Source organism: Mauremys reevesii, linkage group 1, assembly GCF_016161935.1.
Source record: "Mauremys reevesii isolate NIE-2019 linkage group 1, ASM1616193v1, whole genome shotgun sequence".
NCBI classification, from domain to species: Eukaryota; Metazoa; Chordata; order Testudines; family Geoemydidae; genus Mauremys; species Mauremys reevesii.
Genome location: NC_052623.1, coordinates 22,933,571 through 24,087,003, shown reverse-complemented (window position 1 = coordinate 24,087,003; position 1,153,433 = coordinate 22,933,571). Strand labels below are relative to the sequence as shown.

General features: G+C 42.0%; 1 protein-coding gene, 1 long non-coding RNA gene and 1 other non-coding gene across 8 annotated transcripts; all 3 read left to right on the top strand.

The window, feature by feature from the left end:
* The first annotated feature begins 125,959 nt into the window (after positions 1–125,959).
* On the top strand, positions 125,960–126,889 carry LOC120402513 (taste receptor type 2 member 8-like). The gene has a single exon (XM_039533105.1). It carries the CDS (start codon positions 125,960–125,962, stop codon positions 126,887–126,889), a length of 930 nt encoding a protein of 309 aa, XP_039389039.1.
* Positions 126,890–538,660: 411,771 nt separating this feature from the next.
* Positions 538,661–1,144,145, top strand: LOC120383867. 6 transcript variants are annotated; one of them, XR_005588607.1, is made up of 5 exons: positions 538,661–538,759; positions 780,892–780,978; positions 881,579–881,653; positions 1,142,032–1,142,121; positions 1,142,720–1,144,145. It is a non-coding gene; the product is annotated as an uncharacterized LOC120383867 (long non-coding RNA). The 6 variants fall into 6 exon arrangements; XR_005588572.1 differs by lacking the exon at positions 538,661–538,759 and adding an exon at positions 675,064–675,166; XR_005588566.1 differs by lacking the exons at positions 538,661–538,759; positions 780,892–780,978 and adding exons at positions 868,289–868,378; positions 870,347–870,468.
* LOC120396172 lies at positions 616,093–616,231 on the top strand. Its single transcript, XR_005593033.1, has one exon. It is a non-coding gene; the product is annotated as a U4 spliceosomal RNA (small nuclear RNA).
* Positions 1,144,146–1,153,433: the final 9,288 nt, after the last annotated feature.

Sequence of the window (1,153,433 nt, the reverse complement as noted above, 5' to 3'; positions counted from 1 at the left end):
GAAGAGCTATTTGGACTGTGTAAAGCATCATGGCAAATTTACATGTGTAGTAGGAAAAAGAGAGCCTGAGACATGAAGCCTTCTATAAGGGGCCTGATGTAAGACCTACACAAAAGACACACCCTGCTGATATAAAGCAAAATTAGCAAGAATCAGGCTGTGAGCAAAAGCAACCCTGTTACAAAATATGCCTGCTTACAGGTTTCCTATCCAATACATGAACTTGGGAGAACATGGCTGATTTTGCAAAAAACAGAAACACTCCTAAGAAGTGCTCAGCACTGGATACTTGAATAAACACATTTCAGAAGGAGCTTGCCAGAACACCCAGATACCAAATTATGGTATGAACACACTCCACAAAGATGACACAAGGACACACTGACCCCTCCTAAAGATAAGGTCAGGATGGCAGGATGATGGATGGAGATGTTTTGATTGAACCAACAGGTACAAGGTAAAGGGTGGTAATTAACTACATCAGAAGGGTAATACATAACTTGTTTATATCAATGTATAAAAGAGGGGTCACAGAGGGGGCGTCTTTGTCTGGCCAAGGGGAAAGCAGAAAGTTCATGGAGCTGGTCTATTGGCACAGGCATACATGTATTGGTGTACTTGTAACCATCAAGCTGGGGCACCAGTACCGTGCTTTATCAGCAATAAACCTGGCCAAGCGCCTTTGCCACTGAACCGAATTTGAGGTTTTCTTGGGCAGTTTGATTGTCTGCTGGCTATCTCCACCAGAGGCAGTGCAGCACTCAGAGAGAACATGCACTTGGTCAAGAACTGGCAACATTGGGTGATCCTCCCCATAAAAAGACAAAAAGGGGAATGTAGAGAAAGAGACATGAAGCCTGGTGTAAGGCCCAAAGCCCCTTATACCAACAGACAACAACATGAATTTTCCATATGATGTTGAAATGGCCAGAAAAGACTAATTAAAATGCATAGGCGGATGGGCAGAATGATCTGTGTTATACTCATCCATGCACCATAACCAGATTTTTTCCCCTGTGTGGTCATTAATTACATAACCAAATAAACATGCAAATCTGCTCTTCATTATTCTGACATCTAAACCCTTCTACAGCCTCCCTCCCTTAAAAATTCATTAATTGCCACCAAGACCAAACATACATTTGTATAATTATTAGCCCCGTTATAAAGTCTCATTGAAAGTAATTGGACTGCATTTTTATGGTACTATATAACCAGTTATTAAGGAATGTGCCAATGAAATTGCATGATTACAGAAACGCAGTCCCATCATTCCAGTTGAGTGGATTGATAAGTTAATGGACTCATGTGCCAAGGGAGCCATTAGCTATTTCACATTACATTACTATATCTTCACATTATAATAGGCCCTGTTATATGGAGAGTCGGTAGGTTGAAGGGTAGGATCAGAGAAATAGGCCATAATTGTTATGGAAGGAAAATAAAGATAGAGGTGAGAGACTCGTAATGTGGACCATGTTTACCTTTGGGTCCAAGAATGAGCTCTATTAGGTTGTAGATGGCACAGAGTTGTGATGCCACTGAACGATCCCCATTTTCAATATCTGCGGTATAAAGGAGAGAAGTCCTCAAGCTATTAAAAATGATTGTGAATGTGTGAGATACTATGAGTTTCTTTTACAGCCATGTGATTCCAAACTATTTTAGGCTGCACTCCGGTGAACATTTGGGTTTATTTAACTTTACTCATGGGCTCCTTGCATGTAGTCATGTGAGTAAACATAAGCATGCGCATAAGTGTTTTCAGGATTGGGGCTTTAGTGTGAAAGTTAAAGTAATACTAATGGGCCAAAGGATAACATGGAGTTTGTCCTTCCAGATTGGACCAGTGGTCTGTCTATTTTAGGGTTTTATACCGATGCCCATCACTGTAGTATCTGAGCAACTCCCACATAACTAGATAGCAATAGCAAAATCCCTAGTAGACTTAATGGAGTCTCTATCACTCATCTCTTTTTGAGGTGAAAGCTTTGTGTGGGATGAGGTTTTGATTTTGATTTCTTTGGATTTTATTTATTTCTTCCCCGGTATTGTACCATGCGTCTTTTGGAAGCACGGTTTTCTCATTGCGCATATGGCAATTCTGCTTTGCAGTATATAGTCCTGGGAAGGAGGGAATGCTTTCCCAACCTCAGTGGTGATCATCTCATGACCTGAAGCATGCAATTTTTATTACCCTTATTATTAGCATGTGTAACTACAAGTGTTATTTATACGGTCATAAAATTATTGTGCTACAGCCTGTGTAAATCACAATGGTTGTATCATGAAAGTATTTGCACAATGTGAACATATAATAAATGTTGTATTTTTCCTGGAAAATTATTGCTGTCATAAATTTCAATTTTTTAAATTTACAGCAGAGCTTCTTCATTTTGATATTTTTATTGCATCCACTAAAAGTTGGTTGCAGCTGCTAACACTGGAGGGACATAAATTCAATGTTTCCGCAATGTGATGACTACACCCAGAATTGTTTCAATATTGTGAAAGCCATAATTAATCTTGATGCCTTGGGTGTTGATTGTGCAAATACTTATGGATGTGCTTAACTCTGAATAGTCCCATTGATTCAAATACTGGCCAGAAATTGACTCCAATGGGACACCTCAGCACATATCTAAGTATTTGCAGAACCAGGACCTAATGACTCTAAAAGACATTTTTCACTACAGAGTTGCCAGATTTTCAAAAGAGCTAAGCTCTCATTTAGCCACTTAAGTGTGAAATGGTCAGATCCTCAAAAGTGGTCAGGACCCAGCATTTCCTATTGTTCTTAGTGGCATCAGTTCATCAGTCCATCTCTACTCAGCAAAGCACTAAGAGTGAGGAAAGCATTGTTCTCCGGGACAGTACTTACACATGTGCCTAAATCCCACCAAGCTAATCACACTTGAACACATGCTTCTTTCCTGTCCTGGATGAGGATGGATTTAAGCACATGCTTTTACTTTCCTGAATTGGGATATACACATGTGCTTCAGATCTTTCTTAAGTTGGGACCAATATGAGCTGCCTAGGGCTAAGCACTCATGAAAATCTGTCCGTTAAAAGTTGAGCTACAAAATACATTCTATGGCCTGTGAATGCAAACCAACTCAGCCTTAAAAATTATACTCATCTGTTAATAACAGGTGGTAATAGCCCCAAATGCAACCCCCACTCCCCCCGTATTCCTCAACTCACCTCCGAACAAAGGCTGGTGAGAACAGAATGGGCTTTTAAGTGTGTTCCAATGGTCAACAAAACAACATGGCTCTCTTGAACAGGACTTTCACTATAAGCATCTCTTTCCATATGCTCATAACTTTCTGAAACATTCATCTTTGGTGCTGTCACTGCTCAGACTTAGGGCTTGTCTACATTACCCACTGGATCAATGGGCAGTGATCGATCCAGTGGGCGTCGATTTATTGCGTCTAGTCTAGACACAATAAATCAACCGCCGAGTGACTCACCAGGGCGAGAGGCGCAGGCAGAGTCGATGGGAGAGTGTCAGCCATTGACTTACCGCAGTGAAGACGCCGTGGTAGGTAGATCTAAATACATTGACTTCAGCTACGTTATTCACATAGCTGAAGTTGTGTAACTTAGATCAATCCCCCCCCCTCAGTTTAGACCAGGCCTAAAACTCAACATATAAGTGAATTTGTTTGAAAAGTTTGAGGAAAATCCCTCCAGTTGCTTTTAAGACTCTTTTTTGGATCACCAGTGACTCCAAAAGGGCCTGGTGGGGCTTCTAATTTTGTGGCTCAGATTGCCTCCTGCCATGGGAAGATAGAGAGGAGGAAGCCACCAACACAGGAAAATTCTACAGGGAAACATCTCTTCTGATGAGAGAACCTTGCAAGAAACAGAACTGAAAGACCACACCCATACCATTTGAAGATCTGCTGGGAACGGACCCACCTTCAGTGCAGAGCTAGGAGCTTTCTTGCTGGAATTGATGCTACTCCAGTAGCTGTCTCTGGTGGAAAACCAATATGCATTAACAAATAAAACAATAGTTAATAATGCAGCCAAAAGACCAACACGAGTGGAAAGTTTACAATTCATTTGCTTTCACAGATTCACTGCGATATTTTGTGCTAAATAATTCATATTAAAATATCAAGGGGAGGGAAGGGGAAAAAGGAAAAAAAACAAATAACCCATTAACGTCTCATGAAGAAACAAATACAACAATCACGACGCTAATTATCCATATGATCACTGCAATTCTCAACGGGCTGATTTGGTTTGAGTGGAGCAGAAATAGATGAGTTCCCAAATTGCATTTGATTTGCTTCACTTCTTGTAAATGTCACCAATCAATCAGAATAATAAAATGCATGTATCTCTATGTATAATTTAAAAAAAAATAGAAAACTATTAAAAGGATGTTAAGGTTGCAAAGCCAAGCATTCAAAAGCTGGGAAATGCCAAAGTGAAGTTTGGCTCTGCAACTTTAAATCAGCCCCGTTATGCATATGCATGATGACACAATCTTCAATTATTTGATACTATTTTTTCTACAGGACCCCCGCCTCATTCAGTGCACAGGCTGGACTTGCTCTAGGAGTGTGCTATGGTTGTGCAGTGCAGGAGACTGTTGTGTGTAGAAACCCTGCATCATTTATTGCAGAAGTTGGGAAGTGTATGTGGAATGATTCAGGGATTGCAGGCTGATGGGAAGTTAAATGTCGCTGTGGAGAACTGGACTCTGTTCCTGCCTCTGCCACAGCTTCTACACGATGCTGGAAAAGTCACTTGAACCAAAATGTTCAGCTGGCCCCTATTTTCTGGGTCATTTTCTGGGTGCCCAGCTTGAGATCCTGGGTCTAGATTTGCAGATGTGCTGAGCACTCACCGTGACTCACTGAAGTTGACTGGAGCTGTGCTTTGAACATGTAGGATGCGATTAAAAAGGCTAAGTATGCAAATGTGGACAAATAAAGTCCTCGGGGTTTCAAGCTGGGCAATTTTGGCTTTAAGCCCTGTACTCAGTTTCCCCACCTGCACAACAGGAAATAATGCCAATTTGCCAGGGCGTTGTGAAGATACATTAATGTTTGTGAAGCACTGAGTAGGATGAGACCATAGAAAGACCGAGGGGGGAATTAAGAATTTTGTTTTCAGTGAAGGATTTAGATGATCGGCAATCTCTAGGAGACTGAGTCTGAAAGAGGAGGATAAAGGAAATGGTGAATAGTTACTTATTCACTGAATGAACGTGGAAACAATGATGTGAAGTTTGCTTCTATCCCCGCTTCCCCTACTTGTGTCTTGTGAGATGCTCTGGTAAATGAACTGGGAGGCGTGGAGACAAGGTGCCACATACTCTCTGCCCCCAAGCCGGAGAGTGGAGCTGTGCTCCCCACTAGACCCAGACCCAAGGTCTGGGCAAGCTACTGAGATAGGGGGTGATTCTCTAAGGGGGGGGGCGGGAGTCCATAGTGTGAGAGACTCTGAACAGACTGTATATCATCTATATAACTAGTCCATTATCTGATAAATAGCAAGGAGAACATATGCAATGGCCCTTCATGTTTGTGAGGGAATTGTTGTGTCCGGTGTATGACCAAAGCAACTCAACTTTCCAATTCAGGCTGAGTAATATCCTTGTCTCAGCTGGAAAAGATGGCAGTGAATGATCCAGAGACTTGCCATTCAAGTTTGCCGTATTATTAACCCCTCTGCATCAGCATTGCTTTGGAACTGCATATTGGGCGCTGCCAACATTGCAGCTTTCATTCACACAACACTGCTTATTAATAAGATGCAACTACATTAAAAAAAAATCCAGGAAAGGTCACCATCTGCCCAGGGGAAAAAAAAATCCTATATCTCTATTTGGCTAGAAGAGATATAGATGCACCCATGCTCGAGTGATCACATAGATAATGAGGAGTGTCACACAGATCTTGATACTGAATTGCCAACAAGCCAGCTTTACCCATGTTTAAATTACTGCTTAACTGAACTTCACACAGAAAAGTATCATCAATGGAATTAGCTCTGAGAATTCCACTGACATGGTGCAAGTTAAATTATCCTTTCAACCTCCACTGCCTTTGACTTTGTGTCATCATTTGTATCTGTACGAAGCAGGTTCAGAATATTTCCATTTTGATCTGTTTGCATTTTACATGTACATTCACAAACAGGAATGACTGTACAACAGGGCTTAAAGAAGTGGTGAATCTCCCCCATGGAAGACAGAAGAGATTATTGTTCTGAATTCCAAAACGCAAACATTGGCTAATATTGTATTCTATTAAATACCTTTATTAAACATGCTTTGAGTTCTAAAAAATGTGACAAACACCTGAAAGCCAGGAATTGCTATTTTAAGTAGCTCATTGTAAATGTACTGAATTCTTTAAGGACTACTTATGTTGTTCTTGAAATGGATAACTGAAGACTTCGATCAATGTGATACTTTCTCTGGTCGAGTCACTTGCCATGGGGAAAAATACTGTGAGGAATACACAAGTCAGGATAGGAGTACTTGTGGCACCTTAGAGACTAACAAATTTATCTGAGCATAAGCTTTCCTGGGCTACAGACCACTTCATCAGATGCATGCAGTGGAAAATACAGTAGGAATATATATATATACACACACACACACACACAGTTCTTACAACTACAGTACCCACCTGCTGAAGTGAAAAAACAGATTGACAGAGCCAGAAGAGTACCCAGAAGCCACCTACTACAGGACAGACCCAACAAAGAAAGTAACAGAACGCCACTAGCCATCACCTTCGGCCCCCAACTAAAACCTCTCCAGTGCATCATCAAGGATCTACAACCTATCCTGAAAGATGATCCATCACTCTCTCAGATTTTGGGAGACAGGCCAGTCCTTGCTTACAGACAGCCCCCCAACCTGAAGCAAATACTCACCAGCAACCACAGACCACCCAACAAAAACACTAACCCAGGAACCTATCCTTGCAACGAAGCCCGATGCCAACTCTGTCCACATATCTATTCAGGGGACACCATCATAGGACCTAATCACATCAGCCACACTATCAGAGGCTCATTCACCTGCACATCTACCAATGTGATATATGCCATCATGTGCCAGCAATGTCCCTCTGCCATGTACATTGGCCAAACTGGACAGTCTCTATGTAAAAGAATAAATGGACACAAATCAGACGTCAGGAATTATAACATTCAAAAACTAGTTAGAGAACACTTCAATCTCCCTGATCACTCGATTACAGACCTAAAAGTCGCAATATTACAACAAAAAAACTTCAAAAACAGACTCCAACGAGAGAGTGCTGAATTGGAATTAATTTGCAAAATAGACACCATTAAGTTAGGCTTGAATAAAGACTAGGAGTGGATGGGTCATTACACAAAGTAAAACTATTTCCCCATGTGTATTCCCCCCCCCCACACACACACACTGTTCCTCACACCTTCTTATCAACTGCTGCAAATGGGCCATTTTGATTACCACTACAAAAAGTTTTTTTCTCTCCTGCTGGTAATAGCTCACATTAACTGATCACTATCATTAGGGTGTGTATGGTAACACCCATTGTTTCATGTTCTGTGTGTGTGTGTGTGTGTGTGTGTGTGTGTGTGTGTGTATATATATATCTTCCTACTGTATATTCTACTGCATGCATTCAATGAAGTGGGCTGTAGCCTACGAAAGCTTATGCTCAAATAAATTTGTTAATGCCACAAGTACTCCTGTTCTTTTTGCGGATACAGCCTAACATGGCTACTACTCTGAAACAAGTCAGGATGTTTTTGCTGAAGTTGGTCGCAAGACTCCCAGGGCTTGATTTTCAAAATTGTTTGCATGCAGCTTCCTGTCTGCAAAAGCAGTTGCTTGCCTACATTGTGTACACAGTGATATGCAAACTTGTGCAGAGAAAAAACAGCTATGCACCTAACTGGACTAATCTCTATACACAGATATCCAATTTGTATATGCAGTTGAGCAATCACAGCCACTGTGAGTGCAAATGAGACACTTCTGAAAATCAGGCCTCTGTTGACTTTACTGGGAGCATGAGCAGGCCTTTACTGAAATGTCTGCAGTGAACTTTGTAGGATGAATATTAACATTATGAGGAATGTACTGTAGATCACAACTTTGGTTTTTTTTTTACCCTTTAAATGAGTTAAATCAAGAAATAACTCTTTTCTCATATATCATGGGAAATGGTTGGTAGCACTGCCTGTAAGCAGAGAGCTGCAAAGTGGTGAACAAAAAAAGAAAGTAACATGTTCCATGTTTGGTGAATGTGAATATCTTTGCACATCTTTTGAAACTTGGTTCCATTGCCTTGGGATAGAGCTGGATGTTGGGAGACCCAAGGTCATGTCCCTGCCCCAATAATACACAGTAGAACAATGTCAGGAGGAGAGAGTGAGAGAGCCTGATAGAATATATCATAACTCAGTGGTTCAGACACATGGCTGCAAGGTAGGAGACCTAAGATGAAATCCTTGCTCTTCCTTGGGCAGGGGTGAATTGAATCAGAGTTTCTCCCACCTGCCAGGTGAATGCCTTAACCACTGGGCTAATGCTTCTAAGGGAAGCTCCACCATCTTCTCCTCCCTTTGCCATTTTATGAATCTAGCCCTTCATTTCTTTTGTCTATGTACAAAATGCCCTAGGCTACAAAACTTAGATGTCTCCACACTAAGCCCCCAAATGATTATGAATACATTCATAAAAATCAATCATCTGGCAGAGGATTTCTTTGTCTTTCTCACTACAATGACATAAACTCCTACCGATTTTTCATGGTGCAGTCGACTGGGATTCAGTTTTCATTCTCTCCCAGTTACATTCTGGTCTCTTCCCCTTCATCTGCCATGGGCCATCAGTGAACAATGGAGCAGGAGAAGGGAGGGCCTGGAAGTACTTAGGGACCAGCACCTCCACTAATTCCACACTGCACATGAAGGGATACATTTCTTACTGATCTCTGTAGGAATTGGCCTGCACCCTGAAGCACTCAATCCCCTTATCTTCACAAGTATACAATATCTGCATATTTCATTCATGGCCATACAATTATTTAGTCCATTTTAAATCCTCATCCAATATTTGACTCTTTGATCTGCCTCAGTGGTGGATTTCATATGGTGACTGAACACATGCTAGGTCAAGAAATATTTCATATTATTTATTTCAAATGTTCCTATGAGTTTAATTGACATACTCCTTTGTTCTCCTTCTCTGGGACAATATAAAATGGAAGCGCTGATCAGTTTTCATTCTACTCTTTGTGATCGCTAAATACCTTGTACAAATCCTCGCTAGCGCTTCTTCCTTTCATGTTTGACAAGCCCAGAAAAACTTTAATTATCTGCACTGGCCTTCTTTCTGAAATGGAAAAGACCCTGAGATCTTTCTTAAAATGAGATGACCAGAAATGGACAGTACACCAAATGATGACATATTATTGTTTGTACCAATATTGTACTCTATGCATTATTTTGTAATCTATCAGAGTTTCCCTTTGCTTTTTTTAACCGCTACTTTACTTAAAAATAAAATGCAAAATATGCTGCTGTCATGGAAACACTAAATTTAGTCGAAGTAAGCTACCGCTTTTATGAGGGTTTTTTAAATATGTTCCTTTTATTGCTGTATAGCTGTTTTCTCCCTTCGTGGAATATGCTTTTACTCTACTAATAATTCATGGATGTATAATATTGCTGTCCTAATACAAGTATCAGAGGGGTAGCCGTGTTAGTCTGGTTCTGTAGAAGCAGCAAAGAATCCTGTGGCACCTTATAGACTAACAGATGTTTTGCAGCATGAGCTTTCGTGGGTGAATACCCACTTCTTCGGATGCAAGCAGTGGAAATTTCCAGGGGCAGGTGTGTATATATAAGCAAGCAAGAAGCAGGCTAGAGATAACGAGGTTAGATCAATCAGGGAGGATGGGGCCCTGTTCCAGCAGCTGAGGTGTGAAACCAAGGGAGGAGAAACTGGTTCTGTAATTGGCAAGCCATTCACAGTCTTTGTTTAGTCCTAAACTGATGGTGTTAAATTTGCAAATGAATTGGAGCTCAGCAGTTTCTCTCTGGAGTCTGGTCCTAAAGTTTTTTGCTGGAGGATGGCCACCTTAAAATCTGCTATTGTGTGGCCAGGGAGGTTGAAGTGTTCTCCTACAGGTTTTTGTATATTGCCATTCCTAATGTCTGATTTGTGTCCATTTATCCTTTTCCTTAGAGACTGTCCAGTTTGGCCGATGTACATAGCAGAGGGGCATTGCTGGCATATGATGGCATATATTACATTGGTGGACGTGCAGGTGAATGAACCGGTGATGGTGTGGCTGATCTGGTTAGGTCCTGTGATGGTGTTGCTGGTGTAGATATGTGGGCAGAGTTGGCATCGAGGTTTGTTGCATGGGTTGGTTCCTGAGCTAGAGTTACTATGGTGCGGTGTGCAGTTGCTGGTGAGAATATGCTTCAGGTTGGCAGGTTGTCTGTGGGCGAGGACTGGCCTGCCACCCAAGGCCTGTGAAACCAGCAAAAAAACTTTAGGACCAGACTCCAGAGAGAAACTGCTGAGCTCCAATTCATTTGCAAATTTAACACCATCAGTTTAGGACTAAACAAAGACTGTGAATGGCTTGCCAATTACAGAACCAGTTTCTCCTCCCTTGGTTTTCACACCTCAGCTGCTGGAACAGGGCCCCATCCTCCCTGATTGATCTAACCTCGTTATCTCTAGCCTGCTTCTTGCTTGCTTATATATACACACCTGCCCCTGGAAATTTCCACTGCTTGCATCCGAAGAAGTGGGTATTCACCCACGAAAGCTCATGCTGCAAAACATCTGTTAGTCTATAAGGTGCCACAGGATTCTTTGCTGTCCTAATACAGGATTTTGCGCACATGGTAAAACAATGGTTCAAAATTTCAGGCTCAGCTCTCATTGACATTGATGGCATTTTGGGGTGAGCACAACCTAAAGCCTTCATGTCAGTGGGGAGAGTCCCATTCAGAGGGAGTTGGACTGGATCCTAAGTAAGAACTAAAACATTTAGACTTAAAAGCATAATGAAGAATTCATCTAGCATTTTAACTGCAGTGTCAACCATTCAGACTTTGACCTTTCATCTCAAATTTGTTCTTCATATCCTAAGGCTTGAATAATTGCTTCAGGAAACTCTTGCTGCATCAACTCCCAATAATCTTCTGTCTCAGACGATAACCTAAGAAAGAGCCACAGACAAAGTCGTTTTAGCCATAATCCAGAACGGATCAGGAAGAGTTGAGGACCAAATTCTACCTGCGTTCAGATCCCTATTCTGCCTCAAACTTCCTGTGTGATTTCAGGCAAGTCATTTAATCTCTCTGTGCCTCAGGTACTTCATATCTATAAAATGGGTGTAACAGTACTCCCCAGCCTCACAGAGGTGTTATGAGTATAAACATGCTGAAGAGTGTAAGGAGCTTTGATTCTATGGATAGTGGGGGCCAGATAGATAGTGATGGGTGCATTAGAAATGCATTGATAAATACGAGTCAAACTGACTTCATGAGGATATGAGTTGATGTAAATGTGACGGTTAGATTCCTCTTGATCTTTTAGTGACTTTCCTTCCTGTAAACTCTGAGAAAGGCCTTTTACATGGAGAGAAGGGTAGAGGATTGTAGTGGGGTGGTCACCCGCTCCTGCCCTGAGGGGCTTAGAACAGCCCAGCAGAGGGCTGTGGCTGGGGCAGGCAGCTTCCAGGCTGATTGAGGAAGTAGGCACAGCTGGGAGCTACGCCCCAAACAGACCACAGCCGGCCCCTATAAAAAGGTTTTGAGCCAAGAGCACAGATAGTCTCTCTCTGCCTTCAGAGAGAGAGAGGGGCCTGGCTGCTGGGAAGCTCAGGGTGCCTAGAGTGAGGCAGGGCTTGGGAAAGGACAGAGAGGCTGAGGAGCTCCAGGCTGGCAACTCCCCAGGCTGTAGGGCCTTGTCCAAGGCCCCATACAGGCACTGAGTTGCAGAGAGAGGCAGCAGGTCCAGACCCAACCTTGCCTATGATGAGTGGCTGATACTGCAGTCTGCCCTAGGGCACGGAGGCGAGTTGGTGACTGGCAGTATCCTGCGACTGAGGCAAGGTGGGGATAGAGGGTGGGGGTTCCCTGGGGAGGGGAGACCCTGAGATTGGGGGTTACTGCCAGAGGGGCAGCACCCCAGAGAAAGAGGCACGGTGGTCCTGGGAGGGGCACGAGGGCCAGCGGTAAGGTGGATCACCAGCCTGCAGAGGGTGCTCTGATTGCTGGAGAGCTAATTCCTGAGATGATGAGCAAGAGGCGCTGCAGGTGTGAGTCCCACAGCACTACAAGGATGTTGTGAATTCCAGGATGTAAATGAATCAGGAAGTATGTGATTAAGCAATCTGTTACCTGTGCATCTGGAGACATGTGAAAGAGAAGAGAGGCTGTAATTCCACATAGCAACAAGACTCCAAAATTAGTGTTTTGTCAGGCTCTTCTCATTAGCTGTATATTTATTTTGTTCAGATTCCAAAAATTGTAACCATACATTATAAAATCAGCTTGATCCCCATGCATTTTCTCTAAGCCCCTAAGGATTTTATGGATAATAAAACTGGGAATGAAAACACTGATTTCATTTGTAGGGAAATGAATGACAATTGGACTTTTTGAGGAGCTGGAGGAAAAGACAGTTTATGAAATCTAGATATTTTATTAAGCTATATGGACTAGGGAGCTAAAGTCAGGCATCTAAGTTTGAAAAATATGGTCCAAACTACATATACAATGTTAAGTGTCAGGAATGGAAACTGAGATTCCTTGGTCCCAGTCCAACTGCTAACACTAGATCAGCATGCTATGTCATGACTATCTGCGGCTTTATGAGATTATCTCAAACCTACATTCAGTGTGTCAAACTTGAGATGTTCACTTTATTTCTCCTTCCTCAAGGTTTTCTGTTGAGAAAGCAATTAAACAATATGCCTCTACATTAAGATTGGTTTTCTCACAGATTAAATCTTGCCCTGAGTGAAAACTTTATTGAGAGTCAATAGCTTTGCCTGCCCAGTTACTCCTAAATTCAATAAGTCCTGCTTTGTCAATATCTTCCTTTCCTACCTCTCACTCTGGATAATTAGATGTGCGCCCTTAGGAATTCCCTAGCTGACATTTCTCTTCGCTTGTATGTTTGTGTTTGGTGCTCAGACTGTCTCAGTTGCAGTTTTATGCATTTTAGAGCTGGTTTTGAAAGCAGATCCTAAGGGATAAGGTAATATTGAGCAGCAGACATAAAAAAAGGTATAGTAGTAGCCAGCTCTGTATCCTTACTCTTTTTATTTGGATACTCAGAGGAGCTCTCTCACTCAGTACATTCCTGCTTGGAAATCTTCATTTAGGGGTTACCTGAAGATGGATGAGTAACTACTTTTGATGGAAATTTATAGCATAAAAATCAGGATGATACATCTTGAGTATGAAGCTGTTATTCCCAGTGAACATCATAAACTGGGTTTGAGAAGCCTGTGTCTTCTCATGATTCATAATAAATAACCATTTCCTGAGTTGAAACTAGCTATCCTGCTGAACACAATGTAGTATGTGGCCTGCAATGAATAAATTCAGTTTAGCACACATGCTATTGGTTCAGCCAAGGGAAGAACTATCTTTTATCTCATGGTGTGGTTGTTGCTTACCTCCTGGGTCACAAGGATCTCCGTTATCTTGCCTGTAATCATTGCAGGATAACCAATTAGGGAGAAGACTTGCAGTGTCTGGCAATCAGCTAGCAGACAAAGGGTGTTGTAGTTTGGGCAAATAGATTCTTTGCGGGTTGGGCATTTGTATGGACAACTTACATCCATCTCCCATTTAAAGGGGAGGGCGCTGCATAGAATTAGCAATAGACCACAATCACAGCAAAAGAGGATTTTAGAAATGTCTGTTTGGCCATGGAAATCAATTTCTGGACAGGCCTAAAGGTCAGTGAAGGTTGTGCTAGGAGAACACTTTCATATTGTGCAGTGCTGTGTATCTGAAAGGGAAGTTAAGTGTTCTGTTAGCATTGGACTCCAGAGTTTCCATTTCTGATCTAAGATCATTTACCTGGAAATGGTGCCTCATGTTTTCAATATCTGTCTTTCTAACTGAATCTACTACATTTCTATAGCATCCATCACACTAGAAGCTAAATACTGTTATAGTTTTTGGGTAGGGATTATTTTACAGAAGCTTTGGTATATAGTGTGTTGATTTTATATTAAGCGTTTGCTGATAATGTGTAAATGGTTTTTTCATGGAGGAATTAAGCATGGCTCATTCAGGAGATATGTATTATTGCATGAAGCTGCATATTTCAAGATAGCACCTAAAGAATAGGACTTGACAGTAATATAAACAATGAAAGTCTAAATTTGTCCCATTCATGTGTTTGTGGCTCAAGAAGAGTGGAACTGCGCGCGCGCGCACACACACACACACACACACACTATGCCACCAAACTGGGGACAAGGGGAGAAACACCTCTTGGCATTGATTTTTTTTTTCCTTTAGTCAGTCAGCGTGAGGCTCTTTTAGTCTGAACCTATCAAATATGGCAGCTAATCTTCTATCAAAACCATGTGTTTATATTACGAAAAATATAGTGAACCAGAGAGTATAATTAATAAATAGTTTATGCCACTCTAGAGTGTGTGGGTTGGTGTGTGTTTATATATGTATATAAAATCATCCTTGGTTAAAAAAAATAACTAAATTGATATTGTGGGAGGAGGAGGGAAAATGGTTTGCAAACTTCTCCTAGATTTTCTAACAAAAAAGAATAGTTTGTAAAGTTGGCAAAAGATTATATGCCATTAGATTTACCCAATTTCAGTAGTTTATATAGTTCTTTTAAATCTTGCTGGACATTTAATGTGAGATCCTAATAGTATAAATCATAAATCAAACTCTAAATGACATATATAATTCAAAACCAGCCAATGTCATCTTGACAAACAAGCTTTCCTGACAATACAGGTATATAATTTTGTAGCTATGGCTGCAATATAGAAGCTAAGTTGAGAATGGTTACATGCAGTGGTTCTGTACAATATATCTTGTCTTTGGGTAGAAAATGTTACCTTTTGTGCCAGTAGCAATGTTCATTCATCTCCAGTTTTCATCCAGCGTGACCACAAGAGGCTCCATAAAAATATAGTAATGACAAGGTTACCGATGAGTTATAGTTTCTCACTTCCAGTGGGAAGTAATAGATAGTGCTGAGATGTAATATGCATAAGTATGTTGGGCATCAAGGATGACCATCTGGTGAACAAATTCTAGTCTCTGTAAACTTGCAATATATATCATCCTCGCTAAGAACCTTTGAATGAAGGGTTTTCGAGAATAAAGTGAGAGATGGTGAAAGAAAGAAAAAAATAATTACATGCTCCAATTTTGTGTCAGGTTCTGATATCTTTAATCCTGCAGTATCTTTGCAACAGTTCCCTCCCCCGAGCCCATACTGAGAATTTCCTCCTCATGGTTTGGGATATCCCAGGAGAACTGCAAGCCTGTAGGTGCCTTAGCAATGTGACTCTGGTGGAACCAGGCTTCCTGGGAGCTGGGATGAGTTGAAGGCGCTTGAGTTAATGGATGACTATGAGACTCCAGCAGAATCCCTGAAGGTCTCTGTGAATTGCTGAGATCTACAGGTTCCAGGGACGGTGAACATGCTGCTTGTTCCACAGCAGGGGGAGAGAAAACTGTGCCCCAACCTTCCCCAACAAATGGAATCACTTGTGAAGATCTCAGCAAGTTTCCACTACTTCCCACCCCAGAACTTATGATGTGGGTTTCCTGCCTTGACAGATAACTAGGCCTATGTATTTCTTCTCTTTTCTTCTGCCTTTATTGTTTTGTGAGTGTGTATGACATCACCACAGCTCACTGCATGAAGAACATAGAGTTGTTTCTGCATTTTATCATCAATCTCTTTTTTTTTTTTTTGGCGTGTATCCACTTGGGATGGCAGGTGAGGGGAGAAGACAGCTGAATAATTTAGTAAGGCAACAGTGCTTGGGTTAGATTTTAATCATTATTATTGAAGGAGAGATCAATAAATCACTGTGCTTTTACCTAGGATTTTGTTCTTTCCCTTAGGGAACCTGTCCTTCACTCAAAAACTATTGTGTGACATGTTTTATGAGTTAAAATGGAGACATAATAAGAAATGACTTTTATTGCAATCTTCCTATGAAATAATGCTGAAACAGATCAATAGAACAATGAATAAAAAGTAAAGATCTATAAGGATGATTGATGCCAGCTTGCGCCTGTATTTTCTTGTCAATAGCTAGAGCTGGGAGAACCTGTTAAGTACAAAAGAGAATGTTACCTTCTTTCACCCCTAGAAAAGTCCTTTGCCTGTTTCTAAAGCAAAACCACGCATGGGTCCATGTTTTGGACTCTGTTGTTTGTCAGGAGGATGTTCTTTATGGTTAAGTCACTTGATTGGGATTTGGGTGATCTGGGTTCAGTTCCCCACTTTGCTACAGACTTTCTGTGGGACTATAAGTAATTTAGGCATAGATTATAAGAAGAAGAACAATCCGATTGAAGTCAGTTGGATTATTTGTGTTACTGTTCTCTGTCAGGAGAATAGTGCCTCAGTTCTTCATCTGTAAACTGTGGGGTTAATAACACTTACTTTCTTCTAGCTCTTATATCGGTGTGATCTATTTAAATTGTAAGCTCTTTGGGGTTGAGACTCATGATTTGCTTCCATTCATGCATAGGCCAATGAGGCCCCAAACTCAATTTGAACTGTTAGATGCTACCATAATACAAACCAGTCATCGTGGCACCCATCATTATGGTATCTGAGTGCCTCTTAGGTTAATGATATTGGTGTAGTGAAGTTCCTGGTAGAGTTCAGTCTGCAGCTTGTTGACCTTCTCTAAGGTTATTCAGTATTTAGATTTTGTTTTTCACTTCTGATTCCCAAATTCAAGGAGAATGTCTGTCCCTATGGTAAAGCCCAAAATCTCATTTAAAAAAAAAATAACCTGGCTTAATGCGATGCAGAATCAAGAGGTTTGAAAAAGCTTTGAATACACAATTCAAACTTTGAATCCTAGAACTACACTTGAGTAGTGGCTTTTTTTTTTCTAATTTTGTGTCTCTGCGGGTAGACTCCTATCACTCTGGGGTGATCAGGTTTTCATCGTATTATTAAATGGCATGTTAAGATCCATTAAGAGGCAGCCAAACCTTAGAACTGCCTTAAGTCGGATATGCTTGTTGATTCATTACTGTCATAGTTCTTCCATAATTATCCATATGTGCAGAAATGTTTAGAATGTGCCTGTCATTCCCATGCTAATTATAAGCTGTTGCAAAGCTCATTTTTCATGACTGGGATCATGCCATGTTTATTGGGTTTGATGAGTTGTTTGTTCTGGATTGATGCACTGCAGTTTTGCTGAAAGTTTCACATTTGAATTACAAATGGATTTGGGGGATGTAATTTTTTTAACTTAGCATGCATTCCTGGTAGCATTACAAGCATAATTTTGACTGAAATAAACTGATCTCAGTAGGTACAAGCATGACCCTTTAACTGTAAATATTGATTATTTATTCCATCTGAAAAAAAGGAATGGGATTTTTGCAGACTTTTACACATTGTCCATGTGGTTAAATCACAAGAAACATCTCTAATTTCCCCCCTTTTTCCTGGAAATCTCCAGTGCCATCATAACCCAATTCTTTCGACAGAAGAGGACTAACTTTTTCTTCTCTAACTTTTTAGGTTTCTATTAGAGAGTTTCATACATGCAAATGGGTGTCCAAATCTCTTAACATTAATGGAATTGGACATCCAAATCTCATAATTTGCTTAGAAAAATCTCAGCTGCAATATTTAATGGTGCTTTTCAAATAACTATAGGGCATGCATATGATGCATTCCATAGCCAGTGCACATCTTTGGCCATTAGGTGAATTTACAAGTTGATAGTGCTAAAATGAGAACCAAAATGCCTATCCTAAGTATTCTATCTTTTTGACATTCATATTTAGCAGAGAGGGAGGGTGGCTTTGTGGTTAAGGCATTTGACTGTGACTTCAGAGATCAGATTCAAATTTTGGCTCTGCCACAAACTTCCTGGACTTGTTTTTGCTTGGAAAATGTATGTTCTTTTTTTTCCTTCTTTTTCTGGGAAGATACACAACCTAGGTAACCCTGGCCAAGTCATTTAATCTCTCTGTGCCTCAATTTACCATTTGGAAAATGGGGATAAATAATGTTTCCTTTTTCTCACCTTGTTGTATTTATTTAACCAATCATTGTGGGCTAAGGACTGTCTCTTACTACAGCTGATTCTTTCAAAGGGGCATTAGATGTCCAAATACTGTTGAAAATCCACAGGAATTGTGCACCTTCTGGTTCAGATACAGTAATGCCCCAAACAATGGCCCAATTTTAGAATTGAACTCAAACCAAACGTTTTCTGATGTTTTGAAATATAATGTCTTTTTACTTCTAGTTGTTGGACAGGACAAGGCATGAAAATGCCCAGACTCTGTGAGAGACATTGTTCTTGTTGGGTTTCCAGCTGTGACCAAAAGCAGGAGTATAAGCAATTTTATAAGAGCCTGTTTTTATAAGATTCCCAGAGTGATTTTTTTTTTTGCTTGCAAATTCAAAGTACTGGATAGTTCAATTGAACATCTTTTGATCTTTTAAATGTTAATTCAAAACCTGAACCTCATGTGTGACCTTTACAGTTAACTCATATTCTGTGTACAGCGAGGACATATTGCCTAATTTAACATGGGAAGCAATGCAGAATCATGTATTTTAGCAGTTCAAGAAGACCTGTTAGTTTACCCCCTCATTCCCTAGAGTGTATAGTCAAGTGTTCAGTGTTTTATTTATCCTCTATACAGCTGAGTGTCACAATAGGGTGAAAAGATCATGAAGAACATAGTACTCTGGCATAGAAGAGAAAGTGACTACTAATGGTGATTATCTTTTTGCCTCTGATGCTGTTACTTCACTAAAATCCATACGGAGAATGTGAACAGCATGAGAAACATAAACTCGGAGCACAATGCAATGCAGTAGCTGAAGAGCTGATAAAGATCAGCACTTTTCCAAGGACTTTAAGTTGCTAGAGCCGTCAGTTAGTAGTGAATGCTTTAATTTTATTTCTTCTCCCCACTCCCCACACAATTATCTATCTAGCAATGGAACAAGAATATTTCAGATTTTTTTTTTTAGCCCATTAAAAATACATTCCAGTCTGTTTTCTTGTTTGCTTTCTTAATCTGGTTTTGGGACTGGAGAGGGAGGAAGAACCAAGTATGAAGCTGGGTCTGGCTGGAGAAGGAATTGGGATTAGGAACCACTGGGTCGAGGGGAAGGAGGTGGAGAAAGGAGAGACAAATCTGATGAGGAGACAGGGTGCAGAGGAAGAACTGGGACTGACTGACAAAGACTGGGACAGTGAGGTGGGAGGGACACTGAAAATGGAGGTGAAGCTTGAGAAGAGGGACTGGGAGTAGGAGCCAATGGGGGCAGGAGATGGATCAGCCAAAGATCTGGGAGGGAGGAAGTGGGACTGACTGGGTGAGGAGACTGAACTAGAAGATCTAGGGAATAGTGGAAGTGACACTTGGAATGGTTGGGCTGGGAGAATGGGATTGGGAGTGGTTGTGAGAGTGGTGGGGGAGATTTGAACTTGGATGGGGATTCTGGAGTGGGAGAGTAGGACAGATTGCCTGTGTAATTCAACACCCTTGTGCATATACATTGAGACCGTCTTTAGTTACACAATCACATTCTGGTTTTGTTTTCCCTCAGGACCCCAAAGAGCTTACAATGATGTGCAAGGTAAATAAAGGTCAGCAGGGGAAACAGAGGTGAAGTCATTTGGCTGGCATCACACAGCAGATTAATGACCAAGATTAATAGACCACAGGTCTCCTGACTCCCAGGCCAGTGCCCAATTCACTAGTCTGCACTGGCCTCCTGGGAGGTAGCAGCAGTGAGATACATGCTCCTTAGGGCATCATCATTTTTCCCGCTTGTGCATCCAGTTAATATTTTTATCACTGGCCCCTTTTTAACGTGCTGTTCCATAACCCAGTAGTAAATGTTTCTCAGAGAAGCAGGGAAATTATGTAATTTAGCCAGTGGGGGGGGAGTGGTGGTGGTGTAGAAATAATACAGAGGGAACTTCAATAGAAAGGTTATAAATGTGAAGCAAGATTGTCTCTGCCCTGTGTGCTCACGTGAAGGGATGCAGAGGTGAAAAGCGCCCCCTTCACATCCTTGCACAGGCTACCCACGATGCCGGCCCTGCATTACATGGAGGTAATAACGGCTGCTGCTATTCCACTGGGAGGGGAGGAGGCGGGAATGAGTGAAGCACTGCCACCTCAAGCTATGATCTGACTGATCTGAGCCAGTCAGGAGGGGGAAATGCTAATGGTATGGGGCAGTAGCACAGGACTTCCTCGCTGAGCAGGGGGTGGTATAAGGGCAGGATGTGTAATTCTGTCAGAAATCTTTTCCTGGAGTGACACCGCTGTGGCTAGGAACAATGTGTAGGTCTAGTTCAGGAGTCAGCAACCTTTCAGAAGTGGTGTGCTGAGTCTTCATTTATTTACTCTAACTTAAGGTTTCGCATGCCAGTCATACATTTTAATGTTTTTAGAAGGCCTCTTTCTATAAGTCTAATAAAGTCTATTGTTGTATGCAAAGTAAATGAGGTTTTAAAAATGTTTAAGAAGCTTCATTTAAAATTAAATTAAAATTTAGAGCCCCCTGGACCAGTGGGCAGAACCTGGGCAGTGAGAGTGCCATTGAAAATCAGCTCACGTGCTGCCTTCGGCACATGTGCCATAGGTTGCCTACCCCTGGTGTAGTTCATGCAGAGTATATTGTTGTTGTTTGTATTACTGTAATGCCGATGAGCCCGAGTCATCAAGCAGCACCTCATTGTGTGAAGTGTTGTACAAACACAGCACACAAAGCTGCTCCCTGCCCCGAGGAGCTTACAATCTAACTATAAAGCAAGAGACAACAGAGGTGTGCATATACGGTTATGGATAGATGTGTTTTATATTATCTTTCTACTCTAAGGCCAGATCCTGCGAGGTGCTGTGTGAATCCCATAGAGGTGAGGCATGTTCAGGGCACAGTGCACCTCACTGGGTTGGGCCTATTACATTTCATTTTATTGCTTGCCCTCATATATCAAACCTCTCCAGCTCCCCCTCTTTTCCCCAGTGCTAGTCTCATCCTATCTTTTCTCCGTTGTCTCCGAGTAACACTTGCTCCTGATTTACAGGGGGAAAGAATCTTTAAAATGATGTTAAGATGTAATAGTGAATCAAGTGTTTTTCATCTGTGATGTAATTTGTTGCAATTGTGCTGGTGCAAAATGAAGGCGGCGGTGCACACAGGTGCTTCCTAATCATAGCCCATCCTCTACAGCCTGATGCAAAGAGTGCTCTTACATTTTGCAGGTTATTCATAGCCCAGGTGGCTTCATCCCTGATTGGCAGTGTCAGGAGCTGATACTTGGTGCTAATGACACTTTATTGCTGCAGTTGAAGTTCTCCAGAATAAAGTTGCGACTGTGGTATCAATTTTCTCATATGTACAGTATATTTGGGTCTCGCCAGGTTCTGTCCGCCCTTAGAGCAGAGGTGGGCAAACTACAGCCCGTGGGCCACATCTGGCCCACGGGACCCTCCTGCCCAGCCACTGAGTTCCTGGCAAGGGAGGCTCGCCCCTGGCCTCTCCCCTGCTGTCTCCCCTCCCCTACAGCCTAAGCTCGCTCTGCCGCCAGCACAATGCTCTTGGCAGCGGGGCTGTGAGCTCCTGGGGCAGCGCAGCTGCAGAGCCTGGCCTGACCCGGTCTCTGTGCTGCAGGGTGGCGACGGTGTGGCTGGCTACAGGTGGGCGGCGCAGCTGTAGCGCCGCCAGCTACCGACGCTTCATGGAACAGAGTGGGTTGAATGGGGGCCGGAGTTCCAGGGGCAGTCAGGGGACAGGGGGAAAGGGGTGGTTGGATGGCCAGAGGTCGGGGGGGCAGTCAGGAAGGATGGGGGGTTGAATGGGGCAGCAGGGGGCAGTCAGGGGCAAGGGCTTCAGAGGCAGTCAGGGAACAGGGAGAAGGGGTGGCTGGATGGGGCAGGGGTCCCAGGGGGGCCATGAGGGGTTGGATGGGGCGGCAGGGGGCAGTCAGGGGCAGGGGTTCCAGGGGCAGTCAGAGATAGGGAGGGAGTGTGGGGGGGTGAATGGAGCAGAGGTCCGGTGGGGACGCACCGTCAGGGAACTGGGGGGTTGGATGGGGCAGGAGTTGGGGGGGGCAGATAGTGGGTAGGCCCCCCTCCCCTAACCGGCCCTCCATACAATTTCCAAAACGCGATGCGGCCCTCAGGCCAAAAAGTTTGCCCTCCGCTGCCTTAGAGTCAGGAGTGGTGGCCCAAGAATGTCACCCTTCCTGTTCTGTCCACAAGAAGCAAGCTGGGGTCGTGGTGGAATAGGGACAGTTAATGTAGCCCTCTACATGTGTAAATCTGGCCTGGTCAAAGGGAGCTGTGCAGTTTCTGCTGTGGTAAATTGTCCCAATGTACTTAGCTGTCGTTCATGGCAGAGTGCCGGCCATAGCTGTGACGATATGCTCTTACTATAGATTATTTATCTTGTTGAGCACTGTAGCACGTAGGGGCCAACGGAGAATGGGACCCTGTAGTAGCAGGCACTGTACAGGTATAGAATAGGAGACCACTCCTGCCCTGAGGATTTTATAATCTACATTAAAAAGCTCATCAAGGGTCAAATTCATCTTGTTACACCCGTGTAAATCTGGCAGACTCCACTAGCTTCAAAGGAGGTACGTGAACTGGAGTTGCTGAAGGCAGACATTGGCACATACGGCTAGACTTTCACAGCCTCACTTGATCCTGTCCAAATTGTGAGTCCGGCTGCAGTCAGGAGAGTATTTGCCCTGTTCTCCCTGCTGCGAACAAGTGGGGAAGGAAGGAAGGAGAGGTGGGAGAGCGGCAAGGAGACAGATAAACTCCACATAGTTCCTGTTCCACAAAAAAAGGATAAAATAATTTACTCCTCCCCAGAAAAAGGGTGGGAGCAGGGATGGGATACTGTGATGCACTGAATCACAGTTAATTCTCTGGGCTGTAGCAGGTCTGTCGAGTCATCTTGTCTGGAAAAATCATACAATAGGTCAAGATTTCAAAATTGTTTAGAGGTTCGCAATTAAAAAAAGGTTGAAAACCACTGGTGTAGGATCTCTATTCAACAAACTGAGCGGCATTGTGCTCTCATTTATTCCTACAGCAACATCACTGAGATCAGAATACAGTCCTGTGGAACTCCAGTGACTTCTGTGGGCTTCCGTCTCAGGTGTATGTGACCCATTGTGTCCATTGATCTTTAATTAGCTGCATATTAGAATTGTAGAAATTCTTAAAACAATTTTTTTCATTAAAAAATGGCCTTTTCTTGGGAGAGGATTTTCCCACAATTTTTTCAACAATTTTTCCTTTTATTTGATCCCTCCATCAAAGAGACTGTGAGGTCATTAGGCCTCTGGAGGCAGATATGGGTCATGTTAGGGAGGGAAGTTTCCAAGGTTTGGGTGAAATAGGGGTGCTTAAGGCAAGAAGATATTTCTTGGAGATTTTTGGACTTGAAGTATCCAAGATGCACCCACACTCAGCGCTGGTTCTCCACTTCACCTCAATGTAAAACAAGAGTAAATCCAGTGAAGTAGAGGGGAATCAGAGGTACAGAATCACTAATCATCATATGGGGTCTGTGCTAATTGATTATTCTAGTTTCCAGCACCCTGCTGATGGCCACAAGACCAAAACACAACTATGACCACCCCTGCACCCTGGAAAATCCAGATCTGGGTGGAAATCCTGGCCTCAGAGACATCAATTAGAGTCTGAGGCAAGATTTCATCTCTAGATTCCAACTACACCTCTACCCTGATATAACGCGACCTGATATAACACAAATTCGGATATAAAGCGGTAAAGCAGTGCTCCGGCAGGGAGTGGGAGGGGCTGCGTGCTCCAGCGGATCAAAGCAAGGTCGATATAATGCGGTTTCACCTATAATGCAGTAAGATTTTTTGGCTCCCGAGGACAGCGTTATATTGGGGTAGAGGTATATTAAACTTGTTCTTATCTTTACTGTCTGTGAAATACAATAAGCTTAACTTAAATAATTTGTTAAAGCAGCTCCAAATAATATGTCATGATTTTAATGCAGAAAGATTAATTTTTCAAAGCCCCCTGTACTTTGTAATGAAGCCCAGCAGTAATCTCTAAATCTTACTATATGTATGTTGTATCAAAACATTAATTACAAATGTGAAATTTGCTGATAAAGCATACCTTTAAAAAAGTTGTTTCCTGAGACAATATACATCACATTTAGATGACTGATAAATCTAAAGGTGCAATGCATGTGAATTGGCTAATAACAGTAGCAGCACAATAGGAAAAAATGACAATAAGAAATATGAACACATGGCAAAAATCTGTAAGATAATCATTACATGTTTAGACACTCTGTCCTAAAGAACTAACTTTATCTGGCAATCCTTATAACCTTAAGTCTCAATCTTGCAAAAGACTTAAGCATGTGCTTAACTTCCCTCCGTGTAAGGTAGTGCCATTGGCTGAAGTGACTTCTGTCCGAAAGCTATGCTTTGGCTCAACCAGAAGTTATGGGCTCAATGCATGAATTGCTGGATGAAATTCTATGGGCTCTCTTGTATTGGAAGTTCAGATTAGATTATGTCCTTTCTAGCCTTAAAATCTATATATGGAAGTACTCCATGCACAAGTGTTAAGTCTTAGTGGCACCAGAGCCTCAGTCCTTCCAGAAAAATCATCAATTCTTACCTTATTTTGCCTACATTGTCTAATACTACAGGCACCATTCAACAATGTCATACTCTCAAAATTGACTCTACATATAACATTGCAAGATTCCATGTTTATTGTCACTCAGGGCAATGTTTTCAAAGGTACAGTAGAACCTCAAAAATATGGACACCTTGGGAATGGAGGTTGTTCGTAACTCTGAACAAAATGTTATGGTTTTTCTTTGAAAAGTTTACAACTGAACATTGACTTAATACAGCTTTGAAATATTAATAAGCAGAAGAAAAAAGCTGCTTTCCCTTTATATTTTAGTAGTTTACGTGTAACACAGTACTTTACTGTATTTTTTTTTCTTTTTTGTCTCTGCTGCTGCCTGATTGCGTACTTCTGGTTCCAAATGATCTGTGTGATTGATTGGTCAGTTTGTAACTCTTGTGTTCACAACTCTGAAGTTCTACTGTACTTAGGTTTAAGAAGACTTCTAACTCATATTGTAATCTGTGCAGGAAGGAAACACCTGGGTATGGAGGGCGTACCTCAATGCAGAAAAAAATACATAATCAATGAGACAGATGCACTTTTCACTCTTCCCCTAACCAGTCCTGGTAATATGTTCAGATCTATAGCCGTGCAGTCATTGTCTGCCAGATCAATTATGCGGTACAGTGAACCATAGGAGTAGAAAAAAGAGAGGTAACACTACAACCCACAGATGCAGTTTATGCTGTTGTATGTGGCATCAGCTTTGCTCCAATTTTACTGTATTTCTTTAGAGTAGTTTCTGCCCTGCTCCATGCACCACCCCTTAACCACCTCCATTTTTCCCACGTGGCTTGAAGAACTGCAGTGGATCTATTGCACAAAATAGAAAGACCTCTGCAGAAAGTGGGGGGATCACCTGCAGCTGCCTTTGGCTGATGCATAACTCCACATTTGTGCCTCTGCATCATTCTGGGATGTATTAGCAAGAGTGTTGTAAGCAAGACATGAGAAGTAATTCTTCCTCGCTACTCTGCACTGATTGGGCCTCAACTAGAGTATTGTGTCCAGTTCTGTGCGCCACATTTCAGAAAAGATGTGGACAAATTGGAGAGTCCAGAGAAGAACGAAAAAATGATTAAAGTCTAGAAAACATGACCTATGAGGGAAGATTGAAAAAATTGGGTTTGTTTAGTCTGGAAAAGGGAAGACAGAGGGGACATGATAACACTTTTCAAGTATGTAAAAGGTTGTTACAAGGAGGAGGAAGGAAAATTGTTTTTCTTAACCTCTGAGGATAGGATAAGAAAGTCTTGGAAAAGAGAAGACTAAGGGGGGATATGATAGAGGTATATAAAATCATGAGTGATGTCGAGAAAGTGGATAAGGAAAAGTTATTTACTTGTTCCCATAATACAAGAACTAGGGGTCACCAAATGAAATTAATAGGCAGCAGGTTTAAAACAAATAAAAGGAAGTTCTTCTTCACGCAGCACACAGTCAACTTGTGGAACTCCTTACCTGAGGAGGTTGTGAAGGCTAGGACTATAACAATGTTTAAAAGGGGACTGGATAAATTCATGGTGGCTAAGTCCATAAATGGCTATTAGCTAGGATGGGTAAGAATGGTGTCCCTAGCCTCTGTTTGTCAGAGGATGGAGATGGATTGCAGGAGAGAGATCACTTGATCATTGCCTGTTAGGTTCACTCCCTCTGGGGCACCTGGCATTGGCCACTGTCGGTAGACAGATACTGGGCTAGATGGACCTTTGGTCTGACCCGGTACGGCCATTCTTATGCTCTTATGTTCTAATGGGCTTAAATTGCAGCAAGGGAGGTTTAGGTTGGACATTAGGAAAAACTTCCTAACTTTTAGGGTGGTTAAGCACTGGGATAAATTGCCTAGGGAGGTTGTGGAATCTCCATAATTGGAGATTTTTAAAAGTAGGTTAGACAAACACCTGTCAGGAATGGTCTAGATAATTAGTCCTGCCACGAGTGCAGGGAACTGGACTAGATGACCTCTCAAGGTCCCTTCCAGTTCTATGATTCTATGACTTTTGAATGAACATTGATCCATTTGACTCTAAAAATTGGGGCAATTTTCAAGCGAAACAAACCAACAACAACACAAGACCCAACAGGAAAACAACAACAATAAAACCTTCCCAAACTCTATAAATTGTACAAGTTACCACAGAATTTGAACACACCTCATTTTCAGTCTTTCAAATGTCACTGACTCTTTCACGCAACCTGGCAAGTCACTTTGGGAATCCCCATAACTAGCATGTGTAGCCTCACTCTGCCCCAGATGCTGCTATTATTTATAGTTCTTGTTTGATTAATATAATTTGTGGGTGTTCTAGATGACTTGGACATATGTTGTCCTTCAACTGATTTTATTCTGCTGCCAGTGTGATGAATGCATTTAGGACAAATTGATAATTCCACACCTTTTCTTTTGTAAACTTCTTGCATAAAGTTGATAGATGTATTTTTTATAATGTGCAGGCACAGGGTCCGCTGGGGGACATGGTCTACCTAAGAAACTTTAAAACATGTGAATGGGTAAATACTGCACATTCAATTCTAATAATGCTGTAGATACAACATGCATTGTTGACTCCACAGTAGAAATGATACAGCCAATGATATATCAAAATAAAGGGGACTCTTGTTCATTTTGAGAATTATTATTTGTATTGCATTGGTGCCTAGAGGGATCCCAACCATAACTGTAGACCTTTGATTCTAAGGGCTGTACAAACACATATTGAGAGACAGTCACTGCCCTAAAGAGCTTACAGTCTGAACAGAGTCAAAGGGTGGAAGAGGGACATAGCAGGTCAATGGTAGAGCTAGGACTAGAAGCCAAATCTCCCAATACCCAGTCCAATGTGTTGTCCACTAAAACAATGCTTGCCTAAGTTTTCATAGTTCCCTCTGAAGCCTTCAGAGTTGGCCTCCATCCTATAAAGGGATCCATCCGGACGGTTCTTACAGCTGTAGAGTCAGATTCAGTTGATTTCAGTGGGATGCTGGCTGAACGTAAGGGTTTGCCCACCTAAATCTCATTAGGTGATGGAGGTCTAGGGCACCTGCCTTTTCCTTTGGCAGGATACAACGAACAGCCACAAGAAGAAAGATCAGAACTCTCAAACATTCCCAGAAGTAGCTTTTCCCTATAGCACACGTGGGATAAACAACATCCATAAAGGTGTGATGAAGATTTATTGCTGCTTACCTGGGGTGGTCTGGAGAACTCACTAATGATAGGGCCACTTGTATGTGTAACCGTAGCCACTGTAATCCTGAACCACATCAGTTGGCTGGGATCCAGAAATAAGGTTCAGCTTCTTCTTACTATCCCTGCATATCACAGTGAGTAATGCACACCTCTCCACTGATAAGAGATCTATGCTAATTGACTTCAATAGAAGTATGATGATTTATACCCGCTGAGGATCCAGATCATATCACTTAACATGCCCAAAGGCTCTAGGATATGGGTACCCAGACAACAAAGATATTATTTTCCTGTAACCTGCTTCTCCACTCAAGTGTCTGCCAGCCCAACACTTTGAGGAACCCTGGTTTAAAGAACAAAAAATATTCATATTTGGATCTTCAATATAACAACACAAGCCCTATTTCTGCACAGAGCTATTTTTGCACAAAGTGCAACAAAGATGTAGTGGCAGCAGTTTTCAGAAAGACAAAAGGTGGGGAATTCAGCTCCTAGTCTTTTTTTGTTTGTTTGTTTGTTTTTCTTTAAAGAGTACAAGGTGTTTTAACTGATACCATTTCAAAAGTACAGAAGATGATAAAAACGGTGAATGTCTAAAACGTGTTTCAAACTCATTAAATACCACTGGGTCACCCTAACACATGCCAAATAGATAAGGCCTAACCTCTTTGTGATGGATTCTAACCCCAGAGGATGTCTACACTCCAAAATAAATAAATAAATAAATAAATAAAGTAAAAAAGACCCACGGCAGCAAGTCTCCGAACCCAGGTCAACCATTCAGGCTTACAGAGCTCATGCTACAAGGCTAAAAATAGCAGTGTTGATGTTTGGGCTTAGGCTAGAGCCTGGGCTCTGAGACCCAAACCTCTATGCTGCTCTTTTTAGCCCCGTAGCATGAGATCCGAAGCCCAAGTCAGTTGACCCAGGCTCTGAGACTAGCTGCCACGGATCTATTTTTGCAGTGTAGATGCACCCTCTAACACACACCACCTGGCTTCCATAACTCCATGCATAGCCCCTCCATTAGCACGCCTCATCAAACACAGGCAGCAAACCACGCACTCTGTCATCTATGATTTTACGAGCTAGCTATCGAGAGTCAATTGTAGCTTCTCTATTAGCAGCATGCCATGAGCCCCCCCCAGCTGCTGTAAACCTGCATAGCTCCATTGGTTTGAAAGGTGCCTGTGTCGGTTTACACTAGCTGAGGATCTAACCCCAAATTTCCACTTCTTCAGACAGCACAACCTAAAAAGATGACTCTACAACTAGTAGGTGACAGCATTGTGTCACCTGGGAAATTGGAGCTATTAAAATTAACAAGGTAAAACACCTAACACTTGTGAGTTATTTTAAGGTTTTTATTTAGATTATATACAGCTCTGCTGGACTATTATTACTTAGTCACCATTTTCCTCTTTGTCAAGTAACTTTTTTGCTTCTTTTATTTGTTTGTGTGTTTGTTTCCATCTTTTTTTTTTTTTTGACCTTGTTAATGTATCTCAAGATACTTTTCTTCCAAGAAGGAAACAATTCATGGCATTTTCTAATAAAAGGAAACCATATTGCACTGGAACATATGTCAGTAAAACTTAAAGCTTTATTGACAAGGACTCTATATCGCTATATAAAATATTGCTAAATGTCTCATGAGATAATCTAAAAACCTATATTAGATTAAAGCATTGTTAAGGACTGAAACCTCTATTTCTGGCCAGGTACAGGCTACAGTATTTGCTTTCCGGAGGTGTGTGGTGGTGGTTTTTTTTTTATTATTTTGTTTTTGAGACAGGATAAAAGGCTATTTAACAAAATGCATTTACCAGGATTCACAATAGGGGAAGAAGATGCAAAAAAGCCAGTAGTTAAAATGCTAAGCTCTCAGAACAATAACAAGCATTCTAAAAAACTGACACATTCTACTCCCTTGTGCAATTTTTTTCTCCCTTCCCCCTTTACGCTATCTGCAGTAATAATCCCTCAAAATACCTATTTAGTGCCCGCTATGGTATGTGATTTTCTGTGACGAGCGAGATGTTTTGGGCTTGGCTGAGGCAATATCTAGGGACTTGATAATTCCGAAGCTGTCTGACTTTGTTATGTACCAAGCAACTTTAAGCTGTAGCATGGCTAATTAAATTGAATTAAAAAGCATTTCACATTTGAAATATGCATGTGGCGGCATAACAATGCTACGGTATTACAATTTTTCTACCTGTGGGCCCGATTTATACATTGTTTTGTTGTTGTTTTTTAAACCAGGAGTTTGGCTGGATCCACTGCATTGCAGTGGGGCCCCCAGAAGGAATTCTGACTGATCAACCAGAATCCCTCCTGCAGTAGAATCTCCACTTGCCTTTCACCTGGAGCTCCCCTTTTCCCTGGACCCAGCCAGGTCCACTAGTGGCTGAAATGGAGGGCACTGCTCTACCCATCCTTATCCTCTTTTGGGGGGCTAGCGAGCAGTGAACCCTAGTGGCATTGTTCCTGCCTCCTCAGCAAAATGTCTATTATCCTTCCCTGAGTCATAAAAAACCCCTGTCTCCTGCTGCACTTTGCAACCTGTGGGCTGTGTTGTAGGAAAGGATCATTTTAGAATCCCTATAAAGGGAAGGATGGGGACTTATTTCAAGACGAGCTCTGTTCTGCAATGGATGGGCCTGTTAAGAAATATCCCCTATGCAAAGCAGAATACCAGTGTGTGGGTGTCGAGAGGAATTTTTGCATTAATGAAACAAAAGGCATTGTGGTGCATCTCATTTACCTGTGCAAGTATCACACACAGCCAATACCAGGAATACGAATAAAGGCTGGGGGTGGGGAAGGGAGGAGGTTGCATTGGGCCAGTTTTAGGCACGATCTTGTTGTTTTGATCTTTCCATGTAGAAGTAGTGTAGAAATGTTCACATGCAGTATCAGTTCTCCTGGGAGTAGCATTGATTTATCCGTTTCCCCTCTAAGTGAAAAGAAGGCCTAAGATAAAACAAAACACCTCTCCCACCCCCCAACTCCTTGCCCCAGCTCTGAGCCCCCCCAAACCCAGAGCCCCTCCAGAATCCCAAACCCCTCATCCCCAGCCCCACCCCAGAGCCCTGACCCCCTCCCACACCCCACCCCGTTGTTTCAGCCCTGAGCACTCCCCCAAACCTGGTGCCCATCCTTAACCCCAAACTCCTCATCCCCAGCCCCACCCCAGAGCCCTGACCCCCTCCCACACCCCAACCCCTTGTTTCAGCCCTGAGCACTCCCCCAAACCTGGAGCCCCTCCTGAACCCCAAACTCCTCATCCCCAGCCCCACCCCAGAGCCCTGACCCCCTCCCACACCCCAACCCCTTGCGCCAGCCCTGAGCACCCCTCCTGAACCCCAAACCCCTCATCCCTAGCCCCATCCCAGAGCCTGCACCCCCATCCCTGACCCCCGCCTGCACCCCAACCCCCTGCCCCAGCCTAGGGCCTCCTCCCACACCCCAAACTCCTCATCCCCAGCTCCGTTGGGTCGTGGCATCAACAATTTTCTTCAACTGGGTCCCCAGACAAAAAGTTTGAAAACCACTGCTCTAGATGGGGTCACTGGTATGTAGGGAAGGGAGGAGCCCTGGCTCCTGGCTACTTGATCACAGGTAGTATTGGTGAGTAGCCCTGTGTGGTCAGTCTCAGAAGGCCTCATAGGAGACCCTTACTTCCCTGCATGGCAAAGTAAGGGTGTGGCAATCTAGTCCTAGTAACCAGATTCTGATGCTCTGCAGTAATGTTTCTATAGCAAGCACTTGAAATCAATGGGACTAGTCAAGGAGAAAGGTATTATTACCCTGTCTTCCAGTGTTGGTGAACTTTCAAATGGTGGCAGACTTCTGCAGTCTCATGGGTCAGCTTCCCAGTGGAGGAGAAATCAGGGATGCAGAGCCTGAGTATACACTCAGTATAACTTGGTTCATATACATGCACATACATCTTGGAACAGAGGCAGTCACAAACAGCAAGCAGACAGTCTTCTTACCCAGAAATCTCAGCCTACACACCATTGCCTGATTCCCAGGAAGTAATGCTGTCCCAGAAATTGCCTCCAAATACAGAGAATAAAACTGAGACTAAATTCACTGCTGTCTGCCACAGCTTCTCCCCAAGGATAATTGCATTTCAAAACTAACAACAGCAAACATATCTTCCAAAGGCTGAGCACTTGTTTGCATTCTGGAGGGTCCACACTGAGATTGCTCAACCAGGGTAAACCACAAAGAATGGGGCAGACGACCCCTCAAAAGTAGTTGTTTGTTCTAATAATTAGATTTACTAAGCCAGTAACAGAACAGTTTCTGTAATACCTTACTGGTTACCAAGAAGCCGCAAAATACAGATTCTCTTAAACAATCCAGCCCTGGGCTCTCATGCAGACTGCTAAATCAGATATGGTGAGGATCATTTAAAATCTTGTTCACCATATATAAAATTCTTCCAGTCCCTAGGGATCAGACACATTACCTACCAGGTCAATGAATATTTCAGATTGTATCTAAATACACACTTAAAGCCAATTCTTGTTAACTAATCTAAGTTTTACTTAAAAAAAAAAAAAGGAGAGCTATTGTGGTTAAAAACCATTATACATAGTAGAGATGGTGAGCTGCTGAGTTGGAGAAAGATCTTTCAGAATCAATTCCATAGGTTATAATCCAATAGGCAGTCCATGTACAGATTCTGTGTAAATTTTTCCATGAGAAATATATGGGTAATCCAGATTGGAGCTGGAGACTTCAGTCTTGTGACTCAAAACCTCTCCCGATAAGGTTCAAGCAGACTTGAGATAACAGGATCAGGCCCTAGAGTTCTTTTATTTACAGATCTCTGGCAGGCTGCTATAGCCTCTTGACACCAATAACACAGCGGGCATTCCTTGGGTGAAGAATAGGTAATATACATAGTGGCTTTGAAGTCAATTCCTATTTCCTATGTATACACAGGTAATTATTGCATTGATTAGCATAAGGCAGTTAAACATTCCAAGGTTCACAGGTAGTTTACTACCAACTTGAAAGAGAACTAAAGGCAATGATGTTATTACACCACATGTTTCATCTAATTGCTAATATTCCCTTTTGATCTCTGAATCAATAGAATATAGTAACAGACAGGAACAGAAGTTTAGCATCTACAAGCTAATCTGGTTACATTGTTTACTTATATCTTGTTAGATGTTAACACAGACAAATACAATCAGTATGTTCTTCTAATTCTCTAACGATAAAAATTTACATTTCAAAGCTCTAGTCCAAGGGTGGCCAAACTTACTGACCTTTCGAGCCACATATGAGAATCTTCAGATGTACATGAGCCGGGACGTGCCTGCTGGGCTCAGGACTTCAACCCCCCAAGGTGCGTCTGCCAGGGCTTGGGACTTCAGCCTCGCTCCCACTGAAGGCCTGAGACCCCCTCCAACTCTGGTAGCTGTGGGGGGCTTTGCGAGCTGCACCTTAACTGTAAAAGACCCGCATGCGGCTGTGAGCCACGGTTTGGCCACCTCTGTTCTAATCAATCTAACATGGATTTGTTAGCTATTTATAAGGAATGGCCCTAATCACTATCTATGCCGTTTTCTAATATGTCTGTAAAGGTTGAATGTGGGTCTTTAGCCTGCTAGTTGCTTACCCCTTTGTGGCTCAGTTTCACAGTAACACTGCCCTCTGCTGGCTCCTGCCATGACAGTGTTATTCGATGAGAGTAAGCGTGTCAGAATCTGGCCCAAAGACTCAGAAACATGTTTCATAACACCTTTTACATTCAGCTGGTATTGGAAATAGCTGCAGAAAATATGGCATGTTTGTACAATTAAGGGAAGCTCTGCAGCTTAGATGCGAAGGCTGTGGCATTGCGAAGCTAATATGGGGACGTGTCAATGTGTGTGTGAATGGCAGAGGTGGCACACATAGGTATGGAAATTAGCAATGCATAAGTTACTGCTGCCAGAGGGTACTACTGTTCCGCTCATAAATAAACACATCTCAGAAATAATGGTTTTCTTTTCCTTCTCCCACCCAGGAATTGTTTTCAGGCTGCATCCTACAGGGCAGTGAGTTTTGGGAGGCCTCACAGGGGCAGAAAGCAGGTACATATTTGGTGAGTTGTTGAATTCTGTGGGGACAGGTATTCCATATACCCCTCTTGCAGCTGAGTCAAAATTATCTTCATGATGCAATGGTCATATTATATTGTCTCCCAAATAAAATGGGGATGGATGAATTTACTGTTATGAGAGAGGTTGGGTAAAGCCTTGTTGAAGCTGGTGGACATGACAGCTGCTCTTCATTCAGGATAAGAAGCAGTTATGGAGTAAAATAATAGCTAAAACAATAGAAGTCACTGCCCTTAACACAGGCCATATGTAAACCCAGTGAAAAATGGAGCTATGTGGGCAGAGGGGTTTTGCTGGATATTGTTTAATGGGAGGTGTGTATGCCTGAGAGCAGAAACAGAAACAGCCAGAGATCAGGCAGAAAGAGGTGGCCAAGCAGATAAGGACTGGAAACATGGCTCAGAGAAAGCCAAGGGAGACTGCTTTTGGGGCTGAGTGCTGGCTGGAAAGACGCTTGGAACTGTGAGCAAAGAAACTACCTCCTGTTTGATTCCTACTGTGTTCTAGAAAATAGGACTTGTGTGTACATTCTTTGTAAATAAACAGGATTTCACTGAAGAAATACCTGCCTCCATCACCAATTTCTTCTCCTATTGGAAAAAACCCGTAAGACCCCAAATATTGGCTAACTGCTCAGGCCAAAAGGGATAACATTATTTTGACCTGATTTCAAGCTCAGTTAGACACCAGCCATTCAAGCATCTCATTAACAGTAGCAGAAGGACAGGGATAGGTTAAGCCTTGTGGACCAGACTTCAGGGGTGCCAGGCCTCAGGAAAACCCACCGGAGTGTAACCAAGACAGTAGAAATATCCCTAGATCAGCCAGAGGAGCGACCACAGAGGGCAGAGTGTGAGGTAGTGTCACCACTTTGGATGTCATTGATTGTAGCAGATTGTGTTTTTTTTTCTCTCAGCTGATTGGTTGGTTTGTCCCACCCTCCATTCTCCTTCTCAATCCTTTGGCTATCGGCCTCACTTCCCTGCGCTCCATGTTCCTCTTCTTCTGTATTTCCCTCTCTCCCATTCTTTCAAAATTGCTCCAAGCATCTCTTGGATCTTTGTCAGGTATTTAGAGGATGATCGTAAATTACAGTGATAGCCGCTAAATGTGATAATCTAAAATTACAGTGACTTTAAGGTGTTGAGTTTAGCAGGTGTAGAACCTGGCTACCTATGGGACACACTCTATGATGAGTTTCAGAGTGGTAGCCGTGTTAGTCTGTATCAGCAAAAACAACGAGGAGTCCTTGTGGCACCTTAGAGACTAACAAATTTATTTGGGCATAATCTTTCATGGGCTAAAACCCACTTCATCAGATGCATGGACTGGAAAATACAGTAGACAGGTATAAATACACAGTACATGAAAAGATGGGAGTTGCCTTACCAAGTGAGGGGTCAGTGCTAAGGAGACAATTCAATAAATTCTGTGATGAGTGGAGGCACTTAGTATAACAGCTTCCTCTTTTTTTGTAAAGGGGCCTCAACAATGGAACAGTAGAGCACAAATGTGTGTAGCTATGGAACGCTGTGAAAAACTCATTTGTTTTGGGAATGAAGGTGGTAGGACTGGCTGAATTTTTCTGTCAACAGATTTTTGACAGAAAATTGGTATTTCAGCTAAACAAAATCTTTTTCAAAAAGTGTCACCTTTCCACAGAAAATTTAGACTTCTCATTGAAAAACCAAATACCCCAAGACTTGTACATCTTCCATGGTGCACCACAGAGACTCAGCACGATGGGAGACCATGGTGCATTATGGGCAATGTAGGCTGGTCACTAATGGGAGCATAATGGATAATGAGGACATTCAAAACACAACTTTCCTAATGCACTGTGGTGATATTTCCAAATCAAAATTTTCAGTTTTCAACCCAAAACTTTCATTTTCAGGATTTCACTGAAAAGTCAAGTTACAACTTTTTTTGTTTGTTTTTTGTTAACATTTTCTTTAGGGGGAACAATACAATTCCTGACCAGCTCTGGACAGTAGGTTAAGAGAAAGGAATTGCCAAAGGAGGTTGGGTTTTTTTAATGTATTATGCTAGCTTTCGTATCTTTTTAATCTAAGTTGATTTAGTGATTAATAAAGCAAGTCAGCTCTATTGGGAACTTTCCTGAGGTTTGTTTATTGTATATACATCATCTTACTATGGCCTAGACTCTTATTACTGGGAACGGAGCTTCCAACAAATATTGAAAGAATAAATAAAAGTAAAATATATGTTAAAGATGTTGAAGTCTTTGTTCTTAGCAAGAATGTCACAAAGCTAGGAGAAGGAGCATCCTATTTCTGATACCTACTCACTAGCTCATCAAATATCTCCCTTGTAAACATTATTAGTACAGTTGGCTGATAAAGTGGAAAAATATTTCATCAACTTTTTCAAAAAAATGAAATCTTTTGTAAACATTTTCATTTTCCCTTTTCATCTCTTTTCTTTTTTCAGTTTTTCCACTTAATATTAGGGGTTAAAGGAATTTTTTTACAATAATCAAAATTAATATTTTTGTGAAATTTTCAGTTTAAACAAAAGGCCAGTTTTCGGTAAGAAAGTTTCTTTCAAAACATGTTGATCAATGCCAGCTACCAGTGTTCAAGATTTTGGTACAGATCCATTGCATGTAAAGTGCTTTTTAGTTTTTATTTTGAAAATTGACCACATTTGCATGAAAAGAATGTACTCAAGCTCAGTTTCTCTGTATCTATTTTGGGAACTTTATCTGCCCCCCATCACGACGCTATCTCAGCACTTCACAATGTTTGCAGTTTTTAATCATCACAACACCCCTATGAGGCAGGGCACTGCTTTTAATCCCCATTCTAGAGATGGTGGAACTGAGACATGGAAAGGCTAAGTGACTTCCCCAAGGTCACACAGGAACTCTGTGGCAAAGTAAGGAATTGACCTTTTCTCTCCCAAGTATCAAGCTAGCTTCCAAGCCAGTGGATCGTCCTTTCTTTAATAACGAAGCCAGATCTATGCTTTTCAAGGCAATCATCCAAGTCCAGAAACTAGCTTATTTACTCTTTGTGTTTTGACTTATACAGACATTCACTAATTATTAGCTGACAGTGGGTTATAAATCATAAAGCTGCAATCTGCACTGATTTTAAGGGGAAGTACATTGCTCCATCGCCCCAAGGGCAGGCCAGAGAATGAATTTTGATGCAGAAAGTCATAATTACTGCTTGCTTCCCCTTGCTCTGAGGTAGGGATAAGTCACTCCAACCCTTACTGTGAAGCAGTTTATTCTACCAGTGCACCCGGCCAGTGTTTACAGGGGAGGGCTGAGCCAGGACTTCTCCCAAGAGGCATCCCTTTAAGCTGCTTCTCAGCCCAGATGCTCACTTGCAGTGAATACTGAGGGAACAACTGTACTTCAGCCATGGTCACAATCTGAACAGGGGGTAAGGAAAAGCCTGTCTCCAGCTAACTGCCCTGTGCAGCTGAGCAAAGACTGAGAAGTTTCATCCGTTTAGGCTGAGGAAGGATAGTCCTGCAGCTAAGGGGCCAGCCTAAGTACTGGGGAGCCCCAGGTTTAATTGCCTGTTCTGTCACAGACTTCTGGTATGACTTTGAGCAAGGCACTTAGGGCCAGATTTTGAAAGGTGTTTTAGGTGTCTGAAGATGCAGACTGGAGACAAATGGGGTTTTCCAAAGCACCCACAAGGCTCCTATCTAAATATTTAGGTGCCCAAACCCTTTAAACGTATGGCCCTTAGTTTCTGTGTGCAGGGCCGGCTTTAAGCCAATTCACCCGATTCCCCAGAATTGGGCCCTGTGCCAAAGAGGGCCCCACGCCCACGCCTAAGGGGGCCCCGCTCCGGGGGTCTTTGACGGCATTTCGGTGGTGGGGGGGTCTGCTCTGGGGGTCTTCGATGGCATTTCGGCAGCGGGGAGTCCGCTCCAGGGGTCTTCAATGGCATTTCGGTGGCAGGGGGTTCTTCAGTGCTGCAGAAAATGCGGAGCCCACTGCCGAATATTCCAGTCGGGCCCCGCGGGTCATAAAGCCGGCCCTGTCTGTGTGCCTCAGTGGAGGCAACAGCACATGAGGATAAACTATAAGGCACTCAGACTCTGTGGTGATGGGCACCATATGCTGCCTGAGAGAGAGACATCTTCAGTCCAGTTGGGTTTCCTTTACTTCCTTATTGAGATTTTGATCAGCACACAGTTCACTTAGCGGCAAATCAATCACAGTCTAGGTGTTATTTTAATATACATGAGTAATGGCCTCAAATTAGGGACTGTACTTCCTCTGTTGTCAGGGCCGGATTATGACATTCTGAGGCCCTAAACTATGTCAAGTGTAAGAGACCCCATACCATAAAAAAATGAATGTATTCACAGAAAGGACGTTGAGTATATAAACACACAAGCTTTATATTTGCATATATACAAAAGCAAAGTTGTAAAACTAGAACAATAATCTTCATTTTCAGCAGCCCTCTCTGTAACGATGGCATCGTGACAGCAATAAATTTTAGACAAATTCTTTGAACTAATTGCGCATGTAAGTAAAATAGAAGTAAACAATACAATATACAATAACAAAAATACAATAAATACAATTTACTAGAAGAGTTTTCAGGAATTTTTTCTTCTCTATTAGGGCATCTACATTGTGGAATTCCTTGTCTGAATACACTAGGGTGACCAGGTGAGAGGGAGAAAATATTGGGACACATGGGAGGTGGGGCGGGGGAGGGTCCGCCAGCGGAGCAAAAGAAAAAAAAGGAGAGAGCTGAATGCTGCCGGCGGAGCAGCGAGAGGGGGAAAAAAAAAAGCCGAGTGCTGCCAGCGGAGCAGCAAAAAATAAATAAAAAAGGCGAGTACTTCCGGTGGAACGAAATATCGGGACAAATTGCATCCCAACCAAAGATCGTTTGGGTCGCGGGACAAAGACCTAAATATCAGGACAGTCCCGATTTTATTGGGACGTCTGGTCATCCTAGAATACACAATGAGCCTCCTAGAGGATATAAGATGGCAATAGAGGATATATGATGCAGATAACCCACAAGCTTAAACCTCAACTATTAGTTCTATTGATATGAATTACACCCAGGTAATAAGCAAACCATGAGAAAATTGTTTGTGGGTTGTATTTTTCCAATTAATTGTTTTGTTTTGTTTTCATAGCAGATTATGCCACATTACCTAATCTTGGTACTAAAATTAGTAGCAGAAAGTTTTTATTAAACCAGTAAAAAATATATTAAAAAAATATTTTATTCATGTCTGTCTGTCTATCCATCTATGCAGAAAACCTGTTATTTTACCAGGAAATTTCTGTGAAAGTTAATGCTATTTAGTATTTTGTGTATGTTCTCACAGAAAAACAAGAGAGGATATATAATTTCTTTTACACCACGAATAAGGAAAATTATCCTTCTTTTCATATGGATAAATGAAAACACCTTTGATTAATTTTGTTAGGGAAATACAAAGTTTATCCAGAATATATATAAAATATATTTACAAATGTTCATTCCAATTTAATTTTCACTACGAAACAATTATTGTTGGGATTTTTCTTTTGCCATACTATACAAATATAATGTATTCTGCATCCGATACATGATTTATAAGACTATATAAGAATTTTTACAGCTTGAAAAAGAGAAGACTAAGGGGAGACATGATAGAGGTATATAAAATCATGAGTGATGTTGAGAAAGTGGATAAGGAAAAGTTATTTACTTATTCCCATAATACAAGAACTAGGGGTCACCAAATGAAATTAATAGGCAGCAGGTTTAAAACAAATAAAAGGAAGTTCTTCTTCACGCAGCGCACAGTCAACTTGTGGAACTCCTTATCTGAGGAGGTTGTGAAGGCTAGGACTATAACAATGTTTAAAAGGGGACTGGATAAATTCATGGTGGCTAAGTCCATAAATGGCTATTAGCCAGGATGGGTAAGAATGGTGTCCCTAGCCTCTGTTCGTCAGAGGATGGAGATGGATGGCAGGAGAGAGATCACTTGATCATTGCCTGTTAGGTTCACTCCCTCAGGGGCACCTGGCATTGGCCACTGTCGGTAGACAGATACTGGGCTAGATGGACCTTTGGTCTGACCTGGTAAGGCCTTTCTGATGTTCTTATACTACCTATAATAAAATATTGTCTTGCATGTTCCAAACCCGCCAAGCAGAAAATCCCAATCTTTTTTCTAGGCAGACATCTGTGTTTGCGTTCACTTCTCTATCCTCTGTCTCACCCAGAACCACTAATTAATCTTGAGTAAACACCTCGGACACATAGAGTGACAAGCTATATGTGCAAAGGAGAAAGAAAGAATTTACCAGAAAAAAGACCGGTAATCGCTAGATAGGCATTGAGAAAGTGAGAAAAGCTAGCCTATATTCAAGCAAATATAGTGAATATTATGGGCTTTAATAGCCTATAAATCATATATGCACATAGTTTGAAATAACTTGCTCACCAAGTACTCAGAATATTTTGATATATATGTATATCTTCCTCTTCTCTTAAAACCTTCTATTTATTTAGCCTTTCACCAGCACTCTCTGATATTTACTTTGAAGGTTCACGAAACTGACTGAGGGAAGCCAACACAAATTTATCCTCCTCAAGATCCACTCGACCCAAGTCCATAAGACGATCACGAGCAAACTCAGTCATGTGAAGCATGGATAGCGCATGAAGCAGAAAGCAGGGTGCGCACTAAAATACACAGTTGTACATATGTACAGATCAAAAGAAGAAAGAACACACTGACATACAAGTATGAGCTTGGCAGGATTGCCTCATGACACTGCCGTCTCCGATCTCACATTTTTCCCAATTTTATCAGCAGTGAGATTATTCATTTATTTAAATAAGCTATGAAGGCACAGTCAGAATTTTACGAGTAGCAGCTCGCCTTCAAAACTCTGCCTTAGGAGACTGATAGCAGACTCACCCTAGAAATACTAATTTTACAAGTGCAGTAATGGGTTATTTTTGTCAGCCCTGGCCTCCCGCCTGTCAATAATGAACAATTACTGGCGGGTTAGGGTAAAGTAAGGGTATTTGTGTAGCCAGATGTGTATATTTTTGTCCCATTTGAACGAAAATGTCTATATAGAGGTAACCTTTTCTTTCCCATATTGCCTTTATTTATCAACTGATTTTTATAAAATTTGAAATGGAGTCAGTTTTTTTCTTTTTTAGAGGCCCCTCATATTGCGAGCTCCTAAGCTGTAGCTTAGTTATCTTATACCAGGGATCGGCGACCTTTGGCACGCGGCCCGTCAGGGAAATCCGCTGGTCGGCCGAGACAGTTTGTTTACCCACAGCATCCACAGGTTTGGCCAATCGCAGCTCCCACTGGCTGCAGTTTGCCGTTCCAGGCCAATGGGGGGCTGCGGGAAGCAATGGCCAGCACATCCCTCGGCCCATGCCCCTTCCCACTGCCCTCATTGACCTGCAATGGCGAACCGCGGCAAGTGGGAGCTGCGTTTGGCTGAACCTGCAGACGCTGTGGGTAAACAAACTGTCCCAGCCCGCCAGCAGATTTTCCTGATGGGCCGCGTGCCAAAGGTTGCCAATCCCTGGTTTATACCCTAATCCAGCACTGTCTGTTGTGCATAGGTTGATCTATTTTAGCTGTGGTTAGCCTAGACTTCTTAGCCTTACCTAATGTACTCTTTTAACAATTTATTAATCTATGAGAAACAGAATTTCAGAATATAATTCTTGACAAGTTATCAAATGGTAATATTTTAATGATAGTGCTGATTTGGGTGCAGTGTGGCCTAATGGACAGAGTACTGAGTGGGACTTAGAAGACATGGGTTCCATTTCTGGCTCTGCCCACTGGCCTGCTGGGTGTCCTTGGGCAAGTCATGAAATCACCCGGTGCCTCAGTTTTCCCATCTGTAAAATGAGGATAATGGTACTGACCACCTTTGTAAAGAGCTTTGAGATCTACCAGTGAGAAGTGTCATAAGATCTAGGTATTAATTATTAATTTAGGACCCAATTCAGTATCTAGGCACTTGCCTACCTTTAAACATATGAGTAGTTCCAGTCATGTCATTCTAAGCACCTAGATGACTCATTGACCTCTCTCCTTCTCTTTCTGACTACTCATGGACTTGAAGATATACATGTGCTTAAGTACTTTGCTGAACATAAGTCTTGTTTTTATAGGAGATGTTGATATTTAATAACACAATAGGGTGTAGTTTCATATTGATTCTGCAAAGATTCCTAAGAAACCTGTTGTAATTAGAGTCAGGAACACAAATCCCTGTGCATCTGTAACCTACTTTGGTCTTTATTCTTCTGTTGCATCAGATTGTGTTTAGCTGGTCATTTGCCTGTCCATCAGATCTCTTGTTTAATGCCCCAAAGCTAGTGAGTGCTAGAGAAAGTCTCAGAAATTCTTGGTTCTATCCTCCATGTTGCCTTTTTTGCATGCCATGTAGATGCTTTAGCAAAACAATTAAATTCTCATAATAACTGGATAACATATGTAAGAGAGTAATATTTGTATTCATTAATGTTTGCTTTCCACTGATTTGTTTTAAATCTTATTTTTAAACATTAGATTACCTTAATTTTTCATGCTGACTTCTACAAAGTGTAGTGCTCTCTAATTACAACTTCTTGCTGTAATAATTAGAAGGTATGTGGTGGGATATGAATTCTCCTTAGGCTAACAGGAGATGGAGGTCATGCCATCTCTCATTACAAAGCTAATTTCCTCCAGATTTGCAACAACATCTCAGATTAAATATAGAACCTCAGCGTCATGATAGTTTGGGCATGCGTAAAATACTTGTTCCTTAAGAAGGTAGCTCCACTAATATGTTACTATATACAGGGCTGCTGGAACAATTTTTATGGTGGTGATGCTGAAAGCAGAAACTATGTATTTGGTTGTTGTTACTTCAAGACAGGGGATGCTGCCACACCCCCTGCACTAGTTCTAGCACCCCTGAAGTCTATTTCCTGTGATTTGGGGTCCCCTTTTCCCTAGAAATCTCTATTTTAATACCTTGGCTTACTTGAAAACTATTCCTTATTAATAACATGCTCCTTATAAGAACATGCCAATTACTCTTCAGATCCCAGGAAGTATCAAACAGAAATAAGCAAAGCTTTTCTATCATCATTATATTTCTGTCCTGAACAGATGTGGATTAGTGATGCATTATTGCCAAGACTAGAAAGAGAAGTGGAAAAAAAACCCAGTGAGAGTCTGAAACTTACCATGTCCTTTAATTCTTCTTCCAACAGTGTTTGCAATGACTAAGGAACGATAAAGGCTAACTATTAAAAAACAGACTCCAGACCTGGTAGTCAGTTATTCAGGGACTGTCTCAAAATTTCTGACCCACTTCTAAGAAGACCAAAAGGAAGTCACTGGGGTTATAGGATCTATAACAATAGAACCTTGCTCTTAAATAGCATTTTTCATCTGTAGATCTCAAAGTGATTTAAAAAGAAGTTAAGTATTGTTATCTTAATTTTAAAGATTGGGAAACTGAATCGTAGAGGTGACATGTCTTGCCCATGTTCACCAGAGTTGGGATTACAACCCACTTCTGCTGAGTCCCAGCCTAGTGCTCTATCCAGGAGGCCAAGCTGCCTTCACACCATGCTTCTTTTTCCAAGCAGATGGACAGCTGCTAAAACACTGACCGTATCATAGATTAAATTAAAAAATAGAGAAAACAATTATGTAAATCTGTATTAGTCTGATTAGAGGAATGTGAGAGCCATCAATCAGATTGTATTGTCAATTCTTAGTATTGAATGACCATAAAACACTAGTGAAAAATTAATATTCCATTTGAGAGGACCAAATATAATAACAATCATTCAGCTAAGTAAGTAAAAGAATTAAGAAATAAATTATGTCTGTGCCTCACTGTATTATTTTTCTGTGCCTACATGATTATTCAACCTAATAAGTAACAGAAAATCAGTAAATAAAATCTTTGTTGTAGATGAGGAAATTCCCAGAAGGAGAGCTATGTTAGAAAGAGATTGTTTTCTATTGACATCTGGGGTATCCTTCTACCATCATTAGCCCTTCTAGTCGATTTCATGTTTGCATAATGAAAGTTCATGCCAGCTTTGAGTCTGACATTAGATTTTAATGAGTGGTTCTTACACCTATAGTCAAATTAGGGTGGTCACAAGGGCTTTTTGGCATAACAAAATAGCACTAATGTGCTTTGTGGTTTTGGTTTGTTGAGTATTGCGAATAACTATGAATAGTATGAATAGTACAGTCCTTAAAACCTCATTGCAATATATCTCTGAACACTGGGGAGTTAACTGAACTGTAAAAAAATCTCTGGGTATGATCAGGATACATAAATATGAGCAGGGAATCTGGGGAAATTTTGTATGGATTTGCCTCTGAAATCTGTAGGAATTCTAGCTGAAGCTTGTGGACCCAAGTTTCCACACTGATACACAGATATAACTGCATTGGCCTCAATGGGAGTTGCATCCATATATCTGAGGATGGAGTTACACTCTGTCTTGGAATATATATAGGCTACTGAGAGTCACACTTCTAATCCTCTGTGCAGGGGGTTGAAATTTATGGATCTGATTCTCTACTCATTTACACCAGCTTTACACTGGAGTAATTCCACTCATTTCAGTGTCAATCCTTGATTAATGTTATACGGTTATGTTGTACATAAGAGGATTCTATACTCTTTTCATATCTCAATTTATTAAACTAAATTGACTTGTAAATAGAGCCAGGATTTCTAGAAAACTCAGAAAATCTGCAACTATTTCATTTAAAATTACAGATAATTCATTTTTTATTCTTTGCTATAAAAATGGCTTTTCAGGGGCATTTGGGAGTAATGCATTAAGAATGCAGACTGACAGCACTGGAAATTATCCATAGTGCAGCAATAGGAGGCGGCAGAGCAAGGTTTCTACAAAGCTGCTAGCAGTGTGCTTGTCACCGAACTCTGTCAAACACCACAGCTTCACATCCATCTAGTGCTTGCCCTGTGACACATGCAAACATTTGATGGAAGCACAAACTCTCTGACAAGCCTTGAAAACAGTTGTGCCAACTCACCGTGAGACCACAGATGTTCAGACTATCCAACATGTCTTCTACACTTCAGACAAGGAGACACCTTAGATATTGAGGTTGCCATTCAATAGTCACTTGCTCCTCCTGACTAATGAGGACCCAAACAGATCTGTTTGTAACTGACACGCTTTGGTAATACACCCCGAAGAGAGACCTAGTGAGAGAGGGACCATGAAATACAAAGGCAGTGAGAGGATTATCCATTCATTCTTTATTTTGCACAACTGAAAAGATTAAAACACAAAGGAAAATAAAATGTAGATGATGCAGAAACTGCATTACTACAAAACTAATTGTAGATTGGTGGTTCTAATAGCCGGTATTTGCTACTAAGGAAAGCCAGTAATATGCTTAACAGAACTTCAAATTACTAGATTTTATAATTCACATGATGGCTTTTGTGTCAGAGCTACATGTCTGTTCCTTGTCATGTATGTCAGAGAAGGGGTAAAGTAGTTGCTCAGATACTATGATGACAATGGAATAAAGCTACATAGTCTGGCTTTAGTCAATGTCTCTCTGGGCCTTATACCCCACCTTGCTACAAAACTCCATCTGCATCAAATATCGACTCTTTAAGCCTGTGCTAGATCTTTATTTAAAATTACCTCACTTTGAAAACAACCTTATGTATGGTGTGTGAAGAAGGAACGTTGTCCCCTAGTTGAATTAAAGGCCTTTTGATTCTCTGCTGGCTGGCAGATTTAGCTTTCATAATAGGCCTCAGGCATGAGGCTGCTATTTCTTAAGGCCTGATAATGTGCTGAGCATGGTACAATAAATAGATGAAAACAAGGTCTCTGACCTAAAGAGATAACAATCTACATTGGAGATCCAATGCAGGCCAGATGACAATTGAAGGGTCCAATGACCGGGTGGTACAGCAATGTTTTTCACCGAAAAAAAATGCAGATTTGGGTTGACTGAAACATTTTGCAAATTTGTGTCAAATTGTTTCAGTTGAAAAACAAATAAACAATTTCTAAATTATCAAAATGTTTCCTTCTGACATTTCGGAAACAATGCGGTTTGATTTTTCTATTTGAAACTCCTTTTGCTTTTGAATTTTACTTCAATTTTCTGTTTTAAAAAATCCTCAGAAACAAAGCAAATCATTTCATTATGGTCAAATAAAACTTTTTTGGGGGCTGGGGAGGGTTGCTGAAAAATTCAAAATATTTTCATTTTGAGCTAATCTGAAATAACTTATTTTGAAATGTTTTTGGTTTCTCCCATGAACTAAAAAAATCAGTTATTCACACAGCTCTCATGGTTATATGGTGGGACTTACTAAATCTTTGTTGTGTGTGTTTAGCAGATAGAATAGTGTGATCTTGCTAGAGTCTTTGTTTTCTGAGATGAATTGTACGAGTTTTCCAAGGGCACACTTCTCTTTAGTATAATACAAACTTGCATGAATAAATAATATACTGAAAACTGAATGTCTGTTTAGATAAGTGTTTCTTGTTAGATGACAATAGTAAATCATCAAAGCCTATTTTTTTTTCTCCAACACAAAAAAAGAAACTTTATTGGAATAAAGTAGAAATATCCTAAAGTTTCTCTCTCTGCTTCCCGACAGAAAGTTTTGCCTATTACTTTTTTGCAGCCCTTCTCCTTTTCTATGGCTTCCTATTATGGTTTTAAACAAACAGTACCCAGATCCTGATCACCTGTGCCCCTAATATGACACATACATCCTGATCTTCTCTGGATTTCAATGGAACATCCGTTTAAGGTGTAGGACAGTGACCACATCCAGGAGAGAGAGAGGGGTCAGTGTTATCCCTGTAAAATGCTAGACAGAACTGAGTAGAGTCTTTACTTTCATTGATACACTCTCAAACTCCCAATTGCTCATGATCTGCCTGCCTGTAATAGATACTTGACATAACTGACAGAATGAACATCTGGCAGAAGCACAGGGGTATCTCTACTACCCAGCATACCATATAGTAATTCACTATGTTCATCCCAAATGATGGGCAGGTAGTGAATTTAAAGACTTATCGGGTTTCTTTTTGTTTCATGCCAGTGTGCTTTCTATAAACATAATTTTTTCTGCAGATTTGGGTTAATTTCTCAGATGTAATTGTTCACAAGTGGCTACAATGTGTGTGATGCACAGTAGCTGCTGTCAGAATGGTACCTGTATGATTAGTGTGTATATTGTGCAATATAAAACTTTTGGGGTAGACTAGCTATTTTTATTGCCTTTGTGTCTTTGTTTAGCATCAGCAATTTTTCAAGGTGTCTTAAGTTGGGACAATCAAATATCGAGGCACCAAAATTGGCCACTAATGAAAAATGTTGATGACAGTGCATTTCATCCAAGCATCTCAGTGTTTTAAAAGGGTGAATATGGGCTACATCCAACTTATATAGATGGAGAAACAGATATAGAGAGTAGTTAAGTGACCTTCCCAAACTCACAAAGCAGGATGAGAGAGCACCAACACCTTCTCAGCTTCTGGGATGTACTCCTATACTCCAGTGATGAGGGGTATAAAAATACATGAATGAGTGGACAGCAAATGGGAGAGTCAAGATGAGAAACAAAAGTTCTTTTGATCCTCTTGCCTCCTATTAAATAAGGTACATATTCCAATCAGATTATCTAATTGTGTAATTTCATGCAAACTTAAAATCTGTTTGGGTTTTTCAGCAATGGAGCTATATTGACTTAACCCAACTGAGGATCTGTCTCAGTTGTGTTGAATGTTGCTAGCAAAGCATTCCAGAGATGGCTGAATTTTGGTGGAAGGTAAAGTGATCACTATGTAGAACCATGACAATTAACACATTGTGGTGTGTGATACTACAATATTTCACTCTCCTTTAAATAGAAAATAGCTAGTATGTCATGGTGTGGTTACTGTTAACAGAACATAAGAACATAAGAAAGGCCGTACCGGGTCAGACCAAAGGTCCATCTAGCCCAGTATCTGTCTACCGACAGTGGCCAATGCCAGGTGCCCCTGAGGGAGTGAACCTAACAGGCAATGATCAAGTGATCTCTCTCCTGCCATCCATCTCCATCCTCTGACGAACAGACGCTAGGGACACCATTCTTACCCATCCTGGCTAATAGCCATTTATGGACTTAGCCACCATGAATTTATCCAGTCCCCTTTTAAACATTGTTATAGTCCTAGCCTTCACAACCTCCTCAGGTAAGGAGTTCCACAAGTTGACTGTGCGCTGCATGAAGAAGAACTTCCTTTTATTTGTTTTAAACCTGCTGCCTATTAATTTCATCTGGTGACCCCTAGTTCTTGTATTATGGGAATAAGTAAATAACTTTTCCTTATCCACTTTCTCAACATCACTCATGATTTTATATACCTCTATCATGTCCCCCCTTAGTCTTCTCTTTTCCAAACTGAAGAGTCCTAGCCTCTTTAATCTTTCCTCAGATGGGACCCTCTCTAAACCCCTAATCATTTTAGTTGCTCTTTTCTGAACCTTTTCTAGTGCTAGAATATCTTTTTTGAGGTGAGGAGACCACATCTGTACACAGTATTCGAGATGTGGGCGTACCATGGATTTATATAAGGGCAATAATATATTCTCAGTTTTATTCTCTATCCCCTTTTTAATGATTCCTAACATCCTGTTTGCTTTTTTGACCGCCTCTGCACACTGCGTGGACATCTTCAGAGAACTATCCACGATAACTCCAAGATCTTTTTCCTGACTCGTTGTAGCTAAATTAGCCCCCATCATGTTGTATGTATAGTTGGGGTTATTTTTTCCAATGTGCATTACTTTACATTTATCCACATTAAATTTCATTTGCCATTTTGTTGCCCAATCACTTAGTTTTGTGAGATCTTTTTGAAGTTCTTCACAATCTGCTTTGGTCTTAACTATCTTGAGTAGTTTAGTATCAAATTGACTTTGAATTTTCTTCTTTATGTATGAGCTTTAAACTGTTAGTCCCTTCCATTCCATAACTCCCATTTAAATTAATGGGGGGATGACTGCAAATCCTAGTATGCTTGTTTCTAAAATGAATAAAATATAAAGGGCAGGGGCGGCTCCAGGCACCAGCGCAGCAAGTGTATGCCTGGGGCGGCAAGCCAGGGGGACAGCCTTCCGGTCATTGTGAGGGCGGCAGTCAGGGAGCCTTCTGCGGTGTTTCTGCAGTAGGTCCGCTGATTCCGTTGCTTCGGCAGCAATTCGGCGGTGGGTATGCCAAAGGCGCGGGACTGGCAGATCAACTGCAGAAGCCGCAGGACCGGCGGACCTCCTGCAGAAACGCCGCTGAAATCTCCCTGACTCCCATGCTTCGGGTGGCAAAAAACATAGAGCCGCCCCTGATAAAGGGTAAACTTTTCAAAAATCCGTATGACATAGAAATTGACAAAACTTTTGAAAATAAGACTTAAGCTCTGAAATCATGGCCAGTCTTGAAAATTTTAACCAAAGTCTTTAGGAATAACATGAAAAGAGTGACTCTTTAATAATCTCTGTCCCTCAAAAACAAGGGTGTTTAAAGAAGTGGTATAGTCAAGCACAGCAGAGTCTCTTGTAGAACCTGACTCTGCTTCCATTGACTGTCATGTCAGAATCTCCATTAATTAGAATCATAGAATCATAGAATTCAAGATCAAAAGGGACCATTATGATCATCTAGTCTGACCTCCTGCTAGATGCAGGCCACATAAGCCGATCCACCCACTCCTGAACTAATTCTCTCCCTTGACTCTGCTGTTGAATGCTCCAAATCATGATTTAAAGACTTCAAGTAGCAGATAATCCACCAGCAAGCGACCCCTGCCCCATGCTTCGGAGGAAGGCAAAAAATTCCACATGACCAGACATTCACTTGTAACGCCATTGGCCATTATCTTTGAAAATTTCTGGTGATCGGGGGAGGTCCCAGATGATTGGAAAAAGGCAAATATAGTGCCCATATTTTAAAAAGGGAAGAAAGAGAACCCGGGAGACTACAGCCTCACTTTAGTCCCTGGCAAAATCACTTAGAGGAGAGGAAGAACAGGAACAGTCAAAATGGATTCACCAAGGCCAAGTCATGCCTGACCAGACTGATTGCCTTCTATGATGAGATAACTGGCTCTGTGGATATGGGGAAAGTGATGGATGTGATATATCTTGACTTTAGCAAAGCTTTTGATACGGTCTCCCACAGTATTCTTGCCAGCAAGTTAAAGACATATGGATTGGATGAATGGACTATAAGGTGGATACAAAGCTGGATAGATTGTCAGGCTCAAGAGGTAGTGATCAACGGCTCGATGTCTAGTTGGCAGCCGGTATCAAGTGGAGTGCCCCAGGGGTTGGTCCTGGAGCTGGTTTTGTTCAATATCTTTATTAATGATCTGGATGATGGGATGAATTGCACCATCAGCAAGTTTGCAGATGACACTAAGCTGCAGGGAGAGGTAGATATGCTGGAGGGTAGGGATAGGGTCCAGAGTGACCTAGACAAATTGGAGGATTGGGCCAAAAGAAATCTGATTAAGTTCAACAAGGGCAAATGCAGAGTCCTGCACTTAGGAAAGAAGAATCCCATGCACTGCTACAGGCTGGGGACCGACTAAGCTGGCTAAGCAGCAGTTCTGTAGAAAAGAACCTGGGGATTACAGTGGACAAGAAGCTGGATATGGGTCAGCAGTGTGCCCTTGTTGCCAAGCAGGCTAATGGCATATTGGGCTGTATTAATAGGAGCATTGCCAGCAGATGGAGAGAAGTGATTATTCCCCTCTATTCAGCATTGGTGAGGCCACACCTGGTGTATTGTGTCCATTTTTGGTCCCCCCACTGCAGAAGGGATGTGGACAAATTGAAGAGAGTCCAGCGGAGGGTGATGAAAATGAATAGGGGCTTGGGGCATATGATTTATGAGGAGAGGCTGAGGGAACTGGGATTATTTAATCTGCAGAAGAGAAGAGCAAGGGGGATTTGATAGCAGCCTTCAACTACCTGAAGAGGGGTAACAAAGAGGATGGATCTAGGCTGTTCTCAGTGGTGGCAGATGGCAGAACAAGAAGCAATGGTCTCAAGTTGCAGTGGGGGAGGTCTAGGTTGGATATTAGGAAACTATTTCACTAGGAAGGTGGTGAAGCACCGGAATGGGTTACCTAAGGAGGTAGTGGTATCTCCATCCTTAGAGGTTTTTAAGGCCCGGCTTGACAAAGCTATGTCTGGGATTATTTAGTTGATGTTGGTCCTTCTTTGAGCAGGGGATTGGATAAGATTGACTTCCTGAGGTCTCTTCCAACCCTAATATTGTGTGATTCTAAGGCAACATTCCACAAGCTCTTATGTTTTCCATCGAAATTTCCTTGGCTCTTGTATAAAGAGCCAAGTGAAACTCCTTGTTTTAGTAAAGAACACAAACTGACATCAGCACAGTACATATTGGTGAGCCCACTGGAAAAAATATAATGAATACCTCAAAGGAGTAGCCAATTAAAATAAAATCTCAATTTAATTAAGCTCCCTAAATAGTTACAAACATTTGTGAAAGGTACTGCAGAAAAAAGCATACTAACCTAATTTTGTATCATGGGATTTAGAAATTGAAGATGAATTACCATTCCAAATAATTAAGTAGTAAAGTAATAAAGTATTAAAATTTCATTGGTCTCTAGAATGTACTTTACTTGAGAGTATAACTTATAGATTTAAGACTAAGTGTTAAGACATATTTTAATATCAAGCTATGTTGAAATAACATTAACTTTTATTTAGGTATTCTTGCGTTCCTACTAATACACATTACACTTCTGAGAACAATATTTAAATGAATAAAATTCATTTACCACAGAAACTCAGGTGCTACAGGAAATGGTGATGACACTGAGCCAGTCATACTGCAGAGTAATAAGCTTTGAAAAACATCAGTTCACATGTGCTCAGGAGAGACTTGCGCGAGAGTTTGGCTGCTAAATTCTCCAAAGAGTCCATCCGCCCTCTGCATGAACCAGCCCCATAGAGACACTGAGCATGCTCCAACCCAAGGTTGAGTTAGCTTTTCCCAATTTCCCTGCAATTGCTGCTCTGGGCTTCTGTGGTGATGGGCATAGAAACCAAAGCCAGGGAGACTGTCTGTCCTGTACTCTCAGTGTTCACCCTGATAGTTCCCAGACAGCATGGAGGAAAAAAAGAGGAAGAAGCCTGACTGGAATGTACAGGTTTTTAAAGGTCAAGGACTGCCCTTAATTCGACTCAGATGGCCATAATTAACCTGAGCTAACCTCTTTCACGTCACAGGAAAAAGGGGTTTAACCATTCTAAGACAGATATACCTGCCTCAACCACCCTTCCAGATTCAAGGAGCAGTGGGTGCCATCCAGGGTTCACTATTCAGTGTCCCCTTCAGGTTCCCTGGTTTTGGTGCTTTGACCCCCACGCCTGTTCCCGTTATTGCCTTTGTTGTCCCCTGAACTTGGTTCGGTTCTGGGTTCAGTAGCTCCTCCCTAGGCTGGGGGAAGGGTTTTTAGCAGTGGGTGAGCTAGTGCCCACCCACGTCCCAGTGCTCAAAAGGACCACCCTTCCAGATTCGAGGAGCGGTGGGCACTGTCTGGGGTTCTCTGTTCGGTGTACCCTTCAGGTTCTCTTTGTTTGACCTTCACACCTGCCCCTGTTACGTTTTTGGTTGTCTCCCATAATTACTTGAGTTTCTGGACCTTGTAGATCCTCCCCTAAGGCTGGGGGAGGGTCCTTTAGCTATGGGCGGGCTTATGCCTGCCCACTTTCCTGGAATCCAATAGAAATCACCCTTCCAGAGATGTCAGGACTGACATTGTCACAGTACATTTGCTACAGTACTGCTTTAGTAATTACGAACACATGAAAATTTCTCAACTGCCTCCTGGCCTACCTTCTTCAAGGATCATAAGAAGGTATGTGAAAGAGGAGGGAGTAGCTGTGTTCTGGATGAAGAACAGGAGTACTTGTGGCACCTTAGAGACTAACAAATTTATTTGAGCATAAGCTTTCATGGGCTACAGCCCACTTCTTCGGATCCATAGAATGGAACATATATTGAGGAGAGATATATATACACACCTTTTCATGCTCTCTGTATGTTCCATTCTATGCATCCGAAGAAGTGGGCTGTAGCCCACGAAAGCTTATGCTCAAATAAATTTGTTAGTCTCTAAGGTGCCACAAGTACTCCTGTTCTTTTTGTGGATACAGACTAACACAGCTGCTACTCTGAAACCTGTTCTGGATGAGTTACAGAAGAATGTTATATGCCTAAGGGCAGCCTCAAAGAATATGTGAAGATATTTGGTAAGCAGTATGGAAGACTATAGGCTGCACTGACGTGTTTGGATTGGAGAATTAACATTTGGATGATATAGTCTTTGAATCCTTAAACTCCTCTGTACTGCAGGAAGGGGTGTCCGTTTTACAGGAAGGCATTGTTAATCAGTGGAACTCACCCTGCATGACAGGCAGAATTTGAAAGCTCCAGGGCTGTTAGGATGCAACCATTTCACTAACACATCTACAGTTTTTACAAAGACAGAGAAAGAGAGAGAGTGAGAGAGAGTGAACAGTTATGCAACACCAATATAACTCTTGGACATGGAAATTCCAACACCTCCTGAAATTGTGATGCATCTTTACTGTGGCCTTCTCTACATTCAAGAACAGCCCCAACTCAGCCAGAAGTGGCCAGCAAAAGGTGTAGCTCAGGGGTAGACAAACTATGGCATGTGTGCCAAAGGTATCATGTGAGCTGATTTTTCAGTGAAACTCACACTGCCTGGGTTCTGGCCACTGGTCCGGGGAGATCTGCATTTTAATTTAATTTTAAATGAAACTTCTTAAACATTTTAAAAAATCTTATTTACTTTACATACAACAATAGTTTAGTTATATATTATAGACTTATAGAAAGAGACCTTCTAAAAACGTTAAAATGTATTACTGGCACGCGAAACCTTAAATTAGGGTGAATAAATGAAGACTCGGCACACCACTTCTGAAAGGTTGCTGACCCCTGGTGTAGCTGCACTGGTCTGAACCCTAAGTGTAGATGTAACCCATGTGTCTAATAGGGAGATATCTCTTTAAGAGACCCGTTTCGGGGGGAGGTAGGAGTGAGCTGTGCCTGGGTCATTGTTGCTAGGCAGATTAAGCACTCCACATCCAGAATCTTCTGGAATTGGGTGTGGTAGTTTTGGGTCTGCTCCAATAGGTTCCCTGTTGCTGGGGTCAGACTCCAGGAGGGCAAGTGTCAGGGCAGCTGTTTTGCAGAAGGCCAGGTGCCCTGTGGGAGTTGGGAGAAGCTGAGCCCAGGAGCAGGAAGCAGGCTGTTGTCCCTAACTCTGAAGCATTTTGCAGCAGGTTAGTGATATTGTTACCCTCCAACAGGGAAGTCTGGGCAATGGTAATTATAGCAAGGGGACATTGGGAGGGAAAAATAACTGCTATTTTAATTGTGGGCTTTGAATGCTGTTTTGATTTTAGCAAAACTGTTCTAGTTAAATTGTCTCAAGTAGTCTGAGTCACCAGCTTTTCTTTAAATGCAGTAATGGGGAAAGAGTCATTTATATTTTGCTATTCTCAGTTTCGTATTTTCTTGTAACAAGGGTTTTCTTTAAATCTATACACTTAACTGAGTGATTGGTTCATCAGTTAGCTGATGGGCTAGCAGTGATTTCAGCAGAGGAGCAAGCAAGTGGAGGGAAGATGTTGTTTTAGACTCAGCAGACTGTATAGATTTGGTGATGAAAGACTCTAACTGAGACTTAGGTGAACAAAACCTAAGCTTTTGGGAACTTTCAGTTTCTTCTCACTGTATTTCTGTGGGAACTGAACTCTGGGTCTCCGGCTACTCTTCTGTGGGAGTTGGGTTTTTTCTTAGGCACTGGAGAAGGGTAATGAAGTGAACTCTAGCCCACCCAAAGGTTACATAGAGTTGGGTTTTGTACTGACTGAACTATTTTGAGTTTATTCTGACTACAAGTGGTGGTAAACCCTGATTAGCTCAGTTGATACAAGACTCAGTTTACACTTGTTTAGCCTTAGAGCTTGACTACTCTAAGACTTTGAATGGTGTTTTCAGATAACACAATTTTCAATTCTAGTGCAGACATGCCAGTCGTTTGTCTCTAGCTATGTTTAACTCTCTATCCTAGAGTCAAACACAAATAGCTACAAATGCTTGTATCCCTTTGGTATGCGAATGTTCCAAGTCTTGTCCATTGTGTATGTGGTAGTGAAATGATCCAACCTAAGGTGAAACAAAGCAAAGATATGTGTCCTCTCTAAGGCCTGGTCTACACTAGGACTTTAATTCGAATTTAGCAGCGTTAATTCAAATTAACCGCGCACCCGTCCACACCAAGAAGCCATTTAATTCAACCTAGAGGGCTCTTTAGTTCGAATTCGGTACTCCACCCCGACGAGGGGAGTAGCGCTAAATTCGACATGGCTATGTCGAATTAGGCTAGGTGTGGATGCAAATCGAACTTAGTAGCTCCGGGAGCTATCCCACAGTGCACCACTGTGTTGACACTCTGGACAGCAGTCTGAGCTCAGATGTTCTGATCAACCATACAGGAAAAGCCCCGGGAAAATTTGAATTCCTTTTCCTGTCTGGCCAGTTTGAATCTCAATTCCTGGTTGGACATCGGGGCGAGCTCAGCAGCACTGGCAGTGATGCAGAGCTCTCCAGCAGAGGAGTCCATGCAATCTCAGAGTAGAAAGAGGGCCCCAGCATGGACTGACCGGGAAGTCTTGGATCTGATCGCTGTGTGGGGCAATGAGTCTGTGCTTTCGGAGATGCGCTCCAAAAAACGGAATGCAAAGACCTACGAGAAGGTCTCCAAAGCCATGGCACTCAGAGGATACAGCCGGGATGCAATGCAGTGCTGCGTGAAAATCAAGGACCTGAGACAAAGCTACCAAAAAATCAAAGCAGCAAACGGATGCTCCGGAGCCCAGCCCCAGACATGCCGCTTCTACGAGGCACTGCATGCCATTCTTGGTGAGTCTGCCACCACTGCCCCACCAGTTACCGTGGACTCTGAGGATGGGATAGTGTCGACGGGCAGTTTCTCGGCGATGTTCGCCGATGGGGAAGATGAGGAAGGATTTGTGGAGGACGAGGCAGGCAACAGCGCTTACAATACTGCTTTCCCCGACAGCCAGGATCTCTTCATCAGCCTCACAGAGATCCCCTACCAACCCTCCCCGGCCGTTAACCTGGACTCTGAATCAGGGGAAGGATCAGTCGGCAAGTGCTATAAACATGTAAACATTTATTTTTTAAAAAACAGGAATAAAAACTATATGAAAAGAAGGTCAATACATATAGGGATCAAACAGAAATCCTCTTGGGACAGTTCCACGAAGCTCTCGTAGAGGTACTCGAAAAGCCTCCGCAGGAGGTTCCTGGGGAGAGGTGCCTTATTGGGTGCTCCGTGGAAGCACACTCTTCCGCGCCAGGCCATCCTGAGGTACAGTGGGAGCATTGCCTCGACCAGCATGGCAGCATAGGGCCCTGGTCTGTGCAGGGATTCACGCAGCATGCGCTCTCTGTCTCTCCTAGTGACCCGCCTCAGGGTGATCTCGCTTGGCGACTGCTGCATCTAATTAGGGGAATTACTGTAATGTTACTATTGTGAATGCTTGACTTTTCCTTTGCATAACAATGACCGTCGTTTAACAGCCACGTGGTGGAGGCTGCAGAGGAAAAGCATACAGGGATCTTTCCCGGGGACAGCTGCGAGGGGCTGGAACAGGGTCAGACTTTATGCTTTCTAGATTGCCTGCAGCAGGAGGGCACTGCTATCCATTAACTGTTAAGCAGCCTAAAGTTTACGGCTTACCAGGCCTGGCTGCTACACGGATTCTGCTGTCCTGCCCCGCTTGTCCGATCTGCAGTGCAAAACCCCAGGCAATGAAAGCGAATGCCGAAAATTCGAACTTGTCCTGAGAGCACATGAGATAGGTGCCCTGTATGGTCTTGTTCACAGAAACTGAGTAGACTGTGTTCAGTGTTCACAAACATGTATCTTTGCAAGGAAATCACTTCCTTTTTCCCATCACACAGCTGCGGCTCTTTCCCGAACTGCCCCGGCATCCCCCTCACAGAGGCTGGCGCAGATTAGGCGGCGAAAGAAAAAGACTCGGGACGAGATGTTCGCTGAACTGATGGCCTGCTCCAGAGCCGAGGCGGCCCAGCAGAGCCAGTGGAGGGAGACCCTCTCTCAGCAGCGCTCACACAGCGAACGGGAGGACAGGTGGCGGCAGGAAGACCAGCAGGCGACTCAAACGCTGCTTGGACTAATGAGGGAGCAAACGGACACGCTCCGGCGCCTTGTGGATGTTCTGCAGGACCGCAGGCAGGAGCAGAGAGCCCCCCTGAACTGTATCTGCAACCGCCCTCCCCCGCCACAAAGTCCTGTCCCCCCCTCACCCAAAATCACAAGAATGAGGGGCGCTAGGGGCCGTGAAAACTGTCACTCCACCCCAGCAGAGCGCTCATGTACCAAACAGCTCTCATTCCCTAAAGTATGAGAATTGCTTCCCTTCCTGGCTCACCCGATCCAAAATCCCAGTTTCATCCCCCAACTGTGTAGTTGAGTATTAAAAATAGTTTGCTGTTCATTACTGTTTCCGTCATGTTTCTTTGTAGAACACTTTCTGTGAAGGGGAGATAGGGGATTGTTAATTGCATAGGACAGCCACCATTACCAGGGTACAGACATGGGGGCAGGATCAACAGCAGGTCACACACAGAGTGCAGTCACTAGGCACCTGGGTCACTCTGGGAGGTGTCTGCTGCCCCAGGTCAGTCTGGGAGGTGTATGCTGCCCCAGGGTCCGAGCGCCTGGCATCCACAAATGGCAAGGCAGGCTGCCCTTACCATGCCCTTCCACCCTAGCCATGAACCTCTCTGATGCCCTGAGCCCCAGCCAGAGCCATCATCCCCCTACACCTACTCACCCTTCCCACACACCCCTCACCCCTTCCTGCAAACCCACCCCTTCCTGCACACCCTCCTGTAACCGTCCTCCCCCCAGAGACCGCTGTAGGAGCAGGAGCCTGTCAGTCCTCGAGTGTAGAAGCGGTCTGTACATCACTGCACACCGTACCCACCACAGTCTGCGTCCCTGTTTGAACCCTTTAACGCAAATTCGTTAGTAAAGAAAACTTTGTGAATTAAAAATGTTCCAATAACTTTATTTTTAAACATCTGTTGGAAGGGGGGAAACCTGGTGAACAGAGTATGTAACCCCTGAAAAAAGTCAATAGTAACTGAAACAGGGGCAGGTTCAGCTTCTCTGTAAAGAGACTGGACAGTCATAGGTTACCCTGCTCTCTGAGGAACCTAGCTTTCAAAGCCTCCCGGATGCACAGCGCTTCCCGCTGGGCTCTTCTAATGGCACGGGTGTCTGGCTGAGCGTAATCAGCAGCCAGGCGATTTGCCTCAACCTCCCATCCCGCCATAAAGGTCTCCCCCTTGCTCTCACAGAGATTGTGGAGCACACAGCAAGCTGCAATAACAATGGGGATATTGGTTTCGCTGAGATCCGAGCGAGTCAGTAAGCTCCTCCATCTCCCCTTGAGATGTCCGAAAGCACACTCCACCACCATTCTGCACTTGCTCAGCCGGTAGTTGAAGAGCTCCTTGTCACTGTCCAGGGCGCCTGTATAGGGCTTCATGAGCCAGGGCATTAGCGGGTAGGCTGGGTCCCCGAGGATCACTGTAGGCATCTCCACATCCCCAACAGTTATTTTGTGGTCCGGGAAGAAACTACCTTCCTGCAGGCGTCTAAACAGACAAGAGTTCCTGAAAACACGTGCGTCATGAACCTTGCCCGGCCACCCGACATAGATGTTGGTAAAAGTCCCCTATGGTCCACCAGTGCTTGCAGCACCATTGAAAATTCGCCCTTTCGGTTAATATACTGGCTGGCCTGGTGGGCCGGTCCCAGGATAGGGATGTGAGTGCCATCTATAGCCCCACCGCAGTTTGGGAATCCCATCGCGGTGAAGCCATCTATGACGACCTGGATGTTTCCCAGGGTCACTACCTCTGAGAGCAGTAGGTCAACGATTGCGTGGGCTACTTGCATCACAGCAACCCCCACGGTAGATTTGCCCACGCCAAAGTGGTTCGCTACTGACCGGTAGCTGTCTGGCGTGGCAAGTTTCCAGAGGGCTATAGCCACTCGCTTCTGCACACTCAGGGCAGCTCGCATCCGGGTGTCCTGGCGCTTCAGGGCAGGGGCCAGCAAGTCACACAGTTCAAGGAAAGTGCCCTTACGCATCCTGAAGTTTCGCAGCCACTGTGATTCATCCCAGACCTGCAGCACTATGCAGTCCCACCAGTCCGTGCTTGTTTCCCGGGCCCAGAATCGCCGTCCCATAGCATGAACGTGACCCATTGCCACCATGATCTCTGCGGCGCGGGATCCCGTGCTTTGTGAGAGGTCTGTGCCACTCTGACACTTCATGTCCTCACCGTGCTGCCGGAGCCTCCTCACCCGATTTCTCAGCAGCTGACTGTGGAAGAGGTGGACGATAAGGTGCGAGGAGTTGACAACGGCCATAAGTGCAGCGATGATCGCAACGGGCTCCATGTTCGCAGTGATGTGGCGTCCGCGCTGTCACTGACCAGAAAAGTGCGGTAACAGATTTCCCGCCGGCGCTTTCAGGGAGAGAGGGCGGGAATGACGGTTGAATGACGACAGTTACCCAAAACCACCCTCGACACATTTTTCCCCCAGCAGGCATTGGGGGCTCTACCCAGCATTCCAATGGGAAGCGGGGACTGCGGGAACTGTGGGATAGCTGCCCAGAATGCACCGCTTCCAATGTCGACGCTTGCCCCGTTAGTGTGGACTCACAAAGTCGAATTAGTGTCCTTAGTGTGGATACACAAATTCGAATTCATAAGGTCGAATCCACAAATTCGACCTAAGTTAAATCGAACTACTCTTGTAGTGTAGACATACCCTAAGAGTTTACTATTGTATTTTAAAGCATAATTAGAATATCTATGTGGACAACCTCTTGGAATCTGCTCCAATGTAGAAACCCCAAGTGATGACAATTGATGACTGAACAGGATGATTCCTGACTATGGACCAGGCCTGAGATCTATTTATAGGTTCAATGTCAGAGCTATAAATGTCTCTTTTCTGTTCTTCATCAGTGTGTCCAGTGGCATAGGTGTACACACTACATCATAAAACAAGCAAGGGAAACGTTAGTATTAATGGGATACTGTTCTTCATATATTCTCTGCTGTAAAGAATGGAAGCATTTATGTGAAAAGGGCCAAATAATTTGTAAAGAGTAAGGTCTTTATTCTCTTAGGATTCTTGAGTGAAAGACTTTTCATACTTCTTTCTCTGCCTCCGATAAGAATTCTAACCTCCCTATGTTCCACTGCTGTAATCTGTTTCATTAATTCACAGCAGTCTGTATTAATTCAGGACTAGAACCCCCGGCACAGAGAGCAGATGGCTAGCCATGTTTTATTCCCCTCTTTTTACATTCAATTTTCTCTTGTTCCATCAAGATATTGTATGTTAAATCTATCTAGACCATGCTCAAGCCAGAGGCATCTCCAGACATGCTAGTTTACTATGTTGTCCTTTTTTTTTCTCCATCTTAGGAAAGGATAGCTGGTTTTGTAATAACAAATACAGCAGTAAAATGTTCCCTGACAAGGAAAGGATTGAATCTGGTGACCCCCATCACATATACAAAGCCTCCCCCACCACTGAAAACACCACTATACCCTGCGGCAGGTGTGCTGGAACAATTTGTAAAGTGGGGGTGCTGAGAGCCATTGAACCAAACTTTACACCCTGTATATGATGGAAAACACTGTAAGCCGGGGGGTGTGGCAGCACCCCTAGTTCCAGCACCTATGCCTGGTGGATAAATTCTGAGGAACCTACCTGAAAGGAATGCAGCAATATAATGACCATCAGATTGCCTCCCTTTAAATATTCTGTGGACAATGGCTGTGCTATTTGTTTTGGGAGCAAAGAGGGATCTATTTATGTCACCATAGGAACAGAGTGTATCTCGGGGTTTAATAGTATGCTTATGTTTGTTTTTTGGTTGTTTTTTTTTTAATTACAGGCAATAACCTTTCTTATTAGACTTATTTAGCTAAAATGGTTAGATGTAAACTATAATTTCATAGATTTTTAAGGGCAGAAAGGACCATTGTGATCATCTAGTCTGACCTGTGTAACACAGGCAATAGAACTTCCCCAAAACAATTCCTAGAGCAGATCCATTAGAAACATATCCAATCTCAATTTAAAAATTGCCAGTGATGGAGAATCCACCATCATCTAGTCTCACCTGTTGCATAACACAGGCTTTACAATTTCACCTAGCAATTTCTGTGATAGGGAGCATTATTGTTCCACTCTATGTAAGTGAAATCTGTTGATCCTGATAATTGTGGTAGAACTAGAATATAAAGTGGATACTTTGCTTCATGAGCTACAGTTGATCTGCATCTTTATGGTGATTTTCTCCATGGCACCCTTTACATGGCATGACCCACAGGAAAGGCAAGTAAACAACTTGCAGGAACACAGTGGGTCTAGTCTTGCACTCCTTACTTAGGCAAGATCCCCATTTACTTTAATTTCAACCATATAAAAGGGATATAGACAGTCTCTTATAGTGCTGTAAAACCCTGAACAATAATAGTGCTGGAGAATCAGGAAGTGAAATTCACCTCTCTAGTTAGTGTCCAAGCTGAGTGAAATGCAAAGTAAGTAAACAGCATTAAATCTATTTCCCCATGTTAACTATCCTCACACCTTCTATGGGTCATCTCAATTATCACTTCAAAAGTTTTTTTTTCTTCCTGCTGATGATAGCTCATCTCAATTAATTGGCCTCTTACAGTTGGCATGGCTACTTCCACCTTTTCATGTTCTCTGTATGTATAAATATCTTCTTGCTGTATGTTCCAGTCTATGCATCCGATGAAGTGGGCTATAGCCCACGGAAGTTTATGCTGAAATAAATTTGTTAGTCTCTGAGGTGCCACAAGTACACCTGTTCTTTTTGTGGATACAGACTAACACGGCTGCTACTCTGAAACCTATATTATATTTCTAAAACAGTTTCTCCTCTTTGGAATCACAAGTCTGATTAATAAGACAGCCAGATATAATGATCCAGATCCCCACCTGTGGTAAGTCAGTGCAGCTCTCTTAAAATGAATGAAACTGCATCAAATTTACACCAGCTGAGGGTCTAGCCCATGTCTCTTAGTCTCCTTCCAGATGCACTAAAGTCAGGTGCAGCATTTTCAATATATTTTGCTGCTTTGACGTGTTAGTGCCTTAAACGTTTGGACAGATGTGCTGCATGAAATTTGACATTCAACTGTTATTTTCCAGGATTCAGCACGACATGTTTCTCCAAACCTGTTAGTTAATTTTAATGCCACTTCATTGTAAGATCTAGTGAAAGCTAAATAAAGTCTTTAACAGTCCATAACCTTTAAGATTATATAGAGAATCTGAATGTTCTTTGTTAGCTATAATCCCATCTCATTTTAAAGCAGATAGATAAATGAAACACTTAATTTAACAAAATGATGATGAACTGATCTTTAAAAGGGATAAAAAAATACATTCCCAACCATCAGAATTAACATTGTTGTAATGATTTATATTTCTGCCATTAATGCCTACATGAGGCAACACAGATTTAAAATAAAATATTTTATGACCATTCACTAAATCATCAGATATACATGTCATTAAAATAACGTATGGAAGGAAATATGTGACTCTATCAGAAATTGAGGTCAATTAGGGACTCATTATGAAGGAGCAGTGAAATTGATTTGTAACTGTATCTCTTCAGGCTGCTGCCATTCTAGAGAGTTAATAATAAAATCTGAATTCTGACAAGGAGAGTCATTAAAGCACTTGATAGGCGAGAGTTATTCATTACTTTAAAACTTATTATCTGGAATTTATTCCCTTCTGCTAGCAAGATTTGTCATGTCCAAGAGATTAATGATTTTGAATACAAAGGAGTTGGCTGACATCAGTTGTAATACTCCACATTTCAGCAGATTTACATGCAATATTGTTCCTTTGTACAGTTTGTAAAACCACCACCGCTGAGCCACATACCATTATCTTTTTTTTTTCCCCTCCACAAGCTTGACATCCTGGGATCTATTTTACACAATGAAAATGTTCAGCTGTTGCTTTTGCTTTACTAACACAACTTGAAATCTGCCTTACAGTAGTTGGTATCTTATTCCATCCCCATCACATTTTATTTAAAAAGTCTTCAATGTGTTTCATTAACAAACAGTTTAGGGGACTTTGGAGGACTTTTCTAAACTGTATTTTTTTTCCTTGGGCTAGGAGTAGTAAGAACTTAGCAAGGCTGACAAGCTATAGACTTTCTTGCTGTATTTATCCAATGAGAAATTGAGGAGGAAATCTCAGTCTCTCTGCAAATCAGGAGTCAAACACTTCAGAATAATTGGAAACGGGACTGAAGTTGCTCACATCTCTGATGTCAAAGGTTTTTATTCTTTATACTACTAAAATACATCACAGCGAATGTATCACAGCAATAATACTTTGTACTTATATAGTAATAACCCACACTCAGAGAGTGGGGCTCTGTGTCCCATTAGAGTGTCTGGTCCATAGAAGAGGCTTGTGAGCTTGCTAATGCTCCCAAGTAATGCACTTAATTCTTAGCCTCCTACAGAAGAGGCACATGGTTCTACCACTCAGGGCTCCGGGTTCCAACTCCACTGTAAAGCCAAGCAGGTTGATTACAATAGCAAGCTCCACCTATAGATCTCGCAGACTTGTACTAACATTCAGGGCCGAATCAGGGTTGCTCCAGTGTGAGCATGCATGCAGAGGAGCAGGTTGTAATGGGAAAGAGCATCAGGGTCTTCTTCCAGTTCAGGAGTCCTGCAAGAAAGAAAAGAGAATGCAACTTCCTCAGGTTCCCAAGCACCTACATGAATGTAGTAGTAGTCAGATTTACTAGTACTATGCGCAGCACTGAACCCCAAATGAAGGCATATCTGAGTGGGTTGGGATGATGATGTTGATGTTGGGGTATCCTCTCGCACTGAGGTTACCTCTCCGGGGGAGGGAACTCGAGTCATTAGGAAAAGGCAGGTGTTAGTGATGGGAGATTCAATTATTAGAAACATAGGTATCTGGGTTTGTGATGACTGGGAGAACCGTGTGGTGACTTGCCTGCCTGATGCAAAGGTTGCAGATCTCTCGAGGCATCTAGATAGACTTATTGTGTAGTGCTGGGGAGGAGCTGGTGTCGTGGTACATGTAGGTACCAGTGACATAGAGAAGGGTAGGAGAGACATCCTGGAGGCCAAATTTAGGCTGCTAGGAAAGAGACTGAAATCCAGGACCTCTATGGTGGCATTCTCAGAAATGCTTCCAGTTCCACATACAGGCCAGGTAGGTAGGCAGAGTTTCAGAGTCTCAATGTGTGAATGAGATGATGGTGTAGAGAGGAGGGGTTTAGATTTATTAGGAACTGGGGAAACTTCTGGGATAAGAGGAGCCTATAGTACGGGGAGACTTTGGCAAACTAGTAAAGTGCCTAAAACCACTATGGCTTATTGTTAAAAGCAAGCTATTAAACAGTCTCAGCTTGACCAAGGCAGGAAGGGGGCGGGGAGTTTTGGGTGCCACAGAAAGGGCAGCTTGACCCCGTGTCCTTCCTGACAAGAATTGTGTTGAAGTTGCTGAGACATGCATTTTAAAAGAGCAGGATATGCCCCGGGAATGACTCAAGGCTGCAAACTCTGGAAAAACCCACACCTGGTTAATCAATAATCAGAAGGAACCTCTTGCTTGATCATTGAAAGTTGGACTCATTTGGGGACTCTTTTGGACTCTTTTTGGACTCTCCCTCTGGATACGTCTTGCGGTCCCCACCGGCAGATGGGAGATTTGGCCACCGGAAGCCTGCCGCTGTGTCACTTGAAAGCCACACTCAGCTTTGGTAATTATCAAGGGTTGGGGGTGTTTCACTAATCTTATTGCAGACGTGTGTAAGTGCTTGAGACTAAGTAAAGTTTAGCTTTAAGTGAAAGAACTCTTGTGTTGTCCTGTTTGTACCAGCCATCTATCAGTCGGACAGCCGTATCTCCCCTGATTTATTTCCTGACACCTCCTCGCACAGAGTAAAAGTTACCAAGAGCTTTGGGTTGAAAGAACCTCGGGTAACACCTCATGTTAAAGGAAGATATTAATATAATAGGCATTATTAATACTGGTGGAGTGAAGTCAGTCAATGGGACACAATCATTCCGGGGTACAAAATATATCGGAAGGACAGAAGAGGTTGTGCATGGGGGGGAATGGCACTATATGTGAAAGAAAATGTAGAATCAAATGAAGTAAAAATCTTAAATGAATCCACATGTTCCATATAATTTATATGGATAGTAATTCCATGCTCTAATAAGAATATAACATAGGGATCTATTATCAACCACCTGACCAGGACAGTGATAGTGATGATGAAATGCTAAGGGAAATTAGAGAGGCTATCAAAATAAAGAACTCAATAATAGTGGGGGATTTCAATTATCCCCATACTGACTGGGTACATGTCACCTCAGGATGAAATGCAAAGACAAAATTTATCGATACTTTAAATGACTGCTTCTTGGACCAGCTGGTACAGGAACCCCCAAGGGAAGAGGCAATTCTCGATTTAGTCCGGAACTGGTCCAAGAGGTAACTATAACAGGATTGCTTGGAAATAGTGACCATAATATAATAACATTTAACATTCCTGTGGTGGGAAGAACACCTCAACAGCACAACACTGTGGTATTTAATTTCAGAAAGGAGAACTAAGCAAAAATGAGGAGGTTAGTTAAACAGAAATTAAAAGGTACAGTAACTAGAGTGAAATCCCTGCAAGCTGCGTGGACACTTCTCAAAGACACAAAAATAGAGGCCTAATTTAAATGTATACCCCAAATTAAAAAACACAGTAAAAGAACTAAAAAAGAGCCACCATGGCTTAACAAACATGTAAAAGAAGCAGTGAGAGATGATAAGACATCTTTTAAAAAGTGGAAGTCAAATCCTAGTGAGGTAAATAGAAAGGAGCATAAACACTGCCAAATTAAGTGTAAAAATGTAATAAGAAAAGCCAAAAAGAGTTTGAAGAACAGCTAGCCAAAAACTCAGAAGGTAATAACAAAATGTTTTTTAAGTACATCAGAAGCAGGAAGCCTGCTAAACAACCAGTAGGGCCACTGGACAAATGAGATACAAAAGAAGCACTTAAAGCCGATAAAGTCATTGCGGAGAAACTAAATGAATTATTTGCTTCAGTTTTCATGGCTGAGGATATTAGGGAGATTCCCAAACGTGAGCCATCCTTTGTAGGTGACAAATCTGAGGAATTGTCACAGACTGAAGTGTCACCAGAGGAGGTTTTTGGAATTAATTGATAAACTTAACAGTAACAAGTCACCGGGACCAGATGGGATTCAGCCAAGAGTTCTGAAAGAACTCAAATGTGAAATTGCGGAACTATTAACTATGGTTTGTAACATGTCCTTTAAATCAGCTTCTGTACACAATGACTGGAAGATAGCTAAAGTAACGCCAATATTTAAAAAGGGCTCTAGAGGTGATCCCAGCAATTACAGACTGGAAAGTCTAACGTCAGTACCGGGCAAATTAGTTGAAACAATCATAAGTGCCAACTTTTCTTGGTGCCGGTTTTAGCTCGTTTCCCCACTGTCCCCTGCTTGACTCCGCCCCTGCCCTGCCCCTGCCACCATTCCAACCCCTTTCCCAAAGTCCCCGCCCCAAGTCTTCCCCCTCCCGGCCCCTGTTGGACCCCTTCCCCATGTCCTCACCCTGGCCCCGCCTCTTCCCTGAGCGTGCCGCGTTCCCCCTCCTTCCCCCTCTGTCCCAGCTGTTTTGCGGTGGGAAGTGCTGGGAGCTAGGGGGAGAAGCAGGACGCAGCGCGCTCGGGGAGGAGGCAGGGCGGAGGTGGAAGTGAGCTGGGGCGGCAGGGTGGGAAGCTTCCGGTGGGTGCAGAGCACCCACCATTATTTCCCCATGGGTGCTCCAGCCATGGAGCACCCATGGAGTCGGCGCCTATGGAAACAATAGTAAAGAATTAAATTGTCAGACACTTAGAAGAACATAAATTGTTGGGTAAAAGTCAACGTGAATTCTGTAAAGGGAAATCATGTCTTACTAATCTATTAGAGTTCTTTGAAGGGGTCAGCAAACATGTGGACATAGTATACTTAGATTTCCAGAGAGCCTTTGACAAGGTCCCTCACTAAAGGCTCTTACATAAATTAAGTTGTCATGGGATAAGAGGGAAGATCCTTTCATGGATTGAGAACTGGTTAAAAGACAGGGAACAAAGGGTACGAATAAATGGTAAATTTTCAGAATGGAGAGGGATAACTAGTGGTGTTCCCCAAGGATCAATCTTAGGACCAATCCTATTCAGCTTATTCATAAATGATCTGGAAAAAGGGGTAAACAGTGACGTGGCAAAGTTTGCAGATGATACTAAACTGCTCAAAATACCAAAGCAGACTGTGAAGAACTTCAAATGATCTCAGAAAACTAACTGATTGAACAACAAAATGGCAAATTTCAGAGTAGCAGCCATGTTAGTCTGTATCCGCAAAAAGAACAGGAGTACTTGTGGCACCTTAGAGACTAACAAATTTATTTGAGCATAAGCTTTCGTGGGCTACAGCCCACTTCATCGGATGCACAGACTGGAACATACAGCAAGAAGATATTTATACATACAGAGAACATGAAAAGGTGGTAGTAGCCATACCAACTGTAAGAGGCCAATCAGTTGAGATGAGCTGCTATCAGCAGGAGAAAAAAAACTCATCTCAATTATCACTTCAAAGGTTTTTTTTCTCCTGCTGATGATAGCTCATCTCAGTTGATTGGCCTCTTACAGTTGGTATGGCTACTACCACCTTTTCATGTTCTCTGTATGTATAAATATCTTCTTGCTGTATGTTCCAGTCTGTGCATCCGATGAAGTGGGCTGTAGCCCACGAAAGCTTATGCTCAAATAAATTTGTTAGTCTCTAAAATGGCAAATAAAATGTTATGTGGATAAATGTAAAGTAATGCACTTTGGAAAAAATAACCCCAACTATACATACAATATGACGGGGGGCTAATTTAGCTACAGCTAATCAGGGAAGAGATCTTGGAGTCATCGTGGATAGTTCTCTGAAGACGTCCAAGCAGTGTGCAGTGGCAGTCAGAAAAGCAAACAGGATGTTAGGAATCATTAAAAAAGGGCTAGAGAATAAGATGGAGAATATGTTATTGCCCTTATATAAATCCATGGTACGCCCACATCTTGAATACTGTGTACAGATGTGGTCCCCTCATTTCTAAAAAGATATACTGGCATTAGAAAAGGTTCAGAGAAGGGCAACTAAAATGATTAGGGGTTTGGAATGGGTCCCATATGAGAAGAGATTAAAGAGGCTAGGACTTTTCAGCTTGGAAAAGAGGAGATTAAGGGGGGATATGATAGAGGTATATAAAATCATGAGTGGTGTGCAGAAAGTGAATAAGGAAAAGTTATTTACTTGTTCCCATAATATCAGAACTAAGGGCCACCAAAAGAAATTAAAACAAATAAAAGGAAGTTCCTCTTCACTCAACGCACAGTCAACCTGTGGAACTCCTTGCCTGAGGAGGTTGTGAAGGCTAGGACTATAACAGGGTTTAAAAGAGAACTGGATAAATTCACTGAGGTTAAGTCCATTAATGGCTATTAGCCAGGAAGGGTAAGGAATGGTGTCCCTAGCCTCTGTTTGTCAGAGGGTGGAGATGGATGGCAGGAGAGAGATCATTTGATCATTGCCTGTTAGGTTCACACCCTCTGGGGCACCTGGCATTGGTTACTGTCGGTAGACCGGATACTGGGCTGGATAAACCTTTGGTCTGATTCAGTATGGCCGTTCTTATGCGCTTATGTAGACAAGCTGCCTCCATCTGCTTGCAAAGGGGCCAGAAAACCCAGCCAGCTGGGCGAGGGAATTCCCTCAACGTAGGGTAATCCTTGCATGGTAGAGAACTTCTTATGATGGGTAAGGAGATAGGGTAGTGAAACAAGGGGCTTTTAGGACATAAGTCTTTCTGTTTTAGACCCACTTGAGTCCAGACTTACCTGAAACATCAGTGCTAGAAAAAATTATCCTATTTTAGTGTTGTAGGTGATTGGGGAGGTCACACTTAAAATGAAATGTTCTGTGGCTATATTGACACAGGATAGTTGTCCGGCATGTGTGTGTGTATATAGATATATAAATGTAGTCTCACATATATACATATATATGTAGTCTCACACATGCAACAATGATGCTAAATTCTTCTCTTGGCTTATCTAATTGCCTTAATGCCATGGTTCTGGCCAGAGCTTTTTGCATGGCTCTGTCTGTGAAATGTGCAATCACATATGCTTATCCGCCTTGTATAACGGTGTGTTGTATGTACCCTATGCAACTTTTTGTGCCAGACTTTAGCATGGGGGTTTGGATAAAGTGTCCCTCCTCAGTTCTCTACTGCAAAGTATGCTTTCCCATTTTGTTCATAGCACTATGTCATACCCCTTTCATGAGCATGTGTTTAATTTATTGGCCTCCAATTAACTGTCATAAACAAATGGTAGCTATGGGTTATCTATATGCCTGCGTAACTGAGGGTATGTCTACACTACGAAATTAGGTCGATTTTATAGAAATTAACAAAGAATCCTGTGGCACCTTATAGACTAACAGACGTTTTGCAGCATGAGCTTTCGTGGGTGAATACCCACTTCTTCGGATGCAAGAATGTCTTGCATCCGAAGAAGTGGGTATTCACCCACGAAAGCTCATGCTGCAAAACGTCTGTTAGTCTATAAGGTGCCACAGGATTCTTTGTTGCTTTTACAGATCCAGACTAACACGGCTACCCCTCTGATACTTTATAGAAATTGATATTTTAAAAATCGATTTTATACAGTCGATTGTGTGTGTCCCCACTAAGCGCATTAAGTCGGCGGAGTGCGTCCACAGTACCGAGGCTATCGTCGACTTTAGGAGTGTTGCACTGTGGGTAGCTATCCCATAGTTCCTGCAGTCTCCGCCGCCCATTGGAATTCTGGGTTGAGCTCCCAGTGCCTGATGGGGCAAAAACATTGTCCCGGGTGGTTCTGGGTACATGTCATCAGGCCCCCCTCCCTTGTTCCGTGAAAGCAGTGGCAAACAATCGTTTCTCACCTTTTTTCCCTGGTTACCCATGCAGATGACATACCATGGCAAGCATGGAGCCCACTCAGCTCACTGTCACCGAACATCTCCTGGGTGCTGCTGGCAGACGCGGTACTGCAGTGCTACACAGCAGCATTTCCTTGCCTTGCCTTGCCAGTGGCAGACGGTGCAATATGACTGTTAACCGTCGTCGTCTCATGGGTGCTCCTGGCCGAGCTTGGTGAGGTCGGTCGGGGGCGCCTGGGCAGACGTGGGTGCTCCTGGCCGACCTTGGTCGCCTAGACAAAAATAGGAATGACTCCAGGTCATTCTCTTCTTTAAGTTTTGTCTAATGGAGATTCAGTCCTGCCTGGAATATCATGCCAGCTGGAGGATTCTGCCTCAGGCAGCTCTCCCAGCCAGCAGCACAGCGCAGTTGCACCTACCCCAGCCTACCCCTTGCTCCCATGGCTCATGAAGCCTGGACAGTAGTAAGGAGCAGTTCAACTATAGGTTGAACAAGTGCAGAATGGTGGTAGAATGTGCCTTTGGACGTTTAAAAGCTCGCTGGCACTGTTTGCTGACTTGGCTGTTTGCGATTAGATTAGAAGAGCACACCAAGGTGCGCTGTGCATCACAGAGGCTTTGAAAACCAGTTTCATGACTGGCCAGGCTTCGGTGTGACAGTTGTGTGTGTTTCTCCTTGATGCAAACCTGCCCCCTTCGTTGATTTTAATTCCCTGTAAGTCAACCCTGTAAGCCATGTCGTGAGTCGCCCCTACCTCCGTGAGAGCAATGGCAGACAATCGTTCCACGCTTTTTTTCTGAAGACGACATACCACGGCAAGCATGGAGCCCACTCAGATCACCGCAGCAGTTATGAGCACTGTAAAAACCACACACATTATCCTGCAGTATATGCAGCACCAGAAACTTCAAAAGCAGGTGAGGAGGTGATGGCAGTGCGGTGACAAGAGTGATGAGGACATGGACACAGAGTTCTCTCAAAGCATGGGCCTTGGCAATTTGGACATTGTGGTGCTAATGGGGCAGGTTCAAGCCGTGGAACGCCGATTCTGGGCCCAGGAAACAAGCATTGACTGGTGAGACTGCGTAGTGTTGGCGGTCTGGGATGATTCAGTGGAGACGTGTTTCAGATTCATGGATTCTTTATTAATTCGTCACACAGATGGAGGGTAACTGCCAAGGTAGCCTGGGAGCGGTAGGGGAGGAGGGAAGAACAAGGTCACACTGCACTTCAAAACTTACTGAATGTCAGCTTTCTGTTGCTTGGGCAGTCCTCTGGGGTGGAGTGTTTGGGAGGCCGAGGCCCCCCCCTACCGTGTTCTTGGGCATCTGGATGAGGAGGCTATGGAACTTGGGAAGGAGGGCTGTTAGTTACACAGGGGCTGCAGCAGTGGTCTGTGCTCCTGCTGCCTTTCCTGCACCTCAACAATATGCCGGAGAATATCAGTTTGATCCTCCAGTAGCCTAAGCATTGCTTCCTGCCTCCTCTCATCACGCTGACACTACCGATCATCTTGGTCCCACCATCTCTCCTCTTGCTCCCACCACCTGTCCTCATGTTCATTTTGTGCTTTTCTGCACTCTGACAGTGTCTTCCTCCAGGCATTCTGCTGGGCTCTTTCAGTGTGGGAGGACTGCATGAGCTCAGAGAACATTTTGTTGCAAGTGCGTTTTTTTTCTCCTTCTAATCTTTGCTAGCCTCTGGGATGGAGATGATATGGGGAGCATTGAAACATTTGCAGCTGCAGGAGGAAAAAAAGGGAGAGGAGTATTTAAAAAGACACATTTTAGAGAACAATGGGTAGACTCTTTCACAGTGAACCAAGCTGTTAACATCACATAGCACGTGTGCTTTCTTTAAAAGGTCGCATTTTGCCTCTTATATTGAGGGCCTGCCGGTTTGGTGTGAGAGATTACACACGCAGGGCCGGCGGGCAACAGAATTTGGCTTGCAGGCAGACATAGTAAGCCACAGTCTTTTGGCTTCTTTAACTTTCATAACATGTGGGGATGGTTTCAAACAGCAGTGCCCTCATTTCCCGTACCAAGCACCCATTGGGTTGGCCATTTAAAAGGAGGGGCTGCGGTTTTCCGGTTAACATGCAGCACAAACCCAACTAAACACCCAGTCACACACCCAATTCTCTGGGATGATTGCTTCACCTCTCCCCCCACTGTGTGGCTAACAGTAGGGATGATTTCTGTTAAGCCACAGGCAAACAGCCCAGCAGAAACAGCCACCTCTGAATGTCCTCTTAATAAAATTCCCCTATTTCAACCAGGTGACCCTGGGAGGACATCCAAGAGAGCTTCACTGAGATGTCCCTGGAGGATTTCTTTTCCATCCCCATACAGGTTAACAGACTTTTCCAATAGCTGTACTGGCCGCCAATTCATCCCAAGTCTTCAGGGCAAATCAGTCATTAAACACGCTTGCTTTTAAACCATGTATTATATTTACAAATGTACTCTCACCAGAGGTCCCATCTCTGCCTTCAAGGTCTGGAGCCCATTTTGGGTGCATTGGGAGGGTACTAGATCCAGAGTGAAAACCAATTCTTGAATGTCGGGGAAAACGGTTTCTCCTCTTGCTTGCTGTGCGCCATCTTCAACCTCCTCCTCCTCATCTTCCTCGTCCCCAAAATCCACATCCCTGTTGCGTGAGAATCCATTGACAGAGTCCACACACAGAGGTGGGGTAGTTGTAGGGACACCCCCTAGAATGGCATGCAGCTCATCATAGAAGCGGCATGTCTGGGGCTCTGATATGGTGTGGCCATTTGCCTCTCTGGTTCTTTGGTAGGCTTGCCTTAGCTCCTTAACTTTCACAGGGCACTGTCTTTCATGCCCTTGGAGATTTTTTCAAATATTCCGGCATTTCGTCTTTTGGAACGGAGTTCTGATAGCACGGATTCATCTCCCTATACAGCTATCAGATCCAGTACCTCCCGTTCAGTCCATGCTGGAGCTCTTTTGCAATTCTGGGACTGCATGGTCACCTGTGCTGATGAGCTCTGCATGGTCACCTGTGCTGATCAGCTTGCCATGCTGGCCAAACAGGAAATGAAATTCAAAAGTTCATGGGGCTTTTCCTGTCTACCTGGCCAGTGCATCTGAATTGAGAGTGCTGTCCAGAGCGGTCACAATGGAGCACTGAGATAGCTCCCGGAGACCAATATCGTCGAATTGCGTCCACACTACCCGAAATTCAACCCAGCAGGGTCGATTTCAGCACTAATCCCCTTGTCAGGGAGGAGTACAGAAACTTATTTTAAGAGCCCTTTAAGTTGACAAAAATGGCTTTGTCATGTGGACGGGTGCAGGGTTAAATCGATCTAATGCTGCTAAATTCGACCTAAACTCGTAGTGTAGACCAGGGCTGAGTGTGTATATGCCCCATCCTAATTGGAAAGGACAAAGTTGGGTCCATGTAACAGGGTCCATATCATAGATCTGGCCAGGAGTCTAGGCAGCTCTATACTGTCTCTGTTGATATGTTATTAAGCAATGTTCAGCACACAGTGTTTTGTATATATTATACCTAGGACACTTTAAAAAACTGTTCTAGCCTTCTGATTTCAGTGATTTGAGAGAAAGTAATTGATATACCTGTATGGTCCAAGTTTTAAAAGGTGGAGTTCGAGCCCCGTACTAATTTTCATGTCAGAGCTCTGTCTTTTATAAAGCGCTTTGAGATCTACAGTTAAAAAGCTGACTATTATTAAAGTCTCACTTCTAACTATTATAATCTGAACATTATTTCTACCCAAATGCAGAACTTTTCACTTTGGGTTTGTCATGGCAAGTTGGGGTGTGAATCTACCCTGTGCTCACCTGCCATGCACTAACTATCCATGTGGACTCTGCTGCTCACATCAGTTTCTCAGAGCATTTGGATGTAGTAGTCTTTGAAACGGGACTCAGTCAAACCATAATAACAAACTGTTAATGTGCATCAGCAGGGTCCATACGGACAAACAGAGCATGGCAGGATAGTGCAGGATAGAGTCACACTCCAGCTTGATGCAAACTAAGTGCTTATATAGCAAACCCTTAGATGCAATTAATTTCATATTCCTCTACACCTTGCCACCAGATCTATTCAGGTCATCTTGCAAAAGAACTAGATCCCTCTTAGTCTTAACCACACTCTTTACTGTGGTAACAATTCCAATTTAATCTTCATATTAATGCAAGGTCACATCATCTTTAGTAAAAATACTTAGGAGGGTCAGACCAATATAGAGATCTGCTAGACTTGACCCGTCACCGCATTCCATTAGGAATAAACATCTGCCAAGGACAAACCTAGCTCTTACTTTACAAAGATTTTAATGGGTTTTAGAATTAGATGTTTTTTCAGGCCAGAATTGAATTGCATTGTTGAAATTTTCAGGGGAAGGCTGCAGAAAGCTGGTCTGTCATCCTTTACTCCTTATTTTATTAGCACTACACAGGTCATTAATTTCATCCTGAAAAGTGTAAATAATAGGCTACTGTTGGATATTGCTTTGCTTCATATTTTATTAATAAACATTGCATTGTAGTGAGGGGATTTTTCCAGTTCAGGTTCAGCATTTTACAAATCGCTGTTAAATCCAAATCCTTGCCTTGTGGCATTGTATCTGTTCTGTAATTTGCTTCTAATTAATTGGATCTATTTATGGCAATCTACCCTATTGTTTTATCTGAGCAATTTACAAGCATCTGGGCAGTTACTCGGTTGTGAGGGAAAGAAATAACATAATTAATTTTATTTAGCCTCAGTATCATCTGTAAGTATCAAAAGGATAAAGCATCCTTCAGTAGCCCATTCACCCTTCAGAAAAGGGCTATCATATCTATATTCTGATATGGTGCTGATTCTAATCAGTGGATTCTATTATAGGCCTTTAAGCAAAAAAGAAAGTGCTGATGAAGGCCATAAAAATAAATGAGGCTTATTGCTTCTTGACATCTTTAGCACTTTCTGAGGTTTCCTGAGTGAGTAACAGTAGCAGACAATAGCTAGGAGATTGTGTCTAAGATAATGAGAAAAATAAATGCATCCTCAGAAGCAGCCAGCAGGAACTACTGCTAACATTCATTACTCAGGGTCTTGGCTGCCCCCAGTATGGTGTTATTAATTTGTAGAATGAGCTAAGAAGTGTGAAAGAGAGATGCTGTTTGCTCCTAGCCTTCCTGACAATCTTTTTTAATATTAACACAGAGGTCAAATGTGTTATCATTTTGAAGCTGTCTTTCTTTTTCTCTTCTTCCCCACCCACCTCCTGTGGGAAGCGAAGTGAAACATACTAGGTTAGAAGAACTGGATGCAGGTATAATCCTTAAAGTAAAATAATAATTAATTAATACATTAGAATAGAGTGGAAAACATTTTAATAAATTGAGTGAATAGTGTGGAGGGAATTCTTCTCATTCAAAAGCCAGTGTCAGTTTGAATGTATTTTGCAACCCTTTCATGTTTTGCTTTCTGTGAACATTACAGCATTAGAGCTTTACTAGTGGATATACTTACAAAAAGTGAGTTTTAAGTTTGAATGCTCAACTTGTGAAGTTCAGACTGTGTATTTGATTTGCAATTCACAACCAAGCAGTCATAATTTACACTATATTGGTTAATTACATGAGTCACACAGTATTGCTTCTGTTCCCTAATTGGATGACTTATGTGACCAACCAACTCAGCATGATTTGCAATATTATATTTGTTTGAAAAATACACAGTGGGCCAGATTCTCAGCTGATGTAAATTGGCATGGCTCCATAGATATCAGTGCCAGGTAACACCTATTGAGGATGTTACCTACCTAATTCTTGCCACATTGTCTAGTTAGGTATATCAACCAACCAGGGAACAGCTGCAAGACCCATATGACTTATGTAACAATTCTGCACAAAAAATACACATATACTTCCCTTTATCCAGGGTGAACAGTCCCACTGACTTCAGTGGGAACAATTACACACGTAACATTGCTCACTGTATGTGACAGGGTGTAGAGACCCCACACAAATGAGGAAGGTGCCAAAGAGGCCCTGGTGGTAGGGATAGCCCCATCTCTCTAGCCCTGTCAATATTGTATGATAGCAAGTGAGGAAGTTGCAGTCAGCAGAGGAGGAGCAGGATTGCCCCAAGTGGCAGACTGCAGGAGTGACTCCTGAAGACACAGAGAGAACTCCAAGTTAGGGGATCTTCACCCTGACCCTGAGAAGAGTATAGCAGACTCCCAAGGTAAAACAAGAGGCTGAGCCTGGCTCAGAAGTCCAGCTAAAGTGATTTCCCCACATACGTTAGTGTTGGATTGTTGACAGCACTGTAGATTCACCGTCCACCTCATCCCTGGGGCCACAGACAGGGAATATCCCCAAACACATCAGGGTTTGTGACTCTAACTTTGGTCCCTCATCTGAAGAGAGGGAGGGATCTGAGGGAGGAACCACCAAAGACAATGTTCCAGTGTGCATAAATATTTGCAGGATTGAAGCCTATAATGATAATCTTGTAATCTGATTATGGAAGTATCACAATAAAAGGCAAATATATCAGATAATTTATTTTTTGTCCATTATCCACTCGGCTCAAATTTTTATATTAAAAGACTGAAACATGGCACATGGAAATATTTGCTTTTCTTTTCCATTTATACCTCTTAATCTTGATTCACTAGAGAGTGTTAACAGCACATACAATGAAATGGCAAAGTCAAACATACAAATTAATTAACTTGAGAGTTTTAAGGAAATATGCTTCTACTCACATCCTCTAACCTTTGTAATTCTTTTCAATTTACAGTATTCTGTTTTCTGGAAATGAACTTAGTGCAATAAGATGGCACTTTGACTTATTTGTGCAAATAGTGTCAGGGCTGTACTTTATTTGGCAATCTAAATGTAGAACAGTGGGAAGCAACCAGATTTAAGAATAGCCAAATCTGTATGGGGAAAAATCCAATCCCCTTTTGAGTTCCAAAAGGATCATTTTAACTTATTTCCATTTTAAATAGTTTACGTCTCTGCCTTTTCTGTTTTGGAAAAATAATTTTCTAAAATGTTATGAAGGCAACAATTTGTCTTGTATTTCACACACACAGATTTAGCCATGCCCTCAGCATCTTCCTTTTTTCAGATTCTCACTGTCCTCTTCTCCTAGAATGCCCTATCCTAAACATAGTCCTCTTTATAGAAACACGGTGCCACCTTCTGGCAGACACTGGTACAAAAAATTACATTTATGCACCACTTAAACTAAAATTAGAAGTAGTTGAAAAACAGCTCTCGCCACACATCCGACCTCCAAAAAAGTGAGAAAATATGGAAAAAATTAGTTGTTTTTTCATTAAAATAACTAAAATTTCCAGCCATCAGTAGTACTTTGTTTGTTTGTTTGTTTATTTATTGGTAGTAGTGCCTTAATATCCAAACAAGGATTAGGGTGCCATTGCTATATAACACACACAGTTTTTGTCAGAGACCTCACAATCTAGGCTATTAAAAGTCAGTAAAGGAATAAATATCTCTATAGTAACATAATCTCAGCCACATTGCACATTCCGTATATGGCATTTTCGATTAATAGATTTATAGAGTTTAAGGCTTGAAGGGATCGTCTTGTTTGATCTCCTTTATATCACAGTCCATTAAACGTTACCCAGTTAGCCTTTCAACTAAGCCTAATAATTTGTGTATTCCTCTTCTTTTTAACCATGTACCGTAATAATGTATTTGTCTTTGTTACGAAATATGTATCAGAAAGCAGAGTTGACTGAAATACTTTTTTAATTTTTTTTTGAAAAAAATGGCTTTTCTAAAGAAACTAACATTTTTTTAAAGACAAAAATCATTTCCTTCGTTTTTTTGATTAAACAAATTTTAAACTTTTTTTTGGATCAATTTGTGGAAAAAAACAATAAAATCCATTAAAAGTCTTAAAAGCAAAAATTTCATTTCATCTTATTTTTGTATGAAGAACAAGTACCCACTTTTGACCAGCCATATTGTAAAATATGCACTATGTGCTTCATGCCTGAGATGAACTTTTGTCATCGGAGGCGATCATATTCCTAATCTGCCCATTAGTTGGGTATTTAAATATGTCACCTCCCAACAATATTAATTGTTTTATTTCCTAAATTCAGCAGCCCCCACATTATAAAAATTAGTCTTGTATATGTTACTTTCTTGGAGGACCCCTTGTGTGTCACTGTCTTTCTTCACAGTGATAAGCTGTCCTGCTTTTTAGGAGATACCAAGTCCCACTCAACTGTGATATCTTAGTCTCTCTCAAACAGTTTGCCGGAAGATTTAATTAAAGCAAAGAGACGCATGCCCTCCAACGCCCATATTATTATATATTCTAGCTCAGTTGGGAGCCAAACATATCTCTGTTGTTCCAGTCGTCTTTTCTAACATACATTCCAATTTTTTTTTTTAAAGCTGGTTCTTTTTATAAGTTGCCAGTGCATGGAAATTTCAAGAGTCCAAATCCTGTCCCCAGAGAACAATTTGAGCAGTCAGACGGCAATAGAGAATTCTTCTTGAATTCCTATCTGTGGAATGAGTGGAAAGAGAGTCACTCCATGGCCGCTACTCTAGCCTCAGGGGGGAATGACTAGTGGATCCATGGAGCAGCAGACCCCCACCACCTCATCTGTACTGCTTCAGGCTCCCTGTCAAATCCCCAGTGCTGTGGTTTGTGGGGATCCCCTCTTGATCCGGGCTCCATGACACATAGGAGACCTGCACCCCCACTGTAGGCTCCCCAAATCCTTTCTCTCTCACAAGTTGTAGTGCAGACAGCTGTCTGCATATCTATAGCTATGAACCTATATATGCATTTAATATTTTGTGGGGAAAAAATACAGACCAGATATAAATATGCATGCATATGCTGGTGATTGGTCTGTCCCATTGAAAATGCTTTATAGATAAACACATGTAAGATTGGGAGGTAGCAGCGAGTCACACTGGGTTGGCTGAACATTCCTTGCTGTTCTAAAATACAAATAAATAAATACATAGCACCCCTACAATACTCGAATTGTGTGTATGGAGCTAGTTTAAGAATAGATAAGGTTCCAATAGATGGAACCCAAGAGTGTGTGACATAGTTGCGAGGTGGTGTAAGGTTTATAAAATGTGGCACTGTGCACTGCAGATGTCTTCCTCTGGCAGCGCTTTACATCCGTTCTTAACACCATGTGGTTTGAATGACCCAACCACACACCCTGTGATGACGTTTCCCAGGGCTACGTGATGTCTCAGGCACAGTCCTGAGGGAAGGGTGAGGTTAAGCGGCACCACCCCAGAAGTAGCACCAAAAGCCCTTGTGACTCAGGAGCACAATTCCTCCCTCCCATCACCCCTTTTTATTGGGGTTAATCTATATCTAACATGGCCACACAGAGGGGCCAGGAGTGAATTAGGTGTGGCCAGATTTGAGCCCCCAATCAATGTACACTGATACATTGTATACATTGGATGCATAGCCAATATGGAGGCAATTAACTCCTCTTGCTTTCTTCCTCTTCAACAGAATTTGGCAAGGCAGCTTATAGTTTCATGGCTGAAGCAGCACCCCTTTGTGGACCTTCTAGCTGCCCGATGGGGTTGTGGGGTCTCCCTGTCTCAGGTGCCCATTGTGGCAGCCTGCCAGCCAATTGTCCCTTCAGTCTGATTCCTCCTCTATGCGGGGGTTAAACCCAACCAATACTGGGTCATCCCTCACTCTTCTAGTGGGGCCAGACCTGCCCTTCTCTTCAGGCTTGGTTCCCAAACAGGCTCTTACTGGTGGATCATGTCATCCGTGGGGTCTAACTGCTCGTCCCCAATGGCTGCTCTGGCTAGCAGGTTGGATTCCCTGCAATTTTGCAAGCAAAGCTCTCTTCAGGCACAGCACTGTCCTGGCCAGTCAGCCATGGCCCATGAACTGAGTCAGGCTCTCTTCTTTTTATTTCCCACTCCATGATTGGCTTTGGCTGCAGGTATAGCAGAGTGGGTCTTGCTGGGCCCATAAGTTCCCCTTAAGTCTACTGGTGTGAAGCCTCTCTGTACCCATCACACAGGCACAGCTATATTAAAGGGGAAATGTGTCTTTCATTTTTCAGAATATAACAAATCAGTGCGTGTTTTCAAATGTTGTTAATAGTCCCAGTAATGGCTAATTTTCTAGATTTATAGAAAACCAGGTCAGTATACCATTACCTAATTGTTCAATTGCTCACATCTATATCGATTTGTCCTACTTGTAATCCCAATGAAATGGCTGCCTGGATATTTTCTAACTATGCCTTTTGTTCATGGAATTCATTGCCTGACACTATTTAACATTTAGAAGAAGGTTGAAGAAAAAATGTGTTGTTTTCTCTTATGAATTACTTGCCGTTCTATCACATTTAATTGTACAGCAATTTGCAACTCCTCTGTGGAGGAAGCTATCTAAATGTATGTGGCTGTCTGTGATTGTCATTAAGTAGAGAAAATGTGTCTGTTTGCGGGATAGGCAGACATTTAGGATGACTTATATAATGCCATAAGTCAAAATATGATACACTGGACAATAGGTGAACTGCATTAAAAAAGGATCATTAAAAAGTCCCTGCCCTAATGACTAAATATTAAGGCAAAAACAGTTAAAATGCAAAGCAGAACAGTCTGAGGCTCCAATACTATGAGATGAAAAATGCTCACAATCACCACTGACATTGTGTACAGTCATTGGAGTAGAAGCCCTCACAGCATTGGGGCCATAGCATGTGGTTATTGTACGCATGATATTGTTCCTATTAAGAGTATTGCCAGTGGGCAATCAATCAATAAATACATTAATTAAACCGGAATTGATTAAAATACATCTCATAACTTTTTTACCATTTTGAAAGTTTCACATGCTCTTCTGATGAGACTTCAATGTTACTGAAGCCAAGCGCGGAACTATACTCTTTCATTACCAGATCTGGATCTTAGCACTATATCCTTAGCTGTTATGCATAGTAACTCCTATGAATATTAATAAATTATTTACTTTTATTATTCCATTTCCTGGAAAAATTGAACTCTTATAAATCAATAGGTAAATAAATGTGTTATATGCTAACACCATGCCTCAGTATTGCTGGTGGTTCTTAAAAAAGAAAAGAAAACTAATACGCTAGTTCAAACAATCAGTAAGTGAATAATTAAAAGAATCCCCCTGTGTTTTCTTAAAACTCAGTCAATGAAAAATGTCTACAATCTCTTCTCATACTCTCTTCTGTATCCATAGAACATAGGACTTGAAAGGACTCCCTGTCTTCTGCCATCGCAGGCAAACCTGTCGGATCCCATTCATAAATGTATCAAACTCCTTCTTAAAATTGATTAGGTTGGTTGCCCCACTCCTCCTATTAGAAGGCCGTCCCAGAACCTCACTTCTCTGATGGTTAGGAACTATCTTCTAATTTCCAGCCTAAATTTATTCATGGCCAGTTTATACCCATTTGTTCCTATGCCACCATTGTCCTTGAGCTTAAACATCTCTTCGCCTGCTTGATGCTGTCCCTTGGTTAGTCACACAGCCAGGTTGACCGAGAGAGAATGTGGTGCTTCACCTTGAGCCTCAAAGTGGAACTCTTTAAGAGAAATACTGTGAGTCAAGCAAAATGTAGTTTCCCATGTGAGGTGAACATAGGCTGCTTTCCTCTCAATGTGACAATCCGTAGACATCCACCATGACATCAACATGTATTCTATAGTGGAGCTGGTCAGGAATTTTTTGACACAAGTTTTTTTTGTCAGAAAACACTGATTTGTCTGGTTCAGCAAATTTCCATTTAGAAACAACCTTGTCACTGGATGGGAAAACCATTTCCTGCTCAGCTGTACCACATTTTGAATTAACAATATACCATCATTCAGAGAGAAATATTATGGGAGCCTTTTTTAAAAAAAAGCATAAATTCCCTCCGTGATGCTTTATAAACCTTTATAATATTTTTTTTATAAAACAGTGTTCAACAAATTTCCATAGTTCTCCTAATTATTTCTGTGGCCCTCCCATTACTGTGATATCAGTGCACTTCACAGTCTTTAAAGTAATGAACCTCATAACACTGCTGGGGGGTAGCAAACTTCTTTTACGACTCCCACTTATAGATGGGGAATTAAGGCACAGATTGAGGGCAGGGCAGATGTTTAAAGATGCAAGACAGTCCTTAGTGGGATTTTCAAAAGTGCCTACGTTCTTTTGAAAACCCCACTAGGTTTCTATCTGCATCTCTAGGTAGTCAATAAAACCTTTAAAAAAAACTAGCTCTTAGTGATTTGCCCAAGGTCATACAGAAAGTGTGTGGCAGAGGAGGGAATTGAATCCACATCTTCAAACCCCGAGTCAGTGCCCTAACCACAGGACAACCTTTTCTCTCTAGAGAATTAGAACAGGTCAACATTTTCCAATTCATAAACGTAAAATTATGCCCCTAAATGGCCTAATTTTCAAGGTGATGAGCACCTACAATTCCTCTTGGGTATTAAACATAAAAGCTGGGATTTTCAGAGGAGGCCTAAATGAGTTAGGCTCTTACTCCCTTGGAAAATTTCCCAATTTTTACCCATTGATAGTAAAAAGAATTTTTAAAAAGGCATACAACCTCACCCAAATATTAAGTAGAAAGAATGGATGGGTTAAATCTTGGCCCCGTGGAAGTTAATGGGAATTTTTCACCCAGTGCTGCTGTTACATCACAGCTACCTGTTAATGCTGCCTTTAGCACCATTCAGAGCATATGGGAAACTATCTGGAAGGGGGTCAGATTTTTTTCATTATTTATAGTTGATATATTGTGCCACCTACATATTAAGCATGAAGTTGTTCAGTCAGTTCCCCAAGGATGGTGGATCTGATCTGGGAGATGATGCTGTGAAAAAATATGAACTGTTGAGAAGTTCTCATATTTTGAGGCTGGGAGAAGGACAGTTGGACTGTTTCCTAGGACTGGGCAGCATATGTTCAGATGCACAAAGTCATTAATTTAAGGCACAAATTAGAGATTTATTCAGAATATTTGTATATGACTCCTGGTAAACTCAAATTCTCTTTTCCAAGACTGCTGGAAAATCTGATCAGACAAAAGCTATTTTTCTCCACCCCTGGTGGGCTCATCATTTTATTTCTACTTTCTAGCAGTTTGTGAAAAAAAGAAAAAACTTGTTAATTATTTTCTCTTCAATCTGTCTCTCTTCTTACCAAGTTTATTCCAGCTCCCCTTGAACTCAGCTGAGAGACAGCCATTGACTTCAGTGGTCGCTAGATCAGAGCCTTAAAGAATTATTACAAAGACTTGTGTTCACATCTTCTTTTGGCCACAAAGAATCTGATTACCAGATTGTGGAACCAAGCCAACCTGCCTACACAGACAGAGTGGACTAATAAGACTTGATTTAGTCATGCAATGGATAAAGTGACTGCACCTTCAGAATCAACCAAAGTTAACCTCTGTGGTACTCCAGCTTTGTGTACAGCAGAAATAAGATACTGTTTAAGGATGGTCCATTGTTTAGGATGCTAGTATGGAATTTGGAATACCTGGGTTCAATTCCTAGCTCTGCTATGACTTACTATGTGAGCTATAAAGAGTCCTGTGGCACCTTATAGACTAACAGACGTACTGGAGCATAAGCTTTCGTATACTTCATTAATGGGGCCCCTAAAGGTATTTAAGACAACTGTGCTACTCCAGTTTGATGCTATCTGGCCCAAAGACTATTATTGTTACACGTTTCCTCTGGTAGGGAGAATATCATTTATATATTTTCAGTGTGGGTCGAAGGGATGTAGCTGTGGGCAAAGATTTTCAAGAGTGCCTAGTGATTTTTGTGTACCCAGTTGGAGACACCTCTAATGGGCCTTTACATTTTTCAGAAGGGCTGAGCACCCACCCACTGACAGTCAGGCCCCTTTGACATATCTCAAACTGAGCACCCAGAATCACTAGGCACTTCTGAAAATGTTGGCCAGGAATTTTTAAAATATGTTGTGATTTTTAGAGAGAGAGCAATGGGACCGTGTGTGAAATGAAGATTGTGTGCCACAGAATGTTATATAGGACTTTACCTTGTTATAAGGAGTTTTCTTTCCTTCTCTTCCCTTTCATTTATTGATTTACTGAGGTTCATAGATAGACTCTATTGGCTTTGCTGGTTGTGTAGAAAGGAAGACAGGAAATGGAGAATTGAACCATCGTTCCCAGTGTAAGTACACTTCTACCCCCCTATAACGCGGTCGGGGGGAGCCAAAAATCCCTACCATGTTATAGCTGAAACACCATTATATCAGGGTAGGGGCGGCGGGGCTCCGGTGGTGATTTAAAGAGCTCCGGGCTCCAGCCACTGTGAGGAGCCCCAGGCCCTTTAAATCGCTGGTGAGCCCCGCTGCTGCAGCCCTGGGGTAGCAGTGGAAGGGCTCTGGTGGTGATTTAAAGGGCCTGGCGCTCCCCGCAGCAGCCAGAGCCCTGGACCCTTTAAAGTGTTGCCTGAGCCCTGCTGCCGCGGCCCCGGGTAGGGGCACCAGGGCTCCAGCTGTGATTTAAAGGGCCCTGGGCTTCCCACAGCAGCTGGAGCTACGTGCCCTTTAAATCACTGACGAGCCCCACTGCTGCAGCCCCAGGGTAGCGGTGGTGGGGCTCCAGCAGGATTTAACAGCTGGAGCCCTGGACCCTTTAAAGTACCACCAGAGTCCCACAGCGGGGCTTGCCGGCGATTTAAAGGGCCTGGGGCTCCGGCTGCTGCAGGGAGCCCAGGGCCCTTTAAAGCGCCACCAGAACCCCACTGCTACCGCGCTATACGCGAACCCGTGTTATATTGGGTCGCGTTATAGTGGGGTAGAGATGTATTAAAATGGGCATCATTCCTAGTGGTTTGTTTCTTTTGCAGCTTGGTGAACAAGCTCATGATCAAAGTTCATTTAATCTCTTAATCAGTGAGAATCAGTTTGCTGGGCATTTTGAATGATTGTTCAAAGCCATAGGTATACGACGATTTCTGTATGGATTCTGTGCTATTCACTTTCTCACATGCTTCTTTCTTTTTTGTAGTTAAAAAGAAATCTGTGACTGTACTGCTGGTGAAAGATGCCATATTGAAAGCCATGGAGATGGAATTGCTCATTATCCACATGTATAGAGTCCTGCATGGATAAAAAATATGTATCCACATCCAATCTGTGATCTGCAGACTATTTTTGCGGATATCTGCGGATTTGCAGGGCTCGAAACAGCTCCATGGCTCATTGCGCAGCAGTGACCCAGTGGCTCTGGATCGGAGAGGGGGACAACTTGCCCATCCACTTTTCACAGGGATGGACCCCTCCCCCTTCCCCACTTCTTCCCCCCCAAGGCCCCACCCCACTTCCCTCCAGCCAGGCCAATGTGGAGCCCAGCCAGGGAGCCCGGACAGCCGTGGGGAGCCACTGCGGTCCCCCAAATGCCTGCGGTGCAGGGGGACTGAGAGCAGCCCCCAGCCGTGTCTCCACACTCCAGGCTCCTCGCCCAGCTGAGGGCAGGTGGAGGGTCCACCACTCCACACCGGCTCCCCACAGCTACCCTTACGGTTCTCCCCGACCTGGCTCTGGTGGGTGGGGTTGTCCTCGGAGCCTCAGCCCGGCCATGGTAACAGCAAGGTGGGCAGCTGTGAGGAACTGTGGCGCAGACCCTCCACCTGCCCTGGGCAGGGGGGCAGGGACATGGGCTGGGGGCTGTTTGGGCCTAAGTGGAGGGTCTGCCGCTGCTCCCCACAGCTGCCCGCGTGGCTCTTGTCATGGCTGGGCTGCGGCTCGGAGGCCCCCCCTTCTGGCTGGAGTCAGAGCTGGGTTGAGGAGAGCCACACTGGCAGCTGTAGGGAGCCTGGGTCCTTCTCCTTCCACCTGCTCTGGTGAGTCTGTGCTATAGCTCCAGAGCCCTGCACAGATACTAAATTTGTAGGCTCCTCCAAACTGCTATCCACAGAAATGGTCTGCAGATACCCGCGGATATAAAGTGGATACCTGCGGATTTGCAGAGCTCTACACATGTAACCCACACACCTGGGTGTGGTGTTCTGTCCCCTCTAATGGCACTGAGACCACTTAGAGCTTAATGTGTCTGCTACTGCCTTAGCTAAGGGCTACCTGTCTTTTAGCTCATGCAGTTGTGGCTCATGCATTTTTGCTCCCGAGGTCCCAGGTTTGATCCCGCCCGCCGACAACCGGGGTCTGTCAGTGTTACACACAGAACATGTGAAGCATAGGAGGTGACAGTATGAGCTTCCATGTCTAACCATGCTTGCAGAGTCTGCCTAGGAGGTTGTAAGTTAGAATGTTGGATCCTCAGTTTGTGCAAAATCTGACTTAAAGTGAACTGGGAGTAGGCTGGGGAAGGTGCACAACATGGAGTGTTCTGTTTGTTGTAAAATCTAATTTTGAGTGAATTGTTTTTTTATGTGTGTTTTTTGTTTGTTTGCTTGTTTTCCTAAGAGAAATGGAAAACAAACAGAATACCAGGACAATAAAAGGTAACAGAAGGTAGAACAATATTACTGCTACTACTACTGAAATTCCCTGTTTTCTGTATAGGTAGACCATGTATTGGATCATATAGCGCTATTACCAGAACATTATAGATTGAATCCTGCAAAGTCCTGTGCGCAGCTGGGTGTGCAAAAGTGGTGTGCTCCAGGGCAAATGGAGGCTCGCTCTGTGGGCGAGTAAGTTCAGATGCTCGGTGTGGTTCTCTGTGCTCTGAGTAGGGTTATGTCTGTGTGTGCCTACTCCCTCAATGGAAAATGCCCAGAGTAAGGCCAGAGTATGACGAGGCTGGTGAATAGACGTGCAAGACATCATGGGTTTAAGCGCAATTCCCATTCTGTTAATTGGCGCTTCGCTTCCTGTGATTCCAGTGTGAGGAATGAGCCCGGACAGCAGCACTCTCATCAGTGCAGTTCTTCTGCACTGTCACGCTTTTACTTTGCACGAAACTCCGTACCTGAACTGTGCAGGATCAAACCACAATAGCTTAGTAATTTAGGTATATAAGCTGAGGCTTCCCCACTCACAGGCTCCCTGATAAAACAGTTAGCCCCTATTCATGAAAGAATATTTTTGATCTTCTCTTGGACTACAAAACCCCTTCCATGGTTTAAGAAGCCTAATGACTCCCAATGGGGAAGCGATGTGCAAAAATTGCTGTTGAAACAAACAATGCAGGTAGTTTATTTTATGAACAGCTTTGCCCTACATAGAGCAAGTTCCTTCTGTTCCAGAAAGAACAAAACATTATATTCAGTGTATTAAAGTGCTGGCTGATTTACTGCATTCTTTGATCAGATGATCAAAACCCACTTTAACATTACTCACAGGGCAACACTTACTCCTAGCAGATATATCATTCATAACATGCTTGACATATATACCGAGCATCCCAGTGCTTGCTAGCTGCATCAAAGATCATAGCTTTGGTTCAAGTGCCTGCTTTCTGAAGTAAACAGCAATAAAACTAAAATGAGATTCCCTGATATTGATTGTGCCAGCTCGGCCTGTGTGTGGAGGTGTTGTTTTTCCCACTGTGCTAAGTAAAAGAAACTAATTTGAGGCCTAGGAGACGTACATGCAGGGCCCATTGGAATTGCAAACTGGTTGCTGAATTAGCGCACGAGACAAGGAGGCTTAAGTATCAAATCTTTTATTGCCCCGGTGTGGGAAGGGAGCAATTAAAATGTGGGAAAAAAGTAGCCAAATGTTGAGGGGGAAAAATTGGTATAAAGCAGGGACTACATAAAACATAGCAGATTAGAATGTTGTGGAACTACAGGCTTTAAATTACACAAGAGACTTGTTTTTAAAGCAAAGCAAGTGTAATTTTTTTTCAGCACTACAAAGTCAGGAGTTGAAATGGATTGTTGCCACGTATAGGTACCAGAGGGATGTTTTAACACACAGAATAGGGCTTGTATTTTTCGTCCGACTGTTTGTATTTTGTAATTTCTCTTCATACACCGGAAAAATCAGTTTCACCTTCCAAATATGGTTTATGGAATCTCAGGGTTGCTTGTTGATCACACGTTGCTGGTGGTGTGTATGGGATAGATCTGAGGTGTTACACAATGAGGCAGCTTCTTGCTTGAGGCAATTTCAAGCACCTCCTAAAGAGACAAACATCCTGTTTCACCTTTTTGACCTAAGTGGCTAGTCAAAGTTCGGGGCCCTGAGCATGTTCCATCTAGGACCTGAAATTGGTGAGAGTCAGGTATTTTCTTTTATGCAGTGTAGTTTATTTACAATGCTCTGCTTCTCTGAATACAGGAGGAACCAAGGACCAAAGAAACAGTTTCTTAGCTTACAAAAGCCTCTTTCGCCAACAGCTTCTGATTAACCTGTCCTGACAGTTATGTTAATTGAAGGGTTTGTTCACTCCCAATCTCAAAGAGGTTTGGGATGGATGCAGTCACCCAGTGTCTCTCCGCAAAGCAATCCTCCTGTAGAGTGAAAATCTGTCAGTTTCATGTTGCGTACAGGTTCTGGACCTGATTTTCCACTGCCTTGCACCCTGTGTGATTACACCTCTGCAAGTGGATGTTATATGCTACCAAGTCAGAATTCTTTCACAGGTTTAGTTAAATCTACTGGTTCATCAGTGATCTGGAAAGGGGAAGATCCGTAAGGGGGCAAAATTTGCAGGTTGCAGAAAATTATTTTGGAGACTCACAACTAGAGATGATTGTAAGAGCAGCCCCATGGCAAATGACATGCATTGTTGACAAATGCAAGGCAATGTAGATTGGATGGATTGATTTGAACCACCGATGCACATTGCTCGGTTCTAAATGGATGTAAAGACTCAAGAAAATGTCCTGGGACAGATAAATAGATTGTGAGCTTACTCAGGCTGTAACCTCTTCAGGGCAGGGACTGTCTTTGTTATGTGTTTGTACAGCACTGAGCACTACGAGGCCCGGTCAGTGGAAACTTTTGCTCAGCGCCATGGCCAAAAAAGCAAACTATGTGTTAGAATTTATAAAGAGTGGTGTAGTAAATAATACTGAAACGATTAGCTGGTCACATAAATGAATGGTGTGCTCTCAGCTTGAATGTTCAGCCTGGGTCAGCCTGTCTCAAAAAACAAAACAAAACAAAACACCTTAGCAGAACTAGTGAATGGTTCAGAGGTGGGCAGTAAAAATGATCAGAGGAAAAAATATACTTCTGTGAGACACAAGATAAAAGAGATTGGGACTGTGTACCTTAGAGATGAATACGATTGAAGTATATGATAATGAACAATGTGGTGAAGGTAAATTGTACAGTGAGCATAATGAAATCTATAACCGTACAGTATTAAATATTTGTATATCAAAGCAGTAATCATGCACTAACACCCCATTGTGCTAGGGGCTGTACAAACAAAAAGGTGATCCCTGCCATAAGAAGCTTCCAAACTAAGGTCTTGTCTCCACTGATGGTGGTGTGTAGGGTACTTGTAGATATGTCGCAATGAAAAGCAGGCTGCAGCCACACTGCAGTTTGAAGCTATACATGGCAGTGAAAGGCTTGGATGGGGAGGCAGTGGGAAGCTGCTGGAGCCTTTCCCCACTGCCTTCCCCCTCCGAAGCCTTTCCCTGCTGCCAAAACCTTTCCTAGCACTGGGGAAATGCTTATAGCTGGCTGGGGAGCATGCAGCGTATGTACTCTAGATGCTGCCATAAGTGTCAACATAGTACCTGATGATGATGATTATTATTATCATCATCATCAACCTAATAGCTTTCTTTAACAAGATAATAAGTCATGTGGATAGGGGAGAAGCAGTAGATGTGGTATATATTGACTTTAGTAAGGTTTTTTTATACCATCTTGCATGACCTTCTCATAAACAAACTAGGGAAATACAACCTAGATGGAGCTACTATAAGGTGGATGCATAACTGTTTGGAAAACCATTCCCAGAGAGTAATTATCAGTGGTTCACAGTCAAGCTGGAAGGGCATAACAAGTGGGGTCCCGCAGGGATCTGTTCTAGGTCAGGTTCTGTTCAATATCTTCATCAGTGATTTAGATAACGGCATAGAGGGTACACTTATAAAGTTTGCGGACTAATCCAAGCTGGGAGGAGTTGCAAGTGCTTTTGAGGATAGGATTAGAATTCAAAATGATCTGGACAAACTGGAGAAATGGTCTGAAGTAAATAAGATGAAAGTCAATAAAGACAAATGCAAAGTACTCCACTTAGAAAGGAACACTCAGCTGCACACATACAAAATGGGAAATGACTGCCTAGGAAGGAGTACTGTGGAAAGGGATCTGGGGGTCATAGTGGTTCACAAACAAAATATGAGTCAACAGTTTAACACTATTGCAGAAAAAGCAAACATCATTCTGGGATGTATTCCAAGGAGTGTTGTGAGCAAGACACAAGAAATAATTCTTCTGCTGTACTCTGTGCCAAGTAGGCCTCACCTGGGTTATTGTGTCCAATTCTGGATGCCACATTTCAGGAAAGATGTGGACAAATTGGAGAAAGTCCAGCAAAGAACAACAAAAATGATTAAAGGTCTAGAAAACATGACCTATGAGGGAAGCTGAAAAAATTGGGTTTGTTTAGTCTGGAGAAGAGAAGACTGAGAGGGGACACGATAACAGTTTTCAAGTACATAAAATGTTGTTACAAGGAGGAGGGAGAAAAATTGTTCTTCTTAACCTCTGGGGATAGGAAAAGAAGCAATGGACTTAAATTGCAGCAAGGGCAGTTTAGGAAAATCTTGCTAACTGTCAGGGCAATTAAGCACTGGAATAAATTGCCCAGGGTAGTTGTGGAATCTCCATCATTGGAGATTTTTAAGAGCACGTTAGAGAAACAGCTGTCAGGGATGATCTACTTAGTCCTGCCATGAGTGCAGGGGACTGGACTAGATGACCTCTCAAGGTCCCTTCCACTCCTATGATTCTATAGACTAAGTACAAACAAGATAGAAAAAGTAGATGCCAACAGATTGGGGAGTACAAAGAAACAGCAACGCAATATTAGCTTCAGCAGCAGTCTCTGCAAACCAACAGTTTAACCATTGTCGAGAAATGTTTTACTTTCATCTGAAGCATCTGTTCCTGGCCTCCATCAAAGTTGAGATACTGGGCTAGATAGCCCACTAGTTTGATCAGAGATAGCAATTCCTATGCTCCTATAACCGTGTAACATCCACCGATTTAATACGGAATGTGTGGAAAAACAGGATTTTTATAAAAAATACATGGGAAAAGACCCTAAAGGCATCAAGGAGGAATCGGTGGAAGGGGCCTGCCAGCACAGAAATGAGGATACAGGAATTGGTAGGAATGTTAAGGAGCATGTAGTTCAGGGGTCCCCAATGCGGTGCCCGTGGGTGCCATGGCGCCCGCAGGGGCATCTAAATGCGCCCATGTCCTAGCCAGCGGTGGAGCATCCACTGAAATGCCGCCGAATTTCTGCGGCGTTTCGGCGGCGATGCCTCTCGATGACGTCACTTGGCGGCGGCAAGTGACATCATCGAGAGGCGCCGCCGCCAAAACGCCGCTGAAATTTGGTGGCATTTCAGCGGATGCTCCACCACTGCCCCGGTCCTTCGTCTGGTGCCCGCCAGACGAAAAGGTTGGGGACCACTGATGTAGTTGTTAATAAGGGTCCATTTTAGTTTGTCATCTTGTTTGTTGCCTGTTTGTTTTGCTTGGACCATTTGGACCAGTTTTGTTTGCACAATGTAAACACAATATTTAATGTGTCACTCTCAAATTTAAACAATGAAAAGACAAACATAAAGTTGTCAATTATAGCTCATTTTGCCTTGGCTGCCACATCGCCAGCTCTCGGGCTGGATTCCATGGGTGCATACTTGAAAGGTGAACTGCTAAAGGACGCCCCCCGCACACACACACACACCTCAGCATGATGTGGGGCCTGCTGTGGTGGGGAGTATAGACATTACACTGCAACAGCAACCAAAGGGTTAAGAGACAGAAGAGCAACTTTGCCACCTGCCGCTAATTGTTTGACCATCAAGGGTTGAGCTAAAAGGCTGCAATGCAGACAGAGAGGGGCAAACTGGGAGGAGGTGGTGCAAGGTGTCACAGCCTCCAAGGACAAAGCACTGGAATGAGTTGCTCTTTGAAAGGGACCTGGGGGCAGATGGAGGTAAAGAGTGACCCAGCAGTGAGTCAGAGGGAGCAGAACTTAGCTGATTGGTACAGAGTACCTAGCTGGAACCCAGAGGAGAGGGAGGGCCTGTGTTGCGCTGTCCCCCTTCAAGGAAGGGGATATAAAGCTCTCTCGACACAAGGTGGCAAGGACTATTGAGCCCAGGATGGGGCTGAAGACCTGGCATAAGGTCACTGGATTTGTTTGTTGGTTTGGACTCTTTCCTCCTCCAGAAAGGGTGGGGCTATACGTGACTTGGCTGGAGAGCTGAGTGCTGAGGAGGGGCAAGCCACTGCAGGCTTGGAGCGGCTCTAGACAGGAGTTGCCAGAGTCAGAAGCGGTTACGTTATCCCTGGCCACATGCGCGGTAATTGGCTGGTGAGTGGCTTTTCAAGTTCCAAGCAAGGGCCTATGCTGCTCGCACTCCCTACAGCTGGTGAGGTGCAGGAGCCGTCTCCTTCTTGTACCCTCAGCTGTGCACATCCCTCCACTCAGGCATTGTCACTGGCTGAGCTGGACCTGTAAGGGCAAAGGGCTCAGCCCACTTGTGTCTTGTTAGCTGCTTCCCCCGGCGATGGGTTTTGAGGCATATAAGAGGGAGCCTGCTGGTGTGACCGAATCCAAAATTAATAGGCTGATTTCTTTTTCCCTCAGCACCACTGTTCCTTGTGGTACATTATTAAAATGGGTTTTATTAAAACTAGACTTGCATAGCCAAGGGGAAGCTTAATGGAAATGTCTAAACTACACTATTTCAACCCTGTGCGTGTATAGCGCACACAACATTGCACAGAGCAGACGGCATGAAAATGAAGTCCAAGCTGCAGATGGAGAATAAACACTTTAATTAATGCTAACTTTTTATAGTACTTGGAGGACCCACATGCTCGAGGATGTAATTTTATTCCCATTTGGTCACGCAGAAGCTAATTCTGATGAAACTGCTAATTTTGCCAGAGAGAATTCGTAGTTGTCTATCTTCACCCTCGTACGTTTTTTCCCCCATAATGACTGTTGTTTGACAGCTGTTGTTTTCATGTAAATTTCACAATACAGTTTATGCAACTTAGTGAAGTGATATAACTAGGCAGCAACTTGTTATTTTTTAATGGAACTAAATATAGCTAATACAATCTTTCTAAAATGCAGTTTTAGCCATCATATTCCTCTCTCACGTTTGTGGACCAAATTCTGCTTTATCTTATACCTGTTCAGTCCTGTTGAGATCACTGAGATTAGATCAGTGGTTCTTAAACTTTTGTACTGGTGACCCCTTTCAAATAGCAAGCCTCTGAGTACACCCCCCTTATAAATTAAAAACAAGTTTTTATATATTTAACACCATTATAAATGCTGAAGGCAAAGCGGGGTTTGTGGTGGATGCTGACAGATCGCGACCTCCCATATAATAACCTCGTGACCCCCTGAGAGGTCCCGACCCCCAGTTTGAGAACCCCTGGATTAGATGGATGTAAGGCACATTTGCCCTATTTATGTTGTTGAAAATTAATCAGTTCAGCCACTGAATAGTCTGTGAGCTTGTTTTTTCCACCTCCTTGCATCTTCTGTAGTCAGTGTATAAGTGAGTGCTAGTGTTTTATACCCACTTTGCACAGGTGTAAACGGCAACACAGAGTGAAAGCCGCTGGAGAATCTGGCTCTGCGCAATGTTCAGAAATTACATGGCAGGAATGTGCCTCTTAGACTTTCTCTACAAGAAGTTCTTGTCAGCATTGGAATGGAAATAGTCAACATATTTGATATGTGTTTAAGCACTGCACACAGTTAACACAGACTAGTGGTGGAATGTATATCTCGCATAAGGCTCAGATTTTGTCACTGATATTTTTAGTAAAAATCACAGACAGGTCACGGGCAATAAACAAAAATCTGACCTGTCCGTGATTTTTACTAAAAATATCCCTGACAAAATGGGGAGGAAGTGAAGGGGGAAGTTCAGCACCCACAGCAGCTGGGGTGCGGGGCCCCTCGCCACCCGCTGTGGCTGGGCAGCTGCTGGGAGTCCCTCCACCAGAGCTGGGCACCTGTGGGGTCCCCCCACCACTGTCACTATTGGGCAGCTGCGTGGGGCCCTGCTGCCTATGGGAAGTGGGAGCTCCAGGGTCCCGTTGCTGCCTGCGGCGGCTGGAGCTATAGGGGGCATTCCCTGCCACCCTCGGTGCAGGTTGCCCCCCACCACCCACAGGGGCTGGGAACTCTGGGGTTCCCCTGCTGCCCTGGGGCTAGGAGCTGCTAGGGGACCAAGGCAGAAAATGTCATGGAGGTCTCTGGATGTCACAGATTCTATAACTTCCATGAACTCCGTGACATAATCACAACCTTACTCATGCATAACAACATAAGAATGAACATACTGGGTTAGACCAATGGTCCATCTAACCCAATATTCTTCCTTCCAACAGTGGACAATTCCAGGTGCGTCAGAGGGAATGAACAGAACAGGCAATCATCAAGTGACCCATCCCCTGTCGTCCATTCCCAGTTCTGCCAAACGGAGGCTAGGGACACTTCAGAGCATGGTGTTGCCTCCCTGCCCTTCCTGGCTAATAACCATTGATGGACCTATCCTCCAGGAACTTATTTAGTTCTTTTTAAAATTCTGTTATACTTTGGCCTTCACAACATCCCCTGCCAAGGAGTGCACTGTATAAAGAAGTACTTCCTTTTGTTTATTTTTAACCTGCTGCTTTTTAATTTCATTGGGTGACCCCTACTTCTTGTGTTATGTAAAGGAATAAATAACATTTCCTTATTCATTTTCTCTGCACCAGTCAAGATTTTGTTGACCTCTATCATAGCTCCACTTAGTCATCTCTTATCCAAGCTGAAAAGTCCCAGTCTTTTTAATCTCTCCTCATATAGAAGCTGCCCCATACACCTACGAATTTTAATTGACCTTCTCTGTACATTTCCCAATTCAAATATATATATATTTTTAGATGGAATGAGCAGATCTGCATGCAGTATTTAAGATATGGGTGTAACATGGATTTATATAGAGGCATTATGGTATTTTCTGTCTTATTATCCCTTTCCTAATGATTCCTCACAATCTGTTAGGTGTTTTGACTGCTGCTGTACATTGAGTGGATGTTTTCAAAGAACTATCCACAGTGACTCCAACCTCTCTTTCCTGAGTGGTAACAACTAATTTAGACTCCATCATTTTGTATGTATAGTTAGGATTATGTTTTCCAATGTGCATTACTTTGCATTTATCAACATTGAATTTCATCTGCCATTTTGTTGCCCAGTCACCCAGTTTTGAGAGATCCATTTGTAACTCTTCACAGTCTGCTTTCGACTTTTGCCACCTTACTGTTTACCCCTTTTTCCAGATCATTTATGAATATGTTGATTAGGACTGGTCCCAGTACAGACCCCTGGGGGACACCACTATTTACCTCTCTACATTCTGAAAATTGATAATTTATTCCAACCTTTTGTTTCCTCTCTTTTAAGCAGTATTGATCCATGAGAGGACTTTCAAGGATATCTGGGGCAAAGTTGTTCTGAGTGAGTGGCTAAATACTGTAACAAGTGAATGACAGAGATACCTGGTACTACTGTAATGCCTTTCCATCAAGTTAGATGGAACGTGAAGCAACACTTTACAGTTATTAGCCAGACCTAAATACTGGCAAGATGTTGCTAATATGAAATATAAAATGACTTACTCATAATGAATAAAGGAATATTGGATTTTGTGTAAGGTATTAGCTTTCACAGTTCAGTCTGCATCAAGTAACAATGGATAGGCATCACTGGCACAAAGCCCCGTGAGAGAGACTCCCTGTGGACTGGCGAAGCCTGTGCAATGAATTACATATCAGATTAACAGGGAAAATAGAGATGTTTTGGCTGCTGTCTTTTATATTTAAATAGTAGTCCCAACTACTCATACCTATTAAATGATAAAGTGATCCCATGGTCCTTTTCATGAGAGTAAGGGTCCTAACTTTGGTGTTCTGGCCAAATGCCAGCTCTGATGCTCCCTGCCTAAATTAATCCTGCAGTTTCAATTAGAGAAGTTATTCTTCATTTCCCCTCCCCAAACCTGTATTACTGCTGCTTTTCTCCATTGCTCTGATCAGTGGAAAACAAGCAATTTAAATACCAGCAGTCAGTTTAGCTCTTTGGGGTCCTTCAAGATGAGACAATTGACAATAGTGTTGTGCTTTACTGTAGTCAGAGAGCAGCCATGTACTGTACTTTCCTTAATGGATTCTTTTATTTTAGTTTAAAGAAAACAACAACTGAACAGATATGAAGCCTTTATTTCGAGAGCTCAGACTGGATGTGTGACAGAACAAGGAGTAATGGTCTCAAGTTGCAGAGGGGGAGGTTTAGGTTGGACATTAGGAAAAACTTTTTCACTAGTAGGGTGGTGAAGAACTGGAATGGGTTACCTAGGGAGGTGGTGGAATCTCCTTCCTTAGAGGTTTTTAAGGTCAGGCTTGACAAAGCCCTGGCTGGGATGATTTAGTTGGGTTTGGTCCTGCTTTGAGCAGGGGGTTGGACTAGATGACCTCCTGAGGTCCCTTCCAACCCTGAGATTCTATGATTCTATGATTGACTCTGTCAGAGCAGCCATCCGGAAATAACTCATGGAGTGTTATACAGAGGGTCGAGGGGGTACTCTTGAAAAGTAAAGGTGTAGTACAGAGGAGAAAACTTTGTGGTTTCATAACTATATACACCATACGTATAATGCCATTTAATATTAGCAGTCTAAATGACTCCCTTGTATAACACGTTGTGGGAATTCAGTAAGACTTTACATACAAAATGATGTTGAGTTGTGAAAACAGTAAAATGTTTGTGTCACGGACAGACTAAAAATATCACCTTTGCAAAAATAACATCTTCTCTATACCCCTTGAGGTGCTTGCTAGTGTATTTTAATCTACTTATTCAACTCTGATTGCAATTCCAATTCACTTAGTTCAGAACAACAGGATGATTTGTATTAAGAGCAGGATTCTGGAAGTAATTTGCAGTGGATAGCAGCAGCAGCAACAATTTTATTTAACTTACTAATGGCAAAGTTACATATTCTTACGTGCCAGCAGATGGTGCCCTTTTTATATTAACTAGCTGCATATACATCTATGCACAGATATCTCTCTTATCTAACTATTTTGTAACTGTAGTTTGTATGTTAATTGAGACACTGTCTTGGATCCATAATTCAGAAACAGTCAGCCATCCCTTTCTCTTCCAGCTGTCTAGCAGCCTGCGTCTGTTGGTAATGTCCTATCTCTCCATGTTCCCCCTCCACCCCTCGCTGAGCTGAACTGGCATTTTCAGCATGGTGAATCAGCATAGCTGGCATTGAATTTGCAATTCTTAGTATTTCTGGGTGTTCAACTGCACTTCGATGAGGTAATTACTTCTGGAAATACCAGTTCAGCACAGCCAGGGACAAACAGAAAAGAGATGCAGACTTTCCCAGCAGGGACAGCTGGAGCTGCTGATTAAGGATGGATGAATCTGTTTGGGAAAACAAATCAACCTAAGCCACAGTTTTGAAAAACTTCCAGATGAGTTCCTATCTTAGTGAAAATGTTTGCAACAATTCCAAAAAGAGATTTGGCGTGGTTTGTTTGTTGTTTTGTTTTTCTTTTTCATTTTTGGTTCTTGAAGGTTTTTTGCCATTGTTACTATCTAGTTTTCTCAAAGGCCCATGATCTAATCATGGGAAATGCTAAATTACTTTCTGGTCATACCCCTGCAACTAACTGTTTATGACACGCCCCCCAAATCGCCAACAGTGGGAACCACTGGCGGTGATTTCCTCCTAGAACTGTAAAATAAACAGATTACTAAAACACATGCAGTATTACATATACTACTACCACCACTGCCACCATGTCATAGGTCTCACCCCCACTTAGAGCTGTTGGGTTCCAAAATGGGGACCTGCATTGGTTTCCCTAAACTAAAATCCTAGTTTAGATCTGGTAAAAGCTGCCACCACCCAATAATGTACGTGTATTGGGACACAGTCCTTCCCCAAAATCCTGGGGATCCCAAGAGCCCCAAATCCATGGAGTTCTTACACCTAGGAGAAATAAACCATTCCCCCCTGCTTCCTTCCCCCTCCCTTTTCCTAGGAGAGATACCGGAATCCAACTACAGAGGGATGCCTCCCTCCTCCCCTTTCCCTGAGAATCCACCCAAGGAAAGATCAACCAAGTCCTTTACAGAAAAGATTTATTAAAGAATAAAAAGAAAGTAACTGTCTCTGTAACCAAGATGGAACAATACACAGGGTCTAAACTTATCAATCTCTGGAGAGAATTCCCCCTCCTTTCTTTCTCAGTAAAAGCAATAACAGTACAGAATTAAAGAAATTCTATAGCAAAACACAGAATTGCAAATACAGAAATAAAAGTATAAGTATACTAGTTCCTTGCTAATACTCACTAGCTTGAATAGAAGAATTTATTGCAGAAACCTGGGAGGACTTGATTAAGATGTCTGGACTCCCTCAACTCCCAAGAGAGACTCTCTAAACACACACAGAACAGAAAAAAAAAACTTCCCTCCACAGGGATTTGAAATTATATTGTCCCTGATTGGTCGTCTGGTCAGGTGTCCGCAGGTACTGCTTGTTAACCCTTTACAGGTAGAAAAAAACCTTAACCCTTAACTGTTTATGACAAAGCTGTACTTGGATAGTCTCCTAGGAAGCCTCATGTGGCTGCATCTTCAGAAGCAGCAATGGAGTTTGCTCAGAGGATGAAATGCACATGTGTGGTGCAATGAATGATGATATGGAACCATTATGAACTTGGTGATAGGTTGCATTGTGTGGCACTGTATATTTGTACCAGTGCTGTCATCTGCATGGCTTAGTTTAGTAGTGGAACACCACCATACTATGTTTGAAACAAAATAGTAGTCAGGTGACTGGGAGGATGTCATGTTAGTGTTGAAGAGGGCAAAAGTAATGAGGAAAAGCTGTAATAAATGATACTTTGTCATACAGACTTTACTTAATAAATGCACTCATCCAAAATGGATTTGAGACCCACATTTGCATGGTAGTTGTTCCCAGTGAAAGAAGTGGTTCTGTCCATCCATATCAGATTGTTGTGTGAGATTATCGGTACATGTAAACAACTACTCCAGAGTCATATGAAGTCTTAATTGGACTACACATCTGGGATTTTCCCCTAGAACAAGCCCACATCAAGAGGATCAGATGCTAAGGATTATAAAACTTAAACATCATAAAATTCCCATTAAAAGATCACTTGGTGGGTCATGTGAAAAGCAATGTTCTAGCCATAGAACCTATTCTTTAAAAAGTCAGGGAATAGGCTGTCTTGTCTTCTGAACTCTCTCAAGTATTTCTACAGCACCCATCCCACTGGTTTCTAAGCATTGTGATATTTATATATGTTACTATATAACTGTGATGCAAGTGGGAATGCCCACCCACTTGTCTCATTATTTGTTGGATGCTTTTATAATGCGGAAAGATAAAATGAGGTGGCAGAGCAGAAGGGGAAAGGAAAATAATGATTCCATAGCCAAGGATGAACAAACGCCTTTTACTAATTGATTGAAACAGTCTGGAACGAATATCGTCCCATGCTGCTATACTAGTGGTGATATTAGCCAGTGACATTTTACTGCCATTTTGCTACATTAACATTGGGTTTGTGTTGATCCATGATCAGTTATCATTGGTGAGACCAGTGCTAGTCAATGGGAGTTTTGCCATTAGCTAGAATTGGGTCTGAGGTGGAGTCAATTCCTAGACTGAATATATTTCTGTCACAGATTCATAGGACCTGCGCTGGGCCCTGGCTTTAAGGAATTGCTTGGGAGGATCCCCTTAATGTGCCAGACCCGCAAGGGAGGTCAGACTTTTCCACAAGGATAGATCATGGGACCTCAGCGCCTCCTAATCTGAGCCTGGGGCTCCACTTCTCCTGCTTCTCACTGTCAGCTCTGCCCAGTGGGAGGCAGATTCCTGTTCCTCTTCAGGGATTAATGCACTTTGGCAAGTATGTGCTGCAACTCTGTGCAGTCTTTTCACAACAGAGCATAGGGGAGTCCTTGGTTTCATATAGCGAAGCAAAGGTTAAGGCAGAGTTCAGGCTGGCCAGCACCAGAGCTTCCTCAAGCCATCCTGCTGTAGGAACCATCTTCACTTCCTTTGTCTGTCTCTGTGTCTCTTGTCTCGGTCCCAACTAAAAGACTATTGTTTCTGTGAGCCCTGTCCTTGTCACTTCTGCCCATTGTTATCCTGCCACAAAGCCATGCCGCATGCACATGTTCAGCCTCTTGGGAGCCTCCCATGGATAAGTGTCAATTGTTCAGTTGTTGGGGTTTCCATTGTCTCTGTAGGGTCTTCCATTGAGATGGGTTGGTTCCAGCCAGTTCTTAGTGACCCATTCTGATCAAATGAGACAGCTATGTGACAAAGCACGTCCTGTCTCCTGATTTTTGCCCCAGAAGCAGCATTTTAACCCTTCTGCATCCACTGGGTGGCAATAGCAAAGTGATAGGTACAGAGTCATACTGATAGTTCACAAAAATATTACAGAAAATTCCCACTTCAGTCACATCATCTTGTTAGGGAGATTATGTAGTTCAGACAAAGACAACTGCATCTACTAGTTACTTTTGGAGATATCACTGGGAGTTGGTGTCAAAGGAAAATAAATTAAGCAAAACATATGCAAAGACAATTAGCAACATAGTAGGATTATGCTGAATTACAGTCTTGAGTGAAACAAGATGTTCAAATACCCAGCATGCTGTAGAATCTGAATTATTCTTTGTGCAGGGAATAGTGATAAGATAATGGCACAGACATTCCCTTTGACTACAGGAAAGCTTTGCTCGTGTTTGTCTAAGAGTATATTTTATGATAATTAAGAGCAATGAAAGCAATTGAATAGGTAAAACGAGAAGATCAGAAGAAAACTTTTTCCAAGTGAAAGTCCTCTTCCCCATGCTGCTGAGGTTGCAAACAGCTGCAGGAGTCACAAGTTGCTATTTCACTGCCTCCACAAACATGAGCAAATGCATGCACACCTTTGAATACGCAAACAAAAAATCAGTGTAGGGGAGTATAGTAACATTGTGTGTCCTCCTTCAACCTCTCAGTGATTAGGAAAGAGTTTGAGACATGCATAGAACTCAAATAAGCAGTTTGTGGGTCACTGTCCCCCTCTAGTGGCTGGTCCATATAAGAGGTCTGAGTTTGCAATAGGTTCCTCCTAAGGAATGTACTCTTCTGTCTCGAGCCATAGAAGCTCAGGTTTTTAGTGCTGAAAGTTCCAAAGTATAAATCCTGCTATTAGCCCAACAACACTGGTTATACTGACTTTCCCCTCCATTCCCACACACAAAAACCAGCTGTCCATTCTTACTCTCCCAGCAAGAGACACCCAGGCAGTCCTCACAAAGAAAAGCCCCCTTGTCCACCCCTGCAAAGCTCCCTGTGAGTTGGTTAGATTCACCAACCCTCCCACCGCCCACACCCCTGCCCGGACTGGAGCGATGCACATTGCCAGAGAAGTGGCTCCATAGGAAGAGAGAAGAGAATGTTCAGGGGATGCAGTAAATTAACACATTCTCCAGTAAATCTGGCTATGCCCCATATTTCCCAGTTAGTTTCCCCTTTCTCTCTACCCTACTTTCCAGGCTTTACTTGCCACCCTGGCAGGGGGAAATTGCAGCTGCTTTTAGCTACAGCTAAACCCCTTGCAGAGTTTCTGCCTGGGTGAATTTAGCCCATTGTATATAAATAGCTGTGGCAGAGAGCGTAGCAGTAAGTTAGGCTTTTTTCACACAGTGGAGTAAAAATGTGTCTGACTCAACTAATGCCCCAGAGGGACAAGATTAAGGGACTTTGGTGTAACATAGGAAAGGGCATGATCTGGAGAAACCTTGGGAATACTGCAGAGAAGGGAGTCAGCACCGTAGGAACTGAATGGAGTGGAATGAAGCATGAGAGAAATTAAGTATCTATTGCTAGGGGGCAACACAGTATCAGATAAGTGGATGAATGCTCCCCTGGAAGCCACTGAAATACGGGGACAAGAGCATAACACCAAATGGAGGGAAGGCCGGTGAATCTCAGCAGAATGACAAAGTGGGTTTTGCTGCCCTTACTCATCAGACTGAAAATATTCAGCAAAGGAAGGGGGTAGAGATGAGGAGGGGGGGACTCCTGCTGTGATTGGATCAGTAATACCAACTGCTATACGGTGTCAGATGTGAGCCCTACCTGGCTGAAGACATGACAGAATCATATTAATTACCATGGCGGAGAAGGAATACAAAAGGGATTGGCCGACCGACTGAGTTTCAAGCAGTCAGACAGACGTAGGACTTAAACCTATAGCAACAAATCCAGTTTGTCTCTCAGGAAACTAATTTAGCTCTTAGGAGGAGCCAATTCATAAATTCTCAGCAGACCATCTGCACTGCTTCTCAACAGGGCTCAGCCAGCAAGGGTCTGGAGATACTCTTTTCCTTCCATCAAATTCACCCCCACCCCTCTCTCTCGCTGTGAGACAAAGATTGGGAATGGGAGCGGAGAAACATTGCCCTGGCTTCAACAGATTACATTGTTGTAACCCTGACTAACTTCAGTAAAGTCAGTGGAATTACACTGGTATAAAACCTGTATAAATCAGATCAAAAGTTGGGCCCATTGTTCAATGAACAGTTTGACCTGATTTGATTATAGAATACCCAGCAATTGACACAAAGGATACATGCTACCTACCAAGAGAGACTAGGGATAACTCAGTGGTTTGAGCATTGGCCTACTAAATCCAAGGTTGTGAGTTCAATCCTTGAGGGGGCTATTTGGGGATTGGTCCTGCTTTGAGCAGGGGGTTGGACTAGATGATCTCCTGAGGTCCCTTCCAACCCTATGAATCTATGTATTGGTGTTGGGGGAGGAGAGGGTAATATGAACTACTATAGTAAACCTATTTTTCCTGGTTTTAGTGTTCATTAGTTGATCCTTTGGATTTCTGTAAAACTTCCTTTATCTTTACAGGTTTCAGAGGGGTAGCCATGTTAGTCTGCATCAGCAAAAACAACGAGGAGTCCTTGTGGCACCTTAGAGACTAACAAATTTATGTGGGCATAAGCTTTCGTGGGCTATAACCCACTTCATCAGATGAATGCTTATGCCCACATAAATTTGTTAGTCTCTAAGGTTCCACAAGGACTCCTCGTTGTTTTATCTTTACAGTATCCATGCTGTTAATAAATCATTTGTGTCAGCCTCTGGAAGTGCAACCCAAGACCCTACAAAATTCTGCTGTGTCAGCTTCAGCCATAATAGCAAAATCAGCAGAGTTTTGTACAGAACTTGGAGCAAAGTGTTTAGCTGCCCCTGGAAAGGTGCAACTTTTTCAAGAGGGAATTTCCATGGCCTTTGTAAATCTTAACCTCTTGGTCCCATGGAGTGAACCTTTCAGATAGACTCCATCTACGGTACACAGATTTTGAAGCTCAGCTGTTTTGTTTTTAAAGTTTGCTTTTCCTGGTCTTGTTGACATTTCTGTCTTTTATCCTTTTTTTGGGGTCAGTTAAGAAATTGACAGAACATTTTTGAAATTTAAAAAAGAATGGGGAAAACTTTCAAGAAAGGTTTTGCAGATTTTTCCCCACCCCCTAAAACTTTTTAACCAACAATTGATCTAGTTGAAATTTTGTCAATTTCAAAATGTTGAGTTCTGCAGGGAAAGGTAGGAAATCAGCATGAAATAATGGTTGAAATAACTGCTATTGCTGCTCCTCATTTTAGACCTGACCATACTCCATGTGTACAGACCTAGAACTTACAACCAAACTCAGAGGGTGTGAAAACATGTGACCTAATACCAAGAAGAACTCACAGTCGCACTGAAATTAGAAATAGTTTGACATGACGAAGATATCCATGAATGATTACCTGTGTGGATGACCACAGTCAATAGTAACATGCCTTTTATATTCTGAAATAATGGGCCTTATTCTGATTTACACTGGTGTAAGTGAGAGTAATTCTACTGAAGTGTACTGTCAGCAGTGACATAGGTGAGTGGAGAATCAGGCCTACATGCTCTCACTTCTTTTGCTGGATATGAGTAGTTATAACCAGAAATTCAATATCTGAATCCTTTTCACAGTGTAGATGAGTTTTTAGTGTGAGGCCATTCTTGGTCAGATCCAAACCAGGATGGGGGCCTATTTTCTTGTTTTATACCTTTGAATTGTAAACAGTTAGGGATAGGGCTCTTCTTATTGTGCTGGGTGTGTTGGTGAAGAGTACAGTGCTTAGGACAATGGGGACCAATCCTTGATTGCCTGTAGATGCTAGACCAATACAAATAATTATAGTGTCTCTTTCGTTGTGTTTTGGATGCAACCAAAATCATGTGAGAACAGCCATTCTTATGAAACTCCGTTCCACAATGGTGAAAAAAAAATCACTGTACGTCTTATCTTGCGAGACTTCCACTTTCAGAAACGAATACATCTTGGGATTGACTGACCTCATACTTCCATCATTTTTGTACAAAATCTTGTAAGACTCATACAAGAGTTTGGTGCCTATTGAATGAATCCACTTTGAAGCAAATCCTGTGAGCCGCTTCCACTGGGTTTAATGAAAGCCCTCCCCAGTGGTGCAAATAGAAATCATTTCTTGCCGGTACTGCACTCATGGGAGGGACACCAGTGGAGAGGAGGCAGCTGACTCTCCATGTGACTCCTCCCCACCCTGCCCCCAGCCCAGGGCCCCCACACTCTCCCCATCCCCTCTGACACCTCCCTTTGCATATACAAACATAAACATGCTTAACTTCTCACTTCCCCCCCAAATATGTGTATTCAGTCTGTTTATACAGAATATGGGAGTTGGGTGAGGAGCCATTTCAGCACATGTATGGCTTATTAAAAGACCAATTTTAAGTAGAACTGTATCCTAAACTGCTTTATGGTATTGTACCCAAACACTGCATTTCAATGGGGGATTCAACTTCCTTTATAGGAACAGACTCCTGAAACTCTTACCAGCACACAAAAGTGGTCCGTAGTCACTCAAGTAGTCCCATTGTCTTCAGTGGGATTGATCAAGTGATTAAAGGGTTTACAGGATTAGGTTCCAAGTTTGTAAATTGTTCCGGATGAAACTGACAATGCCTGAGCTGTTGGATCAGAAGGAGCTTCATTCGAATAAAGGTGGGCAAGTGTGATAAGTCTTAGCCCCCTTGCTAAGATGAGGAAGATATTTTCAGCAAAGTTCTTGGCAGATTCCTGAGGCAGCTGGTTTAAGGCTGTCAGTGTCTGGCATTATAATCATCACATAGTTCTCTCACCCACAAAGCTGGAAAATGAGGCGTTTGTTTTCTTTGTTTTGCTGCTCCAGCTCCAGGTAACGAAATGCACGGTAGACTAGTTTGGCTGCAAAGAAGAATTCTAGGTATGCTGGGGACAACATCTGATGCCCATTGGGCTGCAGAACTGGGCTGACACAAGAAACCAAACATCCTCTGGTCAGTGCAAGCAGAGGCGTTCCTCTAATGGTTTGGACTTGATGTGCTGCAGTATGGATGTCATGGATAATTTAGACCAATGGGGAAAAACAGAATAAAAAACACTGATAAACACCTTCCGTCCCCCCACCCCTCCTCTCTTGAGGACTCCTGACCAATGTAAGGGCACAATACATATGCTAACAAACTTAAACAAATCCTTTGTTTAAATTAGTTAGCATATGTATTATGTTGTTAAAGCCATATAAATTACTAGCTGTGTTCTGCTCTTTTAAGGAGCAGAGTGCAGCCCCCCTTTTCCCCTGAGGGGGGGCTAGACCCCAGTCTTTCTGGTACCCCGTTCCCCTTAAAAATCTCTTGCCAGTACTGCATACTGGAGGGTACTGCTCTACTTGCACCCCTGACCCTGACCCACACTCAGGATCAGGTCCATCGTGCACAGCATGTGCTTTTCAAGCTCTCTGTACCAGCTGACTGACCTCATTGAGCATGTCTGTGTCACTGTATGGTGTGTATTCTGTAGGCTTTGGACAGCTTTTTATTTCATGCACCATTCCCCACTTGCTGTTGTAATCCTACAAAGTAATATTTCATTAACAGAGTTAAAAAGCTGAACGAAAATTGAGAAATAATTGTACTCAGGCATGTTTGTAACAGATTTCATTGCACTCTAACATCACAGGCTGTGCTCCCATCTAAGTGACATCTATTGACTAAAAAATAAACAAGAGTTAGCAAGATGGTTTATTTGTTCATTTTCTTTGTGGCTTGGGAACTTGGACCCAGCTAAAAACAGCCCAATTAACCCATCTTAGGGACCAGATTCAGAAGCAGCTGTGTAAAATTGTATATGTCTGAGCTAGGCCAATTTCTCTTCCCACTGAAGTCTGTGGAAAAACTCCTGTTGATTTTCACTGCAGACAGGATTTGCCCTGATATGTATCGCTTACAACACTCTAGGTGTACGTAAGCAATGAAATTCAGGATTAATCTAAATTTGCATCACACGTGATATAAAGTGTTTACAGAGGGATTTGAATTGCAGTCAGCTGTCAAAATGGCACACTGGTTGTGTAAACAGTAGTGAGACCAGCACAATATCAGTGTGGAGCCGTTTGCTAATAATAGCTCTCTATGGCTAGTGTCTGCAAACAGCAATGTGTTTTAAAAATGGACCTAGCAAAAATACAGTACTTCTTAAAATTATTTAGGTTGCAAAGAGAAGAACTAGGAAGTTGGAAATGCCAGAATTAGGTTGCCTGTGCAACCTAAATTCAGTCTTCCTGTGTATATGCATTGTGATACAGTCTTTAATTATATGATCACATACTATTTCTTCCACAGAAGCCCTGTCTTATTCAGTGCTATGGGAGCATGTGGCTTTCCTCCTGCTAATTTCAAAAGGCCTGCTGCAAAGAATGGACATGTAAGCACATCTCAAAAAAGGTTGCAAGAACCTTTTATTGTGGAAAATATTAAGCAACCTAAGCATAGGGTCCGCTGCCAGCGTCTGTTGTAATTGAATGGTGCATGGATTCTGTATTCTATTTGAATAACACTTTTTATTTCTTTATAGAATGTGGTGCAAAGAGGCTTCACACTAACTGTTATAGATGAAAAGAATAAAAATTGTCAAAAATACAGAACTTGTAAAATATTTCTCCTCACTTTTCTCTCTCTTAAGAACTGCACCGCCCCAAACCTTCTCTGTCCTACTTGCCACAGTCAACCCCCTTCACACCCTGAACCCCTTGCTGCCTTCCAGAGGAAAATGTTCAGCCTCAGTTTGGAAGGAAAAACAGAAAAATGTGGACTGTCAAGTCTAAAGTGGCTCTCAGCTGCTTCTCCTCCCCATGGAAGGTGGGTTGGGTGGTGCCTTCCACAGGTGGCCCACATGGTTGCTGGTGGCACAAATCCACGTCCACCTTTAAGGAATTTGAGTCCATCCCCATCTGTGACTACTCATTTGGTCTCAGGCAATGGGTTAGGTCTTGGGTCTTGGGGGAGGGGTATGAGGTGACCAGGCATCATGTGATGATAGTTTGGGATGAGTCTTCCTACAAGAGAGAGTCTTCTCAGTCAGAGAGAGGATGGCCAGGGTGAGGAAAGATCTAGGAGGGTCTCCACAGAAGCCCAGAATGGGCCTGGCAGAGCTCTCCTGCTCAGGGGTATCAGGGGAGCTGGGTCCTGGTGCCCTGACACAAGAGTAGCTGAGACAGACCTGCACAGGGGCTCTTGCAGGAGATCCAGGTGGGACCCATAGTCAGGGAGGGCTTGGAAAGGGTCTCCCCACACCAGTCAGATGAAAAGGGCTGGCTGGACCTATTTGCAGAGAAGAAGTTGTAAGAGAAGGAGGCTTGAGGATCTGCCAGGCAGCAGGATCTTGAAAACCAAGCCACTGATACTCTGGAAAACATCCGAGAGCATTATCTAGAAAATGCAGAGCTGCATGAAGGCATGTGGAGAGGCAAGCAGAATACAGAGCTCTAGACAGAGGCGCAAAATGGAGCACTAGATGACATAAAAGGGCAGATGATAGAAAACATCAAGAGGCTGAAGATGCTAGCCAAAGAGGGGACCTTATGACCTTGTATAAGACAATCAAACAGCTAATAAGAAACTTTAGAAGCAATGGAGGCCCTATGAAAGATATAACTAGAAAGATTATTTGTACACAAGAGTAACAAAGGAAAGGATAGTCAGAACGTTTTCAGGCTGTTTTAGTGGGTGAAGCCCAAGTAAACTACTAGAAATACATGATGAAGACTTACCACTAGACCTTAGTGTTGATTTAGGGGATATTACAATGGTACTGTAGTTAGAAAAGCCATCAGGGAAAATGGGAAGCAAATGCAGAGGATATTACTACTGCAGAGATGCTTAGTAAGAGTGATGAATCTGCCCTCCAGACTTTCCTGGGGTTTCAGATTGAATGTGGAGTGAAGAAAGATACCCAGCCCAGAGAAGGAAATGCCTTATAGTAAAACTGTGAAAGAAGGGTGACTTTACCAACTGTGATAATGGGAGAGGAATCATATTACTCTCAATGTCTGGTAAAATCATGTGCAACATCATCCTGGAATGTCTCAAGGAAATGTATCAAGGAACAAATAGATTTCCAACTTAAAGAGGAACAAGCAGGTTTTAGAGCACTGAGATCAGGTGCAGACAATATGTTTGTTCTCAGGTGAAATATAGAAAGTGCACTGTGGCAAGCACCTCTTGTGGTAAATTTTGTTGATTTCCAGAGGGCTTATGACATTGCATACAGAGACAGTCTTTGGAAAATAATGGCATACTACAGAATACCAGCAAAAAATAATTAGAAGCATTACTGCTCTATGGGATAATGTCGAATGTGCAGTTAGAGATAGTGACATAAGCCAATAGCTTGCAGTGACAACTTCAGTAAGGCAAGGGTGTATTATGCCCCCTCTATTGTTCACACTGGTCATTGACCATGTCATCAAGATAGTAACCATAGAACGCAGGAATATTCTGGACATATGATAAAGCACAATTGGATGACATTCTTTTTGTTGATGATATTGTACTGCTTAGTTCAATACAACAATTAATGGAATAAAAGACCCAGTTATTGGCAGAAATGGCAAAACACTTTGATTTGTTCATCAACAAAGGGAAGACACAATATATGGCTATCAATGTCCCCAAAGCGACAATCAGAGTAGACAGAGAAGTGCTAAAAGAAGTAAGTCCTTTTACCATGATCTGGAGAATGAGATGTGCGGTGATGGTGGCACCATGCTAGATGTCAAATAACGAATATCAAAAGCAGCAAACAACTTTCATAAAGATTTGGAAAAGTAGCATGATTGACACTGACACAAAAATGTGAATTTTTCATACTGGCATCACGTCTGTCCTCCTTTAAGAAACAAAATCATGGAAATCTACAACAGCAATTGATTAATTCCAACATGAATGCATGTGGAAGATCTTCAGAGTTCATTGGAGAGTGTTTCTTGCAACATCATAAGCCAACATGGTAAGAAGGTGACAATGAACATATTTAGGATACGCTTTAAGAATGGCACCAACATGACTTCCACGTTAAGTGACTATAAGGATACAACATGGAAAGAGAGAGAGGGTAATCTGGAGAAATATTACACAGAACAATATAGAGAGAAGCCAAATCCATCAACTTGACAGGAACCTGAACAGACTTGCACAAGACCACATTTTAATAAAAATGGCAGAAACTGGTGGATGCCACGTGCATTTGAAGGTGCAGGAAGGTAAAAAAGAAGGACTTGGGTTTCAGGGAAAGAATTAAGGCAGACAAGAGGCTGAAGACACCATGGAGTGGGAGAGAGGCTTATTTTGATTGTAAGTTGATGTTTGAACTGTCATGTTTTAGTAAAGGAGATTTCCCCCAAGAAGGGAAGGCATTTGACCAACATGAGAACCTGGGTACAGTTATAGGAAAACCCAGGAAGGGGAAAGTGCAGCAGTAGCAGGGTTGGATGCTGGGCTAAGAACAATCCTATTACACCTTTTTTTTTAAATCAGACAGACCCAACTTTTAGTTTGGACTTCTTGCACTAGCTGTGAATGTGCTACTACTGGTCATGCCCCAATCATAGAATCATAGGACTTGAAGGGACAATGAGAGGTCATCTAGTCTAGTCCCCTACACTCATGGCAGGACTAAGTATTATCTAGACCAGGGGTAGGCAACCTATGGCACGGGTGCCAAAGGCGGCACACGAGCTGATTTTAAGTGGCACTCACACTACCCGGGTCGAGGGAGCTCTGCATTTTAATTTAATTTTAAATTAAGTTTCTTAAACATTTTTAAAACCTTACTTACTTTACATACAACAATAGTTTAGTAATATATTATAGACTTATAGAAAGAGACCTTCTAAAAATGATAAAATGTATTACTGGCACGCGAAACCTTAAATTGGAGTGAATAAATGACGACTCGGCACAGCACTTCTGAAAGGTTGCTGACCCATGATCTAGACCATCCCTGACAGGTGTTTGTCTAACCTGCTCTTAAAAATCCTCAATGACTGAGATTTCACAACCAACCTAGGCAATTTATTCCAGTGCTTAACCACTCTGACAGTTAGGACGTTTTTCCTAATGTCCAACCTAAACCTCCCTTGCTGCAATTTAAGCTCATTGCTTCTTGTCCTATCCTCAGAGGTTAAGAAGAACAATTATTTTCCCTTCTCCTTGTAACAACCTCTTATGTACTTGATAACTGTTTTCATGTCCCCTTTCAGTCTTCCTTTTGTCATCAACCTCACCAGTCCTTTGCAGTTTCCTGGTGCTAATCCTGGTTCTGCTGCAATGCGCACTCCCCAGCTGCAATGCTACTATACGTACTGTGTTGCTCCATGAACCTCCAACTATGAAATTAGCCCAAGGTCCACATTTTGGCTGACACACTAGTAGCTGAATTGAGGACTTCTGCAGCTTAAAGCATGAGCTCCTATAGCTGGAGATAAAAAGCAAAGATTCACAACCTCTATGGGTCAGATGCCGAGGAGGACCTGTTACAGAGTCACTAGTGCCTTGTGTATAAACTCAAATTAGCTTCCTCTTCAACCATCTATAGCTTTGGAGAATGGGCAAAACTCTACATTTGCAGTTTGAGAGCATCATAATTAAAAATAAATTATTATTTATTATACCATTTCCTCAAAAATAAAAATGGTAGAATGTATGCAGGGCCAGATGGCATATATGCAAACCATTCTGGGACAAAATGAAGGGCAATTTAGGTGTATTAGATAATTACACAATTAAACTTCACCATCATGGCTAGCCACCCCTACTTTTCAGAAAAGTGCCCTAAAATCTTTGATGCCCAGGAACAGATTTACATCTCTTCAGAAAGAAAGCCATAATATTCTCAGAGTCTATCTGACCCAAGTGTTACTCGGCAGTGCTATTAGCAATTCACTTTTGTAAGCATTAAAAACACTCAAAATTCATATTAAAATAAGGAATGATCTGTGGCTTTGATTAAACAATATCTTAATACTCTCCTCTGTATATTCCATTATGTTAAGCTATTTTATTCCAAGGCAGCAGGTTCTACACACTTTTCAGATGCAAAAAACACCTACCACAACTCCAGTCAAAGTAGATAGGAGTAGCGTGTTCAGCACTTGTTAAAATCCAGGCTCATTACCCATGCGTATTTTATAGGTGTGTGGGGCTGTTATGTCAATGGCAACCCCCCTGCAAATGCAAGGCAATTTATAGATGTTGGTGGTCATAATTACCTCACATTGACAAAGCCATACCAAGTTACCTCAGCTGTAACCCACAACGCCCAACTTCTGAGATTCAGGAACTCTTGTAAGCAGAGACTATATAAGTCTTGGTAGTATGTAGTTTTTTGTGTTTGTGTTTTTGTTTGTTTGTTTTTTTAACTCATATGGCTATGTAACACAGGAAGCAGCTGTACCTAATCAATGAATTACAAAGCCTGAGATAATAGACTTTACTGGTATAGAATTGTACCACACCTTACAATAAACATTTCTCTGATAAATACACACACACACAGACAGATAAACAAAACTCATAAACTGTCTGTTTGGTGATACTCCATAAAGTTTCTAGGACAGTCAATTGTGCTGAATCATGCCACATTGTGAATGGTGATGTGACGGAGACCTATGATATGATCGTCACACTCATGTATACTTGTGGCTTGATCCTGCATTTGAACGTATGTCCCTAAAATAAGCAATACATGTCAAGGCAGAAGGTCCAGAAAATTGAAGACTTTATGCAAATGACTTAATGCCCTAATTTGTACAGGCATTATGGCAAATGTCCTGGTTTTCAGAACTTAAGCCTGACAAAGGTGCAGTGTAGAATGAGATTTAGGAATGCCAGTATTGCTATACCCCTGGCTGGCTCTTGCATCTCCTTTGGTTGGTCCCCAGGTAGCTCTGGTGGTTCCTTCAGGCTGTGCTTCTGGCTGCTCCGTGTCCTGAGCTGGGTGGATGCTGTAGTTGGGGTGCTAGCCCCTGCTACTATTTGCCTGGGTCTTGGAGGGGGATCTGGCTACTTTCTGCCATCAGCTGGGGTTGCTGTGGTCTAGACACTGATTTTTAACATGCAGTCACAGTAGTCTCTGTCCCAGGGAAATATAAGAGGGATATGAAAGAAACACACCCTAAGAGTGAAGTGGAAGCATACATACAAGGTGGAGAGAAGAACTGAAAAGAATGCTAAGCCAGATAGATACAAACTGCACCTCTTGTTGTTCAGTGTTTCATACAGCTGTATTATTCACCAGTCTTTTGTAATGAACAAGTATCATGCTATCCTGGGTATTGCTTTCCATTAGGGTGACCAGATGTCCTGATTTTATAGGGACAGTCCTGATATTTGGGGCTTTGTCTTAGGTAGGTGCCTATTTCCCCCACCCACACACACTCCCTGTCCTGATTTTTCACACTTGCTATCTGGTCACCCTACTTTCCATGTTTGCAGCAACATACATGGCAGGCATGCCTGAAGCTGTTGTCTCTCTGTGTGCCTCCTGCAGTCATATGGTGTCTGTGTTCATGCCTGACAGAACATCAGCCTCCTCTGCAGAGAATCCCTCTGCACTGAAACTGACGATTTTAAGTGCCCTCTTTGGCTGAGGCCCTGAAAGCGGCTGTTCAAGTTGAAGTGCACGTCTTCTATTGTGGTTTCTCCCATCATCAGATGCAATGGGTGATTAACAGGGATCACAACATAAATGTATCTGACGGAGCCTCTTTGTTTCATACACAAATGGGTCACTGGAGTCCTCTCAAATCATAGCAATAGGGAACATCTGATGTCAATAGGATGTCTGTGCTTCTGAAATCCAGTCTGGTTTTTATTTAGTGCTTATGAGTGGATTTAGATCACTAATGTAGGCATGAAAATGTTTGCAATAATTTCTCAGTGCCTCAGTGTAGCCATCTGCAATATGAATATGGCTAAATGTAGTTAACATGGATGCTGAGTCTTAGCAGTGGTAAAGCACATTGTCATGTGTAAGGAGCTGTACCTGCACAGAGTAGTGCAGTTAATTCTCTAATATTTAGTGCTGTTGTTGGTGCCATGGTTGTGTGCTGGGAATTATGGGGGTATTAGCGAAACACAGAACATTTAAATCTTGGAATTTATCTGTAGTTGTGGCTTTGCAAAGAAAATCTGTGCTAGTTTCAGACAAGTAGGTAAATCTGACTGTCTCATGTAAACCACTGGATGGGCTGCAGCATTCATTCTTTCTTGAAATATCTCTGCTTGACATAGACACACCAGAGAGAATACTGCTAAAATCGGCATTGCAGTTGCAGCTGAACAATTGTTTAGGTCTTGCATATGGCTGTATGTGTGTTCTCCATTTAATGTGTATATGATCATCTCATTTGGCTCAATTTCCTGTTTGATTTAGCAAGAGCATCCTGTACGCAAACTGACTTATCTGTGAATTGGTTCTCCCATCAGGTTTTCTGGCTTTGTCAATTTTTTTCTTCATCCCCTTACCTAAGAGAGAAAAGCATTTAAGTTTCATTTCTCCCTGTGATTCAGCACTACCTGTCTCCTAGCATAAAATGTCACTGGGTCTCCTGGGCAGAGCAGGTTACTAAGGTCCATTGTGCTGACTGATGCAATTAGAGATCTTTTTCTTCCAGGTGCTGTGTATGATCACTAACATTTTTGCAAGTTCTCAGCTGAATGGCAGGGAGATTTCAGTGACTGTAGGAACTTCGAAAGTTTATATAATTCGGTAACATTTAAAGGTACTTGTTTATTTCTCAAATGCTTTAATGATAGAAAAGAAAAACGTGAGCGGTGGGCATAGAGAGCTGAGGGACAGCACGCATGCACTGGGCAGCCTTTTCTTCCACAGAGATGCTGCTTATTAGTACGTATTAATTATTAATCACTGACGGTATGATCAGTATTGTGCTCTACACAATGACAAAAAACCTGTCCTGTGGTGTTTACAGGTTAGTGACAAAGACCAGTCAAAGATGCAACAATGGCCAGAGAAAGTGATAATTTTGAATTCTGAAACAGAGATGAAAGCAAAGGGCCCAGTCTTTGACCTCTGCTAAAGTCCCTTTGCATCCTTAGTTGATCAGGTACAACTGTCAGTTTTGTGCAGCCCTGTGTCTGGCCCAAGCTCGGGGTAGGCATAAAGGTGGCTTAGGATATGTCTACATTGCAGCTGGCAGCGTGCCTCCCAGCCTGCTCGAACGAACAAGAATAGCCATATAGATGCTACAGCATGGGCAGCAGCTCGGACTAGCCACCTACCCACTAGGTCTGAGCTCAGGTGGCTAGCCTGAGCCGCTGCCCATGCCCAGGGCCAGCTCCAGGCACCAGCATTCCAAACTGGTGCTTGGTGCAGCAATCTGCAAGGGGCGGCAGTCCCTTTGTTTTGCCCCCAAGCAGCACGCCGAATTGCCGCTGCGGGCGGCGGGGGCAGTCCTTGTGCCCTTAGGGCGGCACGCGCGTTTCCGCGGCGGCGGCAATTCGGCAGCAGCTTCTATGTTTAACTGTCCGCGGCGGCTTCAGCTAAACATAGAAGCTGCCACCAAATTGCCGCCGCCGCAGAAACGCTCTAAGGGCACACAGACGACCCCTGCCGCCCACAGCGGCAATTCGATGCACTGCTTGGGGCGGCGAAAACGGTAGAGCCGGCCCTGCCCATGCCACAACGTTCAGACTACTATTTTTAGCTGTGCTGGCTGGAGCAGAGCTAGTGCGTCTCTGTATAAGGCACAGTCTCAGCTGCTGTGTGGACATACCCTCAGAGGCTAGTGCAGCTGAGGATTGCACCTACTCTTGGGGGGCAGTGGGAAGGAGATGAGTGGTAGTGTTACAGTGATAGGGGTTAGTGGTTTTGTAGGCCTCACGGAGAAAGTGTGTTTGCAGGACGCTTAAATGGAGAGGTTGGGAGCCTGAGTCATTTCAGGCATAGGAGAAGATGAACAAAGGCACAGAGTTAAGTGGAAGAAGGAAACAAAAGGAATAGTGAGGCTGACATTGGAGGGACAAGGGAAATTTATCTTCACTCATATGTTCTCTCCACTGAGCTAATTCTCCTTAATAAACCTACCATTATAATCTCCCTGTTCGCTTTAGCATACAAATGGCACTAGTTGGCCACTTACTTTCCCCATCTCCCATGTACTCCCATTGCTGTAGCTCATATGCAAGGATGGGCTTGTGGTTTTGCCTCCTTAAAATTCTCTTCTTTTCCTCTATTTCCTCTCTTATTTTACATCGTTTTTTCACCTTTGTGCATATGAGTCACTCTGCCCGTCATTCTGAAGGGCTCTTTCTCCATTAAGTGCCACTGTGCGATCCTCCATATGGAAGACACTGTTTTGAAAAAACAAGTTGTATTGTACTGAAATTAACAAGATCTCCAGCACAGTAATGACAGTGGGCATGACAACTTGCAAATAAACATTAGAAGGGATTATCGCCTTTCCACATGCTCTTTCAACGACGTTTGCAAAACTTTCTATGTGCAATATAATGTGTTAAATGGCAGCATGCTTTATTACTCCTTACCATATGGAGGCTAGTTTATGAAGGCAAGTAAGACACTGGTTTTTCAAAAAACACACCAGACACCTTTTCATACAATTACTTTACAATGTGTTATGGATGCAATCAGCCATGTTTAAAGTAATAGACAAGGGATGTTTGTATTTCTCTGAGGACAAACATCTAAACTCAAACACTGATGCCTCTATACTCCTGCATGAAGGCTTTCCTCAGCCGTGTTATTTCCTGAATCTCCTTGTGTCCTTACACTGCAAGTTTTGTCTCATGTATTGTGTTATTCAGTTAGACTGTCAGCATTTTGAGACAAGGGTATTTCTTATTTGTTTGTATTATGGTAGTGCTGAGAGGCCTCAATCAGTAGCAGGGCCCAAACACTTAGGAAGATAAAGCCCATGTCTCAATAAGCTTACAATCTAAATATGAACAGATATAATGAGTCTATATGGTCTTTTGGCTAAAATATTGCCTTGGAACTCAAATTTGTGATCAATTGTTGGCTCTGCCACAGACTTACTGTGTGTTCTTGGGCAAGTCACTTATTCTCAGTGCTTCATTTCCCCATCTGCGAAATGAGAATATCACAACTTCATGACACTGAACCACAATTTCAATGGAAATACCCATACCTTGACTAATCAACAAGTCTGGTATGGATCCTTTCCTAAAAGAATAAATTATTTGTTGCACTCACTTGAGTCCTGGAACAAAAAGTGATAAGGGAGGAAGAGGGAAACAGCCATGGTATCCCTTGGGTACATAGGCTAGATATGTGTACATCTTCAGTCATTCATCAGTTGTGTTTTGTGTGAGTAGATAATTATCAATACTCCTGCCAGTGTTGTCTTTCTGTGTTTTAATCAACAGTATGCACCCTCTACTGGCCTGGGTTGTGTCACAGGTGCCTGCCCTGTCGTGGCCTCTGCTGGCTGAACAAGACCCTGCAGGGAATAAGTCAGTTGCCTCCAGAGTCTTGAATCAATATTTTCCTTTTCCTGGGGTCTAATTTATTAAGTTCATAAAGCTTTCCCAAAAGAGCTCCTCTTTAAGTTCAGCAGTTGCCTTCTTGAGGCTGGGGATTTTAGTCCTGGCCTTCCTGACGCATAGATTCTCCCCTCAGGTTTGGGAATCTTCCCAGTCCTCCCCCCCTCAGGATTGGGGTTTTCTGTCAAGTTTCTTCCTCTTCAGCACAGGTGATCCACAGCTCCTGTTGCTGGGACTGTGCTTATTATCTTGGGTGAGCTGTGGCTTTCTCTACTTCTCTGTGAGCTAGTCCCTGTCCCCAGTTAATCCTCAGGCTCAGAGGGTTCAGCAAGCAGCCTTCTCCAGCTGGCTGTCCCGCTGTTCTGAGGGAAGCGGCCCTGGCTCTGGTTGAATGGGAGAGAGGGGAGCCTTGCCCCACCCTTTCTACAAGGCTCTGGGCCCTTGAAGGAATAAAATCACAGATTTTCCCTAAATACAGATTATTCCCTGGGAGCACTTTCTCGCTCTACATATCTGCTTTTTATAATTTTCCTAGACTTCGGGGTACCAAACCTCCACAGCACGAGACAGGGGTGGGATGACCCCTAGGCTCTACCATCCCCAAAGGACAGACCACCCCGTCATAGACTCCATTGTAAATCCCTTAGTTTTAGTTGTGGTATAATAACACATGAAGCCGTCTGGGATCCATACCCATTCCTAGCTCCTGCAGCAGTGGCAAACAGGTAACATTTGGCATCTTTGTACTTTCTGTTTTCTTGTTACAGTGCAACAAACAAAACTCTCTCGGACATTTGAGTATCTGGAGTCTCTCTTAGGTTCCATTTCCTTTCACTTTTGCTTTGTTGTTTTACCCCATCTGTGCTCCCTCCCCTAGTTTATTTTCTCTGTACCAAATATGTCCCTTCATATCTCAATAAAACACAACTCTTCTTGGTCTTCTTTGTTTCTCCCTCCCAGGGCCGGCTCCAGGCACTAGCTGAGCAAGCTGGTGCTTGGGGCAGCAGATTCTAAGGGGCAATATTCTGTCCAATCTTAGGGTAGCACAGCTGCGTTTTTTTTTTTTTTTTTTTGCTTTGTCTCCAGGTCCGGCTGCCCTGCACCCTGGTTCTTTTTTTTTTTTTGCTTGGGGTGGCAAAAAAGTCAGAGCTGGCCCTGCTCCCTCCCCCCCCGCCCCCGCAGCCTCAGATGTGGTGAAGAAACATCTTTCTCACTTCACCATACCTCACCTGCGTGGATTATTCTGAGACATTTTCCCTCTCCCATAGTATAAGAGGTCTGTGTATCAATAGCCTCACAGAGCTCCCATTTTGTTTTCTATATATATGAAGATGAAATACGGGGCAAAAACTGGGAAGAACAGCTAAATGCACCTGACCTCCTCACCCAGCCCCGTGAAAGACAGCGTCTAAATAATGCATATGTCAGTAGAATGTAGACTTAGTATGGAAATCCTTCCAAGATTTGCATCCTCAGGATAACACCAGAAAAAAAAATCCAGTGTCATTTTCAGATTTTCTTCTGCACCGGGGCAAAAGGCAGAAGACAGGTGACTGTAGTAGCCAGGTGTCAGCTGTTTAGTGCTGTAGTCATATCTGATCCCCTGGAATTTCCCAAGCAATGGCAAGTGTGAGTGGGAAGATGCGGATTCCAGTGAACATATCACTAATCATTGTAATGACTGAGACCATTCTAAGGATGATGGGGAAATGATTTATTGCACTTGCTAATTGCAGTGGCAGGATTAAAAATGGAAAACTCTCCTCCTGTGACACAATCCTGACCTGTCAGAGCACCTGTCCCTTACATTTGAATTAATCATGGCATTTACCTTTGTAACTCAACTGGGAATCTCCTGGAGTGCATCAATATGGAAGACAATGTCTAGGATATCTTATTTATCTTTGTTCTCTACATTATGGAGTTCTTCTCGCCACCCCTTATCATCTATTTGGGGTCTTCCATCCTGTTAATTACCTCTCCATGGACACAGACCAAGTAGATGCAAGCAAACAAACAAATCCCAGGGCAGGTTCTTGTGGAAAAGCCTCTAGAGCTCTGATCCCTGTCCTTTATCCTGTATGTTGCCAGTTATGTAGCTCAGTTTCTGCTGGTATTGCCTGCCTGTCCAGCTGTCACAGCAATTGAACACTTGCAATCACTGCTGCACATACCCTGCTGTACACTCTGTTATCTTGATTCTAATTAATCAAACTCAGACAGGCATTGGAGAGGATTCTGCATCATACAAAATGCTAATTGAGAGGAGGGACTTCTTAAACCTACTGCAAGACCTCAGAAGGACTCTTTTGCTCCTGCAGGAGAAATCTGGCATCCACATTTCTTCCCTTGTCTGTTCTATTTCCTAAACAAATATTTCCAACTATTAGATATTCCAGTAGCAGGTCCTCTGTAAATGTTAAAAACAGCAGTAGAATCTGAAACTTTCTGTTGTTTTTCTTCAGAAAGACATGATGAGAGGAAGCATATAGGGCTCATTTATAGATCTGACCGGAGGACAATTCACTTTTGCAGCAACTTTCAAGATTTCAAATATGCCGCTGTTTTCCTTCCATGTTGGAACAAAAATAAAAACACTGTTTTTTGCAAAAATAGAAGTGTGTGTGGTACTGGCCTGGGATGCAGGAGATCGAGATTCAAATTCCTGCTGTACCTGATATACAGCAAAGATTTTCATCCCAGGTCGCTCCAAAACCTGGGTCTCCCATATTCCAAGCCAGTAACCTAACCTAACCACACATGTATAGTTATAGTGTGTGGCTGGCAGTGTGTGTGCCCTGAACCTAAAATAACCTTCCTGACAAAAGTTTAATGGAAACCAATACATTTCCACAAAACATTTGCATTCTGATGAAATAACATATTTCAGTGAAATTTCATTTAAGTGAATATGTTCTAAACAGCTCTACTCATTTACGTGAGTTAGCTGCTCTGAAATGTGTAGGTTAAATCTAATTTGTGTTTCTCTTTTTTTATATTTTTAATGGCATAAATCTTAAGTTGATTACCCAGTTGGGGAATGTGATTTAGGTAGCAGTAGATAGACTGACTTGAAGGATTTCTTTAGAAAGTCCCTCTTTGCATTGAATTGATTGACCTTGTTGTGAACATATCGCTGTGCTGTCAGGAACTTGTTACTGATTGTGTGCGATGAGCAGCCATGAGCTATTTTTAGTACCATACAGCTTCTGATGCTGTATATTCACATGCAGTTTCACACATGACATAGTCAGCAGAACTGGTTATGTACTGGTGCTCAAATACATAATTCAGCAAAAGTTTCCTATTTTAATCAATTAAGTGACTTGATGATTCAATTTTAAGGTATTTGACCAGTGCTAATATTTGCATGCTACATATTGTGTGTGCAGGAAACTATGTGGCTGCTGGATTGGGATTTGGGTGCCTTTTTCCCAGTCTCAGGTCTGTTATTGACTAGGCGTATGGCCTTGGGGAAATCACTTTGCCCCCCATATGCCTTTGATCCTTTGACACCAGGCCACAGCTCCTCTTCTAACTTTAGGTATCTTTTGGAATAAACAGTGATGAGAGATTGTGGGAAGCAAACCTGCATGCTTTATTGAACATGGTATCGAATACCATTACTTTGTAGCAGGATTGAACAACAAAATAAAGTTTAGAATAATATGAAACCCAGCTAGGACAAGATATAACTGGCCTTTTACATGCACACTGTACACTCTCCAGGGTGAAGGGTTAGCTGAAAGTAATAGCGAGGACAGAGATTTTTCACTCTGCTAATTGTCATTGAATACTATAACAAAATTGGAAATTGAGCTGAGTGTGCATGCATTTTGATGACAAATCCATGTCCGAGGCTTAAGAGATAAGTAGTTGATAAGAACATAAGAACATAAGAAAGGCCGTACCGGGTAAGACCAAAGGTCCATCTAGCCCAGTATCTGTCTACCGACAGTGGCCAATGCCAGGTGCCCCTGAGGGAGTGAACCTAACAGGCAATGATCAAGTGATCTCTCTCCTGCCATCCATCTCCATCCTCTGACGAACAGAGGCTAGGGACTAAAGTTATTCTCCCATACAGTAATTTATTTTATACTTTTAACGGCTTATTATTTATTTGTAGGTTGATTGCCTAGGTTGTGAATGTGATGTAAGTAGATATAGACAGGCAGACTTTTTAATGGCTTTCTTTAAAATTTCCCTCTTATTTGAATTGATTGAATAAATTATGATCACGTCAAAGTACATGCCAGTACAGTGATAACATATTGCTTGCGGTAAGCAGCTCTGAACTAGTTCTACGCAGCCTTCTATACTGGATATTCAAATACAAGTTTTCATACTCTGCCACTACTAGTTTGTTTAATATTGTTCATACAAAGATACAATTTTAAAAAGTTGCCAAGTTTCATTGAGTGACTTAGTATTCAATTAAAAGTTTAATGTCTGTGACAAGATGAAATATACATATACTGTGTGTAAGAAATAATGTGCATGTGACTGGAAGCCAACTAATCTAGATCTAGTCTGCATTCTAGTTTGTTGTCTTGCTTTGTTTTACAAAATTGAGTATCATTTGCCATATTTTGTTGAGAAGGAAGTTGTGGTCCATGTTAACATTCGTTTCCATCTTGGAAAATATGGCTAATGCTACTTAACTTCCTTTATAAAATGCTCTGCTACCACTGGGTGAAAAGCCCTGTATGAAATGCTAAATACATTGATTTGCTTTTAGTTTTTTCTTACACTCATGTTGAAGGAGCTTTAGATTTTTTTTAAATATTTGGGGACTCACATATGATGCTATTATATAAACATTCAAATTGTCTCCTAACTGATTTTTTGAAAGTGTATTCAACTTTTGCGCTGCAGAGTGTAATAACAGATTATAAAAAATGAGCCTCTAGCATTTTTGGTTGCTAAGATATAACCTCCAAAATATAAATTGATTGTAACTAGGTACATCTGCACTGCAGCTGGAGGTGTCATTTCTGGCTTGGGTAGACATACACACACTAGGTTTGATTGAGCTAGTGGGCTAAAATATAGAAGTGTAACCCTGGTGGCACAGGCTCGCTGGCTAAGTATGTGCCTAGGGTCTTGGGAAGGATTATACTCCGGTGGCTAGCCCAGGCTGCTGTCTGCACTGGCACAGGTTCACAGCTGTATTTATCTCACTAGTTTGATCAAAGCTAGCATGAATATGGCTACCTGAGCTAGAAATTACACCTCCAACTCCAGTGTTAACTTATCCTAGTGTTGTCTGCAGAAACATTACTTCTGAGGAAGGTGTTAATTGCTTGTTTACATCACAATAGAATTTTAACTATAAAGTCTATTTGTGTTAATCTAGATTAACTATTTCATTGCTGGCCATATTAGCAGGAACATTAAGTTAGGATGTAATGGCAATATTTACACATGGGGCTGCAGAGTAGCTAGTGGCTGGCTGGGTTTCCAGGCTTCAGAACTGAGGAATTTTAAACTTTCTCTTCCTCCCATTTAAAGTAAGTGCCACCTTGCCAAAAATGATGGACAGAAGAGTTGTATCACCACCACCCAATGACTTAGTGCCAAAGAACTTCCCATCTCTTTCTATGTGCCAAATACCTCAACTATCCCCTACCCACCCATGAAAATCTCATGAAATCCCCTTATTTATTTCTATAATGCATGGAAGGAATTTAACATCAACATTAGTGAACACAAGGGGATACCATATTGGATTGAACTAGATGGGACTGGGGGTGGGGAAATAAGGGGAGATTACTCCATAAATCCATGAATCTTGCCACATCAATTATGTATAATGCACTGCATAGGCTAACAGGTCCTGGCCTATTGCACAATGCACACATATACCTCACTATGGACCACTGTCCTCATTGCAGCACCCAGCCAAAGCAGATGTGTAGACAGGGCTGGCTCTAGGCACCAGCAAAACAAGCAGGTGCTTGGAGTGGCACATTTCCAGGGGGTGTCATTTTGGCCGTCCTTTTTTAAATTTTAAACTCACTTCCTCCCCTCTCACAACCCTGCAGAAGTGGTGCCACGGAGCAGCTGGAGATCCAGCATGGGAGCTGAGAACCCACGGGACCCTGAGAGCTGTAGTTCCTTGCCTAGCTCCCTGCCTATAGAGCCAGCCCTGGAGCAGGGAAAGAACTACATTTTCCAGCAATCCCTTGGCTTCTATCAACAGGAAAGGGAGAGATAGGGAGTGAGGTAGTTGAGCCATGCTGCGAGTTGAAAGGGGTGGCATTGTGAATGGGGAACAAGTGTGACCAAGGAGGAGAAGGCTTTGCCCCAAATGTCCCCTTCAGAAGACTTACCCAGACTGCATTAGGGATACTGGTGTGATCTCACCTTGCAGCCCACAAAGAAGGAATTGGGTGGACTAAATGGACAGTGCCCCTCTCTATCTGAAGCCTAGCAAGGGAAGTACATGGATCCCACAAGAATTTAAAATGAAAAGTAAGGGAGGGGAGGCTCTGCTAGGGGACTTTGGCAGCTTTAGATACAGTACGAGGCACGTAGGAGGATTTCCATGTCTGAGCCATGGAAGCAGAAATTGACTTTTCCTTTCCAGATTTAGCTAATATTCAGAAAGGGAATCTAGCACCTGCCTTCCAGATTTGAACACCCTCAAAATTCAGGAGTGCTCAAGCTCAATTTGGGTAGCTGTTACTTCATTTCTCCCAAATCAAATATACTGATCCACTGTAACTTGCTGTAGAAAAAGTAGGGTAAGAAATGAAGAAGCAAGAAATGCTTCCAGTGGTTTTTAGGACTGGAATTGCTATTTTCAACAGCTATTGCCCTTTTTAAAAAAAAAGTTTTATTTGTTTAAAAGGAAGACAGTGAAATTGCATTGGCAAGTTCCCCATAGAAACAAAGAGTGGAACAAAAGAATAATAAAGGCATCTCAACTTTTCCTCATTTATGGAGGACAGTCTTATAATATGCAGCCAGATATCCTCCAATCACACAAGCTGAAAATTGTTCCACTTTACTGCAGTTCTGTAACCATATGGGAACCAATCCTGTCTCCGTTCTGTGCACATCCAAAATTCCTGCTGAATGACCCGCCCTGGGAGCGAGTTACCAGTGACCCAGGGCTAGGGCAGCAGGGGAGTGCGGGTGAAATGGAGAGAAAATAGATATATTAGAAAGGTATATACGTTAAAATGTGATTAGATTAAATACTTTTTCTCTCTTCAGCTTTTCCTTTGTTCCCCTTACTGTATTATAGTTAATATTTTTCGGTCTTTTTTTTGCCAAATTAAACTTTCTGTTTTCTTATTTCAATGGTGTGAACAAAACTTGCTGAGAACTTTTCAGAGACACAGATCACCAGCTACCCTACTTGAGAGCAGTGAGAGCTGTGGGCACTCAGCCACTTAAAAATCAGGCCAGGAACTTTTCTGTTTCATATTCTACTTCTGTTTAGTTATTCCTCCCTTTAGCTTTCCCCTCCCCCACACAACTATATGCAACTCTTCATCTTATCCCCAAAGTTAGTTCTTTTCTACCCCCAGCTGTTCCCCATGGATCTCTTAATTTTTATTTTTTTCTCCCAAGTTGGTATGAGAGAGCATCCTTCTCTCTGTCTCTTCCCCCTACCTCTGCCACTGCACATCCTCCATATTCATAGACTTTCTCCAACATTTCCCCTCTCCCACAGTATAAGGTACATTCAAAACCATAGCCACAGAGGTCTCACCTCTCACTCTAAGCAGGAATATAAATGGTAGGGTAAACCATGGTGAGTAGCAGCTGACCATCTGTCCACCAACCTGTGGAAGAAAATATGTAAATACCAGATATGTGAGTAGGCTGTGGATTCCAGAATTAAACCATTCTGAGATTTGCATCCCAAATATCAGCACTGGCAAAATGCTTCCCACGGTCACTTTCAGATCATAGTTAAAAGGCAGGCAGGCCGTGCATGCAGCTAACTGAATACCAACTGATCCCTGGGGAGATTTCTTCTTGAATGCCGCAAGAGGCAGGCAGTGATGACTGAGAGTAGAAAAATGTTGCCTCAGGTTAGCATTCCACTAATTATTATAATAATTTTGATCATTGGAGGGTTTGTTGGAAATGGATTTATTGCAGTCATTAATTGCCTTGACTGGATCAAAAGTAGGAAAATCACTTCCTCTGATATGATCCTGATACCTCTGAGCACATCAAGATTTGTGTTGCAGGGGACGTTAACAGTGTATATCCACAGTCTCTACTTTCCAGATACACCCAAACTGGCTCCTCTGTATACAGCATCTGTTATCCTATGGATGTTTGTAAACCATGCCAGTCTCTGGTTTGCAACCTGCCTCAACGTCTTGTACTGCGTAAAGATCATCAGTTTCACCCAACCACTCTTACTGCGAATGAAGCAGAGAATCTCTGGGATGGTTCCATGGCTGCTCCTGGGGTCGGTGCTGATTTCTTCTGTCACCTCTATCCCATTGTTGTGGAATCCGAGTGCAATTCAGCCCTGCAACTTAACAGGGGATCATCTAGAGAACAACTCTGTGGCAGACATTCATTTGGATAGCCCATATCTCTTTTTTTTCCTGTACATTGCAGGGAGTTTCTTTCCTCTTACAATATCTTTAGTGTCTTCAATCCTATTAATTACTTCTCTATGGAGTCACACCAAGAAGATGCAACAAAATATAGCCAGCTTCAGGGATCCCAAGACAGGTGCTCATATAAATGCCATTAAAGCATTGATCTCTTTCCTTATCCTCTATGTTTCCAGTTTTGCTGCTCAAATTATATCATTACTGCTTAACAAGGTAGATAACTACATCTGGACTTTTGAAATCTGTGCAATAATGATTGCTGCATATCCTTCAATACACCCCATTATCTTGATTTTAATTAATTCCAAACTAAAAGAGGCATCAGTGAGGATTATCCAGTGTGCAAAGTGCCATCTGAGAAAAGAGACTTCTTAAACCATATCATGAGATCCCAGAGGGATGCTGTCTCTCCTGAAATAGAACTGGAATCAAGCCTGACCCCCCTTTTCTCAACATTTATTCTCTTTTCCACCCTATCCCTCAATTAAAAATGACTTCCCCCTCTTAGGTATTAGTATGACTGGCACGCTTTGCAACCTCAGAATATTGGCAGAGATTCAAATTTTATTTCCATCACTTTTCTCCATATGCACATCACCAGAGGAATCCATTTGAATTGGTCATCCATGTGGGGCCAAATCATCTCTATAATCACAAAGAAGAGTATCTGGCCTTGTGGTTTCTAAAGACCAGAGGGAATAAATGGAAAAGAAGCCAAACATGAACATTCTGGGCATCTTAAGTGACAAACTATGGACAGGATGCAGTGTGGGCCCAGTCTTCCAGTTTTGTGGTGTTTGAATCGGACAGTAAACGTATATGCACCGCTGGAGGTGGGGGGAGAAAAGCACAGTCAAAACTTACACAGGGATTAGTGAATCTGGCATCAAACATCATCTCATTGCTCCAAGACCTGAGACCAAAGAAAGATTAGATCTGGAGGAAACATGCCTGTATTCGTACATAACCGGCTCAGTATGTACACATGATGTGTTTCCCAGCTTGATGATTCAGCTAAAAATAATACAAAGACAAAAACTAGGCATGTGAAAATAGGCAGCTGGATTGTGTTTGTAGATCAGGGGTAGGCAACCTATGGCACGCATGCCCAAGGCGGCACGCAAGCTGATTTTCAGTGGCACTCACACTGCCCGGGACCTGGCCACCAGTCTGGTGGGCTCTGCATTTTAATTTAATTGTAAATAAAGCTTCTTAAACATTTTAAAAACCTTATTTACTTTACATACAACAATAGTTTAGTTATATATTATAGACTTATAGAAAGAGACCTTCTAAAAACGTTAAAATGTATGACTGGCATGTGAACCCTTAAATGAGATTGAATAAATGAAGACTCGGCACATCACTTCTGAAAGGTTGCCGACCCCTGTTGTAGATTATAACCTGAACAGAGTTTGTATGCATTAAGGCTCTGATATGCATTTAGCAATTTGGGGATTTAAATAGCTGATTCAAATTCACCCTCTTGTGCAAAGATATGCTTTATAATAGCTTGCTTTTTAGATGTTTATTGCCAAGATGATGAATATGGTATAGATACAGGCACAAAGACTGACTTTCACGGTTGCGCTAGAAAATTCCTTTCAGCATTGAATTGTCAGTGTTCTAATCTAGTCCCTGCACATGTGATTTGATAACTGATTGCTTGTTTCAGAGTAGCAGCTGTGTTAGTCTGTATCCGCAAAAAGAACAGGAGTACTTGTGGCACCTTGCGAGCAGTCATGAGCTATCTCTAGTACTGCAGCCTTCTATATTGTACATTCATATGCGGTTTCACATACTGTACAGCCACTCGAGCTGGTGGAAGACTTTTGATCAAATACATAATTCAACAGATGTTCCCATGGTTCATCAAATAATGTGCCGAATTGTTCAGTTTTTAAGGTATTGGCCCAGCTCCAGTTTTCTCACACTATATGTTCTGTGTACAGGAGTATGGTTGGGTACAGGATTGTAAGTCTGCAGGATCCCAGTACTGGAATTGACTAGCAGCATGGTTTAGGGTAAATCACTTGCTCTTGTTGTGTCTGTTTCCATCTGTAAAAATGGGGTTAATTGTATTTACCCCTATTTGTAAAATGCTTCTAGATCACCAGCCAAAAATAGCTATGTAAATGGAAAGTATATCAGTTTGCTTTGATTATGTTTTCTTGTCTTTGTTTTTCATTGGTTTTGTTGAAGGAGCTTTTACAGATAAATAAACATTTATTCAATATAATGAATGTGCAAATGACCACATAGTTGCTTTTTGGTGAGTAAGAGTGGGAAATTCATTGCATAATTTTCTGCAGAATCTAGGGTCATATTTTTTTTAAATGATGACATTTGCAGTATTTAGAGTTGCAAAGTCAACTTGCAAAATGTGAGCTGAATGTGAAATGACATGGTGATATCTGCCCCAAAGTACAAAAACAATAGCTGTGAGATGAGTCAAGTCCTCTCCCTCTCATCTTCTTAGTCTTATTTCTGAAATCTACTAATAATAAGTATTTTACTGCTGAACAACTTAGTAGAAAAAATGTGTATGTGATTTTCAGTCAATGCTGGATATAATAGCAGGTATTGGTGCAGGGTGTACTGGGGAAACTAGTTGCTGTCAATATCTCTTACGTTGGTAAATGTGAAAAGAAAAACCTTCACTTCCGTTTTAAAGTTCTCTACACTTTCAGTGGGGGGAAAGTTTGGGGGTGCAGTGCTCTGTAAGTCAGAGTTCCCACCACTAAATCTACAAGGATTTGCTGACAGCCAGAGCCGCACCGCCCCAGGCTGACGGCTCTCAGTGCCCCACAATGCACCACATTGACAGCTGGTGCAAGCACTCCTGAGGAAGATGTGCATTGCCGACAGAAGGAGTTAGTGTGGACATACAACACCGATTTAATTACTGCAGTGACCTTAATTTTGTAGTGAAGACATACCTATATAATCATAGAAATTTAGGGCTGGAAGGGACCGTGCAGACATCAAGGCCCCTGTGCTGAGGCAGGACCAAGTAAACCTAGACCATCCCCAGCTGTTTGTCCAACCTGTTCTTGAAAATCTCCAATGATGGGGATTCCACAGTCTCCTTTAGAATAAGCCTGTTTCAGAGTTTAATTACTCTGACAGTTAGAAAGTTTTTCCTAATATCTAACCTAAATCTCCCTTTCTGCAGATTACTTCTTGTGCTACCTTCAGTAGACATGGAGAACAATTATCACAGTCCTCTTTATAACATCCCTTAACACAGTGTTTCTCAAACTGGGGTCGCCGCTTGTGTAGGGAAAGCCCCTGGGGGCCGGGCTGGTTTGTTTACCTGCCCCATCCAGAGTTCTGGCTGATCGCGGCTTCCACTGGCTGTGGTTCACCGCTACAGGCCAATGGGGGCTGCTGGAAGTGGCAGCCAGTAAGTCCCTCGGCCTGCACCACTTCCAGCAGCTTCCATTGGCCTGGAGCAGCGAACCACAGCCAGTGGGAGCCACGACCGGCCGGACCTGTGGACGGGGCAGGTAAACAAACCGGCCTGGCCCACCAGGGGCTTTCCCTACCCAAGCAGCGACCCCAGTTTGAGAAACACTGCCTTAACATATTTGAAGACTCTTACCAGGTCCCCCCTCAGTGTTCTTTTCTCAGGACTATACAGGGCCAGTTTTGGTAACATTTCCTCATAGGTCAGGTTTTTAAAATCTTTTATCATTTTCGTTGCTCTCCTCTTGACTCTCTCTTTGTCCACATATTTCCTAAAACATAACATCCAAAATTAGACATAATACTCCAGCTGAGGCCTGTGACAAGTAGAGGGTCCCAATTACCTCTCACGTCTTACATATGATACTATTCTTAATACACCCCAGAATATTAGCATTTTTCTCAACTGGCACATTACGGACTCATATTCAATTTGTGATTTACAATAACCCCAGTGTTACCACCTAGCCAGTTAACCCCCACTTTGTAGTTGTACATTTGATTTTGCCTTCCTAAGAAAGGTACTTTGTATTTGTCTTTATTGAACTCCATCTTGTTAAATTCAGACCAATTCTCTGATTTGTCAAGATTGTTTGTTTTGAATTCTCATCCTGTCTTCCAGAGTGATGGTAACCCCTCCCATCTTGATGGGATCCACACATTTTATGCGTATTCTCCACTTCATTATCCAAATTGTTAATGAAAATATTGAATAGTACCAGACCCTTGACGGACCCCTCTTGATACATTCTCCCAGTTTCGTAGCGAACCACTGAAAACTACTTGTTGTGTGCAGTCTTTCAACCAGTTGTGCAGCCACCTTATAGTAATATCATGTAGACCACATTTCCCTAATTTGCTTATGAGACTGTCATGTGAAACTGTCAGGAACAAATCATACCAAAACAATATCGTTTCCTTCTCTGGGGGGAAGCTGTTGACGTGATAGATCTTGATTTTAACAAGGCTTTTGAGACGAATTCATGCTGGCTGTTCCTTATAACCCTATTATTCTCTAGGAACTTAAAAACTGATTGTTTAATAATTTATTCCAATATATTTTCAGGTATGAAAGTTAGTCTATGTATAATTCCCTGAGTTCTTTGTTCCCCTTTTTAAAGTCAGGTACAATGTTTCCCTTTTTCCCGTCCTCAGAGATAATTGCTAAGATTCCCAGGTTGCTTCAATTAGTGCCTTAAGTATAATAGGGTGAATGCCATTAGACCCTGCCTACTTGACTAAATCTAACTTACCTAAATACTCTTCAAGCTGTTCTTTTCTTATTTTGGCTTGCGTTCCTTCCCCCTTGTTGTTTGACTCATAGGACTGAAGGGACCTTGAGAGGTCATCTAGTCCAGTCTCCTGCATTCATGTCAGAACTAAGTATTATCTAGATCATTAGTATTAATTGTGTTGAGTATCTGGTCACCATTAAACTTGTAACTGAGGACTGAAGCAAAATTGGCATCAAACATCTCTACTTTCTTGATGTCATCAGCTATTAGCTCTCCATCTTTCTCTTGCTCCTAATGCATTTAAAGAAACTTTTCTTACTGCCTTTTATATCCCTTGCAAGGTGTAACTAATTTTGTGCCTTACTCTTTCTAATTGTGTCCCTGTATGCTCGTGCTGTTCTTTTTTATTTCTCTTTAACAAGTCCATGTTTCCACTCTTTGATTTTCAGGTCATTAAAGATCTCCTGATGGAGCCGTATTGGCCTCTGACTATTCTTCCTAGCATTCCTTCACATCAAGAGAGTTTACAGTTGTGCTTTTAATACTGTCTCCTTGAGAAATCCCCAGCACTCCTGAACTCTTTTCCCTTAGATTTTCCTTCCATAGGACCTTACCTAGCTATTCTCTGAGCTCATTAAAGCTTGCTTTTTTGAAATCTATTGTCCTTATTCTGCTGTTCTCACTACTTCCTTTCCTTAGAATTATGGTCACTTTCACCCAAATTGCCTTGCACCTTCAGAATCAAGTCTAAAATGGCTGTCCCCCTGGTTACTTCCTCTACTTTCTGATACAAAAAGTTTCCCCCAGTACATTCCAAAAACTGAATGGAAATTTTGTGTTTTGCCGTATTACTTTTCCAACATGTCTGGTAGTTAAAGTTCTCTATTATTACCAGGTCTTGTGTTTTGGATATTTCTTTTGTTTGTTCTACAAATTCCTCATCTACCTCCTTTTTATTTTTATCCATACACTTTCAGCTGGTCGGCCTCTTATCTACCTTTGGACCTCAGAGCAAGTGTATATAGTCTTAATATATAATGCAAACCTCATCCCTTTTGGTTTTGCCTGTCCTTTCTGAAAAGCTGTGCCCTTCTATACCAATATTTCAGTCATGAGACTTATTTCACTAAATCTCTGTGTCACCACTTAAGTCATAGTTTGGTTTATGCACTAATATTTCAAGTTCTTTCTGTTTATTTTCACATATTCTTTGCATTTGTGGATAGATATCTAAGATGTTTAGCAGATTCCTGCTTTCATTCATCGTTCTCTTCCTATTGAGATCTTTCCTTTGTCCTTCCTGGAAATATTCTATTTATTTCCTACACATGCTGCCTCAACTTTCCTTACTCGGTTGGTTTAAAATAATTTCTTTGGGTGGCTGTAATCCAATAAACTATTTTGTTCATTTCTATATCTGGTTTATCCTGGTCAGCAGACACAGGAAAACTGCTCAGTGGTTTGGCAAACTTGTTTCAAACAGACCTTGTTGAGACCTCTCTTATTTGCAGCACCAACTGGGAGCGAGACCTAGCACAAATGGAAAATTTCTATAGGGACTTTGCAAGTATGGCAAATGTGGTGAATCTGAGTGAGAAGATGTTGATTATAGATGAGCTGCAATTGGAATTTCCATCCCACAGGAAATTTCCCATTTTAAAAAAATGTTCCAGTTAGGATTGAAAGGTCAGAAATGCAATCTTTCCCAGGGAATAGGAATTGTCAAGAAATAATGCTTCTACCTCCCAAATCTCCTTGACTCAGCAGAAGCCTTCCAAGTGGGCTGCCCAGGAGCCTGGGGCTCTGGTTTTGTGGTAGCCTGCCTGGATTCCATTGAAATCAACACATTCCTGCAGAACATTTCTGTTTCAACACGTCACCATTTTCCAGAGGAGATAAGTTCTGTTGGAAAATTTCTGACTAGCTCTAATGCATTTCAGGGGATGTCTCTGAAATGGATCAAGTTTTCCTGCAACATCAATTGTCCAGTGTAGAATACCAATTGGTTAGTGTAGAAAATATTCATCTGCCTTTTGTCTCAAAGCAGGAAGAAATTTGAAAATGATATACCTGAAAATGTTTTGTGTTGTTCCTGCGGATGCAAATCTTGGAAGCATTTCATTATTGAGTCAACATGCTACTCAATGGTATCTGAATATTTTTTCACACTACTGCTTACAGCTGCCCAGCTGTATTTATCTGTTCTCTCTAGAGAAAGTGATTGGGTGACCATCTATTTTCCAGGAAGGGGACAAAGGGTACTCCCATACAGTGGGAGAAGAAAAATGATTGGGGAGTGAATAAAGGTAGGTATTAGAGTAGTAAGATCTATAGGGAAGCTTTCCCTCCTTTACTCTTCACATTTTGGGAAAATAAAGAATTAACAAGCCTAAATAGGACAGAGAAAATGACTATATATATGTTGAGCTCAGCTATAACAGTGGCAACACAGAGGATAAGGAAAAAGATCAGAGCTTTTATGGCCTATATATGAGCACCTGCAGTAAGAGTCGTGAAGCTGGCTGCACTTTTGTTACAGCCACCAGGTGTACCAAAGAGAGGTAATTAACATTATGGATGTCTCCAAAAATATCACAAGAGAAAAGGAAGAGGCCATATCATACACAGAAGACAGATGTGGAAATCTGAGATGCCCCAGTTAATATCTGCTGCCCTGCTTTCTCTGTTGAGTTCAATGGGTACGTTTTATAAGTAACTGAGACAAAAGGGAGAGAGGTGACAGAGGGAATGGCACTAAAACCAGGAGCACAAGGAAACCATCCTAGCAATTCTCAGCTTCCATTGCAGGAAAACTAGCTAAGTGAAACTGACCATCTTCAAACACCTGGAGACGATGAGTCAAGTGGTGAACCAGACACCGTCAGGGTTTGCAAACATCTATATGACAGCGGTTGTTTTATACACGAGACTATCTAAACGTCTCTGGAGAGAATAAAGATTAGATGATCTTATAGCACGTCAGTGGCAGACTCAAGAGGTCTGATTTCCAGCTCCAAGTTGAATCCACTAAACCACTGCTGCCCTTTGAAGTCACAAGGATTACAAGGCAATGTCCCTAAACCTCTCAGATTTGCTTTGCTTCTGGATGACTTTCTGGTCAGTTCTCTGTGTAGTAATCATGATTCGTTTGCAGAGCTCTCCAATCAGGAAATACCAAGAAGCAGTGGCGTAAGTGAGAGCTTATTGCAGAATCCTTTTCTGATTTGTACTGTGCATTTGGGTGTGTGGGCAAAGTTCCAGAGCATGGACAGAGATGGAAAATGCATCTCTTAGCCTCTGAAGAGGATAAAAGTTGGCACGGTTAAGGGACCCAAGATGTCTGGGTTCAGTGTCCATCTCTGTCGCAGTCTTCTGCTGTTTCCTTGGGCAAGTCACTTGGAGCCAGACTGTCAAAGGTATTTAGGCACCTGAACATGCAGATAGGTGCCTAGTGAGATTTTCACTGGCAGGTAGGTACCTAACTCCCATTGATGCTATTGAAAATCCCATTAGGAGCCTATCTGCATCTTTCGGAACTTAAATACCTTTAAAAATATGTTCCTTTAATCTCTCTGAGCCTCAACTCTGTGTGGAAAATGGGGAAAATAATACTTCCCTCCTCTCAGGAGTGTTGAGGACAAATTGATAAACACTTGTCAGGGCCTCAGATAGTACAGAGATAGAGGGAATGTGTAGCATACATGGTAGCCTAGGTTTTGTCTTGGTGGGGGGAAATCATCAAGAGCAGAATGGGGAAGACAATACCTCATTGGTTACACTTTGTTCACATGTTCAAGGTTTTTTTCATGACCACTGGAGCTAAAAACATCACCTTTAAATATGACAGTCTCAAACATCAGTTTCACATCAAAAATATTCAGTAATGAACATAATGACAGATGATGAATATTGGTAAAATTGCCAATTTAACTAACAAAAATGTAAAGACCGCCTATTCTTTTCATGCTCTCAACATCAACAAATGAGCAAGTGTTCTAATTGCAACAGTCAGTGTGAGGGGTATGGAGAAAGGGGAGACAGGCAGATAAAACAAAATATAAACTAATAATAAATGAATAAACTGTAAATTCTTAAATTCGGCACTCAGGCCATGATCCTGCTAATACTGAAATCTGCGCTTAACTTTAAGCATAGGAGTAGTACCAGTGACGTCGAGTTTGAGAAGGATACATTATTCATAGGTAAGGAAGAGGTTAAATTCCTGCTTTTTTAAGTGCAAAAGTCAGTTCAGCCAAAACTATACATTCAGGAGCAATGCCTCCATGATATGTTAGGTTTTAGTTGGAATTATGGAATAAAAACACATTGACCTTCCTCAACTTCCGCTCAACCTGTCCACTATCATTACCCTTTTCTTGTAAGCATGACAGAAGAAATGGGTCTTCAGGAAGGATTTAAAAGAGGTATAGTTAGGTGCTTTACAGATCAGCTCAGGGAGGGCTTTTTATAAGGGTCAGTTCAGGAAGGACATATAGTTACAGTAAAACCAAAACCCACGGGCACTTAAATCAGCCTGTCATTATGTCCACATAGGGCACAACATTTTTTTGCTGGAGTAAAAAAATATACATTCGTCCAAGAAAGGAGCCTCGTGTTATTTTTTTACAACAAGGTCAATTTGCTTGTTCCTCTGAGCAATATGCCCTCCTGTTTATGGAGATGATGGTCTATTTATGACAACAGAGCAGAGCTTCTCAGGCTGACTAATATGGAGATCCGGAATTTTGTTATAGGTGCTATCCAGCAGCATACTGTGGTGTTTCTTTTCCTGTTATTATTCAGTTTGCTAATTCAATATGAAAGCTATTTAAGCAATAATGCTCTGGAATTGTGTTAGCAAACAGAGCCACTGATATGACATTAAGAACACAATAAACAATACATTAAAGTATATTATAGGTCTGGCTTGAACTGATAAAAGCCAGGACATTCAGCCTTGAGGATAGTCCCATATAACAAGCACTCCTGAATAGTGACAATGGGTCATGGGAAGGACGGAGTTTGAGCCTGCCTTCTGCTACAGGACATTGTTGGTTGGAAAGAAATGTACTTTGCTTGCTCACTAACTACTTTTCTATATTAAATAGATTTTATCCTTCTTTTTTTTTCTCTTCCAAATCATTTATATCAAAAAGGACTTTATGGCATGAAAGCTGGAGATGAACCAGTAGGGTGTTAGGGGATGCTCTGTGCTTCAATGTAGATTGAAACCTAGGAGGAGCTCTGGTTGTACCAGCCAAGGAAGAGGTGGAATAGTGTGAGGAGCCCTGGTCCCCAAGCCAGGAAAAGGAGGTGGATCTCCCTTATACTTCTCAGCACAGAAGGGTGATCTGTGTTCCCCATAACCCCACTTACGGTATTCCCTTGGGATGCTGCTCTGGCTTCTTCCAGTTGGCAATACTTTCTGCCCTACTTAAATTTCACTGCTGTGTGCTGCTAGATGGCTGCCACCTACCACCCCGGAGCTGGCTGCCTCTTGGTAGTGGAGGAAAAGATTCGTGTATATATAATATTTACAAAGCATTTTGTAATCCTTTCTGATTACAAGTGCCAAATAAATATAATATTATCATAGTATGTAGAGATATAGGTGCTAATCAAATCACAGATTACTTGGCATGTGTTATACAAAAGGTCAGACTAAATGTTCTAGGAATCTGTTATTTCTGGTCATACAGTTTAAAAAATAATCCTGATTTCTGAATATTTTTTGTAAATAAAAGCACCAGGTTTGATTCAGTGTGGTTGTATTGTGAGCTACTTGTGAGTAGTTGATAACTACTGGCTGCCTATGAATGTATTACTGAATATTGGAAGTTTCACAGTTTTTTGGCTGAAAACTCCTACTGAAAGTATGTTGTTGACAATTTATTATTATTCTGTTTTAAAAGTTTCAGTCATCCAATCAGATAATAGGAACAACACTCTGTGACTCAGGTAACCAACCACACACCACAAATGGTAAATAATTGAACCACAAATAACAACTGAACAATTCAATAATTGCATGACTGGCAGACTAAAAATATATCATGCCATCTGGTCCGTGAATACTTAACAATAGTGAATACATTCATGAAAACAAGGATCAGCTAGTGAATGATTTGGGAACCAAATCCCTGATCCTGCAGTTGCACCCATGCAGAGCCCCACTGAAGCCAAAGGTCTGTGCATGTTAATCTGATTGGAAGTTTGGGGCCCAAAGGAGAGGAAGGATGGCTTTGTATCTGAGGTACAGGACTGGCAATTGGGAGATCTAGCTCTGTCTGAGACTTACTGTGGAGCTCAAGCAAGTCACATACCCAGTCCCAGCCCAGGGCCGCAGACTTTGCCTAGTCCTCTAAAAATCTCTGTGTAGGATTCAGAGCCTAAGTTCCAGTCTGAGCTGCAATTTCAAAGCACTGTCCACACAGCTGTTTTTAGAGCGCTAATGTGAGCCTTGTCCACCCAGACTGGGGGGTGTGTTTCTGCCGGCTCTACAGTGCTGTGTAGAGTCCCCTTTAACAGACATATTTTTAAAGGAATTTAGTCACCCAATGATGCCTATAGCTGCCTAGTCACTTAGGCACATTTGAAAATCCCACTAGGTTTCTAACTGCATTTTTAGGTGCTGAAATATCTTTTAAAATATGGGCCGTAGTCTGTCTCTCTCTCTCTCTGTCCCAATTCCCCCATCTGTAAAATGGGGACAATAATACTTCCTATTGTCTATTTAGATTGGCCCTTACCCTGTGTCTGTACAGCACCTAGCACACCAATGCTACAGTTTCAGTTGAGGTCTCCAGATAACATGAGAACACAAACAATAATGAAAGGGGACTGACTAGTTTTGTACTAGTTTTGACAATATTTTTACAGTAAGTGCATGTTTTAATTTATATAAGTGTGTATCTATAATATAGATACACACAATGGGTGAGTATATGAAATATAATAAAAAATGGAAGAATATCCCAATAAATGGTTCTCTAAATTATTTGAAAACAATCTGCTTTCATGAAATCCCATTTGGTAATGGAAATAAGCAGTTTTTCTTTTTTAGCCAATCCATATCAAGTAAAAACATTTCAGTAACTTAATATTGTCTCAGTGCAATCAACAGGAATTTATTTGAAGCAATGTATTTTTGTTTGTTGGTTTAAATCAATACATTTCAAATAGTTGCATCTTAGGTGTAACCAATATATTAGTCTTTAAACCAGCAGAGCATATGTCTTTATTTAAATCTAATGTGATGTTCTTAACCAGCACATGTTTACTTAAAATGAATATAGATTTGCTGAAACCAATACAGCGTAGCACAGGTATCATCTCTGAAGTAATGCAGAAAATATATTTTAATGTTAACCAGTATGGTAGCTACATGGCACTTAAAATCCTCTCTTTAGAAAAGTCAATATCAGTTAAGATGCATTCAGGAAACACAGCTGTGTTTTTGTTCTGTGGAAGCCCTTAGCTCTCCTATGGAGACTGACTGCCTGATTCCTGATTCTGCCCTGCCTGCTCCATACCACTCTGGATATAGGAGGTGTATATACTGGGTGAAAGAAGCCCTATGGAATGCACCTAATTTAAGGGAATTATTTGGTTGACAGAAAGACTATTACCTCTCCTCCTGCCCCAGTATCCTTTGGGGCATGGAGATATGCATTACAAGAATACACTTTCTTCTGTATATTTTCTGCTGCTGCAACCACCATTATTATTTCTGATGTATTTGACTGTGTCAGCATCTAGAGGCTCCAGTCAAGGATCAGGACCCCATTGTACTATGCAAGATATTGACTATACGGATAGCAGCACCTGTAGCTACATATGTGTCTCTACATTGTGAACCCAGCAAATTCTGGAAACTCCCATACTACAAATCAGTACATGGCTCATGCTATGATACAGTACTGACTTTCTTCCCCTTGTCTCTTACCGTATTTTGATTTCCCTCACAGTAATTTATGAGGGTTTTCAAAAGCCCCTTGTTAGCATAGCCAGTCTTAAGGCTCCAAAAAGGAGACTCTTAGCTTTCATTTCATTTTTTTGAAAGTGAACTCCTAGCCCTTTTCCTGACCAAGAAGGCTTGTGGTTTCTAAACCCAAGTACCCTTCCTGGAGGACTCATGCCCAGCATCTCCTTCTGCCACCCCAATTTATATAGAGGGATCTCCAGCTGATTTTAGCTGTATGCAATGTGGAGATAAGCAGTTTCTCAAGTAGTTGGCTCCCTGCACTTTAGGTCTTCAAAGGTAACAACCAACACCATCAATTGCACCCAAAACTTATCAGCAACTAGTGCTGGTCTTGGCAATGCTGATGCAATGTGCTCCTGACTGAAATGTTGTTGAGTAAATAGCAGCCTCATTCTGTGCTAATTTCCGTACCCAACTGATCTTAAAATATAGCTCCATGTAGAACATGTTACAGCAAAGTAATTTCAAGGTGATAAAGCCATTGATAACTATGGCAAGGTGTGCTTGGGAAAGGAAATGTCACATACTTTGTACCAGGCAGAGGTGGAATACAATGCTCATAGCCAGGTCTGCAACTTCGGCATCTGCTTATGGCCCGGAACCAAAGCCCCATGAAGTCACTGGGCTTGGGATAAGGGTTTTGTTTTATTTATGGTCCTCAGTTTGTTGGTCTTATATAATCTTCAGCAGTTCTCCTGCTGCTTCACCACTGAATCCCACCACTACTATCTCATTCTTATTTGGATTGAGTCGCAAGCAGCTAGCCCTCATCAAGCCTCCCCAGCTTATCTAGACACTGTGTTTTTCATTTCACTGCACTAGCAAGGTCATATGTGACAAAGATGTATATGCATCTATCTGAAGTATGGATGAATTCATAAAGAAAATGCAATGCTGTATCAATTATTTTGAAATTAACCAACCCTTTTCTAAAAGAAACCCAAAAATACTTTATTACTGATTCGAAAGTGACAGGTTCTGACAGCTTGTCATCCACTGCATAAAACTCAGCTGGAGCCTGCTTTACTCCCATATGCTGACATCCACTCATTCATTATTTCTGAAACGTTAACCTCAACTTCCAGCTGATGGATTTGAGGGGGCAATAATCAAGCAAAGCTCATTTAAGGCAATGGTACAAACCACTCCTGGCTTTCTCAACCATTGTTGTTTTTTTAAATCCAAGGCATTGGTGAGATTTTCAGATGGTTCAGAATGTTATGGATTTCTCATTATGAGGTAGCAGATCAAAACTAATGAATACAGCTGTGAATGAAATATATCTGATCAAATGAGTTCCATATAATGGAGGTTATAACACAGTCTTTATATCACCTTCCAAGAGACATGTTTTATCTTTACAGTGAAAATGTCTATAATGAAAACAGGACAATTATATTCCTTATGAACTAAGATGTATATATGGATATGGTGTAAAAAAAAATCCTCGTGATAAGATTGTCATATAAACCAGCAAAACAGAGCTAAGATTGTGCCTTTACTCATGGTACTGAGCGCTGATGCAGCAGTCTCTGTATCCTAATGTAATCCGATGTTGATAATAACTCATAATGCATACACTTACCAGTTGCATTAAGGTTGCCTGGGCAACCTTAATTCTGCATTTCCTAACTATTGAGTACTTGAGTTTCAACATTAATGTTGTTTTAACATAGGAAATTGCATCCATAAACCCCTTATGTTTTCTAAAAATTTAAAACAGAAAAAAACAAAATGTCACCCCCTTGAACCATAGCGCATGTCCGTCCGTCCCCCGCCCCGTGGGTCATCAGCAGGGTTGGGGCCTTTACATCCACAACATAGTGCTTTTACTTGAACTAATGGAGTAATTTGACTTCTGTAACTCAGCCACAGGTTAGGGGTCTATTACAGGAATGTGTGGGTGAGGTTCTGTGGCCTGCCATGTGCAGAAGGTTTGACTAGATGATCATGATGGTCCCTTCTGACCAGAGTCTATGAGTAATGGGAAGCAGTAGAAAGCTATTATCTTCTATATGGCACTGCCACAAAACAGGGAATGGAGACCCCAAATTTGCCATTGGATTTCACAGCTATTTGCTAGATACCTAGAAATATTGACTCTCTGCACTCCTGGGTTTTAGTCCAGTGGAGTGTGCAGTAGGGGTTAGATCCTTCTGCCCTCCCCCCTCCCAGCCTCTCTCTGTCCCCTTTTGTTCATATACCCTCCCTCCTACTTCACCTTCCCCTACTGCTCTGACTTCTAGCTCCTGTTTCCTCATACAACTCCTATCCTCTCCGCTCCATGGCCTCTAGGATGGAGCATACTCAATCGTTCTGTGTGGATGGATGGCTCATGTAAGTCCATTTGGCACATAGGAACTATGAGGGGCTGGAGCATGCCCAGTGCAGGTGGAATCTCATGAAAACTTAGTGACCAAACTCTAACAACTCTCTGCAGAGCATATGTGAACTGAAACTTTCAGAGGTTCATAATTTGACCAATGTTAGGGAATTTTTTCATGGGCATGCCAAAAGGCACACCGCTCGCATCAGGCAGACCCCCTGGCAGATTTCAAGTCTCTGCTACAAAACATGGAGTTGTGGGAGCTTTTCACCAAAACAGGTGTAAGAATATTTTTAACATGGTGAAAACAATACATTTTCTCTTTATTCTCATTCTCTGAAACAGCAGAACTGTTTTAGCTGAAACTTAAAAAAAATTCGTCTGAGGCAGACACCTGGCAGGAAAAATTTCAGATGGTTAAATGATTAAAATTTGACAGAGTTATAAGTAACTGGAGACTGCATCTTATATTGAGAAGCCTTGTGTAACCTTTGTTACAGGTGTCGATGCCTGAGCCATCTATAATATTAATCCGCAGTAGTTCAATAATTGGCACAAAATATACACCTCTCTCTCATGTATATGGAGCAGCACCAGGAGAGAGCATGCCTGCTGGAAGCACAGTCTCTCAGGTGCTTCATACTACTTTCTACTCAAAGTTGTAACCGAATCTCACAATCTAGTCCTTAAGTGGAACTCACTCTGACATCTATGAATCCAGCTACATGTAAAGTTTTGTCAAACTGTGGCATTTCCTACTATGCTCCAGAATCCCTATTTATTGGGGGAAGCAGATCTCCTTCCTTAAGCCACTACTTCAGGTCATGGTGGCATGACACCATGCTAGCTACTAGGTAGGAAACAGCTGATATTTTATATCTGGCAAGTCCAGGAAATTGGTTACATCCTTAGCTTTAAGCTGAAGCCAATATTACTTCAAAGCAGTTTTGTTTGCAAAACATAATAGATATTTTTCACCCCCACAAAAGCAGGAACATGCAAACACCAAAATACTTATTGCCTACTTTCCTGAAGAGGATCTTAAATAAAATTTCTCACTTCCTACAGGTCAATGTCGCAAAGGCTAAAGTTGTGGATACAGATATTATCTACTAACTCTGGAAGGAAAATATCCTTTCCTCAGATCCCTGCAGATGAATGAACCTATGTAGTAACTTTACAGAGAGCACCTCACCGACTTGTCCCTTATGGGGACACACTATTAATCTCTTTCTGCTTCTATTCTTTTCCTGAAAGCACCTATAATTTCCTTTTGATGCTCTCCATCTGCAAAGGGGGGAATATATAGTATTTCTAGACATACAAAGCACGTCTACAAATGCCATTTATTTTAATATTTTTATGTTTTCTACATTTTCAAATATATTGACTTCAATTATAACACAGAATACAAAGTGTACAGTGTTCACTTTATATTTATTTTTTATTACAAATATTTGCACTGTAAAAAACAGAAGAAATAGTATTTTTCAATTCACCTAATACAAGTTCTGGAGTGAATCTCTTTATCTTGAAAGTTGAATTACAGATGTAGAATTATGTACAAAAAAACTGCATTCAAAAATAAAACAATGTAAACCTCCAAGTCCACTCAGTCCTATTTCTTGTTCAGCCAATCACTCAGACAAACAAGTTCGTTTACATTTGCAGGAGATAATGTTGCCTGCTTCTTGTTCACAATGTCACTTGAAAGTGAGCACCGGTGTTCTCATGGCACTCTTGTAGTTGACATCGCAAGATATTTACTTGTCAGATGCGCTAAAGATTCATATGTCCCTTTGTGCTTCAACCACCATTCCAGAGGACATGCATCCATGCCTATGACAGGTTCTGCTCGATAACAATGCAAAGCAGTGCGGACCGACGCATGTTCATTTTCATCATCTGAGTCAGATGCCACCAGCAGAAGGTTGATTTTCTTTTTTGGTTGTTCGAGTTCTGTAGTTTCCACATAGGAGTGTTGCTCTTTTAAGACTTCTAAAAGCATGCTACACACCTCATCCCTCTCAGATTTTGGAAGGCACTTCATATTCTTCAACCTTGTGTCGAGTGCTGTATCTATCTGTAGAAATCTCACATTATTACCTTCTTTGCATTTTGTCAAATCTGCAGCAAAAGTGCTCTTAAAATGAACATATACTGAGTCATCATCCGAGACTACTATAACATGAAATATGTGGTAGCATGTGGGTAAAGTAGAGCCAGAGACATACAATTGTCCCCCAAGGAATTCAGTCACAAATTTAATTAACACATTATTTTTTTATCAAGTGTTATCAGCATGGAAACATGTCCTCTGGAATGGTGGCTGAAGCATGAAGAGGCACACGAATGTTTAGCATACCCGGCACATAAATACCTTGCAATACTGGCTACAAAAGTGCATGTGAATGCCTGTTCTCACTTTCAGTTGACATTGTAAATAAGAAGTGGGCAGCATTAGCTCCTGTAAATGTAAACAAACTTGTCTGTCTTAGTGATTGACTGAACAAGAAGTAGGACTGAGTGGACTTGTAGGCTCGAAAGTTTTACTTTTTTTTGTTTTTGAGTGCAGTTATGTAACAAAAAATCTACATTTGTAAGTTGCACTTTCACAATAAAGAGATTGCACTCCAGAACTTGTATGAGGTGAACTGAAAAATACTATTTCTTTTCTTTATCATTTTACAGTGCATATATTTGTAATAAAGTAATATAAAGTGAACAGTGTACACTTTGTATTCTGTGTTGTAATATAAATACATATATTTGAAAATGTAGAAAAACTTCCAAAAATAGTTGTTAAATTTCAATTGGTATTCTATTATTTAATAGTGCGATTAAAACTGTGATTATTCGCGATTAATTTTGCTAATTGTGATTATTTTTTTTAATTAATCGACAACCCTAGTAATAAGGTAAACAGTTATCTAACCATGACACAGGAGCAATCTTCACCATCCCTTAGTCACCAGCGAAAACAAGATCCAAAGTGCAGCTAGCTGAATAAATAATCACAAAGAATCCTCATGATGGCCATTAGAGTACAAGGTAATGCTGAGGAGCCAAGGTCCATGTGTGAAAAGGACCCAGAATAAATAACCCTGGAAGTCCCTAATGCCTTCCTGGGCAAAAATTTATCATGTCTAGTAGATGAGGGTTTTTCTAATGGATTCTGACTCTGTAGCATAAGCAATATACTATAAATCCCTCAGATAAAGAAACTGAATTATACCTAGTGAACAGAAATGAGATGATTAACAACACATGCAGTACCCTTTTGTCTGGAGGGGCAGATTGTGAAAACCACCAATTAACCGATAAACTCACCTATAAGAAATTAATTCCCCGGATTAGAATAGGAGCCACGTTCATTTAATCTGTCCTCCCATTGTGCAAGTGCAGTCTAGGAGCTCCGACTTGAACTACTGGGTTTCAGACCTAGTGGGCTGGGACATGATTCCTACATGGCCTTTATGCTTACACAACCTCAAAATCCCACATGCCATTGTGCTTGTAAACTCTAGCCTTATTTCTGCTGGGATTTCAATATGCTCATCTCCAGCTCTTGGAACAAACAATGTCCTACTTCTATAAGGAAAATGTCATTTTAGCAAACTTCTCTTGGAGTTTTATTGCTTCTCAGAATCAGTGGCATGTAAATTGTCAATCAGTATCAACATTTATCGGTTATTAACAATGTACTTGAAGGAGAGCCTTTAAATCTGATATTGAGACCTTATGGCTTAAGCATAGCATATAAAAATTTTACTACTTCAAGATACTTGGCTGAAAGACAAAGTTCCTTACAGATGTTTGTTAATTGTGTGTAGGTAATTCTTATCCCAGTTATACAGTTGGGGAAAGATAGATTCAGAGAGATTGTGACTGATCTAGTCAGTAAGTCAGAACTAAAACTCAGCAGTTTGTCTACATAGTGGGTTGGTCTAATGCACACCAGCGCATCACATACTAACTGTCCAGATGGACCTTGTGGGTGCATGCTAAAAGTTCCCTACTGCATTTTGATGTAGTAGAGTTTGAAATAAACATCTGAAAGGAACTTTGCTGATAAGGAACCCAAGATGGAGCATCCTAACACACCATCTAGCAAGCCCTAAATAACTTGCTTACTTCTCGGCCTGTTGCTGGAGAGAGACACCTAGTCAGTCTCTGAGTTATGAGGAGAGCTGGTAGAGAATTTTACGACAAAAGATTTTTTGACAGAAAATGCTGATCCATGAAAATGGTTTCTGAGCTCCAAAATGAGAGAGAAAGAGAGAGGCCCCTCCCCCTTCCAGAAGAGCCCAGTGGTTAGGGCACTCATCTTGGATGTAGGAGAAAAGATACAGATTCAAGTTCCTGCTCTAAATCAGGCAGAGTATGTATTTGAATTTGAGTCTCCCACATTGTAGGTCAATGACTGGGCTATTGGCTGTTCTGGGGTGATACATTACCTCTCACGTTTTTTTCAGGAAACCTTTCCAAAGGTCTTGGTTTTGTTCAGTGCTCAATGAAAGCAAATGCCATAACTGCCTCTCCTCCTGCCCCGCCAAAAAAACAACAACCAGAGTTCTTGCTTTCTGGCCAGACCTATTACAAGTGTGTTTGGGACCCTAGAAAGCCAGACATCCAACCATTTAAGGCCAGTCTTGTTTGACTTTAAAACTATTCAGAAAGGGTGAAATTCCCCCCTCCTCAGGGGAGAAATATGATTTGGATCCCAATCAAGCATTCCACTGGCCTGCTGCAGAATGGTGAATTTCATCGTAAGGACCATAGAGTTTTAAGAGGACTTAGTCATGAAGGTGAATCTACTTTCAAAAAAAAGTGGAAACTAGTTTACAGTTTCACTTGGGTGGTTTTTACAGTTTTTCCAACCTGCCTTCACTTCTTTGGCTTTGATTTAATGTGGAAGAAATGCAAACAGAAATAAATGAATACTAGAGATGAGAGGTGTGCAACTGGAATGGAGATGTTCACATTTGGATTTGAATCAGGACTCGCCCACTGCTAGCAAAGCACCTCTGTTTTCAATCTCTGATTAAAAAAAATTACATATGTCAGAGTTGTGGAATCCCGTGCAGACAAAGTTGAAGCAGAGAATAATCTCATATAGCCGTGAGTCCTGAGGGCTACCTTTTCATAAAAGCACATAATTTATTCTCTCAGAGGAAGACTATTAATCATGATGATTTATTTTGATAAAACTTGGTGTTTGCATACATGTAATTCTCAAGTGGATCATTAAGAATGCACAATTATTCAAGAGGTAACCATTACAGAATTGAAAGACATTTGATTACCACATTGCTGATACATTTAAACATTGTAATTTAAATACAATAACTAATCACTGTTATTTGAGAGACCAGTTTAAAAAATAGCATGTTTATGAAAAGCGAGTAAGTTTTTTATAATAAGATGCTATTTCTCTAATCCAGATCACTTGCCAAGGAACATCCCTCTAGCAAAAGGAAGTAATACTGATGTTCTACTATATATCTCTCCATTGTAATAACAATATTTATGGTGCACCATTTGACAGGATTTCAGACTAAAGCCAATGTAATCTATAGTCTCAATAATTAAGACAGCATTTCTAAAAATTTTCAAAGCTGAGGCCTCCTCACATAAGAACGGCCATACTGGGTCAGACCAAAGGTCCATCTAGCCCAGTATCCTGTCTTTCAACAGTGGCCAGTGCCAGGTGCCCCAGAGGGAATGAACAGAAGAGGTAATCATCAAGTGATCCATTGCATCATCCATTTCCAGCTTCTGGCAAACAGCTGCTGGGGGCCACCGAGCAGTGTCTGGTGTGGGTGGTTGTGGGGCTGCTCCAGTAGTGGATGGTGTGGCTGTCCCCCGGGACACTTGAGCAGCTTGCCCAGGTTCCACGGAATCTGTGACTTCCATGACCTCTGTGACAGACAATATAAGTCCTAGAGACTAATCCTGAAAATCTGCAGAAGAACTGAGAGGGCAGGTACACACACTAAGTTAATTTTTTGCTCACCCTCTCAGGAAAACATGTGCTGTGTTTTCGGAAACACTGCATTCACAGGTGTATTACAGCATAAAGTTTATCTCCTTCTGTAATTTGTCTATACCTGCCATCTTTCCTCTTATTTTCCCACATTTGTGCCCATATCTGGGGTCAATGTCCAACTCCTCTAGAGGACCTGGGAAGTCTTCTCCCTTGCAGATGGGGAAAAAATGGGAGTGAAAGGAGAAAATAGAGATCCTACACACTGGGAGCACTGATCTCTCATATGGAAGAATTGGAGGTGATTTGTTCATTATCATAAGACTACAGGTAAACCTACTTTTCCCTCTCACCACTTTGCTCTCGGATATACAAAGCTATGTAATGTTATGGTTCTCAAACTTTAATACATAACATACCATATCTAAAACTCCAAAGGACTTTGGTGCATTACCTCCATAGTCAGTGTAGTAATAACAGACTTATTCTGATACTATAAAAATAATTTTAAACCTATCTGCCTACCACCTGCTTGCAGCCCACATAAGCCCCATGGTTACAGTGTGTGCTCATCTCAGAATTTGAGAATTGCTGGGGTAACAACTTTCCTCTCCTCCACTAGGTGGGTTGCAAATGAATGTGATTTGAGACAAGCTTGGGGAAATGAAGGAACATTATTCTTGAGCCTGCTGCTGGCTGTTGCTAGTCCTAAGGGAGATACACCTTTGAATATAAGAGCTCTTTGGGTTTTAAAACAAGGTGGTCTTGCTTCATTTGTTCGGGTACCATTGATGTTACATCCGAAGAAGTGGGTATTCACCCACGAAAGCTCATGCTGCAAAACATCTGTTGGTCTATAAGGTGCCACAGGATTCTTTGCTGCTTCTACAGAACCAGACTAACACGTCTACCCCTCTGATAATTGATGTTACAATAGATTTTAGAAAGTCCAGTTAAAAAAAATGTTTAGCAAAACGTGACAGTCAGAGCCCTTGTGGATTGATTCTCCCCTGCCTTGCACATTGTGCGGCCATTTACATCTGAGCAATGTGGCTATGCAATGCTACCAAACCAGATTCCTCCACTTTTGCACACTTCTGTTGTTTCACATCCACTTTGGAGCCATGCCCAAGGTGTTGGGCAGAGTTAGGTTTCTGGAGTCTGAAGTCCTCTACTTAACCACAGAACAGGTACAGCATGGATAGAAACAGTGCATCTTTTCCTAACTTACCCAGAAATGTCTCACTCCAGATCTCACAGGGCCAACTCTGGGCATGGGAGTGTAGTTCTATGTCCAGCCCTCATTAAAAATCCTTGGCCTTTTTGCTGTGCCTGATGACAATAGCATCCATTGGTGTGATGTGTATAGACACATTCATGCTGTCGGTGGGACAGAGGTAGCTAAGTCAATGAACTCATTTTACATAAATCACTGAACAGCCACTTGAGAGTAATAACTTTACTAGTGAACCCTACTACTGAAGTGGGGGGCTGCTAAAGGCTCTGTCCCATTACCAAGTCCCCCCTTGCGACCTTTGAGATATTCCCTGAAAATTGGTCATTACAATCCAAATGAGAAAAATCCTTGACACAAATCTACTTCTCTAAAGTTTTTACAGACACGTCCCCAGCAGCATAAAGAGAACAGGTTCCGCTTTCCAACCCTGTCAACCTTCATTCTCACAAGAACCCCAAATTAATAATTATTTAACTGCTGAATAATTATGGCAGATGATTAATTGATTATAAGGAGGTAGCTCCCAGGGTGCTATTAATCAGTATGTCATCATGCAGAAAGAGGGGATAAGCAATCTATAGCTGTTACAAACGGTGTAAGGGATGCATTATTCAGGCAGCATGAAAAGGTCACTGTGCTGCTGAAAGCAAGATGAGTAGATTTAGTTAGATTGATGAGAGAGTATTATTTTGTATATTTATTATCAGGGAAAAACACACCATTACATTTGTACAAACACTGTAAATAACTGTTTAAACAAAATGCCAAGGAAAGAATGAGTTCCTCAGCTGACTACAGTGTTTTAATCTCAGACACCACTGGGTATTTTACAGGGCCATGGCCACTTTTTGGTTTTGGAATTTTCTCATCAAAGGAACATGCTAAGTTAACTCTGCCTGCCCTCCAAGCTGTCTGTCATCCATTTTACTTCACTGCCACAACACATTGTACCACACGTTACCACAACTTACTTACACAGTTGGAGGAAGATAGTTTGGTAAAATGCTGTGCTGAAAAGGGTGGGTTTAGCGGGGCAGAACTGATGTTGTGACACATGGTCTGTGGCTTAGGGAAAGGTGTGTGTCTATGGGAGTAGGAGTGGAGAGTATGTACAGTTAGGTAACTTCATAATTTATTTCATGTATGTCAGGCACGTTTTGCGTGCAACCCTAACTGCTTCACAATGAGTTTATGTAATATATGTAGTATTGTCTACACATATATGCAGTACATTGTTGCTATATGTAGTGTAGCGGTGCCTGGGGCCGCCAATCAGAGGCAATGCTTCCATTGTGCTAGGCTCTGTATAGATATGAGTAAGAAGCGCTCACAAAGTTGGTTATGACAGGATGAAACAGGAGGCTGAGACAAAAACAAATAAAGGGGGGAAAGGGGGGAATATGATAACAGTGAGAAAGTTGTCATATAGTGGACAGAGCTCTCAGCTCAAAGCGTAGCCCAGGGAGCAGCAACCTTTGGCACGCGGCCCATCAGGGAAGCTCTCTGGTGGGCCGGGCTGGTTTATCTACCTGCCGCGTCCCCAGGTTCGGCCGATCGCAGCTCCCATTGGCCGCGGTTCGCTGCTCCAGGCCAATGGGGGCTGCGGGAAGCGGCAGTCAGCACATCCCTCGCCCTGCGCCGCTTCCCACAGCCCCCATTGGCCTGGAGCAGCGAACCGCAGCCAGTGGGAGCTGCGATTGGCCGAACCTGGGGATGCGGCAGGTAAACAAACTGGCCCGGCTCACCAGGGGGCTTACCCTGGTGGCCGTGTGCCAAAAGTTGCCAATCCCTGGCCTAGCCATTGTCAGGTGGTATGCCCCACACAATACTGTAAGGAGAATTTTTCAAAATGCTCAGCATTGGCCTAACTCTATTGATGGCTCCAATCCATCTTCAGTCCAATGCTCCTCTGATAACCATCCAGTTTATCTATTTATTTACTAGTACTGAATGAAAATCCAGCCAGGGAGCCAGGCACGTCAGGGAGAATCGAGGATCATCGGGCACCTAAAATACAACTCCAGTTATGCAATGTGGTACAATAGGAAAACACAGTTTCAATGTTGAACTGACTCAAAATGAAACATTTTTGGTCAGTTACCAAACAAGAATATTCCAGTTTTTGCAATGGAAAGTTGAAAATGTTCAGGACAATCAATTTTTTTTCACAAAAAAATTCGATTTTACAGAAACTGAATTTTCCATTAAAAAAATGGACAGAGAATTCCTGACTCGCTCTACTATTTACTTTTTGTAGCACCCAGTATGTGAATTGGGCACTCTTACAAACATTCAAATAGATATTTATAAACATTACATTGTAATGATTTTAATAATCTCTTCTCCCACAGTGACATGTTCATATTTATCAACTACTTTACAGCCAAATAGCCCTTATATACAGATTATTGCCCTCTATTCCTTATCCCAAATTCTTCAACTCCTCTTTTCCAAATGCCAGAAATCAGACACACACTGTGGAGTTTGTAATCTTCCTGATACTCAAACCGGTTTATGGACTTTACAAATTTTGCCCAAGTCAGGAGTAGATCAACAGATCTGTGAGTCATTGACATAAAGTTGTTAACTGAAACTGCGTAAGAGGATCAGGTCATTGGAAGAGAGAATTTAAAGGTAGATAGAGAAGGGGAGATAACTCTGAGGGTCCCTGTCAGACTGTAGAAAAGGGGATGAAGAAGTTCTTTTAAACATTGAAAGAGCAACCAGCGAGGTTGACAGATTCATAACAGCCAAGGAAGGACAAAAAAATTCAAGAAGATTGGTAGGTTGGTGTAATTGACAATGTCAAAAGCAGCAGAAAGGTGGAGGAGGTTAAGGATTGAGGAGAGGTCCTGAGATTTGACCAGGCAGAGGTTGTTAGACATCTTAGTGAGAGCAGTTTTTGAGGACTAGAGAGGGAGGAAGTTAGAATGGAGGGAATCCAAGATGGAGCTGGAGGAGAGGTGCTCTGGCAATGGTTGTAGATGTTATGGTTGAGGAGTTTAGAGGTGAAGGGAAAGAAGCCAGTAGGTGGAGAGAGGCAAAGTTTAAACTGATAAAAGGAATTTATGGAAGCTAGTCAAAGTGTCATGGTCTGGCCTTAACTGATGTAATGCGTGAAGAATGAAATAGTTGGAAAAGTCTTTCCATAAAATGAGGCTGTGCTTTTAGCATATTATTACTGCACACCTGTAGCTCTTGAGCCATATCTGTTTAGTTCGCTGATCAATTATTTTACAATTACCAGCATTACAAAGCAAACAGAAGTGTAAATCACAGGCTGTATTCTCTTCTGCTTCATTCATTATCAGCTAATTCCAATTCTAGACTTTGTTGTGAAGAAATGTGTGAAACAGAAATCACACAGTCAGAATAAGTTCACAGTGGTGGCAATTATACAAATCTAGATTTTACTAGTCAACATAAATTTTATGTTCACTAATGGGAAATAAATATGGAACCACAATTTATCATTTTACTCATGATTTTTCTCATGATATAATATATCTTTAAGCTCCTTAGGAAAGTGTGTACATTTTCCATTTCAGTACTGTTATTAAAAGCTATAGACAGGTTATCAGAGAGCCATATGAACACAGTACCTGTTTTATCTTATTATAGCTAAATTTGTAGGACCAGATTCACTACTGTGTTATTCCAGTATGATGCTATTGTAACTCCACTGGTTTCAATGGAGTGACATATGCATAAAGATGAAGTAACAGAGTTACGAATCAGGCTCAGATCTGTCTATAATAAGATTTCTAGTACACTTCTGTTTAGTTGAAATACCTGATCTGTAACTTTCCTTTGTTTGTTCGTTTATTTATTAAACATAAGGGTAGTAAACAATTTCCAGGCAAAAGTAATTGACCTAAATAAAATATTTACTGTTTGAAGACACATAATAACTAGTGAAATTATATTAGAAATATGTAATACAATCATTTATGTTATGCACACTTATAGGTGAACATCAAAAATTTGATGGTTATGAGAAGTGATGCTGCTTTCAACCAGGTGTGTGAAAAGCAGTCCAGATCAATTAAATATAATTTAAGATTAGATATGAGCAATCCATTTTGAGCAACATTTGGGTTGCCTCAGTTCATATGCTGTTCAACAAGTGCATTCCCAATACAAAATATCATAGAATGATAGGGACCTCAGGAGGCCATCTAGTCCACCCCCTGGCTTAAAGCAGGACCAATCCCCAGACAGATTTTTACCCCAATTCCCTAAATGGCCCCCTCAAGAATTGAACTCTCAACCCTGGGTTTAACAGGCCAATGTGCAAACCACTGGGCTATCCCCCCCATACCACAGCTGTAGTCATGAACAAGCTGATGAAGAACACTGCATTGAGTTGCGTGTTCTCAAAGGTAAGCCTTAAACTAATTTGAAAACCACCTGATAGTTATGTGAAACAGTGGGAAATATTCTAGGGGGAACTCTATTTTCAAAGAGGAGTAAGACTGGGATCTCCCCTGTTGCTGGGGGCACACTGACATGAAAGAACAAATGCTGCTGCTTATTTTCCATCCAATTCCATAATCATTTATAAACTCAACCCTGGGATGTCACAAGTACAGGGGGATGTGGCTTCAGGTAGGGTATAAACAGCAGGAGTAGAACTTTTAAAAAGCCATGAGGCTGTTTTCATATGGCTCAGATCACCCCTTTCTGAGCCAGAGTGTTACTGCTCCAAAATTGGTTTTCATTAAGCACCTGAGGGAGGTATTTAAATTTAATCACATTCCACTTCAGCCCTTATCATGGCGGCAGTTAAGCAGGTGTGGATTGAGGGAAGGCCTGGTTTGCTGATTTGTGAGATGCTTTCTCCCAGCATATGCTAGCCAGATTGCCATCCATGCTTCCTGCTAAACCATGCCTTATTATGGCAAGGGGAGCACGTTATGACCTGCGGAAAGTGACTACTGAAATGCAAGTTCTGGAGCCCAGCTCTCCACAGGAATCAAAAGGAGAAACTGCTGTCTGATGATTTGTACTGTCAATCCCAAAAGTTCTGATTGACAGTACGAATCATCAGACAGCAGTTTCTCCTCAATTAGACTATGGAATTTATTACCACAAGATGCCATTGGGTCCAAGATCTTAGCAGGATTCAGAAAAGATTTTGACATTTGTATGGATGATGAGAATAGCAAGAACTACAACAGGAAAAAATCAGAGGTTTGGAAGGGATATAAACTCTTACGCTTCAGGACATAAGGCAATCTCAAATTAATGGGGGTTAGGAAAAAGCTTTCCTTGTGGCCAGATTATTTCATATTTGCCTACTCTGGGGGTTTCTTACAACTGCTTCAGATAAAGGTACTATTGGCCACTGCCAAAGACAAGAACCTGCACTAGATAGCATAGCAATTCCTGTGTTCGCATATGCTGGTAGCAGGCTCATTCTTCCTCATAAGTATGAAGGGACAGCACAGAGGAAAAGGGAGGGGAGTTTCACATCTCTCTCTGAGAGCCACAGCAATTCCTCCTTCATCAGTATATTGTGCTCTCTTTCCCGTGTTCCATTGATTTGCCTGTCTTGGGACAAAGCAAGTGGTCCAGATCATTGTTCACTGGAGCCTCCTGTGTTCAATGAAACGTAAAAGGAGCACTCTTGTGATCAGAGCTCCACTCCCTCCGTCTGATTTAGGCAAAGGGGGTGGAGCACAGGTCAGGAATATTCCCCACCAACCCTTAAGAGGAAAAGAGAGAGAGAAAGATGTCAACACAAGCTCAGGCCGCCAGCAGGGCCACTAGGTACTGTTATGCTTATCTAAATCGTAGCCAGTCTGTAGCACTCATGAGAATCCCTTACACTGTGCGTGTGTGTGTGTGTGGGGAGGGAACCCTAGAGTTTTTATGAAATCAATTTACAGTTAAATCTTCCTCAGCTGTAAAAAGTTGCATCACGCCTATATAAAGCAGGCAAACAAATGCAGCTTCATGAATTATTAGCCACAGCAGGCCAGATTTTCAAGTGCTCAACACCCACAATTGGGATTAATTTTGCAAAGGACCTCTGCTCCCATTTACACACCTAAATAAGGTCCAGATTTTCAAAAGGGTTCAGCACCTTACATTTAAAAATATGTGTATATATATATATGGCCACATATTTTACTGCCTAGGTGGGAGCTGAGTTCTTTTAAAAATTTGGACCAAGATGTCAGGTTAAAAAGTTTTTCAGTTAATCTTTAATTAAGGGCATTTGAAGAGTGCAAAATAAAGAAAATGGGACAGCCTCAAGATGTTCCACTAATATAGAGCATCTTTGCAGCCTTAGGTAAAGTTAATAGTAAGGCTGAGGTAATTTCTTGGTGAGGAGGAGCAGTTTAATATTGGTTTACACTCAGACAATATGCCAGTCTCCTGACAGGAATGAAAATAGTTTGTCAGTAAACTAATTAGAAAACTTCAAATATTTAATATTTCTCTCAGGTTAGTTGCATAAATGAAATAAAGATATTTGTAACCAGGCTGTTAAAAGCTTTTAGTGGGAAAAATAACATAAATTTGCCTGAGCAGTTATCATGACTTTAATACAAACAGCTGACAAAACATCCACAATGATAACTTAGTGCTGAGCCAGACTGTTGCCAGAGACTGCCCTATGATTCCTCACAAATACAGCCACCATACTTTGTTCCCCAAAACAATGTTACCATACATTTGGTATAATATTTTTTCTCACAGATAACAAGTTGCTGTGAACATTGTCAAAGTATCTATGAGATGCTTGAATTTTTCTTCCATAAGTTTGATATAGCCTCTTGAATTCCCACTTTCTATCTGAAATTTCTGCTTAGCGTTGCTGTGTAAAACAGCTGCTGTGCTACAACTCAAAAGCAGCTGCATTTCAGTGGTCGGCAGATTATATGGAGGAAGCATGGTCTTGTGGCTGAAGTATCGGATTGGGACTCAGGAGATCTAGTTCTGTGCTCTGCCACTGAGTTCCTGTGCCACTTTGGTCAAGTGATGTCACTTCTCTTTGCCTCCGCTTCCCCCATCTGTAAACCAGGGATAATAATGCTTTCCAACCTCACAGGGAAGTTGGAAGGATAAATCCTTTAATGTTTGACAGGCACTTAGATGCTAGGGTGATGAGTAGCTATATAAAATACTGAGATATATATATATCATGAGTCACCCATGCAGCTAAAACAATCTTTTCATTGCAAGATTTAATACACAACAATCACATTAGTATTACAAAAAGTATGCTTTAGTGCCATCTACCTATCTCCCAAGGTAATTCAGTACCCTATACGCCTCCAATGAAATCTGTCCTTTTCTTAGCAAAAATAATAGAATTGCTTGAAGTCTGCTATATGCAGTGGTATTGTAGCCATGTGGTTCCCAGGATCTTAGAGAGACAAGGTGGGTGAGGTAATATCTTTTATTGGACCAACTTCTGTTGGTGAGAGAGACCAGCTTTCAAGCTTATATAGAGAAGAACTATGTGAGCTCGAAAGCTTGTCTCTCTCACCAACAGAAAGTTGGTCCAATAAATGATATTACCTCACCCACTTTGTCTCTTTAAATTCTGCTTACATTTTTTTGCAGCTGTCAGTCATAAATACAATGGTCACCATTAAAATATTTACAGCTGCCATTGGCAAGAAATTAATGTTACAGCATGGCATTCCGTATACTAACATCTCTGCACTTCAGTATAGGACATAGCACGCAGTAATGTTAATTACTTGCCACTGGCAAATGTAAATATTTAATAGGTGTGAATGGAAAGGAATGAAATAGCAATTTCTAGTATTAAAGCATTGTGATACAGCAGTAGCACACTGCATAAATATGAGTAAGCAACCACAGACTTTGTATGCATTTGGAGTCTGGTCTCTGATGCATAAAAATGCTCTGTGGATTCCCTTGCTACTGTAATTTGTTATGACTTTATTTTGATTGAGAAGCACATCCATAAGGGGGCAAAAGCCCTGTGTTACCTATGCATTAAGACAACCATGCATGGGGATTGACTTTCCTTATCTAAGCAAGCTGCTACACACAAGTGTAGGTTCTATACGCTGTGAACTCTAAAAATGTGGCAGGCAAGTAGGTTCCTGCAGAATTGCCACAGATGAACCAGCATCTCCTGTAAGTGGAGTGTGTCTGTCTACATAGCAAAGTGGTTATCCACACTCAGAACAGTGATGTTATATACCTGATTTCAGAAATGCTGCATTCTGTTTCCTTACTGGTGGCATCGGGCATCTTTTGCAAGTCACAGTGTGCAGCGTAGGTTCACTGTGAAAAGCATGACCTTAATGTAAAAACACACTGTGCTTATTAGCTTCCATGATATGACTTTGTGGTAATTATATGTCACAAAAATTAGAAACATGCTATAATGGTATTATAAATATGCTGTAATTCAATATATCTATATTCTAAAGTGTGTCCAAATATTATATTCCATTTACCACTGTCCCTTTGGAGAATGCAGTGTTAACGCATCCATGGACTACTGCAAAAGTCCATTGTAGTCAGGAGTATTTCCATTGATTCAAATGGGCTATGGATTAGTCCCTTACTGTAGAACCTGATCAATAGTCCCCTGAGTAATTACTTTAGCCTTTGTCACTGAAGACTCAATTTATGGGTTGGTGGGGTGAGAGGCCCTCTCTGCAAATTGGCATTAAATAATCTCTCAAGGCATTCAGCACGTAACGCCAAATTCATGAAAAGAAGCAATATGGGTCTGTAGATTCACAAATACATGCTCCTCTTCTGCTCACATTGGCAAAATATGCAGCTTTCTAGGACGGCATTTATTTCAAGCTAGTTATTTTTAAATTAGTCATTAGCAGCTATCTAATTATTACCCAGTTATAAACAGGATGCAGCAAAAACCTGACTATCATGAAGTAGAAATGTATTTGATATATGCAGGCCTTCAATACACATAATGTGTGCTTGCAGTAGCCCATGTTGCTGAGGAGCTGTGCTGCTTTGTTCTGTACTAGTTGGAATTTCTCAGGGGCTTTGTGTCCAGGAATATCTCACTGCCGTAGTCCTGATGGGAGGTGACAAAGGCATGTACAACTGAAGCCAGATCATTATCTACCAGGATGGGATGGGATGGGATGGAGATTCCTACCCAAGTGGAGTGTAGAAAGTGTTATTCAGATATGCAGCTATGTGAGCGCTTAGTATCAGAGAGGAATCCAAGAGTGCTGCTAAAGTATGGACTGAACTGCCCACTTCATAGAATCATAGAAGATTAGTGTTGGAAGAGACCTCAGGAGGTCATCTAGTCCAATCCCCTGCTCAAAGCAGGACCAACCCCATCTAAATCATCCCAGCCAGGGCTTTGTCAAGCCGGGCCTTAAAAACCTCTCAGGATGAAGATTCCACCACCTCCCTAGGTAACCCAGTCCAGTGCTTCACCATCGTCCAAACACTTCCTGGATTGTCTGTGCACTGCTGTATTGCTCTCCCCGCAGATGTAAGGGTGATTGAAGTCCCCTATGAAAACCAAGGCCTGTGATCTGGAAACTTCTGTTAGTTGTCCAAAGAAAGCCTTGTCTACCTCATCCTTCTTGTCTGTTGATCTATAGCAGATGCCCACCACGACATCACCCTTGTTGCTCTCATCTCTAAACTTAACCCAGAGACTTTCAACAGGCTTTTCTCCAGTTTCATACTGGAGCTCTGAGCAATCATACCACTCTCTTCCATACAGTGCAGCTCCTCCACCTTTTCTTCCCTGCCTGTCCTTCTTGAACAGTTTATACCCATGCATGACCCTGCTCCAGTCATGTGTGTTACCCCACCAAGTCTCTGTTATTCCAATCACATCATAGTTCCTTGACTGTGCTAGGACTTCCAATTCTTCCTGCTTGTTTCCCAGGCTTGTTTCCTACATCCCAGTTGTGGATGTGTACTGTCTATTATTGGAGATATGGAGAGGAAAGATGATCCAGTGGTTAGGATATTGGTCTGAGACTTAGGAGACACAGATTCAATGATCTGTGCCACTAAAAACTCCTGTGTGACCATGGGTAAGTCACTTCATTTCTCTGTGCCTCAGTTCCCCAACTGTAAAATGGGAATAATAGCACTTCCCTATTTCACAAGGATCTTATGAAAATAAATTCCTTAAAGATTGTGAGGTGCTCAGATACTATAATAGTGGAGGCCATATAAGTACATAACAGATAAAATTCCTGGCTCTGCTTAGTCTCTTCGTGCCTCTGTTCCCCATCTTTAAAATTGGGATAATAGCATTGCTTCACAGTGATATTGTGAGGATAAATACTGTGAGTTTTGCAGATACTGTGATGATGATACTTGCAGAGACTTACACACACTTCAAAGTGCTTTCCTCTGTCTTCCAGCATAACCCTTGTCTTTGTTGGGTTCATCTTCAACCAGCTGTTGTTCATCCATGAGATGATCTTGTCCAAGCCATCATGCTAGTAGTAATGGCCATATATAGTGAAGGATAAGTAGAAATGTGTGATGGCGAGGGCTTAGAGGTCCGAACTGAGATTAGGGTCCCATCATTCTAGAAATTGTACAAATATGTAGGTGAAAACAGCCTCTGTTCTGAAGAGTTTATATTGTAAGTAGGCAACACAGAAGGAAGGAGAAAGGAAGTTATATTATCCTCATTTTACAGATGGGGCACTGAGTCACATAAAAACTAAGTCACTTAGTGACTTATCCAGGGTCTCCCCAGAAGTCAGTGTCAGAGTCAAGAGCTGAATGCAGGCTTCCCACAGTCAACCACTGAACCTTCCTCTCTAATAGTTACACTAATGTTGGTTTTTAAGAGATGGGCCCAAGCAGATCCACATTTTTCCCAAACTTGGTAGTGATCAGATCTTGATTCTGGTCCGTCCTGTCTCTCCTGGATATTTTACACATGGGTATTTTTACATGGGTTGGGAACCTGGTGACTACTTAAGGGATTCAAACTTTGGTCTGATGTGGGTCCCTCGTTTTTTAAGGCAGCAGAGAAGTACTCCTATATGCAGAGTGTGGGTGAAACGTGGAGTGTCCTTAACATCTGAGTGCTATGTTAGTTCCAGCTGCTAGTTGAGGGCTCTAGTTGACCTTTACAGTTGAGTGCTGTGTAAGAGCTCCAGTTAAACAACATTTCTAGCAGAGTGCTACTCAGTGGCTCCATTCGAGTGCTGGCTGAGAGCTCCTGTTGAGGATGCCAACTGAAATTGAGAACAGTCTTTGGGACACTCCAATCAGTTGAGCATTCACTAAATTGCATGGAAAAATGTCAACAAGCCACCAATTAATATTGAAATGAAACCTTGCTGAATGTTAGATGAGACATTCTAGTTGAGACATCATTCCATTTTGTTTCCATTTGTGATCCTGTTCTCACAGTCCGTAGAGTAGTGATTTCATGATTCTCACAATACTTCCAGAAGGGTTCACCCCCACTTTTGCCTGACCAGCAGAGCTAGCTGGCTGATCAGAACGGAGTATGCTCCTCCCCTTAAAAGGGGATAGCAGTTTTTGTGCTCCCTGTACACCAGGGAATCCCAGACAGCAATTTGCTTCTTTGGTGAAGAATGTCTTTGATCTGTCCACTGGGGTGGTGTGTCTGGGCTCAATGGCTTGATCTTACACACAGAAAGCCATGAGTATTCTGGAAGTGTAAAGTACTAATCAACATGAGGCAGGATGGCAGCACTGGGTTGTGTATTGTTACCTGGGGTTCTTTCAACGCAAAGCTATCAGCAACTTCAGCACAATTCGTATCAGGAAGGACACAGGGTCAAGCTGCCCTTTCGGTGGCACCCAAAACCCCCTCCCCTCCTGTCTTGGTTAAGCTGAGGCTGCTGCATGGCCACTTTACGGCCTGCTGACTTGGCTGCTTTTAGCAATAAGCAATAGTGGTTTCAGGCATTTTACTGGTTTGCCAAAGTCTCCCCATGCAGTATGGCTCCATGTCATGGATGAAACTTTCCCATTGTCATACAGGGAGGTTATAATCAATTTTCAATGTTTATGGAACTTGAGGGCCTGATTCCCCTCTAATTTCATTGTCTTCTGTGAAGTTGTTCCTGATTTAGTGAGAGGAGATTCAGTCCCTTGGACCTACTTAAACCTCAGAAGAGAGCAGGGCCTGTAAAATTTGAGAGCTGTTCAGGGGCTTAGCAGGAAGATAGAGGGAGATAACTGACTTCGGATACAGGGGAACCAGGGGATCAGCTGAATTCTGAGCCTGACATTTGCATGCTCAGGCTGCAGATACTGTTACTGAGCAAGAATCCTTCTGCTGTCAGGATAACTATAGGATTACAGATGTTCAGCATGCACGTAATGTCAAATTCTCCAGCCACTAAAATATTATGCCTGAGGCATTACCAGCCTTATTCATTTTAAACTTGACAATTCAGATTGTTGCATAGCAGTTAACAGAATTTCACAACATCATACTGGATTTCCCTGTTCCTACAGTAGGTTGCTGTGATAAGAACTTACACTGAAGATTGTGCTGATTTACTGAAGGTTACTGTGAGATGAAACAGGGCAGCATGCTTCAAAGAACAGTTGTTAAGCAGAACGAGAGAGCTAAAGGGACATATTTTCTGGACACCCAACCAAAAAAAAAAGACTAATGTTTCGATAGAAAATGTTCTATTTAAATAATGGAAATATGACAGAAAAAGTTTAAGAAAGCCAGATAAATTTCTGTAGTTAAAGATGAGTGTTCAGTGAAAAGAAACGACTATAAGTGAACTGTAGATCAGGGGTAGGCAACCTATGGCACACGTGCCGAAGGTGGCACACAAGCTGATTTTCAGCGGGACTCACACTGCCCAGGTCCTGGCCACTGGTCAGGGGAGCTCTGCATTTTAATTTATTTTTTTAAAAGAAGCTTCTTAAACATTTTTAAAACCTTATTTACTTTACATACAACAATAGTTTAGTTATATATTATAGACTTAAAGAAAGAGACCTTTTAAAAATATTACTGGCACGCGAAACCTTAAATTAGAGTGAATAAATGAAGACTCGGCACAGCACTTCTGAAAGGTTGCTGAACCCTGCTGTAGATTGTCAAGTCACCACTAACTTTGAAGTTCCTGGCTTTTATAGATTGGGGCCATTAATCTTTTAAAATACATGGTTCAAATTTGTCACTGATGTTCTAATCTTAGTGCATAAAATCACATCAGGCTAAATCCTCCGTACTAAGGGAATAGGAAAGAAATTGTTTTGTATCTACAGACAAGAGAGATCACACTGGTGCAGAATGAGTCTGTTGATTCAGTATATGGCAGAGCTGGTCAAATTACATTAGTATTAGTGGATATGTTATTGTTTATTCATTTGGATTGTGGCAATGCCTAAAGACCAACCCCAACCAAGCAGGAGTGGCTCTAGCCATTTCGCCGCCCCAAGCACGGCGGCACGCCGTGGGGGGCGCTCTGCCAGTCGCTGGTCCTGCGGCTCTGGTGGACCTCCCGCAAACTCGCCTGCGGAGGGTCCGCTGGTCCCACGGCTCCGGTGGACCGCCCTCAGGCACGCCTGCGGATGCTCCACCGAAGCCGCGGGACAAGTGGACCCTCCGCAGGCACGCCTGCGGGAGGTCCACCGGAGCCGCCTGCCGCCCTCCCGGCGACCGGCAGAGCGCCCCCTGCGGCATGCCGCCCCAAGCACGCACTTGGCGTGCTGGGGCCTAGAGCCGCCTCTGCAACCAAGACTATATCCCCATTGTGCTTGTCATCTGCCAATATCGTGTGGCCCATTTGCAGAGCGGTAACAGAATTTGGGCCTTGTAGGTCAGTTTCCTATGTAAAGCAGAAATTGATGATGCACAGTCTTTCTGAGTGCAATTTGTTTATTTACAGTGGTGTTTCCCAAACTTGGGACACCGCTTGTTCAGGGAAAGCCTCTGGCGGGCCGGGCTGGTTTGTTTATCTGCTGCGTCCACAGGTTCGGCCGATTGTGGCTCCCACTGGCTGCGGTTCACCACTGCAGGCCAATGGGGGCTGCGGGAAGCAGCGGCCAGCACATCCCTCGGCCTGCGCCGCATCCCACAACCCCCATTGGCCTGCAGCGGCAAACCGCGGCCAGTGGGAGCCACGATCGACCAAACCTGGGGACGTGGCAGGTGAACAAACCGGCCCAGCCCACCAGGGGCTTTCCCTGAACAAGCAGCATCCCAAGTTTGGGAAACACTGATTTACAGAATATACACAAGTCCTGTTCCATTGCACACGGGGTGGTAACAAGCGTCATACGGACAACTCTGTCTCTCAGAAAGCTCAGGTTCAACTCCTCTGTCCCCAGAAGCTGCTGCCTGGTGTCACTGTCTCTCTTCAGGGGCCATGCACAAGTCTTACTGCTTCACAAACAGTCTCCTTTCCCTGCCACAGTCCTTGAGTTCCTCACCTGGGAAACCCTGAGTCTTGGCTACTCACTGAGACCATATGACCTGAAAAGATGATCCTGGGTGGGTCTATCCTTTTTGTGCCACTGCTCTGAGATACCAAGGAACCTCAGAGCTTCAAATGGCAGACAGTAGAGAGTTTTCTAATCCTAAAATTTAACCCTTAACCTCTGGGTGTAGTTACCGCCTGTCATCTTTATCACCTCAGCTGGTCCAATCAAACTCCATCACCCCCACTCAGCTGGGGAGGAGGATTATATCATTATACAAGTGTTCAGGACACAGTGTGCTCAGCAAACCTACAGTGGTCCCAGTGATAGAAGAGAATAGAGCTCAAAGGCTAAAGGGATAGACTTGTGTAAATATGGGGCATCAAACCATTTGTTGTTACAACATTCAGATCTTGCATTTAAAAGATCTCTTAGAACCTCTGTTCTTCTCTTTAGGCATCTTTCTGTGAGGAAAAAGAGAGGAGAGGGGTTTTTGCTATGCAAGTTTTTACATGTGGTCCTACTTTGTAAAGAACAATGATGTTCAGCTAATAGGCTGCAAGTGTTCTGTGTCAATGTCTAGATTGTGTCTCAAACCTCTCAATCATTTTTACTTGTATGTATGAATAGTCACATTGGTATAAAAAGGAATCAAACGTTGGTACTCGTGAAAGGTAAGGTAAATGGAAAAAGTAATAGAGATGAGCAAACCTGTTTCCTTTAGGTTTTGCTCATCTCTATCTTTATAGGTTCAGAATGAATAGTTTCTATACGTGGACCTATGGAAACCTGCTGTGTAATATTTGTAAATACCAGTTTTGTTAATTAAAAATACACTTTATATGCATGGAATGAACATTTCCACAGTGTGTGTGTGTGTGTGGCAGTTTGTCTTATATATAAAAATGTATATCTGGGTGGGAAATGTTTTATATGCAAATAGTGTTTTCCGTCAGTTGCTACCATTAATCAAATTGAGCCTGTATGTAATAAAATGACGTCTCATGAAAATTCATGATTGCTGCTACAACAGTTGTCAACAATTGCTGGGTGCTGCTGGTCCTGAGCATGAGTTGTGCAAATATATATACACAAAAATATGGGATTCCCAGTTGTTTTTATAATGACACCATGCTCACAAGCCCACTACTTTCTGCTTTATTTCAGGTTCCTAAAGTCAATTTTGGCCCCAGGTTGCTTCCTGGGTAGGAGGGCCTTTTAGGTTTTCCAGTGAAGAAGCGAGCATCATTGTAACAGCATTAAAGAAAGCAAAAACTGTTTGCTCCGAGCTACAAATTATAGCAACATTAAGCAACAATTACTATAATGAAAATTATTGAAGCAGCAAGGTAGCAGACAAGCTGTGTACATCTGGTCTGTTCATCTGCTTCTATGGAGAGTGCTTCAGAGAGCGAGAGAGCTGATCATGACATTTTAGTAGTGTTTTAAGCAGAGAACAGAGAATGTTGTTCCCTCTCATAAACTTCCATTTTGCCCTCTTGAAGAAAAAAGCTTATGAAGTGCAAACATATATCTGCATCCTATAACTACAGAATAACATCTCCCAGTAGCAGATTACATAGCAACATCCTGTTGTACTATTAGCTGAGCTCAGTAGGGTTGGGATGGGAAAATCTAGGTACTGCAAGAATGGGTCTTTAATCATTTAGTAGCTGAGTCTGTGTTAGGAAGCCCCATGCTGCTAGAGGTGTCATCTTGCAAATGAGATGTAAATTTGAGGTCCTGACTCTTCCTGATCATTAAACACTGTGGAAAGAATAGTGGTGATTAACTCTAATATCCTGCCAAATTTGAATTTGAATAATGATTGTATTCTGCATAGAGTAGTGAAATTCCCCTTCAAGCTTCAGTTGAATTGTATTCATCTCTGCTAAAGTTTTGTAGATTTGCTGTGCAGTGTTGGTTGCTGCATTTCACTGAGAAATGACTGATCATTAGTGTCTGTGAAGTGATATGAATGTCTAGTTTGTATAATCAGTTAGCAGTGAGTAAAATAAAATCCATAGGTGCCCTATCTAAATGAAAGTTAGACAGATAGATAATCTTTATTGCATTTGTCCAACTAATTGATCAGATTTTGATGATATTTCTTGATCCACAGTATAAAAAAATCAGTCACTTTTTAATCTATACATATTCCCTTTTTATTTTTTTATTTTTTTTACTGGTGCATTTGACTTTTTTTTTTACCCATGTCCTAGGTTCTTCTGTAATAGACTTTCAGCCTGTCTGGAAGCAGGATGGACTGGAAAGCCCACAAGAGACAGCCCTTATGAAATGTGAGCCAAACATCTGAATACTTATCAGAACCAAGCCTCCACATTTTGTAAAGTCCCCTCCGGGCTATGGGCACTGATTCAAGAAAACACTCAAGCATGTGCTTAGTTTTAAGCATTTACTTAAGTCCATCCTTGTTCAGCAAAGCCCCTAAATCATGTGCTTATGGTTAATCATATGGTTAAGTGTTTTGCTGTACTGGGGCCTTTATGAACAGCATAGGCCAATCTGGCTCCGGATTCACCTTTTTTAGACACTGGCATAGTAAGGAAGGGGAAAAATGCATTTTGTTAAATCCAGACTACTTAAAGTTGCAAATCCTAATGTCCAGGTGCTCTCCTGTCCCCCATTCGATATACCACAGGGAAGGTTTTTTAAGTCATCAGGTTGAATCCCAAAAGAGAGTAAGAAGGCAAAATCTCCTTTACAAACAACACTGGCTTTGAACTTCCCTTTGCCCACTTTCATAGGAAGGATGAAACTTTCTGATCATAGGAACTACCCAGCTGGATCAGACATAAGGCCCATCTAGTCCAGTATCCTGTCTTCGACACTGCGAGAGACTTCAGACAAAGGTGTAAGAACCCCACAGTAGGGAGATGTGGGAAAATCTGCCCTCATCCCAACTCATCTCATCTGATCCTTGTCTCTAAGAGCCAATGATTGGTTTAAACCCTGAAACCACAGGTTTAATGTCCTTTCCAAAATTATAACTTTGGATTTCTGGAAATTTTTTAGATCTATATAAATATCCAGTCCCTGACAGTTGCCAACGAACTATAATCCATTTAAAAACACACTGGGGCAGATTCTGCCACTCATGCATAGGCTGGATATTTCCTTATCCCTACCGCGGTGCCTTGGAATGAATGGGACTGCTTCTGGAGTAGGGTTATTAAGGGAGCAGAATCTGGTCTTTGGTGAGAAAGTAAGGACTTCCATCAAACATGTTGTCCTGAATGATCTGATTGTTGAGCTCTGTCAAGGTTGGTAGGCCTGGAAAATGGCTTGTCTTAACAGTTGTTCCATAATACTGCAGACTGGTAACTGGGGTGTAGAGCTTTGACGTGTGTGCCATCTCCATCCATAATCCATAGCGAGGATTCATACAACAGTACTGGTTCTATGACCAGTTCTGGTGACAGTTCTGATTTTTCAGTGGGAGAATAATAATAATAATAAAAATTGTAATTGTAATTATAATAAAAATTGTATTTTTATACCACAATAAGTTATTGCTATTTTCCTAATGGACGGTGAGATTCACTTGGGAGAATAAAGCCAGCAGCACTGCTGTGAATTTTTACTTTAGATCAATGACCAACTCTACGCTCTTATCTAGCCACTTGTTGACTTTTCTGTGTGTGTGTGTGTGTGCGCACACATACTTCTTATGTAAAGAGACTTGGATTTTAAATATTTTAAAAAATACTGTACATTGTTTCATATAGCGTTGTTGTGGCCACATTGGTCCCAGGATATAAGAGAGATAAGGTGGGTGAGGTGATATCTTTTATTGGACCACCGTCTATTGATGAGAAAGACAAACTTTCAAGCTTATACAGAGCTCTTCTTCAGCTCTTCACAAACCTGAAGAAGAGCTCTGTGTAAGCTCAAAAGCTTGTCTCTCTCACCACTAGAAGTTGGTTCAAAAAAAGTTATTACCCCACACCCACCTTGTCTCTCTAAAAAAGATATGAATGCTTTTAAAAAATAATTGAATAACCAAGGAACCTTGGAATTAATAGACTGTAAAACAGTCACACATTCTGAAAGAGTTTGCTTATTCTCATACACGTACATTTGTTGATGTTCAGTGTAGAGCAGACCACTGCTCTGGAGAATGTGGCCTCTGACGTTGCACTTATGTTTCTTCTAAGACTCATTCAGGGGAGAAGTTGGGTGTCTTTTGCTGTACATATACACACAAATTCCTGGAGTCTAACCTAATCTTGCAGGGTGAATTCCATTGAACACTACTGAGGCCCTCCATTCCTGCAGCACAGGTGATGTTTTCAATCTGTTTATTTTCTTACATGTAGCTGTCACTGGCATGAATAGTGAGTATAGGAATAGAGTCTGATCCAACTCTCATTAAAGTCAATGGGAGTCTTTCCATTGACTTCAGTGGGAGTGGAATAAAATCCCAGGGTCCTGACTGCAACCCAGTCCCTTTTAGACCACACTCCCATCCCAGAGCGGGGAATACTTCCTTTGTCTGTCTTCTCTGTTTATATTAAAAGCTATTTGTGGCAGGGATGACTGTGTCTCATTATGTGTACATACGGCGTTTAGCACAATGGTTCCTTGATGTTGATTGGGACGTTTACACACCGCTATAAGAATTGGACCAGACCCATGAAAGATACATAGACTCCTCTGAATTGTATTATTTTCTTTTTAAAGTGAGCAGTTTATAAAGCTCTTACATACAGTTGCTGGACACCCCAAATGTATGCTGGATGTGAGCACACTTAAAATAGCATTAAATTAATTTGCAACTGGATATACCATGCCTCCCTGGGAAGAGTAACTTGCAGACTAACAACTCTTCAATATGACTGAATCCTTTTGTTGAATATCACGAAATAGACCTTGAATTTCTCCGGTTGGAGTACAAAAGAAAAAAATTGTTTATCTGTTCTGAAGAAAAAGTTATTTACTGCAAAGCTGACGAGCTGTAAGCCAGAACTCTCTTGAATTATGCCATTAACACCTGGCCTGTCGCATAAGGCTTTTTTGTAACTCCTGAAAATTGGTGATGGCTCAGTGTGACCGTGTTTATTCAAACCCATAATTTTTTATTCCATGGTCATGCCATTTGTTTTTCAACTAGTAACCATCTTTCATCTCACCACTGGAGACACAGGTGCTGTATTGAAGTGATGTTGCACGGTGTATGCTGTCATAGGGTCAATTGTGTTGATTGCTAGCAGACTGGATTAAACAGAAAGCACACAGTACTTCAGTTAGCCTTAATTAGAGTATGCAATACATGTGTTCCATTCCAGATGAGACAACTTAATGAAAAAAGCAGCAGGAAGTCATTATAAAGCAAGTAAATAAGGCATTGTTAGAGCGGCAAAGAAACTAGCAGAAATGCTTTGAGAACATATTCATATGAGGGTTTGGGGGAGATGCAAATTTAAAAGGATATTTGTTCTTTAATTTAACTTCAGGGGTCCCATCTGTGAGATGGAGCTTTCTTTTTCCTGCCTTCCTTGTAAACACATACAGAAAAATGCACGTCAATAATTGAAAACATGGGTGTTCCAAATTAGAATGGCAGCATCTGACACTCTTTTTGCACGGGGGTAAATAATTACAGTAGGTTTAAGGCAGTGGAGAATCAAGCCTTTAGTGTGATGGCAGTCACAAAAAATGCATTTTATATCCTCTTTAGACTCACTTTGGAGAAGGCATCACTGACCAGACAAGGTGCAAGACAATGGAGAATAAGGAAAAAAACAGATCTTGAATGTGTTTGGGGATGGAGTCAGAGTCATTCAACTGAAACACTGGGGCCAAATCCCTAGCTGGTGTAAATCAGTCTATCTCCATTGTCTTTAATATTACCTCAGCTAAGAGGAAGCTACAATAACATTACGCTAATGTAGGTGAGAAGGAGAATGGGAGGAATGAAGTAGCAGAAGGAGAAACTGCAGTTGGCAGATGGAAGGTGTTCATATACAGCTACTTTAGCTGGCATTCTCAAAGGGGAGATACAGCTGTGAGTTAAAAGCTCTGTTGCTACTTTTTCCCCTCAGCATGTAGGTTCAGAAATGTAAATACTGCTGTAAACTAGAAATTCTGTGTTTATATCCACCCGCTCAATGAATGACCAGCCATATCCTCACCCCTTGGAAATTGTGACAGATTCCAGAACGTTCCTTAGCCAGACATGCAACCTCTATACAGTGATAACTGAGGAATGAAGCTGTGCATTGTGTTGTGGGCACTGGGGAAAAGAACTGTTCCTAAGCCCATTCGTTCATGCTCTCCTTGAGAATTCAGGCCCAGAGACCTGGAGAATGTGGAAATCCACAACTCCACTGGGCTCACGTCGGTAGCGTGCCATGGAACATGGGAGGGGGAAGACACAGTAAGTGGTAAGGTGGAGGACTAGTGCAGAGCCAGAAGACAGAGGGATGGAATAGGAATGACTCATAGGCAGAGGAGTTACTGGATGAACTTGGATGGGACCCAGGAGAAAGGTGTGAAGGGGATAGTTGGGCAGCAAGTCGGTGGTGGGGAAGGGATGCGGGCAGCAGCAGCAGCAGGAGAGAGGAAGTAGAATGTCCTGGAGGAGAGAGGGATGCTAATTGGGGGAGGGGGGACTATTGAAGAAAAGGAGGCATCAGGATCTGATGAAGGAAACCAGATTGTGTTATTCTGTTCTACAAAACGTACTGAGGGGAAGAGGGGAGGACGGGGGGACTTGTGGTTCAGTGGACAGACCTGGGAGCTGCCTGACAAGAGCTGTAGATCTGTGCCAGCTGAAAGGGGGAGTGTCACGAGAGCAGGGGCATAGGAGCCAAGAGCTGGAGCTCCTTCTCAGCTGCTTTTGTAAGCAGTAGACCTGTGGTTTCATAGTGGCCCAAGTGTGTCATTAAATTAGAACCAAGGGGTCATATTTTTTAAAGAACTGTATCTGTCTTCATTAGAATCACAACTTAGAGCACCAATCTGTAAAAATATTTTGGATCTGATTCTACACTGCCTTGCTCCTTGTGGATTCATTCCCACAAATCAGAATGCTTGAAGTTTATGTCCGCTTTGCCCCATTGTAAATGACCACATATGGTACAAGGCAGTGGAGAATCAGGCCCCTTGCCTGCATCCTAATTGTCTCCTGCCTCAGCTATGGCAATCTCCTCCTCTTGGGTCTTATTTTATTAACCTTGCTCCACCCTTGTAATACATCCAATCTGCAGTAGCCAAAGCCATAACACTCTCCTATTATTTAACAGAATCTCATGTTTCCTTCCACTCTACCAGTGACACCAGCCTTGAAACCCCTTTCATCTCTGTCACTCTCTCATCTTGGTAGGACTGGCACGTTCTCAGCACTTCTAGAAATCAGGCCTCTTATCTAGTTGCCTAAGTGTGGATTCAGCCATCCAGGGTTGATAATTGTGGTTATTATTGGTACTGCGAGTGTCCTCTATGACTCATGTCTCTGGTAAAAGGCTGTCTTGCATGGAAGCTTTACTCTAAGAGCTTTATTCCATACGACTAAATGAAACATCTTTGAAAACTAACACAAGCATTGATTCCTCTCATCCCCATCAGTAATGTGGCAATGCACAACGGTATTTGTCTCCACACCAGCTGTTTGGGGACTTACAAGAGTGGCCAAGCCAGACTGCTTGCATATGTTTCAGAGTTGCTTCCTTCCTATTTAACCTTCCAGATAGAAAATTAGTAAACACAGCTTCATCCTTTAAGTTGCCAACCACTTTGCATTCTGGATTAACTGTTGTATGGAGTCTTTGAGGACTGTGACCATTTGTTTCCTTGGCATCTTAATTACTTATGCAATTATGCATAGTGCTCAAATTAGCAATGCATTTTCAAAACCGGTTCACCAAGGTGATCTCATGTCAGTGAAGGGTTTGAATAGAAGATTGTAGAATGTTTTTAACCTGTGGTGTCAGTACTGGATGTGGGCTGCAGCTGTGATTGGAAGTATTGTTGGAGCTAAAAGATGATATCTGAGTTCCAGTGCAGGGATGTTTAGAAAGTTGTAGTCTTTAGCGTTACTAGGTAATCAGAAAGTTGTTATTAATCATTTACATTGCAGAAGCACCTAGACACCACAACCAGGTCATGGTTCCATTGTGCTAGGAGCTGAACAGATAATACTAAATGATGGTCTCCTCCCCCTGAGAGCTTAAATTGTGCATGCTTAGCCACAGGTCAGTGGAGTGTGTACATTAACACTAAATATAAATGGACATGTATCACTGAAGGTATTACTTATGAGTATAAGATGGTATCAAGCAATAATGCTCAGATACTACAGAGATGAGTGCTAATACAAAATCCTAAAAAAATAGGTGTGAATGAGTATGAGAATTGCAGGAGCAAAGTTGAATTATCCTAGGCTGGTAACCAAACTGCAAAGACTAAGATACTATAATATAGAGTCACTCTGAGGTATGTACAATACTGCAATAAGCCTCAACAGGATAGGCTCTAGAAAGCTACTGGTGCATTTGGCCAGTTATCTTCACTCACCAATGAAATATTCCAGTGGATTCCAAATGCACACTTTCCTTTCAGAAATGTAGCTGAAGAATGTCCATTACAAATTGTGAATACAGGATTTGCCTTAGAATTACACCAAATGCAATTGCTATGGGGAAAATTCACACTCGGACAACTACCCCAAAGCCTGTACAACACTTAAGTCCCATTAACTCCTATTTTGAAGACCTACCCTACACGGTGTTTTAGGCCTTGCATATGTGGGTGAATTTCATCCTTAAACAGCCAATTATGAACTCAGTACTGTTCCCTCTGAAGTCAGTGGCAAAGCTGTGACTTAATAACATTTCTTTTTATCTTAGTAACTGGAACAATTAAGTATCTGGCTGCCTAGGGAAAATAAATACAATTAAAATAGTGGAGGTCTATATTATTTTTCATTGTTGTCTGTATAAATTAATAATGTAAAATAATGTATCTAGCAAGGGAAAAAGCCTCATCTAAATGGTTGACTCTTATGAACGCATTGGGGAAAAGAGGCCTTTATTTTCTTAATTTGAAATGTTACTACTGGGCATCGCATCACACATAGACCATTATCTGTGTGGTATTCTTTCTCTGTTTAGTGAGTTAAGATGGATAAATTAGAACATGAATACCTGAGACACTCCTAAAACAATGACAGACTGGATAATATGACACTGGAACTGCATCCCTTGCTGGAATATTTCATATAATCTGGGGAAAATGTGAAAGAATTAATATAGTAAATGCTCTTTTGTCATATAATAAGATTGAATATTTCTTTATTCAAGCAAAATGCCTGGTCCTCATCTGTTATGACATATTTAAATGTAACATAACCAGTGGATTTTAGATGGTTGTATAGTAATGGTATATCTCTTAAACTGCACGGAATTGCAAGATATAATTAATAAGCTACCCAGCATATTCCCATAGCACCCACAAGTTATTAGAAGTAAAAGGAAATGCAGTGAAATGGCATCTGAAAGGACTAATGTCCAAGGTTGATTAGGGCAATAAAAGGTTATGGACCAGATCATTAGGTGATGTAAATCAACCTAGCTGTATGGCTTCTATGGAGCTAAACTAATTTATACCATGTGAGGATCTGCCTTATAGTCTAAGAAGCAGACTGGGATTTCCAAAGAAACCTAATGAAGTTAGGTGCCGGAATTCCCAGCTGAAATACATATGAAATTAGTAGAAAGATGTACACTGCCAAGTTATTGATAAGAACTTCAGTACAATATAGCTTTATTGTCTAAATGTACCATATCATAGGGAACTGTCCATTATAGAGTATGTAAGGCACTTATTCAGCTCCATCACAGAAACCAAAATATCTCTGATTATCGTTGTAAGCAATGTGAGGCCCAAGGTACATAGATTCATCTCTGGCAGGTTTTGATTTAATATACTGAGATTTTGTTCCGTAAGTTAAAGATGCAATCCAAGCACTACTTGGTTTGGTTTGCTGTTTGATCCTTTGGTTATCTTATTGGGACTATTTCTTTGCATGCCTTTGAAATATTATCAGTAGTAGGCATCCTTCAGTCTTGAGAGACCATGGATATGTGCCCTTGAGAGGTAAAGAATTGACTCAGTTGGTTTTATGGCAACCGTGAACGTGGCTGAAGAGACCCACTTGAGAGAGACAGTCTCTGCTGCAGCTGTCACATTTAAAGGTGATGTTTCAACCTTTTGGGCTCTACCTTCTGCGAGCTTTTTTCTCCTCTGCTAGGCTGGACTGCTTTCTCTCGTAACTCCAGAGACCTTTGTTAAGCTCTTGTTTCCAAAGGCTGCAGTCTTGAGTGTGATCTTCCCAGTTGTCCACATCCAGGTCCATTTCTTTGCGGTCTTACTTGCACACATCCTTGAAAAGAAATTTTGGACACCCTTTGGGTCTTTTTCCAGATGCCAATTCTCCATGCAGGATTTCCTTTGGGATGCGCCCATCATTCATTCAGCACACATGCCCAAGCTAGCGGAGGCATCTCTGTTTGAGGAGTGTTTGCATGCTGGCTATGCTGGCCCGTTTGAGCACCTCAGTGTTGGTGACTCTGTCCCTCCAAGAGATGCCAAAAAGTCGATGAAGGCAACACATATCAACAAAGCTATTGAGCCTCTTTTCCTGATGAGAGTATAAGGTCCAGGTCTCACTCCCATACAAAAGTGTGCTGATAACACATGCATGATACACAGAGATCTCTGTGTGTTCTGTCAGGTTGTTGTTCTGCCATACCCTCTTGCTTAGTCTAGGCATTGTTGTGGTGGCTTTTCCAGTGCAGATGCTGAGTTCTGTTTCAAGTGAAAGGTTGACTGTGATAGTGGACTCTGGGTATGTGAATTCGTTCACCACTTCAGGTTCAGAGTTGGTGATCTTGATGGAGGGGAGGGTGCTTCTTCAACTCTTGGGTGCATTATTTTCATCTTTTTTAGGCTTATGGTAAGCCTGAAGTCTTGGCAGGCTTTGGCAAAACTCTTCATAAGGCTTTGAAGATGACCTTCTGTGTGGGTTGTCACTTCCCGAGTCTTGGCTTTAGATCTGAGTCTTGCAAGATTGAACAGCTTTCCATCTGATCATGTGTACAAGTAGATTCCCTCAGTTGAGGAACCAAAAGCTTGTTTCAGTAGCAAGGAGAAGAAGATTTCAAACACAGTTGGGGCAAGTACACAGCCTTGCTTAACTCTGCTATGAATGAAGTATTATTAGATTATATTAATGTTAATATAATACATGCCTTCCATAGAGGCAGAGTGCAAACATTGAGTATAATTTGTATCAGCAATGAATAAACAGAATTTTTATTATTATTGTTTGTGTTACTGTAGCACCTAGTGGTCATTGATGAGGTTAGACCCATTGTGCCTGGCATTGTATAAACACATAGTAAGAGCCAGTCCCTGCTCCAAAGAACTTACAGTCTAAATAGACAAGACAGATAGTGTATGTCTACACCGCAATTAAAAAGCAGTGGCTGGTCCATGCCAGCTGATTTGGGCTCACAGGGCTCAGGCTAATGGGCTGTTTAATTACAATGTAGATGTTTGGGCTTGGGCTGGAGTCAGGCTCTAGAACTCTAGGAGGTAGGAGGGTCCCAGAGCTTGGACTGCAGCCCAAGACCAAATAGCTACACCCTGATTAAACAGCCTCACAGCCCAACCCCCAGGAATCCAAGTCAGCTGGTATGGGCCAGGTGTGGGTGTCTAATTGCAGTGTAGACATACTCACAATGACTGGGAGAAAGGAAATATTATTTTCCTGATTTTATCGATGAGGAACTGAGACAGAGAGAGACTAAGGATCAGCTCTTCAAATGTTTTAGGCTCCTAAGTGCCAGCGATTTCAATGGAGTTAGGCATCTAAATATTTTTGAGGATCTGGGCCTAAATGATTTGCCCACTGTGACATTATTCAGGGTACAATCTGGACTGTTGAACAGCCTTGTCCCCTTAACTCTCATACCTGTGGTGCCTTGTACACTGCTTTGCTGTCAGAACATCACATCCACCCCTGGCCTGCTCTCTCAGCCTTCAGTATGCAAATTCACTCCCAGCTAAACACATGAGCACTCTGACCTGTCACTCATGAATTATTTACAGGAAAACACCAGCAAATTCTTAGTCCCAGACTTTGCCCAGAAATGTGTGTCTTGTACTGTCCAGCAAACTACTGAATAATTAAGCTCATCAGAGGAAAATGATATATGCACCAACCTTGTTATCCCAAATGGAGTTTCCCACACATTTCAATCCAAACACATTGGTTAAGATAAAACAATGAGTTTATTAACTACAGAAAGATATATTTTAAGTGATTACAAGTGATGATGTATAAAAGTCGGGATTGGTTACCAAAGAAAATAAGAGTAATATGCAAGCTAATATTTAACTTAGCAAGCTAAGTGAACTTAAAAACAAAGGTTTTGTCTCAACATACACTGTTGTAAATTTTATAGGCTGGGTCTCCTTTCAGCCTGGGACAGTCCCCCCTTAGTTCAGGTCTTTGAGAGCAGTTGATATCCTGAGCAGAGAGATGGGAGGAGGAGATGTGAAATGGAGGACACTGTCTCTCTCTCTAATACCACACTCCACTCTTTGAGGATTACTCCACACTGGGGTTCAGGTGACTAGTAGTCCCTTGTGGACGTAAGGGCTGGGCCATCTCTGTGATGAAATGTAAATTTCTTGTTTACACATTCCTGTTGCTGAAGACTGTTGGCATCCTTTCGTCTGCGAGGAAGGGTGGGAATTGTAGCCTATGATGTAGATTGTCTTACCACAAGGTACATTTATATATGTTGAAGTAAATCAGTATCTTTTATGCAACTCAGTAACCAAGGGTCATGCTGGATTCTCCATCACTGATAATTTTTCAAACCCAGAGTGTATGATTTTCTAAAGGATCTGCTCTAGGAGTTATTTTGGGGAAGTTCTATGTCCTGTGTTACGCAGGAGGTCAGACTAGATGATCACAATAGTTCCTTCTGGTCTTGGAATCTATGAATCTATGAAAAAATTATTAAATTTAGACTGCTGATTGACACTTTGGAAAATTATGCAGAATCTTAGTGTGACTGGCAATATCTGATACTCACAGAGCTCCTTTTAATGGCTCTGAGCATTGTTTTTCATAGCATATTACTGCTCTGACCAAGGTCATTTAAACTTTAATTTCTTGAGCAGCATAAATCAAGAGTATACATTTGAAAAAAGAAAAACAAGCTAAATCTATACTTAGAAGTAACACTTAGCAGTTACTATTGGCTTCTGCATTCATTAATTAAGCGAGATTTTCTGTTGAGTTATAACACTAGTCAGTTTGCCTAGATGGTTCATTAAAGGCCCGATTTTATTACATATTACATGCTTTCTGCTTTTCACACAAACTTACTATATTGCTCAGAGAAGGTGATCTTTTAAAGCACATTAGACTAATGTTCCTGAAACTCCATCTAATGTAAGTTTTATTGAATTGCTGTAACTGAAAAAGGTCACATCATGATTTGTTCAGATAATGGATTTAGTGAAAGGAAAACAAAATGAATGGGTTATTGTAGTAAGACTGACCTTGATATACATTTATGTTTCTGAGATTTATGGATATTACTACAAATGAAGAAACTAAAAATTTTTGTGAGCAGTATTGCTGCCATTTTTTAACAGATGCTATAATACAAGACAAGCACAAAGGTGCTTGTTTCAATACTGTGAGGTGTATTAGATATAGTAATAACTAGTCTGGTGCAGCAGCTGAAAATTTTCCTCCTATGGTCTACAGAAAGCTGCCAAAACTTGTTACCGTGTGCAAAAATGAGTATCTAGGAAGCTATTATATGGAAAAAAAACTAATCTATAAACTGAAGAAATCCACTAATTTATCTCAACAAAACAAAAAAAAATGAAGGGCCTAATGGTGATCCATTACTTAGGGCATTAGCTAGGGGCTTGGGAGACCTATGTTCACTTTTCTGCTCTGGCACCGACTTCCTTGGTGACCTTGCTCATGTTGCTTAGTCTGCGTTTTAGTTCCTTGTCTGCAAAATGGGAAAAATAGCACTACCCACCTCACAGAGGTGTTGTGAGGATAAATCCATTAAAGATTGTGAGATTCTGAAACCCTGTGGTACTGGGGGCCATAGAACTGGCTCAAATAGGCAGAATTCCTGGCTCAGCCAAACATCCTGTTGGACCTTGGGAAAGTCACTTTGTTCCTCTGTTCTCCAGTTGCCCATTCCTGCAAAATACAGATAATGATTCCCTCCCCCACCTTTTGTTCTTATCTATTTAGTCACGCTCTGTACATGTGTATGTATAGCAAAATGGGGCCCTGATCTCTCTTGAGGACTCTGAGATGCACTGTGAATACTGCTTATAATCAATAGGTAAATATATTAATATTATCAGAATATAGCCCCTCAACTTTACATAAAAACAGATTACGTTAAAGGAAATTTTTTTCTTCTAGCACTGCATAGAATAATATTATATACTGCTAACAATGAGATAAGAAAGTCTCAACAATCTGTTCCTAGTCATTCTGCTTGTAATACCTTAGGAATCTCATAAGAATTCTACACGATGTTTCTTTTGTATAGGAATCTTTGCTATCAGCAGTGTTCAGACGCTCAAGTGTAGAAGCCTCAGAAAGGAAGGATTCTGAATAGCAATGAGAAAAATGTAAACAGAAATGACTTCACAAATTCCATTAAATGGCAAAAATTGACTCAATCATCAATCTTTCTTTAGTTTCCATTTTGCTATGTTTATGAGGTGGGGAGGGGGAATTAAAGTTATTTAAAACTTTATTTTGAAGGAAAATGCACTGTATTAGTAATTCATGATTTACACTGACAATATAAACTACTGGAGAAAGGCATAACAAGAACCAATGACTGGCAGATGAAGGCAAACAAATTCAAATGAGAAATAAGGTCACATTTTCAACAGTGAGGGTGATTAACCATTGGAACAAACTATCAAGGAAAGGGGTGGATTATCCATCTCTTGAGGGTCTTCAAATCAAGACCTTTCTGGAAGATAAGCTTTACTCAAATGCAAGTTCTTGAATTCAGTACAGGGGTTATGGGGTGAAATTTAATAGCATGTGCTTAATTTTTGCCTGGCACCTCTGGGCTTGCTGCATCAGTTATGAAAGTAAAAAAATTGCTTGAGCCCCAGCAGTTTAATTGTTTCAGCCCCAACACCTCTTTCATTACAAATTAAGCACTGGATATAGAGGAATCATACTAGATGCTCTGATAGTCATTTCTAGCCTTAAACTATATGAATCTAGAAGTATAGTAATTTGCTGTTTTGCTCTTGAAAATACAGAGCAAAAATTGGGTAGAATTTTATGCATGAGCATTGATGAGGCAGGGAACATGTCTTATTTGCCAATGAAGTGCTATCAGTCAATGGTGTTGAATATACTATTTGTGTTTTAAGCTTATGTGCTCCTTCACATCTATAAATAAATAAATAATATAATATAGACAACGGGCAATTTAAGCATCCACCTTGCAGGTGATATAAATGAGGGTCCTATTAAGAGAACAGTTAAGCTCATTCAACAATGGTGAAGTCTCTGTGGATTTTCAAGTTAGGCTGTTGTTCCATTGAAAAGCTGTCTGAGGACTCTGTAGATGGTATAATTTAGAGCTGTGAAATGAAATATGAGCAAAATCTAGCCTGGAGCTCTCTGAAGGCCGTCTCTTTAAAATAGCTGACTTACAAATGCACAACTTTAGTGTAAATATAGTATCACTTGTGTTTTACGTGTCTAGGGCACTTACTAACTTAGGGCCGGATCCTTCAATGAGCCTCATGTGGAGCTTGTTTTAGGGTCGAGCCTTCAAGTCACCAAGTTGTTACTTGGTTGAGCAGTTTTGTTTATTCTCCAAGTCCCTGAGGCCTGATCATCCTCCCAGATGTACATGTCCAGTGCCCACCGAGGTCACTGGAAGTTAGGTGCATATACCTCCTTTGATTAGTGGCTGTGCAAATAGGATACACATCCTCCTCCCCCATGCACAAGTGTTAGTTGAGGCACTTTGAAAAAGCTAAGTTTTGCTGAGGTGCCCGCATCTTAAAAAGAAGGCAGTGCGGCCTAGTGGACAGGTCACTGGAGAGCTGGGTTCTGCCCTGGGCTCTGCCACAGACACACTGTGTGACTTTCCGCAAGTCATTTCACGTCTCTGTGACTCCTTTCCCCTGCCCACCTCTTGTCTGTCTTGTCTATTTAGACTGTAAAACCTTCAGGACAGGGATCATCTGTTCTTGTGTGCTTGTAGAATGGCTTGCACAATGTCCCCTTGATCTCAGATGAGGTCTCTTGCTGCTATGGTAATAGAAGTAATAATAATAATAACCATTCTCTGTGCTAAAAGGAAAAAGATGAGTATTTATTTCATGCTTCATGCATGTTGGGATGGATAATAATATTCATTATGGAGACCACAATACTTTTATTTCCTGCTGGTTTCATAGATACATAGATTTAAGGCCAGAAGGGATCATTATGATTGTCTGGTCTGACCACCTGCATAACACAGGCCATAGACTTTCAATACTGGCAATAATTTCCCTTCACAGAGCTGATAGTGACATTCTGTCCAGGTTGTATTTCAAACAAAACCAGGCTTCCAAGGCTTCTTGTCTGTGCTAAATCTGACTGTACATAACTACACTATGGAAATCTTTGCATTGGCTGCTAGGTAGCTGACAGTACAATATGGATTTTCCTTGACATATACAGCTGCTACATGGTTGGCCTACATTTTTTTTTTAAATCTGTTGACTCTGTAGTTTTGCTCACAAGCTCTGAAGTTGTGTGATCAAGACTAACGGCCTGATTCTCCTCCCTTTTACGCCTGGGTGACTATTGGGTTTAGTGATGCTATTTGAGACTTACCGGTAAATCAGTTGCAACTGAAAGAGGATCAGGCCTTGCTATCTGAACATCTCTGTTTTGTGGAGTCTTTGATCAAATTTCCCCTTTAAGCTCAGATAGTCCCAGGGTCTTGGTGCCACCTTTGTCTTTTTGTTGAACATCTTGACAAGTGCTGCCAGAAACTACACTTGAACTTAAGTACTATGTTATTAATTAGTGACTACTCTTATTTCTAGTTTACTTTATGAGATCATAATTTTCTTTGAACAACTTTGGCTGGCTGGCAGGTTACAGCGAACTCTGGACCATTCAAATGGATTCCATTTCCCCCATTTCACTTTAGTTCTTTTTTCCCCCTGCACGGCCTATGAAATATGGAAAAGGCTACATGACAGGGCTACCATGATAATCCACTGTAGGGATTTGAGGGAATGAGTGGGGGCAGAGGAGAAAATGGGTAAGCCCCAAGCTTTCAAAGTACAAATGACCAAGAAACGGAATTAAAAGCATGTTGTTTAAAAGGAGACCTCACCAGAAACATCACCCAAAAAGTCAAACTACATTCAGAACAAAGCAACAAGCAGGAAGGTCTGTTTCCATAATAGAGAATCTCTATAAACAGAACCCAAAAAAGTTAACATAAGCCGAAGCAGCAATACACAAAAAACTTCCCAGCCTGGAAGATCAAACGAATTCTCAAAGCCCAGGATGAGAGTTGGATAAAGGTCTGCCTTTCTTTGGACAGTCTCTTCAGAATCCTTTATTGCATCCTTTCCCTGCATACTTGTCCATGGGAAGGGAAAAGGAAGCTACAGTTAACAGTTCTGGGGAGACAGTCCACAATGTACTGTACTGCTACACCCTGACAAAGATACAATCACTGTATTAAGGGTTAAATAGACAACTCAAAAAATCAGCTAGAACAACAAATCAACCCCAGGGGAAAGCACTATCTTAGAGCAACCCTTCATATGTGTTAGTTAATGAGGAGCTGATGACTGCATTTTGTTAGCTATGGGTCAGCATTGGTGGGTTTTGCAGAAGAAGTGAGTCTGGAATTCAAAATGTGAGGATGAGCCCCTGATGCAATTGGATAGGGAGTTTATTCCTGGAACAGGAGGCTACATGGAGGAAGACCTGAAAATGAGTGTGAGAATGACACAAAGGCATGGACAAAGTTAGTGAGGATAATATCTTTTACTGAACCAATAAAGCTTGTATCTCTCACCAGCAGAAGTTGGTTGAATAAAAGATATTACCTCACCCACCTTTTCTCTCTAAAATATCTTGGAACTGACACAACTACAACAACACCGCATACAACAAAGGAGTGGAGTGAGGAGAGAGGTAGTGTAATAAATCTTTGGCCATATGCGTGCAGACACTGGTTTGTGGGGCTAGAACTCAAGTACAATCTACATCACAATCACATGTGGCTACTACCTAAGTTGAGGAGACATCTGTATAAACTATGAGTAAGTAGCGGGTTGTTATCTAAATTGGGGCCCTCCACAAGTGGGAGACCTTATTGATACCTAAGTATTAAGAAATGAGTAGAGATATAAGTGGAGACACAGCTCTGCAAGGCAAGGATAAGAAGGTTAAACCTGACATGGAAGGACAAAGAAAGCCAGTGGAAGGTTCCAAGAGAGGTCAGAACAGCATATGAGTTTGATGGGCATATATAAGTTATAAAGGGTTAATGCATGGTTAATAGATGTTTTAATAAATAGTTAATTATTATAGAGTCCAATAGGTTGCTGATGTACTGATGCATTTGATAATCATCATGTCTATAACATGTTTATATCACTGGAACCTTAATATAAAGCAGGGGTTGGCAACCTCTGGCACGCGGCTCACCAGGGTAAGCATGCTGGCAGGCCGGGCCAGTTTGTTTACCTGCCACATCGGCAGGTTCGGCCGACCGTGGCTCCCACTGGCCGCAGTTCGCCGTCCCAGGCCAATGGGGGCGGCGGGAAGCTGCAGCCAGTATATCCCTCGGCCCATGGCGCTTCCCGCCGCCCCCATTGGCCTGGGACGGTGAACCGCGGCCAGTGGGATCCGCGGTCCGCCGAAACTGCTGACGCAGCCGGTAAACAAACTGGCCCGGCCCACCAGGCTGCTTACCCTGGCGAGCCGTGTGCCAGAAATTGCCAACCCCTGATATAAAGTAAGATGATTTTGGTTGTTGCAGAAAGATAGGATTTTGGAAGACCAAAGAGGAGGAGTTTGCCTTACCCACGTCAACCTTGTCATAACTAAAGCATAGACAATGGTTAAGACGTAGGGAGAAAAAATAAAAGTCAGATATTTGAGATGTTGTGGAGAAAGAACCAACAAGACGTATTACCTGCTTGGATAGGGAGGGAGAGGAGTCAAAAAGTTGCAAGGCCTTCCCACGTTGCTAAACCTTATATTTCCAGACTCAGTTAGTGATGGCATGCTCATAAATGAGCTGTTGATTCTACTAGCCTGTGAGGCAGCTTAGCTGCACGGGATGAAGACTGTTATAGAAGAGTTGCCTACTTTAATCAGCACGCTTTTTGACCTGTTACTTTGGAATCTGATAGAAGATTTAGTAAAATTCATGGCAAGACACTTTGTCCCCTCTGAAATCCTCTGTTTGTTTTTGTCTCATGGTTTATCATTGTTCATAATGAGTTGTTAATGGACTGTCAATTATGTAAATTAGGAGTAACAGACTGAAATCCTCCCTTTGCCTCATATGCCTCAATATATTTGTATATTTGTTTTATAGATGTGTGTGTATTCTATAGCCCCCAAACCCTACAATACAGTTTTATTGGGCTCACTGACTGTATCATTATTAATAATTATATACTCCATTCATTGGAGATAACTATGCAGTCTGAGTTCTAAGAGCAAAATAACTCTTGCTTGACAAAGTGGAGCAGGACAAGGACAGCAGAGCCTTCCCAAAAGTGGAGGGGCCAGAGTCCCTCAGCCCTCCAGAGGCCCCGCCCCCTCCTTTCCCCCTGATGTTCTCCCCCTCCTTTTTCCCGGAGGAACAGCCCCCGGCCAAGCCGGAGCAGGGTTGGGGAGCCTGCCCCCTTCCGCCTGGGAGGGGGGAGGGATGAAAGCAGCTCCCTGACCCCCAGGCTTCCCACCCAGGGCAGGTGGAGGGACCCAGGCTGCCCACGTGGCTCTTACCCTGACCTGGCTCCAGTGTGGGGGGCGTGGCCTTGGAGCTGCAGCCTGGCCATGGTAAGAGCCAGGTGGGCAGCTGTGGGGAGCCATGGTGCAGACCCTCCATCTGCCAAAGGTGGGGGACCGATGGGGCGGGGACAGGGGCTGCTTGCGCCCCCCACACCGCAGGCAGGTGGAGACCCCACGGCTGCCTGCATGGCTCTTACCATGACCAGGCTGTGGCTCTGAGACCCTGCCCCTCAGCCGGAGCTGGCTCGGGCAGTTGTGGGTAGCCAACATGGACCCTCTTCCTCCATCTGCCCTGGGCGGGGAGCCTGGAGGGGCGGGGACAAAGGGGGAAGAGGAGGGAAAGGTGGCAGGGTCCGCCATCGAAAAAAGTGGGAGGGCCATGCCCCCCCAGCCTCCCCTGTTCTGGTGCCACTGGAGCAGGACTTATTCTCTCTCTCCCATGTTGTTGTAGCTGTGTAGCTTCTTCAGATCCTGAAGAAGAGCTCTGTTTTAAGCTCAAAAGCTTTCAGAAACAGAAGTTTGTCCCATAAAAGTCATTACCTCACCCACCTTGACTCTCTTCTCCCATATGATTCTGCAGCTGCTCTAGTTATACAGTCATTCTGAAAAATGGCTCATAAACAATGTATCATGCATTAGATTTATTTTCATAAGGGGGCACTTAATGGTCTATACTATAGATATGGTGGGGGAGAGGCACAGAAAGAGAGTGTTATCTGTGTAATTTGGTATACAAGTGCATTCTTCCAGTCATCAGCAGTAATGGGCAAACCTCCTTGGATGAAACAATAATATAACAAATCCATGGCCGCCTACATTAAATGGTTATCATGACAGCTGCATGGAGCTTCACAGTAACAGCAAAGATTGACTGTGTAGTGCTATGTTTTGTACAGTACCTAGTACAATGGGATTCTCTGGCAATATAAATAATAATTAAATGCAAAAAAACCCTATGTAAAATAATGTTATTTACAAGTTAGGAAATGGCAAATTTTCAGTTGTTTGCATATCTTTGATTCTCCACCTCTTGCATATCCATCCTGTGTTCTGAATGAGGCAGAGGTTCTGTGGAAAAAATAATATATGATTGGTTAACTGAAGACTGTATCATAATGTAAACATGCAAAGTGGCAGAATTCAGGTTCTATGGACAACCACAAATACGTCACTTCCTAACTTTCAAGCGCTTGAATTCACAAGTAACATTTTTAACACAGGTTTCTAGATTTTTTTTAAAAGAAAAAAGGTAAAAACAAATTCTATTATGTCAAACTGCATAGCCCTATATCATTAATCATCAGTAGGGTTTGCTTCCTAACCTTCAGCACAGGCCTCTACTGTTTGAGCCAGAAGCATAACTACAGTACGTAGTGTCAAGATAAAGTTGTTATCTCTGAGGCTGGAGAATCCATGGGGAAAAATTGTGGGTGCTCTGCACCCACCGGCAGCTCCCCGCCACCCCGCCCCAGCTCACCTCCACCTCCGGTCCGCCTCTGCCTCCTCCCCTGAGCGCACTGCTGAGTCCTGCTTCTCCCCCCCTTCCCTGCCAGTGCTTGTGTCTCCCGTCGATGCAGTGCAGTGAAGACACAGGTAAGTTGAGCTAAGCTACATCAACTCTAGCTACGTTATTCACATAGCTGGAGCAGCGAAACTTAGGTCGGCTAACCCCAGTAGTGAAGATAAGCCCTTAGATTTCGCCAACCAAGTATCCAGTGTAAACTTTTCAGGCACTATAACAGCCTAATCACAGAGTCACAGACAGTCCCTGTAGGTACTCCAATCTATCTTGTCACCTAGGAAAGCTTGTCTTTATGATAGATGGTCCCTTACACCAAACATCACAACAATATTCAGGTTATTCCCAGTCGCAGAGGACCAGTCACTTATCCCAGGTCACTTGCACTTTAGATCTCACACTAAAGATAATGCTCACAGCCAATCCTATAATAAACTATCTAAACATTTATTAACTAGGAAAAGGAAGTAAGAGAGTTATTTACAAGGTTAAAGGAAGTAAGCATACATGCACAAATAAGTTAGTCTTAAGTTTCAAAAGGTAATAGAAGCTTCTATAATAAGCAAGCTCTACATATCTCTTAGGTCTCTAGATCAGGGGTTCTCAACCTTTTTCTTTCTGAGGCCCCTCTCAACATGCTAAAAAAACTCCAGGGCCCAGCAGGGGTGGGGGGACTCGGGGCTCCGGGCAGGGGCGGGAACTGTTGGGCATAGGTGTAGTTTGACTTCTATTTTTTGGGGGGCCTGGGTTGTCAGGGCTCTGGCCATCTCTGCACATCAGAGTCCAGGGAGGCAGTGCCACCTCCACCTCCTGACTCACCCCCACAGGCCACCCACTTGTCTGGGGCTGTGCGCTGGTGTCTGCTCCCCGAGGGCTCTGCTGGCCCCCGGCTCCCCTGGGCAGCTCTGACTGGCTGCGTGAGCAGTCAGACGGGGCTGGGAGCTGAGGAGCAGCCACAACCCCAGGCAGCAGCAGCAGATGGGGGAATGCCCCGGCTGCCCATTCCATGGCACCACTAGCCCGAGGAGCAGCTGCACCGCACTGTCTGGCTCCGGCTCCCGCCTAGGACCTGACCAGAGGGCTGGGCCTGAGGGCGGCTGGGAGAGAGGAGGATGTGGGGTGTGGAGCTGCCCCCAGGACTGCCTTACTCTGGGTAAAGAACTGCAGTTGGGGGGGGGGAAAACACCCTTGTGCCACCTCAGCTCTGCCCATTGGCTCAGGGATTCTGCCTGCATCGGGGTTTCAGCCCCTCCGCTCCCAGGTTCCGGAGAGGGGGAGCTCGGGGTTTCAGCCCTATGCTGCTCCCGCTGCAGCGAGGGGGAGAGCTTGGTGTTTCAGCCCTGTACTGCTCCCGCCTTCAGCCCTGCAGGGGGCACCAGGTATCGGGGCACCCGGTTCCAGTGGCAGGGGCTCGCGGACCCCCAGTTGAGAACCGCTGCTCTAGCTTATACCTTGCCTTCGAGAGTTCAAACACCACAGAGATTAGAGATACAGTTTCTACTTGTCAGGGATTTTTATTCCCTTTCCCCCTTCGCTAAGCTGCCAGTTCAGCTGCTGGGGAGGAATTCACTTGCTCATCTCGTTTTCTTGGTGGGGCGGGGGTGGGAGAGAGCAATCAACAAAGTCTTTTGGCCTCTGATGTTCCACAATAGTTTGTCTGGTGTTGCTGGGCCTTCTTGACTGGGCAGGAGATAATACCTACACACTAGCTAATGCCTTCCTCCTGTTTGGAGATTTACATTTACAGAGGATTACAGTGCAAACCCTTTAATCTTACCTGATAACATGGAATACAGATATTACAATGGAGATTAATGCATGAAGCAATTTACAGGCATTCAGTAAAGTCTAAACACAGAGCACATTTTTATATCTTCTCATATCTATTTTAACAATACTATTACAGGTGAGCCAGACTAATGCCAGCTGTGTATTTGTCAGTATCCAAGTGAGACACGTGGACCTTGGCATAAACTGACACCTGGTTTACCATCCTCACAAGGGCATCTCTCAGGATCAGGATGATGAAGGCCCAAGAGTATTATACTAGATCCCAGGGTCCTGGGCGTGGGGGGGCAGCTATGATAATAAAGGTCACTGCAGTGCTTGTTCACAAAAGGCTGCTTCTTCCTGATATTCCTCCCAAAATATATTTTTTAAGTTCTTTGAAAGGGGAGTGATGGGTGGAGTAAGCCGTCACCTCATTATTTTGCTTACCAGTTAGGTCTAATTCTCAATACACCAGTTTTGGTTCACTGATTTCGGGTCCTACACTTTTTTTAGTTTTCCAGGCATGACCTTAAACCTATCCCGGAATTATATCCGTAGACCTTTTGTGTTTGTACTAATTCAGTCATTCTGTCTATCTTGTGCACTTTTCCCCATCAACATTTATTAGTGTAGATTATTGTGACATTTTATGAAATTACACTCCCTTCTTATAGTTGAGTTCACAGTTAGGGTACATTTTTAGGTCCAATTATTACAGCAGAACTCCTGTCCCATGTGGTGACCCAGAATGGGGAGGGCTGTTGTGGCTGTGTTCTGGGTCTGACGGTCTTATGGGTGGAACCCATCCCAGCTCTCTTTCTCTCCTGCCCCTCCGCTGGGAGTTGTGCGAGCTCCAGCTCCATGTGTTGCTTTTAGAAAGGGTACAGGTTGTTGGAGCCATGTCCTAGGTTAATTTTTACAGCTGGTCTAACAGCTTCCAGACATTGAACTGAATCTCTGACAGAGAGAACACAAGCTGATTAAGAAGTTACATGAAGTCCCAGAGTGAAAGGGTTTTAATAATTCTATTTTGACCCACCCTGACCAGACAGGAGCATATGTCTCTATCATGGTTGATCAAAGCCAAGTCCAAAGATCCAAAGGAAAGACAATATTTTTTCTTTGTTAGCTCTTAGATATCCATAATGGGAGACCCTTTCATAAATGTTCACCTTCCAGGCATTTTGTTTCCCCCTTATCCAGTCTCTATTGCCTTAGGGCTTGATTACACTACTGCTTAAGTCGATGTACAGTACATCACTTAGGGTGTGAAAAAGCCACCCCCTGAGCGACGTAAGTTACATCAACTTAAAGCGGTGTCTACACTGTGCTATGTTGCCAGAAGATGCTCTCCTGATAACATAGTTTCCACCTCTCATTGAGGTGGAGTAATTATGCCAGCAGGAGAGCTGTCTCCCGTTGGCATAGCACATCTTCACCAGATGTGTTACAGTGGCACAGCTGCATCAGTACATCTTTGCTGATATAGCGCAGTAGTGTAGACTAGGCCTTAGTGCAGGGGTTGGCAACCTTTCAGAAGCGGTGTGCCGAGTCTTCATTTATTCACTCTAATTTAAGGTTTTACGTGCCAGTAATACATTTTAACGTTTTTAGAAGGTCTCTTTCTTTAAGTCTATATTATATAAGTAAACTATTGTATGTAAAGTAAACAAGGTTTTCAAAATGTTTAAGAAGCGTCATTTAAAATTAAATTAAAATGCTGATCTTACGCCGCTGGCCTGCTCAGCTCACTGCAAGCCTGGGGCTCTGTTCATCTAGGCCGGCAGTGGGCTGAGCAGGGCCTGCGGACAGGACTCTGGGACCCCAGACCTGGGGGGGGTCAGGGGTCAGGGCAGAGGGCTGGGGGAGGGGGTGTAGGTTAGAAAGCTGGGTGTGGGGGGTCAAAGGTCAGGGCTGGGGGTGGGGGTGCAGGGCAGAAGGCTGGGGGTGTGAGGGGTTCAAGGGTCAGGACAGAGGGCTCGGGGTTTGGGGGGGTTCAAGGGTCAGAGCAGAGGGCCTGGGGGCATAGGGGGTGCAGGGCAGAAGGCTAAGTGTGTGCAGGGAGGGGGTCAGGGCCGAGGGATGGGGCTGTGGGGGTGCAGGGCAGGAGGCTGGGTGTGTGCAGGGAGGGGGTCAGGGCCGAGGGATGGGGCTGTGGGGGTGCAGGGCAGGAGGCTGGGTGTAGGGGGATTCAGGGCAGAGGGATGGGACTGTGGGGGTGCAGGGCAGAAGGCTGGGTGTGTGTGTGGGGTCAGGGCAGAGGGCTGGGGTGCTCGGCTCGTGGGGGTGCTCCCAGCCCCCTGCCCTGAGTGGCTCAGGGCAGGGGGCTGGAAGAGATATGCCCTGTTCTACCCCCTTCCCCAAGGCCCCGTCCCTACCTCTCTCTGCGTCCTCTACGGCGCTGCCTGCACACTACCGCTCTTCCCCCTCCCACTCGCAAGGGCCAGCAACTGATCGGCGCAGGGAAGGAGAGCGGGTGGGGCAGGAAAGCACCACGCTGGGGGAAGAAGCGGGGGAGGGGGGAAGCTTGGCTGTCACAGAACCAAGCTTCTGCCTCCTGCCCCTGCAGGGGAGAGTGGTGGGCAGGGGGGCTGAGTTAGGCTGGGGGCCGGGACCGCGGCAGGCAGCTGCATGCTGCTCAAAATCGGCTTACGTGCCGTGTTTGGCATGCGTGCTGTAGGTTGCCGACCCCTGCCCTAGTGTATTATACTTGTTTTGTGTTACTACTGTGTTCTGTGCATTGTAAAGTTTAACTTTATCCATCTTTGTTAATCAAGATAAATTTACATAATTCGCTTATATTCTAGTAAAATAATTTGTAGGGCTCTATTAGTTCTCTCTTGGTGGCACATTAGTACTTTCCCTTATTTCAAAGGAAGAGAAAAGACACGGTTGCATTTGCAAAAATTGAACATCATGTTCATACTGATGGTATTCTAGGACATTTTGTGCACACAGACAGGGAACATGATGTTAAGGTAACAATTAACTGTGAGACCCAGAGACAGGTTATCCTTCCATGCTGGAATGGAGAACAAAGGAGTTGTAAGGAGATGCAAAATGATTAGACTGTTCTTCAGCTTGTTCAACAAGGGCTATGTTTTGTCTTTAAGCACAGCCCTGAGCAGGGGACTGTGCAGAAGTTGCACCTGCCTAGGGATTAACCCTGGGAGGCAGTGTGAATCTAAAACAGCCCTCTGATTATCTGTAGAGTAAGACTGTGTTCTGTAGCCAATCAGGATACAAAATTTGGGTATGTCTTACTTTGCCAAATAATGGGGAATCTTATTCCCTTCTTGGCCAAGTATCAGGATACAGCCTAGCTCTTACTATATACATCTGAAAGCCTAGACGTTACAAAGGTGAAAATAACTTTTGGATTGTCCATTCCCCTCCTGGCAATGCAGGATGGTTCCTTACAGTCCATTTTTGCCTACCTAGCTGTAAAAGTTCCCAGTGATTGAGCTACTACCACTGCCATTTGGAGACTATTCCTCAGCGTATGACAGCTATCTGTTGGGAAGACTTTATTCTAAATATTTCTAATTGTTTCTATCCTTACTTTTATTATATTTTTCCTAGTTATACCTCTGTGTTCTACACTAAATGGTCCTTCTTCCTTGGTGTGAACAGTATTCAGATATAGCTAGACTGCTCATGAACACAGTAGCAGTGCTAGTTATATTTATTACATGCTAGATTTGGCCATGCTTACATTGAGTAATACCTCACTTTGTAGCTAGTCATTGCGAGTAAGAGTGACCAAATCTGCCCCTGTGTGATTTGCAGAGATGGGCCCAGACCAAAAACCAGGATCAACAAGCACACGTAAACTCACAATGGGATTAGAATCCAGATCCAAATTCCACAGTTTGTGGAAGAAAAATAAATGCACATAAATATAAAAAAAACCTCTCAGAACCAACTACCCATTAAATTTAGTGTGTTTGAAATCCTGATCAGCACATTGCATCTCAGGCCATCCCTAGCAAATAGTAAGAAAAGTTTAGGATTTATTTCGATGGTAAATAGGCAGAAACATGTACTACTTTCATGGATTTGTGATGTTTGTCACCATATTTTTAAGATATGATTGGTTTGTTTGAAGGGAGAAATTTATGAAAGCTTAAACACATACAATTTAAGTAGCTATTTATTCAGCCTTCTTATCCCACTGAGCTTCATAGAAGTAATGCAATCTAATTCATTAAAGTTCTGAACCACAGAGGCATAAAATGATGTCTGCCTAAAATCCCATAATACTTACCAGTGTTTGTGAATGACTAATGCAGTTAGGGAGATTGCCTGTCATTATCTTCTCATGAAGGAGAGTGAGTGGGATTTCTTCAGATAAGGTATTAAGCCTTTCTACACAGAGTACAGAACTGACATGGTGAGTGGTATTAAAGGAAAACACAGTGGAGATTACATTCCGTGGAATGCCATATTTTCCTGTCTTCAGTTTATTTAAAGTACCATAATGGTCTTAGTGACAACTGCTTAACCTTCAGCTATAGAACATTTCACCTTCCCTTTTTAAGGCCCTTACATTTTGAAATAATTAGTTTAAAGAAGCTCATTCCACCATCATATTTACAACGAATAGGCAATCCAGTGTAGTCTGGCAACATATAGGAACCTCAGAAGCTGTGGTCCATGCTGACCTTATTAATTGTATTCGAGCAGTTTAATTAAAATCATTCCAATGCAGACTTCAGCCACAGGAGCTTTGGCTGTGATCTCTTCTATCCAAGCCACCCAAGGGCAGGTTCATCAGACTTGAACAGGAGGCCTCCAGAGAAATCAGAAGGCCAGCCTGATTCTCCCATGGAAGCACACTAATTACCCCCATTGCCCTCCTCAGAGGGTTATTTGTATCAGGCCTAATTCAACTTCCACTGAAATCAATGGCAAGGCATCCATTGGCTTCAATGGGTGTTGGATCAGGCCCACACCACAGGGAGATTAGGGCCAATAGTTTCACAGGCTGATGCATTGGTTGCCTTCTTCCCTATGAGGCAGTAACAAATGACTCACCATGATATTTAGCCTGCAGAAGAGAAGAGTGAGGGGGGATCTGATAGCAGCCTTCAATTACCTGAAGGGGGGTTCCAAAGAGGATGGAACTAGGCTATTCTTAGTGGTGGCAGATGACAGAACAAGAAGCCATGGTATCAAGTTGCAGTGGGGGAGGTCTAGAATGGATATTAGGAAAAACTATTTCACTAGGAGAGTGGTGAAGCACTGGAAAGGGTTACCTAGGGAGGTGTTGGAATCTCCATCCTTAGAGGTTTTAAAGGCCCGGCTTGTAAAAGCTCTGGCTGGGCTGATTTAGTTGGGGTTGGTCCTGCTTTGAGCAGGGGGTTGGACTAGATGACCTTCTGAGGTCTCTTCCAACCCTAACCTTCTATGATGATTCTATATTAGAGCTACTGTGTGACTGAAGGTACCATAGTTCAGGTGAGACCTAAACCTTAGGACCTACTTGTTGTGACCATTAAACATACCATTGCACTTTTCAAATATGTTCTTCCTGCTTACAGCAAATTTCCCCTGCGGTTTCTTTTAGACGGTGTTTTTCACCTCCAATCCTAGGGCCCATATATTGAAGTCAGTGAGAATTTCTCTCTAAGGGTACGTCCATACTACCTGCCTGGGTCGGCGGTAGCGATCGACTTCTCGGAGTTCGATATATCGCGTCTCATCTAGATGCGATATATCGAACTCCGAACGCGCTCCCGTCGACTCCGGAACTCCACCACCACGAACGGCGGTGGCGGAGTCGACGGGGGAACCGCGGACTTTGATCCCGCGCCGTGAGGATGGGTAAGTCACTCGAACTAAGGTACTTCGAGTTCAGCTACACTATTCGCGTAGCTGAACTTGCATACCTTAGTTCGAACCCCCCCTAGTGTAGACCAGGCCTAAAACATTTTACAGTGCTGCTTTGTTGCATCCCAGAGGGGGTAGCATTTCAGTAGTTAGTATAGTGATTCCTGAGTGGACAGTTATAGTGAAGGTTGCTGGAGCACTTCCATTCAAATACCCTGTTTCCAACTTCACATACAAACATGGAAACAATTGGGGACTGGAAGTGGTAACTATTCAGTTGTTGGCTGCGTGTTTGTGTTCTCTGTCTGTGCTGTCCCACCTCTGCGCAGATAGCTGATACGGTAGACCTAGATCAAACTGCCCAAAAAGACCACAGACTTGGTTCCATAGTGAAGGTGCTCAGCCAGGTTTATTGCCGATGAAGCCCGGTAATAGCTCCCGGCAGACTCTACAAGGACACTAAGACGTGTATGCCCGTGACAATGGACTCAGCTCAGTGAATGGTGGGTCTTTCCATTCCTGCCTCAGTCGAACAAAGACATCCCCTCTGAGACCCTTCTTTATACACTGACACAAATTATGTCTTGCCCATCTGACATGGTTAGTTACCACCCTTTACCTTGTACAGGTTGGTTTGATCCAACCATCTCTATCCATCACGCTTCATCTTACCTTATCTTTAAGAGGGGGGTCAGTGTGTCCTTGTATCATCTTTGGGGAGTGTGTTTACACCCTAACCTTGAATCGGGGTGTTCTGATACCACCCTTCTGGAATGTGTGCCTAGGAGCGCTTGTGCTTTTGCAACACCAGCACTGCTCTTGCCAGGTTCTGTGAACTTGCAAGCAGGCATGTTTTGTAGCAGGGCCTGACTTCTACTCACAGCCTGATTTTTACTAACTTTTCTTTATATCAGCAGGGACTGACTACTTCAGTTCAGGCCTTAAACCATATACTGGGCCTCATGTCTCAGGCTGTCTCTTTCTACTACAGTAACTTGGAGTGATATTTTTAAGTCCTTTTTGTTTATGATAATGCTACATACCACGTTCCACATTGTGGCTAATGGAAGGAAAATCCCAATCTGCTCAGTTTATCTCTTTGAATATCAATGCGTTTCAGCTTGGTGGTAGGTGTAGGGTGAAATTCAATTCATACTGAAGTCAGTGGGAGTGTTGTTGAAGTTAGTGAGGGCTGGACGGGACCTAGTTTAACTTTAATAAATCAGGGGACTGAAGTCAGGACTCTTGGGTTATATCTCAGCACTATTATTGTCTCACACTACAATCATGAGGAAATTGCTTAACCTCAGTGCTTTAGTCTACACATCTGTAATATAGATTCCACACTTCACAGTGGTCTAGAAGATTTATCTAGTGTAATTAATGTATGTTTGTAATGTATAATTAATGGCTTTGTGATTGTAATATGAAAGGTGCAATAGAAGTGCAAAAATATTACTATTCCCATTCAAAACATACGGTCGAATCTTCCACTGGTATAAATCAGTGTTTGTTCCATAAAAGTCAATGGAGCTACACTGATTTACACCAGTTGAGGGATCTGGCCCATGTAGTTATGCTTCAGTTATTACAGTATAATATGGAAAGAAACTCAGCAAGCATTTTTTTATTCTTCTTCTCTCCTCAGGCTTCAGTAACTGGCAAAGAAAACTGACGTTAAAATATAAATGACACACTGGTAAGTAATATTTGATTAAATTTGTACATTTTATTTTTGTCACATTATGTTAAATAATTTGTTCTCATTTGGCAGCAGCTGATTCTTTCAATATTGCCTTAAGCATAACATTCAATTTTGTTAAATGCATACTTTTGTGAATTTTCCTATATAATCGACTAATGTGGCATACATCTTAATACCCAGTCCTCTTCCTTTGCATCGTTACTAGGTGACTTACAGGCCAGTTGAATGTAACACTGAACCTTTTAGAAATTAGAATGATTTGTAGCTTCTCACAGTGATGCTGGTTGCCTATCACCCCTGAAATTCAAATTATGCCATTGGCATGGAATTCAACCTCCTTTTTTGAACTCTGTAGGAAATGCTGCATGCCCAGTGAAAATTATCTCACACCATAGGTCTCAACCTGGCAATCCATAAAAAATAGTTCCGTCTTTGTTTAAGTTATTGATAATGTAGTGTCACTGCTCTAATTTGTACCACACATCTTAATTTTCCAAACCATGATTTTGAAAGACTTTGTTGAGAAGTACAGCATCCAGGTCAATGAAAAGGCTCCTGTTGATTTCAGTGGAAATTGCATTGTGCCATTATAAAGTTATACAAGTGAAGGTTCCAGGGTGTTATTAATATGTGATAATATTTATAAATCATATTGCAATTATATTTATAACTTACAAATTTCCATTACCTCCAGTGGGAGGTATCTACTTGAGCACTGGGGGATTTGACCATTTAACCATTATTTTTAATTTTTATAGGCTTTAGTGATATTGACAGTATGTGCCACCAACAAACTCAATCTCTCTCATTACTGTACATGAATAATTATGTCCGCCACAAGCCTAAATAATTAATAATTCAATCAAGAAGCCGTTAAGGTATTTACTAAGATATGTTCTGGGTTTAATAAACAAAGCTGATGTTTATGTTTATTCTTACATGTTAGGATATAAAGAATTGCAATAATTTAAACTGCCATTATGTCAATAATATTAAGGGTTGAAAAAGTTTGTATCCTGTAATGTAAGTATAACAGTCTTAATTCTAAAATATTTAACATGCCATACAAGAAGGAAGCAGAAAAATGAGCTTGCATTCTATGGTATCTATTGATAATTTACAATATATTTGCATACTATGCAATTCAATGACTTTTTAGAGATATATAAACCCAAAGACTTTTTTTATAGGCTATAAATAGCAGAGTGACCAAAACAGATGCAACAATTTAGGCAGATACAGCTTTGTAAAACTGCCTCCGTGGGAAAGTGTTTTTATTTGAACGTTCTACCATTTTGTTTGTCTTCTCAGATAACTTTTTCTTGTAAAATGATTTGGCAAAGCCAGTCAACCAAATCAAAAGAATAAAAATGTATGCACTTAAAAAAAGTGAAATGAAGAGGAAAGGAATACAGATGACATTATTAAAACACAAACATACACAGAAATCCTCCTTTGCTGATATATTGGTTTTAACTTTTTTTTTCTTATTAAGTTCAGCATCTGTGAAAGAAAATATGACAATCTTAAAGTTATATTAAGACTCAATTAAGTTTATTTCAAACCACTCAATGGTAATGAGAATGGATTCTTACCATGCATTTTTAAATGCTTTATTCATTCTTCTTCCCAAAAAGAGAAGCATTAAAATCATAAAGTTTCAAGTATTGTGATATGGTTGTACATTTGTACAGTACTTTTTCAGGTCCTTCAGAGTTAATGTACGCAGGGAAAAGGAGACGGTTGTGTCAGTGGACCCCTAAAGAGGTAGTTATAGAAAATAAGTTGAGTTTCAGTGTCACAGTCCATGACTTGGGCAGGCCCTACAGTTGCTGATTGTACAAAACATCTGGACAAACAAAAGGCTTTAAGAAAAATACCAAGTATCCCAAGAGGTGGCAACACTGGGGAGGATCCTTTAAAAGCACGATACTCATACAAGGGCAGTGGGGCTAAGAGCCTGCGAGCTGTGCTCAGTTCAGGACCAGATGAATTGAGCAGACATGGCTTGAAGCCCTGGGCTCAGTCAGAATATTTTTCCGTATATTTTTCCGTGTATAAGATGACCCCATGTATAAGACGACCCCCACTTTTCTAACCCAAAATTCAGAAATCAATATTTTAAACATAAAACAGAATACATTTTTATTTAATAATTAGGCAACATTTACATACCAGTACTATGATATTATGCATCACACTTAGCTTTGAGCAAACCACTTTATTCAGCCTCTATTGCATCACTGCTTCTTCTTCATCACTATTAGTTTCGAACATATCAGTTTCTTCAGCTTCTATTGCATCACTGCTGTCTACTGAGTCACTGTCTATATATATGAGATCATCCTCAGTTCCGTCCATGGCATTGCTGATTCCACATTTCTTGAAGGACTTCACAATCACCTTTTGTTTGACGCCATACCATGAGTTTAGAACCCAATTGCTAACCTCAGTAATGGTTGGTTTTTTCACTCTTCCTGTCAGTGTCAAGTTACCACCTGCTTTTTGAATCCATCTACTCCATTCTTCTCTCATCAGGGCTTTAAATGGTTTGTTGATTGAAACATCTAGTGGCTGTAGCTGATCTGTAAGTCCACCAGGAATAACTGCTAGCTGTGTTCGCAAATCCGATGCAACCCTTTTTGTCTTTTCTGTTAAATGTGCTCGGAACTGATCAAAGATAAGTAGAGCTGGCTTCTTTAAGAGCTCTCCAGGTCTTCTGGACCAAACCTTTGCAAACCAAATGGCCATAATGTCTTCATTCATCCATCCCTTCTCCTGAACTTGCACAATAATGCCAGGTGGTATGGTCTCTTTAGGATATGTTTGCTCTTAAAAATAAGCATAGGAGGCAGTTTAGTACCATCTGCACAGCATGAAAGCACAGCAGTATAGTGTGTCTTTTCATGGCCATTTGTTTTGATTGCCACTGTTTTGATTCCTTTCACATCAACAGTTCTGTTGGAACGCACATCAAAATTGAGAGGCACCTCATCCATGTTTGCAATCTGACTTGGTTCAAAATCATATTTTTTCCGAAGTTGTATGACATAGGAGTGAAACTGTTGGAGTTTATCCTCATAAACTGGCGGCATTTTCTGTGCTAACTTTGTTCATGCTCTCATGGCCAACCCTTCTCTCCTCATGAAGTTGAAGCACCATTTTGCCTTTCCTGTAAAATCAACAATCTTCATTTCGCTTGCAAACATTCTTGCCTGATATTGAATAAGCTTGGTTGACACACATAAGCCACTCTGGTGCTGCTCCATAATCCAAGTCTTAAGCCTCTGCTCTAAGTTTGGCCATTTTGCTGGTTTTCCTCTTAAGGCCTTCTTCTTTTTTGGCACCTTAAGGAGTTGTTCTTCCTGTTTTCTCCACTGTCTGATCATACACTCAGTGGGAGGAGGTCCAAACTGTCTCTCTGCAGCTCTATTTCCATGCTCTTTTGCATAACTTATTACATTCAGTTTGAATTTTGCAGAGTAAGACATTCACTTATTTATTTTTTTATTTTCCGACATCTTTATGGGCTCAGAACGCTCTGACATTACCGGTCCCTGTCGCATCTGCACACTGCCTACACGCTCTCCACCTCCAATGGGATGTGTTCCAATTGGTTTGTTCAGCATCAGCTGACGTCAGTTACATAAGGCTCATGATTGGAGGAAGCCTGTTTGCAGAGACAAGCTATCGGCAGTTTCGCTCATGATTGGAGGTTAGTGATTGGAAGAAGCCTGTTTGCAGAGACAAGGTATGGGCAGTTTCGCAACTGCGTTCTCGTATAAGACGACCCTCAATTTTTAGTCTAATGATTTTAGGAAAAAGTATTGTCTTATACACGGAAAAATATGGTAAATGAGGGGAAACTGAAGAAGAGAGTGCAGGTGCTGCTGAATTTATACTCTAAATAGGCAGTACAAATGCATGTGTTGCAGGGTGGGAGGGACGGTCTCATGGCTAAGGGGATAGACCAAGGTTCAGCAGGGCTGATTTCTATTCCCAGCTCTGACATAGATCTCCTGTGTGATGTTGAGCACTTAGCTGTCACTTAGGCCTGGACTACACTAGGAAAGTTATATGGTATAACTGTCAATTAAGGGTATGCTATTTTTTAGCAGTAGTTCTACCATTTATAAGCCCTAGTGTGCTTGTATCATTATAAAGGTGCCTTATAACAGTATAGCTTAGGTAATAATTGGAGATATACCAATCTCCTAGAACTGGAAGGGACCTTGAAAGGTCATTGAGTCCAGCCCCCTGCCTTCACTAGCAGGACCAATATTTTTTTTGACCCAGATCCCTAAGTGGCCTCCTCAAGGGTTGAACTCACAACCCTGGGTTTAGCAGGCTAATGCTCAAACCACTGAGCTATCCCTCCCCCCTTAACCACAATAAGCTGTAACCAGAATAAGCTATATTGGTATAAGTACTTATATACAACTGTATCTACATCCACACTGGGAGCTTCACCTCAGTCCCCAGAAAAATCATGGAGCGGGTCTTCATTTTGAAGCACTTGGAGGAAAGGAAGGTGAGCAGGAAGAGTCAACTTGGATTCACCATGGGCAAGCCATGCCTGACCAACATGATTGCCTTCTATGGTGAGATAACTGGCTCAGTGGATATGGGGAAAGCGGTGGACGTGATATACCTTGACTTTAGCAAAGCTTTTGATATGGTCTCCCAAAGTATTCTTGCCAGCAAGTTAAAGAAGTATGGATTGGATGAATGGACTATAAGGTGGATAGAAAGCTGGCTAGATCGTCGGGCTCAATGGGTAATGATCAATGGCTCCATGTCTAGGTGGCAGCCGGTATCAAGTGGAGTGCCCCAGGGGTTGGTCCTGGGGCCGGTTTTGTTCAACATCTTCATTAATGATCTGGATGATGGGATGGATTGCACCCTCAGCAAGTTTGCAGATGACACTAAGCTGGGGGGAGAGGTAGATATGCTGGAGGGTAGGGATAGGGTCCAAAATGACCTAGAAAAATTGGAGGATTGGGCCAAAAGAAATCTGATGAGGTTCAACAAGGACAAGTGCAGAATCCTGCACTTAGGACGGAAGAATCCCATGCAGTGCTACAGGCTGGGGACCAACTGGCTAAGTGGCAGTTCTGCGGAAAAGGCCCTGGGGATTACAGTGGATGAGAAGCTGGACATGAGTCAACAGTGTGCCCTTGTTGCCAAGAAGGCTAATGGCATATTGGGCTGCATTAGTAGGAGCATTGCCAGCAGATTGAGGGAAGTGATTATTCCCCTCTATTTGACTCTGGTGAGTCCACATCTGCAGTATTGTGCCCAGTTTTGTGCCACCCATTACAGATAGGATGTGTACAAATTGGAGAGAGTCTTGCGGAGGACAACGAAAATGATTAGGGGGCTGGGGCACATGACTGATGAGGAGAAGCTGAGGGAACTGGGCTTGTTTATTTTGCAGAAGAGAAGAGTGAGGGGGGATTTGATAGCAGCCTTCCACTACCTGAAGATGGGTTCCAAAGAGGATGGAGCTCGGCTGTTCTCAGTGGTGGCAGATGACAGAACAAGGAGCAACGGTCTCAAGTTGCAGTGGGGCAGGTCTATGTTGGATATTAGGAAAAACTATTTCACTGGGAGGGTGGTGAAGCACTGGAATGTGTTACCCAGGGAGGTGGTAGAATCTCCTTCCTTAGAGTTTTTAAGGCCCAGCTTGACAAAGCCCTGGCTGGGATGATTTACTTGGGGTTTCCTGCTTTGAGCAGGGGATTGGACTAGATGTCCTCCTGAGGTCTCTTCCAACCCTAATCTTCTATGATTATATGAGGGGAGGTTGCCACTTCAATTACACCAGTGCAGTTACAGTGGCAAAACTTTCTATTGTAGACAAGTCCTTGGTCTCTCTGTGCCTCAGTACCCCTTCTGTAAAATGGAGGTAATACTTCTTTGCCCAGACCCTCTGTCTATCTTGTCTCTTTAGAATGTACTGACTTTGGGGCAGAGCCCATGTCCCTTAATATGTGCAATGCCTAGCACAATAGGGCCCTTGTCACACCCAGAGAAAGTTCTATTTTCACTTATTATTATTATTATTATTACTACTACTTTTAATTAATTAATTGTACATGGATGGATGGCAGTATTTTGTTTGAAATGGGTTAGTCTCTCTCAAGCAATACTGACTAATTGAATAATTCACTGTATTTATGCTAAAAGGAGCAGTTACATTCATGGGAAAGCAGCCAGTATTTCCCAGATGTTTATGAGGTATGTATTTAATTTCAGATAGAAAATAATGCTACATGGGAAGAAAGTATTAGACCTATGACACACACAGAACTTTGACTACTTTGGACAAACATGTTGCATTTCTTTATTCTCAGTAGTATAGTTCAAAAATCCTTCCATTATATCTCTCCAAACTGCCCTGTTGTAGGTTGTTTAACTGATCTCCATTGCCCGGAATTCTGTCATAAGACATGACTCTATAGAAGAGAGAAATGTTTAATTCCTGGAAATCATACCAACCATTTCAGATGTTGGCTCTGAAATGATAAAAGTAGGGATAAATACTATTAATAATTACGGTTCTACCAAATTCACAGCCGTGAAAAACATGTCACAGACCGTGAAATCTGGTCTCCCCCATGAAATCTGGTGTTTTGTGTACTTTTACCCTATACTGTAAATGTACTCTATACTATAGGGTAAAAGTATACAAAAGTATGTGTGTGTGTGGGGGGGGGCACAGTATTGCCACTCTTACTTCTGTCCTGCTTTCAGACCTGGGTACCTGGCCAGCAGCCGCTGCTCTCTGACCTCCCAGCTCTGAAGGCAGTGAAGAAGTAAGGGTGGCACTACCATGTCCCCCTCTACAATAGCCTTGTGGCCCTCTGTTGGGTCAGGACCTCCTGTTTGAGAAACACAGAGTCTTAAGGGCTTTACATGTTTATGTTTTGCCATTTTCTAATACATAGTCATGTTTGTTACAACACCGTGAAATTTAAGATTTCAATATCTGAAACCGTGAAATTCAAGTTTTTTTAAAATGCTATGACTGTGAAATTTACAAAAATGAACTGTGAATTTGTTAGGGCCCTATTAATAATTATTTGTATTACAGTAGCACTTAGTGGTTCCAACTGAGATTGGGCCCCATTGTACAGACACATAGTGAGAGAGAGTCATTTCCCCAAAGAATTTACAATGTGAATAGACAAGAAGAACAACAAATGAGAGGAAACAGATGCTCAGAGCAGTAAAGTGACTTGCCCAGTGTTCCCACACAAGGTCAATGCTAGAACCAGGAACAGAAAGATATCTTGAGTCCCACCAGCCAAATGCCCTATTAACTTGACCATGCTGCCTCTCACATTGCCTGCTACATTTTGCAAGTCTGTCATCAGTTGACTGGGTCTCACATGACTTCTTCTAGTAGACTAGAGCTAGTCACAACAGGAAAGATTTGCAAATCAGGGCTCTCGGGTTAAGAACTTCTAAAAACTTTAAAATACTGTTAATTTGATCTATTATGACTTTGGGTGTCCAGCAGGAATAAATACAGGAGACAAATTTTAGCATTTCCTAGTAATTATCTGAATAAGACTTAAAATCATCTGAGTCCTTTGGCTCTACTGCTACCCACCATTATTCACCTACCCTTAATGGGTATAATTTATGAGACGGCACAATGACACAGCATGACAGTTTCTTGCTTGAGGCACCAAGACTTGTGATGCTCATGTTTTACAGTAATTGCAGTGTGGCTCATGCCATATTTGTGAAAATAATTCCTAATCTGGTTTGATACTCCTAAATTATGGAAGAACAATGCTAATATGACGTGATAGACTCTCCAGACAGTTTTTCGTGCAATTTTCTACTTAACTTCTTTCATGCCTATTTTAAAAAGCAAAAGAAGAGACTGCATTCCAATATAACCTTTGGCAGTAGTCACTGGTTTTAGAGTTGTTATTAAAGCATATAAGAGTTACATTAGCTACCCTAGTCTAAAACAGGGCTAAATCTTAATTTTACAATCTGCCCTGAGCAAAGGAGGTATATGAATAAGGTATATGAATAAGGGAAGGACAGTAACTAGGTGAATCTGATCAGGGAGAGGATTCCAGGTGAAGCAGGCCTCTTGGAAAAAGGTACACAGATAGTTAGTGGGAAAAGCAGGATAATGGGTCATTGAACCAGGCATGATGAGTAAGAGTGAAAGGGGTAGGTGAGGGAAATGTGTTGTAGAGAATGGCAGATTATGCAAGACTTTGAAAGCATGGAAAGGAAGTTTAAATTTGACGTTTAAACATTTGTCTTAATAGTCATCAGTCATATCTTAATCTGAGTTCAACCATTCCCATGGCTTTATATATATAATAATTTGTAAAACTGAAATAATTTCCTCCATGAAGTCCTGGTATTGAGTATGATGTCTCCAATTTGGAGTCATGAAGGTCATCTGAAGTCACCAATTCAACTGTATTTAATCAATAACATTTCCATAAATATTAGATAGATGATGACAAAACTTGCATTGATGGTTACGTGTTGAATTTTAAGAGCCCCTTTACAGATCATAGAATCATAGACTATCAGGGTTGGAAGGGACCTCAGGATGTCATCTAGTCAACCGCCCTGCTCAAAGCAGGACCAATCCCCAACTAAGTCATCCCAGCCAGGGCTTTGTCAAGCTTGATCTTAAAAAGCTCTAGGGAGAGAGATAGGGAACCAAGGCACAGAGAGATTGAATGATTTACCTAACATCATTCAGGAAGTGTTTGGCAGAGCGGAAAACTGAACTCTAATCTCCTGAGTCCTATGTCCAGTGCCATCCTTCCTCCCAGTGATATTACGGTGTTAGTGGTTAAACATCAGTGAACAGAAGGTGCCCTTACTCCACGTTCTCCAGCATTTTAATACATGGTGAACTTATTCCTTTCCATTTTCTCCAGAGTGTTACTTGGAGGCTGAAAAGCTGCAGATAAGGGATTGATGATGAAGATAAAAGCATTGTTTCATTGGTCACATTTTGCTCCCTTCACTTAAAACAATAACTTTAAATGGTGTTGCAACATTATAGTGTGGGAGTTCATCAAAAGAAAAAGGCTGCACAGCAGGCAGCAACATCAGTAGAATGCCTGGCAACGGAGGAGGACCTTGACATAGTAGGTATTACTGAACCATGACACAGATCAATGGGATGCTGTAATACCTGACTGTAAACTATAAAGGAAGTACAGATTAGGTTGCAGAGAGGTCAGAGTGTAACACTAAAAGATTCTACAGTCTATGGTGAGAGAAACATTTCTGAGTGGAGAAGACCATAGTGTAGAATATGAATGGAAAATGCCAACTCATAAGAAAACAAATATACTAGCAGAGTGACACTACCAGCCTCCAAATCAGAAAAATATATTGTGTACACTTCTGAAGAAGATCAAGGAGACAACTAAATCTAATAAAAACAGTATTCACAGGCTCTTCATCTGTCCGCCTATAAACTGGTTAAATTTCACAAAGGGACAAGGTTTAGACTGGAGACAAATTTTTGACACCTTAAATGATTGCTTTTTGGAAAGGCCAGTCCTAGATTATACAAAAGAAGCAATCTAAATCTGTAATGGTTTTTGGTTTAAGATAAGACAAGAATTTGGCCTTTTCAGTACAATTAAGAACCATTCACATTCAGTAGAAGCTATTTTCCTTTTTTTTTTTTTTTTTTTTTTTTTGTTAATTTTTGATTTTTTTTTTTTTTTTTTGTTTTTTCTGAAAGTTCTGGAGAAGAAGAAGGAAAAAAAAAAAAAAAAAAAAAGAGAAAAAAAAAGAAACATTTTTTTCAAAAGAAAAAAAAGTCCAAACCAAACATCTCTCATCAATCACCACACACCACACCCCTTTACCACCAGAATTTCAGTCAGTCCAGTCCTCCATCCCATACTACACATCCCAAACACACTCCCACACACTTTGACTAACTAATACTCCTGTGATCAATTGTCCTGAGTGATTCAAGACAGTACATACCATGCAGTAAGCTCTCTTGGCTCACCTTAATGGGCTAAGTGATACTTCATGGCTCTCATCCTCCACTGGCGTGGTCTTGGGGTAGGAAGGTTCAGCAGTGGTGTTTCTGATGCCATCATGGGATCCATGATAGAGGTTCCCCTTCACTCCCTTAAGGGGAATAGTCCATGTGTTAATTTTATCTGGACTATGTATGCACAATTATAATTATTGTTCTATAATACAGGTATGTATAAAGAGCCATCAATGTGGTGATCTGGGCAGTCACATTATATAGGGTAGAATAGTAACAAAGTCACCTTTCTCCCAGATAGGGAGCACATACCAAGTTCTCTATGAGGACCAATGGTAATGACTTACAGTTAGCAGAGGAAGAGTGAAATCCTGATCACAAGTCGTCTAGGTAAATAAAACTCTTTCCATTGACTTCCATGTGATTTCACCTAAGTATCAAAGGGTTCCAAGGACTACATTAAGTGGAAGACGTATCCCAAACTGATGTTCTCCATCTCCTGCCAACAGTCTACAAATAAGTAAATGGCTAGGCTTTGGATCAGACATATTCCTGTTGGATAAAGGGTCCAATAATCAGGAGCCCCCAGCGAGAAGACTACTGGAAGAGAGTATTTATATCACATTCATGCTAGCAGATAGTACCTGTTGATGTTCGAGTTGCAAATGCCAACAGGTAAGGACATAACCACTAAAAGCAGTGGAAGAAGGTAGCAGAAGAAAAGAATAAGTCATAGAGAACTTCACTGGGTTAAGAAGAAAACTCTGAAACAAAAACTTCATGATAGTGTCCTCCTTACAAGTTACAATATTTTGAGATTGTGCAGTTAGATGTAGAACAGGCTGACAATATGTCATGGGACATCTTGTATGTCAACTGCTTGCTCCTCTGGGAAAGGGGGAAGGAAGTGCCTTGTGTGCCATCTGTTTAGTATGATTCTATGCCAGCTGTACATATCAACGATATGACCAGTCCATGAAGGTGCCAGAAGAGATCACTTTTCTCCAATGCTCATTTGATTTTGCATTTTTTAAATATCTTCAGTGCTGTTCCTTAGTAAAAAAGTGTATAGAAATATATCACTGGTGTTTTATGCCCACCTGCTTGGCACACTGTGTTCATACCTCTAAATATGCATCAGCCAGGCAATCTTTTTACACTGAAAGGTGATTCACCTTCCTAAACTAACAACTGCAAATACAAACAACTGCAAATACAATTAATGTCTTTTCCCTCTGGGTCATTTATTATGGATAGCTCATACAGTTACTGTATAGAGTATCCTTGTAGGGTGCCATGATAAAGTGAAGGACTTTACGAATTGGATTTTTGCTTGGCTGATGACCATATCCATTATCCATATGAAATTGCATGGTCGATTTTTGCAGGTTATAACATTTTGAGAAACAATCCTAATACCTATAACACATATACCAATACATATAAAATGATGGGGTCTAAAGTAGCTGTTACCACTCAAGAAAGAGATCTTGGAGTCACCGTGGATAGTTCTCTGAAAACATCCACCCAATGTGCAGTGACAGTCAAAAAAGCGAACAGAATGTTAGGAATCATTAAGAAAGGGATAGATAATAAGACAGAAAATATCATAGTGCCTCTATATAAATCCAGGGTGTGCCCACATCTTGAATACTGCATGCAGATGTTGTCGCCCCATCTCAAAAAAGATATATTGGAATTGGAAAAAGTACAGAAAAGGGCAACACAAATTATTAGGGGTATGGAATGGCTGCCCTATGAGGAGAGATTAATAAGACTGGGACTTTTCAGCTTGGAAAAGAAACAACTAAGGGGGGATATGATAGAGGTCTATAAAATCATGACTGGTGTGGAGAAAGTAAATAAGGAAGTGTTATTTACTCCTTCTCATAATACAAGAACTAGGGGCTACCATATGAAATTAATAGGCAGCAGGTTTAAAACAAACAAAAGGAAGTATTTTTTCACACAGTGCACAGTGAACCTGTGGAACTCCTTGCCAGGGGATGTTGTGAAGGCCAAGACTATAGCAGGGTTCAAAAAAGAACTAGATAAGTTCACGGAGGATAGGTCCATCAATGGCTATTAGCCAGGATGGACAGGGATGGTGTCCGTAGCCTCTGTTTGCCAGAAGCTGGGAATGGGCAACAGGAGATGTATCACATGATGATTACCTGTTCTGTTCATTTCCTCTGGGACACCCACTGTTGGAAGACAGGATACTGGGCTAGATGGACCTTTGGTCTGACCCAGTATGGCCGTTCTTATGTTCTTATGGAGGAGCATACATATATATGCCAAACCTTCCAAACATTTCTAACATGTCAGCAGGTCCACTATTTCAAAATCATCTGTTTAGCCATTGATATCTGTATTTAAGAAATGAAAGTTTCTGTAAGCTCAGATCCAATAATCTGGAACCTCAATGAAGCTTTCCCCATTGTATTACAAGTACAGACTTAACTTCACTTCCAGTCTAATACAAAGTATTTTCATTTTGTGACAAATTTTTCACTGTGGTTGAAAGTGAAATTATATAAACGTTTATATGGTTTGAAAGAAGTATACTGTACACTAAGGCATCTATTCTCTCATAAGTTCATAGTACAGGTCTGTCGCATCTTATGCACATTTAACATGCGCGGTTTCAGCTTTACGCGGTTGGCAAAAACAAAAAACCCCTGAGAAAAATAACAATTTTAATACTGTACTGGTAGTGCGGGCGATTCCGCCTGCCATTCAACTCAATGTAATTTTGACTATACGCGGTTTTCGCTTTACGCGCTAACTGTAGAACGGAACCCCTGCTTAAGATGAGACTCGCCTGTATTTTCCTGATCTTAGAGAGAGTTTGTCATTGAGATTGATGGGAAGTATAGGACCACAGTGATTAAATGAATAGACCCTTACGATCAGAGCAAAAATCACCCATAGTGCTGTCCTAAATTCCCCTTTGTGTCATCTTGCTACTTTCAGCTATGTACCTTCCCTTCAAATTAGAGCTCCCTCTCTTCTCATTCATAACACAACCAACGTCTTTTCATTGAAACTCTAAATGAGATTTCTTCTGCAGAGTCAATCAGCATTCATCCGAAGAGGAGCACATTAAAGTGGTGAAGATAAAATAGTGAGATTAAGGAGGATTTTGGTACTCAGATAATCAGCTGTATTACTGTATGAGCCTGAGCTACATGGTCTGTCACTTTTGAATGTAAGATCTTTGGAGAAGAGACTGTTTCCCTCTTTCTTTGACAGAGGACCAAGCACAATTACAGGCTTGATCCTGCATCATTCATGTCAATGGCAGCTTTTCCATTGATTTGAATGGGACAGGATCAAGCCATGTAACAGCAAACCCAAAACAAAACAGAAAATTTGCTCATTTTAAACTGCCACACCTAGAAGCCCCAAATTATTTTGGCCTGTATACTTAAAGTATTTCCTAAGCAATTTAAGGTGCTTCCCACCCCCGTACTCCTCTCGCTGTGAGGATGAAATTTCCAATTATGTTGACTGAAGTGCTTGAAAAACAAGGATACTACTCGAGCCTTTAGCTTGCTAAGGCTTGTAAATATTACTTTTTTTATTGACTTGATTTACACTTTATAGAAACATCCTTAAAATGGGATTTTTAACTTATTCGGTAATAAAGGCATTAATATTTATACAGTTAATGTTCTTAAGCCACTGTAAAACTGCATAATATATATTATATACCATATATTTAATAACCTCAGTTCCACTTTCACTTTGATTCTGGATTCAAGTAAAAAACCTGTGAGCACTGACTGCATTCTAATAGGTGCTGAGGGCTTTCAACTCTCCTATTGACTTCACTGGTCACTGAAGATGCTCAGTATTGTACAAAATCTGGCCATCAGAGTCACAGTATCACAAACACGGGATTATGGATTTCTCTGTCAGAACAAGACAAAGACACACTGTGTGGGACACCATTACCTTTAAGAGTTAACTGACATGTATGTGAGATATGAAAGTTGTGAAGGGATTTATGATGAATGTGTGAAATATTTGCAAGTTTTCCTCAGCATGAAATAAAAGAGGAGAAAAAAATATCCTACCAATTCTGGAACACTTTGGAAGTCTAAAATAGATTAAAGGTTTTTTTTTTCTCCTCAACGCAGATTTTATTTTTCTCCTAAGAACCTACTTCAAACACATTAAAGGCCACAAGATTCCAAGACACAAGCTGAGCTTGACTAGGTTGGATAGATATGACTTGCAATGCAAAAAGGCCTTGCCCCTTGGCTTTTAGCGTCTACTTTCTTGCAAAGGGAACCACTTCTTTGAAAGACCTCTAATTTTTTAATTCATAGGTACTTGAAATTCCTTGTCTCTTCAGTGTGGAGCTGGGTCTGCAGTTAGTCTACCCCACCCCCCTTTACTCAGGTCTTTAGAGGTTTAAAGCTGTGTAACTTTTGTCATTCCTAGTCTGAACAATTCTGCGAAGATACAGATATGGATAAGAACGTCTTTCATAGCCATTTCTGGATGTAAATATTCGAGTGGGTGTGATTAAAAATTGCTTTTTGCCAGCATCATGTGAATAAAATGTAATCTCTCAAATGCTGACAGAAATAAAAAATACAAGGGCTGCAAGCATAGCTGAAGTGAACAAAGTGTGAAGTTAAAGTGAAAACAATCAGTATTTTTGTCATTTCCCTGTTCCAGCTTAAATATTAAGCAGTTTTATTTTGCATGCAATCAATATTTCTTTCCTCTTTTTTTCCTTCTCCATCATTTTTCTTTTCCCCAATTCTTCTGCATTTACGTAAGCCCCGAAGAATGTAGTAACCTGTGAAACATGTACTACAGGTAGAATAAATGGAAGAAAAGCAATGAGATTATAATTTAATAGCTAACAGAGAGGCAGGTACTAGTCTAGCACTTAGGAAACCTGGAGTCAATTCCGTGCTCCACCATGACTTCCTGTGTGACCTTGGGCAAGTCTCTTAGCTCCTCTGTGCCTCATGTGTAAATGGGATAACAGTACTACTTCACAGGGGTGTTGACAGGATCAATACCTTAAAGACTGTGAGGTGCTCAGATACTATGGTGATGGAGGGACATAAGTATCTTAACTAGATATCATATGTCTCAATAGTCCAATTCATTTGAGCACTTAAGGACATGCTTATATCCTGTTGACTCCCCAGACAGCTATAGTTCCTCTTGATGCATGCATATAACAGTCATTAGTGTTAACAGGAGTTATGCACATGCAATGAGTGAAAGAATACAATGACAGAAAAGACGTTATATAGTTTCTTCAGCTTCAAACCTTTTTTTATATAGGAATATTTTGCTTTTTGTTATTCCTCCTAGGGACCCTCTCAAATTACTTCCCATTTTGTTTGAAAATAAAATTTAAAAACCTTTTGAATTCAAGAGGCTAATTTACAAAAGAATAGTTTTTTTTACATGGCCTTCCACTAGGATATCTTTATTCACTGTTGATTACTGCCACTGTCTTGTCTTTATTTTCAGTGATTAAAATGCTTAAACTTATTATTACAGCTTTGCTGTTGCCAAGGTAATAAGACACCAGCTAGGAAATTAGGGGTGTTCTTCTCTTGATGTGAATGCATACACAAAGACCTCTATTAGTGAACAGGCTTTAAGTACATAGCTTAGTTTTTACAAGGCAAATCCTTGTTCTGTCATGAAAGATCAGAAATTTTGAGAGTTCTTCTCACATAAACCCCGAGCTCATAGCATCTAACCCAATGAAAGTCTAGTTTCCTGACTGGGCCCTCTAAGTGCTAATGTAATATTATAAATAATAATTTATCACATTAGGATTCTAAATCTGAAATGGTCAATAAATCTGAATCCACGTGCTGCTATGTTTACACTGCACTACACACACACAATTTCCATCCTTTTTTCACAAACAAACAAACAAACACTAGTCTACCCTAGAAACTTGCAGCTGGAAGATACCAGCCTTTGCATAAAGACAAATAATTAGACAAGGTGACTTATTTGTGTCTTATGAAGATTTAGTGGCTTCTGCCCTGTATCTTACTGATTCAATGCCACAAGATGTCAGTACAGTTTAAGCAATGACAGAAGACTCCTATATTGTGAGCTGTACTGAAAATGGGGGTTGGAGGGGAGTTAAAAAAATCACACTGAAGTCTGAAGCATTTTCAGAAAGGAAAATGGCTACAAAGTGGATATGATTGGGAGGGGGGAAAACACTTTGTCCTAAATTGTGTCCTGTGTATTTAGAACTATAATGAAAATCAAACTCTGTGTAGCGTCTACTTTATGTCTGTGTCTGCATTCTACTTTACTATTAATTCTACAGCTAATAAAAAGCTGCATCTAAATACATTTTACTTCTCCACAGAGCAGGGTTTGTGTTTCAGCAGTTGGTTGGATTCCAGTGATAGTTTCCCAAAGCTCTGTTTTCCTTTGACTTTGTAAAAAATGAAAGAAGAAAAAAAAAGGAAGAAAAAGACAAACCCAGCTCACTTGTATTAATGACCCTTTACACAATCACCTCACTTGTAACAGGAGCTAATACATTTCCATTACAATGGCAACATATAACGGGTAGTTAATCATCAAGAAAATTCATTAGCTGAATGTCACCAGGAACCTATGTACTGTAGCAAATGAACAGCGCACAACAGTTTGAGTTTTAATTCAGCAATGAGCTCCCCTCATAATGCTGCTTTCCTCCGTATTAAATTGGGCACAGAGTTAATGGTATGACAAATGGGTATTTGAACTCAGTAAGCTTCCTTGATTACAAGGACAGCAGTTACCCCTGCATAAGTGCTGGCAAACATCTCATGGAGAGTATTTCATAGGCCTCTGACTATTGCAAACTTTTATGACGACCGGGTAGGCACTCCACAAATAGAGGTAGAGAAAGCTGAGGGAGAAAGAAGATTCAGAGCCAGCAGAGTGTTTGCTTGATGTAATCTTCTGGGCCAAAATCATTGCTGGTGAAATTGACCTCTCTGTGTCCTGTTTTCCATAATAACGTACAAAACAATGTAGCAATTCACACAGTTGATCCTTGTCCGGGTAAATTAAAACAGTGTTTAAAAACAGCTATTGCTAGTAGTGTTCCAACGTAGATAGGATTTTTTTTTTACCTGAAACATAACTCATATGTTGTAAAACCACTTTGGGAGGAGCACAGCTTGTTGAGTCTTATTCTTAAAATTGAACATAAATCTCTGTCCATAGTCTCAGGGAATCAGCAATGTAGCTTAGAATCTTGAAGGTATAATGCAGGAGAGGAGAGAGGAGGTGGTACTGACAACTCAAGTTACTGGACACTTGCCAAACAAAAGGACCTGGAGGGTAGATTGCCAGAAAAGGAGGGTGATCCATGGAAGAATGTGACCAAAAGGACAAGTCAAAGCAAGAGATCAGTTAGTGGTGGTGAAATCAAGTTGAGTAAGAGGTTTGCTGCCCTGGGGAATGAGGAGGAGAAACAGGCAGAAGATGGCGGGACAAGGAAAAAAAAAGGAAGGGAAGACAGTCCCTGCAGAAGATATGAAGAGATAATAAAGAGAGCCAGGGACTGGAGCCGAAGGAAAAATGAGGATGCCATAAAGTGGGGCTGCAAGAGAGAACATAAGATGGATGCATACCAACATCAGAAAGAGACACATGTATTTGTTGGTGGACTCTGTACTCAGAAGAATTGACAGACCTGTCAACAGGGCAAATCTAGAGAAATGAAGAGTGTGCTGTCCACCATAAATAAACATATGAGATGTAGGCATGAGGCTGAAAAAGGATCCTGATGGGAGCAGGGAAAAATCCAATGATTGTGCTGCATGTCAGGATGAATGATACTATCAGATTCCCACTGGAATGTATCACAGTTGACTAGACTCATCTGGGTAAGTTACTTAAAGAAGTGGAAGCTTGGGAGATGTGTCAGCAGAAAACTTCTGGTCCCTAGAGAAGGAGGGAGAAAGTGTAACAAGATAATGAAGATCAACAGATGGCTCAAGAATTGGTGCTAAGAAGAACGTTTTGGGATGAGTGATCATTGGTATGCATTCACGGAAAGAAGACTCTTCTTGACAGATGGGCTCCACTTGAGAACCTGGGGTATTAATCTTCTGGTATCAAGGTTGGCATGACTGATAAGAAGGGCTTTAAACTAGGAGATGGATGGAGAAATTTGGGAGAGACTCAAGAAATCTTCTTGCCTGGCTTCAGTACACAGGAGAAGGCAAATCAACTAAATTGAGATTTAGGAAGGGATAACAGAACAGCAGAAGGTAAGAATATAGTGTATTGACAGCAAGGAGGAAGAAAGTACACATATTAATTGGAGTAGTGTTGCAGTCAGTGAAAGGATTATACCTAATCTGGCTAGAAACCTGGTAGAGGTACAAGGGAAACAACTGAAACACTTCTACATGACTGCAAGGAGTCTGGACAATAAAATGGAGGAATTGGAACTACTGGTAGAGGAGCTGAAATCCGATATTATAGGGATTACAGAAACATGATGGAATAGCACTCATTACTGGAATACAGGTATTAAAGGGTATGTGCTGTTTAGGAGGAAAAGGAATAAAGGTAAATTTGGTGGAGTAGCATTGCACATCAATGAAGTGGTAAATTGTGAAGAAATAAGAAGTCATAAGGAGGAGAAAACAGAATCAGTTTGGGTCACAATCACTTTGAGGAAGGCCTGTAAAAGAGGTTCTGTTAGGATAGAGTTAGGTATCTGCCATAGACCACCAGAGTCAGATTTGGATATGGTTAGAAATCTCTCTCTTATTTTTAGAGACAGAAATACTATCAGGAATTGTGTCATAATGAGAGACTTTAGATCCATGGATATAGACTGGAGAATAAATGCTACTAATTCTGGTAAGACTCAGTTATTCCTGGATATGATAGATGTCAGTTTTCTTCGTGAAATCATCACAGAACCAATAAGAGATGCTACAATTTTAGAGATGGTTTTGGTAAGTAGTGAGGACATCATAGAAGAATTGGTCCATAGGAAATAATCTTGGATTGAATGATCACAAGTTGATTCAGTTTAAATTAGATGGGAGGATAATATAAACCAGGTCATCACCTATGGTTTTTCAAAAGGGTAGACTTTGGGAAATTTAGGGAATTAGTGAAAGAAGTCATCTGGCCTGAAGAGCTCAAGGACTTAAATGTGGAGGAGGCTTGGAATTTCTTTAAATCAACTATGCATAAACTATCTGAAATTTGGGGGGAAATCTTGCAGGAAAGGGCTCCAGACTCAGCTGAGTGAATAATCATCTCCAAGGGGTTACTAGGAGTAAGCAGAGGGAATGGAAAAAGAGATTGATCAACCAATAAATCTGCATCTTGGAGGCTAGAAAATGTTGGAATAAAGAACGAATTGCTAAAATTCAAGCTGAACTAGCTTTTGCCCAGGCAATTTAAAATAAATAATAAGAGGATTTTAAGTTATATAAATAAAAAGAAAATAAGGAAGGACAAGGTTGGTCCACAATGCAGGGTGGATGGGAACGAGATTAAAATAATTTAGGTTTGGCCCAAACACTAAATGAATATTTTGCATCAGTTTTTAACAGGGGCGGCTCTAGATATTTTGCCGCCCCAAGCACAGCAGGCAGGCTGCCTTCGGTGGTTTGCCTGTGGGAGGTCCCCGGTCCCGCGGATTCGGCAGCACGCCTGTGGGAGGTCTGCCGAAGCCACGGGACCAGCAGACTCTCTGTAGGCATGCCGCCGAAGGCAGCCTGCCTGCCGCTCTCGCGGCGACCGGCAGAGCGCTCCCCGTGGCTTGCCGCCCCAGGCACGCGCTTGGCGTGCTGGTGCCTGGAGCCGCCTCTGGTTTTTAATAAGGATGATAATATGGAACATGAGCATGAAGGCAGGACAGCTGATGGAAATGAGTGTCTAGAAATGGAAAGTACCACAAATGAGGTGGAAGAAAAACTTAGAGAGTTTTATGTGCTCAAATCAGGGGGACTGAGTAATTTCCATTCCAAAATATTGAAAGAACTGAACTGGCACATGAGATTGCTTGTCCAGTAGCAAGTATTTTTAATACATCTATCCATTTGAAAGTTGTGACCCTAAGAGAATCCCAATGCCAGATGGCAAGGGATGCCCTGGTATGTAGTAGAACTTCAGTTGCTCTGACCAGCTCAGCATACCCCTTTTCACTGTTATCATAATCTGTATCTAAAATTGGTCATATCAGGTATCATATGCAAACTGATGACACTCTGTGATTTATATAATTGTGAAATGTATGTGTATGAGGAATTATGGAAACTCACTAATATTATGTTTTAAAGTCTGTGACCAAACAAAGGGAGATAAACAGGTTTTTCCCAGACATGAGGGAAGGCAGCTATCTACCTATCTCCTATGTAAATTAAGTGTGGTGGAATCAAAACAATGGAAACCCTATTTACATATGAATCAGCAGAGGGATGGGAAGTCCTCCCAAGAGGTCATCTTGCCTCTTGAAATAGAGTCAGTGAACTCTGAGAGATATAAGGGGAAACAGAGAGCATATTTCACCTAGAAAGACAAGGAAAACCAGCACTTTATACTTCTGTGGAAGGGTCTGACCAAGAAAACATCAGCCATGGCTGGGGAAAATAAGATTAGTAAGAAATCTACCTTGAACCAAGGCTTTAGCTTGTTGAGTTAAGTCTTAGCCATTAGAAAGTGTATTTTACTTTTATTTGATTGTAACCAGTTTTTCTGTATTCTTTATACTTGAACTCACTTAAAACCTCTTTTCGTTAATTAACTTGTGTTACTTTAATATGAACCAACCCACTGTTGTGTCTGAACTGCAGTGACTGTTTACTCCATTTAAAGTAATGAGATGTGCTTTTGTCTTTTTAAAGGAGCAACAACCCTTATTAATTTGCTGAGTGTTTCAGGAGAGGGCTATTCACTTCAGGGCAGATGGTTTGGGGGAAATTATGGGAAATTTGGGGTGTGTTGGAGTCACTAGTAACCAAGGCTGGTGGAGACTAGAGTGGGGATTTTGTGTTGTAGGCAAGCTGCTGGGGTCAGAGTACTGAACCAGGGCTTCATAGCACACACATACTCAGGGTCCTGTATGTTTGGCTGTTGGTGTCAGGCTATAAGCCATGGCAGCAGAGCATTTCAGATACCCAGAGTTACAGGGGAGGTGGTGTCACACCCTCCGACTGGTCTGAATTGACCCAAAAAGGACAGGGGTGGTACGACATGACTGGAGAAAGGGTAAAAAATCATCCAGGCAATTACAGAATTGTTAGTCTGACCTCAGTAGTATGCAAGGGTTTAGAACAAATTGTGAAGGAAGGAATAAATAAATTCATGGAAATAAATGGTAAAGGGTTTTCCAAAGGTGGATCATAACAGATTAACCTAATTTCATTCCTTCAGAAAATAATTCATTTTTTAGGTAAAGGAAATGCAGTAGATCTAATATACCTGGATTTCAGTGAAGCATTTGGCACTGTACCACATGGGAAAATATTAATTAAATTAGAGAAGATTGGGATTAGTACAAGAATTGTAAAGTGGATAAGGAACTGGCTAAAGGGGAGAAGGCAACAGGTTATGCAGAAAGATGAACTATTGGACTAGAGGGAGGTTATTAGTGAGTTCCTCGAGGTTTGGTCCTGGGACCAAACTTATTCAGTATTTTTTATTAATGACCTTGGCATGTACTAATGAAATTTGCTGATGATACAAAGGTAGGCAGCAGCATCAATTCAGAAGAGGATTGGAATATTATACAGGAAGATCTGGACAACCTTGAAGCCAGGTGTGACAACAATGGGAGGAAATTTAATAGCACAAAGTGCAAGGTCATGCACTTTGGGTATAATGAGAATTTCTGCTCTGAGCTCGGGTCTCATCAGTTGGAAGTGTGTAGTGAGGCGGCCTGGGTCCCAGCTGCGCCTGAGAGGGCCGAGCCAGAACAGACGCCACAGTGGGCGGAGCCACCATCGCCTCTTCCCGCCCCCCGGAAGTCAAGGGGCGGGATAGGAAGTATAAAGGCCCGGCCCCAGCGCTCAGTTGACCGCTGGCCGCCGGAGAGGACGGACGCTAGTGCTCTAGCTCCTGCTGGGCTGAGCCTGCCCTGTGCTCGCTACCCTGAGGAGGACTGGCCGAGCCTGCCCCGGGCTCGCTACCGGGAAGAGGACTGGCCGAGCCTGCCCCGTGCTCGCCGCCCAGAGGAGCTGCCTGAGCTTCCCCTCACCCAGTATCCTGAGGAGCAGCCCGGCTTACCCAGCGCTCAGTACCCTGAGGAGCCAATGATGTGGGACACTACGGAAGATGCCGGGGATACCCAGGTACCAATGCAGGGGGAGAGTGGAAGTAGCCCGGGGGTAGCCGACCCTAGTCCGGCTGCAGCAGACCCTGAGCCAATGTCAGTGTGTTGCGGCCAGGATCCCCACTGACACAGCAGCTGACTGCTGCTGTTAGGGCCCCGGGCTGGGACGCAGTGGAGTGGGTGGGCCTGCGTCCCCCCTGCCACCCCATTCCCGGGTGGCAGTCTCCCCCTCACCCCAACGCTCAAGCGTAGGAGCCTGGACTTACCTTAGTCAACTGCTTGCTGCCCCGCCCTGCTCAAGGGCCTGGGCTTATGTACTGTACTGTTTGTTTGCTCAGCCTCTGCCTGAGGGTCTGAGCCCCTGAACTGCTGTTTGTTTGCTCAGCCCCTGCCTGAGGGTCTGAGCCCCTGAACTGCTGTTTGTTTGCTCCACCCCTGCTGAAGGGTCTGAGCTTTAACTGCTGATTACCCCGCCCTGGCCCAGGGCTGGGACTTATAGACTGTTTGTTCGCTCAACGCCCTGGTGAAGGGTCTGGACCCTGACCTACTTGCTGTCTGTAGTGAGGCGCCTGAGAGGGCCGAGCCCCGACACCGGACGTCCACAAAGTGACAGAAGAGGAGAGAGACATGGGTGTGGTACGTAATAGTCTAGTCTCCTGTGGGCTGTCGTACTAAGGTCTCATTTCAGTTGTTGGGGTTGGTGTGCATAGTGTTGATGGCCTGTAATATACAGAAGGTCAGATTAGAAAATCGGGTGGTCCCTTCTGGCCTTAAAGTCTATAACTCTACAGCTTGACCCTTAATTGTGATTTCTGCGTTTTAATTAATCATGTCAGTATACATGCATTTCGTTTTTGACGTATTCAGGGGTAGTCCATGTTCCTCACTAACTTCTCTTACACACCAACATTTGTTGCATTTGTTGCTGGTTGTAGCAGAGAGTGTTGTGCTACATATCTGAGGTTGTGGCAGCATATCTGAGGTTGGTTAAGAAGTGTCCACCTATGGAAAATCCAGCTCATTACACTTCATCAAAACCTTCCAGGGCTTGTTTCATACTAAATGCTGCATACATATTGGCAAATCTTGGGGGCAGAATACACCCTTGTCTCACACCCTGCCCAGTGGAAAACAGCTCACTATTGCCTGGTGCTGTTCGTCTGTTGTCAATGTTAGAGGCTTACAATGAGTTCAATGAGATGCTTTGGAATCCCCATATCTGCCAGAATCCTCCCAAGATTACTCAAAAACATTCAGTACCATCTGACATGACTGTCTTGGCAGGATTCTGGCAGATACGGGATTCCAAAGCATCTCATTGAACTTATATGAAACATATGGTCTTGGATGACTGTTCTCCTTGCATTTTTCAATGTGACAGAGGGTCACGATTTGATCATGCGCGCCTTGTCCCTCTCTGAACATCTTATTGTGGTGGTAGTTCTGCTTCTATCATTTGTTTCATGCAGTCTATGATTACGGAGAATTTTGCTTGTGTGTGATACCAAGGCAATGCTATGATTGCTACCACACTCTGTTATGTCTCCTTTCTTTGGTAAAGGCAGAAAGATTCCCTTTGTCCAGGCATCCAGCTAATTTGTTGCTATCCATACATTGTTGCAAATTTTCCACTGAGATGAATACTACAGTTACCAGTTACTTACCAGTTCTGCAGGCATGTTATCTATCCCTGTGGCTTTCTCATATTTCATTTTCATAATAGCACCCAGCACCATCTCTTGCAGAATTGATGGCAGTGGCTCTGTACTCTCCTTTCCATGATCCTGTATTGTGCGGGGCTATAATGAGGCTTACAGATTGGCACAATTGTCTTTGCAGACATTCTTCATCGCCTGCAGATCCCCTGAGATCTCTAGTGTTTGAGGAGCAAAGCACAGCTTATTCTATGTGGCAAACCCCCTCCACCTACCAACAAAGATGTTTCCTCCCCAGAGCTCCTCGCAACAGCAGAAATACAGGTAGAAGTAATCAGGTTCAGTGTAATTTGGATACATTGATCCAAGTTCTTCTCAGATAGAATTCTACTGACTTCAGTGGAGTTATGCTAGGCATAAATCTGATGCATTATATTTATATAAGTTCCTTAGGATAAGACTTTCCAAAGCCATTCATTTGGCCTAATTCTGCAACCACTGAAATCAATGGTAAAACTCCCAGTGCTGAGTTTTAGTGGGAATAGAATTAGGACAACGTTCTGAAAATCCTATCCTTATTTTTTGTTAAATATACATAAAATAATGGCATGTATATGGGGAAGAAGTTGCATAGATAACATCCACAGCTCTAAACTCAGAAAGTTTGCTTTATATCCTATGGGTCCTTATGCGTCTACTGTCTATCATATGCCCTAAACCAAGAAGAAACAAACTCTGTTCATCTCAGGTTGAAAAAATTTTCATTAACTCTGTGAAATCAAAATTAAAATTGAGATCATGGTGCTGAAAGCTTTCATTGAAAATGTAAGGCTTTAGTTATCCTATTGTTGCAGGATTCCTGCATTATTTACATGGAAAGAAGTGCAAGACATTGAAGATGCACTATTTCCATTATTCCAGTTGCAATATTTCAAGCTGCTTCTCTCTACATCCAAGCGATCACTTCTGATTCATGTTCCACAGTTCTGCTGTAAAAGATCATTGGAGAAGTTTAAGCTTGGGATTTCCCTAATTTGAACACTCCTTGGATAGCTCTCAACCTCTTTGTGCTTTGTTTTTGTTTCTTTTTTCAGCCTAAGCCAACCATCATTCTAATGTGTGAGACAGAAACATTACATATTTCATGCTCATATGAATTTGACATATTGATCACAAAGCAGTGGTGAGCTGCAGCCGGTTCCCACTGGTTCGCGAGAACCGGTTGTTAAATTTAGAAGCCCGTTTAGAACCGGTTGTCCCTCGAGGGACAACTAGTTCCAAAAGGGCTTTTAAATTTAACAAAAGCTCTAGCAGCTCCCTACCCTTCCCCCGGCCCCAGCTCACCTCACTCCGCCTCTGCCTCCTCTTTTGAAGCTCCTCCGGCTTCTCCTCCCCCTTCTCAGCTTCCCGCGAATCAGCTGTTCACGCGGGAAGCCTGGGAGGGCTGAGAAGGAAGCAGCGGCTTCCACCAGGTGAGCTTGAGCTGGGGCCAGGGGGTGGGGGCAGGAGGAGGGCTCCAGGCACCGCGCCGCCCGGCGAGGTCGCAGTCGGACCCGGGAGCCTGTCAGGAGCTGCGCCGCCCGGCAAGGTCACAGCCGGACCCGGGGGCCGGGCGGCGCGGCTCCTGCCCCAGGTCCAGCTGCGACCTCGCCGGGCAGTGCGGCGCAGTTCCTGCCCGGCCCCCGGGTCCGGCTGCGACCTCGGCCGGGCGGCACGGCTCCTGCCAGGCCCCCCGGTCCGGCCCCGACCTCGGCCGGGCAGCGCGGCTCCTGCCCGGCCCCCGGGACCGGCCCCGTCCTCTGCCGGGCGGCACGGCTCCTGTCCGGCCCCCGGGTCCGGCCCCGACCTCTGCCGGGCGGCGCGGCTCCTGTCCCGGCCCCCGGGTCCGGCCCCGACCTCGGCTGGGTGGTGCAGCTCCTGCCCGGCCCCCGGGTCCGGCCCTGACCTCGGCTGGGTGGCTCCGGTCCCAGACCCAGTCCCAGCCCAGCTGGGCCCCCACCTCCAGACAGCACGGTAAGGGAGCAGGGAGGGGGTGTTGGATAGAGGGCAGGGGAGTTGGGGGGGTGGATTAGTGTCAGAGGGCAGGGATCAGGGGGATTGAATGAGGGCAAGGGTCCCGGGGGGCAGTCAGAAAGGAGCAGGGTTTGGATGGGGCAGTGGGGGGCAGTTAGGGGTAGGGATTCCAGGAACAGTCAGGGGACAGAGAGAAGGGGTGGTTGGATGGGGTAGGAGTCCCGGGGTGCCATCAGGAATGAGAGAAGGGGTTGGATGGGGTGGCAGGGGGCAGTCAGGGGACAGGGAAGGGGGGTGGATAGGGCAGGGGTCCCGGGGGGGGGGGGGTCTGTCAAGGAACATGGGAGGGTTGGATGGGGCAGGAGTCCTCGGGGGGGGGCATGACCCCCTCATGGGGTGAGGAGGAGGGAACCGGTTGTTAATATTTTGGCTGCTCATCACTGGCAAAAGGGTAACTTCTACAATATGGAGATGAAGGGAAATATTGACTTTGGGAATTGGGAGTTAACAATGATTATTTTCAGCTTTGTTTATACTACCTGGTCTAGATCTAGCCCACATTAAGTCACCTTTGTGGCCACTCTGGCTGTGCAAAGATGAGTTAAACCTGGCCTAGGTAGCTGAGGATTTTTCTAATATAAGGGAAGTCCTTGAATAATATGTAGCTGTCTCTACACCAACCCTCTACTTTGGTGGCATCCCATGGGAAGCAACATATCCATTGTGGTCTGGTATGTTGGAGGTTGCTCTAACTTCACCAGGGGCAAACCGGTCCCAGGGATCCCCAGGGATCAGGAGAGCATACAGGTGTCATGCAGCAACCTTTCACCCACTCAGTCCTGCACTGAATTTAGCTTGGACAGACACAAGGATTAGGGTCTATGTATGTGTGAAAGAGAGAGAGGTGAAAAGTCTTGGGCATCAAATTCTTTTTTTTTTTAACAGTATGTTAACATAAAACAAAGACATGGCCTTTTAATTGTCCATCATTTATTTTGTATTCTGAAATATTTAATCATTTCATAGTTTCCCTTTGGATTTACTTTCTTTTAGAGAGGATCTATTGTGTATGAAGTGAAATGTTATCTAGAGATAATTCCCGTATGTGTCCAGCTGCTCTGATTTTGATGAATGATGATTCCAAAGTCAAAATCAACAACTAGGGAAAATGGATCTCTTTGTTGCTATGCAGGTATACATAAAATATTGTGATTGTTGACCACTAAGGTGATTGTTGGCCACTAATACATCTCTTTGCTGCTATACTTGTGTGTGGGCATATTTTGTCTCTGTATTTTAACCACCTCTTCCAATGAAATTCAGAGTGATTTCATGGGCAATTACATCATTCACTTGAGTGTCAAGAAACGAGCATGCTCTCCTAAACAGTAAGAAAACACCAAAGTAATTACCTGGCCACTCTGTAAAGTTCAACCTCCAGTTGAACAAACACCAAAAACATAAAGTCAAGACTTCATTATGTGATAGCTTCTCTGAGGGATGTCATTGGGACAAATAACATCCTTTGATGGCCTTCAGCACAGGACTAGTGTTTGGTAAAGTATGAATCCAAGTATAAGTAGTGAATTGACCCACACAGTTTCAGTTTGCCGCTTTATTAACTTACTTTACCTTTTCAAATTTAGCTTTTTCAAAATTTCAGGATTGGATGCTATTCACTCTGGCCCCCGTCCAGTGAAGTGCTTCAGAATGTGCTTAATTTAAGCACAAGTAGTACTATTGACTATTTAAAATTAACCATTTGCTTAAGTGATTTGCTAAATAGGAGTCAGAGTGCTCAAAACCCTAGAGGTTCAAGCCTATAGAATCCCTATAATAAGTTTCCAGGATTATCTCCTTGTCTGTGCATCACTCTGAAGCCTAGAAGGTCTGTTGAGTCAGTGTGAAGTAAAGCATTGCTGAAAGCTCCTTTTGTCACCAGATTCAACCATCACAAGGATTTACAGTCTGTTACCACCCACATTTTAAGTTCTCAGCCATTTTTTACTTTTTTACACTTTAAAAATTATATCTGCACATGCTTGCACCTACTTTAGAGAAAACGGATTGAAGTCACTCTAATTTGCATTGCAAGGTTCTTGCTGTAGGGGCTCTGTCTTTCACTGGCTTATACAGCACCATAAACACAGACTTTCAATAAAGGCTTGATTCTGCCAGTTTTACTCAATTGAACTTGTTGCAGAGTAAGATAACTACTGAAGAAGAGTTTGTATAATTGGGCCCTAAATAAACCATACAAAGATTAAGCAGCCTAGCAGGTCATTAGTTTTGTCTACGAACCTACAGTGTGTTAGCCATTTTATGGCCAAGTTTGCTGACACATCAGCAAGATTAAGAAGCAGATTTTCCAAAGGTCCATTACATGTTCACGTGTACACATGGATTTACAATCCAAACCTTGCCCGTGAGTGCAGGTATTAAGCTACTTTAAATGCTACCTCGGGTATTTGCACCTGCAAACAGGGAAGCAGCATAATGTGGATACAGTACTGACCCAGGTGTTAGGAAACCTAGCGTCTATTCCTGGCTCTGCCGCTGACCTGCTGTGTGATCTTAGGCATGTAACTTCATCTCGCTGTGTCCGTTCTTCACCTCCCGTTGTTTCTGTCTTGGGTGTTTGGATGGTAAAGCTTTAGGGATAGAGAGCCTGTCACACTATATGTTTGTAAAGCACCTAGCACAATGGTTCCCCAATTTCAGTAGAGGCCTCTAGGTGCTACTCTAGTACAAGCAATATACAATAAAATGCCAGTGCATATATGTGCATCTGAAAATTTGTGTCAACATTGACAGAAGCAGATAGGTGAAAATATTCATACCTTACTTGTTTATGGTTACATGACAAATCAATAGAAGTACCTTAGACCCAGGCTTTTAAGAATTTACCCATTTTCCTTGTCTACACTAGAAATTTAAGTTGGTTTAACTATCTCAGTCAGGGGGTGTGACAAATCCACATCCCTCCGCAGAATTGTTAAGCTGACCTAAGACCCCATGCAGACAGTGATAGGTTGACAGAAGAATTCTTTAATCAAGCTAGCTACTGCCTCTCAGGAAGGTGAATCAGCTATGCCAGGGGAGAATCCCTCCTGATGGCGGAAGTAGTGTCTACATTGAAGCACTACAACACAGCTCTGCTGCTTTGGCATTTTAAGTGTAGACAAGCCCATAGTCACTTTTCTTACCTTGGCTGCAACTTAAATAACTAAATGAATGGAATCTGTGCTACTTTCCATTTCTTAATCATATTGGACTTCCTGAGCATGATTTTGTTGAAGATGAAAATGCAATGAACTCTTCTGCATGTTTTTATTTCTACTGCAACGTGGTTAAAGAAATGTTGGGTACCTTTTAGTTGTTGATCTTGTACGCACAGAAAGAATCTAATGGATTTTAATAAAACACAGGATGATAAAAAAGACAGAATTTATCGTTCCATCTACTGTTCTGTTAATCCCTTGTTAAAGTGTATTAACTTGTAAGTGTGCCTGCTCGGAATTAGCTATTAGAGATATACTAAATGGATCAATATTCCATCAATAATTTAAGCTATAATTTGGTAGTATAATTATAGTTTCTTGCATTAGCGTTCTCTGCTATTTTGATTCAAGACTATTTTAAATGGCATAATGATATCTTTGTTAATTTATTTTGAAAACAATACACACAATTCATTTATACTGAGCATGTTACAATTGTTTTGTGAGCAAAAGAACAGGTTACCTGAATCCTTTACATAATATTCTGATCTTTAAACTATAGAGACCCATTCCTGATTCAGTACCTAATAGGGTAAGAGATCTTCTAATCAACAACATCAAAGACATAGTGGTATTAAATATGGCATTTAGCTCTTGTCCACTTCACAGAAAACGTTGATAGAGCTGGTGGGGAAATGGTTGTTCAAACTGTTTTCCATTGGAAAATGCCATTTTGATGAGATTGAATTTTTTTGGTTTCCAATGAAATGTTCTGTGAAAAAATTGTATGACAAATCTTGACACGTCATATTATGTGCAATTACTACTGACATCTCATGAAATAATGTAAAAAAATAATATAAATAATATAAAAATGAAAACAACATAAAATACATTCCTAAATGAACATTTCATTTTGAAACAAAACTTTGAAATTTTTCCAGAACAAAATTTTCTGAATAAATATTTTCAAAATTTTATTTTCATGGGAAATTTCAAAAATATTTGCTTTTGTTCCAATTTGAAATGAAAACCATTTTCAAAATGTCATAATTTTCTGTGGAATGGAAATTCCAAGTTTTGACGAGCTCAGATCTGTGACCATTGAGACGAATGCTCTTTTCATGTCTAATCTGAATCCTTCCTTGCTGGTGTCCAAATAATTTAGGTATATCATTTGTAGTGTACTCATCAGCGTGCTAGCTATGTGCCAAAAACAAAATTAAGAATCATATAAAATCTGTTTGTAAGAGACAGGATTGTCCTATTACTTGATTCTACCATTATTTAGAATATTTCCCCTCCTTCTCTCTTTATTCATTCTTATGTCATGAATTTGGCCTTCATTATTGAGGGAGGTCTTGTGCAAAAAGGGTGGGCATTATGTTCTGAAGATAATCAGGTTGAGGCTCATTCTGATCTCTTGTGGTAAGGATTTGCACAGACATATTGCTCCTCTAAAAGGTTTCTGACCCAATATCTTTAAAATTTCACCCTGCATTTGTTCCATCTATCATCATGAACAAGCACAGCTTTCTAGGTGGGCCTCAGAAGGAGAGGTGGAGACTCCATGGTAGCCTGAGCCTTGAAAGTACATTGTTTTCAGTCCATAAGTGAATGGGAAGACAGTGTGTAACACCGACAAACCCCGGTTGTCAGGATTGAACCTGGGATCTTTGGAGCTCAGTGCATGAACCTCTACCGCATGAGCTAAAAGCCAACAGCCTGTAGAGCAGACTCATTTTATCTCCCTCTTTAAGTGGTCTTGGTGTTACCCGGGGTTCTTTCAACCCTAAGCTCTTGGTAACTTTTACTCTCTGCGAGGTGGTGTCAGGAAATAAATCAGGGGAAACATGGCCGTCCAACTGATAGATGGCTGGCACAAACAGGACAACACAAGAGTGTTTTCACTTAAAGCGAAACTTTAGTCTCAGTGTGACAGGTTCTCTGTCATGCCCCTCTTCCAGAGCCCACTGGCTGTCCCAATAAAGTGCAGAGAGGCATTCAGTTATGCAGCACCCATGGCTTTATTTACACATACACAGTTCTCCCACCACCAGTGTTGAGCTATATACAAGGCTTACAGGGTTAATTCCTTCTTTTCCTGCAGTCAGCCCACAGCTAGGAGCCTGACCTTTCCCTGCCTGGCTTTTCTTCTGGCTCCCAGCCCTTATAACTGCTGGCTTGTCAGGACTGCAGGTGGAGCCAATCCCCAGGCCAGGCATCAGGTCTGTTTCACCAGCCCCAATCTATTTCCCTTGATTGGAGCTGGCTGAGCAGGGGTAATTAGGTGCTTTTGCACCAGCACCCTGCTACACTCAAGCACTTACACACGTCTGCAACAGGTTAGTAAAACACCCCCAAACCTTGATAATTACTGAAGCTGAGTGTGGCTCTAGAGTGGCACAGTGACAGCCTTCCATTGGCCAAACTTCCGTCTGCTGGTGAGGACCACACGATGTGTCCAGAGGGAGAGTCCCTGAAGAGCTCCCTCCTGAGGAGTCCAACTATCTCAAACGTTCCCCCCTTATTTATACATTAGTAGTACAATATGTCACTTAAAAAAAACTTGTTAAGCAAGCAGTTTCAAAGGTCAAGCAAGAGGCTTCCTTCTGATAATCAATTAACCAGGTGTGGGTTTTTTCCAGCGTTTGCACGCCTTGAGGCCCTGACAGACACATTGCTGAGGGCACATAGACAAGCTTCCTGTTCCTCTGAAATGCATGTATTAGCCGTTTCAACACAGTTTTTACCAGGAAGGATGCGGGGTCAAGCTGCTCTTTTTGTGGCAACCAAACCTCCCTCCCCTCCTGCTTGGTTAAGCTAAGGTTGCTGCATGGCCACTTTATGGCCTGCTGACTTGGCTGCTTTTAGCAATAAGCCATAGTGATCCAGGCACTTTACTGGTTTACCAAAATCTCCTTGTACATCGGTGCCACTAGACGGGACAGAACACCACGCCCAGGAGGTGTGTGGGTTACAGGTGCAGCACTGCTGTGTGTGGTTTACATCAGTTATTTCTTGCTTAGAAAGTGTGTTCTACAAGCCAGAGTTTCAGTCTAACTTTCACAGTCATCATCACCCACTACTGAACTGCAGGGTTATAGCCTGGAGTTTAGTGACAAAGGCATGGATAACGGTACCTAACTCCCTATCTGAGAGAAGTGGGCATAGTTTCCTTGCAAAGAGATGATGATGGGAGAAGGCACCAGTGACCAATTTGAGCTCTATAGCTGAAGTATGTCGAGGAGCAGAGATAAGACCAAGAGGATACCAAGACTCTAAACAGCCCACCTTCCAGTTATTTGATTCTATGAATCCATAGATTTAATCTCCCCTCTATTTCTTGGTGGTTCAAAAGATCTTCCTTAGAGAAATGTCGGTGTTAGAGGTGGGGGAATAAACAAATGCTTTTCCATTCCATCTCTCTAACTCAACTTCAACTGTTTTAACAGACTTCCACTTCTAAGTATGAAAGTCACTTTTTTTTTTCAGAAGTTGAATTTTTAAAGTTTCTCCTGAGGCTCTTTTATTCCCGGAGAACAAACACCCTGGAACTGCTTTTAGCACTCCTTCAAAAAGCCAGAATTTCTTAATAAATGTCTTTGCAGAAACAAAAGTCAAAAGCCCTTGGACATGAATTAGGGTAAACAGAAAAAAGGAGGAGATTTCTCTCTCGCTCTCTCTCTCGTTTTTGACAGTGGAATATCAGATGTAAAGAAGATTATGTGAGTGATATGAAATGTCCCCACACAAAAAGAAGTGTATTGATAATATAAAAGGGTCAGTCCCACATGGGAGATTAGCTCCCATCTTGAAGTAATGTTGATTATACCCATTCTTCTTTTTTTACCTTGTACTGTCCCTTTTTATGAGCTCTCATGGGAATGTGTGTCTACTCTCCTTTGGTATTTAATCAACCTCAAAAGCAGTTTTATAGCTTTGTGTACTTTTTTAATGCCTCACACTTGATCCTTTAAATAATGGTAAGTTTATAACACAGTCTATCAATACTGGACCTCTCAAACTCAGGGATTTTGGTTCACAAGAACTTCTGTCTGTACCCAAGGTTTCACTTTGAGGATCAGCTTTAAAGAACCTCCCCTCCAAATAGTCATGATTGATAGCTGAAATAATTAACCATTGCCTGGTTTCTACCCAAAACTGTAGCTTGTTCACTGAGCGTGGCCCTGGTTTATGGGCTGTGATGGAACATACAGTAGGGTTAGTTCTGCTGGCTTTGTTTCAAATGGCTTTCAGATCAGGAGTTCAGATAAGAATCAGATAAGACTTAAGCCTTAAACTAAGATTTCTCAATACCTTCAAACATCGCTAATCTAGACCATGGTTATCTGAAGTTAATACACCGCCCCACCGCTAGAATGCGGGACTTTGGATCCATGCGCGATCCCGTGTTAACGCGGGGACTGCGTTACCATGGATTCCAATGTAATTATTTAGATTTGGGATCCATGTGCGCGTTCTAGTGGGGGTCCACTGTATATGTCATCTGATTCCTGGTTTCCCCAAGGATGGGAAGCTGAAGAAGAAAAAAGTTACTGTCTGTGTTGGTCTGTGGGCTTTCCGAAAGCTGATCAGCAGAAACCTAGGGAGGTAAGAGCAACTATCTGTACTTTTCTTTTTATCAGGCCTTTTGGGACTTCAAAGTCTGTGACTCCAGGGTTCATTCTGAAAAGAGAAATGGCAGATTTGCTGCCTGCAACAGCGGAGAATGATTCAGACTAGGTTATCTGATTAACTGAATTCCCAATTATTCAAAAGTTTCAGATATCCTTTTGGACCAATTAACTCTGGTTTAAATAAAAAGTATTTTTCAGGTCCCCCAACACCACTAAGCACCTACAATCTTTATCCTTGTAACACCCGAAGAGAGAGAACAGTGCTATCATGCCCATTTTACAGATGGGGAACTAAGGCACAGAGAAACAAAATGACTTTCCCAGGGGCATACAGGAAGCCTGTGGTGGATCAGGGAGTTGAATCTGGGGCTGCTAAGGCCCAGACTAGTGTCCCAACCACTAATCCATCCTTCCTTATGTTTCAAAGTATGAATATTTCAGCCTTTTAAATTTACCCACCATTGCACAATGTATAAATAGAACAGAGAAGTTCTAGCTCCCAGCCCTCTGCTCTGCCCACTAGCAAGCACTTCCTGGCTCCTTTGTTTGTGACAACCTGAACAAGATTAAAATATGTGGGGAGGTTTGTGTTTTATTCACTTGTTTTTTAAGAAAAATAAACAAACACCCAACTTCATGCTGAGCTATTCGCTGCTATTAAATGCAGAGAGGAAATTGGTTACTGATTTTAACCTACACCTGGCTGTTTCCCTGGCGGGTAAATCATTTTAGCAAATTAATCTGGGGAGGAGGAGGGGGCATATTTGACAGCTGCATACATTTTGTCCATGCCTAACTGTGTTTGCATTATGATTTTTCCCACTACCACTTGTTCTCTGCTGCTATGCTAAACCGAAAAAGATTATTTTGGGGAAAAAAATATTCTGAAAAGGACAAACCACTTGGGGTATCCAAGAAAAAAAAGCACTGCCCTTAAATGTTTGTGCAATTTATAGAAAGTTCTTTTGCCACCGTTGGTTATTCGATTTTCTCCCACTTGCTTCAAATGAATGGTGTGTGATAAATTGTAATGTTTCACACTGGGAATGCTCACTTTCTTTTTGTTTTAGCATTTTAAGCTCATGATGTGTGTTCATGCCCAGATTGCTCATGTAATAGTAATAATAATACAGTCAGAGTTTTCTTTGCCTTACTCTAAGGGGCTGAATCTCAATTATACTAAGATCCTTATCACCACTTTATCTCTTCAATATTAGCTCTTTGTTCAGTATTAAGGACACTAGAACTTGGGCCTCTAGTATTTGACACAATATAAATAATAATAATAATGTTGAATATCATTTTACTTCAAAGGGGATTATGCTTCCCTGTATTCATGTGCGGAACTCATGTTAAGGGACCTCTTCATGTAGGATGAGTGGAGTTCATATCACTGCAGATAACTACCCCTCTCCTAAGTGTCTCCAAAGATGAAGAGGTTTTCTGGGCCAGTTGCTGCACCCTCAGTTATAAATGTCTCTCCCCTACCTCCTTGCTTGTCACATAATTTGAATTTTCCTCCACTCTCAATAAATGTGGCCTTATCCTTGATTCTCAGATTTATAAGAGAAGGAAAGTTAACCCTTAACATTTGCCTGTCACCACTTTCATACCATTACCATTTATATGCCACCTCTACTTCTTCTGAAATCTCATTCTATGGGTTCTTGTACTGTACTCATAACCGTGGTACCTGAGTAGATTCTCATCTGTGCCTTCCTTTTATTCTTGCTTTCACTACTGTCTCTCTGACTTGTACAAGTCACAGCTCTGCAGACTCCAGCCTCTGCAGAAAACTGCTGCCTTTCTCTTCCCAAGCTCCTAAAAGTATGACCACATCATCCTTGTGTTCAGCAACTCTACTGAATGTGCGGCCTACATATCCATTTAATGGTCCCGTTCACAATTGCTGTCCATAGGCTTTCTCTAGGTTTCCTTATGGATCTAGTCTCTTTTACCTAACCTTCCTTACCCCTTTGCTCATCCGGCAGTTGTCCTCCTTTATGTCCCACTGCTAAGCCTTCTCCTACTACTTGGAAGAGTCGTCTTCTATCTCTGCCTCATCAATATTTCATCTCATCTGAGTACATACTGTATCTTTTTTCCCTTGCATATGCGTCTTAATTTCTCTCAGACTATTAGTATTTGTTGAATTATTGAAACAGCCAAATCTTTATAGTATTTGGGGATACACTTTACTCTTGAGGGAAATCTGTGCTACTGTGCGTGCATAATTAATGAGCCTGCATATTTTTTTATTTTTTGCACCGAAAAAAAGCTTTTGCTTTTTGCTGAAATGTTCCTGCAGTTCCACCTTTTGCCCACTAGCGGGTGCTGTGGTGATAGAACAAAGCAGCAGCTCCCTGCTAGGGAGGGAGGAGAAAGAACTGCCTTCTTTGCAGCAGGCCAGGTCAGGAGACAGGGGTTATGGGGAGACAGACAGCCTGGGGTGCTGGGTGGTAAGACAGGGACTCATAAGGGCTATTGGGGGAGGACAGACTGGGGCAAGGGCTGAATTGGAATGGAGACACAGGGCCACAGGTACAGGGACACATGGTGATGGGGGAGAGGGTATAGGGACACATAAGGGTGGGAGAGTGGCTGGCTGGTAGCACAGAGACACATGGGGACAGAGGAGAGGGTACAAGGACACATAGGGAAAGGGAGAAGAGATGCAGGGCCACATGGGAATGGGAGGCGTGGGTGTCTTAGTCAGGGTGGAGGGACACACGTGGGTGCACGGACACATGGGGACAGGGGCAGATGTGCCTGACTGAATGGGAGAAGTTAGGTGTCAGCCAGAGTCTGCATAGGGGAAGCTCCCTAACAATCCTTCCCCGACCCCTCCCAAAAACCCTGTTCCATACTTTCCCTACACTTATCCAGCAACCCTCCAAGTTCACACCCAGGCTCCTTCCCAGCAATTTACTTCCCTCTGCCTTATCTCCTCCATTACCTCTGACTCCTCCAAGCTTTTGCACAGCTTCTGAAGGGTGCAGGAAATATGGTTCCGTATTGTAGTTTAAATGAATTAGTACTCAATTAATATTCCTAGTAAGGAATCTATTTGTCAAAAAGCATTTCCTGAATCTTTTTTGTTGTCTCAATTGTTACAGACATACTTGCTGACAGGTATTTTGAAATAAATGACCAAAAATAATTGAAATTGGTGTGATTATATTGTGTTATTTTGACAAATAAAATATGCAGAATTTTAAAATAGTGTGTCCCAAATTTTTAATTTTTTGTTGCAGAATTTTTAATTTTTTGGCACAGAATTCCACCAGGAGTACCACTTTACATGAAAGATTCTATATCAAGTAAAGGGCATTTTGTTTAGGTGTAATATGGTAGATTTGATTGAAGGTTAAGCATTAACTTTATTTATCTCATACATTTCTATATAGCATATTTGAATTCTATTTTAATTTATAGACGTTTTCTATAGTTCTCAACAGCACAGCATCTGAGTGCCTCACAAACAATAATTAATTAAACTGCACAACATGCCTGTGAGGTAAGTATAGCTACATTGCTCAGTAGTGTGAAAATTCACACCCTTGAGTGATGTACAGATACCAACCTTAACCCCCAACATGTGGACTGTGCTATGTTAGTGGGAGAGCTTCTCCTCCCGAGATAGCTACTGCCTCTCATGGAGGAGGAGTTATTAAGCCAATAGGAGAGCTCTCTCTCGTTGGCTTAGAGTGTCTTCACCAGATGCACTACAGTGGCACAGCTGCATCAGTGCCTCTGTGCCAATGTTAATTTGTAGTGTACACCCGCCCTGAGACACTCAGGTCCTGATTTTCAGAGGTGCTTATCATCCATAGCTCCCATGCAATTCCGTTGGCATTCTACATGGTCAGCTTCTGTGGGAAATGAATCCCTTGATGTACAAACCTGGTGTCTGAGGTTCACTGACCACTCCTATTAACACTTTGGCCTAAGATCATGCAGAACATTTGTGGCAGAGCTGGGCAATGTTCCCTCTAATTTTTCCCACCCATGTGCGGAATGAATTTTGTTATGTGCACCAATATGGAGGAGATGTGTGACACATCACCTTCATATTGATGCACATAACAAAATTAATGTGGTGGGGGGTGAGGCCAGTGGGTTCAGAGTGTGGGAAGGAACTCAGGGCTGGGGCAGAATTGGGGTGCAGGGAGTGAGAGCTCTGGCTGGGGGTGTGGGCTTGGGGTGGGGCCAGAGATGTAGGGTTTGAGGTGCAAGAGGGTGCTCCAGGGCTATAGCGGGGAGAGAGGACTCCCCCCGTCTCTCTCTCCCCACAGCAGCACATGGGCTGTGGGGGAGAGGCACCTCTCCCCGCCGCAGCAGCTCTGGGGCTGGAGCTGCAGGGTAGGTGCCCCTCCTCTGGCCTCAGCAGGTCTGGGTCAGGGGAGGACTGCCCTAGCCGTGCATGGGGAAGGCCCCTCTGGCTGTGCCTCCCCAGCAGGTCCGGGTGCCGTGACTGCAGCAGAGTTGGGGGCCGGGCTAGGTGAGAGCCGGGGAGGGGTCCCCGGGCAGGTTCCCTGAACACCTGCGCTGCATTAAATAGGCTGCTGCGCGGCTGCACTGCCACACAGCTTACAGGGAACATTAGGAGCTGGGTGTAGAAACCCAATAGAGAACCCAGTACTCTAACCAGAAGACCATTTTTTCTTCCTCCTTTCTATGTCATGACATGCTAAACACTCCATCATTTAAATCCAGGTGGCCATTTTCACATACCAAAAACAAACAAACAAAAGCCCCAAACCCCCACCTTTCTTCAAAATACACCTGGAATATCCTCAGGGAATACTTAACCTGTCTGATCTTTCACATCCTTCTCAAATTGTTGAACACCAAATGTCAGACTAAGATTCCAAATCAGGGACAAAGAAAATGATCGTGTAGGGATCTTGCATAAGAAGATGTGAGACAAACTCATGTCGCAAGATAAGCGTTGTTTAAAACCTCAGTTTCATGATTCAGTGTTTCTGATATCAGTTGTTTAAAATAATAACAGCAAGAATACAAGTGAAATGAAGGTAAATTTAGATCTAAAAAGAGGCATATCCCTAGCTGTGATAGAAAATTGAGAAGCATAGTCTGGTCATTCGGTTCACCTTTCCTGAGAAGCCTGTGGGTTCCTTTAATACACTAGATCAAGTATAAAACAAAGGAACAGTAAACCTTGGGCTTCTTTTACACTTTAAACTCCATTTTACAAAAGCTTTTCATTGTATTTTCCCTATTGGGAAAGGCAATTGGGAACTGTAGAAGTGCCTATAAATACATTCTGAATGTTGAATGAATGCTTCCTGATCATGGTCTTTGCCATTAGGATTGCAATTCTTAACTGAGAAATATTGTTCACATCATAGACATGATTTCTCAGGGTGACTCCAAGGTGTCACTGCTACTCTGACCTTTGGAAAGAGTGGCATTCATTATTTTGTTGGTCTTCCTGAGTTTAGCTGTGTACACTGGCCTTCAGTTCTGGAATCACATGCCTAAATCAGTTACTAGTAATAGAAAGGTTTAATATAAAATTCTAAGGTGATAAGGTCCCCTCTTGGGCTTTGTGCTGATTTCAATGGACTTGAACTTTATGTGGATTTGAAACTGATTTACCCCAGAAAGAGACAAGGAGCTGCAGAGTTTGCTTTTGTTTGCACTTACATTTACTTGGAATTTCATTGTCCTGGAAAGTGTGAGGTTTTGTAGTTTTGCTAGAGAACTACAAGTTAGTAGCTAGGAAAGTGAAACATTGATTGTATTCCCATGGTGATGACAGGCTCCTAGACATTCTTGTAATAAAAATAATATTAAGAATGACAATATGTGCCAGAGTGACAATATGATCACTGCTACTCATGGGCACAGCTCATGGTTTCATTATTCTTTTTTCACATTTCACCTCCTTCACTTCTTGTGGCTTCTTGTGGCTGAAAGTGATGAGGGTGATAAACTGGTAAACAGTGTTGGGGTTCCCCAAGACCTCTTCCACCTGATTCCTCAAGAACTCAGTTCAACTCCAGTCTTATCACTCAGGTTCCTTTATTTGGCATGCAGAAAAGCTATGCTGAGTTGATCAGACTCAAGCACGGGGGTGGGTATAGCGCATATCACATATCCAAAGTTGCACAGCAAACCCCTTCCTTTATATACATTTACACATTGCATTACATTGCATTTACTATACATCACATCACTTTGCAGGAACCAATCCCTGTACAGCATGCTCTGTCCATTCACTCTCCATGCCATCTTACTCTTTGCATCTTACATTCCAGGCTTATCTTATCCATTGTTATCTTGTCCATTGTAAATGGTTCCCTGAGTGTTCTCCATTATTTAGCTAGTAGACATTCTGTATCCAGGCTCCTGATCCATTTACCTCCCTAGTCCTGTCTCCTAAGAAATGAGGGCTCACCCATGTCCAATCACACATGTCAAGTCCAGCCTATAAACAGGTTTGGCAACGTTGTTACAAGTGTATGGGACAGGACTGAAGAAGGCACGGAGATGTCTGTGAAGGAAGGAGATAAAAGGGATATTTAGTAGGTTGTTATCTGTGAAGTGGAAAATGCAAAAAAGGGACACCAAAAAAGACCAAGTCTGAGATGTAGACTGGCTCCGTGCTTTGTACGACATTGAAGACAGACCCCCAAAACAAAGATGATGAATGATTTGGGGGCAGCATTTTGGATGGACAAATTTAGCATCAAGAAGATTGTAGCAGAAGACAAGGTAGCATGGAACTAGAAAGTGGGCATCGAGACAGAAAGATAATGGTGAATTTTGACAGATTGTGGAGGAAATGGTATCAAGACTTGGCCCGAACCTGGATATGAGAGGGAAGGGTGAGGGAGGAATTGAACACAGCCTGCTGGCCTGGGTAATAGGGAGGCTAGAACCATAGATTGAAGTGGCACATATGTCTGCAGGGCCTCCGAGGATTAGTGTTTGCAGAAAGCTGGGAAAGCATAATGTGCATTAGGACTTGAGTTTTCTAGACTTTCAAATTGTTCCACTATTGTTCAAATAATAGAGTAACTGAAATGGACACCTTTTGTTAGCAGCAGAATAGTTTACAGGCAATTTCATCTTGAATAAGAGGATGTGTCTATCTTGTTCTGAATTCCATTAGAACAGTCTATATTGAGCTTTAGAAACCATATCACAGTAATCCCACTTAAATTGACAATTGCAGTGAGTTTTGCTTTTTGGTGACTTCGTAAAAATGCTACACAATTCACTAATTAATGGGGGGGAAATACAGTTTGCTATATGCAAATTTCTTGTAGCACAGACTGAATATTAGTATTCTCTGCCCATTTCAGCTTACGGATATGTGAAAGACCTTTAGAGAGGGTTTCTTTAAAGCCTCGCACAGTTTACAGTGTAGTTTCTAACACTATTCTGTACAGTGTCAGAATTACTAAAGAATCACAAATGCCTGTATACAGCTTTCCAGTGCACTTAAAAATACACAGGGCCTGAACTGATCCAAAATTGGGGTAAATCCGGAGTAAGTTCATTGAAATCAGTGGAGTTACACCAGTGTAAAACTGTTAGAATTGAGATCCGAAGCAGGCCCACATAATATAGGCACAGTTTGTGTAGGGGTTTAAAGTGTACCCCTTTTCTCTTAGTAGCATTTTCATTGATGAAAGACAGATATTTGCTACAGAACATGGAATCCAGATAACGCTTGGATCCTGTTTTTCCCACTTTGTAGGTGCCAATCGCTCCGACTGGCCCCAGCCTGCTTCCAAAACCTGGAACATCCAATATGGAGTTAGTGTGCTTTGCATTATAACAACAAATTGAATCTTTACAGTTCTTTAATGGTTTCCATTTGCCATTGCTTATTTATGGTAGCATTTAAAAAAATCTCTACAACTCATAGGGAACTACTTGAGACATTTACTCAAAGAATGAATATATTAACAATGTTAAAATTACCATGGCATTGTGATCACACAATGGTCACCATTAGAAACTCAGCATGCCAAACGAGATACTACACAGTCATTTCCTGTTCTCAATCTAGGATTTAAATCAGACACTTTATTATTATGGATGTTTTGTGACCCATAGAGCCCTTATGCCAACTGGAAAAGTACATATGCAACACACTGTTGTCAGAATATTTAGCCAGTGTCTTGTAAGGTGATATAAAAACTAGGGACACACTGGTCATGAATGTTATTGATTGATGTATGTAGGGGTTGTGTACAAAGAGTTATGTATGTGTACTGGAAATACGTTCTTAACATATGTTTTTGAGGCAGTGGTTAAAAAGCTTGCCCTAGACAAGGGAATGTGGATTTACCAGTCTGCCTGGCTTGATTACAGGCAGAAGACAATGAAAGTATATTTACATATAAGGTAAAAAAGGCAATCAAGCTAAATAGCTTGGTGCTCTGGAGTCTGAACCCTCCAAAGGTTTTCCTGGCTTTTAAAGCAAAGACAATGGACTTTGGAAAATGTAGAGAGATCAAAAAGACATTTTGGTTATCCATCATTTAGGGAACAAACGGGACAACACTCTGATTCTGTGAACATTAGATCCTATTGCCAGGAAAGGCTAGAGATGCTGGTAACTTGATGTAAGCATGAAAGCTGTTTAGGCAAACACTGTTGCTTGTTAATTGAGTCCTGAACACTAGAAAAAGTGTTTTATTTTGTTTTGCCTGTAACCATACCTGTCTCTTTTGCTCTTGCTTAGTATCACTTAAGTCTATGTTGTTTATTAAAAAACTTACTCTTGTTTTACTACAAAACCATCTCAGTGTGTATAGTAAAGTGAAATCATCTCAGTTCTGTCAATTAAACTAACAGACTGGGTGCACACTGTCTCCTTAGAGGAAGCAAACTTAATAAGTTCTCTGGGTGTCCAATGAACTCCAGAACTGAACATTACCTGAAAGGCAAGATTTAGATTGGCAGAGTCTTGAGTTTGCAAGAGAGGTAGACAGAATTGTGTGGCTTGGAGCTAACACACAGTCCAAGTTCCAGAAAAGCTCTCTCTTCCTGAGGCAGAGAAGTAACATAGTGGCTTATTGTTCTGGATTCCTTGATGAGAGCATCACCTATTTCTTTTACCGTCCTCCTCAATTTTTATTTCTTGTGAAAGAAACTAGAAAACCTACAAGATTCCTATAGAAAAGAAATATTATGTGGATTTCTTAGGAGCTTCCTAATGCATTACAAATGGAACAAATGGGAATTCATTGCATAGGCTTCCTTATCTCATTGTGTTTGAGCTGTATATTATATTTTTGGGTTCTGTTCCAGAAGAAATATTTTCCTCTGATCTGCTCTCATATAAAGATATGGTGCTATAGTCTGATAAAAGACACACTTAATAATTATTCACAGATTGCTGTTGGTTGTTTATTGGTATATAGAGTAGCACCTAAAGACACCAACAGAGATCAGGGTCCCATTGTGCTAGGTGTGGTATGTACACATAGTAAGAGACAGTCCCCGTGCTGAAAAGCTGACAAAGTGAGGAAGAAGGGGAGTATTATCCCTGTAATCCTTCTGCCAGGTAGAGTTGGCAGTGACCAGGGCTGGGTTCAATATCTAGGGATTCCTTTTTGACAATACAACACAGAACCGGCTCTAGCCCCCATCCTGTAACCTGGGAAAATTACATTTCACCCCCTGGGCACCTCTAAGAGGCAATACTTCCCCTCTCACAAGCACAGAGTCTGAGTGTCGAAAATAAACTTTTAATAAAAGGAGGGAAGTAATGGCATTAATTTGGGAAAACTCCATAAGCAGGATTCATAAACATAAAACTATGAACAAAACACCCATCCCAGAGTATATTGGGCAGGGTCTTTTGCCTCAGGTTCTTCAGTCCAACAACCAAAATTTCCTTTAATGTGCCTTTCCCTTCTCCCTCCACCACACTCCACTCACAGTTGTTGTCCTTGGTTAGTGAAGATCCAGAGTTCAGAGAGTGCATCTTTGTGAGTTCAGCTCCCACCCTGCTGGGGAGAGTAGAAGGGTAGGCACCTTGCTTGCTCCACCATCTGGGTGCTTGATCTAGTGTCACCTGCCAGTTGCTCCACTATACTGGCCCTTCACCACTCTATTCTGCCAGCCACCCTGCAGGCCCCTTGCTGCTCTGCTCAGTTGCTCATCATCAGTGCACACCACCATCTTCTGGGGCCACCTGTTTCTCTACTGTGACCTCTGTGGGTCATTCTCTTGAGGTTCTACCCAACTCTCAGTGATTTCCACCTCTTAGTGGGAGAACCTCACTGCAGAAGCAGGGTGGGCAGAAACGCTGTCCCACAACAAGTGATTTCAGCTCTAGTGATCACTTAAGAAAACAAAGACTCCAAATGGAGCATTAATTAACTCTATCCTTGAACAGTGGGGAGGGTCAGGTTACACAATGCCTAGGCAGAGCCCACATCTCCAGGCAGGGACACCATCACCACCCCCTTTTACTCTTCACAGAGGTCTGGCATTCAAGCCCCTGCTTCACAACTTCAGTTCAGTTGAGGGTGAGTCCTTCAATCCGGACAAGCTAAGTGCGGTTCTGCTACCCTTTACTCATACAGTAGAGATAACAACATTTCATTAGCCCTGCACTCAATACTGAAGTGATCTGTAACCTTACGCCAGCCAAAGTTCATCACAAGTTTGACAACACAGCTCTGTCTGCTGGATACCTAGGCAGAGTGGGTGTGTTCATGTAAATACAGTCTGGTCCTGAAGCCTTTTCCCCTCCACAGCTCATCACTAGCTGTCATGGGAAAGCTCATTCAGGTCCTACTTACCTCCCCATTTCTCAGACGGGGAACTGAGCCACAGAGAGATGAAGTGACTTGACTAAGGTCACACAAGGAGCATGAAGCAGAATGGAAAATTCACCCCAGACCTTTTGAATCCTAGCTCATTACCTCAACCACAAAACCAAGATTCCTTGCGGCGCATCCCAAACTCTGCTAGGTGCTGCTAAAACACACACACAAAACCCCAACACCATCCCTTCCCCAAAAAGCTTGTAGTCTAAATGACTCCAGTAGAGTTACTTCAGATTACACCCATCTGGCTGAGATCAGACTCTCACACAAGGGGTACATTTTTTTTCAAGTTGTAGTTTTAACCAAGATGTTTCCTTTATTATCCACAGTCCCGTCTGTTGATCTCGGAAAATAGGCCCCAGAGAAAGAAATGTGTTAAACGCTTATCAGGCTTTGCAGTGCACTAGTTTGAGGACTGCTGTCTGCACCAGCAGATTGCAGAGATGGCAAGTATACCACAGGGCATTCCTTTACCTGCACAGATGTTGAACAGGTCTGTTGTTTCCTCACAGATATAAAAGAATGACAGTACAGGTGCTAATCAGGCCTGTGGGTTTGAGCAGGATAATGTTTGGCTCATCTGCTGCAATCTGACAGCTGAAATAGCTGAAGGAGTTTCAGCCCCTAACAGAGATGTGCGTTGCCTGGAGAGCATTCCAGTGCCATTTATCTGCCAGTCTGCTCAGGGATCATGTTGTTTTCCAGAATGCACAGAGACCATAAAAAAGACCACATTTGTATTCTAGTCAGGATTTACTCATTACAAAATAGCACTGAGGGTACTCGACACTTTAAAGGATGTGACCGAACGCAGTTTACCTGAAACTGATTGCATGCTCCCAGTGGATGAGAAAAGCAGCAAGTTCCTAAGTGCCATGAGGTGGTGAACTCTTGTAAATAGGACAAATTGATTTTGGACTGGTGCATCCCTACCGTGAAGTACTGACTCTTTCTCTCCTGTGATTTTTTGTGAACGTTACATAGCTTAAATAGTGGGTCGAGTTTTTGTTTAAAAAAATCCCAAGGTTCAGATTCTGATATCCTCACAATGAGTAGGACCTTACTCTGTGAGTAGTGCCATTGACTTTATTGACTTGTGGGGAAGTGGGACACTCTTCAGTATCAGTAAGGGTGTCAGAATCTAGCCTTACGTTTTTGATAGTGTCAGAGAACAGGAAGTGTTTGTGTCCATGCTCAAGACAAGCTGCATAAATGCCAATTTTCGGCTGTTCTGTTCTCACTCAGTCTGTGCATGATAACTTTAATGCACCATCTGCCATCTAGGAAAAGGGTCCATAACCCAAAACATGAGTCAGTCTTTGGTGCTAAAAATATTGGGCCAGATTCTCAGCTTTTTTAAATTGATGAAGCTCCATTAACTTCAGCAGTATTATATCACTATAAAACAGCTGAAGTTCTGACTCAATAAGCACAAACTCTTCCTAGTCTGTATCTTCCACATCCTCACACCTCTTAATGCACGGTCATGGTGTTCAGGCTGCATTGGATAATATAATGGAATCAATCCAATGAGTAATATTGCATTCACTTGATATGCTAAGATGGAGTGTTGGTTACAAAAAAGAAAATCTATGTTTCGCTTGTACCTAGTGTCTGTATGTTGTGTTAGAATTTGGTTGGTAGCCCTATCTGCTTGAAGTGCGTAATTAAATATATGGTCATATTTTATTCAGAAGAAGCTGAAATGCTAGGGTTGATATTAAGGGCTTATATTTACTGAACAACTTAGCACTAAAGCTGATTGCAAAATTGAAACAGTATTTTTACTGAACATTTTCCAATTTTTCCCTTTGTAAGTTTGGAACCAAATTGAACTGAAAATTTGTGTTTCACATTCTGAAATAAAATGGAAATTTTAGTTCCATTTCAACTTAAAATTTCACATCATTTTGGGGTTTTTGATTTCATAAATCTGAAAAAATAATTTTTAGTTGCAATGAAATGAAAACTTTTGTTTCAATTTTGAAATTTCTGTTCAAAATCAAAATGGTGATTTTGAAATTTTCTATAGGAAAACCCTGTATTATCCATCAGTGTTGACAATTTCAGCTTTGGTGAAACCATGTTCTGGGGCAGTAAAACTTTCTTCATGAAAATGTCAACTGGTTGTACTCAGCACTTATATTTATGTGATTGTTCAGTTCTGACAAAGAACATGGCCCTTAATGGTAGGTACTGGGCTACATTTTTAGACACAGAAGAAGAGGGAAAAAAAAAGGCCCAGGTCCTGATGTACTTACAGTTTAAATAAACACATAATACAAAATACACTGTAGAACCACAAGAAGATTATCTTTAAAAAAATCCCCTTCTTAAAAGCAATTGAGTAATGGGTGTATTATACTACTTTTTGATGCTCCGGGTTTGTTTTGGGGCAAAATATTCAAAAGCGTCTAAAATGATTTAGGAGTCTGTAATCAGGCACAGACTCACCTGGCGGCGCCTCCTGCTTGTCGTATCGGGAATTAGCTCGCCAGTTGTCAGAGCGCCCTCTGCAGGCCAGGTGTCCCACCTATCATTGGCCCCCATGTCCCTCCCAGACCCCAGTGCCCTTGTCTTGGGTGCTGCCCCCATGGCAGTACCCCACTCTCTCTGGGTCTCCCCACCCAGGAGAATCTCCACCCCCTATCCTCACATCACCTCAGTCATGGGGCGGACTTCAGTCTACCAGCCAATCATCACAGGCAACAAGGGGTTTGGACTGGCTGCCTTTACCCACCCTCAGGCTGCCCCTCTGCAACCCCAATACCTATGTGGGCCTAGGACCAGGCCCTGCAGCCTGGGGAGTTGCTGGCCTGGGGCTTCCCAAGGCCTTTCCCCAGCCCTGCCTCACTCTAGGTCCCCCGGTGAGTTCCCCAGCAGCCAGGCCTGTCTCTCTCTCCAGTCAGAGTGAGACTCCTGAGCTTCCGGCTGCCCTGGCCTCCTTATAAGGCCTAGTTGCTCAGTTTGGGGCATGGCCCCAGCTGCAGCCACTTCCGCCAATCAGCCGGGGTTTTGCTCCCTTCTGCAGCCCCAGCCCTCTGCAGGGCTTTTCCAACCCCTTCAGGGCTGGAGTGGGTGTTCACCCCGCTACAGAGTCTAAATCGAATTTTCAAAAGAGTTGGGCCAGTAAGACTGTTGACAACATTCAGTGAGAAAAAGTTTGCTTTGAATTTGTCAAGTTAGGCACTAGTTGTGTTTTCTCTTTTTCTTGTAACCATTTCTGACTTTAATGCCTTACTACTTACATTCACTTAAAAACGATCTCTCTGTAGTTAATAAACTTGTTTTATTGTTTTATCTAAACCAGTGTGTTTGAACAGAATTGTTTCGGGTAACAAGATTTGTGCATGTCATGTCTATTAATAAAATGGCAAACTTTATATAAGTGTATATTGTCCAGGAGAGAGCTGGGCAGTACAGGATATACATTTCTGGGGGGAAATCTACTGGGAGTGATTTGGGGTCACCCTGCAGTATTACCAGGCTGGTAAGAGATTAGGTGTGACTGGTGCAGTACACACCCAGACATAACTGGGAGTGCCTTACATGCAGCCTAGGACTGGGGGCTACAGCAGCAAAGCAGTGTAAATGGCGCCCCAGGTTAGAGGACAGGGGTGACACAGCAACTCATTAGCCTGAATTGTACCCTGGGTATGTCACAGTGGTGCAGTGAACTAGGATTTATGCAAAGCGTGTTATTTTAAATTAGGTAATATAAATCATTTAAACCAGAAGGACTACAAAGCACATTACAAAATAAGTGTGTGGGTCTGAGAGGGAGAAGGCGAGAAATGGAGTCACCTCTGGAGTGGAACAGAGCAACTTCTTAGCAGCATACAACAACATTAAATAACTGGTTAAAAAAGGACATGAAAAATAATTCTTTCTCTGTTGAAATGGCCTGAAGGATTTTAGGTAGCTAAAATAATTAACCAGTTGGAATGTGGGCAGGTTATTGGGGTTCATTCTGTTGCTGTTGTAAAAAGTGCCACATTCTCCTTAATGATGACAAGTTGTCAAGACCTCGGTTTTACAGTTCATCAGAAGGCAACACTTCCAAGAGTATAGTGACCCCCATGACTAAGGCTATGGCATTGGTTAAATGCCTAGGAGCAAAGAAACATGCCAGCTGCTGGACTACCAATGACAGGATTTGTAGCATCTGGGTTTACCACGTAGGTGTCCTATTTGAGTAGGACACCTAGGCTGACCCTGCTTGTTTTATGAGACTGAATAAGATCATAGCCCCAGATGTTATGGCTGCAGGCTATCATGAGGATTTGGTTCCATCTCCTATTTTTCCTTCGATACATTTTCTCTCTGAAATATTCCATATCATTTTATTTACAGTAGCGCATGATTTTAGGTGGCCTTTGGTGAGACTGCCATAAAAGGTTAACTATAGAAATATTAAATTATCTACACCTTAAAATATCATACATCTAGGTTTTCTTGAACTTTCATACAGAAAATAATGTTTCCTTACATTAAAATGGGCAGAAATAACATTGGAAAGAAATATGATTTTAAGTATTTCTCTTCTTACCATCCTTCATTTTTCTATAAATTTGCACCTAGTCTACGTTTTTGACTACTGCAGTTTCTTCTCATCCCCAAATTGTTAGCTCTCCTAGTTTCCTGAGATTGTTTTTGGCACTTACATTTCTGTTATTCACAGATGTGATCTTTAAACAAGCTAGTTTGAAAGGCATTGCTAATTTTTTTCCTGAGAAAAAGAATAACATCTTCTCATACAAAAAGATTTATTTATCATTCTTTGCACTTTCTAATTAACCTCTGGGACCTCACAGCACAAAATATTGATTCTTCTTTATAAAAAGATACACATTTTTTCTAGACTTATTGACTTGGAAACCTAATAAGTAGAGCAGGCATTCTCGGTAGATTATACAGGTAATTTTCATGCCTATTAAGTGTCATTCTATTATATGGAAATTGACTTTCCTAGATCTGCTTATTTCAATATGTTACCATGTTTACCATGTACAGCCTCAGCTTGTAAATAGTTGATCAGGGCAATAGATTTCTAAGGATACCAAAGATGGACCCCCCCTCATCCCCCGCCCCCACAGAAGCACCTATGCCTTTCACCCATGCTAACCTTTTTGCGTGGGAGTAGCAAAATGGTACACATAGTAAAGTTGCCTTATATTGCAATAGACTGTTTTTAAAAAATATTGGTTGAGTTAGACAAGTTGCTTTCAATCTACTCTCTCACCAAGGTAGCTTCTAATTATCCTTAGAAGCTGGAATGTCTCTTTTTCATTTGATTTTTCTGAGAAGATATTCTAAATAGTCACTCTTTTCCTCCCCTCCTCCTTCAAATTCTGTTAAGATTTTCCCTATTCAAATACTACATGTAAATATTTCCTTTTGAAGACCAGCAAAGGGATTATAATGCTTCATGAGTCATTAAAGTGTGACACATAAAAGACAGTTCCTTGCTCCCTTCTCAGAGGAGAAATAAATAAGCTTTAGTATGTTTTGTAACAGAGTAAGTGCCTGAAATGGTGGCAAATTCAGCTGCACTTCAGGTCCAGCAGTCACAGGAACAGTTTTTGTTGGTTTCAGATTGTTGACAAAATAGATTTAAAGTAGGTCAGAAATGATTTGTCCAGCACAATTTATTTTCACCATCTTTTTCTATTGCATTTGCTCCTGTTTTTTTTCTCCTGGCAAAGGGTCAATCATTAATAGTTAAATCCTTAAACCTAGACCTTTTTTCAGCGACCATACTGCTCTCCAAAAGCAGCCAAAATGTTAAACCCTCAGTGAATTTCTTCCTCAGATTAAAAGCAAATACTGATTACACACACATCTACATATATATTACGCAAGAATTTTCCATTTAAAATTAATAAAAGATCGTCTGCCTGTTTCGGATGTTTTTAGGAATGGTTGGGGGGGGGGAATTAAAATATTTAACTTTAAAATACCCCTGAAGAAAAGAGTGAATTTTAGAAAAATATTTTTGGAATTCAGAGTGCAAGGAGGAAGTTATGAAGGATTTGAAAAGAAGATAAGAGCTAGTAGGGTGAGTGTGCAGATTATCACACTCCATTTCTTTGCTACTCCGAGGTCTTGTCTACATTGGGACACTCAGGGAAATTAATCTGAATTAATTCAAGATGTACATTTATACAAACTGCATTAAACCTCTGTGTGGACACTCTCGTTCAGAATTAGAATGGCCTTTAATTCAGTTCAGTTTAAACCTAGTTAAGGCCCACTTTAATTCTGAATGAGAGTGTCCACATGGGTTTAATGCAGTTTAACTAATCAAGTTTAAATTCACAATTTTATTTAATTTGGATTAATTTTCCTGAATGTCCCCATGTAAATAAGTCCCAAAAGGTAGACTACTGTATCCTTATATGCCTGATCTAAAACCCATTGAAGCCAGTTTAAGTCTTTTCATTGACTTTAGTGGTCTTTGGATCATCCAGAACCACAGAAGGAAGAGTAGACCGACAAAGAGAAATAAATGGTAAATATTAATGAATTTCTAATACCTCAGCTATTAGTCTTTCTAGCCATTCAACTTCTGTGAACTCAGCCAGAAGCAGCAAAGATGGTTTCTAGCCATAAACTGCACCATTTTCCCCAGACATCCCTGAGCCATATTGTCCTGCTCTTGCTGAATGTCTCCTTGACCCTGCAATCTACCCCACTGTTCTGCTTCCATCATTATCTGTGTCACTAGAGCTGGTTGGCAATTTTTTTGACAAACTGTATTTTCTTCAGAAAATACCTATTTGTTGAAACCGAAGCTTTTGTCAGGAGGTTACAGTCACCCTGTGGATTTCATTGCTGGGGGTGTTGTGAAGGCCAAAACTGTAACAGGGTTCAAAACAGAATTAGATAAGTTCATGGAGGATAGGTCTATCAATGGCTGTTAGCCAAGATGGTTACAGGTGCAACCATCTGGGTGTCCTAGCCTCTGACTCCCAGAAGATGAGAGTAGACAACAGGGGATGGATCACTTGATGATTGTCTGTTATGTTCATTCCCACTGAAGCACCTGACATTGGTCACCGTTGGAATACAGGATACTGGGCTTGATGGACCATTCGTCTGACCCAGTAGGGTGGTTCTTATGTTCTTAAGGTCTCTCAGGTCCTCAGTGGAGTTTTGAGAGAGAGGAAAAGATACCTTACCCCAGAATAGCCAATAACCCAGTGATTAGGACACTTACATGAGCTGTGGAAGACCCAGGTTCAAGTTCTGTTCTGATTCAGGCAGAGCATCCCAGGTGAGTACCCTAACTACTGGGCTATTGACGATCTTGGGAGTGGGTGGGGAGAAGGAGGTCTCTTTCTTTTAAGTTTCTTTTCATGAAAAATTTTGAAAGGTTTCACTCGTGCATAGGTGCTGGAACTAGGGGTACAACTGGAGTGTTGTATGTAAGACACATGAATTAATTGTCCCGCTCTGCTTGGCACTGGTGAGGACTCCAGTGGTTTTCATCATATACAGAGTTTGCAGTTTGGTTCAGTGGCTCTCAGCACCCCCACGATACAAATTTTTTCAGTGCCCTGCACTTGGGTTCTGATTCAGAAAGACAACAAATTGTGAAACCTCAGCATTGTTTGGAGAAACTGAACTTTTGTGTTCCAGACATCTCTATGCGATGTAGCAGAGATGCACAGGCAGGACTTTTCCTTTGTTCAGGCAGTAGTTTACAAAGACAAGTATTATTATTAGTCATTTTTAATGCAATCATCACCTGAAAATCTTGCTTTCTTCTGGTCTGCAGTTATGCTTTCAAGAGACAGGCTTCATTGCCTGGACTCTGCTGGTGAAATCCACACTCTAGGTTCCCAGCAGTGAAAAGCCCACATGGTACTTGATTCTAGTAAGGCTTTAAGTTTTTACACAGCCCCATGTGACATTATCAAAAGGAAACTAGGGAAATGTCGTCTAGATGAAATAACCATAAGGTGGGCATACAACTGGTTGAAAAATGGTCTGCTGTCAAACTGGGATGGCATAGCTAGTGTTATCCCTTAGGGGTCACTCCTGGATTTGATATTACTCATTCTTTTCATTAATGATTTGGATAATAGAGAGTATGCTCAGATCACACCAAGCTAGGAGGGTTGGAAGAACTTTAGAGGGCAGGATTAGAATTCAAAACAGCCTTGACAAACTGAAGAATTGGTCTGAATTCAACAAGATGTAATTGAGTAAAGATAAGTGCAGTATACCTCACTGAGGAAGGAAAAATCAAATGCAGAATTACAAAATGGCTGAATAACTGGCTAGATTGTAGAACTGCTGAAAAAGAGCTGAGGGTTATGATCGATCACAAATTGTATGAGAGTCGACAATGTGATGCAGTTGCAAAAAAGGCATTATCATTCTGGGTTGTATTTACAAGAGTGTTGTACGTAAGGCACATGAATTAATTGTCCCACCGTACTTGGCACTGGTGAGGACTCAGCTGGACTACTGTGTCCAATTTTGGGTGCCACAATTTAGGGAATAATGTGGGCAAATTGGAGAGAGTTCAGAGAAGAATAACAGCCTATGAGGAAAGGTTAAAAAAACTGGGCCTTGAGAAAAGAAGACTGGGGGGGACCTGATAACAGACTTCAAGTATTTTACAGGCTGTTATAAAGAGGATGGTGATCAATTGTTCTCCATGTCCATTGAAGGTAGAACAAGAAATAATGGGTTAAAATGCAGCAAGGGAGATTTAGACATTAGGACAAACTCTGTAACGATAAGGACAGTTAAACACTGGAATAGGCTTCCAAGGGAGGTTATGGAATCCCCGTCATTGGCAGTTTTAAAGAACATGTTGGACAAACACCTGTCAGGGATGGTCTAGTTTAATTGGGTCTAACCCAGTACATGGAGCTGGACTTAGACCTCAAGAGGTCGTCCTTTCAACCTTATGTTTCTGTGATTCTATGGGGCACAAGCCTCCCCAGCCTCATGCTGGGGACCTAGAGCCAAAAAGTGGACACAGCTTGCCAAAGAGGAGATGGAGGAGAACGTCTGTGAAGTTTATAGGTTATAAATCCTTAAAGGAATGTCACGATCATCTGATGTGCTGATTTAATGCAATTTCCAGAAATCCCTGTTGGCAACTTCTTGTGGAGCCCAGATTGGAGTCCAAAGCTACTGCATGAAGTGAGGGGAGGAGAGTGTTCCCACTACTATTATTCATTACTTTTAGTAGGACACACATTAAATGAATTACAAAGTGACTAACTGACAGATCTCAGAACCATAATCCTCAGTGGAGAATCATAATTGAATAGAGGTGTTTCTAGTGGGGATCAATATGGGGCTGACGCGATTCAACATTTTCATTGATGATCTGGAAATAATTATAAAATAACTGCTGATAAAATTTACAAAGGAAGCAAAGATTGGAAGAGTGGTCAATAATGATGAGGAAAGGGAAGTCATTCAGAGTGATCTGGATCACTTGGTAAGCTGGGCTCATTCAAACCAATTATGTTTTAATACAGCCATATGCAAAGCTATGCAAGTAGGACCAAGGAGTACGGGCCATACTTACAGAATGGGGGACTGTGTCCTGGAAAGCAATTACTTTGAAAATGATCTACAGGTAATAGAAAAGCAATTGAACATGAGCTCCCAGTATGACCAGAAAAGGCTGATGTGATCCTTGGATGTATTAACAGGGGAGTTGCAAGTAGGCATAGGAAGGTGATTTTACCTTTGTATACAGCATTGGTGAGACAATTACTACCATACTGCCTATGCTTCTGGTGTCCACATTTTTTAAAGGTTGTTGAAAAGAAAGTGCAGGAATTAGATAAAAAAATAATTAGAAAACTGCAGAAAATGCCTTACAGTGAGAGACTTTAAAAGTTCAATCTATTTAGTTTATCAGAAACAAGATTGAGACATGACTTGATTACAGTTTAGAAATCCCTTCATAAGGAGAAAATACTGACTACTAAAGGGGTCTTCAATCTAGCACACAATGCCTAACAAGAACAATGGCTGGAAGCTGAAGCTAGACAAATTCAAATTAGAAATAAGGCTCATGTTTTAACAGTGAGGGTGATTAACCATTGGCACAAACTACTAAAGGAAGTGGAACTACCAATGTAAGGCACATTTTCTAATCCTTTAATCATTCTTATTGCTACTCTGTGAACCCTCTGCAATTTATGAACATCCTTCTTCAATTGTGGGCACCAGAACTGGCCACACAATTCCAGAAGAGGTCTCACCGGTGCCAATTTCCGAGGCGAAATAACCTCTCTACTTTTACTCAACATTCCCCTGTTTATGCATCCCAGATCACATTAGCTGTTTTGATCACAGCATCACATGGGGAGCTCATGTTCAGCTGAATATCTGCCATGACTCCCAAATCTTTTTCAGAGTCACTGCTTCCCAGAATAGAGACCCCCATCATGTAAGTATGCCCTACATTCTTTGTTCCTAGATGTATACATTTACACTTAGCTGTATTAAAACTCAGTGTTTGCTTGCACCCAGTTTATCAAGCAATGCAGATCACTTGATCTCTTGACGTCTTTCAAACAAGACTGGATACCTTTCTGGAAGATATACTTTAGACAAACACAATTTATGCTTTAGGGTATGTCTACATAGCCCATGACAATTAGTCTTCCAGCCCAGGCCAACAGACCTGGGCTCACACTTTAAAATTCACTGTGTAGACAGTGCTTTGAAGCTGCAGTTCAGGCTCTGAAGCCTAGGGAGAGGGGTGGGCTTCAGAGCCCAAACTCCAGCCTGAGCTGCAACTTTAAAGTGCTGTCTACACAGCTGTTTTTAGAGTGCTGGTGCGAGCCCTGATAGCCCAAGTCTGCCAACCCGGGCTGGGAGACTCCCCACTGTGCACTGTGTAGATCAGTGGCTCTCAACCCGTGGCTCATGGGCCGCTTGCAGCCCAATCAGCACACATCTGCAGCCCATGTGGCATCCTCAGGACCATATAGGTAGTTTATAGATTATGTGGATGTGGCCCACATAACAAGTAGAGAGCTGCATATGAGGCCCACAATGGTAAATAGGTTGAGAACCACTGGTGTAGATTTACTCCTAGTTATTGCGATGGGGTATGTTAACTGCACAGTGGCCAAGAAGGGTTATTGAGTTGCTGTGGGCTCAATCAGCCTTGCCTTGCTCCACCTGCAGAAACTGTCAGGCTGGGTGAGGGCAGCTGAAAGGAGAGAGCCTAGCTCAGGTCAGGAACGACTGGGAAGGAGAGCATATTTGCAGCTCCCGTGTTATGTGAGAAGCCTGCGTGGAGCCAGTAGCTGACTGAAGACTGGTCTTCTGAGGCCTTCCTGGAGAACAGTAGGCCCAACCTAGGCTGTTAGTTTGATTTGTTAACTTGTTAATGGGCAAGCTTCTGCAGTTCGGGGTTGACTGAAAATAAAGGGTGGGGGGAAGCTGAGCCCACCAAACATTATTTTTGTTTTGGAGACTCTGCTACCCTGGAAGCAGTTGAACTCTCTTAGTGACTTGGCCAGAGGGCTAAGCCATGTCCATAACTGATGTATGCTGAAGACCCTGTAAGGAATCATAGAATCATAGAATCTCAGGGTTGGAAGGGACCTCAGGAGGTCATCTAGTCCAACCCCCTGCTCAAAGCAGGACCAAACCCAACTAAATCATCCCAGCCAGGGCTTTGTCAAGCCTGACCTTAAAAACCTCTAAGGAAGGAGATTCCACCACCTCCCTAGGTAACCCATTCCAGTTCTTCACCACCCTCCTAGTGAAAAAGTTTTTCCTAATGTCCAACCTAAACCTCCCCCTCTGCAACTTTAGACCATTACTCCTTGTTCTGTCATCTTCTACCACTGAGAACAGTCTAGATCCATCCTCTTTGGAACCCCCTTTCAGGTAGTTGAAAGCAGCTAACAAATCCTCCCTCATTCTTCTCTTCTGCAGGCTAAACAATCCCAGTTCCCTCAGCCTCTCCTCATAAGTCATGTGCTCCAGCCCCCTAATCATTTTTGTTGCCCTCCGCTGGACTCTCTCCAATTTATTCACATCCTTCTTGTAGTGTGGGGTCCAAAACTGGACACAGTACTCCAAATGAGGCCTCACCAGTGCTGAATAGAGGGGAATGATCACATCCCTCGATCTGCTGGAAATGCCCCTATTTATACAACCCAAAATGCCATTAGCCTTCTTGGCAACAAGGGCACACTATTGACTCATATTCAGCTTTTCGTCCACCGTAACCCCTGGTTCCTTTTCTGCAGATGGAAAACTGAGTCAGAGCTGCTGTGCCACACCACAAGGGGGCATGAAGGGATGGCACCACTGCCAGAGTCACACACAATTTACTGGCCTCAATGCAGGGGTAACTGGGTGAAATTGAATGGCTTGTGATATTCAGGAGGTCAGACTAGATGATCTAATAGTCTGTCCTGGCCTTAAACTCTATGAATTACTTCCAGATTGTTGGCTGTATCTCAAGCTGACTCTGAGGGCAGTCAAGGTAACAGGTAAGTGGGTAGAAAGGACTTGTACTTACCTGACTTATAAAAGAAGAACATTAGAGCTGCTGCAGGATGCTTTTGAGGAACAGTGGGCGTTGTCCGGGGTTCTCTGCTCGGAGTCCCCTTCTGGTTCCCTAGTTTTGGCCCTTTGATCCCCACCCCCCACACCTGTTTCTGTTTTTTTTTAATTCGTTGACCTCGACTTTAAGTTGAGTTCTGGGTTCAGTAGCTCCTCCCCAGGCTGGGGGAGGGGCTTTAAACTGTGGCTGGGCTTACGTCTGCCCACGTCCCAACACCGAATAAGACCACTCTCCCACTGCTCCCTGGCCCTGCTGTAGCACAATAGATAGATTAGACAGATAGATAGATTAGATTAGCTATTCCCACAGCAAAATGACTGACCTAGTAGTCTACAATTGGTTAACAGAGTAAAAACATTCTGTTTGGTTAATAGTTTAGATAGGTTAATAATGAAATCACTCAGTGTTTTAATATCATGTGCTTCAAAGAGCCGCAGGAGACACATTAAAGAGCCACTTGCGGCTCCCAAGCCTCAATCTGAGTATCACTGTATTAGACAGTAAATCTACTGGTGTTCCTCATGTGGACTTCCCCATGTTATTGCTGTTACATATAGTCAGAAACAAGGTTTCAACTTAACCTGTGTACTGCTATAATGTAGCACCCACATTTTAAACACCTTCCCCTTTGATCTTCTATCAGAGATGATTTGTCAGTCTTTATAGTATGACCATAAGGTGGAGTGTTTGTCACATGGACTCTTCAGAGCCTGAGAAGAATGGCAACATCTCAGTTCTTTTCCAAACACTTTAGAGCCCAAAGAGTAGGGAATCTTCAGAGCTAGCAGCATTCCAGCCCTTGGGTTAAGAGACTGGTCCTCAGTTGCTGATGAAACAGAAATCTGTGGCCTGTATCCAAAGTGATACAGGTATAGGGATTCAGCCCTCATCTTATGGTCCTGCATCCTTCAGCTACTGAGTCCACAGTCTTTACCTCTTATAGTTATAACCTTTCTCCCACTCTGCACTTTGATTGGCTCCTGCCAGGTGGATTGCCCACAATGAAAACTTTCTGTATAGTTGAAAAACAGCTACTGAACATGTGCAGTAACTGCAGCACTCTCTCTCCCGATGTTTCCATGTCTTCTAGCTGAGTTGTCCTGCCCTGCTGTCTGTATACGTGCAGAGTCACAGAATATTCAACTAAAATCCATATCTCCCCATCTCCTCCCCCTTCCCCCACTGCTTCTCTCCCTTTGTTTTGTCCAAACAAAGTCTAGTGCTGCAGTATAAAGCATGCCAGTTACACATAGTCTCTCTGAGCCTCTGTTCTCCATCTGTAAAATGGGGATAATAGCACTTCCCTACCTCACAGGGATATTGTGAGGATGAATATCTTAAAGACTGAAAGCTGCTCAGATACTACAGCAATGGGATCTTATAGATTCCTTATATAGATGGTATAAACAAAGCAGGGATCAAACCAAAAGTATAGAGCATAGAGTTATACTTCATAATTTAGTTACTATTGGTGGGAGTGGTTGCATATTTTAATTATTAATGTTGCTGAACACTTCTCATTATGAGACCCTCTTTTCAAATGCTGATAACGTTGTGAAACTTTAACCATTTGGAATGAAATGTTCCATGCTGGGTGTCTGCCTCAGACTGCTAAAATAGTTCAAATATATCTGAGAAAGAGGCTATGGGAAAATACAATGTTTTGTCCATGTTAAATCTTGAAATATTTTCTTTGACCAACTCTAGTGCCCTCATACTTTGAAGTAGGGATTCGAAATTTGGCAGGAGAGTGGCCTTTGTGTCAGGGGAAGTGCCTTTTGCTGTCCCCATGAAAATGTACCCATATTTGGCCAAATCATAAACCTTTCAAAAAGAGCAGTTTGCACATGCCCAGAAGAGACTTCTGACATAGCAGCTAAAATCTCCAAAGATTCTGTCCCCACTGAGCATGCTCCATCCCCTCACAGCTCCTAGCACTGACCAGACTGTGCATGTGCCATCCCCAGAGAGCTAATAAGCATACTCCGTTCCTTCATAGCTCCTACATGGGACAGACAAGTCAGATGAGGAATTTTATATTTAATACATTACACTGTACTTATTCTGAAGTTTTCCTTTTATGTACATGAATCTATTACATAGTGTTATTCCCAGATGCGATGCTACAGTGTATGGGTTATGTTTTTTAATTACACTATCATTGAAGTCACTGACCATTTTATAAAGTGTAAGTGAATATTGTAGGGAACACTTCTATGTTTGCAGAAGGGTGAAGCAGATGACCTAGTAGGTCTTTTCCATCTTTAATATCTGTGTTACCATATTATATGAAAAAGGGGGAAACACCCTAAACTAGTTTAATGGAAATTCGATTTACGAATAATGTATCTTTGGCTTCATTTGTCCCCAGCAGAGCATAATTTTTTTAAACAAATAACCAACTCCTCTTTGTACAGATATGGACAGTCAGTCATAGATGATAAAGATATATTCACAACCCTCTAGTAAAGTTTTTTTCTCGTGATTATCAGGAGAACAGTTGTAAAAAGACTATTTTAAAACAAATAGCAGGAGTTAGGAGTCCTAGCTTACCTGCTGAGAAAATTAGCTCCAAACTGTCCCAGAGAAATTGCAGAAATCATTGAAACATGAGAACAGCTGCATGAAAAATTCTCCTCTCACCATCTGATCATAATAAAGCTATTTGCAAATACATGAAACAATCCAAGGAGAGAGCATCATGTTCCATTTCTCTAGTTGTAGTTGTAGGTATGCTAAAGTGGTAAATAGTCAAAAATCTGTGGAGTTCAACCAAGATGCAGTAGGTAACACAAAACTCTGAATGGAAAAGAAAATTAGAGCTTTAAAATTGCATATATCTTCCCTTGGGCATGAGTGAAGATGGACTTCACATCAGGGCTGTTTTAGGAGTTCTTGCTTCCATTGTTCTTATGTTTAACAACTCTCCATTGGCACTTCGAGATTTGGGCCTGCTTGTACGTGTGCATACTTAATAGTTACATTTCATTGAACGCCACAAAATTAAACCACCCTGGAGGCTTCATTAGGAATCTAATCGGGAACAGGAGTTCAGCTGTGACCCAGAGGACTGGATCAGTAAACCAAGGGGTCATGAGGCCAAATCAATCCTTCCCCAACATTACAAAATAAACAAAACCTAATCTTTTCAAAATGTTGAAAACCAGGTGGCGTTTGCTGAGGTCAGTTCCAGTAGGACACCATCTGTGTTCAGAACTGTAATCATAGTGCATGCTACGTTCTTATTGTTTACTGTAAAAATGGGCACATGTAGTTAGGTTTGGGAACATAGCAGAAGGATGAGCCTGCAGAGGTCCAAGTGCTTTCTGTGGGAGCTCAGTAACTCACAACCCCTATTGAAGTCAATGTATGTAGGATGGAAGTGACCACCGCAAAAGGATGTGATGGGGTCTGTACCTCACACAGGCCCTGAAGGAGTTAATGTGGGCCCGAGAGGCCAATTAAAATACCTGGTAGCACCTGTGAGAGAAAAAAAAGCCAGGCAAAATTGATAATGAAGCCCAGCTGGGGAGGTGCTGGGTGGTGATTACAAAGCCAGGAAGCTTGCAACAGAAAGATGCTGCAGGGAGACAGTCTGCTGTCTCTCTCCTTGGGGGATAGATGATAGGAAGCAGTCCAGGGAGGCAGCAAGGAATCTGAGGGAGTAATTATTTGATCGTGCCCCACTTCTTTGTGACTGTAGTAGTTTGCCCCCTTCCCCCCCCCCCAAAAAATACACAAGTACATACAGCAGTATATGCAGTGGTGGTGCTTCACTTGAATCAGTTTCAACTTCTTTGTTTTTCATTTGTGTCTTTTTTTTTTCCTGTTGCATGAATGAGCCAACAATCCATTGCAATAAGAGCAAAAGCAAAACTGCAACTGTGGTCCCTGCTTACAGATAAATTCGTACACTGTGTCATAACAAACAGATTAATGTATAGATGTCAACGACTTTGTATAATGCTATGGAATCTTAACAGAAATTCGTCAAAATGCACAGTGCCATCTGAGGACCTAGTATGTCTGGAAGAATTAGCTTTGCTAATTATTCATTGCTGTGGGCAAAATGTGCACAGTAATTTTTTTCCCCCAAAAGCTTCTCACACCTCCCCAGAATACATTCCACGCGCCCCCCCAGTTTGAGGACCTCTTCTGTAGGCAATAGTGGGTGCCTTGTGAGTTAAGTTAGGCTCTAGAAAGCTTGTTTTGGTTTTGTTTCATATGTAACCATGTGTTTCCTATATCCTCACTCTCTCTTACTTAAATCTCTGTTCTTTGCTGATAAACTTGCTTTCCCTATATATAAGTGCTGTGTGTTAAATAAAATGTGGATCCTGAGTTGAATTTTGCAAACTGGGGCATACTATTCCTTTGGGAATAGCGAATCTGTGAGTGTTCAGTGTTCACTCCAGAGGGATGCTCAGATGATTCAGCGGTTGTTGTGTGCCTTTTGCTAAACTTGTATAGCCAGAATGAGGCCTGCTGAAGCCTGGAAGGCAGTGCTTGTGTTGCCAGACAAGAGTTCCTCATGATAAGGGCAAGTGGTGGCTAGGTACCTCACTACTCTGGGTGCCCCAGGAAACATCACAGGAAGGTTTTCTTAGGAGCTCTGTAGTGAAGCAGAGAAAATATATTCAAGGATAATATGATATTACTTGTTCTATTTAAGTCCCTTATTCAGTTTTTGAAGAAAGCAACTCTTTCTGAAATCTTTGCTGTTGTCACGGAAGACCATAGAAATCAACATTCCGGATCAGCGTTATGGTCCATTCATGCCAGCATTTTGTCTCCAACAATGGTCATACTAGATACTTCAGAGGAAGGTGCAAGAAACCCTATAGAAGGTACATAGGAAATGATCTGCGACCTATGGAAGTCTCCTCCAAACCCCAATTGTTAGATATTACCTTGAGCTCTGAAGCACGAGGCTTTATATGCCTTCTAAAATTGCTCTTTTTAAAATGATTTATTATTATAACTCTGGATATTCTTGTTATCCGTGTAAACACGAGACTTGTATTTATTATTTATTAATTTAGTTATTTAACGTGTTTATTACAATCATGCCTGAGGGCCAGGCAACAGTGTGGCCTCATTGTGTTAGGTACTGTACAAATGCAGATTAGTAGGTGATCCCTTCTCCATTTAGTTAACAATCTAAACATACCAGACAGGGTGAGGGAAAGGAGTATAACACACCTGGAGAGTCAACAATGTGATGGCAGCAAATATCATGTTGGTTCCATAATATTTAGGGGTGAGTGGATACTTAAGAGGAGATATTCTAAATAAAAAGAAAAGGAGGGAAGATGGGAGAAACACTGTTATTCTAAGACCTCCTCCTGATTTGAGAGGTTGGAGTTTCTGCAAAAGCCAGCAGAAATGGAATTTTGACTTGTCTTTTGCAGTTTCAATTGATAGCTCAGCTGAATATCTGTCCCTATATCTAGGTTCAAACTCTCATTTGACAACCAGACTGCTAAATGATAATTTTACTCCAAACATAAATTTATAATTTGATTTTATTTTACATTATTTTCATGAGTTTTCCTCTTTCACCTTGACCAGCCTGGACATGCCCTAGAAATTGCTATCACAAAATTAAAGCAATAGTATCTGTGTCATAGGTTTCACCCCCACTCTGAACTTTAGGGTACAGATGTGGGGACCTGCATGAGAACCCCTAAGCTTAATTACCAGCTTAGATCTGGTTGCTGCCGCCACACAAATTGTTTAAAACAGCTGTTTATGAGCCCACCAAAAATCTCTCCCTCCCAAGTATTGTAACCCTTCCCTGGGTAACCTTGAGAGACTTCTCCACCAATTTCCTGGTGAACACCGATTCAAACCCCTTGGATCTTCAAACAAGGAAAAATCAATCCGGTTCTTAAAAAGACTTTTAATTAAGGAAAAGGGGTGAAAGAAATACCTGTGAGAGATTAGCATACAAGCTACTCTCACAGACAACAGATTCAAAACACAGAGGATGTTCCCCTGGGCAAAACCTTAGTTACACAAAAGAAAACCCAATTTGATTATCCTTCTAATGCAAAAAGACAAAGTCACAAAAGGAAATAAACATAAGCTAATTCATTTCTTCTCTAATACTCACTACCCTGGGTGATTCCTTGATCTTTTCACTCTGGCACAGAACTTAATGAACAAAACAAAGGAAAAACTTCCCTCCTTCCTCTTGAAACATCTTGTCCATCCATTGGTTCCTCTGGTCAGGTGTCAGCTAGGCTAAGTGAACTTCTTAACCCTTTACTGTCTGTTTATGACAATCTGTTAAGAGGTACCTTCTTCTGTTCTCTTTCTCTGTCTGTCTCTCTCTTTATGACACACCAATCAGCATCATATTTGAGATTTTCATCCATTGTAACCCCTTTGTGTGGCTTCATGTGACTACCAACTCTGACTCTGGCACTGTCCCTTGGTGTGACTCCTAAATCTGGCTTTGACTTTTGGTGTGACTTCTGACTGCGACTCCGACGCCGCTTCTGGCTCTGACCACTAGGTCAGATGGCCCTGACTGTCCCTCTCAGATGCAAGCAACTGTCCATAAACTGTTGCATCGGTTTCTCTGGTGCATTTTTCAAGCACTGCATTTTCCAGTATTGATCTGCACTTGGCCCCATTGTCTGCATTTCCCTTTTAAAATTTTGGGTTTGAATGATCTCAAAGAAAAGTGTAACTGAAACCACTGTGTTTCACTTGCTTTCATGTTCCAACCTTTGGATAAGCCTGAGCTGAGAGCCTGTAACAAATCCCACACCATATCATTTACATTTAATATGACAAAAGTAGTTTCTGAGCATTCTAGGGCCCTGATTCAAAGCTCATGAGATCAATGGGAAAGTATCCATTCATTTCAGTGTGCCAGGGATTATGGTTTAGTGACTCACCTTTGCCATAGATTTAGCCAGAAAGTCCATGTCATAGGGTCACCATCTCAAAGTAGTCCTTCTGGTGAGAGGTGGGCTTCAGGTACTGCACCCTCAATTTCCCCTTCTCAGGGGTCATCGAGAATACTTCCCCAACGCGGACTGGAAAATGCCGTGGGTTAATTTATTAATATGGGCACTTCAAATCACAAAGCATAGTCCAATACTATAACTCAAAAGGTTCTGATTCCTCATTCTTCTGCGACTCTAGGCTCTTCATCAGTCTCAATCATCCTTCTGACCAGAGAACTCTCTGTCTTTCCCCTAAAGTTCTGTACTAGAGATAAAAAGTGCAAATGAAGCAATAACATAAACAATAACCACTTGCCCTGCCCTGACTGACCCTCAATGCTGACTCACCCAAGCTCCACCCCTGTTTTGAGGGCCCAAGTGCCTTCTCTTACAGCCCAAATGGGGGTCAGCTGACCAGTCACTGGTGCACTGCTTCCCTCTTGAAGGGCCACTGCCCCCCCATGACAGACTTTTAGTAAAACTTGTGTAGATGAGCACTATCCCCACAGCTACAATTCCATCATCATGGTCTGGATTTTGTGGCATCCATAATTCTTTTTTTTTTTAAGTATGAGAGAGTCAAAAGAAAAGAATTTTCAATCTCACTGCACTGAGCTATGACAGCATGTCTTTTAATTTATAAAATAAACACTGATTGATAAAATTGATAAATAAACTGGAGAAAATTGGTCTCTGTTTCTATCTTATTTGAACCATAAAATCCAATTTGCCATTTGCTATTTCAAATTAAACTGGGGAAATGAGACTGCATGCAATCACAACTGCTCATGTCCTGTGGCCATCATACATTTTGAAACTCTATTTTCTTATCTAAAATATGACTAGTGTCTAAGAAAGATCCTTTGACAGCTGTCACTGAAAATTAAAAGTCCTTGACAACCATGTCCCTGTTTATTCCAGCAGCTGTGACATGGTTCAAAGAAGATTAAGCCTGGTAATATGACTGAAAGAATAACAACTTTGTTAGGACTGGTTCAGATATCTTAACGGCGGTGCACCACTGACCCTTTGTCACTGAGAAGCCAATGTGTCACTTTGTATGTTCTTGTTGTGTGTTAATTTAGTTGTGAATGGGTCCAAAAGAAGTCTGTCTGAACTGTAATGAATGTTGTTTATTGTATTTATCCAACTTGGTAAGTTTGAAAGCCATGTGCTACTTTGTGATAAATATGCAGCTTTGCACTTCTAAACAATTCTCATTGCTGAGACTCAGGATGAAAGTCTGAGGATATCACCAAGCATATGTACTTTAGCCTTCAGAGCTTTGCAGACACTACTCAATCAGGTGTCACAAGACAGTTGAAAGATTGATATTTTTACGCCCATTTTATATACAGATAAATTGAGGCATCCATAATTTTTTTTGACTTACCAAAGGACAGAGCGAATTAGTGGCAAAATAGAAAGCTGAACTAGAGTTCTGCCATAAGCATTGAATTCACTACTGTGCAGGTCATTATGGGCCAGTTCATTCTGCTTATTCTAATTAGATCTGTGCAAGAATTAGAATTTATATTTCATGTGAAATTTCCTGGTTTTGACATTTTGTTTTCATCCTGAATTGGATGAAAAAACAAAAAATTTCAACATTTCCCACAAAATGAAATTTTCCAAAAAAATAGTTGTCAGTCAGTCAAAGTGTTTCAGTTTGATAAAATGGAAACATTTCATTTCAGTTTTAACATTTATTTTATAATTATAAGTATATTATAATATAGAATAGAAAATACATTTCATGATGAAGAAGTACTTTTGAAATGAAGAATCAAAATCTTTGGTTCTGTTAGGGTCGAGTTAATCATTTTAACCTTATTGAAATGCTTCATTTCGAATTCTTTTTCTAAACAAAATTTCAATAAACTTCAACACGATCCTGCAAGATGTTTTGATTTTGAGGAATTACTACTTTCTGATGGAAAAAAAATCCACTGAAAAATTTTCCGTGAGCTTTAATACTAATCCTTCATGGCTTTTCTTCTTCATATTCATGGCAAATGTCTTGCAGTACGTCCCAAATTCCAGGAAGCCAAAGTATGATCATGTAGTATCATTAGACACTGAGGTTTTTAAGAGTGTTACGTTTCTATATTTCTTTCTATAATGTACAAGAATACCTGTGCCAAAAAGGATACATGATGTATCAAAATAAGGCCTTACTGTATTTCTTTTCTCCACTTCCTCATGTATTTTAATATTAATCACATTTTAACTTTGGGCCACAGAATTTAGATCTCCAGATTGGAAAATTACAGCCTGTATTATGACCATATGGATGTATCTGCTCCATTTCCAGCAAATCTATTCTGGCTAGTAAAGTGGTTTTATAAGTCAGAGAGGTACAGTTACATACTCTTTTAACTTACAAAGATCAAGGTTAGATTTCAGACAGTAGCACAGTATAATTAAAGCCGTATTCACTAGTTGGTGAGACAGTGTTTAAGGGTCTGAAACTGGGGGGTTTCAAAGTGAGGACCAGCATGTCTTCCCCCACCCCAAAATCCTAGGGTAGGTCTCCCCTTCGGCTGCCACCACCCGGTCAATTCCGTGGGCTGGGACACCCCTGATTCCCCCCTTGGGAACACAGATCAATTCACAGAGGAGGAACCTTCCCCCTCCCCCCTCTCTCCAGCCTTCTCCGGAGACAGAGATGCCTGGGTTCAAACGCCTTGAATCTCTACACACAGGGAAGCAGCCCACTTCCCCCTCCCCTTCCCCTTAATTTCCCCAAGGGAAGGAATTAACCAACTCCAAAGAAAAGAAAAGAATTTATTAAGAGAACAAAAAGAAAATACAGAATCTCTATGAATCCAAGCTGGGCACTCATAGGGTATAACCTTGCTAAGTTCTGGAGAGAATCCTCTCTCTTTCTCAGTACAACCAGTACAAGCAGAATTAAGAATAATCAATAACAAACGCACAGAATTGCAAACATAGGATTATTAGATAAGGACACAAAGTATCTTTCTAATACTCACTATCTTGACTAGAAGAAATTAGTTCAGAAAGGTGGAACTTGTAGGGACTTGATTAACTCGTCTGGTCTCTTGAACTCCAAACGGCCAAAGACAAAGACCCCCCCAAACAGAGAGAAAAAGTTCCCTCCTAGGAGTTTCAAAATCTCTTCCCTGATTGGTCCTCAGGTCAGGTGCCCACCAGGTACTATGCTTTAACCCTTTACTAACTATTCATGACAGGTCTACACCAGGGATTCTGAACTGGAGGTCAGGACCTCTCAGGGGGTTGTGAAGTTATTACATGGTGGGTTGCGAGCTGTCAGCCTCCACCCCAGGCCCCGCTTTGCCTCCAGAATTTATAATGGTATTAAATATATTTAAAAGTGTTATTAATTTATAAGGGGGGGTGTCGCACTCACAGGCTTGCTATGTGAAAGGGGTCACCAGTACAAAAGTTTGAGAACCACCGGTCTACACTGTGATAAAAGACCCGGGCACAGGTCAGATGACTCAGGCTTGCAGTGCTAAGGCTGGGAGGCTATAAAATTATAGTGTAGACATTTGGGCTTGGGCCAGAGCCCAGACTCTAAGACCCAGAGAGTCCAACATGAGCCCAAACATTTACACTGCAATTTTATAGCTCTTCAACCCAAGCCCTGTGAGCCCGAGTTAGCTGACCTTGGCTCTGAGATTTGGGGGTTTTATTGCAGTATATAGACGTACACTAAGTGTTCTAGAATACACAAAGTTCTGGATTTGCCTCTAACTTTCTTAGGGAAGAGAAACCGAGAGTAGGTGGGGTTTTCTATTGTTTGGTTTTTGATTTTGTTCTTACTAGAAAAAGGAGGATGACAAGCATGCTCTGCTATGGAGCCAGCTTTAAATTTGGGACAACTTTAGAAATGTTTGTTCAAATAAAATATGGTACAAGTATTTTATTGGTACCCTGTGAGTACCAAGTTCTAGCTCAGAGTCTTTCATCTCCCTCTTACAGATCCTGTAACTGGAAATGGCTAAAAAAATAGACTGACCAAAAATGTATGGAATTTCAATAGTCCTAAAATATGGTATTGTTAGAAATATGGTATAGAGGGATTTATCAGGAAGCTGAGAATATGTAGGTCAACTTGTTGGACAAAAAGAATAATTGTGTGCTTCCTTAGGGGGTTGAGGTTCCTGTGTCACTGACTTGAAGTTAGTATGTCTTAGATTTGAGCTATATTTGCATTAGGAAGTGGTATATTTACATCTATATTAACTATAAATGATATTCTGATGAAGAATAGGGCTAGCAATAGCTGTTAAATTTTACACGGTAAATCTTTCAGTTTGTTATTATAGTTTTTCTGGCAAAGCTCTTCTATCTGGATCTGATATGTATTTGACCCCAGACACTCTAGTGTTGGGTCTCCAATGTCTACCTATCTTGTTTTTTGTCTCAGGGGAGTATCGATGTTGTTTGATTTTTGTCTTTTAATACTATCATGCAGATCAATGTCAAGTCGGGTACACAAATGTGTTTCCACCAGTTGTTCAGCATGCATACGTTTCATAGAACTGTGTGTTAATTTCAGCACAATAGCGTGAAAGACACACCTTTTCTGATCCCCCCCAATAGTCTTCATAGTATATTTTTTTTAATTCCAACAAAATGTTAAGCTTCCCTGGTGGAACCCAGCTAGCTGAGTCAAATAAAACTTGATGACTGTTAACTGGGGTGGGGAGGGGGGAGATCTTCTAGTCTTGACCTGTAAACAAGGGCCCATTATCAGATATTAATTCTTCTCGCAGCCATGGTTCTCAGAAAGAGGTATAATACTTAAATGATACAGAATATATTGCTGGAGTACACACAGTCTAACTCAATGAAAATTACCTGCATATCAGTTTCAAGAAATTACCATCTGAGGAAGAACTATGAAAATGAATATGAAGTAGAGCCAAGAGTATGATATCTGTGTCCAGTGATTCATGGGTATATCCGTGTCACAGGTTGAGCTTGGCTGTAGAAACTGAGAAGATAGTTACAAAATGTCTCTTCAGTATCCTTGTACGTCTGACTGCCATGCATGTTGTCTATAGCATATGTACTCTTTCTGGATCTTGTACCCAAAGTTCCTTTATAGCCTGAAGACAGAACTTTTTCTAGTCAGTAGTGCTTACGCCCCACAGGAGGTATCCTTCATATAATAATAAGCTCTCCTCTCCTGAGTTATTTCATATTTGTCTGGCCATTCCTTTAATGTAAAGTTCTGAACTTCAGTAAACAACTTCCTATATTTTAGTGTGGTCTGGTAGATTTGTTTTACTGTCCCAGACAATTAGTTTGTTTGGACAGTATTTAGGCCAGTGGCCTTTTGTGTTCAAGATAATGTATCTTCAGAACATATTGCGTGTTCCTCTCAGGGCAACCTCAGAAGTCTCTCAGCATTAGCATTTTGTGCTAGTTGCTTTCTTAATGTTTCCTATGACTGTAACTCAGATACAGATCTGTCACATCAATCCTCTTCTAAAAGCCTGTCCAAGCTGACAATGCACTGCCATCTTCTTTATCTCTCCTAAAAACTGTACTGCAGATTCACATCATACATCCCGTGCATCCAGCAGAGGAGAGTTAATAAAGCCATAGGCTGAATTAAGTTTCCTGCAGAGCTGACTCTGCCTTGGAAAACCTCCTTAAAGTCACCATCTGAAGAATACATGGTAGTATGGCTCTAAAAGATAAGGGAGCTGATAGCCACAAGACCTCTCACAGGACGGTGCTGTACCTCCTGTAGATCCCAGAGATGTACCCAACTCTTGAAAGATTTTCAGGTCAGACCCACTAATCCTTCTGCAGTGAGCAAAGCCTGTCCCTATGCTGTCAGAAGAATTTATAGGAAACTCTAGAGTTGAATGACATGGAGTTCCTTGGCCCCACCATGAGTATTTCCTAACAGGGGCACAATCTGACCCTGAGAGATTAAGAGATTTGCACAAAGAAGTCAGTGATAGAGTCTGGATTAGAACCCAGGTCTCCCCATTCCCAATATTTTGCTTTAACCGCAAGACTATTCTTCCTCCATTGCTTTCATCACCTCATACCATGTGTGTGTGTGTGTGAGAGAGAGCGTGTTAGTTAGTTAGTTTTCAAAATACAATAGTACTGATGCAGTGCAAAAGAATATATAGTGGCAGATCTGTAATTAGCTTTCTTTTCCCTGCAACTCTTCCAGTTTAAATTTTTTTTCATCTGGGAGTTTAAGCAGATGGTTATTGCAAACACCATAGCACTACTGAGAATTAGTGCATGGTATGTGTATTGGGTGTATTTTCCTTTATTCTGTTTTTCACCACCTATTTCATTCTTGCATATGTAACAAGATTCTCAAAACAGTCGCCTAGTTCTAATTGGCAGATCCCAAGTACACCAGATATATGAAGAAGAAATATGAACCAGCATAATTAGATTTTCTTTTTCAAAGTTCCCCCCCACCCTTCTCCTGTCTTTTTGTTATTAGAGTCTTCCCAAAGAACTGTTGTGAAATGCACAGTACAATTCCCAGTTCTGAATAACATAGATAGACCCACCATTTTGCATCAATCCTCGTTCCTATTGCTGCTCTTGTCACTTCTCCCTGAAGTTCTCACTTATCACATCAGTTGGCTTTTGGCAGGTTTTAGCTGCTGCCAAGTAGTCAGTGAGAACTACTTTGAAGTGTGGGCTGATGTCTAACTGAGAGAACGTTTGGGTGCATGATTGATGCAAGGCAGTGGATCCCTGTTATGTCAGTGTCAAGGCTTATAAATCTCCTATACTTTGCAATGAAGGACTGGAGCTAAAGAAAAAAAATAGACACAAGTGAGGACTTGGGGAAAGCAGAGGTTTTTGCATCTAGGCAATTGTGTAACCAGGGATTAGAAAGAAGTGCAAGTTAAATGATGTGCATGCTCAGCAGTGGTAGGTAAGAAGCATTTGGTACTTAGTGAGAAATCTTGCATTTGGTGCTTGGGGTCACCACTGGAATAGAGGACACCTAGAAGAGGAAAGAGAGAGACTGTGATGATATGCATCTGTAACTTGCTGCCAGAATCTTTTTATTTAAAAATAAACGAATTAATTAAATTAAGTCTAGTAACATTGCTGAGAAGTCCAGGAAAAAGCAGGAAGTAGGGGAAGTCAGCAAACAAACATCTAAACTCATTAAGGGGTGAAATTCTCTACAGTACAGAAGGAACATACTCCTTTGCAGGTAACACACTTAATACATGTTAATGGCTTAAGCAGGGGTCAGCTTTTGTTTAGAGCTTTTGTGCAGAATATTTTCACAACAATGAATTTCACCCCAAGGAAGGTTGGTCTGGAGTGGGGCTTTCAAAGGGAGTTGGATTTTAATAGGATCTGAGCACCTAACTCCCTTAGGATACCAGCCTGTGTATTTAAGAGACTAGCCTGGGCAACACGAGAAACAGGATCATTTCCTGGCGCTGCTGGACACTTTCCCGTGTGCCTCTGCACATGTTTCTTGTCTGTGCCATAGCTATATTCAGTTGCCAGTTAACATGGTCTCTGAATTCACTTCTTTCTGCTTTCCACACCACACTCCTTAAATATCATTTTCACCTCCAAAGCATAAAAATTCCTAGCTACCTTGATGTCCAGATGCTGTAGCAACACTGAGAGAAATATCAAGTGTTAATAATACAATCATGTACAGCAGTTAATGGCTTAGACAGAGATGCAATAGAGAGCTCTGGTACAGAAATCTATTTTATTTTGTGTTCTGTTGATTGTTAATAATCAGATACCACGTCGCCTTGTGAATCTTGTGATTTAATATTCAAACTGAGAATCAGAAGCAGATAGTTACAATGAAAATTTGATTAACCTCTCTTTTCTCTTGGGTGCAGTGAGGATTGTTTTTAATTTTTTTTTAAATGCTTTTTAGATTTGTTTTATTCTCAGTGAAAGCATTTTCCCCTATCAGGGATGGTTCTGATTACAAAAATATGAAATGTAGATGAAGAGGGAAGTATTTTCACTCTCTTACAAGCAGATTCCAGATAGTCATACTTTGACAGTCTCTATCCTGTTATTATAAAGTGTATGGCATTTCTCTATGCATTATGGATCTGATCTAAAACCCATAGTGTTAACCCAGAATTTGACATTCCTGTGTGCACCCCAGAACTTGACAGTACTGCAGTCAGCCATTTTGTATGTTCAGCCACTGCCTGCTGAAAACCAAACATCACATAGCAAGAAAAATCTTAGGCCTTTGTGAGTCAAGGTGAGACAGGTGCATACTTCTAGTTTGTTAATCAGAATGGGAGGGTGAGACAGAAAGTTATGGAAGAGAGTGAATAGTGACCTTGGTTTCAGGTGCTCCTGACATATTGTTGTTATGACTAGAAATACTAGAAATGTTTTGAGATAATGAATAGTTTGTTGAAAGTAGAACTGGTGACCCAGTAGGAGTCAGTATAGGTCATTTGCTTTTTTTCAGGTTAGCTATAAAAGATTAGGTGAAAGAATATCTTTTGGAGGAAGCTTTCTTCGGGCAAGGAGCACACATCTAAATTCCCCATCAGCTGGATGGAAAGAGGGCCCCCGGAAGCCCAGCTGGTGATCACTCAAAACCATCTCAGACTGTGGGTAACTATATCTGGGATGTCCTAAACCTTGTGTGTGTGTGTGTGCGCACGCGTGCTTAAAATCTAATAAATGGTAGTTTTAGACAAGAACACGCTTGTTTGTATCAATCATGTATCAGACAGATAAACTGTGCCCCCTATTGATGTATTCCTGACACCACTTGGAGAGAAACAGTTAAGTTACTACTGTTTTGGGTTCTGAGAAACCCCAGGTAACAACTGAAGTCAAATCCAGAAGCCCATTGAAGTGAAAGTACTTTCAATGGGCTTTGGCACAAGCACTATATAGTAAATCTGGGAATGACTTCCAAGAAAAAATTCTTATATGTGTTCAATTCTGTACAGACAAGAAGAGATTTGACTTCTGGAATGGACTGTTTCCCTCTTGGGAGAGAGATGTGTGGGACTCAGGTCAAGGATATGCTGTACTACTTTATTGTATTTACAACATGCACATAGTTCCTGTTACTGCCTTGAGCAAAGATGTATAGAACTGAAAAGATTGTAGCAAAGCAGATTACAGGTTGTTTGAGAGAGAGAGAGAGAGCCTGGAGCACTAGGCATGGTGCAAGACCTGAGGCCTGAACCTCAGTCAGCAAAGCCAGGCCATGCTATGAGCAAAAGTCAGTCTCTTCATAAAGCATGTTTGCTTATAAGTTCACTGTCCATCACATGAACTTGGCAAAGGTACGGCTAGTGTTGCTAAAACACAGGCACTCTTAAGTGGTACTAGGCACTGCACATTCATGTAAACACAGTGCTAGAGAAGATACAGGAACACACTGACCCCAAGTAAGAATAATGAATAGGGATGTTTTGTTCGAACCAGCAGATAAAAGGTGTAAGGTTGGTAACTTGTTTAAATCAATGTATAACAGGAGAGTCATAGGAGAGGCACCTTTGTCCAGCCTAGGGGTCAGCAGAGGCTCTTGTTGCTCACTGAGCTGGTACAATTGTCACAGGCGTACACGTGTTAGTGTACCTGTAATCGCTGAGCCAGGGTGCTAGGACTGTGCTTCATCGACAATAAACCTGGCCGAGCACCTTCGCCACTGAACCAAGCCCGCGGTCTTTCTTTATGAGTTATACCTGAATTTGCAGGCTGCACTCTCCACTAGTGCTGATAACACCAGCACTCCAAACACAGAAGCACTGAAGCAGCCGCAACAACCTGGCAGCAGTAACAACATTCTTCAGCAACATTCTTAACAACACACATGGTGTTCCTCTGAAAAAGCAATCTGAAAACCTTCAGCCGTCAGCACTGGCTTCTTTGAACAAACTGCTTCTCTGTGTCCCTGCTAGGAAACAGCTCTCCAGAACTTCTCTGTGTCCCTGAACCCACACTCAAAAAGAATATGCTTGGCTGTAACTTGGGATATATGTCACTTCAAGTCATCCTCCCCTGGAGGTTTCACTGACAAAGTGGTTAAACACACCAGAAAATGCAATCTTGTCTATGTTAGTTGGTAGAGCCATGTACGGTTATGGCTTCCACTAGTGTAGTTGTCCCTGTAGAAGCATTGGGGGGAATCTTGGTTAAAATTGTATTGTGGACACAGAGGTTGAGTGATTTGCTCAAGGTCTTTTGGGAAGTTTGTAGCAGAAGGAGGAGCTGAACTTGACCATGCTCCAGCTCTGTCTCTCAGTTACTGGGTGCAGGTATGTTTCTTTCTTTGTGTATTTGGGTGCAGCTGCAGCACTTTGTTCAGAAAAAAAAAAGAAACACATGGTCTGATTAAAGTAAACTTTTGCTTCACTCTGAACTAGTGTGTTGCATTTCTTGTAGCCTACTATTACTATGTTTTCTCATGAGCACTCACTGATATTTCCAACCCATCTATCCTAACCTGTCACTTTAGTAGTTTGTGCAAATTAGCTTTAGAAGATAACAAAAAATAGCACATGCTTTACTATTATAGGATAGTGTCGGATGGCATTCAGACTCAATACATCGATGGCACCATGCCACAGAAAAACATTATCCCTTGTAAAGCAATAGAACAGTGAGCAGCATGGAAAAAGTGCCTTCTCAGAGGGGTCCATAAATCTGTACGGTATCTACTGAGTTTTAACCTGCTTTTTAATTTATGGGTTCTCGTAATGGGTGAGATTCACCCTTCTGAGCCCTCTGCACAACTTGTAACTGCAATAGGATTGTGCAGGGTATGGGGCACCAGTGCAACAGGCTGGGCAGGGATGGATTTACAAATCAGCATACTCTGGAGGGTATCTCTGTGCTGGTTCTACATATGCCATTATGGAGAGTGGCAATATGGGCAAGTCAGTATTTGTATTATAGTACACCCAGTTGCTCCCAGTCATTGATCCAGGGTCCCATTGTGCTAGGTACTGGACAAACACGTAACAAAGATACCATCCCTACTCTGAACAGTCTTCTCTAGTTGATTTTCTAATACACTGAATACAGTGGTCCCACACAGCGTAGAGGGGTTACATTGCAGCCCTGTTCCTTGGACCTTAATTGGGAGGCAGATTCCATTTTACTACCCCACTCCTTCAACCTTCACCCAGATAAAGCCCCTCTTGTTTGGGGATTATGTGGCTGAAGCTAATTTCTACTGGTTGTGAATATCCTATTCATATTTTGACTATAAAAAATCATTGTAGGCAGCTTTTGGCAGCGTCAGGTATTTTACCACTAAATCTTATTTAAGATTGATCTACATTAAAGATAAGAAAGTCTCTAGTCAAACTCTTTTGTAAGGGTGATTAATTTACCAGCTATATCTTTAGAACACAGTCTTATTTCTAGTCTCTTCCAGTCTGCTGAAGTCACGTGGCTACTCAATATAAGTATGAATCATGTCACAATAGGCACTATAGTAATGTTATTGGGCATGCTCAGCTGATGTCTTTCACGCAACTGTGGACAAACAAACCAGGCAGGATGCTTGATTAAACAGCACAAGTGTGTGCCACAGAGCAAATTATGATAAATTGCTAATATTGATTACTTTTAACCAGAAGGATGATACTGTCTGGTGTTTAAATTTAGGAACGCAGCCAAAGATACCTTGACCTCACCTCTGCACTGAGAACTGATACAAAATTAATTGGAGCTGTCATTCAGGTAGCAGTCACAATTAAGTGACAGTTGATTTATTAATTTAAAGACTAAGCTGGAAACCAGATGCGTTCTCCCCTGGAATATGACTCTAGTGGCTTTGTCAGGTAACACAGAGAGAGCTTGAAAATATTGTTAGTCTCAGTTTAATCACAGTGAGAATACATTTGTCACTTGAATTGCCGTGCTTTCTGATCAAAGATAGGATGGGTTTGTTTCTTTGTTTGTTCTGTACTGTTGAATGCATAGCCAACTACAGTATCTGTAGGTGCATACAATCTTTCAGCAATAATGCATTTGTAACAGTAATTTAGAATAATATATATATATAGTGTCTATTTGTACTGGTAACTGTGTGCTCTCGCCACTGCACATAAACATATTTAGGAGTACAGTATATTTTCAGAGATGATGAGACCCCAATTCCTGTCTTGGTGGTTCCTCCTTGTTCCAGAGGAGTAGCAATCTTCTGCTACTGTTTATGGATAATAGGTTACTGCCTCCGCACTAGCTCAGCTGGGTGTGTGGAGGAGATATGGGAGGCAGAGTCTGATAACCACCCTCCGACCCAACACATGCACCCCAGTGATGTGAGTTAGGACAAGTCACAATCTTGTTTATTGTAATAATTGTCATATCATTTTTGTTTAGTGCTTTGAGGTGCTTGGTTGACAGCACTCTCTTTCCACACACATACATGTGTAAATACAATTTTCAAAATTGTACAATATTGTGCAATAACATAATGCAAAGGTCAGATGATCTTATCTAGTGTAACACAATAACTCATGCACCAAGAAAGACCTAACATAAGAACGGCCATACTGGGTCAGACCAAAGGTCCATCTAGCCCAGTATCCTGTCTTCTGACAGTGGCCAATGCCAGGTGCCCCAGAGGGAATGAACAGAACAGGTAATCATCAATTGATCCATTGTGTCATCCATTTCCAGTTTCTGTCAAACAGAGGCTAGGGACACCATCCCTGCCCATCCTGGCTAATAGCTATGTGATGGACCTATCCTCCATGAACTTATCTAGTTCTTTTTTGAACCCTGTGGCCTTCACAACATCCTCTGGCAAGGAGTTCCACAGGTTGACTTCCTTTTGTTTGTTTTAAACCTGCTGCCTATTAATTTCATTTGTTGATCCCTAGTTCTTGTGTTATGAGAAGGAGTAAAGAATCTTCACAATATTGAAGACAGGCAATCCATTTGCTGTCAGATAAAAACTCAGATATTTCAGTCAAAGCATTTCAAGGATAGTTGCATAATTTTTGTGAGTATAATCTCAAACATCAGCATGATGATATGTGCCTCTATAATGCCTGATTCACTTAGACCACGACCCTGTGTTCTGCATTTTGTCTACTTTCATTTTGCTTTATGCTACTCATGCAGGACACTGTAGGAAGGGAGTACATGTGTCAATGGTCAAACATGTGCTGCAGGAGTATGCAGTTAGAAAACTGGAGGGTGGGCTGTAACAACTTCCTACTGTCAATGCAGCAGCTGACCAGTGAAGATATTTGTGAGGGACCATGGGTCTTGAACATGAGTCCACAAGTCCTGAGTAGCTACATCCTGGCAGCTTGCTGGTACCCTAACATGAGCTGGTGGACCCTTGCTCACCATAGGAGCTGTCCACGAAGCTCCCAGTTGGAGGAAATATCCAGCATCTCCTATTGGTTCAGACTCACTTTGTAAGCCAGAAGAAGGCACAGGAAGTTGTCTGAGCTATTAGGTGAATCCCTGGCTGGCTGCTACGTCAGACCCTGCCACCTGAGGCCTGCCTGGCTCCTACCTCTCTGCCCTGTGCCAGCCGTCTTGCTTTGTTCCAGATATGTGCTTCTATGCTCAGCCCCTGACTACTGTCTGCGGCTCTGACCCTCGCCTTGACTCCCAGCTCTTACTCCAGCACTGACCACCACTGTTCTGATTCCTAGGGCTGACCGCCCACATCCTAGTCTATGACAATTGTCACATGTGAGGCATATGAAAGAAGTGCCTGATGGTGAGAGAGCAAGGAATAAAATTCAAGTCTCATGAGTCCCGGTCAGATATCCCACCCGTGGTCCCGGGTGCTTCAGTTCTAGTTTCCAGTCAAGCATGTTTATCCAAGTGTTTAATATCTTGGACTAACTCAAAAAGTGACTTGTGATTTGTTCAAGTAGAAAAAATTGTCTTCATTTGACATAAATAAAAAAATGTGTTTCTCACAACTATTATAATTGCAATAATAAAACATAATGCAAGAGTATAGTTACATAATATTTATAATCCCTCATCAAGAAGAATATCCATGTCAAACGTTTTCACAGGTCTGCCTTTCTCTACAGAAAACACAGTTATGTGATGATAAAAAGATTGTATTGGAACACATTTGGAATGAGTAAGTGAATTATGCAGGCCATTCCAAACTTGTGCCAATAAAAATCTTTATATCCCACCTTTTTATATTTTGTCTAAGTTTCACATTTTATCGAAAAGCTATTTTAGAAAAAAATTATTGAGTCTTTAAAAAATGTATTGATACCGTAATTCTTATCTTAACTGTTGTGTTCTTATATCTGTTAAAATCTGGGTTACCTTGATACCAGGAGTCCAGCTGTTCTGGTGGTAGGAAAGAAAAATGAGCAGTACTGCATTTCTAAAACCTATACAAATATTTAAAATAGCCTGGGCCTGATTCCCTGCTCATTCCTAACAGTGTAAATTATGAGTAACTCCACTGAAGTCAGTGGAGCTACATCAGTGTAAAAAATGGCATCAGTCAGGGAAGGATCAGTCCCCTTTCAAATAAATCAAAGTGTCACTACTATTTTAAGGTGCAATATTTCATGATCTGCCTGGTCCAGAAATAAATTCTGCATAATACTTGATATCGCTGGAAAACTGGAATTTCCAGCTTTTCAATGGGATAAAGAGCCTGTTTTTAACCCTGATGGTTCTCGGGATTGGACCTTAAAATAACTGGTGGTACAAGGCTGGATATTGTATTAATAGACCTCTGACTGAAACTCTACTTTTACCTGATCCACAGTTGTGGGATGAGGGTGGAAATGGAGGAGAAAGGAGAGAGAGTGAGAAAGAAGAATACCTTTATCTGTTATTTAAAAAATGGCAGCAGCCAGTATGTGAAAATCTGGATTTTATATGACTATAAGATAAGGACTGTTAGGAGTAGTCATGGTTGGGGAGAGGTCAGGGGCTAGGCTATGCAAAATGCTAAGTCAGAGGGAGTTGAGAATACTCAGTAGTGCTTAGCACCTTGGAAGTGAGTTTCTGATAAGGAAGGGACGAGTGCAAAGTTAACTACAATTTTTTTTCACATTATTATGATCACCTAGGGTGTGTGTGTGCATGTGTTTTAATCCATCTGTCCTCTGCCAACTCATCTTCATTGTAGCTACATCTAAGTTTGCAGTTAAGCAGTGTATTTTCAGAACTGTTTTGTATTGTTTTGTTAATAATGGTTTCTTCTTTTTCACCATATGTGGCAACGACGCTCAGAAAAAAAAGCCAGGCCTGAAAATTATGCTGGCCCGAGGTCACGGGTTTACTATATTCACTTGTGGAGCAGTGACCTCTTTCTTAGCAATACTGAACTTCTGCAGCAGTGCACTTTATATTAATGTTGGTGAGCTCAGGAAGTTTCATTACTGAAAATGGCTTGCGGCCTATCATAATTCCAAACACAAACACACAAGATAATACATTAATATCTAGGATAGCACAAGAAAACGATGTCGAGGGTAAGCCTTCACTGGCAGGGGGTGCAGTAAAGCTAGATAAAAAAAGGTACTTAGATGCCTAACTACTGTTAGCTTGTTGGTCAGGTCACTTGACCTTTCTATACGTCTGTTTCCTATCCCATTCTTTCTTGGTCTTGTCTATTTGAATTCTAAGCTTGTAGGGGAAGGGGCTGTTTCTTATTATGAATTTGTACAGTGCCTAGCACAATGCAGTCTGATCATAGTTGGGGGTCCTAGACACTACAGTAATACAAATAATAAAGTTGGCATTGGAACTGTATCTGTGATATAGTGAGTGGGTTTAACAAGCTGGGTAGAGGAAACGAGAGGTAAGGCAATAGTTACAGTGACAGAATACCACTCATTGATGCTATAGGCATGACTTTGTGATTTCATTAAAAGTAACTGGATGTTCCCATAGGGCACCCAGGGTTAGGAGACACCTCACCACCACTTGCCTTTAGTGTGAAGGAGTCTACTCTGTGGTTGCTGTAGAACTGCTCCCTGGAAACAACAACCTCTAGCAGCACAAGCACTACCTTGTAGGCCTCTGCAGACCTCGCACTGTACAGGCATACACAACTCCCCAATACTCAGAGTGTTTCCTGCAATGTCCATCTCCTTATTCACTGAATACTCACAGAATTACCAGAGCTGCTATTCCCAAAGGAACAACATACACCAGCTTGTAAGATTCAATTCAGGACCAGCACTTTGCTTAATACCACAGCACTGACATATATTTATAGTGAAAACAAGATTAAATTTATTATCAAAGAACAGCGTTTCAGGATACAGTGAGTAAAGATATTGGAAACAAATGGTTACATATAAAACAAAATCATTACATGCTTTCTAGAGGCTAAACTTAACTAACAGGTTTACCTCCTACCTAAAGAAGTTTTTCTCACCCAAAGTCAGTTTCAACATTTTCAATCAATATTGGCTGAGACCCTGCTCTCATGAATGCAGACACACTTCTTAGGTGCAGGATGCCAGGCTGTCTTCTTTGCCTTCTAGAAATACCTGTGAAATTCATTGTCTATACTCAGAGACCGGATAATCCCCTCTGACTTGTTTTTTCCTCTGTGCTCCTTTTTGGTTTTCACATCTTTTCATTAATATATGACATTGTATGTGAATGGGCATCCATTGTGCTAACTCACAATGCTCAATTTACATCCCAACAGAGAGATGCATGTTTCTTACCTCCTCTCTGGAGCAGCTGGTCTAAGGCAACACCTTTGGTTATCTGCTTTTAACTTACATGCTTAAGAACATAATTTTCTGGTACAGATACATAACTCCTTAAACAGTACCTGTACATACATTCTACAACAGGGGTGGGCAAACTTTTTGGCCTGAGGGCCACATTGGGGTTGCGCAACTGTATGGAGGGCCGGGTAGGGAAGGCTGTGCCTCCCCAAATAGCCTGGCCTCTGCCCCTTGACTGCCCACCTCAGAACCTCCAACCCATCCAAACCCCTGCTCCTTGTCCCCTGACTGCCCACTCCCGGAACCCCTCACCCCCATCCAACTCCCCTGCTCCCTGTCCCCTGACTGCCCTGACCCCTATCCACACCCTGTCCACTGGCAACCCCCTCGGGACTCTCACCCCCATCCAACCGCCCTCTGCTCCTCATCCCCTGACCACCCCTTCCTGGGACCCCTGCCCCTACCTGTCCCCGGGATCCCACTCCCTTCTCCAACCCCCCCTGCTCCCTGTCCCCTGACTGCCCTCCTGATACCTATCCACATCCCCACCCCCTGACAGGCCCCCGGGGACTCCCACTCCCAACCCTCCCTTTTCCCCATCTCCTGACTGCCCCCCCAGAACCTCGGCCCCATCCAACCACCCCCTCCTCACTGATTGCCCCTCAGAACCCCCTGCTCCCTTACCCAACCCCCCCCCCCGCCCCATTACCAGCAGCAGGAGCTCGCAGCCGCGACACCCGGCCAGAGCCAGCTGCGCTCCCCAGGCTGCCCAGCAGGAGCGGCAGGCCAGAGTGTGGCCCACACGGCAGTGTGGCTGCAGGGGTGGGGGTACAGTGGAGGAGGTCCCGGGGACTAGGCTCTCTGGCCAGGAGCTCAGGGGCCGGGCAAGATGGTCCCAAAGGCCAGATGTGGCCTGCGGGCCGTAGTTTGCCCAGGTCTGTTCTACAATGATACTGGTTACTACTGTGATACAGGTTTCATTTGAGACCTCATGTGACGTTCTGTAGTGAACCAGAATGTACATACCAGAACCAGGAGATAGCTGTACCTCTCTGCACCTCCTTGTCAGCTGTCTTTAAGAGGTTCTTGGGTCACAGTAACTGTTTGTTATTTACATGATAATGATTTGCTATTGACACCCTACTTGTAAGCATCATGTCAGAATGATTTTTATGGAAGGATTTGAAGTAAGGAAGGTGTTTTGGTAGCTTTGTAATAAAGACATCTGATATGAGGCTGTATCTCATTGTAAGCTGAGAATAGAGACCAAATTCTGCTCTCAGTTACCCTAGGGTAAATCTGTATTTGCTCCATCAACTTTAGTGGAGTTACTCCACTTTTGCACATGTGCACGAGAGAGCAGAATTAATCCCTCTGATATTCCATTTCAGCAGGCCTTCGGCTTCTTTTATGAAACCAGCCCATCACTACTAGCAGTTTATCTGACAACTTAATCTTATTTTGTTATCATCAAAGCTCACTAATTCCTTCCACCAACGTTGTCTGTTTTGATACTTGTTCAAAAAAAAATCTTCCTATTGAGCATGAAAATATGTAGCTGATGAAATCTGCTCTGCATTGTCTTGGTTTGCAAGCATTCAGCAAACAATAGCAGTCTCCTGAGTGAGTGGGCATTGTACAGCTTTAACACATGACTTTGAATTATTTTGTCAAAAGACTCTCTGGAAAAAGTCAGCCACAGTATGACTTCCAGACTATTCTGAAATATTTAATCATTTTCACATTCTGTTATACAGAGATACAGATATGGTCATCTATCAGTGGCCTTCAACAAACACTAAGAGGCAATTCATTTCTTGAAACAAATGCAGTGAAGGGTCATTTGGGCCAAAATATTGGAATGGCTCTCATTCATCTGGCATTATGATTGCATGTTTATACAATTTCCTTTTAATCTCTCCAGCACAGAGTGAGTCTTGCAAAAATAAGTGAAATCCACATAAGCAAAACAGTAGAAGGATAGCAACGGAGAGAGACTGGTGTAAATGCAGTGTAACAGAATTGAGAATCAGGTCCATAAAATGGGACTATATGTATGTTTAGCAGGGAAATATTTTCTTGCTTTAGACAAATATGTGACATTCTCTAAGGAAAAATGGTGAAGCTCTCAGAAAATAATTCATTCACCTTTTGCAATTATAATTATTTAACTCGATTGGTTTGCATAAATATATGTCATTAAGACAAAGTCTCTGCCATAAGAATCTCAGAGCTGGGGCTTGCTGCTTCTCCAGGCTTTGGAGTGGTCTTGGAAGCATCACATGCTGCTGCACTGATCATGCAGCCTCAGAATGAGTTCTGCTGAAATGTCTGCCTTCACAATGACAGTGCTGTGTCTACGGGGGACAAGCACATGAGGACAGGTGCTCAGCAGCAATTTACTTGTGGTCGTCTCTCCTCTGGTTTTAGCTTCTGTCACTCACTGAAGTGCTACAGAGATGCTCCAGGCAGGCTACAGCCGGTGCATTGTCGCTATGGCCTTGTTGGATGATGAAGGCTAGTGACTAGTTGGCTCTGTTGGTTAAAATTGTCTCTGACTTCTTTTTGTGGGGATGGGGTTGGTGAATGTCAGCTGTAATTAAGGAATCTATTGCTATGCTGGCACCAGAACAGATAGTGTGAGGCCATTCTTTGCAATACAGGGTTTCAGTTTAGGTGCCTTGTTTACAACATTGACTGCTCCTGGATATAGCTGTGGCCATGAGCACTTTTTCTGTATGACCTTTCCTTTGAGATACAAACCTGTGTATACATAATGCAAGAAGCACATTACAATTGTGGGGCAATACATGTGCACGATGTACATGAAAGGTTCTGGCTGGAGGTTAAGATGTTACTTTTAAACAATGAAGATGTAAATGGCTTAAGAGACAATCACCTTTTCCATGCAAAGCTGCTAGAGTTGTGACCAGTCACTTGAGCTAGTATCCCTTGCACTCACACGCCTGGTTTAAAAGGGACAGGATTGTTGGTAAATCATTTGCCATTAGAACACCTTCTCTCTGGAACTTGCATTACCTATTGGGTCCTCCAGAGCTGGGATCACCTTTTCTTTTGAGTGTATGAAGAGTGGGTGGGTTTGTACAAGTGCTCAGATCTGAGGATTATTAGGATTATTTTAATTCTTGTTGGGCAACAATTATTGTAATATTTTATGGGCAGGTCACTATATATTCTGTGGCTTTTATTCTTTGTCTTGTGCATATGAATTACTGCAAAATGCCAAGAGCAAAGGATTGGTGTGTAGAAGTTCAAGGAAATAAATTAATAAATCTCTCTGCTCTTCCCCAGAAAGCTCTCTGCCAGGATTCCTCATATAATCTGGAAAACTGGCCAGCAGGCTATGAATGAATGAATAAATTAATAAATGAAGAGCAATAAATATAATTAACATGCAACTGTTTCTTAGCCCATGGATCTCAAAGCACTTTACCCTAGATATCCTTCATATTTCTGTTTACTAGGTGCTGACACTTCAACTTGAAAGTCCCCTGAAAACTTTGGACAAATACAATTTCTTTTGTACCAACTGTCTGACAACTCTTACTGCTGGATCCTAGAAAATTTTAATAGTTTGTGTTTAGGACAGGCAGAGTCATGGAGATAAAATGTTAAAACTGAGCCAAAAAATATTTTATTTGAAACTTACATAGTGGAACATTTATGAGTAAGTCTTTAGTCAAGTTTAAACTTGCAATAGTATTGGACTAATGTAAGCTCTGCAGCCCTCACAATAAAACATCTGGTAAGGTTTGGTGGTTTATATGGAGAAAAGGGCTTGAAGACCATTATTCTAACACTATTAAAAGACAGTAAAATGGAAGACCCCTTTATGGATCTCTTAAATGGCTTCATTAACTTTACTAATTGAAAAATAGAGATTTATAACTTATCTACTCGCAATGATAGAAGACAAAGCTAACAATGTGAAAAACGCATAGGCCCATAAGATATACTTTGGCCCAAGACACCCCATAAATTGACTGCACACACAAGGTTTTTATTCTGATATTCTAGCAAGATTCAAAATCTGAGTATTGAGGAAAACTACAATGATGTGGGCCTTGAAAGTTGATAAATTTGTTATTTTAGAAAATGTCCTCTAAGTTTCTAGTTAGTGTGAGGAAATGGCAGATCAAGCTGTATAATTCAGATAAAAGAGAACTGGATAAATTCATGGAGGTTAAGTCCATTAATGGCTATTAGCCAGGATGGGTAAGGAATGGTGTCCCTAGCCTCTGTTTGTCAGAGGGTGGAGATGGATGGCAGGAGAGAGATCACTTGATCATTACCTGTTAGGTTCACTCCCTCTGGAGCACCTGGCATTGGCCACTGTCGGTAGACAGGATACTGGGCTGGATGGACCTTTGGTCTGACCCAGTGCGGCCGTTCTTATGTTCTTAGGTTCTTATAACCTTAGCAGACAGGAATCATTGCTAAAGCTGGTTGCAACACCTCTAGTTAAAGTTGTCCGACACTTTCCATTATAGACCCGTGTTTTCAGTTTCTATTTATTTTGTCAAACTTTAGCCATTTGAAGCTGACATTTTCTGTGCTAGGTGTCTGTTCCAGGCTGTTTTGTTTCATTTTGGTTTTTGTGGGGATTTTTTGTTGTTTTAGTTTAAAGTTTCAGAAAAAATGGTTTAGTCATTTTGTGGTGACAGATGTTGACATCGAGATCCTCTAGTACTTCCAAGATTCAGAAAAGAGTCTTGAAATTTAGCAGGAAGGTTGTATTTGTGTTAGGGATGTGCCATTTGCTGTTCCTAGGGGGGTGGGAAATTGTTCGACGGATAAGCCTGTGAGAAATCTCAACTCACACAGGCTCAAAAGACCTGTTAGAATTTGTCAGATAAATTCTTTGAGATTTCCCTCTTTCTTGGGTATACTCCATCCCAGGGATGCAGGGGCTAAGCAGGACTTTACCTGAAGTTGCTGCTCCCAGCTGCTAAAGGTTGCTGTGGTGCCACACAACGGAAATGACAAGAGCAAGACCATCTTTCCTGTGCTCATAATGGTCCCCTGGCTGGTGCCCTGGTGGCATGGTGGAGGAATCAATCTGACTCAAATGCAGAGGGAACAAGTGCTGAACTAAAGGAGACGGAGGGTGCCGTATATTGGAACAAGGAGACTGGGGTTGGGAGCTGGGAAACTTGGTATAGGTTGGACACAGAGCATGGGACTTGGACAGAATGCCTGGAATGGGAGACTGGGATGAAAAGTCTGGCATGAGCAGGGAAAGAGACTGAAAAGAGACAGGACTGGTAGAGGCTGAGGCGAGAGGCAGAAGGGATCAAGCTTGTGGTAAATAGGGACCCTAGAGTACATTCCCCTCTAGAATCTGACTCTCACTAATCCTCTGTCAGCAAATATCCATGAGAGTCACTGGAAAAGTATATGGCTCATCCCTTTTTAGTGCTTATCCACATAGAAGATGACAACCTACTACTGTTATCAATTCCTCTGTTAGATCAAGTGGCAGAGGTCTATGCTGTGGATCTAAAGGTTCCAACTTTGCTGATGACCCACTGGGTGTCAATATGATTCCACATGATAGGTTGTTTTTTTTCCAGTTTGCTTTTTTAAAAGCATGGGAAATTAGGCAAAAAAAATACTGTGCTAAAAGAATATTATTAAGAGTGCAAAGTGAAGTACTCAGAAGTTAGGTTGCCTGTGCAACTTTAACTTGACACCTTGTGTGTATGTATTATGAAACAGTCTTTATTTACATAATCACATACTGTGTTTTCCACAGGACTCCTGCCTCATTCAGTACACAGGATGGACTGCACTCGGTGGATTGTGTAGCGAAGAAGGTTATCTGTAGGCCCCTAACTCATTTGTTGCAGAAGTTGGATGGTGTGTAAAGAAAGTGGCAGGGAACTGCAGAAAGAGAAAAGAGGGTCTCATAGTTAAGGCAGTTGGAGTCTATCTCTGCATCTTCCAAAGAGTTCTTATGTGATGCTGGCCAAGTCACTTAAACCAAACGTTTCTTAGGTGATCGCTAATCGGGTGTTCCCCATTTTCTGGGTGCTCAACAAGAGAGCCTGGGGTTTCATTTGCAGAAGTGCGGAATGATTACAACTGCAATTGAAGCCAATGGGAGCTGTGCTTTGAATATATAAGGTGCTATAGAATACTAACGTGATACGTTCAAAAGTGTAACACTCCTTTGCAGCTGACATGTAGTCTTTTTTTCTGTTTTAGGGATGCTATTTTATTTTTTGTGCTTTTTATTTGAGGATGACACAAATTGGGGTATTTTATTTCTGGACATGCTTCAGAATTCATTAATTTGACCCTCCTCCCTTTGGTTTTGATTTAATGTTGATCACTGTTGTTGCTTTTAAGCACTCAAAGGCCTTCAGGTAAGGGAACACTTTATAGATAAAGGAGCTGATTCTCCTCTTTTATACTATTGTAAATTTGGAGTAATTCTACGGAAGTCAACAGAATTACATAGCTCTAAAATGGGCCTCAGAAAGCATTATTAATAATATTCTGTAGAATGAGGATGTCAGTCAACAAAGTGTTAATGCTGATATGCAATATTAACTTCACATTAAAATGTTATTCTCCCAGTTGAGGATATTGCACCCAAGTGAATAAACTCCAGCTGCATTAAGACTTGCAATAAACTCTTTATGATGTTCACAACCAGATGTTCACATGGTTTTACTTCGCTTTTCATCAGTTCCCTGAAGATGCCCACAAGATCCCTGATGAGGAAGAAAATCTTAGCATATTTTTCTTCTGAGGAAATGTATGGGCTAAATATGCAAAATGTGTCCACCTGGCATGTGCACAACTTTTTGCTTACAAACGCACATACATTTGTATGAATAATCATCTGTGCATGCAGGAATGAGTGTCCAAAATACACGTATAAGTGCTTGCACATGTAACCTGCATGCTTTAAGAACGATGAACATAGGAATGGCCATACTGGGTCAGACCAATGGTCCATCTAGCTCAGTATCCATCTTTCGATGGTGGCCAATGCCAGATACTTTGGAGGGAATGAACAGGACAGGGTAATTATTGAGTGATCCATCCCTTCTCGTCCTGTCACAGCTTCTGGCAGTCAGAAGTTTAGGGACACTCAAACCATGGGGTTGCATCCCGGACCATCTTAGCTAATAGCCATTGATAGACCCATCTTACATGAACTTATCTAATTCTTTTTTGAACCCAGTTATCCTTTTGGCCCTCATAGCATCCCCTGGCAATGAATTCCATGGGTTCACTTTTTACACTGCAGCATATATATATTTGGCCCAAAGAGTGAAAGAGAAGTTGTGGGGTGGAGATATGGATTTTAGTTGAATACTGTGTCTCTCTGCACATGAGCAGCATTCAAAGCAGGTTAGCTCAGCTGGAATGTGCTCAGTAGCTGTTTCTGAAGCTGTGTTAAAAGTTTTCATTTAGGGAAAGCAATCGTGCAATCCCCCCACATATTCAACATTTGAAAACTGACCCAGTCAAAGAGCATGGTGGAGGGACAGAGTTATAGGTTATAAATAGAGGAGTTAAAGACAGCCCTGTGGACTCAGTGGTTTATCAATGCAAGACTGAGAGATGGGTCTGCTCTGAGAATTAGTTCCCAATCCCTGTACCACCTTGAATACAGACTACACACTTCTGTTTCACCGGCACCTGAGGAGACCACTCAAATATCAACGCCGGGGCTAGAATGCTGCTAGCAGTAAGGATCTGTTATTATAGAAGCTGGGAGTGGATGACCAGGGATGGATCACATGATGATTGCCCTGTTCTGTTCATTCCCTTTGAAGCACTGGCCACTGCTGAGAGACAGGATACGGGGCTAAATGGACCATTGGTCTGACTCAGTATGGCCATTCTTATGTTCTTATGATCCCAAACTTCTGAAACAGCTCTGAAGTGTTTGGAAAAGAAAGAAATGTTGCCGTTCTTCTCACGCTCTAAAGCCTCCGGGTGACACAGGCTACATATTTTGACCATGCTATAGAGAAATAATCTCTGAAAGCAGATCACAGGGGAAAGTGTTTACTAAAGTATAGAACTGTAAATATTATATAGAAAACATGCATTTAAATGTGTAACTGCAACAATATATGGAAGTTTGTATAAGACCAAATATTGTAAAATTTTAAGAGTTATTCATAAGTATTCCAAATACTATTTATAATATTTGTGTATTAAATGTTTCTTTAGTGAAACATTGTATAGTGCCCTCTCTTTGAAACTGCCTGGAGAACGTGAACATTTACAGATAGTATCCCTGAGATTTACCTCTGTGTAGGGCTTTCTGAAAAGACAGAACTCTGACCTGTGCATTGGCAAAAAGCCAAGCCGAGACACAGGACAAAGTAGAGAGTAATAGAGTTAAACCTATTACCTCAACGCCCCTTCCCCATTACACACGTAGTGACGAAGGCTTACCTGAACCATCCTTGAAAAGCTGGCCCAATATTACTGCAAGAGCAATATTCCACAATAGAAAATAGACACCTATGTACAGTACCTTATCACAGCATTATTTTGATTGGAAGCAGATTGTTTAAAGGGGAAGGGAAAGATGTTACACTTGTGTTGCGTCAATTCAAAGCAGTACTTATAAGAGATGTGAAGAAGAAAATAACATGAGAAAGGAAGGGAAGGGGCAAAGTGTGGAGTGAGCGAGTTGAGATAGAGGGGGAAAAAAAGAAATGAAGATATCCCAAACGTGCAAGTTTGATATGTGTTATAGCAATTACAGCACGAAAATTCCATCCAGATCTATGCCATTCTCATTTCAATTTCAAATTGCCCTTTTCAATGATCTGGATGAGTCTTGCATTGAGACAACTCATGTTAGGTTGTCAGCTGCATCACTTCAAATTCCATAATGTAAATTAATCCCATGGACAGAGCCTGTCACAACACATCTGTTTTGTAATATATGGCATGTGGGCTGGAAAAAGTAGCTCTAAAAAAAAACGAAAAAAAACCAAACCCACCACTACATAACAATCACACAACCTTCTTGAAAGATAAAATAAAATGTTACTTTTATATGAAAATATGACATTATTGACAATATGACTGGTATCTGAGGTCATGTTTAGTGGTATGACCTGGTTTGCACCTGGCATCACGACGAACCACTAACAAGTTGTCAGTCAGGTACGAAGAAACAAGGGGTTTTTATTGGACTTCAGGCAGTGCAACATGTACCTCCACAACTGCAGGTGAGTCACCCGTACCAAATCAAAAGAATTCTCCAACAGGCCTACCTTCCCTCAGGGAGGGTCTGCCTGACAACGGTCCCTTGAGCAGTTCCTGGCCCTAGCCAGACCTCTCCCACAGAGTGAGACCCGGAGATCTGCGCTCTTTCCCAATAAGCCTGCATCTGAACTGTGTTCTCCCCTTTTAACTCTTCCCTCCAAGTGTGACACCTATCGAAGGTATAGCCAGGCAGGGCTGAGTAATGAGCTAACATCGGAACAACCTTTTCCTGTCCAATGTGGGGTTTATATAACCCAAGTGGTGTTCAGCAAGGATTTGAATGAAGGCCCATTGAAATCAATTCAAAGATTCCTTTTGACTTCAGTGGATCGTGCCTGATACTGTACTAATCAACTGAAACTGGAAGTGTTGTCAATGAGTGGAATTCTGTGGGGTTTGTTTGAGGATGGGTGTTTTGTTTTGTATTTTTACCAACTTGATTTTAGCCCCATTAAGTCAGTGTACTGTTGTTTTGAACTGTGTGCTAAGCTAGCTGACATGGTAAAGACAGAGAAACCACACTGTGAGGTAATATCTTTTATTGGACCAAATTCTGTTGGTGAGAAAGACAAACTTTTGAGCTTACACAGAGCTCTTTATCAGGTCTGTGAAATGTAGTCAGAGTGTCACAGCTAAATACATAAGTAATTAACCATATTTCAAGGGATCATTCAAGGTGAAGTCATCAACAGTAATGGATTGGAACTCACAGAAATGCTGAGTGACAGGGTGGAAAAGGGGCTTATGGGCAATGCTGAAATGATCTGTTGTATTAATTTAGCTGGAATAAAGAGGTTCAAAGAGTGAAAGGTGTCAACAGACCTTCTCACTGTCCAAAACTAAGCAGTGTTAAATAACTTTCAAGGTTTGGTATATAGAGTCGTGGGTTTGTTAGTTTTATGGCAAACACACTAAGATGCTTATGCCAAGCTTAAAAAAAATTAACTAAAATGCTAGGGTGGGGATTTAAAACCAGTTACAATGCAGGTTAAAGTTAAAATCTAATGATTACGCAAAACAAACAAAATTGATCAAAGTCACTTTATTGGAGTCTATCAGTTTGAGTTCCTTATTTAGTTGGATAGTCCAAATGTTACGCATTTTAGACTTGCCACTCTGTTATTCAGTGGTAGAGTACTGCACTCCAGTATGGGCTCGCTCACCTCACACAAAGATGATCAACGTACAACTTAATTCCACCATGGGCATTTTTTCAATCACACTTAAATCTACTCCTCTACCATGGTTACCAGTTCTTTACAATATTGCTCTGCCCAGTGTTTACAGAGAGGAAAGCGAAGCAAAAGTTGTGACAAAATTGCTTGTTATGCCACATCTACCATTAATTAAAGACTTATTTAATCCACCACATGGTTATCTGCCCTCACGACACCCATTGTGGATAAATCTACAGGGTGAGGGATTTATGGTAGGGGACGCATGGCAAGCTTCATGGTCTGCAGAGAAAGTGGCAGATAATTATCTTGTCTTGGATCTTGCTGAACATTAACTGGGTTTGATTTACTACAAAGGCAATGGAGCCTTCTGAATTGGTTTTATACCGGACATGGAGTTTGTTTTGCAGTGGCATTTCGGTGTAGTTTTAGAGACAGTCCACTATGTCAATCTGGGCAGCCACAAACCATGACACACATTGTGGAGAACTGCAACATGACTCAGCTTCCTGGAGATCTTCATGCCTTGAACATTGGTGATAAGAGTGATGTGGCTTGGCTTGACCGGATTGCATAGACCAAATAAATAAATATAGGACAGCCCTCCATGATGAGGAAAGGGTTAGTTTTGTTTCTGAGTTCTGAGATGGTCATTTTCCCTGCTTTTAACAGACAGACAGATGAGGGGGAAAAGAGACAGGACACTAAAAGTGGAGGATCAGGTTGGTCACAGATGAATGCTTTGGGTCAGCGGGTCAGCTATGTTAGCAGTGCTAGAGTCTATGACTCATCACCTCGTCTGTGTGCTGGGACGTCTTCTATTGGTTTGGTTACATTCCTTTACTGGTTTCTCTTGGGCTGGGCAGAGCTGGATGGGCTACCTTATCTCATTGAGCTGGTGCCATGTGATACAGTTGTGCTCAGGATCAGATCAGAGAAAGAGAGAGGAAATAGACAAAATAGTGAGGCAGAAAGGAATACACAAGGTAATGGGGGCCAAGCAGGACCTCATGTGTCCCCAGCTGGTCTGGTAGTGACGACCAGGTCTCCCTGCTGGTTTGCTGAGGTGCAGACCTCACGATGATGTGGTAACCTTTGGGATCCCTGGATGAAAGTTGAAGTCCTAGTAGTGGAATGGGACAGAGGCCTAATGGTCTTCCCCCTCCTCCAGGAATTCCCCAGTTGGTTTGCCCATCCTGCTCCCAATATTTGCTTTTTAAAGACCCTGAAAAAGGGGTAATCTGTAGAACAGGTTATGCTTTGTTAACCAATCAGGGATACCTTTTGACATAACAAGTTCAGTCCATTCAGTTCCAGTCCCACACTTTCCTTCACATAGATATGGTCTTAACACAGTTCTTGGACAATATCAGTAAACCCTTTGTTTAGAATAACTTAATCTTTCTTTTGTTGATTTGTTACTATTTGTTATAAACAATCATATGTGAGACTTCTGTTATCTTTTCTTATCACCATTCATTACTACAGGTGATTGAACAATCTTATAAATATCTATCCCCTTCCCCACAGTTAAACTCACAACTGGAATAGGCCTGCTAGGCCCCATTTATTACAACAAGCCCCCATCTAGAAACAGGATACATTCTTTAATGTTTGTGAGGTGCTTTGATACTGTTGTGATGTGGGCTATACATATCACATTGTTAAAATTAAAATGAGTAGAATAACATTTGATTTACAGTTGTCACCTTATTTTAATTGTTTACACTAGATTAAAAGACATTTAAACATACCAAATAGATATTAACATTATATATTTTTATTCCAAAACCATTTGCTTCTTGGTACAGCAGTGAGCAGTGTTGTGTCCACTGCCACCTGCTAAAACTGTCCCCTTTGGAGGATCTCAAAAGGAAAATTGGAATGACTTTACTAACAGCTGTGGCTCTGCTCTCCTGGTGATCTCCCAGAAGAGCTGCTGTCACAAATTTTCTAAGTATTTACCTCCTATGTCTTTTGCTGTAAAACAAACACAAAACCAAAGGTATTGTACTTACTTATGCACATAGAATACTTTCTTTCTTTCTTTCTTTCTCACTGTACTCGCCCCAAAAAGAGGCATGTAACTTAAGTTTGGGTGCATTAATTTAATGTCATACCACAAACTAACCAAGTGTCTGGGTAGTAATGGAGAAACCGCAACATGTTTGGAGATCCAGTTCATTTTGGATAGTCACCCATACGTTTCACTTTTTGCAAGATTTCTTATACTTTCCCTTTCTGGCTGGGTCAAAAAATCTCTTACCATCAAAGTATTTTAGAATATCTCAAGATGTTGAGGGACATTGTGATAGACCATCTGATATGTAAGCAGTTGACTAACTAACATCCCGAAGACTGGAGTTCAAATGAAGATTTACAGCTTCATGAGACTTGCCATATAGATCAGACCCAAGATCCAGCTAGTGCAGTATCCTTTGTCTGGCAGTGGTCAGTACAGATGCTTCAGAGGATGATATAAGAACCACAGAGTGAGTAGATGTGGGATAATCTGCCCCCACACAGGGCTCATCCAGATCTTGAGGTTTAAATGCTTCCTGTATTCAGGATTATTTAATATGATCTAAAGGATTTTGCACAACTCTATAGTTATACAAAAGTGCAGAAGATCTTTCCACAGTCCAGGTTCCCTCTTGGAATGCCAAGGGATTATTTCTTCTAGGCAGGATAAAGGCCCTCAGGACAATCCAGGTCAGAATGCAGTACTTCTAGAGCTCCTCTTCTATAGTCCTCATTTAATGCACAATGCAGTCAATGAAAAGACTCCTATAAAGTATAATGGTTTCAGATTGGCCCATAACCCCTTTGGATTTAGTAAATCACTTTAGTTGACATCAGCCACACTTCCTTTGGTTGGCCAGCTGGACAATTCCTGTTCTAAGACTCCAGTGACAAAGTGCTTCAACTCGTGAGTAATCTGTCTCTATTTAGGAGTACACTTAATCATGTTCTTAAGACTTATTAACTTAATAACGTGCTACTTACCGAGATCTAATGAGTAGAGTCTGGAGTCTAGAGCTGAAGAAAAGATGATGAGGAATTTTAACAAAAAACACAAGTTCTCCTAAAGAATGTGCAACTTTTAAACACCCATATTCAGTTACAAGTGTTGTTAGCCAATTAATGCATTCAGTGCAAATGTGAAACAAGATAATAATTCAGTATAGGCACAAAGTCTGGGCCAGATCCTTAGCTGACATAAAATAGCATAGCTCGTTTGAAGGCAGTGAGACTGCACCCATTTACAGCAACTGAGAATCTGTCCCAGAGGAATGGTAAAACTGTTGGAAGCTGGCTGATATTCTGCCTAGCATTAAGCTAAATATAAAATATTGTCTGGTTGCTTTTGGTAACTTTTTAAATAATTAATATCAATGACAAATAGATCTGAGGGACTACATGTCTGAAGACCTTCACATGAACTTCAAGTCACTTTGTCACCCAGTAACGTGGTACTCATGAATAAAGCAAGGTGATAAATTTAGAGATTAGAAGGCTTGAAAATGAACTTTAAAGACAAGATTACCACGTAGTGCAAAGTGACTTTCCTCCATGATGACACAGATATGCATTGAACTAGAACACAGTAATAGTTTTTATTGAATGTGAAAAGCAAGTAACATTTAGCTTCCTTATAGAAGGCATGAAAAGGTCAGCTGGAAGCTGTATTGATGGTACTTAAAAGAGAAGTAGGCTTTCTGTGATGCCAAATTGGAGTTTATTTGACCAAAGAAAATACATTACAAAAAATCAAGTCCTTTTCAGTAGGACAATTGCAGTCTGGCCCTTCTGTGTGTTTGTACAACTGTTTAGTGCTCTGGGCCTGTCTCTAAATCTGCAAGAAAGAAGTATTTAATAATATTTATACTAATTTATCTACCCTATTTCCTAAATTTCAGTGCTTCCATTTTCCTGATCTGATTTTAATGTGAGCTACCTCTCCATAGATTTGCATAAAGTAAGAAACATATTTATTTGCATATTTATCAAGTACTTATTTTTATTAGATTAAAATTGGCTTGGACATCAAAAGCAATCTTAAGTGTAACATTTTTGACAAAGGGATTGGTTTCCTTGGGAACTTCAGTTCTTCTTTGAGTGCTGGTCCCTATGTGTATTACACTGTGGGTACGCATGTGCTCCAAGCACCAGGAGTCGGAGAATTCTTCAAAGTAGTGTCTGTTGGTCCATGCATGTGCCCTCACTCTCCTGATGCCTCCAGGTGAGGACATAAAGGATGGTAAAAACTAGATAGCTCTCCAGTTCCTTCTTACCACCGAATGGCCTGGGTTGGAACCTCCAGTCTCTGGAGCTTCATCTTTCCTTTATTCTTCAGTCTATAAATACATGTGTATATATTTTGTAAATAGTTTTAGAATTTTATCCAATAGTTTTTAGTTGAAAGGGTGTCATCTCTAAATCTTTCATGCTCTGAAGCCATGCAAAGCATGCTTCCTTATAGAAAATCTTCCACTAGAAATGCTACTTAGCCAAGTGGAAGTGTTTCTCTATAGGGTGTAACAAAAACTTATATCCCCAGAAGCTGTGGGTATTCCACTTATTCTGGACTATCTTCTTTCCCTCAAACAGCAGGTCTTTCCATCAACTCTCAATGGGTCCATCTGGCAGCAATCTGTGTGTACTACCTAGCTTCACATGGTTACTCAATTTTTGCTTACCCACTGACTACCAGTTTCTGGAGGGGTCTAATCAGAACTTTTCCACTGCCAAGGAAACCTACTCCTCAGTGGGACATAAACCTTGTTTTTTTTCAGTGCTCACTAAGGCTCCCTTCAAACCACGAGCTACATGTTCCATGACTTTCCTATCATGAAGGTTGCATTCCTGGTACGCATCACCTCAGCCCAGAGGAGAGGTGAGCTCGAAGCATTGATGGATGATCTTCCTTACACCATGTTCCATAGAGAAAAGAGTTCATTGCGCTTACATCCTAACTTCACCCCCAAGTAGTTTCAGAGTTTCATCTGAACCTGTCATTGCCTGTTTTTTTTTCTGAAACTACATGCATCTGAAAAAGAGAGGAGACTTCATTCTAATGATGTGCGATGAGCCATAGATGTTCGCCTGAAAAGGACGAAGCCAATCAGAAAATCTCCCAGTCTGTTATATCTACCAGACTGCTATATCCCCTCAGAGGATCTCTAAATGGATCTCAGTCTGTATCTTACTCTGCTATCAGCTGTCTAATCTGCCCCCCTCAGGGGATGAGGGATCATTCTACAAGAGCACAGTGACAACAATGGCATTGCTTCAAGAAGTACCTCTGCTTGACATTTGCAAAGCAGCTGTGTGGATTTCCATCCACACATTTGTAATACATTATGTTTTAGTACAGGAATTCTCTGTTGACACATCCTTTGGGACAGCAGTCCTTCAAACAGCTCGGCCACCTGCATCCCTGCATCCCCCCTCCTACTTGAGTACTGCTTGTCAGTCACTCACAGTGGAGTACACATAGGGACCAGCACTTGAAGAAGAAGAGAGAGAGAGCTATTTACAGTATAGAAACTGGAGGTTTTTCAAGATGTTTAGTTCCTATCTGTGCTCCACTACACACCCTCCTTCCCCTGTACTTGGGATCATTCTTGGATTTGCAGTAGAGAACTGAAGTGATGGTTGGTCCCTTCCACCCTTTATCTCCTCACTGGAAGCATGCGGAGAGCAAGGGCACGTGCACAGAGCAATGGACACCGCGTTCAAGAATTCTCTGGGTGAGTGGAGCACATGTGTACCCACAGTGGAATACAGATAGGAACCACATATCTTATAGAACCTGTAATTAGTATAAGATAAGTAACATTCTCTTTTTTAAAAATCTGTTGTAACCTTCATATGAATTTCTGTCATTAAGACTACTTGACATTTATATTAACTTTTAACAGCTCTCCTTTAAAAGGCAGTCTTTCTTTCGTGAAGTGGAAAGAACAAGAGCACAGCAAACAGATTGGACTTGGAAAAGGGGCCACCATTAATTAATAATCATTTTCATGTATGTAGTGGTTTTCAACCAAGGAACCTAGTGATTCATGGACCTGTGTCTGACAAAGCCCTTGTGAAGTAGGTAAGTATTGTTATGCCCAGTTGGTGGATGGATAAAGTAAGATATGCAGAAGTTAAAAGACTTGCTTAAGATCATACAGTGCAGCAGATGGAGTACTGGAATGGAGGGAGGAAGAGTATTTTTGATTAAAGCACTGGACTGGGACTCCTGATCTGCATTCAGTTCTTGGCTTCTTGTGTGACTTTGGGCAAGTCCCTTAACATCTCTATGCCTCACTTACCTGTCTGTAGAGTTGGAATGATAATTCTCTGTATTATTAATGCATTATGTAACACGGGATAGTAATTACATTTCCAAACAAGGACCTTCATGTTTTCGCCCATGCTGCCCCACACACTTGGAAAGTGCTTCCTGTAAACATCTGCAAAGCCACCTCATTGTCCATGTTCAGATCCCACCTCAAAACTCTCAGTTGCCAGGATGTCTACAAAAACTTAACAGTTAGGCTGCTGGTGTGTAGAGACCACTGCCTGTCATGCTGAACAGTACTGGCTCATAGTTTAGTTGTACTCTCTTTTCTATCTGTCTATATCCATCTGTTGTCTCGTCTTATATTGTAAAATCTTTATGGAAAGGACCACCTTTTTGTTCTGTGTTTGTACAGATCCCTAGCACAACAGGGTCCTGGTCTATGTCTGGGGTTCCAGGCTCCACAGTAATGCAAATAATTAAATAAATGTGGGAGGATAACTCCATTATGTTTTTGAGGCAATCCAATACCATAGTCCTTAGTTTCCTGAAGCTCCATCTCCTGCTCTAAACACCAGACTATACTCCCTCATCATAGTGATAATTTGTTTCTGGACCTAAACCGCAAACAAACAAAGCCCTTAAGCATGTGTAATCTTAAAGCCATGAGTCATCCTACTGTTGTCAGAGGGACTATTCATGTGCTTAAAGTTATGTACATGATTAAAAGCCTTGATGGATTGTGGCCCCAGTTCAGTAAAAAATACCTTTTTCCGATGGATCAGATATGTCTAGCAAATTAAGAAAACAGGAAAAATCTCTAGCAAATCCAAACAATCATATCTGAGATTTTTTCCAGGATAGAATATTGTAAACAATTGGGTACTTTGCAATAAACAAAATGGTGGAAAAAAAGAAGAGAGAGCACTAAGGGTATTGTACTTCGAAGAAAGTTAAGTCAGGGAAACAAAAATTAATTATTTCCAGTTTAAAGTGTGTTCATTCTTATTAGCTTTTCATGAACTATGTCTATATCAAAATCAGATGGGTCTTTGATTTCTCAGATTTTCATCTGAGATTGCAGGGATGGGCGTTCGGATTGCTGATACAGGCCATGTCAGATATTAGCAGTCTACGGCTAGATTAGAATATTTCTTGACCAAGGTTATACTATGTAAAAATATTCATGTGGGCTGAAACGACCTCACTGTTTTTAATTTTCTTATCTGCATACCTGTCTCGTTTTTATAAGTTATCTATTAGAAAGCTGAAAAAGACAGAAATCTTCCTAGAATTTTGAACATGCAGTGAGTGAATTATCTGATATAATCTAGGCACTGGGCCCAATCTATGTCTCTATACTTTAAGCAACCTTGATGTTCTCTCTGGTCCCAATGTAGAATTTGGAAGTGATTATACTTTTTGGGATACTGGACCTAATGTTCAGTAACAATATTATTGAGAACCATTTAAGGTCCAAACATAAGTGGGTATATTTTTATCTTTAGAAGCTAGCGTAATTGGAATGTGACCAAAAAAATACATCTGTCAAGGTTTTAATGCTAGAAAAGGCGAGTTGCATATAAAAACAAGTTAGACGTGTAATAAAGGGATGGCACCGTATCCATATAAGTTGGAGATGCCTAGTACAGGTACTGACCTCAAGGTTGTTCTTGCATTCCTGTGGACTCACATTTCCTATAGCCCAAGATAAAATGCATTTCCTTGATATTTTTTTTCTTGAATCTATTAGGCTGGATTGTGAGTGGTCCTGGCAAAGAGGTGCACAAGATTCACCCTCCCCAATGTGCTTGTTTGCAGAAGGACGTCCCACCATAGCAATCCCTGTCTTCTGGCTAAGGCACAAACTATTTGTTCGTTCTCACTCCCCCACCACTTGGGGAGCAGATTTGAGATTGAAAGGCTGGGATTGTTTACCTTAGAAAGGAAGTGAATAAGAGGGCAAATGATAAAAGTAATGAACAGTCTATAGCAGGTAGATTGGGAGCTTCTGTTCACCCTGTCTCAGGACAAAAAAGTGAGGGGTTGTTGTGTTGGTGTCAGGATATTAGAGAGACAAGATGGATAAGGTAATGTTGTTTATTTGACCAACTTCTGTTGATGAGAAAGACAAGCTTTCTAAGACACGCAGATCTTCAGTCTGGGAAACTAACTCAGGCTTGGTTTACACCACATACTTACTTTGGTATAACTATGTCACTCGGGTGTGAAAAATCCGCCCTCCTGAGCAATGTAGTTATACCAACCGTACCCTCGCCCCCCCATGTAGACAGCACTGTTGGCGGGAGAGCTTCTCTGCCCAACATAGCTACCACTTCTTGTGGAGGTGGAGTTAGTAAACCAACAGGAGAGCTCTCTCCCATTAGTTTAGAGCATCTTCATTAGAGGCACTACAGCTGCACCACTGTAAATATGCAGTGTAGGCCTGCCCTCAGAGTGTCACTGCTAGAATAATACAAGCTGGAATAGATTGATTAGAAGTAGTTAGCACATTCCAAGGGACCATTCAAGGTGAAGTGGCCTGTTAACACCCCTCCAGTCATAGGGAGGAGAAGGAAGGTGGTGGGAAAATAGTTGCGTGAGGGTGCGGGGGAGAATTGGTATTGGGTTACAGATTGTTGTAATAAACCATAAATCCAGTGTCTTTAGTCAATCCATGATTTTTAGTGGTTAGCAAAGTTAGGAATTTAAGCTCGCAGGCTCAGCTTTTGAAAGTGTTGTGCTGACTTCCTTTGAGGATCAGGACTGATAGGTCAGAGAGAGTGATCACTTTATAAAAAGTGTTCACTCACAGGTAATGTGGTGGTTTTGTCTTTTATCATTTTCCTCATTCAAGAGCATAGTGATTATCTGGTTTCACCAACATAGTTGTCATTGGTGCATTTAGTGCACTGGATGAGGTATACTACGTATTGTGATAAGCGTGTGTAGGACCCATGGATCATGAAAGGTGTGTTGTGTGGGGTGTTGATCATCGTAGCAGTGAAGATATGTCTGCAGGTTTGTGTTTGTTGTTCTGGCAGGGTCTGGTGCTGCTTGAGTTGGTGTGTCCTCATCAGTGGGGAGCTTGCTTCTGACAATGAGCTTGGAGAGATTGGGGAGTTGTTTGAAGGCAAGACGGGTGCAGAAAATATTTCTTTTAAGATGCAGTTCCCACTGAGTATGGGTTGTAGTTGTTTGATTATACAGGTCCCAGTGTGGGGTGGCAGGTCGCAACTAAGGGTGTGTGGTCATAGGAAGTTTTATTTCTGTACTAAAGCAGGTTTTCTTGGGGTAAGGTGGCCCATTTGGTGATTTGCTCTACTCCTCTGGTGGAGTGTCCTTGTCTGGTGAAGTCGGTTTTGAGTGTGTTAAGGTATATATCCTGGACTTTCTCCTTAGAGCATATTCTGTGGTATCTGAGTGCCTGGCTGTAAATAAAGATTTCTTGGTGAGTTTGGGTAGGCTACTGGATCTATGAAGGTAGGTGTGGAGATCTGTGGGTTTCCCATATATAGTTGCCTATAGGGTTTCATTGCTGGAGCTGATTGTAGTGTCCAGGAATTTGATGCTGGTGTGAGAGGATTCTAGACAAAATTTAATGGATGGGTGGTGTTTGCTGAAGTTGTGATAGAAATTTATGAGGGAGTTAAGTCATCTCTCCAAAGGATGAAAATATCATTGATGTATCTCAGGCATATCATTGATTTTGTGGTACATTTGTGAAGAAATTCTTCTTCAAGGTAGCCCATGAAGAGGGTGGCATATTGTGGAGCCATCCTAGTACCCTTGGCTGTCTCTCTAATATCCAGGACTGACACAGCTACAACTACACTTAATCCAGTCATGCAATACAAAGTCCATACATAAGATGCCAATTATATCAAGAGTCCTAGTACATTGCATAACACAATGTGCAACATTGCATAACATATTACAAGTCTATACAATTCTATAGACGTAGAAATATAATATATTTTCAATATATCCCGTATTTTTAAATGTTCTCAAAAGGTGACATTTAATAAGGCTAGCAGCACAAAATCTTTCCCCCTATTCTGAGTAACCGAATGGAAGGATATTTTGGCATGAGTTGTTAATGAAGCTTTCTGCATTAATTTAGGTGATTTACATGTGCTTTATTGGACTTTTCTCATCACATAGTTCTGCCCATTTCCTCCCTGACTCCAAGCCCTTGCTTCTGGCCACACCCATATTAATTTAAATCCATTTAGCATCTGTTTGGTGCAAATGACATGATCTTCCTAAGCCAACATCCCTGCAGTTAAGTGGCTTTATGACCCATTTTCTGTCTTAGTGCAGTTTCTCCTGCTCAGCAATTTTTCCCCTTGGGAGCAGGATTTGGCCACAAGCTATTAAAATAGCTGGCATGGCTTTAAAGTAACAGATTGAAATTGTTATTTTAAGAGCTTGAGAGCTGAAATATATTGGTCTGGTACTTTCTGCACTACTTCTCTTTTTTTATATTACTGATTCATACCCAATATTTTCTTTCTTTAACCTGTTGTGCCTTAAAGGAGACTGATGATAAAACAGAATAAAATCTGTTGCCATTTTTAATACAAGTAGCAGATACAGCAAAGTCAGACTCTAAAAGGGAAAGAAACAGAACATCGTGAGGATTCATAAATGTATCTAATTTTGTATGTGACTATTTCTTTAAAAGGAATGGGGGTCTAAATGCCAGTTGGCATAAATCAGGGTAGCTCTATTGACTTCAGCAGAAATATGCGGGTTAATGCCAGCTGAGGATCTTACCCATCTGGACTAATGTGCTACTTGTGGGGAGCAAGGAACAAAAATCCACGCACCCACCCCCCCAAAATAAAATAAAATAAAATAAAAATCCACCCATCCACAAGTCTCTTTGAGGTGCCTCTACGGAGAAGTCAAAGCTTATTTTTTATCTTGATTGAGAGTTAATTAAGATAAATCCATGTTCTGCAATTGAAAAGGTAATATATCTTAAATATACAAAAAGGGAAATAAAAACTACCCAGGAAACTACAGACCAGTTAGTTTAACGTTGGTGCCAGGGAAGATAATGGAGCAAGTAATTAAGGAAATCATCTGCAAACACTTGGAAGGTAGTAAGGTGATAGGGAATAGCCAGCATTTGTAAAGAACAAATCATGTCAAACTAATCTGATAGCTTTCTTTGATAGGATAACGAGTCTTGTGGATAAGGGAGAAGCGGTGGATGTGATATACCTAGACTTTAGTAAGGCATTTGATACGGTCTCGCATGATATTCTTATCGATAAACTAGGCAAATACAGCTTACATGGGGCTACTATAAGGTGGGTGCATAACTGGCTGGATAACCGTACTCAGAGAGTAGTTATTAATGGTTCCCAATACTGCTGGAAAGGTATAACGAGTGGGGTTCCGCAGGGGTCTGTTTTGGGACCGGCTCTGTTCAGTATCTTCATCAATGACTTAGATATGGGCATAGAAAGTACGCTTATTAAGTTTGCAGATGATACCAAACTGGGAGGAATTGCAACTGCTTTGGAGGATAAGGTCAATATTCAAAATGATCTGGACAAATTGGAGAAATGGTCTGAGGTAAACAGGATGAAGTTTAATAAAGACAAATGCAAAGTGCTCCACTTCGGAAGGAACAATCAGTTTTCACACGTACAGAATGGGAAGAGACTATCTAGGAAGGAGTATGGCAGAAAGAGATCTAGGGGTTATAGTGGACCACAAGCTAAATACGAGTCAGCAGTGTGATGCTGTTGCAAAAAAAGCAAACGTGATTCTGGGATGCATTAACAGGTGTGTTGTGAGCAAGACACGAGAAGTCATTCTTCCGCTCTACTCTGCGCTGGTCAGGCCTCAGCTGGAGTATTGTGTCCAGTTCTGGGCACCGCATTTCAAGAAAGATGTGGAGAAATTGGAGAGGGTCCAGAGAAGAGCAACAAGAATGATTAAAGGTCTAGAGAACATGACCTATGAAGGAAGGCTAGAAGAATTGGGTTTGTTTAGTTTGGAAAAGAGAAGACTGAGAGAGGAACATGATAGCAGTTTTCAGGTATCTAAAAGAGTGTCATAAGGAGGTGGGAGAAAACTTGTTAGCCTCTAAGAATAGAACAAGAAGCAATGGGCTTAAACTGTAGCAAGGGAGGTTTAGGTTGGACATTAGGAAAAAGTTCTGAACTGTCAGGGTGGTTAAACACTGGACTAAATTGTCTAGGGAGGTTGTGGAATCTCCATCTCTGGAGATATTGAAGAGTAGGTTAGATAAATGTCTATCAGGGATGGACTAGACAGTATTTGGTCCTGCCATGAGGGCAGGGGATTGGACTCGAAGACCTCTTGAGGTCCCTTCCAGTCTTAGAGTCTATGAATCTATGAATATCCTAACAAGCTGGGGGGCGGGGGTGGGGAAGTAAATGTAAAAGGCAGAGATACAGCTATAAAAGGCAAAAACAAAACAACATAAATGATGATTCATTTCCAGATGGAAACTTGAATTTCACAGTAATGGCCAGCTGTCATTCAACAAATAGCATCCAAATGCTTTGCAAGGATTTTAGACTGTGATAGTTTTAAAGATATACCTCATCAATTACAAGAAATCAACATGGTAAAGTAATGCTCAAATATTGATACACTATAAGCAATCGGTGAAATTCTGGCCCAGTTGAAGCCAAAGGGAGTTTTGCCATTGACTTCAGTGGGTTCAGGATTTCACCCAATATCTTGTTTAGCCTGCCTGAAATGCTAGGTAGTCTTTTGCTGGGGTTATTTTTGCTATGCAGGAATCAGATTTTGCAAGCTATTTGCAATGATCGACATTGTTATGGCTTTTTCTGTGCAACTAATTATTAGTTTGAGTAATGTTCTAATACAAACATGAGACCTTCAACATGAATCAGGGCCCACATGTTGAGTATATTAATCTGTTGCTTTGTAGAGGCAAAAAAGGCACAGACGCACACCCCACCCCCCGCACACACACACACACTTCTACTCCATACAGTTTACAAGCTCAAACAACTGAGGTGGGGGAAAGAGATGCGGAATGAACTGTGTGTAGTTGCAAGTTGGGCAAACTTGTGTTTGTGAAATCAGCTGGGTCAGAGAACTCTGGTTCCTAGGACCCTCCATTGAGAGCCCCCAATCAATTAAAATAAGGGGCTGTTAACTTGAGCATCCCAGCTGATTTCAGTTGCTGTGGTGAACATATGGACCATCTTGTGGTTAAGGCACTTTATCTAGGCCCAAGAGATGATCTGGATTCCTTTCCGGGCTCTGCCATAGACTTCCCAAGTCACCTTGGACAAGTCATTTAATCTCTCTGTGCCTCAGTTCCTGATCTACAAACTAGACATAACAAATTGTTCTTTCTTCCCTCCATTGTCTGTCTTGCCTACTTGAATTGTAAGTTTTAGGGTCTGGCTCTTACTATGTGTTGGTACTGTGGCAAGGAAAATGGGGCCCTGATCTTGGCTGGGGTCTCCGTGTACTACCAGAATACGAATAATAATAACGAAGGGTCCACAGAACCCTTGTCCCATGTCTGTTTAGCCATTGAGACAATACTGCAGCAAATATAGGTGCCCAGATAGTTTTCATGTTACTGTACACATTGTGGGTGTACTGTAAGAGATTGTGTTAAAACACTGCTTTGCAATCCGTCTGACCACCCACATACGAAGTGTGAATTGCTGACAGTGGTGGTAATGTCACCTACTATTGTAGAGCCCATCTGATGAAGAGCATAGAGTGAAGTGATGATTTTTCCCCCCTATTGGTTGTTACTGTATATGGTATGTGATTTGTATGTTTTTGTTTTTTTTTGGCATGTAATATTGTGCAGAACCTGCAAAAAGTGGAGAACAAGTTTCGGTAGCAAAAAATATTTTAACAGGCACCTGGAAACAGAGAAGCAGAAAATAGCCTGGGAAAATATATTCTGTGAAGGCAGAGAGAACTGAAGAAGAACTGTGGCTTATTTGAAAGTTTTCCAAGAACAAGAGGAAGTAAAGGGGGCTGTAAGTGGAAGAGCTGTGCTGATGTTAAGAAAGGGAAAAAAATAAGCTGTTGTGAAGGAGTGGCTGCCCTTCACTGGTATGTAAGGGGTTAAAGCATCCCTGGGGAGGCAGCCAATAAGGAAAAGGCTTTTAGTGCCAGTTAATTAGGAGAAGGTTTATTGGAAGAGCCAATCAGGGCCAGGCTGGCCCATATAAAAGGGGGCTGTTGAGCAGAGCAGAGGGCAGTTACTCCCTGGAGTTTGAGGGAGGAGGACTGGCTGCTTAGAGGGCTGTAGCACCAGGGACAGAGCCGTGCGGGGCAGGCTCAGCAGAGTATGAGGAAGCTCCAGGCTGACGGCTGCCAGACTGAGGACCTGATACAAGGGCAGAGGAGAGGTGAGACGGCAGAGTTGGAGGAGGGGCAGCACGTGGCTGCCAGTTATAGGATCCCTGAGTCAGGACCCGGAGTAGTGGGCAGGCCCGGGTCCCCCACCACTTTTTCCCTCACTTGCCACTGCGGGGAGTGGCCAGTGTATGGGCTGCAGTTTGCCACTGAGACGAGCGTCTAGAACCTGGACTGCAGTTTGCCACTGAGGCAAATGATTGGACTGAGGACTCTCGGTCCCCTGGAAGGGGGGAAAGAACTGAGTGGGGCACAGCTGGAAGGCTGTGTCCAGAAGAGGATGACACAGTCCGGGGAGCGACATGCGTCCTGGAGGTGGAGACAGAAGTGATGACGGGCGAGACACCACCTGAGGAGGGTGCACTGGCAAACCCAAGATCATTCCCAGGATGGCCAGCAGGTGGCGCCGTGGTAGTGAGTTGAACGCCCTGTAACAGCTGAATATCAGGACAAATGTCCTAACAATGAAAACCATTTTAATCATTAGGCTTCATGCTGGTTTTACATCGATATAACTTAACAGGCTTAAGTGGAGTCCCTCCTGCTGCAGGGATATAACTGAGATCAGGATAAGGACCATAGAATCCAGAGATGAAAAATCCTAGCCTAAATTATCTAGGTTGGCTCTGTGCCAGTGCATACTGTAAACCTTTTCTGCTTACAGTTATTTGGGACACCATGTCTCTAGATCTACCCATTCAGAAGACATGCTGACAGGAAAACAGATCCCAGGCTGAGACTGAATGGATACTCTAGTTCTGAATGATCATCAGATGAGATCATTCAGTTTAGCATCTTCAGCAGCACCGAGTGCCTTATAGGCCTGGATGAGTAAGGACTACTAAAATCATTGAACTTTGTTTCTCATGAACTTGATAAGGATGTTGATTAAAAGACATGTGAGTTTCCCTTCCCTCTGAATGGAGGAAGCATGATCTATTCTTGGTGGTAGGAACAAGAGACTATTCATGTGAGTAGCAAAGAGAGTTCTACCTCCTGTGACGCTCCCAGAAGGTAGGTCTGGCACACAAGTCCCTGAACCAGGCATCATCCATACAAATCTATGGGTATGGCTACACTTGCGAGTTGCAGCGCCGGTGGAGGCTTTCCAGCGCTGCAATTAGTAAGTGTCCACACCTGCAGGGCACATCCAGCACTGCAACTCCCTGTCTGCAGCGCTGGCCGTACACCTGGCTCAGCATGGGGAATAAAGATTGCAGCGCTGGTGCTGCAGCGCTGGTCATCAAGTGTGGCCACACACCAGAGCTGTTATTGGCCTCCAGGGTATTAGCAGATATCCCAGAATGCTTTTATAAATTACTCTCTTTGTTTTGTTATGCAGCCTCTCTTTGTTTTGTTGTGAACTCGTAGCTCCGTTGATCCATTGATCCCGGAGCTGCTTATCTACAAACACAGCTCCTGTTTGCTGTGATCAATCTGTGAACAATCAAATGAGATAATGAGGCAGGCAGGGAGTGAGTGTTTGCTTGACAGAAACGGGGCAGAAGGGAGAGAGGGAGTCCGTTGGCTGCAGGCTGTTTGCAGTTAAGAATTAAGGGTAAGGGATCGGGAACATGTTCTGATTTTTTAAGGCAGGAAGGTAACACACAGTGTTGGATCCAAAAATCCACTCGCTCTCTCTCGCCTGCTCCCTGTCACACTACGCCCCACCCCACCCCCCTCTTTTGAAAAGCATGTTGCTGCCACTTGAATGCTGGGATAGCTGCCCATAATGCATCACTCCCAACAGCGCTGCAAATGCTGCAAATGTGGCCACACACCAGTGCTGGTAGCTGTGAGTATGGCCACACACCAGCACTGGCCCTGCACAGCTGGATGACCAGCGCTGCAACTACCAGCGCTGCAGATTTGTAAGTGTAGCCATACCCTATGTCATCATCTTATCCTATAGCAGTGATCATAATCATATTCTCTTTTCCTGGAAGGTAAGTGACAGTCAGGATTATTTTGTGGGATTTTGCCCACACCCATCCATGCAGGTCTTCTCCAGATAGGAGGAATGATCCTGTACTTTTCTGTTGGTTTATATGGAACATCATGGCCTGATTGGCTGTTTGAATCAATACCACCTTTGGGGATACCATATCTCTGAAGGTCCCTAGTATACTCAGGGCCACAAAAAAAACCCATTTATTTGAACTTGCTGCTCCTGAAAAGGCTCAGCATTTGGGGTTATAAGTCTCACTCCAGGAGTTTCTTGATTCATTTGAATGCCTCCCATAGTTCACCCATAACTGTGGGTGAAAAACTGTGTCTATGGTCACTTGCACCCACAAAAAACTGGTTAAGGATGGGCTGAATATCTGGTCTCTGATAAAAAATTTAACATCAGGAATGCACCAAATTACAAAGCATTTCTCCCAGTCTTTATTCATAGATTCATAGATTCTAAGGACAGAAGGGCAATTGTGATCATCTTGTCTGACCTACATAGCCTCCGAACTCCCCCAAAATAATTCCTACAGCAGATCTTGTAGAAAAAATCCACTCTGGATTTAAAAATGGTCAGTGATGGCGAATCCACCACGACCCTTCGTAAATTGTTCCAATGGTTAACTGTTCTCACCATTAAAAATTTACGGCTTATTTCCAATCTGAATTTGTCTAGCTTCAGCTTCCAGCCATTGGATCATGTTATACCTATCTCTGCTACACTGAAGAGCCCATTATTAAATATTTATCCCCCAATTCCCCCCAGAAGGTACTTATAGACTCAACCTTCTTTTTGTTAAGCTAAATAGATTGAGCTCCTGGAGTCTATCAATCTAAAACATTTTTTCTAATCATTTAATCATTCTCACAGCTCTTCTCTGAAGCTTGTCCAATTTGCCAACCTCCTTCTTCAATTGTGGGCACTGTATTCCAGTAGGGGTCACACTAGTGCCAAATACAGAGGTGAAATAACCTCTTTACTTCAACTCAACATTTATGCATCCAAAGATCGCATTAGCTCTTTTTGCCACAGTGTCATATTGGGAGCTCATATTCAGCTGATTATCTACCATGACCCCCAAATCTTTTTCAGAGTCACTGCTTCCCAGAATAGAGTCCACCATCCTGTAGGTATAGCCAACATTCTTTGTTCCCAGAGGTATACATCTACACATAGCCATTTTAGAACACACACTATTTGCTTATGCCCAGTATACCAAATGATCCAGATTGCTCTGTATCAGTGACCTGTCCTCTTTATGATTTACTGCTTCCCCAGTTTTTGGTCAAAATATCTGACTTCAGTTGTTTCAGTTTAACATCCTCCAGAGATATTAGTGGAATGGAAAGAGTATTATCACTTTATTGTGAGACTGCATCATCTGTTTTTCCCCCCCAAATACAGAACATAAATAATTTATTTAACATTTCTGCCTTTTCTGTTTTATAGATAATTTTACCATTTACATCTAGTATTCGATCAATACCATTATCAGGGTTCTTTGTATTCCTAATATAGTTTAAAAAATCCTTCTTATTGTCCTTAACTCTGCTGGCCATGGATTTCTCCCTGTGTTCCTTGGCTTCCCTTATAAATTAGCTACAATTCCTAAGTGCTGATTCATATTCATTTGTTTTTTTTACAGCTGCCATCACTTCCTGTCTAAACCAGGTTGGTTTTTTAACCAGTATATCCTTCCTCAATTGTGGGATTGTGGTTTCTTGGGCATTCAGTAAAGGTGTTCTTAAATTATTCTCAATTATCATTCACATTTTTCTCATTACGTTTCCTCCCAGTTGATTTGGCTCATACCTGTTTTCAGCTTTTTTAAATTGGCCCTCTTAAAGCACCAAGTGTTTATATTGGTGTTCTGAACTTTATTCTGCTTCCACATTATAAATGTGATCAAGTCATGATCACTTATACCTAAGCTATCATTAACTTTTACTTCTGTGATCAGTTCTTCTTTGTGTTAGGAGGAGGTCTAATGTTGAACTGCCACCATGCTTGCTGCAACACTTTTTGAGTTAGGATATTGTCATCTATAATTACTCCTGAGGGAATTCTGCATCAAAATATTGAAAACTCTGCACAATATTTTAAAATTCTGCTAAATTTTGCATATTTTGTCAAAATAACACAATATAATCACACCAGTTTCAATTATTTTTGGTCATTTATTTCAAAATACCTGTCAGCAAGGTACAGAAAAGATTCAGGAAATGTTTTTTGACAGATAGATTCCTTACTAGGCATATTAATAGAGAACTCTAATAATTCATTTGAACTACAATACAGAACCGTATTTCCCACACCCTTCTGAAGCTGTGCAAAAGCTTGAGGAGTCAGAGGTAATGGAGGAGCTGAGGTAGAGAGAAGTAAATTTCTGGGAAGGAGCCTGGGTGTAAACTTGGAAGGTTGTTGGGTATGGGTGGGAAAAGTATGGAACAGGGTTTTTTTTGTGGGGGACAGGGAGGGATTGTTAGGGAGCTTCCCCTATGCAGACCCTGGCTGACTCTTAGCCTCTCCCGTTCAGTCAGGTACATCTGCCCCCATCCCCATGTGTTCCTGCATCCCCATGTGTCCTTGCACCCTCTGTCCATGTGTCCCTCCACCCCCACTCAGACACCCACTCCCCACATCCCTATGTGGCTCTGTACCCCCTTCCCCATGTGTCTCTGTGCCCCCACCTAATCACTCCCCTGTCCCTATGTAGCTCTCTACCCCCTCCCCCATCCTCCTGTGTCTCTGTGCCCCCACCCAGCCACCCCCGTCCATTTGTAACCCTGTACCCCTTCCCCCATCCCTATGTGTCTCTGCACCTCCCTCCCCCCAGTGGCCATGTGCCTTCACTCCCATTCAGTCCCTGCCCCAGTCTGTCCCCCATCATGAGCCCTTATGAGACCCTGTCTTACCCCCGCCCCAGCACCCCACACTGTCTGTCTCCCCATAACCCCTGTCTCCTGTTCTGGACTGCTGCAAAGAGGGCACTGCAGGCTCTCACTCTCTCTCTCTTTCCTCTCTGGTGGGGCGCTGCTGCTTTGTTCTATTGCTACAGCGCCCTCTGCAGGGCAAAAGGTGTAACTGCAGCAACATTTCAGCAGAGCTTTTTTCTGTGCAATAAAATTAAAATATGCGGGGCTCATTAATTCTGCACACATGCAGTAGCGCGGAATTCCCCCAGGAGTATATAATGCTTAGAAATTCCAAGGATGTTTTCTACTGGCAGCATGAGACCTCCAGCATATATCGCTCAAATTGAAGTCCCTCCTGATCACACAGGTTTGTTTCCCTACACATTATATATAGATGCATAAGGAGCCAGTCATCCTGTTCTCTAGTGTGATTTGATGGTCTGTAGTGATACCCACCAGTACCCCACCATGTGCTTTATCTATTAGGACATTGATCCCTAAGCATTCAAGATCATTTTCTTCCAAGTTATCAGTGACTTGGAAACAGGTACTGCCATTTTTGATGTAGAGTGGCACTCTCCCACTCCTTTTCCCACTAAAACCTTCCTAAATAGATTATAATTATTGATTTTTAACGTTCCAATCATCCCACCAGTTTACATTCCTTCACCTAATAAGCTGTTCTCCATCTCACCATGTATTTTTATAAGGTTCATTTTCTGTCATTTTTCAGTTCCATTTTTTGGCAATTGGGGGTTGATCATTTTGGATCATTTGGATCATGATTTCACTCACACTGGCTAAATTAGTGCTGTTAACCTAGCGTAAGAGAGATCAAAATACATTTCTTATAGTTGACCTATATGGAGCCATCTCTATCCTTAATGTACTATGACTAATTTATATTTTCTAGGGCATAAACATTAATGTTTATTTTTAAGGGAGAGGAAGTTCCTGGTGATTATAGCAGTGACCTGATTCCTGGATTTCCTTGTTCTGCCACAGATTAGCTTTGTATTAGGCAAATCACACAGCATCTCTCTACTTTAGTTTACCCTTTTGTTAGAATAATACTTACCTCACAGGTGTATAAGGCTTAATTATTGTGCATGAAGTGCTTTGAGATCCTTAGGTAGAAGGCTCTTCATAAGTGCAAAATACATTATTATTACTCTATAGTCTTCAAATAAGTTTTCAATGGTGTCAATAATATCATAATAATCTCTATGTATATATGCCTCTCGCTTTCTTATTGTGTTTTCTATATTTCTCGGAAAACACTGTGTTCCACTATCAGAATAAAGTCTCAGATCCCAGCAAAGATCAATTAAGATGTCAATTAATGAAGAGAGGCAAACAGGTAACTCAGTCATTGGGGGTTTTATAGCTGGTCAGTCGGATGAGGCTCAGACCACTAAGTCACGGGATGAATGTCACAAGACGAAATCTCTGCAAATAAGGGACATGAGCAAAGGAGGAAGTCAGTTCTGCTAGCAGATTTATGGGTTGGCAAAGTAAGTATAATTATACTCTTTAGGGTGAACATCATGCCACTAGCTTCCCCCTCTTAATCACAATACTATATATTTTTTTCTCATCTATGAATAATAAAAGAGATCCTCCTAGCACTTATCATTGTTAGAATGAATAAGATTTAAAGTCCACCCCTTGAGGTGTTGGATTGGTTGTAAAATGATTAAGAACTGTCGTAAAAATCTCGCCAGCCTACTGCTAAAGCAGTTCACATGGAGAATCTCTGAGGAAATGCAGAGATGAAAAATTTGAACTCGGTGAAATATCTAGCTTGGTCCTACCTTCATTTGGGGATTATATATAGCCTTATCTAATAAAATAAGTATCCTCTTAATTGTACATAAGGAGCTTTTTGATCCAAATTTATTTCTACCATACATGGGATGTTTCCTTACCCTTTATTATTGTACATTAATCACACTATAAATGCTAGATCATGAAACTGAGGCTATGGAAAACATTAAACCTGTCAAAAGAATTACTCTCACATTGACCACAGCATCCTTGCCCTACTGTGTTTCATTGCCATTAACTTTGGATTTTTTATTCACATTCAGACCCTTGCAGACTGAGAGCTATGGCCCTTGTCTTGTACGGTTAGAAGTGGCATAAAAGTTCTGGCCCATCCAAACCCATTTTTGGGGAGGAGGCTCTAGGCTTGTTCTGATTCTCTCATTACTCACCCGTCAAAGCTCTGAAAAAGGAAATATGTCCATTTTCTTCAGCTCAGCAACCTGGAACTTCCAAAAGTGACTCACTTCTCAGCATGAGTAAACTAAAACTATGAACTTTATTTCCCATTTCTGAACCTCCTGATAGGAGCAGCCTTCTTACATGTAAAACAGCAGCTCTTATGTCCTCTCATGGATTGGTAACTGGTTAAAAGATAGGCAGCAAAGGGTAGGAATAAATGGTCAGTTTACAGAATGGAGAGAGATAAATAGTGTATCCCCCAGGGCTCTGTACTGGGCCCAGTCCTATTCAACATATTCATAAATGATCTGGAAAAAAGGGTAAACAGTGAGGTGGGAAAATTTGCAGATGATACAAAACTAGACTGCAAAGAGATACAAAAAGATCGCTCAAAACTGGGTGACTAGGCAACAAAATGGCAGATGAAATTCCATGTTGATAAATGCAAAGTAATGCACATTGCAAAGCATAATCCCAACTACACATATAAAATGGTGGGGTCTAAATTAGCTGTTACCACTCAAGAAAGAGATCTTGGAGTCATTGTGGATAGTTCCCTGAAAACATCCACTCAATGTGCAGCAGCAGTCAAAAAAGCAAACAGAATGATGGGAATCATTAAGAAAAGGATAAATAATAAGACAGAAAATGTCATATTGCCTCTATATAAATCCATGGTATGCCCACATCTTGAATACTGTGTGCAGATGTGATTGCCCCATCTCAAAAAAAAATATATTGGAATTGGAAAAGGTTCGGAAAAGGGCAACAAAAATGGTTAGGGATATGAAACATATGAGGAGAGATTAATAAGAATGGATTTTTCATCTTGGAAAAGAGACTACTAAGAGGGGATATGATAGAGTCTATAAAATCATGACTGGTGTGGAGAAAGCAAATAAAGAAGTGTTATTTACTCATTCTCATAACACTAGAACTAGGCGTCACCAAGTGAAATTAATAGGCAGCAGGTATAAAACAAAAGGAAATGTTTCTTCACACAACGCACAGTCAACCTGCGGAACTCCTTGCCAGAGGATGTTGTGGAAGCCAAGACAATAACAGGGTTCAAATAGGAACTAGATAATTCATGGGGGATAGGTTCATTAATGGCTATAAGCCAGGATGGACAGGGATGGTGTCCCTAGCCTCTGTTTGCCAGAAGCTGGGAATGGATCACTTGGTGATTACCTGTTCTGTTCTCTCCCTCTGGGGCACCTGGCATTGGCCACTGTTGGAAGTCAGGATACTGGGATAGAAGGACCTTTGATCTGACCCAGTATGGCCATTCTTGTGTTCTTATATGAAAAGTTGGAGTGTACTGTAATGTATTAAATTTGGAAGGGGAGAATTCACTCCAGTTGTTTCACTACCCCTTTTATAGGAAGGATGGGAAGCATAGTAAGTAGGCAGTAGGGACTCTGAGCAGAGAGACCTATATCCTATGAAAGCTTTCTCATTTTAATTTATTTATTGTATTGTGGTAGCACCTAGGAACCCTAGTCATGGCCCAGGATCCCATTTAAATAAATAAAAATTAAAATAATAGGAGATATACCAATCTTCTAGAACTGGAAGGGACCTTGAAAGGTCATTGAGTCCAGCCCCCTGCCTTCACTAGCAGGACCAATTTTTGCCCCAGATCTCTAAGTGGTCCCCTCAAGGATTGAGCTCACAACTGTGGGTTTAGCAGGCCAGTGCTCAAACCACTGAGCTATCCCTCCCCCTGAGGGATTGTGCTAAGTGTTGTACAAACACAAAGATGGTGCCTGTCCAAAGGGACTTATCTAGTTTGTTTTATTTAAAGGTGGAACCTGAACACAGTGAAGGCTGAGAGCTAGTCAATCTGCTATAGTAGGTTGTTCTACACCCAAGAATCTTATCTTGAGCCCATCCAGGCACGTCCAAAAAGCCCAGGCTAAGATTTTCTGGGCTAGTGCCCAGATCCACAAAGGTATATTGGTGCCTAACTTCCACTGAAATTCAATGGAAGTTAGGCACCAAAATACCTTTGTGGATCTGGGCCTAGGTTCTTCATGTTGGACTCCTACATCCATATTTTGGCATCTAAACAAGTGACCTGGATTAAAATCAACATCAACAACAAACCATGAGTCTCTTCTAAAATCAGGGGGAGCTGCTGGGTGATCAGCAGTTTTGAAAATCACACTACTTATTTAGGTGCCTAAATATGGACTGAACCAAATCTCCAAACTGTTTTCTTCAACTGAACAGTTCTCCTCAGCTGAACTCATAAAGACAATCAAATTAAATATAAATGGAGATAGACTACAAGACTTTTTCTTGAAAGCCTGAATTGCTAGCAGCTTAATAAACATAAAGCTAGTGTTTAGCATTAGGAGCACACTTGTTATTTTCCCACCCAGTGAGCGTTGGATGTTAACTACTTCCCAGCAATGAAAAATATCACGTGTATGTTAGGATCCAAAGTGCATGTTGTGCTTCTGAAATGAGAGAGTCGGCACCAAGGATTTATCTAACAACAAAGCTGATGCCTTAGGTTAGTATCACTGATTGACATACAATGGTTTCCCTGCTCTCCGGTTCTGAACCGACAATGTCAGTTTCATTCAGAGGTGCATCAATGCCAGAGACAGAATGATTGGAGAGAACAGTGTATGGGAAGACCAGGCTTTTTTGACTACCTGCTTTGAGCAGGCTTGAATAACATGATGGTTACAATTCCAGGAGCTGCCAAGGATTTGCCTATTCTATTTGTAGTGCTACCAATACTAGTATTTCAGTAATATCTAGAGGACTCGAGCAAGATCAGGGCCCCTTTGTGCTAGGCACTGTACAAACATATAATAAGAGACAGACCCTGCCTCAAAAAGCTTATAATCTAGTGGGGACCACATCCTGGAAGAAATCTTTCCTGAACCCCCTCTTCTCACCAAGCTCAACAACAGAAGCAAGCTCCCCACAGACCAGCACACACCAACTCAAAGTGGCACTAGTTCCTGCCATAACAACAGATGCAAAATCTGCAGACATAACTCCACTGCTGTGATGATCAGTACCTCTCACAGCACACCTTTCAAGATCCATGGATCTTACACATCTGTCTCAACATGTTGTACATGTCATCCAGCACATCAGATTCCCCAACAGCAGTTATGTGGGTGAAACCAGACTCTTGAACGAACTCATGCAGAAAAATGATAAAAGACAAAAACACCCTATCACCTGTGGGCAAATGGTTTTCACAGAACAGTTATTCCATATCTGACCTCTCAGTCCCCATCCTCAAAGAAAACTTGCACAATACCTTCCAAAGAAGGGCCTAGGAACTTAAATTCATAGCTTTGCTAGACACTAAAAACCATGGACTCGATAGAGGAACTCATTTTATGTCTCTTTACAAAAATCTATAACCCACTAACCCTCCTTTGTCCTATGACTGGAGTTTGTTAGTGGCCAACTTCATTTTGAATGGTCCCTCACAATATGTGTTAGCTCCCATGCTTAGAGAGACAAGGTGGGTGAGGTAATCTATTTCATTGGACCAGCTTCTGTTGGTGAAAGAGACAAACTTTCAAGCTTACACAGAGCTCTTCTTCGGGTCTGGGAAATGTACTCAGCATGTGACAGCTAAATACAAGTTGAAACAGGTTGTTTAGCAGAAGTAAATGCATAATTTAAGGGACCATTCAAAGTGAAGTGGCTCATTAACAGCTCTCCAGTCATGGGAGGAAAAAAACCTCCTTCGCATAACAATCTGTTCCACCTAGTATTTATCTGTGATGCTCTGATTACCTTTCCCAGGACCAAAGAAGAATTCTGTGTAGCTCAAAAGCTTGTCTCTTCCACCAACAGTAAAAGATATCTCACCCACCTTGTCTCTAACGCAGAGAAAGGAAGTTTTATTATCCCAGTTTTTTAGATGAAGGACTGAGATATAGAGAGATTATGACTTGCCCAAAGTCAAACAGAAAGTCAGTGTCAAAGCCAGAACCTCCTGGTATCCATGCGACTATCCCAACTAGGCACTGACTCCATGGGTGCTCTGGGACTGGAGCACCCACAGGGAAAAATTAGCGGGTGCTCTGCACCCACCGGCAGCCAAGCTCCCCTCACCGCCCACCCCACCTCCTGCACCCCGTGTGCGCTGCATCCCTGCTCCTCTGCCTATCTCCCAGCTCTTCCCGCCCGGCCGCCACCAAACAGCTGTTTGGCAGCATTAGCATGCTCCGAGAGGGAGGGGGAGAAGCAGGAACGTGACGTGCTCAGGGGAGGAGCAGGGAGGGGGTGGAGTTGGGGCAGGGACCTTGGGGAAGGAGTTGGAATGGGGGCGGGGCAGGGGTGGGAAGAGGCAGGGCAGGGGCAGGGCATCCTGGAAGGGGTGGAGTGGGGGCGCGGGGGCAAAGGGGGATGGAGCACCTATGGGAAAGAGGGGAAGTCAGCACCTGTGATCCCAAGACCGTCATTCTAGGACTTTCACAGTTGTTGCCACTGGTGGTAGCAAGGGTGGGAAAAGACCCATGTAGATACAACTACTTTTTCCTTATGGAAGACTGCCACAGTTGGAATCTGCAGAGATGCTTGAGCTGGGAGGACCCAACTAGTATAAAACAAAGGGTGCTGCTGGTACATTTTCATTGAGGATTCCCTTTGGAAATCACTCCTTGCCTCCTTGATCTTGCAGAACCTCAGTTTGTTAACCTTTTGGGATGCTGCAAAGAACACCCTCCCCCCACCCCCGGCATTCAGGGAGGGAGACTGGATAGAGGGTTGGCATTTGGGTAGTCTTATTTAATAGCAGAGAAATAGTAGTATGATAGCAATGCATCATGCTCACATTGTCAATTTTATTTTGCAAAATTTAAACCTGATAAGTTGCCTTGTGTCTGGGATCAGAGCTCTGCTAGAAATCTAAATAAATAATTACATCATACTCTCCCAGAGTAAGAATTTGCAAGAAGGGTCTAAGGATAGAGATTTTTGGCCACATCCAAAGCCCATTAAAGTCAAATGGGAAAGCTGCTGCTGTTGACTTGAGTGGGTTTTGGATAGCAACCCTTGCCCTGCATGAGATGCTTACTGTAGGACATAAGTGAAGATTTTTGAGGATATGGGTGTAGTGTTCCCTTTCTCTGAGTATGGGTAAGGAAATGAACCATCAGCCTTTGGTCAAACTGAGGTTTGAAGAACTGGGATTTAGAATAACATTTTGGAAGATAAGGTATTTAAAAGTGAACAAAACAACAAGTCTGCTCATCCCCTGTAAAATCTGAATATAGTGAGACACGGCTCATGAATTAGTAGTTTGAACAAGAGAGAGACAAGGAGCGTGAGGTGATATCTTTTATAGGACCAACTTTTGTTGGTGAAGAGGACAAGCTTTTGAGCTTCACAGAGCTCTTCCTTGGGTTTAAAGAAGACAGGTGTGTATATCAATATTCTTTCCAGTGTTCAGATAAAGCAAACAAAACTAAATAATGCAATGAACCTCTTTCAATGGCAACTGCAGCTACATACAGATTGTTAGCTCAAAGGAAATGGAAAAGGCTGGTGGGAAAGAGAGGGGTGAAATGTTAAATATATACTTTAAAATATTGATAGGGATGACAGAGATGTGACAAGGCTAGTAAGCAATGTCAGAATTCTAGCAATACCAAACAAACAAACAAATCTACAACTACCCGTAGGGAATGCATTGAGTCTGATTCTGTTCTTATTCACCTGTTAAGAAATGCTGGATTTTTTAAGTTACCTAAGAGAATACAGAATCATGGCTTGAAGATGAATTCAGATGCACTGATGTCTTGAACAAAGAAAACTGTCAAAGCCCCGAAGAATCAATGTATTTTTGATCAGACTAATGATAACTATGGAACAATGACAAAAAAAATCAGGAATCTACCTGATAAAGGTTTTGTCTAATTCTGCTGCATGTTTAGTTCAGTGTTTTTGGCATATTGTTATTCTGACACTGCTGAGAAATTTACTAGATAAGCCAGAGAGAAGAACCATCTGCTGATTTTTATTGGAGGAGCATATGGTTAGCAAATTAAGATGTGGAACTGTGAAATAATAATATAAAAGCAAAAGGATTGGGGTGTTGGTCAAGATTGAACAACTATGGCCAACTATGGTCAACTTATCAGGTTTAAATTTTGCAAAATAAAATTGACAATGTGAGCATGATGCATTGCTATCATACTACTATTTCTCTGCTATTAAATAAGACTACCCAAATGCCAACCCTCAATCCAGTCTCCCTCCCTGAATGCCGGGGGTGGGGGGAGGGTGTTCTTTGCAGCATCCCAAAAGGTTAACAAACTGAGGTTCTGCAAGATCAAGGAGGCAAGGACCTCTATGGTGGCATTTTCAGAAATGCTCCCAGTTCCACGCACAGGGCCAGGTAGGCAGGCAGAGCTTCAGAGTCTCAATGCGTGGATGAGATGATGGTGTAGAGAGGAGGGGTTCACGTTCATTAGGAACTGGGGAAACTTCTAGGATGGGAGGAGCCTATACAGGAGAGATGGGCTCCACCTAAACCAAAGTGGAACCAGACTGCTGGCACTAAACATTAAAAAGGTTGTAGAGCAGTTTTTAAACTAGGAGATGGGGGAAAGCCGACTGCTGCAGAGGAGCGTCTGGATCGGACACAGACTTCTCTTAGGGGAGAGTCTGATGATAGAGAATTTCTAGGTTATAGTCAGGAGCAGAGGACTGAAAAGTATAATGTAAGGGCCGGATCAGATGATAAACAGTCACATAAAAAAGAATCTGGCACATCAGAAAAAGGCAGGCTAATAAACAGGGACAAGTTTTTAAAGTGCTTGTACACAAATGCCAGAAGTCTAAATAATAAGATGGGTGAACTAGAGTGCCTTGTGATAAAGGAGGATATAGATATAATAGGCATTACAGAAACCTGGTGGACTGAGAGCAACCAATGGGACACAATCATTCTGGGGTACAAAATATATCGGAAGAAACAGAACAGGTCGTGCAGGGGGAGGAGTGGCACTATATGTGAAAGAAAGTGTAGATTCAAATGAAGTAAAAATCGTAAGCGAATCCACATGTTCCATAGAGTCTCTATGGATAGAAATTTCATGCTCTAGTAAAAATATAACATTAGGGATCTATTATCGACCACCTGACCAGGACAGTAATAGTGATGATGAAATGCTAAGGGAAATTAGGCTATCAAAATTAAGAACCCAATAATAGTGGGGGATTTCAATTATCTCCATATTGACTGGGAACATTTCACTTCAGGACGAAATGCAGAGATAAAATTTCTCGATACTTTAATTGACTGCTTCATGGAGCAGCCGGTACGGGAACCCACAAGGGGAGAGGCAACTCTAGATTTAATCCTGAGTGGAGCGCAGGAGCTGGTCCAAGAGGTAACTATAGCAGGACCGCTTGGAAATAGTGACCATAATACAATAGCATTCAACATCCCTGTGGTGGGAAGAACACAACTGCCCAACACTGTGGCATTTAATTTCAAAAGGGGGAACTATACAAAAATGAGGGGGTTAGTTAGACAAAATTTAAAAGGTACAGTGACTAAAGTGAAATCCCTGCAAGTTGCGTGGGCCCTTTTTAAAGACACCATAATAGAGGCCCAACTTCAATGTATACCCCAAATTAAGAAAAACAGTAAAAGAACTACAAAAGAGTCACCGTGTCTTAACAACCATGTAAAAGAAGCAGTGAGAGATAAAAGGACTTCCTTTAAAAAGTGGAAGTCAAATCCTAGTGAGGCAAATAGAAAGGAGCACAAACACTGCCAACTTAAGTGCAAGAGTGTAATAAGAAAAGCCAAAGAGGAGTTTGAAGAATGGCTAGCCAAAAACTCCAAAGGTAATAACAAAATGTTTTTTAAGTACATCAGAAGCAGGAAGCCTGCTAAACAACCAGTGGGGCCCCTTGATGATCAAAATACAAAAGGAGCGCTTAAAGACGATAAAGTCATTGTGGACAAACTAAATGGATTCTTTGCTTCAGTCTTCATGGCTGAGGATGTTAGGGAGATTCCCAAACCTGAGCTGGCTTTTGTAGGTGACAAATCTGAGGAACTGTCACAGATTGAAGTGTCACTAGAGGAGGTTTTGGAATTAATTGATAAACTCAACATTAACAAGTCACCGGGACCAGATGGCATTCACCCAAGAGTTCTGAAAGAACTCAAATGTGAAGTTGCGGAACTATTAACTAAGGTTTGTAACCTGTCCTTTAAATCGGCTTCGGTACCCAATGACTGGAAGTTAGCTAATGTAACGCCAATATTTAAAAAGGGCTCTAGGGGTGATCCCGGCGATTACAGACCGGTAAGACTAACGTCGGTACCGGGCAAATTAGTTGAAACAATAGTAAAGAATAAAATTGTCAGACACATAGAAAAACATAAACTCTTGAGCAATAGTCAACATGGTTTCTGTAAAGGGAAATCGTGTCTTACTAATCTATTAGAATTCTTTGAAGGGTCAACAAACATGTGGACAAGGGGATCCGTGGACATAGTGTACTTAGATTTCCAGAAAGCCTTTGACAAGGTCCCTCACCAAAGGCTCTTACGTAAATTAAGCTGTCATGGGATAAAAGGAAAGGTCCTTTCATGGATTGAGAACTGGTTAAAGGACAGGGAACAAAGGGTAGGAATGAATGGTAAATTCTCAGAATGGAGAGGGGTAACTAGTGGTGTTCCCCAAGGGTCAGTCCTCGGACCAATCCTATTCAATTTATTCATAAATGATCTGGAGAAAGGGGTAAACAGTGAGGTGGCCAAGTTTGCAGATGATACTAAACTTCTCAAGATAGTTAAGACCAAAGCAGATTGTGAAGAACTTCAAAAAGATCTTACAAAACTAAGTGATTGGGCAACAAAATGGCAAATGAAATTTAATGTGGATAAATGTAAAGTAATGCACATTGGAAAAAATAACCCCAACTATACATACAACATGATGAGGGTTAATTTAGCTACAACGAGTCAGGAAAAAGATCTTGGCGTCATCGTGGATAGTTCTCTGAAGATGTCCACGCAGTGTGCAGAGGCGGTCAAAAAAGCAAACAGGATGTTAGGAATCATTAAAAAGGGGATAGAGAATAAGACTGAGAATATATTATTGCCCTTATATAAATCCATGGTACGCCCACATCTCGAATACTGTGTACAGATGTGGTCTCCTCACCTCAAAAAAGATATTCTAGCACTAGAAAAGGTTCAGAAAAGGGCAACTAAAATGATTAGGGGTTTAGAGAGGGTCCCATACGAGGAAAGATTAAAGAGGCTAGGACTCTTCAGCTTGGAAAAGACTAAGGGGGGACATGATAGAGGTATATAAAATCATGAGTGATGTTGAGAAAGTGGATAAGGAAAAGTTATTTACTTATTCCCATAATACAAGAACTAGGGGTCACCAAATGAAATTAATAGGCAGCAGGTTTATAACAAATAAAAGGAAGTTCTTCTTCACGCAGCACACAGTCAACTTGTGGAACTCCTTACCTGAGGAGGTTGTGAAGGCTAGGACTATAACAATGTTTAAAAGGGGACTGGATACATTCATGGTGGCTAAGTCCATAAATGGCTATTAGCCAGGATGGGTAAGAATGGTGTCCCTAGCCTCTGTTCGTCAGAGGATGGAGATGGATGGCAGGAGAGAGATCACTTGATCATTGCCTGTTAGGTTCACTCCCTCTGGGGCACCTGGCATTGGCTACTGTCAGTAGACAGATACTGGGCTAGATGGACCTTTGGTCTGACCCAGTACGGCCTTTCTTATGTTCTTATTGAAAAGGGTTCAGGGTTCTCTCTGTAGAGGAAAAAAATCATCAATTTTTCTGTATAGAATGCATCACAAAGCAGAGAACCTCCACTAAAAGTGTGTTATGAATGTAACAGTCTTAGAAACTTTTCCTCCCTCTTTCTTCTGTGTGTGGAACTTCCCTTTGTGTCAAAGGGTTAGTGAGAGACTTTCTCCATTAGTGGTGCCACTGCAGCTTTCAAACAGACAATGTTTTCAGATTGCTTTTCGCTGTCTGCTAATGGTTCCAAAAAGGTGTAATTAGTTACTTAGGGCTAGATTGTGATGTTTAACCAAGGCTCAATGCTGGGTCAAGAGCCACCTTTCACCCTAGCAGGACACATGGCTCAACCTATGCCTCCCAAGCCCTGACTGACTTCAGCTCAGTTATGCCTGAATTTACCGCAGTGTAAGGGAGTGGAGAATCATGCCAAATGCCTCTGACAGAAAAGTTCCTGAATCATAACTGTTATGTGTTTGGCATTTGCTATATTTAACACCATAACATAATGTTTGTATAATGACCACACCACACCTGAAGATGGGGGAACGTTGTCTGGGTTTACTGAAGGAATGTAGCAGTGCTTTATGGTGGGTGGGGTGGGAGGTGGTCAGCTTTGCAGTGCTCACTCACCCCCAGGGAATGTAAGGCCGGAAGGCTTTAAAGGTGCAAGCCCTGGCCGTTGGAAGCCCTTTCTCCACACGATAGGCAAGGCAACACCAACCCTCCTTCCCTCCCCTAGAAGTGTGAATATCAGGTTAGGTTAGGACCTGCTGTGGCTATTGCATTAGTCGCTCCTTTTTAGAGGCGCTGGAAAGGAAATTTTACCTCACCACAATATTGATTTAGGTGGAGTGAGGATATTTGCTTTCCTCCCAGCAGGTGTCAGGGAGGATCCATTATGGTGAGGAGAAAAGGTGGTTAGACTATATGTCGCAACTTATTTTGCAAGTGTGGGTTGGATGTACAGTGCAGGTACTCCATAGAGAACTCCTCCAGTGACCAGATAAATGGCCTGGTAAAGGATTTTAAAGGATGTGATAATTAAAGGAATGGAATTGGTGGGGGGAGGGTTTCAGGACTCCTATGATTGGTATGACAGGGAGCCAACCCCCATTCTTATAGCCCACCTTAACCCTCCTACAAGATGGGGAGATGGTAATGTCCAAGCCATGGGTTGGCTGGGTGTCCTGGATGGAAAATGAAGGGGGGCTGGTGGAAGTCATGGGTAGTTATTTGAATAAACGTGGAATTGCCTGCACTGTACACATTTATCTGCCGGGTAGTCCCAGGTATCTAATAATAAGGGGGGAGGGATAGCTCAGTGGTTTGAGTATTAGCCTGCTAAACCCAGGGTTGTGAGCTCACTTCTTGAGGGGGCTACTTAGGGATCTGGGGCAAAAATCAGTACTTGGTCCTGCTAGTGAAGGCAGGGGGCTGGACTCAATGACCTTTCAAGGTCCGTTCTAGGAGATAGGTATATCTCCTATTATTATTATTATAAAGTTGTGGCCTGATTGAATCCATATCAAGTGTCTCTTTCGGTATAGCCAGACAATGTCATTTTCTGGATCTTATAAATGGGGTGTATAATTTATCAAAGGCTTTTTGTTAATCTGTGATGTTGCCTGAGACAAAGACATTGATATTTTTCTGTTATATAGAAGAAAAAATTGCTTACTTGTAACTATTGTCCTCTTACGATATGAATTGTGATAGACAACATTTAGCTACTATGCTCTTTATTTGTTTATTATTTCTCTGATTGACATTGTTGCTTGGTAAATAGCTGCACTTAGAAACGATAGTTCCAAGCCAAAGGTCAGATCTAGATTGGCGATTTGCGTTCAGGCCTATCACTTACAAATAGTAAACACTGTAGTAAAAGACAAGAAAATGTGAATAAGCAAACTGTTCCGTTGTTTGGTTACTTTTTATAGACTGAGAAGAAAATGTTTATCTCCCATCTGCCTCAAGTTGACTTTCCACCTAGTGTAGAACATAAGGTTCATGGTCATAAATATACAGAAGAAATCCCGGTTAGCTAAAATATGTTTCCATATTAAATTGTCTTGTGTGCCCATAATGCTGAAGTTGCTTTTAGAAGTAAAACTGCCTTTTATATATAGTATCATTTTTAGAATAATTTTCACAAGAACATGGCTCTTTTCTGAAGAGGATAAAATTTAAATAAATCTTAGTGTGCTTTACTCGGTGAGATGGAATCTTAAGGTTTGTTCTTTTCACTGAATTTTACAAAGGACCAGATGCCTGGTTTGACTGCAATATGAAACATCTAATGTACAGTAATGGAAAGCAGTCAGAAATCAGGTGGCTAATGATACCCCTCACATGCCTACATGGTTAGAGAAAGTGCAAGGGCTTGAAAGGTTAGTACTTAAATCAGATTGAAAATTGTAATGGGAGTGAATCCATAGATCTGCTGTAGATGCTCCATGTTCTATAAAGAAGAGTGACCTGATGTGATTGAGAGCACTCATAGAATAGCATACAACCAGTATGCTGGCCAGTTTAGAGCTGCTCTGTAGTCTTCCAAGGATATTGAAGTCAAAACAAACTATCCCATCAGTTGTCCTGGCTGACTGTCCAGATGTTCTTGTTATGAAAATTTAATAGGAATTAAACTGGTAGGGTTTTATGGAAATTGAAAGCCTTTCTATAGGTTTCTTGAACTGTCCTAGAATTCTAAAGTGAGAATATTATTTTTTGTTGAATTCTGTAGGATGGCTCAATCACCAAGAGAAAAGTTATATTCTATAGGACTTTTCCATAAGAGTTACCTCTCTATACATGCTACCACCATTTCTAACAAAAACTCAGTGTAAGAGTTAGCACTGTTGGTATTCTGCAATATGAACCTTCATGGGACCCAGATATTTGGTTGCATTTTTCATCAACAGTCTTGTGGTCAAAAGTGTCCTCTGGCAGGATAAAGGGAGGGAAGAATTAATATTGGGATACCAGTCAATATGAGTAGCTGTTTGTCTTCCTTGTTAAAGAACCACAATATCCTTTTTCCCCCTCCAGGGTTATGTTTTTATATTATAATTAAAGCAAATTTTCTATGCAATTATAATTTACTAACATTTTCAAAATAGATAAATAAACTTTAAATGTAAAAACAAAATGGTGTTCTAATTGTTGAAGGAGAGGAGTTGCCGGCTAGAATACCATTGCTTCTTTAATGAAGTGCAGACTTCTCTATCCCTTATCTGAACCAGTGGACACTTAAGCTTCTGTCTGCTTTGCAGCAGTCTGCATTTTTGTGGTGTTGGATTTTTAGCCTTCTGTCCCTATCATTTTTTTAAAAATTATAAAGTGTTACTTTAAAGTTGTCTGGCCTTATTCTCTGATAGACTGATTGGTGTTACACCAGCAGATATCTAAGCCCATGGAATGTAACCATTCATCCTAAAGCCAGCTGAGCTATTAATATTTTTTGTCTCCTTTTTGACTCACTTCCTCAAGAAAGCTGCCCACTAAGCTGAGCGAAAGTATCAGGAACAAAAATGACAAATTAAAATTGGTAGAAATATATTTGTAGGTCAACGGAGAACTTCCTTCATTGTAATCTCTTCTAGTATGTGCAGTGAGAAAGGGGTGGTTCTTGCCATACTTTCATAGGATTTAAGGCCAGAAGGGACCATTATGATCCTCTCATCTAGCCTCCTGCATAACACAGGGCATAGAATTTCACTCAGTAATTTCAGCATCAAGCCTATAATTTAAGGTGGAGGTAGACCATGTCTCTTAGAAAGATATCCAGTTTTAATGTAATTACTTCAAGTGATGGAAAATATACCACATGCCATGGCAAATTTTGCCAATGATTAATTGCTGTTAATAATTTGCACCTTATTTCCAGTCTGAATTTATCTAGCTGCATCTTCCACCCACTAGAGCTTGATATGTCTTTATCCACTAGACATTTCTTCCCATGTAGGTACTTATGGACTGTGTTTAATTCACCACTTAACCTTCTATTTATAGTGAGTAGGGGGGTTTTGTATAATGCCATAAATGTGACTAAACAAAGTACAAACTCCAGGTTCAGAAGAGCTTCCAATCCAAGTATCATGAAAGATTAGAAACAGCATCCAGCAAATGACTTCTTAGCTCAGTAGGCAGTGTGTCAATCTCCTAGTCTGATGGTCCTGAGTCTCAGCCTCAGAGAAGGCAATCTGGGTCTTTTTTAGAAGACAAAAGAGTTGCAGGATCCATTGGCTGGAAGTTGAAATCATCAAAATTACAACTGGAAATAAGAAACACGTTTTTAACAGTGAGGGTAATTAACCATTGGAACAGATTCCCCAGGGATGCAGCGGATTCTCCATCACTTGGAATCTCTTAATGAAAAGGGAAAGATCCTCAGCTGGTGTAAATCAGCATAGATCTATTATTGCCAATATCTTCTTTGAGGTATATAAAGTTGTAGAGTTGATGAGAACAGTTTAAAGCCAACCATGACCCAGAAATTAAAGGCTGGGGTTCTAATGTATATAATAGTATGGAGGGAGGAGAGATAAAGATGGCCACATAGTGACTTAATCAGTGTTAACTGCAAAATTAAAGAGCCTGCAGCTCTCATAAGTGTATTCAAGAGCAATGTTCTGATTAAGAAATAAATCATGTGTACCAGTGAATTTTGTTAGAGCAATTTCGAAACATATTTAACTACAAAATCTCCTTGCACAATAATAGCACTTCATCTGGGACCATTAAGGACCTAAAAAAAACCTTTCAGAGCCTCAAGGCCCATAGCAGCATATCCTCACTTTGATGCCATTGCATAAAAAAAATAATAGGCTCCTCTTTCCTAAAGTGGCCCTGGCCACAAAGGGATTTCCTGTGCCAATTACTCAGACAACTGAAACTAGTTACTTTGTCTAGTAAACGAATATCACTGTTTGATTTCCTTCAGGAAATATTGGCTTTTGAAAACTCTGGTGGAGAAAAATAGATTCCTCCCAACATCCCTTAAATTGTTTGAAGACAAGATTTATACTACAAAGAGGTCTATATAGTGGAAGGAGAACAGAGCTGAAACAGAAAATAGTGTAAAATAGCCTTTCTCTGCTTCATGAAAAATGAGAATTATGTTGTGTGTGAGGTAGTGAATTCCGCTAATTTTTTCATGTGATTAATTTGTCTAGTGTGTTTGTAGATACTATGTAAACATGCATCTAAAGAGCATCATTTAGCATGATGTGTGCTTTGCGAATTTACTTTCTAATGCAAATGGAGGCAAATATGACTGATACTAATTTATATACAAAGGGCTATGTTCAGCCCTCAATGATGTGGGCCCAATTGTCATTGACTAAATCAGGAGTTGCACGCACATACCCAAAGGAGGAATGTGAGAAAGCACTGGGCTTTTAGTCCCCATTCAGAGCAGCACTTAAGTATGTGCTAAAGTCCCTCAAAGTGAAGGTATGGAATTTAGCATGTGCTTATGTGCTGTCCTGAACCGGGGTCTTAAATATATGCTGTCAAGGTGGTTGGGGCATACATTTGGGTCTGAATTTCACATCCCCCACAGTTCAGATATGAGATTTTGGTCCTACCCATTACTAAGATGGGAGATGTTAGTAGATTTAGATCAAGGTTCAGATTTGAAATACCTCCAAAATTTGAGAGGGTTTGCTTTGGGCCCCTAATTTGTATTAAGGAGTGAAACTAAAAAAAAAAATAAAAAATAAGTAATGAAGTGTCGATAAAGTTGATTGTGACCTTTTAAGTGTGTTGCTACTTGTTACGATGTTTATGCTGTCTCAGTGTGTCTACTTCTTTGATGGAGTTACCGGCTTCAGAAATGCTGATTTAGCCTGTTTAAAAACTGGCAATAGTGCCCGTAGTAGCTAGAATAAATTTGTGGCCACCTTAAGGACTTCTAGATGTCCTTTTAAAAAATTGGGCAAAGGGGTAAAAAGAGCAACAGTAAAATAGAGCAGGGAAAGAACTAAGAAAGGTTACATGTCAAGTAATCTTTAGACTTTGATAACGTTTGATTGCGTAATAGTGTAGGCCAGAGAGCTAGCTTTTGATTTTATTTATTGTTATATATTATTTTTTTATTTATTTTATTCAGCAGTAATGCAAGTACTACGGGCCTGTATCCTGTAAGATATTTAGCATAAGGCCTGAGGCCCATGAACTTTGGCACAGATAAATGGCCTAATGGTCACCCTTATGTTTTGGGGAACTGGAAATAGTGTGTGTAAGGGGGAATTTTGTCCATAACAACATCAGCCAACCGCAGGAACATGAGCTAACACTGGCTTTTGGATAGAACATTTGCAGATACGTGATCACAAGAGGGCCATGGCAACGAATTGACGTATATGATAATTAGTGGAGATCATTAATATACTAACCTATACAAAAAGGACACATTAACTTTAGTTGGGTGAGGAAATACAAATAAAGAAGAGGGGAGAAAGCCCTGCTGAATATGCATTAGACATAGTGGCGTAAGTGTAACATACTACAAAAGTTGTATCCCAGCCTGTGTGTGGGATGGTAGAGAGATGTAGCTCTTGGGAGGTGCCAGGATGATGGCCACTAGTGATGATGAGGAAGGTGGTGGTAATGAGGAAGATGGGTATTCATTTCAGGGTATTCTGCAAGGGATGGTGTGAGCATACGGATGTGCAGATGTACATTTTGTATTACCTCTATCTACCTTGCTGGGATAGAGTGTTTGTGACTTTGCTAAATGTATTAATAAACTATTGTAAATACAGAAGGATTCCTAAAGTGTGAGTGTTGCAACTGTGCACATCAGGGTTCGAAACTGAACAGTAATTTTAATAATACTGGGACTGATCTAGGGACAAGAACTTGTCAAACCTCAAAGTGATAACTGGGAATTTTTAGGGAATCAATATAATTAATACATAATCTATAGATCGGGCTACAATGGTGTATCCTTTCCGTTGTCTTAAAGTCATTTATTTGACAGGACAATAGAAAGTTGCAGGCTAAGCTGCATTCTGGAGCAAAATATTAAAAAGTGTCCAATAATTTTAGATGCCCTACTTGAAACACATGGGCATGGGCACCCTGGTTTAAAGGCTGCTTTTGAAAATTCAGCTGCTGACACCTTCAGAGAGAAAACAAGATAGTTAAGAAACTGAACTCCAAGCACGTTGGAATCAGGGTAGATGAATAGTGTGAAATACTGGAGCGTCCTAACTCTTAACTGTGGCTTTATCCTACTTCTATAGGTATGTTACCTTTTTGTGGTGAATGTTTCTGATATCTTGTATCTCTGGTTGCCACCCAATATATATATTTACAGTCAATAATATACCTTTCACAATAAAAATCCAACTCGCAAGACCAGTTATGGGTAACTAGCAAACACTGGAGAATGTTTTATAAATTGACACGATTAGCTACAATCAAAAAAGTTCCTGTCACAAAATTGCATTTTTATTCATGTCAGAGTATTTAAGGAACTTCAAAATGTTGTTAACAGAGATGATAGAATCACAGAATATCAGGGTTGGAAGGGACCTCAGGAGGTCATCTAGTCCAACCTCTTGTTCAAAGCAGGACCAATTCCCAACTAAATCATCCCAGCCAGGACTTTGTCAAGCCTGACCTTAAAAACCTCTAAGGAAGGAGATTCCACCACCTCTCTAGGTATCCCGTTCCAGTGCTTCACCATCCTCCTAGTGAAAAAGTTTTTCCTAATATCCAACCTAAACCTCCCCCACTGCAACTTGAGACCATTACTCCTTGTTCTATCATCTTCTACCACTGAGAACAGTCTAGATCCATCCTCTTTGGAACCCCCTTTCAGGTAGTTGAAAGCAGCCATCAAATCCCCCCTCATTCTTCTCTTCTGCAGACTAAACAATCCCAGTGCCCTCAGCCTCTCCTCATAAGTCATGTGCCCCCTAATCATTTTTGTTGCCCTCCGCTGGACTCTTTCCAATTTTTCCACATCCTTCTTGTAGTGTGGGGCCCAAAACTGGACACAGTACTCCAGATGAGGCCTCACCAATGTTGAATAGAGGGGAATGATCACGTCTCTCAATCTGCTGGCAATGCCCCTACTTATACAGCCCAAAATGCCGTTAGCCTTCTTGGCAGCAAGGGCCCAGTGTTGACACATATCCAGATTCTCATCCACTGTAACCCCTAGGTCCTTTTCTGCAGAACTGCTTCCTAGCCATTCGGTCCCTAGTCTGTAACAGTGAATGGGATTCTTCCATCCTAAATGCAGGACTCTGCACTTGTCCTTGTTGAACCTCATCAGGTTTCTTTTGGCCCAGTCCTCTAATTTGTCTAGATAAAATAATGCTTTGTTCTGTTTTGATGATGAAAACAGTTACTTGTTCAATTGAGGACATCTTTGTGACATGAGTTTGAACTTTTCTGTTTCTTGTATAATTTCTAATATATTAATAATTTTGTTATTTCCCAAAAAAATCCTGGATTGTGGAAGTACACTGAGACTCAGAAGCCTGATTCTAATCTCACTCTGGTGTCAATCTGGAGTAGCACTATTGACTTCAATGGGATTACTCCACATTTAGACCATTGTGAGATCCGAATCTGGACCTATATCGCATGCTATTTTTACCCCATTAAAAATTCCTTCACGCTTAGAAAGTCTACATAAAACGCAAACACAGAGAAACAATATTAGACTTTACCACATACTTGAGTTCCTTCAGAGCGTGAATGCACAGAATTCTGCAGTTTCTGGAGAAAAGAAGGTCATAGTATTCTCATAGTATTTATAATAAATAGGGTTGACAGAGTTAAATTCTTTTACAATCATGATGAGATAATACTGATTTAAAGATTTTTTTGACTTTTATCAATTTAAAATTCACACTCGTGGGAAATTGAGAGGGGGCATCAGACAATCATTTAATGACAGACATTGAGATGCAGAAAGTTAGATCTTTATAAACCACTAAAACACAAATTATCAAAACAGCATGTCAAAATATATAAAATAAATATCCTTAAATCAAAAAAATCATACCTGTTTTTACCATTCATTCACTAGTCTACTTGTAAGAAGGCTAATTTAAAAAACGAAATCACGTGATTTTGACTCTAATAAGTTCTCAAGCAGCAATTTTCTTACTTTACCTATTTGTAAATTTTTATCATCATCAGTGGAGAATTTGTTGTTATTGTTGGTTTGCGAGTGTATGGTGAAATCAATGTTTACCAACATTTACTGTTAAAAATCTAATCCTTCCAAGCCTAATAAAAATAGGTTACAGTGGAATCACATGCCATTTGGATAGTAGTCATGGTTCTCCCCACACCAGTCAGAAACTATACAAAATGGTCCCTGCAAATATATAGTGGGCAAAATCAATGAGAGGAATGGATGGGGAAAGCAAGGGAAGATGGAAGGATGGATGAAAAGAAATGGGGAAGTAAGAAGTGGAAGAGAAAGAGAGACAGAACTGGATGGAAACCATGGCAGAAGAGATAAGAAATAGGAGAAGCGAGGGGATTGTGTGACCTCTAGAGAAGATGGCTGCCTGACTTCTGGTCTCTTCAACTCCCACCCTCACCCCCTGAATAATTCTCATCAGTGAAGGGCTCCCTGGTATCTCAATCATAATTTGCTCTTAGAAATTTACTAATTAGATGAGGAGGACCCTGTTTGTTTTGTTGTTATGGATCCTGCTGGGAAAAATAGTACCAAATTTGATCTTTTAGTTCAAGATATATGTGAGTTCTCTAAAAATGTGAGAGAAGTCAAAGCTTGTTTGACCTAATAAGTAACAAATGAGAAAAAGCCATAACACTGAAGAAGGTTAAAATGGAGACTGCTTCCTTAATGCAAAGTATAACCAGTATTGAGGCGAAACAAGAAGATCTGGAAAACTGGTAACACAGGAATAATTTGCTGTTACTGGGGGACTCCTGAAGGGCTAGAAGGACAAAAAACATAATTCATTTTCTCCAGAACACCTCCCACCCGCTATATTGCATCCCGGTTTGTCCCCTCCCTCGCCCCGCCCCCCCCCCCCGCTATATTGCATCCCGGTTTGTCTCCCTGGGGACAGGAAGGACTCATTGAGTGTCACGGGGCAAAAGAAAAGAGAACAATAATAACTCCATACCCATCATCTTTAAATTGATAAGATTTAATGACACAGTTAAGCTGATGTCTGCTGCTAGGCAAAAAGGAACATTTAAATATAAGGATTTATATGCTTTTTGTATCCAGACTTCCCTGGAAATTAAAGCAAGAAGACAGCCACATTTAATGGCATCAAGCGAGCTCTCAGGGGGATCAGATATTAACTATTGTCTCTGTTGTGCTTATAAGAAGCACATGGGATCTTTTCAGGGGAAAAGTCAATACACCGCATTTATTGAAGATACAGCAATTAGCACATGCATTTAATTACACACATACACAGACACACATGCATTTAATTACACACATATGCAGACACACATGCATTTAATTACACACACACACACACACACACACACACACACATATTGTCCTGCTAGTCGATGTTATAGTTACTAGTCCAGAGTCCGGATCAATCTTGTGGCCAGCTAGTTTGATCATGGGTAGGGAGGAACTGGGTTCTGTCAGTCACGACACGATGCTCCGGAGAAGTCTTGGCAGGACGAACCCAAAGTTTTATGGCAAGGCACACTGTTTATATAATGATTTTTTTTTAAATTGTGACTAATGAATTTTGCACTGTCATGCTGTAATCAATTGTTGTTTGTCTAGTGCTTGTTTTTTTAAACTGTTTTTTTTTATCCTGTTTAAGGGAGTTAGCCCATGCTGATTTTGATTACAGCTATTTTGTTCCCATTGATAGGTGCTTGTTTTATTTTTATAGTCGTTAATTTGCCCTTTTTTGACATTTCAATGCGGTGTGTTGTAATTTTCTGGTGCCCTTGTGTTTGTTCCTGGTTTCTTTTTAGAACATTTGGTTTGGTGATGGCCTTTATAGTTATTTTTAACACTCACATTTCTTATTTACACACAAAACTGAATTGATTTACACAGAACATTTGAACAGGAACATCAAATTGCAATGAAAGAGAAAAACAATTATTGCATTCCTTTACTTATTCTAAAATGCTAAACGTATAACAAAGTGGTGACCCTAAAGGTTTGTTACTGCCTTGATATCAGTTCAGACACAGATTTTGATTATACACCAATACATTTAATACATGCTACATTATTATTTCTTATTTTAAATTATATAAAATATAAACATAAAATCCTACTACTACACCCCAGATATCCTTCGATCTTCATAATGAAGCTGACAGGCTCTGTGAAATACCTCAATACACCATCCTATACTTGGCAAGCACTACAGAAATTGAGACCAGATCTCACTAAGGGTAACAGCATGATCCTCTTAGAAAGGAAAATAAATTGTAGAGAATAAGTCCTGAAGAACAGGAACTGTGATTTGGAAAACCAGACAACTTATGTACATATGTTCTATTTCTACTTATTTATATGTTTACAAGTCTTTGTATGTGGTTATAATATATGCATGATGCTAATATGTTCATAACTATTTATTTGTGTGTTATTTGTGAATATCATTATCACTTTATATAGGCACTTGTATATTTATTTTTACCTTTTTACCCACAGCGCCCCCCAGGCGGTCCCCCCTCCAGCACCTGCGGCACTCCCAAGATTTAATCGGGGTATAGTACAAGTCATGGACAGGTCACAGGCCCTGAAATTTTGTTTACTGCCTGTGACCTGCCCATGACTTTTACTAAAAATACCCGTGAGTAAAATGCAGCCTTAGTATAATATATTCATATTTATTTGCACACATATTATCAGTTATGTCATTTCATGTTTACTTGTTATTAGTCTATTGGTATAAATATGTATATACCATGTGCATATTAACATTTATGTACTATATACTATTACTTATGCATTCATATCTATGGCACAGTAGGTTTCATTCATTGATATGTCTTGGCACATGTAGGAATTTTGGTAAATACAAGTATATTTCTGGCAGATTCCCAATTAATTTATATTGTGCATGGGCGAGATATGGGTATATGTCATGTGGGATCTGAACTTGCCAGTACTGGAAGTCTGAGATGTTAAGAGTAAGGTGTGTGGTGTATGGGTTTTTTGCATGAAGAAGCACTCAGAGGCTGTTGATATATTGGTCATCAATTAGCAGCTGAACAGTCACTGACTTTCATGAACTCTATTCAGTTTTGTTCCTAAACGGTATGGAGGCTTAATGAAACCTCCAAGAGAATCAAAACTTGAAGGCACTTAAAATCAAATGGCTGTCACATAACTTTTCTTCAGGAGACCCATTTAAGGAATTAAGATGAAGACAGAGTAAAAAAACTAAGGGTGTGACATGAATGTCACTCCTCTTTGAACTCCAGAAGCAGGGGAGCAATGGTACTAATCCATAGGAGCCTAACTTTTTAGTGTATTTCAGTCGCGATCAGATCCAGAGGTACATAATAATTTAAGGTATTTTCAAGAGTGAGAGAATAATCTTGGGGAGTGAAAATCATCCTCATGATGGGAACACATGCTTTATTGCAGAAATACCTGACATTATTTCCAATAGAGCTGATATCCCAGTGGTACTAGGAAGAGACTGAAATACTGTCATGGATGATATCATAGATAAATCTCAGTGTTTTAGGTGGAAACTTCAGGCATTTGCAAGCCATCCAATATTGGATATTGGACTAGAGGATTTTTGGAGAATGCAGCAACCTAGGAAGTGTGACTACACATTTCTCTAAAGTTCATGTCTCTTATTTCAGATTAGATTTTTTTATGATATCTAAGGTGTTAGCTCCTGCATGTCTGAAGGCGGAAATTGGTAATATCATCGTCTCTGATCATCCACTAATTTCTGTTCACATATATACTGGTCATAGTGCTACAAGATCCTCAAAATGGAAGTTAAACACACATCTACTTAGGGACCCTGAATTTCTTCAGATGATTGAAACATCCATTATCAACTTCTTGAAGGAAAATAAAATTACTGTCTCCTCTACTACAACTTTATGGGAAGCACTCAAGGCTACCTTAAGGGTAGAATACATAAAAATTGCATCTAAAAAGAAGAAAAAAGGAAATAAATTACTTAATTCTTTGGCAGAGGAGATTGCTACATTTGAAAAGAAACCAAAACCAGTCAGAATAATGAGCTGCTACACTCACTCATTACCTCAAAATACAAATACAATGAATGTATGTCTACCCAGATTGAATTCATGCTTAATAAAGTTAAACAGGCATTTTAAATGGGGAGGGGGGTGTCTTTGCTACAGGACAGCAGTCTTTTTGTACTTTATGAAGACTTTTATGAATAGTGAGTTTGATTCCAATCAACTTGACCAGATTATGGAGGGAGTACCCCTAAATACATTGCCAATACCTCTCTCTACCAGAAGTTAAGCAAGCAATTGGCACGGCAAACTGCCTGGATGCAGTGGCTTTCCTGCAGAATTGTATGAGACATTTATCAATCAATTAGAGCATCAGAAGTTTACAATTAAATATTTACAAAAGATGATGTCAAAGGACATGAGGATGGCAGTTATTATCCTAATTCTAAAAAAAGACAACCCGGTCTTCATTGGAGTGATCACCACCTGTGACAGACCCAGGCCAGTGGGGTACAGGAGTCTGGTAGAGGGCAAATATACTGGTCACTGGATGAGTAGTTTTCTGTTCCCTGAGTGACCAGAGCAGGGGCTGCACTAGAATAATCAGGAACCTGCTAGAACCAATTAAGGCAGACAGGCTGATTAGATCACCTGCAGCCAATCAAGGCAGGCTAATCGGGGCACCTGGGTTTAAAAAGGAGCTCACTCCAGTCAGGGAGTGGGGAGCCAGAGGAGAGGAAGTGCATGTGAGGAGCTGGGAGCAAGAGGCACAAGGAGCTGAGAGTGAGAGGGTGTGCTGCTGGAGGACTAAGGAGTACAAGCGTTATCAGACACCAGGAGGAAGTTCCTGTGGTGAGGATTTTATTCACAGCAGGTTAGAGTGGACAATATTCAGAAGATACACCATTTAATCTGCCAGGCACAGACAACTGTTGCTCCAGCTGCTATCCTACCGTTAGATGCTGAAAAGTCCTTCAAACACGTGGGATGGCTATAACAACAAACAATCCTGAGAAAATTAGGATTTAAACCTACATTTTTTACTTGGATTGATATTATTTACAAAACACCCTTTGCCACTGTTCTGACAAATGGTGTTATCACCTGTACTTCTCAGTTATGTTGAATAATGAGTCAGGGATGACCTCTATCAGCTCTACTATTTTACATAGCCATGGAAATGCTAGCAGCATATATCAGACAGATACCCTCCATTGACAATATTACAATTCTGGATAAAGAATACAAGATTAGCCTAGACATGAATGATATTCTGTTCACTCTCAAGAATCCCTCTTCTTCGATTCCACCGGTACTATCTGCAGTAAACTACTTTGATGAGATATCAGGATTTTGGATAAACTGGAACAAGTCTCAATTGGTGGATATTTCTCATAAATCAAATCCATTTAAAATACTACCATTCTCCTTTCATTGACCCAAAGAGATGACCTACTTAGGATCAGGATACGTTCTGATTTGTCAAAGATAGTATCTGCAAATATGGATGTGATATTTACTGAAGTGACAAAAGATGTGGAGAAATGGTGTTTACTAGTAATATCGTTATTGAGAAAGAACCTATTACAATGAATGTAGGACCAAGATTAATGTATACAGTTAGCTTAATTCCACTTAAATTTCCTGCTTCAACTTTCACAAAAATAGAGATGCACAACAATTCTTAAGGAGTATGAAGACACCATGGCTATCCCACAAAATAGAAATTATGGCCAAAAGAAGGAGTGAGATTATTTCTTTTGTATTTATATCACCTGGCTTTTCAAATAAGATTTTTAATAAGATAGTTCTGTCCCACCAACTCTTCCCAAGCCCCAGTGTGGCTTGAGATTTAAGAAAAATTATTAAACCTCTTCGTTGAACTTCCATTTTCAAAGCAGTTGCCTGCACCTTTAAGGGAAACCACAATATTTACCTCCTGTTAGAGTGCATCTGCAGAAAATCAAGTCCATTACCACTTTCAATATCATTGACTCTTCTTCCGAGGCATCTGGAATAATTCTCAATTTAAATTTGCTAATTGCTCAAAACTCAAATCCACCTGGTTAACCAAGGGCATATTAACTGTAAAAGATATTATTGAATGGACAACATTAGCCTCCTTTACAATTCTCAGTGCTAAACCCCACCTACCAATACAGCAAGGTCTTTCTACAATAATCTTTGACTCAGAATTATAAAGATGCTGAGGAATAACACTCCACTTGAAGTGTACCTTAAAAAGTATAGTAGCCAAAAACATTTTGTGGGTAACACATACAAATGGCTGAACTCCTGGATGGAGTCTATTAACTATACCCCAGAAGAAAAATGGGAGAAGGAGCTAAACGTCTCCATTTGCTCCAACAGGAATGATAAGATCTGGGACAATATATGCAGAATTGTTGTCCAGAATTTTCAGAACCCAAAGCAGGGGTAACTTAACTGTTTTTCTCCAGGCAGTTTCAGAAATAAATAAATCAATGGGGACACAGCTCCTCCGCCTGATAAATTATTGGTCCAAATAAGGATACTTTTGCCTAAAACTATGTTTTTAGTAGGTCTCAAGCACACGCGCGTGCACACACAAACACACACACATCAAAGGGCCCTCATTTCATCCGGCTGCTGGGTCCTTGCCCAAAGAAAAGCTTCCTCGGACTTCTCCAAAGTGTATCCTTTTGCCTAATCTTTTAAAACTAACTTAAACAAAGCACATAACTCATAGTGACTCCTAGTGGATCAACATAGTAACCCCTAGTGGGTTACCAATTATCCTAATTTCAGCAAACTACTCATGATCTCTTATCATCTAAATGTTTCTAGTATCTCCAGCCATAACAACAATAAAATTTATATGTCGGGGCACTTAAAACCAAGGTTGACTGTCCAACTCCTTCTGTTGACTGTCCTTCCATTCTCATGGTACATTATCTCGCTGTCCCATCCTCCCTGACTAGTAGAACTGCAAACATGCAGCTGTTGGGCCTTGCTTCTTCAAGCTCTAAGGTTATTTCTAGCAACATAGTATTTGATTTTCAACTAGCAGTGGCTGGACACACAAAATGGCTGACTGCAGTAATGTCAGGTTCTGGGGTTACACACAGTAGTGCCAAATTTGGGGGTTACAGAACATCCAGTTCTCTGTTTTTGCATTTCTTTCAGAACGGATTTCTAACTAGATATATTGGATTCCTGAGCAATTCCATAAAGCTGGACGCGCCCCACATAGTAAATACTGGAGATATGAAGCTCCAGTGCGAACTTGTCTCAAATAGCCCTTTAATGTCAAAATATATCCCCACTTTGGAAGGAAGTGGGTGGTGCTTTATCTAAGGTGAGAGATATAAGGTTTCCCCTGTGTCAAGCCTCTGTGTTTTGGGCATTTTAGAAGACCTACCCTGTTGGAGTAATTCCAGGGAATGTATTGCTGCAGCACTTACACTGTCCAAAAGATTAATTTAATGAAAAGGGAAATCTGCTATCCCCCCTGCACACACACACACGCACACACACAAATTCTTTGACTGGCTAACTGAGTTAACTGACACCACCCTCATGGAAAAACGGATCTTAATCTATAGAGGCACAGGAACCAACCATGAAGATATTTGGTATTTCATGAGAACATTACAAACGGATTCCTGGTAGATTTTCCTTTTGGGGGCGGGGGCAGGGAGGGAGTTGTTATAACTCTCATCAGTATTTAACTATGACTATATCATACTGTGTTATTGTGAAATCTTTACTCCAGCGATGTTTTTTTCATTGTATTTGAATATATCTGTATCGATATATCAAAACTTCTGAAAAATAAAAGAAGAGAAAATAAAAACTCATCTAAACTACACGATGGCTGTGTGAAGAAAGGGGAAAGTAAAACAAGGAGACTGGTTTTCCAACCAGCTCTGCTAAAACTGTGTGTGATCGTTGTACATTGAGAAACCCCCTCTTTCACAGCTTTCCATTGCAGAACAATGCACAAGTACCGGTATTTGCATAGACATCTTTGCACAAGCAAAGATACATAGATATTGCAGAGATCCAGCTGCACATCTCCTCTGCAACAGGTCTTGCAACTTTTCCCTGGATTACAGCTTTCAGGAAAAAGTTGCCACCTCAGCTCTTGTTGCGCTGTTCCTGCTCTGCGGATTGGAGATAGCGGTACTTCATTCTTTTATGGGCAGAAAGCTGCCTACATAACCAGGAGGATTATATTTGACACTAGTTCACAGTCTACAAAAGACAATAAAAACCTGCAGATAGAAACTAACTCCCCAGAACCAGTATGTTTTCTAAGCCTGCAATATCCTCTATCACCTATGTCTATGACTGTGTGTGTCATTGGATGCTACTATTCTCACAAGCTGTATTTCCTCTGCTTAAAGAACAGCATGAGGAAAAGAAATCTCACTGAACTGTAGGGCAAAACTGTTGATCTCCTCTGTCCTCTCTCTTCTCAGCCTTAGATCCTGCAGGATATATTTTATCCTCTATAGTTGTGCTGATGAGCTTAAAACACAGGAAGCAAGTGATTTGAGATAAAATCTAGATTGTTGGTATTCCATAATTATGAAATAAACAAACAAAACTTAAAAAGGAACATAGATACCCCAAATAAATGAAACACCTAACTCTTGCTATGGACAGTCCTACAGTATTTTATCCCAAAGTCAATGCTCATTAGGATGTTGCTAATGTACTCCCGCCAGTTTTAGCCAAAACTATCTTCTTTATTGGTGACTGGTTATACCTAATTTGTAAGGTCCTAGTTGACTCCTGTTAGGGTACATCTACATGGTGTTAAAACCCCCACAGCACGGCCATGGCTGGCCCAGGTCAGCTGACGGGCTTTTGGGGCTCAGGTTGTGGGGCTAAAAATTGGTGTGTAGATATTTGGGCCTGGACTGCAGCCTGAGCTCTAGGATTCTCCACCCTCACAGATCCCAGACCTCAGGTACCATCCTGAGCTCAAAGGTCTATACACTGATTTTTCAGCCTCAGAGGCCAAGCCCCGCAAGCTGAACCAGGCCGGCCATGGATTTTTTATCCCCGTGTAGACATACCCTTAAGGAGACTTTTGCCAGCATGTTTTCCTCTGGCAGCTGACTCTTTAAATCTAGGGGAAACAGTGAACTGTAACCCTAAGGTGGCAATTTTGGACATCAGCTGCTTAATGCTTCCAGTTGTAATTCCATTGAAGTAAATATTCTCCTCTCATTTGGTGGCTGGCTGTGGTGTAGGGAATGTGGGGTTGTGGGGGAGGAATTCAGGAGATGTAGGGGCTATTCCCCTTCTCTTCAGCTTAGATTTAGGGTAAATTCTGTAATTTCTCTCTGACTGTTTCCCTGTCTGAAAAATGATAATACTGACAATTAGCTGCCTTTGCAAAGGTCTGAAAATCATTCTGTAAGTGGTAATGTATGGTATATTTTTTTTCCCCGCCTGACTTTCCTGTTTCTTTTCAGGAATGCTCACATTCAGGATTGCTTTTAAATTAACCTTAGGCATTTATAATCCACATCCAACTGCCTGTTAATGATAGTCAGCAAAGTATAAGGCCTCCAGAAAGGGTCATGTTTTCCATCAAATTAGGAAAGAAAAGAAGGTACAATAGCATTTGCAGGCACACTAGAAGAAAAAGAGCATCCATTTGTCCATATTCACCTCAGTAGGCTCCTAGAAGAATACCTGTCCCTACAGAATAGATTCAGCTCAGCCACATCTTGTAGTAATATGACTCTCTGCTTCCAAATTTAAAAGGTTCAATCCCATTCTCTCATCCCTGAAGGAGTGGCACATTACCTATTTTGCTTTTTGTGTCTTTGAATTAAATCTTTATTACAACAATGTTATTTTTTTCTTTTTTTAAAAAAGTACTATTACAAAGAGCCTCTGTTACTCCAACATTAAAAAAAAACCCTTTTGTATAACACAAAGAATAAAAATGTACAGCATTCAGATATGCCACAAAAGCACCTTTTTCTTCATCAGTAACCCCCCGTTAGGGCCAGTGCTGTTTCATTGTGAAAATCAGTAGGTGCCGTCTAGCTCAGCATTTATAACTTGAGTGTTATCACCTTTCTTGGACGAGCTTGCTATTAACTTCCAACTGAATGAAATTAGCCACACATCAGCTCTGGGGAAAGGAGTTGGGGAGGGATGGGAAAAATAGTAATGATAATTTAGAACTTCATGGTGACTTCACCTAATACAGTCTACGGGAGTAAGACCCTTGCCCATATCCCTTGCCCCATCACACAGTGCAGATGTGAGAGGGCTCCCTGGATGTTCAGCCCAGATTCTAGGATGAAATAAGGGCTATGTACCTGATATTCTCCACCCCCACCATGAGAAGGTGGATGGTGAGGGACAGAAATGGGTAGGTAATGAACAGAGCCATGGCTCCACCCCCAAAGACACTAAAGTCAATACAAGGGGTATCTTGCATGGGGTGTCAAAACTTACTTTCCTTCCCAACATTAAGATGTGGAGCAGGAGAGAAATTGTGTGTCTGAGTTGATGTTCCCTCCCAGGGCCTCTCCCAAGGTTGTGTAGCAAGGTGCTGACCTTTACACAGAGCTGAATCTAAAGGCCCATCTCGCCCTTAGGTAACACCGTCCCTGCCTTCAGTATCCAGTGGGTTGATGTATAATACATTATCAATCACAACATCTTTTCTTTAACTCTGTGTAGTTGTTGCCCAGAAGCTGACTCATGATGTGTGAGTGCAGGCATTGTAAAGCTGTCCAAAAGCACTTCTCTACTGCTGGTTATAATCAAAGGCCTTTTCCCTGCAAACCAAAAGGTAAAACTTCTGAAGCAATTGGCCTTTTCACAGATTGTGGCACGGTAGGCTAGACAATGTTTGAAGCACAATTTCCATGCAATTTCAGATTTCCTTTTTGGCTGTTTCAGAAGTCTGCATTTTCTCTCTTTCATTTTTTTTTAAAGAAGGTCAGTTTATTCTTCAGAGGCGAAGGGACCCAACAGATTATTGTCTAGACTTCACACCCTGGCCTGTTGCCTGTTGCCTCTGAGCTGGCTTTAAATTGTTCCTGACAATAACTCATTGCTTTCTGAATAAAATATTCACCCCCACTGGCTGTCCTGATGCATAGGAAAAAGTGCTTTTGGCTCCCATCTGACAAGCTCTGCAGCAAAGGTTTTCTGAGAGAGGGGAATGGAAATCTTTGGTATGTTTCATAAAAAGCATGAGACAAACCAATTGGTTAGATAGGATTGTGGTTTTCATCAGTTGCAAAACTCATTAATTTGTATCTGGATTTCAGACCTGTTCCCAATGTGGGTCACTGATGTTTTAAAAATGAACGCAAATTTGCCCTAGAAACATGTGCTTTCTTAATTTTGTTAATTAGAATTAATTATCTATTAAGCAGTGTGCCCATCAACTAGGAAGCTTACAGTCCAGAGAGCTGGGATTTTCTTATTAATTCTATATGAAACAATAGCAGCTGAAGTATGGGAGCTTATGGGCTTGATTCAGTCAAGGAAATCATTCGGCTTCAGTAGCACACAAGAGAAGACAATTGTTTTGGTGTCTAATATGTAGCATCTGGTTGTAGTTTTTGGTTGAATCAGAGCCCCATTGTGCTGTGCAATCACACAGGAAGACACAGTCCCTAGCCTGAACAGCTTACAGTCTAAGACAAGACTGAAGTAATGAATGAGATAAACAATGGGAAGGGGTGAAGGAGGAGGATGATAACAAGGTGACACAGTTTAGCTACCTGTACAACTGCTTGGTTCCAGGCTGTTAAAAAGGGTGAGAAAATGTGTACTGTATTTTAAGTGTTTTTTATGGGTTGATGTGAGGCAAACCCGCAGCCGGACCAGGGCTGCTCACTCTGCTACAATGACTCCTTTTCCAGCTCCTCCAGAACCTTCTCCACAGGTCCTGGCTGCACTTCTCCCTGCACCTCCTACTCTATGCATACCCCATCTGTGGCTCCTCGAGGTCACCTCCTCATCAGCCTCCTGGCGCTGGCCCAAGTGGCCATCCATCATACCAGGAGGCAGTGCTCTGGTATGGGAGGTGCTTTGCGACTGAGGACTATTTCTGCTCCTCTCTTAGGTCACATGTCTGGGTAGAATTCCTCTGGGCCACCTCCACTGGCTCCTTAGACACCTTTGAAGAGCAGTGGGTGCTGTCCGGGGTTCTCTGCTCGGTGTCTCCCTCTGGCTTCCTGTTTTTGACCCTGTGACCCTCACTCCCATCCCTGTTTTTTCATTCCTTGTCCCCCAAATTTATTTGAGCCCTGGGTTCATTGGCTCCTCCCCTTAGGCTGGGGGAGGGGCCTTTAGATGTGGGTGGGCTTGCACCCTCCCTCCTCCGGGGACTCAATAGGTACAATAACTCACTCTTCCAGCAGAGCCTGACTCATCTCTCAGGCCTTCTGCAGCACCCTATCCCCAGGCAGGGCCTGAGGCAGCTGACCCGAAGGCACAGGAGCCTTCACCCTCACTGCCAGAGGGGCAAATTAGTCTGTGAAACAGCACCACTTGGTTAGGAACAATTCTGCTGTTGTTTGGTGTTACACATGCCCTAGGCTTCTTCTAACCTGCCTTCAATCCTGTCCCTGACCAAGCCTTGTTCCCGCCTACTTCAGACTTTTCCGTGCCCTATCCTGACCCTGCTCAAGCCCTGCACCCACCTCCTGACCCCCAGACTCGTGGACTGACTCCAACCCGGACTCGACCTTTGGCCTGCTTCCAGACTCTGACTACAATCCTGATTTGGTTTGCCCATGTACTCTGATCCACAACCTGTCCCTGAATCTCAGTTTCAGCCCTGCCTTCAGCCTGGTCCTCACCTTATGTCTGGCTTCGACCACCACTTCAACCATCAGGCCTGACTGCCTAGAACCCAGAGCGTGAGAGTTGACAGTATTTCAATGCTTAGTGCTTTACAAGAAATGTACAAGAAAATTAAGATGGCTCCTATCTAATTTCTCTTTCATATCAATAAAGAATTTGGAATCTTGGGACTCTGTGTTTCAGTGGATTGGGCATCAGATTAAGAGGCAAGAGACCTGCTTTTTAAACCCAGCTCCTCCAATAGTTCACAATGTAACCACTAGTAAGTTACTTTAGCTCTTTGCACTTCCATTGCTCCATCTGTCACATGGGGATAATGATACTTACCCACCATTTATAAAGTGCTGTAAGGACCCTGGATGAAAGAAAACAGCATATACATGTGGTGGATTGTTAGGATTATTGTTGTTGTTGTTATTTATTATTTGTATTATTATAGCACCTAGGAGTCTCCATCAAGGACCAGCACTCCATTATGTTACGCACTGTACAAACAAGAGATGGAACAAAAAGACAGTCCCTGCCCCAAAGATCTTACAATCAAAGTAATTGTTGCCATCTTGATTAATCACTTGGTTTAAGATACATGTAAACTAGCTACCCAAATGGGGCCTGAGGGCAGACCTCTGTGCTTGGTGCATCCCATGGACTTCAGTAGGGCTCTGTGTGGATGCAGATGTGAACCAGAAGAGCTCTAATTGCAGGATCAGGGCGCATAACTTTCTACTTTACTTTAGTAGATACATTTTCATATTCCAATAGGACTCCGTTGAAGTCAATAGGAGTCATTCCATCAACCTCAGTGGACTTTGGGTCAGGACCACAGAGATTTAAAACATTCCTTGATGCTACTTATTCCTGTGGACGGCAGTGCTGCTTTTCGCTAAGTGGGGGTTGAACAAAGGATGAAGTTGACCCTACGTATGCAGTGCAATTCATTTTTGCAAATGTAGCTTTTCTAGAAAAACAAAATGGGTAAGGAAAGTTGAAGTGCATCACTAGCATTCAAAAGACAAGATCTGTAATGTAAAAGATGCCTACAAAGGAAGTATTGACATTTAGCCTCACAGTTTCATTACGTTTGAACTCTTTACATAGATAAAAATAATTACATGGTGTTTTAAGCCTTCACAAAGGTCACTCACTAGTACTGCAGTATATAGCAGCAGAGGTTGATAAGATAATTCTCTGAGCAGAAACACGTTTTAATGGCTGATCGGGGCAAATTATAAGAGCTTCACGATGCACACTTGATAATGAGATTCAATTATTTCCTATGAGAATTTTAAGCCCCCTGAGCAACCCATCTTTTGCTTACTGTAAGCAAAACTAATCTTCCCAAGTATAAAAATGACACTCATCTTTTTATTGTGCTGGCTTAGACAAAGGTCAGATCTAATAAAGATCACTGTGCTTGACAAATAACACTTAATGTTTCTTTTCCTCCAGCTTATACTATATTGCAAAGTCAGGTTACTACAGTAATAGAATAATGGTACTTGATTAACTTTCTGAGTGCAAGATCACAGCAACACCATCCATATCAGAGTCTCCATAAAATATTCTTTTACATCAGGCTGGTATATACTGTATTTTGACTTCCGAATACACAGAAGGCCATCAAAAATGTCTATTGGCCATTCAAGAAACAGGAGAATACAGTAAGAAGAACCAGCACTGATGCCCATCCCTTCCTAATAGATGTGCTTCAGAGAAAGATAAAAACTCCTTAGGGTCTCTGAGCATATGCATTGGGGGAAGAATGGTCCAGTAGTTAGAGCATTACCTTATAACCTGGGAGATCCATGACCTGCTTATTCATAGAGATCCATGTGACCTTGACCAAGTCACTTGATCTCTCTCTTCCTCAGTTGTTCATCTGTAAAATGGGGATAATGACAAGGCCCTGTCTCACGGAGTATTGTGAGGATGAACATTCTGAAGACTATGAAATTTTCTCATGCTACAGTGATGGGGGCGGTATAAGTACCATAGGTAGATTCCAAACCCAAATTTGCTGAACAAGGTCAACTTGTGGACTTCTTTCTCTATAACCTGGTTCTCCTACATTTAGGATTTATTTTTTTATGATCACATAATATCTTTAGTAAAAAAACTAGACATAAAGAACATTGCAACATAAGCTTTATCTTTAATCATTGGAGAAGATTTTAAAAAAAACCTATAATAAATAAATTCCAGGTTCCAGAATGAAATATTTTAATTAGGCATTCACTGGATCTTATTCAGCCCTTTTGTAGTTTTAACTTTGACTATTCCAAGAAATACAATCTTTGCAATACTGATATTTGGATTAGTAATACTGTAGGGTGATGAAATCACTGGGAGCTGCAGAGGCACAGTCTCTCTGTGAAAATCAGGTCGTAGTTTTCTGAAGCTGAGCACCTGGGATTATAGGTCCACGTTTGAAAATCCAGTCAAAGTGAATTGCCCGAGAGGCACCCAGTAAATTGTGTTAGAGCCAGAAAGAGAATCCAGAAGTCATGACTCCCAATCTTCATCTCTAATGGGTAGACTCTGACTCTGAATACTATGTTCATTCCCAGTGTTTCCTTTTCTGCAGTAGCCACATGGCATTCTCTGTTCCTGATACTATCATCCTATGACCCAAAGCTGATTGCCATGAGTCACTTCTGGTTCCTTCTCAACTAGTTTAAATTGGTTGCATTTAATTACTGCTGGTCTTTCATGTATTCCTTTTTCTAAGATCTCCATTGATTTTATTTAGGATTTTCCCTAAAATCATGTTGTCTCATGAGCTTTTGTTTTGTTTTTAAAGTGAGCTTCTTTGCAAATTTCACTTTCCCCCATCCCCCTCTGTTCTGCCAACTCTTAATTTTTTCCTGTCTCTTGTTAGGAAAATGTGTTCAGTAAATAAAGTTCAGCTAATGTACATTTTAAATATACAGTTAATTTGTGGGAAGCCTGGGCTACTTTCATAAAATACCAGGTGGGGGAATGTGTTAGAGATCTCTCAACCTGGGAAAAATAGGTTTTCTTCAGGCTTTTTCTTTTCAGCGTTGGTCTGAATTGCTAAGATGACAGTACAGAAATGCTGCTTCCAGGCCACTTAACAAAAGCGTCTTCAAGTGTAAAGAAATACTTCCCAGAGCCTACAGAGAGCCGAAGTGTGAAAAGCTGCTCCAAGTGCTAAAAGATGCATGCCCCATGGACATCTTTAAAATTAGTTAGTTTAAACACCTGAAGCATGAAACAACATCTGCACGGCCTGTGATCAAACTCAAATACAAAAATTAAAAATAGAAGATGCTGATATTACTTTGGATGAAGCGGAATGCACAATAAACAGAACACAGATTAATCTTTCCTTTCATCTGTTTCATTCTGCTTCCATTACTCTGTTGAATGCTCTTTCCTCACTGCTTTTTTTATAACTCAGAGTGTTACTATTACACTCTGAATGGAAAGAACTAGAGTATGTAACTCCTCTTACCTAACATGTTACCAGCATTAATTACTTCTCGGGGCTCCACCCAGGCTCCTGTCAATGTGGGGTATTTATCCTCTGGAGCAGGACCAGAGAGGGAGACAACTCATTACCTGATTCCCTTTGCAGCCTGTAATGAAACAATCTAGACCATGAAAGCATCTGAGCACCGAGTTAATCAATGGCATGTAGAGCAATTCTTGAGACCGTTTTAATATGGTAAGTTGTTAGATGTAAAATGTTACAGGTAGCAGAAGTAGAGAGCACATTTCCAACAAGCAATACATTATTAATTTAACTCAACAAGGGTCTAGCAAACCTACTGGGAGCCGCAAGATTCCTCAAGTGATCAACTACTTTAAATGTTAGGGCAGCTGAATGCCACTTGAAACACTTCCCATCCAAAGCTGCAATAAATACATGTCTACAGTAACTTCATATCTTTTTAGCCCCATCATGCAATGTGCTGAATGCAGTCAGCTCCCATGGAGTTCGATGGGAATTGAGGGTTCTCAGCACTTAGAGATGTCAGGCTCTTAACACATTATAAGCAATATTAAGGGCTGATGGAAATGCAGTAAGAACATTTCATTGCAAAAGCCTGAGTGAGAGAACAGATACTGGCCACAGCTTCTTTACTAATGGTTAGCTATAATTGCTGTACATTTACTATAGATTATCTTATTTTTCACCACCGAAGCTGATAATGTACAAAATGATGGCCAACAAAAGGTTACATCTTCATCCCAGAAATATGCCAATTATTATGAGCTGTATTGCAGTGCAGCCTTGTGTCCCAAACTGAGATCCGTGACCTATTATACTGGGCACAGTACAAACACATAGAGCTTACAATCTCAGGTCTTGATTCAGAAAAGCATCCTGTTCAAAAAGGTGTGACTGCACATGCTTCACTGCCAGGGGCGGCTCCAGGCCCCAGCATGCCAAGTGCGTGCTTGGGGCAGCATGCCGCGGGCAGGGGGGGGCGCTCTGCCGGTCACCGGGAGGGCAGCAGGCGGCTCCGGTGGACCTCCCACAGGCGTGCCTGCGGAGGGTCTGCTGGTCCCGCGGCTTCTGTGGAGCCGCGGGACCAGTGGACCCTCTGCAGGCACGCCTGCAGGAGGTCCACCAGAGCTGCGGGACTGGCGACTGGCAGAGCGCCCCCCCCGCGGCATGCCGCCATGCTTGGGGCGGCGAAATGTCTAGAGCCACCCCTGTTCACTGCTTCCCTGAATCATGTCAGAGATAGACAAGGCAGATAAAGAAAGTATTATACCTATTTTATGGATGGGAACTGATTCACAGAAAGATTATGGCCCTGATTCAGAAGTGCTCTCCTAAACAGGGATGGACTTAATCACATACTTGGCTAAATCAGGGCCTACGTGACTTATCCATGGTGACCCATGATGTCTATGGCAGAATCAGGAGTTAAAAGCCATATCTCTAGAGTCCCATTCCTGTGCCTCTAAACAAATGCCATCTGTGTTCTCTAGTGTAATAACAGTCACTCATTAGTGATCATGTTAGAAATTTAGTTTCACTAACTGAAGATATTAAACCTGAAGATACTCAAACTGAGCAATATTCAATAATGCAAAAATTCTTCCATTATTACACATATGCAGCGTCCTTAACAGCACTTCCAAGATCAGGACTTAACCACAGTTAAAATAGTTGAGTGTGAACGGCTATTTAACTTCAGACAACTCTGTAATTAACTATGTCTTTTCCGAGGGCTATAGGGGCCCAGAGAGAGTGATTGGCTTGATAAGACAGCAAGAGCACTAAGCATGTTCAGTTCAGCTGAGGGGAAAGTTTAAAACAAGGTTGCAATAAACAAACCAAAAAACCTGATGTGGGAGAAAATGAGCAAGAAAGGAAAAAATGCAAAAAGAGTGGGGAAAAGGGAAGCAATAAAAATGAAAGCCAAAATGCTTTGTCTTTTTAGTTCTGCCCAGTTTTTAAAACATTTTAACCCATATCTCTAACTAGCTGTCACTGACAGAGCATTTACAGGAATCGATATTTTTTATGGTGATTTGAAACTCCTAGCACTCTATTCTAATACAGTAATAAGAAGAGTAATGAAAAATTTCAATAAGAAAAATATCAGTTGCAGCTGAATTTTCCATTTGGGAAAATCAAAATGAAACATTTCATTTCTAGTTGGGTTGATTATCTCTATGTTGGCCTGTGACACTTTGGTGCCACTTGAGAACTCTAGTTCTGGGTCCCCATTCTGCCCTATAGGTTCTGCTCCCTGGCCGGAGTACATGTTACATGATTTACTACAGTCTTTCCCTGTGGCTGAGCCACAGAGATGCCTTTGTCAGTTTCACTGAAACTCCATTTTCTGATGGAAATTGTTTCTTTCAGAATTTTTTTCAACCTGCCCTAATCATTATTACACTAAAATTATTGAAATTTTCCATCTTTGTGAACATTTTTACAAATAATGGTACCTGGCATTTGTTTGAATGTTTGTAAATAAATGATATGTCCTCCTGAATCATAGTCAATCAAACTTTTATTTACAATAATAGGTATATTTTTTTAACTCAGCCAGCTTTAGTTATTATGTTTTATTTTCTGTTTCCTAGGGTCCTTCCTGTGGCAATAACAAGAAAGCTGAGGAGTGTGAATAGGCCTGTTTATGAATTTTAAATCAATTAACTGGTAGCTGCTGGCCTACTTTTAATTTTTTTCCCCTTTCACCTCAACTTCCCTCTTCCTTCCCACCTTGAGCATAGTACCTTGTACTAACACCTAATTAATTACTTCATCATGCAAAAGAAGATGAAAGTGATCTTTTGAATTAGGTTGCTTTTGAATTGGGGGGAGGGATAGCTCAGTGGTTTGAGCCTTGGCCTGCTAAACCCAGGGTTGTAAGTTCAATCTTTGAGGAGGCCACTTAGGGATCTGGAGCAAAAATTGGTCTTGCTAGTGAAGGCAGGGGGCTGGACTCAATGACCTTTTAAGGTCCCTTCCAGTTCTAGGAGATTGGTATATTTCTAATTATTATCTTTTATTATTATTACCTTAGACAAAAGAACTGACAAATATTACGGTTTTGTTTTCATCTTTGCAAATATTTTCAGGGTCTCTTAACAGTTTGTATTATCACACAACTGTCAGAAACAATTGCCCTGCTTCTGTTAATTGTTCTCCTGTGAATTTTCAGTACCTGAGCTCAATTTTGCCTAAACCATCAGATGCCTTTTTGTTTGTTTGTTTGTTTTTAAATCACACTAGGCAAATCATTATGGCACCTGAATTTATCATCTGAAGCTGAACAGACAACAGCTTATTTATAACTGCACTCTGTCATTCTTAAAACCTCTGTGGAACCCTTAACTTGAGAATAGTTATTTTTGAAGATGACACGTGTCTGATGTTTCTTCCCCAACTACTTTAAACTCAAATTAAACCTGAATCTTACTTTCCATAGTGTACACTGCATTTATATAGCACCTTCCATCCAAGGGTCTCAAATCACTTGATAGACAATTTAATTATGTATCAGCATACCTCTGTGAGAATTATAATATTTGTTGTACAGACTGGGAAACTGAGGCAAAAAGATGGAATCACCCAGGGTGAATCTGTTATAGAGCCAGGAATAGAAACCAAAAGTCGTGTGTGTGTGTGTGTTTAGGCCCTGATCCTGCAAACACTTGGGGCCTGTTTCTGTGAAACACTTAAGCACATGCTTGACTTTACTGACTCCAGTAGGATTGAAACACATTTTCATTTCATAGTAGGATTGAAACACAGATTACTTCCTTTCTGGAGCAAGGGAGAAACAAAGGATGAATTTTAATTGCAGTCTGGTTTCTGACTCACTCCTCGGGCAGAATGGCTATTTGCTGCCCCTTACTTGAGCTGAGTTGTAAGGTTACAATGAGTAAATCACCTTAAGTGTCTTCCTTAAATCTTATAACTGATTTCATATGAAATAAATGCTAAAACTGGTTTATAATCCCAAACTCAAACATTTAGACGGCTTTAAAATTACTATTGATCCAGACTATAACAAAAGGAAGATTGGTCAGTCAGTCAATATACTACTGGATATAGTCTACTAATGACTAATGCTGTTAACATTAAAGTTTATTAAAACTGTGCATCTATTCTGAGTTACTCTCATATGCTCAGTAACCACATCTAGGTTCAAGATACATGCTGGCAGATAAACTTTATGTGAGAGTTGACATACATGTCTTTAATTGTACTTTTCATAGGTGAACATCAAGAAGTTTAGAAGGTACATTCAAAAGTTTAGAAGTTTATCTGAATTCTGTATCCCCAAGCATCATCCTACACTTCCAATAGGTCTAGGGTCCTTTCCTCTGAGCTAGCCAGTCCACATGCCTTTGAAAAATAGAAATTGGGTTCAGAAGGTTTAGCAACTTCACTACTGGATCAGTAAACATTATTTTGGCATCTAGGTGGTTGGTGCCCTATGATTGCCCAAGATGGATATAGATCAAATATCCTGACATTCTGTAGCTTCCCTATTGGCTGTAACCCAGAGCATTGCTGAAATGGGTTTTTTTGGCCATTAGTACCAAATTTAGTTGCATTTTTAAGGATTTATCTGATCAGATAACATCTCATTAAAATGAAGAGATGATGCCAATAATCAAAGAAAGAGCCATGTAAATAACATTCTCATATGTATAAATCGCACTATTGGGAGCTGTCGTGTTTGGGATCATTGCTGTATTACCACCTCATTCTTTTCACTGAGAGACTGATCCAGAGTCGACTGAAGTCAATGGTCATTCAGTTGACTTCAAATGGACTTTGAATCAAGCGCTAAGCCTGCACCTCAATCTCTATGTCTGCCATTTTGGCAGATTTAGTTATCTGTAGCAGATGTAACTGATGTTCTTCAATGTATTCTTGAAATACTATATCATGCACGGGCTCAGGGGGTGTAGTAATACAATACTTTCAACTGTAATCAATTCAGAAATCACTAGAGACTGAACATGTAGAGTATTCCCTCCCTGGACCACACTCCACTTTTATTGCTTTAAGAATCCAATTTCCAGGCATATTTCTCAAATGCAGGTGGCCAGGGGTGGCTCCAGGCCCCAGCACGCCAAGCGCGTGCTTGGGGCGGCATGCTGCGGGGGGCGCTCTGCCAGTCGCTGGGAGGGCGGCAGACAGGGCTCCGGTGGACCTCACGCCTGTGGGAGGTCCACCGGAGCCGCAGGACCAGCGACCGGCAGAGTGCCCCCCGCGGCATGACGCCCTGCTTGGGGCGGCGAAATGTCTAGAGCCGCCCCTGCAGGTGGCTCACTAGTTCAAATGAATGGATGCTGTTAGTGCTGATGTTAAGTGTGTGTAGTAGCTAGAGACCTTTGCAAAATATGCTGTATTACATTCCTATAAAATGAAGGAATCCTTCTAAGCCTGCATGACTAATACAGAGTGAAAGAACTCAAGCTACTCTTTCTGGCTCTTTAACAACCTACAGCACAGCGTGTTAGCACACTGAATATAGACGCTATAGACATGAATGAGAACAGTGTCTATGAAGAGAAACCAAATGGACAGTGTTTTCAGAAACTCTAACAGTACCTTTATCTAAAACTGAGTTACTCTGACATTCCTAAGGAAAAATACAGATAGAAATAGAGCTATAGATAAAATGCTCAGATACATTATATTTCACCCACACGCACACAAAAGCCCTATGTTAAAAGAACATTATTTAGGTTGCAAATTCAAGCACTGAAAAAGTAGGAAATGACAGTATAAAAGTTGCCTGTTCAATCTTAATGCAGCCTCCTTCTGCTTATACATTATGATACAGTCTTTAATTACATGGCTGCATACTACTTTTTCTGCAGGACTTCTGCCTCCTTGAGTGCACAAGATGGATGGTATTCAGTTAATGGGCAGCTATTCAATAGTTTGTCTCCCCTCATTGTTCAAGGGGTGGCCCCAGACCTTCTCTCCGCAAGCTATTCAATCCCTGTTCCAAAGACAGAATTATAAATTTCCTCCTGGGCTTTGTTATGGCACTCATCACCCTAGTATCTCAGTGCTTCACAATAAAAATAAAAAAAATAATAAAAAAAACAATCATTCATTTATTTGCACAATACCCCTGTGAAATGGAGGACTATTATTATCCCTGTATTACAGATGGGGAATTGAGGCACAGAGAGATTAAGGTCAAAATTATTGGGCACCCAATTTGAGATGCCTATGACCTGATTTTTCAGAGCACGTTGCATTATATAGCACCTTATATGTTCAAATCATGGCTCCTGTTGAGATCTCTTGCAGTTGTGAGCGTTCAGCACTTCTGCAGACCAGATCCCAGGGTCTTAAACTGGGCACCTGGAAAATGAGGAACACGCAGTTAGTGAATACAGGCTGATTTATATTGCAAAAGCCAGAGGATACTGTTATTTTATTGCTTTTTGTCCTGTTTGATTCAGATTGTAAGTGCTAATTCTTTGTAAATATACAGCTTTCTCCTTTCTAAGGAGAGCCAAGTCTTTTTTTAGGTAGTGGTGGTAAATATGCCCTTCCATCCTGTAGATCTTGCAGTGTAAATAGACAAGCTAGACAAAGGATGTGGGAAGGAAGATAGATATATTAGCAAGTTGTCCAAGGTAATGTTAGGCCTCTGATTTGTTAGTAGCATGTTCTTTTGTAAAATTATTATTATTATAAAAAACTCTGCTTTTCCCTGTCTTCTTTCCATGTCTCCTGTTGCCCCAGTCTGCCCACTCCCTTCACCCCTGTTAAAAAATTTTCCTTCCATCCTTCACAACTAGCATCAGAGGTTAGGAGTTGAGCATGTGACAGAAGTGGATAAACTGCCTTTCAACAAATGCTTTAAAGTGATGGGTCCTCAGCTCTGGATCTCATGCTCACAGCTTCTCTACGTTGATCCACCACAGTTTGAATTTGCTGGCCTTCCAGTCACATAGGCAAAGTCAACTCCCAGGACTTTTTATGAGCCATTGGCCCCAATGTGTTGCGGGATGGGCTTGTGGTTGAGACACTAGACCAGGGGTAGGCAACCTATGGCACGGGTGCCGAAGGCAGCACGCGAGTTGATTTTCAGTGGCACTCACACTGCCCGGGTACTGGCCATTGGTCCGGGGGGCTCTACATTTTAATTTAATTTTAAATGAAGCTTCTTAAACATTTTAAAAACCTTATTTATTTTACATACAACAATAGTTTAGTTATATATTATAGACTTATAGAAAGAGACCTTCTAAAAATATTAAAATGAATTACTGGCACTCGAAACCTTGAATCTGAGTGAATAAATGAAGACTCCGCACACCACTTCGGAAAGATTGCCGACCCCTGCACTAGATTGACACTTAGGAGCTCTGGGATCAATTCCTAGCTATTCTATTTTATGCCAGTTTTTATACCTCGCTTATCACTGTAGTGTCTGATCACCTTCCAGGAGCACATTAAACAATGTGATGACACATCTTTCACATGTCGTTCCTTCTCTCATCCTCTCCCCAGAGGAAGAAGCATGTGGAATAGAGTGATTTGTTTTGGTAGGGTGGTTTGTTTTTGTTTATATACCATTACTACGTATTTACATTAGAAAAGGCAGGCCAAAGAAATGTGCCTTGCAATTGGAGTGGAAAGTGGTGTGGTTGGTGATAGTCCTTAGTTCCTGGGAAAGTTCATTCCACAATCTCAGAGAAGGTCCTGTCTCCCACATAGACGAGCTTTATTCTGATTGTTGAAAGTTCCATTGTGCCAGAGGAGCGAAGTTGTTGACCATGGTCTTTGTCTCAGAGCTTTAAACAGTCTTTATGGTCTAGACCCAGCATACCTAAAAGCACTTTGAAGATAAGGACTAAACCTTGAACTTGATTCAAAATTCTATAGGAAGCCAGTGTAGACAGCAGAGGGTAGGTGTGAAGTGCTCACAGTAGCCTGTATTGCTGAGGAGACTCACTGCAGCATTTTGTACTAGCTGGAATTTCCTAAGTGCTGAAGGATTCATGTCCAGGTGTATCACATGGCTGTAATCCAATTGAGGGGTGACAAAGGCGTGAATAACTGAGGCCAGGTCTGCGTCTGTCAGGAGGGGACGGAGTCTCCTAGCCAACCAGAGATGGCAGAAAGTGTTAAGTGAAGCCATTTTGATGTGGGAGCTCTGCATCAGTGAGGAATCCAAGCATAGTCCTCAATTATAGACTGAATTGACCAGTTGTGGGTGCCTTCAATCAAGAAGACTGCACCCTGGCTGCAAACTCTTCCAAATATTTTCCTCTGTTCACCACCTGTGTTTTGCTCAGGTTCAGCTTCAGCCAGCTGTTTTTCATCCATGAGCTGTCACATCCAAGCACTGGGCCATCTTGGTGGTAGGATGTGGTCATATGTCATGAAGGGCGAGTAGAGCTGTGTGTCATCTGCATATTGTTGGCCCTTGAGTCCACTTTGTCTGACCAGTTTACTTAGTGGCTGCACGTAGATGTTGAAAAGGACCAGAAAGAGAGAACCAATCCTTGAGGAATTCCACAAGTGGGGAGTCTATAGTGGAGGTCCAGTTTTCCTCTACACAGGCTCCTTCTGCGACTTTGAGGAAATCGTTTAATTCCTCTGTGCCTCAGTTCCCCATATGTAAAATTGGGATAATAATACTTCCTTTCGTTCACTCTATCTGCCTAGTCTATTTAGACTGTAAACTCTTTAGGGCAGGAACTGTCCCTCTCTATAAGTATAATCTCAATTAAGGTCCCTAGAAGCTACTGAAATACAAGTAATAAATAATAATAATAATAATAATAATAATAAATAATTAATACATAGGGGAGAATTTTAGATTTTGAACATTGGCCTTATATGTTTATTGTTTAATGTGCATGAGCCTAGAGCTCTGGCTAGGTATATTTCAAAATAATTAAATAAATAACTAAAATGTTTCTATTGAAATCACTACAAAGTAGGGAAAAACTCCTAAAATTTACCTCCATATTAAAATATTTACCTCCCACCTGTCACTCATATAAAGCATATAATTTTGGCAAATTATGCAAAAAGCTAATTACATTTTAATTTGCTAATCCTTGCTTAAACTTGTGTCATATGCAAATTGCCAGCTGAGACCTAAATTATTTTTTCAGCAAAGGATAAGTAAATTCCTGTTAGTATTTTCAAATATTATTAACGGAACCGGTTGATTGACAGAGAAGGAAAAGTGAGTCCTGTATATTTACATTGCATTTATAAACATACATACACATATCTAGAGCAACAGCATGGTTTGGAAAACTTCAAAAGTTTCAGTTTTGGGAAAAATCCTGAAGTTTGGATACTTCTCTGAAATGTTTGCCTGAACTGAGTCTAGAACAACTATGCTGGAAATGTTAAGAATACAGACTTTCTTGTGGGATTTCCAGCATTTCTCTTCTGAAACAACATGTGAACCATCCACAATTTTAACGATGCATTTGTCCCACAGCGAATGCGTGTTCTCTTCCAAGACTGGTCTTGCAAGGGAATTGCTCCTAGGTCATGGGAATGAGAATCATAGGGCTCTGGCCTTTGTGTCATCAACCACAACCTAGAAGGGGTGGCATGTGTTCAGTTACAGACAGTTTATCCAACATTTCTAGGCAGAGGGATAAACAGGCAGAGAGCATGAGTCAGCTGGGTGAATGATCTGAGCTGGATGATCTATAAAGGACGTGTGAGGCCTTGGAGTAAAGAACGCTAGTGTTGTGGTATCTTGGGTGGGAAGAAAGCAAACTGAAACCGCATATGACCCTGATGCTGGATCACGCCAGTTCCTACAACAGTGGGATTTCAGCACTCAGATTCTGTAGCAAACAATTAAAAATAATAAAATAAAATAAAATGAATGTATTGACAGGGTTGGTTAGGCCACCTGTGGCAAGTAGAGCTGGTTGAGAATGTTTTTGACAAAAATATGTTTTGTTGAAAAATGCCATTTTGTCAAAACCAAAACTTTCTGCAATGTATAAGCTTTTGTGGGAAGCCTTCTCAGCTGCAGGATAGAAGACAGTGAGACCCCTCCTCCCCTTCTCCCCTGCAGGATAATCAGTAGCCCAGAGTTTGGGGTAGATGCAGGCTCAAGTTCCTTGTCTGCCTGATTCATTCTAGGAATTTGAATTTGGGTCTCTGTGATGGGTGTACAAATCCCACCCTGGACAACAGGGGGTTAAGGAATTACTTTGGGCTCAGCCAGGTTCACCCTGCAACACCTGCAGTAAATGCTCCATCTGGTGGAGGAATTAAAAGACAGGGGAACAGCTCAGTTGGAGGCAGACCTGCAACCCACAGCTCATGCAGCGCAGAGCAGAGGGAAGGGTGAAATCTCTAAGATAATCACCCCAAAGGGCCTTCTCTTAGGGAAGGAAGGATCCACTGCAGAAACAGTCAGAGAGGGAAGCATTCCCCTCTCCCCTTGCGTATGGACATTGGTAACCCCTTTTTATACTTCTTGGTTTGGACTACCCCAGCAAGGGAAAGCCTTGGACTGAGCTGTTGGGGGGAGGAGAAGTGGGGGAGATAGGAAGTGGCCCAGGGATAGCAGCCTTAAGCAGCTTTAAGTTGCCAGACCCCTGGTAGCCACAAAGGACCCTGGGTCAGAGCCCAGTGGAGGGGTAGGGCCCAGGCTCCCCTACCAACAACCCCTCTGCTGTTCATGGGTTGTAGCCCTGAGCACTAGGTCATGCTTCCTAACTTACCACCGAGAGATGAACTTCACAGTGTCCCACATCCTAGGGGTATGCCCTAACTAACCCCTGGGCTGTTGGGCTATTCTGGGAGCCACTAACGTGCTCAGGTTTTCCATGAAAAACCTTGAAAGTTCTTAATTTTACCCTGAAGTCAAATAAAACCAAATTGCAAAACCTCAAAAGTTTTCTTGAAATGGAATTCTTGTTTTCCAGGCAGACTTGCAGGTGAATATGCCTGGGACTGCTGCATCTAAAAGGATAAACCTCTGTTGCTACTACAAATAATTCAAATCTTTCCCAAGATAATTTAATTCTAGAAATGGTAGAATGTTCAAGTGTTTCTTTTTTTCCCTCTGGAGTCACTGACTCCGGGAGCCTAAATAGGTGACCTCCAAGCATAGGCACTTACTCCCTGAGTGCTCTGGGGCTGGAGCACCCACAGGGAAAAATTGGTGGGTGCTCTGCCCCCACCGGCAGCTCACCGCCCCCCCACCCCAGCTCACCTCCACCTCTGCTTCCTCCCCTGAGCCCGCCACCGTGTCCTGCTTCTCTCCCCTCCCTCCTAGCACTTGTGCTGCGAAACTGCTGTTTTGTGCAGCAAGCCTGGGAGGGAGGGGGGAGGAGGGGGAACACGGCACGCTTAGGGGAGGAGGCAGGGTAGGGGTGGGTATTTGGGGAGGGGTCCAATAGGGGCAGGGAGGGGCGGAGTTAGGGCAGGGACTTTGGGGCAAGGGTGGAGTCAGAGTGGGGATGCGAGCACCCACCGGCGCAGAAAAAAGTTGGCACCTGTGACCTCAAGAGTATTTGTTTGGCTCAGATAAGCTCATCATTTTGCAGATACTTATCTGTACTATCACAATCTCAGTAGACTGCAAAGTTGGCACCTGATCCTGCAAACATTTCAGGGCATATTTTTAAAGGCATTGAGGCACCTCAAGGTGCAAATAGGTGCCTAGTGGATTTTCACAAATGCCACTCTTTTTCCACTCTTGAAAATCCCAACTCCCATTTAACTCAATTGACATTATGCACCTAGGTATTTGTGAAAATCTCCTTATCTGCCCTGTCTGCATCTTCAGCTGCCTAAATACCTTTAAAATCTGGATCTAACTCTCTAGTGTATAATAATCTTCATTTAAGTAAGGAGTACTCTGGATAGTTGGGTTTGGTGGGATCACGCCTTTATTCTACAAATCTGGAGAACTACTCACATATAATAAGTTGTTCACATGTGTAAGAGTTCGGAGGATTGGGTTCTGGTGAGAACAGACGTTCTCCAAAGAATACTTGCACTTGGTCAGTTAATCTGACCTTTCCAGGTTCAGATGTTTGATCTGTTTCTCTGTCCACCATAAGCAAAATATCTTCTATTTAGATAGTATATTTTATTTGGTACTGATTCTCCCACATCTAATTGCTGCGATGAACTTGTAAATCCAGTCTTTGTTTGTAAGCAATAAACTAAAACAAGCCAGTGGAGAGAGGAAGTTGAATCTGAAGATATGAAATTAAACGTGACCCTCCTACTCCGTGCCCAATTTTCCTGTGACAAATTTTGCAATGTGTCATAAAGCAAAAGGGAAAATAGTCTTTCTGAATGATCATTTGCTTTATTTGTGAAATTTTGGCTGATTCCATAGCACAGTGGTGCTTGCATTATAAATGTCCTAGACTAGATAGCTAGATTTCTGCCAGTGCAGTGATTGTATGTAGAATGGTGCAAAATCCTGAGGTTTTGAATAAAACCTTCTGAAACTCAAAACTTCTTGTCAAAATCATGCTCATTCTTTGGCAAGCCTGCATTAATTTATGGGTTCCGGTTGTGGCCAAAGAAAAACTTGGCCAAGTTATACTGTGAGTGTTTGGGTCATTTCAAATTCAAATATTGAAGGACATGAATTTGAAATGATCAGGAGCAAAACTAGAACAGAAACCTCAAATGCCCCCTAAAAAAAAACCCTTTTATGCGTTTTTAATTATGCTAATAATATACATAAGTGAGTGCTTATAGTTAGGGACCTAAATTCTTATTTAGGCATCTAAATAATTGGCCTGAGGCCTGTTCTATGCAGGAGGTAAGACTAGATTATTATTATGGACCCTTCTGGTCTTAAGATCCATTTTCCAAACTGCTGAGCTCCAGCAGCTCCCACTGAGCGCTCTGGTAGCTACTAAATGCTTGGGATTCTGAAAAGGGATCACTGTAACGATTTGAAAAGTTAAACACATGGGAACTATGCTTTATCAGTAATGGTAAAGAATATAAGCATATGTTATCTCTAATCTTATTAGCAACAGCATGTTTTGCAGTAGCAGAGATCTCGGATGTTTTTCTAAGGAGAGCTAGTCACTGTGGTAAACAATGCATGAAGATTGTTCAGTTTTGATGATGTAATTTTCTTATCTATTCTCAGATTCAAAAAATGACCACAGCTTAGATGGTGGGGTTCATTCTGAAAAATAAAATATAAAATAATGGAAGAAAATTAAATTATTTAGAAATTAGGTCTTTTTTTTCATACTAATGCTTAACCACTTTTATTTCTGAGGAAATGGTTTGGGTTTTTTTCTCTTGGATTTTTTTTCCACTTAAAGGCATTGCTCAACATGAACAATAATCATTTCAATTGTTGTATCTGTACATTGAGTAGACTGATCTGATATCACTGTGGTATAATGAACTGGCTGATGTCGGTAAGAAACCCTGTCTAATACTAGATTGAATGTCAGACTGGTAATATCTTCCTCGACTGGCTGACCAACAGGCAGCTTAATATTATTGACACTTAATGAGGCTCCTTTGGCTCAGACCTGTGTTTTAAAGCTGAAGGTTGATGTCAATGGGACAGGACTCAATCAAATGTTTAACTTTAAGCATGTGCTTAATTTCTGTTCTGAATAGGAATGGATTTCAACACAGGGGCAAAGCAAGACCAACCCACCACCTCCCTAGGTAACCCATTCCGGTGCTTCACCACCCTCCTAGTGAAACAGTGTTTCCTAATATCCAACCTAGACCTCCCCCACTGCAACTTGAGACCATTGGTCCTTGTTCTGTCATCTGGCACCACTGAGAACAGCCTAGCTCCATCCTCTTTGGAACCTCCCTTCAGGTAGTTGAAGGCTGCCATCAAATCCCCTCTCACTCTTTTCTTCTGCAGACTAAATAAGACCAGTTCCGTCCATCTTTCCTCGTAAGTCGTGTGCCCCAGCCCCCTAATCATTTGTGTTGCCCTCTGCTGGACTCTGTCCAATTTGTCCACAACTTTTCTGTAGTTGGGGGCCCAAAACTGGACCCAGTACTCCAGATGTGGCCTCACCAGTGCCAACTAGAGGGAAATAATTACTTCCCTTGATCTGCTGGCTGTGCTCCTACTAATACAGCCCAATATGCCATTGGTCTTCTTGGCAACAAGGGCACACTGCTGACTCATATCCAGCTTCTCATCCACTGTAATCCCCAGGCCCTTTTCTGCAGAACTGATGCTTAGCCAATCGTCTGCAGCCTGTAGCTGTACATGGGATTTTTCCATCCTAAGTGCACGACTCTGCACTTGTCCTTGTTGAACCGCATCATATTTCTTTTGACCCAATCCTCCAATTTGTCTAGGTCACTCTGGACCCTATACCTGAACCTCCAGCATATCTACCTCTCCCCGCAGCTTAGTGTCATTTGTGAACTTGCTGAGGGTGTAATCCATCCCATCAGCCAGATCATTAATAAAGACGTTGAACAAAACCAGCCCCAGGACCAACCCCTGTGGCACTCTGCTTGATACTGGCTGCCAATTAGACATCAAGCCGTTGATCACTACCCGTTGAGCCCGACAATGTAGCCAGTTGTTTATCCACCTTATAGTCCATTCATCCAGCCCATACTTTTTTAACTTGCTGGCAAGAATACTGTGGGAGACCGTATCAAAAGCTTTGCTAAAGTCAAGATATATCACATCCACCACTTTCTCCACATCCACAGAGCCAGTTATCTCATCATAGAAGGCAATCAGGTTGGTCAGGCATGACTTGCCCTTGGTGAATCCATGATCACTGTTCCTGATCACCTTCCTCTCTTCCAAGTGCTTCAAAATGGTTTATTTGAGGACCTGCTCCATGTTTTTTCCAGGGACTGAAGTGAGGCTGACCGGTCTGTAGTTCCTTGGATTCTCCTTCTTCCCTTTTTTAATGATGGCTACCGTATTTGCCTTTTACCAGTCATCTGGGACCTCCCCCAATCGCCACAAGTTTTCAAAGATAATGGCCAGTGGCTCTGCAATCACATCAGCCAACTCCCTCAGCACCCTCAGATGCATTAGATCTGGACCCATGGACTTCTGCATGTCCAGCTTTTCTAAATGGTCATTAACCTGTTTGTTCTCCACTGAGGGCTGCTCACTTCCTCCCCATACTGTGCTGCCCAGTGCAGCAGTGTGGGAGCTGACCTTGTCTGTGAAGACCGAGGCAAAAAAAGGATTGAGTACTTCAACATTTTCCCATCATCTGTCCCCCATTCAGTAAGGGTCCCACACTTTCCCTGACCTCCTTCTTCTTGTTGCTAACATACCTATAGAAACCCTTCTTGTTACCCATCACATCCCTTGCTAGCTGCAACTTCAGTTGTGCTTTGGCCTGCCCAATTACACCCTGCATGCTTGAGCAATATTTTTATACTCCTCCCTAGTCATCTGTCCAAGTTTCCACTTCTTGTAAGCTTCTTTTTTGTGTTTAACCTCACCAAAGATTTCACGGTTAAGCCAAGCTGGTCACCTGCTGTATTTGCTATTCTTTCTGCACATTGGGATGGTTCATTCCTGGTCCCTCAATAAGGCTTCTTTAAAATACAGCCAGCTCTCCTGGACTCCTTTCCCCCTCATATTAGTCTCCCAGGGAATCCTGCCCTTCAGTTCCCTAAGGCAGGTAAAGTCTGCTTTTCTGAAGTCCAGCGGCTGTATTATGCTGCTCTCCTTTCTTCCGTTTATCAGGATCCTGAACTCAGCCATCTCATAGTCACTGCTTCCCAGGTTGCCACCCACTTCTACTTCCCCTACCAATTCTTTCCTGTTTGCAAGCAGCAGGTCAAGAGGACCATGGGCCCTAGTTGTTTCCTTCAGCACTTGCACCAGGAAGTTGTCCCCAACACTCTCCAAAAACGTCCTGGATTGTCTATGCACTACTGTATTGCTCTCCCAGCAGATGTCAGGGTGATTGATGTCCCCCATTAGAACCAGGGCCTGTGATCTGGAAATTTCAGTTAGTTGTTTGAAGAAAGCCTTGTCTACCTTATCCTACTGGTTTGGTGGTCTATAGCAGATGCCCACCATAGCATCACCCTTGTTGCTCTCACCTCTAAACAGGCTTTTCTCCAGTTTCATACTGGAGTTCTGAGCAATCATACTGCTGTCTTACATACAGTGTAACTCCTCCACCTTTTCTCCCCCGCCTGTCCTTCCTGAACAGTTTATACCCATCCATGACAGTGCTCCAGTCATGTGAATTACCCCACCAAGTCTGTGTTATTCCAGTTACATCCTAGTTCCTTGATTGTGCCAGGACTTCCAATTCTTCCTGCTTGTTTCCCAGGCTTCTTGCATTCACGTACAAGCACCTAAGATAACTAGCCGATTGCCCTACTTTCTCAGTATGAATCAAGAGGCTTCCCCTGCTGCACCCTCCTCCTGGTATTTCCTCCTGGTATCCCACTTCCCCACTTACCTCTGGGCTTAGGTCACTGTCTTCCAGCGAATGTAGTTTAAAGCCCTCCTCACTAGGTTAGCAAGCCCTGCCTGCGAAGATGCTCTTCCCTCTCCTTGTTAGGTGGATCTCATCTCTTCCTAGCAAACCATCTTTCTGGAACAACATCCCATGGTTGAAGAATCCAAAACCCTCTCTCGAACACCACCTGCACAAACACGCCTTTACCTCCACAATTTGATGGTCTCTACCTGAGCCTTTTCCTTCAACAGGGAGGATGGACAAGAACACGACTTGCGTCTCAAACTCCTTTATCCTTCTTTCCAGAGCCACATAGTCTGCAGTGATCTGCTCAAGGTCATTTTTGGCAGTATCATTGGTGCCCACGTGGAGAAGTAGGAATAGGAAGGGATAGCGGTCCGAAGGCTTGATCAGTCTTGGCAGACACTCTGTCACATCCTGAATTGTAGCTCCAGGCAAGTAGCATACTTCTTGAGTCTCCCGGTCTGGTCGGGAGATGGATGACTCTGTCTCTCTTAGGACGGAGACCCCAACCACCACCACTTGTCTCCTCCTCTTGGGAGTGGTGGTTGTGGTACCCTCATCCCTAGAACAGTACATCCCATGCCTTCTGGTTGATGGGATCTCCTCCTAATCCCTTCCCTCTGATAACTCTTCCAAACCATTCTCCGACAGTACCTGTGCAGAGAGCCTGAAAACGGTTTCTTACCTCTATCTGTATTGGGGGTACATGGGTTCTCCTCTTTCTTCTTCTGGAGGTCACATGCTGCCAATTTTCTTCCATGTTCTGCACTGCCCTCTCTGATTCTTCAGCCTGCTGTGCCTGCAGTACCAAACACTGACTTCTCTCCAGAAAGCCTCCATTTTCTCTGATGCAACGCAGGGTTGATTCTTGGTTCTCTAGTCCTTTAACCTTCCCTTCCAATATTGAGACCAGCTTGCACTTCATATAGACGAAGTTGCTTCTGTCCTCTGGGAGAAAGGCAAACATGACACATCCTGTGCAGGTCACAACAACTGATCACTCACTATCCATAATGTCATCCTTCTAAGAGCCTCCTCAGGTGTTGTACTTATTGTTCACAGAAGCCTGAAAGGCAAAACACTCAGTGGGAACTCCACCAGATGAACTCCCTCTGTTTGCCTGTCCTCTGTTTGCTGCTCACTCATTTTGCAACTAGCTGCTTTTTTATAAGGCTGCTGGCTTGAAGCAGTTGGCCCGTCTCAAAACCTTCCCTCCAGTCAACCACTCAAGGCCCACCTGGAATAAAGCAGTCCCAGTTCATACTTTTTAAACAAACAACCACACGGTCAAACAGTCACTGCAATTAGCTCCAGTCAAACAAATGGTCACAGCAGACAGACACTCAGATATTCACCCCACCAACTCACAACACAACCCCCCTGGATGCAATCCACGAAGGTACTTAGGAGTCTAAGTCCCTCTTTTAGGTGCCACTGTGGTCGAAAACTCCCTTTCAGCTACTGCCTGACCAAGTAGATAGCTAATCTCACTCGGCATCTAGGTTTTTCCTCTGTACATGCACATTACAGCCTGACTCCAAGCATCCATGTGCCTATCTCCTGCCTCAGCATGTGCTTTTCTGCCTCTTGATAGGTATCTGGATGCCTATTTCCTGCCTCAGCCCCAGAGCGATACGCAAACTGGAAGGACAGGCAATCAGCAACCTAAGTCACATGCAGGGGCCTGTTCCAGTATGTGGCCTCTGAGCAAGACTACCATACTAGGCCTCTCAGATGTGTTCACACAAAACAGCCCTGGGGGGAAGATGGATGATCTCTTTGTAACCTTTAGCCTAGTGGTTAGGATACTCACCCAGGTTGTGGGAGACCAATGGTATAAGCCCCCATCCACCTGAGGGTAAGAAGGGATTTGAACAGGAATCAGCCAGCTTAGGTGAGTGCTCTAACCACTAGGATATGGAATAGTTTGATGTGGGGCTCCCTCAATCTCTTCCCCTTTAATTAAATAACTAAATAATTAAATCTTAATTGGGCCACTAAAAACATTACAACGATTCTATTGCCTAGTTGCACTCACCTGAGAGGTGGCAGATTCCTATTCAAATCCATGCCCTCTCTCAGGAGCAGGAGGATTGGAACCAGGGGTCTCCCACATCTCAGGTGAGTACCCCATCCATTAGGCTAAAGATTGTAAAGGAGGTCTTCCTCCTTTGCTCTCCCTCCCTTTGTACTGTCTCCCCCCATATTTTTATTTCAAGTCTCGCTCACAATTTAAGCAGCCAAGCGCCTCTCTTCCACTGATTTGCGGATTGCTAGCAGATATAGATGCCTCCCTGCAGCCAAGACGTAGGCATCTATCTCTGAGAGAATGGCAGGAGTCTAGCAAACACCCATTTCATCGGCATTTCCCACTGGCTGGCTTCGACGGCTCCCATCTAGTGTATGGGCTTTTGTGAATCCCATTCTAAGGTGCCTATCTCTTCATATTCATTGGATTAGAGAGCCTAGATGTCTAACTCGGGCTCTGTGGATCGCAGTGCCATTCCTGTGATTTTCAAGGTATCTAAGAGCTAGGTGCTGTGATGCTCAGTATTGTAAAGCCTAAATCCCTTAGTGGATCCCACATTTAACTTCTATGCCTCAGTTTCCCCATTTGTGAAAATGGAGACATACAATACCTATCTTTAAAACACCTTGAGAGTCTTGGCTTAAAAAGCATATACATATGAACAGAAAACGTCTTTGATTATTATATATTTCTTATATGTAGTAGATTTTTAATTTTTTTTTAAATTACAATACAGTGGGGAATGTTTCCTGTAGATTTTCAGATATTAGTGGTTCCACGAAAATGAAACTTATGCTATGTCTACACTACTGCCAGATCAACGCTCTGGCGATCGATGCATCAAGGATTGGTTTAGCGGTTCTAGTGAAGATCAGCTAAATCGACGGCAAGCGCTCTCTGGTCAACCCTCGTAATCTACCTGGAACGAGAAGATCATGGGCAGCGATCGATCCAGCGGGGGTTGATTTATCACATCTAGTCTAGACATGATAAATTGACTGCCGAGCGTTCTCCCGTCGACTCCTGTACTCTACCGCTGCGAGAGGCGCAGGCGGAGTCGACGGGGCAGCAGCAGCAGTCTACTGACCATGGTGAAGAAACCACAGTAAGTCAACGTAAGTATGTCGACTTCAGCTACATTATTCACGTAGCTGAAGTTGCGTAACTTAGATCGATTTCTCCCCCCCACCAGTGTAGACCAGGCCTAAGTTAAGTCGATGGGTGAATGTCTCTCATCTCAGACACCGCAGTAAGTCGACCTAAGTTATGTTGACTCCAGCTACGTTATTCACATAACTTAAGTTGACTTACCCCGGTAGTATAGACATAGCCTGAGAATCAAGAGAATTATTTCATAACTTGACATCAGGGGCCAGCTTCTCAGCTGGTTCTAAACCAATTGAACATCTTGGATTCCAGCAGAGCTGTGTTCATTTACGCCGGCTGACATTCTGACTCTGATTTCCTCTTTATTCGACACCACTAAGAGCAGAAGTAGTGTAAATGTTAAGCTCGACAGCTGCAACATTCTAGCAAAGGGCGTTGCAGGACCTTGATGCTCCCTTTACACTTCAGCAGCAGGTGCATTTAAAAAAAATTGTGCTGACAGTGATGTGTCTTGGCTTTATTTAAATCCTCCGACTCCAACACAGTGGCTGAATTTATGAGTACAGTCATCTGCTAGTTAACCCTTAGGGCTTAATGCCATCTTATAGGTGAAAAGACCATGAGTCATCTTGGCCAGACATACGTTTGTGCAGCCTGTTTCTTGGTCTTAATCATTAAAGATAATGGCTGTCAAGCAGAGCAGTAGAGTTGACCCTGAACACCTTGTTCATTATTTTTTGGAGATCATTTCCAGACTGATCAGTGAATGAATTTGAGGCAGTGGACAGTACTGTGATCCTCTATAGAAAAAGCCTCTGTTTTTAACCAACAGACCTTACGTTTGGTAGATTGTGAGTAGTCCCGTTTGCTGTTTCTCATTGGGCATTTTATTTCACTGTCCAAATAACTGCAAAAATCAACCCTCTAGCTGCTTGATATGAATTATGAATGTGCTTGGCAGTGTTGAATTTAAAATGCATGTCAACATTTTAGCATCTGAACATCCTATGTAAATGCAAGCTTTTAGCAGAATTGCAATTTAACAAATTACAGTTTGTGACTCTAATTTATGAGAACTATGTAAATACGTAGGATTTTTATAGCTGCTGCTGCTTAAATTACTCACAAATTACTAATTATGCCTTTTTCAGCTGCAGGATATGCAAATTCAATTTCACAGAATAGGAGGCATTCAAGAATAGTCTGATTTCAGAAATGCCATGCAGTGTAGCTTTCTAACACTAGAGAGCACTGTTTTAACCCACTACAAAGACACTAGTTTTTTGTCAGCTTTATTTGATTTGGAATTCAAAATATGAAGTATATACATGAAGGACAAAGCACAATCTCCCTGAGAACGTAATTGATTTTCTAATAAATTGGTTGTGCAGCCAGTTGAATCTATGATCATAGAGTCCAAGGCTAGAAGGGAGCCTGCTGAGCAACTAGTTTGACCTCTTGTAAAAGAAAAGCCATAGAATTTTTCCCCAAATAATTCCTACAGCAGATCTTTTAGAAAAACATCCAATCATGATGTAAAAATGTTCAGTGATCCACAATCCTTAGTAAATCGTTCTAATGGGTTAATTAATCTCACCGTTGAACATTTATGGTTTTTTCCAGTCTGGAACCAGCTAGAGCGAATGGCCCAGGATAGAAGACTATGGAGATCTGTTGTTGGCGGCCCATACCCCGGTTGGGGTGATGGGCATGAATGAATGAATGAATGAATTTGTCTAACTCAGGAGTTCTCAGACTGTGGGCTGGAACCCCAAAGTGGGTCGCAACCCCATTTTAATGGGGTTGCCAAGTCTGGTGTTAGACTTGCTGGGGCCTGGGGCCAAGACCAAAGCCGGAGCTCCACCACCCAGGATGGAAGCCTTAGGGCTTGAGCCCTGGGAAGGCGGGGCTAAGGTTACAGTCCTCCTGCCAAGGGAAGACGCCCTTGGGCTTCAGCTTTGGGCCCCTCCCCCCTCAGTACAGGACAGCGGGGCTGGAGTGGGCTCAGGATTCAGTCTCCCCTTCTTGGCAACAAGGGCACACTGAAATCATAGGATATCAGGGTTGGAAGAGATCTCAGGAGGTCATCTAGTCCAACCCCTTGCTCAAAGCAGGACCAATCCCCAGACAGCTTTTTACCCCAGTTCCCTAAAGGCCCCCTCAAGGATTGAACTCACAACCCTGGGTTTATGCTCAAACCACTGAGCTATCGCTCCCCTCGTTAAAGACCTTACCATGAAATACTAATACCATGAGCTAGCAGTGGGTTTTTTGTTTTGTTTTTTGTCTTTTTAAGACCCACCATGTTTTAGATAGTAATTGCTGGAATTGTAAGCAAGTGGTAAAATGCTACACAGTTCATTGCTTATTTCATACTTCATAAAATATTTAAACCCTTTCCGTGCTGTGTAGCCATGCGTCAGCAGGCTGTTACTTTTATACATTTAATTGCCTCTAGTGCTATGTCCTCCCACAGTTTGGTGGGAAAGAGAATGATCACTGTTCACTCTCAGTATTAGGAGAATTAAATGGTATATGAAACTTCTCTTTCACATCCCCCAGTAACTGTCATCAATACAGAACCCCAAGAGCAAAAAACATTGATTACTGAATCAGTAGGCTAATATCACTTGCAGACTGAGTCAGGTGAGGGGAAAAAGAAAAAGAGAAGACTCCAGAGTACTACGATGTCTGCACATTCATGACTAATTGGAGTACACCTGCTCCACAGGAGGAAGTAAATAGGAAAATGGAACTTATGGTCTGGCTATGCTGAAAGAAGGACAGGAGACATTTGACATAGGTTTAATCAGGCTTCAACTTTATTATTAGATGTCTGGGAATACCTGGCAGATAACCCCATATTTATTCCATAATTACCCAGGGGGCTTTTACCAGCTCCCCCTCTTTTTCTATCTAGGTACCTCCAGCAAATCCATTGCCGGGACCTTACAGTACCTGGAGTGAGGGCCTTCCACCAGTTCCCCCTCTGTTTCCCTCCCGGGCCCAGCAAATCCATTGCTGGGACCTTACCATCCACTCTCCCCCTTGTAGGAGGGTTAAGGTGAGCTATAAGAATGGGGGGGGGGTTGCTCCCTGCCGTACCAATCATAGGAGTCCCCGACTGCCTCTCTCTCCCTCCCCCGCCCCCCGGTTCTTTTTAAGTCCTTTTCCAAGCCATTTATCCAGTCACTGTATACCTTTCTTATGGAGTATCTACACTGGACATCTGCCCTCAACTTAAATAATGAGTTGCAACATACGGCCTACTGCCCATCATGCCATGCATGAACAGAGCCCTTCCTGAAACCCTCTGTGGGGAAGGTGAAAAGAAAACCAATTGCATCTGAAACAATATGGTGGTAAGGGAAAAATTCCTTCCCAGCCCCCCTAAAAAGGGGTGGCTAGCATAATGCTCACAGCAGGTGTTGACCATACATGGTATTTTACCACCCAAAGGGTGGGAGGGTGGGTCCTGCTTCAGCCTTGGTCCGTGTGAAAAGGAAGGGTCCAGGCACCACATTGCCCCTTTTAAAACCCTGCATTCCCAGGGGATGAGTCAGCGACCACTCTGCCCCATTTACAGCAGTTTTCATCTCCCCTCTTCTCCCCAGCCATAAAGCACTGTTTCCTTCACTCGGCCAGGCCAGCCAAACAGCCCCCTGCTTAAAGGTGCAGGGTGGTCAACCTGCAGAGCAGAATCAACACTAGTGCATTTCCCTGGGGAATTTAGCTTGCAACATTCATATGCTGATTTTGTTTAATAACAATGGCCCATGGGGACTGAAAGACCTGTTTCTGGGGAGACTATGATGTTGCAAAGGCTAAGTTCACTCAGAGCCTTTGCCAATGCCAGCTGGTAGAAGTTCCTAGGTACAATAAGACTGCTGAAGAGAGGTTGCCGGGATCACAAATCTCCACAATGTCACTATTCAGTGCTTCTGTGATACGTGTGATTCAGGTGTGATACTTCATTCACAGGAATGGTGCAAACCTTAATCTTTGTAAAGTGCTTTGAAGTCTTCCTGTTAAAGGGCCTGTAGAAATTCAGAATGTTTTTATAGTGTGTGCATGCATGCGTGCAAATATTGATATTGGCTTGTGAAAATTATGTTTGCCCATTCAGCAGGAATGAGTGAGTTCTTTATTTTGACAAGTAAATCATTCTCTTTTTTTTTCTTTATTACACCTCATGGTAAAAACTCTGTACAGGGCCTGGTAATTTTTCATGACTGTTCTGTAAGTGTGATATATGGGCCCTCATCACCGTAGAATCTGAGCACCTCACACTCTTCAATGTATTTATCCTCATAACACACCCATGAGCTAGGGATGAGCTACTATCCCCATTTTACAGATGGGAAACAGGACAAGCCGCAATTTCCACAGCAATTTCCAGATGCTGTTTTACAACGGATTCAGAACAACCACTTTTTAAAATCAGAACTTTCAAATCTCCCTCAAATGTATTTTCCATTGATGGCCTGAGAAACAATGAGTCACTGGTTTGCAATAGTCTCAAAATGGGTTAAAAATACTTTACTTAGCACCAATATGGGTGAACTCTTCTGAATAAATTGAAGAGACCAACAAATACAAAAGATAAATGCTAAAAAGTGGAGCTGGGCTTCATCCAAGCATCCAATGGCAACATTTCTGCTACTTTGGGAAAACTCAGATCTGGGGCTGAACTTCGAGGTTTTCTGTAAAATGAACAAGCAAAGAAAACCCTCCAAGACTGATTATCCAGGGCCTTATGCGTGTTAGTGGAGATGCAAACCACACCTCAAGGTATAAAACAGTGGAGAATCAAGCCCTCTGCATTTATGCTAAGTGATGGAATGTGTTGGCTTCTTGGTGGTTTTGGGTCCTAGGTGTCAGGATACCATGGGTGGATGAGACAGACAAACAGGGGTGCAAGGATTTGGGAGGATGGCATAATAAACAAACAGTTTAAAATAATATAGGGGTTGAAGAGGCCTGGAGCGGTCATCTAGTCCAGCCTCCCTGTGCTGAGGCAGGACCAAGTTAACTTAGACCTTTCCTGACAGATGTTTGTCTAACCCTGTTCTTATAAACCTCTAGTGATTGGGATTCCACAATCTCCTCTGGGAGCCTATTCTAGTGTTTAAATATCCTTCCAGTTAAAAAGTTTTTTTTCTCTAAAACCAAACCTAAATTACCCTTCCTGTGGATTAAGCTGTTTATTTCTTGTCCTACCTTCAGTGGACATGGAAAGCAATTGATCGCAGTTCTCTTTATAACAGCTCTTAACATATTTGAAGACAATTATCAACTCCCCTTTCAGAATTCTTTTCTCAGGACTAAACATTGCTGGGATTCCTTTCAAGACCTTTCCACTTAGCTTATCCAGAAGTCCTCATCCAGTTCTGGAAGAACACTTCATCCACTTCCTTGGGATCCAAAAGACACAGTTTGACTCCAGCTTGTCACTCATATTACGTTATTAGGCCTGAAACAACATTTTGCCTATGTTGGACAGGCCCAGATGCAGGGGGTACAGCATAGTATCACAGTTCCATTTCATGTCACACACTACTCAGTTTATATACATCTTCCCTAGCTAGTAGCATCTATAGTTATTGCATGTAAGGACCATCACCGCAGATCCGTAAGGACCAATCCCTTTGTAGATTCTGTAAGAAACTTATCAGTTCAGAGTGTCCCTGCCTATTTTGTTCACTATAAATATATCCACAGTACAATCCCCACCAGACACCTTTCAAGATTCATGGGTTCTACACATGCCTATCAGAACATGTGGTGTATCTCCTCCAGTGCACTAAATGTTCCAATAGCAACTATGTGGATGAAACCAGACAGTCACTACGCTCTTGGATGAACTCACACAGGAAAATGATAAAAGACAAAAATGCCACATCACATCTAGGTGAAAACTTTTCGTAAAGTGATCACACTATATCTGAGCTATCAGTTCTCATCTTCAAAGGAAACCTTCTTCCCTTGGTGGGACCTTACCTACTTGTTCTGAGTTTGCTTTTTTAAAAATCCATTTTCCTTACTCTGTTGCTCTCACTCCTTCCTTTCCTTAGAATCATGATATCTATCATTTCATGACCACTTTCACTCAAATTGCCTTCAACCTTCAGATTCACAACCAATCCGTCCCTGTTGATCAGAATCAAGAAAAAAAATGGCTGTTCCCATGGTTACTTTCTTGACCTTCTGAAACAAGAAGTTATCCCCAATACATTCCAAGAATGTATTGAACATTTTCTGTTTGCCATACTACTTTTCCAAAAGATACCCTATTACTACCAGATCTTGTGTTTTGGATATTTCTGTTATTTGTACTAGAAATACCTTATCCACCCTATCCTCCTGATTTGGTGGTGTGTAGTGGACCCCTACTATGATATCCATCACCCCTGTTTTTATTCCCCTTTTATCTTTACTCAGAAACATTCGACTGGTCTGCTTCTCACCTCCTTCTGGACTTCAGAATAAGTGTATATATTCTTGATGTATTATGTAACACCTCCTCCCTCTTTTCCCTGCCTCTCCTTCCTGAACAAGCTGTACCATTCTGTACTAATGTTCCAGTCATAAAGTTTATCCCATAAAGTCTCAGTGATGCAAATTAATTCATAATTTTGCTAATGTACTAATACTTACAGTTCTTCCTGTTTATTCTTCAGACTCCTTGGATTTCTGTATAGACAGCTAAGATGTTGAGCAGATTTCCCCAGTTTTAACCTTTTGTTGTTCCTATTACCCTATTGTAATTTTAGAATCCCCCTCCTCTCCCCCCTCAGCTGAGTGTCTGGACCTCTGTTAAGGTCACTTTTTTTTCATATCAACCTGTTTTCTTTTGTTACATGCCCTCTTTTTACCTAGTTTAAAGCCCTCCTCACTAAGTTAGCAAGTCAGTGTCCAAAGATGCTCTTCACTTTCTTGGTCACATGGACCCCATTTCTTTCCGGCTGTCCTCCTTCCCAGAACAGCAGCCCAAGGAAGACACAGCCATCCTGTCAACACCATCTGTGCAGCCATGCCTTCATCACCAGTATGCATATGTCCCTGCCTGGGCCCTTACCCTAAGCTTGGAGAATGGACAAGAACATAATCTATATGAGAGAAGAAGCACCACTTGCCCACCTAATGCCAGAAGTGCCTGATCTATCAGTCATATGGCAGTTGTAGGTTTTAAAGAGGGATGTAAAAAGATTAAGTGGCATATTTATTTATATATTTTCCTGTGCATTGGGGCAGACTGGGAGAACAGAGAGATGCTTGAGAGAGACCTGGACAAGCAGTTGATCAAAGCTATCATTATTGGTAGAAACTAACTCGTGGTGGTATGCAGGTAGGTATGTATATACATGTATGTGTAAATTGTGGGGGGGGAGATATATTTGGGATCTCCAGTTAAATAAGACCAGAGCTAAATCCAGCAACAAAAGATTCACATATTGGCAGATTTTACTCTCAGAAATGCAAATACTGACCAGCTAAGTGCTATTGGATTCATGCAAGCAGTAGTACCTGGCCAAGTCAGGGATAATGTACTCAGCTTATTGCCACACTGAAATCCTCCTTTTGAATCCAAATATGTTACACTTCAGTATTAAAGTAAAGCAGTTTTGCAGCCTGAGATTTGCAATTCAAAGCTGCATCAGGCAACATGATAAATAAGCTATACAATCCATTCTCATTTCCCCCCATTGCCCCTCCTTCACCAATCCATCAACCAACTGCATGCAACAACTTTGGGCCTAGGGGAATCTAGAGCTGTTTTTTTAAATTTCATGATCTGGATTGTTAATAGATAGTGTTGGTTACTTGGCACAAGTTAAACATAAATTAGCCTATGTAGAAGTAGCCCTGCAGAACTCCACCCTAAATGAGAAACTGCTTAGGTGCTGGATAATGAGCTTGATCCTGCTTCCATTCAAGTCAATGGAATAGCTCCCATTGACACTCATAATGTAGAACCAAGCCCTAGGTGTGGTGAGTCACTGGGCTGCTAACTGCGATGGGATATACATTAAATGTAGGTGATGTCAGAATCACACTCTGTCTTGGGAAGGGCAATGGCCAAAATACAACTTGACAATCTGAAATTTTTCAAAAATTTTAAATGTTGACCCTTTCCCTCCTTCCCATGACACAACTTTGAAAATTTGGGCAAAACAATGTCACCATTTTTCAACCAGCTCTACTTACAATCACATGGGAGAGGAGTGGTAACATATTTGCATCAAAATTTGAGCTCTCGTGCATTTGAGGTGAAACTCACTTCTGCACAGAGCACCATCACAAAACATAAGCATCACTCATATCCCATGAGTCCAGCATTGAATGAAATTGTTTTCACTCTGAAAACATGGACCATTATGATACTCATGTCCCTTGTAAAGGCCTTTGAGATCTACCAATGAAAAGTGCTACATAAGGACCAGGTCTTATTCTTAATTATATATTATTATATTTATTTATTTTATTGAGACTTCCCATATGTCTGCAGTTGGAATACTTTCCTCCCTTCCCCAAAAATTTCAAATATTTGTGAAATTTCCGGAGGCAAAAAGAGGTGTTATGAAATTATGGAAGATATTCTGACAGTACTCGGCCTCTCCCCTATTCACCCACAAACCCAGACCACCTAGTTTGCTTGGCCTTCATTTATGACAGCTGCATAGCACTTTCTTGTACAAGTAGATTAAACTAGTTTTTATAAAATGATGTTGATCTCATTTCTATGACATTTCAAATCTAAATTCTATACACAGATTAAAATAATGTGAATCCAAGATGATGTGGGAGGAAGGTGACTTGGCTGACTACTTCTTAATTGGTACACTCAGAAAATTTAAATAATATTTTATTCTTAAAAACAACCATCCTTGACACCCATTAATAACCCGATCCTTCATTCTTACAACAAACATTCATTAAATACAAAGGTTTTACAGTGTTAATATATCAAACCTGAATTCTTCTGTGACTGTCAATTGGAATTTAACTTAAAATATTACTTATGCCTTGGTTTCAGAGAAGTGGAATATAAAACTATTTTTTTACTACGAAGTAAAATTATACAACACTTTCCAATTTCAAACACAAGATGGCACCATTACTAATGATTTTCAGCATTATTCCGTCTTTGAATACATGATGACTTTTAATGATGCAGAATTTTAATACCAATATGGTAGCTTCCCTGCATATGTTATATGCATTCTTAGATATTCTTAGATACTACACATTTGCTATCCTAACAACCCCCATAGTAACTGTTCATCACAGTAGAATACAAACCAGGCTATGCTTGCGAAGTCACATTTCAAAAAGTAGGCAATAACAGCATATAAGGCTGCATGTACAACCTTATTTCATCCTCCTTGTGCATATTCATTAGTCTGTACTATGTGTGAATTGAGGTTTTTTTTTCCAAAGTGTTATAATTTGGCCAAGTGCGGGTAGATTTTCACAGGATTGGCAACAGTTCCATGCCTGTCACCATGGCAACCCTTCTTCCCTTTGCCAAATTTAAAGGCCTGGCTCTGTAATGGTGCTAGAGCTTTTGAATGAAACAGTTATACGATTTGTTTGACATGTGTGTGATAGGGTGGACTAGGCCAAGAGCAGGGCCGGCTCTAAGGGTTTGGCTGCCCCAAGCAGCAAAAAAAAAAAGAAAAAAAAGCCGCGATCACGATTGCGATCTGCGGCAATTCAGCGGGAGGTCCTTCACTCCGAGCGGGAGTGAGGGACCCTCCGCCGAATTACCGCCGAATACGTGAAAGTGCCACCCCTCTCTGGAGTTGCTGCCCCAAGCACCTGCTTGATAAGCTGGTGCCTGGAGCCGGCCCTGGCCAAGAGGCCCCTTGCTGGAGGCCTCAGTGTCCTGCCACACCCATCCCAGGACATTAGCATTAGAGGAGTCCTCCAAGCAACCTAAAGAGGCTATGGGGGAAGCAGCCAATCAGGTCCCAGGAGGGTCATATAAAAGGAGCTGCAGAGCCAGGAATAGTCAGTTTCTTGCTGGAGCTAGAGGAGTACAGGGAGTGCTCCTGGCTGGACAAAGGGAACTGCAGCACCATGGACAGCTCAGTACTAGCATGGACCGGGGCAGCAAGGAAGTGCTCCTGGCTCGCTGCTGGGCCCGAAGCTGGATGAGCCCTGAAGCAGGGGTGAAGCTTTGGTGAAGGCTAGGGCTGTGGGGAAGTGGCCCAGGGAACTGAAAGCATTTTAGTTAAAGGGACACAGTGGCATATGACTGCTATTCTTAGGGTCCCTGGGTTGGGACTCCCTCATATACCACTGGGGAACTGGCTTACAATCAGACAATAAGAAATCCCCAGAAGGGAAATTGAACCACTTAGAGGCCTAGATGGAGAGCTGGGGCCAGCATAGACCAAGAAGGCAGAACCATTGTCTTCAGGGAGGAAGCCCAGAGGGTACAGCCTGATACCAGGGCCAGGACTATTTAAAGACCACAGATGCACCCGATCAGAGGGGCACTTGTGAGAAGTGGATGTCACAATGTTACATTTGGTACTAGAAGTGGGATCCTTTGGACCAACTCCTGATAAAGAAGGAGTGTAACCATGGAAGAGGTGATCTGCCTGTTCATGGCAGACCAACAGCAGCATGGAGCTGCTATGCAGCAGCAGCAAGAGGAGCAGCAGCAGAAGCAGACACAGGCCCTGCTGATGGATTAACAGAGAACCTGCAAAGTTTGTAGCACATCATCTGTGGTAGCATATCCACTCCAACCAGCAGAAGTGGACACAGAGGTAGTTGGGTCACACCACACCCGAGGACACAGTTGGTGATGGAACTAGTGGTCAATTGGCTCCAGGCTTGGCAAAGTTTGGGCTGAGAGATGACCCCAAGGCCTTCCTCCAGGCTTTTGAGTTGGTGGCAAATGCAGCAGCGTGGAAAGAGTCAATATGTGCAGCCCAAATAGCACCATTCCTGATGGGTGAGGCACAGGCAGCTTACCAAGTGGTAAACAACAAGCAGGCGACTTCCTTTCAGTGGTGAAAGCAGCCATTTTGGATCAGCTAGGGCTTACATCAGAGGTGTACATGCAGAACCGGATGGAATCATTCCTGTGAGGGGCATAACCACGGGTGGTGGTGCAGAAGTTACAAGACCTGGCAACATGCTGGCTTTGTCCAGAGACAAGCTTGGTGGAGAAGCTTCAAGGTCAGAGTGGTCCTAGAAGGAGCACCGAGCTGGGTAAAGCATTTCCAATCAGCCTCAGTGAGGGAAGCAGCTGCACAAGCTGAGGCCTACTTTGAGACTGAAGAAGAGGAACGGCCTAGACTGACTGGTAAACTGAGAGGGGTGCACCAAGGGGTGGCTCACGGATGCTCACAAGTGGGGAAAGCCCCAAGGATTCTAGACTCGGGGTGCACCACAATAGCAAGGAGGTCCAAGGAGCCCTGCAGCCTATGGGAAGTACTAGTGGGAAGGAGCGAGGAGACCTGGTAGGATGCTACAGGTGTGCCCAGTCTGGGAATATTAAAAAGAACTGCCCAGTAATTAAATATGGCTACTTAAACTGTTATTATAGTGGGGCCAATCATGGGGGTCTACTCCAAAGATCAGGAGGTAGTGACAGTCAGGCTTGAAAGAACTGTAGTTAAGGGTCTGGTAGACTTAGGGTGTGGGTATACCTTGATACCAGGGAAGATCAGGTAAGGGTAACTAACCTGGACCAATGCCTCCCAGTACATGTCTCCTGTGTACCTGGGGAGATCAGAGTCTATCCCATGACAGAAGTTGAGCTGGTGGTACAGAACTGGAGAACTTGATTCTGAGTTGGCGTGGTCAAGGACCTTCCATGGCCTATAATCTTCGGAAGAGACTGGGTGGGCTACTCTGCCCTCTTGTGGGAAAGACCAGGATTGTAATCCAGAACCAAGAGGGCCTGCCTGGGAAGGAAAGCAGAGAGGATGGGAGCCAGGCTAAGGAGACCTCAGAAAAGAGCCTAGAGGCAAGATTAGAATGCCCAAGATATGAGAGACCCTTGAGGAAATGCCAATGTCTACTGAGGGAAAGTTATTAACCAGCTGATCCAGGTACAGCAGGATTTGGCCTGGGTACAGGTGGAAACTAAGGGGCAAAGGGATCAATGCTTGGCTTTGCAGGAAACATTGACCCAGGCCCAGAGGGAGAGAACTCAGAAAGCTACAGTGGGAACACAGATAGAGCTCCAGGTGCAGCAGAGCACTGTAGGAACTCAGGCTAAAATACCCAGTGTGATAACTAGCACAGGGGCCCAGAAAAAATTGCCCCAGCAGTGAGAGGTGAAAGAGAAAGCCTAGGGGAATGAATAGGACCCTTGGATAGGGAAGTGAGTAGTGCAGGCAGGCTTCGTGAGCTTCCTCCTAAGAGACAATGACCTGGCAAAATGGCTGGAAGCAGCAGAAGAGGAACTGGAGGATCTCAAATTCAGGAATGAATGGCTGACTGAAGATCTCCAGTTCACCAAGGATGAAAAAACAGCACTTGTTCCACACGGTATATGATTACAAGATGTAGCTAGAGGCTTGGCATACAGAGACCCCAAAATCCCAGAGAAGAAAGTGAGTCAAGGGACCATGAACACGCTCTCCAGGTCAGAAAGAGCCAGGAAAATAGACCCTCAGAGACCAGGGCAAAGACTGGATAGAGACTCTATGGACAGAGAGATCTGGGAGAGAGATCCACGATTGAAAGTGGCAAGGGGCTAAGACAAGCTTTCTAACAGAAGAGGCCATAGAGAAAAGGACCCTGATAGATTGGGGCACAGAGACTATAACTAATTGCCCTCCAGGCAGAGAGGTCTGGGAGAGAGAAGGCCCTGCTACAGTGCAGCAAAAGAGGGGTAAAGAAGATAAATTAGCTTCTATAGAACTACCACCCCAATCCTGTTGGGAAGTGGAAGGGTGTGAGAGGGTAGATGAGGCCCAGAGGCCTCCTGCTGGAGGCCTCAGCATCCTGCTGCACCCATCCCGGGAAATGAACAGTAGAAGAGTCCTCCAAGCAGCCTAGAGTGGCTGCAGGGATCAGCCAATCAGAGCCCGGGGGGCCATATAAAAGAAGCTGCAGAGCCAGAGCCAGTTCCTTGCTGAAGCTAAAGGAGTGCAAATGGTGCTTGGACTGGTAAAAGGGAACTGCACCACCATGGATCGCTCAGTATGAGCAGGCAGCGAGGCAGAGTTCCTGGCTGACTGCTGGGCCTGAACTTGGATGAGCCCTGAGGTAAGGGTGAAGCTTTGGTGAAGGCTGGGGCTGCAGGGTAGTGGCCCAGGGAACTGAAAGCAGTGTAGTTAAAAGGGACATGGTGGCACATGGCTGCTATTCTTAGGGTCCCTGGTTTGGACCCAGAGTAGTGGGTGAGCCTGGGTCCCCTCATAGACCACTGGGAAACTGGCCTACAATCGAACAGCAAGAGACCCCCCGAAGGGGAATTGAACTACTTAGTGGCCCAGCTGGAGGGATGGGGCCAGAGTAGCCTAAGATGGTGAAACCCATTGCCTGCAGGGGGGAAGCTCTGGGGGTACGGCTTGATACCTGGGCAGGGATTATTTAAAGATCATTGATACACCTAATCTGAACAGGGCACTCGCGAGTGATTCGTGCCACAACGTTACAATGTGAAAAACTTGTGTTTTTCCCCAGTCTAATTCTGAGAAATGGCTGAACCATTTTTGTTGAAACTTAACAAAATCAGCCTGAGGCAGACACCCAGCATGAAAAATATCAGCCGAAATGGTTATAAAAAAGCAAAGTTTATAAGCCCCTGAAAACAAGGTCTTATAATGGGAAATGTTCGACAATATTAACTACACACGGGACTCCCAGCTTCCCCTGTTATTTACTGAATATGGAAAAAGCTAGGACTGGCAAACAGTATTTTATCTAAGAATAGATTCCAATTAATAAGATGCTCAGCCTTATGCATTTAGGCCCTAATTCAGCAAACCACTTAAACACATGCCTAAGTGAAAGTGCTTTGGTGAAATGCAGTCTTTGGGCTTGATTGTGTCCAGTTTTGTATGGGAGTGAACAGAGGAGAGGATGGAGCCCAAAGGCATTTCCATCACCTCAGGAGTCATGCTCAACACTCAACACTCACTCCTGTAGGGGAGCACAACACTGCTGTCTGCTAGCATCTCCTACTGTGCTGTCTAAAAGGGGCAGGGTGTAAGTGAGGCCTGCGTATTTCCAGCTCTGTATCTGAATATCTGTGCATCTGTCTCTGCAGTGTGCACTGCACAGAAGCCCCCAGAAGAATTCTGGATGAATCAGTCTGACTTCCTCCTGAGTTGTATTCTATATAAACCTATATACTGCGCTCATTAGCATGGTATCTGAGCACTTCCCAGTAGTGCATTCAGCAATATGACTCAACATCTGTTGTGTGGTGTTTTGTTCACTCATCCCTCCTGGGGAGAAGTAGTCTGTGCTGGGCAGTGTCTTGTGCTGGTAGGATTTTAGAAATAGGATTTTTTTAATATTTTTTTTAAAGTTGTTATGCATTTATATTAGAGAAGGCAGGTCAAAGAAATGTGCCTTGCACAGGAGCAGAAGGTGGTGAGATTTGTGATGGTTAGCTCCTGGGGGTGTTTCTTCTGCCATCTCAGACTGTCCCCCAAGAAAGTTCTGTCTCCCACACAGGCAAACTTTAATCTTATTGGGCCAGAAGAGCATAGTTGTTGACCACACTCTTGGTGCTGCATCATGACCCTTCTGCATCCTTTTAAGGCAGACTGTGGCTTTGAAGCCAAAGCTTCGTAGGGCTAGATACTGCAAGGTAATGAGCACCCTCTGCTAGGACATAAGGTGCTGAGTACTCTCCCTCATCAAGCTCTTGGCCAAGAGCAGCATGAACTATGGTCCTCAGGAAGAAATTCTCTTTGGGAATGTGTCTGATTCCCTGCCAGGCTTCTTTTCAAAATAATAAATGTATGGCTTATGGAAGATGCTGGATAACCATGGGTCTTTTTGCCACAGAAAATGCAAAGCATGGGATTGCAGCAGTGCAAGTTCTATATGATGTCCCACAGATAAGCTGGACGGTCAGCTAAGAAGGTAATTGAGATTCCATGCTCACCCTTCTATTAGTATCTTGAGTTCCCCATCACTCTTGTTTGTGGTGATATCATTTGAGATGCAGGAACTAGAACTAGGAAAATAATCTATAATGAATAATCTATCCAATGCATTTTGCCATTTTCTCTTTGCTCATTGTCAAAAAACACATTGCAGTTCCCAAATACACACCCTATTCAGCAAATAACTCTTATGAAGTTCTTGGTCTGTAGATCAGCAACAGTTCATTGCAAGTGCTGATAATTTAAAATTCAAGCTATTCTACTTATGAACATGTCACAAGACATTTTTCTGTTACCTTATTTGATGAGCATAACTCTGGTGGGGCAGATAACACCCCCCCCCACCCCGAGGGTCAAGAAAGGGTTAAAGAACTCTGGTCAGTCAACCCCAAACTGCCACATTTGTGTGGCTTGTCAGGCCTGGGACCTTAAAAGGGTGGAACTCAGCCCACTGGGGGGTGGTCGTCTGAAACAAGCGGAGCTCGAGCTCCCAGACCAGGCCACTGGGTTATGTGCTGAAGAACTGCTTGGGAGTATCACGGGCCTGAGCCCTCAGGAGAAAGAAAACAGACTAGTTTGTTTCTTTTGTTGAACTATGCAAGATCTACTCTTGGCCTTTAGCCAAGCAAAAGGGTGAGAGGTGAAAGTGCAGAATGTGAACGAGTACTTCCCCTCCTTTTTCTGAAGGGTTCCTGGCCTCTCATGGGCCTTTTTGTCTGTACTGTTACAGTCTCTCTGGAAATAGTCAGACTCACTAAGAGGTACCATTTAAGGGCTATATCCCCTACGCCAGGACCGAATCACAGGATTGCTGTTGCTCATGCAGTGATGTATGAGGTAAATGAGGAGCCCATCTTCAGGAGTGGCCCTAGCTATTTGGTTGACCACGGCAGAGACTGTTTTCAGTATTCCCCGGAACAGCCAAAGGAAAAAAACAGCCAGCGGATTATTGGGTAAAAATGGCCCATAAAGTCCATCAGCAGAAGGAAAAACAAAAAGCCAAATGGCATAGCACCCTCTGGAATTGTGTGTAGGGCGCCACCCAGCTTCTCTACCCCTAGAGCTGGCCCTGTCACTGTCACCCCAAGGAAGTGAGTGTGAGACATAACCCGTGACAGTGACTTTTAGAATGAAATTTTTGGCATTTAATATTCATGATTACAAATCTGAAATTTTCTCTCTGGTGTGAAAGTCACCCCATGCACTATGCCTGAACAAAACCACTTAATTCTCACTTGAGCCCTTAAAACATTTCCGGAAAATCTTACAATATTTGCCTAACTCAAATAAAACCCACCATTTCTTTTCATATAGGGCCACCAAGCATTCATCAGATGCCCATGAACCACCAGTCTGTAATAGTCTAGGTTTCTCATCCACAGTAATTTTGAATTGGAGGGTATATGATGCACCCACATTCTGCTTTTCATCTTTGTCATGATAAAATGTGTCATTTAAAACACTTATTGCACCTGGCTCGCTTTCTACTTTCATTTAAATTACATACAAATAGTTCTTTAAAAAGAAACAAAATGAAGAACTCAGTTGAACAAACAGCAAGAATACATGCACTGATGCAGTATTCTGCTCCCAAAGTTTAATAAGAGGCTCCCTTAAAATATTCTCCTTCAGACTCGAAATCTTAGGACAGTCTCTGGGTAGAATATTCCTCTTCTCCCCCAAAATCCATTATTTCATTCCCTAACCCAAATCCACCAATCCTTCTATCACCACACCAATTGACCTACCATGCTTCCCCCTCCTCAGCACTGCAGAGAGATTCAAGGTGGCTCTACTATCCGACAACTGCTCCTCACAGCTGTAGCAGACAAGCTACAGGCATAGGGATCTCATCACCCTAAGATGACAATGATGATTATATAAAGTGGTACCCACTAAGTTCTAGTGCTCTCTAACCTCTCCAGAAGGTTGTCCCTGATCTGAAGAGTTTACCATCTAAAAACAGACAGAGGTTATTAGAAGAGGAACAAGAATAGGCAAGTTATAGACAAGTCAACTCAGTTCACTGGAAACAACTCAGTTAACATGGCTCGATAAGAGGGACTTAAATGCAGATGTGCCAGGAGAATAAGTTCAGTGAGGTCATGCTATGCATAGAGGACTGTGCAGAAGACATCACAGAGGTGATTATGGCAGATTCTAACAAACCAGAGGACAAGGCTGGGAACATTGGCGGCGGAAATGGGATGGAGGCACAATGGAGACTTGGATAAGGGCAGAGCAGAGTGACATAGAACTTTGATAGGGACTGAGTGGATGGAGCCAGAGAGGATTTACACGACCACCTCAATAAGGAAAGAAGATGAGTTTAGCATCTGCATTTTGCATGGATTGAAGGGACATAATGTAGGTGTGGGAGGTCAGAGAGGAGGATGTTGCAGTAACCAGTGGGTGATATAGTGAGGGCTGTGGAGATGGAGAGAAAAGGATGCATCCTAGAGATGTTGAGGAGGAAGTAGCAACAGGATTTGGAAATGGCCTGGATATGTGAAGGAGTGGAGAAGGAGGGAAGCAAAAATAAGCTTGAGATTGAAGGCCCAATTTACAAGGCAGGGAAAGCCCTTTGTTTGTTCTGTTTGTACAGCACCTAGTACAATGGGGTCCTGATCCATCACCAGGGCTTCTAAGCTTTATAATAATACAAATAAATAATAATGAGGAGGCTGATAGTGTTGTCTATAGTGACAGAGATGTGGTGAGTGCAGAAGGCTTGGGAGGGAAGAGATGGAATTGTGCCTTGGCCTGTTGGGATGATGTATCCCATCCTCCCAAGATAATGCTGTGTTGCATGACTATTTAATATCAAGACTTGTGATAACCAGAAGAACTGATGAGCTCCCCTTTCTATCTTAATCTAGTTTAACCACTGATACTTCACGGCACAGGGACAAGGGAAGCAGGTCTGCAGCACCTGGCATTACACTCTTGGACTGATCTGTTAAGGCAGTGCTGAGTGGGAGAGAGCTCAGCTGATGGACTCACTCAGCACAGCAGCACTTTGGCCCTGTCTCCCCCTCCCTTCCTATCTTCCTTACAAATTGGTGGAGTGTCTACACTGCAAAGCCCCTTTTGCACTTGTAGCAGTGCTTGTGGGGAACGCAGGAGTGGAGTGCCCTCTTAAGGAAGCTGACATCACCACAGCAATAGTAGGTATCCTAGCAACATGGCAGCATCCTAAGTAAGCGGCATCCTGCTCAGTTCTAGACTGGAAAAGGGCTGACACTTTTAACCAGCAAAGCTGGCCTCCATGTTTTTACAGGAACCTACAAAAGGATTCTTTTTTTTTTTTTACCACTTCCTCAAGTAGGCCCAGACAGGAATCAGTTATGGCAGTTGGGAACTACATCTCTTCTCATGAAATGCAGTTGCAGTCAGTTGAGGAGCTGATGCTAGAGCCCCCTCAGTAAAAGAGAAGGGGGTGCTGGCAGGGCACTTTCCATGAGGATCCCAGAGCCTGGGAATGCCTTTCACTCTGGTCTAAAAGAGCTTGGATTTGCTTACTTTCAGGGCACTTGTAAGGCTCCTTTGTTTTGCCTGGTTTTTGGCAGTATTTCAGTCTCTAACTTTCCTCACTGTGGTGGTGATGGCATTAAGAGCTGCCGCTCGCTAGAAGAGGGGAGCTGAATGGACCTGGTATTTGATTTTGTAATTCTAGTTGATTGGCAGGGTGCTCCGAGCCTGCATATAGGTGCTTTTTGTTCTAAATCAAAATAAATAAAATAATATTGTAACCTGGGGCTGGGCTAAGAATTTTGGGGAGCTCTGCCGAGTTGTCTCTGAGGTACATCCCAACTGGTTTCTGCTGCAGAAGTGGAGTCCCGCTGCTTGCTCCCCTTCAACCATAGAACTCAGTTTACATCAGTTCACATTTTAAAGGCTATTTTCATAAAGAAAAGGGATGGAAACATTAAAAAAAAAAGCTACACTATGATTCTTCTTCATGGGTTCCAAAGGCTGGATCTGTTAACAAGGGACTCATGCAAGCCCACTCCAGTGAATAGATGTGAGGAATAGTCCTCCAGCCTTTCAAAACAAATCGTTTCAAATGCCCACAATGTTCATTACACTTTTATATCTCAGCTACAGCATCACATGTGGCTTGCAGGCTCCCAGAACTGCTTTATTTCTGTCCAAGTCACCAGAGAATCTAGTGGAATCCTGCAGATTTATTTGGTCATTCTTCTGGAATGACCAAATGACCTTTAGCTCTGTGAGAAGGAGAGCTGCTAAGCCGGATGCTGTGGATTCATATTAATGATTGATTTTATTTCTCCTTTTCATAAAAAGGAATAAAATTGTTATAAACATACACATGATATATATCCCACTCTCATAATGTAATAGCAGGCCCAGGCAAAACATTTTCATTGAAAACAAATGTTGACACAAAATGGATGTTTTACTCTCCCATTTTCTGATCACCTCTATGCACACAAAGGTGAGGATTTTCACAAATGCTTGAGTGACACAGGAGCAGAAGTCTCATTGAAAATCTATAAGACTTGTGCTCCTAAGTCATTTGGGTTCTTCTGAAAATAGGTCTGTAACTAGGGGAATTAGGAGCACAAGTTCAATTGAAATCTGTGGAAGTTAGGTTCCTAATTTCCTTAGTTGCTTTCAAAGCCCATCTTTTTTACTCTATTACAGTAGTACCTGGAGGTCCCTTCAGGGATGAATGCCCCATGCCGCTAGTCCCTCTCCTCCCCCCAGTTTTGCACTGTTCACAACACAGTATCCAAGATTTCTCTTTCATCTCATTCATGGATATTTCCCGCCATACCCACTCCTGGTTACTTCATTCTCTCCCCTCCATAGTCATATGGCAGGATATATATCGACTAGGGGCCCCAGTCCTTCAAAGAGTTGTGAATATGCTTAATTTTTAATGCATGTGAGCAGTCCCACTGACTTCATATCTGTAAGTGTTTACAGGATTGGGGTCTTGAACAGCTCAGTTTTGTGGTAAATATTTGAGTGTCTGTATTTTCTATGTCTTTTTACTGGAAAATGAATCATAAGAGCATCTCCTGCTGTCTGCTTTTGTTCCGTTGAAGTGAGTAGGGAGTTCTAATTAACATTCAATACTGTTCCATGGCCATAATTATTACCTTGAGTATCAACAACCTGAACAATGTAAATGCTGCAAAATATTCTAAAATTACTTGGCCAAATTATTAACTGATTTCTTTGATCTTACATGCATCCTCTTTGTGGCCATTTTCCACATTTGTGGATGATCAAATTCTACTGGCCAGTGTGTTTGCAAAATGTGAATTTCAAATTCACATGAGTGAATATTTCTTTTTCAAGTTTGCATGCATCCATACTCATGCAGTGGGGTTACCAAAACAACACTATGATTTATGTATCCCATGAAAATTTAACAGCATAGCCTGGCTATCAGGAACTCATGGAGTACCATTCAGGATCTGTCCATAAATTTACAGAATTTAGAGTTTCCAAAAACTTTCACAGTATATTTTTTGAACAGTGAACTCATTTTAGAAAAGAGCAGTTTGATCATGGATAGGATTTGATAGCCGCTTTCAACTACCTGAAAGGGGGTTCCAAAGAGGATGGATCTAGACTGTTCTCAGTGGTACCAGATGACAGAACAAGGAGTAATGGTCTCAAGTTGCAGTGGGGGAGGTTTAGGTTGGATATTCAAAAAAACTTTTTTCACTAGGGGGGTGGTGAAGCATTGGAGTGGGTTACTTGGGGAGGTGGTGGAATCTCCTTCCTTAGAGGTTTTTAACATCAGGCTTGACAAAGCCCTGGGTGGGATGATTTAGTTGGGGATTGGTCCTGCTTTGAGCAGGGGGTTGGACTAGATGACCTCCTGAGGTCCTTTCCAACCCTGATATTCCATGATTCCATGATTCATTTCAACATTGTAAACTTATATAAAAAACCTGCTTATTGTAAATTAACATGTTGCTAGTTGTACTTAAGATATTTTTAGTGTAAGAACCATGAAGCAAAACTAATCAATTCTGACATCTAACACATGAATAAGAGTTTCATAGTAAGATGTATCGTAACCATGTGTATTAATTTATTATAAATCACTAGGGGCTTTGTATGCTTAGAATCAGGTACAGCTGGCAAATTAATATGGTTTCATTTGAGAAGAGTTATTGAACATACTTAAAGCAATGCTGAAAAGTGGAAAATTCTGTGAATTTGACAAATACTTTAGCAATATTGAAATTCTGGAGAATTTTATTTTTTAATGTTGTATTTGAATGTTATGGAATGAATGTGGCTGGTTGGTTCACAAATATATTATCCACCACTGAAGAGTATGACTATCATATTTGGAAAAAACTTCCTTTTATGCATAATTTTGCTTAAACCACATTTTCTATATTTCTCGAAGACTGATGTTCTCCCTGCCTCATAACACAAAAACAAGGAGACATTCATTGAAATGAATAGGTGTGAAATTCAAAACAATAAAATAAAATATGTTTTCACAAAGTGTGTGATTGAAAAGTAAAACTCATAACCACAAGAAGTCCTTAAGGACAAGAGTTTAACAATATTCCAAAAGGATTGGATACTTGTATGGATATCAGGAATATCCAGAGTTATAATTACTGACAACAAATATTAAGAAGGATATTAAACTATGTGCGTTGGGGCTCAAAACACTCTCTAAGTATTCCAGATCATGATCAGACCTGGGTTGAGGGGTAGATTATCCCTCATCTCTATATTAGATCTGAAACATCTATTACTGCCTGCTATCAGAGACAGGATACAGGACTAGAAAGACCTTGAGTCTGAACCAAAATGGCAATTTCTAGATTCCTGTGGTTTAACACTGGTGGGAAACACCTTAAAGAACTTGCTTCCTCTAAAACATCCTTAACTACCACAAGCATCTATCCACAGATTAAGTTCATCTGCTTCTTTTGGATCCTTTTGAGCTCTTAAAAGCTACTGAATGTTCAAATGACAATGGGCATTTTTTTGCCACTATGGCTATCTATAACCTGCCCCATCCTATTGGCTATAGACCTGGCCCTGGTGCTTCACACATTCATGATTTCCAAGTGTGATAAGTGCAACACATATCTCGCAGTGAAACAATGCATCCTGAGAAAGTTCCAAATGGCACTAATCAAACACCAGCCCCAAAACAGTCCAACTCAAGCTGCAGTGGCTGCAGGAATGGACTGAGGTACAGAGATGCCTGAGATACCCTAAGCAACTCCTAGAAATCAAGCACACACACATGACTGCCCTGGGATTCCTAGCAACCACATGCATGAAGATGCTGTAAAATATAACATGCCTTCACATTGAACCCATAGGGATCAGTCATGGTCCTGTTGTGTCCACCCTGTGCTCCCTACACTGTCTATAAAGTGGCAGATTGATGGAGCTAAAATTGCCCTGCAGTCTCTGATCTATTCATTAAGTTGTGCTAGAGTCCAAATATGTGTATGCAGATGATATAAAACAATATATCACTTGTCCTATATACATCTCTGTGCTGGAGGCTACATATATTACTCTTTTGGCTAGATAGGTAAGAAGCATAGAGCTGTCTTTTCTTGGTCTAATGGACAGAGTGTTGGACTAGAAGTCAGTAGACGTGTTTATCCATCATGGTTCTGCCATTGACTTGCTGTTATTAATGTTTATTACAGTAGTACCTAAAGACAAAACAAGAATGGGGCTCTGTTGTGCTAGGCACTAGACAAACAGAGTAGTAGTTGGTCCTGTTGTATTAAATCAGATGGAATATATGGGCCAAAAGTGTTACCATTACCCAGTCATTGTTCAATATTAAACAAGGTTTGAGGTTTGGTATTGAGCTCAGCCTGCTTAGTTCCATGGCAAACAAACCATTAAAAATCCTTTTAACCTTTTTATTAAAGATGAAGAGAAAGAAACACAGCTAAAGTATTTGAAATGTAAAGTATTAAGTAAGGCTTCCATTTTAACACTTGTTGTTGCCTGTCCTTTTAGCTGGAGAGAGTTTTTAGAAGGAAAAAACCCTTGCTTGACAGTCTTAAATAGTATCAAAGATGGTAGTAACTGTCCTTTTGAATAAAAGAGAAGTTGGTTGAGCTGGGCTGGAGCTATTTTTGCTGCTGCTGGTAAAGTCTGATCCTGTTTCATCTCAGGTGGTGTTTCGAATTCAGCCGATGCTGGTAGGGATGGTGATGTCATCTGGCTCCCTCTCTCTGGCCCAGTCTGGTCAGGACATCTCTCAGGATGAGGATGACAAGGGCCCAGGGTCCCAGGAAATGGTGGGGGCGGCAGCCATGGTGGTGAAGCTTGCTCCATAAGCCTCTGTCTTTTGTTCTTTATTCTCCCCCCAAATGTCACTTTCTTTAAGGACCCACAAAGGGAGTGATAGATGAAATAGCCCATCCCCTTATTATTTGTCCACCAATTAGGTCTGGTATCTGACACACCAATTTTGGTTCATTAATTCCAGTTTCACATATTCTGTTTTTACCAAGCATGATTTCAACACAGTCTTTGAATTATATCAATGTGGCCTTTTTCTATAGACTAAGTTTTCCTGTCTCCCTTTCATACCTTTTCCCATCAACGTTTATCATTATAGAGGTTATTGTGACATTTTATGAACTTTTACATCTTTTTTTTTACAGTTGAGCTCACAACTAGGTAGTAAATTTGCACTCCCAATTATTACAAAAATCCCCGCCTGAGAAGAGCTTACAATTTCAGTGGATAAGACAGACATGGGATGGGGGAAAGAGTATAACACACAAACAGTAACAATGTGATGGCAGCAAGTGTCATGCTAGTTCCACTTTTTATTTATTGGGGGGGCAGTTAGGAAGGGGTAAGCTAAAGGGAAAGAAAAGGGAAGGAATAGGGTGCATTGATGGGAAGACATTAAGAGGATAGGACGGGAGGAGAGGGTGAAAGGAGCAAGTGTAGAGAAGCTGAGGTGAAATGACTGTGTGGAAATGGTCAATCAGCACAGAGCAGAAACGGTCTAGTCAAAACTGTGACTTTGGGCAAGTGACAAGTCCCTGTGCTTCTGTTTCACTTCCCACCCTCTGCCTGACTTGTATATAAAAACTTGTAAGCTCTTCAAGGAAAGAGATGGTGTCTTACTCTGTTTCATAATGGGGCCCCAATCTTAGCAGGGGCTTCTATGCACTGCTAGGTTATTAATAACAAACAATAATGAGTTTTCTACGTGGGGTAAACAGAAGTCTTGGTAGTGGGTAAATTTAATAAGAATGGTCACTCCTCATCAGCACGATTCCTGTAGCCAAAGGAGTGAAAGAAATTTAGCTCAGATGACACCGTTCAATCTTATCGTGTGCATGGAGGGAGAGGCTCAGTCACTGAATTGGAGTATAGGCTACAGGGCCTGTCTTTTTTGGTTACAGTCCAGCCCCGTGTCAGAAGGACCATTTGGCTTGAGGCATGGGCGGGGGGGGGGGGGGGTCAGGGAATGAAATTATGGGTCCTGGTTCTCTTCAACCACAAGTTATTGGCAATGATGTCAAAATTGCTAGTCTGTGTTAGGGAAGATGTCAGAGCAGATCATTACAATGGTCCTTTCCAAGCTTAAAATCTAATAATCTATTACATTATTTTTTCACTTTAAATTTAACTCACTTCACCTATACAATAGCATGAACTGCTACGAGCAGTTTTGGATAAATTACCCTTCACTGTCCCTTTATTTGACTTACTGGTGCTGGAATGTCTGCATATTTGGTACCTACAATAACAATTAACCAGCAAAGACTTCTCATTCCTGGGAAGGGAGAAGAGAAGAAATAATAGGTTGTGACGATGAAGATCAATGCAACTAGTAATTCATTTTAAAATTTGCTTTAATTAACAACACTAGAAAAGCACCCACTTCTTTTGAATCCAGACAAATGAAAATTTATGCACAAGTGATATTTGGCCCAGAAAATTAACAAATGAGGAAAAAGGGGTGGGAGAGAAATTGCAGGAATAGACTGGATTACATGGAGGCAGCAAATGATAGAGAATCCAGCCACAGAATGACTTGGAACATTTAAAAAAGACTAATAGATGACAAAGGAAGTTCAGTGCAGATAAACGTAGCCTAATGATGACTTTCACAGCTCCTTTTGCATCATAAAAGCAAAACAGTCATGAAGACATCACTATGTGTCCACTAATGAATGATGAAGCTAGAAAGACAGAAGACAAATCTCTGTGCATTTGAGCCACACAGTTCCCATACAGCATGACAGAGTAGGAATCCAAGAAAGTAAGAGATACGTTGTATATATGAAAAATACTACACTGAAACTTTGGTGGTAGCAGATTAGCTTCTGGGAATACTTAATTATGGACTATCAGGACAAACTCAAAAGAGTAGTCACCAAGGAATAATACTTTATACAACATCTTTCATTCTCATGTAATGACTTACCTGGGCCATCATTAGGGGCTGAACCCAGGACCTCCAGAGCTACCCCTTCAGCTTCAACTAAAAGATGGATTATGTTTAAATTAGTGGACAGACTTCCACTGACTTCAATGAGTTTTGGATCAGACTCTCTCTATGTGCCCTAGCTGGCAGCAATAGGAAACTTGCATCATCTGTGGATTAAGCACAGCACAGGGACTCAGAACAGACACTGCAGGAAGTGGGTTGCAGTGATCTCAAAACTTTGCAAAGGTTAGTTATGGGTCACAAGCCTCCTGGGAAGCATGGGGAAGTATTATTATATTGACTTTACAGATGAGCAATTTTAAGTGTCTCAGGGCAGGTCTGCACTATGGGGCTTAGTCGTCTTAAGTTGCACAACTCCAGCTATGTGAATAATGTAGTTGGAGTTGACGTAGCTTAGGTCAACCTTTTGCGGTGTCTACACTGCACTGGGTCAACGGGAGAAACTCTCCCATTGATTTACCTTATGCTTCTTATTCTGGTGGAGTTGATGGGAGAGTGATCTGCGATCAATTTAACAGGTCTTCACTAGACCCGCTAAATCGTCCCCCCCCCCCCAGTGGATCGATCACCTCAGCATCATTCCCTGGTAAGCGTAGATATGCCCTCAGTGTATTGCCCAAGGTCACATATAAAGTGATGGATCCAAGAATAGAACTCAGGACTGACCCCCCTATCTCTGTGCTAACCACAAAGATAGTCACTTATGATCATATGAACTAATGTGTTACAGATAGGAAGTGGAATATTTTTTCCTTTGTTTTTCCTTTGAATTACATTTAGTATCTTATCTATTGCTCTGGGATGAAGGCAACAAAATGGAAAAGCATGTAACAGATCAATAACTAATACACTAGGCCAGCTGTCGATCCTGCTGCTCCATATAGGGGTGATTCCTGAACATAGTTGTGTGTCCCAGCCAATCTTCACATAAGTGGTGCCGTAAGCAAATCCTGGGGTAAAACCAAAATTGATTTCTTAAAGCTGGATAAAAAATGTGAGGCTCAAATTCTACCCTAATGGCACTGATATTCCAACCACCACCGGGTCAGCCATCTTAAATAATAACATCCTCTTACATTGAGGATCCCAGTGCAGTTTTAGGACATCTCTCTGCTTGTACATACTATACATGCATGTGTGCTATATACATCTATTAAGGCTTCACCCACCCGTGTGAAACACAGCCAGTTTTGGTCAATTGTTTAATAGAGCACAGCAGCATTGTGCAATAAATACTTTAGGATAGAAAGTGAAGGATAAAACCATATGCAATTGACGCTACTGGGAGAATTTTAGGTAGGATGAATATAATTAGAAATTGTATAGTGTCCAAGGCAAACAACCCTATTCTTGGGAAAAGTATAGTAGGATTTTTGTCAACCCAGTGACTCTGGAGGAATAGTCCCTTGGAGATTTGGAATATCTTGATGGTTTTTAGACCTAAGACCTTTTTTTGCAAAGAAATTGCAGAATGCAAGACCATAAGTCTCACTTCTGGAATTTGAGAAATAATAAACACTGTGGAACTATTACAGCCCTAATGGAAATGTTTCCAATTAGGAGCTAAAGCTATTAATCCTGCAGTCGGAGTCATCACCATTCTGTTGTGGTTCTATACCTCTATGAAACCTCAACTACAATGATAGCCTGTACTCATTTGCAAAGTTGTGAGCTCTGATCGACCAGATGCTATGGGAAGAAAGCAAGATGATTACACCTCTATTAATATGTCATTGATTTATCTGCTTGATGAAAGTTATCGGAAGAAATAGGAATGCTTCCTTCCTGGAAGGGGGGCCCATATGACAAGCCAATATAAACAGAATTATTTATGTGTTTATGGTGTCATCAGTTTGGGGTATCATAGATGTTATGCTGAATGGTAGCAGTTTTCACTGCAATTGACATTTATTGCTCCCAAGAAGAGATGCTTCTGTGGCAAAGATGCAGATTAATCAGGAAGTCCTCCAGGTCAGTAAAGCTGAGAAGATGCTTCTCTTATGTTGCTATCAGCACTATGAGAGTCAAAGATTCCACACAGAAGGAGAGCATTTTAAATCCGTTATTATTAATTATTATTTAATTATTATTATTATTGTTGCATTATCTTTTTTTCTTACAGGATGTTTGGATGGAAACATCCAAGTTTTTTACGAATCATAAAACTATAACCTGTTGGAATTACACACTGACCAAATTGCTTTTATTTGAATACAATTTGGAAATGGCTCAACTAATCACTGTTTGTTAATTGCATTTTGGAGGGAGGGGGAAGAGAAATTAAAATGAAGTGATTGGTTTTCATTAAAGCAGTGCCAACAGTAGAATGCATAATTCATGCTGTTGTACCTGTTGATTGGACCTTCCTAAAGGAAGGCCAAGAGGCCTCTTTTTTTCTTTTCTTTTCTTTTCTTTTTTTGCCTGGACCAGTAAATAAAGCTGTTGCCTTATTTTAAAAAAAACAGTACTGTTATTTTATTGCATTCAGATTATCTCCTGTTGCATCATAGATTTTAGGCAAGCATTGTCCCCTTTCAGTTCTCTCTCACATACATTCAAGCACACAAACTTCTCCATGGACTAAAGACAAATTTCACCTCGGCCAACCCATGTTAGGGAAGGATTGTGACTGGTACTATCCAAATGAGGGCTGCAGGGAGCAAGTACAAGGAGTCTTTTCCACCCCACCCCCTCTTGGCTCTGCTCAGAGGGGAGTTACAGTGTGGCTGAAGAGAAGAGCTGCCAATTTATGTCAGCCGTGCCAGTAGTGAGAGCATCCCCAAAAGGGACAGGATCGGTTGGGATGAAGGTAGGGTCATTGCCCTGGAGAGTGGGTGGACATTTTCTGACAGAACATTTTCCCATCAGAAAAATCAGATTCATCCAAAGCGAAAAGTTCTGTGGGAGCATGTTTTCTACTCTCTTTTGACAGAATCTAGGCAGGTTTCCTCACAGCTCACCACCCACCTGCCTGCTTCTCTGGCTCCTTGGCAGCTTGCCTGGCAGGCTACCATGAAGCCAGGGCTCCCAGGTCTTCCAATCTTCTGGGAAGCATGGGAGCCCAGGGAACATCTTTTGTTCTGGAAAGACCAAAACATTCCCACTGGAAGAATGTTTCAGTTGTTATGAAACAAAATGTTGTGGCATTTAAATTCTGCAGCAGTTTGAGGGTTTGGGGGTTTTGCCCCATTTGGGATGATTTTTTTTCCAGAATTTCCAAAAATTTCATGGAAGTGAAATTCTGTTTCCTGGCCAGTTCTATAGCACATCTGGCTGGGCTCTCAGGGGCTCTTCCAGCCTGCACCTGTTTAAAGTGTGCTAGAGCTGCTGCAGCAGCAGCATTCTACCTCAACCCTTTGGAAGTCCCAGGAGGAATTCTGGCTGAGGCAACTGAGTTCCCCCTGGGGCTACATCTTTAGCAATGCACCTACACAGAGGGGAAAAGTAGCCTTTTGGTTAAGGCACTGGCCTGGGACTCTGGGTTCAATACCTAGCTCTGTCAAAATCTTCTTGTGTGGCCATGGAGCAGTCACTTAATCTCTCTGTGCCTCCATTCTCCATCTGTAAAATATTTCCTTTGCCTCATTTATTTAGATTGTGAGTTTTCCAGGGTAGACACTGTCTTGTACAGCACCTAGCACAATGAGGACCCTAATTTGGGATTAGAATCTCTAGAGCAGGGGTCGGCAACCTTTCAGAAGTGGTGTGCCGAGTCTTCATGTTTCACTCTAATTTAAGGTTTCGCGTGCCAGTAATACATTTTAACATTTTTTAGAAGGTCTCTTTCTATAAGTCTATAATATATAACTAAACTATTGTTGTATGTAAAGTAAATAAGGTTTTTAAAATGTTTAAGAAGCTTCATTTAAAATTAAATTAAAATGCAGAGCCCCCCCGACTAGTGGCCATTACCCGGGCAGTGTGAGTGCCACTGAAAATCAGCTCGCGTGCTGCCTTCGGCACCCGTGCCATAGGTTGCCTACCCTTGCTCTAGAGTCTACCATAATACAAATAGTAATAATAATAATAATAATAAATACAGATACACAATGCAGGTCTGTGTATAACATACAGATTAGCCTTTAGTATTTGTGTCTGCATAAAGAATTACCGATTCAGTCTGTTACAACACAGCTTTCACCTGCTGAAAAGGTACTCTATAGATTTCTTCTTAGATTCTTCACTTTCCCTTAGGAAGGATCAATTCTCCTTTTCTTTATGTTGCTGCTGCTTCCCTCTAGTTTTCAGTTTGATGCAGCTTGGTTCAGCCAGAATATGGCACTCCACAACCACACCTGCACTTCTGATTAGTTTTCTCAAAGAGGACATAATGAAGAAAGATGGCAGGTTCTATTGATTTGCTTTTAAGAAATGGCTTTTAGTGTTCTCTTTCTCAACCAGAACTAGGGTCTGTGTTCTCTTATAGGCACATGCAGCAATGTTCAAGGCTCTTCTCTGCATCACGATCAATAGTAAAAGCAAGTAATAAATTCAGTTAATGTTACTACAGTTTTCTGTGTGTACTTTTCAACCTGCATATGATGTAGGTATTGAGGGACATACCTGACTCTTCCATGCCATCTGTAGAACAGACTGACCAAAACAGCTGGAGAGGGGAAAAATTACTATCTTACAAAAGAGACAGATCAAAATAACATTTTGGGTTGTTCAGAAGGAAATTGCTATGTACAACACATGTCCACAATTTACCGGAGAATGAAAACTGTGTTTTAAATATGCTGGGCTAGACTATGATTAATAAGCCTGGGGAGCAGTCCAGGGTGCTACACACACACAACAGCACACAACACAACAGCATATAGACTGGGAGACAGAGTGCCTTTGTTAGCCCTGAGCAGCTCATGCAGAAGTAGCAAATACTGTTACAGAAGTATCACCTAGGCAATAGATAAGGTGCCAGTAGATGGCACTCAACCATGTGTAGCATAGTTCCTGGGTTTTGTTGGACCAATACAATTTCTTGTGCTTTGTGTGTGCCTTCCTTTGTTGGCTCTTCGCAGCGTTGCCGACTCTTATGATTTTTTCACTCACAATAGGCCATGTATCTTGGCACCTAGATACTGTGGTGGTAGGGGCACTGGAAATTTGTAAGTAGATAAAATGAGGCCCATGTCTGGGTAAGCAGATTCCCAAAATCTTGAACCACTTGGCTGCTCCGGGGACTTCCAGACATAACCAAAATAATAGATAGTATCAGAGGGGTAACTGTGTTAGTCTGGATCTGTAAAAGCAGCAAAGAGTCCTGTGGCACCTTATAGACTAATAGACATATTGGAGCATGAACTTTCATGGGTGAATACCCACTTCACCCACGAAAGCTCATGCTCCAATACGTCTGTAAGTCTATAAGGTGCCACAGGACTCTACGAAATAATATAGATTTTCTGTAACAGTTAAAGACTGGTTACACATGACTACAAATACCACATTATTAAATTAAATATTGGCTGGACAATTGTAATTTCAATTACAATCTTCCATGCAATCAAGAGGTAAAATAAAGTGTCTCCCCATGTGTCAGCCCCACAATCTGCTTCTTTCATGTCCTTTAGATGCTGTAATCACTCTTTACTGACAAGGAGAGATTTACTTTTCTGCAGTGGATGCCTATGAGGAGACTGGGATAAAAGAGCAGTAGCAAAGGGGCTAGTGATTTGGGGTGTCCAACTTGAGATACTTTAAAGGGGCATAGTTTTCCTTGGGCAAGTGCTCAGCTCTATCTGAAAATCGGGCTTCTTTTAGGTGTCTCAGGTTGGGTATCCAAAATCACAAGCTTCTGCCAGATAGTAGGAAGCATGAGAATTCTGTAACTGACCCATGAAATCCTAATGAACCATTGCTACAGGATGCTACAGGCAGTGAGAGAGGGTTTTGTCTTTCCATCAGAATTAAATGATGGTGGGAAATCATACATTGTAGATCTCCTGGCAGATGTCACCATAACATAAACTAGGTTTTCTTGGCATTATTTTACATGGCACATAAGGAAAGATACTTGCTATCTGTCAAACTAACAGCTGGCAGTTGTTGGAACTTTTCTGTGTGTGCTTATTTTCACTAGGGTGTTGCTGACATATCGGTGTCACTTCAGTGTAGAAAAGGATGCCAAGAACGCTATTAGGACCTAAATATAAATATATTAATTAGGGCTGTCAAGCAATTAAAAAAATTAAACAATAATAGAATACCATTTATTTAAATATTTTGGATGTTTTCTACATTTCCAAATATATTGATTTCAATTACAACACCGAATACGTGTACAGTGCTCACTTTATATTTTTGATTACAAGTATTTGCACTGTAAAATACCACAAAAGAAATAGTATTTTTTCAATTCACCTAATACAAGTACTGTAGTGCAATCTTTTTATCATGAAAGTTGTAGAATTACAAATGTAGAATTATGTACAAAAAAACTGCATTCAAAAATAAAACAATGTAAAATTTTAGAGCCTGCAAGCCCACTCAGTCCTATCTCCTTGTTCAGCCAATCACTCAGAGAAACAAGTTTGTTTTCATTTGCAGGAGATAATGCTGCCTGCTTTTTGTTTACAATGGCACCTGAAAGTGAGAACAGGCGTTCTCATGGCACTGTTGTAGCCAGCATCGCAAGATATTTACATGCCAGATGCGCTAAAGATTCATTTGTCACTTCATGTTTCAACCACCATTCAAGGGGACATGTGTCCATGCCGCTGACGGGTTCTGCTCGATAACAATCCAAAGCAGTGCAGACCGACACTTGTTCATTTTCATTATCTGAGTCAGATGCCACCAGCAGAAGGTTGATTTTCTTTTTTGGTGGTTCTGGTTCTATAGTTTCTGCATCGGACTGTTGCTCTTTTAGGACTTCTGAAAGCATGCTCCACACATTGTCCCTTTCAGATTTTGGAAGGCACTTCAGATTCTTAAACCTTGGGTCGAGTGCTGTAGCTATGTTTAGAAATCTCACATTGGTACCTTCTTTGCCTTTTGTCAAATCTGCAGTGAAAGTGTTCTTAAAATGACAACATGTGCTAGGTCATCATCCGACACTGCTATATCATGAAACAAGTGGGTAAAACAGAGCAGAAGACATACTATTCTCCCCCCAAGGAGTTCAGTTACAAATTTTATTAACACTTTCTTTTTAACAAGTGTCATCAGCATGGAAGCATGTCCTCTGGAATGGTGGCCAAAGCATGAAGGGGTCATACAAATGTTTAGCAAAGCTGGCATGTAAATAACTTGCAATGCCGGCTACAAAAGTGCCAAGCAAATGCCGGTTCTCACTTTCTGGTGATATTGTAACTAAGAAGAGGGCAGCATTATCTCCTGTAAATGTAAACAAACTTGTTTGTCTTAGTGATTGGCTGAACAAGAAGTAGGACTGAGTGGACTTGTAGTTGCTAAAGTTTTACATTGTTTTGGTTATGAGTGCAGTTATGTAACAAAAATAAATCTACATTTTCCAGTTGCACTTTCACGACAAAGTACTTGTATGAAGTGAATTGAAAAATAGTATTTCTTTTGTTTATAATTTTTACAGTGCAGATATTTGTAATTAAAATAATATACACATTGAATTCAATTACAATACAAAATACAATATACATGAAAATGTAGAAAAACATCCAAAATATTTAATACCTTTCAATTGGTATTCTATTGTTTAACAGTGCGGTTAAAACTGCGACTAATCACGATTAATTTTCTTAATCACAATTAATTTTTTGAGATAATTGCGTGAGTTAACTGTGATTAATCGACAGCCCTAATATTAATCCTTTGTCCTTGCTCAGCATCTTTATATTTTAAAATGTGGGAAGCAAGGGGTAGCTGATGTCATCATTTGGAAGCAGGCCTGCAGCAGCATCCCAGGACCAGGTCTCCCCACTCTACCCGCCTGCTGTAATAAGGGGCAGAGAGCTCTGTAATGTTCCCCTGCTGTGTTTCCTCTTAAGGGGTGAGGGAGTGGCTTACAAACCCCAGGGATGCACAGAGCCATCCCACAAAGGCCCTGAACAGCCCTGTCCTGGCTCCTTGGCAGCGTGGATCCAGGAATTCCCCTTGCTGCAGCTGCCCCCAGAGCCTCTCTCGGCGGATAGTCAATACAGTCTTTCCTCTCGCTGTTGTGCTGAGTACCAAGCAGAAGGCCTGGCCTGCGGCTGCCAACCCCACTTCTCACATGCCAAAACCTGCAGCTGCAGAGAGCCCCCTATGAGCTCTTAAGTGTGCCATGAATTAAGAGCAGATTCATGGAGCAATAGACTATAAGGCTAGAAGGGACCAATGTGACTATGTAGTCTGTGTATGTAGCATAACACAGGCCATAGCGCTTGTAGTAAATACATGAAGCAATAGCTGCAATGACTGTCCTGCAAGGAATCAATCCATGGGCTGAAATATGGTCACATAAGCTATTCATCAAATGATTTTGAATAAACAAATCCTTATAAAAACAAAAAAGTCTGTCTGTGGATAAGTCACAAACAGATGGGCTGCAACTGTAAAATTGTTCGTTGCTAATAGTTCACCCAGAGCTTCTGTGTTGGAACATTTATGTCAGGATTTTTTTTAAAGCTATCATTGCAATAGTTGAATGCCTTTCCTTATCTCACAGAATTCTCCCCCACCCAGCCTTTTTTGACTCCATGTCCCTTTTTTCCCCACACAGATTGTTTAAAACTTCCTAGCAAGTTATGGTGATAAAGCTCTCTTTTCCCTACTCCGCTCTAATGCTTATCCATCTCTCCTCGCCATAGTATCTAAGCATCTTCGAAGACTGTGTTAAGTGATGTGGCAAGCATCTGTCACGTGGTTTCTTTCCTCTTCTCAGTTGCAGAGTTCATCACTTTCAATCTTCAACTGGTATAAATCTGTATTGTTCCGTTGACCTATACCAGTTTACACCAGATGAAAATATGGCCCTTAAATTTTAATGATGAAAAGTCCTTTTCTGAAACAAATTTGAAAAAAATCTCCTCCTTGGGCTCTTTATTTTTATTGTAGAACAAAAGCCTTGAAATAGCTGTTTGCAGCTCTCCTTCAAATGCTAAGTGGCTCTTTTGCATTTCTTCCTAGGCACAAAAAACCCCTTTAGAACTAAAATAAATAGATGAAGACGAAAGGATGAGTGGTCTTGAATGATTCAATATGCTGTGAAAAGCTATGAATTATGGAGGAGCAGAATCAAATGATTAGTAAGAGCCAAAATGATGACTCCCACCTTTACTGTCAAAACTAAATGTACCCATTTATAATCTGAGATTACCCTTGATTTTTTTGTTATGATTGTTATTCTCATACAATGGGTCTGTGAACATGCATGCAGTTCTGGTGCATGAGCATTCATCCCCTCCCCACAGATTTTCACACACACTTATGAACTGGTTTTAATGTTGCTATAATTCCACTGACCTCAATACTCCGTCAGCTTCCTTGAGTTACCCCTGATTTGCACTGGTGTGAGTGAGATCAGAATCAGACCCCCCTATCACAGCGCCATTCTTCTAAATGAGGAAGTTCAAATACAAGCTTCTTTCAAGCTTAATCAATGCCATTCAGTCATCTTTGAATGGCATCCTGTGAAGCAACACTGCCTTCGTCAAGCAGCAAAGTGTACGGCAGATCCAAGGGATATGAGACTGGGACTGGAAACTGAACCTAAGGCAATGAACTAGGGGTGCATTTCCCATACTCATGCTATCTCTCATTGAGCTAGCCTGCTAAAAATAGTAGTGTAGGCATGGTAGCACGGGGCAGTGGCGGGCCAGCCTAGCTGCTCCAAGTGTGGCCCCATGGGGTTCAGGCAAATTTGCACTTGGGGTTGATAGCACATGCAGCCATTGCTGCTGCCTGAGTTACTAGACCTACGCTACTATTTTTAGCAGGCTAGCTTGACGCAAGCATGATCCAGGAATCACATTCCTCGCTCGTAGCCCAAATTTCCTTTCTAGCAGCACAAACTGTTCTCAGCAGAGCAGCCGCTGGTGAACATCGTCAGAAACAAGAAAGCACTGGCGCAAACCCTACCCAAAACCAGATGTTTGGAGTTAGTTTGAATAAACTACATCCACCTCTTTCCCCTTTACTTGGTCATACGTCCTACCTTCTGTGAGATACCTGCATTGGAGAAAGGAAAGCAGAGCATTGTAATTCATATGTGTGTGGCTGTAGCCCCTAGGAGCTCCAGCCCCACTGTGCTAGGCACTGTATAACAAAAAGATACTTCCTGCTCCCAAAGAGTTTGCTATCTAAGTAATGGAGATTTCCATGCTCTAGTACTAATTAAAGCAGCCTTGCAGTAACTTTTTGCAACACTATACCTTGAGAGTCAAAACAATCTGGCAGGCTTAGTTTGTGGCAGTGGCTGTACTCAGTTCTGACTAAGCTGGGACTCAAGATGTGGATGGGATAGCTCAGTGGTTTGAGCATTGGCCTGCTGAATCCAGGGTTGTGAGTTCAATCCTTGAGGGGGCCACTTAGGGATCTGGGGCAAAAATCTGTCTGAGGATTGGCCCTGCTTTGAGTAGGGGGTTGGACTAGATGACCTCCTGAGGTCCCTTCCATGGAGTGGTTGGGTGCCTACTAGGGCCTGTGACCTAGGAAAGCCATAAAATTCAAGAGATTTAAAGACTGCAGCTGATCCTAGGCAAGAGGAACAAGACCACAGCTTCCCTGTCACTAATGAAATATCACTCAAGACTTATTGGAGAAGTTTGGGATTGCAGAGCAAGTGTTTGATGTAAAAAAGGCATAAACTCTAGGGTCCTGTGCTAGTTCTGATAAATAATTTCTTTGGGGCTCGCAGCTTTATTAACATAATTTAAACTGGGATTTATTGACGGTAGCACTACTCCGATTGTCTCAAAGGGACTGCTAATGTGCTGTTCCCTTTGAAAAGCTATTTAGTCTGGAAACGCCTAGAGGGCTGTAAGAAGACTTGAATTGGGGACTGGCAATATGTAGCGTTGCTTGCCCATGGCTCCAATTCTGGGAATACTTCAATGTGATGTTATTGCTTTGTTCTGACTTAGGCTTTGTATTTAGCCATTGTAGCACAGAAAAAAATGCACCATGGGAGGTGGAAATGAATTCCAGTCTAGTTTTTCTCTTCCCTGTAGGTAGACAACCGCTCATTTGTATAACTATAAAGGACAATTATACCCGTCTCTAATCTGTATAGTTCATGTTGCTTATTTATTATTTTAATTGGCAGCAAATGTTAAGCACTCATATGTACACTGGCAAAAGAATCTCTCACAGTCAAGTATTTACTGTAGCATGTGGTATTTGGGAATGGCTGCTTATGAGGCATGCCTCTTTTAAAAAAAAAACAACAGGAGGTGGATCCTGGATGGGGAAGAGACGGGGTCATGGAGAAACCTAGAGAGAGGATGCCACTAAGACCCTGGAATAAAAGTTTTTTCTTGTTTGCATTTAAACCTGAGTGGTCTTCAAGTTACTGGAATACTATAGTGGCGACGAGGATGTCAGCCCCAAGTGTGCCTGGCTACCATGCACTTCCCAGTCTCCATGACCTCACCTACTCCATTCCTGATGCTACCAGGGGACCCATCCTTGCCATGTACCTGATGGATTACAGAATTCAATGTGTACTCAATAGCGGCTGGCCTGGAAGTGGCACCTGAAGCTTGGCGGCATGCACTCCTACTCCATGCACTAGGTACCGAAAGCTTTCACATCCTTTCCACTCTGGAGACTGACATATTGTATCAGGAGGCAGTAAGGGCACTAGCAGCACACTCCCACCCAATTTTATGCTTTGAATGTATTAAGTTTCGTCAGCAAGCACAGCTCAGTCCATCACTTTGTAACCAGCCTCCAGGAGCTAATAGTTATGTGCAGATTTGCACCCCTGGCTGATGGGATGATTTGGAATCAGTTTATGGAGCAGATTTCATCCCCACGCTTGTGGAGAGCCTCCTGATGGAACCAGCTTCCCTGACACTCCCCAGGGCAGTGGTGATTGGCTGTTTGAATTTGCAACTCAAGAGGCTCAGACCCTTTCCCAGACCCCTCTGGGTTCTTCTTTGGGGGGCATCATTCACACCATCCACTGCTGCAGCTACCCCAGTATAGCATATTGACAGAGGTTCAGGTAACTGTGTGGGTGACATAGGGCACTGCCCCAATAGTCAACGGATGCAGGAGGAGGGTGCCAACATGAGTTCTTGCTATGGCAACTGTGGCCGAGCCCCTCACCATCAGGAGCTCCGGGAGTGTCCAGCCCAGGGAGAAATGTGCTGCTAATTTGGAAAACTTGACTATTTTGCAAGATGATGTTGTTCTGTACCAGCCGGGAGACGGAAGAAGATTCCATGCCTGAGGGGATTGACTCAGTGACACGGGCCCGGAAAAGGTTTGAAATCTGCTCCTGCCATTTAGTCAAGGTGGAGATGCTGCTGTTGGACACTGGAGCATGAGTCTCATAAACTATACCATATACTGTAGGTATTTCGCCTTGTGGCCAGCACAGTCCACACAATCCAGATTTGGCAATGTGAAAATCCCTTTGTGGGGATGATCAGTCTCTCCATCACATATGTGAAATGGGTGTGTTCCCATGTTATGTGGTCAGTTCTGGGGCCAATCTTCTCGGGCATTCAATTGGATCTGTTCTGGATACTGGGCTTTAAAGTATTAGACTTGCAGAACACAGAAATCCACCTTCTGGAGAATGATTGGAGAGACACACTTCCGGGGTCTCCTCTAATCTCCACTGTTGCTGTAGCTGTGAGCATTGTCCATGGGTGGATCCACTGGCCAACCCAATTATACAACCATTCTGCAGAACTCCCGTGGCATTAATCTTTGGTAAGGGGGTTTATGAGCCAGGAGGAGGATAGTAACGCCTTGATTAGGGTGATCCCGCTATTATTGGGCTAGTCCCCATATTCTGGACTGGGTCTTATATAGGTGCCTATTACCCCCATTCCTGATTTTTCACCCTTGCTATCTGGTCAACCTAGCCCTGAGTGACCTCTCTCTTATCACTCCCAAATCATTGTTAGAGGCACTGCCGCAGGCTGTAGTGTTACAAGAAGTTCTCAGATATGTTTGCCAGGGTTGGCCAAAGACTGTTCCACATAATTTGGAGGCTTATTTTCATGTGACACATGAATTTTCACCATGGGATGATGATGATGGTCTACTTTGGGGCTCTCCGGTGGTAACACCAGAGGCCATTCGGACTGAGATGCTGGCCACTGCCCATGAAGGGCACTTTGGAGTGGTACGTATGAAGCAGAGTTGTCACACAATGAATGATGTCTAGGAGCTGATAGTCAAATTCAAGAGTTGGTCAGAAATTGAGACCCATGAGTGAAAAACTCTGTATGCCAACCACTGTATCTATGATCCCTACTTCGCTGCCTCTTACGCTCTGGCAGTCCATAAAGCTACACATATGTGGAAAAATAATCCCTACCTCACAGCATCAGTGATTTCTGTTAGTAGCCTATGATCTTTTTTCCAAATGGCTGGAGAGAGCAGCTCAAAGCCTAGGAACTACGCGAGTTGTCTGTGATCAGCTGGAGGAGTGGTTCTCTAGATGGGGTTATCCCCACACAATAATTACTGATAATAGACCACAGTTTGTTGCTGCTTGTTTCATCCACTTCCTAGCAGATAAAGGGATCCAGGCTGTCTGTACTCCCAGACACCACCCTCAGGATAACAGGGGTATAGAGAGATTTAATCTCACATTGAAGATATGCCTGCTGTTTCTGCAAACTCTGCTCAGTATTGTAGCATTATTGGGCTGTTCCCCAGAAAGCTTCAGCTCAGTCTCTGGGGTGAGAGTTGTGCTTATAATTAGATTTATTAGTCCCTTTCTTAAAGATCCCAGGAATATAGGTCCATGAGAGGTTCACAACTACATACAGAAGTATCAGGCATACTCCAAAGGTTACACCGATTGACAAACCAGGGGATAGGTGAAGATGCTGGCAGTGGGGCAATGGGTATGTCTACACAGACCACACAAGGGGTTCAAATTTGGATCATGGCTTTCAATTCCAATACAGGACACACGACATCTAGGAGTGGTAACATGAATTGCACAATGGGTCCTATTGTCATATCAGTAATTTATTCCAGGTACAGGAGTCCATAAAAGATTAAATGTGTCTAGAAATCCCCACTGCACCATCAGCAGCTGAAGGGGTACTGCCTGCCCCAACAGAAGTTTAGTCTGTTCTGCTAGAGGATCCATTTGCTTCTAATCCCGCCATCGCTGGCAGCTGGTATCCCAAGAGTGAAATACAGACCTTTAAGCTCCTGTGGGCCTCCAAGTTGGCTGAAGGACTTTATAGTGCAACATCTGAAGGAATTACTGGAATTTTGAAGGTTTAAATTGTATAATTTTTTAAAAAGTGTTTGGAGGGAGACAATGTAATATGTGGTTATGCGGCATGGCTCCTTTAAGAAACCAGGAAACAGAGCTTGAAAGGGGAAGAGGAGGAACACTTGGACATTATGGAGAAACCTAGAGAAGGGGTGCCCATAAAACTCCTTGAATAAAAGTTTTTATTTGCATTTAAAGTCTTCAAATTATTGGAATACCACACAGTTCAGCATTTATATGAGACAAATGATAGTGTGATGCTTTTTATGATGTGGAAAACAATTATTACAGATGGATTAAAAAATGTGATGGTCTGAGACAACTAGTGAGATCCTGCAGGAGGGGTCTCTAGTACAGATGGTGGTTCTTCCCAGAATTTTGCAGAATTGGTGTTCTACAGAAAATGCTTTAGCGTTCAGCTCTGTATTAAACTCACAAGAGTTTAGAATAATGAACACTGGGAAAAGTACATGCAGTTTTGACACCATGGGAAATTTTGACATTTTCTTGAAAAACCAAACACAATTTTCAATTTTCTGTTTGATTCGTGAGAAGTCTAAATTTTCATGGGAAAAACATTAATTTTCTGATTAGCTCTAACAGCAACTCTAATTATCTTTAATAGCAAAATTTGATTAAAAGACTAGAGTGTTTGAAATATGACCAATATACTGAATGAACTAAGTATGGACAGTTTGGTCATACAATTAAAAGGCCGCTTTATGGTAACAACCTACAAGTATTTGAGGAGAGTAAATGTGAATCTATACTAAGAGACCATGGTCTTTCCTGCTTTCTAGGAGCTGGGCCACAAAAGAGGAAGGCTGGTCTACCACAGTATAATGAAAATTACATTTTCACCCATTTTAGGACCCCTTTAAACACTCAGCCATGTGAAGTGGACTTAGTGTAAATGAGACTTGATCCCTAGTCCTTTAGCTCAAGCATTAGAGACCGGTGCTTATAGGTGTGAGGGTCTGTGGCTGAAAACTTGGTAGTGTCTCCAGTGGAATTGGTTAGAAGAACAGTGCATCAACATGAAGCTCAGACTGAAGTAGACTAGATGAACTGTTCAAACCCCACCACTAACAGCTCAACAGCTTGATGCTTTCCCAACTGAAGTCAATGGTAAAACTACCACTGGTATTGATGTCGGTAGTGCAGGACCAGAACCCAAGTTCAGTTTAGAACATAAACATTCAGGAGGGAAAGGAATTGTGTAGAGTGGTCCAAGGGAACAGTTGGTGGAAACTGAGCAAAGAAACTGTCTGTAAATGTGGAATACTGTGGAGAAGTCTCACAAGAGAAGTGGTGAAATCCCCATTGCTTGAGTCATTTCAACCAGAACAGGACAAACCAACAGTAAGTGTTTGCAGGTGAAAAAATATCTTTCCCAGCAAAAAATAATATGAAATCATAGCAAAATATGGAGAATTTCTTTCTGTGGCAAATGGATCAAAGATAATTTTTCCAGAGTTGAATATTTCATCAGAGCATCAGTATATTTGGTGGAAACTGTAAAGTGTCTTTCTTGACCAATTTGATGGATTTGTGAGAACACCAAAATTTCCATTTTTACATGTCATAATTCTGCTTATAGAAAAACCCTATGGACTTTCATTGAGAGTAACAATCTCCACTAGAATGTTTAAATTAATTTATTGACATTTGTAGCAGAGGGCTCATTCTTAGACTAATTTCTATTTGATTTTATTGGGTTTTCTATTTAATTCTTTCTTATTTTCCTTCTGTCTTTCACATTAGCTTATTTAGCATCTGAGCTCTAGATAAGCATCTCTTAAAATGAGATTGGCTGCATTTTGCACAGGAGTAGGATTTGAACCTTTGCAATGCTTCGTCTCCACATAGATTTCACAATGTTTTTGTTATGTGTTTGGTGCATGAAGAGCAACTGTGTACTTTTTTTATCTGAATGACTTATTTTAGACTGGAGGACAAAACACCAAAACAAGATAGGACAATAACAACATCTTCATGAGAGGACTGTGCTGTCTCCTCTATAAAATGCCCCATCCATTCTGCTTCACAAAATGATGTGCCTTTGCAGATAGCAGCCACCTAGAAATGTAGAAGTCCAGCATAAAAAAGATAAGATTTCCTCCATATTTTTTCTTAACATGAAAGCTTGGATTCTGATGTCATCCCATGACTGAGGAGCCTGATCTCTAGTCATGTGCCTATGCCTTAATCTAGCCCTGACTAATATAGTTCATAGTACACACAGTGAAAGAGTATTGTAGCCCATATTGTGGCATATGCTTCCCCAGCTACCCAGGGGGTCATTTTGGGTGAATCAGTATAGGAAGGTGCCACTCTGCACATCCACTCAGCACAGGCTGTGTCTTTACAACAGCCGTGTGGCTCTTTGTCTTAAATTATCAAGCGAACAACAAAATCAAAGCCACCATCATAGAAGCAATAACTGGTCACTACATTGTAAATTAAAGAGAGAGAGAGAGAGAGAAACAGCCCTCTAAGTAAGCAATAATTCGCAAGTGCTGTTAGGTGGGGATTTTGTTTTCATTGTTGATGTTAAAACTGGAGTCATAAACTGGAAGTCACACCAGTACCTAAATCAGTGTCTGAAAGCAATATTGCTCTGCACCATTGTGCTCTTTGACTTTCATTTTAGATCTACTGAAGCTTGGATACAAATAGATCATTTATAGTCACATGTTTATTTTTAAATAATTTCATAATGAAAATTCCGTTCCCTTCCATTGGTGTGTACATGCTTAGCTATTATAAACCAGAATGTGTGGAAGATTAGTCACTGTTACTTGTAATGTAGATTGCATAGTGCACTAAAAGCATTGTTTCTTCTGTGTAAATATTTTATTTGCATTTCAATGCGCTTGTAAATCTATATTAACAATCATTCTCTGTTAAATTATTATTTAATTTTCTCCCTTCCAACTCCCCCTTTATTTGCAGTTTGGGGGCAAGGTAGATTAATTCTAACTGGAATTTGAATAAATATTTAAAATGGCTACTTTAATATTAGCAGGATTAAGTCACACTGAAAAACACCATGCATAGGCGGGCACCATGTGATAACAATCCACATATATCTGAGATACAGTTGGGTTATCATACATTGCAAGGTTTAGAACTTTAGATAAGTGTATGTCCAGGATAACCCTTAAACTTTTATTAGCCACAAGTTCAGTCAATACAGATCCAGTCCTGCTGCCATTCAAGTCAATGACAAAACTCCTACTGGCTTCAGTGGTGCAAGAGTAGGCATATCATCTGAGACATAAAGATTCTAGCAGCTCACTCATGGTATTATCAGATTGCTATATATATACACACACACCCCATTAAAATAGAAATAGATTTATTTGTGGTCTGTTCTGACCTAGTCCCCTAAAGTCTAGGGCCCGGAGATGAACCACGAGACAAGCCAGGGACAGTTTTACTTTGATACAAAGGTGATATTCAGAAAAACTGCCCCCTTTCTTTTTATTACACAGATCCTTCCACTGTGAAAAATAGTTCCTAGTAGAATATAATAAAACAAAGATTGTAAACATTTTATTCTGGATTTTTTTGTTGCTGCAACATTTTGTTTTATGTCTTTTCAGAGTAAACAACTATAGGGCATTCCCCCTCCCCCCGCCCCCGCTTACTTTCTTAAAATAGCATACAATAAATGAAATAATTCTAAAGCTTTGTTTTAGAACAGCCAGGAAATGGATTTAAAGCTGAAAAGGCTGCTTGATTTTCATAGGCATTATTAAATAATTATTCTACATGAAGGGTTCTTTTTAAAGAGATTCCTGGCTGCTACTTTCTATTCTTGCTCTGAGCTCTTATGACTTAGTAGATTTAGTCATTGTTATTACAGTAGTAGCTATTTTTCATTTAATTTTAACCATCTTATTGCTTGGTATTTTTAAGGGTGGTGTTTTTACTACCAAGGTCTGGTTTTAATATAGGTATAGAGGCCACAGCTTTTATCCTGCTTGTGTCTTGTACTGTCAAAAACACATTAGTGTGAGGAATGTATCCCTGTCAACTTCATGAATCTCCCAAGAAGTCTGAAAACCTTTATTAGGCCTAACGCTTCCAGAATGAAACTCACTCCTCTGATAGCAAAGGCTGGGTGTCTGTGAAGCAGGCTTTGTGTGGTTAAAGTGAAGAGGGACTGGGGACCCACAAACCCAGGGAAGGGGCAAGGGGCTGCAAAGCAGACCCTCCACACACGTACCTTTACTTCAGCCTGTTGGTTGGAAGAAGAGCTCTATCCCTCCTGTATCATTTGCGTGGGATGCCATATCCACCAAATACATTCAAACAAATCCCTTGGTTCACCTCTTACCCATACTCAGGCTGCTACAGAGGACAGTACTATGTGAGGTACCTACACTGGAATGGTGAAGAAAGGACCCCAACATAGCTTCACCTCAGAGCTTAATTGATGCAAAGGGCTTTGCACAGGCCATCAGCATCTGGGTATGTTTTCACCCCTCCTTTGACAATAAATGTAGATAGTTAATGTGTGGATTCATCTGCCCTGGTTAGTCTGTAAAGTAGACCCAACTTTTCTGGTGCACACAAACTTTGGTGTCATTCAATGTAATGATGAATAGTAGATGCTTTGGGGAGCCTGCTCCCTTTGGAATGGATGGACTACTTTGATCTCTCATGTTCAAAGAATTGCATTTTTGCTTTTGACCGGCTTGAGACAATTCCCATTGATGTCAAAGGGAATCTTTACAGGGATTTCAGTGGGAGTTGTCTCAGATCCCAAATGTATAAACTTAGGATTTTCTAGAAAATCACAACTGTAGACCAGCTGGGCTCTATTGCTTTCTGGCTGGAGGGTTCTCCATACACTACCTGGACAAAATGGACACACATTATGTATGGTTTTGGGCGTGAGTGTGTGTGTGGAGTGTAAATCGAGAAATTAAATTTACTGAGAACATATGTTTCTGATATTTAATTTGCCTTGCAAACACAGACTATTAAACAGCTGCAAAAGCTTTCCTGGTTACTGTCAATTAAAGTAGAAAAGTTCTGTTTTAGACATGCGAGTCAGAAATTTAAAAAAGTGTTCTGTTACTGGATCTGGATTTGAATTTTGAAAACTGGACCTGGGTTTGACTTCAGTGGGACTATTCACAGGCTTCAAATGAAGCATATGCATAAATTCTTTGCTGGATCAGGGCCAAAGGGCTCAGCACCATGCAGGATTGAGAATTTACTGGCTAAAACTACTACAACAATAATAACAACAAAAGAAATAAAGCACTACAAAGCAGTGAAATTATTTGAATCATACTTTCATTTCTTTACCTATCTCTCATTGCAATGTAAGACACCATCTTGCAATTACTTATGCATGTGCTTAGGTATACACATGAGTAATCCAACTGAGTTAAATGGGACTGTAACATGCATATGTTTTGGCAGAATTGGGCCCTTCAAGCATTGTGTAAAATGGAGTAATGAAAATATAAATCAACCTGGGGGTCAACTATATCCAGCAATCTTCATTATACTTTGGGAAAAGGTGCAGATCAGATCCTGCTACTGACCGTAATGGTTACTTCCATCAGTAGTTCTGATGACTGCAACTAAACTACTCACAGCAGGAAGAACTATGCCCAGCATTGAGTGTTAGCCAGAGTGGATTTTATATGAGCAAGGTACCATATTTATTTTTTAAAATCTTTGTTTTCATATCCAAACTCGACAAAACCTTGGGTAGTCTTATAAAGGTGAATGGTGGAAGAAATGTTGTAGTCCAACAATCACAAATGATGGCAAACTGGGGGGGGGGAAAACTCCCCAAAATATCACTTTCAGGAAATGCTCTGTAGACAGGGATGGGAAAACTAATGTAACAAGGCTTTTACAAGAAAATGTAAACAAAAAATAAATTATGCTATAAATTTGTGCCAAGATTTTCAAAAGCAGCTAATGAGCTTGAGTGCTACAGTTTTTGGGTGTCCAGACTGAGAAAATATAAAGAGACCTGATTTTCAGAGGATGGGTGCTCAGTACTTTCTGAAAATCAAGTGCCTTTAAGGAGTCTCAATTGGAGCACCTGAAAATTGAGGCTTCTAAAATCACTGGTCACTTCTGAAAACCTGGGCGTAAGGTCCGATCTGATGTCCTGCATACCAGAAGTTAACTCTCTCTTTAGGCTTTACACAGATTGTAATGAGGAAGTAATGAAGCAGGGCTGGTACTGAGGGATCAGGCTATAAGAGACAATTCATGACACTCAATAGGCAGATGGAGATGTCTTCTTGCAGAAGGTAGGATTCCTCATTTGGCTAATTGGTTGCTTTGCTTTGTGTTGTGTGATGCCCTTGGCTTTTTAAATTCTTCCTGTAACAAATGAGTTTTGAAAAACTTACAAAAATAAAGCCTTACTGAAGAAACATAACTTGGAATTGTGGGACGCCGGGTGGGAGGAATGTGGAGGGTATTCTGCATTTCCTACCCACTCCTATTAGTAGTGACCATAGAGCGTTTTGTTGTTGCCATAATCCCAGTTCCACCAGAATTAAGAGAGGCTTAACTGAATATTAACTGAGCGTCTCCTCAAGCATCTTTCACTGCCTGTAGTTCTGTGATATACGTCCTTTCAGTTGAAGACCACTGCACTCTTAATTAGCCAGCATAATATTCCTGTGATATAGGCAAGTAGTGGTGTATCATTTTACTACTTAGGCACAGAGAGGATCAAGCCTATGCTTTCAGAAGTGCTCACTAATTCTGAGTACCTCACTTTTTTGAAGTTTTCTAGCTTGAAAAAGCTTGGGCCTTATCGTGTAATGGTGCTGAGTACTCACAGTTCCCATTGAACTTAATGCGATGTGTGGGTGTGTTGCACCTCTGAAAATCAGAAGCAAGATATCTAAGGTTAGAAACTTCAAAATGAAGGAACCCCAAAACACTGGATGCTTTGAACCCAACTCTTGTGTGTCACAGAGCCCCTCCAGGTATGTGGTTTCACCTCAGTGTCTCACTTCAGACAGGCAAACCTGACTACTAAACTCCCTCTTTCCTCTGTTTGTTTTTGTATTGGGGGTAGGGGGTACTATCTAGCCAATTCCATCAGGTTAAATTGCACTATTCATGTCGATGACCCCTAATAGGGCATAAGAAACATTTCTGGATGTAATAATCCATGCTCTAGTTCATTCCACTTTTATTTTACTTTGAATATTCAGCGTCTGTTGGGACTAGAAGGCTACATTTCAAAATCTCACAAGGAAAGAGCCAGAAATATTTCAAAAAATTCCATGGTTCTGTGAGTCACAGCCTGATCACTCAAACAGAAGATCACACATTTATGTAAAATTGGAGGGGGGGGGTGTTATCCTGAAAAGTGACAGAACCTTCATATTTCTTCTATTTTCCACATCCAACTTTCACAGTTTGCAAGGCCATTTTTCCCCTCACTGTCAGCCCAGCAACCCTATCCTGGGATCTAAGAGTGAAAAGGGGGTTCTTTCCATTATTAGCATCTTTACTGTGATGTTACACCCCATATTCTTCATGAAAATATGGTTGTTACGGATATGACATAACTGAAATGTATTTAATGCAAGATGGCTCATAGAAGGTATCATTGGAAAGGTTATGATTTACTGAATGTGTTTATCCAATTGGTATGCATGTATCATGTTTGTATCTGAAGCTGGGAATATTGACCGTGTCTCTGAATTTCAAATGTGCTGTGTTGGATGAGGCCAAACAATGTTAGTGGCTTATTGAAGAAATGCACACTAGCATACAGATCACCCCAGGAACTGTGTTCCATAGCAACTTCTCAGAGATAGCTGTATACAATGGGAACTGTTTGACCCAGGTCACAGAAAAAAAGCTTTCCAGCAAGTGGGGGGAAGATATAAAAGAAGGACAATGACAACATGAGGGGTCCTCACTCTCTCTAACACAACACACCTGAAAACACCTGAGGAACAAAGACTGAACTGTGAGAAGTGATGGTCTCAGGCTAAGATCTTTAGCCTGTGTAAGAAAACCTGGAAAAGCCAAGGCAACTTGTGCCTTAAGAATCTGCCAGCCTGTTTATCACTCAGGGTGAGAATTTGTTAACTTGTATCTTACCTATGTAGTGCGTTAAGCTCAGTCTGCGGCTTTTGTTTATTTATTAAGGTAATCTGCTTTGTTCTGTTTGCTATCCCTTTTACCACTTAAAATTCACCTTTTGTAGTTAATAAACTTATGTCTTGTTTATAATAAAACCAAATATATGCAATTCTAACTGTGGGGGACAAGAAGTCGTGCACATCTCTCTTGACATTGAGGAAGAGGGTGGATTTTTATGAGCTTGCGCTGTGCAGATTTTTCTATACAACGCAAGACAGTATTATTTGGGGTTTATCTCCCAAAAAAGATGTGCATGTGAGTGCTAGGGGAACCCTCTCACATAGAACTGACTTCAGTCTGTGTCTGCAGCGGGCTGTGGCCCTACCTGTGTGTGTGTGCTGCAAGAGGCCAGAGAGACAAGTTCAGCAAAGCAGAGAGAGGGAACCCAGGCTGGTTGAGCAGGGGAGGCTCAGTTAAACCCCAGTACATCAGGTGGCTTCCCAGAAAGGAGGGGGTCCAACCCATCACATTCATCATCACCTCTGCCACCTGTAATAAAGTGTCTGCAGCCCACAATGATCTCTGAACTATATCAGTGCTGCAGCATTGTCCTTAAATTATGCTTTCAGTTAGCTCTGGTCAAACCCACTAAAAGCTGATGGGGTTGCACAGGTCTTTCTGGGGACATAACTGGGAGACAGTGGTGTTGCACAGGTGTACCTGAAGGTACTATTTGGTCTGATTACTAGCAACATTGCATGAGATGGGAAAGAAACCAGCTTTGCTGTCAAAGCCCATGGAGAATTTGTGGCAGGTAGGAAAAAATATTGAGCAAATTTGCACTAGAAATCAGTGAGGTGCAATGAATAAGAAATCCCGTCGTTGCCATTCTTAGACACACTTTTCAGTAGTTTGTTTTAAGGTTTGCCCATCATTAAGTAATATGATTATCAGGTAGATAGGAAAATTCAGCCTGTATGCTGCTGCTTACCAACACACTTTCATATTTATTAGTTTGCCAAATTCCTGGGGCAAAACCCACTTATCAGTAATTAGAGCATCCTGTTGGGATGCTGCCATGGGTAAAGTCAGTGTTTTTGCTGGTAAATGTATCTTTTAGCCTGAAGAGAGAGAGAATTAAAAATGACAGTGAATTTGAATTCGCTGTCCTGAATGAACCTAGGCAAACTTTGTCACTGCAAAGAAATGTTTGTGGGTTAATTAGTTAGGGATCAATTCTGTCTCAAAGGCTCAAATTCAGTTCGGCGTAGGTATTGTGCAACCTGGCTAGCTTCAGTGGCGTTACAGGGAGTGTAAATTAGAGTTGAATTTTGTCCCTAAAAGCAACTCTGAGAATCCAAGGGAGATTCAGCATATGAGTGGCAAGGGCTAGTGGTGATTTAATGCCTCCAAGGGCACTGCAGGGAGTGTGTTATCAGTGGCAGTTACTGCACCTATGGAATGGTTGTCCCCGTGTTTTCTCCAATTAGATGTGCTCCTTCTGCGGGAAATTGTAATAAGCAGGGTGTTCAGGCAGTGAAATAGTTTCCTAAGGGAAGCCTGGCTAGACTAGATCAAGCACAAGAATGTATATTGACGGGAATAATCCTGAGTTGTCAGGAAGTTGGATGCAGTGACTGTCTCTGCCATCTTCAATGTCTACCATCCAGTTATTCTGCAAAAGAGTTTGCGAAATTAAAAGCCTGTTGGTTTGCTCCGTGCTCTCAGCTCTTGGGGTGTTTTTCCCCAATGCTTACGTGAACAGATGAGTAATGTGTGGCCCTATGAGTGTGGGGAAAAGAGCTGTCACTTCACCAGCTATGCCCCGCTCTTGAAGAATGTGACAGTCTCTAACAGGGTGGTCAGTCATCATGTTCCATCATCAGACAGGCTGGAAATGAAGCTAGTGATGACAAAAAGCCAACAAGAGGTTCAGATGAGGGGGAGCTGGGCTTCTGCAGTGGGCCCTGAACTGGGGTGGGGATTGAAGGTGGGAGGGGCAAAGAGAAGCTGCAAGCTGTAGCCCATGGGGGAGCAGAGAAACTGTTTTTTATTTGGATATTTTGCTTAAGTTTTATGTTAAGAAATAAAACTGCCTGGGAAGAGACTTGGACATGGCAGTGAGCTCTTCCTGGGTTGGGAAAACAAGGCAGCAACTCACATGTGATGGAGAATGTAGGCAAGCAATCGCCTCAAGACCAAGACTGGAAACTGAGGCAGTGGCTAGTCGGAAGCAGGACCCGACAGGTGGCGCTGCTGCACAGCCCTCTCAAAGGGGATTACAGGAGATCCATGCAATGACATGGTGGTCACTCTGTGAATGGCAGAGAAGGAAGGCATCTGCAATTCACACAAAGTTTGTATTTTAGTTCCCTTTAAAAAAATTAATCTGCTTGAATATTAGACTTGCCGGCTCAGGGCGGCAATGCCTGGGATAATGAGCAGATAGTAGAAGAGAGGTGACACGCCAAATGCAGTTGACATGCTGGAGTAAATTACATCTTTAAAATTTAGATAAGACCTTTTATTTTAAGGGGAGCAAGGAATTTGCCAAATCATGCTAAAAGCTAAGGCATCCTGCCAAAAATAACATCAACTCGTTTACAGTTCATACTTGATACATTAACAGTGTAGATCAGACATCCCAACAACAATGAAGTGTGCCCTGACCCTATGCAACTGCATATCACACTTTTTTTGTTTGTATTTTTAACTGTTTGCATACTGTAGATGTCTTTAGGACATCCGTCAATCTTTGTGGGAATAAGATTTGTCTTTGTGTGAATGCAGAAGGAGAGGGGAGAATCTGTTCAGTCCACATCTGTTGGCTGCATGCTATTAGCTGGGACAATAGCTGTAGGCAGAGAAAATGATGTACTAGCAGAGGTACATTTTAGTGGGGAAGGTAAGCTATTTCTTAGCTCTCCAAAGCAGATGGATCTATAGCTGGCTGAAATGGCTAGAATTTGGATGGATGTTTTCTTTTTTTTTTAGTTTTGCCAAAAAAAAAAATGGGGTGGAAAAACTTGACAAAGGGTTCTTCATTTTTGTCCCCCATATTTTGACAAGCGTTAGGTAAATCCACCTTGCTGTAGTATGGGACCGTGTGTAAGGACACTTTGCACCAAAAGCCCTAATACTGACTCTGTGAATGTGTCCATTGATTTCACTGAAAACAAGTTCAGCTCCTTTGTGGCTTCGCTAGATGGCACTTAAAGAGTGGTATGAGGGAATACCACTGTTGCTGAGTGAATAATCAATGGAGGTTTTATTTTGGTTCTGTGGCTGTTCTGAAGAATTGAAAAAAAGTCGTTTTGATTAGTTCTAACCAAATCTGATATTTTATGGAATCTTTAGTATATTGAACAAGCCCGCTTCAGGTGTGTTCCAGAGTGAGGACTTGAACCTGGGTTTCCTGTAGTTATATGAGTGCACTAACCATTTGGCTAAAGGTTTTAGTAGAGGGAAAAGGAGGCGGATGATGAAGCACCACCAGAACACTCCTCCTCCTCTGGCCGTTTTGTGACTGGACAAACAATTAGTTTCAAATTTGGAAATGGTTTCCAGTTGACCTAAACTGCATTTCTCATGAAATAAACTATTCATCTAAAAAATTTCCCCCAGCTCTAGCTACAAACAAGGAAGAGCAGATTTCAAGTCTTGTAAAGTATCAGAGGGTTAGTCTCTGAGTCTGTACAGCAAACAAAAATCCTGTGGCACCTTATAGACTAACAGACATTTTGCAGCATGAGCTTTCGTGGGTGAATACCCACTTCTTCGGATGCAAGACTTGTAAATGACTTGGGTTTGCTGATGTCCAGTCTTCTTGCTGTCCACAGTGCAATGCTGCAGAGTTGGAAGGGTGCATTGTCTGTTGGCTCCCACCACCACTGATTAATGAGAAAACCCAGGGCCTGTGCATGCCCCAGCTTCTCCCTGCGCTCTGTGCCTCCACTACTACAAGCCCACGGCACCTGCAACCTGTCTTTCACCTGTACTGTGGGGCCATTGGCTCCCCCTCTAGAGTTGCTGTCAAGTATTTCCTGTAATACTGTGTGCAGACCATGAAGTGGGAGTTAAATTGAAACAACTTTGCATTAGTGTATGTAGCAATTTGCAACAGAAATGGAGTGCTGTTCCCATGTGAGCACATCACCCAGAGTGACTGCTCCCTGCTGGCTCTCCCTCTGGCATGCCATGCCCTCGCTCACTGCATGCTTTCCAGAATGCACGTGCTAACACAGGGACCGTGTTTGCTACTACAAATCAGTGCTGCATAACTGCCTCTCACTCCACTTAGACCTCTCATGTTTGATTAACAGACTTCTGCTCCCATCTGTGTTGTGTTTGCTGTGGAGCACATGGGCTTTGGCCTTTGTATATAGGTGATGAACTGGGAGCCAGATAGCTGAATTCTCTTTCTGAGTTTGTCATGGATTTACTGTGTGATTATGAGGAAAATCTTTTAACCTCACGGAGCCTGTTTTTTTTATTGCCACACACCTTGTGCAGTTGGTGCCACATGTGCAAAGTGCTGCTCAATCAGCATGGTATACTGCTTTATGCCATTTTGCTAAGATGTAAATGATGAGAACAGGTGCTAGACAGAAGAGAATGGAGCTTAGCACAGTCTTGGTTTCCCTGTCTTAAAGTAGGCAAAATAACACACCAGAAAGGGATGAATCTTAATTAAATAACTTATTGTATTTCAGCATAAAGACTTTATTTCCGCTTTAAGACAGTCAAAGTTTCTTTTTTTTTCTCAAGTAAAGAACAGCATTACACTGAATTAGCTTGCAGGAAGAGTGACTAAACAAATCCAATATACTCGGACTCTCCAGGTAATACACGTAATCAGAAAATTAGAAAAAAATAAGCCACATAATGAGCACAAAATTTCATTGCAAGGTGGAGATGGGGGAGGGGGAAATAACCCATCTTGTGTGACTCATTGACTAAATCTCATCCACCTAATTCTATGGTTTATCAAATGACTGGAACAGCCTAGTGCATGACAGAGAACAATTCACTTCCCCTCCTATGAATAAATCAGGAAAAAGTGCTCTGTTAATTCAGTAGATTGAGAAAAGAGGCAGTTTCATGCCAAGTCACTAACTTTAGTAATTATAAAAGAAGCTGGATGGGGAGACAGAACGTGTTTCAATTAGTTTCCATTACCCAATGCTTCAGAGTAGTGAATAACAGCACCAAGTAAATGAAATTGGGAACATTTGCCCAATATTTTCCAGTATTTAAAATTTTTCACACATTCTTACAGAAACTTCAAGAACAGCTCCTTAGAGCCTGGAACTGATTTGTCTGGTTAGGTTTCCCTGTGTGTGTATGTTACAGGTTATTCAGTCTCAGAGCTGACAAGACAGTATTTTGTTCTGCTTGTTGATATATGAATAAAACATAACTTTTCTCTTTCTAATTTGTTTATTCTACAAACTGTACTGCAGTAGAATGTAGATAGAAAAAAGTTTTTTTCCATGAAACTGCTAGTAAATATAATATATTCCCCACACACTTTGATGTCTGCTTAGATAGATACTCTTGCTTATTATGATATTGGATGATTTACACCAGCTAAAGATTTGATCCAGTATCTTTAATACATAAATCCGAGGTGTGTGGCTTTGATGTTTTTGTTTAAAAAAACCAACCTATGGCCTTAGCAACCCTGTTAAAATGAAGAGTGGATTCCAGTTTCTGCTGTAACGACCTAAAACACTTCTCCAACTCTCGTACAAAGAGACCATTCCTTTAGAAAGCTAGCATGTCTGCATTTTTATTGAAATACCGATATTTCAGAGAAGTACATCTACTGCATTTCAAATTGAACGGGGCGAGAACTTGGCAGGAAGCAGGCCAAAACTGGAGAATCATTTTAGTATTTGGAAGGGGCTATTATAGCTCTGGTGCTTACAAATATGGAAATGGCTAGTAACAGAAGCCAACTCCAGGGGTCTTGCAGTACTGACAGGTAATTCTGTTAAGGCTCTGCATGTTGTGGGTTTGATCTACTGATCATAAAAGGTACCAACCTTAACATCTGCTACAGAAACATGCATGATGCAAATGTATTGAGCCTGGCTTCTGACTGGGAGTCTCCAGTGGCTGCTTATTCTTGCTCTCACAGGTTGACAGACAAAACTCAAAACCATGAGGAAAAAAATAGGCTGCATCCTTTCTGTGAAGAGCAAACAGCCCTCCATGGTACAATCGCTCTAGCAATTCCTTGGAGACAGGGTTGAATATCTCCTGATCCTGCCTTTCCTCAGTTATGTCTGAAAATTGGGTGTCCAGGGAGACCAACTCTTACGTAACATAATTGTACAATATAGTCACATCCTGATTGGAGGCTCTGGGTCCTGGTGTGACAAATATTAAATAAACTTTTATAAATGGTCAGAAGAGAATGCTGGAATGTGGGTGCCCCAGGGAAACTGGGCAGAGTAGAGGATCAGGCAGCTTTCCCAAATTTGGAAATCAGTTGAGGGAGGGTTGATTGAGGAATTCGTCTCCCAGCTTTTAGGATGTGTGAAAATTGGGTGGATGGGGTTCCCTCCTTTGGGTCTGGGACATCAGAGTGTAGAGAGTTTTCCCTGTTAGGATCTGCACTGCTTACACATGTATATGACCATTCAACCGAGAATATGGGAGTTCAAAATAGAATAAAACATATGTACAGTGTGGCAGACTTAACATAGCCGGAGAAACATTAACCCTGCTAATATTGTGACTGTCAAGGGTTTAGTTTGGCAACCTTAATGCTGTATTAATTGTAAAGGCGTGGATTAAAATTGAGGGAAAATTGAAGGTGTTGAGGGTTAACTCATTAACATTTGTGAGGAGCAATGAGCACCAAAGAAATGCCAATTAAAATGAATAATTAAATTCCACACAGGAGGAATTTCACAGAGGAACACAGAGACCCGAGTAGTTCATCCATGGCACCGCCTTGATTGTTGTAAAGCACAAGTCAGAGTCGATAACACTTTGGCTATGTAAAAATAGGATCCTGCAAAAACACAGGTAATGTGGGAAGGTTAAGGAAAGCTGTGACTGTGAATGAGGAAGCTTGTACTCATGTAAATGTAAATATGGGAGTTTGTTCATACAAATACAGACAGGTCATATGATTAGGGTTTGCAAGTTGCATTCAAAGCAGGCCAATGGGAGCACTCGTTTGAATTCTCTGCAAACTGGAATTCGGAAGGCTTCTAAAGATCTGTGGAGACACCTAATCATAGGACTGGAAGGGACCTCGGGAGGTCATCTATTCCATTCCTCCTCACTCATGGCAGGAATAAGTATTATCTAGACTATCCCTGATAGGTGTTTGTCTAACCTGCTCTTAAAAATCCCTAATGATTGAGATTCCACAACCTCCCTAGGCAATTTATTCCAGTGCTTAACCACTCTGACTGTTAGGAAGTTTTTCCTAATGTCCAACCTCCCTTGCTACAATTTAAGCCCATTGCTTCTTGCCCTATCCTCAGCGGTTAAGAAGAACAATTTTTCCCCCTCCTCCTTGTAACAACCTTTTATGTACTTGAAAACTGTTATCATGTCTCCTCTCAGTCTTCTCTTCTCCAGACTAAACAAACCCAATTTTTGTTTGATCTTCCCTCATAGGTCATGTTTTCTAGACCTTTAAGCATTTTTGTTGTTGTTCTCTGGACTTTCTCCAGTTTGTCCACATCTTTCCTGAAATGTGGCGCCCAGAACTGGACACTATACTCCAGTTAAGGCCTAATCAACATGGAGTAGAGCGGAAGAATTACTTCTCGTGTCTTGCTTACAACACTCCTGCTAATACATCCCAGAATGATGCTTGCTTTTTTGCACCAGTGTTACACTGTTCACTCATATTTAACTTGTGGTCCACTATGACCCCCAGATGCCTTTCTGCAGTACTCCTTCATAGGCAGTCATTTCCCATTTTGTATGTGTGCAACTGATTCCTAAGTGCAATACTTTGCATTTGCCCTCATTCAATTTCATCCTATTTACTTCAGATCATTCCTGCAGTTTGTCCAGATCACTTTGAATTATAATCTTATCCTCCAGAGCACTTGCAACCCCTCCCAAGTTGGTAATTTGTAATTGAACAACAAGGAGAATTGCCTAATGTCACCAATCAGTTTATGATTTAGGGCCAGTCAGTCTTTCCAGGGAGGTAACACTACTGCCCCAGACACATGGATTGCTAAATAATGTTTACTTCCATTGCATGCTGCAGAAAAAATATTTTTTGCATTTGTCTGTGAATGTTGATGACTCTGGGGTTAATTGAATGAAGGATCGGCGATGGACCTGCTGGAGAATGAATCACTGACAATCAGCTATATAACTAGTTTTGAAAATGTATGCATGTACTTGTGCCTCAATGTAGTACTCAAGAAAGTGTTAGATTCTATGCCATTATAACCTTTTCTACATCATGCCAGCAAATTTTCTAATATATTAGAGGTGTATGTGTTTCTGAATCATACAGATAATGCATGTCATGAATAAATATTCTGACAACAAATTGCTTTCTTCTGAGCCTTAATTTGCAATTTTTGTCTGCAAAAGGCATCAGTGCTTGTATCTTGTATACAAGTTCTTTTGGTAGCATTATCATTATTCAGCACTTAGCAATGCTCAGCCAGTCATATCACTCAAATAACTAGCAGGTGTCTTGTTCTACAGATGGATAAGCAGTACCACATGTTAAACTGCGAATATCTAGAAGATGTGTTTCAGCGTGTATTTGTTGACCATCCAGCCATCTGTCAGATTTTCTTTAGAGAATGGCCCACAGTGGTTTGACAATGAGTGAGAATGGTGTAGTTATTGGTATTAGGTTCTTAATCACCCTCATAGTGTCCCTATACAGCCTCATCTACCAAAATCTAAATTAGATGGGCAGATGTATAGTCTGGGAAATGGTCCAGATTATTCTTTAAATATCAAAGGGTTCAACACTGGCTACACTAAACAGTGTCCTCCTTGATGTTATCATTGCTTCAGGTACTACCGAGGCTTTGAGTAACATAATGATGAGGAACTCTGGGATGGTGGGTTGAAAAGAAAAGAAAAAATCATTTCTCAGCAACCAGAGATGCTGATCCTGATCGTTTAGGTCCTTAAGGTCTTTCTAGACACTCAGACATTTTAGTACTGTAATATAGTGAGTTAGCAGCTATGACAATCATTTGGGAGTTAGGAGGTGCGGGGATCTATCCTGCACTCTGCTATTAGGTTGCTTTGTGCCTTTGGGCAAGTCAAAGCATCTTTCTGGGCCATTGTTTCTCTTCACACCCATAGTTGGTTTGGACTCTAAGCTCTTTAGGTAGAGGAATGTCTCTTGATGTGTGTCTATACAGTGCCTAGCACAATGGAAACCCCCTCCCTTTCAGTGAGGGCCTTAAATGCTGCCACATATAAACAACATTTTTCAGACATTATGCAGGATCATGATGAATTTGCCTGGATGGTCCTAGGTCAGTTTATGGTGATGAGTAAATAGAGTAGAAACACGCTCACAAAGTAGGGTGGCACATTGCCTTTTTTCATTGCCTTCGCAGCTCCAGGAATATCAGAGCATGCAAAAGAAACTTGGAAGTTGTTTCTGTTGTTTTGTTTCTTGGTTTATTTTTGTATTGAGATGTACATCTCCCGGAAGCTCAGGGGTGGCTGGGTGTTGAGAAAGGGGATCAGGTTCCAGGAGAGGGTTTAGTTTGGTGAGTCACTGGAGGGCTCAGGAATGCAAGCTACATGCAGACTGCTAGTTCCCCAAGTCTAGAACCCCAATTTATAATGCTGACCATTAAGCATACTTTATAAAGATATTTTCTACAGCTCTGCCTGCCCGCCCCATAGCTAATTGCTAATGAAACATGGTGATGGTGAGCCTGGGAGGATTGTACTTAGTTCTTAAGTAGGGCTACTTGCTTCAAAATGATGTGTACATGTCAGCACTAATGAAGCTGGTGACTATGACTAACTACCAGATGCATCAGCCTCCATTGTTACCTCCCTCGGTTTGTCTTTTTATTTACCTGTTGCATATTGTTTAGATCCTAGGCCATGAGCTGTCTGGAGCAGGGACTCTTTGTATGTAGAATTCCTTATGTAACCTGTTTCGGGCTCTAGAGGCTACTGCAATACAAATAATACCTCCTTCAGCCTAGCACTGCCTGTGTTTTAATATTATTTTTATTGCAATAGTGCCTAGGCCCCTCAACTGGTGATCAGGTCTCTGTTGTGCTAGGTACCATACAAACACAAAACGAAAAAAGACTGTTTCTGACCTGAAGAGCTCTCGGCTTGAGTAAAGAGGTAACACCCCCTCATAAAACCTATTAACTCTTTTTATAAATGGGGGAATATGAGGCAGAGTGTTTAAATGACATTCTCAAGACCCCAGAGGGAGCCAGTGTTGGAACCAGGATTAGAACCTGTTAGTTCCTAGTCCTGTGTTTAGTCAGCTAAACCATTATGAACAGTTGTTAGCCTGAAAACAAAAGTACCCTAGTGGACTTTGTGGTTTGGGCATTAAAATACCACGTGCTGTCATATCATCCTCTCCATTGTCTCTGCCCCAACCCTTGTGGTTTTGTACTGAAGCTTCAATCCCAGGCTAGCCTAAGTAAATACATCTAGGTGAAGTCTACAAAGAGACAAAATCCTGTAAAAGTCCAACACAAGCCATGCGTGATTCTGTCTGAAGGTATGTGAATAAGAATTCTGGAATAATCTCTCAAAACACTTAAACAATCCACATGAGTGATTGCTGCCATTATAAATAGCCAGATCCTTTCATTTAAAAAAAAACAAAAAACCTTCAAGAAAACAAAAATAACTAATGTAGATTCTCCAGACCTGATTCTTTGCTCAACAGTATAATTTAGGAGTAACTCCACTGAAGTTAATGGAGTTACGCTGGTGAAAACATGGTGAAAATGAGAGGACAGTCAGGCCCATTGTGCAAAACCTGTAATAGAACTTCAGAGAACAGTTTCCGTATCATTAATGTAAATGCCATATTTGTATATTAGTCATCTTCAAACCTCACCCCTCTTCAGGACTTTCATACTGTGGTGACTAAATTTTTATAGGATCATTTGTCAATTTTAAATCTCTGTATGTATGGAGTATTATTGTAACCATTTGGTCACAGGATATTAGGGAGACAAGGTGGATGAGGCAATATATTTTACTGGACCAACTTCTGCTGGTGAGAGAGACAAGTTTTCAAGCTACACAGAGCTTGTCTCATTCGCCAGCAGAAGATGGTCCAGTAAAAGATATCGCCTTGCCCTCACCCAACTTTAAATCTAGTCAGTTTTGAGAAAGGAGTTAAAAATAGTTTCAGGTATTATATTTGATCCAGTCTCTATATAACCCTCTGAAGTATATGTTACACTTCCGCCTCTGTGCACAATTTGAGAGTTGTTTGCAGGCCTAATTAGGGAGCTTTGGTTCTTCAGGTCAAGCTGCACCATCTTGTGTATTTAGCACTGGTGGTCTCTGGTTCAGTCCTCACTGTGTCCACCAAGATGGCAACCACCACCTCTGTTCTGGCAATTTGTATGACTTATAATCACATTTTCCTATTTAACAGTGAATAGAAATCGTTGCGTTAGATAATTTTATACTGGTGTATGCACTGTCTTTACAATTTTCAAGCATGCCTGGACTAGTTTGGAAAACACCCGTTTTGAGGAAAATGAATGCATTTAATAATTAATGATGTAAAAGAGGCTTCAATTAAATTACTAACAAACATTACAGAATGGCACAAAGTTTAAAACTGGGTTAAATGGCAGCCCTGGGGCATTTAGTATATTTTCCTGTGTTCGGAAGCTCAGAAGCCATTAAACATGGTTGTGGAACCAAGAAATCAGGGCATTAAACTGTTTCCCCTTCCCACAAATAAATAAATAAAATAAATTGGTGATACATGATTCCAATGCCCAGAGAATTGTGTTAAGAAACTTGGTAGGTGCAATTCTCATGCAAATTTCGGAGGCCTGTGACATCACTTAAGCACATGAGGAACTTTACGTGTATGAGTACCTCCATTGAGTTCAATGGTAGCATTCATGTGCTTAGTTACTCACATTTTTTAATATTTCCAGGATCATGGCCTAACCTTTTTCCTCCATGCTCACCACAACAGTTGCTGGATTGATTCTTAGTTCTGTTTTGCCTTGCCCTCCTCTAACCTAAATAACACCAACGTCATAGTAGGCTTATAAGAATGGAGGGAGGCTGAATTATGAAGCCAAGACATTCCTGCCCATGCCACACTGCCCCTCTCTCAGTACAAATGGATGAAGCATCCACCCTAAAGTATCCAAGAAACTTGGGACGAAATCATGGTCCCTGTGGAAGAACTCCCATTGACTTCAGTGGAGCCAGGATTTCACACTTAATACTAAATGCTATTCTTCAGTCCATTAGCGCACAATTGTTTTATTATTTGTAAAACTAACCCCAGTGCTTGTAAATGCAAGGACCATAAGCTTTTCCAGATACTAAATTATACTTTTATCTTCCCCAAAAGATAAGGCAGAAGTAATTATCTCAAATTGGAAGAATGATCACTGGTCTACAATTTTTGAGAAGTCATCTGCTTCAGAGATAAAATGTGCTATTTATTATGTATTTTGATGTGCTGAATTCAAATATGACAATTAAAACAACTGATTGGCTACTGTTTCTAAGATATTTAAGTTTTTACATTTTATGTCTATGTATATTGTGTAGATAGTAGAGTTTTAATCATAAATTGTAAGCCTAGGTCTTTTCATGTGTTTATGGTTGCTTTACATGATAATATTTCACCTGTCCTGTTTATGTAACACTTTAAAAATCAGGAAAAGGCTTATATAAATAAAATTTATTATGATACAAAAGGCAAAAAACTATTATGTACATAGTTTAGTCCTATTCAGTGTCTACGTATTCATTAAATGGAGCATCTCTTGTCACTGTCCAGCAATAGTCTGGTTCAGAAAAAAATAGAGATGATAGCAAAAAATGTATCTTTAGTGACATGTAACCTGTAGTGTTGTCTGCCTTGTGTTTCGAGAAAATTTATTGCCACTAACTGGAAGGCTTTCCATCATCTCGAAGAAGTTCACGAATCTGAGGACCAACAAAGACACCTTCCTTTATCTTGTTCTTCATCAGACCCAGCTTGATGGATTCAACAAGTGGTGGATGCTAATCTTTCTTGATGTAAGAGAAAACAGCAGTACTAGTCTGCAGACCAAGCAAGAGAGCAACAACCTTCAAATCGCCACAAAGCTGCCACTGATGTTGGTCATAGTTTATGCACCTCAAAAGTTGTTTCATGTTAAAACATTGCCATTATGATGAATCAATGAACAGTCTCCACTCATCTGGTGCTGCCATCACACAAATCGATGTTTTGCAGGCTACAAGATCACCTTCCATGAAGAAGAATGGGACAAGATCCCTGCCAGGAGATTCCACTGCTGTAGTCTGGAGCCCATTCACCTTGTTGTGAGGTGTGTTCAGAGAGGAGGAGGATGGAGAAAATGTGGGTCCTGTGACATTGATGGTTCAGGACCAGAAGTTTCATCCTCTTCGTCTGACTCAAGTGAGAATGATTCTGGTGCATCAGGGCTGATGGAATGTTTGATAAATACACAGTCCACTTTTTTTTTCTTTGACACACTTTCCCAACTGGAGGCACCATGCAGAAGTAACAATTGCTGGTATGATCTGTGTGGCGAAGATTTGTTTGTTGAGTGTTGCAGCAGTGTGTGTGGGCCCACCTCTTGTCCTGATCTCCAATTTTACAAACATAGCAGAAGTTATCTGCACTGTTCACTTGCAAAAAAAAACTCTTTGCAAAAAAAGACACTGACAAATAATATGATGATCTGATATGATATTTTGTTGTGATATAGGGGGCATTGTTTTCAGCAGATGATTGCAGCATGTTATGATTGCAGCATCCATGACTGCAATTCATCTCAGGAGGTCATCTAGTCCAACCCCGTTAACCCATTCCAGTTCTCCTCTGCAACTTGAGACCATTACTCCTTGTTCTGTCATCTAGTCATAGATTTCAGATCCAGTCAAAGATGTATTTTAGTCATTTCCGGTTTAAATTGGCATATATTGAAAATTAGAGCCAATCAACAATTTTAAGCATCATTTTCATTCTCAGTGACCCAGAATTAGTAAAGTTTGACTTCATTTATTTCAGAAGCATTTTACCTGTAGAGCAGTGTAATGAAGAGCACAGGTCACTGATATAGAGCAATCTGAACCATTTGGTAAGCTGGCGTCAAGCAAACAATGTTTTTTAATATGGCTAAATGTAAATCTATACCTCTTAAAAACAAAGAACATAGGCCATACTGACAAGATAAAGATTTTTATCCTGGGAATCAGTGCCTTTGAAGAAAATGTGGGTGTTATGGTGGGTAATCTTGAGCTCCCGGGATGTGAATGTGACCAAAAGGACAAATACAATCCTTGGATGCATAAACAGAGGAATCTTGAGTAGGAATAGAAAGGTTATTTTACCTCTATATTTGGCCCAGATGATGGCACTTCTGGAATACTGTGACCAGTTCTAATAGCAACAATTCACATAGTTGTTGATAAATTACAGAGGGTTCAGAGAAGAGCCATAAGAATGATTAAAGGATTTTAAAAATACACTTTATAGTGATAGACTCAAAGAGCTCAATTTATTTAGCTTAACAAAAAAAGGTTAATAGGCGACCTGGTTACAATCTATAAGTATTTACATAGGGAACAAATATTTAACAATAGCTCTTCAATCTAGCAGAGAAAGATATAACCTGATCTAGCCACTGGAACTTGAAGCTAGACAAATTCAGACTGGAAAAAGGGCATATTATTTTACTAGTGATGATATTTAACCATTGGAGCAATTTACTAAGGGTCATGGTGGATTTTCCATCACTGGCGATTTTTAAATCCAGATTGGATTTTTTTTTCTAAAAGAGAGGAATTATTTTGGTGCAGTTCTGTGGCCTGTGTTATACAGGAGGTCAGACCATGTCAGGGGTTCTCAAACTTCATTGCACTGCACCTGATACTGTTTTTCAAATTCTGTCTTCTGGAGGCAGATGAGAAAAATAAAAGAAATTTGTTCCACCAGGTTGGCAAAGCTTAAGGATGGAGCTCAAAGGCAGCCTTGTGGACAGATGGATGACTAGATACGTGCTCAAATACTATGGTGATAAGAGCCATATAAATAGAAAGACAGAAGATTCAAGTACATTATACATATTGCTGATGGGCAAACGTAATGTGTTCAGATGATAGGACCCAAAAGTTGAAATGTTTTTTGTTTAAACTTCAGGAGACGACACGGTATCTGGAAATTTAACAAAGATTATCTACCTTCAAGCTATGTTCAAAATACCATCACAAGGATATCTGTTCTGGTATCTCAGTAGCATGTCAAAGAGAGAAGTGTGATTAGAGCTGTACGGAGAATGGAACTTCTGTTTTTCTGAAGGATTTCAACAATTTTAACTTTTGGTTTTGAACTGTCCTGGTATAGTTTAAGGGGTAAAAGCCCCCAGTGTGGACACAGCTATAACACTATAAATGCGTTATACCAGAAAAGCGTTTTCTCTTATGTGAAGGGGAATAAGCTGTATTGGTATTATTGCATCTACACAAGGGGTTCTACTGGTATAACTATTTTGTTTGTTTTAAAAAACAATCACACCCTTAACAGATATAGTTTTACTAGTACAATAACTGTGTGTGGGTTAGGCCTGAGTCACTCAGTTGAATTACCTGTTCCGTAAAGCAGCTGCCAAGTCTTCGGGCAGTGTGAAAATAATAAACAGTTCTGCAGAGAATAATAATAGTTTTAATCTAAAGCCCATTGGAGTCAAGGGAAGGACTCTCGTTGACTTCCCAAGGATTGTGGATCAGGCCTTATATTGTTGCTCTCCATGCATAAACAACTCATCGTTTTTGAATTTCACTTGTTTTGGACAATAAAAAGAGAATAAACCATTTTACTTTGTTTCAAATCACCACCGAGTGGATTTTGTACGTTACCAGGGTCTAGAAGGGAAATTTAATTCCAATTGTTTTTACTGAAATTGTTATAAAAACATTAGCAATTGTTTAATAAATTACTTTCGCGGATGCATTGACCTGACTATATATAATTACATAACAACAAAAACCCTACCACTTATAAAAAGTTCTGCCTTAAAATCTTTGTTCTTTCATTTATACTAGGCTAGAGATCTGTCCTAGAAATTTGTGTTCTTTCTTCTGTACTCTTAATAAAAACGTTCAGTCAGTCTGTTTTCTGTACAAAATTTATGAACCAGTTAGTTAAATATTTAATGCTTCTAAGTATATGGCATAGTATGTGATGAGTAGGAACTTCACTAAAACCATGTCCAACCACTGTAATGGGTTCAAATCCCAGACGTCCCAAGCTGGCTCTGTAGTTATGCAGTAAATCAGAGAAGTCCCAAGATGCTGTGTTCATGCACACAAGCCTGGCCTGCTGCATGCACTGACAAGATTAATTACAGACCTCTGAACCTGATGTGTTTTCTTAATATCCAACATCACTTTCATTTTCCTCATTGAAGCTGAAATATGAGGCTTGCTCTTGCATAATTCAACAACGCTCTTTGAGGGTGGAACTGTTTTTAATATTTCTAAATGCTAGTGAATTACCAAAGTGAGTGAGAAGAAGCACAGCAGTTTGTTTAGAGTCATTTCTAATGATGGTGCAAAGAAAGAAAGAAAATAAGATTATTTCCAAAATGTCAGATCATTGGAGCAGTTGGAACACCAGTGACACTCATTCCCACACATGCAAACCAATGGATCTAGCTTTCATTCTACACATGTTCCCTAAATCCAGTTGTAAGCTTAGAGCCATCTGATCTTTGCTGTCCAAAGAGCTGTAAAAAATTAATGTTTGAGTTGCAAGCTGCTGTTTCAAAATTTGGCCAATTTTGTTTAAAAAACTGTTTCCTCAAGCTTTTTATGGCCCTCTGTTATAATAATAATTAATACTCTGCTTTTCATAGCACCTGAAAGTGCTTTGCACACATTAATATACTACCCTGGGAAAACTAGTAAGTATGAAAAAAATGTGATGTAGTACCTCCAGAAAAGCCATATTGGATTTTACTCAGGACTATGAGCTAGAATGCCCTGAGTTCTTTTCATAGTATTTTAACAAACATTGGACCAGATTCTGCTCTGACACTGAAGTGAATCAGGAGTGACTCCACTGACATATGTGTAGATGCACTTGTATAAACCTCTTTTAGGTGCCTAGAGCACAATCTAATGCACATTGAAGTCAGAAGGAGTCTCATTTGACTTCAGTGGGCTTTGACCCAAACCCTATATGGTTTGGTCAAGGCCTTGAAGTCAGTATTACAAATAGGATTTAACCCCCAGCTCCAAACTCTGTCCTATGCGTTAGCACACAACCATCCTTTCCTTCTTAATCGTACAATTTAAATATATGTGTGTATGTGTGTGTAAATGATATGGTGTGTGCATGAAACACAATATATACTCTGTTATGCAATGGTGCCTGCATCCTACGTCATGGTGTTATGCTCATAAATTGCAGAACTGTGTGCCACTTAAAATAGGCACCATTTTAAAAGAGAGAGAAAACCCAGAGAAATACTACAGTGACGAGAACTGTAAAAGTATCTGGACAGAGGCATTCAAAGCTGTCAAAAGGATTTAGACACATATCTTATGTTACTTTTAATAAAATATCAGAAGCAAAATCCTCTGGACTGCTCTGAAAGTCTCAGGGCTGGTCTACACTACCACTTAAGTTGATGTCGCTTACGTCACTCAGGGGGGTGAAAATGAAAATGACCCCCCCCCCGAGCGACGTAAGTTACATTGACTTAAAGATGCTCTGACATAGCTTCCACTTCTCCTGGAGGTGGAGTAATTATGCTGACAGGAGAGCAGTAATTAATCTCCCATCGGCATAGTGTGTCTTCACCAGATGCACTCCAGCAGCACAGCTGCACCGATGTAGCACGGTAGTGTAGACTTGTCCTCAGAAAGATTGTTCCCTCATCCTCTCACAAAAGTAGAATTTTATCCACCCCTTTAATTATACTGAGTTGGAGTGTAAGGGCATGCCTATGCTGTCCTGCAGTTTGGACTCAGGGCATGTGAAGAGCAATACACGCCAGAGAGCTGAGCTGTAACTCCCTAGTGTGGACACTGCAGGTGTGAATTAGGTCCCCAGTTTGCACTAATCTCGGGACCCTTAGGTTCGCACCCGTAGCATTCACACGAGGGAGGTACAGCACGTTCAAATTGGTGTGAACTGCTATTTGCACCCCATGAGTGCACTACTGAACTATGGGACAGCGTAGACATGGTCTGTCAGGTGACTATTAGTTCTCGGCCAGTGAAATTGTTAAGGTTCAATATCTTGGAATTCTTGATGCTAGAAAGGGTGACTACCTGCATATATACTGTTGGCAAGAGAAGAATCCTAACTTTCCAATAGTTAACTTGGCTCTTATTGCTTCTTAATCAATAAGATGCCAAGACATCAGACCGTAACACTGTAAAACTGTGTATCAAAAACGTATTTCAGGTCACCGGAATTTTTTTTAAATTACAACTGAGTGAATAATTGATTTGCTTGTTTTATTTGCTGGCCAAACTGAAAAAGCAGGGGGAATAGAATTTATTTTGGATCGATCCGAAACCAGAAACTTTCAGTGAGCCACAAAAAACAAAAACAAAAAGTTGAACGAACCATTTTGTTTAGAGTTATTTATTATGATTTTTTTTAACCATGGCAAAAAAAGAAGTAAAATTAGAAACAAAAGCTGTTTTGAATTTGAAAATTAAAATGTTTAATTCCAAAAATGTCAATGAAATGCTTCAATTTTTGGGAGGAGGGTATGGAATCTTATTTTTGACCAAAACAATTTGAATTGAACATGAATTCCCAAAAATGTCAGTGAACACAAATGTGCATGGTTAGGCAAAAAAAATAAAATAATTGTCCAACTTTTTTGCCATGTTCTATTTAAAATGCATTATTTCCTTTCCCTTTTAGCTCTTGAAAGTTGAATTTTATGGTAACTATGGTCTAGTAGTGATATTCAGCTTTGAGTATTTTTTTAGACCAGCTAAAATATGAATTATCTGACAATTTCTTAGACAATTGGATAATACCTAGCTATCAATGTGATAGATGCCTTATAGATATCTAGGTAGGATGGATAGATGCATGGATTGAATATTAACTTCTGAGTGCAAGTCTGGCTGTCTCAGGCTATTATTAACTAAAAATGGGGGAATCCTTTTCAATATGGCTCATAATTTTTCATTACAGGACACTACAGTCTTCCAGACAGGATGAATCTGTTAACGATTCTGATGTGAAGGTGTCATTGATGCATTAAGGACAGTGGTGATACAAGTAGGTTCTTATTTTCTTTTAAAATCTTTCTTACTGAAATATAACTAAGCAATATAGAAATACTTAGAGCGGGACTGCAAATGAATTTTAAGATTCAAGAAACTGGATACAGCAAGTCCATTAAAGGGATGGTCTTTTGAATTACCTGTTATGCAGAATAATTTATTTTCTCACAGGTATGTATTTGATTTCTTTGTATTTTTTTTAAATTTGTTATTACAATTGCTGCTTGGTAATTTTTACCATATATAATTTTAAAAACAAATATTCCTTGAATAACCTCACGGCATCTCATCATAGGTTGGTTCCTCTTTTGTTCTTATTGTTGCTGTAGACTTTAAGTTTGTATTATCTTTTTGGTATTCACTTGAGAATTTTGTACAGAAATGCTGTATGCTGTTACAAAGGATTTTCAGAAACACACCAATGAAGCTGTAATCACGTCTAGTCCTAAAGTTTCTAGCGAGCATGATGATAGGGATTTTATGTATGGGGAGGAGTCTACCTTGAGTTGTTGGGGTTTTCAGCTTCAGGTCTCACCAGTAGACCTGGTCAAAACAAAACAGGAACGTTTCACATTTTTTTCCAGGATCAAATATGTGTATTTGTTTATTTGGATAACATTCGAACTAAAACTTCCCTAACGGAACAATTTTGAATTGTCTATAAGCCACTGCAGTCTTGGTGTAAATAGACACAGTTCTCACTAGTCAATAATGGTTGTCTCCCTTCACTTCAGGGTTGAATAGCTAATTTGACTGTAGCAGTTATTTTCAGTTTTGGGTGTTGCCAGGTAGTTCTCCCCACAACCAAATTGCTGTTTCTGTTGATCCTGTAATTCTCTGCTTACATCCCCCATGGTTTGTTTTTATTTTGTTTTCCCCCAGAGAGTTTATTGTGATTTTACTGAAGGATCAAGGTGGCCTACAGGAGAAAGAACCCATTATTTGTGAAATTTCTGTGTCTGGGGAGGGAACTTTAAAGATATAACATCTTACTTGAATAATGCAAAGGGAAGTTCTTGCCTAAATTGATTCTGTTATTTCTGTAACTGACTGTGAATGTTTCTAACTAAATTGTGCTGTGTGGTAATATGACCTGCCTTCTTGATTTCTTGTTTAAATGGGTAATAAACAAAAAACCCCACACTAATTAATTTGGGCTCTTTCTGTAGAAAAGTCAGCCTTTTAATAGAATGCTTGATGGTTTAGTCAAAGTCTTAGCTTCCATTAACTAACAGAATGGCTGGTAATGCAAACTACACAGCACAGTGAGGATCAGATGAATACTTTCCTTTGCTGGAAAAGTGTGAAGTTCAGCTACCCCTTCACAGAGCTAAAATATTCTGGCTTTGTGAGGGGAAGGTGAAAGGCAGATAAGATTTGCTTCTCCTGACCTGGGCAGATACCATTACTACTATTATTCTAGCCCTTGGACTCGAATAGCAGCCCCAGCTTTCCCATATTTTACCCCCCCACACACCCACTCCACGTTAGTGCAAATGCACTAGTGCTTGCTCTAATGGCCCCTTCCATGTCTCTCTGTGGTGAGTTTGAAAGAATCTCTGTGCACACTGGCTCTGCATATGCTTGTCCGTGCCATAGAAGGGCAATACAGGATTGGATAACATCATTAGTGAGGGATAGAGTGAGTCTGACCCTAGCATAGGTGTAGTGGAAGGTACGAGGAGCCTTCTCCCTTGACTTGCAATTGCCAGAGTCCTGATTTCCACTAGGAGGGACTGCTCCTTCCCTGTGCAAATCATCCCAAACGGGGGGTAGTAGCTGGGGCCGTGATTCCACCCACCCCTTTTCCAAAATGGTTGGGTATGGCGAAGTGAATAGGCTTGTGCATACCAGGTAGTAAGGGGAAGGACTGTGCCCCTGAGACAGCATGGCTCCATACTGTCCCAACATTGGTTAGTGCATAGTCTGACACAGCCTCTGTAATGATCACATAGCATTTAGGAAATAACTCTTTCTTTGCAAGGAAAGCCTATTCTTCAGTAGGGAAAAGTGTGTGTATTTTACATAAGGCTGTGGTAGTTTTAACAGGTTAGCTGATTGAGATGAACCTCCCTGGTAGGGTTTACCTTGATCAAATAAAGAATGTTAAGACAACTGCCTTGTCTACACCAGAATTTTAACGTGGGTTAACACGTATAAACCAACACATGTTAAGAATACTCCTCTCACCTAGTATAGACGTGCCCTAACTCAGTGATAATATAGGAATATCAGTTACTATTAATCACTAATCAACTTTAAAAATACGTGAATGGCAAATAAAAGTTATGGAACAGTAAACACTTCCTTTTACTTTACGGTTCCTCCTTTAAGTCAGAAGGAGTAAGTGAGAACAAGGCTAAAACCCTGTTTAACTCATTACAAATTTACCCCTGCTAGGGAAAATGATCTGAGAGGAATCTTTATAAGCAAAGGTGGAGTGTTTGTGACCACAGCATATAGATTCTATTCTCTTAGGCGTTCGGAAAGGCAGAGCAAAACAGATTGTGCTGTTCTAAGGTACGGGTTGTGTCAGCACAGCATTGATAACACTAGCAGTATTTTTATTTCATGATGCATGTGTGCTCATGTCACTTACCAAACCTACTGAGCTTCAGCCTGTGTCCAGGGTATGCAGCAGTGTTGCTATTTTCTTATGGGGAGGAGCATTCCATACAGAGACCTTGGGAGATGAATGCATGTGTCTGTGGTAACCAAAAATCTATTTTACAGGTGCTGAAATATGTGTCTGTATTACTCTGTGTCCTTCTGAGGCAGAAACCTGCAAGGTTCCTCAATGTAAATTACTCTGCAACAGATAAGCACACGCAGCATAAATAAGTCGCAGTTACAAACTTTGCATCGTAAATCTCAGGTGTATGGAGTAGTGAATGACAGAAGTAGGTAACTGCTGTATGCAGGGGTGAAAGTAGAAATAGGGACTTACTGGTACGTGGCTGGGTTGGCACCGGCTCTGGCCCCCCAAAAGGGGCAGGGCCTCGGGCTCCAGGGGCGGGGATGGGGGGTCAGAGCCAGCCCTGGCCTGCCCTGTACCAGTAAGTGCCCTCCCCCTCCCTCGCCGCAGGGGCGGCTCCAGGCCCCAGCACGCCAAGCACGTGCTTGGGGCGGCAAGCCGCGGGGGAAGCTCTGCCGGTGCCGCAAGGGCAGCAGGCAGGCTGCCTTCAGCGGCTTGCCTGCGGAGGGTCCGCTGGTCCCGTGGCTTCGGCGGACCTCCCGCAGGCAAACTGCCGGAGGCAGTCTGGCTGCTGTGCTTGGGGCGGCAAAATCCATAGAGCCGCCCCTGCCTCGCCGGGGTAGCAGTGGCAGTCGGGGGCTCCAGCAGCAGTTTAAAGGGCCCAGGGCAGTAGAGGCATTGGGAGCCCCGGCTCTTTAAATAGCCCCCAGAGCCCCACTGCCGCTACCCCAGGGCTCCAGCAGCGGGGGTCTGGCGGCAATTTAAAGGGCCTGGGGCTCCATCTGCTGCTGGGAGCCTGAAGCCCTTTAAATTGCCACCTGGGGAAGCCAGGCCACCCTGGTACGGCACACCGGCTCTTGCCGGTACACTGTACTGGGGCCAACCGGCTTACTTTCACCTCTGGCTGTATGTATCAGACCTTCTAACACTTCAGTGTCCTTTTTGGAAGGAATTCATCAATTTTTACATATAAAGAATAGTTCAGTAAAATGCTGTATTGTAGTATTTTAAGTGGCGGATTCAGTAAATGCTCCCAAGTTTAGTACATCTCCTCACAGCAGTAAGTTCTCTGTAATAAGGGTTGGCAGTATTTGCCATACACTTGTGTGGTATGTTAGGTCCCAGTCCTGCAAAGATTTGCTAGTACAGTAATTCCTCACTTAAAGTCATCCCGGTTAATGTTGTTACGCTGCTGATCAATTAGAGAACATGCTCATTTAAAGTTGTGCAATGCTCCCTTATAACGTTGTTTGGTAGCTGCCTGCTTTGTCCACTGCTTACAGAAAGAGCAGCCCGTTGGAGCTAGCTGGTGGGGCTTGGAACCAGGGTAGACTGGCAGCCCCCCATCAGCTCCCCGCTCCCCTATGTTCTCTGTGCGGCAGCCGCCCAGTAGGCTATCAAGTGCCGGCAGTTCAGCTGTCCCTCCCACCACTGCCATGTGCTGCTCCTGCCCTCTGCTTTGGAGCTGCTGCCAGGAGCCTCCTGCTTGCTGTGCAGGAGCAGGGAAGAGGGGGGCTAATGTCAGGGTGTCCCCCTCCCCCCTGCTCCTGCCCGCCGCTAACCCCATCTCCAGAGAGCAGCGGGGGACATCACAGGGCTCAGGATGGAGGGAGCTTGCTGGCAGCAGCTGCTGTCTCAACTTCCTGGCCTACTTAAAAAAGCAGTGTACTTAGAGTGCGGTCAGCATACTTAAAGGAGCAATGTGCATCTCTCTCTCTCACACAAGGGTGTGTGTCTCTGTCTCTCTCTGCCATGCTGTCTCCCCTCCCTCCATTCGTGCTGCCTTGTAGAGTGTGAGGCTACATTAACAATGTGTTAACCCTTGAGGGCTCGGCCGAATTCTAGTTCATCATTTAGCAGGAAGGCATTCCCTGGGAAATATCCCATCCTCTTCCACCCTCTGACTTCACCACCTCAACCAAGCTTCACAACTATCATTGCTGTGTATGTGTATATATATATATATATATATATATATAGTCTTTTGTCTGGTGAAAATTTCCGTGGAACCTAACCCCCCCATTTACATTAATTCTTATGGGGAAATTGGATTCGCTTAACATCGTTTCACTTAGAGTCACATTTTTCAGGAACATAACTACAACGTTAAGTGAGGAGTTACTGTAGATGGAGCCAACATGGAACCCAACTGATTTCAATTGGGCTGTGTGTGGACACAGGGGTCCATCTCTGCGCAGGGGCAGCTCTAGCAATTTTGCCGCCCCAAGCACGGTGGCACGCCGTGGGGGGCGCTCTGCCAGTCGCCAGTCCCGCGGCTCCGGTGGACCTCCCGCAGACGTGCCTGTGGAGGGTCTGCTGGTCCCGCGGCTCCGGTGGCCCGCCCGCAGGCACGCCTACGGATGCTCCACCGAAGCCGTGGGTCCAGCGGACCCTCCACAGGCACGCCTGCGGGAGGTCCACTGGAGCCGCCTGCCGCCCTCCCGGCGACTGGCAGAGCGTCCCCCGCAGCATGCCGCCCCAAGCACGCGCTTGGTGTGCTGGGGCCTGGAGCCGCCCCTGTCTCTGTGTCATGCATAGCAGGACCAGGATCTTACAATGAGCTCTGGAATGGTGAGTGTAGGGCCCTTATGGATCTCTGAGATGATGTTTGAGTCATGGGTCTGTTGTTGAGCAGGTTGTCTCTCCCACCATTGTCTTTGTCTTTGTCTTTGGCTTTTTCAAGCCTATAATGTTATTCACTCTGCCTCCAGTTAACTTTCTTTCAGCTTTTACTAGCTTCTCTACTGCACTCTTACAGAAAAATCCAGAGTTCACCTCTAGATTTCTTTCCATATTTTAGCAGTGCATTAAAAGTAAGGATACAAGTATCTTCCATTCTTTTCTTCATGTCAAAATGATGAGCCCCATGATCCAAAGTGAGTCCTGTAATCATTGGAGTCAATTTCAGATTTCTGCTTCATTTTAAGCCTTGTTCCCTCCATCTGTGAAGAAATCCTGACAGTTTGTTGTCTTCTAGAGTAGGCAGTGGTAGGTATAACATTCTCAGTGGACCCAGGTTGTTATCTGCATTCTGATCAATCTGAAAGCCACTGGTATTGCCTTAATAAGGTAACTGTTGTACATTTTGCACTGACCTGACATTTTCTGCATATGCCCCAATTTGTTGTTGTTTCTACAGGGTTTGTCCTTATTCTTGATTCTGAACCTGGATACTAAAATATGTTTCTAATTGACATGGTTGGAGAAGAGTGCAGCATGTAGCTGTGATTCCCAATGAGCACAGCACACCAGGGACTGAGTTGTGAATAAGTGAGTCTTTGCTGCACCCTGCCATGCCAGCTCAAATGTGCTGACCAGTGAATTGGGTGGTGGAATCAAGAGCTGCTACTCCTTGCCCCTGCTTCCCCACGTGTCATCCGCTTGCATGGCAGGAGAAGTAGTAGCCAAGTAGCAGATCTATGCCACCCTGTGCTAGTACATCCCCTCTTCCTCGCCTGGATGGGCACCTTTCACCCTCTCCTGTGAGGGAGCATGGGAATGGTAATGCTTAGGCTCTGTATTAGTTAGCGGGACACTAGGGTTACCTGTGTAATATGCAGCCAGTTACAAAGATGTATTCCGGACAGTGGAGAGATCCTGCAAGACACAGGAGTGAAATACAACAAAAATCCCAAATCAATGCCTGTTCTGTCAAGGGAGGGGTTTCTGTACTGCTCATTGTTGTGGTATCAAAGTACTTAATAGGTAAATTAAACTTACATGGTGACATCTTTTTTTAAGGCATGTTCTACTTTTTCCCTTTTCCTGCATAGAGGCTTTGGTAGGGCAATATTTTTATTATAAACTCCACCATACCAGTTATTGCTGAGAGGCTTTGCTGATGAGGAGAATCTTGCAGTGCATCCTAAAAGCAGGCAGTCTAGGTTGGTCTGCTCTCCTGTGGAACCTTGTCCCTCAGCTGAATCCCTTTGGCCAAGTATGGTTATCTCTTGTGTTTATGCCCTCAGTCCTGGGTTTGTAAATTGCATTGCCTGTGAAGATCGCAGCTGTCTTTGTGGGTTGTGAATGGGGATGCGGGTGGCCATGTAGCTAGGTACTGACTAAAGGCAGGCATATCATGGATTTTTTTTTAAGTTCTCTGACAAGTCTGAAAAATTGAAGAAAAGTTGTTTTGTTTTTTAGATTGAACCAAAAATGAAATGTTTCTGACATTTTTGGCAAACCAAAAAGTCAAATTTTGACTAATGTCAAAGTGAAGCACTTTTTTGTTTTTACACCATATGAATTTTTGTTTTGTTTTGACTTTGTGCATTTTGACAAAAGTAAAGAAGGATGAGATTCACAGCATGGGGGGAGGAGTGGGGACCTCCCTTATAACCTTTGACCCTGAGTACCCCAGGTTCCTCATTTCCCTCCCTGCTTGATGTGGAGAAGAAATCTGAATGTGGCTCTCCCACAGAACAGAAGCATGCCCTAACCACTGGGCTATGGGATATTCTGGTGTGGAGAGTTCTCATTCATAGTGGCAATTCATAGTCATTCATGAACACAATGACTAGCCATTGGGCTAGGGAAAGAGAGTGAGAATGACTCTATAGCCTGGTGTTTAGGGCACTCAGCTAGGATGTGAGAGACCCACATGCCAGTTTCTGCTCTAAGGCTTATTTGTCTAAATAATTAAACCAGAATACCTTCGACAGGAGAGGTTGGGAGATCCCCACCCCAGAATATCCCACAGCCCAGTGGCTAGGGTGCTTTCTGCAATGGGAGGACCCCTGATTACATCAGTTCTCCTACATCAGGCACAGGGGGCGGGGTGGAATTGAATCTGGATCTCCCATAGGTTATAAGGGATGGTGTCCCCCTACCCACTCTGTTTTGGGACTCTAGCCCCCTCCCCTTTGCTTTTGTCAAAATGCCTGACATTGGGGAAAAACGGGGAGGAGGATCAGATAAAAATGTTTCATATTGATATTACTAAAATGTTTTAGATTTTGTTTTTGTTTTGGTTCTGTCAAAACTATTCCCTTGACACTATGTGAATTTGCAAATAGCTTCAGGTTGAGGAAAACCACATTTTTCAGCAAATAAACTATTAGGTGAAAAAAAATTCACAGCTTATTGCTGACACACTCATGGCTGTGAAGATCAGGACCGAGGCTTTGTACTAACAGTGAGAGTGCCCTGGGTGGGAGGGACTGGAACAAAGGAGAGATGTGCTGCGGGACTCTGCATTCTCAGGGAGAGGGAAACTCTACATTGTATCCACATTTAGACCCAACTACAATGAATTACAATAATCCAGGCAAATAATGCTTAATGTCTGGACTCATGTCTAGTTCCTCAACTGGGAGGACAGGGTAGAGTTTTCTAGCAAGCTAGAAGAATTAATTAGTGCTAATTTGTGTACTGTTGATACAGTCAAACACTCGTTAATACCAATTAAACATGTCAATTAAGCATATGAAAACAAAGTGCTGTGCTGAGGTATGATAAACCTCCCATGGCTTAGTTCTGGGTTAGCCTCATGGGATTATACTTCTATAGTTGTACAGGGCTCTCTACAAGCGATGGTATGTTCTGAGGAGAGATTAATAAGACTGTGACTTTTCAGCTTGGGAAAGAGAAGACTAAGGGGGATATGACTGAAGTCTATAAAATCATGACTGGTGTGGAGGAAGTAAATAAGGAAGTGTTTGTTAATCCTTCTCATAACACAAGAACTAGGGGTCACCAAGTGAAATAAGCAGCAGGTTTAAAACAAACGAAAGGAAGAATTTTTTTCATACAACACAGTCAACTTGTAGAACTCTTTGCCAGAGGATGTTGTAAAGGCCAAGAATATAACAGGGTTCAAAGACGAACTAGATAAGTTCATGGAGGGTAGGACCATCAATGGCTATTAGTCAGCATGGGCAGGGATGCTGCGTCTAGCCTCTGTTTGCCAGAAGCTGGGAATGGGCGACAGGATGGATAACTTGATGATTAACTTCGAAGCACCTGGCATTGGACACTGTCAGAAGACAGGATACTGGGCTAGATGGACCATTGGTCTGACCCGGCATGACTATTCTTATGTTTTAACCTAGGAACGCACAAGAATTTACAAGCCAAAACCACAGACCCATATAGAAAATATTTTAAGTTTTTTTTTTCCCCAACAGCAGCCATCACCACACCTCATCTAGAATGAGGAAAAATTAAACAGTAGCTATGTGGCCCTGCAGGTGGTTTCCTTCACATCACAAGCTGTTTATTAGCGAGTGTTAGAGGGAAGGCTTTGAGTGTAATGACTGGATCAAAGATACTAAGGGTGAATCATTGTGATCATTAGGAACATGATGCAAGCACAAGGAACAGCATCAAAGAAGGCACAAATGCAGTAGAGGGGGAGAGACCTAAGGAGCAATGAGGGGAGGTTTGGGTGGAATAAAGATACCATGTAGTAGTTCCTAGATTGTTTTCTTTTTAAGACCAGAAGGGACTATTAGACCATCTAGTCTAACCGCCTGTATATCAAAGGCCATGGAATTTCACTCAGTTGCCACTGCATTGAGCCCAGTAACTTGTGTTTGGCTAAAGCATATCTCCCAGCCAGGCATCCAGTCTTGATCTGAAGACATCAAGAGATGAAGAATCCATCACTTCCCTCGGAAGCTTGTGGCAGCCATGAATCACCCTCACTGTTAAAAATTTTGACGTTATTTCTAATTTGAATTTGTCTCGCTTCAGCTTCCAGTCATTGATTCTTGTTGTGCCTTTCTCTGCTTCTTAGTACCTGGGATTTTTTCATAGAAAACGTCAATTAAAACAGGGAAAAAATAGATTTTCCATGAAAATTTCTGCAGAAAATTTCAACCTTTCCTCAAGAAGCTGAAAATCAAAAACGTGCAGGTTTCAGTTGGGCTGTCTGCTGTTAATTTGATGAGAAGTTGAAATTTTCCATGGAAACCAGGCTCTGACAGAATGCTGAGCACTCTGGTCATTATTAGTACTGATTAGCCCCTCTCACCCTTCCCAAGAAGGCCTAATTGGTCAGTGTGCCTGATTAGTAGGCCAGACTGGGGTTAGGAAATAACCTACCACTTCCTGGAGAGGGGCCCAGAAAGCTGGGAAACAGTGCAGAGGTGTGGCTGTACCGCTGTGTGTTGGTGGAGGGATTGAGACATTGTAAATACAGCACACAATGGTGTTTACAAGCAAGAAGGTCTCAAGCAGTCTGTGTTCGGGGGTGGGGGAGGCTACGTTAGGCACACCCTGTCACACAGACATTCTCATGAGAAACTTTTAGTCAAAAACCCAGTTTTCTGTTGAAAAACAGGTTTTGATTTACATGTTTTGACCAGCCCTACTTTCAACTTTCACACATGCTTCTGCGCCAGGGCAGTTGCCCTTTTGGTTGTGCCAATAAAGCTCACTATGCCCCGTATTTTCAAAAGTCACATGATTTTGGATGCCTTCATTTCTGGATGTCCAACATCAAACACCTTAAAGCAGCATGTTTTGAAAAGGATGCTCAACCCTTTCTAAAAATAAGGGCACTTTTAGGCCTCTCAAATTGGGACCTTGATGAAAACTGAGGCAAATCACCAGCCCCTGGGCAGACCATGACCGAGCCTTCAAGTGTTTGTGAAGGAAGTTAACGTTCAATTTCCCTAGGCTGTCATTAGCTGAAATCCTTCTCATGTTGCTGCTATACTTTGCCACATGCTATTTTGTGTGACTGACACAGTTTAACACACACATAGATATTGAAAGAAGCATGATGCAAATAAATAAAAGCCTCTGCAGAGGCTGGCATTGATAAAAAGGACAAAGGTGTTAATTAGAGGCCTGGAACTGATTCAGAGCCGTATAGTTGCAGAATCCTACTACTTCCTTCACTGTATAGTAATGACTCTCTTAATTTTGCTCTTTTTTGAGTGTGTGCGTGGGGAATTGATAGGGTAGCACATGGATACAATTAATGTAAACACTGATGAAACAAGCTACATGAATGCATGCAAATGTAGCTGACATATAATTGCATTTTAAAGCTTGACACTTTGACACCACAGTCCTCCCAACCACTCATCTACAAGGTCATTGTGCTGTCACTAGCAATGCTAGTGTCCCCAAGGAACAAAATGTCAGACACTCAGTGAAATGTAGCCTTTTGTGTTTTACACCTTCGCTCCTCTGATGCGAGTCAGGAACAATATTTGTTCCAATGTCATCGTTCTGTTTTACGCTTAGTAACTTCAACCTTACAATGTCAACTTTGGTGTGTGTTTCTTGCATTCGTCAAAGACGAGACAACAGCCATTGAAGCAAAACTGAACCTGCATCTGGCTACAGTATAAATGAACTCCTTTTTCACAAGGAAAAAAAACGATTACACATGATCCCTTGAAGATTTTTTCTTTTGCCCATGGGATTTGCACAGTTTAAGTAAAATTGCATTTAACTTTACAGATTTTTATTCATATTTTTTCCCTGCAGAAGTGCAGGGTCAGCTCCAGGCACCAGGACAGCAAGCAGGTGCTTGGGGCGGCCAACGGAAAGGGGCGGCATGTCCGGCTCTTCGGTGGCGGGTCCCTCAGTCCCTCTCAGAGGGAAGGACCTGCCGCTGAAGAATGAAGTGGTGGTGGTAGAGCTGCCGCTGATCATGGCTTTTTTTTTTCTTTTTTTTTTGGCCGCTTCGGGTGGCAAAAACGCTGGAGCCGGCCTGCAGAGGTGGCATGAGCTAACTTCACACATACAGTCATTTACTAGGTTAGGTATCTAAAGCCATTAATTCCATTAGAAAGAACAGTAAACCTTAGTATTTTGCATTTCCATAGCAGCTTTCACCTGAGGATCTCAAAGCACTTTATAAATACTTAGGTCTTAGGGGCTAATTAGGACCTAAGTAGAAAAGGCCAGGTGGAGAGAGGTATCCCCTTTCTCTGAGAGAGCAGCATCCCTCTTGGTCTTGGGAGCCCAAGCAGGGTTAGGATTTGTGGGGCAGTGAAGGAAGAAGGGGAACTGAACAGGGTGGGGATGGGTCCACCCTTCATCCCATTACCTAACTTTTCCCACATCTTTTTCCTTTAATGGGGTCCATTGGCTAACAAGACTAGAATCCCTGGTGTGGATTGTTTTATAATTCCCTGCTTGTTTGTTTGGGGTTTTTTTTTTGGGGGGGGGGGAGTTCTCAAAAGGACATAAAACACCACAGATTACGTAGGTCATCTAATTTTTAGACATTATCCAATGAGTAAGTATGAGAATCAGTAGGGAGAGGATGAGATGAAGAAGCTATTTAAATCTGAAATTTCACGGAGTAATTGTAAGGGTCCTGATTCAAAAAGGAGTTGTGGGTGGAGGGGTGCAAGGTTATTGTGTGTGGGAGGGGGTGGGGGAGTTGCAGGGAAGCTGGAGAGTGGCGGCTGCTGGCCAGGAGCCCAGCTCTGAAAACAGAGCTGCTGCCAGCAGTAATGCAGAAGTAAGGCTGGCATGGCATGGTATTGCCACCCTTACTTCTGCGCTGCTGCCTGCAGAGCTGGGCCCTCAGTCAGCAGCTGCCACTCTCTGACTACCCAGCTCTGAAGGCAGCGCAGAAGTAAGGATGGAGATACTCTGACCCCCTAAAATAACCTTGTGATCCCCCTGAAGATCCCTTTTGGGTCAGAAACCCCCAATTTGAGAAATGCTGGTCTTCCCATGAAATCTGTATTGTATAGGGTAAAAGCAGACAAGGCCAGATTTCACGGAGAGATCAGATTTCACGGTCCGTGACATATTTTTCACGGCCGCGAATTTGGTAAGGCCATAGTTATGAATTTCTGAACGTCATGCAGCAATTAATTGGGAGAATTGGAGAGAGAACCTAAGAGTCCCCAGTCTGAACCCTCAGCTCTACCCATTACACTCGCCTGCTTTGCAGTAGTCAATACCCTCTGTGTCACTCTCATGAAAAGGCACGAACTACCTCTGGAGAGGGTAGTGGGAGAAAGTGTTCTATAGCACTGTTCAGCATTCAAAGCATCTCTCAAATCGGTTTACAAAGGAATGAGGTTAAATGGTGATCATGATGTGACTGAGCACAACGAAGAGCCATTACACACATAACATTCAAGAAGTGAAGACACACGCATCTCTTTAAAACTGATGAAAGATTAATGTTCTGTTCTGAAGAAATGATTGAAGTATTTCAATACTTGCTCTTTTTAACAATTGGTTTGACTTGTATCTCCAGACCGTAGCCACACTTGTGACAAGATCAGAGAAGCATGTATTTGTGTATTAAAATAAAATGGCCCTGCCTTTACAGCCTACACAGACAAATTACTGAGACACAGAGATGTAGTTAGGAAAACTAATGGTAGTATGCTAAGTGTCTGATGTCAAAGCCTTGGTGAGGTGTACCCATTTTATGATCATTCTTTATTACATTCCCCAAAATATCGCTGATGGAATCATTTAGTTCAAGTAAACTCAATGAACCAGAAATGTATCCCCGATTATTTTCTTCTTCTTCCCTTAAACATTATTGCATGAGGTGCAACTTCAGTGGCCCCTTGTAGAAACTTTTGGAGTTTGGCTTGCATGTCAATGACATGGTAAAATAAAACAATCAAGCTTCTTGGTTGCCAAAGGGCATGCAATAGATCAATCAACTTACATGCAAGTAATACGATATCTTGGTCAAATTACATGGTAATCTTTTGTGTTTAAGGCTTGTTTATGAGAAGCCTTCTGTTTCTGGTGAGGTTTTGAATTTTACTTGGATATAGTGCTCTATAGTTTGAACTCAGTAAAACAGGTGTAAATCTGGAGTGAATCAAGAGAAGTAACTAGATTTACACTGCTGCAATTGAGATCAGACTCTGGGTAGGTCTACACTACCCGCCGGATTGGCAGGCAGTGATCGATCCAGCGGGGGTCGATTTATCGCGTCTAGTCTAGACACAATAAATTGATCCCCGAGTGCTCTCCCATTGACTCCTGTACTCTATCGCCGCGAGAGGCGCAGGCGGAATCAACGGGGGAGCGGCAGCAGTCAACTCACTGCAGTGAAGACACCACGGTGAGTAGTTCTAAGTACGTCGACTTCAGCTACGTTATGCACGTAGCTGAAATTGCGTAACTTAGATCGATTTCTCCCCCCACAGGCCAGTGTAGACCAGGCCTCTGTCTCCTGCTTAGTTTCATTCCCTTTTTTGTAGCTGAATTCATATGATTAGAGCCTATCTGAGCAAGATCTGTTGGTGGTTCCTGTTACAGCAAAAAAAAAAAAAGTTACTTCTGGATTTTGTAGGCTCCTAATTTGTCTGTGATATACAGAACATGTACTGATTAAACTCCTCTAAAATTTCACTATGTGTGTGTGTGTGTGTGTGTGTTGTGGTGGGTGGAAGGAAATGTTGTTTTCCAAACAGTTCTAATCATTAAGGTTTTGTTCCTTCCCAAAGAGCATACAGTTAGCTTGAGCTAAAAATAGATCTGTATTTTGCTAATGTCACTTTTCCATGAAAACTATTGCAGTTCTGTGGGATGTTCAAGACTCATGTTCTCCTCTATCACTGATTTTTTTTTCTCCTCCTATTGCATAAAGACACCAGAGACACCATGTTGCTGAAAGGTTTTAAAAAATGCTTCAAATTTCAGGATTTCTTTTTGTTTCATTGCACATTTGGCTTCAACCTCCCTATGTTTCTTTGCTGTCATAATTTCTGAAGAATATTTTGAAAGGAATAAGCAATCAAATCCCTCCTTTAGTGCCATTTACATAGTTTTTCTCAGTAGTTCAATTGCAGGGGAAAAATAAGACAGGCAGTATTCTGTTTGGAGCTGACATTTCTTATATTTCAGCCAGCCCTGCTACTCTAATGTTAGCAGATTTCTGAATTATACAAACCAGAGAATGAATTATTCAAAGTGTGAAGAAAAAACTCCTCACAGAAGACTTAAAAATGTACCAAATAAGTATGTTAGCATACAGTGTGTATCTGAAACTGTTGGCATTAACGGTGTGAAGCCTCTAGAGGCATTGCACTCATTAGGCTTGCCAACTGTTGTTGGAAATTAGGTAACAGTCTACAAGAACTAGAGGAAATGATGAAAAAAGTCACATGCTCTTGTCTTCTCCTGGCACACATGTCTAAATTTTCCAGCATTAAATTTCTATTCAAATCCTGTGTCTGAATGACTTTTTGCTAGTAAACTGTCACCCAACTTGCTGTGCAGGAATTTCCACGTTATCATGGTAACTGAGGTCTGCCTCAAGATGTTATTCAGGGATGTTCGTTGGCCCTACAACAGTGTGGCTAAGGGATTAAAAGTGGAGCCAATACCTCTGCCTATTGTTAAGATTGCTTGACACTTCCATTATAAGCAACTGACAACAGGGTGTCATAAACAGATAGTTAAGGGTTAAGGTCTCTTTTACCTGTAAAGGGTTAACAAGCTCAGTAAACCTGACGGACACCTGACCAGAGGACCAATCAAGGGACAAGATAATTTCAAATCTCTGTGGAGGGAAGTCTTTGTTTGTGTTCTTTGATTTGGGGACTGTTCTCTCTTGGGATTAAGAGAGGCCAGACGTACATCCAGGCTCTTCAAGCTTCCTGAAATATTTCCTTTTATTCAGTATAGTGAGTATTAGCAAGGCGGATTAGTTTTGTGATTAATTTCTGTATTTGCAAATGTGTGTTTGCTGGAGAAATATCTTCATTTCTGTTTGCTGTTACTTTTGATTATTCTGAGAAAGGCGGGGGGAGTCCCTCTAGGTTTGAAGCAGTGAGAGATAAAAAGACTTCCTTTAAAAAGTGGAAGTCAAATCCTAGTGAGGCAAAGATGGAAAAGATGGGGATCGAAATGAAAATCCAGAGGTGGATAAGGAGCTGGTTAAAGGGGAGACTTCAGAGGGTAGTATTGAAGGGGGAACTGTCAGGTTGGAGGGGGGTTACCAGTGGAGTTCCTCAAGGATTGCTGACCTGGGAACCAAGATGACACCAAGTTGAAAGGATCAGGATATCCTCCAGGGATTGGATAACTAACTAAACTGAGTATTAGTAACAGGATGGATGAAATTCAATAGTGAGTGTAAGGTTATGCATTTAGGGATGACTAACAAGAATTTTAGTTATAAGCTGGGATGACTATGAGTAGGCAATGTGATGTGTGGTCTTGGGATGCATTATTTCTAGTAGGGATAAGGAGGTGCTAGTCCCGTTATATATGAGACCTCATTTGGAGTATTGTGTGCAGTTTTGGTCTCCCATGTTTAAGAAGGATGAATTCAAACTTAACCAAAAGAAGGATAAGAGGAGATATGATTGCACTCTTTAAATATATCAGAGGATAAATACCAGGAAGGAGAGGAATTATTTCAGCTCAGTGCTAATGTGGACACGAGGACAAATGGATAGAAATTGTCAGTCAGGAAATTCAGGCGTTTCTAACCATCAGGGGAGTGCAATACTGGAACAGCCTACCGAGGGAAACAGTGGGGGTGAAGGACCTCCACGACTTTAAGATTAAGCTAGATAAGTTTATGGAGGAGATGGTATGATAGGATAACGGGCTTAGTCAATAGGTCAATTAAGTGCCACACTGGTAAATAGTACAATGGGTCAAATGAATGATATAACCTTTTTCCAGAGGTATGGCTGGAGAGTCTTGCCCGCATGCTCGGGGTTCAGCTGACCGCCATATTTGGGGTCGGGAAGGAATTTTCCTCCAGGAAGATTGGCAGTGGCCCTGGAGGTTTTTCCTTCCGGAGTGGGTGGATCGGCTTATGTGGCCTGCATCTAGCAGGAGGTCAGACTAGATGATCATAATGGTCCCTTCTGATCTTGAATTCTATGATTCTATGATTCTATGAAATAGAAAGGAGCACAAACACTGCCAACTTAAGTGCAAGAGTGTAATAAGAAAAGCCAAAGAGGAGTTTGAAGAGTACATCAGAAGCAGGAAGCCTGCTAAACAACCAGTGGGGCCCCTTGATGATCAAAATACAAAAGGAGCGCTTAAAGACGATAAAGTCATTGCGGAGAAACTAAATGGATTCTTTGCTTCAGTCTTCATGGCTGAGGATGTTAGGGAGATTGCCAAATCTGAGCTGGCTTTTGTATGTGACAAATCTGAGGAACTGTCACAGATTGAAGTGTCACTAGAGGAGGTTTTGGAATTAATTGATAAACTCAACATTAACAAGTCACCGGGACCAGATGGCATTCACCCAAGCGTTCTGAAAGAACTCAAATGTGAAGTTGCGGAACTATTAACTAAGGTTTGTAACCTGTCCTTTAAATCGGCTTCGGTACCCAATGACTGGAAGTTAGCTAATGTAACGCCAATATTTAAAAAGTGCTCTAGGGGTGATCCCGGCAATTACAGACCGGTAAGTCTAATGTCGGTACCGGGCAAATTAGTTGAAACAATAGTTAAGAATAAAATTGTCAGACACATAAAAAAACATAAACTCTTGAGCAATAGTCAACATGGTTTCTGTAAAGGGAAATCGTGTCTTACTAATCTATTAGAGTTCTTTGAAGGGGTCAACAACCATGTGGACAAGGGGGATCCGGTGGACATAGTGTACTTAGATTTCCAGAAAGCCTTTGGCAAGGTCCCTCACCAAAGGCTCTTACGTAAATTAAGCTGTCATGGGATAAAAGGGAAGGTCCTTTCATGGATTGAGAACTGGTTAAAGGACAGGGAACAAAGGGTAGGAATTAATGGTAAATTCTCAGAATGGAGAGGGGTAACTAGTGGTGTTCCCCAAGGGTCAGTCCTAGGACCAATCCTATTCAATTTATTCATAAATGATCTGGAGAAAGGGGTAAACAGTATGGTGACAAAGTTTGCAGATGATACTAAATTACTCAAGATAGTTAAGACCAAAGCAGATTGTGAAGAACTTCAAAAAGATCTCACAAAACTAAGTGATTGGGCAACAAAATGGCAAATGAAATTTAATGTGGATAAATGTAAAGTAATGCACATTGGAAAAAATAACCCCAACTATACATACAACATGATGGGGGCTAATTTAGCTACGAGTCAGGAAAAAGATCTTGGAGTCATCGTGGATTGTTCTCTGAAGATGTCCACGCAGTGTGCAGAGGCGGTCAAAAAAGCAAACAGGATGTTAGGAATCATTAAAAAGGGGATAGAGAATAAGACTGAGAATATATTATTGCCCTTATATAAATCCATGGTACGCCCACATCTCGAATACTGTGTACAGATGTGGTCTCCTCATCTCAAAAAAGATATTCTAGCACTAGAAAAGGTTCAGAAAAGGGCAACTAAAATGATTAGGGGTTTAGAGAGGGTCCCATAGGAGGAAAGATTAAAGAGGGTAGGACTCTTCAGCTTGGAAAAGAGAAGACTAAGGGGGGACATGATAGAGGTATATAAAATCATGAGTGATGTTGAGAAAGTGGATAAGGAAAAGTTATTTACTTATTCCCATAATACAAGAACTAGGGGTCACCAAATGAAATTAATAGGCAGCAGGTTTAAAACAAATAAAAGGAAGTTCTTCTTCACGCAGCGCACAGTCAACTTGTGGAACTCCTTACCTGAGGAGGTTGTGAAGGCTAGGACTATAACAATGTTTAAAAGGGGATTGGATAAATTCATGGTGGCTAAGTCCATAAATGGCTATTAGCCAGGATGGGTAAAGAATGGTGTCTCTAGCCTCTGTTTGTCAGAGGATGGAGATGGATGGCAGGAGAGAGATCACTTGATCATTGCCTGTTAGGTTCACTCCCTCTGGGGCTCCTGGCATTGGCCACTGTCGGTAGACAGATACTGGGCTAGATGGACCTTTGGTCTGACCCGGTACGGCCTTTCTTATGTTCTTATGTTCTTATAAGCTAGACCCTGTAATATTTTTCATCCTGGTGTTACAGAGATAGTGTTACTTTCTTTCTTTCTTTTAATAAAATATTTCCTTTTAAGAACTTGATTGATTTCTTCCCTTGTTTGGAAGAAGAGGAGAAGAGGAGGGGGGAAGGTGAATCCCTCTTTGTTTTGATTCAAGGAGTTTGAATCAAGGTGATCTCTCCCGACAGCTAAGGGAGGGGAAGGTGGGGGAATGGTCTATTTCCCTTTGTGTTAAGATCCAAGGAGTTTGGATCGGTGTTCCCCCGGGGAAGTTTTGGGGGAACAGGGAGTGTGCTAGACACTGAAATTTCTAGCTGGTGGCAGCATTACCAGATCTAAACTAGGATTTAAATTTAGAGGAGCCCATGCAGGTCCCCATCTTGTGGACGCTAAAGTTCCAAGTGGGGAATAAACCTATGACACAGGGTCTTATAATTTTGCCAAACTTTAACCATCTGGGCTGAAATTTTCCTTGTTGGGCGTCTGCCTCAGGTTGCATCTTTTTGGAAAATTTCAGCCAAAATTCTTCTACTGTTTGAGAACAACGTGTTCTATAGCCCATTGTGTGTTCAGAGCACAGCTCCCATTGGCTTCAGTTGTAGCTATGAGTGCTCAGCTCTTCTGATCAGATCCCAGGGTATCACTACTTTCCCTCCAATACCTGTGACAAATGAAGCGGGGCAAGTGAGACAGACAGTCACCTACTTCTCTGCACCACCCTGATTCATTCTCAGAGCACGCTCCATTCCATTCACTGAATAAGGCAGAGGTTCTGAGGAAGAAGTAGTAAGTGATCATGTAGATAAAGACCATCTGATAACACATACGTACACAGGGACTGAATTAAGCTTGCACACAAGTAACCTAAGTTCTGGCATTTTGCTAACTTCTGAATGATTGACTTTGCAAAGAAGAGTTATTTGGTGGTGGTGGTGGTTGCTTTGAGGGGCGGGGTTTGGTAATTACATGATTATTATTATGTATAGGGTCCGAATCATCTTGCCTTCCTTACATTGAATTAGCATTCTGAATAATACCACCATTGATTTCAATTGAGCTACTTGCAGAGTAAAATAGTTACTCAGTGTGGAATAGATTCTGCCATGCTGAGTAAATGATGATGGATTTTCATGTTAAGGTAGCCATACTAGGAGTCAGTAACACTAAAAGTAAACACATATATATGATATTACATGCGGATCAGACAGGACTGTTCATGACGGTTGAAGGCGTTGTAACCTGATATGTTTTCAAGTTTGAATTGAGTGTGTCTTTTACATTATTTGTACTGGCCACCATGAGAATGGTCGCTTTAACTCTACCATAAAATATGGCCTTCAGTATTCTTGAGTCAGCCATATAAACGAGATGCCCAGACCAATGTAGCTGGGCTTTTGTGAACATGCTTTGAATGCCAGACCACCCGACAACAATTATGGATTTTGATATTGGGAATCTTGTCCCAGCGTTTAATCCTACAAACAGACCAAAGACAGCTCACATGGAACTGATCGAGTTACCTCACGTGGCAGTGTGTTGTCCATGGCTCACAATCACATAGAAACTTGTACCCACAATTCTCCAATAGACATTTAGCTTACTGCTTATTTTGACACCGGTACTGTTCAATACATGGCTTGACAGAATTCCAAATGCAGAGCTGGCCTTGCCTATGCAATGGTTAACCTCAACATCCATTATGGCATTCTATGACAGCATACACCCTATGTAGCCAAATGTCTCCATGGACTTGAGCAGTGTTGTTGACCTTAATAATTGGATAGACATGTGAATCCTCTGGCATAGGTTGGTACATTGCTTCAGTTTTCTTTAGGTTAATTATAAAACCCAAATAATTGACTGCAAGGCTGCGTAAACAGCACCTTACGCTGCAAATAATCTTGTTGACTTCATTGGACCTGCAGTGTGGCAGTGTCTGACTGTGTGAGGAAGGGTATCAAAACTAGAGTATCCTAAATTTTACTGAGACTAGCAAAACACACACCCTCTTCCATATGGCACTTGGAAATTCTAAAAGCATAAATGCCATCAAGTGAGAGATTTAAAAAATAAGCATTACTAAAGCTGACTATAGAACAATAAAATTAGGTACATTATTTGGGGGAAAACAGTATTGATTTTGATTCATGTAGCACCCCCTTAATGTACAGCAAAGCTCCAGTGACATGCATCTGTACATCAAAATGCTACATATTATGCATGCTGTCTCTTATGCTATTGGAAATAATTTTCTCCCTCTTTCAAGTCCAAATTCTGGTCTCTAACATAGAGGCAGGATGGGTCTAGTGGGAGAGAGGATGGTCCAGTGCTTAGGGTGCTAGCATAGGACTAAGGAGAACTAGGTTCAATTCCCTGCTCTGTTATAGACATTCTGTGTGACCTTAGACAAGTCACTTTGTCTTTCTGTGCCTCAGTTTGCCATCTGTATAATGGGGATAATAGCAGTACCCTACATCACAGAAGTTAGGTGTGATGCTAATTAAGGCTATATAAGAACCTTAGAACTTCTTGTGTTGTCTATCTTACCAATGCCACATGTACATGAAGGCGGAATTTGAGTCCAAATGGTGTGCTGATAAATGACACAATGACATTCAAATAGTTAAAGGTGTTCTCAGCTAGCCCCATATCTATACAACTGAGTTTATCCCCTTAATAGTCAGAATATTTCCAGGCCTGGTTGCCGAAAGGGGGAAAAAGCTCATTTTGCACTTAATTTAACTAGTCTATTAAAACAATATTGTAGCAAATCCGCATAGTGAACAAAGGGAAAGAAAATTCAGTAACTATTTTTTAAATAGGACTATTAACTAGAAATAGCACCTTAATTTCAAATAGCTGCTTTCAACTCCTAAAGTCACATCAATATGAAATACTCCTGCAGAATATATATACACAGCAGGATTGAAGACTTGCTGCATTTTATTATTTATGTTGTTTATCATGATTGCTGTGCTATATTTTGAGAGATTTAACTTGATCAGTTATACGTGTCTTCTGTAGGTTGGGGGAGGAGGGAGAGTATATTTTTGGCTTTAACTCAAATTAGAGATTACCATGCAGGATCCTGAAGATTTTTGAGCTGTTAAACATTAGAATACACAGGAAGAAATCTCACAAGAGGGTTATCACAGCTGAGGTTCATTTACCCCTCCCCCCTCCCTTTTGATGTTAGACTCGCTATCTTTTTCTCATTATGATCATTACTTTGAAATTTGATTTTTTTTTAAATACTAGTAATTTTCCAGAACAAAAGGGATCATATCATATTGCAAAAGCTTTTACTAGGAAATTAAACCTTTGAACTAATCTGAAAGAAACTGTTCCCTTAAGGCTGTAAGTCTTAAAGGTTATTAAAATTTTAATTTTAAAGATGGCATTCTGTCCAAAAAAATGCATAAACACTGTTTAGAACTCTGAATGTCTACTTAAATAGCATGTTGATGCCTATTTTTTAAAAATTAAAATACATTCCATGGCAAATCATGGTTTCAGCAGAAGCTTGAATCATCTAGCACCATTGTTTTCTGTCATCCAAGGTCATGCACATTCTGGAAGTCAGCTTTATCTCTGACCTGTATGTGGCATGGAATTTAAAAGTCAGCACATTGACAATAGGAAAAATACTTCACTGCAGTGTATGATTCATCTGTAAAGGATGCCATAGAGGTCAGTAGCTTAGTAAAATGAGGATAATGATACTAACCTCCTCTGTAAAAGAGCCTTGAGATCTAGTGATGAAAATGCCACTTAAGAGCTCAATATTATTTATTAAGAGATTTTGAAAAATCCACCCTTAACTTCTAATTTATGCACACTCTATTCAACAGATAAATTCTCAACAGCCAGCATGCAAACAACCTTAACTCTACCCTTGCATTTCTGTTACTATTTTAGGGACCAGTCCAACGTCCATTGAAGCCTTTAACATTAATGAGAAATGTGTGTGTGTGTGTGTGTGTGTGTGTGTATTAGGGCTGACAAGTGATTAAAAAATTAATTGCAATTAATAGCACTGTTAAACAATAATAGAATACCATTTATTTAAATATTTTTGGATGTTTTCTACATTTTTAAATATATTGATTTCAATTACAACACAGAATACAACGTGTACAATGCTCACTTTATTTTTATTACAAGTATTTGCACTGTAAAAAACAAAAAGAAATAGTATATTTCAATTCACCTAATACAAGTACTGTAGTGCAATCGCTTTATAATGAAAGTTGAACTTACAAATGTAGAATTATGTACAAAAATTACTGCTTTCAAAAATAAAACAATGTAAAACTTTTGAACCTACAAGTTCACTGAGTCCTACTTCAGCCAGACAAATAAGTTTGGTTACAATCTGCAGGAGATAATGCTGCCAGCATCTTGTCACTTGAAAGTAAGAACAGGTGTTCTCATGGCACTGTTGTAGCCAGAATTGCAAGATATTTATGTGCGAGATTCACTAAAGATTCATATGTCCCTTCATGCTTCAACCACCATTCCAGAAGACATGCGTTCACGGTAAGGATCGGTTCTGCTCGATAACGATCCAAAACAGTGCAGACTGACATATGTTCATTTTCATCATCTGAGTCAGATACCACCAGCAGAAGGTTGGGGTTTTTTTGTGGTTTGGGTTCTGAAGTTTCTGCATCGGAGTGTTGATCATTTAAGACATCTGAAAGCATGCTCCACACCTCATCCCTCTCAGATATTGGAAGGCAATTCAGATTCTTAAACCTTAGATCAAGCGCTGTATCTATCCTTAGAAATCTCACATTGGTATCTTCTTTGCATTTTGTCAAATCTGCTGTGAAAGTGTTCTTAAAACGAACATGTGCTGGGTCATCATCCGACACTACTATAACATGGGATATATGGCAGAATACAGGTAAAACAGAAGAGGAGACATACAATTCTCCCCCAAGAAGTTCAGTCACAAATTTAATTAACACATTATTTTTTTAATGAGCATTGTCAACATGGAAGCATGTCCTCCTGAATGGTGGCTGAAGCATGAAGGGGCATATGAATGTTTAGCATATCTGGCACATAAATACCTTGCAATGCCGGCTACAAAAGTGCCATGTGAACACCTGTTCTCGCGTTCAGGTGACTTTGTAAATAAGAAGCAGTCAGCAGTATCACCCATAAATGTAAACGAACTTGTTTGTCTTAGCAATTAGCTGAACAAAAAGTAGGAGTGAGTGGACTTGTAGGCTCTAAAGTTTTACATTGTTTTTGAGTGCAGTTATGTAACAAAATAAATCTACATGTGTAAGTTACACTCTCACTGATAAAGAGATTGCACTACAGCACTTGTATGAGGTGAATTGAAAAATACTATATTTTTGTTTCATTTTTACAGTGTAATAAACAAATATAAAGTGAGCACTGTACTCTTCATATTCTGTGTTGTAATAGAAATCAATATATCTGAAAATGTAGAAAAAATGTTTAATAAATTTCAATTGGTAATCTATTGTTTAACAATGCAATTAATCACGATTAATTTTTTAAATCACAGTTAATTTTTCGAGTTAATTGCATGAGTTAACTGTGATTAATTGACAGCCCTAATGTGTGTGATGTGTATGTATATATCTATGTGTGTGTGTATATGTATGTGTGTGTAAATATATTTATACTCTTTATTTCATGGTTCTCTATAAGAAGAACAATTCCTGTTGTATTACCATTTTCATATAGTATGTTTGTCTTAATGAGGGACACATTGAATTATTTTGCTCTGTAAGAAGTGATTGCAATTTTTGGATGTGCTGATATATTGTGGTGATAGGCACTATAAGAAAGTTTAGTTGCACCATGTCTAGACTAGCAGCACTTTACTGATATAGGAATACAAGTATGCTATGCCAGCAAAGCGCTCCTAGTGTGAATGCAGATCTACCAACAAAGCTGTGCTTTGTACTGGTGTAGTTAAACCACCCACACAAGTGAAACAAGGTCTCTCTGTGTTACAGAGCCTGGGTTGGCATAACTATGCCAGCAGAGCTTCCTAGTGGAGATGCAGAATATGCCAATGGAAGTTCCAATACGGGCATAGCTACACTACCGCCCTCAATGACATTAGCAATGCTAACGAAAACTTTTGACATCACAGTTGCATCTACATAGGGGGTTGGTTGGCAAAACTTTGTAATGTAGACCAGCCAAGCTATCCCAGTATAACTTCATCTACACTAGGGACTCCAGCCAGCACAGCTCTGTTGGTCAGGGATCACACCTCTTTACAACCCTGATCGACATAGTTGTATCAGCAGAATTGTATCATGTAGACATAGCCTTTGTCTGAAGTTCTTCAAAGTATTTTTGGTGTGTGACTTGTATGTGTATGTACAAAAGACTGGACTTTTTGACTGTTTTGTCTGAGTAAAATTAAGATATTAAAGCTTGTATATACAGTTCTTAGAGAAAGCTATGTGATGAATAGATCTTCAATTGGACTTTGCAGCTATTTTGAGTGTTCTATTACTAGGGCAGAGTTAAGGGTGTGTGCCTGTCTGTTCCCTGAATGAACTGGGTGTTAAAGTTGGAGTCAGGATAATTTATATAACATTGATGCATGATTTCCATGAGGTGATAATGCCTCAGTTGTTTTAGTAGCTCTTTTCAGTGGGTTTAGTTCTCTTGTGTTGCACTTCACAAAGCTTTGATTGTAATTTAACAAAGTTTTCATTTTGGAATTTTGCAGCTACTGCCCACAGACCACACAGTTTCATTTGGGAAACCTCAGAAATAATATTTTTTCAGCTGAACTATTTTGTGACCATAGCTGTGCAGGAGCATTCACTGGCTTCACAATGATAATTGCGAAGAGCTGTGAAATGTGTATAGCATGCAAATGTTCTGTTACAGTCGATCCAGCTCTTCCAAGTGCCCAATATGCCACTTGAAATGAATTCTCTCATTAACCTTAAGCATGCCAACTTGTCAGAATGTAAAGGCCAACTGCAAAACTCTATGCAAACATTAGACTGACATAATTTTACTTATGTGGCTTTGCCAATTAGTCTGTATAAATAACCCACTCTTGGGAGACTAGAAACTAGAAGAGAGACAGACAAACTCATGGGCATATTATACAGGGCAAAATAAAAACTTGAGTGGATAAAAGAGGCACCTCTTTCAGTAAGTAGAACTAGTGCATGAGAATAAAAAAAATGGCACTTTTTGGCCTCTCTTATCAGAAATTCAAAGTGTTACAGACATTAATGAATTAAGCCTCAAAATCAAGTCCTTGTAGAATCTACTCTTTGCTGCAGAATTGTTCTCCAGAATGAAGAATGTAAACTTTCATTCAAAAAAGTTTCTAGCTTTTAATAGCAGAGAGAAGCTTAAAAAAGTGAGCAAGAATATATACCAAATCTAGTACCGTCCTCCTTGACTCTGCAGATAGCCTGAAACAATCAATTTGAGAGGTGTGAATCTCTTTTTTTCCAGTACAATGTGCCCAAGAACAAGGGGGCAAGTTTAAAACCATTAATTGGAAACACTTTTTCACACAGTGAACAGTTCATCTGTGGAACTCATTGCCACAATATAAGTCAGAAGCCAAGAGGGTTGGGCTTCTATATGGCTAACAAGAACGTCCAGTGTTGTGAGCAGTGAACATTACAAAAACAAAATGAGTTTTGGAAGGGATGTAAATCTTCATGCTTTAGGGTATGTCAGCCACTAATTGCTGGGAGTGAGGAGGAAATGTCTCCCAGGGGAAGTTTTCCCAATATTGCTTCCTTTGGAATTTCTTTCACTTTCCTCTGAAGCATCTGGTACTGGCCTTGTGAAAGGATACTGAGATACCTGGGGTGCTGATTTGATCCAGTTCTTAGCTGTTGGCCTTTCTCCATCTCTTTTTTTTTAGGCCCTGTGACGTTATTGATATAAACTGGGACCATATAGAACATGGTTTGCAACCAAGGTCCTGTAGTGGCACCAAATCTTATGTAAAGGGGGTCATATAAGGTGTCTAAGACCAGGTTATGGGTTGCTGGTTATGATTATGCTGTCTGTATGTCTGTGTATCATTTTGTAGTTGAAGTTATAAGTATTGGCTCTGTACTGTCTATATTTTGTATTGTGCTCTGCTTCTGGGTGACACCGCAGACAAGTTGGTGTTAGCCCTGCCTAGCCTGCTTGATGGCCCATTAAGGACCATCAGCTACACAATTGACCCATGGAGAGAAGGCAGACATGCCTTGTGACTCAGCAAAGTATGCAGGGACTTGTCCATGTGACTACAGACTCCATTTTGCTGTAATTTTCCACAGTAAGGACAAAGAGGTTCTTACACCTGGAAAAGCCTATATAAGGCTGATGCCTCATCTCCATCTTGTCTTCAATCCTGCTTCTTACCTCTGAAGGGACTTTGCTACAAGCTGAAGCTCTACACAAGGGACTGATGACCCATCCCAGCGGGGGATGTACTCCAGAGACTTGATTTAAACCTGCAGTTTATTCCATCACTGCTACAAGCCTGAGCTAAAAACTTTGCCATTACTGTATGTAATTGATTCAATTTAACCAATTCTAACTCTCATCTCTACCTTTTTCCCTTTATGAATAAACCTTTAGATTTTAGATTCTAAAGGATTGGCAACAGCGTGATTTGTGGGTAAGATCTGGTGTGTATATTGACCTGGGTCTGGGGCTTGGTCCTTTGGGATCGAGAGAACCTTTTTCTTTTATTGGGGTGTTGGTTTTCATAACCATTCATCCCCAGGACAAGTGGGACTGGTGGTGATACTGGGAGACTGAAGTGTCTAAGGAAATTGCTTGTGTGACTTGTGGTTAGCCAGTGGGGTGAAACCGAAGTCCTTTTGTCTGGCTGGTTTGGTTTGCCTTAGAGGTGGAAAAACCCCAGCCTTGGGCTGTGACTGCCCTGTTTGAGCAATTGGTCCTGAATTGGCTCTCTCAATTGGGTCCCGCCAGAACCGCATCGTCACAGTCCCTCAAAATTCTTGCAAGGCTGTGTTACTTCTACAGACTAACTGGCAAAGGCGGGTATGTGAAAGGAGACTCCTGCTAGTCCCTGACTGTTAAGAAATTAAGAAACACCGATTCTATGATGCATGGTATTCAGATAAGCCCATTTTACCAGGTTGGATTGTAGAGCTGACCTCTCCGCATCGTTATTCACCATTCCACCAATTTTTCTGTCATCAGCAGATTTTACCGGCAATGACTTTATATTTTTCTTTAGATCCATATGAATTGTTCCGAGATCTCCTCTGCCAATTCCTTTTAATACTCCTGAATGTAAGTCATCTGACCCTGCCAATTTAAAAAATGTTTCCCTTTAGCAGTTGCTATTCAACATCCACCCTAGTTAAAGATGGCATAGAAAGCATTTCCTTATCTCTGTAAGATTACATCCTCCTTCACTTTGTTATAATTATGGATTAAGGGTATTACTCTGCTGCTGGATATTGTGCTGTTAAGAGGCATTTTCTTCTTGGGGCATGTTCTTGTTTCCTATTCATACATGAGTGTGTGATGGAGGAAAATAAGTGAATATCTGACTCTGCCACCCTTATTCACAGGGAGTGGTATTTTAGTGAGCAAGGTAAGGTGAGTAGAAGTGGCAGAATCAGATTCTAAACACTGATCCAACGCTCAGTGAAGTCACTGGAAAAACGCCCATTGACTTCCTGCTGGTCATTGGCTCAACCCTTAATCCCTTAGTGGTGCCTTGTAAATGATAGAAGGGAAGTTTTACAGCTTTGGGAGGGTAGGGAGGAGTGAGAGAGAAAAAATTGTGGCATACCAGAAGCTGAAGAGAGAGAACTAAAGCTCAGAGTGGTATAGCTGTGATCTCACTCTGAGAGATGTGTTTAATTACATGGAATTTTAATATCCTGTGTCCTCTCGCTTGATGAGAGGGAATCAAAGAATGAAATTGTTAGCAGAGGTATCTGCTGTCGAACAGTCTGCCAGGCTTCCTATCTAGAGATCTTAGAAGAGTAAAGGGATGAGGGATGCAACAACACCTGTGTTGAACTTCAGCTGTTAAAGGGAGATAGCTTTTATATCTACTTTTCTAATCTGTAATCTACAGTTAAAGAGAAATGAAATGAGTCCATTAAAGCAGCAGACCAGAGAGAAATATAATCTGCTTTATTAAAGAGTACACTATTTCTTTACCTTGTTAATTAAAGCTAATGACGTACTGTGCTTTATGGTCAGTGTGAGTGCTGACTGCTTCATATTCTAAAGCCTAAAGTGACAATCTGAAGGATAAAATAACTCAGTGAAAGGGCACTATCCAAGCCCCCTCAGCAATACGGCAGCAGTGCGCTGTGCCACAAGAAAGGGATTGTTGGAACGGTGTTAGGGCCAAGCCCAGGTTCAGGTAGGCACTGATGATCCATGTCCAGAGCCCTGAGTCCTGGATTCATGGGGTGACATTGAATCGCAGCTCACTACTTTGGGGTTGTTTGGTTTTATTTTTTGTTCTTAAAGGGAGGTTAGTTTGTTTCTTATAGCCCATGGTTGTGATAAAAACCTTAAAAATGTGACTCAAGTGTGACCAATGTTGGGACATCTGTCCGAGTCTGCAGAGACCCTCAAACAATAGCTCTGAGAGGTGTGAATGCTGCACCATACAGTGTTAACTACACATGGATGTAGTAGGGGACCCTTTGCCACAGGGTTGCCAACTTTTTACTCACACAAAACCGACCCCCCCTTGTCATGTCCCCTGCCACACCCTTCTCTGAGATCCCGCTCCTTTTCTGAGGTGCCATCCCCACTCACTCCATCCCCCGCTCCCTCTGTCGCTCACTCTCCCCACCCTCACTTGCTCATTTTCACTGGGCTGGCTCAGGGGGTTGGGGTGGGGGAGGGGGTGCATACTCCAAGGTGGGGCCAGAAATGAGGCGTTCAGGGTGCAGGAGGGGGCTCGAGGCTGAGGCAGTGGGTTGGGATGCGAGAGAGGGTGAGGGCTCCGGGGTGGGGCTGGGAATGAGGGGGTTGGGTTGCAGGGTGGTGCTCTGGGCTGGGAGGGTGGGAGGGGGATGAGGGCTGGGGGAGGGCTATGGGTTCTGGGGTGGGCCCAGAAATTAGGGGTTCATGATGTGGGAGGGGGCTCCGGGCTGGGTCCAGAGGTTGGGGTGGTAGGGGGTGAGGACTCTAGCTGGCCATGTGGGCTGTGGCGTGGGGCTGGGGATGAAGGATTTGAGGAGCAGTAGGGTGCTCCAGGCTGGGGCTGTGGGGTTCAGAATGCAGGAAGGGGCTCTGGGTTGGGGCAGGGGGTTGGGGTGTGAGGGCAGGTGAGGGCTCTGGCTGGGGGTGTGGGCTCTGGGGTGGGGCTGGGAATGAGGGGGTGGAGTGCAGGGTGGTGCTCTGGGCTGGGATCGAGGGGTTTGGAGGGTGGGAGGGGGATCAGGGCTGGGGGAGGGTCTTCGGGCACAGGAGGAGGTCAGGGTGAAGGCTCTGGGTGGCGCTTACCTCAAGCAGCTCCCAGAAACAGTGGCACGTCGCCCTCTGGCTCCTACGTGAAAACATATCCAGGCAGCTCTGAGCACTGCCCCATCCGCAGGCGCCACACTCACAGCTCCCATTGGCTGTGGTTCCCGGCCAATAGGAGCTGCAGAGCTGGGGCATAGGGTGGGGGCAGCGTGTGGAGCCCCCTGGGTGTCCCTACACGTAGGAGCCAGAGGGGGGACATGCCATTGCTTCCGGGAGCTGCACGGAGTCAGGGCAGTCAGGGAGCCTGGCTTAGGCCCTCTGCTCCGCTGACCAGACTTTTAATGGCCCAGTCAGCAGTGCTGACAGGAGCCGCAAGAGTGTCTTTTTGTCCGGGCGTTCTGGTTGAAAACCGGACACCTGGCAACCCTACTTTGCCACTGTCCCACAAGAAGCCTCTGTATGTCACTAATAGAAGAGTAAAGCGGTACCAACACACACACACACACACACACACACACGCACAAAAAAGCTGGTATGATCCATCTGCTGTCAGTTATCCTGGCCTATCCCACTGGTAGAGGAGATTCCTACTGCCATTCCTGAAGGGAGAAGGATGCCCCATTCTGCTGCCCCTGCCTCTTTGGGGGCCCTCTGTCCTTTACGTAAGGGATAGGGTACAGGGGCCTAAGATTGCCTTAGTCCTGTCTTGGTTAGAAAAGCAGATTATGAGTCGGGAGCCCTGGGTTTTATTCCAGGCTCTGTTACTGGTTCTCTGTGAAACTTCGGCAAAGCCACTTCTCAGAGTGATCCATTTCTTCAGGGAGATTTTAATGTGCTATGATTAGGGATGGTTGAAAACTGTTTCAATGGAAAATTGGGGTATGAATAATTGAACTTTTTCTTTCCAAAAAATGTCCACACTCTACAGAAAATTTTGCACATTTTTTCTTCCAAAACCACCTGAAGTTTTTGACAACAATTTAGTTTTTTTAATTTTTCATTGACTTTTTCCATGGACAAAAAAACCATTTACTGACCCCCTTTATTTATAATGCGCTCTTATCCATCTTGTTCTAATCCCCACAGTATCTAGATGCCAACCTCACAGGGTTGTGTTGCTAATTAATATTTCTCCAAGCTCTTCGGGATCTTTAAAAGAAAAGTGCCCATTATTTGATTGCTATTGGGAACCACAGCAGAAGGTAAAGCAGCATATACTAGACATACTCCCCTTTTGCTATAACACAAGTGGCATGAAACTGTGAGAGGAAAATCTCAGTTGAATATGAGAAAACACTTACTTTCTCACCATGAGATGTGTTAGCCTGTGGAATAATTTCCCAGTGGAAGTGATGAAAGTCTCACTGCTCCAGCACTGTGCTGTAGGGAACAATCTTGCATTGGTAAGAAGATGAATGACATGACCTACTAAGTCATTTCTGTCTCTGGATTCTGTCATTCTGGGGTTTGCAGTGTCCAGTGTAAATGGTTACAAGAGTATTTGTTGTTAAACAACATGCATTGGTTAAACGAAGAGATGATGTATGTGAACGCTGCATTCTTTTGGACTGGCCTGTTCAGTTGCTGCTTACCTTTGCCTGTAACGCAAATCAGCAAGAAGGGGCCTGAGGCATGCCTGGAGCGTCTTCATTTCAAAATGCCTAATTCTTCCCCTCCTGCAATCAGAATTCGGAGGCAGAGAGGGAGAAAAAGCGCACATCTGCACATTTTCCAGAAATAGTAATAGTGCATACACATCAAAGTTTCCAATATTAATTCTCCAGTGAGGACAATCTTGCAGATTTGTTTAATTTTCTCCTGTAGGGACTTCAAAATCATCCTTAGAATTGTTCTGTTTTCTTGCAGGGACAGAACATTTGATTATAAAATAGAATGGAGAAGCCAGGCTGCCTCCTCATTAAGATCTTCTTTGCCCATTTCTGGGTTTGTATCCCTCTCAACCAGAGTGGTGTTCTTGGAAATACGTGCCATTTGATCCTTCTGTACACAAAATGCTTCATGCTGACTCTGGCCTATTTTTTTTCTTCAAAGGAACTACTGCTCCAAATTACTTCAGTGGGAGCTGGATTTGCCCAAACGTGTTACAAATCAAGCCTTTTTTTTTTACTGTAAAGAAGATTTTTCAGAATTAGAAGTGGAACCAAAGCAGAATCCCAGATCCAAACGCCTCAAAAATCAAAAAGAGAAGTACAAGATGGACAGCAGCAGTTCAAGCTTCCCAAATCTGTCCTCCCAGTGCAGCTCTACCTCGGGAGGTGGGGATGACAGGTAGTATAGTTCAGGCTGCCCCTCCAGGACAAGAACAGAGAGAATTCTCCCTGCCTCTGAACATAGGGAGAAAAGTGGAAAATCAGGTATCTGCATGGACTGCTCGTGTTGAGTATTTAAATGTTACAGCAGCCACAATGGTGAGCAGAGGATAAAAAATCCTAGCTAGATAGGTCTTGTTCTGCTGAAACTGCCAACGATCAATGCAAATTTGTTCCAACAGCAATAGTATAATTTGCAGTTTGGGCATCTAAACAGAGATTTTCTACCCATTTCATGTATAAGAGGTCACTAAACTGCCAAACAGATGGTAACAACTTTGAGCTATTGGCACATTCCCAGGCTGTGTTGAATTCAAGCCAGATACTCTAGGTTCTAGTATCAATTAAACATAAGCCTGTGCCTAATATTTCAACAATTTTGGAAGGAAATAGCTGAATAGATGAAAGACATCATAAGAACCTAACTGTATGTTTTGGTTATTATGTGATTGAGACTCATTCTGAGAGCCAATATTTATAGCAGAACTTTTTCCTGTACAGTTACTGGACCTGGAAAGCAAGAATCTTTGAAAACCAGATCTCCTTTCCCCTTTATTGCATATATTTAGATACATTAAACTGATACTACCTTTAACCCACTTTGCTTCACCTGCAACACCACTCCCAACCCCTTATTAGTTGACTTCCCCCACGACTCTCTTCATGCTTCCTTCCACACCGTTCCTTCATGTGCTTTCCCCTGAATTGTTCCCCCCCGCCCCGGGATTTCAGACCCCAAACATTCAAAAATTATGACTGGCGGGAGGGTTGACTTATAAGATTTTAAAGATGACAAAAGTTGCTGCTGCCTTTTATTTGCCCTCTGGATTATGCAACCAAAAATGCTTTTCTTCTTCTTTTTTAATTCTTTTTGTTTACAAGAGATTTTCTCTTTAATTTAATCACCTCACTCCAGGAGCTGGAGATCTAAGAAAAACACCAAATGTGGCGAAACTTGCAATAAAACTGTGAGTTGGCAACACTCTGCTTTTCTCCTTTTGTTTCATCTTTTGATCTTTCCCCTTTCCTTTGTTTTTGTCTCCCCCCTCCCCCTCTTCTGGCTTATGCATTCTTTTCTCTCTTGTGCTTCCCTGATTTGAGTGCATTTGTGCCAGTAGCAAAGTGAAAGTGTTTAAATCCCTCCTGATTCCAGAACCATCTGCCAATGCCTAGAGTGACGGAAAGAGATGGATTTTAATCCCATTCACTATGCTCCAGATGGCTGCAGAGGATCAGGAATTGGGAATAGGAGGTTGCCTTGATACTGGGGAGGTCTTTGAACCTCCCTCCAAGCTGGGTGTTGAGATACCACAATGACAGATGCTTTATCAGTAGAAGGACACAATGTAGAGAGGGGTAGGGACACAATTAATTCTGAATATGCTTTAAAGGAAATCTGAATTATGCTTATCTGGGAAAAATTCAAGCCTTAGGAATCATAGAATCAAAGGACCAGAAGGGACCTCGAGAGGTCATCTAGTCCAGTCCCCTGAACTCATGGCAGGACTAAGTATTACATAGGAATATCATTTATGGCTTATTTATAGTATAATAAATAACTACAAAGAATCGTATCAGACAAAATTATATTGAACAAGACATTTGATCCTTCCTCCTATCTGCAGCTGAAGACTTGCAAGATGCCATGGTTCTTGTTGATTGTTGTATCATCCTCCTTCAGAGCCAGCCTGTGCATGTTTTGGAGCCCTGGGAAAGCTCCAGAACATGGGAAGAAAGTAAATGTTGTGCCAATATTTTAAAAGGGTAAACAGGATGACCCGGATAATTATAGGCCTGTCAGTCTGACATCAATCCCAGACGCGATAATGGAGTGGCTGATATGGGACTCGATTGATAAAAAAGGAGGGTAATGTAATTCTTGTCAATCAACATGGGTTTATGGAAAATAGATCCTGTCAAACTAACCTGACATCTTTTTTTTAATGAGATTACAAGTTTGGTTGATAAAGGTGTTGATGTAATGTACTTAGACTTCTCTAATGTGTTTGACTTGGTATTACATGACATTTTGATAAAAAAAACCTAGAAAAGATACAAAATTGACAAGGCACACGTTCAATGGATTAAAAGCTGGCTAGCTGATAGGTTTCAAAATGCACTTGTAAATGGGGAATCAACATCACCAACTGTGGTCCACTGGGATCTTTTCTTGGTCTATGCTATTTAACATTTTTATTAATGACAGAAGGAAACATCAAATCATACCTGTTAAAGCCTACCGATGACACACAAATTGGGGGAGTGATAAATAATGAAGAGGACAGGTCACTGACCCAGAATGATCCAATCTCTTGGCAAACTGGGCAAAAGCAAACAATATATGTTTTAGTCGGGCTAAATCTAAATGTATACATCTGGGAACAAAGAATATAGGCCATACTTACAGGATGGGGGACTCCAACCTGGGAAGCACTGACTGAAAAAATCTTAGGGGATCATGCTAGATAATCAGCTGAATATGAGTTCCCAATTTGATGCTGTGGCCAAAAGGGCTAATGCGATCCTTGGATATATAAACAGGGGAATCTTGAGTATAGAGAATTGAGAAGTAATTTTGCCTCTGTATTTGGTACTTTTGTGACCGCTGCTGGACTACATTGCCCAGTTTTAGTGTCCACAATCCCGGAAGGATGTTGATACATTGTAGAACAGTGGTGGGCAACGTGCAGCCCGTGGGCCACATGTGGCCCATCAGTCTAAGCTGATTGCAGCCTGCGAGACATTTTGCAGACATTGACCATCCACAGGCATGGCCCCCAACAGCTCCCAGTGGCCGTGATTCCCGCAGCTCCCATTGGCTGGAGGTTGCCCACCACTGTTGTAGAGGGTTCAGAGAAGAACCACAAGAATGATTAAAGGATTAGAAAACATGTCTTATAGACTCAAAGACCTCAATTTATTTAGCTTAACAAAGAGAAGATTAAGAGGTTACTTAATTACAGTCTGTAAGTACCTACATGGGGAACAAATATTTAATAATGGGCTCTTCAGTCTAGCAGAGAAAGGTATAACACCATCCAATGGCTGGAAGTTGAAACTAGAGAAATTCAGACTCGAAATAAAGCGTAAATTTTTAACACTGTGAGTAACTGGAACAATATACCAAAGATCATGGCAGACTCTCTATCACTGACAATTTTAAAATCAAGATTAGATGTTTGGCTAACAGATGTACACTAGGAATTATTTTGGGGACATTCTATGGCCTGTGTTATACAGGAGATCAGACTAGATGATCACAATTGTCCCTTCTGCTCTTGGAATCTATTAATTTTGATCAGGCCTGGAAATCAATTTTTCCCACCTTTTTGCTTCACTACCACATACACTTCGAGTGTAACAATTCCCATGCACCCTTACTACACATCTTACAATGGGGCACAGAGTTGTTAGGTACAGGGCCGGCTCCAGGCACCAGCTAAAGAAGCAGGTGCTTGGGGTGGCCAATACCAAGGGGCGGCTCTCCGGCCACTATTGGGGTGGCACGTCCGAGTCTTCGGCAGCAATTCGGTGGCGGGTACCTCGGTCCCTCTTGTAGCAAAGGACCTGCCGCCGAATTACCACCAAAGAATGGAGCAGTGTGATCGCGCTGCCACGACTTTTTTTTGTTTGTTTTTTTGCGCTGCTTGGGGCGGCAGAAAACCTGGAGCCGGCCCTGGTTAGGACAGATAAGAGGATGATCAGCAAGGCAATTCTTTGGGTTATCCTGCCATCTTAACTGAATAATTTAATATTTTTTAAAAAGTGTGTGTTGGGTGGGGGGGAGTGCCAGGCGGGTGGAGTGGGGCAAGCCCCTGCCCCAGCAGGAGCGCTGGACGTGTGAAGCAGGGTAAGCCCCAGATGTGGCACCCGGATGCCACTTCCTGGCAGGAGTGCAGGAGGGGCTGCAGGTGGGAAGGGCGGGGAAGGACCCCCACTTGTCCAGGCCCAGAGCCCCACAAACTGTACTACCCCTCTGGGGGGGAGGCGGTCCTCCCTGTCATTGCCCACCTACCCCAAAGCCGGGCCCACCCAGTTTTCCTAGCCTAGCTACGCCACTGTTCTTGACCCTTCCCTCAGCTTCTTTCAGAAGTGAATCCTAGAAACTTTCCTTTCAGCCCTTGTGATCATATTATAGAAATTTATATCAGTTACATTTTCATGGCTTTTCTTTGCAGTTATGGTTTCTCAGAGTCAAAGGTGGATGTGGCCACAGGTTTTGCATAGCCCAAAGACAAGTTCAGCTTATATTAACGCTTCCCCATCTTCTTGCACTAACCGAAGATAAAGCATTGAGATAGCAACAAACCAGCATACAGACAGCAACAAAACACAATAAGTAAAAGTTACCAACCCTGGGAGATGTGAGAAGCAGAGCCCACTGTAGATATTTATCTTTATGAACTTTAATAACGGTATATTGTGCTCATAGGAATAGCTTTGCTGGGTCAAGCCCATGATTCACGGAGTCCAGTATTCGGTCTCTGACAGGGGCCAATACCATTTTCACAGAGGAGGGTGCAAGAAACTCCATAGTAGGCAGATGTGAAATAATCTGCCCCTTATTAGGTTTGTTTGTTTTTATAAAACCTCATGTTTTGGGTTTTATCCTTCTGGGCATGTTTTTTTAGCATTATTTATTTGAATTAATGTAACAATAATGGGTTCCCCAGAAATTTCAAGGGCAATACAAAGCCCTCTGATGCCATCCTGCTTCCAGTGAAGTCACTGGCAAAACTCCTATTGACTGTGAAAGTACAGAATGTTGCCCCGAATGACTAAAACGCTCATTTTAGCTGGTAATAAAAAGTATTGGTTCCCATAGATAAATTCAGAGCAAGGCATATTAGCAACTGTCTTTAACAGTAATTTTCCAGTACCAGGGGAGTTTCAGATAATGGAAAGTGTAGTCTCTTTCAATTTGTGTCTAGTTTTGTGACATATTAGTACAACTGATGTTTTTATCACTGGAGTCATGAAGTCACAGATTAAATTTGCTTCATGTCATGAAATTTTATAAACTGATTATTTTTAGAATATTCTCCCTTCCCTGCTCAGCACCTAAGCAGTTCAGCACTTTTCAGGCTGGGCATTCAAAACATGCTATTTCTGTTACTTACTTAAAATTGCCATTGCCATTTGTTTTCACCGTCCTATGGTCTTTCAGTTGATTTTAGCGGGTGTTGGATCAGGCAGGCTGTCAATCTGCAGAGCACACACACACACACACACAAAACCCATGATGTGTTGTATTTAGCTATGCCACTATTTGCGTTCCATATTTAAATATCTAAAGACGGGCAGCCATTTTGTGTTCAGTGCAGACTTTTTCAAAGGACACAAACACGTTTTAGGTGCTCTCGCCTGGAGACTTCTCTTCTTGTTTGCTTAATCTAAAATAAAAAACTTCTTTCCAGCCAGCCAGAAGCTCTTTTCTGTCAGTGTATATGGAAATAAAACAGTTGCGAATCCATGATCTCAGAGATAGGCATTACATGACCCTGGATGGAAATTTAGTCACATGTCATTCAACTGTAGGTGCCATGCTGAGCAGTTTTTGCCCCGGAAGTGACACGAGCAGATCTTTGTTAAACTCAGCGGTTTTACAATGAAGGAGGTGTGTCCACATGTTTGGTTTGAACTCTTGCAGGCTGAAGCCCCATAAACCCAATACATCCTTTGGTCGGGAAAGAGGAAAAGAGGGTGGGGTGAGAAGGAATAAGGAAGGAAAGGGAAAAAAGGAAGAGAAGTGGGGAACAAATGAAAAAGTTTCATTTCAAAACCCAAAAACAGTTCTAGGATTTTGTTCTTTTTCTTCACAAGAGAGAGATACTTCATGAAAACTTTCATTAAAAAAAAACAAAATGATTTTCATTGTCTAATAATGCCATTTTTTTATCAAAGTTTCAAATGAAAAATACTGCCCTACAGGAATTATGTATGTGTCATTTCTGTGACTTCATCATTACTTATTTGTTACACTGTAGTCGTGTTTGAAAAACTCTGGCCATAATGGGAGAAGGAGGTCCAATTATAGCAGGCACTGTTCAGCCAAACATTCAGAGTCCTTGGCCTAAAGGCCTCACCATTTAATTTCAATGTGAAAATAATCTGGCCTGGGTTCGGTCCGACCTGATCCATATGTGCCTCTCCGTTTGTTTTTAAGAGGCATGGGTGTGTTTTGTATATAATATTTCTGTGTTGTGCGGCATCCCGAGTTTGGCATTGGCAGGTTTTACAAATAAAATTATTTCCTCTCTCACGGACCAAGTCTATCTCTTTGGCATCTGTCACTGTTACTGCTGGATCAAATATAGGAGGTTTCCTCAAAATCAATGCTTGATGCTCCAGTCTCTCAGGAAAAGCTGAGCATGTGCGTGTTGGGAGAAAACATGCCAATCAGTTATATGGCAACTAGGAAAAAGCTGGGTGTGTTTTCAATAGTTCAAGGTCTTCTACTTTTGCCTTTGGCTTCTTCATCATTTGTGTGCAGTAAACACCATGTTATGGTTGCTGTTTTGTATATAACACTTGTCTTTCTCAGGAGATGCCAGTTTATTTCCTATCTTAGCAGGCAGCTTTGCTATTTATTTTTTGAATAATAGAACAGTGAAACTCTGATCTCTATGGGGATCTCTTGGCACTATGATAATAGAACAAATATTTTAAAATACAGGCTACATCACTGCACTGTCCCTATGCTATGCACTGCCAGCTGTCTATTGGAGGAATTACGTCCAAAGGATAAGAAGTTAGTTAAACTTCCAGAGTATTTGGGGAAGATTTTTAATGGAGATTTTGATAGTCCAGGGGAGTTCAACACCTAGTTCCCTTTGGTGCTTTTGAACATCTCACATGTAATCCTTTCCTGCTCTGCTGAGGCTTCTGTTAGCAAATGGTTTGATTTCCCACCCCACCTGCACAGTGTAGATTTCCAGCCCTTATCTGATTGAATGCAAAAAGTTACAGTTTCTTCAGGCATTTTAATATTTGCTTTTAAGGTCCCACTTATGCAAACCCTCCATGTATTTAGGGCCAGATTCAAAGCCCACTGAAATCAATGGAAAGGCTCCCATTGGCTTTAGTGGACTTTAAACCAGGCCCTTAATTCCCATGGAAGACAATGAGAGTTCCATGTGCAGAGGTCTTGTAGGTTCAATCCTCCAACTTTTTCTTTAATCTGTTTTTGGAATATACATTCAAAAGGTGCACAGAGATTTAGCTAGATTTAAATTTAGCACCTATTAAAATACTACAAAAACTTACACATTGATTTGGAACTGCATGCCTTTAAGTATATACAGATTTTCCACCATTTTCTCAACTCATTTTCAGCATTTAAAAAGGATATGTAAAACTGTATAATAGTCTGACACGTTGGCCACAGAACAGCTTTATGGCTAGGTGCTAGAATATCCTATCACACTTTTTTCTTCAAGAAATAAAACAGAAAGCCACTTTATTCCCTCTCTGTTAATAACTATGTAATTATTCATGTTCTAAGGCCTGGAACAGAAAATTTGATACCAGTCAACATCCGATCATTAAGTATAGGACTGTGCTTGCTGTTTCAGTTGGATCTGTCTCAGCAGATTATATTTGAGACTATTACTGTATACATTCAAATGGGAATAGATTATTCTATTACTCTTTAAATGCAGGTCTCCTAATATTGAGTTCTGGAGCCATAGGACAAAGTGTATGTGATTGTTGCTCCCCTAATGTACTGTACAGTCCCCTGCGGTGAAAATATAAAGAAACAAGTTGTCTAATGTCATGGCAGAAAAACGTATTTCTTCGTTATTATTAATTTCTAAAGTGCCAGAATGTAGGCAGGGCACTTTATAGACATAGCTCCAGATTCTAGAACCCACTTAGGCTCCTATACCCTGTTCTGAAGTCATAAAGAAGCCTTAAACTATCTCCCTCACAGCTCCTGGTGTAAATGGCATGGGGGAATGGTCATAGCATAAAGGGCTGTAGCTGGGCTGGGCTGCAGAACAGTTTATAGGGAAGCTGCTGTAAATTTGAGCATACAGAATCCACATGGCTTAAAGCCACTCCCTGCCCCCCTCATCCTGGGTTTTACCTTCTGTGCTGTACATCTGGAGAGGTGGAACACAGAATCTGGGCCCTACAATATAAGACACCATGGGATGGAAATTTTAGAGCAGCTTAGAGAAGGAGGAGTGCACTTCTTGTTGACTTTCAATGAGATTTGTGCTCCAAGGTCACTTAAGTGCTTTAGAAAATCCTACCATAGGTTCTCACCCTAAAGGTCTGACAATCTAAGGCTTCAATGATATAGCTGATCCTCAGAGGTGGAACCGTGGCGAGGGCCAATACCGTCAATAGAACTCCACAAAACTAGAAGTGTTCACCTGTAATGAATCAGATTGCATGACTGGGGACTAAATAGGACAATGTATGTTACAGACAATGGAGGGAGCAAAGGATGAAATATAAAAGTTAAGTAATTGGAATTGGTTAAGCTAGGCATGTTACTTTTTTCAGCTATTTTGAATAATGTTAAAGCACTGAAACTTTGATTTGATGTTATATCATTTATGGGCAGGGGAGCTTTCACTAAAATGGGGGGAAGGGATATGTGTACAGGATGCAAGTTTGGTTCATCATTCTCTACAAATGAGATGGAACCAACTGATGTATTTTGCAGTATTTTTGCTACTGTGAAACGCTGGCCAAATGTTAGACATTAGACTGTTGGTACTCTAACACACTGGTCAAAGATGTTTTTGTCCCCTGCTAGTGAATGAACCATGTAAAGTGACAGAGAGTCCTGTGGCACCTCTAAGACTAACAGATGTATTTGTTAGTCTTAAAGGTGCCACAGGACTCTCTGTTGCTTTTTGCAGATCCAGACTAACATGGCTACCTCTCTGATACTTGACACCATGTAAAGTGGTTTGCTACTGTGTCCAAGCTAACAGGCCTGGTAATCTAGTTTCAGCAGTAAAACCCCTTGAGCTGAGTGTTATAGTATTTTTAAACTAGAAATGGGCTAACGCAGGGCCATTTGCCACACAAAGAAATCATTTGGGGGGCCCTAAAAAAGGAACCTTTGGTCCATCTCTCGTTCAAATTTAGCAAGTACTATGAAAAGGACAGCACAAATCAGACTTATTAGACCATTTTATATTAGAGCAGACTGAGGTGAAGTGTCAACTTTAATTTGCTTCCACTTTTCATGTCTTTACTGTATATACCAAGCATTCATTTGCTCACCCAGAAAACTATTATAACTTTGCTTTGTTTAAACAAGTTTAATTTCCTTGATCTTCCTCAATTAACTCAAATTAAGAAGAACCTCTGTTTGCATACAGCAACCCAGTTTTCCAGAAATAAAACATACTTGGTTAAAACTCAGAGGCATACTGAGATATACATCTTTATGCTCAGCAGAGAGCTCGTATCTGAAGAAGACACAGAGAGCAAGAGGGTTTTAATAAAGCTGCTTTATGGATAAGTCAATGGTTTCATGTTGCTGGGTTTGTGCAACTATTTTCTTTATTTGAAATCTAGGTCCCCTAAGTTTCAACTTTTGTTTCAAATTTAAACAAAGCCAAAGTTTCAAAGTAAAGCTGAAACAGAATTTCATATGATTCTCATGCAAAAACATAAACTGGCCAGCTTCTATCTGCTTATTACTAGCGTATCGGAGCACCTTGCATTAGTTAATGATCCTACCCTTGTGTCATCGTGAGATAGGGAAGCAGCATTCTCCTTTTACAGGTATAGAGGCTCCAGTTCAGGGATGCATTTAAGTGCATGATTAAATCCGCCACTGTTCAGAAGAGCACTGAACAGGGATGCACCTCTGAATCGGGGGCCAGAAGGACTGGGGTAATACAGGAAATATGTGGCAGAGTCAGGAGCGGCGACAGAGTTTCTGGCGCCCTAGGCAGAATTCGGGGGGCGGCATTTTGTGCGCTCCCCATGGGGTGCACGGGAGCTTCTGGTTCCGCTCCCATCGTGCCGCCGAAGAAGGACCCTCCACCGAAATGCCGCAGGCAACAGCGGCGGTCATTGAGCTGCTCAGTTGCCTGCCGCTGTTTTCCATGGCACATCGGCAGAAGGTCCTTCTTCGGCGGCGCAACGGGAGCGGAACCCTGGCGCCCTAGGCGACCGCCTAGGGTCGCCTAATGGAAGCGACGGCCCTGGGAAGAGTCAAAAACCTGAACTCAAATCTCTTGCATAAAAGTTCAGTCCCTTAATGACAAGGCCTTCTTTTCTTTACTCAAAACTGGGTCTAGGTTTCTTTTTGTTCAGGCACATCTCAGCTTGGTCGATGACCCTGCTTTTTCTTTCAACATTGTAACTGAGCGTGAAACTCCCAACTGACTTTCTGTGTTGTTTTGGATTTTGTTACTAGCATTTCACACAGCTCTAGACTCAAAAAACATAATAATTTTAGCATCATGAAGAGACAGTCCTGAAAGAATGAGCTGCTTAGTGCAGACTAGAAAGTGCACTTCAGTGCAAAGAGACTCTACCGGTGTGGACCTGTCGCTCTGTATCAGTGCTTAATTTGTAATGAAAGAGATGCTGGGGCTTAAGCAATTTAGATACTGGGACTGAAGCATTTTTTTTTCCTTTCATAACTGATGCGGCAAGTCCAGAGGTGCCGGGACTGTGACCTGCCAAGTCTCAAGGTGCCAGGGTTCAGACCTGGCAATCCCTGCCACAAATTAACCACTGCTGTGTATCCTGCTCAAATTTCTGCACTACACATACACTCCTGGCTCACAAACTATTCTCTCCAAGTTCGTGCCCCCAATCCTTCAAAATCATTCCTGCAGGGAGTTCTGCTGAGTTCAAAACTGGTATTTAGTTGCATAAAGGGGAGAAGGAAACAGAGAGTGAACAGGGATGGTCTAGACAGTAATTGGGCCTGCCATGAGGGCAGGGGACTGGACTTGATGACCTCCCGAGGGCCCTTCCAGTCCTAGAGTCTATGAATCTATGAATGTCGGGCCAACTGGGCTTTTGTCTGTTTATAGCTTTGGACTCAGGCATTCATTTAGGACATAACCAATGACTCCTACCAAATTGAAAAATAAACTGAGATAAGCACTTGAATCAGGATAAGGAATAAAGGCTGCCACCTACTCAGGTGTATATCTTTGTCTTCCACACATGTGAAAGTTCCCCAACATTTCCTTCCACCCATGGCTGCTGCAGGATTTGATCCTAAAGCCAAAGTTCTGCAAATATGTGCTTAATTCTGTGTAGATGAGCAGTCCCATTGACTTAAACAAGCCCACCCATGTATATAAACGTGAACATGCGTGTGTGCATTTGAAGGCAGAAACATGGAATGAGGATTTTTTCCCTTTTCTATCAAGAAACAAATGCTTTCTGAACACTTTGCAAAGATAGGAATCCATCCTAGTACAGAAGGCTGAGAGGAAGCATTTGCATGGTATTTGGAATATGCAGAGATGTTATTATCAAATTAATATGAAGATAAGAGCATTTTGCCTTAGGAGTAATTTGACATTGTGTCAGATTAGCATTAATTTCACTAATAGGTTGTGAAAAGGCCAGATTTAATTACATAGGTGCATCAAGTAATTTTTTGAAACTTCCAGTACAATACAAGACAACACATTAGCATGTAAAATTGCAATTGCAATTAGGTAATGCAGTAAACAGTGCGTTCTGGAGAAACATTAGATCTGCAGTAGATTTTCTGTACTTTCCTTCAGTTACTTTCAATTCTTCTCCCTCAGGAACAGTAAATGGCTTTTGCTTGCTACTGTAGTACAGCCAATTAAATTAATTTGTTGGAAATAACCGCTGGCTATCCTTTATGCATTACTGGATAAGACTTCTTAATGTTCTGTGTTCTTATACTATTCTACACAGTGGCTCCCATTTTTTTTTAAGCAGCTGTATCTGTTTACCTGACATACCGCCATACTGGCTGTAGCCTACTTTGCTTTTACATTTATGGTTATGCCTTGGTTGTCAGGGTTTCAAAGGAGTGAAAAACTAGACAGAATAAGGTCAATATTTTATTTACAAAAGAATATTTAGGATTCAGTTCTGCACACACTTATATGCATGTTTAACTTTTAAGCATGTGAGGGTGATATGAGTAATTGGGACTACTCACCTACTTAAAGTTAAGCACATGGATATGTCTTTGCAAGATGGGATCTTCACTGAGACTGCTCAGAGTGAATACAGTTAAGTGTATGCACAAGTCTGAGCAGGAACTGGGCATCTATATAATAAGATTCCAAGGATTGTCACTCTGTGTCAATCTGAAGTCTAAAATGTCTGTTTGGTTGGTGTGAAGCGATGGAAGCAGCTTCGAGCATGGCTGAGAGCTCCCTGTGTTCAAAATATCACCAGGTTGAATCATCACTGGGTTTTGCGGTCTGATACCATCCATTTTTTTTTAATTCTCAGCCATTTTGACTTTACAAATTACATCCATGTAGAAATACAACTACAGTAAGACATGTATCTATGCCATGCCGAATCCTAGACCATTGCGTTATCCGAGGTAACTCAACCAATCACCACCCTTACTCTACAGCTAACTATATGCAACTATTTCATTGGCCGTCTGATTGCAAAGATGGTGGATTATTTGGCCCAACAGCCATGCACAAAATACTTAGCTCTGAGCACACCCTGCCAGGGACAAACCAGCATACACAGTAACCCCAAACGTATAGTCCCTCACCACAGTGAACATCCCTCATTCACCAACTGTGCATGTCCACACAACATGACCCTCACACAAATCAACACAATCAGCACACTGAATAACCCCAAACATCAGCCTTAAGCAGTGGCTGTCAACCTTTTCCAAACTACTGTACCCCTTTCAGGAGTCTGATTTGTCTTGCATATCCCAAGTTTCACCTCAATTAAAAACTACTTGCTTACAAAATCAGACATAAAGATACAGACGTGTCACAGCACCCTGTTACTGACAAATTGCTGACTTTCTCATTTTTACCATATCATTATAAAATAAATCAATTGGAATATAAATATTGTGCTTACATTTCAGCATATAGTGTATTAGGCCTGGTCTACACTAGGGTGGGGGATTGAACTAAGGTACGCGACTTCAGCTACGTGAATAGCGTAGCTGAAGTCAAACTACCTTAGTTCGAACTTCTTACCTGTCCAGACGCCGCGGGATCGAAGTCCGCGGCTCCCCCGTCGACTCCGCCACCGCCATTCGCGGAGGTGGAGTTCCGGAGTCGACAGGAGCGCGTTCGGAGTTCGAACTATCGCGTCTAGATTAGATGCGATAGTTCGAACTCCGAGAAGTCGAACACTACGCGTCGACCCGGCAGGTAAGTATAGACCTATCCTTAGAGCAGTATAAACAAGTCATTGTATGAAATTTGAATTTGTACTGACTTCGCTAGTGCTTTTTATGTAGCCTGTTGTAAAACTAGGCAAATATCTAGATAAGTTGATGTACCCACTGGAAGACCTCTGCATATCCCCAGAGATATGTGTACCTCTGGTTGAGAACCACTGCTCTAAAGGCTAGAATGTCTGAGTCAATGTGAAACAATGGAAACAGCGACAAGTGTGGATGAGAGCTCTTTTTGCTTAGATATCACCACATTCACTGGGATTTATGATCTATTACTGCCCTGTTTTTAGATTCTCACCATTTTCAGCTTTTTTACACATTTGACTTTACAAAATTATACCTACGCAGCAGCGGCTTTCAGCTACTATTAGTTTGCTTCATGTTCATGAGGCAATAACTGTTTAGTGGGGTAAATAAAATCTGTAGCTGAATTTATATATATAAAAATTGTGTGTGTGAGAGAGGGAGAGAAAATAATGAACCCTGCAGTATACTCCATAGTAGACCAAAACACACAGTAATCTTTATTTCTTTCCAGTAATTTCTCACAACATGTCAGATGCTGTACAATCAGAACAGAATGCAGTGTCCCCCACTGAAGACTTTGCATTCTTAAAAAAATTGCAGAATACTACAATAGTCCTTGTAAGAGGAAAGTACAGTTTATTCTGTGGAAAACATGCTTAAAATTGAATAATTTAACAGTCCAGATTAAGGTTATTACCAATTAACATTGTTCTATAAATATATTGGCAATGTAAAATACAAAAAGTAAATAAATAAAGAAAATGAGAGAGAATATATATATTCACAGATAAAAGCATAAGAAACTGAAGTTAAGGTTGAGAACATGTCAGTGATTTAAGGGTACATTATGAGGATAATGTAAGTACTGCAAAACCCAGCTTTACAAACTCAGCAGATTCAAAACTAAGATTATACTTAAATGAAATTCAAATATATTAAGGTTTTGAAATGCACAAACACAAACAACCCTAACTCTGCCCTGCCGTGATGCCATGGAATAACTATACAACGATGAATGAAAAATAGTAATTGTAGTCCTAGATTACATTAACTATTTTTAAAAGACGTTAGATTTTTCTTTTATGTTCTTCTAAAGGGCAGAGTTAAGGCTGTTTGAATGCCCTAACTATGCATTTTCATAGCTTAAGGAAATTCACAGTTGCTAAGTTTAACCACAAGTTTGAATTTGCTGGGTTTGTAATGTTTACCCTGGGGGTAGATACAACTGCCCAGTCATGTTTTTATTCATACATTATTGATATGTACTCAACTTTAACTCTGCTTTAATGCAAATATTTCTAAAGCAGCACAAAGCACCCAGAGCACAGTTTCCCCCAGTTCTTGAACTCCGTGTTACCCTACTTATACACAGACCAGTTCTCTCTCCCACCTTCCCTAAAATTCCCACTGTAGACAAATGCATCCTTTCCTCCTGTGCCCCAAACTCCTATATTTCCACCCTGAATTTCCCCTGTGCCTGCTGAGTCAATCTGGAGCAGCAGGTAGTTTTTAAAAAGAAATTTGCACGGGCTGATAAATATAAATACAAAGAATTCCCCAAAACTGCCTTTTTTCAAAATGGGTGTCATCTCCTATTCTCAGTAGGAATGAAACCAAAAATGTCCTTAGCAAAGATGCCTTTTTCCCAAATGGCCACAGCTATTCTCTCATGGAGAACAATGGCAGGCAAAGCTGACTTCAGAGAAGGTGATGACCCCTGACAGTTTATGGGGGTCACCACTTTCCCTGTAGATTGCTTGCCTTCATTCTTAGTGGGAATAAGGGATTCATGGGACCCCTAAAATCCTCTTCTCACTGGTTATAATAAAATAAATATTTACGAAGTATAAATGTGTAGGCAGACTATAGCCCAGGGATTGAAAAGTCAACCTTTGTTCTGCAGTTAGGGGCATTTATATCCTTGTCTTGGTCACATTTTTTTAAAACCGTTAGACTACAGTTTTCTACTACCACCCTGAATGTTTTTGAGTTTCTAGGTCATTAAGTAATATAAATGTTACACTGTGGGCAAGGGATTTCTAGTGGCCAAATACTAATGGTAGAATATTCTAGTGTCCAAAGTGAGCAACTGTGAGAGAGCAAAGGGAGTGAGAGAGCTGCTTGCCGGAGACCTGAAGCCCAGAGCAGGCTTGCTAAATGAGCTAACTAGAGAGATCTGGTGTGGGGAGGGAACCGCAAACAGCTGATTTCTTAAAAGAGAGCTGAAGCAGTTGTTTGAAGAAGCTGACTCTGGAAAGTCTACAGGGGAATCAGCTTTAAGCAGGACAGATGCAAGCAGAACCTCAATGCAGGTCATCCCCTAAGAACTCGTAAAAAAATTGTTTGAAGAAGCTGACTCTGGAAAGTCTACAGGGGAATCAGCTTTAAGCAGGACAGATGCAAGCAGAACCTCAATGCAGGTCATCCCCTAAGAACTCGTAATAAAAGAGAATGACTCAGTGAAGGAACCCTTCGGCTTACTCAGGCTCTGAGTAAAGGGCCATGCCCTTTTGGGGGCTCTGAGTATTACTTTTAAGTTATTTTCTAAATAAACCCTTTAAGAGTGGTGATTGGACAAGCAAGTGTGTGGAGTCTTTGTAAAAGGACCTCAGGAGACTAATGGGCCACAAGAGGCTGTATGTGGGCAGCCCACTCTTAGACACTTGGTACCAACAGTGGGATCTGAACCTCCCCTCCTCCAAGAGGGGCCATGGAGGAAATTTTACAATTAATGATTCAGCAGCAACAGAATGAGAAGGAGTGAAACCATCAGTTCCAGGAGGCCTTATTAGCCACCCAGGGCTCATGCTGGAGGCCCAGCTTGCCAAACAGGACAGGCATCAGCAGTTACAGGCTGAAGTGGCCATGCTGTTTGTTTAAGGTCTGATGAGCACCCCTATGGTTTCATTTGGTGACCCCTAGTTTTTGTGTTATGAGAAGTTGTAAACAACACTACTTTCTCTACACCAATCATGATTTTGTCGACCTCAATCATATCTCCCCTTAGCCATCTCTTTTCCAAGCTGAAACTGCTAGCCAAATGGCAGAGCCCCTATGAGATCCTTTGGAAGATAGCCCCAGTCCATTATGACGTTTTCTGCTGACCAAAGCAGATCTACTATGCAAATGTGCTAAAACCCTGGAGGGCACAAGAAAACCTCTTCATCCAACCAGAAGAAGGAGATGAGGATTTAGGACCCCAGCTACTGGAATTGATTGAGGTAGGGATTAAGGGGGTCCCACTTGGTGATGGGCTGTCCCCTGGCCAGAGAAAGCAATTACAGATCCTGGGGCGGGTATACCAGGATGTATTTTACCCATTTCCAGACACACCAGATTCATATAAAAACTGGGACTCAGTCCAGTAAAAAGTCCTATCTGAAGGGGTTAAGTTCCCAATTAATATAAGAGGTCCAGGAGATGTTATAGCTTGGCATGATTGAGGAGTTGAGAAGTCCCTGGTGTAGTCTGGTATGCCTCATCCCTAACCTGGATGGGACCATTCCACTCCACATAGTCTTCTGCCAAATCAGTACGAACTCTGACTTTGACACCTACCCAATGCCCCAGTCTGCTCGATTGGCTCGGCCAGGACTGATAAATCCCTATGTTAGACTTAACAAAGGGCTATTGGTAGCTCCCTCTCCCCTGACTCCCATGTCAAGGAAACCTTCTCAACCTCCATAGGCCTTTTTCAAGTTTGTTAATATGACCTTTGGTTTGCATGGTGTTCCAGCCACTTTTCAAAGACTAATGGACCAGATATTGTGGCAGCATCAACCCTATGCAGCGGCCTACAGGGACAACATGGTAATTACAGTATTGCAGTATAGTTGTAGCTGTGTCAGTCTCTTTTTATCCTATGACTGCAGACATATTAATTGGTCACTCTCCTTTAAGTGGTATCTTAGTACAGTGGTTCTCAACCAGGGGTCCGGGGTCCCCTGGGGGGGCCACGAGCTGGTTTCAGGGGGTCCATCAAGCATAGCTGGCATTAGACTGACTAGGGCCAAGAGCAGAAAGCTGAAGCCCCACCATGCAGGACAGCAGCCCGGGACCCTGAGCACCAGTACCTGGGTCTGAAGCTGAAACCTGAGCAACTTAGCTTTACGGTGCCCCTTGTGGAGGGGACTCCAGGCAGTTGCCCTGCTTCCTACCCCATAATGCCGAGAAAAAAGAATTGTTGTGGTAGAGGTGGGCTGTGGGGTTTTTATAGCATGGTGGGGGTGGGGGCTCGGAAAGAAGAAGGTTGAGACTCTCTGCCTTAGTACATGTGGTAATTACTTATGCTAAACAATCTGTTCCATCTTGCAGTTAGCTGTGACCCTCAGAGTACCTTACCCAGACCTGCGGAAGAGCTCTGTGTGGCTCAAAAGCTTGTCTCTCTCATCAACAGAAGTTGGTCCAATAAAAGATATTACCTCTCCCACCTTGCCTGTCATAGTAATCTACAGTCAGGATGGGCCAACCCACCTCAGGAACTTAGCCAAAGTTCTTCAGGCCCTACGGCACACTAATGTAATGGCAAACGCAAAGAAATGCACAGGAGGGAAGTGGGCGACCCCTTATCTTGGGGATCTGCTGGGGAACAGTAAAGTTTACCCCTTGGTCAGAAAAGTGGAAGCTCTAGACAACATAGCCCTTCTGGAAAAAAAGCAAGTTTGGGCATTTTTTGGACTAGCAGGATATTATAGGTGATTTGTGCCCAGTAGTTCCTCACGGTTTTCATTTAAATTAATTAATTAATTAAATAAAAAGTCCCTTGCCAGGTCACCTTGTCTCCCCAATGTGACCAGGTATTCCAAGGAATTAAAAAGATGCTCTGTAACAAACCAGTACTTTTGTAGACCCAATTTTCCACAAGAATTATTTTGCACCCGGACGCCTCACGCTGGACCCTGGAAGCAGTATGGTTCCATATGTGCCACAGTTAGGAACTGCCTATTCTCTCTATGAGTAGGACACTCCTGGACTGCGAAACCTGTATTCGGACCTCAAGAAGCAGTATCAAGGCATACGCTGGGTGGACAAAGCCCGGAGCTGCTATTTGTTTGGGACTCCCTTTCTTCTTGTCACTCATCACACAGCGCTCCGATGGCGGAAGATGATGAAAGATGCAAATGCCCAGGTTACCGGTTGGTACCTTGCTTTACAGCCCTTTCCGATTTGTATAGAGTATTGTCCCGTCAGGAACTGCAAGCATGCAGACTTTCTGTCCAGGGCAGATGAAGATGGCAAGCTACACAGAGAGTGCCCTGGCTGGTCTACTCAGAGGGAGTGGGTAATGTGAGAGAGCAAAGGGCAGGAGACTTGAAGCCTGGAGCAGACTTGCTAAATCAGCTAAACAGAGACACCTGGCATGGGGAGGGAACCACAAACAGCCAGTGCTTAATTTGTGATGAAAGAGGTGCCAGGTCTCAAGCATATTTTTTACTTTCATAACTGATGCGGCAAGCCCAGATATGCCGGGGCTATGAACTGCTAAGCCTAGAGGTGCCGTGGCTTAGCCCTGGCACAAATTAAGCACTGTAAGCAGCTGATTTCTTATAAGAGAGCTGAAGCAGTTGTTTGATGAAGCTGACTCTGGGACGTCTACAATGGAGTTACCTTGGAGCAGGACAGTTGCAAGCAGATCCCCCAGGCGGATCACCCCTTAAGAACTCATAAAAAAGGAAATGACTCAATGAAGGAACACTTCTATTTACTCAGGCTCTGAGGTAAGAGCCATGCCTTGGAACAGCATTTTGGGACTCATAGTATTACTTTTAAGTTATTGTCTGAATAAACCCCAGGCCCCTATAAGGGTGGTGATTGGACAAGCAAGTGTGTGGATTCTCTGTAAAAGGGCCTGGAACAGGGAGAATAAAGGGCAGATCAGAGGCACCCTGGCCACAAGAGGGCACATGGGGGCAGCCCACTTTTCCACAGCAACCTTATAAACCTCCTTTTCCCCTACTCCCCTAGTGCTCCACACATCACTCCTGCTCCCCAAAAAAAGGAGAGAGAAAAAGATTCAGTTCAGATTCAGCCTGGAATGCCACCGCATTTCACCAGACACACAGATGAATAGATCTGAAATGAAGTACTATTTTTCCTGAGAAAATGAAGAAAATCCAATGACTGGAAATTTGGCATTACTGTCTGTGCATTGCAAAGCAATAGTTAGTTGGGTATGGAATCCACCAAAAGGAAGATTTGAAAATGATGAAATGCATTCAGACAAAAAACTAGAAAGGTGAAAAGAGGCAGGCTCCAGACTTGTGGTACCCTGATAGCAAGTGTAATAGCAAAAATGATTGTTTTGTTTCCTCAGATAGGGAGGAAGGACAGAGGATGCTGTTGTTGATTGTCTTACACAACATATATTTTTCATTCCACTCTGCAGGGATGGTTCAGTTTGCATTGTGGGTGTTCTAACCTGAAAAGTGCAAACAATTCAGCAACAGTTCAAAACAAGAATCTTGGGAAACTAACAAGACTGAGACCTGGCTAGGATCAAGTCTTATCGCTTTAATATCTGATTCATCCTCTTTTGAGGTGATTGTATGCTGCACTTGCTTAGAGACTGACTCAGTGGGTTTATTTCTCCATCTCCAGTGACAGTAATATGGTCCTGTGATTCTAAATGTAGTTGATGTTAACTCATTGGCTCAGCATGAAGACTGTTAGACAAAGGATATCAATAGCTATTAAAACCTCTCATTCCAAGAGTAGCCAGTAGCTGCAGCATTTACAATAGTGCAAGGCAAACCTTGAATTGCACTGTGATAATTTCATAAGTGTTTAAACAATTAAACACTTCAATCACTTGTATTCTCAATTGTTTGTAAAATACATTACGAAGTTACTGTGGAAACAATTAAGAGATAGGGCTTCTGCTTGTCTGAGATCCTGGTATTATACTTTTTATCTCAGCTAATTATGTGGCCTCTATTACCATAATATCTGAGCACCTCACAATCTTTACTGTAGTTATATTGCATTACCCTCGTGAAGTAGGAAAGTTCTATTATTCCCATCATGAGAGAAGCAATGGGGCCAGAGCAGCCATAGAGCCACAGGCCTGTGAGGCACATGGACATCCCAGGATATCCCTTAGGGCTAGAGGGTGGATCCCATGGCCTATTTCATGGCCAGACCTTCCTCTCATCCAGGTAAGATGATAAGGAAGGAGCTCTGTGTTCTGTCCATCCAGCATGAGTTGGCCCCATATTCCACACCCAGGATGCGCCACTGAGTGGCGGAAGTATCATACAGTTGGATTTCCTTAGCTTGCAAATCTGGCTATGTCATCCCTCTTAGCTTCCATTTTAACTGAAATGAGGATATGGTGTCTGACGTTGGCTGGTTTGCTGGCAATGCCGAGATGCTTGCCCTTTTTAAATTGTCATCTACCTGTAACATGAGTAACTTTTATTTGTGGTTCCTAAAAAACACTGTAACCCCCACTTGTAGTTTGGCAGCTTCTGGAACTCTGGGCTGAGTCTCTAGAGTATCCTAGCCTATGGAATATAGCAATAATGGCTACAAGAACTCTCTGACATCATTTCCCAGCATGCATGGAGTCAGGGGTAGGGACAGAATGGATTAGAATATCCTGCTGGGGCTAGTAGGAAGGCCAGTGATGAGCCAGGACTGCTCAGCCTGACTCAGAAACAGAGAAATTAGTTTTAGTGTCAGTTCTGAGCTTTGAGTTTTGGAACTGAGAGAGAAGCAGAACAGATCAGAGAGTCTCTGATTAATTCCCACTCCCTACAAAGTAGGGTGACCAGACAGCAAATGTGAAAAATCAGGACGGGGTGGGGGGTAATAGGACCCTATCTAAGAAAAAGACCCAAAAATTGGGACTGACACTATAAAATCGGGACATCTAGTCACCCTACTACAAAGGGAGTAGGGTCTAATGCATGGGTCGGGCAGTTCAAGGCCTGTGGAAACAAGCATCCAGAGTGGCAGATATGTTATGCTGTCATTTTGGCGTGTGTCATTCCATTGCTGGGGTTTGTATTGATGTACTCCACTGTTTCTTGTGTAGTGGGTTTTACTTCTTGCTGGCAGTGGTAGCATTATTCATTTTCCCAAGGGACACACACCTTGTGTTTTGGCTCAGTGAGGAGTCACCTTGGGTGGAGGCACCAGGCATCACAAAAATTGACCCAGGACCCAACCCAGGCATGGAGAGGGGAGAAGCCACTCCAAGTATCAAGCACCATGGTGGAGGTTTGAGCTGGCCCTCAGGAGAGAGACTACCCCCAATAGGGTGACTGGACAACAAAATGGCAGATGAAATTCAATGCTGAAAAATGCAAAGTAATGCACATTGGAAAACATAATCCCAACTATACATATAAAATGATGGAGTCTAAATTAGCTGTTACCACTCAAGAAAGAGATCTTGGAGTCATGGTGGATAGTTCTCTGAAAACATTCACTTAATGTGCAGCAGCAGTTAAAAAGCAAACAGTATGTTGGGAATCATTAAGAAAGAGATAGATAAGAAGACAGAAAATAACATATTGCCTCTACATAAATCTATGGTATGTCTACATCTTGAATGCTGTGTGCAGATGTGGTCACTCTATCTCAAAAAAATATATGTTGGAATTGGAAAAGGTTCAGAAAAGGGCAACAAAAATGATTAAGGGTATGGAACAGCTTCCGTATGAGGAGAGATTAATAACTGGGACTTTTCAGCTTGGAAAAGAGACAACTAAGGTGGGATATGATTGAGGTCTATAAAATCATGACTAGTGTGGAGAAAGTAAATAAGGAAGTGTTACTCACGCCTCATAACACAAGAAATGAAATTAATAGGCAGCAGGTTTAAAACAAAATGAAGTATTTCTCCCCACAGCGTCCAGTCAACCTGTGGAACTTTTTGCCAGAGGATGTTGTGAAGGCCAAGACTATAATAGGGTTCAAGAAAGAACTACCTAAATTCATGGAGTATAGGTCTATCAATGGCTGTTAGCCAGGATGAGCAGGGATGGTGTCCCCAATCTCTGTTTGCCAGAATCTGGAATGGGCAACAAGGGATGGATCACCTGGTGATTACCTGTTCTGTTCATTCTTTCTGGGGCACCTGGCATTGGCCACTGTCAGAAGACAGGATACTGATCTAGCTGGATCTTTGGTCTAATGCAGTACGACCGTTCTTATGTTCTCATGTACCCCACTTCTGCTGTAATATGCTTACTAGAATATAGTGGACGATAGAAATTCCAGTTCACAAAGGATTTCAAAATTTGTTTTTAATTCAATTTGGAGTGAAATCCCCAAAAAACTTCTAAATTTTTCATAAATGAAAATTCTGGAAAAAAAGTCATTTTGATTCAATTTAAATGTTTCCTTTTGATTTTGACTTTATTTTATGTCATGATAGTATGATGCAAAATTTAAAAAAAAATAGAATTGAAGACTAATTTCAACATGAAAAATCAAAATGTTTCATTCTGAAAATGAACTTTTTTCTGCTTTTTCTCCTAAATTACATTTCCATTAAATTGAGATCAAGTGTTTATATTTTGACAGAGCAGCATTTTCCAATGGAAAACTATTCCATTATCATTTTTCTGACCAGCTCTACTGCTTATAACTATTAAGCATATATCTCTAAACATGAATATGTGTCAACCACTTATTAAATAGTGTATGGCTTCTTTAGTTTTAATTAACCTGGTATTTCTAATACCAACCAGTATTTGTGTGCGGCATATTTGTATTGTAAAATTAATACAGAGCAAATAGTGGTTGCCATTTAAGCTCTCTTTCCTTTTAACTCATAATTCATAACAAAGCTTAAAGAGAAGGATAAGTGGTTACCTGATTACAGTCTATATGTAACTACATGGGGAACAAATATTGAATAATGGGGTCTTCTATCTAGCAGAGAAAGGTATAACATGATCCAGTGGATGAAAGTTGAAGCTAGACAAATTCAGACAGGAAATAAGGTGTGCATTTTTAACAGTGAAAGTGATTAACCATTGAAACAATTTACCCAGGTCATGGATTCTCAATCAGTGACAATTTTTAAATCAAGATTGGATGTTGTTCTCATAGATACACTCCATAAAATATTGAGGGAAGTTCTATAGCCTGTGTTAGGAGGAGGTTCACAGTGGTCCATTTTGGTCTGAAAACCTATGGATCTATAAAAAGTCAGTTTTAGGGGTATCTCAGCATTATGAGTAACAACAATATTTTCTCAAATTGACTTTGTCTTACTAATTAAAGACTTGTTTTACTGTGCTTGTATAACATATAAGGGAAACAGACATAGTGATCTAGTGGACAGGATATTAAGTTGCAAGTTAAGAGACACTGGCCTGCTGTGTAACCTTTGGCAAGTCACTTCACTTATCTGTGCCTCTGTCTCTCACCATATGTTTCTAAAAGGCATAGCTCAGTGAGGCCCTCACCTTTCCTGGAGCTCTAGGAGCGACAAATAATTACCTCTAAATGGATAGTTTGTAAAAGTCACGAGTTAATAAATAATACACAAAATGTGTGTGCTGTCCTCATTGTCCTTAATTGTAGCTGGTATAGAACAAAAGATTTGACCTAAGCACTTAAAATTTTGTAGACTACCTGGTGGAGGTTTTCATGTGAAAAATGAGTGTCCATTTACACACATCACCACCTGCATTGTGCACTCAGGGAAGACAGTCAGTTACAGATTCATCTAGCAGCCTTTGTATGTACATTCAGTATATTTTTGGCAGGTGCCAGTGAGCATCTGCCCTTTGAAAATATGGACTTTCCTGATTAGTGATTTATTCACATGCCTAGTGCTGAGGTACTCAAAAGTGAATGAATGCCATTCACCAGCGCCAGATGAAGGGTTATCATCTTCCTCAGTCATAGTACATGCTCCCTGAAATCACAATGGCTGCATCGCATTTGAATCTCTTGAATAATTTGTCCACAATACCTGTTTACTCTTCCCCCGGCCTATGCCCCCAATGCACTAGATTGTGTTTCTCCTGTCTGAGGCTTTTTAAATCAAAGCTTGCCTCAGTTTCTTACTTTTCTCTAGATCCCTTTGTGGTATTACCCTATCCTCATTGCTAGTTACAACGCTTGTAGTTGAATATCATTTTCCAATTTAATGAATGTGACAATTATCCCCCTTTTCCAGCTAAGTAACAAGGACGTTAAATAAGGTTCTGATCCAAAATGCATTGAAGCCAATTAAAAGACTCGCATTGATTTCAAAGGGCTTCCGTTTAAGCCCAAAGAGCGAACCCACCACCAGTCCCTGCAGTACCCCACTGGGATACCAGTCTTCTACTCATAACATTGCTATTTAAATGTAACCTCTTGATTTTGGTCCATGTGACATACCACTCACATATAAGCTAATCTGAATCATTTTTTTTTAATTTTCAATCATTTTCATAACAAGACACATTTTTATTCATTTTAAATATTTTAAGGGCAGATACTTTGCTTTAATTAAAGGTATAACAGTTCTGTAGAACTCTGAGGAATACCACAGTTACAGGAAAAAATAATACGATAACATGACATGAAAATTTTTATTAAAATGTAATAATCTAATTTTCCCGCAGCTCTGGCCAAGAGAAGGTGCACGCAGGAATGCAGCAGGGAAACTCCCTTCTACCACAGGGGCACCTGTTCCAACCCCCACAAAGTGAACACCCCTCACACACTGGAAGAGTACAATGAACATTGGAAAGGGAAATATTTACTCACAGAGGGATGAATGGAAAAAAAAACAATAGGGGGAAAGATGTGGGAGCGGTAAAACAAGGTTACATTCAACACAAGAGCCCACAGGCCCAGTAGTACGACAGTCTGGAAGGGCAGACCCCGTGCAATGCACCTGCACTCAGAGTTCAGGAGTCCTGGGCAGAGTTCCAGTCCAGTGGTGAGTCTTGGGTGCTCCTGGTTTTCTTCAGGGCCAGCAAACTTTCCCCCAACAAACCACTCCAGTGCCCTCTCCTGCTGCTCTCTGCAAAGCCACAGAGCGCGACAACCTCCCCACTTAACTATCTACAACCTCCCCCATTATTCACAATGCAAAGTCACAAGCCCCATTATTCACGGCCCCATACAGCTCTGGGCAGCAGTGATACTGGGTCCAGTTATGGTTTGTCCTTCTCGGGTGATTCCTCCCCACAGTGCTCCTCCTGACTTCAGTCCCGGGGCAACCCTGGTTGGCCGATCTGTCCTTTCCAGGCTTCAGGCAGATTCTCAGCTGCTTCACTCTGTGAGGGCCTGCTTGCTGTAGCACTTCTGTCTGGAGTTCCAGACACTCATCCTGTTCCTCCCCCTCTCCCCCTACTGCCAAAAAACCCAGCACTTCCTCTTCCTGGAACAATCAGGACTTCCTCACCCTCAGGGCAATTTTTTAAAGGGGCCAAACTCTCTGAATCCCAAAGAGATTACAAAGGGGGTATCCTGAAGATGTCTGAAGGACTCTAATTTTTATGAGCCTCCCTGCTTCCACTCATTTAACAATAATACCTGGTGTTTTCCATCAGTAGATCTCAAAGCACTTTACAAAGGAATTAAGTATCATCACCCCCATTTTACAGATGGGGAAAACTGAGGCACGGAGTGGTGAAGTGACTTTCTGAGGTCATCCAGCAGGTCCACGGCAGAGCTGGGACCAGGTCTCCTTGAGTCTCAGTCCATTGTACCACACTGGCTCACTCTCCCACCATAACCTGTCTGTCTGAAATATATTAGTTGGAGTAGCATTGGTTAATTGGTTTATAAAATGGAACTAAATGTTTTAGCAGGTTCTGAGGAAAGAGAGAGAGAGAGAGAGAGAGAAATTGGTTGGGATAAAACAAGAATACTATTTCTGCCAGCCTAACCACTCCTCGTCAGAAGCCATTTTTACACTGATGTTACCAGCCTTAAGTCCCATGCCTGATCCTTTATCATCTGAGTTGTAATAGTTTAATTTCTACTGAAATCTCTTCAAGACTGGAGTCCTTATTTTCCTGCATGTTTGAAAAGGACCATCACTCCAGTGACATTTGTATATGAATCGTGTAGCCCAAAGCTCAAATTGAATCCACCCACACAAATTGTTATTTGATGCTCAAAAATTAGACACTCCCTCCTCCCCCCATTATTTTTCATTTTTGTATGGTTCTACCAAAAAAAGAAAGCCCTAAATAGCGCAATAGAGCCTGTTTTCTCAAACGTTTTTTGCCCGGTTCTACTGACTCTAAAAGTTCACATAGTTTGGATAATCCTCATGACACTCTGGATATTTGGGTGCTTATGAAAAGTGAAACTCAACATCTGTTTGAATTTCTCATATCAAACACCTTCCTATAGCATCAGCAAAAATCCAGATTCCTGAGTTATCGGAGTTTTATATGGTGAAGGCTCTCAGCCCATCAAAATGACTACAAATTTCACTACTGTCAAATTATTTCTTGCTGAATAAGACCTTAGTATTAGCTTCAGGGATTCTTCCTTCAGTTTAACATTTCCTTCCCTATTTCTAGCTAAGGTATCCTTTATAGAATCATAGAAATGTAGGGCTGGAAGGACCTCAAGAAGTCATCATGTCCGGTCCCCTTCACTGAGGCAAGATCAAGTTGTAACCTTTCTGCCAAGTAGAGTCGGCAGCAACAAATGCTGTGTTCAATATCTAGGGGTTCCTCTTTAACAGTACAACACAAATCTGTCTCAAGCCCCAACCCAGTAATATGGGAAAATTACACACCATCCCCTGGGTCCAATACTTCCCCTCACGCAAGCATAGTGTCTGTGTGAGGAAAGAAACTTTTTAATAAAAAGGAGGAAAGTAACCCAGTATTAATTTGGGAAAACTCCGCAAGCATAAGCATAAGATCAAGATCAAATACCCACCCCAGAGTACATTGGGCAGTATCTTTTGCCTCAGGTTCTTAAGTCCAAAAAACAAAAGTTGCTTTAATGTGCCCCTTCCTTCTCCCTCCACTGTTGTTGTCCTTTGTCAGTGGAGACACAAGAGTTCAGAGCTGCTTTTGTGTGAGTTCACCGGAAGGCACTTTGCACATTCCTCCAGCCACTCACCACTCACTCCAGCCACGCTCCACACTCCAGTGAACATAAAAACATAAAAAGGCCATACTGGGTCAGACTAAAGGTCCATCCAGCCCTTCTGACAGTAACCAATGCCAGGTGCCCCAGAGGGAATAAACAACAGGTAATCATCAAGTGATCCATCCCCTGTCACCCATTCCCAGCTTCTGGCAAACAGAGGCTAGGGACACCATCTCTGCCCATCCTGGCTAATAGCCATTGATGGACCTACCCTCCATGAACTTACATAGTTTTTTTTTTTAACTCTGTTATAATCTTGGCCTTCACATCCTCTGGCAAGGAGTTCCACAGATTGACTGTGTGTTGTGTGAAAAAAAATACTTGCTTTTTTTTTTGTTTTAAACCTGCTGCCTATTAATTGCATTTGGTGACCCCTAGTTCTTGTGTTATGAGAAGGAGTAAATAACACTTCCTTATTTACTTTCTTCACACCAGTCATGATTTTATAGACTTCTATCATGTCCCCTCGTAGTCGTCTCTTTTCAAAGTCCTGGTCTTATTAATCTCTCCTCATATGGCAGCTGTTCCATACCCCTAATCATTTTTGTTGCCCTTTTCTGAACCTTTTTTTTTTCAATTCCAATATATCTTTTTTGGGATGGGGTGACCACATCTGCACGCAGCATTCAAGATGTGGGCGTACCATGCATTTATCTAGAGGCAATATGATATTTTCTTAAAGATTCCCAACATTCTGATCACTTTTTTGACTGCTGCTGCACATTGAGTGGATGTTTTCAGAGAATTATTCACAATGACTCCAAGATCTTTCTTGAGTGGTAACAGCTTATTTAGACCCCCTCATTTTATATGTGTAGTTGGGATTATATTTTCCAGTGTGCATTACTTTGCATTTATCAACATTGAATTTCATCTGCCATCTTGTTTCCCTGTCACCCAGTTTTGAGAGATCCTTCTGTAGCTCTTTGCAGTCTGCTTGGGACTTAACTATCTTGAGTAGCTTTATATCATCTTCAAATTTTGCCACCCCACTGTTTACCCCTTTTCCCATATCATTTATGAATATGTTGAATAGGACTGGCCTCAATACAAACACCTGGGGGACACCACTGTTTACCTCTCTCCCTTCTGAAAACTGACCATTGATTCCTACCCTTTGTTTCCTATCTTTTAACCAGTTGCCAATCCATTAGAGGACCTTCCCTCTTATTCCATGACATTTACTTTGCCTAAGAGCCTTTGGTGAGGGACCATGTCAAAAGCTTTCTGAAAAATCTAAATACACTATATCCACTGGATCCTCGTTGTCCACATGCTTGTTGACCCCATCAAAGACATGGAGAACAATTGCTCTCTGTCCCCTTTACAACAGCCTTTAACATATTTGAAGACCCTTATCAGGTCCCTGCCCTCAGTCTTCTTTTCTCAAGACTAAACATTCCCAGTCTTTTTAACCCTTCCTCACTGGTCAGATTTTCTAAATCTTTTGAGGCCTCACTGGTGTCAAGTAGCTGCATCACATTGTTGACTCATATTCAATTTGGTTCACTATAACACCCAGAGCCTTTTCAACAGTACTATCATCTAGCCAGTTATTCCCCAGTTAGTAGCTATCACTCAAGAAAAAGATAGAGTCAATAGTTTTCTATAAACATCCGCTCAATGTGCAGCAACAATCAAAAAAGTTAACAGAATGTTAGGAATCATTAGGAATGGGATAGATAATATAACAGAAAATATCATGCTGGCACTACATCAATCCATGGTACCCCATTCCTTCTATGCTGCATTCAGTTCTGGTCATCCCATCTCAAAAAAGATGTATTAGAATTGGAAAAGGTCCAGAGAAGGGCAATGAAAATGATTAGGGGCATGGAACAGCATCCGTAGAGGAGAGATTGTAAACACTAGCACTGTTCATCTTACAAAAGAGGCAACTGAGGAATATCATAGCGGTCTAGAAAATCATGAATGATATGGTTAAAATGAATAAGGAAGTGTTATTTACCCCTTCATGTAACACAAAAACTAGGAGACCCTATGAAATTAATAGGCAGCAGGTTTAAACAAACATAAGGAAATATTTCTTTACACAATGCACAAACTATGGAACTCATTGCCATAGGATGTTCTGAAAGCCAAAAGTATAAGTGAGTTAAAAAAAATTACACAAGTTCATGGAGGATAGGTCCATCAATGGCTATTATCCAAGATGGTCAGTGATGTAAACCCATGCTATGGGTGTCCCTAAACCTCCAACTGCCAGAAGCATCTGACACTAGCAACTGTCTGAGATGGGATACTGGGCTAGATGGACCAGTGGTCTGACCCAGTCTTTTGTTCTTAATCAACACTTTCCAATGGAAAAACATTGTCAGAAATTTTACAACCAGATGTAGTCTTAACCATGAAAACTCCACATTCATACAATGGAAGAATGTATTTGTTTTAAATAGTTTCACCTGATTTGGAGCAACTTTGATCATGTATGCAGGGGCGGCTCTAGGTATTTTGCCGCCCCAAGCACGGCAGGCAGGCTGCCTTCGGCAGCTTGCCTGTGGGAGGTCTCTGGTCCCGCGGATTCGGCAGCACACCTGCGGGAGGTCCACCGAAGCCGTGGGACTAGTGGACCCTCCGCAGGCAAGCCGCCGAAGGCAACCTGCCTGCCGCCCTCGCGGCGACCAGCAGAGTGCCCCCCGTGGCTTGCCGCCTCAGGCACGCGCTTGGTTTGCTGGTGCCTGGAGCTGCCCCTGCATGTATGTCAGCAACCGGGGTGTGGATGGTCAAATCCAATGGTTGTAGCAGTGGTATTCATGTCTAGTGGGCTGAGCAAGAGTCAGGACCCAGATGTCAAGACAAAGGGAGAAGCCAGGAGTCAAGCCAAGAGAAAGACCCCAAGGTAAGGAGCAGGGTTGGAGCAGACCAGAGCTGGACAGGATCAATGTTTGCACAAGAACAATCACATCTGTATTGGCCACCTGCTTGTCATGATGGAGGGTGGCCAGATCAAACCTGAGGGTCATGAAATGCCTGGAGTGACATGAGCTGCTGCTGTGGGGTGAGTGTGGGATGGGTTCACTCTGTAACCCCCTACCCCTGGGGTATTCCCTCAGTGTTTTTACGTTCTCTCTGTCTCTCCCTCTATGTAATGGTGAATCTTCCAAAAAGACAAAATGCAGTTGGTGGATCATCTTAGTAAAAAGTTTGGGAACCACTGTCTTAATAAGTTCATATTTAGTTTTTAGATAGAGCTGTGAACTATAATCACAAGGGAAAAAACCTCTCACTTCCCTTTGTCTGTCTGTCTCATCCTGCAATCCAAGCAGAGCTCCACATATGTAAATTCAATTCCAGAAAACGGTTCAGTGATTCTAATCTCTTCAGGCAAGGGACCTATCTTATTTGTCTGCAAAGCACACAGCACATTTTTGGGTGCTATAAAAGCCCAAACAAACAACATGTGGTGAAATGGAACTGGTATCTGTTGCTGCAGTATTGTCACAAAAAATGTATCTGGGCTGGTTTCAACAGATTACCAGAAGACACTGACCTGGGGGGCAGTTGGCAGGTATATTAGTGGAATGCCAAACAGGTGCTGCAAGACTTTTGAAGCAAGAGAGATTGGCTCCAGAATGAAATTTCCTGAACAAGCTGGATAGTGCAAACTGTTCAACTCCTCACCCAGACACAGTGATGTCAGTAGAGTTGCAGGGGGATGGAACTGAGGCCAGAATTTGTCCTTCAGTTTTATCTCAGTTTGAACGAGCCAATACTGGGCAAAGCTGAGGCTCTCCCTGCGTCCGGCTCCCTGCGGCCGAGGCTGTGTGCTCCGCAGTGGCTGTAATAATTTTTTTTGAAGGGTGGTGAAGCACTGGAATGGGTTACCTAGGGAAGTGGTGGAATCTCCTTCCTTAGAGGTTTTTAACATCAGGCTTGACCAAGCCCTGTCTGGGATGATTTAGTTGGGGATTGGTCCTGCTTTGAGCAGGGGGTTGGACTAGATGGCCTCCTGAGGTCCCTTCCAACCCTGATATTCTATGATTCCATGAATACAATGTTAAACATTTTGCTACAGCAGGAAGAGAGACTCTTTAAGGGCTTGTCTACATAAAATATGACAGTGGCACCGCTGCGCTGCTATAGCACTTCATAGAAGCATAGAATATCAGGGTTGGAAGGGACCTCAGGAGGTCATCTAGTCCAACCCCCTGCTCAAAGCAGGACCAATCCCCAACTAAATCATTCCAGCCAGGGCTTTGTCAAGCTGGGCCTTAAAAACCTCTAAGGGTGGAGATTCCACCAACTCCCTAGGTAACCCATTCCGGTGCTTCACCACCCTCCTAGTGAAATAGTGTTTCCTAATATCCAACCTAGACCTCCCCCACTGCAACTTGAGACCATTGCTCCTTGTTCTGTCATCTGTTACCACTGAGAACAGCCAAGCTCCATCCTCCTTGGAACCCCCCTTCAGGTAGTTGAAGTCAAATCCCCCTCTCCTTCTCTTCTGCAGACTAAACAAGCCCAGTTCCCTCAGCCTTTCCTCATAAATCAACTGCCCCAGCCCCCTAATAATTTTGGTGCCCTCCGCTGGACTCTCTCCAATTTCTCCACATCCTTTCTGTAGCGGCGGTCCAAAAACTGGACGCCATACTCCAGATGTGACCTCACCAGTGCCTAATAGAGGGGAATAATCATTTCCCTTTATCTGCTGGCAACGCTACTACTAATGCAGCCCCATATGCCATTAGCCTTCTTGGCAACAAGGGCACACTGTTGACTCATATCCTGCTTCTCGTCCACTGTAATCCCCAGGTCCTTTTCTGCAGAACTGCCGCTTAGCCAGTTGGTCCCCAATCTGTAGCACTGCATGGGATTCTTCCATCCTAAGTGCAGGACTCTGCACTTGTCCTTGTTGAACCTCATCAGATTTCTTTTGGCCCAATCTGCCAATTTGTATAGGTCACTCTGGACCCTATCCCTACACTCCAGCATATCTACCTCTCTCCCCAGCTTAGTGTCATCCACGAACTTGCTGAGGGTGCAATTCATCCCATCATCCAGATCATTAATGAAGATGTTGAACAAAACCGGTTCTAGGACCGACCCCTGGGGCACTCCACTTGATATCGACTGCCAACTAGACATCGAGCCATTGATCACTACCCGTTGAGCCCAATGATCTAGCCAGCTTTCTATCCACCTTATAGTCCATTCATCCAATCCATACTTCTTTAACTTGTTGGCAAGAATACTGTAGGAGACCATATCAAAAGCTTTGCTAAAGTCAAGGTATAATCAATGTAGATGCTATCTACACAGATGGGAGTGATTCTCCTGTCAGCATAGGTAATCTTCTTCCCGAAGATGCAGCAGTGAGGTCAACCCTAGCTTTGTCTAAATGGGGACGTAGATTGGCTTAACTACACCACTTGGGTGTGGATTTTTCACACCTCTGACTGATGTAGGTGAACTGACCTAATTTTCTAGTGTAGACCATTCCTAAGTGACCAGGAGAGGTTTCTTCTAATGCAAATTATTATCTGATTACTTAAAGTTCTTAGATTGCTACAGCAAATAGAGAAGATAGTTTAAAAAGCGGAGGGGAATCAGTGCATGTTTACAAATTATCCCAGTGTGTGATTCCTAGTTACAGTATGGATATCTTAATTATCCAATAAATACACAGTGTGTACTTTAAAAGTACTTTACAAGAGTTATTGAGTGTTTTGTGCCTCACTGTTGCACATTAGTAAATGAATTAATAGTGCATTTTTAAAAAACTGTGTGCAATAAATACACCTTAGGATATATTTTTGTTATGGAATGGTATATTGGGATCTTCGTATTTCATTACACAGTATCTTTTATCTTCCAATACTGTCCCATCTAGAGAGACATTTTTCTCCAATGTGTCAGTAAGTATAAACTCTGCTTACAATTTGTATTCATAATGATTATGTTTGTAATGTTATGTTTGCTTATAATGCAGTGTGCCGGAGCTTTTAAAAAGATGGCTGTGCCTTGAAGGAACTTCAATAATTATGTAAAAGCCCTGAAATAAAACAGTTAAGGGAGCCATTCATGTTATTAATAATTCAACATAAGCATCTCTGGACAAGAGAATGAGAGACAGCAGTTGATTTCTAAGAAGCTATATCTTGTCCTTGGTGGACACAATGGAAAAAATAGTGTATGTGCCCCGCCCCCAAAAAAGCAGTAAGCACAACTGGCATGACTAACAATGGTGCCAAATATGATAAACAGAACAGTTATGTAGATATATATAAGAAAATAAGTTAAAAAACAATGTTTTGAATGATACTTTAACATAGGGATGTTACATAAAAAATACATTGATTTTTGATAATCCTAGGGAAGTTAGCCTTGACATGCAGGACTGAAAACATTTATTCATCAAAGTCATCATTAGTGTTGTCTCCATCTCCATTCTAGAGAAGTCACGCTGATCCTCATGCACGCCGCACTCACACATCTCTGTACCAAGCTACCTGCTGGTCAAATATTTGCAGGGTGGTTAGCCTCTCATGTTTGTATGTGAGCATTTGATTGGCTAAAGGATTGATTCTGGAATGCATGTTAATTTACACATAACTGGTGTGATCAGTTCTTCCTCCAAAAACCAATCCAGGCCCGATAGGGTAGTTTTGGATGAGCTCAGTCATCCTGGAGCCATTCTATTCCTTGCTAATTTGCCCTCTTGTTAGAAAGTATAAACGCACCCCTTGTCAATGGCAATTTTCTCCATTAATCTTCTTCTTGGAAAATATCTACCAAGGTAGCTTTGCAAGTGTTGTAATGTCGGTCTTCTAATGGTAAATTTGGCATACACTCCAGTGCATTTATGATCTCATCAGTGATTGCCTGAGCCATTCTGAGCACCTTCAGTGCAAGGAGAGAGTCTTCAGAGGCTGAATCAAATGCCTTCCAGTAATGTCTTTTCAGCCAACCTTCCAGCCGTGTCACACCCTGAAAGGGTGTGGAAACCTGGTAGTGGTCTGGCTTTTAATGGTCTGAGTGATAGGAACACATCTGTGAGGGACATACCACGATTCTGTTCTTCAGCAGCAAGCATGGACTCTTGAGGAGGTCTTCAGTAGCATCTCACAAGAGAGCACTGGAACATATGTGCTTTGTGCAAAACTCTGGAGTTGAATAGCACTTTCCTGTGACATTGATGGCATGTATGATAACTTTAGTGTCAGTCTCCTCATGAGAACTACAAAGAAACTCCACTGAACAGTGTGAGGCAATAGCTTCATTACGCCCTGTGACGATGAAGTTCTTCAAGCAATTATTTGTATGCTAGAGAGTTTTTTCCTGCAAGGTATGCAGTTAACTCATCCTTTTTATGAGTATGAGACAGTAGCCTTTTCATTGTGACAATGGAGATATTTGTGGAGTCAGTAATTTTGAATTGTACAGATGCAATGCCATGGAGTCTCTTGCTTGGAAAGTGGGTGAGTCAGGAAGTTAGGAAGCTCCTTCAGGAACAATTATTTGCTGGTCCAGACAGCAGTTGAGACTGGGACTGGTCTCCACTAATATGCTCCTGATAGCAGACCATAACAATTGCGTAAGCAGGGTCTGAATGAACTCTCCCCAACAGCTAGTGATGAGCTGGAGGAAAAGACTTCAGGAGCAGACCATGTCTGCATAAACAGGCCTGCTTTGCCTAGGTGCAGAGCAGATGGAATTGCTTCACCAAAACGATCAGTTTGGGCAGATTTGGTTGCAAATCACTCTAGTATTTGAATGAAGGGGTAATGAAGTGTTGCTATCCTTATTGTGTGTGTAAAGGGCAGCAGAACTGTGAGTGGCATGCCCTGATTGAGGGGGACACTTTAAACTGAACCTCATTTGCTTATCAGTGGGTAGAGATGCCAAATCCTAGTGAAGAGGGTAGTGGGTGGGGATAGGTGTTCCTACCTGGTGGTGTGGACTCCAGTCAAAGGGTCCTAGACCCTCTTTGACCTGCTTCTCACCAGTATTTAATGATGGAGTTGATCAGACTCAACTAAGAGTCCTTGTTTCTGGTTGGTATTTGTAGAGCTGGTCTAGGACCTAAGACATAAACCTTGTGTGGAGACAGTTGAACACAGAGACTATACTGGCTGTGAAGTGGTTCCCCATTATCTTCTGAAGTCACTGAAAGCTGGGTTAAGTGGTCAAACCTCAGAACATGATACCATGGGAACACTAGGCAGCAGCAGCCAGTGACAGCAGAGAGAGAACAGTCAGTGGTGACCAGCAGCAGCAGAGAACAGTGGCTGAGAGACAGCTGCAACAGAGGCATTGCTCAACACCATACCCCCCAGGGATGGGAGCTGAACCCCTGTGAACGCACCTCTGAACTCTGGGTCTTTACAAACCAAGGACAGCCTACTGTGAGTGGGATGCAGTAGAGGGAGAAGCGAGCAGTAGATTAAAGGAACACTCATTTGTCGGACTTTCTCATGAACATGCTTGTGTTTTCCCAAATTAATGTTTTTCCCTTTTATCAATAGCTCTTTTGTTATACACAGACTCAGTGCTTGTGAGAGGGGAAGTACTGCTTCTTAGAAACACCCTGGGGTGGTGTCAAGTTTTCCCAGATTATTGGGTTGAGGGCTTGAGCCAATTCTGTTTTGTGTTGTTAAGAGGAATCCCTAGATACTGAACCTGACACCATCTGGCAGTAGGGTTACAATAGCATGAACAATACCTTTGCCATGTGTTGTTTCTTCAAGGAAGTCCAAGTTATCGGCAACACAAAATATAAACATACCCGTGACAAGGTCTGAGGAAATGTACAACCCTTCATTCAGTTCCATGTAGCAAAGAACCTCATTTGCCATTGTGGTTTCCAGGTGGAGTACTTCACTGTAGTCAGTGGAGGAGCCGCTGCTGTGCAAAAGCTGCACAAGGAAATTGCTACGGTTTTGGAATTAATTGTTAAACCAACAGACACTTGTGGTGGTAGATTACACATACACCATGCAGTTGTCATATATGTGTTAGAAACCTGCTTTTCACTGAAACACTTGTATATCAGGCTTTGAGATAAAATAGCAGCTTTCTGCAACACTTGCTTTCTATCATACTTGCTGGTTCTGAAGTCACTGCAACCACCAATGCACCACTTAAAGTAGTAGTACAGGTCATGCAATATTATTTTTTCAGCTTTGGCATCAGCTACGGATCCCTGAAACTCTCACATACTGCACAGTAAAATGCTTTTTCATACAAATTTAGCAGCTGCAAACAGTCTTCATTTTAGTCAAAGAATTGGTGCTTTCTTCCACTTTTGATAGCACCATGTCTTTCGCAGCTTTTAAGGATATGCACTGTGATTTATTTGTGCAGATAGCATTGCTAAAACCTACAGCCATGTCCCACAATTCATCTGCAGTAGGTGTTTTAAGAGTCTTTCTGCTGAGCATTTGTTCCTCTTCAATACCGTTCAAAGCACATATTTCTCTGTACTTAGACTCTGCATTGGCCATCGCCACTTTCCCATCCATTAGAGCTTCTGCGAGGCAACTCATGAACTCCAGCTGAGTTGCACAGTTTGCAGTAGTAAAATCAGTATTTGTTTCTTTTGCTTTTACCTTTTGACACAACACATTACAGCCATTCTTGGTGTAGCACTTGCTGTGTTACACAATGTAGTATATGTGGACGTCTTTTGGGTCAATGCACCTGTCATAGGTCTCACCCCCACTTGGAGCTGTTGGGTTCCAATGTGGGGACCTGCACTGGTTTCCCTCTAAACTAAAATCCTAGTTTAGATTTACTACGCTGCCACCAATCAGTTTTCTAAGTGTCTGATACACTGCCCGTTCCCCCAACTTTCTCTGGGGTACACAGATTCAATTTCCCTGAATCTCTACACACACGGAAGCAGCCCACTTCCCCCCTCCCTCTCTCCTAGCCACTCTGGAGAGATATACACCGAGTCAAATCCTTGACTCAACACAAAGAGGGACTTACCTCCCCCTCCCCTTCCCTAGTCCTGGGAAGAGATACCTGATTCAAACTGCTTGAATCAAACCCAGGAGGAACTTTCTCTTCCCCCCTCCCCTTCCCCTGAATTTCCACAAGAGAAGGAATTAACCAAGTCCAAAGAAAAGAAAAGAATTTATTAAAGAATAAAAAGAAAAGTCACTGTCTCTGTAATCAAGATGAAACAATACAGGGTCTAAACTTATCAATCTCTGGAGAGAATTCTCCCTCCCTTCTTTCTCAGTAAAAGCAATCACAGTACAGACTTAAAGAAATTCTATAGCAAGACACAGAATTGCAAATACAGAAATAAAAGTATAAGAATACTAGTTCCTTGCTAATACTCACTAGCTTGAATAGAAGAATTTATTGCAGAAACCTGGGAGGACTTGATTAAGATGTCTGGACTCTATTAATTTCCAAGAGAGACCCCCTAAGAAAACAAAGAACAGGGAAAAAAACTTCCCTCCACACGGATTTGAAAAAAATCTTGTCCCTCATTGGTCCTCTGTTCAGGTGTCCACAGGCACTGCTTGTTAACCCTTTACAGGTAGACAAAAACCTTAACCCTTAACTAACTGTTTATGACAGCACCCACTTAACTTTACTTTCTGTATACCATTTTCACTAAGAGTGATTGCTTCATACATTTTCTCACCTGACTCATATGTTGAATCTCTGCTTAATAGATGCCTTCACCACTGAAATTATGATTCTGCACTTTAAGAATCAAATGACAGCTCCTTTACCTTTCTTTCATTAACTAGCCCACTGAATTACACATCCCTTCAGACTGTTGGGTGAATCATAGATTTATATTTTTTGTAAGCTGAAAATTCCAATAATTCAGAAGAAAAATAATTTGGGTCCAACAAAATGTTTAAGTTTCTAATAAAATTAAGGGCAAACTTGAAACAAAAAGCCATTTCAAACCAGAACAATGAAATATTTTGTTGCAAAAATGTTGAGACAAATAACATTTAATTTAATTTTAAAATAATTTTAAAATAAAAAAGAAAGAAAGAAAGAAAAGAAAATCACAAAACAAATTCTGCAAAATCAACACAAGATAAAGGAACATTTCAGTGTTGCTAAATCTGTATTTTCGTTGGAGAGTTTTGTGAGAAAAAAAATTCACTCAGCTCTGGTGCCAGGTCTGTAGAGTGGAGTCCTCTATCCATTGAAGAGGTACAATGCTGGTTAGGATAATGGAATCTTCCCCCACTTCGATACTGCCCTGCCCACATTCCTCAGCTCTGCCCACTGCAAATAGTGAAATGATGTGATGTATGTTACTATAAGGCTGCTATCTATATATTGCACCTTATAGAGTAAAGATTGTCTGCAGGGCACTTTTCTGACTTAGTTCAGGGTGCTCCCTGTCTCAAACACCATGCTGTCCCTTACAAAACCTTATGTACAGACCTCATTGTGAGCACTTGTCATATTGACTTCAAGAGGGTTGTGGTGGATTCTCCAGGAAATGTTTGGAATGAGATAAAATTGCATATTTTTTTTTACTGAAAACTGTCCCATGAAAAATTTGTGACCAACTCTAATTCAGATATTCAGATACTACTCGTATATAAATAATAATAAAGAACAAGTGGGCTGTGTTTGAAAAATGAAAATGAAAACAAGCAAAGCTTTTGGGGGTAAAGAAACCTTATATCAAAGAGTCTAAGGCCTTGGCTACACTTGCCGCGCGGGTCGACGCGGTGAGTTCAACTTCTCGGAGTTTGAACTATCGCGTCTAATCTAGACGTGATAGTTCGAACTCCCCGCGTGCTCCGGTCGAGTCCGGAACTCCTCCACTGCAAACGGCGGTGGCGGAGTCGACCTTGGAGCCGCAGACTTCGATCCCGCGGCGTCTGGACGGGAAAGTAGTTCAAAGTAGGGTACTTCGAGTTCAGCTACGCTATTCGCGTAGCTGAACTTGCGTACCCTAGTTCGACCCCCGCCCTTAGTGTAGACCAGGCCTTATTCTGTGAGCAGCCCCATTAAAATCATTAGGACTCCTCAAAGGGTGAGCTACTACTGAACATGACTATGGATAGTATAGTGTGGCATAGTGAGTGCAGTAAAAAACAAGGAAGAAAAGAAAATTAAGATGCACATTTACTTTTTTTTTCAAAATACAGGATAACATGCTGAGAAGATGGTAGATACCAGTAGAACAGATTAAATGATATGCCATACTGTTTTAAGAGATATATTAGAAAATCCAACTGAGAAGAACAATGCAGCAATTCCTTGTAGGCAAGTTACACATAAGCCATTTCATCCATTTCCATAGATATACAGATGTAAAGTGAATTTCAAAGGTAATTGTGTTAATTTAAAATGCTTTGCCCTGGGAGAATTCTGCAGCAGCTTAAATGTATCCATATCAGTGGATTGTTTGTGCCATGTCAGCTGTTTCATTCATGGTGGTTATATTGACCCTGTTATAAAGTTAGTGAATTCTCAGTATTTTACTTGGCCAACTACAGAGGGGCAAATAACAGATTTTTTAGTTCGTTGGCAATGTTGAAAAATCAAAACAAAAAAATTTGGGTTGAACAAAACATTTTATTTAGACAAATCAAAACATTTCATTTTGATTTTGATCATTTTTAAATGTTTTTGAAATTTTTAAATAAAATTAAAGGACATTTTTGAAACAGTCATTTCAGTCTGAAAAATCTCAATGTTTTACTTCCAAAATGTTGAAACATGTTTCAAGTTTTTCAGAATTTTCTCATCCTCTCCCGCCCTCCCCCCCCCCCCAAAAAAACCACAACAATTCAGTGAAACAGACAAATTCACAAAATGTTCTGGTGTTGCCAAATCTGCATTTTTTTGCTGAAAATAATTTTCAGCTGAAAAAGCTCACCCAGCTTTATCACAGATCTCTACCACTGGAAGGAAAGGAAAATCTGTGTGAGCTATGGTGTTATGAGGGCTGATATCCTCCAAGCGTGGCAGTCATGAGAGGGGAGCTGTTTCTGCAGAAATACCATTCCTTAATGCTTTGAACCCATCTCAGTGTCTTGCAGATGGAAGTGTAGAGTCCTGCATTAGTAAAGTGAAGCATTCCTAGCCAAGACAAAGTATTAGACATGTATGGAATAGGATGGACAAGCTGGCTTGGATAAAATCTGAACACAACCCTTCTTCAAACTCTTGCTCAGAATTTGGAATTGAACGTTTTTCAGTTTTGAAAATATCAGATTCTCTTTCCCCATCCCCACTCCTTTCATTTCCACACCTCTAGCTGTGATCTGAATTAAAGAATCTGTCAGAAGGGAAGGGAAGTAATGTTACTGCAGGTTTGTTTGGGGACAATTATGTAGAGACATACCAAGATCTGCTCAAAAGAGGGTCTTCTCCATTGTCCAGGGTCCTTCCTCATCTCTCTCCTCAAGGCCCGCTTCTCAAACCTTTCCTACATTCCTATTCTCACAAATTATGTCTTCTTGCCACCTCTGTATTTTAATTTGTTTCATATTGGTCTGTCTGAGTTCTGTTCAGGTTTTTATATTGCTCCCATCACAATGGTATTTTAGATCCTAGTTTAGGGCCTGATCCAATTCCCATTGAAGTCAATGGCAAATCTATTGATTTCATTAGGTGTTAGGCCAGTCCCTGTGATTTTAAGGTTAAGGTTAGCAAAGTCAACTAAAGGATTTAGTCACGCAACTCCCACACAAAATTTAGTAACCAGGATCTCATATTTCATTGTAATGGATATAGTAAAAGAAACTAAAATTAATGAGAGTTGTAGAACTAAATTTCCTAATTGGCTTTGAAAATCTAAATCAGAGTTTCTTATGGCAAGCACCCTATCTTTTGGTATGTTTTTAATATTTAACATCAAAAAGTAGTTTCAAGCATTATCTGATGACTTGGCTTAAGTTCAGTGTTGATCCATGTCGCCTGCTTGTCCATAAACAAAATAAGTAAAGTAAGCTCATCTGAGAGATGAGCCAGATCAGCTGTTCAGTTGGCAGCAAATACTATAGTAACCATTGGATTCCTCAGATGAGAAATTATCACTAAAGTACTTGCAAAACCTGTATATGCACAAATACTTTCAAAGGAGAAGAGTGAATTATAATGGACTAATAATTAGATTCAAGAACCTATGAGCTACGAACTCAGCACCTTGATGATGATTGCGTCTTCCTAGGGTCACATGAGAATGAAATTTACCTTTAACCCTTAATCGGAAAAGAGTTAAATATCACATAACTTATGCAATGTATAAAGCAGTGCAAAATCTACTATTAAAACAACCTTTGAAGATCAGGAGCATGAGCACAATTCATTCAACTTAAAGCAGGTCTTATATAACTATTTGGCTGCATTTATCTTTTGTAGTGTTAACTCCAGAGAGAGAATGGAAATAAGCAAACAGCAGCAGGGCTTAAACTATCATACGATTTCAGAGGCATGGGATTTTAAACATGAACACTCAGATATTTTGTCCTAGAATATCAAGCATTAAGGAGGTTATCATTAGATTGTGTAATTCAGGCAAGAGTATAAACTCACAAGGGATTTAGCATTTAAGTTTCTATTTCATGGGGTGACAACTTGAAAATGTTGAGTAGGTCTTTTCGGAGATCTTCAAAGGCTGCTTGCTCTGGCTAATCTAATTCTTTGGTCGAACCATTAATTTTGACTAGAAGAATAGTGGGTGTTTTAGCTTGTAACGAACTCTGGAGTCACGAAGCATCTACTTGAGGTGATTAAAACTAGCTCTTTTCTTGATAGGCTCAGCTGAAGGATCTGGATAAATGCTAATGCTGTGATTTTTATATTTCAGTGGCTCAGCTCTCTTATCAGTTTCCATTATACTGGCTTTCTCATGAAAACGAAGAGAGAAAATGACAAATCAGAGTTAGAGGGTTTTTTTTAATGTATTGGCTGCCTTCTAAGAGTCAGCCATCAGTAAGCCATGTCTTCTATTACTAATTTTTGAACTCTCTAGAGAACTGATCAACCAAATAACTTTCACCCTGGATGGACACCTGCAAAATGCCAGGTTCTCTGCTTTGGACTAACGCCGCAAGCTTGCTTTTTCATAATTCCCATTCATGGACTGGCTGGCTGTGTATCCTCGCTTCTTGAAATACCCTTTCCCCGGGATTCTTACTGTTGGGAATGCCATCCAAAAAAGAGATGTTCATGTGGCCCCGATTATTATGTGTTAGCCCCCTATGCCTAGTCTGGCACCCTCAAGTTCATCCACAAGCTTCTGTACTCTATTTACATTTACGACTCTTAAAAACCCATTTCTGTTGTGCTGGTAGGCATTTCACAGGCCTCATGCAAATGTAATATAGAATGTAATAGGAATGAAACCCTATAGAAATGCACTACGTAGTCTGTAGTTGTTGCACCATAGTGTATAGGGATGTGGGAAGGGGATAAAGACTCCAAATGGTGGCTCTCAGAATAAAATCACCAGTTGGAATTTAAACAGAATGGCAGTTTAAAACAAATTATCTACTATATAGGTTTTTCTCACACTGCTTTAATATACAGTAAGTGTAAAATTGTGTCAGCTGTTGAAATGCCAACGATGACTGCAGGGTAATGTATTTAGCACCTACACAAATATGTACATACAGTATAACTCATTAGTGTAGATGCCGTGATTGTGAGTTTCAAAGTTAATTATCCTGAGGAGTGAGAATACATAGAACAACCTCCAATAAATCCTAGCTTCCCTGCCAATGAAAGAAGCAGGCGCATATTTTTATGAAATACTGGAAATTTATTACAGGGTGAAATAAGAATAACTTATTTATTCTTACTTACTTTTAAAGATTGTTCAAAAACTAAAAAGAAGAAATGCAAAGGATTAAGAAAAAATATGTAAGCACTATATCTGTCTCATTTAATGAATTTAATAGACTAAGTATTGGGTTTGTTTTTTAAAAAGGGTCACAGTTTAGGCTATTGTTACAGTTGAATACAGCTGTCATTAATATTACATTGAGATTGCGTTTTTGTGTGTATATCTACAGATCAAATAATATATTCATATCTATATCTAGATATACTGTCAGATATAAATAAATAGACTAAGCGTAAAGATTGTGACAAATGAGATAGACAGAGTATAACATTAAAACAAATAGCTTTGAGCTAGCTATGAAAGATTAGAATTTTAACCAATCATGAACTTTAAAATAAAAGTTTCAATGTTAAGAAATTCAAGTCCATCTATATTAATTCTTCCTATTTGTACTGTCCACATTCACTTCTACTGCAAGCTCTGGATGCCCTTTCCGCTCTTACTGAAAATATACAACACAGCATTGACCAGGCAGAGCCTGCTATCCCAAAACCAATTATCTGACCACAATGTTTGCTGTGCCTTCAGATGATGATTCAGATTGTCCCATATCAATTCATCTGTTTAATGTCCCCGTATGTCCTGTTGTTAGCTATTGAGTTGTGGCCACTGTGCTGCTCTCCTATTTTCATAGATTCTAAGGCCAGAAAGCAGTGTTGTGACCATCCAGTCTGACGCCCTGTATAACACAGGCCATAGAACTTCCCCAAAATAATTCCTGGAACAGATGTTTTAGAAAAAACATCTGATCTTGATTTTAAAAAAGTCAGTGATGAAGAATCCACCATAATCCTTGGTAAATTGTTCCAATGTTAAATTACTCTCACTATTAAAAATTTACACCTTATTCCTAGTCTGAATTTGTCTAGCTTCAACTTCCAGCTGTTGGATTGGGTTATACACCTCTACCTCGATATAACGCTGTCCTCGGGAGCCAAAAAATCTTACCGTGTTATAGGTGAAACCGAGTTATATCGAACTTGCTTTGATCCACCAGAGTGCGCAGCCCCGCCCACCCCCGGAGCACTGCTTTACCACGTTTTATCCGAATTCGTGTTATATTGGGTCGCGTTATATCAAGGTAGAGGTGTACCGTTATCTGCTAAATTAAAGAGCCCATTATTAAGTATTTGTTCTCCATGTATGTAATTGTAGGCTGTGATCCAGTCAGCGCTTAACCTTCTCTTTGTTAAGCTAAATAGATGGAGTTACTTGAATCTACCACTATAAAGCATGTTTTCTAATATTTTAATCATTCTCATGGCTCTTCCCTGAACCCACTCCAATTTATTGACATCCTCCCGGAATTGTGCACACGAGAACCGGGACACAGTAGTTCAGCAGCAGTCTCACCAGTGCCAAATCCCAAGGTAAAATAACCCCTCTACTCCTACTTGAGATTCCCCTGTTTACACATTGCAGGACCACCTTAGCTTTTTTTGGCCACAGTGTCACATTAGGAGCTCATGTTCAGCTGATTATCCACCATGATCCCCAAATTTCTTTCAGAGGCATTGCTTCCCAGGATAGAGTCCCCCATCCTATAAGTATGGCCTACATTCTTTGTTCCTAGATGTCTACATTTACATTTAGCCATATTAAAATACATATTGTTTGCTTGCATGCACTTTACCACTCAATCCAGATCGCTCTGTCTGAGTGACCGGACCTCTTCTTTATGTACTACTCCCCCAATTTTTATGTCATCTGTAAACTTTCAGTGATTATTTTGTTTTCTCCTGTCATTGATAATAATGTTAAAAAGCATAGGTCCAAGAACCAATCCCTTTGATACCCCACAAGAAACACACCCATTTGTTGATGAGTCCCTGTTTAAACTTATATTTTCAGACCTATCAATTAGCCAATTTTTAATCCATTTGATGCATGCCATGTTAATGATATATCTGTCTAGATTTTTTAAATTAAAATGTCATGCAGTACTAAGTCAGACGCTTTACTGAAGTCTAAGTGTATTACATACATGCTATTACCTTTACCAACCAAACTTGTAACCTTATAAAAAAAGGGTTTCAAGTTAGTTTGACAGAATCTGTTTTCCATATGCCCATGTTGATTGGCATTAATTACATTACCTGCTTTAATTTTTTTATTAATTGAGTCCCATATCAGCTGCTGAATTATCTTGCCTGAGATTAATGTCAAGTAGACAGGCCTATAATTACCTGGGTCATGCCATTTACCCCTTTTCAAAATTGGCACAACATTAGCTTTCTCCCAGTCTTCTGGAAGTTCCATAGTTTTCCAAGACTTATTGAAAGTCAACATTAACTGTCCGCAGAGCTCCTCACACAACTGTTTTAAAACTCTTGGATGTAAGCTATCCAGACTTGCTGATTTTAAAATGTCTCACTTTAGCAGTTAGACTATTGTTTAACATCCTCCTGAAATAACAGTCTTCCCATCCAGCTGTTATCATACGATATGACTACATCATCTGTTTTCCCCCCTTGTTTAGAAGAGTAATATTTATTGAACACTTCTGTCTTTTCTGCTTTATTATTGATATCTACCATTCCATCTAGTAATGAACCAATACATTGTTAGGATTCTTTGTGTTCCTAATACATTTTAAAAATTCCTTGTTATTGTCCTTAATTCTGTTGGCCATAGATTTCTCCTTGTGTCCTTTTCTGTTATCAATTTTCTATAGTTCCTACCTTCTGTTTCTGGTCTTCTATTTCAACCACTGGATTGCTGCCTTTCATGGAGGGAAAGGAAGGTTAGTGAGGATCCCATAGAATTCCTCCCAAATTCTGACTGGGGCTGGAATTTATCACCACCTCCTCTCCTCTCTGCAGATCCCCCAGGATCAGGTCAGTCAAGGCCACCTCCACCCACAAAGAGGATCTGAGCTTGCTGCTTTTTCTGAATTCAAGGCCAGGAGATCCTTTCCCTCATGCTCTTTTACGGAGCTTGAGTGCAGCAGGCACTGAAAATGTATGTGTGTTACAAGAAGAGCTGGCAGCAACGTCTAAAATCAGGGTTGCCTGCTATTTGCAATTGTAAGACTCTATGTGTCTGTGTTTACACATATAATATACATGAATGTAATGTTATATTTCAAAGCTGAAGTTTACTTATCAATTTGCAAAGTGCTGACAGTGTAATTGACCCTGTACTAGACAACTTAATCCTTCTCCACAGACCTTACTGGATGGACAGACGATGCCATTCCGACACACACGACGCATGACACTCACAGACAAACATGTGAAGACCCAAAGGAAGTCTTTGTTTTAGAGGGATGCCGTCAACTTTAATTTGTTAAAACTAATTCACAACTACTCCAGTTTCTTATAGAACATCCTTGATTCACTATTAAAAAGTGTTTTAGGGTTTTCTCTTTGTCCTTCCTGCTGTTTATAAGAGTCCTGTCAGTAAGAAAGAGTGATCCTCAGCCACATCGTCCAATGTGCTGAGCTTGCCTCTATCTCCCACCCTCTCTCTTCCGCTCCAGTGTGCACACAGCTGCCTACCTTCTGTAGCACCCGAAGAAGCTGCAGCACCCAAACTCTAAGCCTCTTTTCAGGACATGCATGGGAGTCCCAGGGACTTAAGAATCCTCCCCATTTGCTACCTCCAACCCCAAGCTCCTCTTGCCAGGGCCGGCTCTAGGGTTTTTGCCACCACAAGCAAAAAAAATTTTGTCTGCCCCCCCTTTTTTTTCACGCCCCCCTGCCCCAACTCCACCCCTTCTGAACCCCTTTCCCAAATCTCCAGCCCTGCCTCCTCCCCCAGGCGTGCCGCATTCCCCCCCACCATTGCTTCCTGGGGGCCCCCCGTGACCTCCCGCCCTAGCTCACCTCCGCTCCACCTGCTCCCCGGGGTGCACCGCCGCTCTGCTTCTCCTCTGTCCCTCTCAGGTGAGGGAGGGCGGAGAAGCGGAGCAGCAGCGCGTTCAGGGGAGCAGGCGGACTGGAGGTGAGCTAGGGTGGTGGGGCGCAGGAAGTAACGGGGGGTAGAGGAACCACACCCTGCTCCAGCTCACCTCCACTCCATCACCACCACCTCCCCCGAGCACCCCGCCACTCGGCTTCTCCTCCTTCCCAGACTTGCTGCACGAAACAGCTGTTTTGCGCACAGCAAGCATGGGAGGGAGAGGGGAGAAACGGAGTGGCAACAGCGCACTCAGGGGAGCAGATGGAGCAGAGGTGAGCTGGGGCGGCGAGCTGGGGTGGTGGGGGCACTTTTTCCCCATGCCCCGGAGTCAGCACCTATAATGGCTGGCGCCAGAATGCCACCCCTAGAAATGTGCCGCCCCAAGCACCTGCTTGTTCTGCTGGTGCCTGGAGCCGGCCCTGCCTCTTGCTCCCTCTTGGGATCTGGGGAGAAAAGAAGGAAGTTCTTTACTATTTCTCAAGACCCATGTTGTGTCCTGGACTCATGCAAGGGTATGTGAAGTGAGAAAGGGAGTTTTCCTACTCATCCCTTTCAGCTTTCGTTGCTTCCCCACTCCTGTGTTTTGATACATATACACACATCTAAAATATGTGGTAAGAATGGCTTTGTGATACATCACAGACCTATACTATACGGTGTATTTTTCTTGTGCACTTCACTACCTCACTTTACCCACTAATCCCTCTTCAGTCAGGACAACTTCTGCCATTCCAAGCCTCTGAGTAGCTTTGGATAGCTGCCATTTTTCTGTTAAGCAAGAAATGGTTTTTCTCCTGCTCCACAAAATGTGAAATTTTCTACCTCAAAATTACACTGGCCCCAAAACCCAGGACAGGAAACTGTCAATCATGTATCACTGGCAGGTTTTGGATTCAGTATTTCATGACCAATAAAATGTTTTTCATTGGAGGGGGAGAGAAATCATTGGTTTTCCATCTCTGAAAGGTCTGACAGATTGGACTATAAACTTAATAATTTTTATGTGCAGAAATGCTAATAAGTCATTTTTAGAGGTGTTTTAACTAGACATAATTTTCTTCTCCTTCCATCAGGCTCAGTTAGGATGTGTGACTTTCAAAAGCACTTAGGTGATTTAGGAATGCTAATCCCTATGAAAGAGAATGCACTCCTGAATCACTTAGGTCTTTTTTTTGTTTTTGAAAGCCCACCTGGGTAGCTAAGGTGTCCAGTGTTAGGCAAAGAGAGACAAAAATAGTCTGAATACAAGATTTTGAAACTTTTTAATACTTTTCTAAAATTTTTAAGATTTTTTCCCTTGTAGAATATGTGGCATATACAGATTACAGGATGGTATAACATGGCATAAAGGTTTTATTGGCACTCATTTGGATGCCCTACATTATTCACTCATGGCTTTAAGAATAACATGTCTATGCCAAACACAGACCAGTAAATCTTTCTATCGTACTATTGCATAATTTGCAGATACCTGATGTTGCTGTTTTCTTGTCCATGTTGCTATGTAGCCTTGACTTCTGCATGTTGTTTCACATCGGTCATGGAATTTTTTGTCTGATTCTTCATGTGGAAAGAACAGCCATTGTTGTTTGTTTGTATTACAGTAGTACCTAGAGACCCAATTGAGATCAAAGCTGCATTGCACAAGACATAGTGAGGGACATTCCCTGCTCCACAGAGGTTACCCTCTAAGGGCAGGACTGTCATTTTACATAGCTACAATGCCCAGGAAGCAGATTGGGAGACAGATCGTAGCTGAGTCACAGTTTCCTCCTGCTCTCATGCATTATACCCATCCGACCCTATACCTGGTGCAGAGTACATCTCTTCCCCTTCCTACACACTCACTGTCCACATGTATGGGGTGTTATGGGCATATTAGCTCCAGGGAGCAGTGACGTACTTAGGAGTAGAAATTTGAGTGGGCCCCAACTTTTGGGTGGATGGGCAATGACAGACTGTGCTATCCACCGCCATGCTGGCTGGCTGTGCAGACTGGCCAGGGCGGGGAGTGCTGATCCCCTTGGCTGCGCCCTGACTCTGCAGCAGAGGAAGAGAGGCAGCCATTGCCTCGTTGCAGGGTATGGGCTGCTGCCCGTCAGCTGGGGGCTCACGGGCCGTACGGCCCCCTGCGCGGGGTTGGCTCTGTCTGTGCTGCGGGATCATGAACTTGGGCTTGCCTCTGCGCGCAACTTGGCCTTGACTCTGTACTGAATTGCACAGCAAAGTGCATCCTCTCCTGGGAGCGCTGCAGAGAGACCACACTCACTGCTGCCTCCAGCTGGCAGGGGATGAGCCATGCGGAGCGTGCCGCTGGCCAACAGGCAGCCCCCAAGCACCCGCTAGCTCAGCTTCTTCCCCGAAACCATGTCCTCTTCCTAGTCCTGGTGCCCCCAGACACAAAGCTTCACCTGCCGGGTTGTGCACGCGCCTGGAGCAGCTCAGAAAATGGCAAGGCAGAGCTGCCGGAGCATAGCTTTCTGAAGGGCAGGTGAATAGCCCCATCCTGGATTTCAGGTGCCCGAGTTACACTCTGGGCCACTGTGGCAGCACTACAGCCCTGCTCAGATTTGGCTAGACCTATATGCTAACAGGCCCAGCGGTGGGTACGCCCCTGCTCTGGAGATTACTCTTTGCTCCACAGTTACCCATGGTATGAGTAGCTAGCATAGAGGGTCAGGCCCCTTATGCCCACATAGGGCAGTTAGGACACACAAGGCGACAAGTTAGGACATGTCACAATCTGGCCCTAAATAGAAGGCAGACAAAAGGCAGAAACATAGAGGGGTGAAGTGACTTGTCAGAGATCGCACAGTGGGCATGTCTACTGACTGCCAGTCCAGTGCTCTGTCCACTCAGCCATACTGCCTCACTGTCACTGAAGCTATTTAATTTTCCATCACATCAAACATGCTTGAGTTTTCTTCTGCTGGGGAAAGAATGTGTTTTTTATTAACAAAGAATCACAGGCCTTTTTTTAATTTGTCTTTAAATCTCTTGTTCTCTTTGCTGGCAGGGGTTGGCAGCATATAGATCAATTCTATGTCTTAGCACAGAAAGAAGATCCTCTTAAATAACCATTCATTAACCACCACCCTCTCCCCTTCCCTGCCCCTCATATGTAAGTGGTTATCTGCTATAATTGAACACTTCATTCCAGCACTGCTTTTATCACGGCAGTTATAGCAGATATCTATAGCCTGTGAGAGAATGTTCTGATTAGGGTTGTGTGAAGTATTAAAAAAACAACCTTTTAAAAAAAATCTTAATTAATAGCTTTCACCTTTTTTACCAAAATGGTCCAATTTAGCAAAGAAAAAAACCGCCCTGAGATTTTGTATTTTCTTGTTCAAATGTAGAGCCCTGGTAAATAGTACGAGCCAGAATTTTAAAGGTAATTAGGTGCCTAACTCCCCATTAGAATCAGTGGGAGTTAGGAATCTAAATACCTTTACCAGTTTGGCCCCACATTTTTATACATTTTTAAAATTTTAATCTTTTTAGCAAAACGTTGTTTAAATATGATTTTAAGATGAAATTTGTGTATGTTCTTGAAGGGTTAGTAACATTTTATGGAAAGAGCAATATTTCTCAACTATGAATAGTGACTGTTTTTCCAAATTTCAAGCAAAAGTGTCATTTTCACACACTATTACTACATATTCATGAGCATGGGGTGGTCAGCGTGGTCCATTGGACAGGGCTGAATTAACATTTTGGAGATCACGATTCTGTTCCTGGCCTGTTCAGTGACTGTGGGAAGCTACTTCACCAGTTTTATGCCTCAGTTTCCCCATCTGTAAAATGGAAACAATGATATTGAGCTTCTTGTTAAAGGTCTTTAAGATCTGCAGATTAAAAGCTCTACACGAGTCATTTTTATAGATTTCAAAGAGCAGCATCAGTCCCTAAGTGCTTTTAACCCTCTAGCCAGATAACCACCTGCACACATAGCTTGTCTGACAAGTTGTAACTGACAAGGTGTTGTTCCATGGAATTGATCCATGCAGTGCCACAACCCCTAGCCAGTGGAAGAGATTTAAAGACAAATTAAAAAGACGCCTCTGGCACATGCCCAGTGAAACAAGCAAGGGCTACATTCCTTCCACAGAATAGCAATATTATTGATTTATTACTTGTAATATAGTAGTGCCCATTTAGAATTGGGGCCTGAATATGCTCATCACTATACAAACAGAGCTATACACAATCCCTATCTTGGGGGTTGGACTAGATGACCTCCTGAGGTCCTTCCAACCTTGATATTCTATGAAGAATGTTACCCTTCTCCTGAAGTAATTTGGTAACAATTGGCTGAAGGAAGATATCTAGTGTAATAGCACATCACGTCACAGTCAGTCATAAGGCTCAGGTCATGCCCTCCCATGGGGAAAAAGTTGCAGGAGGGCTAAAGGTGCTCAGAAAACTCAGTTTACACTACTAAGTTTTTCCAGGCCTCACGTCATTGCTCCTGTAATGAACACAGCAGAGTCGCTTGGTGGAATATAATTGAACAGCGACAGAGATTACACCAACTCAAGCCATTAGAAACACTCATGCTGGCATTCTTTTATTTTCACACAAGTTAAGCCTGTATTTGCAGGAATACATTAATCCCCTAAAAATAATGTTAGGGGAGGTGGCAGGACGTCATGTACATGGATGAATATCAAAAGAAGGCTTGAGCCTGGAAAGCAGAAACCTCTTTTAGAAGTAATTACATTTCCTTCTCTTTTATTACTTTGGAGCAGAGTTAAAAGAGTAGCCCCAAGAATAAAAGAAGTTGTTTTTTCCACTAGGGAGTATGCAATATTTTCCTCCTGCAGATCAATATGTCTTATGTCTCTGGTAATTGCCAGTGCACTGTGTGAATTAGGATACAATCTTTTCGCAACATGTTTGGACCTGAAAATCACTCGTGAGCCAAGTAAATTATCCATTTTCATTTTATAGGTAATTTGCTTTGTTAAGGGTTTACATTAAGTGCCTTCAAGTAATGTCAATTTATAGGGGGGGGGAGTTTAAGTTTTCTTGGCATTGAGTAACTTACTCCCTAGTAATTGTCTGTGCTTTTTTCCAGTGCATTTGAAAGCTCTGTAGCTTTTAGTCATTATTGTTCACATTAAGACAATTTAATGAGTTGACCTTTCTACTTTCCTTTAAGATAATATCATTAATTGTTCTAATTATTTGGGTCTTTCCAACACTTTTTTTAAACCACATATTAATACCTATTAATGTTTCACTCTTTAACTAATTTAATTTCTTGCTGATTTATCTCTAGCATTTTTTCTGTTTATTCATTTATCTGCAAAGGATATTTTTTGGTTTTGCTTTCCCCCCCCCCCCCCAAAGTGATTAATCTCCTGCTAGGTGAATTGTCAGTAGAAAAATCTTTTCCTAATTCCAGTGGAAAATACATTATAATTGCACGTTGGGTACAGTTCTCCTTGAATTTCTGGCCAAATTGCAATAGTAATAATTGAATATAATTGAACTCTGGACTCCTGCATTTTCCTTTTGTTACTTTTTTCAGATGTCTGGTGTCTTAGATTCCAGTTTGGTTGCTATTCATTTACACTGCAGAAGCCTAGAAGTCTGACCCCATTTTGGGAACCCGCTGTGCTAGACATTCTGCAAACATATAGTAAATGATAGCCTCTACCCCAAAGAGCTTATGATCTAAAAGAAAAGCTGGAACAGGTAGGCAAAACAAACATAACAGTCAGCATTGCCCGCTAAGATGCAGTCTCTCAATCCGAGATATTTAATGGCCTCTGTCACCGTAATAGCTGCTCAGTCTGTAATGTACTTAAAGTGCTATTATCCCCATTGACATCAATGGCTGTTAGGAACCTAAATACCTTTCAAGATCTGGGCCTAAGTGACTTGCCCAAGATCATACAGGAAATCTGTGGAAGAGCAGGGAATTGAAACTGTGTCTCCAGCGTCCCATTGGAGCATCATTCCTCTCATTCGCCTTTGGCAACTTTCTTGGCTAAAATCAAGTAACTAGAATTAGTTTAACAGAATCACAGACTTTAAGGTCAAAAGGGACCATCAGAGCATCTAGTCTGGTCTCCTGTATAGCATAGGCCACCAGCACCACCCAACACAAGAAAACCAACAACTGAAATTAGATTAAATTATTACAGCCCACAGGAGACTAGTCTATTATGTGCCACAGGCAGAGAATAGGAAGGACTGAGGTGCACCAATGCCTGAGGCCCCCTAAATGGAAGGGAAATGGCTGAGCGACTGCTCGAAGGCACCTCAGACGGCTTCGCTGAATGAGATTCGAGATGTGAACGTGGAAGAGGAGAAAGTGCGTTACTTTCTGGGACAAATCCCTGCTGGACCACACTCAATATGCCCTTCCAGCTTGACTGTGAACCACTGATAACTACTCTCTGGGAATGGTTATCCAGCCAGTTATACACTCACCTCATAGTAGTTCCATGTAGCCTATATTTCTCTAGTTTGTTTATGAGAAGGTCATGTGAGACAATATCAAAAGCCTTACTAAAGTCAACATATACTACACCTATTGCTTCCACCCTCCTCCTCCTCCACACCCCCCCCCCCCCACAAGGCTTGTTACCCTGTCAAAGAAAGCTATTAGGTTTGTTTGACACAATTTGTTCTGGACAAATACAATCTGACTGTTACTTATCACCTTATTAACATCTAGGTGTTTACAAATTGATTGCTTGATTATTTACTCCATTTATCTTTCCAGGTACTGAAGTTAAGATAACTGGTATGTAATTCCCCAGGTTGTCCTTATTCTCCTTTTTTTATAAACTGGCACTATATTTCTCTTCTTCCAATCCTCTGGAATCTCTCCCTTCTACCATGAGTTTTTTAAAGTAATCGCTAATGACTCAGATATCTCCTCAGTCAGCTCCTGGAGTATTCTAGGATGCATTTCACAAGGCCCTAGTGACTTGAGGACTTCTAACTTGTCTAAGTAATTTTTAACTCGTTCTTTCCTTATTTTAGCTTCAGATCTTACCTCATTTTCACTGGCATTTACTTTGTTAAATGTCCAATCACTACTAACCCTTTTTGGTGAAAACTGAAACAAAAAAAAGACATTTAGCACTTCTGCCATTTCCGCATTTTCTGTTATTGTCTCCCCCACCCCTGTCATTGAATAATGGGCCTACCCTGTCCTTGGTCTTCCTCTTACTTCTAAGGTATTGGTGGAATGTTTTGTTCTCTACCCTTTATGTCTTTAGCTAGTGTCTTGTGTTTGTTTATATTCATTCTTAGTAATTTGACCTAGTTTCCACTTTTTGTAGGACTCTTTTTTGAGTTTCAGGTCATTGAAGATCTCCTGGTTTAAGCCAGGGTAGTCTCTTGTCATACTTCCTATTTTTCCTACACAGTGGAATAGTTTGCTTTTGCACCCTTAATAATGTCACTTTGAAAAATTGCTAACTCTTAGGAATGGTTTTTCCCCTTAGACTTGCTTCCCTTGGGATCCTACCTAACAACTCCCTGAGTTTGCTAAAGTCTGCCTTCTTGAAATCCATTATATTTATTTTGCTGTTCTGCCTCCTACCATTCCTTAGAATCATGAACTCTACCATTTCATGATCACTTTCACCCAAACTGCCATAGACTTTCAAATGCTCAACCAATTCCTCCTTATTTGTCAAAATCAAATCTAGAACAGCTTCTCCCCTAGTTGCTTTCTCCATCTTCTGAAATAAAAAAAAATGTCTCCAGTGCATTCCAAGCACTGCTGTATTATTTTCCCAAGAGATGTCTGAGTAGTTGAAGTCCCCCATCACAACCAAATCCTGTGCTTTGGATGATTTAGTTAGTTGTTTTAAAAAAAATCCCCGTCCACCTATTCTTCCTGTTTAGGTAGTCTATAGTAGACCCCTGCCATTACATTACCCACAGTTTTTACCCCTCTTATCCTTACCCAGAAACTTTAAACAAGTCTGTCTCTTATTTCTATCTCAGCCTCAGTGCAAGTACATATATCTTTTATATACAAGGCAACACCTCCTTTCTTTAAGAACATAAGAATGGCCGTACCGGGTCAGACCAAATGTCCATCTAGCCCAGTATCTGTCTACTGACAGTGGCCAATGCCAGGTGCCCCAGAGGGAGTGAACCTAACAGGCAATGATCAAGTGATCACTCTCCTGCCATCCATCTCCATCCTCTGACAAACAGAGGCTAGGGACACCATTCTTTACCTGTCCTGGCTAATAGCCATTTATGGACTTAACCACCATAAATTTATCCAGTTTTCTTTTAAAAACTGTTATAGTCCTAGCCTTCACAACCTCCTTAGGTAAGGAGTTCCACAAGTTGACTGTGCGCTGCGTGAAGAAGAACTTCCTTTTATTTGTTTTAAACGTGCTGCCTATTAATTTCATTTGGTGACCCCTAGTTCTTGTATTATGGGAATAAGTAAATAACTTTTCCATATCCACTTTCTCAACATCACTCATGATTTTATATACCTCTATCATATCCCCCCTTACTCTCCTCTTTTCCAGGCTGAAGAGTCCTAGCCTCTTTAATCTTTCCTCATATGGGACCCTAATCATTTTAGTTGCCCTTTTCTGAACCTTTTCTAGTGCTAGAATATCTTTTTTGAGGTGAGGAGACCACATCTGTACACAGTATTCAAGATGTGGGCGTACCATGGATTTATATAAGGGCAATAATATATTCTCAGTCTTATTCTCTATCCCCTATTTAATGATTCCTAACATCCTGTTTGCTTTTTTGACCACCTCTGCACACTGCGTGGACATCTTCAGAGAACTATCCACAATGACTCCAAGATCTTTTTCCTGACTCGTTGTAGCTAAATTAGCCCCCATCATATTGTATGTATAGTTGGGGTTATGTTTTCTAATGTGCATTACTTTTTCTTCCTTGCCTGTCTTTCCTGAGCAAGCCGTGCCCTTCCTTACCAATATCCCAGTCATGTGTATTATCCCACCAAGTCTTTGTGATGTCAATTATGTCATAGTTGTGTTTACTCACTAGTAATTCTAGTTCTTCCTGGTTATTCCCCATACTTCCCGCACTAGCATACAAACCTCTAAGATACTGATTTGATTTCCCCTCTATGTTCTCTCTCGTCTCTCCAATTGCCCGTGCTTCTCCCAAATTATGACCTTCTCCCAGGTCTCCATGTTTTTTACTTACCTGTGGCCTTTTGTCTCCTTCCTCTCATCGAACCTAGTTTAAAGCCCTCCTCACTAGGTTAGCCAGTCTGCATCCAAATATGCTCTTGCCCTTCCGCAATAGATGGACCCCATCGCTGCTTAGCAGTCCTTCCCAGAACAGCATCCTGTGGTCAAGGAAGCCAAAGCCCTCCTGGCAACACCATCTGTGCAGCTATGCACTCGCCTCCAGGATGTATCTGTCTCTGCTGGGGCCCCTACCCTTGACTGGCTGGATTGAAGAGAACAACACCTGCACCCCCAGCTCCTTCTTTCTTACTCCAGAGCCCAGCAGTCAAGTCTAATCTGCTTCAGGTCATATCTCACAGTATCTTCAGTGGGTGAGCAGCATGGGGTTGCAGTCAGAGGGCTGGATGATCCTTGACAATCCCTCTGTAAGTCTCAGATACAGGCCCCTGGCAGGCAGCATACCTCCCGGGATGCCATGTCAGGCTGACTAATGGGTGCCTTCGCCCCCCTCAGAACGGGATCACCAACCACCACTACCCTCCATTTCCTCTTGGGAGTGGTGGCCATGTTCCTCCTAGCTTTGGGGGTACAGAACTTCTCCTCCTCCACCTTTGGGGGTGATTCTTCATGCCTCATTGCCAGGGCAGCATAATGATTCTCCATCACTATGGTCAGTGGGTTGGGAGCAGGGGCTGTGCACTGCCTGCCTCCAGAAGTAACCCGCAGTCAGTGTCCTCCTTGTGACAGGGGCAAATCCTCCTCCCGCAGTGGTGTGACAGCTGTGGATTGAAATAGATATTCACCCTCCCTGGGGCTTTCCCCTTGATGCATTTATAGCCAGCAATCCTATTTCCTCTCAGCTTTCTTTTTGCTAAACTAAGAGCCAAGCTTTCCCAGTTTCTTCTCATAAAAATAGGCCCTCCATTCGCCCTGATCATCCTAGGACCTCTTCTCTGCCCTGTTGCAATTTGAATTAATCTTTCTTGAACAGGGTGACCAGAATTGTACATAGTATTTCAAATGAGGTCTTACCAGTGCCTTGTACAATGGCATTAATACTTCTCTTTCTCTGCTGGAAATGCCTCACCTGATACATCCTAGAGTTGCATATGTCTTTTTCACAGCTACATCACATTGGTGGCTCATAGTCATCCTCTGATCAATCCACAAATCCAGGTCCCTCTCCTCCTCTGTTGTTTCCAACTGATGAACCCCCTGCTTGTAGCAGAAATTCTTAGTATTAGTCCCTAAGTGTATGACTTTATACTATTGAATTTCATCCCATTTCTCTCACTCCAGCCTTCAAAGTCATCTGGATCTTCCTGTATCATATTCCGATCCTGCTTTGTATTGAAAGATGTCTCCCAAATCTGAATCAGTTTCCCCATCAGTAAAATGGGGATAATGATACTGACCTTCTTATTTAAATACTTTAAGAGCTGCAGATTAAAAACTCTATTAACAAAAGTTAGACACAATTCTGTACCAGACATTTCATTTATTTTTATCATCAAATTTCATTATCACACTCCTGCTTTTTTATTGTTAAGGTCATTAATAAAAATATTGATGTGGTACCATTTCAAATGCTTTATTGAAGTCCAGGTATATTAGATTTACTGAATTCACTTATCTGAAAAATCAGATCTTCTGCAAAGAAATAAATAAGGCTAGTCTGGCATTTATCTCCCTTTGGTAAACCCATATTTTATTACATCTCCTTTACTGTTTACCTCCATTAAATTAATTATTCTTTCCTTTACAGTTTGTTCTAAAGCATTGCACGACTGCCTTTTTTTCGTCCAGACAGCGTGCCTCATATCCTCTAATACACAGATAACTGCAATTGAATAATTTAATTGTGATGGGAAAGACTGGCCTTTTAGCGACAATGTATGGTAATGTCAGATTTCACATTTGGGATCCTTTTCTCTACTCACCAGCCTAAAATGTATGAATCCCATGTGATTCCAGTTCAGAAGGAGTATGGAAATTGTTTTCATGTGAACTATTCCAAGTGCCTATACAAAATTTTAGATACACTTTAGGGGAGGGATAGCTCAGTGGTTTGAGCATTAGCCTGCTAAATTCAGGGTTGTGAGTTCAGCTCTTGAGGGGACCACTTAGCAATCTGGGGCAAAAATCAGTACTTGGTCCTGCTAGTGAAGGCAGGGGGCTGGACTCAATGACCTTTTGGGGTCCCTTCCAGTTCTATGAAATAGGTATAACAGTAGTAGTATCTGTTGATACTGAATGCCCAGCAGTAGGAGATGGATTCAATGATTTTGTACAGTGGCACTCAGCCATTAGAGCGGTCTTTTTACTTAAGCCTTCCAGAGAAAGTAATGCACTTAGATTAACCATCTAGAATTTCAGCCAAACAATATATATTTCAAAAAATTAGAAGTATGATATAAAGGGGTTAACATGAAATTGTTTTGCTGTCTTGACTAGAGCATCAACCACCATGTAAATGTTTAATGTGACTGGTATCTGCAGTTAGACTAGGTAGAATAATGTATAAGACTCATTAGTTCATCATACTTTCCAAGGATTAAAGGGATCATCCCCTGGAGTCAGGAAAAATGACCTCCTCTATTACAGTTTTGTGCAATCAGGTGTCTTTAAAGGGAAGTTTCACCATCTTCTGGAGCATCTGCTAGGATGCGGGATTGTACACAGGGCCGGCTCCAGGCACCAGCTGAGTAAGCTGGTGCTTGGGGCGGCAGATTCTAGGGGGTGGCATTCCGCCCAATCCTAGGGCGGCATTGACGCTTTTTTTGTTTGTTTGCTGCTCTGGCCGCCCTGCAGTGCGGAGCCCTCCCGGCAGGCGGCGTGGAGGTCGGAGCCACGGGGTGAGCGCCCCCCTGAAGCCCTGGCTACCCCCTACTTTCTCTCCCCCCTCGCTCCCTCCCCTTCCCTGCATTAGACCGGGCGCGCACTCTGCAGCATAGAGAGTCCCCTGGCTCCGGCCGCCCTGTGGGGATTTTTTGTTTTGCTCTCCCCTGCTTTGCCGGCCGCACCGTTTCCCACCCCCCCTTTTACCGCTCCAGCCCCACTGTGGTTTTATGGGTTTGGTTTTTTTCTTCCCTGCTTTGCTGCTCCGGCTGTGCTGCAGTTTCGCCCCCCCCCCTTTGCCATTCCAGCCGCGCTGTTTTTTTGTCCCCTCCACCCCGCTTTGCCGCTCTGGCCCCACTGTGGTTTTGTTTTTGTTTTTTCCCCTGCTTTGCCGCTCTGGCGGCCCCTCCCCCCGCCTTTTTTTTTTTGCTTGGGGCGGCAAAAAAGCCAGAGCCGGCCCTGATTGTACACTAATGATCAGATTTTTGCTTTAATTGGTAATTATGCATGCACACGCATGCACATTGTGCCATATAACTGACTGGGATCTTATATGGTTGTGATTGATCATGGCAAGCTGGAAATGTGGAAGATGTAATCTTTGGAAAACCACGGTTTAAACATATGCATTTTTAATATTTATTTTATACTGGCAGTGGAGTTCTTGTTTTGAGATGGCCAGGCCAGCAGTCTGTCTTCTGTATGCGTGATAGAGAACTATGCAAAACATGCCACATGAAATCCACCCTGGAAGTAGATACTTGGAAACCAGTATTTCTTGCAAATGAGGACCAGGAGACTTTGCCTGCAAAACAAAACTGCCTCCTTCCCCTTTCCTTTTTGCATCATTGTTTCAAGCACGAAAAGAACAGCATTAAAAAAAAAATCTCTGAAAAGATGTACTGCTTAAAAATATACTTCTCTTTTTAGGCTACTTCTTACATTAAACATATAGGGCCAGACTCTGCTGGGGAAACTCTATTGAGTTCCATTGACTTCAAAGGTAATTTGGCCTACTACAATGATACACTTGAGTAGCAAAAATACAATTTTGAAGTTGTACCATAAATCTGTACATCTGTCATGGGGTACAGCCCCCATCGTCAGACTGGCGCCTCCTCCTGGTCATACTGGGGTTAGCTTGAGGCCAGTGCCCACATCCGCAGTCCGCACACCAGCACTTTTGTCTCTGCTCCCGCCTACGGCTCCTCTCTCAGCTCCCAGAACTGCAGTGCCCTCTTTGTGACTCAGCCCTCTGGCTAGGTTGGCATCTGGAGGGGTATCTCTGTCCAACCGAGCAGCCACTTCCCCAGTGGCAAATGGGGGCCCCCCAGGCCTGCCTCCTACTCTGGACCCCAACCCAGGGACTCTGTAAATAGCAGCGTCTTGCTGCTCCTCTGTAACCTGTCAATGCTGCTCTGTTTCCCTGGGCGACTTCCCCATAGCCCCAGCACCTTCTTCGCCCTCACCTCAGGGCCCTCCTAGCAGCCTGTCACTGCTTTGTCCAAAGTTCTGACCGTTCTCTCAGCCCTCCCAGGACGCAGTCCTTACTCCCTGGGATCCCCGCAGCAACTGATCTTACTCTGCCCTGCAGCTCCCTTTTATCTGAGCCTGCCGGACCCAGGTTGGTTGCTCCCTGCAACTCTTCCCTGGTTGTCTGTGCTTCATGCAGCCTCTCTGGGCCACTCTGAGGATTCACCTCCATCGCTTCTTTCAGGACAGTGCATGATTAACCCCTTCTATGCCTGTGTGGGGTAGGCACCCCCATCACAGCATCTCTGAGCCCATATTAATGGATTTAGCTTCTTCTTACATCCCTGTGATGTTGGCGGCATTGTTTCTATTCTACTGATGAGAAGCTGAGGCACAGAAATGTCAGATAATTTGCCCAAGGTCATACCACAGGGCAGTACCAGAGACAGGAAAAGAGACCAAGAATCCTGACTTTCAAGTCTGCTCTGTGAGTGTTGGGCTCCACTGTCAATCTTGTTGACAAAGGACAGCTGGTAACAGCTGTTATAAAAAAAAATACAGGTTTATCTCTGTGATCAAACTGATGACACATCAACAATAACTAAAATGGTATTTTTTCACCTGCATCCCCCCCTCCAAAAAAACCCCTTGCTGTTTCAAAAAAGCATTTCACTATATAAAGATTTTTGTTCAAACAAACCCTGTCCATATGGTTGTCAGAGAAATTATCTTAAATGTGAAGACAAGAAAGAACTCTTCGACAAGCAAGACAATTACACTAAAACATCTTAATCAGTCAACTGCATAATGAATGTAAAGGAAAGCAGTTTAACATTCTGTTCGACAAATGTCTTATTGACCACAGGCACAGCTGCTGTTGCTATTGCCTGTGTCCTATGGCAAGGATGGACTCACTGAAGCTTCTTTTTGGAACATCTGGAGGCTTTAATTCTCCCAGATATATAAGTGAAGTTGAGGGAACGTCTGAGGAGTTCTCAGCTGTAGGGGAACAGGGCATTACAACAGACATCTAGTTGGAACATCTTCAGCTTGGAGCACCTGTATCACAGAAAACAGCTGTCCCACGTATTCTACAAGAGTATCGATTTCTTGTTATGCCTGGGAAGAGGCCTTTGGCTCAGGTCTGGCTGAATCAGTACAGCGTTCAACACTGTCTTCCCGGTGTATATGGGAAGCCCATTCAGCCAGTCCTCACAATGTCATTCCACAATTTAGTGCCTCATGTTTTGACTTGTGTACTACAGCAGGGACTCCACAGCACTCTATCCTAGGTAGCCACTGAAGATATTCTACCTGCAGTAGCGGAAACACACGGTAGTATATATTGCTCAGCACTTGTTAGAGCATTCAGCAAATCATCAGCATCCATTTCTGTAAGCTGGTGGAATTCTTGGACTAGCTATCCATGTATTTTGCTTCTGCCCAGTCCCTGCTACAGTGAAAAGCAAGATGGCCCAGTTCAGATATTTAATGTCTGGGCCCATTCAATGCAGGGGAGCTTGCTTAGGTACAAGGATGGGGGGTGCTGTGGTAATATTAAGTATAATTAACTTCCACCTACATCTCTGCTGAAGCACAGGCCAGAGCTCAGGTCTTTCAGGATTTTTTTTAAAGGCGTATTGCACAGAGTTAAGCCATGGGAAGAGAGTGCCATACAAATTTTTAAAGAATAACTGTATGACATCTGTAACCAGCATTTGGAACAATGCTAAAAACTTTTATTAAGCAATTATTATTCAGTCATTATTTGTGATTTCCTACGCAGGTTTCCCCACTTTGTTGTTGTTACATAAGTTTTATTGAAAGGGATACTTAGCACACACACATATGTACACACTCCCTCTCATCGTTTGACAGAAATGACTTCTCAGTCTTTGCAGTGGGGCATCAGAAGTGCATATTTGTCACCTGGACTCCTCAAAGTCAGAGGAGAATGACAGCCCCACAGTTCCTCTCCAGACTTCTCAAAATCTCGTCAGCAAAGCAATCTGAAGATCCTCCCAGCCAGCAACAAGTCCAGTCTTGGAGTCAATAGCTATCTGTCTCCTCAGCATCCAGAGAAATAGGGAATCTGTAGTGTGGAACCAAAGTGTCACAGGCTCTGGAACACACCTCTCCCAGCAAACACATCTTGGTCCTGTGCTGTCCAGCCACTGAATCCTCAGGGTCATTGCCAACATCCCATATTTATAACCTTTTCCGCTCTGAGTGGCTTAGCTGTCAGATGGTGCATGGTGGAGCCATGGAACCTGCTAGACTGCTTGTCCTTAATGGAAACCCTCTGCACAACTTCAGAGACAGCTGCCAAGTATGCCCTGTAACAAGCACACTCCCTCCTCTAGAGCAGTGGTTCTCAAACTAGGGCTGCTGTTTGTTCAGGGAAAGCCCCTGGCAGGCTGGGCAGGTTTGTTTGCCTGCTGCATCCGCAGGTTCGGCTGATCGAAGCTCCCACTGGCTGCAGTTCGCCGGTCCAGGCCACTGGGAGCTGCAGGAAGTGGCGCGGGCTGAGGGACGTGCTGGCCGCCCTTCCCGCAGCCCCCATTGGCCTGGAGCAGTGAACTGCAGCCAGTGGGAGCCGCAATCGGCCAGACTTGCAGATGTGGCAGGTAAACAAACCGGCCTGGCCTGCCAGGGGCTTTCCCTGAACAAGCAGCGGCCCTAGTTTGAGAACCACTGCTCTAGAGGCTTCTTTCCCCTTTTAAGTGCCCTGCACTGCTCTCTGTTTGCATGATGTGGACTCTGCCCGATGAGTCCTAGATGCTATTTGACCTGCTCCGCTTCAGTATTTATTGATAGAGCTGAGTGGACTCAACTGAGAGTCCTTGTTTCTGATTGGTGATTCCTAGAACTGATATCCTGGCTGAGCAGGTCTAGGTGCTAAACCTTAGACCTGGTATGGGGACAGTGGAAGACAACACGGAGACTGCACTGGCTGGGAGGTTCCCCACTACCTGCTGAAATCACAGTGAATTGAAATCACTAAGAGCTGGGTTAAGTGGTGGAACCTGACATTGCAGGAGCAGCACGCCGTGGTGGCTAGTGGCAGCTGAAAGACAGTGGCTAGTGGTGGCAGAGAAACAGTAGCATTTGTGGGACAGCTGCAGAGGTGGCAGCAGAGGCATTGCTAAATGCGCACCACTGAGGTGGGGGAGGTGAACCCCCATGAATACACTTCTGAACTCTGGGTCTTTGCTAACCAAGGACTTCCAACTGTGGGTGGGATGTAGCAGAGGGACAGGAGAGTGCTGTGTTAAAGGGACAGTCATTTGTTGGACTATCCCATCTCAAGGTGGGAAACTGAAGCAAAGGACACTGCCCAACACACTGTGGGGTCGGGTTTCTTTATGGTCACGTGCTTTTGAATATGCTTGTGTTGTTTTCTCAAATTAATAAAAGTTCTCTGTTGTTATACACAGGCTCAGTGCTTGCGAGAAGGGAAGTGTTGCCTCTTTGAGGTGCCCAGGGATGGTGTTAAGTTTTCCCAGATTACTGGGTTGGGGCTCAAGCTGGTTCTGTTTTGTATTGTTAAGAGGAACCCCTAGACATTGAACCCAGCCTGTGTTGCTGCCGACTCTACCTGGCAGAAGGGTTACACTTCTGTGGTGTCTCTCCACTTCACCTTCAGAGGATAACCAAGCTGCCAGGGGTGCTGGTAGACACACAGTGTAGGAGGGTATTTGCATCAATGGTGATCACCAATATTGTCTCATTGTTTCCTTATCCTCCCCCTTTGGTCAGTATCCATCTGTCATCTCTGTTTTTATACTTATATCATAAGCTCTTTTGGGGGCAGGGACCATCTTTTTGTTGTGTATTTGTACCGCACCTGGCACAATGGGGTCCCCGATCCATGTCTGGGCTCCTAGGTGCGATGATGATGATGATAATAAAAAGGGAGCTGGTTAGCAGCCAGCTCTCTGTGATATTGATTGGCATCAGCCATAATTTGTTGTTCTGTCAAAGATTCAGCATGCCAATTATGGGAAATGATGTGCAGTTGCTTAAAACTGATTGTAAATTGCGTCTGACTGATTGGCAGAATAATGAGCTGAGGTTGTGGGAATCGACACTGGGCGCACACAGTACCTTTTCATGCCATCAGCTTTTTGCAGCTGCAGGGAGTTTGACACAGTGGCAGTTCTTCGTCAGTTCATAAGAGTACGGATTCAACTGGCAACTCCGCACAAGTACTTCACATGAGGATTGTGGGGTGTTTTGTTTCCCTTTGTGATTTGCTCCTGGCTGGTATCCACCCATATCTGCTTGTGCACTTTAGACCACAGTTTTCTTTTAGTCAATATTCATTACGGTGCCCACTGTCTATGTCAAAATTACTTTTTACCTATTGGACAGAGACGCTGGTAGTAAAATACACTTTTTCCCTGGAGAAGCTGCCCCACCCTTTCAGTCAGCTTTCAATTGATAAAATGCATATGAAAATGATGGCATTTCTGGCGGATTGGTATGCAAGAGAAACAAGACAAAACACTGTACCTGCTTTCATGTTTAATTAAACATGAGTTAATTTTGAACCCTAAAAGTAATCATATTAAATACATTTGTGTGTGTATGTACATATTATATATAACTTCTGTGTATTACTTTCCTAAAATGTGTGTGTGCGCGCGTGTGAGAGAGAAAAGATTCGTACACACACACACACACACACACACACAGAGTTTACAGATGCTTAAACAGGACCTAAGTAGTTCATAGCCTATTGCAAGGGGGTGAATTTCATCCTTTGAAACAGACAGTTTTCTCTTTCTGCTACTATTAATTAAAGCAGTTGCAGATGCAACATACGTAAAAAGGTTTAACACGTTGTTTCCCTCTGCCTGCAGCTGGCAGGACATTATCTCTGAGGGCTCCTTGAATTCAGAACCTGCTGTCCACGCCTTGGTCTGGCAGAGCCTAGCTGTGGTCAACTTCTGGGCAGGCATGTCCCACGGCCCATTTTTTCCCCCATATTGCAAATGCTGTGAAGGAAGAAGTGATCTGAGATAGATAGAGGCAGCCCTCTAGTTTATACTGTGATTTTTAACTTATGGGATAGGCACCCTCATCACTGGATTTTAAAAACTGAAGTAATAATAATCAACACTAAGAAAAATACAACATTTCACATAGAAAATACAAGGTCACTATAGGCATCTTCAAGAAGAACAGTGTAATTCTGAACAGGAAAAGGAAAGAATAACATTAATTGTGAAGGTTTTTTTATAAAAAATATTTAATAGCTTAAACACATTTTTGTCTTCCATAAATGTCATAAATAGATGAGTTTTCAAGGTATTTGCCATCAGTATCATTTCTCATGCTGGTAAATTTCTCCATGGGAGAGGAGATCCCATGATTTATTAAATTGTTCATTTCTAGGGATGTTGCTGGGGGATTTCCAGTCAATAGCTATAACCGCTCTGGCAGCTAATTATAAGGGTTGTAAAAGGCAGCAAGGGGAACTATTATGAGGGCCACCTTCAGAGGCTGAAAGTGCTAATCCTGGTGTGACATTAATTTAGGAGTGTAGATTAATATTATTTAGTATTTGTATTACAGAGGCACCTAGAGGCACCCCCTGAGAACAGGGCCTCAGGGTGCTAGGCACTGTATGCATGCACAGTAAAAGACAATCCCTGCCTCCAACATTTTAGTCTAAAAAACAAGAAGGTAGATGAAACAAACAAGCTGATTAGGGTAACAAGTAATAGGACAAGACAGACCATATGAAAATGATGCACTTCTGAGTGATTGGCACGCAAGGGAATGTGGGCAAAATACTGCTTGTGCTATACCTGCTTCCAAACCACTTGAATGTTTAATGAAACATGAGTTAATTTTAGATCCTAAAAGTGACATTAAGTACATTTGTGTGTGTACATTATATATAAACTTCGGTCTATTACTTTCCGTGTGTGTGTGTGAGAAAGAGACAGAAATGTTTACACACACACACACACACACACACACAGAGTGTATAAGTGCTTAAATAGGACATAAGGGGTTCATAGCCTTTTGCAGGAAGGTACATTTCATTCTTTGAGGCCTACACTTTTCTCTTTTTACTATTATTTATTGAAGTAGTTGCAGATACAAAACAAGTAAACAGCTGGCATGAAGGTGGTGAGGAGGAGGAGCCTGAAACAGGGGTGAAGTGACTTGCTCAGCAGTCAGTGTCAGAGCTCACCCATCTGGACTCAGAGCTCCTACACATCACTTGTCGACATTTACCACCACCATTTCAGGCACAGTAAAATCAGTGCCACAACCAGGGCTTCCCATACTGGTGCATAGCCACCTATTCCAAATTTGCTGTGACCTGAGAATCCTTCAGGACTCCCATTGTATTAGAGGGAGCAAAGTAAACATTCCAATATAAAAGAGACTAAATAACATACTGCAATTCCGACTCAAGTTCGAAAACCTTTTCGGCAGTTAGAGTAAGAGCTTGAAGTCTTGGGGTTCTTCTCCAAAGATCGATGGCAAGCAAGGATGCCAGCACCCTGAACAAACACATCTCATCAAGGACCCATGGAAAATATGGTCCACTTTGAATTGTATCCCCACATCACAGACAGATCCACATATCAGCCGGACCAAGTAAGCCCAACTCAGTAACCCAGCCAAAGAGATTTCTCAAAATCCACCATGTGGGCACTATTGTTGGCAACACTATGGAACTTCCTCCCCACTTGGAAGGGCCTCATGGAATGGGTACCCTGAAGTGCATTGGGGAACTTAACTTGCCTTTCAATCTCCTGTCCAGAGAGACTTAAGAAAGTCGACAAAGCGCGGGGCCCCCTTGTAAGTACTGAGAGACTGACCTGCGCTGGAGTTGTTACTCATGGTTTTCAGAACCCGGAGCCGTGGTAACTCTATTGGTTCTCTCCAGGCGGTATCAGGAATAAGTCAGTGGGGGCATACGCGTCCATCTGATAAATAATTGGCACAAACCAGAGTGCTTTCACCTAAAACTACATTTTTATTAGGTCTCAAGCATGCACGCACACACACACGCACACACGCACACAGAAATGCTGTAGCAATAGGTTTAAAGCATTTCAAAAACTTTTATAGTTACCCCAAAAGTCTGAAATGGTTCTGAGAAATCAGTGACCAGATTTCAGGGGGGGGCCCTCCTTCCGTCTGACTGCTGAGAGCTTAGATGCCAGAGCCTTGACCAAAGAAAACTTCCTCAGATTGCTCCAGAATGAATTCTTCACCTAATCTTTTATAGTTAACTTCAAACAAAGCACATAACTTATAGTGACTCCTCGTGGGTCACCATAGTAACCCCTAATGGGTCACCAACTCTCCTACTTTCAGCAAAACTACTCATTATCTCTTATCAAAACACTTCTACTCCTAAGAATAATAAGACTTACATATTAAAAGTGTCAGAGGCACTTGAGACCAAACACTCCTTCTATTCTCACAACACATTCACTTCTTGTCCCAACCTCCCACTATGATAGCAGTAACTGCAAACAGATATTTGGCCTTGCGTTTCAGGGCCTAAGATTTTCTTAGCCATGCGACATTTGGTTTTCAGCTGGCAATTTCTGAACATGCAGTGGCTGACTGCAGTACTATAAAATTCTAGAGTAACAGAGTCACCCAGAGTAAATAACCAGGTGCAGCCATGTTCTCCCACCATCTAGAAAGAAAAAAACTCAGAGGCTTCCTTTACAGAGACAAAAGTGTTGCATAATAATTTTGGATCTGTATCTCACAGACCTTATACTCTAAGACCTATGTAGACTTTTGTCAATTTTTTTGTAGGTCATAAATTATTTGTAGGTCACAACTATGCTTTTTTCCCCTTTTAATTGTGTAACACCCTCTTTTGACCAAACTTAATATCATCTGATGATGTAAGAACACAGTGGAGTCTTGTAAGGGAGAAAATGGAAGAGGTAATGGTTAGGGACATACCTGTGCTTTGAGTAACACTTCAATGAATTCTCTTCCTATTGAGAAGGATTTAAGGTTCTGACCTGTAATAAAACCATAATAAATCTCTGAGCTAACTGAACTGTGGTTTATCCCTTGAGGTTGTACTGTTCTCTTCACCAAGCTCCACATTCCCAGAACGTACTGAAGAATAGGATGACAGCTAGTTAGCCCATGGTTGGCCCCCTGAAAAGGAGAATCATGGCCATCTTTCCCCATGGTCGTCCATACTGAGGGAGGATAGCTGCATTCTAAGTTACCCGAGGGCAGATACATGGTGAAAAGCTAGCAGACTGGCTACCTTTAAAGGAGCCACGTTACTTGGAGCTATACACCATTAAAGCCCGCACAGTAGACTGTCTTCCCAATTTACTGAGTGCCTGATTATCCTAAGGTCTTACCTGTCCTCTGAACCGTCAGAAAACAGGGGAATAAACAACTATTTTTATGAGGGGAGGGCTAGCATTAAAATAGCAGTTGAATATCACTTTATTAAAACTGGACAAATTTAGTTATGGGACAAATCTATTAATAAAAGTGAAATAAATGAGCTTCTGTTCCAAACTCATTATTTCTTTTATTAATGGAATCTCTATGTTTTAGGGGGCAGGGTGGCTAAAGTTCCCCCAAGAACTCTGAGGTTTATGCCCATGGATAATCAGGGTCATGTTGTATCTACGTTTGGGCTTTGAGTTTGCTTTTTTTGGCTAAGCACTGGAAGAATGCTGTTTAAAAAGATCCATGTTAGCAAAACGGATCTACCATAGTTGCCCATAAAATGTTAAATCTTTTCCTTTGCCCACCATCTTTTAACTTGACAGACTCGTGGTCTGAACACTTTCTGACATTATTCAGAAGTCACTACATGATAAGTATTCTGGGAAATAGTTGTTTGAAAAAGAGCCTTACTGCTAAGCCATGTAAAATGAATTGATATGCTAAAAGCATTCCTGGAGCTACTGGACCGTGAAAATATCATCAACAACACAAGAAATAGTACAGTTTACTATCCTTATCTCACCCACGTTAGCTCTCCGACCCACATGTTTGCAGTGTAGTTACAGCACACAACCTGTCTCTTCCTAAACAGCACTAGAAGGCAATTCAGACTTTTGCTGCAGTGGCCTAGAGGTCAGACCAAGATCCAGTTGCACAGACAGTCAATTGAACATTGCAGAATGTATTGGAGAAAAGAATTGGGGAAGTTTTCAGTGCTTAAGGTTCACATCTTATAGATATTGCATTCTGGCGATAGAGCAAAGGACTGGAAGTTCAGCTTGTGATAGGGGAATTCATGTGTGTGAGAGGTCAAGGCTAGAGGAACAGGCAAGAACCTGGGCAAAACCATTCAACGTACTCAGGACATGTACAATGAGTGACTCTAGAAACTAGACATCTTCCATATATAGAGGTTAAATGTCCTCTGGCATTTCATGAGGTTACCATATTGAATCAGATCAATGGTCTGTCTAGGATCTTGTCTCTGACAGGAGCAACACCAGATGACTCACAGGAAAAGCAAAAACCCCTACTGATTTTGATTTAACCACATTTTTTGAATGGGAATTTTTTTTTCAGTCAAAAAATGTCAATGAGCTATAATTAAAAAAAAACTGAAAAAAACAAAACACCCCCCCCAAAAACAAACAAACAAAACCCAACCCTTTAATATCTGGTAACTATAAATGCTCCTCAGCCAGGAAGTATTTTGATGCAGTGCTAAATGGAGGAGGAACAGTTTCACATTAGTGTTTTGGTTCACATTTGGTTTTGGAGTTGGATTTGGTTTTGGTTTTGGGATAGCTCAGTGGTTTGAGGATTGGCCTGCTAAACCCAGGGTTGTGAGTTCAATCCTTGAGGGGGCCACTTAGGGATCTGCAGCAAAATCAGTACTTGGTCCTGCTAGTGAAGGTAGGGGGCTGGACTCAATGACCTTTCGGGGTCTTTTCCAGTTCTATGAGATAGGTATGTCTCAAATTATATTTTTTTATATTCCTGATATAACTTCAAACAATTTATATACGACTTGTTTGGATGTACAGAATTTTCAGGATGCATGTCAAGACTGACTCCCTGTGTTCCCGGTCTCTGACCATAGGACACAGCTGTTTTTCCCCCAGACAGAACTACATGCATTTGTTACTGTATCTGGGTGTATTTTAAGATTCACCACTCATATATTTTTACATTTTAGAATTTACTGAGACTTTCATTTATTAAAATCCAAGACTTATCTGTAAAGAATTTTACCCAAGCATATTTAAAATCCTATTAAGGTTCATGCAATAATGCTCAACTGTGGACAATTCTGTTTCAGCAAGAAAGGACACACATGGTATTTTTGACCTTGAATAAGTCCAAAATAACCACCACAACAAGACCCTTCCTTTATTGCCTTTAGAAGAAGAAAACCTATCGGGGTACTGTTTACATTCTAAAAAACACTACTTACTGTAAGTTTGCCAGTTTGGCATCTTTTGGAGTTAACATGGAGAGTAACCAAGTGAAAATCATATATTACTTTAGATTACTAAATTAGTCCAATTTTCCCTTATACACTGACACGGTTCTTCCCATGGTGCTGCTTATGCATAGGAGTTCCCCATAAAAATCTGCAAAGCCACTAAAGTAACCTTCCTTGAATCACTTCATCTCTGCTGTGATGCCTACAACACGCTTGACAATGCTTAGCAGCTGGTGTGCTACAACTGCTGCTGTTGATGCTAATTATAAACATCTTGCTGTTACCTTGTGCTCCTCCCTCCGTCCCTTTTTGAATATCTACCTGTCATGTACTTTGGCCCTGAAGTCAGTGGGTGTCTGTCCAGGTGTGAGGTTCCTAGAGTAGATGTTTTCGAAACAGATGTATATTGTTTAGTAATAATTTTGAATATTTGTTTATTATTGTATATATTTTAATGGTGATATAAAGTATAAAATAAGAGAAATAGGAGCTGCCTCTTAAAAAACATAGTGGGACACAGTGAGTGAGCTACTGCAGGAGCTAAAGGAGTGTGTTCAGTGTGTGGGGCTGTTGCAGAAGGCAGCTGGCCTGTAGTTGTGCACTGAGGGGGTCTCTGTTTAGGTCTGCAAAACACTCCTAAAGAAAAGGGCTGAATCCCCAAAATAAAAGAAGTTTGCTCTAAAAGGCTGCATCTTGTGATTCAGGATGTAACAAAGGCACAGTCATCTGCATGACTCATAGATTCATACAGTGAAATCCCAGCCGTGTTGAAGTAAATGGCAAAATTTCCACTGTCTTCAATAAGGTGAAGATTCCATATATTGTAAGGCCTGAAATGTCCATTATGGAAATATCATCTGACCTCCATCTTATACAGGCCACAGATTTTTCACTCAGTAATTCCAGCTCAAACCCATAACTTCTGGTTGAGCTACAGCATATCCTTTAGAACGACATCCAAACTTTATGTGAAGTCTTCACCGATAATCCACCATATCCCTAAATTGTTCCAATTGTTAATTATCTTCACTGTTAACATTTTGTTCCTTATTTCTAGTCTGAATTGGTCTAGTTTTAGCTTTCAGCCGTTGCATCTTATTGTCTCTTTGTTTGCTAGATTTCAGAGCCCTCTACTATCAGAAATCTTCTCCCCTTGTAGGTTCTTATAGACCATGATCAAGTTACCTCTTAACCTTCTCTTTATTAAGATAACCAGATTGCTTCTTTAGTCTTTCCCTGGCTTGTGGTCAACATACCCTACAGTATCAAGACTGTAGATGGTAAAATCTTCAGGCAGGGGCATTGTGGGTATACAGAGCCTAGAACAATGGAGTTCCAATCCCGAGTTGAGGCCTGTAGATGGTACCACAATACAATATATAGTAGTTGTTATTGCTCACATGAGATCTGACACAGTGTTCTGGGGCAGCATAATAGGATTTCTTGTTAATAACTGGAGTAAGCCTTATGTGAGAACTCATTAAACAGAGCTCCGGGACTCAGACTTTGTGTACACGAGAAAGTTGCAACTGATGTTGAAACCAACTTAGTTAAAAATGGTGCAAATCTTTGTAGATGCTCTTATTTCAGATTGAGTGTCTTAATTCAGTTTATTTTATACCAATTCCTAGTTGATTTAAGATAAATTTAAATAAGCCTGGTTTAAACTAAAATGTGTGTGCTTGTAGCCTATTGTGTCAGTTTTAACTAAATAGATTTAAAATCCACCTATTTAAAGTGGTGCACATTTCTCATGTAGCATTTTAAGTACATAGGGTTTCTGCTTGAACTGATATAACCACTGATATAAATAGCATGTTTATAGTATTAGTTTGGCTATACCAACTGCTTGTTAATATATTGGATTATGATATTGTATTTGGATCTGTGCAGAAATTCTATGCCTTACAAGGCTAATTGTATTCTAAATTGAAACATTAATTTGTAAAAGTTTCCTTTAAAAGAGTGATTTAAGACTCAGGAAAACATACTGGTTCTACCCCTGTAACCTTCCAGATGTCATTGTTGGGTTAGAATGCAGAATCTAGCACAGTAAAATAATTGTACATTCCTATGTGAAATACATCTATTTTCCTTTGCTCTTTGTTACTCAGTAAACTTGCACTAAACAGGGCCTTTAGGCTGGGATTTGCCATGGGGTCTAAGTGAGTTAGGACTTGTTTTTAAAGGTATTTAGGCACGTAAAGATGCAAATAGGTGCCTAGTAGGATTTTCAATAGCACCTAAGTTACCTAGGCATTTTTGAAAATCCTGCTAGTTACTCAGATGCACCTTTAGGTGCCTAAATATGGTCAGAACTTGGTTCTTAGTTACTTTCCATGGAAGTAGTGCCCCAAATTCTCTTAGGTTTCTTTGATAATTTTATCTCTGGTCTACAATTCTGAAAAACACCTAAGTGACTTAAGAGCCTAAGTCTCATAGTAAAAAGTTACTTAGTCAATTCCACCTCTTATGGGTACATCTACACGGCAAGAAATATAAATAAATAGAAACACAGCAGCAAGTCTCAGAGCCCAGGTCAGCTGTTTAAGGCTCATGGGACTACTGCTATGGGGCTAAAAATAACAGTGTAGATGTTATCAGTAGTATAGGGTAGTCTAGCTTAGTCAAAATCTGTGGCAGTATATAGAACAGACAGTTTTTTAGCATGAGCTTTATGAATACTCACGCCGGATGCATCCGAAGAAGTGGGTATTCACCCACGAAAGCTCATGCTGCAAAACGTCTGTTAGTCTATAAGGTGCCACAGGATTCTTTGTTGCTAGTGTAGATGTTCCCACTCAGGCTGAAGCCTGGGCTGTGAGGCCCTCCCTCCTGGCCAGGTTTCAGAGCCCAGGCTCCAGCCCCTGCGGGAATGTCTATGTTGCTATTTTTAGCCACATACCATGCGCCCATGATCCCAAGCAAGTTAACCTGGACTCTGAGACTCTCTGCCAGGGAGATTTTTGTAGATGTATTCCAAAGTCACATTGCAAGTCAATGGAATGTAGGATGCTAAGTCACTAAGGTGCTTTTGAAAATGATGCCCTCTGTTCTTAAGCTGTTTATCTGTTCTATTTTAGTTCCTATTAGTCTTCCCTCTTTTTGTATTACTGAGCAAATTTGTACTAAATCACAAGCTTTAATTCTGAAAATACTAATTTGCTACCCCTTATTTCCTGGCTGCCTGCCCATCCATCCTGTGCCTGCATTTTTAAAGCTCCTCTCATCACAGGACCTAAAACCATATTCCATTCTCTATGACATAACTGTTGCTGTATTAGAAATGGCTATTGCGTCAGAAACAAGAGTGTTGTGTTGTGTCTGTGTCGTCAGGTAGGGAGCAAAATGTGTGAGCGGCAAAGTCCTGTTCTCAAGCAGACATCTATAATCATAAGGAGCTGATTCCCTCACACTTCCCCCTACAGGTAATCATACATTATATAAATAGAATTGTTTCTAAATAGAATGGCTGTCAGAGTCTTCCGTCAGGCTTCATCAGCAACTCTTTAAGGTGAAAAAAGACTGACTGAAAAGGAGAGTCAGTCAGCTGTAATTTAGCATGAGGGCTAATAATCAGCACGTCAGTTTCATTCCTATTAAGCTACAGGAAGTCATTTGACATAGATGGCACTGGGAAGGGTAGTCAAATAAGTAATTACATTTTGCAGACTTCGCGGAAGCTGAAAAGGACATTTGTGTATCATCACTGCAACACATAAAAAGACCTTCTCCGAATGATCACCCAAGAGGTGCTTGTATTTAAAAGAAAATTAAAATTAAATAAAAAAGGGAAAACATTATTTTACTTAAATCAGTGCTTTGGGGAGACTATCATGCAAAACATGTTCATGCGTGACTACTAAGTGATCACATATACATTTTACATTATGATATCTACGTATATGTACATATTACATGTTTCTGTATATAATATGGTAAAATTACTTAAAAAATCCAAAAATACATACAGTTCTGGTGACTGATTGTACTCACTGAGGTAAATATCATTGCATAACTGTGTATTCAAAGGTTAATCTGCTTCTATTTTTACCTCTACAGTTGATTTATTTGCATAAACCCATTAAGAATGAGATAAAAATAGAAACTGTAGAATTAGCTAACACTTTTCCATAAATTTGCTACTTAGTGAATCACTCATTAAAACTTCTTAATAAAAGGGATTACTAGGGATTGGATCATGCTGGTGACTAGATGACACTAAGACAGGTAATGGAACTCTCAGCCGTTCACCTCTATATGTGCTGAGCTCCCAAAGACTTGAGTAAGAGTTAAGGGTGCTCGTGTGAAATATCCCTGGGTGAGTTGTCAACAGTTAAGCTTGAACCCATGTCTTCTGGAGCTAAAAGCAGGAACCTCCACTGCCTGAGTGAGCTAAAAGACCCAGTTCTGTTAGTCCAAAGGCGATAGCAGACTCCAGCCACTAGAGAGGGACAGAATGCCACATTAAGTGTGGATTGAGAAACAGAGCATTTATTTATGTAGCTATATGGGTTTCAGGCACCCAAGTTTGAAAAAAAAATGGCCATTTTAGGCATTGTATTATTACTTTTTAATAAAATAAAAGGAATGGAACTCCTGTTTGCTTAACTGCACTTAGCTCCTTCAGGACTCTGGAAAGCTGAGGACTCCATAAGACTTTCCCAGCATGTAGCAAAATCAAACCCTAAAATACTCAGGCTATGCTTGCTTTGCACAAAGTTCTTTTTCCATTGGCTTTGAAGCTATAGCTTCCTGTTCTTAGCATCCATATGTTTATTGGGTTTTAAGTTTTACTACATTACAATAATAAGATCTGCATTTTATACTTATGCATTAGAAAGTAAATTGCACTGCTTGGAGGTTATAGGAACTGAATATTAAAGGGATGATAATGATAGGCATCTCTACCTAGCTAGCTATTTATGTCGTCTTCATCATCATAGTATCTGACTGCCTCCACAGTAGCAGGAAAGATGATAATCTCCTAACAGGTGCCAGTAAATTTGGGAAATAAAATATTACGGAATTGGGCCATCAAGATGCAGATAGAATACTTTAAATGCTTGACACTTTAGTACCAGGTAATCTGTAAACTGAAAGATCGCTTTAAGGGCAATATCCATTTGACGTTCCCTTAAAAGGTATTTTATGTAGCACATACTAGACCTTACACTTTCTATTATCTGAAGACTAGAAGAATAGCCAATTTTAATATCATTTTATAATGACCTCTGTCTCTATAGATGCATAAGAATACATTAAAGAGACATACCGGAATCATGAAGAATGCTGGCAATTCCTCATGTGTTTGAGCCTTAGATTTTACATTTTTAGATTTTTCTTTTACCATGTTTTTGGGATTGTAACAGGATAATGAGCCTGCCTTTTTTTTTTTTTGCGCTGCTGAGCACTTGCAGCCAATATTGGTTTCAACAGGAATTGCAGGCACTCAGCACCTCTGAAATTCAAACCCCTCAGGATAAGATCTGCAAAGGGATTTAAGTGACTAACTGCCAATTTAGGTACCTAAGTCCAAAATTTAGTTCCTTAAAACTCCACTTAGCTGCTTCCTAACCCTATTAATACCAAAATTCTCTAGATGCCTAAGTGTCTGCTGGTAGGCAGGCCCATAACCCTCTTAGTCCTGATACCTAGCTCAAAGGTAAGCCCTGTCAGGATTCTCAGACTAAATATTCACCCATTTATCTCATCTGCAGGGCTGGATCTAGTATATATTCTCTGAACATGTGTAAGAACAGGCCTGTTGGATCAGGCCCAACACAACACAGCTGGAGGAGTTGGTGCTGCTTCAGGTACCCCTCTTCTGTCCTATAGCCTACTGTTAAGGCACTCTTCTGGAATGTGGGTTCAAATTCTTACTCTGCCTGAGAGGAACAATGACTTGAACCCAGAGCTCCTGTCTCTCAGGTGAATGCCCTAATCACTGGGATATGAGGTGGCATGGGACTTTCTCTCTGGGATATCTTGCAGATAACAGATGTCAGGGAACTCAGACACATGCTGAAGAAGAGTGTCCTAGCAATCTTCTCTGAGATCCTTCCTGTCCCATATGCAATGGAGGACTGAAGGCAGAGGATTCTGGGAGTAAAATGCTGTCTAGGTAAGTGGTGCAGGTTAGAGAGGGAGTTGGTTTTGTGGAACATTGGTCCACCTTTTCTGGGGAGAGGGAGTTGTATAGTTTGGATGGCCTCTACCTCACTAGAAGGGGAATCAATTTCCTTGGAAACAGGCTGGCTAGAGTGGTCAGGAGGGGAGTTAAACTAATAGCAAAAGGCAAGGGTAAAAAAGAGGTAAGATACAGCAGTCAGCACCAAATCGATATGCTGAGAACAAAATTAATCAACGGACACGAAGAGAAGGAGGAGCCTGGGTAACAAACAAGAGAAATTGGAATTGCTCATTTATTAGCATAAATTTGATCTGGTTGGTGTTACTGAAACCTGGTGGGATGATTCATACAATTAGAATGTTAATATCAGTGGTTATAACTTATTTAGGAAGGATCAAGTCGGGGGAAAGGAGAGGGGGAGTGGCACTATGTCAAAAATGGTATTACCTGTTTCCAAGTCAGTGATAACTCAAAGGAAAATGATCTTGAATGCTTATGGGTCAATATCCTACCAGATAAAGCACAAGATGGGATATTAGTTGATGTCTGCCACAGACCACCAAATCCCATTAGAGAACAGGATGACTGCCTCTTTACACACCTATCTGTAATGAGTAGGAAAAAAAGCTACATGTACATGTATATGTTTGTGTGACACTTGCTGGAAGTATCATGCTACCAGTACCAATCCTTGGAATTTCTAAATTTAACAGATGGAAATTTCCTAACTCAAAAAGTGTTGCAGCCAACATGGTGGACTTCTTTATTCGACCTTACTAGATAAAGAGGAACTGCTCACATAACTAACAATTAATGGTAGCTTAGGTACAAGTGATCATGACTTGATCTAATTTGTAATGTACAAGCAGAATAAAGTCCAGACCAGTAACAGATATACTAATAGGGCCAATTTCACAAAGCTGAAAACAATTATGAGCCAGATCAGCTTGGAGGAAGAATGTAATCAGAAAAATGTGAATGATAATTAGGAATCACTTAAGAACACCTTACTAGATGCCCAAAAAGCCCCAATCAGGAAAGAAAGCCAGACTGGTTACAAAACTGAGCAGGTTCCGAGGGGAAGTGAAGGCAGCTGTAAAATATATAACAAATAAAAGAAAGGGGAAGTTGATAGTAATGAGTATAAATCAGAAGTTAGGAATTGCACAAAATTGATAAGGGAAGCAAAGGGACACAAGTAGACATCCATGGCCAGCAAAGTTAAGGACAATAAGAAAGAGTTCTTAAAATGTATTCGGAACAAAAATAATCTGACAGTGGTATTGGCTCGTCACTAGATGGAAATGGAAGTTTTATCGATAATGATGCAGAGAAGGCAGAAGTGTCCAACACATATTTCTGTTCTGTATTTGGGGGGAAAAAAGATGATGTAGTCTTATCATATGGTGACGATAATACTTTGCATTCCACTAGCGTCTCAGAAGAATGTTAAATAGTAGATACTAAAATCAAAAAAATTTAAATCAGGAGGTCTAGATAACTTATGTCCAAGAATTGTAAAAGAGCTGTCTGAGGAGCTTGTGTAACTTTTGGGTGGGCTAGAGCGCACATCATTGCCCTTCTCCAGTGCCTAAAACCCCCAACTCCCGTAGAAAAGTAGCTGGAGACTCAGAGTTCAGTCTGTAAAGATTTTCAGCAAGGATTGCACAGGGTCAACCTCCCCACATTCAAGTCCCAAAAGGAACTAAAGAAATTAATTTAATTAAATAACTTTTTGTTTCTTTATCATAGAAATTATAATCTAATTTTTACAGCATGACATGGCTATTTTATAATCCTCAGACATTATCTTCACAGTTATACATAAACACAAAGAAAACAAATTAAAATCTGAACAGTTCAGTCCCCACAGAAACACAGTGAGAAGAAACTGAGAGTTCCCAAAAGGTTAGGTTTAGTTCAACTAAGTCTCAGAGTCTTTCATCACCAAATCTATAGTCTGCTGAGTCTAAAACAACATCTCCCTTCCACTTGTGTGTAGGAATCTTCCTCTGCTGAAATCACTGCTAGCCAATCAGCTGACTGATTAACCAATCACTCAGCTACATGTATAGTTTTAAAGAAAACACAAAACTGAGAATAGCAAAATATAAATGACTCTTTCCCCATTACTGCATTTAAAGAAAAGTTGGTGAATCAGTCGAATTGAGACAATTTAACTAGAACAGTTTGGCTACGCTCAAAACAGCATTCAAAGCGTACAATTAAAATAGCAGTTATTTTTCCCTCCCAATTTCTCCTTGCTTTAATTACCATTGCCCAGGCTTCCCAGCTGGAGGATGACAATATCACTAACCTGCTGCAAAATGCTCCAGAGTTAGGGACAACAGCCTGCTTCCTGCTCCTGGGCTCAGCTTCTCCCAACTCCCACAAGGCACGTGGCCTTCTGCAAAGCAGCTGCCCTGACCGCTTGCTCTCATGGAGTCTGACCCCAGAAACAGGGAACCGATTGGAGCAGACCCAAAACTACCACACCCAATTCCAGAAGCTTCTGGATGTGGAGTGCTTAATCTGCCTAGCAAAAATGACCCAGGCACAGCTCACTCCTACCTCCCCACAATGGGTCTCTTAAAGAGAGATCTCCCTATTAGGCACATGGGTTACACACTTGTTGGACCATTAATGTTGATTTTCAATAAGTCATGGTGCACTGGGGAAATTCCAGAAGACTTGAAGAAAACTAATGTACCAATTTTTAGAAAGGGCAGTTGGGATGACCCAGGTAATTATAGGCCTGTCAGCCTGACATTGATTTGAGGAAAGATAATTGAGCAGCTGATACAGGGCTCAATTAATAAAAAATTAAAGGAGCTTAATGTAACTAATGCAAATCAACATGGGTTTATGGAAAATAGATCCTGTCAAATTAAATTGATACCCTTTTTTTATCAGATTACAAATTTGGTTGGTTAAAGATAATTGTGTTGATGTAATATACTTAGACTTCTGTTAAGTGTTTGACTTGATAACACACAGCATTCTGATTATAAACTAGAATGATATACAATTAACACGGCACACATTAAGTGGATTAAAAACTGGCTAACTGATAGGTCTCAAAATGTAGTTGTAAATGGGGAATCGCCATCAAATGGGTGTGTTTCTAATGGAGTCCCACAGAGATTGGTTATCATGGCCCTATGGCATTTAACATTTATTGTCAGTGAGTTGGAAGAAAACATAAAATCATCACTGATAAAGTTTGCAACTGAGACAAAAATTGGGGAAGTGGTAGAGATAGAAGAGGTCAAGTCACTCATACAGAGCTATCTGGATCCCTTGGTAAACAGGGTACAAGCAAACAATATTCATTTTAATATGGCTAAATGTGTATGTATACATCTAGGAAAAAGAGTGTAGCTCATAATTCCAGTGACTCTGAAAAAGATTTGGGGGTCATGGTGGATAGTCAGCTGCACATGAGCGCCCAATGTGATGCTGTGGCCAAAAAAGCTAATGTGATCCTGGGATGTGTAAACGGGAATCTCAAGTAGAAGTAAAGAGATTATTTTGCCTCTATGTTTGGCACTGTGGTGGGATACACAAAGTCCACACTGGACCACAAGTGGCTAAGGAGCTGTTCTAGGTTCAGCCAGCTCTGCCCAGGAGCACCTGCAATACATGCAAAGGCTGGAGGAGGAGCTAAAAGGGAGGCAGACCAGGGAAGAGAACAGCCCTTCAATCCTCAGCTCTTGAAGAAAGGGCTGAGAGGAGGAGGAACTTCCTGATAACCACTGTCTGAGAGTCTCTCCCCGACTGAAGGGGGCCTGATCCAGATATACCCTGTGAATCCCAGCATGGAGTTATTACCTAGCTCCCTTTTGAGGGATGGGACTTAGGACATATCCCTCTCCTCTGCATTTCCTGTTGCCCAGCATAGGCAGCTCCTCGCTCAGCATGCTGGCTTTTGTGAATCCAATTCTTAGAGGCCTAACTCTCCCGATGTGTTGTATAGGGAGCCTGGGTGCCTAACCCAGGGTTGTGGATTCCACTAAGTGTCAGGGTGCCTAAAGTTAGGTGTTGCAGTGCTGAGCCGAAATCCTCTTTGGATCTACCCCATAGGCTTTTTTGAAAATTTTACCCTTAGTCTCCAAGTCGCATTTTGAAAATTGACATAGGTATTTAGGAGCCCAAGTCTCATTGAAAGTCTTTGGGAATTAGGCTACTGGGTGCCTATGTCACTTTTGAAAATGAGACTTAGGTTCCTAAGCCACTTAGGTACTTAAAATTTTATCCTTAGGCTAATACCCAGGTTGCTCTTGCAAATGTTGACAGTGCACAGTAAATAACTTCCTTATAATTCTCTAAGAAGTCTAAGGTGATGATGATAAAACTTTTGCATAGTTAAATACAGTGAAGTCCTTCAAAACATGCCAGTTTTCTTAGGGCCAGTGATACGGGGGGTCCACTCTTTAACAGGCTGGGTGTGGGTGTTTCCCTCCCCTACAAGGAGGGTTTTTTCCTTTGAGATTCAGTCCTCTTTCCTGGTTTGAGTTTTTCAGGATAGCAGTGTGTGACTAAATGAAGTAGGAACTCTAGCACATTCTTCTTTTGGTTTTTGTCTTTCTTTTTGTTAGTCACTGCAGCCATTTATCTGCCTTTCAATCCTTCCCAGACAACAAGGAAAAGGACAAATACATATATTTGAGTGTAAAAGCTGGTGTGAAGGTTGTTGGGCTGCTAATACCAAAGAGCCAGATTAGCCACGTCCTGCTGTGGGCGCAGGTGCAATAGGTTAACAAATGAGAACCTGAGAGACAGGAGATAACATCTGTAAACAAAAGCCTCAGGAGTAAGTGGGTTAGGCAAGAGACTCGTTCAGAACTTGCCAATGAGCATCATATTACCCTGGGCTAAGATCCTTATACTGTTATTCATATTAATCCTCATTGTGTGTGTCTTTCCCCATGGTGGGGGAGGAGTCATAAATTATTTTATCCCAGCTGGGCTGGAGTGTCCTTTTTCTTTCTAAGCTGACCCAGTCTCGATGGCAGGGCCCAGCTTGGCAAGATGCAGGGAGTTGAGGACACCCACAACTTCCCAGGATTGAGCAATGAGATAATATATATAATTTGATATAATTAAATAACTGTAATTCAGCATTTTCAATATTCAAGACATCTCCTACATTATCTGTAGTGAAAATAAAAATGAATTCCAAAGACGTTAAGATAACCTTTAGATCAGGGGTCGGCAACCTTTGGCACGCAGCCCATCAAGGTAATCCGCTGGCGGGCCACGACACATTTTGTTTATGTTGACTGTCCACAGAGAAAGTAAAGCATCATTAAGGATCTGGTAATATCCACTTGAGTTCTGAACTGAGGTAACATAATTGAGGTATAAGTAAATTCTATGTGATTTAGTATATGGCAGTGAATGAGCTGCAAGCCTTTGGAGATATTTGTCTGCCAGAGTGTAAATTATCTGGGTTTTTAATTCCTTAAGGAAATGTTCTGTAGTTTTCCAGGCCTCAGAGGCAAACTTCACATAACCTCTGTGATGAGTCCTTTAAGGTGTACTGCATTGTGAGAGCAACTCGGTACTTTGAATAAATGGAGAAGAATGTAATTACTATCACTTTGATGTGAAACAAAAGGTCAGATCTGAAAAAAGTTCTTCATTTTCATGTCGGAGACTGATGGTTACTTTTGAGAACTTATCCTCTTCCCCACTCACCTCCCACATCCTCCAAACATTGGCAAGTCTAAGATCTGAATTATAATTAGAAGGAAGAGATTGAAAAAGATTGTAGACATTATGTTTGTCTACACAAACCAGCTACAATTCAGCTTTTTTATTGCTGAAGGAAGGAGGGAAAAGTATTGCTAAAAGAATGTTGCATACGCTCATATCAAGAAGCCTCTATGTTAAGGTTGATAGACAAGTCTGAATAAGGGTCATGGGGCTTTCACTCTTAGGCAGGCTTTAAAGTTCTCAGCATTGAGTAAACTGTTAAGCTTACAAACCTTGTAAATGTTGTGGATTTCAGATGATGACTCTTCATTTTCACTTATTTCAACAAATACCTAAAAGTCTTTAGGGTAAGCTATGAGATACTTAGAGACATCCTCTCCATCAGTTGGTTGGACTGTCTGGTCAATCCTATATTTTTGCCTTTTGTACAATGTCGAATGTCCTCAATGCCCATTGATTTTAATGAAAGTTGAGGTGGTTTATCACTGGATTGAGCCCATTAGCAGAGCAGCATGGGGAAGCTTGCATTGACATTACTTATGATTAGGCTTGGAAGGGTTAGATTTTTATCGGTAAATGTAAATGTCAGTAAATGTCAATTTCACCGTACACACAGGCAGTGACCAAAAAAATATTTTAATCTAAGATCATAGAAATTTACAGATGGGCAAAGGAAGAAAAATGCTACTTGAAAATGTATTAGAGTTTGATTTAAGGATATTTGATTTGCATATTTTGGCATGTTATATTGATATCTTGTATTTTATTGGTAATAAAGCTTTAACTTTTTGAATCTCAGTGTCTACTGTCATTAAATAATCATTGTCTCTCTCTCACACACACATACACAAACACCCCATCATTTTCTACAACTGTGGAAATTTAAATGGATTAAAAATAAAAAAAATACTTAAATAAGCCCTGATGTTATCCATTGAAATTATATATACAAAATCAAATTGTTCTGAGCCAATTTATGATGTTCCCGTTCCATGGCTACAGGAAATAGAGACCTTCAGTCTCCTCAGCTGTCTGTTTGGCACCTCTCAACAGTGTTGCAGACGTGATTTTTCCATTTTAGAGAGCAAATTCAGGAATAAAACATTCCTATCATCAGTTTATGTAGTTCCTCCTAGGTACTAGGCACTTTACAGGAAAATATGCAGGCCAAGGGCCAGATTCTCCCCGCACAGCAGTTTTACAACTGTGTAACACCATTGATGTCAATGGAATTACTCCAGATATACATCAAGGTGAGAGGAGAAACAGGCCCAGGACGACCGTCCTGAAAACCTTACAGTATAAAGGTCAAATCCTGTCAGCATGACCCATGCACTCGTGTGCATAAAGTGTGTGTGTCTTGGCAGGAGCAGGGCCTTAGGTCCCAGGGATGTTCATAGGAGGTCAGAGTGCTCATCACCTCTCAAGAGATGCTCACCACCTTTCTGGATAGATTGAAGAATCTATGAGGTGAATAAAAGGTACTATATTGTCCGCTATTAAAGGTGGAATGAGAAGCTGTGTATAATATTGTCTGAATCAGGATCCTCATTGTTTACAAAGCAAACAGTTACTGCTGATATTGATCATTTCTTTTGTTCTCCCATAGCATTCTAAGAGTTTTCCCTTCCCTCTTTGCCTCACAGTTAACTATGTCACAGCTTGGGTGTGTAGGGTTGCCAACCCTCCAGGATTGTCCTGGAGTCTCCAGGAATTAAAGACTAATCTTTAATTGAAGATTATGTCATGTGATGAAACCTCCAGGAATACATCCAACCAAATTTGGCAACCCTGTCAATAGTATGTGAGCAGGCAGACAAGGAAAGGGGACAAGATGCTGCAGGGCTGAATGATCAGATGCTTTGCACGTATAAGGCTCCTTCACCCACTGGGCTGCTGTTGCGTCTCTGGCCTTGTTTTGCAGTTGCTGTGTAACCAGCAATGGGTATACTTCCATACTGGCACTCACCTCTTCATCGGGCCAGTGCTCAGCCTGTCTTCTCACACTGGGTGCAGGAGAGAGGATATGAGCATTCAGGAAGAGCTGTGCCACTGACTTGTTGATTTTCAGTGAGTCACTTAACCTCTTTGTGTCTCACTTTACCCTTCTGTAAAACAAATATAGTAATACTTACCTATCTCACTGTGGGGCGAGCTCAGCTCCTCCGCTAGGGTAAATAGTCATAACTTCATGAAGTCAATGGAGTTACACCACTTTCAGCTTGCTGCGGAGCCAGCCCAATAATTGTGAAGTGTTTCAAAATCTTTTGGTGATGAACGCTATACAATTGCAAAAGGTTAGCTAGTGGGGTTTTTTTTAATTAGCCACTGAGATTAGAGTTTGATATTTTCCCTTAAAGTTTCATGCAAAGTTAAACATTTTAACTGACTACGCCTTTTAAAAATAAAACACGTTGTATTCTCTCAGAGAAGGGAAAATCCCCCATCCTTGTATTGTGTTCTGTCTACTGATGCTATGATAATTGCTGTGTGAAGAAGTCTAAAGACATTCATGAACCAATACATCATCACAATGCGGCATTTGTAGCCTTCGTTTAATGCACACAGAGGCACTTATCTGAATTTAAAGAACGATACATTATGGGCAGGTAGCCTGAAGTATTTAAAATCTTAGATAAGAACATATAGCACATATGGGGGGGGGGAATCTGCAGTACACTAAAAAGAAAAGTCACATTTTAGTTTGCCATTTAGCTGTCAAAATAAGTCCTGCTGATTGTGCTACCAGTCAGCGGAATGCACATTTCATGCACACCATGCATGAAAAGCAGAATACTTTAGAATATATCACAGACCTACAGCACAGGCCCATTTCCTCAGGGAGCAGACAGAGTGCTATTTAACCATAGCTCAGTTAATGACTTCTGTCACTGTGCAAATCAATGAGGCCTCTACAATGGTTCATTTTATATATTTTTTCCTCTTGAACATGAGTGAACGCAATTGTCTTATGCAATTAAACCAATTTTAATTATATTCTGCATGATTAAATGTAATATTCCTGTGCTCTGTTGTACAGTCTTAAAAACACAAATAGAACTTCATAACATGGCAAACAGCAGCATGCTCATTTTCCTGCTGCCTTCATCAACCTCCCAAAGGAAGCTATTTTCTTCACCGAGGCGCTTAAGACCCTTTAAATGCAAGGTCCTTCCAGTCAGCAATGAACTTTTCATTTATTTCAGCAGGAAAAAGCTGATGGTAATAATCGCCCAGAGACAAATTATACTTGCCAAGAGGGAATTTCTTTCTGAGCAAGGGAAAAATGGTTTTATGGATACGCTACTACCTAAATAATGAATCTCAGGCTCTCAGACTAAAATTATGTGCTAATCCAACTAGTTGGAACAACATGAAAAAGTCTTAATCCTAAAGTACTTTTGGGTAAGCGTATCAAGAGACAGGAAGCAATAAAAAATTGTAACTATGTTGTATAGCAACTATGTCACGTGCCACTATGTCATAGCAAAATGTCACGTGCCACTAAACAATAATACACTCCTTTTTTACTTGTACCTAGATCTGTTTTATGGAAAAGTTGCCTGTCTAACAAATCTATGTTTTCCATAACTTCAATAATTTCTTTTGGCTGTGATTTTTTTTCATAAGCACTCAGAGTTGGCCTAACTTTGCTGTCATTGGAGCTTTTGTCTTCTATACTAGCAAAGTTTCACCAACACTGAACTTCTTTGAAAATCCTACCCTTTGTTTGCTTAACTTTGGAAGGCCTCAGGCTTTGATGTAAGACAGTATTCACATACCATGGTGAAAAGTGTCCTAGAAACACCTAACACAGACATACCTGTTCAAATAATTTTATTTGTCACCACCAGTTCTTCTTCGAGTGCTTGCTCATATCTATTCCAATTAGGTGTGTGTGCGCCGCGTGCACATTCGTCGGAAGATTTTTACCCTAGCAACACTCGGTGGGTTGGCTGGGTCGCCCCCTAGAGTGGCGCCGGATGTATACCCCTTCCGACCCAACGGCCCTTCAGTTCCTTCTTACCACCCGTGTTGGTCGTTGGAACAGTGGAGCGCGGCTTAGCTGATCTCCACTTCCCTAGCTACTCGTAGTTCTCTCGTTAATTCTTGTGTATATAGTTCAAATTTCTATAGTTGTAGTTAATTTTATTAGTTCATAACATAGTTAGTGTATAGAGTTAAGAGGGGTTCGGGGATTATCCCCTTCCCCGCACTCGGTGCCGGGGCCCATGCCCGGGTCACCGGGTTTCAAACCGTGCTCGGCCTGTCACAAGCCGATGCCAACAGGAGATCCCCACGACTCCTGTCTTAAGTGCCTCGGGGAATCTCACCTCGCAGATAAGTGCCTATTTGCAAGGCCTTTAAGCCGAGGACAAAAAAGGAGCAGGACTTTAGTCTCAAGCAGCTCCTGATGGAGGCAGCTCTTACCCCTCCGCCCTCGGCACCGAGCGCTGGACAGTCTACAAGCAGAAGTGCTTCCTCGGCACCGGATCGCACCGGTACCGCTAAGGCCTCTCGGCACTGACCGTCGCTGGCACCGATGTCTGTTCGGCACCGCTCCCTCTCCCTGAGGGTGAGGAGACATAAGACTCCGGCTGCTTCCGTGACACCTGCACCACAGCCAGAGCACTCGACTAGGTCGGACCACCCAGCACTGACACCTGCCGTAGCACCAACAATGTCGGCACCGTCGATTCCAGTCCCGCAAGGGCCATCGAATCCGGTGCCTGAAAGCTCCCTGGCGAGAACTGTGATTGAGCTCACTATTCCCTCCACGCCAGAGACATTTTCCACGGCGAGGAAGCTGATCGCAATGACAGAGTCTGCGCTGCCTCAACCCCTGGCGCCGCTAGTGCGGGTCATACAGTCGATCGGCAAGCCTGCCTTGATCAGACCACCCTCTGTTGGCACCGCAGAGCGGCACCGTTCATGATCGCGGTCCCGCAGACGTTTCCGGTCCCGTCACCGGTCCCAGTCCCAACGCCGCTCGCAGTCCCAGCACCGTTCTCCTTCTCGGTACCGGTCGCACTCGCGGCACCGATCAGAGTCCCGTTCGCTGGCCCGGTACTCTCGGCACCGATCCAGCTCCCGGCACTGCTCCAGGCACCGTAACTCTCGCAGCCGCTCCTGTCGTCGACCCTCGAGATCTCGGTCGACCTCCCGGCACCATTCCGGTCGCAGGTTCCGATCTCGTTCCCGGTACCGGTATGGCTCCCGGTACCGATCCCCGGTGCCAAGTAGAGCGAGATTGGTCAGAGAGAGAGACTCTGCCCAGGGCTTTTCAGCCTGTCCATGGCCATCTCGACACACATCAGTGTCATCTCATGCGGACAGTTCCTATGCTCAGGACCGTGATTCTGAGATGCCCACCAGAGTCTTCCAGGAGACCCAGGCCCAAGACCAAGGCCTCTATCAGTGGTCATTCTGGACACCTTGGGTGTACCACCAGGCCCAAGGTGTACCGGTAGTTCCGTCTCGCTCTGTCCCATCAGAGCACCGGGTGCCGGAGGCTACTGTTAGCCGTCCCCCTCCGACCGGTACAGAGGAAGCTCCAGTTCAGCAACCAAAACTCCCAGATCCACCTGGAGCAGGAAGCTGTCCAAGAACAAGAGCCCACAGAGGACCCACTTGTCCCCGGCCTTTCCTCTTCCTCCTCTCCAGATGAGGCGGTGGCAGGAACATCCTCCTCGGGCCCTCCTCCAATCGACCTGTGGACCCATCAGGACCTCTTGAGACGGACGGCACTCAATATGAACCTCCAGGTGGAGGAAGTCCCTGAGATAGAGGACCCGGTAGTAGATATCCTGTTGGCTCACGCACCCACAAGAGTGGCTTTACCGTTTATCCGGATGATCCAGGCCAATGCTGATACCATCTGGCAGTCCCCAGCCTTTATCCCGCCCGCTGCTAGGGGAGTTGAGCGCAAGTACATGGTGCCCTCTAAGGGGTACGAGTACTTGTATGTGCATCCTCCTCCCTGCTCCCTCGTAGTGCAGTCTGTCAATGAGAGGGAACGCCATGGCCAGCAAGCGCCGGCTCCAAAATCGAAGGAGGCTAGGCGTATGGACTTGCTGGGCTGTAAGGTGTACTCGGCAGGGGCCCTACAACTCCAGGTGGCAAACCAACAAGCCCTGCTTAGCCGCTACAATTATAATACCTGGGCGGCAGTGGGTAAATTTACGGAGTTAGTCCCTCAAGACTCCCGTCAAGAGTTTGCTGCCTTCTTGGAGGAGGGGAAGAAAGTGGCGAGAACTTCCCTCCAGGCCTCGTTGGATGCAGCTGACTCCGCAGCCAGGACTCTGGCCTCAAGTGTTGCCATGAGATGCATTTCATGGCTTCAGGTGTCAGGCCTCCCACCGGAGCTACAGCATACCATACAGGACTTGCCCTTTGACGGTAGAGGCCTGTTTTCTGAAAAGACTGACCCTAGGCTACAAAGCCTAAAGGACAACAGGGTCATTATGCGTTCTCTCAGCATGCACACGCCGGTGACTCGGCGCAGGCCTTTCCGTTCCCAGCCTCACCGCCCCTACCCTGCGCCTAGACAAAGACAGGACTTTGGCAGAAGGCATGGCCGAGGTGGTCGTAGGTGACAGTCAGGACCCCAAGGGGGCCAAAATCAGGGTCCCGCCAAACCACCAGTGGGGCCAAAGCCAAACTTTTGAAGGCACGCCCGAGAACGGCGTACCAGTTATTACCCAGGATCCATTCCCTCCCTTTTACAACCGCCTCGCCTTTTTCCTCCCTGTGTGGTACCATCTAACCTTGGATTGTTGGGTCCTACGCACGGTGGAACTTGGGTACCGCCTCCAGCTTATTTCGCCCCCCACCTCCCACCCTCCATCCTTGTCCCTCTTCAGGGACCCCTCTCACGAGCAATTCCTCTTGCAAGAGGTGCGGACGCTCCTCACCATCGGAGCTATAGAGGAGGTACCAAAGAACGAAAGGGGCAAGGGGTTCTACTCCCGCTATTTCCTAATCCCCAAGGTGAAGGGAGGTCTCAGACCTATCCTAGACCTGCGAGAACCCAACAAGTTTATGATAAAGCTGAAGTTCTGCATGGTATCCCTGGGGACCATCATCCCATCCTTGAATCCCGGAGACTGGTATGCCGCTCTCGATATGAAGGACGCGTATTTTCACATCGCCATTTATCCTCCACACAGAAGGTACCTCTGGTTTGTGGCCAACCATCAACATTTCCAGTTTATGGTCCTTCCGTTTGGTCTCTCTACAGCCCCAAGAGTATTCACAAAGTGCATGGCTGTAGTCACCGCCTCCCTCCTCCGCCGTCGGATACACGTTTTTCCGTATCTAGATGATTGGCTCATTCGAGGGACCTCCGAGGCCCAAGTCACCCGTCATGTGGGCATCGTCAAGGACCTATTCCTGCGTCTAGGCCTGATGATCAATATAGAGAAATCCACTCTGATTCCCACACAGAGAACCATCCTGGACTCCAATCTCGCCAGAGCCTGATTACCACAGCCTCGGTTTCAGGCGATGGTAACAATTATACAAGGTCTACGGAACTTCCTGACAACTTCGGCTCGCACTTGCCTCGGTCTCCTGGGTCACATGGCTGCCTGCACGTTGGTGACCAAACATGCCAGGCTATGCCTCCGTCCCCTCCAATCATGGCTCACCTCGGTATACCACCCGAGCAGAGACAGCATAGACATGATCGTCACGATCCCCCCGAGCATCCTAGGCTCCCTCAACTGGTGGTCGACGCCCTCCCTGGTGTGTGCAGGGATGCCATTCCATCCACCTCAGCCCTTGGTGTCCCTATGACGGACGCCTCATCCCTTGGCTGGGATGCTCACCTTGGTCAGTTTCGCACTGAAGGCCTTTGGTCAGCTCAAGAGCTGGCCTTGCACATCAATGTCCAAGAGCTGAGAGCAGTCTGTCTTGCATGCCAGGCGTTTCAGCAGCACCTACAAGGCCGTTGTGTCTCAGTGTTCACAGATAACACAACGGCCATGTATTACATAAACAAGCATGGAGGAGCATGGTCCTCCCCTCTTTGTCAGGAAGCCATCCAACTCTGGGACTTCTGCATAGCCCAATCGATAGACGTGGTAGCGTCCTTTCTCCCAGGGGTTCGGAACACTCTGGTGGATCGCCTCAGCAGATCCTTCTTGTCTCATGAGTGGTCGATTCGTCTGGACATTATCCATTCTGTTTTCTGGAAGTGGGGCTTTCCCCGCATAGACCTCTTCGCTTCTCGCGAGAACAGGAAGTGCCAGACGTTCTGCTCATTCCAAGGCCTCTCCCCAGGCTCGATCTTGGACGCTTTTCTCATGCCGTGGACAAGCCATCTGCTGTACGCTTTTCCACCGTTCCCGCTGGTTCACAGGGTCCTGCTAAAACTCCGCAGGGACAATGCGCACCTGATCATGATCGCTCCAGCGTGGCCCAGGCAGCACTGGTACACCATGTTGCTAGACCTCTCGATAGCCAACCCAATTCCCCTGCCTCTTCTCCCAGACCTCATAACGCAGGATCTCGGCAGACTTCACCACCCAGACCTGCAATCCCTGCACCTCACCGCATGGCTGCTGCGTGGTTAAACCGATCTAAGTTACATTGCTCTGCCTCGGTACAGGAAGTACTCCTGGGTAGTAGGAAACCTTCCACTCGATTAACATATCTGGCCAAGTGGAAGCATTTCTCCTACTGGTGCGGAACGCACAATGTTACTCCCACCGAGGTCCCGATCCATTCCATCTTGGACTACCTCTGGTCTCTCAAACAGCAGGGCCTGGTGGTATCATCATTGAGGGTGCACTTGGCAGCCATCTCTACCTTCCACCCAAGGGAGAGTGGCCACTCTGTATTCTCGCACCCTATGGTTTCTAGGTTCCTCAAGGACTTGGAGCGCTTATACCCCCAAGTTCGCCGCCCCGCCCCAACCTGGGACCTCAGCCTGGTTCTAACCAGACTTATTACTGCCCCATTTGAGCCGCTGGCAACCTGCTCGCTGTTATACCTGTCCTGGAAAACAGCTTTCCTCGTAGCCATTACATCGGCCAGACAAGTCTCCGAGCTTCGGGCTCTCATGGTGAACCCACCGTATACTGTGTTTCACAAGGACAAGGTGCAGTTGCGGCCACATCCGGCCTTCCTCACTAAGGTGGTATCGGCCTTTCATATCAACCAGGATATCTTCCTTCCGGTCTTCTTTCCGAAGCCACACTCATCATGAAGGGAGCAGCAATTGCACTCCCTAGACGTCCGTAGGGCGCTCACATTTTATATCGAGTGGACAAAGCCCTTTCGTAAAACGCCCCAACTCTTCGTCACAGTGGCAGACTGAATGAAGGGCCTACCTGTCTCTTCCCAGAGGATTTCATCTTGGGTGATGTCGTGCATCCGTACGTGCTATGACTTGGCCCATGTTCCATCGAGCCACCTCACAGCACATTCCACCAGGGCTCAGGCTTCTTCTGCTGCCTTCCTGGCTCACATACCCATCCAGGAGATATGTCGCGCAGCTACCTGGTCCTCGGTCCACACCTTTGCCTCACATTATGCACTGGTCCAACAGTCCAGAGATGATGCAGCCTTTGGCTCAGCAGTTTTGCATTCTGCAACATCTCACTCCGACCCCACCGCCTACGTAAGGCTTGGGAATCACCTAATTGGAATCGATATGAGCAAGCACTCGAAGAAGAAAAGACGGTTACTCACCTTTGTAACTGTTGTTCTTCGAGATGTGTTGCTCATATCCATTCCAAACCCGCCCTCCTTCCCCTCTGTCGGAGTAGCCGGCAAGAAGGAACTGAAGGGCCGTTGGGTCGGCAGGGGTATATATCCGGCGCCATGGCGGCACCACTCTAGGGGGTGACCCAGCCGACCCACCGAGTGTCGCTATGGTAAAAATCTTCTGACGAACGTGCATGCGGCGCGCGCACACCTAATTGGAATCGATATAAGCAACACATCTCGAAGAACAACAGTTACAAAGGTGAGTAACCTTCTTATCAAGGCATGAGTTTGTTGCACAGTTTTATTTGTGATTGGTATTTGTTAGTTACACTTGTTGAGATCATTGAATGGAAGGCATTCAAAGACCAAGGCACTGAGAAATATACAAGCACTTGAGTAACAACAGCTACTTTAATGGGAGAGATTACAAGATAGGAAGAGGTAACAAGTTGGCTTCCCCTTTGAGAGCCAGGAGGCCTGAGGCTAGCCAGTCCTACTGAGTCAGCCCGCCACTATCATAATCAGCCCCCAAAAGGGGTCTGGACTAATTCAGAGCAGGTGGCAATTTGAAATACCTGCATTTCATAAAAGGGCTGAGAAAACTCTTTGGAGGAAAAACCATAGAGAGCAAGTTGGGCTCCTGTGGAAGGTTCTGAAGTAGGGTCTAGAAGAGGGCCTGAGACTTCCAGGGGACTTCAAAGAAGGAGCCTCTGAGTAAGGGCTTTACCCTCAAGCTGAGGGGACTTAAAGGTAGCCCAGAAGGGACTGGGAAATGAGCCTGGAGGGTGGGCTGAAGAGGAGCCCAAGAGGAACGGAGAAACCTGTTCATGTGAACTTTTGTAGGTACTTTCCTTATCCTGGAAAAGATCTGGATGAGACATAACTTAGCTGGTGGGTTATGTTGTGGACAGAAACAGACCATGACGATGCCAAAGAGGTGATCAACAAGGGAGCTAGTGGTAAAGACTCCTTTAATATCCTATGCTAAGGGGGTCAGAGGAACCAATCACATGGCATAACATAGGTAATATTCTGCTTATGGCACTGTCACAACCAGATGCACTAGTGAATTCCACAGTCTGAAAACACACTGTATGAATAAACAATTGGGGTTTTGTTCTAAATGTAATTGCCATCAACTTGGGGTGAGTCTGTATTCACATATTATGGCATCTTTCCCCCCAATACTTTGACAAATTTCAAGTGTAGATCTCCCCTGAAAAAGTCACTTGCAAAATGGCAATCTCAAATAATACTGTTACTTCTATTACTGTGCATATTGCATTTTACAATGACCAAGTTAACCTTAGCATCCACTCACCTAGTACATAATAGCCAGAGCCTCAAAGTTTGCATCTCAATCTGAACTTTCCCAAAGCTTGAGTGTTTATTATTATTGTATTTTTTATACAAATACAAGGACAACGTTCAGATCTAGACCAAAATGTTTCCAATGTTCAGTGGAGCTCAGATCCCATGTTTTTGTTCAAACCGATCAATGCTATTAATTAATGGTGTAGACTGATTCCCATTACCCATATGCTGCATGTTATGCATATGTAGTTACCTGTATTACTTCCCTATGTTATTGTGCTATCACTGGTAACTATAGGGTTAAAAATATGCATAGTGTTGCACTTGTGGAATAAATTCTATATTTTGCATTCATCAGTCTGTAGAGTATGAACTCCAGAGGTACTTTGTGGCCAGATTCTCCTCCCACTCACACCAGATTTACGCTAGTGAAATCAGACAGAGAGAGAGAAATCTTGAAATCAAGTCCATTGATTTACACTGGAGCAAGTGAGAGGTGAATCTAACTCTTTTTAACCATAGGGTAAAGAAGAGACAGGACTCATTTGCAACAAATGTAACCAAGATGATTTATTGAAGATCCTAGACACCAACAGAATGTGTAACACTATCTTGCTCTCCGTATCCCGGATTAACCAAATACAAGCTGTGTTGTTATCACCAGAGTGTCTCCCTACTTCCTGACATGGACTCCGCTGTCTTAAAAAGGAACTCTTTGTCATCTAGGACTGGAGCCTAAATTTATGTAAATTGTCATAGCTCCGTAATTTACACAGGCTGAGGGTCTGGCCCTAGTTTCTAGAGGACTGAAAAAATGGATATAAAGCTGTTATTATAACTCTTATTTAATAAAGATGATTCTCATTTAGCCAAATCTCTTTTGGCATGATCTCACTGAAGTTAATGGATTTGTGCCAGCAGGGAAGCTGACCATCTATTCTTTGGTGCAGATGGTCTGATTTTCAAACCCTAACAGAAGCAGATTCCTCACGATTGAAGCAACACTGGAAGGCTTTTGAGTTTATGGCAAATTCCAAACCTGACAAAACCTGCTCATTTATGTAGCCATGATTTGAATCAAGCCAGAACTGTTTACTGTTCAAACTTAATTATAGAGCATGCCAGTTGCCCTGCTTTCCTGTTTCATGCCATAAGCAACATCTTTCATGCAGGAAATCCATCCAAGTTGGCTCTTCTACCACCTAGAGAACTTGGCCAGTGGTTTGTTTCTCATTTTGAGAATAAAATAAAGGACATCAGAAGCCAGCTGTCCTCCAGCGTTGCTCCACACAGTAATGTTCTGTCAATTATAGTTCTCCTGTGGTGTTCCTCAGTGCTCCCTTTGAGGCGCATATTGTTTATCCTTTTCACTGGGGGAAAAAAACTCTATAAAAATAGTGTTGAGTGTATAAAACAAGCTGTGAAAAGACAAGAAAAATGACAGGTCAATACCAGCCAGCCAATAACGTGGCATAATACGTGGCAGTGGAGAGATGGTAAGTGGAGAGATGGTAAGATGCCCTAAAGCTCCTTAGTTACTAAAGGTTTCGTGGCAGACTGCGTGAATCGCCTTGCTGTGATGGCATCACTGGAGTCTGTTTAATGGCAACTTAATGAAGGTTTTATTTGGTGTGTGTCCCTGGGTTTTGTGATAAAACAAAATTACAGCAAAGTTAGCAGGTGTCTACGTAATACACCGTACAGTGAGTGAGCCATTATGGCAGCATTGGGCTGGCTGTTACATTGTTTGCTACCCCTGTATCCAGATACACATGTTAACACATTGCTTAGGGGTCAACAGAGATAGAACAGAGCTGCAATGGCTGCTAGTGGGTGCCCCTATAGAAAGCATTTCATCTTGTCAGCAAGATTAAGTGAAATAGTTCCTTACTGCTTGTGAACTTTAGCCTGTGAGTGCTACGCCATGAGGGTAGAAGGTTTGCTCTTCACAGCATGTCAAAAAAATAACTCTGCTATAATGGCCCCCTGTTGGAAGATCTCAAGACCCCTTACAAACATTTAGGATTGACCCTGCTTAATAGGAACCCGTATATTAACAACTCTGATTCAAAGCAACATTTTGCCAAGAACCAATCCTAGCCCATTGACTTAAATGTTAATGGAATTTGGATATTGGCAACAGCATGCTGCTTAGTAAGAACATTTTTTGCAAGAAAAGCTCCAGGTGCAGGCAGGTTTGTGAGGTTGCAGCCAAGGAAAGAACTGCTGGGACATGCTGAGCCCCAACTACTGGAGATCACAAGGAGAGGTACAATGCAACTCCATGGGCCCTTCTAGCTGCAGGCAGGTTTGTAGGGCTTCAGCCTGGGAATCCACATCCCGACACTCTCTTCCCTGGCGGCTGCCTCGCAAACCTGCCATCCGCTTGTTGGCAGCTGCTGGATAATGGCAATGTTTTGCTGGCAACTGAGGGGTTGCTAATAAGAGGAATCTACTGTATTGTTATTGTATAAGAATAGTATCTGGAGGCCCTGTGGGCCTACGCATACTGAAAAAACAGAATTTGCAGTCTAATAGCCAAACCAAATTTAGGGTGAGAGGGAAAACATGGGTCAAGAAAGGTGAAATGATTTTCCCAAGGTGGTCACACAGCAGGTCAGTAGTAAATTCAGGAACAGTGCCCTAGCCACTGCACCTGTTGCCTCAATTATATCTTCTATGTATCGCTAAAGAAAGATAGGTAAGTGCTATTCTTCCTGTTTCACAGATGGGTACTGGGGCATACAGGATTTAAGTGATTTAGAATCATAGAATCTCAGGGTTGGAAGGGACCGCAGGAGGTCATCTAGTCCAACCCACTGCTCAAAGCAGGACCAATCCCCAACTAAATCATCCCACCCAGGGCTTTGTCAAGCCTGTCCTTAAAAACCTCTAAGGAAGGAGATTCTACCAACTCCCTAGGTAACCCATCCCAGTGCTTCACCACCCTCCTAGTAAAAAAGTTTTTCCTAATATCCAACCTAAACCTCCCCCACTGCAACTTGAGACCATTACTCCTTGTTCTATCATCTGGTACCACTGAGAACTGTCTAGATCCATTCTCTTTGGAACCCCCGTTCAGGTAGTTGAAAGCAGCTATCAAATCCCCTCTCATTCTTCTCTTCTGCAGACTAAACAATCCCAGTTCCCTCAGCCTCGCCTCTCATAAATCATGTGCTCCAGCCCCCTAATCATTTTTGTTGCCCTCCGCTGGACTCTTTCCAATTTTTCCACATCCTTCTTGTAGTGTGGGGCCCAAAAGTGGACACAGGACTCCAGATGAGGCCTCATCAATGTCAAATAGAGGGGAACGATCACGTCCCTCAATCTGCTGGCAATGCCCCTACTTATACAGCCCAAAATGCCATTAGCCTTCTTGGCAACAAGGGCCCACTGTTGACTCATATCCAACATCATCCAGTGAGCCTGTGGCAGAACCTGAACTCGTATTGATTCTAAGGCCTGAAGGGACCACTGTGATAATCTAGTCTGACCTCCTGTATAACAGACCGTAGAACTGCCCCAAAATAATTCCCAGAGCCCGTCCTTTTAGAAAACAGCCAGTCTTGATTTAAAAATTGTCAGTGATGGCGAATCCATCACAACTCTTGGTAAATTATTCCAATGATTAATTACTCTCATCATATTTGCAGTCTGAATTTGTCTAGCTCCATCTTTCAGCCACTGGATCGTGTTATACCTCTCTTTGCTAGATTGAAGAGCCCATTATTAAATATTGTTTCCCTTGTAGGTTCTTTTAGCTGTAATTAAGTCACCACTTAACCTTCTTTTTGTTAAGCTAAATAGATTGCTAAATGTATGTCCATGCCCATGGTGCAGCCGTTATTAGAGTTGTCCAAAATATTTGTATCAATCTTTTAAACGAGAAATGGTTCCTTGAATGACAGAAAAGTTTTCATGGGAAAAATGTATATGGTTTGATTTTTTTTTTCATTTTTTCACTGAAGCAGAATAAAAAAAGTAATATACGCTCATAAATGAAATAGTTTTAGATTTCAGGGGGTGTTCTCCCTCCTCTCTCTTCCCCTTCCGCTCTTTCTCCCTTTTGCAGTGGAAAAAAGAGAAAGGGGAGGAGGGAAGAGAACAACAAAAATGTAAAACTTTTAATTTTGATCCAGTGAAAAATTGCAGGACAAAATTCAGAGAAACCAAAAACGTTTGATCTCTTTCAAAATTGTTCACAGAAAATACCATATTTTGATCTGTTCTACCCATTATTCTTGACGAATGTCTTAAAGGAAAGTTTTAAACTGAAGGAGTGAACTATTATGACTAAACACATCTACTGGTGAGTGAGTCTATCTGATACTCTCATGTGACATGTCCTGCAACTTAATTATCAATTCTAAATAATATTAGCCACCTCTGACTTGTAAAATAGTTTCCAAGAATTTGGATTTTTGGTAATAGTATTATTCTCTGACCAATATTTTCTCTATTTGGCATTTTCCAGTAAATTCAGTTCTCTTCTATTGAAGTTCTCACACTGTGCCCATCACCATGGTATTTGATCTCAATAACCAGACCATTTGGTCTCATGAACATGACTTTCTCGTGGAGCCCCTGAAAATATGGCAGTTTGGGATCACCAAGCAGATTTTCTACATTTCTTCCCAATCACTGTCTTCCTTTTTCATCTGCAACTACCTTCATGTTTTGCGGCCTCCTTGGATTGTGGGATATGTTTGTGATGGGTTGCCCCCCTTTAAGGTGCCAGCTGATATACTGAGATACCACTGTTCCACCAGCCTGGGCCCCCTTTACCCTGACTTGTTGAGCCAGGCTCTTAAGTCTCCTCTAGCACACACTCAAGCAGGGTTTAAGGGACTTGCTCCAGAACTCAGGTGCCCATCTCCCTTGGAGTGCAGACCCAACCGTATATTGTCCTGTGCTGTATAGAAAGATCTGCACAGCGCAAGCTCATAAAAATTCACCCTCTCCCTCAATGTGAAGAGAGATATGCACAACTTCTTGCCTCATGCTGTTAGAAATTTCACAAACTGGGTTTAATAATAAACAAACTAAATATATTAACTATAAATTGCAGATTTTAAGTGATGGGGATAGCAAACAGAACAAAACAGATTACTGAGTGAATAAAACAAAACATGCATACTAAGATTAAGATCTTTAAGAGAGTGGTTTCAAGAAGTAATTTCTTACCGTAAATGTTATTTTAGGCAAGATGCAGAGTTTCTGTAGCTTAGAGTTCTGGTTATGTCTTCTTACAGACTGGACCTCTGTCTCCATCTGGACTCATCCCTGCCTTTACCCTTAGGTTAATTCCTTTGTCCCTTCAGGTACTTTCAGCAGTCTTTCTTCTTGGGTAAGCAATGGAGAAGAGTCCATATTAACCCCCTCCCCACCCTAAAAAGGATTTTTCTGAGGTGGGAAACCTTTGTCTTATCCCCATCCCCCTACAGACGAAAAGTACCAGTGGTATCCAAGGTGGTATTTTGTATCAGGTGATCTTATCACCTTACCTTGAAGTGTCAAAGCAACTATGAAACTAGGTTTATTTGCAATGTCCACAGATGGGAGATCCACATCTCCAAAGACTCATTGTCTTTTTCTAAGTCTGACTGCTCACCGTCTGGTGGGCATTTCCCCAAGTACACACCACAGCTGTAATTATTACATAGTCAATATTTCTAACTTCAGATACAGAAATGATATGTGCATACAAGTTCGATAAACACATTCAGTAAACTATAACATTTCCAATGATACCTTACATAAGCCATCTTGCCAAAAATATATCTAATTTATGCCATATTCATATCATAACAATATTTCTATGAAGAATATGGGGTGTAACATCACAAAGTTTTATTCCATTCTAGAAAACGCTTCACAAACAATGTTTGTCAGATTTAATTGTGTGTTTGTTTGTTTTCTTTTTGGCTACTTTAGGAATATGTAGACTGAGGAGGTCCATGCTAACTGAAAACATTCTCTGTAACTATCGACTTGGATTACTGCAGTGATCATTACTCAGTAGTCACAATATTCTGGTCCATTATAATTCAAAAAACGAGTCCTGTTCTTTGAGTCTGTGGATGGGCTTATATAGCTAAAGTTCAAGAGTGGAAGAGAGGACTTGTGAGTTGCATTTCTGGCTCTTTTCATAGTATCTATTGTCTACTCAAAACCTTTCACTGGCTTCTTATAAAATGGCAAATTTCCAAGCACAATACTTACTGTAAAGTTCTTTCTGGCATTCCACAACCTTATATACTAGGAATTATCAAATTATTTAATATCTGAATAGTCTTTGAGTCTAGGCCAATGAAGGAGTGTCACTTAAAAGAGAAAATGCTCATCTATAGAGCTGATTGGGAAAAAATGATTTTTTTTAACATTTTTCATCAGTTTTAAATTTTGACAAAAAAGGTGGGCATGAAATTTTCATGTTTTTTTTTTACAAAAAAAACCTCATTACTCTTTATTTTATTATTTATTGATGAATTCTGTGTACTGCTATGACATTTTCTCATGGAATTATTTCATGTAGCAAGTAATTTGCACGAATCACCCCAGCCAAGTCACTGAAATGTGTATTTTTCTTGTATTTTAACCTCTGATATGATATGACATCTGGCAAGTCACAAAAATGACCTGTCTGAAAGTGAATTGATGTGGTGTGATGTAAAGTGACTAAATGTTATGTTATGCAGTATATCACACACACTGTAAAGGGTAATACAAATTTAGTATCTGTAGCATATACAAAATGGCTGATATTGTAATTCACTGGGAAGAAACATCTTTGAAAAGCTGGCTGATAGCATAGACTACTGAGATCGCAGCTCTGTAATCTTAGCTCTGTGCCCAAATAGAAATATATTTTGGAATTTGGATATTCATATAGTTGCCATTTATCAACATCACAGAATCAGAGTCCAATGGTGGAATTTTAGCTCGGGCAAAACTCAATGAGAGTTTTGGGAAATCCAAAGAACTATTATGACTAGAACCAATATTTGTCATTACTGACTCAAGAGAAGACTGGTTGATAAATTCTGTTCTCTCTTACTCTCATTTCAATTCAAAATTAGTCAACTGACTGCAATAACATTTATCTGAATGTACAGCAATATAACTAAGAGCAGAATATGGCTCCTGGATTTAGCTCCATCACAAAGATATTGTAGGATGGCTCTCAACAATACATTTCACTATCACCTCGTTTCACAACCAAATTCAGGCTGTCATTATGCTGGGGGCTGTATATGCACATAAAAAGCAACAGTCCCTGCCCTATTGTCTAAACAGACAAGATAGACAGAAGGTGGAAGGAAGAAAATATTATTCCCCAAATTACAGGTGTTGAACTAAGTCATAGAGAGATAAAGTGACTTGCCCAAAGCATCACATGGCATCTATGATAGAAATGGGAACTGAACCCCGATCTCTTGAATATTAGTTGTCTGTCTTAGCCACAACCCATCTTCCTCTTTTTCCAGCTTACTTTTAAATTACTCAACACTTGCCTTGGGAAGCTATTCTATAGAACTGGGCAACATTCATTGTCAGTCAGCCTAAAGTTTCAAACGCACAACTTTCATCCCATTATCCCTAATTACTGTATACTCCATCGAACCACACCATTGAATGACTGTTTTTAAAAGTCTAAGTTGCTAAATGCAATCTTCCTCTCTGCCTAAGCCTTTTAAATATTTGTAGGCAGTGATCACACACCACCCCAAATAGTCCTTAAGTACCAAAAGTACCTCTTTTAGAGAGGCAAGGCAGACAAGGCAATATCTTTTATTGGATTCACTTTTGTAGGTCAGAGAGACCAGATTTGGCGCTTCTTCAGAGCTCTGTGTGAGCTCGCAAAATGGTCTCTCTCACCAGTAGAAGTTGGTGTGACAAAAGATATTACCTCACCCACGTTGTCTCTCAAATATCCAGGGACAAAAATGGCTACAATAACACTGCATACTAAAGTCCTCTTTCACAGGACCTGCCAGGGCTAGAAACAGCTAGTACGTGTTCTGTTGTATTCTATCCTTTCCAGGTATATAAAGATTCTGGGCTGCATTCCTTACAGACTGCTTCTTTCCTCATACTGCTACTAGAGATGTGAAGTTAGCTAAGGTACTCAAGCTGGAGAAGGGTGACCAGATAGCTAGTGTGAAAAATCGGGACAGAGGGTGGGGGTTAATAGGCACCTATGTAAGAAAAAGCCCCAAATATTTGGACTGTCCCTATAAAATTGGGACATCTAGTCACCCTAAGCTGGAGGTTCCTCAGGCCTCCTTCACAATTTTTTGAATCCTATGGGAGTTGTGTCAATGACTTCAGTATGAGTAGGATCAGCGAGGTGGGTCTGAATAGCAAATCCAATAAGATACATATTTCTTTTATATGTATTATTGGTGTAAGGACTTCTAGAACAGGATGAGCATTTTAAAGTAATGTTGGTGAGAATGTTGTTAGTGCTTATTGTTTAATAATACACAAATCTAATTGTGAAGGCCACATTTTTATTTTATTTATTTTTTGCTCTGAATTCTGATAACAAAATTGGCTTAGGCTGAAATCTGGGTGAAATTTAACCTTATAGTTTGTCCTTTTCAGAAAAAAAAAGGAGAAAAGCAGCTGGAATGTTGGGTTTGCAATAAATGGACATGCATGCTTTGCATTTCATGTTAATTTACAATCCCACTTTTCCATTCATCTTTGTATTCTGAGAGTTGTGCAAGAGAGTTGTATTAATTCTCCTCTTATTATACCAATATAAATCAGGAATAACTTTACCGAAATGAACATAATTACATCAGTGTAAAACTGACGTAAAGTGACAGGAGATTCAGGCCACTTGTCATTTGGTCAGTGATCCATAATGAAATCTTAATGTAAATCTGTACTTCCATTCACCAAATATATCTTACAGCTTATCAGGATTTCTGAATCATCCTAAGGTTTTTGATGCAAAACTATATAAATAAACCGCTTTTGTGCCAAGTTTTGCCTAATTAGGTTTGCTGAAGGCTCAAAAAAAAAAAAGACTGCTCTAGGGCTTAACAATATTATTTTTCTATGCTATACTTTGTTGGCCCTATGATGTATTATTTATAATAGGAATTAAAGGTTAATTGTGGAATTACTCATTGTAACATATGAGCACAGGAGGTCAGTAAAAAAAGCTGAATGCTGGTATAATTTTTTGGAATTATGCCTGACACATAGAAAGGAGTAATTTAAAGAGACTTGTATGAAAGCTATAAATGTATGTAGGTTCCGTAAAATCTTATTGTATCTCCTTAACATCAATACTGTTTTCTCAAACCTGTACAAAAAATATTTGAATCCACCCCAGAATGTAACTAAAGTATCAATTCCGAAGAAGGAAATGATGAATCCAGAATAGCCAACAAGACCATAAAAGAGAGATCTCATTTCCCAATTTTTTGCAAGCCAAGTAATAAATGAATCATAGCTGGTGGTTGGAAGGAATGTTCTCATATATATTTTAGCAAGAGAATTCCGTCCATCTGAGTGGACACATTATTGAAAAAAATATTTTTATAGCATCTGCAGCTCCTACCCAGGAGCATCAAAGCTAAGTAGAGAAAAAAGTGTCTACTGGTAATGGCAGGTAATACGGGTGTATTAACGTCTTAGAAATATGATAACAGTACATACTATTTATATAATGTGTGTGTATAACATAATATATGTATATATGTTATAAATTAAATATAGACTTAAAATGGTCATGAAAATTTACTACGCCAAGCAAAAAAACACCCAACAACCCTGCTTGCCTAGGCTTTCCCAAGATGATTGACAATAATGACAAAATGAAAGATACTTTATTTGGCCATCAGAGGGGAAAAAATACTCGCCCGAGATGAGTGACCAGGATTTTGCAAAGCATGTGCATGTGTGTGTCTTGAAAGAGACATTTTCTGACTAATGTTTTTCTTGTGTATTCTAAATAAGATACTGTGCTATATGTTTTGGGGTGATACACTGCTGAATCAACTTCTGAGTTTCTGTTCTGTACATTCAGTATGCAGTTAATGCATAGGCAATCTCTTAATTTGAATAACCAACAGTAAATGTGCTGTGCCCGAGCTATATTTACAACCTGCCTTTTATTCCTTGGTAGTAACTTTTCTTAAAACGACCCTGTCTTTTTAAACCCCCAAATCTGGCCTACCAACTGAAATACAGTGAATCCTATCTTAAGCCACCATTCAAGGGACCAATAATATTACTTACCTAGCATAGATGACCTTTAACTAAAGGCAATACAAGATTTGCTGGAAATCTTGAGGGATGCTTGAAAGCCATTGTTTAAGACCAAGTTGCTTGGTTGGAAGAGGTGCATAGTACAGACACTGTATTCCAGGGGTCGGCAACCTTTCAGAAGTGGTGTGCCGCGTCTTCAGTTATTCACTCTAATTTTAACATTTTTAGAAGGTCTATTTCTATAAGTCTATAACATATAACTAAACTATTGTTGTATGTAAATAAATAAGATTTTTAAAATGTTTAAGAAGCTTCATTTAAAATTAAATTAAAATGCAGATCCCCCCAGACCGGTGGCCAGGACCTGGGCTGTGTGAGTGCCCCTGAAAATCAGCTTGTGTGCCGCCTTCGGCACGCGTGCCATAGGTTGCCTACCCCTGCTGTATTCTGATGAGACTTGTCATCCTCTGTTTCAAATATCACTTCTGTCAACAAGATTTTTTTGTCAATAGCCTCTCTTTATGCCTGATTTTAGAATCTTTTTCTTTTCTTGGTGCAGAGCCAGACACCCAACAGAGAAATCCCAAGTTAACTAACAAACCCTATTAAAGTGCAGACATTATTGATGACACCATCAGTGTTCCTAGTAGACAAACAAGGAAATCGTAATGCATTTCTTGGGCTGGTCTTGTCCTAGCCTTGTCTTTTCTGGCAAGAGATGGTGGGTTGTTACAACTTGGAAAGGATTCCTTTAAAAAGGGGATTGGGAGGAGAAATTTGCAGGGTAAGCAATAGGAACTCGGCTAGCTGTGAACTATAGACTATTCCTTTCACATCCTTCCACATTAGGAGATTTATCAAAAGCTATCGAACTCAGTGTAAGTCTTTCCCATGGACTTAAAGGGGCATAAGGTCAGAAGGGTTAGAATGTTGGGTATTTTAAAAACTCATATTTTTGCTATTGTATTGCACTTGGATCATTTTGGATCCGTGCATGGATGGTGCCTAATTCCACTGTGCAAGTTCTTTCAGGACAAAGGTCTCTTTAATACTCTGTTTATCAATACGGATGAGTCCAAAACTTGTACATGTCCAAACTCGGGAGAACATTAGGCCCAAAGCTGGCCTCTGTTTATTGACATCGAATCTTTCACACGGTAGAATGTTTCCCTCCTTGCAAAAGAATTAAGTTTGAAGGAAGAGAGGGGCTTCATAGACAAGAAGTGGGACAGTTTCAGACATAAGGGATTATATGAAAGAAGCCTCTGACCCAAGAGTGGGAGAAGACCAAAGGGAACAGTGAGAGGATTTGGGGTGAGGGGGTTTGCAGGTGTGTAGGGAGCCAGAAGATGAAAAGGAGGAGAGAAGAGATGTGTAAGCAGGACCAAACTTTGTAGAGCTTGACCTTAATGCAGTAAAGATAAGAAGTGAGCCAATGAAGGAATTAAGGTCCTGATTCAAGAAAATACTGGGGAGATACATTGTTTGTACTCGATGCACTCCTGTCGATCATTGCTTTCCACAGCCCTTACAAACTTACTGGGTTTATTGCTGGTAGTCAGTGCTCTTCACCTACGGAGTCTTTCAGTGGTCATTTCAAAGTTCTTAGAGGCATATAGATGTGTTCAGTCATTATTAGCTTGGCTAGCATCAGACATTTCTTTAGTTTAATAAGCTGGTGCAACCTTCTTTCCTTTTATTTAAGGAAAGACAAAACGCTGGGAAATTCCAAAAGTGAAAAACTTTTGTTTAATTTTTTTTGCGTGTTTAATTGTGGTTGCTGAGTATAACCATCTACCAACAAATTGTATCATTTACAAATTCCAAGTACTTTAACTCAGTGGAATTACTAGCTACAGACATCAGAGTTCTTACTCTGGCTCCATTATAAAGCTAAGGAGAGTGTTCTGATCAAGCAGGTGGAAATGCATAGGTCATCACACCACCAGAGCCTAAACTATGATCAAAATAAACCTTGTTCTTCCATCAATGACCTCAAAATATAAGCACAGTACAGCACACAACCCTTCTGAAAAAGAAACATAAAAATTAAGGCTGAGATTTCCAAAGATGTTTTAGAGATTTTGACAGGTGTCTGAATCTAGCTTTGAAAATCCCACCTTAAAACTCTTATGAGGGTTAGCCCACCTTGCATGTGCAGCCATTGTGTCTAAAACAAGGGTTGTCTCTGAAATGTACAAACTTCTAGGACTGCTTTTCTCTTGAAATCCTTTGGCTCCCCTCTGCTTGGCAGTTTGTGCAGAATTATATAGTACTAAATCTATTTTCCCCACTGCGATGGACTAACATTTGGAATGTGTAAGGCATACAGAGAGCTCCCTGAAGCAGTGCTGAGGCGCTTTTTCCAGCAATGCCACATAACCCTGTTATACTTCATTAGTTATTCCTGCTGTTGTAATGATTTTCTCTTTTCTGGTTGATAACTTGCTTAATCTCTGATAAAAAAAAGTCTGATTTTTTTTTAAAAAGGAAAACCAATATGTCAAAGAAAGGTCAGATAGTGTAATCAGGGCTCTAGTAGCTAATTAATTAGCATGTGATCTTACAAAAAAAAACACCCACCAAGGAACACAGAATATTTTTTATGCTGAGTAAAATGGACTTTGGCCTAACTTCCATTAAAAGGTTCTCGTTGACCTCTGGGCTTACATCAGAATGAAGAAATAAGTAGGAATGGGTGAACCTCTCAGCATTCGATCTATAGAATTTTTGCCCAACTATGCTATCTTTCAGTCTGATCTTACACCCATTAAAGGCTTCCATTGGCTTCCACGGAAATTAGATCAAGCCCTATGTCTGGGTTTGTTGGACTAAGAAAACCTGTTCAAGTTCTTCAGACTTTTCTTCCTGTAAATGAAACCCATGTTTTTTGTTTTCCAACTTTTTAAGTGTTAGTCTAGACGGAGAGAAGCCCACACAATGTATTATCAACCTCTATATGATACTCTTTTTCCATTCTCTCTGCTGTGTTCTTCTTTTAATGACCCTTCTGTATTTGTTCTCCATCTGCCCATACACTTCTGGTTTTCATGTTTTCAGTGGATTTTATTGTTTGCCCCTCTCTGCTTTCCCCATTGCATTTTAAGTGTCTTCTAAATGGAGCGTGACCCCAATAAAGTTCAGCCTCCATCAAAATTTTGCAACGTCACTGTTTGAAATTGTACAACCCTACTAAGTCCAATAATGCACACTACTATTGGTGTGGGAGAAAATTAAGAAATATCTGTCTACTAGTCTATTTATGTCATGCCCACCATCATGGAATCCCAGTGCTGGACAGAATTTAACAATTTAGCAGCATGACGCACTCTTAGTAGACAGACTGCCGCAGAGAAAATATGTCTTCCAAACGTTAACGCATTTCTAGTAACTTGCACATCTTTGAGGATTTCTGAAAACTTTTTGGTTTTTCCCCATTATTTTTCCCATTATTTTTCATTTATATTATGACAAAGTCAGACCAGACAGCTGCTAGAGAGTGGTGGAAGACAGGAATATTACCCTTAGAACGGTGAAGGATATCTTCCCTATGAACTGAAAAGAGGTGATCTCAAGTCAACTAGGGACACTTGAGTCCAATTAAGGGCTGCTGGTGACCTTTAACACCCCCTCTTCTGGTGAGGGGGAGGAGGAGAGACAAGCTGCATCAGGGGGAAAGGCTTCTCCTGGGGGAAAAGGCTGTTCTCCTCCCTGTAGAGGAAGCAACCACTCTGACTGACTGGGGAAGGACAGGCCCCCTATTGCCAGTACAAGAACACAACACCCTGGAGAGGGGTGAGGGGTAGCTATTGCCTTTTGTGTTATGAATTTGTTGCTGTTTGTTTGGCTGAAAAGTATTGTTAGGGCCTACCCCAGGGATGGACAAACATTTTGGCCTGAGGGCCTCATCGGGTTTTGTAAATTGTATGGAGGGCCAGTTAGGGGAGCGGGTCGTGGCCAGGCACCCACCTCCAATCTGCCCCCCTCCCTCGGACTCCTGCCCCATCCAACCCCCCTATTCCCTGATGGCCCCCCGGGACCCCTGCCCCATCTCTGTCCCCTGACTGGCTCCAGACCCCCGCCGCCTCATCCAACCACTCCTCTCATTCCTGACGTCCCCCCCCGGACCCCTGCCCCATCCAACCACCCCTTCTCCCTGTCCCCTGACTGCCCCCCACCACCCCATCCAAACCCCCCTCCTTCCTGACTGCCCCCCCAGACCCCTGCCCCCATTCGTTTCTCCCCGACTTCCCCGACCCCTATCTACACGTCCACCCCCTCACCATCACCCCGAACTCCCCTGCCCTCTATCCAACCGCCCCTGCTCCCTGCCTCCTTACCACGGTGCCTGGAGCACCGGTGGCTCGCAGCGCTACAGCCGTGCCACCTGGCTGGAGCCGGGCCATGCCGCTGCCACCACCACGCTGCACAGAGCACTGGGTCAGGCCGGGCTCTGCAGCTGTGCTGTCCCAGAAGCTCACAGCCCTGCTGCCCAGAGCATGGCACCAACGGGAGAGCGAGCGAGCTGAGGCTGCAGGGGAGAGGGGACAGGCCGGGTAGGGCAGTCCCGCGGGCCGGATGTGGCCCATGGGCTGTAGTTTGCCCACCTCTGGCCTACCCTGTGGCCCACCTTGTAAATGTTGAAAAATAAAACTGAGTGGGGAATAAAAACTCTCTGGGGTGGGACTGATTTGCTCCAGCCACCATCCCACCCCGCCCCCTACGCGAGGGAGAAACGCTGAGCCCAGCAAGACGAAGGAGGTTCCCTGCCACCACACGGACTTCTTGTTTCCCTTACACAGATTCTATGTACTAACCTGCTTATGTAAATAGGTCATACATACAAAGATCTACTGGCATATAAGGATAGGGTATTGTTCATAAGTGCCTAGACTCAGTAAAGTTGCGTGTTATACTGCATTTGGCTTTCTGGAAATGCCAAAGTACTGTTAAGAAAAGCTGTTCTAAGAAGAGGGATGTCCTTGTAGATAAGGCACTGGACTGGGACTCAGTGCCTCTGCCACAGACTTCTTGTGTGACCTTAGGTAAGTCATTTCATTTTTCTGTGCCTCAGTAGCTCATCCATAAAATGAGGACCAATAGATTACCTTTCGCCTTTTCTTTTTCTGTTCTCTATACATATCGTCTCTATTTAGATTGCAAATTCCAGGGCAGAGACTTTCTTACTATGTATTTGTACAGCACCTAGTGTAATGGGACATCACATTGGTTGCTAACTCTAGGCACTGCTATCATATAGATAATAATAATAGTAATAAAAAATACTGGAAGAAGAAAGGCACCAGAAAATTCATGAGATCCAGGTAACGCGGGTCCAACATACTGGTTATTCTCTAGTATTGCCAGCATCAAGCATTTAGAAATCATGGATCCCCAAATCCTGAAATTGGCTTTAAAATAGTTAGGTTTATTTTATTTGACTTTTCATTTATTAACCCTTTGGGGTCACTTTTCAAGTTCTTCTCCACAACGATGAGGGCTAGAAACTTTTTTTTTAAAGTGTGTGGGAGGGGGAAGAAAAGTGAGATTCTCATGTAATTCTTAAGAGTTGATGTAAAGCTCTTCCCAGGGGAAGCCATTTACAGTGCACAGCAACAGGTTTTATTGGTCCTTCAAAACCCAGGAACTTTGCTGTATATTCTTGAGTGTGATCTATTGGCACTGGATCTCATAACTTTTTACAGGTATGTTCTCCGTAACAGTAACCACTTTACTCCAGGAGCTGGGGCTTTATGAAAATATTTAATCACTTGTGATAAAATTATGAGAGATGACAACACTGTTACCCAGTGATCACTGAATATACTACACCGTGGTCTACACTTCCTGGAGTGGGCTATTATTGGTTCTCTTCCCAGTACGTTACATTTCAGAAATGTTCTGTCAGCACCAGGCACCTGATCTGTACTATTAGCAGGTATTAAACACTTAGATAATGGACAGTTGGGTGAGACAACGACTTCGGGAGAAGAGAGTTAGTGACTCCTAGGAGCAGATACTCAAACTGAATGAGTGTCATTAAAAGCAAGCCTATCCGGTATTTCAGTTCCAGAGGCACCTTTATAACCTTACTAAAATGTGTGAAAATGAATGCAAACTTCTGATCACTCTCTGCCTGCCTGCTGCTCAGTGGTGCTGAAAGGCGTGTAAAGGGCGAGGAGCTTTGGTGTTTGTCCCTCATCCATGCAGACAGGCTTCCGCCAATGTGTATAGCACTCTACGAGGTGAGACAGCTAACTTGCCCACAGCTGAGGAGAAGAGAAAGCTATGGTGACAGAGAGCAGCCATGAAAGAGGTGCTCAGAGGCAAGGAAAACGAGAACAGGGACAGCCACTGACGCAGACATGTTGGAGAATTCTAAGAAATCAGCATCTCATGTATCCAGTAGTTTTATGCCTCATGACCCATGCTGGCAGTGCCCTTGCTACCCACAAGACTTCATTGCTCTCACTTTATTTCTCTTTCCTGGGCAGTGAGCAACAATGCCAGTGTTTCAGGGCTGCTTTCTCACAGTCCTGGTTCTCAGCCCTGGGGCATGAAGTCATGGAACAGGAATGGACTGTCTTCCTTGTGATTCAATAAAGTGATGTAATCCAGGGGTTCTGGGTAAAATTCAGGAGAGTTTATATATTAATATAAGATAATCATCTGAACTGTGCCTGTTGGGCAAGTTTTGCAAAAATCTCAATTCGAATTCAATAATGGCAAAAGGCTTCCTTGGGAGCAAAAAGCTACTTCAGTAACCAGGATTTTGGACTTGTTTGGCTGGCTCCCAGTGAGGGGAAATGCATAGTTATTGCAATATCAATACTCCCACTACCTAGTACCTGGATGTTCTGAACGCTGCTGTTGGGTCAGTTGAAATGGGTGGGACTCTTTGAACATATTCTTCTCTCTATTGTAAGGAAGCCTAGTGTAATTTCCTGTGTGGAAGGATGTACTCCTGACACTGGTCCAGTTACAACTTAGAGATCTATTTCGGCAATTATCAGAGGGGTAGCTGTGTTAGTCTGGATCTGTAAAAGCAGCAACGAGTTCTGTGGCACCTTATAGACTAACAAACGTATTGGAGCATGAGCTTTCGTGGGTGAATACCCATCCGACGAAGTGGGTATTCACCCACGAAAGCTCATGCTCCAATACGTTTGTTAGTCTACAAGGTGCCACAGAACGCGTTGCCACTATTTCGGCAATAACGTAAGGCATAGTTTTTTTGGGAAATGTAAAACAGTCTTTTAGATGGAAGGCATTTAAATATAGATTTAATGCCCTAAAAATGTGTGCAATATTAAAAAGAATCGGTAAATCTATTTAACTGCTTTCCCATATCAGAGGAACTATGCTCCTATCTCAAGTTTTCACAATTATCAGGATTGAAAAATAAGAATTATATGAGCCTCCAACCTAAAAGGAATTGCCATACTGGATTAGACCAACAGTCCATCTAGCCCATATCCTGTCCCCAACAGTGTCCTGTAACAGCTCTTTCAGAAGAAGGTGTAAAATCATCATAATAGCCAATTACAGCCTTCTAATTAGGGCAGTGTTTTAATGGCTCTTGTCCAGAAGCATATAGGTTTTTATCCCACACAAATGGTTATCCTATCTAATGTAACTGCAGCTATTATTACAATGCACATCCCAGCACTCATGTCAAGCTCTTAGCTCCAGTAATGCTTTATGGCAGCTGACTAAACCTCTATGAAATAATTTGAGAAAACTACTCAGATTGTTTGTAGTGATGGTGCACACTGGAAACTAAAAGCAGCATCATGGGTTTTCTATGCCTTGGCTTTTTATGTGAATTTGGCACCTGTCAAAATTGCTGAATTAAAATTTGCTATGGACTGAACAGGCCCCAGCACTGTAAGGTTTCTTACCTTGTCCTGCCTGTGCGTCTCATGCCTGTGTCTGGAGGGACCCCAGCCCTGGAGGTGAGCAGGTAATTCATCCTCCATGTCCCTGCTGAAACTGCAGTCAAAGGGGCTGATGAGTGTCAGTTGTTAAAATGCCTGACCATACCAGCTCCTACCTAGGTAGCCCTTGATCTCAGACGGAGCTGAAGGTGCAGAGCACCTCACACAAGCATTCAGGATCGAGCCTTTGGAGAGGTGTTTCTCACTGATGCCATTGTCCTTCCCCACGTCCAAGGGAACTGCAGCTAATGCCTCATTAGGTCACTGTGTTATTACATTAATTTCATTTGTTGTTGTTTTCTTTATGGTTTATTTCCGGCAGCACCTACCTTTTGCCAACACTATGAAGTTGATGACAGGGAGCAAGAGAAATGTTGATTTTTCTCACACACTATAAGACCCACAGCCTCTTCCCACAGAAACTTAACCCTGGGAAGTTTAAAGCTCTCTTTCCTATTCTTTGTATTACCCCTCTGTTTCTCAATGTCCCACACAGGGAAGGAAAGCTGATAATTAGCCAGGAGAGACAGGCCAGGGGCGTGGTTAGGAAATGAATCATACCCTGAGGACTTCATGAGGCTCCGCATATGCCTAATGCTTCTAATTCTCCAGGGTCGTAATTATCTCAAGATAGGTAAAAGCCTATTTTTAGAAATGTCAGTTTTCTTGAGGTAATGGCATTTAAAAGCTCAGAAGGCAGGCCCAGGAGGAGGAGGACCTGGCAGCCCTGCAGAGGTTGAAGCACAGGCTGTTTGTGTAGTGATAATCTGTGTGGAAGGCTCCCAGGAAAAGAAGAACTTCATCCTCATTCCCCTAGTCCAGGAAGGCCAGCAAACCTTTCAGGCATTGATTTAGACCTAGTAGTGGACTGTTTTTGTCTATTTTGAGTGCGTTCTTCCTTTACCCTTCTGCAAGCGAATGGTTTCTTAGCCCTCAAAGCACACATTGTTCTCTGTAAATTGCTCCGAGGCACTTCCGTTCCCCTTCAGTAACTGATCTCTCCCCATTCCCCCTCTCCCAGCTGTCACGTCTCTCCTCAACTAGTTTCTAATTTCCTCCCCCTCTTCCCACCCAGCTCTGTGATTCCATCTTTCCACCTCTTTTTCCTTTCATTGACTCCCCCACCTTTCCCAAAATAACTGCCTACTTGAGCTGCATTCACATTAGGAGCCAGCAGTGGGGTGGTGGGAAGGGCATGCCAGGGGTTGGGGAGGTATTCTAGCAATGAGCAGGCGGAGTGAGGTGAGCTTTACCTGCCCGAAGCCCTCCCCATATGAATGCTCCTAGCCTGACCTACCCATAAACTTTTATAAGAGCCAATTCCCAGTCTGACACCAGGTTTCCACTTATTCCCTGAAGGGCCAAAATAATTATTAGGTTCTCACCCACCCCACCACAAAAATCTATGTAATATTTTTAAAGTGAATTTCATATTGTTGTAAGTGTTGGAGCTACACACCTAGGGAGTAAAGTCATCTATCCGCCAAACTGATACATCATGGGAAACTGAAGTGTATGTTACATGAGTGCTATATAAAAGAGATCTCTCTGGGTGTATGTAGATGGCTAGTTAATATATCAGGGCCAATACTAGCTGTTTTGCTGGCCCAGGTAGAAAACATTTTCGGTGTTCCCACCCCTGCAGTGGCCCAGCAAACATACAAAAATCAGTACTCACTCGCTCCTAAAACCAGCTGTTATCACTGTCCCCTGGGACGTAACAATATGTAGCATTATTCAGCTGTTAATTGAGTCAAGGAAGTTGTTGGACTCCTGAATTTTAGCCCTGGCCCTGCTCTTTAGTGAGTGTGGTCTTGGACAAATCACTTAGGGCCTACGTTCCCTCTAAGCCGCGTGGCCGCCCACCAGTGTCAAGTGCCGCGCACTTCAGGTGCCCCTCCCAGCACTGCTGCACTGCTCCTGCCCTCTGCCTTGGAGCCCCTGGCCAGTTGCTCCCAGGAGCCTCAAGCTTGCTGTGCAGAGTGTGGGGGAGAAGGAAGGGTACTGATGTCAGTGTGTCCCCCTCCCCCCATACCCCTGCCTCTGTACCCCATCTTCAGAAAGCGGGGGGGGGCATGACAGGGCTCAGAAGTGGGACATGGGACGGAGCTTGCTGGCGGCTGCTGCTGTGTCTGCACAAGCAGACTTCAGACTGGTGAGTACAGATCTACTTAAAGGGGCAGAGTACTTAAAGCTGTGGTGGGCAACCTGCAGCCCATCAGGGTTATCTGATTACCACGAGACATTTTGCTGATGTTGACTGTCCGCAGGCACAGCCCCCTGCAGGTATCAGTGTCTGTGGTTCACCATTCCCAGCCATTGAATTAAAGGGACAGTGCGTGTCTCTCTCTCTCGTGCACACACACAACACACTGTGTGTGTTTCTTGTGCGCATGCATACACACACACACACACCTCCCACCACATACTTGTATTGTTATTGTTACTTCCGGCACTGCACATATATTCTCTGTGATTTTATTCTTTCAAAGCTCTGTTATTTTAGATTTTTGACTGGCCTGCGCATTTCATAATTTTTATTTCTTTCTTACATTTAATTCTTTGAGTAGTGAGTACTAAAATGCCTAACCTGTCCTGGCTGGAGTAGTTATCCCTATGATAACTTTTTAAAAATATATATTATATTTAGGTTTTTTGTTTCTACTGGTAGCACGCATCCGCACATTATCTCAATATTGGTGCACATAACAATTCATTCTGCATATGGATGAAAAAAAATAGAGGGAACATTGTTTAGGACCCAGTTCAGCAAATACTTAAGTATGTCTAAGTGCTTTGCTGAACAGGGTAGACTTAATCACATGCTTAAATGCTTTGCTGAATCAGGGCCATAATCCCTCCAGGTTGGATTCTGCTCTGTGTACACAACTGTAAATCCAGAGTAACTTCATTATTCTACTGCAATGTCACAGAGCCAGGATGGGCAGGAATGGTGTCCCTAGCCTCTGTTTGCCAGCAGCTGGGATTGGGTGACAGGGCACGGATCACTTGATCACATGAATCACGTTGCAGTGGAGTTACTCTGGATCTAACAGATTACATGCTTCCTTGTCTGTAAAATGGTTGCAATGCCTACGTCAAAGAGTGTGATAGGGATTTATTAGTAATGCTGTCATTAGCAGTTATTCATATTGGAACATACATGCTAAGTATTACTTTTCTTTCGCTTTCTAATAACCTGCTTTGCATTTGCAATAAAATTAGCAAGTGGTTCCTTTTTAGATCTAAGTGAATAATTCCTAATGAGAAACTCATTTGAAAAGTTTGTCCCTATTTTCTGTTTGGGAACAGATTTTCTTGCCTTTATTTGCTATTTAGACTTATTGACAGTTTCAGTGGGGGAAGGCTTAAAGTTGCAGTGTGTGGTCTGTGGTAGATCGTGACTGTGCTACTAGTGAAACCTGTGCATTTTGATTTCCTTGCTTTTGTTGTTCTGCGTTAGATTTGTTCTGTGTGGGCCAACCTTCACTGATACACACACACACGGTTTGTTTTCAGTTGCATTCCTTCAAAGCTGTTGCTTTTTTGGAAAGAAGCAAATGGAGAAATATGTCTGAGGCTTAATGACCTACCATGTCATAGTTTACATGGTGCAAGTCTTACAGCAGCTAAAGTAACTCATGTGACATACACTTGCACTGACATTAGTCTGGCTCCAGGGAAGCACTTCAATGTCATTTGCAAGTTTGTCAAGCAGAGCTTTATTGATTAGCATGTCAATTATAGGTTCTCATATGCTTACATCTATTACACTGGCCATGGAAGTGCGGCAGAATGAAAGCTATCATTGGAGATATTAGGATGTCAGTTTACAGTGCCTATGAATTTTTGTAGCACCTCGCAAGGACTGAGATGATCATTTCAAGGATAAAAACACACTGTATCTTTCACCCACATTAACCACGTGTCAGATTTTAATGTCTTGGCTCTTTTCAATTATTTTTGTTTCAAAATACCAAAAATTCTCCATTCATGCCAAGAGGACTCAAGGCAGGGGCCAACGTATAAAATACAGATTGAATGAGATCAAAAAGGGAAATAGCACTGTTGAAGTTAGAAGATTACAGAGAGAAAATCATAGCACTGAAAATGTTGTGCCATACAAGGTAGAAAGGAAAGCTCACACACTGGCATGGATTTCCATGTTCACAACTTCCCTTAAAGCCTAGGGACATTGCCTGTTTGTTTTTCAAATGATTTTTCTGTCTGATATTATGAGTACCATTAAAGCTTACTATCACGGAAAGAGATCAGGGAAAAATACGCTCTAATTATTTTAGTCTGTCTACTTTGTGCATTTGATGGCCTTTCTATGTAGTCCGTTTTACTCTTTTCCCCTGTGTGGGCAGTTAGGCCCCCAATTCTGCTAAAACTTACACACACTACCTTAAACAAAGTAGTCCCATTGACACAAATGGGGCTATTTATATGCCTTAAAGTTAAACATGCATATGAGAGTTTGCCGAATCAGGATTGTAGCCCTGCTGTTTGTGTGGGGGTCTTCCTGACAGTGCACAAAAACTGGCAGGAGATTAAGGGACTCAGAGGAAGGTGTATTGCCTTGAAACTACTTTTAACTCATTTTTTATTTAAAATGGTCTCTTTAATTATGCAGCTCAACTTCCCTTTCCATAATCTGGCCGGAAACACAGTACTTTTTAGCTCCCCTTTGTGTTAGATTATCAGAACACCAAAGACTAACCGCCTAGACAATTTTTTAATCTAGTTGTAAAACTATTTCTGACTCCTCCAAAATTGAAATAAGAAAGGGCTTAATTTCGGGTATAGTCAATTTTGGAGAAAAGTAAATGCATCTTGGGTTGGCAGCATGTATAAGAATTTCTTCCCAGTGTGACTTAACATAGGTGATGTATTAAACCACTCAAATAGAAGTTTATAGTGGAAATGGTAAAAGACCTTTTATAACCTCCAGGCTCAGATACTTGTGGTGATGAGAACCACGAGGCAATTACAAATTCCATAATCAGCGCAGGGCTTGGATGAAAATACATCCCAAAATAGTCAAGGAGCTGACTGAGGAGATATCTGAGCCGTTAGTGATTATCTTCTGAAATCTCTCGCGTCTTGAATGACTTTGAGGACTGGAAAAGGGCAAATATAGTGCCAAGCTACAAAAAGGGGAATAAGGACAACCTGGGGAATTACAGACCAGTCAGCTTAACTTCTGTACCTGGAAGGATAATGGAGCAAATAATTAAGCAATCAATTTGCAAACACCTAGAAGATAATTAGGTAATAAGTAACAGTTAGCATGGATTTGTCAAGAAAAAAAATCACGTCAAACCAACCTAATAGCTTTCTTTGATAGGGTAACAAGCTTCGTGGATGGAGGGAAAGCAGTAGATGTGGTATATCTTGATGTTAGTAAGGTTTTTGATACTGTCTCGCATGACCTTCTAGGTCATGTGAGACAAACTAGGGAAACAAACTAGGGAAATACAACCTAGATGGAGCTACTATAAAATGGGTGCATAACTGGCTGGAAAACCATTCTTAGAAAGTAGTTATCAATGATTGACAGTCAAGCTAGAAGGGGAAATCAAGTGAGTTCCTGCAGGGATCAGTTCTGGTCCGGTGCTGTTCAATATCTCCATCAATGATTTAGATAATGGCATGAGTGTACACTTATAAACTTTGCAGATGATACCAAGTTGGGAGGGGCTGCAAGTGCCTTGGAGGATAGGATTAAAATTCAAAATAATCTGGATAAACTGGAGAAATGATCTGAAGTAAATAGGATGATATTCAATAAGGACAAATACAAAATACTCCACTTAGGAAGGAACAATCAGTTGCACACATACAAAATAGAAAATGACTGCCTAGGAAGGAGTACTGCAGAAAGGGATCTGGGGGTTATACTGGATCACAAGCTAAATGTGAGGCAACAGTGTAACACTGTTACAAAAAAAAACAACAACAACAACAACCCCCGCCCACAAACATTATTCTGGGATGTATTAGCAAGAGTGTTGTAAGCAAGAGATGAGAAGCAATTCTTTGTCTCTACTCCAGCCTGGTTAGGCCTCAGCTGGAGTATTGTGTCCATTTCTGAGCACCACATTTCAGGAAAGATGTGGACAAATTGGAGGAAGTCCAGAGAAGAGCAATAAAAATGATTAAAGGTCTAGAAAAGGTGCCCTATGAGAGTAGACTGAAAAAAATTGGGTTTATTTAGTCTGGAGAAGAGAAGACTGAGAGGGAACATAAGAGTTTTCAAGTACATACAAGGAGGAGGGAGAAAATGTGTTCCTCTTAGGACAGGACAAGAAGCAATAAGCTTAAATTGCAGCCTTGGTGGTTTAGGTCAGTCACAAGGAAAAAACTTCCCAACTGTTAGGCTGGTTAAGCACTGGAATAAATTTCCTAGGGACGTTGTGGAATCTCAATCATTGGAGATTTTTAAGAGCAGGTTAGAGACCAACACCTGTCAGGGATGGTCTAGATCAGGGGTAGGCAACCAATGGCACGAGTGCCAAAGGCGACACGCGAGCTGATTTTCAGTGGCACTTACACTACCCGGGTCCTGGCCACCAGTCCGGGTGGCTCTGTATTTTAATTTAATTTTAAATGAAGCTTCTTAAACATTTTAGAAACCTTATTTACTTTACAGACAACAATAGTTTAATTATATATTATAGACTTATAGAACGAGACCTTCTAAAAATGTTAAAATGTATTACCGGCACATGAAACCTTAAATTAGAGTGAAGAAATCAAGACTCGGAACACCACTTCTGAAAGGTTGCCGACCCCTGGTTTAGATAATACTTATTCCTGCCATGAGTCCAGGGGACTGAACTAGATGACCTTGAGGTTTCTTCTAGTCCTATAGTTCTATGATATGTGAGGTAAGCAAGGTATGAGGCCATACATTGCCATTACATTAAACATTGGATTTTTTGTTCAAATTGCCAGCCATAGTATAAAAACCAAAGCCTTAAATTTACTTATTCTGGGAAATGTTTCCTCAGCAGTAGAATAATTGTGGAATGTCAGTGTCTGTCATTCTCTCTTTGTTCTCTATTTACAGATATGAAGGCAAAAGGATTCATTATTACACTCATTACTGTCATGATAAATCTCTTAACAAAAGCCATGATAATTATATAATATTTTCATCATTTTTCTTTTCTATTTTCTTCTCTACTTCTTTTAAATCCAGTTATTTGTATAAGATAAAAGCCGTGTGCATAATGTATATTGCACGCTCTCTCTCTCTGGGTATCAGTGTACTAAAGAGCTAAAATAAAATTCATGCTATACACACAAGACAAATATATATTAAATGTAAGCACACGTAGATTTATGTAAGGATGGGCGTGCATATACACACATTCATTCACCGTCGTACATTATACATGACTTGTGTATGGGTGTCTCCATACACACACAGAGAACACTGAAGTCTTGTAGTTCTGATCTTGTAAAATATTTGAGTGTTAAAATGAGTATATGACAATGGAATACTACAATTTATTTTTGCCTGCTAATTAGGGCCCTACCAAATTCATGGTCCATTTTGGTGAATTTCACAGGCAGAGGGTTTTTAAATTAGTCAGTTTCACATTTTTAGCTGCAGGATTGCTATCCTCACTTCTGCGCTGTCTTCAGAGCTGGGCTCTGAAGACAGCAACCGAGGAACTTTCTGCAGCCACGGTAGGTACCCAGAGGTGGGTCTGATCTCCCACTGAGCGCAGCCGTGAAGGGGCGGAAGTCTCCTACTGTCCTGTCCACTATAGTTGCCCCCAGACCTGCTACTCCCTTTCCCCTCCAATAGCTAGATTTCATGGTCCGTGATGTGGGTTTCTGATAATATATTATTTTTTCATATTTTAACAGGTATTTAACTTATCTTTCCTGATTAAATTTTGCCACATTTGCCTTGTGAACAAAGTTAGGTTGACATTTCTATATAGGGCTAGTACATGTCATTCAACTCCTATATACGTCTAATTTCAGCTTGCGTTGGTGATAACTAAACTAAAAGGTGACTAAAAGGTTTGGATTGTGACATTCATGCAGAAGAGTCAGTGAGAGTTTGGCTTTTAAATGGGTGATATGATATGGCCCATGATTATAAGAAGTATTTTTTTTTGACATGGACAATATGTCCAGCTCTGTTCAGTATGCAAAGTAAAGATCGTTCTGCCCCCCAAGAGTTTGCAGTGTGGACATGTCTCCACTAGGAAATGCAATAAAACTGCAAACTTATTTCACATAGGCCACAGAGCAGTTACTTTTCAGTCATTGGTATGGGTTTGAATAAGCAACCTTCATAAGGTTCATAATAACACTACCTACGTAAAAGGATAAATGGACACAAATCAGATATTAGGAATGGCAATATACAAAAACCTGTAGAAGAACACTTCAACCTCCCTGGACACACAATAGCAGATTTAAAGGTAGCCATCCTGTAGCAAAAGAACTTCAGGACCAGACTTCAAAGAGAAACTGCTGAGCTTCAGTTCATCTGCAAATTTGACACCATCAGCTCAGGATTAAACAAAGACTGTGAATGGCTAGCCAACTACAAAAGCAGTTTCTCCTCCCTTCATGTTCACACCTCAACTGCTAGAAGAGGGCCTCATCCTTCCTGATTGAACTAACCTCGTTATCTCCAGCCTGATTCTTGCTTGCATATATATACCTGTCTCTGGAAATTTCCACTACATGCATCCGACAAAGTGGGTATTCACCCACGAAAGCTCATGCCCCAATACGTCCGTTAGTCTATACGGTGCCACAGGACTCTTTGCTGCTTTTACATAATAACACTATTACTCTGGCAACTATCTATATTAAAGTAACTCCCAGGGAATCAGACACTCAATGTGCCAGATGCTCTACAAGCAGATTAAATCCTGCGCCAAGACTTTCCAAAGCGACTTTGCGATTTTGGGTGCCCAACTTGAGACTTGGAACTTCAAAGGTTCCAAACTGCAAGAAAATGCTGAGCGTGCACCCCCTGTATATCAGGCCCATCTAAGGGGTCTCATTTTTGGTGCCCAAAATTACTAATACATTTTGAAAATCATGGTTATGGTCTCTACCCCATTATTTATTCTCTGAGCCACTCAGTCTCCTCTGCACCACACTCTTTAACGATAGATGAAGAACCTGAGGAAGGAGTGGTAGCTGCAAAAAAGTACAAAATAAGCAGACTAGCATTACACTTACAGAATTTGATTGATTTAGAGCATTTGCAGGAGCTGAGTAAAGACTCTGCTGAGGTTTGACTAGAGCTGCCAAGGTAGTTGGTACTGCTAGAAAAGGTCAGAGAAGTTAGACGTAGCTGGATTGTTCACAGATGGCTGATGCTGTCAGCTTTATTGGAAATAATCCATAGTTGAGTTTCAGGGGATGAATCAGTCAGTTTCTACTACACCGCACAGTTAACGGGTTTTATTTCACTAATACTTTTGGTACTCTTGGTGCACAATATGATGGAGTATGATGACAATGGATAAATGGGTGCTGAATGTCATCCACCATGGCTATCAAATTCATCATGCTACCTCCTCCAAAACTCCCCTCCCACTTCCTCCTCAGTGACCACTCTTATGACAACAATCTTACCCAAGAGGTGAATTCCTTACTACAACATGGAGCAATAGAACACATTCCCCCAGAATATCAAGTAATGGGGTTCCATTTGATTTACTTCTTGATACTGAAAAGGAAAGGTGGGTGGAGATCCGTCCTCAATCTCTGTCATCTCAATCACTTCATCCACAGATTCAAGTTTCATATGGTCATGATGGCAGCGATTATCCCCTCCTTAGAAAAAGTCATGTAATTTATGGCTCTCAATAGGAAGGACACTTATTTTCACATTATCCATCCAGCCCACACACGTTTCCTGAGATTCACAGTTGGCACTCACCATTTCTAATATATGGTGCTTCCCTTCAGAATAGCCACCACTTCCAGAGTCTTCACCAATTTTTTCTCTGTCGTAGCAGCCTATCACAGACGTTATGGGGTCCTTGTGCTTCCATAGCTCAACAACTGGCTTCTCGCTGTAAAGTCCAGGCCAACTTACTCGGCCTTCTTTTATAAGAACATAAGAATGGCCACACTGGGTCAGACCAAAGCTCCATCAAGCCCAGTATCCTGTCCTCTGACAATGGCCAATGGCAGATGCCCCAAAGGGAATGAACAGACAGGTTATCATCAAGTACCAGAGGGGTAGCCATGTTAGCCTGGATCTGTAAAAGCAGCAAAGAGTCCTGTGGCACCTTATAGACTAACAGATGTTTTGGAGCATGAGCTTTCGTGGGTGAATACCCGCTTCATCGGATGCATGTAGTGGAAATTTCCAGGGGCAGGTATATATATGCAAGCAAGAAGCAGGCAAAGCCTGCCCCTGGAAATTTCCACTATATGCATCCGACGAAGTGGGTATTCACCCACGAAAGCTCATGCTCCAAAACGTCTGTTATCATCAAGTGATCCATGCCCTGTCACCCAATCCCAGCTTCTGACAAACAGAGACTAGGGACACCATTTCTGCCTAAAAGATTCATGGATGATAGCCATTGATGGACCTATCTAGCGCCCTTTTTAACCCCATTATAGTATTGGCCTTCACAACACCCTCTGGCAAGGAGTTCCAGAGGTTGACAGTTGCATGAAAAAAATACTTTCTTGTGTTTGTTTTAAACCTGCTACCTATTAATTTCATTTGGTGGCCTCTTGTTCTTGTATTATGAGAGTGTAAATAACACTTCCTTATTTACTTTCTCCACAGCAGTCATGATTTTATAGACCTCTATCATATGCCCCCCAGTTGCCTCTTTTCCAAAGTGAAAAGTCCCAGTCTTATTAATCTCTCCTCATACAGAAGCTGTTCTGTACCCCTAATAATTTTTGTTGCCCTTTTCTGAATCTTTTCCAATTCCAATATATCTTTTTTTGAGGTGGCGCCACCACATCTGCACACAGTATTCAAGGTGTGGGCATACCATGGATTTATATAGAGGCAAGATGATATTTTCTGTCTTATTATCTATCCCTTTCTTGATTCCCAACATTCTGTTTGGTTTTTTGACTGCTGCTGCACATTGAGTGGATGATTTCAGAGAACTATTCACAATGACTTCAAGATCTCTTTCTTGAGTGGTAACAGCTAATTTGGACCCCATCATTGCCTTTGTAGAGTTAGGATTATGTTTTTTCAATGTGCATTACTTTGCATTTATCAACATTAAATTTCATCTGCCATTTTGTTGCCCAGTCACCCAGTTTTGTGAGATCTCTTTGTAGCTCTTTGCAGTCTGCCTGGGACTTAACTATCTTGAATAGTTTTGTATCATCTGCAAATTTTCCCACCTCACCGTTTACCTCTTTTTCCAGATCGTTTATGAATATGTTAAATAGGATCGGGCCCAGTATAGACCCCTGGGGGACACCACTATTTATCTCTCTCCATTCTAAAAACTGACCATTTAGTCCTACCCTTTGTTTCTTATCTTTTAACCAGCTACCAAACCATGAGAGAACCTTCCCTTTTATCCCATGACTGCTTATTTTGCTTAAGGGCCTTTGGTGAGGGACCTTGTCAAAGGCTTCCTGAAAATCTAAATACACTATATATAAGTACTCCTTTGTCTGTATGCTTGTTGACCCCCTCAGAGAATTCTAGTAGATTGGTGAGGAATGATTTCCCGTTACAAAAAACATGTTGGCTATTTCCCAGCAAATTATGTTCATCTATGTGTCTGACAATTTTGTTCTTTACGATAGTTTCAACCAATTTTCCCGGAACTGAAGTGAGGCTTACTGGTCTGTAGTTGCCAGGATCACCCCTGGAGCCCTTTTTAAAAATTGGTGTCACATTAGCTATCCTCCAATTATTTGGTACAGAAGCTGATTTAAATGATAGATTACAGATAACAGTTAGTAGTCCTGCAATTTCACAATTGAGTTCCTTCAGGACTTTCGGGTGAATAGCATCAGGTCCTGGAAACATATTATTGTTTAGTTTATCAATTTTGTTCCAAAACCTCCTCTCATGACACCTCAATTTGGGACAGTTCCTCAGATCTGTCACCCAAAAAGAATTGCTCAGGTTTGGGAATCTCCCTCACATCCTCAACAGTGAAGACTGATGCAAAGAATTCATTACGTTTCTCCACAATGGCCTTATCGTCTTTGAGTGCTCCTTTAACATCTTGATCATCCAGTGGCCCAACTGGACGTTTAGCAGGCTTTCTGCTTCTGATGTATTTTTTTTAAATTGCTATTACTTTTGCAGTCTTTGGCTAGCTGTTCTTCAAATTCTTTTTTGGTCTTTATAATTATATTTTTATACTTCATTTGCCAGAGTTTATGCTCTTTTCTATTTTCCTCATTAGGATTTATCTTCCACTTTTTAAAGGATGCCTTTTTGCCTCTCACTGCTTCTTTTACTTTGTTGTTTAACCATGGTGGCCCTTTTTTGGTTCTCTTACTATGTTTTTTAAATTGGGGTATACATTTAAATTGAGCCTCTATTATGGTATCTTTAAAAAGTTTCCACAGAGCTTGCAGGGATTTTACTTTTGGAGCTGTACCTTTTAATTTCTGTTTCACTAACCTCCTCATTTTTGTGTAGTTCCCCTTTCTGAAATTAAATGCTACAGTGCTGGGCCACTGTGGAGTTTTCCCTGCCCTGGGAAGGTTAAATTTAATTATATTATGGTCACTATTACCAAGCAGTCCAGCTATAGTCACCACTTGGACCTGATCCTGTGCTCCACTTAGGACTAAATGAAGAATTGCCTCTCCTCTTGTGGGTTCCCTTGATGTCAGCATTAATGTCAAGAAATCAATCTTAGACCCCACACGATCTCTAGACTTTATAGGGGCCACCATAAATTCGGTCACAGCATGGGCCTACCGTCCAATGGACAGGTTCCAGGCAATGAGAGACATCAAAACTTGCATCACCAATCCTCATGTACAGGCCAGGACTTGCTCGTCTCTCCTAGGCCACGTGGCTTTGTGTACATATGTGACTATCTTCACTCAACTCCACCTTCACTGCCTCATACATGGCTCTAAGCAGTTTACTCACCAAAACATCACACCATGGACTTCATGCTGACAGACCCATCAAGGCACTGTCATCCCTTCAGGGGTGGACAGACTCAAGGCACATACAGAGATTCCCTTCCTCCCTGGACAAGATGGCCATCACCCTCATAGGCTGGGGAGTGCACATGGACAATCATATAACACTGAAACGTGATCTCCCTGAGAATCCAGGATGCCCTTCAGTATCCTGGAACTCTGAACTGTAAGAAAGGCATGCCATCTGTTTCCATCATGTTCTCATCATGTTGGTCAACTCCAACACTGTTTTCTACATCAACAAACACGGGGGCATGAAATTGACTGTTGTGTGTAGAAGCAGACAAACTCAGGAACTTGTGTGCCAATCACCAGATCATTTTGTCTGTGGCCTATCTTCTTGGGACACAGAATGTGCGTGCGGATTCACTTAGCAGACATTTTGTGAAAGACCACAAGTGGTCATTTCGCAAATCAGTAGTACATGATATCTTCACCTAATAGGGCATTCCGACCAGAGACCTATTCATCTTGCATATAAAAGAACAAACGCACCACGTATTACTCCATGGGATGTCTCGTCCACCACTCTCAGGGCGACGCTCTCCTACTCTCCTGGTCAGTCCAAAGCAACTACACCTTCCCTCCTCTACCACTCCTGCCTTGGGTGCTCCACGAGATCCTATGAGACAGAGCGACAGTTGAGTTCACAACTCAAGGGAGCTATGATAGCAGACTCGCCTTTCACAATTTTCCACGCAGATAGTCTCCCTATGTCTAAACCCCAAATTTTTGCCAAAGGTGATCTCCCAGGTTGACATCAGTCAAACCTATTTTCTTCCTAAAGCCACAAGCATCTGCCAACTCCATGTCCTTAGATGCTGGACCTTTAGCCTTCGACCTGCAGAGAACAAAACCCATCAGGAAGTCCCCCAGACTGTTTGTGAGAAGCAGAATGACTCAGGAGACAGACCATTTTCAGCAAGAGAACTCTAAATGGATTTTGGGTTCCATTAAACTCTACCACCAACTATCAGGCCTACCTCCCACCTGCTGGGGTCTGGGTTCACTCCACAAGAACCCAGGCTTTGACCACGGCCTCCCTTCATGTGGCCACTCTACGTATGTCTTAGAGTGGCATGTCCTGAAGTTCTGTGAACACCTTTGCAACGCACTAGGTCTTAGTGCAGACTTGGTGGTGGACGTTTCATTTGGCACACAAACATTTCATCCCCATTCTTGCACTCTCCTCCAATTTAGATACTGCTTGTTAATCATCGTTAGTGGAACACAATAGGGACCATCATTTGAAAGAGAGGAGGCGGTTACTTACCTGTAACTGGTGGCTCTCCAAGATGCATGGGCCCTATCTGTATTCAACTTCCTGACCGCCTTCCCTGTGTTATAGTTCCAACTCACAGTGGAGAAGGAATTGGAGGTTCAGTCAGTCTGCCCCACCCTTTATCACTGCGGATGGTAGCATGAGGCGAGCCAGGGCGCATGCGTGGACCAATGGACACTACTTCAGTTTCTCTGATTACGGGTGCATACTGTGCATGCCTAACCCTTCAGAAGAATACAGATAGGGACCACATATCTTGAAGAACCTCCAGTTACAGGCAAGTAACCTCCTCTTTTTACTTGCCATTGTTTTTTGTAAAATGTACCTTAATTTAGCACTGAAATACAGAACAAGCTTCCTAATTATTATTTCATCTGCAGTAGCATTGTTGAGAATACTCACTATGAAAACACTGCCACGGTGCCATATGGAAGTTGTATTCCAGGTGTCTCCTGTTCCCATTCTCCTCTATGGGCTGGATTCCCTAGTAGAACTCTCCCCTGATTTACCATGGCCAGAGACTCTCATAATGGACAGCTTCTTTTCTCTAAGAGGGGAGATCATGGTACATCAGATGTAGTCTGACCAGGTAGTCCAGCCAATAGAGGAGAAGGGAAGCACGAGGCCCACAGCAGCCTTTCCAAACCAAAATATTTTTGTTTTTAGCTGAGATGTGTCAGTTTTTGAATTTCCAGTGAAAAATTAGAGCGAGAAAGTGAGGGAAGAAATATCTTACATTGGACAAATTTCGGTCAGTGAGAGAGACAAGCTTTCGATCTCACACAGAGCTCTGGGCCAGACCTGAAGAAGAGCTCTGTGTGGCTCAAAAGCTTGTCTCTCTCACCAACAGAAGCTGGTCCAATAGAAGATTACCTCATCCATCTTGTCTTTCTAATATCCTGGACTGGCATAGCTTCAACGACACTGTATATAACAACTGAAAAATTGACATTTTAATGGAAAACACTCTCTTTCATTTTCATCAAAATTCTCAGGAGGGGGAATCCCTATTTTTTGACCGCACCTAATAAGAATATTCAATATTTGATCCAAATCTAAGGGACCCAAGAGTTAATACTAAAGCATATACATTATGGAAAAATCTTATGCAATATTTAGAATAAATATACAAACTATAATCTGTATAGTAGCATACACAGCAAATCCTGAACCTCAGCTGATATTCTCTCAACAAATATTGTAATCAGTTGTACATAGTTTTAAAAGAAAGTTCCAACAACAAACCTATCAATCATTGTCCTTTCTACTAATGCCTACCCAATGCATGACCTGCTAAATGCCTAGGTACTATGTTGAATGATGCTATGTAAATACTTAAGAAAGATGGGGAAATAAATGCCATAAAAATTATTCCATTAAAAATGTGAGCTTTCCAGAAATAACCTCACAGCACTGTCCAATTAACTTAGCTTGAGGCTGGAATGTCATTCATGTACGTTCTATTTTAGACCAGTTGTGCAGGTATAAATCTGCAACAGCTCCAATGGGAAATCAATAGGATTACTCCAGATTTACACCAGCATCACTGAGATCAGAAGTTGGCCTTTTATGTGCAGCATTTTTAGGAGTGATGTAATTTGCTCAACATCTACTGATATGGAAATTAAGCAGCAGACAGAACACTGGCTTTGTAGATATTTTTCAAGATACTCAGATTTTGCTGACAGGTGATCATCTTCCTGCTTGTCTTTGGCCCACTGTCAATGTGGGTGATGTCTCAGACCAACAATCTACCCCATGCTGTGTATGGAAGTGCTACCCTTTCATAAATGTAGCTATTCATATGGTGGGCTCAATGGTGACATTTAGACTGCACTCTAAAATGGGGGGTCATGCATGCAGGCACAGTGCCTCTCTGACCTTTTGGGTTTCCATGAACCTTTATGGTGAACATGCTGGTTGTTCGATGTTGGAGGGAGCATCAGGCAACATTCCCATCTTGTCTCCTCTTCCCTGCCCTTTTTGGCTATGTCTGAACTGTACAGCAGTGGCACTGGTGCATAGGGCATGTGTAGCATAGAATATCAGGGTTGGAAGGGACCTCAGGAGGTCATCTAGTCCAACCCCCTGCTCAAAGCAGGACCAATCCCCAACTAAATCATCCCAGCCCGGGCTTTGTCAAACCTAATGTTAAAAGCCTCTAAAGAAGGAGATTCCACCACCTCCCTAGATAACCCATCCCAGTGCTTCACCATCCTCCTAGTGAAACAGTTTTTCCTAATATCCAGCCCAGACCTCCCTCACTGCAACTTGAGACCATTACTCCTTGTTCTTGTGTAGCTACATGCCGCATCGATAAAACAGGCAGGTCCCCCATGCCAAAGCCTTTCACTGGAGCAAGGAAGTGCTCTGGCAGTGGGGAAGGGCTGAGCCTTTCCCCACTGCAGAATCTTTCCCTCTGCAAGAAAAGGTTTTGTCAATGAGGAACTGCAGAGTCTTTTCTCTGCTGCCAGAGCTTTCCCAGTTCCCTCCTCCCCGCCTGAGCCTTTCCTGGTTGCCAGAATCTCTCCCTGCAGTGGGGAAAGGCTCCAGCAGCAGGGAGGCAGCAGGACACTGTCCTGCTAAGAACAGCTGCATAGACAGGAAGGCAGAGCTTGGGCGAGTAGAGAGCCATGTAGGGTATGTACTCAAGTGTATACGTGCGCTATTCAGGCATGTCTTTACTAGGGTGACCAGACAGCAAATGTGAAAAAATCGGGACGGGGGGGAGGAAGTAATAGGAGCCTGTATAAGAAAAAGACCCAAAAATCAGGACCGTCCCTATAAAATCATGACATCTGGTCACTCTAGTCTTTACTCACCTAAGCCATGCCTCACCCTCTGCACTATCATTTATGCCCATTCTAGGGTGGCTACCTGTGTATGTACACTACAGGCTGCCAAGAGAAGCATGAAGTATAGAAGTACTGTGAAGAGTCAGTATGTTAGCGAGACTTACCAGGAGGAGGCCTGGCCCAGTTGGTGTGCCATGACCGCTAGTGCATAGAAGCATAGGAGTGGGTAAACGGGGTCTTTGCACCCTTCCTGTGTGCGTGCTGGTCTTAGTCTATTGTGATAAGTTACAACCTTTGGTAACATTCACCCAAGCGGTGTGACTGCTGTGCAGAGCAGCTGTCGTGGTTATATAAGGATGCGGGAGTGTGGCTGCAGAGACAAAGGTCATCCTCCATTTTGGAAGGTGGAGTTTGGACAGCAAGTGCCATAACAGACCAACTTTTAGCAAGGTCTCCTGTTGCTGTATTATGTAACATTTGAATTAAAAATACATATGTTGTTAAATACAAGCTTGCGAAGCCTTAATGCAGAGAAGAACAAAACTGGGGCCAGGAAATAAAGACTAATCTCTTACAAGCACTACTGTGTCTTACACATGTATTACACTGTGCTGATATACAATGTGACTTGCAATCTGTGGGCTTCTGTGAAGTTTTCAGACTCAGATCTCATTTACAGAAAATCATGCATTATATTATTTTACTATTATTTGCTTAGGGCCAACAGTGTGCAAGGTCCTTGGAGACTTGAGTTTCACATTCACTCATTTGATGGCCTTCCCGATTTCAGCCATATGGCTGCAGTCATTGTTCAGGATGTGCGAGTATCAGGCCACATGATCTTAAAAGCAGTTCACTACATTGAAAGATAAATTCAGTAAATAGGTAACAGGAGCTTTTATAGAATATGATTTGGTTTCACACACAAAAAAAAGTTGAAGAGAAAATTATCTCTGATACTGGTAAAGCAGGTCACAGTGCTTTTACTGCTTTATCCTGCTTAACAAAAAGCACTATCTCCTTTTCATTTTTCATTCTTGTTTGCAACACTGGAGAGCAATTGTCGAATTGGTTGGAAGTGTTATTGAATAAGGGGGTGAAGAGTGCCAGGAAAAAGATTCCAGAGAAACAAGCTGTATTATTTCTATGAACAAAAACCCTTAAACTCATCATTAAAGCAGCCAGATAGAAAAAGTCCTCTATTCCACAGAGGGCATTACCTAGTAGTTCACAATCTAGAATCTTTTTGAGTAGAATTTGGAGATAAATGACTTAGAGAAACAATGTGTGGGGTTTTTTTGGGGGGTGAGGGGAAGGCAGGGGTTGTTTGTTTTTTTAAGATCCTGCTTGTAGCGGGTTTCACTTACCACTCTGGTGCCCCCTCAGCCTGTCTTGGGAATTAGCTCTGCGGTTGTGTGCACCCCCTTTGGGTGGTGCGTTGCCTCCAGGACTCCCATTCTTGGACCCAAATCTCTCCAAGGACCACAGCATCCTCTTCAGCAACACAATCCTCCAGCCATGCCACACACTGTGTTCCCCAGTTCCGGGGGATCTGCATTCCACTAGTCCACCTCCACCTTCATCCCAAGCTCTGCTGCTGAGGAGGCTTTAGCTGTGCAGTAATGGAGTGGGGGCGTGGCCAGATTCCATTAATGATCAGAGGGGGTGCAACTGGAAAAAAATTGCTCACCACTGATTTATGGGCATCAAGGATTTGCAAACCTGGGCTTTAACGCTCTTGCAAATCTGGCCCTGTGTATCTAGATAACAAATTTACCTCTCCATCCATATCCTGTTTCCCTCCAGCCAGAGCTAAATTTCTGCTTCTCTACCTGACAGCCCCTCATGGACATCACACATTTAATATGGACAGATGGAACTTATTTTTCCTCCAGAACCTGCTCTTCTTCTTTCCATTATTTATCACTATTCACATCACCACCATCCTCCTAGTCATCAGTCCCACAAGTCGAAGGTCACTTTGAATTCCCCCAACCTCCTCTTCCTTTGCCCCAAACATCCTGGTGGGGTCCAAATCCTGTTACTTCTTCCATGGCTTAAGAAACAACCTATATTTTTCTGTCACAACAACAAACAACTTTGGTCCACGCCCTGATCTCAATTGCCATAAAAGTTGCCTCTCTGGCCTCCCTGACACCTACACTTCTTCCCTCCAATCTATTCTTGTCAACTTTTGTTAATGTGTCCCTCACTCTGATATGTGATTGCCAGTCTGTGCATAATTGTGTTCCTTGCTCATCAATCCATCTGCCCGTGATACCAACCTTCATGTCCACTTGTTCATCCACTTCTCCCCCAACACCTCTGCACTTGTCTCAACCGTTCCATATACATGAAATGGTGTCCTTGATTGGTCCCTCCTGAACTACCTGCTACTTATTCACATCAGTCCCTCCAGAATACCCACTGCAACCACAACACCCTACAGAAAATCGTCTCAAGAAAATAAGTTTATTACATTAGTAGAAAAATCTATTGGACTGTTTCCATGTTTTGTTCCAAAATGGCTGGATTGCCAAACATCCATTGAATTATTTACAGGAGTGAGGCATCCTGTTCAAAAGACGTAGAAGTACAGAGCAGATGGTTTTGAACAAATGAATGCTGCATAACATAGTAAGATCTGTATATGGGGCATAATGCACATCTGGAGTTGCTTAATGTGCCAGGTGAAAGGGTCATATAATTTAATGTTAACAGCCATGTATTCAGAAGCAAGGTCAATTGTGCTGCCTTTCAGTACCTCTGCTAACAGTCCTTCAATTGTTTCCATTTTGGTAAGCTACGTATAGGGTGTCTCCTAAAAGTCCCATGATGCTGAGCACAAGGTCATTGTGCTAGGCACTGTACAGAGCCAAGAAAAATGTTAAGGAGGTTTCTACAATTTCTTGGTCTTAAGTTCATGCTGTTCTCACCCATCGCCTCCTTTTCTGTGTGGTACTCATGTCAGATCCATCCTCTTCATTAATGCAGCCCAGTGGGAATTTGTCGCTGATGCTGTTATTCATGCATCTTGTTACATTTGGTGAGAATTATTTTACTGAACAGCACCTTTCTCTCATGTCTATGTGACCACAGTGACTGTGCTTGTTGGTGTGATACATTAGGATCAGATTTGTTTCCAAGGGCGAAGGGTTGGAGGGGGGATTTCTGAGATCAAGTAGAGTCAAATCCACTGCAATATGTTATTGGATTAGCCCTCCTTAAAGTGTAATTAAATTGCTTTTCCTTCTGTTAACTCCTATAACTAGGAGACTGTAGGTGAGAGACTTCATCCCATTATAGTGTAATAAGTTAAACCTCTTCTTGCATCTCTAACATTGGGAAATGTGCATTATTTTATATTAATCATCCCAGTGGATTTTCTCTGAGACTTCAGAACACATACTATTGTCCATGGCTCACCCACAGTGATTACCCACTTTTCAAGTGGTAAATCCTCCATTATTGGCTAATTCTGTAAAATAGAAAGGAAAAGAGCTTCAGCTTTAATACAGTATAAACCTTGCAGCAAACCCACACAGGAACCTCCCCAGAGAAACAATAACAGTAAAGGGACCAGAATTCTCGGAGCGGATGGAGCGGGGGAGATAATAATCCAGGAAGGGACCTGCTATGCTAGGCTGAGTGTGAAAATGAAATTGTACTACAGGGATTTAGCGCAGACAGAGGTAAGCAGCTGTTTTTGAGGAGCAGCTCCTAGAAATTTCTGTAGTCTTCATCATTCGTAAATGGCTTACCTATTAGAAGAATTTTCCCCTTACAGGCCTTGATTCAGCAAAGCACTTAGGCACACACTTAACTTTAAGCCCCTGAGGAGTCCCATTGACTTCACTAGGACTACTTCACTGGGACTAATCACAAACTTAAAGTTAAGTGCATGCTTAAGTACTTTGCTGCATCACAGTCAGACAGAGGTAGCTGAAAGGCAAATTTCTGAGGTGGAATATGAACTTTGAGAGAGGAATAGAGAAAACAAGAATGATTGGTTTGGAAATAAAGCAATAGCAGATGCTGCTAATAGAAACCACCAAAATAATACTCTCATTTCCCAACTGTTTACGTGAGGGAACTGAAAGGCAGCAGCCCAGTAGATGTCTGTAAGTGCACGGCTTCCTGAGGTGCTGCACATCCCCTGCAAAAAAATAAGAACTAAAATTGATAGAGCCCACAGAGCCTGCTGTGCCCAGATGAGTCAGAGAGCAAGGGCAGTGATAATAATGAGACTTTTCTACTTCACAGACAAGTTGAGAATTATGGAAGCAATTTGGAAGTGAATTATTTGGAACGCAAGAGAAAATGATTCTTCATCGTCCGAGATTTCAATTACAAAAAGAAGTGAAAGATTTTCTGGATGTCTGGAGCCAACTCAAGGGTAAAGGCTTCCAAGAGGCATTTATGGACCAACCTGAAGGTCTTTCAGGGGGATTATGGGCTTGATTCAGCAAAATGCTGAGCAACTTTTGTAAGTGCTGAGTGCCATAAAACTCCCAGGGGAAAACTACAAAAAGCTCTGCTTGTATGCTAATCTTTCTTTTATTGTTCCCTCCTCCTCCTAGCCTCACACCACTGTTTGTCTGTTTCATCCAGCTGAATCCCTTCTGACCCTGAGATTGTAAACTCTCTAGGATAGTGACTGCCTTATCATCTTTGTTACTTGTCTGCATAGTGCCTTGAACAATGGGCCCTGATCCACAATCAGGGCTCCTAGTTACTATTGTTTTAGAAGTAATTAATTATGAGAATAAATATCTTAGGAATGGGAGCGGCTGTATGGATAGAAAAGAAACTAACATAGACAATCACATTTTCCAAATAAATCCAAATGCATCAGGGGAACTTTACTGATTGTCATAAAAGTTTGGTTAACTGTTTTTAAACTTACGTTTCATTTTCATTACTGGAATATTGGTATAGAACAGCGGTTCTCAAACTTTAGCAACCCAAGGACCCCCAATTATGATTTAAAATTTTTCACGGACCCCTCAAGCCCCCCACTCAGCCCAAGGTCCCGCCCCCACTCCACCCCTTCCCTCAAGGTCTCACCTCCGCCCCACCTTTCCCAGTCCCGCACCACCTCTGCCCTGATCTCTCCTGCTTCTTTCCACCTCCTCCCCTGAGCGCGTTCCATCCCCACTCCTCCCCCTCCCTCCCAGTGCCTCCTACATGTCGCTGAAAAGTTCCCCGGCGTGCAGGAGGCACTGGGAGTGAGAGGGAGGAGTGGAGGGAGAGAGGGAGTGGGAAGAGTTGATCAGCGGGGCCCATGGACCCCAGTTTGAGAAACGCTGGTATAGAGGGGTATAATTTGTTCAGGAAGAATAGGTAGGATAAAAAGGAAGGAGGAGTTGCATTATACGTCAAGAATATACACCCTTGTACTGAGGTCCAAAGGAAGTGAGAGGCTGGCTAGCTGAAAGTCTCTGGGTAAATATGAAAGGAGCAAAAAGCAGGGATTACATCGCAGTAGGGGAAGTGAGGAAGTGAGTGAGGCATTTCTGGAACAAACACAAATATCTAAAACACAAAACCAGGTAGTAAGGGGGGGGGGACTTTAACTATCCAGATATCTGTTAGAAAAGTAATACAGCAAACCACAAAATTTCCAATAAGTTCTTGGAATGTACTGCAGACAACTTTTTGTTTCAGAAAGTGAAGGAAGTAACTGGGGGGAGTGGGGGAGGTAGCGATTTTAGATGTGATTCTGACCAACACAGGAATTGGTAGCAAATCTGAAGGTGGAAGGCAATTTTGGTTAAAGTGATTGTGAAATGAGAGATTTAATGATTCTAAGGAAAGGAGAGAGTGAAAACAGCAGACTAAGGACAATGAACTTTAACAGACACAGAGAACTGGTAGGTAAGGTCCCATGGGAAGGAGAAAAAGAAGTTCAGGAAAGCTGGCGATTCCTCAAGGAGACAGTACTAAAGGCAAAGCTGCAAGCTATCCTGATGCAGAGGAATACTAGGAAGAATAGTAAGAGGCCAATATAGCTCCATCAGAAGCTCTTTAATGACCTGAAAATTTAAAAGGAACCCTACAAAAAAATGGAAACATGGACAAATTTCTAAGAAGGATTACAAAATAATAGCATGCGCATGTAGGGACAAAATCAGAAAGACTAAGGCAAAAAAAAAGAGTTATACCTCGCAAGGGACATAAAAGGGAGGTTATTTAAATATATTAGGAGCATGTGAAAGATGAAGGAAAGTGTAGCTCCTCTGCTCAACAGGGAAGCAGAGCTAATAAATGATGACATTAAGAAAGCTGAGGTGTTTAATACCTATTTTGCTTGTTCTTCATTAAAAAGGTGATCCGATACTCAATATAATTCATATTAATAACAAAGGGGAAGGAACACAAGCCAAATAGGGAAAGAACAGATTAAAGAATATTTAGAAAAATTAGATGTATTCAAATTGGCAGGGGCTGATAAATCATCCTGGGATACTTAAGGAACTAGCTGAAGCAATTGTTACCAATCATCTTTGAGAACTCAGAAAGGACGGGAGAAGTCCCAGAGAACTGGAGAAGGGCAAACATAGTACCCAGTGTTAAAAAAGGAAAAACAAAGAAGACCCTGGAATTACAGACCAGTCAGTCTAACTTAGATACCTAGAAAGATACTGGAATGAATTATTAAATAATTGGTTTGTAAGCACCTCGAGGATAATAGAGTTATAAGGAATAGCCAACATGGATTTGTCAAGAACAAATCATGACAAACCAATCTAATTTCCTTCTTTGACAGAGTTACTGGCTAGTGGATGGGGGGAAGAAGTAGATATGATATATCTTGATTTTAGGAAGGCTTCTGACACAGTCCCACATGACATTCTTATAGGCAAACTAGGGAAATGCTATCTAGTTTAATTTATTATAAGGTGGATGCACAACTGGTTGAAAGACCATACTCAGAGAATAGTTATCAGTGGTTTGCTGTCAGTCTGGGAGGGCGTATTTAGTGCAGTCCCGCAGGCATTGGTTCTGGATCTGGTACTATTCAATATTTTCATTAATGACTTGAATAATGATGTGGAGTGTTTGCTTGTAAAATTTGCAGATGACACCACGATGGGTGCGGTTGCAAGACTTTGGAGGACAGGATTAGAATTAAAAAAAAACCCCAAAACAGGAAAATTGATCTGAATTCAAGAAGATGAAAATGATAAAGATAAAAATGTCATTCCATAGGAAGGAAAAAATTGAATGCACAGCTAAAAAATGGGAAATAACTGGCTAGGCAGCAACACTGCTGAAAGAGAGGGTTACAGTGGATCACAGATTGAATCTGAAACATCAGTGTGATGCATTTGCAAAAATGCTAATATAAGTCTGGAGTGTTGTATGATGAGTGCTATAGGTACGATATAGGGAGGTAATTGATCCACTCTACTTGGCACTGATGAGGCCTCACCTGGAGCATTGTGTCCAAATTCTGGGACATCTTTAGGAAAGATGTGGACAAATTAGAGTGACTCCAGAGGAGAACAACAAAAAGATTTAGGAAACCTAACCTATGGGAAAAGGTTAAAAAACGGGGCATGTTTAGTCTTGACAAAAGAAGACTCGGGGGGTAGGGAAGCACATGATAAGTCTTCAAATATATTAAGGGCAGTTATAAAGAGGATGTTGATCAATTGGTCTCCACGTCCACTGAAGCTAAGACAAGAAGTAATGGGCTCAATCTGCATCAAGGGAGATTTATGTTAGATATTAGGAAGACATTTCTAACTATAATGGCGGTTAAGCTCTGAAATAGGTTTCCAAAGGAAGTTGTGGAATCCACATTGTTGGAGGCTTTTAAGAACGGGAGGGACAAACACTTGTCAGCGATAGTCTAGGCTTACTTGGTCATGCCTCAGCACAGGACCAAGAAGACTTCTTAAGGTCCCTTCCAGCCCACCATTTCTATGATTTTTGTGCACCATTATACTTCTTGGATTCAGTGTGGGCTGGAAGAAGAATGGGGGACATACTACCAAAAATTCTGCTTTCTGGGTATTTCTAGACTGGGCAGAATAAAAGACAATGAAACCACATTACCTGTTCCTGCAACATTTCTAGGCCAGTTTTGCCTATCCAAAAGATTCTGAGAAATATCTGAAGTTTGGGATGAAAGTAAGCTATTGATTAATGATCACCGTGCAGATTGCTTAAACCAAGGTTTTATATCTGTTTGTGTAACATATGTAAATAATTTTATTTTTCAATTTACTTGTTAACGAACAGTAACACTAGTGTAACACAGATGTACATTGCTGGGTAAATAGCATGTGCCCTCGAGCTCTGGTTTGGAAACATTTCACATTCAAGATGTGTATAAAAGGAAAAGTTCTAAATCACATTAGCACCACAGTCAATTTACAAACATAGGCTTCATTTTTCATGCTGCATTGGTTCTACAGTCTGTATTAAAAAATCACTGAGAATGCTGATGGGGACATGTGGATGAAATTATACAACTCGACAAGGCTCTTAAGGTAGCTCTTGCAATAGAGCTGTGATTCTGCTTGTCCTTCAGCAGGGAATTCTGGGGAGAGATTGAACCAAGACCCCAGTAATAAACACTCTCCAACTTAGAGGGAAACTGGATTCAAACATGACAACATAGGCTCATCTCCAGCAGTTTCATATCCTTCAGCCAGATCCTCAGATGGTGTAAATCAGTGTAGCTCCATTGACATCAGCTACGCTATGCCACTTAACACCAGCTGTGAATCTGGATGCTAACATATTGAACTGTAATCGGAGTTTAACATGCCGATAATGTGAATAAAATAAATCCATAGATGCTACCTTCTAGTAACCCATTACATTTATATACATGGTTGTAACTATGAAATACATTAGAACCTCAGAGTTACGAACACCAGAGTTACAAACTGACCGATCAACCACACCCCTCATTTAAGCAACCAAGCAGCAGAAGAGACAACCCCTCCGCAAAATACCACATATACAGTACAGTCCTATGTTAAATGTAAACTACTAAAAGAATAAAGGGAAAGCTTAAAAACAATTGACAAGGTAAGGAAACTGTTTCTGTGCTTGTTTCATTTAAATTAAAATGCTAAAAGCAGCATTTTTCTTCTACATAGTAAAGTTTCAAAGCTGTCTTAAGTCAATGTTCAGTTGTAAACTTTTGAAAGAAAAGCCATGGCATTTTTTTCAGAGTTACAAATATTTCAGAGTTACAAACAAACTCCATTTCCGAGGTGTTCATAACTGTGAGGGTCTACTGTACAATTATGATGCACGAATCTCAGACTAACACGGCTGCTATTCTGAAAGCTTTCTTTGTGTTTTTTAGGTGTAATCAGATCAATCTGCACCATCTGATTCAGAAAGGAAACATTGTTTATTATCTCTATTACATGTCAATCATCTGTAGTTAGATTTTTAAGGTGACTTGTATCCTGTTATCTGTATCAGGTCTGGAAGCCAAGATCTCCTGAATTCTGTTCCTGGCTCATTTACTGATTTATGTGTGGCTTTAGGCAAATCATTTTATCTCTTTCTATTTCCCAGTCTATGAAAATAATAATAATATTTACTTACTCCACAGTGGTGTAGTGAAGAATTGCTATTTACAGATTGGTTTTTTCAAAGGTGCTGATCATCCAAAGCTCCCATGGAAGTTAAAGGGAAGTTGTCTGTACTCAACACTTCTGCAAATCAAGCCATTAATATTTGCATGGTGCTACTGAAGATGTAAACTGAGATTTTATTTTCAAAGGTGCCTAGGAGATGTGGAAATGTCACATAAAATATTGTTTAAATATTGGATCATTTTTAAATGTATTAGCTTTATTTCAGTTATTTAGATTTTGAGTATTTAATCTGAATGCCCTCACATGGACAATACATTGACAAAAAATTGTTGTTACTCAGTCCCATGCTACTGTGTCCATTATGGAAGAGTAAGGTGACCTGACCACCTTGAAACACTGAGCTAAGGTGACTTTTAATAAGATTTCTATCATTGTCTTTTATCTTTATAGGAAAGAAAAGTATGTCCATGAGCAGAGTAAATTCCTTTCAGCACGCTGTCAAAAGTAATCCCTGATTTTTCGGAGGTGTAAATCAATGTTCTCTCCAAGATTAAAATTTATAGATGTAGTAAATCCTCTATCCTGTGAGAACCACTGGACATTCCCCACTCTGGGAGCATTTGCTGCACTAGAGCAAATCACATCACAGCTCATTCTTATGACCACTGTATTGCATGTGCATTCAGTAGGGATTCATAATGGTCTGAACCTGATTGACAAACCTTATGTTGAAAGGCATTGGTCTTTGAGCCAATGAACCACAAATCCAAACATGGCAGCTGCACTGTATAAGTTAGTGAAAAATTCCAGTTTGTTGACTGCATTTATACTTGCTGTATAGATACTATTACTGAATCTTTATATCTGCTTTGCATGTGTGCAGATACTAGAGAGAAAAATCATTGTATATTTTCACACTACAGTATCTTGGCACAGAGGGTGCCAACGTAACGTAGCAAGTGAGTGCCAGAGGTAACCATCTAGTGACTCTGTGGCCTTTCCTACACTACAGAGGCAAGTCAACCTACGTTATGAAACTCCAGCTACATTATTCATGTAGCTGGAGTCGACGTAGCTTAGGTCGACGTACTGCAGTGTCTACACCATGCTGGGTCAATGGGAGACACTCTCCTGCAAAGAAGGGAAGATCGAGCAATTAGGATTTCTGTACACACACAAAAGGTACCATCTTAGCTGTAGCAGTATAGTTAAAGCATTTCACTCCTCTCCAGTGTGGATGTAAATTTAGCAGAAGAAGTGATACTGGTATAAATTATTGGCATTGCTATTAGGTGTTGTGCTGATTTAAATATTTTGGTAAATATGTCACTAAGTGAAATAGTTAAATCAGTACACAAACAGTGTGTAGACTAGGTCTTACTTTTCAGTCAATGCCGGGCCTTCCATACAGGTCAGATATGAATGAGCCATTGATCCTTGAGAGCATTATCATTGTTTACTCTTGTTTACAAAACAAACACTCCTACATTTTATAATTATTATCATAATGTTCCTTATTTCAGCATGAGGCAGAAACCTACAAACAGTTTCTACCCCGAATAAAACAGTTTATGTATAATCTTCACTGGGACCTTCACATGTAGTGGCCTCAGTGGGATGTGGCTGAAAAGTAACTCTTAGAAGGATCCGGCGCATGTTTCCAATAGCTTCCAATGTGCTATTGTATCAAAGTGAAGCTTTTTGTTACCACTTCCATAGCTCTGCCCCTCTTTACTTCTGCCTCTTTGTTAAGCTTTGAATTTCCCCTTTGATCCACCAGTGTTTCAACCTTATGCATTTCCCACACAGGGCTTGTCTACACTTACAGTGCTGCAGCAGTGCAGCTGTGCCACTGTAGTGCTTAGTGAAGACACTACCTATGCCAATGGGAGAGCTTCTCCTGTCAGCATAGGAACTCTGCCTCCCTGAGAGATGGTAGCTCTGTCAATGGGAGAACTCATCCCAGTGACATAGCACTGTCTACACTGGGGGTTCTGTCACTATAACGATGTTATTCAGGGATGTGGATTTTCCACACCCTTGAGCTATAGTTATACCAACGTAGATTTGTAGTGTAGACCAAAAGTCGCCTTTGTGCTTTCTTCCACATAGTCCCTATGCGTCGCACAGTCTCCCTGAGTTTATTCACAAGGCCTTTACTGTGTCCATGTTTAGAGTTCCTCTTCCACAGTGCTACTTGCAGTTTATCAAGTTGACGTATATAAATTGCCTGCTCTTCTTCCCCCTCATTTAATCTGTCTCCTTGTCTTTAGTTTGCTCTTCAGAGAAGGATCCTTAAGAAAACACAGCACGTAATGGGTGCTATGATGAATTAATTAATGCGGGTACAGGTCCCACTAAAACAGGAGTGCCACATTATTTACCTTTATTGAGAATGCCCAGAAATTAATATTATTATGACGTTACTTGGCTTTTATTTCTGCAAAAATCCAGGTCCTCGCCTTTTCCTATGGAGATGTCTGTATATGCTACTCTGATGTACAGTGTTACGAACCATTGTGTGGGACAGGAAACTCTGGTTTCCCATTAAGCTAGATCTTTTGCACCACTCATCAGGAGCATTGGGTTTAGCTATGTCATGGAGCAAGGTAGTTTAAAGGGTCCACAACTGTGCACCATGACCAGATAAGTACTTGCTGGAGGACCACAGAAAGCTAGTTGCGAATGTAATACAGGCTCACCTCATTTCCAGCTGCTAAATGACATGTAAGGAAGCTAAAAACCCGTTAAGTATACTTTCTTAATGTTATTTTTCCATGCCACCAGTTGCCGTCATTGCCACAGAAATGTTATTGGATCACAAAGGGGAGTAGGGTCGGCAGAGGGAGTAGCCCACATGATCATGAATAGGAAAGGAAATGTAGTTCCGCTGATTAAGATATTGTCTGGTGTATGAAAAAGTTTGGGAACCCCTATCCAGTTGTCAAAGGAAGGCACATGGACTCAGGCCTCCTGAGGGTTCTAATCTCAGCGACTATTCACAGCTCGTTAGACAAGTTCCATATGCAAAGATAGTTCTGAACCAGAACCTCCTGCCTTAACAAACATTTGGAAATGTTTGGATCTGAATTCAAAGTTTGTAGTCTGCTTTCTATACCTTGGGCCAAATTCACCACAGTTTTTCTCCAGTTTTAAATCAGATTAAGTGATAAATTCTCTCTCCCCTGGAAAATGGATGTAATTATTCTTAGCTATTTTACAAAGTATTCTGAATTTTAATTAACTGTTTGTAAAATATTTTGAATTCCTCTGGCAGAAGGTGCTGTATAGACACATGGTGCTGCTTATTAGTGACACAGGAAAAAAGGAGGTTTTTTTTCTTTTGTTGCTCCTACTTTAATCACTAACTTTATTTATTTTTATTTATTTTATTCTGGTATTGGACATAAGAAGTGAACACATGGTATAATAGTGGCAGCTCCCTGGCTTCATAAAGTTTCGAATATGTATGTATATTTTATTACAAACAAGCTCACAGGACTTCTGCTAGAGCAGCTAAGCTAATTTAACATCTGGAAAAGCATTTAAAATATGTATACTAAATAATGTTATGACTCTAGATAAACTTGCCAGAGCAATCAAATTATAGACAAGCCCTGTGTGCATTTTTTTTTTAAATGGAGCTGATTTTCATTTTATTTTCATGGGTCATACTTAAAATGCACCAGAAATACTGCACATGCTCTGGTTTAGAAAGTGAGATCTAAAAATAGTCTTATTTGGAGTGAGATATAAAACTGTCTTCCTAGTAACTTGTAATCATTAAAGAGCCCATCACTTTTGACAAGAGTAGGATACTTATGAGCTGACAAATTCCAGCTTAGGGGCACAGTCCTACTAACCTTTACTCATGGAAATACTCCTCTTGCAGTCTGCATTCTGTCTCCAAAAATTCTCAAATATTCTTTGCAAATGGTGTCCATATAAGAACCTAGATATAAGATGGATTCTCTCTGCACTTTCAGAAGGGTAACATATTTTTCACTTCCTATCCTAAATGGTTGTCTAATGTTCTGTGTGATGTCAAACAGCTGCTGTGTTCCAGTCCAGCTGTTTCCCTGTAGTTGGGTGAAGTGGTTAGGGGGATTTGGCTGGCTGGCTGAATGAAGGGAATAGTGCTTTATGGCTGGGTTGGGGGGAAGAGGTCAAACTGCTGCAAAAGGGACAAGAGTGAAAACACTGATTCATATCCTGAAAACTGGATGCGTGGAAGGGTTTAAAAGGGCAGCCTCATGTGGTGAATTGCCCTTTTACATGGAGCAGGCTGAGGGAGCACCCACCCTCCCTCTTTAGGTGGTGAAATATCACGTTTGGTCAAGACCTGCTGTGGGCATTGCGCTAGCCAACCCTTTTTAAGGGGCTGGGAAGGAATTTTCCCCTTGCCATCAGATTGGCGTAGGTGGAGTTGGGGGGTTTTGGCCTTCCCCACAGCGGATTCAGGGAGGGCTTTGTTGATGTGTGGCATGGAGGAAGTTAGGCTCTATGTTACAATTCATTACATAAATGTGGGGCAGATGTCCAGTGCAGGTACTCCATAGGAAAGGTATACAGTGACTGGATAGATTGCTTGGTAAAGGACTTAAAAAGGAGGTGTTGGTTAAAGGAACAGAACTGGGGTTGGGGGGGGTTCTATAGATGGTTGGGGCTTCTATAGATGGTATGGAAGGGTGCCAGTCCTTCTTTCTTATGGCTCACCTTAACCCTCCTTATGAGGTAGAGGTTAATGGTAAGGCTGGGGGCTCTGGATGGAAAAAGAAGTGGGGCTGGAGGAAGCCCTCTAGGTGGTTATTGAATGAACACGAGGTTACCTGCAGTGTACACTTTTATCTGCCAGGTAGTCCTAGACACCTAATTATAAAATTGCGGCCTGATTAAAATGGTATCAAATGTCTCCTGTTCTTCTCTTGGTATAGCCAAACATTCTCAGTTGACTTCAGTGGGAGAAGAATGAGATGCATAGTTTATGAAGCATTTTAGGATTCTTTGTGATGAAAGGTGCTGGGTAAAAATAAGTTGACTTAAATGATATCGTCTGACATAGTAACATATGATACACATTATATTATATTTTCTTGTGAATATTAATGATTTAAAGTGTTCGGTTGACAGGAGATTGAGTTATAGGAAATGTCAGTCAACTCTTTGTCTTGTCAGCATGCTGTCTTTCTCTCCATTGTGTCTGGGAAAATGTATTTTAATTTTGCAAAGATCACTGCCTGTCTCTTTACCTTCAAAAATGTATTTTAAAAGCATCAATTCCAGCTCCACACAGACACTCAATCCTTAAATAGGGAAGGGGCGAATTTTTAATACTGTAGAACAGGGATCGGCAACCTTTGGCATGCGGCTCGCCAGGGTAAGCACTTGGCAGGCTGGGCCAGTTTGTTCACATGCTGCGTCCGCAGGTTTGGCTGATCATGGCTCCCACATGTGCTGGCCGCGGCTTCCTGCCACCCCCATTGGTCTGGATCAGCGAACTGCAGCCAGTGAGAGCCGTGATTGGCCGAACCTGCAGACGTGGCAGGTAAACAAACTGGCCCGCCCTGCCAGGGTGCTTACCCTGGTGAGGCACGTGCCAGAGGTTGCCGACCCCTGCTGTAGAACCTCACTGTTGCAAATGGAGATTGTTCATAATTCTGAAATGTTCATAACTCTGAAAAAAACATTATGGTTGTTTTTTCAAAAGTTTACAATTGAACAATGACTTAATACAGCTTTGAAACTTTACTATGCAGAAGAAAAATTCTGCTTGTAACCATCTTAATGTTTCCTTGTCAAATGTTTTTTTTTAAACTTTCCTTCTTTTTAGTAGTTTGCATTTAACACAGTACTGCACTGTGTTTGCTTTTTTTTGTTTCCTTTTGGTCTCTGCTGCTGCCTGAGGAGTGTGGTTGACTGGTCAGATTGTAATTCTGGTGTTCGTAACTCTGAGGTTCTACTGTAATGAGCAATCCATTGGAACCACAGACACAGGGACATGGTAGATTTTCCATCACTTGTTTTTTTAAATGTATACTGGACATCTTTCTGCAAGAGATCCTATCGCTCAACCAAAAGTGATAGACTTATCCAGGAATCACCTGATGAAATTTCTATGTTTTTTTTAATGCAGGTCAGCCTAGATCACCATAATTATTAAATATTATTTGTACTATCTTAATACCATCTGGCCTTAAAATCTATGAATTTAGAAAATAGGGAACCTCTGGTGCAGTGGTTTCTATTCAGCAACTTTATAGTTATAGTAACTTCTGATGCCAGGATATGGTCTAGTAGGGTTGGATGTTCAAAATAGGGTGACCAGATGAGAGGAAGAAAATATTGGGACACATGGCGGAGGGGTCGCCAGCGGAGCAAAAAAAAAAAAAAAAGCTGAGTGCTGCCGGCAGAGCAAAAAAACCCAAAAACCAATACCGCTACATATATGGAGACAAATTGTGTCCTGACCAAAGATCGGTCGGGATGCTGGACAAACACCTAAATATCGGGATGGCAGGGATGGCTCTATGTATTTTGCTGCCTCGGGCACGGCAGTCAGGTGGCTTTCGGTGCCATGCCTGTGGGAGGTCCGCCGGTCCCGCGCCTTTGACGTACCCGACGCCGAATTGCCACCGAAACCGCGGGACCAGCGGACCTCCCGCAGGCATGCCGCCAAAGGAAGCCTGACTGCCACCCTCATGGCGACCGGCAGGCCACCACCTGCGGCTTGCCGGCCCAGGCACGTGCTTGGTGCACCAGTGTCTGGAGCCGCCCCTGCGGGATGGTGCCGATTTTATTGGGACGTCTGGTCACCCTAGTTCAAAAGCACTCAGTGGTGGCCTAATTCTGCTCCCACACTGAAGTACATGGTGACATTCTCACTGACTTCAATGGGAGCAAAGGTAGGCCTGTGCTGAGTGCTTTTGAAAACTCCACCCCACATACTGTTACAAATTCTGTTTCTTGTGTTAGTAGCACGCTTTGAATGCATTACACTCTGAGCTCTCTTCATTTTGGGGGCTGACTTTCAAACTCGCTCTCAAATAATGCATACACAATTGTGCGCCGAATTTGCATGTGCCGGTATTGCAGTGGGGCACACACACTGAATATCATGTGCTCATTTAATTTGCTGTTTGCATGTGCAAATACCTGAGTAGTGAGTTCCCTTTTAAACACCACATATAAAAGTTATGGGCCCAATCCTTCAAAGACTTGTCAGTAACTTAATTCCTACGAGTAGACCCACTGACATCAATGGAAGTACCTGCAAGATTGAAGCTATTCATGTGCATACGTCTTTGCAGGATTGGGCTTCGCAAGAGCAGTTGCAGTTGTGTCATTTTGACTGATAAATAGACAATGTATATTTAGTAACAAGAAGTGAAGAAGTTGAGCTGAACAATAAACTGAAATCAGTATGGGAGGATTTTTTCATGTTCAAATTCCCAGAACGGTGACTGGATTTTAACCTGTTGGAGGAAAAATGGATGTTTTCACTTCCCACTTCTCCATCAATACTTTTGTTTGCAGGACATGATGTATGCACCTGCTACAATGGATGTTTTTTTTTACTTTACAGAGAGAGTCTTTTTTAATGAGAGAAACTGGGTGACTCTCAAAGAAGGGCAGTAGAGCTAAGCTCAGGATTCCACTTTGATACTGATGAGCTGGAATGAAGAGATGAAAGTGACAGCAAATGAATATTGGGAATGCCCTCACAGCTGATATATAAAGAGCAGTAGCGACTTACTTTCCTGAAGCTTATCTAACATGTTACAGCATGTGTTTTAATTATTTCCACCAAGAATATCAATAATATTATATTGGCTTTCAAGGCTTTAAAAAATTAACCAGTAAGTTAAGAAGAGACTGCAATCTAGCAAAAAGAAACAAGGTAAAGAATCCCATTTTAAAACAGTCTCCTTCAAACACTGCATAAAAATTGTTGATTATGTAGCTGGCATTCTTTATAAACTAGTGGCTACATTGATTCACACATAACTTGCAAATGTCTAGTTTTATAGGGAAGCCCTATCCAAAATGTCACCCTGCTCATTTCCTTGTACATTTTGTCTCTTTCCCCTCCCACTGCTCACCTGTTCTTTGTCTTTTTATGGTACATTGCAAGGGCCTCGAATAGGGGTTGTCTTCCCGTGTGTTAGAAAAGTGCTCAGCACAAGGTCAGATCCCAACCAGGGATCACATACTAATCACATACTAATAAGCTAAGAATTTGATTGTAACTTTATTTAATGTATGCAAACTATGTAGTGTGGCAATTTACCTGTGAGAGAGGCATAGTTTATTTTAAAAAAAATCAGTATTCTATCTGAATGATTTTGCCTGCTGTTGTTTCAAATGTCTCTGAAAGAGATTAGATTTTTTTTATTTATTTACACTGTGCCCTTGACAATACCTTATTTATAATCAGTTTCACTATTTCCATTGTGTATCCTCTGTTTGCGATGGTTTTCTACACGGCAACTTTGGGAAAAATAGGACAATGTGATAGTAAGCCCATAAAAACTGGAATTGGGGGAGAACCCAGGATAGATGAATTTTAATTGTTTTTAAAATTGACTGGCTTTCATGTTCATTGCGTTCAACGCAGTCGTGACACTAACACTAGGTCACACAGATTTACTCTCTAAATGCCAAATCATGACTTTAAGGAATGGCCCTGCCTTGGGAGCAGTACAGGTCCACCATCTTCCTGGGAGAACCAGGAGGCATGCTCAGTATTGCCAACTTCAAATGCTCAAAAATCATGAGTCAAGTCCCAAATTTCAGTAGTTGTGGGGCGCGGGAGTGGTTCTTTTTTTTTTCTGGCATATCGATATAGATAGATCTATATCTCTCTCTATCTGTCTCTATATATCTATATAGTTAAACCTACAATTTTTGGGAGGGGATTATATGTATGAAAGAACCCACAATATATGGAATGAATTGTGGGTTCTTTTATGGACTTTCTGGTTTCTAGGCCTTTAAGGTGCACTCGGATCAAATTTTCCAGCTTTTCTCCTCAGCCATGATAGCAAAAAACATATGGGTTATTTTTAATGAAAACTGAGATTCTCATAAAAAGAACAGGAGTACTTGTGGCACCTTAGAGACTAACAAATTTATTTCAGCATGAGCTTTCGTGAGCTACAGCTCACTTCTTCGGATGCATAGAATGGAACACACAGACAGGAGATATTTATACATACAGAGAACATGAAAAGGTGGAAGTATGCATAACAACAGGAAGAGTCTAATCAATTGAGATGAGCTATCATCAGCAGGAGAAAAAAAACTTTTGAAGTGATAATTAAGATGACCCATAGAAGGGGTGAGGAGAACTTAACATAGGGAAATAGATTCAATTAGTGTAATGACCCAACCATTCCCAGTCTCTGTTTAAGCCTGAGTTAATTGTATCTAATTTGCATATTAATTCAAGTTCAGCACTCTCTCTACCAACGTGATACATGCCATCATGTGCCAGCAATGCCCCTCTGCAATGTACATTGGCCAAACCGGACAGTCTCTTTGCAAAAGAATAAATGGACACAAATCTGACATCAGGAATCATAACATTCAAAAACCAGTGGGAGAACACTTCAGCCTCTCTAACCACTCAGTGACAGACCTGAAGGTGGCAATTTTGCAACAAAAAAACTTCAAAAACAGACTCCAAAGAGAGACTGCTGAACTCGAATTAATATCCAATTTATGCAAGCATAGAGATGGAGCAGCCCAACCACTGAGCGCAAGGACAACAGTGTGGCTAAACATGGACCACGAAAAGCAGGGGGAAGTTTCTTATGCAGTCAGGCCTCAGCACATGTGTAAGGGGTAGGCAGAATCTTGCTATGTAAATTAAATGTTCTCCTTACACTTTCATTTGTAAACACATGTGAGATATGTGAGTAAATTGGAGAAATACATCCAAGGATCAGACTAAGGGAGAGTTGGTAGTACACCTTCTAGCTCTGCCCACAAAATAAGCTCCATCCATCTGAGTCGCTGGAACAACACATCACTCATTGTAGATTAAGCAGATGTTTGTATTATGACCATGTAGCACCCTGAGCTCCACTGGGCTTCTGGAGTTTGACTTCCTTTTGGAGAGACTTGCCTTTGGCTCTGCTAGTCTCCTTGGGCTTGGGTCCTTATTTATTGGGGGAGAGGGAAAATAAGTGGTGATATCTCTTAAACACCTCCCACTAGTGGGAACAAAATGAGACAATACTCCGTAGATTGTGCAGATCTGTAACCCTCCCTCTCCATTCTTACATAGGAATGAAATAATTAATTGTGGTGACATTTAAATGATCAACACTGGGCATCTAAATTAATGTCTCACTGAGATGAACAGGGTAGTTCACACCTCTTAGAGCTGTTCCAGGCTTTCTAGAGACTCGCATCCATGCTGAAAGTGGGTTAAAGTAAACAGGATCAAGTCATTCTTATTCTGGAATAAAAGGGTCTACATATGGAATTATTCAGGAATAGCTGTTCCTCAATAGCCATTCGTCAGAAACTCCAGTTGTAGACAAACTCGTAGTTATATTGCTTACACTCATCTCACATTTTTTTTTGTTTTCTTTATGACCATTACAACTAATAACTTAATGTTTTAATTACATAAAAACAGATTCTGGAGAACAAGATCGTAGATTGAGATAGGGTCCTACTGGTTCTTCGCAAGCCTTGACATTGTCAGTAATTTTAACACATGTTAATACAAATGTATTTGATTGTTCTGCTGTTAGCTAAACTAACTATCACCCAGAAATGGTTCACACACAACCAAGCAAAGATTTCACCTTCAGTAAGTTAACCTTACTTTACTCTTTAAAATGAGAGTTTAAATGAAAGAAATGGTACAACTAAAAAGATTTCAGATGATCAAGGTTATCAGTGTTTTTCTTTCAAGCAATGTGTCATCTGTGACTTTTCCATTGATTTTCTTGTCAGATAATTTTCCATTGTTTCTTTTTACATCATTTTTTTTATATCTCAAATAATCCTTTTGCAAAAAATATAGCATATCCTTTGGCAAAGGTGAAATGAGACATCAAGCAGGGATTACTGGATATAACTCACAGTTTGAGCTTGTGGGAGTCAAAAACTCAACATTCCCCAAAGCATGCAGGGTGAAATTAATCAGTATGTAGAGGGGCAGCACAAGGCCTAGGCACTTAGCTGTGGCTTAAGCACTCACTCAATCAGAGCTTAAGTGGGACATAAATTGTGCATGGTACCTGGTCAGCTGCAGAGGGGTGAACCTTTGGACATAACACTTAGCATTTACATAGGATTAGATTTTGTCACTTTATTCATACTGAGTAGTAACTAGCACTGAAAAAAAGTTCCACTGAGATCATCAGTGGGACTTCTTGCTGAGGAAGGAACTGCTCAGCCATACTGAGTATGCTGGGAAAATGTGGCCCGTTGTGCTTTAGAACTTTAGCGTTTCACCTATATAAATCCACACAAACCTCTGATGAAGTAAAGTGCTATCCCCATTTTACAGACAGGAAAGCTGAGACAAAGCGTTAACACAGCAAGTCATGGGGGGAAATTGGAGGATTGGAACTCAGATCTTTGCTTCCAATTCCAGACTCAGAGCAGTAGGACAAGCTTTTTCCAATGAGATGAGACCATAGCCCTGCTTTTGTTTTCCCATCTGCTTCTGTTTCATAATTATATTATATATCTCTTATGAGAAGCTGATAATTTGGGTCAAGTAGAGATAGCTCTGCCTGGCTTGAGATGGCAGTGACGGCCAGTTACATTACTAGGGTGAAATCCTGGCTCCACTGTTGTCAGTGGGAGTTTTGCCATTGACTTCAGTGGGGCCAGGATTTGCCCTTAGCATATCAACACATGGAATTCAGTAGGTAGGACTCTGATGAAGGTGAGTAATTGATTTAGCCTATGAGAAGTACACCCAGGCTCACTTGCAGTGTTAGGGACATACATCTCCTTTTGCCTTTGTTATGAGCTGAGATCCCATGTGACTGAGAGGAACAGTGTGAGGTCAATCAAGGTTTAAGTTTTGCAGTTATCAATTTCTATAGCAGTAAAACCTGGCATTGTTTTAATCTTATTTTTTCCCCTTAGACTTAAGGGCTTTGGTACCACTAATAAATATTACAAATTTTGGAGAACCACTGCAACTGATAAAATCTATAGTGTACATGACATAAAGAAACATACAGTGTTGTTATTTTTCCAGAGATCAGATGCTCTTTGAGAAAATGGAAGGTGCAGTATAAGTGAAGAACAGCCCTTTACTAAAACTGTCTCCCCACTCCCCCCGCCCCTGCATACCAACAGCACTACCACTATCATCCTCTTTAAAAACCCATTGTTATCATAGTGGCAAGGGTTACTGAACTTGAATAACCATTGTTAGAATTCTGAGTGACAATCCCATTGTGATTAACCCTCATGAATATTAACCTAAAATTCTAAGAACAATGTAATGGGATATTAATTCATTGGTTGTCAGATACTGGCAAGACCCCTATCTCAGTTCAAATGTATTTATAAATACTGGTTCAAGTTTCCATGTGGCAGTCTGAAATCTTATCAATATTTCCAAGTTTTCCAGAGTGTTTTATGGCAATTAAATGCAAAGGGACACTTTGTTTGGACTGTGTCTCAATTTCTTTCATATTTTTTTCTAGTACAGCTTGAGGTGAGGCTGAGGGAAATCTATTCAATATTGTTATTTTGTTTAGCTTCTACTTTGTAATGACCCAAATCAAAAGAATAACTGGGAATTAAGCTGTGTCCATTAGTGTAAAGGAAGTTTAAGCAATACAGGATTTAGCTGTAGGTGGTAGTATAGATAGACAGCATGGGTGGCACATGAACTGCCAGCTGGGGGAGGCTAACTCCCAGCCCTGCCCTTCTGTCACCCATCCCAGGCTAGCCCTCTCCCTAGCCCCGGAGCACCAGGAGGGCAGGTGCGTGGCCACAGCTCCCCCAGCCCCAGAGCGACAGGAGGACATGCAGCACGGCTGCAGCCCCACCTAGCCCTGGAGCCCCGGAGTCCCAGGAGGGTGGGTTGCACGGCTGCAGCCTCTCCAGACCTGGGGAGTCGGGAGGGCGGGTGACGCGGCTGGAGCCAGGACCATGCCACAGGGAGACTGGACTCTAGCCGCACAGAGCGGGAAGCTGGAGGACAGGTGTGGTCAGAGTGTGGGCGAGGCCACGCCTGGCTGTTTGGGGAGGCACAGCCTCCCCCAGCCTATGATACCCGCCGCCCATGATAGATAGCTTGAGGTGGCAGTGACTGACAGTAGGAGTTTTGCTGTTGACCTCAGTGGGGCCAGGATTTCACCCTTATGGTATCAGTACATGGAATTCAGTAAGTAGGACTATGATGTTGTAGAAAATTTGTTATAGCCTATGAGAGGTACACCCAGGTCTCTACTGTATAATTATCTGCCTTTTGTTTGCTCTGCCCAAATGTTCATACTTAGCTTAGAGTTCAGTCCAATATGAAACACTAGAAGCGTCAACAAGTCAAAAATGACCTTTTCTTGTTGGCAAGAAATGTGGCTATAATTACGGGAGGGTCTGTATTTGGTGATCAGTGGCAATGGATGGACACTGCTACTCTTAGTAGTCAGAGCTTGTGATCCAATTTAGCAAGGTAGTTAGGTATCTGAGTAGTCTCCTGCTCAAATGCTTGATGTTAGACCTCCGCTTAAGTACTTTGCTGAGTCAGAGCCTCAGTAGTGTAGAGAGCAAACACAGCTGTGAGGGACAAACGATGAGATACCGGGGACTTGAGGAAGGGTTTATAAATCCATTTCTGGATTTACAGCAATGCTAGGGGAGATTCTAAAAATGGTTTGGTCAGTAACGTAAGCAGCTGTTAGATATACAAAGTTCTGATTTATAAATCTTCTCACTAAATCTGGAGGACTGTGTTTTACTTTACAAACTTATTTCTAAGATTGCATTTAGCCAACCTCGTTTCTAAAGCACTTGATTGATGGCAAGATGGATTTACAAATTCACAGACACATTTACCATTCTTGTGTGTCTCAAGGCAGATATACAAATTCAATGACAGATTTACAAATCATGTGATAAATCCCTAAATAAAAAGATTTTGTTCACCCCAACCTTATTTCACACTTGAGATTTAGGCTATAAATCAGGGCTCTGAAGTCCTGCCATAATAATCAAGTTTATAAATCCTACTCTCATATTTAACTCTAAATTATGATTTATAAATCCTTTTCAGGTTTTATATCTCTGCTTCTTCCCTGAAGCAAAGATTTAGTAGGGAGCTTGAAGTTACATATCTGATTTTGACTGGGTAGCTTTCTTTACATGAGTATATGAAACATGATGGATTCTCTCTTTGAGCCTAAACAGAATCCTAGAATCTCATGAGCATACCATATCTTTGTGTCTCAGTGAGATAATGTATCTTGTTGTAGTCAGGTAAAGGGTGTTACAGTGGAAGACAAACAGTCCTAACTCAAGTAGTTTTAGACTAAACACCCTTCTGTTTTTCTTTAATTTCATCTATTAAAGCATCAATTAAAAATATTTAATGATATAAAAGCCTTTCAAACTCAGAGATATTCAGTGCATTGAATAACTAGTGAAATTATTTATTTCTTTATCTATAATTTATTATTGATACATTTTACCTCTCTGTTCAGAACACATTTCTCTCCAAACTATATGGGGCCAGATTTCTATCTCAGTTACACTGGTGTAAACTCAAATCAAAAACTGGCCCATAGCCTTCAAAACGTTTGGATACTGTCCTGCAGTGTGTCTTGTTTAAATAAGAAATGTAAGAATAAAAGGATTTGTCTCTTGGAGTTCTGCATAAAAATCTCGTTAGATGTTATCATGTTAAGAGCTGATGTAAAGAGCAGTTGCAGTGTTCATCAACAAGTTTGATTGGTCCGACAAAACCTAGGAACTATAGTAAATATTCTTGAGCACCATCTACTGGAATTTTATCTATTAACTAATTATAGACACATATTAGAAAAATGTGGATAAATTGGAGAGAGTCCAGAGAAGAACAAGAAAAATGATAAAAGGTTTAAGAAAATCTGACCTATGAGGAAAGGGTAAAAAAAAAAACCTGGGTATGTTTAGTCTTGAGAAAAGATGAGTGAGGGGTGACCTGATAACTGTCTTCAAATATGTTAAGGGCTGTTATAAAGAGGATGGGTGATCAATTGTTCCCCATAGCTACTGACAATAATACAAGAAGTAATGAGCTTATTCAGCAGCAAGGGAGATGTAGGTTAGGTATTAGGGTGCAGTGGCAGTATCATAACCAATGAAGTTAATCTGAGGTGTGGTTATTGCTAGTTGAAAACTTTCTAACTATAAGGATAATTAAGTACAGGAATAGGCCTCTAAGGGAGGTTGTGGAATCCCCTCATTGGAGTTTTAAAGAACAGGTTAGACAAACAACTGTCAGGGATGGTCTAGGTTTTATTGGTCCAACCTCAGCACAGGGAGCTGGACTAGATGACCGTTTGAGGTCCCTTCCAACACTACATTTCTGTTACTGTATAATTATATATAAAGACATCTCTCAGTTATAGAGTTTTCCTATAAAAGCACTATGGATTTCTCCTTCTGTCCCCGAGTTTCTGAATTGGTGATCCTAATGGAGCATTGTGAAATGTGTTGTGGTATTCTACCTCTGGAATCCATATGGGCTTTTTATTATTAGCTTTTTTACTATTTGTACTGACCTTTCTAGTAACCCGTATAAGGGCTTGACTTATGCTGGTAATGATATCTCAAAGAGAATTGCCAAAATGACCTATTGTTACAGTTCTCAAGCTATATATAAATATATGGCTAGGGGTTAGATCAAGGAAGGGGGGAAAATTACCCACTACTAACAGGTCACTTATAAAATTAATTTTGTTTTGGTATTTAGAAATTATGAGCCAAATGTTCTCAGCTCTTTTTATTACAGCTCAATTCTTCTTTTACAAATACTTAGTTACAGTGGAGTTACTCTATATTTAAATCAGTGTAACTAAGAGCCGAAGTTGACCCCCTGTTTCTCAGACTTCTGTTGAAATGAGTAGAATCGCTGCTGTTCAGTGCGAAAGGGATGTTATCATTATCAACATTCGTACTCATTTTTACCTTCTGGAAGGCTCATCGCTTTTTTCTGATGTTGCATACACATTTCCACATCACCTCATAATGCAGCACATTTTTAGAAGAGGATAAATTATACTAGCACTGTAATTATGAGAGCTCCTAAGTAAAGCGTATGTGAAAAATCAAAAACAAGCTCACACAAGGGAACAAAAATACAAGGCTGTTCAATCTGGCTGTCTTGCATAATGCAGCTGAGTACATAGCCAAGCCACAAGGGGATGTGAAAAAAGACTGAGGAGTGTGAATGGCAGATTTGTGTCTGTAATGCATTCATCCTGCAGTATCCATTAGTTTATATTTTTAAATGATAGGTTTATAGGGTTGTTTAGCTTGTGGGGTTTTCTTTTAAACCGACCAAATGCTGAAGAAAGGCAGTATGTAGATTTCAGACTATAAAGAGGCCTGCACACCAAAAATTGATGGTGACTAATATAGCAGGTACATTGATAGAAACTGGACCTGGGTTCCTGTTCAAGACCATAACATTTCTATCTCATTCTTGAACCTATGCAGATGTAGGAACCTAAGCCTCCTCTCTGCATTTTCAGCTGCAGGGATAGTGTCTATTTTGGTACTTATATGGCCCCGCATCACCATTATTTCTAGGCAACTCTCAAGTATTTATCCTCACATCACCCAAAATCTATGGAAAAGCCAGGACTTGAACTCAGATCTCCTGAATACTGAACTCGTGCCTTAGCCATAGGGCACTCATAGCTCTTAATGCCTAAGACACGGGGACAAATATGATGTGTATTTAAATTTAGCTCTTTCTCTATTTCACAAATCTTTCTGGAGCTGCTTATTGAGGTTTTCTACCCATCTACTAAATTAGGCTCTGCACAGAGGTTAATTTTTATATTCAGGACACACAGTATACATATATTTTAACTGACTACTTTAGTCCGGTTTTAGTCTGCATAAGAAATAATGTCATAGCAAAGGCACTTTTTAAAATCTGATCAGTAATTGGGAAAGCCTTCATTTATTTTGTTTGGTTCGTGTGAGTCATATGTTTATATTGTTATTGGAGGTTTTCTTTGAGAATTACACGTTTCAACAAAGCAGAGATGAGACCTGTTTGGAATGTATTTCTTGTGGTATAATGAGGACTGTGTTGGAATTTCAAGCTATGGCATGAAGAGTGGGGAGGCTTCCTGGTCCTGCTTGCAGGCTAGGGGACTCTCTGTAGGGATTTGTATGATCAGTGTCAGGCTAGAGAAAGACAGCCTAGAGTAAAGTGAGTTGAGTTGTGCCTCTTGGTTTTATTACACTGGGAACTGTCTACATTGCCATATGGAGTCATTTTATCTCTACTTTCTCTTCTTCTTCTTTTATTAATAGTCCTATCCTCATCAATGATTTTTCTGTTATGTTCATGGCATACACACAGAGAAGATAGATAAAAGCATAAAGTACTCTTGCTGGAAGGTTGCAGCCTAACACTACTTGATGTGTTAGAATTTAGAACAACACACAAATACCCCAAAACAGAGAGAAACAAAGCAGGCTGCTCCCTAAAACAAAAAGGCACAACTCAAGCCCTTAAGGAACAAAGAGGAACAATGGCCTCCACCCTCAATTGAAGGCCTCTATCCTCCAACTGTCTTAGTGGAGTCTTCTGTTGAACTCATCTCTTCCAATGGATTTCTAAATATTGCCAGTGACCAGAAATACTTTCTTTCTCTTGGCCAGATTGAAGGTGATTGTCCCCTTTCTACTTGGATATGGACCTTCCTGTAGCCAGAATGTATCATGTATCATTTCAGGTAGAGCATATGGATAAGAGCATATTACAACAGTGCTCTGTTGTCCACATATACAGTCAGATTAGTTATAAGTCCAGTTCAAAATCTAATCTTGATAGACCTGAAAGACTGACCCCAGGGAGAGTCTTCTTAACAATCATGTGCAGCAGTTGTGATTGGCAAAGAAAATTTGGCTATTAGGGTACAATTTGTACATGCTATAGACATATATTGCTCATTGGTAAGTTTCTGCTGTAGAATTCTTGCAGGCTGAGATCAAGACATCATCAGGACATAGTGCAAGACAAACCTCTTTGTGAAAGCTTTATCTGACTGAATTATGGTGTCAGGACAACTCCAACCGTCTCTAAGAAGGTGGATTTGAGACAGTAGGAAAGGAGAAAAGAGTTATGTTCCCTTTGTGTATAATTGATCATCTTCCAAATTATGTACATATCACCCAGATAATGTAGTACAATGATAGATGACTTGGAAACATGTATAATGATAATAAATTAGGTGAATCGTAGTCCCATCAGTCTTTAGTTGGCAAATATCTACTTCTAAAGCACTAACTATTCTGTCTGATTCCTGATCTATTCCTTCCATACAAGATTAGAATTTTTTTAATGTAGTCCAACCAGCTCTTCAGTGATATAAGAACCACAGGGTTTAAATCCTCAGCCTGGTGTAAATTGGTGTAGATCCATTGACTTCAATTCAACCCTTTGGCACCAGCTGAGGACTGGGCCACTGTCAATTATAGTTGCATCAAATATTTAAGAATGACACTTCCTCTTGGCAAAGCTTAATTAGTAAGTGTGACAATGTGTGAGTACACCTCTACCCGATATAATGCGGTCATGGGGAGCCAAAAATCCCTACCGCGTTATAGGTGAAACGCCGTTATAGCAGGGTAGCGGTGGCAGGGCTGCAGCAGTGATTTAAAGACCCCGGGGCTCTGGCCGTGGGGAGCCCCAGGCCCTTTAAATCACTGGCAGAGCTCTGCTGCTGCAGCCCCGGCGTAGTGGCGGCAGGGGTCCAGCAGTGATTTAAAGGGCCCGGGGCTTCCCGCAGCAGCCGGAGCCCTGGGCCCTTTAAATTGCTGGCGAGCTCTGCTGCCACTGCCCCGGGGTAGCAGCGGCAGGGCTCCGGCGGTGATTTAAAGAGTTCCGGGCTCCAGCTGCAGCGGGGATCCTGGGCCCTTTAAATCGTCGGCAAGCCCCGCTGCCGTAACCCCGGGGTAGTGGTGGTGGCAGGGCTCCAGCGGTGATTTAAAGGGCCCTGAGCTCCCCGCAGCAGCCGGAGCCCCGGACCCTTTAAAGCGCCGCTGGGGCTCCGCTGCTTCCACACTATATGCGAACCCGCGTTATAGTGGGTAGAGGTGTAGCTTAAGGCTGACTGGACCACTCTGTGCACTTGGTGAGCATCCCCATATGAGCAAAAGTGATGAGGTACTTAAGTACCAGGTGATTAACCAGTCAAGGAGGGGATTCACTCCTCAGCTGAGAATGGTTAAAAGAGGGGGGTTGGGTGGAGGCTGGAAGGCATGGGAAAGTAGTCCAAAATCTCAGTGAGATTCTTTTCCTCTCCTGTCCTGTGCCTGGGTAGTAGGTAAAGGCTCACAGAAAAGCCTTACGCTGTGTGAAACAAACACTTGTAAAGTGTGTTGTAAATAAAGCACGTGGTGTTTAACTTGCCACTAATGTGCATGAGAAATGTTTGCAGCAAGGAATCCAGGGTGAGGGGACTGTGCCTGTGACAGCAAGGCAAGGTTATCTCATGGTTTTTATACTGATCGATATCAAAGGCCACATTAAATGAAAGGAACTATTTTTACACTGTCCCTTATGTCACTGTTTAGTTACGTTATGTTATCAGAGAAGAAGAGTAGCCCGTTAAAAATCTAAACACAAGTTCCCCACATCAGCCTGGAGATCATTCTTTTTACACAGAGATTAGCGAGACTTGTTCAGCTACAATAAGACCTGCTCAGAATGTTCACTCACCATTCAAACTGAACATTTCCGGGGTGTTGAAAAAGCTTGTATGTCGTGTTCCACCTTGGGGTGAGTCTGTGTGTGAGAGAGAATCAAGTCCCAAGGAACAGACATACAAACTTCTTTCAACACGCTAGAAAGGTTCAGTCTGACTTGTGAGTAATTGTTACTGCAGCATTACACTATTTTATACCTCTAACATAACTGGATAGATTTCAATTTGGGGGGTACCTTTCTTTTTCTTCTCTCTCTCATCGAGAGAATTATTATACCAAGTCTGGGCTTGATCCTGCTCCCATTAGTTTGGCTGGTGCAGGATCCAATCAGACATGCCAAACCCACGGAAAAAATGCAGAAATTGGGCTTGTTTTTGGCTTAACTGGTTTGTGAGTTGCTTATTGGCTAATTTTTGGCTTGTAGCTTGTTGCTTTGGGTTTTTTTTGATTGGCTCCCAGCAAGCTGGGGCAAGGGAAGGAGAGAGAGTCAGGGGTGCACAGCGGGCCCATCACAGTCCCAGACTGCACACCGGGAGGATCTAGTCACATAGTGTTGGGGTTCTTAGGGATTGGCTTGTTTTGAAATGGGAGTCACTTGATTTTTGGCTTATTGTGAAAGTCAGAGTGCTTATTTACCATGTGAAAGTTGGCAACTGTGTATCCAATCCCTCTCGGCTGTTCTTATTACTCAGGTTCTTCCAACTTTAACAAAAACACATTTGTGTATTATTCTGTACACTAAGCTATGGGGCCTTTTCAGCCCCCAAAATATTTTCTACATATGGAACAGATCCTAACTTCTGACTACACAAATTCATATACATAATCTTCTATGAGCTCTGAAAAATGTTGGTACTTTCCAATTAAAAACCCTTCATTGGACATGTCAGTGATACCAATGGGGTTTATAGAATTAAGCTCCCTATAGTCGTTCGTAGCTTGCTGTTAATACCAACTTCTTAATGATCTCTGAATACATAATTTTAAATACCTCCAAAGACTATGGTAAGGAATCTCTGCTGGGATGTGCTTTTAAATGAGATGTTATACCACTAACTGTACTTCCTAAGATCAGTGCCAGTGCAGAATTGTGTGGATTTTTAGCATGCTGTTGGTACAGTAGTTAGTAGTATTATTGGTATGCTTTGTTTGGGTGGATTGTGCATCAATATTGCAATTCATTAGAACCTAAGAAAGAATCATGCACCATGAAAAAGGGTGCAAAACTCAGCAGCCAATCTGCTTAGTGACACAGATCACCACGAACATGATGCTCTTTTCATTGTCATCTCACTGAATGTAGAGTCCAGTTCAAGGTCTCTGTGCTGATATTGAAAGCCCTCCATGGGATCAGCTGCTTGAGAAAGCACCCTTCTTTCTATGACCGTGACCTGCCACAACAAATACCTTCCACTGAAACAATTTAAACTGCCAGCCACTAGGGCTGGGCTCACGAGTGCAGGAGCCGAACTGCTACAATGCAGGAACTAGACTATAGAACTCATTCCCACAAGAAACAAGAACAACCATGGAACTAACAACATTCAATGGATTTTGGATCAGGCCCTAAATGCATAACTAATTTCTTTTTCCCTGAATTACCACCCACAGACACACGCAAACACTCAAACAAAGAATATCAGCTAGTCAAGCTCTTTCTTGTGCAGACTGATAAGGAAGAAAAATCAAGTGAATCCAATTTCTATTTTAAATACTTGGGAGATGCTCAGACACTACAGTGATGAGAGCTATGGTTTAGCAGTCCAGCCCTTAAGCACAAGCACACACTTAATATTTTTTGCTGAATTGGGGTCCTAGATAGATAACGTACCAACTGCAGTGGGTAGGTCTAGCATAATCTCTGAGGCTCTGGGTTCTAAGTGGTCGGGCCTGGTGGTTGGAGCAGTGGTTGAGAACAGGTACCAAGAGTTGAAGCCAGACATAGAATCTGGATTGGGCCAAGGGCGGTACTGAAACCAGGGTTTGGGGACAGGCTGTGGGTCAGAATCAGTGTCAGAGTCTATAGACAAGCCAAATCAGGACCAGAGACAGAGTCTAGATGCAAACAGATGGTTGAAGCCAGGGTGGAGTCAGGCTGGGGGTCAGTAGCCAGATGCTGAGCTAGAGCAGGTCAGGAACAGGGTTAAAGCAGGGCACAGACTAGCGTGGAACAAGGTTCAAGCAAGGATGGGGCAGGGATAGGATTGAGGGCAGGCCCCCAAGGCAGCAGGAGGGTTTCTAGCCAAGTGGTGCTGTGACACAGACTAACTTATGCTCAAATAAATTTGTTAGGCCTGGTCCACACTGGGGGGCAGTGTCGAGGTAAGATACGCAACTTCAGCTACGGGAATACCGTAGCTGAAATCGAAGTATCTTATCCCGACTTACCTCCCGTCCTCACCGCTCGGGATCGACGTCCGTGGCTCCCCCGTTGACTCCGCTACCGCCACTCGCTCCGGTGGAGTTCCGGAGTCGACGGGAGCGCATTCGGGGATCGATATATCGCGTCTAGATGAGACGCGATATATCGATCCCCACAAAATCGATCGCTACCCGCCGCTTCGGCGGGTAGTCTGGACGTACCCTTAGTCTCTAAGGTGCCACAAGTACTCCTGTTCTTTTTGCAGATACAGACTAACCCGGCTGCTACTCTGAAAACAGACTAATTTGTGGCTCTGGCGGTGAGTGAAATACCTGTGCCTGGGGGTCATCTGACCTGAGCACTGTCCAGGAATAGGCTTCTGGAGCATGCCTGGGGGCTGAGTCATTGCAGGCTCTGCTTCAGGCCTGAGCCAGTGCAACTCAGTGAGAAGCCCCGGTGCAGCTGCAGGTTAGTCTCACGCTATCTGTACGATATACCAGTTTTACGGTTCTTGAAATGCACACCGGCATTTCATTTGTGACTCTCTAATTTGTCAATTTGTTGCTTTTGTCAGTTTGTTTCTAATCATGGTTGTTTTGTTTAAAGAAGATATAGCAATATTTTAGGTACCACTGCATTTTTTAAAAAGCATTATAAAGTTTCTTTATAGCCGTACCATTTTCTTCATGAGTCAGACCTTTTCATAAGTATTTTTCCATTTAGAATAATAATCCTTCACTTTGTTTACAGCTATAAATACTCCACTGCTATTTTGGCTGCTATCTCAATATCCAAAGCTTTAGGTGTAGGTGAAAACATTTTATTAAGAGTCTGGCAGTTCCTTAAATGACTACCGGGGGAATAAAACAACAACTAAATTTAAATTTGCAGTTAAAATAAAATATACTTCAGCTGATAAGCCATGGCATATAGTCTTCCAACAGATAAAAATGAGAGAAGCAAAACTTAAAAACAGCAGACAATTATGCCAAAGCTCCCTTCTTCCCTTATGTTTTTGTAGATCTTAAAAAAAAAACAAAATTGGAAGACAATCTTATCTTTTAGCAACACAAAACAAGGTATGTCTAAATTGTATAATTCAAATATTGTGTTATGTATCACTCAAAAAACACTACTTCCTTTGGAACCTTCAGAAAATGCTCTGTGTTTCTTTGTTTTGGTTGGTTGGTTTGTTTTTGGGGGAGGGGTTTGAGGAATTTTATTTTAACATAATTATAGGCAATCCTGTATTACAGAGAAAGGAATAGCGAGCTTTGTACTGTAATGAAGTTTGCCAAGCTAATAAAGAAATACAAATGTTAACAAGCAGAAAAACAAAGCTTGAAAGCCAAAACATTAAATGCTGTGTGGCTCAGGGGAGTGGTAATGAGATGTATTGAGATGTGGAATCTTTCACCACCAGTTAAAATCTGGCCTAGATTGTTGCTGACCAAAATAATTTACAACGAGAGGCTGCTCAGTGGCCTATGTGGATTTAGGGATGTCTCTCTCCCTAGTTTCCATGTCCAGAGGTTCCGTTCTGTGAATCACATTTATGTTTCCCCAATCCTGGGCTGGCTAGAGGCTGAAATGGCCCCAACACAACTCAGAGCAGTCTCAAGGATTCACATAAAACCATATGCGGCCAACATGCTTTCTCCCCTACCCTGGCACACCTCCTATGCTGTACTGCATTTATGCTACTCAAGGACTTCCCCGGGTCAGAGGGAATCCTTTAGGGCAACATTCCAGCTACTTTGCACTGTCACCAGAACTAGGATTGAGAATCGAACCCCAGAATTGAAATCCTAGCACCACTGAAAGCACTGGGAGTTTTGCCATTGATTAAAATGGGGTCAGGATTTCATGCCAGGTAAACCACAGAACCAAAATTATTGCCACAGTTCATTGTCTTAGCAAAGATGAGGAGGAGACAAGCTTGATCCTGAAAGGTGGCAAACAGTAGGGCTCCACACCTACATCAGCACTTGAAATTACAAAAAAACTTGTCAAATATTTTTGTCCTATTCAACCATCTCTAATATCCACATATAAAGAATACAGACAACAAAACATATCCACAAGTTACAGAATCAGGGTGTGATCCTATAAATCCTGACTCACACAAGTAACCCTTGTCACAACCCTGGCTGAGTCCCCCTAGAAGACTGTCACAGGACTGTGTTTCACATGGATCCCACATGGTATCAAATCAGATGTATATGGGCAGTATCTAGTCATTGACAGCCCTCCAAGGCATGCTCCAGGAATGTACACAGCCTCTCTGGCCCCCTTCTTTGGGATGTTGGACTCTGTAGTCCAACTGCCATAGGCCCTGAAAGCAAGGCTGAACCTCCCAAGCCTCCCCAGTCATTTATGTCTACTCCCCCAGAGGTCCACCTCTGTGGGTACTCTGCTTTGTCGTTTAACTCTTCAGGAACATGAGACAGATAAAGGAAGGAAAACGGGTTTTTTGCAGGAACTTCTTAATCATATGCACACACTTTACTCTTAGCATAGGAGAGTTACAGATCAGTGCAGCTCAATAAACACATGAACACAATCCCCTCCCACCACCACCCTCAGAGTCCTCACCACTCCTGGGAGTTCTTGGAGTTGGTCACTCTCCCTGGAGGAAGACAAACCCTCTCCTGCCCCCACTCCTCCAGCTGGGCTTTCTATTGCTTGTGATGAACTGATGTCCTTGGCTTACAAAAACACCCCTTTTAAAACCATCTCTGACCTCTTTTGGTCAGGTGATCAGCTGGAGAAAGCTGTAGCTTCTTCAGTCACATGCTCAGCCCAGGGAGGATTCCAGACACCCCCTTCTCCCAGACAGGTGTCTGTGAAGAGATTGTCCATTCATTCATTTTCAGCATTTTGTTTTCAGTTTAACGACAAAAAGATTGCATTTTTCCACAGAAAGCAGATGCTTTTCTCAAAAATCAATGAATACAATGTGTCGAAAAAATCTATTTTAACAAAAAACAACTTTGACCAAAAATTTTCAACCAACTCTAATTTACATCCTCAGGATCTATGTTTGCAAAGCATTTTCACTAGGAAAGATATAATTAGCACAGCAACAACAAAATGTAGATAGCATCATCCATTCTTTTGAAGAATAATTTTCATTGCATATGTATCTTTTTTAATCTTGTGGCAGACACAAAATCCTAGTAGGGTAGAACATTTTTTAAAAAAAAATCCTACCTTTCTCTTTTTGTGTTCTTTACTTTTCAAATCAACATTTCCCATATCTGCCAGGTAGCTCTAATCTGACAGATTGCTGAGCAAATCTCTTTGATGTATTTAGAGTGATAATTTAAGTGAAATGGAAATGAAAAGAAGGAAAAGGTCACAATCTTGGAAATAGTTCTTTATAAAGGATTTGTATGATCACCTGACAAATATGCCTCAGTGGGAACCGGTGTTATAATTAAGGTTTGTAATCTCGTCTGAACCAGCAATTCCTTCTCATAAATATTACTGTTCCTCTCAGTGGTACTTTCAATAGGATTACTTCTTGCAAGAAACAGCGTGATTAATTCTACAAAGCAAGGTTCATTTGAAAGTTTATTCATCTCCCAATCTCCCAGTTGCTTTGAACTCCTCCCACCCCCCAAATGAAAGGTTATTTCAGGTGAGTCATTGGACACTCTGTAGTATAGCACCCAGAGACTCTATCCAAGATCAGGGTCCCATTATGCTAGGTAGTCTACAAACATAGAGACAATCTCTACCCCAAAGAGCCTGAATGGACAAGGCAATCAAGTGTTGCTATAGCTGTGTTGGTCCCAGAATCTTAGAGAGACATGTCATCTGAAAAGGAGGAGGAGATTATTCCTCCTCCTTTTCAGATGATGTCTTCTAATTTTGGCCCTGCACGCCATGCCATGCCAAAAAGGTGTGTGACAGGGTCACCTTATAACGAGTGGAAATGAGTGAAATTTTCGAACTTCAGTTTTTAGATGAAAATTGTAATTGAAATTCTAATTTTTTATTATGAAAAAATAAAATAATTTGACAAATTATAGATAAAATCCTCCTCCACACCTATTTTGGACCAGCTCTAATCAATATGCTCATTACACTTGTATTTTCTGTATGTTCTAATTGACACCAACTATGAAGAGAGCAAACCTTTTTCTTTTCTTTTTTTTTAACCTAAAACAGAGAGAGACAGGCTGCAACATTTGATTCTCTATTTTGAAACGTCACAACATTCAAAGATGTTCTGATCTGAAGTGTTGATTCGGGTTCATCTTTCATCTAATATAACAGAAAAACCATATAGTATAAGATTTTCATATTTACAGTAGTGTGTGGTGGACCGGTCAGTTCATAACTGGCATTTGTAACTCTGAGATTCTACTGTATGTTTCATTTTCTTACATTGTTTTCACAGTAAACAGCAGGATGAAGTATGGGTGAAATTCACCTCTGTGCAGTCTCAGAGGGGTAGCCGTGTTAGCCTGTATCTGTAAAAAGCGACAAAGAGTCCTGTGGCACCTTACAGACTAACAGAATATTGGAGCATAAGCTTTTGTGGGTGAATACCCACTTCGTCAGACGCAGAGGACCAGAACAAGGCCCTATGCAACATTAATTTCTATTGAAGCTGTAAAGCCAACAAATCAGCAGCTCTACAGCTCTAGCCCATGCACACTTTAAAGTCTATGGAGGAAAACGACCAACAAGACTTATGCACCACTTCCACTTACATTCTCAAAATGGAGTTTAAGTGGGAATTAAGTGGTGTACAGACTTTGTGCCGGCTGACGCTGCCCAGAGAATGGAAATCCATTCCCCTGAAAGGTTTCATGCATTTGAATTTTTTTCCATTCTGAATCGGGACAAAAAGTAAAAAATGTGGAATATTTTTGTGGAAATGGATTTACAGTAAAATTCCATTGAGGAGAATCAAAATTTATTTTTTTTCAGCTTACCAGCTACCCTCTTGAAAGGAGCTCGTCAATTTCACTTTATCTCTGCAGGCTTCCCTGATGAGCAGCCAGGGAGCCGTTGTTGTTATTTTCATGGTGGAAAATAATCAATTTTTTTTTAGCAAAACTAAAATTTCCCTGTGGAAAATTTTGATTTTGCAAAACAGGTTTCCAACCAGCTCTAGCACTGACTCTCTGCACAGGGGTAAAATTCAGTCTAAATGCCTTATGCTACCTGTGTTCTCTAATTTGGCATTACATCATTCAAAGCTCAGCTTGCAGAGCTCCAAAACAAACCATCCCGCCCTCTACTCAAGACCTCATCCTATACTAAAAAAGATCCCATCACTTAGATTCATTTTCTTTTGTTTAGGAAAAATTTTGCCTGAAAAATTGGAGCATTAAGTAGGCACTGGCTTTTCCAGATGAACCTCCTTAGTTCTAACAAGAAGTCCCTGTCCAGTACAGCACTCTAGCACTAATTGCATTGTCTAGGCACATTGAGTATGGATTTCATTTCACACATCACAAACTATCCACACAACCTTGTCATAGTAATATTTCATACATATCTTTTTTCTTAGCAAAAGTCTAATCTTCCTATCCTAGTTTCACAGTCCAGTACTCTGAAACAAAGCTCACTTAAATCTTAATAAAAAAGGCAAAATTAAAAAAAAAATCATTTCTGATTCTTTTACTCCATTGTCTGAAAACTTGCTGTATGTTTTGCAACATCAGCCAAAGCTCAGTTTGGCTCAGAGGGCCATGGTTTTGCTAATAAATCTACAAATGCTGGTACTGTTACAGGATGTTCACTGACTCAAGGAAAATTGTGCATCAAAAGACAGTAGGGTCTCAGAACTGATTGCACATTGTACCTTGCTCTAGCAGTGATATCATGAATTTAATTTGCTTGCTGTAACTTTTTTTTGTGGATTTCCTGCCCATGAAAACTATCTGATTGAAAGACATGGAGACTAGTGCCCTCTGTTTAATGCCCATAGACTCAGTATAGACCTGACTGCAGTAGTGTAAACTTCCCTACAGCTGCCTTCCATTTTAGGGCTTGATCCAAATCCCATTAAAGTCAGTGGGATTTTTTTCATTGTATTTAAAAAAAAGAAACCCAAAACACTTTCCAAGCACTAATTTGATGGGGTTAGAAAATCTTCCCCTATGGATCTGTTGTTTCATAATTGTCTATTACAGGGATCTTAGATCCTTTTATGAAGTATTTTGTACCGACAAAGTCTAGATACTGGACGAGGTGGCCCATTTATCTGGTATGTCTGTCACTTTGTATTTATGCACCGGTTTAATTTACTTCATCTGTAGATCTCCATGTGCTTTACAAAAGTCTGTGTGACATTACTCTTCCCATTTGTCAGTGGAACTATGACAGTTTACACAAGTTGATCCGTCCCTCAGCGTTCAATGTATTGAAACTGTTTACAATGTGAAGGTTTAACTATGAAAAGTATTGTCATTTATCTGGAAATGCCAGCCCAAAGGAAAGTGGGTTTGATCAGAGGTATCCAATGCCTCTACCCAAATACCTCTTTTTGATTCTTTTGGATCAGGAATATTGAATTATAAACATGCCCCTTTCTCATAGGGCTAGAAGTAAGAGCCGGACCAGAATGAGGGTGGTAGTGGTTACACATGCATTTTTGGAGAGAGAACATAATTTGGAAACCCCTACCACCCACAACCCCCCCCCCCAAATTTTAAAATAGTTTCTGAAGCTCGTGAGTGTCAAACACCAAGAAGTTGCCCGATCCTTAGTTATTCCTCTGAGCAAAGCACTGAAGCTCAGCTAGCCAGCACTCAAAAGTAGACCATGTCATCATACAGACAACACTGGAATATATGAATTCATCTGTAGAAACCAATTTATCAATTTTGCTGTAATCCACTGAATTTTCACCAGCTGTGGACTTAGTGTCCCTGCTGGATTTATGCGTTTTGAACTGTGCGCGGCTTGGAGAAAGCTTAGCATGCCTTTAAGGTGTTATGCATCCCTGTTATGTCATGACCTTCAGTTTGGCTTTCTGTGCTGCAGTGCATCAAGATCATGTTTAATACACTATGGAGTGCATGTCATCTTTGATAAACAAAAATAAATCTTGGTGAGGTGATTTTTTTTTTTAGGCTTTCTTTTATATATGCATCCTTATAGTCCAGCCTGTCATCTTTAGGCCAGTGTGACTATTGCCCAGTACATTTTGTGGTTTTGATAGCATGACACACTGACTATTAGATGGCTTTCACTTTTGAGCAATTAAAGTATATTTTCATTCTAGCATTTTGTTTGTAATATCTCACAAGCTCCTCTGCTTGAGTGCCTGATAAAGATGAACCAACGTTTTCTGCTTGGCAAGACAAATGAACACCACTATAGGATTGTTAAACTGTGATAAAGCCATACATAAAAATCTGTGCCTCTGGAATTCTCTCTTCAGTGCCTTTGTTCTAATCCTCCAGGCAAGAGAGATTCTGTGGCTGTTTTTTGGTGTGTGTTCATCAAATCCACTCTGGGCTGGAGAATTCCAGAGAAACTGAAAATATCCTGCACTGGCTAATTAAAAGAACTCAGTGCCAAGGAATCAAATGTTGGCAAACAGGTCTCTCCGCACTCTTTCAGATAGGCTAGCAAATACTTCCGTCCATCTATTTGGTTTCGGATGAGAAAAAAGCTTGAAGATTGCACATTTTTCATACAGAAATTCTACACCAACTTGCATGCCCTACAATGAAGAGGAATTGTACAGGATGTAGGTGAGTGTGAAATTTGTTCTACACAATCAAATGTTTCATCTTGGGGTCTAGTTTGCTCTCAGTTACCCCCAGTGATGAGCTGCTAAAATCTTAACAACCCGTTCCCTATAAATTTAAGGGATTTAAGGGATGTGCCACAGTATGTATTTTTTGTACCAATAGGGTTACCATACGTCCGTATTTTCCCAGGAGGAATTTTTAAATTTTAAAAAATCCGCGCAGACAGCGATTTAAGAACCGAAAAGCCTGACATGTCCAGGAAAATACAGATGTATGTTAACCCTACCTAAAGTTCTTTTTAAAAAAGATGGGCCTGAACTAGAAATGAGCTCCATTTCACATGTGTGGGGTGTGCTAAGATGACCAGATGTCCTGATTTTATAGGGACTGTCTCAATTTTTGGGTCTTTTTCTTATATAGGCTCCTATTACCCCTCACCCCCTGTCCCGATTTTTCACACTTGCTGTCTGGTCACCCTAGGGTGTGCGCATGTGTGGGTCCCAGCTGCTCCCTACCCCCCTCATTGAAGCAGGTGTGCAGGGTTACTGCCCTGGGAACTGCAGGGCATCAGTAGATGTGGGGCTGGCTGCAGACAGGGGCGTGGGGCAGCGCTGGCTGCAGGCAGGCGGTGCAGCAGGGGCTGGCTGTGGGCAGGGGTGTGGGTAGGGGCTGGCAGGGGGCGGCTGTGGGCAGGGGGCACAGGCAGGGGCTGGCAGGGGGTGAGGGGTGCAGACACTCACACAGGGGGAGCGGCTGGGAGCAGCCCAGGCCCAGCAGAGCAGCCGGGGACCCACCAGGCAGCAGCAGGAGCCCCAGGGCCAGGGGTCGGGGGAGCAGCAGCAGCAACAGGGGCAGGAGGCAGCCCACATGGCTCCCTCAGCACAGCGCCCCCGGCGGCGGGGAGGAGGAATTACACCCTTCCCAGTCGGAGCCCATCAAAGCTTCCCTCGCAGGGAAGCCAGTTAACAAGCGGTTCTAAAACCGCTTCTAAATTTAACAACCGGTTCGTGCGAACCGGTGTGAACCGGCTCCAGCTCACCCCTGGTTACCCCAGTGTATAAATCCGGAGTATGTCTATAGAAGTAATTGGAGATAAACTGATTCAAACCTGATTTTAAAATAAGTGAGAGGAGTTCTGTATTGTATTTAGCATCACTGTGATCACCTAGCTTGACCTTCTGTATAACAAAGGCCATAGGACTTCCCTGAATTAATTCCTATTTGAATTAGAGCATATCCTTAGAAAAATATCCAGTCTTCAATTTAAAATTTCAAAAGATAGTGAATCCACTACATCCCTCAGTAAATTTTTCCAACGGTTAATAACCCTCATTGTTAAAAGTTTGTGCCTTATTTCTAGTATAACTTTGTCTAGCATCAACTTCCAGCCACTATATGGGGAAGGGAAAAGAGAGAGCAAAAGAGATGAACACAAACTATGCTACCTAGTTTTAAACGAAGTATAGTTCCTTAATATGTTAGTAGGCCACATTTTGTATTTGTTCCAGAAATGAAATACAGAGTTTTCCCCCCATGACAGTTGCCACCTACCAGAATGAACAACTTGTAATGTAAATAAATCAGTGAAGCCTTTGCCAAACTATTTAGCTTTTCAGATATAAGTTCATGGGGAGTAGGCAGACCCCTGAAATAGACTTTTTCTCTAAGTGGAACAATATGCATGCAAAGCTGTAAAATCAATACACCATTTACTGAAAAGAAGTTAGCTCTGTTGATTGTATTTTCTTTTAAATGCTTTTATATGAAATGAATTGATAATGGCCTTCCAGTTTGTGAGGAACATTAATTAAAATAATGTCACAGACTGGAAAAAATACACAAAGAAAGCAGTAGAAACACAGGAATTATGATGAAAACTTTTCCTCTAATTTAAAATAAAGGCGTTCCACATGAATTTCGGGCAATTGCAGATACAGGCCCTGAGCTCATAAAGGCGATCCATGTACTTGACTTTAAACATGGGATTAATTCCCTTGACTTCCCACAGGTCTATGTCTATTGTTTGTAATAAATAACATGAATTATCAAAACTACTAAGTTTTGGGAAAACTCAAATCTTTTAAAATTATTTAGCAATTAGTGAGACTTATCCTGAATTTATTATTTTATTTTATTTGTATGGCAATATTCACCATTTCTGAACCTAATCATTTCGGACAATATTTTCAAAACTAGGAGCCTCAAATTAGGCTCCCAAGTCCATATTCAGACTCCTCAGTAAAATGGCCCAATTTTCAGAAGTGCTGCGCGTGCTGTGGCCCTTGTGGATAGGGTGATCCGGGTTGGTTTGGAGAAGGATCAGTGAGCATGGCAGGGAGTAGCTCTGCCTGTATTGTTGAGGATGTTCTGTTTTAGTCATAGACGCAAGACAGAATGAGTTGCTTTGTTTATTAGGCAGAGCTGGCCATAGAGAGCACATATTCACTACTGCTCCTTGGACGTCCAATTGTTTCTGATTTGTGACAACGTGCAGATCAATGTTTCAATTTTGTTTTTTTAGGACATTCTGTGGTTTAGGTCTTAGTGTCCCGCGAAACTGTCTCTCTTCCACATTGCTGATGCACAGGTGCTCACTCACCTCAGATTTTGAACATCTGAGGGAAGGTGGCAAGCAATTCTCAGGAGAAGGCCCTCACCTCTGGAACTCTCTTTCCCCATTAATATAAGAAAACCTGAGGCACAATGCAATCCCAACTGTTCACTTAGGTTTTTGCCTGAAGTAGGCTGGTGGGAAAGTATAGTCTGTTCTTGGTTACTGTTTGAGGCTGTGTCCACCACGTTCATGATTGTAGTGTGGCAGTCAGAAAGCTGGGGAACGCTCTTAGATGCAGCCAGCTGTGAATGGTGTTAATATTAAACATGTTGACTTACTATGTTTTCATTGTTTTAAATGAACCCAGGGGGTATTAAGCAGCAGGCATATTTCATGCTTTTGGGATGCTTTTTAACTTGAATTAATAAGACGAATACTGCTTTATGCTGATATTGCAGTGTGATTAAATAATAACATAGCACTCTTCATTAGTAGATTTCGAAGCATTTCAAAATCTCTAATCTATGTATACATATGATCCCCGGTGAGGCAGGGCAGTGCTGTTATTCTCATTGTATATATGGGGAAGTGAGGCACAGAGACTGTGACTTGCCCAAGGTCAGACAGTAAGTGGCAGGGCAGGTACTGGAACTGCATCTCCCAAGTTCTAAGCTAGTGACCCGCTTAAAGGAGGATAAGACTGATTAACCTAAGGCAAAGAGGCCTGGGAGATTACCCTGACTCCAGAGAGAGTACTGAGGGGTAGCTCCTGCTTGAAGGAAGATAGGACTGGTTAACATAAGCCAAAGAGGCCGGAGACATAACCCTCTATCCCAAGACAGGACTGAGGGGGAAACTCTTGTGTGGAGGAGGAAAAGACTGACTAGCCCCAGGCAAGATATAGAGGAGTTATTCATCACAGCCCAGCTACTGCAGGAAAGGCTGGGAGCAGCTTCGAAAGGGTATCGCTGTAGCTGCCAAAGAAGAAGCAGTGAGGAACCATAGATCACAGCGGGGGAATAGTACAATCCAGAGACCTGTGGAAAGAGTAAAAGCAGTCCAGGGGAAATGGTGGAGAGATTGAAGGAAGAGTCCTTGGCTGCCTAAACAAGGTCCCTAGGCTGAAACCCAGAGGAGAGGGTGGGCCTGGTTTCCCCTGTCTTTCCTCAGACCAAGAGGGAAGGTACAGGCATCAGAAGGAGAAGAGGCCAAGTATCATGGGCCCCAGATAGAGGTTGAGGACTGGGCTCTAAAGCCACTAGACTTTGGGATTTCTTATGTGGAACTTCTCTGTTAACCCCAGAAAGGGAATGGGCTGACCAGGCACCAGGATAGACGGCTAGGCCACATACAATGGCAGACCCTTGTAGCATCCAAATGATTAAAGGGGGTATTGGACTGAAAAACACCTTGCAGTACCACACCCAGACACAAGGGTGCTCCACTCAGGAACCAGAATCCCACCATGCTAGGTGCTGTATGAACATAGACCCTAAATAATTAAAGAAAGGAAGGTATGAAATGAAATACTAATGTTCTTCATTCAGGCTGTTCATCCATCTCTACTTGCAATATTTCATCCAGACAGGCTAGTCATAGGACCCAGTCAAAAGGCAGAACTTATAAAGAGGTATCAAAAGCAATGGCATTCTGTAATACTTTCTCCATGTATTGTGTTAACTTATTCCCTATTCCATTCTTCCAAGCCACCATCCTCTTCTAAGTCAGATCCCTCTTAATTTCTCTTAAATAACAAGAGAGGGCAAGGGATGATTTGATTGACAGCAGTAGGCCAAAGTGCAGTATCAGGGACCATATGGCCACTTTAGTGTGCAACGGGCTGGTGTCTGGTAGATTCACACCCCTGCTTGCCATGCACTAAATCATCATATAGACAAGCCCAGAGCCATCAAAATGAATAGTTCCGGCATTGGAACAGCCCTTAAATGCTTGCTGATAGAATTAAACCACTATATGAGTCTATTCATACAGTTAGCACCATCCCACTAACCAGGTGTGGCGGGGCGACGACTCACCAGCACGGCGCCTCCTGCTGGTCGTCCAGGAAATTAGCTCTCCAGCTCCAGAGCGCCCTGTGCTGGCCAGTGGCTTGCCTGTCACTGGCCCCCATGTCCCTCCCAGACCCCCTTTACCTTGGCAGTACCCCCCTCTCTGAGTCTCCGCTCCCTGGGGAACCCCCAGCCCTCTACCCCCACCTCACCTCAGTGGCTACTGCCAGTCACCATCTAGTCCCTGCTCACTGGGGCAGACTGCAGTCTATATCACTCATCATCAGCAAGGGGGGTTTGGACCTGCTGCCTTTGCCTACCCTGGGCTGCACCTCTGCAACTCCAGTACCCTTCCCAGCCTTTACCAAGGTCTGCATCCTGGGGGCTTTCCAGTCTGGAGCTCCCCAGTTCCTCTGGCCTTTCCCCAGCCCTGATCCACTCAGATACCCTGTTCAGCTGCCAAGCAGCCAGGCCCTTCTCTTTCCACAGCTAGAGAGACTGCCTGAGCTCCTGGCCCACAGCCTTTGATAGGACCAGCTGTGGCCTGACTGGGGCACGACCCCAGCTCTGGCTGCTTCCCCAATCAGCCTCGCCTTCTTCTCAGCTGCAGCCCTCTCCAGGGCTGCTTTAACCCCTCTTAGCCAGGGAGCGGGGTGACTGCCCCACTACACCAGGTAACATACAGCATTCATAAATTATCACAGGGCAGCTCCATATCCATCATAGTCACAAAAGAGGTCTATGGCAGACCCAGGAAATGAACGCAGCAGTTTTTAAACCCAGCCCATTTTGTTAGCAACAAAACTATCTTTCCCCCACACTTTTCCTGTCTTGTACGGTGCCAGGCTCACTGACAGCATTTCACCAATACTAATGACCATGAACATAACCAGGAGCTATTATTTATTGTGTTCAGTAACATAAAATGTACCTGGTGTTCTCCTCTAAATACATGCTCATCGACTATAAAAACAAAACAGAATAAACTGCCACAATGTAGTTAGTTCAAAAGGACTCAGACATTCTTACCCTGCTGTCCACGGTGAATGATCTAATTGCTTCCAGTTGAGTAGGGAGATCTGACAGTACTGTCCACATCGGCTTCAATTAGCTGTTTGAAAGCAGCAGCACAATGTGCCGTCAAGCCATGTAAGCTAATGACACAGGGCTCCCCCTCCCTAGGCTAGAGGACTCAGTCACTGATCTACTGAGAACAATTAAGCATGGGGGATGTTGGGATTCAAGTTCAATAGTATGCTAGAATCCTTTGCCATGGTACTGTAGTCCCAACAGGTGGCCTGCCCGCTGATGAGAGAGAGAATGCTTGCATACTCCCTCTTTGAAGTAGCTCAAGGACTTTGACTACCTGGGTATACCACTATAGATAGTATCGTACATGAATGACTTATGCACAGTTATCTTTTATTGCTCCATCAAATAGCCTCTGAGCGTATGAGGGCAATTGGCTGGGCAAGTCCCATTTTATTAGAATGGAATTGCTGTTCCGATCAGAACATTTACAGTATTTGCTGTTGAAAATCCATGACAAATTATTTTAAAAAGGTTTTAGGAAGATGGCCAGAAGACTCAGAGGAGAGTTTAACCACTTCATGGTTGCCTTACATACCAAACACATGTTGCAGAATAGACCTCTCCTGCTGCCCTACCCCATTTATCTTTCACGTAAATCTCTAATGAAATTCCAATGAAATAAGTAAAAAGAACTGGAGTACTTGTGGCACCTAGAGACTAACAACATTATTTGAGCATAAGCTTTCATGGGCTACAGCCCACTTCATCGGATGCACAGACTGGAACATATAGTAAGAAGATATATATACATACAGAGAACATGAAAAGGTGGACTTTATTCAAACACAGTCATAGATGTTAAAGATCCGAAAAACCTATTAGGTCAATTTGCCCATCCCTTAGCTACTGCAAAATTGTTCCCCATTGCACATTTTTCCAGTAGTTTGTCTACTTGAGTTGTAAAAATCCCAAGCAGGGTGACTTTTCCATAGCCCAACAAAGGGTTTTTTTTGTTTGTTTGTTTTTCCCAGGTTATTCAGCCTAAATTTTCCCTTTCTTACAACCACATTCTCAGTTGGAATAAAATGCAAAGATCCATTATGGCTGATATATACTAATTGAAGAGCTGACCCTACCTCTCCTCTATAACCTACTCTCTCACCCTAAATAATTCCTCTGCTTCCTTAGGTGCCTACACCTTCCAAATATGTGCAGACCATATTGTAATCTTAGACATTGTCTGAATGGGGATTTTTTGTAAAAAAAAATCCTATTGTTCTTAACACCAGCATCTCTTATATGGATACCACTGCTGATATTTGTAATATAGAATTACCTTGCAGTTAATAACTGTCCAGCAGTTCAGACTATGAGGTGTGAATAGTAGGGCGCATCAAAGTGCTACACCTTAACTCTCCCATGTGGATGCTGTGCATGCAAACTAAAAGGTTCCTTGTTCACATTGATGTATTCCTCTTTAAACAGGATTGCATTCATGTGAACCAGGAACCTTTTAGTTCATTTGTCTACATGTGGGAGTTAGAGCGCAGCACTTTGGTGTGTATTGCTACTCACCTTCTTGTAATCCAAACTGTGGGGTACGGCAGACATAGCCTAAATCTGCTTGGAAGAGGTCTCATCAACATATTATTAAAAATACTAGCAGCTTCAGGAGCCATGTCTACAGACCTAAATTTTCAGTACTGTCTAGTGATTTGGGGTGTCTTCACTTTTCCTCAGTTTTTGGGTGCCCAATTTGAAACATTTTAAAGAGACTGGATTTACAGGGCATGGATGCACAGCACTTTCTGAAAATCAGGACTACTTAAAATGTTTCAGACTGAGCACCCAAAAACTGAGGAGCACAAATTCATTAGTCATTTTTGAAAATGGAGGCCTGGACTTCCAACTTTGCAACACTGACGTACTCTGCAGGTACACAACACAGGATAAATGTCAACTTTGACATATTCATGCCATTTTGTATGGATTTCCTGCTTCTGGAAGAAGGAATAAACCTCTGCTCTAATGTCACAACAACATTCTGATTTCAGGGGGGAAAAACATATTTCTAAAACTGGGATATAATTGAGTCGAATCTAGAACAATAATTAGAGCTGGTTGGGAGATTTTCAACTAACTCGGGGAAGTGGAGGAGGGTCGGTCAGAAAATGTTCACTTGTTGAATGTTTTCCTCTTTTTTTTCTTTAGAAAAAATGTTGAAGGGTGTTGGTTTTGTCCCAGTACAAAACCAAACCAAATACCAAAACCTCTAAATTTTTGACAAAATGGAATTTTTTTTTCTAGCCAGACTTGCCAATAATTTGATAGTTCCTGATGATGAGAAATTTCAAAAGTCTAGTTTGAACACTGCTATCAAGAATAAGGCATGTGGTTTAATAGATATTTCCTCATGCAGCAGAAAATAGCAGCTCTCGCTTTCTCTGAATTTGCAGGCTGAGAGTTTTTGTTGCGAGATGCGAATATGTATGGTCTTGAAAATGTTCCTTTAAATAACAAGTGCTGTAGTACCTAGGCATCACATAGTGAATGATTTTCTGCCTTATTTCTGAATATCATTATTTTAGTGCATGTGAGTCAGACCCCCTAATGATATTCTAATGTATTTTTTTATAAAACAAAATCTCCTATTCATTAAAAACTATATCCGAAAATGATTAAACATTTTAAGCAACTTTTATAGAACTGTGAGCTCCAACAGCTGTAGAGGATTATTTCAGCTACATTAGCTTTGGGAAAGGATTTGACAGTGGTCCTAAACTCTCCAGCTCCCAAGGAAAAAAAAAAGTCAATAGCAAGAATAGTAGCATGTGTTTACCAAATCAAATTGTGTTTTCTGGGGAAAAAAAAAATAAACACATCTACAGGCAAAGAAAAAAAATGGTAAACTGGAAATCCCTAATAAATGCTAAAGATTTTGAATTAATGAAAAAAAAACCCAGTGGTGACCTCATTTTGTTTAAGGCATTGTCCAAACACTTTAGGTTAATATGTCACTATGTTCTATGCACATCACAAGAAAAAGAACATTGGTAGCAAAACTTTTCAAGAATTAACATTTTGGAGTGTTTTAAAATATGCTGTGTTGTCCTTGGATGAGGTGATGAAGAAAAAAATCCTGGGAACCAACGTAGGAGTAAGATGGAAAATTGCTACAGAGGATTTACTGTATATTTTACTGCCATGGCACATACCTATTATGAGTCTGGATTTGATTGCCAGACTTTCTGGTTTGAGCAAGAATGTTTTTCTCTTTGGGAACTGGTGGATGTATAGTGTTGTAGAACCATACTATGAAAAAGAGGCTACACTAAGAGTCCTTCCAAGCTTTTTCACTTAGCCCAGTGCATGCTGGGACAGGACTATGGGAGCTTATTGAGTACTGTCTAAATACTGTTACAGTGTGGGTATGATAAATAAGGCTAAGTGTTCAGTACCTTACCATCAAATCCTGATGCCTTTCTTTAACAAGCTCTCAGTACGTGATTACACTACAGGGGGTGAAATTCACAAGGTTAGGTAACTAAGTTAGGAACTTTATCCAGAGGATCAGGGCTATTTCTAGGCATTACCCCAAAGGCCACAGCTTTCCCATTATCTCTTGTATTATCTTGGACAGTAACCTTGCACAGGCAAGCCAGCCTCCTAGTTAGGGGATGACTTGCTTCCCCCACAATCTGAGACCTTCCCTAGGGGCTTCCCACTCCCTACTGTCCATGGTCTATCTTCTCCAGGGGAGGGCAGGGTCATGTTCTTCTTTATCTCAAGATGTGTGTGGGGAGGCGATGGCCCAGGTTAGAATAGGGCCAGGGCCTGGGGATGGTATGATGGGATAGCCTAATTTTGGCAATTAATTGGTCTTGGACTATTAGCGGTAAATACGCCCAATGGCCTGTGATGGGATGTTAGATGGGGTAGGATCTGAGTTACTACAGAGGTCGGGAAGGAATTTTCCTCCAGGGCAGATTGGCAGAGGCCATGGGGGGTTTTCACCTTCCTCTGCAGCGTGGGGCATGGGTCACTTGCTGAAGGATTCTCTGCACCTTGAAGTCTTTAACCCGTGATTTGAGGACTTCAGTGGCTCAGACATAGGTTAGGGGTTTGATACAGGAGTGGGTGGGTGAGATTCTGTGGTCTGCATTGTGCAGGAGGTCAGACTTGATGATTATAATGGTCCCTTCTGACCTTAAAGTCTATGATTCTATGATTCCTTTCCTAATTCTACTCTGACCAGCAACTAGAGTTAAATCTGCTAAAATAGTTAATACAGCCTGTCACAGATCTTAGCAAGCACCCCCGTTGGCCACCCACTAGGACTGCTGTCAGGGGGTAGGGGAATCCAAGCCTCTGCTTCTCTGGATCCCTGGGTGTTCCAAGCCCTTGGAGTCTCAACAGTGTCCAGCCACTTCCTTAGGCATGTCCTTAGGCATGATCTGACTTTCTATTTGGCATTCCCTTCTGTGTGTTGGAACCTCTCTCCCAGGACTCTATTCTAAAGTTTCTGGTTTATAGTTTAACACTCTTGGGGGCACTTAGTAGTTGTAAAGCAGTCCACATACAACACACACGCTTTTGCATGGTCTAACACTTTTATGTGCTTTTATACTTAATCATGTGAAGCACAGGAGAGTACATATCATACCAAACAGTAACCATCTAATACCACACATGTCCCTCACTTTCTATCTATCTCACCTTTCCCTTGTATGTCCTGGAGGAACCATCTGGGTTCAGGAAGGCAACAGCTGCTGTCTCTCCCTCGTAGAGCCCCTTACCCAGCTTCTTGGATCTTGATCTCTTCTGCCCTATGCTGCCCCTTCCTCTCTCTCTCTCCCCCCTATTCCTATGTGTTTGTTTATTTAAACTCCCCCTGGTCACCTGGGCCTCTTTTGTCCTATTCCTGGTAAGTTTCCACTCTCCCTACCTTTCTCCACCCGTTAGAGGAAGTGGAGTGAAAAAAAACTAGATGGGATTTCCAAGGCTTAAGCTGCTTTTTACCATATCCTCTATGTAGGCTAAGTACCATCGTTAACCTCAGAGAGACAAGGTGGGTGAGATAATATCTTTTATTGGACCAGCTTCTGACAGTGAGAGAGACAAGCTTTTGAGTCACACAGAGGCACACTGACCCCACCTTGTCTTTCTAATATCTGGGGCCAACATGGCTACAACTATATTGCATATTGTTAACCGTAAGTATTTCCCATTATCTTCCCTCATGTGTCCTTGCTACGGGACCTGTAAGCAATGGTGAATCCACATACATATAGGCATTCATGATACAGCAGTTTTTCATAATACAACTTCACAGTATCAACCAGAATTCATAACGTGAGCAGAAATATTCCCAAATTGTCACACAGCCAGACATGTTATCTTAAAGGGGTGCATCTCCTTTGAAGTCATGTTTCCATAGAGCTAGAGAAAGGCAGGGGGCTACAGCGCCTTCACAAAAACACACAGCCTTTGCTCAGATGCCTAGATGTTTGCATACTAGATTTAGACTCATAGAATATCAGGGTTGGAAGGGACCTCAGGAGGTCATCTAGTCCAATCCCCTGCTCAAAGCAGGACCAAACCCAACTAAATCATCCCAGCCAGGGCTTTGTCAAGCCGGGCCTTAAAAACGTCTAAGGGTGGAGAATCCACCACTTCCCTAGGTAGCCCATTCCAGTGCTTCACCACCCTACTAGTGAAATAGTGTTTCCTAATATGCAACCTAGACCTCCCCAACTGCAACTTGAGACATTGCTTCTTGTTCTGTCATCTGCCACCACTGAGAACAGCCAAGTTCCATCATCTATGGAACCCTCCTTCAGGTAATTGAAGGCTGCTATCAAATCCCCCCTCACTCTTCTCTTCTGTAGACTAAATAACCCCAGTTCCCTCAGCCTCTCCTCGTAAGTCATGTGCCCCAGCCCCCTAATCATTTTTGTTGCCCTCCGCTGGACTTGCTCCAATTTGTCAACATTCCTTCTGTAGTGGGGGGAACAAAACTGGATGCAATGCTCCAGGTGTGGCCTAACCAGTGCCGAACAGAGGGGAATAATCACTTCCCTCAATCTGCTGGTGATGCTCCTACTAATACAGCCTAATATGCCATTGGCCTTCTTGGCAACAAGGGCACACTGCTGACTCATATCCAGCTTCTCATCCACTGTAATCCCCAGGTCCTTTTCTGCAGAAATGCTTAGCCAGTCGGTCCCCAGCCTATAGCAGTGCATGGGATTCTTCCTTCCTAAGTTCAGGACTCTGCACTTGTCCTTGTTGAACTTCATCAGATTTCTTTTAGCCCAATCCTCCAATTTGTCTAGGTCACTCTGTACCCTATCCCTACCCTCCAGCGTATCTACCAGTGTATCATACTTTCCAGTATGGTTTGGAGCACATTGTACTGGGGAATCTTTCAGCTATCTCCTCCTCCAGCACCTTCTTGCTTGGGTCTTGTCATAGTAGGGGAGCACTTACCCAAATCCCCCCAAGACCTCCACCACAACAACCAGCTTTACATTCTTATTTATGGCTGGACTTACTGTAGACCTACTCTTTCCTGGTTTCCAACATGGACCAGCATCCACACACTTATCTAACAACTGCCTAAGTATTACAATCCACAGGAGCTAGGACTATAATATGCCACAGGCAGAGAACAGGAGGGACAAAGGAGTACCAATGCCCAAGGTCCCCCGCAATGGCAGGGAAATGATTAAGTGAGATATAACCAGATAATCCTGTCAAGCGACCCTCACTCACGTGCTGCAGAGGAAGGCAAAGCCCCTCCCTACAAGGTCACTGCCAATCTGATGTGGTGAAAAATATCTTCACGGGCCCCCCCATATGACAATCAGTTAGACCCTGAGTGTTAGCAAGCACCAGCCAGCCAAGTATCTGAGAGAGAGAGAGAGAGAGAGAGAATGCTTGGTGTCAACTCAGAGCCTTGGCCCACCCTGTTGAATGTCCCACCTCCAGCCAAGGACACAGTGGTGGATTAACACACAGGTCCACGGGGCCTGTGCCCAGGGGCCCCATCAATTTGGGGTTACTCACAGGAGTGCTGGAACCTGTGTAGAAGTGGCGGGGGGCACCAGTGCCGGAATTGTGGCTCTGTCCCTGCTCCTCCTATTCCTCCTGAGGCCCTGCCCCTGGCCAGGCTGGAAGCTGGAGCCAGGCCATGGTAAGAGCTGCCCAGGGAGCCTGCACTGCTGTGGGGAGCTCCGAACCCGCCACCTGCCCTGCATGGGGGTCCAGGATGCCCAAGAACAGCCCCCGGCCCATGTTCCCACCCCCGCAAGGCACGCCACCCAGGGCAGGTAGAGGGCCCAGGGCTCCCCACAGCAGCCCGGGCTCCCTGGGCGACTTACAACGGCTCAGCTCTGGCTTCCTTATCAGCTCCCCCACCGTGAAGTGCAGCCTCTACCGCCGCTGCTCCACACCTGCCCGAGGCTGCTGTGCCTATGTTAAAAATTGGGGGGCCATGGACCTTGGTCCTCCCCAGTTCCGGTGCCCCTGAGCCTCCAGGGTTTGGGGAGTCCAAATGTTATTTGCGCCCAGGGCCTCAGTAAATCTTAATCCACCTCTGCGTGGACATCTCCGGATGCTTCAGAGGATGGACATTTTTTTAAAAACAAAAAACCTCCTAGAATACACAGCAGGGAGGGAGGGCAGGGGAATTCCTTCCTGAAACTCTGCTTTTTCCTTACTTCTGGAATGACAGTTCAGGGCAACTGCACCTTTATTCCCTCTCAATGGTCCAGAAAGGGCACCCAACCCATGCTCCTCGGATAGCACCTTTTTTGGCAGAGAAATGTTTCTTGGTGAAATGTTTCCTGAAATTTCCCATCATTATTTCTTCTTTTTCCATCTTCAATTTCCCACTCTGCTTGTTTTTACAACTCTTCCAATCCTCCTTTCCAGTTATTTATCTTTTCAAAGGGGCCTTTCCTCATCTCCCAGGTCCATGCGAGAATTCTATAAACTGCACAGTTTCTGCAATTAGTGATACTAGGGATTGTTTTTGTTTCTTTGTTTACACATTTATTTCTACTATGCTAGTTTTAGGCTGTAGAGAGAGTATAATTTTCTATCACAATTATATAACATGGTTTACAAGGAAACCTCCCTGTCATCACTGGACCAATGCTAGGACCCAGCTGGTGACAACCAGAGATAAACACAATGATGGTTAAAGTGATTGCGGCCTTAAATATGAACAGGACCTAATGTTGTTTTTTAATACAAGTTTCTGTTGCCCTTTCAGTATTTTGAGTGATCACTGGTGTGCAGTTTGGGAGCTAAATTGTCTGCTGGATTAAATGGATTCAGCGCTGCTAACTCATGGAGTTTTTCCCAGCAAGCCCTGAGCATAGCACCTCAAATGATGTGTCCATAGAGGTTCTTAGTGGCTACTTCATTTGACTCCACAGATTGTAGCGGCTCCTGCAAGGCCAGTCCGATTCTTCAGTTTTGTCTTCCTCATTTGGAGTATCACATTTATTCTGATATATAATCAGAGCAAGAGGAATGTCAAGCAAACCAATGGGCAAATAGGGCCCTGAAGAGCGGTGGATTGAGTATTGCTGCTGCAATGTAATTAATATCCAAGAGCAATTCACTGTGAATAATATGAAAATAAATTTCTTCCCACGAGCTGGAGCCTGAAGAGTGGTTTATTAGATATTATACTATTAAAAATGAGCAGGACATATTCTTTTAGTGTTGAATGATTAAATTAACAAGATTTATTTCCATCCTCAGGACTGGGCAGTTTTGGTAGCCAGCGCAACAAGGGAATGGACATATGATAAACAGGCATAGCTGCCTCATTTTGTTCTTTGTATCTAAATGGATTTTTAAATAGCCATTCAGGTGAGATGTAATATTTTATGGCATGGAAGATAGCTGAGAAAAAACCCTGAAGATGGCTGTTGGGGCTGTCAGCTCTTTGCTGAAATACCAGTTAGAGGCTGAGCTGTATGTTATACTTTAATTGAAATGTGTCAGAGATATAACAATGGCCTGTTAGCTTTTGTAAATGGGATTTTGTGCTGTCTTGATTTCTCCAAGAATCCTCCTAGCTCATACCAAAAAGGTTCTCACCCCCTGCCCCACCCCCACACACCACTACCCAATTCCACAGAAAGTGTTAATCAAATTGTTCCTTGTATTGCCCTGTTCAAACTTGCCCCTACATAGTCATATAAACAAAGACTTAGGATCAGCTTCTGATCCGCTACCATTATGTAAACCCACAGTAACTCCACTCAGTGGACTGGATGCTACGGTTACCCAGCGTAAATCAACTGAAGTAACTGGAGTTTTCCCAGATTTACACTGAGGACTTTTCTATGCAAACACTTTAGTTTGCAGCAAACTGGGATAAATAACTCTACCTCACCAGGCACTAAGTATCTATATGGCCCAGGCGGCTGTGTGCTGAAAGTTCTGCAGCGTGTTTCAATCTACCCTGCATTGAATCAGGACTAGATTAAAGTGCACAAGGGAACTTTTAGTTTGCAGCATCCAGGTTCACGTGACCAGTAAGCATGCAGGAGGGAAGTGCAGGGTAGATTTATCCCCCTCCTTGCTGCAAACTACGTGTTCCTATAGAGAATCCCTGATATGACCAAGAGTAGAATCTAGTCATTAGTGAATATGCCACTAATCAGAACTCTAATGATTCAGCATTGAAGACAATGGCAGTTTGCCTTAATAAGCACCTGTAAGCTTTGGCCCATAATACACAGCAATTGTTTCACTTATGCGTTCAGTGGTTTATTGGGTGGAATCTATTATTATTCATGTTAGGTACAGAATGTGGCAAGTGTTGAACAGTACACAGCAGAATGACACCAGAGGGTAGGAAATGAAATGAGGAAAGAGGAGGAAAAAACCTACAAAGCAAATTTTATGGGGGCAGAATGTAAGTGCCCAAAATGAAATTTGGGCAGGACACCAGGGTTAACCCCCCTCCTCTTGCAAAAAGTACCAGGGTCTCTTCGAAGCCCACAAATAGTGAGAAGAATCTCAGTTTTACATCTCATTCTACAGAGTACAGCCATTGTTATGTGCTGCATAATACCCAGAGTGGCCGGTGGAATAGATTCCCGGTGGAATACTACATGGGGGATGTAAAACAAAACTGGACAAACCTCTCAAGAATTTTCTGTAGGAAGACTCCTGTAGTGAGTCCATCTCTAGTTTCTAAAATCTCTCAAATCCAATATTACAAATACAACATTTCCAAGGCAGAATTTTTACTCTAAGCCTGCAACAACATGAAATGATCTCTTTGTGGTAATTTTAATGAAAACTCTCTAAGCAAGATCTTAGTTGAGAGCATGGAGTGAGTAAGGCAGCAAGGGATTGAGTCTATGTTTAATCCATCCAAAAAGCCGTATCCCTGAGGGAAATTTAGTGGGCCATATTCTGCACTTCCTTGCATCAGTGTAATCTCATTGAATCAATTCACTGATGTCAGTGGGGTTTGAGCCAGGGTGAGAGCAGAAAATGGCCAGGGAATACCAGTAAAATATGTAGATAGCTTGAGACTTTGAAGGACTGATGAGACTTTCTCTACCTTTTACTTTTAATGCAGTTCTTTTATAAATTATTACTTGCCTGCATTTCCTTGATACTTTGGGGACAATTTGGAGCCCTTAAGATGAAAGATGAGACCTTTATTATGACAGGATAGCATTTTAATTCATCTCTGACAGGGTTTACCATTTCTAGCAGTATAAATTGTAGGCCAGCTTAATTATGTCATTCCCGATAATGCAAAATATAAAACAAGGGGAAGTCATTTTGGGTCTTCACTGGGGAGGAGAAAGCAATAAGCAATGTGTTTCAGTTTCTTGTGTACTCCACTACTACAGTTCTCAAATGTATCCCTTGGGCCCACCCAAAACGCAGAAAAACTGCTCAGGATTTAAATAATGCCAATACCATTTCCACAAGCAGTATCTCTGAGCCAGAGCCAACACCAGCCCTAGACTAAATGGCACCCCAGGTGAGGAGTGTCTTTGGTGCCCCTCCTTCAATTAGTTAAACTTTTGCATACCTTATTTTTTATTGCATTTGTAACCCATTTCACGATTTTGATGCACGAGTTGCATGCATGATTTATCCCTGTCATATAAGACAATAAATTTGCTAGCAGCAAAAACAGCACCCCCGAGCCCAGCGGCCCCCATGCCCGGCACCTCAGGTGGTCACCTGGGTCGCCTGTCCCTAAATCCAGCCCTGGCCAGAGCTGCACAGTTTGGCACAAAACGTTTCTGGAGAACGTCACCTTTCACATGTGCAGTGTTTTCTGTTCCTGATCATCCTGTGAAATGTGTAGCTCAGGGCCGCCCAGAGGATTCGGGGGGGGTGGGGCAAAGCAAGGGAGCTGCAACGCTTGTACTCACCCGGAAGTGGCCCGGGTCTTCGGTGGCATTTCGGCGACGGGGGGCCCTTCAGTCGCTCCACGTCTTCGGTGGCATTTTGGCAGCGGGGGGGCCTTCAGTGCTGCCGAAGACCCGGAGCGACTGAAGGGCCCCCCACTGCCAAAATGCTGCCGAAGACCCGGACGGCTGCCGGGCCAGGGCTCGCAGGGCATTTCAGCAGCGGGGGGCCCTTCAGTCGCTCTGTGTCTTCGGCAGCATTGAAGGGCCCCCAGCCGCCGAAATGCTGCTGAAGACCCGGACTGTCACCGGGCCAGGGCTTGTGGGGCCCCTGTGGGGCCTGGGGCATATTGCCCCACTTGCCCCCCGCTCTGGGCAGCCCTGATGTAGCTTAATACATTTCCGCTTATGTTGTTAAGTCCATGGTACTCCCTCACCTCACAGGGAGGTTGTGAGGCTTAAGTAATGCATCTAAAGTTACGTGGTGTCTTTGAATGGAAGGCACTATGGAAAAGTGCTATTACTTGTTGATTGTGTCAGGTGCTGGGTTCTAGGAAGTCAAGCCTGGTGGTTGGAGCAGTGGTAGAGAACAGGTAACAAGGGTTGAAACGAACTGTAGCATCAGGACTGGGCTGAGGGCAGCAATGAAACCAAGGTCTTGGGGCAGACTGGGGGTCAGAACTATTGTAAAGCACTAGCTCCAGCACAGCTAGCCTGGGTACGTCTATCTCAGCTGGGAATTACTCCTCCCAGCTGCTAAGTGGATATATCCTAAATCACAGATTATTTGCCACCTGTTCATGGTCTTGTCTGCACCAGCCTGTAGCTTCTTTTCCATTTCCTGCAGAATCAGCGCCCGCATTTTTGCTTGTGCGTCCTGCAACACACCTTTGTGTTTTCAGGTGCACTGCTGGCAGTTCACTAGGTCACGGGGCCTCTACATCCAACTGCTCCTTGCATTGTCCTAGTGGCCACTTAGAAATCTAGATTGCCCTCCGTCTCAACCATAAATGTTGTTTGTTCCCATTTCCCATAATCAGGAGAGAGAAATAATCTGATAGGTTTCGCTTCTGCTTCTCACTGTGGTTCTCCAGCATTCATACAACTCCAAAACAGCACAGAGAGCATTTGGATACAAATAAAATAGCTGCCAATGAATTATTTTTTCTCAAGGCACAACATCATGTCTAACATCTTCCTATTCGTTTTTGCAAAAGCCCTTTTATCTCCTACAAAACCTGAACTTTCAGTGTCTGTGTGGCTTGTGGTCAGGCTCTAGGACCCTGCGGTGCAGAAAGAGGCAGTTAGTTCTGATTCACCAGATCTGATGAGTCATCTCCTCCCCAAAAGAATAATCAGGAGTTGTGCATCCCCCCTGAGTTGGGGACAAAGGGACTTTGTAGTGAGACACTTTAAGAACAAGCCAATCTCAGGTGGCAGTTGAGGTTGAGGTTTATGGTTTCTTGTTACATAAATCAATAATAAACACGAGCTCAGGGAGAGGGTAAATGTGGACACTGGGTCCAATGTTGATCACAGAGTGGGAAGTCTACCATTTATGGTCTAGGTCTCTTTAAATATTTACACTAGAAGAATTAACTGTTACTTAGCCTGAATTTATTTTTGCTGCGCCATCACTAAGTCTACAGTTGAGCGTGCTAAAGTCCAGGGGTGCTGAGAGCCATTGAACCATAAATCCCTTATATGATGGAAACCACTTCATGCCAGGGGCAGCAGCAACTCTAGGCCCAGCAACTGTGCTAAGGCCTAATGCTGAAGAGGACTAGAGAAAAACACAGCCAAGAGAAAACGTTCACCTTTCAACAGCGAAAAAATGTACTTAAATTTGTTCCGTTCCATTCTCCTTCTTTCCCCAAGCCACCAAAGGTACAACTTTAAACCTGCCAGAGGTAACTGTGAAGGCCCTGAGCTTGCAAACACTTCAGTGGGATTTCTCACAAGCAAAATTAAGCACCTGCGCAAGTGTTTGCCCGCTCAGGTACTAAATGACTCTTCTGTGTAAATAACATTGTGTGTGTGTGCTCTCTCTCTCTCTCTCACACACACACACACATACACACACACACCATATCAAGGAATAATATAGTTTACAATTGCATTTCAATGGAATATTTAGACATCATCTGTATATGCTGTATATGCTTTCTGAACAAAGAGTGTTCAACAGGATTTGTGGCTGTCAAGGTTCCTTCCCCATTCTGAACTCTAGGGTACAGATGTGTGGACCCGCATGAAAGACCCCCTAATCTTATTTCTACCAGCTTAGGTTAAAAACTTCCCAAGGCACAATTTCTCTCTTATACCTTGGATTAAGTAACGCTGCCACCACCAAGTGATTTAAACAAACATTTTAGGAGGACCACTTGGAGCCCTATCTTCCCCAAATGTCCCCCCAAGTCCCTACACCCCTTTCCTGGGCAGGCTTGAGAATAACCCCCCAAGCCTCTACACCCCCTTTCCTCACCAATTGGGACAGGTGAACACAGACCCAAACCCCTTGGTTCTTAAAACAATGAAAAGAAGAATTTTAATTAAAGAAAAGGTAAAAGAATTACCTCTGTAAAATCAGAATGGTAAGTATTTTACAGAATAACACAAAGGATCTCCCCTCTAGGCAAAACCTTAAAGTTACAAAACCAGGCATAAACCTTCCTTTTACACAAAGGAAAACGCAAGCCAAAATAAAAGTAAACTAACGCATTTCCTTGCTAAATACTTACTAACTTTATAGGAGCTGGATTGCTTGCTTCCTTGATCTGTGTCCGGCAAACACACAGACCAGACAGACAGACAAAGCCTGTTTCCCCCCCAGATTTGAAAGTATCTTGTCCCTTCATTGGTCCTTTTGGTCAGGTGTCAGCTAGGTTACCTGAGCTTTTTAAGCCTTTACAGGTAAAAGAGGAATTAACCCCTTACAGGGTAAAGAGGGATGTTATGCTGCCCTTAGCTGTATGTTTATGACAGTGGCCCACTGCTCCGGCAGGAGCTGCATTGGAAATTGTAGCCAACAAAATGTCCTGCTAGGGCAGTGTTAAGATTACGGAGCAATGCAAAGGCGATGCCATTGCTGCTTTCTGAAGTAATTTACTTGGAAAAGTCACTTTTCTTAACCTGATTCTTACTTCACCCAGGATCCTGTTAACAAAGATAAATGACACTGTGACAGTTGGTATGCAAGCAGCTTGACACGTTGGAGGCAAAAAAGTCATCTATTCTGATACTTTGCCAGCAGTTTATTTTCCTCACCCTCATCAGACTAAATATGTCAGCAGTGTTGGGTATTAGATTTACACCAGGTGCTTTTCACCAAGCCTACTTCTTAAATAAAACTATTAACTACAATCATTTTCTCAGAATAGAGCTGTATGAGCAAAAATACTACTTGTAATTCGATTGAAGAAGGGCAGGGTTGTTTTTAATACTGACCAAAAATATGCATCCATTTAAATTTAAAAAATATATATATATATAACAGTAAAATAACAGGAATACTTGTGGCACCTTAGAGATTTTTTGAGAAAAAATATGAACAAATTAAGATAAATTGTTGAACACCTGCCTTCATTTTACCCCTGCCCCAATGCACATTAAATAAACTGATTACCAGGAATGGAAGGGCCTTAACAGTAGTTACAGAAAGATGAATAAAACAACATAGTAGAGGGAGAACCTGAAAATGGTCAGGTTAACACCCAAAAGTCCCCATACTTATGTAAAGCTCTTGAATGTACCAAAATAAGTTGGAAATAATAGATCCTCTTTTGAAATTTCCAACTAATTCCACCCAGGCTGCAAATGACATAAATAAGCCAGAGCACATCTTTGGCAGTTTTGTGCTCTCATTCTCGGCATCCCAGTACAAAGAGATCTAGATGTAATCTTAGATAGAATGGGCTGAAAGTCTGTGTGTCTTTACCGCTCCATTGCAACTTAGTTTTTGGGCTATGTTAACAAAACATAGCGAGTTTTCTGTACCGTCCTCTGTTGAGGCTTGGTCTGATGAATAGAGTAATGTAGCAGCTAAATTCTGCTCCCTGTTACATAAGTGAAATTCACTGAGTGTGAAGGACAGCAATATTTGACCCAATACCCATAATCCTTCCTGCTTATGTTTTTTGGGGAAGGCAGGATTATTTATTATTTGTATGGTAATAACCCCATTCAGGATCAGGATACCTCTGTGCTGGGTGCTGTAGAAACATAAAATAACAGTAAAATAACAGGAATACTTGTGGCACCTTAGAGATGATGGCATATATCACATTGGTAGGACCTAACCACATCAGCCGTGCCATCAGGGGCTCGTTCACCTGCACATCTACCAACGTGATATATGCCATCACGTGCCAGCAATGCCCCTCTGCCATGTACATTGGCCAAACTGGACAGTCTCTACGCAAAAGAATAAATGGACACAAATCTGACATCAGGAATCATAACATTCAAAAACCAGTAGGAGAGCACTTCAATTTCCCTGGGCACTCAATACCAGACTTAAAGGTGGCAATTTTGCAACACAAAAGCTTCAAAAACAGACTCCAACGAGAACTGCTGAACTGGAATTAATTTGCAAACTAGATACCATTAACTTGGGCTTGACTAGAGACTGGGAGTGTCTGGGTCACTAAACAAATTGAATCTATTTCCCCATGTTAAGTATCCTCACACCTTCTTGTCAACTATCCGGAATGGGCCATCTTGCTTATCACTACAAAAAAAATTTTTTCTCCTGCTGATAATAGCTCATCTTAATTAATTAGCCTCTTAGAGTTGGTACGGCTACTTCCAGCTTTTCATGTTCTCTGTATGTATATATATTTCTTACTATATGTTCCATTCTATGCATCTGATTAAGTGGGCTGTAGCCCACGAAAGCTTATGCTCAAATAAATGTGTTAGTCTCTAAGGTGCCACAAGTACTCCTGTTCTTTTTGCAGACACAGACTGACACAGCTGCTACTCTGAAACCCATAAAATAACAGTGCTTGTCACAAAGGGCTTACTGTAAAGTCCCTTTTGAAGGCACTTTGCCTAAGTACATCCAGTTATGTTGGCCTGTTGGTCCTCATTACTGGGTTAAACTAGAGAGTGTTTTTTGGGGGAAATCATTAACTGAGGGAAAACAAAGGGAGAGCGGGGAGGGGACACTCATTTTTCAATTCAAGATTAGTTGTGGAGTTTACATTGCTGGAGTTTGGGGTTTTTTTCCAACAAAAAAATGGAAATTTTCTATGGAAAACAGGCACTTTTTGCAAAGAATTTCATTTAGTTGAAACCAAAACTTTCCATCAAAAAGAGTTTCAAGGAGAATTGTTGACCAGCCCTAAACAGTGATCAACTTCTGAACAAAGTGCCATAGTCAAAATTGCTTCCACATTTCCAGTTGATCAGAACCTATTAGAACCAATCTGTGGAAAAAGGCAGAAGGAGAACCCGAGCATCTGGTCCATTCTAGCGCTAACAATTCTGTCTCATTCCCCGGCATACAACAAATCTATGATCAACTACTGTTTATCCTGTTGTGTGCTGTTGCTTATATAATGGGACAACTTTTATAGGGGCCTCCACCTTGCCTCTGGTTTTGTGGGTACATGCTTGAAATGGGAATTTTCACAAATTTTCACAAGTGTAAAATTTCCACTCTTGCATCCGACGAAGTGGGCATTCACCCACGAAAGCTCATGCTGCAAAATGTCTGTTAGTCTATAAGGTGCCACAGGATTCTTTGCTGCTTTTACAGAACCAGACTAACACGGCTACCTCTCTGATACTTGACACAAATGTATGGGCTCAGTTCATTTTGGGTGCAAATAGCAGCATCTGGCTATCTAAGTACCTTATTTCTGGATGCCGTGTTATGTTCTGGTATCTAAATGCTGACATTTGCACTCACAGTTAATGTTAGGCACAATGGAGACACTTTTAGAAATTAGCCTTAAAATATGAAAATAGAATTTAAGGGATTTTTCAGGCCCACAACTTCCTTTGAAATTCAATGGGAGGTGGTGGCTAACTTCCCTTTGTGTCTTTTGAAAAGTTCACCTAAAGCTATTATTTGCCATGAAGAAATTAAAAAAATATGTGTATATAAAACCTCAACATGTTCGGCTAAGCTTAATTGACTGGCAAAATTTCGATTGACTTCAGTGGAGCCAGGATTTCACCTTAAACATCTAGATGCTTAACTAATTCTTTTTGAATCTACACAAATGGACTGGAAACGAGAATATTTGACATTAATTTTTATATGTGGTATATGCCAGGGATTGGCAACCTTTGGCACGCAGCCCATCAGGGAAATCCGCTGGTGAGCCAAGCTGAAGGATGAGCTGGCCGCCACTTCCCGCAGTCCCCATTGGCTTGGAGTGGCGAACCGCGGCCAGTGGGAGCTGCGATCAGCCGAACCTGCGGACACTGCAGATAAACAAACCGTCCCATCCCGCCAAAGGTTGCCATTCCCTGGTGTGTGCAGTTAAACTTTATCATCTTTCGGAACATTTTTTTTTAAAATTGGAATTCTAATCAGATAAAGCAGGCTTTCTAAATCTGAAGTTTTCTACCATGTACAGATTTGTGCATGTGCAACTGCAGGCATGTACCGGGGGTGCATGTACATTTGCAATACCTATGTTTTAGATGTGTCTCTTCAGCCATGCGTGTGCACAAAAGTGTATAAGTTCAAGTAAGTAGCCTGGGTGTATCAGGAAAGGTACTTTTAAAAGGGTAATAATGTAGTTGTCACCACATCCTGTAGTTCAATTGATAGCAGTGTTCAAAATTAATGGACTTTGCAGTGGATTAATGCCACTCTGTGCACATTGCACAAATCTTCCACATCTGGGATTTCAGCTCCAATCCATAACTAGACTAAAAGCAACTGGCAAAGGATGACTCTTGGTAGTCTCTGGGCTGTACTGAAAACTCTGTTTTACAGCATGACACTAGTCAAAAATTGGCATAGAATCCAATATCTTGCTGACACCATTTTGATATTTTTCTTGTTAGGCTTAGTAAATGACTCATATTAGATTCTTTGTGAGCTTTGGTCCTAACTAGCTAATAGGCTGCACTTTCAAAGGGAATGCATTTTTTGAAAGGCTGCTGTGTAGTGTTTTCATTCTGCAATCAGCTGTGCTGCAGTAGGTATCTCTCTTGCTGTAAAAATACAATTGAGGAAGACTGGAAGCACTGTATGTCAAAGGGCTGGATCCTGAACTTAGTTTCCCTATAAAGATCCAGAATAACTCTATTCAATCTAGCTGTGTTACTCTGCATATACATGAGTAGAACTGAACTCACAGTCCAAGCCCAAAGCAGAGAATGCTGGAATCAGAAAAGATATGGTCTCTGGAGCATGCATTAATATATTATAACTCCCTCTTCTCTCTCTTATTCCACAGTGTTTTATAGTTCGGCAGTTTTAGATACTTGTAACATACTGCAAAAAAATAAAGACAAAAGAATCAATGTTTTAAGCATTTTTTGAAGTCCATTAGATGAAATTTTACATCCAAAACCATGTAAAAAAGTTTAACAGTTTTAGTGGTCAGATTGGGTGAATGAATGTTGGTGCATTATTGAGGAGAGGCAGTAGACTATTCTTAACTAAGGTGGAAACCAGGCTCGATTATAAAGATCTATTTTAATTGTTATTAATATTATTTATTACTTATATTATTGTAGTACATTCCTGCCCCAAGACCCCATTGCGCTAGGTGCTGTACACAGGGGCGGCTCTAGGATTTCCACCGCCCCAAGCAGGGTGTCACGCTGCAGGGGGCACTCTAGCGGTCGCCGGTCCCGCGACTCCGGTGGACCTCCCGCAGACGTTCCTGTGGAGGGTCCGCTGGCCCCGCGGCTCCGGTGGACCTCCCGCAGGCATGCCTGCGGATGCTCCACCGGAGCCGCGGGGCCAGCGGCCCCTCCGCAGGCGCGTCTGCGGGAGGTCTACCAGAGCCGCGGGACCAGCGGACCTTCCACAGGCATGCCTGCGGGAGGTCCGCCGGAGCCACCTGCCGCCCTCCCGCTGGGACGCCGCCCCAAGCGCGCGCTTGGCGCACTGGGGTCTGGAGCCGTCCCTGGCTGTACAAACACAGAACAAAAAGATAGTGCCTACCCCGAAGGAGATATTTATGCTGCAGCTGAGAGCATGCTCATAGTGCAGGTAGACAGACTTGCTAGCTCTGCTTGAGCTAGCATACTACAAAATACCTGTTTAGCGAGGAGTAGCAGGGGCAGTAGCTTGGTTACCAGGCCGGCTCCAGGCACCAGCCAACCAAGCACGTGCTTGGGGCAGCACCTTTGGGTGGGGCAGTGCACGGGTTGTTTTTTTGTTTTGTTTTTTTTGGTTCGTCCGGGTGGCACTGGAGGGGTTTTTTTTGGTTTGTTTGTTTTTGTTTCGGCTGGGCGGCGCTCAGAGGGGGGGGGCTTGGGCAGCGCAGTGCGGCGCTTGGGGGGCCAAGGCTTGGGCGGCGCTCGGCAGTGCGGGAGACTTTGGCGCTCGGGGGCGGGGAGCTTCGGCGGCATGGTGCTCAGGGGCGGGGACTTGGGCGGTGTGGTGCGGCGCTTGGGGGGGTCAGGGGCTTGGGCGGCGCTTGGGCGGTGCGGCGCTTGGGTGTGCGGGGGGCTTCGGCGGCACGGCACTCGGGGGGGCGGGGGCTTGGGTGGCGCGGTGCAGCACTCAGTGGGGCGGGGGGCTTCAGCGGCACAGCGCTCGGCGGGGGGACAGGGTCTTGGGCAGCGCAGCGTTCGGGGGGGGTTGGTGGCGCGGCGCTCGCGGGGGGCGTGTTACGGCAGGGCGGCGCTCTTTTTGTTTGCTTGGGGGCGGCAAAAAAGTTAGAGCCGGCCCTGTTGGTTACAAACCTGCTCAGAGTCCCTGGGTATGTACTCGGGTGGCGAGCCCAAGCCGCTGGCCATGCCAGATTAAGCTACACTATTTTTAGTGTGCCAGCTCTGTCAGAGTATCACGTATCGTTCTACCTGCAATGTAGAAATGCAAGTGCCCAGCTGCAGTGTAGACATACCCAAAGAGCTTACAATCTAAGCCCCCCTCCCCAGGCTGGGAATGCTCTCACCCACCATGTCAGGGCATGGTGCAAAGCCAGCTCTGCTGGCTGTCTACACCAGCCAGTTTTTCCATTACAAATTCCCCAGCTGTCCTGCTAGGGCAGTGTTAAGATTACGGAGCAATGCAAAGGCGTTGTATTGGGAGCCAAGGATCAGGCCTCACATACACCATGTCCTGTCATATTAGAGGCGATTCACTCATATTTGCCATTTTTTTCTGTTTTGTCACATTGTTCACAAATAAATGCTCCTACCATTTTTTGCACTTGCTAAAGGTGTCAGAGTGACATTCCTGGTGACTGAAGTTATCTGTGTATGTGTGTAGGAGAGGCACATCATGGGCAACGGTAGTACAAGCTTCCCTGCACTGTTCTTCCAACATTCCTCCACTGTCATCTCAAGGAGGTAGGAGGGTAGTTTATTTAGTTTTACAAAGGATTATTAGACACTCGTATTCCTGGCTTTTGAATGGCAGAGAGAACAAAGTCCCCAATTCAGCAAAGCACTTAAGCTAAAGTTAAAGTGGTGAGCTGAATAGGGATGGACTTAGGCATGTGCTTAAAACAGAGCAGGCGCTTAAGTGCTTTGATGAATTAGGGCCTAGAGAAAGGAGTGAATACATATATAATACCCCCAGTAGCTTATTCTCCGTGGCTGCTCAGTCCTTAAATTCCTGCAGATCATGCTGCAACACATGTGTGGAGTGTCTCGGACCTGGACAGAAACCAGTTCATTTCATGCAATTTACCTAGCAGTTTCTAGTCACCTGGGCTAAAATTGAAATAGTGACTTAGAGAGTTAAAGCTCTTATATCCCACTCCCATTGAGCCATATAGTTCACCCTCAGTTCCCCTCTAAATCCTAATACAGTATCAACGAATACAAGTTAAATTCACATGGGTGAAAATGAAGTTACTCAGTTTGTTACACTATATTTGTATTCTGCCAGTAGTACTCATTCTAATGTTGCTGTAACTATGATGTATAGGTCTATCAAAACATGTCTTAACATGGTCTAAATTTCCAGGCTAGAAAGAAAAATGATTAATGTAGATATTTGCGTTCGGTGTGGGCTTCGGCATCAATATTTCAGCTTAGCTAAACAGGAGCTTTGCCTAATTTATTGGTTCTCATTATATCTGGCATGTAGGAAGCTGAATTCTCCTCTGCCTGGGAAATTCCCCATCTGCCTGGGAAATGACCTTTCCTGCTCTACAAATCAATCTACCAGAAGGGACAAAAATTGGTTGATATTTTAGAAAAATGACTTCGCTTGTCATCGACTTAATTGTTGTGATTCTGACCCATTTTGAAATTACTTAACATTTGCTTCAGGTCTTGGATTTCATGCATTATTCATTTTGATTTTTCCCTCACTCAAGCTGTCCTCACAGGGTGGAGGTGTTCAGTATAACAAAACCAAAGCGTAGCAGAACCACGATGTTCGTCAACAATGTCTTGGTGTACAGTAAAACTTCACACGTCACGCAGAGAGTTGTGTGAAAAGACAAGGTGCATCCAGGTGATGTTGTACCCAAATTATGGAGGAAAAAAGAGAGGAAACAAGTTTTCTTGGATTTGTCCACCATATTTCAACAAAATTGTTTCTGGGACTACTCACAGAAGTCAATGCTTCTATTCATGGGTTTGATCCTGCTCCTCTGAAATCATTCACTTCACAGTTGAATTCAACTGGAGCAGGGTTAAACCTTATGTGAATAAAATGGCTATGTGTCAGAGTTAGCTAAATTTGCTAAAATTGCTATGTGTAAGGCCTTTACATTGTAAACACTTCAGAGAAGGAGCTGTTGTTTTCGTTTGTGCTGTCTAGCACTGAGCACATAGTTAATCCTAAACAAATAATAATAGAGGTGAACACTGACTGCCATATAGCATACATGCTACATGATCAGCAGTGCCAACACTGAGGTCATGGCATGGTATGGAAAATGGAGCCAGTGTGATCTAGTGGGTAGGGCGCTGAACAGGGAGTTAGGAGACATGGTTTATTATTCCAGCCCTGACTAAAATACCTTGTTGTGTGACCCTGGCCCAGTCACTTCACCTCTCTGTGCCTCTGTGTTTCTCTTCTACTCTTTGTCTTGTTTGTCTGATTTGTAAACTCTATAGGGCAGGGACTTTCAATTACTCTGTGTAGAGCTTCTGGTACCATGGTGATTAGCATAGTATACGAACCTGCATAGAACAAAAAGGAAAACACTGAAGCTGTATCCATCTGTGGACCTATGATTAGAAGCGATGGGATAAATATACAGCTACAGTGCTTGCTTACTCCAAGGCTGCCTTTGGCTCACCTTATGTCAGCAGCAACTCTCAAAAACTGAATGGAACAGTAGTTGTGATTGAATACAACTGCAGAGGCATTATAGTAGAACTGTACATGATGGGCCATATTCTGTCTCTCCTCATCTTTACTCTCCAATATAAAGCAAATTAACGTTGCAAAGACAGCATCAGTATAGGCTATGGCTACCCATGACCTGACCCACAACTACTGCTCAAGAACACAAATTATTCCCATGGCCATGAATGGAAGCTTGGAATTATGGGCAGGTTGGGTCTGTACCTGCTGAAATATGTAGACAGTCCCTGTACCCAAACCTGGGTACCCAATCCTTAGTCTCTGTACCCCAACCTGGGACACTCTCTGGAGCCATGGAGGAGAAGTGGAGTGGTATCTCCATAGATATGGAGAGAAGCCTCAGTTCAAAGTGGAACATCTGCACCTATGACAGAGCACTGGTTGTAGCACCTTGGTGACTGAGGTCGCTGCAGCACAGAGCAGGCTGCAGGCTGAATTGGAATCAAATGGTTATTGGTGGGGATTAGTTGTTGGGCTGAGAGGTAGTTGGTTTAGTAATAGGGAGGGTTTATAATTGGGAGGAACAGAAAGTATGGGAGAAGCTCAGAAGGTGGACAAGTGAAAGCTATGTGAAAGGTTCCTCCTGCTGTATACATCCCACCATGTTTGGAAACTGAGGATTAAAGGCACAGGTGTTGAAAAAGAAACAGACAGTTTGTGTTGGTGACTGGGAGACCACGAAAAAAAGACTAGGCAGCGCTGCTCACAGGGTAGCTTGAGAAGGACTCTGTGACAGCATCCCACAGTTCCCTTCCTACCAATGGCTTTTCAGATGTATTTCTACTCTGAAGCCAGAAATTAGACCCTCTGGAGAGGTTTTTAGTAGCAGTGACTTTTTATATTGCCCCTGGCTTTACCTAGCAATTTCATTAGAAAAGGTTTGTGTAATAAAGTACATCGGAAGTCAGGAGTTAATCAAAGGGTAACAATACAAAAACATAAACATAAGCATTTCCATGTCTAGATAGTGCCTGCGCTGCCAGTCATTGTCAAAATTATAGAGCATAGCAGCATATCACATCTTTTGCTTGACAAAATGTTCTCACTGACAAAGGTCAGTGCCTTTATGACATAAATCTATTAGCCTATTGTTGTCGTAAGTATCATAAGGAGAAAAGAGTCAAGTGAAATGTTTGGAACAGATAGAGTCTACGTTTCAGTAAAGGTCCACGTTTTGCATTTTCCCTTATTCACACTGCCAGCCATCGGCACGAGCTCTCCCTATCACAATCTGTTTGTGTTCCAGTGAGTAATAGCTTTCTACTGGCCTGGAAAATGACAATCCTGTTACTAGCAAAGTGCGTTCATGAGATCAAGTGCCTTTTGAACAGTTAAATACATTATTCCCTTTAAATAGACTGGACCGCTTCCACTGAAACTCTTAAAACTATAGCCAATCTGTTGGAAAATTAAAAATATAATAAATCCAGTGTTGAAATCAAGCATGTTTATGAGCTATTCAAATGCACAGCCTCTCATCCATAACAGGCAGATAGTAGGGAGCCTGCTTAGGGATGCACAGTGCCTCTGCTGAGCAATCCTCTTGAACCCTGCATGCAGGTAAAGTGAAATTGCTGCCAAGTTATACAATCAGGTTAGCTACAACCAAGATGTAAAAGGAATAAAAGGAACTAAGGGCCTAGGACTGAGTAATACCTTTGGGAAGATCAAGCTTGAGAGGAAGGCTTAGGCCACATTTTGGTTGCTGTTATTAGTTGAGTAACCAATGCAGCTGAACCCCATGGGGTAAATTTGAGGTATACAAACTGGGTACATGTTCTGTTCAGAGCTGGATAGGAAATAAACTTGCTTTCAAGTATAACTTCTCCCCCACGCATGCACTCAAACTCTAGGTCACATAAAATAACTACATTTCAAGGCCATTCACAATCAACCCCCCATACCTATCATCTGTCATTCAGTATCGAAAAGTTGACTCCCACCTCCGACCAGCCCATGATGTTCCTTCATCATCCACTCACTATATCTTCAAACAAGCACTGTTGTACTTTTTCCCATGCTGCCCCACAGTCTTGGCAGATGCTCCTCTTAAACATCCGCAAAATGAACTCATTGGTCTCCTTCAACTTCCTTCTTAACGTTCTACTTTGCTCTGAGGTCTCCAATAAACGGGTGGGGCTGTTACTGTGCCTAAACCACGGCCTCTCATGCCGCCCAATATTGTCTTATTGTTTCCTTGTGCTTGGTACCACATGACATTTTAATTAAAAAACTAGAATGATATAAAATTAACATGGCAAACATTAACTAGATCAAAATCTGCCTAACAGGTAGATCTCAAAATGTAAATGTAAACAGGGAATCATAACTGAGTGGGGTTGTTTCCAGTGGGGTTCTGCTGGAATCAATTCTTATTCCTGTGCTATTTGATATTTTTTATCAATGAGCTGGAAGAAAACATAAAATCATCACTGATGAAGTTTGCAGATGACACAAAATTTGGGGGTGTGGCAAATAAGGAAAAGGACAGGTCACTCTTAGTAAACTGGCCACAAGCAAACATGCGTTTTAATATGGGGAAATGTTACATCTAGGAATAAAGAATATAGACCATACGTCCAGGATGGAGGGCTCTATCCTGGGAAGCAGTGAGTCTGAAAAAGATTTGGAGATCATGGTGGATAATCAGCTGAACATGAACTCCTGGTGTGATGCTGTGGGCAAAAGAGTTCATGAGATCCAGAGATGCATGAATAGGGGAATCTCAATTAGGAGAGGTTAACTTACCAGTACATTTGGCTCTGGTGCAACCACTGCTGGAATACTGTGACCAATTCTGGTGCCCACAATTCAAGAGGGATGTTGATAAATTGGAGAGGGTTCAGAGAATAACCACAAGAATGATTAAAGGATTAGAAAATGTGCCTTATAGTGATAGGCATAGACTCAAAGAGCTCAGTCAATTTAGCTTCACAAAGAGAAGGTTAAGGGGTGGCTTGATTACAACTATGTACCTATTGGGGAACAAATATTTAGATGGGCTCTTCAGTCTGGCAGAGAAAGGTATAACATGATCCAAGGGCTGGAAGTTGAAGCTAGACAAATTCAGACTAGAAATAAAGCATAACATTTTTAATGGTGAAGGTAATTAACCATTGAAATAATTTACCAAGGGTCGTGGGGGAGTCTCCATCACTGACAATTTTTGGATCCAGGTTGGGTGTTTTTCTAAAATAAAACTTTAGGAATTATTTTTGGGACGTTCTATGGCCTGTGTTATAAGAGATATCAGATTAGCTGATCCCAATGGTCCTTCTGGCCCTGAAATCTATGAATCTGTGAAGCTCTTGGCCTCAGCGAGATCTTGTGGCAATGGGTTCCACAAACTGAATGTGAATTGTTTGAAGCTGAGTAGGAATGCCTGATCTCCCATTCCTATAGCATTCCTTATTTTATATACCTTTATCCTTTCCCTGCAAGGTCTGTAATCTTGTGTACTGTAACAAAACAATACTATTATTTAATTTTATTTATTTATTTAATACGGCAGTTGTTACTGACTGAAAAATAATCCTTGCTTTAAGCTCTAGGAATTCGGATTTTCTTGTGTTTAATTCCAAGTTTTAGATCTTCATTAGATATAAAAGTAAAACAGTGATGACCTCCCTAAACCATAAAAGGGTTATAATATTAAATTAAGGTCTTCATGAATTCCTGAGAACACAGTTTTTATGCTGAAATTAGTTGTTTAATTAATCATTTCATAGAAGATAAGAACAGAGAACATATCAATCATTATTAATTTCATTTTTCATTTATGATGCAATATGCGCAGTCAGGTCTAATATGCTGTCCTTTATTAGGGCCAGAAAATTAATATTGAAGTAAATATGTCCTAACTTTCATCTACCTCTGAAGTTAACCAAACAAAAAAATGGATATTTATTTTGAAATGTTGCTAATGTACAAAGCAGTCATCTGCATGGCTTTACTAATATAATGCACATTGTTTCTGATACAGCCTCATTCTTTCTCTCTCTCTCTTTTGTTGTTGTTGTTGATTCCTAGACTATCAGCATTTTTATTGGCTTTGGTTAAACATCCTGCTGTGTTTATTAAGATAAGCATATGAGATGGGCTATATACATTTCACAAGCCCTGATCATCAACTCTGATGTACACCTGAGTATAAAATCAATGAAGAATTCATGGGTTGTTGATGGTGGTAGAAGGCTGAGCGTGGGGGTACCAGATGGAAAAGCTAATTTCCAAGTGAAACAAAACCGGTGGCTAAAGCAATTTATTTTATGCTGTAACTTGGCCAGCAGAGCATAATCAGGTCAGCTCTTACAGAGAATCTTAGTCATGTGGATGTGTGCCAGAGGCATGGACCCACGTGCAACCTATAGGTGCAGCTATGATTGGCACACAGGCTGAATGAGAGAGTGCAAAGTACTGTATGTCTAGGTTCACTAGCCCATGTTGTGGGCCTGATCCTGCAAGCTGCTCAATTCCCATTGGCTTCACTGGGATGGACAGTGCTCTATGATCCTGAAATGGGTGCTTATTCAAACTGCACTTCTATTAGAACAATGGAAAACAGGTGAAATGCAGTGAATTTCCTTCTCTCCCCTTTCCCCCAAAAATGTGAATCCTCCATGGTTGGGATCTTAGGTCCTGACTCCCACTGGATTTCACATGGATTTGGGCTCCTTACTCCATCAGGCTCCTTTGACAATCCTAGAACTATTTGCTAGTTTTGCTGTCTAGCCCTTGTGAAATTCTTCACAAAGTTTCACTCCCAGTTGGCCTGCTGCCCTTGGGGAATCTGGGAAGTGCCTGCCCCAAGCAGCCTGCAGTTACAGTACCCACACAAGCCAGTTACTGAGTAGTATGCTACCTGTGATAGATCGCTGCCCAACGCTACCCCCTGTTGTATTTCAATGGTATACCTGGGTGTGGGAAAGCTCTCAACAACGGGTCCAGCTTTGGCCATTTGTATCTCTGTTTCCTGGCTCCTGTGTTAGCATTCAAGGCTTTGTCAATGACTTTGCCAATGACTTCACTGTAGCTACACCAGGGATGAAGGTGCCTCTGGAATTCCAGTTACCCATGGGCATCATTACTATCATACTGATTACCAACTACACAGATTTCTTCGATGGGGCGAGAGTCCCTCATAGTTTAACCTAGCTTACGCCAGAGGGGAATTGCACAAGTAAGAAGTGGACATTTTCCATATACCTCCCTGCAAGTAGAGTGCCCACAGAAGGGCAACACAGCTGAAAACACAAGCAGCACTGGCTGTGGAGTGGGGATGGAGAGGAGGAGAGGGAATGCACTGATTCAAAGCATGTCTTCTGCAGTCGGGGTCCCGTGGAGCCTAACCACATTCTAAAGCTGCCCTCACCAATGTATCCATTAAATAGAGCAATGGAAGAAGTGCAGCCCTTTGCTCTTCTACTGGTTCTGTGTGTGTGTATGTGTGTGAAAGAGAGAGAGAGAGGTTTGACTGCAGGGAGGATAAGAGACCGGCTACCACAAGTTAGGAGATCATCTTTCATTCAGGTGGGTAGAGGCCTTTGTTATTGTAGCTGGAAGACCATCGCTCCCATTCCAGTCCCATAAGTGTATGGTCTATATAGTGATTGTGTCCGTAGCATGTGAATTCATTTCACTGGTTAATACAGCCCCTCCCTGCTCCCCCCACTGCTGGCTCAGGAAGGTCCTGCACAACACAATCCAATGTCAGAACTTGAGGCTATACAGCTGAATGCAGTCAGTAGGGGAGGAGTCTCATGCCCTTGTCTCTCTTAATTATTGCTATTAGTTAACATTTATAGTGGAGTAATGCCTTAAAGCCTAAATTAGGTCAGGGTTCCAGTGTGCTAGGCGCTGTGTAATCATATAGTAAATGACAGACCCTGACCCAAAACAGTGTTGCCAACTCCAAGCATTCAAAAATTATGACTCAGGCAGCTCCCAACTGTCCCCCCAAACAAACAAACCAATCGTGAGACTGACTTAGAAGTTATAAGGTTATTTGAATAAATAATAATCAATCATCATCATTAATAATTATTATTTTAGGGTTTTTTTTCTATTTGCCTTCTGGTTTTCCCGTTTTTTTTCTGTAGCCATTAGGGCTGGAAACTTACTTTAAAAAAATTATTTAATGAAAGTTGAGATTTGTACTTAATCACATGACTCCAGAAGCTGCAGTTTTTGACAAATACCACATAGCAGGAAACTCATGATAAAACTGCAAGAGTTGGAAACAATGAGGAGTTTAAAATCTTTTTGAGAAATGCCAGATATGTTTTGCATTCAAATGCTAAAACAGTTACTGAGTCACTTTGTCTGACCTTGGGCAAATTGCTTGACTTTCTTCTTGTTCCTTAATCATCAAAGCAGTAGGTGAAAGCAGCATTATGAAAAATGTATCACGTCTCTGACATTCAAGCTCTTTTGTAGAAAAGGCACGCATTGTAGCTGCATGGGGTGCATACACATGCAGAGCAGTGTGAATGCTGCATGTAGCATGTCAAGAAAGAAGCATCAGACATGGCTATTGCATTTGCAGGGAAGATTTTGTGGAAAAGACATTTTAAGGGTGGAATATTGGAAGAGGATGATAGAAAACACTGCATATATTAGCATATCTAGAAATGAAGCTTTCAGTCTCCTGTTGTCAGTAATCTCATTCTAAAATCTTACATAGTCCAGATAATATTGCAGCCTTCAACTGAAATTCACTGGGCTCCATTCTCCCTTGCATCCAAGCTCTATGCTGCCTTGTCCTGGCCTGAGTTACAGCAATCTGGGAACTGCGCTAACATGCCACTGATGTAAAATCCTTAAGGGCCTTATGCCAGTGGAACTGAGCTCCATCACAACCCTGACACACCCCAGGCACGTCTCTGACAACCCCCCTCCTCTCCACCCTATCGAGGACAGACAGCAGGTGCAGGAATGAGGTAAGCCAGTGGACTTCTCTGTAGTCCACCTTTGGCCAGAATCCAGCTTCTTTGTGCTGGCACATTAGTATGAAGTGGCTGGAGAGGGAATTAGTGTTTGGTCCAGCATTTAAATAACAAAAAAAAAAAAAGGTTCAAACAATCCCTTGGCAAACTGAAACTTCCTGGTTATGCATAGCTGCCTACTCAGAGATATCCCCATGCACCATACTCTAGTGATTATGGAGTGTCTCTGTGCCAATCTCAGCAGAGAGGAGGCTGGCATCTGGGGAGAGGCTCTCCCCCTGCTCCCAGAGCTCCTCGCTCAAGATGAAGACCCACCCAGGTTGGGGCAGTCCCCCACAAAATGCCCATGATGGTTGAGCAGTCATTTGGTTTCCCCTGACGAATTCAGGGAGGAGAGGAGAGGCCTCTGAAGAAAGGGAATGGTCGGGGCTGGCCAACAGGTATTCCCCACCCAAAAAGCAAAACAATCAGAATCATAGAATCATAGAATCTCAGGGTTGGAAGGGACCTCAGGAGGTCATCTAGTCCAACCCCCTGCTCAAAGCAGGACCAAACCCAACTAAATCATCCCAGCCAGGGCTTTGTCAAGCCTGACCTTAAAAACCTCTAAGGAAAGAGATTCCACCACCTCCCTAGGTAACCCATTCCAGTGCTTCACCACCCTACTAGTGAAAAAGCTTTTCCTAATGTCCAACCTAAACCTCCCCCTCTGCAACTTGAGACCATTACTCCTTGTTCTGTCATCTTCTACCACTGAGAACAGTCTAGATCCATCCTCTTTGGAACCCCCTTTCGGGTAGTTGAAAGCAGCTATCAAATCCCCCCTCAGTCTTCTCTTCTGCAGGCTAAACAATCTCAGTTCCCTCAGCCTCTCCTCGTAAGTCATGTGCTCCAGCCCCCTAATCATTTTTGTTGCCCTCCGCTGGACTCTCTCCAATTTATCCACATCCTTCTTGTAGTGTGGGGCCCAAAACTGGACACAGTACTCCAAATGAGGCCTCACCAGTGCTGAGTAGAGGGGAATGATCACATCCCTCGATCTGCTGGAAATGCCCCTACTTATACAACCCAAAATGCCATTAGCCTTCTTGGTAACAAGGGCACACTGTTGACTCATATTCAGCTTTTCGTCCACTGTAACCCCTAGGTCCCTTTCTGCAGAACTGCTGCCCAGCCATTCGGTCCCTAGTCTATAGCAGTGCATGGGATTCTTCCGTCCTAAATGCAGGACTCTGCACTTGTCCTTGTTGAACCTCATCATATTTCTTTTGGCCCAATCCTCTAATTTGTCTAGGTCCCTCTGTATCCTGTCCCTACCCTCCAGCGTATCAACCACTCCTCCCAGTTTAGTGTCATCTGCAAACTTGCTAAGGGTGCAGTCCACACCATCCTCCAGATCGTTAATGAAGATATTGAACAAAACCGGCCCCAGCACCGACCCTTGGGGCACTCCACTTGATACCGGCTGCCAACTAGACATGGAATCATTGATCACTACCCGTTGAACCCGACCATCTAGCCAGTTTTCTATCCACCTTACCGTCCATTCATCCAGCCCAGACTTCTTTAACTTGCTGGCAAGAATACTGTGGGAGACTGTATCAAAAGCTTTGCTAAAGTCCAGAAATAGCACATCCACTGCTTTCCCCTCATCCACAGAGCCGGTTATCTCATCATAGAAGGCAATTAGGTTAGTCAGGCATGACTTGCCCTTGGTGAATCCATGCTGACTGTTCCTGATCACTTTCCCCTCCTTTAAGTGGTTCAGAATTGATTCCTTGAGGACCTGTTCCATGATTTTTCCAGGGACTGAGGTGAGACTGACTGGCCTGTAGTTCCCTGGATCTTCCTTCTTCCCTTTTTTAAAGATGGGCACTACATTAGCTTTTTTCCAGTCATCCGGGACCTCCCCCGATCACCATGATTTTTCAAAGATAATGGCCAATGGCTCTGCAATCTCATCGGCCAACTCCTTTAGCTCCGTCGGATGCAGCGCATCCGGCCCCATGGACTTGTGCTCGTCCAGCTTTTCTAAATAGTCCCGAACTACTTCTTTCTCCGCAGAGAGCGGGTCACCTCCTCCCCATACCGTGCTGCAGAGTGCAGCTGTCTGGGAGCTGACCTTGTCTGTGAAGACAGAGGCAAAAAAAGCATTGAGTACACTAGCTTTCTCCACATCCTCTGTCACTAGGTTCCCTCCCTCATTCAGCAAGGGGCCCACACTTTCCTTGACTTTCTTCTTGTTGCTAACATACCTGAAGAAACCCTTCTTGTTACTCCTAACATCTCCGGCTAGCTGCAACTCCAAGTGTGATTTGGCCTTCCTAATTTCACTCCTGCATGCCTGAGCAATACTTTTATACTCCTCCCTGGTTATTTGTCCAATCTTCCACTGCTTGTAAGCTGTTTTTTTGTGTTTAAGACGAGCAAGGATTTCACTGTTAAGCCAAGCTGGTCGCCTGCCATATTTACTTTTCTTCTTACACATTGGGATGGTTTGTTCCTGCAACCTCAATAAGGATTCTTTAAAATACAGCCAGCTTTCCTCGACTCCTTTCCCCATCATGTTATTCTCCCAGGGGACCTTGCCCATCAGTTCCCTGAGGGAGTTGAAGTCTGCTTTTCTGAAGTCCAGGGTCTCTGTTCTACTGCTCTCCTTTCTTCCTTGTATCAGGATCCTGAACTCGACCATCTCATGGTCACTGCCTCCCAAGTTCCCATCCACTATTGCTTCCTCTACTATTTCTTCCCTGTTTGTGAGCAGCAGGTCAAGAAGAGCTTTTCCCCTAGTTGGTTCCTCCAGCACTTGCACCAGGAAATTGTCCCCTACACTTTCCAGAAACTTCCTGGATTGTCTGTGCACTGCTGTATTGCTCTCCCAGCAGATATCGGGGTGATTAAAGTCACCCATGAGAACCAGGGCCTGTGATCTAGCAACTTCTGTTAGTTGCTGGAAGAAAGCCTCGTCCACCTCATCCCCCTGGTCTGGTGGTCTGTAGCAGACTCCCACCACGACATCACCCTTGTTGTTCATACTTCTAAACTTAATCCAGAGACACTCAGGTTTTTCTGCAGTTTCATACTGGAGCTCTGAGCAGTCATACTCCTCTCTTATGTACAATGCAACTCCCCCACCTTTTCTGCCCTGCCTGTCCTTCCTGAACAGTTTATATCCATCCATGACAGTACTCCAATCATGTGAGTTATCCCACCAAGTCTCTGTTATTCCAATTACATCATAATTCCTTGACTGTGCCAGGACTTCTATTTCTCCCTCCTTGTTCCCCAGGCTTCTTGCATTTGTGTATAGGCATGTAAGATAACTCACTGATCGTCCTGGTGTCCCAGTATGGGGCTGGAGCCCTCCCCTCTTGCACTCACCTACTTGTGCTTTCTCCCGATATCCCACTTCCCCACTTACCTCGGGGCTTTGGTCTCCTTCCCCCGGTGAACCTGGTTTAAAGCCCTCCTCACTAGGTTAGCCAGCCTGCTTGCAAAGATGCTCTTCCCTCTCTTCATGAGGTGGAGCCCGTCTCTGCCTAGCAATCCTTCTTCTTGGAAGACCATCCCATGGTCAAAGAATCCAAACCCTTCTCTCCGACACCATCTGCATAGCCATTCGTTGATTTCCACAATTTGACGGTCTCTACCCTGGCCTTTTCCTGCCACAGGGAGGATAGACGAGAACACCACTTGCGCCTCAAACTCCTTTATCCTTCTTCCCAGAGCCACGTAGTCTGCAGTGATACGCTCAAGGTCATTCTTGGCAGTATCATTGGTGCCCACGTGGAGAAGCAGGAAGGGGTAGCGATCTGAGGGCTTGATGAGTCTCGGCAGTCTCTCCGTCACATCGTGAATCCTAGCCCCTGGCAAGCAGCACACCTCTCGGTTTTCCCGGTCAGGGCGGCAGATAGATGATTCAGTCCCCCTGAGGAGAGAGTCCCCGACCACCACCACCCTTGTCATAGGTTTATTCCCCACTTTGAACTTTAGCATTCACAAGATGGGGACCTGCATGGACTCCTCTAAACTAAAATCCTAGTTTAGATCTGGTTCTTGCTGCCATCAGTCAAGTTTTAAGTGTCTGACACACTCCCTGTTCCCCCAAAACTTTCCCTGGGGAACACAGATCCCAACTTCCTTGGATCTTAACACAAAGGGAAATAATTCATTCCCCTCACCTTCTTCCCCCTCCCCTTGTCCTTGGGAGAGATACCTTGATTCAAACTCCTTGAATCAAAACAAAGAGGGATTCACTTTTCCCCCCTCCCCTTCCCTTGAAAATCCAAACAAGGGAAGAAATCAATCAAGTTCTAAAAAGAAAAGATTTTATTAAAAAGAAAGAAAGAAAGTACACTATCTCTGTAATACCAGGATGGAAAAATATCACAGGGTCTGACTTATAAACCTGGAGAGACTTCCCCTCCCTCCTCCTCAGAATAATCAAAGTAACAGCAAACAGGAATAAAGATATTCCTTCAGAAAAACACACAATTGCAAATGCAGAAATTAAATTATAAGACTAGTCCGCCTTTCTAATACTCACTAGACTGAATAGAAGAAAATACTTCAGGAAAACTTGGAGAACTTGAAGATGTGTCTGGCCTCTCTTAAAGCCAAAGAGAGAACGACAACTCAAACAAAGAACACAGACAAAGCCTTCCCTCCACAGAGATTTGAAATTATCCTGTCCCTTGATTGGTCCTCTGGTCAGGTGTTCATCAGGTTACTGAGCTTGTTAACCCTTTCAGGTAGAAGAGACCTTAACCCTGAACTGTTTATTTATGACAACCCTCCTCCTCCTCCTCTTGGGAGTGGTGGTCATGGAACCCCCATCCCTAGGACGGTGCATCTCATGCCTTCCAATCAGTGGAGTCTCCTTCTGCTCTGTTCCCTCAGATGTATCATCCACTCCACCCTCTGCACTAGTACCTGCAGAGAGAACATGAAAACGGTTGCTCACCTGGCTGGTGGGTTCTTTTAGGACCAGGTTGGTTCTATGCTAATTCCTGTGCACCAGTGCAAACATTGGTTCTCACTCAGAGAAACAAATCCTGAATTACCTGTGCTGCTTCCTGTAGCACCTGAGGTTTCCTTCCTGGTCGCTGAGTACGCCCAGTATTACTTAGCTCTTGTGTGCCAATGGTGTCCTAGCTGAGTGATTTACAGTGGATTTCAAAGGAGCTGTGAGTGAGTCACACTGCAGTGTTGTCATACCGAGGAGTGAGGGGTTTACTGGTTTGTTAAACATCCCTTCAAATCAGTCACCTTATTCATCAGCTTCCTTTGGTCAATATATTCATTACCTGCACTGTCACCTGTTTCATCAATTCATCAATTCATCAATTAGCGGTCAGCCTGCAGGGTATAGGCCCTTCAGGCTTATTAAAGAACTGGACACTAAACTGATATGAAAGCAGCTGCTTGTTTTCTGTCGCTCGTTCCTGATGGCAACTGCTTTTCTCGTCAATGCTAAATTATAACAAACATTGCCTTGATTAAAGGTCCAGATACTTGCTGCAGCTGTACTTAGAGAATGGAATCTTAACTGCACAGCCCTGTTCGAATTGAAATTCAGCACCATCAAATGGTTAAGGCCAAAAAAAATTAGCACTTCAATATATCAAGCCAGTGTATGTTTTTTCAGACCTACTGCAAGCTGTTTTGACCTGCTAGGCAGATTGGTATGGCGCATTGCTTCTTGCAGCTTTCTAAACCACTGCTCATGAGCTGAGATCACTTGGGAATGAGAAGGCAAAGTTGTGACAAATCTCAAGTCTCAGACTGTCTTAAACAGAGGTGTCTTTTAGACCACTGCTGTAGCTAAATTTATACCCTAATTTGCAGTCTGGGAGAATAAGATGCTCCTATAAAAAAGGTTTCTCCAAAATGTATTTAAAAGAAAATGGTTCTGTCCCCAGACATCCAGGGGTAGGGTCAGAATACTTCCTGCTTTGGGAATCCTGCACGGGGAAAATAGTCCCTAGGTTGACATTGCTGTTGTTGCGAGATAGAGCAGCCCTGAGGGTGCTTTAATTTGCTTTAATTAGGAGTGAACTAGCTCCTAGCTAGAATGTGAGAGGGAGCAGCAGAATGCCACCTCACCCCTGCCCCATGCCTCAAGTTTATCAAGCATAATTCTGGTGCACCTGAGGATCTGACATTTTATTTTCAAATGGAATCACATTTTCTTACTGATAAAGGGAGGCACATTCAAATGTAGATGCCTCATGAAGGTCTCCTAAATCTAAATTTAGGCACTTTGATAGAAGTGACCTGATTTTCTAAGGTGCTGAGCACTCGCAGCTCCCCTTGAGTTGATCTGGATTTGTAGGTGCTCACTTCTGAAAATGAGGCCAATTCAAATTAGACACCTAAATATGGATTTAAGAGCCTAGCTATAGGCAACCCAATTTGGAAAAAAATGGTTATAAACTTCACATTCAATTCTTCTCTCAACATAATCTCCACTTCCATTGACACTAATGTTAATGTATCAAGGCAAGAATTGACTCCCATCAAACACAAAGTCAAATGACCTGAAAACTTACCTTTCCCCCTTGCACGTATTTCTTAATTTATCATTTCTCTGCTAATCTGCAACTGAAATTGCATTATTTTTGATGAGTCTAGAAAGCGTACTATATTGAACTGGCAGAGAGATGAACTGAGTAAACTAATAGGGCATCTCCATCTCAATCATCTATGATTGTATAGTGAATATACATCTATTATTCTGATTGCTTACAAACAAAATGCCATGAATCCAACCATAAAAACGTGTATCAGTCCCTCTGGTCGTTTGCAAATAAGGGATCTGAGAATTTGATTGACTATTTGGCTCTTCTTTACAATTATCTTTATTTGTCTTTTGTATATGATACTCTACCTTTAATTTTAAGCAGCTAGTAGGTTTCTAACTGGGATGATTGCGCTCTGAATGCGAGCTGTGTGTGCCATGCTTTCATATTGTTATGAGTTGGGTGAAACCTTGTTATGGGTTGAGTTAAAACCCTATTGAGATTGGTAGGTATGAATTCACCCTTCAATTAACATAAATGTAAGTATAAGCCCTGCCTATTGGCTGAGCATTGTTTGGGGAGGGGGAGGTGTGAGAGATTACACACAAATTGCGCCCACACAAGAGCACAGTAAGATGGGGAAATATCCTGAATGAGTAGATCGAAGCACAATGGCTGGCCCTGAAGGAAAACTGGGAAAAAGTTTCTGGGTCAGGGGTGCAGGCTAAAAGGATATTGGTGCTTTGAACACAAGACCCTATGTCCTACTACCTGATTCAGAGACTCAGGGCTTTGTACATTTGTTGTACATAGACAAAACTGCATCAAAGGAAATACCAGACCATCACTTTCTATTCCCAGCTGGAACATCCCCAGGGCCCTGAATTTTGACTAGCTGTTCAGGTTGAAAAGGGGCAACAATATTACGCACAACCAGGTATGAGTATGGAGAGGGACGTTTAAAACAGGGCTCATAAACCAGCTCTTTGAAATCAATTGAGTCTCCCCACTGGTTTCAGTGGGCTTTGGAACAGGCACCAAATAAGCCAAGATCCTAAATGGAAGCCAACACATGCACTATAAACCTTCCACGCACTATTATTTATTAATTACAGAACTTAGGTTTTATTTTAATTGCATTTTTCAAAATTCCATTTGTGTATAATAATAAGAAGAATTATCAGACTGACTGCTGGAAAAGGGAGTGTTTGTTTAGTCACAGTAGGTGCAGCCTAGTTAATAGTAGGCCTAGATATCTTGCACTGCACTACCAATATGCCAGCAAGTCTGCTCTCTAGCAATGAGATGATAGAGCAGTCACTCTGCCTCGTCAGTCCTTGGCCTCTCTGCTGTGATTTCCAGCAAGGGGACCATAGGCGCCAACTCTATGGGTGCTCTGGGGCTGGAGCACCCATGGGGAAAAAATGGTGGCTGCTGAGCCCCCTATCAGCTCCCTTCTTCCTTCCCCACACCTCCAACCTGAGAGCAGGGGCGGGAAGAGGAGGTGTGAGGGTGGGGCCTTTGGGGGAAGGAGTGAATTGGGGACGGGGTCTGGGGCAGAGCCGGGGGTTGAGGACCCCCTGGCACTTTGGAAAGTTGGCACCTGTGAAGGGGACCACGCCTGGTGGCAGTGATTTTGTAATGTGTGAGTCCTGTCCATTACAGCCAGGAATGGGTCCATCAGCTCATTTCACTTAGACAATCCAATAATGCCTTCAGTGGTTCTGCTGACTTGGGTCAAATTGAAACCCACAGTCTGTGGGGGGAAAGCCCCATTTCCCACTAATTTGAGGGTGCGTGTGTGTGTTTTTCACCCTGTTTGGTGCATTTTTTTTCAGTCTTTTAAGTCCTAGTGATTTGTGTCTTCTGGATATTTTATTAATTATAAGAAACTTTGCCTGTTAATTAAGAGGTTCAGTTAGCAGAGTATACAATGCTGTGGCTAAATTAATTCATTAGCACCGTTAAAAAAAATAAAAACACCAGCAACCAAAATGTGACCCTCCTGGAGCTATAGTTGATGCTGCTGTTCCACACCAACTACCATAAAATGTAACTAATTAGGTGAAAAGGAAAGAGCACATCCATTCCATCGAAATCAGCCTGTCAGGCTAACAGGGCGGGGGGGGAAGCACAGTATCAGAGCCAAGATTAGTGTCCCAGCTCATTAAGAGAAAGGTCTGGAGAGATGGGAAGGGAGACTTCTGACAACACAGATTGGAATTCTAAGCAATTGTTACTTAATCATATTGGCATATGAGCCACTGCCTTGCACCAGCGTTCTGTAAATGCAATTTTTTTTCTAAGGCAGGCAGAAGTGAAGTGTAACCAGTAACCTGTGTTTCACTCCATCAGCTCCCTGACAGCCCTGCTTTGGGAAGTTAATCTTTTTTCATTTTGTCTGTCATCTCGTGCTTTTCGCATACTCTACAGTAAGTAGGCTTCTAATGAATCTATTTTTATTTAAGTGACTGTTGGCTGGAGCCTCATTTGAAGCCCCACAATGGAAAGTTTCTTCAGCTCTGTTTTGCCTGGTGGGGTTGTTCTGAGTGGTTGACAGCTTGGTGAATCACAGCTGCCTCCACTCAGTTATAAAGTTGAGTTTTTCTCGGTGTCAGAAATGTTTGTGTTAATATACAGACAAACTAGATTTTCATGATACTTTGCTAAAATGGACTGAGATGTCTACATGGAAACATAACAGTGTCATGGGGGACAAAAATTGCATGTGAAATCCTGGGCCATAGCACAGTGGAGCCCCATTCTTGGTTGGTGCTTAGGCACTAACCTAATAAATATGATTTATAAGCTAATAGGATCTTGGGATGCATAAAGAGGAGAATATCACATAGGAGTAGATCAGTTATTTTACCTTTGTATTTGGCACTAGTATGCCTCCTCTTGAAATACCGTATCCACTTGTGGGGCTCATAGTACAAGAAGAATGCTGATAAATTGGAGAGGGTTCAGAGAAGAGCCCTGAGACTGAATAAAGGAGTAAAAAGCCTGCCTTATAGTGATAGACTCAAACAGTTTAATCTGTTTAGTTTAACAAAGGGAATTTTACTGGGTGACTTGATTACAGTGTATAAATATATACATGTGGAACAAATATTTACCAATGGACTCTTCAGTTTAGCAGAAAAAAAGTATAACACGATCCAATGGCTGGCAGATGAAGCTAAATAAATTCAGACTGGAAACAAGGTGTAATTTTTTAACATCAAGAGTAATTAACTATTGGAACAATTTACCACGGGTCATGGTGGATTTTCCATCTAGTAATTCTCCATCACTGACAATTTTATGAATAAACTTTGGATGCTTTTCTAAAAGATATCCTCTAGGAATTAATTTGGGGGAGTTCTCTGGCCTGTGTTACATGGGAGGTCAGACTAGATGATCACAATGGTCTCTTCTGGCTTTGGAATCTATGAATCTTAGAATTAATAGTAATCATTAATAATGGGAATTTTGCCATTGACTTCATTGGAGCCAGGATTTCACCCTGAACATTCAATACTGGAGTTTAAACCAGTATTACTCTGTGAAGTTATTGAGGTAGTGAGCTTCATGTTACAACCTGAGTTCTACCGTTGCCCTTTCTGAATGATGAAGGCTAGTAAGGAAGTAATGGGTCTACTTCAGTAGAGATTTATCATTGTTCCCATACAGGGGCACAATATTCCAATGGCTGTTAAAGATGGCATCATGAGGCCCATGACCAATAAACCAACTTCTGATGCTGCCATTCTGACTAGTGACCAGTATTCTCTCTCCCAAGTTTGAGAAAGGCCATTGAGTAGGTGGCAGCATGGCAATTCTGGCAATTTTTCGATTCCTCAGGTTTCCTCAGGATTCCTCAGGGTGATTTAGTTGGGGATTGGTCCTGCTTTGAGCAGGGGGTTGGACTAGTTGACCTCCTGAGGCCCCTTCCAACCCTGATATTCTATGATTATATGATTCCATATTACCACAGGTAGCAGAGGGGGTTCTATTTTCACCCCTACTTTTCAACATTTATATGAGGTTGCTTGAAGCATTAGAGAAGGGACATGGACTGCAATGCATTTTACATGCTAATGACACTCTGCTCTACATCTGACCTTTTTGGAGGACAAATTATCTGGGATGAAATCCTTGCTCCATTGAAGACAATGGCAATAATCCCATTGATTTAAATGGTGAGGATATCAAGATGATCTTTGGGCTTACATAAGGGCTCTCTAACTGCAACTTAAGAAAAGTCAGAGATAGTGTTCATAGACTATCTACCTGCTCCTGGAGATGACAGTGCAGACTATCTTTTCCAATACAGACTTTGCAGTGTGGCAGAGAATCCTTTCTCCCTTATACTTCTCTGCACAACCCCATTTGGGCAAGAGACAATGCAGCCATAAATAAATACTGTAGATATATTTAATCTTTTTTCTCTTCATGACTTGTCCATGAACATATTGCAAAATTCACAGATTTGTTCATTATTCGAAATGATTTGCCTATATCTTCAATGAATACTCTGTGGTTTGCAGATTCCTCACAAACCTTCATAGACCAATATTTGGAATTCAGAATGTTACTGGTCCTTTGCATATCTCATATGGTTCCCTTATTAGGGGCCCAGTACAACAGTTACTGAAGTCAATGAGACTTACCGACTACAGCAAGAGAGGAATCACGTCCTAGATAACTAGTTACGTTACTAGCCAACAACAGCATGAATTATGAAAGGCCCATATGAGTGTAAAATTAGAAATTTGCAGGCTGTCCGTATTCAAATTTAAAAATTTGGCTTTTGGGTAGTAAAGGTCATCTGCAGAAGTACAGGTCATTCATAGCTCTAGTTGAAAAGAGATGAAAAATGTCCTTGCACATTTTTTACTTAAATTTTGAAAATTAGAAAAAAATGTCAGCCATTCACTAGAATTTTTTGTGAATGCAGATTGACTTGGGCAGAGTTACAATGAATTAGTTTTAAAAACTAAATGAATGTTTTGAGGTATTCACCCACCTCTAAAATTACTGCATTAAACATGCCAGTCAGGCACCCATGACATCAGTTCACAACAGAAGATAAAGATCATATATATTGGGGGAATCTACAGGCTACACTTGCTGAGATTGTGGACTTATTTTCCTATTGATGAAAATATTCTTTTCCAGTTGAAATAGCAAACTGTTCTTGTTTTTCTTTCATCATAACCCAGAACCCTGAAATTAAACACAGCAGGTTATGGCGACTTCCCAGATTGCAAAACAAATGTACACGTCAGTGCTATTATGTGTATGCTGTTATTTTTAAGACCTGCCAGACATTCTAAAAACAGCAAAGTCCAGGATCAGAGGGGTAGCCGTGTTAGTCTGGATCTGTAAAAGCAACAAAGAATCCTGTGGCACCTTATAGACTAACAGACGTTCTGCAGCATGAGCTTTCGTGGGTGAATACCCACTTCTTCAGATGCAAGTGGTGGAAATTTCCAGGGGCAGGTTTATATATGCAAGCAAGAAGCAAGCTAGAGATAACGAGGTTAGTTCAATCAGGGAGGATGAGGCCCTGTTCTAGCAGTTGAGGTGTGAAAACCAAGGGAGGAGAAACTGGTTCTGTAATTGGCAAGCCATTCACAGTCTTTGTTTAATCCTGAGCTGATGGTGTCAAATTTGCAGATGAACTGGAGCTCAGCAGTTTCTCTTTGAAGTCTGGTCCTGAAGTTTTTTTGCTGCAGGATGGCCACCTTAATATCTGCTATTGTGTGGCCAGGGAGGTTGAAGTGTTCTCCTACAGGTTTTTGTATATTGCCATTCCTAATATCTGATTTGTGTCCATTTATCCTTTTCCTTAGAGACTGTCCAGTTTGGCCGATGTACATAGCAGAGGGGCATTGCTGGCATATGATGGCATATATTACATTGGTGGACGTGCAGGTGAATGAACCGGTGATGGTGTGGCTGATCTGGTTAGGTCCTGTGATGGTGTTACTGGTGTAGATATGTGGGCAGAGTTGGCATCGAGGTTTGTTGCATGGGTTGGTTCCTGAGCTTGAGTTACTATGGTGCGCTGTGCAGTTACTGGTGAGAATATGCTTCAGGTTGGCAGGTTGTCTGTGGGCGAGGACTGGCCTGCCACCCAAGGCCTGTGAAAGTGTGGGATCATTCTCCAGGATGGGTTGTAGATCCCTGATGATGCGCTGGAGGGGTTTTAGCTGGGGACTGTATGTGATGGCCAGTGGAGTCCTGTTGGTTTCTTTCTTGGGTTTGTCTTGCAGTAGGAGGCTTCTGGGTACACGTCTGGCTCTGTTGATCTGTCTCCTTATTTCCTCGTGCGGGTACTGTAGTTTTGAGAATGCTTGGTGGAGATTTTGTAGGTGTTGGTCTCTGTCTGTGGGGTTAGAGCAGATGCGGTTGTACCTCAGTGCTTGGCTGTAGACAATGGATCTTGTGGTGTGCCCGGGATGGAAGCTGGAGGCATGAAGGTAGGCATAGCGGTCGGTAGGTTTTCGGTATAGGGTGGTGTTAATGTGTCCATCAATTATTTGCACCGTAGTGCACCGTAGTGTCTAGGAAGTGGACCTCCCGTGTAGGGAGTCCAGGGTAACTGATTGCTTTTCATTGTTTAAGTAGTCATAAAATTTTCAATTGACAATTATGTGTCATGGCGCTCTTGTTAATATTTATGATCAGGATCAATATGGTGGGTGAGATTTTCAAAACCACTCTGCATCGGCTTTACTCTGCTTCCATTGAAACCAATGGTAAAACCCCCATCAACCTCAGTGGAAGCAGTTAGTGTGGAGTGCTTTTGAAAATCTCACACTGGCTGCTTGTTGTCATGCTACCGTGCACTGGGATCTTCTTGAGATCTTCTTAAAAACTAAACAGAGAGTGACTTTCAAGGAATTCATTTTGTGTGTGCTGGTATTTATTTGACGTGGTATTATTTTCTTTTTAGTCCGTATTGAGTCAATGAACCAGGTTGGTGCAAGGCAACCATGTGAAAGAGGCTAAATAGGAACACCTGATTTAATTTTTCTGTACAATTCATTATTTTGTATATATCCATCATCTCTTTTTCTATCAGGTCTTGTCTTAAAAAATAAACAGTTCCCATAGCCCCAAGACATATCAGATGTGGTGCACACAGATACTAGTAGTCTCAAACTTGCAAACTCTTACACGCATGATTAATTTCACATGTGTCAGTAGCTCCGTCCAAGTCAATTGTGTTTTCAAATGTCCAGAAAAATAGGCCTTTTGTATCTGTAATATTTTTCTGATTAGTTGACAAGACGTGCTTGAAGTCAATGGAGTTGTGTGTGTGTGTATGCTTGAAATGAATGGATTTACATCTTCTCTGTGTGTGTAAACTCAAGGATGTGAGTGTTTGTAGGCTTGGGGCCTTTAAGTGGAAAGAGCTCCAATTTCTTGTCCTTGGAAAACATTTTAGATTTCTGTAATTTCCAAACAGCCCAACAAAGGGCCAAACTTAAATTTCCACCCATATCTCAGTGGGAGACAGCCTTCAAGCCTGGAAATGAATTCTCATCTCTATATATAATAGTTTCTTTCTAGAATTTCATATAAAGAAATGAAAAGAAATGGCAAGATATACCCCCTACCTAAACTGACATGTATACAAGTGGCCAGCAGGCAAGCCATCAGTCTATTGCTGACCACTTTTCTGTCCAACTTCTAACAATGTCTGCAACCTCAACTGTGTTTTTAGAGCTTTTTACGCCCCCACCTCCTAGATCAGTTGTTACGCTTATGATTTTTTTAAAAAGTACAAATGAGAGTACAGCAGGAGAGCGACAATCTTTTGGGATTATATTTGGGGTACATAGGTCATATGTCTATCTCCATAAAGAATGAGGTGTCACATTTTCACTGCCTTTTCCTGGGTGTATATCAGTCAAGGATATAGCAGTAAAACATTCAGTCATGAAGTATACTAGAGCGGCACAGACTGCTGTCAAGGCAAAATTGTAATTAAGAACCACCTGAAGGATATATGATTACTGTCACAAGAGAAAGCTTTTACTTGACTATTATAGCACTTCTTGCCAACCAATTAAAAAGAAAATGCCCTATTGTGATATGAAGGACCTATTTAGCTGGACATTTTTTAAAAAATGGATTCCTGCTGACCCTTTGTATCAGAAGGTCAAATCCAGATCCATTGTTAAAGCTGTTTAAAAACTCATTATTTCCAGCTCTGTGCTGAGGGAAGAAACATGAAGTTTTAATAATAATAATCAGAATTGTTTATCAGAACCACTAAGCAGAAAGGACACAGATAATTGTTTGAGCAAAGAGAATAATAATTAATGCTAAGCACAGGTATTGCTTCATTCACTGACAAAATGCAGACACTTATGGGGAACATAAGGAATGCTTCGAACCAGAAAATGAAGAGGAAGATCAGATCGAATAACTGAGAGAAGAGTTAATTACAAAAGTTGGAAATTTAACAGGACAATGGGGTTAGCACACCTACCCTAATAAAATGAGAAAGAATCCTAATAATAGGTTTCTCTTATATAATGTTTTTCATCAGTACATCTCAGGGCATTTTACAAAGAGAGTTAAGTATCATTATGCCCATTTTACAAATGGGGAAAATGAGGCATAGAGAGGCTAGTGGCAGAGGCATGACTAGAAGCCAGGTTTCCTGAGTCCAGTTCAGTGCTCTGTCCTCCAGCTCACACTGCCTGAAAGAAAGAAAGAATATACATAGTTCGTCTTCGAGTGTTTCAAAGCATAAGCCAACTTCTAACTGCCAAAATGAATGACACCACAAAATAATATTACTTTCCACATCTCTAGCAACTTTCAAGCATTAAAGCATATTAAGAACTCAACATGCTTTACAAACATTCATTAAATGATCCTTAAATACAACTATGAGGTACCAGTAGACCTATATGTTTTCCAATACAAAAACTTATTTTTGGAGGAACAAAATATGCTATAAACGTTCACTGCAGAGCAAAAGTTCTCACACACGGTTTTGGCAACAGCCAACATATTTTTTAACCAAGTTAACAAATTGTTACTTTTGCATGTCTGTGCATTTAGCAAATATGCTTTTTACATTTTTTACACATGTACGGCCCATACCCCGGTTGGGGTGACGGGCATGAATGAATGAATGAATGAATAACTCAACAACATTTTTGTTTTGAATCTGGCAAATGCCCAGATTGAATTCAGGGCATTTTCAAATTTGGAGAAATTACTAAACAACACTGAACTTCAAGCAGGGTGTATTCAGCAAATGTAGCTTCCCCTTGAGTTTTTTATTCCATATGATTACATTCCGCATACAGAAATTGCACCTTGTGAATACAGCAAACAGTGTGTTTTCACAAACCAGCGGCAATCAACTCAAATGATGTAAATTCACCCTTTGACATAATTACTATAAATATGACAGAAAAAAAGATCTTTCCAGGATGCATTAATGTAATGACTGCCTAGTGAGATACAAGTTCCTTATTCCTATGGAAGTCTACAGGAAAGCAACACTCAGTACAGGTTTCTGGACTTATTTCTTGCCACTCACTGGCATATTTTTTTTAAATGCCAAAGGAAAGATTCCTGATCTGAGATCCTCCATTGTACCTCTCTGACTCAGACTTGATTGTAAGAGATAATCAAGAGATTAGAAACTGCAGGCCACACCCTCAGATGGTGAAAACAAGAATAGCTCCATTGGAGTCAATTTACACCAACTAGGGGAAATCGATCTAAGTTATGCAACTTCAGCTATGTGACTGCTTATGCTCCCCCCCGTCGACTCCACCTGCGCTTCTCACTCTGGTGAATACCGGAGTCGACGGGAGAGCGTTCGGCAGTCGATTTATTGCATCTTCACTAGACGTGATAAATTGATCCCTGCTGGATGGATCGTTCCGGAGGTAAGTATAGTCATGCCATAGGATATATTAAAAAAAACCCTACCTGGCTTCCCCTGCACTGAAGCAACAAACCAGTCACTCCCACAAAGACCACCCAGAAAGAAAACAAAGATTGTACTAGATATTGTGCATTTGCAATGGGTTCAGACTACAGCATAGCAGTTTTAGATTGAATCTCAGAAAAAAACTTCCCAACTGTAAGAGAACAATAGGACAGCGTGGAACAAACTGCCTAGGAAAGTCATGGAAGCTCCTTCACTGGAGGTTTTCAAAAGGAGGCTGGACAGCCATCCGTCTTGGATGGTTTAGCCACAACAAATCCTACATCTTAGCAGGGGGTCAGATGAAATGACCTTTGTGGTCTCGTCTAACCGTAGGACTCTATGATTCTGTGATTTCAGGTGTGACAGATATGGTTGTCTTGGTGCTCACAGACACTAAATGTTGATATTGCTTTCCAGCCTTTCCATGCCCCCAATTAAGAGAAGGATTTGTTCACAGTGTTCTTCTTATGGACATTTGGCACACTGGAATTCAGCAATGAAATAGGGGGAGGGGCACATTATTGAGGCTCATAGGTATGGAAATCAAATGTGTCTTTACCTCAGGTTCTGATGTGGCCCCTGTTATTATAGTTTCTGAGTGCTTCACAGTGTTTAATGTATTGATCCCTACAACAACCCTGTAAAGTAGGGAAGTGCTATTGTCCCCGTTATACAGATAGGGAACTCATAGACACGTAGATTTAGGGCCAGAGGGGACCATTGTGATTATCTAATCCAGTGGTTTTCAACCTTTTTTCATTTGCGGACCCCTAAAAAAATTGAATGGAGGGGCAGACCCCTGTGGAAAGCAAGCCTAAGGGGGAAAAAACAGTTCAAGAGAGTTGGCACTTTTTCAGAGACATTATTAAGGGCACAAGAACAAACTATCCCACTCTGTGGGACAGATAGTAAGCATGGCTAAAGACCACCCGGGATATTTTTGTTTATCCTGCCATTTAGTTTCAACTGAATTAACTCATGATCAATCGAACCATAGTTGTCCTCCACAACCAGTTCTTCTCTGAGGTCACTGCTACTTATTATTTACTTAAGTCTACAACGTTGTCACCTCTTGTTGGTTTGGTGGCTTTTTGGTGAAGAAATCTGTCAGGTATCACATCCAGGAATATCTGGGCCCTACCATTATTAGTAGCACTTGTCCTCCAATCTATATCTGGGAAACTAAAATCACCCATAATCACACAATTCCCAGTAGTATTTATTTCATTAAAAATATTTAAAAGCTCTTTGTCCGTACCTGAAGCACAGAGGGACTAAGTGACTTTCCCAAGATCACATAGGAAGTCTGTGGCACAGCCTGGAATTGAATTTTAGTTTCCTAATCCTTGGCTATGAGTCTATGACCATAACCACTGGATCATTCATCTTCTGTGTGAATACTGAGCTGAAGTTGCAAGAGGAGAAACATGAGTAGTAAAAATGGACTTTAACCGAAACCCAGGATCTGGACATCCCTGAAATTTTGGAGAGTTTTGACCTGTGTCCACACTTACTGGATGTCTTCTAGCTATATGAGGGATTGAAGCAAACCCCTAGATCAAGACACGCTCTATCTTTAGGAAACTTTGCTTCTGAATCCAAATCCAAATGGTCCCCTATTTAATAAGTAGTAGTAGGCCACGGTTAGTGAATATTAAAAGAATTATCAGGTGGAAAAATGAAGCAGCCTGATAACTGAACATGAGTAAACATTTATTTGTTAAAAATTTGTATTAGAGTAGGTTGGAAATTTTCTGATGGAACATTTTTCTGGCAGAAAATAGCCATTAATTGAAATCTAACTGTTTTGTGGGAATATGGTGATTTCAACAAAATTCTAACAGTTACCTTCCTGTTTTCCTGCCAGCAAACTCACCTGGCTCCTCAGAAGACTTCTTAGTGGGCTCCCCAGTAGCCCAGACTTTCAAGCTCCCAACTCCTTGCCAATTTGGGCTCCAGAGCAGCCTACCTGGTGGATTGATGAGGAGCTGGAAACCTGAAAGCTCTGGAAGTCCTTAGACAGTGGTGCCTTAACTTTTCCTGTCACGTCCCCCCTTACCAGTAATGGAATCTGTCCGTACAGTTAGCACAGCAGGGGAGTTTGGGCTGACGGCAGAGCTGGGGTCAGAACTGGGGATGGGAGGGGAGCTGGGGCTAGCAGCAGAGCTGGCCTGGGGGTGGAGAGGGGGAGGAGAGGAGAGGAGCTGTGGCTACGGCTGGGGGCGGAGCATGGGGTGGAATGGAGCTGTGGCTGGGGGCAGAGCTGGGCTGGGGGTGGAGGGTGGAGTCTCTATAAAATCGGGACATCTGGTCCTACTTGGAGTGGAGCTGTGGCTGTGGCCAGAGTTGAGCTGGAGGCAGAATAGAGCTGAGGTTGGGGGCAGAGAGAGGCTGCTTGGCACTCCTTTCCCACCACCCTGTGGAGGCTGGCCTGGTCCCCGCCATCCTCCCCACAAACATTCCTCGATTCCTCCCCAGGGATACACCCCACAGTTTGGGACCACTGCCCTAAGGCTTTCCGGCTTCCCCGTTCCTTGGCAGACGGAGGCTTCCTGACTCCCTTGATCCAGGCCAGCCTCCCCAGCAGTCTGTCTCAGAGTCTCATCTTCCAGGCTTCCCAAGCTGCCCATTTCCCCACCTGTTTGGCTGCCAGGGCTCTAGGCAACTTGGAGAACCTCAGAACTGTTTCCAAAAGGTTTAAATGAAATATTTCAGCTTTTTCTAAATGACACTTCCAAGTGTCCCTTCTGTGGGAAATATCCAGAGTTCATTCTTTGTTCCATGTCAAAATGCATTTTTTTTTATTTCAGAATTTCCTGCACACAGGAATTCCAGGTTCCGTCCAACCCTAATCTGTCTGGGAATTGGTGGGTTGGACTAGATGACCTCCTGAGGTCCTTTCCAACCCTTACAGTCTATGATTCTATGTATCCATATTTACCAAGAGCATAACTCCGTGCTCCTTTTACGTACTGGAGCAAGCTTGAGTGAATGTAGATACATCTCTAGATCCATGGTAGGGAATCTACTCTTTCAGCTTCTTCATAAGCTCTGAGTTGGCTTGAGTTAGTCTTGTCTGAAACAGTTTTCAAGAGAGTCTTGTATGGTTGTAAAATAACTCATGTCCACTCCTCATCACAACTCCAAGGGCTGGCTGCCATGGGAGGTGGAGGCCTGGGGCTATTCCCATGGCGATAGACACCTCCTGGCCTCCACAAATGCCAAATTAGCAGATAGGTCTTTGCACAAAGAACAATGAATGAAGTTCAGCATTGGCTGCAGGCTGGTGCTGTGCCTGCTGCCTCTAACCCGCTCATAGATGCCAGCATAATCACCTAGGCTTGTAACCTGTAGCGCTCTGCTGTTTACAGAGGGATTGGAGCATTAACCAGTGTTTACACACTGTAGCAATTAAAGCGGATAATGATTAGTAAAAATTAAAAAAAAATGGGGGAAGGGATAGCTCAGTGGTTCCAACCCTGATATTCTATGAACTCCTTGGTCAGAACTCTGAAGAATGCCTGGAAGGTTATATAGACCTCAGTTTGTATTATGACTCTCTGTTCAATCAAAAATGTCAACATTCTCAGAGTTGACATTTCCCATGCCAAAAACTTTATGAAATGTTTTGTCTTGCAGAAATTTTACATTTGTTACAATTCAGAATTGAAAGTAATTTGGATATGTTGAAATGTCCCACAAAAGGAAAATTTAATTTTTTTGACCTCACTCCAGTACTTTCCATTAAGGTCCTTCAACTTTGGAGGTTACTAGACCCCTATTGGCCTGATACAGCTGGTAAGTGTTGGCTTTCCAGGGCACCATTGCAAGGCCGATTTATTTTCTCAGGCTTCCCCTGAAGGGGAAGATTGCACAGGGTGACTGTGTTGAGGGGGAGATAATGGTTTGGCATTTGAAAAGACTCATTAATTATTATTTGTATCACAGTATTCTCTAGAGCTCTCCATTAGGACTGTAGTGTTAGGTGCGGTGCAAACATTAGGAGGACATGGACCATGCCCCAAAGATACTATAATCTAAGGCAGGGGTAGGCAACCTATGGCACGGGTGCCAAAGGCGACACTCAAGCTGATTTTCAGTGGCACTCACACTGCCCAGGTCCTGGCCACCAGTCCAGGGGGCTCTGCATTTTAATTTAATTTTAAATGAAGCTTCTTAAACATTTTAAAAGCCTTATTTACTTTACATATAACAATAGTTTAGTTATATATTATAGACATATAGAAAGAGACCTTCTAAAAACGTTAAAATGTATTACTGGCACGCAAAACCTTAAATTCGAGTGAATAAATGAAGACTCGGCACACCGCTTCTGAAAGGTTGCCAACCCCTGGTCTAAGGTCCTGATCCTAACATTTGATTCAAACAGGTGGACCACTGAGCCCATGAGAAGCTTATGGACTTTAATGGGCCTCCATGTGGGTGCAGGTCCCCTCACAGGGATCTGATCGCAGGATCAAGGGCTAAGACAGCATTCAGTATCTCCAAGGTGAAGAAAGAGTAATATGGATAATGTGGCCATTGGCAGACCATGAACATTTCAATTTAATTCTAAACTGACTTGTGTCTCAAGGTTTAGAGAGGCACATTCTCACAATCCCACAGCTGGATCTGCAGGTCTCCATACAGAGTTTCCCTGAAATCAAAGAGGCTTCATGTGGGTGCAATCTGATAGCAACACTGTGGCTTTAGTTTGTAAGCTCCCTAGGGCAGGGACTGGGTATGTTTTTGAACAGTGCCTGGCATTTTGGAGTCCAATGCTGACTGTGGTCACTGGGAACTATATTTATATGAAGGGGCTAGACCCACAGCTGGTGTAAATCAGCACCTCTCCAATAAACTTTATAGCAGTGAATAGCATTGTAGTCAGTGGAGCAATGCTGATCTACACCAATGAAGAATTTGGCCCTAATTTTTAAAAACAAACAGCATGCTGTTTTTCATTTAAACAAATGCATCACCATATCTAGCTGGCTCTCAGAACAGCCCTATGTGGTAAGGAGGTAAATATTATTACTCCACGTTTGCAAAGGGGAGAAACTGAGGCAGAGTGAAACTCTCTCCCAAGGCCGGAGTGGGAGGCTCTGTCAGGGAGTTCCTGATTTTCCAGATTTGCACAGACCAATAGACTGAACTTCTTAATGGCTACAATTATTGCAACCCTTTGTGTCAGTCAGAGCGTAGGAGAGTGTGGTGCTAGTCTGAGCCAGAGCACGCCAGTAAACGAATGGGAAAGACTCCCAGTAACTTCAGTATGCTTTGGATTGGAGCATGTAAATGTTAGTGCACACGTGCTGTTGGCTCTAACGTGCCACGCAGATTATTACTAACAAAACTCTCAGCTTTGTTGTCGTCACACACGCTGTTTTACTTCCCCTTGCCCAACATGTCACCCGTGATTCAGAATAGATTTTGGATCTAAGCGTTTAGTTCTAAATAAACTCTATTAATAGCAAGTGCAACACTAACTACAACCACTTTCAACATGAAATATGTACTTGGCCTTTTTCTAGTAGAAATCTCTAATGATACGGCCTCCCACTTACTCCTTTCATGTCTCCTTCTTCTTTCCAGTGAGAGAGAGTAGCAATGGTTTTATGCCACTAGTTCATGTTTAGCTCTAGCACATAATTCCCACCCAAGAGCAACTCTCTGTGAGCTACAGTGCCTGGTGAAGTGAATTCTGTTTGTTTTTTGATTCTAAGGAGCTCTTCTGATAATAACTTCGCACTAGTTGCAAACAATTCTGACGACCAGCATTGTTGCCTGACTTGGGAACACACAATTCTATTCGAGAATATTTTAGGTGCTTATATGGACCCAATTACCATTCAGTAGCCTTCAGAGGCAGCGAAAGTACTATTATCTCCATTTTACAGATTGGAAACTGAGACACAGTGACTAAAAGTTTTGACTAGCATAACACAGGATGTCTGTAGCAGATCAGGGAATTGAACTCACATTTCTCAAGTCCTAGACTGGTGCCCTAGTCAACAGACTACCCCTACTCTCTAGCTATGAAAAGAGAAACACCGGAAGATGTAGCTAAATGCAGTGCTGTCTATGTCTTCCATAAACAGCAGGACTGTGTTCTTTCCCAGGGAGACAAAAAGTAGGGAAAGTGTGCATCTGGTCAGTACAATACTAGGAGCTGTGCGGGGATGGAGAATGCCCGGTGCAGACAGAATCTTCTGAGAATTTTCTGCCAGACTCTAACAACTCTTTACTGAGTGTCTGTGAACTCTGGTTTTTCTTCCCCAGAGGCTTATAATTTAGCTAAATTTGCATGAATTTTCACAGGGATATTAAATCACATCCATGGCACCAGGGTAACACCCCCACCCTGCAAAATTTCAAGTACTTGCTCTAAAGTATGGGGACATCAGGGCATTTCAGTGAAACTGTTGTAAGAATTTTTTACCATAGGCTAAACAACATATTTTCCCCAAACCTGGTTCTTGAAAACAGCTGAATTATTGTAGCTGAAACCTCCCCAAAACATTCAGCCTGAAGCAGACACTCAGCATGGAAAATTTCAGCCTGAACGGTTTAGGTTTGGCAAACCTTTAAGCAACTTAGCGGGGGTTTTATAAAGGAAAATGTTGGGCAACCCTAAGGGTAGATGTTGCTACTTGCACAGTCTATAATAAGTAACAGTAAAAATAGATGTGCAAATAATGCTGAAGTGAATTTGTTTAGAAGTTTGAAAGAATATTTGCAATATCTGCCTAGCTTTAGTGATTAGTCCTGTTTTTTTTCACTGAAATGTATGTAATTGTAACTCATTGACTGTACTTATGTAATGCTTGCACCAAGTTACAAAAGCGAACGCCCAATATATTTAAACTTATGTCTTGATTTTCGAGTCCTGCTGTGCTTGATGCAGGACCATAGAGAGGGGCACAAAGGTAGCTTTATGACACCTTCCCATCTCCCTCCCCCCAGTATTAAGGCTTGTGCAAGGTAGAGCAGCCTGAAAGCTGCTGTAACTTCACACCTAGCTGCCTGTGGGCTCCTGGAGCCATTCTGCAGCTGGAGATTGCAAGGTTAAGGATGCTCCAGCTACACCACTTTTTCCTTGAATGCAACTTTCTGACAGTGCCCTGGAGGGGGCTCCACACACCCACTCATTCAGCCTGTACGCTACTGAAGCTGTTCAAAGCAGCTGGAGCAGACCCAAGAATGATAAATTCTCGGCATAAATAATGTAAATGCCAATAAATGACATGGTAGAGTTAATGCCAAATTATTTGCTGAACATCTTAAAGTATCTTCTTAGAGGTAGCTAAGTAACATTTGTGCTCCACATAGCTTTTCATAAAGGAGCTGATAGACATTGCTGAGCATGAGAGTCAAAGCCATTCCCTTCCATTACACAGCACTTGCTTTTATTCTTCATCCCACACAAATTGAAGAAACAATGTTATGGGCCATGGGCCAGTCTCCCAAGGGGAAGTGTTGGAAACCCGATCACACGAGTTATTTAAAACTGGACGGGACAAAGCACTGTGTCGTGTGTTAACAATCCTGCAGTGGCCCCTAGGGGATGATTGACTAGCTCCAACAAATAGGCCTTTTCAGGTTCTGATTTCTCTGATTCTGTGATCTTGCAAAAGGCAATAGTCTTGGTGAGGGAAACATTCCTCTCCTGGGGTCGGTAACTTTAACATGTGTTAGGCCCATCACTAACTCCACACCATAGGTCTGCGTGATCAAGGCCTGGCTACCAAAAAGCAGCACAGTGTATGGCAATGTATTGCATGTCAGATTGACTCTATGATGATAGATGTATAGCACAATTTTGGGAGTGAGCCACATGAGCAAACATTCCTTCAAGGGGAGCCTATGCTGTTCAGAGATGCAGAACCTTACTAGAAATGTTATACCGGCTGTTTAATTCAGTAGAAAAGGGGATGCTTTGCATTAGCTGTTTGATACTCCCTGGGAGGCAGGCGAATTTCTGACAAGGGAGGGCAGGGAAGACATCCAGATGAGCTCCTCATCCCATCAAACAGCCTTGTGTAGATTCAGATCTGTCACCCATTCAAGAGCTCAGAAGTCACTGTATGCCTACAACTGCTCCAACCAGCACACACACAGGCAGGTGCAGCAAGAGAACACAATGGGGCAGTCTATTGCATGGGGGACTTTTGCCCCCATCCTGTCCCATTGCTGGTGCGGTGTGGGGGGGTGATCTTTGACTTTGTTGTGCCTGTCCTTTCTCTTTGGTTGGGAGTTCTTGTTCGGAGACAAACATCTCTGTAGGCCCTATAGCCCACATTTTATCGGAGACAGAGCCTACTCCATGCTGCATGCTGGTCAGTCAATGTCAACAAGGCTCTACCTCTTTCCCTTTAATATAGAGTGGCTGTGAACTTTGGGCCACTGACATTAGCAGTGTCAAGATTTGGCACAAAAGAAACAAGGAACTATTGATCTTGGATCTGTGTAGACGTACGTGGCTAGGTTGTCACACATTCTCAATCGTTTTCCCCAGTTCAAAAATTCAGCTGTATCACATCTTAAGAAGCAAAGAAAAAACAAAAACCCGCAATGTGACTCACATTGCTAGTTATGGTTTTGATCACTTGGTCTGTCCAATAGCATGTAATAGCCTAAGTTAAAAACAGCCCCATGTTTCTTTTAATCGATACAGTGATTTAAACTGATGCTGCTCTCAACTTCCCAAGCTTAGAGAATCGGAAAAAGGCCTAGAGCCATTGTTGGTTGAGACGCATTAATAATTTTGTAAAGAAGTATAAAAGGGATTCAAAGTGAAGCGAGAGAATTAATTCACAAATGATGGTTAATGCACGGCAAGATTAGGAGATGTTCAAATAGAATAAAAAAGCAGTAAATACCGCATGCTGAGCCACCTCATAATAAAGAATTGACACACTAAACAGAGACTGGTTCGGTGGGGAAAAAAATACATCCTTGCCACTTGTCACATAGTATTCCCAGATGAAGTACATAAATAAACATGCCACTCACACACGGCACTTCTTCCTACGAAGCTGTCAATGAAGTGAGGTATAAGAATAAAATTGGAGGCCTGGGTGGCAGAGGAAAAATCTGGGTTGTGTTCTGCTTCTTTTGGTAGAGAAAGAAGGAAAAGGAAGTATTAGGCCACACAGAGCTATTATTACTTCTATAGCTCCACAGGGCCTTGATTCACCACTCCATCCTCGCATAGCATGGAGAGAGGAGACCAAAGAGAGCTGGTTCCCAGGAGAAGGAAGCTTGGTTCTCAGGGAGGTTATGTCAGGAATCAAGGCTTGCAGCAGAACTAGTGTTCATGCAGCCTCATCAGTGCAGCTGGCCTGCCTGATGCGCCACCCCCCGCGATTGGCTGGAGGGGTCAGCAGGCCGGCTCTCGAGGCAGCAGCAGCTCACTGGCTGCTCAGTGCTCATGCCCATCACTGTGACTTCTCCTGTGTTACCTTGTTCATATTGCTTCTGCCTTGCACCCATCCTTGCTTTTGTCCTGCCCTGGTCTAGAAACCCTCATGGCCTGCTACTCTGCTTGTTCCAGCTCCTGACCTCCAGCTTGATCCTTGGCTCTGTTATCCATTTCTTTCCCACTGGTTAGACCCCTGACTCCAGCTTCTGACTACCAACTCTGTCCTCGGTTCCCCATGCCTGCTCTAACCACTAAGCATGACACCTGTTCTGACCACTAGGCTAGCCTTCCTTCATTCCGTTCACCTGACACCTTAAGCCAGTGGAAGATCAACCAAAAATAAGCTTTGCTATAGCACTCTTCTTCCCCTGGCCTCCTCCTGCCCATGCCTACCACACACCACCTCTTTCACCTTATGCCAGGGATAGGGTGTGTATGGGACAGCTTTCCTCCAACAGACTTCCCAGTCACAGAGTGCAAAGTGTTGTAGCAGGAACTGAAAAATGAGAAGATGTGAATTAAAAGTTGTTCCTCTGCTGCTCATTCTGTTGATGTGGATTGATCTTTGAATAGGACTCTCAGGCTCTGTTTTTTTGGGTTTGGTTTTGTTGGTTTGGTTTGGTTTTTTTTCAATGGGAAAAAATAATAAGTGAGTCCTATAGTAAATACTTTTAGAATGGGGATAAATACCTTTTAAAGGCAAAATTCTTCTATCTGGGGTGAGATCCTCATCCCTCTTGGTTCCATTACCGGTTATAAAGGGGCTCTAAAACCCCCAGATCTGGCTGAGGAAGAGTCTCTGGTGATGAAAGTGAGACAGACTGCCTTCCAAGGGCCCCCTAGTAAGCCCTGTCATAGCAGGCATGCAGGGGACCACATGCGTGCAGGGCTCTGGAGATTCTGGACAGTATTGTTGCCCATAGAGCAGTCCAGGGAGCCTGCTATTAAACATCCTTTCCGGGTTGCCTTAGTTATGTTGTGGGTTGGTCTGGACTCCAAAATAGCCCAGGATCAGGAAAGCGCAAAGATTACTTAAAGCTACATTAGCCCCATCTTCCCCCAGGTTGTGAGTTCTTTGCTGCATCTCTTAGGGTACGTCTACACTGCGAGCTGAAAGTGTAAATTCCAGCTCGATGAGACTTACCTGTGCTAACTCTGATCTAGCTAATGCACTAAAATATATATGTATATATACCCGCCCCCCAGCACATACAAAGCCAAGATGCTAGGTACATACCCAGGGTGACAAGCCCACCACAGCTACACTCTGTTTTTAGCATGCTAGCTCAATCAGAGCAAGCATAGGTATGTTATCTTGAGCTGGAATTGACACATCCAGCACAGATTGTAGACATACTTTGAGAGGCACAGCACAGAATTTTCACCCCGATCCACATGGAGAGTGCTGTATGTTCTGCTCTCTCCATTCTGAGGAATGGAATTTCCACTGTGGTGTAGATCTCTACAAATTGATTTCATGTGTGGCATTTGCATTGCACTTCTGCTCTCTTCTCTGTGGTATGGACTCCCTGACATCATCCATTCATAGTTTCATGTGCACATGCATCAATGTGTTGAGGTAATGCAGAATATTCAGGTGAAATCTGAAGTGCTATGAAAGTGCTGAATATAAAACAAATGCAGAATATCAAATAAAGAACTGTAGTTAGTCTCTTATACAACACTCATCACCATGCTATCTGGGTCCAGATTCAGCAGTCCATCCTTATTCAGAAACTCACTTCAGCACTTGCTTAATTCTACACATGTGTTTTACATGCCTGGAGTTAAGCACATGCTTACGTTTTTGCTAAATACAGATGGGCTTCATCATGTGTTTAAACATGTTGCTGAATTCTGGCCTGAACATCTACTATTTAGAAGAGGTTTGCAAGGCAAGGAAAATGAAGCAAGATGTTGGGTTGCTTGTTTGTTTTATTTTAACTATTATTATTTGGTTTTGAACAGAGAATAAAACATGTTGGAGTCAAATATTTTCTTCCCTTGATTATGGAAAGGTCAACAGATCTGCACAGATTATGTTAACTCATTAATTTACAGAAAATAAAAAGGAAATTCAAATAACAAAGGCTAGTTTGTTCCCCCCGGCAAGGATGTGATTAACAAGAAAGCTTATTGCTATTATGCCTTAAACTGCTTTCAGAACCATAATATAGCTTAACAAATAGATTTACAACAGTGACACGCGCTAATGGTGGCATTATCGCCTAAAAATGTGGCACTCCTATTAACACGTCTTGGTTTAGGTTCCCTAATGAGCATTCAATTTGATTTTAAGAGACATTGAAAAGAAAATTATTGCATATTAAATAGCTACTACATGTTTATTTAGCACATTTATTGAATATTAACATGGCCATTTTCATCTGCATAGACTCTATGGACCAGATTCCACTCGTGTAAATTTAAACGAGTGGAAAATCTGGCTTTTCATCTTCAGTAATCCATTAGCATTTAGATAAATACAGAGATAAGTCAACTTTTATCAAAACTGTCGAAATACTTGAAATCGAGGAGACTAGAATATTAATTAATACAATACAGGTTAGAGACCAAATTCTGCCCTTAGGTAAGTCAATAGGTTTGCTATTGGGTAAACAAGAGCCAGAATAGGTTCTTTCTCATTAGAACCAGATTTTCAGATATCTCTCTACCTTCCTAATGTGTGCTCATCACCATACTATCTGGACTTCTATGTGGGCTCTCAGACATTATGGTATGTAGACTGCCTAATGTGTGCCCAGTTTTACAATCAAATTAAAGTTTGAAGAACTCAGTGCCCTGATCTGGCCTTTTCAAGTAGAGGCCCTTGCATAAGAGGGATGGGTGAAAGAAATTGTAGTGACATCACATAGCACCAAGAGGAAAAAGTAAAGTACCGAAACCACATATGTGTTGGAGGAATAGAGAAAGGGGATTTCTGGGAGCCAAGACATTTGTTATACCCTGAAAATATGCTTGTAAAGAATGTGCATGTGCAAAACATCCTTTTGCATGCTCACAAACAAACAAGTCAGATGCAGGTATTCAGCTTGCATGTTTTGCATGTGCAATTGTATTTGCTCATGTATTCACATATGGAGTACGTGCATTTTAGATGTCAGTATTTGAAGGTTTGATCCCATCTATAGACCACATTATTTTAAAACCCAGCACATTTCACTTTGTAGTCCACAAAATCCAAATACTAGGATTTGGTCTCCTGGAGTAAATACTTTCACAAACACAACCTCAGAGACTAATCCTTGCTTAGTATGTTTTGTTATAACCACAGTCTGCACTTTGAACTTGGCAAGCCAAACACATCCATATAGTGTATGAATCACCCTGTAAGAAATACAGTATCTTTATCGTGCCCTCACTCAGGCTGGATTTGTTTAAAAGGAACTGAGCTTTGCTTTGGGACCAAATTTAACCTCTGTGGGAGAACCTTTTTTCGGATTTGCTAGTGTCTCATGGGCATCTCTCTTAGCAGCTGTGGATTTTGGGTGGGCAGCCTTGTGAAAGCTGATCAGGTGTCAAAGAGCCAGCTGTGTGACTCACTGCAGGTTATCTTCAGCATTGGTAGCAAAGCAAAACAGGAGCTAGTGCAGAATTTTAGCAATCCTAGCAGATAGGAAGGAAATATCATGGGGGAAACATAGTTTCAATTGAACCAAGCGATATAACTTGGAGAAATACATTGCAGTTGGATTTAAAATCATTTTGTTAAAGAGAAGCCCTTCCCTGTTCCACCGTGTGCATACACACATAAACACAGTCGTATACTCCCCTGCCTCCTGCAGGTTGATCAAACAGGTGTGCATTATTAATTACCCCTGCATTATTGCTGCACATTACAGTACATCATGCACACTACACAATGCCTATAACGTGGCTGCACCCTGAAGTACAGCAGACACAGAACCCCGGTGTCTATAGTGTGGCTGACAGCTGTACCATGATTGGTGGAGCATAGCCGCTAATAAGCAAGCCACTCATTATAATATATGCAATGGACATGAAACAATAAATGCTGGAGAAGAGAAAACCACCTCTAAATTGTGTGGCAGGGTGCAGGGCTGCAGTGCATCCTCCACACCTGCAGGTTTCACACGGTGGCTTTGAAATAGCAACAACAAGTTTTCAGTGCCACACGAGCAGAATGTTAGGACTAGAGAATGCAAGGAGCTGATTGAGGAGGTATCTGAGCCATTAGTGATTATCTTTTAAAAGTCATGGAAGATCGGAGAGCTTCCAGAGGAATGGAAAAAAGGGCAAATATAGTGTCCATCCATAAAAAGTGAAATAAGGACAACCCAGGGAATTACGGACAGTCAGTTTAACTTCAGTACCTGGAAAAATAATGGAGTTAATAATTAAGCAATCAATTTGCAAACACCTAGAAGATAATAAGGTGAGAAGTAACAGTCAGCATGGAACTGTCAAAAACAAATTGTGTCAAACCAACGTAACAACTTTACTTGACAGGGTAGCAAGCCTTAAGGATAAGAACATAAGAATGGCCGTACCGGGTCAGACCAAAGGTCCATCTAACCCAGTTTCCTGTCTACCGACAGTGGCCAATGCCAGGTGCCCCAGAGGGAGTGGACCTAACAGGCAATGATCAAGTGATCTCTCTCCTGCCATCCATCTCCATCCTCTGACAAACAGAGGCTAGGGACACCATTCTTTACCCGTCCTGGCTAACAGCCATTATGGACTTAATCACCATGAATTTATCCAGTTCTCTTTTAAATGCTGTTATAGTCCTAGCCTTCACAACCTCTTCAGGTAAGGAGTTCTACAAGTTGACTGTGCGCTGCATGAAGAAGAACTTCCTTGTATTTGTTTTAAACCTGCTGCCTATTAATTTCATTTGGTGGCCCCTAGTTCTTGTATTATGGGAATAAGTAAATAACTTTTCCTCATCCACTTTCTCCACATCACTCATGATTTTATATACCTCTATCATATCCCTCCTTAGTCTACTCTTTTCCAAGCTGAAGAGTCCTAGCCTCTTTAATCTCTCCTCATATGGGACCCATTCCAAACCCCTAATCATTTTAGTTGCCCTTTTCTGAACCTTTTCTAGTGCCAGCAGGGCCAGCTCCAGGCACCAGCATTCCAAGCTGGTGCTTGGGGCGGCAATCTGCAAGGGGCGGCAGTCCCTTTGTTTTGCCCCCAAGCAGCGCGCCGAATTGCCACCCCGGGTGGCGGGGGCAGTCCGTGTGCCTTTAGGGCGGCAGGCGTGTTTCCGCGGTGAGGGCAATTTGGCGCAGCTTCTATGTTTAGCTGTCCGGGGTGGCTTCAGCTAAACATAGAAGCTGCCGCTGAATTGCCGCCGCTGGGGAAACGCGCCTGCCGCCCTAAGGGCACACGGACTGCCCCCGCCATCCGCAGCGGCAATTCGGTGCGCTGCTTGGGGCGGCAAAAAAGGTAGAGCCACGTCTAGACCACATCTGTATGCAGTATTCAAGATGTGGGCGTACCATCGATTTATATAAGGGCAATAATATGTTCTCAGTCTTATTCTCTATCCCCTTTTTAATTATTCCTAATATCCTGTTTGCTTTTTTGACCGCCTCTGCACACTGTGTGGACATCTTCAGAGAACTATTCACGATGACTCCAAGATCTTTTTCCTGACTTGTTGTAGCTAAATTAGCCCCCATCATATTGTATGTAAGTTGGGGTTATAGATAGGGGGAAGCGGTAGATTTGGTAGATCTTGACTTTAGTAAGACTTTTGATACTGTCTCGCGTGACCTTCTCATAAACAAACTAGGGAAATACAACCTAGGTGGAGCTACTATAAGGTGGGTGCATAAATGGTTGGAAAACCATTCCCAGAGAGTAATCAGTGGTTCACAGTCAAACTGGAAGGGCATATCAAGTAGAGTCCATCAGGGATCAGTTCTGTGTCCAGTTCTGTTCAATATCTTCATCAATGATTTATATAATGGCATAGAGAGTACACCTATAAAGTTTGCACATGTTACCAAGCTGGGTGGGGTTGCAAGTGTTTTGGAGGAAAGGTTTAAAATTCAAAATGATCTGAACAAACTGGAGAGATGATCTGAAGAAAATAGGATTAAATTCAATAAAGACAAATGCAAAGTACTCCATTTAGGAAGGAACAAGGAGTTGCACACATACAAAATGGGAAACGATTGCCTAGGAAGGAGTACTGCAGAAAGGGATCCTGAGGTCATAGTGGATCCCATGCTAAATATGAGTCAATAGTGTAATGCTGTTGTAAAATAAATCAAACATCATTCTGGGATGAATTAACAGCAGTGTTGTAAGCAAGACATAAGAAGTAATTATTCCACTCTACTCTGCTCTGATTAGGCCTCAGCTGGATTATTGTGTCCAGTTCTGGGCACCACATTTCAGGAAAGATGTGGAAAAATTAGAGAGGGTCCTGAGAAGAGCAACAAAAATGATTAAAGGTCTAGAAAACATGACCTATGATTGAAGATTGAAAAAACTGGGTTTCTTTAGTCTGGAAAGGAGAAGACTAAGAGGGGACATGATAACAGTTTTCAAGTACATAAAAGGTTTTTAGAAGGAGGAGGGAGAAAAATTGTTCTTCTTAACCTCTGAGGATAGGACAAGAAGCAATGGGCTTAAATTGCAGCAAGAGTGTTTTAGGTTGGACATTAGAAAAAACTTCCTGTCAGGGTGGTTAAGCACTGGAATAAATTGCCTAGAGAGGTTGTGGAATCTCCATCATTGGAGATTTTTAAGAGCAGGTTAGACAAACATCTATCAGGGATGGTCTAGACAATACTTAGTCCTGCCTTGAGTACAGGGGACTGGACTAGATGACCTCTCCAGGTCCCTGCCAGTCCTACAATTCTATGATTCTATGACTACTGGATCTGTGGCCCTTCCTTCATCTGCAGTTCCTTCATGTAGCTCCACTTGGAGGCAAAAATGGGGCTGCGCCAAGGTAAATTGTTTAGGAGGTACTCCGAAGTACCTGCGGGTTGTCCTGGCCAGAAACAATATAAAAATAACAGACTTGGTTTATTGAAGGCAATGCAGTTTATCCCAGGCAATGCAGATTACCTGCATTCAGGTATTTTGGCTCTGAGGCATACTCTGGCATGGAGCCCAGCCTGAAATATGTGACAACCATGAAAGAATAACAACCATGAAGGCTTCTGCATATTCTGAGAAGTGAACTCCCCCTCAGGGTGGCTGCATAGCTGGCACCTTAACCACTGTAGCTTTGGGATAAATACAATGTTAGTTGTTTGTATATTTGCATGGTACTAATCATTCCCAGCAGGTGCTACACAGATGATGCTGGAAAACCTTTTTGGTCCATTAAAAAAGAAATGACTGGTCACTATGGATACTGTGTGTTCATATGCCATGTCGCATTATTTTGTATAATATCCCCTGCAGGAAGGAAGCTACAGCATCACATACATTCAGTGGTCAAGGCGGGCCATTTATTTACAACACCGCAAATAACATGCTGGCATGCTGTCCTTTTTGCTCCAATAGTGTGTGATTTCACCATCTTTCATCTGGACGTTCCAGACACACTAGCTTTATAATGATCATGGGTGGAGGAACTGGAGACAGTGTAGCCTTTAGGAAATGCCTTAGCAGAGATTGTCTGGATGCTACACAAAGTGTTCTGTCATTTCTTTGAGGTTTGGCATGTCCCTGTCACTCTTCCTTACATCTTCACATGTCTTCCACGCGAGAATGCTAAGTGGGGCTGCAGGTTTGTCAGAGTAAATTAAAGAGTAAGTTGAGGTAAAAATGCCCAAAGTCATGGAAATTACGACAAGATATATAAAAAAACCCATGGACCTTTGTTGACACTCTAATTGTGTATCTTTTTCAGTTTGGCCTTTATTAATAATGTTACTTCAGTAAAGACTCCTGAACTGACAGGGGGTTAGACTCCATGACCGAACAGTTCTTTCCATCTCTTATTTATATTATTCTATATCCACATAGTTATTTTCCCTTCACCACCCCTAATACATTCATATTTATTATTCCCACAATAGGCCCAGGTCTCTTAAATATGTTATCCCCAATTTTCTTATACTCGCTGATGTTTCTTTGTCTTTTAAAGTGATCGCCATTAAATAGTCTACATTTTTCACATTACCACAGGGTAGTATATAATATACAGATTTTATTTTTCCTGTTTTAAGGATAGAACAGTTTTCCCTATCACAGAAAACTGTATGTGTAACTGCTGGCAAAGGTCTTGTAAATAGTTTGTTTTTTTCATCTCTGGCAGCACTGCTGCCATTTGCACTCTTCCAGTTAGCCTGGTAGGTTATTGCCTCACGACTTACAAGTAGTAAACATTCACGCACACGCTTACTCGTCAGAGCGACAATTCCAAAATGTCAAAAAATCATACACTGGTGAAAGAAAAGTGTAAGTTGCCGTGTATTCTAAGACACTCAGTGACAGCTGAGACTTACAGCCTTACAGAGGTGCTGATACACTTGTGAAAATGGTATGGAGGACAGGGGCTGTGAATGATGCATAATAGACAAGGGGCCTCATTCCAATACCTTTTTTCACTAGTGTAAATCCATTGGGCCTGCTTCTACACTGCCTTGCATCTCTGCAGTCATTTACAGCCATGCAAAGTTGCTTTAAAACCATTATCATTCTGATTTGGGTGGCATTTTAAATTTGTCTTGCACTGACTGCGTACAGATATCAATGATTGTACACGGGAGAATCAGGCCTTCAAGGGGCTCTTTTGGACATAATATCATGTTAGCCAAAGGAATTATCTTGCCTTTTTATACCTTCTACATTGCTAGATGTCTTTACTTCTTCCTCTCTAATTTTGTTATTGGTCGTGTGGTGGTCTGGCCCAGTACTGGGCTGGACTGTCACTGTCTGTTGTGATTTCACCTAGTTGCTTGGTCCCATGTGCTTCCAAGTCAAATGGCTCTGAGTATAGTCTAGTCATTGCTTCAGGCTCTATAAGATACACTCCCCAGCTCAGAACTTTGGTTCAACACTTTCTCTGGGTTGTGGGGGGTGCCACCGCCCAGCCACCATAGACAGCCGCACATGATGCTCCCCCAGAGCACCACATAGGCTGTGAGCACTATGGGTGCCAGTTTAGCCCCTGGGGACAGCATGGCAGAAAAAGAAAGGGAAACAAACTGAGCAAAAGAATTTCTTAACCACACAAACTTTACTCTTAAAGCACTTAAGATTACAGTTCTTTGAAATCAACCAAAACTTGTCAGGGCTGGTCTACACTTAAAACTTAGGTCAATATAGCAAAAGTGCTGACGGGTCATGAAAAATACATACTCCTGAGCACCATATCTATGCCAACCTGACCGGTGTAGGCAGAGCTAAGTCCATGGAAGAATCCTTCCATCAATCTATGTACCACTGCTAGGGAAGGAGGTGTTCCTACAGCAATGGAAAAACCCTTTCTGTCACTATGGGCTGCGTGTACAGTACAAGATTACAGTGACATAGGCACAGTACTAGCTATCCCCCTATAACATCCATAATGTAGACATGGCCTGACATGCACCCTCTCTGGTGTGATCTCCCCTCTTCTGCGAAACCAAGGTGTGCCAGAATTTCAGGCTGGGCAGAGTCCCTTCTTACCTCTCTCTGGGAAGTCCTTCTTAGAAGTGGTGATGGTTGGCCCCTTCACACAGCACCACATCCCCCTTTTAAGTACAATCTCTGTCTCTTTGCGACTGGGATGCTCCAGCCCTCTTCCATTCATAGGGCTGGTCTACGCTAGAAAATTAGACCATCCCAGCTACCTCACTCCAGGGTGTGAAAAATCCACACTACCGAATCATATAATTAAGTCAACCTAAATCCCGGTGTGGACAGTGGTAGGTTGTTGGAAGACCTAGCTACTGCCTTTTTGGAAGGTGGATTTACTACAGGGGAGAGAGAACCCCTCCCGCCACTGCAGTGCCTACGCTGAAGCACTACAGTGTGCTGCAGCTGTGCTGCTCTGGTGTTTTAAATATAGATACAGCTGTACGGGCCCTTTGTAGAAAAGCCATAGTTCCTTGGTGTGGACCAGCAGTTTAGAGATCATCAATGTCAATGGCCCCAAACTGCAGTCTTGATGTCTTCAATGAGGTGTCAAGCACTTTCCTGGACAGGAAACTGTCTGGAATGCAATACAGTAAGCTGCCCTCAGGCAAGTTTAGACTTATGTTCAGCACATAATACAAAATGGAGTTCATAATTTGCTACAAACATATCCCAGTCTGTCACAAACACACTTTGTATTTTCTTTGCATCTCTAGAATTGTTTCCACAACTGTCTGGTATAAAGTTTTGACACCATGTAATGTATTTGTTTTCCTTGCATGGGTATATCCTATAGACAACAGTTATGCACTGAAGAATGATTTAAGCAGAAAGCGACTCCAGCAAGAAACTAACTGTACAGTGATGTGCTCTGCTTCTATAAAGAACTACACCACAACTAATAAATCATTTCTCCAAGGTCTAATTGCCTATACATTCACTTAACTTGTAGGACTGCTTGTAAAAGCACCATCTGAAGATTTCCAATAATATCAGAGCTAGTGCTCAGAGAATATAAATTTGTGAATATATTTTTGCCCATTATTCAACTAGTTCCATATATAGTTGAATAATATTCATTGGGAATGTTTGACATTTTCTCATCAAATAATTACTCCTTTTTCTTTTCTTACTCAATGAGCTCTAGTGACTCAAACTTTTCTCCATCTACATGCAAAGAGAGGGAAAATATAGACAGTTTACAGTTGATTGTTAACTAAAAAAACAATATGGGTGAAACACTGGCTCCATTGAAGTCAATAGTAACGCTTTCATTGATTTCAGTATACTGGGATTTCACCCTATAATTTTTTCAGGCTTAAACCTATCACTAGTTTAATAATGAAAAATTGTCTCTATAACATCCCAGGTAGTGAATGCTGAGGTACATTCTTCAGTAACTTCTTTAGGCTGGAGTTGAGGAGCTGAAAACAAATCACAAATAATGAATAGACATTTGCGCTTTCCTTTCCTCAAAAGTCTGTGTCAAAATATCTTGCACATTTCATCTTTCAGTAGCTACAGCTTGGGATCCCAAGAAACTGCAGGTCAGGTTTGTTACCTAGCTTATTTCAGTAGGTTTCAGTATGAAAATATTGGGGTCCTGATTTTCGGCTCTCAGTTCTCTATGTCACATCGATGGAATTACATTGGTATAAAACCAATGGGAGATCAGAATCCAGCCTATCATTTACTGTTCTGCTTTAAAGATTGCTGGAAAACATTTTAGGACTATTCACAGAGAAATAATCATGATAATGTGCCACCTGTCTGTTAGTGAAACCTGAATGATTTGCAAAATTATATAAAAAGCCAAGATACTGTGAACCAAATTTATTCCCGGCCTAATACTATTAGCATCAACAGAGTTAGACCAGTGCTGAATACAGTCCTTGTATGCTTGTTCTACAAACATGGCTTGGGGGATATAAGCAGCAGCTGGGGGGACAGCATGTTGAGAGGTTAGAACTGGTTGTCGAACAGGCATACTCTCATGTTTTCGTTTGTGCTGCTGGAAGATCTGTCATGGACCGTATAAATCTGAAGCTACCAGAATCTCAGTATTCTGTGTTTGGACATTGTAATGGTGTGAATTTTCTTTTCTGTTTGGCCCTGCTTTTTAGTTTGGATGTGAGATATACTGTGATTGCTCTAAAAACTCTGTTGTCCAAATTCCTTTCCTGGTGCATCCTTCTGCTGCACTTGTTGACCCATCATAGTGAGATCTTGTCTTGATGATAATCCTGTTTACAATATATGGCACAGCCAGTGAATTAAGGATGGACTTGCAGTCTTGATATTGAGCTTCCTCACTGCTTTTGTTTTGGAGTTGGATTCAAATCAAAATCCTACAGACGACCAAGTAGGAAAGTTCAGTCGCAGAACCAAGCATTGCCGCTGTTAATTCCAGAACTGTTATGCTGTATCTTTTCAAGAGCAGTATTGCAGCATACTTCCCTGCTTTACTCTTCATTGGTTCCTGCTATAGACCCAAATTTACTAATTTCCCACCCAAACCTGCTTTCTTTCATCTTCCTTTTATTAATGGAATATTTTTAACTCTGAAACTGCGAGAAGATAGTCAATGATAAGAAAATTAATCTCACTACACTTTTTAAGCTTCCTTCGCTTCTACCCACCCCCACTTTGTACTCCCAGTTTCAGATCTTTTTCCCACATTTCAGTGTCAGGAGACTGAAGTACATTCACAGCTGATTACATTCCGCATATAAAATGACAAAGTGAATGGACAGCTCATGTTCTGTGACATGGGCCTCAAGCTCCTTTGGACTCAATATTCTGTCATTCGACCTATTAAGATTTTGTCGTATTTTCTGATTCTTAATTTTCATTCACTGTAAACACTATGATGACTCCTTTTAACATGGAGACGTTTGAGTGGTGATCAACATTTTGTGTTGCATGGATCCTGAATGCTGAAGCTGAGTAAGTTTGTAATGATGTCAGCAAAACTGATTACAATTTTCTCTCGTTCTTTCTTATTCAAAATTAATTCACAATTTTAGTGTCAATTTGTGATTGGTTACATAAATCACATGATACTTTCTCTCTTCCTGATTGAATGGTAGTAACTCTAACACTTTTCTGGTGGGAATACTCACAGGAAGCTGATTTGAAATTAATTTCCTTTGAGGAATTGAGTGAACTTAAAACTCACTTTCCACAAGCAAGTGCAAGAAGTTCAGTTGCACAAATGTCCATGGACACCTAATATAAAAAAGGGCATTAAAATGAAGTGAATTCATTTAAAACTCTGAATGAATGTTTGTGGAAACCTCTTTGCAGTATTTGCCTAACTCTAGTGAAAATATTAGTTTCTGCACAGTAAGAATTTGTAATGGCAAATATGGAGTAAAATATCCCCCCAAAATCAGTTCTCATACGGTGTAGATCCCAATGCAAACCTTAACATCTTGGATCTATATACCTAGGTATCCACCCACATATTCACCTCCCAAAGGTACTCAGATAACAAGGTCTCATGATGCTAAAAGTGAGAGTCACATTTTTCACAAAACAATCTCTATAAATTTAAAATCAGTGTAACGGATTGGAATTTGTACATTGCAAGGCACTATAACAATATGGGATATTCATCATACTTGAAAATAATTGGAGTTTCACAATCTAAATTCAGTACAGACCAAATCCTGTGCCGTTTGAAGTCAATGAAACTTTTGCCAGTGACTTTAGTGGAATCATACTATGGCTCTGTACATAGATTCCAGCATATTTTAATTTCACAAATAATTAGTTTGTATGTAGTCACCTTCACATTTTAGGTCAAAATATACTGCATTAAAAACATATACACACATAAATTTTAAGAAGCATCTTAAATATCTTGGGCATAATCCTGCTTTCACTTGCACCTGTTTTAAACCAGAATAATTGAAGACAATGGGACTAATCATATGCTACATACTGAAAGTACTGTATCTTGCTAAATAAGGGCCTTACCATGGTATATATGCGACAAGAATCAGGCACAACATATTTTGCTCTTATTTGTTTTAATCTAAACCTTATGCTGTCTACCACAGTTGAACTGTGAACAGACATTGGAAGTAGATTCAAAAGCCCTCCCACTCCAAAATCAGTGTTTTTGTTGGAAATGATGACAAGCCTTGACTATGAACCCTCTCACAGTAACCAGAGAGCGAAGTATGTGCCTTTAAAGGATTTTCTTGCAGGAAACTGAAGGCGGGGAGGAATGGGGTCTGGATGAGTGAATGGTAAACAGGAACATTAGTAATGCTCGAATACGTTATATGTTCTGTGAAAAACAGATTTTCCATACTAACCCTACAAATTCTATCTGATATGCTTCCCTACGCATTTGCATATCACAGTCAAATATAGAGTCTAGCAAGGTCATTTAAGAGTTATAGGCAGAACCTTTCCATTTTGTTAATCACTTACAGCTCTAATTTCACACTACATCAGTCCTTTTTACTTTGGCTCAGGCAACCCGCTACAATCCTCTTCTAAAAATCTCAGATTGCTAAACATCTGTTCCCTGTATACTGGAAACAATGGGGGGGGGGGAAGTTTGCAAAAAGTCAGTTGCTGTATAGCAATCTCTAGTGATTAGCGATGATACCTTAGATAGTTGAGTGATTAATTAAATAAATACCCAGGTCTCTAATTCAGTTTCAGCCCATGGTACTATTTGGAGAAGCCCCAGGGCTTCTCTGAATTGTGCCTGGCTGTCTATGAGCCCTAAATGGCCATTCTGACACTGAGGATCACTGGAGCACAAGGACATTCCAGCCATGTGACTGAGATCCGCTACACTGGCTTTGCATCACTGGGGGTTCTCCCTTTTGCAATACAAGTGTCATCCATGACTCAATGAACTGAAGAAGGGCTGAGAATCTCTCCCATACATAGTAAACATGAATTTTCAAAGTGGACTGTTCTCTCCAGGAGACGGGGGAGCAGCTGCCCTTAGTGGAAGAGTTCAAGTATCTAGGGGTCTTGTTCATGAGTGACGGTAAGTGGGATCTGAAGTGGTGAAGCAGGAGCTGAGTTCTCAGATGAAGCTCTCGGTTTACAGGTTGATCTATGTCCTCATCCTCACTTATTGTCACAAATGTTGGGTAAAGCCCGAAAAGACGAGATTGCAAGTAAATAAGAGTGGCAATACCATGATGTCCCCTAAAATAACCTTGTGACCCTCCCCCTGCAACTCTTTTGGGTCAGAACCTCACATTTGAGAAATACTGGTCTCCCCCCATGAAATATTTTTAGTACAGGGTAAAAGCACGGAAAAGACCTGATTTCATGGTTCGTGATGCGTTTTTCATGGCTGTGAATTTGGTAGAGCCCTAGCTCTTACCAAACAAATGGGCATTTGATTGCTCCCTCATTTAGCGTGAATGAAAAGCAGATATCACACCCACCATCTGCAGTGAGGTTTGTGACTGCCTCTAGTTTAAAGATATACTCGCTGGGAGCCACCCAATCTTCAGCATAACGATAGCATGAGACTGTCACAACAGTTTATAGAATAAAAGAGGGGAGAGCTGAAAAAGACTTATCATTAGGTTATCGAGTACATTTCCCAGCCAGTGTCTGATTCTTTTTTGGAGGGAGATATTTCTTAGGCTATGTCTACAGTGGCAATTGAATTACAAAACTGTTGTCGTTCAGAGGTGTTAAAAAAAACAACCCCAAAAGACAAAAGTTTTGCCAGGGTAAATGCCAGTGTGAACAGCGCATTGTCAGCAGGAGCGCTTTTCTGCCGACAATACGAACGCAGCTCGTTGTTGGGTGGAAGTATTTTGTCAGCAAAAAAGCCGACAAACAGGGGCCATGCGGCCCGACTTTTAGCAACACAGCTTGGTTGACACGGCCGTGTCACTAAAAGCTGCATAGTGTAGACATGGCCTATGTGTTTAATTTAGAACGGGTTAAAAGGTCTCAATTGATGGGGCTCCAATCACTTCCTTTTGGCCACCATTCCATTGCTCAATACTTCTCATTCTCAGGAATTTGTTCTTGTTTTTTGTGCAGTTTTTCATTCCTGTTTTCATCCCATATTTCCCAGTTATATTTCTGTGCAGCCTCCAAAACAATGTCTGCACAATCCCTGGTGCAACATCTAAACCCTTTAAAATTTTGTAGATGGTTATATCTCCCCTTGCTAACGCATTTAAGCACCTGCCGAAGCCCATCCCTATTCACCAAAATAAAGTTAAGTATGTGTTTCAATGTATTGCTGATTTAGGGTCTTAATCACCATTTTACTGGGCCATGTATAGTTAGCTCGTTATATCTTTCCTCATTCTATCTTTCCTCCAATAGCACTCTGGCAATTTTTCTTTCTCTTATCTGAATTCCTTGCAGTGGACCAATGTTTTTCTGGCAATGTGGTGTCCTTGAAATCAATGCAATATTCCAGGTAGGATTAGGGTGATCAAACAGCAAATGTGAAAAATTGGGACAGGGGTGGGGGATAATAGGAGCCTATATAAGAAAAAGACCAAAAAATCAGGACTGTCCCCATAAAATCGGGACATCTGGTCACCCTAGGTAGGATGCACCAGAATTTCCTGCTTAATTGTTAATTATTTCCTTTATTATATTTTAGATATGCTTAAAAAATCTATAGTGATTTACACTTCTTTGTAATTAGATGCAGGAGTTAGAATATCTTTTATATTACAGTGACATTTTTCTTTAGGGAGTGAGTAATATTTTACACCCACTGGTTTCCAATATGTATCAGCATCCCCTATGTTTCCTTAAGGGTCTTTCTGCCTAGACTTCTCATCATCATAGTCATTTCACCTTTATCATTGTGGCAACTATCACATTTGGTTGGTCAAGGAACATTGCATGATTTGCTTCCTTTCCTTCCATCTCTCTAAGTATCTGTATGATTTGTCTGATGGATTATTTCAAAATGACCTTGTTAAATGTGAACGTATAAAGCAAGACATATTTATTGTGTGTGGCTTTGACCAGTCAGTCCTTTCATAGAATGGATAGTGTGTCAGAGAATGCACAGCACAAACTCAAACTGCCAAGGATTTTAATCCAGAAAAAAATCTGAATTTAAAAGGAGTGAACAACTCTTGTCAATGACATTCATAGTACAAAATTTCACCCTCCCTGCTCTCAGTCCTGTTGCTGAGAATGGGTTGTCTGTTGATTTCCTTGGACTTTGGCTACTGTTCTTTGAGCTATTGATAAAAGAAAGAGTTGGATAAAGAGAATGGGCTAAATCCTCATCCCTAATGCAAGTGCCCATTAAATTTGCAGCATTCAATCAGGGGTGAATTTGGCCCACGTACTTAGAGAAGCCTAAGGGCTGCTCTAACATATGCCTGAAGCCCAGAGGCTCTTTATTTTGGCATCTGGGGATTGCCAGAACATAAGGACAATGTAGCCACCACCTCTATGCCAGTGAGTGAGAGAGGAACTTCAATGGTTCTATACCACCCAAGGATTCTCCAGTGTGGAGGGGAATCTCTAAGGGTACCTCCACATAGCAGTTGAACACCCACAGCTGGCCCTGGTCAGCTGACTTAGGCTTGAGTTACGGGGCTGTAGACATTGCTGGGTAGACATTCAGGCTCGCACAGGATTCTGAGCTGTGGGACCCTACAAGGCAGGAATCCAGCCTGAGCCTAAATGATTACAAAGCAATTTTTAGCCCCGCAGCCTGAGCCCTGTGAGCCCAAGTCAGCCGCCCAGGGCCAGCTGAGGCTATGCCCGGGTCTTTTATTGCAGTGTAGATGTACCCTAAAGAGGCAACTAAGGCAGCTTTAGAACACTAGAAGAGACAAAGCTGCCAGAGATCTGGCTCCAACAGTGTATTATATAGACATGGCTCCCAGTCACAAAATTAGCGTCCACATTTAGAACACTCAGAGTCATGGAGGGCTTTGGTTTGGCCCATTATGAAGATGGGAAACACATGTAAAATTTCAGATTCAGATGTCGTTTCCCAAACTCAATCCCCAAAGCTTTGAAGGGATGGGAACATCAACTGGTCTATCTCTTGTATTTATTCTTAACGTGGTTCAATTTGCCATAATAGCATCAGATGACAAAATATTGCTGCTTCATCCTTAGCCCCTTTTTCCTTTTGTCTCCAACTCTGCTTTTCATTTTATTCTTGGCATGTCTGTTAATTTCCTTGAGTCCGCCTCAGTTTAAGGATTACTGAGCATTTCTGAAATCATTTTTTTAAAAGTGATTTTTTTCTCGTTATAAAAACAAACAAAATTATTTCCCCCCCCTCAAGCAGAAGAGGGAGGGTTATAGCAACAGAACTTGGAACATTAAGCAATAAGACAAGAACTCCAAAGCTGAGCAGAAAGGGAAGTTGTGAGAGGATTAACAGACACTTGAGACAGAAACAAAGCAGAGCACTGAAAATAAATTTACACACATTAATAATACAGAGGGTAGCAAGGTTAAGACACCAGTCTGAAGTGAAATTCTGAGTTTCAGACAAATTTATCCTAAAAATAATAAGAGTAAGACACCGAAAATAATTCACTGCCCTTTGTCAGACGTTCCATTATGCTTTCTTTAAAAAAAAATATTATTGTTTCACGTCAGGTTCATAAAATTTCCGAAATGATAGATGCTTTGGTGTTATAATTACAGTGAGAGGGCTAGGACAGGGGCACTCTACATGGAACGCAAACTTGCATTTTTCTCTCATTTGTCTCCAATCCCTTGAGCCAAAGGTTGGGTTTAAATCAAGTTAATACAGAAATTAAAATGAAGGGATTTGTTAGGATGGAGAAAACCTGGGCTCCTTAAGGGTGGTCTCACTAATGTCTTATTGTCTGCAAGAATGCTCGGATTTGGTAGACAATAAGGCTGGTTGTACATACAGTTTTTTGTACTGATTTAACTATTTCAAGGTGTGATTTTTCACTGAAGTAGTTAAATCATACAACCCCTCATGTAGACACAGTTATATTGGTATAGATATGTCTTACATCAGTATAACTATCCTTGTAAATTTAGCAGTATAAATTTTACCACTACAATGCATCTTTCTACCAGAATAACTGCATCCATTCTAATGGTTATACTTTTTTAACTATACCAGCTTATACCTGGTATATTGCAGTATAAATATCGTGTTTAGACAAGTCCTAATTCATTTTAGCCAAGACATCAAATCCATACATGGGATATTCCTTTCCTGTCTCTCTCTCTCTCTCGTTCTTTATGACTTTTTTGTTTTATAACGGTTTTGGGGCAAATATTGTAAAAGCAAAAGTGATCAGTACACTTCTCTAGCATATCATTGAGGAGCCAGTTCTGCAATCACTTATGCACATGAGAAATTTCAGTTTTCTGAACAGTTCCATTGATCATGCATTTTAAATCAGCAGGTCCAGATATCTTGCATCCAAGAGTTTTACAAGAGCTGGCTGAGGAGCTCACTGGCCCATTAATGTTGATTCTCAGTAAGTCTTGGAGCACTGGGGAAGTTTCAGAAGACTGGAAGAAAGCTAAAATTGTGCCAATGTTTAAAATGGGCAGATAGGTGACCTGGCTAATTATAGACCTGCCAGCCCAACGTTGATCCCAAGCAATGGAGCAGCTGATACGGACTCGATTAATAAAGAACTAAAGGAGGTTACTGTAATTAATGCAAATCAACATGGGTTTATGGAAAATAGATCCTGTCAAACTAATGTATTTTCTTTTTTGATGAGATTATAAGTTTGATTGATAAAGGTAATAGTGTTGATATAATATATTTAGGCTTATGTAAGGCATTTAAGTTGGTACCACATGACATTTTGATTAAAAAAACTAGAATGATATGATATTAACATGGCACATATTAAATTGATTAAATACCTGTCAAACTGATATGTTTCAAAATGTAACTGTACATGAGGAATTGCCATTGAGTGGGTATGTTTTCAGTGAGGTCCCATAGGGATTGATTCTTGGCCTTACACTATTTAACATTTTCATCAACGACCTGAAAGGTAACATAAAATCCTCACTGATAAAATTTGAAGGTGACACAAATATTGGGGGAGTGGTAAATAATGAAGAGCACAGGTCTCTGAATCAGTGTGATCTGGATCGCTTGGTAAAGTGCACAGGCAAACAATATGTGTTTTAATACAGTTAAATGTGAATGTATACCTCTAGGAAGAAAGAATATATGTCATACTTACAGGATGCGAGACTCTATCCTGGGAAGCAGTGACTCTGAAAAAGATTTGGGAGTGGTGGTGGATAATCAGCAGAACATGTACTCCCAGTGTTGCCAAAAGATCTAATGTGATCCTTGGATGCATAAATGAATGGATCTTGAGTAGTAAAGAGTTTATTTGACCTCTTATTAGCACTTGTGTGACTGCTGCTGGAATACTGTGTCTGGTTCTGGTGTCCACAATTTGAGAAGGATATTAATAAATTTGAGAAGGTTCAGAGAAGAGCCATGAGAATGATTAAAGGACTGGAAAATCTGTCTCAAAGTGATAGATTCAAAGAGCTCAATATATTTAGCTTAAGAAAGAGAAGGTTAAGGGGTAACTTGATTACAGGCTATAAGTACCTGCAGCTCCCAGAGGCCGGGAATGGCGGCTACTGGGAGCTGTGGGCGGCCATGCCTACAGACAGTCAATGTAAACAAACTGTCTCACGGCTCACCAGCAGATTACCCTGACGGGCCGCAGGTTGCCCACCACTGAGCTAGAGGATTCCTGGCAGCTGCAGTTCCCAGCACAGCCTGAAGGAAGGAGATGGCAGTGTGTAGGAAACTCCATGCAAGCCTAGGACAAAGCATCAGGCTGTTTCTCCCTCTGGGGGAGAGAGGGATGGTTGTCTGGGCAAGGCTGGGCTCTGAGGAGGAGAGGGGGTGGGTGTTTTGGGCTCTGGGGGGCCCACAGCTGGGCTCTGGCAGGAGGAGGTATGGGTATCTGGGTTTGGGGGGCCTGTGAGTGGGCTCTAGGGAAGAGGGGGTTTGGATGTATTAGCTGGAGGTGGCTTCAACTGATTTCTGGAGGGGTAGGGGTTGTGGGTGTCTGGCCCCCAGGCTGGGCTCTGGAGGCGGTGAAAGGGAGCAGAGAAATAGGAACTGGGTTGTCATAGGGGTTTATTTAACTCTCTACTCCTGAGGGAGTTTGTGTGTGTGTGTGTGTATTGCAGGGATCGGCAAGCTTTGGCACGTGACCCATCAGGGAAATCCTCTGGTGGGCCAGGATGGTTTGTTTACCTGCAGCGTCTGCAGGTTCGGCCGATCGCAGCTCCCACTGGCCGCGGCTCACCATTCCAGGCCAATGGGAGCTATAGGAAGCGGCATAGGATGAGGGATGTGCTGGCCGCCGCTTCCTGCAGCCCCCATTGGCCTGCAGCCCCCATTGCCACTTTCTTCTTCGGCGGCAATTCGGCAGCAGGTCCTTCCCTCCGAGAGGGACCGAGGGACTCGCCGCCAAATTGCCGCCAAAGAGCCCAACGTGCCGCCCCTTCCCCTTGGCCGCCCCAAGCACCTGCCTGCTGAGCTGGTGCCTGGAGCCGGCCCTGCCTGGAACAATGAACCATGGCCAATGGGAGCTGTGATCGGCCGAACGTGCGACACTGCAGGTAAACAAACCGTCCCCGCATGCCAGCAGATTTCCGTGATGAGCCGGGTGCCAAAGCTTGCCGATCCCTGGTGTATTGTTACAGAAATACTTGCTGACAGATGTTTTGAAATAAATTACCAAAATAATTGAAACTAGTGTGATTATGTAGTGTTATTTGCAGAATTTTAAAATATTGTGTGCAGAATTTTTGTTTTGTTTTGGTGCAGAATTGAAAGAGGCCACTGTGGAGAAACTGAGTGAGGACCATAGTTGGTCTGGATTATAAATGCAGGCAGAATGAGGGCAATAGGATTCCTGAGTTAAGAAGAACAGGGTTGGACTTGACAAATGAAGAAAAGTTTGATTTGCTAATCTTAGTTTAATGTAATCTGGATGGCGAGTGAGGTCTTACAATGGCCCACAGAGAGCTGAGGGCAGTACACCAGTAGGACTATGGTGGGCCACAAGGAGGGGCCCTGAGATACCTGTCTGGTACATATAGATTGGTTATCTTGTCAGTTATGTGTGAGTAACTTCAATGAGAGTTGTGTGTGTGCAACTGACCGCAACAATCAGGCCCTATATGATGAAAGAAGATCTTGAAATGTTGATTCCTAGTTTAATTAACTTATCACAGTGGGGGTGAAATTTGAAGATTTTTTTCCCAATCTTGCCCAATCGTAAGTATTTTCTGTCAGGTTTTAAAGTCTGAGCTCCGGTGATGGGTTTTGTAATTTAAGTTCATGTTCTTCAACTCTCAATTCATTAGTGTTTAGTCAGTGTGGAATATTTATTGAGGTGGTGAATACAGTGTATATTATCAATCAAATGCAGGAGGTGGAGAGGAACGATTATAATGTAAGGAAGAAACTACTAGATAGTTTAAAGACTAGCTAAAATGGATATGCACTCAGGCTCTTTCAGACACATCTGCTTTCTCATGAGATATGAATGAATGTAATGTCTTGTTCTGAGATGTTGTACTGATATATGGATCTGTTTAAAGAGACAGTATTCCTCATGAAACACTTGTGTGCTACATTCTTGGAAATGTACCAATCCTGTCTGGGCACTGGTACATATCCTGTGGGTTTTCCTACCTCATAAGCAGATCTTGTGACACTATAGGGAGTTCACCCAGACCAGTAAGGGGCTGCGTCACTGCCTGCCTAGGGTTGCCAGGTGTCCGGTTTTCAGGGGAACACCCGGTTGAAAAGGAACCCTACCGGCTCCAGTCAGCACTGCCGACCAGGCCGTTAAAAGTCCAGTTAGCAGTGCTGCAGGGCTAAGGCAGGCTAGTCCCTACCTGTCCTGACACCATGCTGCACCCCCGAAGTGGCCAGCAGGTCTGGCTCCTAGGTAAGGGAGGAAGGGGAGGGAGCACACAGGCTCCTCAATCTGCCCCCACCCCCAAGCACCCACACCACACTACCACTGTCTGGGAACCACGGCCAATGGGAGCTGCGGGGACGGTGCCTGGGGGTGAGAGCAGTGTGCGGAGCCTTCTGGCCCCCACACCTAGGAGGCAGACCTCCTGGCTTCTGGGGCGCAGCGCAGAGCCAGCACAGGCAGGGAGCCTGCCTTAGCCCCTCTGCATCTCTGACCGAGAGCTGCCCGAGGCAAGTCCGTGCTCCAACCCCGAGCCCCAGCCTCCTCCCCCAGTCCTGAGCCCCCCCAAACCCAGAGCTCCTGCTGTACCTCAAACCCCTCATCCCCAGCCCCACCCAGAACCTGCACCCCCTGCTTCACCCCAAACCCCTTCCTCAACCTGCAGCCCCCTCCCACATTCTGAATCCCTCGGCCCCACCCCGCAGCCTGGATCCCCTTCCTGCACCCCAAACCCCTCATCTCCAGCCCAACCCCACATCCTGCACCCCCAGCCAGAACCCTCACCCCCTCCAGCATCCCAACTCCCTGCCCCAGCCTGGAGCCCCCTCCTGCACCCTGAACACCTCATTTCTGGCCCCACCCCAGAGCCTGCACCCCCAATTAGAGCCCTCACCCCCTCCTGCACCCCAACCCCCTGCCCCGACCCAGTGAAAGTGAGTGAGGGTGGGGGAGAGTGAGCCATCGAGGGAGGTGGAATGTAGTGAGTGGGAGAAGGGCCTTGGGGAAGGCGGGGCAGGAGGGAGCCTCAGGCAAGGGGTGGGGCTAGGGTGTTCAGTTTTGTGTGATTAGAAAGTTGGCAACCCTTTGCCTGCCCTGTAGCCCTGGGTGCTTCTGTGCGGTGCAGCTTTGGCTCACAGCTAGGGTGACCAGATGTCCTCATTTTATAGGGACAATCCTCATATTCAGAGTTTTGTTTTATATAGACACCTATTACCACCCACCTGATTTTTCTCACTTGCTATCTGGTCACCCTACTCAGAGCCCTGACACCAGCAGTCTGCTCACAGCGCAACAGCCTCACCCTGGCTCCCAGCAGCCTGGTTACTCCTTCCAAAGTGACACCAGCAGCCTCTCCAGTCCAAAGTCTCCCCCAAAACCATCTCCCCTGCAGTGTCCAGTTCCTCTCACTGGACCCTCACAGAAGTTACCAAGTTCACTGCATCCAAAGAGCAAGAGAACACACACCAGCCTGCTACCTTGGCTGGGGATTTTACCCTTCAGTTTAATACACAGCCCTGATATGCTTTTGGGTGGGCAGTGACACAACCCCCTATTGGTCTGGCTGAAACCCAAAGCAACACAGGTAGGCATGTCTTGGACTCCACAGGCTCCACAGTTGTAGCAGAGGCTCTGGAAAGTGGCAGGGTCATCTGGCAGGTTGATCATGAGAGTGGGAGTGTGTTTATTCTAATTTGGACACTGAGTTTCCATGCCAACTTAGGCAGGTCACTAAGAATGGAAGGTTTTAAAAGTGGGCAGTGGAGGCCTAGTTCTGTTCCCAGTGAAATCAAAGGAAGCAAAATTAGGCCAATGCCGCATGCATTTGAAAATGTCATCTGTGCTTTAATTTCCCATCCAGTAAGATTAGAGAGTTGGGATGATTTCCAGGTGGAGTTCTTCAAGCTCCCTCCTTTTGAAGGAAAGTGTGGGGGGGGGGGGAAGAGACAGAAAATTTAACTCTTCCCTTTTGACAAAGGAAACAGGCAGTGTCACGCCTTATCTAGAGTAAGAACAGCGTTTTCCAAGATCCCGTTGTACTTTGGGAGACAAGGGGGAGTGTGAGAATGTGTACTATTTCTTTAAAACAACAGCATGAAACTCGGCAGGACAGGGCCAGGGAAGGTGTTAGGCAGAAACTCTGCATAGATGCTAGAGAAATCATGTGGTTTTCCTTATTTTAATAAAGCCTCTTGTTCAGAGTTAGAAGAAATCAGCTCCTGTAAGTGTTTATCAATTACATGACGGGCATCACTGAGATATTTATTCTATCCCCATTTATTGAGGGTGAAAAGGAGGACAGGAGTGTCAAATATGAGGAAAATCTGAGCACTCATTATCACGGACATCTCATATCTATGTAACATTGTCCCTGGTTGCAAATGAACCAGGAAACTCTGGACTTTAAAACAAGCCTCTACTGATTAAACGTCCAATCTGTAGAGAGCAACAAAGAGCCATACTGTCTCAGTGTGATAATAGCAGCAAGTGTGGGGGTGGGGGAGGGACAAATAAATATGTAAGTTGCCTGGCCCATAGTTGGCTAATAACTCCATTCCCACATCCATTGTATGATGACCACCATCATACTTCATGAACCATGACACTGTATATATTTCAAGGCTGTATGTCAGTTTTTATTATTTGTTCAGAACCAACAGTGTGTGCAGTGTGCTGAACAAATATACAGGCCTGATTCTGCATTGCATTGCACCTTGTGGAGTCCATGGCACCCGTGCAAGAGGGTGAAAAATACTGCCATTCTGATTTGGGCATTTTACACCCACTTTGCACTGGCATAAATTACTGCATAAGGGTCAAACCTACTGGGATGCGCCCAATGCCATTTTCTATTATATTAAATTATACTAATAATTCCATATGGCAAATTTATCAAATATCACTTCCTATCCAAAATTATAACAGAACATCTCTGGTGATTAAAAGAGCTTCGTTTTTTGTTTTTTAAATTGGTTTGTCTAGTCCTGAATACATTTCTCGTTAGCTGCAGTTAATAGCAACCTTAAAAACGGCTGGTGCTTGTGAGAATTCGCTTGAAGTCTTTCAGCATGTTCAGAAAAGAAAGTAATTTCAATCAGCAGAATGGCCATTTCGATTCCCTGAAAGATTTTAAATCATCTACAAGAGTTTTGCACTTTCAGGATCATGACTTTTGTCCATTATATGCACTGAAATTAATATTTGCTGAGAGCAAATAAGAGTAAAATTAAATATTTTCTAATACAAATTATAATTGAGCACTTGTCTGATAAGATGGTTTTGTTTAAACAAAGTACACTCATGTTACACCACCTTTCTGATTTTCCAGTTCTGTCATTTTCAGGCTGCATTTGTTTTCCAAGCCATAATAATTAACGGCAGGTATTCAGTTCAGGCTGCCAGAAGATGGCTTAGAGGTGTAATCATTAGATGTAAAAGACATACTGGCCACATACAGAGGGGAGCTGTAATGATGCGGACTCACCCCTGCTGTGCCTCCTGCTGGTCTCTGTCAGGAATTAGCTCGTCCAGCTTCTGGAGCGCCCTCTGCAGGCCGGTGATCCGCCTTACCGCTGGCCCCCATGTCCCTCCCAGGACCCCAGTGCCCCTTTCTCTGGGGTGCTGCCCTTCTGGCCATAACCCCTCAGTCTCAGGGTCTCCCTGCCCAGGGGAACCTCCACCCCCTATCCCCACCTTTCCTCAGTGTAAGGCTACTGACAGTCACCAACTAGCCCCCATTCCCTGGGGCAGACTGCAGTGTCAGCCACCCATCCCTGGCAAGGGGGGGTTGGGCCTGCTGCCTCTGTCTAGTCTTGGGCTGTACCCTACAACCAGGGCCGGCTCTAGGCACCAGCAAAACAAGCAGGTGCTTGAGGCGGCACATTTCTAGGGGGCGTCATTTTTGGCCATCCTTTTTTTTTTAACTCACTTCCTCCCCTCTCGCAACCATGGAGAAGTGGAGCCACAGAGCAGCTGGGGATTCAGCATGGGAGCTGAGAACCCATGGGACCCTGGGAGCTGTAGTTCCTTGCCTAGCTCCCTGCCTATAGAGCCAGCCCTGGAGCCGGGAAAGAACTACATTTCCCAGCATTCCCTTGGCCACTATCAACAGGAAAGGGAGGGGTAGGGAGTGAGGTAGCTGAGCCATGCTGCAAGTCAAAAGGGGTGGCACTGTGAATGGGGAACAAGTGTGCTCAAGGAGGAGAAGGCTTTGCCCCAAATGTCCCCTTCAGAAGACTTCCGCAGACTGCATTAGGGATACTGGTGTGACCTCACCTTGCAGCCCCCAAAGAAGGAATTGGGTGGACTAAATGGACAGTGTCCCTCTCTATCTGAAGCCTAGCAAGGGAGGTACATGGATCCCACTAGAATTTAAAATGAAAAGTAAGGGAGGGGAGGCTCTGCTAGGGGACTTCAGCAGCTTTAGATACAGTACCAGTCACGTAGGAGGATTTCCATGTCTGAGCCATGGAAGCAGAAATTGACTTTTCCTTTCCAGATTTAGCTAATATTCAGAAAGGGAATCTAGCACCTGCCTTCCAGATTTGAACACCTCAAAATTCGGGAGTGCTCAAGCTCAATTTGGGCAGCTGTTACTTCATTTCTCCCAAATCAAATATACTGATCCACAGTAACTTGCTGTAGAAAAAGTAGGATAAGAAATGAATAAGCAGTGGTTTTTAGGACTGGAACTGCTATTTTCAACAGCTATTGCCCTTTTTTTTAAAAAAAAGTTTTATTTTGTTTAAAAGGAAGACAGTGAAATTGCATTGGCAAATTCCCCATAGAAACAAAGAGTGGAACAAAAGAATAACAGAGGCATCTCAACTTTACCTCATTTATGGAGGACAGTCTTATAATTTGCATCCAGATATCCTCCAATCACACAAGCTGAAAATTGTTCCACTTTACTGCAGTTCTGTAACCAATCTTGTCTGTCTTTTGTGCACATCCAAAATTCCTGCTGAATGACCTGCCCTGGGAGCGAGTTACCAGGGCTGGGGCAGAAGGGGAGTGTGGGCAGGGGGAGGGCACTGGTAGGGGGGAAAGGAGGGACCCCAGTGCTGGGCTGGCAGGGGGTGTGGGTCGGGAGGGAGCCCAGGGCTGGGCTGGCAGGGGGTGTGGGTCGGGGGGGAGCCCAGGGCTGGGGCATCAGGGGAATGCGGGGGTGGGGGGGAGCCCAGGGCTGCGGTGGGGGGCAGCCAAATTTTTTTTTGCTTGTGGCACCAAAAAACCTAGAGCCTGCCCTGCCTACAACCGCAGTACCTGTTTGGCCTTATACTAGGCTGTAGCCTGGGGTTTCCAGGCCGGAGCTCCCCAGCTCCCTTGGCCTTTCCCCAGCCCTGCTCCACTCCCGGTACCTTGTCTCTAGCTACCTGCAGCCAGGCCCATCTCCCTCTACAGCTAGAGAGAGACTGCATGGGCTCCTGGCTCGCAGCCTCTTATAGGGGCCAGCTGGGCTCTGTTTGGGGCATGGCCGCAGCTCTGCCTGCTTCCCCCAATCAGCCCAGTGGCTGCTTTCTCCTGCCACAGCCCTATCCTAGGGCTGTTTTAAGCCCCTCAGGACAGGAGCGGGTGTCCACCCCACTACAGGATCCTAAATGAATCCAAGGGAGCCAAAGCTGATGGAAATTTTACTGTTGTTCCTTTGTTGAGTGGAAGTGGATTTAAGACTGTGTGGAAGGATTGGCCAAAAGAGCACACCCCTTTTCCACTTGCAGCACACCCAGCTAAGACACTAGCTAAATCACTTTGATAAAAGCAAGGTGACAGAGACCAGGGTTAGTCCCCCATCATTGACACCATGTACAGCCCCAGCCCATCAGAACTGTGGCGATTAGGCACCACAGGAAGTTAAGCAGCCCACGGTGACAGCACCCTGTAGTCCTCTGATTGGTGACCTATACTCACTGTTTAACTCTGGAGGGTGCCTTAGGATGTTGTCTGGGCAACCACACAGAGAGTTTGGGCCTGCTGTGACTCCCGACCTCCCCTCGCTTTTTTATCTCCAGAGCCCAGCCTGACTCTTATCCCAACTCTTGCCTCCTGATTCCAGCCTGGTACTACCTCTGATCTCCAACCTGGGCCTGAATCTGAACCTGACTCTTGCTTATCAAACTGGTTCTAGTCACGACTCCGATCCCTGCCCACTGACTACTGCTGTGTGGCCGTCCTTAACCTGTGGACACCAGTTCAGCCATGACAGCTGGGTCACATGTCTATGCTCTGGTCTCTTACAAAAAGGTTTGTCCTTAACATGGATTATCTCACCTATGTTAGCTAAATTGGGTTAAAATAGCAGTGAAAATGAAGCAATTTGGCTTTTAACTTGGGCTAGCAGCTTGAGTTCCACTCCAGGGCCTCCTATAGTCATTAACTCCAGGTGCTAACCTGAGTTAAAAGACAAGTCCCTATGTTGTCACTGTTGTTTTAACCCAATTCAGCTAACCTGAATTAAGATCATACCATTGTTGCAGTGTAGACACATCCAACGTGACACACTGTTCGTAACCCTGATCTCTCTCTCTCTTTCTCTCTCTCTCTCTCTCTCTCTTTCTTCTTATCACATTATTCCTTTCTGTTGCCGGCGTGCTAAACTTCTCACTGGGGGAATCCCTTACCCCAAAGTCACTGGCCTTTGGCTGCATGGAGCTCATATTCCCAATACTAAGCCATAGACTAATACAGGCAGCCCTGGGTGTTAATCTTAGAATCATAGAATATCAGGGTTGGAAGGGACCTCAGGAGGTCATCTAGTCCAACCCCCTGCTCAAAGCAGGACCAATTCCCAACTAAATCGTCCCAGCCAGGGCTTTGTCAAGCCTGACCTTAAAAACCTCTAAGGAAGGAGATTCCACCACCTCCCTAGGTAACCCATTCCAGTGCTTCACCACTCTCTGAGTGAAAAAGTTTTTCCTAATATCCAACCTAAACCTCCTCCACTGCAACTTGAGACCATTACTCCTTGTTCTTCATTTTGTCCAACTGTTCTGCACACACAGGGACCTGCAACAGATTCCATTATACCCCAATAGATATAAGTTCTTCTGCTTGTTCCATCCCAGCCAAAAGGAGGGTGCTTTACATGCACAGTCCCTTCTCACCTACATCAATGCAGAGTGAGTGCAAAGTTGGTGAGACACTACCAAATCGGAAGAGTAGTATTGTAGACTCACTCTCCATGTGTGTGTGAATGACTACATGAGGTGCATGCATATGGAGAGCTGGCCCCCATTGTCTTTGTCCTGAAGATCTCATAATTTCAAACCCTAGTCCTGCAAGCAGTTACTTTTTGGTAACTACTATTGATTGTCCCACAACTTCAGTAGGACTATTCACGCTACCAGATATAGTGCTTGTTATCATAGTAGAGCCTTTTAGTAGTTGCTAATTTGTGAAGCTTCAAAACTGATCTTTCCAATTGGGTTGAAATACCCCTATTTGAGGAGGAATACTTTTATTCACCCCACTTGTGACTTGGGTGACCAAATTCAAAAGTCAGATACCAACAGCCAACATCAGAGTCTTTATAAATAATCTGTAGACTGTCATCCTCTCCTAGTAAGGAGGAGAGGCTGGAAGATGATAAAATATGGGTAGGATCTGAGGAGAAACACTCAAATGAAAAAGAGTCCCATTCAATTACATCATATAATGGCAGACAGCTAGAAAGTGACAAGTTTTTAAAATGCCTATATACAAATGCTAGAAATCTAAATAAGATTTAGATGGGTGAACTAGAGTGCTTCATATTAAACGGGGATATTGATATAATGGGCATCACAGAAATTTGGTGGAATGAGAATAATCAGTAATAGCTGGGTACAAAATATATTGGAAGGACAGAACAGGTCATGCTGGTGGGGAAGTGGCATTATATGTGAAATGAAGTAAAAACACTAAACGAACCAAACTATACCACAGAATCTCTATGGATAGTAATTCCATGCTCAAATGAAGTAAAAACACTAAACGAACCAAACTATACCACAGAATCTCTATGGATAGTAATTCCATGTTCAAATAATAAGAATATAGCAGTAGGGCTATATTACTGACCACCTGACCAGGATGGTGATAGTGACTACTAAATGCTATAGAGAGACTATAAAAATAAAAAACTCAATAATAATGGGGGATTTCAACTATCCTCATATTGACTGGGTAAATGTCACCTCAGGACGGGGTACAGATATGAAGTTTCTTGATACCTTAAATGACTGCTTCATGGATCAGCTAGTCCTGGAACCCACAAGAGGAGAGGCAATTCTTGATTTGGTCTTAAGTGGAGCACAGGATATGGTCCAGGAGGTGAATATGCTGGACCACTTGGCAATAGTGACTATAATATAATTAAATTTAGCATTCCTATGGTGGGGAAAACACCACAGCAGCCCAACATGGTAGCATTTAATTTCAGAAACGGGAACTACACAAAAATGAGGAAGTTAAATAGAAATTAAAAGGTACAGTGACAAAAGTGAAATCTCTGCAAGCTGCATGGAAACTTTTTAAAGACACCATAATAGAGGCTCAACTTAAATGTATACCCCAAATTAAAAAACATAATAAGAGAACAAAAAAAAGTGCCATCGTGGATAAACAAAAAGGTAATAGAAGCAGTGAGAAGGAAAAAGACATCCTTTAAAAAGTGGAAGTTAAATCCTAGTTAGGAAAATAGAAAGGAGCATAAACTCTGGCAAGTAACGTGTAAAAATATAATTAGGAAGGCCAAACAAGAATTTGAAGAACAGCTAGCCAAAGACTCAAAAAGTAATAGCAAATATTTTTTAAGTATATCAGAAGCAGGAAGCCTGCTAAACAACCAGTGGGGCCACCAGGTGATCGAGATGCTAAAGAAGCACTCAAGGATGAGAAGGCCATTGTGGAGAAACTAAATGAGTTATTTGCATTGGTCTTCATGGCTGAGGATGAGAGGGAGATTCGCAAACCCGAGCCATTCCTTTTAGGTGACAAATCTGAATAACTGTCCCAGATTGAGGTGTCATTAGAGGAGGTGTTGGAACAAATTGATAAACTAACAGTAGTAAGTCACCAGGACCAGATAGTATTCACCCAAGAGTTTTGAAGTAATTCAGATGTGAAGTTGCAGAAATACTAACGGTGGTCTGCAACCTATCATCTAAATCAGCTTCTGTACCAAATGACTGGAGGATAGCTAATATGACACCAATTTTTAAAAAGGGCTCCAGAGGTGATCCTGGCAATTACAGGCCAGTAAGCCTGACTAGTACCTGGCAAATTGGTCAAAACTATAATGAACAGAATTGTCAGATGCATAGATGAACATAATTTGTTGAGGAAGAGTCAACATGGTTTTTGTAAAGGGAAATTATGACTTACCAATCTACTAGAATTCTTTGAGGGGGTCAACAATCATGTGGACAAGGGGGATCCAGTGGATATTGTGTACTTAGATTTTCAGAAAGCCTTTGACAAGGTCCCTCTTAAGCAAAATAAGCAGTCATGGGATAAGAGGGAAGGTCCTCTGATGGATTGGTAACTGGTTAAAAGATAGGAAACAAATGGTAGGAATCAATGGTCAGTTTTCAGAATAGAGAGAGATAAATTGTGGTTTTCCCCCAGGGGTCTGTACCAGGCCCAGTCCTATTCAACATATTCCTAAATGATCTGGAAAAAGGAGTAAATAGTGAGGTGGCAAAATTTGCAGATGATACAAAACTACTCAAGATAATCAAGTCCAATCAGACTGCGAAGAGCTACAGAGAGATCTCACAAAACTGGGTGACTGGGCAACAAAATGGCAAGTGAAATTCAGTGCTGATAAATGCTAAGTAATGCACATTAGAAAACATAATCCCAACTATACATATCAAATGATGGGGTCTAAATAAGCTGTTACCACTCAAGAAAGATCTTGGAGTCATTGTGGATAGTTCACTGACAACATCCACTCAATGTGCAGCGGCAGTCAAAAAACTGAACAGAACGTTGGCAATCATTAAGAAAGGGATAGATAATAAGATAGAAAATATCATCTTATCTCTAAATAAATCCATGGTACGCCCACATCTTGAATACTGCATGCAGATGTGGTTGCCACATCTCAAAAAAGATATATTGGAATTGGAAACGGTTCAGAAAAGGGCAACAAAAATGATTAGGGATATAGAACGGCTTCCATACAAGAAGAGATTAATAAGACTGGGACTTTTCAGCTTGGAAAAGAGACGACTAAGGAGGGATATGACAGAGGGCTATAAAATCATGACGGGTGTGGAGAAAGTAAATAAGGAAGTGTTATTTACTCCTTCTCATAACACAAGAAACAAGGGTCACCAAATCAAATCAATGGGCAGCAGATTTAAAACAAACAAAAGGAAGTATTTCTTCACACGACGCATATTCAACCTGTGGAACTCTTTCCCAAAGGATGTTGTGAAGGCCAAAACTATAACAGGGTTCAAAAAAGAACTAGATAATTTCATGGAGGATAGGTCCATCACTGGCTATTAGCCAGGATGGGCGGGGATGGTGTCCCTAGTCTCTGTCAGATGTTGGGAATGGGCAGGGCCGGCTCCAGACCCCAGCGCGGCAAGCACGCGCGTGGGGCGGCCCTTTTCCGGGGGGGCGGCAGGCTGGGCCGGCGGACCTGCCGCAGTCATGCCTGCGGGAGGTCCACCGGAGCCGCGGGAGCAGCGGACCTCCCGCAGGCATGACTGCGGACGGTTAGCTGGCCCCGCGGCTCGGCTCAAGCGGAGCCGCCGGACCTGCGAACCGTCCGCTGCCGCAGGAGGTCCAGCCGAGCCGCGCGACCAATGGACCCTCTGCAGTCATGCCCGCGGGAGGTCCGCTGCTCCCGCGGCTCCGGGGCACCTCCCACACATGACTGCTTGGGGCGGCCAAAAAGGTAGAGCCGCCCCTGGGAATGGGCAACAAGGGATGGATCACTTGCCACTGTCAGAAGACAGGAGTCTGGACTAGATTGACCTTTGGTCTGACCCAGTATGGCCGTTCTTATGTTTTTATTTATTCACATGTGACATCTGTCAAATATTTTCAAATACTGAATACAGCTTCATGTAATAGGATTGGTTCTGGAAAGCTTTGTGTAGCCCAGGAATGGCAACATTTGACAAATTTTGTATTCAGCCAAATCAAACAGCTCTAGTTGCAACATCCCTAGGCTGGCAAATAAATAAATAAAGCATCATGAGATTTTTAATGAATGTTTACATCTCTCTGTTACATAAACATCATTTCTGCTTGGCTGTACATTTTCAGCTATTACAAGGACAGTGATGATTTTTCTTTTCTTGCTGTTGCAAATTTATATTTCTTACTGTGCATATTCTCTACATAACATGTAAAATGGCTACATGATAAGTCATTAATGGTGGTTTTATTCTTTTTAGGAACTGAAATTGACTTTTCATGTTTGTTTGCTATTTTTTTTCATTTCTGCTGCTGTCCTGATCTCCTGCAGCATATCAACTTCCAAGAGGGTTATAATTAAAGCCAAAATAATTCTGTTAAGTGGAGATTGATACAAGGGGAAAGAAAGCAAAACAAATGTCACAGATTCATAGAATTTAAGGAACCGTTATGATCGTCTAGTCTGACCTGCTCCATAAGCCAGGCAATACAATTTCACCCAGTGATTCCCTCTTGAAGAATTCCACAACTGGTTCCTGTTTCAAGAAACACTAATCACCATTTCCACTGTCAGTACCAATCTCCAGCATAGTCATACTAATCAGGAGCTTCACACGTCCTATAAAACTGTCTCATTGTTCCTAGTAATCGAGAATGGAAATTTTAGTCCTTAAAAGACAATATGAAGACAAATCTCATGTTGTTATTGAGTGAAATGATCCAAACCAATTCATGATGGCTTCCTCCATGCTTTCCAGTTTCAGCCAATATCAAGGGCTTGTCCTGCACCAGCCCAGAGAATGAATTTAAATCAGTCACTATTCTTCCGCTAGTTCCCCATTGCTCTGGGAAGTGTTAGTTGTTGTCCCTTTCTTTTGTACGTGGAGTTGTTTTCTCCTCACTGCGTGTCCAGCTGAAGACTCTGGCTTGTAAATGATAGGGTGGACCCAGCACTCATCCAACTGCCCTCTTCTCTCTGCTCCTCCCCACTCAGTTCCTCTCACTGGGGAATAGCAGCCTCCTCACCATGATCAGAGTCACAATGTGTGCTGGAGCAGCGGTGCAGTAAGGAGGCTGGGCGGAGGAATTACTCCTTCCTTACTCCCTTGTCTGACCAAGTAAGGACTGAGACAATCTAACCCTAAGGATCAGTCATTGAATTTAAGAGGGGGAGGGGATCTTTTGTCATATCTTAAGGTTCATCTAAATCTTACTCAAGACCATGACATTATTTAGCTTCTTCTATTTTATTCAATTCACTCAGTTAAGCTAAAAAATGGTCATTTCCCTTTATCTTTGATTATAGATCATGGGTTATTTCCTTTGATACTTCCTCTGGTTTCCTTGCTTTTCTCTCCTGTTTGATGCTCCACCATTATGCCTTATGCCTCCTTCTCTCATCTGTCTCTGCTAACAATAGTCTCTTCCTGAAGTGGAAGAGATGGATACGTATATGGACTTTGCCTGTCATTTTCTTTTCCTCACTAGCAAGAGGCACTGAGTCTAACTGAGGGTATGTCTGCACTGCAATAACACACCTGCATCTGGCCCACTTCAGGCTGACTAAGGCTTGCCCTGCTCAGGCTAGGGGGTTCTAAACTTTCAGTGTAGACGTTCAGGCTTGGGCTGGAGACTGGCCTCTGGGACCCTGCGAGGGAACAACTTCAGGGGAATGTATTAGCACTGAGGCAAGATAGGAGTAGATGGACCAAGTATTGCTACAGAGTTAGGGCTTACACACACACAAGGGTGGGTAAATAGTAGGGAGAAGAGTGAATCGGGGTAGAAAAATATAAGAACCTGTGACTGCCATCTAAGAGCTTTATTCTTTAACCAGACCTGAACCTTAGCTGGACAGTTCTGAACGTGTTCAACTTTCATTTTGTCATCCACGCTTTCCAGTTCAGGCCAGGTCCAAATTACTAACTCAGAATCTGGTGTCATGGCATTTCTGTTGTAAACAGAAGAAAGAAGAACTGGGGGAAATCTCATGAGAACATGTCTTCTGTAATCTCTAGCCAAATTTTGCAAGTTGAAGATCCCATTGTATTTTGCAGAATACTCTTCCAACAAGGATATAGACTTTTGAGGTGTCTATCAGCTTGAACTTTCTGAGGTTCATTGATCACAACAAAGGAGAAGCACATGTTGAATTTTTCCCTTCCATAATAATCATACAACACTCACAAAATAAATGAAGTCAATGGGTGCATATTGGAAGAGGGAATTGAAACCAATGAGGTTATCTGGTTATCTAGGAGGTTTTAATGGGTCTGGGTGTAATGAAAGGCAGAACTTGGCTTACATTAATTATAATATGCCTTAGTCTCATTGCGCAGTCCTTACACTGGTGAGTCCTTACTCATAAGTTGCCCTGTATATTTAAAAAAGGCTTCTTGTTTGCATAACTGGTCTCCAACGTGAATGAAGGTTGTATAATCCGGCCCTTTATTTATACGTCTGCATTTTATGAAGGCCTTGCTTCTGTTGGTCTTATGAAACCATTTGAATGGAAAAACTCTCTTGTTCTCTTCAAATTCCTATTAGTAAGTTGTCATGGTGTTTGTCCAGGGTAATTGCTGGATGCATATTTCAGTACTTGGCAAATGAGGGCAAGTAAAAAGATTAAAGAAAAACATAGATGTATAATAATTCTCTAAATTAAACTGATATTTGTACCATAGCAAAATAAATGTTGAATACAGGCAGGTTCAATCTGAAGTAGCTTCCTCAGGTTTTCTTCATGGCTCAAATGTTTGATTCATTATCAGTTCCTACTGCCATATATAAGCACATTTTATCAAACAAGGAAGTGAGCAAGCTGAGTTTTCAGTGCTATTTATTTCTTAACCAAGCCTCTGAACTAAGAACCTCCTGATTAGACCAGAGAGCGACTTTTCTGTCAAGACTTTTTTTGTCCAAAAAAAAAAATGCATATTAGGGTCATCAACTGAAACATTTGCAAATTTGTGTTGAATTTGCCTAATATTTTGAGCCAGACAAAAGGAAAAAGCATTTGCCTAAACATTTCATTTTGACTCTTTTAAAATGAAATGTTTTGATTTTTCAATTTGAAATGACTTTTCATTTCAAATTTTACTTCAATTAACTAGATAGATCGATAGATAAAAAGGTTAGAAAAACCAAATGAATCATATTTTATTTGACCCCCCAAAAAGTTCTGTTGACTTTTTTATTTCACCAATAAAGTAAAAATAATTCATTTTGGGTAAGCCCAAACTAATTATTTTTTTAACTTTTTTTTGTTTGGCTACCAAACTCAAAAATCAGGCCTATTTCTGATGTATGATGTTATATTAAGAACTTGATAAGCATCTTTATTCTGGTGTTAAAAACCAAAGTGTGTGATTTTTCTGTTGTTCAAAACATTCTCCAGAATTCCTCAATGCTGGACTTAGACTATGTATTTTCCTTTTATGAACATGCTATCAGAAATTTTTCAGATGGTCTCCTTTTCAGACTTTCTGTAAGCAGGTGCAGCATTAAGGAGCAGTAAGCATTTGTATCTAACATTTACGATTCTGTTACTAAAACTTAGAGGGGCTCCTGAAAACTCTCTATGATATGTAAGAAAATTGGTGAAGTGGGCTAGCTAAGAATAAAAGCTTATGGAGACATTTCATTCAGCAGAGCACTAAGTTACTGTACATCTGTCTTCAAACACCTAATATTTAAGTAGAGCAAGGATGGTCTAGTGGTTAAGACATTAGCACAGAATTCAGAAAAAACAGATTGAATTCCTGGCTTTGTCTTCAGCTTCCTGTTGGACTTTAGGCAAGCTGTTTAGCCTCTCTGACCCAGATGCACAAAGTTAATTGATTTCAGTGGAAAGTAGGAGCCTAAATACCCTTGTGAATCTGTGCCTCAGTTTCTTTATCTATCCAGAATGGGGATAGTAGCACGTCCCTACCTCATAGGAGTGTTGTGATAGTAAATACCTTAAACATTGTGAGATGCTCAGATATCACAGTGATGTGGGCCGTATAAGAGTCTAAGACAGACACCTTCCATTTTCACACCTAAGAGCATCGTCCCCCTTTCATCAATGTACTCCAGTGTGCTGCACGTTCATCAGAAACAAACACCCTGGACAAATCCTTTTCTCATGAGCCAATGCTGTTTTAAGGGTTTGGAAATAACAGTCCCTACCTCACACTGCTTACAGTGTACTGTGCAAACATATATTTGTATTAACACTTTAAGCTCTGACTAGGGATGGACAGTTATGATGAACTACAGAATATCCAGTCTGATCATCATCTACTTAAACTGAAGTAGAGTCATATCGTCCAACAACAACATCCACTCTTTGTCTTGTCTTGGATTATCCAGACCTCTGTTTTTCATACCGTTGTTAGTCGTCTTCAAATCTCTGCAGTCAAATGGATTTATATTCTATTCCCAGTTTAACATTGGGGTTAACTGACTAATAAAGCATGTAAGCATCTTGCCTGACAGCACAAAGCAAATCAGTAACAATAGCAGAAACCAAATACAGGGTTGAAATCTTGGCTCTGTTGAAGTCAATGGCAAAGCTCCCATTGACTTCCATGGGCCTATGTTTTCACTGCAGGAGTCCTATTTACAGCCCCATGCTTGAACAGTTAAACCACATTCCCTCCAAAAACTGTCTACATCTGGTGATGATATAATGCATGAGGCCAAAGGCTGATGTTAAGCGTCAGAGCCAGACAACAGTTCCACAGAAATACACTACCTGGGGTGTTCTCTTGGTATTATAACATGCTTGTGATGTGTTTTATTGAACCCTGAGTATGCAATCACTGAGAGCCATTAAGAAATCTTAATTGAGTTATATAAATTCCCTTAATCCTATTTAAAGGAAATTCAACAGACAAAATTAGTGTCAAGAACTAACATTGATTTTAAAAGTGAGTTTGTTTGACTTGTTTAATAGATCGTTAATTTTGATTTTTGATATATTTTTTATTTCAGCATTAAAAATAAAAACAGTAACCAAATACAGTACAGGGAACTACCCTATGTAAACCATGTTAGAACCAGTGGAGTCTTGAGTTCTTCCTGCCATGTGCTCAGTGTCCTTGACTCCCAGTGTAGTAAATAGAAGCTAACAGTGTTTTGCAATTGGCAGAACTGGACCCTGTACTATAACGTTGATGGGTCTAGTTGAAAGACCTGTTGATTTGTGAAAATGTGGGTGCCTTATTTATATCCTGTGGAGTTAAGTGGGTTCAAAGTAGTGCATGGGCCTCCCTTTTCTGAGGGATTAATCCCACACAAAGAAAATAAATGGTGAATCAGAAACTACAGTCATTGCTTTTTTTTAAGGAAGAAAATATATACTTCACTATTGTGGAAGAAACATGAGGTTTAATAAGCTGATGATGGCATCAGTTTCCTTTGAGGGTTTCTAACTGATTATCCATTACTTAGACCTTTGTCCTGAAAAGAAATTAGAAGTCAAATTTTGGTACTTGAAGCAATTCATAGTAATTACAGCTCCTGCCGTAATGATTTGCCAGTGCTTTCATTCTAGCATGGCACTTACTCATTAGATTTTTCAGTAAATATCTTCTGTTCCACTGCTCTTTCTAAATCTTTGACAGACAGTATAAGAAGTTGCATTGCTCCCTCTTGTAGTCTCACATTATTTTTCCTCTTGCAAAACTGCAGCCAAAAACTGTGACGCTTCCCAGATGCACCCAGAGTTGTGAGGCACCTCGCTACCACCTGCTCTTAGCATCAGGAAACCTTGTCTGTGTCTGCCAGGAGTCAGCTCTCTGTCTCAGCCAGCAACAGAAGCACTCCCTTCTCAGCCTACACAGGTTCACCTGTCTCTCTTCAGGCTAGCAAGATGCACACTCCGACCCCTGAGCCCTCAGGGCACCTCTCGGGAGGGCACAGCCTTGATTCCATACTCAAAAGTATTTTTAGAAAGGAAGAGTACACACCAGCTTACCAGTGATCCCTAGTTGAAACCATTCCATTCAACTCACAGCCCTTAGATATATTTATAGTGAAAACAATTAAAAAGTTTATTTAACAAAGTATAGCGATTCTAGAAGTAGCAAGAGGTAGAAATATTGGAAAATTGGTTACATGTAAAATAAAATCCTAACACACCTTCCAGAGCCTAGACTTAACTACCAAGCCATTTTCCTATCTAATGAAGGTTAACGTATCCAAAGTCTTTCTCCTAGCATTTAACAACTGGGTTGGCTGTGATCCTCCATTCATAAGACAAGCATGCTGGCAGCAATAAAGCATGCAGGGTGTTTCTCTCTACCTTCAGTTATCACGCCAACATACCATACCCTTTGTTCATAAACATGGCACACCCTGCTGTTTGTTTTTTTCCTGAAAAGAATCTCCCCCATAGTTTTGCAATCTATTGATTAGCATTTTGCTCAGACTCTAACTAGGCGGCCATTGGGAAGCATACAATACTCAGTTGACATATAGCCGGACAGATAGATAAATGTCTCCTGCTTGTCAGCAACTTATTTATCACCTTCTGGAGACCAGCCTCAACTCACAGGCCTTAAGATCATATTTTAGTATATATACACATAACTTCCTCCATATTCTCTGTACATACATTTCTCAATGATTAATATGGCCACTGTGACACAGGCTTTCAGCAGAGACTTCACAGGCCACCCTTTGGTGAACTATTATGTAGATACCAGACCCATGGGATCCCAGTAGCCATTATGCACTTCTGTACCCTCTGCCAGTTGGCACCAAGTGGTCCTGGGATCGCAAAGACAATGGGAGTTTTGTGCCTGTTTAGCAAAAAATCTCTCCTTGCAGCAGCCTGCATTGCTAGCTTTCAGGAGCCTTCTGGGATACAACATGTTGACTCTCAGTGAGGAGCAGCTATAGCAAGAGTGGGTCCTCTTTACTCCTTCCTGGAAGCAGCTGCAGTAAAATTAGGAGCTAGACATATCTCCTTATACTACATCTCCTTATACTGTAAGGGTGGTAGCAACTTCTCTTCTCTTTTTAGCCAATTTATAGCACCCTTAGCTGGTTGGTGTTATATTTCAAGAGAGGCAATAGAACCTTCTTGGAGCGAAAGGCATTATTACCTTCCAAGAAGTATCATGTAACATACAAAACAAAATTTACCCTCTTGGCTACTGAAATACTATCGATATGACATAAAACCAGCACAAATTTGGGACGGCAATCAATGCAGATTGTAACCATGGTCCCTCCATTCTCCTCCAGAAGAATTTCTTTAATCCCTGTGCTAACAGCATTTTTGTGACATGAAATCTGAGATTATTTGTTACACGTTTATTGTAAATTCAATGAAGGGTAAATTTTATCTAACTTAATAAAACAGCCTAACGATTCATAATTTTTCATACTTGCACACCCAGATCTCCATACTGGCACTCTCTCAGCAAATCTTCTGTCATATTTGCTCTTGGCGTTTTCGCTTCCTACTGACCTTCTGAAATGGTGCATGTTAGGAGTAATGAATCAGTCACAAATAATCATTAGTCTGGTCTCTTGAGAGACTAGTTGTAGGCTGTGTTGTATTTTAGAAACATAATTAAACAGAGGGATAGAACAATCTAGGGGTTGATACACTAACTTGGGCATCAGGAGACCTGGATTCTATTCTTGACTCTGCCAGTGAGTTGTGTGTGGCCTTAGTAAGTTACTTAACCTCTCTAATATTACTTCCTTACCTCACAAGGGTTTTCTGAATCTCAATTCACTGATGTTTGTAAATCCGTCAATAATTCTTGCATACTCTCAGTCACCCAGGTATGCTCTGGGCATTATCTGGGGGATGTTCTGTGTTACACAGAATGTCAGACTAGATAATTATGATGGTCCTTTCTGGACTTGGGATGTATGGACTCTCTGGAAACCCACCTCTGTCATTATTAAATCCTCTCTCTCGTCCCATAGATCCAGGTCATGTCAGAATCTTGTCACTTTTATCTCCACAATATGACATTTCTTTATTTATTGTAACAAAATATGCGGATGTTTATACAATTATATCAGTTTGACTGTATCTCTCTCCCCACCCTTTGTGCATCACTTATCTTCTGAGAGCTATTCAGGGCAGGGACCATGTCTTCTATCTTTGTGTACATAGCACCTACCGCAATGAGACCCCAATCGTGACTGAGGTCTCTGGACATTACTGCAATATAAGTATTTGTAAAACAGTAATGATAAATATAATATAATGTGTCTGGTCTTTTTCCATTGGGTTTGGAAGAATAAAGGAAGGATGTGTGCTAAGAGATGTTTTCTACTATATAACTGAGGACACCTGAGTTAATATTAGGCCAGATCGTCTCCTTCTGTTCCAGCCATTTTACAGTGCTCACTTGATGCCAAGTGGAAGAACATGGCCCTGCCTGGCTAGAATTCACCTGATGTAGGGAGTGTGATGTTACACTCCATATTCTTTATGAAAATATGCTTATGGTATGGATATGATGTAACTGAGATATACTTGATGCAAGATGGCTCATGTAAGATATCATCGGAAAAGTTATGATTTACTGAATGTGATTATCCAATTTGTATGACTGTATCATTTCTGTATCTAAAGTTAGGAATATGGACTATGTAACAATTACAACTGGGCGTGTATTTGGAAGACACCCACCAGACAACAGGCCATCAGATTTGGTGGGCCATTAGGAAGAAAAAACAAGACTGTGAAGATACTAATCTCTCTCTCCTTTCTGGGACGCGTCCTGGGACGTAGCTGTGACACTTTAGGTCAGGTGGTCTTGTCACCTAATACTGAACATTATTTTGGGCTTGTAACTTTCCACTAAAAGCAGAGGGAGGTCAAGTTTGGGAAACAAAAGATTCTCGCCTTATGTAAATCTTATTTAAGGGTCAGGAGGAGGGCAAACGAGACTCTCCTCCATTGCCTACTGAAGAAGAAAGACTTCTGAAAGAACCTGAAGGGACAAAGGGACTAACCTGAAGGGAAAGGCAGGGATGAGTCCAGACTGAGACAGGAGTCCAGTCTGTAAGAAGAAATAACTGGAACTCTGAGCTAAAGAAACTCTGCATACTGCCTAATTCAACATTTAGGGTGAGAAATTATATTTTGTAACCTGTTTCTTTAGTGAATCAAGCTTCGTTTGCATGTGTTGTTTTATTTGCTTAGTAATCTGCTTTGTGCTGTTTGCTATCCCTTCAACCACTTATAATCTACCTTTTATAGTTAATAAAATTTGTTTTGTTTATTATTAAACCCAGTTTCTGCAATTTCTAACTGGAGGGCAAGAAGGGATGCATATCTCTCTTCACATTTAGGAAGAGGGCGAATTTCTATGAGCTTGCACTGTGCAGATTTTTCTATACAGTGCAAGACAGTATTATTTTGGGTTTATCTCCCAAAAGGCATGTTTCTGAGTGCTGGGCGAGTCTTTCACACAATGCTGACTTCAGGCTGTGACTGCAGCCAGGTATGTGTGTATGTGTATGTGTGCTGCAAGAGGCCGGAGAGCCCGTGTGTGTGTGTGTGTGTGTGTGTGTGTGTGTGTGTGTGTGTGTGTGTGTGTGTGTGTGTGTGTGTGTGTGTGTAAAAATTTCTGAGATCTTTGCCTCAATAATACCTTCTAGCAGTGAGTTCCAAAGATCAGTTATGTATTGTGGAAAAATATATTTCTTTTTATCAGTTTGAAAGTGTGTTGCCTTTTAAGTTTTGTGTGTCCCCTTCATTCTTGTATTATGAGAGGGTAAACAGGAACAGTCACTTGACCTGTATGGTATTTCTTAGTTAATATGCTTCTGTGACATCACCTCTTATTTAACTTCTAATTTAAATTGTCCTAATCTTTTTCATCTCTCCTTATATGCCAGTCTTTTCATGTCTTGAATAATTTTCACTGCCCTCCTATGGACCTTTTCTATTTCTGCTATCTCTTGCCCTCTTTTTTTTCTTCTTCTTCTTTTTTCTTTTTTGAGACGTATGACCAGAATTGAACACAGTGTTCAAGGTGAGAATGTGCTATCAATTTATGTAATGGGATAATAATAGTTTATGGCTGTGGGACATTGTTGGACTTCCTGAATATAGCTCTGTACAGCCTACTAAATTCAGAGAGGTTCATATCATCCGCTTAATGCTCAGAGGAAGATGGATGTGAAAAGTCGTGGGATCCACTTTCTTGGAGGCAGGGTATACAAGATGTTGCTAGGAAAAATGCTGGGCAAAAGTGGTGTTAAGCTATCTTTGTGTTACCCCGATTCTGGGATGGCTGGGACTGGTGTGCAACCTGGTGTAAATTAAAACAGCGACCCAGGTTTGCAGCAGCCTCCCAAGTAGAGCTGGTTTGAAAATAGGCTTTTTTCCATGAAAAACTTTGACTTTTTGGCTGACTATTTTGGCCAAAGCCAGAAGAAATATTTCGGCTGAAAACCAAAATATGTTTATGGTGCTATGGCATCTCCTGGGAGTTGTAGTTTGGGTGACTTACACCCGCATTCTGTCCTGACTCTCTGGCCAGACTATGTCTCCCATGAGGCATCGTGTTGTCCTGCTTTGGTGAGAAGAGGGTGCATCATGATAGTCCTTAGCTATGGTGCTCATGGGAGATGTAGTCTGGCCAGAGAGCCAATCCCAGGCAGGAGAATGTGAGCATAAAGAACCCAAACTGTTACTCCCACCAGGGACCGTTTTGAATCAAAATATTTTAGCCTTATTTTTTTTTTTTTTGACAAAATAGCCAAATTTTCCACGGAAGACACTGAAAAACAGTTTTGAAGGAAAATTTTTGACCAACCTACTCCCAAGAGCTGTATCATAGCCCAGAATCTCCATAGCACCATGCACTACATACGGACCCCCTCCAACTCCAGCCCTGCCATTGTCACAACTTCTACACCAAGGCTGCAAGAGGAGCTAGAAAGGGCTGATTACACCATCTTTACTCTATTCCCATGCTGGGAGAATTCTCCCCAGTCCCTTAAATTACCATTATGGCCTCTGTACGCTGCAAGAGCAGTTCACAGGGGCTGATCTTCTGGTTCCTGACCTGGCCAACTCTTGGCTCCCATCCTGTGACTATGGACCTTGGCTCTGATCACTAGGTCTGTCTGTCCATGACCCAGCTGTGACAGTTTTCATGGACCACTTAGGCCAGAGGTGTGGGCCAGGTGTCAGTGGAATGGACCTGGCTAACCCTTCAGGAGTACTGGACATACTCAAGTGGGCCTCCTGCCTTCGGGTGGACAACCAAGTTCTGCAGGCTCGGGTCATCCAGCTGTCCTCAGAGAACTATCTATTGTAGGAGCAAGTCTTGCAGTTACATGCTGAAAATGCCGCACTCCAGACACGGTTGGCGCAGCCCTGTTCCCTGATACCGCTGCCGGAATGGCTTGATAGCAATGGCCAGCAATTCCGGGGGGTTATAAACCAGTGCTGCCTCCTGTTCATGATGCAGCCTCAGACCTATACCACTGATTGTGCAAAAGTCAGCCTGGTCATCAGCCTGCTGTCTGGGAAAGCATTAGACTGGGTCTCCCCCTTCTTGGAGTGTGATAGCCTGGTACTTTCAATCTGAGAGGTCTTCCTCCAGCCATGTCAGTGCTATTCAATGATCAACACTGAACTCAGATGGCAGAGAATGCCCTAAGGAAGATCTGACTGGGGCAGGGTAGCCTCTTGTGCCACACAATTCCACCACCTCATGGCCAATACAAACTGGAATGAGAAAGGACCGATCTACCAGTTCTGGTGGGGCCTGCAAGAAGAGGTTAAATAAGAGTTAGCCTGGGTAGAGATGCCTGCGAGTCTGGATCCCCTCATGGATCTCGCCATCCATATAGACAATTGGTTATTGGAATGAAGGTAGGAAAAAACAGGGGACTTGCAGCATTCCAACCCACGTACTGTGACCTTTTCACCACTGCCTCCCACTGAGCCAGTGCAGGTGGATGTGGTTCGTTGACAGCTCACCCCCACAGAAAAAGAACAACGATGCCAGCACCATCTCCACTTCTACTGCAGTGAGTCAAGTCACTCGACCTCTGCCTGCCCCATACAAATTCCATGGAGTCAGGAAAGAGAGCTCTCCCACATCTCAGTACTGACTGATGTCAGATACCACAGGTCTCGAACACTGGTCCACAGGACTTTTAGATGTTAGTACATGCTAGCTTGCCACCCACTGACCTGCTAACAGTTGCTAGGACAGAAGATGAACCCCGACAGAGGACTCTAGTCTTGGAACCTGATTGACAGAATGCTGGGGGTCTTGATTGGTCCACAGGTCCAGCACTGAAACACAAAGTTGTCCATGCAAGTAGGATCTACCCTTCTCCTGCAGCCTGACTCCTGGAGTCTAACTTGTGGTTCTGATCTCCAATTTGTCTCCTGCCTCTGAACCCCTGGTATCCTGACCTGACCAACTCTTGACTCCTGACCCGTGACTGTGGACCCTGGCTCTGACTACTAGGTCTAGCTGCCCATGACCTGGCTGTGACACAATATCTCACTTATGAAAGGTGATAAAGTGCAAATTTTGGGGCTCCAGTTCCCCTACACATGCTGAGTTAGACAAGCCTGTGGAGACTCCATGGACAGAGAGTGTCACCAAATTAAATTAATAGGGAGCAGGTTTAAAACAAATAAAAGTAAGTATTTCTTCACACAATGCACAGGGAACTCTTTGCCAGAGGATGTTGTGAAGGCCAAGACTATTACAGGGTTCAAAAAATAACTAGATAAACTCACAGTGGATAGGTCCATTGGTGGCTATTAGCCAGGATGGGCAGGGATGCAAAACCAAAACCAGTAGGAACTTGACAAAATTGAATGAGAACCTGTGTCAGAAGTTTGGATCCTGATGCTAATTATCCTCAGGCACAAAGTGGGGTGGAAATTGGGTGAGTGTTCTGATTCAGGTTAATCTCCAGTTAAAATATGATGATAAAAAGAAACTTAACACTATAAACAGGTAATTTGTACATAATAAAGACCTACACGGTCAGACAATTACAGAGTGAGCATCATTGCTTAGCAACACTTGCTCATTAAAAATGAACCATAAAAACTGAAGCATTTTAGAGCGTAAATGTACACCAGATTTTGTTCAGATCTACTCATGCAAATACAGAGTAACTTCACTGAGGTTTGTTTTTTTTTTAAAAAGTCCCATCACCTGTAACATATGTAAGTGAAAATGCAGGCATTGTGTTACATCTTCCGTATTTAATACCATATTAGTCACTAGTTTATAAATATATCACATTAGTTGGTCTCTGAGCCAGTTCAAGCACAACAGCTTGCTGAAGCAGTGATATTGTCACCCTCAGACAGGTAGAACAGTGACTGAAGTCTGAATCTGGTGTAATTTAGTGATGGACAAACTAGTTCAAAACCACTTCACCTCTTCCTTTGAATCTTTGTGCGCCTCTTGAACCGAGCCAAGCCCAAAGCTTTGTTGAGGTTAGAGGAAACCTGGAGTCTCAACATTCTGGCAGCAGACACCAGGCCTGCTTTTGCTATCTGGAGCTTCCCTAGTTGTGGTGACTGAGGTGATAGAGTGCTGCTGTGAAGTCCTTAGCCTTAGGTGCTGAGAGGTTTTCCTAACCAACCCAGGATGTCTCTACCAAAGACACCCCCAGGAGCAAAGTTGCTGTATAGGCTTCTGGGCTTGGGTTGCAGCATGGGCTCTAGGACCCAGAGGGGTGGGAAGAGGATCCCAGGGCCCGGGCTCCAGCCCAAGCCCAGAAATCTACATAGCAATGAAACAACCCCACAGCCTGATCCCTGCAAGCCCAAGTCAGCTGGCACTGGCCAGCCGCAGGTTTTTCTTTGCTGTGTACCAATAATGCACTCTCTGTTCAAAGGAAGCATGTATCTCATTGGTCAGCGGTTGCTATGTGTGCCCCTCGGTGCCCAGTCCAGTGAGGATGTAGGTTTGCTAGAGTTCCCAGCTACAGAACCTGGCTCTTAGCTCAAGCTGTAGAGGCTCATGCCTTAGCTCTGGGGGTCCCTGGTGGCAGCTACCACACTATTAGCAGCCGGGAAAGCACCAGAATCTTCCTGAGAAGACAATTCAACATGCAGCAGCAAAAGTCTCAAATGCAAGTTGGAAAGAGGAGGAACACTTGAGCCCAATTAATTTCATATTGTGCCCTTCCCCATACCCAACAGACACAACTAAGAAGGAGCACCCTTATCTCTAATTATATCAGGGAGCTAGGAAGGAAGAGAGAGAATTTCCCTCTGAAATCAATAGAGAGCTGGAAAGAACAGAGGAAGCGCTGCTGTCTGGAGCATGGGGGGCAGGCACAAGGAACACTGTGACAGGATCTTCAGGCTAGCTGTCAAACAGTAAAGTCAGCCCTATAAAGGAGAATTCCCTCTTTCTACCCTTGCAAAAAACCTCCAGATGGCTCACAGCTGTGTGAATCATTTCATAGATCACCTAGTCTGGCTTCCTATATAACAAATGCCATAAAATTTCACTCTGACTAGAAATTACAGAAATGCATCCAGTCTTGATTTGAAGACATCAAAAGATGGAGAATCCCCACTTCCCTTGGTACCTTGTTACAATGTTTAATCACCCTCACTGTTCTTTTTTTTTTTTAAATGCCTTATTTCTAAATTGAGTTTGTCTGGCTTTGACTACCAGCCACTGGTTCTTGTTTTACTTTTCCCTGCTAGATGAAACAGTCCATTAGTGCTCAGTATTTTCTCTTTGTAAAGGAAACAAACAAATTATTCTGCAAAACTGTCCATGAACAAATTCCCAAACATATTCCGTATCATGCCTGTTTGTAAATTTCTCTGGCAAATAATTTTTGGTCTGCAGATGATTTGCACGCAATTGAATGAGACTATTGCAGATTTGAAATGAGTGCTGTGGTTGCTTATGATATGTTATGATTTGTGTATTTATGTTACCTGATTGATTAAGCCAACTGTAGCTCATATTTCAATTTCAGGTTCACAGTTTGAAACCTGTAGTGTCATTTGTTATGGATGTCAGCATTCACTTTCAGGGAACATTTTGAGTTTAAGATTTACTTTTCATGAGTATTCATGCTAGTAAATTGAGTTGCCAGGATATCCATGGAAAGTAAATATAAAATTGGCACCAGCACAACTGGAGAGAATGTATTTAAAAATTCAAACAAATATGTATGGAAGATGTTTTGCAGTATGCGTACAGCTCTAGTGACCAAAATCCTGTTCTGAAAGGGACTGCTCCTGAAGACAATTTAGTTTCTAACCTTACTGTATTATTAGACAAGATTTGGAAAATCATAAAAACAAACAAAAAAACTGCAGATGGAGAAAACTATCATTCCCAGCCCCCAGCCCTCATAGTATTTATTTGCTGAATTAGATTTTTCTAGTACTGTATCCAGTTTAATTTTAAAAGTCCCAGGTTTTCTAGTTTATATTTTCTTTGGAAAATTATTTCACAGTCTAATAAATGTTACTATCAGGATTTTTTAAAATCATTTGAAAATGTCCTTTGCTTTCTACCAGCTACAGCAGGGAACTCTACAGTCTAGTGCTCTTTTTCCTGTTCTGCAATTGAATCACTGTGTGACTCTGGGCAAGACATTTGATCTTTGTGCCTCAGTTTCCCTTGGACAAATTCTTCACATGCCTTTCTTGCTACTATCCTTGTTGCATATTCTTCCATCTCCTTTATCCACAGCTATCTCACATATATTCTCAAAACTGGGGCTTCTGACTGTCCCTTTCCTCCATCCAGTTTGGTTTCCCCGGTTTATTTTAACCAGTTCCAACTGCTGATCCAGCTACTCCATATCTTATCATCCAGATAGGAAACTGGCTTGCACATTATAGGAATATGCATCTTATGTATCTATCTTGGCTTTTGTGAGAGCAGCCCTCACTTCAGTTTCTAAGACCCTCGACTTCATTCAAAAACTGGAACATCAATCGGTAGCCGTACTTTCTCCAAGCAGCCGATATAGCTCCTTTATCAAGTCACACATTTATAAAGCCTCTAATCACTAAATTAGGTGCCAAGGAAAATGGAATAGCAGTCTTGTGGTTAAAGCACTGGCCAAAGCACGCAGGAGTTCTAGATTAAATCACTGGCCTGCTCGTAGACTCACTGTATTATCTCAGGAAACTCATTTCTGTCTATACCCTTGGCAGATTCTTATCTATCTGTATGGTAAGATCTTTGGGGCAGGGATTGTATCTTACTAGATGTCATATACGGGGTAGAAAACAATGGCTATCCAAGCTTGGTGAGGGTCTCCAGACACTACTGGAATACAAATAATAATGATATGCACATTTGGGATCACAATCAAAGTTTCCAGAGAGGATTTGGTTTACTACTGCATTGGTAGCTGATGTTTACTTAGTCCCCTCTTCCCTGTCTCAGCCTGTTAGAGACTTTAAGGAACAATCTTCACTTGTTTGAATATCTTAATGTCAGACTTCTCCTCTCACTGCTCAGAGGGCTTTCTTTGCCACAGCTCTTATACCTGCTTAAGCTCTTCCCCTCCATTGCCAGCAATTATTCATAACCCATATGGCTTCGTAAGAAAATCCCACAGTTCTAGAAAACAGTCCTCAAACTGAAGAAGTGAATGGTAGTATTTCCCAGCTTTTAGGTTCATCTGTCACCAATTGCTGATAAATAATCCAGGTCCAGGACAGCTTTTTCCAATCTTAGGATATGTTTTTGAAGATTTCTTGTTCCTTTGGAATTCACTGGATTGTGCCAAATGGCATGTAGTTCAGTACAAATATCCATGATTTCTACCTGCAAAAGTTTTTAATATTTGTATTGTAGTAGTGCTGATGACACCCAGCCATGGGCTGAGGACCACGTTGTCCTTGGCCCAAAGTCTAAGACAAGAGACAACAGGGGGATAAAGACAAGAGACAACAGGGAGATAAAGACAGAGACAGGGTAGCACAAAGAAAAATGAGGCAGTGCTGGTCAGTATGATGGTCTTAATCTGCTGCCTATGCATTGTTAAGTGTTTTGTAGACATCACTGCAAAGGTCACTGCTCCAATACTGTTTGCAGTACAAAACCATAGAAAGACCATTGGTTCTTATTTTCAGTCACTCGATGATACGCAGAATACGGTACCTGTAGTTGCTTGTTAAAGAGGTCTCTCTCTCTCTCTGGAAAGTCCAGATTTGCTACTCAAATGACAAATAAGGCCATCAATTAATGCCAGCTGTAATTGTATTTTGTGTGGTGTGTTCACTTATCTATAGGGAACTGGATAGCTGTCCTTTAGATGATGATATCCTTTAGCTACTGTTGACTTGGGCCAGCTTGTAAGCGAAATGCTGCATTCATGGTGTTGTGTTGGAAATACCAGAGAGTTTCAAAGGAGTTGCTGCATTTGTATGTGCAGAAGAGCTCAGAGAATAAGGATGAGGATAGAATACCTATTGCCTGTGTGTTGTCCCACAGTTAAAATTCAGATATACAGAGTGTTGTTCAGAGCATGGTTTAGCAGGATGAATGCAGCAAATCAACACTAGAACTTTCAGTCTTCCCTTACAACTTGGATGACCTGCTGCCTCTACCAAATGTGTTAATAATAATAAATGAAACAACAGCATAATTGCAAGAGCTCCAATTATGCTAATTAGAAAGTATTCATGCTTCACTGATGCTACAATCGCACTGTTTTAACTACTGCAGCTTGGATACCACATGGTTCTTCTTTGAGAACTAAACCAGATCTAAGTTTGGATCAAAATCTGCTCCAAGTTAATAGTTTAAAATAAATATAAGTTTGACTTTGGTCCAAATGCATATTTTAAAAATAGTGTGTTATGCTAATGTTGATATCAAATTTTCTAAAGGTTTCAATCAGACAAGGTTTTACCCCTAGTATAATGTAGCGTTAAGTTAGAAATTGAGTGAGAGTAGCTTCCCTCATGGAATTCATATGCTTGGTGTCAAATTCTGCTCTGTTACACCAGTATAATTATAGAGTAACTCCACTAACATCAATAGTGTTATATTGTTTACTACATAATGGCAGTGATAGCCCTTAAACAGCTGTAAATCAGGAAACCACTAGAGTTACACTGGTTTAAAAATGGGGTATGTGAGATCAGAGCAGGGCCCAATGGGCACAATTCCCCTTCACTCATACAGTTCAAAGCAGGGCTTAGCTTTACCCCACTGAAATCAATGGAGTTAAGCTAGTGTAAGTAAGAAGGAGAATCTGAGCCTAAGAATGAGAATTTATTATTGTTATTAGGTGAAAATTAGACTAGAAATTCCTAAAGGTGTTGACACACAGTCATGCATTTAAATGGAAGGCTGCCAAGCGAGAGAACAACTGCAAGCTTTGTTCTCTATGTAAATAGCAATTACTTGCACAAATAATTTTGTAAAGCAATATAACCTTCTGTCTCTGTCATAGTTTTTTCCCCTCCTAATAAACAAATATAAATGCCCTTTGGAGAAATATTTTTCTTTTCAAACTTTTAGCATAACTACATCTTTTAAAGATCAACTTCCCACACACTAAGCAAAGATAGCTGGCATCTGCAGAGACCCTTCCAAATTGCCTTTGCAACTTCCCTGCAAAAGCGTGCTTCTCCAGCAGCTGGCCTGGGGTTCAGAGCGTCTTCTTCATATGTTTGAGTAATCAGACATCTAGGGAAATGGAGATCGATAAAAAAGATGGATCCAATTCTGACTTTACTTACAAGTGTGAAACTCCATTTCAAGTCAGTGGGAATTGGATTAGGGCTTGTAGTTCTACCACATTCTAATATCATGGGACTGATTCTGGTCCTACTCTACACTGGTTTTACACTGTATAACTACATTGATTTCAATTGAGTTACTCCAGATTTCCTGTGGTGCAAGTGTGAGCAAAATCAGATCCCTGTATCTCTATCCTGCTTTAAGATATACATATGGTAGAAAGAACAGGAGTCCTTGTGGCACCTTAGAGACTAACACATTTATTTGAGCATAAGCTTTCATGGGCTACAGCCTACTTCATTGGATGCATAAAATGGAACACACAGAAAGAACATGAAAAGGTGGAAGTAGCCATACCAACTGTAAGAGGCCAATCATCTTGATTATCACTTCAAAGGTTTTTTTTTCTCCTGCTGATGATAGCTCATCTCAGTTGATTGGCCTCTTACAGTTGGCATGGCTACTTCCACCTTTTCATGTTCTCTGCATGTATAAATATCTTCTCTCTGTGTGTTCCATTCTATGCATCCAAAGAAGTGAGCTGTAGCCCACGAAAGCTTATGCTCAAATAAATTTGTTAATCTCTAAGGTGCCACAAGTACTCCTGTTCTTTTTGCGGATACATACTAACACGGCTGCTACTCTGAAACCTGACATATGGTAGAGTAGACATGGATGCTTGTAAACTGGATGGGACAATGTCAGTGAGTTTCCACTGAGTTTGGATAAGCACCCACAGATTGGAGTGCTTATACAAAGTTTGTCTCTTCAGTTTAGAAATCCAGTAAAACCAAGCTTTCCAATACTTTCTGTTTCTAGTTAGCTTATAGTATTTTAATATACTATTTTTCTCCCTTTGTTTTAAACATTTTTAGTTCTTGTAGTGGTAATGGGAGTTGTCAAATTAGCATCTTGGACAGTGATTATATATCTACACATACAGTAGCTACTCTGCAAGCTTCTTCGTAGTCAATGTGATCTGCCACTGATACTCAACTGTGACCCCTTCTAGAAATGAAGTAGTTCAGGCTCCAGACCATTGACCTTCCATGGTACTTTTGTATTTCTTAGAGTATGTCTATACTACCCGCCAGATCAGCGGGTAGTGATCGATCTATCAGGGATCAATTTATCACATCTAGTGTAGACGCAATAAATCGATCCCCGATTGCTCCGCCCTCGACTCCTGTACTCCACCGTGGCAAGAGGTGTAAGCAGAGTCGATGGGGGAGTGGTGACAGTCGACCCCGCGCCGTGAGGACACAAGGTAAGTCGACCTAAGATACGTCGACTTCAGCTACGCTATTCTTGTAGCTGAAGATGTGTATCTTACGTTGATTCCAACCACCCCCCATCCCCCCCCCGCCCCGTAGACCAGGCCTTAGTCCAGTGGCATACCCAAGAATGGAGATATTAGGGAAAGTGCTTCCTCTGAGGCATAGTGCTTCCTACCATGGGCCCTACCAAATTCACGGTCCATTTTGGTCAATTTCACTGTCATAGGATTTTAAAAATCATTAATTTCATGATTTCAGCTATTTAAATCTGAAATTTCATGGTATTGTAATTGTAGGGGGTCCTGACCCAAAAAGGAGTTGTGTGGGGGGTGGTCGCAAGGTTCTAGTGGGGGGTTGTGGTACTGCTACTCTTACTTCTGTGCTGCTGTTGGCAGCAGCGCTGCCTTCAGCGTTGGAGAGCAGTGGGCAGTTGGAGAGCAGTGGCTGCTGGCCAGGATCCCAGCTCTGAAAGCAGAGCTGCCACCAGAAGCAGTGTGGAAGGAAGGATGGCGTGGTATGGTATTGCCACCCTTACTTCTGCACTGGTGTCTGCAGAGCTGGGCCCTCGGTCAGCAGCCACCACTCTCCATCCAACCAGCTCTGAAGGTAGCAGTGCAGAAGTAAGGGGGCATGATATGGTATTGCCACCCTTACTTCTGCGCTGGTGCTGGTGGAGCGCTGCCTTCAGAACTGGGCGCCCGGCCAACAGTCGTCGCTTTCTGATCACCCAACTCTGAAGGCAGCAGGGTAGAAGTGAGAGTGGCTATACCGCAATCCCCCCGTAAAATAACCTTGCGATCACCCTGCAACTCCCTTTTGGGTCAGGACCCCCAATTTGAGAAACACTGGTCTGCCCCGTGACATCTGTATAGTATAGGGTAAAAGCACACAAAAGACCAGATTTCATGGTGGGAGACCAGATTTCATGGTTCTTGACATGTTTTTCATGGCCGTGAATTTGGTAGGGCCCTACTCACACATTTAGAACCAGCAGCTCTGGGTTCAATCCCTGTAGAAGATTTGAGCTGGGATATTGTTACACACTTCTTCTTATAGAAGCAGTGGGATAGGGGAAAGCAGTTATGTGCAGCAGTTTGCTAACCCCTTCCCCCACCCCCCAGCTGCCTGTCTACCCAGCTGCCTGAGAGTGACCAGGTGTCCGGTCGAAAGGGGATCCTGGTGGCTCTGGTCAGTACTGCTGACCAGGCCGTTGACTGTCCGGTTGGCGTCACTGCGCAGAGCAGCTGGCAGGCTCCCCGCTCGCCTCCACACCACACTGTTCCCAGGAAGCAGCCGGCATGTCCCCCCTCAGGCTCCTACATGTAGGGGCAGCCAGGGGGCTTTGCACGCTTCCCCCATCCCAAGAGTTGCCCCTGCAGCTCCCATTGGCCAGGAACCACAGCCAATGGGAGTCGGAAGGGCGGTGCCTGCAGACCAGGCAGCACGCAGGACCACCTGGCTGTGCCACCACGTAGCAGCCAGAGGGGGGACATGCTGCTGCTTCTGGGAGCTGCTTGAGGTAAGCACCCCCCAGAGCCTGCACCCCTGACCCAATACTGGGCCCCAACCCCCTACCCCAGCCCCAGCCCTGATCCTTCTCCCACCCTCCGAAACCCTTGATCCAAGCCCAGAGCCCCCTCCTGCACCCAAACCCCTCATCCTCAGCCCCACCCCAGAGCTCGCACCCCCAGCCAGATCCTCACCCCACACACACACCCCAACCTCTGCTCCAGCCTGGAGCCCTCTCCTTCACCCAGAATCCCTCATTTATGGCCTCATCCCAGAACCTTCATCCCCAGCCCAGAGCCCGAACCTCCTCCCACTCCCAAACCCCTTGCCTCAGCTCAGAGCCCCCTCCCATACTCTGAACTCCTCGGCTCCACCCTTCAGCCCAGAGCCGCCTCCTGCACACCAAACTCCTCATCCCCAGCCCCACCCCAGAACCCAGACCCCCAGCCGGAGCCCTCACAGCCCCACACCCCAACCCCTGCTCCAGCCCAGTGAAAATGAGCAAGTGAGTGAAGGTGTGGAGAGTGAGTGACAGAAGGAGGGGGGAATGGAGTGAGCGGGGGTGGTGCCTCAGAGAAGGGGCAGATCACGGGTGGAGACTTGGAGGAGGGGCGGGGCAAGGGTGTTTGGTTTTGTGCGAGTAGAAAGTTGGCAACCCTGAGCTGCCTTCGAGCAAGAACTGGAGACAGGAGCTGTGGGTAACAGTGACGGGGTTGCGGAGACCCCATCTAGTGTAGGGCAAGTGCGCCCTATGTCCCTTAGGGTGTACGCGCAGGGTATACATCACCTGCATCTATGTCTCTGTAACCAGAGTCAGTATTAGCCCTGCTCAGTGGGGCAGTATAGCCCAATGGCCAGAGTCAATAGATCCTCCCTTCTGGCAGGGCAGTAAGGCCTAGCAGCCAGTATCAGTGGATTTGCCCCCGTTTGCTGGGCTGCAAGGCCTGGGGACCAAAGTCACTGTTTCCACCCTGTTAGCATGGCAGGGTTGCACATCATCCCAGTTCGCAGGGCAGTAAGAGCTAGTGATCAAAGTCCATGGATTCATCCCTGTCCTCAGGGCAATCAGGCCTAGTGGCCACAGTCAATGGCATCACCCCTGTTCACAGAGCAATAACGCCTAGTGGCCACAGTCAGTGGCTTCACCCCGCTTGCAGGGCAATAAGGCCTAATGGTGACAGTCAGTGGCTTCACCCCTGTTTGCAGGGCCATAAGGCCTAGTGGCCAGGTGGCCTCAGTCAGGGTAGGGAGGTCCAGGCCCTCCCTCTCCACCAGACCCAAGACCTTGGCAGGAGCATGTGCCACGGTGTCAGCAGTGGAGTCTGACCAAAACACGCTGATTCAATACTCCAGTTCACCAACCGGGTCACTATTTTTTCCCCTGGGCTGCTTCCTACCGTGTTTCTCACCGCTGCAGTCTGGGCATCTCGGCTGTCTCTGGGTTCCCTAGGTTGCACTGTCCCCAACAAACTCTGGACTCTGCGGGGCCTCTGTGGCTAGCCTGGTGTCTGCCTGGGTTGTGGCGTCTCTGGCTCCCACACCTTCTGGCTTTGGCTGATGCTTGGCTGTAGCCTGCAGCGTGCATCCTTCCTCTCCAGTGGTCAACCCCAGCTGAACTGAGCTGCTCCCTTTTATACTGGTGACTTTGGAGCTTGCCCAGTAGAGTTGAGAGGGCGTGGCTTCCTTAGCCCACAATGTAGGGTTAACCCCACCCAGTCCAGTCACCCCATCACAGTAACACATATACTCTCAAATTAAAGTGTTAGTGTTTAAAGAGAAACACAAAGCTGTGTCTTTTACCATCGAGATCCTATCTGTAGTTTAGAATTTTACGTTGAGGATGTAATCACACTTTAATTGAATTACTTAGAGTGTATAATTTGTCACATCTAGGAAAAATTTTAATTACTTAATAAATTGCTTTGGTGTCATATTTAAATCTCATTTTCAGTAATAAATTTCTTATAAATGATTGCATTGCTTAATGTTAAAATATAAGTACTCAAACCAAGTAATTATTTAAGTACTTAATTGCTTAATGTGAACTAGAAATAAGATTTTCATCCAAACACCAGCTGAATGAGATTAGAGCCTGACTCTGCAGTCCTTGCACAGTCAGAATTTCCACTGCAGACAATGAGACTGGCTCTGGAAGTCAATAGCAGTATTTAATGTGCAAGGATAATGTACTGTCTAATCCAGAAGGTTCACTGTCTCATACAGTTACCTACCTATTTATGTGCCCTCCCTAAATTATATATTGGATCAGATCTTCTTCCATTTGAAGTCAATGGCAAAACCCCAATTTTCTTCATTAGGAATACTAGTGAACTCCCAGTGGTATAATAATTGTTAAACAAACTAGGGGCATGTCTTCACTACAGGCTAAAGTGGCACTGCTGCGATCAAGACATCGATTTTGCGGGTCTGGTGAAGATGCGATAAGTCAATGGGAGAGCACTCTCCCGTCGACTTCAGTACTCCACCTCCCCGAGAGATGGAAGCTATGTCCACGACAGAGCATCTCCTGTCAACATAGTGTAGACACTGCTGTTAGTCAATCTAAGCTACGTCGACATAAGTTACATATCTTACGTAACTTAACTAGCGTAACTTAGATTGATGTACCTTGTTAGTGCAGACCAGGCCTAGGCAAAAATCATTCTGTATGTATCATCACTCAAATTATTGGGTTTATATCAGGGATGCATTTGGCCCATAGTGAATTTCTAAGTGGTTGGGGAAAATAGACTCCAGATATGGGTTATTCCTTTCTCATAGATTCATATTTATAATCAGTTTTTTTATTTAGGGCCAGAAAAGGACCATTAGGTCATCCAGTCTTGACCACCTATACAACACAGGCCATATAATTGCATCTAGTTACCCCTGATTTCGTCCCAATAACTTGTATTTGAATTTGTTGAAGGAGAAATAAGTGGATGCAGACACAAAACACTGTAGGCTTGGTTTTCATCTCATTAACACCAATGTAATTACTGAAATTAATGGAGTTACAACCCAGTGTAAGAGAGAAGAGAGTCAGGACTACTCTTCCCAAAACTGCTATGTTCTGTATTCTTACTGTTTATATGCCCAATATCTACTTAATGTTAATTTGTTACATTTCTCTTCACAGAAACTGTGCAAATTAAATGTACAGTGAAACCTGCCTTAAGCGACCACCCAAGAGAAGAAATTGATTGCCTAATGGAGATGATCTTTAGCGAAAAGTCAAACAAATTAGTACTGGGATCCTGGGGGATACTTAAATGGTCACATAGGAAAGGAGGGGTTGCTTATTGGAGACAGAATCTTTAGCTCAGGTTTCACTGAATGTTCACTTTATGCAGTAAAATTTCTTCTAACTTTGCTAATTGTCTAACTAAACCCAGTGTAAGAGAGAAGACATTTAGGACATCAATCAACTATTAGATTTCAGGACATCAATCAACTATTGTTCAACCAATACAAAACAGTAAAACATATCAGTATGATACAAACAGTAGAAAGTAGGAGCCTCGTTCAGGCTACATAAATGTAAACAACTGATCAGATCCTTTAGTTCAGTGGTTTTCCAACTATGGTCCATGGGGCTAGGTCTGTCAGTATTCAAGAGGAAATGTTGTCTGCATGAAGAGCTGCTGTTGTATAGGCCAGGGTTTCTTTAAGCTTTCCTGTGATATTTCTGACCATTTGAATTCCTTTATGGCTACTTCATATCCTATCACTCTCTGAGTGCTCCTTTCACGTATGTAGATAATACTAACCATGGAGAGAAAGTAAACATGCTGACAGGACCAAGCTTCAGAGAGACCTGGCAGCCTGAGAGCAGTAGGGGCTGCAGGCAATAATGGGGGGATTCAGTACTAATAAATGTCTGGCTAGGTATTTATGTGAACCCCCGTAACATCTGAATATCTAAGCATATAAAGCCCTATACCCGAGGGGGGGAGGATAAAATGCACAGACACAACAGTGGAAGTGTACTGGCGGGCGCAAAGGCAGCTAGGCCAGTTGTGTCGGCTGGGCCTGGGTCAATGGCAAGAGGTGTGACTAGTTGCCAAGTCAGGAATGGGTACCAAGGTCAAGCCAGCCCAGGGTCAAAAGCAGGAGTTCGGTCTAGTTACCAAGCTGAGTCAGGAGATAGATACTAAGGTCAAGCCAGGCTGGAATTGAAGGCTGGAGTCAGGACTAGCCATCAAGCTGAGTCAGGAGACGGGTATGAAGTTCAAATTGGGCTGCAGTCGAAGGCAGGAGTCAGAAGCAATACGGGGCAAAAGATGAGCTCTCTGCAGTAGCAAGCCACAGTCTGCATTGTTGATCAGACAGCTCCCTCGGGCAACTTCCTGGTTTAAATAGCTGGTGTGGACCAATCAGGCAGCCTCTTCAGGTGGTACATCCTGCTGTGCCTGACCTTCCAGTAATTGTTGGGTGATGCTGCACCTGGCTCCCCAGTAGTGACATGGAGACGTTGGTTGCCCAGGACCCTGAAACTCCATTACACCACAGCCCTCTTCATGTGTACTCCCTTCTGGGCTGGAGCCAGGCCCAGCTTGCTAGGCTGTTCCCTGCGGAGCTTTTTTACTAGGTTGGGGGCATGGACGTGGGCAGCGGGTTCCCAGGAATATTCCCAGGAAATGCCATAACCCCTCCCACTATATGGGGTAGTAGTCAGCCTTGCTGCAGTTTGGAATCAAGAATAACATGCACTATGCATTCCTCATGTCCCTGATTTTGACTGGTGATGGCGGCTGGTTAGGGAATGGGCCCTTCGTCTGAGGCCTCAAAAGAGAGAACGTGAAACTTTGGATGTATTTTGAGGAACTGGGGGACTTGCTGTTTGCTGATTTACTGACAGAACCAGAAACGGTCAAGGAACTGGTGATCCAACTTGCAAGAAGGTCTGTTCCTATTAAATGTTTCGTGGTGAGCCAGGCCATGTGGTATACTCAAAATAACTGGGCATTCCCAGTGTTGCTGGTCTGCGTACTGCCTTTTGTGTTTTCCATGTGGCCCCTGACTCCTCCTGGATGTGGTGTATCCATTGGACCTAGCTGATTGCTGCTTGATTTGGTGAATTAAAAACATATAAACTTGCACTGAGGTTGAGATGGAAATAGGGGACAGACTTGTTGAAAGTCTCTGTTTAAGGATAAAAGGCGTAAAAACAAGGGTGATGTTATGGTAGGAGTCTACTATAGACCACCTAACCCAGAAGAAAAAATGGATGAGGCTTTATTACACAAATGGAATTTCCTGGACACTTCAATTTAAACACATTGGATTAGAGAAAATGATAAAACAAGTTTAGTAACTACAAAGAGAGATTTTAGGTGAATACAAGTAATGAGGCATAAAAGTCAGAAACGGTTACACAAAAAATAAAGTGAAAATGCAGCTGGTGCCTAACTTAACAAACTATGTTCAATTCAAAGCAAAGTTTTTCTCATCACATGCTCTCAGCAGTCTTACTGACCAAGCTTCTTAGGTCAGGACCTCTTTTCCAGTTCAACGGCTGCTTCCTTTGTCCCTTCTGGTGCAGTGAATTGATGGACAGAGACAGAAAGAGCAGTAGTGCCTTGGGGAGTTTGTCCCCACTTTTTATGGTGTCATTCTCCCCCTTGGAAAACATTTTCAGCTGAGATTCAGGAGACAGAGGATCTGTAGGAAATGGTTTTCCCTGCTGCTTTTCCTCACCTGTTGGAGCTTGTTTTGATTCCCTTCCTGCCTGATGACTCTGTTTACTGCGTAAATACAAATTAAGCAGAGCACGCATTCCTTTCTTTGAGACACACCTGTTTGCCAACCTCATTTTGGAACATGTGCTAAGATCATCCCATAGTGGACTCTTATAACTTCGCATACTATGTTGCCACCTGTATTTTATCAGGACAATACTGATGAGCAAATTATGGGTTTTCACATGATATCTCACAAAGCATACTTTGTACAAAGATTATTACAATAGTGTGTAGGGCATGGAACACGGATACATTCTGTCACATATAAGAACATAAGAACGGCCATACTGGGTCAGACCGAAGGTCCATCTAGCCTAGTATCCTGTCTTCCAACAGTGGCATATACCAGGTGCCTCAGAGGGAATGAACAGAACAGGTAATCACCAAGCGATCCATCCCCTGTCACCCATTCCCAGCTTCTGGCAAAATACCTCCATCATAAGGTACATCAACACACTCCTGACTGCGCTGTTTCCCAGTTGGAGTAAACAGACACGCTAGTTCTGCTTGAGCTAGTGTGCTAAAAATAGTAGGGTAGATGGGGGAAGCACAGGCAGCAGCTCAGGCTATCCAATCAAGTACATACCCAGGAGTCCAGCAACCCCTGGCCACACTGCTATTTTTATCAGGCTAGATCAAGCAGAGCTAGTGTGTGTCTGTCTACCCAAGCTGGAAAGCACACTCCCAGCTGCAGTGTAGACCTACCCATAGAGAGGCTGTAAGGATAAGATTTATGAGGTAATCGGATAGTGTGGATATAGGGGCTGTATTATCTAGGTGAATATTCCAAGGCAGGATGTCCTGGTATGAGGGTTCCATAGATCATACATACATATATCAGAGCTGCCTTGAGGTTGGAGAAAGAGACTGCAAGGATCTAACCCCCTTGCCTCTTCCAACAACATTTGGGCCAGAAGAGCAGGTTTTCTCCATCTTTCATATCCACAGGGGATGATTCGTGCCACTGTTTATGGAAGACATAATGGATATTGCTGCAGTTAACTGTGGTTTCGGTTTTCCTTTTTCTATATATAAATCAATAGGAGAGGAAGGATAATCCAGTGGTGAGGGCACTGGCCTGGGACTTGAGAGACTGAGAGTCATTTTTCTACTCTGACACAAGTTTCCTTGGTGACCTTGGGAAAGTCCCTTAATCTCTATGTACCTCAGTTTCCCATCTGTAAAATGGGGATACTAGCATTTAGCAACCTCACAGGATTGTCTGAGGATAAATATATTAAAGATGGTCAGGTGCTCAGATATTACAGTAATGAGGGCCATATAAATACTTTAGAGAGAGAGAGAGAGAGAGAGAGAGAGAGTAAATCTTTGATTCACACACCAATTTTAAGTGCTGTACAGCTACAATGGTCAAGGCAACTATAGAAGAATATAACTCACATAGCCAGGTTTCATCTAATACTCTCCAAAACAGATGTTCCATTTTTTTTGGTGAAATGTTACTAATTGCTCATTGGTAACAAAATTATATGCAATCAGGTACTTGCCATTTTAGTAAAATAAATAGTTTCAACCTAAATTTATCTCTTCTTAAAATAAGTAATTAAGGCTCTAACCAGTTTTTCTTTCTCAGTGTTGTTTTTTCTTCTTAAAATAAGCAGGATTATTAGTAAGCTTAGTAATTAGTAAATCATGGTGATGCCACAGTGATTGGCAGCTGTCTGTCTCTCTCTCTCAGCTTCTTAAATAACACCTATCATATCGAAATGCAGATTGATCATTTGGTTAACATGCAGCTCTACTGGATAATTTAGCTTGCTATGTAGTCAGAATATATGTACCTTGAAGACTTCTGTTGATGTAGGGAAAACATTACCTTGAGGTTTTCAAATGACTGTGCCATCAGATTCAAAATATAAATGAGAGTCCAAAATCATGCTAAAGAGCCTTGTTGCTGTTTTATTCTCCTGTTAACTGTAATTCATTGCTTGTGTCTCTGCATAAAAGACCTTGAATGTGAACCTTGAAAGATAGTTTTGCTCAGCAAGTTTTCCATTTTCTCTGAATCTGAAGAATTACATTTAATTAAAGTTTAGTTTGCCTTGATGTGATTCCTTAGCACTACTGTATTTGCATTGTGGTGGGACTTTCAGTAGTGACCAGTATGACCTTACATGGTGTAAACAAGGCCTTTGAAGAAGAAAAGCAATGTTTTCATGCTATTTCATTGTCAGATGCAATGTCTTTCATCTCTTTCTATCAAAGTGCCTTTTCAAAAGGAGCCACAGTAGTGTTTCGTAATTAACGTTATGCCTTGACCTGCATCTCATTTTTGAATATTTAACTTAGCTGTGTGTGTCAGATGTAAGTAAACAACGGTGCCCTAAATCAGAGGCAGCATAAAACTTTTTCACAAAGAATGGATGATAAAAAGGCTTGATTACGTAGTGCCACTTAAATCAGAATATAAATAACAGTTTTAAAATGTCTTAAAGAAAGAGAAAAAGAAAATAAATAAATAAATACATAACATATTTTGTTGTACTAGTAAGAATTATTTTCATTAATGTGACATGTTTCATCTTAGCATCTCAAAGTGCCTCTCAAGCAGTGGTTCATTAAACCTTAAAAAAATGTCAGTAATGCTACCACATATATTGTCATACCCATAGTATAGATGGTTAAATGGAGCTACTGAGAGGTTAAAACACCATAATCAATGGCAAGGCATCTAAAGAGCATCCTTGATTTTCAGAAGTATTAAGTATCCAGAGTACCTACTTTTGCACCTATGCTTTCCACTGGAGCCAATGGAAGCAGGTCTTGGCTCAGTGCCTCTCAAAATCAGGGCAATGATCTAGGTGCCTGATTAGAGACTTGGGTGTATCAGGAAGCTTTGTCTCCTGGTCCACCTACCACAGCACACTCCATCAGTATGGAAAAAAACCAGCTATTTGGTTATACTGCTTATATTACATCTGAGCTGAAGTTGTTCGGGGTTAAGGACATTAATGTTAGCTATGGGCTTGGATCTGGATCCAAACATCTGCAATGTCCCAGGGTGTTTGGATTTGGGGTCCAGATTCAGGGGTTGGGGTCACTTCTAATTCATCTATTTGCACTGTGGTTACATGCCCATCACAGTGGTATCTGAGCACTTCACTGTTAAGGATGTAATTTATCTTATTAATAAGTCTACATTTTAAGCAGTGCTCCTACACACTATCATGTTGGTGGCCCTGTGTTATTTATTTGGGCAGGCGTGCTCTACAATTATCCCCCGTGACAATTGTGTGGGGACTGGAAGGCAAAGCCGTTTATGATCTTTATGACCACATTTTCACATTGTGACGCCAGCAGCACTTTTCTATGACTCGGAAAGTCTCCTCCTGCGACATCCCATCCCTCCAGTGCAGACATAGGAATACTCCCCTCTGTGTCCTAAAGGTTGATGTTTCCATGCTGTGCATTTGAGAAAGCTCTTAGTATGTGCCTGTTAGTCATGTTATAGCAGAAAATAATAGCAGACAAGGTCAACAATGTGATTTTTTTTACTTCACCATTAAATAATGTATAATGCTGAAGATTTCAGGCTCTAAAAGCTCTTGAAGAAGGTGTCTTTGGATCTTGAAAGATGATATGTTTTGGTAAGTCATCCAATCTTCCCTTTAGTTTTTTTTTCTATTTCATTGTTTTTCAGGCCTGGGGTGCCACAGAAAGGGGACATTGATATAATACTGCATTCTGCTGGGGGGTTGGATTCGGGATTTAACTTACAGCCACACAATGTTGGCCAGTAACCCTTAGAGCATTGATGTCATCTAACCATAATTTCTTTTGGAAAGAGAAAAATAGCTCAACTTACCACAGGAAACAGGATGAAGGTTAACGTCACACAATGTTTGTTTTAGCGTAGCACCTGGTGGACTAGGCGTGTTCTCCCTTCCAATGGGGATTGCCAGCACTGCGCATGTGAAAGCTGTTTAAATGGCGCATTGTTGACTTAGGAAGGGGAAACTTGTACCGCCACAGCCTGTCTTCCAAAGCCTTTAAGGGTCGCTCATTGCTAGGCTAGACGGCCTATTAAACTGACTATACAGGAATTGGAGCTCAGGTACTGCAATGAAGAGAGTTCCTTAGAATTATCCAATATAGAAGGAAAATAGACTTACAATTTAAAGCTAACCTCATGTCAAACATCTATAGTGGTGATATCTTTTAACCCTTGATGGTCATTCAGGCTCACGTGTTTGCTTCAATTCACCGATTGTGTAATGTACTAATAGGATATATATAACCCTTAGCCATACCTCTACTGTTAAAATCTAAAAGACTCTCTTCAATATCATGTTGCTCCTGCATCAACAGCTTCTTTACAAGACTAATGCAAAGAACAATTAGCTCTTTTAAACTTTGTCCTCCACGCTATCTGCTTACTGCTCATCCCTTATCATACAGTATGGCCTCCAGACATAGCTTCTACCTGCAAGAGCAACTGTTTTTATATTTTTTACAAAATCTACATACTGTCTTGTTCATTTCAAGGGTGAGCCCTATCTTTAAATGAATACACTTCAAGTACCATCCCACAGTCTGCAATTCAGTTATTCTGCAATTCAGCACATCTACAGTTTCACCAGAAGATAGGGGGACCAGACATTCCACTGGTGTAAGTCGGAATAACTCCTTAGATTTGTTGATTTATGCAGCTGAGGATTTATGCATACCAGGACATGGTATTCTTCATAAATTCCAGTGCTAAATTGTTGTATTCTGTTATTATATTCTGTCAAACATTTGTTGTGTTCCACTCCAGAAATATCTGCATTTTAGCAGTCATTGAAGTGATTCTTGCATCTAAAGTTTAAGGAGTGCTTTGAGATAAGGCAAGCTGTATGTATGTCAGTTATTGTTATACCTCCCTGTCTCCAACAGCTGTTTCAGCTGCCGTTTCCGAACAGCAGTTTTGCAAAAGACATACAACCTTGTCAGATCTCATTAACTAAGTAGCATTGGACCTGGTTAGTGCTTGGAAAGGAGACTTGAAAGAAAAGCCTGGGTAGAGTAATAATTGGTGCTGGTGACAGTAGGTGCCACGCTCTGATCAGAGACAGCAATGCCGAACAGTGTGGTGTTAGGAGGCACCGTAATGTCAGTAGTGCTATCTTCCATGGTTGGATTTGTAACCCCCTACTCAATGTTTTCTACATGGCCTCAGTCCTGCAAAGTGCTGAGCATATCCAGGAGTTTCTCAGCACCTTGCAGGAACCAACTGGGAAATTACATTATCTCACTAAAAACAAATCCAAAAAATTGCAGGAGACATTTTCAATCCTGTATTAGAACATGGTGGTGTTGTGCTGTCTCCTTCCATCCCAAAGATAAACACCTTTCAGCAGTGGATGAAGCCCATTTATTTGACACGTGCAATTAGAAAGTTCTGGGCACAACACAAAACTATTAAAATGGTAAAATTTGATGCACTGAAAGACCACAAATGGACACGTCACCAACAACCTCACACCTCCACAAATCAGACTCCTCCCAGAACTTACCAGAATTACAGGGAAGAACAGATGTTCTGTGTGACATCAATACCCAATGACATGTTCATCCCCTCAAACAGAACTCAGGCCCTCCTCTGTTCCCAGAGAAAGCTTACTTCTTGCAGAATGTTCTGAAGGTCAACAAATTGGGTCTCTGGTTGACCAGGCAGGGTGGGAATTGCCAAAGGCTGTATGTGTTCAATTTTTGATCTTTGAAGTAATTGCGTGGACCCATTGAAGTCATCCACATTAATCTAGGGATGGAATCTGATCCATCATTCGTAAAATTTTGGAGCTTTTTGGATTCAAGGTGTTAGGCCTGAATGAAAATATAGCAGATAAAACAGTTATGCTAACCTGACTGAAATCAGGCTAGCAAAGGTTTTTTTTAATAATCCCGAAAAAAAAGTAAAAAAAAAGCATTTTTTTTAAAGAGCCCTGAAACGTGGAGACAAGCCTGAGATAAACCAGGGATTGCATGGCTGGCATACCATTAGCTGTGCTAAGGACAGTGTTTGAAGAGCTGATAAACTCTAGCATCCCACGTTTTTTCAGAGGTTTTTTGGTTTAGGTTTGTTTAAAAAAAAAAAAAATTGTATTTTTAACTTTTGTTGTTGTGTTATTAAGATAACTAATAATCTAAAGTTGTAGACATAAAGTCTAGTGTGTATATTATAAAAAGTAAGTTTAGTTAAGTTGTAAACAAAGGGGGGGGGGTTGTTTGAGTGAGTGATGTATGATAAATAAATGTCTATATATAGGCTAATGCTAGCTAAAAAAAAGGGCCTGGTTCTCACTGAGAGAGCGGCCTTTTGTTGATGTGTGCACTTGTCAATAAAAGGCTTTTGAACGGACCTTGCTGGTGTTGACTGTCTCTCTAGCTGAACAGACAACGAATTTCACTGTCGGGGTTAAAGTCCCCAACAAGGTCCTTCTTGTTAATGACCAAGGGTCTGATCTTTTCTCCTACATCTACACAAAGTGAGTCCACTGCTTATGTGGCTGTGACAATTATCCACCTCCCTCATTGCCCCACACCTCACAAACTGTTCTGTATGGAGCTCCAGACTTCATGTTGGGGAGAGGAAGAACATCACCCAGAGGATGGCTGGGGTAAGGCAGTAGGGATGTGCATTGTTCCCCACCAAGCCCAGGGTGAATCCTCCCATAAGTTAGTACAGCACTGAATTAGTACTAACTTCTGAATGGAAACCTGGCTTGACTGGAGCTGAACTGGCAGGTGGCTGGGAAGAGCCACAGAAGTAGAGAAGCAGCCTTGGGGCTTTGTGCCCTTGGCAGGACCCAATTATCTGCACAGGTCTCATAAATGACTAGTGAGTCAATGGTAGAACTAGGATTAGAGTCCAGGAACTTGTGACTAGTAGCTATATGCTCAGCCTACTAGACCACACTGCCCCCATCACACTGAGCATGGCTATTGTGTCATTTTCATTCACTTTTAACTTTATTTGTGAACAAAATTTCTTCAGCTATTTCAAAAACACTCTTCATGGAGAGCTAAATTCATGGCAAAGATATAGTCTAAGGAGAACTAACTAATGTTATAATTATCCAAGCACGAGAAAGCATTATATTTGTTTTCTTTAAGAATATACCCTTTTTGTCCAGGCAGACTATTTTAAATGATTCAGTGCCGTATAAAAATTCACCTCTGGTCTGAGACTAAACAATTCCTATAAAAGAATACCGTGAGTTTGAATCTAGACTAACCTCATCTCCTCCCATGTAAGAATTTAGGGGAAACAAAGTGAAACTTCACTGTTTTCCTCCCCTGTGCCCCCTCCTCTGAGTTGTACTATGGAGACTCACAATCTAGACCTCTGCTCGCATAATAAGGTCTTTGACACATAGTTGAGCAGTTCTGATTCCATCCAGCAGAGGGCAGTGGTGGATATACATCCCAGTTAGCTTTCACACTGTATTTAAAAGATGCAATGGAGTGGTTACGTTTCCTGTAGCAACCTAATTGCACTCCTCCACTGCACAAAACCTTTGTCCTCCCATAATTAATTATGAATAAGAAAAGTAGATATGTTCCTTTGTTGTTTTTAATGAATTAATCCTTCATGAAAATCTTTTCCATGACATAATAACAAAAGGACATTTGTTCACTATCCTCATTACTGCACATCCTGAGGTGCATAAATAGCCTCTTATGGGAGGCTCTTTGTCTCTTTTGTCCAGGAATGTATTTTATTGCAAAGATGACACAGGAGTAGTAATACATTCAATTGCTGTACAGGAAGATAAGAGAGTCTAGATCATTATAACAAAAACTACAAAGGAAGGAGTCCAGTTCTTTAATGGTAATTCTTACTCTAAAATCAAAGTAACAGTCCTATTAAATACCTTTTTCTACAGACTTAGAAATAAGCATTACCTGACTTAATCTACTCATTTGAAACATGGCTTAGATAAATCTATTTGACTAAATGAAGAAAGTCAATCTCTGTTTGATTGCTCACCCAAGGTGTTGGAAAGGAATCCATTATGTCACAAGTCTGAGTTACTTAAGACTGTGCTCGTATGATTAATGGACACCACATAAAATGTATATTTAATAGGATTGTACAGAACAGCCCAAATATAGCTCGAAATATTCAGCATTTCACTAAGCCTGGGTTGAGCTGACTCTCTCTGAATTTGAATCTGAATTTACATTTGTCATGAGCTTTTTAATCGTTTCTGTGAACTGAGCGGATGGGGAGTGCTTAGTGAGCAATTGTCTGCATCAGCAAGAAAGACTCAGTCACGTGACATTTTCTTTTCTTTTGTGAGATTTCTCGTGACTTTTTTTAATTAGTATTTTATTGATATTTTTAACCCAATTCATTATTGAAACTTGCATTTATGGAAAACCTGGTTTTCAGTACGAAAATGTAGTCTTTATTAAACTCAAAATGTGGATATGCATTTTGTAAAAAATATTCCAAAAATCATGCACAATTGAAAATGGTTACAACTCAAATCCTGTGACATGTTTCAATCACCTCATCACTGCCCTTCAAGATGATTGTCAAGCCATCCGGCATGGCTCATGAGTACCAATCTCAGGGCAGACAGTTAAATAGCAGGGAATAAACCCCAAACAGGCTGTGAGTTCTATACTTAGATTTCACCAACCAAGCATCAAGTGTGAACTCCTCCAGTGCTATAGCATAGAGTCACAGACAGTCCCCTTGGGAACTCCCATCTATCTTGCCACTCAGGCAGGCTTGTCTTTGAGGTAGATGGTCCCTTCCACCAAAAATCACAAAAATATTCAGGTTATTCCCAGTCCCAAAGGACCAGTCATTTACCCCATGTCAGTTGCAACTCAGATCTCAAACCAAAGACAACATTTGTAGCCAATCTTTTATAATAAAATAACTAAAAATTTATTTACAAAGAAAAAGAAATGTGCATTATTTACACAGTTAAAGCAGGTAAACATACACAAATGAGTTACAGTCTTAGGTTTCAAAAGATAACAGATGCTGCTGTAATATGCAAGAACTGTATGGCCTTTAGAGCTAAACAACTGCGGATCCCTTGCTTGTGCTTAGAAGTCTTTGCCCCTCATAGGTCAAGCAGAATAAAGATAATTTCATCTTGGTAGGGATTTTTATTCTCTTTCCCTAGAGTTCAAGCTGATGGGATGAGTGCTTATGCACATCTCTTCTTCTTGGGTTTGGGGGGAGCAATCAACAAGTCTTTTGTCCACTGATGTTCATCTGATGCCTATGAGCCTTCTTTTGCTTGGCAGGAGGTGACACCTCTTGTGGTAAGCTAGTATTTCACACTTGTTAATACTTCTCTCCCGATTGTGGGGTTTATAAGTTGAGAGCAAACACTTCCATAGTCACGGAGCAAACCTTTTAAATATTACCTTATAATACAGGATACAGATATTGTAAGTACGATTAATGCATGCAGAAAGTTACAAACATCTCATAGAGTCAAAATAATAAACACATTTTTATAACTCTAATACCTATTTTAACAATATTAACTCATAGGTGAGCTAGACTGGGTTCCAGCTATGCATTTGTCAGTGTGCGGTAAGGCTAAGGGGGCACGGCATGAGCTGACACCTGGTCTTCCCGCATCACAATGATCAGGTAGGCATGTGGCATATAGGTTGAGATAAGTTTCTGGCACCTTGTACCAGAACTAAAAGGAAGCAGAAGATGTACTCAGTTAAAACATATGGCAAGCTCCTCAAATTGCAAGAAATAAGGCATTGCCCATACCACAAAGAACTATGCAAAGTTTTATTGACACTCTGTGGAAAACCTGCAAACCTGTCAAAGGATGTGTAGTCTTCACCTCTGGGGTCTAGGGGTGGGACTTTGCCACTTATTTGATTAGCAAGTACTGTAAATAATTACACAATAGACTACTGATCCAGAGCATTTTGCAGTTATGACCACATTTCTCCTTACTTATTCAGAATGCCCCAGTCCATGCTGACATTGACATTTAGGTTGAAGGGATATGTTCATTGCTGCTCTTAAATGCTCTTAATTATTGATCATTTCAAAGTACTTAATTGTACGGCAACCAGCAAGTCTTCTGTGAAGATGGTATATGTATAATCAGAGTCTGTCTACTGAAAATACCACGAAAATCTTGTTAAACTGCTCTTAAAGGCAAATATTAAAAAAGAAAAAAACTCAACTCCAACAATACAAAAGGCCTGATGTACAGTATAGTAACCAGGCAAAAAAGAAAAAAGATGACTAAATCCTTATATAAGTTCTGCTTCCCATAATGCCTAGGTGTTGCTATAGGATTTATATTACAGTAGCACGTCCACCATCCATCTCTCTGGAATATCCTAAAGACATATGGATTCCCTCCGAAAGTTATTAACATCCTCAAAGATATGTATGCCGATAATAAGTGTTGTGTTTGCCATGAAGGACAGCGGAGCGAGTGGTTCCATGTGAGAACGGGAGTTAGACAAGGATGTGTTATTTTGCCCATCCTATTTCTTGTGGTTATAGACTGGGTGATGCGGAAAGCCACCGAAGATAGGCCAAGAGGGATTGCATGGGGACCCTCTGGTCATATTGAAGATTGTGACTTTGCGGATGACATCGCCCTGATTTCAAGCTCTCAGATGGACCTCCAAGAGAAGACTGATAGAGTAGGTAGAGCAGCAAGGTGCGTGGGACTTAATATCCACGCCGGTAAGAGCAAAACAATGAAAGTAAAAACAGCCAGCTCGACGACGACAGTAGTATGTGACGTAGAATTGGAGGAGGTGAACGATTTTAAATATCTTGGTAGTTACATATCGGCTGATGGTAATATTCAGAAGGAGATATTTACCAGAATCGGACTTGCAGCAACTGCATTCTATAGACTTCAGAACATTTGGAGGTCGGCCATCTTGCAAATGAAAACCAAGGTAGAGATCTACAGGTCGAACGTCCGCTCTGTGTTGCTTTATGCGGCGGAAACATGGAGGACCAACAAGAAGATAGAAAGTCGGCCGGGTTTTGAAGGAAGGTGTCTTAGGCGAATTCTTAACATACACTGGCCGCAGCGTATCACCAATGTTGAAGTGAGCCGATTAACGGGCATTAACAACATAGTGGATGAAGCCAAACAACGAAGATGGAGATGGTTGGGGCATGTGTTGAGAATGGGTGCTGATAGACACCCTCATATTGCCCTACGATGGACACCACAAGGAAGAAGGAGGAGAGGTAGACCATTGGGGACGTGGCGAAGGACCATTGAAGAGGAAATGAAAGGCATGGGAATGAAGTGGGATGAAATTTGCTGCCTCGCTCAAGAACGAAATGAATGGAGGAGAATGGTTGATGCCTTATGCTCCACTGGGAGTGAATAAGAGGAAGAAGAAGAAGAAGAAGCACGTAGGTATCCCACCCAAGATGAGGGCGTCATTGTAGTAGGTGCTGAGTATATACATATTGAGAGACAGCCCCTTCCTGAAGAATTTACAGTCTAAATAGAAGAGACAAACCACAGGAATGGGGTGGTAGGGAGCTGAGGCACAAAGAAACTAATGATTTATCCAAGGCTATATAGAGTCAGCAACTGACCCAGCTCTTCTAAGTCCCAGTCTTAACCACAAGACTATCCTTCCATTCCACTGTAATTTACAAAAGATACCTGTTTGTAAAGAGCAGTACTTGGTCTAGTTCCCCAAAGGTATTTTGGCTCCTATCGTCCACTGAAATCAGTGGACGTTAGAAGCTGAAATACCATTGTGGATCTAGGCCATGGAGACTAGCCACTAACATTGCACATACTTCCATTGACTTTCCTCTACTAAATACATTGATATCGACAGCTATGTTGCCTTTTAGACAGTTTTGTACTACATCTGCATTGATTAAACTAATCTAGAGTGAATGAATGTAAAGTACTATGGATCGTTCATTCAACAATAGATCCACATGTCAAGATTCAATCTGGCAAAATGACATTTGAGGCACCCTCAGAGTATAATTTCACTGATCCTCATTCTCCAAACTGGAGTCTTATGGCTACTTTGAATTGTTAGATATGCAGGTCTTTTTAAACACCCTGGCCACTTCTGGTAGGAGGGACATACTATCTACCAATATCCTCAATTTAGCCACAGATCGGGTGACAGTTACCACTTTATAACCAAATACTGCAGGTGTTATAGCTTACAGCTTATAAATGTATCTGTCAGCTTCTGTTGCAGGTCGGGCAGACTTGTTTCTGCTGCTGAGGCTGATACACTGGACATGACTGTAGTTTTTTATGGAGTTTTGGCACTTTGTGCCATTTTCATTTTCAAACAGCTGTTATTTACCCTTCATGTTCAGTTAGCATGATAGATATAGTTTCCCAATGTGCTGTATCACTATTATTATATTTCTCAAGCAATTTTTTTTAAAATACTCATTCCTCTGAGCTTGTGTTGTTTTTCCATCAGCCAGCTCATCGGAGATCAATTGCTTTGGTATTTGTAGACCGGTTGATATTGATTGCATCCTCATCAGCAGTAATGTTTTTGACTATTTTTTCTTCCCATGTGTGATCTAAGGTGCCTTATCTGGCCTTGATAGCAAGTCCATATCTCAGTTCCATATAATAGGGCGGAAAGCTCGACTACGTGGTCTTTGTGCAAATACAAATACCATTTTTCTTTCACACATTACTGCAAACATCAGCCAAACCTTCATAAAAGGTTGTTTGGGGCTTTTTTTATATGTGACTTTTACATCTCTATAAGAGCCTTATTAATTAGGACACTTCTAAGGTAGGTAAGTTATATCGCTCTCTTTAGCATTGTACCATTGACCCCAATGTTTGGTTCAATATACTGTTTATTTGGCATGATTGGTGAGTAATATTGATCTTTGCAATGCTAATTGAGAAGCCAGAGTTCACATAGGGTGCTGCATAATGAGATGTAATTATCTACAGGTCTTGCTCTGAGTGGGCTACAAGTGCACAATGTGTACTTCTCTAACAAGGGCCTTTGACACCTTTGTTGATGCATGCAGATGGGATAAATTAACAAATTAGTCTGAGCAACATCTATTTTTTATTTCCCAGGGTAGCTCACAAGTTGCTTCATGTAACCTTGTAGCAAAGAAAAGTGATGATATCCCCTGCATGTGCAATGTCATTCTAACTGCACAGATGCATCCTGTCATGCCTCCACAGAGTCATCAAAAATATTGTCCATCTTACTCGGGTATCCACATTTTGCCAGCAGCCTCCAAATACTGTGGTGTTTTTATTCTCCTCGCTCCTCTGTACCCCAAGTCAGCATTGTGTGTGTGTGTGTGTGTGTGGAGGAGGGGATCCATTTCCTCTTCCCCACTTTCTGTAGTTCCTATGTTATTTTCTTACACTCCCTATTTTAATCCTTATCCTTATCGTGAGCAGTCTGACATAGGGAGAGGATCTTGGCTGGCCAGTTTGGAAAAGCTGCAGAGTAAGTTGGGAGCAAGGGAGTTGGGGCCCAACTAAGAGACTGAATGGTTTCCCTGTTGGAAGGAATGAAGGGGAGAGGAAACCCAGACCAGCTCATAGGAGGAGCCAAATTATTGCTAAGTGCTGGAACATTCCAGTAATGGCCACAGTCCTTTGTTTACATATGGGACAAGGGGCTCAGTCAGCCAATGATGACCATGTGACCCATTAGATCCTCCTCCGCACAAGCTGCTATGATTGGAAAGATGTTCCATTAATTCAGTGGTAAATCGGGAAGAAGCTGTGCAGAGTAGGACAATGTATTTGAAGAAGAAGCGAGGACAAGATATTTGAACTGGATATGTTGGGCAAGGGGGAGACAGACGAAGTATTTGAAGAGAAGAGTGATGTAGTTTGGTCTATGGATGAAGAAGATCATTCTAACACTTGCTTTCGGGATGGGTTTGAAGGCAATGTTGTGGGTCTCAATGAGGCCAGAGAGGAGGAGATTTGTATGCACACAAAAGAAGAGTCACATTTTAAAAGCTCCTCAGATTATTGGGGATCCAGGAAGTGGCTAGAAGCAAGGAAGAGGAGGCAGGGCCATTTATGGCCTATAACATGAGGCATGATCTATGACTGCATAGAGTTAGAAGGTTCTGCTGTCATTGACCCAGACTCTTAATAGGAAATAGAACCTTCATGAAGTGACTGAGTAAGTTCATTATTACAGGTGTATCGTGTTAACTCTAGAAAGGTGTGTGACTCTGGTTGGAAGGAATTTAGTATAGCTAGGGAGGTCATGCAGGAAATCCTAATAATATCCAGGCTGGGGAAGAAAGTTCTGTCTGAAATCTATGGTTCATTGTTATTATGTGAGTTACCAGTACAGTCAAACACTAGGAAAGGTAGTATGTCTGACCTTAGACAATGGGAGTAGACTTTATTTGGAGCAGTTTGAGAGCACCGGCTTCTTACGAGCTGTTGAAAGAATTTAAAGGTGAAAGGGAGCTAAGACAGTAGTTGGGGACAAAAGTTGGAGTCAACGCTCAGTCTTTTAGGCATGAGGATAAAAAGCATGATTCAATGAAGGCAGCAGGATCTAGAGGCAAGGAGGAGAGGAGAGCAGTAGCAAAAATGGTCAGCACCTAAGATAGAATGGGGTCAAGGGGACGAGTGGAGGGCAGTTGGAAGTAAAAAAAATAAGCAAGACACCTCGGAGTCAGAGACTGGATAACGGGGGAAAGGGGCAGGTACTGTTGGAGGAAGCTCAGATGAATTCGTATCAATCATCTGCTTGAAAAAGTAAGCAAGAATTTGAGAGATGGAGGAGCAGATATAAAGAGAGAGATTGAAGATGGCAGATATTCCTTAGGGTTAATTTTGGAGAAGCCACTAGCTTCTCCATAGTTAGAGTCGCCACTAGCTTCCATTTTATAGCCGCATTTTATTCTTCTCCCTAGAGCTTTGGTTTGGAGAATTGGTTTAGACTCAGAATTGTGTAAAGGTGAAAGAGAATGTATTTGCAAAGTTTGAACCAATCCTGTTCGCATGGATTCCAGTTGGAGATGTGGGCATATATATGCTGTTCTTGATGTCATTGGGATTTTTTTTTTGCCATCAATTTATGTAGGAACATGATTGTGGACAACGTTCGCTATTTTCTAAAGTGGACTCTAATGTCAAAATTTGGGTGCTCAGTTTGAGACACTTTTGGCCTAATTTTCAGAGACACTGAACACTCATAATTCCAGCTCAAGTTAATGAGAGGTGCAGATGCTCAGAATCTCTGAAAAAATCAAGTCTTGGATGTCTCAAGTTTGGTGCCTAAAAAATCAAGGATCCTGGAGTTAGCAGGCACTTCTTAAAATGTTACCCTAAATGTTTGTGAATATATTGCTCTCTTAACCTGTTCTTTGCATGCGTCTTTAACCATGCAATGAAAGATCTGGACTGAGGTATATACGTGAAATACCGGCACGATGGTTCACTTTTTGACCTCCGTCGCCTGAATGCAAAGACTAAGACAGTGCAGAAACTCCTTCTTGAGGCACTCTTTGTCAACGACTGTGCCCTCATGGCTCACACTGAAAATGATCTTCAGCACATTGTCAACAAATTTGCTGAGGCCTCGCAACTCTTCGGACTAACTATCAGCCTCGGAAAGACAGAAGTTCTTCATCAACCTGCACCTGGATCAAATGCTTCTGTCCCGAGTATCTCCATTGATGGCACTCAGCTTAAAGTAGTGGAGAACTTTAAATACCTGGGTAGTGTCATATCGAGTGATGGATTACTTGATAATGAGATCAACGCATGAATATCCAAAGCAAGCCAGGCACTTGGCTGTCTGCGTGTCAAAGTTTTAAACCACCTCAACATCCGGATGTCAACAAAACTGCTTGTGTACAGAGCTGTTGTTCTCTCATCTCTTTTGTACGGGTGTGAAACATGGACACTATATAGGCGTCACATCAAGCAGCTCGAAGCATTCCACATGCGCTGCCTCCGCAACATCATGAAGATCCGCTGGCAAAAAAAGTGCCCAATCTCGAGGTCCTCGAGAGAGCCCAGATGACAAGCATCGAAATGAAGATCATGAAGTCACAGCTACGTTGGACCGGTCATGTCAGCCGCATGGATGCCAACAGAATCCCCCGCCAGCGTCTGTATGGTGAGCTCTCCCAGGGCATCCGGCATATAGGTCGTCCACGGAAACGTTACAAGGACACCATCAAAGCCAATCTGCAGTACAGCAGTATCAAACCTAGGGACCTTGAGGTCGCCACCAGCAACAGAACACAGTGGCGTGCAACAGTCAGAAATACCTGCATCACCTTCGAAGAAGACTGCTGCCGGCGTCTTCAAGAGGCACGCGAACGACGTCACAGAGCACCAGCAATGCACAGCCCACTGACCGCGAACTTCCCATGCACCATCTGCAGCCAAATGTGCACCTCTAGAATTGGCTTGTACAGCCATCAGAGCACACACCATGAGACCAACAACAGATGATCTGCACAGATTTGTCATCATCGGATCGATGGACTACCAAGAGAGATTGGCTGGTTGAGACTTAGAAAGAACATACGGTTGTTTCCATAGCTGACAGCTAAGAGAGATTGGTCTTTAGCTTAATAGGTGCCCTGCCTTTCTTTATTCTTGAGAAAAAAAATGTTTGTTCATTGTGTTAACAATGTAAGATGTATGATGCCTTTAACTATTCATTTCCTTGCTTTTAAGTGTACGGATTTTGTAAATGATGTGAGAGTGACAACAGTGCAGTTTCCTTAGCAACCTTAAACGGGTTTTTGAAACAATGTTTTTGTGTTTGGAATAAGCACTGATTTCATAGAATCATAGAATCATAGACTTTAAGGTGAGAAGGGACCATTATGATCATCTCTCACCTCCTGTACAATGCAGGCCACAGAATCTCACCCACCCACTCCTGTATCAAACCTGTGTCTGAGCCACTGAAGTCCTCAAATCATGGTTTAAAGACTTCAAGGTACAGAGAACCTTTCAGCAATTGATCCATGTCCCACACTGCAGAGGAAGGCGAAAAACCCCCAGGGCTTCTGCCAATCTGCCTTGGAGGAAAATTCCTTCCCGACCCCAAATATGGCGATCAGCTAAACCCTGAGCATGTGGGCAAGACTCACCAGCCAGACACCCAGGAAAGAATTCTCTGTAGTAACTCAGATCCCACCCCATCTAACAGCCCATCACAAGCCATTGGGCATATTTACCGCTAGTAGTCAAAGACAAATTAATTGCCAAAATTAGGCTATCCCATTATACCATCCCCTCCATAAACTTACCAAGCTTAGTTTTGAAGCCAGATATGTCTTTTGCCCCCACTACTCCCCTTGGAAAGCTGTTCCAGAACTTCACTCCTCTGATGGTTAGAAACCTTCGTCTAATTTCAAGTCTAAACTTCCTGATAGCCAGTTTATATCCATTTGTTCTTGTGTCCACATTGGTACTGAGCTTAAATAATTCTTCTCCCTCCCTGGTATTTATTCCTCTGATATTTTTATAGAAAGCAATCATATCTCCCCTCAGCCTTCTTTTGCTTAGGCTAAACAAGCCAAGCTCTTTGAGTCTCCTTTCATATGACAGGTTTTCCATTCCTCGGATCATCCTACTAGTCTTTCTCTGAACCTGTTCCAGTTTGAATTCATCCTTCTTAAACATGGGAGACCAGAACTGCACACAGTATTCCAGATGAGGTCTCACCAGTGCCTTGTATAATGGTGCTAACACCTCCTTATCTCTACTGGAAATACCTCATCTGATGCATCCCAAGACCGCATTAGCTTTTTTCACAGCCATATCACATTGGAGGCTCATAGTCATCCTGTGATCCACCAATACTCTGAGGTCCTTCTCCTCCTCTGTTACTTCCAGCTGATGCCTCCCCAGCTTATAACAATAGTTCTTGTTATTAATCCCTAAATGCATGACCTTGCACTTTTCACTATTAAATTTCATCCTATTACTATTACTCCAGTTTACAAGGTCATCCAGATCTTCCTGTAGGATATCCCGGTCCTTCTCTGCATTGGCAATACCTCCCAGCTTTGTGTCATCCACAAAATTTATTAGCACATTCCCACTTTTTGTGCCAAAGTCAGTAATAAAAAGATTAAATAAGATTGGTCCCAAAACCGATCCCTGAGGAACTCCACTAGTAACCTTCCTCCAGCCTGACAATTTACCTTTCAGTACTGCCCATTGTAGCCTCCCTTTTAACCAGTTCCTTATCCACCTTTCAATTTTCATATTGATCCCTATCTTTTCCAATTTAGCTAATAATTCCCCATGTGGAACCGTATCAAATGCCTACTGAAATCGAGGTAAAGTAGATCCACTGCATTTCCTTTGTCTAAAAAATCTGTTACCTTCTCAAAGAAGGAGATCAGGTTGGTTTGGCACAATCTACCTTTTGTAAAACCATGTTGTATTTTGTCCCAATTACCATTGTCCTCAATGTTCTTGACTACTTTTTCCTTCAAATTTTTTTCCAAGACCTTGCATACTACAGATGTCAAACGAACAGGCATGTAGTTGCCCAGATCACTTTTTTTCCCCTTTCTTAAAAATAGGAACTATGTTAGCAATTCTCCAGTCATACGGTACAACCCCTGAGTTCACAGATTCATTAAAAATTCTTGCTAATGGGCTTGCAATTTCATGTGCCAGTTCCTTTAATATTCTTGGATGAAGATTACCTGGGCCCCCTGATTTTGTCCCATTAAGCTGTTCGAGTTTGGCTTCTACCTCGGATGTGGTAATATCTACTCCATAGCCTCATTCCTATTTGTCATCCTACCATTATCCCTAAGCTCCTTATTAGCCTCATTAAAGACTGAGGCAAAGTATTTGTTTAGATATTGGGCCATGCCTAGATTATCCTTAACCTCCACTCCATCCTCAGTGTTTAGCGGTCTCACTTCTTCTTTCTTTGTTTTCTTCTTATTTATATGGCTATACAACCTTTTACTATTGGTTTTAATTTCCTTTGCAAGAGAAAACTCTACATGGCTTTTCGCCTTTCTAACTTTATCCCTATATGTCCTGACCTCAATAAGGTAGCTTTCCTTGCTGATCACTCCCATCTTCCAACACTTGTAGGCTTTCTGCTTTTTCTTAATCACCTCTCTGAGATGCTTGCTCATCCAGCTTGGTCTACAATTCCTGCCTATGAATTTTTTCCCCTTTCTTGGGATGCAAGCTTCTGCAACTTTGACTTGAAGTAATTCCAGGCTTCCTCCACCTTTAGATCCCCAAGTTCTTCAGTCCAATCCACTTCCCTAACTAATTTCTGTAATTCTTTAAAGTTAGCCCTTTTGAAATAAAAAACCCTAGTCACAGATCTATTTTTGTTTATCTTTCCATTTAGTTTAAACTGAATTAGCTCATGATCACTCGAACCAAAGTTGTCCCCTACAACCATTTCTTCTATGAGGTCCTCACTTCTCACCAAAATCAAATCTAAAATGGCATCCCCTCTTGTTTGTTCAGCAACTACTTGGTGAAGGAATCCATCAACTATTGCATCTAGGAAAATCTGAGCCCTATTATTATTATTAATAGCACCTGTCCTCCAGTCTACATCTGGGAAGTTGAAGTGTCCCGTGATCACACAATTCCCATTAGTATTTACTTCATTAAAAACATTAAAAAGGTCTCTATCCATACCCAAATCAGATCCCGGTGGTCTATAGCACACCCCAAGTACTATCTCAGGGGAGGCTCTAGTAGCTTTCTTCCCCAATGTGATTTTTGCCCAGACTCTGTCTTATCCATTTCATCCCTTCTTATTTCTTTACAGTCAACCTCATCATTGACATACAATGCTACTCCACCACCTTTGCCTTTATTTCTGTCTTTCCTAAGCACATAGCCTTCAATACCTGTACTCCAGTCATGACTACTATTCCACCATGTTTCTGTTATCCCTATAATATCCGGTTTCACTTCTTGCACCAGTAACTCTAGTTCCTCCATTTTGTTACCTAGGCTCCACACATTGGTGTACAAACATCTTAATTCTTGTTGTTTGGCTTCAGTCACATTCTTTACCCGATTAGGCCCAAATGTTCTACCGCCAGTATCACCTATTAGAATTGTATCTACACTACCCTTCCTCCATATGTCCATTCTCCTACCCATGACAGTATCCCTTCTTGCTTCGTTTTCTTCCCTCTCAATGTTAAAATCCAGCGTGGAGATTACCTGGACATCTCCCAACCATCTCCCCCCAATTCCTAGTTTAAAGCTCTCTTAATCAATTGTGCAAGCCTCCATCCTAGAAGTCTATTTCCCTCCCTACTCAGGTGAAGTCCATCTTGCGAGACCAGTCCTCTGTCCATGAATGCCTCCCAGTGGCCATACATCCCAAAGCCCTCCTTATAGCACCACTGCCTGAGCCATCTGTTGATCACCATAATCTTGTCACACCTTTGTTGCCCTTCTCTAGGAACAGGCAGAATCCCACTGAAGATCACCTGAGCCTCCATTTCCTTAAGTGTCTTCCCCAGCCTGTCATAGTCTCCCTTGATACATTCCAGCAAGAATCTAGTCGTATCATTCGTTCCCACATGAAGGACAATCAGCGGATTCTTTCCCGCTCCCGTTAGGATCCTCTTCAGCCTCAGGTCCACATCCCATATCTTAGCACCGGGCAGACAGCACACCCTTCTTTCTCTGGATCAGCTCTGGTTACAGGCCTGTCTATTCTTCTCAGTAAGGAGTCCCCAATCACATAGACCTACCTTTTCTTGGTGACAATATGATTCTCCGGTCTATCCCCTGTTCCTTCTGGCTGCTAGTCCTCTCGATTCCTATTCACCGTTGCAATCCTCTGCAACCCATCCCGGATCCCCTGGGGCTCATGTTTGATGTCATTTCCATTGACTCTTCCCCTCTCCTTATAGAGCTAGCTGCTCTTCTCTTCTTCCTTGCCCTCTCACCTTCAGTGACCATCTGCTGTGCCCCTTCTTCATTTTCCAACTCCGCAAACCTATTCCTGAGCTCTGTTTCTCCTTCACTAGCCTGTATTTTCCTCTGCCTGGTTCACCATCCACTTTCCTCACCCAGCAGTCTCCCCTCAAAGTTCTTTGGTCCTGCTTCCATCTGCAAGTTTGAGCTTTTTCCTTCAGCCTCATCCTGTCTTTGCTCCATCATCCACTCGAACCCCCTTCTAAACTCGACCAGAGTTTCCGCCTTCATCTCCAGTCCTCGGATCTTTTCTTCCATTAGCTCTATCAGGCGGCACTTCATGCAGATGAAACTCTTATCAGGTACCCCTCCAGAATCATGTACATGCCGCAGCTTCCACATCCAGTCATCTTCATTGTGTCTTCCACTGCTTGGGTCACTACAACTGCTGCCTCTGTATCTGTCATAGGCTTCCCACCTAAATCCTGTAAATCTAGGAAACACAAACCAACCCAAAACACCACCACCCACAGCAAAACAACCCCCAACAAGCACCAAGACACTGCTAGAATACAGCACACTCCCTTCAGTAGCCTGTATGTTCCTCTGCCTGCCTCTCTTAGCTTTCCCCCAAACTCCCCCTGCAAACTCCCCTGTTTACAGCTCTGTTTGCTGGCTCCTGTGCTGCTGCAGCTGTCTATGCCACTGACTGACTGGCTGGCTACCTTTATAGGACCCCTAGTCAGAGAAGCTCTGCCCCCTACTCAGGGCTCAGCATCTCTTCCAGCACACTGCCCCTACCAGCCTCCACACATACAAATACAACTACAACTACAAATAGCTACAAATACCTTCTCCTCCAACAGAAGTCCCACTCAAACTCCCCTGTTTACAGCTGTGTTTGCAGCTCCTGTGCCGTGGCAGGAAAAAAATGTCTTCAGGGAAACATTGGCAGTGGTAAAGATTGCAATTCAGCCCTCTACCACTTACTCATCTCAGTGTGGTATGAACTATAACGATCACAAACCTGAAGCAAAATTCAGCTGAAACTGTCAACTTTTTAGATAGTTTTGCTTGAGGTAGTGCAAAAGCAACTTTCCTCATCATTTCAGCCCTTAACGTAAATGGGTCCAGGCCTCTTTGACACCTGGCCCAAGTTAGCAGGAAGATTTGAAATTGGCTTGAGTTTCAGAACCGACTGAAAGCCATAGTCAGACACATTTTGCCAGGCTTTGATTTTTCAATATGAAATTTTAGCACAGCTAATACCCTGACATCTCTTCAAAGGAAAGTTTAGTTGCTAATTAAGTTCTCTATCCTGTTCCCAGTAAACTCAATTGACCGTAGCAATGTGGGATCAGGCCATAAATTAATACTTTAACTTTCAGAAGATTTTAAAATGTTGCATAAAAAGAAAAGATGCAAAAGAATGGTAGGTATGTTATGCAAAATGGAACCTCAGAATTCATAGTAGACAGGATAGATGGATATAATACCTCTTAACTGGATTACAGTCAGATATTAACTCCTCAGCTACCTACTATATAATATGGAATAAAGGAAGTCATGACAAGATGTTAATATAATTTCACTTGTCCATGGGGGTCACGTAAGCTGAAGTCATTCCATTATCTCTCTTTCTCTTCACCACTAGTCCTGACCCTAGAAAAGATGACATTCTTATGTTAAGGAGGTGCAATTTGTCATCTGATGAGCAGTATTAATTCCAATGCATTTAGCATCAGCCTTTAATACAATAAAACACAGCTTTTTTTTACTCCAAAAAACAAAACCAAAACCAAAAAAGACGGTCCCTGCCTCTAAGACCTTACAAGCTGAGTACAAGACGGACTGACAGTGGAGTACAAGGAAATAATGTGACAGTATTGATCAGCGTAATAGGCAGTGGTCTTAGCACATGGGCAGCCTAACAATTGTCAAGTTTTTGCTAGGCATCAAAACAAAGAAGAGCTTCACTGGGGAAGACGCTTAAAGAAATGGAGGCTCAGGTAATGTTTAATGGGATTCTACCTGTCCCGATAGGAGGAGAACGAAGGCAAGATAAGATTACGACAATAGCCGGCTCAGGCAGTGGTGCTATAAGGAGGATTTTGGGATGTTCAGCCATTGGGAGGCATCCACCGACTGTTCTCATGGGATGGACTCCACCTGAGTAGGGAGGAAAATAGATTTCTGGGGTGGAAGTTAACACAACTGATTAAAAGAGCTTTAACAGCTTTAAACTAGGAATTCAGGGGAGATGGCTAGGAGACGCCCATGTAATCTCAGTGCCTGATTCTAGTATTGAGCAAGAGGAAAATCAAGTAAAAGAGGATATAGCGATGGAGAAAGGTAGATGGAGAGAGGGTAGAAGAATGGGCAACAAGGGAAAAGATAGTGCTAATACCTGAGAGTAACAGTCAGGTAGGTGATAATGGCAATAAAATGAGGGTACCTAATCGGGCAAGAAATCTGGGTGAAGCCAAGCAGAAACAACTAAGATATCTAGACACCAGTGCAGAAAGTGTAGGGGGAAGTGAAAAGTCCCAAAAGCAAAGCAAAACTGGACCATGCAAAAGAAATGAAAACCAACAGTAAAAGGTTTGTTAGCCATATGAATAAAAAGAAAACAAGGAAAGAAGTTGGACCACTAAGCATTGACGATGGGAAGGAGAATAAAGTTAATCTAGGTACGGCCCAACACCTAAACAAACACTTTGCCTCAGTTTTTAATAAGAGTATTGAGGAACATGGGGGCAGTAGCAGGGTGGCTAATGAGAATGAGGATATGGAGGTAGAAATTACCACATCTGAGATGGAAGCCAAACTCAAACAGCTTAATGGAGCCATTTTGGGGGGCCCCCGATAATCTCCATACAAGAATATTAAAGGAATTGGCACATGAAATCGCTAGCCCAATAGCAAGGAGTTGTACTGGACTGAAGAATTGCAAATATAATACCTACATTTAAGAAAGGGGAAAAAAAGTGACCTGGCAAACTGCAGGCCCATTAGTTTGCCCTCAGTTCTATGCAAGGTCTTAGAACAAACTTTGAAAGAGAGAATTGTTAAGGATATAGACGAAAACAGCAAATGGGATAAAATACATCATGGTTTTACAAAAGATAGATTGTGAAAGACCAATCTGATCTCTTTCTTTGAAAAGATAACTCATTTTCTAGACAAAGGAAATGCAGTAGATCTAATTTACCTGGATTTCAGTGAACCATTTGGTACAGTTCCATATGGGAAATTATTAGATAAACTGGAGAAGATGGGGATTAAGAACTGAAAGGTGGGTAAGGAAGCGGCTAAATGGGAAACTACAACCTGTCATGCTAAAAGGTGAACTGTCAGGGAGGGAGGTTACTAGTGGAGCACTTCAGAGATCACATTGCTCTTGGGACCAGTCTTTTTTCATTAATGATTCTGGCACAAAAAGTGGGACTGTCCTAATTTGCAGATAACACAAAGTTGGGAGGTATTGCCAAAACAGAGGAGGACTGAAATATCATACAAGAAGATCTGGGCAACCTTGAAAACTGGAGTAGTAGAAATGGGATGAAATTAATAATGCCAATGAAAGGTCATGCACCTAGAGACAAACAACAATATTTTTTCTATAAGCTGGAGTTTTATCAGTTGGAAACAACAGAGGAAGAGAAAGACCTGGGAATATTGGTTGATCACAGGGTGACTATGAGCCATGAATGTGATGCTGTTATGAAAAAGGGTTAACACAATCCTAGGAGGCAACAGGCAAGGTATTTCCAGTAGAGATAGGGAAATATTATTGTAATTATATAAGGCACTGGTGTGACCTCATCTGGAATACTGTCTTCAGTTCTGGTCTTCAATGCTTAAGAAAGATGAATTCAAACTGGAACGGGTGCAGAGAAAGCCTACTAGGACAATCAGAGGAATGGAGAACCTACCTGACAAGAAGAGACTTAGATCTTAGCTTGTGTAGCATAACAAAATGAAGGCTGAGGGGAGATATTATTATTCTCTATCAATACATCAGAAGGATAAACAGGAGTTACTTAAGCTAAGGACAAATGTTGGCACAAGAACAAATGGATATAAACTGGCCATCAACAAATTTAGACTTGAAATTAGATAAAAATTTCTAACCATTAGAGGAATGAAATTCTGGAACAGCCTTTCAGGAGGTGTAGTGGGGGCAAAACACCTAACTTATTTTAAGACTGAGCTTGATATGTTGGTGGCAGGGATAGTGTGATGAGGCTGCCTACAACGGCATATGGTCCATCCATGACTGCTATTATAATCTCTGGGGGGCGGGGGTTCACCTTCCTCTGGTGCATGGGGCATGGGTCACTTTTGCTGTTTTGAATTGGAGTAAATGGTGGACTCTCTGAAACTTGAAATCTTTAAATCAAGACGTGAGGGCTTCAGTAACTCCGTCAGAAGTTATGTGCCTATGACAGAAGTGGGTGGGTGAAATTGGATGGCCTGTCATGTGCAGACAGTCAGACTAGATTATCTTGATGGTCCCTTCACGCCTTAAAGTCTATGACTGAATCACTCTTCATGGACAGTATCTTACATACCACCTAGAGTCATCCTCAACTTCATAAATTTGGGTACAATATTGTCTATGCGGTAAATGACATTTTGTAGGAAAATGTTATAGAGTAACACTCATGCATTTGAATAGTCAGTGTATTTTCTTATAAATTAACTTTTTTTGTATAAGTGGGTGCAATTCTAGGACTGTATTTTACTGTGCACTGTCCCTTTAAGATATAGAACTGTGCTGAAGTGGCTAAAGAGACATAGCTCTTGGTGACCAGATAGGGTCAGAAGATTTTGGTGCTCCTCCAGCAGTGTGGCTTGTGCAAACTCTGTGTGTATTTGCCAGACTCTAACAATAGTTTTAATAAAACCCTCCAGTTTTAAAGAGTCCCCAGGCCTCTGAGTGTAACTCTACCTCCTTTTAAGGGTCTTTGGGGCCTCATTTGTTTCTACCATCGCAGCTATAAGACAACATGCTGACAAATGCAGCACTGGAGTCTGGACAGAGAATCTCCAACAGCTGAGCAATGACTACCAGAAACAATTTGTTCTCAACTGCAGGGCAAAATGGTCACAGCCTGAGAAGACGGAGACTACTATATTCATGTTGGTACCTCTTCCAGCATGAATGGAATGGTCAGTATACTGCGAGGTATGTGGACACAGATTCTGCATGGACTCAGCAGAAGGCTGTACACTGGCCTTGTTTAGGAATGTCACCACTTGGATTTCTCATCTGTTTCTTCAATGTCTGATAACTTGCTGTGCGTTACTCTCTAAATACTCATCTGGTCTTGTTATCTGAACCTTGTCCTTCTTGCCCCTCCCTGTTTCTTTTGTATGCATTTATTATGTCTTTATTTAGGCCCCAGTCATGCAGTCTGACCCATGTAGGTGCACCCTTACCCCCATGTGGAGTCCCATTGCCGTTATCTGGGTCGTCTTCTAGCACAGGGTTCTGTCCATGCAGATCCGATTGCAGGATGGAGGCCTTAGGGCCTGATTCTCATTTACACTAAGTTCCCTTTACATCACCCTGGCAGCATAAAGTGGTCTTAAAGTGACGTAAATTACATTTATATTCACCTTAAGGCCCCACTATGATGCCACGTGTAAATGACTAATCAAGGTGCAAGGCCATGATGCAATGTTTGACAATTCTATAACTGCCTGTCTCATATCAGGGAAACGTCTATTTTACATGTGTTATTTCTTTGAGCTGTTTAATGCCAGAATGGTGTAAAGAGGCCCTACTGTACATGAGAATCAGGTCTTTAGACTGTAAGAATTTCAGGGCATGGCGCCTATGTTTTGTTCTCTATGCTTGTAAAGTTGCCTTCACATTTCTGAGTCCTGTAAAATAGATAACAGTAAATGATCTCAGAGTTCACTAGAACTTCGTGCTGAATCCTAAATTATCCTGAGTATTCCTGCATAATTCACTATTTTTTATGTGTCGTTGTGTTTTCTCTGACATGCTGGCCTGATTAATTGTTTCTTACAAAATACAGAACTGTCATGTACATGGAAGAGAATATATTTGTACTGTTCCTTACCTGTTGTTACTATTCTTTTGCCACAGTTTTTCTGCACGGGAAAATAATTTTTAGCTTGACAATAAAACCAGTGTTTCTTAGTTCTTTGGGAAAATCATAATCACTGCTGTAGAGAGAGAAACAAAGAAGGTCTAAGATGATTAAGAAAATTACAGCATTGACTCTGTATGTGCTCAGAAACTGAGGAGAGAGGTAATATATTTGTGTTGTCAAGGCTTTATAGCACTTCAAAGTCACTGTTGCATTCTCTAATCATATATAATAAACAGGTAGTGGAATTACCCAGCATGGGGCTTGAGATTTTGAGTCCTAGCACTGTACAGTAATGTTTATAAAGAGATTCTTTAGTAGTGGAAAAGGCAATTAAGAAAGGCATCAATGAAGCTGGAGTTTTTAGCATATGGCTGAAACACAGGGAGTTGAGGAGGGGGAAGTTAAACCACTGCAGGGCTGTTTAGAATGGTTCTTAAATTATTAACAATGAATTGTTTTGTTCCTTTCTTCAAATTGTCTTTTAGGTAATAGAGAAAGATGGCATTAGCTCTTAAAGTCTGATTCCCCACTTGTGCGGTCAGTTACACTGGGGTAAAATGCTACCACCTGTGTGACTGGAGAAATCTGAATTGATGACATTTTACATTCACTTTGCTCAGGTGCAAATGACTAATCTAGGTGCAAGGTCATGATAAGCAAGATGCGATGTTTGTCAATTCTATACCTGCCTGTCTAATACTGGGGAGACTTCTTCACACAGGTGGTTTCTATCAGTTGTTTAACTAATGTCAGAGGTATCGCTTCATTATGTTGTCTTTGAGGAAATGATTAGTGCTGATCTGCTGGCTATGGCTGTCTTTAGGCCAGGGATCGGCAACCTTTGGCACGCGGTTCGCCAGGGTAAGCACCCTGGCGGGCTGTACTGGTTTGTTTACCTGCCGCATCTGCCGGTTCGGCTGATCGTGGCTCCCACTGGCCGTGCTTTGCCACTCCAGGCCAATGGGGGCAGCGGGAAGCAGCGCGGGACGAGGGATTTGCTGACCGCTGCTTCATTTAGTTTAAAATGAAAAAAATGTTATGAAGAATGTTTCTAATGTATAGCGTCCAGCTAATAACTGAAGAGCCAACCAAAGCTCAGGAACTACCTGTTCCCATTGCAGGTGCAGAGCCTGAATTGCTGCAGGACAAGGACCATCACTAAGTAGATTCAATCTCTTTGCACATGGAGGGGCGTCACCAATTGACAGGTATGTGGAGTATTTTATTGCAGTTACCTGCCATAACGTCCTGGAGGTAAAGCAAGGTCTTTTGCCATTATGATTAGTATTTCTTCCACAGCAAGCCATTGCCAACTCTCAAGTTAGCAGGTAACTAAGACACTTCATGAACATGATGCGGTATATTCTGTACACCCGATGGTTAAACAGACAATCCCATGGATCCATAAGCTTCTTTAAATCGCTATTATTTTGGTCTGCATTCCTTTCTTGTCCTTTGCGTTTGTCTGTCTTCTAAATTCAGGCACAGAATAATAATTATACTTGGCAAAACAAGTAATTTTCATTATGATGATTCTGTAGCTTACACTTGTACCAGTTTTAGTTATGGTTTTAATAATGCCTTAAAAACAATTCTGCTCAGATGCCCTGTTTTTTGTATTTTCTTTATTAGTAGGGACAGTTGCATAAAAATAGATTCAATTTTTCTTATCAGTTCACCTTCTAGATTTACTCATATTGGTGAACATGCTCATTTAAAGGCACATGCTCATTTAAATCCTGTGGCACCTTATAGACTAACAGACGTTTTGCAGCATGAGCTTTCGTGGGTGCTCATTTAAGTTTGTCATTTCTCCTTTGAAATATCTTTACAATAATAATTCTCTCCCTCCCCAGCTCAGCATTTCTGACCACTTCTCTCTAGTTCCTCCTACATCCAGGTAGTGAAATACTGGCTTCAGTGAAGCCAATGGGAGCTTTGTCATTGACCTGAGTCGGGCCAGGAGTTCACCCAAAGTCTACTGTTCAGACTATTGCTGGAGATGGTCAAATATCTTGTTGTTAATTGACTGCAAATGAGAGTGGGAAAAGAAAAGAAAACCCTATACAGCAGTGATGCACCACCTGGAAAATGCAGTTACCTCCCTTACCATGGCCAGTGAAACTTACGTTCACTGCGCTGGCATTGCCCTGTGTAATTTATCTTGTTGATGGGGGAGGGTCGGGGGGGGGGCTGTCCCTGCAAGAGTCAATTCAATGAGATGACACAGATGGATGAGCAGGGACACTGTCCAGATAAATCTCATCCTTGAAGACACTCCTTATCTGTGTGAATTAATTTCTTCTTACGTGACGGTGTTTGTTTTGCAATTTGTTTGCTATTCAGCATTATGTATATTGCTCCATCCCTGTACAATGTACGGCTGAGTAGGCAAACTGTGCTAAACTTATAGCTGGTCCCTGCCTCAGAGGGCTTACCCTTGGAAGGCACAGGAGGTACAGCGATTTTGTAACTCAGATTTATTCTGTCTTCTATGGGTTATTTAATAGTGACGTTGTATCTGTCTGGAATATTACTGTTCAAAATGTAGCCCACAACGTGGCCAGTTGGCTCATGACCCATTCTCATCTGCAGTCATCTTGTGCAATTCACTGGTAACCACAACCTCAGCGAGACCACACATCTCAGGATGGAATAGTTCATGCTGGGAACCATAGTATCTGTGGGCCACATTCCCATGTTGAAAACAAAGGAAGTTGCCGTTTGCTCCATTTTTTGTAGAATTAGGTGTGACTGATAAGTTCCTGATAAGTGGCACCACTTGGCTTCTCCAGCCATAGATACTGGATTAGTTGCTGCCAGGATAGCATACAGGTTGCCATTAGGGGAGGGGAGTCACTTTCTAAAAGGTGAAAGGCTCCATTTTGAATACCTGATTAGATGCTAAAGAAATACACAGTTCCACAGTCACACAGGAAAGGTTTTTTAGGATAAAACAAACCAACAACAACATCCTGATGGAGAGGAAGTGACCGTAAAATAAAAAAAAATGGAAAAATAGAGAAGTTGATAGCAATTAACACAAATCAACCTATAGAAAATGCATACAGTTGATAAAGAAAGCTGAAGGTATCCTTTACAAATCTATGGCCAGTTGAGTAAAGCACAATAAAAAGGAATTCTTCAAATATATCAGGAGCAAACAAAATTCTAACAAGATGATAGCTCTGATAGGTAAGGATGGTAAAACTATCAGTCATTATGCACAAAAGTCATCACAGTCAATAAATATTTCTGTTCTGTATTTTGGAAAGAAACAGATTGATCTATTTTTGTATCTTACACTGATAAGGAAATACTTTTTATGACATCAGTAACTAGGGATGCTATTAAACAGCTAAACAGCTGCTATTAAAGTTAAACCTTTTTAAATTGGCAGGACTTGATAATGTGCCACCCAAGAGTAATAAAGGAACTGGCTGAGAAAATCACTGTATCATTTTAAATAAACCTTGGGACGCTGCCAGAGTTCTGGGTGTGACAGTTCTCAGGGTACCCAAAACTCTGAGTCAACTTGTTACCGTCTGCCTCCAGCATGAGGAAGTCTTGCCTGTCCCTAGCTAGGTATCAGTTCCCTACCACCCCCAGCCTGTCAGCCACTCATGCACTCTTCTCTGGGCTGTGCCAGCCCTATCTGCCTTGTAGGTTAATGATAGCTGCACCCCAGTCCCTGAGTCCCTTTGAAGCTTTCCCCAGTGATATCCAACACCTGGCACTGGCTACACAGGGAATTCCCAGATCTTCTGCCCCCAAGGAACCACTCTACCCCAGTTTACTAGTTTTACCTTAAATCCTCATTCCTAGATAACACACAGCACTCCAACAAACCTCCTTTTCTTTTAAGAAAGGATAGACATTTTATTAGAAACATGAGAAAATGATGGAAACCAATGGTTACAATACAAAACAAAATCATAAAACACAAACCTGAGTCTACACTGCTTAATAGTTACCTTTCCTATCTACTAAAGTAGGTTCTCCGCCCCCGTAAAGTTCAATCTGGCTGGCTTCACAGGAGCCAGGATCCAATTTTTCATGAGAACTCCCTTGCCTCTCAAGATGTCTCCTCAGTGAATGGATCTATAGTGTTTCTCCCCCTGTGTTATATTGAATAATCTTTTGTCTTTATTCATAAATAGTGTGGGTCTCTGTTGTAATGTTCCTTTTTTACCTCCAAGTGGTTATGGTTGTTTGCAGTTGTCTCTGATGGTTTTTCCATTGATAGTCTTGGGCTGGAGCAAGGCTAGATTACTGAGCCTTGTGCTACATCACCACCTAATTAAGTGGAATGATAAATCTCTCTTGCTCAAATGGGCCATCATTGAGAAATAATATCCCTTGGTGACAAATCTCTACACCAAGTCCATACAGCATATTTTCCATATAGTTACAATATTCCTTAAACAGTACTTGTGTATACATCTCACAATGATATGAGTCTTGATAAGTCGGAAGCTTTCTGGAGATAATTTACATGTTAGTCTTTGTGGGTAAATAGCCTGCAAGACATGTTTGGTGTAGTGAATTTGTCAGGTCTGAGGTGAGTTGTTTGAAAAGAACTGCGGACCCTTTGGAAAGGACTCTCACTGTCACTCCAGGGGACTAGAAAAAAAAATATTGTGCCATTATTTCAATCAGGAAAATAGGATGAACGAGGTAACTATAGAGCAGTTAAATCAGTGAAGGCTAGTATGAAATCTGTAAAAAGTATTAAAGGATGGTGGTATAATTAATGCCAAGCAACATGATTTTATGTAAAATAGTCATTTTCAAATAAAACTGCTATCATTTTTTTGAGGAGATCACAACTGTTGTTAATAAAGATAACTGTTGACATGATATACTTTGACTTAGGGATTTAATATACTTCTGATTTAGAGAGACAATATCCCACCTGGCCTTAAAATCGATGAATCAATAGTTTTACCCTGATCTATTTAGTTTCTTATAATGTGTTTATTTGACTTCAGTGGGAATAAATATTGCAGGATCTGGCCCTACCAGAATTACAACACTGATGTTAATTTCCTGTTCCTAAAAACTGGTTTGCACTACAGATGGGCTCTTGAGTTTAAGCCATAGGTGGTTACATTTTTGTGGTAGGTGACCTGATTCCTATAAGCACAGTTTCTACAGTACTCCAGCACCTTTCCAGATGGTAGAGGTTATATAAATGGAATGAGTTGTTCTAAATCTCATGGATAAGCAAATCTTCCTTCTTAAAATGTTTTATTCTTTACCAAAATTATAATCAATATTTGAGAATTCCTTCAGCATTTGAATTAAACCATGAGTTGAAGAATTATATTCTTAAAAAACTAACCCAAACAAACAAAACACACAGGTTTGGTGATATAAAGTGTTGTACCCACCATTATAACACCTCAGGCAGGCCATAAGATAGCAGATTTAAACCTCTAATGAAACTTGGGAGTGTGTGTACTATTTTCCATTCTCATTACTATCCTTGTCATGAGAACAAATTCATATTGTACATCTCCTGCTTGCATTACAATCCCAGTCACCAAAATTAGGTGCCAGAATTTAAATCCTTCATATATTCTATGGAATAGGAAACTGTGCCATGATGACCTTTTCAATGTTCTCTAATTTGATTGGCTCATCATTGCTGGCTCCTCAGCCTCTGTGGCCTGAGAAAGAAGTGGAAATGAACTGTCAGTGTACAGAATGCTGCAAAGGTTAACTAGTGCAGCGTGGAATTGTCTTTCATAGATACTGCTGGGTATTAAAACTCTGTCTTCTCTATGCAATAAAGATTGTAATGAGAACAGGAAATAATACAATATAATTCCATTCTTGTGACAAGTGGAAGGAGTTTGAGACTGAACGTCTCTCGAGATTGGAAGTAAGTTATAGAGACTTTCACCTCTAAGGTAGTGGTTCAGCTCCAGCTGATGACTGAATGGGAGTGAAATTTGGTTGCAATCCAATGATTGTTTAGCAGTGAAAGGAGTCTGGTGGACTCAAGCCAGTTCTTGGGGGACAAGTGGCCACGCTGGGAGAAAACATTAACAATTTTCATTCATGAGCACCCTTTCTGGTGGTCGAGTAGAGAGGTCAAGAAATAGAATTAGCTATGGAGACTGGCATATTTCTCATCACTACTGGAAAAGAAAATGAACATTGGCTCAATGGAATAGAGTTGTGATGGGCAAAGCTCTAAAGATCCAGCCAGACCAGACAAGCATCTAAGATTCTGTAACTTATCCAAAAGTCCTGAGTGCAAATGTAACCCACACACTTCCTGGGCGTGGTGTTCTGGCCCATCTAGTGGCACTGAGACCACTTAGAGATAAAATGAGTCTGTTCTACAGCTTCAGCTAAGAGCCAATTGGCTTTTAGCACATGCAGTAGAGGCTCATGTACTAAGCTCCAGAGGTCCCCTGTTCAATCCTGCCCACCGACAACTGGGGTCTGTCAGCATAACAGAAAATGTTGTGAGAACAGACACTCTCATGCCAACTTGTAACTTCTATCTGTTGTCCCATTCCCAGCTAGAACCCAGAAGTAGCAATGATAAGTCATACAAAATGTTCTTTACTAGAGATTTTCTCTTGTAATGATTTCAGAGGTGTAAATTAGATAACTTGTGCCAACCTATGTGGTTACTCTGGGTAGTCATTTATGTAGAACTCCCACCAAGCAATCAGATTTTTAAAAAATGTTCAGCATTGGTCTAATTCTGCTCCTGATTAAGTTAATGGGAGTTTTACTATTGATTTTAATGGGAGCAGAATTAGACCAATGCTGAATGCATTTGAACTCCCACTCAATGAATTTACAATCTAAAGTCCTAATGCCTCAACCTCATATATTCAGGCAGACCTACATGCCTGCTCAGACTTCAGTGGGGTTACACACCGGTGCTCAGGTCCATGCATGCTCATGAGTTTGCAGCATCAGGGCCTGAATTACAAAAGACAAACCAACAAAAGACAAGAAAGGACTGCTGTGTGGCCAACTGTCATGATTTTATCATGAGTCTTGCAATATCTAGCACTTTTTCTTAAAGCCCTGACCACTGGAATCAAGAGATTGCATGAGAATCTCAGCTTTCATTTTAAAACAAGTAAATTTCTCTGTCATGGTTGCAGAGATATGCTTGAAAAGATGAAGCGAGTGAACCCAAAAGGTTCAAAAATTATAGAAGGCAAAGAAAAACAAAATGTACGTTAAAAACCCTTATGATTCTTAAACCAATCTTCTGATTTTGGGGAGGCTGACTGATCATTTTTGACTGCCTGGGGTTGACAACACTGACATCGTGGATAACAGCTGAGGAAAAGGAAGGCATGGGGATTATTGATGGAGTGGAAAGACTCAAAAGGGGTGTGTTTGACATGGTCAAAGCAAGGGGAAAAAATGACTTTTATCAGTGATCTTTTCAATAGGCAGGAGGAGACTAGTGAGACGCAGGGAGACCAGAAGGAGTTTACATTGATCACGGTGAGAAATGACTAGCATGTGGACAAGTCCTTTTGAAACTGAGATAATGAGGACAAGGTAGGTTTTGGTGATGGAGAATTATAAGTGGCAGGACTTGGAGACAGACTGGATGGGAGCTGGGGGAAAAAGAAGTGTGGCGACTACACAAAGTTTGCAGGTGTGGGACATGAGGGGTTGTCCCTGGAGATCGAGGCATGAGGAAAGGGCTTAGGGGAAAAGATAAATTCAGCTTGGGTGAGTCTGAATGCGAAACGGCTGAACATTGAAGGGGAACTGTCAGAGAGAGAACTTGAGATGGGGATAGAGAGGTACATTTAAAAGACAGCAGCATAAAGGTGGTAGTTAAAACAATGGGAGAAAAGAACTCAGATTATAAATGGAGCCCAGGAGCAGAGAAGCCATAATTCTAACATATTTCAATGGATGTGTATATACCTTACATAAGTAAGGCTTCTCATACTTGTAATGCTGTTAGCCCTGATGTCCTGGTCAAATCTCATTTCCAGTAATTACATCTTATCTTCCCAAGTTCTCCTGTCTACAATGTCTATCAACAGTAACTATAGACTGTATAATATGTAGCGTTTCAAAAGCTCTTTGGGATCCTTTGGGATGAAAATTACTCCATTAGTGTAAGATATAATTATCCTTCTGACTGTGTTCTCACCCTTGATGTGTGTGTGTAATTCCTATTCATGTTGGGAATAATGTACTGGAATTTAGAGTAGAATAGGCCCTCATATGCATTCAAACTAATATAAACAACTTGACATGTATGCTCTTTTTGGAGATCCCTAATTTGCACTATTTTCAATAGATAAAAACAGTCATATCAAGGGACAAGATATCATTGAAAGGACATCTTATCACTCTGTAATGTATGTATAGTTTAAAAAATAATAAGTACTACAGTATCATTAGTACTCTTATGACATAGAGTCTTTCATTTTAAAAAGCATCTTGTTTATAATTTAAAAGTGCTAAAACTTAGAGCTGAAAAGAAGAGTGGAGCCTTTATGTACTGTAAAGGTGAATGAGTGATCATTGCACTGGTAAGAATAGAGTCTCAAAATGCTTTACAAATACTGGATACAATAAACACCTCTGAAGTACAGTAAGTGTGAGGTCATTTTTCATATGGACACAGTTAAAGTGGCTTGTCCACGATCACATAGTGTCTGACTTCCAGGGTTGTGCTTACACAGTACCGGGGGGGACACACACCTATCTGAACCATCCAGATTTGTATATGCTAAATATGATCAACCCTAACCCTTAATGTTACCCTGGTGCCTTTTGTGTTCCTTGCAATAGATCAGAGTCACCACTCTGTTTTAATCAATAGAAAGAGGTTATTTGGTGAGGCTGCTGGACAGAGACAGACTGTTTTTAGTTTCTGAAGAAATGCTGTATCATTGATAGTTTTGTTTATGGAGTAGTCTTTGGAGAGAAGCTGTAACATATAGCAGAGAGATTGTTTGGTGCTTTAGTGTCTAAATGTGGAGGCAGTTCTTGGGACAAAGTGGATTCCTAGGAAATGGGCTTTGGTGAGATTTCTGGAGGAAGGGATTCCATGCATGCTGTTTGTGAGCACCTCTGTTCCAGGATTTATGTATATGTGGTCATAAAGCAAATTATATTTATTCCCAGACTCCATGTCATTGATTTCTCCTCCACTGAGAGTCTACCCTCAAAGCCCCAGAATTCTGCTACCGGTTGGCAGATGGACAATACTGGTGTCATCACTGGAGGTTTTTAAGAACAGGTTAGACAAATACCTGTCAGGAATGGTCAAGTTATTACTTACTCCTGCTTTGAGTGCAGGGGACTGGACTAGATGACCTCTCGATGTCCCTTCCAGTCCTACACTTCTTTGATTATCTTGGTCAGTGCAGCTCAGATGTGTTTCATGTGGCTGGAATGAGTGGGAAGAACGATAGAGCTGCAGTCTAGATTGGGACACTTATGCCCCACTGCAATATGAATAACAATACAACAAACTTCTATTCCAGGTCCTGATCCTGAAATCAGTGGTGGTTTTGCAAGTGTCTTCTAGAGGAACAGGAGTAGTTTCCAGAAAAAAAGTGTCACATCACATTTGATCAAAATTATTTTTAGAGCTGGCATTTGAGTTATCGTGGAAGTTCATTAATAATAATCCCAAAGATGGTAAATCAGCCATCTTTATTCAGTTCCTGCTCATTCATTCTCATCACAAGGTGGCAGTATAGCAGCTCCTATACATTAGAGCTCACTGTCCGCAATGATGCTTTTAGAGTGGGCTGGAGGATGGCAATTCTGTTTCACAACCACTTTTGATGTTTCTAAATTTGTTTGTGTTTCACCTTGGAATGAAAACCAAACCTTTCAAACGTTTTCAAAAAACCGGATTGTATCAAAACATCAGCTTTCAGATGGAAACGGTCATGTTTCGATTCAAGTCTCTCTGAATGACTGGAGAATCCATCCTTGATGTCAGACCTTACCCTTGAAAACTTCATCAAAATCAATACATTTCTGCAGAATGTTTCCACTTCAATGAAATAACACATTTGAACAACAACAACAAAATTCTCAAGTGTTCTGGCCAGCTCCAGACACAAGCTCTTGAAATGAACATTTTGCTGCATAAAAAACCTGTCTGCTCTTCTAACATGTTATTCCACTCATTACTTTAACACAGAACAGCAGTCTGCAGATGTTTTCAATACGATGTTTCTACTAGTCAGTATGGTGTGTAATAATGTTTGAACTGAAAACAACAATGAACAGAGCATGGGACTTGTCTTATTAGATCAGCTTAGATTTCTGAGTTTCTCTTAGTAGGTCGCAGGATTCTCCTGGCTGTTTCACCTCCTTTCCTTCCTAGTTCACTGCATTCATCAGTGCCTATAATCTCTGCAACTCAGGGGTTTGTGGATTACTCTTTCGCAGGAGGTTCTGTGTTCTTACATAACTTCTCCTGGGATGTTTCATTTTGTCTGCTCATGTAACCCACACACCTTCTAGGTGTGGTGTTCTGTCCCATCTAGTGGCAGCAAGACCACTTAAACACACAGATTAATGAGTCTCCTCTACAGCCATAGTTAACAGGAAGTTGGCTTTTAGGTCATGTGGTAGAGGCGCATGTACTAAGCACCAGAGGTCCCAGGTTCAATTCTGCCTGCCAACAACTAGGGTCTGTCAGTATTACACTCACTTCTTTGTTTGCCTCATCCAGCTATTTAACACTGGTTGCAGTTATGCCACCCTGAAGCATCAGAATTCCAAATGCCTGCAGGGCATTTCTTGCTCTGCAGTGTGAATGCCATTCAATAACCCTGGCAGTTGTTTCCAAAGTGACTAGTGACTGAATGCCTAATTTTTGACACCTGAAAAAGTGCTTGGTTTTCAGAAAGTGCTGAGCTCTCACTCTCTGAAAATCAAGTCACTTTAAAGTGACTCAAGTTGGGCACCCAAAGTCACTAGTTGCTCATGGTAATTGGACCCAAGACTGCATGGTTTTCATTCTGTGGTAGGTATTTTTTTCTGCCTTAGTCCCCATAGGTTTGTGTCATATTTTATTTTTGTTCCCTTTGTACTTTCCCTACAGCCACATTGAATTATTATATAAATCTACTAGCAAATTGCATATTGGGGTTTCTCTATTTTTTAATCACGTCACCTCATCTTTCGAGTATTTTGTCCGCAGGCATTTCAGTTTTGTATGAACACAAAGTATTTCCCATATGTTCCACACAGAAGCTCACTTCTATTTCCCACTTGAGCTAGGTATATGAAAGCACGTCACCCACATTTAATGATGTATGAAGGACTAACACAGCTCTGTCATGATAATGCTGCTTTTGGTTGTCTGCTTGGTAACTGACTTCTACAGGGGCATGCCATATCTTTGGGCATTAGCTTTGAGGAGGGAAATTTGGATTTAGGTCACCTGTAAATCTGCCTGCTGCAGCACTTCTGTTAACAAGATACTGAGATAGGAATAATTTCTTCCAGTGCTCACTCCTTTCAGCAACCCACAGTCAAACTATTAGTTCATGGTGTCTAGGCACTATTGTTTGAATTCCCAGTGTCCAGCAAACCTTGAACCTGGCCAAGCTAGGAGCACACCCTCAACTCCTCTTGCTTAGCACCTGGCAGAATCCAGTCAGCACATTGGAGGATTGGACCCATTCTGACACAGTGCCTGGTTTTTTTTTTCCCCTTTGAAAGCAAGCAGTGAGCTTGTACGATGGAACTTTCAAAAGCACTCGGCCCTGGTTTAAGTTTGCTCCCCACAGAAATCAGTGAGGAAACACCCCTTGAGTTGAGCAGGACCAGAGTTAGGCCATCGTTGAATTCATGTGAAAATACCATCCATCCCGTCCATCGCAATGCACAACAGACAGGGCTTGGATGTAGTAAAAACAAAAAGGATTCTCAACACAGATACTAGCGCCACCAGTCACTCCAGCTTGTAGACTAAGGACCATAGCTCATGCTGCATAGGGTCTGCTGAAGTGCTGGCCAAGAGTCAGTAATCACCGAGTGGACTATGGCCCTCACTACAATACTTGCTTGGCCCCCAGAAGGGTGGTTGGGAGATTGGACGGAAGAATCCCATAACAGCGACTTTCTGTGGCCAATGCAAGGAGCAGCACTGGCAGGCTTTGTAGACAGCAACATCTCCAGCAAAGTCATTTTTTAATCACACTTTTTGGATAATGAACATAAAGCTGTGTCAAGACGTGAGTGCACTGATTGGCATTAGCTAGGAAACCTATTATTGCTCTGAAGGATTTATTTAGTGTCAACATGGTGCAGTGTGCTGTGCAGTCCAGAACACACTTCTGGTACAGGGCCTTGCATCCATTTCACGAGCACTGAAAAGCTCAGTGGGAAAACATCAAGCTGTTTGTTTTCAGAAATCCACAGTAAAACTGCCTTCCTTCTCCACAGCTCTGCCAGGAGTTTGAATGTTTTCCCACCCAGCTCTGCCACTCACATGCAGCTACCTGTACAATGTGTACTTTGGAGCTTGTGGAGTAGAGGGAGTAATGCACTGTTGAGACTAAGGGTACGTCTACACTACCCGCCAGATCTATCAGGGAGCGATTTATCGCATCTAGTGCAGACGCGATAAATCGATCCCCGATCGCTCTGCTGTCGACTCCTGTACTTCACCACGGCGAGAGATGGAAGCAGAGTCAACTGGAGAGCGGTGGCAGTCGACTCCGCACCGTGAGGACACAAGGTAAGTTGACCTAAGATACGTTGACTTCAGCTACTGTATTCTTTAGCTGAAGTTGTGTATCTTAGGTCAATTTCCCCCTCCCCGCCCCCAGTATAGACCAGGCCTCAGAGATGCAGTCCTTCAATGAGGGGTCAACTGGGACTTCAAGCCACTCTAGCGGCATACAGGTTCTGGGGCCCGTCTGGAATGAATGAGCGCGTCATCTAAGTGAGAACCTGATCCTGTGTCCATTGAGGTCAGTGGAAAGTGGGCTTTGGATTGCATCCTTAGAACAGTCCTAACTTAGTCTTAGCTCATTCCAAAAGCTAGGAACAGCTCAAGCCCAAAGGCCCTTCCCCCTCATACCATGTGCAGTGAAGTGAGGTAGCACAGAGCCATGCTGGCATTCCCTATCTGCGGGGGAAGTGCCCAGCTGTCAAAATCCACCTGAGCAGTGCAAGGGGCTTTAGTGGACCCCCAAAATGAGCATCACATTTCTTTCTTTACTCTTGACTGCAGCATTGTGTCTTCCCACGCCTGTGCCATACTGCGGCATCTCAGCATCGAAATGAAAAGGGGGTTTTGTGTCTGTGAGTGGATTCTTTTTGGAAGAGCACGTTATAGAATATCTTAAACCTGACTCACAAGGCAAACCGCACACAAATGAGAGGCCTGTATAATTATTCATATTTACTTAAAGGACCCATGCCAGTCTCAGGTAAACTGTGAGAAATATAATATTTTGTTAAACCCCTATTAAACTATCATATATTCCTTTCCCATCATTGCTAATTACTAGGATATTTGCGTGCAAACAGAAGCTTTCTCTCTTTTTTCTCTAATTGAAATTTTATTATAGGCAAACAGAAAGGAGGAAATTAAGAGTAATATATATGCATGTACAGAGGCAATGGAGATTAGTGCCTTGCTCTAAAGGAGCGGCTTCTTCCTTTGTGAAGCTTGTGATAATGTTGCAACCCAGAGCCTGTGAATTCACCACTATGGGAGCAATTGTGAAACATGTCACCTCCCTGAGTAAATCAGAGAAGCTCTAGTTTAAACAGGAATTAATTCAGGGAAATCCTATGGCCTGTGCTATGCAGGAGGTCAGACTAGATTATCACAGTGGTCCCTTCTGGCCTTAAAATCTATAAATCATAGAATCATAGAATATCAGGGTTGGAAGGGACCTCAGGAGGTCATCTGGTCCAATCCCCTGCTCAAAGCAGGACCAATCCCCAACTAAATCATCCCAGCCAGGGCTTTCTCAAGCCTGATCTTAAAAACCTCTAAGGAAGGAGATTCCACCACCTCCCTAGATAACCCATTCCAGTGCTTCACCACCCTCCTAGTGAAAAAGTTTTTCCTAATATCCAACCTAAACCTCCCCCACTGCAATTTGAGACCATTACTCCTTGTTCTGTCATCTGATACCACTGAGAACAGCCAAGCTCCTTCCTCTTTGGAACCCCCTTTCAGGTAGTTGAAAGCAGCTATCAAATCCCCCCTCACTCTTCTCTTCTGCAGACTAAACAATCCCAGTTCCCTCAGCCTCTCCTCATAAGTCATGTGCTCCAGCCCCCTAATCATCTAAATGGAAAGAAAAGATTCGACTTACCGTGAACTGCACCTTCCCTACCTTTTTTTCCTCACTTCCAACCAAGATCATTGCCATCATATGCAGATTGCATCTGAGCTCCTTTGAACTCTTAGAAGTTCCCCTTTCACCTAGGCGCCCTCTGCTATTGCAGCTGGTGAGTGAGGCTCACAGCAGCTCTGAAGTTGCTCTTAATTATGCCAGGGGCTGCTTCCTCCCCCTAGTTGCTCCAGGGATTAGGGAAGCACAATGATGATAGCAGCCTTCAACTACCTGAAGGGGGGTTCCAAAGAGGCTGTTCTCAGTGGTGGCAGATAACAGAACAACGGGTAATGGTCTCAAGTTGCAGTGTGGGGAGGTCTAGGTTGGCTATTTGGAAACTCCATTTCACTAGAATGGGTTACCTAGGGAGGTGGTGGAATCTCCATCCTTAGAGGTTTTTAAGTCCCAGCTTGACAAAGCCCTGGCTGGAATGATTTAGTTGGTGTTGGTCCTGCTTTGAGCAGGGGGTTACACTAGATGACCTTCTGAGGTTTCTTCTAACCCTAATATTCTAGGATGGATTTATGTTACCTTAGCCCACTCTTTGGGTCCTGCGCCGAGTCAAACTTGGCCAAACCCTGTTTTGGACGTGGTGATGCTGGACTAGAAGTGTCAACATATTATTATTATGTTTAAGTGCCAGCAATGAGTGCCTCTCCTGAGAAGCTTGCATTCTGAAAGACAGGCACAAAGAAATCAGCATGCACCGTGACACTGAATGGAGGGCACTGTATTCATTTCCTCACAGCTTGTGAGCACCAGGAAAGAAATTAGTCTTTAGTAGGAAGATATGGTGAGGAAGGCAATTCTCATGGAGACCAATTGTCTGTAGTTCTCCAGCAGCATAAAGGGGAGGAAATGGTCTCTGGAAAATAACCTCAACATAAAGTGGTTTTGCACTAAGTATAGAGCTGGTGGAGTGGGGCTTTATACTGGAATCTCATTGTAGTAGGGATGCTGGGAGCAGTGAAGGGGACATGAATGGGTGAGTGGACTGTACTCTGCATGGCTGTCCATGACCACTGACAAGCTCTGTGTGGCTTGAAAGCTTGTCTCTCTCACCAACAGAAGTTGGTCCAATAAAAAATATTATCTCACCCACCTTGTCTCTCTAGTATCCTGGGACCAACACAGCTACAATACTGCACACAGCATCCTGTGTGAAAGTTACAGCAGACCTTAAAAACAACAAGGAGTCCGGTGGCACCTTAAAGACTAACAGATTTATTTGGGCATAAGCTTTCGTGGGTAAAAAACCCACTTCTTCAGATGTACCTTAAGCGGCTGTAAATTACACCAAAATGCAGTCAGACCCTGGCAACTTCTAGGATATAGGGGGGCATAACTGTAGCATAAAGCCACCTTTGCTCATCTCCATCCTGTGCCAATCAGAAAAACAGAGGAAACAAGGATCAGATCCATAATATTTGTTGCTGGATTTGTAATAAGAAGGAGCAGAAACCTTACGATAGAGGGTGTTCCCATGAGATATTCCACCCATTATTTTGTAATAGACCCAAGAGTCCAATAATTCCAATAAATTCCAGGTAAGCACCTCACCTGTTGGATGTTTATCTGAATGTGCCAACCCATCTGAGATTTACCAATCATTCTTTGGTAAAAGATAAATAGTATTTTTATTAGGGTTCTTTCTAATATAGCACAAAAATCCTTTGATGCTTGGATATGCCTGACTAGTGAATACAACTCCTGACGATGCAGTGCTCATCTCTGCAAAAATCTGTTCCACTGTATTATGTACTGCTGGGTTATGCCTAATTCAGCAGTGCTTCCTGCAGTTGGCAGGGAGTTGTTGTATACCGCACATACCACTAAAAAATTCACCTCATTGGAGTAGGTCCTGCATGTCACTGCTGAATACTGAGCAAGCAACACAAACAGAAACGCCAAGAAAATGTTGTCAAGTATCAGAGGGGTAGCCGTGTTAGTCTGGTTCTGTAGAAGCAGCAAAGAATCCTGTGGCACCTTATAGACTAACAGACGTTTTGCAGCATGAGCTTTCATGGGTAAATTCACAAAACGTCTAAGAAAATGTTAGGATTTCTGGACTTGCATGAACAGAGTTTATGCAGCTACTTTGTGATGACTGAGTGTTGTAAAGAATCAAAAAGGATATTTTTTAATTGGAAAAATGACTCCCAAGACATACAGCTTGCTTTTCTAGCTGCGAGAAGAAGCACAGCAGTGGCAGAAACACTACAGCTGCCAACTTTTTATGGAGGTTAGAACACCAAACCACCACCTTTTATTTGTGTGCCCCCTAGCAGTGGATGCCTGTTTTAATTTCAGTTTGCTTTATTGCTTGCTAGTTAGAGCAGCAGGCAGTACTAAAATTGTTATTAAATGCAATCTGTCTCTTTAATAACAGTTACAAAATTAAAATCATAAAGTTGATTCATAAACTACAGAAATACAAACTAGTTAGGGAGCTTACTTTCTAATGTACTAATCCAATAGGTTTTCTAGAAACAGAATATGTTTATTTATTTGTTTTAAATACACTAAAGAACAGAACATAAGAAGGCCATACTGGGTCAGACCAAAGGTCCATGCAGCCTAGTATCTTGTCTACCGACAGTGGCCAATGCCAGGTACCCCAAAGGGAATGAACCTAACAGGTAATGATCAAGTGATCTCTCTCCTGCCATCCATCTCCATCCTCTGACAAACAGCGGCTAGGGACACCATTCCTTACCCAGTCTGGCTAATAGCCATTAGTGGCCTTAACCTCCATGAATTTATCCAGTTCTCTTTTAAACCCGCATGTGGCCCATCAGGGTAATCTGATTGTGGGCGGCGAGACATTTTGCTGACATTGACTGCAGGTTGCCCACCACTCGCTTAAGGGCTCCAAGAAGGCTTGGGATCTCCTGGTGCTAGGCCCTGTATAGATGAGTAGTAAGAGATGGTCCTGTCCTGTCCTAAAGAATTTACAGTCTAAAGCAGCGATGCTCAGACTGAGGCATAGGAGCTGCAAGTGGCTCTTTAATGTGTCTCCTGTGCCCTTTCCAGCCCAGGATATTAAAACACTGTGTGATTTCATTATGAACCCATCAGGATGCTTTTATTAGGTTATTAACCAATTGCAGAATACTTGGTCAGATATTTTGCTGTGAGAATAGATCTATCTATTGTAAATGAAATAATGAATTCACACTGCAGTGGCTCTTTTGAGTAACATTGATTGCTCATTTGGCTCCTGAGCCACTAAAGGTCTGAGTATCACGGGTAGAAAGAAACAAGAGTGGGTGAGGATGAGCATATGGGCAGTGACAGGAAAATACACAAGAGACATGCAAAAGAAAAGTAGCCTGCATGAGGCAGGAGACAAACCCGCTAGGTCTCCATTGCTCTGTTTTGATCTTCTCCAGCCTCAGCCCCCACTGGCTGCTGGTAAAACAAGAGCTGGATGTAGTACTGAGCCTCCTCAGCTGTGACTGTAGGTTACATAGCCCTTTTGGTGGGAGGGGCTTACTATAGAAAAGACGCAGCCTCCATTTTGAAATATTTTACTTGCCCCAAGCGCACAACAGCACCTACTTCAGAAAAGCAGCCAGAAGCAGGTAAGTTATGAGTATGCTGCTATTATTCTTAATGAGGTTCAAAAGTGGAGAAATGCTGGAGTAGTTAGCACACCCTCTGTCAAGTTTGAAAACTAATCTATAAGGAAAATATTCTTTACTCTTAAGAGCCCTTTAACCCTCCTGTAGCTCAGGTTAGGGGGTGTTAATCAACATAGCAGGTGTTTAAATTCTGTAAAACAGTCTCTTGTATCTTTCTAGGCACATGTATGCTCTCTCTCATTGAGTCTTTTTAGTGCCTTCCAGCTATTGATGGATGTATCCTCACAACCCCCACAGGAGCTATGGGAGCCTTGTTATATCCATTTCACAGATGGGGAACTGAGGCACAGGGTGATTAAGTGACTTGACCAAGGGCACACACACCACTGAGTCTCAGTCCAGTGTCCTAGTCAGAAGGACTGCTTATCTACAGGAATATGAGATCCTGGGTAAGGTTTTTCAGAAACACCTAACTGACTCAGAAGCCTCAGTGCTATTTTAAAAAAATTACTTGGGCGCCTAAGGCTCATTGAAAGTCCATGGGATTTAGATTCCTAAGCCAAATAAGATGTGAGCTCCTTAGTCACTAAAGTTTCACCCAAAGCCTTTAATAACATCTCCTGGTACTACCATTTTCTAACATTTTCAACAGTTTTCTGGTTGATTTCAAGAGGCCCATGAAGGGGGAAAATTGCATTTGCTGAGCTAGTACATCAGTGTACTGAGTGGGAGTGGAGTAGGAGCTCCCTTTTGAAGACAATGAAAACATACCAAACCTCTTTACCTCCACAGCTTTCTTTGAGGTCAGAAGGGTGGAGACAGCAAAAAGCTAGTCTCGCTGAGAACAAATGGGTCTGTATTTTCCCCCTCTGTGACAGAATTATGTCTCTCTGGGCAAACATATATTGTTGGAAGCATTATCTCTGTAGTGCCCTCTGCTCTGCCAGCAAGCAATAAATCCTCTGGAGTTAAAATAGGATTCCAGTGTTGGGAGCAGGCTAACATGGAAGGCAGTGATTGTTGCTTTTAAATCCCCAGAAGGATTTGCAGCAATGGTATTTCTGCTGCTATAGTGTTTCCTCTTTTGGCTGCAGAAGAAAGTTGAACATCCTGAGAGGGACCTTTTCTGAGCCTCTGTCTACTAATATCTCTCCCCATGAGAAATTAACTGACAGGAAAGACTAGAACTTCCATAATGACTACTCAGAAACTGGTACAGCAGTTAGGCAGATTCAGTCAGTTTTTATTTTTAGTAAACACATTAATCACATCCAAAAATTAGAACAGGCATGTCAAACATCTGGCCCACATTACACTCAACTTTCACTAACCTATAAAAGTGAGTTTCTAACCCTCATGATTTCAAAGAAAACCCTCCATATGTGAGTGAGGATAACTAATGTAGTGCTGTCTTCCTGAGTCTGCAGACCGCCTGAAACCAGGGCTGAGATGTACGTGTTGCCTCACCCCCACCCCATTAGTCGCCTTGGTGTGCTGCGTCCAGAACCTCTGATGATACTTTCAATTCAACATTCACAATTTAGTTGCTGATCATTTTAAGTAGATGGAATGAGGGAAGAGTGTGGGTATGGAGCACAAGGGGGGTTGGGAATTGGGAGGGACTGCAGGGGAAGATATGGAGTTGGAAGAACAAAGGAGACAGAGGGAAGGGAAAGAAACAGAAAAGAGGGGGCACCAGGAAGAATAACAAAAGGCAGAGATAGCATTAGTCCCAAACTGCTCAGTGAAATTCTATAGTCTGAATTATGCAGCAGGTCAGACTATGTGGTCATAAGTCTCTTCTGGTCGTGAAATCGATGAACCATGTTTTCCTCCCATGTTAATACTTAATGGGTTGATAAGGTGCTGAACAAGTAATAAATATGATAATAGTTAAAAGTTTAGTCACTGCATAACTGCTATATTCTACTCTTCATCTTTGTGCTAGCTTTCCATTGGCCTCAGTGGATGCAGGGTAGTTTGTAATCCTAGTTTACACCCTGGTCCACAGATCATAATTAAAACTGCAATTGACTATCTTCACAGAAAGAGTTTGACACTCCTGAATAAGGAGGTTGAGTCCTTAAAATCCTGTTGGATCTTTCATTTAAATCAAAGACATTAAAGAATGATAAAATATAAGTTCCCTGTTCCCATTCAGGGTTTTCTTTACAGTGGTTCAAAATTCTTTATAGGTTTTATTTTATTATTTCAGTTGTTTTTCTCAAGCACATCTCCAAACTTTCAGGCAGAAATCCTACCAAAATGCACTCAACAAAGTACCTGGTTGAGATGCTGGAGATTTAACTGAATTAGTCTGGAATGTTATGGAGTATACATTGTGAAAGTTTAAATCCCAAACAGGTTTGGGATACATTAATAAAACCAAAAGAGAAGTGAATTCAAATATCTTCCACTATGAACCCTAGGCTGGGGAGAAAGACTGCGAGATAATCCTGTTAAAAGCTATTTTAAGCTTTTGTACTGCCACCCATCACCGTCGCATCTCCTGTGTGAAAGCAATGGCAGCTATTGTAGTATTGACTCGTAGCAATTATTGTACCGAGTGAGGTTTTTCTGTCAGTATTGAGAGGTCAGCAGCTGCATATCATCACCACTGACCCCTGACTCTTGTTAATACAATCCCAAAGCAATCTATCAAAACAACATAAACAACTCCCTGCCCTAACATAACACATTCTGAACCACTGCCATCTTGTAACAATTTGGAGAGAAAACATTTCCCATTTAGGATACATGAAATTGTGGGTTAAGTAGCCTCGAGAAAAACAGAATCTCTAACCCCAGGGCCCAAACAAAACAATGAAAAAACAGATCAGTTACTAAGCACAACATCACAACAGCTGAAACGCAGAACAAGAGAGAACAACCTGTGTACTACTCTTAAAAACACATAGGAAAAACGAAAATGAGCAATTTCTGTAAAAATACAGGGTGTTGTTCTCCACTCTTTGACAACATATTTCTTGCATTGGTGCAACTCCATTACTTCCAGCGGGGCTTCACTGTGTAAAACTGAGGTAACAGAATGGGGAAACAGGCTCACTGTTTTGGGGTGAAACGTTTAACATTTTATCTTCCAAACTTAATTATTGGGCTGAAAATGGTTTGTTTTCATACCCTCCAGCTAGAAATTTCTCTTTCTAAATCTGTCAGCAAGTATGCAATAGGGGCCTTTCATCTGGAGCAGGAACTAACTAAGGGTTTTGGCTGCCACTAATTGAAATCCTCTTTATTATCTGAGCCTTTCCAGCTGGTAAGTGGGGGGAGAGGCGGAGTAGGTTTAAATGGTGGGGGGTGGGAAGGAAGCATATTTTCAATACAGGAAGTGATAAAATTATGGATAATAAATAGTGTGATCTTGAGTCCATAAAATAATGTGGAGTGAGCTACATGTGGGAAAATGGGCTATGGCAGGTGCTGCATAAGAAAAGCTTAGGAGTAGACGATTGCTTAACAGAGGAAAATAAGCTAGCATGTGTTTGCTGATCGCTCGCTGAGGCCTGGTCTACACTGGAGGTGGGGAGGGGGGATCGATCTAATTTATGCAATTTCCGCTACATGAATAACGTAGCAGAAGTCAACATACTTAGACCTACTCACCATGGTGTCTTCACTGCGGTGAGTCAACTGCTGCCGCTCCCCCGTTGACTCTGCCTGCGCCTATCGTGGCTGTGGAGTACAGGAGTGGACGGGAGAGCGCTTGGGGGGTCGATTTATCGCGTCTAGCCTAGATGTGATAAATCGACCCCCCTGGATTGATCCGGCGGGTTTTGTAGACATACCCTGAGGGCTGGATTCTGCTTCCCTTACGCATGATAATTAGTATCTTACTCCACAAGCCGTGTCATGGAAATGAATAAGGCAATAATCATGCTTTCTATTTAGGACATTTTTAATCATGTGTTTGACTACTTCCATTTAAAAGGTAAACAGAGACATTCCACTTTAATTCGTTCCATTACCTTGCAATGTCCAGGTTAGCTTGTTAATGGTTTGTTTCTTCTATCAAAGATAAAACTATGTTCCATCACAGAAGAAACTTACAAATGGCATTTTAGTTGCTTTTATATTTTATGCAATAGCCTAAGTAGTCAAGGACATTATGTTACCTTTAAACAATCCTCCTTGTTTGTAATGTATATTTTAAAGGACACATGAGATTGTAGTGTCCTAGACAGCAGAAAAAGAGACAAAACTATGTTGTAATATGTGTAAAGTAGAGCTGGTCAAAAATGGTAATTTTTATTGGAAGTTTAGAAAAGGGGGGAAACATTTTTATTTTCAATATTCTGTGACAACATTTTGTTTCTTTAACAAACTAATTCTTTTTTTTTTGGTTTTCAAAAAACATTTTCAGTGCTCAGAAACCTTAAAACTGAACTGAAAAATAACTTTTCATTGGTAAAATTGGAAAATTTTAGCCAATTCTTTTTTAATCAAAATGCAATGATATACATAGCAGCTGTAATGTGAAGGGGTCTCTTTATTGAGGCTGCTAAGACCCAGATAAAACCCTTTAATTGTTGCTAATTTTCTATTTCTCAGGCAAACTAAACAAAGCTAGTTCTGCTTATTGTTGCCATGCAGAATCTCCCTAAATCCTGTCCTGGACTAGGCATCATGGAAGAGACAGATGATTAAACTGTAGAGATTTGCTGTGATGATTTACTTAACTCTATGCCAAAATTTTCAAAAGTGATTTGGAGTGCCTCCATTTTTGATGCCCAACTTGCGGCACCTTAGAGAGGATTGATTTTCAATGGGTGGATGCTCAGGCCTTTTTGACTGTCTGGTCCTTTTGATGAGTCTCAAGTTGGTCTCTCAAAATAATTAGTCAGTTTTGGAAATTTTAGCTGCAGTAGAGCATTGGACTGGGACTCAGGAGATTTGGGTTCTATTCCCGGCTCTGCAGTGGGCCTCTTGGGTGACCTTGGGCAAGTCACTTTCTGTGCTTCAGTTTCCCCATGTATAAAATGGGAATAATGATATTGATATTGAATGAGATGAGATTCTGAGCACTGGCTTTGTAGAGGAACAGAATTGATTGATTGATAAACTAAGAATTAATTAGTGAGGATTTCAACATTAATTGAGAACAAAACAACTCAGGCAACAGATCCCAAGAGATAGATGACCAAGAGAAGGTGAACTTGTAAACAAAAAGATAAAAAGTGTTTTAAACCTTAATTTAAATCAAATATATTAAAAAATGCTTTAAAGTTAACTCTGGCAAATATTTAAAAATAAGTCTGGGGTGAGTAAAAGCAATTACAGGGGCAGACCAGTAAGACAGAAACCGGGCAAAAAAGTTAAAAACATATAAAAAAAAATAAAAAAGTCAAAACAATAAAAAAGTAAATAAAAAAAGCAAAACTCTGTCTGGTTTCTGTAAATTGAAGTTCTTTCAATAATCTGTGTGGGAGTTCTATGGGGGTCAACAAACATGTGGACAAGGGGGATCCGGTGACAACATAGTGTAGATAGATTTCCAAATTTCTTTTGACAAAAAGTCAAAAACAAAAAAAAAAAATTAACATGGATAAAGGAATTAAAAGGTCATGGATAAGAGAACTGGTTAAAAGGACAGGGAACAAAGAGAAGAGATGGTAAATAAATGGGAATAAGGGGTGGTAGTGGGGGTGGTTCCTATTCAATTCCTTCTACAAATCCTATATTCAATATATTTAAATGAGTAAATAAAAAGAATGGAAAAGGTAAACTTGCAAAGTTTGCAGATGACAAAGAGACTAGCAGAGAGAGAAAAGAAAGCCAACAAAAAACAAAAAAAAAAAAAAAAAAAAAAAAAAAAAAAAATAAAAAATAAAAAAAAAAAAATAAAATATAACAAAAAATAAAATAAAAAACAAAAATAAAAAAAAAAAAAAAAAAAAAAAATTAAAAAAAATTAAATGTAAAAACAAGATAAGGGCTGAGAAAGTGGAAGAGTCGGAAAGGAGAAAGGATAGTTCTCTGAGTCTGTGTGCAGTGTGCAGTCAAAAAAAAAAATGCAGAAAAAAAAAAAAGAGAATAGGACTGAGAATATAAGATAGAGAATATAGAATATATATATATAAATCCAATATCCAATAATATACTCGAATACTGTCTACACTACTGGTCTAAGATGTAAAAAAAATAAAAAAAAAAAAAAAAAGTTCAGAAAAAAAAAAAAAAAAAAGAGGGGGAAGAGAGAGAGGAGGAGGAAAGAGAGGAAGAGCTAGAAGAGAAGAGTTTGGAAAAAGAGGAGGAAGAGGGGGGGGAGATGAGGAGGGTATATAAAATAATGATGTTGAAAAAGAATGAGGGGAAAGGAAAGTTATTTACTTTATAAATTATTACATACCCATAGGTCACCAAAAAAAAAAAAAATAATTAAAAGGTTTTAAAAAATAAAAAAAAAAAATCTTTCATGTTCTTCTTGCAGTCAACTGGTGGAACCTCTTTGGAGAGGAGAGGAGGGAGTTGCTTAGGCTAAGGTTTATAAATGGATAAATTGGGAATGGATGCTAAGTAAATAAATAAATAATAGCCAGGATGAGAGGTATGAATGGTGTCCTAGCCTCTCGTAGTCAGAGGGATGAGGATGATGATGGGAGAGAGATCAGAGATCATTTTGCTGTTGGGTGTTACCTCCTCAGGGGCACCTGGCATTGGCCACTGTCGGTAGACAGATACTGGGCTAGATGGACCTTTGGTCTGACCCGGTACGGCCTTTCTTATGTTCTTATGTTCTTATCTCTGTGTAAAACATTTTGAGGTCTGCTATATAAGAGCTAGGTATCAAGATATATAAAATCTATCCATGGCTGATGATGAAATAGCTAGTTCACGTCTACCCTCCTCATTGTAGGGTAGTATTGAGCCCATTGATATGCTTGAGTTCTGGGTTTGAATAGTTCTATAGGATTCATGGGAATGGCAGCTTTGCTTTTTAAGCTGGAGAAAAGACAGAACTTCCTTTTTCCTTGAAAAATGTGCTAGCATGGAGTTGATCACGGAAACTATTATAGAGTTGGGGTTCGTTAATTCTGAAGGGAGTAATGCAGTTTTTGAAAGTGACTGGTACCCCCATATGATCGTTTTCCCATAATACACAAAATGCAACCACCTGGTGCTTGTGTGGCATGGTTCTGGATGAAGACTGCAGGCGCTTCCATAGCTCTGATCTATAAACATGTATGTTTTTGTTCCTTGAAGATAGAATTCTGCTTTCTTCAAGACTATCAGCCAATAATGTCCTTTAATTAAGAAATCAGTTTAATCTTAGATTAAATAAAAAGTAGTATGCATGTATAGGTATTTTATAGGCATTTAATTAACTTTCTGTACTATGTTTCTATACTATGATAGCTACTTAAAAGAAGAGAGAGAACAGAAAATTAGTTCAATATTAAATGGCTGAAAATAGAGCCCATGGGAAAATTTCTTTAAATCATGCTATGGTGAAACTCTCAAAAGCACCACAGTGACTTAGGAGCCAAAGTTCCATTTTCAGAATTGTCCATGTACTTAGGAACCTAAGTTTCACTGGAAGTCAATGATATTTAGGGTCCTAATTCCCGAGACACTTCTGAAGATGCAATCTAAGAGCCTAGGTCACTTAGATGCTTTTGGAAACGTTACTCCTAGACATTAAGTTAAAGACTCTATTGAAAATTACTTTGTCTATACAACAGCAGAAAGCTTTCTGACAGCCTGTCGGAGGTGCATCATCTTTTAGAGTGGCATTTTCTCAGGAGCCTTGTCTACGTTCGTTTGCCCTGAACTCCTTGTCAGCAAAGGGAGCATGTGTACCCGTGTTGAGTGGCTGAAGTCCTTGTTTAGTTAGCCTGTGTCAAGGAGACTTGCTGCAACCCCTGAGACTGTTCGGGGATTGTGAGATATTCTTTTGATCTGAAGGTGTTGTAACTTACAAAATATGTTGATTTCCCTAGTGTCGTGTCAACATGCACATTAGTTTTTGTTCTATTCACCTGCCTATTTGAAGTTTAGAAAATACACAGCATGCTAATTTCCTCCTTTTCCTATTATAAAATGTGTATTGCCTTTCCGTAAATGTCTTTGATTTAAATCTTTTTTTCCTGACGCTGTTACTGATTTAACACCCACTCATTTCAGGAGGTCCAGGACTGCAGGACAGGAACTTGCAATACCAGATCAGACCAGTGGATCCATCTAGCCTATTATCCAGTCACTGATGGTGGCTAGCTAACATCAGATCCTTTTGAGAAAAGTGAAAGAAACTCTGCAGGAGACAGTTATGGGATAACCTATCCCCCAGGAAAAAAGTTCCTGATAATCACCCATAGTTAGTGATTGACTTAAATCCCTGAAGCATGAGAGTTTATATCCCTTCCAAAATATTTCTTTATTTTTTGTATTTACGACAGTAAACTCTAGACACTTCTATTATCCATATAAATGTCTAATCCTTTTTTGAATTCTGTCTAGTTTTTGGCCTAAATGATATATTGTGGCAATGAGTAGTACTACAGGCTAATTTGGGGTTGTGTGAAAGTGTTTTCTTATCAGTTTTGAATATGCCATATTTCAGCGACCTTGAGTTTTTGTATTGTAAGGTGAATATAAGATCCTGATCTGCAGTCTCTATACCATTCATTATTTTGTACGAGCATACCTTTATTATTTCCTCTGTTGGTTGTCTCCTCTCTAAAGTAAACAATCCTAGTCTTTCAAATCTCTCTTCATATGAGTTTCAAATTCCCTGCAATTTCAACTGGGTAGGGTAATCTTGATTCTTTTCTCAGAGCATTGCTGCTTGCTGCTTCTGCTGTCTACTCCAGACATGGCTGTACTATGGCTCAAAACTCTAGACTTAAGTCAGATCTACACTTACAACACTGCAGCGGCACTGAAGATGCTACTATACCAACGGCAGAGCTTCTCTCCTCAGCATAGTTAATCCACCTCCGCGAGAGGCACTAGCTATGTTGAAGGGAGAAGCTCTCCCATTGGCGTAGTGCTGCCTATGCCAGGGGTTAGGTTGGTATAACTGTTACTCAGGGAGTGTGGATTTTTCATGCACCTGAGAGATGTAGTTAAACCGATGTATGTTTGTAGTGTAGACTTGGCCTTATGTTCATGAATCTTCTGATGAACCAGAGCTCAGTTTCACGTCAGGCTGGTCCAATTTTGGGAAAAAACCACTGCATAGTTTTCATCCCTAAAGCTGACAGCAAGGCCAAGTTTCACTTTGAGTTTTGGGGTTTGCGTGAATCCATACATCAGAGCCATACTGAAGAGGGATGTGAACCTGTTGGAATGAAAACAAACAAACAAAATGATCTGTACAAATCCCTGCAAGCCAAAACTGCAACATCTTGCAGAGTTCCAGTGTAGTCACTAGTCGAGCTGCTCAGGAATTTTTTGGTCAGAAAATGCCAATTTGTCCAACTTTTCGTGGAAAGGTCTCAGTTGCAACACCGTTTCTCTCGTCCAGAATGGAATTTCTGGTGAGAAAGACAGTGCACCACCAGCCAATAGCCCAGGTTATTAGGGGACACACCCGGAGTGTGAGAGACTCAGGTTCCATTTCCTGATCCAAATCTGGGCTAGTGGGATGGAGTGTTCTCTCTCTCTCCCTCTCTCTCTCTCTCTCTCTCTCTCTCTCTCAGATGCTGTGCTGGACCTGAAAAATTAAATTACATTTTTCAATGGAACAAATTTAAAAAAAAAATGCAACCAACTGTAACTCTTCTGCTCTCTTAGGGCTTGTCTTCACTGCAACAGGTAGCTCAAATGAGTACAATTGAGGTGCGGCACTGGAGCTAGCCTAGCTGGAGTGAGACAAGATTGGAGTTACGCAGAGTGATTTCATTAGCAGCACAGACAGATTGAATTAGCTGATGAGTTGTTGTATCTAGAGTGGCTGCATCCCTACTATATTACTAGCTCTAGCATGAGGATTACTCCAGCTACCTCCAGCTTAAAGCATCACTTAACTCAAGCCCCAGAGGTTTTGTTTTTGGACAGGAATCAAGTTAGAGGTAACATTCGAGTTATAACTTGAGCCCACTGAGCTGTGAAGACAGACCTTAGACTTCACTGTCTCGGGATGTGAGATGATTTAGGCTGAGAACTCTGCTAGATACTGTCAGACCATTATATTGTCCCTGGCAATAAAAATAATAATGAAGTATTATTCTTTGTTTAGCACTAGCAGTGTGCTCAGTGCTGAAAAATATACAAAAATGACAGCCCTGGTACCAGAGAGTCTATAATCTAATACAGTCTGGATTTTTTAAAATACTCTAATTTATTGTAGATTATTTTGTAATATCTGAGTTCATTGCATAGGATTTGGAAACACTTATGTTTTCTTCACAATTGCCAAAGAAACTTGAACATAAAACAGATGGTCACTGAGAGAGGTTCCTGTTCTAACAGGAGGAGCTCCTGTTTCAGTGAAATATCTTTTCATTGCCTCTTTACTGTTCTTGTCCATTGGCACTGACAGCTGGAATTGATATCTTACCTGCCTGCCTTGGATTCAGATTCTGCGTCTGGTACAAGAATGATTTGGCCATCCACTTAGGAAGTGGAGAAACAAAGCAGCCAGTGCAGCTGCGTGTGACTTTATTGCTTTGGGTCTGCAGGACTCATCCCACATATGCAAGTTAACTTGACAGGTGTATTTCTCAAGGGAAAACTAAAGTTAACAGCAAAGGATTTAGATTTTTGTTTTAACCCAACATGAGCTTTCTTGATATTGGTTGTGGGGAACTCCTTCTGTGATTTCCTCTGGGTGAATTTATAATCAGATGAGTGTTTAGTTTTAGATTATGCTTAAAAAGCAATCTGTCATGGGAGCAAATATCTACTCTAAACATTTTGGTCCTTTAGCTTAAAAAGGTGGAAAGGGGAGATGTTTATTTTTTGTTATCTCCCCAACAAAAGAGTTGCCTGAACTGATTCAATCAAAGGACTGAAATGTCTTGTGTGGAGAAAGAATAGTTCTTTTCTCACAACGTGATAACAGTGAAATGAAGCATTATTATACATGTAACTAGAGACGAAAAAGACTGTTTAAGTTATTGAAGAAAGGAGTAAAGTGAAGTGACAAGCTTCAGCTGAACTCGCTCTTCTGTGTTGTGCTTGTCTGTGGCACAGTTGCTGCAGAACCTTCAAAACAAGACTATATTGAGAGGCTGATCGCTCTGCAAATAAAACATGAAAGTGTTTCTTGTTCAGACCTTTCTTGAAACATTTATTTTTGAGTGAAGTTGATGACAGAGGACATGAGACAAGATAATATGGTGCCAGCACGGCCTTGTGAGTCCCCACCTATAGAATTTGTCAATATTTGCTGATTTTATTTGTAATTGGCCACTTTTTTTTTTGGCTGCTTACCAGCCTTTCCCATTAGCCATCAGAAGGTGCTTCAAAGACAGTTGTGATTATCTCTCTCACCCACTCACCTGACCTGACCTGACCCTTACAAGCTCCTGCCCTCTAAGGTAAAAATTAATCCATCACTCTGGAAGTTGACCTTGTCACAATGCTTCTTATTCTTTTTGAACTCCCTCAACTCTGCTCCCTTGCCTTCCCAATTCCCCACTCACGCCTGCCTTTCCACAAAATCAGTGTCCTATCCCTTTCCCGGTGTTTAAAAAAGGGAAGGAGGAGGATCCAGGGAACTGCAGGCCAGTCAGCCTCACCTCAGTCCCTGGAAACATTATGGAGTAGATCCTCAAGGAATCAATACTGATGCACTTAGGAGAGGAAAGTGATCAGAAACAGTCAGCATGGATTCACCAAGGGCAAATCATGCCTGATAACCCACCCTTCTCCCTTGATTGAGACAACTGGTGGGTGGATGGATGAAAGTGGTGGACTTGACTTTTGATGACTTTTTAGCAAAGCTTACGGTCTCCAGTCTCCACAGTATTCTTGCCAGCAAGTTAAACTGGGCTGGATGATGAATGATGGAGGTTGATAGAAAGCTAGCTAGGGCGAGATCGCATGGGGTAGTGATCAATGGCTCATTGCTCTTGTTGGGCAGCTGGTGGGTGTATCAAGGGTCCCAAGCCGGGTTTCCTGGTTTTAATTGTTTCATTAAATTAATGGAGGATGGGATGGATGGCACTGCAGCAGCAAGCAGCTCACTGACAACTTGGAGTGAGGGGAGGTAGATGGAGGGGTAGGGGGAGGAGGGGGAGGAGAGGGAGAGATTAGAATTAGGAGAAAAAAAAAAAAAAAAATCTGATGAGGTTCAACAAGGTGCAGGGTCCTGCAGGATGGAAGGGAAGAATGCACTGCACTGCTGAGGACTGGGAGGGGAGGCTAGGCAGCAGTTCAGAAAAAAAGGACCAGTTTACAGTGGACAAGAGAAGCTGATGAGTCATCAACAATGTGCCCTTGTTGGAAGGCTAACAACATTTTTTTTTGCTGTGTATAAGTAGGGGGCCAGCCAGCAGGGGGACGATCATTCTCCTCTTGACATTGATTTTTGTGAGGGCCTCATCATCTCTGTGTCCAGTGGGGGGCCCACCACAAGAAGGATGTGGAGATGGATAAAGAGGAGAGAGAGAGAGGGCAACAAAAAAAATTAGGGGCTGGAGCACATGACTTATGAGGAGAGGCTGAGGGAACTGGGATTGTTTAGTCTGCAGAAGAAAAGAATGAGGGGGGATTTGATAGCTGCTTTCAACTACCTGAAAGGGGGTTCCAAAGAGGATGGATCTAGGCTGTTCTCAGTGGTGGCAGATGACAGAACAAGGAGTAATGGTCTCAAGTTGCAGTGGGGGAGGTTTAGGTTGGATATTAGGAAAAACTTTTTCACTAGGAGGGTGCTGAAGCACTGGAATGGGTTCCCTAGTGAGGTGGTGGAATCTCCTTCCTTAGAGATTTTTAAGGTCAGGCTTGACAAAGCCCTGGCTGGGATGATTTAGTTGGGGATTGATCCTGCTTTGAGCAGAGAGTTGGACTAGATGACCTCCTGAGATCCCTTCCAACCCTGATATTCTGATTCTATGTTGACTTGCTCCTTTGTTGAGTGAGTGGTCCCTCCCAGCCTGTCCTCTAATGCAGTGTTATTCATTTGAATATTTAACCAATATTATATATAAAAAAGACCTTGCTTTTTTACAAATCACATGCTTCCCTAAATATCCAGTTTTCCATAAGAATTCAGCACTGCCATACAAGAGAGAGATAGTGGTTTTGCCACCAAATTTTGTCCATAGGGCAGGGAATGATTCTGCCTTGGTAGAAGGTTGTATTACAAAGGACTTTTCAGGCCAGATCATGAGAAGGCATAATCTGGGTTGCAATGCTGATTTCACTGATTTCCAGCAGTTTAGGACCTATCCCATCATCTCTAATCTGTAGAGTTATTGTTACATATGATTTCAAATTAATGCATTTGAGAGTAATGTAGCTTGAAAGTACAATCCAATATAGCAGTGTTTCTCAAATTGGGGTCACTGCTTGTGGAGAGAGAACCCCTGGCAGGCTGGGCTGGTCCATTTTGTTTGCCTGCCCTGTCTGCAGGTCCCCGTCTGTGGTCAGTGGAAGCGGCGATTGGCCAGACCTGTGGACGGGGCAGGTAAACAATCCGGCCTGGCCCGCCAGGGGCTTTCCTTACACAAGCAGTGACCCCAGTTTGAGAAACATTGCAATATAGGGTCAGATTCTGCCACTGTTAAGCATATGGGCAAACTGATTTCAATGGAATTACTTCAGGAGTAAGGAACATGTTAACATGAGTAAGGATGGCATAATATGGGCTTAGAAATATACTTCCTGGATGAATGATAGATATGCATGTTACATTAGATGGATGAAGATGAGTGTTTCCTGAAACTGATTAAAAATCTTGTGTTTCATGAAACTTCTGAAGTTTTGTCAATATTTTTTATGGTGGAAAAATATAAACATTTATCCTCAAAGGAATACAATACCTAAAGCCCGCAGCCTTTTTTCTCTGATGCTAAGAACATAAGAAAATAAGAATGGCCATACTGGGTCAGACCAAAGGTCCATCTAGCCCAGTATCCTGTCTTCTGACAGTGGCCAATGCCAGGTGCCCCAGAGGGAATGAACAGAACAGATAATCATCAAGTGATCCATACCTCGTTGCCCACTCACAGCTTCTGACAAAGATGCTAGATCTCATTTCCATGCCTTGTCAGGGCCTTTCCTCAGATCTATGGAATCAGCAGAAAGAGGGCGGCCGTTCTGTGAAAACGTCAAAGATTGAGTTGAACTTCATAGGTCAGATATCCAGCTGGTGTAAATCAGTACAGCTTCAAGCACGCTAATGAAGCTAAACCCATTTACACTAGCACAGGATTGGGCTCGTGATGTTGATGACTCAATTATCTGGCAATATATTAGATGTAATTAAATGGCTCAGAGACCAAGCTTGAGAATGAACTCTGAATCTCCTTGCCTTTGTGATGTCCCTAGATCAAAATGTGAGGTGGGAAGCTGTACTTGATCTTACCTGCATGGGCATTCATTGAGAACATGCTGAAAATACCTCTCCGACTGCTGTGGGGCTGCTCACTGAGGTCCTGATGCATTAGAGCCCCATAGCTCAGTTGCCTCCAGATTTCTTGTTGCAGATACCTTGTTAGCTGACAGATTGTCCCCTCCTTGAAATGACTTGCACCGTGTTCCAGCAGAGTGGCTGCCATCTCTCCTTTATTTTTGCCCATTTTCTTGGCTCATGTCACCCAGTTGTTCTGTTTCCCTTTTCTTCCTTGTGTATTTTGCTCTTTTTTTATGGTTGAAGCAGGAAGTGGAAATAGGGGAAAGCAGCAGAGCTGCTCAGAGATGTGACCCAGTGACCGTCTTTCCTGCCAATCAGTTTGGCCATGGCTCATCCCATGTACGCGGTCCCTGACATCTCTTCCGTTTCATGGTAACACAGCTGATGGAGAATACTTATTTTTAGAAGAACGGATATACTGCTCATTCGGATTTAAGTCTTGTCAATACTGATGATCAAGCTCAGTTTCAACAACTGGAGGCCAGTGACTAATGTAACTGCATCTGTTTCAAGAGTTCTTTACCAAAGACATGGCTGTATGTATAAAAGTAGGTAGTCAATGGCTAATGTACCAGTAGCTGGCATTCAAGAATATGCACCATTTTGCATAGAATTTCTAGGGCCCCAAAAGGTTGTGTACATTGCAAATGGCTTCCATTATGCAGTTTTTTACATAGCGCTAGTTCTTAACAGCATGCAGCTTAACCTGGTTTCAAGCAGGAGTAAGTTTTCTCAGTGCAAATTGCAGCTTTCCTTGTCTACGCTAGGGATTTGCACCAATCCAGCTATGTCGGTTGCTGATCACCAATGATAAAAATTGGGCCTAGTCTCCACTTAGACAAAGCCTTTGTCTAACATTATTTTACACTCATGCCGTTATGGGTAGAGAGAGGAGAGCTTTTAAATAGAATTGAAAACAAAAAGAAATCTCTCGTACCATTTGGGTTACTTAACTTTCCTGAATAGCAAGGAGATGAAAGAGGCATCGCTGGAGTGGGGGATCAGACAGGGTGTGACACATTGAGAGGTGAGAAGAGCAGATTTTAGTATAATAATTTGAGTGCTTACTGCTAAATTGGTAGTAGTTGAGTCCTCAGTTAATAAACCTGGAAGTTATATAGCCTAGGATATGGTTATCACCTCATAAACAGCAAGTACCCTCAAGATATCATCTAAACAATATGGGCATCCTAAAAGCAGTGTAGAACACAGACTTTTGTAGTTACAACCCCCAAACAGCTTTACATTAAACAGTCTTTTTATGGCAACATTATAGTAAGTGTTTTTAATACAGGACTATTTCAGAATAATAGCAAACTGCTTTCTATTCTTCTGCAGTTTCACGTCTGGCTATTAACCTAGGAACGTGAAATAGACATGGAGAGCGATAATAGGCATGGGACTTGTGAGTTAAGAGACCTGAATTCTAATCCTGGTTCTTAGGGCTTGTCTACACTACAGGTTATGTCAGTATAACTTATGTTGCTCAAGGGTGTGAATAAGCCTCCCCCATCCCCTCGAGTGGTGTAAATTACACTAACCTAAGTGCCGGTGTGGACAGCGCTATGTTGGTGAGAGAACTTCTCCCACCGACATAGGTGCCACCTCTCAGGGAGGTGGTTTTATTATGCCAATGGGAGAGCGCTGTCCTGTCGGCAGAGAGCAACTTCACCAGACGCGCTACAGTGGTGCGGTTATATTGGTGTAGCTGTGCCGCTGTAGCACTTCAATGTGGCCAGTTGGTTAGTATGGGATACATATCCCTCTGTGTGCCCCATCCACAGAGGATGCAAGTCTGTTGCAGCTTTCAGCTTGAACGCCTGACTCTTCAGTTCAAGCTGTAGGTCCCTACTTCAATCCCGAGTGTGTTAGCCAAGATAGCAGCTGTCACATACTCATACTTTAAGGAGGATAATTTACTGACATTTTATTAAGAAAATGGTGTATTTTTCTGTGATGCATGCACAAGAAAGCAAACAAAACTAAAAAAAACCCCTAAAAAACGGTACTCAGCTGAAGAGTTATTTTGCACTCCTGAACTTAAACAAAGCAGGTATTTTATAGCTAACGCTGTAGTGGTTTTCAGGTAGGCAGACACCTGGCTGGTACATTTTGCAGAAAAAAATCTCACTATATTTAGCTGTCAAATATCTAAAAGTAAACATTTTAAAATTTCTCACTAATGAACATATGAGTGAAACATGGCTAGGTCTGCACTAAAAAGTTACCTAACTCAGGATTACAGGAGAGTCACCTTACGAAATAAGCCCCATACTTAAAATTGACCAAAAAAAAGGTCAAAAATTCATTTGGATTAATTGTATTAAAAAGAGGGATCGTAGGTATAAATCATTTATTTGGCGATAGGACGCTCCTTTAATTTTCATACTTTACAGAACTGTATAACCTGCACAAAAGCTGCCACTGGCAATATCTTCCACTGAGACACATGATTAGACATCTGACAGACTTCAACTGGAATAGTATCCCCAGGCAACCAAACCTATTAACCTTTCTTCAGCAGCTGGCTAAATCTAAAAACCTCAGCAGCATCAATTTATACATTTGTGCAGTCCTCAGTGAAATACGAGTGGAATGATTCAAAAGCAAAATCAACTGTTGATTTATAATGTAATTTTAATAGTCAAACTCAGCAGGAAATTATGCAGAAATATCCACATATCTACTCTAGATTGGAAGCTGAAGATAACTGAGCCAAAAATAATATTTACAATTTACTGGATCATCTTCTCACATGATGCAAGTCTGCATGACCATAGATGATGTTGGTGCTATGGTACAAAAAAATAGAGATCTAATCCAGCTGTTTAAAGGCTAAATATGATCCGTAAATCAGTTTAGTTAAAACACAAGAAACTTTACCGTAGACATTCTAGGCCTCTAGACCTGCTGGTGCAAAGACAGGATTTAAAAAAAAAAAAGTAACACATAGGGCAATGTCTAAGAAGTTAGTTCATCAAAAATTGAAAACTGCTAGGAAGAGTCTTCACTTCTTAAATTGGTAGATCTGATTATTTCACATTCCAGGAATGAATGAGAGATTTCATAAATGTAATATTGGACTTCAGTTAAAAATCAATGGGTGATATGTGCTTACGAAGTCAGAATGTGATAGTACACTGCATATCTTGCACGCAACGAACACCAGATAAGGTTAATATGCATGCATTATTTTTGTTTTCCTTACTTCCTCACTTCTCCCCTCCTTACAACTCTGACAAATAAATAAAACAGAAGAAACCCAACAAGGATCAAGGAATAGCTTTACCCACTGTCAGTCAAATAACTCATTCTTCTGGTAGTTTTGAGCACCGGGTTTTTTTTTTTTTTCTGACAGCAAGAAAGTGTTATCAGCTCTGATTACCAGTTGTATTCTTGCTACTAACAGCTGTCAGACTCCTTATTCTCAATATGGATCAGCTGAAATAGGTAGAGAAGGAATATCAAATCCACTTTTAAACTCAGAAGAACGGAGGATGTGTGTGGCACCCACATTTGAAGATGTCTGAACACAAAAAAAAAGATTTCTGAGAATTCAAGGAAGCTGCAAAACAATGCTGAACATTCATATGCTCGCCATTAAGCACTCTTTAGTCCCTCAAAGTCTTTTCTTCAGCCCCTGTACCAGCACAAAGGAACTGAACCTCTCTTCATTCAAATCCTCCATTACAACTGTGAACCCTGCATCAGCAAAAGTGCTGTCCTCCACCCACCATAGCATGTTGCTGCAGCACTATGGGAGCAGTGCAAGGAAGGAACTGTGGCTCAGAGAATGAAAATTTCCTTCCTCATTGTTCCTGGGGTAGTAATTTGCTGCTGGTCTATACCAGGGGATGGATGGTGACTCAACGCTCCACCCCGTTCCATGTACCTATGTGCTCTGTAGATGTGTATACATAAATAGTTCATGGAAGACATGTTGTCTATTTCCTGGATTTTGTAGGACCAACAAATCTTATGTATGGACAATGGCCTTCTCTAGCAGCTCTTAACACATCCGTTCCCCTATTTGCTATCGACACGCTTTGGAGACAGAGTGTTGGGCACAGGGCCATTCCTTCCTATACAGTAATTCCTTGTGGAGCAACTTAGTTCCAGGCATGCAGGAGTTGGGGGCCATCTTACTGCAGTGAGCCAGCCCCAAGCTTGAGGACAGTATATCTAAAGCCGGACGACGGGAGTGTGAATTGCTGACTGCACCAAAGTATTGCAATCTAACTGCTGTATGTGCATGCTGCCGGCACAAACTAAAAGTACCTAGTTTATATTAACATGGTCCTCTTTCAAACAGGACTGTGTTCATGCAAACCAGATAGCTTTTTGTTTGTGCCAGCAGTGTACACATAGGGCAGTTAGAGCGCAACACTTCGGTGCTCTCTGCAATTCACACCCCTATTGTCCACATTGCGGCACAGTGTAGACATAATTTTTATAAATGGCAACTACCCCTGTGGCCTTGAAACCCTGCCCATAATTAAGAAGCTCAGAACAGTGGTGTTTTCCTCTCTTCATTCTTCCAGGGCAGAGGTGCTTGACTTTGTGTCTATAGCAGGATTTTTTGCAGGGGGGCAGGGAGGCAGGTAGAACATCAAGATCTCGAAGAAGGCTTTATCACTGATCCTGAATGCCTGTCAAGTTTGGGTGCGTTCTCTGGGTGACCCATTGCATCGGCTGACTGCTCAGTGCTGTATGCACATTTAGACACCTTCTATAGTACAGTCTAGCATTCCTTCTGGAGCCACCCAGAGTGCGGAGGCAGTTCACAGGCAGGGCGACTCCTGCAGTGTTGATCCATCACTATCAAGCACAGTAGAAAAGTGATGGAGCAATGAACCCATCTCGACTGCTTACTCCTACTTATACCCTTTAGAGCACTGCCTCTCCTTGGTGGAGTCAGACAGGAGAAGTCCTAGAACAATCCTGTGACTCTGTCTCTCTCACAGTGATGCACGAAGATGTGGGGGATAGGAAGAGCTGATACCAGTCAGCTCTGTGTTCTTGGGGAACCAGGGTGCAGTATCCAGCCTGTCTGACTCATGAAGGACACCGCCCCCCGCAGCCCCTGCTTGAACCAAAACTGATCAGAGAAAAGACTTACAGAAAGCAATAAAAGGTGGTGGGACATGCACCTAAACCCCTCCTGACAAGGGTGACAGGATTAAGGCAACTCCCCCAGCCTCATCTGCATCAAAGATGGGACAGGGAGGCATCTCCATTACCATTCAGAATGGAGAACAGAGATTCCAAGGCAACTCTGGGACCAGAAAGGCAGAGAAGCACTGCATCATGGGAATCTCTGCTCCAGATGCTAATAAACCTATGCCTGCACACACCCAGCTCAGCAGTTATCAGACCAATTCTAGTAATGAATCCTTGATTGATATCCAAGATACTGAAGCAGCCTAATTGCATTGTGAGCTCCCTGGAAGAAACACCATCCAGGAATGATCAGTTCCTATTGTCTAGCCTAAAGAAAACTCTTGAGTCATCAGTTTACCCATAAACAAATCTAGTGTTCTCCTTTGAACCATTGTTGTTTCCCTACCAAAAAAAACCAAACCCCTACCCATGCTCAAGTAAGTGTTCTGATGACTGGATTCAAACTCTGCATCAGTTCCACTGGGACTCCATCTTCTCCTGACTGATCGTGCTGAGGGCTCTGCCTGTCTCCAGCACACAGGACCCTGAGCTACCACCATCACCTGGGAATCCCAACCAGTTCAAGCTTCATGGAGTGGTGAGACCCCAGCTCTCTCTCGCTCTCTTTCTGTGTTTTCTTTTCTACCTCACGTATAACTTTTTTGATCAGGTATAGTTTTCTATATATGACTTTTTTGTAATCTTTTATAATGTAAATATATATTTGTTTAGGCTCTTCTTGAGTGATGTGACAAAGTTCCTCCTCTACCTTGGTGGGTCCTGCGCTTATTGGCGGATTTGCTCACCTCAGAGATCTTCCCCTCTGGTGGAACCCACAGTCAGGGTCAACTCCTCCTGTGTCTGATCAGGACCTGGGAGGTTTGGGGGGAACCCGGGCCCACCCTCTCTACTCCAGGTTCCAGCCCAGGGCCCTGTGGATTGCAGCTGTCTATAGAGCCTCCTGTAACAGCTGCATGACAGCTACAACTCGCTGGGCTACTTCCCCATGGCCTCCTCCAAACATCTTCTTTATCCTCACCACAGGACCTTCCTCCTGGTGTCTGATAATGCTTGTACTCCTCAGTCCTCCAGCAGCACACCCTCACCCTCTCACTCTCAGCTCCTTGCACCTCTTGCTCCCAGCTCCTCACACGCACCTCACTGACTAATTGGGAGGCTTTTAACTAGTTCCAGCCAGCCCTTGACTGGCTTCAGGTGCCCCAATCAATGTAGCTATCTCCACTGCCTTCTAGAAGGATCTTAATTGGCCCCAGGTGTCTTGATTAACCTGGAGCAACTGCCATTTGGTTACCATGGTACCAGGGATTTGTTTAGCCTGGGGCTAACATACCTATTCCTCAGTACTTTACTGTAGCCATCTGGCCTTGCCCCATCACAGTGGTTATCACTATTATTCAATAAATAACTTTTTATGGTTAAGCTGGTTGCTTCCCTCCCTTCTCCCCCGCCCCAAACTTTACTCTTTTGTGGTTTTGGCTTCCCTCATTTATTCTGCATCAACGCTTCTTTTATCTAAGCTAAAGATCTCTGTAGCACCCAAAAATACTGTGGGGTTTGCTCATCAAGTGGGTTACTACCAGAACAATTGTAATGTAAAGTGGGGATGGGGACGTGCTGAACCTGTGACATATGAGAGTGACAGCTTGGAAGTGCTGCTCGACCCAGACTACTGAGTCCAGGGGCATATAAGGGTGGCAGCCTGGAAGTGCTGTTCAACCCCATCTGCTCAGGCTTACTCTATTCTGGTGTGGTACCGGTGGTATATAAGGGGTCAGCTTGAGAGTGCTGATTGACCCAGTCCACTCAGACTTGCTGTGTGTGTGTGTGTGTGTGTGTGTGTGTGTGTGTGCGCGCGCGCACGTGTGCATGCGTTCGTTCATCTGATTCTGGGGCTGGAGGAACCCAGCCCTGGGGAACCTAGGTCCTGCAGGGTGGCTCCATTGGGAGAGGACTTGCAGAAGGGAAGAGTAGAGCTCTATATGAAAACACAAGTGACACAAGCAGTACATTGATAGAATTACAGAAACACACACACACACACCAGTCTTATAGGGGAATTCTGGTCATAGGCTGAAGTTTTCTCCAAGGCAGAAGTTGTATGTGTAAGTTAATTCTCACTATTATATATATTAAGTGGGATATATTCATCATTGTGCAGAGTGTCTTTTACGCATAGTTTGAGTACTTTGCTATAAGTAGAGTTGGGCAAAATGCATCCACTGAAATTTTTTCCAGCAAAAAGACAGTTTTGGTGATACCTAAACATTTTGTCAGTTCATGTAGACTTGGCCAAATTATTTCAGTCAGAAAAAATAACTTTAAAATAACTCCCCTCCAGAATCAAAATATTTTGTTTTGACTTTTTAAAAATGGAATGCTGTGATTTTCAATTTGAAATTACTTATTTTGAAATTTTTTTAACATCAATATTAAAAATGTTGAAAAAATCAAAACCAAATATTCTGTTTGGCCTGAATATTTTTTTCACTTTTAGATTTTACAAACTTTTTGAAAAATATTTTTGATCAACCCAAAATGTGTGTGGTTTTTTCCCCCCAGAATTGTCAACCAACTGAAACATCGGCGGGTTTGAGAAAACCTCTCTGAGGAAGTCAACAATGAAATGTCTGAATGACAGAAACGAGAGAGAACTTTTTGTATAGGTTTTGTGAATTAATATTTAGGGATATTTAAAGTCAAACAAGAGGATTTTAACAGTACAGTCATCATTACAGCATTGACTGCCCCATAGAGTGTGTGTTAATTGCTCCTTCCTATCTGCATCAAGCTTCACACTAGTCCAAATCGGATCAGAGTTGGATTTGATTACGTTTTAGAGATTCTTAGTAATTATTATTCCAAGGTAATTTAATCTTTTAAAGTAGCTGCTTAATGTTCCTGTCTTCAGAGTAGGAAATCTAGCCAATTACAGAGACGGGTACATAGTTCCAATTAACTTTATAAATCTGTAATTTTTCCACATTCATCTGTTGCATTTGACACTTCCCGGAGAGTTGATCCATGTGATTGAAAGCATACTCCAGCTGCTAGCTAGCAGAGGTGAGTGAGCTATCATATCCACTATGCTAGTAGTGTTGCAAAATTCGGCAGGTAGTTACTATCCTCTTTACTGTATCTAACTGCAGCTATTGTAAAGCTATTTCTCAATAAGCTGCGAGCTTGTCACCAATGTGTTTTGTATGCCTTTCCTACCTATCCCTTTACAAGCACTGATGGGTTTTGTCCTCAAAACAGCCTGCTGAGGTCAGGATGTATTTCTTCATTTTAAAAATGGGAACACTGAGATAGAATGTGGATAAGCGACATACCCAGGGTCACGCAGGAAGTCTGTAACAGAGCAGGGAATACAACTCTCATCCTCTGACTCTCTTTCCTTTAATTTACTGATGTCCTGGCCCAAGCCGTCTGGCTCCCAACCAGTTGTCATGGTTTGAGTTTTAAAAAGGCAAGTAGGTAAGGAAAGAAACATTACCACAACCATACCTCCTTAATAGCAGAATTCCTGGTCAGTGTTAATAGTAATATTTCCTGTATTTGGAAGAGGAAGGGAGCTAAGGGGAATCGTTAAACCAGTATAATATTTAACAATATCTAATCCAGAAAAAAATGATCATCTTCAAACACAAGGCTGCATGCATGTTTTAAAAGACGCCATATTTGTTATCCTTTCTTCCCAGTCATGGGACATGATAGCAATGGGGGGGGACCTCTGTAGAGAAGCAAACGTTGTATCTTTAAAGTTAGAGGGCATTTTTCTAGCCATTTATAGGAAGATACATGAGAGAGACTAGAAGAAATTCTGTACGACTACCAAAAAGCCACAACAGGGGAAAAATACCTAGAAATAAGCTCTTTTCTTTCTTTTACAGCATGGCACTGTGGGCTAGTTTTTAAATCTCTGCTGGAGCCTTTTAGGAGAATTACCTTATCTCCAATGGCAGCTGCCACTTTAACTAAACCTGGGTTCATTCCTTTGTATTTTCTGCATCCCCATTTGTGCTGCTGTTCTCATTATTCATCCCCAAAGGACTGCAAGTATAGGAAATTAAATAAAAAAAAAGGATGCTGGGGATAGAAGGAATCCTTTAATCTTTGTTAAACTTGTTCAGTGATGTGCATTGTTTGGAATTGACTAGTTGCACAATGACACCAGACTTGGCTTGTATCATTTTAATAAAGCTCCGATCTTCCTGATGGTGAATAGGTTTTTAAAACTGTGTAAGAGTAGGATACCTGGAAAGCAGGATTGCCAGACAGATAATATGACTGAAACTAAACCTATTTATACCTTTCTCTTTTCTGTTTAGACTGCTCAGACTACTTGGATTTAAATTGGATTCCTTGCATCTCCCTCTGAGGATTTTCATTGTTTGTATCGTGATAGGTTTTTCTCCTGGCATAAGTACAAGAAACAAGCTTTTTGTAGGTTGATTGAGTGCCTACTTAGAGTATATTCCCTGATTTCCCAACATCAGCAATGGCTCAGCATATAAGGGAAAAGATGGTAAATTCTCTGGGCAGGGTACTATCTTTTAATCCATATTTGTACAGCACAAAGCACACTGGGGCCCCAATTTGATTAGGGCTTCTGGGCACTAGGGTATTTCTGGTATGAATAAGATTGTGTGTGTGTGTGTAATATATGTAATATATATATATATAATATATATTATATATATTCTATATATATAAGCATATCTATCCATATCAGCATTTGATACCTGCTTATATATATATATATATATATATATATATATATATATATATAGGTTATATATATATATATATTCCCATTGAAGTCAATGGCGAAACTCCCATTCAGTTCAATAGTGTAGCATTGTGCCAGTAGTCAGCTGGTTTGCACTTGCTGTCAATTAACCCCATAATGTGCTAATCCTGGGTATTTTGCCTGTCACTTCAGGGGGACAAGGTTTTGGTCCTTAGAGATCCAGCTACTAAAACCTGGCCATTTCATTGTGAATAGTGAGTATCTTAGAAACCAGATGGGGATACTATTCAGTTGCGGATCTCTCTGTGCATGCTGTATTTTTCTATATACAAAACACACTCACATATGTAGATTCTGTAGAAGGTGGGAATGGCAGGAAGAGAGGGACTCTGTTTTTAATATCAAGTCTTAAGCAAATTTTCTGAATTGGTGTGAGCAATACCTTATTTAACATTATGCACCACTTAAACTGGGACGGGGGCATGTGTTGCGGAGAAAACCATTTCCAGTTTGTGTTAGACACATGGGAGAAAGGGAAGGAAATCAATAGAAGTACAACAACTGAGATGAAGGATGTAGAAATCTCACTTTCCTGACTTTGAACCCATTTGGACGTTGCAAGTTCGGAAGTTCAACTCATCTTCATTAATTGGCTCATGTTTTGCGGAGGACAGTGTGTGTTACGGGGGGGAGGAGGAGAGAAGGGAAAGAGGAAATTAATCACGTGAAAGAAAAGGTGTAAATGGAAGAGAGAAAAGTGTGAAAGTTTGTAAAAGGAGCAGAGGAGAGAAAAAAGTTAAAATGGGAAGTATATGCAAGTGTGTGCTTGTACGTGCCTGTGCATGCCTCCCCACCCCCCACAAAGGCCACTCCCTTCTCCCAGCACACTTTTAGAGGATAGGAGGTTCTTCCTTATCTAAAATATAGCACAACTTCCTTTTTCTCCAGAAAATCATTTAATCATTTCCCTGGAAGAAATCAGTAGGTTTCAATGTAGGGAAAAGATTTATGAACTGGAAAAAAAATATTTTGGAAGGTTCACAAAACCTGTATGAATTTCACCTATCCCGAACTGAGACTTCAAGACATGCAGAATGAGTGGATGTACAGAAGGAGTGAGCATAGTAATGCTAAACATTTCAAATTCTTTCTTCCTCTTCCCTTGCAATGACTACACCGTGTCTTGTTTTGTTCTGGGTTAACTTATTTCAAGAGTTTTTCCTTTCTCTATTTGGTCTTTACCGATGATGTACTGAAAGGGTTTAGAACTGTCCTGGATGGAAGAAACCATTTGTGAACAGGTAAAACTGAACAGGAAATAAGTGGGTTTTTCATTCTTTTTTTTTCTGAATTTTTTGTGGAATTTTTTTTATGAAAACCAAAATTTATTTTTTGTTTCTGAAAATTGAAAAAAGTCAGTTTTCAAAGACTGACAAACAAAATGGATTTCCTTTTTGTTGCAAAACCGGAAAATATTGAAAATAAAAATTTTCACATAAAATTGTTTGTTTCTTTCAAAAATCATTTTTGTAAGCACTTTCCAACAAGAAAAAAAACCCAAGCAGGTCTGTTAAAGATCTGTGTGATAAACACTGAGGCAAAGCAAAGCAAAACCAAACAAAAAAAAGAAAATGTAAAAGTAGTTATTTAAGATCGTGCATTAAATTGCCAGCTGAGCAAGATTTTGGTTGTTGCTCTTTGTCGGTTTCAGAGTTCTGTCGCTTAGAGAAATATATATATATTAAGTTACTGGAGAATTTTATAAGAAAATAACAAGTAACTATGCATATGCACTGTTTGGTCTATTCCCCATAACTGCTCTCATGCTTTGTAAATATTTCTGGCTCTTCAAATGTGAACCTTGCCAGCTTTCAGGCTTCCCGCTCCCTTGAGACTAGCAAGCAGACAGCAGGGAGTTTTCCAAGAAGTTTTACAGATTGCTTTATTTGCCAGAGTTGGAATCAACAGCCAACAGTACACTGCAGCTCTCTGCCAGTGTGGTTAAAATGCTCAGAATATATCAACAGCAATTAGAGAATGGCCCCAAAACAGTGATTCTCAAACTGTGATCCATGGATTTGCTTCTGACCAAGTAAGAACATAAGAATGGCCAAAGGTCCATCTAGCCCAGTATCCTGTCTTCTGACAGTGGCCAATGCCAGGTTGCCCAGAGTGAATGAACAGGACAGGTAATCATCATCAAGTGATCCATCACTTGTTGCCCATTCCCATCTGCTGGTGATGATGCATTTGTCAGGCTTCAAGCTGTGATGCTTCCTGCTACTTGTTGTCCAGAAGTACTGGTTTACAGAAGCATTTTTGGTCAATTAAATTACTAATTTAAGAACAAAACAAGCCCCGTGCAGTTCATGTCTGTCTTTGTCATGTGTTTCTTTAGTGTGAATTCATTTGAGAGTAAATTGGCCAATGGATTTCTGGTATTGGTTCTATCCTCATCTCTAATCTGCACAGTGACGGCAAAATGTGCAGTGGAGTAATTAGTTACATCAGTGCAAACACTTAATGGTGAAAAAGGTGCAGAGAGGGTGCAGAGAAAAGCCACAAAAATGTTTTGAGGACTGGAAAATGTGCTTTAGAGTGAATGATTTAGGGAGATGTATCTGTTCAATCTATCACAGAGAAGATCAAGAAATTGCTTGATTGCAGTGCCCTTCAGTGGCTGGCTTGCAGCAGTTGCATTGCAAGTATCATCATAGTTCAATGCAGCTTGGGTTGGATTGACTGGAACTTGTGGCCTGATTCACAGGAGGAGAGAAATTTATGAGAAATCCCCAAATTGTCTCTGCTGATGTTAGAGTGCAGAGATTAGCGGTCTTCTGGCTGTGACTAGGTTTAGGTAGAATTAAGATCTCTCTGCTCTAGGAGATGACCTGTAGCCAGGCCTCTTCCTAGAGGACATGTACTCAAGTGCCATCAATATGCAGATGACGCAGAGCTCCACCTACCCTTCACCGCATATGACCACACCACTACCACCAAGATGGCCCGTTGCTTGGATGAGATCATTTCATGGATGGAAAAACAGCTGATCGAAGCAGAAACTAAGCAAGATGATGATGGTGGGCAGAGGAAAGCATTTTGGCACATGCCCATTATTGGTCAATTCAATCCATAGTTGAGGAATGCTCCTAGATACCTCAGTGATGGTAAACTCTCACATTGCAGCATCCAGGAGTAATGCTTTCTACCATGTTCAGTTGGCTAGAAGACTTGGTCCCTGTGACAGAGTGCTGGACAACAGCAGCTGAACCAGCACTCTGGTCACTGCAGCTCTAATTATTCCAGAGCAGATCTTATTAAGAAGAGCTGTGCCTAACTGATGGGCTGAGGAGAATAAAGAGGCTAATTTGGTCATGAGGCAGATGATACAAAAGGTCCAGGAGGGAAGTGGGTGGGAGGGAGCAGACAGAGGCGGGGTGGAGGGGGAGATTGATCTTACCTGCTTGCCTCAGGAATGGAGGGCTCCCTAAGACCATTGGTGTAAGGCTACATAGGGTATAATAGCAGTGGAAACTAATATTGTAAATAAACTGCCCTGGGTGTTTCACCAGCAAAAAGGTCTGAACTGTTTGTGGACTTGAGAAGAGGCAAGAGGCGATCCTGGCAATTACAGGCCAGTAAGCCTAAAATGCTCCCCTGCACATGCAATTCTCCCCCCGAGGAGTAGATGAACCACACTTGACAGTGGAGAGTCGCGTCACTTAATGCATAGTAGAAGATGCTCAGATCCTACAGTGATGAGGGTGGGAAAATAACCACATAGAATACAATTTGGAAGTAATAAATCATCCTCAAAGTGGATGTGCTCTGTATGCCACACTTGCACATGTCAATGCTTATATTTTGAGTCAGAAGAAGCAAAAAGGTATAATAGCAGTTTGGATACAGTAACGTCACTGGTGGATAATGCATATTGATACCTGTCTGGTAGAAGAGTTAAAAAAAAATCACAAATATCTTTGCAAATAAAGGTTCCCTTCATTATGATTTCTCATGTAATTTGAGAGTATTCAGAGGATGCCAGATGCCTGGAAAATATCATGTGAAACCTAAAATTCAAGGCATCCAAAGTCACTAGTCACTTTTGAAACTTTAGGCCACAATGTTGCTATAAAGACTCCAGTGAGAAACTGCTGAACTTGAATTAATATGCAAACTAGATACCATTAATTTGGGTTTGAATAGAGACTGGGAGTGGCTGGGTCATTACACACATTGGATCTATTTCCCCATGTTAAGTATCCTCACACCTTCTTGTCAACTGTCTAAAATGGCCATCTTGATCATCACTATAAAAGTGTTTTTTCTCCTGCTAATAATAGCTCATCTTAATTAATTAGCCCCTTAGAGTTGGTATGGCTACTTCCAGCTTTTCATGTTCTCTGTATGTGTATATATTTCTTACTATATGTTCCATTCTATGCATCTGATGAAGTGGGCTGTAGCCCACGAAAGCTCATGCTCAAATAAATTTGTTAGTCTCTAAGGTGCCACAAGTACTCCTGTTCTTTTTGCGGATACAGACTAACACGGCTGCTACTCTGAAACCTATATAATATAGTCATTTGAGGAGATTTCCATTAAGGTTTGAGATTATCTCGAGTGCCTGTTTACCTTTAAAAAATCATATCCGTTTGTAATTTGTTCATTATTCTCCTGTTTAAAAGGGTTTTTTTTCATGCATCCTAGAAGCAGAAGCAATACCATGTTACCTAAGTGACCGTTCACACGCACTGTAACAAAGGCATATTGGCTACCTGAACAAGGTTCACAGGCAACTAATAGAATGAAAATTATTCATCAGAAGTATTGGTGAACATTTATGAATATTCAGGTTTTTGTCAGGTTTTCCTTGTGAACAACTTTTTAAATTTGTATAAAGTATTTTTCATGAGAGTTATTTTCAGTGTAGAGCCTTAAGGTCCACAGTTCAGGAAAGACAGGAATTGTTTAAGGGATCTTAAAAATTCTGTCTTTAATTAGTTAATATTTGCAAAGTGCTTTGAAGATGTAAAGAGCTATAAAAATGCTAAGTATTATTTCTGCTCTTGGCAGAGGTAAATCTGATTTTCTGTTATGATTAAGAGGGCCATAGCTCATCATCTTAACTGATTACCGACGTTCCAGGAACAGATTGCACATAACCAATGTACACTTTTCTTTCCCATCCTAGAAATTATATTGCTCAGAGCTTGACTATTTGGGGGGTAGAAATACAATGGTTTAGATGATATTCTCTCTCACACACTAAGTCCTGTAGTTGCTCCAAAGAATTCTGCTAAGTTTATATTCAAGCTCAACAAATGAGTTTAGAAAATATGTTTGCTCATGAACTTTTGCACATCTTTAGAGTTCAGCCTGAGCAGAATTTTTAGGGGTCTGTATTGCTGGGATAAAGAATTCCCATCCTCCATAATCTCCTTTCCAAGTTTCAAGTACCATAAGAGGCTGATTACTTTACCTCAGCCTGTACTGTACCTGATCTGTGGATTAACAGGACATTAGTCTCCAGAGATGTTCATCTGGCATCTTTCACAAGCACAAAAGAACAACTAAATAGTGAAAACATCTAACAAACAGGGCCAATCAGAGGCGGGGCCAGAAGGCCATTTGGCCTGAACCTCAAGCTCAAAGGGGGCCTCAAATATAGATACTTGTTAATTTTTTGGCATTTGGTAAATTTTGCAACTTGTTTTTATGCGCATCCCTATGGGACCAAAATGTGACACACACACTCAGCTTACAGCTGAAAATTTAAGCAAATAAGAGATGTGATTTTGTAAAAAGACATACTTTTTTTGTCAACTGATATAGATTGTCATATTAAAGAGTTAAAAATGTTCATAAATATTAATACAAATATACCGGTTCTGATGGCACAAGATTAGACCGTGATGTATGTATCCTCTGAGATCAGCTGATTAATAAAGAAACCACTACTGGTGACTGGTGCTGGATCAAGTGCATGTTGAAAGGTAGAGAATTGTTACATTTTAGTGTCTTTATAGTTTTACATCTAGTTGACTAAGGAATTATTCGTGTGAGAATTCCTCATTATCTTCATACATTAGCTAAAAGTGGTGACTGGTTGGTTGGTTGACCCCTAGCTTGGTAGCTTGGCCATCATTATAGACTTTCGTAGTCTATAGGCCCAGATTCAAGGTGAAAATTTGTGAGAACAATCTTGTACAGTGAGTTTTGTGAGGACACACATTTGGAATTTTGGACATTATCCCTCTGTCTGTGTCTCTGTTTACTATATATATGTCATCCCTTTGTTTTCAGTTCAGCCTGTTATATTATACCTTGCGTGCTTGAATTTTGATTCAGTGATAAGGATAATAACCTGTGACTTTTTCATTTTGTGTTCTTAATTAGTATCCCTTCATTTTAAGTCTTTTCAGCATTTGTGTACCATTCAGCTTTTGTGGAAATCAGCCAGTAGGACAGCATCAGGTGAAAGTTCAGTCGAGAATTTATTCTTGACTGAACTCCCTACAGAAACTAATAACTGGAAAAAACTTCTTGAGCGCATACTGAATGTCATCGTTTTTCTTTGAGTTGGGGATTGGCTTTCTTTGGTTCCAGTCAACGTATTGGTGATTGCCTAGAAAGTTTCCATTTGCACATAGTTGAGCTCCTCACCAAATGTGTTTGAGAATCGCAAGAGAGTCAAAAGTGCATCCATTATCTCTCCACATGCATACAAAACAAGTTTATTGAGCTATGTGAGTCATTCTTACAAACAACAATTCTTGATGAGATTCAAAATGCCAAGTATCATCATCGTTGATGCCACTCCAGATTGTTCTCACAAGGAACAGACTACTATGGTTATTCGATATGTTAAGATTGTAGACAGCTCAAAATTTTCAATTGAAGAAAGGTTTATTTTGTTTGATAATTTCACGAGAAAAACTGGAAAAGAAATTGCTGCTCGAGCACTAGCAATTCTAGAAGATTTTAAGTTAGATTTTCAAGTCTGCATTGGTCAAGCCTATGACAATGGATCTAATATGGCTGGGAAGTACAAAGGTGTACAAGCAGTTCTGCTTGAGCATAATTCAAACTGTATTTTCTCCAGCTGTATTTTCTAAACCTTGTAGGTGTTCACTGTTCTGAATCACTGTGCAAGGAGGCAATTACTTACTTTGGAACCATTCAGCAAATGTACAATCTCTTCAGTAGCAGTCCACAAAGGTGGGAAATTCTGAAGCAATATCTTCCTGTTTCACTGCATGGGATGTCCAAAACTAGATGGTCTGCATGGATTGATGGTATTTAACCAGTTGCACACTATTTGAATTCAGTGAGGAAGGCTTTAAATGAGCTTGAATCTCTCAATCTAACTGCACAGGCTCGAACTGAACTTCAGTCTATTCAGAAGCACATGTCCAAATTTGAATGTATTATGATGTAATCTTTGAGGATGAAGCAATTTACAATGATCCACCAAACTAATCTGGTAATTGAAGCACGCAGTGCTACCCTTGATGTTGAGAGGGATAACACTGAAAGTTTTATCAATGACATTTAACAGATTTGTGAACAATGGGATGTGATCTTGACTCAGTCCAAATTAGTAGCACAGAATATTGGCATTTCATCGGAGTTCTGCACCAATCTCAATTTACCTACTGAATCCGATGCTGAACAGCATTATAGGGTCAATGTCTTCCTTGTCATCGTTGACTCTATTCAGTCAGGTCTTACACATCAATTTGAGTCATTGCAACTAATGTGTACCCTTTTGGGGTTTCTTTGGCAGTTCAACAGACTGAATAATGAAGATCTACTTTCTGCAGCTGAACAATTTCAGCAACAGTACAACAAAGAAATCTCAAAAGATCTCCGTGATGAGGTCATCTTCCTCAAACAAATATATTCCACGAACTTTAAACTGGATTGCAAGCCAAAGGAATTGCTTCAAGAAATACTCAAACTTGGACTATCTGGGGTGTTTCCTAATACAGTATCAGAATTACATTGTGTATTTTTGTCAGTTTGCTTGCATCAGTGGCTTCAAGTGAATGCACCTTCAATCTGTTGAAGCAGGTAAAGTACTATCACCATTCAACTATGGGACAAGAGTGTTTGAATGGGCTTGCCATGCTTAATATTAACTGTAAACTTGCACGAAAGCTAGATTTTTCCTCACTAATTAGTGCATCTGCACAGAAAAAGGCTAGAAAAGCATTTGTTAAATATATTTGAATATTTTTGTCTCTCTTTTTTTGGTACCTTATTTTGTTTTCATGTGTTGTCATTTTTTATTTTTATCATGGCTAGGGGCCCCAAAAGCTGGAAGTGGTCCAGGCGTCTCTGGACCTCTGAGAGGGCCTGCTAACAAATTAAATTATTATAATTATAATAATAAAAATAATTATAAAAATAATTATAATTATTTTTATATAAAAATGCAGATAGAGAAGTGAACCACTTTGATCACAAAAAGATAATCTATGGCCCACAATTTGAACTAAGCATTTTGAGAGGTTTCAAAATGAATCTAGAAGCATATGGTGAAGATCGCCACATTTTGTCTCAGCATTATCTCCTATTTAGTTTATTCCAAAATCAAACACCTTGACCAGGGTCATTTCTTCTCCAGTTCTTTTAAAAAAGCAAATTAAATATGCACAGTCCTTGTTTCCCTTTAGCTGTTGCTGATTAAACACCATTGTATTAGTATGACCTTTTGGGAATAAAATGCAAACACAGTGACGGTACTAACTATGAGCAAGAGATAAAGGGTCCTTTTTAAGTTTAATCTGCAAAACACTATGAAAAATCAGTGGCAGAACCTGTCTCTTACTCGTACATAAAAGTAGAGGCCCATGTTTTCATAAGCGACTTATAATTTTGGTTTCTCAATTCTTAGGAGCACATCTTGAGAGGTCTTATTTGCAGGAAGTGCAGGGCCACCTGCCCTTTGAAAGTCAGCCCTCTTAAAGTATCTCAAATTGGCCACCCTTAGAATTCAGGCATGCAAAATCCCTGGTCGCTTTATGTAAAGGAGTCTGTATAATGCGTTTGAGAAGTTTTCCACTAAGATTTGAGATTAAGCCAGGATTTTTTGGGTTCTTTTTATTTTAGAATTCCATTACCAAACATGTATTGATTCTTAACTAAGCATTCACAAGCTATTAGTCATTACTGCCTCATTAGTATTGTAAACACTACATAGTGGCATCTGCCACCCTGTTGTGGCATTTGAGGTTTCAGCCAAGCGATTAGTCATTTTTTGTTCACATTTCCAAGAATTATAGAGAACAAATGTTCACCAGCTGCAATTCCATCTTCAGAGCTTATTGAAAATATCTGCCATCAGTTACGGAGACAACTGAAGAGCTCATGGAACCAAAGTTTTATATCTTCTTGAGACCCGCATCTGAGAACTGTTGAATTTTTCCTCTGAATCTTACGTTGGCTAGAAATGGTCAAAATATGTTGGGTTTTTTCATCAAAAAGGAAACTTTTGTGGGAAATATCAATTTGACTACATTTTTCTAGTTTATGTCAAACAGCCTTTTTGATTTAGGGGTATCAGAACCTAAGAAAAAATCTAAACTTTTTTAGTTTTTGGCACCGAAAATCTGAAAATTTTTGGATTTGGAGTCGTCTTAGGTTAACAAAAACCTGAAAACTTCTGAAAAAAGTTTTTAAATGAAAACTAAAAGTGTGTGTGTGTGAGAGAGAGAGAGAGAGAGAGAGAGAATAACTTCCCAATCAGCTGTAGTGCCGGCCACTGTGGAAACCAGGATCCTAGGATAATGAATCACTGGTCTGATCCAGTATGGCAATAGCTGTGTTGTTCTTCAGCATCTACACAAAATGTTGACCTGAAGGGTTAACTGCTCATTATGTGGAGTGAGGGGAATAAGGACTGGAAGATGGGGATTGTTATGGGAAGATTATGGGGTTTGAATAATGACAGAAGACTGTTAAATACCTTTATTAACCATGTGTGAGCCAATATGCTGAATATTCTTCATCTCATTAGCCATCTGGTAGGTAATCCAGAGTGTTTTAAGCCTCCTCGGGGCTCATGTGAACAATGCAACCACTCGTATATGAATTGTACCAGGTCAACAACCTGTCCCCTGCTCCAGGCAAATCTCACCCACTCCCCCCACAGCAAGAGAAATTCCCTAGCAATACCTGAAAATAAGGTTCTTGTTGCTGCCCCCTCATATTTAGATGCCGCCCCTTCTCCTAGCTCGGCACTTGGATGTAGGAATATCTACCCATCATCTTTTGTACCCTTTAAATCACAGTGACCAAATGCATGGACAAAACTTATCTGCAGTTGTAGCTTGCTGTAATGGTCCCTCTCTCTCCTGCTTGGAAGGAGGTCACTCAGGCTGGTCCTGTCACATCAGGACCAGAGTCTGCAAGATAGGCCAGAGCCCCAATAGGGCTGGCAATTTAATAGTCCCTGTCAAGCTTTTGCCTGGGTTTGGGTGGCTCAAGCATTCAGCCCTTAAGCTGAGTCTATTCGGGCTGGCTTTGGCCTGGGTGGAGCTCAGGCAGCCAGCAAGCAAAACAGTCTACAGGTGCACAGGGCCTGGGCTTGAGTAGGCCCAGGGTGCCAGCAATCAAACAGTCTTTCAAGGCTGGCTTTGGCCTGGGCAGGGCTCAGGCAGTCAGCAAACAGTCTCTAAGTGCCGGCTTTTAAGGGAAGCTCCTCTTCAGGGCTAGAGCCTCCTTGCACATTGTAGGGGGGTTCAGCCACCCTGGGTTGAGATGGCAGGGGGATGTGGGCCCACCCTACTCCACCGTGTCCCAGCCCAGGGCCCTGGCAGGGGCAGGAGTGGCTGCCTCTGCGTCGGCAGGGATCCAGCCGCAACATGCCGACTAAGTCACACCAGGCTCTGCAGCTGGCTGCTCTGTGGCTGCCCCATGGCTACTTCCTGCCTCCCTGGGGTTTGGTACCTGCGGCCTCCAGGTGTCTTCCAGATCCTCGAGGTACATGGCAGCCGGCACTCCGGGCCAGTCCTCATCAGCGTCTGGGCATCGGGAATGGCCCAGCGTAGATTCCTCTTGGGGAACGTGGGAGAACAGGCAGAGCATCCTTCTCCTTCACAGGCTCCCCTTCAACTGTGGTGCAGGGCCGGCCTTTTCTACTTCCAGCCACGCCCCGGTACTTCCGGTGAGGGGGACAGGGCGATCTAGGCTCTGCCCTCCAAGGGGCGTGTAATGGTCCACCTCTCTCCTGCTCAGAAGGAGGCCACTCAGGCTCAATACATTTGCCTTAAGTTTGACTTTAAAGTAGGGACAGGAAAATAAGAGCCTGGTCCTGCAGCTGAAGTGACTAATCCCATTGACTTAATTGGGACTGCAAACACGAGTAAGGGCTGCAGGACGGAGACCGGAGTTAGAAAGATGAAAAATTGAATAATACAAATCAAGTCTATGCTAGAATGAGCACACATCATAAAGAAGCTACATGATCATTGGGTGGGCAGGTAGGAGACTCTGTAGTTACAAAGGAGGTCAGGCTCATGCAGTTGTCAGATTATTGATAAAAGGGGTACCAGACAACCATTGAGCTGGATCCAGTGAAAGGATCAGCTGATGACTAGGTTCCAAGGGATCCAATTTTCTATTTTTGTGTCTCCTCCCAAATTGACACAAAGTATAAAGAGGAATTAACTTTTATTTGACAATTGAAATGCAGTCATTTAGAAAGGGACAGGAACTGTGAATCGGTGTCACAGTAAAACTGAACTTTAGCTTTGGGTTCAGAGCTTGGTTATGAGAAAAAGAGGAAATAACTCTTCCTTCACAGTAATCCTAAATTGAAACTCACTCTCACTCTAGTACAAAATATCTTGCGCTTTTAAAAGGGCTTTGATTACACTTATTTTGAAGGAGATCGTGCATACTCACTAGAAAGCAAATTGGTTCCATAGGATTTCTACATATCATTTCTGAGGTGATGTTTTACTTGACTTCTTATGGTTCTGATCCTGCCTTGCAATTTGTAGTCCTAAATGCTTTTAGATATGCCCTCCCATCTCTAATTTCATCCATCACTCCACCCCCTTCTCCCTTGTCTTCACATGAAGGTGTATTTCACTCTAATCCTGGATCTGCCATTCAGTATATGTCAACTAGATAGTATGGTCTCGTACTATAGTGGTAACTGGTCAGTGTTTTTAAAAATCCAGTCTAGATTGCATGCACTGGCTTAAGGGAAAATTGCTTTCCTATGATGTGGGTGAGGTAGTTTCTTTTATTGGACCAGCTGTGGTTGGTGGAAGAGACAAGCTTTTGAGTTTTACAGAGTTCTTCAGGTTTGGAAAAGGTAACCAGTGTGTCGTTGCTAAATACAAGATGGTAAACCCAAGGGGTTAACACATGTTGCAAGAAACAATTTAAAGTGAAATGGGCAATTAACACCTCTGCAGTCATAGCACAAAGGAAGGTTATTAGGCTACAGATTTTGTAATGAGACCTTGATTTTCAGTGTCTAACAGAGTTATGAATTTATTTATGCTCCATGCTCATCTTTTGAAAGTGTTCTGCAGGTTTCCTTTGAGGATACGGACTGAGAGATCAGCTATGGAGTGACTGCTTTGTGAAAACTGTTCACCTACAGATAATAGGGTGTGTCACAGGGTTTACCACTCACCACTGAGCTGGCACCTCTTGCTGTTCACGTTCGAGTTTAGCTCGAGGCTGAAGCCCCCATCCACGATGTGTACATCATTGCTCTGACTCTCCATCTGGTCTGCGGCCTCTCTTTCAGCCTCAGGAACCACCATGTTCTCCTTACAACTCAGACCTCCAACTAGGTCACTCTGTGTTTCCCCCTTCCAGGGGTTGGTAATACTGTCCAATATTTCAGCCACTTCCTCAGTGGCAAATGGGGAGGGGGCCCACTCACTTCTCCGGGTCCTGACCCAGGGACCCTATAGATAGCAGCCTTTTGCTGTGACTCTTTAACTCCTCCCAATGCTGCTATGTCTCCCTGGGTCACTTCCTCCACACTCCCAGCACCTTCTTCACCCTTGCCTCAGGGCATCCAACTACCCATTCCCAGCAGCCAGCCAGGAGATCTCTCTTGTTCCCCAGGTCCATGCCAGCAGTTGCTTTGTCCCAAGTGCCACAGGTCTCTCAGCCTGCTGTAGACACAGTCCTCACTCTTTGAGCTCCCAGCAACAACTGACCCCCTTCTGCACTGCAGCTCTTCTTATATGTGGCCTGCTGGCTCTGGATTGGACGCTACCTGCAGCCTTTCTCTGATTGGCTGTGCTCCAGGCAGTCTCTCTAGGTCACTTGGAGGACTCACTTCCACTGCTCCTTTCTGGGACCCCGGAGGCCTCCCTTTACCTCTTCCGCTCCTGTGTGGAGTGGACACCCTATCACAGGGTGGTTTTTTTCTGTGTGAGTTCATTTGAGAGCTTAGTGATTGTCTGTTTTCATCCATATAGTTATTGGGGCATTTGCTGCACTAGATGAGGTATACCTCATGTTGTGATAGGCATGTGTAGGACCACTGGATCTTGAAAGGTGTGTTTTGGGGGGTTATTGATCATAGCATTAGAGGTCTCAGGTTTTGTGTCTGCTGTTCTGGTAGAGTCTTGTGCTGCTTTGAGTTGGTGTGTCCTGGTCTGTGGGGAGCTTGCTTCTGATGACACTAAAAATTACAGTTTCTTGCAATTATATTAACCCCTTATCCTTAACAATCAGTCCCACCTTGTAGTTAGCTGTGACACTGTGATTACCTTTTCCAGACCTGAAGAAGAGCTCCAAGAAGCTCAAAAGCTTGTCTTCCACCAGCCAAACTTGGTCTAATACACATCACATTGGACCTAATCACATCAGCCACACCATCAGGGACTCATTCACCTGCACATCTATCTACCAATGTGATATATGCCATCATGTGCCAGCAATGCCCCTCTGCCATGTACATTGGCCAAACCAGACAGTCTCTGCACAAGAGAATAAATGGACACAAATCTGAAATCAGGAATCAAACATTCAAAAACCAGTAGGAGACCACTTCAACCTGTCTGGCCATTCAGTAACAGATTTAAAGGTGGCAATTTTGCAACAGAAAAGCTTCAAAAACAGACTCCAACATGAAACTGCTGAACTTGAATTGATATGCAAACTAGATACTATCAACTTAGGCTTAAATAGAGACTGGGAATGGCTGAGCCATTACACACATTGAATCTATTTCCCCCATGTTAAGTATCTTGTCAAACTGTCTTAAATGGGCTATCTTGATTATCACTACAAAAGATTTTTTTCTCCTGCTGACAGTTCATCTTAATTAGTTAGCCTCTTAGAGTTGGTTGGGAAACTCCCACCTTTTCATGTTCTCTCTATGTATATATATCTCCTCACTATATGTTCCATTCTATTCGTCCGATGAAGTGGGCTGTAGCCCATGAAAGCTTATGCTCAAATAAATTTGTTAGTCTCTAAGGTGCCACAAGTACTCCTGTGCTTTTTGTGGATACAGACTAACACGGCTGCTACTCTGAAAATTGGTCTAATAAAGATACTACATAATGCACCTTGTCTCTCTCCTATCCTAGGACCACTACACGTCCAACAACAGTGTGTATCATATATGGTGTTTGAACATATTATTTGAAATTACTTCCATGAAGCATCAAAAATGGCATTCAGTTCACAAGCATGTGAACAAGCAAAAGAATTTCCTTTGACAACATGCTCTTATGAGATCACACTTGTAAAACATCACATAAAATTCAGTGTATAATGTATTGACTTATTCCCTTGCTTTTATGGTACTAAAGATTTAATGTTGAGAGGATTTTTTTTCCAAGGTGACATAAATATTGGAAATACAGAAGAAAATGTGACTTGTTCATCCTATAAGAAATATCTCCTAAAAGATAGCTCTTTACTTAGCAAATTATCAGACCACAGAAATGGAGAAGATAAGGAAATGACAGTTTCATTAAACAGCTGCTTGCATCTGACTTTAAAGCAAGCGCAGACTTTAGACAGCTGCCTATCACAAAAACATGTCTAGATATAGAGTAGGAGGCAGGAGTAGGATGCTATGCAAACAACAGTAATGATAGAAATCATTGCAAATACACGTTCTTAAATAAGGTTACACTTAGAAAAGTGACAATGGAACAACAAAATCCAGGATTCCATATTTTTTTTAGAGATTTACAGATTACATTTGCTTCCTTTACAAATAAAAATAATGTTCTTCTACCTTCTAGTGCTGCAAACTAGGATCTATAAATAAAGCTAAGTTCTTACTCCTGTTCTGTTATTATCAGTAATAAAGATTTTGCAATAAGAACTAAGCTGATTAATTTCTTCATAATAAACAAGAAATAGAATCCATATCACAGAATCTGTCTCTTACGAGTTAAGGTAAGAAGATATGACTCAGATAAATGCCAGGACCAGACTGGCTGATTAAGAAGATGCCATTTTTATATTGTCTCTTGTCTGCCAATAACTATACTTTTAACACGGGCCAAAAGTCAAGATAACATGCTTGCATTAAAGGACAAGTAGGGAAGTCTCAGCTGGATTTTTTTGTACCTATCTCATTCCTGAAAGTTGCAAGATGGCTGTATTGCATAAAGGGCTCTGTGATATATATGCCATGGAGGTGGGAAATGTATTCAGCAAATGCACAGCAAAATTATCTAATTAGATTAGAGACCAAGAGTACAGATTTTAGAGCTGGCCAGTAAATGGGATTTTTCCTATGAAAACTTTCATGGTAAAATTGCCTTACAAAATTTTTCAATTGGGGAAGTTCAGATTTTTCCCATGGAAAATTCTGAAAATATAGGAAAATGGTTTTTTTCACCCACTTTCCCAAATTTTGTTAGTGTTTGCTAATTTATTCCAGCTGGGAAGCAATAAGAAACTAATGTGGAATTTGGAAATACCCTACTGTTCTCTCCTTACACTGAAGGCTTTCCATGCCTCTTAACACTTGAACCGTTTGTCTCTCCACAATCCACACACTTTTATTTCCGCTATGTTTTCTGGAAATAGGGTGACCAGTATTTTGGTCCGATTCTTTATACTTCCTAACACTGTTTGTTTGCTTTTTTGATTGCTGCCGTATGTAAAGCTGTTTACAATGATGACCCAGATAGAACAAAACTAATAATTCATTTTTTGGTTCAGTAGCAGCAATGAAAAATATTGGTTAGTTTTGAAACCAAAATTACGTTCAGTTTTTTATGACTGATACAAATAACCACAAAATTCATTTTGGGTCAAACAAAATGTTTCTTTTAACCTGTTTTTGGTTTTTTTTTAGTCTTTCGTTATGTTTTGGAGTATCTTATATATGCTTCAAAATTTGTTAAATGAACCATTTCAAAATAAAATGTTAAATTATTTCATTTAAAAAATATCAAAACAAACCATTTAGACATTTATTTATTTTAATTTCATTTGTTTTCAGCCAATACTATTTGCCAAATTCGACCTGAATTTTGCAAATAATTTTGGTCATCCCAAAATGGCATTTTGCAACAGGTTAACTGTTCAACCAAAAAAATTCACCCAGAGCTAGGCTCAGGTTTGTTTCCTGAATGGTTTCATGTAATTTAGAATCCTGAAATGACTTCAGGAGTTAGTTGTTCCTTACACTGTGCACTTACTTTGCATTTGTCAGCCTTGCATTCCATCTACCATCAAGTTTTCTTAGCCTTCTGAAGCTCCTTGCAGTCTTCTCTGGTCTATATTAACCTAAATAATTGTTAGTTGCAGGTTTTGCAACCCTTCTCTTCACCTCCTTTTCCAGATTACTAATAGATATGTTAAATAACACTTATCCTAATATAGTTGTATTAGGAACATTAATGTTTTGCCATGTCTATAACTGACCATTTATTCTGACTGTTTTGTACCTCTTAGCCAATTTCTAATCCATGTCAAGAGGCCTTTTATTGTTTATTTAATGATTGTGGCTAGACACCGTGATCTTGATTCTGATCTGATGTAGCACACCAGGGTAGCTGCATTGACGTCAGTGGAGTTGCACTGATTTTACACATGTGAGATCAGGAGCAGGTCTTTTTGTATATATATTTTAGGGTTATGCTCCATCCACTCCCTCACCTTACTCAGGTTATCGCTGCAAACCATTGGCTGGTGGTGGTGTCCTCTCTGGCTGCATATTTGGCATTATCATATAGATCTTTGATTATTCTAATTGTTTTTTGCTGCTATTCTGTAGTACACCATAATTTTCCAAAGACTGTCCCAGTATACACTGTCAAAAGCCTTCTGCAAATCTACAAAACGTATCACAAGAGATGCTTGTTGCGCCACACTTCGTTCTGTGGTATGTCTGAGCACAACAATGTGGTCTGCACATGCCCCCCTGAAATGGCAGTTTCTGCTCCCTCCTCTTGTTCTCCAGAATCCAAATTTTAAAATGTGGTTTAAAAAAAACAAATGCTCCCCATGTGGCTAGCTCCATTTTGTATCTGATAACCTTGTACTGCTGTGCCTTTAATTTTTACTGCTGGCTGCTAGCCACCCTGCAAGTACGTGGGTTCTAACTGGCTACCGAGGATCTGCCATTGCCACAACTACTACTAAATTCTTGAGCTCCTGAAAATGCAGAGGAGGAGTAGCTGCGCCTTCCCCTGCCCTCCGCATTATACATTAACCTTGTCTAAAAGCTGAAGGAAATATCATGACAGAAGTGCCACTGGAAATGCCACTGATCATACATGTTCTCATTTGCATTAGTAATGCATTTTATTTTAGATCCTTTGAGAAACTATCAGCTTTTAAATAAAGCAGGAAACACATGATAATTGTACACCCCTACCTCAATATAACGCGACCTGATAAAACACAAATTCGGATATAACGCGGTAAAGCAGTGCTCCGGGGGGGCGGGACTGTGCACTCTGGCAGATCAAAGCAAGTTCGATATAACGTGGTTTCACCTATAACGCAGTAAGATTTTTTGGCTCCTGAGGACAGTATTATGTCAAGGTAGAGGTGTAATTTTTAAGAAAGAAACCCACAAAAAACTTTACCTCGAAAATACCTGCAAACGGCTGATTCTCTCTTCCCCCCCTTCCTTCCAACCCCCGCCCCCCGCTTTTAAATCCAAATTCCAATGCAACCATTCTCTTCCACTCTATAATTTATCCTGGCTGTGGACAATTTCTAACCATGTATTGCTGACCTTTGCTAATCTTCACAATAGTGCTGCTCTGCGCACGTAATTATAGAAGAGAATCCTGCAGAATTACCCTCCATTCCACATCTGTTCCCCCTACTCAAAACTTTTTAGACTATGTCAAAGCTGCAACTTTCCAATATTACATCAAGTCTTAACATTCTGTAATGGTTGTGGTGACCAGCAGCTGCGCTGGCAAGATGGAAACCAGAAGCTAAAGAGTTGTCTATTCAAACTGTGCATGAGTAAATGCACATTTGCGAGGCTCATCTACTTGTTACAGGAGCCCAAGTAAAGCATGCTGTATAATAAACATTGCACGTCTTTGGCAAAATTATTTTTTTGAATCAAACTAAAAGTCTTTCAAATGAATTGCCTGGTTAGACAAAGATCATGAAATTAAGTGATCTCATCAGATATAGGATATGTCCTTAAATACATATTTACTGAGATCTTAGTAAATATGTATTTAAGGACATATTATGTCTATGCTATAAGTATATTTACTTTCAATGATTTTCCTCCCATTTAATGTCCTTAAATACATATTAAATATGTATGTAATCATTGCTATAATATACAGGTTAAATACAAAGAGCACCTAAAGAAAGGATCTTTTACGTTACTAAAATTATAGAAGATTCTAATAGAAAGTTAAATTGAAGCAACAGCCTTTCCTTGCCCTGAATTCGTTAATTTGTTGTGTTTTTAAATTAAAACTATTTTTCTTTCTTTCTTTACTCTTTCCTTATATAAAGGACTATTTATAGTTGTGTGTGTGTGTATGTACAATCCTTAGTGCTAGTAGTCTACTTATTAAAACTTGGATGATTTAATCATTTCCTTTTATAGCTTCCTAGTCATTCATGCCTAGTTTTCTAAGCAAAACTAAGTGTGATATTCTGAGTAGCTTAGTTAAGAGAGCTTCTTCTCAGCAAATTGAGAGATGTAGAAAGTAATTGTTACTTATTTACCAAATATCTGGGGCAAATTGGAAAATGTTAACATGTTACAATGATTACAGTGGAATAATAATTGATTTAGATATATATGATCATTAAAGATCCAGGGTTCTAAATTGTATTCCATTGAGCTTCACTCTCCCATACCTTGTATACATATGCACCTTGTATACATATGCATGTACAAAGGGGTACATATGTGCAAAGTGAGTACAAAACACTACTTCATTTTGGACAGCTGTAAATTACCTACACAAGGGGCCTGATTCACTGTTGCATTAATCTAATTTTCTGTCGGCGTCACACACTGATGTTACCAATTTCTTCCTGGTGTAAAACTGGAGTAAAACAATAGTGTAGAGGACTATAAAGACTCAGGCCTCGTGTATTTAGTACAGACGTACAGCAGTGTAGCTGATGTCAGAATCTGGCCTTCAGCCTCTGAGCTTGCATTTCTTCAGATTAGTTGCTCAGGAGAACTGTCCACAATTGTTACAGCAAACTCAGAAAAACAACAAAGCCATTGAGGAAAACACACACAAAAGATTTGAAAGTCATGCACACAACTTAGTGAAGACTTTGCATCTAGACTTTAGCACCCAGACCAAATCTTTTTACCTATTCAGGGTTATATACAGCATGAAACAAAGCTGCTAGCATTGTGAGTTTAAGTGGTTTTGAAAAGTGTTGTAATGTGACAGCAAAAAACCCTATGGTTAGTCACAGAACTTACAGCACAGGCCGAGCCTGGGCTAGTTTCCCCAACACTATAATACTGCTATAATACATCTCAGTCCTGACTTGGAAGGCCATTCTCTAAAGGTGAGAGACTAGTTCACTCTTTCTGGCTCATCCATCAGTGGCCTATCTTTAGGGGCTGCCACCAAGAGTGTTGATCGGTCTCTGTTCCAAATGTAATGCAATGAGAAAATCATAAGAATTGGTGGTCTGTGCTCTCACAAGACTGACAGAGCCAAATTCAGTTCTAGGGTAAGTGGGAGCAAGTCCAAATAAATTCACATTACGTAGTTGTCCGCAGATTCATCAATGAAACAGGAAACAGAGGCACATGTTACTACTGCCAAGCCTGTTGTAGGAAGTACAGATGTCCTCCTCACAATACCCCTGGGATGGAGGGAAATGTTATTAGCCCCATTTTACAGATGTGGAACTGAGGTACAGAGAGGGTAAGGGACTTACTTCCTGTTTTATCTGGAGCCGGTGGTAGAGCAGGGGATTGAATCCGAGTCTTCAGATTCCTGGACTAGGACCCTTAACACTAGACCGTGTATCCTCCATTTCTCAGTATTGCATGTTAATAGCCATTTACAAAGTAAGATAAAACCCTCTAATTTTTCTATACCAAACTTTGAGCATCTTCAGAGAGGCAATGGCCATATTAACTATATTAAATAATATATATCCCAAATAAATAGTATTTTCTTGCAGCAGTTCTATGCACTGATCAAACATTCAGCTATTTACTCCTGACTGTTGGGGTTTTGCTGTTCACTCCCTCAGGGACCCATGGTTTGGTGACCAATTTTTTTGTTAATTTCATCTATTTGATTTGAATAGTATTGAGATTGACAGGCTGTTTTCTGATGTTTTAATGTGTTAATGCCAGCCAGTAAAGAAAGATGGGCCCAATGCACTTTGCCCTTGCTCCAGTTTGAAACCAGAGTAACTCCACTGGCTTCATTGGAGTCACTCCTGATTTAGTCAAGTGTAAGTGAGAGAAGATTCAGGTTCAAAGTATTCTGACTCTTTTTGGTGACATACTAAAGAAGAGTGAGGAGGGAGAATTAAGGGTCATGTCCTCTGGTGTAAATGGACAAAACTCCATTAAAGCTAATAGACTTGCATCCACTAACACCAGCAGATAATTTGGACCAGAGTTCCTGTCTGCTATGGACATTGAAGTTCTTATGCTACTTTAACGTCAAATCTTCCCTCCAACCACTGTTGTGCAGCATGCTGTATATCATTTTTCTCATGCTATTGCCACAATCTCACCTCATAAGAGACTGCACATCAACCTGTGCATATGTTAGAACTGGTTGCAATTGTGTGTGTATATGAAATGTTGTATTTGATAAGTTTTGTTGATCAAAATGGACTTTCCATCAGAAATGTCCAATTTTAATATTTTTGGGGTTTTCATAAATACATGAAAACTTTTGAAGAAAAATTGAAAAAAAAAATTCCCAAGCAACACTAGTACATGGGTGGGTCTGTATCCAAATCCTGAAATCCTGGTTCAGGTTTTCCTCAGTCCAAAGCTCACTCTCATTTTAATATGAATGTTACCTTATTGAGTACTGAATAAGGATTCTAGGATTTGACCCATAGTTTGTAAAATACTTTGGATTTTTTATTATGAAACTGCTTTAATAAACATAAGACATGGCTCCTGATTCTCCTTTTGCCTGCCCCTGTGTAAAGTAGGAATAACTGTGTTGAAGTCAGCAGAGTTACACTAGTTGATGACTAAGTCATGGGTTGGGAATCTGAACTTTGCCCCAAGCTCAAGGTTCTTCAGAACTGGGATTACTACTTAGGCCCATCATACTGAGCCACAAAAATCCAATCTGAATTGAACTTCCCCGGAGTTTGGTGAAGGAAGAGATTTCCTAGAGGGTTGTTCAGACTCATTACTAGTTATAATGGCAAATAAGCCGTATAAAAGTATGAGGAACAAAAATGGATTTTAATGGCTGTGAGATGCAGATGACTGGCAAATGTGTATGATTGGGACTCTATAGAACAGAGCAGACAGAGAGAAGAAACTTAAAATCATAGGTTTAAGGAAAGGTTCCTTTAATTGACAATGGAAATGCTATAGTGGACCTGGGGAACTGTAAGATGTGAGACTTCTCTTGAGGCCAGTAATCAATCTATGCTTCATGAAGAGATGAGCTAGTAATTTGCAAAACCATACAAGCAGGAACTATCTGTTTTTGGTATGCTCTGGCATATACAGCGTGGAGCTAATAAAATGCTTGAAACTTGTCAGACTTGTGTATTGTCTACCTTACAGTTATCTACATTTGCCTTTGGAATGTCGACAACAGAGTAGAATTACCATTAAAATTCACACTCATCTTTCAAGCTATTTGTCATACTGATTTCCCTTTAGGGAAGGAGCTGTTTTAGTGATTATATGTTCCTTTAAAAGAGACATTTCCTCCCTAAATTCAGTAATCACAGGTTTTTTTTAATGAAGATAGAACAGTCATTCCTCGCTAAAATTCCTATGTGCCAGATTTTATCTTCTATCTCTATGGACAGAAATTTAACACCAACCATTCCTTACATGGCAATTTGTTTGGACTTTTTTTTTCTTTGCATCTTTCTAGTTATTGCTCTTTCTGTAATGAGAGATGCAGTGATTGATGTGATAGGACGAGCAGGGATACTGTAAATCAAGGGGAAAATCTACAGAATAAGAGCGGCATAGTGAGATACAATACAAATCAGCCAAGCAGTGCATTATTTTTGCTGGATCATCACAAGACAAATGACAATGTGTAAATGAAGCAGGAAGGCAATAAAAAAGAATGTTTGTTTTTAAATCTAGTCAAGTTGCTAATGTAATTTGGAAGGTGTGTCAGAGGAAAGATGAGGAGTCACTTGACTGCAACAAAATTAGGCCCCAATTCGGCACAGTACTTAAACATGGACCTAACTTTGAATACTGCAACAGGGAATGCTTAAAGATGTGCACAGACCTTGTCAAATCAGGACCTTGATCTATGAGAAATAAAAAAGTAGCTCTACATCTCTCTGCTCAGAAAATAAGCATAGATTCTGAGAGTGATCTTCCTCCCTCTATAATTGACAGGGTATTACTGCAGTGCAGTAATAAACTTTACTCTGCTATTTTCTATGTTCCCTATAATTAGATAGGAAAATGCTGCAGTATACTTAACTGCTGCATGTAGTACGTGTATAAATGTATACATTTATCCTACAAGGATACTCTGAGAATCAATTAATATCTGTAAAATGCTTTGAGTCGCACGGATCAAACTATCATAAGTGCCCTTACAACTTGTCCCTATTCAAGGCAGATGTGAGAGAAGGATATCCGTTGTGCATTGTCTGATTTAACAATCGGAAGCTATGTAATGCGTTACATACTGTAGCGAAAATAATATCACCCTCAAAATGTCCATGTTGAAAGGTCAGCAGCTTCACAACCAAGTCACAGAGCTCCTACAGAGTGCAGTATGTCAGGTCATTTATGCTTATGTTTGCATTCATGATATCACCAGGTAGATTAAATCATTTTAAATTTGAATTACATGAGTGGGGGAAGTCACCTTTCTTGCAACTCTGCAGGACTGTCACTAAATGTAAGGGTGGTAAAAAACATTAAGATGGAATAGTAAATGTTGCCAAAGCGATACTTTTGAAATTATATCATTTGTAATGGAAGTAAAATGGTACAGATCACCAACTAAAATCGTCTCCAGGAAATGGAGCATCATTCAGACCTCTCCTACCTCTCAAATAATGTTAGTCAAAAGTCAAATGGTTTCATAACATAGTAACACTTTTTTTTTCCATTCAAGAAAGTACATCCTTCCCCCTGATTCTTTTATGGCAATAATCATCTCTTCCTATACTAAACTGGAGCAAACTGTTGCTTTACACTGATAAACAACTATTGTGTCCAGTTTCAATAGGTGGCTGCACTTTAGTGGCGGGCAGATTGTCAAGCCACTGGGCTGGGACTCTGGAGATCTGGGTTCAATTTCTGGATCTGCCACAGAGTTCCTGTATGACACTGGGCTAATCAATTTATCTATACATGTCCCAGCTCCCTCTGTGCACAATGGGGATGATAATGCTTTCTTTGTCCTGTCTATTTAACTTGTAAGCTCAACAGGACAGGGCCTGTCTCTTAGGTTAGGTTTACACTTACCTTCCGGGTCAACGCAGTGAGTTTGACTTCTCGGAGTTCGAACTATCGCGTCTGATCTAGACGCGATAGTTCGAACTCCAGAAGCGCTGCGGACGACTCTGGTACTCCACCACTGCAAACGGCGGTGGCAGAGTCGATGGGGGAGCCGCGGAGTTTGACCCCGCCGCGTCTGGACGGGTGAGTAGGTCGAACTAAGGTACTTCGAATTCAGCTACGCTATTCACGTAGCTGAATTTGCGTACCCTAGTTTGACCCCCCTTCTTAGTGTAGACCAGGCCTTACTCCATGTATGTACAGTGCTTAGCACGATGATGTATTGTAATTAATATATACTCTGTAGTCTATCCTTTGGGGTTAGTTTTAAGGTTATTATTGGTAAAATGCTTTGAGTCGTTTGCATGAAAAATGCCACAAGAGCACAAACTGTGGCAATATTTATTGTTCTTTATTATTTAAAGACTGGTTATTGTTAAGTGTGTTAATGTGTGTACATGAAACTGAACCTTCTTACTCAAAATAGCTGCTTCTTCACTACTGGGTTTGACTGACTAAAGATAGTTATTACTCTTTTTAGCGCTATAGAACTGTAGCAGTACAAGTTAGATTGTAACCACTCGGTCCTCTATGTTAGTAAAATCGTCTCTAAGATGCAAAAAGAATATGGCTGATTGTTTGGGTGGGTTGGTTTGGCTGGTTGGTTATTGGGTTGGTTTTGGTTTTGCTTCAGATCCTAGACTGAGTTTGCATCACTGGTAGATTATCAGTAATAATAAAATAATGTTACTGTCAAGTGCCCAGGAGTGTTCATGATGCTTCCACAGAATGTAAAGAAGACACAGACCACCCCACCCCCGCCAAGAGTTTTCATTCTAAGAGTCAGTTTCTGCTTGTCCCATATACATGTATGCGGTGGGTGGGAGAGAGTTGAAGGAGCTTTCTCCTCTAGCCCTTCTGCAGCCCATGTCTATGTCATAGTTTCAGAAATTCTCAGGCTATTGGGATCATGTGGTCTAACCTCCTATATAGCACAGGCCATAGAACTTTCCCGAAATAATTCCTAGAGCAGATCTTTTTAGAAAAAAAAATCCAGTCTTCATTTAAAAATTGCCAGTGATAGAGAATCCACCATAACCCATGGTAAATTCATCCAATGGTTGATTATTCTTACTATTAAAAATATAGACCTTATTTCCAATCTGAATTTGTTTAGTTTCCATTTCCAGCCATTGGACTGGGAATGCATAGGGTCCAGAATGCATAGCAGCCAGTAAGCTCAGGGGAGTGCAGAGCCTACTCCCTATGTGCTCCCCTGAGGGTGTGTGGTACACTAAAGAGCTTGGAGGGGCAGGGAAGAGGGACATGGCTCCAGGCCCCTAAGCATCAGCAACCAAAGCTGGCTGACCGTGTGTGTGTGGGCGGGGGGGAGCAGGCGGCGTAAGTTCCACTCCACAAAGCTGTGTAATAATAGATACGCTGCCTCTGCATGCCCTGTTGCTCCCTGAGACAGAATGTCTCCCAGCACTTACCCTGACAGCACAATCAAGCCCTAAATAAAGACATGGCACAAATTATAGTGACAGTCAATGAGGGAAGACTAGGGAAAGGAGGGGGGCGGTTTGTTGATTGCTGTGTGTACACTGGTTATTTTGTGCATTCCTTGTTCCATGAGATGAGCTTTATTTACAGAATCTTTTTTTTTTAAACTGTCTGTGTGAAAATGCCTTTCTGTGTCTTTAAATGAAAGAGTGTATGCCATAATTGTGTAACCAGGCTAATAGCTCTCAGATGGCTCCAAAATGTAAACTAATGGCTTTCTCTCTCACAGGAATACTTCTTCCCCTCCCCCCCTTCAGTCCAACTCTTTTTGAGTTGTTGAAAGTTGCCTATCAGGCCTGGAAACGCTTGCTCCATGCCTTGTGATGGTAGTTTAGTCTGCCTGTGAATGGCCTCTCTGCTGAAGTGGCCAGCAAAGGCAGTAGCTTTCGTGGTGGTCGTGATGATGTGGATTTCTTACCGTCTTGAACCTGACTGTGACCATGCAGCCTTTTCGTGGGGGCAACAGAGCCACTGTCAGAGGGTGACTACTTTCACATGATGGGCTGGTCTACACTAAAAAGTTACATCACCCTGTGCAATGTAATTATGTGAAGCTAAGCCCTGGTGTAGACACCACTGTGGCATTTCTAGCCTAGACATACCATCATTTTACTTTGTGTGAACTGGAGCCATAGAACTGACAGTCTCCATCACCAACTGATCAGTCACCATCCTATCCAAGCATAGAAGATTACATCCATTTAAAATGACTGACAAAAGAAAATATGGGTCCACCCCTTTTTTAGGTGGGGGGCATCTTTATAATAGTATATAGTGGCCTGAAAGATTTTTTGGTTTTGTTTTTTCTCTCCCGTCCTTTTCATAGCGAGACAGGAAAAAAATCTGATAGAAAGGAGTGTATGATCACATTCCATTACTGCTAAAGGCATCTATGTGCTATCCATTTTATGGGAGGGAATGGAATAGTTCATCCATCTTTTGAGATACACTGCCTTAGCAATATTAGCATCTATAGCCATGAAGGGCAACTTAAAGCCTTCTTGAAATCAGTGACTCTGTTGAGGGAAAGATGAAATTCTCAATTCCGTACAGCATTTCTTGATCCATTTAAGACTTCTATTAACTTCTGTAAGCTTTGGATCATGCCCTTTGTAAGCAGCTGTGAGGTGCACTGCAGAATGATTTGGCTCTGAAGCTATCTGCCCTGTAAAGGCCAGAAGGTAGTTGGACCTTGGTAGAATTACTGCTGAGATTCCCAATGAGATACAAAGATACCAGGGCAGAATTTTGCCCTATGACCCATTGTGAACAACCTGGGCAGAGACATATATCTGTACTGAGCCTCAATGAAGTCAGCAGGTTTCCATTCAAACACAGGGTTTCGCATGCTGGTCCCAATAAGATCTTTTTATTTTACTGATTTATAAGATTTCAGGGTAAAAGTTTAAAAAAAAATTTTTTTTTGAATTGAGTCTTTTAGGTTACCTGGAGTTCATAAGGAGCAATTGTTCAGTAAGGTTTCCATGCAAAGGAGCAGAAATGTGACTGTAGATTTTGTGTGTGAGATGAGATGAGAAATAACCACAGGGTGGCTGGCCCCTTTAAAAGAAGCAGGTCTAGCACGTCTGTGCTGGAGCAGGTGCTCCCAATTTGGCCAGTGATGAGGTAGGGCAATATCTGCAGCTATAAAGACCCAGGCTGCCAGTAAGGAAGCAGGAGCAGTGGAGAGCTCCCCTAGAAAGGCTGCCAGAGTCCCCTGGAAAGGGAAGCAGTAGGAACCTGCTGGAGGATGATGATGTCCAAGGAGAAAGCCGTGGGAGGCAGTGCTTAGTTAAAAGAGCAAGGAAGACTCCTGCAATATGTCCTGAAGCAGGAAGGACTGAGAAAGGCAAAGGAGAAAATCCCCTTGGAGCTGTAGACGAGGGCGGGCTGAGGAAATGTTTTTTGTGGTTTTGGGCCTTTTTGCCTGGAAAATAAAACTGTGCCTTGAAAAAGGCCTGGGTGTGAGCTTTGGCACAAGCCAGCATGTTACATACTCAATAGTAGGGCATTGGCTCAGCTAAATCCGATTACTTAACCTGCATGTCTCCATCTTCATTACAATATTACCTGGAAATCTCTTGAATTCACTTACGCTCCCCACATCAGTAATACCATCTGCTTAATAAATTTTACTCTCCTTGTGTGTAATACTCCTGCCTCAGCTCTCTTGAGCCAACATTCCTGGTGGTTTTATTTGCAGTTGTTCTCTGCAAGTGTGAGGGGGTTGCTATTATCAGTCTTCATCAATGTTTTATTGCTAAATCTCTTCATATTCCTCCCCCCCACAGGAATGCGGGGGAAAGCTTTCATAACTTAAGTCTTCAACGCCTGGTATTTTGGCTGTTTTGTACTGTCTCCCTTCAAAACTCTTTCTCTTTTCAATGTATGTTCAGGTGGCCGTTGTTGGAGACCACACTAAAGCTTGGGTTTATCTGGAAGCTTGTAATGCATTGTTGTTGTAGCAGAGCCACTATCTCCTTTTGATTTCAGTTATGTTCCCCTAAATATAACCTGCATCCCGTTTGCCTTTTCCACTGCAGTTTCCATTGAGCTGAGGCTTTAGGGATTTTTCTGCAACAATTCCCAACCCCTCCCCTCACTTTTTATTTTTTTTTGGTCAATAGGCTACAGCAGGTTCCATTTTGCAGACATCTACTCTTTTTTTTTATTCTTTGTTCTAAGGCTCCTCATTCTTGTCTTTCTCACACTGAACATCACCATTGCCGTAGCTATTTATCAGTCCAAGTAATTAAATGATCTGAGTCCCCTTTGTATTTGGCTTCATTGTTCTTCGTTCTCTTTTTAATATCATCTTCAAACTCTGAAATCTGACATTGAATCCCATCCCCCAGGCTGCCTACATCAGTCATGAGAATCTGTAGAGCCAACACTGGTCTCGTTAGTATGTTTGTTCAACTGGAAAGGGGATCTCTTATAGAGATTCCCTCTTTCTTGTCTCTTTTCCCAGTATTTCATGATTCTGTACTAGTCATATTACACATAATGTGATGTGTGTACATGTATCACACTTATGCAGCTCATCTAAGAACCTGAGAACACTTTGCAACTATTTAATGAAGCTTCACAACAACCCTGAGTAATGAGTGAGGCACAGGTAATTAGAGGTATGTCCATTTTACAGATGGGTTAATTGAGGCATTGAAACACTGAGTGACTTTCACAAAGGCACACAGCATGTGTCAGAGGCAGGAATAGAACCCAGGGATTGTTAATGTTTTGTACATAATTCCATTGATTTCTGGGACTACTCGTGCCAAAAATTAAGCATGTGCTGTGTTTGCAGAATGCACGAACTAGGAATTGCCTGACCAGATAAGACTCAAAGTGCAGTTGGTGGCCAGTGCCAGATGCTTCAGAGAAAGGTGTAAGAACCTCATAGTAAGTAGATGCAGCAAAGAGTCCTGTGGCACCTTATAGACTAACAGACGTTTTGGAGCATGAGCTTTCGTGGGTAAATACCCACTTTGTCTGTTAGTCTATAAGGTGCCACAGGACTCAGTCTGGATCTGTAAAACCAGCAAAAACACGGCTACCCCTCTGATACATAGTAAGTAGATGTGACATAATCTGCCCCCCACATTAGATCTCATTCTGATCTCTAGTAGTTGGATATTGGCTTAAGGTCTGAAACACAAGATTTAATATCCCTTCCAAAAAAGTGTTATCAGTTTATAACTCTGAATATTTTTGATATCCATGTAATTATCCAATTTTTTACTCTTGTTAAGGTCTCAGTGACATCCTGTGGCAATGAGTTCCACAGTCTAATTGCACACTTTGTGGAAAAAATACTTTCTTGTGTTATGAGACAGAGAGAAGAACAGAAGTCCCCAGTCTACCTTCTTTATTATTTTATATACTTTGATCATGTCTCCACGTCTCCATCTATTTTTAAAGGCAAACAGACCCAATATTTTAAGTCACTCTTCATCTGAAAGTTTTTCCATTCCCTTACTCATCTCTGAAGCCCATCTAGTTCTAGAATACCGTTTTTTTTAGGTGCAGCAATCACCATGGCATACAGTATTCTAGATGAGGCTGTGCCATTCACTTAAATAAAGGAGTTATAGTAAATCTTTGTATTATTCACCATCCCGTTTCTTACACATCAGAGATTTTCCTGTGGAACATTTTTCCTTCAGAAAACTGATTTGTCAAAAAAAATGTTTCATGGAATTATGTCAACTCTGCAGAGAATTTACTTTGAAACAAAAATTTTCAAGTTTTTTTGTTTTTTAAGGTTGCAGTATTTCACTTTGACCATTTTGAAATTAATTTTCATTCCAATTTTTTAAAAATTCCTAGTATTAAATAGATATACATTTAAATTTTAAAAAGTGAAAATCAGAATGAAACATGTTTTGACTGAACTGAAATGCAATATGTTTTCAGAATTTCAGTTTGCAGAAAATTTTGAAATTTGTTTGGTTATGTTATACTCTGGAATAGAAGACATTTCAAAATCACAAAACTCCCCTGGAAATGAAAATTCCATTTCCTGTACTGCTTTAATTCTAGCAGCTTGTTAACTTTTTGACTGAAACTGCACACTCACCAGAGATGTTCATTGAGTTGTCTACAATGATGCCCAGGTCCTTTTCTTGAGTTGGCACAGCTAATTTAGGGCCAAGACTTTAGTTATTCCTCCAGTAATGTTCATGATTATTTGAGTAAGTGAACCTTTCCCATTTTGTATGGTGTATTTAAAAAGGAAAAAAAATCCAAACAAATAAGTTTGACTGCTTAATTGAGATGTTCTGTGCCATTTAATGCTTGTATTTCTTCTGGCCTCAATTAATTGTTTTCTTTTTTCCCCGATCCTCTTTGTCTTTCCATTTTCCAGATCATATAGCTTGTAAACACTTTCAGTTTATCTTCTGTTCTGTCCCCTAATTGTTTACTGAGCACGATTGCCTTCTGTTATTGCTTGGAGATTTCAATTTTGACTGGATAGATTGTATTCTCTCCATCTTGCCCTTCAACACCACTCAGTGCTATGGCTGCAGATTTTCCAGGCAGACACTTTTTTTTGTTTGTTTCTCTCATTTCAAATCCTCTTTCCGCTGAAGCTTTACACCAAAATCTGATTCTGTTATCTCTTTACCTTGGACTGTCTTTATCCTTGTACTGTTATCTGTCTATATCCTAACCCACTCGTGCTTCATTGTCCCTCGTGCAGACACTTTACCTGGAATTATTGTGAGCAGCTTGAAGTCTTCCATTTCTCCAAAAAATGTATTGCTTTTCCTAGCTTTTACTGCTACTGTGGTTTCTACCTTCCATCAGAGTGGACAATGGTGGCCCAGCATGGCCTGTTTCAAGGTAGCTGTTAAGGCCATTTGGTTAATTGTCATCAAGAATGTTTTACACAGTGGTGTGGTTTCTGCAATCTCCTTCCAAGAGCAAATATACCTGTCACTCACTGACTTGTACACAGATCTAGTGGACAGTCCAGAAGATGCTCCAGAACTGGGGTCTTGCTCTGTACATAGTATATCACGGTACCCAACATCTGCTTATCCAATGTTTCTCTTCTGTCCAAGAACTAGGAACAAATTAAACTGCCATTCTTCTAGGTTTTTGGGGAAAAAAATGAGCTCAAAACCACATTGATATAACAAGAATAAATCTTACCTTCTCGATGATGATTGTTGTTTTTTTTTTAATGTAATTGTTCATATAGCTCCACAAGTCCAAAATGGCTTGCAAGGTAATAGTCAAACTTCCCAAATGACAAATCATCTTTAGGCTGAGACTAATCAAGAGAAATTAAGCAATAACAACTTACTTTGGGGGCTGAAAAATAGAATTTAGGATGGCTTAGCTCTGATAGCTTTAGCTCTGGAGCCATTGTTGTTATCAGATTTTTATTGCTTCACTAATGTATAAGTGCTGTCCAATACACAAAATTAAAGACAGTCCTTGTCTGGAAGAACCAGAAAATTGAAATGGAATACATGGTACATTTGATAAACTGGAGGAAGAAATAGCTAGGTGTGTGCTTTGTTTTTAAAATCAGTATTAACTCATCTTTTTGTGGACATTGCAGAAGATGTTTAAGTGGTAAGGGACAAGGTTGGAATAAGAGGAGGGTGTGTTGTGTTGGCATATAAGCCACATAACTGTCAGCCACACATGTTATCAGGAAGTTCTCTGTGTTTTGCAGTCAAAAAGCAGCATTGTTTCTCAGGAGTGTCAGATCCATCTTTTTTCATCTTTTCTGTCCCCCGAGATACGCTTTCCCCTTTGCCATATACTGATGTGCATATCCAGCTTGGGATATACTGATTTCACAGATCAGAGATGTTCAGTTAATTGCATTCCGCAACTTGCCAGACCACCTATGCGGAATTTATCTTTACGTGGATCATGCATCTTCTCAGATTAACTTGAGACATGTCTATTAAAAGCACATTTAACTGAACTGGCCAGGAAAAGTAGGAAGTAGAAGCTCAAGAAGAGGGACGCATGTTGAACAAACACACAGTTGCCTCTTCTTATGAGGGCAAGATATTTGGCTTGTCTCCAGCTGTGAAAGAGTTTGCCAACACCATTGCATGGCACAGGAAAAAGAGATTGCATGTTAAAGTATGATATTCTCTCACACTCACAGAAAACATCTTGGTTCCATGAGATACTGAAATGAAACTGGGGGGATTTTAAAGTGTTTTGTTTTATTTACAGAGCTTGTGGGAGTTGGTTTTGTAGGTGAGGTTGGGATTGTCTGCCCTATTCTGTTTCGAAGGTGGGTAAAAATCAACATAATTTGGGGGAAGGGATAGCTCAGTGGTTTGAGCATTGGCCTGCTAAACCCAGGGTTGTGAGTTTCAATCCTTGAGGGGGCCATTTTGGGGACTGGGGTTAAAAAAAAAAAAAAACTGGGGATTTGTCCTGCTTTGAGCAGGGGGTTGGACTAGATGATCTCCTGAGGTCCCTTCCAACCCTGATATTCTATGATAATTTCATTAATTATGCCACTCAAACAATTAATTTAATATATATTATACACACACACACACACACACACACACACACACAGAGGCAGGCTTATGTCTGGCATCTCCTCAGTTTTGAGTGCTTGATTTTACAAACTTAATTTTCTTTTAACATAGTTTTTTGTGTGCAATATCTATATCCCCCCCAACACACACACACACACCCCATAAAATAAGGCATGTGGATGCTTGAGTTTCCCATTGAGAATAAAGGGACTGTGACGCAGAGGTCCCTTGCTGGAGGCTTCAGTGTCCTGCCGCATCTGTCCCAGGAAAGGAGCAGTAGAGGAATCCTCCAAGCAGACTAGAGTGGCTGCAGGGATCAGTCAATCAGGGCCTAGGGAGGCCTATAAAAAGGGCCTTCAGAGCCAGAGACAGTTCCTTGCTAGAGCCAGAGGAGTTCAAATGGTGCTCCTGGCTGGTCAAAGGGAACTGCAGCACCATGTTCAGGGCTGGCAGGGACTGGGAGGTGAGGAACAGCTCCTGGCTGGCTGCTTGGCCTGAACTTAGATGAGCCCTGAGGTGAGGGTGAAGCTTTGGTGAAGGCTAGGGCCAGGGGGAAGTGGCCCAGGGAACTGAAAGCAGTGTAGTTAAAAGGACTTGGAGGCATGTGGCTGCTATTTTTAAGTTTCCTGGGTTGGGACCTGGAGTAGTAGGTGGGCCCAGGTCCCTCCCATAAGCTGCTGAGGAACTGGCCTACAGTTGGACAGTGAGAACCCCCCAAAGGGGATTTGAACTACTTAGTGGCCCGGCTGGAGCCAGAATAGACCAAGAGGGTGAAACCATTGCCTCCAGGGGAGAAGCCCTGGCAGTATGACCAGGGCTGGGACTATTTAAAGATCATGGACACAACCAATGAGAAGGGGGTCCTCACAAGAGGTTGGTGCCATGCTGTTACAGGGACATCATAAAGGTTGGGCCATTATTAAGACTGCTAGATGTGAACTGAGACCTACCAGTTTTGTTTGAGTTTGCGAAGTGATGTAAGCAGGCAATCTTATTCTTGCACTGTGTTACTCTCCTCCACTCTTTTGAATGGGTAGAGTATTGAAATGTAGGTGAATCCTGCTCTACAATACAGCAGCCTGGGTTTTGTTCTTCAGCTAAGAGACATGAATATAATCTGTGCGGGAAGCCTTCTTTTCGAGGAGCAGAACAAAAATCCAAAACCGAGGCAATAAATAATGGGGCATCTTTTGTTTCCCCAAAAATAGATTGTGGGGAGGTTTTTTATTTTGGGGGGAGGAGGAATATTGTAACTTTGGCTTTAAGTTATGGGAAATACTATTTTTATTGTGAGTGAATTGACCAGTTTTTTGTGGCACAAAAGGAAAATTAGGTCTGCAAATGAGGAACTAAGAGCACTTCTACTGTATATCTACATAGCAATATTCATAATAAAACTCAAATACACTTCAACCCTTATATAATGCTGTCCCCAGGAGCCAAAAACTCTTACTGCATTATAGGTGAAACCGCTTTATATCGAACTTGCTTTGATCCGCCAGAGCTCGCAGCCCCGCCCCCTCCCCGGAGCGCTGCTTTACTGCATTATATCCCAAATCACATTATATCAGGTCGCATTATATTGGGGAGGAGGTGTATTAGTTAAATAAGCCTGATATCATCCCAGTGGGGGAGGTCTATGAGTATTATTCTTTTCAAGACTGGGAAGCTGAGGTACAGAGAGATGAAGTGACTTCCCTAAACTGTCAGGGTGATTCATAACAGAGAACTGGTAATAGAACTGAGGATCCTGACTCTACCTCTTCTAATCTTACCACATGACAGTAGACCTGAACCTGATTTGATTTATAACCTGTTTCACATCAGTGTATCTCTATTGACATGTATGGAATTACTCCTGATTTACATTGGTGCAAATGAGAGGACCACCAGCTCCATTTGTTTGAAAAATATGTACGGAAGGAAGTTTTGAGTGTTAGGAGGGTGCCGATTTATTTATTAAATGCAGCTCTTTAAGGTAGCTGAATTTTAAGCCTGTCAAATCTTGACAGTGTTCCTTTTGAAGAAAAAAAGTTTGGGCTACACTAAACTATCACAGAAGAGTCTGTCTATCTTAGGCACTTAGGACTCTTGTTACCATGAGACCTCACAATCTCTACTGTATTTATTTTCACAACACTCCTGTGATGGAGACGTATTATCCCCACTTTACAGATGGGAAACTGAGAAAGGAGACTACAGGTATGTCTACACAGCGCACAGCAGCAAATCATGGTATACTGATAAAAACTGCTATGTAGATGTTGCAGCTAGGGTTGGGAAGCCCACCCTCCTCCCTAGGCTGCAGCCATAGCATGAGCCCAAGTCTGTCAATCCAGGCTCTGAAAGTTTCTGCGACTTGCTGTGTAGACGTACTGTAAGTGCCTTGACCAAGATCAGTCAGGAAGTCTGCTGGAGCAGGGAATTGAGACAGGACTCCTGAGTCCCAGGCTAATCCTCTAACCATTGGGCCACATGAGTGCTCCGAGATGGTAATGAAAAGACAAAAATGGAGGGATTGTACAAAATGAAGATGGCAAGTACAATAATGATAGGAAAGGAAAGAGAATTATTTTTTAGCTATCTGAGATGCAGCCAACCAAGAAAACAATGAGTAAGGCCTTCGAAGGACACAAGTGAAAAATTAGTGACAGATGAGTTTGATGTCGCTGAGGGCCTAAATGATTTCTCAGTATTTACAAAGGAGGCAGAAGGTATGGTAACATCCCTGAGATGGAGATAGATTTTTCTGGAGGGAAATTGAAATGTTAAAAGGCTTTCTTATTGCACCAGAGCTGATAACAAGGCAATTAGAACTATTAAAAATTGACAAAGCATCAGTTCCCAGATGAATTAGATCCCATAATTCAGAGAGAAATAGCAAAGAAAACAGGAAAGCCCTTTGGCAAAGATTTTTGATGGCTCACTGAAGACATGGAGGACTAAAGAGAGAGTGGATAATAGAGTTCCCCTATTAAACTGACAAGATACTATAGATCTGCAAGCCTAGCTAAGGGCCAGATCCTGGAAGGTTCACAACTCCTTGTGTGAGTCCCCTCAATGCTTCAGAAGTGTTTGATCCCATATCATTCATGATAGAGGAAAAGAGCAAAAATGACATCAGGATTTAAATAATTAAGCATGCAATCTGTGCACATGGCTCAGCATATAGGAGGGTAAACTAGCTAGACTGTGCCTCCAAATTTGTCTTAGATTTTAGAGGAATGAGGGAAGAATAGAGAAAACAGACCCACAAAATGACAATGGATTATACAGTAAGCCTTTCTGCACTATGTCTAGCAGCAGCCAAGTAACATTTTAAAATAAGTAAAAATATAATCTAGTTTGGTTATATGAATTAATTTTCATATTAATTCATACTTCCTTCTCTGTAAGGTGCTTTTTGGCCCCCATTACTATAATATTGGAGCACCTCACAATCTTTCATGTATTTATCCTTACAACTCCCCATTTTACCGCTTGGGAATTGAGGCACACAGATACTAAGTCATGCAGGAAGACTATGATTGGGCAGAAAATTGAATCCAGATCTCCCAAGTCCTAGGCCAGTACCCTAACCACTGGATCATTCTAACTGGAAGCTATGTAAACTTGTACTGCAAACTGAATGGATATCAGGGTTTCAGCAGGGTCAGGCCAGGTAACCACTTGCCCGGGATGCCTCCAAGGAAATGATGTTTAGTCAGTAGGTAGTATCCTTTCCTTCTAGTCTGAGCTGAACATATGCTTGTGGGCTGGAGATCACTGTGCTGTTGGTGCTGGCATCTTTCAAATGCATTTTAAATTCATGGTCCTGGATACTCCTGGGAGGTTTTTGTCTTCCTCTGCCACATGGGACACAGGTCACTTGCATGTGTTAATGGTGGATTCTCTCTAACTTGAAGTCTTTAAATCATGATTTGAGGACTTCAGTAACTCAAAGCCAGAGGTTATGGGTCTATTACAGGAATTGGTGGGTGAGGTTCTGTGGCCTGCCATGTGCAGGAGGTTAGACGAGATGATCATAATGGTCCCTTCTGGCCTTACTCCATGAGTCCAAATATCACATGACATTTTGTAAGCGTTAGGATGTTAACCTTTGTGTCCTGGCCACTCTCTCACTTATAGATACATTCTGCCCAGCAAAATCCTCCCTGTAGTTTCAGTTGAATGAGTTGTTTTTCACTTCTGTGCTGTAATCTGTTATGTATTGCTGTGTGCTGTTAAGTGGTTCTCACACTTTTTTACTGGTGACCCCTTTCACATAGCAAGCCTCTGAGTGCGACCCCCCCCTTATAAATTAAAAACACATTTTTATATATTTAACACCATTATAAATGCTGGAAGCAAAGCGGGGTTTGCAGTGGAGGCTATCAGCTCGCGACACCCCATGTAATAGCCTTGTGACCCCCTGAGGGGTCTGAATTCCCAGTTTGAGAACCCCTGTGTTAAGCAGTTGTGCCATTTCGCTAAATTTGTGACCAGTGAAGCAAACTCTGCATATAGTTAAGTCTTACAAAGGCGACGTAATTAGGATACACAATGTAGTAATAATATATCATATATATATATGGTGTCTACTAATACATTAGACCCCAAAACACCCTAGACACTTAAGTGCCACAATTATTTCAACTAGAAGAGACCAAGATATTAACAAAGTGGACCTCTTGACAAGCCCTGCATAATTTGCTTATAGGAGTAGCAAACTAACAGGATGAAATATCCTAAAGTTCCCTCTCTTGTAGCAAAATAGACCACTAGATTATTAATAGCCAGGTACTACTTTAAATATGCCCATGAAGAAATATTGATGCATTGAATCTGTTTATCAGATATGCTTTTTCAGCAAGTGCATATACTAACATTCAGAACAACAAATTCAGTACAACTTAAGTCAGACTCCTTCCCCGGTAGATCTCCATACTTCTCCTACACTCAGCACTCACCCCCTCCTTGAATGAATTAACTGTCTGTGGTCCCAATTCATTAACACAAATCAAAGCCCTGAGATAGATGATGGAGGGGGCAGCAGCTAATTTCAGGTAGCAATATACAGAATAAGTTTGAATAAAATATTCATCAGCAACAGGCAATTCAGTCATGGAGCTTGATTCCATATGACAGACAATGTGATGATGACCATAACATTTCTTTGGTAATATTTGGAATTCCAAGTGTTGGTTTTTAATTCTTTAGGGCAGAAATCTCATCTCCCTCCCATGACATTCTGCTGCAGAGGAACTCGAGCGGGAGCTGCTGATAGGGCGATCCGGCTTTGGCACTCCCCGCCCGTTGGTCCACCAGAACCTACATTTGTTAAGATGCTAGGCATGCCAGTCTGTTTTCTCCCTTCTCTCTGGGTGTTGAACAGAGAGTAGTGTGAGTTAGATACATTTATGGCAGTGTTTTGTTTATGCTGTGATTTTTAATGTATGGGATAGTTACCCACAGCACTGGATGGGCACCTATGTATTGTACTTCTAGAAATCTGAATAAATATTATTCAGTCTGGATTCTGGCAGTGCCAAAGGCCCCAGTCTGAACTGGGGCATTGTTGTGCTGGGTGCCATATAAATACACAGCAAGAGAGTCTGTGTTTTGAAGAGCTTGCAAGACTAAAGCACCAATCCTGTAACTGTCTCCATGCAGGAACAGGGATAAGCCTGTGTGAAACCATTTCCAGCACTGGGGCCTAATATAACATGTAATGCCCACAGACCTAGGTTGTCATCGGCTGGGATCAAATTTGAGATCTCTGTAGCTTAATGCATGAGCCTCTACTGCATGAGCTAAAAGACATGTGGGGAGTTTTTAGCCAACACTGTAGCAGATTTATCAACCTCTAGCTAGTCTAGTTGCCACTAGAGGGGGACAGAGTGCCACACCAAGCAGGCATTGCTTACATACTTTCCCTAGCTGATGAAGTGTGTTTTGAGCTTCAGAGACTTCCCAGATAAGCCCCCACTTGTAACATGACAGACCCCATTTGGTGCAGGATCAAACCTCGGACCTCTGGAGCTTAATGCATAAGCCTCTACCGCATGAACTGAAAGACACATTTATCTTAGCTAAGTCTGTAGTAGACTCATCAACCTTTACCAGGTCTAGCTGCCACTACAGGGGGACACACCCCGGAGGCATGGGTTACAAACACAAGATGCAACAAGCAGGAATTCAGTACTATATAAAGGAAGTCCAGGGAGGAAGCCCTCCTTATAACCTACTCTGCCTACAAATAACTGAGATCATTTATTCATGTAAACATCCTGACTTTACTGTCTCCATTCGCCCCACCTCACCCCCTTTCTTTCAGTGTATCCATCTGTTTCATAGTCTCGTAATCCTACACTTTGAGCCCTATGGGGCACTTCTGCAATATCCATACACAAGAAGCAATAAAATGTGCCTTACCTAGATTAGCTGTTTACATAGCTTTCTAGTTCGGAATCATTTAAGTGTGTGTGTGTGTGTATATATATATATAATCAACAATAAATAATGCTAAGCTCCATTGGTGAAAGAACTCTTGTGATTGTTAATTTTTCCCCACTTATCTTTCCTCTGCATAAGAGATAAGAATAGGTTTGTGTTGCAAATTCCAGGCAGTCAGTCTCTCCTCAATGACAGTTTTGCTGCAATTCTTCTAATTTCAAGCTCCTTCTTGAAAAGGTAATAGTGAAACAGCATAGAGCCTGATTTTGCAGCCATTGGCAGCTAAAACAGTCAATTTATTTCCACAGATTTAACTTGCAGTTTGAAAAAAGGCTGCTTGCCCACGTCGAATGAGTTGTGCATGCACCAAACCACACATTTTAAAATAAGCCTAAAATGTAACATTGGACATGTCCTTACTTCAGTTCACCCCACTTTTATGCTCCATGGACAAAATCTTCTTTTCGCCAAGTGTTTTATCAAAAGTGTTTCTACCACATTTTACAGAAATAGATAAATACACACAGGCGATGCACCAGCTGTATGCTTTTCAGGACCCCTAAAATGGAATTTAAAAGTCCTGTGTGCATGTGTAACAATTGCCATCATTGGTTATTAGCAAGATTTGAACTGGAACCTTCAGCACTGAACTGCTGGCCTCTGTCCTTAAAGGACTAACTACACCAGCATGTTCAACAGATAGTGTAACCCGCTGACTGATGTGTCACCCCACTTAATTCACTATATTTTTGTTTGAACTTGTTATGTTACCAGTATTAACATACACAAACTTTTCGTACAAGTATTAACAAATCTTATTCATAACCAGTATTTGTTATCTTTAAAAGACCCATTTGGGTTTGGCCAACTTTCTCTCATGGTCTGTATCTTTCTTTTGTTCAATTTCCAAAAAAGGAAACCAGATGTTATAAAATCAACTAGATCCTGATATAAGGCTGCCAGCCACTTTTTCCATTAGAAGGATTTCCCATATTTTGGTTCACCAGGTTACTAATGTTGGGGTTCTCTCTTTTTGCTATCACACATCTGGGTGCTAATAGCAATTGTGTTGTCATTGGGTTCTTCTGGGAGTTGATAACTTCGTTTAGACAATAACCGAATATGGGTTCTGTGGATAGCCTAATTTTAGTTGAAATTTGGCACTCAAATACCCTCAGGATTAGGGCTATATAGGAACCTGTATAGGAGAGGGGTTTTAGCTGTAATCTTGGCTTTGCTTACACATTGCTCTTGCTGCTGTTTACATGGTCCTTTTTCACCTTCATTGTTGGAATTCAGTTGAAGGATCTTGGAGGGGGAAAGTGAAAGATGGTTTGGCCCTTTCTAGGATATCCAGGGAGCCCCATTCCTAATACACTCAGACCACTGCTATTTGCAGTGACAGAAAAGAGCTTTTACAGAGCTCTGGCGTGGTGCTCACTCTTATCCTCGCTGACATTATACTGTTGGCAGATGCACTGCATGAGGCTACAGAGCCAGCAAAATCCAAACCCTTTGCCCCCTGGAAATGTGAACCACCGTGATGAAACATACACTACTTGAGATATTTTATACATCCTTAAAGCTCTAAGCTCTCAAGTCCCCTGCTGCTGTTCTTATTGAAGTTCTGATTTCACTGTTCTCTGGAAAATTAAGGATGGGGCGTCCTCTGGCAGCCTTTTCCTTTTCAAATAGACGTGCCGCATCATTTGCATTTAAAGGGGAAGCAAGAGGGTAGGACTCAAGAAAGGAGATCTATTTTAGGATTGCTCCAAGCTCAGTGTGTTCTGATCACTTCTTCCGAACAGCCATATTTAGGGTTGCCATGAAATCTGGTCTTTTGTGTGCTTTTACCCTATACCATACAGATTTCATTGGGGAGGCCAATATTTCTCAAATTGGGGGTCCTGACCCAAAAGGGAGTTGCAGGGGGAATGCAACGTTATTTTAAGGGGGTTGCAGTATTGCCACCCTCATTTCTATGCGGCCTTCAAAGCTGGGAGGCCGGAAAGTGGAGGCTGTTGGCCAGACACCCAGCTCTGAAGGCAGCGTCCAGCTAACAGCAGCGCAGAAGTAAGCATGGCAATACCATTCCATGACACCCTGACTTCTGCACTGCTGCCTTCAGAGCTGGGTGGTTAGAGAGTGGGGGCTGCTGACTGAGGGCCCAACTCTGCAGGCAGCAGTACATAAGTAAGGGTGGCAATACCATTCCAGGCCCTCCTTACTTCTGCATTGCTGCTAGTGGCAGCTTCTGCCTTCAGAGCTGGCCTCCTGGCCAGCATCAGCCGCTCTCAGCAGCAACTCAAAAGTAAGGGTAGCAGTACTGCGAGCCCCCCTACAATAATCTTGCAACACTCTCCCCCTCCCCCCACAAATCCTTTTTGGGTCAGGATCCCTACAATTACAATACCATGGAATTTCAGATTTAAATGGGTGAAATAATGAAATTTATTATTTTTTAAATCCTCTGACTGTGAAATTGACCAAAATGGACCGTGAATTTGTCAGGGCTCTAGATATATAGCATGGCAAATACTTCCAGAGTCAAAAAAAACAAAAAAGAAAAGTTATGGACTCAGGGTGAAATGGGGTGAAAGGCAATGTTCCAAACTGGAGGGCTTGGAGCAGGAACTCTCTAGGTATAATAAGAGAATTTAGATAAGCAGAATGTAATTTCTTGAACTGGAATATGGGCTGAAGAGCAGGGTCAGCATCCTGATGCTTGCAAAGAATGCCAGGCACTCTTCAATAACCGCAAGGAGGCAAGTGGTCTGTGGGATAGACTACTCAGAAGACCTGGGTTCTATTCTTGGCTCTGCCACTGACCTGATGTGTGACCCTGGCAAGACACGTCGTCGGTCTCTGCCTCTATTTCCCCCTCGCTCTTCATCTTGTCTATTTGGATTATAATATCTTTGGGGCAGGGATTGTATCTCGCTGTTTGTATGTACAGCACATAGGACAATGGGCCCTTGCTCTCAGTTATAGTCTCTAGGCATTACTGAAATACAAATTAAATACAGTTATTTGGAAGAAAATGTGTTGTTGTTTTTTCTTTTGGAAAAAAAATTGACTTTCCCTCAAAAAACTGGAAACCCCAAAACTGATCATTTTTGACTGGAAACTGCAGACAACCAAAATAAACCTATTCTGTTTTCATGTTACCATTTTCACTGTTTGGTGTTCTAGGACAAGATATTGGAAATTTTCAAGGGAAGCGGACACTTTGTGTGAAAATTTTAATTTAGTGTCAGGGCTGGGATGTAGGCAGCCAAGCCTAGTGGCTGGCCTAGGGCGAGGGCCAAGGTTCAGAAACACGAGGTTAGGAACCAAGATTCAGATACCAGAAAGCGGTCAGGTAACCAAGAGATTGGGATCAGGCCAGAAAGCAGGTAGTGCCGGGTGAGCAGTCCAAAGCAGGAAGAAGCCCAGTTGGAGAGCTTCCTGTTCCGCCTTCCACTTTAAGTAGGAGGAACAGACCAGTCAGGAGCTCCAGTGTTCCACCAGTCAGGGCCCTGGGGTGAAGACTGCTGTCTGACAGACCTTCAGGAAGTCCTGGTTCTAGCTGATGCCAGTAAGCCAATTGATGGAGGGTTGGAGTGTGGTGTGGTGTAGTGATCCCCTACAGACCTGGGTTTAAGACGTGGGTCCTGACAATTCATTGAAAACCCAATTTTCTGTTGAAAAATAGTTTTGCTGGAAATTTTTCAACCAGCCCTACATTTAAATAGCAGTAATACCAATGAAGGCTTAAACCTTGCAGTGCATTACTCACCCAAAAAGCAGCAAAGAGCTAAACCTTTTCTGAAGCTAAAAAACACTCCTTTAGTATGCACTTTCTGATCCCAGGTGGGGCCAGAAGTGGATATCCCAGAATATTGTGAGAGAATATATTAACTCTATATTTCTAATCCAGCTCTAATTACAAAGTACAGTACTAGCAATCTTGGGAGAGTCCTAGGCCAGTCTCCACAGGCCTATGGCTTTGATAATTCAGATAAACAGCTGAATATCTGGTGGCTTAGCCAAATATCCAGAACTTCACAGGTTTAAGTATCACTAAATCACTAAATATGTTCATATTAATAAGAGTATTGCTCCATTCTGCAGGGACTCCAACTTGGCCTGTTAGAATTGTATTTAACTAGGCTCAAACAATTCACTTTATCTCCAAATGGCAAAGCTTGTACAATGCCATTTTTTTTATCATGTAATGCTTCTTCATAAATTTCTTACTTATTTTTTTCCGCTGAAACTCTTGTTGAAAATTAAACTATTAAATGTCGTGTAAACATTACTGAATTAGGATGTTAACATTTTAAAATTGCCTCATTTCTCTTTAATGTGTTTTTGCTGTTTTCCTTGCCTAATTATCCTTCTTTTCAATATTTATGTTAACGTGACCTTTCTCTGATTGAATGGCTTTAAATGCTTCTCAAGTACTTACAGCATCATGATTTTAAAATTAAATTATGTCGTTGTGGAAAGGATTGCAATGACATCCAAAAAGCAGCAAGAGGAGGGAAGGAGGCCTGTATCTTGGCCCACGCGAGTTAGGTGTCGATTCTGAAAGTATTAGAGATGTAAACTCTTTCAATCAAATGGAATGCACGTTAGATAACAGCAACGACTTTTGTTTTCTGTTCCTGGTTAGAAAGATTTTCAAGTGAATTTCAGGTCTAGTCACCTGAAGTTGCCAAATTCACAAGCCCTGAAAGCTTAACCTTACTGTGTACTGCTTTGATTTATTGCTCCCACTAAAAACAGTGGAGCTACACCAGGGATGAACTTGGCGTGGTAGGGCTGCTCACATTAATATAGGCAGCAGGGGTATATCCAGGCTTTCCAATTCAGTTCTATTTTAGAGTTGAGTTCTGCTCTTTAAAACCCTGTGTAGTCAAAGAGTACAAAGTCTATAATAGTAAAAGCTGACAGCAGAGTTTGCCCTTAAATACTGGGGTTTGATTTACTTCGTTTTTTGTTTTTTTGGGTTTTTTTTCGCACGGCCTTCAGAATAGATGTTCTGGCACGGAGGCAACCACTCACTTAGTTTGAGAGCATGACAACCTCCAATCCTCTGTGTCACGCACACAGTTTCTAAAACACTTTCATCACCTGCACTTGGAGGGAGAGAGTCTAAGTCGCCAGAGGAGTGGAAATGAGAGAGGACCATTTTGGAAGATGGAACAGGACTAATGGAAGAGATCTCAGGTCATCTAGTCTAACCCCCTGCTCAAAGCAGGACCAACCCCAACTGAATTATCCCATACAAAACCCTGGCTGGGATGATTTAGTTGGGGTTGGTCCTGCTTTGAGCAGGAGGTTGGACTAGATGACCTCCTGAGGTCACTTCCAACCTTAATCTTCTATGATTCTATGAACAGAGAAAGAGGGAGGAAAAGAAAAGTAAAACCAGAGGGGGAAGAAATCTTCAGGAAAGATTTTTTTTTTTAAAGAAGGATGAAAAATCAAAGAAAGGTCAGAACTGAGGGAAAACCCTGAATGCTGAATAACTGATGTAGAAGGAAGAGTGGGAAAACAGGAAGAAAAAAGGGAAAGATGAGTGAGGGAAACAAAGGGAGGGGACTGTCCATTTTAGATAGCAACCTCCTTTTATTCAACATTTTAAATCTTTGATTTATTATCTTTTGATATGCACGAGTACACAAAGACAAAGCACCTCAGAGTACTCGGTCTCTTTGGCATGAATTACCAAACCAGCTGAAACTAGCAGCTAGCTCAACCAGCGGCCTCCAGCAGAACTCAACCCACAACAGGACTCCAGCAACCTAAAGCCCCTCCCCACCCCATAACAAACCCTAGTCCCTTTCAAGCTCCTCTATCCTCACAGCTTGAATAAGTGAGTGCACCTTGCAGTGTGACCTGTTGGTCAATAGTCATGAGCTATTTTGGGCCAGTGGTGAAAGCAGGTGATTCAACTGCTTTGAGCAGCAGCAACTGAACATAAGAATGGCCGTACTGGGTCAGACCAAAGGTCCATCTAGCCCAGTATCCTGTCTACCGACAGTGGCCAATGCCAGGTGCCCCAGAGGGAGTGAACCTAACAGGCAATGATCAAGTGATCACTCTCCTGCCATCCATCTCCATCCTCTGACGAACAGAGGCTAGGGACACCATTCCTTACCCAACCTGGCTAATAGCCATTTATGGACTTAACCACCATGAATTTATCCAGTTCTCTTTTAAATGCTGTTATAGTCCTAGCCTTCACAACCTCCTCAGGTAAGGAGTTCCACAAGTTGACTGTGTGCTGCGTGAAGAACTTCCTTTTATTTATTTTAAACCTGCTGCCTATTAATTTCATTTGGTGACCCCTAGTTCTTGTATTATGGGAATAAGTAAATAACTTTACTTTATCCACTTTTTCCACATCACTCATGATTTTATATACCTCTATCCCCCCTTAGTCTCCTCTTTTCCAAGCTGAAGAGTTCTAGCCTCTTTAATCTTTCCTCATATGGGACCCTCTCCAAACCCCTAATCATTTTACTTGCCCTTTTCTGAACCTTTTCTAGTGCCAGTATATATTTTTTGAGGTGAGGAGACCACATCTGTACACAGTATTCGAGATGTGGGCGTACCATGGTATATAAGGGCAATAATATATTCTCAGTCTTATTCTCTATCCCCTTTTTAATGATTCCTAACATCCTGTTTGTTTTTTGACCGCCTCTGCACACTGCGTGGACATCTTCAGAGAACTGTCCACGATGACGCCAAGATCTTTTTCCTGACTCGTTGTAGCTAAATTAGCCCCCATCATACTGTATGTATAGTTGGGGTTATTTTTTTCCAATGTGTATTACTTTACATTTATCCACATTAAATTTCATTTGCCATTTTGTTGCCCAATCACTTAGTTTTGCCCAATCACAGTCTGCTTTGGTCTTAACTATCTTGAGCAGTTTAGTATCATCTGCAAACTTTGCCACCTCACAATTGAAAATATGCATCACTTTGGTGAAGAGGGGTGATACCCACTTCCTGACATGTATCCCCGGATTGTGATTCAGCCTCGTTTTCTTCTTGAAAAGTTGGCAGGTATGACAGAGAATGCATTACTAGCCTCCAAGCAGAATCAGGAAGAGGCATCTCATTGAGATGAGATTCTGCAGATAAACTATATGAATTACTAGATAGTCTAGAATTCCAGGATGAGAAATGATAACATTTAGCAAGTTTGCTCTGCCCAACAGGTTTCTGGTTGCTGCAGATCAATTCCACTAATGCAAGTCCTGTCCTCCCACCCTCCTCCCACACGACTGTAGCCAGATAAACAGTAAACACACTGTTGCCATAGAGCACACACTACTGGTCCATAAGACACATGGAGTTCTAATTGGTGCACTGGAAGCTTGCAGGATAGAGACTAAAATTAAACAAGACAGAGACTGCTGAGAGCTTTGGGAACAAAGCCCCCCAAAAAAGCATTTTGCAGGTCGGGTGGCAGGGAGGAAGAAAGAGAGAGAATACAATCATCTTTTTATGGGAAAAGATGTCAAACTGTCATGTTAGTCTCCGCTGAGACTCCAAGTGCTAACGGTTGCCAGGGTAACTGTTGTGCCAAGCCTCAACACTTATGTATTTTTCCATTGATAATTGCTAATGTGAACAAGTGCTGGCTTGCACTTTACACCTGCCTGGCTTGTAAGTCTACCTTAATTGGATGTGCCAAGTTTGAGGAAAAAGTAATCTGCCCTTTCAAGACAAGTGACAGGTAGATGAAGTGTTGTTTAGGCCTTTATTGTAACAATTTTGCTGACAAAATTACTGTGAACTGTCTTCCCTCAGTGCACATATACTGCCTTTGTTTACTGAATGCAAAGTTAAAGTTGCTGGCTTTATTAAAGTAAATCTGCCTAAGTTTTAAAAAGCAGTTTGGTGCTGTATGCTGAAACGTCACTTTGACCTCAAGGTTCAATGTAATCCTTTTGGTGGCTCAGTGCATTTTATTTAATATGTTATATGAAAACTCTTTCAAAATGGTTCTCCCTTATTCCCCTTGACCAACGTTTTAACATGAGGGTTTTTTTTCATGATTTGAAATTGGTTAATGAAATGCTGGCACTCTCAAGGAAAAATCCTGTAGAATTCAATAGGGATGAAACCCATAGAATTCTGTAGAAATTGCTCTACAGATCTCTGGCCTAAGAATTTCAGAAGTAACAGGTGAATCTGCATCCCTTAGATTTTGGGTGCCCAATTCAAGACACCATAAAGCAGTGGTGCCCAAACTTTTCCTGTCACGCCCTCCTCCTTACCAGAAGTGGAATCTGCCCACGCATGCCCCCCATTACTGCACAGTTGGCTCAGCAAAGGAGTTTCGGCTGAAGGCAGAGCTGGGGACTGAACTGAGGATGGGGGAGGAGCTAGGGTTAGAGGTGAAGCTGACCTAGGGGCGGAGAGGGAATGAGGGCATAGCTGGGCTGGGGTCAAGTTGCATCCGGGGCAAAGCTCTGGGGCCAGGGCGGAGCTGAGGGCAGAGTGGGGCAGGGTGGCGCTCCTTCCCCATCCCTCGTGGGGGCTTGCCTGGGCCCCGCTGCACAGCCCCAGAATGTTCCTCTGTGCCCTCCTAGGGGGGATGCCCTACAGTTTGGGAACCATTGCCTTAAAGAGTGACTTTGAGCTTAGCACTTTCTAACATCAGGCCTCTGTAAGGTATCACAAACTGAGCATCAAGAAACTCAGACATGCAAAATCATTAGTGACTTTTGCCCAATAGGGTCTCATTCTCTAGTCAGTTATTTCCATAGGTGTGCTGTACCATCATATAACATCCCATAATGGAGATAAAATTCTCTCCTTGATTCTACAGCATCACCCCTCATTCCCAAAAAACTATAGGAAAATTAGTATGTTATATATGATTTTTTTCCATAAGGGGATTACAGAGCTTGTTATGTTCAGCTCTTGTTTGGATTTCAGAACTATGTCAAGTCTGGCCAGCTTTCCTTCTGAGTGCATGCACTCTCTGTAATTCAGCATTTCTTTGATGTTGGTTTTGCCCAGTGCCTTGAACTGAAGTAAAGCTTCATGAAACCAATATGCAAGAGAGAATGAATATCTGAATAAATACACAGCACTTAATAGTAGCAGCTTGCATCCAAAGAGCTCAAAACACTTCATAAAGGGTAAGTAGTTTTATTCCATTTTATAGATGAGGAAACTGAGGCACAGAGAGTCCATGGCAGAGTAAGAAGTAGGACACAGGCCTCCTGCCTTGCTGTCAAGTGCTCTAACCACTGGACAAAACTGCCTGTCTTGTTCAGCTGTCTCCATGGTCATATAGGCTAGATGGTGAAATGCTCATTCACACTGAGTAGCAACTTGCTCCTCAAGTATATCTGTTTATTTAAGTGCAACTAACTGAGGACTAAAAAGACTGTTGGGTGTGAGTAAAGATGGTACAAGCTGGCCTGTAATAACATGCCAAAATGTTGTGCTGGATAATCATATTAAAACTATAATTATTTAAATTCTGAAGACCACCAGCCAGCACACTGTCGGTAATCATTTCCTCTCCAAGAACACTGTGGCTCCATGGAACTTTTATTGTCAAGTTAGCTGAATTAATTATATGACCGAACAAGGGCTGCTGAGCCTGCCCAGGGAGGCAGGGTTTTTACTGCACCTCATTCAGGATATGTTTATTCCCCATTTTCAAGGGATGTCTCTCTCCTCTAAGAATTCTTACTTGGCATAGATTCTCTGGGCTACGTTCCACCCTCACACGCTTGCATGGTTGCAGAGATGTAACTGAGGGACAGGATTTGGGATTGGATGGATGTCACTGAAGGCAGAATGTGGCTCCTAGAATGTATAAGCAGCAACCTGTCATGAAGCATCAGTTGGCTGAGCATTTATTAATGGCCACGACATATAAGAGAGCGAGATTTCACACTGTCAGTCACTAACTGTGATGGAGGTTGAGGCATATATAAGAAGCTTACAATGGTAGGAAAGGATTGTGTTTTTTCCTTCCCCATTCCTCCCCAACATCAACAGACAGCAATTTTATTCACTTCGTGGTTGAAAATTTGACCTAGATTTTCAACTCTGCCATTGAATTGTTTACAAAAGCATCTATAGAGGGAGTTTACTCAGTAATGTTACTAAAATGGAGCAGCATGGATACATATAGTAGAGAACTGCAGTGCAATATCAAAGATATTTTAATCACTGCATCTGACTATAATGAGGAGTAAACCATTAAGGAAAAGGTTTGGACAGTGTCTTAAATATGCTAGAATAATGAGTAATTCACAATCAGATAGGAAGCTGCTGTCGCTTATACGATCTGTAGATCAGCAGACCGGGAAAGCAGCACCCACTTGAATATCTGACGTACCAAGAGGACGCTCCTGTGGGGAGACACCAGTGCCATTCAGAAGGGCACATCAAACATTTCCACAGAGAAAGCTGCAGAGCACAGGAACTTACTTCTTACAAGCTGCAAGGTTTTTCTGAGCTGCTGTTATGCTACATGTTCCTCTCTGCAAGGCAAGAATTTCAGCCTCAGTGAAGAGGCAGAAAGTAGACCATGTAAGATGCGGATGCAAGAGCAACTCTGGGCTCAGATGCACAGATTCTGATTCAGACATACACAGCCAAGTTCCCTTTGTGGGCCTTCCAGCGGGGTGCATGTGTAGCCTGAGCTCTAGATTATGTATTAATTATATTGATTACCTAAGAATTTCCAGTTATTACTTTGAGGGTTGACAGGTTCTTGCCCCAAGATCAGGCCCAGTATTATAATTACTATATAACTGGGAACCCCGATGTGCATGGTTGCAACACTCACATTATAGGAACGCTTCTCTATTTCCAAATAGTTTATGAATACATTTAGCAAAGTCACAAACACTCTCAGTCAAGTATATAGAGACTACAGAATGGACATCTGCACAGCCATATACTCACACCATCTCTTGCTGGATGACTTGAAATGTTAGCCATTATCTTCCTCATCACCATTCCCTTTCTCTTCATCACCAGTGGCCATCATGCTGGCCCCTTCCAATGGCTACATCTCTCTCTCCTACTGCCCAGAGTTTGGGATGCAACTTTAATAATATGTTATGCTGACACCACTATAACTAATGCATAGTGGTTTCCTCCCTTTTCCTTATTTATAGTTCCTTACCCTTCTTCTTTAGCTTAGTATATAGATACGTGTAACTACCATTTCAGCTCATGATCATATCTGTCATCCCTTGCTTAAGTGGATTTTACTTCCATGTTCCTTGCGGTAGCAGTTACTGGAATATTCTATCTCCTACTATTGAGCAAGCTTTCCTTAGTTCCTAAAATCTAAAGGTAACCATTGATCTCTGCTAAGGTTACAGCCTACTGAACCACACTTATGCTAGCCTATGCTTCAGCTAATATCTTGCAGGATATAGTATACTGTAGGTTTCTTATGTTACAGCTGAATATAATGAAAGCAGCTGAATCTAATGATGGCAAAGCAGTGACTATAATAAAGGCAAGCCTATGGGCTACATGTGGTTCTCCCAATACAGCTGAGGTTAATGCTGCAAGGACTTGCAATGCTACTCTGAGCAATTTGCCACACATTTTACTTCACCTTTTCATAGAAGCCTCACTCCCAGATCTGCTCTAGATATCTCAGGTACTTATCTGCCCCTCAACTTCCCATAGTATTTGAGCACTTGACAATCATAAAGGTATTTATCCTCACAGCTCCCCTGGCAGCTAGGGCAGTGTTAGCATCTCCATTTGCAGATGGGCAACTGGGGGACAGAGAAATAAAGTGCCTTGTTCAAGGGGTAACAGGAAGCATGGCAGAGCAGGGAATCAAACCCAGATATCTCAGAAACAAGGCTAACACTCTAACCCAGGGGTCCCCAAACATTTTCAGTTACGCCCACCCCTTACCTGCACCCGACCCAGGAGTTGCGGTTGGGGGTTGGGGCTGGCAGCGGGACCAGAGCCACGGTTGGGAGCTGGAACAGAGCTGCCTGTGGCTAGGAGCGGAACTGCAGACGGGGCTAGGAGCCGGGGGTTGCAGTTGGGAGCAGGACCTGTGGCCGCAGCTAGGAGTGGGTCTAGGAGTGGAGGCAGGGCTGGGACCAGGGGCGGGGCCCGAAGTGGAGCTGGGGGCAGGTGCTCCCTCTCTAACCCCTGTGGGGGCTGGCCTGTCCCCTCCCCAAATCTTCCTCCACACCCCCCTAGGGGGGCACATCTCTCAGTTTGGGGACTACTCCTTTAACCACTGGGCAATCATTCTGTGTAAAACTGTTCCTTTCTGCACACTAGGTAACCTCGGTAAGAAAGGGAGTTACCACCAAAGGGTGTCGTAAGAGAAAGTGTAGAGATGAAATGGTAATTAACCACTCTTTTTATATCTTATGTGACTTTTGCATATATTCAAATTCAACACTTGAATGGTGGCCTTTTTTCTTCCAATTATCGTGCATATGAGGACTGATTAGATTCACATTTTACCGGTATACAATATATATATATATAGTGTGTTACAATAACTTTTTGTATTATAACTAACAATTGGTCTTTTAATTTTGGTCAAATGTACGAATGCCATTTACTGGGAGGAAACACTTGCATTTCAGGATGGACTTTTTAGATGCAAGGTTCTGGATCAGTAAAAGGCAAGAAGTATATTCCTTTCCAAAGCAGTTAGCAAAAGTTCCAGCCAAAGCTGATTGGTGGATTTATTTTTTCTGACTGATCTAATAAAAATATCTTCCCTCATTTTTTCTCCCCTTTTTTCTTGCTCCAACCCAGGTCAGGAAGCGCTTTTCCTCTAAATTAAGGGACAGCATTTCTTACACTTGAAAATGCCCATTTTATTATTTTTAGATTTTAGAGATTTTCGCTTGTTAACGTTTATTAATCTGGTGCACAGCACTGAAGTAGCTGTAGTGTCAGAAGCAGCCAGGGTCAAATATTGAAGACGAGTTTAAAAGAGTGAGCTGTGCTGTCAAAGAATCTTAGATACTAGGAAAAATGGGATGATAGAAATTAAAGATGGAAAAGACCTTGACCTTGTGAGTCATATAGGGCAGTGGTTCTCAACCAGGGGTATGCATACCCCAGGGGTACACAGTGGTCTTCCAGGGGGTACATCAGCTCATCTAGATATTTGTCTAGTGTAGCAAGGCACCTTGTCGGTCTCACCAGCCTCCGCTGCTTTTAGCGTTGGTGAGACAGGTTTGGGTAAAACAGTCCCCCTTGGTTGCACAGGGAAAGTCCATTCCTTCTCTCTACCAGTCTTTTGGGCTAGTTTTTCTCCCTTATGGAAGTGAATGCAGCCTCTCCTCTGGTGTGGCTTGCTGTCTCGCTGCTCCTAACCTACTGGCAGCATGACTCCTTCTCTCTCTCTCCCTCTTCTCCCAACAGGGGAGGGTTTGAAAAGGTCTCAGGCAGCCCTTAGTTGGAATCAGCTGATCCTAACTGACCTCAGGTAACTCCCTGTCAGCTGATCCTAATTGATTCTCTGGTAACCCTTTCTCAGTCAATAGGGAGGAGGGCCTTTTAACCTTTTGGGACTGTTTTCTACCCCTTTCCCCCCTTTCAGCTGTTTGTCCTGAGGCCTGGTCTACACCGGGGGCGGGATTGACCTAAGATACGCAACTTCAGCTACGAGAATAGCGTAGCTGAAGTCGACATATCTTAGGTCGACTTACCTCACGTCCTCACTGTGCGGGGTCGACTGCTGCTGCTCCCCCATCGACTTCGCTTCCGCCTCTCGCCACAGTGGATACAGGAGTCGATGGCAGAGCGACTTGGGATCGATCACTACCCACCGATCCAGTGGGTAGTGTAGATGTACCCTGACTTTATCACACCAGTTATACAACAGGCAACATAAAAAGCACTAGCAAAGTCAGCAGAAACTAAAATTTCATATGGACAATGACTTGTTTATACTGCTCTATATAATATACACTGAAATGTAAGTATAATATTTATATATCAATTGATTTATTCTATAATTATATGGTAAAAATGAGAAAATAAGCTATTTGTCAGTAACTGTGCTATGACACTTTTGTATTTTTAGGTCTGATTTTTGTAAACAAGTAGTGTTTAAGTGAGGTAATACTTGGGTAAACACAGGATCAAATCAGAGTCCTGAAAGGGGTACAATAGTCTGGAAAGGTTGAGAGCCACTGAGCTCGGACTTGATTCTCTCACTCACTCTTGTTTAAGTCAGCAGTAATTTCACTGCGGTCACTGGTGAAGTGAGAAGAGAATCAGGTATTCCCTACAATGCATTTACTTGTGCTTTGACTTATCCAAAGTTCAGTTGATATAGAATAGCCATTATGTTACATTGGCAATTTTTCCTGCTCTTCCCCCACTAGCAGTGGCTAGCCGGGGACAGGGGCAGCAGTCACATAGGAGGTGGTAGAAGGAAGCACTGCTATAATGTGTGTTTGCACAGGATAGCATTAGTAATTCTTGATCATCTGTGCTTCAAGGACTTAAGCCTGGTCTACACTAGGCGTTTAAACCGGTTTTAGGAGCATAAAACCGATTTAACGCCACAACCGTCCACACTAGGAGGCACCATATATCGATTTTAATGGCTCTTTAAACCGGTTTCTGTACTCCTCCCTAACGAGAGGAGTAACGCTAGTATCGGTATTAACATATCGGATTAGGGTTAGTGTGGACGCTGATCGACGGTATTGGCCTCCGGGAGCTATCCCACAGTGCACCACTGACCGCTCTGGACAGCAATCTGAACTCGGATGCAGTGGCCAGGTAGACAGGAAAAGCCCCGCGAACTTTTGAATATTTCCTATTTGCCCAGCATGGAGCTCCGATCAGCACGGGTGGCGATGCAGTTAAAAATCAAAATAAAAAAAGAGCTCCCGCATGGACCATGCGGATGTGATCACTGTAAGGGCAGGCAAATCTGTTCTATCAGCGCTCCGTTACAGAAGACGAAATTCAAAATCATTTTTAAAAAATCTCCAGACAGACGCCATAGCAGGGGCTCAGCGCACTGCTGCGTGACAAACGTAACGGAAAGCCCAAGAATCAAATGGACGCTCATGGACTGGAGGACTCAAGCTATCCCACAGTTCCTGCAGTCTCCGAAAAGTATTTGCATTCTTGGCTGAGCTCCAAATGCTTCTAGGGTCAAACACAGTGTCCGCGGTGGGTCAGGGCATAGCTCGGCAATTTACGCACCCCACCCACCCCAGAAGTGAAAGGGAAAACAATCCTCTCTTGACTCTTTAACATGTCACCCTATCTTTACTGAATGCTGCAGATAGACCCGATGCTGCAGCACTGAACCCCAACATCCTTGCTTCGCCCCGCCATGGGTGGCTGATGGTGCAATACGACTGGTACCCGTCCTCATCATCAGCCTATTGGCAAAAGGGGCAGTGCAAAAGGACTGGTAACCATGATGACCAGCATCTGTTAGGTCAATCAAGGGCGCCTGGTCCTAATTTTTCATGGTAGATGGTGCAATATGGCTGATAACCATCATCGTCATAGAAACAGGGGGCTGAGCTCCATCAGCCCCCACCCTTCATGTGTAAAGAAAAGATTCAAGTGCCCCTGAACTAGCAGAGGGATGCTGGGCTCCTCTCCTACACACTCCTTACTGTCCTGTCTGGACTATCATAGCAGCTGGAGGCTGCCTTCCACTCATATCTCACTAACAAATCACTGTGTCTTATTCCTGCATTCTTTATTACTTCATCACACAAGTGGGGGGACAATGCTACGGTAGCCCAGGAAGGCTGAGGGAAGAACGGAATCAACAGGTGGGGTTGTTGCAGGAGCACCCCCTGTGAATAGAATACAGCTCATAATTTCTGCAGGATCTGACACAGAGCAGCTGTGCTCTTTGGTTCTATGATACAGTGGTTCTCTAGTACACTTGCCCATATTCTAGGCAGGACTAGGGGACTTGCCCATATTCTAGGGGACTTGCCCATATTCTAGGCAGGACTGATTCTATTTTTAGATACCAAAAAGGAGGGATTGACTCAGGGAGTCATTCCCAATTTTGGCTTTTGCGCCCCTGGCTAAGAGTAGCCGGGGCACTTATGACAGCAGCAAATCGAACAGTGCAAAAGGACTGGTAGCCACAATCATCTTATTACCAATTTATGGTATGGTAGATGGTGAATATGGCTGATAACCATCCCTGCTATCATGCAAAAGCAAAAGCATGCTGCTGTGTAGCGCTGCTGAATCGCCTCTGTGAGCAGCATCTAGTACACATACGGTGACAGTCACAAAAGGCTAAACAGGCTCCATGATTGCCATGCTATGGCATCTTCCAGGGCAATCCAGGGAAAAAAGGCATGAAATGCTTGTCTGCCGTTGCTTTCCCAGCGGAAGGAGTGACTGACGACATTTACCCAGAACCACCCGCGACAATGAATTTCTCAACCCGGAAATTCAAAGGGGCGGGGGAGGGGAGGCGGGGGAGGCTGCGGGAACTATGGGATAGCTACGGAGTAGCTACCCACAGTGCAATGCTCCAGAAATCGACGCTAGCCTCGGACCGTGGACGCACACCACCGATTTAATGTGTTTAGTGTGGCCGCGCACACTCGATTTTATAAAATCTGTTTTACAAAACCGGTTTATGCAAATTCGGAATAGTCCCGTAGTGTAGACGTACCCTTAATTCACCCAGAGAAGGAGGGTGTGTGAACGTCTCTCTCTTTTATTTTGAATCAATTCAGCTAGATCTAATTTTCATGCTATTAATATGAGGGAAAATGCCATCACTAACCATGGTAAAGGTTCTTGCATGTGATTTAAATATCAAGAATTCTTTTTAAAACCCCTGATTATGTAACTATTTTTGAATGCAATAAACAGACACTGATTTAAAAAAAAAAAAGAATTCCAGTTTTTCTGGTTGATGGAAGCAGCATTTATTCTAGTTACTTTTGCTCTTCCCAGTTGTCCTGATAATTATGGGAGCTTCCATTGACCTCCAGTGGAAGGCAGAAGCAGCACGTATGCCTGTCCCCTTAAGTGTGAAGGACAAACTGCAAAACTTCAGTGACAAACACTGCCATTGTAAATTGCAGTTGCTGATTCTTTCAGGCAGTTTGTCATTTTTTTCATTGTCAGGGCTGGATTACAATAGCTCACTGTATCATGCATAAGAGTTGGAAAACAGGAACAGAGCAAGTACTATCCGCCTAGTCTCACAAGTCCCCTATGTTAATGTTTTTCTTCTCTGTGAGCAGCGCTGTTACAAGATATTGATGACTCCCTTTAAACTAGTGATGGACTGAATGCATGGTGGTTGGTTCGAGATTAGGATTGAGACTAGAATTCAAGGGTTGGTTTTGAGACCAAATCCTGGATAGGATTTGGGTTCAGATTCAGTGGCTCCAGAATCTCATGAGATTTTAGCCTCTAATGGCAGCAGCCTATTGAGATTAGCTGACCTTGCACACCTTCTGGAACTGAGCCTGGAAAATTAGGCCCCTTCATATTTGTGGTCTGACAGGTCACCAAATGTTAAGGAGTAGTTCATCTCTGGCAATTTGAATTAGAACATCAGATCCTCTCCTGTCCTGCAAAAGCTCCAAAAATTCCAAGGAGCCCTATCACATATTTAAATATTTATACTTAAAACAAATAAAAGGAAGTTCTTCTTCACGCAGCGCACAGTCAACTTGTGGAACTCCTTACCTGAGGAGGTTGTGAAGGCTAGGACTATAACAATGTTTAAAAGGGGACTGGATAAATTCATGGTGGCTAAGTCCATAAATGGCTATTAGCCAGGATGGGTAAGAATGGTGTCCCTAGCCTCTGTTCGTCAGAGGATGGAGATGGATGGCAGGAGAGAGATCATTTGATCATTGCCTGTTAGGTTCACTCCCTCAGGGGCACCTGGCATTGGCCACTGTTGGTAGACAGATACTGGGCTAGATGGACCTTTGGTCTGACCCGGTACGGCCTTTCTTATGTTCTTATGTTCTTATGTTACTGCACTTGTTACTGCCTGACTGTTCACACACAATACTTGTCTGTAGCCAAGTCAGATTTTTTTCATCTCTCCTTTCTGTTCTTCTACTCTGATTTAATTTTTATTTTTGTGTCATTCATCTTTACTACCTCATTCCAAGGACAGGCGGAATAATGGATTATTTGTTTTAAATGTAATTACCCTTACAGTTATGGGAAAGCTTTACTAAATGCAGGTGGGTCTTGCAAGTTGTCTTGCAGACAGATGGGTTTGGTCTTATCTTCTGCTCTTCTGGAAGAGTTTCACAGGTACAGTTAGCCACCCAAATTCCTCTGGACCTGAATATTCTTCTTCCTACCATCATTTACGCTAGTACAACATGAGTATGAAGCACTATCCACTCAGAGTGATAGCATTTTACATTCATTGTACTGGTATAAATGACTGACAAGAAGCAGGACAATGAAGAATCAGCCTCTCTCCCAGGTCAAGTGCCCTCTAGACTACTAAGTTAAATTATCCCTGATGATTGTGATGACATTGGGAGACTTAAGTCTTGAAAGAGCTTTGATTCAGAGTTTCCCTCCACATGCCCCCTCCCCTGTCTCCCCTTTTAAATATTTATCTGAGGAGGAGGAGGATTCAGTTCCTTGAGTGAGTGGAATTTTTGGATTGGTCTAAATCTGTTACATTGTAAATTGTACATTGGTGTGGGGCCACTCTAGCTATAGGCAAACTAGGCAGTTGTTGTCTCAGGGTGCACATTCTGCCTAGGGCTGTAGGGCGGCCAAGCCAAACCTGAATGGTTCTGCAACTGTGTGCCAGTGTAAGGCTGACAGAGCCCGGATGTCGTCAGGAGGGGTCGAACCAGGGGCCTCTGGAGCTTAAAGCATGAGCCTCTACTGCATGAGTTAAAAGCCAACTGGCTGTTAGCTAAGGCTGTAGAGTAGACTCATTTGATCTCTCTAAATGGTCTCAGTGCCAGTAGATGGGACACAACAGCACACCTAGAAGGTGTGTGGATTACAGCAGGTCACACCACTCGCTCAGATTTGGCCTGGCCGCCCCTCTGTCATAACCAACTGGTGGCTGGGCCAAACCTGAGTGGAGCTGCGACCACAGACGATTGGTAAAAATAAAGGCTGAGTCAAGCTGTCAGGTCCTGATCTCCAGCGGGGGGAGGGGAGGTCACTTTCTGTATCCAGTGTAGGGGAGAGGCTTGTGGTGGGGAGGGATGTTGGAGAGTGGGTTCACCCTGCAGCCACATCTCCTGCCCCGCAGCGTGGGGCCCAGCTCCCTGCCCCAACACTCGCAGATTTGTTCAATGAGGGAGGAGTTAGCCATCTGACTACTCCAACTAGACAAGATGGGGCAGGGGGAGAAATGTCACCAACCCCACATAACGTTCCAAACTGAAGCTGGGTGCTGATGCCAGGGCTAAAGGAGGTAGGGTGAGGAGGGGTGGGATGGCTGAGATTTGGGGTGGGGTTGAGCCCCCTCCAGCTCTAGCTATCTGCCACCTATGGCAGAGACCCTTTGTGCCAGCTCACAAAGCCAATTACTCAAATTTGGCCTGGCTTCTCACGCCATTCCCCCTTCATGACAGACTGACACCCAGGCCACGGCTGAGTAAGAGGTGCTGCGGCTTGGTGCTTGGCTCTCCCGCACTCTAGCATTACCACCAAACTATCTGAAGGCTTGCCGTGCTTCCCCTGGAAGTATGGCTCACCCACCACACCCCTGGTTGAGAACCACTGTTGTAGGAGAGGGGAGACACAGTGAAGTTTTGCCTAGAGCAGACTATCTTGAGAGACCTTTGCTATAGGGACTGTTTATTCAGTGCCTAGCACAGTGGGTCCTGGGCCACTATTGGGGCTCCTAGGCACTGTGATAATACAAATAATAATAATTAAAATAATGGTCATAATAATTTTGTGGGTGTTGGTATGTACGTATAAAAGCATCTGCCCAGTTTGTATAACTTCTTTTTAAAGGGGTTAAGAAATCCTTCTATATATCAAATAAAGAAAAATTACACAGACTAAAATAGAAAACAAGTACATTTCTGATGTCCTCTTAAAACAGTGCTAACAAAATAACTCCATGGTGCATGTGACGGTGGTCTATGCATAAGTAATACGATCTTAAAATGTTCCTATAATGGTGTGGGTGGTTCTGTTCTGTTTTTTTCTGAATTGGATGTGGACATTTGTCATGGATTTTAACTTTAATATGGTACAAAATGAACTGTATCTTTAAATTTTCATTTTTTTTTGTTTTTTCCTTCCTAGGATGGATACATTTCATCACACTGACATATGGTTTGCTCTGTGCTTCTTGGACACTGACGAAAACCTGTAATTAAGGTAAAGAAATGACTGACTCTTTAATGTTTGTATAATCTTGGGGTCTACAGCTTTTTGTGATGGAAGATATGATGCTTGCGGTTACCGCTTTTTGCTCATTCTCTTAGGCTATGTCATGCTTCATTTCGAAACCAGAGGCAATTGTTTGAATTCTGAATGCTGTAAAGATTCTGGTTACAGCATCTTATTTTGACATAATAGCCCCTGTGGCCTGTCTTGGCTTTGTTTGAGAAGTGGAGGCCTAGACCCTTAAAATTCTACCAGCCCTCTAGGAAGGGATTGTTTTTTGTGCAGCAGATGTGTGTTATTTCAATGAATTTATCCTGAAGGAATTTTAAGGCCTAGGATCCAAATTGAGATTTTGAACTCTCCACAATGGGTAAAAATTGGAAAAAGTCTACCTGACATAGTACTCTAATTCCCATTAAAAGTCATTGGGATTTAGGTAACTTGGGAGCCAAAGTCCCACTGATTTTTCAGTGGGATTTAAGATTGTAAATGACTAAGGAGCTTTTGAAAATTTTACTCATCCGAGTAATTTTTGGACATGTTTTGGGATTAATATATTTCTTAACCAAGGTGCATTTTCTGAAATGTATTGGAGTTGCATAGGTAATGCCTGTGGTTCAAAGTGAAAATATGCACTTGATTCAGCAGTGAGAGGGTCATAAGTGTAAAGATATAGGCTGGGGTTTTCAAAGGCTCTTATCTATAAGGAGTTAAGCACCTAAGTCCAGTGAAATTCAATGGGAGTTGAGTGCCTAATTCCCTTAAGCTCTTTTGAAAATCCCAACTATAAGCAACACTGAATAAAGTACGGTGCTTAAATTTAAGTTAAACATAGATTCAGGTCTAGTTCCTAGAACTAAACAAGCTGTTCTGCATTACATATTGAGTTTACCACCAGTATGTACTGCATGGGGCTGCTTTACCCTAAAAATCTAACCAGCCTGTGGCAGCTTGTGCTGAAGAAATCCTAATACACGGCTACACGTGAGTAAGATAATAACAGAGTAAGGGGCTGGGACAGAGTCTCCATAGAGATCTTCCAGTGATTAGCTTCTTGCTTCTCTCTTCCTTGGTAAATCCTTCAAGCACTGTCCTCATCAGATGTGTAATAGGATTGGAGTTCAGCATCTAACAAGGTGCCACCAGCTTCTAGTGCTATGTATGGTTTGTGATTCTGTTTATTTTACACAATCATGGAGATTAAGGGAGAGTCAGTGTAATATATTGGGTTAAGTATGATCTTTGTTGGCACACAGAGAAAATGAGCTGTATGGCTATTGCCAGCTGCGAGAGCTCTCCTATATCTCTGTTCTTATAGGCTTGCATTGTTGGAGCTGAAAGAGTAAGGGTTCTAACCCAGGCTTCCCAGGTGTTTGTGTCTATATGATTCATTTAGTAATTGAGTTGGTTGTCTGCAACATGTGGATTTGTTACAGGAGTGCTGCTATATATGGCATTCCTTCACTGGAATTCCCATCAGCAGGGGACCCGGGGAATCTGACATGTGACATGGTCCTCAGCTAGTGAACGGGCAATAGTACCTTATGCACTGTGCCATGTTGGTTTTATACTTCCCTCAGTTAAGGTATTCTTTCATGGAATATTGTATTCAATGCCTCAGACCCTATTGCCAGGAAACCCAAATGCTTCACTAGATTTCCTGATGTTCAGGTTAGGGATACCTGGTTCATCATTCACAAATTAGCCTTCCCAGCTCTGAGGTTGGGGCAAAGCAGTGGTGACCTTCCATGTCACAGAATCTTTTATCTCCTTCATCCTATTAATGGTTGCTGTCCTGCATGTGACCTTCAAAGTCTTACCTAGTACAGTCAAAAAAATTGTCATGGAGTGAGCTTTCTTCTACAAGTACATACAGAACAAAGAAAGTAATTCCTTTAAGCTTTGGGGTGCCTAACTTGCAGTTTCCTTACTCACAATTGTCAGGAATACTCTTTTGCTAACATGTTATGTTATTGCACTTGATTGCATTGGTCACATTTTATTACATCTTAACATATAACTTGAGTTGATTTGATGCAACTTGACAGATTGTATAAAAGATGTAACACAGCAGCCCATCTCTCTCTCTCTCAATAAAACTACACTTCTACAATTTCAAATGATGTTCCCATGTCAACGTATTAGTGAGCAGAAGGTTAGGTAGCATTGGCGTGAGAGAGAATTCATAAAACTGAAATGCTGATTCCACTTAGATGGTTTTCAGAAGTTGTTGGGCCTTATTTGGTAAATTTTACACTAGTGTACCATTGATTCAGTGGATTTATATCAGTAAAATCAAGTGCAGTATGAGACCCACTGGTTTTAAAGAATGACAGCATATTGCTCTTGGGTAGCAGTTTAATGTCCTCATACAGATGTTTTTAGTTTGGTTCTAGAATGTTTGAATGTCCACAATAGAAGATTTACACAACACTCTGTGCATATTTGATACAGGGTATCTGGGTATTGTTTAGTTATCAGAAGACATCCAGCCACATACAAATGAAGGTATTCATGATTTATTGAGTCTGTGTATTCGTTCCAGGCTTCTAGTAACCCTGAGACCTGGTAGCTAATGCAGTTTATGATGCACGGCTTTTTTTCTCCATTAAAGCTCAAAGAGGGGAAGGGGGAGGGGAAATCAGTGTACTCCAAATAATCACAAGATGAGGTAAACCAGCATTAACAATACAGATCTTTCACAACTCCCATTGATTTCAGTGGGTGTTGTATGCATGTGTGCAAGGGCTGACTTGTCACAAGATATAAATAAAAGTAGAATCACTCCCAGTGCATCTTATGCATAATAAAATAAGCTTGTCTTTATTGGAGAATATTTGCTAAAAGGCACAAGTGGATGTTTTGACCTGCATATACTCAGAGGGGTGAAAGGTGAGAGAGTGGAAAATCTATTAATTGGTTTTCCACTTAAACCAAAGAAAATGTTTTTTCCTAACCAAGGCAGAAGGAGACAAGCTTATACAGAAATTTTGATTCCTGAAAATTATACCAAACAGAGCTGTCGTCAGCTAGTGTGATCTGAGTAAGAGCTTAGGAAGCAAGTCCTTGTAAGCGAGACAGAGGTGTCCTCTCCCAGGAATTTGTTTTATGGAAACATCTGCCATTTGGTGCAATCTGATCCATTTTAAAAACAACAATTTTTGTGCTTCAAAAGTATCTTTATTAGTTCTCGTGGGTGGACTGATGTAGCCATATACAAAGAACTGGAATAAAACCTTTGCAGATTCATAGAATTTAAGGCCATTTGATCATATGATCTGACCTTCTGTATAACACAAGTCTTTAAATTTCACCTGGTTTACACCTGTATTGAGCCCTATAACTTGTGTGGCTAATGCATGTCTTCCAGAAAGTCATCCTGCCTTGAGCTGAAGACATTAAGCTGAAGAATCCACCACTTCTCTAGTAGTTTGTTCCAGTGATTCATCACCCTCACTGTTAAAAATGGGTGCCTATTTCTGATCTTAATTTATCTGGCTTCAACTTTCAGCTGTTGTTTCTTGTTATGCCTTTCTCTGCTAGATTAAAGAGCCCATTAATACCTGGTATTTTCTTCCCCGAAGTACTCATACACTATATGAAGTTGCCTCTTTATTTTTCTTTTGGATAAACTAGACAGACTGATCTCTCTTAAATATTTCTTCTACCCTTCCCTGGCTGGGAAATGTCCCAACCCTCCATCCAGTGAGTAGAAGAATTTTAACAAGAATCTCTGCCCCTTAAAACTGCCTCCAACACATGAGTGAACTGAAGAGCCCCACATTTTGGGGTGTTTGATATATACCAACAAAAAGCTTGTTACACCACTCATCATCTTCATCCTTTGTCTGTATTTTGTCTGTCTAAATTGTAAGCTCTTTGGGGCAGGATTGTGTCTTAACATATGTATAAATCACTTAGCACAGATTTAGGTGATGCACAGCAATACTATTGTCTCTCTTCTGACATTTATATTATTTGAGGGTTAAGTTGTGGTGTACTCTTGCATGGATGTAAAGAAGAGAAGGCATAAGGAACCTCATCCAATCTTGCACGGCCCACATAAGGGCCGGCAACATTTACAGCCCACATGTTCAGGGAATTGATGAGACTGCTGTCCACACACCTCTGTGAGCATAACCAGGTCCCAAAAGAGGGTGGTGAAGGAGACAGGTCATGGCCCTGCTCACCCCAGCATTTAGATGAGACTGAACACACTGGAGACAGTGGTGGTGCTTGTGTGCATTAGAAAAGCTCACCTTGGGATTGTACAAACTCATATTGCAGTATATAAATCCAATAGCCTTCCTGTCAATGAAGGTGAGAGTATATGTTGCCTCTTCCACTAGCTCTTAGCAGGTGCTCTAAAGAAGAATCGGGATATCCTAGAAGGTTTTTTGCAGCTGGTGACACTCCCTTTTAGGGAGAAGAGGGGAGTGAATGTCTTGTTTTAGGAAAGGCCTATGTTGAGCAAAGTATTTAAGTGCATGTTTAAGTTCACCTCTGTTCAGCAAAGCACTTAAGCATGTGCTTAACTTTATACATGTCCTCAAATCTCTCTGAAGTCAATGGGAAAAGTAAATCTTTGTGAAATTTCAGGGCTTTTATCAGAAATCATGACTTTAGTTATGGCAAGGAAATTATCATGCTGTAGGACTATTAACACACACACACATTGCTTATATACGGTGGGTGTGACAGAATCAGAATGCGTTTCAGGACCACAAGTCTGGCTCGTTGATGAATTTGTAGTGTTCGGGCACTAATACAATTTCTACCATTGCCATTATTATTATTTCTTTGTACTATAGTAGCACTGTATTTAGAAGGAAACTATTTTTCTCCATTATATTAATTGGTATTTGGTACTCCAAACATATGCAACCCTTCTCATATTATACCAAGTCACTCTGGTGGGTTTTTTTGTTTGTTTTTTTTGGTACAATGCTGCCAATATTCTTAGATTTTAAATGAACAGGTCAGAAAAAAAATATTGTACACAGATGTGCTTTATTCTTATTCATTTTACCTTTATATCTGTAGTTCAAAAGAGCCTCCTTACTGTACTTCTAACAAACTTTTGCTGTGGTTTAGTCTCTTAATCCTTAATTTTGATGATCTCATCACAATCATAGTTTTCCAATTCTAATAAATATGGAGGATGAAATAGTCTAATAAATATCTGGGACCAAATTCAGGAATCGTATTATATGCAATGGAATAAAGGAGAGAACCAGTTGAAGTACACTTTTTGTGCTACACCCCTTGAGTCTGTAAGTGTCATGGGTTAGGTTATTCTGGGACACAGCCTGAAGTATGGATGCATGGTCAGCTTGTTTTAGTGCTTATACATCTCGTGACCCTGGCAGGAATAGCCTCTACAGAGAGTTGTAACACATGGTTGAGGTGGTTCAGTCTACAAAGCTCTACTCCTGCCAGTTCTGCTACGCCCCTCTATTTCTGTGACAGAGTTAGCTACACACATTACATTGGGTCTGGATTTCAGTATTGTCAATAATCTCAAGCATTCAAAAATCATGAGTCAGGTCCCCAAAAACTCAGATCTTTTTAAATGATACATTTGGGGTTCTTTAAATTTAAACTTGTTTTTTTAGTCTGGTTCATTTTACAGCTTACCTCCATAACCATAAGATGTAGAAATGCCTTTTATAAATGAAACCTGAGGTTCTCAAATAATCACATGACTCCAGGAGCAAGAGCTTTAAGAAAAACATCAAATAATGTGAGACTTGCAATAAGATCATGAAAGTTGGCAACACTAGGATTTGGCTGCAAGGATGAAGCTCAAGAAACTTCAGTCTGTCACATTGCAGTTAGTGAAGGGACAGCTATAAGGATGACAGGATAACTCTCCATGCCTGTTTATTCCTTATCCTCTTTGGGACGACTGAGCCATGGTTCAAGGAGTATGGGACCTTGGTGTAGTTCTAAATTCCAGCAGTATCAAAGCCTATTACAGCTTGAAAAATTGCAGTCCTTACCTCTCCTGGGACAGGGGCAACACAAATTGGAGAAATTTTGTTTTAATACTAGTTAAAAGTATGCACTGAGTCATATACTGTGGAAGAGAGAATGCTTAAAGGTGGCTAATGCTATTACTGTCTGATAGAAAATCAGGTTTTAAGGCCTATTTGTTTTCTTGTGTCTCTGTGATTTGACAGTCGAAGGTGATGGCTGCAGTTAACAGGAGACATTAGTTACAATGCTGTTCATAAATATAGTTTGTTAGACAGTAATGGCTTATAGGTCTGCTTTTCCCTCTCTTCAAAGGGCTGCTTCTTCTCAGCTCCTTTGATTTCTGGATTTCTTTAGGCTTTAAAATAGTTATGCGATCACAAAGAGTATCTGACTTCAGTTTGACAAATACAGATTTCAGAAGGCCTTGCTGCTTCCAAAGGTATTTGTGGGACAGAGAAGAATACAACTTCTGTTTGATAATGGGCTCAAGTGCTTGATATCATGCAGTGTTGGCTTTAGACAAGGGTTTCCCAAATGGTAGGACCCAGCCCACCAGTGGGTTGTGGGAAGGTTCCAGATAAATTGCCGTGCCCAGGGCCACCAGATTAACCCATCTCTGGGCCCTGGTCTAGGCAAACGTACATCTCCTGACTCAGGGCAGAGGGGTGGCTCCGGGGAGGGGATGTTGGAGGAGAGGGGAGTGGACAGCAAGCCTGTCCTGCACTCACTCTGCCATGTCAGCTCCTGACATTCAGGGCTGGGCCTGGCTCCCCACCCCTGCTGTTGGGACCTGGTACACAGTTGCAACGCCGCTCAGGTTTGTCCCAGTCACTCTGCTGTCCTGATGAAGGAATGCCTAGGCCAGACCCGAGGGGCAATGCAACCCCGTCCATCACATAGCAATGCCTGGAGCGGAAAGCTGGATAGGAGCCACCGTGCAGGGTGAGTGTGGTGCCGGTTTGCTCTCTGACATCCTCCCTGCATCCACCCACACACAGTCAGGACCACCCCTCCACACTGAGCTGGGATTAGGGTTGTGGTGCTGAGGTGGAGAGTGAATGTATGTAATGGCGGGTCACAAAAAAAGACACAATCCCTGTGGTGGGTTGCCTTAGTAAGAAGCTTGGGAACCATTGCCTTACACTATTTCTGTAACACATGTCAGAAGAAGGCACGCAGTACAACCAGTGAAAATATACGGGGATCATGTGACACAGCTTAGGCAAGTGGAATAAGCAGGGCCGGCCTTACAGGTGGGCAACTGCCCAGGGCACTGTGGTGAGGGAGGCACCATGGTCAACTCCCCCACCCTCCCCCCACCACACAGCCAGCCCAAGGCCCTTTTAACTCCCAAGCACTAGTGTCCCGTTCCAGCAGCTAGTCCCTTCTGGGCTGGGGAGGGATGGGACTTCCTCTTCCCCGGCGTGGACTGCTCCTGGGGCCGGGTCAGACCCACCTCTGGGAGCCTCCTCCGGCTGCAGGAAGCTCCACACATCCCTCCCCCCGCTTCCTGCCCCCGTTGCCGTGGGGGGAGGGGTCACTGTACAAGGAGCTATGCCCCACGCGCGTGCACACACACACACACACACACACACACACACACACACACACGTCCACCCAACCCCAAAGGGTGCCAAAAGACCATCCTGGGGAATAAGACATGCCTGTAGGGTGTGGGTCTGTATGTGAGTACATACCCCACATGCTGTCTACCTGCCCAGGTTGTGCCTCCCCTCTACACTGCTGTTTTTAGCAGTCTAATCTCCTGCTGCCTTCTGGCTGCTGAAGCCTTTCCCCTCCACAGGAAAAGACTCTAGCAGCTGGCAAAAGCTCTGGCAGGGGGTGGGCAGCATTCCCTTAGCACAGCCTTTCCCTGCTGCCTTCCCTTACCAAAGCCTTTTGTCACCACAGGAAATGTCTCTGGCAGGGCGGAGGCAGCCAGGGAAAGGCTGTGTCAGTGGGGCCAGTCCCTGCTGCCTGCCCCGTTGCCAGAGACCTTCACTGACATGTGTCGCTACACACTGCAGTGTAGACGCCTGCTTTACATGACAGTGTGTAGCTACACATACCCTATATGCTGCCACAAGTGGTGTGTAGTATAAATGTTTTCTGTGAGTAATAGTAATGTTACTATAGCACTCAGGAGTCCCACTTGTGGACCAAGACCCCATTGTGCTAGGGCAGGGGTGGGCAAACTATGTCCCGGGGCCGCATCCAGCCCTTCAGACATTTTAATCTGGCACTTGAGCTCCCGCCAGGAAGCAGAGTCAGAGGCTTGCCCCTCTCCATGCGTGCCATGGCTCCGCATGGCTCCCGGAAGCAGTGGCATGCCCCGCCTGCGACTCCTATGTGTAGCATGAACCCCATAGTTCCCATTGGCCAGGAACCATGGCCAATGGGAGCTGCAGGGGCAGTGCCTGTGGACAGGGCAGCGCGCAGAGCCGCTTGGCCATGCCTCTGCATAGGAGCTGGAGGAGGGACATGCTGCTGCTTCCAGGAGCTGCTTGAGGTAAGCACTGCCCGGAGCCTGCACCTCTGACCCCTTCCTACAACCCCCACCCCAACCCTGACCCCCCTCCCATCCTCCAAACCCCTTGGTCCCAGCCTGGAGCACCCTCCTGTACCCCCAACCCCTCATCCCCAGCCCCACCCCAAAGCCCGCACCCCCAGCCAGAGCCCCCACCCCCTCCCACACCCTAATCCCCCAATTTTATGAGCATTCATGGCCCACCATACAATTTCCATACCCACATGTGGCCGTCTGGCCAAAAATTTGCCCACCCCTGTGCTAGGCACTGAACGAACACATAGCAAAAGGAAAATTCCTGCCCTGAAGAGCTTACAATCTAAAAATGAGACTAGAGACAACAGATGAATACAGACAGGGGAGCTGATCGGCATGGTGGGCAGTGTTCTCCACACAGCATTAGCATAATTTATTTAAATAATTTTTAAACTCCAATTTTTTACATTTCTTCTACAGCTGTTCTCAATGGGGCACCTCCAGACATGTTTGTAATGCCTTCACAGTGCAAAACTTCAATATCATTAGTCTACTGCTCCTTACAAACAATGTGAAAGATAATTTAAACTGAGTTTGATGTCATACAGGTGTCCACCTCTAAGTTGTCAGAAGTATCTACAAGTCTAATGATGTCAGAGAGTAAATCTTTCCATTCACATCACCTGCAGGGGTTCTGGAACAATTTGTGTACCGGGGCTGCTGAGAGCAAACACTGTATAGGATGGAATCCACTTCAAGCCAGGGGGTGTTGCAGCACTCCCAGTACCCCTAGTTCCAGCACCTAAGGTCACCTGTGCCTGCTTGCCTAATCAGTAACACAGTTTTCAATAATTGCATTAAGGTATGTTGTCCTGGAGGCCCAAAATAACAGAAAGAATTGCAAACAATAACACCAGGGACAGTGATTGTTGATTTCTTTTTGCCCATACTGACAGGCCTCAATTTAAAGTTCTCACATTTCATCATATAAGGGGAAATAAAAAACCCTGACTACAGTGCATTTTGCATCCATCCATCTGCAGAGCTACCAGGAAAAACAAACAAACAATGGCAGGAAAAAAAATACATCATTTTATGAAGATGGGGAAGGGAACTGTATTATGCAAAGCTGAAGATTGATTACATTGATTTTTATTTATTTATTTATTTATTTTGGTAGGTGGCTGTTTATGTTAGGCTGCTTTTTCAGTGCCCATCACATTCTTAACTAACCATGAAATAATGTCATAGCAAAAGTGAATCTTGGTTCTTATACTTTTATTCCCTGTATCAATAAACATGACAAGGAAAGTGTTTTACTGTATAGAGAGAAATACACTGAAGAAACAACAGTTCAGTATGTTACTTTACTATGTCTGTGAGTTGTATTTAATGAATATTATATTGCTTATATGGCAAGCCCATGGGACTGATTTTTTTAATTTATTTTGGTGTTCAATGTAAATTCCAATGAATATTCCTTCATGCATAGTAAATATTTAGAATAACTATATGCATTATAGCACACAAGCAAGACTGAATCTAGATATCTAAACTGGTGGCAAAGCCTTATAAGGACAAGAGAGATGGCATCTTGAAAATCTCTTTGCATTAAAATCAGTTTGCAATTCTCTATAATGATCATTTATAACTGAACTGCAACTGTGAAATAAGTTAGTAAAATTGCTTCCTGTTCTTGAGAAATTTACTGGTTATATTTACATGTGATATAACCAAATATAGTAAAACAGATCGATGAAAGGGTTAAAATACAGAGATGCAATATTAGTAACAAAAGCAACTTGCCATGCCAGGCAGAGAATAATTTACACTGACCTATTTTTTAAACAGCTTTTTCAGCTGAACTCCATATGAGCAGCCTGATTTGTCAGAGTTGTGATGCCTAATGTGCCTACTTAGATATTTTTCCACAGTCTTATTTTTGATTCATTCACACGTGTGTGTATCCTGTATATCTGACTTTTTCTGCAATAGCAAATGCAGAGCATTAGCAGGGTAAGTAAGCAGTCTCACTAAGACATCTTGCAATGCTAATACGGTCATCATCAACCAGTTCAGGATCATGGGAAGAAATTAGTAAGGAAAACATGAACAATTATACCACTGAAAGTAGCAGCTCCCTGTCAAGTTTCATCCTACATATGCATATGTTGAACTGGCTCTAGTTGTAGAGCACTGTTCATTTCCTCTAAACATTCCTGGAAGACATTTCCTAGCTGTAGGTATAGAATTAATCAATCAATCTTTATTTTTATAGCACCATTCTGGAAAATCCACTCGTAGCACTTTCCAGTAATAGAGATAAGAAAAAAAGAATCCATACTATCCAATTAAGAATAAAGCATCTGTCTTCTTGATTATGTATGTTGAAGACCTTTGAATTGTGGAAGTTCAAACTGCTTTTTACTTTTAGGAACTCTTCAACCTCTTCAGTGTTAACAGAAGATGCCCTGGATACAAAACATTTTATAGTTTGACCCTTGCTAAAATTTTGGATTAAGTCACTTCTGCAAAGGAGGGATTTCACACTAGAGAAACATGAATCTTCTGTATTCCAATTTGTCTGTCAAGGTATATGTGGCACTATCAGAGTACCCCAAACATGTAAGAATAAAGCAATCCTTGCATGAAAGGATTCTGCATACTTCTTTCATGCCACCTGCCTCTATCCCTAGTTTCCAGCTATGCTTCATCCAACCCCAAATTATCTCATCTAAGCAGCCTAGTATAGTGTTCAGGAGGGAATACTATCATTTTCAGATTGCAGTTGGAGCAAACTTGAATTTCGCCGTCTTTCTTTGAACACTCTTGATTGCAGACATTCCTTTCACTCTCATCTCTTTGGTCTGCCTGCTATCACCTCCAAATGTCAGCAATCTCAGGCATTATCTTGACTTGCCCTCCCACTGACAGTTTCATTCATGACTTTGGTCTCCATTCATCTTGACTACTTTTACTGTGGTCTCCCTAAATTCTAACTTTTCAAACTTGAGTCTATCTAAAAAACCATAAGGATCCTTAATACAGGGATCGGAAATCCTGTTTATTTCAGAACCCAATAGAAACGTCTCCCTTTCTGATTCAGTTTTTCATGGACATGTCTCTGTTACAACGTGAACTAACTTTATATTAGTTTACCCTGTGCCCTACACTTCCAGCTCTTGGAATGGTCTCGTCCCATCTCAAATGACCCTTGTTTCATTTCCACCTCCACGTACACATTTTTTACCCTGTTTCCTACATTCCTCCAGATTTCCTGCCTCTCTGCACCTAAATGACTCCTTGATTTTTTTTTCCAAGGTCCATTTCTGTCCTATCCTGTTTGTCCTCCTTGACCTATGACTCTTAATCCACACTGGTAAAATAATCAAATCTTACTTCCTGAGCCTCCCAATTACTTCATTCTCTTGAAAGCTTAATCACTGTACATTCCCACTTCAGGTATGCCCTACCACTTTTTCAGGCTTGGTCTACACTAAGGGGAAAAATCGATATAAGATACGCAACTTCAGCTACGTGAATAACGTAGCTGAAGTCGAAGTATCTTATATCGATAACTTACCCGTCCTCACGGTGCGGGATCGATGTCCGGGGCTCTCCATATCGACGCCGCCACCGCCGTTCGGGGCGGTGGAGTTCCGGAATCGATAGAAGCGCGTTCGGGGATCGATATATCGCGTCTAGATGAGACGCGATATATCGATCCCTGAAAAATCGATCGCTACCCGCCGATACGGCGGGTAGTGTAGACGTAGCCTCAGATGCTGCCTCAGTGACAGTAGCCACATATTGTACCTGTATTTTCATGTAGTGTTATGTGACTGTCCACAATAACAAATGAAATTGCATTATACACAAGGAAGACAGTGAGTTTATCAATGACAAGTGACTTTTGCACTAGTGGGTACTGCCACTAATCTCTTGCTGCCAGGATGCATCTGTACCTTTAATTTTCCCACAAGTTATTGGCCTACTTCTCCCCCTCAAGCCAAATTAAAAACTCACCCTCACTCCCTTTCATGGTAAATGAAAATCCCAAAATCAAATGAAACTCTGGTGAAACAGTCTCTCACCCCCCTCCTCCCTCTTTGGGTTTGGATCTGTTCAGACATTCACCCAGGAGCGCTACCAGCTTTTTTGGCACCCTAGGCGGCAGAAGGTCCTGCCCCCGAAATATCACTGACGACCGAGACGGCCACTGCCCCCCAAATGTTAGTGCCCTTGGCGACCGCCTAGATCGCCTAATGGGTTGCGCCGACCCTGCATTCACTTTCTTGGTGCAGGGGCTCACAAGTAGACATCCTTCTAGTTCCCTGCTCTCCAGACCACAGCCCTCTCTCCACAATCTGTGCAAACTTTCTACCCTTCTATCAGGAGTCTGTCCCTGCCGATGCAGGGTTCTAAGCACACCATCTCTAGGGGGCACATCAGCGCCATATGGGTCCCTCCTCTGACAGGAGTTCCAGCTCTTGGAACTATCTGTTCTGAACTCAGATGCCTCCCATTTTATTTCCCCCACTCAGGGCTACTTTCTGTATTTGTCTACTTGACTCCCTCTTAGACTTACTCCTCTGGCCCTTTAACAGGCTGCTCTTCTTAGCTTCTGCTCAGTCCTCTCACCAGAAGAGATGACACCACTGCTGCTGTTCTCAGGGTCTCTTCCTATACCTGGAAATGGGCCTCTTGTAGCCTGCTCCTCTTAGTTCCCAGGAGGCCTTGCTCTTAGCCTGCCAGTTCCCATGCTCCCTTTGAAGAATAGGATCCAGAATGCTTTCGGCTTGGACCAAGGCATCAGCAGGACTGCTCAGCCCAGCACACTGTGTTACCAAGGTTGTGTTAAGAATTACCTAATTATGATATCAAGTCCACAGTTGAAATCAGAGACCTTATTAAAAAGCCTGGGTAAAGCACCCACTCTGTTAAATAAGGCAAAACCTTTGATTCTTAACAGCCTTCAGAAAATTGCATCCATCCACTCATAATCATTCAGACTCTCCCACTTTTATGTTACTATAATATTAGAAATACACCAGTTTTTATGGTGAGAATGGCCAAAACATTGTCCCTAAAACATAAGGTTTATACTGTAAATCAATTGCGGTTACCTACTAAACCACAGCCAGGAAGAAGTTGTTTATTTTTGACCAACACTTAGGGTGTGACAGCATCAGCATGTAGCAAAGTACCTTGTCATCATAAGGACTCCCTATTGACAAGAGAGAATTTCAGGTTAATTACTCAATTTCTCAAAGCTCTTAGCTATCCACTTCCCAGCCAGTGAATATTGAATGTTTGTGATCTCTGATTTCTTACAAACCTGTCTTGCCATGGAAGTTCCTAGCCATTTACTGGTGATTGTCCTGGGAATGCTGCAGCTTTCAAAATAGCAATGTGTTTTCTACTGCTTAAGACTGTCAATAAATTTAGCAGCTCTAGCTAGGAAAAGCATGTACTTGTTTGCCAGCTAGAGGAAACGCAAAGGCACAGTCAGATTGCTATTTGAAGTGTGGGATTTAATTTGTCAGACTGATATGAATATTCTCTGGTATTCCTTACCCTCCTACTCTCTCCTGGTAGAAGCCCCACTAATTAAATTCCATCTGAATCTTAGGACAGAACTTTCCTGTTTGGGGGAGACTATATTCTGACATTGTTCAAAGAAGAATTTGAATAGGATTCTAAGTGGATTTGTACACTGATATATATAATTGTATGGGAACCTCTCATCAATTATTTGCCCTGGATTTTTTTTTTTGATGAGGGGGGACAAGTTGCACGAATCTTATACATACAGACACAGGGCTTGATTCACCCTTGCAGGTACAGGAGGAGAAATTTTCCATACACACATCATTGGTGGAAGGCTAGTGTCCATACCCCTATTCTCCCTTGTAGGCCCTGCATTGGAGTCTGCTCAGCGGATGCGAATATGTGATTAGCAGATCTCATGGGTGGTCTGACCCTGCCTTTTCTGCAGCTGATCCAGCTCAGTTTCTGGGTTGCACCAGCTTGTTTGAGGCCCTTTTGCAGAGTAGGGGTTGTACATCACTTGTATCACTGTATCCCACAGATGGATTTTCTGCCATGGAGGGATCTCAGAGGCTGGTTTCTGGCACCTGAAATAACCAAGCACAGCATTTATCACGGTTCTAAAGAATTGTTTTTTTCTCTTTTCAAGCCATGCCACGAGCAGCAAATACAGAAATCAGAGTAGCATATTAACAAGGATCAAAGGCTGATTCATAAACGTGACAGTGAAGGAGGAGACAAAGGAAGGGAGTGTGTAAAATAAAGAGCAGGAGATGGGATTGCATAATATGCTCAGCCTACATGGGTTAGTTCTTGGTTCTTAAAGGGTTGATTTAGTCATAAAAAGACTTTCACAATTTAAAAGGTTATATATAAATCACCTTCCTCCCTCTCCCCCCTCCCACCCCTGTACCATCTCCAAATCAGATGGGATAACTTTTGAACAGAGAGCTTAAAATTCATTAGTGGTTTAAAAACAAATCAGACTGACAGAAATTATGCCCAAATACACACTGCTGCCTCGATCTATAATTGAAAAACCCTGAGCTGCATGAAATGAGCAAAACAGTGTGGAATGAACTAGCAAATGATGAAAAAATCAGAATTAAACAAATTTGTGTCTATAAATTCCACTGACTGTCAGAAGGTGAGAATCAGGGGTGGCTCCAGGCCCCAGCACGCCAAGCGTGTGCTTGGGGCGGCATGCCACGGGGGGCGCTCTGCCGGTCGCCGGGAGGCTGGCAGGCGGCTCCGGTGGACCTCTTGCAGGCGTGCCTGCGGAGGGTCCGCTGGTCCCGCAGCTCCGGTCCACCAAAGCAGAGCGCCCCCCGCGGCATGCCGCCGTGCTTGGGGGGGCGAAATGTCTAGAGCCGCCCTTGGTGAGAATTGTTCCCTGGGCCTCTGGACTTTTTGTAAGTTGATGCAAACAAAGTTTGATTGGTAATGGAGGGCAAAGAGCAACCAGATTATTTTCTATTTATTAATTTCTTTATTTCAAATAGACAGACAATGGAAAAGTTTTGTGTTCAGTTCAGAGGGCAGGGAGGTAGACATGCAGGATGCATCTGATTATTTCTAATAATATTGTGGGCTCAGTTTTCCATTGGGGATGCCTACATGTGTGTGTCGGCACTAGGACCTGGTTTTCAGACATGCTCCAGCTGAAGTCAGACAGAGCAGCAGGTGTGCACACACAGCATCTCTGAAAACCAGTGCCTTAGGCACCAGTTCAACAAAGCACTTAAGCATGTGCTTACCTTTAAGCACACAAATAATTCCATCCTTGTTCAGGAAAACACTTAAGCGTGTTCCCACCTTATAATGTGCTTAATTCTCATGTACCTCAACAGGATTTAAACACACGCTTGAAGTTAAGCATGTGCTTAAGTACTTTGTTGAATAGGGATGAGATCATGAATTTTCTTAAAGGTAAGCACAGGTTCAAGTGCTTTGCCCAGTCTTAACCCTAAACATAAATTTCCCATTGAAGTTCATGGCAAAAATTCCATTGTATTGTATCAGTAGCTCTAGTGTAATAAATATCGCTGCATATGGTTTTAACTTCCCAGAGGCAGCTTTTTCTACTTATGCTAGCAAGTTGTTTAATTGTTTAGCAGCATTTTATGGGCACATGGCTAGTTAACTTTGGCCAAGTAGACCCAATAAATGAGTGGTCCTTTTATCATCATCACACATGTGCATAATAAATAGGTATGGTTAAACCTCAATTGTTAAGCTTAAAATGTTATGTCGTCAGGATCAGTTTGATTTCAAAGTCTTGTCCAAACCTATTGAGTATGCAAAACTGGACTGACGATCTCTCGCTTGAGAATTTCTGTCTCTTCTGCTTCCAGTGACAATTTTAACAAAAGTTAACATAGAACTGACCAAATATAGTCAAACCTTTCAAATGTTTGTTTCAAAATCTGTTCTAAAAATGATGTGAAGGCTCTCCAGGAGGAGGGCTTCATAGTCAGAGTGAACTCCCACCCCAGCTTTGGAAGCTCAAGGCAAGTATCAGGAATAACAGCTGAGGTAATGTGTGCACATATCTCAAAAAGCTACACACACCCAGATTTGTAGTGACCCTTTTGGTGGTTGAGGGAGACGCTGGGATTAACGAAGGATCCTGAAGGAGCAAGGTGCCCAGCTACCGCTGAATATCATTCCATTAGGCTCCTTGGACAATCCTCCAGCGTTTAGAAATACTCAGGAGTTCTAAGCACAGTCCTGTAAATCAGGAAGCTCTCAGTGTGAACACCAACCTGGCTCTCTCATTTCACTTGAACAGGTTACTTCTTAACTCAGGTCCCTATTTTCTCCACTGAGAAAAAAACACGTAATTAGTCACATCCAAAGAGTGTTGTGAGAATCACAATTCATTAATTAGTCTGTAATGTGCTTTTGAAACTTCCCAATTATTTTATTCTATTAATATTGTGACTAAGTAAAAAGTTTTTGAGCTGTGAGCTCTGCCCAGAGTCACAATTTGGGGGGCATTTTGGTTTGGTTTTTTGCTTCTGATAGGCTGGGCTGAAGTTTAGCTCCCTAGATATAGGGACTAAATAGACCAGGCCATGGAAGTAGCATCTTTCAGTACTTGGCAATTCCTGCTTTAACTCCCCGTGGACCAATTCTCTTGACTACAGGACCGAGAAGGTCTATTTCCCAGCTCCAGAGCTAGATGATGATGATGATGGTAATTTCATGATGTTTTTTGCCATTGGTTTTAACTTATCCTTTTAATTAAAATGTTAAGAAATGACAAATGTCCCCATATTCACTTGAAGTCTCATTGAAAGTTCAACTTCCCGACTGGGATGTGAACTCATGTTATCACAGAGCAAAAGTTCAAAGCACTAAAATGGGAAACATTAATGTGTCAAGCAACTGTGCTAGCACTTACCAGGATCAATTTTCCACTTAGACAGCTTTTGCCCAGTTGTGCTAACTACCACTGAATCCATATCTACTAATGGATCAAAGCTGAAAGGTCAGAAATTGTAAAATCATCAGTTCCCAAGACTCATTAATATTACAATTGCACCCACTAGTGTTGCTATGCTTAAGGATCATGTTGCATGTTACTTTTAATAAACTTGTTTTTCACGGGCTTTTGGACCCAGATAGAAAAGTTTGCTATCTTGATATATAAGAATGACTTGTAGGAGTAACTATTAGATTATTAATTACTAATATTACTATTTTATTTATAATTTTGCCCCAAAATATTAACTTTAAACTGACATGGCAGTTTTAAAAAGAAAGAAAAAGTGTGTTGATATTCAGTGCTAAATTATCCTTCTTTTAACTAGTCTATCTACCTAGTTGCTTTTATGCTGTATCTTCCACAATGCCACAACTTAATCACATATGAATTCATTCCTCTAGTTAAAATGATCAAAATAAGATGTATAAAACTTTTGTCCAGAAAAAAATGCATACGTCACACTCTTCAGTTTGATCACTTTGGGCTAGTGCTATTAATGTTTGAAATACAAGATGAATATGAATGAATTGGGTTTGGTCAAACACAATTTTGCATTCAAAGGTTCAGGTTTCTTAAAAATAATCAGGTTGAATACAATATGCTTTCTTATCTGTCCTTTTTAAATTTTTCTTCTGCACTGATCAGTTTTTGGAGATGGGCCAATATTGCAGCCTCGAATCAGAACCTCTTTTAATCTTGAGGTGTGAGGGATTGGAGCCTCCAGATCAAATGTTGTTACATTTATGGGTTCAGATTGAGTCAAAAAAGTATTGGGTCTATTTTTTTCCAGTGCTGGTTCAGAGCTAGACACAATCTCCTATGGGCAGCCATTATCATTAGATTTTTGGCTCAAAATGGTAGAAATCTTGCCAGTCACCCCTTTAGTCTGATTTATACCATTCATTGGGGTGGCTGATTTCACATATCTTCTGCCATTTTTGAGACAAAACCTCACAAGAATATACTGAGATTTTGGTGCTGCCCCATCTGCCCCCAGTGTTAAGACCTCTGATACACAATCAAGTTTAAACCTCTTCTGTATCCAATCACCGCTGCTTTGATATATCGGCTAGTACCTACAATGCCCTTGATGCTTCATCCTCTTGCATGCCACCAGACTGCTGTGTCTGCCAGTCACAGTGCATGGCTGTGTGTGCGTGGTTTTTTTATCCCCTATACAAAGGGTTTTGGATATCTTTTTTTGATCATTTTAAGTAGAGGATTGAAATAATAATTAATTGATTTGTAGCATTGGGGAAGATATTATGGAAGTAACTGCCATATACTGCACATAGTACGTCATAGACCGTTGATGTCCGTTGTGCTTCTTTCGAAGTCCAGGTGCAGGAGCCTGCCAACAGATAAGATGCTGCAGGTTTGATGCCATTCTTTGACTCTTTATTTTTGTGTCTTGAGACAGTTTCCCCCATGTAATAAGGGTATACATATTCTCTAGCCGAACCAGAACTTACGGGCATGATGCAGGAATCACACTCTGTGCTTCTAAAGCCTGTTGTCCAACAAGTCAGACTAAATGATCATAATCATCCATTCTGGCCTTTAAATTCTGGCACTATCAATATGTATATTTTTTATTATTTTAATAAAAATCTAAAAATTAAATAACCTGTCTTGTTTTGCAGGGACATTTTACAGTCTGTAAAATGTACTAAGGCCCGTTTCCGATAATAAATAAATAAATGAAATTACAGAATAATTGCCATTTGAAAACTGGCTATTGCATAACTTCTTTAACAATGTTTCAGGAAGTATATTAAAATGATAATAGCTGTACATTACAATATATTTTGAGCTGCAGTGCCCTACAATGGAAAATAGGAAGAGTTTGAGGGAAGTTTTCAGTTTGGGGGAAATCAACGAATGGCACTGTATTATCTTAAAGATCCTTTGGAGCCATGTACAATATATCACAAGCAGTTGAAGCTATATTGTTACTCAATACTACATAGATTTACACCAGGGGTAGGCAACCTATGGCACGCATGCCAAAGGCGGCACACAAGCTGATTTTCAGTGGCACACTGCCCGGGTCTTGGCCACCGGGCCAGGGAGCTCTGCATTTTAATTTAATTTTAAATGAAGCTTCTTAAACATTTTAAAAACCTTATTTACTTTATATACAACAATAGTTTAGTTATATATTATAGACTTATAGAAAGAGACCTTCTAAAAACGTTAAAATGTATTACTGGCAGGTGAAACCTTAAATTAGAGCGAATACATGAAGACTCGGCACAGCACTTCTGAAAGGTTGCCGACCCCTGATTTACACAATAAAAATAAGCTTGCAATAATTCACACAATAGGTTAAAAAGCCCCTGATACGTATATAGCTGATAGGCTTTAAACATGGTCTAAATAATAGTATTTTGTCATAGAGTTGATATGTACATATTACAATTGAATGCCTATAACTGTAACATTTACAGATAGGTAAGGAGAAACTATCATCTCTCTATGGTCAAAATTTAAGCTAGCTTTTCATTATAAATCCTATTCTGATGATCACCACTAATTTAATCAGCCCTGGGAGAAGCTGGTGGCAACTACTATATTTATTTTGTTTAATGCTTTCCATTATAAAAGATTCTGGTGATTTATTTTCTGAGAATCTAGAACAGCAGTGTACAGTCACTATCATACAGTCTTTACATGATCACATGCTATTTTTTCCACAGAGCCTCTATCTTATTCAGCGCACAAGTTGAGCGCACCAGGCAGAATAAAGTTTGCAAAAGCAACCATAAATGGGTGTTCAACTATGCAATCCAAACAACATTTGTTCTAGCAGCATGGTGGGGGTGGGGATTTCTGTGTAAAATTAATATATATTTTTCTAAGATTTATTGCCTGTTTTATATGAAAATGGTACAAGTAGATCTTTTGCTTTGTTTTTGTTAAAGTCTATTTTTATTATAGTTTCCATCTTTCTGATATTACTCATTGTTCTCTTACCTTTTAAAACAGTATAATAAATGTCACAGGAAATTAAACCACAAAAGTCATAAAGGTCTTTCTGAAACCATCAAAGGCAGGAAATCCAGACTAAAGTTCTCCAAGTTTTGTCTACGCATTGCAGTAGTCTCTGAGTGGTAGATACATTGACATGCATTGGGCATTAGTCTGATTTCCCACCCCCTGACCCATCCATGAGGAACTGTGTTCCAGTTAAGAGGAGAGGTGCAGAGGAAGCACTTCCCTCCTTTCTCTCATTTTTATAAGTGACAGCAATAATTGGATCACAGGGAGCTAATATGGGCCTTTCTGGTGAGAATCAAGATAGGACAAATCCGCATCTCCCTTACACATCAATGGAGTGGCTGTTTTGGTTGAGCCACTTTGCTTCATGGGTCATACAGGTGCCTCTCACCTACTGCTAATAGTGTTTGCCCAGTTTTAGCACCGATGAATGGCAGTATATATCCCAGCTGAGTCATTTGTTTGGGAGAAAGGAGTATTAAAATACTTTCACACTAGGAACTGGCCTTCCTTGGAATGACACCCAAATGGACACACACATTGTCCTCGCCAAATCATCAAATGCTGCTGAGCAGATCCAAGCAGCACTATATAGAGAGACTTGTATTTAAGGCGCTCATGGAGGATAGGTCCATTAATGTCTATTAGCCAGGATGGGCAGGGATGCAAAACCATGCTCAGAAGTTGGAAATGGGCAACAGGGAATGGATCACTTGATGATTACCTGTTCTGTTCATTCCCTCTGAAGCATCTGGCATTGGCCACTATTGGAGGACAGGATACTGGGCTAGATGGGCCACTGGTCTGACCCAGTATATAGCCATTCTTATTTTCTTATGAGCAATAAGGTCCTCAATGTGCACTATACTGTTAATGGTAATAGCAACCATAATGTAATTACGAGTGGTTCAGCTATATTCACTTCTTGGACCAGATCCTGTGCAATTTTAAAATTGAAAGGTGGTGGGGGGGAGTGTAAACCCCAAAGAAATGATCTCTGGAATTTTAGCTGGGAAGGATTCCCATAATAATTTAAGGAGTTTAAAACTCTAAAGATAGTAAGATGTGTACAGCAGCATATAAAGGATCCTGAATGCACTGATGTTAAATTACATATTTTTATTATTTATCATTGTTGTTTGTTTCAGACTTTACTCTGAAATCTCTAAGCACTTTACATTTTGCAGCTGTACAGTAAAATGCCCTGTCCTTAAAAAAAAAAAAACGAGTCTTGTAGTAGAAATAATTGTTTTAAAGTTTCCCTAAGCCACCTCAGTTAGTCTCTCAATGTCAGGATAACTTTATGGCACATATTTATTTAATAAAATACAATTTTAAGAAAATATATTAAATTACACTTAGGATTAAATGTCTTTAAAATGATCATTGCACCCGGCAAAATGCAATTTAGAAATTGGTTTGGAAACCTGAGAGAGGCAAACACAGTTTAACTGATTTCAAAAATAAAAATAAAAAAGCCATCATCTGGGTGATTGAAATTTAACCCCAATAAAGTAGAATCAAAATTGAATGAATGTACCAAAGCAATAGGCTGCAATCAAAATATACACAACTTGTAAATATATCTGCAGATAGTGAGACTGGTTCTCCTCTGACATATGCTAGTGCAAATAGAGAACAACTTCACTGAAGTCAGTGGATTTATTCAGGTGTAAAGCTGATGTGAGTGAGAGGACTTCAGGCACTGTGTGTTTGCCAACTACACTTTGCAAAGATACTGCAACTCCTGTTCATTACATATGAAAAAAGGTAGAGACATTTAAAAAATAAAAGCTTTGTGAAAAATTTCCATATTTACTTTGTTTCAAATGGGTTCAAAACAAGCCCATTTTTTTCAAACTTTTTTTTCAATATTTTTATTGTAAAACATTATCATATTACATGCAGAAAACTTATTTACCCAAAATCCAGATTTTGATAAGCAAAAAAAAAAATCTATACTCATTATGATGTTTTCAATAAAGTTTTTTGATAAACATGCCAAAAAGTCACAATTGTTTGTGGGCGGGAGACAAAAATGTCAAGAAGATTGTGGAAAAAATGTTTTCTAAAAGATTTTTTAAGTGATAAAAAATAATCATCTAGTAAATTTCAGCCAACTCTTTAAAAAAAATGGTAATTTCAGTTAATGCTGATGATGAATTCTGACTCCTGAAAGATGACTACAGTACTTTATCACCCCCTTCTTTGTCCGTGTGCACAACCTTGTCATTAATAGTGTGCCTTCATCACCTGCCATCTGGAATATTTTTCATATAGCCTTACGAATCAGCAACTCTTCATCCATTTCTAAACCTATTCTGAAAACATCTCTGTTCCTTCACTTGTACTTCTTAGCCTCTGTTTTCAGTTTTTATTATTTAGTTCTCTAACTGTATATTTGAACTTGAAAAAGCTTTACAAGGTACAGTTTGTCTGAAATTTGTTCCACAACACAAAATAAAGCAGAATTATATTACTGTGTGGTATTATTTTAAATTATTAATTTTCATGGACCTCTGTGCTTTCTGGATGTGACTGAGACTGGGAGCACAATATAAAGTTCAGTTGTTCAACTGAACACTTTCTATACTAAGAGAAAAAAGATCCAGAAGAGGCAGCTGGGGAGATAGGTAGTGGTAGGTCTCCAAGGAGGCTGTGGAGTGTAATACATTTAAAGATGAGAAATGTTTCATTTTTATGAGAAACAGAAACTTAATGGCATGTTTAAGCAAAGTTATATACTGTGTTTTGGAAGGTGTTAGGAGACAATGGTGAATGCAGTATAAATGCTTAGATATAAAATAGATTAGGAATGAGGGCATTTGCTGTAAGCTTTAATGGGTATGATAATCTCACTGTCAAAGCAAAGGAGGAATGTGGCAATATGAACAACATGAGACCTTATTGATATTATATAGATAGTTATTGCCAAATTCAAAGGTGAGTGAGCGTCTCCAGGGGACTGGTGTAATTTACACCAAATCCCCACCCCCTGCATGTGTTTCTAACTTAACAAACCTAAATTTCCTCTAGACAACCATATATCAGCACCTGCTGGCCAATGTGCAATTGTACTCGAAAGAAAAATCGAACACATCAGAGTGGGTAAGTTAAAACAGGCCACCCTCTACTCTAGCAAACATCTTATTTCCACATCCTGGGCATGCAGATCATGACAACTCAGGCTCTTTGATTCACTTGTCCATCAGCAAATGGGAACTAATACTATAGGTCCACAGGAATGTGCATCCAATCTACAGTGGAGTTGCATTTTACACAGGGGTTAGGTTCTAAAGTCAGCGTGTAAGGCAAAAATCGTGTATAGTCAAAATTACCCTTGAAAATCCCTTAAATTGCCTATAAAGTACAGTATACATGGCTTTGTGTACAGTATACACCCCTATACAGTAATATGTATAATGTATACAGTAATGTACAGTATGTAATAAAGAGTATATATGCAAAATATAATTTTACAGTACTGTATTTTTAATTACATAAAAGAGAGAGATGGAAGAATGAAAGAATAAACAGTGAACCTAACCACTCATCATAACCACTGGATATTCTTGTTAGTCTACGATGACAATGACACTATTGGGCAGTCGTCAGGGCTTGATATCAATCCAGGAGACGATGGGCCAGGCTCATCTGCTGCTGGTTGTTTTTTCTTGAAAAACCTGGTGGTCAGCAACTGTCTCTGTTGTCTCTTGAGCTGCTCAAACACTTCTTGATATGGTCTCAAATCGTCCGTAATACTACGTGTGATTTTGAGGCTTCGTTCCATAGAGGGATCAAATTCAGAAATGAAATCATTCAGGTGTTTTGCTGTTTGGAACACTTCAGCAAATTTATGAAGATTCCAACTTGCTGGCTCTTCCTGTTTGTCGTCGTCATCTTAGTCTTCTGTAAACGATTTTATCAGTTCTTCTAACTCTTCGTTAGTCAATGTGTCTCTATGGCTCTCAATTAATTCTTCAATTTCTTCCTCAAGGATGTCGATGAAGCCATCACCACCCACTTGCCTGCCACCTGAACAATGTGTTTCACTTCTTTGTCAATGGTCGGGAAACCCTTAAAATCATTCACATATTCTTTCCATAGGTTTCGCCAACATGCATTGACTGTTTCAGGTTTGATTGCATCCATTGCCTGTTCTATATAAGTGATGCAATCGGCAGTGTTGAAGGACTTCCAACACTCCATCACATTAAGATTGGGATCAGCATCCATAGCGCTACGTATCCGTGAAAACATAAGCCTCGTATACGTGGCCTTGAAACAGCAAATCACACCTTGGTCAAGAGGATGGAGGTGGTATTGGGGGGGAGAAAGATGACTTCAAAGTCGTTATGCGCAAACTGGAGTGCCTCGGGGTCGCCAGGAACATTGTCTACGATTAGCAACACTTTAAAGTCAAGTCCTTTCTGTTCGAGGTACCGCTTGACCTCCGAATGAAACACTTGTGGAACCAATCCAGAAATAATACTGCCATCACCTAAGCCTTTTTCTTTGATTGCCAGAACACAGGGAGGAGATTTTTGTTCTTGCCTTTTAGGGCACGGGGATTATCAGCCTTGTAGAGCAGGCCCAGCTTTATTAAATGCCCAGCTGCATTGCTACAAAACAACACAGTCAGTAAGTGTGGTTGGTCATTTTTTCCCAGAAGAGCCCAGTCTCGTCAGCATTAAAAACTTGTTCTAGAAGATAGCCCTTTTCTTCTATGATTTTCTTTAATTGTTTGGGGTAGGCTTTTGCTGCCTCTTTATTGGCAGATGCAGCTTCACCAGTAGTCTGCACGTTTTTGAGGTTGAAGTGTTTCCTAAAACTGTTAAGCCAACCTTGGCTGGCTTTGAATTCCTTCTTATCAGAAGGCTGTCCCTCTTCGGCAGGAGGTTTGAACAGCGCGTAGAGGCTAAGAGCCTTTTCTCACAACGTGTTGCCATCGACAGGCACACGTTTACAGTTCATGTCTTCCAGCCATACATTTAATGCCTTTTCAGTCTTCACTTAAGTCTTATCACACACTTGGCTCGTCACCTTAGCAGTTATTGGAGAACTTGATGCCACAGCTTGACGAATTTCTCTCTCTCGAATCTTGATGGCACGGATGCTAGATTCGTTGCGGCCATATTTACACGCCACGTTGGAGGCTGACATACCATCTCTCAATAAGTCCAACACAGCCAGTTTTTCCTCCAGCGTTGGAACAGATCGCTGTTTCTTCGGTTGAGAACCAGATGAAGTAATTGGCTTGCATTTAGGGGACATGTTGTACGAAAAATACGTATCTTTAAACACTAGAATCCCACTCAGTGCAGCGAGATGCTCACACTATGAGAGGCACACAGGAACTGAGACAGACTGAGGGAACAGCAGATTCAAGGCTCCCATCTCACGCTCACTCCGGGGCATACACTCATTGCACGCATATAGTTGAATTTGCGCAAGTTAAATGTGAGTATGATGCGACTCCACAGTAATAGTAAAAATACCTTGCTCTTATATTGCATTTTTCATCCATAGAGCTCAGGTACTTTACAGAGGTCAAGTATCATTATCTAAGCAAGGTTAAATTTATATCTCCTGACACTTCACCTCTGTGTTTGTCCCCTAGTCTCTGACCGCTACCACCTACAATATAGAGGACTATACCAGGTTTGTCACCATGACCCTTTCCTTATCCCCCACACCTCCATTTCATATTGTTTATATATTGCTAGCAGGAGAAGGCTCCAATTACATCACGATTAGAATCATAAAACAGTGATAATCATTCAGTGAAAGAGTGTGGAAAAGCAGAGGAATTTAGGCTGCAGCTGGCTCAGGGAAGTGCATATTACACCTGCTTGTGACAACTTTCTTTAAGTTTAACTCAAATTATTTGAAATGTATTATTAGTAATGAAAAGAAGAGCATTTAAGCAAGGGTGGGAGAAGGGTGACAAATATTTGGACAGTCAAATCTGGTCAGAATGGAGAAGTGTACAGTGAGTAGACATCAGAGTAGAGACCACAGGTATGAAAATCCAAGTGAGAAAACATACAGTGTGTAATGATCAGGAAAATAGAAGTAAATTACTTAAAGATTTCTGGTCAAGAGTATTTTTTTTTAATTTACAATGACAGTATGTGTGAAAGAAGAAAATTACAGTAAGTGTTCCTCCTGAAAATAAGTCTGAGTGTGGGATTCAAGATTATAGGATGTTTCAAAGTGAAGGCCTGAAATAGAGGGGATGATTTGCCCTTATCTATTGAGAAAACACATAAAGGAACTGTAACTCCAGAGAATCAATCGGACAGAGATAGAATTTTCGAGGCTAATAGCAGGGGACTGCAAGAGACCGACGTGACAGGAAAGGCAGGAGAAGGAAATACTATATGATCAGATAAGGAAGACAGGTAAGATTGTGATTATGGGCGATTTTTAGCCTCCCTAATAATTAGAGAAACATTTGAGATATTGGATGATGGCATGTGGAATGATTGACATTGCAAATGATTTTTTTTCCTGAAGCAATGTGTTGAAGACTCTGCTAGGAATAAGTCATTCCTGGATCTGGTGTTATTCAGTGTCCAAAGCAAATAAGAATTTGTTCAGCCATTTGACCTAATGTGTAAAATGTGAAATAGATAGTGTTACCTGAAAACCAAAATCAGTTACTGTTGAGGGCAGACAGTCAGGATATCTTTAAATGACAAACCAACAGAGAGTTTTAAAATAAATGGAGTGTGTGGAGGAGCGGGAGGTTCATCAAAAGAGAAGGACTAATGATACTGGTTATAATGAGGCACAGCGGTTGCAGACCCTGTGCAAAAATTCTTTACAAAGTTCTGCCAATGCACGTCAATTCCAAGGGGCAACATCCCTGATATCGCAGTGTGTCAAGCCCTGGCCCTCCGTCCTGAATTATAACACTGTTGTGATTCCATTCCTGAGTCCTTTCCACAGTCTTGCCTATATACTTCAATCCTGAATTTCAGTTCCCCTCTTTATTCCAGTCCTGAAACCCTCTTCCCTCTCCACACCAATACTTCACTTCTTATCTCCAAGAGTTTCCTCCTATCACCCATCCCACTCACACACGACTGTCTAGAGATTCTTAGGCATAGCAAAGTTTGAAATGTGGTGGGGTTGTTTTTTTTAGTGATTTGGGGTAGGATTTTATCATCTAGATTTAAACACTGACGAATAGGATGAGACCACAGCCCTTTCTGACCTAATCCAAATGTGAGCCTGGACTCCTAGAGTCAACAAAGATGCTTATGAATTCTTCCATAGATCCTCACAAAGGAATAACCTGGAGAAGGAATATTAAGCAAATGTATGAAAAATTAAAAAAAGAGTTAAAGAAATAGTTAATAGTTTATAGTTAAAGAAAAATCAGTTGGATACCAGCAGTACTGATAAATTAAAAAGTGAACCCTAGTTTCTGAGAATACAAACACACTTGGGAAATTTTCAAAACTTTGAATACGAAATGAGCTAAAAAAATCCATAATGACCTCCTAACAGGATTTGTACATGCATAACTACAGTATAGTAGCACTTATTTAACCTATGGCGCAATCATTTTCAATTTTAACCAGCAATATCATTCTCTATAACAGTCTCCACTTACATACGTGTGTGCATCGCACTCACCTACACATGAATACTGAAGCAGAGATAATATATCTCCTTCTGACTTAATTTTTTTCCTTAGTTTTGAATGACTTAACTTTCCAAACTGAACATTCTCCAAACATATTTTTATGGATATTCTATAAGTGGTTCAGCCTCTCTAATAAGCTGATGAATCACAGGTGATTTGTCAAAGCAGAGTTTTCTTTCCATTCTGGTCTCCAACTTAAGTCTCTCCCAGCTCAAGGACTACTTTTTCTACACATCTTTTCTCAGAGCTATGTGCCTCCAGCCCCACCACACAACATCCCTGCTCAACCTGACATGTTGCTTTTACATGGCCATTTTCCCCATCAGGCTACACTGGGTAAAACGAGGGGGTGGAATAAGCAGCAATGTTGGAAGATCTGGGGATGATCAGGGCTTGCGAGTACATATGTTGGCTGAGAATTTGGTTAGGAGCTTGTAGAGGGAACCAGAGCTCTGAGGAGCAGCCTAATGTCACTGCACTGACACTAACCTTTGCATAGCTCCAAATAGAAATTCTGAAAAAGAGAGGCAACACTTGGTGCATTTAATTTTAAAAGTTCAAAAGTGGCCTGTGGCCAAGATGCCAGATCATGCACATGCGAATTTTGGAATTAGTAGGGACTACTTATTTATTTGGGGAACCCAAAGAAATGTGAGGAAAATAAGGCAAAATTTGTAAATGGTAGTGTTTTCTATTTTTTTTAAAATGTGCATGGAAACACAGCCATGCTTTGGAGGGTTGTTAGGCTCGCTTCTCCCCTTTAGCTGAACTTCATTTGGCACGGTTGAGCAGAGGAGGGCTGTTAGCGAGCTGATCATGGCTTCCCAGTCCAGAGTTGCTAGTCCCCAGTATTAGCGAGCACAGCTATAGGGCTGCTGTAACTTATGCCTCTGTCTCTAAGGTCCACTACACTCCTTTATTCCCCTCAACATGCTCCCTGTGCTGGTTGGGGGGCTGACACAGGAACCAACTCCACAGGCTGGATGTCAGCAGGGAGTTCTCTATCAGGAAAAATTCTCTGCTGGGAACTTCCTGCATATGTTCCCTTCCAGTGCACTTGGCTGATGAAGGCTCTCTCTATCTTTGTGCGTCCCGGGCTATCAAGAGTCATAATTTAGCAAACATATCAAACCTAACTCATTGACCTTTTTAAAGAGTCCAGTTAACAACTATAGCATATGGGGCATAACATTGTAATTTTCAGGAAGCATTAGGTATAGTTCCACTCCACAGATTTCTGTTTAACCACAAAGCAGCTAGGATAAAACTGGGGATGCCTGACATATAAAATAAGAGTATTTATAAAAAGAACTGTGTCAAATTGGGGGGAAGGATTACTGTAAGGATGATTCCCTAAGGGTTTGTGCTGCCTCTGCTGAATTTTATAATATGTGTGAATTGTAACCCTAATCCTTAAAGATGCAGGTTTGAAATAAAAAGTTGAGTGGGGATTTTATATATAAACACTTTTTTTTCTAGCTGCACCCGCAGTGCAAAATGTTTTGACACAGCTCTAATGTACAATACTAATAATTAAGAAGAGGAGGCATGGGGTGACACACATTATCTTCCCATCTTGTGCAATGTGGCATACTGTTTCATATGCTTGAGTTCCCTTATTGCTTGTGCATGCTGGAAGTAATTGTTTCTAGAAGACAGGCTGGCAACTGGAGAGAGACAACTCTCGCCTTATTGAAAAAGTGAAATGCATCTTTCATGCCATCTTAATGTGGAATTTTTTTCCTTGTCCCCAATGTAAAATAGTAAAATTCAAAACGCTAGTGAGATTAATTTGGGTAAATATATATATTGCCTGAACTATATATAAATTGAGATTATATGTGTGCATGTGTATGTGTGTGCATATATCTATCAATATATTGTATATATCTACTTGGCATATAATATACACCACATTCTTCTTTCTATCTTGTTCAATTCCTTCGCTTCTACACTTTCTTTCTCCTAAATAATTATGAATGGGAGAAAATGTAGAAGATAAGAAGTTGAGCTAGGCAGGAAGAGTAAGTAGAGAGATACAGCAATTAATAGCAAAATATTAGGTGACTTATAACACAGTCTAAGATAATATGAAAATAATGTCAGTGATGAGAGAAGTTATAATAAAAATTATCCTGAAATTATGAGATTTTAAGATTAATACTTTATATTTATATTTATAGATAGTTAAAATGTTTTTCTAAAACTCCTGTGTATATATTATATGTCTGAGTGAATGTGTGTAAACATGTTTATGTATAGGGTATTAATCAGTTAAGATGTGCATAAGTAACCACATAACCTTCTCATTTGTCCTCTAATCTTCTGTTTCTATTTTCCCATTGCTTTCTCCTCAGTTGCTGCAACTTGTTATATCTAGGCCCTGATCCTACAAAGATTTATATATGTGTTTAACCTCAAGGGGCCCACTCACAGTCCATAAGGTTGAAAATGTGCACAAGTCTTTGTAAGGCAGAAGCATTAGCTTGCAAGCTCCTCAGGTCAGGGACTGTGTTTTTCATTTATCTGTCAGGTGCCTAGCACACATCTGGGAGCTTGAATGAATAATGCTGACCTGATAGAGGGCTAATTTATCAGGCATCATACACATTACAGATGAAAAAGACCACCAAATATGCCCCACTGTTCCCTGTAGCATGGGCTTTAAACTAGGTTTGATGGGGGCAGGAGACAAAAGCACACAGGTAAGTCAAAAACATGGAGACCTGGGAGAAGGGTCAGAATGTCGGGGGAGCATAGGCTGTTATAGCAGGGATAAGAGAGCGACGAGAGAACATAGAGGGAAATCAAATCAGTATCTTAAATGTCTGTAAACTGATGCAAGAAGTATGGGGAATAAGCTGCAAGAACTAAAAATGTTAGTTAATAAACACAACTATGACATAGTTGGCATCACAGAGTCTTGGTGGGATAATACATATGACTGGAATATTGGTATAGAAGGGTATACACTTGGACTGAGGTTGAGATGGAAATAGGAAACACTTGTTGAAAGTCTCTGGGTAAGGAGGTAAAAAAAGAGATAAAAAGACAAGGGTGACATCATAGTAGGGGGTCTACCACAGACCACCTAACCAGGAAGAAGAGGTGGATGAGGCTTTTTTTAAACTAACAAAATCATCCAAAGCACAGGAGTAGGTGGTGATGGGGGACGTCAACTACTCAGACATTTGTTCGGAAAATAACACAGCAGGGCACAAATTATCCAACAAGTTCTTATAATGCATTGGAGACCATTTTTTATTTCGGGGGTGGAGAAAGCCACTAGGGGAGAGGCTCTTTTAGATTTGATTTGGACAAACAAGGAGGAACTGGTTGAGGATTTGAAAGTGGAAAGCAGCATGGGTGAAAGTGATCATGAAATGGTAGAGTTCATGATTCTAAGGAATGGTAGGAGGGAAAACAGCATAATAAAGATGATGGATTTCAAGAAGGCAGACTTTAGCAAACTCAGGCAGTTGGTAGATAAGATCCTATGGGAAGCAAGTCTAAGGGGAAAAACAGTTTGAGAGCTGGCAGTTTTTCAAGGAGACATTATTAAGGGCACAAGAGCAAACTATCCCACTGCGTAGGAAAGATAAGAAGTATGGCAAGAGACCACCCTGACTGAACCAGGAGATCTTCAATGAAACTGAAAAAAGTGTCCTACAGAAAGTGGAAATTGGGTCAGATTACAAAGGATGACTATAAAGAAATAGCACAAGCATGTAGGGATAAAATTAGAAAGGCCCAGGCACAAAATGAGATTAAACTAGCTAGACACACAGAGTAAAAAGAAAACACTCTACAAATACATTACAAGCAAAAGGAAGACAAACAACAGGGTAGGTCCGTACCCCATTGCGGGGGGAGATAATAGAAAATGTGGAAAGGAAGACATGATGAACAACTTTTCTGTTTCACTTTTCACCCAAAAATTTAGTAGCAATTGGACACGTAACATAGTAACATATAGCAATTGGACGTGTAACATACCCTTTGACAGGGTAACAAGCCTTCTGGATAGGGGAAGCAGTAGATGTAGTATATCTTGACTTTAGTAAGGCTGTGGATACTGTCTCACATGACCTTCTCTTAACAAACTAGGGAAATACAATCTAGATGGAGCTACTATAAGGTGACAGGTTTCAGAGTTTTAGCCATGTTAGTCTGCATCAGCAAAAACGATGACGAGTCCTTGAGGCACTGTAGAGACTAACACATTTAGTTGGGCATAATCTTTCGTGGGCTAAAACCCACTTCATCAGATGCTTGGAGTGGAACATATGGTAGGAAGGTATAAATACACAGCATATGAAAAGATGGGAGTTGCCTTACCAAGCATCTTTTCATACGCTGTGTATTTATACCTCCGTACTGTATGTTCCACTCCAAGCATCTGATGAAGTGGATTTTAGCCCCCGAAAGATTATGCCCAACTATAAATATGTTAGTCTCTAAAGTGCCACTAGGACTCTGTTTCTACTATAAGGTGGGTGCATAGCTGGTTGGAAACCTGTTCCCAAGAGAGTAATTATCAGTGGTTCACAGTCAAGCCAGAAGGGCATATCAAGAGGGGTTCCGCACAAATCAGTCCTGGGGCCAGTTCTGTTCAATGGCATAGAGAGTACACTTTTAAAGTTTGTGGATGATAGCAAGCTGGGAGGGGTTACAAATGCTTTGGAGGATAGGATTAAAATTCAAAATGATCTGGAGAAATGGTCTAAAGTAAATAGGATGAAATTCAATAAGGACAAATGCAAAGTACTCCACTTAGGAAAGAACAATCAATTGCACACATGCAAAATGGAAAATGACTAACGGGGGACATAATTGTTTTCAAGTACATAAAAGGTTGTCACAAGGAGGAGGGAGAAAAATTGTTGTCTGAGGATAGGATAAGAAGCAATGAGCTTAAAGTGCAGCAAAGGCACTTTAGGTTGGACATTAGGAAAAACTTCCTAACTGTCAGGGTAGTTAAGCACTGAAATAAATTTCCTAGGGAGGTTGTGGAATCTCCATCACTGGAGTTTTTAAGAGCAGGTTAGACAAACACCTGCCAGGGAGGGTCTAGATAATACTTAGTCCTGCCATGAGTGCAGGGGACTGGACTAAAAGACCTCTTGAGCTTCCTTCCAGTTCTGCGATTCTATGATATTGCCCAGTGCTTTGTTGAGCCTAATTTTAAAGTGACCTTAATGTCAGAACTCCACCACTTTCAGAGAAGGACATTGCTACATACTTCACTGATGTGAAACATTTTCTTTTATTCGACCTAATATGAGACAGGAATAAAGAGACCACATGATGGATTCAGACTTCTAAAGCCTGGGATTACTTCAAAACACCAGGGAAGAAGTTGGCTTTTGTAACATATAAAAAACCCAATATCTGATTTTCCCACTATGGTGCATCATCCTGGATAGAACAGTTGAAAAATGACATCATCATTCTTTTGCTTCTGTCTTTGGTTTACTTAATTATTAGTTTTTTTTTAAATTAATATGTTCATCCTAATGTCTCTGGATGCATGTACATAAATTATTAAGAAAAACAGACAATTAGTTGACTGACCTCAAACAAAGATGAAAGAGACTCAACCAGACAATCAAATATGCCCCCATCTGCTCTGCCACAACTCTCCAAGACAAAAGTCTCATTTTAAACAAATCGGCTTTTCTCTGTCCCCCGAAGGTCAACAGACCTGTGTTCTATTGGATGGACAGGGGAAGCAAATCCAGAGTAGAGAGGCGTCCACTGAAACTGCTCTGCCCCCAGACATTGAGATCTAAGCCCTGCTCCTGATTTCACATACTCGGGTGTTAAATCAGGAGTCAATGGGGTTCCACTGCTGTAAAAAGCAGTATAAGTAAAACTAACATAGGGACTGGGGACAGTAATGGACAAGCTGATCTCAGCATGGGGAGAGATGCTTTCCCAAGTGGCTGAGATTGAGACAATGATGGGTTTTATAGATCAGGCCGAATGCTTTGAATTGAGCCTGGCAGTGAATTAGGGAACCAGTGGGTATATCTACACTGAGATTAGATACCCATGGCTGGCCCATGCCAGCTGACTCAGCCTTGCAGAGCTCAGGCTAAGGGGCGGTTTAATTGGGGTTTTGCCACCCCAAGCAGCCAAAAAAAAAAAAAAAAAAAAAGCTGCGATCGCGATCTGTGGCAATTCAGCGGGAGGTCCTTCGCTCCGAGCGGGAGTGAGGGACCCTCCGCCAAATTGCTGCCGAATACCTGAAAGTGCCGCCCCGCTCTGGAGTTGCCGCCCCAAGCACCTGCTTGATAAGCTGGTGCCTGGAGCCGGCCCTGATTGTGGTGTAGATATTCGGGCAGCCTGAGCTTTGGGACCCTCCCATCTTGCAGGGTCCTAGAGCCCAGGCTCCAGCCCAAACTTGAACGTTTACCCTGCAATTAAACATCCCTTTAGCTCATCAAAGTTGTTGCATAAATGTGCTCCAAACAATCACCAGAGAGTAATGCAAGGCTCACCCTACCCTTCTTCTCTTCCCCAACAGCCTCTCTGGGCTGCTTCTAAAGGCAAAGGAGGAAGTCGTTACTAATGCTTTTCCCATCCTCTGTGCTATTTCCTCTAGGAATTGTTCAGGGTTTCACTGGACAATGACACATCTATGGTGTGTAGATGGGGAAAAGATGCACGCTAACTTTCTGGGTTTCCAAACACCTAAGCACATCATTCTACCCCAGTGTCTTGAGGTCTGTTTTATTAATGTCTGGGGAGGCATTGTTGTCAAAGCATGTAGGTGTGCATACATCAGTCAAATTATATTCTATACAGGTTTGTATAGTGCACTCATTAGAGGGTATCTGAGCACTTTCCAGTAGTGCATTAGGAATGTGACTGCACATCTGTCACGTGTTCTGTTCTCTCTTCCTCTCCTCATCCCTCTTTATATTTTTATTTGTTTTATTTCATTAAAAAAATAAAGCTCAGCAATTTTTTCCTCCCATCTCCCCTCACCAATGAGGGTCTCCATAATATGCTGGCATGTAAACTAGTCCAAGCTTTCTGGCCCATAAGGTCTCTGAGGCCTGGTCTACACTAGGGTGGGGGGTCGAACTAAGGTACGCGACTTCAGCTACTCGAATAGCGTAGCTGAAGTCGAACTACCTTAGTTCGAACTTCTTACCTGTCCATACACTGCGGGATCGAAGTCCGCGGCTCCCCCGTCGACTCCGCCACCGCCGTTCGCGGTGGTGGAGTTCCGGAGTTGACGGGAGCGCGTTCGGAGTTCGAACTATCGCGTCTAGATTAGACGCGATAGTTTGAACTCCGAGAAGTCGAACGCTACCCGTCGACCCGGCCGTAAGTATGGACGTACCCTGAGGGTGTGGCTACTCTACAGTCAAAAAGGAACAACACTAAGTCTCAGACCCCATGTCAGCTGACTCAGGCTCGCAGGACTTACACTGCATGGTTAAAACTAGCCCTGTAGACTTTGGGGCGTGTGCTGGAGCCTGAGCTCTGAGACTCCGCAAGGGGGAAGGGTCTCAGCGCCTGGGCTCCAGCCTGATCCTGAACATCTAAACTGCAATTTTATAGCCCTGCGTGCCTGAGTTAGCTGACCCGGGCTAGCCACAGCCATGCCGCTGGTCTTTTATTGCAGTGTAAACCCACCCAGACACTGTTTGTAGCACATGGTGTTTGCATTAAAACAAGCATGTGAAATGTGAGCTTTCAAAATGCTATAAACATCAGAGCTAGAAAACAAAATGAGTTCTGGTAGTGGTAAAAGATACCATCAGAAAATAAAGGGGGAGAAGCCCTTGTGCCAGTTACAAATATGCCAAAACCTTTCCTTTAATGATCATAATATTTTCCTTTTCAACAGTGGATGGTTTAAAAAAAAAAACCTTTGCAGACTTAATTGATTCCACAGTTTTTGCTAATCTATTTTTCCTACCCATGGATTTCTTTCCAATTCTATAAATTTTCAGGACAATCCTGTGGTAAACTGGAGAGATGGTGGCATGTCAATGCTCCTGCCTGTGTTTGCCTGGTGAAGATTTGCTTTCTTTGTTTTCTCTTTCTTTCATTAGCAAAAAGTGATGCATGCGATCTGCAGAGTTGTCGGAAACAGAGCTTTTATTTAACATACTCAGTGTTGCCAAATCTCAGAATTGTATTGATGATTTCACTATATTTGATGTTTGTCTTAAAGCTACAGGTCCTAGAGTCATGGTTTTATTTAAAATAGAAATTTCTAGCCGTCGCAGTTATGTAGAAAAGATAGAAAATATGATTTGGGTAAACCCTAAAAGTTCAAAACGCAAAGGGCAATGCAAATCCTCAAAAATGTATTATGTCTTTAGAATCTCATGATTTTATGGCCATTGCATGATTTTTTTAAAGGGTTAATTCATGCTTAGGGGACGTTGGTAGCATGAAATACAGAAAGGCCTGTGTTACATGCTGAGGGCTTGCTTTGTCTCTGTCCCCGTAACAGAGTGGCTTGCCCCATGGGCTGGAAAGCCTGGAGCTAAGCCAACTCTCGTTACAGAATGAGCCCTACCTGACTGAGCTCAGATATTTCCCTGTAAAGGGCGGCAGGTGGCTGCAATGAAGTCGGGGGGATGCTCCGGAAACAGAAGTCGGAGGAGCTATAGCTGGATTGAAGGGGGCAAGTTTGGCTCCTGCAGAGACATTGAACTGTGACCCAACTCTGAAAAAGAGGGCTGGAAACCTAGGGGAGAGAGAGACACTGAACTGGGTTGGGGCCTGGAAAGCCAGTGTGTATTTGAGGATTGAATAAATTGGACCCCAGGTGGGCAATGTTGTAATTTCCTTTGGACTGTTGAGAGTTTAAGAAGCCCTGAAGAAGAGGGAAATAGAGTCAGGACATAGAAAGGACATACCTGTTTGGGGGGGGGGAGGGGAGTGCATGGGAGGTGCACTGTTACATTTGGCGTAGTTGGCATGATTTCTGAACCTGCTCACGCCAGGGAGGGAAGTCGTTCACTGGCTGAGAGCTAGAAGGAGAGAGGTAGTGCGGAACTGGTGTGGCAACACCAGACCCCGGCTGTCCTCTTGCAACTTCTACAGGTTCAGCAGTGGCAAAAGGCCCACCGCCTTCGGCAGACGAGATACTCCCTGGGTTCCTGTTTCCAGTGTGGGGAAACAGGAGACAGGTTGTTTGAATGGGACTGAGACTAAGCCAACCCAGACTATAAGATGAGTGTGATGGACAGGGATGTACATGGTCAGGCCTAATAATCCGGTCTAGTGGGTGGAGGAGGCATTGGGATTGGGTGACGAAGTCGAGGATCGGCATGAGAGCCAACCAGCAATGACCAGAGCCAAGCATCAAGCCAGAGTCAGAGCCAGGAATCGAAGCTGAGGGTCAGAGCTGAGGTCAGCTACCAAATGCTAGAGCAAAGGTTAAGCCACAGTGAGCGTTGGAGGCCAGCATCGGAGCCAGGACTAGTAACTGATGGTTGGAAGTGAGGTAAAGTCAGGAACTAGAGGAGAGGCAAGGATTAGGCATGGAGCAGGAGCCCAGTGGGAACAGGAGCAAGGCAGGACTGGAGCAGGAATCAGGAACAGGATTGGGTGCAGAAGGCAGGCACAAGCAGTTGCCAATGCAGCGCCAACAGGAAATCCCTTAGTTGCTCAGACAGCTTCCTGTGCCTCCTTCTGGCTTAAATAGCGTAGCTGGACGATCTTCCAATCAGGGCTCCCGTGGGTGGTACCTTTGGCTGAGGCTTTAGTCCAGCTGACTTCTCAGCCCACCTGCTTTCAGTAGACATTGGGTGGAGGCCAGGATGCAGTGGCTGTCTGGGAACTCCCAGTGTGGGTTTAAGACCTGGGATATCACAATGAGCTCCACCTGAGTGGAATCAGATACTTCATTCTAAAGCAGTGGTTCTCAAATTTATTTAATTGGGCCCCTTCTTTGTGTCTGTAGTCATTTACACCCACCCATACACAAGTTCATATATCACCACCCAGCTCCGAAGGCAGAGCAGAGAGCAGCGGCTGCTGGCCAGACACCCAGCTCTGAGGGCAGCACTGAACCAGCAGCAGCAGTACAGAAGTAAGGGTGGCAATGTGATATTTGTCATCACTTTTCACAGCAGACTTAGCGCCCCATTGCCACCTTACTTCTCCGCTGCTGCTGCCACCCTCGGGCAGGTGAGAGATTGGGTTGGGGTAGGAGAAACACTGCTCTAAAGGGAAGCTGGTGGATGCAATGAAGGGGGTGATCTTCAGGAAACAGAAGTCCAAGGAGCTGCAGCTGGGTTGAAAAAGCAGCTCTTGGGAGCAAGTTTGGCTCCTGCAGAGCCATTGAACCATGACCTAGCTCTGAGAAGGAGGGCTAGAAAACCCCCAGCTAAGGAGAGAGACGCTGAACTGGGGTTGGGGCCAAGAGGGCCAGTGTGTACTTGGGGAGAGACTAAATTGGAACCCAGTTTCCTTTGGGCTGTTGCAAGTTTAAGGATCCCTGAAGAGGGGGAAATAGAGTCAGGGGTGCTGTAGGGGCACCCCTGGTAACAAGGGGGTGCATGGGAGTCCTCCGACCCTGTTACAATCCTCCAGACTTGAATTCCTGAGTATTTAGTTCTGTACAGTACTAATGTCTCTTTTCCATTTCCTCTTTCTCTGTTTCTGCTTCTACTCATCAGAATCATTACACTGTTGCCAAATCTAGCTGTTTTCCTGCTAGTCTCACAATATTTGATCTTTTTTCTCAAGGCCCCAGCTTCTTGCCTAATGCAATTATTTGAGAACTCCTGGTTTGGTTTGGTTTGGTTTGTTTTTTTAAACAAAAGTTTCTAAAGTTTCTAAAGTTTCTAAAGTTTCAACCATTTTTCTGGTTGCAGAAAAATGGTTGAAAACATGGCTCTCATAGGATCAAACAGCAGTAGACAAAAAGAAACGCCAACTTCTTTAAAATAAATAAATAAATAAACCCTCATGATTTTTAAGTCAAGGTCATGGTTTTGGGGAGCCTAACTCATGATATTGGAACACTTAAGGTTGGCACTACTGAGAAAATAAAAACTAACTTTGACTTGAATTTGTGTCACTAACAATTGTGAGGGATTCAGATACCACAGTTATGATGATGATATAAGTATCTAGATTGATAAACAGAAGTTATTTGAGGGGCCTTGTGCTGACCTTTGCACCTGGGTAAATTTTTACCCAATATAAAGACAATTTTTTGAGCATGTGATGTGTTCTATTTGTTAAACCGTAATGGTTGTGACGATTGCAACATACAAGGCTTGCTTCTATTTTTGAAGCTTACTGTATTATAAACTCAGCTACACAATCCGGAGATTTTTTTTGTTCCTTCCTTGAGATCCTACTGCATATGTTAAATTTGAGCCTGGCTAACATTTTTATGATCTAGATCTCCATGTGTGTAACCCTGAAAATAGCATGTTACAGAATGTACAAAATAACTGAGTGACATCCTGGAAATAGCTAATGCTGCTTAAGACAGAGTGAAAAGTTTGCAGTTTATTGATTAAGGATGGAATTCACCCCTCTATAGATGTTCAAGGCATGTGCATCACTTAAGTCCATTTAAATCCTCCAAATGAGACTGCAAAATTAAGTGGTGGGATTTAAGCAGCATATTTCACCTAAATACTGATTGTAAAATATGAATTCTTATGTAAATCCTTTAACTCTCAAAGATTTGGTTTTCAAAGGTACTGGTATAGTTCAGGGTAGTAAGTTTTTTGTCATCATCCCTACATATTTTTCATGTACCCTCATTTCCAGTAGATTTTGTTAATAAAGAAAATAATAGAGCCTTAGGAAGAGGTGATGTGACTTTAATAAACTTCATTCAGTGAAGCTCATGTTGTTAATTAAGAAACTTTCATCTTTGAAGTACAATAAAAAAATTCTTATTAGCAAAGGTATGTTAGGTCAGTAATAAGGCAGGCTTCCCTTTGAACATTACATCTAATCAATCCTGGGAGAATTAAGACAATTATATTTTATCAAAAACATGTAGAGGCCCAGACCAACAGGGGGATGGCGTGTGACTTTGGTATTAATTACAAAACTGTTTTAGGAAATAATCATTCCTTTGCTAATCAGGGCAGGTGTATGAAATGACAAAGAAATTATTTACAAAGCCATAAGAGTGAATATTATAGACTAGGGATAAGGCTGTGAATGGGAAAGCAATCATATTTAGACCTTTCTTTGGATTTTGGGTGGTATTTCTAATTGTATTCTATTCAGCATATTACTAATTAACTTAGAAGGAAAACACTAAGTTCTATAAACAATGGCAGATACATGAATTACAGTGTTTCTCTTTTCAGTGTTCCAATTACATTCTTGGAACACAAGACTTCTTTTGTCTTTATTACTAAAAATATTTTTATTTTATTTGAGTGGAAAGTAAATTGAGAAGGAATAGCTATAGTGAAGCCTATGTTTTAGTCATGGGTATTTTTTAGTAAAAGTCACGGACAGGTCAGGGGCACTGTGGGTGCTGTTGGGGGTGGCCTGAGACCCTCTCTGGTGCTGGGGGGGGTGGCGGGTGGTGGCGCATGGCCAGGGAATCCTGCTGATTGGGGGAGCAGGGCAGTGCGTATCCCGGGACCTCCGCTGGTGCGGGATGGGGGTTGGAGGGGCTGGCAGGCTCCCTACTAGGTTCTGTGCAGCTCCCAGGAAGCAGCCAGCGTGTCCCTGCAGTTCCTAGGGTGAGGGAAGGCCAGGGGGGCTCCACATGCTGTCCCCACCCTGAGCTCCAGCTCCACAGCTTTGATTGGCTGGGAACCGCAGCCAATGGGAACTGCAGGGGCAGCGCCACCAGGCAGGGGCAGCGTGCAGAGCCCGCTGACCCCTCCGCCTAAGAGCTGCAGAGACATGCCAGCCGCATCCGAGGAACCTCCCCCCAGGTAAGCGCCACCCTGCACTCCAGCCCTGAGCCCCTCCCACTGCCCCAGCAGCGGCCGGCATGACTGGCCCAGGGGCTGCCTGATCTGCTTGGGCAGCCTCTGAGCCAGCATCAGCAGCTGCAGAGGTCACGGAAAGTCACGGAATCCATAACTTCTGTGAACTCCATGACAGACATGGAGCCTTATTAATAAGTAGTAAAAATAATTCTGTATCACAAACCTCTATTCCAATAGATCTCATACACAGAGGCCCCTGTGGTTTCTGGAGGCAGAATTGGGGGTTTACCTGCCCTACTGAGCTGAAAGAAGTATGTGGTCCAAATAATTTTTTACCATGAGGCCCCAAGCTTTAGAAGTGATCTGCATATGATCTTTTATTCCCAGTTCAGCTCTCGTTATCACTTGCCATTAGGCTGCGAAGGTGTGATTGTAGCACCAATTGGCATACCCATACTAGCTTTAATCTGGCTAGACAGGTAACAGTAGTAGTGTAGGCATAGGGTATGTCTGCACTACGGGATTACTCTGATTTTACAGAATTCGATTTTTGGCAACAGATTGTATAAAGTTGAGTGCATGCAGCCACACTAAGCATATTAATTTGGTGGTGTGCGTCCATAATACCTGTGCTGATCAGCTCTCCACGCTGGGCAAACAGGAAATGAAATTCAAAAGTTTGCAGGGCTTTTCCTGTCTACCTGGCCAGTGCATCCGAGTTCAGATTGCTGTCCAGAGTGGTCACAATGGTGCACTGTGGGATAGCTCCCGGAGGCCAATACTGTCCAATTGCGTCCACACTAACCCTAATTCGAACCGGCAATGTAGATTTCAGTGCTACTCCCCTTGTTGGGGAGGAGTACAGAAATCAATTTTAAGACCTCTTTATGTTGAAGTAAATGGCTTCATTGTGTGGATGGGTGCAGGGTTAATTTGATTTAACGCTGCTTAATTTGACCTAAACTCTTAGTGTAGACCAGGCCATAATAGCGTGAGCTAGCAACCAGAGCATATTCCCCATGTCCCTGACAGACTTGCACTTGGGTTGCTAGCCCATGCTGAAGTTTGTGCCACCATGTCAACACTAATATTGTTATCTGTGCAAGATAGATTACCGCTGTGCTAGCAAGATTACAGATGCCTTCCTGTGCTACAGTCACATCTTTGCTTGGCATGTACACACACTCTTAGATCCGTCACAATGAAAGGTTCCATTGTGGAAATATTACCAGTTTTATTTCTCTCTCTGTTTCAGGCTCATTTTAAGCTAGCTGTTCATCTAAGAAAAATGATTTGTCTTGTATGAGAAAATCCTTTTCTTTGTTCCATTTGCCGGCCACATGCTGATTTAGCACCCAACCCTTCTTTATTTTGTTCCCAATCCTGTTCTCATTAACTACATTTTATCCCATTCAACAACTTTTTCTCCCCTCTTCTCCCCTGTATCAGAAGCCTGCTATTGTATTGCATGTTGCAGTCATTGGTAGAGATTTTTATGTGGATCTCTAAATGTCACTCTCTTAATATCAGTGTGAATACTGGCATTCAGCCTTTTTAAAGCATCCATAGCCAGGCCAAATTCACAAGAGCTAAACATTACTCTTCATTATCCACACCCTCAGAAAGTCAACTTCTAACTATGCATTGACCTGTTGTCCGAAGAAAGAAGGAATGATTCTGAATGCTAGCAATAACCTTTGATATTTTTTCCTAATATTAACTCAGCATATTTCCTTTATTTGAAATGTACTTGGGGTTTTTTTGCCCCTCAAACCCTTCATTTGCCAGAATTTCTCTAGGCCATTTTTCGTCCGGGTTTGAAAAATGACTTGCTGTGATTTTTGATGCAAGTTAATACAGTGATAAGCACCATAAGTCGCCAGGAATAGCAGATCATTAATTTACTTCAGAAAATAAGACTTCAGTGATGAATAAACCTCATAAGGATTCTGGAGTTTAAGCATCTTCACTGGCAATGAATATTTGAATTGGCTGAAAGAAAAGTAAAACATATTATCAGACCAGTAATTATTTTATACAGATGATCAGCAAATAAGCTGTAGTATGAAGGATACTTGACAAAATGGTTTGAGATTAGACTTGACAAAAATGAATGATCTGAAACTCTTGATTTTTAAATACATTTGGATATCATAATTATAAAAAAAATATTACTTGGGACACTGCCAAATTCTTGGGAACTTAAGCCAAGTTCACATTTTAAAAAAAAAACACCTTTTTAGGCAAAGATTTAAATAGTCATTAGACTTTAGATAATGTAGTCCAATTAGTGTCCACTCCTGAACAGCCTTAATAAATTGAGTAGTCCCTAGTCTCGAGAGTGCTCTTATTGAAGTCAATCATAATGCAGCCCCAGCCTGTATCTCTGATCTGATCATCTGCACCACCATAGCCCTCCACCCTTACAGCTCAACAATGATACAAAATCTCCTTCATGCCCCTTCCATCTCCTCCTCTCAGATGTGAAAATGTGCCTTCCTCCTCCTGCCCTTTATGCTTGGAATTCCCTTCTAGAATTCACCCATTAAGATTTATCATATTCAAAGCACTTATAAAAGCCTACTTTTATTGCATTGCCTACCAAAAACAGTGTGATTACACTTGGAAAAAAAGTAACCACAATGTTTGAATCAATAAGACTTCTATGCCTAAATTCTGGATACCCCTCTGGGGTAGGGACAGGTATTAGGAAGAGACTGATAGGAAGAGACTGGGGGATTTGATTACTGGAAATTATAAAGTTGGTTTTGTGATGACCAGGAGAATTGCATGGTGAATTGCCTGCTGGGTGAAGATTGAGGACATCTCAGGACATCTAGATAGACTTATGTGCTGTGCTGGGGAGAAGCCAGTGATAATGGCACATGGAGGTACCAATGATATAGGGAAAGGTAGGAGAGAGATCCTGGAGGCCAATTTTAGGCTGCTAGGTAAGAGATTAAAGTCTGGGACCTTTACGGTAACATTCTCTAAAATGCTTCCAGTTCCACATGCAAGATCAATTAGATGGTCAGAAGAGTAGGGTCTGTATCCATGAATGAGACAATGCTGTTGGGAGGCATTATTTAGGTTTATAAGGTACTTGGGAACCCTTTGGGAAAAGAAGAGCCTATACAGGAAGTATGGGCTCCGCCTATACCAAAGAGGAACCAGATTGCTAGCATGCTAAATTAAAAAAGTCATCAAGGAGTTTTTAAACTAAGGGCTGGGGGGAAAACCAACAGGTGCAGAGGAGTACATGATTTGACAGACACATCCCTTTCAGGGGTATCGAATAAAAGAGAGACTCTGTATTTTAGTATGGAGGAAAGGATAGAAGTTGATAAATTACTGGTTGGAACTGAAGAGAAAGAGTCAAATTGTCCCAATCAATTACATCACATGAAGGCAGCCAACGAAAAATTGACAAATTTTGTAAGTGCCTGTATACAAAAGCAAGAAGTCTAAATACTAAGGTGGGTGAACTTGAGTGCTAGTATTAAATTAAGATATTGATATTCCAACAGAAACTTGGTGGAATGAAGATAATCAATGTTACGCGGTAATATCAGGGTACAAAATATATAGGAATGACAGAATAAGTTGTGCTGGCCAGAGGGGGGCAGGGGGAGAAGGTGGCACTATATGTGAAAGAAAGCATAGAGTCATATATACAGTAGTACATATCTTAAATGAATCAAACTATACTTCAGAGTCTCTATGGATAGAAATTCCATAATTGAAGAATAAGAGTACAGTAGTGACAATGATGGTGATTGTGAAAGGCTCAGGGAGATTAGAGAGGCTACAAAAACCCAATAACAATGGGGGATTTCAACTATCTCCATATTGACTGGGTACATGTCACCTCAGGATGGGATGCAGAGAGAAAGTTTCTAGAGACCACAAATGACTGCTTCCTGGAGCAGCTAGTCCAGGAACCCACAATGGGAGAGGCAATTCTTAATTTAGGCCTAAGTGGAGCACAGGATCTGATCCAAGAGGTGAATATAGCTGAACTATGCTTGGTTCTAGCTTCCATAATGTTATTAAATTTAACTTCCTTATAAGGGGGAATATTCCAAAGAAACCCTCCACAAAAACATTTAACTTCAAAAGCGGGAACTACACCAAAATGAGGCTAGTTAAATAGAAATTAAAAGGGACACTCAAAAAAGTGAAATGCCTGTAAACTGCATAGAAAGTTTTAAAAAAAATGCCTTAATAGAGGCTCAATCTATATACTCTACCCCAAATTAAAAAAACAAACAAGAGGACAAAAAAAAACTACCACCATGGCTAAACAAAGAGTAAAAGAGGCAGTTAGAGACAAAAAACATCCTTTAAAAATTGGAGGTCAAATCCTACTAAGGAAAATAGAAAGGAACTTAAATTCTGGCAAGTCAAGTATAAAAGTATAATTAGGCCAAAAAAGAATGTGAAGAACTAGCAAAAGACACAAACTAACAGCAAAAAAAAAAAAAAAAAAGACACCAGAAGCAGAAGCCTGCCAGACAATTAGTGGGGTCCCTGGAGGTGCCATTGTTGGGAAGCCAAATGAATTCTTTGCACCAGACTTCACTGCAGAGAATGTGAGGGAGATTTCCACACCCGAGCCATTCTTTTTAGATGACAAATCTAAGGAATTGTCCCAGATTGTGGTATCAGTAGAGGCGCTTTTGGAAGAAATGGATAAATTAAACAGTAATAAGTCACCAGGACCAGATGGTAGTCACCCAAGAGTTCTGAAGAAACTCAATTGTGAAATTGAAGAACTACTAACTTTGGTATGTAATCTATCACTTAAATCAGCCTCTCCACTAGATGGCTGGCTGATAAATAACGTGATGTCGATTTTTTTTATTTTTTTTTAAAAAAGGCTCCAGAGATGATCCTGGCGATTACAGGCCAACAAAACCTGTCTTCAGTATGAGGAAAGTTGGTTGAAACTATAGTAAAAAACAGAATTATCAAACATCTCGATGAACATGATTTGTTGGGGAAGATTCAACATGGCTTTTGTAATGGGGAAATCATACCTCACCAAACTATTAAAATTCTTTGAGGGGGGTCAGCAAACATGTGGACGACAGTGATCCAGTGTATATAGTGCACTTGGACTATCAGAGTTTTTGACAAGGTCCTACATTAAAGGTTCTTAATGTAAGGAGTCATGGGTTAAGCGGGAAGATCCTCTCATCTATCAGTAACTGGTTAAAAAATAGGAAACAGGGTAGTAATGAACAGTCAGTTTTCACACTGGAGAGAGGTAAATAGCAGGGTTCCCAGTGATCTGTATTGGGATAAGTGCTGTTCATCATATTCATCACTGATATGGACAAGGGGGTAAAAAATGAAGTGGCAAAGTTTTGAGATGGTAAACATTCTTCTAGGTAGTTAAGTCCAAAGATGTCTTCAAAGAGTTACAAAGGGATCTCACAAAACTTGGTGACTGGGCAACAAAATGGCAGATGAAACTGAGTGTCAATCAATTTAAAGTAATGCACATTGAAAAACATAATTCGAACTATACATACAAAATGATGAGGTCTGATCTTGCAGGCATTGTGGATAGTTCTCTGAAAACATCTTCTCAACGTGCAGCAGAGTCAAAAAAGCTAGCAATGTTAGGAACCATGATGAAAGGACGGTTAAGAAGAGAGAAAATATCAAATGCCTCTATGTAAATCCATGGTATGCCCACATCTTGAATACTGTGTGCAGTTCTGGTCATCCCATCTCAAAAAAGATACATTAAAAGTACAGAGAAGGGCAACAAAACTTATTGGGGTATGGAACAGCTTCCATACGAAGAGAGATTTAAAAGACTGGGATTGTTCACCTTAGAAAAGAGATGATAGAGGTCTATAAAATCATGAATGGTATGGAGGAAGTGAATAAGGATGTGTTATTTACTCCTTCACCTAGCATAAGAACCAAGGGTCACCCAACAAAATTAATAGGCAGCAGGCTTAAATCAAACATCATGAAGTACTTCTTCACACAATGCACAGTCAATCTGTGGAACTTGTTGCCGGGGGATGTTGTGAAGGCCAAAGGTATAACTGGGTTCAAAACAGAATTAGATAAATTCATGGAGGATAGGTACATGAATGGCCATTAGCCAAGATGGCCAGGAACATAACCCTATGCTCTAGTTGTCCCTAAACCTCTGACTGCTAGAAGCTGGGACTGGACGACAGAGGATGGATCAGTCAGTAAACTGCCTGGTTCTGTTCATTCCCTCTGGAGTATCTGACATCAGCCACTGTCAGAAGACCAGATACTGGACTGGATGGACCATTGGTCCAAACCAGTATGGCCATTCTTATATTATTTTCTTAAACAGTCAACCGTATATGTGTGATCTTTCCTGCACCTCCCCTTCCTTATCTATGTTATATCCTCCTTTGTCTGTCAGGTCCATATTTTAGACTGTAAGTTGTTTGGCTCCAGAACCTGGATTTTTTTAATATGCTAAGGGAAAAATTAATTCCAGAGCTGCTGACCCTTGACAGAGAAGGCCCTGCATATCACCATCTTTAGATTATGGACCAGATCCTCAAGTAGTGGAATTCAGTATAGCTCCATTTACTTCAGTGGAGCCATTTCATTTACACAAGGTGGTCCGATGCCTTCAGATAGTCAGCCAGCAGTGCTGAATTCAGGCTGCCCTGACAAAGTCACAGAGCAAGAAATAGTCCTGTTAGGTAGAAGGGCATTTAAATTGCTTGAGGCTTTAAATACCAAAACCAGGAGGTTGAATTAAACTTGCGGAAGAACACAGACAGTGTAGTCTCTGGAGCTTGGGCATCAGTGAAAGCTCTCGAATGGTCCTGTTTCCGTGTTCTATTGTACCTGCAGCCCATAAGCATGATCAGTGCATCCTTAAGAAGCCCCTGATAACTGGACTCCTCTAGAGTCCTCATCACAATTTAACACTCTTCTTCACCTACTAGGAACTGCTTTCATCTCTCAGGGGAACTTTGCCTTGGGAACAAGGGGTCAGGCTGATGCAAGGAGATGTAAATTACACTTCCCTTTGCCAGCTTGGGTGTCTGAATTTCAAATCCAGTAGCACTTGCAGATCATGAATGTGACATTCTTGAGGCATTTATAAAAATAAAATGAGAAAACCAAAAAATATTTGTACCGGTTGTTCTTCAAATCATGCAGTTGTTGAAAAATAAAGTGTCTGTGCTTACTTGTCTGAGGCAAAAACATAAATGGGTAAACTATAATCCTTATTGATTTTTATTTTCACAAAAACAATAATCAACCTGACTTAGTATGAGGGAATTAAGATTCCAGGTACAGTCTGGTGTGTGATTCCATTGTTTTCTGTGAAGAATGGCTCATATCTAAATGGTTTCCTCAGAGACTCCGCAACCCATTGAAATTCAGGGTCTGACACTGAATCAAAGAATGTTATGGTCCTGGCAGGTAAAATGGGAGTTAAACGTCATGTAAATACTAGCATCTCTCTCTCATTCAAAGAGTCTGGTCAGTCTCTGGAGTATATTTTCTCAAAATGATACATGAAGAAAACAGTCTCCTGTGTGGAAAGGCACATTTTCCCGGCAGCCAAGTGTAAAAGGGTTGAAAAGATTAGTTCATCCTTCACTTTAAAAGAAAACAAACACATGGTAAATAAATGTGGCAGCAAAGCAAAGAAACATTCTGCCTAACAGGGATGTCCACCCTCCCCCTTGTCATATGGGAATGAGAGTAAGGATTACGCTGATGATCAAAAGAAATAAATCTCTCTCTCTCTCTATGGAAAGAGGTGTCTGAAACATCCTTGGAGTAAGACATGAAAAGGAAGTTCTTTGCTCCTCTTCTTCTGTCAATTCCCCTTTCTTCTCTCTACGTACTCCCTAATGCAGGTCCTGAGGAGAGGTGTGGGGCAGGAGGAGAAACGTAATATCTTTGTGAACATACACAGATCAAAAACACTCTGGAATATAAAATTCAAGTGTTAAAGACCCCAAAGCAAAACTTAGAATATTCAGTGGTAAGGTTATAACAAAGGGCGGCCTGCCAATTAATTAATTACAGACATAACTTTCTGTATTAGAAATCATATCCTAACCTGAGGGTCCCAAAGGAGTGGGAGCACTGATACACCTTGGCCATAATACAAACAGTTAGAATCTGAAGCCAAAGAAACTGAAATACATTACACACTGTGTGCATCCCGTTTCATGTGTGAATCAGAGGCACAATGACTTTTTTTGGAGTTAAAGCCACTAGGGTAGGATAATGCACTTAGTCCTTCTCCTCAGGGGCGGGGGCGGGGCGGAGCCAGCGCCTGGGGCGGCTGGGGCGGCGGCGGGCGTCATTTGGCTCTTTGGGGCTCCCGGGAGCCGCATGCGGCAGGTGGCCGGGAGTCCACCCGGCCGGGACCTGCCGCAGGCGCGGCTGCGCGCGGTCCCGCGCGGTCCCCGCTTCCCCGGAGCTCGCCGGCAGGCGCGGCGCGCGGGGTCGGCTCCCCTGGGCTCGTGGGACCTGCCGGCATGGCGCGCAGCGAGGCCCACCGAGCCAAAGCGCCCCCCCCCCTCTGGAGAGAGCGGGGAGAAGAGGACGCCGGGGACTGGGGGGGGCGGGCGCAGCGCTCGCTGCTGCTTGGGGCAGCCTACTTTGTAGAGCCGCCCCTGCTTCTCCTCACAGCTTAATATCACCCTTGCAAATAAGTTTCATCAGTTTAAAACAACAAAACAAAAAACCTTTTGTGTGCTTGAGGTTTGATCCAAAGCCCATTGAATTCAGTGGAAAGATTCCCTTTGAAACACTGGTCTTTGGATCAGGCACTAACCATTATTCTATGACAATGGATTGTGGGTCTCTGTGTTTATGGAGTCTGAATGGCTCCATATCGATTTTACTACAATTATGAGTAAAAGTTAACTTTTTTTTTTTTTTAATATTGCTGGCCTATGAACTCAACCTGGGTTGTTTTCTTACTTGTACATCATCAATAGCAGTGAAATTTTACAGGCCAGATACTGCCCTCAACCTTCTGGAAGGTATAACTGAGGGCATACTTTGAAGCTCTTAAGGGTTGCCTAGTAATAACTGAGGGCATAATTTGATTTTCTGAAACTTTATTCCTGATGCTGATGCAAGAGAAGGAAAGAAACTAGCATGTCTTTCAGGTCCTAGTTTTCAGGTTGAGTTTTCAGAGTGGCAGAAAATACTTATTTACTTGTAAACTGAGTACATTTGATATAGAGTAATTTAATCACTAGAAAATGGAACCTCAAGTTGCCATTATATTACAAACCAAGTTGTGTTCTCCATAGTTGTAAATCCATTATTTTCAAGGGACTCTGGATTTACACCTATGTAACAGAGAAGAATCTGATCTCATTTTGGGAGCAGGCTTAATTTTACTCTAAGGCAATGTGAAAGGAAATGTTATTAAAAGACTGAATGTGAGATTGAGGCTAACGGTCCCTCAAGAAAGGCCTCAAGTGAAGTTACTCCATTGCATGGCACTAAAGTTTGATTTTACTTCACCTGATGATTATCACCTTCATTCTGGATATTTTAGGACAAGCTGCAAAGCACAAAAGAAATCAAGACATCTAATTTCTTCTTTTTCTAAGTCAGGTCATTAGCTCAGAACTAGAGAATAGCCACCATTTTGTATGGGGCAAACAAACAACTCATCCAGGATTACATCCAGTAAAATGGTAAACTTTTATTTCTCCTGGCCTCAATGGGGGGCCTGATCCTTAGTTTGGTTCCTGATGCACTCCCACAATACAAATAAATAATAATTTTAAAAGCAGCACATGCAGTCTTTCACATGTATGTATAATGATTCACTCTTTAACAAGGGCACGTAAAAGCTGAGAGTCAAAATATTTTTGTGTGTGTATGATTTCTGCAACACAGGCCAAGAGAGGTTGTAACAATTTTAAACGTTTTTGCCAGCTGTGCTGTGGATACAGAGATTCTCCTTTGCACACCATTGTGAGCCAAAGTAAATAGAAATATGGCCATCTTTTTGGACTCAGATGTTGTGCAGAGCTTACTGGAGAAAATCAAAATAAAGACTTTGTTTTTGGTAGTGGATGAATTAAATCCAGGGTGTGATGGGCAGGAAATGAAACCCAACTGATTTTTCTCATTTTTAATCATGTTCTTATTTGATAATTATATTGCTGTAGTAGCTAAAGGCCACTGCTGAGTTTGGCCTCATTGTGCTAGGTACTATATAAACATCTTAGTCTTCTTTTTTTATAATATCTATGTGAGTGCAATATTCATGACTGTTGACTGACTGCTGTGGAGACAACGTCCTATGTTTATCATTAAGCGCACTCCATTGCCAGTGTAACAACCCTGACCTGAAGGAACCACCTCTAGGAGTGAGGGTAATTCAAGGTCAAGTTCTTTGTTGGGGTAACTCCAGCAATGTCCATGGAATTATGCTTGCAGAGAGGTTTGGTCCTCAGTCTTCATGCCCAATCAGTCCTTTGTTTCTGGTCTGAGATTACCTGCAAGAAACCCAATCAGTGCCAGTTGTGCTGGCATTTTTGTGATGGGACCACTTGTTCAGTAGGGACTAGACAAAGGCTGCCATATTCATTTCATAGATCTAATGGCCATTTCCGATCTGGGCTGGATTCAACTGGTATCCCAGAGGTGAAATCCTATATCAGCAGTCACCAGCTTTCTCAGTCAGTGGATTCTTTTCTTTTTTTTTAAGTATACTGTTATTGCCATTGGTAAAAATTGTATAGCAATTGGAAGTAAAACAAACGAACTAATAGAGTGAAGTGGTGAAAATATAAGATTTAAAAAACCCTCCAGTTCCCAATTTTGTCATCAATTTGGATGAGCAGCTGGAACAGATATTTTTTAACATGGTATAAATGCCATACAATTAATGGATGTTGCGGGGGGAGAAAGTACTGCAAATCTCACTGGGCCAAATGACAGAAAAAATGGAAGCTGACCTAAAGGAAGTGGATGTTGGAGCAAAGACATACAGAGTGGACAAAGCGGATGGTGAAGTGAAATAGCCTGATTTTTCATTTGGATAAACTGAGAGAGGCTGTCAAACAGTTTCACCTCCAGGGCCCTTTTTGAATTAGCACTAGTTTGACAGTTTGTGCTGTGAGGTGCCTCAGGATTAAAAATGTAGAGAATAGAGATGCCAGTCTGATTCCAAGAGAAGATGACATTCCGTAGATTTGTATTGGATTCCATCTTTATCACAGTGGAAGACATGTCTCGCTTGTTCTAGTAAATGTCTTGCTTGCTTTTCATTTGCCGGACACCAAAAAATGCAGATTGACAGACTGATTAGCTCTCATACCCTCCTCTAATGATTCTTTATTCAATCACATTTAAAGGGATTCATAATCAGGAATATAAAGGACAGGACAGTAATGCCACACCAATTATTATTGCTTCTCAGACATCTTTGTGAGAAGCAGAAATTATTAGTTATTCAATCAAAATAAGAAAATATTTATCAGTTATCACTGAGTGAGTTTTGTGTCTCACTAGAGCTATATTTGCAATTGAACTGTATGGAAAGTAGAATGGGTAATTATCTTATTCATGCTTATTTATTTCAGATTTCAAAACAAGGCAGAGGACTCAGTTAGATAGAAAACACTGCTGTCCTGATCGCTTAAGCAAGGGTGTGTTTTACTTGGGGGGGAAATAAGGCAATGCTTTTTTTTCAAACCTTTCTTGATTTGAGGGGACAGGAATGTCAGGAGGAGAGGAAACGTATGCAACTCACAATCTGTTCTTAACCCCTCCTTTTCTGAAATTATAGTAGAAATAATACTTGGCAAGATTTTCAAAAGAGACTAGTGATTTTGGATGCCCAGCTTGAAACACCTCAAAAAGGACTTGATTTTCAGAGGGTTGGAGGCTCAACACTTTCTGAAAATCAGATCCCTTTCATGTGCCAGGTTGGATGACCAAAAATCAAAGCACCCAACATCACTAGTCACTTTTGAAAATCTTACCTTCACATTTTTATAGCACCTTTCATAAAAAGATCTCAAAGTACTTTACAGACATTAACAAAATAAGAGTGTCTCTAACCTAGGTGCAGTAATTAAGTATTACTGTTTTCATTTACTATCTTCATCTCACAAATAGGAAGAGTGAGACAGACAAGTAAAATGCTTTGAGCACAATCACACAGGAAATTAGTGGCAGATCCTGATCCCCAGTCTCATGCTTTAGCCATAAGACCATCCTTCCTAAGTGGAGCACAGGTTCTGGTTCAAGAGGAGAATATAACTGAACTGCTTGGTAATAGTGGCCGGGGGGAGGGGGGATCAGCAAACAAGCCTACCTCTATAGTATTTAATTTCAGAAAGGGGAACGACACAAAAAATGAGGAAGCTAATTAAACAGAAATTAAAAGGTACGGTCACAAAAGTGAAATGCCTGCAAGCTGCATGGAAACTTTTTAAAAATATCATAATAGAGGCTCAAATTAAATGTATACCCCAAATTTAAAAACATAGTAAGCAGACCAAAAAAGTGCCACCCAAAATCCAGATCCACGCACTCTGGAACTTTGAGAGATTCAGATCTATGACTGAAATTTTCAGCTAGGAGCTGTATCTAACTTTCGTGCACTATAAATGCCTGATTTAAACAAGTCTACAATGGATTTTTTTTAAAAGCCATATATAAATGAAGAAAATATGTATGCACTGGTGGATCTATTCTTCTTAGTTTCTCTCTTCAGATCCCTGCCCCTTGTAAAAATTGTAAGTTGGTAGACTGATAGCACTGAATGTTGAGTTCCTCTGTTTAGTCATAGAACAGGTAAAGCATGGGCAGACACAATGCATGCTTCTCCATATAACACCTCCCATATACTTCAGCCACAGCCTGGACTGCTCTCTTGTACAAGTGAATGGGTAATTCAGTCTCCATGCCAGTCCATTCAGACCTTTGCCTCCTTCTGAGATTGGCAGTAATGGTGACCTGGTTATTATGTGACCATCTTACCCATAAAAACTCTTCTGGGACCACCAACTCATTTCACATAGGTCAAAAAACAGCTATTGGGGGTGAAAACTTTGTCACTATTGACCTTGGCTGGATTTGAACTGGTGACAAGGAGGTGAAAGGTTCTAAATCCCATTAGCACCAGGAATTTCCTGAGACATTCCATATATATCATTGTTTGTGATACACTGTGCCTTAAATGTTTAATTTGGTGGAATGAATGGCTAGAAAATCTGTGGAGAGGCCCCAGGCCAATGAATTTAACAAAGAAAATACATTAATGAAAATTGAAGCCGTTTGCGTATATGCAATTGTGCTGCTGCTACTGCTTATTTTTTCCCCCGAAGTAGTTCCTTTACCCAAATACTGAATTATCTTTCTCTTTTGCATGTATTTTATGATTATAATAAAACCAGTGAGGGAAGGATTATGCACATTATAAGGAAAATATATCAGGCTTTTATGTTAACCTTTCAAGCTTACTATGTGTATTTAAATGCCTTTGCAAAATGACCTTTCATGGGCCTTGTCTAGACTAGGTTAAAGGTGTGTAAGAACATTGATATTGTGTATTATTATGTTTTTTATGTAATGCCTCGGAAGCAACCAAGAAGGGGCCCCATAATGCTAGGCATTGTACTATTCCGTACAAAGTCCCTGCTCCCTAAGAATTTACAGTGTAAATAGAAAAGACAGACAAAGAATAGGGAACAGAGATACAATATACAAGTAAAAAGAACAGGAGTACTTGTGGCACCTTAGAGACTAACAAATTTATTTGGGCAAAAGCTTTCATGGGCTAAAACCCACTTCATCGGATGCATGCATTGGCCAGGCTGGACAGTCTCTGTGCGGAGGAATGGATGGACACAGATCAGACATCAAGAATTATAGCATTCAAGGGCCAGTCGGAGAGCACCTCAACCTCCCTGGTCACTCAATTACAGACCTAAAAGTCTCACCTGCCCCTCACCTGCAGGCACTCCCCACGCAGCTCCCATTGGCCAATGGGCGCTGTGGAGCCACCGCTTGGGGCAGGGGCAGTACGTGGAGCCTTCCTGGCCACCCCTATGCTAGGGGCTGCAGGGACATACTAGTCACTTCCAGGAGCCATGAGGAGCCAGGGCAGGCAGGGAGCCTGCCTTGCCCCACTGCACTGCCGGTCAAAAACTGAATGCCTGACAACCCTAAACACGATGTTTACAAGCCGAAGAAGTGAGCTGTAGCTCACGAAAGCTCATGCTTAAATAAATTTGTTAGTCTTTAAGGTGCCACAAGTACTCCTGTTTTTTTTGCAGACCTAAAAGTCGCAATTCTCCAACAAAAAAACTTCAAAAACAGACTCCAAGGAGAAACTGCACAATTGGAATTAATTTGTAAACTGGACACCATTAAATTAGGCTTGAATAAAGACTGGGAGTGGATGGGTCATTACACAAAGTACAAACTTTTTCCCCCTATTGTTACTCACACCTTCTTGTCAACTGTTGGAAATGAGCCATCCTGATTATCACTACAAAAGTTTTTTTTTCTCTTTCTGATAATAGCCCACTTTAATTGATTAGTCTCATTATAGTTGGTATGGCAACACCCATTTTTTTCATGTTTTCTGTGTATATATATATTCCTACTCTATTTTCCATTCCATGCATCTGATGAAGTGGGTTAGATCCCACGAAAGCTTATGCCCAAATAAATTTGTTAGTCTCTAAGATGCCACAAGTACTCCTGTTCTTTTTGCTGATACAGACTAACACAGCTACCACTTTGAAACCTGTCAACATACAAGTAGATATGGCTTGTAAACATCATGTTTAGGGTTGCCAGGTGTTCAGTTTTTGACTGGCAGTGCAGTGGGGCAAGGCAGGCTCCCTGCCTGCCCTGGCTCCTCATGGCTCCTGGAAGTGACTAGTATATCCCTGCAGCCCCTAGGCATAGGGGTGGCCAGGAAGGCTCCACGTACTGCCCCTGCCCCAAGCGGTGGCTCCACAGCGCCCATTGGCCAATGGGAGCTGCGTGGGGAATGCCTGCAGGTGAGGGGCAGTGCACAGAGCTGCCTAGCCTTAGCTCCTCCACCATGGAGCTGCAGGGATATACCGGCCGCTTCTGGGGAGCTGCCTGGAACCTGCACCCCGCAGGTGCATGTAATCTTGATTTAAAAACTTCCAGTGGTGGGAATCCACCACAACTCTTGGTAAGTTGTTCCAATGGTTAATTAACCTACACTATTTGGGGGGGGTGCTTGTTTTGTTTTAAATAACCAACTGCTTTATTTCTTGCCTGAATTTGTCTAGCTTCAACTTCCAGGCATTGGATCTTGTTATACCTTGCCTTCTAGAATGTGGAGCCTTTTATTGACAAATTATATTCCCCGTGTAGGTATTTCTAGACTGATCAAGTCACCCCTTAATCTTCTCTTTGTTAAACTAAACAGATTGAGCTCCTTGAGTCTATCACTAAAAGGCATGTTTTCCTGCCCTTTAAGGATTCTTGTGAATTTCCTCCAGTTTATCAACATCCTTTTGGAACTGTGGACAACAGAAGTGAACACAGTATTCCAATAGTGGTCATACCAGAGCCAAATACAGAACCCATCTTTTCATGTGCTGTATATTTATACCTGCTGACTGTATTTCCTTGTTGTTTTTACATGATCTCTAAGTCCTTTTCAGAGTCACTGCTTCCCAGGAAAGAGTCCCCCATCTTGTAAATGTGGCTTATAGTCTTGTTCCTAAATTTATTACTTTACATTTGTCCATATTAAAATGCATCCTGTGCCCAGCTTCCCAACTGATCCAGATCACTCTGTGTCAGTGACCTGTTCTCTCCTTTAATTACCAGTTCCCCAATCTTTGTGTCATCTGTAAACTTTTTATGTTTTTTTTCCAGGTCACTGATAAAAGTGGTAAATAGCACTGGGCCAAGAACCAATCCCTGTGGGACCCCAGTGGAACCACATCTGCTTGATAATAATTCCCTGTTTACAATGATATTTTGTGACCTATCACTTAGCTGGTTTTTAATCCATTTAAACTGTGCTCTGTTGATTTTGTATCATTCTAGTTTATTAATCAAAAGGTTGTGTGGTACTAAGTCAAATGCCTTGTAGAAATCTAAATATCTGACATCAACACTATTACCTTTATCAACCAAACTGGCATTTCTCATAAAATTAAATTAAATTAAAGCTAAAGCTGATTAGTGAGGCTACACTTTAACTCTACTAGCTCAGTAAGTGTTAACATCAACACTGCCTTGTTTGCAGTAGACTTATAACTTCTATTAATAATTTATTAACCCTTTATAAACTATTTATAAACAGAACCTTACAATGGAGTATGACCCAACTAATGGACTCCTGAAAATGACCTTGGGGAACACAGAGCTAGTTAAAAAGGTTGAATTCTGAAATCCAGGAGAGCCCTGAAGGAGAGAGGAGTGATCCATCAACCTTAACACAGCAATCAGAGGAGGAAGCCCCCATCTGCTGATTTGACTAGAGCCACTATCCAAAATATGAGTAACCTTCTTCACCCTCCAAAGGAAGCTTAGGGTTGTTCTGTGAATCAGTAGGGAGATTAAGGCAGGCTGTCTATCACTACTACAGCTGCGCAAGGAGGCAAGTCCAACTGATTGTTTTCCTGTTAGATCTTGCACCCTTTATTTACCTTTGGCTTCCAGAGGTGGGTCTGGAATGTAAGCAGCATAGGCAGCTTACTGCCTATAGTGTCCATTAGAATGACAGATCAGAGCAAGTATGAAGACTTACTGTGTTGTATGTAGCTATTTAACTTACTTCTTTTTTTCTATGATCCCCAGTTGGTGTAAATTGGCATAACTCCATTGACTTAAATTACTATATATTCTCTTTCCAATTAAACTTGACTTCAGTGGAACTATGCTGGTTTACATCAGCTGAATATCTTGTACTCTCTCTTTACATTTTTAGAAGTTGGCTGACTGTGAAGGAAGCTGCCATTTGGGGAAGTAGTGTCTGATGCAGCATGTTACAAAGGAGACACATAAGTGACTTTCCCATTCAGACTTCACTTTTGTTCTTTCTTGTTTTGTCTCAATCTTCTCAATCTAAAATAAATGACATTCAGACTGAAAGGATGTATTAACTTTTTATGACCAAAGAGCATGACACCTACCAAATCATCTTTTCCTTTCAAGTGCAGAAAATAATTCCCTGGTAGAGGACATACGAAATACTAAAGTAATGCTATTTGATTCTTTTTAACAGTCTTGTTTTATCTTTAATGTCATATATTTACTTTTTATTTCCATTGAAATTTTCTTCTCTTCCAAGTTCTAATCATAAAATAAAAAGACACACGTCCATCTTTGGAGCAAATTTGAATGACATCTGATTTCAACAGCAGACCATGATCATTAAATTTAGAAGCTTTTTCAAGCAGCGAAGTTTGATTAATATCAAAGCCCATTTAAGTGAGTCAGTTTTTCAGGATGGAGTGGCACATTCCATAATTATATAAAACTGCTTTAATTTCATTTCTGTAGGATTGACAGTGTCAGAATGTTTAATGACCAGATAAGAAGTGCTAAGATTCATTACCACCAACTTTCTGGTACTTTCTTAGAGTCAGTGTAACTTCATCTTTCAAACAAAAATGATTTCATAAGTTATTTATGCTCAATATCATGTTCCTGTATCCTTTTAGTATAGAAAAAAATCATGGCTTAAAACTGAAGATTTACTAGTCCTACGGTAGGGTTAATCATCCAAAAGATACTAAAGAGAGACATTAAAGATGCAAAATCTTATCTAGACAGAGTTATTTTACAAGGGGAAATGGGTTAGCACATTTCTTTTATTCATATGTATATATCTGGCTTTTGCAGTGATGAATAACAAATGTATATACCTACAAAATCTCCATATCTCAAATAGATGTCAATGTACAGAACAAGAATGCTGTTCCATACTACAATAAAAATAGATGTATACAATCCAATCTATTCTTTAATTTTCTTTTTATCCAGAGCTCCAGAACTGAGGCAAAGTCTTTTTAAACCACATGGAGTGCTCTAGGCCAGGGTTTCTCAACTTGTGGGTCGGAACCCAAAATTGGGGAGTGTTGAAACGCCAGAGTGTTTCAAAGGGTCATGTGGCGGCCCCTGTGGCTCCTATCTCACAGAGCAGGCTGGGCTCACCTCCAAACCCTGCAGCCTCTGAGGTCCTAATGCCAAACAAGTTTGGTCCAGCCGTCATGATGACAGGAGTCCAGCTAGACCAAATCTGAGTGAGTGGCACTGTGCTCCCATGACCCAGGGATGCCATTGCAGACAACAGAAGCTCAACTGGCAATGCCATGCATCCAGCTGGGTTGGAGTGTGGCTGCAGGGTTTCCCCTGTTGATGAGCTTTTCAGTTTGTGTGAGCGCATACCGGAAAGGGTGAGAAACAAGGAACCATGTAACTCTCATGTGGTGGAAGAGGAACACTGATTGTCAGATATGGTATCTTTCCAAAAGCCACTTGCTTTTCATGGTATGGCTAGAAGTCAGGAGGTCCCAAGCTCCATTCCTGCCTCCATCACTTGCTAACCTTAATAAGACTTTGCATTTATAGAACTTTAGAAATAATAATTTGTTATGAAGTCATTATCATTACTTCACTTTGCTCCAGGTTACAGGCCAAGTTGGTGTCAGAACCAGGATTACAACCCAATTTTCCCACATGTTCCTGATCCAAAGTTCAGGATTGTAGAGATTTTGGTTTGAGCACCTAAAAGAATCTTTGTTCATTCTTTAACAGAACACCTTTGGTTTGCAAATTTAAATGAAAGTGTCATGAGATTTCAGATAATACCATGAGCTTTTCTCTGTGTTATTCTCTGACTACCAGAAAGGTAGAGATGTAATAAAGCTGATAGTCATTGTTAAAATAAGAACCAAATCCTTTTTTTATCAAAATTGCTCTAAGATTTTAATAATTGGAGAGATACCAATCTCCTAGAACTGGAAGGGACCTTGAAAGGTCATTGAGTCCAGCCCCCTGCCTTCACTAGCAGGACCAATTTTTGCCCCAGATCCCTAAGTGGCCTTCTTAAGGATTGAACTCACAACCCTGGGTTTAGCAGGCCAACGCTCAAACCACTGAGCTATCCCTCCCCCCATCATACTGCTACCTGTCATATATGACACACCTAATGTTTACAACATTGTTTTATTTTCAGTCTAGCAGCCCCTAAAATATGCAAATGCCTCAACCTGATCCCACAAGCCAGGCTTGATTTTAATTTGATCTTTAGCATCCCAATTCTGCCTTCTTAGAAAACTGTTTTATGCCCAAACATTTTAAATGGTCCTTCCCATCATCTTCTGCATTTCGGTAAGACTTAAATAGAACCCTTGTATTTTGAGGATGAGCTCACTGAGTCTCTGCCTTTCATGTTGATAGTTGATACAATGAAGTGAGTGAAGGCCTCTCCTGTAGACTTTAATCACAAAGCCCTATAGTGTCAATGACATTAACTGGGCAAAATATATTTATTTTTGTTTTTCTCTCCTGCCGTTTGAAAATGATCTGTACATTTTTAAAACTTTTTAATGATTATTTATTGTATGCTATACACTGGCCTGGAACATGCAGACATGATCAAAATGGGCCCTTTTTGTATTGTTAAAAATTTTGTAATTTTCTAAAATAAAGCAAGTGTTGCATTAAGTGTCTCATTTCTGTCACTTGTGTGAAAGGAAATGTGTGCTGTAAAGGTTAGTGAATTGGCTCTCTTGGGCCCAATTCCTGCCAAATAAAAGCTGAATCCTATTATGCTGGCTTTTTTGCACATTTTACTAAAAGAAAGTGCTGAGCAAAATTTCTGTCTTGTGTATAAACTTTACTAAACGTCAATAATCCACTAGAAAACGTATTGGAGGGACTAATGCTGTACTGGCAGGGGGGTGGACTAGATGACTTCATAAATCATAGCTAATTTCTGTGCTTATATGTTTAAATATACCATTCTCAGTATGTACAAGGAGCTTAGGCTCTGATTCTGTTACTAGATCCCCCCATGTCTATGTGGAGCCCTAAAGAAGTCAGTGGGTCTTTTTCACAGATGATCTCTGTGACTGTAGAAATTCCTTTTGGAGTCAAAGATTCCCTGGGCTCAGGGGTCTGCAGTGTGGATTCAGTGATAGGACAGAGTTATGTTAGACACCAAACAGTGCTCAAGAGGTAGGAGTAGACTAGACTAGTTGCGTTGTACTCCAAAATGCGAAATGTGCTGCTCTTGCGGGGGGAGGAGAGGAGAAGAGGATACTTGTCCAAGCAATTAGCCAATATCTGGGGACTTCTTGTTTCCATTAGGAGGAGAAATCAATGTTGGAGACAGGTCCAGTCCTGCTTATTTTCAAAGAATGTACTTGAAGTCCTGTTTCCCAGAACATAGCAGGAATCAAACAGGAGGCACAGCTGCAAGCCTTTTTCCAGCCAGCACTTTCCCCCAAAAGCCCTTTCCCTTGGCTTTCTGTCTGGGTCACATTGCAAGTGCTTCTCTTGCTGTCTCCTTGGCTTTCTGCTGTAGTGTTTGTCTGCTTCTGGGTGCTTCTGCTTGCAAACACAAGCACACCTCTACCAAACAATTCCCAACCACTTGCATTTACATTCAATCCCCAGCAAACAGTCTCTGTCCACATTGCTCAGTTGCTGACTGGCCTTGCACGGGGCTTGCATTTTGAATGGTGGCTCCTATTGTTTTGGCTATCTTACTCCAAACAGGAATGTATCTGCTTCTTAAATGCAGGGTGGCCTTTGCACCGAACAGCTTCAATGAGATCTCACCCAACCTCCATTATAATATATTTGGAAGAAGAACTGTTCTTATTGCCATATTGTGAGGCTTGTAAATTTGCACAGGATTTTTGGGACTCTCACGTCCCCGGAAGAATGAAATATTAGTGTAGCAGCTGCTCTCGGCGCATAGTATCAAACAGGATCCCTGAATATGATGAGGATTCCCAAAAGACATGTTTACTGACACTCCTGGGTGGCTCAAGAGCCAAAGGCAGCCCACTGGGTAATAAAAGAACAAGTCCTGATGTCTTTGTCCCCCTTCCCAATGCCCTTAACCGGAGTTTGTCTAAATAAGGCTCTAGTAGTAAATCCTAAATAAGGACTCTGATTTTGGTTCACTCTCTGTGTCAGGTGTCAAGCCTCTGTGTCAGGGCTCACTGGTGACTGGAAGAAGCCCTGATTGTGGAGTAAGGAATAATCTAATCAAATTCAGATCCTTATTACTGTTGAAGTCAAATAAAAAGCAATTTCCATGCAGCAATCAAGAGATACAGGAATGAGCAAATAGGTGCATTTACTTTTTTTTTATCTTAATATGCATATAGAGTTATCGGCAAATTTGGATACCAGGAAATCACACAAGTTGTGCATCCTGGTTCAAGTCAGGGTGCCACATATCAGAGTAAAGTTTTCACGCTTTGGTCAAAACCTTGATGTTATGTAAACGTTCTGAAACAAGTATAGTATTCCTTAATGTCCCAGGTGAACACACAGTAATCCAGCAGTCCAACTGGCTTCTAAATACTCAGTGCTTACATAGTGCTTTTTATCCATAGATCTCAAAGTACTTTACAAAGTAAAAGTAACTAAGTGGTTTTATCCCCACACTAGGACATAGGGAGGTGAAGTAACTTGGCTAAGGGGACACAGCAAGTTAACGGCAGAGGTCAGAATAGAATCCAGGCCTCTTGACTCTAACTAATAACTAGACTTGTTGATTTGTTCAAAGCCATTCTGGTATCTTAGTCAAACACATATTCAGGAACAATTTTAAAAAATGAAAATTTTCTGTATTAACTACTTATGTGTTCTTGGCCATTTGAGGTCCACCCAGCCTGGGGCTTGATTATATACATGTCCTTCTCTTTCGAAAGTACTTCCACTCCCCATGAAAGTCAAGGAAGGAGGGAAGGAGTTCTTAATTATGACAATTAGAGCAAAATTACAAAATTGAAATTATTTCATTTCTGTGACATAAGGTCAATAATCCTATTAGTTGTTAATGCATTTATACTCCCTAGGCAATCAGACTGATAGCATTCCACCTGTGCACTGTCAGGACTGGGTTAGCTTTTCCTGATAAGAGTATTGAACTTCCATTGAAACAATCATTTACTTAGGGAATGGAGCATTAAATGCTATTTACATAACAAAAATAATTCTGTGCATTCTATGCTGATTCGGGATTCTTACATTAAGTGCCAAACTATGATGGAGGGACAGTTAAAATCCTGGGGGCGGGATTAAGAAAAAAGATATGAAACTATACCAATGAGCAGAGAGGCACATTAGAAATGTGTTCTGTGTTTGCCATGATATTAAGGCCCTAACCATTACCAGAGCAAAGTTGGGCAGGCTTATAAGAGCTTGAAAACAGTGATTCCACATCCCTTATATGGAACAGAGCCTAGCTCAGCAGTAGTGTTCTCCATGGCAATGTGGCCTGAGAAATGAGGTGAGGTGGAGGAAGGGAGAGTGGGGGCTGCTGGATCTATCACCCTACAAAGCCATTGACTTAAATCTCCACATGGTGGAGGAAAGGTACAACAGACAGAGATATTACTGCATCCTATGGGCTGTAGTAATGTCTGCGCTGGTTCTTCATATTGTGGGACTATTCTGCCATTGCTTCCTTAACAAAGCCCCTTTGCTATTGCTTTGGGGTGAAGTCTCTTATTTTGCCACCACTAGGCTGTTTTCTATCAAGAGTAATATCTGTGTATTGGTGAGAGAAAGCTAGAAGGAAATGGCCACCCTGTGACAGAATAGTTCCTTTTCTTACATGTCATTGTAAGACCCGGGCAAAAAATTGCTCAAAGCATGAAGAATGGTTTCATCTTCCTTTGTACGCTATTGGAGTGTGGGGTGCTCTGAGCAGAATAATTTGTTAGGGTGCAGTTGGCATAGTCCACACACAATCAGTTCTCATCAGTTGTGGTGGGAGGGAAGGAGTATTGATGGCAGGGCCGGTGCAACCATTTAGGCGACCTAGGTGGTCACCTAGGGCTCTGGGATTTGGGGGGCGCCATTTTCTTCGGCAGCGACCGCGGCAGCTGGATCTTTGGCCACCCCGGTCACCACCGGCATTTAGGCGGAGGGAGCTGGGGCAGGGGAGCACGGGGAGGGCCACCTGCAGCAAGTAAGGGGTGGGGGGCGGCACGCAGGGGAACTCCCCACCCCTGCTCACCCCTGCCCCGCCTCCTCCCCAAGCACGCCGTGGCTGCTTCACTTCTTCCGCCTCCCAGGCTTGCGCCGCCAATCAGCTTAGGCGCCGCAAGCCTGGGAGGCGGGAGAAGTGAAGCAGCGACGGCGTGCTTGTGCTTGTGCTCGTGCGCAGAGCAGGGGTGGGGGGGTGCCTCAGGGTGGGGGGTGGGGAGCTGCCGCAAGGAGGGCACCTCATGGCGGAGGAGGGGAGCTGCCGTGTGCGGGGGGCGCCTCAGGGCAGGGACATGGGGGGGGGCGCAAGGTGGAAGTTTCACCTAGGGCGCGAAACATCCTTGCACCGGCCCTGATTGATGGACCTTGACTCATCTCACCTTCCACTTCCCTGTTTATTTCTAATGTTGCTCTGGGTGAAAGCTGAATGAGAAAGAGCCATTTCTATAATGGGAGGAGAAATTTAAAAACTCTGGACCTGATTCTGCTTTCACACTGGTATAAAGCCAATGAAGTAAATGGGATTGTTCGGGGGTAACAATGGTGCAAGTAAATGAAAAAAACAGGCCCTCTATATCCAACACCAGGTAATCCAAACATGATAGAGATGGACCTCAGTTGCCAGTGAATCTGTATTCACATTGTCACCAACTTCAGGTATGTCTATATCTGTGGGTTAAGAAATGGGAATCACCTGCAAAATTAGAATGCAGTTCCAAACATCCTCAAAATGTGTGGGTGTTTGGCTGGGATTTTGGTTCCAGGTGTTCGTTAAATATTGGGACTTAAGTATGTGCTTAAAATAAAGTATGTGCTTAATTGCTTTCCTGAACCGAGGCCTCAGTTTATAAATCACATTTTCTAACCACACAACTAATCAGAACTTAAACTTGCTGTCCCTCAGTGTTCTCTAGTTTATTACATTCAAATGATCTTGTCATTATCTGTTTTTAACCTAGGGAGGCAAAAGGCAGGTAAGAAAAACAAAACACCTTCAAATAGTGCTGTTTTACCTTTTTTTTTACTCTATTTTCTCCCTGCAAAGTCAAAAGTGTATTAAAAAGTAATATTGTGCTGAGCTCACAAGTATGCAAACGCCTCTAGATATCCTGTCTCAATAAAGTTTACAGAAAGCATTCCCAAAAGGTCTGACAAAAACAGAATAAATAGCAAGGATCATAAAAATATAATGCATGCCTTTTTTTGCTTACATAAACACAAACAAATGCAGCAAGTGGCAGGAGTGTCTCTGTTTGAGAGGCATCCTCCATTCACACCAACTCCTTCTATTATCGTACAGATGTGGAATAAATTACCTCCAACTAAAGACAAAAATAAACACCATTGTGTGTCACACAGTTTAAACACATGGGCATTAAAAAAATGCATTCATATAGGGCCTACAGGGAATTTTTTCCCTCTTCTCAATTATTCCAATGAGCTGTTTAGGGGCTTATCTTTGAGGACTCCATGTGCCCCAAAACAGAAAACAGGAGGTGGAAAATACCTAATTTTACGGTGCAATCGCCCCCTCGCCCCAACAAATTCCATTGCTAATTTCTATAGAAGTCAAGGTACAGTATGTTTGTGTAGGCAGAACACTCATATACCAGGGAAACTCTGTTTTACATCAGAAACGGGGGCTGAATGTTTCCTTTCTCCTGGATTCTGTGAACAGGGTCTTTATTCAAGGATGGTGAAAGGCATGATGTTCTTTCACAGGTAGGTTCACAAATGGCATAAAATGCAAGAGGCAAAAACAGTATTAAAGTTTTACTGGGTTGGTAGTTTCATGAGTTTGTTCTGTCAGGAAATGTTTGTGGTATAATTAGGATCTCCATTTTTAAATGTTGATTTTCTACTTTCAATTGTTCCTTTTTAGGCAAAATAATAGCTGATTTTAAAGAGAAAAATATTGATTTCCCCCCATTTACATACACACACACACACACACAATCTAACTATATATAATATTTCATTTGATTATAAATTGTATCATCTCCGAATTCCTGTGTTTCTGGTTGATGAGCTCCCAGCCTATGTAGGAGGTGAGCTTGACACATCTGTAATTAATTTTCAACATTGCAAAATGGAAATTTTTAATATTTTCAGTGGTTTGATTTTTAAACACCCTCTTTTCCTCTAATACATTCCAGAAAACATTCACAGCGAGTTAGTAAATCTTCATCTCCATCCATTTCAGTTCAATCCATAGTATAAACTAAGGCTTCAACTCACCTTTATGGGGTGTGTCCCTTCAGTTGGAAATGCTGCAAGAGCCACAAAATGCTAACACACCTGCTCTGGGAACATGCAGAAGTCTGTTTGGGGCCAGGGTCATCTCCAGGTTTTCTGCCGCCCCAAGCAGCGGGGGGAAAAAAAAAAAGCCGATCGGCGGCACTTCTGTGGCAGCTCAATCGCGCTGCTCCATTCTTCAGCGGCAGTTCGGCGGTGGGTCCTTCGCTTCCTCTCTTCCTCTTCGGCAGCACTTCGGCGGCAGCTCAAAGAGGAAGAGAGGGACTGAGGGACCCGCTGCCAAATTCCCGCCGAAGACACGGATGTGTCGCCCCAATAGCGGAGTGCCACCCCTTTGTATTGGCCACCCCAAGCACCTGCTTCCTTAGCTGGTGCCTGGAGCCGGCCCAGTTTGGGGCAGCCCAGATACTGAAAAAAAATTAACTTTGCTCGTGACTCTCATACAACCCTTCACATTTCTACTGTGCTTGCTGTCTGCACAGTGTCTCTCAAAATTTCAGACTCAGCACGACTGAAGTTAAGGAGTTTTGGCAGATCAAAAGCTCCTATTGATGTTATAGAAAACAAATGCCACATCCAGCACTAAGCAGCAGGTTAGATCACTTTTTAAAAAAAGTCATATGATAGCCAGCAATCTGAATAAATGTGGCTAGATTTGCCCTTTTATCTTTGGAGATTGACTAGAAGTTTGCTGGCTTGGTTGCTTTTTGTTTGTTTGTTTGTTTTTGTTTTGTTTTAGTGAGGTAATCATTCCCTTTTCTTCAAACATAGGGTACACTAGCTATTGTAATACAAGGTGAGATTGTGTTTCCAAAGTAGCTGAAGTGGCAGGACACAGGAACTCTTCACATTTTGTGATTCTTTACAAAAATTGGGAATGATACCAATCCCTGCACTTTCCTGAACGCACGCTGGATCCTCCACAAGAGAGTAGTAGCTGGTCTGCTCCCCATAAACAACAAGGAGCTCTTAGGCCTCCCTTTCAACTTTTCATCCCAATTTGGGTCAGGATTTTTTTTTTAAACTCAAACATTTTGGTAGGATGAGAAAACTGTTTCCTGCCTTGCTGTAGTCATGAGAGAGAATTCTTGAGATTAGTCTATGGATTCAAGTACAAATCACATGCAATGATACTTAGGGTTGGGCAAAAGCTTATCAGCAAACCCACAGCCATGTGAAACAATCCTGGCTTTGGGTTTTGTTACAAATTTGAAATTCAGCACAAGTTTTGCAAATTTGTGAACTTTATGAACAACTCTGAGCCAGTTCCAGGCAAATCTGATCTGATTTATGGTTCCAGTTGAAACTGTGGGTAATTCATTCCTTTGTATGAGTTGCTCTCAATGCCAGCTGTAACAGCAGTTCTAGCTGAGTTTTAGTATGAGGTTTGGGGTTTGTTCAAATATAAAGATAAAAAATGGGCACTACCTGTAACCATTAATCTGAAATACTGCCCGTTTTAGGGCGGTTCAGATGAAATAGGATTTGGAAAGGAACAATCACTGTTTTTTTTGCAAAACAAAAGCCCAACCAGTGTGGTTTTCCAAAACTATCTCAGTTTTCACAGGGAATGGACCAAAATCAGTTCTATGAACATACCTCATCTTGAATTGTACCACTTTTTGCTGTCCAAGTGCTTTACATTAAAGCAATTAGTCCTTACAACATCCTTATATTTTAAGGTATTATCCATCATGCAGATGGCACATAGAAATCAAGTGATTTGCCCAAGACCGCAGTGGATATCACTATCAGGGCGAAGGCTAGAAGCAAAGCATTCCTGGCTCTCAATCCTGTGCTCAGTCTACTCTACCACAGATCTGGATACAAAATGCTCTGACTTTGATTTTGTAAAACCAAATGACTTAGGTTTTATTCATTTCTACCTGAATCTTAAAGAAAAACTCAGTGCAAATCCCAAGTGAATCAAACGCAAAGAAAATGTGCAAAGCACGTTCACTAAGGCTGTCTCTACTCTGGTCTGCAATTCGGATTACAGGGATATATATAGTACCACTTACCAAAGTGCTATGCTGTTACTCCCCCATGTGGATGCTGTGGGCATGAAGTGAAAGGTTCCTAGTTGCCATTAATGTAAACCTTCTTGAAGAGTACTACGTCCACGCAAACTAGGAACCTTATAGTTTGCACCTGCAGCATCCGTATGGGTGAATTACGGGGCAGCACTTTGGTATCCATTGCTGTTCACACCTCCATAATCCAAACTGCGGGGCAGTGCAGAGAAACCCTAAATTTCACACAGCTCTAACAATAAAGTTTAGGGGTAGACTTAAATCCACTTAAGAGGAGAAATTTTGAACTACTGTGCCTTTCACTTGTTTTCCTTATGTCCCAGTGCTGCACATACTAGAATAAAATTATCATCCCTGGTCTGTACTAGAGACCTAGCTCAAGGGTGGATCTTTGCTGCTTATTCTGTACTCATGCTTCATACAGATTTCCTTGCTGGATTCCACACCCAGAATGAAGGCAGAATATGTTGACTATAATTGGTCCATTTGTAAGGTTGCACAGCATTCTCAGATTCTTGAAAACAAAGCAGAAGAATTAAAAACCAGAGAGAGAGAACGAAATCTCCATCCCTGAGTTGCTTGGCCTGGAACCATGTAAGGAGCAGTCCGTCATTGGCGGGGGGATGGACTAGTTGTGATGATCTTTTCCATCAATCGTTTCCATGCTGTTAAGTGTGAATGTCACAGGGTGATACCAGCCCTTTAAGAGGGAGCAGGGCCAAGGCACCTGAACTGCATCAACTGGCCACATAGGCTTTAAAAGAGGACACCTGGCCCTGGGGAAGAGAGAGAGACCCAGTAAGTCAGAGCAGGAAGCTGCAGGAAGTGGGAGTGCCAAAGTCACAAGGGACGGGAGGCAGTGAGGTAAAGGGGCAGCTGGGAAACTTTGTGGGTGTGGCAGTGGATCCTTTGCACAGTGGGGAGAATCCCTGCCTTGTGACAATGGACTTTCATCACCTGAGCCAGATCACTAATATTTTCATAGATACTATTCCAATTTTATTTGTAGTCATGAGTAGATGAGGTATTTGTTTAAAAAATAGAGAGCAAATACCTCTGAAACATCACCAGGTCTATGGTGCTTTTTAGTGTGATATAGTGTTCATGGGCACGTTCTGATTCTTCCATTGGCGTAATGACTTCTTCAAAACCAGGGCAATGTCAGCCCTTTTGCAGTGATCCTGCCTGATAAGAATAAGCACTCATGGACATGCAGCTTCCATGACTATCACTAAGGGAACAATTGCAATGTAAATCAATGTGATTTTTCAGAGTACTCATAATTTGCATATCCTCCTGGAGGTATTTAAAATTGAATTATAAATGCAAGCATGAACATTTTGCCTGGTGAGTAGAGGTTCTTTCAGCAGCTGCATTGCAAACAGGAACCATACAATTCAGTTTTGAAAACCACTAGGAACCACAATAGAAAATGTGTCATATATAAAATATATCTGAATACATATACTTGTGAAGGCATATAGACAGAAAGAGATGTCTATAGACAGTAGGGTGACCAGATGTCCCCATTTTATAGGGACAGTCCCGATACTGGGGCTTTTTCTTAGATAGGCTCCTATTACCCCGTCCCGATTTTTCACACTTGCTGTCTGGTCACCCTAATAGACAGAGATTTTAAAAATTTTATGTAGCTATAGAAATATCAACAGATTAAAGCGTTTGTTGTCACATACAAGTTGTACCACTGTAACTGTACCAGTATAGATAAAGCAGTGCAACCCACCTAATGTGGATAATATAAACCTACTTATACCAGTGTAATTTATTCCTGTATAGGAAAGAGAAGAAGCTATACTAGTGTAATGCACCTTTATATCCATATTACTGCACCCACACCGGGGATTGTACTTTTATAACTATATTAGTAGAACAAATCAGACCCCTAAGCAACATAGTTATACAGGTTCAGAATTGGTGTGTAGACCAGGCCAAACATTAGAGAGAGGTCAAAATAAAAAAACATGAAACAGAACCTCTTTAAATTTGAGGAGCCTGGGGTTGGGTTTGTGTCCCTGGGTATGAATCTGCTGCTGTTGATTTGATTCCAGATTGGAGTCTTAGCCCCATTTTCTTTTTGTCTTTCACATGCAGCCAAAATCCCCAAGCTGTGGTTCTAAGGAGGGTTTGGCCTCAGCGAACATCTAATCTCAAAAGATTTCCACCATTTGTGTCTTGGGGGATGACACTGGTCCCCAGCATGTGTAGAATCTGAGTTCATGACTTTTCATGCCAGAGGCATTCAAAAACAGCCCACAAGACTTCAGTCTCGACAAATCCATTCCTGATCACTAACCGTGATTGGATTTCCCACCTGCAACCTCGGTCTTAGCTTAAAATTAATCAATGATACCTGTTTGGCCCATCTCTAGTATAGATTTATCCTAAAATGATCTACGCGTCTGGTACTGAAAATTAGATGTCGCATGTCCACTGGGTGAATGTGCACCCAAGCTCAGTCAGGCTGAAGAATGAAAGAACTTGAGTTAATTTTTTATGTGCCTCCCAAATGTGAGAATAGCAAGCTGGTACTAAGACATCACCAGTGTTCCACTCCCACCAAACCCTTCCCTGATTTTTTTGCAGTTGTGTAAATGATACTGCTGATTCTTCTCATCCCAGGATTTATTATTCCCTTTTTTTCAAAGGGCCCTCACTCCATAGGCAACAAGAAACACATCCACCTGCCCAGGGGGACTTGTACAACCTGAATACTTTCTCTGCACTCTGCTACAATTTCCTTTCACTTTCTAAAGTCATACAAATATAGGGCCATGCTTTCTGCTAAGTGATTACTGGCAGGTTTGATTGTATAAATAGCACTCTGAAATTCAAAAGAGTCGCGGGCAACAATGAAGGGTTTGCTGGAGATGTATTCTTCTTTGCAGTCTCATTTATCAATGTACCGTTTCTCACTTGCCATTTATCATCTGCTTTTCTGTTCTTTCCTTGACATCTGGAGGATTTGTAGTCAGCTAAGTGGAGCAAGGGCCTGTCTTGAATACCTTTCCGTACCTGGCTGGCTGACATACTCCTGGATTTTCCACAGTTTAACTTTACTTTAAATAAAATTGACAGGTTCAATACAATCTTGCCAAGAAGGATATATTTAGTGGAATCATGAGGAATAAGGAGTAAACTGAAGGCTGTAGTTGGACAGAAAAGATAGTGAGAGTGAGATGCACTTCTAATGCTTGTATGCATTTATAATAACGAGAAACTACAGTTGCAATAATTGCATGCCTTTTAACTCAAGAGGACCATAAAACAGTGTAATGGAATATATGAATTACTGCACTTCCACACTGGTATTAAGCATTCCCATCCACGGGGTATCGTACCAAAGAACGTTTTCTCTTTTTCATCACTATTGTTATATGTCGGTATTCATCTCTGTTAATTTTAGAGATACTGTACACATAGGGTATCAGAAGTTGGAAAAGATCTGTAAGGTCCTCTGAGGTTCCTTTTGAGCTTGATCATCACAGAGATGAAGGCTGGTCTTGTGGGTTGAGGCCCTGAGTTCATTTTCTACCTGTCACAGGCTTACTGTGTAACCTGGAGCAATTCATTTCATTTCTCTGCCCCTCGTCTGTAAAAGAGGGGGACTCCATTTCTCTCCTCCTTTGTCTGTCTTGTCTATTTAGAGGGCAAGCATATTTGGGGCAGGCACTTCTCTTGTACTCTCTACTGTAACAGAACTTTGATCATGGTTGGGGCCTCACAGTGCTACTGTAGTACCAGTCGTTGTCATCATCATCTCCTTCATGCCAATGCAAGATTGCTCCATATATGTAACAGGAAGCCTCCCCCGCATAGCTCGAGTGGTAAGAGAGTTTCCATTCCAAGCTGGATTTTCATAATCACTAACAAAAATTTTCACACACACACACACCTCTCCCCCGCTTCCCACCAAAAAAAACCCCAACGAAACCTTTTGGTTTTGTCCTCCAACCTTCTTTGCACTTTTTTTTGCATTCTGCCTCTTTGCATGGAAAACCCTGCTTGAGCTTGAGGTAGGCAAGGCCCTCTCCTGATATCCTTATTCCTATACGTGTCTGTTTGGTCTGTTTACTTGATCTGTATGTCTGGTCTTTTTAAATGACCTATCACTGAGGTTTCCAAACTGCATTCTATATATTCCAGGGACAAACGCTCACACTGTACCTTTGCTGCAATTTCCAGCTTAGGCTACATAGCCCCATGATAGCAGGCAATAATCAACCTCCCAATATGTGAATGGGAAGCTCACTCTATAAGAGCTGATTATGCAATTATTATTTCTTATTTATTTATATTATCACAGTGCCTTCTATGAGGTCAAAGCATGAACCAGGGCCCCGTTCTTCTAGACTCTGTACAAAGACGGGAAATAAGCCACCTAAAACAATATCCTGCCTTTACCTATAAGTTACCATGAAAGACTTGCCTTAACCAATTTTCCACATTAGCCAACAGATGACAACATTTTCAGATATGCAGTTGCCTGTCTGTCTATCTGAAGGTTTTGTACTGCTGTCCATCACTGTAGTATCTGAGCACAGTCCAGAAAACATGAATTACTAGCAGTATCCAAGTCCCTAATAGACTCCATGTGTCTTTGGATCTTCTCCTATTTGAAGAGGATTTTCTTTCTCTCTTTACAGAGTTGTCCATGGCAGAGAATCGACATATAGGAGCAGATCCTCAGCTAGGATATAGTGTCAGAACTCCGTTGATCCTCAGCTGATGTCAATTGTCATAGCTCCATTGACTTCAGTGGAGTTATGACCATTCACATCACGTAAGGACCTGCCCCAGAGTTTCCAAAATGTTGCCAGTATCTATGCTCTGTCCTTTCACTGCCTGCTCTTCAGAGAAGTCAAGCTCCCTCCAAATATAGCTATTATGCTGAAAATGGCACATAAATGAAAGTAAATAAAAATAGTTTCAACCACAGCCTGTGAGGCAGAAGGAGGTATAGAGCAGCAGTGCCCGATTAAGGTTAAAAAAATAAAGTTAAAAGGCAAAAAAGAGACAGAAAATGTAAGAATTAAAGAATTTTCCATGCCTTCATAATAATACTTAGTACTTAATATTGATTTACAAACATTCTATTATCCCCATTTTCCCAAAAGAAAAACTGAGTGATGGAGGAATTGCAGTCTCAGTTTTTGATTGTGGGTGTCTCGGTTTTCACGTGTACTCGAGACATCTTGTACTTCATTTTTCAGAGATGCTGAGCACCAGACTCCAGTTACAGTCAATGAGAGCTGCAGGTGCTGAGCACCAGTGAACATCAGGTTCAAAGAGTCTCACGTAGGACGAACAAAAACTGAGGCATCTGAAAATCAATGACCACTTTGGAAAAATGGGACCTATATGTCTGTTCACAGGCCACTCAAAAATTAATAAAAGAACTAATATTACAGATCAGGGGAGTTGCTCTTTTTTATCACCATTGTTCTATTGCCTCTACTGTGCATTTTAGGATGGTGTGACCCATTCAATGCCCATTGAAGTAAAAGTGAGTCTTCTTCAATGGGCTTTGAATCAGACTCAGTTACTGGCAAGTTAGCCTTTCAAGCATCCACTTTGGAAGATTCTATTAAGAGAATTACCAAATGCGAAATAAAATGAAATAAATATAGCTAATTTTACTGGAAAGCTTTCTCTGAGTTTCTTCTGTCTTTCTTAATCAACTAAGAATAGGCTGTGATTACTGTAATCATGCAATTAATCACTATAATTACATTTTATTGGAGTAATAGTTTAAAAAGCAACTAACATATTTTCTGCTCTCGCTTGACTGGAAGACATTTAGTGCTTGTCATAAAGTTACTAAAAATTATGTCTTTGTCATTTATTTTTCATTTTGTCATCTTACTATTACTTTTTATAAATCTAATCGTGTAATGTGTGTACGCAGGTTCATGCAAGTCATATACATCGATGGTATCCACATATAGTGGAGAATGCACATCATTTACACGGTGGAGGACATTTTTTATTATAATAATATACTTTGCATGCCGCATAGCTTTACATGAAACATAGCTCTGAGTATGCACAGCTGGGTTTTGTTTATTATATCCACTTTGGATGATGAAATTGAGTTTGTATCTTCACAAGTCATTTTTATCTCAAGTTAATTGATTACCAGCTAATGTGAGGTAGTTTTAACCTTTCTAAATGTTAGTCGAGGCATTCCCCCAACATTTGTGGTTTACCCGATGGATCAGCCTACGCTAACTACAAGTGTATGTCTAACTAGGAAAAAGGCGTGTTCTCAACTCATTAGCTAGCACCCGGTAGCTAACATGAGGTAACATAAGCAAAAAACAAGACATTTTGCAATTTTAACACACATTAGTAAGATAAGATAAAAACTACTGGGGAGCCTTGTATTTAATTGTGGTAAACCTGGGAAGGGGTTTCTAGAATTTACTTCAACCTGCTGCATCAAAGTAAAACTGCCACTTGCTTTGTCATCATTAGGATTCTAGAAGGGGGGATACCTGTATCCAGTGTTTATATTGTAATGAAAGAGGTTCCAGGGCTCAAACAATTAGTTGCCAGGGCTCAAGCAATATTTTTACTTTCATAACTGATGCGGCAAGTCCACAAGTGCCGGGGCTATGAACTGCCAAGCCTAGGGATGCCGGGGCTCAGCCCTGGCAAGCCATGGCACAAATTAAGCACTGCCTGTCTCCTGTTAGCTGTCTTGTTCTAAAAGATACACCTTTTTTATTAGTGAAGATGTAATGTAAACATGCCTTGAGGCTTTGTCTTTACTGGGGAAAAGGTGAATGTTTAAAACATGTTCACTAACATCTGGTCTACACATACATTTAATATTGGTATAAATATGCTGGTTAAGGGGTGATTTTTCACTGATATATTTATACTGGTCCCGGTCCTAATGTGGATGCAATTATACTGGTATAAAAGTGGCTTATGCTGGTATATGTGTAAATCGGCACTAGGGGAGTTGAACTGGTGTAACTATGTTGGTATAGTTAAAGAGGTATAACTTTGTGGGTAGAGAAGCTCTAAGGAGCTTAGAGTTGACTCCACCAGCTAACACACACATGCTGAAAGTAGAGCCAGCCATGACACTGAATTTCACTCCAATGGAAAATTTATAGTGTTTGAAAAAAAATTTATTCCAGAGTTGGGACAAAAGGCCAAATTGTCCAAGTTTTACACACGACTGAAATTGGGCAATATTTCATTTTGGAAACCCTGAAATGTTTTAAAAATGTTGAATGAAATATGCTCCTTGGACTCTTAGGCTTCCAGGCTCCCGGTTGGCTGCCCAAGACCCAGGATGCCTGCAAGCCTGGAGTCACCAGGTAGGTGGCCGAAGAGCCAGATGGGCAGAGAAGATAGTCAGGAAAAGCTGGCAGATTCTGTCAGAGGTTTAATCAAAATCAACATCTTCTCATGGAATGTTTTGATTGGGAAAAATGTTGGATTGGAAAATTTCTAATCAGCTCTAGTCTAATACAAATTGCCCTGTCCACATTAGGATTTTTAACAGGAGTTAGTTAATATGTTCTTCCCTACTGAAGACACACCTGAGAGATTAGGACTTGCCCAAGGTCGCGCAAAGCATCTGTGACAAAGCAGTGTCCTAGTCAGGAGTCATGACTCCTAATTTCCTCCTCTAGCCCCTAGACACCCTCCCTTTCTGAAATAGTAGAGACATGATGTATTATTTCTAATGAGTTGCCATGGCATACCCTTCCCTGGCTGCTATGTAAAATACAGTAGAACCTCTGAATTATGAACACCGAAACTCTGAAATGTTCGTAACTCTGAACAAAATGTTATAGCTGTTCTTTCAATAGTTTACAACTGAACATTGACTTAATACAGCTGTGAAACTTTACTATGCCAAAGAAAAATGCTGCTTTTAACCTTCTTGATTTAAATGAAGCAAGCACAGAAAGTTGCCTTACCTTGTCAAATCTATTTTTTAAACTTTCCCTTTATTTTTTAGTAGCTTGTTCAACACAGTACTACACTGTATTGGCGTGTGTGTGTGTGTCTGTGTCTGTGTCTGCTGCTGCCTGATTGCGTACTTCTGGTTCCAAATGAGGTGTGTGGTTAACTGGTCAGTTTGTAACTCTGGTGCTCGTAACTCTGAGTTTGTACTGTATCTGCATGTGTCTTCCATTTACCTGCTTCCCAACTCCAAAGCTTTATGTGGAGTTATATATCTGTCCAGGTCCTTACCTTGGCAGCAATCAACAAATAATAATACTGTGGTATCTTTAGTACATAACACATATTTGGAAAGGGGGTTAGTGAGAGAAATGCAGGTGATGTTTGATGACCTCTTAAGGACAGAGGAAAGCAGATATGTCACTATCTAGGTTTCTTTTGTACTGAAGAGCCAGAGTGTTTAGCTCCTGGTGATGGGGTTTATGGGTTCACCAGCTGTAAAAAGTGTAGAGTAGTTTGGTTTTCATAAAGTGTTTTTTTTTTTAGACTTAAGACCTGCAGCAAGTTAGGAGTGGGGTAACTAGTCTGTAGTTATCAAGCAATATAGAAAGAACCGCAAAGAGCACAGATTTGAAATGTATCACTTCAGCTCTGCAATATTCCTGTTTCTCTTCATAGTCACTCAACAAGTTTTAGTTCATGTAGGTGCACACCCGTTCAGTCTGGGGTTAAGATTTCGGCCACCTCCAAATATCATCATAACCTCAGTCAGAATCACTGAGCTTCATCTAGTTTTGACATCAAATCCAGAAACCCAAGTTAAGATAAATATGGGGCCTGGGTTTGCTTGAAATGCTTGCCCAGCTTCCCTTTCAGTGGACTTGAGCTAAGAGTTTCATGTCTATAATGAAACCCAAAATTACATGAAACTTGCCCAGTTTCTCTTGCCTTGAGAGAATTTTTCATGGCTCTAGTAATAATGTATTTCTACTCTCTAATGTGTTTGTAGAAATTATTCCATTACTACTACTACTTATTTAATCTACAGTAACTGAATTCGACCCTGAAAAAGACTGAAGTAAATCAAGCCCTCTAAAAATGCTGTGGGGTATGGTACCATCTTGAGGAGCAGAGATTAAAGCACATCAAGAAAAGAATTAGTGTGCCTTTCAATTACATACACACATCCCTGTATGTCAAGACGATAAGAGAGAATATACTCTATTGTCTTCAGCCACAGCATCTTACAGACACACTGGATTTTTGGAACGTTCTTTGTAGCTTTTCCTTTCTAAACAACTGGCATCTGCTGAAGAGAGAGAAACACTGAGTGACATTCTCGGACTCCTCCAGATATAATCAGTAATGACCCTCAGGCTTTTAGGTTAGGGCAGAGAAAAATGAGTTTTTCTGTCAAAGTAAGGCAGAGTTAAGGATGCTTTCAACAAACAGGACCAGGAAAAATAAAGAATGTAGGGGAAGGTTGAACGTTGAGTGTTGACACTGGTATAAAGTCACCAAACCCTTGAAGGCAACTAAAACCTGTTTTTACTCTCAAGAATTTTGATATTCATGCCACTGCATCAAAAGGTTGGGACAGCCATTATGTATTAAAATTTGTCACTTTAAATTGCTTTTTTTGCTCACACTAGCAATATAGATATTGAAATTTCCTCAAAGTGCTTATCTCATCAAGAGCAAAATTATAGTATATGAAATACTAATTGCAGTATTATGAAGAAGGGTGAACTTTCCTTTGACATTTTATCTATTAGTAGAATACTAATGTGCCTCTTTTTCATAAAGTAGAAGAAGCCAGCCATCATGGGTATTGTTGTTTCCCGACTGGTGCCCCTTTTATAAATAAAAGGCTGTTTATCTCCTCCTTAAATGCTTACGAACCCATGAGGGCCCTTAGAGGGGACTATGGTTTAATCTCCTCTGAATTATTGTGCATATATTAAACATCAAGAAGTCCTTCACAATGTCCAGCCAATCAGATCACTCAATAACTCTTTTCTGAAGACATATAGCATCATGCAGCTTGAAACATCATGGAGCATTTCATTGTCATAGGCAGGTTGGAAAGCTTTGTGAAATAAATAAATATGGAAGGTATGTTTTATAACTTATAAATTTTAACAACGGATATGCTGATTTGAGCAACATACAAACTGACTTCAAACTTTGTCCAATGCAAGAGCCAACAGATTGAACTACAGACTTTTTTTTGAAATTTGATAAACTTCATTTCATTTTTTGGTATTAATTTTTATGTTCTCTTTGTGATTTATGGTTTCAGACAGAAGTGAAGGAATACTATGTCAGACAGTGTTGGTTGGTTATGTTTTTTGTTTGTTTGTTGTATGTTTAATGCAATCAGATAAGCTTGTGCTTAGAAATCGTATAAAAATGTCTGACTTCATGAGATGCCCAGCCTATTTAAAAATTTAAGAGATTGAAATAAGTTTGTATACATTTTGGATTCTTATCCAAACTTCATGAATGCCACCCTCACTAATTTAGAGCTCTACCCAGTGAGTTGTGATCTCCTCTGGGAAAAACAGAAATAGAACTGTGTCACGACCCCAGGTTCCCGCTGCCAGAGCTCAGGTAACTACTGCCACCACCAAGGTTTGGACATGGAAATTTTACCTCATGTCACCCTTTACTGTACTCATTTGTTCCAGGAACCCTGTCCCTTGGAGCAGGGTGCTCACTGATAAGCGTAGTAGGTGCTCTTTGAAGGCCACTGCAGGAAAGTCCAATGGGTCTTTACAGAATCCTCAAATATTACATCCCTGTCTCATGTGCAACCACATGTTTTACTTCCCCTACAACCCTATACATAAAATAACATCATCTCAAGATATTACCTAATATTCTGAACAATCTGAACAAAATAATTCATAGTGAATAGTGTATCTGACAAATTTAGCCGCCTCTTCTACTCTCAAATATCCCCGAGCAGATCAGTTTCCTCGGATATATTTGTTCAGATTCATTGAACATTTTTCCCTATTTTTCCCTTCTATGGATAATGACATATAGCAATCCACAAATATTCACTACTCAATGTGCTAAATTCAAGCTATTTTGCTTAGTTGTGATTGGTTGGATAAGTCATCATATAGTGTTGTTTCTGTGCCTCGAGTGCATGAGCACGCGAGCTCTGCAGCTGCAAATACTCATGCATGAGAATTTATTATTTGGTTTCCACAAATAATCACACAGGCAACGATGAAATTCATTTTCTGTGAACATCTTTTGCCTTTAAAACTTGAACGATTGAATGTACATGGAAAGCAAGTACAATTGCTCATGGGGATCACCCAAAATAAATGCACTTCATAATTACAATGATGATTAATATTTTTTTTGCAGAATCTTTTCAGATCCCACCCAAACTCTAAAGGTAAAGGAGACATTATGAGTAAGTTAAGCATAAAAATTATATTCTAAATCGTTTGTAACAGTTGTATCATAGGCAATACCGTTTGAAATTCTTCAGTCATTATTGCAGAACATATTCTTCTCTGTACCCAGATTGGAACTTTTGGAGTTGGGTGGAAGAACATTCTGGTGGGAGGGTCTTTGGCTTTGGAATTCACTGAATCACTGTTCCATCAAAGCTTGAGTTTGAATGAGAGTCCAATAATTGCTTAGAGATCTGTTTTCAGGAGGTAGGATTGTTTGATGCTTTAGTTTTATGGCTAAATTCTGTGGTACTGATTGTCTTTTTGTTTTGTGTGTTGTGGTCAGTTTTTGTGTTGTGAGAAGTGCGCAATCAAACAATACTTATACAGAAGAGCCAGATTACAGGACCTGATCTTGCAACCTTTAAACTCTTATTGACTCCAGTGGGTGTTATGTGCCTGTCAGGACTGCAAAACGAGGCACATAGATAATTAGGATATAGTAAAATTTCTTGTCTAGAGAAAAAGAATGAGAATCCTGTTTTGTCTCAATTCTGCTTCTAGTTAATCTCCACGTTTAGCAACAATCGTGTGTGTATGGGGGAAACACTTCACTATAACATGGGCCTTAATGACTTCTATGGAAGAATTAAAGGCTACAGATCATGAGCTCCCTCTTCTTCCCATGCAACCATATTGTGGGTTGCCACCACTAATAATAGGATCATCATTAGTCTCCTCTGATGTGTTTTGCATAGGAGAACCAGGTGCAGTACTGCTTGTGCTACAATATTCTCCTCCCTTCTGCTAAATACAGAGTCACATTTAATAGCTCGATGCCGAGATAATAGTGTCCATCTATGGATCTGAAGATTGTTTATGGTAGATGGATTAATCAAGGAAATTCATCATCTTATTTCTAAGAGTAGCCTGGAGGCAGCAGTTAAATCTTTCTTCAGGAAAATCCATTTGCTCTAAAGAAACGACTATCCTGGACAATAAATATAAACTTATGTTCTCTACCTGCTAATTAGAGTGTCTGAATGGTAGATATGAGTCATAGAAATAACACATTCTTTCTATAGGCATCAGAAATTATGATGCATATATGTATGTAATAAACAATGTTATTGACACTTACATTTATACTTTATATTATACCTCGAGTTTGATCTTCTAGACAACTCACTAAGTGATGTTTTCAAACATTACACAGGCATTCGTGCAGATTTGTATCCACACCTAATGTATTATTATTATGCTATTTGTCTCACTCTGATTTTAAATTAAGTATCCTCATACATATATTAAGGACGAGAGGTGGAAAATTGGTTAAGGGGCTGAAGGATTGATTTTTTGAGGGGAAGACTAAAGTGTTTAAAGTAAATATGTGACCTGATTTTCAAAGATGTGCAGTACAAGGAGATCCCATTAACTTCAGTGGGAGTTGTGTGTACTCAGTAGAACTGAGCATCAATCAACTTGTACTCAGTTGTGTGTACTCAGTAGAACTGAGCATCAATCAACTCTCACAGCTATTCCATTTAAAAATTGGGCTTTTGTTCAAGCATGTTTTCTTTCCCCTATTTGTCCCCCCTTTCTTCCTAGTCAGAGTTCACATGGGCCATAATCCTGCAATGAGCTTTGTACTGGTGGATCCCAACATGCAGGTACAGCCTATTGCAGGATTCAATCCATAGGCACCTCTTACTGCTTAATGACGTGGGATATCCTAGTAGAGTTTTGCTATGTTTTCAGTGGCTAATGACTGCTGGTGCCCTTTGTGATGAATGAGGGTGCCTGCCAGGTGCTGTAGAACCTGCAAAGTTGTCTCAGCAATATTGCTCAGGCAACCAAGATACACATTCTACACAACTTATCTATGGGGATGAATTCACTCCCAGAGACAGCTCAGAACTGGACACCACTACCAGGATTTTTATAGTGGATAGTGTTAAAGAAGAAAGAATAAAAGGGCTGAGAGGGCCTGAATAGCTTTTTGTCAAGGATGCTGACTCCTCCTTATATACTACTACCGAAAAGACAGGATTTCCCAGTTCTTCAGCGAGGGAGTCAGAGCAGGTTTTAGGGGTACTCTGAGAGAAATAGTAAGTCTCTGCTCATGCTAAGTTTTATAGGGACTGATGTTCATTTGTAATCAAAAAGAATGTGTGTTATTTTCACTTTCTCTGTACCTGAGTAGTCTTCTTAGCCTATGCGCAGCGTGCCTCAGTTGGCATGTGACCAGGATTCTTCACTGAATTTGGTCTGCTGGTTGGATCACTGGCTTCCCCAGCCCAGCCCAGGTACTGATGGGGAGTGTGACATGAATGCTGATCCATGCCTCCCACCTGAGTAGTACCTTACCATGCAAGGAGCTCCTCCTCTTCAGTGCTACTGAAGCTATGGCTGGTTGTAGCAACATTTTTTCTTACAGAATAATCCCATTAAATTAATGGAATGCAAGGCAATTCAGCTATGTGGCGGGGCGACGTCATGAGTCACTGGCGCAACGCCTCCTTCTGGTCATCCTGGGAATTAGCTCTTCCAGCTCAGAGCATCCTCTGCAGGCTGGTGTCTTGCCTGCCACTTGCCCCCATGTCCCTCACGGACCCTGGTGCCCCTTCTCTTGGGATTCTGCCCCCTGCAGTACCTCGCAGTGTCACTGGGTCTCTCCTCCCCGGGGAACCCCCAAACCCCCAGGACTGCCTCAGTCTTGTTGCCTGCATGTTGTGTGGCCATCTCTTTTGTGTGTGTGTGTGTGTACCTGGACTCTGTATCACTGATTTCTCCTTCCCTAGGCCCCGGACTTCTGCTTGCTAGAACGGCAAAACTGATGTCAGAATGGGACATGGGTGTTGTAAGAAGGGACGACAGTGCTTTGCTGGATCATGCTACTTACTGCTACCTAACAAGGCTTTCTTTTTGTTTAAGCGCAGGAGGCCTGTGTTCTTGGAGCTGAAGAGCACAGGTTCGATTCCCCATTCTCAGCCAGCTTTGAGAAAAGATTTGAAAGCACAGAAGCAGGTTGTTTGGTACATGAGAAAAGAGAGAGACTTCCAAGTGTAAGGGGCAATGTCAGAGAAGCATACAAAAGGGAGAATGTAGAACCATACATGTGGAGAGGGATGGGAGGTGCAAAAGACCTAGGTCAACATGGGATTATGCAAGTCTCAGAATGTCACAGATAAGAAACTTAGACTTTAGGGCCTCAATTCAGCCAAGTACTTAAGCATGTGCCTAAGTTTAAGCACACACGTAGACACATTGAGCTCAGTGGGAGTACTCGCATGTCTACTGTTAGGCGAGTGTATAGGTGCCTTGCAGAACTGTGGCTTATACGCATCTTCAGGGGGAAAGGCCAGGGGAGAGGACAGAGTCATTCATCTCAGGTACGGGACATGCAGCAGAAAAATCCATAAAATTAGTTATAAGTAGAACAAATGAATAAGTGAAGTATTAATATTCTGCAAGTTGTAAATGTCTGATTGTGAACAGTTTATAAACTCATACATTTAAACCATTAGCATGAAGGCACACGTTTCTGAAAAGCATGGCGTGGGGACATTTTGTTAATGCCCATCATAAACATCACTAATTATCACATTCAGAAATGCCCTCAGTATTAAAAAAAAAATCTAGTGTAAGTGCGTGACACTGCATATATAATTTTCTCAGCTGTTACGGTTAACACAGATTTGCTTCCTTTGATTTCAGCACAGCAGGGTTGTGTGTGGGTGGCATGGATTGAGTGGTGGGAAGAAGACAGAAGATGGCTCTTTCTAATATTTCATTGCTCATCCAGCATCAAGAACCTTTCCTACACTATGCCCATCTCCCTCTATGGCCCCACACTTAGGGGTCCTCGTCCCCTCTATGATCATATCTTCTAAACTTGCATAGACTCATGATGGAGATGACACTTTGCACTCCTATTATTCAGTAGTAGAAGTCTCGGCATTTGTATTACTGCCTGGAGGTCTCAGGCAGGGATCAGAGCCCCGTTGTCTGTGAGCTCACACATAGTGAAAAGATAGTCCCAGTCCCAAAGAATTTATTCATTAGGGTGATAGACAACAGATAGATACAACAAACAAACAGGGGAGCACAAGGTGACAGTGAGACAACTATGTTCAGTGTAATTATCAGGGTTCTCAGAACACCAGCTACCTAAGCACCTATTGCATCTTCTCGTGTAACACCTTCCATCTGATCATCTTGATGCACTTTACAAACTTTAATAAATTTAACCTACATCAGCTCTGTGATGCAAATAAGTATTATTAGTCCCATTTTACAGATAAAGGCCAAGGTTTTCAAAAGTGACTAGTGATTTTGGATGCTCTACTTGACACTTCTTAGGGTTGCCAACTTTCTACTCGCACAAAACTGAACACCCTTGCCCTGCCCCATCCCTCCTCTGAGGCCCCGCCCCTTCTCCAAGGGAGTTCCCAGCCAATGGGATCTGCGGAGCTGGCACTTGGGATGGGGGCAGCGTGCGGAACCCCCTGGCTACCCCTATGCCTAGGAGCCGGCGGGGTGGACATGCCGCTGCTTTCGGAAGCTGCACAGAGACATGGCAGGCAGAGAGCCTACCTTGGCCCCAGTGCGCCACTGATCAGACTTTTAAAGGCCCGGTCAGCGTCCCTTTTCGACCAGGCGTTCCTATAAAAAAACAGACATTTGGCAACCCTATTAAAGAGGCCTGATTTTCCAGAAATTCTGTAAAAAAATCAGACTCCACAAAGGTCTACTTTGGCACCCAGAAAATGAGGCCATCATAATGACTAGTCAGTAAAACAAACAAACAAACCAAAACAGGCCCAAAATCCTTAGATACAAAGCAGTTGAGTGATTTGGTCAGTGTTACAGCCAGCAATAAAACTCAAGTCTCCTGAACAAATAATCAAACATCCTTGCTCCCCTCACCTGTGCTCAGTCATAACCGCAGTTCTATTGTTCCCAGCATGGAGTTAATCTATCAGAATGGTCACACATCTCCTGCAGTAAATTCCACTCACAGTGATACGTTTGCGCGCAACTGGGTATTTGCCTAGGCAAAATGGGTGAATAGGTGTTTCTTTATGAACGTGTATGTGGATCTTGGTGCACACCATGTCAATGGATATATGCAGAAATTGTTCAGGTGCTATTTAACAGACTTTTGTACATATTTAGTCCATAAGCTTTTATTATTATTATTATTTTATTTTCATCCCTCATTGTCAAGGAGTAATGTGCCAACTTCTCTTTTCCACTGTTTTATGAAAAATGCGCGATCACAGTTCTTTATGTCTCGAAAGGGAGTGGGGGTGACAGTGAGATGAGCCCAGGCACTTACCCATTGAAAACCATGGTGGATACCTTTTTCACACCACTTCCCCCATTTTCCAGATCTGCCATAGCATAATAATTTCTTTATTTAAAAAGAACACACTTGTGCAAGACAGCAAAGAATAATAGCACCAGATGTATGGTTCTTAAGTGTTTATTTTCCTATCTGTGCATGATGCAAGTATTTTGAGATGGAAGCACTTAGAAATGCACAACTATAATTCTGTTCATTTCACTGTGATGGCTATGACATCTCCTAAAACTAACTGGAGAGTTTATTTACAATAAGTTCTATCCCACTGCTAGTTACAGACATAACACAACATACAGAAAAAAGAGATATAAACAGAGTACAGATTTAATTCGGCTTCTGGACAATCTAAAGGGATTTGTCTAATTTAAAGGCTGCCCCACAGACCAGACACAGAGCACCAAACGCATATCACAAAAAAAAATTGCAACAAAAATCATTCTGAATCTATGAGTTTTCTTCCCCACTCATCACTATGGTATCACAGTGTCTACTCTGTGCACACACTCTGGGAAAACATAAACAGGTAATGTAAGCAATATCCTATATATCTGTTTCCCCTAAACTACTGCATGAGTGACTATAAAAAATGTGCCCTCGTGTTTCTGGTTAGTAATAGAACTGCTGTAGTCAATTATTTTGGAGAGATCTCATGTTCTAGAAACAGAACTGTCTGGCAAAGAATTTCAGATTTAGACACATGAAGCTGGTGCACACACAGTTGTTTGTACCTAAGTTATTACAGCATAAATAGCAGCCCCTCCCATTACTGCTTGGCCATCTCCTTTATAGTCATTAGAAGAATCACATCTCTTCTCTCCTGCAGGGGACAATACAGCTATGCACAAAAACTGGCTATTTGTACATTGATCAGGCATACGAGGGATGCATGCTAGGGATGCCTGTCTGACCACATTTAGGTGCAAATACCCAGTTTGCCCATGTAGCTATGGTATTTGCATCTATAATGTAGGCAGGATTTGCATGTCTGAAAATCTGACCCTTAGTAAAGAAATCCTGCATCTCTGCATTGACCGGAACCCACATGAATATTCTACCAAGCACTTTTGTTTCTCAGAAGACAGACAGGGTAACATTTGTAGAAGCGTCTAAGAGATTTGGAAAGTCAATGAGGCTTAGGCTGCTAAGTGCCTAAGTTGCTTTTGAAAATGGTTCTTAGGTACTTTCAAAAAGTGTATCCTTAGGAATAGTTGTTGTTTTTATTATTGCTTTATACAGAGACATACTAGGGATGCATTCACACTTAAGAGACAGAAATGGAAGTTCATTGCCCTGAAGAGTATACATTCTAAGTTCCCAATTCAGAAAAAAAAAATCCTTTTCAGGATAGCACATAAGCTGCTGTTTAATTTTAAGCACTGGCTTAAATGCTGTCCTAAATAGGAACGGATTTAAGTACATTCTTAAGTGTTTTCCTGAATCTGGTTTTAAGATTCCTATTCCACCAGATGATGAGCATAAATCGTAGTGCTACAGTCTACTTCTGTAGAAGAAAATAGCAATCTTCTTGAAGGATCAGAACCCTAGATTAAACAAGGGACAGCAGGGGAAGAGATAGCTCAGTGGTTAGAGCATTGGCCTGCTAAACCCAGGGTTGGGAGTTCAATCCTTGAGGGGGCTATTTAGGGATCTAGGGCAAAAATCTGTCTAGAGATTGGTCCTGCTTTGAGCAGGGGGTTGGTACTAGATAACCTCCTAAGATTCCTTCCAACCCTGATATTCCATGAATTTCCAAGGAATGTCACACAAAGGGTGGGGAGTAGGGGATGTCCTGTAGAATCTTGCTATGCAAATTAAGAAAACTCTTTGTGCTACACAAGGCATACAGACATTGTCACAAAAACATGTAGGTTTTTTTGGTATTTTTAAATATTTCATGTACTTTCAGTGCTTTATATATATAGGCTCCCCTATCTGTCTAATTCTGGAATTATATAGCACTCTCAGACTGTTAGCAAACCTTTAGTTCCCACTGCGTAAGGCATTGTTCACACTGCTCTGAATGTCAGAAAGGAGTGATGCCCTTATGAATATAAGTATATTTCTACTGAGCAGTGCCAGGGCCACCCAGAGGATTCCGGGGGCCCGGGGTCTTTGGTGGCGGGGGGCCCCGCTTCAGCGGTAAGTCGGTGGCGGGGGGTCCTTCCGTTCCGGGACCTGCCGCCAAAGTGCCCCAAAGACCCACAGCGGGGATCCCCCGCCGCCGAATTACCGCTGAAGCGGGACCCACCGCCGAAGTGCAGCCCCCATCACGGGTCTTCGGGGCACTTCGGCGGCAGGTCCCGGAATGGAAGGACCCCCCCCCGGCCGCCGAATTACCGCCGAAGACCCAGCGGTGGGTCCCGCTTCGGCGGTAATTCGGTGGGAGGGGGTCCTTCTGTCCCGGAGCGGAAGGACCCCCAGCCAGTGAAGACCGGAAGCGAAGAAGCTCCGGGGGCCCGGGCCCCAAGAGAGTTTTCTGGGGCCCAAGTGAAGGACCCTGCTCCAGGGGCCCCGAAAAACTCTCGTGGGGGCCCCTGCTGGGCCCGGGGCCTAGGGCAAATTGCCCCACTTGCCCCCCGCTCTGGGCGGCCCTGAGCAGTGCACTGTTGTGAGTGGTTTTACAGTCAAAAGCCATCATACATTGCATCAGACTATCCGAATTTGAATCTTTCCCATTTTATTAGATGTTGTTTAGGATACCATCAAAGTGTTGCCATCTCTGTATATCCTGGGCCACTCTTTGCATGTCCTATGTGTTTAGTCCCATAAGTTTTCCATCTCTGAGTACTGTTCGACGGAAGGATTCTTTCAGTTGGCCTGTTTTGCGTGTTCCTCCACCTGCCCAATGGCCCATCTGCCATGGCATATGCTCTGGCTTCATTCTTAACCCATGTTTCAAATATTTTCATCTTTTCTGGATAACTTTAAAGATAAGGGGGTTGTTGAACATTCTGACAAAAATCAGCATTTTATAAATTCCTTCCATTTAATGCCTAGTATTTTTCTAAGGCATTTGATTTTGAAGGCATTTAGATGTCTGTCGGTACTTTTAGAGGATTTTCAGCTTTCACACATGTAAGTTAAGATGGAAATAACATTTGAGTTGAAGATGCATAGTTTGGTCTTTAAGTTATAGACAGTTAATGACCAAATCTTATTTTAACTGGTAAATGCAACTGCCGCCTTGTCAAGTTGTGACATTTTTTCTAGTAATTCAGAATGGCTTGCACTTTATACTCCTTTCAGAGATAGGTAAAGTCTTCTGCAGTATTACCTTAAGCAGAATAAAGGAAGCAGTTGAGGAGAAGCTAAGGGAAGACTGGGCAATATTTCAACCCTAAGAATTATCATTGAAGAGAGCACAGAATGGCAAAAAACCACAAACTTTGTGGATTTCAAGCAATCCTTTGACAGCCTCCATCACGATTTAGTCTAGAACATTTTGAAGTTTTGTTGTATGCCAGCAAAAATAGACAACATCATCAAGGCTTTATATCAAGGTGCACATTGAGTGAATGGTTCAACATAGACACAGTTGTCAAACAAGGATGCATTCTCTCACTTCTATTGTTTGGCATAGGCATTGACTTTATTATGAGAAAATGTGTAGAGCGATGTAACACATGCGTACACTAGAAGAGAGCGATTTTGCTGAAGAACGTTGCTTTTCTAAGTGACAGTTCAACCCACGTGCAAGTAAAAATCTGTCCAGCATTGCAAAAACCACAGGTTTAATAATCAGTTATGAAGAAACAACTCTAATGAGAAACCCAGCAACTCCCAACTCAAACATTGCATCAGACTATGAGTAAAACAAAATCTTATCAAAATATAGGGGTAGATTTTCAGCTAGTAGAAACTGACATAGCTCCATTGAAATCAATGGAGCGATATCAATTTACACCAGCTGAGTATTTGGCCCTGTTTATATACTATGTACAGCCAACATTATGCCTGTCAAAGTATTTATAAGCATCTTATTCTCTTCAGCCTAAGTATCTCCTGTGATGCGTAGAGTGCCCTCAACTCCCATTAACTTCACTGGAAATTGAAGGCACTCGGCACCTCTAAGATTAGGCCTATGTAAATGAAAGAGCGAAGTACAGAACCAAGGAGTCTCTTCTCCCAGGTCCCTAAACAGTACACACTGTTCAGTGGAAAATAGCAAACTTTTCCATAGCTACAGTTGTTCTGTTTTTCCCATAGCCTTGCTTATTGCAAAATACTTATAACATAATCAAGAAGCACGAACAAGACAGAGGAGGAGAACAATGTGTATTTACAGTTATATAAACAGACTAATGGGGAAGTTTAACAAGCTTAACTAGCTTTTTTTCCCCTTTGTTTTATTAATTTAGGTTGAAATAAAATGCGTTTTCATTATGAGTCAGAAGAATAATCACTTCTGACAAATTAACAGCTAAATTGATTTGGTGCAGTGCCTCCATGATTATAATGTGGAATATTAGTCATTGTTCAACTTGCACAAGAAGTATGACAAATGTCTTGTCAATCATTCTGCTGACAACTCTAGCATTATGAAAAACAATCTCGACTTGGTTATGTCAGTGCAGCCTTAGTGGCTGGTCAGGTTTTGGTTTTTTTAATCCTTTTGATTGCATATTGATTATATTGGCTATATTGATTACTTAAGAATCCCCAATGAACAAATTAGACTTCTGAAGTTTGATAGGTTCTGGTCCCAGAATCAGGCACCGAAGTATTAGAATGACTGGTTGGTTGGGAACCCTGATATGCACGGCTGCAACACTCACACTTAAGGAAAATATTTTGAATTTTCAATAATTGTATTAACATTTGCAGTAAAAACACAGCTGTTCTGATCCAAATAAGAATGTAGCCATAGAGCAATATTAATTTGACATCCAGCATCATATCGTATGCATACTCCCACAATTCTTGTGGAGACCTAGAGGCGGGTTGTGGTCCACGAAATTCTGTCCTGTCTCTGACATGCCAATGAGTCCAGTAGTCAAAGTCTCATGAGCCTTGATCATGGTTCGGCCTAGTATTGGGTCTGATGGCTACTATGAATATTTGTAAGTGTTCTTCCTTCTTTGCTTATAACTAACTTCCTCACCGTAACATTGTTGGGGTGTCCTTATCCGATGGGCTAATATATTAATTATCTTAAACTTATCAGCATACACATCAATTGGTTACTATGACAATCTTGCGGTAATACATCTGATGATGTTCCTATCCCATAATATCCAAAGCTGGTATCAACTGACTTCTTGCAGTTCCTTGTCAGCATTTTATGCAAGATCTCAGCAGAACTATATATTGCAGAATAAGTAAAATAATATTATGTCATCTTGTGACATAGGGTCACTATTGGTCAACTTACTTATGCTAAGGCTTATAGGGTTAACTTCCTTATGCTAACTGTTTCAGCAAATTTCTTACAGGTTTGAGCCTGTAGGCTTCTTGCATTACTGATATATACTAGATCTTATCTCCGTATTTAAGATGACTTACAATACCTGGCCCCACAAAGACCCCCAGTGCAGCAATGGCCTGAAACCACTACAGTTTACAAGTGTTTGTTCTCAGTGTAGAATATAGTATTTTTTCCTAAGACATATGACAATGTCTTAGGATATTTTTTTTTCTAATATTCAACCTAATGTGCCATACTGAGACAAAATGTTTTTATTTCCTCAACACTACAGCACAGTTCTCATGTAGAGCCACCAACCAGTTAATAATGTATCCGATGAGGGTATGCAAATGAATTCTGATTGGATTCATGCTGTCTATATCTGGTATGTCCCATCATATTAGCATTGTGCTGACTTACAATGTGATGTGATGAGACACCTCTTAATACTGCATGATGTGACACAATGTAATATGACCAAAATGTAAAGGAATACACTGCTTTTCACCCTTCATTTCCGATAGGCCTTAGACAATCTAATATAAACAAAGCTGATGAGATGAAAACAAAGAGTAAGGAATCATAATACCTATGAAAGAGTGCACTCTACCAACTTCCCAATGTATTTGCAGGCATGTCAGGCTTAGAAATGCCTATGTACATGAGAATTTTACATTATGCAAAGTTTTGCATTATTACTCCTTGTAAACTAAAGCACCATGATGTCAATCAGCTAGACTTTCAGCTGAGAGGGACTTAAAGTGGTTATTAACTCATTTAGGGAGAAATATTTCTTGCCTGATGGAGCTGCTGGGATCCTTCTTCAAGTCTACAGACCACAGCAGTATGTAGGCGCATGGATATAGGTTCTAGGACAAATTGCCTTTTCAGAGTGCCTCCAGCACATTAGCCATTATCACTGCTACATGTATAGCAATGTCACCACATGGGAAGATACGACCCACAGCTCCTGCCCTACACCTGTGACAATACTCATTTCTTCCACTTAAAAACTGGAAAGGGATGGCATAAAAGAAGCTGTGGATTCCCTTAGTGTGTCAGATTAAACCTTTTGCATATTCTAACATTCTTGTCCTATCTTGTGAACATAAAGCTTTGATCTCTCTCTCTCTGATAAATGTGATAAACATTCTTAGCACTTATTTGGTGTTTTAGACACTAATTAATCCTCACGGTTACCCTGGGCGGAAGGTAAGAAAGTGTTATCACTCCATTTTATAGATTGGGGAAATGAAGTACACTGAGGTTATAGGGATTTTCCGAAGATCACAAGAATTAGTGTCTGACCCAAGATTAGAATGCGTGAGTTCCTGGCCATTACAGGCAGTGTCCAATATATCACACCATCCTTCAAGTAAATATACTGAACAAAATGTTAAAAATCAGTTTCTGAAAAATAGTGAAGCTCTCTGTCCATTTTAAAAATAATAATAGTATTCATGTCACACTCAGAACACTGTATTAGTTTAGAATGAAAACATGCACACACACATAGTCCATGGAGCCTTTCAAAAAACTCAAACTCTTCTGATGACAAAGAAATGTACAAACGTGCCATCTTTTAATCTTTTGGGACCAGATCTTAAACTGATATAAATCAGCATTGGGGCTTCAGTGGCATTATGCCAGCTGAGGATCTGTCCCTTAATTTTTACCTAGGTCTTTTTCAGATGAATTGTTTTTTTCTTAAGAGGTTACTTGAGTTTTTGTAGTCATTCATAAAGCTCACCGAAGTCTTTTGAAATTGACCACAAGCACTATCATAGCATCACTGTTATCTGCTGACACTGTTTGTTCTCAGACCTAATGATTTTCATCAATTGAATAGTTTTTCACTGTTTGCCAGCACTTGATCATGACATCAAAAAATCCAGTAAGATATCTGAAGAAGGAACATTAAAAAAGAAAGTGAAAACCTCTTTTCACTTCTGAACTTGAACATCTTTTTCTCCCTGACATTGCTGCTTCACATCTGTCATGTACCACTTGATACAAGTGCATTCATCAAATGCTGCCTGTTAGATCAATTGCCAGGCAGTTCACATTGTCCCAATTCATCAAGAACCTAAATATGTCACTTCATGGTGGGGGCTGGTTAACAAACCCAGCAAAACTCAGCAAAATCTTTGACACAACTGTTGGCTTGAAATTCAGGAGCCAGAGTGGAAATCAGAGGGAGGAAAGTTGGCCAAACCGCTTAATGAAAGGGGCAGTCATGATACCCGCTGCTGATCCCGGATGCTTTCTTCTGCCCTTTACCATCACCTCTCTTTTTTGGTGGATGAATTTAAAATAGCCAGCTTTAACCAAGGTGGATTGATTCTAACCAAAGCAATTTTTATCACCCATTTAAATCATGATTTAAAACCTTGATTTAAATCCATTTTTAATCGTGTTTTGTGCTGGTACTTTTTATATATTTTCCCGAAGACAGCTTGACTTTCATTAGTTGGGAACCATTAACAAATGTTGTTCGCAGCCAAACATAAACATCTGGTGCTTCGTTTTGCTAACCAGGTGCACTATATCTAGGGCCCTACCAAATTCACAGCCATGAAAAATGGGTCACGAATCGTGAAATCTCGTCTTGTGTGTGCTGTGAAATACAGATTTCACAGGCGAGACCACCATTTCTCAAATTGCGGGTCCTGACCCAAAAGGGAGTTACAGGGGGGTTGCAGCATTGTCAACCTTACTTCTGTGCTGACTTCAGCGCTGGGTGGCCAGAGAGTGGCGGCTGTTGGCCAGGCGCCCAGCTCTGAAGGCAGCGCCCCGCCAGCAGCAGCACAGAAGTAAGGGTGGCAATACCATACCATGTCACCCTTACTTCTGCGCTGCTGCCTGCAGAGCTGGGGAGCTGGATAGTGGCAGCTGCTGACTGAGGGTCCAGCTCTGCGAGTTGCAGCACAGACGTAAGGGTGGCAATACCATACCATACCATCCTTAAATCTGCGCTGCTGCCGGCAGCTGCTCTGCCTTCAGAGCTGGGCTCCCAGCCTGCAGCCACCGCTCTCCAGCGGCCCTTCCCTGAAGACAGCGCTGCTGCCAGCAGCAGCGCAAAAGTAAGAGTAGCAGTTCCACAACTCCCCCTACAATAACCTTGTGTCCCGCCTCCCCAAGCACCTTTTTGGATCAGGACCTCTACAACTACAACACTGTGAAATTTCAGATTTAAATAGCTGAAGTCATGAAATTTATGATTTTTAAAATCCTATGACTGTGAAATTGACCAAAATGGGCAGTGAATTTGGTAGGGGCCTAACTATATCTAGAGACATTTATTTAAGCAGTTTTATAGCTTAATTTACCTTTGTACAGATTCTTAATTTTTACCTTTTTTATTATGTTAGAAAATAGTGAATTATGCATTTCTTGTTTTCTAGATGATTGATGTTTTTACTTTTGATTTGTGCCAGTGTCTATTTGGATATAAATTTAAATTCAATTAAAATGCACAATAACCATCATTTTTGTCATGTTTCTATTTTATTAAATAAGACTATGTTAAAAGTGCAGGATATATTCAAAAAGGGTTTATCAACGTTTATCAAAATATGTTTTGCATTTAAAACTAACTAATTTGTTAAACAAAGGAAGTTTGAGCTGTAATTAATTAATTGAACTGATTGTTTCTAATCACCATGTCCTACAAGATTTTGTAATTAATAGATATCATCCTCTCACATTCAGTTTTTCTTCATAGATTAGAAGAGGTAAACAAATTTACCTGTTTTTTTTTAACTCCCAGTCGTTTCTTAACTTTGAATGAACTAATCATTGAACTTAACTAGTTAAATAAACTGAAATACAGAAAATATTCTTTTTGCATCTGCAGATGAGGCTACTGCTGTCAAAAACTGGTTTAGCACCTCATCAAACTCTGGTTCCAGGTGCCTAGCCAGTGACTTCCATCAATTTGCTGATTTGATTTTCTTTAAAATTTGCCAGCAAACATATACTGCTTAATATTATTTTAATATTTATTGTAAATGATTTTAATAAATTACAATAAGTTTAGCCCTTAACATAGGTTGCCTTTGTTTCAAATTTAATTTTAAATCAGTTTATTTTTAAAAAAAACCTATATTTAACTTACATTTTGAAAAATCTTTTTTTTAAATCATAGATTTTAATCCACCCTTGTATTAACCCAGGATCCTTATTCAATTACCCAACTCTTAGCGAAAACCCAAACTTTCCCCATTTTTTGTCATAGTTATGCATATGTGAGCTGCCATAAAGTCCCTTTATTACACTGTCAGAATCTCTAATACAGATGCTCCCCGGGTTCCGCAAACCCGACTTACGCAAATTCCGCACTTACGGGAAAAGTTCTGTAAATTCCGTAAGCTAGAAAGTATCAGAGGGGTAGCCGTGTTAGTCTGGATCTGTAAAAGCAGCAAAAAGTCCTATGGCATCTTATAGACTAACAGACGTATTGGAACATGAGCTTTCGTGGGTGAATACCCACTTCGTTGGATGCAGCATCCAACGAAGTGGGTATTCACCCACGAAAGCTCATGCTCCCAAATGTCTGTTAGTCTATAAAGTGCCACAGGACGCTTTGCTGCTTTTGTAAGATAGAAAGTTTTTTTTTTTAAAATTTTATTCTAGTTTTGCGTAATGGTCGGGTATATATTCCCGACTTACGCAAAATTAGAGTTACGCAAGGCATTCCAGAATGGAACACTTACATAAGTCGGGGAGGGTCCGTACTACTCTGTAATATATATATATATTAAAATACAACTGAATGTGGTGGGTTTCCTGTGTGTTTGTGGCAATAAATACTGCCTCATATCCATTACACGCACAAGGGCCTTTGTACTTTCCTTTGCCCTTTGGTTTCAGCATTCATTAGTGAGACAATAGCATGTGTGCTTTAGGGGCTGTGAGTATGGCTTCCTCAGAAATCCAAATTAATTCCAAAATAGCGGTGTTTGGGTACATGTGTTGTAAATGTAAAAAGAGACCCAGATCGCAGTCCAAATGCTGAAGTCTGGAAAAGCCACAGTGCTCCAGAGTTGCTGAAGACAGGTCAGAATATTGTTGTACTGTGTCTGAATAGGCTCCTCCAGACCATTTGGTCTGGTAACAGAGGTATTATGCTGTTGTCTATCCTAAGAAAAGTCTTTGCTTCCATATGAATGTCTTGAATCAATGATGCACTTCGTGGCAAAAGCTGGAATGCTCATTGAAGCTTCACACCTAGTCATTCTACTGTTGAACAGATTTTCACCTCAGGACAGTTTTGGGAGAAGATGGCTCAATTTAATGAGCTGGGCATGGCACTTTTTATAGACTTCTGTCAGATCTTTGATTCACTGTAGGGAGCAAGCTTATGGGATCTGATGAGGTGACTGTACATCCCTGCAAAGATTGTGTTATTGAAGGAGGAGCTCTATAATGGAACAGAAAGCTGGGCTTGAGTCAATGGCAGATACATGGCATGGTTTCTTATCTCCACAGGAGATAAGGCTGTGTTCTCATGAGCAGTGTTCACTATGTAGCCCGATTGGTTGATGGATAAGCTTGAGGAGGCAGTGGTCGGTGGTGTTGGGCTGAACATCATTCTGCTTCAAATACACCAATGACATTGTTTTGTTGGCTCAATTTGGTGAATTCCTGCAGCTGATGGATGATTTGATTGGGCAAGAAGCAGCATGCACTGGTCTGGTGCAGCTAAAACTAAGTCCCTGGCCTTTGTCACCAAGCAACCTCCAACTCCAGATTACAACCAGATGGGACATACAGTAGGTGGCAGCTGTCAACTATTTGGACAGCATCATAGATGGTGCTGGAAGATGCTTGGAAGTTGCGGATGTGCATATAGCAGCAGCTGATGCTAAGTTTTGGGTCCTTCAGTGATCTCTGTGGAGATACTGCACCCTCAAGCTTGCTACAAGCTATAGAAGCACAGAAACATGGCTGTTGAGGATGGCTGAAGAACACTGGAATGACATTTTAGATTTTGTTAAAGACAGTGGAGCAAAGACTGGTTAAAGAACAGAAATATGTATCTGGAAACTTGAAGATAAAGTCTTCATTCTAGGGTAATTGTCAAGGTAATTCAGTGTCTTGTAACAACCCTAACCATGTCTTTCAATGAGGACCGTCGCCTACTGGATCATGTAATTGTAACCCAAATTCTGGCAAGGCATGCAACTGCTGACTTCTCAGGGTATTTATTTTTTTGTGGGAGGGTGACATAAGGTCAGGGGCGGCTCCAGGCCCCAGCACGCTAAGCGTGTGCTTGGGGCGGCAAGCCGTGGGGGGCGCTCTGCCGGCACTGCGAGGGCGGCAGGCAGGCTGCCCTTGGCGGCTTGCCTGCGGAGGGTCCGCTGGTCCCGCGGCTTCGGAGGACCTCCCACAGTCCGCCGAAGCTGCGGGACCAGCGGACCCTCCGCAGGCAAACCGCTGGATGCAGCCTGCCTGCCGTGCTTAGGGCGGCAAAATCTCTAGAGCCGCCCCTGCATAAGGAGGGAGGAAGAGCAGCCAGGCCTCCACTGGACCAGTGCACTGTGCTGGACCAATGGCCATCCTTAAGAAGGGTGTTTTTTTGTTTTGGTTTTTCTGGCACGAAAAAGCTTTAGTGTCATAGAATCCAACTGATGTTCTACATGGAGAGACTAAATTTTAAGGGGAAAGCTTTAGCTGTTTCCCACAGCATCAAAGCAGATTGTCTGTTGTGGAGTTCTTAAAAACCTTGAGATTACATAGAACCACTGTGCTTAGGGCCTTCAGGGGAAGAATATAAAGCAAGTTAGATCACTATGAAAAATGAGCACTAGGGACTCCAATACATAATAAGGTATATAAATAAGTGTCACACACAATTGCTATACAAAAATAAGAAACAAGGCTTGCAACATTCTTCCACAGAATGGCTTTATAGAAACATGTGCACCATACATAGAGCTGGAGTATAATATGAACCCCTGCAGACTCTGAAATTTTGCAAGCTGTAGGATGCAGGAACCCACAGAGAAGCAAAAGCAAAGGTTTAATGGCATTTTAAATGTTCTGACTATACAGAAGGCAAAATCTGCAATACAATCCCTTACAGAATTCTTTATGTGCTGTAAGACAGGCAGGAGTTCTACATCCATACTTTAAATCTGACTGTGACCAACCAAAGGACAAGTGCTGACAGTTTGGGAAATGACAGCAGTTAAGAGAAATGGGTTGCAAAGTGAGGGCCTAGAGTATAACTGAGGTTTAAGTCTCTTTCATTCTCAGCTCTCCCATTATAAATGTGAACGGCTGACATACCTACACATTCCACTTTCTGAGAGAATCCAGTTGCAATGAATATTTCTTTCTTCCAAAGTGATAATACCAAAGAACCATATTCTGCCACCTTTACTTGCATTAAATAGAATTTTACTCCTTAAGTAGTGTCGCAGGTTGGCTGCCCTTTAAGGATAAATTGGGCTCAGCCACACCTGTGCTGGATTAGCTACGCTCCCCTTCCCCTAGCTGGTCCTGATCATCCCGGCGCTTTCTTTAAAAGTTCTAAGAAGATTCCATTTGAGAGATGAACCCCAGGGAATAAGTTGGGCTCCTGTGAAAGGCCCTGAAGTAGGGTCTGGAAGGACTCCAGTGAAACAGCTTTGGAGCGAGCACTGCATCCCTGAGCATAGAAGAGGAAAAGGTCACCAGAGGAGCTGAAACTGTGAGGGGACCCCAGGGAAGAAGCCTGGGCATCAGTGCTTTGTCTCAGAGCAGGGAAATATAAAGGAAGGCCAGAAGGAGCTGGGAACTGAGCCCAGAAGGCAGGCTAAGGAGTCAAGTGGGGCAGGATGATTTCTTGTTGGTTGTGTCTTTTGTCACCCTAAAAGGGGACTGAACGTTGAGGGTGACCCAGCTGAAAAGGTGAGCCACGTGAACCCTGGGCTGGAGGAAATTAAGGCACGGAGTGCCTGCAGCACCACGCTCAGCCAACAGGGGTGCTACAGGGCAGGTATGCCATGTGACAGTAGTCATTGAAATCACTGTCCTGCTTGTAGGCCCAGATTTTTAAAGGTATTTAGGCTTTGCTATACTCAGCATTGCAATGCCTAACTGAGCTCAGAGCCTAAATCTCATTTGAGATCCCCCAAATCACTTTAATACACTATGCTATTGATGAGGAATGTGTGAAATCTAGTTTGGATAAAATAAGAAAAGATTAACTGAAAGGTTCTGTTCTACTCTGAAAAGTGGCTTTGGAAAAATGTCACCAACTTAATCAATAATATCTTCTCCCTGCTTGGGATCTGAGTCAAGTCTGTTGATTTTAATTGCAAAAACAATGTGTTACTGCTCGTATTTTATCAGTCCTACAGAGTCAACAAAACTATGAGGTGGGTGATTGGGGGGTTGTTTGTTTTCTCATTCATCTTCAATACAGTTATTAACTCAAGCTCCAATACTGCTTGTATAATTGAAGGCCAAATATAGCTTACTGTGATAAGTGAACCAAAAAGCCTTCAAAACTGAAGTTGAGTTTACAAGGCTGCAAGTTAAAACAACAAAATAAAACCTCCTTCTACTTGAAAACAAGGCCAAATTTTATCTGAAATTCCTGGTACACAGTAAATATAGAACCCAACTTATACCGTTTTAAACAGTGCTTTCAGATAGAGCTGCTCTTTAACACAAAAACTGAACTGAACTTTTATGGCAATGTTAACAGGTGTTTGTTTTTATAAGGGAGTTGAACTTTATTATTAATTTTTCACTTTCATATCACTGCTGGTAACTCCAGGTCTTGTCCAGGATCTGAAACACAAATGCTGAAATATCATGAGGCAGAGTTGGGCTCCATGGTGTGCCTAGGCTGATGTCTTCAGAGACCCAAGAGGCTGAAATAAACAGCCAAACTTTTGATTGCTTATCCGGATTGAATCTCCAGATCTTTTGAGGGTCACTCATCATTGCAACACATGACAATTCACCATAGGGGATGTATTACTGTGCAGAGACACACAATGCAAGGAAATAAATATGTCTCTGCTTATCTTGGAGCTTGAAGTTGTAGAAATTCTTACCATACACTTTTTTGAGGTGAACATCAAAATTTGCCAACTCAAATGGTAAATAGCCATGTCTGAGTGACAGCAAATTTCTGTTTTTTATTAAAACACTGTATCCTGTATTGTTGCATGCTTTCTTAATGTCTTCATCAGACATTAGAAACTTCTCTGTTCTGGTCATGAATTTGTTGCTTGTAGCAGTTTCTCTTTTAAACTAATGTAAAAGGACAGAAAATGTGTTAGCAATTGAGGCACAGTAGAAATGGAGATTTATAGCTGGATACAGTTATTTAAGTCCACAAAAATGTATTATTCATCTTCGAGCCAGTAACAATCTATATATTTATGTATTCCACTGTACCTGATTGGCTCATTTTTTTAATTCACAGGCAGCAAATCAGAATGCAGGCATTTGCTTAAATGAATTGGCTAGTCAACATTGTTCCAGGCCTCAGTATTGTTGTTATTGTTTTTGTTTTTATTATTACTGTGGAAACTTATTTGACTCATTACATTACAGTTGTCACCCAGTCTAGTTTATCCCCTGGTCTGTAATAATAGAAAACAGTTGAGACGGTGTCAGATTTAAAAAAAAATAATCAAAGATTTCAAAATATTAAAAAAATTGCTCCAATTTTCTAGATGCTGCTTCAACTTGAAATCAGATAAAGTTAATTTAAGAAAAATACTTATGTGAAAGATATTTTGTCCTGTCCTATCCTGCCAGACAGACTGACTGCTATTTGTCACATTGGCCAGATAAACCATACAAGTTGTCAAGTATCAGAGAGGTAGCTGTGTTAGTCTGGTTCTGTAAAAGCAGCAAAGAATCCTGTGGCACCTTATAGACTAACAGACGTTTTGGAGCATGAGCTTTCGTGGGTGAATGCCCACTTCGTCGGATGCAAGAGTGGAAATTTCCAGGGGCAGGTAAATATAAGCAAGCAAGAAGCAAGCTAGAGATAACGAGGTTAGATCAATCAGGGAGGATGAGGCCCTGTTCTAGCAGTTGAGGTGTGAAAACCCAGGGAGGAGAAACTGGTTCTGTAGTTGGCAAGCCATTCACAGTCTTTGTTTAATCCTAAACTGATGGTGTCAAATTTGCAAATGAACTGAAGCTCAGCAGTTTCTCTTAGAAGTCTGGTCCTAAAGTTTTTTTGCTGGAGGATGGCCACCTTAAGATCTGCTATTGTGTGGCCAGGGAGGTTGAAGTGTTCTCCTACAGGTTTTTGTATATTGCCATTCCTAATATCTGATTTGTGTCCATTTATCCTTTTCCTTAGAGACTGTCCAGTTTGGCCGATGTACATAGCAGAAGGGCATTGCTGGCATATGATGGCATATATTACATTGGTGGAGTGCAGGTGAATGAACCGGTGATGGTGTGGCTGATCTGGTTAGGTCCTGTGATGGTGTTGCAGGTGTAGATATGTGGGCAGAGTTGGCATCGAGGTTTGTTGCATGGATTGGTTCCTGAGCTAGAGTTACTATGGTGCGGTGTGCAGTTACTGGTGAGAATATGCTTCAGGTTGGCAGGTTGTCTGTGGGCGAGGACTGGCCTGCCACCCAAGGCCTGTGAAAGTGTGGGATCATTGTCCAGGATGGGTTGTAGATCCCTGATGATGCGTTGGAGGGGCTTTAGCTGGGGACTGTATGTGATGGCCAGTGGAGTCCTGTTGGTTTCTTTCTTGGGTTTGTCTTGCAGTAGGAGGCTTCTGGGTACACGTCTGCCTCTGTTGATCTGTTTCCTTATTTCCTCGTGCGGGTACTGTAGTTTTGAGAATGCTTGGTGGAGATTTTCTAGGTGTTGGTCTCTGCGGGGTTAGAGCAGAGGTCGGGGTTAGTGGTCAGTAGGTTTTCGGTATAGGGTGGTGTTAATGTGACCATCACTTATTAGCACCGTGGTGTCTAGGAAGTGGACCTCCCGTGTAGATTGGTCCAGGCTGAGGTTGATGGAGGGGTGGAAGCTGTTGAAATCGTGGTGGAATTTTTCCAGAGTCTCCTTCCCATGGGTCCAGATGATGAGGATGTCATCAATGTAGCATAGGTAGAGAAGGAGTGTGAGTGGACGGGAGCTGAGGAAGCGTTGTTCCAGGTCGGCCATAAAAATATTGGCATATTGTGGGGCCATGCGCGGTGCCACTGATCTGGAGATATATATTGTCATCAAATTTGAAATAGTTGTGTGTGAGGATAAAGGCACAGAGCTCAGCAACCAGTTGTGCTGTGGCATCATCAGGGATACTGTTCCTGACAGCTTGTATTCCATCAGTGTGTGGGATGATTAACACCACCCTATACCGAAAACCTACCGACCGCTATGCCTACCTTCATGCCTCCAGCTTCCATCCCGGACACACCACAAGATCCATTGTCTACAGCCAAGCACTGAGGTACAACCGTATCTGCTCTAACCCTGCAGACAGAGACCAACACCTAGAAAATCTCCACCAAGCATCTCAAAACTACAGTACCTGCACGAGGAAATAAGGAAACAGATCAACAGAGCCAGACGTGTACCCAGAAGCCTCCTACTGCAAGACAAACCCAAGAAAGAAACCAACAGGACTCCACTGGCCATCACATACAGTCCCCAGCTAAAGCCCCTCCAACGCATCATCAGGGATCTACAACCCATCCTGGACAATGATCCCACACTTTCACAGGCCTTGGGTGGCAGGCCAGTCCTCGCCCACAGACAACCTGCCAACCTGAAGCATATTCTCACCAGTAACTGCACACCGCACCATAGTAACTCTAGCTCAGGAACCAATCCATGCAACAAACCTCGATGCCAACTCTGCCCACATATCTACACCAGCAACACCATCACAGGACCTAACCAGATCAGCCACACCATCACCGGTTCATTCACCTGCACGTCCACCAATGTAATATATGCCATCATATGCCAGCAATGCCCTTCTGCTATGTACATCGGCCAAACTGGACAGTCTCTAAGGAAAAGGATAAATGGACACAAATCAGATATTAGGAATGGCAATATACAAAACCTGTAGGAGAACACTTCAACCTCCCTGGCCACACAATAGCAGATCTTAAGGTGGCCATCCTCCAGCAAAAAAACTTTAGGACCAGACTTCTAAGAGAAACTGCTGAGCTTCAGTTCATTTGCAAAATTGACACCATCAGTTTAGGATTAAACAAAGACTGTGAATGGCTTGCCAACTACAGAACCAGTTTCTCCTCCCTTGGTTTTCACACCTCAACTGCTAGAACAGGGCCTCATCCTCCCTGATTGATCTAACCTCGTTATCTCTAGCTTGCTTCTTGCTTGCTTATATTTACCTGCCCCTGGAAATTTCCACTCTTGCATCCGACGAAGTGGGCATTCACCCACGAAAGCTCATGCTCCAAAACGTCTGTTAGTCTATAAGGTGCCACAGGATTCTTTGCTGCTCATACAAGTTGTGATATTTTCATTGAAATGTAAGCTTTCCTTTGAAATCAGGTGAGTAGGAAGTTACTTGCATCATCAAATAAGCAGTGAAGTAAAACTCCATCCAGTGTGATAGCACTTCCTCTTGAACGTATCATTATCAATTTACAGTTAACATTTGAGAAGCTTGAGAATATTGTGCTTTTAATCTCTTCAGCCTCAATATTCTTCCACATCTAACAGTTTTTGCAATTTTTTTGTAAACACAAAAATCTTAAGCTTCCTGGAATTGCTGCCTGAGCTCAGCAGCATGTTGTAAAGGGTGGGATTGGGGGGAGAAATTCTGAAGAAACCCAGCTGTTGAGCACGTAGGAGAAACAAAACAAACAAAAAGAGAAACCCCCCAAAAATGTCTCTTTGAAAAGACATTTATTGCATTGTCCTCAAACAAATCTTTGTCTGCTGCAAGTCCTGTTATTAGCCAGCTGTTTAGTTAACTGAAGTATTGATCGAGCCTGTCACACGTTCTTTGTCTGTCAGGAACAAGGGAAGGTGCTGACCCTTTTCAGGAAACTGTAGTGACAGGTCTGTAATTTGATAATCGCTTGTTCAGGAAAGATTTCACTTTGTTCCCTGATGTAAACTGCAGCTACTGTGATTTCCTTTGATTTTTTGATAATGCCAAGTTTAACATCCTAAAAGCTTCAGCATCTGATAAAGAAATGTAATACACCTGCTATTGTAGCAGGGAGGGTTCACTTTCCAGCTGTATTTCCATTGGATTGTGTGCTATTGTTGCAGAGAGGTTTTGTTTTTTAATTTCCATTTTGATTCTAGCATGAGAAGAAATTTAAAAAAAATTGTCACATTTTTTATTTTTCATTTTGAAATACTACTTTGCAGCAGTTTCGTGCAGCTCTTGTTATTGTCCGATGATCTAAAAGGACTTTGGCCCCAAAATACCTCTGCTGTTTGTTGCTGTTTATTTCTGTTGTGGTAGCAATTGATGCTAAATAACAATTAAACTCCAATTGTACTAATCACATGACCTTGAGCATCCTTTCTGGATAGAATGCTCTCCTGAGTGAGGGCCTCAGATAGAGAGAAATGCTCAGATGCCAAGACAGATGTTGTATGCATATCTACATAGGTCAGATAAGCATCGAAATGGAATTGGATCTCCCCAAAGTATCTGAATGGAACTGAATCACTAAACTTTTTCAGCTTCATCAGCAGAGCTTGTAAATCCATTGAACTACAGCAATCCAACCTGCAGTGCTTTTTCATAGAGTCATAGAAGGACAGAAGGAACCATTGTGATCGTCTAGTCTGACCTCCTATATAGCACAGGCCATGAAACTTTCCCAAAATAATTCCTAGAGTAGATAGTTTAGAAAAACATCCAATTTTGATTTAAAAATTGTCAGTGCTGGAGAATCCACCATGACCCTTGGTAAAATTATTCCAATGGTTAATTAGTCTCACGGTTAAAAATGTGCGCCTTATTTCCAGTCTGAATTTGTCTAGCTTCAACTTCCAGCTTGTAAGATTCTCTTTTAAAATTAGCCTTAGTCAAATTGCAATGATAGACGACACCCCCCTACCAATTAACTTGTTCCCCCAAAAGCTCCTACCCACTAAAAATTAATGGTAGTCATTAACAATAGGAGTGTCTGTCCTCTCTTTCTCTGTCCCTGAAATAATCTTGCTTATGCCACATATTGGTGCAGTTGACCCTGAAATACAGGTTGTAAAGCTTTCTTTGATGAACAAGACTGCCACCGCTTCATGATTTTTCTGCACTTGTCGTTGGATCAAAAATAGTCATCAACTTTCTCTCGCCACTCCAGTCTGCAGGAACTATGCTTAGAGGTTATCCACTCCAGACACGGAAATACTATACAAATCAAACACACGATAATGCACCCACCACTGTGGAGGGTTGTAGCCAGTTCTTCCTCTTTTCCTCCCTTCCCTCTTGAGGTGAATTGCTTAATTATCTTGATGTGGCTTGGGTCAGACCCACTCTGACCCTTCTTTTCTTTTCTCTGAAATACACCTCTACCCCGATATAATGCTGTCCTCAGGAGCCAAAAAATCTTACCGCATTATAGGTGAAACTGTGTTATATCGAACTTGCTTTGATCTGCTGGAACGTGCAGCCCCGCCATCCCAGAGCGCTGCTTTACCGCATTATATCTGAATTCGTGTTATATCGGGTCGCATTATATCGGGGTAGAGGTGTACATAGTTTGGTTGTGAGGGTTCCCTCAGTGAATAATTTAAGTAGCAGAATGTGACGTTATGTAACACACCACAGTCTGCATTTTGCAATGAGAGTTTGATATTTCTACTAGCACTTGAATCTACATAGGTGAGCAGCACTATCTAAACTGTTGCTCTGCTGACAAAGCATGGTTGTCTCAGAGAGGAGATACATTTATAACAAGACAGACAGTGATGGATTGGTAATGGGTACATTGAGCTCTGGTATCAAAACAATGGCATGTTTATAGTATAGACCCCCCCCCAATTCATTCTCTTGCTAATAATCTCCCTCTCTGCTGGTTGATAGCTGATCTTAATTTTGATGATTGCTTTGCTAGGTTGGAATTTTCCAACTCCTATTCAATTTCCATGGGATTTGGGTTCCTAACTCCCAATGGTCCTTAATTAGTAAATAGTCCAACTTTCCATTTCTGTGGCAGCTTTCAGTACAAGGATTAAACCTCCCCCCCCCCCAATCAATGTAAACATTTTACTGATAGGTCAAATGAGATGCAAGGAAGTTAACTGTCTTACCGTTTGCAGACATTCCACTCCATTTCTGAATAGCATTTTTCACAGGTGGGCAGCACCGCTGATTCCATAGCAACTAGAACTGGTCAGAACTTTTTGGCGGAGCATATGCCGTTTGGTGGAGACATATAATTTCATTTTGTAGTTTTTGGTGGGAAAGGTTTTTTGTTTTGTTTTTGTTTTGTTTTGGATCCATGGCTCTCTGGTCACTTCAGATAAGTGAGATCCCAAATTGCAGAGCTCAGGTTTTCAATCTGAAAATGGACATTTCAACACAAACTCATTTTGCAGAAATGTTCAAAAGGTTTTATTTTTATTCCAGTGTGGAACAAAACCAAATTGCTAAACCTCAAAAGTTGCTGTGAAATGGAATTGTCGTCCTCCAGACAGCTCTAATAGCAACCCCCTCTGATTTAATCTGTGGATTTATATCATATCGATTTGCCTGCCTATCTATCTGATATAACTCTTGTCACAGAAGTTGGTGAATTCCTCTGTAGTGTGAATCTTTATGGGCAGTGTAGACCTGATTGCACACCCATTCAAATCAGGTGGCAGTTGTTTCACCCATATACAACTCAGGGTTTGAGTGAGATCAGAATCAGAGCTTATAGTTCCAGCAGAATCACTTATGTGACTCTGGCATATATGTATGCTTTATTGTAAGTCTTGTCCGTATATAGAAGATCCACTTTAAAAGGCATATTTACTGAGAGAACATGGCATAGAGAAAGGGGTAAGATGTCTAGGCCCATTGTCCTAATTTTTAAGTAACTTTTATAACATCTTTCTTCTGGGGTCCTCAAAGTATTTACAGACCTAAACAGAGACTCACAACATGGAGAGGTAGGTAAGTATCATTAGCCGCACTTTACAGATGGGGGAAACTGAGGCACACAGGTCCAGTGGCATGCTAAAGTTCCCAAAGAGCGTCAGTCGTAAAACTGGAAGGTGAACCTAAGTCTTGACTCCTAATGCCCTGTTATTAGATTAGATATTAGATTGCACACTGTTAATTTTTTGTATGACAGTGAAAATGAGATTTTTTTCCCCCAAGCTCTTTTCTTTATATATATATTAAAAAAAAAAAGCACCCTGGATTTTATTGTATTTTTAACCACAATTGCACCCAGCTTTCCGGAATGTATCTTCAGTGAGTAAGTACTTTGAGTAACTCAAGTAATAGATATGACTCGCTCTCCCCTCTTACTTAGCCATCCTTAATATGTTTTAAAATAATGGGTCATTTTATTCTGAGCACAACCCAGGAGCTCTAGTGCTATAAATATAAGGAGCCGTGACAACTATAGATGGCACTGTGCTGTAATTCTTCAATTATTTTAAAAAAACGATATTGTTAAAGAGAGCATAGAGACCATTAGTAAAGAAGTCAGTGAATGTAATTTTCAGACCAAAAAAACCAAAACAACAAAAAACAGATTGGCTTAAAACAGGCTCAGTGGGTGATCAACAGCACCTCCGAGTTCTAAATTTCTTTAATCCTATATATAGAGAGAGAGAGTTGCGTTTTTACACTTCTGCTGATTTCATTCCCACAGCTCTGCTGTCAGCACTGCCAGCACTGGCTGTCCCTTTCACTCTGATAATTACTGAGTAGCCTGTCTGTGGGTATATCACAGCTTGTTACCGTCCCTTCCTTTGCTCATGTTCAGAAAAGCATCAGCATACCAGGCTGTTCACATTTACGAGTGTCTGTTTTCTTTTTGGTGGTCTCAGCTAATTCTCCCTCCAATATACATGAGATCTTTGGTCTGGCAGAGTGTGGGATCTGTCCAGTTCACTAGACTTCAGCAATGTGCAAACATCAAACATTTGGGCTTGGATTAGAGATGAGCTCTTAGATAGATTAGAGATGGATTAGAGACAATCTCTTAGATGATGGGCTGTGTAAGTAGGAGCATTGCCAGCAGATCGAGGGACGTGATCATTCTCCTCTACTCAGCACTGGTGAGGCCTCATCTGGAGTACTGTGTCCAGTTTTGGGCCCCACACTACAAGAAGGATGTGGAAAAATTGGAAAGAGTCCAGCGGAGGGCAACAAAAATGATTAGGGGCCTGGAGCACATGACTTATGAGGAGAGGCTGAGGGAACTGGGATTGTTTAGTCTGCAGAAGAGAAGAATGAAGGGGGATTTGATAGCTGCTTTCAACTACCTGAAAGGGGGTTCCAAAGAGGATGGAGCTAGACTGTTCTCAGTGGTAGCAGATGACAAAACAAGGAGTAATGGTCTCATGTTGCAGTGGAGGAGGTTTAGGTTGGATATTAGGAAAAACTTTTTCACTAGGAGGGTGGTGAAGCACTGGAATGGGTTACCTAGGGAGGTGGTGGAATCTCCTTAGAGATTTTAAAGTCAGGCTTGACAAAGCCCTGGCTGAGATGATTTAGTTGGGGATTGGTCCTTCTTTGAGCAGGGGATTGGACTAGTTGACCTTCTGAGGTCCCTTCCAACCCTGATATTCTATGATTCTGTGATTCAAGCCACGAAGTTTAGGCACTGATCAAGATTCTGGTCGGAATTTCTCAAGAGTTAGGTGTTTGATCATGGGATATCTAGTTTGGCTAAGCATCCAAAAGTTCAGGTGCTTATTTGAGTTCTGAGCGAAGATTCTGGTCAGTTCTCATTCACTGGTTCTTCCATCCTTAGACAAGAAGAGTCTTGGGAAATAAGGTCAACCTTTTATGCAATGTGAAACATATGTAAAGTGAAGTAACATCCATTTCACTTTTCCCATCCATGGGAAGGTTCACACCATTTCCACATCCATGCAACACACATGCACACTGGTTGATTCTTGTATTTCTGTTTGGTGCCATCCATTACCTGCTTATATGTTATTCAATCCATTTTTTGACTCGTACTAAGCCCTTGGCATCAATAATATTTTGTTGCAGCGAGTGCTGTAGGCTAATCATGTATTAGTTTTTAACATCATGCCTTTGAAGTTCGTTATACATTTCCTTGCTTAGTATTATCAAAAAGAGATTGGCAGCACCTTAAATAAGTGAAACTCGGAGTCAATATCATACTCTATATTGCTGGCTTTCAGAAAAATGCTAAGCTTTGAAAAAATGCATTTTGTTAATATAGGAATTCTCAACTTGCCTCTATTTTTGCTTCGTGTTTGGCTAAAAATTTGTTTTTCTTCATCTGACTTTATGTAAAGAAAAGTTCCAATAAAACAGTTTAATGAAAGCCTTGGTAAAAGGACTATAGTAAACACCAACCAGCCCCTTGAGAAGCCTCTGATATTAATAAATGTCAGTTTTCAAAACCCATACAAATTAGGGCTGCATTAATGTTCCTTTTTCCTCCTCCTGCTCATGAACTCAATTGTACTGAATTGGGAGGCAGAAATAGACTCGTAGATTTTAAAGTCACAAGGGACGATTGTGATAATCTAGTCTGACCTCCTGCACATTGCAGGCCACAGATACTCACTTACACTCATCCTACACCATCTATCCATGTGGATTTTATTGTGGTGCCCATCACCACAGTATCTGAGTGCCTCCCAGGAATCAAATGACAAAATGTGGTAGACTTCATGGAATCTTTGGCTCTTCTCCATTCTCAGGCTAAAGAAGTTCTGCTTCAGGTAGGATTTTTATAGGTATGGTGGTGGTTGTAACTTTCATTCTAATTATGGTGAAAAAGTTTAATCAGCGAGGCAGGTCTTGCAGCATGGCCTTGAGATGTTCAGAATCTGGATTCATCTAACATCTTCTAGAGGTGCATGCAACTGCCCATCCCATCCAGTGAAACTGCGTTGTCTCTCTCTCTCATGTTGTTCATCTGTTGGTCTCCTTCTCCCACGTGCAGTTTTTTGCTTTATTTCTTGCTGTCCTCTACTACTGGCCCAGCCACCCTCTTCCTCTGTGCTAAGGGTCTTCAGTCTGTGCCTTCCAATCCCTTCACAAAGCCATTTGTCTAGAGTATTTTCCATCACTTACCTTCATGGTATACACCAAGGAGTCTGGTGGGCGGGGCGGCTCTAGCTTTTTTGCCGCCCCAAGCACGGCAGGCAGGCTGCTTTCAGCGGCTTGCCTGAGGGAGGTCCTCGGTCCCGCGGATTCGGCGGCTTGCCTGCAGGAGGTCCGCCGGTCCTGCAGCTTCGGCGTATCCTGGCAGGGCGCCCCCCGCAGCTTGCCACCCCAGGCACGCGCTTGGAGCCCTGGTGCCTGGAGCCGCCGCTGCCGGTGGCACCTTAAAGACTAACAGATTTATTTGGGAAAGTTTATGCCCAAATAAATCTGTTAGTCTTTAAGGTGCCACCGGACTCCTTGTTTTTGTGGATACAGACTAACAGGGCTACCCCCTGATACTTGACTTCATGGTATCTATCCCTCCCGTTCTACCCATTTCTATTCCCAGTGTAATTTACCAAATCTATATATGCAGCCTAATTACCTTCACTTGTTGTAACCATTGTCTCTCCCTCCCACTTTCTTTCTTTTCTTGTCGTAATTTCTTGTTTCTGTACTTTGGGCCAAAGATCATCTCCTTTTGCTCTTCCTCTGTAAAGTTTGGCAAACATATTGTGCTGTACAAAGAGTGAATAAAAACTGATGATATCTGGGACAATGTCAAGTCCAAAGCATGCTATGACCAACTGGGCTTTCTCAATTGCTTTGCCTTAGAAGGCTGTATCCTTTACAGGTCATTCTTTAGTGACAGACGGCTGGGCATATGTCTATCTTCTTCAGACTATCAGGTTCCAGATTCTGCTTTTTGTTTTATTTACTGCCTTACTTAAAAGGATATATCATAACTGAATTATCTGCACAGACATTTATTTACTGGCAGAAAATCACAGCAGCTCCAGGAACTACTTTTTCCCATTTAGATGATAAATATTTACACGTGGTTTAACAAACAAAATCGCTGTACTATAAAAAATAGTCCTAAAAGCTATCCATCCATATCTGATCAGCCAGAATACTGGGAATAACTCAGGAAAGAAGAATAGCCTCTTTAAAGCACCTGAAAACGCAATCTACATGAAAGAAAGTATACTTATAGGTTGTTACATCACCGGGGTTTGTTTAATATAGGCTTTTAAAACATAACAAATAGGATTCCTCTTTGGTGTTTATGTTTGTTTGGCAGGGATAGACTAGATAACATAATACTGCATTTCCGTCTGAAATTTTCAGTGAATCTCTGAATGTTGACTATTTTGGAAGGGATTTAATTTACCCATATGGGTTGGTTTTATTTTAATACTGTTTTAGATAGCAGTCTGAGTGGTTTCTCTATTAACTTTAGTATGCTTTCTCCCTCAGCCATAATGCTAGTTCTTTTTAGTTTGGGGTTATTCTTCTTTTTTCCATGTTGTATGGGAAAAGCTGCAAAAGAGCCATTGCTCTGGTTATGTCAGGTTATGAAAATCCTTATTATTAAGAAAAATACCAGAAACATTTCTAGTGTCCTTAGTCTAAGCATCTAACACTATACTACACCTGTTTTACAGAAGAGCAAACTGAGCTGCAGAGAAATTAAGCAACTTGCTACAAATTACATAGGCCTTGTTCAGGCCTATTTAGCAAAACATATAAGGACATGCTTAGGTTTGTTTCAGTGGTATTTAACCATGTGTGTAAGTGTGCTGCTGAATAGGGATGGACTTAAGTACATACTTAAATGCTTTGCTGAACTGAGGTCGTAGTGATCTATTGGCAGAGCAAGGAATAGAATTTAAAAATTCTCACTTATAGTTACATATATGGAGATATACCTATCTCATAGAACTGGAAGGGACCCCAAAAGGTCACTGAATCCAGCCCCCTGCCTTCACTAGCAGAACCAAGTACTGATTTTTGCCCCAGATCCGTAAGTGGTCCCCTCAAGGATTGAGCTCATTACCCTGGATTTAGCAGACTAATGCTTAAACCACTAAGCTAGTTCCCTGCTTTTATCCACTAATTCTGCCCCATGTTGTATTATATTACTGTGATATTAAGTACAGTTCCCATGGTAATCAGAAAGGGTGAATCAAAGCTAAACATCGCCATATCTACGAAGACATACCCGCCCAAACTCGTCTTCCTCTCCTGCCCCAACAAACTTTTGCAGCTCATCTCCCCTACCTAGACTCTTCTCATCTTCCCACTATAGTACTCTGGGAAAGAGTAGCCAAAATATTTAGTCATGCTCTGGCATCTGAGCATGATATTGTTTAACATAATTCTGAATATAGACTTCCTCTTAGTTTGACCATATTAAGGCTAGCACTAGTCATCATCTGAATCAGGGATCTTACTTGGTGATAGTCAACAGCAAAGAAGTAGCTTGTATAAGTGTTTAGTATCTGGAAACTCTAGGATCAGCACCAGACATGCCAAACCCACAAAAAAAAAACTCACAGAAATTGGGCTTGTTTTTGGCTTAATTGGCTTGTGAGTTGCTTGTTGGCTAGTTTTTGGCTTGTTGTAGCTTGTTGCATCTTTTTTTTTTATCAGCTCCCAGCAGGCAGGGGCAAAGGGCAAGAAGTGGGAAGGGGGGAAGAGAGTCAGGGGTGCACAGCAGGCCCACCACAGTCCCAGACTGCACGTTGGGGTATCTAGTCACATAGAGTGTTGGGGTTCTTAGGGACTGGCTTGTTTTGGCCTTGTTTTGAAATGGGATTAGCTTGATTTTTGGTTTATTGTGAAAGTCGGGGTGCTTCTTTACCGTGTGAAAGTTGGCAACTGTGGTCAGCAGGACCGGCTCTACGCACCAGCAAAGCAAGCACATGCTTGGGGTGGCACAATTCCAGGGGCGGCCCTCCAACCACCTTTTTTGTTTGTTTGTTTGTTTTTTGTTTTGCTTAGTGTGGAAAAAAACCTAGAGCCGGTCCTGGTGGTCAGCACTGGAGAAATATCTCAGCATGGTCTTCTTGGTCTCCCTGACGTTGACAATGCATCTGCATTCACAGCACACATGGACCACTTGCTGAATGTTCAATTGGGGGCACACTCCAGCGCAGTGTTTCTCAACCAGCAGGTCTTGACTCTCAGGAGGGGTCACAAAAGGCAATCTGGGGGTTGTGAGATGTTGAACATTTTATTGTCATCTACAGCAAAAAAATGTCCTCCCCCACTCCCTGCACAGGCTTACTGTTCAAGATCAAGTACTCTTTGTCAAACTTTTGAAACACACACATGCACACAAATACTGATTATGTGGCCTTATCATTGTTATCATTGATGCATTTGTTTATTCTTTATAGTAAATAAAAGGTCGCCAGAAAAGCCTTGGCTGTTCTTCAGCCCTTCGTAACATGTCATAACACATGCCAAAACCCTCGTGACCAGTGCCGCAGCAGGATTCCCATCACTCCACGGCTATGGCATTGCCACGGACTCAGGGCGAATGGAGGCAGCACTTGAATCCCCTGAAGCTCACTAGAGTCTCTTTAGGCCAGCCTTTGTCACAAGTACAGTTAATAACCATGGCTGATCACGTGTCACTACAGCATCTCATGCTAAAGGGAACATGGAAACACACAAGGTTACTAAACCAGCAAGTAGAGAAGCATGAAGGACGCCGGTCTGGTGACAGGGCAGTACCAAGTACCATTACGAAACGTAACAATTGAATATCCTTTTTAAAGAGGAGCTTCCATGTAGTGTTACTCGCAATTCTGTTTCTAATAATGTCAGCAACGTTATTTAAAATCCTTTTAGATAAGAACTGCCACCCCCGCACCCATCTCTTTCTCTCTCACTGTCAACTGACACCTGTCAAGGAAGCATTGTGAAGGGGCGGACTGCTCTTTACAAGGGATTTAGATAATGTTGAGACATTGCTTAACTATATGCTCTAGACATTGTCTTCTAGTAGCTCCCTTCTGTGACTCACGTACTTGGCTGGTAATCATTTGCTTTCATGTATGGCAAAGTGGAAGAGCACAAGTGGTTTGATAATATTAAATTATTTAACTTAGCTTAGGAGAGATGTAAGTGTTGATATATCATATATATTAAGTCTTATAATGCTATATATCCTATTTGTGAATGGTAACATTGATCTCTTAATGTATCGAATGCAGAGGATGTTTGTAATAGGCTATTGTCAGAGAAGAGTATTGGCTGATGGCTTAGTTAATAACTTCATTCATGGTCTGGAAGGGGAGATAGATTCACAGATATTTTGGGGGCAGCTGTGAATACCACTCAACACAGAGAGGGGGAAAAGACACAAAGAGACCAGGAGGGTAGAAACAGAGGCAGAAAGTAGCAAAATGAGATTCATCCTGGGGAAAAGACAGAAGATGAGATAATTCATATGGGGAAAATAGGCCCTTAAAATGAGCTAGAAGGAAGATACCCAGAGTGCTAGGGAATAGCAAACTATACATGAGTTTGCAATGTGGTGTGGCTACTGCACAGGTCAATGCAATTTTGAACAGCATATGCAGAAGCATTGCTCTTCTGCAGAGAGGCAGGGCTCCCTGTCTATATAGCCCCCATATGTCTGCACTTGGAATATTGTAGTGGTTTCTGGATAGCACATAACCTGACAAACAGTGACTGAAAACATACCCTTCCACCTCCATCTTATCACAGAGATCCATACAAATTGGAGTGAGTTCAGAGAAGAGCAACTAAAGCAATCAGGGGACTGGCACAAAGGGCATATTGGGAAAGTTTAAAGGAGTTAAATATACCCGGCTTGGCTAAGGAACAGCAAAAATCTACCTGACAGAGTCTGGAATGATGCATTAGTGCTGCATTGGCCAATATGAAGCACTGATTGGTGATGGGGGCAGGGAAGGAGCCTCCCCCAGAGGGATTTAAGACACCACTGGGTAGCTGGGGGACTTGGTGAGAGAGAAGATTCAGGATGGATGGCAGCATATGTCTCTCTTTCCCCTCTCTGAAGTCTGGGACCTTTTAAGACCAGATGTGTTTGCATCTGTCACCAATGGCCTTCTTATTGTCCAGTAGTATTGATGACAACACATGATGGCTGCTGACTGACAGGCATGAGAGCAAATTCAGAATGGCAGCCAGAGAAAGCAACAGCTCGGAGAGGCAGTGTGTCCCATCCTCACTGGAGTCCTGATAGTGTTCTTTTCGTGATCCTTTTCTGTTTTGCAGCATTACATAGAGCTGCGTGGCTGTATCCACAAAGAGGTTACTTCACTTAATCTGCCACTGAAATGCAGCCACCTGCAGATTAGAATAAAACACCCATTAAAATTTCACAGAGGATGTAATGAAGAAGAATACCGTAAGCAATTGTACCTGCTGAATTCTGTGTATTTTCTCCTCATTCCTTCTCCCTTTCCAGCTCTTCAACCCACTAGCTAACACAAGGGAAAGAATGATATTTATATCAGGTTTCATTCTTGTTACTGAAAGAGAGGACGGGAATATTGTCTGACAGCTAGCATAGCGGTCTAGAAGCCAAGAAGGTTTTGGTTTTACGCCGGTTCTACCCCAGACTCACAAAGTTACCTAAAGCCCAACAGTTGACCTCTCTGTGCTTTATTTTACCCCTGTGTGAAATGGAGAAGATCAATAAAGTACTTTGCAGGGTGGGTTGAGAGAATTAATGTGTGATTTAAAGTGCATCGAGATCCTCAGATGAGAGGTACTATGTAAGCAAAAGCATTATATTTTATTACCGTGGTGCTCACAGAATGAATTACTCCATTTTACACCATTTCCGTTTCTCTTTACTTTGAGTATTACCCAAACTTGCAGACCAGCGGAAACATGCAGGCAGATGCTGTGTAAGCTTCCAGGCACCACTCTGGCACGCTGTCTTAGCTGGGTAAGTCACAATACACCTGCATCGTGATCTGCATGTTTGGGAACAGCTCTGCCAGATTCAGTTCCTGGCTCCCTCCAGAGCAGAGGTTGCCAATAGTGTAAAAGGGTGCCAGACAGTCCAGTTTTGTGATGTAGAAAAGAATGGGTTACATTGGTACCATTTTCCTTCCTCATTACACTCTCTGATGACACTGAATTTATGCTGGGTCATTTCCTGTTCTATTAATCTTTGTCATAAGAATGAGGTATTAAAATAGTAATGGCTCATACAGTCTGGGAAAGATAACAGCAACCTGCACTGCTTCGACTGTATCAGTGTTCTGTAATTCGGTTTGCTGCACATTTCCATTCTCTTTGTTTTCAGTCTCTGTGCTCTGCAAGAACCATAGGCCATGATTTTCAAACGTGAGTGCCTAACGTTATTTTGGAACCTGATTTTTAGAAATTATGAGCACCCATAAACAATTATTATTTATGTTACTGTAATGCTTATGGTCTCTAACCAAAATTAAGGCCCCCAATGTGCAAGGCACAGTACAAACACATAGTAAGACTCAGTCCGACTCAATTGACAAGACAGACAAAGCATGAGAGAATTGTATTATCAGCCCATTTTGTCTTTTGCGGGACTGAGGTACAGACAGACTAAGTGACTTGCCCAAGGTCACACAAGAAGTCTGTAGCAGAGCTGGGAATTGAACCCCTAAATCACAGATCAGTTCCTTATGCACAAGACTATCCTTCTTCATTGAAGTATTAGGTAGCTAGCACAGGGCACTTTTATTGAGGAGCCTAACTTTAATCACCGCTGTTTAGAAATACTGGCCATTGACATAGCCATGCTAGAAATGAAGAGCAATCCGGGGCTTAAATTCAGCAGTAAATATTTTCAAACCCGTGGGAGCCCCACTGCCTCCTGCGGGGCTGAAAGCACAAGCCCCAGCATGCCCTGTGGCATGGAAGCCCCAAGCCCCAGCATGCCTTGCAGGGCTAAAGCACCAAGCCCCGCGAGTCCTGTGGGGTTAACGCCCCAAACGCCAGTGTCCCCCACCCCATTCCATCTGTGTAGATAAAGCCCTGATCCCCAGAGCATCCTACGGAGCTGAAGCCCCAGCCCCTCCTCCCACTGCAGGGCTAAAGCCCCAAGACCCCCCACCTCGCATCTGAAAACTGGAATGCCAACATGGGGGCATGTGGAATAACTCCGGGAAATAATCTCTGAGAACTTAAGCCCTGCAGCAATCCGTCTAGTCTGGTATGCCACCTTCTGTTGGTCCAATAAAAGATATTACATCACCCACCTTGTCTCTCTAATATCATGGTACCAACATGGCTACAACACTGAAAACAACATTCTGTCATGTACATGGTCTCTAAGACGACGGTGAAAGCCTTTCATAATGGGCCTGCCTAGGTGTGCATTGATGTGTATATGAGAAGGGTAAAGATGAGTTTTCAGAGCTGTTCCTGTATTTCTGCTTTGGTGTACCTCCAAAGAACCAGATTTGATTAAAATTTGAGGTGGCAGGAAGATAGTGTGACTTTATCCATCCCTGGGTATCAATCTATCCCTTGCTGCAACAGTAGGTAACAAAATAAACCAGTGAGAAAAAAGGATAAAGAAGGGTAAAGGGGAAAAAAACAATTAGATCAGTTATTTCTAGGCACTAGTATTTAAGATGTGTTAAGAGGAGACCAAATCCTGCAATCTTTACTCCATAGAAAAACATACACTGATTCCAGTGGAATTTGGGCTGCGTAGGTCTATGCCATATTTGCTTATGAAAGCCAGAAAGCCTCATGTCTGCTTGGGACTAAGAAAACTCATAAGTGATATGAAGGGCCCATCTCATAACAGCAGGGGGGAAAAACATGTTAAACAATATACGAATATACGATCTGCATGGTAAGAATAATTTAACTGGCTCTGTATCACTTCTGTTAAACATATAAAATCTATATCACCCTCATTAATGGATCCCAAACCCAAGAAGAAGTGTTGGAAACCAGTGGAGTTGGGCAACCTTTTTATTGTGGAATCTATTAAGATTATGCTGCACTTTTTAAAATGCACCACTTCATTGTAAGGAGCTTAAGGTGTGAATAACAAGGCCATAAAATGTTAATAACTATAATAACTGTAGCTTCTATGGTACTTTTAACTATGTGGAACTGTATGTAATGTGAAAAGTAACAATAAAAAGCACTTGCTAAAATGACTTAGATTAGGAAGGGTTGAGTGCTTTTTATGGAGGAAGCCATGATCTTTCACCTCTCTGACCTTGGCTAGAAAATCTCAAGTCATAAAATCATAGATGTTTAGGGTTGGAAGAGACCTCAGGAGGTCATCTAGTCCAGCCCCCTGCTCAAAGCAGAACTAACCGCAATTAAATCATCCCAGCCATGGCTTTGTCAAGCCGGGCCTTAATAACCTCTAAGGATGGAGATTCTACCACCTCCATAGGTAACCCATTCCAGTGCTTCACCACCCTCCTAGTGAAATAGCTTTTCCTAATATCCAACCTAGACCTCCCCCACTGCAACTTGAGACCATTACTCCTTGTTCTGTCATCTGCCACCACTGAGAACAGCCAAGCTCCACCCTCTTTGGAACTCCCCTTCAGGTAGTTGAAGGCTGCTATCAAATCCCCCCTCACTCTTCTCTTCTGAGAACTAAATACACCCAGTTCCCTCGGCCTCTCCTCGTAAGTCATGTGCCCCAGCCCCCTAATATTTTTGTTGCCCTCCGCTGGACTCTCTCCAATTTGTCCACATCCTTTCTGTAATGGGGGCCCCAAAACTGGATGCAGTACTCCAGATGTGGCCTCACCAGTGCTGAATAGAGGGGAATAATCACTTCCCTCAATCTGCTGGCAATGCTCCTATTATTGCAGCTGAATATGCCGTTAGCCTTCTTGGCAACAAGATCACACTGTTGATTCATATCCAGCTTCTTGTCCACTGTAATCCCCAGGTTTTTTTCTGCAGAACTGCTGCTTAGCTATTCGGTCCCTAGCCTGTAGTGGTGCATGGGATTCTTCCGTCCTAAGTGCAGGACTCTGCACTTGTCCTTGTTGAACCTCATCAGATTTGTTTTGGTCCAATCCTCCAATTTGTCTAGGTCACTCTGGACCCTATCCCTACCCTCCAACGTATCTACCTCTCTCCCCAGATTAGTCTCATCCACGAACTTGCTTGCCCATGTTATAAGAATGGCCTACATTTATATTTATATTTAGATATATTAAAACACATATTGTTTGTTTGTGCCCAGTTTACTAGCTATCTAGATCGCTCTGTATCACTGATCTGTCCTCTTCATTATTTACCACTTTCCCAATTTTGTGTCATCTGCAAACTTTATCAGTGATGATTTTATGGGTTTTTTTTTCCAGGTCACCGATAAAGTTGTTAACTAGCACAGGGCCAGGAATGAGTCCTTTCAGGACCCCACTGGACACACACCCTCTCAATGACAATTCCTTCTTTACCGTTATGTTTACAGATGACAATTCCTTATTTACAGTTACATTTTGAGACCTAGCCAGTTTGATGTGTGTCATGTTGATTTTATATTATTCTAGTTTTTTAATCAAAATGTTGTGAGGGACCAAGCCAAACACCTTGCAGAAGTCTAAGTAGAGTACATCAACACTATCACCTTTATCAACCAAATTTGTAATCTCATCGAAAAAAGATATCAGGTTAGTCTGACAGGATCTAGTGTCCATAAATACATGTTGATTTGTATTAATTACATTACCTTCCTTTAATTCTTTATTAACTGACTCCTGTATCAACTGCTTCGTTATCTTGCCTGGGATCTGTGTCAGGCTGACAGGCCTATAATTGCCCGGGTCATCCTGTTTGCCCTTTTCAAAAATTGGCACAACATTAGATTTCTTTTAGTCTTCTGGAACTTCCCCAGACCTTGAAGACTTATTGAAAATCAGCATTAATGGCCCAGTGAGCTCCTCAGTCAGCTCTTTTAAAACTCTTGGATGCAAGTTACCTGGACCTATTGATTTTAAAATATCTAACTTTAGGAGCTTCTGTTTAACATCTCCACTGTTATTAATTGTTATCATCACCATCTGATGAAACTATATCATCTGTTTTTTCCAAATACAGACCAAATTATTTATTGAAAACTACTGCCTTTTTGCTTTATTATTGATAATTCTACCATTTCCATCTAGTAACAGACCAATACTATTGTTGGGATTCTTTTTGTTCCTAATATATTTTAAAAACTCTTTCTTAGTGTCCTTATCTCTGCTGGTCATAGATTTCTCCTTGTGTCCCTGGCTTCTCTTATCAGTTTTCCACAATTCCAAAATTCGGATTTACATTCATTAATATTGACTTCCCCTTTCTTCCATTTGTTACATACTATTTCTTTTATTTTTAGAGCTGTTTTATAGCTCAAGCTTTTTAATAGGTGACTTGCTCTAAAGATCAGTGCCAGAGCTAAGAATAAAATCCTGGTTCCCCATTGTGTGCTCTGTCCGTTAGACCCGGCTTCACTTTAATTTGCTTATTGAATTTCCACATGCATATGCCCAAGGACTATTTAGGCAAATGTAAGTAAAATAACAACAGATTATATATGCCTCTCTAATAACCAATTAAGCTGTGAGGACTATCAATACCCAGAGGATTCTAATATATTGGAAGATGTCCTAGTTTTGGTGGTAGAGGTCAAATGTTGCTCATTTCTATTACTGTCCAGAGCTATGGCACCACTGTGAAAACCCTGTCTTCTTTCTTTCTGTTCCGGTGCCTTCTGCTGATGTGTGCATGACTCTGCAGAAGCAGAACTGGAAGTCTGGGGAGGAATCACAGGGGAGAAGTCACTCTTGCTAGCAGTGAGGAAAGTGTAGAACCAATTAATGATTTTTAAAGTTTGGGGTTTCTTTACTAGTTTCGTGTGAGAAGCTCTGAGAAGTGGGGAGGGGACGGTGATTCTTGCTGGGTGCTCTCAGAAGCCGTAAGACAGCCTCTGCCTACAGCAACAAGAACAAATGGTGGCGCAGAAGGCAATTTACAAATGCAATCATCCTCTGCTTAGAGAGCACAAGATGAGCAGTTAAAATATTGCTTGCATCATTCTTAAATAAATGCTGAGTCCTGTTAACAGCTTGCAAAGCATCGCATGCTAAACAAACAGAGAGAGGGGTGTGCTGTGCTGTGCTGCCACATACTGAGACTCTTGCTTGGAGCAAAGGGAGTAAAAGAACTATATGTTCAAATCCAAAAGTTGTTTCCTCTGCCAGTGAATAAGGTAAAGCCACAATGTCTAGTCCCACCACCATCTTCCTCTTTTTTCTGTTTTTCCTTTTTTTTATTTTTTGACAAATGGTAACTTTATGAACAAGCAACAGATCGTGAGCTTTCAAGTGCCTATATTTATTTAAATTACCTTTACCAACATCTGGGCTTGTCTATGAATTTGTCATGCGAGACAAATTTTAAATGCCAGCAATACATTCAAAGATCATCTTTTACCATAGGGACAATGCAGGTATTAAATACAGAAATGTCTGAAACTCGTGGGCCAGGGCGGGGAAAGGGAGGCAGGAAAGAGATTTCAACAGCAAGATTAACCTGCGATGGCTTTCCTCACCCAATCTTGGTGATAACTGCCAGACCTCATCTCACCCAGTGCAGGTCAGACCCTCTTTTCCTCTTCCTTCCCAATCACAGTTTAAATCCTCATTGTTACTAAGGTCACAACCCTTCATTCAAACCTATCACTAAATGTTGTCACTTGCTACACTACAGTATTGCTTAAATCTCATCTTCCTACTGCTCAAACTCTAGTGCTGTACATGCCTGCATGAGTGCATCCTCTCTTAGCTCAGCTGTAGCAATTTCCACATTTCTGACCTCGTGCTTCAGAAATCTCCTTTTTCCTCTAATCTCTTCAGTGGCATTCTGTCTGTATCACACGAAGTTCAGCCTCCTTGTGTTCCCCTTCAAAGCACCATATAACTGCATCCTGCCTGGATCTCAGCTGTCATTTTCTCCTCTGCATTCATTCCAGTCCTCATTCTTTAGTTTTCCCACCCAGCCTCAACTCTCTGTGGCTTTTATTTTTAGCGTTTTATGTACCACATTGAGGAATATGTTCTAGATAGACAGATTTGTGCTGCACCCAAATATGAAATGTTCTCCATCTGTCTCTGCTCTGAGAAATTACCCACTTTTCCATTAATTCCTTCCATAAGCCTTCCAGCCCTGATCTCTCCTCCACACCTAAGCCTTATTTCTCTGTAGATAGAGAGACTGAGCCATGAAAGACAACCTTGTATAATCTTAATAGTAGAGATGGTCAGAAAAAACAGGGGGTCTATCTGTGGAAAAAATAGACTTTTTTGTCAAAAACCTTCAAACTGAATTTTGTTCAATAAAAAACAAAAACAAAAAGTTCAGTTTTCAGCAGAACCTTTTCAGTTCTCAGCAATTTGGGGGCAAAAATTGAAAATGTTGCAGTTTACAGATGAAAATGTTTTACTTTTTCACTGTGCAGCCCGATGGTTTTGTGAAAAACAGAAACGTTCTGTGAATATTTTTCTTCGTTTGAAAACCCAATTTTCCATTTAAAAGAAAGTTTTAGTGGAAAATGTTTGGACCCTCTTGCTTAATAGCCAGGAGGGAAAAGGATGGGCAATGAAGCTTTACCTTGTGCTGCTCATCTAACAACACTAATAATCCGGGGGTCAACTGATGGCGATTCCTGGGACCACTTGGGGTGGATTTAGAATGTAAAGTATTCCAGAATCCAGGCAAAGACCTGGCCTTTTGTCTCTGTAAAGTGCTTCCAGTGTCTGTGAGTTGGCATGTCAGTACTAATAAATCCCCCCACTCCCGCAGAGATGGCAATCAGTGGGCCAAAATTTGAATTCTGCTTCTAAGGAGTGAATGGACAGTCCTAGGGAACCCTTCATCACCCACCCCTTTCAGGCAAGGACTCGCTCTCACTAAGTCTTATAAGGCACCATTCACATCAGTGCCACTATATGAGTTATAAATGATAATAGGTGGCACAATTCAGGTCCTTCAGTTCAGGCGGGATGAAGAGAACATGTGTCACCTCTTATGTTATAAGTGCCCTCTCCTAAGGCCATATTCTCAGTCGGCCTCCAAAAATGATCCATTCACGCTGGTCAGTTAATAATGCTTGGACCTTATGCAGTCCTTTTCATCTGTAGTTTTTAAAAATGCTTTACAAAGGGAAGTGTCATTGTTCCCATTCTGTTCGGGAAACTGAGGCACAAACAAATAAAATGAGTTGCCTACGGTCACACAGCAGGTCATCAGGCTCCAGGTTTTCATGCCTCCAATCCAATGTCCTGTCCACTGGGCAATGTTGCTTTCAAGAAGTTAGGAACTCATTGATTTAAACCCATGATTTTAATTCTGCACCTTTGGAGGGTAGGTTGAAAATTTGGCACAAACATTTTAAAAATTCCACAAGACAAATCCTGCTTTCATCTGAAGACACTGGGACCTACGCCCCTATCACTGAGATCAGAAGGCAAATAAAAATGGGGGGGTAGGACTTAAAATCAGTGTGAGACAAACTGATGAGAGAAGGGAAACTGGATGTGGCTCATCATGCTGGGTCTAATTACTAGTTTGGTCTCTGACCACTATGGGATTTTACAGAGAGTATTTGCTGAAACGCCAACATGACGAGACATGCTAAATATCCAATGCCAGTATTTAACTTTGAGTCTCCTGATTTTTACTGCTTTGTGTGTCTGGGCTTTAACATTATTCTACTGTGCTTTTTGTGTCCCTTACAGACCACAGCTGGAGGGTGTTCATTTATGTAATACACCTCATTAAGCTTCAAGGATAGTAACTCCTTATTTAAAAGTAATTAAGTGAGTTCATACTGCAGAGATATTAAAGTTAAACATTTTGGTATTTCTGTAATGGGAACAGGAATAGGAACGGGGGAACGTTTCCTAGTTCTAACCATTCCTCATATAGGGGACCGGCAAGAGGACACTAGAGCATCAGTTCAAACTTTACTTAGATGAGAAGCGACATGCCATTAACTAGTTACCGTATATACTTGTTCATTATCCCGTTTGTTTGTAAGCCGACCCCCCAAGATGGTTAGGTAAAAATAGCAAAAACTGTGTGACCCTTTCATAAGCCAACCCTATATTTCAGGGGTTGGCAAACTTTGGCTCCTGGCCGTCAGGGTAAGCCGCTGGCGGGTCAGGACGTTTTGTTTACTTGGAGCATCTGCAGGCATGGAGCCCCTTAGCTCCCTGTGGCTGTGGTTTGCCGTTCCCAGCCAAAACGGCAATGTATGAGATATTCAATTCAATGATTCCATAGACTTTTAAATCATCAAATTTTGATGTAGACCCGTTTATGAGCTGACCTTTGATGCATCACTTTACCAAAAATATTCAGCTTATGAACGAGTATATACGGTACTTTGATGATTGGTGGTCTCCCTTCAGTTCTATCCAAAAATATATGTTCAACACACTCTATCTATCTATCTATCTATCTATCTATCTATCTATCTATCTATCTATCTATCTATCCCCAGCCACCCCCTCTATCTATCTATCTATCTATCTATCTCCATTTTACTACTGACGAACTACAAAAGGGTATGGTTGTTCCTGGCTGCACATGTGGAAAGTGCATGTGTGTGGGTGTGGGTGTATATATGTGTTTGTGTGTACACACACACATATGTATATATATGCCCTTTCCACATGTGCAGCCAGGAATAAACATACCCTTTTGTAGTTCATCAGTAGTAAAAGGACTAAATTCCAGCTAAGGAATCCATTGATATTTTTAGATAGATTTTCTATAAACGTCAAGACTTCGGTAGTGCAGAGGTACTGTCAAATATTCAGTATTCTCCTTCTTCAAATTCTCATACAGTTATTAGCTTTCTATAAGGTCACTATTGAAAATATAAGATTAAAGCGCCAAAAAACAACAACAACAAAACCCCTCAGTATCCCCTGATATCAGTCAAAACTAAGTAGAAGAGTGAGGTGGAGAAAGAGAGGAAGAGGGAGAGAGAGAAGAAAATAACTAAGGCCCTGGTTCTGTAAGTTGTGCCGTGTGAGTAGAGCCCCAATGAAGTCAATGAGAGTCTGCCTCTGCAGTGCAGCTCTCAGGGTCAGAGCTCAAGGATATAAAGAGAATCATAGTCTCAGATTGGCTTGTTACAGTGGTGGTTTATCAGTAGCAGGTAGAGGCCAGAGCCTCATTGTGTAGGGCATATAGAACAAAGAGATGATCCCTGCCACAAAGGGTTTCAATTCTAAATGGGAGAGTAGAGACCAAATAGATGCACGGGTTTGGGGAAGGAGGACAGAAGCAAGAAATTTAAAGCTGGAGCGAAGGCCTAAGAGACCACCAGGCAGGTCAGCAAATATAGGAAGTATCCCAGAGGGGGGAGAGCGAAGCAAGAAAATTTGATTTAGCTCCTTTCCCAGCATGCACTGCTGCCTACCTGGCAATTCCCATCAGTTCCATTCTCAAACTACCCGAGAGGGAGACTACCGACCAGCAGGGAACTGGGGCAGGCGTGCAACTTGAAAGCAAGAGGTATGGGACCTTTGCTGCTACACAGGTTACCACGTCATGCTCAGGCACACAGCCTTACCTCTAACTTCAGACAGTCTCATGTAAGAATAACATATTCCATGGCACATGCATGAGTATAGGGAAATCGTCATCACCTAGCTGATGTCAGAGTTCCGGTTGAGTGTGAATTGTTGTATATGTTAGACTAGAAAGAGAGGAGCATGCTGAGTAGTTGCATCCGAGTGTGTGTTTTGTTATTATGATATCTGGGTAGTAAAACTTGTGAGTGGTTTTATTCAGCGATTGCATTGATCGGAAATGAGCTTAATTAACTTTAATTCTATCATCCATGTTTTTTCGAGGGAGTAGAAATACTACTTTGCCTTTTCATAGCATCTTCCATTTGAATGAGCCTTGTAATACACCTGTAAAGTAGACATGGTATTACGCCCAATTTATAGGCGGATCAACTAAGCTCACATTTTGATTCAGTGGCAAATCCAAAAAGAGGAACCCAAGACTCCTGGGTCTCAGTTCCCAGCTACAAATACTATATCTTACCTCTCAGAGTAGGCTTAGCTCATCATAGTTAGGCACTCGATTTTTTTTTAAGTTAAACTGCGCTGCTGGGATGTCCAGCTTGTTGTTGTTTTATGGGATAAACCATGGAAGGTTTATAGTTCCCAAGGGGTCAGCTATCCAATGAGCATCTACTAGCCTGCCTATGTAGGCAATTTATGGATTATCTGCAAAGGTGGGATTGCACAGTGTTGGCAAGGTGAAAGCTGGCCTGCTTCCCATAGTTCTGCAGCAGTGGAGGGTTCAGATCAGTCCATGTGCCACAGATGTGGGCCAGGGCTCAAGCCCCTGTGATAGCTGTCATTATAGCCAACTGCAGACTTCCAGAGCTAAATGCGTAAGTCTCTCTTGCTACAACTTCAGCTGCGGTCTCATAGCTTAGAGCTGTACATCTCACATTCTTCATACTGCACACAAAGACACACACACGCATTCTCCAGCCTCAGCAGAGCCCAGAAAAAATGGGTTGCTTGCTCCAATGAGGATCAGCTGATTAGCTGCTCCCCTACCAGGATAAAAATGAATCAAGCTCTGCACCAGAAGATGAGATTTCTCTCTGACCTGGTTAATTTTATTTGTGTTTATTTAATTGCTAATATACTTTTATAAAGATTATTCAACTAGGAAATTCATTAAACACAACAACCAGCACCACACAAATTAACAGCTCATTGTTGTCCTTGCTAAGCAGAGATTTGCTGTTCAGGCTGTGCATGCTTCTTACCAATTACTGGGCAAACTATTCAGTAACCACCAATTATAACAAACTTTTAATTTTCCATTTAATCAATCTTCTTAGATTTGCTCTTTAATATCCATGAACCCATTCTGCCCTTCTGCTTTATTCCCTGCTGTGTCTCAGGAAGATGTGTGCCGGAGAGGCCTGAGAATTAATGATGCATTCCCAAAGGACATTTAAAGGATGGGGGGAAGGAAGGGTGGTCACAATGTGTTCTTTCAACTGAAGGGAGAGAGGGGGAAAAAACCTCACCTGAAATGCCGGAAGGCAAAAATGAGTAACTGCACCTTCTGTATAGAAAAATGCTCCTTCTTCTCAGCATGTCTGATAGTACAGCAGCCTGTGACTCAGGAGACTCGGGGTCTTTTTCCTGCTTTGCCACTGACCCGTTGAATGACCTTGAGCAAATCCTTTCACTTGTCTATTTCTTTGTTTCACCATCTGTAAAATGGGGATAATGATTCTTGTTTCCTTTGTAAAGGACTGGATGATCTACAGATGAAAAGTGTATGTAAACTTGGTATTATCATTATTACTGAATATTTCTAAAATAAAGTATTTGGGCTGATTATTTCCAAATATGGTATTTAAAAATAAGTTTGTCCTTGGCAATATCAAATATCCTAGTAACTATGTTAGCTTTAAGCTACTCCTCACATTGACGGTAATGGGAGTTTGACAATTAACCAGAGACAGCATAGCATTTGGGGGCAGGCCTGACTACTCTCCCTTCAGAGTAGTAGGGGAACAGGCACCTTACTTTTGAGTACCATAATCACATCACTAAGAACAGGGCAGCGCTGAGAATAATGATGAGACTTAAAGGATTGTTAGGGACATCTCCCCTAAATTTAACAGGTTAATTTTATATGGAGAATGTGTATGCAGGATGGTGTATTGCTGATAATCTTTAGATGCTATTGAAAAGAGGACCATGTGCATGTGAAAATTGGTTCCTGTTCTGGTTCTTGTACCACCCTCAGTACTTAAGCATCCAAGCACCTTCCTGCAATGCATTAAGCAACGACTAACAGCTGTCACATGTGACTCGTTTTCTCTCTCCTCCTGTCCTTGCGGGCAGGAGAAGAGTATTGTGTGTGCAATGTAGTGTTTCGATTGGGTTATTGTTTAATAAATGTACATGCTGCTATGTGATTATATTAGAGAAGGGAAGTTTGAAGAACTGTGCCTTGCTCTTGGAGCGGAAGGTGGTGAGGTTTGTGATGGTCATTAGTTCCTGTGGGAGCTCGTTCCTCAGTCTCAGACTCAATCTCAAGAAAGCACTGTCTCCTGCAGCAGACGATCTTTACCCCTATGGTAAAAAGTTCCATTGTGCCAAAGGAGCAGGGCTGTCCATCACAATCGCTTCCCAGAGCTTCCGGTGATCCTCTTAGGTGTGCTGGTCCCGGGCCATATTGTGCCTTGCAGCTAAGGACCGAGACCTTGACCTTGACTCTGTATTTTATAGAAACCAATGTAGAGAGTGGAGGACAGGTCTGATGTGCTTGCAATAGCTCATATTGCAGCATTCTCTACTAGTTGGAGTTTTCGCAGGGCTGATGGCTTCATACCAAAGTAGATTGCATTGCTGTTGCGCAGCAAGGAAATGACAAAGGCACATATAATTGAGGCCAGGTCATCATCCACCAGGATTGGACAGAGTCTTCTGTCCAACTGGAGATGACAGAAAGTGGTACGGGTAGATGCAGTTATGTGAGAGTTTACCATCAGTGAGGAATCCGAGAGCATTCCTAAACTACAGACTCAATTGACCAGTTATGACAGTTGCACTGTGGTTGTAAATTGTTGGCAAAAGTATTCCTAGTTTGAGCATAAACGTGGAAATATCCGAGGTTGTTTTTTGTTTTGTTTTTCCTTATTTTGTTGTTGTTTGTCTTTACAAATCTGGCCCATTCTGCATATTGCCAACAAAAATGCAGCAATCTCTCATTTTGTTGTGAATATTTTGTCCACTCCTAGTTTTGCTCCCATGCACTATGTGATGTAGAACATAATGTGAAGCACTGCAGTGTGAAATCCTTGAAAGCCTTGTCTAGTCTTGTGTGATTGATATCTCTGAACATAGTTGCAGTTTACATTTATATAGCACTTTTCACCTTGAAGGATCCTAAAGCTCTTTTAAAAATAAAATCTTTAAACCTTCTTACAGAGAAAGGAAGAATAATTCCCTCCACTGCAGGAATCGCTGGGTGAAATTCTGTGGCCTCTGTTATACAGGAGGTCAGACTAGCCGATCAAAATGGTCCTTTCTGGCTTTAGAATGTGTACATGTAAAGTATACAAGAATCCCTTCACAGACATGATCCCACCTCCAGGGAGGGCTGCAACGGCTGTTTTATCAGCACAAATCAACTCTACATGACAGTTTAGGGCAGGAACTGTAAAAGAATATTGTATCCAATTGAAACTGATAGGGTGAACTTTATACAGGGAAAAACATAGTTACACAAATTGGAATTTCTGTGGCATCAGCTAGAACTTGAGTAAAGGGGATTGGGAAATGGCCAAATTCAAAACCTCAGTGCAGAAGAGCTTTCTCCTGAAGCTAGAGACCATAAAGCACTTCACTTTTGCACATCACTTCCCACTACTTCTCCTCCCAGTCTCCCCAACACTGGCCTGCCTGTTATCTGTCACCTCTCAGCCTCCCCCACAGCCCAGCCATTCCTGCTCCTTCTCTCTCCCAAGTTGTCAGGCCTGTCTGGGAACAATGAGAAAATTTATAGTGTTGTTTATTGTATTTACATTATAGCCCATCCTGTACGATTACTACTTATATTGAAATGAGACTGAATAATTAGTTGGGGGTAACGAAATTTTACGCGGGAGGGGGTGCATCAAGTGAGCCCCAGATGTCCTTGAATCAACCTAGGGTGGTTGCCATAGAGAAAGTTACTAAGCTCCCATTGCAGAGTAGAAGTATAAACCTACTCCTGTAAGAGTCAGGAGGAGGTCGTACCAAGCCATTTTTTTAAACTGTCTTTAAGTGTCTGCTCAATGTCAAGTCTCACCTGCTCACCTAAAACCTTTTTGCATTTCTACTGTAAGTGTATCGGCTTATCATTCCATGCAATAAATCAGCAAGATGGTTCTGTCTTCCCACCACAAGCAATAAAAGTTTTATTTGGATGGAACTTTGCTACGCCCAAGCAGACCTTCAGTCCTGAAGGATTTTATTTTTTTGAGATGAACCATACCATTTTAATGTTCAGCTTTTTCTCTTTTTAATATGAACCACTGGCTACTGAGCTAAGTCAGTTTCAGCAAGCTCTTTATCCAAAGAAAACACAAGTATACAATGGAGGAATGTTTTCTTTTTGTTGTTGTGTTAGCTTTCTCAGGGAAAAGGGATTATTGCATCTTTTGGAAATGACTTTCACAAGCAGCGCTTGTAGGAAAATAAAGCAGTGCCTTAGAAGAAAGGAGGTGCTAAATGGGTTTTAACTTTTTTTTGCCCTCTCTCTTTCTGGCTGGGCTTAAATCTAGTAAATGAATAGAAACATCAAATCCAGAAACTGCACACAGCATTTGAGTAGATTAAGAAGCTGACTTTTTTAGGGGGAAAGCATTTGGTGTATTGGATAAATTTTAAATAATCGGATTTTGGGTTAATTTTTCATCGCAATGCACAGGAATTGAGGTGAACTTTCACTGGAGTCACGCATCTACATCCCATACACCATGTTCAAAATGTAACCCCTATTGTATAAGCATACCAGGCAGTATTCAACCTCAGATACCTCTCCCTGAACCTTAGCCTCTCAGCTGTGGCGCAGTTTATTACTGCAAGGAATACCTCTAATTTACGCCATTGCTATCAGTATCAGAGGGGTAGCCGTGTTAGTCTGGATCTGTAAAAAGCGACAGAGTCCTGTGGATGCAAGCATCTGACGAAGTGGGTATTCACCCACGAAAGCTTATGCTCCAATATGTCTGTTAGTCTATAAGGTGCCACAGGACTCTTTGTTGCTCATTGCTATCAGGTCTCTCAAAAGTTACAGGTCTCAGTCAAAAGTTACAGGGCTCTTTTCAGTATTCTGCCTCACCTCACCCAGGGAGCACATCAGAGGCACATTTAGATAGAAGGGAGCTGTATGAGATCATCCCAATCCCCTGATCTCATTCCCAAGGGTCCAATTTGTGTCTGACATGACAGGATGTGAAGGAATCCCATACAATCCTCTCACACAAATAGAGTGGCCATCCCACAGCCAGTAATGTCGATATGTCTCCCTTGGATAATGGAATACCCTGAACAGATGCAGAAGCCAGGAATGTCTGTGTGTTTTTTGTGGGTCAGAAACTGTGGAGGCTGTTTTCTACTAAATCAGCGCATGACAAATATTGAGGCACAAGATATATTTTTTAAAAGCGCACATACTTCTAACCATCTAGATGTGTAGAGCCAACTCGTGAAGGAACTGCAGCAGGAGTTTTGCACATTGTTGTTCAAGTAGATTGCTCAGCTATGTCAGTTTGGGCAGCTGATAACTGGTGTATGTCTCTATCTTGGGGAAGATTGAACAATGATTGACTGGGAACACCTCTTCTGTCCCTGGTCTCATATTAAGATTATTTGAAATTTCCTGCATATTTTCTACCTAAACACTCTCCTGCCCTCACTTTCAGGGTTTGACCCAAAGCCCATTAAGGTCAGTGGGAATGTTTTCATGGACGGGCTTTTGATCAGGCCTGTAATGCTCCAGCAAACTTTGAACGATCAGCGATAACCATTAATACTAAGGGAACCAGAGAGACCATTTTTGGTACCATCTGGTGTCAAATCATTTTTCCTCACCACAACAAGGAAACCTCCATCTGAAGCAACTCTAATTATAGTAATTAGGAATCAGACACCAAGTCCATCTGCTTCATGTTTTGGTGCTTTGGTTTGACCATCTGGCACAGCAGGTAGTGCATGCATTAAAAATGTGATCTTTAGAATAGGCACTGATCCTCTTTGGGATAAATTCCCGTCCCTGGCAATACCCAAGTTCACGTTATATTTATCATTCTCATAGTAACAGCATTCACCTTTCATGCCATGAAGGCTGTTAGCGCTTCCCCTCACCCTCCCTTGGTTCTTGTCACACCGACAGAAAGCGGGCCAGAGTCCAAAGTGCAACCAATGCAATGTTTCTTGCTGTTACCAAGCAAGCATAATCCTCAGCTCTGTACACCAGTAGACATTTTTCCTTCTCCCCCTCCTCTTTCTCAGTAGGCATCTCGTGTCTTGGCTCTGGGGAGGCAGTACACTGACCTGTTGTCCATCTGTCCCTTACAGAATGTTCTTTTGATTCTTCTGAGTATTGAATCTTGAGCAAGAATTGTTTGTCTTCCCTGGACAGTTGGAGAACTCTCTGAGGTCAAGCTTGATTTTCTTACAGGTTGGGTCAAGCTGCCATCCACATGTGTGTTCTGTACATAGTTTCATAGATTCTAAGGCCAGAAGGGATCATTGTGATCAACTAGTCTGACCTCTTGTATAGCACAGGCCAGAGAACTTTCCCAAAATAACTCCTAGAGCAGATCTTCTAGAAAAATATCCAACCTTGTTATAAAAATTGTCAGTGATGGAGAATCCACCACAATCCTTTGTAAATTGTTCCAGTGGTTAATTATTCTTAATTATATCTCTCCATTTCCTTGCACCTGCTGGATCTTCAGAAGCATCCTCCATAGTTTCCATGTTGAGGACCTGGTATTGATTTAAAACATCTAGGTGTGTTGAATTCCTCCAGCTTCTCTTTTCAGCCTGTCCATCCTGCCCTGTCTCCAGCTGTGTAAAATGCAGCCGTGACCTCTTGCCTCTGGTGCTTACAAACTGCAAGGCCACCTTTCTGACTTCCTCTCTCTCTGACTCCTTGGTGGCCAGCTCCATTCTGCCTTGAACCTTGTGTTATGTGGCTGCAAGCAGTTCTTCGCCCATGTTCAGTGGCTGTATCTTTAGAACTAGATAACCCACTCTTTTATATATTTTTTTCTTTTCTATACAAAGCAAAACAAAATGTAACAAATGCACACTGAATCCTCAACGAAGGATTTGATCCTGCTCCCATTGAAACTATAGCAAAAATCCCACTGATCTCAATGGGAGAGAGAATGCGAACCTCAAAAAATCCAGGAACTTCAAAACTAATGGGAATGCCGTGTTTCTGTGAGACTGATTCTGGTCTCATTTACACCAATGTCACCTCTTTTAGTCAGCAGAATAAGCCCATGCTTATAGTCCTGTTTCTGCAAGCATGGTCCTTGCTTAATTTTATACACAGGTTGTCCAATTGAAGTCCCCTAAAGTTGCTAGAATTATAGGGCTTGATTCTGATGTCACTTAGGCTCTAATCCATCAAACAATCCTTGATTTAGTTGGGTTTGGTCCTGCTCTGAGCAGGGGGTTGGACTAGATGACCTCCTGAGGTCCCTTCCAACCCTGAGATTCTATGATTCTATGATTCTATGAACAATTAAGCACTTGAATCTAGCATGACTACATATGTGTGTGAAGTTAAACGTGCATTAGTATTTGCAGGATTGGGTCCTAAATGAGATCAGGCTCAAGCCCTATTCCTTAAAAGATGGTAAGAACAGACAGAAAGGACAATACAGTGAGCTAACGGTGGCATGTTTTCTTTAGCTATGGATTTCTTAGCTTTGGTGAATGTATATTATTCAACCTTATCCTTGTTAAAATATTTTTATCCAAAAAATGAATTGGTAATGCAGTCTTGGGAAAAGAAAATCACCACATCACTAAAAACAAAGCTCTAACTCTGTCTTGTGAAATGGCATCTTCTAGCATTTCTGACAATTCTCTTTTTAAATAGAAAATGTAAATGCATATCTCTGTGAATATATTGTGTTCTATAGCTTTGTAATACTTAGATTTTTGTCATGCCTGCCTGGAAAATAAAGTCCATCAAATAATGAGGGAGTGCATAAGGTAATGATACATGTTAGCTTTTTAAAATGGGTTTTAATGAAATTATCATAATCTGATTATGCAGATTCAAAGTACCTTTTTAAGGCTCCGTTTATTATTTTTGCATCTGCAACTGTCTATGCCAAGAAAAGGTACCACGCTTGGGTTTATCATCAAGCTAGGAGCAGCATAAAGAGCAACTTTCTCCTCCTCCTCCTGCAAAACTATTCACAAATTACCCAAGCCGAGAGGCGCTAGGGGAAAAGTAGCTCCTAGACTTTTGATGCAACAGGATTTTAATCAAACACAAAGTAAGGCGTGACAAGTTCTGGTGTTCTGTTATTGGAAACTTAAACACAGGTATTTTAGTTACAGATGGAGTGAGCTACATAAAGCATCTGTTAATAGTATGAATTCCAAGAAAATATCAGCAGAAGAGATTGAGTTCAGAGAACTGTGGTCGAGTTTAGGTCAGTCTCAGCTGGCTTGTGTCCTAGTCTAGAGAGAGCCCCTGTGGCAGATGTTGGGGGAAGTGCAAGGAGCCTTCAGTCAAATGACCTCAAGCAGTGGTGTTAGACTTGGTAAGATAATCAAGGTGGACCTGTTCATTGTTTGGAACAGAAGCTCAGGAATAACAGTGCTACTGGGAGTGGTATTTATGAATCTGTGGATGGCACCAGGGAGTTCCACATATTGAAAGCTTGCAAGATGTCAGTGGAATTACTCCTGGCTTATGTGGTCTACATGAGTGGAGAATCTGGCACCTGATTTTACAGTGGGAAGGATACAAGAAATAGCCCCAATTACAAACTCCCACAATCATTTCTTAAAATAATAATAATTCTGTAAAATATGTGGTGTGTGTGTGTAGCATATCCGGTTTTACATTTAAAAATTGTTTAAATTTCACTTTATGATGAAAATTTTAAAAGGGTGAAAATTGGTGCAAAAAATAAATTTCACAATTTTCTGGATAAATATTGGGGACAAAGAAAAAAAGCAACAGATAGAGAAACGTAAGAGTATTGTAAGTGAAAGCAGCTTAATGCTGTGGTTTCTGTCCTGAAGGGCGCCATAACAGTACCATGCATGATCTTCCACTACATTGCCTCCCTTTAAGAGACAGCCTCATATTTACACGTAGACTGACTTATTAACAAACATCCACCTAAGGTAATGGATTCGATTTTCTTAACATAATCAGTATTTTCATGTACTTGTGTGGTCCAAAATTTACATGAAAATCAGTAAAAAAACAAAACCAAATAGCTTTTGTAAAATCCAGGAATTTGGGGGTTAAAAAACAAAAACAAAGGGCCTTACATACATGATGGGACTGTGTTTGGTCAAAGTTTCATTAGTTCTAGTTGGTGATGAGCTTCAGAATTCCCTTGTGGCTTTACTATTTCTTAGTATGTAGCTGTCCCCAAATCCTGTCACTATAAACTTTATCCTGTACTGCACCACACCGTCATGTATTCCCTTTAGCCATCTAGATATGGTGGACCAGATCCTCGGCTAGTGTAAATCCATGTAGGTTCACTGAAATGAAGTTATGTTGATTTACACCATCTGAGAAATTGCCCTGAAATATGCATACTATATCTAAATAAACAAACACAATCCAGTAATTTGCATATCATTGTGGGATCCATCCAGATGAAATGCACCATATAAATGTAAGATCATGATCATCGTCTTTCATTTTTAACTGAGTTTTCAGGGTATCTGTTCTGAAATTTCAAGAGAGACAAGCTGGGTGAGGTCATCTATTTTATTGGACCAACTACTGTTGGTGAGAGAGACAAGTTTTCACCAACTAAAGTTGGTCCAATAAAATAGATGACCTCACCCACCTCGTCTCTTGCATATCCTGGGAAGAACACAGCTACAACCCTGAAATTTAAATACCTTCTCATGGCAGCAATGCAAAGTGGAAAAAGTTCTAAACACAAAACTAAAAGTTTAAAAAGCTGTAACCTCCCTTTCCTCCTCCACAAAATATAGAACTAAAACACTTGCCATTTAACTGTAATTTTCAAAATGAGCAAGATTTTTGTTCTTAAAAAAACACCCTTCTTAATACTCCTAATAATCCTATTCATATTCTTGGATGAAATAATAAAAGCGGCTTTTTTCACAATGTTCATTTTGTAATCAAAATTCTGCACTGGAGAATTATCATACAGACGCTGCCATGTTTGTGAAATGTAGGCCTCATTGTATTAAGATAAAGGAGGTTCCTATTCATGCCACAGATTGCTTGTCTTTTTGAAATATATTTTGTAGTCCATTTAGTCCATTTTCATAGCATGAAAAGAACAGCAAATTGTAATTAAGTGCAGTAGCGTATACAACACTATAATCATAATTGCCGGAATTATATTCACAATTTTCCTCACATATTTTGCAGATGCTTTCTCTTTTATCCACACGCTGTGTAGTTCACGTTCCCATTTTGTAGACGTTGCCATCAATTTGTTGCCACATGTTTTGTGTCACCGTGTTTTTCTCCTCCTTTGTGGAAGAGAACAAGGGTCTGATTGACGAAAAATGTCCTGCGGGTTGCATTCTTTCCACCGTTCTCTAAGCCCCTGGGGGCACCTTTCATTCTGTGTCTGGTTTGTCATTTGCTCAGCCGCGTACTGGATTATCCACTTAAAAAGAAACTGCACCAATTGTGTGTTCGGCCTATCGGTCTGAAAGTTCAGAATGTAACAAGCATTTCTCCCCGAAAATGAGGAACTGTGAAATATCTTTGACATTGACGTTTTTATTAATTAGAGCTGGCATTTGCAAGCAGGAGGCTGCCATATTGCCTGTAAGTGACATCATTTGTGCCCCAGGCAGCAGGGGATGCTGAATTGGAAGGTGAAGGAAAAGGTCTCCATTCTGCTTTAATATGATAGTTTCTGGAGAGGACTTTGGGCTTCCAAACCAAAAAGATTTAACGTGTTCAGTATTAAGGTTTTCCGTCTGGATTGCTAACCCAGGATTAAAGCAAGGTGTAGGTGATTTCACACACTGACACTGGGACACAGGCTCTGTTGCTGCTAGTGTTTTTTTACCAGCCAGCTGGTCGATTGACACCACAGTGGACTTCAGAAACTAACAGATTCCACTGTAAAGTGGTTCTGTGTGCTGCAAGACACTGTCTATTCCTCAAACCAAGATTAGGGACAGATTGATTCTCAAGCAGCTCCGAGAGGCAAATCAGGAGAGATGCTAAATTCAGTTTATCTTCCTCCATCCCCGGTGTGTGGGATTAAACCCCAGAATCTTCTGCACTAAAAGTATGAACTGCTACCGTTTGAAGTAAAGGAGTACATCCATGTGCTAGTAGCAGTAGTAGTTTATTTTCCTCTTGTATGGACTGGTGACTGACTAGAGGAGGACACATAAAACACATCAAATCGATGGATTACGTTAAACAGCTGTTAAGCACCAGCATCTTCCAGTGATTACACTCTTGGACTAGTGAGAGTTGTATGATCTTTTATCTCATAACTCTACAGAGCTAGAAATGGGTGGCTAGATATACATGGGGAAAAAAGAGAGTTCCAGCTTCCCAGTGGGGCACACAGCAGTCGACTTCAGTCATAATTGTGGGCACTTGGCAGATGTGCAGAACAACTCAGCTTTTGGCCAAGCAATTGACAGCAGTTCAGATAGGCATCCAGGAGTTAGATCCTTCTGTGGCATTTATCCCAAATTCTCGAGAGTGCAGAAATGAGCTAGCACTCTCAGGACATGAGATATTTTGCAGGGATTTTTGGCACTTGTGCCTATCCCAGCTAGAAGTAATGCACAGTGCTCTGTGTGTTGGTATTTTTGCACTTCCAATCCCAGATGGAGTTCAAGAGTGAAAAACAACTTTCCACTGCAGTCAGTATTCAAGTCAATGAGAGCTATGAGCCGTTAGAAAGTCAGTCCACTTCTGTTTGGATGCCTACATAAGGGTTTAGGTGCCTGCGTTTAAGTACCCAAGCTCAACATTTTGGACTTAAACATTGTCGTTTGAATAAACACACATTTGAAAGATTAGAAATGGAAATTCCACGCTTAGGATAATACAATACAAACATGATGGTGCGTCATATGATATCTCTCGTGCCCGCTCTGCTCCAAAATGCTTCAGAGAATTAATTAGTCCAAGACCATGGACCATATGTGGTATAGATCCTCAGATATTATATGGTATACTGAAGTATTCAGTGAGAGCCTAACACATGGTACAGAGAAATATTAATCCAAACTCCTCACAATCAATAATGAATTGTATCCTTGCCACAGCCCTAGGAGGTAGGGAAGAACTATCTTCATTTGATGAATGGGGAACTTAGGCACAAAGTTGCTTAAGCAAGTTGCACAAGGTCACACAAAAAGTCTGTGGCAGAGCTGGTCCTCCCTGTACACTAGACCATCCTTCCTAACATTATAGTTACAAAAGATTTTTTTTTCTGGTCTAATTTCAAAATAGATGTACAGTGAGTGAAATGAGGCATTACCAGAAGGCTGCTCGAAATATTAGACCCTCTTGCAATTCCCCAGCTTTCACAATGGAATCAGATCCTATTTTGCTATCTGCTTACATACATGCACCATGGGATAACATATAACAGCCTACTTAGTTACACAAAGTCCAGCCCCTTTTCTCTTCATATTAACTACGTGTAAACTGCTACACAAACATTTAATTATTTTCGAACCATTATTTAATGACTGGGAGCACAGAACTTAGGTGTTCCAACACTGAGCATCACCATGCGTTTTAAATGCCTAGAAAATCTCAAGAACCCCACTGAGATCCACAAAACCTGAGTTAGTTCCCTAGGTTCACTATACAATGAAAGGGAAGAGATAGGCACCTTGGAATAGGATTCACAAAAGCCAGCACGCAAGGCGGGGAGCACCTAAGCTAGCCAATGGGAGATGCCAATGAGAGGGGTGCTTGCCAAGCCCCGCCCCTCTCTCAGATAAGTGCCTAAGTCAGGGCTGCAAGGAGGCACCTATCTCTGCTTAGTGCTCCATGAACGGGAACCAGCTGCCGGACTTAAGGCAGTTTAGGCATCTAACACACTTCTTGCAGAAATGAGTCAGGTGCCCGCCTCCCTCCACACCTAGTGGCTGGAAGAGGAGGAGGAGGTAGTGGTGCCGCTCACCTTATAATGTTTAGCCCAGTGGTTAGAGCATGTTGCTGAGAAGTGGGAGACTCCTGTTCAACTCTTCCCCTCCCCCGCCTCTGACAGAGAGGGGAATTGAACCCAGGTGTCCCAGATGAATGTGCAAGTCACTGGGCTAAAAATTAAACAGCAGGCACCACCCCCTCCTCCTCCTGTGGAAGAGGCCACATTTTGAATGGGACCCAATCCAGTAGGCGGCCTCTAAGCACAACTACCCGACTGGGCCCTGCGCACAAAATAGGCATTGGCTTGCCTATCTTTCCCCCATCTTGTGGATTGCTCTGGGGCTTAGGTGAGAGCTGGACATTCAGATACCTACTAGGAGGCAGCAGAAACATAGACACCTAGGGAATTTTACCCTGAAAACGTAGGTGCTGAGTGAGTTTATGCACCTACAGAGTTCAGTGGGGGTGTTGTGGATTGCTGCGTGCCTACAATTGGGATATAGGTGCCTAAACCCAAGACTTAGGCAAAGTACCTTTGTGGATCCCACCCTGGATAATCACAGATCCTGGTTTCAGCACAGCTGTAGGAAAAGAAGTATATTTCCAGCCCTCAGCCTAAAAATGTGTGTGCGTTTCTGTGTTTTCAGGAAAAAAAATTTGCTGGCAATATATTTCTGATCACTTTCAGTACTTAACATCTCTCCTACAGCTACAGCTGAGCAAAATGTCCAAGACATGAGCAATATACAACTTTTTAAATGATCTGCTTTTTGGGGGGTAAAATGGATTTTTCTCTCTGAATGGCAAAATATTTAATGGGGGAAGGTGTCTCTTGGGAGCCTATAGGGACAGGCCTTAATACAAACATAATTGAATCTCTTTGTTGATTATGTAAAAGAGGAAGCAAATGCCATGTTAATGAAAGTCACAGGTGGTACTAAATTGGGAGGAATTGCAAACATAAATGAAGACAAACAATAAAAAGAGACCTAGAGGGATTAGAAACATTAATAAAATAACATTTAGCTTGGAAAACTAATTTGAAAAACATATCCCAGTTGGAGTGTGTCACACTTTTGGGGTGCAGTTCAGACCAGTAAGGGGTTATGTCTAGGGCTGCCAACTTTCCAGTCGGGCAAAACCAAACACCCCAGCCCCACCCCTTCCCCAAGGCTCCTGTCCCTGCTCACTACAGTCCCCCTCCCTCGGTGCTTTGCTTTCCCCCACCCTCACTCACTTTCCCTGGGCTGGGGCAGGGGGTTGGGGTGCAGGAGGGGGTGAGGGCTCTTATTGGAGGTGTGGGCTCCAGGGTGGGGCCAGAAATGAGGGGTTCAGGGTGCGGGAGGGGGCTCTGGGCTGGAGCAGGGAGGGGGCGAGGGCTCCGGCTGGGAGTGCGGACTCTGGGGTGGGGCTGGGGAATGAGGGGTTTGGGGTTGAGGAGGGGGCTCCAGTCTGGAGGGTGGAGCCAAGGGATTCGGAGTGCAGAAGCCTGGGAGTAGGGGGGGGCTGGTGCAGGGCCCCAGGGTCATTGTACTATGTAAGTGCTGTGTATCATTATTGCACTCCTGTGCTGTGCATTATTCCCCCCATTCATCAGTCTTTCACTAACTAGCCTTGGAGATTTCAAACTCTGTACCTCAGTACAGTTGCTTTTCAAGGGTATGATTCTAAAAAGTTCTGAGCAGCTGCAGCTCCCACTGGATCTGGCATAACGAGTGCAGTCTGACCAATATTAAGGACATTTCAGATTTCTGTGATCAATCAACAATAGCCTTATTTTCTCTTTTCCCCTTCCTGTGTTCTGTTCAACTTTACGCAGCTAATAAATTCAGACATTACATTTCTGACATGCATTTAAAAAGAACACAGCCTTGTGCACATTGGTTATATTAATCCTGTATTAGTGACTCTGATTATTCTAATTGTAACTAGCATTGAGGCTCCTGGTGAAATGTGCTGTGTTTCAATTATTATTACCACTAAATAAATCCAGTGTCTGTTCCTGGATGTTCTTTTCCCCACCCCAAATAGCCCTTTCATCTCCCTGTCCCTGAAGGATTCTATTTCAGTGTTAGCACTGAATGGCATACAAATAAGATAAATAAGGAATATCAGTATGGAAATATGAATTCATTCCTTAAGGATAAAATAACATGACAAAAGCAAAAATTGGCTTTGATTTTGACAAAATATTTTCTGGGAGAACAAAAGGTGGACCTGAGGAAAGTTCTGCCATTCCAAGATTTGAATGAGGAACAGTGCAAAAACATGCAAATCTTTAAAGATGGTTTTGCTTGTTATAGTACAAAGAGAAGTGCAGCTGATTGTCTAGGCAAGTGGAACCAGCTTCAGTTTCTTCCCACTAAAAGATACTCAAATCATCGTTGACTTCTTTCTGACCTAAGTAAGGACGAAAGAAGCAAAAGGTTAAGGGAATGTATCCACCTCAGCCTTTTGACTGCCTGTAACTGGATGTCCTTTTCCATAGCCTCTTTGATTTCCATCACCTTTGCTGTTGAAACTAGGAGATAGTGCACTGTCCTGATCTCCTTCCCCCAACTCACTGGTGCTGGGTACACACGCCTTGCTCAGGGTGCCAGCTAACACCAGTAGTTGTTCTAGACAATATTTGATCTCTACCTGCCATTGCTGCAGGCACAACATGTGCTGCAGTGTCTTGGGAGCACTAAGAAGAGACTTTGCTGTGATTGTCTCTAGGGGTTTGTGGTCTGATTGTACTGGGTGACCACAATTGTACTGATGGAATCACTCCACTACAACTACCACAGCCAGAAGCCCTTTTTCTATCCGGGCGTACCCCTGTTCAGTCTCTGAAAGGGCTCTGCTGGTATAACCAACTGGCTGCTCCTCCAAAAGAGCTACACCCAATCCTCTCTCTGATGCGTCACACTGGAGTGTCAGTGGCTCTCCTAGCTGGTAGTATTTCAGGACAGAGGCATTCTTTGCCATTTGTTTCAGATGCTTGTTGTTGGAGACCTGCCCAGTCTCACTCAACATCCTGCCTTGGGAGCTGATGTATGGGTTCCGCTACTGCAGCCAGGTGCAGACAGAACTTGGACAGAACATTTATCTTTCCTAAGAAGTGCTGTACCCCTTTAACATCCACTGGAGCTGGCATGTCTCTGACTGTCTTGATCTTGTTGGGCTCTGCTTTCAGTCCCTCTGCTCTGAGCAGCTGTCTAATGTATATCACTCATGCTGTTTGAGTCATATTTTTTTCTGGGTTTAGTTTTATGATCTTGTCTCTGCATCGCTGTAGAAAAGCTTGTCATTTTCTCGTTCAGCTCCTGTATCATTGCTCCCTTCACCTATAATGAGGATATCATCTGCAGTTATTTTCACCCCAGGCAGTCCTTTCAGCGCTTGTGAGAGCCTTCTGTATGTAATGCCGACAGACCCCGGTTGTTGGCGGGCGGGATCAAACCTGGGACCTCTGTAGCTAAATACACGAGTCTCCACTGCATGAGCTAAAAGCCATATGGCTCTTAGCTAAGGCTGTAAAGCAGACTCATTAATCTCTAAGCGGTGTCAGTGCCACTAGAGGGACAGAACACCACACCCAGGGAGCTGTGTTGGTTACATACTTCCCTTGGCTGAGGAAGTGCATCCTGAGCTTCAGAGACTTCCCAGTTGAAATCCCTGTACGGCCACCAATTGTAACACCAACAGACCCCAGTCGGCTGTGGATGGGATCAAACCTGGGATCTTTAGAGCTAAATACATGAGCCTCTACTACATGAGCTAAAAGCCACATGGTTCTTAGCTAATCTCTAAGTGCTCTTAGTGCACTAGAGGGGACAGAACACCACACCGAGGAGGTGTGTGGGTTACATGTGGAACACCTCTAGTGTTGGGCTTATGCCCATCAGCATACACAGCCATCTCTAGTGACCAAATAGTGCTGCAAAGGTTGTCAGCATGCGGGACTCTACTCAGACTTACGTCCCCAAACCTGTTCCTCACATCACAGACCATAAAGATTCTGGGTCTGGGAAGTTTTGACAAGATGTCATTAATTATGGGCAGTGGATAGTGGCATTTTTTCAATGACCCACTGAGTGGGTTTGGGTCTATGCAGATGCATAATTTGCCTGATGGCTTCTTTACCACCATCATGCTACTTACCCAGGTTGCATGGGGCTCTGCGGGTGCTACAGTACCCTGTTCTGCAGACTTTCAAGTGCCTTGTGTACTGGATTATGCAGTGCCACTGGAGTTTTCCTTTGTGGTGAGCATATGTGTTCCATTGTGGGGTCTACTTCCAGTCGCAGCTTCCCGTGAGGCATCCGTTGCCTTTGAAAAGATTCCCCATGTGCTTTTAAACTTGTCTCTGCTGTCCTTGGAACATCCTCTTTTGCTTCTTGCACTGCAGCTGTAAAATTCTGATGCTGCAACCTGATCAGATCTATGGCTTGTATGGCTCTGTTCCACAAGAGAGGTCTCTGGTACATACCACACACTTCAGTTGGTACCATCTATTATTTTACAGGTTAGACAACTTAAGGTCACTATTTTGCGTTGGCCCCCCTTAAGGTGCCGCCTGATGTACTGAGATACTACTGAGCCCATCTGTTCTGCCAGCCTGGGCCCCCTTTAATCTGTCTTGCTGAGCCAGGCTCTTAAGCCTCCTCTAGCACACACACAGGGAGGGCCACAGCCAGCTGCAGAAAGACACAGACACTGAGATTAGCTCTGGGAAGATGCTGTTTAAGAGACTTGCCCTAGCACTCAGGGGCCTATCTCCCTTGGAGTGAAGACCCAAAGGTATATTGTCTTGCACTGTATAGAAAAATCTGCACAGTGCAAGCTCAAAAAAATTCCCCCTCTCCCTCAATGTGGAGAGAGATATGCACAACTTCTCCCCCGTCCCCATTAGAAATTGCATGAACTGGGTTTAATAATAAACAAAACAAATTTATTAACTATAAAAGGCACATTTTAAGTGATTATAAGAGCTATCAAACAGAACAAAGCACATTACTGAGCAAATAAAACAAAACACACAGACTAAACTTAATACACTAAAGAAATTGGCTACAAATAGTAATTTCTCACCCTAAATGTTGTTTCAGGCGGATTGCAAAGTTTCTTGAAAACCAGCTGCACTGGCCTGCAGCTTGAAACTTCAGGTATTACTCCTCACAGGCTAGACATGCTTCCAGCTTGGGCTCAGCTCTTCTTCAGTTCAGTTCTTGTTTCCAGGTGTTTCCCAGTGTTTCTTTGGGTGGGGAGGAGAGGAGAACCATGATAATGTCACTCCCCTGCCTTATATAGCTTTTGTGTATGGCAGGAATCCTTTGTCTTATAGTGGAAAAACACTGGCATTGCAAGGTGGAGTCCAGTAGCGGGTGACTCAGTCACATGTCTCTGCAGGTCATAGCAGCCATTACTTGCAGGCTATCTGGAGCATCCACAGGAAAACTAAGCTCTTTCACAGTCCATTGTCTTTGCTGATGGGTCATCAGCCCTGCCTGGCTTTTTCATTGTTATACCTGAAGGGCTGGTTGTGGGTGTCACCCAAAGTAGCACATTTGAACTATAGATACATGGTCAATATTCCCCTGCTTCAGGTACAAAAATGATACATGCATACAAATTGGATCAACACATTCAGTAGATCAGAACCTTTTCAGTGATACTTCCCATGACCCCTCTTGCATAAAACATATCTTAGTTATGCCATATTCATATCATAAGAGTATTTCTATGAAGAATATGGGGTGTAATGTCACAGTCACAGTTTCCTACATGCTGCATTGTGCTCTCATTGTATTATTAAAATGTGCCTGTAATGGTTGTGATTGAGTCCATAAGCCACCGTGAGTTATTTGAAGTTACTAGGGTACAAGTCACTGACTGCATACTTCATAAGGAGATACGCAAGTGGCAAGAAGAATACACACCTCTAGACAGAGAGGTAAAAAGAGTGATAGAAGAGATAACAGGGCATATATTGACAGAAAATGTCAAGAGGCTGAAGATGCTAGTCAAAGGGGTAACCTTTCAACCTTGTATAAGACTATCAAACAGCTAACAGGAAACTTTAACAGTACTGGAGGCCCTATCAAAGATGTAATTGGAAAGATTCTGTGCACAGAAGAACAACAAAGGAAAAGATGGGAAGAACATTTTCATGCTCTTTTAAATTGACCAAAGCTCAAGCAAATGACTACAAATATGTGATGAAGACCTACCACTAGAGCTTGATATTCCTTTAGGAGACATTGCAATGGAAGAAGTTAGAAAAGCTATCAGTAAATTCAAAAACAGGAAAACACCTGGAGAGGATAACATTACCAGAGAGATGCTTAAAGCAGGTGATGAAACAGCCCTCCAGACTTTCCTTGTGTGTTTGAGTAGAATATTGAGTGAAGAAAAGAACCCAACCTACTGGAAGGGGTAAAATTGCCAAAGAAGGGGGACTCCTTACCAACTGCAATAGCTAGAGAGAAATTGCATTACTCTCAGTGCTTGGGAAAATCATATACAACATCAAGAAACAAATAGATCTCCAACTTACAGGGGAACAAGCAGGTTTTAAACCACTGAGATCATATGTAAACCATACTGTCATTCTCAGACATATTATAGAATAAAGAACAGAGTGGCAAACACCTCTTGTGATAAATTTTATAGATTTCCAGAAGGCTTTTGCCAGCATACATAGAGACAGTTTTTGGAAAATGGTGGCCTACCCTAGAATACCAGCAAAAATGATTAGACTAATCAAAGATCTAATCAAAGATGGTAATGCCAAATGTGCAGTTAGTGACGGTGATAACATCAGCCAATGGTTTTCAGTAGCAAATGGAGTAAGGCAAAGATGTATTATGTCAGTGTACTATAGTTTGCACTGTTCATTGATTCTGTCAAAGTAACCACAGAAAGCAATCAAAGAATTATATGGACAAATGGTAAAGCACAATCAGATAATCTCATTTTTGCTGACGTCATTGTTCTGCTCAGTTCAACACATTACTTAATGGAAGAAAAGACCCAACTTTTGGCAGACACAGCAAAACAAGTTGGGTTGTTCATCAACAAAGGGAAGACAAAATATATGGCTATCAATATTCCAGAAGCAACCACCAGAGTAGATGGAGAAACACTATGTAACTTTATTTTACTTAGCTGGGGTGTGAGTTTTGCAATGATGGTGACACCATGGCAGACATCAAGCAACGAATATCGAAAACAGCAAACGATTTTCATAAACTTTACATTTGGAAAAGTACCACAATCATTATGATACAAAAGGATGTATTTGTAACACCGGCATCCTATCAAGTCTGTTCTCCTCTGTGGAGCAGAGTCTAGGAAATCCATCACACCAGTTTATAAGGTCAACTCATATCAAAGTAAATGCCTGTAGAAGATTTTCAAACTCTATTGGAAAGAGTTTATTACAACATCAGAAATTCAAAGTAAAGCACACCAACTTAAAGTATCAAAGTGGCAAGACAACAATGATAGTCATATTTAGGACACACTTTAAGGATGCCATCAACATGACTTTCACATCAAGTTATAATATGAACACCAGCTGGAAAGAGAAAAAGAGGGTGATCTAGAGAACCATTATGTAGAGCAAAAGAGAAAGAAGCTTATTCCATCAACATGCCACTGAGAAGCCTGAACAGACCAACACAAGACTAAAATAAATGGTAGAACCTGGTGGACGCTCTATGCACTTGAGGATGCGAGATGATGAAGAAGGAAGTGCTGCTTCCTACAGAGGGGAGCTAGATGAGTCTGAATCTTGATTGGGGAAGAGAGGGAACAGTCTCTGAAGCATGTCATCCATCTTCCCTTGGACCCCACTAAACTGTTCCATTAGGAATTCACAGGATTCCATGCGAGTTCAAAGGTTGGGATAGGGTGGACTCAAGGAGCAGGCCCTCTTCACAGTGTGCTACACTCCAGAGGAGGATGGTATTTGTACCTAGGTGATTGTTATTTTAGCATTAACTTAGACTCATCACCGGCACCCCATAGGCCAGTGCCAGTCATGTTGTAAAGAGGGGAAGTGCTGGTGTCAAATGTCCTGTCCCTCGTATGACAGGAGATTCCCTATTGCTACAGGAGTTGTCTATAGTTGCTAGATAAGGTGCCAGTAGATGGCCCTCAAGAACATGTAGCTTAGTTCTTGGGTTATATAGGATCAATAAAACTTGTTTTTGTGCCCTACAAAGGGCTCCCTCAGAGTGCTTGTTATATGAGCCTGTAAAACATGTGGGTCTTTGGTACATGGAGGCAGAAGCAACACCTCATTACCTCCCATGTCACCCCAAGGCACCTCGCCTAATATCTGTTACAAACTTGAGAAGATGAACTTTTTGTAGATCATTTCTTCAGGTATTTCTTCAGAAGGAACAGTATGGCCCCTGGAAAGTAAGAGAGGAAAGCTGCATTTCTTAGCTCAGAAGTCACTGAACTTTCAGAGCCAGGGAACTGATTTTATGTGTTTAACAGAGACTGGTGCACTTCCCTCTGCTTCAGATGTAAAAATAAATACAGTTTCCTTCTTTTAAAAATGTGTTTCTAGTGTATTTTGAATGTTGACAGTTCGCTGTGTAGCTGCTGATCAGTTAGTGAATGTTTGTAAACCACTTCGGAGATGTTCAGCGCTATATAAGTACTAAGCACTACTATTATTATGAGTACACTTCAAGATCCTTAGACACCTGCTGGGAGTGCAGCAGACACGATCTTAATCTATTAATAGCCCTCTATAAGTGCAGTTGCTCAGAGACTGCCAAAACATTGCTATTGTAGAATAATTCCTTCTTTTCCAAATAGCATGGGTGTCATGAATGTTAATAACACAGAGGAAGAATTGCTCCTCTCATCTTCTTCCCATTTTTGTACGTACAGCATGTGAGAGAGTCTGTCTCCTTAAAATGACAGGAGAAAATCTCATCCCACTAAGACTCCAATCATCTGCATAAAGTCATTAATTTGGGATTTGAGTGCCAGATAATTAGTAGCTGAGGTGGAATCACAGTGCTTCGTGAGTCCCTTGGCCAAATTAATAAATGAGATTGTAAAAGGTTACTAGAATTGGCCTTTAAGCTTATCTTTTCCTTTATAGCATGCTGTAGATAGTTATATTGTCCTATTTGAGGAAGAGGGTGGAGGAGAAGGTCAAGAGACTAAAATTTGTGAACATAGTGCCGAATCCTCAGCTGGTGTAATCTGGCATAACTCTGTTGACTTCAGTGGAGCTATGTGAATTTACACCAGGGTAGAGGATCGGGGTCATACTCTCTCGTATCAGCAGTGCCTGAAAATTGGAGTAAAGCAGTTTGTAAGAGTAGGTGAAAAATCTGCCCAGTGAGCAAGATAGCATCTGTAAAAGAAAAATCCCAAAACACAACTGCAACAAGCTTTGCAGACAGAGTAAGCCAATGGAAGTTGAGTTAAGGTCAGTGGAGAATGTAAAAAGGGAGGAAACAGCAATTAGGGCCGTGAGAAATACATTTTTAACTCAAGTGCACGCGTGCACACAAACGCAACTCATTAGTGTAAGCTGGTGACATCTGAAAGTAGGCTGGGGATATTGCCATGGCATGTATTGGAGACGTATATTCAGAGCAATTTAGAGTCAGAGTGAAAGGTCAGAATGTATCTGACTTGAAGCATAGTAGGCTCAGTCTGTCCTGAGAAGACCCCACTGCTTGAAACGGGCCCAGCACAAGCCAGAGGGGCTTGATGCCAATCAGCGCTAATGTGAGGGACAATGACTCTGCAAAGGGTAAAGAATCAACAGAATCAACAGTGACGGAACACTGTGGGTCAGGAGAGGGGTGAGCACAGTCAGTCTAACAGCAGGACATATGGTAGCATTTCTAGATGTATATGTGGGGGCTGGGCAGAGATGATCTGGGTATCAGGAAATCTGGGTTCTAGTCCCATCTCTGACACTGGTTTGCTGGGTGAACTCGGGCAAGTCAGTTCCCCTCAGTGACTCCATCTGTACAATGAGGACTGTAATGCTTCCTGCTTTTGTAATGTGCTTTAGAGATACTGCTTCTGACACACAAATCAGTAGTTATACAAGATGTTCTTCTGTTTGTAGGATTGCCAGACATATCCCTGCCCACCTGCCCATGCCTCTGAGCATTACAGAAGCCCATTGTTATTCTTCAGCCTATCTAATCTATTTTTGCCTCTATCACTGTGGTATCTAAGTGGTTTTCCCCCCAACAATCACTAAGCTTGTTATCAAAATAAATTGACCTATCTCATTTCATAAATTAATAGATTTCATGTCCGGAAGGGACCATTATGATCATTTATTCTGACCCCCTTCATAATATAGGATTCAGAATTTCACCCAGTAATTCCTGCATCGAGCCCTTATGTTGGGGTTGAACTATTTCAAATATATACATAGGTTCATATGCCAAAAAACTACAGTCAGGATCAGCACCCCATCGTGACAGGCACTGTATAAAGACTAGATAAGAGACAGACCTTTCCCTGAAGAACCTACAATCTAACTAGACCACACAAACGGTGGTAAAGAAGAAATATTATACATCTTTTACAGATGGGGAACTGAGGCATAGAGATTAAGTGACTAGCTTCAGTTTACACAGGCAGTTTGCAGCAGCACTGGGAAATGAACCTTCTGAGCGCAGTCTAGTGCCTCAACCACACGATCATTCCTCCTGTCCTGACATAAGAATTTTTTTTAAAGGGGATTTTTTTCATTTGCATCAGAAGAGCAATGTGTGAAAATTGTTCCTGGATTCCTGACATATTAGTCAGTCTCCATCTCCAATCATAATAGTCAAGGGTCTTGAAAACGGCTGAAGTGATGCCATAACATTCCTGTTCATGCTTTGGTAGGATCTCTTTTGATATATAGCACTGCACTCATCACTGCCATTGTCAGATAAGCAGCAGCATGAAGATGGAAAGTCTCCCATGTTAATTTTCAAGGGGCATGCTCTCAAGCTGATACACAGGGCATTAGCCCCCCTGTGTTGAGTCAAGACTCAAGCCCATAAAGGATGTCAGCTGTTGTACACTTGCAGTAATCAGATTTGCTGGTCACTTAGTACCAGCATTCCCAGCTGCACTTAAAAATGTGTTCAGAATAGAAAATGGTAAAAGGGAGGACAGCTTAAATACTTGACAGCCGTTTTTCAGGCCAAGCAAGATGTGCTTTTTATTGCAGAAGCCAGTGTGCAAGGAGAATCTTCCCAGAATGCTAATGTGGAGTTGGTATTTGAGTAGGCTTGTACCACAGCAGATGTTGATACTGTCACAGCAATTAAACTTTCCAGCTGGGCTTTCCTGTGCGTGAGGAGCTACTATTATGATTATTATTATTTGTATTGCCCCCAGGCTACAGTCAGGATCGGGCCCACATTGTGCCGAGTGCGGTAGCTACACAAATGAAGAGGCAGCCCCGGCTCTGTAGAGATTACAATCTAAAAATGAAGGCCATTACTTTTCAGCTCTGAGTCACAGTGCAAGGAGAAGCGCCTGGATGGGGTGGAAATCAATGCAGAAAGAGGCTGGTTAATAACAGCTGGTCCGTCTCTCTTCACCCTGGTCTTCTCTGTTGTCAAACTGTGGTGGCTGCAAAGGCATCTGACCAGCAATGTCCTTCATTGGCTTCACCTTACATCTGAAAATCAGGCCCACTCTTTATTTTGGTGCCTAGAGCTTCTGTATTTGGAAATGTTGCTCTAAAGGTATGTGTAGGGCTACGTGCCTGTTTCCTCAGCCCAGGAAGGACTTAGAGGACCCCAAAGTCTCTTTTAGGCCCTTCTCTCAGGGCACGGTTTGCAAAGTAACACACAATAAGGCTATTCCCCTGACCAGCGCAGGCTGCAAGGTTTCCAGCAGCATTTCACTCTGTGCTTCAGCTCTCTGCTCCAGGGACAGTCACAGGAGCCAGCTTCTCTCCGTCCAGCTGAGCTCCCTCAGCCTGTATAGGCATCACTTGACCTCTTCCCAGCTGGGGGAACAGGGCTGGCTGGCCTCAGTCCCCTGGCCTCTAAGGGAGCCAGACCACCCCGTTACACCATCTTTGGCTGAATGGACATGTTAGAAATGGTGGCCAGCTGTGGAATTCACATCAGGATCCGTATCAGATTCCCAACTCCACCCCTAAAATGAAGTTGGAGGAGAAATTAAGTCTGGGGGTTAAGTTCAGGCTCCTCCGTGGATGTAAATCAACCCAATTTACTGGGCTGACTTATGTGTTATATTTAGAGCATCCACCTAAAAGCATCTCTTTAGATTATTCCAGTCTGGCAGTAAGAGTTGATTGTCTGTGTCTGATCAAGGGCTGAACATACAGTACATGTTATAATCAGCGGTGTGAGAAATGTGGTGGTTTCAGTCACATCAAACTCTTGTGGCAGCTTCATTTGTTATCCGTGTATTAGCCATTAGATTTCATTTAGAATTTTACCTTGTCCAAGCCCACATAGAATCATAGAACCTAGGACTGGAAGGGACCTCAAGAGGTCATCTAGTCCAGTCCCCTGCACTCATAGCAGGACTAAGTGTTATCTGGTATTATTATATGGCAAAGCTGAAATTCAGCCTAAACTATACACCTTTCAATCGGGTCTATTTTTATTGAGTATGGGATTGTGACATTTGTCCAGCTTCTAAACAAATTTTCTGTGCTGCACTGGTGAGGCAATAAACTAAGGTGCAGCAGGAAGACTCCTTCGAATTGTTCTGTCCACTTGTGGACGGGCGTCTGCTTGAAGCGCTAGCACTCTGTGGATTGCAAGTTGGGGGCATTCTGCACGTTGCCCACTAGGGAGTTGGGAACCTACAGTTCTGGAGCTGTAAAACTTTCCCTGTCCTGCTGGAAGACAGTGTCTTTTTCACAGGGACTCAGTGGTCAAAACATTGAAAGGAGCATCCTCTGGTGGTTAGGATGCTGCCCTTGGACTTGGGAGAGACCCATGTTTGATTCCCTGCTCTGTGACACACTTTCTGTTAGGGCTTGCATAAGTCATTTTGTCAGTGTGCCTCAGTTCCCCATCTTTAAAATGGGGATAATAATAATTCTGTCCTGCATGGGGGTATTGTGATGAGATTATGAGGTGCTCAGGTACTACAGTAATGGGGGGCATATAAGTACCCTAGATACAATCAGAGGAATGGAAAGGACCTCTAGAGGTCATCTAGTCCAGTCTTCTTCACTCAAAGCAGGACTAAGTGTAATCTAGACCCACCTCTGACAGGTCTCTGTCTATCCTGCTCTTAAAAATCTCCAATGAGGGAGATTCCACAACCTACCTAGGAAATTTAATCCAGTGCTTAACCACCCTGACAGTTAGGAATTTTTTACTAATGTTCAGCTTAAACCTCTCTTGCTGCAATTTAAGCCCATTGCTTCTTGTCCTATCCTCAGAGGTTAAGAAGAACAATTTTTCTCCCTCCTCCTTCTAAAAACATTTTGTGTAGTTGAAAATTGTTATCATGTCCCCTCTCAGTCTTCTCTTTTCCAGACTAAACAAACCCAATTTTTTCAATCTTCCCTCATAGGTCATGTTTTCTAGACCTTTAATCATTTTTATTGCTCTTCTCTGGACTCTCTCCAATTTGTCCACATCTTTCCTGAAATGTGGCGCCCAGAACTGGATGCAATACTTCAGCTGAGACTTAATCAGCATGGAGTAGAGAAGACAAATTACTTCTTGTGTCCTGCTTACAACGCTCCTGCCAATACACCCCAGGCAGGGCCGGTTCCAGGCACCAGCGAAGGAAGCAGGTGCTTGGGGCGGCCAATACAAATGGGTGGCACTCTGTCCGGTATCGGCACCTCCGGGTCGTCAGTGGGAATTTGGCAGCGAGTCCCTCAGTCCCTTTCTTCCTCTTTGAGCTGCCACTGAAGTGCTGCAGAAGAGGAAGAGAGGGAGTGAAGGACCCGCCGCCAAATTACTGCGGAAGAAAGAAGCAGCGTGATTGAGCTGCTGCTGAAGTGCCACCGGTCAGATTTTTTTTGTTTTTTTTTGCCGCTTGGGGCAGCAGAAAAGCTGGAGCCGGCCCTGATCCCAGGATGATGTTTGCTTTTTTTTGCAGCAGTCTTACACTGTTGACTCATATTCAGCTTGTGAGCCACTATGACCTCAGATCCCTTTCCACAGTACTCCTTTCTATGCAGTCATTTCACATTTTGTACATGTGCAACTGATTGTTCCTTCTTAAGTGGAGTACTTTGCATTTGTCCTTATTGAATTTCATCCTGTTTACTTCAGACCATTTCTCTAGTTTGTCCAGATCATTTTGAATTGTAATCCTATCCTTGCATACATTTGAGGATGATACCAAGCACTTGCAACCCCTTTCAGCTTGGTATCATCCTCAAATTTTATAAGTGTACTCTCTATATGGTTATCTAAATCACTGATGAAGATGTTGAACGGAACCAGACCCAGAACTGATCCCTGTGCGATGCCACTCAATATGCCCTTCCATCTAGGTTGTGTTTCCCTAATTTATTGATGAGAAGGTCATGCAAGACAGCATTAAAATCTTACTAAAGTCAAGATATACCACATCTACCACTTCCCCTCTATTCACAGGGCTTGTTACCCTGTCAAAGAAAGCTATTAGATTGGTTTCACACAATTTTTTCTTGACAAATACATGCTGACTGTTACTTATCACCTTATTATCTTCTACATGTTTGCAAACTTATTGCTTAATTATTTGCCCCATTATCTTTCTGGGTAATGAAGTTAAACTGACTGGTCTGTAATTCCCCCAATTGTCCTTTTGTATAGACCTGGACCATATTTGTCCTTTTCCAGTTCCCTGGAATCTCTCCCATCTTCCATGACTTTTCAAAGATAATCGCTCATGTCTCAGATATATCATCAGTCAGCTCCTTGAATATTCTAGGATATATTTCATCAGGCGCTGGTGGCTTGAAAACATCTAACTCGTCTAAGTAATTTTTAACTTGTTCTTTCACTAGTTTAGCCTCTGATCCTATCTCATTTTCACTGGCGTTCACTATGTTCGCTGTCCAATCACTACTAACCTTTTTGGTGAAAACTGAAACAAAAAAGTAATTTAGAACTTCTGCCATTTTCACATTTTCTATTATTCTCCCCCCCCCACACACACACACACACCCTTGAGTAACGGACCTACCCTGCAGAGCATTAACTCTGCTGCCGGTTAGGTGGAATTTTAAAGCCACAGCACTATAGGTACAAGAAAGTTAAAATCCTTGGCGGCGTGTGCCACAGATATTCTTACTAGATAGAACTGGAAAATGCAGGACTCACCTGAAAGGGGTAGTGTTTCTATTTCCTTTGCACAGTTGTTTACCAGATCTCAGGCCTCCTGCAGTTTTTCCTTGATGAGGAAAGGGCTGTTCGTGGTCAGAAATGAAAGTTGTTGCTCTTTAAATCACTTGCTTTTTTCTGTTGCAAAATGAAACACGATTTTCACATATTTTCCCACTTCCACTGACAATGGGGGGAGAGAACAGCAAAAAAACCCTCCTAAAATGTGTGGTTTTAACATCCTTTGTGACAGTTTTCTCCTAGATTAGCATCAGAGACCCAGGAGATTAAATATAAACTCTACCACATAAAAACCCAAACATGGAAAGGGGATTTAAGAAATTCCTTTTGGGAGCTCAAATAATACTCTCCTCCTCCTTCTCTTCCCTCTCCTTCACCATAGCCAGCCTTCTAAATCCCTGCCTGACTCTTTAATGGGCTTTTGTGTTGCACAAGCCAGCAAAATGGGGGAAACGGGCAAGTGTGAAGGTCTAAAGCACAGATTGCTCTTCTGATGGTCGGTGCATGCGCTTCTCTCCCTCCACCTCCGGTATGTCTCAGGTGTTCATAGGGAAATAGAGATGACTCTAAATTGCTCTCTCAAGGCTCAGCCCATGCTCTCTCATTTCTTCTGAGTGTCGCTAACACTCCAGATAAACAAAGCACTTACAGTTGTTTTGTTGCGGTTGAGAATTTTTGGCCCTCAATACTTCCTGGGACCTTTTCTGCCGCCTCTTTCAGTCCCAGAGGCTCCGGCCTTAGCTCACACGTGCACTTATGTGCATGTTCCCAATAAGATCCTAAATAGCTTCCAGAGTTACCTTGTGGTTGCAGAAACTCTGCTGATGCTTGCAACAGGCGACCTTGGAATGTTCTCGGCAACTCTGTGGGACTGCTGCTGGGGTCTGCGCCAATGACTTTGTACCACTCAGGTGGTGCAAAGTAGCCAGAAAGCTTGATTAGTTGGCTCCCACAGATTCACCTTTTATAAGGGGGGAGCTTTGATAGTGTAGAGCTGAATTAGCACCTCTTATGCTACGCCCTTCCCAGCCCCTGCTGCAAAGGACATGGAGTATTTCGACACCAGGGTAATCTCCAGCTGCTGGAATAGTCCCTTGGAACTGGGGGCAGCTAGGCATAAACCTGAGCAGTCCTGGGGCTTCTCTGAATTATGCTGTGGACTGGACCCCCAGGAGCAGGGAATCACAAAGGTAGCTTCTAGAGTCTTTTCTCTCCCAACTACTATGAGCATATTTTAGCTGCAGTTGAGGGCACAGCCTTGTATTACAGGTTTCCTCAGGCCCATTCTTTGACACAGGTGCAAGTAAGTGAATGGCAGAAGTGAACTCATTAGGTAAAAAGCACACAAGCATGTAGGAGCCTATTTACCTGTTTGGTTCTTCAGCAAACAGCTACTTGCTGTTTATCTTTTGCTGCTAGCTTGACAAGATTAAGTCTTATAAATGTTAGTTGAAATTCAGGTCTATTTTCTAGGTTAGGAATATGTTGCATATCAGTAGTGAAGGGGAATGTTGCTTCACTCGCTAACAACTACAGTCCATTAGCTTACTATTGTGATCCAGACATGCTCAGCAAGGCAGAGGACCCCTAAGGCTGTACAGGAATAGTCATAAATATCAGCCATGGACAAGAACAGAAGAGAAATTCTAGACAAATAAACTGACTATGATCAGCCAGGCCATTTTACAGTAATGCATGAGACAGTTTCTGAGAGTCTTTGAGTACAGAATTACAGCGATTTTGCTGATAGCAACTTTGCCTTTTTCCTCTCCCCACCATCACATCTTCAACTTGGACCTCCCTGTAGGTCTTCATATACAGGCTATGTCTAAGGCTTTGTCTACACTAAAGGGGAAAGTCGATCTAAGCTACGCAATTTGAGTTATTTGAATAGCGTAACTCAAATCAACATAACTTAGGTCTACTTACCACGGGATCCACACTTTGCTGTGTCAATGGGAGACGCTATCCTGTTGACTCCCCTTCCTCTTCTCGATCTGGTGGAGTACCGGAGTTGACATCTGAACGATCGGTGATCGATTTAGCAGGTCTTCACTAGACCCGCTAAATCAACCCCCGGTGGATTAGTCGCCACAGTGTTGATCTCAGCTGTGTAGTGTAGACAAGCCCTTAGTCTTGCAGACTTAGTACAGCCTTTCCTATCCCTCCATGCAGCCCTCTCATCTAGACTCTCCTCCTGCTGCATCTCAATTACTGCAACATCCTTTTCTCTGGCCTTGAGAAATTCCATCTTGCCCCACTCATATCAATTCAGAATGCTGCTGCACAGATCCTTTTTCTAGCTCATCCCTTTGACCATGTCACCTCTCTTGGCATCCCTCCACTGGCTCCCCCTTCTCTACTATATCAAACATAAGCTACTTGTCTTCAGTTTCAAGTCCCTTCACAACCAATCCCTGCCTTTCCTATCATCTCTCATTGAGGTGGTGAGCTAAACTCCCTTCTGTGACTGGCCCATGATGCCAGTCTACATCGCCCGATTGTTAACATTTTTAACAGGCATCTTTGGGCTTTCTCCCATGCTGCCCCTCGTGCTTGGGAGGAACTCCCCATAAACATCTGTAAAACTAACTCATTATCCATTTTCTGCCCACTTCCCACCCACTTGTTCTAAAGGTGCATACACATCCCTACACACCTGAACCCAAGGTCTGGGAAGCCGGTGTAAGATGGCGGAGTCTTACTGCCTTGCGCTGATGTGTAGCCAGACTCAGATTTCAGCCCTTAGTGATTACAGTTTTGCTAGTAGAAATAATGTTAAAATACAAATATGTTCCCCATCCCGTATTTGTAAGCCAGGGACATTGTAACATCTTAACGTGTAGAGAAGCAGCAGATGACAACCAATCTGGATAATTTTCCAAGTATTTAGTATTGTGTTTGCTCAGTTAAGGTGAAATTCCCCATGTGTAGATGGCCTTCACATTGCCAATGTTTAGAGAGCTTAAATGATACAGAGCTTGACTGGAACCTCACTGGTGGCCGTGCTGTCTTTCTGCATCCGTATAGTGTCACCCATGGATACAGTGTCACTGTTTTTCCTTTCTCCTTACTGGACTGCAACCTCAATTTAATATCAGATAGCATGTGTTGTGTGCACATGTTTAGTGTTAGTCATGCATACTGTGCTGTCATTTTTCACAATCCATTTTAGTATTAAGCATCACCTTGCTTGTGTATTCTGTAGCATTCAATATAAGGAAGCCATTGGGAAAGGATTATCACCCAAAGTTCTCTGCATCTAGATACTATAGTGATTGGAGTAATACAAAACTAGAGATTCATACCGAAGTCCAATACAACTATGCAAGCAAACCTGTTCCTGACTGTTTTGATGTAGTGTCTCATGAATATACCATCATTTTTCATACAGCCCTCTGGATAATGCTACAACAAAGAAAACTCCGGTTATATTCAATTAACAGAAAAGTATTCAAGAATTTAAATGGTCTCCTTTAAATGATCTCCTTTAGGAAAGTTATCTTTGTGGATATGTAATAAGGTGGGTAGGGGATATCTTTGAGGAAGCAGTGTTTGCCGGTGGGGGAAGTACTTACAAAGGCTTAACAATCTAAAAATTCCTCTCTGAAATGTCTCTCTTGTTGGGCAATTGAACCTGCAGTAATTAAGCAGTGTTTTGTTCTGGTACAGGTTTGTTTACATTCGAGAAAATGCAATGGCAAAGTTAAAATTTAATAATATGGTAAATAAGATCTGAATAATTTACTCAGAGCTAATAAAATGAACATTGACAATTGCATTTCTAAGACTGGAAGAAAAGCCTTACTCCCAAAATCATATGACAGTGTTCTCTTTTTATCGCTGGAACAAATGAATTACATAGAAATCATCACAAAAGAAAACATATATTTCTATTCAGAGACCCTAGAAAAGGTAAAGCATGAACTCAGTTTTAAAGATAAATTTTAATACTACATAACTTATGAATTGGTGAATAATGATTTTTAAATCCTATGTACCAACTTTTCCCTAAAAGTCATTTCATATTTATGCATTTCTTTGTCATTCTTGCACAAAAAATAATACAGGGCCTAGATCTTTGCCATTGAAATCCAGTGGGAGTTACACTTTGTCATAGTTCATGACAAGGCCATTTTTATTATCTATTTATTTGTTACGATAGCACCTAGAGGCCACCAATCAAGGATCAGGGTCCCATTGCACGAGGCAATGTACACACACAATTGAAAAAAAAATCTCTGCCCCAAAGAATTTGCAGTCTGAGAACACAATTCATTAGTAGTGAATGATTTTTCCCTACAGTATGTTTTTGAGTTCTTTCTCTGAAACAGTTTTAAACAACTCAGGTTCTGGGCCCCTCGCCCCATTTATTGGGGAAGATATTTTATATTAATTTCATAATATTGTAGTTATGCTGCAAATAAAGGGAGGCTCATTAAATACATTTTGCAAAAGAATAATTTAATTTCCTTTTCTTAAAAGAAAAAGGCTTGTCTGATTTGCAGCAAGAAATAAACTACCGGGGACATTGGCTTGACTACAAACCATGAACTTCAGTAATTCATGAGCCAAAAATAAACAGAAAAAGTCTGTTTGCTCCCCTTCAGCGTAAAAGAATGAAAGCCGAATTCTATGCTGCAAACCAACATTCTATGTAGGACACCGGAACATCCCATCAGAACTGCCCCTAACCCAGTTTTCCATAGAGAACAGTGGCATAACTCTAAATTCGTAGCACAGCCATCCACACAAGGTTGGAGAGGAAGTCTAATCCAGTATAGTAGAACTACACTGCCATAACTCCCGAGTGTGACAGGCACAACTGCTCATCTCATATACGTACAGCTTGAAAGGAGTATGCTCACTAAGTGGCAATGAACATTTCCTGCAACCTATGGAGAGTGTGGTGTAGCATGCAATAATGTCCTATACCATGACAATACTGTATTGAAAAGCACCCCTCAGACTGCATAGAGGTTCCGCAAGAAATGGAAGCTATTGTTGGATATTGAAGAAGACAATCTGCATTCCACATACCCCGAACTTTATGCACTTGCACAGATACATTCACTATCTGTAATATATGCACCTTTAATGGTGAAGTAGAAGTGATGGGGCCAGAATGAGTGTTAATTCTAGGCATCAATATAAAAATGGTGAGATTCTTGACATTTTATCTACTGAAATTTCTGAGTTATTTTCTTTCATTGCAAAATGGTATGGCATAGACTAGCGATAATCCAGCACAACTAACAATGTGCAGTAATAGTTATTCTTATAAATAATGAAAGAAAAAAATGATCGAGCCAGTGGGAGTAGTGCAAGATGATTAAAAGGAATAATCAAGATGAATCCATAGAATCAAGATACAAAGCAACAGAGTTAAAGAGGAAGAAAGAAAGGCGGCTGTTCACATATCTGTTTGCCTCTCGTGGCTTGACTGAGTAATTCTAATAGTTTGCTACTTATTTGCCGCTAAAGGAGATTAGATTAGAGGTTATAAGAGACTGTGTGGGGCAATGCTCCTTCAGTTCCCCTTATTGCCACATGGTCAGAGTCAGACTCCTCATTCCTCCATGCCAGTAGTCTGACTACGAGAATGCTCTCGTCCGTTGTCTATAGTTAGCTAGGTCTCTGTTTTCATTTTGTATAGATTATTGATAGTTAGTCTTGCCCCACTCGGTGCCTACACTGACCCCATTGGGGGACCAGACCCTGCATTCTGGGGTTCAAAAATGGCACCTTATGCCCTCACTCATTCTCAGTGAGTGACAGGCAGTGTCACTGCCTTTACTGCTTTGAGGAGAAGCATCTTGCAGCACTCTGAGAGATCTGCAAATCCTTTCTCCTGCAAACTGTCAACTCTTATGCCTCTGGAAGTTCCTCATGGAGGAGGTTCTCCAGCAGTGAGCAGAGTCTGTTCTGGGACTGGTGGAACTGACGGTGCACCACCGTTCACCAGCGGTGAGCGCCTCACCAAACATCTCCCACACGGATCTGACGGTACCACCGATGCAGGACAGGCCCACATGCACGAGTTGCAAGCGCTGTCATGGGCACTGCAGAAAGTCCCCATCGCAGACTGCCACCAAGCACAGTATTCCCTCCTTGAGCCGTGCCAGACTGGGCAAGACGGCTCATGCAGCCTCTGCCATGTCGCCTCCTAAGCTTCCCCATTGCAAGGGTAAAACTAAGAGGAAGAAGGACACGCTGGTACTGCTGCCTGCTGCACCGGACACACACCAAGACAGCCCTCCACAGCATGTGCTTCTATCACAGCCAGAGTCTCCACACTCTGCGCCATGCATGCCTCCACACTCCAGCAGTCAGAGAGACATCCCCTGGACTCCTGGGTGCATCACACCTCTCCTGCCAATGCTGCACCTGGACTTACTGTATTCACCTTCTCTGCTGCTCATGGTACCACAACCCCCTACTCTAGCAGATGCACTGCTGCTCCTGAGACAGAGACCACACCTAGCGGTTGCACAAGGATGACCCAAACAGACAGCTCCCCTACTACTGGAGGGCTCTTCAGACTCTGACATCTATTCCAAAGGGGATCCGTCCTTCTCTCCTGTTTCTTGGCACAGCTCAGATGCCTGTGCATGACCAGTGCACCCAGCAGGGTATGCCCCTGCACCACCACTGCGGTAGATACACTTGGGGCCCTCCGTACCCCAGGACCTGACCACATGGACCCATTGGCTGCACTGGGACCTGTACTACCAGCCATACCCACCTTTCCAGGCCTCACATCCTTCCGTCTAGGCTCCTCCACCGGAACCATCAAGCTCCGAGCTGGAAGGAGAGCCAGAGTGAGAGCCGGTACCCCCGGTCCCAATGGCTGCCTCCTCCTCTCCTGATGGAGCCCTGATCTCCCCACACTTCCTGATGACCATAGGGAATACAGGAACTGCCGCAGTGGGTAGCTAGTGACTTGGGTATACCCTTAGAGGAGGTCCAGGACCAACACCACCAACTGTTGGACATCCTCAGCTCAGGGGACAATCTCCCATTGCACTGCCCATTAAGAACAGTATCTTCCAGCCTGCATGGGCAGTTTGGCATACGATGGCCTCGTGTACCTCCACACCCAAAAGGGCAGAATGCCAGTACTTTGTCCCATCCAAGGGGACTGACCTTCTCTTTTCTCATCCCTCCCCACCCCGCTTCTCTGGTTGTGCACACAGTGAGCAAATAGGCAAGGCAACATTCATGTGCCTCTAGACCCCCGAGATAGAGCAGCAAAATGCTTGATCTCCCGGGCTGTAAGGTGCACTCCTCCACGGCGCTGCAGTTCTGAATTTCCAATTACCAGGCTGTGAAATATGCTAGTAAAATATGACTTCAATAACTATCCCAAGCTAGCAGAGTTCCTGGAGGAATTGCCACACGACAAACAGCAATGCTTCCAGGACCTTGTGGAGGAAGGTCACATGACAGCCAAGCTGAGTCTCCAAGCTGCAGTAGATACAGCAGATACATCCTCCCGCTCTATTGCCACAGGCATTGTCATGTAACGGGAGTCCTGGCTGAAGTCCTCTGTCTTCCTGAAGGAAGTCCAAACTACCATCCAGAACCTCCCCTTCGACAAGGACAAGCTGTTCTCTGCAAAGACACATGAGTTCCCCCATTCCCAGAAAGACTCAAGAGTGACACTTTGGTTTCTCTGAATATACACCCAGCACCCCGTCAGAAACAGCAGCAACCACTCTTCTGACCGCACTCCTATGCACCATACCAGGCCACCATACCAAGCATCATACCTGGCACCAGGAACCTGCGCGACGGCACCTTCGGTCACAGCATCCACAACCATCAGCCACCACCATCTCCTCTGCCTTACCACAGCATCAACCCAAAGCCTAGTTTTGATGTGTGTGTCAAGAACTTCAAGGACCCCCTGTCATCACCTTCAGGCCTCGCTATTACCTTTGGGGGTCATCTTATCCTGTTTCCCCACAATATCATCACGGATTGTTGGATACTAGAGATTGTACAGAATGGTTACTCTATCAAATTCCTTGTCTTTCCTTCACACCTGGCCCCTCCCCAGATACCTGCCAGGAGTCTCTCTCACCGCAACCTCCTACAACACGAGGCAGACAGCCTCCTCGCAAAGGGTGCAATTGAACCAGTGTCTGACCCTGTTACCGGAAAGGGCTTCTACTCGCTGTACCTTCTTATCCCCAAAAAGGGAGGACGATTCTTCCCTATGCTCAATCTCCACCTACTCAACACTTTCATCAGGAAAAGCAAGTTCCATATGGTAGTGCTCACATCGATCATCCACTCCCTCCACCAGGGAGCATGTTTTGCAGCTCTCGACATGAGGGACTTATACTTACATATTGACATCCATCCAGCTCACTGCAGGTTTCTTCGCTTTCATGTGAGCAACAACCACTACCAGTTCAGAGTTCTCCCCTTTGGTATCGCGATGGCCCCAAAGATCTTCACAAAAGTTTTTAAGGTCATGACAGCTCAGCTGAGATGACCAGGGTACTGTGTTCCCTTACCTAGATGGCTGGCTTCTGTTAGAGCAATCTCTTGCTGAGGCTACATAAGCCATCCATGCTCTCCGCTCTATCCTTGCTGCTCTCGGCATCTGTATCAACAAGAATAAATCTCTGCTTGTCCTGACACTGACAATCCACTTCATTGGCGCACACCTGGATTCTGTGGCAACTCAAGCCTTTCTCCTGGCAGATCATTTCACCACCCTGGCGGCTCTCATGGCAGCCCTATGCCACAACCCATGTACCACAGTTTGCCGCTGTCTCCTCAGTCACATGGTGGCTTGTACCCATGTGATGCCACATACCCACTTTCCCATGTACCGTTTACAGCTGTGGCTCCTATCAGTCTGCAGATCCCACATCGATCACCTGGATGCCACACTGAATTGGTCTGGGCTCCCTCACCTGGTAGACCGACCCCTCCAAAGTGCTGATAGTCAATTGGGTTTCCATTAGCAATCCTACGAACTGTAGCATTCTTTCCCTGCGACATAAGTGATATACAACCATTGGTTCATCTTTCTCCTGTGCATTTTGAAAATACAATGAAATTATTCACATATGGCCAAAATTTTGAAACTTGAGTGCCTAAAATTAGGGACCTAACTTATTAATTAGGCACCTAAATAAGTGGCTGAATTTGCAGTGTCACTAAGAACCTACAGTTCCCTTCCCACTGATTTCAGCTGGAGGAGCTGTTGTTCAGCACATCTAAAATCAGCCCAATTAGGTATCTAATGTGAAGCTGAATGATTAATTTTAGACATCCAAGTTGGAACACATTGGCCATAGAACCATAACCCTCCTGGCAATTGAAACCCTTTAGTTAATGGACAATCATAACTGTAAACTGCATAAAACAAATACCCAGCAATACCTAAAACCTAGGGGGCAAACCACTCACACTAATGAAAAGTTGTATTTGTAAAATAAAATGGCATCAATAATATTTTTTTTTAAAACTAAAATCCCACAACCCGGCTATAAGCAGTTATCAAGAAAACCAGCTCTCACTGTCAGTTTTTCTCATCTTCTGGTTCTTGTATTTTATTCTACAAAACATTCCCTTTTTTTAGCTCTGTCCTGTCTGAGAGCAAAACGCTTACTACAGATGAGGTGATTTTTTTTCCCTCCTCCTGCCAAGGCATTTCCTTTGCTGTGCTCTGGAAATTTGCCAAAAAAGGAGAAAACACTTCAGAATACGTGAGGTGGACTGCATAGCTAAATCCAAAGGAAAGATACAATGCAGCAGCCAACTAATGATGCAGAGACGTAGTGAAGGGGTTGGTTTTTTCGTTTGTTTGTTTGTTTGTTTGTTTATACAAACTGAATTTGAAATTGTCTCATTTAGTTTGTGGGACCGTTCAAATTACTTACAAAGGAAATTATAGGTTCTTTGCAGAGAGAATGTGATTTGTCCTTTATTTTGTCTACTTTAATGAGGTTGAAACCTGGCCAATATATAGTACCTCACTGACTACAGAAGGAGGCCGTGTAGAATGTTATTAGCCAGTGCCCATTCTAATTATTGATAGTTATTGATAGCTCTGTTTAAATTGCATGGTCAGATGACAGGAAATTGATAGATGCTATCCGAGGCCCTGATCCCACAAGCCTGGCGTCCCACTGACTTCAGTGGATCTGGAAGCAGGAGCAGGGTTTCATCTGTTCAGGGCACTTTTCAGGACAAGAACCTGTGAGGCTTTCTGGGAGTGCCCAGCACCGCACAGGGCCACCCAGAGGGTTCAGGGGGCCTAGGGCATGGCCAGGTCTTTGGTGGCAATTCAGTGGCGGGTCCCTCTCGGAGGGAAGGACCCGCCGCCGAATTGCCACCAAAGAATGAAGCGGCGGCGGTAGAGCAGCCTAAGTGCCGCTGATCGCAGCTTTTTTTTTTCCGCCGCTTGCGGTGCTTGTACTCACCGGGTGGCACTCCGAGGCTTGGGCAGCACTTCAGTGGTGGGTTCTTCACTTGCTCCGACTCTTCGGCTGCACTGAAGGACCTGCTGCCGAAGACTCTGAGCGAGTGAAGGGCCGCCAAAGTGCCACCGAAAACCCGGAGCGGCTCGCGGGGCCCCTGTGGGGTCCGGGACCTGGGGCAAATTGCCCCACTTGCCCCCCAACCCCGGGCGGCCCTGGCACCACAAACCACTATGTTACCTCTCTGCCTCAACAAGGGAGAGCTTTGCTGGGGCTTAAACTGTATGTCTGCTCCCTGCCACACCCATTGTACCAGCCTCAGCAGCAAACTCCCTGAGACTCTGCCAGTTTTAGCCTTGCAGGTAACATTCAGTGAACCCAATTCTCCAGAGACATCTCTTTGCAGTGTCCAGGTCTCTAGCCCTTCTGGCAGGAGGATCCAGTGTCCCCCAAGTGATGGATAACTAAGGGGTTCCCAACTCTTCTTTTAATAGTCCAGTATATTTATATGTGCTTTTCTGAAGGGTATCCCCATAAAGTTCTTCTCCCTTGCTATTTGTCTCTACTTGTTGACTTTCCACCCCCCGACTCTCATATATATAGAGAGAGAGAGAGAGAGAGAGCTTCCATTATCTCTGGCATCACTTTTCTCAGTTTACACTGGAGACAGCATTCCTTTGTCCAGGACAAACTTGTTTATCCAATCTGCCCCTAAAACAAACATATTTACGGCACACATACAGAACTCTTTACAAACCACCCAGCCATCACACAATAATATTAATGACCAGCATGTCACCAGTTTTTACATGATACCTTACAAGTACTGTTTGGCTAAGTATTCTGGCAGCAGTGTGCCTTTTCCCAGTTAGCATAAAGGGGGCTGTTAGGGGCACAGGAGCCTAGGAGGACACAAACATAAACCACTTATGTAACATGGGAAGAATGGTAAAGAAGTTGAACATTTTAACCCATCCAGTATCTTGTTTCAAAGGTACTGGATTCACCATTGCAAACCAAGTAGAATGGATGCATGCACGCATCAGTACTGAGCAGGAAATTCCTAGTTAATTATGATGCATCTGCCTTAAAACTAAATGCAGGTGTTGGTTTGACAAAGTAGACTGTATTAGGCTGTGGTCACTAAGGCTCCGATCCAGCATCATTAAAGTCAATGGGAACTTTGCCATGGACTTCAGGGAGCGTACAATTGAGCTCTAATATAGGCCCTGATCCAAATCCCAATGAAGTCAATGGACAGACTCCCATTATCGTAAATGCACTGTGGATCAGGCCCATAGTGCAGAATTAGAGTACTCTCCTCCACAAAGGTAGGGGGGAAGCTCTAGAAATAGTTAAGGATGTTTGTCACAGGGCCCTCCACCACTACCCAGTTGTGACATTACCCACCCTGGACAGATGGACAGCTGTCCTGCCTCAGTTCTCCAATGTGGGGTGACTCTTACACTGCTACGCTGTGAGAGGAACCACTCCTGGTCTGCTCACACACAGCCTCCAGCATGTAAATCACTCCCAGCTATATTGTATGAGTGCTATAGCCAGCCACTCATGAATTACATTGCAGGGCAACACCTGCAAACTCGTAGTCCCAGACCTTACCCCAGAAATGTGTGTTTTGTACTGCCCAGCACCATCCTGGACAACACAAGCTCATATAAAGTCCATCATTTCATTAATAGAAAATGATGTGCACAGATCTTGTTATCTCAAATGGAGTTTCCCAAACGCTTCAGTCTAAACACACTGGTTTGGATCAAATGAATTTATTAACTACAGAACGCTAGATTTAAGTGGTTACAAGTAATGAGGCATAAAAGACAGAATTGGTTACAAGAAAATAAAAGGTAAAATGTAATTAATATCCAACTTAAGAAGCAAAATGAATTCAAAGCAAAGGCTTCTCTCACCATATGCTAAGCAGTCTGACTGGTTGGATTCTTTTCAATCAGGACCCCTCCCCCAGTTTCCTTGTCCTTCAGGTGTCATTGATGGCATGAGCAGAGAGAAAGGGAGGAATATTTGGGGCCTCCTTTCCCATTTCTAATCGTTCCCTTTTTCTTTGAAAATCATCTCCAGCTGAGATTCAGGAGACAGAGAATTTGTGGGGACAAGAACCTCCTGCTGCTATTTTTCTATTTTGCCAAAAATACAGATTTCTTGCTCACACCCTTTTTCCTTCCAAAGAATAGCCACTTAACCAGCTGATAGTCCATTAGATTTTGTTGATACCTGGCTGAGGCGTCAGTTTGTCTTTGAGGAACTGGTTTGTGCCTATTTTTCTAAACTTGGAACATGTATCACTAATATTATACAGCATAAACTTATAACTTTATATATAGTGTTGCCACACATGTTTTACTGGGACAATGATGATCAGCAAATTATGAGTTCTCAAATGATACCTCACAAGACATACTTTCTGCAAAATCCATCATAGTCTTGTTAAAAGAATGAACATAAGGATAGTCTAAGGTGCCACAAATACTCCTCGTTCTTTTTGCTGATACGGACTAACATGGCTACCACTCTGAAACCAAATACCTTGTTAACCCAATGATTGTCACCCAGGTGCTCACAGTCTCAGAAAGTTTGTAACTCCCTCAGCTGGACCTGCAACCTTCTCCAGGCTGCAGCCATGCCGGTGATCAGGGTGCTGCTGATAGCAGCTTGTCACAATGTTCTTTTTTGTTTGTTTGTTTCTGAGGGCTGCTTTGGACAGTGTGTTAAACAAGTGGATAAAAGCAGCCTCTTGTGTATTACAATTGTTGTATGTTTCCTTTTCAGTTAAGAGTTGGCTCTCTGCCATAAATAGTACAAAGGTTTTAACTTTTTTTAATGTTATTCATTAAATTACTTGCAGACTGGTAAGCTTAAACACTGTCTTTCTCCTCTAGGGAGAAGTCTAATACAGTCATGTCCAAGGTGGTGTATCCCACTCAGATATTTTTCCTTGTCTACATTATGCTTAACTCAAGATTTGCATGTTCCTTAGCTTAGGAGAGCTGCTGAGTCACTTAAACTCTCATTGGCTCTAATCTAATTGTAGGTGTGGGCACTTAGCATTTTACAAGATCATGCCCTTATTTTATTGTCCCATTTCCTAGCAAATAATCAATGGCATGACCTGTTGTTTTCAGACTGTTTTGTCCCTCCAAGACATTTTATATGTGTCGAGTCTCTAGCCTTGTTCTTATCTCATGACCATTACCAAGCCTTCAGTTTTGCTTGCAACCCAGCAAGAGGTAAATGTTCCCTTTAGAAAGTATCAGAATATACCTTTACACAAAGCAAATCAACCGTAGCAGTCACTTCTGGTTTCCTTAGGCAAATTTTAACAGGAAGTAGATTACAATAGATGTAATGCATAAAAAATATAAGAGGTGTTAAACATTCAGCATCCTGATTAGAGGTCTGGCGAAACTTTTATTATCCTAGGTACAAAAGGGAAACAATATATGATTTAAGGCAATCAGATACCTTAAATAATGTAACAAGTGACAAAGAGTCCTATGGCACCTTATAGGCTAACAGACGTATTGGAACATAAGCTTTCATGGGGGAATACCCACGCATCTGACGAAGTGGGTATTCACCCACGAAAGCTCATGCTCCAATACGTCTGTTAGTCTATAAGGTGCCATAGGACTCTGTCACTTTTTATAGATCCAGACTAACACGGCTACCCCTCTGATACTTAAATAATGTATTACACCTAAGGAAACCATGGTTCTGTGTGAGAGTGTAGAGTGAGTCTGTCTCTCTGCCACTCCAGTAAGTGTCCTCCTGGCCTCTAGAACGCAGTTGGTTATTAGTTAGTTGTGTTACAGAAGTGTGTAAAGGCTCCAACCAGGATCGGGGCCCCAATTTGCTAGCCAGGTTTGAAACACATTGTAAAGCATAGTCGCTGCCACAAAGAGCTTGCAACCTAATGACAAGGCAGACTACTGGGGCTGTCTTCATTATGTACCCTGTCTTTTCCACTATTTTTTTTAACTGCTAATACACAGTCGTGGGTCTCTAGTTACTAAAATCCAACCTACTTATCAGCTGCTGGAAAAGGTAGTCTGCAAAGTGCATTCCTGCATTCCTTTTTGTATTTTAATATTTAAAGGGACATCTGTGAGTAAGATTTTTTTTTAACACTGTATTTACAGAACAGTAAGCCCCCCGTTCTGATACCCTGCTCACCTAGCTCTGGGATGGATGGTCACATCCCTTACTCAGATGTGCTAGGGACTAAGCCACCTCCCTTCACCCCCAACACTAGCACACTTCCTTAGTTTAGCTCAGACCGTGACTGGCTGTGAGGGGAACTATTTGCATGATACGTCCTGCTGCAGTCGAGTGTGCGGGGAGGTGAGGTACATTGGAAGAGCCCTAGGACCGCCCACACTTTTTGACCAGAGTGGTTAGGCTGGAACACAAGGGGGAGTTAGTTGCTCCATTAAAAGGGCTGTAATAACTTTCTGCTCCCTCAGAGTGGGCGGGGGAGGAATTGTAACTGAGACACTTTTCACAGTGTGGCCACATTCGGCCGCTTCCTCAGACACAATTCTAACGTTCCAGTCTAGGCCCCTGTGAGTGCTCTTATTGTGATCAGTTAGAACAGGCTGGCCTTCATATATTTGCTGGACCTTCTATGCAACAATTGCAAATCCCCTTCCACTCCCCCGATGCTTTTCAGTGGTGGGTGGCATGAATCTGTAAAGATGTTTGGGTTGCTTTAGGGAGAAAGGTGTTCTACAAGAAGTATCCCCCTGGTGCAGCTATCCAGTGCAACACCTTCTGCACCACTTCAGTTCCACGATAGTGGTGGTCCAGGCAAATCAGCTGGACTGGGAAGTCTTTTCCCCCACCATGTACGTTGCAGAGGGAATTTCCATACCAGCCTCAAATAATCTGATGCACCAATGGGTTTGGTAATACTCTGGATCCAGTGCGTTTCAGGGCCCCTGTATAATGGCTGTGGACAAATAGCTGCACTGCAACCCCATAGCATACACCAGGTGGGAGGGGGTCATTTCCATCCCCTCTCAACCACACAGAGATACCTCCACAAAATCTAATGGTTCGGGTTGTGTTTTGGGGAGAAGGGGAGTGTTTTACTTAGATTCAGAGGGGTAGCCATGTTAGTCTGGATCTGTAAAAGCAACAAAGAGTCCTGTGGCACCTTATAGACTAACAGACGTATTGGAGCATGAGCTTTTGTGGGTGAATACCCACTTTGTCGGATGCATGCAGACGAAGTGGGTATTCACCCACGAAAGCTCATGCTCCAATACGTCTGTTAGTCTAAAAGGTGCCACAGGACTCTTTGCTGCTTTTACTTAGATTGTAAGCTTTTGTGGGCTGGGGTGGTTATATTTCTGGAACCAGCAGAGGAGATAGACAGATGGAGAGGGAACTGATGGACACACAGCTTCTCTGCTGAGGTAGCTTTATTGTTCTGACTGCAAAATTAAAGCTAACACAAAAGTGAGGGGGAGAGTACAGAGCCTCCTGAGCATTTAAAGGGACAGGACATCACAGGGGTCATCTATGTCTTCTAGTTTGGAAGAGTGCCTCGCACAATGGGGTCCTGGTCCAGAACTGTCTCTCCTAGGTGCTACCACAACACAGATAACAATCAGAGTTATTTATAATAGTAAAGTATATTTATTTTAAGGTGTCAGCACTTAAATAATAATTTTCTAGAGAAAAGGGTGGGTGAGGTGATATCTTATATTGGACCAACTTTCTTGGTGAAAGAGACAAGCTTGCAAGCTCACACTGAGTTCTGGGTCAGACCTGTCCAATAATAAATAAATAAATAAAAAAGCAAAAAGTCCAGCAAAAGATATTACCTCGCCCACCTTGTCTCTCTAATATCCTGGGATCAGCATGGCTACAACAATATTGCAAGTAATAACTGTCTGCCCTATACTATTGTGTAGTATCCCTATGAGTTGCTGAACAGCTGCTGGTTTGTGTTTTAGAGGTTAAGAGTTCACTCAGGGTGTGGTTATAATAGCCAAGTTAGCTTCTTGCAGAAGCGCTTTGCTTTGCTCCCCAGAATCTGACTCCTCCACCCCCACATTTTGCACAGCAGAACTGTACTGGTTTGGGTGCCAAGGTAGCCTCCAGGTCAAGATCTGCCCAGTTTATCAATCGCTATGAGATCCTTCTTGTCAAGGTTCCTCCCCCACTCTGAACTTTAGGGTACAGATGTAGGGACCTGCATGGACACTTCTAAGCTTAATTACTAGCTTAGATCTGGTAACACTGCCACCATCCAGAAATTTCAGTGTCTGGATCACTTTCTGTCCTCCCAAAACCTTCCCCTCCCTGGGCAGCCTTGAGAGGCTTTTTCACCAAGTTCCTGGTGAACACCGATCCAACCCCTTGGATCTTAACACAAGGAGAATTTAACCATTCCCTCTCCCTTCCCCCACCAATTCCTGGTGAGTCCAGATCCAATCCCCTTGGATCTTAACACAAGGGGAAAAAATCAATCAGGTTCTTAAAAAGAAAGCTTTTAATTAAAGAAAGAAAGGTAAAAATTATCTCTGTAAAATCAGGATGGAAAATACTTTACAGGGTAATCAGATTCATATAGCCCAGAGGAACCCCCTCTAGCATTAGGTTCAAAGTTACAGCAAACAGAGGTAAAATCCTCTCAGCAAAAAGGAACATTTACAAGTTGAGAAAACAAAAATAAGACTAATACACCTTGCCTGGCTATTACTTACAAGTTTGAAACATGAGAGACTGATTCAGAAAGATTTGGAGAGCCTGGATTGATGTCTAGTCCCTCTTAGTCCCAAGAGCGAACAACCCCCAAACAAAGAGCACAAACAAAAGACTTCCCTCCACCAAGATTTGAAAATATCTTGTCCCCTTATTGGTCCTCTGGTCAGGTGTCAGCCAGGTTTACTGAGCTTCTTAACCCTTTACAGGTAAAAGAGACATTAACCCTTAACTATCTGTTTATGACACTTATGGACTAAACTGTGAATGTAAAAGTTCATTATGTAATTACTTCAAAAACATCTGCTGCTGCCTCTGCCTTTCTGGGGTTGAAATCAGCCTGTCACTATATGCACTAGCCCAGAAGAACAGTCTGTCCTATCTCGGGGACTCTCTTTCTGCCCTGCCACCCCCACCAACATGATACAGTTCTGCGGCGATCTGGAAGCCTACTTTCGCCGTCTCCGACTCAAAGAATACTTCCAGGACAACACTGAACAGCGCACTGATACACAGTTACCCTCCCACCAACAGCACAAGAAGAAGAACTCCACATGGACTCCTCCTGAGGGTCGAAATGACAGTTTGGACCTATACATTGAATGCTTCCGCCGACGTGCACAGGCAGAAATTGTGGAAAAACAACATCGCTTGCCTCACAACCTAAGTCGTGCAGAACGCAATGCCATCCACAGCCTCAGAAACCATCCTGACATTATAATCAAAGAGGCTGATAAAGGAGGTGCTGTTGTCATCATGAACAGGTCTGACTACCAAAAGGAGGCCATCAGACAACTCTCCAATACCAAATTTTACAAGCTACTTCCCTCAGATCCCACTGAGGAATACACTAAGAAACTGCACCATCTACTCAGGACACTCCCTACACTAACACCGGAACAAATCAACATACCCTTAGAACCTCGACCAGGGTTATTCTATCTACTACCTAAGATCCACAAACCTGGTAATCCTGGACGCCCCATCATCTCTGGCATTGGAACTCTCACTGAAGGACTGTCTGGATATGTGGACTCCCTACTCAGACCCTATGTTACCAGCACTCCCAGCTATCTCCGTGACACCACTGATTTCCTGAGGAAACTACAATGCATTGGTGACCTTCCAGAGAACACCATCCTAGCCACCATGGATGTAGAGGCTCTCTACACAAACATCCCACACACTGATGGAATACAAGCTGTCAGGAACAGTATCCTTGATGATGCCACAGCACAACTGGTTGCTGAGCTCTGTGCCTTTATCCTCACACACAACTATTTCAAATTTAATGACAATATATATCTCCAGATCAGTGGCACCGCTTATGGGCACCCGCATGGCCCCACAATATGCCAATATTTTTATGGCTGACCTGGAACAACGCTTCCTCAGCTCCTGTCCACTCACGCCCCTTCTCTACCTACGCTACATTGATGACATCTTCATCATCTGGACCCATGGGAAGGAGACTCTAGAAAAATTCCACCATGATTTCAACAGCTTCCACCCCTCCATCAACCTCAGCCTGGACCTATCTACACGGGAGGTCCACTTCCTAGACACCACGGTGCAAATAAGTGGTGGTCACATCAACACCACCCTATACCGAAAACCTACAGACCGCTATGCCTACCTTCATGCCTCCAGCTTCCATCCCGGGCACACCACAAGATCCATTGTCTACAGCCAAGCACTGAGGTACAACCGTATCTGCTCTAACCCCGCAGACAAAGACCAACACTTAGAAAATCTCCACCAAGCATTCTCAAGACTACAGTACCCACATGAGGAAATAAGGAAACAGATCAACAGAGCCAGATGTGTACCCAGAAGCCTCCTACTGCAAGACAAGCCCAAGAAAGAAACCAACAGGACTCCACTGGCCATCACATACAGTCCCCAGCTCAAACCCCTCCACCGCATCATCAGGGATCTACAACCCATCCTGGACAATGATCCCACACTTTCACAGGCCTTGGGTGGCAGGCCAGTCCTCGCCCACAGACAACCTGCCAACCTGAAGCATATTCTCACCAGCAACTGCACACCGCACCATAGTAACTCTAGCTCAGGAACCAACCCATGCAACAAACCTCGATGCCAACTCTGCCCACATATCTACACCAGCAACACCATCACAGGACCTAACCAGATCAGCCACACCATCACCGGTTCATTCACCTGCACGTCCACCAATGTAATATATGCCATCATATGCCAGCAATGCCCCTCTGCTATGTACATCGGCCAAACTGGACAGTCTCTAAGGAAAAGGATAAATGGACACAAATCAGACATTAGGAATGGCAATATACAAAAACCTGTAGGAGAACACTTCAACCTCCCTGGCCACACAATAGCAGATTTTAAGGTGGCCATCCTCCAGCAAAAAAACTTTAGGACCAGACTCCAGAGAGAAACTGCTGAGCTCCAATTCATTTGCAAATTTAACACCATCAGTTTAGGACTAAACAAAGACTGTGAATGGCTTGCCAATTACAGAACCAGTTTCTCCTCCCTTGGTTTTCACACCTCAGCTGCTGGAACAGGGCCCCATCCTCCCTGATTGATCTAACCTCGTTATCTCTAGCCTGCTTCTTGCTGGCTTATATATACACACCTGCCCCTGGAAATTTCCACTGCTTGCATCCGAAGAAGTGGGTATTCACCCACGAAAGCTCATGCTGCAAAACATCTGTTAGTCTATAAGGTGCCACAGGATTCTTTGCTGCTTCTACAGAACCAGACTAACACGGCTACCCCTCTGATATATGCACTAGAAACTTTTGAGATTATCACCAGTTCAGTTTTCTAAATTAGAACAGAAGGGGTACAACATGGATTCTTGTCAAAGTACACTATCGCCCCGGAAACTGTAGATAGGATTCAATTCCCTTTTCTGATTGGGGGAAGGCAGGAGTTGCTTAGTTATAATTCTTGGTTTCTTTAGCATCTTCATAAATAACTAGCAGATTTTAATTCTATTTCTAAAATCAACCAACATCTTGAGATTGATTCAAGTTTATTAACTAAAAGGAAGAACTGAATCATGTGTATAAAAAAAAATTATATTTAGACTTCTAGTACAAATGAAAGCCTCTTTGTTAATTTGAAATAGAAAATCTTGATACCTTTTAGGGCCCAATCCTCTTTCCATTGGAATCAAAGATAATATTCCCAGGGAATACAATTGGAGCAAGATTTGGTATGTAATGTGCTTGATGGAATTTAAATACTTTGGGGTTTGTTTTTTGTTTGTTTCCTTTTACTTCAAATAACTCTGAGGAAAAGATTTGTCAGTAGGGCATCAGAGTGGGTGGTCAATTGCCATTCAGCAGGCGTAGCAAGAGAAATGTAATTACAGGAATGAAACGATGTTTACATTTCCCCAGGTGACCCAGTCAGCTAGCTCTAGGGTGTATTTGGTCTCATGTTGTGAAGCTACGGCATTTTGTCACACAGCAGACCGTGTACAACTTTCTCGACTCACCAGGGTTTCTCCCACTTAATAAAAACAATCAAATTCCTTTATTGAAAACTTTACTTCACTTAAGACAAGCATATTTATTTTGCCATTGGAATAATAAAATAGGCATTTCATTTATGAGACTGTCCTAGAGATGTTCACCGTTGGTCAGCCTGGTCTTGCATAGAGCCGGGAGAAATATAACAAAATTAGCTGATCCTTGCTCTAGTAGAAATAAGGCACTGGAATTGTTGTTTGGGGGGAGGGATAGCTCAGTGGTTTGAGCATTGGCCTGCTAAACCAAGGATTGTGAGTTCAATCCTTGAGGGGGCCACTTAGGGATCAGGGCAAAAAATTGGTCCTGCTAGTGAAGGCAAGGGACTCAACTCAATGACCTTTCAAGGTCCCTTCCAGTTCTAGGAGATTGGTATATCTCCAATTACTATTATTATTTGAAGTAGTGTGCATGTACTTAATGGGACAGAGTCAAATTCAGAATTGTAGGATGGTACATGCCAGTAAGTAATGGTAAATGGGTTTGAGGAAGTCTAAACTGATGTAACTAAATCCTGGCATACACTATAGTTATAACAGCTCTTGGATATCCTGGCAAAACAATAGATAGATATAGATAACTGAGGCAGGAAAGCTGAAGAGTGGCCCCCTGACCTGGTTACCAAATGGTTAAAAGGTGTATTGTACGCAGGACTGAGATGTGTCTCACCTTCTTTCCTTCTTACAAGCTTCCCCCTGCATCTGTAACTCCCCTGCTGACCTCATCTGCCATGGGTCATTATTCTCCTCCTTTAAAAGTCTCTTGTCATCTAGTCAGACCTTGACAAAATACTGTCCATGTCTATTTATGCTACCTTGTAAGGCTGACACAATTTAGAATATAAAGTAAGACTTTGTTGTCTTTGATGCGGAACACGTAGGCTGCCTGCAGTTTTCAAGCTAAGATTCTAAACATGCTGTTGCATTGCTGGAACATGCTCAATTCCATGGTGATGGGCACAGTATAAGAAACACAGAAATCAAAGCAGGAAAAGACATGTTACTAGATCATCTAGTACATTCTTCCTTACCACTGTGGGTTTGTTCTCCATAGTATATTTTCCAGTACTTTGTACATTGCAGTTTGAAATGTCTCCGTGAAAGGTCACGGTTTTACAGATTTCTCAGCATGGGACGTTTTCCCTGAATGTTACTTTAAAAAAAAATCACATCACTCAGTTATTCCCCATTGTGCAACCCTAAACACTCTCTCCCAGTCTTAAGGCCCAGTAATGGGAGGTACTAAATGCTGCTAACTCCCACTGAAGTCAACGGGCTGTTAAGCACGTTCAGCACTTTGCCAGAACTGGCCCATGGTATTTACGCTCTTTATATAGCTGTAGAGAGATTCTACATCTCTTATTAGTTGTCTCTTAGCCGTGTTATGACTCTTTTGTTCTTTTGATTTTCCATGTAACTCAGACCCACCAGCCGTGCATATATATAGAATCCCCAGGTGGAGTAGGTATACAGTATAAATCTCCACAATGGTTTTATTGTAATCTCTTTATGCCCTCATATCTTCTAAGCATTGTCATCTTAAAAGTGTCATGTCCGCCCCTGAAGTTATTTTCCATGTTCAAAACTGTAAACTAGAAATAGGAGACTGGGGAGGGGGGGTATGAGAAGAATTAGTTTTATCTTTGTATTAATTATGAAAGTCTATCTTCCTGGTGTAGTTAACTCAAGGATCATCATTTTAGTCCTAGCATACCATCCGTGTAATCCATCTGTTGAAATGGGATGCAAAATCTTAATTCATCACACAGAGGCTTTCTAGATATGGCCGAAAAGGTATTTGCATAAGTTCCCTTAGCTCCGTGTTAATTAAAAAACATGCTTTGCAGGAAGTGGCCTGGGAGCTTCAGGAATTTCTCCAAGATGGGCTATGTTAGTACCAGCATCATCTAAATGAGATACCAGGTGCAAACTTGGTCAGGTCTTCAAGGTGCAGGATTGGGTGTCACAAGATCACAATTCCTTACTTGGCTCTGCTACAGGCTCCGTGTGTGACTTCTTTGTGCTTCAGGTTCCACTTGTATGTTAATACGTACCTGTCTCTTAGGAACATTGGACAGACAAGATGGGCGAGGTAATATCTTTTATTGGACCAACTTCTGTTGGTGAGAGAGAGAAGTTTTTGAGCTTATACAAAGCTCTTCTTCAGGTCTGGGAAACTTATTCAGAGTGTCACAGCTAGATACAAGATGGTGCAGATTGTTTAGCATATGGAGTTCACACATATTTCAAGGGACCATTCAAGGTGAAGTGGCCTATTAACAGCCCTCCAACCATAAGGAGAAAAGGAAGGGGGAAAGCAGCTGTGGGTGGTTGTTAGTGGGTTATAGATTGTTGCAGTAAACCATCAATCCAATGCCTCTGTTCAATCCATGATTTTTAGTGTCTAGCAAAGTTATGAATTTAAGCTCCCAGGCTTGTCTTTTGAAAGTGTTGTGCAGGTTTCCTTTGACGATGAGGACTGATAGGTCAGATATAGAGCAATCGCTTTGTGAAAAATGTTCACCCACAGGTGATGCAGTGTTTTTCTCTTTTATCATTTGAGAACATAGTGATCGTCTGGTTTTGTCCACATAGTTGCTATTGGGGCATTTAATGCACTGGATGGAGTACACAACATGTTGTCATGGGCATGTGTAGGATCTTGAAAGTTGTGTTGTGGAGGGCGTTGATCATTGTAGTAGTGAAGATATGGCTGCAAGTTTTGCATCTGTTGTTCTGGGAGAGTCTGGTGCTGCTTTGAGTTGGTGTATCCAGGGCTGCGGGGAGTTTGCTTCTGATGGTGAGCTTGGAGATATTGGAGATTGTTTGAAGGCCAGAAGAGGGGCTTCAGGAAAGATGTCAGGATCAGGTACCCATTAAGTGAGGGGTTTTAGTTGTTTGATGATACCCTGTATGGGTTCCAGTGCGGCATGGTAGATGTGTGCAGTTAGAGGAGGTTTTATTTCTCTACTGAAGCAAGTTCTCTTGGGATATGAGGGTGATCCGTTCCATGATGCGATCTACTTCTCTGGTGGAGTGTCCTTGGTGGTGGTTTTGAGTGTATTAAGGTGATTAATGAAGATTTGTAAGCACCTTGAAATCCTCAGATGGAAGACATATGTAAACGATTATTATATTAGTGTCAAAATTACATTCTCAGAAAAATAAAATGTGGCTATATATAAACCATATAGAGATGTTCCTCACCTGGTGTAAATTGACTTCAGTGGAACTACAGATTACCCCAGCTGGGAACCCAGCCTTGAAACATGGATCTGGAAATCTTTCAGGAAAGGGGCATTTTCCTGAGATTTCTATAACTTCTGCTGTTTATTACTGGAACCCAGAAGTAACAAAAACTTATCAGAAAATTCCAGAATTGATTTCACTTTGAGAGTTAACAGGATGATTTTAAACAGAAATTTCTGCAGGGCAGGTACCAACTGGCTGGCACAGTTTTCCTCTTTTATAGTGCCATGTATATACAGAGTGCTCTATAAACAGTAACTTCTAGGCTTTAGTAATAATAATATAAAATTTGTCACCAGTCTACAAGCCTTGAAACTCTCAGTGCTTCTAAGTCCTATTATGGGTAGCCATAGTATAAAAGTAAATGGCTTTCTAAAAGGTATAGTGCCTCAAAGCTTGATTAGAAAAAGAGTCAACATGGTTTTTGTAAAGGGAAATCATGCCTCACCAATCTATTAGAATTATTTGAAGGGGTAAACAAGCATAGGACAAAGAGGATCCAGTGCATATAGTGTACTAAGATTTTCAGAAAGCCTTTGAGAAGGTCCCTCACCAAAGTAAGCTGTCATGGGATAAGAGGGAAGGTCCTCTCATGGATTGGTAACTGGTTAAAAGATAGGAAACAAAGGGTAGGAATAAATGGTCAGTTTTCAGAATGGAGAGAGCTAAATTATGATATCCCCCAGGGGTCTGTACTGGGACCAGTCCTATTCAACATATTCAGAAATGATCTGGAAAAAGGGGTAAACAGTGAGGTGGCAACATTTGCAGATGATACAAAACTACTCAAGATAGTTAAGTCAAAAGCAGACTGTAAAGAGCTACAAAAGAATCTCTCAAAACTGGGTGACTGGGCAACAAAATGGCAGATGAAATTCAGTGTTGATAAATACTAAGTAATGCACATTGGAAAACATAATCCCAACTATACATATAAAATGATGGAGTCTAAATTAGCTGTTACCACTCAAGAAAAAGGTCTTGGAATCATTGTGGATAGTTCTCTGAAAACATCCACTCAATGTGCATCAGCAGTCAAAAAAGCGAACAGAATGTTGGGAATCATTAGGAAAGGGATAGATAATAAGACAGAAAATATCATCTTGCCTCTATATAAATCCATGGCATGCCCACATCTTGAATACTGCATGCAGATGTGATCGCCCTATCTCAAAAAAGATATATTGGAATTGGAAAAGGTTCAAAAAAGGGCAACAAAAATTATTGGGGGTATGGAACGGCTTCCGTGTGAGGAGAGATTAATAAGACTGGGACTTTTCAGCTTGGAAAAGTGATGACTAAGGGGGGATATGATTGAGGTCTATAAAATCATGACTGATGTGAAGAAAGTAAATAAGGAAGTGTTATTTACTCGTTCTCATAACACAAGAACTAGGGGTCACCAAATGAAATTAATAGGCAGCAGGCTTAAAACAAATAAGAGGAAGTATTTCTTCATACAACACACAGTCAACCTGTGGAACTCTTTGCCAGAGGATGTTATGAAGGCCAAGACTCTAACAGGGTTCAAAAAAGTACTAGATAAATTCATGAAGGATAAGTCCATCAATGGCTGTTAGCCAGGATGGGCAGAGATGATGTCCCTAACCTCTGTTTGCCAGAAGCTGGGAATGAGCAACAGGGGATGGATCACTTGATGATTACCTGTTCTGTTCATTCCCTCTGGGGCACCTGGCATTGGCCACTGTTGGAAGACAGGATACTGGGCTAGATGGACCTTTGGTCTGACCCAGTATGGCCGTTCTTATGTAGTATCCTACCTTATTAAAAATGCACACCGTTAATTATTCTGTACAGTATTTGACATTACAGACGAGAAGTACCATAGCAACTTAGGCCATGTTAGAATAAAAGAGCAGCACCAAACTTCCTGGCTTGATGGGTTTTACTCATGACAAGAACAACTGTATTTAGGACTTTTTTCCTGCGTGCATAATTGAACAGTTCTGTCACCTTAGCATCACATGGAGAAATTATTTGAAGCTGGACATGAAGAAATGTGAGAAAAAGTTTATTTTCTCCTTTGCACTGTTTTTTTAATTGTTGCTGAAGAATTAAAATAGCAAATTAAATCAGATATTGCCAGAGATGTTGGTGGCACAAACCGGTGAATGCTTTGTTTGAAACACTTGTGGCTTTTCAAAACTGAGTTTCTGATATTTCTCAATATGTTCTGTGAGCTCAGATACTTTTTATATATAGACACTTTGTCCCCTTTACGTTTCTTAGCCAATTTAACACTTGCAATACTTACATTCTCATTCCCATAGTGTGTAAGCAGAATGCCTATCCCAAGAGATAAATTGTCTGCCTTAGGTTTAGGAAGTTGTGAGTTGAAACCTTACTGGGTTTTCTTTATTAAATGTTCTGTGTGTCTGTTTAACTCTCATTGTAATATGGATGACTAAATTCTCACCATGTAATTATTTTTATTGGCTATAAACTGGCTGCATCTGACTAGAATATTTCAGCTTTTTTTTAAAGAAGAACCACCAAAACCTATAGTAAATTAACTCCAATTTCCTGAAGTTTTGTGTACATTTAAAGCTTTGTATGTTTTTTGTTTGAACTTTGTTATCCTTGACTAAAATGCTTAATTAACATCTTTTGGCAGCATCTATACTATGTTTCCATTAAATTAATGAGGCTGTATGGGCACCAACTGCTGGCTAATTTACAAGAAAACGTTTGTTTCTGCTTTTCCAAGTGCACGGTGTAACCTAGCAGATAATCCTGTTGGCTTTGTGGTTTCTAGTCCTCTTGTGGTGTGCTCACATTTAAAACAAACCTCTCTATTATCATCATCTGTTTTCCTTTCAATATGCTAAGCATGAAAAAATTCCCATCTCCTTAACTGTTTTTCTGAGATGCACTGGGTAATAGTGTGCAGCTAGCCCCATTGTTATCATATTGCAGGCCTCTTATCTCTTTCCTTGTTGGGCCCATTTATAGCCACCCACATTGGCTTTCAATGTCTAGCACAGAGGTTCTCAACCTTTTTCTTTCTGAGGCCCCCCCAACATGCTATAAAAACTCCACTACCCACCTGTGCCACAACTGGTTTTCTGCATATAAAAGCCACGGCCAGCATTAGGGGGTAGCAAGCAAGGCAATGACCTGGGTTCCCATGCCACCGTGGGCCCCACAAAGCTAAGCTTCTCAGGCTTCAGCTTCAGCCTCGGGTGGCAGGGCTTGGGGCTCCAGGCTTCAGCACCGTGCGGCACAGCTTTGGCCTTCTGCCCTAGGCCCCAGCAAGTCTAATGCTGGCCCTGCTTGTCGGACCCTCTGAAACCTGCTTTTGGCACCCCATAGGGCCCCGTACGGTTGCCAAGATTCTAATTGCACAAAAACGAGCACTCCTGCCCCGCCCCCTGCCCTGCCCCTTCTCTGAGGCCTCGCTCCATCTCCCATCCTTCCATTGCTCGCTCTCCCCCACCCTCACTCACTTTCACTGGGCTGGAGCAGGGAGTTGAGGTGTGGAAGGGGATGTGGGCTCAGGTGAGGCTGTGGATGAGGGGCTTTGGGTGTTGCGGAGGACTCTGGCCTGGGGGTGCGGGCTCCAGGTGGGGCCAGAAATGAGGAGTTCAGGGTGCAGGAGGGGACTCCGGGCTGGGGCAGTGGGAGGGGTGCAGTGGGGTGAGGGTTCCGACTAAGGGTACGGGCTCTGGGGTGCAGCCGGGTATGAGGGGTTTGGGGTACAGGAGGGGTCTCTGGGCTGCTGCTGAGGGGTTCGGAGTGCAGGAGGGGGTCTAGGCTCCAGCTGGGGGTAAGGGCTCTGGAGTGGGGCTGGGGATGAGGCGTTTGGGGTACAGGAGGGGTCTCTGGGCTGGGACAGGGTTGGGTTGTGGGGAGGATCAGGGCTCTGGCTCAGGGTGCAGGCTCTGGGTTGGGGCCGCAGATGAGGAGTTTGGGGTGCAGGAGGGAGCTCAGGGCTGGGGTAAGGTGTTGGGATGTTGGGGGGGTGCGGGCTCAGGGAGGAAGTTCGGTTGTCGGAAGGGACTCTGGACTGGAACAGGGGGTTGGGGTTCTGGGTGCGGGGTCCCAGCAGTGCTTACCGCATCTCCTGGAAGTGGATGCCAGGTCCCTCCAGCCCCTAGGTGCATGGGCAGCCAGTGAGGCTCCACGGGCTGCCCTTGTGTCTGCAGGCACCTTCCCCGCAGCTCCCACTGGTTGTGGTTCCCGGACAATGGGAGCTGCCAAGCCGGCACTCAGGGCGCAGGCAGCGCGCAGCGCCTCCCTGGCTGCCCCAGCACCTACGGGCCGCAGGGACCCAGTAACTGCTTCCGGGAGCTGCACAGAGCTAGGGCAAGCAGGGAGCCTGTCTTAGCCCCGGGCCCCCACAGTGCCACCAGCCAGACTTCTAACAGTCCGGTCAGCAGTGCCGACCTGAGCTGCCAAGGTCCCTTTTTGACTGGGCATTCCAATCGAAAACCAGACGCCTGTCAACCCTACGGCCCCAGACACCTGGTTCAGAACCACTGAAGACACAGATTCTTGGAGAAGCTTCCCTGAGTGCTGCATTCTCAACAACCTCCCTGAGCCCTCCTTAGCGGGTAACATGGAGGGGGAATCTCAGCTCTTTTCCACATCGTGCCAGGGGGATAAAGAAAAGAACATGTATTCCCCGCAAAAGGGGCCATGGAGAAGGTGCCCCATCCCCTTTCCACCTTTGGTTTGTGCATAGAGAGAGAAAAGATCCATCAAAGGAACATCTGTAGATGTGTATGTGTGAGGGGAAAGAACGACTGTAGGGTATAAGGAGTGGGGGTGAGGAGCAGGGGTGGCTGCAGGCACCAGCACAGCGAGCCGTGGGGGGCAGCGTGCTGGTCGCCATGAGGGTGGCAGTCAGGCGGCCTTCGGCGGCATGCCTGAGGGAGGTCCGCCAGTCCCATGGCTTCGGCAGCAATTCGGCGGTGGGAACTCCGAAGGTGCGGAACCGGCAGATCACCCGCAGAAACGCCGCCGAATCTACATGATCAGTGGACCGCCTGCAGGCGTGCTGCCGAAGGCCACCGGACTGCCGTGCTTGGGGCGGCAAAAAACATAGAGCCGGCAAAAAACATAGCTGAATGGTGGTACCAGTGACACAGTGCAAGGGCACCTTCTGGTTCCCAGGAAATTGACAGCTTGTTCCAGATTTGTACCCTTGTGGAGGGAGAGTTTTAAATGATTGGAGGTGAAGATCAGGCTCTGTGTTAGGGGCACAGGACTGGGCTAACTCCTAAACTGAGCTAGCCAACTTTTTTCTTCTTTTACTCCCTATTGTAGGTAGTTATATAACCTCCATAGCATAGCAGGGGACAAGGTGCCTTAAAATCTTCAATGTATTAATCCTCACAACAGGTAGGGAGTGGCTATTACCCTATTTTATAGATGGGGAACTGAGACAGAGAGACAAAGTGAATTGGTTAGTGGCAGAGCAGTGAACTGAACCAGGGTCTCCTGAGTCTTAGAATAGCACCTTAAAGACTGGAGCATCCTTCCTTTTTAGGGTGTCTCTTGCTTAAAGGAAAACACCCTGCTGACTGTGAACGTGTGTGTATTTTTGCTGAGTCATTCCTCCTGCTTTCACTACCTTACTAAGCTGCCTTTTAAAACTTGCTCTTATTTCTCATTATGGGAGTCCACTGTTTGGCCCGGTGTTGCTATGCTCCTGTCAATTGCAGCTTATGACAATGACTGTCTCTGAGCCTCGCTGTTACTTCTATGGAACATGCCATACATACGATGGCTTTGCAAGCTGATCTTTCTCATCTGGTGTTTCATTTTCCCTTTCATGTGCTTTCCTCGCCTCCGCTTGTGTTTACAAGTCTCAGCTTTGAGGCTCCCACAACAAAATTGTTTCATCTTGATGGTGATTTTTTTTTCCATTGTCTAGTTTCCATAGAAAGTTGTTTTGGCAGTTTTTTGAAAGTGCAATTTATCGTTATTGCCCAAATAAGCATAACAGACATTCTAGTGAATTCCAGATTTGGACTGCATGACTCAAACCACACACATGTTTCTCCACTGTCCTTTTTCTCTGAAAATAACTACAGCCACATAAACGTACTTTGTGAACCCATGTTTTGTTGTTTGGAAGGCATAATTTCTCATTATTTGTTGTGTTGCATGAAAGCTTTTACCTCACTAATTCGGTTTGAGATTGTAAAGGCTTGCTGTAAATAATAGTATTCATTAACTGCCTGGCTTGGATGGATGAGAAAGCTAATATAGTAAACACAGACCCTGGCTAGTATACAAGTTTGGAGTGGTACAATGGGGACTGTATACATGAAATAACAAATAGCTAGGGACAGTAGATTGGGAATTTCAACACACCCTCTCTCATAATACAAAAATAAAAGAGTTTTCAATGAGACCAGATTTAAATCTGATAAAAGGAAATGCTTTTTCACACAATGCAAAATTAGCCTGTGGAATGCATTGCCACAAGATGTCATTGAGAACATAAACTTAGGATCATTCAGAAAACAATTAGACATTTTTATAGATAGTGAGAATATTCAAAACTAACAGTAAATAGTGTAAAGAAAATGCACATGAGTTTTAGAAGGGATATGCACCCTCATGCTTCTGGGAATTAGGCAAAAATAAGTTTTGGGTCTCTGGAGGAAGGTTATTCTTTAACTGCCTATTGCAGGGTTTCTTCCATCTCCCTCTGAAGCAGCAGGTTACTCACTACTACCAGAGAGCCAGCATGGAAATTCCTATATTTCTATATGCTGGAATAAATGTGTGTGATTTTAGTATATTCTCTTTTCCTTGCAAGCAGACACTTCCTTTGTGTTGGTCTGACCAGGAATAATCCTGAAACAGGTAGCCTTCCTGTCTGGTGATGGGATTACATTTATGTTGCAAAGCCCCACCACAGACGTAGATGTTCTCCAATCATGTGCCAGCTGAGTTTGAACTTGTAAGAGTTTGGTGAAGCTGGGTAGGTGAAGATGGTTTGGGTAAGTTCAACACTTCTCCAATCTCTGATTACATTGTCTACTACGTAACCTATCTTTCCATTGCCATAGAAAGTGGAGGGTATCTTAATGGTCTAAGTGCCAAGTTTGGCATTGTTAGACTCCTCAGGTTCAGATCAACTCTTTTTCCTTAAGATATAGATAAAGTGAATACCTCATGGTTTATTATTATGGCTTATTTGGAAGAGACATGAAAAACAAAAGACTTGCTGTATGAACCTTAAAAATGCCTGGCACCTTACAAGAGTGTAGATTCCAGTGTCCTTTGCCAAAATTTCCTCTCCCTATCCTGCTGTGCAGCTTTTGTGAGCCACTCAGTTGCTACCCTCTGTGATGTCTTGGGGTCTGCTCAGACCAGTAAGGGGTTCTGTCACCACTTGCCCTGTAACTTTGGGGTGCCAGAGTACCATGTGGTTATAGTGCAGATCCCTGACATCAGTAGCCAGCCTGTAAACATAAGGTCTCACCCTGGCTTCCACCAGCCTGGTTACTCCTTGCAGGGTGATACAAACAGCCCTTGCAGTCCCAAGTCTCCCCAAATCTGTCCTCCCCGAGTTCTTAAGCACCAAACACTCAGACTATTCCCCACTGGTTCATCACCCCTGAAGGCGTGAAACCAGCCTCTCAGTTATCAGTTCACTTTGGGATACATGCTCCACACAGTTTGCACAATAGAAACCTACTCAGAGTAAAAACAAACAAAAAGTTTATTTTCTAGAAAGATTCAAAGATGAACGAGTAAAGGAAAGCAAACACATAAAAATTACTTGAAAAATCAGCATAAAGATGAAACATCAGGCATTATACTTCCACTTGAGAGAAAATCCCTTTTCTAATACAAGTTACTGGTAGCCTTTGAACAATTTCCAGCCCCCTAGCTATGGGGAGGGGGGCAGGATTCAGCATTCATGGATAGCTTCCCACCTAAAGCTGTCCCTCGGTATTTACACAGGTATCTCTTCAAACCCCTTCCACTTTAAAAGAGTTTGCAGCATAGGTAATGTGAAGGGGCGGAGCATAAGAGGTCAAGTGCCATCCCCTGATTTCTGCTTGGCCTCCTGGGGGCGGAGGTGGGAGAGGGGATCTGTCCTTTTTCTGCTGCACCCGCCTCCCGGCACATTCGGCCCCTGTCCCTGGCAGCTGGGCCTGGGCAGGGAGAGGAAGGGGTGAGACATCTCACACTGGTCTCTCCAGTTGGCTGCTCTGTGCAGCCCAACAGCTGCCTGCAAGAGCCAGGCTGGGGAGGTGGCAGCTTCCACTCCCCGCCTTGGCCTGGCTGCCAGGGACAGGGCCAAGCGAGCTGGATTCCCCTCTCTGCCCCAGCAGGTTTCTAGCTCACTCAGCACCTGTCCCCAGTAGCCAGGCCCGGGCGGGGAGCGCAAGCCGCTGCCTCTCAAGCTAGGTTCTTCCAGGCAGCTGCCGCGTTGCATAGAGCAGCGACTCTGAGCAGCCATAGGGTGACCATGCGTCCCATTTTAGCCAGAACAGTCATAAGAACATAAGAACATAAGAAAGGCCGTACCAAAGGTCCATCTAGCCCAGTATCTGTCTACCAACAGTGGCCAATGCCAGGTGCCCCAGAGAGAGTGAACCTAACAGGCAATGATCAAGTGATCTCTCTCCTGCCATCCATCTCCATCCTCTGATGAACAGAGGCTAGGGACACCATTCTTACCCATCCTGGCTAATAGCCATTTATGGACTTAGCCACCATGAATTTATCCAGTCCCCTTTTAAACATTGTTATAGTCCTAGCCTTCACAACCTCCTCAGGTAAGGAGTTCCACAAGTTGACTGTGCGCTGTGTGAAGAAGAACTTCCTTTTATTTGTTTTAAACCTGCTGCCTATTATTTTCATTTGGTGACCCCTAGTTCTTGTATTATGGGAATAAGTAAATAACTTTTCCTTATCCACTTTCTCAACATCACTCATGATTTTATATACCTCTATCATGTCCCCCCATAGTCTTCTCTTTTCCAAGCTGAAGAGTCCTAGCCTCTTTAATCTTTCCTCGTATGGGACCCTCTCTAAACCCTTAATCATTTTAGTTGCCCTTTTCTGAACCTTTTCTAGTGCTAGAATATCTTTTTTGAGGTGAGGAGACCACATCTGTACACAGTATTCGAGATGATGGATTTATATAAGGGCAATAATATATTCTCAGTCCTATTCTCTATCCCCTTTAATGATTCCTAACATCCTGTTTGCTTTTACATCTTCAGAGAACTATCAAGATCTTTTTGTATGTATAGTTGGGGTTATTTTTTCCAATGTGCATTACTTTACATTTATCCACATTAAATTTCATTTGCCATTTTGTTGCCCAATCACTTAGTTTTGTGAGATCTTTTTTAACTTCTTCACAATCTGCTTTGGTCTTAACTATCTTGAGTAGTTTAGTGTCATCTGCAAACTTTGCCACCTCACTGTTTACCCCTTTCTCCAGATCATTTATGAATAAATTGAATAGGATTGGTCCGAGGACTGACCCTTGGGGAACACCACTAGTTACCCCTCTCCATTCTGAGAATTTACCATTAATTCCTACCCTTTGTTCCCTGTCCTTTAACCAGTTCTCAATCCATGAAAGGACCTTCCCTTTTATCCCATGACAGCTTAATTTACATAAGAGCCTTTGGTGAGGGACCTTGTCAAAGGCTTTCTGGAAATCTAAGTACACTATGTCCACCGGATCCCCCTTGTCCACATGTTTGTTGACCCCTTCAAAGAACTCTAATAGATTAGTAAGACACAATTTCCCTTTACAGAAACCATGTAAGCCGTGTCTTGGCCGTCCCAACCTTTGTGGCAGAAGTGGGCATTTGTCCCATTTGTTCTTGATGACTTGATCAGGTGGCAAGAGCAAATGGGACAAATGCCCACTTTTGTCAAAAAAAGTGAGGTGCGTTGCTGAGGAACGTGCGGGGCGAGGGGCGAGCGGCTCGGGCCAGCCATGCGGGGTTGGGGGGCAGAGTTCAGGCCAGTCCCACGCAGGGCAGGGGAGGGCTCAGGCCAGTCCCACACAGTGTCACGTTTGCCCTTTGGGAAATACGGTCACCCTAGGCAGCCACCTTCAGCTGTTTGAGAAGCAGCTCCGTCCCACTCCCGTACGGGCCTGGCTGCCAGGGACAGGGGCTGAATGTGCCGGGGGAAGGGAGGCAGAGTGGGAGAAGGACAGAGCCCCCCCTCCCCACAGATAATATTGGTGGGGCAGAAAAAGCATAGCAGTCCCTGGGCTGGGCGCAGGGTAATGGGGGGTCTCTGGGGAAGGTGCTGGGAGCAGGTTCCCTGGCCTCTGCTCAGCCGGCACCAGGGCTGGCCGCAGGCAGGCCCAGAGGCACATGCTTCCCACTTAGGGTGACCATATGTCCCAATTTTATAGGGATAGTCATGATTTTGGGGTCTTTTTCTTATATATGCTCGTATTACCCCCCCCACACACACACACACACTGTCCCAATTTTTCACACTTGCTGCCTGGTCACCCTATTCCTGCTCCTGTGCCCCCAGCCTTCCCCAGGAGCCAGCGGGATTGGCCGCCCTGGCCCAGGGAGGTGGGGCTGGAAGTTCCTCCCAGAGGCGACACATGGGGCAGTCACGTACCCTCCCCTTTATATTGCGTTCCCCCTCCCACCCCAGTAACAGGAGGCATGAGTCATCTATGGTTTGCTAGGGGTTTTTTAGATAGATATTCAAAGTGAGAAAATCCCCAGTTGTCTCGGTGTCTTTCCATTAATTCTTACTAGCCCATGGTTGTCTTTTCCTGGGTTTCCAATGCAACATTACTTGAGCCCAGTTTTGTGTAAATACATGGCTTGAGAAGTACCCCTCCCTGCTATGAGGGTAGCTACAGTTCCACCACACATTATAAGCAGTTTTCTATATATATAAATACATAGATTCATAACCACATACTTTATACATATATCTCATAATGACCATCAGGTTCAAAAGCTTTCATAAAAGACGTTCTCAACATATTTATATAGTATAACACAATATGCAATCAGTTGGTTTAATTGCACATTCTGTGGCTTTAAACTTTCTGTTCTCCCTTCAGGGTGTCTGGACTTTGTCTGTCACCCTCTAGGCTGGATGTGCCTGTACTTTGTTTCAGTCATGCTTTAGTCAGTTAAATGATTTTGAATCCTTTGAGATGGGATGTGTTATGTAAATATACAGTGTAGTATTAATGCTACTCCACTGTTGAATTCTGATCATTAAAAGATTAATTCCTATGGGTTTCCCGCCAGGTTAATTCACTTTTTCTGAGTCGATCTAGCCCAGTATCCTGCCTTCCAACAGTGGCCAATGCCAGGTGCCCCAGAGGAAATGAATAGAACAGTGATCCAACCCCTGCTGCCCATTCCCAGCTTCCGGCAAACAGAGGCTAGGGACACCATCCCTGCCCATCCTGGCTGGTAGCCATTGATAGACCCATCCTCCATGAACTTAGCTAATTCTTTTTTGAACCCTGTTATAGTCTTTGCCTTCACAACATCCTCTGGCAAGAAGTTCCACAGGCTGACCGTGTGTTGTATGAAAAGTTGCATTATATCAGAGCACCCAAAGTATGCGTGTGTGACAGGGAAAGAGTTGTGGTTGGGGGTGACTAATTTAACATAAATTTTGGTCCAGAAGCAAGAGCGCTGGAAAATAATGGACAGCTAATTGAGCTATGTGAAGAATCATAATGAGGTTGGTGATCATGATATTTTGAAAACTTGAAAGAAAACTACAGTGCTTAGTTAGAATACCTTGTGTAACTGAAATGGTTATTTGATAAATAAGAACGTCTTCAAACTGATTTTAAAAGGACTGCCACCATTTTAGTGAATTGTATAAATGGCTTCACAGTGAAAGGTAGCATTTTAATGTTAATTTTCCCTGAAGCAGCAGTCTGATGCTGGTTAAGACTATGATATTGGATATCTAAATTTAGTATCCAGTTAAATATTGAATTTATTTGCCCAAAGCCATTATTTATTTTTAGCACTATAGGTGTGCATGGCCCTTTAAAGACAAATAGAAGCGGCCAAGTTCTGTGCCTTGTGAAGCTTGTAGTGTGTCTGATCCTGCAAACTTTAGGGAACTACCTGCAGTATTAAGACTTTAGTGGAATTACTCATGGAAGTAAGCACTACTCTTAATTGTAAGTGTTCACAAGATCAGGCCCTGAATTAGACAATGTACCAAGAAAGTTATTGTGTGCTTATTACAAACACAAAACCCATATAGTTTCAGTTTATAACACTAGAAAATCTCATTCTAAATTAAAGTTAATCCATGAGTTCAATGCTGAGGTTGAGTTTGGGAGGGGGGGGAGAGGAAAAACAAAGGCCTTCTGTGTTCTTGGGCACAAAACTGCAGCGATGTTCAGAATAAACATTCCAAGCAGTGGTAACTGCACGTTCACTGTCCATGCTAAGTTGTGGGAGCTGCCAGGTAAGCATGTGCAGATTTAGCTAAGCACGGAAAATGCACATTGGCATGCAGATGGCTCAGCGTCTGAGAAGAGATTTTTTTTTTCATATAAAAGTTAAACTCTTCATATCGATATCAGTAGATTTGGGTAATAAATCAGCTGAGTTTAGTAGAATGAGTTCTTAATATATGTTATTGTTCAGTTTTAACCAAGGTGCCTTACCAACTTGTGTTATCATTATGTATCTCAGAGAGAGCCAGCTCCTCTGACGCACCCCATTTCCTTGTCCTGCTGTATACCCAGTAGGGCCTGGGCCATAAAGCTCTAGGACAGTGATGGGCAAGCTGCAGCCCGCAGGCCTGATGTGGCCCATTGGTGTAATCTAATTGCGGGCCGCAAGACATTTTGCTGACGTTGACAGTCCACAGGCAAGGCCCCCCGCAGCTCCCAGGGGCCGCAGTTCGCCGTTCCCAGCCATCTGCTGCTTCCTGCAGTTCCCATAGGGCAGGAACCACAGGTTGCCCACCATTGTCCTAGAGCTTCATGGCCCAGGTCCCACTGGGTACAGAGTAGAACAAGGAAATGGGGGGCGTCAGAGGAGCTAGCTGTCTCTGAGATACATATACATATAATAGAAGATAGCAGATTGTTTTAAATTATGCCAGTTTGGAATAGCCAGCGGCCAGTAGCATTCTGGTCAAGTCCCAGCATTCCTTTTACTCTAGAGCCAGCCAGGATTGATGGTATATTAGCAGGCTTCATTGGCTATAGCTAACTGAGGACTTCCCCATGCAAGGGGAATTTTCAGCTGGTGAAATCTGGCCAGTTTCCTTCCTCCATATGCTGTCAGAGATGCGCAGAAGCAGGATACAACCAGACAATCCAGTTCTATAAGTGCAAGGTGCCATTTAACCATTTCATTAAGAGAGAGAGAGAGAGAGAGAGAGAGAGAGGCAAAAAGAATGACTGGAAAATTCAGTAACAATGAGTGCTGTCTTGCTATGGCAGAACGCTTTCTGCCTAAATTGGACTAGGTAGTGAAGACCTGCCAAGAATGGCATTGGGAGAAAAATATTGTCAGGTGAGGAGATAAAAACTTTTCAGCATGGTTCCTCTGTTGGGGACTTCCTGGCACTTGGCAAAGTATAGTGGACAATTAATGAGAAACAATGATAAGTGCCAGCCATCTGGACTTAAGCCTACACTGCTAGCGATGTTGTGGAACAAAACAGACGCTCAAGCTAGGAAGTCTCTTACCCTTCCAAGAGAGTTTAGAAAGACTCAAAAATAAGGGAGGGAGCATCTGAAAATGGTCTTTGGGGAAATATAAGATTTCAGCCACCAGACTTACCATTATCTGTGTTTCATTATCTGTACTTCCATTCTAGCTAAACAATAGAGTTGATAACCTTATAGTAATTTATTGTGAAATAATGCATGTGCTTTAGTTTTAAACTAAGGGACAGATGGAGGATGAAGGGATAAAACTGTGTATGAGGAATACATAAAACTGCTGGGCCAAGTTGTGAAATTAACAGGACTGTTTGTGTGAGTAAAGGTTGCAAGATTGAGGTGTTAGCCCTGGCAGAGCTGTCCTGACTGGGTTGCATCTTAATTTACCGCTTCCCTAAATCTCCCTGCCATTCTCATTGGGTCCTGTAGTTTTCTTCCATTTCTTTCCAGTTCAGCAGACTATTTAGTGTAATTACTGGGGCTTTTTCCCTCCAGTGTAATACAGTTTGTATTTATTATTATCTATCAGTATTACATTACGGTGATTTTTTAAACAAATAGCCTTCACAACATACAAGATACAAGGGAATAGCGACTGTCTAAAACAGGGGTAGGCAACGCAGCACAAAAGCTGATTTTCAGTGGCACTCAGGCTGCCCGGGTCCTGGCCACCGCTCTGGGGGGGCTCTGCATTTTAATTTAATTTAAAATGAAGCTTCTTAAGCATTTTAAAAACCTTATTTACTTTACATACAATAATAGTTTAGTTATATATTATAGATTTATAGAAAGAGACCTTCTAAAAACATTAAAATGTATTACTGGCACACAAAACCTTAAATTAAAGTGAATAAATGAAGACTCGGCACACCACTTCTGAAAGGTTGCCGACCCCTGGTCTAAAATTTATCCCCATGAGTCACCAATAAATCCTGACCACAGATCTATTCTGTAAGTTAGGGTTGTTAGGAATTTTGTTAAACCTTCCGCAGAACTCCTGTATTTGTTCTTGACTTTCTTTTACGTTCTCTAAAGTTCTCTCAAACTTAAGAGCGTAGTTGTCACAGAGACCCCGAGCGATGCTCTGGAACTGCTCCCCACAAAGCCAGTCAGGACTTCGGGGAGCCTCCTCTCCCATGGAGCAGACTGTCTTCAAGACAAGAATCTCACACGGCTTCACCTCCTGGGTTTGACCTTGGAGCATTCAGCATATGCCCCTCCGTGCGCTTCCCATAGCGAGTCTGCCCAGGCGGGGTCCTGGGGAAGCCAGAGGGTCCTGCACGCACCCCCAGCTTCGCAATCAGACGTGACTCTCAGCCAGCCAGTAAAACAGAGGTTTATTAGATGACAGGAACACGGTCTAAAACAGAGCTTGTAGGTACAGAGACCAGGATTCCTCAGCCAGGTCCATTCTGGGGCCCAGCGAGCCAGACAACCCTGTCTGCCCTCACTTCCTGTCCCAGCCAGCTCCAAACTGAAACCCCCTCCAACCCCTCCTTTCTGGCTTTTGTCTCTTTCCCGGGCCAGGAGGTCACCTGATCTTTGTTCACCTTTAGCCATCCCCTTGAGGGGGGAAGGGCCCCAGCCATTTGTTGCTAGGAGACAGATTGTCAGCCATTTATGCACACTGGAGACTTAGAATGCATAGGGGAATCTGAGGCACCCACACAGTATTCAGAGGAAACGTTAAGAACAGTCCCACTTCATCATAGTTGTCTTCTGGCGGTCAGTGATCACATTGTCTTGCACTGTTCATGCTTTGAGCTCCTTATTCCTTCCCTTAAGGATCATGCCAGGTGATCCAATAAATCACAGGGATCATTTTTGTCCTAGTTTTACATAATTAGAATAATAGAATCATAGAATATTAGGGTTGGAAGAGACCTCAGGAGGTCATCTAGTCCAAACCCCTTCTCAAAGCAGGACCAACACCAACTAAATCATCCCAGCCAGGGCTTTGTGAAGCCGGGCCTTAAAAACCTCTAAGGATGGAGATTCCACCACCTCCCTAGATAACCCATTCCAGTGCTTCACCACCCTCTTAGTGAAATAATTGATCAACTTTGTGGCAGAGTCCATCATACTTTGCTCATTCCTTTTCTTGTTTCTTAGTTATGTTTGTTTGATGATATGGCAATATCAATTAATATGGTCTATTTTTCTTTTTTCCTATAACTACTATGTCCTGTTTGCCTACACCATTTTGCCTGTAATAATTGTCAGATTCCATAAAATATTAGCTTCTTCATTCTCTAGAGTCCTTTCAATTCGGTGACTGTCATACCACATGGTGTGTTTAAATCTGTACTGGTCACAGAGACTCCAATGCAGACTTGGCAACCGCATTGAGTCTATTCATATGTTCTCTCCCAGTCAGGACCCTGCAGACACACAACACATGTTCTACCATCTTTTCCTTTTCTGAACATATTCTGTAGTTCGGGGAGAAGTTCTGTCGGTCAACTTTGAACATAGAACTTAAGGACTGCTCTTGTGCACTCATAACGAGTCTGTCTTTTGAGATATCCTACTACAAGCCATGAGTTTGTTAATCTTCAGTCAGTAATGAGTCTGATCTCTCTACACCAGTGTCTATGCACTGATCTCTATTTAAATCTTTGAAGTCTTCCTTGGATGATTTCCTTTCCTTTATGCTTTGGTTGGTTGGGATGCACACTCAGCCATCACTTGTTACCTTGATCAGATGATTTTTCATGCTGGCTGACTCCTAATATATTTTGATGTTATACTCTTCATTGTCAGTTGCTTCGTGCATGGATAGAAGACCTTTTCCTGCATAGCATCTTTGGATGTACATTCTGTCCACACTTTGATATTCATTACTCTATGTATCTCCAGGAAGTTTGGATGACAGCTTATTTCTTCTCTTCCTGATTCCACTTGAGGACTTTGGCAGTGTACTGTACTACTGGTATCACCCACATATTAATGGCTCAGATCACATTTTTCAAGTTGAGTTTTGTGCTTAAAATGATTCCTTAATGTTCTTTCCTCACTTCTTCTTTGACTTCCTTATGTTGTAACTCTGACAGTTCCCTAACTCCAAGGTATTTGTAGGGACCATGCTGATAGAGATCTTGGATAATACTTTTGTTAACTTGTATTCCATCTGTTTGTACCAGTTTTCTCCTCTTTACAGACACTGACACACATGTAGCTAAGACAACCCATAGCTTTATATCTTCACCAAACTTTTCTACACATATCAACTCTATATCTCTTGTTACCAACCATATAGTTTCAGGTCATCCATGTATAACCAATGGTTAACTGGTTGCTGCTCTTTGCTGATATGATAACCATAGTTTATCTCACAGAGCATTGTCTCAGTGGCAGCATTGCTACCATAAACATGACTGTTGGTAAGGAAACCCCTTGAAAGATTCCTCTTTCAATTTGGACCTCATCAATGAGTCCCTTCCAGCAATAGTCAAGTGTTCCAGTTAAAGATAGATTGCTGCAGACAAAAAATGGTCTTTGGATGAACCTTGTGCATTTTCAGTGTCTCTCTGATCCACAAAATATGAGATGCTGTCATATGCTTTTCAGCAATGTATCCACACCATATCTAAATTTTTGTTGTTTGGTTTGCATCTTCTGTGATCCTCCTGCTGAGACTGAGATGGCCTTTTATCCTTATCATGACTTCTGTGCAGCCTTTTTGCTCAGGAGGCAGCAACCCATTGAGAACTGTCACTTTCTAGATCATCTTTGCCAGAATTACCATTAGAAGTTTCCACATAGTTTGTAAACACGTCATCAGTCTATAATTCATAGGATTACTGTGTCCCTTCTTTTTTATGAGGATTATTCTTCTTGTCGCCATACACCTTGAACATCCATTTTTCAGACATTTATTAAGTTGTTCAAGTAAGCAATCATGGAGAGATATTAGGTGTTTCAGACAGAATTCATGCATCCCACCTGGTCTGAGTGCTTTCCAATTTTTCATTCCTCTCAGTACCTCATCTGTTTCTTTATTGATGATACTGCATATTCCTCTATTGTATGGTTTTTAAATTTTTCTCTCAAGTTTTAATCCAGTCCACTGTCTTGTTATGTTGTATATCATCAGACCAGAGTTCCTTCCAGTAGAGCAAAAACTCTTCTACATTATGTCTCACAGTGAATGCCAGTGAAAATGAGGTAGGATCAGAGGCTAAAGTAGGGATTTAAAAATTACCTAGATTAGTTAGATATCTTCAAGTCACCTGGGCCTGATGAAATATATCATAGAATACTCAAGGAGCTGACTGAGGAGATATCTGAGCCATTGCCGATTATCTTTTAAAAGTCTAGAGTCTCTCCTGTCTTCTATGAGGACTGGAAAAGGGCAAATATAGTGCCAATCTATAAAAAGGGAAATAAGGACAACCTGGGAAATTATACATCCGTCATCTTAACTTCAATACCCAGAAAGATAATGGAGCAAATAATTAAGCAATCAGTTTGAAAACACCTAGAAGATAATAAGGTGATAAGTAACAGATAGCACAGATTTGTCAAGATCAAATTGTGTCAAACCAACCTAATAGCTTTCTTTCACAGGGCAACAAGCCCTATGGATGGGGGGGAAGTGGTAGATGTGGTATATCTTGACTTTAGTAAGGCTTTTGATACTGTCTTGCATGACCTTCTCATAAACAAACAAGGGAAATACAACCTAGATGGAGTTACTATTAGGTGGGTGCATAACTTTGTTGGCAAATCGTTCACAGAGAGTAGTTATCAGAGGTTCACAGTCAAGCTGGATGGGCATAATGATTGGGGTCCCTCAGGGATCAGTTCTGGGTCCGGTTCTGTTCAATATCTTCATCAATTATTTAGATAATAGCATAAAGAGTACATTTATAAAGTTTGCAGATAATACCAAGCTGGGAGGAGTTGCAGTGCTTTGGAAGATAGGATTAAAAATCAAAATGATCTGGATAAACTGAAGAAATGGTCTGAAGTAAACAGGATGAAATTCAATATGGACAAATGCAAAGTACTCCACTTAAGAAGGAACAAGCAGTTGCACACATACAAAATGGGAAATAACTGCCTAGAAAGGAGGACTCTGGAAAGGGATCTTGTGGTCATAGTGAATCACATGCTAAATATGAGTCAACAGTGTAACACTGCTGCAAAGAAACCAAGCATAATTCTGGGATGTATTAGCAGAAGTGTTGTAAGCAAGACATGGGAAGTAATTCTTCTGCTGTACTCTGCACTGATTAGGCCTCAACTGGATTATTGTGTCCAGTTCTGGGTGCCCCATTTCAGGAAAGATGTGGACAAATTGGAGAAAGTCCAAGAAAAGCAACAAAAATGATTAAAGGTCTAGAAAACATGACCTATGAGGGAAGATTGAAAAAATTGGGTTTGTTTAATCTGGAGAAGAAAAGACTGAGAGGGGACATGATAACAGTTTTAAAGTACATAAAACATGGTTACAAGAAGGGGGAAGGGGAAATTGTTGCCCTCAACCTCTCAGGATAGCACAAGGAGCAATGGGCTTAAATTGCAACAAGGGCAGTTTAGGTAGCACATTAGAAAAAACTTCCTAATTGTCAGCACTGCATAAATTGCCTAGGGAGGTTGTGGAATCTCCATCACTGGAGATTTTTAAGAGCAGGTTCGACAAAGATCTGTCAGGGATGGCCTAGATAATACTTAGACCTGCCATGGATTAGATGACCTCTTGAGGTCCCTTCCAGTCCTATGATTCTATAATTAAAATATTTATTGGCTCTGTGTTTTTTCCTATTCTTCTTTTAATGTTGATCTGATCAAAGAATCTCTTAAGGTCTCTTTTAATTCTGACAGCTCATTATTATTATTTTTTAATTCAGAATGACTGTCCCCTGCTTAAATTCTATGGGCAAATTGCTGATGCTCTGACTCTTTCTGGCAACACAAGCTACTGAACACAGTGTAAACACTTTAAAAAATTATAGCATGAAAATGAAAGGTCTTGAATCACAATGGCTGGTTGCATCATTTAAAGGGCTTCTTCAAGGAGTAGGTTTTTAGATCTGCGCTAATTAATATTGGAAAGTGGCATTAGATGTAAAGCATTCTGTTTAATTATGGATGAGAGTGCTCCTTTTAAGTGCACCTTCTGATGAAATGAAGAGATCATTATTACCATTATTGTTATTATTTTATACACTCTCCATTAATGCACCTATCCCCTCCTCTCCCCAAACATCAGGTCACATTTCAACAAGATGTCCGTTGCTTTCCCACATTCTCTTTTAATTATCACTTTCTCTCTTCACCAATCCGGGGGTTTTCACTGGGGCCTAGCTCAGTCTCACAGGAGTTGGAAGTATTGTGCAGCCGCTATTTTACTGAATCATTTCTAGAAGCTTGGTGCAAATTGAAACCCATGGCTCCAGGGAGAAAGATCGCTGAGAGGCTGTTTTGCTTCTTGGGCAACATATGAAGCCAGGATCTCGGCTTTCCTTTTCTCACTCCATTATTCTCACAGTTTTGGGTTGATTTTGGAGCTACCTGCTGTATCATTTCACTTTATTCTAAATTTGTTGTTTTGCATTAAAATGGGACTGATTTCTATGGCAGCTGATCAGTGTTCATCTTGGGCTTGATGATTGTCACTGTGCTGCACACCATGGCTAATTGAAACTTTACAGCAGCAGCAGGAATAGAACTAATAGAGTCAAAGATTTTTAAGACCAGAAGGGAATCATTAAATCATCGAGTCTAACCTCCTGTATAACACAGTCCATAGAATTTTCCCCGCTATCTTTGTATTGAGCCCAATAACTTGTTTTTCATTACAATATTTCTTTCAGAAAGACATCCAGTCATGATTCAAAGACTCTAAGAGATGGAAAATTCACCACTTCCCTTGGTAGTTTGTTCCAGTGGTTAATCACACCCTCACTGTTAAAAATGTGTGCTTTCGAACTTGAATTCATTTGGTTTTAATTTCCAGCAATCGGTTATTGTTATGCATTTCTCTGCTACATTAAACTCACATCCTCTTTTTCCAAAAGTACAAGATCCTTCCACTTGAACTGAAGGAGAGTCTCAGTTCTCTTAGCAGTATAAAACCTATGCCACACAGTTGAGCAGATCTAATTGCATCCAGTAAGTGGACCTTTACCAAAATTTGAAGTGCAGGGTGTGTTCAGATCCTGAGTTTTGGCTCAGCTAGTTATGGCACCAACTGTGAAGTTAGATGTAGTCTCGAAATCAGACTCCTCTCCAACCCCCCTTATGCATACTTTCTGGGGTTCCCTTTTCACCCCTCTGGTTGGAAAGAGCCTGTACTGGAGCCCTAGTGTAAGCACCTGTCAGAAGGAGTCACTTACTAGTGGTCACCAGGCCTCAGTGGGTCACAGCTGAGGATGCCAAATTCAAGGCAGACCGCTGAGAAATAGGACACACTCACCCCAAACTGGTGGTTATTTTGTCATTATATCAGTGGTTCTCAGCCAGGGGTCATGTAACCCCTGGGGTACACAGAGGTCTTGCAGGGGGTATATCAACTCATCTAGATGTTTGCCTAGTTTTACCACAGACGACCCCCCAAAAAAAAAAAAAAAAGCACTAGCGAATTCAGTACAAACTGAAATTTCATACAGACAGTGACTTGCTTATACTGCTCTATATACACAATACACTGAGATGTAAGTACAATATTTATATTCCAATTGATTTATTGGATAGTAAAAATGAGAAAGTAAGCAATTTTTCAGTAATAGTGTGCTGTGACACTTTTGTATTTTTATGTCTGATTTTGTAAGCAAGTAGTTTAAGCGAGGTGAAACTTGGGGGTAAATAAGACAAATCAGACTCCTGAAAGGGGTACAGTAGTCTGAAAGGTTGAGAGCCGCCATATTAGATTATACCACGCCAGTAACAAAAGTAACTTCTGTCTCACCACACTGGATAACAAGAAGTCAAAAATAGTCTCCTTAGACATTCCACCCTTGGCTCACCATCCAGACACAAAACTTTATGGTGAGTGGTTATTGAAAACCAATTTAATCAAATAGAGGATCCTTCTAATCCCAAGGACTCAGCTACTTAGCCAGGTTTATATAGAACTCAGATTTTACCCTGTAATCACACTGATGCCAATCATTTAGACACTAAAACTAAAAGTTTAATAATACAAAGAAGAGAACAGAGACGCATGGATGGGATGACATGCGTCTGATGAAGTGGGTATTCACCCACGAAAGCTTATGCTCCAATACATCTGTTAGTCTACAAGGTGCCACAGGACTCTTTGTTGCTTTTTACAGATCCAGACTAACACAGCTACCTCTGTGATACAAAGAAAAGAGTTATAAATTAATAGATCATATACATACAAGTGATTTTTCAGTGTTCATACATCAGGATCATAGCAGTGATGGAATAAACTGCTGGCTTGCAAAAGTCTCTCTGTTAACTTCCAAAAGATTGGAAGGTCCTCCGTTCAGAGTTCAAAATTCTCCTTTTAGTTGTAAATCCACAGTCCAGAGAATTAGGGAAGGAAAGAGGCAACAATGGAGATCTCAGTGGTCTTTTATATCATCTGCTGTGTGCCTGGAAATTTACTGTCCTTAATGGGCCATCAACACATAGCTGTCGAGCCTGGATGTCAATCTTATCCTGTGGATGTTAGCCAGGAATACAATATATGTATTAAGATAGAAGGCTAGGGCCAATATTCATAACTTAAGATACAAAGATGATCCATGGATTTAATGAGGATAATCATATTGATAGAGTGTATCTTTTCCATTGACATCTTACATGACGTTGTACAACAGTGATAATAGCAATGATATAAATGGTCATATTCAATCACACAGCATCACAGTAGTTGTCAAGGAAGTCTCTCTTCTCAGAACATAAAAGCACTGCCCTGTAATCCTCTTGGTCTTGTAGCAAGGAACTGAGATGGGAAGTTGAGCTCAGATCCTTTGCATGTCAATGATTTCGCTGCTATTAGACCTGTGTGCTGAGGCCAGAATACTACTTTGAACGTTTTTAAAAAAAAAAAAAAAAGGAAGAAGTCACAAGTATCTCATCAGGACTAATATAACATCAGAGACTGCCGTGTGCCATGATAGATGTTCATGATGAAGAGGAAGAGCAACTTAGGGGAGGGGAAGTATGGTCCACTGATTAGGGCACCAACCTGGGTTCAAGTCTCTCTAATGCTGGAAAAGACTCCCCTGCTGCTTTTCACTCAGGCCCATAACCTGTCTGTCATCTTCAACTCGAACCTATCTTGATCATCACATCCAGGCCATGTCTAAATCTTGCTGATTCTCTTTGCATAATGTCTCTAAAATGCAGTCTCCATCCCAGCAGCTAAAATTCTCATCTAGGCTTTCTTCATCTCACATTGCAATAATTGCAACATCCTTCTCTCGGGCCTTGACAAATGCAACCTCTGTGCCTCAGTTCATCAGTTCTACAAAATGGTGATAATTGTTCAGATTACCCTAAAACATCAGTTTGACTCCAGTCTCACCACTCAAGTTACTTTATTGAGCATACAGCAAAGCTATGCTGAGTTGATCAGACTAAAATGTAAGGGGTGGGTATAGGGCATACCACACATCCAAAGTTACACAGAAAGCCCCTCCCTATATAGATATTTACACTTTACATTCACTGTACATTGCATCACATGTTTTGGGACTGGTGTGGTTCCTTTGTAGGAACCAATTCCTGTACAGCAAGCTCTGTCTATGCTTTCAGGACTTACTCATCTTTACAGTCCTGACTTATCTTATCCACTGTTATCTTGTCCATTGTAAATGGTTCCCTGGGTGTTCCCCCTTATCTTAGCTACTGCAGACATTTTGTTTCCAGCCTGCTGATCCATTTACCATCATAATCCTGTCTCCCAAGAAATGATGTCTCATCAGTCATTTCCCTACACCCCCCTGAATTTCCCCAACCCCCCCCCCAGTTTTGTGAACTAGTTACATGCCAAACCTGCTGGCTGAACTTTGCGACTTTGTCCTCACCCACAACTATTTTGCATTTGGGGACAATATATACCTTCAAGTCAGTGGCACTGCTATGGGTACCTGCATGGCCCCATAGTATGCCAACATTTTATGGCTTACTTAGAACAATGCTTCCTTAGCCCTCATCCCCTAACGCCCCTACTCTACTTGCGCTACATTGATGACATCTTCATCATCTGGACCCATGGAAAAGAAGCCCTTGAGGAATTCCACCATGATTTCAACAATTTCCATTCCACCATCAACCTCAGCCTAGACCAATCCACACAAGTGGTCCATTTCCTTGACACTACTGTGCTAATAAGCGATGGTCACATAACCACCACCCTATACCGGAAACCTACGGACCACTATACTTATCTACATGCCTCCAGCTTCCATCCAGGACATACCACATGATCCATTGTCTAGAGCCAACGTCTAAGATATAACCGCATTTGCTCCAGTCCCTCAGATAGAGACAAACACCTACGAGATCTCTATCAGGCATTCTTAAAACTACAATACCCACCTGCTGAAGTGAAAAAACAGATTGATAGAGCCAGAAGAGTACCCAGAAGTCACCTACTACAAGACAGGCCCAATGTAGAAAATAACAGAACGCCACTAGCCATTACCTTCAGCCCCCAACTAAAACCTCTCCAGCGCATCATCAAAGATCTACAACCTATCCTGAAAGATGATCCCTCACTCTCCCAGATCTTGGGAGACAGGCCAGTCCTTGCTTACAGACAGCCCCCCAACCTGAAGCAAATACTCACCAGCAACCACACACCACAGAACAAAAACACTAACCCAGGAACCTACCTTGCAACAAAGCCCGATGCCAACTCTGTCCACATATCTATTCAAGTGGCACCATAATAGGACCCAATTACATCAGCTGTGCCATCCGGGGCTCGTTCACCCGCACATCTATCAATGTGATATATGCCATCATGTGCCAGCAATGCCCCTCTGCCATGTACATTGGCCAAACTGGACAGTCTCTATGCAAAAGAATAAATGGACACAAATCTGACATCAGGAATCATAACATTCAAAAACCAGTAGGAGAACACTTCAACCTGTCTGGCCATTCAGTAACAGATTTAAAGGTGGCAATTTTGCTACAGAAAATCTTCAAAAACAGACTCCAACTAGAAACTGCTGAACTTAAATTAATATGCAAACTAGATACAATCAACTTAGGCTTAAATAGAGACTGGGAATGGCTGAGCCATTACACACATTGAATCTATTTCCCCATGTTAAGTATCCTCACACCTTCTTGACAAACTGTCTTAGTCTTTAAGGTGCCACAAGTACTCCTGTTTTTTTTTTCTTAAATGGGCCATCTTGATTATCGCTACAAAAGTTTTTTTCTCCTGCTGACAATAGCACATCTTAATTAATTAGCCTCTTAGAGTTGGTTGGGCAACTCCCACCTTTTCATGTTTTCTGTATGTATATATATTTCCTCACTATAAGTTCCATTCTATGCTTCTGATGAAGTGGGCCCATGAAAGCTTATGCCCAGGTACATTTGTTAGTCTCTGAAACCTTTGCTTTTTTAATAAAGGAATAGATAATAAGACAGAAAATATCATATTGCCTCTATATAAATCCATGGTATGTGTACACCTTGAATACTGTGTGCAGATCTGGTCACCCCATCCAAAAAAGATATATTAGAAATGGAAAAGGTACAGAGATGAGCAACTAAAATGATTAGGAGTATGAAACAGGAGGAGAAATTAATATGACTGGAAATTTTCAGCTTAGAAAAGAGACGACTAAGGTGGGATATGATAGAGGTCTATAAAATTTTGACTGGTGTGGAGAAAGTGAATAAGGAAATGTTATTTAATCCTTCACATAACACAAGAACTAGCAGTCACCCAATGAAATGAATAGGCAGCAGGGTTGTTGTTTTTTTAAAAAAGGAAGTACTTTTTCACACAACATAAAGTCAACCTGTGGAACTCTTTGCCAGGGGATGCTGTGAAGACCAAAACTATAACAGGATTGAAAAAAGAACTAGATAAATTCCTGGAGAATAGGTCCATCAGTGGCTATTAGCCAGGATGGGGAGGGATGCAACGCCATGCTCTGAGTGTCCCTAGCCTGTTTGCCAGAAGCTAGGCATGGGCAACAGGGGATGGATCACTTGATGATTACCTGTTCTGTTCATTCCCTCTGAAGCACCTGGCCCTTGATCACTGTCAGAAGACTGGATACTGGGCTATATGGACCATTGGTCTGACCCAGTATGACCATTCTTATGTAAAAATTAATTATAATAATAAAAATATTTAGTACAGAAATTCCCCAACATAATGACCTCTCAAGATAGCAACAATGTGAGATAACAACCTTGGCAAATATTGCATTTTAAAAATCTTGGTCTACTAGGAAACATATTTATATGTTTCCATTCCCAGTCACAAATCTAGCATTCTGGAGCAAAGTCACTCAAATATAGTCCAACAAATGAATGTTTCTTTAACGTGCCCCTCACTTTTCCCTCCACCGCAACCCACTCACCGGTGTTGTCCTTGGTCAGTGGAGACTCAGAGTTCGGAGGTGCTTTCATGTGAGTACACCTCCCAGGTGGGGGGCAAGAAGGCACCTTGCTCGTTCCTCCAGCTGCTCACAGTTCGCTCTGGCCACAGCTGTTCATTGTGCCACCGTTCACTCCACCACTCTGTTTCCAATGGCCCTGCGCCATCACCTTCTGCTGCCACCTGCCACTGTGACCTCTGCGAGTTGGTCTCTTGAGGATCCACCAGGTCTCAGTGATTTCAGCTGAGCTCTCAGCGGGGGAACTTTGCTGTTAGTGCAGTCTGGGCTATCTCTTCCACAGAAACACTGTCCCCACAGAAGGACTAAGCACTTAGACCTGATTATCAGTGATTTCAGCTGCAGTGGTCACTTAACAGAACAAAAGACTATCTATGGAGCCTAATCAGCTCTGTCTTTAAACTGTGGAGAGGGACAGGTCCCCACCCTCTCTCTTGATGCCCTCAATCAGCACAGGCTAAGTACAGTTCAACTGCCCTTTATTCATACAATAAGAACAACAACATTTCATTCCCCTCCCTCCCTCCCCCTGCATTCAAGTGATTTGTAACCCAACCCCAGCCAAAATCTACCTCTTGGGCAACACAGCTCTGTTTGCTGGATACATAGGTAGATTAGGGGTGAATGTAAATACAGTCTGGTCCTGAAGCCTTTCCCCTCATCTCATCATTAACTATCAGAGAGAGCTCATTTAGACTTTGCTTACAAATTATCATTTGAAATTATTAGGTTGGCCAACATCACCAAAATGAATGCACTGACATTGTCTAAAAAACAACAGCTGTGTAAGGAAGCTAGTCAATGTTCATACTTTTCAAGTCTATTATACTTTCAGATACACGTATTTTATCATACACTGTATATGCTTTTAAAGTGTGTATTAATGTTTCAATTTAAATTCAAATTTCCAAACAGTCACTAAATTGGCATGTTTCAGAGTAGCAGCCGTGTTAGTCTGTATCCGCAAAAAGAACAGGAGTACTTGTGGCACTTTAAAGACTAACAAATTTATTTGAGCTAAGCTTTTGTGGGCTACATCCGATGAAGTGGGCTGTAGCCCACAAAAGCTTATGCTCAAATAAATTTGTTAGTCTCTAAGGTGCCACAAGTACTCCTGTTCTTTTTAAAAAAGCAAACAGAATGTTGGGAATCATTGACTGCCGCTGCACATTGAGTGGATGTTTACAGAGAACTATCCACAATGACTCCAAGATCTCTTTCTTGAGTGTTAACAGCTAATTCAGACTCCTTCATTTTGTGTGGATAGTTGAGATTGTTTTCCAATGTGCATTACTTTGCACTGAATTTCATCTGCCATTTTTGTTGCCCAGTCACCCAGTTTTGTGAGATCCCTTTGTAACTCTTCACAGTCTGCCTGGGACTTAACTATCTTGAATAGCATCCGACGAAGTATGTATTCACCCACGAAAGCTCATGCTCCAAAACTTCTGTTAGTCTATAAGGTGCCACAGGACTCTTTGCTGCTTGAATAGTTTTGTATAATCTGCAAATTTTGCCACCTCACTGTTTACCCATTTTTCCAGATCATTTATGAGTATGTTGAACAGTAATGGTCCCAGTACCGACCCCTCAGGGATACCACTATTTATCTCTCTCCATTCTGAAAACTGATAATTTATTCCTACCCTTTGTTTCCCATCTTTTAACCAGTTACTGATCCATGAGAGGACTTCCCTCTTATCCCATGATGGCTTACTTTTCAAAAGTCAATTTAAATTAAATACATTTTTTTATTTATATATTTTTTAGAAATCTAGACCTGTTATGTGTTTTGGTGTAACTTGCATTATCCTTATGTTAAATTTGCATTATCCTAACAAAACATTTACTTTATTCATATCTCTTTTATATATCTCATCGGTCCTGACACACACACCCCTGTAAATTCAAACCTCCCCTCCGTAATTTCAATTCCTGGGAAACTACTGTGCCTCACCCATGTCCAATTACTCATGTCAAGCCAGGCCTACACTAATGATACTTTCTTAGCTCATGAGCCTGTTGTGAGGATAAATACATTAAAGATTGTGAGGTGGTCAGATACTGTTGCTATAGGGCCCATACATGTACCTAATCTAGATAGCAACTTGGAAATGTTCACTTTTTTTATCAAGGCCGAAATGGGAATATTCCTTTCTTCTTTAGAGAGAGAGAGAGAGAAAAACATGAGCCCCTGGTAACATCTCCTGTAGCTTTAGCAGAGATGTGAAAAGTTGTACCATTTTCAGGTAACCTGAGCCCAAGATCAATACAAAGCATTCCAGGCAGAAAATGTTAGTGTTTTTATTATAGATATCTGCAAACAAGTCAAATGGAGCTTGCTTAATATTACATTTCCCATTCCATGGTCTTATAGTCTGTGTAGAAATATCCTTTGACAGAAGGGTATTTTATGCAGTACAGTTGCTATGCAGTGATTATGGACTCTTCCTGACATTGCTAGGCTGCGTCTCCATGGCACTGTCTGGACTGTAGAAGAGAAAAAGCAGTAATAATAGCATGTCACAACACACACTGAACTGTGTTCCTCACAGAGAGTTTAAGTGACTCTATTCCATTTCCTACCTAAAATGCCTTTTCTTTCATTCAGAGGGCCATATTCTCCATCATGGTATAGCCTCTTTATTCCATTCTGGTGACCTAAAAGGGCTAGTCAACAATTGGAAATGGCCTTCATGGAATACCTGAATGTTTGACAGCAGACAGCTACCAGAATAGATCTTATGTCTCAAGTGGGTGTTCTGGGAGCAAGACAGGGGAGGGAGTGGGCATTTCCAGGATAGTCGATAGTCAATACTCCAGCTATTCTCACTAGCAAAACAGCTCCTGGGGCTGTTGCAGACAAGGATAAGTTAAAGCAAATTCAAGGCTACTTGGTTGAAAGGGAGAATCAGGCTCATTGTATTTTAGTGAAAGGCCTAATAAAAATACTGTGATTTTTTTAAAGTTACTTTCACCTAGGGTGACCAGATGTCCCAATTTTATAGGGACAGTCCCGATATTCAGGGCTTTTTTCTTATATAGGCACCAACTACCCTCCACCCTCTGTCCCGACTTTCACACTTTCTATCTGGTCACCGTACTTTCACCAAAAGTTCTCAAAATGCTTTACAAACCGTAACTGAGCTGCCTAAGACCCCTGTAACATATTTAAATATTGGAGCTGGGAGAAAAAATTGTCCTATGGGAAATTCCAATATTTCAACATTTGTTTTCATCACAAATCCTGAACTGAAACAGCAACATTTTTCACAGAACAAAAAGTTGCCAAAAATTGTGATTTGGAAATGTTCAAAAATGTTACAACAAAATGTTTAATCAAAATGAATGACTTCAACTTTCCCAAATTGAAATGTTTCATTTCAGTTTTTTTAAACTGACCTGGAATGTTTCTCTGAGTTAGTCCAACATTAATCTGCATTTTCACATGGTGGTGCATTGCCTTGTGGGAATGGCAGTGTGGGTTGCCTAATAACCCTGCTCTCCATAGCTGGAATACATCTCCCATCATCCATCTGTAGTCATAACTCACATGGTGCACCATTCTGCTTCATCAGAAAGAAGACTGTTGCATCATGGGAAATATAGTCCAGTCAAGGAGCCTAGCCCACAGGAAAATGGAGGTCCAAACTGCAACTGCCATGAAGCAATTTGAAGTTAAGTATTTTAGGTCAGTTCAACAATCCAAAATATTTCAATCTGAGTCAAACCCACCTGAAACAAAAATATTTCATTTTGATTTTCAGTGGGGGGGAGATCTAAAAAGTTCTGCAAAATTGAAATTTTCCCACCAAAATTTTGATTTTGCAGAAAATGCATTTGCTGTCTGGAAAACAGTCCAACAGAAAATTCCTTACCAGTTCTAAAATGTTATTGTATCTGCTTTATGGATGGCTGAACCATGACTGTGGGTCAGATACTGATTTCACTTACACTGGTGTAAAGCAGAAGTAACACCACTAGAGTTAAGTGAGTTACATCAGTGTAGAACTGGTATAAATTATATTGGAATTAGGCCCAAACAGAAGCTAAACAATTTGGCTAAGGTTCCATTGGAAGCCATTGCCTCCAGTGTAAAGAACACAGCCTCTTTTCAATCCCACCATTCTAATGCCTCTTTTCTTTTCCCCTGGGTAGGTTTCTAATTGGTGTAGGGAGATGCATCATAAACCAGCACCAACACCAGAAGAGCAAACATTCCAACTCATCATTAGGGATGGCAGAAGTGTAGTGGCAACATATTGCCTACTAAGCAAACAAAAGGTGACATTATACTGTAAAGTTTGGAGAACCTAAAAACAAACAGTATAAAGCATATGAAAGTGGCCATAATTGTCAATTAACCAGCAGTGACCGAAGAGTGAAATTTATCATCATGAATAAAGGATGGTATGTTTTCCCTTGCAGTGATATTTAAGGGCTTAAAAGCATCACAGAGAAGAACGCAGGATTTAAAAAAAGTAGATTTTAATTGTTTGTTTTAAAACTGCATTAGATTAAGTGTTTTACATTACAAATATCCCAGCAATGCCAATTGTAATTAAAAGGCAGCTTTCATTTGGGGGGTTTGGTTTTGTTTTGCTTTTGTTTGTGTGTTTAAGATTCTTCACCAAACTAATATAAAGATGCAGACTTTTTTTCCTTTAGGAGTTTGAATTGGAATGCATATCTGCTAGCTCAGAGCCAATACAGAGGTGGATACATCAAACTTACTTCTATGTGTGATCCATACTAGTCTGATAAGCATTGTCTACATGTCACAGTTCAGGGCAACTGCACCTGTATCACCCTGTATGACTCAATGAGGGCGCCTGCTCCAGGGTCTTTAGCTGTTACCTTTCTTGGGTAAAGACCCGTGACTCCCTCCCTCCTGACTGGGTTTTTTTCCAGGCTGTTGTGAATTCCCCAGCAAGTCAGACTGCTATAAACAGTGTAATTGTCCATAGTTATCAGTTATCACACAGCCCCTTTCTAAGCAAGCAAATTTATTCTTAAGGTGAAAGCATTAGAGAAAACGTATTAAAACAATAAAATAACCTACATGCATGCTAATAAGCTTAACAGAGATCACCCCAGCTCCAAAAAGGGTCCTGGCAGGTAAACAGTCCGTCAAACCTTAAACGGGATGTTCTGTCATCACAAATTCATAACAGCTGATAGCTCAGAAGAAGCACCCCCAGGAATCTGTGAGTCACTCCTTTATACAGTTTGGGTATGAAATACTGTCTGATGCTGCAGAGCCCATACAGATCATGCCCTTTGCTCCCCTCCCAGATAAATTACATCCAATCTCACTATAAATACATAGATTTTGCTTTTTTAATACAACAAACTCCTAAGAAACTTAATTCAGTAAGGTTTAACTTAATGCAGAAAGGTTTGTCCAGGATGTTGCAGGACAAGGCACATACACTAGGAAAAGTATTGGCTGTTAAAAATGTGTGTCAGCAGTGGGTGGAGCAGAACCAATGAAGAACACGGTTTAACTGCACAAGTAGCCAAGGACAACCCATGTTTAGCACCATTCCAGAACATGCAGATCTACCCTGTTCTGAACTGAACAGTTTGTCCTTGTAAACTCTTGTGGTTAAACGGTGTGTTCAGCACCTGTCCAGCTTCTCCCTTTGTCCTCATTTATGTAAGGCATATGCACAGTTAGATTCCAAATCACAGAAGCTGCCATCCTGAAAGGTAGATGTGGAAAAGTTCCTTCGCAACTTTAAAAAGCAACAAAGAGTCCTGTGGCAACTTAAAGACTAACAGATGTATTGGAGCCCACGAAAGCTTATGCTCCAATACATCTGTTAGTCTTTAAGGTGCCACAGGCCTCTTTGTTGCTTTTTACAGATCCAGACTAACACAGCTACCCCTCTGATACTTCACAACTTTGTTTTTGCCCAAGTAGATCATTATCTTTAGGATTGTAAAATTTTCCAGCTTCTGCGAGCATGCTCTTTTGGATATAAAAAAAAATATCTTTATCACCATCTCAAACAATAATGTTTTTAGCATTTTCTCAATCCCCGCTAGTAATCAAATCGGTGGCAATTTTTGCCCTTTTAGCATTGTGCTGAATATGAGAGTGTTTATTATGTTCTGATTGACATTTTAATGTGTTATATGGATGTTGGTGTTTTAGATTGTGTAAGTTTTGTTTTGGTAAGTGCAAAAGACATGTCATATGCGATCTCGTAAAATGTATTTGATTGATTGGTCCAGCTGCTCCCTTTGTCAGCAAAAGATGCTTTTCCTAATGTAGACAAGGCCATTCACTTCAGTGGCACTACATGAGTAAGGAGTAGGAGCAGATTATTAAATTGCAACATTTTCTTCTGCAATTAGGACTTGACCCCAAACCTTTTGAAGCCAGCAGGAGTGTACCCTTTGGCTGCAATCACTTTAGGTGAGGCCTTCAGTCTAACTAGAAATAATCAGATGTGAATTCATTGGGAAGAAAAAGGAGTTAACATATGTGTTTCCTTGGGCATTCAATTTTACCTTTAAAAAAACTGTTGTAATATTCACATAAAAGAAAATATAATTTATAGCTTTGAGGTCTGCAAAAGAGTTACATTCCACACTGGAGCCTTTTATTTTTTCATCTCAGTTTACTTCAAGGTTCATATGCAGTTAAAGCAACCCTTGTCCTTTTTAAGCAACCTCTTTTTACCAGTTATACATTCTGCTACTTTGACCTTATTTGCTGATGGCATAATCTGTCTTATAACCCTACATAAATACACTACATCAATAACTTTTTCTCAAGGCTATTTTCCCCTGAACCATACAAGAGTAAATTGGTTATTTCTCTTTTCAGTGGTGCAGCAGAAGCCATTATAACCTTCCTTGTATGATTCTAATGCAAAACGGACTTGTAGTCATTTGCTTTCTTTAAGACAGAGGCAAGGTGGTAAACTGAAGCTGAGATTTTTATTTTTTTAAACCTACATTTGAACATAACCTTTTCTACCCTCCTTCCATTTCCACAGAGGAATCATTTCCAAACTAATGTTGGAAAGAACAATTAAAGTTAAATGTTAATTTTCAAAATAATGCCTCCTTTGTTTCACGTCAGATTTCCAGATTACTCCGGGATATAGTTAGTCTCAGCCTCATGGGGAAAGACATGGGAAACAAGCCTCTGCAGGGGGAAGCAAGTTTAAGAAGCCCTTATTAAATCACATGACATCTGTTCTACAGTAATATTCTAAACCACTGCTGCTTTCACTTTGTATCTTGTACATTTTGGGTGCTTAAACTGGACGAGATTCTAAACCACTAACTCATAGTGGCTCAAATCATGACCCATGGCATGCACCCTCCAGGGGAGGGAGGGTGTGTAATGTACCCCCTTTCTCTCCTGCCTGAGCTATCTTTATCACAGGTCAGTGAAGGATGGGAAGAGGGCCAGTCCTAGCTGTTTTGCCAGCCAGGGCAGAAAACGTTTGCATTACCCCCTCAGCATAGCCAAGCAGCAGAAGAAAAAAGCCTGGCTAAGCAAGGCTGGCCCTGGGTGGGACAGCAGCCTCTATAGGGCAGCGATTTCTGCTTCCACACAGGAGTATGGGTGGCCAAAGGTTGACTTCAACTCCTCAGTCACCCCAACATGATGTCAGACACAGCTGAGCCAGAGGGTAGGGAGAAAGTATAATCTGTGCAGGGTAAAGGCCTAGTGCATCTAAGGCTATGTCTACACTACAGCCTACATTGGCAAAACGTAGGTCGCTCAGAGGTGTGACTATTCCACTCCCCGAGCGACATAAGTTACACTGACATAAGCACTCGTGTGCACAGCACTATGTCAGCAGGAGAGCTTTTCCCACTGGCATAGTTTCCGCTGCTTGCAGAGATGGTTTTATTAGCAGGTGAACTCTCTCCCATCAGCGTAGTGCGTTTTCACCAGATGCATCGGTACAGCTGTGCCACTGCAGCACTGTACATATAGACACATTGCCTCTTGCTCTAAGGGTATCAGGGACCAAATGGTTTGTTTGAGTTACAGCACTGTTCCCAGTCTGCTCTGGGGGCACTGTAACTATGCACTGCCCCTTTCTTAGTGCACATAGTAACTCCAGAGTCTTCATGGAATAAGCTACTATTCAGTGTGAGTCGGGCATCAGGATCTGGCAGTGATTAAATCTCTGACCCTCTTGAAGCAGTTCTATGGGGAAAAAAATAGATGATTGCATACTAAACTAGGGACTGTCATAGTGCACACAAACGTGGGGGTAGAACCAAGGTGCTACAATTAACCTTAATTCTGGCATTTCCTAACTTTGGAGCAATTCACTTTTACTTAACATGTGTAACAAGTTTGTCGTCTGATACGTATGAAAACACAATATCTGTTACAAGCACTCAGAAATTAGAAAATGCCCTAATTATAGTTTCCCATTTAATCGTAAAGCTGCCCCTTGGGTATCCAATTTGTGAACCAAATGAGACGGGTCTTGTGTAAAAAACAAACAAACAAAAAACCTAGCATGTGATCCTGTAACTAAAAGCTGTATCGTAATGCATGCATACGCAAGGGGGCACAATCAAGGTTGCTTGAGCAGTTGTAAATCTGGCAACAAGAAAAATATATTATTGCAAACTACTGTTATGTATCATCATCAGGGTTTGAACCCTGAAAAACAGACTTTTACCATTTGAGCTACAGGATTTAGTACAACAGTTTGGAGCAGGAGAAGATTGTTCTCCAGGGAATGGGTCACTAGGGAAAGTGCCAATGTAATGCTGACAGACCCTGGTTTTTGGCGGGCAGGATCTCTGAAGCTTAGTGCATGAGCCTCTACTGCATGAGCTAAAAGTCAACTGGCTTCGAGCAGACCCATTTTATCTCTCTCTAAGTGATCTTGGTGTCACTAGATGGGACAGAACACCACACCCAGGAGGTGTGTGGGTCACACTAGGTCCAAAGCAGAGTTGTGAGGGGAAAACCTGTTCCCATTCGCCTCCTCCCCCCAGAAGGTGAAGGGAGCTCTTTTCTTATATGGGGCCCCAAAGAGGGCAATGTGCCACTGGGCTTGGGGTGGAGTCACAAGGCGCACAGTCCAGTTCTCTACCCACCTCTGCTGAAGAAGCTATCAGCTCTTGGGACTCCCAGTGCAGTGTGTGCTACTGCTGCTTTAGCAGCGGTGTGGGCCCAACCCTTTAGAATATTACTGTTCAGTTCTCTATTTGGCATGCTACCAAATCTTTCCCCAGGAACACAAGCAAGAAAAGGGAAATGGTGATTTTTTCAAAACTTTCTCTGCCATACCTGAGCAGAATATACCTATAATTATAGTGTGTGTCTGTAAAAATCATGTAGTAAATCTGTACAGTTCAGATTTACATCTTCTTTGTTACAAGGCATGAGATTATAAAAAGGTCTGTTACATTTCAAACTATCTCTTGTTTATCTCCTGCTTGACAGCTAAGATTTAGAGTTGATTGTATAAAAATGTTAGTTTTTGAATAAATATTGAAATGATCCCTACAGACAGAAAGATGTATTAATGTTCCCTGTAAGCCTCTTCTTGTTCATTGTTTTGTTTAAAAAAATTAGTTGTATAAAATACGTTTGAAAATAATGTATGGAATTAATATCAAAGCATGGAAAAAATACTCAACAAAAAGCAGACTTTACAAGTTATGTAGTTTAATATAAGATCTCAAATTTCACGTTTAAGAGAAAAAGGTTTCAGTAACATGTCTTTATAAGAGAACATTAATTAAGGCGAAATTACTTTCACAATCCCAAGGACTTTCATATTACATCCATATTCCTACCACAACAGCTGACCATAATTAATGTTAACGTTGAAGGAATACCAGAGATACCAAGTGATTTAGTAATGACTTGGCCAAGTTCTTACACAGTTGCCTTTTGCTCCTTTGCAGTTTCAGTTCAAAGTAATACTTCTTAGTTCTAGTATTTCCTTGACACCTTGTGTCATCATGAGTTCCCTGGAAGAACATTCAATTAGCCTGGTACCAAGCAAACTGCAAGGTTTAGAAACTGGGAGTTGGGTCATTTGTATAAGAAGCAAGGCTTGTCTTTAATCTGAACACATCTTGATTCTCGGTTACAATAAATGCTTTCAGTGTTTCTGGTGTTTTTTCTCCATTGAGAATTGCTAACATAGTTCCTATTTTTAAGAAAGGAAAAAAAAGTGATCCGAGTAACTATAGGCCTGTTAGTTTGACATCTGTAGTATGTAAGGTCTTGGAAAAAATTTTGAAGGAGAGGGTAGTTAAGGACATTGAGGTCAATAGTAATTGGGACAAAATACAACATGGTTTCACAAAAGGTAGATCGTGCCAAACCAACCTGATCTCCTTCTTTGAGAAAGTAACAGATTTTTTAGACAAAGGAAATGCAGTGGATCTAATTTACCTCGATTTCAGTAAAGCATTTGACATGGTTCCACATGGGGAATTATTAGTTAAATTGGAAAAGATGGGGATCAATCTGAAAATTGAAAGGTGGATAAGGAACTGGTTAAAGGGGAGACTACAACGGGCCATACTGAAAGGTGAACTGTCAGGCTGGAAGGAGGTTACTAGTGGAGTTCCTCAGGGATCAGTTTTGGGACCAATTTTATTTAACCTTTTTATTACTGACCTTGGCACAAAAAGCGGGAATGTGCTAATAAAGTTTGCAGATGACACAAAGCTGGGAGGTATTGCTAACACAGAGAAGGACCGGGATATCATACAGGAAGATCTGGATGACCTTGTAAACTGGAGTAATAGTAATAGAATGAAATTTAATAGTGAAAAGTGCAAGGTCATGCATTTAGGGATTAATAACAAGAATTTTAGTTATAAATTGGGGACGCATCAGTTGGAAGTAACAGAGGAGGAGAAGGACCTCGGAGTATTGGTTGATCACAGGATGACTATGAGCTGCCAATGTGATATGGCAGTTAAAAAAGCTAATGCGGTTTTAGGATGCATCAGGCGAGGTATTTCCAGCAAAGATAAGGAGGTGTTAGTACCGTTATATAAGGCACTGGTGAGACCTCATCTGGAATACTGTGTGCAGTTCTGGTCTCCCATGTTTAAGAAGGATGAATTCAAACTGGAACAGGTTCAGAGACGGGCTACTAGGATGATCCGAGGAATGGAAAACCTGTCTTATGAAAGGAGACTGAAAGAGCTTGGCTTGTTTAGCCTAACCAAAAGAAGGTTGAGGGGGGATATGATTGCTCTTTATAAATATATCAGAGGGATTAATATTAGGGAGGGAGAGGAATTATTTAAGCTTAGTAACAATGTGGACACAAGAACAAATGGATATAAACTGGACACTAGGAAGTTTAGACTTGAAATTAGACGAAGATTTCTAACCATTAGAGGAGTGAAGTTCTGGAACAGCCTTCCAAGGGGAGTAGTGGGGGCAAAAGATATATCTGGCTTTAAGACTAAGCTTGATAAATTTATGGAGGGGATGGTATGATGGGATAGCCTAATTTTGGCAATTAATTTGGCAATTGATCTTTGATTATCAGCAGGTAAGTATGCCCAGTGGTCTGTGATGGGATGTTAGATGGGTTGGAATCTGAGTTACTACAGAGAATTCTTTCCTGGGTGCTGGCTGGTGAGTCTTGCCCACATGCTCAGGGTTTAACTGATCGCCATATTTGGGGTGGGGAAGGAATTTTCCTCCAGGGCAGATTGGCAGAGGCCCTGGAGGTTTTTCGCCTTCCTCTGCAGCATGGGGCACGGGTCACCTGCTGGAAGATTCTCTGCAGCTTGAGGTCTTCAAACCGCAATTTGGGGACTTCAATAACTCAGACATAAGCTAGGTGTTTGTTCTAGCATTGGATGGGTGAGATTCTGTAGCCTGCGTTGTGCAGGAGGTCAGACTAGATGATCATAATGGTCCCTTCTGACCTTAAGTCTATGAGTCTATGAGATTCCTCTTTAAAGAGTCCAGTTTTGCCCCCCTCCCCCCAACTACAGAAAGGATGTGAACAAATTGGAGAGAGTCCAATGCAAGGCAATGAAAGTGATTAGGGGGCTGAGGCACATGGTTTAGGAGGAGAGGCTGAGGAAACTGTGCTTCTTTAGTCTGCAGAAGAGAAGAGTGAGGAGGGATTTGATAGCAGCCTTCAACCCCCCTGAAGGGGGGTTCCAAAGAGGATGGAGCTAGGCTGTTCTCAGTGGTAGCAGATGACAGAACAAAGAGTAATGGTCTCAAGTTGCAGTGGGGGAGATCTAGGTTGGATGTTAAGAAAAACTATTTCACTAGGAGGGTGGTGAAGCACCGGAATGGGTTACCTAGGAAGAAAATGGAATCTCCATCCTTGGAGGTTTTTTAGGCCTGGCTTGACAAAGCCCTGGCTGGGATGATTTAGTTGGGGTTGGTCCTGCTTTGAGAAGGGGTTTGGACTAGATGACCTCCTGAGGTTTTGGCCTTGTTTTGAAATGAGATTAGCTTGATTTTTGGGTTATGGTGAAAGTTGGCAACTGTGTGACCTGAGGTCTCTTCCAACCCTAATCGTCTACGATTCAGTACAGGAAGAGTCCAACAACATGCTACATAGAATTGCTAACATGTATATGTGCAACCAATTACAATGTGTGAGTGACCAGGACATGGGTAGTCCTTCCCAATGGTTAGAGCAGGAGTCAGAAATTGGAGCCAAGGATCACAACCAGAGCCCAGGGTCAGAGCCAAAGTCAGGAATCTGAGCCAGAGGCCACGTGCCAGAGCCAAGGGTCAGAAATCAGGAATCGGAGACGAGGATCAGGACCAGGTTACCTGGAGTGAGGCAAGGCTGAGTCCAAGGCAGGTGCAGGAGGTAGCACAGCTGTGGGCAGATGCTTTGAGCAGCCACTGAACTGCTGCTGACTATTATTTTTTATGGTGAAGCAGACTCATCTATGGAGTCTATAAACACCACTTACTGTATTCCTTGTACATTCCACTACACTCTTACCCTGCTCTGCATTCTTAAGACAACATAGTAGAGCCTTTTTCATGTTATCCCCTTTCCCTGATACTCTCCCTAAACTCCTCATCTCATTGTACAGTCTGTCTCCTTAAAGCATCTAAGCTCTTCATAAAGAGTCTGTCTTTCCTGGGAACGCTCCCGTAGCAGGTGATCAACTTTTTCTTTAACCTCTCATGTTTTGCACAACCTATCTCTGTGTCTACTCAATAAATATATGTTGTTATACTCAATGGCCAGTTAACATTCTAAATATAAGCACTTCATTGATGCTCACAGAACCTTGGAGTATCACATTATCCTCTATTTTGGGGCGTGCATCCTTGAATCCACTTTCTCTTTTTTCCTTGGTTCACATTTCTTGCCATTCCTTTTTTAATCCTTTTTTAAACTAAACTTTTTAATTCCTGCCCAATCAAAGGAATTTTTGTATCAATTTCTTCATTTTTAAAGCATTTTTCACATTTTTATCTGCTATTTCATTAACAAGTATCCCAACGTGTGCTAGAATCCATGCTAATATTATGTTCACACCTGAGCACACTAACTCTTTTGTCAAAAAAAATGTCATTTCTTAGATTGCTTCCGCCAGGGGCTGCTCTAGGCACCAGCAAAGCAAGCAGCTGCTTGGGGCAGCCCATTTGCAGGGGCGGCAGCTGGCAGGGATCCAGCCTGGGAGCGGCAGGGGAGTGTGAGTCGGGCGGAGCCCAGGGCTGGGGTGGGGGCAACCACTTTTTTTTTTGCTTGGGGCCGCAAAAAACCTAGAGCTGGCCCTGCCTTCCGTTTTCTGATTGCCAATAATCCTGATAGCTAATCCAAAAAGATAACAGCTGCAGTAGGCCGTACATCCTTTATCAAGTTTAGTACTAACATTATTCCCACCAATTCAGCTGTCCTGGTGGCTACAAAATTAGATATTTTAGATTTCTTAACTCCCATCGCAGGGATGCAAAAGGCTGTCCCTACACTACCTGATTTTTCTTTTTTAGAACTGTCAGTATGTAGTTGGCAGTGGTGACTCCATTTACCACATATTAACTCAAACTTTATCCATCATATAGGATGACTTTCTTTCCATTTGTTTTATTATAAAATTCTAAATCCATAGCCAGAGAGATGATTATCCAGGTGTAATTTACTGTCCCATAACTGGAGATTTTAATCTCTTCCAGTCCTCCTTTTTTACTTAACCCTTTTACCCACATTTTAACCCTAATAGCATGAGGGAGTTTATTGTGTCAGGCTACATTTAGTTCATTTAATTCCCAACATTCCTCATATATTTGTGTATTACTTTTATCTGCACTATTTCCCTCAAATTTAGCCCAAAATGTCAGGTCTAACATTTTCATTCTTAAATTGGTAGGCAGTTCTCCAATAGCTAGCTGCATTCCACACAGAGGTGTTGTAAGAAATGCACCACCTGTAATTTTTAGTGCTTGAGCTTGAATTGAATCTAATTTTTTGAGATCCAAACCAGATGCAGAACAAATGGCTTGCCGCCCGTAATCTATAACTGAATTTATTAATGCTCTATATAGCATCATCAGCAGTTTCTTAACTACTCCCCTAGTTGATCCCAGCAATATTTTTAAGCAGATCAATCCTACCTTTATGTTTTAATACTTTATATAGGGCCCTTACCAAGTTAATTAACAAACAATTCACCCAAAAACATCAAGCTGGTAACTACATGTGCCTGTTCTCCAACCATTACACTGTTCTGTAAACTTTTCTAGTGAAGATCATTCCCTTTGTTTTAGTAATTGAACATTTAAATTCCCAAGCATTCCTACTGAACTGCTTCTGCTGGTCTTAAGAGCCTGTCTGCTGCATCTTCCAATGACTCAGGCAGCGTAGCCAATCAGGTAGCCTACGCCAGGCCAGCTGTGCTCCTTAGTTTGCCCAGAGACTGGCTCTCCTGAAGGCCCGGATTCCTTACATGATGCTACATTTCTGGAGCCTATTGTGCATCTCCTGCTGGAGACTTCTTTCCCTGGGGAATGAATTCCATTGAATTCTACTGAGTTCCTGAATAAAATGATAAAACAAATGCTTCCCATAGGCCAATGGGAATCTGTACAGTAGATTTGCATCAGTATTACAAATAGACTAAACAAACAGAAAAAGGGGCTGATATCTATTCTTATTCATTTATGTTTTCAGAGCTATACAAAGGAGTCCTGTGTAAATGAGAATCAGGCCCATAGGTGTGCAACAACATATTTTACAGTGGGAGGCTAGAGAAGCTCAGTCTATTTCATTTATCTAAGAGAAGATTATTAAGAGGAGACTTAATCATGGTCTGTGTCTGGGGCGATTTCTGATAGTAGAGCACTCTTCAATCTAGCAGGCAAAGGCATAACACGATCCAGTGGTTGGATGCTGAAGGTAGATAAATTCAGATTAGAAATAAAGTGCAAATTTAAAACATTTGAGAATAATTAGTTACTGGAACAACTTATCTAGTGACATGATAGATTCTCCATTGCTTGAAGTCTTTAAATGAAAATTGGATGTCTTTCAAAAAGATGCTGTGATGGGGTGGGACTCACCACTCTCGTGCCTCCTGATGACTATCATAGGAATTAGTTCTACTCGCCAGGGTGCCTTCCTCTGGTGGTACTTCACCACCATCACTTTCATTCCAGGACCCACTCCCAGTATTGCAGGGTCCTCTTCAGTAACACTGCCAACGGACTGCCCATTCTGGGGGACCTGCAATCTCCACCCAGCCACTACCTCAGTGGCAATTACAGTCCTTTGTCCCAGGGCCACTAACCATGTGGCTCTAGCACCCTTTTCTGCCCTTATGTCAGGGCCGCAGCTACAGGCCCTAGCAGCCCCCAGGAGCTCTCTCTAGCATCCCCTGTCCCTGTTTGCAGCACTGAATTTTCCCAGGTGCTGGGGTTCCTTCCTCCTGCTAGGAGCCTGGTCTTCTCCCTTCAACCTCCAGTCAGCTACTGAACTCTGCTCTGCCCTGTTGCCCTTCTTATGTGAGCCTGCTTGTCCATGATTGACTGTTCCTCTCAGCACCTTTCTAATTGGCTGCCTCTGGCACAGCTTCCGAAGGGCTGCTTTTAACCCCTTTTCTGCCAGTGAGGGGCAGCTTCCCCATCACAGATGCTCTATCTTAACCAGAAGTTATGGATTTGGTGAAGGAATTACTAGATGAAATCTATGGCCTGCATGATGCAGGAGGTTACACTGTGTGATCATAATGGTCCCTTCTGGTCTTAAAATCTCTGGTGAAATCATAACCCTACTGAAGTCCATGGCAAAACTCCATTGACTTCACTAGTACAAGAACTCCACCGTTTGAATCTACTATGCTCTTCAGTTTCCAATTTCTGAGCCTTTTATTCAGATGTTCTTTCACACTACAGTTAGGCTATGTGCACAGCATATAGACAGTCATATATATACACAGCTTGTTATATTTGGTCTTGTTCAGTAGACACAAAAAAATTTGAACAGATTGCATAAGTTCTCTCTGAGCAAAGTCAAATTCATCATTCAATTTTCTGTCCAGTTACTGAATCTAATAGCCACTGAAGTGCACACTACTGGAAGAGTCTTTGAATGGTAAAATATGAACTATGATAAGACACAGCTAGAGAGAATTTTTTTAAGTCTATAGATTCTTGTGACTTTTAGAATTACTATCCACAGTATTGGAAGAGGAACAGTGAAAAAGGACACATTGCCAAACAGAGTAGCATATGTTTATTTCTGCCTGTCCTGCTGATTGGTATTTGTCAAGCCCACATGGAGATGGTTTGTCTATTTGCGCAAAACACAAATGTCTTATGTTATAGTAAATATCATCAGGTGTCCAAAGTGGTATTGAATAGTTACTTGTATATAAATGAATTCATAATAACCTGGGATGGATTATCTTCAGAAGAAACAGTAGAGGATGTGCTGCTGTCTTAATCTTGACTTTTTAGAAAATGGAAAAAGTTCTGTTTTTTGTTTTTTTTTAATATTTGAAATTCTGCCATGAGGGAAATAGCAGGCATTTCTGAATCAAGATGAAATAACATCCATTCGTAGTGAAAGCAGCTGGTTTATTTCTATGCAGGCATGGAAAGTGAATTTTCTATTAGCATCGTATTCATAATATAATTTGAACAGATTTCCTCTAGGTTGTACATTACTCCGTATATTGCAAGCTTCTTTAGAGAATGGAAAAAGTCAAATCTGTTCTGTTTGTCCAGTTTTCAAAGTAGGGGTTTTCTGCCCTTGAAATGTAAGCTTAACTCCTATTTTTCTTTGTTTGTGGATTACGGTTCCACATGGGAGCAGTTTAAACAAGTCCTGATTGGACTGTAACCCGGAAAGAATTAAACCATGACTCCTGTTCTGACTTGTGTGGCATAAAAAAAAAACTCAAAATAGTCAACCTGCTTCTCAGCTGACTGTATTTTAACAGATTAATTGCTTTTTTGCTGTGATGTGAGAGAAGCCATGCATAAACACTACTGAGTCTACATGCTGGGAGAACACACAGAGCGTTCCCTAGTAGGAGACAACTGATGGTAATATCAACAAAAAGGTTGTAGGAAGCTTCAGAAAATAGTGGGGGAAAAGAACTCAATGCTGAAGCCATAGTGCTTCCATATGTCAGGCCCCTTTTTGCCATATGATTACCAGGTTCAGAATGCAGCAACATGTAGACTCACCAGCAAGCCACAGCCACTCTGCGACAGACAGTGTTGGACAGGGATGCAATATTCAAACAGAGTCATGGTTGACAAATGTCGTGAGCGTTTAACGTTTTGTTTTTTAAATGTGCACTCAGATGCCACATCCCATCACTTAGGTTGAGGTAAGGGCACCTTTGCTGTGTGGGGCCAATATTTACCACTCCCATCATCCTTGCACTCCCTCTATTGTTTTATTCACTTCTATTTTTAGAAGGGGGCAGGGTGGTTCAGAGGTAATGTGGTCCAATGGAAAGGCCATTAGACCAGGAGTCAATGGAAAGGCCATTAGACCAGGAGTCAGGAGACTGCATTCTATTTCCAGCTCTGGCACTGGCCAGCTGCGTGTGACCTTTGGCCAGTCACTTCACCTCTCTGTGCCTGATTCCCGTCCCACCTTCTGTCTTGTCTATTTAGATTATGAACTCATCAGGGCAGAGAATGTCTCTTCCTGTGTGTTTGTACAGCACTTGCCACAATGGGACCTGGATTTTGGATACAGTCGCTACAGTAATATAAATAGTAATTGCTGACTTAGCTAGTGTAGTGTATATGTTACATCTATATTTTGGTAGCATTATTCTTCACATTTAGCCCAGTGGCTTCTATTGCATCAGTCTCTTTGAGTAGCATTTGAGGTGCAATTCCACTAGACCACATTTTACTTCCTCCAAAATAAACGGCCTTTGTGCAGAGGACCCAAACGGAGTCTGTGGGAAAGAATCCAGGAGCTTGGCAGGGAGCAGTCTGATGCTGATACTACAGGTCCAAGGGCTATAGTCTTCACTAGCTCTCTGGCATGCCCCTATGTAGAAGGTTTGAGCCTGTTGGATCCACTGGCCCTTCCCCTGCTCCACCAGCACTTGTTCATGCTGCTGCAGAGAGACACATTGCAAAGCAGGGAAGAATCCTTTCATTGCCCTCTCTTGCAGGGGGACAACAGTGATTCTAGTGTATGCATGGCCTACAGCAGAGATTGGGGCAGTGTTTGACCTATCATTAGTAAAAGACGTTTTGTTAAAAGCTGATAGGAATAAAAAATTCACATAAAAAATTATATTAAATTTAAAAAAAATGTTTTCATCAAAAAAATTGAAATGTTTTGGGGGTTTTCTGCATAGTGGCTTATAAAATACAAAAGATACTTTTTAATCAGTCTAGTATCAGAAGTATGCACTTGACTAGTAAAGAACAACAAGGAGAACTGAACAGTGAGAAGCTGATGAAACAACCTGCTCTTTTTTACTGAGTTTAGAGTGAGTTCTTTACCAAAACTCTTAACCAAGATCTGCCTTATTAGTGAGCTTGTTCTCAATAGTGTCAGTGAAGTCAAACTCTTACAAAAAAAGTCCTTGGTTCATTTGGAGTGTGTCTTAGCACCAGATAATTTGGCTACAATGAAACCCACCTCATAATGCAACATGGAGAGTACAATTCCATTTCAAGTGACTGTCCACTGAGAGCTTTGTTCGTATAATGAGTTCAGTTATAACCGTTTATCCAACTCCCCATCTGATCTTTTGGGAGTTCAAAATCTGATCTAAAATTTGCAGCTTTGGTATCACCTCTGCCAGAAGTAGCAGGACTCACACTCATTGCATTTGCAGTGCAATAGCCTTTTGCTGATGGGCAAAAATGTAATTTCATCCCCAGGAGGGTTTTCTTGGAATTAGTACTTGGTTTTATGCCCTGTGCAGGATGGTCCTCCTCATACATTTATCAAGCAAGCTCTAGGCGTCTTGGTCCATGACTCAGAGACAGACACTTGCTGTGTGGTGCAAGTCAGCTGTGAACAAAATATAGTCCAAGAACAAACATATCTGTTGTTGGGATTCCATCTGAGACCTCTTTCCACTTGGCTTCACAAGAGCTCAGTTTTATTCCAGACTTCATCACTTCGATATCTTATTTGGCATACAGCAGTGCTACACTGAGTTGATCAGACTCAAACAAAGGGGGTGGATGCAGGGTACATCACAGATCCAAAGTTACGCAGCATTTATATACATTTACACAGCTCATTGCATTTACTATACATTGCATCACACATTTTGGGATTGTGTTGGTTACTTTATAGGAACCAAACCCTGTACAGCATGCTTTATGCACACACTGTCCATGTTCGACCTACTTTTTACCTTATCTTTACATTCCCAACTTATCTTGTCCATTGTTGTCCTGTTCTTTGTAAATGGCTCCCTGCGTGTTCTCTCCACTTATTTTAGCCAGTTCAGACATTCTGTCTCTGAGCTCGCTGACTATTTACCTATCTGAGTTAGCACAGACATTCTGTTTTGAGCCTATTTACCTCCCTAAACCTGTCTTCCAAGAAATTAGGCCTCCCCCATGTTTAATGACTCATATCAAGCCAGGCCTGTGTTCCACTGCCTTTGTTTTTCTTTTTATATTAGCCTTCATTTCATTTGCATTCTGTCTTTCTGTGCTTTCTTTTTTAAGTGTATCCCCCAGCAACACATTCCCAAGACCACAGAAGTTGTAATCATTTGAACCACCGTTAGTATTAAGGTTCAAAGTACAAACCAAGGGCTGCAAGCTCACGTCTTCTGTATGGTCTACCAGCATGTTTCCACTGGCTGCATAGCTTTTTCCCCAGTTTCCTGATGCTCAGCTATTAGTTAGAGCAATTGTTGCCCATTGCCCTTTCCAGTATAGACACCACTTGCTTTTCACTGCTGTGTGTAGCTACACATTCCCTTCACACTGCCAACTGTGATGTGTTGTGTAGACACAGCCCAAGAGTGGTTAGCCAAGTATATCCACTATGGCAAAAAAAAAAAAAAAGCCTATTAAACAATATAGCGAGAGTGTATGTGTACAAAAGGTAGAATGGGTTAGTGGTTAGGTTACTTGCTTAGGCTTTAAGAGACCCAAGTTCAATTCCCTAGTCTGTCCCAGACTACTTGTATGACTTTGGGTAAGTTACCAGGGGTAGATTTTCAAAGGTGTGTGAGGATACAGAGAGATGTCAAGAGGGTTTTTTTTCAAAAGCATCTAAACAGGTTTAAAATCAATAGGAGTGAGGCAGCTAACCTGCTTAGGTGCTTTTTAAAATCCCAGTACACACCTATCTGTATCTTTAGGTACCTAAATGCCTTTGAAAATCTCGCCCTTAGCCTTCCTGTGCCACGGTTCCCCAGCTGTAAAATGGCCCTTAGCCTCTCTGTGACACAGTTCTTCAGCTGTAATATGGAGATAATAGTGCTGCCCTACCTCACAGGGGTGTTGTGGGGATAAGTATGTTCAAGATTGTGAGGCCCTCAGACACTATGGCATAGCAAACCATGTAAGTACCTAATACTGATGGATTGTATCTACCCTTTTCATAACTGCAAGAATAAATGTGTTGTTTTAAAAATATTTTGAGCTCCTTGGATGGAGTTTGCTCGAGATTATACATATTTATCACCCTGACCCCTGTATAGCTGTAGGTGCCTCTGTCCCAGTGTGGTCTAGGAAATGGTCCTGTTCTTTCAGTGGGGTGCAAGACTGCCTGAGCAATCACAATTGGAGGGAAAAGATGGCAGCTGTGGCTTATTAGGATACTGCCTGATGGGCAGCACCCAGTGCTGGGAAATGGAGGACAACGTTAAAAAGTGAGTTCCCTGTCAAAAGGAAAGGAGGATGCTCAGTGGCTACTTCTCAGTTTGGATACCCTGGCTGGGGAAAGTTATTGACTGCTCTTGTCCTGGGGAGCACTATGCTGGTCTCCAGAGACTGGAAACATGGTATGGTCTGTTTTTATTTGTTTACTCTGACTGGACCTTTTGCCAAAGGAAGTTGCCCTGGTTTGGTTGGTGGATGCTTAAACTAGCAGAAGAAAACTGCCCTGTGGTGTGTTTTAGTTCTGTCCTGTGGCCAAACGAAGTCATCCCATGACTGTTTCATTTGTGCTTGGACTGAGATTAAATGGGGATGTAACACCAAGGAGGGGTCATCTGGTCTCATTGCAACTAGGAAAATACCATGCTATGGTTTGGGGTTTTTGTTTTGTTTTAATGTAGCCTTAGAATGCTTTGCCTAACCAGGTCTTTGCAAACAGTCTTTGTAAAATGGATTTAACAAGCTTTATAGAGGTCCCATCCCAATCAGCAGCTCCTTATGCAGGCCACTGGTCAGTGTGTCATGTCTCCCCAGTCCGGTCCCTGACCAGGAGCTGAGAATCTGTAACAGCCCCTAGCTATGAGAGGTAGCCCGCTAGTTTGATCTCTAGAGGTCTCTAGTGCAGGCTCTGCCCTGCACAGCTGCCAGTTATGTTGGCCACCTGCTCTCGTTCCGTGTTTTATTTACTATGCTGTCTCATTTGTGACCCTGCTTCTTTCCATCCTCTGTTGCCACAAGCTTCCTCACAGGCTCTGGGGAAGCACAAGGTATGGTTGTGTTTCCAAAGTAATCCTGCCCAAATGCCCATGAAGCACTAATCTCTGGCTGTGGTGTTTAAAGGAAGTTATTCCATCACAGACTTTTAGCTGTTACTTTTTACTAGTGGGTGGCCCTTCTTTTAAAAAAAAAGGCCTTTTTTTTGTCCCAGTGCACAGTTATGGATTTTAAAGCTTAGCTGAAGCAATATTTAAAAAGTTCTAATTCTGCTTTTTTTAATAACAAGTGAAAGTTCAAAGTCAACTATGGGTGAGCACTGTTTGAAAGCTGCTGCTGCCGCCACAGACCTTAAGTTTCAGTTTTCACTACCTTCAAGGCAGAACTGGAAATTAGCACTAACGTATATAAATGACTTTGTGATACAGGAAGATTATATACTTGCAGCCCTGGAGTATATACTGTAGAGAACAATCCTGCACCAGCAAGCCAAGATGGTAGATAAATGAGCCAATAGGTGTCTCCCAGCTCAAGTTTCTATGACAGCTTTAAATCTGTCTGTCTATATAGGCATTTCTGATGTACCTATCACCTGCCCTGCAGGTGAATTCCCTTAAATACAATTGATTTCCTGTACAAAAGAAACTCCACTCCTGCAAGAGACTGAATTTTTAGGCTCCAGTACATCACAAAAGGCTAAATTCTCCCTTGTGCAGATGGTCTGTGTACTGCTTAACTCTCACTTCAGGGTGAATTTCACCCAAAGAAACCCAAACTTTATATGTTAACCTGCTTTCCCAATGAAATAAGCCTCAGTGACTGTTTTCCAGGACATTTGTTGTTTTCTAGCTTCACTGTTAGGCAAGGGCTCTCTAAAAGTTCTTGTATCCTGGTCTGAAATTATCTAGTTTCAGTTTCATCTGGATGTCTAGTGGAAGTTCTAGTGGATTTCTAGTTCAAGTTCTACAACCAAAGGCCCTCTGTTAAAAGTGCTCTGTCCACAAAACAGCCACAGGGGTCAGACACTCCGCCAGTGTAAATTAGCATGCCTACATTAAAGTAGATGGGCCCATGTCAGTTCACACCAGCTGAGGAACTGGCTTGTGGTGATCGGAAGTCAGACAAAATGTTGCGGGCCAAATTCTCCACTGGGTGTCCACATGGGGTTTCGATGCCTTTGCCTGGGAGTACCATCTCAGAATAAAACTTGGCTCTCTGTGTTTGTTGCTTGGACAGCCCCTAATTTTCTCAAAAAATGAAATTTGAGGTTGTTTTCTGAGAATTTGAAAGTCTGGACAAAAGCAAAATGACACCATTTCTGCCCAAATGGGGGAGGAAACACTTTCCACTCTGGACCCAACTAAGATTCTTCATACAAATGCACCAGGTAAAATGTGTTACGTCCACCATTTATCCTACCATTTAAGAGCAGGTTAGACAAACCCCTGTCAAGGATGGTCTAGATAATACTTAGTCCTGCCACAAGTGCAGGGGACTGGACTAGATAACCTCTCAAGGTCCCTTTCAGTCCTACGATTCTATTAAAAATGTCTTTCCTTTCTGCAGGAAACAATGAAATAATTCAAAGCAAAACTGTAGGATGTTTTACTTTGCTCAAAATGAGCTTTGTTTCTTTTGTTTGTTCAAAAGAGGGTATTTTTTCTATACCCCCTAAATGCCTGTTCATATCATGAGAAACACTGTGGACTTGATCTTAACCATCCCTACAATGATCCCCAAGCTGTAAAAGGCACAACGAGTCTTTATCTACAAATTAGGGGCAGGGCTCAGTCCTGACCTGGAGCATGGGATGGGAAGTGTTCCCTTCTAGTGCTCTCAGCAGTGCTAACTGCTTGGAAAGCGCTGGGATGAAGGGCAGTCATATGCACATGGAGTCTATAGCTCGCAGGCATGCTGGTGGGAGGGTGTACAAGGAAATGCTCCCAGTTCCACGCGCAGGGCCAGGTAGGCAGGCAGAGCTTCAGAGTCTCAATGCGTGGATGAGACGATGGTGTAGAGAGGAGGGGTTCACGTTCATTAGGAACTGGGGAAACTTCTGGGATGGGAGGAGCCTATACAGGAGAGATGGGCTCCACCTAAACCAAAGTGGAACCAGACTGCTGGCACTAAACATTAAAAAGGTTGTAGAGCAGTTTTTAAACTAGGAGATGGGGGAAAGCCGACTGCTGCAGAGGAGCATGTGGATCGGACACAGACTTCTCTTAGGGGAGAGTCTGATGATAGAGAATCTCCAGGTTATAGCCAGGAGCAGAGGACTGAAAAGTATAATGTAAGGGCCGGATCAGATGATAAACAGTCACATAAAAAAGAATCTGGCACATTAGAAAAAGGCAGGCTAATAAACAGGGACAAGTTTTTAAAGTGCTTGTACACAAATGCCAGAAGTCTAAATAATAAGATGGGTGAACTAGAGTGCCTTGTGATAAAGGAGGATATTGATATAATAGGCATCACAGAAACCTGGTGGACTGAGAGCAATCAATGGGACACAATCATTCCGGGGTACAAAATATATCAGAAGGGCAGAACAGGTCGTGCAGGGGGAGGAGTGGCACTATATGTGAAAGAAAGTGTAGATTCAAATGAAGTAAAAATCTTAAGCGAATCCACATGTTCCATAGAGTCTCTATGGATAGAAATTTCATGCTCTAGTAAAAATATAACATTAGGGATCTATTATCGACCACCTGACCAGGACAGTAATAGTGATGATGAAATGCTAAGGGAAATTAGAGAGGCTATCAAAATTAAGAACCCAATAATAGTGGGGGATTTCAATTATCCCCATATTGACTGGGAACATTTCACTTCAGGATGAAATGCAGAGATAAAATTTCTTGATACTGTAAATGACTGCTTCATGGAGCAGCTGGTTCGGGAACCCACAAGGGGAGAGGCAACTCTAGATTTAATCCTGAGTGGAGCGCAGGAGCTGGTCCAAGAGGTAACTATAGCAGGACCGCTTGGAAATAGTGACCATAATACAATAGCATTCAACATCCCTGTGGTGGGAAGAACACCTCAACTGCCCAACACTGTGGCATTTAATTTCAAAAGGGGGAACTATACAAAAATGAGGGGGTTAGTTAGACAAAAGTTAAAAGGTACAGTGACTAAAGTGAAATCCCTGCAAGTTGCATGGGCCCTTTTTAAAGACACCATAATAGAGGCCCAACTTCAATGTATACCCCAAATTAAGAAAAACAGTAAAAGAACTAAAAAAGAGCCACCGTGGCTTAACAACCATGTAAAAGAAGCAGTGAGAGATAAAAAGACTTCATTTAAGAAGTGGAAGTCAAATCCCAGTGAGGCAAATAGAAAGGAGCACAAACTGCCAACTTAAGTGCAAGAGTGTAATAAGAAAAGCCAAAGAGGAGTTTGAAGAACGGCTAGCCAAAAACTCCAAAGGTAATAACAAAATGTTTTTTAAGTATATCAGAAGCAGGAAGCCTGCTAAACAACCAGTGGGGCCCCTTGATGATCAAAATACAAAAGGAGCGCTTAAAGACGATAAAGTCATTGCGGAGAAACTAAATGGATTCTTTGCTTCAGTCTTCACGGCTGAGGATGTTAGGGAGATTCCCAAACCTGAGCTGGCTTTTGTAGGTGACAAATCTGAGGAACTGTGACAGATTGAAGTGTCACTAGAGGAGGTTTTGGAATTAATTGATAAACTCAACATTAACAAGTCACTGGGACCAGATGGCATTCACCCAAGAGTTCTGAAAGAACTCAAATGTGAAGTTGCGGAACTATTAACTAAGATTTGTAACCTGTCCTTTAAATCGGCTTCGGTACCCAATGACTGGAAGTTAGCTAATGTAACGCCAATATTTAAAAAGGGCTCTAGGGGTGATCCCGGCAATTACAGACAGGTAAGTCTAACGTCGGTACCGGGCAAATTTAGTTGAAACAATAGTTAAGAATAAAATTGTCAGACACATAGAAAAACAATAGTCAACATGGTTTCTGTAAAGGGAAATCGTGTCTTACTAATCTATTAGAGTTCTTTGAAGGGGTCAACAAACATGTGGACAAGGGGGATCCGGTGGATATAGTGTACTTAGATTTCCAGAAAGCCTTTGACAAGGTCCCTCACCAAAGGCTCTTACGTAAATTAAGCTGTCATGGGATAAAAGGGCAGGTCCTTTCATGGATTGAGAACTGGTTAAAGGACAGGGAACAAAGGGTAGGAATTAATGGTAAATTCTCAGAATGGAGAGGGGTAACTAGTGGTGTTCCCCAAGGGTCAGTCCTCGGACCAATCCTATTCAATTTATTCATAAATGATCTGGAGAAAGGAGTAAACAGTGAGGTGGCTAAGTTTGCAGATGATACTGCTCAAGATAGTTAAGACCAAAGCAGATTGTGAAGAACTTCAAAAAGATCTCACAAAACTAAGTGATTGGGCAACAAAATGGCAAATGAAATTTAATGTGGATAAATGTAAAGTAATGCACATTGGAAAAAATAACCCCAACTATACATACAACATGATGGGGGCTAATTTAGCTACAACGAGTCCGGAAAAAGATCTTGGCGTCATCGTGGATAGTTCTCTGAAGATGTCCACGCAGTGTGCAGAGGCAGTCAAAAAAGCAAACAGGATGTTAGGAATCATTAAAAAGGGGATAGAGAATAAGACTGAGAATATATTATTGCCCTTATATAAATCCATGGTACGCCCACATCTCGAATACTGTGTACAGATGTGGTCGCCTCACCTCAAAAAAGATATTCTAGCACTAGAAAAGATTCAGAAAAGGGCAACTAAAATGATTAGGGGTTTAGAGAGGGTCCCATATGAGGAAAGATTAAAGAGGCTAGGACTCTTCAGCTTGGAAAAGAGAAGACTAAGGGGGGACATGATAGAGGTATATAAAATCATGAGTGATGTTGAGAAAGTGGATAAGGAAAAGTTATTTACTTATTCCCATAATACAAGAACTAGGGGTCACCAAATGAAATTAATAGGCAGCAGGTTTAAAACAAATAAAAGGAAGTTCTTCTTCACTCAGCGCACAGTCAACTTGTGGAACTCCTTACCTGAGGAGGTTGTGAAGGCTAGGACTATAACAATGTTTAAAAGGGGACTGGATAAATTCATGGTGGCTAAGTCCATAAATGGCTATTAGCCAGGATGGGTAAGAATGGTGTCCCTAGCCTCTGTTCATCAGAGGATGGAGATGGATGGCAGGAGAGAGATCACTTGATCATTGCCTGTTAGGTGCACTCCCTGTGGGGCACCTGGCATTGGCCACTGTCGGTAGACAGATACTGGGCTAGATGGACCTTTGGTCTGACCTGGTTCGGCCTTTCTTATGTTCTTATGAACACCAGTTGAATCACAGTTCCCTATGAGCCCTATGAAGGACATTTTCCAAGTCAGAATTCCTCCAAGGGAATTCCTTCTGCATGTGCCATAGCCTCCCGATGTGCCATAGCTTAAAAGACCCAATCTGGTCCTGTGTGACTGGCATCTATATGTATGAAGAAAGATGATTTTTTTTAGTTAAGGAGCTAGACTGGCTCTGCTACAGACTTTTCTGTGTGACCATAGGGCAAGTCACTTACTTTCTGGCTAAGGTTTTCAAAAATAAAAACCTAAAATTTTGTTTCTAAATCTATATTGATGCACCTAGGGTTGAATGGTTGGTTGGTTGGTTTGTTTCCTCTCAAGTGCTGAGAACTCAACAGCTCCCATTAACCTTGATGTTACTTTTGAAAATTAGGCTATTTGTTTAGATTATTAAATATGAATGTAGGAGTTTAACTTTAGCCTCCTCTTTTCGGAGCTCTGTTTCTTATTTTGAAAAATAGAAACAATAATACTCGGTGTCAGAAAGATATAATGAGAATAAATTCATAATTGTTTGGGAAGTTCTGTTGCCAGAATAACAGAAGCATGTGAGCACCTAGGTACAGTAGCTCCTCACTTAACATTGTAGTTATGTTCCTGAAAAATGCGACTTTAAGCGAAGTGATGTTAAGCGAATCCAATTTCCCCATAAGAATTGATATAAATAGGAGGGGTTAGGTTCCAGGGAAAAAATTTTTTCCCCTAGACAGTATATACACACAGTATAATTTTTAAACAGATAATTGAATACTGTACACAGCAATGACAATTGTGAAGCTTGGCTGAGGTGGTGAAGTCAGCGGGTGGAAGAGGGTGAGATATTTCCCAGGGAATGCCTTAGTGCTAAATGATGAACTAGCACTTGGCTGAGCACTCAAGGGTTAACACATTGTTGTTAATGTAGCCTCACACTCTGCAAGGTAGCACAAATGGAGGGAGGGGAGACAGCATGGCTGACAGAAACAGAGACACACACCATGTGTGAGAGAGATGCGCATTGCCCCTTTAAGGAGGCTGACCCCACTCTAAGTAATTGCCTTTTTAAGTAGATCAGCAAGTTGAGACAGCCCCTGCTGCCAGCACACTCCTTCCGTCCTGAGCCCTGTCATTTGTGTGTGTCCGTACCCCCCCCACCCGCGCTATAGAGATGGAGTAAGTGGGGGGGAGGAGTGGGGGGAGGGGGACACACAACAGGACTCGGTCCTTGGCTGCCTTCTCCCTCTACACTAGAGCTGGGTGATTGGTTTGGGTGGGGGGGTGAATATTTCATTCACTGAAGAATCCCTCAACTCTCTCCCCTTCTCCATTGCATAAGCTACTTGTCTTCACTTGGCCCCTCAGGACTTATCTACAACCTGTCTATTATCTCTCATTCACTATTAAGATGTTGACACCTGCTTTTGATCAGCCAGTGATGCCAGCTTCTGTCACCCACTTGTTAAATTTACAAACAAATGCCTCTTTATGCTTTCTTTCATGCTGCCTCTCATGCATGCGAGGCTCTCACCATAAATATCAGCAAAGCTACCCCATTACCTCTTTCAAAACGCTCCTTAAAACAGAAAAAGGCTTAAAAAAAACCTGAAAGCATACCAATAAATCCAACAGTAATTTCATTTCGTGTCAACCCGAATGGATTTTTTTCCCGATTTTTCTGTTTGGCTGCTGAACCAAAAAATTCATTCTTCATTTGGCTCTATTTGGCACTTTACATACTGGGCCTTGGTTAATTACTGCTGGGAAGCATAGTACTTGTAAGCAGAAGCTGTATGCTCCATAACACAACTTGTGCTTGTTACAATGCACTCTAAACTTTTGCAAGTGCATACATCTCTGTCCTATGCAGCCTGAGGAGTGCAGATTCTTCCATCCATTGAGGTCAAATGGCTCAAAGAATATTAATGTATTTACTCTATGCATCACATTGGGTGCAGTTCAAGTGTTATTTATTTATGATCTAAGGGTGAAATCCCAGCCCTCTTCATGTCTATGGGAGCTTCACCGCAGACGTCAACGAGGCTGGTTTTCACTCTCGATCCCTAAAAAGTCTGGGGTTCTGTTACTAGAGAAATCACTGCTCTGCATTCTATCACAATGGTCATGTTCTACTAGACATGGCTACCATAAGTTCTAACTTTACTGGACTGAACAGAGGATGTTCTTGGTGGAGGAACCTCCTCTCTGAATTAGCATTTTGGCAGGAGCTTAAAAGCTTCAGCTGCTACAGGGGTCTGTCACCCTAACTCAGGGGAGCACTGCTTAAGTGAGTGCTTAATTTTAGCTCCATTGAACCACTCATATGTTTACAGTTAAATTTCTGTGCTTAGCTGAATTTGGGCCTATGAGTCTGATCCTGTGGCACTGAAGTCAATGGGAGCTTTGCCATTGACTTGAATAGGTATAGGTTCAGACCCTAAATGAAATGAAGAGTTGTCCTCATGGGAGTTGCTCTGCACCTTGACTAAACACAAGTTGTATCCTGGGGTAGTTAGAGAGCTCCCTCTTTGTAGGTATGTAGTTGTACTGGTATGAAGGTGCATGCACCAGCATAGTTTATTCCCATAAACTTTGGGGATAAAGCAGCATAATATCAGTATAACTGTGTCCTGGCTGGGGGCTGTACTGATATAACTATTTTTGTAGACAATTACATTCCCTAACTGAAATAGTTACACACATTTTCTGTACCAGTATAGACTAGGATTTCTTAAACTTTGGGGCTCAGCTCAAGATCTTTCAGTCTGATTAACCAAACCAAAGTCTAACTCAACTGATTAACTTTACAAATGAAACTGGAACTTATTTATTTCTTGTAACTTTGTAGGGGTTTGATTGATGTGAAGCTCCCCTGTGACAAAACAATGGGTTCTTGTATGAATTACACACTCTTAGAAGATACTATTGGTACCAAACTGCCATGTGCTGCAGGAGGGATTTTAGGCCAAAGCGGTTATACTCCTTTGTGGGAACAGAATAACACCTGCTTTTCACCTATGAATAGAAAGGTGAATGTATATTTACAGTTTAAGGGCCAAAATTCTTTTTTAGGTGCACTCTGGCCATTCTCATTGAATGTGAATCCTGCATACGTAGGTTAAGGCAGAATTTAGTCTAGAGTACTTGATTCACATTCATAGAATCATAGAATCATAGAATTCAAGATCAGAAGGGACCATTATGATCATCTAGTCTGACCTCCTGCAAGATGCAGGCCACATAAGCCGATCCACCCATTCCTTAAGCAAGCGACCCCTGCCCCATGCTTCGGAGGAAGGCGAAAAACCTCCAGGGCCACTGCCAATCTACCCTGGAGGAAAATTCCTTCCCGACCCCAAATATGGCGGTCAGCTGAACCCCGAGCATGCGGGCAAGACTCTCCAGCCAGACCCTCTGGAAAAAGGCTATTCCTTTTATTACTGAGTGAATAATCAACAGAGATGTTACACTTTTCTGCATTTTGGCACTTGTGAGTAGTAGAAATTTGAAATCTGAATTGACCTTGGTTCATTGGGTAGTAAAAGTACCTTCCAGTCAAAGGAATAAGACATTCTTAATGTCTTCTATTTGCTCACTGTACCCTATAGAAAATGATGCCCTGGTATGTAACAGTCATGTGCCACATCACAGTCACTGCAGAGCAACTGAATTTAGGAAACTAAAAAGAAAACATAATGCAATGGGATTGTTCATGGTTGCAGACTCCAACTGTGCAGAGACTGATTTTGGAATTATTGATCATTTTGTGCCTGGCTGTTCCTTGTCCATGAGACAATTCTCAGTGGGGAACAGGACAGAAAGAGCCCTTATCTTGTACTCCGTCTGTCAGGACTGAGCGCACTTTGTGCTTCCATTCTACAGGCTTGATCCGAAACCCAAGGGCATAACAGCATATCAGGTCTAGTGTCCCTATTGGAATTAGCCTCTCCAAAGGGGAGAAGAAAAATGTGAGGCCATAACCCAACTTTCATCCACACAGACCAGCTCTAATGGCTGGATAGAGAAGACGGTAGATACTGTTCACCCTTAAAGGGTCACACAACTGCCACGCTCTTCTTGCATGCCCTGGAGCTCCAACAGACATTGTACCCAAAACAAGCCAGAGGCCTCCTGAATGGGGACTGCTGTACCTCCATGCCACCCAAACCAGAACTGTGGCTATGTAGGCAGCAGTCATGGCCACACAATTATTTACACGAGAACAAAGAAAACAGAGAATTATCATATTTGCAAATATAAAAAATATAGAGGGCAAAAAAAATAGGATCAATGCAAATGAATTGAATTAAAAAATAAAGACATTAAATAGGGGTGGGCCGGTAAGCAGCAAATGCAGTTTAATGTAGTTTGCCCTCACTCCATGCCATGGACATTTCATGATATTGATGAGATCAAGGGAAAGATAAGGTTCTTGGTCAGGGAGGAGAAAACAAACTTGAAACTGAACTGTGATAAAATAGCATCTTCCATTAGACTGAAAGACAGTTCATCCTTGAAAGCTAACCAGCGAGAGCCAGGTTCTGCAATCCTATCACATGCTCATAGACTTTAAGGCCAGAAGGAACTATCAGGATAATTTAGTTTGACCTCCTGCACATTGCAAGCCACAGAACCTCACCCACCCACTCCTGTAATAGACCCCTAACCTTTGGCTGATTTACTGAAGTCCTCAAATCTTGATTTTAAGTCTTCAAGTTACAGAGAATCCACCATTTACCCTAGTAGTTCAAACCAGTAAGTGGCTTGTGCCCCGTGCTTCAAAGGAAGGTGAAAAAATCCCAGAGTCTCTTCTAATCTGAATTGGGGAGGAAACTCCTTCCTGACCCCAGCTATGGTGATCAGTTAGATCCTGAGCATGTGGGCAAAACCCACCAGCCAAACACTGGGAAAGAATTCTCTATTGTAACTCAGACCCCTCCTGCTCTAGTGTCCCATCTCCAGCCATTGGAGATATTTGCTAATAGCAGTTGCAGATGGGCCATCTGCCATTGTAGGCAATTTCCTCATACCATACCATCCATAAACTTATCAAGCACAGTCTTAAAATAAGTTAGTTTTTTTGCCCTTCACTATTCCCTCCAGAAGGCTGTTCTAGAACTTCAATCCTTTGAGCAGTAGAAACCTTTTGTCTAATTTCAAGCCTAAACTTATTGATGGCCAGTTTATATACATTCTTGAGCTAACACTGGTCCTTAACTTAAATAATTCCTCTCCCTCTCTGGTGTTGCTCTCTGTCAATACATCAGAGAGAGAAATCATATCTCCCCTGAGCCTTGTTTTGTTAGGCTAACCAAGCCAAATTCCTTAAGTCTCCTCTCCAAAGAGAGGTTCTCCATTTTTCTGCTTATCCTACTAGACCTTCTTGGTTCCAGTTTGAATTAACCTTTGTTAAACATGGGCGATCAGACTGGCAGACAGTATTCCAGACAAGGTCTCACAAGTGCCTTGTATAATAGAAATAACACTTTCCAATCTCTCTACTGGAAGTACCTCACCGGATACATAGTAGGATCCCATTAGCCTTTTTCACAGTCACATCAGTTTGGCAGCTGATAGTCATCCTGTGATCCACCAATACACCTAGGTCTTCCTCCTTCTCTGTTGCTTCCAAGTGACATGTTCCCAGTTTATAGTAACAATTCTTGTTAGTCCTTTAGGTGCATGACTTTGCACTATAAATTTAATCCCATTTCTATTACTCCAGTTTTTGAAGTCATCCTTCTACCTCTGTAATCGCTTCTCATGCTGAGCATAATTAACTCATGGTTAGTGAATGTGCACACTACTCAAAACATGAATGAGTGGCATAATCTGACTCTGAGCTAATAAGAATGTTTCCATAGAAAGGTGGCTCTGTGTGTCTTCAAGGCAATATGAACCTTGAGATAGAAGTCATTCTTTTTTTATTGTGTACTATCCTTAATATAACTTCCTGCTGATTAGAAATCTAGACTAAAAAAAAGCTTTATTTATTCATTACAATACTTCTGCTCAATGCTGCCAGAAGGCAAAAGATGTAACGATGTATAAGGAATGGATGGAGAATAATATGGAAAATGTTATAATGCCATTGTGTAAATGAATGGTACACTTGAACCTAGAGTACTGGTCACCCCATCTCAAAAAGCATGCTGCAGAATTAGAAGAGGATCATAGATGAGCAATGAGAATGACCAGGGGCATGGAAAAACTCACAAAAGAAACTGGAAAAGAGTGGGATTTCTTTACCTTAGCAAGAAGAATAAGAGATAACAAGTGTATAATATAATGAATGGCAGAGAAACTAGATCATCAGTTTCTGTTCTTTGGGTCACAACGTAAGAACAAGGAGACTTTCAATTAAACTGAAAGGGGGTGAATTCCAAATGGATAAAAGGAGATACTTTTTCACTCAATGCATAATTAGACTGTGCATTCATAGGATGTCACTGAGGCTAAGAATTTAGGATTAACAAAGGAATAGGATATTTATATGGATAACAAGAATATCAGTTGCTATATCTAATGCGAACAAGGAATGGTGGAAAGGATTAAAACCTCATGCTTCAACTAATGGGGTGAGGGAGCACATAATCCAACATCTGTCTCCTGTGGTGTTCTTGCACATTCCTCTGAATCATTTTCTGCTGGCCACTGACCGAGAGGGGATACTAGGCAAGATGGACTGTAGGTCCAATCCAATATGGCAATTCTTATGTTTCTACAATCCTCTGTGCCTATATGGGAGTTAGATAGTTCAGTGGGATTGTTCAGTAGACTTTTATCTCTGGAGACGTGGGTTGCAAAGCATGAGTCACATACAGAATTAATTTTTTAAAAACTACATATCCTTCCTGTGGGGAAATTCTGGTATTTTGGCATTTTGTTTTTGTCCCAGATCAGAATATTTTTGATGGGAAAATGTCAAAATGTTTTGTGGTTGGTTTTTTTTTTTTGGTTGGTTTTTTTGACATTTTTGGTCAAAATGTTTTGTTCTTGTTTGTTGAAAATCTGTTTCCGAGAGAATGCAGATGAAACTCCATTTTCCAATACAAAAATTTTAATTTAAAAAATTTGTACCATTCCTAATCCCAAATGAATTATTTTAATTTGGTGTCCTTCTCCCATCTGTTAGCAAACCATCACACAGTTTGGTTGAAGAGAGCCACTTGGATACCAAGTAGGAGTATTGCAAGCCTAAAGCGGGATGTGCTAACTGAAGACGTTTGTACAGTATACATTAGCACTTCATATTACTTTCTCTCTTGTCAGCCCTGCACTCATCAACAGCTTCTAAAATAAAAGGAAAAGTGACGTTAAACATATTATTCTGAACATGTGCGTTTTTCACATTACGGTACAATGGGGAAAATAATTTTCCTAGAGAAAGTCGATGAAATTTAGATGGGTTCACAAAACTAAGATGGAAAAGGCCTATTATGTGATCCAGTCCCTCTTCTTGACAGTGCATTGCAGAATGTTATGTGAACACTTCACTTCTCTCTCATGGGGGCAAAAACACTTCCTCTGCTAGTCACTTTCTTCCTACTGATTTATTCATGTATTTCTACAGACTTACATATGGTTTTCCTGCAGTATAGCAAACCATGTATTTGAAGTGAACTCAAAAATTAGTTCAGTGTCTTTGGTATGAATCATTTTTAATTCCATAAAATCTAAAGTTCAATTTTATTTGTGGCTATTGTTTTTAATACACTCATGGGAGTAGAGTAAGTCAATGTACCAATCCATTGCTGAAAAAATGAATAAGGGAGATTTTAAATGTGAAAATGGTCTTTGTGAGATGCACGCCCAATGGGAGCTTTAGAACTTAGAAACGGAGAGTAGTAGCTGAAGCTGTTTGAAGAGAAGTTGTGAGAAAGAATCCAGAAAGAAAGAGGGGAGAAAATGGATTGTATAAAGTTAAATGCGAGGGCATGGGCAGCAATTTGAGCTGCTGTTCCATGTGAAATATCATGTCTCTGTGGATAACTGTTATGTAGCTAATAACCTAATCAACAAACCTAAAGGAGGATTGCATAAGTGCTTGCATAAGATGAATACGTTGAATATTTGGATATCGATAAACAAATGTAATTTAATCCCACTTAGCCTGAGAGGAGAGGTGATCTTTGACTTTATAATAAAATATTTCAAACTTCCATTAGGGCTGTCACTTACGGATAGGAATAACTTGTGTATCATGATTCTGTTACCGCATGGTTGCAACACAACCTGAGACCATTGCATTTAAAACACATCATCTGACTACATGCACACTCAGAGTGGAACCCAAGAGAACTAACACAAAATTAGAAATTCTGATCTAATCAGCTACTGCTTTTCTGTTTAATGGTCCAAACTGGAACCCCAAATTCAAACACCTCCAAATTCGGAGAGTTTTATCATAACTTCGGCATCACAGTTTAGACCCATATCAAAATTACATCATGTTCCAGTGAAATGTCATCTAGAAATTAGCTTTTGGTTTGGGTGTTTTATTTTCCCTTTTAACATACAGTTCTCAATCAGGTTCAGCAAGGCAAGAATCTCAAAGCATACAGGTCAGCTATTAGTTTTGTCTGTTATCTCCTCAGAATGCCCAGAAGAAATCTTATGTTGTTGGAGAGCACAAGCTGGAGAAGTACATGTTCCTCTCTTTATTTTAATTGGGGAGTGTGTTCAGTTGCCCATACACGATGATGTGTCTTTAATCCCATCTTTTCATGTCCTGCAGAGGAGACTAGCTCACTTCATAGTCATCTGAATTAGAAGCTGCTGAATAAATAGTAACAATCAGCATGGCAAATTGACCTTTGTCCATTTCCAGGATGAAATGATGAACGAAAAATGTGACACTGGTCTCCCTTTCATTCCCAGACAGATGGATAGGCTTGAAAGAAAGCAGTGAAATCCTTTTGGAGTGCTCTGACTACAATGTTGTTGATAAACTCCCCTAGAAAGGGAACAATTTTGACTAAACACTTAGCTTCCACTTATTCTAGCTGGCTTCTATTCTTATAGTGGGATTATAGAGAACCCAGTTCTCTCTGCTGACTCTTATCAGCAGTGATTGGCAATGGTCTGGCTTTCTCTTTCTGATGTTTATTTGATCATCACCAATGGTCACCAAACCAATAAGAGCAGCAGAGAGTCCTGTGGCACCTTATAGACTAACAGACGTATTGGAGCATGAGCTTTCGTGGGTGAATACCCACTTCGTCGGATGCATGTATTGGGTCATCCTACTAGTCCTTCTCTGCGCCTGTTCCAATTTGAATTCATCTTTCTTAGACATTGGAAACCAGAATTGCACCCACTATCCAAAGTGGGTATTCACCCACGAAAGCTCATGCTCCAATACATCTGTTAGTCTATAAGGTGCCACAGGATTCTGCTGCTTTTACAGATCCAGACTAACACGGCTGCCCCTCTGATACTTGAAACCAATAAGAGGGGATGTCATTTTAGATTTAGTATTGGTAAGTACTGCAACTTTGACTTAAAGTATCTGAAGCCTGCATCCCAACCAAGGGGAAAAAAATCTGTACGGAAGGGTTGCAGGCCAAACTGAATGAACAAGCATCTCAAACAAGTTATTAAGAAAAAACAGAAAGCTGACAGAGAATGGAAGATGGAAAGGATCAGCAAGGAAAATCACCTCTTGAAGATGGGAAAGTGAGAACTGCCAAAAGCCAAGCAGAGTTGGACTCTGCAAAATAAATTAAAAGCACTAGTAATTTAAAAGTACTAGGCATATAAATAAAAAGAAAACTAGGAAAGAAGAAGTGGGACCACTGAGGATGGGGCAGACATTAAAGATTATCTAGGCATGGCCCAACACCTAAATGAATACTTTGCCTGAGTTTTTCATAAGGGCAATGAGGATCTTTGAGGTAGTGGCAGGGTGGCTAAGGAAACGAGGATATGGAAGTAGAAATTACCAAATGCAAACAGCTTAATGGGACCAAATCGAGGGGCTGTATAATCTCCATCCAAGAATATTAAAGGAACTGGCACATGAATTTGCAAGTCCAATAGAAATGAACCCATAAACTCAGGGGTTGTACCCTATGATTGGAGAATTACTAATATAGTACTTTCTTTTAAGAAAGGAGAAAAAAGTGATCCAGAAAACTACAAGCCTGTTAGTTTGACCTCAGTTTTATGCTAGCTCTTGGAACAAATTTTGAAAGAGAAAATAGTTAAGGACATTGTGGTAAACAGTAATTTGGATAAAATACAACATAGTTTTATAAAAGGTAGATCGTGCCAGACCAACCTGATCTCTTTCTTTTGAGAAAATAACCGGGTTTGTTTTAGACAAAGGAAATGAAGTTGATCTAATGTACCTGGATTTCAGTAAGGCATTTGATATAGTTCCACATGGGAAATTATTAGTTAAATTAGAGAAGATGGGGATTAATATGCCAGAGGATGTTGTGAAGGGTAAGACTATAACAGGGTTCAAAAAAGAACTAGATAAATTCACGGAGGATAGGACTATCGATGGCTATTAACCAGAATAGGAAGGGATGGTGTCTCTAGCCTCTGTTTGCCAGAAGCTGGGAATGGGCGACAAGGGATAGATCACGTGATGATTATCTGTTCTGTTCATTCCCTCTGGAGCACCTGGCATTGGCCACTGTTGGAAGACAAGATACTGGGCTAGATGAACCTTTGGTCTGACCCAGTATGGCCAGTCTTATGTTCTTAACTGAAAGGTAGATAAGGAACTGGTTAAAGGGCAGGCTACAACGGTTCATACTGAGAGGTGAACTGTCAGACTGGAGGGAGGTTACTAGTGGAGTTCCTCATCTGAAATACAGTGTGCAATTCTGGTTTCCAATGTCTAAGAAAGATGAATTCAAACTGGAACAGGTGCAGATAAGGGCTAGTAGGATGACCCAAGGAATGGAAAATCTACCTTATGAGTGGAGACAGAAGGAGCTTTGCTAGTTTAGTGTAACCAAAAGAAGGCCAATGGGAGATATGATTGCCCTCTATAAATACATCAAAGAGATAAATACCAGGGAGGGAGAGGAGTTATTTAAGTTAAGCACCAATATTGACACAGGAACAAATGGATTTGAACTGGCTATTAACAACTTTAGGCTTGAAATTAGATGAAGGTTTCTAACTATCAGAGGAGTGAAGTTCTGGAGCAGCTTTCCAAGAGGAGCGGGGGGGTGGAGAGAGAAAGAGAGGGGGAGATTCTACCTGGCTTCAAGACTGAGCTTGATAAGTTTATGGAGCAGATGGTATGATGAGACTGCCTACAATGGTGTGTGGCCCATCTGCAACTGCTAGTAGCAAAAATCCCTAATAGCCAAAGATAGGACACTAGACTGGGAGGGTTCTGAGTTACTACAGAGAACTCTTTCCCAGGCATCTGGCTGGTTGGTCTTGCCAACATGCTCAGGGTTTCACTGATGTCCATATTTGTGGGGTCAGGAAGGAATTTTCCCCCAGGTCAGATTGTCAGAGACCTTGCAGGGGGGATGGAGGTTGCCTTACTCTGCATCATGGGTCACAGGTAACTTGATGGCTCAAACCAGAGTAAATGGTAGATTTTCTGTAACTTGCAGTCTTTAAATAATGATTTGAGGACTTCCATAACTCAGCCAGAGGTTATGGGTCTATTACGGGAGAGAGTGGATGAGGTTCTGTGGCCTGCGATGTGCAGGAGGTCAGATTAGAATAGATAATCATGATGTCCCTTCTGGCTTTAAAGTCTATTGGAGACAGGATGGGTGAGGTAATCTCTTTTACTGGACCAACGTCTGTGGTGAAAGAGACATGCTTCAAGAAGTTCTGTGTAGCTCAAAAGCTTGTCTCTTTCACAAACAGATATTTCCTCACTTTGACACCCTGTACCTCCTGTTCCTCACTTTTGTAAGGTTGATATATTTTGTACAAATTATGCCTTGAAGTATCCTTTGAAAACTCATAATCTTCTGAATATTATCATCCTGTTGTCACAGGATGTCTCCATCACTGCATCTCCAGTTCAGGTGGTTCCACAATCACGAAGACACTCTAGTCTGTTTATTCTTCAGCAAGGTGTGTATTTATTTCCCTCTTATATCACAATAGCAGACAGCACGGGCTTCCCTGCAGCCCTCACTCCCCAGCCTGGGCTCACTCTCTGAGCTTCCTTCTGAACTCTTCTTGAGCTTCCTGCTGAACTATTTTTGCTTCCTGTTTCCTGTCCTTATATTCTCCCCCAATTATCTTGTTAACCCAGTGATTGTCACCCAGGTGCTCGAAAAACCCCCACTGAATGTGTGTAATTGCCCTCAGCTGGGCAGCCTTCTCCAGGCTGCAGCAATGTCAGTGATCAGGGTGTTACTGATAGCACCCTATCACACTTGTTGAAATGTGTGTGACAACACTGCATGTAAAATTTTGCTATATGATTGTTACTGAAACATGGTGTAGTTCTGGGTAATGCCCACAAACCAATGTCTCAGAGACAGACACCCTAGCATGTCAGAAAAGTGCTAAAAAGCCATTGCTGGCTTAATCAGACATTATCCTGTGGGGGAGGCGGTTGTAAACAAGAAATTTGTTGAGTGTATAAGAAGGGGGGGAAATATCCCTAGCCACCCATCCTCCTTCCATCTCTCTGCTCCTGACAATGACTCTCAAATAACGGAACAGAGTGGGGGAGTGGTCCCAGGCTGGAAAGGGACACACCCTGTGAAATATCTTGCAGCTCATGGTGAGACAAACCTTTTCCTTTTAAGCCTATTAGCCTTGGTAAAGTTTAGGAATTAGCTTCCTTTTTTATCCTTTTATTTCTTTTGTAACCAGCCCTGACTCATGTGCATCTATATTTGTATTCATTTAAATCTATCTTTCTTTAGTTAATAAACTTTTTTTATTGTTTTATCTAAACCAGTGTGTTTTGGTTGAAGTGCTTATGAATCTCTACTTCGGTCAACACGTCTGGTGCATATTCGTTACCCATTGTTGGAATGACAGAGTCTCTGTGAGCTTATACTGTCCAGAAAGGTCCTGAACAGTATAAGACACAGATTTCTGAGGAGCAAGGCTGGGGCTGAGGGATATGCAGGTGTCACCCTGTATATAATTCATGGATGGCTGGGCGTAGCATTCCTGTGTTCCACTGGCAGTAACTTTGCTTGCTGGTGGCTCTGAGTGAGCAGAGCCTGGAGGGGCTGCTGTTCTTCAGAAAAGCAGGGGAGCTGATGGGACACAGAATTCCATCAGTTCAGATTGCACCCTGGGGAATGTCACTCTCACCCACCTTGTTTTTCTAATATCTTGGGACCAACACAACTACAACAACACTGCAAACAACAATATGGAAGAGGAGATCATTCTCTAAGAAGGTTGCATAGAAGTGCTTAGAATTTAATATTATTTTATAAAACTCTATTGACATTATCCCTACTAAGTTCTCTAGGATTCTTCCATAGGGGAAAACCACAACTGCCAGACCAAATCTTTTTCTGGTGTAAATTGGTATAGCTCCATTGGGATCAATGGATTTTCAGTACTACCCACCAGGAGAGAATGTGTTCCACAAACTCCTGCACACAGGGCACTGAACAGCCTAATAGTACTTCCCAGTCACTAATGGGCTTGCCTGGATTTGAACCAACAAGAGCTATGTTAGGTAATCCAATAACTATCATGCTGTGCCCTATTATCTCCCCAAAATTAGGATTTTCTAGCCAAATACTTTCTGTCTTCAACCAGGTCAACAATACCAGGGGAATTTCTATCTTCTCTCCCTGCCAAAAATCAGAAAACTCAGAGGCCTAAGAACTCTAAATGTTTTTCAAAATAGCTTACTGAATTTCTGGAACCTTAAAGGTTTGATTCCAATACAACTTTTGAAGAAAATGTTAAGACCATTTCTGTCCAGCTCTTCAGTGTACCTAAAACAGACCCAATCTTGTTGTTCTTATATGCGTTTAGATGTAAAATTGCCTTTTAAAAAGAGTCCCCTCTGTGTGTATTATATCAGGAAAATATGTCTAAGGCAAACAGGAGGTCATGTCTTTAAGGGTATGAAAATCGCTTGACGGAGAATAGGCATTCATATTTACTAAAAAAGGGAAGAGGAAAAACAAAGAAGCGTCCTCTGCATGAAGTCATAAATATGTAAGGTGGTCACTGAGGAGTAAACATTAGGAATCTTGACATATATCTCGTATTTCATGGTAGATGGTTTTCTGGTCCATTACATGAGCTTTCCAAATAACTGTGGAAGATCAAGTCCCTAAATGTCTGTTCATCAGTGCTGTTAGTAAATGTGACAAGAGAAATGAATTTCATTTATTTAGCTGAATATCATAATTAAGCAGTCAGCTGTGTTGATCTCAACTTCCTTGCTTTCATTAGGAGTGTTTCACGTCCAGATACAGATACACATCCAGACCATGAGATGGTCAAGTTCAAGATCCTGACAAAAGGAAGAAAGGCGAGCAGCAGAATACGGACCCTGGACTTCAGAAAAGCAGACTTTGAGTCCCTCAAGGAACTGATGGGCAGGATCCCCTGGGAGGCTAATATGAGGGGGAAAGGAGTCCAGGAGAGCGGGCTGTATTTTAAAGAAGCCTTATTGAGGGTGCAGGAACAAACCATCCCAAAGTGCAGAAAGAATAGCAAATATGGCAGGCAACCGGCTTGGCTTAACAGAGAAATCTTTGGTGAGCTTAAATACAAAAAGGAAGTTTACAAGAAGTAGAAACTTGGACAGATGACTAGGGAGGAGTATAAAAATATTGCTCGAGCATGCAGGGGTGTAGATACGCTGGAGGACAGGGATAGGGTCGAGAGTGACCTAGCCAAATTGGAGGATTGGGCCAAAAGAAATCTGATGAGATTCAACAAGGACAAGTGCAGAGTCCTTCACTTAGGACAGAAGAATCCCATGCACCACTACGGTCTGGGGACCAACTGGCTAAGCGGCAGTTCTGCAGAAAAGGAGCTGGGGATTACAGTGGACAAGAAACTGGATAGGAGTCAACAGTGTGCCCTTGTTGCAAAAAGAAGGCTAATGGCATATTGGGCTGCATTAGTAGGAGCAGATCAAGGGAAGTGATTATAACCCTCTATTCAGCACTGGTGAGGCCAAATCTGGAGACTTGCATTCAGTCTTGTCCCCCCCCCCCCACCCCCCGCTATAGAAAGGTTGTGGACAAATTCAAGAGAGTTCAGCGGAGCACAACAAAAATGATTAGGGGGCTGGAGCACATGATTTATGAGGAGAGGCTTAGGGAACTGGCCTTATTTAATCTGCAGAAGAGAAGAGTGAGGGGGGATTTGATAGCAGCCTTCAACTATTTGAATGGGGGTTCCAAAGAGGATGGAGCTAGGCTGTTCTCAGTGGTGGCAGATGACAGAACAAGAAGCAATGGTCTCAAGTTGCAGTGGGGGAGGTCTAGGTTGGATATTAGGAAACACTATTTCACAAGGAGGGTGGTGAAGCACTGGAATGGGTTACCTAGGGAGGTAGTGGAATCTCCTTCCTTAGAGGTTTTTAAGGTCAGGCTTGACAAAGCCCTGGCTGGGATGATTTAGTTGGGTTTGGTCCTTCTTTGAGTAGGGGGTTGGACTAGATGACCTCCTGAGGTCCCTTCCAATCCTAAGCTTCTATGATTCTATGATACTGTCAAGAATGCATTCTGACAGAGGTTGGTGTCAGTGAAACACCACTGTATATCCAGCACTAATAAATGTAGTCCATATTCAGACATCCCCTGCATCTATTCTGGGTGGATTTGAGGTAACTTATTACATAACTGTAAACTCTTTACTAGTTACGTCTATCAATAATGTGCCTTCTCCACATTGGAAACTTTCTATCATTATTTACATCTTCACGTGTTTAGTATTAGCATCATTATGAACACTTCCAGTTATCAGGGAGTTTATAAATACTGGTGGGAGAACCTCAAAGTTTGGAGGTGAGGTTCACATTGGATGAGCACCTTGACAGGTTGGGTGTCTTGTATCTAATCAGCAAAATGGGATTGGAAATCTCATTGTAATATGCTTTTTAATGCAGGACTTCTTATGCTTCTCGCTTCCAGTCTGGCTTGAAATAGCATGTGCCTAATAGTGGATTTTACATTATGGTTCACTTTGGAGGGAGAGGAGCTGCCCTTCAACAGAAGCCAAATAAGGAAATCTTGCTGATTCAACCTGGGTTCTTCTTGGGGTTTTGGGTAGTGCTGGTCAGGAATTGTTTGACAAAACAGTATTTCATTGGAAAATGTCTATTTGTTGAAACTGAAATTTTTCATCAGAACATACTAGTTTAGACCAAATTTTAAACAGGAATTTTTTTTCATGGTCTAGGATGGAATTTCTGGTCAAAATGTGAGCATAACAGACACCCCAGGGCAGCCTAGTGGTTGGGGCATTCATCTGGGATGTGGGAAACCCAGGTCTGCTATTCTCCCACATCCCAAGTGAGTGCCATAACCATCATGCTATTGATCAGGCGAGAAGACTTCTAGAGATGTATTATGCCTGCATGGAATCATAGTCCTCCTTAAGAAGGAGGTCTTTATTAAATTAAAGAAAACATCTACAACAACAGACAGTTTCCACAGGCTTTGTTTCTTGTTTACCAGGGAATTGCGTGCAGTACACAGACATCTAGTTGCTAAATAACTGCAAGTAAGCATTTTATGAGAGCATAGCTCAGTCTTCATGGCCATTTATTCCTTGGCTGCTCCTGAGAGCTTGTCTTCACTGCAGTGTTAAATCAAGGTATAACCTGAGTGTTGCCCCTAACCTGACTCCTGTTCTCAAACACAGCTCTCTAACTCAGGTTAAATGGTGCTCTTTAACACTGAGCTAGCTCATCTGTCGGGGGCAGAGTTGATGTTTGAGTACTGCTACTGCTGATGCTAGTAATGCAGTGGGGACTCAGCTACTTAGTGCTGTTGATCCGTCTTAGTCCCATAGCTAGGACATCAACATAGGGGGAGGGGCAGACTGACTGCAAGAGAAGAGGGGCAGTTTTGCCAGCCTTCAGAAGCTCATGTACTTAGTGAAACATACAGTCTCCACCAGAAGACTTTTTTATTTACTTTTTATGAAATAAGACGATTGTTCAGTATAAGAAATATTCAATCATTCAACAAATTCAGATTCAGAAACATTAAAGTATCGATCTTAACATGAAAGTGCAGTGTAACGTAAAGCCAATTCATGAAACTAGAGCTCAAGTCTTCTTGGATAATGGCACCAGAATTTCTCCATAAAGATATCCGGGTTCAGTTCTGAAGTCAAATCACTTTTATATAATGGGAGAATTAGGTTTCACTTTATTTTATGGATCATGCTAATCCTCTGGTGTAATAAAATTATTTTCAAATAAGAAAAGGAATTCTCACAAGCTCCCATTGATGCTCCAAACAACAAGACCACTATAGGCATTTCAAAAATACATGGGAAAGCTGCCGTTCATTCCTTGGCAGTACCTAGAATGTCTTCAAATTCTTTGCAATTTCTCTTATCTATCAGTGGTTTAAATACAACCATTTCAGCTCTATAGCAGGATTCTTTGTTGCTTTTACAGATCCAGACTAACACGGCTACCCCTCTGATACTTGAAACCATTTCAGCTTTCATCTTCTGAATATCTAATCCAAACAAGTCAAAGTTCACACTGATTCCAGTTTCAAGAAGTCTGGATTGCTGGTGGAATAAATTGCTGACAAGCTTTTATATAACTTGGAGTTCTTCTCAGCAAATCTGCTTTGCAATTCACCACTGGTTTCATTAATCAATTCATGATAAGTCTTGGACCACAGATGCTCACTTACACTTTGGAATCCTGGTAAGTGCTCAGTGACTATTGAATCTTGACATTTTGGGGGCAATACCTTGGCACTTTTGATGGCACATCTTAATGTTGATACTTCATTGCATGCATCTTTCAAAACAGGGTACTTGGATGAAGTCTCTGCAAGAAAAAATCTTCAAACATCTTTCTTTGCTGAAGTTCTTCAGAGGCAGCAGTAATCAATTCAACTCTTTTTAGCAAGATGCATTAGTTCTGTTTGAAGGTAATTGTTCACAGGAGCAAAACCTTTCAAAGTCATTCTCATAACCTCAGCTAAGAAGATGATTTTGGATGATTCTGTAACTTCCAACAGCCCTTTCTTCAATTGATTGCCATATCCATTCACAAAGTTTGACAGAATACTCTGAATCTCTTCCAAATTGAGGATGATTTCCCAGGTTTTCAGGTAACCAGTCCATCTTGTCACTGCTGACTTTGCAGGTGCTGGCTTTTGTACAGCACACTCACTTCATGCCTGCAAAAACATTTGTATAGACTTAAAATTTGAGAACATTACATTACAATCTGCTGCCACTTCTGAGTTCTTCTCACACACGAGTACCCACGAGATTTAACTGGTGATTCACATGGTGTGTGTAAGGCATTTGCTTGTTTAATTTCTGTTGTAAATGCATTTATACACCTTCTTTGCACCCTGACATAACTTTGGCAACATCACAGCAAGAACATAAGGTATTCTGAAGGTCAAGACCCAGTTCGTGGAGGTCTTTCAAAATTTGTTGTGTAATATCTTCAGAAGTGAGGTCATTCAGTTGGACTACATCACTAAGTCCCTCAATGGCTTTGCTGTCAACAACGTAGTGTAAAACAGTAGACAAACTTTGTACATTCCTAGCATCCCTTGTCAAGTTCTTTTGCCTGAAATATGACATTACATTACCATTTTTTTTAGTATCTTCAATAATATCTTTCAAAATCATCTTCATAATATCAATTTATTTCATTCTGAATTTCAGCAGAAGTGTACTTTGCATTTTTCAGAATGGTTTTCAGAGTGTCCTTGAATTTTGGATCTTGTTCTGCAGTAAACTTAAGTAGGTTGATGAAAATTCCTAATGGACTGTCCAGAGTATGATCTATGTCCTTGGAGTTTATGGTATCTTGATCTCTTCCTCTCAGAGCAAACTGGATAATTTTTGCCATGGTTTTTAAACAGTACCTGTTTCTTTCATTTGTGAGAATGACACCAAAGCAGCAATTGTGGTGCCTGAAAAATGAAATTATGATAAAACATCATAATCAAATTTGTAATTCAGTAATGTTATTGAGCAAAGTAATAAACTGAAATAATATTTGTAATTTTTTTTCTATGCTGGATCTAACACATGACGTTTTGGAGCTTTTTCTCACAAGGGATTCTTACAGGTGCTGAAGAGCCTGTTTTTAAAGGGTTTCTTTTTCTCTCTCTCTCTTTCTCTCTCTCTCTCTCTCTCTTGGCATGTTGACTCATAGTTATTCACGGTGGGAAAATTCCTTCCTTTTTAGTTTTCCACAGCTACACTTTCTTTTCAGTTTCAAGTTCAGTGTTTTCCCCATTAATGTTAATGGTCTGCCATTGTCTTTTCCGGGTTGTACAGTGCGGAGTACTTGAAACTCATCTCCTCTGGCTGGGGAGGTGACCCCTCCCTGTATGATTTTTCACCTCCCTTTAGGTTTCATAATCACAGTTTCTGTACATTTCCCATAATAGCCATGGGGTTGAGAACATTACAGGCTTTCATAAGAGACCTTATTGATTCAATTGAATATTCTTTGGGATTCAGCCCCTGGGTCTCCCTTTAGGGTGTCTGGACCCTGATTGTCCCAGAAATTTAGAAAAAGGAAAATAAATTGCCCGTAACTAATCTGTTCCTTGCTGCAGTCCAATCAGCCATTGCATTCAAGTGGACTAAGCAGTTTTCACATTTGATTAAACCTTTGGCTTGAGAGAGTACGTTTTTCCAATTGCAAAATCCAGATTGGATAGAAACCATATCAGTTCCCAATCTGCAGGGAGGCTTATAAAGTATATGTCAAGGCTGAATCCCCACTCTGTCACTCCGAGTGCAGAAAATAGGGGCCTGCAAGGATTCTAAAAATTAATACTTGCCACTCCAGGCTTGCATTACACTCCTAAGGTTACAGCTTTTCTTTGATCTTGGTTTGGTAAATGCTGCCACCACCCAAATGCAAAAACAACAACAACAATACCTTTGAACCCAGGAAGGAGCATTTGGGAATTCCTCCCTGTGGGGTACCCTCAAGTCCTACCCATCTCCCCCCGGAAGAGCTGAGAAAGAAAACAAAGGAAATTAGCTGTGGCTATCAACTAATCAAACAACATGCACACACCTCTTAGGACACCAAAAATCCTGTTATTAAAAAAGGTAAATTTTATTAAAAACAATAAGGAAAAAAATATATCTGGAACTTGGGCTTTTTGCTAGATCTTAAAAGAAACAATTACAAAAATTAAGCACCCAAAATAGCTTTCTTGGGGGGTTCAGCTTAAAGGTTACAAGCAAACAAAAGCATGACTAGAACTTGAATGCCCTTCTAGAACCCAGAAGAAGCCTTAGATGGAATGACTAGGGGACTGTGACACTAATGGGGAACTCCTCAATTGACCGACTGCTAACAGGGTTGTGAGTACCATTTCTGTTAAAGCTGATAAGGCATTTTGTTTTCCTTGTCGGTTGTATGCACACCCTAGCAATGCTGCTTGGAATGTGATTCCTTCTGAGGACATGCTCAGTTGAGATGTAATATTGACTTGGTGTCCAACAGAATGTATTAAGAAGAACATGGAGTGGATTTTATTAACACTATTGAGCTGCTTGTGAATGATTTTGTGACTCTACTTGCCTGTATATATGTGTGTGTGTGTGTGTAATATATAAATTCTCTTGAAATTTTGTTTAGTGACTTTTTTTTTACTCCTTTTGAGTGCTTAAACAGCTACATCTCACGACTTTTCAGGGTTTGTCTGGTGACTTCCTGCTATGTGAAGTTGGCAACAGTGCTGCAGAGGCCCTCTCTGCAGATATTTTCTTACCAGGGTTACACAATTTTTATTATAGCATCAACAAACATGCTTAGTTCAAAGACGGACACGAATACCCCCTTCTCTCCAGGCTACTAGAATTGGGACTCCTACTCTGTGGCCTTAAGACTACAATCGCTAATCTGAGGAAACTCCAACTAAAAAACTGGAACACTCCCCATTTCTACAGAGGAGGCAAAAAAATTTCTGGTGGGGCAATGTCCCCTCATATCCTCCTCACCCAGCTATGGGCTATCGCTCTGTGTTACTCAAGTGTTGTTCTGCATTATGACAGCCTAGCTCAAGTGAGAGTTAACTTGAACTAATAGTGCAGTGAAGACCACTCCTGACTTTGACAGCAAAGAGGTAGTTATCCTGATGATGGGTGGGCAGTAGGTGTTTGTTCACTAGGAACTAGACAGAGGCCACCAACTCATCATCAAATGTCTCAGTGTGAGAGATCATCGATCTGTGCATAACAGTCACTGTAGAGGATCTTTAGACAGCGGCTGATCCTACACCATGATTGTTGTAATGCCTAGAAGCAATGGGTCTCTGCTGATGTAAAAAAGTGAAACTCCTTTGAACCCAAAGGGGCTACACCCATTTACACCAGCAGAAAATCTGACCACTTTGAGGAGTCAGTTAGGCCTGATTCTCTGTCCCAGTATAACTCAGGAGTAATTTGAATAGATGAGACTGTTGCAGAACGGAGATGAGAAGAAAATCAGGGCCAGATTTTCATCCTTGACTCTCATGCTACCTGCTTTTATTCTAAGTCTGAAGTGTTAGGATTGAATGTACCTCTTTTTCTTTTCCCCTTCTGTGTCTGATTTAATAACAAAATGGATAGGAGAAGTTAGGTGCGTAAGCGAGAAGGCACCGGAGAGCGATCTATATATATACACCTTGATTTGCCATGTAATTATTTCCACAGCCTTTCAGTTTCATTAGGGATTCTGGTGCGAGTCAGGATGTCACTTATTTTTATTTAAAGGTTACGGGAAGGAAAATGAGTACTGACATCTTCTCCAAGCAGACCTGATTTATCAGCTATCTGCCGTAACTCCATCGTTGTTCTCTTGTACACTAGCTTGACTTTCTATATATGAAAGGGATATTTTCAGCTTGTTACGGGACACTGGCCTCTCAGTTTGTATTGTTCAACTGTTGGGTTTTTATACTTTTTTTATTTTAACTGTAATGCTCTAATTAGCTGCCACGACAATTTGCGACCAAGTAGTAGGTACTGAAGCTCTTCATGGAAATGTTGACTTTCTCCGGCAGATACAGCTTGTTAACCCTATCCTAGCTATAAAGTAGCATGTTCCAGCAGATAACCTGCTGGTTTGGGAATCAAGACTCCTGGTTTCTTTTCTGGCTCTGCCACTGACCTACGCTAAGCAAGTCACATCCCAACTCTGTGCCCCAGTTTCCCCTCCCACCCTTTGTCTTGTTTTTATTTAGTCTATCAGTTCTCTCAGGCAGGGACTTTCCTCAAACTGTGTATGTACAATACTTAGTACAATGGGGCCCTGATCTCGGCTGAGGTCTCTAGGCACCACCATAATACAAATAATAAGGTAGGTGTGAGTGGCTCTTAGCACAGGTAGAACTAGAGTCTAGGGACGAGAGGTCCTGGAGGAAATTCCTAGGAATAGCACACCTTGGAGAAAACTTAAGCTAAGCTATATTTTGAATTGTTGTTTCAACAGCCAATCTAAAAAAAACACCCCGGGCAGAGGGGTGTGCTGTGTGGTCAGGATTTTGAGGACATCTGCCATAAATTATCTTGGGAAGAGACAAAGGAAAGTTGTGAGGAATAGAATGGGGACCACTCCAAACAATGATGGCACAAAGCTGGATGCACTTTTGATTCAGCAAAACATTCATAGAGTTGCCCCGTATACTGGACTAACTCCAGGTAGGTCAAGTCCAGTTCCTAGTCGACCTACTGGTCACAAAACGACCACTGTAATTGGCACTTCATTGGTAGTCTCAAGTGAAGACCATAGGAGGTAGGAGTTTTCCTTCCCTCGGCTCCAGCACCTCAGGGTTGAGAAACAATCTTATGGCAGTATCCATGCTGTGGATAGAGGACTTCAATCCAGCACCTTTCACAATCACTGAGAATTCACTACAAAAGAAATAATCTCCTATTTTCCTCCATATCAAGCTCCACAATTTGTAATGGCTCTGATGCTTCTGCTATGGAAGACCATGACAAAATTCCCATTCACTTTTATTGGGTTAAGTCTTGGTCTCGCCAGGGCCGGCTCCAGACACCAGCATTCCAAGCTGGTGCTTGGAGCGGCAATCTGCAAGGGGCGGCAGTCCCTGTTGTTTTGCCCCCAAGCAGCGCGCCGAATTGCTGCCGCAGAGGGCGGGGGCAGTCCGTGTGCCCTTAGGGCGGCAGGCATGTTTCCGCGGTGAGGGCAATTTGGCGGCAGCTTCTATGTTTAGCTGTCCAGGGCGGCTTCGGCTAAACATAGAAGCTGCCGCCGAATTGCTGCCGCCGCGGAAACGCGCCTGCCGCCCTAAGGGCACACGGACTGCCCCCGCCGCCTGCGGCGGCAATTCGGCGCGCTGCTTGGGGTGGCGAAAACTGTAGAGCCAGCCCTGGATCTTGCTAAAAGGAAGAAGCTGCTGGTGTAGGGTTTTCTCCCTGAAGGCACAATTTGCTTCCTTCCCTTGGTCTGAAATGCCTGGATTTCATTTGACCTTCAAGGCATGCTGGAAATTACCTCTTCTTTGCTGGAGTGCGGGGGGAAAAAGGGGAAATCTGTGATGCAGTATTTAGGGAAGGTGAGGTCGTTTTCCTTTTCTGGTTATTGCTGTAAATGGAAGCAGCAAAGAGTCCTGTGGCACCTTATAGACTAACAGAAGTTTTGGAGCATGAGCTTTCGTGGGTGAATACCCACTTCATCGGATGTAAATGGAAGGTTGCTGCTGATTTTGTCCTTAGTGGGTTGTATCTTTACGTACAGTAGAACCTCAGAGATACAAACTGACCACTCAACCACTTGCCTTTGGAACTGGAAATACACTCAGGCAGAAGCAGAGACCTCTCCCCCCCCCCCCCACACACAAAGCAAATACAGTACAGCCCCCATTCCTTAGGTGTTTCTACGTCTGAGGTTCTACTGTAACTATCAAGGATGCCTAGCACTTGAGGTCATAGTGTCTGTTTTACAAAAGTACCAACAGAGATTGAAAGCCTTTAGGGGCTAAGGGGAGTTGCTTTGGTGTGTGTGCGGGGGTGGGGGGGGGCTCTGAATCCCATTCAGGGCTTGTAGGTGCCACTGCAATACATTCAGTACTATATTTTCATGCATCTTCAGTTCCTGGTTCTAGCTGAGCCCAGAAAGGTGGAAGTAGTTTGAGAACAGAGCTATTTCTGGCTAAACTGAAAGTCAGGAGTGCTTCAAATCTTATAAAAGAAGCTGATTTTTTGAGATACGCAACTCAGATTTGAAAATCCAAGTCATTCTAAAGGCTTGGATAAATATTTCAGCTTTTTTATGCTTGCTTATCAAAATCAAAGATCCAAATAGTTTGTTGCCAAAATGCATGCACCTATGCAAGGTCTGTGAAGGACAAAAAGTAATTCATGCAACAGTAAACTGTTTTGAATAGCGCCATTAGACCGACTAGAAAAGCGCAATCTAAAAAGACAGGAAACCCTCTAGCAACAGTGGAAACATTAACAGGAACACTTTATCCAAAATAAAAAACATTCAGGATGACATATCAAAGCACAATCGCCTCTAGTGTTCCATGCAATGTGTTACACGATTTTACAAGTCAGGTTAAAAACAAGTGGCATTTCACAATGTTCACAGCATGTGTGTGCTTAATTTTTAACCAACAATAATTTTTTTTCAAAATATATCAATCAGTTTTGTTAAATGCCTGTATTTGTAGAAATTTGAAGGAAAACAGTTTAAATTAGATTCAGAAATATAGTATCTTCACTGCAAAGGGGAAAAAAAACCCAACCCTGCTGCATTAGAAGACATCGTTAGGAAAGCTAACGTGTTAACAGAAAAGTCACATACATCTGTGTCCTGCAATTTGCCTTCCGTGTACAAGGGAGAAGAGAGGAAAACCTTGCAGACACATTTGAATGCCTGTGTGAAGATATGCCATGACTTAGTTCATTCTGCTATTCCACACCCCAGACAAGGGGACTCCTTAGACTTTGTAGTTGTTATTCTGAGCCTGGATGTTGAAGCTGTTTCATCCCATAACAAAGGTTGCGGGTATTTAGATCTGGCATTTAGGTTTTAGTCCTACATATAGGCCTTTTAGTTCCTAGTCCAACTAGGAAAATTTGGACCGTGTCTGTTCAGATTTTAAACTACCTCCCTCTTCTCCCCTTCAAATGTGGAAGCATTCCAATCCTGGCTTTTGATTTAGGTCCTTTTTTCAGATTTCTACTTCCTGTGACTAGTCTGTGAAAACCTTTAGCCTAATTGACCCCTGATGACAATACCAGTTACCTTAATGAATAGGTTAAAGCTAATCTCTAGTATCCAGCTTTTCTTCATTCAGCAAGCATGTATCATTTGCCTATGGCTTACAATGCAGAGAAGGAAAATCCATTCCTTAGCTGGGAGTTGTCAAGCTATTTGGGAATTGGGACATTGAGGTGCTCAAATATCATGGCAATGGGCATGTTGTAAGAAACCAATTAGAATAAAATGTCTGAGCTCACTGCCTCCCATGCACCACTGCTCCCAGTATTTTGCTCCCTCCTTTCTTGTACTGTTGGGACTGGGCAATTCTAGGAACATGTGGCAGTCTTCAGGCTGCAATAACTCCTATGCACTGTTCAGGCAAAAGGTGGTGGGTACATATTCCTATCCCCAACCATGGAACTAGGTCTGCCGTTAGTGACAGTATGCATGTTGTTATAGCCATATGAATCCCAAGATATTAGAAAAACAAGGTCAGTGAGGTAATATCTTTTGTAACCTTCTACTTTATCAGCGTAGCACTCTATCCCCCTCTAGTGGTGGCCAAGGCTGTATCAGGCTCATCATTCTGGAGCCACCACTAGAGGAGGACAGAGCATCACTTCGAACAAGCATGCAGGGGGTTACACTTTTATTGGACCAACTTCTGATGGTAAGAGAGAGACGTTTTTGAGCTTACACAGCTCTTCTAAAGAAGAGCTCTGTGTGTCTTGAAAGCTTGTCTCTCTCACCACCAGAAGTTGGTCCAGTAACAGATATTACCTCACTCACCTTGTCTCTCCATTAGTGATGGTGCCATGCAGTCTCTTGAGGGTCAGGGCTGTTTATTTTGGCCATCTGCTTTCCCTAAGCATAATAGTGCTCATCACTAGTGTGTGCCCGTAGGCAGAAAAAAATCTTAAACAGCTCTTAGGCTGAAGATTGTTCTATGGCCATTGAAAACGGATTGAAACTGGGATGTTCTTCAGCAGATAGATTGGGCTGTATCTGAGCAAGCGTCCTGTATCTTGTGAGATTACCAAGCTACATAACATGGCTAATTGTGCCATGATTATTCTCTGGCTTTATCCTACTTCTATAGATATGTTATCTTTTTGTGCTGCATGTTTCTGATATCTTGTATCTCTGGTTGCACCCAATATATATATTTACAGCCAATAATATACCTTTCACAATAAAAATCCAACTCACAAGAACAATTATGGGTAACTAGCAAACATTAGAGAATGTTTTGTAAATTGACATGATTAGCTACAATCAAAAAAGTTCCTTTCACAAAATTGCATTGTTATTCATGTCAGAGTATTTAAGGAGCTTTAAATGTTGTTAAAGATCATAGAATATAAGGGTTGGAAGAGACTTCAGGAGGTCCTCTAGTCCAACCCCATGCCCAAAGCAGGACCAATTCCCAACTAAATCATCCCAGGCAGAGCTTTGTCAAGCCTGATCTTAAAAACCTCTAAGGAAGGAGATTCCACCACCTCCCTAGGTAACCCAGTCCAGTGCTTTGCCACCCTCGTAGTGGTTTTTCCTAATATCCAACCTAAACCTCCCCCTCTGCAACTTGAGACCATTACTCCTTGTTCTGTCATCTTCTACCACTGAGAACAGTCTAGATCCATCCTCTTTGGAACCCCCTTTCAGGTAGTTGAAAGCAGCTATCAAATCCTCCCTCATTCTTCTCTTCTGCAGGCTAAACAATCTCAGTTCCCTCAGCCTCTCCTCATAAGTCATGTGCTCCAGCCCCCTAATCATTTTTGTTGCCCTCCGCTGGACTCTCTCCAATTTATCCACATCCTTCTTGTAGTGTGGGGCCCAAAACTGGACCCAATACTCCAAATGAGGCCTCACCAGTGCTGAATAGAGGGGAATGATCACATCCCTCGATCTGCTGGCAGTGCCCCTACTTATACAACCCAAAATGCCATTAGCCTTCTTGGCAACAAGGGCACACTGTTGACTCATATCCAGCTTCTCGTCCACTGTAACCCCTACGTCCTTTTCTGCAGAACTGCTGCCTAGCTATTCGGTCCCTAGTCTGTAGCAGTGCATGGGATTCTTCCATCCTAAGTGCAGGACTCTGCACTTGTCCTTGTTAAACCTCATCAGATTTCTTTTGGCCCAATCCTCTAATTTGCTAGGTCCCTCTGTATCCTATCCCTACCCTCCAACATATCTACCACTCCTCCCAGTTTAGTGTCATCTGCAAACTTGCTGAGGGTGCAGTCCACGCCATCCTCCAGATCATTAATGAAGATATTGAACAAAACCGACCCTTGGGGCACTCGGCTTTATACCGGCTGCCAACTAGCTTTCTATCCACCTTATAGTTCATTCATCCAGCCCATACTACTTTAACTTGCTGGCAAGAATACTGTGGGAGACCATATCAAAAGCTTTGCCAGAGTCAAAGAATAACATGTCCACTGCTTTCCCCTCATCCACGGAGCCAGTTATCTCATCATAGAAGGCAATTAGGTTAGTCAGGCATGACTTGCCCTTGGTGAATCCATGCTGACTGTTTCTGATCCCTTTCCTCTTCTCTAAGTGCATCAGAATTGATTCCTTGAGGACCTGCTCCATGTTTTTTCCAGGGACTGAGGTGAGGCTGACTGGCTTGTAGTTCCCCGGATCCCCCTTCTTCCTTTTTTTAAAGATGGGCACTACATTAGCCTTTTTCCAATCATCTGGAACCTCCCCCGATCGCCATGAGTTTTCAAAGATAATGGCCAATGGCTCCGCCATCACATCCGCTAACTCCTTTAGCACCCTCGGATGCAGCGCATCTGGCCCCATGGACTTGTGCTCGTCCAGCTTTTCTAAATAGTTCTGAACCACTTCTTTCTCCACAGAGGGCTGGTCCCCTCCTCCCCATGCTGTGCTGCCCAGTGCAGTAGTCTGGGAGCTAAATGTCTAGCTAAAGGTCTAGCTAAATGTAACCAAAATTCATGTTTACATTTTACCTTTCATCACTTACATATTTGTGCTTTCTGCAGTTCACTCGGACAGTGAAACTAGACTTCTTGTTTCAAATCTGTTATGCTTGGTGCCCAGTGGATTTGTGCTAAGGTTTTCCAGCACCGCTGCTGATGTTTTCTAGTGTTTGTGGAGAGGAGGGGGCGGATGGAGGGACACTTCTGTTTTTGCAGGATTTCTTGTCTTTCTGAAGCTATTATCCAGAGTCCCTTTTAACTGTGCAGTTTTATGCTTTTTTTTTAACTTTCTCAGTTCTGACTCCAGTGATTTGTGCCAATTTGTGCCAATTATTTTCTGCAGTTATAAAGAGAGTAGAAAACAATAGCTGCTCAATTTTCCTTGTAGATCCAATTTTTGGGTATTCTTATGCCTTTAAAATATTTTAAATATGTAATTTTATACTAATATTGGAGTTGTGGCCCTTGTTCATAAATGCTGCTTTGGGACCTTATGAGTTGTTTTTTCTCTCTTTCTATATAGGACTCTTCTGGGTGACAGCATATGGAATCACTAGGAGTTAGTGGTCTGCAAATATTGAATGGAAAATCTACTCAGCAAACAACTGAACTGGTAAGCAGGTTGCTTTATTCTTTTTGTTTTTCAGTTTTTAATCTTGATCTGTGTGAAGGGGTTTGCAATCAGATTCTGGTCAATTAAATGTTTCTTAAAATCAAAGGCTATTCTGAATTTCTCGCATCCTCTGTTTGTCTGAAGAACTTCAATGTCAGCAAATTACATTTATTCCATCTCTTGAAAGATAATGTTTTCACTTTGCAAGTAAGCCATTTTATTTCACGGTGCATCATGGGGTTATATAGACAGTGTTTTATCTACTGTTGGTCTCTTATTCAGAATCCATGGCATTGAGTTTCACATTATTTGTGCATAAGTAAGAAATCTTTGTTTTGTTTTTTGGAGTTTACCTGGTGCACTGAGTTTATTGTAAGTATTATATTGGCTGTTAGTTGTTGATGCTAAGAAAGTTTCTAGGTCTATAAATGCCAATGCAGCTTTTATTTCTATCTGAGCAATGCTATTCAGAGATCTTAATGTATTTAAAGGGACACTGTCAAGAAGTATCGAAATCTAAAGGAATGGTTGGTTATAGGGTTACGGTAACTGGCTTAAAATGTGTCCTTGAACAAGTCATGTTGCTTCTCTTCTTCAGTTTCTCCATCAGTGAAGTGAGGAGGGAAGGGAATTGTGTTTCTGCAAACGAATTCAACACATGTGCAAACTGGGATCCTCCTCTTCCTTCACGTAACCAGTGAGCTCATCAGTCAGCTAATAAAAATCTACGAAAAACTCATTAAATGTGCCAAGAAAGCAGCTCTTGCAAGAAACCTACAGAAAGTGAAATAATTTGAAATGTAACAGTTCACTTGCTGAGTCACTGCCTAAGCTTGTGTCACCCTGCCGTTCCTCTGCAATGCCCCCATTGTTTTGTGCACATGCTGTGTATAAAATCTAGATCACGAGCTCCTCAAATCAGGGATTTTGCCTGTCTGACCCATGAGGCACAGAGCTGTTTATTGCAAATGAAAGAGGACTGTGATGGAGTGTCCATCCCACACAAGACCTGAGGGGGCTAAGGTGCCTAGGTAGGCCAATTAACTGCTCAGGCTGCACCTGGAGGAGGAACCAGGGAACAGGGATTGATTAGAGATGTGACTCAGCTGGACAGGAACAGGAGAGGCCTGTATAAAGCCCAAAAGCTGAGAGCAGCAAGGGGCTGCAGGGAAATAGTCTGCAGTTGCTCCCTGGGAGAAGGGAGGTATGTGGCTAGTAAGCTCAGAGAGGGGGGAGAGCCAGGAAGGTAGGAAAGGCTCAGTGGAGAAGCAGCAAGGCATAGGATAGTGCAGGCCTTGCCTACCAGAGAAGCAGCTGTTCTGGAGCTATGGCTTGGGTTAAACCTCATTGAAACTGGTGGGCATGATAGCCACCCTGGATTTGGGATAAATGTAAGAAACAGTTAAGCTCCTTTATGGAACCAGAAGAGGGGAAGCAGCTTTCACTCAAAGCACAGGCACGTGTGGGTGGAGATGTCTTGCTGGCTATTGTTTTGTATGTCTGTGCAAAGGGACATAGAAAGGCAGAGAAGCCGAGAGAAAGAAGCACCAGATACAAAGTGAACAAGCACTGTGAAAAAGCAGAGAGCGCAAGCGAGCACCCTTGAGCCAAGTGCTGGCTATGAAGCGGTTTGGAGATGGGAGCAAAGAACTGTCTCCTGCTGCCGTCAGGGAAACAGGAATTTTTACAGTCGTTGTAAATAAACAGGATTGCATCCACGATACCTGTCTCCACCATCAGTTTCTCCTCCAACTGTAACAACCTGCAGGAGCCTGAATTTTGGCTAATTGCTGAGATCAAAAAGGGATAACAATAGCTAGGCCTTGCGTGTTTTGTGTGTGTAGGACAGAGAGTCATTTGAATCCCACCTTACCATGGTTGTTCTTCCTTTGTATTACATATCCTGGGTATGAAGCAAAAGACATCACACTCCCCTGCTTTCCTGAGGGGCCTTGGGACTGAGATTGAGGAGTTAGGTGCTTAAGGACCTAACCTAAGGTCGCGACACTGCTGGCTAAAATATTCTTGCATACAACATTTTGATTCTTATAGATTTCTTTCAACTTCCAATCACAAAGATCACTCAAAAAGGCACCTCTGCAGATGAAAGTTTTCTTAAGCAAATGATGGAGCTGTCAGATTTAATTATTATTATATTATGGTGTCTAGTCAGTAGGGCCCCCAGCTGAGATTACGGCCTCTTCTTGCTGTATGTATACATAGTGATAGAGCCTGCCCAGGACAGCTTACAGCCTAAACAAAGACAGAAGGTGGGAAGAAAAACAGCCATGGATGTGAAGTGACCTGCCCTAAGTGACACAGTGCTATTTCCAGCTCAGTCTATGACTTGCTAAAGTCTCCTGAGTCCCATGCCAGTGCTTGCCTTTTCAGTCATGGTGCCTCTTGGTTACAGTGAGGAGCAATCCAGCTTCCAGTTATTTGAATTTATTATCCCCTTCCCTACAGCAGAAAATAATGCTTGCCTACCTCACTAGTATGGTATTTCTAATGATTAATATTTATGCCATGCTCTGCACATTTGAATTATTATTTATATAACAGCCCTTACTTGCACAACTAGTAAAACGTTGTCACACTTAGATTGATAATGTACCGAAATTTTGAAACAAAACTTCTTGATAGTGTCCCATTACCTCTGCTTTTCTGTGGAATCATTAGAAACGATCTCGGAATACCGTCCATACAGAAAAGAATTGATAGTATTTACTAATGCAGTGGCACTGCTTTGTAATGCCATATGCAAGATGGGGCTAAACATTTATAGTTTTGGTGTTTTGACTGATAACTGGAAATGTATGTTGGGGTGGTTGGTGGGGATGAGAATAAAAATGCAAACTTCCCTGCACAAAACATTTTCTTAAGAGATACAAATGATTAGAGAGAGTGGAGTTAAAAGTACAGAGGGACTCTGCAGAAGCCATGGTGAGCCGCACCAGATGGCCTTTCACGATTAAAACCATTGATCAAAGTACTTTTGCACATTCCCATTTTAATGCAGGTCAAACAATAATAAATGTTGGTCAAAGAAATTCAGACTGCATCTGGAGCATTTTAAATAAATAAAAGAGTTAAACACAAACTAGGGCAGAGGCTGAAGGCTCCTGCCAACTCTTGTTTGAGTACTACAAACTAGGTCCTATTTTGTAGCAGACCCCAGGTCAAGGGGAAAGTGATTAATCTTGCTTTTGCTGGAAAAAAAGACATAGTCCTCCGCCGCGAATGTTTAAAAATGCAGTTTTACTCCAGAAAAGTTACATTAATCATCATCCACTGTTTTTCTGAAATGGTTTTGTAGAACTGTGCTACCTGCTGATTAATGGTCTCCTTCAATTGTTCAGAGCCACCTGTGGAAATGCTGAGCTTGTACACTTGAATTGTTTAGAATTTTACTTTCCACAATTCCCTTGCATACAAGTGCATTTGGTTATATCAGGCTTAATAGTTCATGCTGACTTTGTCATTGTGCATCCTTGAGATTGCTAACCAGTAGAGTGGTCTCCTCCTTCCCGTGGATTTACATTAAATGCAAGGTGATAAAGTGCTGTTTAGTTAGAGGGGGGATGGGGAGGAAAGAGGGCTGTGTAGTGACATGCACCAGTTAAAAGTGACAAGGAATGTGCCTGCTGAATCTTTCAGCATGACAGTGCGTCTGAATTGAGTAAGTGCCTGGCTTGAGGCAGATAAAGACAGCAAGTGGTATTGCCACAAGATTCAGAACTGAGCAGCAACATGGGTTTAGCCTCTTTTTCAAGTGAATGTTTTTGAGGCTTCTGCCTTTACCGGTTTCACATTTAAAGAAATAAATCCATCACATCAAAGAGCCTTAATGCAACAAGGAGAAAATTGAAATTTTGTCTATTTCAATCTAAAATCTATGCAGCATGGCTAAGTGTGTATTGGGCTGCATTACACATACAGAAATACTGTTCAGTCTGAAATTATGACTGAATAAATGGTCTATTGTCGTCGTCCGTTTCAATATAAATGTGTATTCAGATCTACATTTTGGACATTGTCACAGGAAAACAGGCCCTTGAAGGGAAGTATGGCCTAGCCCCTGATCAGCTGAAGCTGTGAGTCCAAGGATCACATGACAGCTTGAAGATCACCTGGTCCTCAGATATTAGAGAAGCAAGTAGGACAGTTGAGATGAAGAATCACAAGGAGTAGGAAGACTCCTTCAGGAGTCTATGGGCCAGGGAAAAGGAGCCAATTTATGTGTGACTCTTAGGCAGAAGGCCTGTGAGTGTCAAGGCGAGCCTCTTTGCTCCTAGGTAGCTGGCCCGAGGAGTGTAATTCTGTAGGGTGTCAACTGGCTCCTGCAGAAGTCAGGGGGAAAGGAGAAGCTTGATATATTGGACTGGCTCTGGAGAACTGAAACTGAAGCCCTGAAGAAAGTGGGGACTGGGATCTTGTGGCTGGAGAGCGTTCTTCAGTGCACGGCCTGGTGAGTTAGTCCATTGTCTTATGGACGCTAACATGAATTGCAAATGTCTATTTTTCAGATGATAAAAGAATATGTTGAGCTAATCTGAGACAATCAGTATCTGAATCAATAGCAACTGATTAATCCAAATGGTACTTTAAAAAAAAATGATGTAGTATTGTGAACCTGTGGCATTAAATAACGGACACTATTGCATTACCTAATAAAACCCATTTCATGCATTTCATGTGCAATGGCGCTTCACAAATGTAGGACTAAACCAAAGCTCACAGGGCTGAAATCATGTGTTTTGCTGACTTGCATATCCTATTAGTCAAACAATAGGACACAGATTATTATGAATGGGATTGTTCTCTTTGTATCTCTTTTTTTGCTTCCAAACTTGGTTGCAGAAGGTATCTGTGCCACTTCACATGCATCTGTAAAAATCTCCATGTAAAAATGACTATTGAAATTTAGTGATATAATGCAATACCGTCTATAGATAACTTCATTCCCATTTTTATATGACACCAGCTCAGCCCCTTATCTAGTAAATGGGCATATCACTCCTTGTGCTCTAGCTCCCAACCGACGTTCACTGTCAGCTCAAAGCCTTGTTCTTGGTCTTCCCATGGATGGATCCTTTAGGACCATGCTGTTCAAAAAGCCCTGGATGAAGTACCGTATATATTTTATCATAAGCCGGATCGTTTATAAGCCGACCCCCCCCAAGATGGATAAGTAAAAATGGAAAAAATTTATGACCCATTCATAAGCCGACCTTGTAATTCAGGGGTCGGCAAACTTTGGCTCCCAGGCCATCAGGATAAGCTGCTGGTGGGCCAAGACGGTTTGTTTACCTCAAGCATCCACAGGCATAGAGGTAAACCTAAGTAAACAAAGTGTCCCGGCGCGCCAGCTGCTTACCCTGACGGGCCAGGACAGCAACTGGTGGGAAAGTTTGCATGGGGAGAAGCAGGGGGCAGGCCAGGGGAGGGTGTCTCTGGCCTGGCCGGAGCTGCTCCAGCAGGCTGGGCGGCCCGGCTGCAGTGTGCTCTGGCGGGCAGGGCCGGGTGGTGCGGCTGCAGCCTGCCAGCCCCGGAGCTGCAGCTGCTTCGGGGGCTGGGGGGAGAGCAGTGTGGCCAGAAGTGGAGAGACTCTGGCCCCGTCTTGTGCCTTCTGGCTCTGCTGGCTGTGCTGCCTCTCCTTGCTCCCTCTGTTGGGGGGAGGGGCTGTGTCCTACCTCTCCCCTCTCTATACCCATTCATAAGCCGACCCCCTTCTCTGGTGCTTCCTTTTTTTTTACTAAAAAAATTTGGCTTATGAATGAGTATATACAGTATGTGAGAGGTGGAGATAGTGTTTTTGGGCAAAGAGGTTCAGTTGTGGAACAAACTTCCAGAAGGGAATCGTATTAGTTAAAAGTCCAGACACTTTCAGGGTATGCTGCAAAAACTGCATCTTTGACCAAGCTTTCTCACTAGAACCAAAATCCAGCATGACCTCTTACAAGCAGATACTCTAACAAAGTGAGGAAGAAGAGCAGAAAACTTCATTCAGTCTACTAGACATAATTTATCTGGGAAATGTACATATCATTTAAATAGAGTGGTTCTGAAACAACCTGAAAGCAAAGAGTGTATATGTGCTGAGGGTAGGTAGGTGGGTTAGCAGTAGAGTGGCTTCATGGCATATCACTTCAGAACTCTGAAACTCTGAGCTTGGATCCTGAGTTAGTTCATAAATAAATATTGCTCCTCACTGGCCACTTGTTTCTCAATTTTAAAAGCCAAAAACTGCAAAATTCAGCAGCATTAGCAGTCTTTGTTTAATAGAGATTCAAGCAGCTACAGGACTTAAAATTTACCAGGGCACATGAAGCAATCAATAATAGTTCAAAGTTTTATAGCACCTTTCATCCGAGGACCTTGCAATGCTTTACAAACATTAATTAAGCCTCAAACCACCCAACACCCCCATAGACGAGAAAAATGCTACTTTTTCCCACATGGGGAAATTTGAGATGTATACAGGTTAAGTGACTTGATGGCTGTCACATAACAAGTTTATGGGGGAGATGGCAATAAAACCCAAACCTCCTGACACCCAGGCCTATGAGCTAACCATTAGACAGTTACCTTCCTCAATGTTAAACTCAAGGTTTCTTTTCTCAGCTGTTCTGAAGCAAATAAGCATTTGATTGTAGAATTATAAAAAAGGACATTTTGATAGATCTTTATCCTTTCCAGGAGACAAAAAATAATTTAAATGTCTTTTATTGGTTTAATCAATTGTCTTGGATCCAGTTACGGCCTGCTTTCTGCTCTCAGATGGGTGTACAGTTACTATTGATTGCAGTGGGAGCTGTGCATGGGTGTTACAGAATTTGGGTGCAGGCATGATGAATGTTTAGGGACTATTAACAAGAGCATTCTATTTTTGCACACCAGAAAACCTCCGTTTGTACCAGAAAACACAAAGAATGACATCCATGGCATGCACACTAATGCAACTTCCCAATCTAGTTTAAGGCTGTCGTGGAGATACCATATTGGCAAATGATGGTTAGTTTCTATGCGTCACTGTTATGGGTCTGAATCAAAATGCCAAGGCCAAGCAACTTCAGGTTTTGGGAAAGTTTGGAACCACATCTGGACATCATACACAGCTTGTCATTTGGTCCATAGGGGGCTGAACCAAGTGACCCCAGAAATCTGAAGTTCAGAAAGGGTCTGATTCTACCCCATTGAAGTCCATGGTTGTTATGCCATTAATTATAATGGCCACAGGATTGGACTCACTCAAACTTTGAGTGTTGCATCCTCCACTCTTCTGCAGAGCTGTTACACAGGCAGGTAACAGGAAAGAAGGGAGAGAGCATTCCATTGGTATCACATTTAAGAGTGGTCTGATTTGATGATTACTTACTCTATTTTTGCAGTTAAAGATCTTTTTGAAGAGAGAGGCTAATTCCGGTGACCTATTTTTCCAGGGGGAAAAAGCCGTCTTGCCCCTCTTGTGGCATAGCCCGGGTGTGTAGAACAGCCAAATTTCAAAGGACCTTGGGTATTTAATATTTCTAGAATTGGTTATCATCATCTGGGATGACTCTCTGGTAGTTAATTTGTATTGAGAGGAGATAACCCACCACAGGCCTCACATGGAGAAAATAATCGGATATACATAAGCTTACTTCATAAAATCTAGTAGGCCGAGGTGGAAGGTTAACCTATTGTTTAGAACACGTATTTGGAAGCCAGAATTCACTCTTTTTAGGGTCCTGTAAGTGATCCACAGCATGGCCTCAGACAAGTCACCATCTGTACCTCGATTTCTTCTTCTGTAAAATGAGGATAATACAACATGCCTGTGAGTAGCTGTAAGGAAGGATTAAAACTAGTTTGCACAAGTGTAATCAGTACTAATTGGTGTGAATAGCTTGTAAACTATTTCTCCTCACTGTAACCCTGTGAAGTAGTTAAATTTAATTATACCCAGGTACCGCCCATTCTTCTCTAAGTCCAAACTGATGCAAACCAGTTAGTAAGAAGTCTTGTTTTATAGCCTGCTCACTCTGCCTCTGATGTGCCCACTCTACAAAAGGAGAATGGTACTCTTCTACATCACCCATTCTGCACCTTCCAGCAACTCCCATATCTTCAATTTGTCACCGCACATCTCCTTGACAGGGTTGGTTCCCTGAAGAGGGAAGACTCCAATGTCCCCTACCTTGAACACTAACGCTGGGTAAATACCTCCAGAACACTTCCTGCAAATACTGGCTTGAGGAAAGGGGGTAGGAGGAATCAGGTTTTTTTGCTCCCGTCAATTCTGTGTTTGACTTCCATGAATGCCCTAGTCACCATGATTAGTGGAAGGGATGTTTATGGAAATGATAGATTTAAAGCACATATTGGAGAATATTTGCAGGAACTGAATTTTGAACCTATAACACAAATATTTACAAAGGCAACCTGACTATGAATTAGAATAATAGAATATCAGGGTTGGAAGGGACCTCAGGAGGTCATCCAATCATGGAACGACAATGATAGCATGTGATCAATGTCCTGCCTAATTTTGATTTGACACACAGCTCTCATTTCAGACCCTGACAATAAATAGATCACACACGACTGAGACAGAGTTATTTGCCAAGTAATTTTGAGGAATAACTTTAAATAACAAATACAATTGAGATGATCATTAGCCTCTTTTTCTGTGGATGGATGGTCAGAAAGCAGCTTAATTGCTGAAATAAATTATTCACTATAAACAATTCACTTAGTTCTTCTGAATACAGAATTGGATTTTAAATTATATAGGCCCCTTGTTTTCCTATGTCCTGGATGCCAAAAGTTGGCTCCAGTCATTATAAATGGTTTTGCCTGGTGATCTGGAAGGCCTACATTAGAGCTGTCAATTATCAGAGTGCAGGGGAAAGGGGTTTATATATAACAGCTTGCTGCATAGCTCCTCCCACCTCACGATCCCTTAGTACAACGGTTTGCATTCTGGATGAGAGGACTGCGGCCGATCTCCTGACAGTCTCTCCCCACCTGGTGTGTTTCCTATTTTTCCCGGAAAGGGGCTTACCGAACTACTCTGGGAGCCCACTAGTGTGCAGTAATCTGGATTCATGAATCCAGGGAAATCTTCCCTAGGAGAAGTATTACATGTGGGTTGTTTTGGTATTACTGCTGTACCCACTCCAAATCAATCTTCCCCTTCCCTGTATATGCTTCCTCTATATTTCCGCTTGCAAATAAAGTGTACCTTGATTATTGGTTCATCCATTACAAAGGTGTCAGAAGAGTGTATGTACGAGGTATCAAGCTAGTCACAGGGAGAAATACCACATCGTGGATAGTTGAAACCACATAGGGAGGTAAAGTAGGGTTGCTGACTACCTTGAACAGTTTTGCAGAGGCACAACCAGTTAGTAGTTTTAACCGAGGTCGTTGACACACACTGTGGCGAAAGCAGAGGGACACAGGTGAGGAGTTCCTGTGGATAAGCTGCTCTTAGGGGTACGGTGATCCCTAAAATCTCCTTACATAAATAAGAGCTGCCTAATTTACCATCTTTACATCATTAATTGTTTTCAATATCTGTGTCCTCTCTTATTCATCTACTTTCCAAAGTCATGCAGGCCCCGTTGTTTCGGTGTTTCTTCCCATCTGATCTTTTCCATTGCTATTCTCTGAACCCCTTCTATTGGCACTGCATTCTCATTGATACCAAAATTAAATGGAGTAGTCACCAGGCCAAAGTGTGCTGTACCATTCTACTATAATTTCGTTCAAAGATGGATTCTAAGCAGTGGATCTCTTTGTGAGCATGACATCAGAATTTAATGATGGCTGGGATACAGATGGAGTTTAAGGTGTCAAATTCTGGTAATTTGGGACCTGCCTGCTTGAGAGATGATTTCCCTACTTGTGAGACACTGACACAACTGAGATAAGTGGAGGAACTCAAACTTGAGATTTAGGGCATGTCTACAGACAAAAGGTAGTCCGGAATCAAGTATACTGTGAATTTAAAGCAGTTTAACTCTTTCTGATTAGTTTAATCCACTTTAGAAGTGGATAGGTGGAAAGAAAGTCACACAAACACATTGACACAAATTAAAAATCAAGAGAGAAAACAAATCAATTATTTTTTCTCAGGGGTAACAACTACATACATTCTGGTAATGAGAGGTCTCTAAAGCAAAGAGATCTGCAACAGGATAATAAACTCTGCAAAGTATGACTGACAGTTATCAGATTATTTTAATCATGCTTTTATTTCTGTTAAGACAGCTTTACACATTCAGAATGTTTCAACTATGCATTAATGCTCAGTGAGCTACTGCAGCATCAAAGGAATGTAGACACAGAGACCCTGTAGTGGGCTTTAGTGGTCTACTAAGTTTAATCAACACCACCAAAAAAAGGCTTGCTTTAGTGTCCTCTAGTTTAAATTCCCAGATAAACCGCGAGTTAAACTGAAGATAAGGTTGAGCATCTATGGGTTAAAAAAAATCACCCGGATGCTGTAATTATCCCCCTAACCCTGAGAGTGTTGTAGTACATCAGTCCCCTAGAAGTTCCATATACTGCATGCTAGATGTAACACAAGTTTGGAGGCAAGTGTTCTAGGTGCTCTTAAGCTCTGGTCCTCAGTGGGTTCCCCAGGACACCTGCACACTTCAAGTAACAGAAGATTCCATTGCTAAGGTTGCTAGAAATACAAGGGACAGACTCCCTAGGCAAAGCAAACCCCAAACCGCTAGTTCCCAAACCAGTCTAGGAGTATCAAAGTAGCAGAGTTGTAATGTAAACCCAATTGTCTTTGTGCGTGCAGTCTAGAGCACCATGGCTTTCTGCTGCAGCTACAAGTGGCTTTCTGACAGCAACCTGGGATGGTTCCATCCAGCTCTCAGGACCTCCAGATTTATATCTTAGCCTGCCTATTATCCACCCTTCCCTCCACAGCCAGCTCCTAGGCTACAGCTGCTCATGAGCACATGCAGCCTCTAGACCGGAGGTTCTCAAACTGGGGGTCGGGACCCCTCAGGGGGTCACGAGGTTACTACATGGAAGGTGGCAAGCTGTCAGCCTCCACCCCAAACCCCGCTTTTCCTCCAGCATTTATAATGGTGTTAAATATATAAAAATGTGTTTTTACTTTATAAGGGGGGTCGCACTCAGAGGCTTGCTATGTGAAAGGGGTCATCAGTACAAAAGTTTGAGAACCACGGCTCTAGATCCCTCCAGAGCCTGTCTCTCCCTCTTCCCTCCCTGACCTCAGCCTGGAGGAATTATGGAGCCCTCTAGTGGCTGGAAGTTGAACTCTGGGTTAACAGAGCTCTTAT

Bases quoted from the DNA above. Each gene is read 5' to 3' on its own strand.
- LOC120402513 (XM_039533105.1), top strand. From the start codon at position 125,960: ATGTTGCCTCAGGTTAGCATTCCACTAATTATTATAATAATTTTGATC.